This window comes from Lithobates pipiens, unplaced genomic scaffold (assembly GCF_037356315.1).
Source record: "Lithobates pipiens isolate NorthernLeopardFrog02 unplaced genomic scaffold, aLitPip1_a1.2 Scaffold_48, whole genome shotgun sequence".
In the NCBI taxonomy this organism is placed as follows: domain Eukaryota; kingdom Metazoa; phylum Chordata; class Amphibia; order Anura; family Ranidae; genus Lithobates; species Lithobates pipiens.
Window position 1 is genome coordinate 5,005,275 of NW_027507872.1, and position 983,158 is coordinate 5,988,432.

Genomic DNA, 983,158 nt, shown 5'->3' on the forward strand with positions numbered 1-983,158 from the left:
TCCCAGTGAGGAAGTGGAGAACTATGCAGAAATACCTCAAATTCTGTGTTTTATGATTGATACGATTTTGGATTCTGTCCAACAAGCATCTCGTTTGTCTCTCCTTTTGGTACACATGCGAAGGGCCCTATGGCAAAAAAATTGGGCAACTGAGCTATCATGCAAGAAGCATTGGATTGGGTTCCCATTTAAGGGGGAACGTTTATTTGGAGAAGAATTACACAAGTTCGTCCAAAGAATTTCAGGAGGTAAATCTACTCTCCTTCCAATCAAAAGGAGCAAACGTCCATCATTTAGGCGTTCTCTCTCTCCCGGAGCATCAAGCTCTAAGCAGTGGCGACGGCCTTCCCAACCTCCCTCTACAGGAAAGGCTCAAGGCCGGGCCCAGGGGCAGAAAAGACTTGGGGGCGAAAGCCTGCCAAGCAGAGCCCAAAAGCTTCCTTGTGAAGGGGCGCACCGCGCTCGGCCGAGTGGGGGGAAGGCTCCTGTAGTTTGCAGAAGCCTGGCGGGAAGAGATCCGGGACAAGTGGGTAGTCTCCTCGGTATCTCTGGGCTACAAGCTAGCGTTTCAGGAGATTCCACCTTCTCGCTTTCTAAGGTCAAGGATCCCCAGGGATCCAGTAAAGCAAAGACGGCTATTCCTGGCCTTAGATCACTTACTATCCCAGGGGGTGATAGTGGAAGTGGACCCAAAAGAACAGGGTTCAGGCTTTTAAATCAACAGGTTTTATTTAGTTTACAGTGCATACATGTTGTAGTGTACAGTTTCAGGCACGGTACATATCATACATGACTTCAAGTAACAGTTGTGTCTACAGCTCAGATCTTTATCATCACATCATAACATATCCAGGAAATGCATGGGATAAATAAGAACATGGACCTTCGGTATATTTGGACTCGCTGTCACGTACCTAGTAGGCGAGCCCGGAATGCAGGAAGCGGCCCCTCGTAGCCCCTGGCTAAAGAACCCCTGGAGATGGTAACAGAAGCTCAAAAGTTCAGGGGGCACAAGTGCCTGGCGGGTAGATGCTGGTCCGGATGGGCAGCAGGACACCAACAACGAGCAGATGAAGCTGAAGACAAGAGACTGGTGTAGGCAGGCACTTGTGGTAGACTGGCTGGCAGACGGACGTCAGCGGGTACAGCAGTCACAGGATATCCAACCAGGTAGGTAGGAGCAGCAGAGTCGGGTACAGGCCGGGTCAGCAGGTAGCGGTCAACGTGGTACAAGAGGGATGAGGCAGAGGCGTAGTCAGACAAGCAGGAGGTCGTAGGCAGGCAGCAACGGATCAGGGTCAAGGTCAAGCCGGGTAACAGGAACTAAGGTAACAGATACAGGTATAGGGTAATAGGATCTCCGAACGCGCTGTAGACTGGTCAGCACGAGTGGAAGGGAGCAAGTGCCTTAAGAAGACTGTAGGGCGCCAAACGGTCGCACGACGAGTCAGCGTGCGCGAGTGGACGTGCGCCCGTTCGTGCCCCCACGTGCACGCGTGCGTTCGTTCAAGCCGACGCGAGTGCGTCCGATCGCTCTAGCGCGCGTTAACGGAGCACGACGGGTCCTTGACAACAAACTTCTGTGGGTAAGTCTCTCGTGCGCAAACGAGACGCCAGGACGATCGTGACACTGCCCCCCCCCAAAGGGCAGCCTCCGGATGCCCAACCGAGCCATCTTACTCGGATGGGAGTTCTTAAAAGCACGGATGAGTCTTTTAGCGTGAATATTAGATTCTGGCTCCCAAGAATTCTCCTCCGGGCCGTACCCCTTCCACTTGACCAGAAATTGAGTCTGGTTTCGCCTTCTCCTGCAATCCAGTATGGATTCGATCTCAAATTCAATTTCTCCATTGATCATCACGGGTTCTGGAGGGCCGGTCATCCTGTCAACGAAGGGGTCCGGGACTGCGGGTTTGAGTAGTGACACGTGAAAGACTGGATGGATATTGGAAGGACTCGGGAAGTTTAAGTTCGAAAGCCACGTTATTCAGTTTCCTTTTGATCGGAAAGGGGCCCACAAATTTCGGACCCAACTTCTTAGAGAGGCAGGACAATCTGAGGTTCAAGGTAGACAACCAGACCTGGTCCCCAATCTTGAGATCCAGCTCCCCCCTCCTTTTCCTGTCAAAAACTTCTTTGTTGTGCTCTTGGGACTTGGTCAGGGTCTCTTGTAGAAGCTTGTTGTTTGATTCAAGGAAGTTAAGACGGTCCTGTACTGCTGGTACCGAACATTCAGGGAAGGTGCCAGGCAAGAACACTGGGTGGAAGCCGAAGTTCGCGTAGAAGGGGGACTGTTTGGTGGCAGAGTGGACCGTGTTGTTGTAGGCGAATTCGGCCATAGGCAGGAGAGAGGCCCAGTCGTCCTGGGAGAAGGAGGAGAAACAACGGAGGTACTGCTCCAGGGTCTGGTTCGTCCTCTCAGTCTGGCCGTTGGTCTGTGGATGGTAGGCTGAGGACAGACAAAGATCGATCTTTAAGGCTCCGCAGAGCGCTCTCCAAAATCTCGAGGTGAATTGCACCCCCCTGTCTGATGTGATGTTAACGGGAATGCCGTGGAGTCTTACGATTTCTTTGATGAAGGTGTTGGCTGTCTCTGTAGCTGAGGGAGTGCCCTTCATGGGCAGGAAGTGAGCCATTTTGGTAAGTCTATCGACTATAACGAAAATCGTAGAATAGTTCTCTGACGGGGGAAGTTCAACGATGAAATCCATGGAGATCATCCTCCATGGTCTATCAGGAACAGGCAGCGGTCTTAGCAGGCCCCAGGCTCTTGACTTGCTGTCTTTGCTTCGGGTGCAGATGACACAGGTTTCCACGTACCTCTTACAGTCGTCCTTCATGCGAGGCCACCAGAATGTGCGTTGGAGTAGTTCCAGAGTCTTGAATACCCCAAAGTGGCCGGCCAGTGGGTGATCGTGACAGGCGGCCAGGACTGGGGTCCGAACTTCTTGGGGAACAAAGATCTGATTCCCATGCCACAAAAGGTCATCGCTGGAGGACAACGGGATACCGGGTGGAGGTGTTAGGCCTACGGAAGCCTGCTTAATTTGGGATAGCACATCCCCCTGGAGCAGAAGGAAGTTCCCCGTAGAGAGGATAGTATCTGTGGATGGCGAGCTCTCCGATTGGTTGTACATGCGGGAGAGAGCATCTGGTTTGGTATTCTTGGATCCGGGACGGTAGGTAATGTGAAATGAAAATCTGGAGAAGAAGAGTGCCCACCTGGCTTGACGGGGCCTCAATCTCTTTGCGGTTTTCAGGTACTCCAAATTTTTGTGGTCCGTATAGACCAGGATCGGGTGGGTGGCTCCCTCCAGCAGGTAGCGCCACTCTTCGAGTGCGGATTTTATCGACAGTAACTCACGATCCCCGACGTCGTAGTTTCTCTCCGCCTCCGACAACTTACGGGAAAAAAAAAGCAACTGGGTGGAGTAAGGACTTGGCCCCCTGCCTCTGGGAGAGTATCGCTCCTACTGCAATCTCCGAAGCGTCGACCTCGAGGATGTATGGTAGAGCAGGATTGGGATGTTTCAGGACAGAAGCGGATATAAACAAATCTTTTAAGGTTTTGAAGGCCTCTTGTGCTTCGGGAGTCCAATGAAACTTCCGAGACTGCTTCGTTAGTCCGGTGATGGGAGCGATAATTGCAGAGAAGCCCTTAATGAACTTGCGGTAGAAGTTCGCAAACCCCACAAATCGCTGAACTCCTTTCTTATCGGAAGGGGCAGGCAAGTCCTGAATTGCAGAGATCTTCTGGGGATCCATCTCAATTCCCTTTACCGAGATAATCAGGCCGAGGAACTGGATGCTCGATTGTTCAAAAACACATTTCTCGGGCTTAGCGTATAGACCGTGAAGACGGAGACGGGTCAGGACCTTTTTAACGTGTACCCGGTGATCTGTTAGAGAGGGGGAGAAAATCAGAATGTCATCAAGGTAGACAATTACAAACAGGTCAAGGTAATCTCTAAAAATGTCATTGACAAAGTGCTGGAACGTGGCAGGAGCGTTACACAGCCCGAACGGCATCACTCGGTATTCAAAGTGCCCGAAACGGGTACGAAAGGCAGTCTTCCACTCGTCCCCTTTCCTAATGCGGACGAGGTTGTAAGCCCCCCGCAGATCCAGCTTAGAGAATATTTTAGCGGAACCTAGTCTCTGAAAAAGTTGGGGAACCAATGGCAAAGGGTAGCGGTTCTTGATCGTGATTTTGTTCAACGCCCGATAGTCCACGCATGGGCGTAGAGAGTGGTCTTTTTTTTCCACAAAGAAAATCCCCGCACCAGCTGGGGAAGTAGAGGGTCGGATAAATCCCTTTTCAAGATTTTCATCCAAGTAGGTTTTCAGAGTGCTAAGTTCAGATTCAGACAGAGGGAAAATTCTTCCAAAGGGAATCTCGGCCCCCGGGAGTAGTTCGATAGGGCAGTCATAGGTCCTATGAGGTGGTAGGGTTTCAGCCCCTTTTTTACTGAACACGTCTAGGAAGTCGTGGTATTCTCTAGGCACAGCTTGCCGGGTGTCATCATCTGCTTCCAAACAGAGGAGGGCCGGAGAGTCCCCGTTAATTGCTGGATAGCAATGCTGGAGGCAGTAGTCCGAAGGGAATTCAATTTTTCCGGTGGCCCAGTTGATACGTGGATTATGTGCCTTCAACCAAGGCATGCCTAGAATGATGGGGAACAGGGGAGATTTGATGACGTCTAGGCACAGGAATTCTTGGTGAGTCCCGGCGATGACAGCAGAGAGGGGACTAGTCTCCTGAGTCACCGGTCCTGATTCTAGAGCGGACCCATCGGCCAGGTATACCGAGAGTCCCTTCTCTCTCGGTCTAAGGGGAATCTTGTTCTTCAGGGCAAAGGATACGTCCATAAAACCACTGCATGCCCCCGAATCAATAACTGCGTGGGTTGAAATAGTCCTTCCTGGGAGCTGCAAAAGAACAGGAACAGCCAGGTGAGAGGAGTTTTCAGACAGCACTGACGAAGGAACAGGTGGAACAGGTAGGCACTTACGTATCTTGGCTGGGCAGGAGCGAACAAAGTGTCCTGATTCTCCACAGTACATACAGAGGTTGTTGACCCGGCGTCGTTGGCGTTCCTCTGGGGTCAGTGATGGACGGAGTAGCCCTAACTGCATCGGTTCTGGGGGATCCAGCGTGGCTGTGGCAGGAACTGAAGGAGCTGGGTGAGCGGAACTAGGTACCCGTGGCAACATCCAGACAGGGCGTGCGGCTGAAGAGGAACGTTCTTGGCGGCGTTCCCTCAAGCGCCTATCAATTTGAACGGAAATGTCTATCAGGGCCTCCAGGGTTTCGGGAATGCCAACACGTGCCAACTCATCCTTCAAAGGCTCGGACAGGCCCATGCGGAACTGATATCGCAGGGCGGCGTTATTCCAGTCCGTGTCAGCGCTCCATCGACGGAACTCCGACACGTAGTCCTCCACAGGCCTGCGACCTTGCTGCAGAACGTGTAGGGCTGCTTCTGCAGTTGCTGCAAGTTGGGGGTCCTCATAGAGTCTGGACATTGCCATAAAAAAGGTGTCTAAGGTGTCTAAGGATGGGTCCTTGCGTTCCAGTAGGCGATGTGCCCAGGCTTGGGGTTCGCTCATTAGGAGGGAGATAACGAACCCCACCTTGGTCGCCTCGAGGGAGAAGGTCCTCGGTTGCAGGGCGAAGTAGAGCTCACAAGAGTTACGGAAGGCTCTAAACTTGTTCCGGTCACCAGTGAACCGCTCTGGGGTTGGTACTCTGGGCTCAGGTGGCATCATCACCACTGAAGGCGGGGTGTGGCCCCCTGGAACAACGGGCGGAGAAGCAGATAGTGCTTGGACTTGCTCTTCCAGTCTGCCGTAGCCTTCCTGTAGGCTCTTTACTGCCTGGGTAAGGCCGGCCAAGTGGCGGCACAGTTCGTCCATGGGGGAGGCTCCCTGCGCAGGCTCGGACATGGCTGACCAGTACTGTCACGTACCTAGTAGGCGAGCCCGGAATGCAGGAAGCGGCCCCTCGTAGCCCCTGGCTAAAGAACCCCTGGAAATGGTAACAGAAGCTCAAAAGTTCAGGGGGCACAAGTGCCTGGCGGGTAGATGCTGGTCCGGATGGGCAGCAGGACACCAACAACGAGCAGATGAAGCTGAAGACAAGAGACTGGTGTAGGCAGGCACTTGTGGTAGACTGGCTGGCAGACGGACGTCAGCGTGTACAGCAGTCACAGGATATCCAACCAGGTAGGTAGGAGCAGCAGAGTCGGGTACAGGCCGGGTCAGCAGGTAGCGGTCAACGTGGTACAAGAGGGATGAGGCAGAGGCGTAGTCAGACAAGCAGGAGGTCGTAGGCAGGCAGCAACGGATCAGGGTCAAGGTCAAGCCGGGTAACAGGAACTAAGGTAACAGATACAGGTATAGGGTAGTAGGATCTCCGAACGCGCTGTAGACTGGTCAGCACGAGTGGAAGGGAGCAAGTGCCTTAAGAAGACTGTAGGGCGCCAAACGGTCGCACGACGAGTCAGCGTGCGCGAGTGGACGTGCGCCCGTTCGTGCCCCCACGTGCACGCGTGCGTTCGTTCAAGCCGACGCGAGTGCGTCCGATCGCTCTAGCGCGCGTTAACGGAGCACGACGGGTCCTTGACAACAAACTTCTGTGGGTAAGTCTCTCGTGCGCAAACGAGACGCCAGGACGATCGTGACACTCGCTTTGTCACCCATGGGCTTGGTAATCCAGTCATCTACTTTCCCGTGCGCAGTGCAAAGGTCAGGTTATAAGCAAGTGTCGGACTCCCGCAGCCACCTGTCCCAGATTTTATAGTATTTCACAGGACATCCTCTATTAGTGTATATACATTTTTTATATGGGAGGGTATTGTTTATTTCTGCCTTCCAGTCTGCTATGTTCGGGGGGCAAGTCCTCATCCATTTCCTAGCTATTACCTTACGCGCTATGAATAGCGTCTCATGCAGAAATACCTTTGTGTACCCGTCGGTCGAGTCTGGCATGAGTCCTAGGAGGCACATTTTTGGGTCAAGCGTGGCCGGAGAGCCCATATCGTCATGAAGGAATCTCACTGTCTGTGTCCAAAGTCCCTGTATTTTGGGGCATGACCATAACAGGTGGATAAACGTGCCCGTCTCCCTCTCACACATTGGGCACAAAGTGGACTGAGAGTTTCTGTATCTGGCTACTCTAAGTGGGGTGAGGTACGCCTGATGGATTATATAGGTTTGGGTCAGTCTGTCCAAGAGCCTTGGTGAAACCATTTTACAAAGTTCCAAGGCTTCCCCCCATTTCTCATCCTCTATGGGTCCCACAGCCCTTTCCCAGCGAGGCTTAAGGCCATATGCTAGTTTATTTGTGACAGGAGTGGAGAGCATGTTATAGAATGCCGATATAAGCTTTTGAGGATCCGTATTTTTGACTATCGCCGTGATTGCATTCGGAGTGGGTTGAGGAGGGGACGATAGAAATTGATTTTGGGTTGCGTGTTTGACTTGTAAGTATCTGAAGAACATGTGATCAGGAAGGTTGTATTCTTCTGTGAGTGCGTGAAAATTTTTTAGGGTCCCACGTGCAACTAAATGATGTAGGTAGAAAATTTCATAAGTGGACCAGCAATCCACATCCGGGATTCGCCAGAACTCAAGTAGGGTCCTGTTGTGCCATAATGGGGTAAAATCATTATATTGGGGAATCCCCAGCTTGGCAGAAGTGATGTCCCATACACGACTGTATTGTTGCAATAGGGCCTTCTCCCCGCTCCGCAAGCCAACATTTCCAGGGCCTGTTATCACATACAATGAATCTTCCGTGCATCTGGCCCACTTGGGGCACATCAGCTGGAGAAACCGCTCTCTGTCTGTCTTGTCTATGTGGTACAATTGGGACAATTGGGACGCAATATAATATAAGTGGAGATCTGGCAAGTGGTGATCAGTTTAGAAAATTTTGTCTCCCTGGTATCCGTGGCCATCCCCTGTGAAGTCTGTAATCTATCTAGTGCCGGCTGTAGGGTGGTGTTAAAGTCTCCCATCCAGATTGCTGGTATTTCGGGATGGCGGGTCATAAGGGCAAGTTCCTCCATAATCACAGCCAAACTAAATGGGGGGGGTATGTAGAAGGGCAGGAGGAGAAACTGTTCACCATATAGTTTGGCATGGAGAAACACATATCTTCCCTGTGGGTCGGTAATTACTTCACACAGCTCAAAGTGTACTGATTTGGCTATTAAAAGTGAAACACCTCTGGCATGAGTAGTATGAGTGGAATGATATGCCCACCCCACCCACGGGCGCCGGAGGGCCATCTGAAGCCTCCCTTCTATATGCGTCTCCACCAGAGCCACTACATCTGCCCTCTGCCTCTTTAGGAATGAAAGGACCGCCGAGCGTTTAATTTGCTCACGCAGGCCCCTCACATTCCACGTCAGGAACTTTATAGATGTCATCATATAGCAAATGAAAAATAACCCCTCACCAAGATGTACTCCTGAGGATCACCCGCTAGAAGGTCATGCAGTACCAAGAACATGAGCAGTATGAAAACCTGCCATTTAGCTAAACATGGAAAGGGTACCCAATTAAGACATGTAATAACACTTGTGCACCGAAATTTTGAGTAAATACCTGTAAAACATTCCCCTCCCCCCGTCCCACCCCGCACCCGCCCCAACATGTGCGGGCATCATCCCTCAACAGTTGTGAACTACCGCCCCAGAGTCCCAGCTCCGGACAACGTGAAAAAAGAGCAACAAAAAGGTGTAAAAACAGGAAGGATAAAAAAGGGAAGAAAAAAGAAAAAGGCCGCAAAATTGCAGCCCTTGTGTATAGCCAATGCCTCTGGTCGGGCATATTCTTGCTGAGTGGTCAATAGGCGCATAGCCATGTAGGTTGGGAAGAAGAGCCAGTGCCAGGTCCCAGTTCCTTCTGTAGTTCCGGCAAGGCTGGTTTCCAAGGATTAGTGGAGCCAGGCATCGCTGCGACTCGAGATCAAGTGGTAAATACAATGTGCAGTAGAACTGAGGTGCGTTAACCACCTTGTGAGGCACCTCTTCAGCCAATGCCCATCTTCCCATACTCGGTTCCGGGGGCACAATGTGCACAATGAAAAATTGCAAAAACAACTGTTGGACAACCCCCTCCCCGCCTTGCACCCACCCCAACTTGTGCAGGCATAGTCCCTAAACAACTCTGAACTTCCATCTGGGAAAGAAGGAGACTGCATGTAAAAGGAGTAGATGAGGAACAGTTTTAGCCACTGGGTCAGATAGTGGTTCCGTACCAGCCGCCATGTAGGGTAATAAGAATGGGGTCTAACTGAGCACCCCTGCAAGTTGGTTTGAAGAATAGGCAGCACAATACAATTCCTCCGTTCGTCTACATAGCGGTTCCCAGTGGTTGGTGGGGCGTAAATTCGCCACACTATGCATGCAGCTTGTAGGACCAGCACACTTCCACAGCTCCGTGTGATGGATAAATGTAGGAGTAGTAAAAAAGAAGAAAGGCTCTCATACAGGGAGCAATAATGTAAATGAAGTCCACTCCGAGTATCCAAACGAATGAAGAGAAGAGAATTTGCGGTGGCGGGATCGGCAGAGGTGTAGGGTTTCACCTATCTCTCCTAGCTGATGAGACATACTGAGGGTAAGTCACAAAGGTGAGATATAGGTCAAGGCGGTAATGAGGCAGAAGTAGTGAGGACAGGCCGAGTATTGGCGGAACCATGAGGCAAGAGGATCTCGCCACGTGGCACACCCAGAGTGTGGTCAGTCGCCCCTGCCGTGAGCAGGCCCACGTTCCAGCCAGGAGATGACCTCACAAGGGTCCAGGGTTCAGGCTTTTACTCGAATCTCTTCACCGTTCCAAAGCCAAATGGAGGTGTCAGACCTATCCTGGATCTGAAGGATCTGAACCGTTTTTTACGCATCCGGTTCTTCCGAATGCAGTCAATACGCGCTGTGGTCTCCTCCCTGCAAGGGGGAGAGTTTATGGCATCAATAGATATCAAGGATGCATATCTTCATGTGCCAATATTTTCCACACACCAAAAGTATCTAAGATTCGCGGTAGAGCGGCGCCATTTTCAATTTGTGAATTTGTCGTTTGGGCTCGCTACGGCTCCTCGAGTCTTCACAAAGATTCTAGACCCTCTCTTGGCAAACCTAAGAGCTTGGGGTATAGCCGTCATGGCTTATCTAGACGATTTGCTTATCATAGAGAAAACAGTAGCGCTCCTGAACCACAGTGTTACCAGAACACTAGACCACCTGGAACACCTAGGTTGGATTATAAACCTAGAAAAATCATCCCTACAGCCTGCTACCAGGTTGGAGTACCTGGGTATGGTCATCGACACTGCTCAAGGCGGGGTGTTTCTACCAAGGCCAAAGGCCTTGGCCATTGGGGGTCTGGTGCGCCTAATTCTGGGCAGAAGATCTTCCCCCATTCGGTTGTGCATGAGACTGTTAGGGAAAATGGTCGCCTCCTTCGAGGCCTTTCCATTCGCCCAGTTCCACTCAATGCCTCTGCAAAGATGCATCCTTACGGCATGGAACAGGAAGCCCCAGGCCTTGGATCTTCCTATGCGTCTATCCCCAGGGACATGCAAGAGTCTCGTCTGGTGGTTACAAACTGAGAATTTGCTGAAAGGCAAAACTTTTCTTCCTCTTCCATGGAAGATTATTACGACAGATGCCAGCCTGACAGGCTGGGGAGCAGTGTTGGAGGAGACGTGCTCGCAGGGGAAATGGTCTGCGATCAAGAAGCTATTGCCCATAAATGTCTTGGAGATCCAGGCAGTTTATATGGCTCTCATAAAGTGGTCTTACAGACTACGGGGTTTCCCTGTTCGGGTTCAGTCCAACAATGCCACAGCAGTGGCCTATATCAATCACCAGGGTGGTACCAGGAGTCTGGTTGCACAAAAAGAGGTGAATCGCATACTTTCCTGGGCAGAAAGGCATGTTCCATCCCTTTCTGCAGTCTTCATTCCAGGAGTGGAAAATTGGCAGGCGGATTTTCTGAGCCGCCAGCAGTTGTGCCCAGGAGAATGGGTTCTGCACCCCGACGTGTTTCAGAACATATGTCGCAGGTGGGGTAGACCAGACGTAGATCTGTTTGCGTCCAGATTCAACAGAAAGCTGGAGAAATTCGTGTCAAGGAGAAGAAATGTTCTTGCTCAGGGGTCGGATGCTCTGACAGTTCCCTGGGATCAGTACAATCGAATTATGCCTTCCCCCCGTGCCCGCTTCGGTCACGGTTCCTGAGAAGAATCAAGAGGGAAACAAAGTGGGTGCTTTTGGTAGCCCCGGCTTGGCCCAGGCAACCTTGGTACGCAGGGATCATGAAGTTGGCAGTAGGCAGGCCATGGATCCTTCCTCTCCGGCCAGATCTGCACTCACAGGGTCCAATTTACCATCCTGCTTTACACAGTCTGAATTTGACGGTTTGGCTGCTGAGACCCACATTCTGAGGGATCGTGGGCTTTCGGGGCCAGCCCTTTCTACTCTGGTCAATGCCAGAAAGCCGGCCTCCAGGCTTATTTACTACAAAATCTGGAAGGCATATGTTTCCTGGTGTGAACTCAGGGAATGGCATCCTAGAAAGTATGTCATTAGCAGGATCTTGGCCTTTCTCCAGTCAGGCCTAGAAATGAATTTGGCCATAAGCACTATCAAGGTGCAGATTTCGGCCTTGTCAGTGTTTTTTTCAGAAGCCACTTACATCACATTCCCTGGTGCGGGCTTTCATCCAGGGGGCCATGCGGATAAGACCGCCAGTCAAACCTCCGGTATGCCCATGGGATCTGAATTTGGTTCTCTCAGCTTTGCAGGGGCAACCATTTGAACCTTTGCATCTGGCTTCATTAGTTCTTTGACTAAAAAATTGGTTTTCTTGGTAGCCATTTTCTCGACTAGGAGAGTGTCAGAGCTAGGAGCTCTCTCCAGCAAGGAACCGTATCTAATTATTCATAAGGACCGGGTGGTAATGCGTCCCAACAGGTCCTTTCTGCCTAAGGTGGTTTCGGGATTCCATTTGAATCAAGATGTAATCCTACCATGCTTTTTTCCGGATCCACAGTCCGCAGAAGAAGAATCTTTGCACACTTTAGATGTGGTAAGGGCAATCAGTACCTATCTTCAGGCAACTGCTCAGATAAGAAACACTGATTGCTTATTTATTTTGCCGGAAGGCCCTAGGAAGGGCCAAGCGGCATCAAAATCCACTCTCTCAAGGTGGATTAGACAGGTTATTTCTCAGGCCTATGGTGTAAAGGGGAAGATTCCTCCTTTTCAAGTGAAAGAGCACTCAACCAGGGCTGTAGGTGCTTCTTGGGCAGTGCATCACCAGGCCTCCCTGGCTCAGATCTGCAACTTGGTCATCAGTCCACAGATTCACTAGATTCTATCAGGTGGATGTCAGAGGGCAAGAGGATATCGCCTTTGGGCGCAGTGTACTGCAGGCTTTAGATCCTCCAGTCCATGGCTGTCTATATTTCTGATCTGTGTCTCCCTCCCCTCAAACTGAGCATTGCTTTGGGACATCCCACTATGTAATGAAGCTCCTGTGTCCCGTGATGTATGATCAAGAAAATAGGATTTTTATATACAGCTTACCTGTAAAATCCTTTTCTTGAGAAGTACATCACGGGACACAGGGCTCCCGCCCCTCTTGGGTTTTACGTTGTTTCTTATTGCTTTGCTACAAAACTGAGGTGCCTCCCATATGGGAGGGGTTATATAGGGGAGGAATTCTCCTTAATTGAGGGTTAACCAGTGTCCAATCACCAGAGGTGTCTATATAACCCACTATGTAATGAAGCTCCAGTGTCCCGTGATGTACTTCTCAAGAAAAGGATTTTACAGGTAAGCTGTATATAAAGATCCTATTTTCTATAATATACTGTAATGTGATTATTACACTTGTTCTTCTCTTACCTTTCAATAAAATAGCATTGTAAAGAAAAATACAACATATAAATAGTGCAAAAAAAAAAATGAATAATGCATGTCACTCCCACTAACTAGATGATGTCAGTAATTGAAGGTAAATGAGAACACCGCTGCAGGTGCCTGTTTCTCAGGAAGTGATAACAAGCAAGACATATAACATGAATCAATGAGAAAGAATAGAAAAGGAAACACAGATCAGTAAAAGAAACCACATAGTTTAAAGAGATAAAAGAAAAAAAAAGAAAATAAATAAAAACAATGGTCAAATAAAATTGCAAAGAAGTTTACAGAGGAATTTTCTGAGTTGCCGCATTTCGTTTTTTATTCTCAAGTATCTTAGTTAGATGGAAGTACGACATCCCAAGCCTGAGCACCCAGTATAGGTGTGTCGGTCTTCTATTATCTCACCAGAGGCTTCACAGTCAGAGCGGTGCTTCTCTTGTATGCCATCCTTGTTGTGGGGCCCAAAGCAGCTGACTCATACTTGACAACTATCACAATTTAAATTCCCTTGTCCTTTGAAGTTTTAGACCCGTGCTGTGTCCTGATATGTCCTGATATCTTAGTGTGAAGTTCTGTTACTAATGCTGCCCTACTCTGCCCTATGGCCATGTACAAATGACTCACCTGCAGACCCTCTGTTTACATGTAAATAACCTTCAATGATATATAAATAGCGTTGGCATAATATGTAAATAGCCGAGGATCGGCGGCATTGATATGTAAATAAAGGCAGCATTCATATGTATATCATGCCCTCCCCGAGGTCATATTCACTATCACCTCTTCTGAATGCTGCCCACTGGGGAGGTAAAGGGGCATGCTTGAAAGTCCTGCCTACAACTGTGGTTATTAAGCGTAACATCAGCCTGTTCTGCAAATGTGATCAAATTGGAGGTGGAACCCTTTTTCAAAATAACATGGTGCATGTGAATATGCACATCTCAGCAGATGCATGAGGGTGTCATTAACAATTAATGGCACAACTGTGTATCTAAGACCCCATACACACTATTAGATTTTCTGCAGATTTTTTACTTCAGATTTACCAAAACCATATAATATGAGGTCAAACCTTAAGACTCCTTTCACACCAAGGCGCTTTATAGGTGCTATAGTGCTAAAAATAGTGCCTGCAAAGCGCCTCTCCTTTCACGCCAATGTGAAAGCCGGAGGGCTTTCACTCTGAAGACGTTGCTCTGGCAGGATGCTCAAAAAAGTCCTGCAAGCAGCATCTTTGAGGCGCTGTAGAAGTGGTGTATACACAGCTCCTAAAGTGCCCCTGCCCATTAAAATCAATGGGCAGCACAGGTAAAATGCCGCTTTTAACCCTTTTTCGGCCGTTAGCGGGGGTTAAAAGCGCCCTGCTAACGGCCAAAAAGCACTGCAAAAACAATGGTAAAGCACCACTAAAAATAGCGGTGCTTTACTGCCGACGACCGGGCGCTGCCAGTGTGAACGTGCCCTAAGAGTTTCAATTGGTATGCAATCAAACAGACCCTTGCACTACGTGGTTTTGGTAGATGTGAAGACAAAAATCTGCAGAAAATCTAATAGTGTGTATGGGGCCTTAGCTAGTTTCCTGCAGTCTATTAGCACCTATTTATCTCCTACATATTTATTAAGTTTTTTTCCCCTCTCTTAGCTAGTTTCCTGCAGTCTATTAGCCCCTATTTCTCTCCTACATATCTATTAAAATTTCCCCCTCTCTTAGCTTGAATCCTGCAGTCTATTAGCACCTATTTCTCTCCTACATATCTATTAAATTGTCTCCTCTCTTAGCTAGTTTCCTGCAGTCTATTAGCACCTAATTCTCTCCTACATATTTATTATTATTTTTTTTTTTTGTCATTGACGTTCATTCGAGACTATGCACATACTTTGGGAATATGCCAGCATCAGTCCTCATCATGTTCTAACACTTTGCTTTTAAAATCATTTGATCTTAACCTCAACTTCATTGTGTGTATACATATATACAGGTTTTCTATTATTATTTTGTGTATGTTGTTATAACTATACAATGATTTTGACTGATGTGTCGAGTTTGCTCCACATTCAATTGAGATTCAATTCAGATTTTCTCTGGCAGTGCATTTAAATCAAATGCCTTGTACACACATCGGAATTTCTGACGGAAAATGCGCAATCGGATCATGTTTTTGGAAAATCCGACTGTGTGTGGGCTTCATCTGACTTTTTCAGTCGGAATTTCTGAAGCACAAAGTTTGAGAGCTGGATCTCAAATTTTCCGACATGATCCGATCGCGTCAATTCCGATCATGTGTAGCCTTGTCCAACGGACAAAGTGCCACGCATGCTCAGAATAAATTGAGACGGAAGCCTTCGGTCAGGTAAAACTAGTGTTCGTAATGAATATAGCACATTCGCCATGCTGCAATGTTAAAAATTTTTAATGCAGCGCATTATCTTTTTTCTTTATAATGCTAGAAGAATGAAGTTGTTTTGCTGCTCATATTCACACAGACTTCTCTAAAAGGTATTTCTTTATTCTTTTTCCTGATTTCATGAATAGAATATTTTTATTCGTCAGATCTCCCGAATCATTTTAGATTTTTATCTTTTAATTTTTTATTTTTTTTTGTGGTTGCTTTTTTTAATCAAGATCTCCTTTTTTTACATTTTGGTCATCTTCGTAATTTTTTAGGTGTGTTTTGTGTGTCAACTTACCACAACATTATTATCTTTTTATTTTATTGTTTTATTTTTTAATCTTGAGGAGGTTGGTTGGTGTTGGTGCCCCTTGTTAATTTGACTTTGTATTTTTGAAATGTACCTGACTACTCCCAAATAAACTGTCCTTTTTAAAGTAAAACACATAGGCAAGTATTTCTTTAAACAAAAAAAAACCTTTATTAGGTGTCATAAGGAAATAAACAGGAAGGCAACGCTGGATAAACTGGTAAACTTGGCAAAGCCTTTGGCACCCAGGGCAGACATTAATTATTTAAATGCAAAATTGGTGGCCTGAGTAGTCTATATCTAAGGGAGAACAGTTTGGACCAGAAGTCCAAGAGATCAGGAAGAGCAGATGACTTCTATGTCCCCAGGCTGTGGTCATACAAGAGCCTGCATCTTCTGTCAGACCAGACTGAACCCAGGCCATCACTCTCTGGTCTTCCTTAGACACTTCCCTCCTGGCTTCTTTCCAGGCTGTGGCTCTGCTGTTGTAGTTGTGGCAGGAGGTGGAGGAGGAGGGCGATGGTCAACCTTGCGTCTGCCACTTGCCACAGCCTCCTCCTGGCTGCCACTTGCCACAGGTTCCTCCCGGCTGAAGTCTTCCTGTGCATGAAAATGGGACATAGTTTTAGTTTTTTATTCATCAATCACACAATTTTCAGCTCACGACTGTTGCAAATTGAATGTTAATAAATAGAACAGACTATCATTCTGACCCCAGCATTTTTCATTCTTGTCCCAATCATTTTTGGTCACTACTGTCTATTGATACGTAAACCACTTTGTTAAATCAGAACTTACTGATCAATAATAACATCTAGTTAACATCATTAAATGTATGACAGTAAATATGTTGAACATTGCTATACCTGACTCAAGCTGGGCCCCTCCGCATGTTGCTGCATGGAAAGCCCAGGTTGGACATTGGAAGCCTCAGCTGAGGGGGGAAGGAAGCCTTGGAGGAAGATGGTAGAGTGCTGGCCTGGGTTCCCTCTGGTCTGCCAGAAAACGCAGCCTCTCATAGTACAACATCCTGGGGACATAAATGTAATCTGCATCTCCTGACCTCAGGGAATCCTGGACCTTCTTGCACACCCTCAGATATGTACTCCTCAGGCCACCAATTTTGGCCTTCACATTTCTTAGGTCCTTAAAAAAGGGGTTGTTCATCTGCCACAGGCAGGGCAGCTCCTTGAGCATATCAAAGAATATGCTAAGAAAATGTGGTTCCTGGAAGGGATCCATATTCTCTGTAAGACATAACACAAGACAAACCCTAATATCAGGCTAAACTCTTCTAATCTTGTCCCAATATAAGCCTCAATCTAGAAGCAGTATAGGCCAGTGATGTACCAAGTTAAAATTGTACCTTCGTTCGAACGATCAGCACTTCCACTAATCGTTCCTCCGCTCACAGATCGTATGTAACAACGCACGTGTGTTATATACAGTGCGCATGTGTGAAACCCTGCCCGGCCCTGACGTTCTTTCTAGTCTATCCCCCGCCCCTTCTCTTTCTGCGCAGTGGGGAGAGCACATGGCGGAGACACAGCAGTTGCGCACTAATTATTCCACTAACGAGGAGGACAAGGAAAGCCCGGAGCCAGAAAAGTCCTGATCCCGAAGGAGAAGATGGAAAGTATGGATCTTACCCAAACCTAAATATCAGAAAGTCCAAGATCATGACTAAAGTTGTGAAGAGTCTTCAGAAGAATTTTGGGATCAAGGGATCAACTAAGAACACGCTGGTCAGACAAGAAATTGAGGGAGCACGATCAGTACAGAAAGATCAAATGAGTTCTTCAAAAAACTAAGTAGTTGTCGTGTGTTAATATTATTATTATTGCTTGCATACTGCTCCATGTGCTTTTATTTAGTGTTGTACAGTTTAAAATGGCCACTTTCATGTTCATGAGTTCAATTGTTCGTAGTAAATATCATTTATTCGCCCACTTCAAATACAATGTTTTTGAAAGTTGCACTTAACTACATTTGTTCATGCCTATTTCTATTTAAAGGAAGTTTGTTGTCTAGAGGGGTTTGTAATAAAATTAAATGCAAACTTGATTCAGTGTAAAGGAGAGGACACTCAGTAGCGGTTTACACATCTGGACTCAGGAGCACTAGTGTGGGGACACCAGAACACCCTTTTTATTAGGGTGTCCCCACACACGTGCTCCAGTGGATACTATAGGGGTGTCTCCATTTATCAAAACTTGCACAAAACAGGTAAGTATTCCAGCTAGAAAGTGTAAAAAAATAATGTTTTCAGCTCTGAACTCTGCCAAAAAAGACAATTGTACGACACTTCCAAGCAATGTTTCATATTCCTATTTCTGCCCTCAAATATCTGTATGCTAAAAGTATTCCTTTTTTACATTCTCATAGGGGAGAGAAGACTCGGGATGTCTGAGGACACCAGGGACCCCACACCTCCCAAAGAAGGGTAAATCTCAAAAGCACAAGCAGAGGAGGAGGAGGAGGAAAGAGGTTGTTGAAACTGGCGAAATTGGCACCAAAACAGGTGAGTGTCTGAGACCACAGCTTCAGGTATGGTAATCGATGTATGCTTGCATTTTTATAATACACAGTGTTTTTTTTTTCAGGTGATGTGGATGTTGTGGAAGAAGAATTGCATTTTACCAGTGAAAGTGCCCAGATCATCATAACGGAGATAATGGGGTGCAATCGCGATTTAGATAATCTAAAGAAAAACATCAATGATGTTCAACAAAAAATGAAGGACATCATTGATGTTTTATAGAGAATCTGAAACACCCACAACTAGCTAGCATCCAGTTTATTTAAAAAAAAAACTGTTTTATATTTTGACAAAAGACAAATTTGGAGGATGCACACAGTGTGTCAACATGTGCTATCTCCCATCATGGGGGATCAATGTACGTGTTTTGTGGGTGCAACCCCTTCCTTGCTACTAAAGTGGCTGACATGACGGGGTTGCACCCCCAAAAACACGTTCATTGATCCCCCATGATGGGAGATAGCACATGCTGACATAAGGCATGGCATTAGAAGGAAAATGCCCAGTTTGAATCACAATTTGTGTGCATCTTCCACATTTGGCTTTTACAGGGGTGACACCCCATGTGATGAAGGCAATATCAACACAGTTTGTACATACTCATGTCTGATACTGTCTTCACTTTTCAAAGTTGAACTTTGTATGTTCCTGAGTACTGTATGTTATGTTTTGATACATGCCTGTTTCCACAAAAATGGCAAGTTATATTAATGTTACCAAAAATAATGTTGGATACACCAAATATGTTGGTTTGTTGTAAAATCCTTTTAGAAAACGCACATGTAAATGTGCTTTGAGTAAAAAGTTTAATTATTAACAATGTGTGGCTTCCTTTTTCAATGCGCAAAAGCAGTATTTGTAGTAAAGTTGTTGTTTTCTGTGACAATGGGGGTTATTTACTAAATCAAATCCACTTTGCACTCCAAGTGCAGTTTCAGGTGCACTTTTGCAGTGCACTTTTAGTGCATAGTGGATTTGCCTTTAGTAAATAACACCCACAGTGCTTTATAAATTTCCCCAATCATGCCATTTTCATGACTCCACACATTTCTGTCATGGTGCTGAAAATGAGGAATATTTTTGTCATTAATGCACTATATACATTAGCAACAAAAGCAAGGTGTGTGTGTGTAGCAGACCCACAACATAATAATATTATCTGAAGAAGAGACTGTCACCTCATCTCAGCCAAGATATTTGGTTTGCATTGTTGAAGAAAAAGGTCCAAAAAAAACAAAACCTAGGAGACACCTAAAACAAACCCAAGCAGTAAATTAAAACAAATATTATTGCAGTTTGAAAGTGAAATTTATTTAAAAAAATGCCTCTCAGACATTGTCTGGCATATCAATGGCCCCCTACCCACAAAGTACTCCGTGTATCGGTTTCTGACTTTGTGGGTGCTTTGGGGGGGCAAGCCAGGATGGCCAGCTTCAAGTCCTGTCAGGTTGGCATGTTCTGGAAAGTCTGTGTCAGGCCCAACTGGGGCCACATAGTTCGGAGAGTACTTTTTAAAAAAATTGTGCAGAATGCAGCAGGAAAGCACTTTATGGTTCAGTTTATATTCTGCCATGTGGATGGGTGTCAAAAATAGGCGGAACTGGCTGGCCATTATCCCGAAATTGTTCTCCACTACTCTTCTGGCTCTGGCCAGCCGATAATTAAAAATCCTCTGGTCTGTCCTCATTGGGAATGGTCGCATAAGATGGTCCCCCAGCACAAGCGCTTCATCCGCGACGAAGATGAAGGGGAGTCCTTCCACACCTTCTGAAGGTGGCAAGCCCAAACTGCCACTCTGGAGATGCCAGTAGATCTCCCTTTGTGCAATCCCTTCACCATCCAACATCCGGCCATTTTTTCCCACGTCCACATACAGGAACTCGTATGTCGCTGATACCACCACCAACATCACAATACTATTATATCCCTTGTAATTATAATAGTAGGACCCCGAGTTGGGAGGTGGGACAATGCGGACGTGTTTCCCATCAATTGCACCTCCACAATTGGGAAAGTCCCAACAGGTGGCAAAGTGGGAGGCCACAGTCTACCATTCCTGTGGCGTCAAAGGAAACAAGAAGAAAAAAAAATTGTCATTTTGCACATCAACATTGCAAACAGATTAGACACAAATATTTTTGGCCAAGATCAGTATAATATTTTTGGAAATGTGTATTTAAAGCCAAAGGTCCCCTTATCAGATTCATCACCCCATCTGATGGCCCATTGCAAAAAAATTGGGGGGGGGGGGGGGATGCTTTGGACAGGTAACCCTCTCCACTTCATTGAGAGCTGAATGCATAAATAATGTATGATACTTTGGCCAGCCCCTCCTTACCTATACTATTGGCAGCCCACTGGACAGGTAAGAAGTGTCATAATCCCCCCAAAAAAACAATGAACAAATGGAAGCACATTTTTACATTCTGCTATTACCTATCAAGATAATAATAGGAGATAAATCTTTAAACAGTAGCATTTGAAAGTATTGAGGCAGGCCCTTGCACTACATGCTTTGGTGAATTCATCCATAAATCTGACCACAAAAGAGGTAGGTATAGTGTGTATGGGTTTGGCAAAGTCAGGAGATAGAGGATTGGTATCAGCTGACTTAGCAGTTGGGGGAGGTGGGTTCCTAATGAGTTTGGCCCACCAAAAAAAAAAAAGCCTCTGGCACTCTGCATGAATTTAAGAACACACATAACATTTGTACATTTTAGGGGGTGTTTAGGGGATAACACTACTATGGAGCTGACAAAATACATTGCTAAGTGACTAGGCTAGAGGTGTTTATGGTCCCAGAAGAGCATGCTGGGGAGGTTAGGGAAGACAAATATGCATGAAGGACAAAAAGGGAACTTTAAAAGCTTCCAGCATGCATGAGGACAAAGGGGCACAGCATATTACAGCATATTCCAATCATGGTAATTATGGAACGATGAAAGAAATACAGTACATTAGCAAACATTAAATACATAGAAAGTGATGTTAAAGGAGAAATCTTACCTTAATATTGTCCTTCTGCAGGACCTGAATGATGGCAGAACAGGAAATGAAGTGATATGTAAGCGACAATACGGTTTAAAGACTCTTACACATTTGTCTCACACGTATGTCATAAAGCAGTGGTCTGATTGGAGCATACTAACAGCATTTCGCAAGAGAAAAATGGTTGAGGACCATACACTCAGCACTAGCTGATTAATGCTCTATTTTAGGTCAAATATATATGCATACTAAGCCCCCAGCATTTTGTATCTTGTATCCTGCTCTTTGAAAAAAAAATGTTTTATTTTTTTATTTTTTGGAACTGTTTAAAGCAGCTCATGTCAGTCAGTCTGCACCCCACAGAGTTAAAAATGAGTTAAAAAACGATTTCCATCTACTTACTTACTCAGCAATCAAAGACATTGGCTCAGGGGGCCTGGGGGTTAGGGTGCAGATTACCCAGAGGAACATGCGAGGGCCATGCGATCCGGAAGTATTCATCACCCAGCAGGGATGATTGTTTAACCTCTCCCTAGCCCTGGTCTCTCCTTAGCCCTGTTTTTTTTTCTCTTTAGCCCCGCCCCGCCACCAGGGGTGGGGCTAAAGCCTATCCTCTCCTTTTTTTTCCTGTAAGTGGGGATACGGGTCAAGAAGTAGACGCGGAGACGGGAAAGAATGCGGGGGAAGGTGAACAAAAAGGGGGGGTAGGGACCGTTAGCCCTGGGGGGATCCAACGATATATGATGGGGGGAGACAAGTATGACGGAGACCAGTCAGGAAACCCTCAGTCAGAAAACATCAAGGAAGTCTGGCACTGGAGTTAGTAAAACAGTAGAGATGGGAGATGGGCCGGGAGCTGAAAAACTTAAGGACCTGGGCACGACACATACTAGGATGGAAGGGGCGAGCTCTAGGGAAGAAGATAAGACTAAAAGAAAGGAAGAACTGTCAAGAAAGGGAGAGACCCCCCCAAAATAGAAGGGGAGCCAGGGCTAGTGGAGCCGCAAGTGAAACTAGGCATTGTGAGAGAGATATTCACAGAGGCGTTGGCTAAAGTTGAAGCTTCACTGAAACTGGATATTGCGGGGGTAAGGGCAGATATTGGACAAGTACTAGGCAGGGTGGAAGAGGTGGAAGAAAGAATGAATGAATACAAACAGAACCTGAGGGATTTGAGAGAACAAGTAAAATCTGCTCAAAGAATAAATAGATCGATCCTTTATAAAATTGAGGACCAAGAAAATCGAGGAAGAAGGAAAAATCTAAGGATAAGAGGTTTAGAAGAAACATTTAAAAGCGAAGAGCTCACTAAGGTGATGCAGGACTTGTTCAATCCCATACTAGGAAGAGCTGAAGAAGAAACATTTAAAATAGACAGAGCGCATAGGGTCATGGGATACCAAGCTCGAGCTACAGAAAAGCCAAGAGATGTAATAGTCAGGTTCCACTATTATGAAAAAAAGGCGCTAGTACTGGAGAATATCCGCAGGATGGACAAAGTTGTGTTCCAGGGGATGGAGCTGCAGATTTTTTCAGATCTGGCAGGGGAAACTCCGACGAGAAGAAGGCTCCTTAAACCCCTGACAGAACAAATTAGGTTATTAAATATCTCCTATCAATAGGGATTTCTCAGGGGAAGGAGAGATGGCCACACGGCAGTGTTAAGGTTCCCTGAGGACTTAACAGACTTTTATAACAGGCTAGATAACCAGCCACCAGCATTGCCGGGGTGGGAGGAGGGGCTAGGGGGTCAGGGGACAAGGGAAGTCGTAGGGCCTTGCATTGGTCACGGGCCAGGGGTAAGGGGGAGAGAGATAAGGTATAATCATCATCACTCACCTCCTGGGTGGAGGGGAGTGGGGGATGTGTGCGGGTGGTGGGGGGGTGGGTGCAAGCGCTCTGGTAGACTGCGAACGTATAATGTTAGGGGCATCAACACTCCCCAAAAAAGATTTAGAGTAAATATGGAGTTAGAGTACTATGGGGTGAATGTGATTTGTCTTCAGGAAACACACATGTCACACGAAGTGGGAGGGAGATTGACATCTTGGCGGTTCCCTACTGGTTTTATGGGGACTCCACAACAAGCCATGCAAGGGGGGTAGCAATAGGTTTTGAGAGGAATGTTAGATTTGAAATAGAGAAACAAATGGCAGATCCAGAGGGGAGATTCCTGTTTATAAGGGGAAGAATATCCGACGGTGAATATATTATCGCAAATATTTATGCCCCAAACAGGGACCCGGATAGATTCTTGAGGAAGGTCTTGGACATTTTGGCAGATTTTAGAAAAGGTAAATTAATAGTAGCGGGAGACTTAAATATGTGCGTTGACCCCCGGGTGGACTCCTCATTAGGGTCCCCCCGTTGGTCTGGGCCAAGATATGAAAGGATAAAAGCCATTCTATCGGAATTTCAGTTAGTTGATGCATGGAAAATCAAACATCTGAACAGTAGGGATTATACCTTTTATTCATCGGTACACGGGACATTCACTAGAATCAACTATGTATTGATTGAACATCAAATGCTCCCTGCACTGAAAAACACGGTAATAAAATCTATTTCCCTGTCCGACCATGCCCCAGTCATGGCACAGTTAGAGGTATTAACAGACCAGGCCAAGAGAGAGACATGGAGACTAAACGAAGCACTGATACAGGACCCAGAGATAAGAAGTAAGATTGAATTAGAGTTGGAAGAGTTTTTCCTTAGAAATTACTCCCCAGAGGTCACGAGGGGTACCATATGGGAAACACATAAAGCATTTATAAGAGGAATCTTAATAAGCATCGGTACAGGGGAAAAAAAAGGAAAAAAGGATGAAAGATTTAAGTAAGGAAATATGGGAACTAGAGCAACAAACGAGACCGAGGGGGATCCCAGAGAGGGGGGAGTTGAAAAGTAAGAAAGCAGAATTAGAGGGACTCTTGGAGCAAGAAAGGAAACAAGTCGGCCATATGACTGATAGAGTAAGATACCAAGAGGGGAACAAATCTGGGAAATGGTTAGCGAGAGTAGTACGGGAGAGAAGAAATGTGTCTTTTATATCGAAAATAAAAGATGAAAAAGGGGAAATTAGGCATTCTACCCCAGAAATAGCAGCGGTTTTCCATAGTTTTTATAGCCAGCTATATAGGGTAGGACAGGGGGAGGGAAAAAGTAGAAAGAAGCAATATATTATGGAGTATTTGAAGGGAATTGACCTCCCTAGAGTCTCAGAGGAAGAGCTGGAGATGTTGGAGGCCCCTGTAACTGTAGAAGAGGTAGTGAGGGCAGTAAGGGGGGTGGCAATTGGCCCAGGCCCGGATGGGTATCCAATTTTGTTCTACAAGAAGTTTGAAAAAATATTGGCGCCCAAACTATGCGAGTATATAAATGCAGTGGCAGAAGGGGAAAAACTCAGGGAAGAAGCATTGATGGCTTATATAACTCTGATACCAAAGGAGGGTAAGGATCCAACGGCACCGGGGAATTATAGACCAATCTCCCTCCTGAATACAGACATGAAGATATTCTCAAAAGTGATAGCGGAAAGGTTGAAACCATTGCTACCCCAGTGGGTTCATAGTGATCAAACGGGGTTTGTCATGGGTAGGGAGGGGAGGCTGGGGCTTCATGTTTGAGACCCTAAGGCAGAGAAAACACTGCGATGGATAAGGGCATTCTACTATCGCCCGACTGCAAAAATTAAAATTAATGGTAATCACTCTCCGGTAGTGGAGCTATATAATGGAACAAGACAAGGGTGCCCCTGTCCCCAATGTTGTTTGTCCTGGCACTAGAACCCTTACTAGTCTCTATTAGGAAAAATGGAGATATAAGAGGGGTGAAAATAGGTGGGGAGGAGTACAAGGTGTCCGCGTACGCAGATGACATATTATTTTATGTATCAGAACCCAGGGTGACTATGCCAAATATAATTAGAGATTACAGATATGGGAAGTTGACAAATTTTAAGATTAATATGTCAAAAACAGAAATTCTGAACATAACTGTGTCTAAAAAAGAGCAAGAGGAACTCCAGACCTCCTTCCCCTTTATTTGGTGTAGGGAGGAGCTGGGGTACCTGGGCATAAGAATTACGCCCAAATTGTCATCTGCGTACGCGGCCAACTATTTGTTCATATTGAATAGGGTTAAGGAGTGTTTAACACATATGAGATATAAACCCCTTTCGTTAACAGGGAGGATAAATGCATTTAAAATGTTTATACTACCAAAATTAACATACGTGTTCCAAATGATTCCAATTAAAGTACCTCGGGAATTTTTTATGAAACTGAGAACCCTGACATTAAAATTTATATGGGGGCGTAAGAACCCCAGGATTTTTATGCAACTCTCGAAAGGGGGAAAACAGGAGGAGATATTATCAGGCAGCAGTAATTTCACGAGTGGTGGAATGGGTGTATGATAAGGGGGATAAAGGATGGGTAAATATTGAAAAAGCACAAAGTGGAGTCAATCTAGGAAAAAGGGTTTGGATACCACGGGAACACCGTGAATTAGGGAGCGGAACTAATCCACTAACTATTAATTTATTTAAAATATGGGATAAAGTGGGAAAACTAAATCACTGGCAGTATAATTCACCATTAATTTCTTTATTAGACACAAGTTTTTTTTAAACCAGGGAAGGAGGAATATATTAATTTTACGAGGTGGGCAAAAAAGGATCATATTTTGCCGAAAGAAGTGATGAATGGTGATAGATTTTGCACTTTAGAAGAAATAAGACAAAAATGGGGGTGTAGGAAATTAGATAGCTGGAGATATGGACAAATTAAGCATTTTGTTCAGACTCTCCCTCGACCACTTCGAGAAGGGGATTTAAGATCTATTGAGAGAATGCTTTCCTCCCCGAGATGCAGGAAACAAAGTATGTCCAAAATTTATAAAATTCTAGGGGAGGAAAAGGAATCAAGGGAACCGCCATTTTTGAAAAAATGGGAGGAGAAGCTGGGTACTTTGGGGGATAAGGAGCACAGAAATAGGATCCTAAGAATAGTATGTGCAACATCTAGGGACAATAGGTCAGTGGAGATGTCATACAATTTAATGGCGAGATGGTATATCGTCCCACAAATAGCGCATAAGAGAAGAGCAGATATTTCAGCATTATGCTGGAGGGGTTGTGAGGAGGTAGGAACCTTTGCACATATTTGGTGGGAATGCGGAAGTATATATGTGTATTGGGAGAAAATAATAGAAAATATATTTCGGGTAACAGGAGAACTAGTAAGGAAGGAACCGTGAACATGCCTGTTTCATGATACTGATAAAACGCCAGGGGAATACAAAAGTTCATTGACTCCTCATTTGCTGAACGCAGCTAAAAGCCTAATCCCAAAAAGATGGCGTGCTTCTCAACCGCCGTCTATGAGGGAATGGTTAGGCAAAATTGAGTGGTCAAGATCAATGGAGGAATCGTTATATAGAATTGAGGATCAATTGGAAACTTATAATAGTATCTGGGGAAAGTGGTTGGAATTTAAGAAGACAAGGGAATATTGTATAATGAGTGAGACGGAATGTAATAGAGGGAGTTTGGGACTTTAAAATGAAGCACTAGGATAATGGAGGTAGGTTTTAACCACATTGAAAAAAATATATATAATTTTTTATTGATTGTTCGGTAACAGATCATAAAAAATAATAAAGATCAAATTCATAAAGTATATAGGCGTAAGTACAGTAGAAGCATGATATATAGTATTCACATATAGCAGCACATAGTAGTAATAAATAAAATAATTGGGTAATATGGCATGGTAGTGCCTATGACAGCAAAACCGACATCAGCAAGTACATCCACATAATACATATGCATCCACTAGATGTAAAACAAAAATAAATTTAGTATATAGTTAAAAAAGTAAATTCATAACAAATTCATAAAGTATATAGGCGTAAGTACAGTAGAAGCATGATATATAGTATTCACATATAGCAGCACATAGTAGTAGTAAATAAAATAATTGGGTAATATGGCATGGTAGTGCCTATGACAGCAAAACCGACATCAGCAAGTACATCCACATAATAGATATGCATCCACTAGATGTAAAACAAAAATAAATTTAGTATATAGTTAAAAAAGTAAATTCATAATAAAATAAATATAGTTCCATATAGAGGTCGACCGATATGGGTTTTTCTCTGGCCGATGCCGATATTTAGAAATCATGGCGGCCGATAGCCGATATATGATGCCGATTTTTTTGGCCCGATATGTTAGGCCGATTTTATTTTATTTATTTATTTATTTTTAATCCCCCTTGATCTAACACACCTTTCCCACTGGGGCGTTTTAAGGCGCTTTTGGGCTAAAAATAGCGCCTGTAAAGTGCCTGTAAAATGGCTCCCCTGCAGTCTGTGTGAAAGACAGAGTGCTTTCACACTGAGGCGATGCACTGGCAGGATCTTAAAAAAAAAAGTCCTGCAAGCAGCACGTTTGGAGTGGTGTGTACCGCTCCTCCACCACTCCTGCCCATTGATATGAATGGGCACCACTGCCGAAGCGCATGCAATGCGATTTGGCAGCGGTGCTTCATGGGCGCATTTAACCTCTTCCTTGGCCGCTAGCTGGGTTATATGTGCCCCACTAGCAGCCAAATAGCACCGCTAAAATGATGGTAAAGAGCCGCTAAAACTTGTGTTTTACCATCAACGCCTGCCCGCTCCAGTGTGAAAGTGGCCTTCATACGTGATACAGAAAATTTCTTACACTTAAACATTTATTAAACAAAACAAACCTCCAATCAGTTTACTTGTATGTATGATTTAGATTAAAAAAAAAATATATTATATATATATATATATATTTATATTAAATAAAAACAGGTAGTCAAAACTTTTGGACAAAAAAAAAAAAAATGGGCTAACTTTACTGTTTTTATTTTATTTTTATTTTTTAAATGGTGTATTTTTTTCCCAAAAAAATGCATTTAAAAGACCTCTGTGCAAATGCCGTGTGACATAAAATATTGCAACAACCGCTATTTTATTCCCTAGGATCTCTGCTAAAAAAATATATATCCTTTTTGGGGGGGTCTAAGTGATTTTCTGGCAGAAAATACAGGATTTTTACTTGTAAGCAACAAGTGTCAGAAAAGATTTAGTCTTTAAATGGTTAAACTGAGAACTTCTACACACAGAGATGACTTCATTCATTGAAGTGTAAACATTGTATCTTTCTGTTCTTTTCTTGGCAGCCTGCCCAGAGAGGAGGAAAGTGTTGCTATGACGACTCAGTCAACTTAGACCATTCTATACAGAAGTCATTTCAAAGTCCCGCTGTAGTTCTAAATCGGCTTTTTATCAGCACAAATCGGCCGATGCCGATTATTTAAAAAACGGCGGTCGACCTCTAGTTCCATATAAAGTATAACTGGGACATCATTTCAAAAGCTCGACGCGTGAAAGCAGCACAGCCAATAAGTAAATGGTGGCGATATGTGGAAGGGAATCAAATCGACGAGGGCGTAAGGCAGGCCACAAATATGTAGATGAGAGAGAATGGCGTGCTGCATAGTGATGCATTGGAAAAAAAAAAAAAGAAGTGTCATAATCCAAAAAAAAAAAAAAAAAAAACAATGAACAAATGGAAGCACATTCTTACATTCTGCTATTACCTAACAAGATAATAATAGGAGATAAAACTTTAAACAGTAACATTTGAAAGTATTGAGGCAGGCCCTTGCACTACATGCTTTGGTGAATTCATCCATAAATCTAACCACAAAAGAGGTAGGTATAGTGTGTATGGGTCTGGCAAAGTCAGGAGATAGAGGATTGGTATCAGCTGACTTAGCAGTTGGGGGAGGTGGGTTCCTAATGAGTTTGGCCCACCAAAAAAAAAAAAAAAGCCTCTGGCACTCTGCATGAATTTAAGAACACACATAACATTTGTACATTTTAGGGGGTGTTTAGTGGAAAACATTACTATGGAGCTGACAAAATACATTGCTAAGTGACTAGGTTAGAGGTGTTTATGGGTCCAGAAGAGCATGCTGGGGAGGTTAGTGAAGACAAATATGCATGAAGGACAAAAAGGGAACTTTAAAAGCTTCCAGCATGCATGAGGACAAAGGGGCACAGCATATTACAGCATATTCCAATCATGGTAATTATGGAACGATAAAAGAAATACAATACATTAGCAAACATTAAATACATAGAATGTGATGTTAAAGGAGAAATCTTATCTTAATATTGTCCTTCTGCAGGACCTGAATGATGGCAGAACAGGTCTCAGGAATAATGATCCCCAGAGTCTGGGCAGAGATGCCTGTCGAGAACTTGAGGTCCTGAAGGCTTCTCCCTGTCGCCAAGTACCGGAAAGGGGCAACTAGCATCTGCTCTGGAGTGATGGTTTGCCTCATGCAGGTATCTTGCCTGCTGATATAAAGGGGTCAGCAAAGCCAACAGAAGGTGAAAAACTGGGTCAGTCATCCTGAGATGATTCCTGAAATTATCAGGATTATTCTCCCAGATCTCATGAAGCAAAGGCATGTGCGAGAATTCATCATGCTGGAGCAACCAAGTCTTGCTCCATGAACTCCTCTTCGCCCTGTTCATGGACTAGGTTTGTGTCAAAGCTAAAAGCCCAACACCAAGCCTCTGAAGAGCATGAACTCTACAACAAGTACGTACACGCAACACGGCTGGTCAGAACGGACTAACAGAAAGCACCGATAAACAGCAAGGCCTGAAAGAACAAACTGAAAAATAGAAATGAGTGGACGATAAGCACTGAAAAGCAAAGCGTACTATATAAATATAGGCCGTAATGACAAACAAATGCGAACTGACTACACACATTGATAAGCCTATACGCACCAACAAACACAAACTGTAGAGCAGTAACAATCTGAAGCACAAGTCTGAAAAGCGCAAATCGTCTCTAACCAAACTTCTACTAACACGCGATAAACACAAGATCAGCAGAAGGAGCCCAAAAGGTGCCGCACGTGGTGCTGAACTTCCCACAAGGCAAAACTCTTTACATCAGATTTGAGTGAAGGTACCATGTATTCAACCAGGTTTTCTTTGTAACACCAGCTGAGTACCAATTTTAATTGGTTAATTCAACTGTAACCTAAAGGTTACACATTAGAACAGTATATAGGTGATTGTGGTGACTAGTTCCAATAGGTAATGACTAAACGCTAACATTTGAGTGAAATGCATCTACCTTTTTGTCCCCTGCTCCATCTGTCAACCACTTGTCATATGAAGCTTGGAAGTGCAACTGTCCGGAATCATTTCGTTATGTTACACAGCATGTAACTGGGCTAGCACCTGACTAATGTGTGTGGGGATTAACCAGAGACTCACTCACCTAGAGTGGATTTTCTTGTTTCATCGATCCGAGGAGACCTAGGATCCCATATTGATGTGTCTCCACACCTCCCCACTCCATGGTGTGCAGGCAGTGAGGAGACAATGTGCTGTAACCTTTAGGAACCAATCATTGATAAGTAAGGATATACGGTAACCTCTTGCAACCAATCAGTGAGCAGTAATAATGTGCAGTATCCTCTAGCAACCAAGTAGTGAGTGCTAAGGATGTCTACCCTGTTTCCCTTAAAATAAGACCTAGCCTGATTGTCGGTGTTGGCTGCAATATAAGCCCTACCACCCAAATAAGCCCTACCCTGTTTCCTCAAAAATAATCCCTATCCTGAAAAGAAGACCTACAAGGACTTTAACTAGGGCTTATTTGGGGGGTAGGGCTTTTATTGCAGCTATCACCGACAATCACACTAGGTCTTATTTTAGGGGAAACAGGGTAGCAACCTCTAGAAACTAATCAGTGAGCAGTATTGATGTGCAGTAATCTCTAGCAACCAATCAAGAAGCAGAAATCATCTGCTGTAACCTCTAGCAAATAATCAGTGAGAAGTAATGTGTGCTGTAACCCCTAGCACCCATTCAGTAAGCAATAATGATACACTTAACCTCTGGCAACCAATCGCTGCCTGATCTGATTCAGTAAACTGCAATTTTTTTGTATATCTCAGCGCAGACAGAGAACTAAATTGCATTGGGAGGGGGGGGGGGGGGGGGGGGAGGAGGCAATATAATGTTTCCCCATGGTCCAATCAATAGTAAAGATTGCCCTGCATCACAATCACTGCAAGCATCTCCTTGCTGGTACAATGTGCATGTATAAAATTATGAGTCTTGTCCTGGGCAGGTGAATGGTCGCCCAGCTCTTACACTCCCTTCTCTTGGTACATCACATAGACCACAGATGAGCTCCCTATATGTAGAACTAAACACCACCATGCAAAGCACAGTCAATACTTTTCCTAGCAGGACTACCCCAACAAGCTGCACTCGCACTGCCACCTGCGCCAACACCCTGTTGACATCCCCCACCCATCGATACACCTTCCCTTTAAACAACCTCACCACGCTCGGAATGACATCATCCCTTAAATTTCATCCCGCCTCATCCAGTTTCTGATTGGCAGTTCGGCCTTCCTTTCACATGTCGATAGCTATAGGCTGTCGCTCACGCCGCTCAATGCTCACGGCCACGCCTCCGTAGGTGTAGGGGATGGCTCAGGTTTCTCTTTGTGCAGTGATAGGCTGAAGAAGGCGTATGTCTGACTGAAAGAGGGTGGGCAAAATGTGCCAGGGAGGTGCTGCCTCTGCTGAGCTCGGAATAGGGGTGATTTTTTTTGAGCACCCCGTTGTCTGAGCGGTGGGAGGAGCGGGGTGTCAGGCATCGGAAGGGATGATGGAAGTGAGGAGGACCGGCTTTGGTAACCCGATCACCGGCTGCCACAGCTGCTTCGGTAGTATAACTGCATCTTTGGGGCTCAAGCTACAGCTCTGACCGACACAGGACACAACAGAGGAGACAACAGTAGACATTTACAGGGATAAGGAAGCGCAGGACATCGTAGGAAGGAGGCAAACAGACAGGTGGCACAGGGACCACTGGGGAGGGGGGGTGATACTCACCATCCCAGAAGTATAGTCTGGGGACCAGGGACAGGATGGCAGTCATTATCCTCAGGTGATATAGACCACCTCTTGGGGATAGCTGGAGAAAAAAAAAAAGGATATCCATTTGAACATATTATGCATTTCTTTATATTACAATATTCAATAGGAATTAAAAAGATCATTCCAATTACAGATGCCAATAGACAGCCAATCAAGGGGTAGTAGATGAAGTGCGTGGACTATCCAATGTTATATAAATTAACCACAAGCAATCTGCCACTCTGTACATTGGAATCTTGAAGAGGGAAGCGTTAGAAAGCCCACCTAAAATCAGCCAGAGGGAGGAGAAGAGGGCCCTACCCAAGCAAGCTTACAATCTAAGAGACATCTGGATTCCGGGAGAGACCACACGCTCAGCTGGAGACGGCCTTTGAGAGGAAGAGATAGCCAGAGAGGCCCAGCTTGCTGAGATCAAGTAAGTCGGGGGAGGGGATGGATGATTGACAGCACCTCCTTGCACCTGTTCATGGATGGAGATGGGATTTGCAATCAGCTTCCCTCTTCTGCTGGGTACCACATCCTTCTCTGATCTATGGTGTCTGTCTGTAGCAGCACTGGAACAGTATATATACTGGGGGGCTGAGTATGTAATATCTGCCTCCTCTTAATCATTTCATTGTTAACCAACTCCTTGCTAGTGGCATCTTCAAGGAGTTTGGTCCTACCCAGCCATTATTCACCTCATCCTGCACCTGCTGTATCAGCCCACCCATTTGCAGTTTGCCTCTCCACATCCCCTGAGTGGTTTTCAGGCCCTTCCAACAGTGAAGGGATTAATGGAGCATTATCAACTGCCCTCTTCCATTTCTGCATATCTTGCCTTGCTACATCCTTCTTTGCTTTCCCTGACAACCAGTGTTGCAACCCTCCCCCATTTATGCCATTGTATCCCATCCTATTTATGTCTGCATCATTCTCATCTTCCTTTTTTCTTTGCAACCATCATTTGAATTTCTACAGTTTCCCTTTTAAAGTCTGGATGGTTTAACACATAATATCTATCTGCCTGCCTACATGCGGGCTTTGAGTATATGTGAGCCTGCTGTATATGGACATGTATTTTGCTATAAATATCTGTAAAAACATGTGGCCATGCAAAAAAATATGTGTGTATACCCAGTGGTGCTTTCACATATGATACTGTAGTTTACAATTTTGTGCGTGTGTGTATACATATATGCGTGTGTGTGTGTGTGTGTGTGTGTGTGTGTGTATATATATATATGTGTATATATATATATATATATATATATATATGTAATGTATTTGCTTTGTTTGTCTTGGAACACATGCCTTTTCCTCCCTATTTCCAGCAAATGTCAGTTTTGGCATTTTTGTATCATTGCTGTTCCTGATTTATTATGTGTGCCATGGGAATATTGTCTTCTTGGTCATTTTCCTTTATGTATCTTGATACGTCCCTCTAGCCGATATTCCATCTTTGCTATCACTTTCATCCTCAGACCCCTCCCTTATCAGCTGGCAGCTCACTGCATTCATGGAACCTCTTATTCATATAGGTGTGCCTGGCTAGAGGGTTGTGTTTGTCATGATAGTTGAAATGCAGTTTGCTACCCCAATAACTGCTATTATTCAGGATCACACCTGGTTTGTATCACAGTAACGCTCATTAGTAAAAAGGACAAGGTTATAAAAATAAAATTATGCAAAGATACAGCCCTATACTACTTTAGATACTTTGTAAAGGAAAATAAGCTAATATACAGTTCAGTATGTGACACCCTGGCAAATTTGTCAATGCCAACATGGATCAGTCCATCTTAATAATTGGAAACCCAGTTACATATCTCCAAATAACCTAACAAGAGTGTAGGTGATTTTTATTTGTTTTATTTTTCCCTTGTTTAGATTTGCTTAGATATGGCATTCTAAGGAGGAGTAGCCACACAGTTTTGAGGGGGATTGTATTTTTCACAGAAAGTTGTTACTTTTCTGAAATTTTGCTTTATGCAAACGGTTTGTTATTTAAAGCTGAGGTTAAACAAACTTTAAATTTAAATATGTTTCTCAGTAGCCACAAATTATATAAATCCACGCTCTGTGTACTAAATGCCTTTGCAAGCCCAATTAAAAGTAGTAGTAACATCACTGTGCATAGAGCAGAGCTGTGGCAGGGACCCAGCAGGCCCTACCTGCTACATGCTGTCTGTAGAAAATAGGAGGGGGCGGAGACAAGACCAGTCATCCTGCACAAGGAGAAAGAGCAGTAGTGACTGGTCTTTATTTCAGAAAGGTCCTGCTCATAATAAAATTTCCACACTGGATTAATACACATAGCTGAATGAAATAAATAAAATACACCAAGAATAACATGGGAATACACATGCCTCTGCATTTAGACAATATTTACTTATCCCAGAGTTTTTCTTTATCAACACTAAATCAACATACAGATTGTAGGAGCTCGCATCAATCAATCTGAAGCCATCTTTCCTTGGAATGATTGCTTTAAAATAATGAATAATGCCATTTTGTTTCTGCACTGGGATCATTATTTTCACCATACCTGCTGCCTTTTTAAATCCTGTATCGCCTGTGTGCATAACATGAGAAAATATGCTGCTAGGAGAATTTAGGTGTCCACCTTCCAACACCACAACCTTCTGCATACAGTTACTTAAAGTGGAGTTCCACCCATAATATGTTTACATCAATCAGCAGCTTTGTGCATGAACAACATCATTTGGGCCAAATTTTTTATTTATTTTTTACTTGCTCTGCCTGCATTGTTGCCATGGGGTCCCTTCTAATCTGCCAATTCCGGGCTGCAGGGATTTAAGTCATATCCTGCGGCGCCTGTGCTGCTGGGAGATGTGTGTCATCGCTTCCCTGGAGTCTGTGGGCAGCACCGAGGGATAGCATTGCATTCTTTCAAAACAGGAAATGACGCAATCAAAGGCGGGTCTACACACTGCCAGTGATATGCCTGGCTTACAATGTGCGTGCAGGAGATCAGGAGGTGCATGCTGGGTAGCCGTAGCCAGCATGCACCTTATCCCTGAAGAGAGTCCTTGTGGACTTCACATGCCCACAATCAAGATGGAATCCCTCAGGAAGATTAAAATAATTTAAGTAAATTATATATATATTTTTTACCTAAGAACAGGATTGAAATATATTTTATTTAAAAGGTATTTATTCAGTTTTCACAATATACGATACAAAGAAAAAAGATAATTTTACTCGCACATAAGGCCCTTGAGGGCATACAAAATCAGGTATCCACTGATATTCAATGAACGGACACACCATGCCAAAAACAAAGAAAACCCCAACCAACATTCACACATACACATTCATATTGGCATCACATTGCCAGGGCCCCTTATTTGGCGGAAAGTTCCACGCAAAACAATACCTGGCCAATTTGTTGTCGTCCGTCGGACCAGTACTCCTAAGCTACTGCAGTGGGAAGAAACTTATGGAGTAAGCTACGATGATAGGACATCCCCCAAGAAAACCTCAGACATCCAACCATGGCTGCCATATTTTGGTTAATTTCTTAGGACATGCCCTACTTTTATATATCAACTTAAAGCGGAGGTCCACCCTAAAGTGGACCTTCCGCTCATCGGAACCCTCCTCCCCTCCGGCGCCACAATTGGCACCTTTCAGGGGGGAGGGGGGTGCAGATACCTGTACAGTACAGGTATCTGCACCCACTTCCGGGATAGCTCTCTGCTGAAAGGGGCGTAGATTACGCCCCTTTCAGCAAGTGCCCCGCTGCCTGCTGGGAAACACACAGATCCCAGAGGCAGCGGGGACCGTCCTTATTGCGCAGCGTGACTCGCGCATGCGCAGTAGGGAACCGGGAAATGAAGCCGAAAGGCTCCATTTCCTGATTCCCATACCCAAGATGGCGGCGGCAGCACCCGAGAGACGATCTAGAGATCGGCTTCGGGTGCCGTCATCGCGGGCGCGCTGGACAGGTACTGGACAGGTAAGTGTCACTATTTTAAAAGTCAGCAGCTGCAGTATTTGTAGCTGCTGGCTTTTAAAAAAAAAAAAAAAAACGCGGAGTCCCGGCGGACTCCCGCTTTAACTTTAGGTAGAACCCCATGAACAATACGAAAGAAAGCATGGGCTGAAAGGGGCCCGCTTCCCTCCAATGCAATAAGGGATTGAAATATATACATGCGTTATTGTATATTATCACATACAAGCAGAGGGGATGCCGAAAAAAAAAAAAAATGTGGGAGCAGAACACCGCTTTAACCACTTCAATACAGGGCACTTAAACACCTTCCTGCCCAGACCAATTTTGAGCTTTCAGCGCTGATGCACTTTGAATGACAATTGCGTGGGCATACAACACTATACCCAAATGAAATTTCTATAATTTTTTTCCCACAAATAGAGCTTTCTTTTGGTGGTCTCTACGGTTTTTATTTTGAAAAAAAAATGTTTTTTTTGTTTCAGTTTCAAAACTTTGTAAATAAGTACGTTTTCTCCTTCACTGATGGGCACTGATGGGGCTACACTGATGGGCACTCATAAGGCGGCACTGATGGGCACCAATGAAGTGGCACTGATGAGGTGGCACTGATGGACACTGATATGTGGCACTGATAGGTGGCACTGATGGGCACTGATAGGCGGCACTGATGGGCGACACGGATGGGCACTGATAGGTGGCACAAATTGGCACTGATAGCTGGCATGGATTGGCATGGATGGGTGGCACAGATGGGCATGGATAGGCGGCACAGATGGGCATGGGTGGGCACTGATAGGTGGCATGGATGGGCACTGATAGGTGGCACGGATGGGCACTGATCGGCGGCACAGGTGGGCACTCATAGGTGGCATTGGTGTTATACTGTACTAATGGATGCCAATCAGTGCCAAACAATAATGCATGCCAATCAGTGATGCCCATTGTGGGCACTGGCATCCATTATGGGCACTGATTGGCATCCATTGTGGCACTGACTGGCATCCCTGGTGGTCTAGGGAGGATTACCTTTTGCTGGGCATCCCTGGTGGTCTGGTGGCGTCCCTGGTGGTCCAGTGTGGGCATCCTCGGGGGGACTGCGCTGATAATCGATCAGCACAGACCCCCCCTGTCAGAGGAGCAGCCGATCGGCTCTTCTCTACTCGCGTCTGACAGACGCGAGTGAGGAAAAGCCGATCACCGGCTCTTCCTATTTACACTGTGATCAGCCGTGATTGGACACGGCTGATCACGTGGTAAAGAGTCTCCGTCGGAGACTCTTTACCGAGATCATAGTCATATTCCTGCAATGAATTTATTTTTCCTTTTTGCTAGGGATGCACCGATACTTTTTTTTTGTAACCACCTCCATACAGTGCTTTTACACCCCCTTCCTGACCAGACCAATTTTCAGCTTTCAGCACTCTCACAGTTTGAATGACAATTACTCAGTCATGCAACACTGTACCCATATGAAACTTGCGTCCTTTTTTCCACACAAATAGAGCTTTATTTTAGTGGTATTTAATCACTAGTGGAATTTTTATTTTTTGTATAAATAAAAAAAAAAAAAAAACGTAAATTTTGTGAAAAAAAAATGCCTTTTTCTTTGTTTCTGTCATCAAATTTTGCTAATTAGTAATTTTTCTTCATAAACTTTGGCCAAAATTTATACTGCAACATATCTTTGGTAAAAATAACCCACATTAGTGTATAATATTTGGTCTTTGTGAAAGTTATAGAGTCTACAAACTATGGTGTCCATAACTGAAAATTGATCACATCTGATCAGGCCTTCAGTACATCAGGTGTATCTAATTTCTTGAGACACTAACAAGTCAGAAAAGTACAAATACCCCCCAAATGACCCCTTTTAAGAAAGTAGACATTCCAAGGTATTAAGTAGTTAGCATGGTGAGTTTTTTTAAGTTGTCATTTTTTCCCACAATTCTTTGAAAAATTAAGAGTGTTTTTTTTTTTTAAATACAAAATTGTCATAATATCGGGTTATTTCTCACACACAGCATATGCATACAACAAATTACACACCAAAATACATTCTGCGATACCACATGTGTGAGACTTTTACACAGCCTGGCCACGTACAGAGCACCAACATTGAAGTAGTACCTTCAGGCGTTCTACGAGCAAAAATGACACATCTCATTTTACAGCACTTTCGAAGGCCCTGGATTACCAGGACAATGGTGGAATTGCCCATAAAATGACCCCATTTTGGAAAGAAAACACCCCAACATATAATCTGTGAGGCATAATGAGTCTTTTGAACAGTTCATTTTTTTTTCCAGAAGTTTTGGGAAAATGTTGAAAAAAATGAAACCGCTTTTTTTTTTTTTTTTTCTTTTTTTTACACAAAGTTGTCAATTTATAAGATATTTCTAACACATAGCTTGTATAAAGCAAAAATTACACCCCAAAACACATTCTGCTACTCCTCTCAGTATGGCGATACCACATGTGTAGGACTTTTACTCAGCCTGGTCACATAGAGAGGCTGAACATTGAAGTAGTACCTTCAGGTGTTCTAGGAGCATAAATTGCACATCTCATTTCATTCCTACCAATCACACTTTTGAAGGTCCTGGAGCACCAGGACAATGGACTTGCCCACAAAATGACCCCATTTTGGAAATCAAACACCCCAACGTATATTCTATGTAGCATGGGCTGCAAATAGGAACTCGGGTACTCTGATGGGCTGCAGATTGGTACTCTGATGGCTTGGTGCCAGGTACTCTGATACTCTGATGGGCTGGTGCCAGGTACTCGGATACTCTAATGGGGTGGTGCCAGGTACTCGGATACTCTGATGGCTTGGTGCCAGGTACTCTGATACTCTGATGGGCTGGTGCCAGGTACTCGGATACTCTAATGGGGTGGTGCCAGGTACTCGGATACTCTGATAGGCTGGTGCCAGGTACTCGGGTACTCTGATGGGCTGGTGACAGGTACTCGGGTACTCTGACACGCAGTGTGCTCGTGATCACGCGCCGTGCACAGTGGGGATGTAACCATATGTGAGTCACGGCCGATCACGTGGTTAGCCACCGAAGGAACAGGGATGCGCACGCACAATTGCGAGCATTCCCTGTTTAAATGGGAGGACGTCATATGACGCCCTCCTGCCACAAGAGCTGCGCCTCCTGGCCGTCATTTGACGGCTGGCAGTCAGCAAGTAGTTAAAGTACTTACCAATACCTATTGCCTAGGAAGACTGGGTAGTGGGGTGGTAAAAACAATAAAAGTATAAATAAATTAATTTTTATTTATTGAATAATTAAATGAAAAGATGATACCTAACAACCGGTCCTTGAAGTGTTCCCTGGGTACTGAAGAGGCTTTGGGGACCAATATAGCAGCCTGGAGGAAATGGGTCAGAGGACGTTCAGGTGAGTAAAGCTATTTTTTATGACCCTCCCCAGACCACGGGTAGGCAACCTGTGGCTCTCCAGCTGTTGCAGAACTACAAGCCCCATCAGAGAGTAACTGGGAGTAACTGTAACTGCCACTTATGCAATACCTCATGGGACATGTAGAGCCATGCTTGTAACTGCCAGCCTTGCAATGCATCATGGGAAATGTAGTTCCACAACAGCTGGAGGGCCACAGGTTGGCCACCTCTGCCCTAGACCCAAACAAGCATTTTACTTTTACAGTGGTAGTGCAGTGCCACTGCAAGGGGGCATGTTTCTTTTCCCTGTAGTTCAGCTAGATTTTTTGTAAACGGTTCATGCATCCAACCAAAAAGAGGTGGAAGGATGAAAACAGGGATTGTGATCCAAATGAGAGACTGTCCCTCCCAATGACGTACAGTTTGGAGCTAAAGTATATAGCAGCACTTCTGAAGGCATTAGGAAATGTCTAATGCCTCGTACACACGATCAAACAATCCGGTGGAAAAGTCTGGCGGACTCAAGTCCGGTGGACAATCCCACCGTGTGTGGGCTCCGGCGGACTTTTTTTACCCAAAAGTCCAGCGGACTAAGAAAAAGTATTTTTGCACTCCAATCTGTCCGCCGGACTCGCATTTCGGCGGACAATCCGGCCGTGTGTGTGCGCCAGTCCGCCGTACTTTTGAAATGAACGGACTTTTCCCGCCCGGAGAAAAGTCCGCTCATTTTGAGCGCGTCTCCAGGTAGCCGGGGCCAGCGAAGGAGGCGTCACTGGCCCCGTCACCTGGTATGGACTTAAAGGGGAATCCCTACGCCGAAAAATCGGCGTGGGGGTCCCCCCAGGTCCATATCAGACCCTTATCCAAGCACGCTACCCGGCCGGCCCGGAAAGGGGGTGGGGACTAGCGAGCGCGCCCCCCCCCCTGAGCCGTACCAGGCCGCGTGCCCTCAACATGGGCCCAACCCCAAAGCACCTTGTCCCCATGTTGAGGACAAGGGCCTCTTCCCGACAACCCTGGCCATTGGTTGTCGGGGTCTGCGGGTGGGGGCTTATTGGAATCCAGAAGCCCCCTTTAATAAGGGGGCCCCCGGATACAGGCCCCCACCCTATGTGAATGAGTATGGGGTACAATGTACCCATTCACCTGTGAAAAAAATGTTAAAAAAAAAACACACAAGGGTTAAAAAAAGTTTATTGCACAGCTCCGGGGGTCTTCTTCCGTCTTCGGGGGTCTTCTCGCCGGACTCCTCCGATATCTTCTGCTAGCTCTTTTACTAGCGGAGGAGTCCGGCTTTCTTCTTCGCCGCCGCCCTCTTCTTCTGACTTCGCAGACCCCAACAACCAACGGCCAGGGTTGTCGGGAAGAGGCCCTTGTCCACATCAACATGGGGACAAGGTGCTTTGGGGTGGGGGGGGGGCGTGTGGTCCATGTGGTCCGCCAGACTAAGTCCGCCGGATAGTCTGCTACGTGTGTACGTGGCATAAGAAGCATCTCAGAATGATCTAAAATGTGACAGAATGCAAATTCTAACCTACACAATCCCTAATGGAATCCTGTACAGAAAAAATATGGTGGCTGCCATTTCTTACCTTTTGCAATTGCTAGCAGCCTGGCTGTCTCTGCTTGCTTTGACTTTGATCTAAAGCCTAGATCAGGAAAGTCCGAATAAAGTTTAAACTCCTACTTAGCTTACTCATTCTGAGTCAGTGACCTAGTAAGTACTGAAGTAATTGGCTCAGCATGAAAGCCACCAATATACTGTTTTCAGATGTCAGTAATGGCAGCCTTTTTACTGCTTCCCTATAGGTTTCCTTTAAATGTAACATCACTGCCCCTCCTCCCCACCTTGTTCAAACAGTGAATACTTTGTATTGATTGAAAAAACACATTCTGTGAATGGCAGCAATGTCAAGGGAGTGACCCCAGTGGTCAGTGTGTAGTGGGGCAGCTTCTTGGCACAGGACCAACTACTACAGTGATTATTGGCTTCCAAAGGAGCCCTTCAGGTATGAGATATGCATAGTTACATAGGTCCAAACAATTTAAGACTGCAATCAAGATCATGTATAGAGTTCAGCTTTAAAATTACCCTCTGTCGCTTCTTTACAAAATTAGACATCCCCACATGCATGCTGTGGTTTCACTTACTAGCCTCTATATTACCCCTATGCCCTGTAGTGAGATAGAGGCCAGTAGGTGGAACCACAGCATGCACTCAGAAATGTTAGATACTAGTGGGGGCCTTAGGTTTGCAAGAGAACAGAGTTGGTGCCCCCAGAACAGGTTAGTATTCTTACAGGGTGCTTTAAGTCTAGACTTTATTTTTCCCAGGGTTGTTTTTAACCATTTGATTCCCAAGGAGGAATTTTAAATATAAAGACTGACCTTCTCTTAGCTAGCACCTAAAGGCAGCATTTTTAAGAATATTTGTCCTTAATCCTTACAAATGCTTTAAATAAGCCTCTTACAGTATATATTGTAGAGGTCTACAATAAAGTATACCCAGTGAGAGTATACAGAAAAAGTATTTGATCCCCTGCTGATTTTTGTACCTTTTGCCCACTAACAAAGAAATGATTAGTCTATAATTTTAATGGTAGGTTTATTTTAACAGTGAGAGACAGAATAACAACAAAAATATCCAGAAAACCACATTTCATAAAAAGGTATAAATTGATTTCCATTTCAATGAGCCAAATAAGTATTTGATCCCCTTCAATCAGCAAAATGTATGGCTCCCAGGTGTCTTCTATATAGGTAAACCAGCTGAAATAAGGAGCACTCCCTTAAAGGTCACACATTTTGGCGTGTCAATGACTATCCCTGTTTGCCTTTGTGTACTCTGTTGTCTTTTTCTGCTAGTCGCCCCGACCTTGGCTTATTCCCTTACTATCCCTGTCCTCCTGTAGCCTATTGTGGGCGTGAGCTAGGGGACCCTGGGGGTCATGACCTGGAGCCAGTTGCAGCCCAGTCCATCTTCAACACTAGAGGCTCTGGTGAACACCTGCTGGCTCTTTTCTGCGCCCTAGGGAATCTTATGCTCTAACCCCGGTGGGATCCATGTTGGTGTTCCAGCGGCCCTGCCTTCCTCTACCACCCTGACTCACATCCGCAGCAGTCAGCCATAGGATCCACTACCTTGCGGTACACTCCTGATCCCAACGGTGTACATCTGTCATCTGGCCTCAGGTGGCCCGACACATTGGACCACTGTTTTGTCTATCATAGGAGATTCACACTGTATGTAATCTGTCTGCGCTTGTTCCCCCCCCCCCCCCCTTTCCCCTCTAGGCTGCAGATCGATCAAACTGTACTGATGGCAGTGGTGAGGCTGCTGCACTGATGGCAGTGGTGAGGTTGCTGCATTGATGGCAATGGTGAGGCTGCATTAATGACACTTGTGAGGCTGCAGATGGGCACTGACTCTTATTTTTGCTTCAAAGTTCCTTATTTGATATGTAATTTTTATTAAAAAAATTTTCCCCTGAAAATTCCCTCTTAAATGAATGTGCGTGTTATATACGTCTATGCGTGTTATACGCCGATAAATACGGGGGGCCTTCTCCCTCTGCCCATAAAAGTGATCTTGCGGCAAATCTGCCACAAAAAACAATTTTATCTGAAAGTGGACCTCCCACTGAAGAAGTGGATACTGGGGTTATGTTAGCTAGATGCTGCCATAACAAAGTACTGCCGTATAACGACGGCAGGCGGTCCATAAGTGGTTAAACTTACTTTGTGAAGATCCCCACACATTTCCTTCCTTGAATTCTGTGACACCTATTCACTATGCCCTATGATTAGGCATTGTTATGTCACAGAATTCATAGAGCCTTCCTTCTGAACTACAGAGGTGCTGAGAGGAGGAGTTTCAGGAGGCAGTGCAGGAAACACTACTTGTAGGTAGCAAGGTACTATGGGATAGTCCTTAGAAATTTAACATAACAGCAGAAAAGCTGCAAAGCATGCAAGGAATCCAGGAAGTTGTAGAAAGAGATGTGCAGCAGACAGGCAGCACTCACAAAATGCAATGATATATTTTGAGTGGGCCTTTATTGGATTGTCAAAAATAACTTTTTTGTTGTGCTTTTTAAAGCGGATGTAAACCATGAAATTTGAGCTGGGCACATATGTCTACAGTGTGTTTTTTTTTTTTTTTTTTTTATCTCTAGTCAAAGCACTTAGATTGATAGTTTCACATCAGCTGGAGAGCCACCAGTTTGAGACCCCTGGCCTAGGCCATCTTTATGTAGAACAACAATTCTTTTTTTTTTTTTAGATCCTCAGAGCTCTTTGCCATGAGGTGCCATGTTGAATTTCCAAAGAGCAGTATGAGAGAGTGAGAGAGACAACACCAAATTTAACACACCTGCTCCCCATTCACACCTGAGACCTTGTAACACATGACACTGGGGAGGGGAATGGCTAATTGGGCCCAATTTGGACATTTTGACTTGGGTGAACTCACTTTTGTTGCCAGCGGTTTAGACATTAATGTCTGTGTGTTGAGTTATTTTGAGGGGACAGCAAATTGACACTGTTCTACAAGTTGTACTATCAATACTTTACACTGTAGCAAAGTGTGATTTCTTCAGTGTTGTCACATGAAAAGATATAATACAATATTTACAAAAATGAGGAGTGTACTCACTTTTGTCAGATACGGTATATAAATACCCTTCTTCCAAAATTAAAAAGACAACAGTGTATTTATCGGTGGAAGAAGGGTATTTTTATAATGTGTAACTTTTTATTTTTATTTTTTTTAATACTATTTTCCCTTGGTAAACTCTGGAGGAACCCTAGGCTTCCATGAAACCCTGCTTTAAAATAATTATTTTGGTGATACTTGGCAGTCATTGCTATATCTTTGGACTGGTCTGTGTTTTCTTGTCAGAGAATAGCCACGGTCTTTCTCTGATGTTCTTGAAAGTGTCACTCTGATATGCTTCTGTCATACCTTCCAATTGATGACACCCCTCTCCTAACAGCTTTGTAAGAATACTTGTCTGTTCATAATCCCATTCTGTCTTCCGAATATTTGAGCCAAAGATAAAGATATTTAATAAAATAATTTTGAATAAGTAAAGTATCCCCACAACAAATGACATGATGTATGTTGTAACAAGGGATTAGACCAAAATCAAATTACCCGAGGGCCACAAGACAAGGTTGTCATATCCTATGGGGCCGCATGCAAATTTTCAAACTTCAAAAACAACAGCACTGGTGTCAGCCGACGCACTATTCTACCCCAGCACTGGTGTCAGCCGACGCACTATTCTACCCCAGCACTGGTGTCAGCCGACGCACTATTCTACCCCCAGCAATGGTGTCAGCCGACGCACTATTCTACCCCCAGCAATAGTGTCTGGTCGAGCACCAGGGAAGGGTGATGGGTGGATCCTCCCTCTACTGTGCTCTCTCTCTCTCTGCTTTCCAGTGCTGTGTCTGCGTTTCCTTAACTTTGCTGCGCGTGCTAGGCTGGAGAAGCATGCAGGGGGAGAGGACACAGGACATGGAGAGAGAAATCTCCCAGCCGCTGTGTGGTGCACCCTGCGTACCTGCCCAGGATTGGCCCTGCCTGTGGGTCATTTGTAACCGGTCCACGGGCTAGTAGTTTGAGACCCCTGGATTAGACTGTTGTGATTTGTATGTACATTGTATTATGTTTGGAGTGGTTGGGAGGTTGTTTTGCCTCAAATTATGTCTGTGCTTGTGTGTGTATATACACAAAAAGTCTCCAAAATCTGTCAATGACTGAGAGAATAGATATACAGTACATAAGAAGGGAATGTGGGACTTTAAATGAGGCAATTGACTTGTGGAAGTAGAGTATTTAGTAAACCTTTTTTATTTGTAACACTAGTAAAAAAGGTAATTTCATATATATACATACACACATGGTATAAACATAATGGATACATATGTCAGCTTGGCAGCACATGAGAGATAATAAACAATGATGAATGTAATATTTCATATTAGCAGGCATTGGTACGCCATATGCAAAAGAGCTGCCATAAGATGGGTACACATGCACATTAATAGTTACATAGTACTCAATAAATTTTGAATGTATGAAAGATATATATGGGCCGGTGAATAAGTAATGAGACTTGACTGAGCACACCATGGAAACTCAACGCATTTCATGGCTATATGCCGTTCATCATGAGTTGGGTACAGAAGTAAACTGTAAATATAAATAGATGTGTAGTATTAGTAAATATGTTCTAACCCCTTTTAAAGGGAGAAAAGACCTAATGGGGGGGGGGGGGGATCTACACTCGCAGGTCGGCTAGAGCACTGTGCTTGGCTAGCATTGAGGAAGATGGAACCCCAAATGGTTGCCTGTTCCGGAGCTGAGGCAAGGAACCCCACCCCAGCCAAGAAAACCTCCACATAGCATGCCCAATTGCCACAACACATTCCACATGTGTAATCATCCCTACACATGTGGAATGCGTTGTGGCAATCGGGCATGCTATGTGGAGGTTTTCGTGGCTGGGGTGGGGTTCCTTGCCTCAGCTCCGGAACAGACAACCATTTGGGGTTCCATCTTCCTCGATGCTAGCCAAGCACAGTTCTCTAGCCGACCTGTGAGAATAGATCTTTTTTCCCTTTTAACCACTTGACCACTGGGCACTTAAACCCCCTTAAGGCTGGATTCACATCTATGCATTTTTTGTTCTTTTTGCATTTTGCAGATTTGCACTACAGAACGTGTTCAATAGGAAACCATGTTAAATGGACTGTAGTGCAAATCTGCAAAGTGCAAAAAGCACTAAAACTGCATAAGTGTGAATCCAGCCTAATGACCAGACCAATTTTCAGCTTTTGGTGCTCTCACATTTTTGAATGACAATTACTCAGTCATGCAACACTGTACCTATATGAAACTTTTGTCCTTTTTTTTTTTTCACACAAATAGAGATTTCTTTTGGTGGTATTTAATCACCGCTGGGTTTTTTATTTTTTTGTGCTATAAAAAAAAATAAAAACTCTGTATCTGTTATAAAATTTAGCATACATTTTGGCCAAAATGTATACTACTACATATCTTTGGTAAAAATAAGTACAAATTGGTGTATATTATTTGGTCTTTGTAAAAGTTATAGAGTCCACAAGCTATGGTGCCAATATCTGAAAATTGATCACACCTGAAGTACTGACGGCCTATCTCATTTCTTGAGATCTTAACATGCCAGAAAAGTACAATTACCCCCCAAATGACCCCTTTTGGGAAAGAAGACATTCCAAGGTATTTAGTAAGAGGCCTGGTGAGTTTTTTTTTAAGTTGTCCTTTTTTTCCCACAATTCTTTGAAAAATCAAGATTTTTTTATTTATTTTTTTTCCACAAAATTGTCATATTATCAGGTTATTTCTCACACACAGCATATGCATACCACAAATTACACTCCAAAACACATTCTGCTATTACTCTCGAGTATGGCAATACCACATGTGTGAGACTATCTCGCACTGTATTTGCGCAGCAATTTCTCAAACGCATTTTTGGGGGGGGGGGAACAGTTTTGTGCTTTAAAAAAAACAAAACGTAAAGTTAGCTCAATGTTTTTTTTAATAATGTGAAGTTTCACTGAGTAAATAGATACCCAACATGCCACCCTTCAAAACTGCACACACTCGTGGAATGGCGCCAAACTTCGCTACTTAAAAAACCCCATAGGCGACACTTTAAAATTGTATGCTGGTTACCTGTTTTGAGTTGCAGAGAAGGCCTAGGGCCAAAATTATCGCTCTCACTCTAATGTTCGCAGCGATACCTCACGTGTGTGCTTTGAACACCGTTTTCATATGTGGGCGGGACTTACGTATGCATTTGCTTGGGCATGCAAGCACACGGGGGCAGGGGCGCTTTAAAAAATGGAACAGCTGCTATGATCATACTTATGGTGTAGGGAATCACTGGCTGAAAAAGCTGATATCTGAATGATGCCCGTAGCTGCAGGCATCATTCAGATTTCCCCGCACAAAGTCAAGGACATCATATGATGGGAAGTGGTTAAAATGCTGTTTGTGTTAAAAAAACAAAAACAAAAAAAACTAAAACAAAGTTGTCCATTTATACAATGTTTCTAACACATAGCATGTACATACCAAAAATGACACCCCAAAATAGATTCTTCTACTCCTCCTGAGTACTGCGATACCACATATGTGAGACTTCCACAGCCTGGCCACATACAGAGTCCGAGTATGGCTGAGTATCACCGAGTATTGCAGGGTATCACCGAGTATGGCTGGGTATTGCAGGGTATCGCCGAGTATGGCAGGGCATTGCTAGGTATTGCAGGGTTACTTGTTACAGAGCAGCGCTGTGGAGACTACAGATCCAGCCCACAACGCTGCTGTCACTGATCTCTCCCCCTCCACTGTACCAATCAGAGAGGGGAGGGAGGAACCGGTGTCATGACATGACGCTGGTTTGTTTACAAGTGATCGCTCCGTCATTTGACGGAGCGATTGCGTGGTAAACGGCCACGATGAGCGCACATACGAGACTTCCGTAGAAAATTTGATATTTTGTAGCTATAATTGCAGTGTACATTATTCATACGTTTTATATGTTTTGGGGACTTCTGTAACGCATGCTTGGAATTGCAGACTAATAATAGCAGGCTCTTGTTTAAAAGTTAAAGTATATGTTAATCCTTGCCTTGTAGAAAAACCCTTTCCATTAAAACTAAAAATAGATTGCCTGTATGTACAGTGCCTTGAAAAAGTATTCATACCCCTTGAAATCTTACACATTCTGTCATGTTACAACCAAAAACTTAAAAATATTTTTTGGAATGTGATGGACCACCACCAAGTGGCACATAATTGTGAAGTGGAAGGAAAACGATAAATGGTTTTAAATGTTTGTTTTTGTTTTTTTTTACAAATAAATATCTGAAAAATGTGGTGTGCATTTGTATTCAGCCCCCTTTACTTCAATACCCCTAACTAAGATCTAATGGAGCCAATTGCTTTCAGAAGTCACCTAATTGGTAAATAGAGTCCACCTAACAGTATAAATACAGTTGTTCTGTGAAGCTCTCAGAGGTTTGTTAGAGAACCTTAGTGAACAAACAGCATCATGAAGGCCAAAGAACACACCAAACAAATTAGGGATAACATTGTGGAGAAGTTTAAAGCAGGGTTAGTTTATAAAAAAAAAAAAAAATATATATATATATATATATATATATATATATATATATATAATACTTGACTCTGACAATCTCACGGAGCACTGTTCAATCTATCATCTGAAAGTGGAGAGAGTATGGCACAACTGCAAACCTAACAAGACATGGCCCATGGCCGTCTAATAGTCAACATCCAGACCTAAAATCAAAAGAATCTGTGGCAAGACTTGAAAATTGCTGTTCAGACGCTCTGCATCCAATCTGACAGCTTGAAATATTTTGCAATGGCAAAAATTTCACTCTAGATGTGCAAGCTGGTAGAGACATACCCAAAAAGAGTTGCAGCTGTAATTGCAGAACCACCTTTCGATGCAAAGTATTGACTCAGGGGGGCTTGATACAAATGCACGCCACACTTGTCAGATATTTATTCGTAAAAAAAATCTGAAAACAATTTATCATTTTCCTCCCACTTTTTGTGTTGGTATATCACAATAAAATCCAATAAAATAAATTTACGTGGGCGTGGTCTGGCTGCAGTAGATGATGACCGCCTAGATTCTCTGCGCTCCTTCGGACCGGGGGCACAACAATGACTTACAAAGCTGGTATCAGCTGCCTATACCCTTTCGGATCGGGGGCCACTGCTTCTAGGGACGCCCCAGGACATGTCCAAAAAAAACAACCAGAGATCACGCTGCCTGCAAGACTTCTTTATGGAGCTGGCTCACTTATCTCCACAAGATGGCGCTGAGTGGGAAAATCTACTAAAGTCCCTGGTCAGAGGTAGACAGCACCTGATGGGAAATCTCAGGGCCCTCTTATTTAGGAACTCTAATATCTTTTGTGGCTCATACCATCAGAGTTGCTCAATGCCTTCTGAAGGAGAAAAGGGTCTCTCTCTAGCGTTGATCTGATCACACCCTGATACTTCTAGTGTGCTAAGCACATATATATATCCAACTGTTAACTTCTTTTACTTGTTCAAGATTTACTGTCACATTTCCTAGAAGCAGTCCTAGTAATCTGTAACATAACTTTTTAAGCCATTCGTTAAATTGTGTTAGCTGGTTCATCTGTTTGTCATTAATACTGCATTGCTAGCATTTTCTTTTGCTCCTACCAGTCCCTCAGCCACAGACCACTCCCTGGTTTGATAAAACAAGAGGTGTTGATCCCCTTCGGTTACCAACAGGTGCACTACATCCTTCCCCCATACAGAATGTTGTCAATCACTACCATTAAAGCTAAGGGTCTTAACCCCCCCTGTTAAACACTCACGTCTCTGAAAGGAAGCCATGTCTCAAAAGACTGATATTCTTATGCCACGTACACATGATCAGATTGTCCGGCGTACTTAGTCCGCCGAAACGCATTTCAGCGGACAATTCGATCGTGTGTGGGCTTCAGCGGACTTTTCCAGCGTGAAGTCCAGCGGACTAAGAAAGTATTTTTGCACTCCAATCTTCCCGTCAGACTTGGGTTTCAGCGGACAATACGTTCGTCAGTATGCTAGTACGGCGGACTAAGAATGACGCATGCTCAGAAGCAAGTACGAAAAAGGAAGCTATTGGCTACTGGCTATTGAACTTCCTTTTTCTAGTCCCGTCGTACGTGCTGTACGTCATCGCGCAAGCGAACATCGGACTTTCTGTGTGTCCGTGTGTGGCCAAGTCCGTTCGGTAGAAAGTCCGCCGGATTGTATGGCATTTGTGTCCAAGAAACGCTCCTCCAGCCCCTCCCACTTCACATTCCTCACCAGTCAGCTGACTTCTAGTCTCTGCGACCCAGCGATGACGTGACCTGAATGGGCGGCTGCGAAGAAGCTGACTGAATGGGCGGAACGTACCAGCTGGACGGCCACAGGCTCCAGGGACAACCCTGCTGGCCGATTGCAAAAAGTCTGGGAGAGTGGTGCGGGCTTCAGGAACAGCTCAGGATTTGGTGACCCCCTGGCAAATTTTCATTCCACCCCCAAGGGGGTCCTGATTCCTAATTCTTTCTGTGTCCTTTAATAATTGCCCACTTGTCATAGTCAACCTATACTCACCTAACGTAGGACCAAAATCCTTTTACCAGAGTATACTAAACAAGTTATCTACCTACCCCAAAGAATCATTATCTGTGGGGCTTTAATGACCACTCCCTAGACTCCTCCAATTCTCGCAGGAAAAGCTCATATGCATTGTCCTCACTTCTCTTCAGGGAGGACCTTTACAACATATGGAGGTGTGCTCATGGTACGGAACAGGATTATACTTATTTCTCCCCCTACTCAAGGATCATATTCCAGACTTGATCTATTCCTCACACCTAAACTCCTACTACAACAAGTTACCTCAGCCCACGTGGGGCTCATCACTTGGTTTGACCATGCCCAGGTAACTATCTCTCTAAAGACTGCACATGCCTCAAAATCGAACACGATATGGAGAATGAATGCCTCCCTACTGACTCGTATGGTCTACAAATCAGATCGGTGCTTGAATAAAATCGCACTCTCTGTTATATTCACCGACCGACACAGTTCCTCTCTGTAACAAATGGGTTGTTAGCCTTATCACTAGGAGAATAATAGGCATAGTTGTAACACAACACTCAGAACTCTTAGTTCTGCCCAGGGGGGCGGTCCCTCAGGCTACAACCCCCCCCCCCCCCCACCCTGCAAAGCAGCCTCAGTTTTATTTTGCCTAGTAAAGGAGAAGGACCTAGGAACCCTGCTGGCCCATCGGTCCGTGCTTTTTTTTTTATGCAGAAGCTTGGCTTTTTGCACAAGATGAATGATCCTGTGATCAACTATCAACAGCTGGCTGGGTGACCGGCTGGATACCCTTAGCCTTGTAGTCTCCCCAGTCCGGCCATCGAGCATGTGCAGGTCGCAGCTATGGCTGGGCAGGCCACGACAAAACCTCAGCTCTAGAGGTGGTGGGTGAGCTTTTATGCTCCGGGGCATACATATGACCGGGCTACTGATGTCTGCGTCACAGTATGCTGGGCCAACAGCCACCCTTTACTGATCAGTGTGTGGGTCTGTGATGGAATGTCTCCCAGCTCTTCAGGACTGGTAAGTACAGCTCTCCCTGTCCTGGCGGGGCTGAGTAGCTGGGCATTCCCTGGGAGGTCAATGCGGGGGTCCCTCACCTCCCTCTCTTCTCTCCCCTGTCCCTATCTTCCCTCTTCCCCCTCCGGGGGGACGCTGCATGTGGTGCTGAGCGGTGTATGTGTACAGATCCCTGAGGGCTCTCAACTGGGATAGAGGGCTGGCTGGGGGTGTCCTGGATCCTGTATGTTAAGCTCCCAGGAGGTGCCTGTGAGGGTCTGGCTGTGTTTTCAGTGCAGCGCTGTGTCTGTCACATTTCTTTCTCTGTCCCTCATGGAAGCTGGCCGGTGGCAATTTTAGGTGTGGGCGAGGGCAGCATGTCTTCTGGGCTTCAAGTGGCCATTTTCCTTGTGCTTTCCTATTCAGGACACTGGCGGCCATTTTCTAGAAGCCTGAGCACGTTTTCAGTGTTCTCCAGCAGAAGCTACATGTGCTCTCAGTTTCCTGTCTGTTTACTGGACGCTGGGCAGCCATTTTATTGTAGCCTGAGCACGTTTTTCAGATCGTTTGACGACCATTCTGACGGACTGCCACCGACAAAGGTTTTGTTTCCTCTGCACCTGGGAGCACTCGGGGTCTACAGGCACTACTTGTGAACAGCGCAGAACTCTTCAGGGTCGTGAGTCCAGCGAGTTATAGCCCCTCAGTCAGCGGCAGCAAGGAGGGTGGGACTGTCACTGTCCTAAGTCCCCTTCGGGTGGCAGACAGGGTAGGGTCAGCTTGGCTTCAGAAACTGGTGTTTCTTCCCCCGAAATCCAGGCAATTGCAACCGGGTCACCTGCGGACTGCGCAGTTCCCATGGACATCCTGACGGCGGTCCTCAATTCGTTCGTTGCCGAGATGGGGGCGGTGCGTTGGCAGAAAGGTGCTAAAAAGCGGCCCCTGCCCCCCCGTCCTCTTGGGAGAGCTCTGACGCAGACTCGGGTCCTGCTGAGGCTGGTGACCCCTGCTCTGTCTTGTCAGATGATGCTGACCAGGACTGTTTGGATAGTGAGGATGAAGCGCTAGTTGGAGCACTTATCACAGCTGTGCGTGATACCCTGAAGATTCAGGAGCCAGCAGATCCCTCTGCTGCTGTACCTGTCCCTTTTGGGTCCCGCAAGCCAGCACGTTCACCTGAGGTGTTCCCGTATCTGACTTATTTTGACAAGTTCATTTACAAGGAATGGGGTTGCCCGCAACGGACCTTTTCGGTCCCCAAATACATGACGGTGCGTTACCCCTTTGAGGAAAGCCTTCTCAAAAAATGGTCGGCTCCTCCGGTCGTGGACCCCCCAGTATCCAGGTTAAATAAAGTAACCACGATCCCAGTTGAGGGGACTCCTGCATTCAAGGATCCCACGGACAGGAAGGCAGAGGCAGTGGCTCGTTCCTTGTTTACAGTTGTGGGGTCAGCCGTGCAACCTGTACTGGCATCCACACTTGTGTCGCAGACACTGACTGAGTGGGCATAACTTTTGCACCACGAATTGGGAGAGCAACAGGCTTCCCCTGTCTGCGTGGAAGTAGCAGACCAACTAGTGCAAGGCCTTAAGCACATCTGTGATGCGGCCCTGGATACTCTCCCTCTGTTATCCAGGGCTTCAGTGTCAGCTGTGGTGCTGAGGTGCCTATTTTGGCTAAAATGCTGGTCTGCTGACCAGGCATCCAAAAAAGCCCTGGCTGATCTTCCCTTCCTTGGCAGCCAGCTCTTTGGAGCCTCATTAGATGACATTATTAAAAATGCCACCTCTGCTAAGATTACCCTACTCCCACAGGCCAGGAAGGCCAAGGAGCCACGCCATAGGCAAGGGCCCTCTTTTTCCACTCATAAACTGCTTTTTCGTCTGCCCGGAGCTTCGACAAAACGTCCCCAGCCTGACAGGACGCCCACGGACGGTCAAAAACATCCCTGGAACCGCAAGCCTAACAAGCCTGCAAATAAAAGTGCTACCGCATGAAGGTTTGCCCCCACCCATGTCTCGGGTGGGGGGGGTGACCTTCGGGAGTTTTCAGCCCGGTGGTCCTCCCGGTTATCTGACCAATGGGTCTGCGATCTGATTTCCACAGGCTACAAGATAGCATTTCTCTCTTGGCCGCCAAACAAATTCTTCCCTTCCAGCATACCCGTATCCCCGCTTCGCAGAGAGGCCCTGTTGGGGGCGGTAAGGGAATTTCTGAATCGCGGGGTGATTGTAGCGGTTCCGGTCTCGGAACGCTTCCAGGGATTCTACTCAAATCTGTTTGTGGTTCCCAAGAAGAAAGGGGTACGTCTGATCTTGGACCTAAAAAGCCCTCAATCACTTTGTGAAAGTGCAGAGGTTCAGAGCGGAATCAGTTCGCTCAGTAGTCGCTGCGTACCTGCACATACCCATTTGCCTTCGGCATCAAAAGTTTCTGCGATTTACAGTCAGGGAAGCCCACTACCAGTTTGTTGCTCTTCCTTTTGGTCTGGCATCAGCCCCCTGAGTCTTTACCAAGGTACTGGCTCCAGTTGTGGCGTTGCTGCAATAACGTGGGATCGCCATTGTGGGATACCTAGACTATCTCCTCCTGAGGGCATCTTCCACCTCAGAATTAGGGGAGGATGTGGCGATCACCATGCAGACCCTGTAAGAATTTGGGTGGCTGTTGAACCTCAAAAAGTCGGTGATTGTGCCGACCCAGCGTCTGGAGTACCTTGGTTTGCTGTGGGACTCCAGGGAAGCGAAAGTTTTTCTCGCTTCAGACAAATTGCAGACTCTCAGATCCACGGTAAAAATGCTGATGAACCGCAAGTGGTCGTCGCTCTGCTTTTGCATGCGAGTACTGGGGCTCATGGTAGCCTCCTTCGAGGCAGTACCTTATGCCCAGTTCCACACCAGAGTCCTGTAGAAGGAGATTTTGACAAAATGGGACAAATCTCAGTTGTCCCTTGATCGACAGATCCAGGTGAGCCAGTCAGTTAGAGACTCGCTGATCTGGTGGTTGATCCAGTGATTCACTCCGGAAAATCGTTCCTTCCTCTGAAATGGACGGTGATCACAACGGACGCCAGTCTATCCGGCTGGGGTGGAGTGATGGGGGTTCAGTCGGCTCAGGGCCTCTGGTCGACGGAAGAATCCGAGTTGCGGATTAATCTGCTCGAATTGAGAGCGATCAGGCTGTGCCTCTACACATGGTCGGTGAGACCGCAAGGGCGTCCGATCAGGATACAGTCAGACAATGCCACGGCTGTGGCATACGTCAATCACCAAGGGGGAACAAGAAGCTCAGCCGCTGCACGGGAGGTCGCTCACATACTTCGGTGGGCAGAGCAGCACGTACCGGCCCTGTTGGCCATTTACTTCCCGGGAGTGGAGAACTGGCAGGCGGACTATCTGAGTCGACAGATGCTGGACCCAGAAGAATGGGCATTGCATCCGGAGATATTCAGGTTGCTGTGCCCGAAGTGGGACACACCAGACGTGGATCTTCTGGCCTCTCGTCTCAATTGGAAGGTGCCAAGATTCGTGTCCAGGACAAGAGATCCATGGGCCGACGCGTTGGTGGCTCCGTGGGATCAGTACCAGCTGATCTACTCCTTTCCTCCACTGAAACTGTTGCCACGTCTGCTTCGCAGAGTGAAAGCCGAGGGGATCCCCGTAATACTGGTTGCCCCAGATTGGCCTCAGCGTCCTTGGTACGCAGAGCTGGTGCTTCTGGTGGCAGACGCTCCCTGGCGACTGCCGTTGTGAAAGGACCTTCTGTCTCAAGGTCCAAGTCTCCATCCTGCTTTACCATCGCTGGCTTTAACGGCATGGCTATTGAGAGCCAGGTGTTGGGGAACCGAGGTCTGTCGGACTCGGTGATTCCAACTATGTTGAGAGCACGGAAATCTTCTTCTCGGAAGATATACCATCGTACCTGGAAGGCCTACATCTCCATGTGTGAGGAGAAAGGATGGCGTCCCGTCCCCGCTCCTTTTCCATATCCAGGATCCTGCTGTTTCTCCAGCAAGGAGTAGACCAGAGATTCGCATTAAGCACCATCAAAGGGCAAATGTCAGCCTTGGCTGTCTTTTTTTTCAACGACCCATGGCATCGCATTCCTTAGTGAGTACCTTTCGTTCAGGGGGTACGACATGTAGTCCCTCCGGTGCATCCACCGTTACCCCCTTGGGATTTGAACCTGGTGTTGTCGGCGCTTCAACTAACGCCTTATGAAAATATCAGGGAGATTCCCCTGTTGACCCTTTCCCAGAAAGTGGTCTTTCTAGTGGCCATCACATCGGCCAGGAGGGTTTCGGAACTGGCGGCCTTAACCTGCAAGTTGCCCTGTCTGGTTATCCAAAGGGATAAGGTGGTGTTGCGTCCGCAACCGTCTTTTCTACCGAAAGTGGTCTCGGCTTTTCATATCAATGAGGACATTGTATTACCATCTCTGTGTCCTAAGCCGAAACACCCTAAGGAGGTGGCCCTTCACGCTTTTCACGTGGTTAGGGCTCTGAAGGTGTATTTGTCTGCCATGGCTCCTTTTCAGAAGTCCGACTCACTGTTTTGTTTCTGTGGTTGGTCCAAAGAAAGGCATGGCTGTCTCATAGGCCACCATTTCCAGGTGGTTCAGACAGATTGTAGTACAAGCCTATGCCTTGAAGGGGCAGGTGCCCCCCTTTCCGGTCACAGCCCTCTCCACAAGAGCAATCAGAACGTCTTGGGCCTTCCGACACCAAGCGTCGGTCGCTCAGGTGTGTAAAGTGGCGACCTGGTCGTCTGTCCATGCGTTTACACAAGGTAGACGTCAGAGCATCGGCTGATGCCAGTTTTGCAGGCGGCCATGTAGTAGCAAATGAATATGCAATATATATTTTTTCCTGGTTTTTCGATTAAAAACGTAGTACTGTTATGTTAATGCACTGTTGCATTACTTCTGCAGTTTGGTGCAGTCTTGGGGATAACTCCTGTTGAGGATACCCTGTTTTTATTTTTTTTTCTGGTGGTTTTTCACGCACTGCTGTGTTTTTTTTTTTTTGTGTTTTTTTTTTTTTTTTTTTTGTGGGTATAGTTTCACTAGTTCCCACTTGCCATGGTGGATGAATTTTTTATGCTATTTATCCCACCCCTCGTTTTGGCACTGCTTGGGGACGTCCCATTTGTTACAGAGAGGACCTGTTTGGTCGGTGAATATAAGAGAAAATAGGATTTTTTTGTACGCGCCGTAAAATCCTTTTCTCTGTAATTCACCGACCGACACAGCACCCGCCCCTCCTTTTTATCTTTACGTTATACTGCTTGTTGATGTACTGAGGCTGCTTTGCAGGGTGGAGGGTTGTAGCCTATCCCCCAAATTACCCCTTTTTGGAAAGAAGACATTCCAAGGTATTAAGAAGGATGCATGGTGAGTTTTTTTTTTTTAAGTTGTAATTTTTCACACAATTCTTAGCAAAATCAAGATTTTGTTTTTTTCTTCACAAAATTGTTATATTAGCAGGTTATTTCTCACACACAGCATATGCATACCACAAATTACACCCCAAAACCCATTCTGCTATTACTCCTGAGTATGGCAATACCACATGTGTGAGACTTTTACATAGCGTAGCCACATACAGACCCAACCTGCAGGGAACACCTTCAGGCGTTCTGGAGCACCCAAGCCAATTCTGACATTTCTCTCTGAACCCTTGTACGCATGGTCAGAGATTCCGACGGAATGTGTCCTATCGGACCGTTTTGTCGGATAATCCAACTGTGTGTGGTCTCCATCGGACTGTTTCCGTCAGAATATCCGACGGACCAAGTTTTCCAACTTGTCTATAAAATGCTACGATCGGACATACTCCGATCATGTTTAGCCTACTCCGACAGACAAAGTGCCACCCATGCTCAGATCAAATTCCTAGGCCAAAGCTATTGGCTACTAGCCTGAACGTAGTCCCGTCGTAACGAAATAATGTCATCACGTTATGTACAATCGGATTTTCCGACAACTTTGTCCGACCGTGTGTATGCAACAGTTTCGGACAAAATCCAACGGATTTGGTTGTCAGAATGTCCGACTGTGTGCACAAGGGCTTACATGTAAAAATCATAATTTATTTGCTAGAAAATTACATAGAACCCCAAAACATTATAAATATGTTTTTAGCAAAGACCCTAGAGAATACAATGGCAGTTGTTGCAATAAAGTTAGCCCAAAGTTTTTGCATAATGTGAAAGATGAAGTTACGCCAAGTAAATAGATACCTAACATGTCACCTGTCAAAATTGCACATGCTCGTGGAATGGCGCCAAACTGTGCTACTTAACCACTTCAATACAGGGCACTTTCACCCCCTTCCTTCCCAGCCCAATTTTCAGCTTTCATCACTCTCGCGCTTTCAGTGACAATTGCGTGGTCATGCTTCACTGTACCCAAATGAAATTTTTATCATTTTGTTCTCACAAATAGAGCTTTATTTTGGTGGTATTTATTCACGACTCCGTTTTTTATTTTTTGCGATATAAGCGCAAAAAAGCGGAAATTTGGAAAAAACAATATTTTCTTTTTTCTATTTTAAAAGAAATCCAATAAAATCAAATTTTGTCATAAATTTAAGCCAAAATGTATTCTGCTACATGTTTTTGGTAAAAATTCCGTTAAGTGTATAATAATTGGTTTGTGTGATCACGGACATATGTACGCAAATGATCATGTACATATGTGTGCAGGTGATCACGTATATATTGTGAGGGGTTAGCTCGGCAGCGGGTGTGTGTGACCCCCTGGATGGGTTCACAACACAAAGTCAGGCACAGCAGACAGCGGTGTAGGTTCAAAAAACAAAAGATCCGGTTTATTTAGGCTACATGCAGTGATACATATAACAGCCAAACAAAATAAAACAAGAAAATAAATCCTGGTCAGCTTGACCTCTAACTACACACGTAGACTCCCTGTCTAACAACTGAGAACAGCCTTGTGCTGCCCCAGTCCCTGTCCCTGTTGTAGAGATTTGCCACACAGGCGTTAACTCACCGCACAGAACAGGTGTCACACTCCCCAGTCTATACAACACAAAAACTGGTTCCAGGATGGAGCATCTCCCTATGCATGCTGGGGTTTTTTGTAGAGGTCTTAATGAGCCCACCTACTTCAGCTGGGCTCATTAACTCTTCCCCTCTAATTGTAAAAGTCTGCATAAAGCCTGAATCTAGGACACACATATTTACCATCCTGGATACAACCAGGTGACTTTACCTGCCTGCTGCCACAATATGTGTGCAGATAATCATTGGAACATGTGATTTTAGTGGGACATATGTGGGGGACATGTTTTTATTATTAGGGACATGTGTTTTTATTATTTGGGGACATGTATGTTTTGGGGACATGTGTGTTTTGGGGACATATGTGGGGACTGTGTTTACACTGTGTGGTGTGTTGTGTATTACACTAGACTGGTGATCAGTGAGTAAAAAGCTGTAAAAAACCGCTCATACTCACTGATCATAAGCCGGCTGCAGCGATCTGCTCTCCTCTCCTCAGCGATGACTTCTGTGTGAGGAGAGGAGGAGCCGATTGCCTAGCAACCGGCTGTTTGTTTACATCACATGACGGCCGTGATTGGACACGGCCGTCATGTGATCAGGAGGGCCAATCAGAGAGCCCTCCTGCCGATCTGAGATGCGCCGTGATCCGGGTGACACGGGTGCATCGGGATCGCGCCGCTGCGCGCGCGATCCCGCTCCTTCTGATGGACGTTCCTGAACGTCCTATCAGAAGTAGATGGCTCCCACCCGGCCGTATATGTGCATTGGCCGGGTGGGAAGTGGTTAAAAATCCCTATAGGTGACGCTGGCCATTTCCTGGGAGGTCGACTAGGGGGTCTCTCCCTTTCTTCTCTTCCTGTCCCTCATTTCCTCCTCCCCATGCTGGGGCTGCTGTGTGACTGGGCATGAAGTGCAGTTCATGTACCTGGCCGGGGGTCCTCCGGGGGGCTCCGGGCCTTGGCAGGGGGGGCTGTGCTGGCTGTCAGGGTCCGCTCCTTCTTTCCTTTTTTTTTTCCTGGCCAAAGTGAGGTGTTCAGGCTGTTTGCTATGAGGGGAGGCCGTTGAGTGGTCCGCAGCCATTTTTCTGAGGCCGCAGCCATTTTCCTGTAGCCTTAGTCAGTTTATTACTGCCAGCCATTTCCTAGAAGGTTCGGCGGCCATTTTCTCTGAGGTGTGTGTTTTTTTTTTTTTTTGCTAGAACACTAGAACAGCCGGTGGACATTTTCATGTAGCCTCAGTGCGGTTTACCTCTAGCGCTGGTGACTGTATGCTTCTTGAACGGCGTGGTTTTTACTCAGAACACTTTGTGACTGACACAGGGCAGAGTGGACGGTGGCAGCACAGCGCAGTACTCGGTCAGGGTGGAGAGGCCTGTGGGGGGCCCCTCAGTCTGCGAGCAGCTAGGAGGGTGGGATTTTGTGTACCTTGCCTTAAGTCCCTGAGTAGTGACGTAGTGACAGGTGAGTGAGGGTCAGCATGGTGTCAGAAGCTGGTGCTTCTTCCCCAGACAGCCCTGATATTGCAACCAGCTCACCTGCACAAAATGCAGTGCCTATGGACGCTTTGCCGGCGGTCCTGGAGTCCTTTGTTGCCAGGGTGGAGGTGGTGTGCGGAAGCAACGAGGGCCGAAGCAGTGGCCTGGTCCATGTTTACGGTGGTGGGGTCAGCGTTACGACCTGTGTTGGCCACAGCCTTTTTGTCGCAAATGCTTACTGAATGGGCAAAGTTGTTGCACCGTGAATTGGAGAAGCAACAGACGTCTCCAGTCTGTGTAGAACTGGCAGATCAGTTGGTGCATGGCCTTAAGTATCTGATGCGGTCCTGGATTACGGTCCCCCTGCGCTCTAGAGCATCAGTATCAGCAGTGGTGCTACGGTCGCCTGATTTGGCTGAAATGCTGGTCTGCGGATCAGGCATCTGGAAAAAAAAAAGCACTGGCGGATTTGCCCTTCCAAGGTGAGAGGCTTTTTGGAGGTTCACTGGATGACATTATTAAAAATGTTACCGGTGGGAAGAGCACATTGTTGCCACAGTCCAGGAAGGGTAAGGAGCCACGCCGTAGGCAAGGGTCCTCTTTTTCCACTCAGAAATTGCTTTTTCGCCTGCCCGGGTTGGCAGGTAAGCGTTTCCAGTCCGACAAGGCGCCTGCTGAAGGACAAAAGCGTCCCTGGTTTCGTAAGCCAAACAAGTCTGTGAGCAAAAAATGTTACCGCATGAAGGTTTGCCCCGCCGACTATCGGGTAGGGGGCCGCCTTTGGGAGTTTGCAGCTCGGTGGACCTCCTTACTGTCTGTCATAGTTATGCAGTGATCTTCCTCTGTTTGCTTACCTCCCCTCGTGTTCTGACTAAGAGGCCAGCCACTTCCACCTGGTGGTTTTTACAACCTCTCCTCTAAGCGTGGCTCCACCCCAGGCCCTATCAGGGAACCCTATATTAACCTGTGCACTGCAAGCCAGTGGTGCTGATCAACCATTGTGTATTTAGCTTCCTGTTTCCTGGTTGCCGTGTGCTCTACGTTTGACTACGTTACCGACCTTGGTGTGTTCTCAACGATTCCTGTCTGCTTGCAACCTTGAACTTTTGCATGTCCCTGACCATCCCTGTCTGCCTGTTACCCTGAACCTTTGGCATGTACTCTATTGTTCCTGTCTGCTAGTTGCCCTGACCTCTGCCATATCCACTTACTATCCCTGTTGTTCCAGCCTGCTGCTTCCATCTCCTGTAGTCTACTGTGAGCGTGAGCTGTGAGAACCTAGGGGCCACGACCTGGAGCCAGACTGCAGCGAAGTCCATCCTCCCCACTGGAGGCTCTGGCAAACACCCGCTGGCTCTTGGACTCCGCGCCCTGGGGAATCAATGCTCCAGCTCCCATTGGGATCTGTGTTGGGATCCTGTAGACCTGTGTCCTGAATCTCCCTGGGTACAATCCGCAGCAGTCAGTCCTAAGGTCCACTACCTAGCGGTGCACTTCCGACTCCTACGGAGTGCATCTGTCACCTTGTCTCAGGTGACCTGACACTGTCTGACCAATGGGTCTGTGAACTGGTTTCATTGGGATACAAGATAGAGTTTTTTTTTTTCTTTCTTGTCCACCAAACAGATTCTTTCCCTCCAACCTTCATCTGTATCTGGCTACTGCTCAGGGAGATGGTACCTGTACCGATGCTGGAAAATTTCAGGGATTCTACTCCAATCTGTTTGTAGTCCCAAAGAAGGAAGGGGTCCGTCCAATCCTGGACCTCAAGGCCCTCAACAGCCTTGTGAAAGTGCAAAGGTTCAGGATAAAATCAGTTCGCTCCATGGTCGCTGCAGTCCATCAGGGGGACTTCCTAGCGTCCTTGGACACCAAGGACGCATACTTACATGTACCCATATGCCTCAGGCATCAGAGGTTTCTGTGATTTGCAGTCAGGGAAGAGCACTACCCATTTGTGGCTCTCCCTTTTTGGCCTGGCATCAGCCCCCCGGGTCTTCACCAAGGTGTTAGCCACAATTCTGGTGTTGTTAGGGCAACGTGGGATCGCAATCTTGAGTTACCTGGACAACCTCCTTCTGAGAGCAGTTTCTGCCTCAGAATTAAGGGAGGATGGGGTGATCACCATGCAAACTCTCCGGGAGTTTGGTTGGCTACTGAACCTAAAAAAGTCGGTGGTGCCGACTCAACGCCTGGAGTACCTGGGCTTACTGCTGGACTCCTCAGAAGCGAGAGTCTTTCTCCCTTCAGACAAGCTGCGGACTCTTCAAGCTGCGGTGAGGTTATTGGTGAACCGCAGGTGGTAGTCGCTGCATTTCTGCATGCGAGTCCTGGGTCTGATGGTAGCCACTTTCGAGGCGGTACCATATGCTCAATTTCACACTTGAATCTTGCTATCCACCCAGCAAAAGAAAATATTATACAACCTTTCACCACTGGAGCGAAGAGCTGTACATGATCTGCGCAATAATCAGGCCATAACAATCAAACCAGCAGATAAAGGGGGAGCAGTCATTGTGATGGATACAGACAAATATATACAAGAGGGCCAGAGGCAGCTGGCAAATACTACTTACTACAAAAACTGGATTATGATCCGACCCAGGATTTTACTAAGCAATTAAAAGGTCTCATTGCAACAATACCAAGCCACCTACATTCAGAGCTCATCAATGTGATTCTGGATAATCCAGAAATTGGAATCTTCTACATGCTGCCCAAGATTCACAAGCCAGGAAATCCAGGCAGACCCATTATAACAGGTATAAATACACTTACCGAACATATCTCAGGCCTTGTAGAAAACATGTTAAAACCTTTAGTCATGAACACTGCGAGTTTCCTACAAGACACCACTGATTTTCTGAACAAGCTTAATGATCTACAACAATTACCACCAAATACACTTCTAGTCACCATGGATGTAGAATCTCTGTACAGTAACATCCCTCACAAGGATGGGTTGACAGCATGTCACAGATTCTTATCATCCTCACTAAACCAAAAATACACTGCTGAGGATGTGACACAGCTCATCGAATTCATTCTTACACACAACTACTTCACTTTCAACAATGACATCTATCTCCAGTGTATGGGTACTGCTATGGGTATCAAAATGGCACCCCAATATGCAAACTTATTTATGGCTGACCTGGAGGACAAATTTCTGAACAGCATACAACAAAAGCCATACCGATATTATCGCTATATTGATGATATCTTCATGATATGGACTGAAGGTGAAGAAAATCTAAACCAATTCTTCTCATTGATCAACACTTTTCACCCATCTATCAAACTAAAAATGGATTATTCAAACGCACATGTCAACTTCCTAGACACTACAGTATACATCAGGGATCACAAGCTTCACACGTCGATATACAGAAAACCAACTGACCATTGCAGCTATCTTCACAGTTCCAGTTTTCACCCGCAACACACTAAATGGGCCATCATACACAGCCAGGCCATCAGATACCACCAAATTTGTTCAGACCCAGAAGACAGAGATAAACATCTCAGAACACTGGCAGACTCCTTCCACAAGAAAGGTTACAAAGACAAAACCATCCACAGCATAAACACAGCCTTGAAAACCCAAAGAGAAAATCTCCTCCAATACACAGAGAAAAAAACAAATAACCGAGTACCTCTAGTCACCACATACAACCCAGCACTAGAAGGGATCAAAAAGATAATCCAAGATTTACAACCCCATTATAACAGAGGATGAAACTCTGAAAGGAATATTCCAACAACCCCCATTATTGACTTTCAGATAACCACCCAACCTCAGACACAAACTAGTCAGCAGGAAACTTCACTCTGATTATGAAGTCACAAATAATGAAAGCAACCCCTGCGATAAAAAGCGCTGCAAGCTATGCAAACAGATCAATCTATCCAAAAGTGTCACACACACAAACGGGACCTTCAATATCATGGGATCTTACAACTGTACCTCCAGTAATTTTGTGTACCTCATCCAATGCAAAAGGTGCAGCAAAGGATCTTATGTTGGTGAAACAGGACAGAAGTTTCAAGCAAGGATGAATTTGCACAGACATACCATCAAGGAACATAAAGAAGTTTATGCACACCTGTGGGACATCACTTCTCACAACCGGACCACACTATAGAAGACCTCAATGTTTTAGTTCTTAAAGGGAATTTCAGAACTATCCAGGAAAGAAAAACCTTTAAAATTTAGATATAGGTTTCCTTACCCATTATACTAAAGTTTTACAACCCCCTCTGTGACTAGCACCCCCCCCCCCCCTCCATTCCATAGCTCTCCCTCTGTCTTATCTCACTAACTCTGCTGTTGTCTTTATTGCCATTGATTTGTATGTGTTGTGTTTTTTTTTTTCTTCTCTCCTTTCCCTCAGAGGTGTTGTTGTGTTTTTTTTTTTTTTTTTTTTTTTTTTTTTTACATTCTGCTTAAAAATTTGTAAATCAGTACTGCTTGGACCTTGAAGAAGGGGACATACCCCGAAAGCTTGTCCTGAAAAATTGTGTTTAGTGCAAATAAAAAAAGTATCACGGACAGTACTTTATTTTCTCTGTAAAAATTAGACAAATCTCCGTTATCCCAGGATTGTCAAATTCACGTGAGCCAGTTAGGGATTCCCTGCTCTGGTGGCTGAGGTCTCCAGCCCTTCGGTCTTGTAAATCATTCCTTCCTCTCCATTGGTCAGTGATCACAACGGACGCCAGCCTGAATGTTTGGGGGGGAAGTTTTGGGTGTACAGTCGGCCCAGGGCCTTTGGACACGGGAGGAATCCCACCTGACGATCAATGTGCTCGAGCTTCAGGCGATCAGGTGGTGCCTCTCCACATAGTCAAAGAGACTGCAGGGGCGTCTGGTCAGGATCCAGTCGCTCCTGGTCGACCTGGTGAGCGACCTGGTCCAGGTCGCTCACATCCTATAGTGGGCAGAGCGGCATGTGCCGGCCCTGTCGGCCGTATACATTCCGGGTGTAGAAAACTGGCAGGCGAACTACCCAAGTCGTCAGATGCTGGACCAAGGGGAATGGGCATTGCATCCGGATGTATTCCGTCTCATTTGCCTAAGGTAGGGCACACCAGATGTGGATCTCTTGGCTCAATAGGAAGGTGCAGAGTTTTGTGTCCAGGACAAGAGACCCCTGGGTGGACATGTCAGATGTGTTTGGTGATTCCATGGGGGCATTATCAGCTGATTTATGCCTTTCCTCCACTAAAGCTCCTGCTACGCAGAATGGAGGCCGAGGGGATTCCGGTGATTCTGATTGGCCTCGGCATCCCTGGTACGCCACCCTAGTACGACTGGTGGCGGATGTTCCTTGGTGGCTGCTGATGTGAGATACTTCATGCTGCTTTACCTTCTCTGGTTTCAACGGCATGGCTGTTGAAAGCCAGGTGCTAAGGGACCAAGGTCTGTCAGTCTCGGTAATTTCCACTATGCTGAGGGCACGGAAGTCATCTTCGCAGAAGATTTATCATTGTACATGGAAGGCCTACATCTACATGCTCAGTTTCCAGGATCCTGCTGTTTTTGCAGCAAGGAGTGGATCAGAAACTTGCCTTAAGCACCACCAAGGGGCAGATAGCCTTGGCTGTTTTCTTTCAACGTCCCTCACTCATTGAGTACATTTGTGCAAGGGGTTTGACACAAATGTCTGCCTCCGTGGGATCTGAATCTGGTGCTATCGGTTCTTCAGAAACTGATGTTTGAAAATATTAGTGAGATTCCCCTTTTGACTCTTTCTCAGAAAGTAGTTTTTCTAGTGGCAATTACAGGAGAGTTTCTGAATTGTCGTGTAAGTCTCCCTACCTGGTTCTCCACAAGGATAAGGCGGTGCTATGTCTGCATCCCTCTTTCCTTCCGAAGGTGGTTTCAGCTTTTCATCTAAATGAGGACATCGTGCTGCCATCCCTATGTCCTAACTGACACATCCAAAGGAAGTTGCCTTACATTCCCTGGACGTGGTCTGGGCTTTACGGGTGTATCTGTCTGCTATGGCTCCTTTCCGGAGGTCAGACTCTGTCTCGTGGCTGGTCCGAAAAAGGGGCTGGCGGTCTCGGCGACCGTCTCTCGGTAAATCAGACAGATCATGGTTCAGGCTTATGCCTTAAAGGGGTGGGTGCCCCCTTTTCCTGTCTGCACACTCTGCCAGGGTGATTGGAACCTCCTGGGCTTTCCGACATCAAGCGTCTGTCTCCCAGGTGTGTAAGGCGGCGACTTAGTCATCCATTCACACTTTCACAAAATTTTACAAAGTTGATGTGAGCGCATCTTTGGATGCTTGCTTTGGCCGCAAGGTTTTGCAGGCGGCTGTGTGAGATTGCAATTCACACTTTTATTTAAGTTACAAGGTTGTTGTGAACGCATCTTTGGATGCATAAGTTGGCCGCAGGTTTTTCTGGCGACCATTTAAGTTGGCAACTCCTCTGTTGAGGAGTTCCTCTTTGTTGTGGGTGAAGTTATTTATTGCTGTTTCCACCCCTCCGTTTTTTGTTAGTTTTTTTTTTTTACACTGCTTGGGGACATCCCTAAGATCAAGATTTAAAGGAGCTGTGTCCGTCAATGAACGAAAGAGAAAATAAGATTTTTGTACTCACAGTAAAATCCTTTTCTCTGAAGTTCATTGACTGACACAGCACCCACCCCTCCTATTTATGTTTGTACTGCTTTTTGATGAACTGAGCTGCAGGAAGCAGAGTGAGGGGTTATAGCCAGTGGGACCGGCCCCTGTGTGGTGCTGTGCTGTTTTTAAATGTTATGCCTAGTTCTCTCCTGGCGTTGGCAATATAACCCTAAGGTCAAGATTTAAAGGAGCTGTGTCCGTCAATGAACTTCAGAGAAAAGGTTTTTACGTGAGTACAAAAATCCTATACGTATATATATATATATTTTGTTCATTTTACGTTTATTTTAGTTTGACACTTCTCCCCCCCCCCCCCAAAAAAAAAAATGTTTGATCACTTTTATTCCTATTACAAGGAATGAAAACATCCCTTGTACTAGGAATATGGCATTACAGGTCCTCTTTTTTTACAGTTAGATATGGGGTCAATAAGACCCCACATCTCACCTCTAGGCTGGGAAGCCTGAAATAAAAAAAACAAAAAAAACAATCCTGGCTTCAATCGTAGTGGTGAGCCGGTAGAAGCAGTGGGGGGTAGGGGTTGTGCCCTCTAGCCTCCAGTAAGAGTGATCAAGCAGTGGAACGGCTGCTGTGATCAATCTTATGGTGTAGGGAATCGCTGGCTGAAAAAGCCGATATCTGAATGATGCCTGTAGCTGCAGGCATCATTCAGATATCCCTGCACAAAGTCTGGGACATCATTTGACGGCCGGCAGGCTGGAAGTGGTTTAAAACGATTTTTAAAAAAAAAAAAATTTTATTTAACACAAAGTTGTCCCTTTTTATACAAAGTTTCTAACACATAGTATGTACATACCAAAAATGACACCCCGAAATAGATTCTCCTACTCCTCCTAAGTATGGCGATAACATGTGTGAGACTTCCACTGCCTGGCCACATACAGAGGCCGAGTACAGCTGAGTATGGCAGAGCATGGCTGGGTATTGCCGAGTATGACTGGGTATTGCAGAGTATGGCAGGGTATTGCAGATTATGGCTGAGCATGTAGGGATTGATGTGGCTCTGTGTCGCAGAGCACACTGTGGGCACTACACATCCAGCCCACAGCGCTGCTGCCACCGATCTCTCCCCTCTCCGCTAACACTGGACGGAAAGGGGAAAGGGGAACCAGATATCATGCTGGTTTGTTTACATGTGATCGCTCTGTCATTTGATGGAGCAATCGCATGGTAAACGGCCAATATCAGCGGCCATTTACCGTGATGTGCTGGGTCCTCTGGACCCGGCGGTCATGGATGTTCTTGGGTGCGCGCACGAGAGCGGGATTCTGGGAGGACGTCACTGTGCACCCTCCCAGAGTTAGTCAACCTCCCTGTAGCCGTCATTCGGCTCTGGGCCGGTTGGCAAGCGGTTAAAGAAAATATATAATATATACAGCCACACATGTCATACAGTGAGTAATATACGGTACATCAATACAGACTTATCCTTAATAAAACATCAAAGCGCACAGTTAACTACTTTTAACGGGCATATTCATATATCCATTTAGATAAGTCATAGTACATAGTTTTCACCGTAAGCCATCTAGATTGTTGTGCAATACGAAGTAGCTATTTCACTGTATACAAGTATAAGTAAAACAAAAAAACAATAGAAAAAGAAAGGGGGTAAAAACCATAAAGAATGGCAGAAACGTCTGCTGGAGCATTAGATACCATGGCCTACTTACCTTCATCACTTATAGAATACATTTGGTTAGCTAGGTACCGCAAATCCTATCTTTTTGGCAAGAATCACAACTGTTGTAGTCTTTCTTTCACCAGTTGGTGGGGAGCTATTCCGGGAGTATCTATCGACGGTTGCCAGATTTCTATGTTAATAGGTGAGAATTTCACATATTGAGGTCGCATTAACTGCATCCACCCACTGTCTCCTGCTTGGCACCAGTGGAGATATCCAATATCTGGCTATCAGTTTACGGGCTATATAGAGCAGCCACAAGACTGCCGTGTGACCATTTGGCGAAAGCAAGGGTATCTCCAAGGCACCCAACAAGCAAACAATTGGATCCTGCGCCAATGGAAATTGAAAAATTTGGGAGACGGTGGAAAGAACATAATGAAAATAACAAAAGAGTTTCGGGCATTGCCACATCATGTGTAAAAGGTCCAAATGGGACATAGGGTTGAATCTCTCTGTTTCCCTATTTATGGAGCTGAGCTGGTGTTCTGTATGCTCTATGTAATAGAAATAGATGAGAAAGCTTGTGCGATGCCAAAACCGATACCCAAGCTTCCCCATCTATATGGCTCCCATGCTTCCCCATCTATATGGCTCAGATCTTTTTCCCAACCCTTTTTACAGGGGAGTGTGGAAGTATCATGTGTAGAGTGCAATAGCTTGGAATATACCCTCAAGATCATCCCTTTCTTGTTCTCTGTAAAGGCCCATACACATGATCAGACTTTTTAACAAATATGCAAATTAGCTGTTTTAAGGCAACATCCGACCGTGTGTACGCTCCATCGGACACACTTTTTCGTTTTTCATCGGACAAAAGTTCTCTCTGCAAACAGACAAACTTTTCGGCAACAAAAGTCTGATGTTGCAAAGTCCGATCATGTGTACAGAAAACCATAGGACTTTAGTCCAGAGTACAAACACGCATGCTTAGAACCAATGCAAAAGAGCAGACAACTATACAGAAGTTGACCAAAGGGTGGCGGTAAAGAGCAGAAAACCCACATGATTTGGTGAAAGTTGGCTGAAAAGTCCTGCCGTGTGTATGCTTAACAAGTTCACGGATCTAGAAGATCTAGCCTCACATTGAATAGCGTGTCTGAGTTGCAAGTATTTGTAAAACTGACTTCTAGGAAGATCAAACTGTTTGCATCTCCAGGAAGGACTTGAGTATATACAGTTCCAGTATATAATTGAGATACATATAGAATGCCTTCCCTCTCCCAGAGATCTTGGAGCTTAAACATTTTGTAATACAGGTTACGCCATATGGGAGTGTAAGAATGAAAACTTTGAATATGTAAAATATATTTCTGATAAATGCCTACAAGGTTTTTATGAGCATAATTGTGGGAAGCGTTTGGGGTAGGTAACTAGGGGAGAAGCCCCCTTCCAAATGAGATAAGGCCGTGGTTGGGGAGCCCCTTGGTATCCGTAGTGTTCTAATAAGTCTTTGTGGCTCCAGTCCCCAAATTGTTGTACCTGGGAAGCTATAAAGTAAAGCCTAGCATGGGGGATTGCAAGGCCACCCTGGTCTTTTTCTAGTTGTAACATGGGCGGCACAGTGGTGTAGTGGTTAGCACTCTCACCTAGCAGTAAAAAGGGTCGTTGGTTTGAATCCCAACCACGACACTACCTGCCTGGAGTTTGCATGTTCTCCCCGTGCCTGCGTGGGTTTCCTCCGGGTACTCCGGTTTCCTCCCACACTCCAAAGACATGCATGTAGGTTAATTGGCTTCTGTCCCAAATTGGCCCTAGTATATGAATGGAGACCTTGGATTGTGGGCTCCTTGAGGGTAGGGACCGATGTGAGTGTGCAATGTACAGGGATAGGGACAATTGTACACACTAACTCAGGTTGAACTGGATGGACTGGTGCCTTTATTCAACCTTACTAACTATGTAACCCTGTAACTATGGATAATCTGATTTGTGCTGTTTTTATTGTGCCAGATTAGAGGTCTAAACTGAGAGTCTATTTGGGAGAACCATTTATGTCAGGACCATGTTTACCATCGTGTAGCATCCCATCTTCTTTTAACAACTCTCTGTAAACGTTTGGGAAACGAGGAGACTAGTTGCCAGAGTTCTAGGGGAGGAATGTTGTCCTGTTCAACAATCATTTTCTTTGTCGTATTTTTCATTTCAAGATGTGCCAAATACTTCATATTCATTTTATATTTTTGTATTTGAAGTTTAGTCCTGTTTGTGTATGTTGATTTAATTATATACTTTATCACAGCTGCTTTTCGCATTATAGTAAAGAAATTGTTAATTTGTTGCAAAGTGCGATACTAGGAAATATTATCCTGGGGACAGCTGATAAATTCTAGTCTTCCATTATGATCTGCACATCCTTTCCACCTGTCTCTCAGGTGGATAAAGACAGCCTTCTGCTGCATTGGTGTATTGATCAGTGCGTCCCTGTGAATGAGCCCTTAGACATATGTAATTGCACTGCAACTAATTCAAGAAATATCAGGTACGGCCAAAGTTAAGGAACAAGCAGTGTGCAGAAATGGCAGAAGCCAAGTTTTTGTAAAAAAATAGTCAGATTTTTTTATTTTGCTGTATTGATAATATATAGTATAATGTACAGAAAGAAAATAGTTTAGCGTCTGGAATTTTTTTTGGTGGCCTTGATAATTGCGAACAGGTAGCTAACTAAGATACATTTACCCATTTTTATATACTGGATTTTGATGTTCATTTGGATTATGCATGATGAACTTCATCACTTCTCTAATTGAAAAGGCTGCCCTAGGAGAAGGGCTGAATGAGAAAAATCCAAGTGTGTACTGTATGACTTGTTTTAGGCCTCATGCACACTGCTGCTGGTAAACGGATATTTAGGAGCAGTTTGGCATTTTTTTTTTCAACTGCTCCTGAGCTCTCTTATGTTATCTTATCAGTACATGTAAACAGGTTTGTTTATAGTAATTTCTAGGCAGTTGCGTTTGGGGCCTTTTTTGGAACCCAAAAAAATGCGTTCAGAAGCCGTGTTTTAGAGGCATTTCAAACGCTAAATGCGGGTAGCTAAATTTTAGGCACGTTTTCGTCTAGTAGCGTTTTTAAAGGGAAACATTTTATTTATTACTTTTGAGCATGGAAAATGCTAAAAACACACCAAAAACTCAATTATCACTGTATACAAGCTTGATATACCATGTGATATTCCCTTCTTCAGCCAATTATGCTGTACAATACACAACTTGTATTACTTGACACTGAAGTTGAATAGGAATTTCACTCAACCATCAACCATTGTGAATTAAACCTGATGACCCCCACATTGAGCTTGAGACCCTAATGTCTGGCTGTTTGCATTTCTTTATAACCCAACATGTTATAAAGTTTTCCAGCTAGCTAATGAGATTCATACAATTGTGTCTTCCTTCCCCTAGCCAGTTCCTCCACACTGCTTTCTCAGCTGCTACTCACATTGTTCTCTCACAGAATGGCTGAAAAAGTTAACAAATACTTGTTGTTTAGTGCTTTCTAATAATTTGGGAGGGTCTCCTGAGGTTATCATTAGTAAACACTCCTGAACACAAACGCGGCTAAAAGGGGACTTTTAAACGCTGCTAAACACGCGTTTTTTAAACATGGATTACTAGCTGTGATGTTCCAGCGTTCAGGAGAGGTTGAGAAACGTCTCGTGTACATGCAGAATTCGTTATATTGGTTCCTGTGGAACTGTGGAGCCTCCTTGGATCCTAGGTTCTCCACACTATATAGGGCTAAGGTGTGCTTCCTGTTAATCAGCTATTAGATGCCAGATCCTCGAACACCTTCTAGTCTGGCACTTATGAATGGCGGTAGGGGGATGGGTATAATTTAGCAGCAGGAATGTAATGCAGCTTGATCTTGTCTTGAGCCAACATAAAGGCACTAACACAGATATTGTCTCCGGCCATGTTTAGGGAGATCAGATAGGAAACATTATACAATATACCGAACTCGTTTCTGAGAGAGGGAAGGAGAAAAAAAAAACCTGGTGTCACGTACCTTACAGCGGAGTCAGACTGTTGAGGGTGGCCTCTCGCACGGTTCCGGTCTCCACGCCCCTGGAGATGGGAACAGGGAGCGCGAGGACAACGAAAGGGTGCAGGTGCCTGCAGGTGGAAGTTGAAGACCTTGGAGACGCTGGTATGCAGGGAGCACTGCGTGTCTGTAACAGGCAAGGTCGGCAACTGGCGGGCAATGCGGTACAGGAACAAGAGGCAGGTGCGTAGTCAAGGACGAGCAAGGGTCTGGTAACGTGCTAGCAAATGAGGTACAGAATCAGGAAGCAAGCCAAAGTCGAAAGTCCAAGCCGAGGTCAGTGGTAGTCCAGGAGATCGTAACAAGGGGTATCCAAGGAATGGGTATCGGGAACAAGGTCACAGGAACAAGGATCACGGGAGCAAGGTCACAGGAGCAAGGATCACAGGAACAAGGTCACAGGAGCAACTATCAGGTCTTTCAGGAGTAGCTGAAGACGATCCAGCACTGGTGTCAGGCCAGGATCCTGTTTATATAGAGGGAAGTGAGCCAGGATTGGTGGAGTGGCCGTCCGTGCGTGAATACGTACATACGTTCTGTTTGTGCGGGTGTCTCCGCGTGTTTGGATTGGCGTACGTCCACGTGTTCGGATTAGCATACGTCCGTTCGTCTCGGAACTCGTACGCCTCTGACGGGGACACCGCGCATGGCGCCTGGAACGAAGGGGAACTGCTGCTATACGGGGATGGGCATACGTACGGTGAGTTCCCTGACAGTGCCCCCCCCTTAAGGGCAGCCTCCGGGTGCCCCTTTGAACCGACCTTTGAGAGTGATGAAAAGCCCGTATAAGCCTCTGGGCATGAAGATTTGCTTCGGGTTCCCAGGAATTTTCTTGAGGACCAAAGCCTTTCCACTTAATCAAGTATTGGTTTTGTCCTTGACGCTTCCTGTAGTCCAGAATGGCTTCGATCTCCAACTCCTCCTCCCCATCTATCAATATAGCTTCTGGAGAGCCTAACTCCCGATCTGGAAAGGAATTAGGTACATCAGGCTTAAGTAGAGAAGCATGGAATACAGGATGGATTTTGAATGAGCCGGGAAGTTCAAGTTCATAGGCCACTGAATTAATTTTCTTTTTAATTGGAAAAGGTCTCAAATATCTGGATCCCAATTTTTTAGAGGGACACGCCAGTTTCAGGTTTTCGGTTGAAAGCCATACATGATCATCGACCTTTAAATCCAATTCTCCCCTTCTTTTCCTGTCCAAATTTTTTTTATCGTCCTCCTGTGACTTGAAAAGGGTTTCTTTAAGTACCTGATTGTTGGTGACAAAGAAATTCAGCCTATCCTGGACGGCTGGTACAGGAGAAAATCCAGTATGGATGTTGGCAGGAAAGAGGGATGAAAACCATAGTTAGAATAGAATGGTGACTGGTTTGTGGCAGAGTGAGTAGAGTTGTTGAATGCAAATTCTGCCAAGGGTAGTAATGAGGCCCAATCCTCCTGGGGAAAAAGAAGTAAAACAACGTAAATATTGTTCCAACGTTTGATTAGTGCGTTCAGTCTGCCCGTTTGTTTGGGGATGGTAGGCTGAAGAGAAATTTAATTTGATACCCAGAGCTTCACACAATGACTTCCAAAATTTTGATGTAAACTTGACTCCACGATCAGAGACAATATCACCGGGAATTCCATGGAGTCTAACAATTTCTCTAATGAATATTCTGGCTGTCTCGGTTGCAGATGGAGTTCCCTTCATGGGGATGAAGTGTGCCATTTTGGAAAAGCGATCCACCACCACGAAGATAGAGGAGAATCCTTCAGAGGGAGGAAGCTCAACAATAAAGTCCATTGCGATCTTATCCCATGGTCTTTCAGGGATAGGTAATGGCCTCAACAATCCCCAGGCTTTGTTTTTGCTATTTTTATTCCGGAGACAAGTTAAACAAGAGCTAACATAGTTTCTGCAATCCTTTGCAAGGTTTGGCCACCAGAAATGTCTTTGAACTAAATTTATAGTCTTGTGACCCCCAAAGTGACCTGCCAGGGGATAGTCATGACAAGCCTGTAGAACAGAGGTGCAAAGGTTTTGAGGGATGAATAGTTTACTCCCTCGCCAGAGGAGACCATCTTTTTCTTGGAGGTTAATATCTGGAGGGACTGATGCACCTCGAGATGACTGCCGAACCTGTGATAGAAAACTGGTTTGTGTTAATAAAAAGTTCCCAGCTTGCAAAATAGTGTCTGGAGGGGATGAGGCTTCAGTTTCAGAGAACATACGGGATAATGCGTCAGGTTTACTGTTCTTGGATCCTGGTCTGTAGGTTATATGAAAATTAAAACGGGAGAAGAAAAGAGCCCATCTTGCTTGCCGGGGCCTGAGACGTTTGGCTGTTCTGAGGTATTCCAAATTTTTATGATCTGTAAAGATTAATATTGGATGTGTTGCCCCCTCCAGAAGATACCGCCATTCTTCTAAAGCCAATTTGATTGCCAGAAGTTCCCGATCTCCCACATCGTAGTTCCTTTCCGACGTATTTAGTTTTTTGGAAAAGAACGCTACAGGATGCATTAATAATTTAGGCCCTTGGCGTTGGGACAGAATGGCACCTACAGCATTCTTTGAAGCGTCCACTTCCAGAGTGTAAGGTAGAGCAGGGTCAGGGTGTTTGAGTATTGGGGCCGATGTGAATAGTCCTTTTAGTTTATCGAATGCAGATTGAGCCTCGATGGACCATTGAAAACGGTTTTGTTTGCTGGTGAGTTGCGTGATGGGGGCTATAACACTGGAAAAGTTTTTGATAAACTTCCTGTAAAAATTGGAGAATCCAAAAAAGCGTTGTACCCCTTTTTTGTCAATTGGAGGTGGCCAGGATAAAATGGCTGAAACCTTTTGAGGATCCATTTCTATTCCCTCTGTTGATATCACCAGACCAAGGAAATGAATGGTCTGACGTTCGAACTCGCACTTCTCGGCTTTGGCGTAGAGCCCATTTTGCCTTAATCTCAGAAGAACTTGTTTTACATGGTCACGATGGGTTTCTAGAGAGTTTGAAAATACCAAAATATCATCCAAATAAACAATTACAAACAAATCCAAAATGTCCCTGAAAATATCATTAACAAAATGTTGAAAAGTAGCTGGTGCGTTGCAGAGTCCGAATGGCATGACCAGATACTCAAAGTGGCCAAAACGTGTCCGAAAAGCCGTCTTCCATTCATCCCCTTACGGATTCTGATTAGGTTATAGGCCCCTCGTAAATCCAGCTTTTGTAAATATTTTGGCTGATCGAAGTCTCTGGAATAATTCTGGAATCAATGGAAGGGGATAGCGATTTTTAATCGTCACTTTATTCAAATCCCTGTAATCAACACATGGGCGGAGCGAATGATCCTTCTTTTCAACGAAGAATATTCCAGCACCGGCTGGAGAAGAGGAATGTCGGATAAATCCTTTCTTGAGGTTCTCATCGATGTATTCTTTGAGGACCAGAAGTTCAGGTTCCGATAGGGGAAATATCCTCCCGAACGGAATTTCGGCTCCAGGCAATAACTCGATTGGGCAATCGTAGACCCGATGAGGAGGGAGCGTGTCCGCCTTTCGTTTGTCAAACACGTCTAGGAAATTGTGATATGTGGTTGGGACCAGCCTCTGGAGCTCAGATATAGGGCCTGAACAGGCAATGACCGGGACCAGGTGGTTTGAGATTTTGATACAATTTTGGAGGCAGTAAGTGGACCGAAACACTACCTCACCGGTTATCCAGTTTATTTGGGGGTTATGAGCTTGTAACCAGGGCATTCCCAAAATGACTGGGAATAGTGGTGAAGAAATTACATCCAGGCGGAGTAGTTCTTGGTGATCGGATAGCATGTTGGCGAACAATGGTTGAGTCTCATGGGTGATGGGACCCGATCTGATGTTGGATCCATCTGCTAACCGTATGGAAAGTTGGCGTTGCTTGAGTGTCAATGGAATGTTGTGTTGCAGAACGAGAGCATGGTCAATGAAGCAGCTACAGGCGCCAGAGTCAATTATAGCTTGAACCTGGAGTGTTCCTTCTGGAAGCTGTAAGGAAAGGGGGACAGCAATATGAATTGATCTTGTCAGAGGTAATGCATTGGATACAAGAGATGAGTTTTTGAACTTACGAATCTTATTTGGACATGTATTCGCATAATGACCAGCTTCCCCACAATAAAGGCAAAGATTGTTCTGGCGTCGGCGTAGCTTTTCCTCTGAAGACAATGGTGAGCGAAGTAATCCTAATTGCATTGGCTCTGGAGCTTCGGAGATGGGAGCAGGTGTGGAAATGGGAGGATGATTCGGAACCTTGGGTAACATCCAAGTGGGACGAATCTGGCCAATTCTTTCAGATCTCCGTTCCCTGAGGCGGCGGTCGATTTGGATTGATACCTGTATGAGGTCCTCTAAAGAACTGAGAACTCCGATACGGGCCAACTCGTCTTTTAATGGTTCGGAAAGTCCAATGCGGAATTGGTAACGTAGGGCGGCGTCGTTCCATTGAGTATCAGAACTCCACCGCCTAAAGTCCGTCACATAATCCTCTACAGGTCTGCGACCCTGTTGTAGAGCATGGAGACTGGCCTCAGCAGTTGTGGCACGCTGAGGATCGTCATATAATTTGGCCATCTCGTTCAGAAAAGAGTCCATTGTGTCAAGTAGAGGGCTGACCTGGGCCCACCGCCTGTTCTAGGCGGTGGGCCCAGGTCTGAGGTTCCCCCTGAAGCAAGGAGACGATGAACCCCACCTTTGTGCTTTCCAAGGAGAAGGTGCGAGGCTGTAGCAGAAAGTATAATTGGCATGCATTCCGAAAGGCACGAAATTTGCTGCGATCTCCGAAAAACCGCTCTGAAGTAGGAACTCGAGGTTCAGGGGATGGCACCACTATTGCAGGCATAGATGCTGAAGTTGCCGGACTGGCGGACCGGGGTGCTGTAGCCCCTTGGGAAGCAGTAGTGTTTGGTGTTAATGACTCCACTCTCTGCTCAAGTTGATGGTAACCATCTTGCAGACCCTGAACTGCTTGGGTAAGGGCAGAGATCTGTTGGCACAAGGCTTCCAAAGGTGAGGCCCCCCTGTCTGACTCCATGTTTTGGCTGGATCGTACTGTCACTTACCTAACAGCGGAGTCAGACTGTTGAGGGTGGCCTCTCGCACGGTTCCGGTCTCCACGCCCCTGGAGATCGGAACAGGGAGCGTGAGGACAACGAAAGGGTGCAGGTGCCTGCAGGTGGAAGTTGAAGACCTTGGAGACGCTGGGTCCTCACAGTAGAAGAGGTGTAGGCTGGTCACGGAGGTAGTCAGCGGAAGTTCAGCAGGTATACAGGGAGCACTGCGTGTCTGTAACAGGCAAGGTCGGCAACTGGCGGGCAATGCGGTACAGGAACAAGAGTCAGGTGCGTAGTCAAGGACGAGCAAGGGTCTGGTAACATGCTAGCAAATGAGGTACAGAATCAGGAAGCAAGCCAAAGTCGAAAGTCCAAGCCGAGGTCAGTGGTAGTCCAGGAGATCGTAACAAGGGGTATCCAAGGAATGGGTATCAGGAACAAGGTCACAGGAACAAGGATCACGGGAGCAAGGTCACAGGAGCAAGGATCACAGGAACAAGGTCACAGGAGCAACGATCAGGTCTTTCAGGAGTAGCTGAAGACGATCCAGCACTGGTGTCAGGCCAGGATCCTGTTTATATAGAGGGAAGTGAGCCAGGATTGGTGGAGTGGCCGTCCGTGCGTGAATACGTACATACGTTCAGTTTGCGCGGGTGTCTCAGCGTGTTCGGATTGGCGTACGTCCACGTGTTCGGATTAGCATACGTCCGTTCGTCCCGGAACTCGTACGCCTCTGACGGGGACACTGCACATGGCACCTGGAACGAAGGGGAACTGCTGCTATACGGGGACGGGCATACATACGGTGAGTTCCCTGACACCTGGGCCAAATTGGAAACAAAGATAATATACTGTATAAAATGGAAATACTCAAAAATATCCAAAAATGGAAAGTAAAAATAAGACAATAAAAAAATGTACAGCTTAATCAAAAACTGACTATGGATGGGAGGGGAGTCTTCGAACACGTGCTGTGAGTAACGGGGCGGTGATGGGGGACAGGTTGGGATGGGGAGAGGCGTTAAGGAGAGGAAGCGGTTCCCTCCCCCCTTATCCTCTCCCCTCCATGGGTATACCAATCACTGGAGCTGATGGGTAGGTGGAATATCATTGGAGCTGATGGGTAGGTGGAATATAACTTCGTGGAACGTGAGGGGCTTGGGAGACCCTAAGAAAAGGGGGTCTGTGATGTTGGAGATGGAAGGAAGGGGACCTGGTTTGCTTTTTCTGCAGGAAACCCACCTAACCCCAACCACGGCCCCTCTGCTTCATGACCGGAAATTCCATGCATATTATCATTCCTTTTACTCATCGTATTCCCGCGGTGTGAGTGTGTTACATAGAAGGGTACAGATTTTTTATGTAAAGAGTCCCAGATAGATGGGGAGGGGAGATTTGTCTTCTTGCATTGCCTGGTGGCTGGGCAAGAATACGTTCTAGCGAATATCTATATACCCCCTCCTTTTAAACTAGAGGTTATGGATAAATTTCTCATGTTCAGTTTGGGTAAAATGGGCGTCCCGAGGATAATTGCCGGCGATTTCAATGAAATCATAGATAAGCGCTTGGACAGATTCCCTTGTCCAACTGGGAACAGAACAGGTCGATTACATGAATTTCTACTGGAAGTTGGTTTAAGAGACATCTGGCGTATGCGACACCCTCAGGATAGGCAGTATTCCTGTTTTTCCAGTACCTACCAGACGCTATCAAGAATAGACATGGGTTTGGGGAACAAAGAGGCAGTTGGAGTGGGGGCAGACATAGAATACGGGGTACGTGGGATCTCAGACCATTCCCCTTTGGCTATAACTTTGAACACGGGAGAGTGCGTCCCACTGAGAGAGTGTAGAATAAACCCCGCTTGGTTGGAACTAATTGATAGATCTAACCTCTTAGGGGATCAAATAGGGGAATTTCTCCAGACTAACAGAGGGACAGCGGCACCTGGAATGGTTTGGGATTCCCTAAAAGCCTTTCTTAGAGGAATACTCATACAGAAAATTGCAATAACAAAACGGGAATCTCGAGACCAAGAGGGGAAAATTCGAAATAATGTTATCCAGGCTGAGAGAGAGTTTGTGGAGGATCCATCGCCGGGGAAACAGACTTGGGAGGATAACCAACAGATATATAAAATGGCACTTCTAAAAAGGGTAGAGAACCAACGTATTTTCCAACGTCAATATTATTTTGGCGAAGGGGAGAAGGTGGGTCGAGTTCTTTCCTTATTGGTTCAAACCAATGGCCCCCCTACAGGAATACAGGCAATTAAAACACAGAAGGGCGACCTTGTCTCTAGGCCCCCCGAGGTTATGAAGGTACTTGGTGATTATTACAGAACCTTATATAAATCAACTATACAGGATTGTGAGGGCTTGACCACTAATTTTTTGCATCAAACAGCTATCCCTATGCTTTCAGACCAGGATAAACTGAATCTAGACTTACCACTTACTTTGGAAGAACTAAAATGCGCGATGAACAGCATGCCCAATTATAAATCTCCTGGTCCCGATGGGCTTCCAGTAGAAATTTATAAACGATACAGTGAACAGCTGATGCCGGCACTACTGGAAACGCTAAACCATGCATTAGAGGCGGAAGAGCTCCTCGCTTCAATGCTGGAGGCTAATATTACTTTAATTCTTAAAGAGGGGAAGGATCAACAAGAGGTCTCGTCATACCGGCCTATATCTCTGTTATGCTCAGATATAAAAATCCTAGCCAAGGCCCTAGCAATTCGGTTAAACAGCTATATTCACAAATTAATACATCCAGACCAGTCCGGGTTTATCCCGGGCAGAACAACTAACACTAATATTAGGAGGGTCTTTCTAAACTTACAAATACCTAGAGACAATGATAACCCAGGTGCCATACTAGCTTTAGATGCTACTAAAGCTTTTGACAGCCTGGAGTGGGGCTATCTCTGGGGCGTATTGGAACGCTTCGGCTTTGGCCCCCTATTTATCCAATGGGTAAAACTACTATATAGGGGACCCAGGGCTAAGATTAAAATGGGGACTCTATTCTCCGATATGTTTCATCTAGAAAGGGGTACGAGGCAGGGATGCCCGTTGTCTCCCCTCTTGTTCGTGCTGGCTATGGAACCCCTGGCTGTGATGGCGAGATCACGCCCGGACATCCAGGGATTCCGGCGCGGACTGGAGGAGGAGAAGCTGGCTTTATTTGCAGATGATATCTTGTTTTTTATTGGCGATGTGCGCTCTACTCTGAACAGTGTAGTACGGCTGATGGAGGAATTTGGGCAACAATCAGGTTTGGTCATTAATTGGAGTAAATCAGCCCTAATGCCACTGTCGGAGTCTGAAGATCAAACATCGCCTACAGTTGTGGGACTAGAAGTGGTACCTAAACTGAAATACTTGGGTGTCTGGATTCCTAGAGATATAGACCGGTATGTTGAGGAGAATCTGGTACCATTGCTGGCAAAACTGAAGCAGAAGGTCAATAGCTGGTGTCGCCTTCCCCTGTCTGTGGCGGGGCGCTGTAATTTAGTAAAAATGATTTGGCAGCCACAGATCTTATATATCCTCCACAACTCCCCAGTCTGGATTAACCAGAAATGGTTTAACAGACTGGAGGGATTAATTCGTGAATTAATATGGAAAAAGAGACAGCCTCGGATTCAGCTGCGGACGCTGCAGCTCCCTGTGGAAAAGGGAGGAGTAGCGATACCACATCCAAGAACATACTTTCTATCAGCCCAGCTCCAGCATTTAACTGGGGCTGGACTGGAGGGGGGTGGTTGCCCGAATCACAAATTGATGATTAATAATGCATATCATAAAACTCTAGTTGAAGTCTTGGAGGCCAACTCATTTGCTTGCAAATGCCCTACCAATGTTTTGGCGAGGAAAGTATGGCAGACAGCCAAGCAACTCTTGGGCTATGAGGGGGTAACTGAGTATACCCCCCTATGGAACAATGGAGAATTGGCCGAATTAAATAGTATAGATCGGTCCCTGGAGTGGGAGAGGAGGGGGATTACTAGACTGGTGCATCTCTACCAGGGGAATACTATGAAATCTTTCGAAGACCTTCGTCAGGAATTCGGTATCTCCAATAAAACATTTTATATATATTTGCAAGTGAGACACGGGATACATGCACAGTACGGCACACTTGTTATTGAGAGGACGAAGAACCCCCTGTTTCAGGGATTCCTCGAGCAAGGACAAACAAAGGGCCAGATTTCTAGTCTATATACAAAACTCAAGGATAAAGTTTTGAATGGAGAGGGACCGGATAAGAGCAGGAGGGGATGGGAGGAAGACCTGGGACCAATTGGGCAGGAACAATGGGATGAGATCCTAGCACAGGGGAACCTGGTGTCTATCTCCCCATCGCAGCGCATGTCCCACAAGCTCTTTCTATATAGGGCATACTACACCCCTAAAAAAATGTGGAAGATAAGTAGAAAGTCTAACGGTGAGTGCCCTAGATGTGGAGCACCAGGGGACCTGCTTCATATGGTATGGAAGTGCCCAAAATTATACCGGTACTGGATAGAAATTGTACATGGAATTAATAGGATCTTTAATACCACCTTGGAACCTGAAGCTAGGACTTGCCTATTAGGGATTATGGAAAGGGGTAGAATCTCCGTTGCAATAAAAATATCTATATTAAGATGCCTGTATCAGGCCAGACGCCTAATTGCGATGAACTGGCAGGCAAAAAACCCTCCAGCACTGCAAGCATGGATAAATGCCATAAATTCTATAATTTGGTGTGAACGAGCAATGTATATTAGACAAAATAACTTAAAAAAATTCAAGTTGCTATGGAATCCATGGTTGAGAGACATTGGCTACCCCCTCGACAAGATAATGGAGGATAAGATTTAGGGCGTACCCACTCGGCTTAGGCCTGGTGTGGTCTGGGAGTTTCCCGGATGCTCCTTATTTCTGTTCCTGAAGGGATTTGCCACTCCGTTACCGGCTAGCCAAAATAGGCTTGGCTGGATTTAGCAGCGCGTGTTCGAAGAATAGGGTTACGGGGGGGGGGGGGAGGGGACAGATTTGCAGGTGTGTTAGGGATAACTAGAGTGTTAGGTATGGTTGCGCCTTCGGCGCCAAGTAATATTTTGGAAGAAAAAATCTGAATTTTTTGTTGTGACATGTACACTTTTTCTATGTTTGGAAAACCATGCTCTATGTATGTATAAACCAAATTTCTTTAAAAAAAAGAAAAAGGAAAGAAAAACTGACTATGGAATAGACGCAATGATGCCATCAAGTGGTTGAAAACAGGTAGTACAGAAAATGTAAATGCATAAGAACAACATGGAAAAAAACAAAAAATACTAAAAAAGGAAGAAGAATCTAGGGGTTCAACTATTGTTGATAAAGGCATTAACATCCCATTCTTTGTTTAAGCCAAATGGTCTATAAGATTTTAAACAGATAATCAATCAGGTCTGCATATTTGAGATCTCATAGTTTCATAGTTTCATAGTTAGCACGGTTGAATAAAGACACCAGTCCATCCAGTTCAACCTGAGTGAGTGTCTACAATTGTCCCTATCCCTGTACATTGCACACTCACATCGGTCCCTCCCCTTAAGAAGCCCACAATCCAAGGTCCCCATTCTTATACTAGGGTCAATTTTGGACAGAAGCCAATTAACCTACCTGCATGTCTTTGGAGTGTGGGAGGAAACCGGAGTACCCGGAGGAAACCCACGCAGGCACAGGGAGAACATGCAAACTCCAGGCAGGTAGTGTCATGGTTGGGATTTGAACCAGCGACCCTTCTTACTGCTAGGTGAGAGTGCTAACCACTACACCACTGTGCTGCCCTTCAATCTCTCTCAAAGCCCTGATGTGGCTGCCTCTCCAATGAGGATCAAACCTATCTATAGCCATAAAAGATGTACCCTTTAAGCTCTTATCATGGCACAAAGTATGTTTTGATAAACTATGGTTCAAAAAGCCTTTACGAATATTCGCCAAGTGCTCCTTAACCACTTAAGGACCGCCGTATTGCCAATGTACGTCATCACAATGGCACAGGCAGGCACAAGCACGTACATGTACGTGCCTGCCTTCCAGCGGGTGGGGGGTCCGATCGGACCCCCTCCCGCTGGATACGGCGGTCCGTTTCCCTCCGGGAGCGATCCGTGATGAGGGGATGGCCGTTGGTTTCTGGTCACCCCCTCTCGATCGCTCCTGGCCAATGACGAACTTCCTCCCACTGTGTATTGTTTACACAGGAAGGAGGAAGTGATGTCATTCTCCTCGGGGCGGTCTTTTTGACCGGACTACGAGGAGAAAACTAAAAGTAAGTGTGCACCAACACTACACTGACATGTAGGTACACACAGGCACACAAACCCCCCCCCCCCCCCCGATCGCCCCCCGCCCCCCCTCCCCCCCCAGTCACAGTGTCACTGATTGCATTGATCATTTCTTTACTGATCAATGCATTCAGTGTCAGTTGTAAAAGTAAAAACTGTCAGGGCAGTTAGTGTTAGGTCCAGGGTAGCCCCCTATCACCCCCCAATAAAGATTTAACCCCCTGATTGCCCCTAGAGTTAACCCTTTCACCCCCTTTTGCCAGTGTCACTAAGCGATAATTTTTCTGATCGCTGCATCAGTGTCGCTAGTGTCGCTAGGTAGCTAGTTATTTTTTTAGGTTCACCGCCAGGTTTTTATATCGCTAGGTACCCCGATATACTACCCAATAATGGTTTTAACATCCTGATTGCCCCTAGTTAACCCTTTCACCCCCTTTTGCCACTGTCACTAAGTGATCATTTTTCTGATCGCTGCATTAGTTTCGCTACTGTCGCTAGGTAGCTAGTTATTTTTTTAGGTTCACCGCCAGGTGTTTATATCGCTAGGTACCCCGATATACTACCCAATAATGGTTTTAACATCCTGATTGCCCCTAGTTAACCCTTTCACCCCCTTTTGCCACTGTCACTAAGCGATCATTTTTCTGATCGCTGCATCAGTGTCGCTACTGTCGCTAGGTAGCTAGTTATTTTTTTAGGTTCACCGCCAGGTTTTTATAGCGCTAGGTACCCCGATATACTACCCAATAATGGTTTTAACATCCTGATTGCCCCTAGTTAACCCTTTCACCCCCTTTTGCCAGTGTCACTAAGCGATCATTTTTCTGATCGCTGCATCAATGTCGCTACTGTCGCTAGATAGCTAGTTATTTTTTTAGGTTCACCGCCAGGTTTTTATATCGCTAGGTACCCCGATATACTACCCAATAATGGTTTTAACATCCTGATTGCCCCTAGTTAACCCTTTCACCCCCTTTTGCCACTGTCACTAAGCGATAATTTTTCTGATCGCTGCATCAGTGTCGCTACTGTCGCTAGGTAGCTAGTTATTTTTTTAGGTTCACCGCCAGGTTTTTATAGCGCTAGGTACCCCGATATACTACCCAATAATGGTTTTAACCCCCTGATTGCCCCTAGTTAACCCTTTCACCAGCGATCACAGTATAAGTGTCACTGGTGACGCTGGTTAGCCAGTTAGTTATTTAGGTTCCCCGTCAGGTTTTTATATAGCGCCAGGGACCCCCATATACTACCTAATAAAAATTTGAACCCCCTGATTGCCCCTAGTTAACCCTTTCACCACTGATCACCGTATAAGTGTTACGGGTGACTCTGGTTAGTTTGCTTTTTATAGCATCAGGGCACCCACCATTTATTACCCAATAAAGGTTTAACCCCCTGATCACCCGGCGGGTGATATCAATTAGGTTTTAGGGTCAGCGTCTGCGTCGCCCCAGGCAGCGCTAGGTTAGTGCCAGTACCGCTAACACCCACACGCAAAGCATACACCTCCCGTAGTGGTATAGAATCTGAACAGATCAATATCTGATCTGATCAGATCTATACTAGCGTCCCCAGCAGTTCAGGGTTCCAAAAAAACGCATTGTTAGCAGGATCAGCCCAGATACCTGCTAGCACCTGCGTTTTGCCCCTCTGCCCAGCCCACCCAAGTGCAGTATCGATCGATCACTGTCACTTACAAAACACTAAACACATAACTGCAGCGATCGCAGAGTCAGGCCTGATCCCTGCGATCGCTAACAGTTTTTTTGGTAGCATTTTATATTTAAATCCGGAAGGCAGTGCTTGGTTTTTGGGGTCCCGTACGTGGCTAGGCTCCCAAAAAGTCCCCCACATGTGGTATCCCCATACTCGGGAGAAGCAGCAGAATTTATTTTGGGGTGTAATTTGACTTATGCCCATAGCATGTTTGAGCAATATATCATTTAGTGACAACTTTGTGCAAAAAAAAAAAGTTTGTAATATTCCCGCAACTTTTGGCAAAATATAAAATATTCAATGGTCTCAACATGGCCCTCAGCAAATAGCTTGGGGTGTCTACTTTCCAAAATGGGGTCATTTGGGGGGTTTTGTGCCATCTTGGCATTTTATGGCCTTCAAAACTGTGATAGGTAGTGATAGGTAGTGAGGAGTAAAATAAAAAATGTATGCCCTTAGAAATCCTGAAGGCGGTGCTTGGATTTCGGGGTCCCGTACGCGGCTAGGCTCCCAAAAAGTCCCACACATGTGGTATCCCCGTACTCAGGAGAAGCAGCAGAATGTATTTTGGGGTGTCATTTCACATATGCCCATAGCATGTGTGAGCAATATATCATTTAGTGACAACTTTGTGCAAAAAAAAAAAGTTTGTAATATTCCCGCAACTTTTGGCAAAATATAAAATATTCCATGGACTCAACATGCCTCTCAGTAAATAGCTTGGGGCGTCTACTTTCCAAAATGGGGTCATTTTGGGGGGTTTTGTGCTATTTTGGCATTTTATGGCCTTCGAAACTGTGATAGGTAGTGAGGAGTTAAATCAAAAATTTGCACCCTTAGAAATCCTGAAGGTGGTGATTGGTTTTCGGGGTGCCGTGCACGACTAGACTCCCAAAAAGTCCCACACATGTGGTATCCCCATACTCGGGAGAAGTAGCGGAATATATTTTGGGGTGCAATTCCACATATAACCATGGCATGTGTGAGCAATATATCATTTAGTGACAACTTTTTGAAAAAAATTTTTTTATTTTTTTGTCATTATTCAATCCCTTAGGACAAAAAAAAAAAATATTCAATGGGCTCAACATACCCATCAGCAATTTCCTTGGGGTGTCTACTTTCCAAAATGGGGCCATTTGGGGGGGGTTTGTACTGCCCTGCCATTTTAGCACCTCAAGAAATGAGATAGGCAGTCATAAATTAAAAGCTGTGTAAATTCCAGAAAATGTACTCTAGTTTGTAGACGCTATAACTTTTGCGCAAACCAAAAAAATATACGCTTATTGACATTTTTTTTACTAAAGACATGTGGCTGAATAAATTTTGCCCTCAATGTATGACTAAAATTTAGTTTATTCGATTTTTCTTATAACAAAAAGAAGAAAATATCTTTTTTTTTTCAAAATTTTCGCTCTTTTTCCATTTATATTGCAAAAAAAAAAAATCGCAGAGGCAATCAAATACCATCAAAAGAAAGCTCTATTTGTGGGAAGAAAAGAACGCAAATTTCGTTTGGGTGCAATATTGCATGACCGCGCAATTACCAGTTAAAGCAGCGCAGTGCGAAATTGGAAAAAGACCTCTGGTCCTTAAGGTGTTTATTGGTCCGGGGCTGAAGTGGTTAAAGGGGTTGTGTTTTTTTCACCTTAATCGGTTTCCGACTGGCGCACGCCGATGTACGACGGCAGAATGGCACGGACAGGTAAATGGGCGTACAGGTACATCCCTTTAAATTTGCTGCTGTGCCACCGAGTGCATGCCACCGGCTGGGACCTCCGTGAGCCGGGTGGCTGGTCTTGATCATCGCGGGGATACCCGCGATCGTCTCATGGGGAGGAAGAATAAGGAGATGCTAATGTAAACAAGCATCTCCCCGTTCTGCCTAGTGACAGTGTCACTGATCTCTGCTCCCTGTGATTGAGAGCAGAGATCAGTGACGTTACATGTAGCCACGCCCCCCCCCCCCCCCCACAGTTATAAACATGCCCCAGGACACACTTAACCCTTACCCTGCCCCCTAGTGGTTAACCCTTTCACTGCCAGTGTCATTTACACAGAAATGAGTGCATTTGTATAGCACTGATTGCTGTATAAGTGACAATGGTCTCAAAAATGTGTCAAAAAACGTGTGCCATAATGTCGCAGTCATGATAAAAATCACCGCTATTACTAGTAAAAAATAAAAAAAATAAAATGATTAATAAAATGCCATAAAAATATCCCATATTTTGTAAACGCTATAACTTTTTTGCAACCAAACGCTTATTGTGATTTTACCAAAAACATGTAGAAGAATACGTATCGGCCTAAACTGAGGAAAAAAAATGTTTTTTATATATATTTTGGGGGGCATTTATTATAGCAAAATGTAAAAAATAATATATAAAAAATAATAAAACTCGGGGAAAACACAAAGAAAGCCTCCCATAGCGTATCCCAGGCAGGATATTTTTATTTAAATAAACAAAATATACTCACAAACATAGCAGTAAAAAAGCATGAAATGCTCAGAAGGGTGTTCAACGCCACCGTATGACGAAACGTGCGTCAGGTGGTCCAGATGTGCTGATGCAATTACGTTGACCTTCTGAATGGGCGTTCGCATTCTGGCCGGCCGGCATTTCATGCTTTTTTACTGCTATGTTTGTGAGTATATTTTGTTTATTTAAATAAAAATATCCTGCCTGGTTTACACTATGGGAGGCTTTCTTTGTGTTTTCCGAGTTACCATCTAAACCATTGCCTGCTAATGTGGAAATCTCCATGGTCCATTCGAAAGTGTTTCCGCAATAGGAGTCAGGATTGGTGCAGTTCGGGTGACAAATTCAATGAGCGTTTACATACCGCTTTCTGGTAAGCGTGCATTACCACTGTTGACTCACGGGTTTCTGGCTTGGTAAAGGTGGATCGCACGGCTGACTGACACCCTCTTAAAGAGATATCTCTTCCATTATAAAGACTTTTTGTTTGGACTTTTTCTCATTGGTTGTAGTTCACTGGTTCACCTTTTTTATGGATATAATTTTTTATTAATTTGTCACTGGGTTTTTATCTTATTTAATTATTAATAATCACTGTATTTATTTATAATTTTTTTATTGATTATAATGAATTTAAATTAGTTTACTTATAGTCAATAATTAATGAATTTATTTATTAATTTATACACTTTTTGAATATAATCAACTGTTATCACTATATTAATTTAATCATATTTAATTTTTGAGCATTTATCACTGAATTTTGATTGTATATGAATTATTATTCTAGCTGATTTCACTTAATCTATTGGAATTATCTGATTCATTTTCATTTCCTTGCACAAACAGTAATAGCCTCAGTGGGGGTAGGTAGCGCAGCTAATTTTGGTCTTTATATGCATTGTATTTTGGATGTGTATCACATCCTGGTAACTGGGTTTTTGTTTTTTTTAATCTTTTAGATTAGGTGCGCAGTAATTTTGTTTTCTCTTATTTGAATCTTTTTATGGCCAAGTGGGAGCAGGACATCATCTATGGTCGACAGAGGACTGAGCTGGTCTTATGGGGACGATACATTGATGACGTCCTCCTCCTATGGGAAGGAGATTGTGCCTCTTTGGATCTCTTGATTGGTGAGCTTAACACCAATGATGGAGGCATTGTTCTTCAACATGAGGCCAGTACTTCTGTCATACTTTTATTAGACCTGGAAATTAGGGTACAAAAAACGACAGGCTTATTACTTCTACATACTTCAAGGATACAAATAGGAATGGCTACATAAGGACAGACAGTTGCCATCATGAGTCTTCCCTCGGGTCTGTCCCTATGAGTCAATTCCTCAGATTGAGGAGGAATTGCTATCTGAGGGAGGCGGAGTTCTTGAAAACTCGCTTCCTACAGAAGGGATATGCAGTTAAAGATCTTGATCAGATCATAACTGATGTGGCTTCAAGAGAAAGAGGATTTATTAAAGCCTAAAATAAGAGACGAAGGGAGAGAATTTTCGATTACACTGGAGTGTTCTACAAAATGATAGAATGCTAGGTCCTTTGCCCCTGGAACTACCCAGGATCACCTATAGAGGTGCACCCCCTCAGACTCAAGATAGCCCCAAACGTAATTAAACCCCCAGTAAGACCATGTTTTTTGGACATTTTAAAAGCTACTATCGATGTAAAAAGTGTGAGGTTTGTCAAAATAATTGTCTCGGGAAGAGAAAGTACCCCTCCTTTATTTCTAATTTTACTGGTCGAACATATGTGGGATCTTTCATCACTTGTTTGACCAAGAATGTGGCTTATATGATCACGTGCCCTTGCGCCTTACACTATGGGTCGCACTATTTGTAAGCTAGAAACTAGACTTGAGGAGCACTTGGCGAATATTTGTAAAGGCTTTTTGAACCATAGTTTATCAAAACATAATACTTTGTGCCATGATGAGAGCTTAAAGGGTACATCTTTTATGGCTATAGGTTTGATCTTCATTAGAGAGGCAGCCACATCAGGAGGGAGATCTCAAAGATGGAGACCTGGTGAATTTACTGTTTAAAATCTTATAGACCATTTGGCTTAAACATAGAATGAGATGTTAATGCCTTTATCAACAATAGCCGAATCCCTAGATTTTTCTTTTTTTTTTTTTCTCATGTTGTTCTTATGCATTTACATTTTCTGTACTACATGTTTTTAACCACTAGATGGCAGCATTGCACCTATTCCATAGTCTGTTTTTGATTAAGCTGTAAATTATATTATCTTATTTTTACTTTTATTTCCATTTTTGGATATTTTTGAGTACTTCCATTTTATATATCTATTATCTTTGTTTCCAATTTGGCCCAGTTCCTTCTCCTTCCCTCTCTCAGATACTAGATAGGAAACCTTATACAATATACCAATCTGGTCTCCCTAAACATGGCCGCTGTGGGTGTGTCTGGTCACGTATGTCTAAGCCGTGGTGTATACACCCGGTTATAACGCGGTTCTGCTTCCGGCGGATGAGAGAGAGGCTTGGAGTGCAGGGAGAATGGGCCTTTCTATGCCGCCCTCCCTCCTATATAAAGATGCTCTGACCACGCCCCTGACAATGTGCCATTGGACCAAACACAGCGTAGGGTCGAGCTCTGACGTCACAACGCTGTAAAATGCAGATTGTGGCCATCTTTGTGGTTGGAAACAAGTGCTGTCCATGACAGACTGCAGCTTTTGACATGCCTGTTTTTATTTAACAAAAGTGAGTACCCTGGTTGTTTAAGAAATACATTTATCCTGGTTTTAAATACTACACCATGAGGAGTTGCATGATATGTCCACAGCTCCACATGCATGATATGTCTACAGCGTCACAAAACCACTTCAATTGGATCATAAATGTCTGTTTCTTGTATTCTATGCATGTACCTATGAATTTCCATTTTGTGAGACTACAAGACACCGCCATTTATGATCCAATTGAATTGGTTTTGTGGCGCTGTGGACATATCATGCATGTTTGACTACCTGTATTTTAGTGGTCCTTTTTCCTTGGTAAGAAGCCTGGTGGGTTTACTTCCTCTTTGTCTTCCTGCAAAGATAAAGCATAATGGGCTACTATGCATCGCATAGTAGCCCATTATGTGTCACTTACCTAACACAGGAGCCAGCGATGTCACCGATGTCCCCTGAAGTCCAGAGTGTCCATCTTCTTCCGGGTATCGCTGCTCTGGCCACTCACAGTGCCGGAGCAGCGATGACGTCACTCCCGCGCATGTGCACTGGAGCCGCCACAAATGGCATATCGCCGTTAGCAGCGGCATGCTGCTAACGGCCATAGTGCGCCTGCGTGCCGAGGTCTATGCATGCGCCGCGCCATAGACAGCTGTCACTGTCTTTTAGTAAATATCTCCTAAACCGTGTAGGTTTAGAAGATATTTCTTGGACCTACAGATCAAAGTGGTTTGTAAGAGTTTACAACCACTTTAAGTATTAAAACAATTAAAGCCTCTCTCGGGGGGGGGGGGGGGGGGAAATCACTCCTTTCTGGGCTTCATTATATGCATTAAGTAGGATAGGACTAAGGAGATGTTGAAAGTGCATGTACCATTCAGCTGGAAAACCATCTAAGCCTAGCGTCTTATGAGTCAGCAGTTGTGAAATCACAAGGGAGAGCTCCTCCACAGACAGATTCATCTAGCTCCTCGCGGTCTTGGTATGACAGTTGGGGGGGGGGGGTGGTATTTGGGTTAAATAGTCATCAAGTTGTGTCTCCCGAGTATTGAGCCCTGGAGGTATAGCGTTCACGGTAGAAGTTTAGCGAGGCGTTCGTCATGTCTTGAGGTACATCACTGATGTGATCCTCAGAGACCAGGATCCTGGGGATTGAGACAGGGGGGCGGTCAGGTCTAGTAAAATATGCAAGTAGGCGACCCGCTTTGTTACCATGTTCAAATGTCTTCTGGGTGACATAGAGCATGCATTTTTTAGTGAGGTCTAGCAGGCAGAATTCGTACTCCCTGTGACATTGCAGCTATGGAGTTAATGTAGCTGTACCGGGGGTTTTGGGCGCAAGTCACCTCCGCCATTAGTAATGCATTTTCTAGTTCCTCAGTATGTTGTTGGGCATTTTTGCGTAGGATACCAGTAATAGACATGAAGGTTCCCCTTAACGCTGCCTTGGAGGCTTCCCATGCAGTGGTGGGTCCAGTGGAACCCCAATTCACCCGCCAGTAGTCAGTGATGCCCTTCTGGCATTCACTCTGTACAATCTCATCCTCCAGCCAGTGAGAGTTCAGTCAGACATAGGTGCGTGATCGGAGATCCCACAAGGCAAATATGAGACTGACTGGACAAGAGGAAGTACCTCTGCTGGGGCAAATGTCAAGTCTATGCCAGACATAGTATGGAAGAAGTCAGAGTGACAGGAAAACTGTCGATCATCTGGGTGCTTCCATTGCCATAGCTTTGTCAGGTCATATACCTGGGTCCAGTCAACAAATGAGGGGTAGGGTCTGCCCCCTTCCCGCAAGCAGTCTGCAATAGGATCAAATACAGCGTTAAAGTAGCCTATAAGTCACCTGATCCAGCAAATCCCCCCCAAAAAAAAACACTCAAAAGAAAGGAGGAAATGGCAGCAAGTAAAGTAGTATCTTATAAATTAGGGGTTAGGTTAGATTTTGGGTTTGGGTTAGGGTTAGAGGGTTAGGGGGTTAGGGTTTCCCCTAGAAGAACAAGGTTAGGACTCAGGGATTAGAATAGGGACCTCCCCCAAAGGTCAAAGGTCAGGAGGCGTGTCCCCCAGAGATCAAAGGTCAAGTGTCAGGCTGACCCACCCCCAGCAAAGTGTTCCGCCTACCCCAACTAAGTCGGGGGCATGAAAAAGTCGGGGCTTGAACAAGTCAGGGTAAGTGCTTAGCCCCTAAACCCTAACCCTAGATATATAAATGACATGACACCCGGGAATCTTAGGGCTTGGACAGAGGCACAACAGAACTTTCGTTTAGTATTGTTAGATAAAGCAGAGAGTAAACAAATTTTCCAAAAGCAAATTGCTTTTGGGGAATGGGAAAGTGTAGGTAGGATGTTGGCCCACTTAGTTAGAACTAATTAACCATCATCGGTTGTACCAATGAATAATATTTGCGAGGGTAGGACATCCACATACACACCGGAGATAGTGGATAGATTTAGAACTTATTATGAGAATTTATATAGGTCTAACCAGGAAGGAAACGAGGAAGAAATGGACAAGTTTTTCCGGAACCTGGCGGTCCCGTCTTTCCAAGGAGGATAGAGATGCTCTTGATAGCCCTGTCACCCTGGAGGAGATACAGCGGACCGTCTGGGAAATGGAGGGACAGAAGTCCCCGGGACCAGATGGTCTCCCCATCGACATTATGGTGAGGTACTTCTTCCTGAACTGCTGAAGGTTTTTAACCATTCGGCGGCAAAGGGAGAGCTCCCCCTGTCCATGATAAAGTCCACTATAATAGTAATCCCCAAGAAAAATAAAGATCCGCTTAGCCCTGCCTCATATAGACCTATTTATTTACTTAATTCTGACAATAAGGTTCTAGCAAAGGTCTTGGCGGCTAGATTAAATGGAGTTATACAGAAACTGGTTCACCCCGACCAATCAGGATTTATACCCGGTAGGGCTACCAGCATAAACATAAGAAGGCTATTCTTAAATCTTCAAATCCCTACGGGTGAGGACGGCAGTTCTCTCTTTGGATACCGCCAAGGCCTTTGATACCCTTGAGTGGAAATTTCTTCCTCTGACGGAATTCCAGATTGGACTGAATTTTGGCAACGGGGTGAAGCTTCTATATGGGTCTGCTGGGGCAAGGGTAAAAGTGAACAATGAACACTCTGCCAGGTTTTGATTGCTGTGGGGGAGGAGACAGGGTTCGCCCCTTGTCCCCCCTTCTCTTCGCCCTCGCTATCGAGCTTTTGGCCTTGTCTCTTAGAGCTTCCCCAGGGATAAAAGGGTTTAGACGAGGCGAGGATGAAGAATAAGTAATATTATTTGTGGACGATCTCCTCTTACTTAAAAAGAGCTTTGCAGGTGTTTTGCATGTGCTTCCCATTGATTTCAAATGGGAAGGGGCACTTTAGGAGTGGTGTATTCACCGCTCCAAAAGCTCTGCAAAGAAGCTGCTTGCAGGACTTTTTTTTGACGCCCTGCTATCGCAGCACCTCAGTGTGAAAGCACTCGGGCTTTCACATTGGGATTGCAGTTGAGGCTTATTTCAGGCATTTTCCATGCACTTTTTTTTAACGCTAAAGCTCCTGAAGAACGCCCCAGTGTGAAAGGGGTCTAATGGTGTGTTAGGCACAACAGGTACAATCTGCAATCAGATCAGGGGATATATTGCTACTTGAAGTGATCATCAGACCCGGTTAGGATGTAAGTTCAAAGAAAAGAGGCAATGCAGATATCCAATCTTGAGGAATCCTGGCTGCATGGCAAAAGAGAGTGAGCACAGGATAGAATTCTCAGATATCCGTGTCAGCAGTCAAACAGGATAATTGCATAGGCACAAAAAAAAAAAAAAACAGAGCCTGAGGGCAATGACATCAGTTGCGGCATTGTCTGGGTTGCTTTCCAAAGTGGGTATCCAGCCAGACCATAGCTTCTTTAGGGCAGGAGCAAAAGTGAGCTTTGCCTTCATGGATGATGCGTAATTTAGCAGGGAATAGCATTGCATAGGGGAGGCTTTCATAACGGAGTCAGTCTTTTACCGCTGCATATGACATGTGCTGGCGTTGCACTTCTGCTGTAAAATCAGGGTATATGGAGATCGTGTTGCCGTTGAACTTAAGTGGGCCTTTTTCTCTGGCAAGACACAGTATGGCAACTTTGTCACGGAAGTTGAGGATTTTCGCAATCAGAGATCTCGGGGGGCCCCTGGTTGTGGGGGGGTGCGATGTGCACACTTTATTTCAAATGCATGGGAGAGTTCCTCTAACCCAAAAATATCACACAGCCATTTATGAAGGAATCTTTCAGAGCAGGAACCCTCTGATTGTTCGGGAAACCCCACAAATCTGAGATTTTTCCTTCGGGAACGATTTTCCAAATCCTCCAAGTTAGCTCTGAGGGTCACTAGCTTGTCTCTGGCCGTGCGTACAGTCGCATTCAAAGGATGCTCAGTATCTTCCAGAGAGCTGACAGGTGCCTCCACCTCCCCCGTCCTATCCCTCAGGTTCTGCACATCTTGCTTCAGTAGGGAGAAATCTATATGGATGCTCTCCATTTGTACAGTGAGAGAAGACTTGCAATCTTTAATGGCCAGCATGATTTCTGCCAGTGTAGGTTCATCTATGGAGGGACAGGGGGAGGTGGGGTCTGCTGAGCTGGCTGGGGAGTCTATGGCTGCTAGGTGTGTAGCCTGGGTGCGAAAGGCTGCAGGAATAGAGTCACTCACCCCTTGTGCAGAGACCTGTGATGAGGATGGAGCTGTCTGCAGCATGTCCCTGTGCATGGCTGAAGGGTCAGCGCCATCTTGCTTTCCAAAACGGACCGTCTGCTCTGCCGCGGATTGGGGAGTGGATGGCCCATATTTATTTACCATCATGCCTGGAACTGATGCCCGCCATCTTTAGGAGTATTTCTGGGCCACTTGTGAGGAGATTGGACCCAGCATGCCTGTAGGATGGATAGTTAGAGCCGGAGCTATGGATCTAAGCTGCTCCTCTCATGAACCTCAGGCCACACCCTCAGTGATTGCATTTGTAAGGGAGAAAGGCCTTTGGTATTTGGACGACATTTTGCTTCTAGCAGACAGCCAAGATACGCAGATTCATCACCAGGAGATACTGATCAACTTCAGAGTTTTGGGTGGTTAATCAACTGCAAAAAAAAAAAAAGAAGCAATCTTCAACCTACACAGAACATGATCTTTCTAGGGGCAGAAATCAACACTCTGTCAAACAAGGTCAGTCTACCTCTAGAAAAAAAATAGATCCATTGAATCGATAGTTAATATTAATAGCAACAACATTTCTTCCAGCAAGAGTCTGTCTGAGAACATTAGGCTCAATGTCAGACACTTTCCCAATGATCCAGTGGGCACAGTGGCACATGGAGATGCAATCCTCATTCAATGGAACGGCACATCAATGCTCCAGCCGATTACCATTCACTGCAGAGTGAAACAGGTCTGTTTGGTGGTGGATGAATACAGACATTCTTAAAAGGCACAGATCTATAGTTCACCCAGAACCAGAGGTAATCACATCAGACACCAGTCAGACAGGATGGGGAGCCCACTATCGGGATCAGGTGGTTCAGCGGCAATGGCAATTTCACGTGGTGGGCATGATATCGAATGTTCTCGAAATCAGAGCAGCCTTTCAAGCCCTCCTAGCTTTCGGCCCGTCCGTGAGGGGAAGAGTGTCCTAATTACGGATGAACAACAAAGTGGCGGTGACATACATTAAGAGACAAGAGGTACAACCAGGAGCAGGATCTTACTTCAGGAAGTTCACCCCATCCTGGAATGTGCCCAGTTATTCCTAATGGATCTACGGGCAGTGTATGTTCCCGGCAGCACAGAACTTTCTAGCCGATCGGTTGAGCAGAGAGTTCCTGTCAAACAATGAATGGTCCCTGAACCATCAAGCATTCGTTCTTCTGACTCAAACTTGGGGGACACCGGAGATCGATTTGGCCATGACACCTACAAACACCAAGTGTCAAAGGTTCCAGTCGAGAGCAGCATATCTATCTGCCTTGTCCATCCATGGAACTTTCGTCTTGGGTAAATATTCCCTCTCTAATTGCGAGGTTCCTGTCAAGACTCAGGAGGTTGTAATCCTCAGTATAAACGGTGATCCCTTGGTTCACGACTCTACTGCAGCTCAGCGTGGAAGATCCACTACCTCTTCCACTGTCTCAAGATCTGCTTCACCAGGGTCAATTCCTCCATCCGGATCCGGAGAGACTCCATTTAATGGCATGGTGTTGAGAGGAATTGGTTCCTAGAACAAGGCTGTTCCTTGGAAGTCGTTTCAATGCTATTCCAAGCAAGGAATTGTTCAACCAACGTTACTCATGGTAGGATATGGGAGAGATTAACGCTCATGACCCAGCACAAAGGATGGGATCCACTACATCCACAAGCTGGAGTTTTTTCAAACAGGCTTATCCAAGGCACTCAGTTCAAGTACCCTAAAAGGTCAGATTTCAGCATTATCTGCAAAAACAGGGTTTAGATGGGCCTCACACCCTCTCATATTCCAGTTTATTAAAGCTTGTGTTAGCTTAAGGCCTACAGGAAGAACGACATTTACAGCATGGGATTTATCAGTTGTCCTGAATACTTTGTCAGGTTCACCCTTTCACCCAGCGGATTCAGTTACATTATGGAAATTAACACTGAAATTAACATTTCCTATCGCCATCACGTCAGCTAAGAGAGTCTCGTAGATACAGGCATTAATGATTTCAGAACCTTATTTGATCTTTTACCCAGACAGGGTAGTTCTGAAACCCTCAGACTGTTTTACTCCAAAGGCGTCATCATCTTTCCACTACAATCAGGAAATCAACCTTCTTTCATTTACTGATGATCAAGGGCAACCACATGCCTTGGACATTATGACCACTATTAGGAATCACCTGTCAGCTACTGTTAATTTTAGGAAGACTGAAAATCTATTGGTGATTCCTCACGGAGGAAGAAGAGGTCGAATGGCTTCATCTCGAACCATCGCACCTTGGTTGGTCAAGGTCATCAAGAAAGCCTAAGACATTCAGAATTTGCCAATACCTGGAGACAATAGGGATCATTCAACAAGGGCAGTGGCAACCTCCTGGGTAGCATATTGCAGGGTGTCACCAGAGACAATCTGCAGGGCAGCAACCTGGTCCTCCAGGCATACATTCATGTCCCACTACAGGGTAAATTTGGCTCAGTTATCAACAGTAGAGTTTGGTAGATCAGTTATTTGGGCCAATTCTACTGCCATATGATGAATAAATTCTGTTACTTTACTTGCACCCCCCCCCGATTGGCGAGTTATTTCCCAGTGTGTGTGCTGCCATGATGTGTCAGGAAAATGGAAAATTGTATACTCACCTTTCCGTAATTTTCCTTTCCTGACACATCTCCATGGCAGCACACAGCATCCTATCCTTCATTAGATGCTAGCTACAGAAAATGAGGTGAGGTGCCTCTCCTTCAAAATTTATAGTTAACCTATCCTGTCAGGTTGTGGGGGCGGAGCCACAACCCAGTGTCTGTGCTGCCATGGAGATACATCAGGAAAGGAAAATTACGGAAAGGTGAGTATACAATTTTAAGTTTTTTGTGCAACATGTCTGCCCTTAAATTTTAGGCCTCATGCACACTGGACGTTTTTACAGCTGCTGTTTTTGGCTTTGGGTGTTTTTTTTTCTGCTGCCAGTAAACTCTCCAGCATGTATTCAAATGTGTTCATGCACACATAGGCTGTGATCAGTGTTTTTTGGCAGGGGCGTTTTATGGCTGGAAAATTACCCCAGAACTAGTGGGTTTGAAAAGTGTTTTTTTAGCTGAAAAAACATTCCAACTCTGAAAATGGCGGCTTTTCAGCATTTCACACATGCGGACTGTTCATTTGATCAGTTCAGTCACGTTTTTTTCAAAGAAAAAAAAAACAGATGAAGTTAACATCAGTATTTACATCGGTTGTTTACATCTGCCGGCTAGAGTCCTTAACCACTTGACAACTGGGCACTTAAACCCCCCTCGTGACCAGACCAATTTTTGAGCTTTCAGTGCTCTCACATTTTGAATGACAATTACTCAGTCAAGTAACACTGTACCCAAATGAATTTTTGTCCTTTTTGCCTACAATTAGAGCTGTCTTTTGGTGGTATTTGATCACCTCTGGGTTTTTTATTTTTTGCGCTATAAATTTAAAAAGAACGAACGTTTTGAAAAAAAACACATTTTTCTTTGTTTCTATGATAAAATTTTGCAAATTATAAATTTATCTTCATAAATTTTGACCACAATTTATACTGCTACATATCTTTGGTAAAAAATAACCCAAATTAGTGGATATTATTTGGTCTTTGTGAAAGTTAGAGAGTCTACACGCTATAGTGCAAACCATACAAAATTGATCACATCTGATGTACTGGTGGCCCATCTCATTTCTTGGGACCCGAACAAGCTAGGAAAGTACAAATACCTCCCAAATTACCCCTTTTTTGAAAGTAGACATTCCAAAGTATTTAGAAAGGGGCATGGTGAGCTTTTGATGTTGTCATTTTTTCCCACAATTCTTTGCAAAATTAAGATTTTTTTTTTCTTCACAAAATTGTCATTGTAATAGGTTATTTCTCTCACATGGCATGTGTATACCACAAATGAATAAATATAATAAATTCTGCTACTCCTAAGTATTACAATACCACATGTGGGGGACTTTTTCTCAGCCTAGCCACATAGAGAGGCCCAACATGCAGGGAGCACCATCAGGTGTTCCAAGAGCATAAATTACACATCTAACTTGTACTATCTATTACACTTTTGAAGGCCCTGGAGCATCAGGACAATGACACGTGACACTGACATGGCACTGATGACAGATGGCACCGATGACACGTGACACTGATGACATATGGCACTAATACGTGGCACTGATGACAGATGCCACTAATACGTGGCACTGATGACAGATGGCCCTGATGACAGATGGCACTTGACACGTGGCACTGGGGACAGATGGCAGTGACATTTTGGACACTTTATTTTCCATGTTTTTTTTTTCTACTCACAGCCGCTGCAGCCATTCATCTCTTCTTCCTCACACAGAGTGATGTTTACATATGAGATCATCTCTCATTGGACACGCCGATTGCGCTGTAAACGGCCGCTGTGATTGGCCATTTACAGCGATCTGTGAACTTCCCCGTTGCATGCTTGCGGGATTGTGCATTGCGGAAGTAAACAGGAGGAAGTCCAGGGACGGCCTCCCGGCAATTGGCATCCGTGCTGCAGAAGTCTTTAGGCTATAGCACGGACGCCTATTGGTTAACCAGGAGTCCTGGAGTAATTTTTTCATGCAAAATGGATTGCTTGTACATTTACATCCGTTTTTCGTCCGATCCATTTTTCAAGAAAAATAGGGTGGGTACAAACTGATTATCCATTTTTCTATAGAGATGGATCAACGGATGGATGAAAACCGGACATACGGTCCGCATGTGTGAAAGGGGTCATAAGCTTTTGTGGGAGCATAGTTTTGATTAAAGAAAAAAAGGCTAAAAAAACGAAAAACAATGAAAAACGCTGCTGCAGAACATGTCACATGCAAAACTGTATGGCATGAGGCCATACAATATGCATGTGACATGTTCCCACTGCCTTCTCACAGGGTGTCTTCTACAAATCAGGCTAAGTCAATTAATTGAAAAACGTGCCCCTTATGCCTAAAAAAATCTGATTACATTAGTGATATCAGAAGGCAAATGTAACAGATCGGCTTTTGCAGCCGTTTATTTACAAGGGGAATGGCTCAGCCTCCTCCAATATAATTAAGTTATCACCAATGCAGCCGTTGTAATTACTCTAATTGTTAATTAGAGATGCTTAAAATTCTTTCTTACCACACATGGAGGGAATAAGGGCAGGATATCATACACCCTCAGATGATGCTGCCAGATCCTAGCTTTATGAGGTAATGTGCTACACTTCATCGGTGTTCTCATTTTCCATGGGCAAATAAAGATTCAAAGCAGTCATAATAACTAAATGTAGGGAGCACGTTTACATTCCTTACAAGGCCACTGCACAACATGATACAAGAACCTGGTGAGGTTTGGACATTTAGTGTGCATTCACACCTGCAAATGCCCCTTGCCTTGCAATTAGATGTGGGAACCTTAGCAGGGGTTCCCACAATTAGCTGTGAGTAGGCAGCCCCAGTGACAGCAATGGGAGGTTGTTGCTGATAATTGCGCCCACTCATTTGTAATCACTCATGCAGAAATCACATGCAAGTTCACATGCAAGTGATTGGCCCTGTAAGCAGACTGCCATTATTAAGTGGTTTCTAAAAGTAGAAGGTTTTTACCTTAAAGGGGAGGCCGCCCACCCCACGAAAAATTAAAAGTCAGCAGCTACAAATACTGCAGCTGCTAACTTTTAATATATGAACACTTACATTTCCAGGGAGCCTGCAATGTTGGCACCCCAACCGATCTTCAGATCGGCTATGGGGTGCAGCCTCCGCCATTGCTGGTAAGAGAACCCGGCAGTGAAGCCTTTCGGCTTCACAGCCGGATCCCTACTGTGCATGAGCGAAGCTCGCTGCGCAATCTAATTGGCCCAGTGGCGGAGGAGGTGGGCCCAAGCTTTGCAGCAGCGCCGTCACTACAAATGGGGAAGAACATCTGTCAAAAACAGGTCCCTGCCCCCCCTCCCCCTGAAAGGTGCCAAATGTGGCACAGCAGTGGGGGAGGAGTCGAATAAGCAGAAGTTCCACTTTTGGGTGTAAACGCCACTTTAATGCATTCTATGCACTGAAGGATAAGTTCACCTTCGGGAACAAGTTACAAGTTCCACCCAATTTTAGGGTGGAACATGAAACATGTTCCTAGTGCTGCAGCCATCGCCCGCTGCCCCCCTCCCTGTGGCAGCAATATGAGGAGAAGTTCTCCGTGCTAGCTGCCACTATTTAAAAACAGCATGGTCATGTGGGGCTCCGCCCACACGGCCATGTCATTCAGACACACAACTCTGAATGTGTCTGAATAAACTACAAGCCGACATCCTTATCTGCTATCGGCTTGTAGTTCTCTGTGGAGTGCCGTGGTAGTTCATTGAATGTTCCTGTCAGGGAGTATTGGCTTACCCACAGGGGATGTACAGGTGCAGGAGACCTGCATGGCATCAGCGTTCTCCTGATCACTGGTGCATTGCTTTCCAGACTCCTGCAACATAAAATAATAAAATGCAAATTTTTTTATCTGCAAAAAACAAAAAGTGCATTTATTATTTTTTTGAAAAAAGTGAACTTATCCTTTATAGTTAAAAAAATATTTTGGAAGCATCTCCCCCCATTTCCCCAGCCCACTCTAAATACTTACCTGAACCCGATCTCGATCCAGCAATGTGCAAATAAGCAGAGGTTCTCTGGGCTCTCATTGTCTCAGACACAGCAATGGGAGTCACAACCAGTGAGTAGGAAGCTGCAGCAGGGCCGAGCCTTGCTGAGTGTGTGTCTTATGGACACACACATAGCCAGCTTGGGAGCTAGCACACATGAATGCCCCTATAGCAAGCAGCTTGCTATAGGGACACTCAGGAGAGGGGGATGGGCCAGGAGAGCTAGAGGGGGAACCGAGAAGAGGAGGGTCAGGCTGCTTTTTATAAGTAAAAAGTTTGCTTTTAGAATCCCTTTAAATACCTTGACCTTCTTTAGTTACAGTGGCTGGATAGCGCCTTTACAAGAATCAGTAAATGTACACATATATCTATCTAATTGTTGTTAACCTTGGTGAGCGCACATATAGCTGCTGCTCCTGCTTTTTTTAGACTTCTGAGAGCACCAGTTAAAGACACAGAGCTGATTAGATTGGTTGTTACAATGATAACATGGCACAGAGCCAATCACAGCAATAACCAATGTAAACACTGTATTACTGTGTACATTGGAGAGCTCTCCCTCTCACAACAGAGGAAAGGGAACAGGGGATTTAATAAAAGTAATCCTTGTTTTGGGGAAGGGGAAGGTGGTTAAAATATTTTGAGCTTATCCATGGCATCTAGCCACTGCTTACAATGCAATTTCACCCATTCGACATTTCAGCCGTTTAACGTTCTTTCACTAATAATGGAAGACTTGCACTTGGCTTCAGTAGGTGATTTTTAATGGCCAAGTACACCTTAAAAAGTGCACCTTAGGATGTTAAGCTTCCAAACAAGGGTCTATCTGGGGGTATTTTTACTGTCTTGCCATTTTTATTTTTAAGTGGAAGTAAAGGGAGGATACTCACCTTCTCAACATTCGCTCGCCGATGCTGGCATCTTTTCCTGTGATCCAAGTTTCGGATGACCGTCAGGAGTAACCAGACATGCAGTTCATTTACATCTGACCGCCCATAGAGGAGAGCGGGCTGTGTCCGCTCTACAAAAGCGGAGTGGACACGGACAAGCTGTCTGCCTGCTCAGTGGGGATCAAGGAATAAATTCATCGCTAAGCAGGTGGACTCCAAAAAGGAGCCCACCATGTGTGGAAGGGGTAAAAGGAAACAGTTTTGGGCAGAAGGGAACAGTTTTTTTTTTTTTTCAAATGTTTCTGTCTTTTTTTCTTTATCTAGTAAAAGAGTAAAAACCCAGGGTTATTAAATACAGCTAGCTCCATCTGTCTCAAAAAATGATATAAAAACATAAATTATAAATTAATCGTCTACTCAATTTGATATGGTCAAAATGTAATTGCTGTTCAAAGGAGTCCCAACATGTTTCGCCATTACGATGGTTTCTTCAGGGGAACCAATTTTTTGACCCAAGGAGAGACGAACGAGAACTATAAATGATAACAAATAAACATACAAATATTATACAAAGTAGATTAAATGAATGCTGCTTGGTCCTTAGTCAAGGTAAGCACAAAAGTATAGACAATTGAATCTAAGGAATGGGCACATATGAAAAAGGATATGAATTTAATAAAGAGACATTTAGTAATTGAATACATACCCCCATTTCGTGTGCTTGGAGGTGAGATTCCTTAGATTCAATCGTCTATACTTTTGAGCTTACCTTGACTAAGGACAAAGCAGCATTCATTTAATCTACTTTGTATAAATATTTGTATGTTTATTTGTTATAATTTATAGTTCTCGTTCGTCTCTCCTTGGGTCAAAAAATTGGTTCTCCTGAAGAAGCCAACGTAATGGCGAAACATGTTGGGACGCCTTTGACCAGCAATTACATTTTGACCATATCAAATTGAGTAGACGATTAATTTATCAAATGTATCGTGTACTTGTAAACTTATTTGATGATATATATTTTTATGGTTATTCCATTAAATAAAGAATAAGTATTAATTTCTTTTTAAAATTATGTATTGTATTTAATATTTTGTAGTTTGCTTTGCCTCCATTACTGATTTAATTATTTCATTTTCTATATACCTCATTATTATTAGGCACCGCAATAATCCCTTTTTCCCCAGCACCATATTTTCTTCTTAATTTGGTACAGTGTTGCATGATGGAGTAATTATCAGCTAAACTATGGCAGCACTGAATATGGCATTCCTGAAGTGGTTAACCACTTAAAGGGGTTGTAAAGTTAAAAGTTTTTTCACCTTATGCATTCTATGCATTAAGGTGAAAAAACATCTGACAAATGCCGGCTCCCTCATCCTCCCCGTTTTACTTACCTGACCCCTCGAAAATCAAGTGCCCACCCCCGACAGCCACCGAGGGACCCCAGAAGAGCAGGTTCGGGCCACTCTGTGCAAAACAAGCTGCACAGTAGAGGCAAGTATAACATGTTTGTTATTTTAAAAAAAAAATGCCTTTAGTGATCCTTTAAGGACTAGCCTCGTTTTGAGATATTGGTGTTTACATGTTTAAAACATTTTCTTTTGCTAGAAAATTACTTAGAACCTCCAAACATTATATATTGTTTTTTGCTAATACCCTAGAGAATAAAATGGCGTTCCTTGCAATACTTTTTTTTTTGGAAAACTTCACTTTTTTTAATAAAAAAAATAAAACAGTAAAATTAGCCCAATTGTTTTTATATTGTGAAAGAATGTTACGCCGAGTAAATTGATACCCAATATGTCACGCTTCCAAATTGCGCCCGCTCGTGGAATGGCGACAAACTTTTACATAATCTTACAAAATCTCCAGAGGGCGACGTTTAAAAATTTCTACAGGTTGCTTGTTTTGCGTTACAGAGGGCTAGAATTATTGCTCTCGCTCTGCCGATCGTGGGGAGATTGCACATGTATGGTTTGAACCCCGTTTTTCATATGCAGGCGCTACTCACGTATGCGTTCGCTTCTGCGCGTGAGCTCGACGGGACAGAGCGCATTAAAAAAAAAATAAAAAATTGTATTATTTGACCTTTTATTTTTACACTGTTTAAAAAAAAATATCACTTTTATTCCTATTACAAGGAATGTAAACATCCCTTGTAATAGAAAAAAGCATGACAGGTCCTCTTAAATATGAGATCTGGGGCCAAAAAGTCCTCAGATCGCATATTTAGACTAAAATGCAATAAAACAAAAAAAAATAAAAAATTTGCAATTTAAAAAGATCATTTAAAAAAAATTGGCCCTTTAAGAGCTGTGGGCGGAAGTGACGTTTTGTCGTCGCTTCCGCCCAGCAATTGTATGAAGACAGGTGGGGGCCCATCTTCCCCTCACTCGTCTCCATACCAAGCAGGAGACAACACGCGATAGTCTCCGCCGCTGCTGACGGCTCCGGTAAGCGGCGCATCGTGGTGGGATAAAAGTGATCTTTTGGCAAATCCGCCACAGAGACCACTTTTATCTTGTAGCGGACCACCCACTGAAGAAGGGGATACCGGGGTTATGGCAGCTAGCTGCTGCCATAACGATATCCTCCTTCAAACATCCGCCATAAAACTGCGGCGGGCTGTAAGTGGATAAAGTATATTACTCTAATATCTCAAGGTTAGATACTTTTCAGAAAATGTATCCTCTTCTCTTTGTATTGCTTCCTTTGTGTGAAATGCCTGGTAATCCTGCCAGTCCCCCTGCTTTCCTATTTCAAATTGACCACACTAGGCATGAGAGCACATCCATCTCTGAGTGGTCAGTTTTCAGGCTGTGCCAGGAGTCAGCTTGTGCTGACAAGCTCCCCTGCAAGCTATTTACTGAGAACATCAGCATAATGCTCTTTCTCGGCTAAAGCTGCAGTCTTCACCCCCACCTCTCCAAGCCCCTTATGTAGCTGAGAACAGAGGTCATGTGTTCAATTATAAAAGTCTCTCGCTCTTTAATAGTTTGTGTTTATCAATTAACAAAATGGAAAAAACTGAAGAAAAAAATCAAAATCAATATTTGGTGTGAATACCCTTTGCCATCAAAACAGCATCAATTCTTCTAGGTACACTTGCACAGAGTTTTTGAAAGAACTCGGCAGGTAGGTTGTTCCAAACATCTTGAATAACTAACCACAGATCTTCTCTGGATGTCTTCATGTAAACCCAGACAGACTTGATGTTGATCAGGGCCAAACCACCACCTCCAGGAATCCTTGTTCAATGTCAATTCAATGCCAATGTCATTAAGAACTAACTTCAGATTAAATAAGAGAATAGCAAAAAATTGGGATTTAAGGGCACAAAGACAAAATTAAAAAATAAAACATTTATTATTAGTTAAAAAAAAAAAAAAAAAACAACACTGCGCATATAAAAAGGCATGATAAAGATTGGTTCATAATCATACGAACAAACCACAGGGAGATGCATGAGCATAATAATGCATATGAAAATCCTAACAAGTTTCAATTCTTGAGACAAATCTTCAATCGGGGGGGGGGGATATATCACAGTAGTTAAATAGGACCAGGAGTCATCTTATTTCCTAAAAGGGGGAAAACTTCCCAGAGAAAGAGGTTCAGGCTATTGGAGCACAAAAGTCACCATGGAGTTTCCCACTAATATTATATCCAAATTGTAAAGCTTTATACGTAATCCACTTAGATTAAGTCCACTTAAAATTATCCACTTAAAATGGATGGCAGGAATGCTGGGTAGTGTATACATTCAATAAATTCAAGATTAATCACTGCACTAACGCTAGTAAAGCATCTGGCATACATTTTATGGTAAAAATAAAAGCATGAAAGATGAGTGTATGTAGAGCTAAAAACATAAATTTAAGAGTCCACAATGTTTAAGACAAAGTCCTTGTTCATGGCAAAGAACTGGAACCACCCACGGTGTAGACAGAGACACAATTAGGTGAGCATGAGATTATCATCCACTGAACATCAACACACCAGGGTTTACTTCCTCTTTAAACCCTGAAAAGATCCTCTTAAATGTGACTCCTATTGGCCGATATATCTGATCAAAGTAGATGTCAAAATTCAGGCTAAAGTGCTGGCCAACCATCTGAACAAAGTAGTTGTGAAATTGGAAACAAAAAAGGAAGAAACTGCGGTACCGAATTAATGATATTTCTAGGGAGGTCTAAATAAGACTTATTGGAAGCTGCAACTCTGCTGTACACCAATTATACAGAAAAAGAAGTGAGAAAAATAGTGAATTGCGCTAACCTACAAAATTTGTATAAATGTACCCAACCCTACCTCAACATATAACAATTTTAAGATGGTGATTGGCTCATGTTCTTCTGGTAAGGAGCCAATTTCTATATAGGTGGTGGTGGATATAACACGGCTCACACGTTTCAAGAATCTCTGGATTTTTGTGTGTTTCACTCTCATCATGGGTGGATTTTATTTATATATATTTTCATAACTTTATTCATATATCAATTTTATGGACTGCAATTATTTCACTTGTGATAATCAGTGGTTTTGATTTTTGGTTTAATTTGTGCCTCTATATATTATTTTCAATTAAAATTATTATATGTTGAGGTAGGGTTGGGTACAACATAAGGTGAGGGTTTCAGGTCACCCGGCCTCGAGACATTTATGTGACTGGTGCAATCAAATTTTGTTTGTTGCACAAGATACAAGTTGTGATTTATTTGCACATTTATACTAGCTCTGTAGGTTAGCGCAGTTCACTATTTTTCTCAGTTGTGAAGTTGACAGGGAGTGACCAAGGGAGCTTCATACCAAGTCGTTCGATCAGAATAAACATCCGCAGATTATTTCACAACCTGATCTACCCACATGACTGCCCACCCACTCAGGTTATTGCGTCCCTTGACACCTGCAAGGCTTTTGACAGAATAGAATGGCCATAGATGTTTCAAGTACTGCAACAATATGGTTTCGACCCCCGACTGATACCCTGGCTACCGCTCCTGTATACCCTGCCACTGGCCCGTATACAAATGGATTTTCAAGTTACCGAGACCTTCCCTATCAACAGAGGCACCAGGCAGGGTTGTCCTTTATCTCTCCTCCTATTTTCCCTGGCCATGGAGCCCCTTGCGATTCAAATCCATAGCTCCCCGCTCATCAGAGGTCTCCCCATAAATGACATAGAGGAACGAATATCTCTTTATGCAGACGACACACTAGTATACCTAGCGGACCCACATGACTCCCTTACCAATCTGTTAGCTGTCATTAATACATTTGGCGACTTCTCCGGATTTCGAGTGAATTGGGACAAGTCAATCTTCCCCCTAGATCAAGCTCTTACCTCAGAAATCAAACCAGACTCCAAACTGCAAATAGCCACCTCATTTTGGTACTTAGGAGTTATATTTCAACTGCCATTATCCCTCTATATAACCAATAATTTAGGCCCCCTACTACTCCAATTGCAGACTCAGACCAAACAGTGGAAGGACTTACCCCTAGACCTTATGGGACAAGCCAATGTCCTTAAAATTATATCTACCTTAACTGCTGAATGTCATGGCTAATTTCCCTTGCAAAATCCCTAAACCCATTTTTAAGAGCATAGACCTTCCTTTGGAATGGACGACCCCCTAGAGTCACACTAGAGACACTTCCTCTCCCATCCCACCTGGCAGGTTTAGCTTTCCCTGACTTCTATTTCTACTACCAGGCATCTCAGTTGGTTAATATCCATGACTGGCTACACCCTGACTCGAATAACACGTGTACAACTACAGAAGGAGCCATAGTTTCCTCATTTGAAACACTACATAACATAATATACCACAGATGCATGCCACCAGGACCTGGAATGCCTATCATGCATACTTCTCTCGATTTTGTTTAAAACAGTGACAGTCAAATGTACCTCTGACTCTTGGTTGGCCTCCCACAATAGTCTACTCTGGTATAACCCTATGCTTAAGGAACTAAACGCTCTACCTGACCCTAAAAGATAGATTTCCGGGGTTTCAAATCTTTCTCCCAGATGAGATTAGACTTCGATTCGTAAAATTAACCTATCTATTCTATTACTGCCAACTCAGACATGCTGTATGAGCACAGTTTGGCTCCCTAGCTAGTCCCCTAGAGACCCCTGACTTGGAAAAGCTCCTAAGAGCTCAGGACCAGACAAAACTTACATCTACCTATTACTCAGCCCTAGTGACAAACTCTAATCCAACATTCAGTGCAGGACAACAGAAATGGGACTCCTTAGACATCCCTATCACAGAAGTCTGGTCTGAATTCTGTGACACCTTTTAAGACCTTGGTTATCTCTTCCATAGATAAGATAATTCAACTCAAGGTCTTTCACCAATCATACCTTGCTCCAGTTTAAAATGAAGAAAAAATAAAATGGGCATAACTCCCTTGGCCGAATGCTTTCGAAAATGTGGACACATAGCCAAATTTCTCCACTGCTTCTGGACTTGTACTATAGTACAGAACTTCTGGGTGAACATAGGCGTCTTTTCTCTCCTCAGCACTGGGTCTCCCCAATATACTTAACCCCAAGAACTGTCTCTTTGGTAACCTCGTTGTTCCCTCTCAGGCAAAGAGACTGCTTTGTATCCTCTATTTTTACACGAAAAAGGTCATCTTGCTGACCTGGAAGGGTACTGCGACCCCCTACTAGGGGTCTCTGGTTAACGAATCCCTACCACTGTATAAGTCCACTTTTTACTATTTGATATCCGAAGAAGGAAAAAAACATTTTACAAGATCTGGGACAGATGGCTGACTAGCCCACTAACCCTCTCGCCTACACTGCCATAATTGGGTATTTTTTAAGGTAGTTTGCCTCATACAGTAAATGACTTTTGCCAGGATAGTACTATCCATGACTGTGATACGTGTCTATACAGAGTCTAATGTCGAGTTAGAAGTTATCCACTCTAAATAACATAGTAAATGCATGATGCACGATTCCCCTCTGTTCTGGGGGGGGGGGGGGGGGGGATTTGGTTTGGATTTGGTTTTGTTTTTATTTGTATGTCTGTCTGTATGTAAAAAAAAAAAATATGCAATAAATATATCTTAAAAAATAAATGAATAAATAAAAGAAATGCTATCATTGGAATTCCTGGGAGCGGAGGAGATGCTGAACAGGAGGCATTGGAATTGCAAATGTCGATGATTGACTGACAGAAAATCACTGATATTTTTGAAATGCGTGGTGTATAGGCACATGTAGATAGGCGTCCAATAAATCTACTGACAGCATCCAGTCTCCTAAGTTTATGGCTAATAGGATTGACTGGAGGCTCTCAATTTTGAAGGCTTCAATCTGAATTCCTTTGTTGAGCCCTTTTAAGTTCATCACAGGGCGTAAGTCTCCTGTTATTCTTCTTAAGAATAGAGTAGTACCCTCTTCCTCTTTGAAAGGTTGGAACTTCCAGAATTGCCCCCTAGCTTTCCAGATCCACCACATACTTGAGGAGTAGCTTCCTCTTGACTGGCGAAGAAGGAAGTCTGGCTGGAAATGGTTCTCGGGCATCCCATCTAAGAATCTACATTTGTGCCCATGTTTTATTGTGAACAGTGTCCAAGCATCCTTTATGTGATCCGTCCATACCTGTTTGAATTTTCTGAGCCTTGCTCCCACTTTCCCAGGCAGGACGGGCGTACCCTCAAAAAGACTTCTGGTTATCCCCTGATGGGGTGGTCTTGGATTTTTGAAGCCTCAAAAAAGAGGATTGTGGATTCTTCTAGGTCAGTGATGGCAAACCTTGGCACCCCTGATGTTTTGGAACTACATTTCCCATGATGCTCATGCACTCTGCAGTGTAGTTGAGCATCATGGGAAATGTAGTTCTAAAACATCTGGAGTGCCAAGGTTCGCCATCACTGTTCTAGGTTCTCTTGAACTCTCTTCCTGTTCTATACAATCTTGCTTCCCTATACCTTTCCAGAAGATTGCGTTTGAAAGCAGGGCCCTTCTGAGGTTTAGGCCTTCTATCAGAGGGAATCAATCCCGACTTACACCCTGTCACTTTGGAGATTGCTGAGACCAGCTTTGAACCAAAAAGATTAACTCCTTCTTAAGGAATCTTGCACCAATTGGTCTTCGATGCTGGATCCGCCACCCATGTCTTTAGCCAAAGAGCTCTTCTGGCCGTGACTGAAGCCAGCATACCCCTCGCAGAAGAGCGAATGACATCTACTGAAGTTTCCGCTACAAAATCGCTTGCTAGTTTCAGTTCTTGAAGAGAACAAATTATTTTCTCTTGGTCAGCTCCTTCCCATATGGATTTTTCTGTACTGGCAGACCATCCAGAGATCGCTTTACCGACTGCAGACGCTGCTACTGCTGGTTTACACGCCTCTCCTGCTGCGCAGTAAGCTTTCTTCAAATCCTGATCTAACTTCTGATCCAGCGCGTCCTGGAAGGTTACTGCATCCTCTATTGGGAGGGTTACATGCCTTGTGAGTCGCATTAGGGAAGCGTCTACCACTGGGGAATGAATTTGCAAATTCACCTTCAGTGGATATAGTTTGGCTAACCTATTATTCAGGTTAGATCTCATATCTGATCTTTTCCATTCATCCTTAATGAGGTCTTCCAGCTCCTCTATAAAAGGAAAAGATTCCGGCTCTCTTTTCAAATTAAAGTACTTCCGTATTTTAGGAGGAGCCACTTCTTCTCCTGGCCTCCTTAACTGACCTTATAAAGGGTTCCACTAAGGTGAAATCAAATCCTGTTAGAATCTGAATCCAAATCAATGGGCATATTATGACTTCCAGGAGATGTGCTTGGGCCTGTCTTGTCTGGTTCAGGAGCTGATGATTCCAGAATAGACTCCCGCACAGATTCTCTGATGAGGCCAGATACCTCTCTTGCATCCGACTCCTTCTCCCTGGTTACTTCAATAAACCATGTGCGGCACGCTAGTTTGTCTGGCAAAGCTGGAGCTCCGCACACCCAAATAGCATTTGCTGCAAGGCGGGTGATAGCTCTTTTCACGGAGAGGGGAAGGAGACCTCCTGCGTGATCGGCTACGCTGCGATCGGCTGTGACAAGAATGCCTGTGCCCAGAGTGGCGGTGGCAAGATGAGGATTTTGAGCAACTTCTCCCAGATCTCCTATGGCTTGAGGTACGGCTTGAGTGACCATGATGTCTGGAGTTTCTCGATCTTGACCTGGAAGGGCTGCAGAGAATCGCAGCATTTAGAAGGTATTTTTTTCCTCTTCCATACTTGCCAACATGCTGAGCACCTCTTACCGTATATGCTGAGGGTGGTCTGCTTGGGCAGTGACCTCCATGAAGATGCACAGAAAAGGTAATACCTGATGAGAAACTGTATAGCAAATGCAATGTAAGAAAAACATAGAGTTGCAAATAACCAGGTAAAAACAATAAAGCAGCCTACCAGAGACTGAGGGCAGAAATAGACAAAAGAAACAATCCTTCTGAGCCATCTGCAGCCATCAGCAAACAAGCTGCGGGCCTTTTAAATGGAAATGACATCACCACACATGTGCAGAAGCGCTCTGCCGGCACCCCTGCCATATTGGAAAAGGGCAGAATGACCTGCAGCTCTACCTCACATCTTCCAGTGCGTGTGTAGAGCCCAGAGAAGGATGCAACAGCCATATTGGCATGAACGCCGAGCTGTGGAACTACAGATCTCAGCTAAGCCTTGTTAAACAGAGAGGATAAAGCAAAGTCAAAAGCAGTACCTTAGAATAGACGAAAGGTAGGAGGTCATTGCAGTAACTTTAAGCTTCTTTAACCACTTCAGCCCCGGACCAATTGTCAGCCTAAGGACCAGAGGTCTTTTTACAATTTCGCACTGCACTGCTTTAACTGGTAATTACGCGGTCATGCAATGTTGTACCCAAACACAATTTGCGTCCTTTTCTTCCCACAAATAGAGCTTTCTTTTTATGGTATTTGATTGCCTCTGCAATTTTATTTTTTACGATATAAATGGAAAAAGAAAAAAGAATCTACTTTTTGTTATAAGAAAAATCAAATAAAACTCAATTTTAGTCATACATTTAGGCCAAAATGTATTCAGCCACATGTCTTTAGTAAACAAAATGTCAATAAGCGTATATTTATTGGTTTGCGCAAAAGTTATAGCGTCTACAAACTAGAGTACATTTTCTGGAATTTACACAACTTTTAATTTATGACTGCCTATCTAATTTCTTGAGGTGCTAATATGGCAAGATAGTACAACCCCCCCCCCCCCCCCCAAATGACCCCATTTTGGAAAGTAGACACCCCAAGGAAATTGCTGAGAGGCATGTTGAGCCCATTGAATATTTTTTTTTTTTGTCCCAAGTGATTGAATAATGACAAAAAAAACTGTTTACAAAAAGTTGTCGCTAAATGATATATTGCTCACACATGCCATGGTTATATGTTGAATTGCACCCCCAAAATACATTTTCTCTTATATTCACCGACCAACAGAGCTCCTCTCCGTAACAAAATGGGTTGTCAGCCCTATCACTGGAGATTACTAGGCAAAGTTGTAACACAACACTTCAGAACTTTTAGTTCCGCCCAGGGGGCGGTCCCTAGGCTACAACCCCCACAGCCTGCCCTAGCAGACTCAGTTTGATTTTGCCTAGGGAAGGAGATGCACCTAGGAACCCTGCGGGCCCATAGGTCCCTGTTTTTTTTTATGCAGAAGCTTGGCTTTTTGCTCAAGATGAATGATCCTGTGATCTTCTATCAACAGCTGGCTGGGTGACATGCTGGTTCACTTATCCTTGTAGTCTCCCCAGTCTGGCCATCGAGCGTGTGCGGGTCGCAGCTACGTCTCGGCAGGCCACGACATACCTCAGCTCCAGAAGGGGTCGGTGAGCTTTATGTTCCGGGGCATACAAATGACCGGGCTACTGATGTCTGAGTCACAGTATGCCGGGTCAGTAGTCTTCCCTATACTGATCAGGAGTTGACTACCATGGGATGTCCCCCAGCTCTTCTGGACTGGTAAGTACAGCTCTCCCTGTCTCAGCAGGGTGGAACAGCTGGGCATTCCCTGGGAGGTCGATTCGGGGGCCCCCCTCACCCCCTCTCTTCTCTCCCTGGTCCCTAACTCCCCTCCTTCCCCCCACATGAGGCGTGATTCTGAGCGGTGCGTGCGTGTGCCCTGGGCTCTCGCCTGGGGGTTTAGTTGTACTGGGGTGCCTGGGTCCTGCAGCTTAGTCCCGCTGGATGCCTGTGTGGTCTGCCCCTGTGTTGGTGCAGCGCTGTGTCTGCCACTTGTTTTCTCTAGCCTCTCATAACGCTGATCGGCTGCCATTTTAAGTATGGGCAAGGGTCAGACATGCTTCTGGCTTCAAGCGGCCATTTTCCTAGTGATTCTCTATTAGAACACTGGCGGCCATTTTCTTAGAGCACAAAAAAATGCGGTCCAGCTACATCAGCAGCCCCTGTGCCCTCAGCTTCTTGTTTGGTCATCACAGAGCGCTGGGAGGTTTACCCTGTGATTCTGGACACGTGTGTCAGATCGTTCACCGATCGTTCACTGATCGTGCGAACGGCCGGCCACCAACACAGTTTTGTTATCTCTGCATCTGGGAACACTGGGGATCAACGGGCACTGCTGTAATACAGCGCGGAATGGCTCAGGGTGTTGAATCCAGCGGGTTAGAGCCCCTCAGTCAGCGGCAGCAGGAGGCAGGGACTGTCACTGTCCTAAGTCCCCTTCGGATGGCAGACAGAGTAGGGTCGGCATGGCTTCAGAAACTGGTGTTTCTTCCCCCGAAATCCAGGTAATTGCAACCGGGTCACCCTATGGACACCCTTATGGCGGTCCTCAATTAGTTCGTTGCCAAGATAGAGGCGGTACGTGGGAAGAAAGGTGCTAAAAAGCGGCCCCTGCCCCCCCCCCCCCGTCCTCTGGGGAGAGCTCTGATGCAGACTCGGGTCCTGCTGAGGCCGGTGACCCCTGCTCTGTCTTGTCAGATGACGCTGACCAGGACCGTGAGTCCCCATCCGGGTCCGTGCGCGACAAAGCGCTAGTTGGAGCACTTATCACAGCTGTGTGATACCCTGAAGATTCAGGAGCCAGCGGATCCCTCTGCTGATGTACCTGTCCCTTTTGGGTCCCGCAAGCCAGCATGTTCACCTGAGGTGTTCCCGTATCTGACTTATTTTGACAAATTAATTTACAAGGAATGGGGTTGCCCGCAACGGACCTTTTCGGTCCCCAAATACATGACGGTGCGTTACCCCTTTGAGGAAAGCCTTCTTAAAAAAATGGTCAGCTCCTCCGGTCGTGGACCCCCCAGTATCCAGGTTAAATAAAGTAACCACAATCCCGGTTGAGGGGACTCCTGCATTCAAGGATCCCACGGACAGGAAGATGGTGGCTCGTTCCTTGTTTACGGTTGTGGGGTCAGCCGTGCGACCTGTACTGGCATCCGCACTGGTGTCGCAGACACTGACTGAGTGGGCAAAACTTTTGCACCGTGAATTAGGAGAGCAACAGGCCTCCCCTGTCTGCGTGGAACTGGCAGACCAACTAGTGCAAGGCCTTAAGTACATTTGTGACGCGGCCCTGGATACTCTTCCTCTGTTATCCAGGGCTTCAGTGTCAGCTGTTGTGCTGAAGCGCCTGATTTGGCTAAAATGCTGGTCTGCTGACCAGGCATCCAAGAAAGCCCTGACGAATCTTCCTTTCCTTGGCGACTGGCTCTTTGGAGCCTTGTTATATGACACTATTAAAAATGTCAATGGTGGTGTCAGGGAAATGGCCGTAGGAGAACGGGCTATAGTGTCAGTTGTCAGGGAGCCATCAGCAGGAGAAGGGCTCTAGGACCCAGAATCTCTGGCAGGAGAAGGACTTTAGGACCCAGTATCTCTACCAGCAGGTCACATGGGCCTATATAAGGAAGTCTGCTGGTGTCTGCAGTTGCTGGTTTGTCAGTCTTCCTGTGTTCCTGAACCTCTGTGAAAGTTCTATTTGGATTCCTGTTGTGACCCGGCTTGTTCCTGACCTGTCTGATCTGCTCTTCTGGTTTTGACCCCCTGGCTTGCTTTACCGACTTGCTGTCTTCTCCTATACCTGATCCCGGCTAGTATCACGGACTTCGCTACAGTTATCTGTTCCTGCCTGCTTCCTGATACCAGACCTTTGATTCGTCCCCGTTTCTGCAACCTGCCTCATCCTCCTGCTGGATCTACTGTGTTTGACCCCTGGCCTGGCTTCCACTACTGCTCCTTACGCACACCTTGCCAAGTATTACCGAGGATTCTCATAGACTTTAACTCTGCTGTGCTTCCTGCATTACCTGGTGTCCTTCTGGTGCCCACCAGCTCTTATTTCGGGAATCCATCTGGCAACCTGTGCTTCTCTGGGCACTACACCCTCTGTACCCAACTTCAGGGGTGTACTGCACTCAGCCGCAAGGGGAGCCCTCTCGGCATTTCGGCCTCCAACCAGGTACGTGACAGGTGGTAAGAGTACTTTACTCCCACAGGCCAGGAAGGCTAACGAGCCATGCCGCAGGCAAGGGCCCTCTTTTTCCGCTCACAAGCAGCTTTTTCATCTGCCCGGTGCTTCGACAAAACCTCCCCAGCCCGACAGGACGCCCACGGACGGTCAAAAACGTCCCTGGAACCGCAAGCCTAACAAGCCTGTGAATGCAAGTGCTACCGCATGAAGGTTTGCCCCCACCCATGTCTCGGTGGGGGGTCGCCTTTGCGAGTTTGCAGCCCGGTGGTCCTCCCGGTTATCCAACCAATGGGTCTGCGATCTGATTTCCACAGGCTACAAGATAGAGTTCCTCTCTTGGCCGCCAAACAGATTCTTCCCCTCCAGCATACCCGTGTCCCCGGTTTGCCGGGAGGCCCTGTTGTGCACTGTAAGGGACTTTCTGAATCGAGGGGTGATTGTACCTGTTCCGGAGCCTGAAACACTTCCTGGGATTCTATTCAAATCTGCTTGTGGTTCCCAAGAAGGAAGGGGTATGTCCAATCTTGGACTTGAAAGCCCTCAATCACTTTGTAAAACTGCAGAGGTTCAGGATGGAATCAGTTCGCTCAGGAGTCGCTGCACTCCATCAAGGGGATGGCCCAGCGTCCTTGGACATCCAGGATGCGTACCTGCACATACCCATATGCCTTCGGCATCAAAAGTTTCTGCGTTTTGCAGTTGGGGAAGCCCATTACCAATTTGTGGCTCTTCCTTTTTGGTCTGGCATCAGCCCCCCAAGTCTTTACCAAGGTATTGGCTCCAGTATTGGCAATGCTGAGACAACGTGGGATCGCGATCGTGGGCTACCTGGACGATCTCCTCCTGAGAGCATCTTCCCCCTCAGAATTAGAGGAGGATGTCGCGATCACCATGCAGACCCTGCAAGAATTTGGGTGGCTGTTGAACCTAAAGAAGTCGGTGATTGTGCCGACCCAGCGTCTGGAGTACCTAGGTTTGCTATTGGACTCCAGGGAAGCAAGAGTTTTTTTTTCTCTCTTCAGACAAATTGCAGACTCTCAGGTCCGCGGTGAAACTGCTGATGAACCGCAAGTGGTCGTCGCTCTGGTTTTGCATGTGAGTACTGGGGCTCATGGTAGCCTCCTTCGAGGCAGTACCTTACGGGACAAGTCTCAGTTGTCCCTGGATCGACAGATCCAGGTGAGCCAACCAGTCAGGGACTGGTGGTTGAGGTCCCCGGTGATTGTCCGGATAATCATGCCTTCCTCCGAAGTGGACGGTGGTCGCTACGGACGCCAGTCTATCCGGCTGGGGTGGAGTGATGGGCGTTCAGTCGACTCGGGGCCTCTGGTCAACGGTAGAATCCGAGTTGCTGGTCAACCTACTCGAATTGAGAGCGATCAGGCTGTGTCTCCGCACGTGGTCGGTGAGTCTTCAAGGGCATCCGATCAGGATTCAGTCGGACAACGCCACAGCGGTGACATACATCACCAAGGGGGAACAAGAAGCACAGCCGCTGCTCGGGAGGTTTCTCACATCCTTCGGTGGGCAGAGCGACACGTTCTGGCCCTGTCGGCCATTTACATCGCGGGTGTAGAAAATTGGCAGGCGGACTATCGGAGTCGGCAGATGTTCGACCTAGGAGAATGGGCATTACATGCAGAGACATTCAGGCTGCTGTGCCTGAAGTGGGGAACACCAGATATGGATCTATTAGCCTCCTGTCTCAATCGGAAGGTGCCAAGATTCGTGTCCAGGGCCAAGAGATCCGTGGGCAAACGCGGCAGACGCGCTGGTGGCCTCGTGGGATCAGTATCAGCTGATACTGGTTGCCCCAGATTGGCCTCAGCGTCCCTGGTATGCAGATCTGGTGTGTCTGGTGGCAGACGCTCCCTGGCGGCTGCCGTTGCAAGAGGACCTTCTGTCTTAAGGTCCGATTTTTCATCTTGCTTTACCATCGCTGGCTTTAACGGCATGGCTGTTGAGAACCAGGTGTTGAGGAACCGGGGTCTGTCGGACTCGGTGATTCCAACTATGTTGAGGACACGGAAATCTTCTTCTAGGAAGATATACCATTGTACCTGTGTGAGGAGAATGGTTGGTTGGCATCCGCGTTCCTTTTCCATAGCAAGGATCCTGCTGTTTCTCCAGCGAGGAGTAGACCAGAGATTGGCATTGAGCACCATCAAGGGGCAGATCTCAGCCTTGGCTGTCTTTTTTTTTTCAATGAGCCCTGGCATCGCACTCCTTAGTGGGTACCTTCGTTCAGGGTGTACGACATGTAGTCCCTCCGGTGCGCCCACTGTTACCCCCATGGGATTTGAACCTGGTGTTTTCGGCGCTTCAAAAACCGCCGTTTGAAAATATCAGGGAGATTCCCCTGTTGACTCTTTCCCAGAAAGTGGTCTTTCTAGTGGCCATTACCTCAGCCAGGAGGGTTTTGGAATTGGTGGCCTTGTTTTGCAAGTCGCCCTATTTGGTCATCCATAGGGAGGAGGTGGTGTTTTGCATCCGCAACTGTCTTCTTTACTGAAGGTGGTCTCGGCTTTTCATATCAATGAGGACATTGTACTACCATCGTTGTGTCCCTAAGCCGAAGCACCCCAAAGAGGTGGCCCTTCACGCTCTCGACGTGGTTAGGGCACTGAAGGTGTATTTGTCTGCAACGGCTCCCTTTCGGAAGTCAGACTCACTGTTTGTTTCTGTGGCTGGTCCAAAGAAGGGTATGGCGGTCTCGTTGGCCACCATTTCCAGGTGGATCGGACAGATTGTAGTACAAGCCTACGCCTTGAAGGGGCAAGGGCCCCCCTTTCCAGTCACGGCCCACTCTATAAGGGCAATCGGAACATCTTGGGCCTTTCCGACACCAAGCGTTGGTCACTCAGGTGTGTAAGGCGGCGACCTGTTCATCTGTCCATACGTTTACCAAGTTCTACAAGGTAGACGTCAGTGCATGGGCTGATGCCTGTTTTGGCCGAAATGTTTTGCAGGTGGCCGTGTAGTTGCAATTGGATATGCAAGCTTCGTTTTTTCCTGGTTTTTCGATAAAAACGCTTTTCGTTAAAAACGCAGTACTGTTGTGTTTATGCACTGTTGCATTACTTCCCCAATGTTGGGGTCTCCTATTGACTGCTGTTTTTTTGTGGGTTTAGTTTCACTAGTTCCCACTTGCCATGGTGGATGAAGTTTTTATGCTGTTTTCCCATCCCTCGTTTGGCACTGCTTGGGGACATCCCATTTTGTTACAGAGAGGAGCTGTGTCGATCGGTGAATATAAGAGAAAATAGGATTTTTTGTACTCACCGTAAAATCCTTTTTTTTGTAATTCACCGACCGACACAGCACCCGCCCCTCCTTTTTCTCTTTACGTTAAACTGCTTGTTGACGTACTGAGTCTGCTAGGGCAGGCTGTGGAGGTTGTAGCCTAGGGACCGCCCCCTGGGCGGAACTAAAAGTTCTGAAGTGTTGTGTTACAACTTTGCCTAGTAATCTCCAGTGATAGGGCTGACAACCCATTTTGTTACAAAAAGGAGCTGTGTCGGTCGGTGAATTACAGAGAAAAGGATTTTACGGTGAGTACAAATAATCCTATTTTTGCTGCTTCTCTTGAGTACGGGGATACCACATGTGTCGGACTTTTTGGGAGCCTAGCCGTGTACGGCACCCTGAAAACCAATCACTGCCTTCAGGATTTCTAAGGGTGCAAATTTTTGATTTTAGTCCTCCCTACCTATCAGTTTCGTAGGCCATAAAATGCCAAAATAGCACAACCCCCCCCTAAATTACCCCATTTTGGAAAGTAGACACCCCAAGCTATTTGCTGAGAGGCATGTTAAGTCCATGGAATATTTTATATTTTGCCACAAGTTGCAGGAATATTATAAACTTTTTTTTTTTTGCACAAAGTTGTCACTAAATGATATATTGCTCACACATGCTATGGGCATATGTGAAATTACACCCCAAAATGCATTCTGCTGCTTCTCCTGAGTATGGGGATACCACATGTGTGGGACTTTTTGGGAGTCTAGCCACGTACGGGACCCTGAAAATCAAGCACCGCCTTCAAGATTTCTAATACCGGGTACTTAATGTGATTGTAGCCGTATTAGTGCAATTGTGACAGAGAAAATTGAGTACTGTCCGTGATACTTTTTTTATTTGCACTAACATACAATTTTTCAGGATAAGCTTTCGGGGTATGTCCCCATCTTCAAGGTCCAAGCAGTACTGATTTACTAATTTGTAAGCAGAATGTAAAAACAAAACAAAAAAAAAACACCTCTGAGGGAAAGAAGAGAAAAAAAACAACAAAAAAACACATACAAATCAATGGCAATAAAGATAACAGGAGAGTTAGTAAGATAAGACAGAGGGAGAGCTATGGAATGGAGGGGGGGGGGGGTGCTAGTCACAGAGGGGGTTTTAAAACTTTAGTATAATGAGTAAGGAAACCTATATCTAAATTCAGGACATTATTTTTTGTGTCAAAAAGTATTATCATTCTTAATTCAAAGGTTTTCCTTTCCTGGATAGTTCTGAAATTCCCTTTAAGAACTAAAACATTGAGATCTTCTATAGTGTGGTCCGGTTGTGAGAAGTGATGTCCCACAGGTGTGCGTAAACTGTCTTCTTTATGTTCCTTGATGGTACCGTATATACTCGAGTATAAGCCGAGATTTTCAGCCTCTTTTTTGAGGCTGAAAGTGCCCCCCTCGGCTTATACTCGAGTCATCGCTGTCTGCCTGCTCGATCAGCGTGTCGAGCAGACAGACAGCGGCCATTCTATAATTCAAAAGCCGCGCCTCCGGCTCCGCCTTCGCCTGTGATAGGCGGAACACTGAATTTCCCAGCAGCCTGTGTTCCGCCTATCACGGACATCGTCTCATCCTCGTACTACGGACGAGGATGAAAGGATGGCCGTGATAGGCGGAACACAGACTGCTGGGAAATTGTGTTCCGCCTATCACAGACAGGGAGGCGCGGCATTTGAACAGGGGAATGGGCGCCGACGAAGAGCGGTGATCCTGGGACGGGACCGGACGGAGGCTCGGCTCGGCTCGGGACGGGACGGGACTGGACGGAGTCTCGGGACGGGACACACACACACACACACACACACACACACACACACACACACACACACACACAGGGATGGATGGATGGATGGACACACACACAGGGATGGATGGACACACACACAGGGATGGATGGATGGATGGACACACACACAGGGATGGATGGATGGATGGACACACACACACACAGGGATGGATGGACACACACACACACACAGGGATGGATGGATGGATTGACACACACACAGGGATGGACAGGCATATCTCACCCTCGGCTTATACACGAGTCAATAGGTTTCCCAGTTTTTTGGGGGTAAATTGGGGGCCTCGGCTTATACTCGGGTCGGCCTATACTCGAGTATATACGGTATGTCTGTGTAAATTCATCCTCGTTTGCAACTTCTGTCCTGTTTCACCAACATAAGATCCTTTACTGCACCTTTTGCATTGGATGAGGTACACAACATTACTGGAGGTACAGGTGTAAGATCCCATGATATTGAAGGTCCCGTTTGTGTGTGTGTGTGTGTGTGTGACACTTTTGGATAGATTGATCTGTTTGCATAGTTTGCAGCGCTTTTTATTGCAGGGTTTGCTTCCATTATTTGTGACTTCATAATCAGAGTGAAGTTTCCTGCTCATTAGTTTGTGTCTGAGGTTGGGTGGTTGTCTGAAAGCCAGTAATGGGGTTTGTTGGAATATTCCTTTCAGAGTGTCATCCTCTGTTATAATGGGTTGTAAATCTTTGATTATCTTTTTGATCTCTTCTAGTGCTGTGGTATGTGGTGACTAGAGGTACTCGGTTATTTGTTTTTTTCTCTGTGTATTGGAGGAGATTTTCTCTTTGGGTTTTCAAAGCTGTGTTTATGCTGTTGTTGATGGTTTTCTCTTTGTAACCTTTCTTGTGGAAGGAGTCTGCCAGTGTTCTGAGATGTTCATCTCTGTCTTCTGGGTCTGAACCAATTCGGTGGTATCTGATGGCCTGGCTGTGTATGATGGCCCGTTTAGTGTGTTGCGGGTGAAAACTGGGACTGTGAAGATAGCTGCATCGGTCAGTCGGTTTTCTGTACATCGACGTGTGAAGCTTGTGATCCCTGATGTATACTGTAGTGTCTAGGAAGTGACATGTGACATGTGTGTTTGAATAATCCATTTTTAGTTTAATAGATGGGTGAAAAGTGTTGATCAATGAGAAGAATTGGTTTAGATTTTCTTCACCTTCAGTCCATATCATGAAGATATCATCAATATAGCGATAATATCTGTATGGCTTTTGTTGTATGCTGTTCAGAAATTTGTCCTCCAGGTCAGCCATAAATAAGTTTGCATATTGGGGTGCCATTTTGCTACCCATAGCAGTACTCATACACTGGAGATAGATGTCATTATTGAAAGTGAAGTAGTTGTGTACCGGGTACACACGATCAGTCCGGCGGACCAGAGTCCGCTGGACAATAACCTACAACCCCCCAAACGACCCCCCCCCCCCCCCCGTGTGTGGACTCCAGGACTTTTTTTTCTCAAAAGTCCGTCGGACTTAGAAAGTAGTTTTGACTCAAAAATTGTCCGCCGGACTGCGAGTCCGGTGGACAATCCGGCCGTCTGTGTGCTAGTCCGCCGGACTTTTGAAATGAATGGACTTTTTCGCACACGGAGGAAAGTCTGTTCATTTTGAACGTGGCTCCAGGTAGACAAGACTAGCAAAAGAGGTCAATGTCGCCGCCTTTGGCGGTGAGATTGAAGCGTCTCTGGCCCCGTCACCTGGTATGGACAGCGTGGGGGTCCCACCCAAGGTCCATATAAGACCCTTATCTGAGCATGCAACCCGGCCAGTCAGGAAAGGGGGTGGGGACGAGCAGGCAGCCCCCCTCCTGAGCCGTAGCAGGCCGCGTGCCCCCAACATGGGGGGTGCTTTGGGAAGGGGGGCCCCCACCCCAAAGCACCTTGTCCCCATGTTGATGAGAACAAGGGCCTCTACCCGACAACCCTGGCCATTGGTTGTCGGGGTCTGCGGGCAGGGGGCTTTACGAAATCCGGGCGCCCCCTTTAATAAGGGGGCCCCCAGATACTGGCCCCCTATCCTATGTGAATGCACCCCTACCCATTCACCTGGTGAAAAAAAAAAAAAAAAAAACACAACAAAGGGTTTAAAATAATTTATTGCACAGCACCAGGGGTCTTCTTCGGTCTTCTCGCTGGACTCCTCCGCTATCTTCTGCTAGCTCTTTTACTAGCGGAGGAGCTGGGCTTTCTTCTTCCGACTTCGGGGGTCTTGTCCCCCTCTTCGGGGGTCTTGCCCCCCTCTTCGGTTCTTCTTGCCTTTAGCTCTTTTACTAGCGGTGGCCCGGTCTTCTGTCGCCGCCTCTTCTTCCGATTTCAGGGGTCTTGTCCCCTATTTCGGTTCTTCTTGCCGGGCCTCCGCTCCTTCTTCCAGATCTTTTACTAGCGGTGGCCCGGTCTTCTTCTTCTTCTTCTTCTTTTTCTTTTTCTTCTAGCTGCGTACGGGGCCCAAAATACAATCACTACCTTTCTGTTCTAAGGGCGCAAATTTTTGATTTCACTCCTCGCTACCTATCAGTTTCGAAGGCCATAAAATGCCAAAATAGCACAAAACTCCCCCAAATTACCCCAATGGGTAATGGGCTCATTTGGGGGGGTTGTGCCATGTGGGCATTCCACCGCCTCTGAAACTGTGATTGGCAGTGAGGAGTAAAATAAAAAAATTTACACCCTTAGAAAGCCTGCAGGCGGTGCTTGGTTTTTGGGGTCCCATACGCGGCTAGGCTCCCAAAAAGTCCCACATGTGGTATCCCCATACTCAGGAGAAGCAACAGAATGTATTTAGGGGTGTAATTCCACATATGCCCATGGCATGTTTGAGCAATATATCATTTAGTGACAACTTTGTGCAAAAAAAATAAATATATATATTTTCCCGTAACTTGTGTCAAAATATAAAATATTCTATGGACTCAACATGCCTCTCAGCAAATAGCTTGAGATTGATCAGTGGGTTTTCCCACCATTAGAATACCTCCCTTCATCCACCCACTTCTAATGATGGGCATACATGCACCATTTATATATGCCGAAGCATGGGGGCATCCTCCAGCAAAAAAGTTATGCCACGTGCAAGTGGTCAAACTTTTCCACGGGCAAGCCCTCCGTTGGAATTTCGACCGTATGTACGTGGCATTAGGAGCAAAATCGTTTCTTCGCCCCTGCTGCCCCCATGCTTCGGCAAAAAAATGGTTAACGATAAAACACAGTAAACAGTAAAGTATAAAAAAAATTACATACCTGAAAAGCAAGCATGATAAAACATAATAAAATATTGCACAATAGAATACATAAAAAAGAGCAACAATAGAGGGAGAAGAGAGGGAGAGAGAACAATAAAACGACAACAATTTTTGGTATATATATATATATATATATATATATATATATATATATATATATATATATATATATATATAAAAATTTTACACTTTTTTTTTTGTAACTGTAACGGTTCGGGCCTCTCAAAATGCGATGGCGTCTTGGGAGACCCTGTGTAAGTGTGTCCTAGCCTGTAAAATGCTGTACCCTACGCTAAAACGTCACTAGTGTGTGATAGCGTTCAAAATCTTCACCAATGCAAAGACCAGGATTGTCAGGACAGCGTGGACAATAATAACGGGTGTCGCGCCTACATTCGCGCTTGGAACAGACACGACATCTTCTTTGAGGGGTTCGTTGGGTAGGGGTACTCTCGAGGACATATGGAAAATGCCTCTCATGCAGCCGGCTTACTGCACTTGGTTGGGAATGGTGAGGTGCAGAACCGTCTGGATACAGAAGGTCTGTGACAATCTCTTTCTGGAATGTAAGAAAGGATAAAGTCCCAACTGAAGCTCTGTATAGCACATGAGCGTTCAGCAAAGCCAATTGAAATAAGTAAACTGACACTTTTTTGTACCAGCATCTGGCCTTACGGGCAACTAGATACAGCGCCAACAACTGGTCATTGAGGTCCACCCCTCCCATATTTTGGTTATATTCATGGACACAGAGGGGTTTCTCCACAACACCAGTCGCCGTATGAATTTGGACTGTCGTGTTTGCATGCAGGGAGGTAAGAACGAAAACATTTCTTATTATCCCTCCACTTCATAGCTAGCAAGTTATAGTTACACCGCAAGCAGGCTCTCTCCCCCAGCCTAAGACAGGAATCTTCCCCTGGGGGAAGTCCCGGCGATTAGGTCGCACGGTGCCACATGCTCCAATCTGCTGATCAAACAAATGACTAAACAGTGGCACGCTCGTGTAATAATTGTCCACGTACAAGTGGTACCCCTTTACGAATAAGGGTGACACCAAGTTCCACATCTGGGCAGTTCTCCGGCTCTACATAACTATCTTTTCCCTCATAAACCGTAAAGCTCCATGTATGGCCTGTTGCCCTGTCACAGAACTTGTAGAGCTTGACCCCGTATCTGGAACACTGGTTGGGAATGTACTGTTTGAATGGCAAGCAGACAGAAAATGTAATCAGGGACTCATCAACGCAGACAACTTGATGGGGAATAAACAAGGTTGCAAAACATTGGTTGAAGTGGTTTATGAGGGGCCGAATTTTGTAGAGCCGATCGTATTCGGGTCTCCACGAGGACGACAAAGTTCATTGTCGTTGAAGTGCATGAACCACAAGATCTCCTCGTATAGTTTCCTGGACGTGAAGTTAGAGAACACGGGCATATGGTCAGTCGGATGCGTGGACCAATATGTCCGCAACGTCATGAATTTATGTGTGCCCATGTTGAGGGAAAGGCCCAGCAAGGTCTTAAATTCAGAAACCGTAATTGGTTTCCAATCTCTGGCAAGGGAAGGCAACTGGGGATTAGCGGTGATGTGTTGACCAGCATATAAATTAGTTTGCTCCACAACAGATTTATAGAGATCTTCCGTGAAAAACAGTGAATAAATATCAAATGGCTTAAAATCAGCTGTTTCCACCTGAATACCGGGTTAGTCAGTGAATGGGAGAAGTACTGGTGCTGCAGAAGTGGTGGGCACCCAATCAGGATTGGCGAATTCTGCAGGAAGGGCACAATGGGAATGACAGGGCCTGCCTTTGTCTTCTTCTTGGTGGCAGTGGGACACTACTTGTGCTTGCCACCTTGCCAGCTTGAATTGCACTTATGGGACTCTCCACGTCACCACGTGTTACTGCAGTGCTGGATGTACGTCCAGGGTGTACTAGGCCGCTGGTACTTGCCAGTTCACCAGAAGGATGAGTGGCACTAGTACTGGCTCTCTGCACCATACAAGGGACCTGCGGTTCTTGCACCTCAACAACATCAGAAGATCGGGGTCCGGTATGCCTGACCTTAGCAGGGACCTCGCCTTTGTCGTCAGAGCTATATGTCATGGAGTTGCTGTCCTCTACAGGATCGTATTCTGAACCTGAATCTGACAGATGAGTGACTTCCTCTTCACTATCTGTCATGCTCAGAAACGTGTAGGCCTCTTCACCAGTGTACTTTCGATTTGCCATTTTGTGCTCTAAATTTAGTGGTACACTAGTAAGACTCACAGGTAAAAAAGCACCTAGGCTGTCAGCGACTGTATAAAACGCTACCAAAAAAAAATCTGTTTGCGATCGCAGGGATCAGGCCTGACTCTGCGAACGCTGCAGTTATGTGTGTTGTGTTTTGTAAGTGACGGTGATCGATCGATACTGCACTTGGGTGGGCTGGGCAGAGGGGCAAAACGCAGGTGCTAGCAGGTATCTGGACTGCTCCCGCTAACAATGCGTTTTTTGGAACCCTAAACTGCTGAGGACGCTAGTATAGATCTTTCCTGAATGTACATAATATAACTGGGTACTAACATTTTATAGGTAAAGTTGATCCAGGGAAAATCCGATTGCCTCTTGGGGGATCAGGAAAGAATTTTTTTTCCCCCTGCTGTTGAAAATTAGAGAATGCTCTGCTGGGGGTTTTTTTTGCCTTCTTCTGGATCAATTGTGGGCATAAAATTGGGTATATTGGATTGTACAATTATTTTTTATTTTATTTATTTGTTTTTAAGGTTGAACTGGATGGACTTGTGTCTTTTTTTTCAACCTGACTATGTAACTATGTAACTATGTAAGATCTGATCAGATATTCTACAATTGTCCCTATCCCTGTACATTGCACACTCTCATTGGTCCCTACCCTCAAGGAGCCCACAATCCAAGGTCCTAAATCATATACTAGGGCCAATTTTGGACAGAAGCCAATTAACCTACCTGCATGTCTTTGGAGTGTGGGAGGAAACCGGAGTACCCGGAGGAAACCCATGCAGGCACAGGGAGAAAATGCAAACTCCAAAGTTTGATTATTGATCTGTTCAGATACTATACCACTAAGGGAGGTGTATGCTTTGCGGGTGGGTGTTAGCGGTACTGCCACTAACCTAGCCATGCCTGGGGCGACGCAGACCCTAAAACCTACTTGATATCACCTGCCAGATTAAACCTTTATTGGGTAATAAATTGCGGGTGCCCTGATGCTATAAAAAGCAAACTAACTAACCTGCGTCACCCGTAACACTTATATGGTGATCACTGGTGAAAGGGTTAACTAGGGGCAATCAGGGGGTTAAAACCTTTATTAATTAGTATGGGGGTACCTAACACTATAGAAACCTGGCGGTGAACCTAAAAAATAACTAGCTACCTAGCGGCACCAGTGACACTAATGCAGCGATCAGAAAAACGATCGCTTGGTGACACTGGCAAAAGGGGGTGAAAGGGTTACTTTCAATCAAGGGGTTAAACCTTTATTAGGGGGGATACGGGGCTACCCTGGACCTAAAGGGGCCTAAAACTAACTGCCCTGACACTTTTTACAGTCACAAATGACACTGAATGCAGTGATCAGTAAATAAATGATCACTGCAATCAGTGACACTGTGACTGGGGTGGGGGGTGCAGGGGGTGACTGGGGTGAAAAGTGTGCCTATGTGTACCTACGTGTCAGTGTAGTGTTGGTGCACTTACTTGGATGTATTCTCTCCTCGCCATCCGGTCAAAAAGACCGCCACGAGGAGAGTGGCATCGCTTCCTCCTGCCTGTATTTGCACTACACAGGCAAGGGAAGCTTCTCATACGCCAGGAGCGTTCGCGAGGGGATGGCCAGAAACCAACGGCCGTCCCCTCATCCCAGATCGCTCCTGAAGCGAAACCGACCGCCGCAGCCAGCGGGAGGGGGTCCGATCTGACCCCCCACCCGCTGGAAGGCAGGCGCGTATGGGTACATGATTGTGCCTGTCCGTGCCATTGTGCCGACGTATATTTACATGCGGCGTACTACGGAGACCACCAGATTGGGGTTCTCTCCATAAGGGCTCCTTTATAGGTTGTACAGGAGAGACTTCAAGCCAGGAGGGGCTTAACCATCTTGTTAGGTGAGGTTAAAAAAAGAGAATGCGGTGGGGTACCTCTCCTTCAAAATTTATAGTTAACCTATCCTGTCAGGTTGTGGGGGCGGTGTCACAACCCAGTGTGTTTGCTGCCATGATGCGTCAGCAAAGCCCTTTTACACCTGCCCTGTTATTTTATAAGGCACAATTCACTGATGCCCAACCACATTTGTGTGTGTGTGTGTATGGTATGTATGTGTGTGTGTGTATATATATATATATATATATATATATATATATATATATATATATATATATATAATTTTATTTATTTCAGTTACTTATATAGCGCCATCAATTTACGCAGCGCTTTACATATACATTGTACATTCACATCAGTCCCTACCCTCAAGGAGATTACAATCTAAGGTCCCTAACTCACATTCATACATACTAGGGACAATTTAGACAGGATCCAATTAACCAACCAGCATGTCTTTGGAGTGTGGAAGGAAACCCACGCAGGCACAGGGAGAACATGCAAACTCCAGGCAGGTAGTGTCGGGAGTGGTTGGGATTTGAACCAGCGACCCTTCTTACTGCTAGGCGAAAGTGCTACCCACTACCCAATATTTGCGCAGTTATTTATCAAAATGCATACTTTTAGGAAAAAAAATACTAAAATTCTAGTCACAAAATATTATACCCAAATGTTTGGGTGGGGTTTAGCCAGGAGCACTGGCTGGGGACCCTAGAAGAGGAGGATCGGGCTACTCTGTGCAATTCCATTGCACAGAGCAGGTAAGTATAACCTGTTTGTAAAACTTTTTTTTTTTTTTTTTTTTTTTTTTTTTTTAATACCAATCTTAATAATAAACTTTTATTATTCACTAGAATTATTCATTTTTTTTTCTGTGTCATACTGCTAAATCTAGCACTTTACCCTTTTTCTGTGAAACCTCTCGCTGATAACCGGAAGAGGCGCCCTCTCCACCCCTGTCCAAAAGGATATTTTCTGGAAAGAGGAAACAACTTATTGACCTGACCCCACCTGCCGTGACTACGGAGACTTTTAACTCTGTTGGTTAAGAATGAAAAGTTGTTTGAATATTTGTACTGATGGCAGGAAGTCTAGCTCCAAGAGCGTGACACAATTGTTATGACTTTGTGGGAGAGGATGGAAATCCAACCTTTTGCTCATTGATTGTCCTGAATGCTTTATCCACCCTATTTAACTGTTTTCTTACTTATAAAAAAAAAAATAAAGTTATAAAAATCCATACCATGTTCCAAGGTAAATACAACTCCATACATCTATGTGCACAAAAATATAAACAGTGTCCCAAAATTAGATCCTCTAAAATATGTGTAATAATCAATTCAAATGCATCCCAAAATCCAGTTATCTGCTGTGACTTTTAAGCTGGCCATACACCAGTAGAATTTTATTTGAAAAAGCTTTTTTGGAAAAAGTTTTTAGATTTTCTAATGGTTCCATACAGCAGTTACATAAACGCACACATGAGCAATCGGATATTCCCTAGATCAACTTTACCTATAAATATTAGTATCCAGTTATATTGGGCTCCATTCACACAGGGGTATTTTACTCTTTTAAAATTTGTGGTAAAATAGCTCATAGCATCCCCCCAACAAACTACAATTCACAAACAAAAAAAACGCTACTAAAATGCAGTATTTCATCGAAATTTTCGGTATTTATCTCATGAAATCATGCAGTATTTTATCTCATGCGATATCCAGTGGGACGGATACAGTGGGGAAGAATTAGAACCCCTGTCATTTTTTATTGCTAATAAAGACATAAAATGATTTAAACTGTAGAAATATGCCAACTCACCAAGCCAGTGCAGTCCCAGCAGCATATGTATTAATACAAAAGAAAAAATGACTAGAATACCAATCAAAGGGAAGCTGCTTTCACAGGACACACATTATATAGCAAAAACAACTAAGTTCAATTGGGTAAATACAAAAAAATCTTTAAAAATGGCAAATATTGAATGAAAACAGTACTATTTTCCCCTGGTAACATCTGGAGGAACCCTAGGTCACTGGAACCCTGGTTGAGAAATCCTGCTTTCGGCTACTTGTACACTGGGGCGGGGGGGGGGGGGGGCAGCAAAGCACCACAAATTTTAGATATTCCCCTAGCACTTCTACCCCTCCACACCCCAGATATCCCCCAGCACTGTGGCCCTTCTACACCCCTGCAATTTCACTCCCCATAAACCCCAGATACCCCCATCACTGTAACCCCAATACACCCCAGATGTCCCCCCAGCATTCCGCTCTGTCTCTGCACCCTAGATATCCCCAGCACTGTTACCATATGTACTCATTGTACTGTGCCCCTACTATATCCCCGATACCCTTTACACTGTGACCTTTGTACATCCCGATACCCCCTACACTGTGGCCTTTCTACATCCCTGATACCCCCTGCACTGTGACCTCTCTACATCCCTGATACCCCCTGTACTATGACCACTCTATATCTTTGATAACCCACTGCACTGTGACCCCTCTATGCCCCTGAAACCCCCTACACTGTGACCTCTCTAAATCCCTGAAACCCCCTACACTGTGACCTCTCTACATCCCCGATACCCCCCTACACTGTTACCTCTCTACATCCCCGATACACCCTGCACTGTGACCTCTCTACATCCCTGATACCCCTTTGCACTGTGACCTCTCTACATCCCTGATACCCCTTTGCACTGTGACCCCTCTACTCCCCGATACCCCCTACACTGTGACCTCTCTACATCACTGATACCCCCTACATTCTGACCCCTCTATGCCACTGATACCTTTTACAGTGTGACCTCTCTACATCCATAATACCCCCTACATTGAGACCTCGCTACATCCCTTATACTCCCTACATTGTGACATATCTACATCACTGATACCCCCTACACTGTGACCCCTCTACATCCCTCATACCCCCTCCACTGTGACCTCTTTACATCCCTGTTATGCCCTACACTATGACCTTTCTACATCGCTGATAACCCCTTCATTGTGACCTCTCTACATCCCTGTTACCCCCTAAATGGGAGGGTCGGCAACCCGTCGACCGCCATCTACCTTTCGACTGCCGGCAGGTGACAGGTACATTATGAATATGTCCCTGGTTTGCCGACCCCAGCTTGCATGCTGCTCCTTCCCCTGCACTCTCTGCCGCTCTCATCCCAATGGCAAAGAGGAGGGCAGGATGCAGCGCAGCTCAAAACGTTGGGCAGTAGGTGGCCAAGTTAACTTTTTAGGATAATGGGCAGGTCATTGGTTATTGGTTGCTAGGAAACAGGGCGATCCTAGCAACCAATCACCCGCTTGTTAATATGGTGGGGCGTGTCCAAGATAGTTGTGGAGCCGGCCCTGCAGTTGACAAGCTTCACTTCTGCCCAATCTTCCCAGTATATTCTTCCCTCTGGTTACCCTTCCACAGGCTCCTGCAACCCTCTCTAATACTCTGGGTGCCTTAGGATGCTCCTCTGGTGGTATCTCGCAGTAAGCAGAGGATGAGGGGCATGCACGTTCCTCTGGAGCACAACACAGAGCCAACATGGCTGGTCTTCCCCTTGTATGCCTGTTGCTCTACAGGTGCCCTGAGCTCTTCCTACTTCTGTTCCACACTGCCCACAGATGTCAAAGAGCAGGCTGTCTGCACCACAAAAATGGTCGGGGGACACTACTGGGGGTAAGGGTTGAGAACATTGCGATGGGGGATGGGGGGGAAAATAATATTGTTAAATAAATTGTTTTAAGGTAAAACAAAATAAAACTACTGACACTGTCCTTTGCCCTGCTGACACCATCCACTGCCCTACTGATACCATCCACTGCTCTGCTGACACCATCCACATACTATCCACTGCCCTTTTGACTGGCACTGATTTTTACAGTGACGTTTTTATTTTATTTTAGGTTTTATTATATTTTTCTAAGTTCTTTTTTTTTTTTTTGACATTAACTAGCTAGGCATGACTAAATAGTAAGGAAAAAAGTGTGCCAAAGCCCAGTGATGCTGTTCAGGTAGATCTCCACATATCAAAAGTTGCCTACCCCTGCCCTACACTGTGATTTCTCTACATCCCTGCTACTTGCTACCCCCCCCCCCCGCACTGTGACCCCTCTACACCCCAGATACCTATCTACATCCCTGATACCCCCTACACTGTGACCTCTCTACATCCCTGATACCGCCTACACTGTGACCTCTCTACATCCCTTATACTGCCTACACTGTGACCTCTCTACATCCCCGATACCGCCTACACTGTGACCCCTCTATGTCCCTTGTACCCCCTACACTGTGACCCCTTGATGCCCCTGATACCTCCTACGCTATGACCTCTCTACATCTTCGTTCAGGGCCATCATGGGGCCCCCAATTTGTGGGCAGTGTGGGCTCAAGGGGCCGCTGCTTTGAACCCCACGACAGTGCCCAAAGCAGCTTGCCCTTTTGCCCTATGTCAAAGACAACCCTGCCCCAATGATTTCCATACTTGGGTTTCTATGCATTACTGTCAAGAGACCTGATCCAAAAAGGCGGAGACTACTCCAAATTGCCTATTTTATTTTTACATTCCTTAACCACTTCAATACAGGGCACTTTCGCCCCCTTCCTTCCCAGCCCAATTTTCAGCTTTCAGCGCTCTAGCGCTTTCAGTGACAATTGCGCGGTCATGCTACACTGTACCCAAATGAAATTTTTATCATTTTGTTCGCACAAATAGAGCTTTATTTTGGTGGTATTTATTCACGACTCCGTTTTTTATTTTTTGCGATATAAGCGCAAAAAAGCGGAAATTTGGAAAAAAAAAACTATTTTCTTTTTTCTACTTCAATAAAAATCCAATAAAATCAAATTTTGTCATAAATTTAAGCCAAAATGTATTCTGCTACATGTTTTTGGTAAAAAAAAATCCGTTAAGTGTATAATAATTGGTTTGTGTGATCACGGACATATGTACGCAAATGATCATGTACATATGTGTGCAGGTGATCACGTACATATGTGTGCAGATAATCATTGGGACATGTGATTTTAGTGGGACATATGTGGGGGACATGTTTTTATTATTAGGGACATGTGTTTTTATTATTTGGGGACATGTATGTTTTGGGGACATGTGTGGGGACATTGTGTTTATACTGTGTGATGTGTTTACTGTGTGGTGTGTTTACTGTGTACACTAGACTGGTGATCAGTGAGTAAAAAGCTGTAAAAAGCAGCCCATACTCACTGATCAGCAGCCGGCTGCAGCGATCTGCTCTCCTCTCCACAGCGATGACTTCTGTGTGAGGAGAGGAGGAGCCGATTGCCTAGCAACCGGCTGTTTGTTTACATCACATAGTTACATAGTTACATAGTTACATAGTTAGCCAGGTTGAAAAAAGACACAAGTCCATCCAGTTCAACCTTAAAAACAAATAAATAAAATAAAAAATAATCGTACAATCCAGATACCCAATTTTATGCCCACAATTGATCCAGAGGAAGGCGAAAAAAAAACCCCAGCAGAGCATGCTCCAATTTACTACAGCAGGGGGAAAAAATTCCTTCCTGATCCGCCAATAGGCGATCGGATTTTCCCTGGATCAACTTTACCTATGTTAGTACCTAGTTATATTATGTACCATCAGGAAAGTATCCAAGCCTTTCTTAAAGCAATCTACTGAACTGGCCAGAACCACCTCTGGTGGGAGTCTATTCCACATTTTCACTGCTCTAACTGTGAAGAAACCTTTCCGTACTTGAAGCTGAAATCTCTTTTCCTCTAGACGTAAAGAGTGCCCCCGTGTCCTCTGGGTTGACCGTACAGAGAACAACTCAACACCAAGTTCACTATATGGACCCCTAATATATTTGAACATGTTAATCATATCCCCCCTTAATCTCCTCTTCTCAAGAGTGAATAAATTTAGTTCCTCTAATCTCTCCTCATAGCTGAGTTCCTCCATGCCTCTTATCAGTTTGGTTGCCCTTCTCTGCACTTTCTCCAGTTCCCCGATATCCTTTTTGAGAACTGGTGCCCAAAACTGAACGGCATATTCCAGGTGAGGTCTTACTAATGATTTGAACAGGGGCAAAATTATATCTCTTTCTCTGGAGTCCATACCTCTCTTAATACAAGAAAGGACTTTGCTCGCTTTGCAAACAGCAGCTTGGCATTGCATGTTGTTATTGAGCTTATGGTCTACCAAAACCCCCAGATCCTTCTCCACTATGGATTCCCCCAGTTGTACTCCCCCTAGCATGTATGATGCATGCATATTCTTAGGCCCCAAGTGCATAACTTTACATTTATCAACATTAAACCTCATCTGCCACATAGTCGCCCAATTAGACAGTGTATTGAGGTCGGCTTGTAAATTGGAGACATCCTGTAAAGACGTTATTCCACTGCATATCTTGGTGTCATCTGCAAAGACAGAAATATTACTTTTGATGCCAGACCCAATATCATTTATAAAGATGTTAAAAAGTAAGGGTCCCAACACTGAACCTTGGGGTACACCACTGATAACCTTAGACCATTCAGAGTAAGAGTCATTAACCACGACTCTTTGAATTCTGTCTTCTAGCCAATTTTCTATCCATTTACAAACTGATATTTCCAAACCTGTAGACTTTACCTTACACATGAGCCGTGTGTGCGGAACTGTATCGAATGCTTTTGCAAAATCCAAGTATACCACGTCCACCGCCACCCCTCTGTCCAAGGTTTTACTTACCTCCTCATAAAAAGAAATCAGATTTGTCTGACAACTTCTGTCTTTCATGAATCCATGCTGTCTGTTGCTTAAAGTGTTATTGTTCAGCAAGAACTCGTCGATGTGGTCTTTTATTAAACGCTCCAGTATCTTCCCAGCTATAGAAGTTAAGCTAACAGGTCTATAGTTACTTGGTAAAGACTTTGATCCCTTTTTAAATATAGGCACCACGTTCGCCCTGCGCCAATCCAGTGGGACTATTCCCGTCATTAATGAGTCCCTAAAAATTAGATACAATGGCTCTGAAATTACAGAGCTCAATTCTTTTAGGATCCGTGGGTGGATGCCATCAGGTCCAGGTGCTTTATCCACCTTTATTCTGTCTAAGTATTTCTGGACCATATCCCTTTTGAGCCATTGTGGATCATTTGGGGCTGTGTCACTACCACCCCCATTATGGACATGAGCTCCCCCATGCTCTTTTGTGTACACAGAGCTGAAGAAAGTGTTTAATAAATTAGCCTTCTCTTTGTCCCCAGTCACCAACTCTAGATTGTTTTGTAAAGGGCCTACATGCTCAGACTTGACCTTTTTACTATTAATATATTTGAAGAATTTTTTGGGGTTTGTCCTACTATCTTTTGCAATCTGTCGTTCGTTTTGAATTTTTGCATCCTTGATTTCCTTTTTACATATACTGTTAATTTCTTTGTAACATTTAAATGACACTAGTGATCCTTCATTTTTATATTTTTTAAAAGCTCTTCTCTTACAGTTTATAGCTTTTTTAACTTTGGCCGTGAGCCACATAGGTTTTGTTTTTAGCCTTTTAAACTTATTGCCCATGGGAATATACTTTGCAGTGAGGTCCCCAACAGTCTTTTTGAAGAATTCCCATTTCTGTTCTGTGCCCATTGAAGCGAATATTCTCTCCCAGTCTAAGTCCTGGAGAGTAGCCCTCATCCTTGGAAAATTAGCTCTCTTGAAGTTAAGTGTTTTTATCTTACCCGTATGTATTTCTTGTTTAGCGCTAACATCAAAGGAAATCATGTTAAGATCACTGCTACCCAGGTGTTCCTTTATCTGGACATTAGTAATAAGCTCTGCATGGTTTGAGATTACCAGGTCCAACAGAGCTTCATTCCTAGTTGGGGCCTCAATAAACTGGACCATAAAATTGTCCTGTAATAGGTTTATCATTTTTTGCCCTTTAACTGTCCCAGCAGTGCCATTACTCCAGTCAATTTCTGGGTAGTTAAAATCCCCCATTATTATCACTGTCCCAGCCCTTGCAGCCCTTTCCATCTGTGCAAGGAGCTGAGTCTCCACCTCCTCATTCACATTGGGTGGTCTATAACAAACTCCAACGATTAACTTTGAACTACCCCCATCTAAATGCAGTTCCACCCATAATGCTTCGGACTCATCACACTCTCCATCCACCAGGTCCTCTTTCACACTTGCTTTGAGATCACTTCTCACATAGAGACAGACCCCGCCACCTTTCCTTTTTACCCTGTCTCTCCGAAAGAGTGCATAGCCAGGAATATTAATAGCCCAGTCATGTGAGGATTGAAGCCAAGTTTCAGCAATACCGATTACATCATAGCTCTCCTGATGCACCACAGCTTCCAACTCACCTATTTTGCTTGGCAGACTTCTGGCATTGGTGAATAAACACTTTAATGCATTATTACATTTTGCTCTGGTGTTTTTCATATTATTTTTAGTAGTACAAATTGCACTATAGTTTTCAATGGCTGTTTGCAACATGGGAAATTTCTTGACACCTGCCATATCCCACCCCCCATCTATCCCCATTCCACCCTCCATTAATGTCTGACCCCTAACTGACCTGTCTGCCCAATGTACTTCTGGTTCACCCTCCCCCCTCAAACCCAGTTTAAATACTCCTCCAGCCTTCCCATAAACCTCTTCCCCAGCACAGCAGACCCCCTTCCATTCAAGTGCAAACCATCATTAGCATATAGGTTGCACCCCAATGAAAAGTCAGCCCAGTGCTCTAGAAACCCAAATCCCTCCTCCCTACACCAGGTCTTTAGCCATGCATTCAGCTCTCTAATCACCCCCTGCCTTTCCTGTGTTGCGCATGGCACAGGCAATATTTCAGAGAATATCACCTTGGAGGTCCTTCCCTTCAACTTGCAGCCTAGTTCTCTAAATTGATTCTTGAGGAGCCTCCACCTTCCATGTATACGGTCATTGGTTCCAACGTGGACCAAGACTGCTGGGTCATACCCAGCCCCTCCCAGTAATTTATCCACCAGGTCCACCACATGCCGAACCCTAGCACCAGGGAGACAGCAAACTATTCGGTTGAGGCGATCCTGGCGACAAATTATTCTATCAGTCCTTCTGATTATAGAATCCCCTATAACCACCAACTGTCTAGGCCTTTCTGCACTCCCCTCACCTCCTCTACTAGATGGGCTGCTCTCCCGGCTGTTAGGGGGAGCAGTGACATCTAGGGCTGCCACCTCTGTGTTTGTCACCTCCACATTTTCACCCAACTCGGCAAATTTGTTTTGATGCACAAACACAGGACTGGCCTTCCTTTTCTGCGAGCCCCTTCCACTCCCTCTAACTACATTAACCCATCTTCCTACGTGATAATCCTGACTTGCCCCTCCACCCTCCACATCAACCCTACTGACCACCTGCTCAGCGAGCAGAGGACCCCTTTCAAGGTTGTCCTTTCCACCCAGTGTTGCAACTTGCTCCTCCAGATCTCTAATGCGAGCTTCTAGAAGGGCAACCTGCTCACATCTGTCACAGCGGTATGCATCCTGGAGCTCTTGCACCAGTTTTGCATACATGTGGCACACTGTGCACTGAGCAAAACCTTCAACCCTGCTATCACTCATTTCCCAGTTACAATACAATTACTTAAATGAAGTTTAAGATGTTACTTACAGGTTAGAGACTCCTGTCTTAACTCCTGTTTCCAACTCCTGGTTATTAACTCCCCACTTTAGTTAAAAATTCCACTTGAGATCACAAAATCCACATGCAAACCACCAACAGGGAGCAAGCTCTTTGGGGGAGTTTGTATACCTACCTTTATACACCTGTGAACAATTAACCCCTCCCCTCAATTAGCAGGAAGAAAGAGAAAAAAAAAATGCTGTTTAAAAAGTGACAGAAAAAAGGTCTTTTAAAAACTGCTAGCAAATAAAGGAGGGGAAAAATAGATAAAAACACCCCTAAAAACAACACTTGCAAGCAGAAGCAGTCAAAAGCACAACTCCTGGTTATTAACTCCCCACTTTAGTTCAAAATTCCACTTGAGATCACAAAATCCACATGCAAACCACCAACAGGGAGCAAGCTCTTTGGGGAGTTTGTATACCTACCTTTATACACCTGTGAACAATTAACCCCTCCCCTCAATTAGCAGGAAGAAAGAGAAAAAAAAAAATGCTGTTTAAAAAGTGACAGAAAAAAGGTCTTTTAAAAACTGCTAGCAAATAAAGGAGGGGAAAAATAGATAAAAACACCCCTAAAAACAACACTTGCAAGCAGAAGCAGTCAAAAGCACAACTCCTGGTTATTAACTCCCCACTTTAGTTCAAAATTCCACTTGAGATCACAAAATCCACATGCAAACCACCAACAGGGAGCAAGCTCTTTGGGGAGTTTGTATACCTACCTTTATACACCTGTGAACAATTAACCCCTCCCCTCAATTAGCAGGAAGAAAGAGAAAAAAAAAAATGCTGTTTAAAAAGTGACAGAAAAAAGGTCTTTTAAAAACTGCTAGCAAATAAAGGAGGGGAAAAATAGATAAAAACACCCCTAAAAACAACACTTGCAAGCAGAAGCAGTCAAAAGCACAACTCCTGGTTATTAACTCCCCACTTTAGTTAAAAATTCCACTTGAGATCACAAAATCCACATGCAAACCACCAACAGGGAGCAAGCTCTTTGGGGAGTTTGTATACCTACCTTTATACACCTGTGAACAATTAACCCCTCCCCTCAATTAGCAGGAAGAAAGAGAAAAAAAAAAATGCTGTTTAACCAGTTGCCGACCGCCGCACGCCGATGTACGTCGGTACAATGGCACGGGCAGGCATAAGGACATACATGTACGTCCCTTGCCTCCCGCGGGTCGGGGGCCCGATCGGGCCCCCGCCCGGTGCCTGCGGTGGTCGGAATTCGTACGGGAGCGATCCCGGACGAGGGGACGGCCATTCATTCATGGCCACCCCCTCGCGATCGCTCCCGACGAATAGAAATCCCCGGTGACATCACTTCCTCTCCTGTAATGTAAACACAGGAGAGGAAGTGATGTATTCTCTCCTCCGTGTCGGTATTTTTCGTTCCGACACGGAGGAGAACGGATCAGTAAGTTGCACCAACACTCACACACACAGTAGAACATGCCAGGCACACTCACACCCCCCCTTTACCCCCCGATCACCCCCCCAATTACCCCTGCCCCCCAGTCACAGTGACACCAATGTCATTTTTTTTTTTTTTTTTTTTTTTTGCATTGGTGTCATTTGTGACTGTAATAACTGTTAGGGCAGTTAGAGTTAGCCCCCTTTAGTTCTAATGTACCCCCCTAACCCCCCCAATAAAGGTTTAACCCCGTGATCACCCCCCGTCGCCAGTGTCACTAAGGCTGGGTTCACATTGCAGCGGTTTATGAGAACGAATGTGATTCGCACCGCACTGCAGTGCAAATCACATCCGATCTCTGTGCGATTCGAGTTCAGCCATTCGCCGCACCCGCCACACCCGCCGCACCCGCCGCAAATTCGCACGGGACCCTTTTTTTGGCCCGCAGCAGAATCGGATCGCATGGGTGTTCACACCATGCGATCCGAGTTTGCAGATCGCACTGCGATATGCGAACTGATCTGGGGGTGTCAGTAACATTTCACTGACACTCCCAGCAGTTCGCATAGGGCAGTGTGAACTGCCGCCGGGAGGCATGCGATGCGGGAACCCGCCGCGGATTCGCGGCGTTTCCGCATCGCTCCAGTGTGAACCCAGCCTAATAAGCGATCATTTTTCTGATCGCCGTATTAGTGTCACAGGTGACGCTAGTTAGGCAGGTAGGTATTTAGGTTCGCCGCAGCTTTTTATAGCGCCAGGGACCCCCATATACTACCGCATAAAGCCCCCTGATTGCCCCCTAGTTAACCCTTTCACCAGTGATCACCATATAACTGTTACAGGTGACGCTGGTTGGTTAGTTATTTTTTTATAGTTTCAGGGCACCCGCCATTTATTACCTAATAAAGGTTTAACCCCCTGATCACCCGGCGGGTGTCATTTGTGACTAATAACTGTTAGGGCAGTTAGGGTTAGCCCCCTTTAGTTATAAGGTACCCCCCTAACCCCCCCAATAAAGGTTTAACCCCGTGATCACCCCCCGTCGCCAGTGTCACTAAGGCTGGGTTCACATTGCAGCGGTTTATGAGAACGGATGTGATTCGCACCGCACTGCAGTGCAAATCACATCCGATCTCTGTGCGATTCGAGTTCAGCCATTCGCCGCACCCGCCGCACCCGCCGCAAATTCGCACGGGACCCTTTTTTTGGCCCGCAGCAGAATCGGATCGCATGGGTGTTCACACCATGCGATCCGAGTTTGCAGATCGCACTGCGATATGCGAACTGATCTGGGGGTGTCAGTAACATTTCACTGACACTCCCAGCAGTTCGCATAGGGCAGTGTGAACTGCCGCCGGGAGGCATGCGATGCGGGAACCCGCCGCGCATTCGTGGCGTTCCCGCATCGCTCCAGTGTGAACCCAGCCTAATAAGCGATCGTTTTTCTGATCGCTGTATTAGTGTCACAGGTGACGCTAGTTAGGCAGGTAGGTATTTAGGTTCGCTGCAGCTTTTTATAGCGCCAGGGACCCCCATATACTACCGCATAAAGCCCCCTGATTGCCCCCTAGTTAACCCTTTCACCAGTGATCACCATATAACTGTTACAGGTGACGCTGGTTGGTTAGTTATTTTTTTATAGTTTCAGGGCACCCGCCATTTATTACCTAGTCTCACTAGTGTACCCCTAAATTTAGGGGTGTCTACTTTCCAAAATGGGGTCATTTGGGGGGGGTTTGTGCCATCTTGGCATTTTATGGCCTTCAAAACTGTAACGCCCTTAGAAAGCCTGAAGGCGGTGCTTGGTTTTCGGGGCCCCGTACGCGGCTAGGCTCCCAAAAAGTCCCACATATGTGGTATCCCCATACTCAGGAGAAGCAGCAGAATTTATTTTGGGGTGTCATTTCACATATGCCCATGGCATGCGTGAGCAATATATCATTTAGTGACAACTTTGTGAAAAAAAAAAAAAAAAAAAAAAAAGTTTGTAATTTTCCCGCAACTTGTGGCAAAATATAAAATATTCCATGGACTCAACATGCCTCTCAGCAAATAGCTTGGGGTGTCTACTTTCTAAAATGGGGTCATTTGTGGGGGTTTTGTGCCATCTTGGCATTTTATGGCCTTCAAAACTGTAATAGGTAGTGAGGAGTGAAATCAAAAAATTACGCCCTTAGAAAGCCTGAAGGCGGTGCTTGGTTTTCGGGGCCCCGTACGCGGCTAGGCTCCCAAAAAGTCCCACATATGTGGTATCCCCGTACTCAGGAGAAGCAGCAGAATTTATTTTGGGGTGTCATTTCACATATGCCCATGGCATGCATGAGCAATATATCATTTAGTGACAACTTTGTTAAAAAAAAAAAAAAAAAAAAAAAAAGTTTGTAATTTTCCCGCAACTTGTGGCAAAATATAAAATATTCCATGAACTCAACATGCCTCTCAGCAAATAGCTTGGGGTGTCTACTTTCTAAAATGGGGTCATTTGTGGGGGTTTTGTGCCATCTTGGCATTTTATGGCCTTCAAAACTGTAATAGGTAGTGAGAAGTGAACTCAAAAATTTACGCCCTTAGAAAGCCTGAAGGCGGTGCTTGGTTTTCGGGGCCCCGTACGCGGCTAGGCTCCCAAAAAGTCCCACATATGTGGTATCCCCATACTCAGGAGAAGCAGCAGAATTTATTTTGGGGTGTCATTTCACATACGCCCATAGCATGTGTGAGCAATATATCATTTAGTGACAACTTTGTGTAAAAAAAAAAAAAAATTTTTTTTTTTGTCATTATTCAATCGCTTGAGGCAAAAAAATAAAATATTCAATGGGCTCAACATGCCTCTTATCAATTTCCTTAGGGGGTCTACTTTCCAAAATGGGGTCATTTGGGGGGGTTTTGTACTGCCCTGCCATTTTAGCACCTCAAGAAATGAGATAGGCAGTCGTAAACTAAAAGCTGCGTAAATTCCAGAAAACGTACCTTAGTTTGTAGATGTGACAACTTTTGCGCAAACCAATAAATATACAATTATTGACTTTTTTTTTACCAAAGACATGTGGCTGAATACATTTTGGCCTAAATGTATGACTAAAATTGAGTTTATTGGATTTTTCTAATAACAAAAAGTAGAAAATATCATTTTTTTTCAAAATTTGCGGTCTTTTTACGTTTATATCGCAAAAAATAAAAATCGCAGAGGCAATCAAATACCATCAAAAGAAAGCTCTATTTGTGGGAAGAAAAGGACGCAAATTTTGTTTGGGTACAACATTGCATGACCGCGCAATTACCAGTTAAAGCAGCGCAGTGCCAAAGTGTAAAAAGACCTCTGGTCATTTACCAGCAAAATGGTCCGGTCTGAAAGTGGTTAAAAAGTGACAGAAAAAAGGTCTTTTAAAAACTGCTAGCAAATAAAGGAGGGGAAAAATAGATAAAAACACCCCTAAAAACAACACTTGCAAGCAGAAGCAGTCAAAAGCACAACTCCTGGTTATTAACTCCCCACTTTAGTTCAAAATTCCACTTGAGATCACAAAATCCACATGCAAACCACCAACAGGGAGCAAGCTCTTTGGGGAGTTTGTATACCTACCTTTATACACCTGTGAACAATTAACCCCTCCCCTCAATTAGCAGGAAGAAAGAGAAAAAAAAAAATGCTGTTTAAAAAGTGACAGAAAAAAGGTCTTTTAAAAACTGCTAGCAAATAAAGGAGGGGAAAAATAGATAAAAACACCCCTAAAAACAACACTTGCAAGCAGAAGCAGTCAAAAGCACAACTCCTGGTTATTAACTCCCCACTTTAGTTCAAAATTCCACTTGAGATCACAAAATCCACATGCAAACCACCAACAGGGAGCAAGCTCTTTGGGGAGTTTGTATACCTACCTTTATACACCTGTGAACAATTAACCCCTCCCCTCAATTAGCAGGAAGAAAGAGAAAAAAAAAATGCTGTTTAAAAAGTGACAGAAAAAAGGTCTTTTAAAAACTGCTAGCAAATAAAGGAGGGGAAAAATAGATAAAAACACCCCTAAAAACAACACTTGCAAGCAGAAGCAGTCAAAAGCACAACTCCTGGTTATTAACTCCCCACTTTAGTTCAAAATTCCACTTGAGATCACAAAATCCACATGCAAACCACCAACAGGGAGCAAGCTCTTTGGGGAGTTTGTATACCTACCTTTATACACCTGTGAACAATTAACCCCTCCCCTCAATTAGCAGGAAGAAAGAGAAAAAAAAAATGCTGTTTAAAAAGTGACAGAAAAAAGGTCTTTTAAAAACTGCTAGCAAATAAAGGAGGGGAAAAATAGATAAAAACACCCCTAAAAACAACACTTGCAAGCAGAAGCAGTCAAAAGCACAACTCCTGGTTATTAACTCCCCACTTTAGTTAAAAATTCCACTTGAGATCACAAAATCCACATGCAAACCACCAACAGGGAGCAAGCTCTTTGGGGAGTTTGTATACCTACCTTTATACACCTGTGAACAATTAACCCCTCCCCTCAATTAGCAGGAAGAAAGAGAAAAAAAAAAATGCTGTTTAAAAAGTGACAGAAAAAAGGTCTTTTAAAAACTGCTAGCAAATAAAGGAGGGGAAAAATAGATAAAAACACCCCTAAAAACAACACTTGCAAGCAGAAGCAGTCAAAAGCACAACTCCTGGTTATTAACTCCCCACTTTAGTTCAAAATTCCACTTGAGATCACAAAATCCACATGCAAACCACCAACAGGGAGCAAGTCATTGGACACGGCCGTCATGTGATCAGGAGGGCCAATCACAGAGCCCTCCTGCTGATGTGAGATGCGCCGTGTCCGGGTGACACGGGCGCATCGGGATCGCGCCGCTGCGCGGGCGCGCGCGCGATCCCGCTACTCCTGAATGACGTTCCTGAACGTCATATCAGGAGTAGGCGGCTCCCACCCGGCCGTATATGTGCATTGGCCGGGTGGGAAGTGGTTAAATACAGCCTACCTGGACCTCTACTCAATTACTGCATGCATTTCACTATTTATTTCCTTCTGTGACTTGACTTTAACCCCTTTTCATGCGGTATTTACTGAGAGTTTTGAGCGAGTTGCGGTAAATACCGCAAAACATTATAGTGAATTTACAATTTCAGGATTGTGTGCAATATTTAGGGAAAATGTGTCCGGACACTTAAATACAGCATGCAGGATGCTTTTGTGAATGGAGCCCATTATGTGCATTTAGAAAAAAAAACAGCCCTTTTTAAAATCATCTACTAAGCTAGCCAGAACCAGCTCTTGAGTCTATTCCGCATTTTCACTGTTCTTACTGTGAAGAAGCTTTTCCGTATTTGGAGATAAAATCTATTTTCCTCCAGATGTAAAGAGTACCCCCTTGTCCTCTGTGATGACCTTAAGGTGAACGACTCTACGCCGAGCTCACTATATGGACCACTTAGGTATTCAAACATGTTGATCATGTCTCCCCTTTAATCTCCTCTTCTCAAGAGAGAATAAATTCAGTTTAGCTAATCTTTTCCTTCTTATTCGTTGCGCAGTCATGCAATGCTGTACCCAAACAAAATTTGCATCTTTTTTTTCCCCACAAATATATATATTCTTCTACATGTTTTTGGTAAAAAAAAAATAATCGGCACAGTGGTATAGTGGTTAGCACTCTCACCTAGCAGTAAAAAGGGTCGCTGGTTTGAATCCCAGCCACGACACTACCTGCCTGGAGTTTGCATGTTCTCCCTGTGCCTAGTTTGCTTTTTATAGCATCAGGGCACCCGCAATTTATTACCCAATAAAGGTTTAATCTGGCAGGTGATATCAAGTAGGTTTTAGGGTCTGCGTCGCCCCAGGCAGCGCTAGGTTAGTGGGAGTACCGCTAACACCCACGAGCAAAGCATACACCTCCCTTAGTGGTATAGTATCTTAACAGATCAATAATCAAACTTTGGAGTTTGCATTTTCTCCATGTGCCTGTATGGATTTCCTCCGGGTACTCCGGTTTCCTCCCACACTCCAAAGACATGCAGGTAGGTTAATTGGCTTCTGTCCAAAATTGGCCCTAGTATATGAATGGGGACCTTGGATTGTGGGCTCCTTGAGGGTAGGGATGGCTGTGAGTGTGCAATGTACAGGGATAGGGACAATTGTAGGCACTCACTCAGGTTGAACTGGATGGACTGGTGTCTTTATTCAACCTTGCGAACTATGTAATAAGCGTATATTTATTGGTTTGCGCAAAACTTATAGCGTCTACAAACTATGGGAAAGAGTTATGGCATTTTTATTATCTTTTTTTTTTACTAGTAATGGCGGTGATCTGCATTGCGACGGAAAGATCAGACACTTTTGAAAATGTTTTGGGACCATTGACATACAGCAATACTATAAATATGCACGATAACTGTGTAGGGAGGGGTTAACACTAGGGGGCGATCAAGGGGTTAAATGGGTGTTCCCTAGATGTGTTCTAACTGTATGGGGATAGGACTGACAGGGGGAGGAGATATATTATTCTACTTAGTAGGAGCAAACGATATGTCTCCTCTCCCCTGACAGAACAGGGATTTGTGCGTTTATAGCCGTACCCGTATGGGGTTTCGCCCTGTGGTGCCATTGTGCCACAGTATATCCACACGAGCCAGCCAGGAACCAGTTGATGAATCCATGCTGATTTTTGATTAACATTTTTTTTCTAGCAAAAACGCATCTATGTGATTTTATTAAACTCTCAAATATCTTTTATCAACCATAGAAGGTAAACGAACAGGTCTATAGTTACTTGGTAAAAACTTTGTACACGGATGGTGTATAGAACGACCCCAACAAATGTAGTTTCCTGCCTGTGATTGGCTTACTGATTTTCCCAGACATCTGCACTAAGATTTTTGGTATCCCCTGCAACAGAAGTGTAATTTTTCAAAGGTAAATCACATCTACAGGGATGCAGACCCTGCAAATGTCCCCATTAGAGACCTGCAGGTGCAGCAGCTGATTGCTAATTATAAAACCTCCCCCATTCACTTTACACGTGGACACAGACAAACAGCTATTCCTTCAAGGACCCGTTCACGCCACATGCAGTGCATGCTTTTTTTTCCACACTAGTTCGTTCACACCAGTGCAGCATTCTGGTGTGTTTCAGTTCCAGAAAAAAAGTACTGCTGCTTTTTCCCTGCACAGAACTGTACTGGAACGTGGTGAAAAGCATCAAAAATGCATCAGAATGTACCCAACCTTAGTCCAGTAAAAAAAACAGGAAAGAAAGTAGAAAAAAAAACACCCGGAAACACATCAGACATGCACCAGAATGCTTAAAGTGTTAAATATGCACATGCAAAAACGCATCCAGAACAGATTTGGAGGATGTTTTTGTGGTGTGAATAAGCACTCGGAATAACAAAAGGATGCAACAAAGTTTGATAAAATCCCTGCAATGTACATAAATTACCCAAAGGGGAATGTCTTTTTCTCAACAAAAGTGGAGTTACTCTTTAAAATTATATGTGCCCGTGAAACAGAAAAAAAAATAAGGTACTCTATATTTTTCTTATGCAATGTTCATACTGAATGGACAGCCACTGGAGAGTAAAACTCAGCGATTTGTCCGGCATCTGTTCATTCCCACTGCCAGTAGTGAGAGGTGTGTTGTGCAATTCAGCACATCACACAGCTCCCCTTTTTAAAAAATTTTTTAACTGAACTTCATTTGACATGTACAAAAGTACACTTCATTCTTACACTGATGTACATGTATCATTTTATCGCAGGTCATTCCAGCATAGCTCCAGGCTGCATTGCAGTGTGGTGATCGACATTTTACAGTGTGGTAAAATGGCTGGTCACCACACATCTAAATTGGCCCTAAAAGCCCCCACAGGTCACCCATTTAGAGTTAACCATGAAAAACCGCTTAGCATTGTTGCTCTCACGCTAACATGTGTGGCTGTATGTTACATGTGTAGTGCAGTCGGCACATGCATTTATATTCCTATGTGTGTGTAACTAAACTTTTTTTTTTCTTCATGTGATGCCTTTTTTGATGACCGGTTCTCTTTAACCACTTCCCAACCGACGCACGACGATGTACGTCGGCAAAATGGCGCGCGCGTGGCGGTCGGGACCCCTGGGAGTCCAGTCGCAGGTCCTGCGGACTCGATTGCCGCGGGGATACCCGCGATCGTCTCACTGGGAGGCTGAACGGGGAGATGCGGAAGTAAACATCATCTCTCCATTCTGCCTAGCAACAAGTGACACTGATCTCTGCTCCCTGTGATTGGAGCAGAGATCAGTATTCACTAACACCCAGCCCCCCACAGTTAGTATCACGCCCCTAGGACACACTTAACCCCTACACTGCCACTCCCTGGTTAACCCCTTCACTGCCAGTGTCATTTACACAGGAATCCGTGCATTTGTATAGCACTGATTGCTGTATAAATGACAATGGTCCCAAAAATGTGTCAAAAATGTCCGATGTGTCCTCCATAATGTCGCAGTCAGAAAAAAAAAATTGCTGATCGCTGCCATTACTAGTAGAAAAAAATTATTATTAAAAATGCCATAAAACGATCCCCTATTTTGTTTTTTTTGTAGAATAATACGTATCAGCCTAAACTGAGGATTTTTTTTTATATATACATGTAGTAAAAAATAATGCATTTTTTTTCAAAATTGTCACTCTTTTTTTGTTTATAATGCAAAAAATAAAAACCACAGGGGTGATCAAAAACCACCAAAAAAAAGCTCTATTTGTGGGAAAAAAAGGACGTCAATTTTGTTTAGGAGCCACGAAGCACGACCGCACAATTGTCAGTTGAAGCGACACATTGCCGAATCGCAAAAAGTGGTCTGGTCTTAAGCCAGGAAAATGGTCCAGTCTGAAAGTGGTTCAGACTTCAAGAGTCTACTGTCTCACCTGTCCTGAGTTCAGATTGCACTTCATTAGCTTCATCTCCAGTCATACTGATGGGAAAGTGACACTAGGACCTGGAAGTGATGTTTTACAAGTAGTGAGGTTTTTCATCTCTGGCTGATAAGGGAGGCGTGGCTCTGCCTCTGAAACTCGTTATGATTGGCCAGTTCAATGCCAGACTAGACAGTATCTTATGTCACCGAGAGGTTCCTCCGGCGTCTTCCTGAATCCCTGCACTTCTCCCCACGGGGGAGGCGGTTTACAGGAGCCCCTGCTCAGACCTGGTTCCCTCATGCTGACACTCAGCACTTTTTATATATTTGTCTTTCTGGAAAATGTGAGTGTATTACTTATGTTTTTACTATTTTTCTCATCCAAGAAACACATTACTGCACCATAGCATGCTAGCACAATATGAAAGACTTACCTTAAAATGAAACCCTCCAGCAGCATTCTGTCACCACTGACAGGGCTTTCATCTTCACCTGGTCTTCCTTCTGGGTCCTTAGGCTCCAGCCATATAAATGACCAAGCCATGATGATGTCACTCCCATGCAGGCGCACGGTAGTCACACCTGTGGCACAGGGCTCTAAAGGGATGGCATGAGTATGTTGTCCCTTTAGAGTGCATGTGCTGGTGACGTCCCTGGCTACAGAAAAACTGAATATCTACTAAATGGTGCACGTTTAGCAGATGTTCCTTGTACCTATAGGTAACGTTAGTATACACTTGCCTATAGGTACAAGTGTCCATGCAGTGTTTGCTATCATTTTAAGACCTGAGGGACAAGGGTCTTTCAGACCTTGTGATTCCCATCTAGCTGAAGGACCGAAGTCCTCATCTCGTAGGGTTTACCATCACATATGGACAGCTTACTTTGCTTGGTGTGAAAAAGGGAAGCTTGATCCCTAGAAAGACTTCAGAATTGAACAAGACCTTGGCCCTATGAAATATTAAGGGTCAATTTTCTGTCTTGGTGCTTTTTCAAAGACTGTTAACTTTCTATTCCTTGGTCAGAACCTTTGTACAAGGGGTGGCTCACATTTTCATATTGGTTGGTCTGTTATTTGTCATTTGCTGTTGCCCACCCCTTATGTTATTGCTTTTGAATGTTCCAGTGGTCTAAGGCTGGGTTCACACGGGGCGGATCCATGGGATAGACTCTGCTAACTCAGCGGGGAGTCACTCCTTTGATCCCCACTGAGCAGGCAGATGACAGGTCCGTCTCTGCTTACTGTGCAGGGATGGACCTGTCTGAGCCCCGCTGTTCTCTATGGGAAGATTGGATGAAAAGAGACTGACTGACTGTCCATTTTCATCTGATCCCATCCGATCCGCTAGATGGATGGTGAATGTATCGCCATCTGTCTGTTTTGAGCAGATCTGGCAGGATGGCAGGCTGGTGTCAGCGGACATATCTCCACTGACATCCGCCTGCCCATAGAAGTCAATGGGTGGCCCACTGAAAAACGGACAGGTGGATCCGAGTGGGCCGATTGTGTTAAAGGGGCCTAGAATCAACTCTCTTTTGTGGTGGGATGTACAATTAAGAAAAACATTTATTTACTTTTTAAAATCCCTTTCTTAGAGTATGTCACAGGACACAGGTACATTGACATTTCAGGACATTGTGGCTGCCTTTCCCAAAGAAAAATGGAGACTTGTATTAATGATCTGTCCGATATGTTTATACTTGCAAAAGTTTGTGCCCATTTCAGAACAGGTAAAAAAAAACTTGGTATGTACTATGAACTTGCAACAAAGTATAATCCCTTGTTTTTTTTCTTATTACATGATCAATAATCAGGGCTTTTTTTCAAGGGGAACTTGGTGAAACTCAGTTCCGCCACCTCTGGCTCAGACCCTTTGGTGTCTGCTCACCACAATCACTTGTAAACACAGAAGTCTGGTTTCTGTGTTTACAAGTGACAGCTCTGCACTCTGTGTGTAACCCCCATGAACTCTGCACTCTGTAATGCAGTTCTGATATTTAATTCCCCTTTAAGACCCTTCTACTGTTTGTGATATATGACCACACCCATTATTTGATGTGATTTGGAGGGTGTGTGTGGGGGAGGGGTTTTGGGGGGGTCGTGGATGAGTTCCAGCACCTATGGTATTGGTTGAGAAAAAAAGTCCTGTCAATGATCACCATTTTTCAGGATAATTGATATATGACAAAGATATAAACGTAAAAAATCTGTATTTTGTTACTCATTAGAAAAAAATCTCTATCTCTTCTAACATTATAGTATACCAAAATAATTGAAAAGAATATAATGTTTAAGAGTAGGTTTGTGTTCGCAAAAAATATATTTACTATTACCAAGTCTGAAATAAAGCACATAGTTGATTCACCATTGTTCCCATTTCATCTGCTCTCATTCATATGTATGGAGTCGATTACCTTCAAGTTGATTTAAAATGTATGAATAGATTTGAAGATAAACTAAAGCTGTTCCTATTAATCAGAGCAAATCAAATAAGGACACTAGTGATCCACCAGTGTAGTACATACTTGACGGCGGTGTTATGAATGGATTTGTATACAAACACAAATCCATTCTTAGGCCGCGTACACACGCGCGGACTGTTCGCCCAACTTTGTCCGCTGAACAGTGTTTGGGCGGACAGTCCGCTCGTGTGTGGGCTTTCAGCGGACAGTTTCAGCGGACAGTTTGACGAACAAGGTTTTACGGAATTTCCGAAAAACTGTCCGCTGAAACCTTGTTTCAGCGGACAGTCCCCGCGTGTGTAGGCTTGTTCGTCAAACAAAGTTCCGCGCATGCTCAGAAAGGATTTACACGCCGAAAGTTATAATGCAGTGTATAGGACGTCGTATTTTTCGTCCCGTCGTACGTGCCGTTCACGTCATCGCGCACGGTTTCAGCAAACTGTTCGTTCGTCGTGTGTGGCCATGTCCGTCCATGCTAATTTTGAGCGGACTGTTTGCCGAAACTGTTGGACGGACAAAGTTGGGCGAACAGTCCGCGCGTGTGTACGCGGCCTTAAGCTTTGGAAGGGAAACTGTAAGCACTTGCACACACGGTCAGACATTCTGACAACCAAATCCGTTGGATTTTGTCCGACGGATTTTGTCTGAAACTGTTGCATACACACGGTCGGACAAAGTTGTCGGAAAATCCGATTGTACATAACGTAATGACGTTATTTCATTATGACGGGACTACGTTCAGGCTAGTAGCCAATAGCTTTGGTCTAGGAATTTGATCTGAGCATGCGTGGCACTTTGTCCGTCGGAGAAGCTACACATGATCGGAGTATGTCCAATCGGAGCATGTTGTCGGAAAACTTTATAGACAAGTTGGTCCGTCGGATATTCAGACGGAAACAGTCCGATGTAGACCACACACAGTCGGAATATCCGTCAAAACGGTCCGATAGGACACATTCCGTCGGAATCTCCGACCATGTGTACAAGGGCTTACAGCAATGGAGAGCGAAATGGCTCCATCTGTTTTTAAAGCTATCCACTTGTCACTTTGGGACTCTCAAGCAGCAATGGGAGGGAAAGACTCTGGCACAGCCATAGGACGGGCGATGGCTTTGCAGTGGAAATGGGAGAGGGCTTTGGGGTGGATATGAGGCAGCATGGTAAGGGCGACCTTGACCAGGGAACTTGGGGTGGGGGGAATGAGTGACAGACATGGTAGTAGGAATGTAGGTGAATAGGCATGGTGAGTGCAGTGGTAAGGGGAGGTAAATAGAAGGGAAGTGGGGTGGCAGATGTAGTACTGAGGGAGTGGGGGAAAATAGTGGCTGTGGTGATGATACACTGAAGTGTCAGAACTGGCGATGAAAGGAAAGGGGTGGTGGCTGAAAGCAGTGATGGAGGTGAGAGCAATGTGTGGCAGGGAGGGGCTGCAAGGCAGATGAGGTTGTGAGAAAGTTGGTCTTCAGGCATAGTGAGGAGACTGTGGGAGGATTTCTGACATGGTTGTGAAATTGGCAGGACAGTTGGGCCTAGTGATTTAAGATGCCCCTGCCAGACCGGCACCTTTAGGCACATGTCTACTGTGAATAATAATAAATTGGGCCCTGTGCGCTCTGAAGTTCTCTCACTTGCCAGATTCAGGCCTGCCTGGAAATTTTGAATCTGACTGCAGGAAGCAAACCAGTCCACCCTGCATGTGAGGAGCTTGGTAGAGACACTGACTGCAGTTGATTACAGAAAACTTTGCTTGGACTTGGGAGATGGAAATCATCATTTCAACTTTTGATATTAATTTGCATACAATAAAATATAAACTTTTACCCCGCATCAACTGTTCACTCCTTTTTAAAATATCAAAATACAGCATTCATGTATAATTTAACATTTACTGAATGATAAATGCACTCAAATGAAACAGAAAATTAAGAAAAAAATATATTGTCTAGACATATAGTTAATTTGAAAATAATTTGTGTTCTGTACATCTTATCCCGTTTCTCCACTTTTCCTGCCAAGTAAAAAATACATAAATACATTGTTATAATATTACCTGCTTGGTAGTATAGGAGTATTGTGAAAGTTTGGCATTTCACATGTTATTTGGGAGGAACTCTTTGTGAGGCAAGGAGTCGCCCCCTCAATTGCCTCTGTGTGAAATCAGGGTGAGGTAGTATTTGTTTTAATTCCCAGGACTGTCATTCTAGTGTGGAAATACAAGAAGCAAAATACGTGCCTTTAAAAAAAAGTTTCTCAAGCTAAAGGTACTTGGCTGTCACGCTGTAATCTCTAAATACAAGAACCAACAGGGCTTGGATTAAAATTTTAAAATTTTCACTTAAATTGGGTACTGGGCCAGTGTGGCTCTGGTTCAGCAGCAAGCATCCCACAAAATGGGACCGTACTCAGGAAAAAACGTTTGGACCTAGAGTTAAGAATCCACACACATACAATCCAGTAAAAGCACCAAACATACATACAATAGTCCAAGATAATTTAACACCTTCCTATAGTCTATAGTAAAATGACAGCCGGGTGGGATATTCGCCGTTCTGCATAGATGTCAAATGACAGGATTCAAAAAAAAGGTTGCTTACAACAGGGAAATCATGGTGTGTGTAAAAAAAAAAAAAAAAAAAAAAAAAAAAAAAAAAAATTCCTGATCACCCCCCCCCCCCCCATAGTAGTACAGTGATGTTACACTGTAGAAGAAGCACATTAAGGTCATGGAGTGGCCTAATCAGTCTCCAGACCTTAATCCGATTTTTTATATATATATATATATATATATATATATATATATATATATATATATATGTGTAACTCAAAGTTATATATATATATATATATATATATATATATATATATATATATATATATATATATATATATATATATATATATATATATAAACTTTGAGTTGCCAAGAGGCAGCCAAGAAACCTAGATCGGTAAAGAACAGTTGACCAAAATTCTTCCTGAGATGTGGGCAAACCTGGTCAGCAACTACAAGAAAGGTCTTATCTCTGTGCTTGCCAACAAGGGTTTCTCCACAAAGTCATGTTTTGCTTGGAGATCAAATATTTATTTTACTTACTGAACGGCAACTTCATTTATAGCATTTATTTTATGCGTTTTTTCAGTTTTTTTGGGTTGGTTAATAGTCAGTCTCTTTCATTTAAAATACACTTGCGATAAAAATTATAGACTCTTCATTTCTTTGTAAGTGGGCAAACTTGCAAAATCTGTGGGGGATGAAATAATTATTTTCCCCACTGCATGTATAATTGAAAATGGATCAGTACTGATGGCCTATCTCATTTCTTGAGGCCCTAAAATGCCAGGACATAAAATACAAATAGCCCCCCCCCCCCCTCCCCAAATTACCTATTTTTTGGAACGTAGAGGCATAGTGAGTTTTTTTGAAGTTGTAATTTTTTGTCACAATTTTTTGCAAAAATCTCACATCTACACATGCAGTACATCATCATGTAACTGGTGTGACAGTGATCAGGGACACTGACTGGTGACAGTATTTTTTTTTCAATTTTGTCATTACATTTATTTATTTTTTACATACTGTGACCAGAGCAGTACAGTGTTACCACAGTGACAATGTACTACTCTGGGGATGGGATCAGGATTTTTTTTTACACACTCTGATTGCTTATAACAGTGATAATAACTGTTGTAAGCAATCCTTTTTTTATGAATGGGTTGAAAAGACATCAAGTCCAACCTATGTGTTTGATGTTATGTCCGTATTACATTGTATATATCCTTGTTGTGTATGTTGTGGTCTTTCCGGTGCTTCTTATCTATTCATTTTTTTAAATAAAAAAAACACTGCCTGTGGAAGGGAATTCCACATCCTAATCGCACTCACAGTAAAGAATACTCTACGCAGTTTAAGGTTGAACTGCTTTTCCGATAATTTTAGTGAATGGCCGCGTGTCATAAAATTCTCTTACACAGAAAAGTTCTATCCCTATTGTTGGGTCACCAGTACGGTATTTATACATTGAAATCATATCCCCTCTCAAGCATCTCTTCTCCAGAGAACAAGTTCAGTGCTCATAACCTTTTCTTATAACTAATATCCTCCAGACCTTTTATAAGTTTTGTTGCCCTTCTCTGGACTTTCTCCAGTTCCAGCACTTCCTTCCTGAGGACTGGTGCCCAGAACTGGACAGCATACTCCAGGTGCATCTTGACCAGAGTCTTGTAGAGTGGGAGGATTATCATTTTATCTCTGGAGTTAAAGGGGTTGCAAACCCTCATGTTTTTTCAACTTAATGCATCCTATGCATTAAGGTGAAAAAACTTCTGTCACTGACTGGCCCCCATCCCCCCCGTTTTACTTACCTGAGTCCTGTATTCCCCCGCCAGAGACGTGCTCTTCCCCTCTGCTCATTGTCTTGACTCTTGATTGGATAGATCGATAGTAGCACAGCCATTGGCTCCCGCTGTTGTCAATGAAATCCAATGACATGGGCACTGGGGGGCAGGGCCACGCCCGCAAAGTAATCCCCCGTAGAGCGCTTCTCCTGGGGGTTACACAATGTGGGTTGGAGCTACTAGCGCCACCGGGGGGACCCCAGAAGTCAAGGATCGGGCCACTCTGTGTAAAACTAACTGCACAGTGGAGGTAAGTATGACATGTATGCTGTTAAAAAAAAAAAAAAAAAAAAAAAACCTTTGCTTTGCAATCACTTTAATCCCTTTTTAATGCATGCCAATATTCTGTTTGCTTTGCTTGCAGCAGCTTGGAATTGTATGCTGTTGCTGAGCCTGTCATCTACTAGGACCCCAGGTCTTTTTCCATCCTAGATTCCCCCAGAGGTTCTACCCCAGTGAGTAGATTGCATTCATATTTTTGCCACCCAAATACATTATTTTAAATTTTTCCACATTAAACCTCATTTGCCATGTAGTTGCCCACCCCATCTTGCAAGGTTTTCACATCCTCTGGAGAAGTTGTTGCCCTGCTTAGCTTAGCTTAGTATAGTCTGCAAATACAGAGAGTGAACTGTTTTTATCCCACTCTCCAGGTCGTTTATGAATAAATTAAATAGGATTGGTCCCAGGACAGAACCCTGGGGGACCCCAGATTCCACCCCTGCCCATTCCGAGTACTCCCCATTTATCACTACCCTCTAAACTCACCCCTGTACCCAGTTTTCAATCCATGTACTCACCCTATGGTCCATGCCAACTGACCTTACTTTGTACATTAAACGTTTATGGGGAACTGTATCAAATGCTTTTGAAAAATCCAGATACACCACATGTACGGGCCTTCCTCTATCTAGATGGCAGCTCAAGAACGATTCTTCATGAATCCATGCTGATTACTGCTAAGGATACAGTTGTTATTTCTAAAATCTTGTATATAGTCCATTCATCCAGTGTGTACTATTGTGAAGCTGTAATTTTTCAGACGGAAAAAGTTTCTATTGTAAGTTCGATTGTGTGTATGCAGTTCCGATGCTCAAAAACTTACGCATGCTCAGATTCAACTACAAGATGGAAGCTATTGGCTACTGGCTATTGAACTTCCTTTTTCTAGTCCCATCGTACGTACATCACTGCGTTCTTGATGGTCGGAATTTGGTGTGACAATGTGTATGCAAGACAGCTTGAGTGAAATCCCAACAGAATTCCGTTGGGAAAAACATGAGAGCTCTTTCTGACCAAAATTCCGATCGTGTGTACGCGGCATGACTCTTTTGTACTCCAGCAGCTGGAGCTCATATTTTATACCAAATATCCTGAATATTGCATATGCCCTTTGATGGGGAAACACCTTATTGGTGAATCCCTGAACAACTTTATTAACTTTAAAAGTATACGTTAACTCAACATTTCACATTTCTTATATGTGTGTACTCTGTACTTGTATAAAAAAGTAATCTACTTCTCTTTGCATTGCTCCTTTTGTGTAAAATTCCTGGAGATCCTGCCTGTCCCCCTGCTTTCCTATTTCAAACTGACCACAATAGGCATAGAGGCACATCCTTCCCAGCATGGTTTGTGTTCTTCTTTGCATTCTACTTGGGTGGAAGCAATCCAATAGTCAGACTTGTGCTTACATGCGCGCCCCACATACAGCTCTTCACTGGAAAGATTATACTGCTGTTTTTCTGCCTCCTGCTGACGCTTCCCCCTGCAGTCTCTACCCTCCGCTCTCCAAGTCCCTTATGCAACTAAGAACATATGATAAAACGGTACAATATATACACACACACACACAAAATGTTGCCTTGCATTTCTCTTTTAAATTGAATTGGTTGTCTTGCAAGGAAAGGGTTTACGTATACTTTAAAGAGGATCTGCAGTCCGCTCACATAATTTGTAATAAAAACATCTTTGCCATTCTGAAGCTTCCTTCCAACCACTTTGCATATTTTATATATAGTGTGATTTCTGTACTTGCCAAATATGCTGCAGAAATTTCCCTCCACTAAGTCTGGCTGCAGTCATTTTAACTGTAGGCAGCAGAAGTTGCTGCCTGTTAACTTCCTGGATTTACATACACACACACAAAGGCACACCTCCAGCTCTGCAGCTTTCATTGGTCCTCTTAGGACTCATCCCCCTTATCTTTCTGGCAAACTCCCACAAGAGTGAGTGAGAGAGAGATGTGCATGATGTCATACGCCTAGGTTTTTTTTTTTACCAGACAAGAAACAGGAAGTGGGCTGTATAAGGCATTTACTGGCAGAAATACATGTTTTACTATCCAAAGTTAAAACAACAAGGGCAGAGGATTTTAATAGATGGAAAAATGAAAAAAATTACTGAATGTCTGCTTTAAGGAGGTCACTATGAAGAAGAGTCACTGTGAGGAAGAGTACTCTCTTGCCCAGAAAAAGAAGGCACAATCTCCTTCTGGGGAAACCCTATTCCTGAGGCTAAGAGTCCTTTTCATTTCTCCCAGGCCTACAAGTCAAGAAAAGCCTGGAACTCGGTTCATAAGGTCCCTTAACTCCTTCAAATCCAAGAGCAAGTTCTCCTCACTAGGGGGCGTCCCTACTTGTGAGAATGGGATTATGTCTGGCCCTTGCAGCCACCCAGTCCTGAATGAATGAAATACTTGTATAGCGCACAATGCGAACTGAATCGCCTCTAGGCGCTGTGGCGAGCTTTGATCATCTGCTAAAAGAGGAAGGTCTTGAAGTCCTAGGACATTTGGGTCCAAAACATTGTATCCAGAACTTACAAGCTATAATTTCAGATAAAGAATGAACACTTCATACTGTGTCCTTTTATTGTAGATAAAAAAAAAGATTTTAAAATAAGTCAAAATTCCAGCTTTTTTTTCCCCTAAAGTTCTGAATTAAGCATAGTGAAATGTGTCAAGAAGGTTGTTTTATAAGGAGTTTTAGTTTAATAAAGTTTTACTATAGGATTGTATTACTAAATATTTTTGGGTCATGTGTTTTAACATGTATCTGAACTATTTTTTTTTTTTTTTATTTTTTTAGGTGCTGTTAAGCGACACATGTTCTAGTTTAAATGAACTGTGACAGTTACAAGTGGAATCCTGAATTCTTGTCCTACATCAGCATCTATCCCAGTGTGGCCTGCTTTAAAGGAACTTCCTGCCAGTAAAAAGATGCCCAGACCTGGGCACTTCACTTAGCCTTCATGTGAATGGTAACCTCTACAACATCATCATTGAGATAAAATACGTGGATCTGCTCCTGCACTGTCTACGTCCCACCTGTCTGAATTGATTGGATTTGTGCGTGTTATTACTGGCATTTCCTCCTTCCCTGGTGCTTTTTTATATATATATATATATATATATTTTTTTTTTTTTTTTCTGGTGTGTGTTTTGTAACCTTAAACTTTCAAGATGATGTGTGAAGTTATGCCCACCATTAATGAGGACAACCGTCGGGGCTCCACTTACGGCTCCGATGATGCTAACTTTGAACAACTTATGGTCAACATGTTAAATGAGAGGGAACGACTGCTGGAGACTCTCCGGGAGACACAGGAGAGCTTGGCCACAGCACAGCTGCGCTTACGGGAATTGGGTCATGAAAAAGAGTCACTTCAGAGACAACTTAACATTGCCCTTCCACAGGTAAGATACTTTTTAAAGAGACTCAGACACTTGCCAGTTCAATTGGGTCAGGGTCCTAAGTGAACAAAATGAAGGTTTCTCCTTAACGCTAAACTCTAGACAAGGAACTAAATGCACAGTTAAAATGCACATAGGATGACTGTTCTCTTCCAAAGGAATTTTGTTCAGTCATGTTTTCTATATACCCTGCCAGACAGATTAAACACTTGCTGACCAGGCTTTTTCAGGCACTTTTTGTTTACAAGTTTGAATCAGTATTTTGTGCTAGAAAATTACCTATAACTCCCAGAGACCCTAGGGAATAAAATGGTGATCATTGCACTTTTTATGTCATGTGGTATTTGTGCAGCGGTTTTGCAATACTTTGGAATAAAAAAACAAAACACAATAGTTACCTCAATTTTTTGTGTATAATGTGAAAGACGATGTTACAGCGAGTAAATAGATACCTAACCTATCACTCTTTAAAATTGTGCACGCTCCTGGAATAGCGAAAAAAAACAGTTTTTAAAAATCTCCATAGGCAACGCTTTAAACAGGTCTAGCAATAGAATTATTGCTCTTGCTTTAACATTTACGCCGATACCTCACACGTGTGGTTCGAGTATCGTTTATATATGTGTGCACGACTTAGATATGCATTTGCTTCTGCACGCGAGCATGGAGGAAAGGGGGTGCTTTAAAAAAAATGTTTTATCATTTTTTATTTTTTATTTTTACACTGGCCTTTTAATTGTTTTTTGGATCACATTCACTGTAATGTAAATATTGCGTTGTAATAGAAATAAGAATGACAGATACTCTTTATGGAGAGATCTTGGGTCAAAAAGACAACAAATCTCCTCTTTACCTTTTTAAAATCAAGAGATCAAAAAAAAATTGTATGTTTCGCTGTATATTTTTTTCCAGCCTGTACCTGAAGTGACCTGAAGTGACATCATGACGGTCCTCCAAGGCCATAGAGTCGATCAAAGAGTATTGCCTATGGCAGCAGCCGGCCGCACCGTTGGATTGTTTCTCAGACGAACCGACAGAAACAGCTGCTTCAGAAACAGCTCCAGTTGCCCAATGATACCGGGGTTATGGCTAATATCCTCAGCCATAATCCTGACCACAATATCAACATCAATACACAGTCAGGTTCATAAATATTGGGACATCGACACAATTCTAATCTTTTTGGCTCTATACACCACCACAATGGATTTGAAATGAAACAAACAAGATGTGCTTTAACTGACTTTCAGCTTTAATTTGAGGGTAGCTACATCCAAATCAGCTGAACAGTGTAGGAATTACAACAGTTTGTATATGTGCCTCACACTTTTTAAGGGACCAAAGGTAATGGGACAGATTAACAATCGTCCATCATACTTTCACTTTTTAATACTTGGTTGCAAATCCTTTGCAGTCAATTACAGCCTGAAGTCTGGATCGCATAGACATCACCAGATACTGGGTTTCATCCCTGGTGATGCTCTGCCAGGCCTCTACTGCAACTATCTTCAGTTCCTGCTTGTTCTTGGGCATTTTCCCTTCAGTTTTTTGTCTTCAGCAAGTGAAATGCATGCTCAATCGGATTCAGGTCAGGTGATTGACTTGGCCATTGCATAACATTGCACTTCTTTCCCTTAAAAAACTCTTTGGTTGCTTTCGCAGTATGCTTCGGGTCATTGTCCATCTGCACTGTGAAGCCCGTCCAATGAGTTCTGAAGCATTTTGCTGAATATGAGCAGATAATATTGCCCGAAACACTTCAGAATTCATCCTGCTGCTTTTGTCAGCAGTCACATCAATAAATACAATAGAACCAGTTCCATTGGCAGCCATACATGCCCATGCCATGACACTACCACCACCATGCTTCACTGATGAGGTGGTATGCTTTGGATCATGAGCAGTTCCTTTCTTTTTCATACTTTTCTCTTCTCATCGCTCTGGTACAAGTTGATCTTGGTCTCATCTGTCCATAGGATGTTCCAGAACTGTAAGAGCCGGTTCACACAGCGGGCGATGCGAGGCGACACGACTCGCCTCGCCTCGCTCTCGCAAGTCGCCCCCGTTCTGTACAATGGAACCGTTCTGAGAGGAGCGACTCGAGTCGCTCCGACTCAGAAAAAAGGTTCCTGTACTACTTTTGGGCGACCTCGGGGAGACTTGCATTGACTTCTATACAGAAGTCATCTGCAAGTTGCCGCTGAGGTCGCGGCAGGTCGCGGCGAGGCAAGTCGGAGTCGCCTCGCCTCGCCTGCAGTGTGAACCGGCCCTAAAGGATTTTTTAGATGTTGTTTGGTAAACTCTAATCTGCCCTTCCTGTTTTTGAGGCTCACCAATGGTTTACATCTTGTGGTGTATTCATTCTGGTGAAGTTGACTTTGACACACATACACCTACCTCCTGGAGAGTGTTCTTGATCTGGCCAACTGTTGTCAAGGGTGTTCTCTTCACCAGGGAAAGAATTCTTTGGCCATCCACCAGTTGTTTTCCGTGGTCTTTTCTGGGTTTTTTGGTGTTGCTGAGCTCACCGGTGCATTCTTTATTTTTAAGGATGTTCCAAACAGTTGATTTGGTCACACCGAATGTTTGTTTGTTTTTGCTATCTGTCTGATGGGTTTGTTTTGTTTTTTCAGCCTAATGATGGCTTGCTTTACTAATAGTGACAGCTCTTTGGATCTCATATTGAGAGTTGACAGCAACATATTCTGAATGCAAATAGCACCCTTTGAACTCTGGACCTTTTATCTGCTCCTGTAAATGGGATAATAAGGAAATAACACACACCTGACCATGGAACAGCTGAGCAGCCAATTCCCTGTTGTAATTCCTACACCGTTCAGCTGATTTGGATGTAAATACCCTCAAATTAAAGCTGAAAGTCTGCAGTTAAAGCACATATTATTTTCATTTCAAATCCATTGTGGTGGTGTATAGAGCCAAAAAGATTAGAATTGTGTCGATGTCCCAATATTTATGGACCTAACTGTGTATGTGTATATATGTGTGTGTGTATCTGTGTATATATGTATGTGTGTGTGTATGTATATGTGTATGTATTTATTGCGGTCAGCAAGTGGTTAAGATCACAGTAGTAACTGTGTTCTAATAGTATGTTCTCTACCTAGGTATACATAACCATTCCTTGGTTTGAGGCATATTTTCCCCAAATCTGTTTACTAGCATTTTCTTTTAGGTTAAGACAAGTGTTTTTTTTTTTTTTTTTTTCTTTTTTATAAGTGTTTATTGCGTGTGCATTATCTATTTTTAACACAAAATTTGGTTTTACAATATTTATCTTGTGGTTGGGTAAGTTTAATATAATGCTTGTAAATACAGTATTGAATTTTTTTTTTTCCAGCCAGCAGGTGGAGCCCAAAGCTTTTTTTTTCAGTTTTTTTTTTTGGTTGTTTTCAAAATGATTTAAACATATTTCCATTTAAAAATATTGGTTAAGGTGTACAACATTGGCACAACCTGATATCTGCAATGTGATACAGTCCTATAGTCAAACTAGGTACATATTTATGCAGCAAAAAGGAATAAATAGGGTGCAGAACTCAAATGTTACATGATATCCTAGTGTTATAAAATCTATGTGCTAATCAAACTAATACAACATATGGTGATGGTAAATTGCGCAACATTATAATACCCATCCCTCCTATACATACAACAAAGGGATTGTGTGATATGATATGATGGTAAATGGTCTTTAAAGTGTTATGCAATGTAGGGGGCAGTGGCAGTGTTCCTGTGCTATAGTACGTGTGAATGAGACCTTATAGGCACTAGCAGAATTAGATGGACTTGGCTAACGAATAAAGCTGAACACTAGCTAACACTTTTGAAAGCAGAAGTGAACCCTCCTATACTTTACAGCCAAAGAGGAAGCTGCCATCTTAAAGTCTGTTTGATCTGCAGTTGTCATGGTGTTGCACATGTGACCAGTTATGAAACCAGCCATTTGGTGGCTTAAAGAGGAAGTAAACCCTGATGGGTTTACTTCCTCTTTCATTCCCTGCAAAGGCAAAGCATAATGGACTATTATGCATCGCATAGTAGTCCATTATGTGTCACTTACCTGACACAGGAACCAGCGAAGTCACCGCTGTCCCCTGTAGTCCGGCATATCCATCTTCTCGGTGGGGTCTCGCAGCTCCGCCGCTGTCATTCGGCGAAGCCGCAATGACGTCACTCCCGTGCATGCGCACGGGAGCCGACACACATGGCAGCTTCATCATTGACGATGCCCCGCTCAGTGCGCCTGCGCGCCACTGTCTACGGCGCATGCACCGTAGACAGCGGTGCCCATCTTCGGGCAAATATCTCCTAAACCGTATAGGTTTAGGAGATATTTCTTGGACCTACAGGTAAGCCTTAATCTAGGCTTACCTGTAGGTCAAAGTGGTTTGTAAGGGTTTACAACCACTTTAATAGTTTGGTTGAGAACACAAGCAACTGTGACAGTTATTCACGACATGCCTTGAATGTAATTGTTATGGTAAACAGATAAATTGATGGGTTTAGTTCTGCTATAAGGCCTCATTCACACGGCGATACTAAGGCATATCCCCACGCTAGAACTGTGTTTGCCCCAGGATGAATAAATGGTCTCATGACATTGGCTGTTTACGGTATATTTTGGTAGCAGAAGGGCAGGTTGTTTAGCACATGCTTCAACACTTTTAGCTGCTGTGAAGATAAATGTTAGCAGATGAAGTTGGTCTCTATGGCTCCCCTCTGGTTTTTTATGTAAGAGGGCCTAATAGGAGTCTTTGGGAAATACCTAATACTGTATAAATAAATACTCATGGCCAACAATGCAGAACTGGTCCATCAACTATGGGCAAATCCTCCCTAGGAATAACAGTTGCAAAAGCAGCTTGGGAGCAATTTGGTATCTCTTTAGAGATTCTGGCTGGATCCAGACATCACCGTAGCATACATTTATAATTTGTTTCTATTTCTGCTGCCTGTAATGGTACCCCAGTTTGACTTCCCATTTTGAGACTTATTTTAGAGTATCGGCACTGAAGCTAAACAGCGACAGGGAATAGATAGTGGATAATAATAATAATCCACCTGACAGGAAACACAATCAAAGAGGTTAAAAGCCCCTGCCTCTCCCTGTGCTCCTCAGTTTTGATTGTGTTTCCCCACAGCAAAAACTTTATTGATATAAAAACTGTTATTTTTTCCTAGACCCGAAGCCTGGGGCTGGTGTTCTCCCCCTGGGAAGTCTCTGGGTCCGGCAGGATGTTCCCATCCTTCCTGGGGGGTTCCCCTACATTTTCCTCAGGGGGGCAGCAGAAACTGTAAGAGCCCCCCTGAGCGCTGAAGGACTTTGGGTACAGTGGTGTACCCAGAACTTCAGAGGCCAATTTTACTCTCCTATCCTTACCTGTGCGGTGGCCACGCAGAAAAGGAGCCTGGTGTCCCTTTTGGCTCAGGATCTCGCGTTTGGCAAGACTGGGCTGGTATCTCTCTGAAGACTCCAGGTCTAGCAATCCAGGGGGTCCTTGGTGCAGCTGGGGAGATCAGCAGGAGCTGAGCTGGCGGTCCGCCGCTCCCCCCGCCCACGCGATTATCTCCCCCTTGCAGCAGAGGTGCTGAACAGACACCGCTCAGCATTCTGGGGAGGCACCATTTTCTTGGAGCTTGGTGGAGGAATGAGTTCACTTCCTCTACAGAACAGGAAGTGAGCTCAGAGTTCAAGGTCATTTCCTATCTACAGCAAAATGGTGGCAGTATCAGCATGGTGGGGGGCTGGAGAAAACCACAGCCTCACAGAATTACAGCTGATTCGCCAAAACGATGATATAAATCCAGGAGGAGCAGGCACCCACTTCTCCCACAGACCAGCTGCCGTTCACCTGTGTTAGCTGTCCGAAGAAGCTCACTGGCGCCAGCAGCATGGAACGTGAGGAGAGACCCGCAGGGACCATGGCCATGGATGAGACCACAGGGGGTGAGTCTGAGCAGCTGCCGGAGGTTTAGATGGGAGAGGGTACCCCAACTCTTCTCCTCCTGGGTGGTACAGTGCTGTATTGCAATGCCTGTGTTTTTGTTTCAGTGGACGATGCCACTACTCTTGGGGTTGCCAGCCATCCTGTGAAATCTTCTACCCGCTGTAAGCGTTGTGGGAACTGTAATGATAGATTACCCCCAGATCATCCTTCTGTTTTAAATGTATACAGAAGCTGACAGGGAAGGAAACATCTCAGATCATTAAAAAGTTTCTCACAGTACAAACTGAGATGCTTTCCACTCTGAAAGCCTTTCAGTCCTCCCTTAAGGCTAGAGATTCAGAGGCTCACACCAGCAAGGTTGTCTCCTCCCAGGAATGCTCTGCTTCCTCTAGGGGGTCTAGACGGCGGGCAGACAACCCAAAGTATCTCCTGTCTCAGGATTCAGAGGAGGAGGATGAGTCCGAATCCCTTGGGCAGGGATTCTCAGACGAGGGTGTGTTGGACAGCCAGGAGGAGGATGAGGGGGAGGACTCCAGGTCTAGCAGGCATATCTTCTCTGCTGACGACATAGAGGGACTCCTGAGGGCTATTTATGCTTCTGAAGAGATTCAGGAGCCCACAGTCTCTGCCGTGGTCTCTGCCCAAGACAAAATGTATAGGGGCTTAATTAAACTGCAGGCCAGGGTTCTTCCGGTACATCCTGCACTCAAAGATATTATCTTAACCCCCCTAGCGGTAATCCAGAGTCTGGCTCGGGTTAGGAATTTACTGATAGAAGCGGTAACCCCGAGCCAGACTCGGGATCGCTTCGCTGGATGCAGGGGAGGACACAGGGAGACTTACTTACCTTGTCCCCTGGATCCAGCGATGTCCTCCGCGCTGTGTGATCGAGCTGTCCTCCGCTCGATTCACAGTGCCGAATGCCGCCGAGCTCCGTTCCCTGCGACGTTACGGCGCACGGGAGCAGAGAACGGCGGCAAATTCAAAAAAGTAAAAATACACAAAACACACACAGCACTGTAATCTTACAGATTACAGTGCTGTATTAAAAAATACACACCCCCTTTGTCCCTAGTGGTCTGTGCAATGCCCTGCATGCACTTTTATATTATAAATACAGTTTTTTCTGCCTGGAATTTGGAGATTGCCCATAGCAACCAAAAAGTGTCCCTTTTTCAGTGTTTTTGGATTTGATTACATTATTGAATAATTTTTAGTATTCTTTATTATATTATAAACTTTATCATACCCGGGATGTCTGCTAGACTGGTTTTAACAGATTTAAGAGAGTTATTCCTAAGAATTACAGGACTACAAAATAAAACGCCAAATTCCCATGCAAAATAATTGTACCGCTTTCAGCACCTAAAACCGGACTGAATCATACCGCCAGGGAGGCTACGGAAGTGGAAGGAACCGGAGAAGAGGCTCCTAAAGTACAAAACGTGAAAGGGTAGATGCCCTTTTACTGAGGAGGATGAGGAGAAATTTTTCAAGACTCGTAGGCTAGACGCCTCCCTGGCAGAAGTTTCTAAACAATCCGATCTTTCCTTTGAAGACACTGGGAACAAGGAATAAATGGATCGGAGGGCAGAAACTATTTTATGCAGGGCCTGGGGGGCTAATGACGTGGCTATGAGCCCCGTGTTGGCCTCAGCCTGCATCGCTAGAAACGCTGACATGTGGATCTCTAAGTTAATAGACCACATCTCCCAGACCTCCAAGTCTAAAGAAGTCTTAGATTCATTGAAGGTCATAGGCAGCGCTGTCGCATACCTAGTGGATGCAGCGGTGGAGACGGTACGCACATCGGCCAAGTCAGGTGCCTTACTAAGGGTAGGATGAGGTTTTTTCGTGCCCCCCTCCCAGGCAAAGAACCGCTTCTCAGAGAAAAGGGTCTCCCCTAATAGACATTGGGGGGCTGGGAAGGACAAGCAGAAATAAGGCATTTTCTTTTCCAACCAGAACTCGGGCAACGACCCCCAAATGACATTCCAGTGGGGGGAAGACTTTCCTACTTTGTCCCTCCAGTGAGAAAGGGTCACTCAGAGCCCCCATATTCTACAGACCATAAAAGAGGGTTACAGATTAGAATTTTTCCCCTCCTCCCACCAAATTTCTCTTGACCCACCTTCCCAGGGATCCCTGGAAGGCAGCAGGAATCCTACAGAAATTAGAAGAACTGGCCAGTCAGGAGGTCATAGTGCCTGTTCCAGAGGGTCAGCAGGGTCAGGGGTTCTTCTCCCACATATTTGTGGTACCAAAGCCCTCAGGAAGGTATCGCCTCATCATAAATCTACGGCACCTCAATGTCTTCCTGCGGTGCAAGAAGTTCCACATGGAGAGTGTTTATTCTCTCAGGAGACACTTCCTCAAGGACGTGTTCATGGTAACCTTGGATTCAAAGGACGCCTACCTTCACATCCCTATATTTCAGGACCATCATGTCTTCCTGAGATTCGCAATTGCTTCTCCAGAGGGAGTTCAGCATTGGCAGTTTGCGGCCCTCCCCTTCGGGCTGGCATCCAGTCCAAGGGCCTTTACAAAGATCCGGGCAGAAGTGGTAGCCTTCCTGACTCTCCAGGAAGTAGCGCTGATTCCCTATTTAGACGACATTCTGATTTACAATCAGAATCAGGATCAGCTGCTTTTGGATCTAATTAGGGTAGTGGAGACCTTAGAATCCCTGGGATGGATCATCAGCAAAGAAACATCCTCGCTGATTCTGGCCCGGACGAAAATGTATCTGGGATTCCTGGTGGATTTCACAGAACAGAAGTTAGTTCTACCCCAGAGCAAGGTAGAGGGTCTAATTTCAGCAGTCTCTTCCCTGTTAGAGGCAAAGACGACTCCATACAGGGGAATTATGAGGGTGCTGGGCCTGATGTCGGCAGCTATCCCAGCAGTTCCTTGGGCACAGCCTGACTCCAGGACCATCCAGCACTTCCTCCTGGGACAGGAAAATAAGTTCTCTAGACGTAGAAGTAGCCATTCCGGTTGAGGTAAAAGACTCTCTTCACTGGTGGCTTCTCCCTCAGAGGCTTCAGGGGGGTCTCCTTTGGAGTCAGCTTCAGCCTCTCAGGATAACAACAGAGGCAAGTTCCTGGGGGTGGGGGGCCCACCTGGAGGATCTAACAGCCCAGGGATCCTGGGATCTGAGCCAGAGAAAAGCCTCCTCCAACTTTCAAGAACTTTTGGCCATAGGGGAGGCATTAAAAGCTTTTGAAGGGAGGATCAAGGACTAGGAAGTTCAGATACTATCAGACAATGCCATGGCAGTGGCATTTGTGAATCATCAGGGGGGCACCAGATCTTCAACTCTACTGGCCCTATCTTTAGAGATCTTGGGTTGGGCGGAGCATCGGATTATCTCCATTTCGGCAGTCCACATAAAGGGAACCCTGAACGTAAAGGCAGACTATCTCAGTCGTAAGCCGACTGTTAAGGGAGAATGGGAGTTGAATCAAGTGGTATTCTCCCTGATATGTCGGCTGTTCGGCGATCCAGGGATAGATCTGTTCGCCTGCAGAAAGAACAGAAGGGTAAAGAGATTCTTTTCCCTTGCCCGAGAGGGGGGCTCGGAGGGGATAGACGCCTTGGCCCAGGTTTGGAACTTCCGTTGGCCTATACCTTTCCCCCCCGGGGGTAATTCCGAGGGTTCTTCAAAAGCTGTTTTTCTCGGAAGGTGCCCTGATTCTGATAGCCCCTTGGTGGCCCAAGAGAGCTTGGTTTCCAACCCTGCAGGGTTGGTCCATAGCCCCACCTCTACACCTTCCTGTTCAGCGCAACCTTCTCCTTCAGGGTCCAGTTTGCCATCCAGACCCCAACTTCTTCAGGCTGACAGCCTGGCTCTTGAAAGGTAGAACCTGTGGGAGAAGGGCCTGTCGGACAGAGTAGTGGATACTCTTCTCCTCAGTAGAAAGCCGGTCACAAGGTGTATTTATGCTAAGACCTGGGAGATTTTTTCTCACTGGTGTCAGGCAAGAGGGATTCACAAAAAGAGATCCCGGCCATTCTGGCATTTCTCCAGGATGGAGCAGAGCAGGGATTGGCAACCAAGACACATAAGGCACAGGTCGCAGCCTTGTTCTGTTTTTTGGAGAGACGCTTGGCACTAGACCCCCTGATCAAGAGGTTCCTATTGGTCAGAGAAAGGTTGTCCCCTATCCAGGTGTCTAAGTTTCCATCACGGGATCTTACCTTGGTGTTAGAAGGGTTAACAAGGCCCCCCTTTGAACCAATAGACCAGATCCCCCTCAGGATCCTCACCTTTAAGTTGGCCTTTGTGCTTGCTATTACATCAGCCAGGAGAGTAGGTGATATTTAGGCTTTTTCAGTCAAGGAACCATATTTCCGTTTTACTTGAGGACAGGGTTATACTTAGGCAGGACCCCCTGTAACTCCCTAAGGTAGCATTGAAGTTCCATAGGACTCAAGAGGTAGTGCTACCTTCCTTTTGTAATAATACCCAAAATGAGAAAGAAATTTCTTTTCACTGTCTAGACGTCAGACGTTTATTATCCCACTTAGAAAAAGTTAAGGAGTTTCGAAGGTCCAGCTATCTTTTAGTTAATTTTTCTGGCCAAAAGTAGGGCCAACAAGCCTCCAAAGCATCCAAAGCTAGATGGATTAAGCACACTTTGCTTTGGCCTATGAGCAGTCTGGTAAGGCAGTTCCTAGGGACCAGAAAGCTCATTCCACACGATCTCTGGCAACCTCTTGGACAGAAAGGGCCGAAGCTTCGGTGGAGCAGATATGTAGAGCCGCTACATGGACAAGCCAGAACACCTTCCAGAGGCATTACAGGGTGGCGTTACTGTCCCTTCAGGATCTGGCATTCGGCAGGAATGTGCTGCAAGCGGTTGTCCCACCCTAAGGTAGGCCTGAGCTACTTGTTCCTCTCTCAGGGGGCCATCTTGGAAGGCGACTTGAGAAAATGACCAGTTACAATTACTGGTAATGGTGTTTCTGGGAAGTCTTCCAGGACGACAGGCCTACTTCCCATACGTTCTCTTTAGGTATAATTTAAAGTATAGAGTGTGGTGGTGTTGGTTTTTTCACTCTTGTGCACTGGTGTGGGTCAATACTTTGTCACAACTGATTAGCACAGGGAGGGGTGGGGGCTTTTAACCTCTTTGATTGTGTTTCCTGTCAGGTGGACCAGTCATCTCTCAGGGTGCCGGTAATTGTCATTTTTTTCCCATTTTGTATAGAGCACGGGAGATTTCCCTTTACTTCCTGTTTCATAGCCAAACGGGAAATGAGAGCAAATCTCTGCATAATAAGGGAATTCCTTGAGTACCCCCAGGTCACCAGAACTAGTGTCCTCATCGGAATTTCTCCTCTGTTACTTTTCTGGGGACAAATCAAAATTTGGGGTTTGCTTTTACTTTCGCTTTCAATGATAATAGTAAACAGAACAAGTAGAGAGTGTGAATCTCCCTAACGGGGGCACAGGCAGCAATTAAAAACAGACAAGCTTTCTAATCCCTCTGCACTCTATCCAAAAAAAAAAAAAAAGTTTTGCCTTTAGTTATACTTTAACTCTGGTATTAGGCATTGCATTTTTATATGAAAAATAAATATTTCTATGAGAGTGCATCAAAGCTTTCTTAATATCCAACAAATGGAGAATTGCAGGGATGTCTTTCTGTTGTGTGAATTTGAAGAGAAGAGATGCTCCTCTGATTTTGTCACCAGCTTAAAGAGTAACTCCCCTCTGAGTGATCAATGTACATTGCATGGATTTTAACAAACTGTGCTGCAGATTGCTGCCTGTTTCTACTATCTGCATCTCTGACACTCTGCATCAGTGTCTGTATCTCTTTAGAAGTAATTAACCCTTTGGGATCTTCTCATCAACAATTATATTTTTATGGCAGAGGATGCCTAAGACCCCTTTCACACTGGCGAGCCCGTAGCGTCGGCGGTAAAACGCTGCTATTTTTAGCAGCGTTTTACCGTCAGATTTGCAGCGCATTTTGGGCGCTAGCTGGGCGCTTTTACCCCCGCTAGCGGCCAAGAACGGGTTAAAACCGCCCACAATAGCGGCGTTTTGCTGGCAGTATTGCAGCCTTGCCCCATTGATTTCAATGGGGAGCAGCGGTGGAGGAGCGGTAAGCACACCACTCCTTCACCGCTCCAAAGAAGCTGCTGGCAGGACTTTGAGCTTTCACACTGGAGACAATGGTGCAGCAGTTTGAAGGCGGATTGCAGGCGCTATTTCTAATGCTATAATGCCTGCAAAAGGCCCTCGGTGTGAAAGACCTCTTAAATCTGATTTGCATCTGAATGCAGAATTCAGTGAGATTCTTTCATCAGTGAGCCAATCACACAAGCAGGAAATTACATTTCTGGGGAAACAATTACTAGAGACAGTCCTTTTCCACATCTGTGAACATACTTTGAAACAAAGAAAAAGAAAAAAAAACACGCATTTTAGAGGCAAGTTGGACTAGAGAGTTTTTATATAAAAATGTTTTATTTTGCTTAGAATAAAGAGTACAGTTCTCATACGATTAACATCATCTTTCACGTTATACAAAAAACTTTGGCTAACTTTACTGTTTACATAGTTACATAGTTAGTCAGGTTGAAAAAAAGACACAAGTCCACCCAGTTCAACCACAAAAAAAAAAAAATAATAATAATATCATACAATCCCATATACCCAATTCTATACCCACAGTTGATCCAGAGGAAGGCAAAAAACCCCAGCAGAGCACGATCCAATTTGCTAAAGCAGGGGCAAAAAATTCCTTCCTGATCCCCCGAGAGGCAATCGGATTTTCCCCGGATCAACTTTACCTATAAATGTTAGTACCCAGTTATATTATGTACACTTAGGAAATAATCCAGGCCCTTCTTAAAGCAATCCACTGAGCTGGCCAGAACCACCTCTGCAGGGAGTCTATTCCACATTTTCACAGCTCTTACTGTGAAGAAACCTTTCCTTATTTGGAGATGAAATCTCTTTTCCTCGAGACGTAAAGAGTGCCCCCTTGTCCTCTTTGTTGACTGTAAAGTGAATAACTCAACGCCAAGTTCACTATATGGACCCCTTATATATTTGTACATGTTGATCATATCCCCCCTTAATCTCCTCTTATCAAGAGTGAATAAATTTAGTTCCTCTAATCTTTCCTCATAGCTGAGTTCCTCCATGCCTCTTATCAGTTTGGTTGCCCTTCTCTGCACTTTCTCCTGTTCCCCGATATCCTTTTTGAGAACTGGTGCCCAAAACTGAACTGCATATTCCAGATGAGGTCTTACTAACGATTTGAACAAGGGCAAAATGATATCTCTCTCTCTGGAGTCCATACCTCTCTTACATACAGGAAAGGACTTTGCTCGCTTTGGAAGCCGCAGCTTGGCATTGCATGCTATTATTGAGCTTCTGATCTACCAAAACCCCCAGATCCTTCTCCACTATGGATTCCCCCAGTTGTACTCCCCCTAGCATGTATGATGCATGCATATTCTTGGCCCCCATGTGCATAACTTTACATTTCTCAACATTAAACCTCATCTGCCACATAGTCGCCCAATTAGACAGAGCATTGAGATTGGCTTGTAAATTGGAGACATCCTGTAAGGACGTTATTCCACTGCATAGCTTGGTGTCATCTGCAAAGACGGAAATATTACTTTTGATCCCAGACCCAATATCATTTATAAAGATATTAAAAAGTAAGGGTCCCAGCACTGAAACTTGGGTTACACCACTGATAACCTTAGACCATTCAGAGTAAGAATCATTAACCACTACTCTCTGAATTCTGTCTTTTAGCCAGTTTTCTATCCATTTACGAACTGATATTTCCAAACCTATAGACTTTACCTTACACATGAGCTGTGTGTGCGGAACTGTATCGAACGCTTTTGCAAAATCCAAGTATACCACGTCAACCGCCACCCCTCTGTCCAAGGTTTTACTTACCACCTCATAAAAAGAAATCCGGTTTGTCTGACAACTTCTGTCTTCTGTCTTGAATCCATGCTGTCTGTTGCTTAAAATATTTTTTTCCTGCAAGAACTCGTCTGTGTGTTTTTTTTTTTATTAATCCCTCCAGTATCTTCCCAACTATAGAAGTTAAACTAATGGCGCGTACACACGATCAAACAATAGGGTGGGAAAGTCCGGCAAACTCAAGTCCGCTGCACAATCCCCCCGTGTGTAGGCTCCGATGGACTTTTTTGACCCGAAAGTACGGCAGACTTAGAAAGTAGTTTTGCACTCCAATCTTCCCGCCGGACGTTTCGGCGGACAATCCGGCCATGTGTGTACCAGTCCGCCGTACTTTTGAAATGAACGGACTTTTCCCGCCGGAGAAAAGTCCGCTCATTTTGAGCACGTCTCCGGGTAGGCGGGGCCCACGAAGGATGCGTCGCTGGCCCCGCCAGCTGGTATGGACTTAAAGGGGAACCCCAATGCTGAAAAAATCAGTGTGGGGGTCCCGCCCAGGTCCACATCAGACCCTTGTCCGAGCACGCTACCCGGCCGGCCAGGAAAGGGGGGACGAGCGAGCAACCTGGCCGTTGCTCCGGGGGCCACCTTATTAAAGGGGGCTCCCGGATTCCGATAAGCCCCCCGCCCGCAGACCCCGACAACCAATGGCCAGGGTTGTCGGGAAGAGGCCCTTGTCCTCATCAACATGGGGACAAGGTGCTTTGGGGTGGGGGGGCCACGCGGCCCCCCCTTCCCCAAGGCACCCCCCATGTTGAGGGCACACGGCTTGGTATGGCTCACTCGTCCCCCCCTTTCCTGGACGGCCGGGTAGCGTGCTCGGACAAGGGTCTGATGTGGACCTGGGGGGGACCCCCACGCTGATTTTTTTTCGGTGTTGGGGTTCCCCTTTAAGTCCATACCAGGTGGTGGGGCAAGCAACGTCTCCTTCGCGGGACCCACCTACCTGGAGACGTGTTCGAAAATGAGCGGGCTTTCCTCCGCGTGTGTGGGCGAGTCCGTTCATTTCAAAAGTACTGGTGACAGTACGGCGGACATAGTACGCCGTATTAGTCCGCTGAAAAGGTGCCGTGTGTGGGCAAGGAGCCCGTTCGGAAAGTCCGGCGGACAGTCCGGCGGGAAGTCCGCCAGACTAAGTCCGCCGGATAGTCCACTACGTGTGTACGCGGCATTACAGGCCTATAGTTACTTGGTTTAGACTTTGTTCCCTTTTTAAATATAGGCACCACATTGGCCCTGCGCCAATCCAGTGGTACTATTCCTGTCATTAATGAGTCCCTAAAAATTAGATACAATGGCTTTGAAATTACAGAGCTCAATTCTTTTAGGATCCGTGGGTGGATGCCATCAGGTCCAGGTGCTTTATCCACCTTTATTCTGTCCAAATATTTCTGGACCATATCACTTTTGAGCCATTGTGGATTTGGGGCTGCGTCACTACCACCCCCATTATGGACATGAGCTCCCCCATGCTCCTTTGTATACACAGAGCTGAAGAAAGTACTTAATAAGTTAGCCTTCTTTGTCCCCTGTCACCCACTCCAGATTATTTTGTAAAGGGCCTACATGCTCAGACTTGACCTTTTTACTATTAATATATTTGAAGAATTTTTTGGGGTTTGTCCTACTATCTTTTGCAATCTGTCTTTCATTTAGAATTTTTGTATCCTTGATTTCCTTTTTACATATTCTGTTATATTCTTTGTAACATTTAAATGACACTAGCGTTCATTTTTATATTTTTTAAAAGCTCTTTTTTTTAATAGTTTTATAGCTTTTTTAACTTTTTTTACTTTGCCGTGAGATCACAAACAGTCTTTTTGAAGAATTCCCATTTCTGTTCTGTGCCCATTGATGCCAATATTCTCTCCCAGTCTAGGTCCTAGCTGAGAATGTTACAGCCAACATCAAATGAAATCATGTTATGGTCACTGCTACCCAGGTGTTCCTTTATCGGAACATTAGTAATACGTTCTACATAGTTTGAGATTACCAGGTCCAACAGAGCATCATTCCTAGTTGGGGCCTCAATAAACTGGACCATAGAATTGTAATGTAATCGTTTTTTTATAAATTGTTGCCCTTTAACTGTCCCAGCAGTACCATTACCCCAGTCAATTTCTGGGTAGTTAAAATCCCCCATTATTATCACTGTCCCAGCCCTTGCAGCCCTTTCTATCTGTGCAAGGAGCTGAGTCTCCACCTCCTCGTTAACATTGGGTGGTCTATAACAAACTCAAATGATTAACTTTGAACTACGCACATCTGTATGCAGTTCCACCCATAATGCTTCAGACTCATCACATTCTCCGTCCACCAGGTCCTCTTTCTCACTCGCTTTGAGATCACTTCTCACATACAGACAGACCCCTCCACCTTTCCTTTTTACTCTGTCTTTCTGAAAGACTGCATAGCCAGGAATATTAATAGCCCAGTCATGTGAGGAATGAAGCCAAGTTTCAGCAATACCGATTACATCATAGCTCTCCTGATGCACCAGAGCTTCCAACTCACCTATTTTGCTTAGCAGATTTCTGGCATTGGTGAACAAACATTTTAATGCATTAATATATTTTGACCGGTCACATACTATCCTCTTGGGTGTTCCAAGATTACAACTAGGACTTGCTACTATATTTACCTTGGGTTTATGTGCTTTGGTTACCCCACCACTAATGCCCCTAATATTACCCCCTGGAATATGCTCCACACTGACTATCTCTGGACCCTTCCCCCCATTGCCTAGTTTAAAAAACCCTCTAACTTTTTCACCATCCTTAATCCCAGCTGATCTGCACCCTCCTCATTTAGGTGCAGTCTGTCCCTTCTATAGTACCGGTAATCGACTGAGAAGTCGTCCCAGTCCTCCAGGAACCCAAACCCCTCCTTACTACACCAGCTCTTGAGCCACTTGTTTACTTCCCTAATCTCCCTCTTCCTTTCTGGTGTGGCTTGATGTACCGGTAGTATTCCTAAGAATACTACCTTGGAGGTCCTTTCCCTCAATTTAGCTCTCAAGTCCTTAAAATCATTCTTTAGGACACTCCATCTGCCTCTGACTTTGTCATTGGTGCCAACGTGCACCATGACAGCTGGGTCTTCCCCAGCCCCTCCCAGTAATCTGTCCACCAGATCCGTGATGTGCCGAACCCGAGCGCCTGGCAGACAACATACAGTTCAGCACTTCAGGTTGTTGTTACAGATTGCCCTCTCTGTCCTCCTAAGAATTGAGTCCCCTACTACCAGAATCTGTCTTTCCTTTCCCTTCGCTCCCCCCCACTCTCACTGGAGGAGTTCTTCCCCTGGCAGCTAGGAGAATCCCTCAGCTCCAGCAGTGCTGGTCCCTCACTAGGATCACCAATGTCACTCAATGGAGTGTACTTATTGGGATGCTTCAGCCCTGGATCGGCCTCCCTGGCACTTGCCCCTCTACCCTTCCTGACTGTCACCCATCTGCTCTCTGCTAGTGCCTGCACCTCTTTGTCTCCACCCACCTCTGTGCTGGCCCCCACCGGCACCTGTCGTGTACATTCCTGGCTCTCATTTAGAGTTGAGGGTCCTGTCAGTGCTGACAGTTGCTTCCCCAGATTCAGAACCTGGGCTTCCAGGGAAACAATGTGCTTACATTTTGCACAGCAGTATTTGCTTTCGATCAGATGATCAAGGAGTGCATACATGCCGCAAGATGTACACAGAGTCGCCTCTCCACACCCGCCAGACATCGTACCTATTAATATAATGAGGATTAGAGATTATACCCAGTCCAAATTACCTAACAACTAGCTTCCTGACACTAATACTCAACAAGACAGTACACAGGTACTCGCGGACCAGCGTGTACCCACAATACACAAGTACTAACGATACACACACACTACTCAGACAACACTCAGGTACTGACACTACACAGGTACTATGACCCCTGTTATAACCTCCTGTTTTAAACTCTGGTTTTTAACTCACCACTTTGACCAGTTCCACTTATGCCGCGTACACATGAGCGGACTGTATGGCGTACTTAGTCCGTCATACAATCCGACAAACAGTCCGTCATACTTTCGACTGAATGGACTTGACCACACACGGATGCACAAACAGTCCGTCGAAAGCTTGCGTGATGACGTGTACAGCACGTACGACGGGACTAGAAATAGGAAGTCCAATACACAGCAAAGCACCCTTCCGCCGTGTAAATCCTTTCTGGGCATGCGCCATTCTTAGTCCGTCGAACTAGCATACTGACGAGCGGATTGTCCGCTGAAACCAAAGTATGACGGACAGAATTTCGAAAAATCCGAAATACTTAGTACGCCAGACTGCACGCTGAAAAAGTCCGCTGAAGCCCACAAACGAGCGGACTGTCCGCTGAAATGTGTTTCGACGGACTAAGTACGCCATACAGTCCGCCCGTGTGTACGCGGCATTAGACAGAGTTCCCACAGACTCAAGATGAGCAGGATCACAATGAGTTCTACACAAAGTTATGTAGACCTCAAGCACCTGTGCCCAATTAACCACTCCCCTTAATTAGTAGGCTGAAGGAAGTAAAGAAAAAAAAACTATTTAAAAAGTGTCAGAAAAGGGTATTAAAAAGCTACAAGGAAAAGCCCCAAAAGAACCTAAAAATGCAACCTAGCAGTCACCAGCAGTCAAAAAGCAATACTTATTCACACTCCACTCAAGGTTCCACTGTTCAGCTTACAACCAGCAGTTTGGTCTAGTTTAGTTTAGTTTTAGTTTAGTTTTTAGGTTTAGTTTTTTTTAATTCATTAAAGTATATTTTTTCCAAAAAAATTGCGTTAAAAGACCGCTTTGCAAATACAGTGTGACATAAAATAACGCAACAACCGCCATTTTATTCTCTAGGGTCTCTGCTGAAAAAAAATATATATATATAAATAAATATATAATGTTTGGGGGTTTTAAGTAATTTTCTAGCAAAAAAATACTGATTTTAACTTGTAAGCAACAAATGTCAGAAAAAGGGCCTGGTCTTTGAGTGGTTAAACTGCCTTCATTTAGAACCATTTCACACTGAGGCAGTTTTCAGGGGTTTTAGCTCTAGAAATAGCGCATGTAAAGTGCCTGAAAACTGCCTGAGTGCTTTCACACTGGGGCGGTGCGCTCATGGGACGCTAGAAAAAGTCCTGCAAGCAGCATCTTTGGGGTGGTTTGAGAGTGATATATATATTAGAGCTGCCACGAAAAGTCAACGTAATTGATTACGTCGACGTGCGTGCAGGGCGTCGATGAGTGACACTGCTCCATGTCTCCCGCTCTTCTCTGTGCTGCCATCACCCTCTCTTCTCCCCCTCCGTGCATCTGTCCCCCTCTCTCTTCTCCCCCTCCATGCAGCCCCCCCCCGGTATCTCAGGATGGAGAGCAGAGGTAGAAGCCGGTAAACCCGTCTCCTTCGTTTTCAGAATGGACAGAGTCAGTGACCACTGACTCTGTCCATTCACATAACTGAAACATTGTAACCTCCTGTGATTACGATGTCTCATTACAAAGCCGATGTCTTCTCTCGATTCATTATCAGTGCAGCAGAGGCTGTAGAGAAAGGGACTGGGAAATCTCTGTCTCAAATGGGAGATGTCAGAGGTCTGTTAAGACCCCTGATATCTCACCATAGCCCCCCCAACAGGGCTGATAAACAAAACATTGCAATAAATAATAAAAAAAAAAAATTGTAAAAAATAATAAAAAAACAAAACCCACACTGACGCTGTCCCCACACACCCTCCCCCTTAAAAAAGAAAGCATTGTAAAAAAATTAATTATAAACATTCATGAACTTCTGAACAGAAAATAAAAAGCCAAGATAAAAGAAAAAAAAAATTATATATATATATATATATATATATATATATATATATATATATATATATATATATATAGTAATGTTCGGGGGACCAGGTAGATCGCAGGACACAGGCTTTTCATACAACAAAGGGTTTATTAACTTAAATAGCTTTACAGCAGCCAAAAACAAAAGGAAAAAGGTTTGTAGTCTCACCGACTTGCAAAGTCCAGAACAGCTGTCCTTATCAAAACAGAGCTTGATCTTGATGGCAGGTAGCTTCCCCTACCAGGAGCCTTCCAAACAGGACACTGCTGTCCACTTCAGTTGCTGCAGTCCAAAATAAACACCATCCACCATGTCTTCTTCACTCCTCCACTCCTATCTACCACTTCCTGTCTTGTTTTTTAAAAACACTTCCTTAACAGGTGGGTTAATCAATTTTTCTTCCCTTAAAGAGACCACAACCCAAACAGAGGGGAAATATAGCGTCCTTCCAGGACCCAGCCACGGCGTCCTGTACATATCCCCCCCCTGTGCCCCAACGCCAAGGAGGTGGAGGCAACAGTGGAGCTCAAACAATGGACTCGGGAGAGGGCATCTGCATTTTGATGCAGTCTCCCGGGCCTATGCTCCACTACAAATTTAAATTCCTGGAGTGCCAGGAACCACCGGGTAACCCTGGCATTAGTCCCTTTTCCCTGTCTCAGCCATGTTAAAGGGGCATGGTCAGAAATCAACCTAAACTTCCTCCCCAACAGGTAATATCTGAGGGATTCCAGAGCCCACTTAATGGCTAGACACTCTCGTTCAATTATGGCATAGTTTTTCTCCGCTGGTGTTAACTACCTGCTGAGGAAGACTACCGGGTGTTCCTCGCCATGAATAACCTGTGACAACACCGCTCCCAATACTACATCGGAAGCATCAGTCTGGACAACAAACTCTTTTGAAAACTTAGGTGCTACCAGGACAGGGTGTTGGCACAGCGCCGACTTGAGCTCCAAAAAAGCCTTCTCAGCGTCTGCATTCCACTCCACCATGACCGATTTCCGACCCTTAGTCAGATCGGTCAACGGAGCCGCCAACGTGGCAAAGTTGGGTACAAACCTCCTGTAGTATCCCACCATGCCCAGGAATGCACGTACCTGCTTTTTTGTGAGGGGGCGGGGCCAATTCTGTATAGCCTCTATCTTGTTGACCTGCGGTTTCACTACCCCTCTACCCACGATATAACCCAGGTATTTCACCTCCTCCATTCCCAAAGCACATTTTTCAGGGTTTATTGTAAACCCCTCCTTCCAAAGAGAGTCCAGCACTGCCTGCACTTTGGGCAAATGTGATTCCCAGTCTTTGCTAAAAATGACTATATCGTCCAAGTATACTGAGGCATACTTCCGGTAAGGTCGTAAAATCCGATCCATTGCTCTCTGGAACGTGGCTGGAGCAGTTTGCAATCCAAAAGGCATCCTTTTGTACTGAAAACTCCCCTCTGGGGTAGAAAAAGCAGTTTTCTCTCTAGCAGCCTTAGTCAACGGTATTTGCCAATACCCCTTGGTAAGGTCTAACGTAGTGATATACCTGGCTGGACCTAGTCTCTCGATAAGCTCATCTACCCGGGGCATGGGGTAGGCATCAAACCGGGAAACTTCATTAAGTTTCCAGAAATCATTGCAGAATCGCAGAGTCCCGTTGGGCTTCGGTACCAACACAATCGGGCTCGACCACTCACTCTGCGATTCTTCAATAATCCCCAGGTCTAACATCTTTTTTACTTCCTCTGAATCGGCCTTCCTTTGAGCCTCTGGGATGCGGTAGGGCCGGACAAAAACTTTGACTCCTGGTTCTGTGACAATATCATGCTCTATGACACTAGTGAGCCCTGGCAAGTCTGAAAATTTTTCTTTATTTCTCTGCAAGAACTCCTTTGCCTGCTGACTTTGGGTTTTAGACAGGGTATTTGCTACTTGGACACTCTCCACCCCAAGCCGAGGCTCAAGTTTTGTACTAGCCAGGGAGGTCACTGGTTCCCTGTCTGTCCAGGGCTTTAACAAGTTTACATGATATATCTGGAAAGGTTTCCTCTTGCCTGGCTGGTGGACTCTATAATTTACCTCTCCCACTTTTTCTACAACCTCGAAAGGGCCTTGCCATCTGGTCAAGAACTTACTTTCCACAGTGGGAATCAACACTGCTACTCGATCCCCCACTTGGAAGTTCCTAATTTTGGCTGCCCTATTATAGACCCGTCGTTGAGCCTCCTGGGCTTTTTGTAAATGTTCCTTAACTAGCGGCATCACAGTTCGGATCCTCTCCTGCATTTGAGAGACATATTCAAGAACACTTTTATGCTGAATTGGTTCACTTTCCCATTCTTCTTTAACAAAGTCCAGTAATCCACGAGGTCTCCGCCCATATACCAATTCAAAGGGCGAAAACCCAGTGGAGGCCTGGGGCACTTCTCGGATAGCAAACAGGAGGGCTGGTAACAGGCAGTCCCAGTCTTTCCCATCCCTTTGTACCACTCTCTTGAGCATAGACTTAAGGGTCTTATTAAAACGTTCTACAAATCCATCTGTTTGGGGATGGTAGACCGATGTGCGCAGCTGTTTAATCCGGAACAGTTTGCATACATCAGCCATAACCTTCGACATAAACGGGGTGCCCTGGTCTGTGAGAATTTCCTTGGGAAAACCTGTCCGTGTAAACTGGAATAACTCCCGTGCAATAGCCTTAGAGGAGGTATTCCGCAGGGGTAGCGCCTCAGGATATCGAGGGGCATAGTCGAGGATCACCAGTATGTAAGAATGACCTCGAGCCGACTTTACCAAGGACCCACTATATCCATGGCTATCCTCTCGAATGGGACCTCAATTATGGGCAGAGGGACCAACGGGCTCCGGAAATGGGTCGCCGGAGCGGTCAACTGACAGGTGGGACAAGAGGTACAGTATCTCCTTACCTCTGCTTTCAAGCCTGGCCAGTAAAACCGGTCGGCGATCCGTGCCTCCGTCTTTTCAACTCCCAGGTGTCCCCCTAAAACATCATCATGGGCCAGGTCCAGGACCTTGCGTCTATACTGTTGGGGTACCAATAATTGTTCTACCACATTTTCTCTCACTTTAGTAACCCGATAAAGCAATTCATTACATATTGAAAAATGTGGCCACCGCTCATTAGCACCTGGCTCTTGGGGCTCCCCATTTATTACTACAACCTGTTCCCGTGCCCTGGCCAAAGTGGGGTCCTGCATCTGGGCAGTACCAAATGCCCCCTGGGGAACACCCAAATCTGGCAAGTCAGGGGTAGAGGCCATTTCCTCATCCTCTTCCCCCAGCATTACCTGAAGCGGGGAAGGTTCCCCCCCCTCAGTGTTCAGGTAGGTCTGAGAACCCCACATATTGACATCCTTAACAGTATCAGCACTATTTTCATCATTATTAACCAAAGTCTTGGCGTTTTTATCAACTGGGTCCATATTACGAATATGTGGCATCTCAGGGTTATTACCCTCAACAACAGGAACAGAGGGACTAGTTTCTTTCCAGTCTCTGGACCTTTCAGACAGTTCTCCTTGTCTCCAAAGTTTAGCAAATAACGGACAGTCACGTCCTATGATAACGTCATGTACCAAGTTCTTTACCACCCCCACCTGTTGAGTACCAGTGTCACATGCTGTGGAGATGGACACCGAGATGAGAGGGTACTCTCTAGTGTCCCCATGAATGCACACAACCCGCAAAATTTTGCTTACCGGACCGATCTTCCCAATTACTCTAGGGTGAACCAGGGTTACCATGCTTCCAGAGTCCAGCAAAGCCTGTGCAGGGTGGTGGTTCACTTGGACTTCACACTCAAACTTCCCCTCTCCAAGGTCAAGATGTGTTGTACACGCTTTATGGGCATAAAAAGACCCCCTCCGAAGAACCCCGCATTCCATGGGTTCTTCCTGCAATGGGCAGTGGGCCCGGGTATGGCCCCAGGCATGACATCGCCAACATTGTACATCCCCTCCTCTCCGATCAGGAACAGGTCGCTGAGGGGGTAACGGGTGTGACTCTTGGCCTTCCGGGGTGTTGGTTCCAGGGCTCCTGGGGACATCCTTTCGAAGGGTGGCAGTTGGTTGGAAAGGCCTTGGCAGACTGGGCCCTTGACGCTTGGCGGGGCCAAGCAGATCCTCCACCACTGTATATCGTTCCACCATCTCGACAAGGTGGTTCACGGTTTTGGGGTCTCCATGGCTGACCCACCGTTGAAGGTCGTCTGGCAGTGACCTCAAGTATCGGTCCAGCACGACCCGCTCCACAATTTGGGGGCCAGACAACACTTCGGGCTGCAGCCATTTTTTTACAAGTTGCACCAGGTCATGCATTTGAGATTGCGGTGGCCGGTTTGAACGATACTTCCATTGGTGCACTCGTTGGGCCCGAACAGCCGTAGTCACTCCCAACCGAGCCAGTATTTCTGCCTTTAGTTTTTGATAGTCTTTAGCATGTTCTGGCGGTAGGTCAAAATAGGCTTTTTGAGGATCTCCGGTGATTAAAGGAGCAATTAAGCCGGCCCACTGGTCCTGGGGCCACCCTTCTCTCTCTGCCGTCCTCTCAAATTTTGCCAGAAACGCCTCTACGTCATCACTCAGGGACAACTTCTGCAAGAAATGGCTTGCCCTTATGGTCACCTGGTTGCCAGGGGCAACGGCCACTTGTTCACGGCCCTGAGAAAGCTGCTGCACTGCTTCTTTTAAGGCAGTTATCTGAGCCTGCATCACCCCTTGTTGGGTCGCTTGCTGGGCTGCTAACTGGGCCACCAACAGGCGAGTATTTTCTTGCTGCAGAGCCAGCGCCTCATTGTGGTGCGTTTTTTGTACCTCCAGCTGGGTTGCTAAGCGCTGATTAGCTTCCTCATCGCGAGTCTGCGCTTGCATATTAGCCAAGGACAGCTGTTTAATTAGCTCCTCCATTGTTTCAGCTTTCAACAGTTGTGCAGCTTTAACCCAGGACATAAATTCACTGTACTGTCCCTTTAAATGTCAGTTTAAATCCAATGCAAAAAAAAATAAAAAATAGCAAGAAAAACGCCTGTTGCTTTGTCCTGCCCGCATTCGAGCACCACTTGTAATGTTCGGGGGACCAGGTAGATCGCAGGACACAGGCTTTTCATACAACAAAGGGTTTATTAACTTAAATAGCTTTACAGCAGCCAAAAACAAAAGGAAAAAGGTTTGTAGTCTCACCGACTTGCAAAGTCCAGAACAGCTGTCCTTATCAAAACAGAGCTTGATCTTGATGGCAGGTAGCTTCCCCTACCAGGAGCCTTCCAAACAGGACACTGCTGTCCACTTCAGTTGCTGCAATCCAAAATAAACACCATCCACCATGTCTTCTTCACTCCTCCACTCCCATCTACCATTTCCTGTCTTGTTTTTTAAAAACACTTCCTTAACAGGTGGGTTAATCAATTTTTCTTCCCTTAAAGAGACCACAACCCAAACAGAGGGGAAATATAGCGTCCTTCCAGGACCCAGCCACGGCGTCCTGTACAATATATATATATATACTTAAATATATGTATGTACTAGTTATATTCTTTTATCTTACCTTTTTTTTTTTTTTATGTACTTTTGTAAGGTTATCCAAGGGATTAATTAGCTAATCAAAAAAAAAACCACTAGATTAATTAAGAAAAAAATAATCGTAAAGTCGATGACTAATCGAAAAAATAATCGATAGATTAGTCGACAGACAAACTAGTCGTTAGTTGCAGCTCTAACATAAATATCATTATATATATATATATACAATGCCTTGCGAAAGTATTCGGCCCCCTTGAACTTTTCAACCTTTTGCCACATTTCAGGCTTCAAACATAAAGATATAAAATTTTTATTTTTTGTGAAGAATCACCAACAAGTGGGACACAATTGTGAAGTGGAATGAAATCTATTGGATATTTTAAACTTTTTTAGCAAATAAAAAACTGAAAACTGGTGCGTGCAAAATTATTCGGCCCCTTTACTTTCAGTGCAGCAAACTCACTCCAGAAGTTCAGCGAGGATCTCTGAATGATCCAATGTTGTCCTAAATGACTGATGGTGATAAATAGAATCCACCTGTGTGTAATCAAGTCTCTGTATAAATGCACCTGCTCTGTGATAGTCTCAGGGTTCTGTTGAAAGTGCAGAGAGCATCATGAAGACCAAGGAACACACCAGGCAGGTCAGTAATACTGTTGTGGAGAAGTTTAAAGCCGGATTTGGATACAAAAAGATTTCCCAAGCTTTAAACATCCCAAGGAGCACTGTGCAAGCGATCATTTTGAAATGGAAGGAGTATCAGACCACTGCAAATCTACCAAGACCTGGCTGTCCCTCTAAACTTTCAGCTCAGACAAGGAGAAGACTGATCAGAGATGCAGCCAAGAGGCCCATGATCACTCTGGATGAACTGCAGAGAACTACAGCTGAGGTGGGAGAGTCTGTCCATAGCACAACAATCAGTCGTACACTGCACAAATCTGGCCTTTATGGAAGAGTGGCAAGAAGAAAGCCATTTCTCAAAGATATCCATAAAAAGTCTCGTCTAAAGTTTGCCACAAGCCACCTGGGAGACACACCAAACATGTGGAAGAAGGTGCTCTGGTCAGATGAAACCAAAATCGAACTTTTTGCCCACAATGCAAAACGATATGTTTGGCGTAAAAGCAACACAGCTCATCACCCTCAGCACACCATCCCCACTGTCAAACATGGTGGTGGCAGCATCATGGTTTGGGCCTGCTTTTCTTCAGCAGGGACATGGAAGATGGTTAAAATTGAGGGGAAGATGGATGCAGCCAAATACAGGACCATTCTGGATGAAAACCTGTTGGAGTCTGCAAAAGACCTGAAACTGGGACAGAGATTTATCTTCCAACAAGACAATGATCCCAAACATACAGCAAAATCTACAAAGGAATGGATCACAAATAAACGTATCCAGGTGTTAGAATGGCCAAGTCAAAGTCCAGACCTGAATCCAATCGAGAATCTGTGGAAAGAGCTGAAAACTGCTGTTCACAAACGCTCTCCATCCAACCTCACTGAGCTCGAGCTGTTTTGCAAGGAAGAATGGGCAAGAATTTCAGTCTCTCGATGTGCAAAACTAATAGAGACATACCCCAAGCGACTTGCAGCTGTAATCATAATCAAATAATTTTGCACGCCCCACTTTTCATTTTTTTTATTAAAAAAGTTTCAAAAATCCAATAGATTTCATTCCACTTCACAATTGTGTCCCACTTGTTGGTGATTCTTCACAAAAAATAAAAATGTTATATCTTTATGTTTGAAGCCTGAAATGTGGCAAAAGGTTGAAAAGTTCAAGGGGGACGAATACTTTCGCAAGGCACTGTATGTATGTATATATATATATATATATATATATATATATATATGTATATGTAATGATAGTGGGTGAGATGCACAAATGGTCAGTGAAACAGGTGTGCTAGCAATCAAGTCTGTCCCAGAGACTCAATATAAAAAAGCAAAAAGGGATTGCTGCACAAACAAGAGTAAATGTATTGATAAAATTTACATTACATCAGGTATAATTCAGGTGACGTTTCCGGCTAAACATGATATCGCCCTTCCTCATGACCACATACCTGCAATGAAAATTGTGACCAACTTCGCATATAAAGGCTAATGGCTCACATCTGCCACTAATCAATTGATTACATTAAGCTGGAATCAATCTCCTCAATACGCCCCTTGTATCTCTCATACATCATTTTTTTAAATCTATGGGTATTTCAGAACAATAGCTAAAAAACGGGACAAAAGGACGCCTTCCCTTGATGATAGTATACTTAACCACTTTCAGACCGGACCAATTTGCTGGTCAAAGACCAGACCACTTTTTGCGATTCAGCACTGCGTCGCTTTAACTGACAATTGCGCGGTCGCGTGACGTGGCTCCCAAACAAAATTAACGTCCTTTTTTTCCCACAAATAGAGCTTTCTTTTGGTGGTATTTGATCACCCCTGCGGTTTTTATTTTTTGCGCTATAAACAAAAATAGAGCGATAATTTTGAAAAAAACGCATTATTTTTTACTTTTTGTAATAATAAATATCCCCCAAAAATATATAAAAAAACATTTTTTTCCCTCAGTTTAGGCCGATACGTATTCTTCTACATATTTTTGGTTAAAAAAATCGCAATAAGCGATTATTGATTGGTTTGCGCAAAAGTTATAGTGTTTACAAAATAGGGATAGTTTTATAGCATTTTTATTAATAATTTTTTATTATTTTTTTTTTTACTAGTAATGGCGGCGATCTGCGATTTTTATTGTGACTGCGACATTGTGGGGGACCCATCGGACATTTTTGACACATTTTTGGGACCATTGTCATTTATACAGTAATCACTGCTATATAAATGCAGTGATTCCTGTGTAAATGACACTGGCAGTGAAAGGGTTAACCAGTGGGTGGCAGTGTAGGGGTTAAGTGTTCCTAGGGGTGTGTTACTAACTGTGGGGGGGTTGGGCTTTCATTTAGTGTACACTGATCTCTGCTCCAATCACATGGAGCAGAGATCAGCGTCACTAGTTGCTAGGCAGAATGGAAAAATGTTGTTTATACAGCATTTCCTCCATTCGGCCACTCCGTGAGACAATCGCGGGGATGCCCGCGGCGATCGAGTCCGCGGGTCCCGCGACCGGACTCACGGGGGTCCCGACCAGCGCGGGAGCGCGCCGCCGGCAGCGCGCTCCCGATGGCACGATGGCAACGAATATTGGACGTACATGTACGCCAATATGCCTGCCCGTGCCATTCTGTCGACGTACATCGTCGTGCGCTGGTCGGGAAGTGGTTAATCATGTAGTTCATCTATAAAAAATATAAAAAGATAACATAATCAATTCATGATCAAAATTAATTTGTATATTCACACACTATGCAAAAAAACGCTAAAAATATGTACAAAAAGCAAACAAGAAATCTCATAATGTGGGACCATATCGGCCAATATCTGGCCGAACGGTCCGCACGTATAGAGACTCATACCATCCAATAATCATAAAAATAAATAAAGATCAAAATCTGTGTTTAACCCTTTAGGATATAAAGAGTCTAAGCGATGCATCCAGTAAACTCTTTTTCTAAATTCCAATTCTCTATTACCCCCACATCTATTAGTTGGAATACCATCGATTACCATGTATCTTAATTGAGAAACCGAATGGTTAATTTCTAAAAAATGTCTAGAGACAGGTAGTTTGTCATTTTCATCCCCGATGGAATATTTATGTCTATTATGTCTGACTTTTTGTGTAGTTTCACCTACGTAAATTAAACCACACGGACATTTTTTTATATATATATATATATATATATATATATATATATATATATATATATATAATATAGACACACACACACACACACACACCAAATATGAATGAATAAAAACAATAAGTAAAAACAGAAAAGGTTAGTGAAAATCCTGTGACTTAAAACCACTTGCCGACCGCCACACGCTGATGTACATCCTTACTTTGGGAGCGGATATCGTTATGGCAGCAGCTAGCTGCCATAACCCCAGTATCCCCGTGTTCGGCCGGCCACAAGATGAAAGTGGTCTCTGCAGCAGATTTGCTGTGAGATCACTTTTATCGGTGGTGGGAGAGGCCCCCCCCCACCGTGATCCAGTGCCCTCTGCCGCTTACTGGAGCAGTCGGCACATTTTTTTTTTTTTGTCATTTTTTTCAAAATGACAAATTTATTTTTTTGCATTTTTTTTGCATTTAAGTCCAAATATGAGATCTGAGGTCTTTTTGACCCCAGATCTCATATTTAATGCTTTTTTTTCTATTACAAGGGATGTTTACATTCCTTGTAATAGGAATAAAAGTGACACAATTTTTTTTTTTAAAGCGGAGGTCCACCCTAAAGTGGACCTTCCGCTCATTGGAACCCTCCCCCCCTCCGGCTCCACAATTGGCACCTTTCAGGGGGAGGGGGGTGCAGGTACCTGTACAGTACAGGTATCTGCACCCACTTCCGGCGTAGATTCTGCAGAAGGTACGCCCCTTTCCGCAGAATCTACGCCCCTTTCCGAAGGTCCCCCGCTGCCTGCTGGGAAACTCACGGGTCCCAGCGACAGCGGGGACCATCCTTATTGCGCAGCGCGACTCACGCATGCGCAGTAGGGAACCGGGAAATTAAGCCGAAAGGCTCCACTTCCTGATTCCCATACCCAAGATGGCGGCGGCAGCACCTGAGAGACAATCGAGAGATCGGCTTCGGGTGCCGACATCGCAGGCGCGCTGGGCGGGTAAGTGTCATTATTTTAAAAGTCAGCAGCTGCAGTATTTGTAGCTGCTGGCTTTTAAAAAAAAAAAAAAAAAAAACGGCGGACTCCCGCTTTAACTGCATTTTACCATCACCCCACAGCTAAAATAAAAATAAATGGAAGCTCATCTCCCTCCTTGGAATTACACAATGGTACAAGACAGGGATGTCCCCTGTCACCAGTGCTATTTGTATTGGCATTGGAAACCCTATTAGCTGCAATTAGAAAAAATACTGACGTAAGAGGTGTGAGAGTAGGTGATAGGGAATAGAAGATGGCTGCATATGCAGACGACATATTATTTTATATTTCAAACCCCAGGACAACAATACCCAACCTAATGAAGGAATTGAATAGATATGGGTTTATGGGTTTTCAACCTGACTAACTATGTAATGGGAAGATGACAAATTTCAAAATTAATAAATCAATGTCAGAGATCTTAAATATAACTATGACAAAAAAAGAACAGGCAATTCAACCTTCATTCCATTTCGTTTGGTGTGGGAGGAAGCTTGGCTATCTGGGTGTAAAACTTACAGCATCACTGTCGACTCTGTATGCGGCTAACTATAGCCCTATCTTGAATAAAGTCAAAGACCATTTAAACCACATGAGATATAAATCTTTCGTGGTTAGGAAGGATCAACACCCTAAAAATGTTTATCTTGCCAAAATTAACATATATATTCCAAATGATTCCAATAAAAGTCCCACAAGAATTTTTTGTGAAATTAAGAACTATAGCGATAAAATTTATTTGGAGGCATAAACATCCTAGAATTGTATATGCAACATTGGTAAAAGGGAAACAATCAGGGGGATTAGCAGCACCGGATTTTAAGAGATATTATCAGGCAATTATCATATCACAAATAACAGGTTGGATACATGACAAAGATAGTAAGGGGTGGGTGGGTATTGAGAAAGCTCAAAGCAAAGTGGATTTGGGGAAAAGGGGTGTGGGTCCCACAGCAATATCATGAATTATCAAGTAGAACAAATCCATTAACAAAAAACACTTTTAAGGTTTGGGATGGACTGAGTAATTTATATCACTGGCAATTCAACTCGCCTTTCATTTCTTTATTAGACACAAATGACTTTAAGTCTGGGAAGGATGAGCACATGTACTTTATTATATGGGCAAAGAAAAATGGTATAACCTTACAGGATGTGATTATAGGAAACAGAATGTGCACTTTTAATGAATTAACACAAAAATGGGGAAACAGACCATTAGATAGAGGGAGATATGCACAAATACAACACTTTATGCAGACACTCCGCCAGCCACTGCGAGGAAAAGGTAATATGATGCCTATGGAGAGGTTACTCTCCTTCTCGTGGTGCCTGGGACAGAGTGTCTAAAATATATAAAATATTAGGAGAGGAAATAGAACCCAAATACCCACCCTACTTGAGGAAATGGGAGGAAGAACTACGAGATTTACGGGACGAGGAACATAGAGGTAGGATTTTAAGAGCAGTGTGTACTACCTCCAGAGACGTTCGGACAACAGAAATATGTTATAAATTGATGGCGAGATGGTATGTAGTACCACAAAGAGCACAGAAGTTTAGTGTAGGGACCCCATTAATGTGCTGGAGGGGATGTGATGCCTTGAGAACCTATGAACATCTATGGTGGGGATGTGCGAAGATTCAACCATATTGGGAAAAAAATTATAGATAATATTTATCAAATAACAGGGGAGCAAGTCAGGAAGGAGCCATGGACATGTTTGTTCCACGACACGGGTAAAACATTAGCCCAATATAAGAATACCTTGATACCTTATTTATTGAACGCAGCCAAAAGCCTGATTCTAAAAGTATGGAGTACTCCTTATCCCCCCTCAATGAAAGATTGAATAGTAAAGATAGACTGGTTGAGATCAATGGAAGAAACAATACATAGAAGTGAAGACTCCATGGAAGTATACGATAATATTTGGGGGAGGTGGATGGAGTTTTAAAAAACAGCAGAACATCTGATAATGATGGAGAGGTAGGACGAGTTGCTGAGGTTGAAGAGTGGGAGGTGGGGGGTGGGCGGGGGAGAGAGGGAGGGAGGGGGGATAATTATTTTTGTGCCTTTTTTTCCCCTTTTTTTGTCTTTCTATTATTTTTTCTATTCAGGATTTGAAGAGGAGAGATGGTTCTCCAGTGTAGAATAAATTAATGGAAAATGGAATCACAAACTCTCATAAAAATGTAATATTTTATATTTGATAATGCTGTAAACCCTGAATAATCTATATGAATAAAAAGAGAATATACAAGGAAGAAAAGTGACACCATTTTTTTTAAAACAGTGTAAAAATATAAGGTAAAATAAATAAAAAAATGTATTTTTTTTTAAACACACCCCATCCCGCTGAGCTTGCGTGCAGAAGCAAAAGAATACCTGAGTAGTGCTCACATATGAAAACGATGTTCAAGGGGAGTGGTCTGAGCATGGCTGAGTGAGGGCGCACAGAGTCCGTGCTCCGAGCAGAACCGCCAGTCACAGGAGATTTGTGCCTGAGGATCCCGGGATGAGCGCACCTAGACAGAGGGAAACGCAAACCTCCCGTATAGCTGCAGGGTGCGGTGGCCCCCAGTCTGCTATACAGCAGTATTTATCCCCTAAGCGGATGTCGGCTGCCGGGCATATCGCTGAGATCACGGACACAGCCAAGCCCCATGAGGCGGTGAGTGTGCAGCTGGATAGGGGAGAGATGAAGCGCTTAATTGATGCAGGGAACAGCGGAGTGGAAGACGAGGAGGCTGCCCCCCGCCATATACGATCAGAAGCAGAGGATCTGAAGAGTCTAATTCAGGCTTTACCAACGAAAGCCGATATAGAGGCTCTCATCAAGAGAGTGGAGGAGACTCACTGTGCGGAGATCCAGCAGGTGCATACTGAGATCCAGCTCATTTCCGACCGCCTGACAGCGGGGGAGGTAAGAGTGTCCTCATTTGGAGGAAAAATAGAGAGAGTGGAGAGGGAGAGTAAGGAGCACGGCGAGACGATGGCGGAGATGCAGCTTCAGATCGAGGAGCTCGAGGATCGTAGCCGTCACTGTAACCTGAGGCGTCCCAGAAGTCGCTGAACAGGAGGACTTGCAGGGGAAGGTAATGAGCGTCTTTCACAAAGTTCTAGAGGGCAATGTCCCGGCTAACATGGACTTGGACAGAGTACACAGGGCGTTAGGACCTAAATCGTTAGACCCCCCAAAGACCCAGGGATATAATTTGCCGCCTCCATAGGTATGCACATAAGGAGACTCTGCTGAGAAAGGCATGGGAGGCTGGCACTACTGAGATAGAGGGGTCAGTAGTGAAGCTCTTACCTGACCTTTCGCGGGCCACATTACAGCGCAGAGCACAGTTGTGAACAGTCTTGGACTGTGTACGACGGGAGGGATACACATACAGATGGAAATACCCGCTTGCTGTGGTAATAAGAAAAGGAACATCTACATGCACATTGCGACTTTACAGCGATCTTTCAAAGCTATTTGCCTTCATAGGTGTTGAGCCGTTTATGGTGCCAAATTGGAGACTCCCACTCTCTCTGCTACAGAGAAAAAAGACAGAAATATAGAAGGAGAGGGGGGAGAGGGAGCGAGAAGGAAGAGAGAAATATGTTACAGTATATTGGGACACACGCTGGAAATTAAGCCATACCTCAGAATTTGCTTTTCTGCGTTTTCTGTTTTTTTTTTTTTCTTTTTTCCCCATCGCCCAGGTTCCCAACTTGCTTAATTACTTCCTCCCATGATGATTTGAGAAGTATGAGTGGAGTGAGATCTGTTGTTTTTTTTTTTTTTTTTTTTTGGATTGGTATGAATGGAGATAATGAGAGATGAGATGTGGATAGCAAGTGGGAGGAGGAGGTTTGGAGGAGGGAGGGGGGTGGGACGGAGGGGGAATAGGATAGGAGATATAGATGGAGAGTTTAAGATAAATACATAAATATGATCATATGATTATAGATATAAATATGGAGGGAGAGAAGGAAGGGAAGGGGGAGAGGGGGGGGATCAGGTCCCTTGGGGGACTTGCATAACCTTGGCTCCTAGAAGGGGTGGTCACTTAGGAGAATATTATATTTCATGAGGGGGTAAAGAGATGGTTGGGGGAAAATGTTAGAATAGGGGTTTGCCGTGTCCTTTTTTTGGGATTGATTTTTTTTTTTTAGAAGTGTCGGGGTGGGGGGGGGGGGGGGAGGTATATAAATCTTTTGTTTTTCTTTTTTTTGAGAGAGGGAGGGGGTAAAGGAGAGGTGGGTTAGTGAATACATATGATGGTGGCACAAGGGTGGGCTTGGACTTTGGGTGGGATAATGGGAGAGATAATGAGTAGGTGAGGGAGGGTTAGAGAAGGAGAGTATATATTTTTTTTTTTTTAAACTCCGATTTTTATTAGCAATAAATTGGCACAGACATAGAAAAAGGAGAGTAGATTTAATATTAACACTAGGAATTGTTTGTTCTTTTTTTTTTTTTTTTTCTTAAAGGAGTTAAATAACAAACATTGTTAATCACTAATATCACTAATCACTAATATCATTATTAATAAAATAAAAGCACATAGTCAGGGACCTGGGGGAAACGGAGGGCCCACGGATTGGACCCCCCTATCTGAACCTAAAGATGAATAAAATACTTCTGTGAGATGTACCCTTCGGTTTTACCCCCCCCCCCCTTCCCTCCTTTTCCTCCCCCCCTTTTTTTTCTTTCTTCCTCTTAGTTGAAAAAGGATGAGGAATGTATGGTGCTATTGTATTGTTGTATTAGTGTATTATTGTATTGTATTGTTGGAGTAAGGTTGATACACAACATGGCTCTTGTGTGAGGAGGGGGGAGAGAAACAGAGAGGAGATATGGAAAATGGGAATGAGGGGGGTGTGATCAATATAAACATAGGGGAGGCTTAAGTGGTGGACAAATCTGGGTACACGTATGTACTTGCTTACACAGGTCCATTTATGTGTGTATGTCTATACATTTGTACGTGTATGCATGTGTATATATATATATATATATATATATATATATATATATATATAGACAGATATGGACGGACATATTTAATTTGGTCTTTCTTTCTTTTTTTTTTTTTCTTTCTTCTGCAATCTCCCCTCTCTTTTGCAAGAGCCATGTTGGAGCAGATACAATGTACTATGAAGTAACAGGTGACATTAGAAAACGCACTATTAGAAAAGACTGGTGGAGTGCACGGGGAAAGCTCGGCCTGGAGCAGCCATGCACAACCACAAAACCCCATTAGATCAACACTCATAATCCGGAGGGTCCGGAAATTGAGTGGTTAAAAGCAGTAGAGCTTTGAGATTTGTGGGGAGGCTGTCGGTAAACGACCAACCCAGGGATTGGTAGTGAGGGAGGAAGGGAGTAGTAAATCAGACGGGAGGGGGGTTGGAGGGGGTAGATTTAAAGGGATTTTTTTTTCTTTTTTTTTTTTTTTTTTTATTATATATTTTTTTTTTTTGTTTTTGTTTGCTTTTTTTTTATTTTTTATTTTTTTGTCTCTCTTTCCGAAGAAAAATGGAAACTTTAAAAATAATGTCCTTGAACGTAAAGGGATTGAATGTCCCTGAAAAAAGACGAATGTTATTCCATGATTTAAGAGACTGAAGATAGATGTAGCGTTTATTCAAGAAACGCATTTCAGAGAAAACAATCTCCCTTTGTTAAGGAATACGGGTTATCCAATGGTCTACCATGCATTCAATCCAGACTCCAAAACCAAGGGAGTAACCATTATGATATCAAATACAGTAGCATGGAATCACAGAGATTGCTTGATAGATGCAAAGGGAAGGTATTTGTTCGTAAAGGGGACTATAGGAGGGGTAGGAGTAACATTAGCAACATATTATGCCCCCAATATGCAACAAGACTCTTTTGTTAAAGAGACATTTGATAAACTTATGGAATTTGTAGAAGGACAGTTGATTATGGGGGGAGACCTTAATATCCCATTAATCCCTAGTGAAGACACCTCATCGGGGACATCGTCAGTGACACCTAAAAAAAGGAAGAGGATATCTCAGGCAATAACAGAAACAAAACCTGTAGATATATGGCGATTATTACACCCCAAGGAAAGAGACTACTCTTTCTTTTCTAGTCCGCATAGAGTGTACTCACGGATAGATATATTTTTTATTCCGCATAAACAACTATCCTCAGTTAAGGAAGCCACTATTGGTCTAATTACCTGGTCAGATCATGCCCCAATCTTTTTAAAATATAATCGAACGGGAAAAAAACATTTAACCCCCAGGATGTGGAAACTCAATGAGAGCCTCCTTTAAGACCCCTTAGTGCTGGAGGACGTTCGAAAGGAGATAAAATTATTTTTTCAGGAGAATGAAGGTCCAGAAAGTTCCTCGGGAACAATCTGGGAAACGCACAAGGCAGTAATAAGAGGAGTACTGATTAAGCATGGAGCAAGGATTAAGAAGGAAAGGGAAATTAAGTTAACAGAATTTTTAGCAAAAATGCAACATTTAGAAGCCCGACATAAACATGCTAAGAATTTAGAAGTTGAACAAGAATTAATAAGTACACGTAGGCAAGTGACAGATTTGTTACAGTATAGAGCTAAAATGGCAATTCAGATAGGACGTAAGTGTAGTTATGAATCCGGCAATAAATGCGGAAAACAATTGGCGAGAGCATTTACAGGAAATACAAAAAAAGACATACATACCTACAATTAGGAAAAAAGATGGGGAGGAAGAGTGGATGCCAGAACAGATTGCTGGTGTGTTTGGCGATTTTTACTTCTCACTGTATAATTTGAATTTGAGGGCATCAGATCAGGCTAAGATAAACGAATATATAAGCTCAAGTGGAATGCCGTGCCTGACAAGCACTGCACGGGAGGAGATGGAATCGCCAATTACACTAGATGAGGTACAAAATACGATAAAACAGATAAAAAGTGGGAAAGCACCTGGCCCAGATAGATTATCAGCCCAGTATTTTAAGATGCTTATGCCGGAATTATGCCCATACATGGTTAAATTGTTCAATGAAATAGGAGACATATCGACTTTCCACCCAGAAACAGCTAAAGCTACAATTACAGTGATACAGAAAGAAGGCAAAGACCCGAAACAATGTGGAAGTTATAGGCCAATATCTTTTCTGAATGCGGATCTGAAAATATTCAGTAAAATAATAGCCTTGAGGATACAACAGTATTTGCCCTCTTTGATTCATCAAGACCAAGTGGGATGTGTCCCAACAAGAGAATCAAGAGACAATACTATCAAGGCCTTAAACTTAATGCATACAGCCAACTCCGCTGAGACCCCCTGCATATTTTTAGGAACAGATGCAGAAAAGGCTTTTGACCGGGTAGGGTGGGGGTTTATGTTCTCGGTACTCCGACATATAAAGTTAGGGGGGAAAATGATAGGCTGGATAGCAAGTTTGTATGAAAAACCTACAGCTCAAGTAAGAGTAAACAGAGTGGTATCTTCATCTTTTCCGATAACAACGGGACCAGACAGGGATGTCCACTGTCCCCTTTGTTATTCGTGTTGACCCTCGAATCACTGCTATGCAGAGTAAGGCTCAACAGGGATATTCAAGGAATAACCATAGGAGGAACTCATAATAAGGTGGCAGCATATGCAGATGATATGCTTTTTACAGTGACGAATCCGACAATTTCGCTCCCAAATCTATTTAAGGAAATTGAGGCATACAGTATACTATCCTACTTTAAAATAAACTGTTCCAAGTCAGAAGCCTTGATGATAGCAGTCCCAGAGAAAATGATGAGATTAATAAAACTAAATTACAAATTTAATTGGACGGATCAAGGCCTGAAATATTTAGGAATAATGATTGCAACAGACGCCAATAAAATATATGAATTAAATTTTGCGCCGGTATTGAAGATGGTACGTGGATGCCTGGAGAGATGGCATAGGGGAATACATTCTTGGTTTGGAAGAAATAATATAATCAAGATGAATATTCTGCCAAAACTCCTGTACCTCCTCCAGGCAATCCCAATTCTAATGCCAAGGACATTTTTTAGAACTATACAAACATTATTCATGAAATTTATATGGGCAGATAAACAACCAAGGATACGGAGGACACTATTAACACTACCGAAGCAATACGGGGGACTGGCAACACCAGATATATATAAATATTATCAGGCAATACATCTAGGCCGACTGTTGGATTGGTGTCGACATGGAGGCCAGAAAATATGGGTAAACTTAGAGCAAGCACAATGTAGGGAGCTATTACATAGAGCACCTTGGTGCTATAGAAATCTGACTTCGGATACGAAGTTACATCCTATAATAGGACCCACACTACAGATATGTTACAATCTTTTAGTTAAGAATAAGATATCGACACAGAATTCCCCTCTAGTACCTATATTAGGTAATCCCCGATTCATACCAGGTATACAGAAAGGACCTTTCGACAAGTTGATTAAAAAAGGAATATATCAAGCCTCGCATTTCATAAAAAGGGGTAAATGGCCAACAATGCAGGAGATGATGGATAGAAAAGGTCCCTTCCAATTAGATTTCTGGCAGGTGGCACAACTAGGACATTTTTTAAGTACAGAGATAGCGCCAGAGTTATTAGACCGTGGTTATACGCCATTTGAGAAATTCTGTATGGAAAAGGAGCCAATTACGCATGTAATTTCTAAAATGTACGCGCTATTGATTAAACCATTAGAAAATTTTCAGCTACCCTTCTTTCGGAAGTGGGAAATAGATCTGGGAAGGACTTTTTCTGAAGAGCAGAAGAAAAGCATGATACAATCTATCTTTAAAACAGAGACATGTACAAAACTACAAGAAACTAATAAAATCATTTCACAACGGTACAGAACACCAGAAAAGCTTCAAAAATATTTCCCCCATACATCAAGTAAGTGCTGGAGGTGTCAGAAAGAAGTGGGAAATTTCCTACATATATTTTGGTCATGCCCAAAAATTGAGAAATATTGGAAGGACATACAAGAGATTATTAAAAAATTTAGTGAAGTAGAAATACGGGAGGACCCAGCAGTATTCCTCTTGCATTTGCCAGAGACCCCGGGGAAAGTATATGGGAATTCCATTCTGTGTCACTTGGTAAACACAGCCAAGGCATGTATAACACTTAGGTGGAAACAGACACAACCACCTAGTGTGAGCATGTGGCTGAAGAAAGTTGAGGAGGTGAACAGGACGGAAGACCTAATATGGACAGCTAGGAAAAGAAGAAAAACCTACTTAAAAATATGGACACCATGGAATCTTTATATCTCTTCGGAGGAGGGAAAGAGACAGATTGATGTGATTTAAGGGGGAGGAGGGGGAGATATAGGGGAAGGAGATGAGAACTTCCCCTCTCCCCTTCCCCTTCTTGGTCTGTGGGGGTGTTGAGGGGGGTGGTTTGGGGTTTTTTTTTTGTTTTGTTTTTCGGGAATAACAATGATGGAAATAAAGGGGAGATGAGAAATAAGAAGATAACAACAAAACTTAGGCCTGGCTGGGAATAGCACCAACCCAGGGTCAGTCCTAGGAAATGTGGGACCGAACTCAGAGGGAGGAGCTTCCTCGACGTCGTCCCCATACATCACCTCCAACTTAGCTTTTTTCCTTGGATTTACATATTATATGTTTTATGTCCTTATGCTGGATGCTGGGCGGCCATTTGTCTGAGAACACTTCAGAGCGATTTCAATGCCATTAGCAGCTGCTTCCACCGACACAGAGCTGTTTCCTCTGCACCTGGGAGTCAACAGAGACACGGGTTCTGCTGAGGCTGGTGACCCCTGCTCTGTCATGTCAGATGACGCTGACCAGTGCGCGACAAAGCACTTGTTGGAGCACTTATCACAGCTGTACAGGATACCCTGAAGATTCAGGAGCCAGCAGATCCATCTGCTGTGGTAGCAGTCTCTTTTGGGTCCCGTAAGCCATCCCCTAACCTAAGGTGTTCCCGTATCTGACTTATTTTGATAAGTTCATTTACAAGGAATGGGGTTGACTGTAGCGGACCTTTTCGGTCCCCAAATACATGGTGGTGCGTTACCCCTTTGTGGAAAGCCTTCTCAAAAAATGGTTGGCTCCTCCTGTCGTGGACTCCCCATTATCTAGGTTAAACAAAGTAACCGCGATCCCGGTAGAGGGGACTCCTGAATGTAAGGATCCCACGGACAGGAAGGCAGAAGCAGTGGCTCGTTCCTTGTATACGGTTGTGGGGTCAGCCATGCGACCAATACTGGCATCCGCATTTGTGTCGCAGACACTGAGTGGGCAAAACTGTTGCACTGCGAATTGGGAGAACAGGCTTCTCCTGTCTGTGTGGAACTAGCAGACCAACTAGTGCAAGGCCTTAAGTACGTTTGTGACGCGGCCCTTGATACTCTCCCCCTGTTATCCAGGGCTTCAGTGTCAGCAGTGGTGCTGAGGCGCCTGATTTGGCTAAAATGCTGGTCTGCTGACCAGGCATCTAAAAAAGCCCTGACGGATCTTCCCTTCCTTGGCGACCGGCTCTTTGGAGCCTCTTTGGATGACATTATTAACCACTTCCCGACCAGCGCACGACGATGTACGTCGACAGAATGGCACGGGCAGGCATATTGGCGTACAGGTACGTCCAATATTCAATGCCGCCCTGCCATCGGAAACGCACCTCCGGCGGCGCGGTCCCCCACAATGTCGCAGTCACAATAAAAATTGCTGATCGCCGCCATTACTAGTAAAAAAAAATAATAAAAAATTATTAATAAAAATGCTATAAAACTATCCCTATTTTGTAAACGCTATAACTTTTGCGCAAACAATCAATAATCGCTTATTGCGATTTTTTTTTACCAAAAATATGTAGAAGAATACGTATCGGCCTAAACTGAGGGAAAAAAAATGTTTTTTTATATATTTTTGGGGGATATTTATTATAACAAAAAGTAAAAAATAATGCGTTTTTTTCAAAATTGTCGCTCTATTTTTGTTTATAGCGCAAAAAACAAAAACCGCAGGGGTGATCAAATACCACCAAAAGAAAGCTCTATTTGTGGAAAAAAAGGACGTCAATTTTGTTTGGGAGCCACGTCGCACGACCGCGCAATTGTTAGTTAAGGCGACGCAGTGCCGAATCGCAAAAAGTGGTCTGGTCTTTGACCAGCAAAATGGTCCGGTCTGCAAGTGGTTAAAAATGCCACAGCTGGTAAGAGAATGCTACTCCCACAGGCCAGGAAGGCTAAGGAGCCACGCCATAGGCAAGGGCCCTCTTATTCCACTCACAAACGTTTTTTCGTACACCCGGAGCTTCGGACAAATGCCTCCAGCCCGACAGGACGACCACGGAAGGACAGAAACGTCCCTGGAACCGCAAGCCTAACAAGCCTGCGAACAAAAGTGCTACAGGATGAAGGTTTGCCCCACACCAATGTCTCGGGTGGGGGGGCGCCTTCAGGAGTTTGCAGCCCGGTGGTCCTCTCGACTATCCGACCAGTGGGTCTGCGATCTGATTTCCTCACGCTACAAGATCGAGTTACTCTCTTGGCCACCAAACAAATTCTTCCCCTCCAGCATACCCGTATCCTCGGCTCGCCGGGAGGCCCTCTTGGGGGCGTTAAGGGACCTGCTGAATCGCGGGGTGGTTGTACTGGTTCTGGAATTGGAACGTTTCCAGGAATTCTACTCAAATCTGTTTGTGGTTCCAAAGAAGGAAGGGGTATGTCCAATCTTGGACCTAAAAGCCCCCAATCACTTTGTGAAAGTGCAGAGGTTCAGAATGGAATTCGTTCGCTCAGTAGTCGTTGCACTCCATCAAGGGGACTCCCTGGCATCCTTGGACATCCAGGATGCGTACCTGCACATATCCATATGCCTGCGGCATCAAAAGTTTCTGCGGTTTGCAGTCGGGGAAGCCCACTACCAATTTGTGGCTCTCCCTTTTGGTCTGGCATCAGCCCCCGGGTCTTTACCAAGGTATTGGCTCCAGTTTTGGCGTTGCTGCGGCAACGTGGGATCGCGATCGTGGGATACCTGGACGATCTCCTCCTGAGGGCATCTTCCGCCTCAGAATTAGAGGAGGATGTGGCAATCACCATGCATACCCTGCAACTCGACAACATAACTCTGCCATGGACGGATCACCACGCCATCAAATTCAAAATCGCTACCAACATCACCAACGCAAAACGGAAACCAGTAACAACGCACTGGACCAGATCGCATAAAAAACTGTACTCCGAAGCCTTCAAAACCACTCTGTCCAAAAAAATATCTACAATAACCTTAAACCACTCTACGGAGGAAACACTCAACTCCCTGAACAAGGCATTACTGCAATCAGCAGACTCGGTAGCACCAAAACGCAGGGCACTCATCAGGAAGAAAAATGCTGGATGGTTTAATAGCTCCCTCTCCGTACTAAAGCAAGAACGCAGAAGAGCAGAAAGAACATGGAGAAGAAATCCCACTGAGGAAAACCTATTTCACTACAAAGGTCTCACAGAGAATTATCGGAAAGCAATCTTCAAAGCCAAAAAGGACCACTTCTCATATACAATCTCAACGGCCGCAAACCAACCACGGGAACTGGTTAATCAATCAATGAATCCGGTGTGCCTAGAACCCCCAGAAAGCGAATCCCAGGATTACTGTGACAAACTGTCGGATTTTTTCATCGATAAAGTCAAAACCATCAGGGAAACAATTTGTCAGAAGAAAACATCCAACCTCAGCCAGCAAATACATAAAGAGGATGTCTGCACCAACATACCGCAACCGCCAAAATTTTCACTATCCCCAATTACCGTAGACACCGCAAAAAACATCATTAATAAACTGCGTGACAGTACCTCACCTATTGACATCATCCCCACAAAACTACTGAAAGAATGCTCCGACATCGTGGCTCCAGCCATAACCCACCTCATAAACCGATCATTCCACGAAGGGATTGTTCCCAGCATCCTCAAACAAGGCATCGTCAAACCTCTACTCAAGAAACCAAACCTGGACCCTCAGGATCCAAACAACCGTAGGCCAATTACGAGCCTCAACACCATTTCTAAGATCATGGAGAAAGCTGTAGTACATCAGCTACAACTTCACCTGGATACTCAGAAACTCCTGGACCCGCTGCAATCAGGCTTCCGCCCGGGTCATGGAACAGAAACAGCTCTCCTCAAGATTTGGGATGACGCCCTCGAAGCAGCAGATGACAGAGAGCCGTGTCTCCTCGTACTGCTAGACCTAAGTGCAGCGTTTGATACAGTAGATCACAATACTCTACTCGTTCACCTCACAGAAGTAGCTGGAGTCCAAGACATAGATCTCCAATGGTTCGTGTCCTTCCTAGGAAATCGGTCACAGACAGTGAAACTAGGAAAATTCCTCTCCGAAACTCGGGCAGTCACCTGCGGAGTCCCTCAAGGCTCTCCGTTGTCACCCGTTCTCTTCAACATTTACATTCGCCCACTCCTTCAAATCATCAGATGCTCAGATCTCTGCTTCCACTCTTACGCTGACGACACGCAACTTTATTTCCGGATCAATGGAAAAAAAGATCACCAACAACAACTTGAAAACTGCCTCAAATCAATAGAGGATTGGATGACCACCAACTCCCTCCAGCTGAACGAATCAAAGACAGAGCTTCTTATCTTACACCCAAATCATAAGCCCGCAACCAAAACCTCCTGGTCTCCACCAACCATCTTTGGGCAGACTATCTCCCCAAAGACCAAAGCGAAGAGTCTCGGGGTTATTTTAGATGCACAAATGTCAATGGATGCGCAAATAGGATCTGTAGTCAGTCGATCTCACCATCTGCTGCGCATGCTTCGCAGACTCATCCCTTTTATCCCAAAGAATGAAAAAGCAGTGGTAGTTGGAACAATCATTAATTCACGACTGGACTACGCAAACTCGCTTTACATAGGATTACCACAATATCCACTTGCGCGATTACAACTGATCCAAAACACGGCGGCAAGGCTGATAACAGGAAAAAAACCCTGGGAATCCCTCTCTCCTTCACTGAGGAGCTTACATTGGCTAACCGTAAAAAATTGGATCACGTTCAAGACCTTGTGCCTCACCCACAAATGCGTGCATAGAGAAGCTCCGCAATACCTAATGGAGAAAATAAATCATTACACACCAAACCGCAGTCTTCGATCAGCCAACAAAAACCTCCTCCTCGTGCCCAAAGCCCGGTATAAATCCAAGGGGGATCGGAGATTCGCTGTCCAAGGGCCTCGGCTATGGAATGCTCTACCAATCAACATCCGCCTGGAAGAAAATCACCTGGCTTTTAGGAAAAAACTCAAGACCTTCCTCTTTTAGCAGATGATCAAAGCTCGCCACAGCGCATAGAGGCGATTCAGTTCGCATTGTGCGCTATACAAGTATTCATTCATTCATTCATTCAAGAATTTGGGTGGTTGTTGAACCTAAAAAAGTCAGTGGTGGTAGCGACTCAGCGGTTGGAGTACTTAGGCTTGCTGCTGGACTCCAGGGTAGCGAGATTTTTTCTCCCTTCAGACAAGCTGCATACTCTCAGATCCACTGCTGATGAACCGCAAGTGGTCGTCACTTCGCTTCTGCATGCGAGTCCTGGGACTCATGGTGGCCTCCTTCTAGGCAGTACCGTATGCCCAGTTCCACACCAGAGTTCTGCAGAAGGAGATTTTAACAAAGTGGGACAAATCTCAGTTGTCCCTGGATCGGGAGATCCAAGTGAGCCAGTTAGTCAGAGATTGCTTGATCTGGTGGCTGAGGTCCCCAGTGCTTCAGTTCGGGAAGTCGTTCCTAACTCTGAAATGGACAGTGATCACAATGGATGCCAGCCTATCTGGCTGGGGTGGAGTGATGGTGGTTCAGTCAGCTCAGGGCCTCTGGTCGATGAAAGAATCCAAGTTGCCGATCAATCTGCTCGAGCTAAGAGCAATCAGGTTATGCCTCTCCACATGGTCGATGAGAATACAAGGGCGTCCGATCAGGATCCAGTCAGACAATGCCACTGCAGTGGCATATGTAAATCACCAAGGAGGAACAAGAAGCTCCGCTGCCGCACGGGAGGTCGCTCACATACTTTGGTGGGCAGAGCGACATGTACCGGCCCTGTTTGCTATTTACATCCTGGGGGGGTGGAGAACTGGCAGGCGGACTATCTGAGTTGCCAGATGCTGGACCCAGGAGAATGGGCGTTGCATCCGGAGATATTCAGGCTGCTGTGCCTGCGGTGGGGCACACCAGACGTGGATCTGCTGGCCTCCCATCTCAATTGGAAGGTGACAAGATTCGTGTCCAGGACAGAGATCCCTGGGCAGAAGCGTCAGACGCGCTGGTAGCACCATGGGGTCAGTATCAGCTGATTTATGCCTTTCCTCCACTAAAACTGTTACCACGTCTGCTTCATAGAGTGAAGGTCGAGGGGATCCCGCTAAGTCTGGTTGCCCCAGATTGGCCCCAGCGTCCATGGTACGCAGACCTAGTGCGCCGGGTGGCAGACCCCACCTGGCAACTGCCGTTACGGGAGGACCTTCTGTCTCAGGGTCCAATTCTCCATCCTGCTTTACCATCGCTAGGCTTTAACGGCATGGCTATTGAGAGCCAGGTGTTGAGGAACAGGTGTCTGTTGGACTCGGTGAATCTTTTTCCAGGAAGATCTATCATCGTATCTGGAAGACCTATGTCTCCATGTGTGAGGAGAAAGGATGGCATCCGCGTTCCTTTGCTATTTCCAGGATCCTGTTGTTTCTTCAGCAAGGAGTAGACCAGAAATTGGCGTTAAGCACCATTAAGGGACAAATATCAGCCTTGGCTGTCTTTTTTCAACGACCCCTGTCATCTCACTCACTGGTCAGTACCTTTGTTCAAGGGGTGCGACAAGCAGTCCCTCCAGAGCGTCCACCGTTACCTCCGTGGGATCTGAACCTGGTGTTATTGGCTCTTCAAAAACCGCCATTTGAAAATATCAGGGTGATCCCCCTGTTGACTCTTTCACAGAAAGTGGTCTTTCTACATCGGCCAGGGGGGTTTCGGAAATGGCGGCATTGTCCTGTAAGTCTCCCTACCTGGTTATCTACAAGGATAAGGTGGTGTTACGTCCGCAACCGTCCTTCCTGCCGAAGGTGGTTTCGGCCTTTCACATCAATGAGGACATTGTGTTACCATCTCTGTGTCCTAAGCCGACACATCCTAAGGAGGTAGCCCTTCACGCTCTGGACATGATTCGGGCTCTGAAGGTGTATTTGTCTGCCACGGCACCATTTCGGAAGTCAGACTCGCTGTTTGTTTTGGTGGCTGGTCCAAAGAAAGGCATGGCAGTCTCGTCGGCCACCATTTCCAGGTGGATCAGACAGATTGTAGTACAAGCCTACATCTTAAAGGGGCAGGTGACCCCCTTTCCAGTCACGGCCCATTCCACAAGGGCAAACGGAACGTCTTAGGCCTTCTGACACCAGGCGTCTGTCACTCAAGTATGTAAAGCGGCAACCTGTTCATCTGTCCACATGTTTAGCAAGTTCGACAAGGTAGACATCAGTGCAGCGGCTGATGCCTGTTTTGGCCGCAAAGTTTTGCAAGCGGCCGTATAGTTGTAAATGAGTATGCAATATTTTTTTTTCTTTTTTTTCCTGGTTTTTCAATAAAAAAACACAGTACCGTTAAGTAAGCACTGTTGCATTACAGTCTGCAGTTTTTGGTGTAGTTGTGGGTAGTCACTCCTGTTAAGGGTACCCTGGTTTAGTGGTGGATTGTCCACACACTGTTGTTTTTTGTGGGTAAAGTTTCACTAGTTCCCACTTGGCATGGTGGATGAAGTTTTGTATGCTGTTTTTCCCACCCCTCATTTGGCACTGCTTGGGGACGTCTCAATGGCTAAGAAAGGAGCTGTGTCGGTCGGTGAATATAAGAGAAAATAGGATTTTTTGTACTCACCGTAAAATCCCTTTCTCTGTAATTCACCGACCGACACAGCAACCGCCCCTCCCTTTTCTCTTTACGTTTTATACTGCTTGTTGACGTACTGATGACTGCATGGTAGGCTGGAGGGTTTTTACCTAAGGGACCGCCCCATGGGCGGAACTGGAAAGTGTGTGTTACATAAAAAGTAATGCCTAGTATTCTCCTAGAGGTGGGCGTAACAACCCAATGGCTAATAGAGGAGCTGTGTCGGTCGGTGAATTACAGAGAAAAGGATTTTACGGTGAGTACAAAAATTCCTATTTTTCTTCTAATTTTGAGTGGCAACGTGTCGTATAAACTCCCTTCCACAAAAAAGTTTTATCCCTATTGTGGGGCCACCAGTATGGTATTTGTAAATGGAAATCATATCCCCTCTCAAGCATCTTTTCTCCAGAGAGCATAAGTTCAGTGCTCGCAACCTTTCTTTATAACTATTATCCTCCAGACCCTTTATTAGCTTTGTTCCCTTTCTTTGTACTCGCTCCATTTCCAGTACATCCTTCCTGAGGACTGGTGCCCAGAACTGGACAGCATACTCTAGGTGCGGCCAGACCAAAGTACACACACACACAGAAACCATGACACCCAAACAATAGAAATTACTTTCTAGAGGCAGGGGCACTTAGGATTTTTTTTTTTTAGACCTGCAGGCACACCTCCAGCTCTGCAGTTCTCATTGGCCCTCTTATGACTCAAACTGGCAAACTCTCAAGAGTGAGAGAGAGCTGTGCATGATGTCATAAGCCTAGGTTAATGACCAGACAAGAAACAGGAAGTGGACTGTATAAGGTAGTTACTGGCAGGAAAAAAAATATTTAACTATCCAAAGTTAAAACAAGGGCAGAAGATTTAATAGATGGAAAGTTGAAAAAATGGCTAAAGTTCCACTTTAAAGTGGTTGTAAAACTCTGAGATAAAATATTGACAAAGCATATCCTTCTATAGTGTGTACTTGCTTCAGTCCAAAGCACCAAGTGTCATTTCTGTCTGCTTTCTCCCACTCATTTCTGACATGTTGTGCAGACTGGAATTGAAAGGAGGATCAGGGGCAGGTAGGGGAGGCAGGTAGGGGGCCTCCAGCATACAGCATGTGATTGACATCCATATGAAAACCTGCACAGGGTGGGTGCATCCCTTCCCTCCATTCAGGTCTCTGGGAACAATTAGCTCTTCTCACGAAGTGATGTAGTTTGTGCTATCATATCCCTGCCTCCTCTCTCTGGAACCTCAGAAAAGCTGTGTAAATTCTGAACTTTAAAGTGGTTATAAACCCTCCTGAAAAAAAAAAAAAAAAAACACACCTGCAAGATAAAGGCATAATAAGCATAGCATACTAGCTCCTTATGAATTACTTACCCGAGAACGAAGCCCCCGCAGCCGACCTCGTCTCCCCCTCCGGCCGGCGACATCTATCCCAGAGGTTACTTCCGGGTATCGCGGCTCCGGCGCTGTGATAGGCCAGTGCCACAATGACGTCACTCCTGCACATGCACGGGAGCCGCCGGGAATGGCACAGTACAACTGAAGCAACGGCACGTACGTGCCATTGCTTAAGTTGGCTTAAGTGCGAAAAGGCAAAAGGAAGGAGGCATCCGTGCCAGAACGAAAAAATCCACCCATACAGGCTCAGGTACCTCCCCAATGTCAGCCTAGCTGGAAAGAAAAACCTGCTCTTGCGGTGCGACATCAAAAGGTGTCACACACACAGAGTGGTGATGTGGCGCCGATGCGATAGGGAGCACATTTAACCTGGTGAATCTACAGTGCTCCCTGCTTGTCCACGTGTCTCTACCTCAGCTACCATGTCAGACCTGTTTACCGGCTCTGATCCTCTGTTCACATCTATTCAACTGACGTGAGTACCTATAGGGATGTCCATCCTGTCTGACACATTATTCCTATTACTCAGTTACAATATTATACCATATGGTTATGTTTCCTGATAGATCACCATTGCATCCGCCCCTGAAGAGTTGGTATACCCCAACGAAACACGTCGGGCTTACATAGATGCATGATGTCCATACAGATGATTTTATGTCTCTTATTTTGTTTTACTCTAGACTTTGTAACATCATTCAGCCCTTCCAGTGGCCCCAGTTGTGCAGGACTTGTTTTTAAGTTGTTATGCTTATTACCATGGTGTCAATATTTATATGCAATTTTCAGCATACCCTGCGTTTATACGATTCTGTAAATGCATTTTTGTGGTATTCAATATGTTATACATGATTTCACATGGTATAATAAAATGTTCTTTGTTAAGACTGCTTCTTGGTTTACATCTCTCACTCAAATTCCCCCTTTTTTGTTGGAACCCATAAAAGCAACACTGTTCTATATCCTACATGTTTACTTTATATAGTGATTGACCTAATTTAACCGCTTCGCGCCCGCCCTATAGCCTAAAGACGGCTACAGAGCGGACACTAACTGCCGGGAGGCCGTCCCTGGAGCGCGCATCGGGGAAGTTCTGTACTGGCTGCGTCCCCCAGACACAGCCAGTCACAGATCGCTGTAAACGGCCAATCACAGCGGCCGTTTACAGCGCGATCGTGTGTCCGATTAGAGATGATCTCATATGTAAACATCATCTCTCAGCGCCGCTCTCCCTCCTCACACAGACAGCGTGTGAGAAGGGAGAGATGAACGGCTGCAGCAGCCATAAGTTAAAAAAAAGTTTTTCAACCAGCGTTTTCTGCCAGCAAACTGGCGTCCAGAAAAAGCTTTTTTGAGCTTCAGTGTGCATGGAGCCTAAAGGGGAAACCTCATTTTGGATTTTTTTTATTGCAAGGCAGATAGGAAACGTTTTAGATCATTGCTGCCAGGGCCAAAAAGAGCTGATGCTGATGTCCCTGAAACTTCAAATAGAATTTGTCACAGGCAGCTTGAAGGGCCGACAACATTGTTTTTCAAAAGTAGAGTAAAACAATAATGTTTCGCAGGGAAGCATCTGAGGGTGTCATTAGAGTTGAATGGATTCTGTCAAATTACACCTTTCAATTTGTATTTTGGGGTTAAATCCTGAATTAGAGTGGTAGCCTTTGACCCCAAGTATCTAATGAACCTATTAACCCTTTCATGACTAAGCCTATTTTTGACATTTGGTGTTTACAAGTTAAAATCTGTATTTTTTGCTAGAAAATTACTTAGAACCCCCAAACATTATACATTATTTTTTTAGCAGAGAATCTAGAGAATAAAATGGCGATTGTTGAAATATTTTATGTCACATGGTATTTGTGCAGCGGTGTTTTAAACGCAATTTTTGGGGAAAAGGGACACTTTCATGAATTAAAAAAAAAACGAAACAGTAAAGTTAGCCCAATTTTTTTGTATAGTGTGAAAGATGATGTTACGTGGAGGTAATTGGATACCAAACATGTCACGCTTTATAATTGAACGCACTCGTGGAATGACGATAAACTACGGTACCTAAAAATCTCCATAGGCGATGCTTTAAATTCTTTTATGGTTACCAGGTTAGAGTTACAGAGGAGGTCTAGTGCTAGAATTATTGCTCTCACTCTGACGATCGCGGCAATACCTCATGTGTGATTTGAACGTCGTTTACGTATGCGTTTTCTTTGCTGCGCAAGCTCGCCGCGGCGGGGTGCTTTAAAAAATAGATTTTTTCTTATTTTATTTCCTTTAAAATTAATACATTGTTTAAAAAAAAAAAAAAAAAACTTTTTTTGATCACTTTTATTGCTGTCACAAGGAATGTAAACATGTAATAGGTGGTGACAGGTACTCTTTATGGAGGGATCGGGGGTCTAAAAGACCCCTGATCCCTCCTTTGCACTTCAAAGTATTTAGATCACCGTTTTCAGCAATTCTGAATATTGTATATTTTTCTAAAACCGGCGCCATTGGCAGCCGGGTAAACGGGAAGTGACCTCATGACGTCGCTTCCATGCTTACGATCAGGACACTGGAATCAAGCCGCTTACGGCTTCATTCCAATCTATCCCTAGCCGCCAGAAGCAGCGGTTTGTTGATCGGGACTCTCGATGGAACGGGAGCCCCGGTAAGAGTGGCAGGAGGCGGCGGGAAGGGGGGCGTCCCCTCCTGCTCCACCGGCATAAGATCCGAGCGGCTTTTAGCCACATCAGTTGTTATAGCTGGAAAGCCAATCGCCCACTCTAAAAAACGCCCGCTCATCATCCCGATATGACCTCCGAAAGCAGAGTACGCACATCTGCGTACGCTTGGTGGCAAGGGGTTAAGGCCCTGTAGTTGCCTGCAATCCCAGTTTTCTAATCTCCAAATTGAGACAGAGCATTGCATTCTTTTCCATTCCTGTTGCTTAATTTTGTCTTTATTCCCTTATTGTATAATTATCTTTGGACTCCAGGGAGGATGTTCCCCTGCCCAGATCTTTCATCTCTTTCTATCGGATCGACTGGCCGCGGACTGGGGAGTGCGGTGCTCTGACAGGTCCGTCTCTGCACTCTGTCATCTTCCTGCTCAGCAGGAATTGACGGAGCGTTCCCCCACTGAGCAGAGCGGACGTCTGCATGAAGGAGCCAGCTGTTATTTTCCTTGACATCTTGTTCAAAGATTTGTGGAGTATACTTTCAAAATGTAAAAGAGGGATAGGGTTTGCGCTATGGAGACAGGAGATTTTAAGGAAAAAGTGGCAAAGGATTAGTTAAGTCGCTAAAAATCGCTTAAAATTAGTTAAATCGCTTATAAGGGAGGGAGGCTGCCACTACCAAAAAATCCCAGCCTAATAGGTTGGGGAGAACTGTATATATCAAGGAGGTAGTTATGGTGCTCTCCTATGACAGTGCAAAAAATCGCATACTATTTATAAGTTGAAAAATATTCCTGCCATTTCAAGGTACTGGTATTACATATCTTCTAATGTATCAGTTCAAAAAGTTAATTGATTAATTGCCAATAACTAAATAAGAATAACATTTGAAACTTAATAAAACTGACAGCTGTGCAAACAAATTAATAGAAGGGGTACCCAACAAACGACAGCAAAAGAACAACAAAATAATGGAAGTTGCGTTCTTGACAGGGTACAATCGACAATATAAGGCCCTAGAACACATTTTTAGAAAACACTGGCCCATCTTACAATCAGATGAAACCTTGAAACCGGTGCTACCAAAAAAAACAGTCTTTATATACAGGAGAGCACCAACTCTCAGAAATAGATTAGCAAAAAATGTGATTGATCCACCTAAACAAATAAAGATCTTTGAAAACCTGAAAAGGTTTTTTAAGTGTGGAAAATGTCTTCCCTGCAGAACCAGTACTAAAACCAGTAAGAAGAAATCTCAGTTCACATCCTTCACTAACGGAAAAGAATTTAAGATCAATGAACTCATCACATGCAACAGTACCTTCGTCACTTACGTAATTGAATGCCCCTGCCGGAAGCAATATGTGGGGAGGACCACACGGCAGCTACATATAAGGATTAGGGAGCATATCAAAAACATCAAAAAAGGATACAACAACCATAGTGTCTCCAGGCATTTTAGGGATTACCATGGACGAGACCCCAGACACATGACCTTTTACGGAATAGATAAAATAAAGGGGCATTGGAGAGGAGAGGACAAAAGAGTGAAAGTTTTGCAAAATGAAACTAAGTGGATTTTTTGTTTAGATACACTTCAACCGGCAGGTTTGAACATAGATTTAGATTTAAATTGTTTTCTGACTAATTATTAAACATATAACTTCCTCTCTTTCCCCTGTTCCCATTCCCAATTGAGTTATGCCTTCAGAAAGCACTTGTGCGATCACTATCCTGCTACAGGCCCAAACGTCCAAAACTTTGCCTTTTGGGCAGCCATATCCAAAATACTGCATAAAAAAATGTAATGCATCCAATTATAATGAATGTAACACATTCGTATCCACACGGTTTATTACAATAGGATGTCAGTACCTATGAAAAATGGGAGGTCTCCCATTAGACAATGAAGTACCAGTAATTATACAAATACCCCCTCCAGCATTGTAGAGAATCAGATTAGAGATAGTTCTCATCCAGCACAGCTGTCCAACCTTTTTTCTCATATCCCCTAACCTCTATGTTTATATCTAAAACAATGCCCATGTATGCCTAAATACACATTAGATCAAAAGTAGTGCATTCAATTGGGTCGAATGTAACACATTCGTACCCACATTGCCTGCTATATCAAAAGGACAGGTTTTATGGGTTTTGAAAAACCACTATATTAATAGGAATTGTGAAAATTCTCCCTTCAGAATGCAAATAAACCCAAATAAACCTGCTATATGCAGTTTTTATTTATTTTTTATTTTTTGTATTTTATACATCGTTGTTTTTTATAAAAACGCTTATGTTCTTTTGCATTTCATTCTTAAAAGGTTTTAACTCCCCCCAATATATGGTTTTATATTTTTTCCTTTTTTGACCCCATATTCACCCATTTCTTTACCTTACATGTATCTCTGCTGAAGCTCTTAGCTATGTCTAGTAGGGAAATCAATGTGTTATTTCTCATGGCTAATTAATCTATAATCTACGCCACGCGCGTCTATATGTATAAAATAAGTCGCTGTGTATACTGTCTAAGAGTTGAACAAGAGGGCGGGTGTAATGCAGTACTTGCTGGCATGCTGTAATATGAAAGACTCCGTTGTGAGGTCAAATTCCAGATACTAATATGGCGTTTTTACGCTCGCGCATGCGCAGTACAGGCATTAACCCTATATCAAGAGAGAGGTGCACCACGCGTAGGGCGTGGCCTAACGTACACACTCTCTCCTGCAAGGCGGCGGCGGTGTATTGTGTTGTTTATGAACTTTTTTAATCTGTGAAACTGTGAGTAGCCACTTTTGAAGATAATAAAGGCGCTAATTTTAAAACAGTACTGTACTATGGATGTTCTATATTTTTTACATATATAAACACGAGGAAATGAGGAACTGAATACCAACCGGACCAGCTTTATACAGCGGCACAGGGGCTTACACTGTGGATGCGATTTAACCCCTGCAGGGGCAGGGGAGCTGGTGAGTGCGGCAATTTGCTTTACCCACGGATTACGCACCGGTTGAGTTTCAGAATACACCAGGCACTGAGCACAAGTCACCTTTATTGAATTTTTGGAAAAAAAGGACTTTATATAAAAAAACTCTTTTTGATAAGAATTTTTCAGGAATTTTTGGGTTTTTGCTTTTTTGGTTTTTGCATTTTGGTTTTTCACTTTAAATAATTTGTGAATGCATTTTATTTTTTATTTATTTTTTATTGTTGAAATGTCTGTTGCTATGAATATGATATAAGCTGGATAGGCTTTAGATGCACATATTTTGCACTATAGCACGTAAGCACTTTTTGCACTTTTTTGCACAGCTGTCAGTTTTATTAAGTTTCAAATGTTATTCTTATTTAGTTATTGGAAATTAATCAATTAACTTTTTACACTGATACATTAGAACATATGTAATACCAGTACCTTGAAATGGCAGGAATATTTTTCAACTTATAAATAGTATGCGATTTTTTGCACTGTCATAGGAGAGCGCCATAATTACCTCCTTGATATATATACTTTCAAAATGCTTGAGGAAGTCAGCAGATTTAGTGATGGCCTGAGCAGGGAATGTATGCAGGGAATGTATGTGCAAGTCATAGTAGGTGATGTTGAAAAAAGACAAAGTCTATCAAGTGTGTGATTATATGTCAGTATTACATTGTATATCCCTGTATGTTGCGATCGTTCAGGTGCTTATCTAATAGTTTTTTGATACTATCGATGCTCCCCGCTGAGGCCACCGCCTGTGGAAGGGATTCCACATCCTTGCTGCTTTTACAGTAAAGAACCCTCTACGTAGTTTAGGGTTAAACCAATTTTCTTATAAAAGAGGTGTCTTGTTAATCTCCCTTCCGCGAAAAAGTTTTATCCCTATTGTGGGGTCACCAGTATGGTATTTTTAAATTGAAATGATATTCCCTCTCTCTCTTCTCCAGAGAAATTAGGTTCAGTGCTCGCAACCTTTCCTCATAACTAAAATCCTCCAGACCCTTTATTAGATTTGTTGCCCTTCTTTGTACTCGCTCCATTTCCAGTACATTCTTCCTGAGGACTGGTGCCCAGAACTGGACAGCATGCTTTTTTTGTTGCTTTTTTTTTCTTTAATTCAGCCCTCTGGCTAATCAAAAACAAAAAAGTCCAGCTGCTCCACGGGATGCGGACAAATGTGGCTAGTGTGTCTGCCTTCTAAAAACTTTGCTCGCTTTTTTGTTTTGATGCAACTGGAATGTATTTAGCTGAGCTAAGTCAAAGCTCCATTCACATTTGCCATTTTAGGATGTTTGCAGTACGATTTGAGATCGTGGACAGAATCGCAGTGATTCTGCTTGAGATCTCAAAACACCAAGGATTTTGTTCCTGCTGGTGCTAACTGTACCTTGCTTCATATGAGTTTTTTGCCTTCCTCTGATCAAAAGTGGGTAAAGGATTGTATATATGTAGTATGTGGTTTTTAATTCGTTTTTTGTTTTTATTGGTTAAACTAGATAGACTTGTGTCTTTTCAACTTGGTTAACTATTTACCTGTAGGGGGGCGTGGCCTAGCAGCGAATGTAGGTGGACGTGTGTTCCCGGAGCTCCGCCGGCCATCCGCACATACATCCTCCCCAGCCCGCGCTAGTGCGGCGAAACGCTCCAGAATTGCTCCACCGGGCACCGGGAGACGGTCGGGCTCTGCCTCCGGACACCGCAGGACACCGGACATGTCTAAGGGACACAAATTGAGCAAGGCCCCGCCGGATCCCCCTGACCAAGATGGCGCCGGCGCGCGGAGGACGGCGAAAGACTGCTACAAGGAGGCAGCACAGAAACTCCTGTATGGAGGGAAATCCTACAAGGAAGCCCTAGCTGGTCCACCCTCGTCGGGGGCTACCCCTCGGGGGTCCCCTGAAGCCGATGACACTCTTCCCTTGGAGGATGCTGATGGATTCCCTGCGATGTGGAACACAGTGAGTACCCCGGATGGCGGTGTCCCTGAGCTGCAAGCTCACTCCCCTGCTGCTGATGCATCAGAACCCACATTGAGAGACATATTCACTGCGGTCACCTCATGTAACCATTCTATAACCGCTCTCTCTGCTGATATTAAAGGTGTGAAGGCCGAAATTACTTTTGTCCGTCATGATATGCAGAAGCTTAGGGAAAGGGCCTCAGCCCTGGAGGGCCGGCTGAGTACAGTGGAGGATGACATGGCACCCATGCAGAGAGACCTGCGATTTAATTGCCATCTCACTGAGCAACATGCTATGCGACTCGACGAAATGGAGAATCGCATGAGACGCAATAATGTGCGCGCTCTGGGGATTCCGGAAAGGGCTGAGGGCAAAAATACCGTAGACTTTATTGAGAACTGGTTGATTGCAACTTTTGGTAGAGAGTCCTTCTCTCCCCTCTTTGCTGTGGAGCGGGCCCATAGGGTGCCATCCCGCCCGCTACCTCCAGGTAACCACCCGCGACCCTTCCTGTTCAAACTCCTCAACTACAAAGACAGGGATGCGGTACTTTCCAAGGCCAGGGGCTTCTCTGACAAGATGGTGATTGATAATGCCAAAATATCGCTGTTTCCTGACTTCTCGGCAGAACTGCAGAAGAAACGGGCAACGTTTATTGAAGTCACTTAATGTTCAATACGGCATGTTATACCCAGCCCGTCTTTGGGTTACCGCCCTGGGCTCTACCCATTTCTTTGATAGCCCTGCTGCGGCCAGGCAGTGGCTGGACCGTGAAGATAAGGCGCTTAAAGAAGCCAGGCAACAACGTCCTCCTGTTTGATCCCGGATCCGGATGACTTCTCCTGACGGGGACTATCTTTTTACAGATTCGGCGGAGTGAAAAGAACTCAGTGTTTACTTCTACCTACTGACAGACTATGCTGCTTGTTTGGGTGAAACCCCTTTTGCTACCTGGGAATGTTTTCCCTGGGTGTTTCCGTGGCCTTCCCCCCCTCCCCCCATAATAATAGTGGGGGCGCGTTCCACCTTTGTTATGCAGGTCCAGGGCCTGGTTGGCTCTGCAACTGACTTTTTTCTCCCTTGCATTTTGGATCTTCTTTTTCTTTTTTGTTTTGTTTCCCTTCCCCTCCCTTTTTTCTACAGAGTCCCTCTGCTTCCACAACCTTCTCCTTGCTACACAGACATTACCTACATAACTGGTTCCAGCACTATGGCGAGAGGCTTTTTTTGTCCTGCCCAGATGCTTTGGTTTTTGGTGCGACTATGCAGGGGTGATTTGGTTTGATACTGCCTTTCTGTTTATCTTAATACTGTTATCACTTATACTGAGTATGCACATTCTTATGTTTCTGAGCAATGTCAGGGGACTGAGCAGCCCTGTGAAGCGTCTGACTGTCCTCCGACATTTGAAGGCCATGGGTTCAGGTATTGTCTGCCTTCAGGAGACTCATTTCCCCCCGGATCACATACCTAGTCTTAGCCCGAGGACATACCCTACCCAATTTCACTCCACGTTCTCTGCATTTGCTAGGGGAGTGAGTGTCTTGATCCGTCAGGATACCCGCTTTACCTGTTCTCGGGCAGTTATTGATCCTGGGGGAAGGTATATATTTCTGTATGGTAGGCTTGGACACTGGGCATGTATTATTGCTAATATTTATGTACCACCTCCTTACTCAGCTGAAGTTCTCCGCTGTTTGGCCAGGTTTATGACCCTACACCCCATGGTCCCCCTGTTGGCACTAGGTGACTTTAACAACTATCTCAATCATAGATGGGATAAGATTCCCGTCCCCCCGTCCATGCCTTCTCGCCCTACGGGTGATACCCCGTTTGCAGACCTGTTGGCCAAACTTGGATTGAAGGATGTGTGGCGGACTTCCCACCCCCGGGTCAGGTGCTATTGACCTGGGGCTGGGTAATGCGGCCTTACTCCCTTTTGTCGTTGACTCTGGTTATGGGGACAGACACATTTCTGATCATTCATCCTTTTGGGTTGAACTTAACCTATTTACTGCCGCTACCCCTAGGATGTGGAAGTTGAACCCCTTCTGGCTGGCGCTTTTTCCCTCACCTGACCCCATTAGTGACGACCTCCAGATTTTTTTACGGGACAATATTGGTTCCGCCTCCTTGGGTACTGTTTGGGATACGGCGAAAGCCTTTTTGAGAGGTCAATTCATTGCTGCTATTCTATTAAAACAAATACTAAGGCCTGGGAGTGGGAGGTTTGTAAAACCCTTAGGGATACAGAGGACCAGTATGTTAACCACCCCTCGGACACTACTAAAAAGCTTTGGCTGGGTGCGCAGGCTATGGCTACTCAGCTAACTCTACAGTTGGTGGAAAATAAGAGATTTTTTTTGCAACAATCACATTTTGAGGAGGGCGAATCTACTGGTCACATGCTGGCTGTGCTGGCGAGAGCACAGGGATCCGCTCCGATGGTTTCCTCCCTGTGTGATACGCAGGGGGCACTCCACACGGACACTCCCTCTATATTGCAAATCTTTCGCTCATTTTATGCTGATTTGTATGCCTCCAAGGTTCATCCCGGCGCAGAAGAGATTGATGCTTTTCTGGCTCGGAGTGACCTACCTTGCTTATCTGCTTCAGATGCTTGTGAGCTGGATGCCCCATTAACTATAGCCGAACTTGCTCTAGCACTGGAACAAACCCACAACAATAAATCTCCAGGGGCGGATTGGCTTCCTTCTGAGGTGTATAAGCGATATGCGGCCACCTTATTGCCAACACTTTTGAAAGTTTTTAATAGTGCATTGGAGTCTGGCACGCTTCCAGCTTCCATGAATGAGGCAATTATAATTGTGTTATTAAAACCAGGTAAAGAGCCCACGTCCCCTGACTCCTACCGGCCTATCTCCCTACTTACGACGGATGTTAAGTTGCTGGCTAGAGTCATGGCGACCAGATTATCTCACGTTATTCAGAAGTTAGTGCACTGTGACCAGGCAGGCTTCATACCCACGAGATCCACGGCACACAACATACGACGTCTCTATTTAAATATTCAAATCCCTGTACTGAATCCTGGTAACCGAGCCATCCTCTCGCTGGACGCAGCTAAGGCCTTCGACAGTGTCGAGTGGCCTTACCTGTGGAAGGTTTTGGAAAGGATGGGCCTAGGCAAACGGTTTATTAGTTGGGTCAGACTACTTTATGCTAACCCTGTAGCTAGGATTCGGGTTAACTCTGCAACGTCAGAGCCTTTTCCCTTGTTTCGCGGTACCAGGCAGGGATGCCCTTTATCTCCCTTGCTCTTTGCCCTGGCTCTAGAGCCTCTTGCCGCTAGGATAAGGGGAGATGCTGGTATTAAAGGATTTATTCGTAACACAGGTGTGGATGTGGTATCGCTCTATGCAGACGACACTTTATTATACCTAGGTGACACACAGGGTTCCCTGACGGCCGTTATGACCCTAATTACGGACTTTGGCGCTCTTTCTGGCTTTTCTATTAACTGGAATAAGTCAGTACTCTTAGCCCTTGACCCCATACCGACTCCCCTCCCTGACTGTGCAGATATGATTCAAGTAGTGTCCACTTTTAGATATCTGGGGGTACAGGTCTCCCGAGAGGTCGCACATTATGTTCAATTAAATCTGGTCCCCCTACTGGCTAAATTTAGGGAAAAATGCAAGGCTTGGTGCAAACTACCGTTATCAGTGGTGGGGCGGGCTAATCTTATAAAAATGGTCTGGGCTCCCCAATTATTATACGTTTGCCACAATTCCCCGGTGTGGATACCCAAATACTGGTTTGACAAAATAGATTCCCAATTCAGAGAGTTAATTTGGCGTAAAAAAGCTGCCAGGATTAGTTTACGAATACTACAGTATGGTAAAGAGGCAGGGGGCTTGGCCGTCCCACATGCCAGGGCCTATTTTTTGGCTTCCCAACTACAGCAGCTTGGTGGCTGGGGACTGGAGGATTCGCTGGACCCTATTCGCAGGTTGCTGAGCCATACAGCTCACCACCGTGTAGCATTTTCAAACCTAGAAGCGGGCTTCCCCTATCTTCCTAGGGGGGCTCCGACTGTGGTCTTATTGAACACACTCTGGAAATATGTTAAGCGGCTGTTGAAAATCCAGGGCTTTTTTTCTCTTACCCCTATTTGGGACAATGGTTCTTATCATCAGCTGCTGAGACTCAAGGGTTTCCGCAGCTGGCAGGTGAAAGGTCTGGAATATTTGACCCAATTATATAGTGGCCCTACACTTAAGTCCTTTTTGGAGCTACAGGGGGAGTTCGCACTACCACGCACTGATTTTTTTAAATACCTTCAATTGAGACACGCTTTACAGTCTCAGTCCAGAGCTATCCCACTTGCCTTGGTTGACCATGCGATCGTGCACTCTATCATGCTAACAGCCAGTAGAAGGGGTATGATATCTAAGGGGTATGCCATTATTACTTGGGCGCTCCAAGACTCGGCTATGCTGCCAAGCAGGCGTAAATGGGAAGGGGACCTAGGACCTCTAGATGGTGAGACCTGGGATCTCTGTCTTATATCTACCCACCGGGTATCAGTGTTGGCCTCCCAGAGACTTTCACATCTTTATTTTCTACATAGAGCCTATAAGACACCGGCTAAACTGTATGATTGGGGCCTCCGGGACTCCCCCTTGTGCCCTAAATGTAAAAGAGACCACGGAGACCTTCTCCATATGCTCTGGAAGTGCCCTAAACTGACTCGTTATTGGACTGCGATTTTGGAGACTATTCATCAGGTGTTCAGAATCATGATTCCCACAAGCCCGGTGATCTGCCTGTCCCTTACCCCAGCCGTCCACACAGCAATTCTCAGGTTGCTTTATGTGGCTCGTAAATTGATAGCCCAGATGTGGATCACGCCCAGGGTACCCAGCAGGCAACAGTGGATTGATCAGGTTAATAGGATGCTGATACATGAGAGGCTGGCATACCAACATAGGAACACCCCTCAAAAGTTTTATAATATGTGGCAGGACTGGCTGGACATACCAGGCCTGGCACCGCACCAGTTGATTCAAAATAGGTTGCTGCAGGGCTAATCTGACCTCGACATCTGCCATGGGTTCTAACTTACCTGTGTAGAATGTTTGTATACAACTGTTGAAGCATGCTATCGAATGCTGCTAGCTGTGGGTATTATGTACGGTACTACTTCCATGTATTCTGTCTCTCAGGGATCTCTGACTATCTCTCCCTCCCCCTAGTCTATTCTGCTTTCTTTTTTCTTTTACTCTTTTATTTTGTTTCTTTTGAATAGAAAATGGAAAAATCGAGTACGGTGACTGCACGACAGATTTCTCCTTCTTCCCTCTTGCTTATTAGGTTGATGTCATGTTTGCTGACACCCTGTCTATTTTGTCTGTACAACAAAGCTCCGGTCTCCGGGCGGACTGTCTGGCCTACTTAGTCCGCCGAAACACATTTCAGCGGACAGTCCGCTCGTGTGTGGGCTTCAGCGGACTTTTTCAGCGTGCAGTCTGGCGGACTAAGTATTTCGGAATGTTGGAAATACTGTCCGCTGGACTCGCATTTCGGCGGACAATCCGCCCGTGTGTGTGCCAGTCCGCCGTACTTTTGAAATGAGCGGACTTTTCCTGCCCGGAGAAAGGTCTGCTCATTTCGAGCGGGTATCCAGGTAGGCGGGGCCCGCGACGGAGACGTCGCTGGCCCCGCTGCCTGGTATGGACTTAAAGGGGAACCCCAACGCCGAAAAAAATCGGCGTGGGGGTCCCCCCAAGTTCACAACAGACCCTTGTCCGAGCACGCTACCCGGCCGGCCAGGAAAGGGGGGCGAGCGAGCGCCCCCCCTCCTGAGCCGTACCAGGCCGCGTGCCCTCAACATGGGGGGTGCCTTGGGGAAGGGGGGGCCGCACGGCCCCCCCACCCCAAAGCACCTTGTCCCCATGTTGATGAGGACAAGGGCCTCTTCCCGACAACCCTGGCCGTTGGTTGTCGGGGTCTGCGGGCGGGGGGCTTATCGGAATCCGGGAGCTCCCTTTAATAAGGGGGCCCCCGGATACCGGCCCCCCACCCTATGTGAATGAGTATGGGGTACAATGTACCCCTACCCATTCACCTGTGAAAAAAAGTACAAAAAAAACACAACACAGGGTTAAAATATTTTATTGCACAGCTCCGGGGGTCTTCCGTCTTCGGGGGTCTTCTCGCCGGACTCCTCCGCTATCTTCTTGTAGCTCTTTTGCTAGCGGAGGAGTCCGGCTTTCTTCCTCGCCGCCGGCCTCTTCTCCCGACTTCGGGGGTCTTGTCCCCCTCTTCGGTTCTTCTGCCGGGCCACCGCGCCTTCTTATAGCTCTTTTACAGGCGGTGGCCCGGTCTTCTTCTTCTCCAGGAGATGTTGACTCGACGCTCTCTCCGGCCGGAATGCCAGGGACGCGCTCTGCTGCCACTTATATAGGGACAATGGGGCGGTGTCACATGGCTTTATGTCACATGGGTTGATGTCACATGGGGACTATGACATCGTAAGGGGGCGGGGTCACCATGTGACCAACCCATGTGACATAAAGCCATGTGACACCGCCCCATTGTCCCTATATAAGTGGCAGCGGAGCGCGTCCCTGGCATTCCGGCCAGAGAGAGCGTCGAGGCAACATCTCCTGGAGAAGAAGAAGAAGAAGAAGAACGGAAGGTGGCGGCGACGGCGGTGACAGAAGACCGGGCCACCGCCTGTAAAAGAGCTATAAGAAGGCGCGGTGGCCCGGCAGAAGAACCGAAGAGGGGGACAAGACCCCCGAAGTCAGGAGAAGAGGCCGGCGGCGAGGAAGAAAGCCGGACTCCTCCGCTAGCAAAAGAGCTACAAGAAGATAGCGGAGGAGTCCGGCGAGAAGACCCCCGAAGACGGAAGACCCCCGGAGCTGTGCAATAAAATATTTTAACCCTGTGTTGTGTTTTTTTTGTACTTTTTTTCACAGGTGAATGGGTAGGGGTACATTGTACCCCATACTCATTCACATAGGGTGGGGGGCCGGTATCCGGGGGCCCCCTTATTAAAGGGGGCTCCCGGATTCCGATAAGCCCCCCGCCCGCAGACCCCGACAACCAACGACCAGGGTTGTCGGGAAGAGGCCCTTGTCCTCATCAACATGGGGACAAGGTGCTTTGGGGTGGGGGGGCCGCGCGGCCCCCCCTTCCCCAAGGCAACCCCCCGTGTTGAGGGCACGCGGCCTGGTACGGCTCAGGAGGGGGGGCGCTCGCTCGCCCCCCTTTCCTGGCCGGCCGGGTAGCGTGCTCGGACAAGGGTCTGTTGTGGACTTGGGGGGACCCCCACGCTGATTTTTTTTCGGCGTTGGGGTTCCCCTTTAAGTCCATACCAGGCAGCGGGGTCAGCGACGTCTCCCTCGCGGGCCCCGCCTACCTGGAGACGCGCTCGAAATGAGCGGACTTTCCTCCGCGTGTGTGGGCGAGTCCGTTCATTTCAAAAGTAGGGCGGATAGTATGGCGGACTTAGTCCGCCGTATTAGTCCGCTCAAAAAGTGCCGTGTGTGGGCAAGTCCGTTCATTCGAAAGTATGACGGACTGTCCGTCGGATTGTCTGATGGACTAAGTTGGCCAGACAGTCCGCCATGTGTGTACGCGGCTTTACTCTCATGTACTGTACCTCCTTGATTTGCTACTTATGGGAAGATTATGATTGTCAATCTGATTTCATAATATGTGCGTTGTTATTGTGTGAGGCCATCGTCATGGATGTCTTGTACCATTATGTTTTCTAATAAAAACTTTTTCTGATAAAAAAAACTATGTACCTGTACTTGTTGCTTAATGGTTTCTTAACCACTTGAGCGCCAGGGGGTTTTACCCCCTTTATGACCAGACCATTTTTTGCTATTTAGCACTGTGCTAATTTAACTACTTAAAGCGGGGTTCCACCCTAAAGTGGAACTTCCGCTGATCGGAACCCTCCCCCCCTCCGGTGTCACAATCGCTTCATTTCCTGATTCCCTCACCTAGAATGGTGGCGGCAGCAGCTGAGAGCTGAGCGATCGATCGGCCTCAGCTGCCGGCATCGCTGGAACCCGGGACAGGTGAGTGTCCATTTATTAAAAGTCAGCAGCTGTAGTATTTATAGCTGCTGGCTTTTAATATTTTTTTTTATAGGTGGAATCCCTCTTTAAGGTTAAATTAGGGACAATATTAAGGCCAAAGAAAATTGTGAAGGACTGCACAAATAAAAGAGGGGATGTCTGGCAAGGCAATCCCTGTGGTAAAAAAGAGGGGAAAATAGTGTTCAAAAAAAGCTTATACTGCCGCAGGGCGACCCTTTAGGGCAAAATCATGTACCTATGCATCATTGTTTGTTCCTGTTTTAGGGAGCCCACCACAGGATCCCCACTCCCACTGTGATTGAACATAGCGTGAGCCAATCAGTGGGTAAGGTGGCCGCGATGCCATTCTGCCAGAGAGCATCTCGAAGCAGAAACATGGATCTATGTTTTTCCTCCAGCGTTAGCATTCCCCCCCAGTTAGAAATCACTCCCTAGGAGCACACTTAAACCTTTAATCGCCTTCCCTGCCAGTGTAATTTACACAGTGACAGTGCATTTTTGATCACTGTATTGATGTCACTGGTCCCCGAAAAGTGTCACTTAGTGTCAGATTTGTCTGCCGCAATGTTGCAGTCCTGCTACAAATCGCTGATCGCTGCCATTAGTAGTAAAAACAATAAAAAAATAGAAAGTTCATAAATCTATCCCATAGTTTGTAGACGCAATAACTTTTGTGCAAACCACGCAATATACGCTTATTGGGATTTTTTTCCCAAAAACATGTAGCAGGAAACATATTGGCCTAAAATTATGAGGAAATTTGATTATTTTTTTAAAAAAATTTTTAATGGATATGTTATATAGCAGAAAGTAAACAATATTAGTTTTATTTCAAAATTGTCAGTCTGTTTTTTTTTTTTTACAGTGTATAAAATAAAAAACGCAGAGGTGGTCAAATACCACCAAAAAAGCTCTATTTGTGGGAAAAAAAAGGACATCAATTTTATTTTGGTACAGCTGCGCCTGTCTGCACAATTGTCAGTTAAAGCAACGCAGTGCCGTATCGCAAAAAAATGGCCTGGTCAGGAAGGGGGTGAAAGCTGAAATGGTTAACTGGTAATTGTGCGGTAATGCAACGTTGTACCCAAATAAAATGTCTATTATTTTTTTCCACACAAATTAAGCTTTCTTTATTTTGGTGCCATTTGATCACCATTGAGTTTTACATTTTTTATTCTATAAATGGAAAAAAAAAATTTTTTTTTTAACTTTCTGCTATAAAACATATCCACAAAAATAAATAAATAAATAAATGTAATTCTTCATACATTTAGGCCAAAATGTATTCTGCTACATGTTTTTGGTAAAAAAAAAAAATCCCACTAATTGTAAATTATTTGATTCGTGTAAATGTTATAGTGTCTACAAACTTTTATATATATAGCAATTAACAAAGAAATATTCCTTGGTACGTCGTGTGAATTGTGCACAGTTGGCCAATGATAATGATAAAAATAAATGCAATAACATTTATTATGAAATGGTAATGCATAATAAAAGGGATAGGGTTGCGCTATGGAGAAAATTGAGTATTGCCTAATAATTGACAAAGGGGCTGCTGCTACCAAATATTACCAGCCTGATGGGTTGGAATAAAATGATAAATCAATGGTGGTAGCTAGGGATGAGCCGAACACCCCCGGTTCGGTTCGCATCAGAACTTTTGAACGGACCACAAATTCGTGCGAACGTTAGAACCCCATTGAAGTCTATGGGACTCGAACGTTTGAAATAAAAAGTGCTAATTTTAATGGCTAATATGCAAGATACTATCCTAAAAAGGGTTTGGGGACCTGGCTCCTGCCCCAGGGAACATGGGTCAATGCCTAAAATGTTTTTAAAAATGGCAGTTTTGGCGGGAGCACTGATTTTAATGACGATTAAAGTGGAAAAAAAAGTGAAATATTCCTTTAAATATCGTGCCTGGGGGGTATCTATAGTGTGCCTGTGAAGTGCCACTTGTTTCCCTTGTTTAGAACAGTCCCTGCACAAAATGACATTTAACAGAAAAAAAGTCATTTAAAACTGCTTGCGTTTTTAATGTAATATCTGGTTCCGACAATATGGATGTAAATCATTGAGAAAAATGGCATGGGTAGCCCCCCCCTGCCCATTACCAGCCCCTTTGGGTCTTGTACGGATATTAAGGGGAACCCCGTACCCATATTAAAAAAAGGAAAGACGTGGGGCCCCCAGGCCCTATATACTCAGAACAGCAGTATACAGGCGGTGCAAACAAGACAGGGACTGTGTAGGTTTGTTGTGTTAAGTAGAATCTGTTTGTAATTTTGAACTAGTACATTTTTAAAGTGTAGCTCCAGTCAAAAAATCTATTTTTAAGCTTTTTGGAAAACATAGGGAAGGGTTATCACCCCTGTATAATTTGTTTTGCCGTCCGTTTTCATCTCACTTCCTGTTGTCTCCTTCCGTTTGCAAGTAGGAGACGTTTGTAAGTTGGATGTTTGAAAGTAGGGGCCTGCCCTATATGCTCTGCAGAAATGGCGGAACAAGGTGTTGGTGTTGCCACAACATTGTAAGCCCTCAAAGTGACTCTTGTTGGGCGCTGAACGATTATATCAAGAGTTGTAATTACATGCCATTGTTGAACAGTGGTAGAAAAATTGGGCCTTTGGTGGTGGTGGTGCTGGTGCCACAACACTATAAGTCTTCGCAGTTACTCTCGGTGGGCACAGGAACGGGCCCTGCTGTGAAATATTATATCAAGAATTGTAATTACATGCCCCTGTTAAACAGGGGCTGAAAAATTGGGCCTTAGGCACTGGTGCTGGTGCCACGACACTGCAACCTCTCCCATATACTCCAGTTGTAGTGCAAGAATGAGCCCTGCTGCAAAGCATTGCATTAAAAATTGTAATTAAACGCCCCTGTTAAACAGGGGCTGAAAAATTGGACCTTAGGCATTGGTGCTGGTGCCACCACGCTGCAACCTCTCCCATATACTCTAGTTGTAGTGCAAAAATGAGCCCTGCTGCAAAGCATTGCATTAAAAATTGTAATTAAACGCCCCTGTTAAACAGGGGCTGAAAAATTGGACCTTAGGCATTGGTGCTGGTGCCACCACGCTGCAACCTCTCCCATATACTCTAGTTGTAGTGCAGGAATGAGCCCTGCTGTAAAGAATTGCATCAAAAATTGTAATTAAACGCCCCTGTTAAACAGGGGCTGAAAAATTGGACCTTAGGCATTGGTGCTGGTGCCACCACGCTGCAACCTCTCCCATATACTCTAGTTGTAGTGCAGGAATGAGCCCTGCTGTAAAGAATTGCATCAAAAATTGTAATTAAATGCCCCTGTTAAACAGGGGCTGAAAAATTGGGCTGGTGGCACTGGTGCTGGTGCCATGACACTGCAACCTCTCCCATATACTCTAGTTGTGGTGCAGGAATGAGCCCTGCTGCAAAGCATTGCATCAAAAATTGTAATTAAACGCCCCTGTTAAACAGGGGCTGAAAAATTGGGCTGGTGGCATCACCCAGAACCAAAAATGTTCTTCCAACATATCAGCGGAGGAGGAAGAGGATAGACAATCAACATAACAGGACAGTCACTCTGCATCAACATAGGCAGTCTTAAAGGGATGTGATATTTAAAAAAAAAAATATTCGGTTACATCAGCTTCAGGTGCTTGGTAGCTGTGGGTGATCCAAGACTGATTCATCTTTATGAAGGTCAGACGATCAACCGAGTCGGTGGACAGGCGCACCCTGTGATCGGTAACAAAGCCACCAGCAGGACTGATGGTGCGTTCCGAAAGAACGCTGGATGCAGGACAGGCTAGTAGCTCAATTGCATACTGTGCAAGCTCTGGTCAGTGATCCATCCTCAAGACCCAGTAAGCCAGTGGATTTTCGGTGGGAAAGGTGTCCAAGTCTGACCTTGCCCCTAGGTATTCCTGCACCATGTAAATCAGACACTGGTGATGGTTGCTGGAACCGATCATACCTTGGGGCTGCGGACTAAAAAAATGTCTGAACGCATTGGTCAGACGGCCACCTTCTCCACCGCTCCTTCTGACGATGCCTCAGCAACACGTTGTCCAGGACCAGGAGTTTGTAACCTCCCAGTCTCTGGGAAGGCGTTGCACAGACCTTTCTGCATGAGCGGATGAGGAGCAAGGAGAGGTCCGCTTTGTTCTTTGGTATGGTTCTTTGAGGTACGCTTGCCAACGAGCTGCATGGCAGGTCAACATATGTCTGATCAAGCATGTGGTGCCCAAGCGGCTGATGTTTTGGCCACGTGAGATACGCTTGAGAAATATGTTGCGAATAGCAGTGGTGCGATCTGATGCACTCGTCTCAAAAAAGGCCCACACCAAAGAACTTTTAGAATAACGCGAAGAGTCAGCGCCCTGCACAGGTGGAGCTCTACGGTGTGATTCAATCGGTGTGCTGCCCCTAAGCTGGCCGCCGGAGGGCATCCTGCCTCTTGGACATGTGCCTCCTCCTCTTCCTCCTCCTCCTCTCTCCTACCAGGCACCCACGTGGAGTCAGTGCCCTCATCATCCCCTCCCTCTTCATCGCTGGAGCAAACCTGGCAGTATGCTGCAGCTTGTGGAACATGACTGCCAAATTGCTGTCCTTCTTGAGCATCCCCTCTCTCTGCACTCACGCTACTGCCTTCCTCTAGCTGAGTATCATCATCAGAGCCTACAAAACGCTGGGCATCCTCCTGGAGCATGTACCCAACACTGTGCTCAAAGAGTTCAGGGGACTCCTCAGGTGGACGTGGTGGGTCTAGGGAAGGAGTCACTGATGATGACATTGAGACGAGGGAAGACGATGCATTGGCAGCTGCTTTGCTAGTACCCTGAGCCTGGGTGAGAGAGGATGAGGAGGATGAAGAGGGCTTGGTCATCCACTCTACCAAGTCTTCGACATGATGCGGCTCAACACGTCCAGCTGCCGAAAAGAAGGACAAACTTGTCCCATGGCCACGTGCTGATGATGACAATGCACCGCGTCCATGACCAGCACTGTTGTCTCTAGACACAGAGCCTGCTTGCCTTCTTTTATCGGCTCGCACCTGTCTGCCTCTCCTTGTTGGCCTTCCAGACATGGTAATGGCCTGAAGGGAGATGGGAAAACCAGCAATTGGGTAGTGTATATTGTGCTGGAGGCACACAACACCCACTAACTCCTGCAGATGCCTTTATTATAGAACAGGAATTAAAGGGTAGATACTGGTGTATACTGTGCTGTGCTGGAGGCACACAACACCAACTAACTCCTGCAGATGGCTCAATTGGAGAAGAGCTATATAGGTGGATAATGGTGTATACTGCGGTCAGGGCACACAAACAACACCCAACACCCATCTCCTACAGCTGACTGAAAGCTCTATTACAGAAGAGCAATATAGCTAGCTATATAGGTGGATATAATGGTGTATAGTGCGGTCAGGGCACGCAAACACCATGCACAATCTCCTACAACTGACTGCAAGCTCCCTTACAGAAGAGCAATATAGCTAGCTATATAGGTGGATATAACGGTGTATACTGGGCTCAGGGCACGCAGACAACACCCACAAACTCCTGCAGATTGCTAAAAGCTCAATTACAGAAGAGCAAGAAAGCTAAATCAGCCGATAACGAATGGTGTATACTGTGTTGAAGGTACACAGAGAACACCCACTAACTCCTACAGACGCCAACACACTACACAAGGCCGCCGCCCTGGCGGCCTTATATAGTGTGGGGCGTGTACTACACAGCTTGAGCTATGATTGGCCACAGGCATCCTGACGAAATGCGCCGCAAATCCGGTGCTAAAAATAGCGGCGTTTTACCGCCCACGCTATGGGCGGTGTGGTGTGAAAGGGGTCTAACTCTGATACCCCTAACCAAAATAGTGGAACCAACTACCTTCAGAAGTCACCTAATTAGTAAACAGCATCCACCTGTGTGTAATTTAATCTCAAATCAAGCTTTCTTTTGGTGGTATTTGAACACCACTGGGGTTTTTATTTTTTGTGCTACAAATAAAAAAAAAATTTGAAAAGGAAAATGTTTTTCTTTATTTCTGTTACAAAACTTTGTAAATAAGCATATTTTCTCCTTCACTGATGGGCACTGATCAGGCAGTACTGATTGGCACTGATGATGAGGCACTTATATGCAGCACTCATACTTGGCACTGATAGATGGCACTAATATGCAGCACTGATGGGTACTTATAGGCGGCATTGATAGGTGGCATTGATGGGCACTGATAGGTGGCACTGGTGGGCACTGAGTGCCATCCCTATTGGGCATTAATTGCCATACCTGGTGGTCCTGGGTGGGCATCCCTGGTGGTCTTGGGTGGGCATCCTTGGGGGGGCTGCACTGATAATCAGTGCATACCCCCCGTCAGGAGAGCAGCTGGTCGGCTCTACTCTACTTGCTAATGTCATTGCGAGTGGAAGAAAAGCCGATAAACGGCTCTTCCTATTTACACTGTGGTCAGCTGTGATTGGACATATGGTAAAGAGCCTACATCAGAGACTCTTTACCAAGATTGGAGATGCGGTGTGATAGACTGACCACCACACCACCGATCACACGGGGGCAAGAGCTAGCTTTTTATCTTGCTGGATGTCCTATGACGCCCAGTCAGGATAACTGAATTACTTCCTAGCCATCATTCTGCTATAGGCCGGGCAGCTAATGGTTAAGGAACAAACAGCATCATGAAGGCCAAGGAACACACCAGGCAGGAACACACCAGGTTTAGGTTATAAAAAAGTATCCCAAACACTGAATATCTCACAGAGACTGTTCAATCCATCACCTGAAAATGGAAAGAGTATGACACAACTGCAAACCCAGCATGAAAAAGCTGCACTGCAAAAGTTTTGATCGATCAATCAAATCAAAACATGCAAAATATAAAAAAGTCCATATTAAATCACTTCAGCTTCTTGATGTCACCACAGTGTAATCCAACACAGACAAGAGAGGTCCCAACCACCGTAATGTAGACCTGCTTACCAAATGGCAAGCATAAAGGGCAGGTGGCTATAACCCAGCCATAGCCTTTAGCTTGCAGATGTCAACACTGGCATCAGCAGACTGGATCGTGCAGATCTCTCCCACTATGGAGTCCATCTTTGCTCAGGTGGATACCCCAAAAGAAAGAAGACTGACCATAGTGTAATATTGCCTGAGTGTTCGGGGCTGTAATAGTCCGCTTCCTAGGGAAGGGGAGGGGGAGAGGAGACAAATGAGCGGAAGTTCCACTTTTGGGTGGAACTCCAATTTAACTTGATTCAAAGCTAAAGTGCAGTCTACATTTATTCCCATACATACTTGCTTTGTAAAATGCTTCAAAAATGAAATATCTCATCTAATTCTATATTGGAGCTACATCCTTCTGGCTAGCCTCATATTATTTGAGTGCCCTTGCATGGAAAGGTGACATTTTACAACCCTCACACATGAAAGTCTTTGGTCATTTTGCATGCTTTTTTAAAAAAAAGAATAAGTTTCCCTTTTGTAAAAAAAAGAAATGCAATTTTTTTTGCAGGTGAAACAACGTGCATTTATTATTTTTTTACATTGCAGCCTTTATAGCATTGTACCCATGATCATGGGTGCAATGCGTGGATCTGCAGACACTCAATAAGCTGTCTATACATACCTCTGATAACAGGCAGGCAGTTTCTGAATGGTAGGAAGAATCAGTAGACTACGAGAGCGCTCACCAGCTCCCTCGCAGTTTGAGAACTACAAGCTATCAGCTGCAATGACTGATGGTACTTGTAGCCTAATTTATTAACAGGAAACTGCAAATGAATGATGCGACTGTGTGGACAGAGCCACGGGTCAGATGATCCTCAGCCCGCTGTCAGAAAGCAGGGAGCACTGGCGGCAGGAGGTGGGTCACTATGAGCATGTTACATGTTATACTTTAAATATGGGTGTAACATGCAACATGCCCCTATAGATGAATGTAGCCTTTAATGTTTGTACAGGTGTTTTTTGGCCACTTTTGTGAGTGTCTGCGGCTTGAGCATTTTCTTTTAAACTTATTTTTAGCCAATGGAAATCTAATTACTAGGGAATTAAAGGGGCTGTAAACCCTCGTCGTTTATTTTTTTTATTTTTTAAATGTAGCAGTGCCCCGAGGCCCCCTTATACTTACCTGAGCCCCGCAAATTTGCGCGATGGGAATGAGCACACTAGCTGCGGCCGGCATCTCATGTCCTGATTGGATAGATTGATAGCAGTGCAGCCATTTGCTCGTGCTGCTCTCAACCAAATACAATGTTGCGAGCGCCATCGCGCAGGGCTGAGTCCGGCATTCGTGTATATTGTATATGGACGCAAATGCTGGACTCGGGAGCATGCCCTTAAGGTAACCTCTTGGGAGAGCGCTTCTCCTAGGGGGTTATCTGATGTGGGGAGGAGCCGTGAGGAGCCGTCAGGTGTGAACAGGCACATTTGTATAACATGGGATTTTTAACGTTGAGTTTGGGAAAGACTTTCTCTGTCTAGCACTACCCCCCCCATAGGAGTCGCTGATGCCATGGTCCCCACTGCTGCACAGCTAGTCACACAGCATTTCCTTCATTCACTCAAACGCAGTAAAAAGTCCTTGGCTTGTTTTTGTTGTTTTATTAGGGGATGTTAACTTGGATGGGGTAAGGAATTATGGGATGCCCACCTTGAAAATGTCCAGAACACAGAACAAAAAGAGGACAACTTCCTCCCTATTTACACAGAAATCATCTTCTTCCTTCCTCCTGCACAAACTTGGTTCACGATGTACAGCACCTGCTGAACACCCTGGTGGAATTAACAGTCTTTTTTTCAATTCAGCAGCAGGTCATTACAGACTAGGAACATCCCGTCCCTTTGTGGATAACTTAGCGCATTGTGGAGTGAACAGCCAATCCTTCTGCCTCGCTGTAGACACTTAGCCCAGTTCTATCACTGCAGAAGATTACCAGCCCACCTGACTACTTGCTGCCCCAGCCCTTCTGACTGGCATACTTCCCCCAGTCCTCCTGACTGGCAGACACACAGAGATTCCCCACAGCATGGTTAGATGAAGACTTGGCACACCACGATCTTTAAGAGTACACTGTTACAGCTGACGGTCTCTCAGTCTTGTCCCTGCACCATGCTGATCTACTCACCATCTCTGCTGACTCTCTCCCTCTGCATCTCCGGCATGAATCGCTCCAACTGCCTCCTGTGGTGGGATCCTTCCAGGCTAGCTTTCCAGAGCTCCAGCCCAAGGTAAAACCCCTCCCTGCATGGGGTCTCTCAAGGGCCACCAGCAGCCTCTCCTCAACACTGCTTCTCCATCTTCTACCCAACTCACCTACTGGCATGGCCCATGTATATTTGAGTTTCTTAGTCCCCAGCCAGGTCCACTCCTGGGGATTAGCTAAGGGTCCATAAATGTTCAAGTCAGCCCCTCTTAGCCTCCACCCACAAGTTCCAGAACATTCTCCAATATTCTGGAAATGGAGGCACCAGAGAGCTTCCAGGATGAGACATCCATCCAGTCATGAACTTTTCTAAGCCTGACCCAATTACAGACTTGCCATGAGTCAGAGAATAGTTTGCCTATTCTTAGTACTAGTAGCACACACTAGAGGGTGCTACATCTGTGTGGCAAATGGCTCATTCTCACAAAAGACTTAAAAAGGCACTGTCTATCCATAAAAAGACAGCTTAAAAGAGAAGTTTGGGAATCTAAAAAAACAAGCACTTATACTCGCCTTAATGGCTGCAACTGTTCCCCGCCACCTTTCGCCAGGCAGAGAAACAATCAAACACCGCTGGCCGCTCGGTTCTTGGCCTTCAGTGAGCAGAGCCCTGATGACTGTCAATCACCGGCTTTCAGTTCTACTTCTCCAGCACTCACTTGATCGTTGGGCTGTGCAGGGGGCGGAAGTGGCTGGCTTAGTCCCCCAGCAGCTTGCTGAGAGGTGGATCCAGCTGCTGGATGGGTCAATCTAGAGCCTGGATCGGCTGAGTGATGTCAGCTAATAAAGGACTTTAGCCTGCTGCAAATGGGTCATAGGACTCTAATCAGAAAGTTAGGGAGTTTGAGATCCCCCTGCCTCGCCTTACTGTTTGTCAGTTAAGCTAAAAACGAATACAGAGGGGTTGGAGAAAGTAAGAAGGGAAATATGGGGGACGAAATGCCAATTATGATTGCTGATGCTGCCCTGCCCACTTTGGCATCCTGCACCTCCCTCTTGGTCTAATACTATGACCATGAGGCCTCACTAATATCAAAGTACAACAATCTTGAGCAAATTAAATGGGTAAAGCGCTGTGCAAACTGTTGGCACTATATAAATCCTGTGTAGTAATAATAATAATAATGAAATACCCATTGCATTGGAGCACCCAGGTCTTCATGAGTACTAGAGAGCTCATAAAGATGCATCAAATTTCATAAGGTAAACCACTAGTCTTGTATCATGTAACTCATTCCACTTCCTTCCAGGTTGACGGTGCCTGGCCACATCAGATAGGTAGTGCTGTCACATGTGGTGGTAATGAGTAAGCTCACAATCACAAAGTCAAATGGAGCAGTGGGGGAATATAGCACGGTTACTTGTTGATGTGACCGCCATTAAGTGAACTTGGTGCTTTGGCCTTTGTGGAAAAAGCACGTGTTCAGTACAGTCCATATTACATGCAGTATAATGTGCCGTTGCTTTACATTTTATCCTTCACCTTGATGCTTCCTTCTGCTGCGCTCACTGTTAATAAAAATAAAAAAAAGTATAAAAAAATAATTGTGATCTGATGAGTATGCGCTATATATGTAAATTTAGTTTTTGCCCAAAACTGTAGTTGAGTTTTGGGGTTAATTGTGTGAAATTATGCTTTGGCATCAGTCTGGCTGGGCTGTATCAAGGTTCTGCTTGGTCATAGGTGGGGTTTGCACCTGAGAGGCATTAGAACGCAGTCTGGTTGGACGCATTGGGTACCAATCTCTCTCTTGGAGCCAATCAGTGGGCGCATTTGTCTCACTTTGTATTCCGGGAGAGAGTACTTAAGGTGCTGAAGTCATGTGGTTCTGGGTTCCGGTCCAGAAGTTGTTGCTGACTCCATGGTCCTGGTCCTCCTGACCAGCCCCCAGAGGCCCTCATGGCCTGGGATGTGAATCTATCCGTTTCCGAGCCTTGGAACTGGCTAGTCCAAGGAATAGTAACTGGAAGGAGGATTCTAAGGCGTTTCCGGTGCTGTCTCTGGTTTGGAGAGGCAAGCAACTCTACATGCAACCAGGGGAGGACTCTTCAGTAAGAGGGCCACGCACGAGGCTTGCTGCTCGGTAAGATCCTAGAAGCTGAGCTGTTAAGGACACTAACTGAATCTGCATTTCTTATGGTATCGCCGGACCGGCTGCAAGATTCTGGTACAGTAAGAAAAGTTCCTACCTCTATCCTTCCATTTGCAACTAAGGTCCTGTGAGCATCTAAGTCTTCAACCAAGTCTGTGGGAAAGACTTTGCTAAACTAAAATTACTTGTTGGCTGCTAGTATCCACAAACAAGGATTTATCCAACAGTTATAAAATCCAGTTGCGAGTGGCTATTCCCTGGATTATGGACAGAGAGCCTTTTATTGAAGTCAGCAGTTCCAAAGTACCTGAGCTATACTTCATCCTTATCCATCCTCTATTCCCAACTGAGAAACTGAGTTTGTTCAACTGTTTTATGCAAATAAAAACCATAAAAAGGAATGCAAGTGTTGGTCTCTGCAGTTACTGGGCCATCAACCCTGGGAACCCCTAGACAAGAACGACGAGTTACAAGCTGGAGAAGGTAATCGGTAAGCCCAGAACATTTCAGCCGCTCCCTCGGGAGTCAGTGCTATATAGCTATCAACTACTTATTCAATTGTGACCTCCCCAGACCTGAATGTGGAGTAGGTGGCAAGATTGGGTTAGTGGTTTATGTGCTCTCAATGGAAAGGATGTTGCTTCCAAGTTGCCATTTTAATTAGGAGCAATGCGATTTTATTTTTATTTTTTTTATCCTGTAACCACTTTAATCTTGAATGAAAGAAGTCAGAAATATGAGACAAGCTGACGTTTTCACAGCTTGTATAGCAGCTACTTAGAATGATATTAAAATATCTTTCACAGTCTCCTTCATGCGTCATTCCTAGCATGCTGGTGGAAGCAGGGGTTTATTAGAATGATTTGAAACTTCCTGGTCTACAGTTTTTTTTTGTTTTTGTTTTTTACACTTAATTTTAGTTGCCTTATATATATATATTTATATGTATATTTTATATATATAAAAAAGGACACGTTTTATAGGAAAACATTAGTGTACTGTGAGGAAAAAAGTATTTGACCCCTGCTGATTTTTTTATGTTTGCCCTCTGACAAAGAAATGATCAGTCTATAAATTGATTGTATGTTTATTTTACCAGTGAGAGACAGAATAACAACAAAAATATGCAGAAAAAATGCATTTCAAAAAAGTTATAAATTGATTTACATTTATTAGACTCAATCGCCGCGGGGATACCCACGATCGCCTTACGGAGAGGAAGAACGGGGAAATGCTAAAGTAAACAAGCATCTCCCTGTTCTGCCTAGCAACAGTGACACTGATCTCTGTTCCCTATGATTGGAGCAGAGATCAGTGATGTGTAAAACACAGCCACGCCCCCACAGTTAGCAACACACCCCTAGGATACATTTAACCCCTACACTGCCACCTAGTGGTTAACCCCTTCACTGCCAGTGTCATTTACACAGGAATCGGTGCATTTGTACAGCATTTATACAGCACTGATTGCTGTATAAATGACAATGGTCCCAAAAATGTGTCAAAAATGTCCGATGTGTCTGCCATAATGTCACAGTCATGATAAAAATCACAGATCGCCAAAAAAATATATATATATTAATAAAAATGCCATAAAACTATCCCCTATTTTGTAAACGCTATAACTTTTGCGCAAACCAATCAATAAACGCTTATTGCAATTTTTTTTTAATATGTATAAGAATACCTATCGACCTAAACTGAGGAATAAAGTTTTTAATATATATTTTTGGGGGATATTTATTATAGCAAAATGTAAAAAAATAATGCATTTTTTTTTTTAAATTGTCGCTCTTTTTTTGTTTATAGCGCAAAAAATAAAACCCGCAGGGATGATCAAAAAGAAAGCTCTATTTGTGGGAAAAAAAGGATGTTGATTTTGTTTGGGAGCCACATCACATGACCACACAATTGTCAGTTAAAGTGACGCAGCGCTGAATCGCAAAAAGTGCTCTGGTCAGGAAGGGGGTAAATTCTTCCAGGGCTGAAGTGGTTAATGAGTGAAATAAGTATTTGACATAAATATGACAGTGCTTGGTGGTAAAACCCTTGTTGGCAATCACAGAGGTCAGATGTTTCTTGTAGTTGGCCACAAGGTTTGCACACATCTCAGGTGGGATTTTGTCCCACTCCTCTATGCAGATCCTCTCCAAGTCATTAACCACTTCCCACCCGGCCAATGTACATATACGGCCGGATGGGAGCCGTCTACTTCTGATAGGACGTTCAGGAACATCCTTCAGAAGGAGCGGGATCGCGCACGTGCCTGCCCGCGCAGCGGCGCGATCCCAATTTGCTCGTGCCACCTGGACACGGTGCATCTCAGATCGGCAGGAGGGCTCTGTGATTGGCCCTCCTGGTCACATGACGGCCGTGTCCAATCACGGCCGTCATGTGATGTAAACAAACAGCCGGTTGCTAGGCAATCGGCTCCTCCTCTCCTCACACAGAAGTCATCGCTGAGGAGAGGAGAGCAGATCGCTGCAGCCGGCTGATGATCAGTGAGTATGAGCTGTTTTTTACCGCTTTTTACTCACTGATCATCAGTCTAGTGTAAACACACAACACACCACACAGTATAAACACAATGTCCCCACATATGTCCCCAAAACACACATGTCCCCAAAACATACATGTCCCCAAATAATAAAAACACATGTCCCTAATAATAAAAACATGTCCCCCACATATGTCCCACTAAAATCACATGTCCCAATGATTATCTGCACACATATGTACGTGATCACCTGCACACATATGTCCGTGATCACACAAACCAATTATTATACACTTAACTGATTTTTTTTTACCAAAAACATGTAGCAGAATACATTTTGGCTTAAATTTATGACAAAATTAGATTTTATTGGATTTCTTTTAAAATAGAAAAAAGAAAATATAGTTTTTTTTTCCAAATTTTCGCTTTTTTGCGCTATATCGCAAAAAATAAAAAACAGAGTCGTGAATAAATAACACCAAAATAAAGCTCTATTTGTGCGAACAAAATGATAAAAATTTCATTTGGGTACAGTGTAGCATGATCGCGCAATTGTCACTGAAAGCGCTAGAGTGATGAAAGCTGAAAATTGGGCTGGTAAGGAAGGGGGCGAAAGTGCCCTGTATTGAAGTGGTTAATGAGGAAGTAAAGGCAATAAAAAATAAAATAAAAAATACAACCTGCAAGGCTGTCCGCTAACACCCTGATATTGTCTGTCTCCGCTATGATCCGATTCTGCAGACGGAGGAAAATCCGTGTTCATCCGATTCCCCATACAGGAGAGCGGAGAGCTGACAGGGCGGTCCCTGCACACAGTGTGCAGGGACCGCCCTGTCATCCGCTGGCTCAGCAGGGATAAACTGAGCGATCCCCACTGAGCAAGCGGATCATCACGGAGTGGATCATTACGGATCCGTCCCCTGTGAAAGGGGCTAACAGGCTGAGCAAGCCTATTACTTGTCAGTCTCCACATACAGTTTTACAGCCTTCAGCTCTCACAGACATGGTGTTCCTCAGGCTCAACAGCACTGACTCTGATTTCCAGGTGATCCTAAATTGCCAAAAGGGAGATGAAAACCTAAACTGGACAGAGGAGATCAGATAAAAGTGTATGAGAGGAGCCTGGAAGATATGTAAACCTCAAACAGGTTCCCTTAGAGCCCATTCACACAGGGGCAACTCCTGATCCGACTTCAGGTCGCCCCTAGTCGCCTCAGGTCGCCTCAGGTCGGACAACATTTAAAAATCAATGTAAGTGAATGAGAGCCGTGTTAATGCACACTACTGAAGTCGCTCCGACTTCAAAAAAGGTTCCTGTACTACTTCTATCCGACTTGTAGGCGACCGGTACCCATTGATTTCAATGGAGATCGCCTCCAAGTCGGATCTCTGTCTATACGGAGGCGACTTTGACAGAATTATCAGCTCTCAAGAGGGAACTCCACGGCAAATTTCTGAAAAAAATTTGGCGTGGGTTCCCCCTCCGAGAGCATACCAGGCCCTTAGGTCTGGTATGGATTCCAAGGGGAACCCCCTACGCCGAAAAAACGGCGTGGGGGTCCCCCCCAGATCCACACCAGACCCTTATCCGAGCACGCTACCCGGCCGGCTAGGAAAGGGGGTGGGGACGAGCGGGCGGCCCCCCCCTCCTGAGCCGTACCAGGCCGCGTGCCCTCAACATGGGGGGGTGCCTTGGGGGAGGGGGGCGTGCGGCCCCCCCACCCCAAAGCACCTTGTCCCCATGTTGATGAGGACAAGGGCCTCTTCCCGACAACCCTGGCCGTTGGTTGTCGGGGTCTGCGGGCGGGGGGCTTATCGGAATCCGGGAGCCCCCTTTAATAAGGGGGCCCCCGGATACCGGCCCCCCACCCTATGTGAATGAGTATGGGGTACAATGTACCCCTACCCATTCACCTGTGAAATAAAGTACAATAAAACACACAACACAGAGAAAAAGTATTTTATTGCACAGCCGGGGGTCTTCCGTCTTCGGGGGTCTTCTCGCCGGACTCCTCCGCTATGTGTGTGTAGCTCTTTTGCCAGCGGAGGAGTCCGGCTTTCTTCCTCCCCGCCGCCGGCCTCTTCTCCCGACTTCGGGGGTCTTGTCCCCCTCTTCGGTTCTTCTGCCGGGCCACCGCGCCTGGTCCGGTGGCCCGGTCTTCTGTCGCCGTCTTCCGTTCTTCTGTCGCCGCCTTCGGTTCTTCTGCCGGGCCACCGCGCCTTCTTATAGCTCTTTTACAGGCGGTGGCCCGGTCTTCCGTCGCCGCCGCCGCCGCCTTCCGTTCTTCTCCTTCTTCTTCTCCTGGAGATGTTGACTCGACGAGCTCTCCGGCCGGAATGCCAGGGACGCGCTCCGCTGCCTCTTATATAGGGACAATGGGGCGGTGTCACATGGGTTGATGTCACATGGGTTGGTCACATGGGTTGATGTCACATGGTAAGGGGGCGGGGTCACCATGTGACATCAACCCATGTGACCAACCCATGTGACATCAACCCATGTGACACCGCCCCATTGTCCCTATATAAGAGGCAGCGGAGCGCGTCCCTGGCATTCCGGCCGGAGAGCTCGTCGAGTCAACATCTCCAGGAGAAGAAGAAGGAGAAGAACGGAAGGCGGCGGCGGCGGCGACGGAAGACCGGGCCACCGCCTGTAAAAGAGCTATAAGAAGGCGCGGTGGCCCGGCAGAAGAACCGAAGGCGGCGACAGAAGAACGGAAGACGGCGACAGAAGACCGGGCCACCGGACCAGGCGCGGTGGCCCGGCAGAAGAACCGAAGAGGGGGACAAGACCCCCGAAGTCGGGAGAAGAGGCCGGCGGCGGGGAGGAAAAAAGCCGGACTCCTCCGCTGGCAAAAGAGCTACACACACATAGCGGAGGAGTCCGGCGAGAAGACCCCCGAAGACGGAAGACCCCCGGCTGTGCAATAAAATACTTTTTCTCTGTGTTGTGTGTTTTATTGTACTTTATTTCACAGGTGAATGGGTAGGGGTACATTGTACCCCATACTCATTCACATAGGGTGGGGGGCCGGTATCCGGGGGCCCCCTTATTAAAGGGGGCTCCCGGATTCCGATAAGCCCCCCGCCCGCAGACCCCGACAACCAACGGCCAGGGTTGTCGGGAAGAGGCCCTTGTCCTCATCAACATGGGGACAAGGTGCTTTGGGGTGGGGGGGGCCGCACGCCCCCCTCCCCCAAGGCACCCCCCCATGTTGAGGGCACGCGGCCTGGTACGGCTCAGGAGGGGGGGGCCGCCCGCTCGTCCCCACCCCCTTTCCTAGCCGGCCGGGTAGCGTGCTCGGATAAGGGTCTGGTGTGGATCTGGGGGGGACCCCCACGCCGTTTTTTCGGCGTAGGGGGTTCCCCTTGGAATCCATACCAGACCTAAGGACCTGGTATGCTCTCGGAGGGGGAACCCACGCCAAATTTTTTTCAGAAATTTGCCGTGGAGTTTCCCCTTGAGCTCATTCTCTGCTTGGCCGCGGCAAAAGTCGCCTGGCCTGGGGCGACTTGTAAGTCGTCCCAAGTCGCGCTTGAAGTCATCACAAGTCGTTTTGAAGTCGTCCCAAGTCGCCGCTGTCAAGTCGTGTCCAAGTAGCCTGATCAAGTCGCCTACAAGTCGTGTTGCCCCTGTGTGAATGGGCTCTTAGAGACACTCTGCACTTTCACACTGAGCGGGGGGGGGGGGGGGGGGGCATTGGCGGTAAAGCCCTGCTATTTTTAGCTGCTCTGCTTTTCAGACTCTAGCGGGGCACTTTTAACCCCCGCTAGCTGCTGCAAAATGGGTTAAAAGCGCTGCGGCCAAATTGCTTTGCAGGCAATTCAGAAGCGCTGGCCATTGATTTTAATGGCAGGGGCATTTTAGAAGCGATGTGTACACCTATCCCACAAAGCCTCAAAGATGCTGCTTGCAGGACTTTTTTTCCCGTCCTGCAAGCGCACCGCTCCAGTGTGAAAGCACTCACACTGGGGTGGTAGGGGTGACATTTTACAGGCACTGTTTTAAGCCCTTTAGTGCCTGAAAAACGCCTCAGTGTGAAAGTAGCCTTACTATAAAACTAAAGACACTAGACATGTATAACATTAATGCACATTGATAAATGCCTAACAAGTTTTATAGAGTATACTTTCTCATTAAAGCAGGGCTGGAGGCAGAAATGTAAACCTACTTATTATGTCGGTTACATATTTTTAATATGTAAATTGTGTTTATCGCAATGGGGATTTTCGATTGAAATAACATGCCGCAACCATGTGCCAAGAGTTTGTTTTGCAGTTGCCATATGGGTGAGTTTGGCAAGCAGCGCAGCTTGGCAAACGCCACATCCTGCGTTAAATTGCCGCTGTGCAAAGTATCAAGCGGCGGCCATGTTGCATTCTACGTGGGAAGTCAGGGGCAGTAAAATCCCCCTGCCTGAAATCTTACCAAAAACCCTTTACAGCAGATATCAGACTGGATTATGGGACGTCCTGAACTGTGCAACAGTCAAGCTCCTTGGTACTATACCTCATCAAAGCTTAAAGTGATACTAAACACACACTGTTTATTTTACATTATTCCTTCTCTTTCTGTGTGTGGATGATGGCACTGTACTTATTTTAATGGAAAAAAATCTCAGTACCATATTAAAGTGGTCACATGACCCAGATGTTTCTCAGACTGTCTGCAGGGAAACCATAGCTTTGGAATACAGAGAAAAAATTATCAATATTAATAAACTGTTTTAAATTTTTATGCACATATATATTAAACTTCAAATCTTTATTATTTTTTGGCAATAACTTAATGTGGGTGGATTTCTACCAGTCAGGTAGAGGTGAAGCCTCCATCAATCAAGATGAGATATCCCACTTGCATTGTGTTTAGCTGGTTAGCGAGCATGGAGGAGGAGGGATGGAGGAGGGAAGGACTGCAGTGGGGACATTTGGGGGGGGAGGGGATCTACCAGTTGTTTTTGTTTTCTGTATTTTGCACCAAAAAAAAAGATTGACTGAGTATAAACAGCATGTAATATAGCGTTTATTGATAGTTATTTAACCACTTCAGCCCCGGGAAGAATTTACCCCCTTCCCGACCAGAGCACTTTTTGTGATTCGGCACTGCGTCGCTTTAACTGACAATTGCGCGGTCGTGCGACGTGGCTCCCAAACAAAATTGACGTCCTTTTTTTTCCCACAAATAGAGCTTTCTTTTGGTGGTATTTGATCACCCTTGCGGTTTTTATTTTTTGCGCTAAAAGAGCGACAATTTTGAAAAAAAATAACATTTTTTTTTACATATTGCTATAATAAATATCCCCCAAAAATATATATATATATAAAAAAAAAATTTCCTTCAGTTTAGGCCGATACGTATTCTTCTACATAAAAAGCAGAAAAAAGTAAAAGTGCAGCGCTTAGCCTCTTAAATATAAATGTGACTTAATAGGAAAAATGTGTGTGTATAAATAATGTGAAAAACCTAAATAATGTGAAAAATCATTAGTGAAAAATACTTTGAAAACCCAAATGTCCAATGAAGTCAAAAGATATTAATCTGTAAATCAAATGTCCATTAACGTGAAAAAACAAATACCGTATATACTCGAGTATAGGCCGACCCGAGTATAAGCCGAGGCCCCCAATTTACCCCCAAAAAACTGGGAAACCTATTGACTCGTGTATAAGCCGAGGGTGAGATATGCCTGTCCATCCCTGTGTGTGTGTCCATCCATCCATCCATCCCTGTGTGTGTGTCCATCCATCCATCCATCCCTGTGTGTGTGTGTGTCCATCCATCCATCCATCCCTGTGTGTGTGTGTGTGTCCATCCATCCATCCATCCCTGTGTGTGTGTCCGTCCATCCATCCATCCATCCATCCCTGTGTGTGTGTCCATCCCTGTGTGTGTGTGTGTGTCCATCCATCCATCCATCCCTGTGTGTGTGTCCGTCCATCCATCCATCCATCCATCCCTGTGTGTGTGTCCATCCGTGTGTGTGTGTGTGTGTGTGTGTGTGTGTGTGTGTGTGTGTGTGTGTGTGTGTGTGTGTGTGTGTGTGAGGCCTTGTGTGTCCAGCCTACCTGTGTCCCCAGCCTCCGTCCGGTCCCGTCCCGTCCCGAGCCGAGCCTCCGTCCGGTCCGGTCCCGTCCCGTCCCGAGACTCCGTCTGGTCCCGTCCCGTCCCGAGCCGAGCCGAGCCGAGCCTCCGTCCGGTCCCGTCCCAGGATCACCGCTCTTCGTCGGCGCCCATTTTCCTGTTCAAATGCCGCGCCTCCCTGTCTGTGATAGGCGGAACACAATTTCCCAGCAGTCTGTGTTCCGCCTATCACGGCCATCCTTTCATCCTCGTCCGTAGTACGAGGATGAGCGGATGTCCGTGATAGGCGGAACACAGGCTGCTGGGAAATTCAGTGTTCCGCCTATCACAGGCGAAGGCGGAGCCGGAGGCGCGGCTTTTGAATTAGAATAGAATGGCCGCTGTCTGTCTGCTCGACACGCTGATCGAGCAGGCAGACAGCGATGACTCGAGTATAAGCCGAGGGGGGCACTTTCAGCCTCAAAAAAGAGGCTGAAAATCTCGGCTTATACTCGAGTATATACGGTAATCATAAAAAATAATGTGACACAATATAGTCCCATGTGAAATATAAGACAAAAAATGATGATTGATCTTGTTTGTTCAAAACAATAATAATAATGCTTGACCACGTGGACCCTTCACCTCTGTAAACCAATAATGAATGGAGGCTTACCAGATCACCAGTGACCCCCACCAGTGATCAATACAGATTACAGATTAATATCTTTTGACTTCATTGGACATTTGGGTTTTCAAAGTATTTTTCACTAATGATTTTTCACATTATTTAGGTTTTTCACATTATTTATACACACACATTATTCCTATTAAGTCACATTTATATTTAAGAGGCTAAGCGCTGCACTTTTACTTTTTTCTGCTTTTGTGTGCCCAGTATCCGGGTTATAGTGTTCAGCTGCTGAGTTTATATTATTTTATTTTATTTTATTTTATTTTACTAAGCGCAGATTGTTAATAAAATTTTTTTTGTATTCTTCTACATATTTTTGGTAAAAAAAAATCGCAATAAGCGTTTTTTTTTATTGGTTTGCGCAAAAGTTATAGCATTTCCAAAATAGGGGATAGTTTTATGTCATTTTTATTAATTTTATTATTTTTTTTCTAGTAATGGTGGCGATCAGCGATTTTTTTTTATTGTGACTGCGTCATTATGGCGGACACATCGGACATTTTTGACCCATTTTTGGGACCATTGTCATTTATACAGCAATCAGTGCTATACAAATGCACTGATTCCTGTGTAAATGACAGTGACAGTGAAGGTGTTAACCACTAGGGAGCAGTGTAGGGATTAAGTGTGCCCTGGGGAGTGTTTCTAACTGTGGGGGGGGGGCATTGCTACGTGTGACACGTCACTGATCTCTGCTCCCGATCACAGGGAGCAGAGATCAGTGACACTGTCACTAGGCAGAACTGGGACATGCTTGTTTACATTAGCATCTCCCCGTTCTTCCTTCCCATGAGGCGTGACCTGACTCATGGAGCTTGCTACGGGCGCGTGTGCTGGCCGCCTTTTAAAGGGCCACGTGCAGGTATGTTATTCTGCCTGTACGAGCCCTTCTGCTAAGGTATATCGGCGTGAGGCAGTCGGCAAGTGGGTAAAGATGTGGGTTTAATGACACTTCCTAGATTTACACCTATGCGGTTTTTGTGAGTCTTTCAGTTTGCAGAAATGCACTACAGTCCATTTAATATGGTTTCCTATGGTACACGTTCAGATCTATGCATTTTTGGAAGGGGTTAGGGATTTGCAGAAGATTGAGTTTTGCGCGTAATAACTTCAATGTACCCGCAGCAAAAACGCAAGTGTTGCATTTTTGATAAGTTTTTATATGCGGTTTGCATTTCCTTCTTTTCTCCATAACAAACTGTGTATAGCTGGTTGTTAAGGAGCAGGCCGGGAAGCCAGCCGCTGCATCCTTAACAACTGACGAGTCATCAGCTGCCAGCGGAGTTTCCCGCTAACAGCACATTGTAAAAACAATAGCAATAAAAAAAATGGTAAAAACAGCTTGGGCCCCTCCCAATCCATACTAGGCCCTTCGGGCCAATTTTTTTTTTTAAAACTGGTGTGGGGTTCTTCACAAAATCTATACCAGACCCTTAACCGAGCATGCAGCCCGGCAGGTCAGGAAAAGGAGGGGTTGCTTTGGGGCAGGGGGGGCCCCAAATCCCCCTATGTATCCCCATACTTATTCACATAGGGGGGGCAATAGCCCCCTTGTTAAAAGATTCTGACCCCACAACCCCCAGCCAGTGGGGAAGAGGCTTTGTCCCTATCAATATGGGGACAAGGTGTTTTGAGGTGGGGGGCAGAGCCACCCCAAAGCACCCCCCTATATTGAGGGCATGTGGCCTGGTATGGTTCAGGAGGGGGGTGCTCGCTTGGCCCCTCCCTTTCCTGACCTGTCGGGCTGCACGCTCTATAAGGGCCTGGTATAGATTGGGGGGGAGGCCACATGCCTTTTTTCCCGGATTTTTGTTTATTTTATTGCCGGTCACTCTTTTTTTTTTTTTTTTTTTTTACATTCAGTTATCAGCCGATGACTTATCGGTTTTTAACCGCTTAAGGAACGCCTCCTGCACATATACGTCGGCAGAATGGCACCGCTGGGCACAGGCACATACCTGTATGTTGCTCTTTAAGTGCCCAGTTGTGGGTTGGGACCCGGTCCTGAGCTCCGTGGCCACGGGAACAACGGACCCGATCGTCGCTGGTGTCCCGCAATCGGGTCACAGAGCTGAAGAATGAGGAGAGGTCTGTGTAAACAAACCTTTCCCCGTGCTTCCTACTGAGCCTGTCACTGATCGTCTGTTCCCTGTTATAGGGAAAGGCGATCAGTGACATCAGACGCCAAGCCACGCCACACACATACACTTAACCCCTCTCCGCCCCCTAGTGGTTAACTCCTTCACTGCCAGTGTCATTTACACAGGAATCAGTGCATTTAACCACTTTCAGACCGGACCATTTTGCTGGCTTAAGACCAGACCACTTTTTGCGATTCGGCACTGCATCGCTTTAACTGACAATTGCGCGGTCATGCGACGTGGCTCTCAAACAAAATTGACGTCCTTTTTCCCCCCACAAATAGAGCTTTCTTTTGGTGGTATTTGATCACCCCTGCGGTTTTTATTTTTTGCGCTATTAAACCAAAATTTAGCAACAATTTTGAAAAAAACTCATTATTTTTTACTTTTTGTTATAATAAATTTCCCCCAAAAATATATAAAAAAACTGTTTTTCCCTCAGTTTAGGCCGATACGTATTCTTCTACATATTTTTGGTAAAAAAAATCGCAATAAGCGATTGATTGGTTTGCGCAAAAGTTATAGCGTTTAAAAAATAGGGGATAGTTTTATGGCATTTTTTTGTAATATTTGTATTGTATAAATGACAATGGTCCCAAAAATGTGTCAAAAATGACCGATGTGTCTGTCATAATGTCGCAGTCACAATAAAAATCGCTGATCAGCGTCATTACTAGTAAAAAAAAAAATAATAAAAATACTATAAAACTATCCCCTATTTTTTAAACGCTATAACTTTTTGCGCAAACCAATCAATAATTGCTAATTGCGATTTTTTTTATTTTTTTTTTACCAAAAATATGTAGGAGAATACGTATCGGCCTAAACTGAGGAAAAAAAATGTTTTTTTATATATTTTTTGGGGATATTTATTATAGCAAAAAGTAAAAAATATAGCTTTTTTTTTTTAATTGTCGCTCTATTTTTTTTATAGCGCAAAAAATAAAAACCCCAGAGGCGATCAAATACCACCAAAAGAAAGTTCTATTTGTGGGGAAAAAAATGACATAAATTTTGTTTGGGAGCCACGTCGCACGACCGTGCAATTGTCAGTTAAAGCGACGCAGTGCCGAATCGCAAAAAGGGGCCTGGTTCTTTGGCTGCAAATTGGTCCGGGGCTTAAGTGGTTAAGGATGCCATGGTTTTTAAGGATTCCACCAACTTCCCGGCCTACTCCTTAACAATCGGCTATTCACAGTTTTTGCAAATCGCATGGAAACTGCACGCAAAAACAATTTAATAACGCACCAGAAAACAAAGGTATCAACTGCAGCTGCATAGATGTGAACTTAGGCTTAAATGTTTGAAAAGTACTCGGAGCAGTAAACTATACACAAAAAGACTTATACAATTATTTGTATTAAGGGCAATAACATACTAGCAATCCTGGCACAGCTCTCCAGTGACAGGACCTCATAGCCATCTGTTACCATGTATCACTTTCTCACTGACTAAATGAGTGTCACTCTGTAGAGTTTCTTTCACTGAGGGAGTGACGCTAAGAGCCGGTTCACACAGCGGGCGATGCGAGGCGACACGACTCGCCTCGCTCTCGCAAGTCGCCCCCGTTCTGTACAATGGAACCGTTCTGAGAGGAGCGACTCGAGTCGCTCCGACTCAGAAAAAAGGTTCCTGTACTACTTTTGGGCGACCTCGGGGCGACTTGCATTGACTTCTATAAAGAAGTCATCTGCAAGTTGCCGCTGAGGTCGCGGCAGGTCGCGGCGAGGCAAGTCGGAGTCGCCTCGCCTGCAGTGTGAACCGGCCCTTACTCGTCTTGCCCACAAAAGAGTGATACATTGAGATATAATTAACCAATTCATGCTCCATCAGAGCCCTTATTTCATATCTCTAGAAGAGTGAGGCTTTCAGGTATAGGGAAACATGTGACCTCCAACATGTGATAGCACCGAGCCTACTTAGCCAGTGGACTGGTCCAAATTCTGTCACATGGGGGGGGGGGAGCAGTGACATCATACTCTCAGGTAATCTCCAACACTGGAACTTACTCAGGGTGGACTCCTACCACAGGGAGGTAGCGAGAGAGGGTATGCTATGATGAGCCACTGTCACTCTGCCCTGAAAGTGTGTCTCTTTAACCACTTCATGTCCGGACACTTTTACCCCCTTCCAGTCCAGGCCAATTTTCCTTTCTTCTGGGCTATTCCATTTTGAGTGACAATTACTCAGGCATGCAACCCTGTACCCAAATTAACTTTTTGTCATTTTTTGAGACAGATAGAGCTTCCTTTTGGTAGTATTTAACCACTTAATTACCGCCGCATGCCATTGTACGTCATCACAATGGCATGTACAGGCACAAGCACGTACATGTACGTGCTTGCCTTCCAGCGGGTGGGGGGTCCGATCGGACCCCCTCCTGCTGGATGCGGCGGTCCGTTTCGCTTCAGGAGCGATCCAGGATTCAGGAGGGGATGGCCGTTGGTTTCTGTTCATCCCCTCTCGATTGCTCCTGGCGAATGAGAAGCTTCCTCCCACTGTGTATTGTATACACAGGCAAGGAGGAAGTGATGTCATTCTCCTCGGGGTGGTCTTTTTGACCGGACTACGAGGAGAAGACTAAAAGTAAGTGCACCAAACACTACACTAACACTAACTAACACATAGGCACACAAACCCCCCCCCGATCACCCCCCCGATGGCCCCCTGATCCCCCCCCCCCCAGTCACAGTGTTACTGATTGTAGTGATCATTTATTTACTGATCACTGCATTCAAGTGGTTGTAAACCCTTACAAACCACTTTGACCTACAGGTAAGCCTAGATTAAGGCTTACCTGTAGGTCCAAGAAATATCTCCTAAACCTATACGGTTTAGGAGATATTTGCCGAAGACAGGCACCGCTGTCTACGGCGCATGCGCCATAGACAGCGGCGCGCAGGCGCACTGAGCGCGCATTTACAACAACGGAGCTGCCGCGCGTGTCGGCTCCCGTGCGCATGCGCGGGAGTGACGTGACAGCGGCGGAGCTGCGAGACCTCACCGAAAAGATGGATGCGCTGGACTACAGGGGACAGCGGTGACATCGCTGGCTCCTGTGTCAGGTAAGTGACACATAATGGGCTACTATGCGATGCATAGTAGTCCATTATGCTTTGCCTTTGCAGGGAATGAAAGAGGAAGTAAACCCATCAGGGTTTACTTCCTCTTTCAGTGTCAGTTGTAAAAGTAAAAAGTGTCAGGGCAGTTAGTGTTAGGTCCAGGGTAGCCCCCTACCACCCCCCAATTAAGGTTTAACCCCCTGATTGCCCTTAGAGTTAACCCTTTCACCCCCTTTTGCCAGTGTCACTAAGCGATCATTTTTCTGAACGCTGCATTAGTGTCACTGGTGCCGCTAAGTAGCTAGTTATTTTTTTAGGTTCACCGCCAGGTTTTTATAGCGCTAGGTACCCCGATATACTACCCAATAATGGTTTTAACCCCATGATTGCCACTAGTTAACCCTTTCACTAGCGATCACCGTATAAGTGTCACTGGTGACACTGGTTAGCCAGTTAGTTATTTAGGTTCCCCGTCAGGTTTTTATATAGCGCCAGGGACCCCCATATACTACCTAATAAAAATTTGAACCCCCTGATTGCCCCTAGTTAACCCTTTCACCAGTGATCACCGTATAAGTGTTACGGGTGACTCTGGTTAGTTAGTTTGCTTTTTATAGCATCAGGGCACCCACCATTTATTACCCAATAAAGGTTTAACCCCCTGATCACCCGGCGGGTGATATCAATTAGGTTTTAGGGTCAGGGTCTGAGTCGCCCCAGGCAGCGCTAGGTTAGTGCCAGTACCGCTAACACCCACGCACAAAGCATACACCTCCCGTAGTGGTATAGAATCTGAATAGATCAATATCTTATCTGATCAGATCTATACTAGCGTCCCCAGCAGTTTAGGGTTCCAAAAAAACACATTGTTAGCGGGATCAGCCCAGATACCTGCTAGCACCTGCGTTTTGCCCCACCGCCCAGCCCACCCAAGTGCAGTATCGATCGATCACTGTCACTTACAAAACACTAAATACATAACTACAGCGTTCGCAGAGTCAGGCCTGATCCCTGCGATCGCTAACAGTTTTTTTTGGTAGCGTTTTATATTTAAATCCGGAAGGCAGTGCTTGGTTTTCGGGGTCCCGTACGTGGCTAGGCTCCAAAAAAGTCCCCCACATGTGGTATCCCCGTACTCAGGAGAAGCAGCAGAATTTATTTTGGGGTGTAATTTGACTTATGCCCATAGCATGTGTGAGCAATATATCATTTAGTGACAACTTTGTGCAAAAAAAAAAAATGCCTCTCAGTAAATAGCTTGGGGTGTCTACTTTCCAAAATGGGGTAATTTGGGGGGGGGGGTTTGTGTTATTTTGGCATTTTATGGCCTTCGAAACTGTGATAGGTAGTGAGGAGTGAAATCAAAAATTTGCACCCTTAGAAACCCTGAAGGCAGTGATTGGTTTTCGGGTACCGTACGCAGCTAGACTCCCAAAAAGTCCCACATATGTGGTATCCCCGTACTCAGGAGAAGCAGCAGAATATATTTTGGGGTGCAATTCCACATATAACTATGGCATGTGTGAGCAATATATCATTTAGTGACAACTTTTTGTAAACTTTTTTTTTTTTGTGCCATTATTCAATCACTTGGGACAAAAAATATTCAATGGGCTCAACATGCCCCTCAGCAATTTCCTTGGGGTGTCTACTTTCCAAAATGGGGTCATTTGGGGGGTTTTGTGTTATTTTGGCATTTTATGGCCTTCGAAACTGTGATAGGTAGTGTGGAGTGAAATCAAAAATTTGCACCCTTAGAAACCCTGAAGGCAGTGATTGGATTTCGGGGTGCCGTACACGGCTAGACTCCCAAAAAGTCCCACATATGTGGTATCCCGTACTCAGGAGAAGCAGCAGAATATATTTTGGGGTGCAATTCCACATATAACTATGGCATGTGTGAGCAATATATCATTTAGTGACAACTTTTTGTAAACTTTTTTTTTATGTGTCATTATTCAATCACTTGGGACAAAAAAAAAATATTCAATGGGCTCAACATGCCCCTCAGCAATTTCCTTGGGGTGTCTACTTTCCAAAATGGGGTCATTTGGGGGGGGGGGTTGTACTGCCCTGCCATTTTAGCACCTCAAGAAATGAGATAGGCAGTCATAAATTAAAAGCTGTGTAAATTCCAGAAAATGTACTCTAGTTTGTAGACGCTATAACTTTTGCGCAAACCAATAAATATACGCTTATTGACATTTTTTTTACTAAAGACATGTGGCTGAATACATTTTGCCCTAAATCTATGACTAAAATTGAGTTTTTTCGATTTTTCTTATAACAAAAAGTAGAAAATATATTTTTTTCTCAAAATTGTCGGTCTTTTTCCATTTATATCGCAAAAAAATTAAAATCGCAGAGGCAATCAAATACCATCAAAAGAAAGCTCTATTTGTGGGAAGAAAAGGACGCAAATTTCGTTTGGGTACAACATTGCATGACCGCGCAATTACCAGTTAAAGCAGTGCAGTGCGAAATTGTAAAAAGACCTCTGGTCCTTAGGCTGAAAATTGGTCCGGGGCTGAAGTGGTTAAATAAATACCACTGGGTTTTTTATTTTTTCTATATAAACAAAAAAATACCGGAAATGTTAAAAAAAAACTATTTTTTCTTAGTTTTTGTTATAAAAAATTGCGAATAAAAAATCTTTCTTCATAACATTAGGCCAAAATTTATTCTGTTACATTATTTTTGTAAAAATGTCTCAAAACAGTGTGTATTATTTAGTCTGTGTGAAAATCTACAAACTATGGTATATGTATTTTAAAATTGATTGATTTAGTCCTGAGGAACTGACTGCCTATCATTTCTTGAGACCCTTAAATGCAGGGACAGTACAAATACCCACAAATGACACCGTTTTGGAAAGTAGACAGTCCAAGGTATTTTTAAGAGGCATTATGAGTTTTTTTGAAGTTGTAAGTCTTTTGTCTAGAGCAGGCATGTCCAAAGTCCAGCCCGATTTTGAACGCCCCGCCTGGTCTTTCTCAATTTATTGTGCTGCGGGATCAGGGCTGTCAGATCAGCCGATCCCCGACACTGTGAGAAGCTCCATGAGCTTCAAAAGTGAAAGTAAAGTGCAGAGGAGTGTGCTGTGCTCTCTGCTTCCCCCTACAGTGCAGTACCCGGCTGAATTATGAAGCTGCAAAGGTACTGTACTACAAACTAGATTAGTGTTAAAAAGGCCTTTATTCATGTGTGTGTATGTATGTATGTGTATGCATGTGTCTGTATTTGTGTGCATGTATGTGTGTGTGTATGTGCACATGTGTCTGTATGTGTGTGTGCACATGTGTCTGTATGTGTGTGTGCACATGTGTCTGTATGTGTGTGTGTGTGCACATGTGTCTGTGTGTGTGTGCACATGTGTCTGTGTGTGTGCACATGTGTCTGTATGTGTGTGTGTGTGTGTGCACATGTGTCTGTATGTGTGTGTGTGTGTGCACATGTGTCTGTATGTGTGTGTGTGCACATGTGTCTGTACGTGTGTGTGTGCACGTGTCTGTACGTGTGTGTGTGCACATGTGTCTGTGTGTGTGTGTGCGTGCACGCACATTGTCTGTATGTGTGTGTGTGTGTGTGTGTGTGTGCACATGTGTCTGTGTGTGTGTGTGCACATGTGTCTGTATGTATGTGTGTGCACATGTGTCTGTGTGTGTGTGCACATGTGTCTGTATGTATGTGTGTGTGCACATGTGTCTGTATGTATGTGTGTGTGTGTGTGCACATGTGTCTGTGTGTGTGTGCACATGTGTCTGTGTGTGTGTGTGTGTGTGTGTGTGTGCACATGTGTCTGTATGTATGTGTGTGTGCACATGTGTCTGTCTGTATGTATGTGTGTGTGCACATGTGTCTGTATGTGTGTGTGCACATGTGTCTGTATGTATGTCTGTATGTGTGTGCACATGTGTCTGTATGTATGTCTGTATGTTTGTGCATTTATGTCTGTATGTATGTGTGTGTGCACATGTGTCAGTATGTATGTCTGTGTGTGTGTGTATGTGTGTGCACATGTGTCTGTATGTCTGTATGTGTGTGCATGTGTGTCTGTATGTATTTCTGTATGTGTCTGTAAGTATGTGTATGTGTATGCATGTGTCTGTATGTATGTCTGTATGTGTGTGCATATATGTCTGTATGTATGTGTATGCATGTGTCTGTATGTGTGTGTGCGCACATGTGTCTGTATGTATGTCTGTATGTGTGTGCATATATGTCTGTATGTATGTGTATGCATGTGTCTGTATGTATGTCTGTATGTGTGTCTGTATGTGTGTATGTATGTGTGTGTGCGCACATGTGTCTGTATGTGTGTGCATATATGTCTGTATGTATGTGTATGCATGTGTCTGTATGTGTGTGCTGCGTGCATTTGTCTGTATGTGTGCCTGCATTTGTGTGCTTGTGTCTGTGTGTATGTTACTTTTAATCCGGGCCCCCCTCCCCCTATTCTTATACCATCAAAACTGCTTTTGTAGGGCTTGTGTGTGATATTAGCCAGGACTCCTGCTCCTCTGAAAAGCAATCCATGCACAGATCTCTTTGCAGAGGCATTTGAATGGCGGTAAAGAGGCATTATGTTGCCTCCTCACCACCTGTTTTAAGCCCGTAAATGCAACATCTGTGTGGCTGCGTACTGTGTGTAGGGCAGCCCATTAATTTCAATGGACTTCCCTACTCACAAAAATGCAGGGAAAGAAGTTCCCACTCTTTTTTTTTTCTTTTTTTTTTATTGCACTGCACCAAAAGCACCCTACATTTTCCAATGTGTGGGGTACCATTAAGAATTAACGGTGCCCCCTAAAGTGCAGAGCATTCGTCTGTGTGTTGGGAACGAGTAAGACAAAGGCAAGAGAATTTTTGTTGGGCTGTGTATTAGTGCTCGGATGGACACACTTAGACCGAATTTTCAATGGTTCAAAGAATGTCAGGCAAAATGGTCAGCCCTCAGGCATGTTCACTTCATCAAATCCGGCCCACTTTGAAAAAAGTTTGGACACCCCTGGTCTAGAGGAACTAGAGCAGGCATGTCCAAAGTCCGGCCCGCGGGCCAATTGCGGCCCGCGGTCCGGTTTTGAACGGCCCGCCTGGTCTTTCTCAATTTATTGTGCTGCGGGATCAGGGCTGTCAGATCAGCCGATCCCCACACTGTGAGAAGCTCCGTGAGCTTCAAAAGTGAAAGTAAAGTGCAGAGGAGTGTGCTGTGCTCTCTGCTTCCCCCTACAGTGCAGTACCCGGCTGAATTAGGAAGCTGCAAAGGTACTGTACTACAAGCTAGATTAGTGTTAAAAAGGCCTTTATTCATGTGTGTGTATGTATGTATGTATGTATGTGTATGCATGTGTCTGTATTTGTGTGCATGTGTGTGTGTGTATGTGCACATGTGTCTGTATGTGTGTGTGCACATGTGTCTGTATGTGTGTGTGCACATGTGTCTGTATGTGTGTGTGTGTGCACATGTGTCTGTGTGTGTGCACATGTGTCTGTATGTGTGTGTGCACATGTGTCTGTATGTGTGTGTGTGTGCACATGTGTCTGTATGTGTGTGTGTGCACATGTGTCTGTACGTGTGTGTGTGCACATGTGTCTGTACGTGTGTGTGTGCACGTGTCTGTGTGTGTGTGTGTGCGCGCACACATTGTCTGTGTGTGTGCGCGCACATGTGTCTGTGTGTGTGTGTGCACATGTGTCTGTGTGTGTGCACATGTGTCTGTGTGTGTGTGTGCACATGTGTCTGTATGTATGTGTGTGTGCACATGTGTCTGTATGTATGTGTGTGCGCACATGTGTCTGTATGTGTGTGCACATGTGTCTGTGTGTGTGTGCACATGTGTCTGTGTGCACATGTGTCTGTGTGTGTGTGTGTGCACATGTGTCTGTATGTATGTGTGTGTGTGTGCACATGTGTCTGTGTGTGTGTGTGCACATGTGTCTGTATGTATGTGTGTGTGCACATGTGTCTGTATGTGTGTGTGCACATGTGTCTGTATGTATGTCTGTATGTGTGTGTGCACATGTGTCTGTATGTATGTCTGTATGTGTGTGCACATGTGTCTGTATGTATGTCTGTATGTTTGTGCATTTATGTCTGTATGTATGTCTGTATGTTTGTGCATTTATGTCTGTATGTATGTGTGTGTGTGTACATGTGTCAGTATGTATGTCTGTGTGTGTGTATGTGTGTGCACATGTGTCTGTATGTCTGTATGTGTGTGCATGTGTGTCTGTATGTATTTCTGTATGTGTCTGTAAGTATGTGTATGTGTATGCATGTGTCTGTATGTATGTCTGTATGTGTGTGCATATATGTCTGTATGTATGTGTATGCATGTGTCTGTATGTATGTCTGTATGTGTGTATGTATGTGTGTGTGCGCACATGTGTCTGTATGTATGTCTGTATGTGTGTGCATATATGTCTGTATGTATGTGTATGCATGTGTCTGTATGTGTGTGCAGCGTGCATTTGTCTGTATGTGTGCCTGCATTTGTGTGCTTGTGTCTGTGTGTATGTTACTTTTAATCCGGACCCCCCTCCCCCTATTCTTATACCATCAAAACTGCTTTTGTAGGGCTTGTGTGTGATATTAGCCAGGACTCCTGCTCCTCTGAAAAGCAATCCATGCACAGATCTCTTTGCAGAGGCATTTGAATGGCGGTAAAGAGGCATTATGTTGCCTCCTCACCACCTGTTTTAAGCCCATAAATGCAACATCTGTGTGGCTGCGTACTGTGTGTAGGGCAGCCCATTAATTTCAATGGACTTCCCTACTCACAAAAATGCAGGGAAAGAAGTTCCCACTCTTTTTTTTTTTTTTTTTTTTTATTGCACTGCACCAAAAGCACCCTACATTTTCCAATGTGTGGGGTACCATTAAGAATTAACGGTGCCCCCTAAAGTGCAGAGCATTTGTCTGTGTGTTGGGAATGAGTAAGACAAAGGCAAGAGAATTCTTGTTGGGCTGTGTATTAGTGCTCGGATGGACACAGTTAGACCGAATTCAAACAATGTCAGGCAAAATGGTCGGCCCTCAGGCATGTTCACTTTATCAAATCTGGCCCACTTTGAAAAAAGTTTGGACACCCCTGAACTAGGGGAAAGGAGATTTAATCTCTAAATACGGAAAGTTGACAATGGGAGATATATTTTCTTAGATGTAACCTGGAAGGACTAGAATGTATTTTAGCTAATGTATACATACCTCCTCCCTTCTCCGCAGAAGTCCTTAATATTTTGGCAGGTTTTTTGGCCCACCATCCCAATGTCCCAATGTTTTTCAAATACAAATTTTTTGAAAAAAATACACTTTCATTAATTTTAATGCATAAAAACACAATATACCGTATATACTCGAGTATAGGTCGATCCGAATATAAGCCGAGGCCCCTAATTTACCACAAAAAACTGGGAAAACGTATTGACTCGAGTATAAGCCGGGGGTGGGAAATGCAGCAGCTACTGTAAGTGGCAAAGAGGGTCAACAATGCCCATCTGCAGCTGCATGTCTCACTGTGTCTATTGCATGCCTCCCTGTGTCCTGTGCAGATCTGCCTTCCTCACTGTGTCCTGTGTATACCTCCCTGTGTCCATTGCAGCCTACCTGTGCTAATCTTCATCCTTTGTGTCCTGTGCATGCCTCCGTGTGCCCATCTGCAGCCACCGATCAGCGTGTCATAAAAACATACGGCGGCCATTCCAGTATTCAAAAGCCTCCTCTTCGTCTGTGATAGGCAGAACACTCAATTTCCCAGCAGTCAGTTTTCAGCCTATCATGGACATCCGCTCATCCTCGTCTGAGGTATGAGGATGAGGGGATGTCCGTGATAGGCTGAAAACTGACTGCTGGGAAATTGAGTGTTCTGCCTATCAGACGAGGAGGAGGTGCGGCTTTTAAATACTGGAATGGCCGCTGTATGTTTTTAAGACACGCTGGCCACCGTCTGCCTACATGACATGCCTGATCAGGTAGGCACTTTCAGCCTAAAAAAAAGGGCTGAAAATCTCGGCTTATACTCGAGTATATACGGTAATTCCCAATTATTTGTTAAAATATAAAAGTTGATGTTACACCAAGTAAACAGATACCAAACATGTCACGCTGTCCACTTCTGCCCGTGGAATGGCATCAAACTAGGCTACCTAAATATCCCCATAAGCGACACTTTAAAAGCCTTTACAGGTGACTAGTTTAGGGTTACACAGGTGGTCTGGAACTAGAATTATTTCTCTCACTCTGACATTCGCGGCAATACCTCACATGTGTGGTTTGATTACCGTTAACATATACGTGTGGGACTGGCACACTTGTTTGCATTTGAGCGTGAGCATAGGCTTTAAAAATGTTTTTTATTTTATTTTATCATTTCTGATGTATCAACATGGTGTTTAGGCAGGGAGTCAGGTGATCGCTGCTCTGTGCCACCTGGATGGCTGTCTAGGTGGATGTGTGTTAAAATGCTCCGGGTTGCTAGGCCAGAAGCCTGAGGCCTTTCCCAGGAATACCTGGCTTCTAGGCTGCCCAAGGCCTATCTAGGAGTAGGAGAAGCAGTGCGGGGTTGGGGCTTCAGGCTAGGGTTGCCACCTTTTCTTCAAGTCAAACCCGAACACTTTAGCGGCGCACAGCAATTATTTTTTTATATTATAAACTATATATATATATATATATATATATATATATATATATATATATATATTAAATAACATTTCTAATCATATGAAATTAATAACAAGAGTCCCCCTTTACATCAGAGTCCGCAGAGTTCCCCTTTTACATCTGAACTTGTAGAGTTCCTTTTCACTGTAAGGGGGGACTCTGCAGACTCTGATGATAAGGAGAACTCTGGCAATCAGCACCTCTCATCCAGATGTATCTGAGGCTGCTGGACTTCAAATTTCCAGCCCCCACTTTCCTTTTCTGAAGTACAGCGCCAGGGATTGAAGTGTGGGCAGACACAGAGGGGTAGGGGGTGGGGGGGAGAGGTGCAGATCGAGCCCTCTCTCCTCTCCCGTCTGTGTGTGTGTTTGGAGGGGGGGGTGTTAGTGCAGGCTTTGGGCAGCGTGAAAGAATGTAACAGTCACTCTCAGCTTAGACAACTGCAGCCAGTAACCCTGCTGGGAAGCCATAGTCCAGTCTGAATAATGTGTCCGGGTTTCAGGCTGTCTGAAACCCGGACGCATGGTTCCAAACCCGAACTGTCCGGGTGAATCCTGGACAGGTGGCAACCCTACTTCAGGCCTGGAGTCCAACCAAGTTGCAGAGGTTCAGCTGGACGGAAAACCAAGTTGTTGCTATCAGGAACGATCATTCCAGTTGCCAGTGGCAATCACAGGTCAAAGCCAGAGGTAAAAGGGAAGCAGTAGCCACTAAGGGACCATCCCTCTTGTTATCAGAGACCAGTTTATGGAAGCCTGAAGTACCAGAGCAGTCTTATTCACTAGCCGGGGACGGTGAAGAAGTGGGAAAGCTTCAGCAAGTGCCAAGCCAGGGACCCAGCAGGTTAGTCGGGGTGACACTTGAGGAGTATACAGCGGGTTTGCTGTGGAAGCGCTCAGAGGATCCAGTGTTGACTGGGATCTTGAAGTCTAGTGAGAGACTGGGAGCTCAGTGAATATCTACAGTGGGACACTAAGATGTAAGAGTTACCCAGTTACTGTGAGTTACGTGTAAGGATCTCTATTGACTGTTGCAAGTTCAGTTGACCTAGGAGACAGCAGTTCTACAAATACAGTGGCTGTATCTGGCTGGAAAGCCCTCAACCTGTATAGCTGTCTGCCTATTAATGAGTCAATTACCATTGAATCTGCCTAAGGGTGTCCTGGCCCTAACCCCCTCTCCCCAAATTCTTTTTAAGAGACAATAAATCTCTTCTGTTCGCATCCAAAAAGTGACTAGCACCCAATTATTTCATCTTGCATTACACCCACTATGCCTAGTAACCCTAGCAGAGGTCACCATTAGGCTTCAAGGGTTCAGAGCCAGCGCTGCACTTTTATTTAAAGAAAAACATTTATACATGGTCGATTTCATTTTTTTTTCAACTTTATTGCTATCACAAGAAATGAACAACATCAATTGTGACAGCATGGGCCCTGACATGTCCTCTTTATGGTGAGGTCTGGGGTCTTTATGGCCAGGTAAACAAAGAAACAGAAGTGATTAAATCATTGTCGCTTCCAGTCACTGTGTCGCTGTGTGCCTGGAGCCAGATGCTGCCGGTCGTTTGCTTCCTGGGTTCCCCATTCGCTCAGGAGAGCCCAGTAAAGGAGATGGTGGAAGGGAGACCCCTTCTGCTGCCTGTAAATGTAAGAGTCACTCAGATTACTTTTACTAGCTTTGGAACTGGCAGAAGGTGGCTGGATAGGATGTGCTTAAAGTGTTCTAGGGGCATAAATTATGCATCTAATATCCTAACTGTCACATTTTTGGAGCCCCTGGAGAGCCAGGACAGTGCAAACAATTGGGGGCACTGGCTTTGTTGACACTGGTACTGATATGGCAGTGACCAGGACACTGGTATGGGATATGGCAGTGATCAGGACGCTGGTATGGAATATGGTGATGATCAGGACACTGGTATGGGATATTGCAGTGATCAGGACGCTGGTATGGTGTATGGCAGTGATCAGGATGCTTGCATAGTGTATGGCAGTGATTAGGATGCTGGTCTGGATTATGGTAGTGATCAGGACTCTGGTATGTCGAATTGTGGTGGTCAGGACACAGGTATAGTGGTTATCAGGACATTGGTATGAGGTATGGTTGTAATCAGGATGTTGGTATGGGTTATGGCAGTGATTAGGAATCTAGTATGGCATATTGTGGTGTTCAGAATGCTGTTATGGCATATGGCAATGATCAGGATGCTAGTATGGGGTATGGCGGTGATCAGAATGCTGGTATGGGGCTATGGCAGTGATCAGGTTGTTGGTATGGGGTATGGCGGTGTTCAGGACGTTGGTACAGGGTATGGCAGTGATCAGGGCGCTGGTATGGCAGTGATTAGGGCACTGGTATGGCCAATGGTGCTGATCGTAGTGCTGGTATGGTGTATGGTGTCTATTAGGACATTGGTATACAGCTGATACAGCTGGACAGCTGATACAGGGTGGCATACAGATACATTTGTCCACAATGTCACTGCTTCCCATCCACCGTCTATAGGCTATGGGCAAATGGGAAATGGTTAAAGGAGATCTGTTGGTTTATATAAAATTCCCTGCTGAAATTTCTGCTGGCCCCTTCTGTCAGTTTAACCGCCTCAATACTGGGCACTCACACCCACTTCCTGTCCAGGCCATTTTTCTGTCACACTTTGAATGACAATTGCGAGGTCATACTACACTGTAACCATTCATTTTCTTCACACAAATAGAGCTTTCTTTTGGTGGTATTTAATCACTTCTGAGGTTAAATTTTTTCATAAATATAAATAAAAAGACCTACATTTTTGAATAAAAATAAAATGTTTTTCTTAGTTTCTGTCAGTAAATTTTGTAAATAAGTAATTTTTCTCCTTCACTGATGGGCGCTGAAGAGGCACCACTGATAGGCTGCACTTACGGGCACTGCTGAGGAGGCACGATTATGCCGCATTTATGGGCAATGATGGGTGTCACAGATGGGTGGCACTGGTGGGCACAGATAGGTGGCATTGATAGGCAGTAGTGATGGCTATTGATGGGCAGCAGTGATAGCCAGCACTGACTGGCATCACTAATGGCCACAGATTTCTGGCACTTATGGGCACTGATTGCTGGCACTTGTGGGCACTGATTGCTGCAACTTGCTGGCACTGGTGGGCACTTAATTGTAATAAGGGCACTTACAGGGCCCTGTGAGTAGATGCCGCTGATTGGCTCCCCTCTCCTCACACTCTGTCAGTGTGAGTCAAGGAGCGCCGATTACCGGCATCTCCGTGTATACATGTGACCGGCTGTGATTGGATACAGCTGATCACATGGTTAAAGAGCGGGGGCTCTTTACAGAGATTGGGGTTGCGCTGCATTGCTAGGACAATGATCACTGGGCGCGCGAGAGTGGACGTTCTGGGAAGCCGTCATATGACATCTACCCAGAACGAGAGCCGCATCGCCCAGCCGTCATGTGGTTAAAGAATTTGTAAGGAGAGACTCATCTAGGACAAAGGAAGACGTAGGCCTCTAGGACAAAGGAAGACGTAGGCCACACTGGACATAAAAAACGCTGCTTATATAGGCGTTTTGCATTTTGTCTTTCAACCTATGGAAGCAATTTTATGTTTAGCCTATGGGGTTGATTTACTAAAAGCAAATAGACTGTGCACTTTGCTCCAGAGCTTAGTAAATGAGGTAAAGATTCACTTTGCAAAGAATACCCAATCACGTGCAAGGAAAATAGAAAAAAATGCATTTTTTCTTCCACATGATTGGATGATGGAAGTCCGCAGAACTAAGCATTGGAAGAATTGCTCTTGCAGAGTACAACTGCACTTTGCAAAGTGCATAGTCTATTTGCCTTTAGTAAATCAACCCCTATGTGTCCATACACATTTGGGCATTTACAGGCATATTTGTAGAGGAGCGTTTACAGGCTAAAAAAAAACATCACAAGTGTGTTTTTGAGAGGAACCTCAAGGTTGAGCATTTTTAAGTGTACATTTTTTTTTTCCTAGTGCTTTGGGGGAAAATGTTTACAATCGTAAATGCTACATAGGCATGTTTTTTTATGCTGCTTTTTACTGCCAGCAATTCTGCCATTTATTCTGCTGCCTAATGTGCATGGCCAAAGGTGCTGAAGATTTTTTGCAGGACATGACCATCTGATTCAGATATGTATGCATCTTGGGTGGTGGTGGATTACTTTACCACTTGTCTACTGGGCACTTAAAGCGGGATTCCACCCTAAAGTGGAACCTCCGCTGATCGGATCCCTCCCCCCCTCCGGTGTCACAATTGACACCTTTCAGGGGGGAGGGGGGTGGAGATACCTGTCAAAGACAGGTATTTACACCCACTTCCGGACATAGACTCCCGTGGGAGTCTACGCCATTTCCTGCCCTGCCGCGCTGTCTGCTGGGACACACACGGGTCCCAGTGACAGCGCGGAGATTTCCTATTGCGCGGCGCGACTCGCGCATGCGCAGTAGGGAACCGGGAAGTGAAGCCGATTCGCTTCACTTCCTGATTCCCTCACCTAGAATGGTGGCGGCAGCAGCCGAGAGCCGAGCGATCGAACGGCCTCGGCTGCCGGCATCGCTGGAACCCGGGACAGGTGAGTGTCCATTTATTAAAAGTCAGCAGCTGTAGTATTTATAGCTGCTGGCTTTTAATATTATTTTTTTTTTGGTGGAATCCCTCTTTAAACCCCCCTCCTGCCCAGACCAATTTTCAGCTTTCAGTGCTCTCACATTTTGAATGACAATTACTCAGTCATGTAATTCTGTACCCAAATAATGTTTTGTCCTTTTTTTTCATACAACTAGAGCTTTCTTTTGGTAGTATTTGATCACCACTGTTTTCTTTTTTTTTTGCGCTATAAATGAAAAGAGACAGAGAATTTGGGGAAAAGACGCATTTTTCTTTGTTTCTGTGATAACATTTTGCAAATTAATTTTTTTTCATACATTTTGGCCACAATTTATACTGCTACGTATCTTTTGTAAAAAATAACCCAAATTAGTGGATATTATTTGGTCTTTGTGAAAGTTAGAGACAGTTCACACAGGGGCAACACGACTTCCAGCATGACTTTTGGTGGCAACTTGGACACGACTTGAGTATAAATAACAGCGCGACTTGGAATGACTTCAGCACGACTTGGGGCGACTTACAACACGACTTTAAGTTGCCCCAGGCCAGGCGACTTTGGCCGTGGCCAATCGGAGAATAATCAGCTCTTGAGGGGGGAACTCCATGCCAAATTTTAAATAATAAACCGTCATGGGTTCCTCCTCCAGGAGCATACCAGGCCCTTAGGTCTGGTATGGATTTTAAGGGGAACCCCCGTGTGCCAAAAAACGGCTTGGGGGTCCCCCCAAAATCCATACCAGACCCTTATCCTAATACGTAGCCTGGGGGGTCAGGAAAGGGGGTGGAGACGAACGAGCGCCCCCTCCCCCTCCTGAACCTTTCCAGGCCGCATGCCCTCAACATGGGGGGGTGGGTGCTTTGGGGAAGGGGGGTGCCCTGCGGCCCCCCCACCCCAAAGCACCTTGTCCCCATGTTGATGAGAAGGACGTCTTCCCAACAACCCTGGCCGTTGGTTGTCGGGGTCTGCGGGCGGGGGGTTTATCGGAATCCAGAAGCCCCCTTTAATAAGGGGGCCCCCAGATCCTGGCCCCCCACCCTATGTGAATGAGTATGGGGTACATCGTACCCCTACCCATTCACCTGGGGAAAAAAGTGTCAATAAAAAAACACACTACAGGTTTTTAAAGTAATTTACTAATCAGCTCCGGGGGTCTTCTTCTGACTTCTCCGCTCTGTTCGGCCTCCTCTCCCGGTATCCGGCCTCTTCTCCCGTTCTCCGGCATCGTCTCACACTCTCCGGTTCTTCTGCCGGCTCCTCTGCTATCTTCTTCCAGCTCTTTTACTAGCGGAGGAACCCGGTCTCCTCCGTCCTTCTTCCCTCTTCTCTCTTCTTCCGATGTTGACCCTGTAATGTTTATGCAGAATCACTGTGACCCTTAACCCCTTTCTCCTGATGCATGCTGGGGGAGGGGCTGTACCAGGAAATCATACACAGTGTGTGTGGGACTGGAAGCAGCAGCATGATACTTAGAGGGAGACCTGTTTGTATATGACTCCTCCATGTAAGAATGTACATCGCTTTCTGAGTGAGTAATAAACCCTTCCCTGGTTAAGAAGTGCATCCAGCCTGTGTGTAACTTGCTGAGCAGACACTGGCAGCATTTCTAGCAACACCCTGAGAGACTCTGTGTCAAAGAGACATAACAGACACAACACTCTCTTCCGCTGTAATGGCTTGTACGACGTGCGCGGCGACTTATATAGGCATGGTCACCGGGTGATGTCACACGGTGACCCCGCCCATTGTGACGTCACAGTCACAGCATGCCCTGGGACTTGACGTCATAAGGGGTGGGGTCACCGTGTGACATCACTCGGTGGCCACGCCCCATGCCTATATAAGTCGCCGCACACGTCGCATAAGCCATTACAGCGGAAGAGAGTGTCTTGTCAACATCGGAAGAAGAAATAAGAGAGAAGAGGGAAGAAGGACGGAGGACACCGGGCTCCTCCGCTACTAAAAGAGCTGGAAGAAGATAGCGGAGGAGCCAACAGAAGAACCGGAGAGCGGGAGAAGAAGCCGAACAGAGCGGAGAAGTCGGAAGAAGACCCCCGGAGGTGATTAATAAATTCCTTTAAAAACCCGTACCCCATACTCATTCACATAGGGTGGGGGGCCGGAATCTGGGGGCCCCCTTACTAAACATTAAGTTTGTTCAGTCTGTTACTCTGCCTCTCAACCCTAATAACAACCTCAGTCCTCTCTGGCACAACTGGCAATAGTGTAAGTGCAATGACTAATGAGAAACACACACATTATAATAAAACACAGAAATTGTCTTTACTGCAATATTTCTGTGGAAAAAATGACTAACAGTATATAGCCAAGTAATCAACTAGAAATCAAAAACTGAGATTTAAGAGTAATATAGCTCTCAATCCTATATTCAAGCTTTCAGGGGATTCCAAACCTGAGAATGTCCCCAAGAGCAACGGCACACTTGAAAAATAAAGCATAATATGGTACTTCAAATTAGATTGGTTACCTCTACTCAGATTGGCTCTGAGTCCAGGCAGGAGGAGAGCAGAGGAATGACTCCTTTTGTGTAAGGCCTCTCTACTGTCCACTGACACCACAGGCCAAATTTTACACAACTATTCAAGTCAGCAAGTAATGGCTTAACTTTATAGATAAACTGTCGCACACACCAATACATATGCAGAACCATGAATATGTGTGTGTGTGGGTCTGTATGGCCCTGACAGCTTCAGTCCTTTTTGAAGAAAAGATAAGCTTTGGTGTCTTCAGCTAGCCCCTTTCGTTGGTGCACTTTAAAGAGGAAGTGAAGGCAATAAAAAAAATGCAACCTGCAAGGCAAAGGCATAATGAGCAAGTATGCATAGCATACTAGCTCATGATGAATAACTTACCTGAGAACGAAGCCCCCGAAGCAGTCCTCCGTCTTCATCTTCGCCATGTATCCCGGAGTGACTTCCGTGTCTCGCTGCTCCTGGCGCTGTGATTCGCCGGAGCCACGATGACGTCACTCCCGTGCATGCGCACAGGAGCCGATATGAGCGGCATTTTGCAGTGATCTACGGCCTGCTCAGTGCGCCTGCGCGCCGCTGTCTACAGCGCATGCTCCGTAGACAGCGGTGCCTGTCTTTTTGTAAACATTTCTTGGACCTACAGGTAAACCTTAATCTAGGCTTACCTGTAGGACAAAGTGGTTTGTAAGGGTTTACAACCACTTTAACTCCTGGGTAGCAGGGCAAACAATATAACTGGCCCAGATTATCAAGTGAAGCAGACAGGATTTTGTTACATACTTACATAGTTACATAGTAGGTGAGGTTGAAAAAAGATACAAGTCCATCAAGTCCAACCTAATGTGTGTGTGATTATATGTCAGTATTACGTTGTATATCCCTGTATGTTGTGGTTATTCAGGTGCTTATCTAATAGTTTCTTGAAACTATCAATGCCCCTTGCTGAGACCACCGCCTGTAGAAGGGAATTCCACATCCTTGCCGCTCTTACAGTAAAGAACCCTCTACTTAATTTAAGGTTAAACCTCTTTTCTTCTAATTTTAATGAGTGGCCACAAGTCTTGTTAAGCTCCCTTTTGCGAAAAAGTTTTATCCCTATTGTGGGGTCACCAGTATGGTATTCATATATTGAAATCATATCCCCTCTCAAGCGTCTCTTCTCCAGAGAGAATAAGTTCAGTGCTCGCAACCTTTCCTCTAAACTAATATCCTCCATACCCTTTATCAGCTTTGTTGCCCTTCTTTGTACTCGCTCCATTTCCAGTACATCCTTCCTGAGGACTGGTGCCCAGAACTGGACAGCATATTCCATGTGCGGCCAGACCAGAGTCTAGTAAAGCGGGAGAATTATCGTTTTATCTCTGGAGTTGATCCCCTTTTTAATGCATACCAATATTTTGTTTGCTTTGTTAGCAGCAGCTTGGCATTGCATGCCATTACTGAGCCTATCATCTATTAGGACCCCAGGTCCTTTTCCATCCTAGATTCCCCCAGAGGTTCTCCCCTAGTGTATAGACTGCATTCCTATTTTTGCCAACCAAATACATTATTTTACATTTTTCTACATTGAACCTCATTTGCCATGTAGTGTGTACAACTGACAGGCAGAATTCTTCCTGTCCTTTGTACACACAATCCTGGTGGGTGCAGCCACCGGATTGTGCGTGAAGCCCCCCAATGTCAGGTCTGTACGACATATGCGACATATAGAACTGGCAGCAAAAGGGTTAAAGCGGAGCTCCACCCAAAAGGGTCTGCTTGTCTGGTTTCGTCCCCTCTGCTGCCACATTTGGCATCTTTTGGGGGGAGGGAGTATTTAGTTTTGACCCCCCCCGCCCCCTCCCCGCAGATCCCAGAAGACTACAGCCCATTTATAAAGCACAGTGCGCTTTGCTCATACGCAGTAGGAAGCCAGCAGTGAAACTCTGCTGACTTACATCATCCAATCGTGTGCAAGCAAAAATGCTGTTCTTTTTATCTTCCTTGCATGTGATTGGGTACTCTTTGCAAAGTGAAGCTTTACGTCAATTAGTAAGCTCTGGAGCAACTGCACCTGCGGAGTGCACATTCTAGCTGCCTTTAGTAAATCAACCCCAAAGAAACAGATTTCACAAAATTCCAATTTTTTTTTGTTTACTTTGAGGCTTGTGCATCACACGGTATCTGGAGTTGGTATTTGTTTAGATTGCAATACAGGAGACTTTAGTTAAAAAAAAAGTTGTTGCTGAGTTTAGCGGAGCCTGAGATAAAGAACAAATTAAAGGAGGTCCCTCTTATTTTTATGCTAGGTTCACACTGCTGTAAACCGATTTTAATCAGATTTTTAGTGCAATTATGTACTGCAACTTGGATGTGGTTTGCATATTCTGTGGGGCCAAAATCTCGAATGAATTGCACCAAAGTAGTACTGGAACCTTTTCCAAAATTGCGCTGTGCTGAATTGCATTGATCTGAACAGGCACCATTGAAAACAGTGTGATTTCCATTGTCATGCAATTCTGTGAAACCCAAGTCACATCTGAAATCGCAGTAGTGTGAACAGAGTCTTAATCAACAAGGCAGTTTTGTGTGACGGATATCTTTAGGCCAGTGTTTCTCAACCTTTTTTCAGTCAAGACACCCTTTAAAAATCTGCAGGCACCCATTCTAGAGTGTAAAAAATAAGACTAATAGTTTGACATAAAAGACCCTGCATGTCTCCTTTGGGCTCTACTGAATGTTTTGCAATGCAGATCGCTTTGCAAAACATTGCTTCCTGGCTATGCTAGCTGGGAACACTGAGAGGCTGACCCAGAAGTGATATCATAGACTTCACTTTCCAGGTCACAAGAAGAAAAGGAGGAGAGCAGATGTGTGTCTGTTCTTCTCCCATCCCTCCTCCTGTCCGCACCTGCCATGTTGGTCCTGGGCCCCTGTAGATGGGCATTGGGGCGCTGGTACAGGGGGTGTGTGTATGCAATCAGGCAGCTAATGCTTTCACCTGACAGGCAGGAGTTGGCCTGTCAGTTGTACACACAATCCCGGTGGCTGTAGCCACTGTATTGTGTGTAACCCCCCCCCCCCCCCCCCTGTCAGGTCTGTACAATGTACGGACCTGGCAGCAAAAGGGTTAAAGCTGAGCTGCACCCAAAAGGGGAAGCTTGTCTTCCTCCGCCCCCCTCCACTGCCACATTTGACACCTTTTGGAGAGGAGGGATAACTAGTTTGATCCCCCTCTCTCCCCCGCAGATGCCAGAAGACTGCGGCCCATCCACAAAGCGCAGTGCGCTACACAGTAGCAAGCCAGCTGTGAAGGCACAAGGCTTCACTGCCGGTTTCCCTTAGTCAAGATGCCGGTGCCAGCACCCAATAGCCGATTGAAAAATCAGCTCGGGTGAGGACACCGCTGAATGCCTGAACAGGTAAGCCCCCTAAAATTAAGTCAGCAGTTACTGACTTTAATTTTTTTCCGAAGGAGCCTGGAGCTCCTCTTTAAGAACCTTAGCCAGTAATGTAATCTCTGTTTTGATTTACAACATAGAGTGATAATTATATCAGCAGGTTTCATCACTACTTGGCTTAGGGATCACATAGTAAACCCTTGCTGGTCATAGTGAATACCCCTTGATGTCTATGTCATCCCTCATTGTCTCTGCAAGCACATTTCTGATTTCACCATTTCACAGTGGTTCAAATAATAGTTTAAGCTTATGATTTCAAAGATTGGGTTCACAGTTCCCTGTAAAAGCTCACTCTGCTACATCTGTGAGTGCCTCTTGGGCTTTCTGGCATCATGCAAATGTTTCCCAGATTTGCAAGGCAGCTAACTCCCCACTATATGCGTAATGCATAGATTCATGCATAGCTGGGCGGATGAATTATAGCGGTGGGGGTATTTTTTTTAAGCACCTGGTTAGAGCCATAGGCTCTAATAGGCTTCAAAATAGGGTGGACTTGGAGCGCAGAGCATTGCATCTAACACTGAACCACCTCTCCGCCAGTCTGAAAGTCTGATGACTGTTGGCTGAAAGGACAGGCAATCCTATTGGATGCCTAGTAGGACGAAAGAGACGCACAGCAGAAGCATGGAGGACACAGGACCCGCCGCCCATCCCACAGCTTGCCAACACCACCCACTGCCTGACCTGCCATCAAGATGGGGTAAGTGCCGGTCAGGCAATGAGTGAGCGAACGGGGGTGCTGGTTAAATGCCGCTGGGGGGGGGGTCACAGTTGCTGCAATTGATGGCCACAGTTTCTTCCTTTGATAGGCACAGTGTCTGTAATTGATGGCACAGTGGCTGAATTTGATGGGCACAGTGGCTTTAATTGAAGGGCACGGTGGCTGCATTTGATGGGCACGGTGGCTGCATTTGATGGGCACAGTGGCTACATTTTATTGGCACAGTGGCTGCAATTTGATGGGCATGGTGGCTGCAATTGATGGCACAGTGGCTGCATTTGATGGGCACAGTGAGGCTGCAATTGCTGTTTTTTTTCCAGTATTTTGCAAAAATTTTCAGTTTGTTTGCGCAGGCAACTCTTTGGGCTGCAGACAGGGCCCAATTTTATAGATTTATTCTGTTAGCCTGTTAGGGGTTAATTTACTAAAGGCAAATAGACTGTGCACTTTGCAAGTGCAGTTGCTCCGGAGCTTAGTAAATGAGCAAAAGCTCTGCTGACTTCCATCATCCAATCCTGTGCAAGCAAAAATGCTGTTTTTTTTTATTATCGTTGCATGTAATTGGGTATTCTTTGCAAAGTGAACCTTTACTTCGTTTACTATGCTCTGGAGCAACTGCACTTGCAAAGTGCAGCTACACTTCGAAAAAATGCACTGTCTATTTGCTAGATTAATGGTTATCTCCCCTTCTCCCATAAAAATCTCCCCTCTCTTGCCTATACAAATTTGCAAACCTTCTCGTATAGGCAGTGGGAGAGGGGCACATCACATCCAGAAAGGAACAACCTAATTAACCACTTCAGCCCCGGCGTATAGTCATATGACGCCCACAGATGGGATCTCCCATCCTGGGTGGGCGTCATATGATGTCCTTTCATTCCCGGCTGTCTAGGGACCCGGTGCGCGTGCCCGGTGGCCGGGATGTCCGCTGGGCACCCGCAATTGCCCGTGAACACAGCAGGACCGTGGATCTGTGTAGGTAAACACACAGATCCACATCCTGTCAGTGGAGAGGAGACTGATGGTGTGTTCCCAGTACAGAGGAACACCGATCTGTCCCCTCCCCTTGTGAGTCCCCTTCCCCCACAGTTAAAATCACTCCCATAATGAACATATTAACCCCTGCAGTGCCCCCTGGTGTTAACCCCTTCCCTGTCACATTTACACAGTAATCAGTGCAATTTTATAGCACCGATCGCTGTTTAAATGTGAATGGTCCCAAAAATGTGTCAAAAGTGTCCGATGTGTCCACCATAATGTCGCATAATGCCATAATGTTGCCATAATGTAACGAAAAAAAAACGCAGATCGCCGCCATTACTAGTATAAAAAAAATACCATAAATCTATCCCCTATTTTGTAGATGCTATAACTTTTGCACAAACCAATCAATATATGCTTATTGAGATTTCTTTTTTCACAAAAAATATGTAGAAGAATACGTATCGGCCTAAACTGAGGAATATATTAGTTTTTTTTTGTTTGTTTTTTAAATGGTATTTATTATAACAAAAAGTATAGCAAAAAGGATTGAAAAAACGGTATGGGGGTCCCCCCAAAATCCATACCAGACCCTTATGCGAGCACGCAGCCTGGCCAGTCAGGAAAGGGGGTGGGGACGAGCGAGCGCCCCCCTCCTGAACTGTACCAGGCCGCATGCCCTCAACATGGGGGGGTGGGTGCTTTGGGAAAGGGGATGCCCTGTGGCCCCCCCACCCCAAAGCACCTTGTCCCCATGTTGATGAGGACAAGGGCCTCTTCCTGACAACCCTAGATCCCAGCCCCCCACCCTATGTGAATGAGTATGGGGTACATCGTACCTCTACCCATTCACCTGGGGGAAAAAGTGTCAGTAAAAAAACACACTACACAGTAGGGGTGTAATGGATCCAAAAACTCACGGATCGGATCGTTCCTCGGATCAGAGTCATGGATCGGATCAGTTTTCGGATCAGCAAATAATAATTGAATATGCAAAAACCTGTGAAAATTCCACAGCGCAGTCTTATCAGTGCCGCCTATCTGTGCCCATAAGTACTGCCTGCCTGTGCCCATCACTGCGATCTCATCTATGCCCACCAGTGCAGCTTATCTGTGCCCACCAGTGCCCATAGGTGGGGTGCCATCTGTGCTCAATACTGTGGTCTCATCTGTGCCCACTAGTGCATCTCATCTGTGCCCACTAGTGCAGCCTATCTGTACCCACTAGTGCCCATAATTGCGGTCTCATCTGTGCCCATCAGTGCTGTCTCATTTGTGCCCACCAAAAGAATATATTTCACCATAAGCGGACTAATTTGTTGCCACTATCCCATACAATAATATGTGAAGGAGGAGGATTGGGATTTTAAGGGCAACTAATGGTACAAAACCAAGTATTGATTTATAACAAATTGTAATTTATTAAATATTATAAAAAGCCAATATTTGCATAGAAATTCCAATTTGACTCTTCAAGAACAACTTCAGAATGTACTACAAATAAGCATTGTCTCCTAGATGGAAATTACACCTGATGCGTTTCAGGAACTTGTCCTTTCCTCAGGGGTTCCTTGTGGAAGACCATGTACATTTATAATAAAACATAAATCAACATTGAGAATCATATAAACAGAATGCATAAAGTGAGCATCGTTAAGCGCAGGGGAGTCATTATCCCAACACATGCAAGAGTAACCCCACCTCCTCAAAAAAAATAAAAAATGATTTTATATATATATAATATATATATAACCTGATGAAAGAAAATAACTTCACTGCTGGGTACAACCTGACTTGAAATGAAGATGGAATCTAAAACCGAGATGAAAAACTCCTGATTAGCAAGGCATAGTGATCACAACGCCAATAGGTTGAGGAAGTGGCTGTTAATTGGTAGTCAAGCCAGAAAATATGGCTAGAAAATGGCCATGTGTGTACAATTAAAGTTGTCAGCGTGCATACAGAGTACATACACATACTGTGCTGAATTACTATATATAGTCACACAGAAAAACCCCAACGTATGATGTGTGTCAATTGGTAGTCCACCAACCACACATATAATACAACAAACGTATAAGACACAAACTTAAGTTGCTGTGTGCAAAGTCAGTACCAAGGTTGCAAACAAACATCAAACAAACATCAAACAAAGAGGACAAAAAGTAATAATGGGAAATTAAAATAAATCTATATTATCAATAATCCAAACAGTGAGATTATTCAAAATTAATTAATGGTGATGATATCCCCAATTTCATTTTGATTGCAAAAGACTAGATTTAAAACTTCCAAACAGCATAATATAACCTAACACAAACAGAGTCTAGAGTCAATAGCAATACCTTAAAATCTCTTAAGCAGTGTACAAGGAAGTCCAGACATCAGGAAGCGGTAGGGTTGCCACCTGTCCGGTTTTGACCCCGGACAGTACGGATTTAGGAGGCTGTGCCCGGGTTTCCCTCTGCCTCACACCCGGACACCATTTCCAGCTGACAGGGGGTACCATGGGGCCTCCTTTTACGAGCCCCAGCACACAGGGGGACCTGGACAGCAGGGGTATCGGAGCGGCGGGCGGGGGGAGCAATTACAGAGCAATCAAAACATATGAGAGAGAGGCGACAGACAGCTGCTGGTGCGGAAGGTTTTAATAAAATAAATGCTTAAAAGCAATCCAGAGCTGTATATGTGAGTCTGTGAAGTTTGATGTCCCATCCTCCCCTCCGATCCACGCTGCTCTTATCACTGAATCTCTGGAGGAAGCCAAGGATACAGAGCTGCGGGGAGACTGCAGTGAGCTGGCAGCCTGGGATGCTGTGACCAATCAGAGCATTCCAGAGGCTTAACCACGCCTCCATCATCAGAGGCTGACAGTTCACATGGGTTTCCCGATTCAGTGATAAGAACAGCGTGGATCGGAGGGGAGGATGGGACATCTAACTTCACAGACTGACATATACAGCTCTGACATGGAGAGTGAGTGGATTGCTTTTAAGCATTTATTTTATTAAAAACTTCTGCACCAGCAGCTGCCTGTCGCCTCTCTCTCCCTTATGTTTTGACCCTTCTGTGTTTTGACCCTTCTGTGTTTCCCACCTCCTCCTGTGTATTTGCACCCCCCTCCTCTGTAATTGCCCCCTCTCTGTAATTTCCCCTCTCCTCTGTATTTGCACCCCCTTCCTCTGTAATTGTCCCTCCCTTCTCTGTAATTGAACCCCTCCTCTGTATTTGCACGGGCCCCTCCTGTCACGCCGCACCCCCTCCTGTCTCGCCGCACCCCCTGCTGTCACGCCGCACCCCCTGCTGTCACGCCGCACCCCCTCCTGTCACACTCTGCACCCTCCTGTCACACTCTGCACCCCTTCCTCCCTCCTGTCACTCTGCCCCCTCCTGAAACTCTGCACCCCCTCCTGTCACACTGCATCCCCCTCCTGTCACACTTTGCATCCCCCTCCTGTCACACTCTGCAGCACCCTCCTGCCACACTCTGCAGCACCCTCCCGTCACACTCTGCAGCACCCTCCCGTCACACTCTGCACCCTCCCGTTACACTCTGCATCCCCCTCCCGTCACACTCTGCATCCCCCTCCTGTCACACTCTGCACCCTCCCCGTCACACTCTGCACCCTCCCAGTCACACTCTGCACCCTCCTGTCACACTCTGCACCCCTTCCTCCCTCCTGTCACACTCTGCCCCCTCCTGAAACTCTGCACCCCCTCCTGTCACACTGCACCCCCTCCTGTCATACTCTGCATCCCCCTCCTGTCACACTCTGCATCCCCCTCCTGTTACACTATGCATCCCTCTCCTGTCACACTCTGCATCCCTCTCCTGTCACACTCTGCATCCCCCTCCTGTCACACTCTGCATCCCCTCCTGTCACACTGTGCCCCCCCCCCCCCTCCTGTCACTATGTGCCCTCCCTCCTGTCACACTCTGCATCCCCCTCCTGTCACTATGTGCCCCCCTGTCACACTCTGCTACCCTCCTATCACTCTGCCCCTACTTCCACACCGGGGTAATGATGTAAAGAAGACTACTAATGTAAATTGAGATTTGAAAGAGGGTCTCTTGATTTAAGGAGGGCTCCTAATGTAAAGGGGCCCTTGATATGTGGAGTTACTGATATAACGGGCCCCTGCTGTTGTGAGGGAGGACTCTGATGTGAAGGGGGGACTCTAATCTCATAAGAGGACCATTGATGCTCAGTATAGTGCTCCTAATGTAAAGGGTGACTCCTGGTGTAAAGGGGGACTCCAGACTCCCGAAACCTGATGAAGGGGGACTCCTGATCTAAAGGGGACTTTAATGTGAAAGGGGGATTCCTGAACTGATGGAAGTCTTTAGGGGGCACTGATATAAAGGGACTCTCATATAATGGGGGTCTTTAATCTAATAGGGCACTGATATAAGGGCACTCTGTTCTAATGGGGGGTCTCTAAGGAGAGGTAAAAATTTGCTGTGCGCTGTTAAAGTGTTCGGGTTTAGCTTGAAGAAAAGGTGGCAACCCTAGGAAGCAGTGATGACAATGAATGTTAGAGGTAGCAAAGTTTACATAGACTGCAATGTATAGACTGCAATATAGATGCTCACTTCATACATTCTGTTTATATGATTCTTAATTAGATTTATGTTTTTATTATAGATGTATATTGTCTTCCACAAGGAACTGCCCCTGAGGAAAGTTCCCGAAAGGCATCGGGCGTAATTTCCATCTAGGAGACAATACTTATTTTATTTGTTGTACATTCGGATGTTGTTCTTAAATAGTCAAAATGTAATTTCTATGCAGATATTGGCTTTTTATAATATTTAATCATTTACAATTTGTTATAAACAAATACTTGGTTTTGTACCATTACTCAGTTGCCCTTAAAATCCCAATCCTCCTTGGGGGACTCTTTCTCACATCTGTGCCGTCTCATCTGTCCCCACCAGTGCCATCTCATTTGTGCTCACTAGTGCCATCTCATCTGTGCTGTCTTACCTGTGCCCACTAGTGCCATCTCACCTGTGCACACCAGTGTCTTCTCATCTGTATATATAGCTGTATATACTACTACATATATAATATACACAACTCTCCTGTGTAGTGTATACAGCTATATACACCCACCTTCTTCCTTTCTGTATATACAGATGTATTCACAATTTAGGTATATGTAGTGTATACAGCTATAAATACACATGACATCCAGGTAGAGCAGAAATAATTCCCAAATGATGGCTCCAGTCAAGCCGCCCGATCATCTGTCCTGGCCTGGGCCCAGTCTGAGTGGAGATTAGAATGACTGCAGAGGAACAGATGAGTGGCTAGATCTCAGTATGAGACAAGTGAAGTGAGTCCGAGTTCAGTGCAGAAGCTGAGGAGTTCAGTGCAGAAGAAGTCTGAGGTTGAGGCCATCAGCTCTGGCACTTACCGTTACTCACAGGCGCAGGTCTTCCTTAATCAACAAATAATAAACAGTCAACTCCACAGTCCACATACAGCACAGTGAGTGACTCAGTGAGTGGTGGGCGGGAAACCAGAAATAATGCAGGGTCCTCTGGTCCCGGCCAATCAAACACAGACAAAGGACAAATGAGTATAGAGCTTGAGTGTTCGGGCGCATCACTTGCAAATCACCTTCCCAGCTTGCATTCAGCTGATTGCAAGCTGGGAAGCTTCCCATAGACCACTGTGTGTCTGGAACCTGGACACTTTTAAAGTAAACTTTTTTCTCTTATATTCACTGACCGACACAGCTCCTCTCTGTAACAAATGGGTTGTTAGCCTTATCACTAGGAGAATACTAGGCAAAGTTGTAACACAACACTCAGAACTCTAAAGCCCCGTACACACGAGAGGACTTATGTCGGACAGACTTCCGAAGGAGTTCCGTCGGAGTTCTGCTGGAATTCCGACTGAGTTCTGACAGACTTTTCGGCTGAGCGGACTTGGCCACACACGATCACACTAAACTCCGACGGATTTGAACGTGATGACGTACGACTGGATTCGAATAAGGAAGTTCATAGCCAGTAGCCAATAGCTGCCCTAGCGTCGGTTTTAGTCCGTCGGAGTAGCATACACACGAGCGAATTTTTCGAAGGGACCGGGTCCGGCGGAGTTCCTTCGGAAAAATTTGAAGCATGTTCCATATTCTAAAGTCCTTCGGACTTTGGCGAGTCAAAAGTCCGTTGCAGCCCACACACAATCGAATAGTCTGACGGACTCAGTCCGTCGGATTTTGGATGTTGAAAAGTCCGCTCGTGTGTACGCGGCATTAGTTCCGCCCAGGGGGCGGTCCCTCAGGCTACAACCCTCCACCCTGCAAAGCAGCATCAGTTTTATTTTGCCTAGTAAGGGAGAAGGACCTAGAAACCCTGCGGGCCCATCGGTCTGTGCTTTTTTACACAGAAGCTTGGGTTTTTGCGCAAGATGAATGATCCTGTGATCTACTATCAACAGCCGGCTGGGTGACAGGCTGGATACCCTTATCCTTGTAGTCTCCCCAGTCCAGCCATCGAGCGTGTGCAGGTCGCAGTTACGGCTCGGCAGGCCATGACATACCTCCGCTCCAGAGGTGGTCAGTGAGCTTTTATGCTCCGGGGTGTACATATGACCAGGCTACTGATGTCTGCGTCACAGTATGCTGAGGCCAGTAGCTACCCTGTACCGATCAGGAGTAGATCTACAATGGAATCTCTCCCAGCTCTTCAGGACTGGTAAGTACAGCTCTCCCTGCCCCGGCGGGGCTGAGCAGCTGGGCATTCCCTGGGAGGTTGATTCGGGGGTCCCTCACCTCCCTCTATTCCCTCCCCTCCCCTCCCCCTCACAGGGGGGGTGGTGCATGTGGTGCTGAGCAGTGTGTGTAGATCCATGAGGGCTCTCACCTGGCTGGCTGGTGGTGTCCTGGATCCTGTGTGTTAAGCTCCCGGGGGGTGCCTGTGAGGGTCTGGCTGTGTTTTCGGTGCAGCGCTATGTCTGTCACATTCTGTCTCTGTCCCTCATGGAAGCTGGTCGGCGGCCATTTTCGATGTGGGCGAGGGCAGCATGTCCTTCTGGGCTTCAAGCGGCCATTTTCCCAGTGTTCTCCTATTCAGGACACTGACAGCCATTTTCTAGAAGCCTGAGCACGTTTTCAGTGTTCTCCAGCAGCAGCTGCATGTGCTCTATTTACTGGACACTGGGCGGCCATTTTTTTTAGCCTGAGCACGTTTTTCAGATCATTTAGTGATCGTTCAGGCGAACTGCCATGACACAGGTGTGGTTTCCTCTGCACCTGGGAGCACTAGGGGTCTACAGGCACTACTTGTGAACAGCGCAGAACTCCTCAGGGTGGTAAGTCCAGCGGGTTAGAGCCCCTCAGGTAGCGGCAGCAAGGGGGGTGGGACTGTCACTGTCCTAAGTCTCCTTTGGGTGGCAGACAGGGTAGTGTCAGCATGGCTTCAGAAACTGGTGTTTCTTCCCCAGAAATCCAGGCAATTGCAACCGGGTCACCTGCGGACTGTGCCATTCCCATGGACACCCTGACGGCGGTCCTCAATTCGTTTGTTGCCAAGATGGAGGTGGTACGTGGGAAGAAAGGTGCTAAAAAGTGGCCCCTGCCCCCCCCATCCTCTGAGGAGAGCTCTGACGCAGACTTGGGTCCTGCTGAGGCTGGTGACCCCTGCTCTGTCTTGTCAGACGACACTGACCAGGACCATTCGGATAGTGTGGATGAGTCCTTGTCCGAGTCCAGGCACGACAAAGCACTTGTTGGAGCACCTATCACAGCTGTGCGTGATACCCTGAAGATTCAGGAGCCAGCAGATTCCTCCGCTGATGTACCGGTCCCTTTTGGGTCCCACAAGCCAGCACATTCACCTGAGGTGTTCCCGTATCTGACTTATTTTGACAAGTTCATTTACAAGGAATGGGGTCGCCCGCAACTGACCTTTTTAGTCCCCAAATACATGGCGGTGCGTTACCCCTTTGAGGAAAGCCTTCTCAAAAAATGTTCAGCTCCTCCGGTTGTGGACCCCCCAGTATCCAGGTTAAATAAAGTAACCACGATCCCGGCCTCAGGATACAGGTCAGACAACGCCACAGCTGTGGCATACGTCAATCACCAAGGAGGAACAAGAAGCTCAGCCGCTGCACGGGAGGTTTCCCACATACTTCGGTGGGCAGAGCGACACGTACCAGCCCTGTCGGCCATTTACATCCCAGGAGTTGAGAACTGGCAGGCGGACTATCTGAGTCGACAGATGCTGGACCCAGGAGAATGGGCATTGCATCCGGAGATATTCAGGTTGCTGTGTCTGAAGTGGGGTACACCAGATGTGGATCTGCTGGCCTCCCATCTCAATTGGAAGGTGCCAAGATTTGTGTCCAGGACAAGAGATCCGTGGGCCTATGCGTCAGACGTGCTGGTGGCTCCGTGGGATCAGTACCAGCTGATCTACGCCTTTCCTCCACTGAAACTGTTGCCGCGTCTGCTTCGCAGAGTGGAAGCCGAGGGGATCCCAGTAATACTGGTTGCCCCAGATTGGCCTCAGTGTCCTTGGTAGGCAGACCTGGTGCATCTGGTGGCAGTCACTCCCTGGCTACTGCCGTTGCGAGAGGACCTTCTGTCTCAAGGTCCGATTCTCCATCCTGCTTTACCATCGCTGGCTTTAATGGCATGGCTATTGAGAGACAGGTGTTGAGGAACCAGGGTCTGTCGGACTCAGTGATTCCAACTATGTTGAGAGCAAGGAAATCTTCTTCTCAGAAGATATTATATCGTACCTGGAAGGCCTACATCTCCATGTGTGAGGAGAAAGGATGGCATCCACGCTCCTTTTTCATATCCAGGATCCTGCTGTTTCTCCAGCAAAGAGTAGACCAGAGATTGGCATTAAGCACCATCAAAGGGCAAATTTCAGCCTTAACTGTCTTTTTTCAATGACCCCTGGCATCGCACTCCTTAGTGAGTACCTTCGTCCAGGGGGTACAACATGTAGTCCCTCCGGTGCGTCCACCGTTACCCCCTTGGGATTTGAATCTGGTGTTGTCGGCGCTTCAAAAACCGCCGTTTGAAAATATCAGGGAGATTTCCCTGTTGACTCTTTCCCAGAAAGTGGTCTTTCTAGTGGCCATCACATCAGCCAGGAGGGTTTTGGAACTGGCGACCTTGTCCTGCAAGTCACCATATCTGATTATCCACAGGGATAAGGTTGTGTTGCGTCCGCAACCGTCTTTTCTACCTATAGTGGTCTCGGCTTTTCATATCAATGAGGACATTGTATTACCATCTCTGTGTCCTAAGCCGAAGCACCCTAAGGAGGTGGCCCTTCACACTCTGGATGTGGTTAGGGCTCTGAAGGTGTATTTGTCTACCACGGCTCCATTTCGGAATGAGACTCACCTATGTTTCGGTGGCTGGTCCAAAGAAAGGCATGGCGGTCCCGTCGGCCACCATTTCCAGGTGGATCAAAAGGGAGGGTATGACAGGGCCACGTGAATTTGTTGTGCCACATCCTAGAACATAATGGAAGAGAAGTCCCCTGGGGGTGGATTTTTAGGGCACGTACAGACTAAAATAATGCATTTATATACATAAAACAAACAAAAAGCTGTTTAGTATACAGTATACATCTAAAAAGTACACCAATGGGTATATATACAACCAGTATTGATACTACACTTGGTTATGTCCTATCATTCATTTGTAAAGAATCACCCTACGTGTTTCGGAGCTTGACAAAGCATATCCTTCTTCAGGGGTGTAAATACAACGTTTTTGTAGAATCTAATGAATAGCAGGGAACATGGTGTCACAATTAGGTAATAACTAGGCAGGGAATAGGACATGAATACAACAAATGGTTATAAGAAATGGTTCACAGATACTTACAATACTGCTAATAGGTATGATAATAACCCACAGGTACCGTTTGATAAAAACAGATAGTTATACAGGACCATGCAGATATGAATGGCTCCACCGCAAAGCACCTTGTCCCCACGTTGATGAGCGGATGGTGTCCCCGCCCATTATGATGTCACAGTCCCAGCATCCTCTGATGGGCGGGGACATCATCCGGCGATGTCCCTATATAAGTCGCCGCGCGCCGCGTCCCTGCCATTGTGACTGGAGACCGCGACAAGGCAACAAGACAGCAGCGACGGAAGACCGGGCCACCGCTTGTAAAGGAGCTAGAAGAAGGCGCGGTGGCCCGGCAAGAAGAACCGAAGAGGGGGACAAGACCCCCGAAGAGGGGGACAAGACCCCCAAAGTCGGAAGAAGAGGGCGGCGGCGAAGAAGAAAGCTGGGCTCCTCCGCTAGTGAAAGAGCTAGCAAAAGAGCAGAAGATAGCAGAGGAGTCTGGCGAGAAGACCCCGAAGACGGAAGAAGACCCCCGGAGCTGTGCAATAAACTATTTTAACCCTTGTGTGTTGTGTTTTTTTTAACTTTTTTTCACAGGTAAATGGATAGGGGCACATTGTACCCCATACTCATTCACATAGAGTGGGGGGCCGTCATCCGGGGGCCCCCTTATTAAAGGGGGCTCCCCGGATTCCGATAAGCCCCCCACCCGCAGACCCCGACAACCAATGGCCAGGGTTGTCGGGAAGAGGCCCTTGTCCTCATCAACATGGGGACAAGGTGCTTTGGGGTGGGGGGGCCGCGCGGCCCCCTTCCCCAAGGCACCCCCCATGTTGAGGGCACGCGACCTGGTACGGCTCAGGAGGGGGGGGCTCGCTCGTCCCCACCCCCTTTCCTGGCCGGCCGGGTAGCATGCTCGGATAAGGGTCTGATTTTTCGGCGTAGGGGTTCCCCTTTAAGTCCATACCAGGTGAAGGGGCCAGCGACTCCTCCTTCGTTGGCCCCGGCTACCTGGAGACGCACTCAAAATGAGCGTACTTTCCTCCGCGTGTGTGGGCGAGTCCGTTCATTTCAAATTTATGGTGGATAGTCCGGCGGACTTAGTACGCTGTATTAGCCTGCTGAAAAAGTACTGTGTGTGGGCAAGTAGCTCGTTCGGAAAGTCCGGCAGACAGTCCGGCGTAAAGTCCGCCAGACTAAGTCCGCCGGATAGTCTGCTACGTGTGTACGCAGCATAAGAGTAGTTATGGCCCCTACTGTCTGACCTTGTTTGGTAGGTAGCAATATACTTCACAGTTCACGAGTACTGTCTAACAAATTGTGACCTTCAATGAACTGTAAAATGGGGATTTAATTATGAAAATCCTGTTTTGTTTATTTAGTGCAAAAAATAATATAAAAAAAAAATGTGATTTGAAAAAGCAAGATGTGGCCTTTAAATTTATGGGAAGGAGAAGTTTTAATGATGGGTCTACTAGATATGTTGATATGACAGACATATACTAAAAAATAATTTTCATGATTGCAATTAACCGCTTCCTGCCCGCCCTATAGCCGAATGACGGCTTTAGGGCGGGCGGCTTCCCTCGCCTGGCCGTCCCTGGACGGCCTGGTGTTTACTTCCGCAATGCGCGCCGCCGCGGGCGCGCATCGCGGAAGTTCTGTGTTTGCCGTGTCCCCCGGGGACAGGCAAACACAGATCGCTGTAAACGGCCAATCACAGCGGCCGTTTACAGCGTGATCGGCGTGTCCAATGGGAGATGATCTCATATGTAAACATATGAGATCATCTCTCAGCGCCGCTCTCCCTCCTCACACAGACAGCGTGTGAGAGGGGAGAGAAGAACGGCTGCAGCAGCCGTCAGTGTAAAAAAGAAAAAAAAAAAAAAAAAGTAAAAAAAAAAAGTTTAAAAAAAAGTGCCATCCTCCCCCAGAGCCATCCTCCCCCAGAGCCATCCTCCCCCAGTGCCACCCCCCCCAGTGCCATGCCCCCCCAGTGCCATCCTGCCCCAGTGCCATCCTGCCCCAGTGCCATCCACCCCAGTGCCATCCTGCCCCAGTGCCATCCGCCCCAGTGCCATCCGCCCCAGTGCCATCCACCCCAGTGCAATCCACCCCACCCCAGTGCCACCTGCCCGCAGTGCTATCTGTCCCCAGTGCCACCTGTTGTCAGTGCCATTTGTCCCCAGTGCCATCTGTCATCAGTGCCACGTATAAGTGGCATCTGTCATCAGTGCCACGTGTTATTAGTGCCACATAGTGCCATCTGTCATCAGTGCCACGTATTAGTGCCATCTGTCATCAGTGCCACGGATCAGTGGCATTTGTCATCAGTGCCACCTGTCAGTGTCACGTGCCATCTGTTGTCAGTGTCACGTGTCATCAATGCCACTTATCAGTGCCATCTGTCATCAGTGTCACGCGTCATTGGTGCCACATATTAGTGCCATCTGTCACCGGTGGCACGTATTAGTGCCACGTGTCATCAGTGCCACGTATTAGTGCCACGTGTCATCAGTGCCACATATTAGTGCCACGTGTCATCAGTGCCGCGTATTAGTGCCACGTGTCATCAGTGCCACGTATTAGTGCCACGTGTCATCAGTGCCACATATTAGTGTCATCTGTCATCAGTGCCACGTGTCATCAGTGCCACGTATAAGTGTCATCATTGCCATGTATCAGTGCCATCTGTCATCAGTGTCACGTGTCATTGTCCTGGTATTTCAAAAGTGTAATAAGTAGTCAACAAGTTAGATGTGTAATTTATGCTTCTAGAACACGTGATGGCGCTCCCTGCATGTTGGGCCTCTCTATGTGGCCAGGCTGTGAAAAAGTCCCACACATGTGGTATTGTAATACTCAGGAGGAGTAGCAGAATTTTTTGGGGGGTGTCATTTGTGGTATACACATGCCACGTGAGAGAAATAACCTATTACAATGACAATTTTGTGGAGAAAAATAAAGAAAATGAAAAATCTTCATTTTGCAAAGAATTGTGGGAAAAAAATGACAACATCAAAAAGCTCACCATGCCTCTTACTAAATACCTTGGAATGTCTACTTTCCAAAAAGGGGTCATTTGGGGGGTATTTGTACTTTCCTGACTTGTTCGGGTCACAAGAAGCGAGATAGGTCACCAGTACATCAGATGTGATCAATTTTGTGCGATTCGCACCACAGCTTGTAGACTCTCTAACTTTCACAAAGACCAAATAATATCCACTAATTTCGGTTATTTTTACCAAAGATATGTAGCAGTATAAATTGTGGCCAAAATTTATGAAGAAAAATTAATAATTTGCATAATTCTGTCACAGAAACAAAGAAATATGCGTTTTCATTTCATTTATAGCGCAAAAAATAAAAACCCCAGAGGTGATCAAATACCACCAAAAGAAAGCTCTATTTGTGGGAAAAAAAGGACACAAAATTCATTTGGGTACAGTGTTGCATGACTGAGTAATTGTCATTCAAAGTGTGAGAGCACCGAAAGCTTAAAATTGGTCTGGGCAGGAAGGGTGTTTAACCACTTGCTTACTGGGCACTTAAACACCCTTCCTGCCCAGACCAATTTTCAGCTTTCGGTGCTCTCACACTTTGAATGACAATTACTCAGTCATGCAACACTGTACCCAAATGAATTTTGTGTCCTTTTTTTCCCACAAATAGAGCTTTCTTTTGGTGGTATTTGATCACCTCTGGGGTTTTTATTTTTTGCGCTATAAATGAAAAAAGACCGAAAATTTTGAAAAAAAACGCATATTTCTTTGTTTCTGTGACAGAATTATGCAAATTATTAATTTTTTTTCATAAATTTTGGCCACAATTTATACTGCTACATATCTTTGGTAAAAATAACCCAAATTAGTGGATATTATTTGGTCTTTGTGAAAGTTAGAGAGTCTACAAGCTGTGGTGCGAATCGCACAAAATTGATCACATCTGATGTACTGGTGGCCTATCTCGCTTCTTGTGACCCAAACAAGTCAGGAAAGTACAAATACCCCCCAAATGACCCCTTTTTGGAAAGTAGACATTCCAAGGTATTTAGTAAGAGGCATGGTGAGCTTTTTGATGTTGTCATTTTTTTCCCACAATTCTTTGCAAAATGAAGATTTTTCATTTTCTTTATTTTTCTCCACAAAATTGTCATTGTAATAGGTTATTTCTCTCACGTGGCATGTGTATACCACAAATGACACCCCCCAAAAAATTCTGCTACTCCTCCTGAGTATTACAATACCACATGTGTGGGACTTTTTCGCAGCCTGGCCACATAGAGAGGCCCAACATGCAGGGAGCGCCATCACGTGTTCTAGGAGCATAAATTACACATCTAACTTGTTGACTACTTATTACACTTTTGAAATACCAGGACAATGACACGTGACACTGATGACAGATGGCACTGATACGTGGCAATGATGACACTTATACGTGGCACTGATGACACGTGGCACTGATGACAGATGACACTAATATGTGGCACTGATGACACGTGGCACTAATACGTGGCACTGATGACACGTGGCACTAATACGTGGCACTGATGACACGTGGCACTAATATGTGGCACTGATGACACGTGGCACTAATACGTGGCACTGATGACATGTGGCACTAATACGTGGCACTAATACGTGCCACCGGTGACAGATGGCACTAATACGTGGCACCAATGACACGTGACACTGATGACAGATGGCACTGATAAGTGGCATTGATGACACGTGACACTGACAACAGATGGCACGTGACACTGACAGGTGGCACTGATGACAAATGGCACTGATACGTGGCACTGATGACAGATGGCACTAATACGTGGCACTGATGACAGATGGCACTATGTGGCACTAATAACACGTGGCACTGATGACAGATGCCACTTATACGTGGCACTGATGACAGATGGCACTGGGGACAAATGGCACTGACAACAGGTGGCACTGGGGACAGATAGCACTGCGGGCAGGTGGCACTGGGGTGGGGTGGATTGCACTGGGCGGATGGCACTGGGGCGGATGGCACTGGGGCAGGATGGCACTGGGGCGGATGGCACTGGGGCGGATGGCACTGGGGCAGGATGGCACTGGGGCAGGATGGCACTGGGGGGGGGCATGGCACTGGGGGGGGGGGGTGGCTCTGGGGGAGGATGGCACTTTTTATTAAACTTTTTTTTTACTTTTTTTTTTTTTTTTTTTCTTTTTTACACTGACGGCTGCTGCAGCCGTTCTTCTCTCCCCTCTCACACGCTGTCTGTGTGAGGAGGGAGAGCGGCGCTGAGAGATGATCTCATATGTTTACATATGAGATCATCTCCCATTGGACACGCCGATCACGCTGTAAACGGCCGCTGTGATTGGCCGTTTACAGCGATCTGTGTTTGCCTGTCCCCGGGGGACACGGCAAACACAGAACTTCCGCGATGCGCGCCCGCGGCGGCGCGCATTGCGGAAGTAAACACCAGGCCGTCCAGGGACGGCCAGGCGTAGGAAGCCGCCCGCCCTAAGGCCGGCATTCGGCTATAGGGCGGGCAGGAAGCGGTTAAGTGCCCAGTAAGCAAGTGGTTAATAAATGTCAGTGAAGTAAACAAAAAATGAAAAAAAGACATAGAAAGCTTAATATTAAATAGAGTGCACTGCAAAGTCCCTGGCTACACAAAGCAAGCATGTATACATGGGGGTCTGAGCAAAGCTGAAACTCATTCCTCTGTGGGGCTTGCAGAGACCTGGTTTACACAAAGTAATCAGTGTACTCTGTACTCTTGCTGCCAATCTCACATCCCTTTCTCACCTTTCTGCCATTTGCAGAAAATAAACGTTTTTTTTCCCCCCTTCATCGGTATCTCCTTATACCTTTTTATTTTTTTTACTGACTGTGGGCATTTCAACTTCAGCTAGAGGACTAACAGCATAGCAATTATTGTGTGCAGAGTGGAGAGAGGAACATTGTCTTTCATTTTAAGGAATGCGATGGGTGTCCCTGAGAGTGACACCTATGTAAGCCCTGTTAAAAGAGCTAATCACTTTGCTTTGTTGTTTTATGCTTTGTTGGGCTGTTATATTTAGGCCATGTGTTTTATTTTGCAGGAGTTTGCGGCTCTCACTAAAGAGTTGAATCTGTGTCGCGAGCAGCTTCTTGAGCGAGAGGAAGAGATTGCTGAGCTTAAGGCAGAAAGGAACAACACTCGGGTAAGTGAGGAAATGCAGAGTGGAGGTAGGGGTGGTGGTGGTGTCAGTCTTTCATGAGGTCACATTTTGTCCTCTCTCCCATGCAATTACCTAATACCATCTGTAGTATTTAACTCCAAGCTCTAAAGCTTTAGCTACAAGCTTTAAATCTCATTATCAAAAGTAAATTCACTCTAATTTATTTACAGAAACAGTAACATTTTAAACTTTTTTCTAAAATCATCGTGCTGTAAGATTCTGTAAGGTTCTGCTGTAGAAGCAAAGGTCAGTGTAGAGGTGCTATTCACTGTATTTCTAATGAGTGGAAATCTTATTATGCCTCCTTGTAACATCCTCTGAATTCCTGAAGCTCTCCTTTTCTCTTTCACTTACATTTGTTTGGAACAAGCAGTGCACGTTAGTTGAGGTCATGTGCACTGCTCTATCCACACTTCAAGTCCCATACTGTATAGTCCCTAGTCCATCTCGGGAATGAGCAAGACGGGGTGACTTTGTGTCCACATACAATGGGACCAGGCATAAATAATATAAACAGAAAGTCAGATCACATCAACAAAAAAATAAAACACAAAAAGGCCCCTTTCACACTGGGGTGGTTTTCAGACGCTACAGCGCTAAAAATAACGCCTGTGTAGCGCCTGAAAAAACCGGCCCCTTTCACTGCAGTGTGAAAGCCCGAGGGGCTTTCACACTGGAGCGGTGGGCTAGCAAGACGGTGAAAAAAGTCCTGCTAGCCGCATCTTTGGAGCAGTGTATTCACCGCTCCTAAACTGCTCCTACCCATTGAAATTAATGGGGCAGTGCGGCTATACCGCCGGCAAAGCGCCGCTGCAGCGGCGCTTTTCGGGCGGTTTTAACCCTTTTTCGGACGCTAGCGGAGGTTAAAACCACCCCGCTAATGGCCGAAGACCCCCGCTAAAACGACGGTAAAGCACCACTAAAAATAGCGGCGCTTTACCACCAATGCCCGCACTTGTGCATTTAGGAAGGACACACAGAGCTCTTTCCCTATCTACCTGTACAGTTTATTACCGCTGTTTCTCTCCCAGTAACTGTATGGGGTCCCGCTGTGCGCCTAGCACAGACTCCATGCGTGCACTTCTCTTTTCTTCTTCCATACCTGTGTACAGGATGAGGGCCCAGCAGTGCAGATCTGCTTTCATTGTTATGGGAGACGGAACGCTGCTGAAGAAGTGCCAATATCTCCCTTGAAGCAAGAGGCTCTCTCACCTGTCACATGTACACAATAATGACAGGCTGCTAGAGAGACCTTTGTTACCCTTGGTAACTACTGTATCTTTACACTGTATGAACTCCTGTACCACGATCTTCATACCCTGATGTGTTTAGTGCTCGGAGCTGTATACTTGCATTACACCCCTTGAGTAACTTCAGACCAGGCAAAGTTTCAATTGCTTTAGTTAAATAAAGTAACATGATGAAATATACAGACAATAGTCCGAAATAAAGTGTAGTCATTTCCCTAACATCCCTAGTCCCTAACCCAGGTTTGTCGCTGCCCCAGCATACCAAAAGTCCATTCTTGGCAGAGTCCATGAATGGTATCTTTAGGAAGGACTGCAAGTTCTAGCAATATTCCCAAGCAGAGGGCTTTCTGACCTAGGCATCGCAGTGGGAATACAGGCTCCAGCAACAGCAGTGAATGGTTCTGACCAGAAAGGATGGGTCAGAACTGAACAGGCAGAACTGCAACAGGAGAGAACTCCCTGGGTCTGGGTCTCCATCTCTTTTATAGCACACAGGACCAGGAGGGGGGGGGGGGGTCTGACCTAGGAAAACCTACCAAGAAAAATCTGGGAGACAGAATTAACTCCAACCTTTCTGGCTGGAGCACCGTTAACCACTACCTGCCTAAACACCATCCCTCCAAAGAATACTGTCCCGGCTGCATAACACACCCCAACCTTTTACATTTACTGGGCATCACAACATTTGGCAGAACAGGGCGACAATACATTTGGCAGTTGAACAGGACAATAGTGCAACAGTAAACTTGGCAGTAGCAACAACATAACCTTGCAGCTCTTAAACATAAAAGCCAGGATACAGCAAAGACACAGGTTAACCTGTGTAGGGTGGGTAATCCAAATCCTATGTATAACCAGGAAGTATCCATCAGGCTTGACAATCTAATGGGTCCATGTAAATGTGCCTTGCCATTTTTTAAAACCTGTACAGGTGGTGGAAATCCACCTCAATATATTCATTTTGTTGCCTGAAAGTTCTCTGGTGCTCGGGAAAATTAATCTTCTTCCAAAGAGCTTTGCTGTATAACTTGGGCCTCTCATCCTGTAGGAACAACTGCTCAGGAATGAACGGAAACACCATATATTCGCTAGACATCTGCAATTTGTTTTAGTCTGAATCTAAATTCAGACAAATTTTGGGTTATTCTGAGATTCGGATACATCTGTTCCATGCATTGAAATTGGTTTAGTTTATTTGTTTTCTAACACATCCCAATTAGAATTCGGATTGGTTGAAAAAATTTAATTCTGTGTGAAAAATAGCTGGTTGTTAAAGAGCAGGCTGGGAAGCTGGCTGCTGCATTCTTAACCGATGACTCAGCTGTCAGCGGGTTTTGTCAAGCATTACATGCCCGACGAAGGGGTCCTGTGCGACTCAGAAACATTGCACTTATCTCTGTGATGTGCTCTCTCTCAATAAAATAAACATTTTGATGGAAGTTGTTGATCCATGGTGTGCTGGGGAATATGAACACTTGCTTGTTGTTTCCAGGACCCAAATGTAATAGCTACAGCACCCACCATTTTAAGAGCCATACTTTCCAGGAACGTGTGCGATGGGAATATTGACAAGACTGTACAATATTCCCCTGGTTCAGGGACCACTGAGTTTGCAACAGCGGCTGCGAGAGCGTGTTGCGGTAGGAGTGCCTGTGGTGTTCTCAGTAGCAGGGGGACACCAGTAGCAGCCACTAGCAGTGCTAGTGGAGATGCAGTTGGTTGCTGTGGATGCAGGCACTCAAATACAGGGGTGCTGCAGATGTAGGTAGGTTGCTGGTGCCAGGTACCATGGATGCAGGTACATGGAAGCTGTAGCAAAGGAAGCAGACTGGTGCAGAGTCAGACAAGCCAGGTCAGATATAGAAGAATCAGGTACATCAGAGGTATTAATAAGAATGGTCAAGTTCATGCAGAGGACAGAGAATCTGGAGAGTAAGACTGAAGAAAGGTCAAGCAAGCCGAGGTCAAGAATGGAGAGAATCAGGGGAGTCAGGAAAGCCAGGTACAATCAGACATTGCTCTGGATGCCCACTTGGCACTCACTCTGTGGTTGCCTATGAAGAAAATCCCGTATAAGCTCCTTTGCATGGATATTTCCCTCGGGTTCCCAGGAGTTTTCTTCTTTACCATAACCCCACCATTTTATGAGGTTTTGCAACTGGTTTCTCCTTCTCCTGCAATTGAGAATGGCCTCCACCTCATAGACCCGACCCTCTGCCAGGGAAGGGGTCCTGTATCTCAGGTTTCAGCAGGGACACTTGAAAAACTGGGTGGATTCTAAATGATTCCGGCAAAGACAGTTCATACGATATCTTGTTTAATTTCAGTTTTTTACAGGAAAAGGACCCACAAACTTGGGCACCAGCTTCTTTAATGGGCATGCCAGTCTGAGGTTTGCAGTGGTTAGCCATACTCGATTTCCTGTTTGAGGATTCAGATCCCCTCTCCTCTTGTCAAACTCCTGCTTGTTGTCCATCTGCACCTTTGTCACTGCTTCCTGTAGGATCTTGTTGTGTCTGAGGAACTCCATTATATTCTGTACTGCTGGAACTGAAGACTCAAACAAAATCAGGTAAAAAAAGATACATGGAAACCATAATTTGCAAAAAATAGGGACTGCCCTGTGGCAGAATGGCTGACATTATTATATGAAAATTCAGCCAGGGGAAACCATGATGCCCAATCATTTTGTACAAGGGACGTGAAACATGACCAAATGTACTTTCTCTTATATTCACCGACCGACACAGCTCCTCTCTGTAACAAAATGGGTTGTCAGCCCTATCACTGGAGACTACTAGGCAAAGTTGTAACACAACACTTCAGAACACTTCCACCCAGGGGGCAGTCCCTAGGCTACAACTCCCACAGCCTGCCCTAGCAGACTCAGTTTTATTTTGCCTAGGGAAGGAGATGCACCTAGGAACCCTGCGGGCCCATAGGTCCGTGTTTTTTTTATACAGAAGCTTGGCTTTTTGCGCAAGATGAATGATCTTGTGATCTTCTATCAACAGCCGGCTGGGTGACAGGCTGGTTCACTTATCCTTGTAGTCTCCCCAGTCCGGCCATCGAGCGTGTGCAGGTCGCAGCTACGGCTCGGCAGGCCACAACATACCTCAGATCCAGAGGTGGTCGTGAGCTTTATGCTCCGGGGCATACATATGACCGAGCTACTGATGTCTGCGTCACAGTATGCCAAACTCTCCCTGTCTCGGCAGGGTAGAGCAGCTGGGCATTCTCTAGGAGGTCTATTCGGGGCCCCCTCACCTCCATCTCTTCTCCCCCCTGTCCCTAACTCCCCTCCTTCCTCCCCTCACATGGGGGCGTGATACTGAGTGGTGCGTGTGCCCTGGACTCTCACCTGGGGGTTTAGCTGTAATGAGGTGCCTGGGTCCTGCAGTTTAGTCCCGTTGGATGCCTGTGTGGTCTGCCCCTGTGTTGGTGCAGCGTTGTGTCTGCCACATGCTTTCTCTATGCCTCTTATATCACTGATCGGTGGCCATTTTAAGTGTGGGCAAGGGTCAGACATGCTTCTGGCTTCAAGCGGCCATTTTCCTAGCGATTCTCTATTAGAACACTGGCGGCCTTTCTCTTGTAGCTGCACCGCGTTTCTTGTAGCTGCACCGCGTTTTTTGTGCTCTAGCAGCAGCCCCTGTGCCCTCAGCTTCCTGTTTGGTCATCACAGAGCGCTGGGAGGTTTTTCCTGTGATTCAGGACACATGTGTCAGATCGCTCACCGATCGTTCACCAATCATGCTACTGGCTGGCCACCGACACAGTTTTGCTACCTCTGCATCTGGGAGCGCTGGGGATCGACTGGCACTGCTGTAATATAGCGCAGAACTGCTCAGGGTGGTGAGTCCAGTGGGTTAGAGCCCCTCAGTCAGCGGCAGCAGGAGGGTGGGACTGTCACTGTCCTGAGTCCCCTTCGGGTGGCAGACAGGGTAGGGTCAGCATGGCTTCAGAAACTGGTGTTTCTTCCCCGAAATCCAGGCAGTGGCAACTGGGTCACCTGCGGACTGCACGGTCCCTATGGACACCCTTACGGCGGTCCTCAATTCGTTTGTTGCCAAGAAAGAGGCGGTATGCGGGAAGAAAGGTGCTAAAAAGCGCCCCCCCCCCCCGTCCTCTGGGGAGAGCTCTGACGCAGACTCGGGTCCTGCTGAGGCTGGTGACCCCTGCTCTGTCTTGTCAGATGACGCTGACCAGGAGCGTTTGGACAGTGAAGATGAGTCCCCGTCTGGGTCCGTGCGTGACAAAGCGCTAGTTGGAGAACTTATCACAGCTGTGCATGATACCCTGAAGATTTAGGAGCCAGTGGATCCCTCTTCTGATGTACCGGTCCCTTTTGGGTCCCGCAAGCCAGCACATTCACCTAAGGTGTTCCCGTATCTGACTTATTTTGATAAGTTAATTCACGGAATTTAATTTAAGGAATGGGGTCGCCCGAAACGGACCTTTTCGGTCCTCAAATACATGGCGGTGCGTTACCCTTTTCAGGAAAGCCTTCTCAAGAAATGGTTGGCTCCTCCGGTCATGGACCCCCAGTATCTAGGTTGAATAAAGTAACCACGATCCCGGTTGAGGGGACTCCTGCATTCAAGGATCCCACGGACAGCAAGGCAGAGGCAATGGCTTGTTCCTTGTTTACGGTTGTGGGGTCAGCCGTGCGACCGGTTCTGGCACCCGCACTTGTGTCACAGACTGAGTGGGCAAAACTTTTGCACCGCGAATTGGGAGAGAAGCAGGCCTCCCCTGTCTGCGTGAAACTAGCAGACCAACTAGTGCAAGGCCTTAAGTACATCTGTGACGTGGCCCTGGATACTCTCCCTCTCTTATCCAGGGCTTCAGTGTCAGCTGTGGTGCTGAGGCGCCTGATTTGGCTAAAATGCTGGTCTGCTGACCAGGCATCCAAGAGAGCCCTGACGGATCTTCCTTTCCTTGGCGACCGGCTCTTTGGAGCCTCGTTTAGATGACATTATTAAAAATACCACTGGTGGTAAGAGTACTCTACTCCCACAGGCCAGGAAGGCTAAGGAGCCACGCCATAGGCAAGGGCCCTCTTTTTCCGCTCACAAGCGGCTTTTTCGTTCGCCCGGTGCTTCGACAAAAGGTCCCCAGGCTGACAGGATGCCCATGGACGGTCAAAAACGTCCCTGGAACCGCAAGCCTAACAAGCCTGCGAATGCAAGTGCTACCGCATGAAGGTTTGCCCCCACCCATGTCTCGGGTGGGGGGTTGCCTTCGGGAGTTTGCAGCCCGGTGGTCCTCCCGGTTATCCGACCAATGGGTCTGCGATCTGATTTCCACAAGCTACAAGATAGAGTTCCTCTCTTGGCCGCCAAACAGATTCTTCCCCTCCAGCATACCTGTATCCCCGGTTCACCGGGAGGCCCTGTTGGGGGCGGTAAGGGACTTGCTGAAACGAGGGGTGATTGTACCAGTTCCTGAGCCGGAGCGCTTCCAGGGATTCTACTCAAATCTGTGGTTCCCAAGAAGGAAGGCTTACGTCCGATTTTGGACTTGAAAGCCTTCAATCACTTTGTAAAAGTGCAGAGGTTCAGAATGGAATCAGTTCACTCAGTAGTCGCTGCACTCCATCAAGGGGACTCCTTGGTGTCCTAGGACATCCAGGATGCGTACCTGCACATACCCATATGCCTTCAGCATCAAAAGTTTCAGAGTTTTGCAGTCGGGGAAGCCCATTACCAATTTGTGGCTCTTCCTTTTGATCTGGCATCAGCCCCCCTAGTCTTTACCAAGGTATTGGCTCCAGTATTGGCGTTGCTGAGACAACGTGGGATCGCGATCGTGAGCTACCTGGACGATCTCCTGAGAGCATCTTCCGCCTCAAAATTAGAGGAGGATATGGCGATCACCATGCAGACCCTGCAAGAATTTGGGTGGCTGTTGAACCTAAAGAAGTCGGTGATTATGCCGACCCAGCATCTGGAGTACCTAGGTTTACTGTTGGAAGCGAGAGTTTTTCTCCCTTCAGACAAATTGCAGACTCTCCGATCAAACTACTGATGAACCGCAAGTGGTCGTCGCTCTGGTTTTGCATGCGAGTACTGGGACTTATGGTACCCTCCTTTGAGGCAGTACCTTACGCCCAGTTCCACATCAGAGTACTGCAGAAGGAGATCTTGTTAAAATGGGACAAGTCTCAGTTGTCCCTGGATTGACAGATCCAGGTGAGCCAACCAGTCTCTCTGATCTGGTGGTTGAGGTCCCCGGTGATTCAGTCTGGAAAATCGTTCCTTCCTCTGAAATGGACGGTGGTCACTACGGACGCCAGTCTATCTGGCTGGGGTGGAGTGATGGGGGTTCAGTCGACTCAGGGCCTCTGGTCGAAGGTAGAATCTGAGTTGGCGATCAATCTGCTCGAATTGAGAGCGAACAGGCTGTGTCTCCACACATGGTTGGTGAGTACTTCGGTGGGCAGAGCAACATGTTCCGGCCCTGTTGGCCATTTACATGGAAAACTGGCAAGCGGACTATCTGAGTCGACAGATGCTGGACCCAGGAGACTGGGCATTGCATCCGGAGACATTCCGGCTGCTGTGCCTGAAGTGGAGAACACCAGATGTGGATCTATTGGCCTCCCGTCTCAATCGGAAGGTGGCAAGATTCATGTCCAGGACGAGAGATTCGCAGAGTGGAAGCCGAGGGGATCCTAGTAATACTGGTTGCCCCAGATTGGCCTCAGCATCCCTGGTACGCAGCTCCCTGGCTACTGCCGTTGTGGGAGGACCTCCTATCTCAAGGTCCGATTTTTCATCCTGCTTTACCATTGCTGGTTTTAACGGCATGGCTGTTGAGAGCCAGGTGTTGAGGAACCGGGGTCTGTCGAACTCTGTGATTCCAACTATGTTGAGGGCACGAAAATCGTCTTCTAGGAAGATATACCATCGTACCTGGAAGGCTTATATCTCCATGTGTGAGGAGAATGGTTGGCATCCGCGTTCCTTTTCCATAGCAAGGATCCTGCTGTTTCTTTAGCGAGGAGTAGAGATTGGCATTGAGCACCATCAAGGGGCAGATCTCAGCCCTGGCTGTCTTTTTTTTTTTTTTTCAATGAGCCCTGGCATCGCACTCCTTAGTGGGTACCTTCGTTCAGGGTGTACGACATGTAGTCCCTCCGGTGCGCCCCCTGTTACCCCCATGGGATTTGAACCTGGTATTGACGGCGCTTCAAAAACCGCCGTTTGAAAATATCAGGGAGATTCCCTTGTTGACTCTTTCCCAGAAAGTGGTCTTTCTAGTGGCCATCACATTGGCCAGGAGGGTTTCGGAATTAGCAGCCTTGTCCTGCAAGTCGCCTTATCTGTTCATCCACAGGGATAAGATGGTGTTGCGTCCGCAACTGCCCTTTCTACCGAAGGTGGTCTCGGCTTTTCATATCAATGAGGACATTGTATTACCATCTTTGTGTTCTAAGCCGAAGCACCCCAAAGAGGTTGCCCTTCACGCTCTCGCCGTGGTTAGGGCTCTGAAGATGTATTTGTCTGCCACGGCTCCCTTTCGGAAGTCAGACTCACTGTTAGTTTCGGTGGCTGGTCCAAAGAAGGGTATGGCGGGTCTCATCGGCCACCATTTCCAGGTGGATCAGACAGATTGTAGTACAAGCCTACGCCTTGAAGGGGCAGGTGCCCCCCTTTCTGGTCACGGCCCGCTCTACAAGGGCAATCGGAACGTCTTGGGCCTTCTGACACCAAGCGTCGGTCTCTCAGGTGTGTAAGGCGGCGACCTGGTCGTCTGTCCATACGTTTACCAAGTTCTACAAGGTAGACGTCAGTGCATCTGTTTTGACCGCAACGTTTTGCAGGCGGCCGTGTAGTTGCAATTGGATATGCAAGCTTTGTTTTTCCTGGTTTTTCGATAAAAACTCAGTACTGTTGTGTTTATGCACTGTTGCATTACTTCCGCAATGTTGCGGTCTTGCGGATCACTCCTGTTGAGGATACCCGGTTATATGGTAGTGTTTTTCCACACACTGCTGTTTTTTTGTGGGTTTAGTTCACTAACTCCCACTTTCCATGGTGGGTGAAGTTTTTATGCTGTTTTCCCACCCCTCGTTTGGCACTGCTTGGGGACGTCCCATTTTGTTACAGAGAGGAGCTGTGTTGGTGGGTGAATATAAGAGAAAATAGGATTTTTTGTACTCACCGTAAAATCCTTTTCTCTGTACCAACACAGCACCCACCCCTCCTTTTATCTTTACGTTATACTGCTTGTTGATGTACTGAGTCTGCTAGGGCAGGCTGTGGGGGTTGTAGCCTAGGAACTGCCCTCTGGGCGGAACTAAAAGTTCTGAAGTGTTGTGTTACAACTTTGCCTAGTAATCTCCAGTGATAAGGCTGACAACCCATTTTGTTACAGAGAGGAGCTGTGTCGGTCGATGAATTACAGAGAAAAGGATTTTACGGTGAGTACAAAAAAATCCTATTTTTCCAGTGTCTGGTTTGTTCTCTCTGTCCGTTAGTTTGAGGGTGGTATTGTCAGAAACCATGAGACTGAGACAGAACTACCGTTAAATCTCACTTGTTTAATAATAATAAAATAAGGTAAACCTAGTCAAAACATAGCCAGAGTTTAGGAACTTGAATGCATCGTCAGACAATACAAAACATCAGGAAGCCAGAGGGGAGAGTAGTAGAACTACAAGCAGGATCTGGAGCCAGAAGGAATGCCAGCCAAGCAAGTCTTTAACAGGAACACAGGAGAGCGTGATGTGACCAAGGCGAAGGCAGAGATCATCTGGGCTGGACGGCTTAAGTAGACAGGACTGACGAGCAGGATATCATCAACAGGTGAGTCACTGTGGAGAGATAGGAGCTGGCAATTAGCCGACAGCTGAGTGACCAGCTCAGAGAAGGAAGGGCTGAGAGCAGGCCTGACAGTACCCCCCCGCCCCCAATGACCTCTCCCCCTCAGAGGACCACCAGGCCTTTAGGCGAAAATGTCTATGGAAATCATGAAGGAGTTCCTCTGGATCGTACCCTTTCCATTGCACCAGGTACTGTATGTTCCCACAGAACCTATGGGAGTCAACAGTGGACTGTACTTCATACTCCTCATGCTTCTCAGCTTGTACAGGGTGAGCACGAGGCATGAGGTGGTAAAGCGGCTACAGACCAAAGGTTTTAATAAGGAGACATGACATACATTTGACAAACGCATATTAGAAGGAAGGTCTAATGCGTAAGCCACTGGGTTAGTCCTGCGAAGAATACGGAGAGCCCCAATAAACCACGGTGTGAACTTCAGAGAGGTAACACAAAGTCGGAGGTTGCGAGATGACAGCCAGACCCTGTCCCCAACCTGGTAGGAAGGCACAGGCAGGCGTCTGCAGTCAGCATGGAATCTGTACCGATCATTAGTATGTTGCAAAGCCTCCTGGACTAGTGCCCAAGTGGAGTAAAGACCACGGAGATACTCCCCTAACGCAGTAATAGTCTGCAAAACAAGTGAGTAAGGTAACATGGAAGGTTGGAAACCATAGTTCGCCATAAACAGGGACAATCAGGAAGCAGAATTCAAGGCACTATTGTGAGCAAACTCCACCCACGGTAAGAGGTCTGACCAGTTGTTTTGATGTTGCGACATATAACAACGAAAGAATCGCTCCAAGGACTGATTGGCTCATTCTGCAACCCCATTAGACTGTGGGTGATGCACAGAGGAGAAAGCAAGCTGAATTCCCAACTGTGCACAAAAGGCTCACCAACTCCACAATGAAATCTATAGACAGGTTGGTCTAGGGCCTCTCTCCATTGGGTATGGGTTGTAGGAGGCCCACTGGAAGGTGTCATGGAGTCTTACTCTGAGTATACACAGAACAGGCAGCTACGAAGGCAGTTACATCAGCACATAGACTAGGCCACCAGAATTGTTGGGAAATTTCCCAAAAGAGTTGATTCTTCCAAGGGTGGCCAGCAGCCTTGGGAGCATGGCAGTACAGAGACTCTCTGGGACAAAGCAGCGGTCACAAGGTTTCTCAGGTGGAGCATGAGCAGCAAGAATTTTGTCACCCAAAGGAGAAGTGAGACTGGTGCAAACCATTGCCAGAATACGATTAGGAGGAATCAGAGGAACCGGAACCAACTCCATCTTGGAAGTGGAGGAAAATTGTTGTGACAAAGTGTTAGCCCTTACATTCTTAGTAAGAATGAGACAATGTAATTGAAACTAGACAAGAAAAGAGCCCATCGTGCCCTTCTGGGGTGTTTAGCCTCAGACAAAAATGTGAGATTCTTATGGTCAGTAAGAATGAGAACTGGCACAGTGGTGCCTTCGAAGAGATGTCTCCATCCCTTCAGGGCTAACCGCTCTCTGTCACCAATCTCGCAATTGCACTCCGCAGGTGACAGATTCTTGGAAAAGTAGCTACATAATGCATAGCGCTCTCAGAGGTAGGACATTGTGACATTGTGACAGAAGGACGCCAACTCCAGTCTCAGAAGATATATAATTCAATAAATTTTATTTTTTTATTTTTACGGTGCACATTTACAAAAAAAGTTATTAATAGAAAAATATAAATTTATTAGAAAAATAAAATAAAAAAACATCCAAAGATGAGTATTTGAAATTACAGTTCATTTAACAGTGCAAACTGATTTTATCTTTACATGTTTTGTCTTGGTTATTGGCTTCTTCAGGAGAATTTTTGATATCAGGCACAGTATACACTGTAAATATATATTTTTTTGTTCTAAAAATTCTCTCTAACAAAATAAACCATCAAAATACATGACAAATATACAACAGACAAATACAGATTTGGACAGTCAAGAAATGGCAAAATGCATTGCACAAACAACTCCTATAAGGTCACGTAAATTACCTTGTATATTCAAAAAGCTATTTGTATGTTTATTGAGTCTCCAGAGTCATAGGGGTATAAAGAATCAGATCATCGGGTATAACCATAGAGGGGGATGTAACTCTAAATACAACCGTTTTTATGGTCCAGCTGAAAGGGAGAGTGATAAGACCAATTAAACCTGGGAATATGAGAAATCTCCAAATGAATGTCATTATAACCCATAAGGGGGAAATGATCTATGGTTGTTTCCCCACAGATAGGATTCTTTGATATATTCCAGGCTTCAACTTGATTGATAACTTCAAATCCCAGAATATATAGATAAAGTTGTAAAAGATGAAATGGATTGGTTTCTGAAATTTCATAAGGTCAGGGTATGACCCTTGAATCAGAAAAATAAATAATCCAATCACTATTTAATTATTCCAACACTTTAAGATGATTTAAGAAAATACTATAGGGATAGATGAAGTTACCTTAAACCAGAAGTTCCACAATGTGTTTCTGCCCTTCCTATGCTGGTCCATAAATGAAAACCCTAACCAACTTGTTTATATAACCCCCCCCCCCACCTTCCTGTCTATGAGCCACTTTGGCACCAAAAGAAGGGGGTGAGGACGCTTAATGAGCACCAAATGGTGAGCCGTGATCGCGCCGGAAATGACGTCCGCAGAGGGAGGGACACACTTGAAGTGATGCTGTGATAGTGGGGGCGACCCGGAAGTGACGTGTAAAAAGCCAGAACCGGAAGCACCAACCACATCAAAGACAACCACTGCCGGAAATGACGCTACAAGGTGAAAATCCAGCATCAGAGTGGAATTAAAGGTGCATCAACCTGCCAAAATAAACTTCAAACCACATATAGATCTCAGAAGCTTCAACTTCAAGGATAAAAGGTAACGTAGGATCAGGATGTGCAAACACAGGAGCAGAAACAAAGGCAGCCCTTGAGACTCTCAAAGGCCTTAATGGACTCCAGAGACCAACACTGTGGCTTACCGTCCTTTCTGGTCATATCAGTCAGGAGCTTGACCAGAGACGAGAAGTTACGACTAAACTTCCGATAATAGTTGGCAAAGCCAAGAAAACGCTGCAGAGAACATAAACCCAAGGGTCAGGGCCACTGTAGGACTGCTGAATGTTTCTCTTGGTCCATCGAAAAACCAGCAGTGGAAATTACATTTAACCTGTTCACGATGGAATGGAATTCACACTTCTCCAATTTATTATAGAGATTGTTCTCTCTTAGTTTCTGAAGCCCAAGACAGACATCTTTGTGGTGGCTTTCCAAGGACTTGGAAAATGAGGATATCCTCGATATAAACCACCACACATAACTGCAACAAATCTCGGAGGACATCATTAATAAATTCCTGGAAAACTGCCGGGGCATTACAAAGGCCAAAAGTCATTATGAGGTACTCATAATGGCATGTTCTGGTATTAAACAAAGTTTTCCACTCGTTGCTCTCCTTAATCCTCACAAAATTGTATGCCCCTCTCAAATCAAGCTTTGTGAAAACCGTTGCTCCCTTGAGGCGGTCAAATAACTCCGTAATTGAATAGGCATTCTTAATCGCGAAACGATTGAGACCCCCTATAATCAATACAAGGTCTCATTTCACCACTCTTGTTCACAAAGTATAAAACAGCACCAGCAGGAGGCAAGGATTTGTGGATGAAACCTCAGTGTGTCTACAACAAACTCTTCTATGGCCTTATCCTCCAAGACCGACAAAGGGTAAACCCAGCCACGAGGGGGTATGGCACCAGGTTGAAGGTCAATTGCGCAATCATACGACCGGTGTGGAGGCAAACTACCGGCTTGACCTTGTAAGGCAGCGAGGAGAGAGAAGTGCACAGGACCTTGGCTACCTTCAGGAATCATGTTATACTGCATTGTGGTGACCAGGAGAAAACCTCAGCACAGAGCTAATCAAAAGAGGGGTTGTGCCTCTGTAACCAAGGATAACCAATAACCAGCGAAAACTTAGGTGAGGAAATAACTTGGAATTGGATTATCTTATAGTGAAGAGCCCCTATGGCCATGGACAACTGAACAGTCTCATGAGTCACATGGGCAGGCTGTAGAGATCTCCCATCTTAAGCCTCAATGGCAAGTGGAGTGTGATGCAGCTGCAGTGAAATCGAGTGCTTCGATACAAAGGCAGCATCAATGAACAGGCCTACAGCCCCAGAGTTGATTAGAGCCTGTGTCTTGATGGAAGACTCAGCCTAAGAAAGGATAACCAAAACCAGGGGCTTATCCTTCTGGAACTGGGGACGAAACAAAGCCACCTAAGGTCTGTATGTGACTTGGCGTTCCCTGGACGGGTAGAACAAGACTTCAAAAAGTGACCTGCCTGGCCACAATAAAGGCACAATCTCTCCCTCCTCCTAAGGTTTCTCTCATCCACAGAGAGATGCGTTAAGCCCAAGTGCACAAATTCATCTGCACTGACCGACTCGGTACCTGGAGGCATGGGAGGTGAGGGAGGCATGGGAGGTGAGGGAGGCAAGGGTGGGACTGCAAAGCTTGGAGACAAATATACAGGAGGTTTCCACAAGCGGTCCTTAAAAGAGAGTCTTTCTCTGAGTTGAGTCAATGAGGATGGCAAACATGATCAACTTCTCCAGCTCAATGGGTATATCTCGGCCTGCTCACTCCTCTTTGGAATCCGAGAGACCATGAGAAAAAGCAGCCACAAGGGCCTCATTGTTCCAAGCAACCTCTGCTGCCAGAGTACGGAATTCAGTGGCATAATCGGCAACAGTTCTCGTACTCTGATGGACATGAGGCATTTGGCAGCAGAAGCAGAGCATGCAGAAATGTCAAATACCCTTTTAAATGAAGCCACAAACCCAGGGTAACCCATAGAGGGTTTGCCCAGGCCAAGGCTCTCTCAGAAAGCAATGCTATCACAAAACCTACTTTGCGTCTGTCTGTGGGAAACGTCTGGGGTAGAATCTCAAAGTATATCTGGTTGAGATACCTTCTGCATTGGACTGGATTGCCCCCAAATCGCTGGGGAAGCGGAAAGGAACCAGACATGTCTCTTATAGAGGTAATACTCGAGGTGGGTGCCTGCATAGAGACTGGAGCAGCAGCAGGAATGGCCTGCAACACAGGTTGTATCGGACCAGCCACAGTGGGAGATTCTAGGTGAGCCTTGTGACTCAGGAGTGTTTGTAATGCTATGGTAAACTGATCCATGCGGTGATCCTTCTCATCCAATCTGGAAAAAATATTACCAACAAGTGGATTGACTGCATCTTCTGAATTCATGGCCTTCATCTACTGTCAGAAACCATAAATCAGACTGAGACAGAAGGAAAGTTAAATCTCACTTGTTTAATAATCATAAAAAAAGGTAAACAGAGTGAACGTAGTCAAAACATAGTGTCAGGTCACCTAGAGGCGAGGTGACAGGTGCACCCCGTAGGGATCCGGAGTGCACCGCAAGGTAGTGGACCCTACGGCTGACTGCTGCAGATGGGGGACAGATCCCACTGGGGTAAGAGCGTAAGATTCCCCGGGGCGCGGAGTCTAAGAGCCAGCTGGTGTTCACCAGAGCTTCGAGTGGTGAAGATGGTCTTGGCTGCAACTGGCTCCAGGTCGCGACCCCCAGGGTCCCCCAGCTCACACCCACAGTAGGGAACAAGAGGATAGGGATGGTGAGGGACAAAGCCAAAGTTGGGGCCACAAGCAGAACAGAATAGTCGGGTACACGCCAATAGGTCAGGGTCACAGGCAAGCAGGGATGGTCAGAACACGCCAAGGTCGGTAACGGAAATCAGTAGCAGAGCACACAACAGGAAACAGGAAGCTAATACACAAAGGAATACACAATGGTTGATCAGCACTGAGCCCTGCAGTGCACAGGTTTATATAGGCTCCCTGATAGAGCCTGGGGTGGAGCCATGCTTAGAGGAGAGGTTATAAAAACCACCAGGTGGAAGTAGCTGGCTTCTTAGTCTGAAGACATGAGGGAAGGTAAGCAAACACAGGAAGATCACTGCATAACCATGACAGTACCCTCCCTCTTACGAGGCCTCCCCCTTCCCTGCCTGGGTCCAGGCTTAAAGGGAAACTCCAGATGGAACCTCCTTAACAGACAGGGAGCAAAGACCTCAGATGCAGTGATCCAAGACCTCTCCTCAGAACCCAACCCTTTCCAAAGTACGAGGTATTGAAGAATGCCTTTACGGAGCCGGGAATCCAAAACTTGACTAACCTCGTATTTTAGATTATCCTCAGAAACCAAAGCAGAGGTAGGGAGAGGACGAGAGGACTTGAGGACTAAAGGCTTTTTAGGAATGGGTAAGGGCATGAGAAGATCAGGAGTCTGAGCAGGGACCCCCAAACCCTTAAAGTTGAGTTGGGCATCCATCACAGGACCACCAAACTGGGCAGAGGACAGTGGATCCCTGAGGTCAGGTTGGTTAGAGGGTGACATGTCACAAGATTTAAGCTGGATAGCAGAAACACAAACAGAACCCAGAGAAAAAGATTGAAAACCCCTCTTGGCCGAATGAGGTATTCTATCCAAAGGATGGATTGAGCCTCTTAAATGGGTTTGAACGGACATAGTAGTAGTAGGGTGAGACTGGGTCACAGAAGGTCCTGAACAAGAAGCAGGAAGCTCATAGGGCATGGGCTGGACTGGCATAAGTGGTGTGGAGGCCGACTGATTAGTATAGTCAGATGTAGCAACCATCGCATCACAAGGCATAGCGACTCTGGAGCTTGCAGACAAGTTAACCTGGCTGTGTGTCCAAGGGAGATTAGGGACAGGCAAAGGTAAATGGTTATGCGAACTGGAGTGAATGATCGACTCAGGTTCATAGGTGGGCTCCTCATCCAGAGTACCACATGACCTAGAGACTGCTCCAGTCCGACTATTGCAGGACGTATCGCAGGGATCGCTATATACAGCAGGAAAAGCAGAAGATACTGGGATGGTGGAAACAGGAAGTCTCTCCTTTGGGGTACCCTTGAGTAGGCAGGAAGAGGAACAGGAGGAACCCCAAGCCAGGATCTGTCCAGAAGACCAGTCAACGTGTGGAGAATGGAGCCGAAACCAAGGAAGACCTAATATGATAGGAGATGAAGCCTTAGGTAAGACAAGGAAGGAAATCCACTCCTGGTGGAGCGTCCCTACTGACATCTTAACAGGAATAGTCTGGAAGCGGATAGGGCCCTCTGGGAGGACCGTGCCATCAATCGCCAAGACCACCAATGGTGTTGTAAGGGGCAAAAGGGTAAGTCTCATGGAGGATGCAGTTTCCCAATCCATGAAATTGGCAGCGGCTCCGGAATCCAGATGTGCTGAGACCGAACGAGAGGAAGCACCGACATGAAGCAACACAGAAAGGAGAAAACGAGAAGGTGAAGGTGATATTTCAGGGTCTAATACTCCACCTTCCAGATGTATTAGCCCTGAGCGTTTTTCCGGACGAAGAGAACAAGTGTCACGGAAATGACCTTTGGCCCCACAATAGAGGCATAGGCCCAGAGTTCTGCGCCTAGCGCGTTCTTCGGGAGATAACTTAGTCCAGCCCAACTGCATAGGTTCCTCGGTAGGCAGGGGGTGCTCCTCGGATCGAGGAGAAGGGACTGGGGACTCAGGCTGCCTAAAGAACGGGGAGTGCTGGCGTCTTTTTTCCAGGGCCCTCTCCTGAAAGCGAATATCGATCTGGTTACACAAGGTGATGACACTATCCAGATCAGCAGGAAGGGATCTTCCTGCTAATTCATCCTTCACTCTATCAGAGAGGCCATGTAAAAAGGTTGCAACTAGGGCCTCATTATTCCAGCTCAATTCAGCTGTGAGGATACGGAACTGAAGAGCATACTGTCCCACAGAAGCGGACTCTTGACGGAGACGTAAAAGAGCGCTAGCCGCTGAGGAGACACGACCCGGTTCCTCGAAGATATTCCGAAAAAGTTTCAAGAAATCAGACAGGTTAGAAACCACTGGATCATTCAGTTCCCACAGAGGAGCGGCCCAGGCTAACGCCTCGCCGGACAGGAGGGATATGATATATGCGACTTTTGCCCGATCGGACAGGAAGTTTTGGGGCAGAAGTTCAAAATGAATTGTGCATTGGCTGAGGAAGCCCCTGCAGGCCTTGGAGTCCCCAGAGAAACGGGACGGAGCTGGCAGTACTAATGAATGCGTGGATGCGACTGGTGCGATAGGTGCAGTCGCAGATAGCGGTTGAGGTTGTTGAACTGGGGGTCCTAATGAGGCCTGAACCTGTTCAAAACGGGATGCCAAATCCTGAAGGAATTGCATCACCTGCGTCTGATGCGATTCTTGGGTCTCAAGTCGCCGAACTAAGCTCTGCAATGGATCATCTGCAGGAAGCGGCACGTCAGCTGGGTCCATGGCTGATCAAACTGTCAGGTCACCTAGAGGCGAGGTGACAGGTGCACCCCGTAGGGATCCGGAGTGCACCGCAAGGTAGTGGACCCTACGGCTGACTGCTGCAGACGGGGGACAGATCCCACTGGGGTAAGAGCGTAAGATTCCCCGGGGCGCGGAGTCTAAGAGCCAGCTGGTGTTCACCAGAGCTTCGAGTGGTGAAGATGGTCTTGGCTGCAACTGGCTCCAGGTCGCGACCCCCAGGGTCCCCCAGCTCACACCCACAGTAGGGAACAGGAGGATAGGGATGGTGAGGGACAAAGCCAAAGTCGGGGCCACAAGCAGAACAGAATAGTCGGGTACACGCCAATAGGTCAGGGTCACAGGCAAGCAGGGATGGTCAGAACACGCCAAGGTCGGTAACGGAAATCAGTAGCAGAGCACACAACAGGAAACAGGAAGCTAATACACAAAGGAATACACAATGGTTGATCAGCACTGAGCCCTGCAGTGCACAGGTTTATATAGGCTCCCTGATAGAGCCTGGGGTGGAGCCATGCTTAGAGGAGAGGTTATAAAAACCACCAGGTGGAAGTAGCTGGCTTCTTAGTCTGAAGACATGAGGGAAGGTAAGCAAACACAGGAAGATCACTGCATAACCATGACACATAGCCAGAGTACCGGAATGGATAGTCAGACAAGCCAAAACGTCAGGGAGCCAGAGATAAATGTAGTAGAACAGCAAGCATGATCTGGAGCCAGAGGGAATGTTAGCCAAGCAAGTCTTTAACAGGAACACAGGAGAGCATCTCTAGAGATGTGACCAAGGTGAAGGCAGAGATCATCTGGGCTGGACAACTTAAGTAGGCAGGACTGACTAGCAGGATATCATCAACAGGGGAGTCACTGTGGAGAGATAGGAGCTGGCAATTAGCTGACAGCTGAGCTGCCAGCTTAGAGAAGGAAGGGCTGAGCCCAGCCCTGACAGGTATGCAGAGGACAAGGATAGCTCAATCTTCAGGATCTCACATGATGCTCTCCAAAACCATGAGGTGAACTGCACCCATGGTCAGATACGGTGTTCACCGAAACTCCATGCAATCTCACAATCTCCATAATAAAGTCTCTGGCCATCTCCATGACAGACGGAATATTCTTCAATGGTAAGAAGTGGGCCATCTTTGATAGCCTATCTACAACCACAAAGATTGCTGTGCATTCCCCTTATGGTGGGAGCTCTACGATAAAATCCATTGCAATAACTTTCCATGGTCTATCAGGGACAGGTATTGGTTTCACTAACCACCAAGCTCGGCTTCTTGCGGTCTTGCTTCGGGTTTCAGGGGGGACAAGAGTTCACATAACTCCTGCAGAATCCCACTAGATCTGGCCACCAGAAGGTATGACGTACCAAATCTATTGTCTTTGTGATGCCAAAGTGGCCTTCTAGTGGGTGATCGTGGAGAAGTTCTAGCACCTGTGCCCAGACTGGGTCTGGTACAAAAATCTAACTCTCCCACCATTGTAACCCGCCTCTGGCTACCAAAGTCACTCCAGGGGGGCTACTGATATCAGTGGAGGCCTGTTTAATCTGTGACAGCAGATAAGTTTGTAAAAGCAGAAAATTACCTGTGGGTAAGATGGTATCTGATACAACCGGTTCCCTTGGGTCACCATACATCCTTGATAGCTCTTCTGGCCTAATGTTCTTGGATCTGGGTCTGTATGTGATATGGAAGGTAAATCTTGTGAAGAACGGCACCCACAAGCTTGGCGTGGCCTCAGTCGTTGGGTGTAAATATTTGTGATTTCGTAAGTATTTGTGATCTGTGTAGATCAGTATGGGGTGTGCTGCTCCTTTGAGTAGGTATCTCCATTCTTCTAATGCCACTTTAATGGCGAGTAATTCTCGGTCACCCACATCGTAATTTCTCTCCGCTGGGGAGAGTCGGTGGGAGAACAAAGAACAAATATACAGTATGTGTGTGTGTGTGTAATATATAATATATACACACACACAATCTCACAAAAGTGAATACACCCCTCACATTTTTTGTAAATATTTTATTATATCTTTTCATGTGACAACACTGAAGAAATTACACTTTGCTACAATGTAAAGTAGTGTGTGTACAGCTTGTATAACAGTGTATATTTGCTGTCCCCTCAAAATAACTCAACACACAGCCATTAATGTCAAAACCGCTGGCAACAAAAGTGAGTACACCCCTAAGTGAAAATTTCTAAATTGGGCCCAAAAGTATCAATATTTTGTGTGGCCACCATTATTTTCCAGCACTGCCTTAACTCTCTTGAGCATGGAGTTCACCAGAGCTTCACAAGTTGCCACTGGAGTCCTCTTCCACTCCTCCATGAGGACATCACAGAGCTGGTGGATGTTAGAGACCTTGCGCTCCTCTACCTTCCTTTTGAGGATGTCCCACAGAGGGTAGGTCTGGAGACTGGAGTTCTGGAGACATGCTTTCTGGAGACAAGTAGGTCTGCAGACATGCTTGGCCAGTCCATCGCCTTTACCCCCAGCTTCTTTAGCAAGGCAGTGGTCGTCTTGCAGGTGTGTTTGGGGCCGTTATTTTGGAATACTGCCCTGCGACCCAGTCTCTGAAGGGAGAGGGATCATGGTCTGCTTCAGTATGTCACAGTACATGTTGGCATTCATGGTTCCCTCAATGAACTGTAGCTCCCCAGCACTCATGAAGCCCCAGACCCAGATACTCCTACCTCCATGCTTGACTGTAGGCAAGACAAAAAGGGTGTTGGAAAAGGGACCCAAAGAGTTCTAAGGGATGAAAGGATTGGGCAGTCAGCACAGTTGGCAAGACCATACATTGGTTTAACAGGACAGGTTTTACTCAGAACAGGCCCCGTCATAATCAACCAAAGAAGTTGGGTGCATGTGCTCAGCATCATATCCAGAGGTTGTATTTGGGAAATAGATATATGAGTGTTGCCAGCATTGCTGCAGAGGTTGGAGGGGTGGGGGGTCAGCCTTTCAGTGCTCAGACCATACACCGCACACTGCATCAAATTGGCCTGTATGACTGTCGTCCCAGAAGGAAGGCTCTTCTAAAGGAGAGGAGTAAAAAGACAAGTGTGTCTTGCCTACAGTCAAGCATGATGGTGGGGGTGTCATGGTTTGGGGCTGCATAAGTGCTGCTGGCAATGGGGAGCTACAGTTTATGAGGGAACCATAAATGCCACATGTACTGTGACTTACTGAAGCAGAGCATGATCCCCTCCCTTCGTAGACTGGGCCGCAGGGCAGTATTCCAACATAATGACCCCAAACACACCTCCAAGATGACCACTGCCTTGCTAAAGAAGCTGAGGGTAAAGGGGATGGATTGGCCAAGCATGTCCCCAGACCTAAACCCTATTGAGCATCTCTGGGGCATCCTCAAGTGGAAGATAGAGGAGCGCAAGGTCTCCAACATCCACCAGCTCTGTGATGTCATCATGGAGGAGTGGAAGAGGACCAGAGACAAGAGGGTTAAGACAGTGCTGGAAAATAATGGTGGCCACACAAAATATTGAGACTTTGAACCCAATTTGGACAATTTCACTTAGGGGTGTTCTCACTTTTGTTGCCAGCGGTTTAGACATTAATGGCTGTGTGTTGAGTTATTTTGAGGAGACAGCAAATATACACTGTTATACAAGCTGTACACTCACTAATTTACATTGTGACATTGTCATCCCCAGATGATATTTTCGTGGATTAAATGCGTGGAGTCGAGCCTGCTGTTCCCATGGCATCATTTTATTGATTAACAAGCACTTGTTTTACCTCTTCTAAATGGTTGACAATTATTAACACATACGAGAGTCACGGAGGTCTGTTCTTGCTGCGTGCGCATTTGGACCAATCATCATCTGATTCCCCTTGTGCATTCAGCTTAGGATCTATCTATTTGGGAGATTGTTTGCATCTTTGGGCTTGTTATCCAGTAAAGAGGCCCTCTATGTGGTGTTGGGACACTTGAATTCGTCAGAATAGTCGCTTGACTCACTGGGTGTTTACACTTATTGTTTGCATGCATTTTTGATTCACATCGTAAGTGCAATTATGTCGCTTAGTATATTTTTTTATTTTTTTCTGACAATATTACGCTATGTAATACAATTTCTTTTCCTGGGTCAAACACTTGTGTGGAGTCAAAAGGTGCTTAAGATCCCAAGTTTCCAAAGATTTGCCGCTGTCGTATCCATTTGGGAATTAAAGGCCTGGGCTGGATTTAAGCCAATTGTGTATTTGGCTTACTTTCTGGTAAGCAGAAAATGTAAAAGGTGGTGGATATCACTGGTGTTTTTTTTTTTTTTTTTTTTTTTGTTTGGAAGTTTTAGAAGTTTAAAAAAAAAAAAGATCACCATGGACTTGGACCAGGGACTACATATACAGTAAATAAAGAAGAAGAAGACTGGGCATACAGCTCAGAGCAACTAAAAAGAAACTCAGAAGGAGAGTTTCCTAATAGTTCAGTGGGAACAGGGACTATTGCGGTATCACATGTTAATCAAAAAGATCATTAAAATTCAATTATATTTTATTATAAATTAATCCACATAAAAAAATGACAAACAAACATTTACATAACAGAACCACAATATATTCAATCCAATAACAGGACGGAATAGGTTCGAATACATAATTTTAACATTTCCAAACAGAGGGATTTTTTACGGAAGTACAGAGTTGACGCATAAATCCGACCGGTTTCGCGGCACTAGAAACGCCGCTTCCTCAGGGAACGTCACTTTATAAATCTAGTATGTACAAAGAAATATGATTTTAATAATACAATACATAGATTGTGTAGCCATAAACACAGAGAGAGAAACAATAAACAATACAATAAATAATCAAAATTGATAATCATAATCCAAACATAATAGTTCATTAGAAAAACAGTAATAGATCATGACTCACCCCTGGAACTCCCAACCCTTCAACAACCAAGCGACCTACTTCGAGACACCCTCAATTCAGGGTGCCCCCCCTGGGGGCGGACACGGGGGGCATATAATGGGTAAAGAGACTCTAAAAAGGACTGGGAACAAATGGATAAAAATAGTCCATTTAAAAGATGTACAATATGTGGAAACTATGTTAAAGACCATGGGCTGAAAAGAAAAGAAGGGGTTAATTGATTGATAGATAGAAAGATAGAGTCTATCACACCACAGAAGACACCCAGTGATCCATGGTCTATAAAACTATGTGCACCTCAAAAGGTTATGGTTATTGGCAAAACCTACCCCCACTCTGTCTGGTTGCTAGACAATAAGTTGTATAATGTAGGTCCCAGCAAATCTTCTATAAGAAGTACCAACAGGTTCAGTAGTGGGTTTACTCTAATTAGAAGTTTAGAGAAAATATGTGGAATCAGTCAGCCAGGGGCCTAACTCTATAGTTAAAAGAAAGCAAGAAGCAACATTCAGGGTATAGTGGGAGCTTTACCTTTAGTTCAGTGGTCCTGCGCGTGAGTCATATCGATACCGGCGTCGCTCTAAGGATCAAGATCCCAAGCGCGCCTTTTATACCCCCAACCCGGAAGTAGTCAGAGCGCAAATGTGCGCTCCTTATCCATGTCCCTCCGTCACAGCGCATGCGCGGAATCGCTCGTGCGCAGAGAAAAAGGGTCCCCCATAGGAGATAGAACAGGGGGAGTGCCTGGAGGCGTGACTAGGCGGGGATTTACACAGCGGACCATCCCCGTCCGCCGTCAGTCTAATCCAAGCATGGATGATCCCAGGTCAGGCAACCGGCGCATTACAATTAGTATATGCGCTCTTCTCACTGCTGCTTGTAATGTCTGCAGCAAAATGAGAGGGGCATAGATGGTGAAAGGCCGCAAAAGGTTGCCACATGTCCGCCCATGGGGGGGAGAACGAACTCCTCAGGTCTTTCTGGCTGCAGGGGGAAGGCTAAAGAGGGGAGAGATCATGATCCATAACTGTGTACAATATAAACTTATAAATTGGCAAGTGTCACACTGCTGTAGGCTGCAGGTATAAAGCAGGGCGATTCAAGCTAATAGCCCTCCCTCAATAGCCAAAGCCACCAGCCAATGACAGTCGCCAAGAATAGAACAAATTAAATCAAAAATAATAAAGATCAGCCATCAGGGTAATGCCAGGGACAGTTAAATGCCCCATTAAAGAAAAAAAGTTTTAAAAGGTGATGTAATATACTTAAATAGTAATAAATATGATATTTACATTTTTGTAAATATTTTAGTACCTGTATATCTTTTCATGTGACAACACTGGAGAAATGACACTTTACTACAATGTAAAGTAGTGAGTGTACAGCTTGTATAACAGTGTAAATTTGCTGTCCCCTCAAAATAACTCAACACACAGCCATTAATGTTTAAATCGCTGGCAACAAAAGTCAGTACACCCCCAAGTGAAAATGTCCAAGTCGGGCCCAGAGTGTCAGTATTTTGTGTGATCACCATTATTTCCCAGCACTGCCTTTAACCATCTTGGGCATGGATTTCACCAGAGCTTCACAGGTTGTCACTGTGACCTCTTCCACTCCTCCATGACGACATCAATGTGTCAATGACGACAACCAATATATATTGGCCCCAATTTCTTCAAGGGCCAAGCCAGCTTTAAATTCATAGTAGATAGCCATACCTTATCCTCAGGTTTCAGGTCTAGATTACCCCTCCTCTTCTTATCATAGAATCTTATTGTTTGACTGAGATTTGTTAATAGCTTCTTGCAGGAACTGATTATAGGATCTGCAGGATTCCAGCTAATCCTGTATTGATGGTGCCAAAGATTCTCGGGGGGAACATCTGGCAAGAAAGAAGGGTGAAATCCATAATTTGCAAAGAAAGGTGTCTGATAGCAGAATGAATTGAGTTGTTGTAAGCAAACTCTGCTAATTGAAGAGGAGATGCCCAATCACCTTGTGCGAAAGAAGAAAAACAACGTAAATATTGTTCCAGGGTCTGGTTTGTCCTCTCAGTCTGGGTATAGGCTGATGACAAACAGTGTTTAATACCTAAAATTTCACACAAAGCCTTACAGAACCTGGAAGTGAATTGTACCCCACGGTATGAAGTGATGTTAACAGGAATGCCGTGAAGATGTACTATTTCCCTGATGAAAGCAGAAGCAGTCTCTGTGGCAGAAGTGGTGCCTTTCAAGGGCACAAAGTGGGCCATCTTGGACAAATGATCCACTATCACAAAAACGGTGGTGAATCCCGATGGGGGAAATTCGACCTTAAAGTCCATTGAGATCATGCTACATTGGGCACAGGAAAGGGTTCCAACAGACCCCAATTTTTAGTTCTATCAGATTTGCTCTGCAAACATGCAGTGCATGATTTAATATAGTCCCTGCAATTCCATACAAGGTCTGGCCTCCGGAAGGAGTGAAGAACTAAGTCTGAATATGCACTCTAAAATGACCTGCCCAGGGGATGGTCATGGCACAAGTAAAGGACTGCTGTCCGCATTTGCTCTGGAACAAAGTTGAAGGCGAAGTTCCTGGGGTGGAAGATAGTACAGAATTGCTGCTTTGATTTGAGAAATGAGATCAGCCTGTGATAAAGTTTTTAGCAGGTAAAATGGTGTCGTGCTCAGAGGACACCTTAGTATCGTGAAACATATGAAAAAGGGCACCAGGCATCTCATTCTTAGATCCTGGCTGATAAGTGATATGGAAGCAAAATCTTGAAAAGAAAAGAGCCCATCAGGCCTGGCGGGGTCCTAGTCATTTTGCTGCTCTTAGATACTCCAAGTTCTTATGATCCGTGAACAGAAGAATAGGATGTGCTGCTCCTTCTAGCAGATAACACCATTCCTCCAAGGCTGATTTAATAACAAGTAATTCCTGATCGCCAACATCATAGTTCTTTTCTGGGGCACTTAGTTTCCTAAAGAAAAAGGCGAAAGAGTCAAGTAGGGATTTTTGTCCCTTGTCATTGTATGGCAGACAGTAGAGCAGTCTCAGAAGCGTCAACCTCAAAAACATATGGAAATGTGGGATCAGGATGTCTTAAAATGGGTGCAGATGTAAAAAGACCTTTCAGTCTCCGGAATGCTGTTTGAGCTTCCAGCTTGAAAGTTGTGCATAGCCTTGCAGCTGTGTGGTGGGGAAATGATACCAGAAATGTACTTGATGAATTTTCTGTAGAAATTGGCGTACCCCACAAACTACTGCATGTCTTTTTTATCAGTGGGGCAGGCCAATCAGGTATTGCGGACACCTTCTGTGGATCCATGGCAATTCTATCTGCAGAGGTAATAAGACCCAATAATTGGATGGTGAGTTTCTCGAATTTGCATTTCTCAGATTTAGCCTAGAGATGATGTTCTCTAAGTTTGCTTAACACTTTCCCTACATGAACCTGATGAATCTCTAGCAAAGCAGAAAAAATAAGAATATCTTCTAAAAGGGCAGCACAGTGGTGTAGTGGTTAGCACTCTCACCTAGCAGTAAGAAGGGTCGCTGGTTCAAATCCCAACCATGACACTACCTGCCTGGAGTTTGCATGTTCTCCCTGTGCCTGCGTGGGTTTCCTCCGGGTACTCCGGTTTCCTCCCACAATCCAAAGACATGCAGGTAGGTTAATTGGCTTCTGTCAAATATTGGCCCTTGGATGGGGACCTTGGATTGTGGGCTCCTTGAGGGTAGGGACAGACATGAGTGTGCAATGTACAGGGATAGGGACAATTGTAGACAGGTCCAGATTTGATGCCTGAACCATCCGCCTAATGGACCGAGAAACTGTTCTCTTTGGCACACAGGGTCAGCTCTTGCAGGGCTGCAAATGAAGAGTCCACAAAACAACTACAAGCCCCAGGATCCACAATGTCAGGAACAGAGAGAGTCTTTTCTGCTAAGCGGAAAGAAACTGGCAGAATAGTGTGGGTTAGACCAGAGTCTAGTGCAGCAACTGTGTGGGGTGGAGGAGAGGGTCTCCTAATGCGCCTTCAGGGACAAGTCCGTAAAAAGTGTCCTGCATTGCCACAGTGGAGGCAGAGATTACCACAGCGACGTTGGGCCCTTTCTTGTTCAGACAGAGGAGGTCTCGGGAAACTAGAACGTGGAGATTCCTTGAAGTCAGAAGCGTCCCTTGGCATGGCCGCAATGCATACAGACAATGGAGCTCTGGAACTAGCAGGCATGGGGCGGAGGTATCCAGACCTTTCAGACTCTTTCACGCAGACAGCGTTTGATCTGTATGCAGAGATAAATTAAGTAATTTAGGGAGGTGGGTATTCCTACCCTTGCAAGTTCATCTTTGATGGCCTCATATAATCCAAGACGAAATTGGAAGATGAGGAACCCCACCTTCACTTCCTCGGTAGAGAATGTATGAGGCAACAGAGAAATACAGCTCGCAGGCATTCTGAAAAGTTCTTAATTTCTTACGGTCACCAGAAAAATGTTCAGGTAAAGGCAGGGCTTGACAAATTTGCTTGGAATCTAGGAGCCAGCTAAAAAAGTTAGGAGCCAGGACACCCCCCAGCTGTGCTGCCCCAGGCGCCAGGTTGCTAATTCTAGTCACAAATGCGACCTGGCGCCCGGCGTTTGTTGAGCCCTGGGTAAAGGCACCCTGGGCTCAGGAGGAAGAGACAGTTCATCATGAATACAGGTCATAGTCTGAGCAGCTGAATCTTTAACCCCTGAATTATCAGAGGTGGGAGCAATGCTGGATGCCGACTGCAGCTGCTCATGTAATTGAGCAAAGTCCATATGCAACCCTTGCACATGTGAGAAAGTGTGGTAACTGTCTAGCAGAGGGTTCTCAGTAGAGAGACCTCCATTTCAGACTCCATCACTGGCTGATTGGTACTGTCATGTAGCTGTAGGGAGACTCAAATGATGAGGTTGGCCTCTCTTGTATCTCCAACCCAGGTCTTGCTGAGAGTGAAATAGAGGGAGCCGAGGGACAAGAGGAACACGGGTGCCTGTAGGCCCAGGAACTTGCACCAGGAGATGCGATTCAAAGAAGACAGAAGAACCATCAGATCAGGAGCAGTAGCCATGCACTGTAGTTCAGCTGAGGTTTAGGATCATCATGGGGACAGCGAGGTACAGAATCAGGAACAGAGCCAAAGTCAGGAACGAGCCGGGTCAGGAGGAGCGAGATAACAGAATCCGAGGATCAGATCAGGAGTAGGCTGAATCAGCAACCGGAGAAACACATCAGAAGTACACAGAACTCAGGGAACAGCTGAAGACCAGTCAGCATTAAAGCACAGACAGAGTTTTTCTTAAATAGTCTGTCTGGCGCCAAGACACTTCGTTCGCGTGCCCATTCACGTGCGTGTATTCCCACGCGCATGCGTTTTCCCGTGTTCCCTTCTGAGTAGATTAGTGCTTGCGTGTGCATATCTATTAGCCAAATGTCTTACAGGAATTCCCTGACAGAGCTACATGTTGAAATTGCTCTGTAAGGCCGCGTACACATGCGCGGACTGTTCGCCCAACTTTGTCCGTCAAACAGTTTCGGCAAACAGTCCGCTCAAAATTAGCATGGACGGACATGGCCACACACGACGGACGAACAGTTTGCTGAAACCGTGCGCGATGACGTGAACGGCACGTACGACGGGACGAAAAATACGACGTCCTATACACTGCATTATAACTTTCGGCGTGTAAATCCTTTCTGAGCATGCGCGGAACTTAGTTTGACGAACAAGCCTACACACGAGCGGACTGTTCGCTGAAACAAGGTTTCAGCGGACAGTTTTTCGGAAATTCCGTAAAACCTTGTTCGTCAAACTGTCCGCTGAAACTGTCTGCTGAAAGCCCACACACGAGCGGACTGTCCGCCCAAACACTGTTCAGCGGACAAAGTTGGGCGAACAGTCCGCCCGTGTGTACGCGGCCTAAGAGAAAGAAAAGGTTTACAAAACCCACTTTTTTAGTTGGTGACTGGGAGAAGCTCTTCACCTTTCAGAACTCCTGTACTGTTGAGTCAGTGCTTGGATGGCAAGAATTTATTTTCAGTTTTGTTTGCAACCTTTTTAACTAAAACTGACTACGAGTTAGAATTTTAAGAAAAGATCTGCCATTTGATCCTCACTTAACCAGCGTTTGTATAGTCAAAATTTTAACTTTTACCTACAGGTAAGCCTATAAGGCTTACCTGTAGGTAAAAAAAAATCTCCTAAACCTGTATGGTTTAGGAGATATTCCCCTCGCAATGAGCCACTGACTTCAGCGGTGCATGCGCATGGGGGATTCTCAGCTGAAAGCCCGGCAGAAGTCGGACCCTGCCGGAAATAAATCTCCTGCATGCATGCGCGGGAGTGATGACACCGTGGCTCCGGCCAATCACAGCGCTCCGGAAGACATGCTGAGGGAACATGTCAGCTCCCTCGGCATAGATCGGGTGAGATGTCGGGGCCTTGTTCTAAGGCAAATATTTCATAATGAGCTAGAATGCGGTGCATACTAGCTCATTATGCCTTTTGCCTTACAGCTCTGTAAAAAATAAAAAAATAAAGTCAGCAGGTATACAACCGCTTTAAGATTACCCCTCACAATATACAGTATATACTAGGGGTGCACTGAATGGGTTTTTTGGTGACGAAACCGATACCGAAAATGAAAAATACACTAGGCTAAAAACTGAAACCGATACCGAAACAGCACAGAAAATGGCTTTTTTTATATATTAAACAAAAAAATGATTTATATAATATTGTGTTATTATTCGTTATAGTATTCATATTCAACTGAATCATTCATTTTATAAATAAAAGAATAGTCCAGTAATGTAAATAAGTACTTTAATAAAGCAACCCAACTCAATTGGACAGTGGACACAGAAGATAAAATCAAATAAAATACATAATTATAAATTAAAGTTACTACAGCATATCCTGCAGTGCAGACTGCAGTCAGTGCATATTGAACCATAACAACAAAATAAAATAAAAAAATTTATAAAAATAAATAAATAAATAATATAAAAATAAAATGACTAAGAATAAGTCTAAGAAGACTTTATTAAATTTCAACTTAAATCAGAACTAGTAATTCAGTTCTCTCTCTCTAAGGTGTCAGCGGCTGCATATGCGATAAAAGTGTATGTAGCTGCGAGTTACATACATAGTCATACAGTAGACCGCACTGTGTTCCAGCCCCCGGGTATGAGTGGAGACATCCTGGAATACAGTCTACAGTCTGGTCTACAGCAGTGGTGCTCAGGCAATCACAGCAAGCAATGTAGACTAGTCTGTGTTTCTGGAAGTCTCTGCCCATATCTGGAACACAGTGTGGTATAGTGTATAGTACTGGAATATGTAGACAGCCACAAATACAGAACATACAGTTTTGCATTTGCACATGCAACGGGCTGACAGCTTATAGAGAGACATAGTTTGGCCCAACAGCAACAAACTATGTATGTACAGTACTAGATTAAAAGCTGGAGTTCTCTCTTAAATTGAAGAAGTGCAAAAAAACTGTAGAAGAACTACAATGAACAACCAGCTAATGGCAGTATGGCACAACTAGACAATTGGAACATACTGGTAGTCAGTCATACTATGTTGTATGTTCCAATTGTCCAATAGCACAGTCCAATGCCAATTTATTTACTATGTTCAACAACATGGTAAATGAATTGGTCTATGCTATGGATTTATAAATCTGCTTCAGTAAAAGTGGCAGATTTCGCTTTAAGAACAAAAGTTGTTCAGCTTTCTCACAGGAGAGATGGTTTCTCTTCTCATCAAGAATATGAGATGCTAGACTGAATAGTCTCTCACTCTCTGTACTGGTGCTTGGGGCAGATAAATATCTGCGTGCAATCTGTGCAAGCAAAGGAAAACATTGTTTGTTGATGTGCCAGTACGCAAGGGGATTGTCACTTCTGGCGATGGGCTGTTCAGCTAAATAAATGTCCAACTGTTGGGTAGCTGCACTTGTTGTTGCACTGCTATGGACCGGGTGCATTCATGTAAAATTTCTTCAAACATATCAGATATGGAGGGAGCGTGTTCCTCTTCACTTGTATGCAACCGTTTCTTCTCACTTTCCTCTGTGCTACACCTCAAAACTCCTTCACCAGATGCTTCCACCACCTCCATTTGTGCCTGTATCATTTCCCGTGCACGCTGCTTTTTCTCAACATTAAAATAATGCTTTTTAAATTGAGGATCTAAAACTGTTGCAATGCAGTACAGAGGGTTGGACTTGGTGTCTTGAAACCAGTTGGTAACGGCCTCCAGTAGAGTGGTTTTAGCCGTTTTTACGCCATGGTCTGTTTCTATCTCTTTTCCTAGCAGACTTCATTGCGGCAATCAAGGGAATAACTTCACAAATGAAAGCATTAGTTATTTATTTCTTTTGTTAACTGTTCAAATGGAGATAGTTGAAAATAGTTTGTTTCTTCTAACATCCACTGATGTGCGCTCAGTGTTGCCAGCAACTCGTAATCTACAATGTATGCAGCTAAAACACGCTTTTGTTCAAAAAGACTTTGCAGCATATAGTAGGTGCTGTTCCAACGAGTGGCTACATCTTGCTGCAGTCGTTTAAGTGGCATTCCAAACTGTATCTGCAAAGCTTGTAATCTGGAATAAGCAAGTGGAGAATGCTTAAAGTGACCCACAATTTTTCTTCCTTTTGATACAATATCAGATATGGTGCTCTGACTCAGCAATCCTTCATTCACAGTCAATTGCAGAGTGTGTGCCATACACGGTATGCTTTTAAGTTCACTGTCCTCCATTGCCTTTGCCATGTTCTGCACATTATCCAACAAACTCACGTCCGTTAAGTAGGATGTTTTGCAATTGAAATTTGTCATCTATCCACTGCGCTGTCAGGCTAAGCATGCTCTTTGGACTGACGTCTGAACTTCAAATGTTGGTAGTAAAACTGATTGCTATGATGTCGGTAGTTATGAGCTCATAAACGTGTTTTCTAACACTGCAAAACAATTCAGATAGATAGGTATCTGCAAAATAGCGTCTGCTTGGTAGTAACGCGGATCAATATGTTGCATGAGCCTACGGAATCCAATGTCCTCCACAACAGAGAATGGCTGGTCATCTAATGCAATAAATTCCATAATTTTATCTGTTATGGCACGAGCTTTGGGACTGTCACTTGCAAAATTTTTAACCTTTTCAAAGACTGTGGCCACAGATGGTGTTGAACCTGAGTCACTTTTTGGAAGTGCCACTGTTTTCTTGTAATCTGAACGCTGAACTGGATGACGTGTTTTCAGGTGGTGTATCAAACCTGTTGTTGAAAAATGCCTGGGCACTGTACCCCCTGTTGAAATTTCTGCTGAGCAAAGACTACAGATTGCTAATTTTTTATCAGAAACGTTAAAATATTTCCAAACTGCAGACATGGTCCACCTTTGCTGGTAGCGCAGAATAATAGCATAGATGGATCTATAGTGGGAGTGAAATCTGAGGGGAAAAAAAAAAAAGGACAAAATCAATTTAAAAGCTAAAGCCCAGGAGGCAGCTTTAAGTGCCGGGTTAACACTTGTGCGAGTTGATAACGAATGCGATGCGTTAAACAAAAACTAGATTCGCATGTCATCCAAAAAGTAATTGTTTTTCATGACGGTCGTTCACATATCAAAAATAAAAAAACTATCTCTTTTTTTTAAACGGTGCAGCTCTTGCCATGCAAAGTAGTTATGTCTGCACTGCAGTATATCTGACTTGTACCAAAAAGATAATAATTACACTGATTAAATTTCATTTGAAATGGAATGGATTATATATTTCTGAAGATACACAAATCACAGTCCCTTTACCTAGTGTATCATCACAGCGCTCAAATTACCCAAATTCTAAACCTTAGCTGCCACTTATCAAAAAAATATATTGTATATTTATAGGTACATACAAACTAATTCTTAAACTTCAATCAACTAATTGGTTGCACGTAGCGCTATTACCAGTGTTGCCTTTCAGGAAACACTACCTCACCTCCTAAGTGATCCTATATAGATCAAATGTGCTATAGATTACAAACAGAAATCACATAAATTACACAGATCACTATCACTAAGTGAATACATTAATTTCCATCTAAATTATACACACAGTGACTGATATAAACAAAAAATGTGAATATAGTCCATCCACCAAAAAATAATAATAATAGTAATAAGAGATTTCCAGACTACAAGAGTCCTTCTATAGGTGCGTGAACAAATCTCCAGTGTCCAAATCACTTTTTACAAGTAACTCCTTCACCACACCATCCGTGCTTGTGATCCCCCCTTCGTGAAAACACTCACCGACTGATAAGCCTTACCCTCTCGTGTCAGGCCAAAAGAGCTTTCAAAAACCTCCCAAGAGGTGGTTCAGACACCAGCACATCCGATTGGATATTCTCCACTTGAGCACTTCAATGCATATATATATACCTCAAAGAGAAATCAAAGAGGGAGCCCCCAATAGTGTAATACTGCAATCACTTTTTAATGTTAAAAATCTCACTCTTTATGCACTCACATGAACACAAAACGGTTAAATCACTTCAAAAGGGTAAAAAACTCGCTTCACACTTCCACTTCACAAAGCTGCTCTGAATACGTCGGGGCATTGGTGGTCACAGCGGACTTGTTAAGTAAGGTGCGGGATCGCTTTCTCTCACCCCTCCTCGTGCGTCCCGCCTGGTCCCACACAGCAGGTCCGTTCGAAAAGGGCGCCTTTAAGCTTAATGATTCAGTCCTCTCAGTCCAAGACCTCCTTCTCCTTGCAATTGCATGCTATATTTTATTTTTTTGAGCTATTCTGTAGTATACTATAACTTCATGCGCTTGTTGTCATTGAATTTGTCAGCGTAGCATTATAACTAAGTTATACATGATTTGTTGAAACATGACAGTACGCAATAAAATATATAATATATAAATGAATAAATATTTATTTATATTTATTGCGTACTGTCATGTTTAAAAAAATCATATGCTTGCTGTCATGCCAGTGTGTACTAACTAACTATACTAACTATACTGTGACAAAATGACAAATTCAATGACAACAAGGGCATACATTTAATTTTATAGTATACTACAGAATAAATAGCATGCCATTCCATTTCAAATCAGTTCCATTATATAAAATAATATTTTTGCTACAAGTCAGATGTACTGCAGTGCAGACAGACAGACAGACAGACATATTTAATACCATACTGCATGGCAAGAGTGGCTTGTTGTTTAACAAAGGCCAAGTAGTAAGTAATACATGTTGTTTGACTGCTATAGACAGTTTCAGTAGTATAGTAAAATAAATAATACTAGTTGGATTGTTTCTGTCAGTTTAAGTAAGGCAAAAAGGCAATGCATTGCTCACCGGCGAATGGTAGCCATCCAGGAGGGACAGTGCCCACACTTGTACTTGAGTATGCTATGTGCAGCCCTCTATGAAGCCATCTCTCGGGTCCCAGCAGCGTCTCTCGGGTCTCAGCAGCGTCTCTCGGGTCCCAGCAGTGTCTCACAAGCACGAGGAGCGTCCGCGGGGAAGGTGCCAGCGTCTCAGCAGGGAACGTGTTTACGAATGCGGCGCCTTAACCGCGAGGAACGTGTAAGCCGCCCACAGAACGAGTGACGTCATCCGAAGGTTCTCCCGTCACTACTGCGCATGCGCGATTTTCGGCGCCATTATCGGCAAGAATTCTCTTTCGGCAAAATGCCAAAAAGGCAATTTTCGGCCGATGTGTTTCGGTGGCCGAAATTTTGGTGCATCCGTAGTATATACTGTATACGCACACTATATTACCAAAAGCTTTACACGCACATGAACTTTACTGGCATCCCAGTCTTAGTCCGTAGGGTTCAATATCGAGTTTACCCACCCTTTGCAGCTATAACAGCTTTAACTCTTCTGGGAAGGCTGTCCACATAGTTTAGGAGTATGTCTATGGGAATGTTTGACCATTCTTGGAGAAGCGCATTTGTGAGGTCAGGCACAGATGTGGACAAGAAGGCCTAGCTCGCAGTCTACACTAATTCATCCCAAAGGTATTCTATCAGGTTGAAGTCAGGACTCTGTGCAGACCAGTCAATTTCCTCCACCGTAAACTTGCTCATCCATGTCTTTATGGACCTTGTTTTGTGCACTGGTCCAAATGATTTGGCGTCGGGTTTAATTATGGTGTTTTTTTTTTCAGGGGTTGGGCTTGGCCCCTTTATTCCAGTGAAGGCAACTATTAAGGCGTCAGCATACCAAGATATTTTGGACAATTTCCTGCTTCCAACTTTGTGGGAACAGTTTGGGGATGGCCCCTTCCTGATCTGCACCAGTGCACACACAAAACAAGGTCCATAAAGACATGGATAAGTGAGTTTGGGGTGGAGGAACTTGCCTGGCCTGCACAGTCCTGACTTCAACTCGATAGAACACTTTTGGAATAAATTAGAGCGGAGAATGCAAGCCAGGCCTTCTCGTCGACACATCAGTGCATGACCTAACAAATGCACTTCTGGAAGAATGGTCAAGCATTCCCATAGACACGCTCTTAAACTATGTGGACAGCCTTACATAGTTACATAGTAGGTAAGGTTGAATAAAGACAATAGTCTATCCAGTTAAACCTGTGTAGGTGGACATATGTCAGTGTCTATAATTATTTGCCATATCCATATATACTGTGTTCTTTAAGATGCACATCCAAGAGTCTCTTAAAAATATCCATACTCTCCTCCGTCACCAATCGTGGAAGAAAGTTCCACATCCTTATTGCCCTGACAGTGAAAAACTCCCTGCGCAGTTTAATGTTAAACCGAGATCAGACTAGGATCATTCATAATTAATAAATCTAGCAGTGCATTGTTTCTAGTTGGGGAATCCACCAATTGGGACATGAAGTTGTCCTGTAAGACAGGGGTTGTCAAACACCGGGCCGCGACATTTATGCAGCTGGGCCATGGGTGCAGGTGACCGGCATGAGACAGCCGGGTGGCCAGCATGGGACACCTGGCCGGGCGGCATAAGAGAGCCAGGCGGCCAACATAAGAGCCAGGCAGGTGGCATGAGACAGCCGGTCGGCTAGCATATTAGAGCTGGGTGGATAAGAGAAGCGAGCAGGCAGGCAAGCAGAGATGACATCATCTCTCTCCTACTTCCCCACATCACCGCTCTTCTGCCCTCAGGCAAGTATTCTGTCAGCCTTAATGTCGGAGGTGCAGCGGGCGCAGAGGGATGACATCATCTCTCCCTGCCTGCCCCACATCAGCGCTCTTCTGCCTTCACTCGGAACCAGCAACTGCACAGAGGCCTTAATAGACCAGTGCTGCCACCAATGCAGTGACAATTTTTATCTGATGGCAGACAGCATGGCGATTTCACATAGTTCTGCAAGTGCACGTAGTTCTGTGAGTGGTCTGCGAGTGTACGTAGTTCTGCGAGTGGTCTGCGAGGGAATGTAGGTCTGCAAGTACCTGTCTATTGTCTTGAGTACCTGTGTATTGTCTTGAGTATTAGTGTCAGGAAGCTAGTTGTTAGGTAATTTTGGAAGGGTATAATCCCCAATCCTCATTAAATTTAATAGGTACGATGCCCAGTGGGTGTGGAGAGACGACTTGTTGTACATCTTGCGGCATGTATGCGTTCCTTGATCATCCTATCAGGGGTGAATACTGCTGTGCAAAATGTAAGCGAATTGTTTCCCTGGAAGCCCAGGTTCTGAATATGAGGAAGCAACTGTCAGCACTGAGAAGTCCCTCCATCCTAAAGGAGAGCGAGGAACATACACAGCAGGTACCGGCAGGGGCCAGTACAGAGGCGGGTGGAGACAAAGAGGTGCAGGCACTAGCAAAGTGTAGATAGGTGACAGTCAGGAAGGGAGGGTAGAGGAGAAGGTGCCAGGGAGGCCGATCCAGGGCTGGAGCATCCCAATAAGTACGCTACATTGAGCGACATTGGTGAAACAAAAAAAATAACAAAAATTGCCTGGATCAACCATAAGTATAATTTAAATGTTGCAGATACTACCATTCATATCATAAAGAAAAGAATGTAGTTTGGGTGACACAAAAAAGCATAAAGAATAAACTAGGAGAAATAGCGTATTAACGTCACTCTGACGCGTTTCACCGACCAATTGCCATCAGTTTCCTCAGAGCCTCTGAGGAAACCAATGGCAATTGGTCGGTGAAACGTATCAGCAGTGACGTTAGTACGCAATGACGGCACCGAGCGATTTTGGACCTGGTGTGTCTTTACACCGCTTGACTGACGAACGGCATATATTCGTTACAAAGGACGGTAAAAGCGATATATTAAACGGCAAGAGAATCGACTGTTTTCCATTTAAAGAGATCGTTTCATGGGCTGGAAATACATGAAGGACTGGAGAACCTGCAAGACCGCTATTGCTATACCGAGGTATTAGGGTAGAGGAATGAACAGGAGGGATGGATGTGTGACCCAGCAATAATAATGAGCTCATTGATCCTGAACAAATAATTGCTCCTCCCAAAAACAATATATTCTTAGTGCTGAGTACTCCCCCATATATGAACTGCATATAAATCAATGATAACATTAATGCATGCATAGCTAATGAGTAAAGAAACAAGCAGCCCGGGGGTGTGGCCTGTCCAGCAATGGAGAAGGACGCGTGTGAGCTGAGCTCTGCTCTTACCGCAATCTCCTGCAGCTATCATGTGTGCCCACCGGCTATTTTTCTACCTGCTATCGTACCTGCTACTATCCTGAGCAGTTGGGGCCATGTCTCCGCCTAAGAGGAACGCTGCGGCGGCTGCTGCGCTCGACAAGTACCAGCGGGACCATGGGGGCCAACATGGCAGACAGTCATCTCCGCCTGCGGAGCCCGCCACGCCTGACACCGTGAAAGTGCTAGAGGCAATCTCCACCTGTCAGTCTACTTTGACATCTAAGCTCGAGGGGGTTAAGGTGGATGTGTCGCTGATCCGGCAGGACCTGGCCAAGCTAAAGGAACGGGTGAAGGAAACTGAGACCCGGATTAGCCAAGCTGAGGATGTTTTATTCCCCATGCAGCATGCCCAGGAGGATGTTCAGAGACAACTCCAGCAGTTAGCACAGAAGCAAGACGACCTCAAGAATAGGGCTCACAGGTCTAACCTGCGGTTTATTGGTCTCCCAGAGGGCTCATAGGGCGCTGATCCGGCAACGTTTCTGGAAACTCTCCTGATTAAAACTTATGGCAGAGAGGCCTTTTCTACCTCCTTTGTGATTGAACGAGCTCATAGGATGCCAGCGCGCCCACCACCCGAGGGAGCACCACCGCGCACATGTATTGCCAAACTGCTCAACTATCGTGACAGAGATGCCATCCTGTGCCTCACCCATGATAGAGGGAATATCCCGTTTCAGAATGGACATATATTGGTGTTTCCAGACTTCTCTGCTGAAGTACAAAAACGTCATTCCCGCTTTGTGGAGATTAAGAGGCGCCTCAGGGCACACTACATTAAGTATGCCATGCTGTTTCCAGCCAGGCTCCGCATTGTGGGTGAGGATAGGGCCTACTTCTTTGAGGATCCTGAGATGGCGGTAGCCTGGCTGGATCAGAGGGATGCGGCACGGAATCGGCAGCCTCGGGACTGATCTTGTCTAAGGTTATGTGACTACAACTACTTGGACTTGTTGTTACAGTGTGCTGGTGGATTGTCTGTGTGTTTCTAGCTGGACAGACTCCTCGGGACAGCAGGCATACTCCTCACCCCACTGGTACTCCCCCGGTACGAACGAGACAATTACCGTCCTCCACATCCTTTGGTGACAGTTAACTTCTATGCCCATGTCCCGCTTTTTTTTTTTGTGCATGGGGATTGCGAGGGAGTACTGTGCCCATTGGCTTCCCCTTTTCCATTCCCCCCTTGCCCCCCCTTCCTCCCTCTCCCCTCCCTACCCTCTTCCCTCTCGTTCCTACCCTTTTTGGATTTGTGAGTTCAGCCACTGTACTGGGCACCACGCAACCGCGGTGACGAGCGCTGAGTATGGACACACGGTTTGGTTTCAGCCTAATCGTCGGTATAGGACGAGGAAGACTTTAGATCTGTCGCTGGATACATACCCAGTGAAAGTCCACCCCCGTGGCTAATTGTTGTTGACATTGCCATGTTTTTGTTCGTTTGTTTTTGGATACATGCTCCAGCAAGGTTTGGGTGGCTGAGAGCGGGGAGGGATTGGATGGGATGTATGTGTTGCATTAATGGTTTATGTTTTTATGAAGTAAGTTTAGTTTATAGCACAAGATATGATTTGATATGGTACAGGCAAACATCTCTCCTTTGTGTACACAGTGACAACTGCGGGAGTGTGTTTAGTCCTGCCCTGGGGTATGCCTTCTATTCTCTCATAAATGTACTTGGTACGATCATCCCACGGGCACATTTAAGTTGCTGACCTGGAATGTCCGGGGGCTCCGGGATAAACTAAAGCACACGGCAGTATTTGGATGCCTTAAATCCTATAGAGCAGATATAACAGTTCTTGTAGAGACACATGTTACTGGGCAATTGCAATTAGCGCTTAGACGTCCTTGGATTGGCTGGGCCTACCACACCACCCATACGCCATTTTGGTGTCTATTTTGGTAGCTAAAACGGCTCAATTCAGTTTGATTTCGTTGAGGACAGACCCCCAGGGCAGGTATATATTTATGCATTGCCTGTTACATGGCGAACAATACCTTATTCTTGCCTATTATGTACCCCCACCTTATGACCATAGGGTTATTACAGAGGGGCTCTCCTTTATCGCTCAACACCCTACTATCCCAGCAATTTGGCTTGGGGATTTTAACATGGTACTTAACCCAGCAGCGGATAAACTGTGCCCAGGTCGAGGGGGGCAACATCTTGGGGAAACTAGACTAAGCCGCACGTTCTCTCTCACTGATTCATGCCGGTTTAGATATCCGGATAGACAGATTCTGAGTGCACACCATGAGGGGCGTGACCGGACGTGTATGGTGGTGAGAATGTCTGAGGAGTGAGAGCATGGTGCAGCTCTCCCCCCCTTTCGCCCTGTTTAGCCTGAACCTATTGTTTTGAGCCTTCCTCACCGGAGCCTTCCTCACCGGAGGTGTTTGCTCTGTCCTGTGCGTGGCCGATTCGGCTGCGTGGTCGCCGCTTGCCCGTGCGGGATTTGCTGCCTTCGGTGTTTTCGGTCCTGTCTGACGGGAGAGCGGCCCCGCTGGTGTTTGGAGGAGAAGGGGCTGTGTATCTCGCAGAAGATATTGCGAGATCTCGGACGGCGGCGGCGTCCTGCAATACTGTTTAGTGCTGATGTCAAGATAAGAAGTCTGCTTAAGCTGATGCTCCACGCTACAGAGGTAAAAACTTTCCTTTTCTATGATACCCGCTGATCGGTACTACAGGCTCACTGAGGACAAAGCAGAGGAATCAGAGAGAACACTCTCTCCATGTGCGGTGTGGTATCGTTCTGATTGTTATTTTACATTCTGAAGAAGTTTGATGTGCTGTTTTAAATGACTAAAAAAAATCCATATATACCCATACAGGAGAGTGAAGTTAAATAGTCTGAGGACATAGATTGCAGCACTACTTCACTGGTATTCGTTTTTTTTTTTGTGTGGTATCGGTTTGCGTATCTAAATATGCACTGATGAAGTTATTTTCTTATTTTTTTTGCTCCTACTGACTAATTAATATATACACATGCAAGGGTGGGAAATTAAATTGCCTGAAGGCATAGCGCTTAGTGCTCTCCTATTAGTACAGGATTTTTTTTTTTTTCCTCTCTCTATTTTTCTCTGGACTGCAATGTTCGATTTGATTATACTGTACCAGTTCCTCGCTGATTGAGCTATCTAGCTGGAGGTTTGAGTGACCGGGGATTATTTAATTTTTTTTTTTTTTAAGTGGCTGCCTTACTGTGCATTTGTCAATTGGATAAGGCATTTCTCTACTGCTGCTTAATTAAAGTCAATTATGTCCAGAAAAAGACCCCCAGAGGAGCAACTCCCCGTAGAGGGGAGCCAAATCACCCGTTCAGCTAAGGATAAAGCCAATCATACGGCCCTGATTGCGGCCGCAAAATTAGAACGACATGCACACTCTGGCCCGGCTTCACCTACAAAGACGAGTAGCCAACAAAATACTCTACAGAATAAAGATTCTAAGAACCTCCCTGGTGATAGAAAGAGCCAAGGACATATAGTGATTAATCCTCCGACTCCCACAATTTCTAAATCTGGTGGCACTAAGGGATCAGGGGGAGGAAAAATGGTAACGGCCATAACAAATATGGAAGTGACAGATATGTCAGCTAATACTTATACACCTTTACCTGTTCCGCTGGAGGGAGAGCCTACACTTAGAGACATACTGAATGCGATTAAGGAATGTAAAGCTTCAATATCCAGCTTTGATAGCCAGTTGAGATCGATTAAAGAGGAGTTACTATCTATGCGACAAGAATTAAATAGGGCTATACTAAGGACCTCTGATCTTGAGGAACGCGTAAGCGTGATCGAGGACGAGTTGAGCCCTATGAAGCACGAAGTGGAATCCCTTAAAAAAATGTTTAATAATCAAGCTGCAAAGCTGGATGAGATGGAGAATAGAAGCCGAAGAAACAACATTAGGGTGGTAGGCCTTCCCGAGCGTTGCGAGGGCACTAATTTGATAGGTTTTCTGGAGGGGTGGCTTCGGGATCTCTTTGGGGCTGCTGCTCTTAGTCCCTTATTTGCAATTGAACGCGCACACCGAGCTTCTTTCAATGTTCCTAATAGGGGGGATCATCCTAGACCTATTTTGATCAAAATCCTTAACTACAATGACAAAGTGTCCATATTGCGAGAAGCCAGGGAGAAGGGCAAAATTAGATTTGAAGGAGCTAGGGTCTCTTTATACCCTGATTTCTCCCCGGATCTCCAGAAACGACGAGCCGAATTTATTCCAATTAAGCGTAGTATGATTAAGTATAAGATAGATTATGCACTCCTCTATCCAGCTCGCCTGAGGGTAATAGCTCTCGGTAGGACGTTCTTTTTTAATACACTGAGGGAGGCAGCTCAATGGCTGGAAGAAAACAAAAAAGAGTTATAGTCCTATATAAATGGGTTGTTTTTTCATGATTTGATTACCTTATTTTTCTAATTTGCTGTGTGGGGGATGAAGACAGGATACGAGATATGAATTATTATTTACACATTCACTTTATGTATAAAAAGATGTGGGGGGGGGCTGTACCTTGAGGGTTTGAGGTTAAAAGAAACTATATGGGTGAGTGTGGAGGGGTGCATGGGTGCCCCTCGCTTTGGGTTGAGTCTTTGTTTGAATCACTGAGTAGAAAGAATGTAAGTAAGTGGTGGATGAGGTGTAGGAAGGTCACGGGTCAACCCCTCGGGGGGAGCCCTGTAGGGCAAGATAGGAGGGTGGGAAAGGGGGTGGTCTTAATTTTCAGATTTGGGTGGGAAAGGGTGGGAAGATTGGAAAATATTGCACTAATATATCTATACACAAGATTGAGGATCTACCTCCTGGGAGGAGGTGGGAGAAGGCATCACAATTGGGGAGATAATAATCTAATATACGTTTTGGGAATGGCACGATTGAAAGTGTGTGGCAAAGAAAAGGTTTTTTCTTTTTTTTCTCTTTGTCTTTTTTTTTTTTTTCTTTTTTTTTTTTCAAATCTTTTATTTATATCAAGGACAAGGACACACGAAATACAACATCCATAAGAAATAGGCACACAGAGCATCATGGTATGCAATGAACTGAGAAAACCCCCGTAACCCATATGAGGTGTGCAAATATCATTAAAGAACATTTAGTCTCTAAGGCGTCCCCCAAGCTCACCTGGGGCCCTGAGTTTCACCAAAGTGAGAAAATGTAACAATTTCTATGGGTCTCAACCATGCTGTAGTAGGAGGTATCCTTCTGCCTAGGGGCTTCCTGTACCACTGGATGGTTCCGCGAGTCTCGTTCCTTATTTTTGTGTAAAAGCAGAGCAGCCTAGGCTATGAGGTTCTCAATAGGATCCCCCACATCCAAGCTGTGTGCTCTTTTTTGTTGTTTTGCTTAAATTTGCCCATTATATAGGCTGATAGGATGAGATGCAGGCAAAAAAAATTATTAGAGTAATGTCATGGAATGTCCGAGGTTTGGGAGATCCGACCAAGAGGGCTGTGGTATTGTCAGCATTGGAGGGCCTAGGTCCCGGACTGCTTTGTCTCCAGGAGACACATTTGATTGCTGAATCGATCCCGCTCTTACGTGGCTGGAAATTTCAAACTCAATTTCATTCGGTGTTCTCCTCATATGCAAGAGGGGTGAGCATCCTGATCGACAGGGAGGTTTTGTTTTCTTGTTATAATAGTCGCATAGACACAATGGGTCGTTACATTTTTTTACACTGTTCCATTGAAAATAATCCATATGTGATAGCAAATATATATATTCCACCTCCTTTCAAACTGGAGATTCTACATGAGCTAATACTATTTACAATAGACAAACCAGATATCCCTGTAATAGCAGTGGGGGATTTCAATGAAGTCCTGGACAAGTCCTTAGATAGATTCCCGACAGTAATTTCAGCAATGGGGGGAAACGAGACGAGATTATCTAGTTTCCTACATGAAGTGGGACTATGTGACTCGTGGCGTACTCGATACCCCTTGGACCGACAATATTCATGCTTCTCAACCTCTTTTTTTACTTTATCTAGACTTGACATGGCGTTGGTGAATAGCCAAGCTTTGGCTTTGGTGGAAGCAGTACAATATGGCCCAAGGGGGGTATCGGAAGGTATGGTTAGAAAAGCAGCAGGAGTATAATAGGATTGTGAGGAGGAAGATAGATAATAGGCGTATACTCCAGAGACAGGTGACTTTTGGGGAGGGAGAAAAAGTGGGCCATTTATTGTCACTATTGGTTAAAACAAATACTGCCCCTTCAAAGGTGTTAGCGGTTAGGACCCCGCAGGGGGAGATTACCTCTGAACCTACTGTCATTAAAGATATATTCCATCATTACTATTGTTCTTTATATAAATCTCAGAGGGGGGAAGAGGGGGGAACGATGCTTGCTTTTACTGGGAATTTAAATATACCAACTTTATCGGTAGAAGACTCTATGATAATGGAGGCTCCAATAACAATTGAGGAGCTTCGTAAAGCTGTGACGGAGATGCCTAATTTAAAATCACCAGGACCCGATGGGATACCTATTGAGGTTTATAAGAAATATGGCGAGGTTCTGTTGCCAGAATTGCTGGAGACACTGACTCAGGCTCTAGCGGAAGGAACACTACCATCCTCAATGTTGGAAGCTACCATAGTGGTCGTCCCCAAGGAGGGGAAAGACCCGATGGATCCTGCTTCATATCGCCCGATCTCGTTGCTATGCACTGATGTAAAGATCTTAGCGAAAATACTGGCAACACGCTTAAAAAAGTTTATCCACAAGCTCATCCATCCTGATCAGTCGGGATTTATCCCAAATAGGTCCACTAGTATTAACATACGTAGAGCCCATTTGAATATCCAGATCCCGGTAGATGAGGGTGGCCCTAGGGCTATATTGGCCCTGGATGCAGCCAAGGCTTTCGATTGTCTTGAATGGAAATACTTGTTCGAGGCACTCGATAGATTTGGCTTTGGACAAACCTTTATTAAATGGATAAAGATGCTTTATATTAATCCAAGTGCAAAAATAAAAATCAATAATGAGTACTCCGATCGGTTTCAACTGGAACGAGGCACGAGGCAGGGTTGTCCCCTTTCCCCGTTGCTTTTCATCCTGGCAATGGAGCCACTGGCTATAGCCATCAGGGCTAACCCAGGAATTCAGGGATTTAGAAGAGGTCAGACAGAGGAAAGGATTGCATTATTTGCTGACGATATTTTGCTCTTTTTAGGTGAAGTTCAAACTTTCCTAAAAGAGGTTATGAAAACGATTAGGGAATTTGGCCAAGTGTCTGGATTGACTATCAATTGGGATAAATCGGCATTACTTCCGATAGATATGGGGGCCATTGGGGTAACACGCGATACTTTTAATTTGAAGGTAGTGGAGAAAGTTAAGTACCTAGGGGTTTGGTTGGCAAAGGATGTAAATGGGTATCTGGAAGATAACTTAGCCCCTCTGTTGGTGAAGCTCAAGGACAAGACTGATATTTGGAGCCGCCTCCCCCTATCGCTGGCGGGACGCTGCAATTTGATCAAGATGATCTGGCTTCCCCAAATATTATATTTTCTCCACAATTCTCCGATCTGGATCGGTTCGAGGTGGTTTAAGAAAATAGAATCTCTGATTAGAGATTTTATATGGAAGAGGAGGTCGCCTAGGATCAACTTGCGGACGTTGCAGCTACCGCTGGAGGAGGGGGGGATGGCAGTCCCACACCCTAGGCTTTACTATTTGGCGGCACAGTTGCAGCACTTAGCAGGATCAGGAATACCAAGCGAGGGTAAGCCGCGCCATAGCCTGTTAATGCTAGGATCCCCTCATAATACACTTATTGAGGCCCTTGAGGCAAACTCGTTTGGTATGAGATGCCCTACAATTAACCAGATTGTCAAACTTTGGAAAACTGTAAAGGCTATATTAGGATACCAGGGGGTGTCTGTATGGGCCCCATTATGGAATAATAGCAACCTGGCCGAATTAGCTAAAGTTGAAAGATGTAGAGACTGGGTGAATCAAGGTATAAATCAACGAATTCAAATATTTCAGGGTTCGGAAATTAAATCGTTTAATAGTTTAAAATTGGAATTTTCGCTAACGAACCGTGGGTTTTATAAATATCTTCAGGTCAGACATGCGGCCCAGGCACAATTTGGATCTCAAAAGTGGATCCAGATGCCTGTGTTAGCACAAATCATTTCCCAGGATAAACTTAAGGGTTTGATTTCCTACATGTACGCTAGATTAGGAGATAAAATGCTCGACCATGAAGCCCTGCTCAAAAGCAGGAAAAGATGGGAGAACGTCGTGGGACCTTTGTCCAATTCCGACTGGGATCCGATAATCGACAACGGAACTAGAGTATCGATCTCCCCTTCCCAGAAAGCTTCCCACCTCTTTTTTTTTCTATCAGGTATATCATACCCCTAAGAAAATGTTCAAATTAGGTTAGAGAAATAACAACCATTGCCCTAGATGTGGCTCTACGGGCGACTTCATCCATATGTTTTGGAGATGCCCGAAGCTGTTTAGGTATTGGACCCAGGTTATAGATCAGATTAATAGTATTCTTTTTTTTAAATCAAATAAGTTTTTATTGCAAAACATATATGGTACAAACCAAACATAGACAGAAAATACAGTCATACAGCAGTATTGGTTTTTATGTCTAAAGGAATACTGGAAATACAAAGTACAAATTGACCCGGTTTGTAGACCGCTGAGACATAGGAAATGTCATTGAAACTGAAAAATAAGAAAAATAAACCAAGAATATAAACAAAAGTGGCATTCTCTCTGAGACCATATTGCATTTTGGGACAGCTATATAAGTACAATGTTATGCACAACGTCCAGCATCCCTCCACCCAATCCTGCTGGTCCCTCCTCTTACCCCTCATAAATGCCGAGTGAGGGAGAGACATAGAATTAGCCCCATGACGAGATCAAGATTGTCTATGTACCTCCATGCACATGCCCCTGGACCCACATTTAGCCCTGTAAAAGTCTGTCCTGTATAAGTTGGTGGGGGGCTAGCCCCGGAACCTCAAGCCATCCCTTCCACATAGCATTAAATTTGTGCGGTGCGTTTCTGTGTTGGTATGTTATTTTTTCCCTGATCAGCATCTGGTTCACTTGGTCCGTCCATTGCTGCCTGGTGGGAACCCTGTGTGTTATCCACAATCGTGCTATTAATTTCCTGGCTACATATAATAACCGAATAATGGCAGTATGAGCCGAAGGCGTTAACGATTCTTCGTCTAGGGCCCCCAACAGGCAGACCAATGGACACCGCGGAATACCAACAGAGAATACCGAAGAGATAGTGTCAAGGATCTCATCCCAATACCTTTTTAGTTTTGGGCACCTCCAGAACATATGCAGGAGATCCCCATGGTCCCGCATACATTTTGGGCAAAGGGGGATCCCCTAACACCCCAGCTGTGCAGTTTAACTGGCGTCCTATAAACCCTATGCAGTAGATATAGATGGGAGAGTTTATGGGAGGCCGATACCGACACCAACGGAGCGGAGGACAAGCAAAGGTTCCAGGTCTCCGCGTCCATAGGCCCCAGGTCCGCCTCCCACTTCTGCCGACATGGGAGATGTGCCGGGTCTTGCATTGCGTCAAGAAGCATGTCATACCCCCTAGATATCATACCCTTTCGTTCAGTCTGCATGAATATCCCATGTACTACAGCATGATCCGTTAGGCAAAGCTGCATACTGCGGGCTTGCGCCTGTAGCGCATGTCGTAACTGTAAGTATTTAAAAAAGTCCCTACGCGGTATGCCAAACTCAGCCTGTATTTCCATGAAGGACTTCAGCACCCGGCCACTATACAACTGCGAGAGGTACCGGAGGCCGCCCCTTCTCCAGTTACCAAATCCCTTGAGCTTAAAAAGCTCGCCATAGTTAGCGTTCCACCAAATAGGGGTGAGACCAAGGAAGCCACGTATTCGTAGCAGTCGTTTAACATGGGACCATAGGGTATTCAGTAATATAATAGTTGGGGAACTCCTGTTCATATGAAGGAAGCCTGCTTCCAACCTGGATAATGCTGTGTCCGGGGCGACAGTGTCATCAAGTATCCTACGTATCGGGTCCAGGGGATCATCCGACCCCCAACCACCCAACTGTTGAAGCTGCGAAGCCAAGAAATACAATCTAGCATGTGGTAGTGCCAACCCCCCCTCGTCCTTTTTATATTGCAGGGTAAGTAAACTAAGCCTGGCCGTCTTCCTACACCATATTAATTCCCTAAACTGAGAGTCAATTTTATCGAACCAACGTTTCGGAATCCAGGTCGGCGAGTTATGACAAACGTAGAGCAACTGCGGAGCCCATACCATTTTGATGAGATTCACCCTTCCCACTACCGATAGCGGTAGTTTGCACCAAGTTTTACATTTCTCCCTGAACTTAAGTAATAGCGGTAGAAGATTCAGATTGGCATAGTTCGTCACCTCAGGGGATATCTGTACCCCCAGGTATTTAAAGGACGCAACCGTCTGTATCATGTTTGCGCATGGGGGTAGAGGTGCCGTTAAAGGGGATAAGGGCATTAATACAGACTTGTCCCAGTTTATCGTGAAACTGGATAATGTACCAAATAGGTTAATCAAGTGCATAGTTGCTGTTAGGGAACCCTGTGTGTCCCCCAGGTAAATAAGTGTGTCATCCGCGTATAGTGATACCACATCCGTCCCAGTGGGCCTGCAGAATCCAACAATGTCTGGAGCCGACCTCATTCTTGCTGCCAGTGGTTCGAGCGCCATGGCAAAGAGCAGGGGTGACAAAGGGCACCCCTGTCTCGTGCCTCTATACAGCATGAATGGTTCGGAGAGTTCCGCATTAGCTCTAATTCTAGCCGTAGGCTTAGCATATAATAGTTGGACCCAGCTAATAAATATACTGCCCAACCCCATCCTTTCCATCACTTTCCACAGATAAGGCCATTCAACACTATCGAAGGCCTTAGCTGCGTCCAGCGAGAGGACGGCCTGATTACCGGGGTTATCCACAGGGACCTGTAGGTTTAGAAATAAACGGCGAATATTTAGGGCAGTCGAACGTGTGGGAATAAACCCTGATTGATCCCTATGGATCAGTTTATGTATTACCAGGGACAATCTCGTTGCCAAGACCCGAGCCAATAGTTTAACGTCCGTCGTGAGCAAGGAGATGGGCCTGTATGCGTCCGGTGATGTCGCTACCTTACCCGGTTTTTGGAGTACAATTATGATTGCTTCGTTCATAGAAGCAGGCAGAACCCCTGTCTCTAGGGCGTTGTTAAACACTTTCAAGAGAGTGGGCAGTAGAACACCAGCGTAACGCTTGTATACCTCGGATGGGAGGCCATCTGCCCCCGGAGCTTTATTATTATGGGAGTGTTCCAGTGCAGAGGCCAATTCATCCTCTGTTATGGGGGCATTTAACAGCTCCCCATCCGACGCAGACAAGCATGGGATATCACATCCGTCCAGGAAGCTCACAATCTCCCCATCACCGGGCTGCACTTTGGATGAGTACAAGTCTGCATAAAAGGACCGAAATATCTGTAAGATCCCAGGGGCGTCCGAGTGGGTCACCCCCTGCGAATCGCACAGCGAGTGAACCATAGGTGTAGAACCCTGAGCCTTTGCCAGCAGAGCCAGCATATGACCTGTCGATTCCCCTTCCTCAAAGTGTGTTTGTTGTAGGAAAAATTGTTTATTTTCTGCCAGTTGCAGAGCTACCTGTCTGGACATAGACTGCGCCCCCAACCAAGTTCTCTTTGTGTCCTCTGAGGGGTTGGCAATATAGACCTGCTCTGACTCTCTGAGTGCCCTACCGACCTCCATTTCCCAAGCTTTAGTATTCTGTTTTATACCATTTATAGTAGTGATAAATTGCCCTCTAAGGAAGGCCTTAGCTGCATCCCAGACTACCTCTATAGAGGCCGAGTCTAAATTGTCCTGCAGGAAGAGTTTAAGGGCACTCGCTATGGGGTCAGGCTGCGGAAAGAGTGTAAGCCAAAAGGGGTTAAGCTTCCAACTCCTAGGTGCGAGGTCAGTAGATAGGGACATCTCAATCCACAAAGAGGAGTGGTCGGATATGTGTCTATCCCCATACCCAGAGTCACTAATTAGGGGGAGAAGGGCGGAGTTCCCCAGTCCCAAGTCTATTCTTGACAAGCTCCCAAACGCTGGAGAGCAACAGGAGTACAATCGGGTGTGGGGGTGGGCTCTCCGCCAGACATCCACCAACCCAAGTTCAGCTAATAGGGCAGCAAAGGGAGTATCACCATTAGGGCGGGAGGGAACCAAAGGAGGCGTTGGAATCTTATCCCACATGCCATTGACATAGTTATTAAAATCGCCCATCACCAGTAGGGGTATGCTAGGGAACTGTGCCATAAACCCAGCGAGGCGCCTGAGGATCTCAGCTGAATACGGAGGTGGGATATATATGTTGGCGATAATGCAATGTACAGTAGCAATCTTACACAGCAAAAAGATGTACCTCCCCCCTGGGTCAATAACCTGTTGGGAGCAAGAGAATTGGGTATGTTGTCTAATTAGGATACTTACTCCCCTTGCATAAGCAGAGTATGTAGAGTGGAATTGCTGGGTATACAGTCTAGGCCCAAGGCTAGGCGTACCATCAGGAGCAAAATGTGTCTCCTGCAGACACACAATTCCAGCCTTCATATCTTTGAGGTGTTTTAACACCGCCAGCCTTTTTACCGGGCTGCCCAGCCCTCTGACATTCCAAGAGAGAAATCTAACCTTTGCCATCAGGAATACAAAACATAAGTGTAGATAGGAGTGACCTTATTAACATTCGTAAGCAACTAAGGTGGAAAGATGCATTTAACACATATATAACAACAACAAGCGACTGATAAGTCGCATCACCTGAGATGCCCCAAAAAGGGGGAGAAAAAAGTCCTTCATGAGCAGCAGTACCGAGGAAAAGTCGCCCAGACGGGTGCAGACATGCCGGGATATAGTCCGTGTCCATTGTGGTCCTGAGAGAGAAAAAATTAAGTAAAAGGAAAAAGAAAAGAGAAACAGTTAAACAGCAAAAAACCGTGGTATCTTCTGTATCGAAGCCCGCTGGGCTCCCAAACGGGAGAAGCAGCAGTCTAATAGCCCCCATCCGGAACTCTTGGGCGGGGGGAAGGCCATGGAAACACCCATAGAAGACTCTTCTAGATGGCAAACAGGGTTTCACATGTGCAGGCATCATGTAGCTCTGGTGGGTCTGTAATGGAGCCATAAACCTTTGCCTTCCGCCGGGCCTGAAGAAATGTAAGTCCAGTCATCTTGTCTGAAGGTGTCATTATCGTGGAGGAGATCTTTGAAGCTTGGCGGCTTTGAGTGCGTTGTGCTCCTGGTCAAGCCACCGTGCCGCCGCCGCAGGGCGATCAAAAAAGTGCGTAGAGCCCAGAGCCGTAAACCCTGAGCCGGGCCGGATATAGCATACCATATTGAACGTTAAGGTCCCGAAGGCGTCGCTTAACCTCAAGAAATGTTGCACGCTTTTTCTGAAGCTCTGCTGAAAAGTCCGGGAATAGCGAAATCCTGGAGTTCTCAATCTCCATTTTGTCTGACAACTCCCGCGCTTTAGAGAGAATGGTGTCCCTGTCTCTATAGTTGAGGAGTTTAAACAAGAAGGGCCTGGGGCGGTTGCCCGGAGGTAGGGGGCGAGATGGTACCCGGTGGGCGCGTTCCACAGCAAAAAGCGGTGATAAGGAGTCTTTACCAAAAGTGGCAATTAACCAGTTTTCAATAAAGTCAACCGGGTTTTTACCCTCAACACGTTCCGAAATCCCCAGAGCGCGAATATTATTGCGTCTCATTCGATTTTCCATCTCATCAAGTCGCATAGCGTGCTGTTCGGTAAGATGGCAATTATATTTCAGATTCCTTTGCATGGGGGCCAGATCATCTTCTACTGTGCTCAGTCTGCCTTCAAGGGCAGCTGTCCTCTCCCTTAGCTTTTGCATGTCATGGCGGACAAAAGTTATTTCAGCCTTAACCCCTTTGATGTCCTCTGAGAGGGCTGCAATAGAATGATCACAGGAGGTAACAGCAGCAAATATGTCCCTTAGCGTAGGCTCTCCCTCTGGTACTGGAGAGGGGATGGTCTGTGTCTCAGGCCTATCACTGTCTCTAGGTGTACTCACTGTGCGCCATGCTGCGGACAATCCATCATCATCCTCCAAGGGGACTGTGTCATCTGCCTCAGGAGAACTTCCAGGGGTAGCTTGAGGTGAGGGCTGGCCAGCCAGGGCATCTTTGTACGATTTACCACCATAGAGGAGCTTTTGTGCCGCTTCCTTGTACTGGTCTCTGGCTGCACGCCGAGCGCCGGCGCCATCTTGGCCTGGGGGGTCCGTCAGCCCCTTCCCTCCGGTATGGCGTCTGGACATCACAGCGGGGGTCCCGAGATATGCCGCGGTGGTCCGGGATGCTTCTCCCAGCGTGGCAGGAGGTAAGGGCTCCAAAAATAGCTTTTCAGATCAGACTGTAAGGATGTAAGCACGGATGGCCGGCGGAGCTCAAGGCATGCACGTCCTCCTACATCAGCCGCTAAGCCACGCCCCCCAGATTAATAGTATTCTTAATTTAACACTGAAAGCAACGGTCAGGACTTGTCTCCTGACTATACCCGAGGGTCTTATAATCTCCAATGCTACTAGAATCCCAGTGATTATATGTCTCTTCCAAGCAAGGAAGTTAATCGCTCAACAATGGCATTCACACTCGGGCCCGTCAGTCGAAAACTGGATAGCAAACATTAAAATAACTATTGGTAATGAAAGGGTTTTCTTCACCCAACAGGGCAATAATAAGAAGTTTATGAGCCTATGGGGGCCTACCTTGGGGAGGTTGGGTATTCTGCCATAGGTAGATGGGATGTAGCTACTACATGAAAAACTTGACTTCCCCTATGAGTATCTGATGGTTTATTGGATGGGACTATTTTTTGCATCTTTATCTCTATATGAGGGTCTCTCTCTCTACAAGCAGGGTGAGCCCTCTATCTTGTTTGTCTTTAGGCCCTCCCTGTTGGCCTCCTCCTGAATCTGCTTGCCAATCAAAGAGCAACATCGCTACAGTACTGGAGGGAGTAGGGAGGAGGCTTTATCAAGAATGAGTGTATGAAGCGATCCTGTGGGGACCGAGGGGGGGGGGGGGCTGGGGGGGGGCAAACGGAATTTAAGTATAGGATATTGGGGCAATAGGTTTAGCTATGGTACAAACTTTGAGAACGCTAGGGATGGAGATTTTATTCACCACACTGGCTACTTATTTCTATTTGTTTGTATATCTTAAAATAAATATTTATTGACTATGTAATCACAAGGAATCTTAGAAAAAATTTTTTTTCAAATTAAAAATGCCACGATGATGTGGAATTATGAATGAGACACATATGAGTGATAAGCTGAATCTGGTCTCCGATGTAATAATACTGATGTGGCAAAAAAAAAAAAAAAGGTATCCGGATAGACGCACTTACTCATGTTTTTTTGCGACCCACTCTTCTATGTCCCGTATAGATTATTATATTGTTGTCTCCAACTATTTACTACCCAGGCTTGTAGATGCAGGCTACTGTGCCAGATCACTGTCGGACCACGCCCCTTGCTTGGCTACGTTCTCACTGATCCGGCCTGTTGGACCTAAACCATGGCGGCTTCATCCTTTCTGGTTGTCCGCTCTGGGTGACTGTGAGGACATTGGGGGTGAGTGGCAGTTCTTTTTTAGTACAAACAGGGATACGGCACCTGTAGATTGCATTTGGGAGGCCTTTAAGCTAAGTTCCACTCTTTTACAGCGGATCAGCAGGATGAAACAGTCCTCAAAAAATTTGTTGCAAAACGCCCTGCAGGGGTTGGAGTCGGCGACCACCGAATTTACCACTGACCCTACACCCGCTAAGGCCCAGGTACTTAGACACCACACAAGGGTAGTTGACCATCTCCAGTTTGAGCAGGCTAAACAGAAGCTGTTTTTTATTAGGCAATGAGTGTTCGAACAGGGGGAACGGGCAGGAAAGCTCCTAGCCTATTTGGCACATCAGGACTCCAGGCCCCCTGTGGTGGTCTCGTTGACCGACCAGCGGGGAGAGGAGGTGACTGATCCGCCGATGGTAGCTAAGATGTTTAGGGAGTACTATGCGGCCCTATATGCCTCGCAAGTGAACACCCCGAGGGCTGAGACTGGGGTGTATTTACAGGGAGTTTCCCTTCCCCGGCTGTCCGACGCACAGGTTAGGGACCTCGAGGCTCTTTTAACAATGGACGAGATCCACCTTGCAATAGCTTCCCTGGCCTCGGCCAAGGCCCCTGGTCAGGATGGTATTCCTTTAGATTTCTATGCCCAATACTCCGAGACACTAGTACTGGAGCTACTGAAATTATTTAATTATATTTTAGAATCCGAATCCCTCCCTGATACTTTAAGACAAGCCATTATTATAGTAATACCCAAGCCAGGAAAAGACCCCCATTCTCCGGATTCATACCGCCCCATTTCACTGCTCCAGGCGGATATCAAAATATTGGCCAAAATACTTGCTACCCGCCTGAGTGGAATCATTTTATCTCTTATTCACCCAGACCAAACGGGATTCATGCCCGGGAAAAATACGGCCATGAATATCCGCCGCCTATATATGAACATTCAGGCCGGGCACGAGTTGGTGGGGTCGAGGTCAGTGGTGTCGTTAGACGCTGCTAAGGCGTTCGATTCCATTGAATGGAATTACCTTAGGGAGTGCTTAGGTAAATTTGGCTTTGGCCCCAATTTTGTTAAATGGGTCACCCTACTGTATTACCGCCCGATGGCTAGGGTTGCAGTTAATGGCTGGGTGTCAAATCCCTTCTCGTTAGGGCGTGGGGCACGTCAGGGGTGTCCACTCTCCCCCATGCTTTATGCTCTGGCAGCGGAGCCGCTGGCCGATATACTTCAGGCTCATCCGGGAATAGTAGGTCTCCAGAGCGGCTCTCTGGTGGAATCGGTGAGTATGTACTCTATTGTATCTGGAAGATTCTGGCCCATCATTGTGGGTCGCCCTGGGGGTTATAGAGGAGTTTGACAGTCATTCTGGCCTGCGTATAAATTGGTCCAAATCACAGCTCTTGCCTGTTGACCTGTCCCCACCGGACCAATGTGCCGCCTCATACGCAGGCTTGGTCTCGTCTCCCTGTTGGGGTTATGGGACGGGTTAACCTCTCTAAAATTATTCTGCTGCCGAAGCTCCTCTATATACTCTGGCACTCCCCTGTTATGATCCCCTTAAGGATTTTCAAAACACTAGACAGTATTCTAAACACCTTTATCTGGGGCTCATCTAGGCATAAGTTGGCTTGGAACACTCTTAAAAACCCGGCCTCTATGGGGGGGTTGGCCCTCCCTGATTTTCGCACATATTATATTGCGGCACAACTTTCTCATTTCTATCACCTGCACAAGTTAGATGGGCACAGATATCAGGCCTTGGTGGGTAGGGGTGCTGAACATTATACACACACCCCCCTTTAAATGATTTTTCGAGGTGGTGGGATGGGGGATACCCGGGCCCAGATCCTACCGCATCACCGGGGTATTTGGAGACTGGCCCTTAGATTAGTGGGAGCTGACTGTTATCACTCACATACTTCGCTATGGCATAACCCCTTATTTGCGAGAATTGAGCCGAATCCCTGATGTAGAATTATGGGCCTCCAAGGGCGTTATTTACTTACACCAAGTTGTATCTCCTCTGGGAATTCGAGACTTCCGTTCCTTGCAGGCGGAATTTGATTTACCCCCTTACATGCACTTCCGATACTTACAGTAGCGACATGCGCTCTGATCACAGTTTGCTCAAGGCCGCCCAAGTGTACAGCCGCTAGCCCTCTTAGATCCGATATTGGGTGACGGCCCGGTTAAATTAATCTCGACCCTGTATAATCTGCTGCGAGCCCGAACGGTGGCGCAAATCACCGAAAGAGCTAAGATAAGGTGGGAGGAGGATTTGGGCCCCTTGGAAGGGGAGGAATGGGACGAAACAGAGAATGTCAAGCAGGTATCACTTAGCCTACCCGACTATCTAACGCAGGTGTACATTATACATAAGTCATATCTAACCCTAGCCAGAATCGCTAGATACCACTCTGATTACAACCCAGGATGCACTAGATGCTCTAGCCCCGTGGGTACGTTCTACCACTTAATGTGGCAATGTCCAAGGATCCAGGAGTACTGGGTTCAAATTATTACGTTTTTACATGATCACATGGGTTCACCCCTACAACTGGACCATAAAGTCTGTATACATAGCATACTTCCTGATACTAATATAGATAAATTATTAGCCACATTCCTACACTCCACATTATTCAGTGCAAGAAAGTTGGTGGCCAAACACTGGATGCGACCTGCCCCACCCACCGCTCGTGAGTGGATAATAGATATTAATAATAAGCTACCTTACATAAAAATGGTCTATAGGCATCGCGGTTGCCCTGCTAAATATCATAAAGTCTGGGACAGATGGGCGGAGAGCTTGGAAACGTGTGTTCAGTAAGTTGAGCCTGAGTTGTATTCAAGATTGTCAGATCTCATATGCATGACCTGCTAATACCCTGCATTCATTGTGGGTTCTATGTCTGTACCTAATGTATTGTTTTTTATTTTTTTGTATTACTAAGTTCTTAAATAAACTTGTGCTTTTCAAAAAAAAAAAGAAACAAGCAGCCCATACTCGCTTTACTGTCATGTATATCTTGATACCTATGGAAAATACCATCAGTAATGAGAAATTCTGAATGATACACACACAGTCAATTAACCATTCACCCACTCAAAATACACCAGGTGTACTTTATCTGAATGATTATCTGAACCCAATAGAGTGCTTATATGGATATCATGACCACACAGGGATAACATGAGAAGATAATCTATGGCAAGTGTGGTGTGTATGGGATGGATGTAGTCACCGCACCGTTTGTTTGTTTTTAATAGGTGTGACAACATTGTCATATTTTTTTAATGAGTCTGTGTTTGAATATTCCCTTTTTGTTTGGAATTTGTACTAATTTGTATAATCGATGGTTTTATGACTATTAAAATTAAATTAAATTTTTATTTGCATTTACGCACGTGTTCTATGGTGACTCCTTTTGGAGAACCTTATTTCTCCTAGTATTTTCTTTAAGATTACTGGGAGGGCCTGGGGAAGACCCAGCTGTCATGGTGCACGTTGGCAACAATGACATAGTCAGAGACAGATGGAGTGTCCTAAAAAAAGATTTTAGGGACTTAGGAGCTTTTTTTGAGGAAAAGGACCTCAAATGTAGTATTCTCAGGAATACTACCAGTACATTGAGCCACACCAGAAAGACAGAGTGAGATTAGGTAAGTAAACAAGTGGCTGAAGACCTGGTATAGTAAGGAGGGGTTTGGGTTCCTGGAGGACTCAGTCGATATTCAGTACTAGGGATGAGCCGAACACCCCCCGGTTTGGTTCGCACCAGAACTGTCGAACGGACCCCAAATTCGTACGAACGTTAGAACCCCATTGAAGTCTATGGGACTCAAACGTTCGAAATTAAAAGTGCTAATTTTAATGGCTAATATGCAAGATACTGTCCTAAAAAGGGTTTGGGGACCTGGCTCCTGCCCCAGGGGACATGGGTCAATGCAAAAAAAAGTTTTAAAAACGTCCGTTTTGGCGGGAGCACTGATTTTAATGACGATTAAAGTGGAAAAAAAAGTGAAATATTCCTTTAAATATGGTGCCTGGGGGGTTACTGTAGTATGCCTGTGAAGTGCCACGTGTTTCCCGTGTTTATAAAAGTCCCTGCACAAAATGACATTTAACGGAAATAACATCATTTAAAGCTGCTTGCGGTTTTAATGTTATATCTGGTTCCTGCAATATGGTTGAAAAGCATTGAGAAAAATGGCATGGGTAGCCCTCCCTGCCCATTACCAGCCCCTTTGGGTCTTGTACGCATATTAAGGGGAACCCCGTACCCATATTAAAAAAAGGAAATACGTGTGGCCCCCAGGCCCTATATACTCAGAATAGCAGTATACAGGCGGTGCAAACAAGACAGGGACTGTGTAGGTTTGTTGTGTTAAGTTGAATCTGTTTGTAATTTTCAACTGGTACATTTTTAAAGTGTAGCTGCAGTCAAAAAAATATTTTTTAAGCTTTTTGGAAAACATAGGGAAGGGTTATCACCCCTGTATAATTTGTTTTGTCGTCCATCTTTTTTCATCTCACTTGCTGTTGTCTCCTTCCGTTTGCAAGTAGGAGATGTTTGTAAGTTGGATGTTTGAAAGTAGGGGCCTGCCCTATATGCTCTGCAGAAATGGCGGAACAAGGTGTTGGTTTTGCCACAACATTGTAAGCCCTCAAAGTGACTCTTGCTGGGCGCTGGAGCACTCTGCTGTGAACGATTATATCAAGAATTGTAATTACATGCCATTGTTGAACAGTGGTAGAAAAATTGACCTTTGGTGGTTGTGGTGCTGGTGCCACAACACTATAAGTCCTCACAGTTCCTCTGGGTGGGCACAGGAACGGGCCCTCCTGTGAAATATTATATCAAGAATTGTAATTACATGTCCTTGTTAAACAGGGGCAGAAAAATTGGGCCTTTGGTGCTGGTGCCATGACACTGCAACCTCTCCCATATACTCTAGTTTTATTGCAGGAATTAGCCCTGCTGCAAAGCATTGCATCAAAAATTTTAATTAAACGCCCCTGTTAAACAGGGGCAGAAAAATTGGGCCTTAGGCACTGGTGCTGGTGCCACGACACTGCAACCTCTCCCATATACTCTTGTTTTATTGCAGGAATTAGCCCTGCTGCAAAGCATTGCATCAAAAATTGTACTTAAACGCCCCTGTTAAACAGGGGCAGAAAAATTGGGCTGATGGCATCACCCAGAAACAGAAATGTTCTTCCAACATATCATCGGAGGAGAAAGAGGATAGACAATTAACATAACAGGACAGTCACTCAGCATCAGCATAGGCAGTCTTGAAGGGATGTGATATTTCAAAAAAAAATATTCGGTTACATCAGCTTCAGGTGCTTGGTAGCTGTCGGTGATCCAAGACTGATTCATCTTGATGAAGGTCAGTCGATCAACTGATTCGGTGGACAGGCGCACCCTGTGATTGGTAACAAAGCCACCAGCAGCACTGAAGGTGCGTTCCGAAAGAACGCTGGATGCAGGACAGGCCAGTAGCTCAATTGCATACTGTGCAAGCTCTGGCCAGTGATCCATCCTCAAGACCCAGTAAGCCAGAGTATTTTCGGTGGGAAAGGTGTCCAAGTCTAACCTTGCCCCTAGGTTTTCCTGCACCATGTAAATCAGACGCTGGCGATGGTTGGTGGAACCGATCATACCTTGGGGCTGCGGACTAAAAAATTGTCTGAAAGCATCAGTCAGACGGCCACCTTCTCCACCGCTCCTTCTGACCAATGCCTCAGCAACACGTTGTCCAGGACAAGGAGTTTGTAACCTCCCAGTCTCTGGGAACGCGTTGCACAGACCTTTCTGCAAGGCCTCCCGGAGATGTCTCATCCTCTGCTCCCTCTGCGATGGCAAGATAAGGTCGGCAACCTTACCCTTGTACTGTGGATCAAGGAGAGTGGCCAGCCAGTAATGGTCCCTCTCCTTGATCTGAAGAATACGAGGATCCTTCCGCAGGCTTTGCAGGATCAGGAAGGCCATGCAGCGTAGGTTAGCTGAGGCATTCAGTCCGGAGTCCTCTGGGTCACTAAGGACAACATGATCTGCAGCTACCTCCTCCCAGCCACGTACAAGTCCACGTGTTTCTTGGGACTGTAAATCATCCCTACAAGACTGCTGCTGCTGCTGCTGCTGCTGCTGATGCTGAGTGCCAGCCTCCACCTCCATGCTGACACAATCATCCTCCTCCTCCTCTTCCTCCTCCTCATCCTCTTCCTGTGTGATGGGTGGCACAGCAGGAACACTGTCTGGATAAAGGGGGCCTTGAGAGGCAAGGAAGTCCTCCTCTTCCTGCCTCTGTTCTGCCTCAAGTGCCCTGTCCATTATTCCACGCAGCGTATGCTCCAAGAGGTGGACAAGAGGTACAGTGTCACTGATGCATGCACTGTCACTGCTCACCATCCTTGTGGCCTCCTCAAACGGTGACAGGACAGTGCATGCATCCCTGATCATGCCCCACTGGTGTGGTGAGAAAAATCCGAGCTCCCCTGACCCTGTCCTGGTGCCGTAGTCGCACAGGTACTCATTGATGGCCCTCTGCTGCGTGTGCAGCCGCTGCAGCATGGCCAACGTTGAGTTCCACCTGGTGGGCATGTCACATATAAGGCAGTTCTTGGGCAGGTTCAACTCCTTTTGGAGCTCAGCCAGCCGAGCACAGGCATTAAATGATCGGCGGAAATGCACACAGACTTTCCTGACCTGCTTCAGGACATCCTGTAAGCCGGGGTACCTGCCCAAGAACCGCTGCACCACCAGGTTAAGGACGTGAGCTACACAGGGCACATTGGTCAGTTGTCCCTGTCGGGGGGCGGAGAGGAGGTTGGTGCCATTGTCGCAAACCACCATTCCTGGCTTAAGCTGGCGTGGCGTCAACCACCTCTCTGCCTGCCCTTGCAGAGCTGACAAAACATCCACCCCAGTGTGGCTCCTGTCCCCCAAACAAACCAGAGCAAGCACGGCATGGCATTGTTTTGCCTGCGTACTTGCGTAGCCCCTGGAACGCCTACGGAGCACCGCTGGTTCTGAGGACAGAGCACTGGAAGAGGCCATGGAGGAAGAAGAAGAGGAGGGGGTGGAGGAGAGAGGTGTGTCACAACCAATAGTAGCATTTTGGAGGCGTGGTGGCGGAACAACCTCCAACACTACTGCACCTTGTCCTGCATCCTTCCCAGCTGCCAGAAGAGTGACCCAATGGGCCGTGAAAGACAGGTAACGTCCCTGTCCATGCCTGCTGGACCATGAGTCAGCGGTAATATGCACCTTACCGCTGACCGCCCTGTCCAGCGAGACAAGGACATTGCCTTCCACATGCCGGTAGAGAGCCGGAATCGCCTTCCGTGAGAAAAAGTGGCGTTTGGGGACCTGCCACTGAGGAACCTCACATTGTACAAACTCACGGAAGGGGGCCGAGTCTACCAACTGAAAAGGCAGCAGTTGAAGTGCTAGCAATTTAGCCAAGCTAGCATTCAACCGCTGGGCATGTGGATGGCTGGGAGTGAACTTCTTTCGCCGGTCCAGCAGCTGGGGCAGGGACATTTGCCTGCTATAATCGGACGTGGGTGTACTGCTAGCAGAGTGCCCGGAAGCACTTGGCTGTGACACACCTAATTCTACACCTTCATTCCTCTCAGAGCAGGTTTCAGAGAGGACTGAAGGTCTAGTGGGGTTGGAGATGCCAGCTGATGAGGAGCAAGGAGAGGGCCGCTTTGTTCTTTGGTGTGGGTCTTTGAGGTACGCTTGCCAACGAGCTGCATGGCAGGTCAACATATGTCTGGTCAAGCATGTGGTGCCCAAGCGGCTGATGTTTTGGGCACGCGAGATACGCTTGAGACATATGTTGCAAATAGCAGCGGTGCGATCTGATGCACTCGTCTCAAAGAAGGCCCACACCAAAGAACTTTTAGCATAACGTGCAGAGGCAGTGCCCTGCACAGGCAGAGCTCTGCGGTGTGATTCAGTCAGCGTGCTGCCCCTAAGCTGGCCCCCGGAGGGCATCCTGCCTCGTTGGACATGTGCCTCCTCCTCCTCCTCCTCCTCCTCCTCTCTCCTACCAGGCACCCACGTGGAGTCAGTGCCCTCATCATCTTCTCCCTTTTCAAACCTGGCAGTATGCTGCAGCTTGTGGAACATGACTGCCAGATTGCTGTCCTTCTTGAGCATCCCCTCTCTCTGCATTCACGCTACTGCCTTCTTCTAGCTGAGTGTCATCATCAGAGGCTACAAAACACTGGGCATCCTCCTGGAGCATGTACCCAACACTATGCTCAAAGAGTTCAGGAGACTCCTCAGGAGGACATGGTGGGTCTAGGGAAGGAGTCACTGATGATGACATTGAGAGGAGGGAAGACGATGCGTTGGCAGCTGCTTTGCTACTACCCTGAGACTGGGTGAGAGAGGATGAGGACGATGAAGAGGGCTTGGTCATCCACTCTACCAAGTCGTTGGCATGTTGCGGCTCAACATGTCCAGCTGCCGAAAAGGACAAGCGTGTCCCATGGCCACGTGCTGATGACAATGCACCGCGTCCACGACCAGCACTGTTGTCTCTAGACACAGAGCCTGCTTGCCCTTTTTTATCGGCTCGCGCCTGTCTGCCTCTCCTTGCTGGCCTTCCAGACATGGTAATGGCCTGAAGGGAGTTGGGTAAAAAAGCAGTTGGGTAGTGTATATTGTGCTAGAGGCACACAACACCCACTAACTCCTGCAGATGCCTTTATTATAGAACACCAGAGATAAAGGGGTATATACAGATGTATACTGTGCTGTGCTGGAGGCACACACAACTTCCAATAACTCCTGCAGATGGCAAGTGGGCTCAAATAGAGAAGAGCTATGTAGGTGGATATAGCGGTATGTACTGGGTACAGAGCACGCAGACAGCACGCACTAGCTCCTAACACTACTGACTGCAAGCTCTATTATAAAAGATAGATCACTAGCTATATAGGTGAGGTGAATATAGCGGTGTATACTGCGGTCAGGGCACGCAGACAACAACCACTACACAACAGCAAGATCGAAAATCGTCCGAAAACGATCGGTGTGTACTGTGTTGAAGGTACACAGAACACGCACTAACTCCTGCAGATGCCTTTATTATAAAACACCAGAGATAAAGGGGTATATACAGATGTATACTGTGCTGTGCTGGAGGCACACACAACTTCCAATAACTCCTGCAGATGGCAAGTGGGCTCAAATAGAGAAGAGCTATGTAGGTGGATATAGCGGTATGTACTGGGTACAGAGCACGCAGACAGCACGCACTAGCTCCTAACACTACTGACTGCAAGCTCTATTATAAAAGATAGATAACTAGCTATATAGGTGAGGTGAATATAGCGGTGTATACTGCAGTCAGGGCACGCAGACAACAACCACTACACAACAGCAAGATCGAAAATCGGGCGAAAACTATCGGTGTGTACTGTGTTGAAGGTACACAGAACACCCACTGCTTCAGACGCCAACACACTACACAAGGCCGCCGCGCTGGTGGCCTTATATAGTGTGGGGTGTGCACTACACAGCCTGAGCTATGATTGGCCACAGGCATCCTGCCTGTGGCCAATCATGGCTCTCCTCGCTGCTGGCGCTGCGATTGGCCAAGCATGCGGGGTCACAGTGCATGCTTGGCCAATCATGAGCCAGCAATGTACTGCGCCATCGCAGTGCATTGTGGGCCGTGAGCGGCACACGAATTTGGCGCGAACGGACCAAAATGTTCGGACTTCGCCGAACGGACGAACAGCCGATGTTCGAGTCGAACGTATGTTCGACTCGAACACGAAGCTCATCCCTATTCAGTACTATAGAAGGGATGGACTGCACCTAAATAAGCAGGGTGCAGATCAGCTGGGAATGAAGATGGCCAAAATGGCAGAGGGATTTTTAAACTAGGCGATGGGGGAGGGTCCAGAGGTAGAGATAGTCAGTGCAGAACATATTCCAGAGGTTAATATTGGGCGCATTATTGATAGTTTGACCAAAGTACATAAACCCAAGGTAAGTATAGTAGCAAGTCCTAGTTGCAATCTCAGAACACCCAATAAGAGGATAATATGCGACCGATCTCAACTACGTGGCATGTTCACCAATGCCAGGAGTAGGGATGAGCTTCGTGTTCGAGTCGAACGTACGTTTGACTCGAACATTGGCTGTTCGTCCGTTCGGCGAAATCCGAACTCTTTGTCCGTTTGCGTCAAAATTCGTGTGGCGCGCACGGTCCACAATGCACTGCGATGGCGCAGTGCATTGCTGGCTCGTGATTGGCCAAGCATGCACTGTGACCCCGCATGCTTGGCCAATCGCAGCGCCAGCAGCGAGGAGAGCCATGATTGGCCACAGGCACCCTCCCTGTGGCCAATCATAGCTCAGGCTGTGTAGTGCACGCCCCACACTATATAAGGCCGCCTTTGAGGCGGCCTCGTGTAGTGTGTTGGCATCTGAAGCAGTGGGTGTTCTGTGTACCTTCTTTTACAAAAGGTTTATTGAAAGAAATTCACATCAGTGAGACAATACAAGAATAGCATAGATCTGCCAAGAACATTACAAAAATCTGTGATGAGGTACATATGGACATAACAGTGTTGGACTCTTGTCCGGCCCAAGATAGTCATATAGGAACATCCAAGGCTGGCCTCAGCACGCAGCCGCACCCCACAGAGCATAGCCAACGGGGCGCGGGGGCGGACAGAGGCCATTTCTTCGATGGGGTGCCAATGTCGGAAAACCACACAACGGGTAAAAAAAAAGGCAAACAAGACTCATACACAGCGAGCAGATGGATTTGGGCTGCTTTCAAAAGGGGGAATAAAAAAAAACCCCCGCTACTGGTCAGAAATGCCAGTGGGCAGCCTGGGTGCGCTGCGAGACAGATGTGAGAAAAAAAAAGGAGAGCAAATGAGAAGAGAGATAGTGATAGAGGTATAGAAAAGAGAGAGAAGGGGGAGGAAAAGAAAAGAAATGGGGTAAAACGGGGGAGGAGGAGGAGGGAGGGAAGAGGGGGGAGCGGGGGGGTCCCTGGAGCGGGGGAGACATCCAACGATCAAAGGGAGAGGAGTACCGGATCAAATCTGGATGGGCGAGCATAAGCCACCCAGGGCTGCCAGACCCGAAGAAATTTAGCATGGGTATCCGATGTTATCGCCGTCAGTTTTTCGTTCACCATAATATCGTTCATGCAGTTCTTAACTGCTTCATAGCTAAGAACCGGAGTCTTCCAGGCCCTTGCTATGGTGAGTTTGGTTGCAGTAAAGAGATGTGCAGCTAGCTGACGTTCCGGACGCAGGAGCTCTGCAATTGGTTTCCATAGGAGGGCCTCAAAAGGGTCTCTCCTAATATCCGCATAAAAGAGCGTACGCAGTAGAGCATATATTCTGACCCATAATCTAGTCACCCTGGGGCAGGTCCACCAGATGTGAGCCATTGTGCCCTCCTGCGAGCATCCGCGAAAACATAGGGGGGAGCAAGACGGGATAAATGTCGCCAGCCTCGCCGGGGTGTAATACCACCTATAGAATACCTTGTACGCATTCTCCAGAAAGAGAACATTTCTGGAGCATGTAGGTAATGCCTTGGTCATGGCCTGCCAGTCCTCCGGGTCAAGCTGTCTGCCCAGATCCGCCTCCCATTGAAGGTGATAGGGTCGGAGCGGCGGTTTCGTAGTTGATAAAATGGCTGCATAAATGAGGGAGATCATCCCTGAGGCGTGGGGGCGAGATCTACAAAGGCTTTCAAAAGGGGACAGTGTGTATGGAGCAGATTGGGGTCCAATCAATTGGTGAAGGAAGTGCTTAAGTTGGAGGTAAGTATAAAATTCCCTAAGGGGAATATCATGGGATGACCGAAGGGTTGCAAAAGGGATAATTTTAGTCGGGGTGAGCAAGGAATGGACATCTACAAAACCATGATCCGTCCACCACGCTAACTGACCGGGGTTATCACAGCCGGGCGGGAATAGGGGGCAGTGTAGAAAACGAAGGAGCGGGAGATGGGGAGATTGGAGACCTGTGGAGTATTTCACCGAATCCCAGAGGCGAAGAGAATGGGCCAAGCCTGGGCCTATGTTCGGTGGGCGTTGCACTTTCGGGAGCCAGGGAAGGGACGCTAGGGGAATCGGATGGGAGTCCACCATATCAAGGATTGCCCAGAGGGGCATTTGATGACGGTCATGTAGGCGAGACAGGGGGGCGATACCAGCTGCCGTATAATATGCATGCAAATTAGGGACAGACAAACCGCTAATTAGCCTTACGGGCATAAAGAACCTGCCTTTTGATCTGAGGCTTCGAAGAGCCCCAGATAAAGCGCATAATTTTGCGTTGGTGGATTCTAAGTACATGAAGGGGTACAGGAACCGGCAACACCCGAAAATAATATAACAATTTGGGCAGATAAGTCATACGCACCGCCGCTATCCTGCCAAACCATGAAATTGGGAGAGTTGACCATGAGTCAAGTAGACCCGTCAACTTCCGAAATAAAGGGGGGTAATTCGCCTGATAAAGCTCTGAGTATTTGGGTGAAAGTCTAATACCCAAGTACGGCAAAGTGGATGTCCACTGAAAAGGAAATGCAGCCTGTAAGGATTCCATGTCCGCAAGTTGCAGATTGATGGACATCGCCCTAGATTTTGCTGGGTTAACTGCCAGACCAGACAGCGTAGCGAAGGCATCCAACAGAGAGAACAAGTTGAGAAGGGAAAGCCTGGGGCTCGTAAGTGTCAGCAGAATGTCATCTGCGAACATTGACAGTTTATGCATAGTACCCGCGACTTCCACTCCCGAAATGTCCACATGCGACCGAATCGCTTCCGCCAGGGGTTCCAATGCTAATATGAATAGTAGTGGAGAGAGTGGGCACCCCTGGCGAGTTCCCCTACGTATGGGGAAGACCGGCGAGTCGTAACCATAGTAGCGCACCTTGGCCTGTGGAGAGTCATAGAGAGCCGAAATCCAGCCCATAAAGGAAGTGCCAAAGCCATAGTTGGTAAGTACCCGCAGCAGGTAAGACCAGGACAGGGTATTAAAGGCTTTGGTCACGTCTAATGAAAGAAACATTGTCTCCAGAGACCTAGTGTGCGCCAGATGTTGGACTTGCACGAGCCGTCTAATGGCGTCACCAGCCTGCCTCCGGGGGACAAAACCTACTTGATCTTTTTTGATCAGTCGGGGGAGGAAGGAATTCAGACGGGTAGCTAGGATTTTTGTCAAGATTTTCACGTCAATATTGATCAGGGAAATTGGTCGGAAGTTGGCCCAAGAAGAGAGGTCCCTATCGGGCTTGGGGATCATTACCACATTTGCCGTTAACATCAGCGGTGAGAAGGAGTGACCTCCCTTCACCGCATTGTACACCGCCGCCAAGTGGGGGGCCAGTACCGCAGCTAACTTGCGGTAATACAAAGCAGTGAAACCGTCAGGGCCTGGGCGCTTTCCAACCTTCAATTCTTTAATGCACTGCAGGACCTCTGAGACCTGTATGTCCCGGTCCATAAGCGACATCTGAGCATCAGTTAAAGAAGGCAAGGATAACTCCTTTAGGAAAGCACCCAGGTCCAGAGAGGAGGTGTGAGTTGGGGCGGAATAAAGTGTTCTGTGTACCTTCAACACAGTTACACACCAATCGTTTTTGGCTGATTTCCTATCTTGCTCTTGTGTAGTGGCAGTGGCGTAACTAGAACCTTCAGGGCCCCGATGCAAGAAACCATGAAGGGCCCCCCTGAACCCCAGCCAGGGCCCTTCCCTCCGAGTCTGGCGGTGGAACTCCAGGGCGTGGTCACAGGTATGACCTTTGTGAGCCCTGTAGTTCCACCACTGGTATCAGTAGTTTTTTTTAATTTTTAGGTGCCCCATTGGGGGACTGTCCCTAGGCAGGATGGGGCAACCGTCCCCAGAAGAGATGAGGTCCTTTTCTACAGGGCAGATGAAGTTAGGGGAGGGAGGATGACTCTGGTTGGGGAGAACAGACATCGGACTGAGCGGCAATGCATGGAGCAGGAGAGGGGTACTCTGAGGAGCCGGCTGAGGACACAGGTCATGCGGGGAATGCACAACTAAATGAGCAGCCAGTGCGATATTTGAGCATGGAGCTCTGCTAGTCACCCGTGTGCACGGTGCACTGGTACCCCTAGCTGCCTATGCTGCTGCCGGCCATATGTAGAGGGGGCTGCATGGGCCCCCTGTATCACAGGGCCCGGTTGCGGTCGCGACTGCTGCACCCCCTATAGTTACGCCCCTGTGTAGTGGTTATTGTCTGTGCCCTGACCGCAGTATACACCACTATATTCACCTCACCTATATAGCTAGTGATCTAGCTTTAATAATAGAGCTTGCAGTCAGTAGTGTTAGGAGATAGTGCGTGCTGTCTGCGTGCTCTGTACCCAGTACATACCGCTATAATCCACCTACATAGCTGTTCTCTATTTGAGCCCAATTGCCATCTGCAGGAGTTATTGGAAGTTGTGTGTGCTTCCAGCACAGCACAGTATACATCTGTATATACCCCTTTAACTCTGCTGTTTTCTGGTTATTGTCTGCGTGCCCTGACCGCAGTATACACCGTTATATTCACCTCACCTATATAGCTAGTGGTCCATCTTTAATAATAGAGCTTGCAGTCAGTAGTGTCAGGAGATAGTGCGTGCTGTCTGCGTGCTCTGTACCCAGTACATACCACTATAATCCACCTACATAGCTGTTCTCTATTTGGGCCCAATTGTCATCTGCAGGAGTTATTGGAAGTTGTGTGTGCTTCCAGCACAGCACAGTATACATCTGTATATACCCCTTTAACTCTGCTGTTTTCTGGTTATTGTCTGCGTGCCCTGACCGCAGTATACACCGTGATATTCACCTCACCTATATAGCTAGTGGTCCATCTTTAATAATAGAGCTTGCAGTCAGTAGTGTCAGGAGATAGTGCGTGCTGTCTGCGTGCTCTGTACCCAGTACATACCGCTATAATCCACCTACATAGCTGTTCTCTATTTGGGCCCAATTGTCATCTGCAGGAGTTATTGGAAGTTGTGTGTGCTTCCAGCACAGCACAGTATACATCTGTATATACCCCTTTAACTCTGCTGTTTTCTGGTTATTGTCTGCGTGCCCTGACCGCAGTATACACCGTGATATTCACCTCACCTATATAGCTAGTGGTCCATCTTTAATAATAGAGCTTGCAGTCAGTAGTGTCAGGAGATAGTGCGTGCTGTCTGCGTGCTCTGTACCCAGTACATACCGCTATAATCCACCTACATAGCTGTTCTCTATTTGAGCCCAATTGCCATCTGCAGGAGTTATTGGAAGTTGTGTGTGCTTCCAGCACAGCACAGTATACATCTGTATATACCCGTTTATCTCTGCTGTTCTATAAAAAAGGCATCTGCAGGAGTTAGTGGGTGTTGTGTGCCTCCAGCACAATATAAACTACCCAACTACTGTTTTACCCAACTCCCTTCAGGCCATTACCATGTCTGGAAGGCCAGCAAGGAGAGGCAGACAGGCGCGAGCCGATAAAAGAGGGCAAGCAGGCTCTGTGTCTAGAGACAACAGTGCTGGTCGTGGACGCGGTGCATTGTCATCAGCACGTGGCCATGGGACATGCTTGTCCTTCTTTTCTGCAGCTGGACATGTTGAACCGCAACATGCCAACGACTTGGTAGAGTGGATGACCAAGCCCTCTTCATCCTCCTCATCCTCTCTCACCCAGTCTCAGGGTAGTAGCAAAGCAGCTGCCAACGCATCGTCTTCCCTCCTCTCAATGTCATCATCAGTGACTCCTTCCCTAGACCCACCACGTCCTCCTGAGGAGTCTCCTGAACTCTTTGAGCACAGTGTTGGGTACATGCTCCAGGAGGATGCCCAGTGTTTGGTGGGCTCTGATGATGACACTCAGCTAGAGGAAGGCAGTAGCGTGAGCGCAGAGAGAGGGGATGCTCAAGAAGGACAGCAATCTGCAGTCATGTTCCACAAGCTGCAGCATACTGCCAGGTTTGCTACAGCGATGAAGAGGGAGGGGATGATGAGGGCACTGACTCCACGTGGGTGCCTGGAAGGAGGGAGGAGGAGGAGGAGGAGGAGGAGGCACATGTCCAACGAGGCAGGATGCCCTCCGGGGGCCAGCTTAGGGGCAGCACACCGACTGAATCACACCGCAGAGCTCCGCCTGCGCAGAGCGCTTCCTCTGCGCGTTATTCTAAAAGTTCTTTGGTGTGGGCCTTTTTTGAGACTAGTGCATCAGATCGCACCGCTGCTATTTGCAACATATGTCTCAAGCATATCTCACGTGGCCAAAACATCAGCCGCTTGGGCACCACATGCTTGACCAGACATATGTTGACCTGCCATGCAGCTCGTTGGCAAGCGTACCTCAAAGACCCACACCAAAGAACAAAGCGGACCTCTCCTTGCTCCTCATCAGCTGGCATCTCCAACCCCACTAGACCTTCAGTCCTCTCTGAAACCTGCTCTGAGAGGAATGAAGGTGTAGAATTAGGTGTGTCACAGCCAAGTGCTTCCGGGAACTCTGCTAGTGGTACATCCACATCCGATTATAGCAGGCAAATGTCCCTGCCCCAGCTGCTGGACCGGTGGAAGAAGTTTACTCCCAGCCATCCACATGCCCAGCGGTTGAATGCTAGCTTGGCTAAATTGCTAGCACTTCAACTGCTGCCTTTTCAGTTGGTAGACTCGGCCCCCTTCCGTGAGTTTGTACAATGTGCGGTTCCTCAGTGGCAGGTCCCCAAACGCTACTTTTTCTCACGGAAGGCGATTCCGGCTCTCTACCGGCATGTGGAAGGCAATGTCCTTGCCTCGCTGGACAGGGCGGTCAGCGGTAAGGTGCATATTACCGCTGACTCATGGTCCAGCAGGCATGGACAGGGACGTTACCTGTCTTTCACGGCCCATTGGGTCACTCTTCTGGCTGCTGGGAAGGATGCAGGACAAGGTGCAGTAGTGTTGGAGGTTGTTCCGCCACCACGCCTCCAAAATGCTACTATTGGTTGTGACACACCTCTCTCCTCCACCCCCTCCTCTTCTTCTTCCTCCATGGCCTCTTCCAGTGCTCTGTCCTCAGAACCAGCGGTGCTCCGTAGGCGTTCCAGGGGCTACGCAGGCAAAATGATGCCATGCCGTGCTTGCGCTGGTTTGTTTGGGGGACAGGAGCCACACTGGGGCGGATGTTTTGTCAGCTTTGCAGGGGCAGGCCGAGAGGTGGTTGACGCCACGCCAGCTTAAGCCAGGAATGGTGGTTTGCGACAATGGCACCAACCTCCTCTCCGCCCTCCGACAGGGACAACTGACCCATGTTCCCTGTGTAGCTCACGTCCTTAACCTGGTGGTGCAGCGGTTCTTGGGCAGGTACCCCGGCTTACATGATGTCCTGAAGCAGGCCAGGAAAGTCTGTGTGCATTTCCGCCGATCATTTAATGCCTGTGCTCGGCTGGCTGAGCTCCAAAAGGAGTTGAACCTGCCCAAGAACCGCCTTATATGTGACATGCCCACCAGATGGAACTCAACATTGGCCATGCTGCAGCGGCTGCACACGCAGCAGAGGGCCATCAATGAGTACCTGTGCGACTACGGCACCAGGACAGGGTCAGGGGAGCTTGGTTTTTTCTCACCACGCCAGTGGGGCATGATCAGGGATGCATGCACTGTCCTGTCACCGTTTGAGGAGGCCACAAGGATGGTGAGCAGTGACAGTGCATGCATCAGTGACACTGTACCTCTTGTCCACCTCTTGGAGCATACGCTGCGTGGAATAATGGACAGGGCACTTGAGGCAGAACAGAGGCAGGAAGAGGAGGACTTCCTTGCCTCTCAAGGCCCCCTTTATCCAGACAGTGTTCCTGCTGTGCCACCCATCACACAGGAAGAGGGTGAGGAGGAGGAAGAGGAGGAGGAGGATGATTGTGTCAGCATGGAGGTGGAGGCTGGCACTCAGCATCAGCATCAGCAGCAGCAGTCTTATAGGGATGATTTACAGTCCCAAGAAACACGTGGACTTGTACGTGTCTGGGAGGAGGTAGCTGCGGATCATGTTGTCCTTAGTGACCCAGAGGACTCCGGACCGAATGCCTCAGCTAACCTACGCTGCATGGCCTCCCTGATCCTGTAAAGCCTGCGGAAGGATCCTCGTATTCTTCGGATCAAGGAGAGGGACCATTACTGGCTGGCCACTCTCCTTGATCCACGGTACAAGGGTAAGGTTGCCGACCTTATCTTGCCATCACAGAGGGAGCAGAGGATGAGACATCTCCGGGAGGCCTTGCAGAAAGCTCTGTGCAACGCGTTCCCAGAGACTGGGAGGTCACAAACTCCTGGTCCTGGACAACGTGTTGCTGAGGCATCAGTCAGAAGGAGCAGTGGAGAAGGTGGCTGTCTGACTGATGCTTTCAGACAATTTTTTAGTCCGCAGCCCCAAGGTATGATTGGTTCCAGCACCCATCGCCAGCGTCTAATTTACATGGTGCAGGAATACCTAGGGGCAAGGTCAGACTTGGACACCTTTCCCACTGAAAATCCTCTGGCTTACTGGGTCGTGAGGATGGATCACTGGCCAGAGCTTGCACAGTATGCAATTGAGCTACTGGCCTGTCCTGCATCCAGCGTTCTTTCGGAACGCACCTTCAGTGCTGCTGGTGGCTTTGTTACCGATCACAGGGTGCGCCTGTCCACCGAATCAGTTGATCGACTGACCTTTATCAAGATGAAGCAGTCTTGGATCACCCACAGCTACCAAGCACCTGAAGCTGATGTAACCGAATAATTTTTTTTGAAATACCACATCCCTTCAAGACTGCCTATGCTGATGCTGAGTGACTGTCCTGTTATGTTGATTGTCTATCCTCTTCCTCCTCCGCTGATATGTTGGAAGAACATTTTTGGTTCTGGGTGATGCCAGCAGCCCAATTTTTCTGCCCCTGTTTAACAGGGGTGTTTAATTACAATTTTTGATGCAATGCTTTGCAGCAGGGCTAATTCCTGCAATAAAACTAGAGTATATGGCAGAGGTTGGAGTGTGGTGGCACCAGCACCAGTGCCTAAGGCCCAATTTTTCTGCCCCTGTTTAACAGGGGCGTTTAAGTACAATTTTTGATGCAATGCTTTGCAGCAGGGCTAATTCCTGCAATAAAACTAGAGTATATGGCAGAGGTTGCAGTGTGATGGCACCAGCACCAGTGCCTAAGGCCCAATTTTTCTGCCCCTGTTTAACAGGGGCGTTTAAGTACAATTTTTGATGCAATGCTTTGCAGCAGGGCTAATTCCTGCAATAAAACTAGAGTATATGGCAGAGGTTGCAGTGTGATGGCACCAGTGCCTAAGGCCCAATTTTTCTGCCCCTGTTTAACAGGGACATGTAATTACAATTCTTGATATAATATTTCACAGGAGGGCCCCTTCCTGTGCCCACCCAGAGTAACAGTAAGGACTTATAGTGTTGTGGCACCAGCACCACAACCACCAAAGGTCAATTTTTCTACCACTGTTCAACAATGGCATGTAATTACAATTCTTGATATAATCGTTCACAGCAGGGCGCTCCAGCGCCCACCAAGAGTCACTTTGAGGGCTTACAATGTTGTGGGAAAACCAACACCTTGTTCCGCCATTTCTGCAGAGCATATAGGGCAGGCCCCTACTTTCAAACATCCAATTTACAAACATCTCCTACTTGCAAACGGAAGGAGACAACAGCAAGTGAGATGAAAAAAGATGGACGACAAAACAAATTATACAGGGGTGATAACCCTTCCCTATGTTTTCCAAAAAGCTTAAAAATAGTTTTTTTGACTGGAGCTACACTTTAAAAATGTACCAGTTGAAAATTACAAACAGATTTAACTTAACACAACAAACCTACACAGTCCCTGTCTTGTTTGCACCGCCTGTATACTGCTGTTCTGAGTATATAGGGCCTGGGGGCCACACGCATTTCCTTTTTTTAATATGGGTACGGGGTTCCCCTTAATATGCGTACAAGACCCAAATAGGCTGGTAATGGGCAGGGAGGGCTACCCATGCAATTTTTCTCAATGATTTTCAACCATATTGCAGGAACCAGATATAACATTAAAACCGCAAGCAGTTTTAAATGGTGTTATTTCCGTTTAATGTCATTTTGTGCAGGGACTGTTCTAAACACGGGAAACACGTGGCACTTCACAGGCATACTACAGACACCCCCCAGGCACCATATTTAAAGGAATATTTCACTTTTTTTTTCACTTTAATCATCATTAAAATCAGTGCTCCCGCCAAAACGGCCATTTTTAAAAACATTTTAGGCATTGACCCATGTCCCCTGGGGCAGGAGCCAGGTCCCCAAACCCTTTTTAGGACAGTATCTTGCATATTAGCCGTTAAAATTAGCACTTTCCATTTCGAACGTTCGAGTCCCATAGACTTCAATGGGGTTCTAACGTTCGTAACGAACGTGGGGTCCGTTCGAAAGTTCTGGTGCGAACCGAACCGGGGGGTGTTCGGCTCATCCCTAGCCAGGAGCCTAGCAGATAAGATGGGTGAACTAGAGATACTCTTGTATGAGAAGGATTTGCATTTTGTGGGAATTTCAGAGATCTGGTTCAACAGCTCTCATGATTGGCTGGCAAACATTCGCAAGGATAGAGAGGGTAAAAAAGGGAGAGGCCTATATATCAAGAATAATGTACAATTGAATGTGAAAGATGACATCACTAACGGAGCTAGGGAGGAGGTGGAATCCTTATGGGTAGAGCTCCAAAGGGATGAAGCTCAGGGGAAAATAATACTGGGAGTTTGCTATAGGCCCCCTAACTTGAGGGATGAAGGAGAGACAGATCTCCTATCACAATCTGGATTAGGAGCAAAGATGGTCAATGCTATAATTGGGGATTTAAATTTTCCAGACATAGACTGGCCGGAGGGAACCACGCATTCATCGTATTCATCGCTCCCATCTACATCACCAACCTCATCTGCAGATAGCACCCAAATCGTCCACCCAGGACCTCCTGCTCTCTAGCTCCCTTGTTACCTCCTCCCATGCTCGCCTTCAAGACTTCTCCAGAGCCTTTCCCATCCTCTGGAACTCCCTGCCCCAGTATATCTGATCAGCCCCTACCGTGTCCATCTTTAGGAGATCCCTGAAAACTCATTTATTCAGGGAAGCCTATCCCACACCCACGTAACTGTCCCTGAGCCACCCCCATCAAATCATTCTCTGCAGCTATTACCTTATGTACCATCCCCTCCCTTTAGAATGTAAGCTGTACGAGCAGGGCCCTCCTGTACCTTTTTGTATTGAACTGTACTGTAATTGTGTTGTCCCCCCTATACATTGTAAAGCCTTGCGTAAACTGTTGGCGCTATATAAATCATGTATTATAATACTACTAATAATAATAATAATCTGAGGCTTGCCAGTTCCTTAATGTCTTGCAGGACAATTTTATGGGTCAGATGGTAGAGGCACCAACTAGAAATAAAGCGTTTCTGGATCTACTGATTACCAACAATACAGACCTGATCACAGATGTGGAAATATGGGGCAATTTAGGGAATAGTGATCACAAACTATTCATGTTCCCCGCTGAGACCACCACCTATGGAAGGGAATACCACATCCTTGCCGCTCTTACAGTAAAGAACCCTCTACGTAGTTTAAGGTTAAACTTCTTTTCTTCTAATTTTAATGAGTCCCGAGTCTTGTTAAACTCCCTTTTGCGAAAAAGTTTTATCCCTATTGTGGGGTCACCAGTATGGTATTTGTATATTGAAATCGTATCCCCTCTCAAGCATCTCTTCTCCAGAGAGAATAAGTTCAGTGCTTGCAACCTTTCCTCATAACCAATATCCTCCAGACCATTTATTAGCTTTGTTACCCTTCTTTGTACTTACTGCATTTCCAGTACATCCTTCCTGAGGACTGGTGCCCAGAACTGGACAGCATACTCCAGGTGCGGCCAGATCAGAGTCTTGTAGAGCGGGAGAATTATTGTTTTATCTCTGGAGTTGATCCCCTTTTTAATGCATGCCAATATTCTGTTTGCTTTGTTAGCAGCAGCTTAGAATTGCATGCCATTGCTGAGCCTATCATCTACTAGGACCCCCAGGTCCTCTTCCATCCTAGATTCCCCCAGAGCCCCTACCCCCCCCCCCCCCGTGTATAGATTGCATTCATATTTTTGACACCCAAATGCATTATTTTACATTTTTCTACATTGAACCTCATTTGCCATGTAGTTGCCCACCCCATTAATTTGTTCAGATCTTTTTGCAAGTTCTCCACATCCTGTGGAGAAGTTATTGCCCTGCTTAGCTTAGTATCGTCCGCAAATACAGAGATTGAACTGTTCCTGTTCGAACCTTATTTTGTAAAGTAAACATTTATGGGGAGCTGTGTCAAATGCTTTTGCAAAATCCAGATACACCACGTCTAAGGGCCTTCCTTTATCTAGATGGCAACTCACCTCCTCATAGAAGGTTAATAGATTGGTTTGGCAAGAACGATTCTTCATGAATCCATGCTGATTACTGCTAATGATACCTTTCTCATTACTAAAATCTTTTTATATAGTCCCTTATCATCCCCTCCAAGAGTTTACATACTATTGAGGTTAGGCTAAGTGGCCTGTAATTCCCAATGATGTATTTTGGGCCCTTTTATTGGTGCTACATTGGCTTTTCTCCAATCAGCTGGTACCATTCAACTCAGTAGACTGTCAGTAAAAATTAGGAACAATGGTCTAGCAATTACTTGACTGAGTTCCCTAAGTACTCTCGGGTGCAAACCATCTGGTCCCAGTGATTTAAAGAGGGATTTCACTGTGAAAAAAAAATATTAAAAGCCAGCAGCTACAAATACTGCAGCTGCTGACTTTTAATAAATGGACACTTACCTGTCCCAGGATCCAGCAATGTCGGCAGCCGAGGCCAATCGATCATTCGGCTCTCGGCTGCTGCCGCCGCCATTCTCGATGAGGGAATCAGGAAGTGAAGCGTTGCGGCTTCACTTCCCGGTTCCCTACTGCGCATGCGCGAGTCGCGCAGCGCAATAGGAATTGTCCGCGCTGTCTCTGGGACCCGTGTGTGTCCCAGCAGACTGCGCGCAGGGACAGGAAGAGGCATAGACACCCGTGGGAGTCTATGCCCGGAAGTGGGTATAAATACCTGTCTTTGACAGGTATCTGCACCCCCCTCCCCCCTGAAAGGTGCCAATTGTGACACCGGAGGGGGGGAGGGTTCCGATTAGCGGAAGTTCCACTTTAGGGTGGAACCCCGCTTTAATGTTAAGTTTCCCAAGTCTAATTTTATTTCTGTCCACTGTTAACCATGGAGGTGCTTCCTGATGTGTGTCATGAGGATAAACTCTGCAGTTTTGGTTACTGAAGCCCCCCGTGAAGACTGATAAGAATAAATTCAATAAGTTCGCCATCTCCCCATCCTTTGCAACCAGATGCCCTTCCTTATTCTTTATGTTGCCAATATAGTCTGTCCTCCCTTTTTTACTGTTTACATACTTAAAGAATTTCTTGGAATTTTTTTGCTCTACTCCGCTATGTGTATTTCATGTTCTATCTTAGCCGTCCTTATTACACCTTTACATTTCTTTTTGCATTCGTTAAAAAGTCTGAATGCTGATGATGATCCCTCAACCTTGTATTTTTTTGAAGGCCTTCTCCTTTGCTTTTATATGCATTTTTACTTTGGAGTTAAGCCACCCAAGACTTTTGTTTGCTCTTTTAAATGTATTACCCAATGGGATGCATTGGCTAATGCCCTTATTTAATATGCTCTTAAAGCAAACTCATCTCTCCTCAGTGTTCTTTGTTCCTAAGATTTTATCCCAATTTATGCCCTCTAGTAAGGTTCGTAGTTTTGGGAAGTTGGCTCTTTTGAAATTCAGTATCTTTGTATCCCCTTATGTTTCCTATTTGTGTGATTTATACAGAAGCCAATTGACCTGTGATCGCTATTCCCTAAATTGCCCCATATTTCCACATCCATGATCAGGTCTGTATTGTTGGTAATCAGTAGAGCCAGTAACGCTTTATTTCTAGTTTGGTGTATCTACCATCTGACCCATAAAATTGTCTTGCAAGACATTTAGGCTGCATTCACACCTGAGCGTAGCATTTGAGCATTTTTTCCGGCGTTTTGTCGCGCATATTTGCACGTTTGCATGCAGCGTTTTCCGGCGTTTTTTAGCTTTGGCATTTTTTCTTTTTTAGCCAATAGTAAAAATGATCATCTCTTTCATCGTTTGTTGCTATGTTTTTAGATTTTTTCATCAGCTTCCTGGGTGAATATTGTTCTTCCGGTTCATCATTATGCTTCCTGCTCCATGTGTTTGTATTGTCATCTGCAAAGATGAGTGATGGTGAGATGGCGTGTTTTGTGGCAGCAGCCACTGTTACCTCATATTTTCTGCATGAAAGAGGGGAGAAAGAAGAGGGCACACAGATACTGGATCCAACCCATAATTGCTGATCGAGAAGAGAGAGGCCAATTTTGGGTCATGTACAGTGACCTATGGGATCATGAGGATCCATTTTTGGACTAAACTAGGATGTCCATAAAAAGGTTAGTCAAACTTATTTGGATTCATGATGTTTGACATTGTTCCTTTCTTATCATATCCACTAATAAACCCCATATTTGTTATTTTTGCTCACAGTTTTGATGAGTTATTGGGTTTACTCAGTAGTCGGTTGCAACAAATGGACACATATTTCCGTAACAGTATACCCCCTGTGGAACGACTAATCATCACACTGAGGTAATTTTTTCTTATTTTTTTTAATTTTTGAAAGACTGATTCATGAAGAACCCAATATGAATATTTTTGTATATGCATAAAATAAACACCAAACACACATTTTTAAAGCCAAACAAAAACTTAAATTTCAATAATATTTTATATTAAAAAAATAAAGTTTTTCTGTTCGTTTGTTTTTCACATATACAGCTCAACAATATAAAAAAAGAAATAGAGCTAATGTAGCTCAAAAAAAAAAAAAAAGATTTAGAGGTGATGGAATGTTTGGGAGGAGTTGACTCCCTCATTATGTGTATTCACCACATTCATGGCATGAAACGAAATTAATTATTATAACTTTCTCTTTACATTTTGTTTAAAGAGGAAGTAAACCCTGATGAGTTTACTTCCTCTTTCATTCCCTGTAAAGGCAAAGCATAATGGACTACTATGCATCGCATAGTAGTCCATTATGTGTCACTTACCTGACACAGGAGCCAGCGAAGTCACCGCTGTCCCCTGTAGTTCCGAGCGTCCATCTTCTTGGTGGGTCTCCGTGGGTCTCGCTGCTCCGGCGCTGTGATTCGCCGGAGCAGCGATGACGTCACTCCCGCGCATGTGCACGGGAGCCGAGACTCGTGGCATTGCCGTCATCGACGATGCCCCGCTCAGTGTGCCTGCGCGCCGCTGTCTACGGCGCATGCGCCGTAGATAGCGGTGCCCATCTTCGGGCAAATATCTCCTAAACCGTATAGGTTTGGGAGATATTTCTTGGACCTACAGGTAAGCCTTAATCTAGGCTTACCTGTAGGTCAAAGTGGTTTGTAAGGGTTTACAACCACTTTAATGACATTCATACAGATAGCTTACCGCCCCAAAGCTGGCAATGGCCAAAGGAACTCCAATTCTTTTGCATGCACGTAATCTCTCTGAGCACACGCCGCCGATCCACTCCTAAATTCCCTGAGCAGTCTTAGATGTCGAGTATAGGCATCACGTATACTCTGTGGAAAGTGGAAGAAATACTGCACTGTGACTAATGCCGCGTACACAGGGGCGGACTGTATGGCGTACTTAGTCCGTCGAAACACATTTCAGCGGACAGTCCGCTCGTGTGTGGGCTTCAGCGGACTTTTTCAGCGTGCAGTCTGGCGTACTAAGTATTTCGGATTTTTCGAAATTCTGTCCGTCGTACTTTGGTTTCAGCGGACAATCCGCTCGTCAGTAGGCTAGTTCGACGGACTAAGAATGGCGCATGCTCAGAAAGGATTTACACAGCGGAAGGGTGCTTTGCTGTGTATTGGACTTCCTATTTCTAGTCCCGTCGTACGTGCTGTACACGTCATCGCGCAAGCTTTCGACGGACTGTTTGTGCATGCATGTGTGGTCAGGTCCGTTCAGTCGAAAGTATGACGGACTGTCCGTCGGATTGTATGACGGACTAAGTACGCCATACAGTCCACTCGTGTGTACATGGCATAAAACTTAAAAGCAGCAAACATTACCGAAGGTTATTGGAAAATAGAAAAGAAAAAAATATGTTGCGCTAAAGTGCTAATGTGCATAAATTATGAAAATCTTTTATAATTTGTACAAGTATAATTCACTTATGATATATAGGTTTTTATTTATATTTATATGCATATATTTATGTATCTGATTTTGATATTTATTGTGGACATTGCAAGATTTTCATAATTTATGCACATAAGCACTTTAGCACAACATATTTTTTTCTTTTCTATCACGTATACTCTTCCACTTCATTTTGAGCAGTTTAACTGTTAAAAAACAAATTAAAATATATATTTCTCTTATATTCACCGACCGACACAGCTCCTCTCTGTAACAAAATGGGTTGTCAGCCATATCACTGGAGATTACTAGGCAAGTTGTAATACAAGACTTCAGAACTTTTAGTTCCGCCCATGGGGCGGTCCCTAGGCTACAACCCCCCAGCCTGCTCAGGCAGAACTTTTTTCTTGCCTAGTGAGGAGATAAGACCTAGGAACCCTGTGGGCCCATAGGTTCGTGTTTTTTTTTATGCAGAAGCTTGGCTTTTTGCGCAAGATGAATGATCCTGTGATCTTCTATCAACAGCCGGCTGGGTGACAGGCTGGTTCACTTATCCTTGTAGTCTCCCCAGTCCGGCCATCGAGCATGTGCAGGTCGCAGCTAAGGCTCGGCAGGCCACGACATACTTCAGCTCCAGAGGTGGTCGGTGAGCTTTATGCTCCGGGGCGTACATATGACTGGGCTTCTGATGCCTGCGTCACAGTATGCCGAGGCCAGTAGTCTTCCCTGTACTGATCAGGAGCTGACTACCGTGGAATGTCTCCCAGCTTCAGGACTGGTAAATACAGCTCTCCCTGCCTGGCAGGGTGGAGCAGCTGGATATTCCCTGGGAGGTCGTTTCAGGGCCCCCCCTCACCCCCCTCTCTTCTCTCCCCTGTCCCTGACTCCCTCCTTTCCCCCCTCACGGGGGGCTGTACATGTGCTGAGCGGGTGTGTGTGTGTCTGGGCTCCCACCTGGGGGTTTTAGCTGTGCTGGGTGCCTGGGTCCTGAAGCTTAGTCCCGCTGGATGCCTGTGTAGTCATGCCCCTGTGTTGGTGCAGCGCTGTGCCTGCCACATGTTTTCTCTATCCCTCATAGCGCTGTTTGGTGGCCATTTTAAGTATGGGCAAGGGTCAGACTGGCTTCTGGCTTCAGTCGGCCATTTTCCTGGTGATACCCTATTGAGAACACCAGCAGCCATTTTCTTGTAGCCGGACCACGTTTTTGTCATCACAGGGTGCTGGGAAGGTTATCCTGTGTTCTGAACCGATCGTTCACCGATCATGCGACCGGTTGAGGGGACTCTTGCATTCAAGGATCCCACGGACAGGAAGGTCAAAGCAGTGGCTCTTTCCTTGTTTACGGTTGTGGGGTCAGCTGTGCGACCTGTACTGGCATCCACACTGGTGTCGAAGACACTGACTGAGTGGGCAAAACTTTTGCACCACGAATTGGGAAAGCAGAATGCCTCCCCTGTCTGCGTGGAACTAGCAGACCAACTAGTGCATGGCCTTAAGTATGTATGTGACGCGGCCCTGGATGCTCTCCCTCTGCTATCCAGGGCCTCAGTGTCAGCCGTGGTGCTGAGGTGCCTCATTTGGCTGAAATGCTGGTCTGCTGACCAGGCATCCAAGAAAGCCCTGACGGATCTTCCCTTCCTTGGCGAACGACTCTTTGGAACCTCGCTGGATGACATTATTAAAAATGCCACGGGTGGTAAGAGCACACTACTCCCACAGGCCAGGAAGGCTAAGGAGCCACTCCGCAGGCAAGGGCCTTCTTTTTCCGCTCCCAAGCGGCTTTTTCGTCTGCCCGGTGCTTCGACAAAACGTCCCCAGCCCGACAGGACACCCACGGATGGTCAAAAACATCCCTGGAACCGCAAGCCTGCGAACAAAAGTGCTACCACATGAAGGTTTGCCCCCACCCATGTCTCGGGTGGGGGGTCGCCTTTGGGAGTTTGCAGCCCGGTGGTCCTCCCGGTTATCCGACCAATGGGTCTGTGATCTGATTTCCACAGGTTACAAGATAGAGTTTCTCTCTTGGCCGCCAAACAGATTCTTCCCCTCCAACAGACAGGTATCCCCGGTTCACCGGGAGGCCCTGTTGGGGGCAGTGAGGGACTTGCTGAATCAGGGGGTGATTGTACCAGTTCCGGAATCTGAACTCTTCCAGGGATTCTACTCAAATCTGTTTGTGGTTCCCAAGAAGGAAGGGGTACGTCCAATCTTGGACTTGAAAGCCCTCAATCACTTTGTAAAAGTGCAAAGGTTCAGAGGAGGATGTGGCGAGAATTTGGATGGCTGTTGAACCTAAAGAAATCGGTGATTGTGCCGACCCAGCGTCTGGAGTACCTAGGTTTGCTATTGGACTCCAGGGAAGCGAGAATTTTTCTCCCTTCAGACAAATTGCAGACTCTCCGATCAAACTACTGATGAACCGCAAGTGGTCGTCGCTCCGCTTTTGCATGCGAGTACTGGGACACATGGTAGCCTCCTTTGAGGCAGTATCTTATGCCCTGTTCCACACCAGAGTACTGCAGAAGGAGATCTTGTTTAAATGGGACAAATCTCAGTTGTCCCTGGATCGACAGATCTAGGTGAGCAAGCCAGTCAGGGACTGTCTGATCTGGTGGTTGAGGTCCCCGGTGATTCAGTCCGGAAAATCGTTCCTTCCTTTGAAATGGACGGTGATCACTATGGAAGCCAGTCTATCCGGCTGGGGTGGAGTTATGGGGATTCAGTCGGCTCAGGGCCTCTGGTCGATGGAAGAATCCGAGTTGCCGATCAATCTGCACGAATTGAAAGCTATCAGGCTGTGCCTCCACACATGGTCGATGAGTCTTCAAGGGCGTCCGATCAGGATACAGTTGGACAACGCCACGGCTTTGGCATACATAAATCACCAAGGGGGAACAAGGAGCTCAGCCGCTGCTCGGGAGGTCGCTCACATACTTCGGTGGGCAGAGCGACACATACCGGCCCTGTCGACCATTTACATCCCGGGGGTGGAAAATTGGAAGGGGGACTATCAGAGTCGACAGATGCTGGACCCAGGAGAATGGGCATTACATCCGGAGATATTCAGGCTGCTGTGTCGGAAGTGGGGCACATCAGATGTGGATCTATTGGCCTCCCGTCTCAATCAGAAGGTGCCAAGATTCGTGTCCAGGACAAGAGATCCGTGGGCAGATGCGTCAGATTCGCTGGTGGCTCCGTGGGACCAGTACCAGCTGATCTACACATTTCCCCCACTGAAACTATTTCCACGTCTGCTTCGCAGAGTGGAAGCCGAGGGGATTCCAGTAATCCTGGTTGCCCCAGATTGGCCTCAGCAGCCCTGGTACGCAGACCTGGTGCGTCTGGTGGCAGACGCTCACTGGCGACTGCCATTGCGAGAGGACCTCCTATCTCAAGGTCCAATCTTTCATCCTGCTTTACCACCGCTGGCTTTAACGGCATGGCTATTGAGAGTCAGGTGTTGAGGAACCAGGGTCTGTCGGACTCGGTGATTCCAACTATGTTGCGGGCACAGAAATCTTCTTCTCTGAAGATATACCATCGTACCTGGAAGGCCTACATCTCCATGTGTGAGGAGAAAGGGTGGCATCCACGTTCCTTTTCCATAGCAAGGATCCTGCTATTTCTCCAGCAAGGAGTAGACCAAAGATTGGGATTGAGCACCATCAATGGGCAAATCCCAGCCTTGGCTGTCTTTTTTCAACAACCCCTGGCATCGCACTCCTTAGTGAGTACCTTCGTTCAGGGGGTACGACATGTCCCTCCAGTGCGCCCACCGTTACCCCCATGGGATTTGAACCTGGTGTTGTCGGTGCTTCAAAAACCACTGTTTGAAAATATCAGGGAGATTCCCCTGTTGACTCTTTCCCAGAAAGTGGTCTTTGTCGTGGCCATCACATTGGCCAGGAGGGTTTCGGAATTAGCAGCCTTGTCCTGCAAGTCGCCTTATCTGGTCATCCACAGGGATAAGGTGGTGTTGCGTCCGCAACTGCCCTTTCTACCGAAGGTGGTCTCGGCTTTTCATATCAATGAGGACATTGTATTACCATCATTGTGTCCTAAGCCGGAGCAGCCCAAAGAGGTGGCCCTTCACGCTCTCAACATGGTTAGGGCTCTGAAGGTGTATTTGTCTGCCACGGCTCCCTTTCGGAAGTCAGACTCACTGTTTGTTTCGGTGGCTGGTCCAAAGAAGGGTATGGCGGTCTCGTCGGCCACCATTTCCAGGTGGATCAGACAGATTGTAGTACAAGCCTACGCCTTGAAGGGGCAGGTGCCCCCCTTTCCGGTCACGGCCCACTCTACAAGGGCAATCAGAACGGCTTGTGCCTTCCGACATCAAGCATCGGTCATACGTTTACCAAGTTCTACAAGGTAGACTTCAGTGCATCGGCTGATGCCTGTTTTGGCCGCAAAGCGACACAGCACCTGCCCCTCCTTTTGTTCTCTTTATGTTATACTGCTTGTTGACGTACTGAGTTCTGCCTGAGCAGGCTGTGGGGTTGTAACCTAGGGACCGCCCCATGGGCGGAACTAAAAGTTCTGAATTGTATTACAACTTGCCTAGAAATCTCCAGTGATAGGGCTGACAACCCATTTTGTTACAGAGAGGAGCTGTGTTGGTCGGTGAATTACAGAGAAAAGGAGTTTACGGTGAGTACAAAAATCCTTTTTATTTCTTTGTAGGTACCTAGCAACCGGACAATCATTAGCAAGTTTATCCTATGCCTTTCGGGTTGGAAAATCGAAAGCAAGTTACATAGTCCGTGACACCTGCTCTGCTATTTGGGATGTGTTGAAGGATATTGTGTTTAACAAACATACAGCAGAAAATTGGTCACAGATATCTGAAGTTTTCTGGCAATGCTGCAACTTCCCCAATTGCGTTGGAGCAATCGATGGGAAAAATATTCGGATCATAAAGCCAATGGGTAGCGGAAGCCAGTATTTTAACTACAAGAAATATTTTTCTTTTGTTTTAATGGCAGTGGCTGATGCTAATTATTGCTTCCGTTATATACATATTGGGTCGTATGGCAGCAGCGCTGATTCTACTATTTTTGGCAATTCTTCTTTTCGACACATGCTGTGTACCAATTGTCTGTACCTTCCGGCAAACAGTCCACTCCCGAGCACAAATGGCCCTCCCCTACCCAGTATTTTTATGTGGGATGAGGCCTTTGCTTTGAGTGAGCATCTTCTACGGCCTTATTCGGGGCACAATCTAACTGAACCAAAGAGTGTCTCCAATTATCGGTTAACACGAGCACGTCGAGTTGTTGAATGTGCATTTGCCATTTTAGCAAACAAATGGTGGGTACTGCACACTCCCATTGTTCTAAACATGCAAAATGCGGTCTGTGCTGTTAAAGATGCCTGTGCCTTGCATAACTTTGTAAGGCAGCGGGATGGATTTGAGTTTGAGGACCCATTACATGAGAACATGGAAAGAGCTCATTGGACCGGTGTTCGTGGAAGCAGACAAGGTACACATGTCAGGGATCAATTTGTGTCCTACTTTGTCTCCAGCAGGACAGGTCCCATAGCACCTTGAGGCAATTGAATAATTTTAAATCTTTAGTTGTTTGTTAATACAGCCATATACTATGCTGTACTGAATAATTAATAAATATGCTTGATGCATTGATAAGAAGTCCCTTGTTTTTTTTTTAAATATATATTTATCTTTGTGTGCAGTATCCATACAATATCCACTAGGGGTCAGAGTGTGCCATTGTGTATTTTTGACATGCTGACAATATTATACTCATACTCCTATGCATAGGCCCCTTTCACAAGGAGGTGATTTTCAGGTGCTACAGCGCTAAAAATAGCGCCTGAAAAAAGCATCTCCTTTCATTCCAGTGTGAAAGCCGGAGGGCTTTCACACTGGAGCGGTGCGCTAGTAGGACAGTAAAAAAAGTCCTGCTTTGGAGCGGTGTATTCACCGCTCCTACCCATTGAAATCAATGGGGCAGCGTGTCGATTTGCCGGCGATTTTAACCCTTTTTCGGACGCTAGCGGGGGTTAAAACCGCGATGCTGGTGGCCAAATAGCTCTGCTAAAACGACGGTAAAGCAGCACTAAAAATAGTGCCACTTTACCGCCGAGGCCCGCACTGCCCCAGTATGAATGGGGCCTTAGGTGCTTTTATACTTGTATAAGAAGGAGGCAATAGATGTGCCATTCCAGTTTATCCTGGCCATATTCCTACACACATGCAATTTGTGTGTACACATTTGTGAACATAGTGAACTGCAATTGCACGTCTATTGTCTGTTTTCTCATATGTTTGATCTTGGAAGCAATGCATGAATGAATGAATGAATGAAATACTTATATAGCGCACAATGCGAACTGAATCGCCTCTAGGCATAGAAATATAAGCATAAGCTAGTACTGTTTTTCTGATTCTGTTATAATGTACTAAATGACAATTATCCTATTATCTCCATATGGTCGGTTTGGTGGTTAGTTGTGTTTGCAGGGGTTTATCTTACCTTTATCATCCTTAACACGGGCAGTTAGGTCTGCCCAGTTTGTGAAAACTTGGCTGGCAATCTGGTTCCATGCCCTCCTCTTGCTCGTTCGAAATATGTAGCATGGATCTCTTGAATCAGAGACAGGGGTGCTCTTTACCATTCTGATAAAGCTCTCCTGATCTAGAAGACATACTGTCTCATCCACTTCCCCCTCCATATTGCTGGCCTCCATGTCTGCTAACCAAAAATGGTGATCTGTGCACTTCCTGTAGATGTTTTATGTAATTTCCTTAAATCAATTTCACTTGAGCAGATAAAAGTAGAAACACTCGTTGTCGTGCTAGACGCTTGAATCGAGTATTTCCATTCGTTTCTATGGGAGTACAAATGCTCCAAAAAACGCCAAAATCAGCCCAATTTTTGTAGCTTCAGACTTCAAGCTACAAACGCTCAGGTGTGAATGGGCCTTAGGAACTGGTGAGCCTTAGATGAATGCGTGGTTCCGTCTGCCCAGTCTATGTCTGAATAATTACAAGCCCCAATTATGATAATACTTCCCATCCTTGCTGCTAATCCATATTGTGATAGGAGATCTGTCTCCCCTTCCTCCTAATCCAAATTGTGATAGGAGATCTGTCTCCCCTTCCTCCCTCAGGTTAGAGGGCCTATAGCATATACTCCCAGTATTATTTTCCCCTTATGCCACGTACACACGATCAGAATTCTCGTCTGAAAAAGCTCTGATGGTTTTCCCGACAGAATTCCGACGGAATTCGGCTCAAGCTGTCTTGCCTCCACACAGTCACATCAAATTCCAATCCTTTATAACATGGTGACGTACAACACGTATGACGTGACTAGAAAAATGAAGTTCAATAGCCAGTAGCCAATAGCTTCTGTCTCGTAGTTGAATCTGAGCATGCGTGATTTTTGGCGTGTCAGAATTGGATACACACGATCGGAATTACCGATAGAAAGTTTTTCCGTCTGGAAAATTGAGAACATGCTATCAATTTTTGGCTGGCCAAAATTGGGACAGCTAAATTCCGATGGAGCATACACACGGTTGGATTTTCCGATGAAAAACTCTCATTGGTCTTTTTCTGGCTGGAATTCCGTGTGTACGCGGCATAAACTTCATCCCTTTGGAGCTCCTCCTTCTTTACCCTCTCTATCCTTGAATGTTTGCCAGCCAATCATGAGAGCTGTTCAACCAGGTCTCTGAAATTCCCACAAAATCCAAATCCTCCTTGTACAACAGTTTTTTTGAAGGCCTTCTCCTTTGCTTTTATATGCATTTTTACATTGGAGTTAAGCCATCCAGGACTTTTGTTCACTCTTTTAAATGTATTACCCAATGGGATGCATTGGCTAATGCCCTTATTTAATATGCTCTTAAAGCAAACTCATCTCTCCTCCACGTTCTTTGTTCCTAAGATTTTATCCAATTTATGCTTCTAGTAAGGTTCGCAGTTTAGGGAAGTTGGCTCTTTTGAAATTCGGTATTTTTGTATTTGTCAGGGCTGGCTTAGCCCTTACTTCTCTGGGCTGGCTGCTCAGCTGTCGGCTAATTGCCAGCTCTCATCTCTCTCCACAGTTACCAGCTGTTCCTGATCATGCTCGTCTGACCTGCCTACTTAAAGCTGTCCAGCTCACTTCACTTCTGCCTTCTCCTTGGTCACATCACAAGAAACCATCTCCTGTGGTTCTGTTTAAAGACTGGCTTGCTGACATCCCTTCTTGCTCCTTATCCTGCTTGCTGTTGCTCTACTTGGATCCCTGACTTCTGGCCTGGCTGATTACCCGATCTGGTTATTGAACTCTGGCCTGGCTGACTACTCGATCCGGTTACTGGACTCTGGCTATGCTTTGACTATGCTTTTTCTATTTACCTTTTTATTTGTATTTAATAAACAAGTGTGATTTAATTGTACTTCTGTCTCGGTCTGATTCATGGTTTCTGACAGTATTCCCCTTATGTTTCCCATTTGTGTGATTTATACGGAAGCCAATTCACCTGTGCTCGCTATTCCCTAAATTGCCCCGTATTTCCACATCTGTGATCAGGTATGTATTGTTGGTAATCAGTAGATCCAGTAACGCTTTATTTCTAGTTGGTGCCTCTACCATCTGACCCATAAAATTGTCCTGCAAGACATTAAGGAACTGGCAAGCCTCAGATTATTATTATTATTATTAGTATTATAATACATGATTTATATAGCGCCAACAGTTTACGCAAGGCTTTACAATGTATAGGGGGGACAACACAATTACAGTACAGTTCTATACAAAAAGTCCAGGAGGGCCCTGCTTATAGAGCTTACATTCTAAAGGGAGGGGTGGTACAAAAGGTAATAGCTGCAGAGAATGATTTTATGGGGGTGGCTCGGGGACAGTTAGGTGGGTGTGGGATAGGCTTCCCTGAATAAATGAGTTTTCAGGGATCTCCTAAAGGTGGACAGGGTAGGGGCTGATCGGATATACTGGGGCAGGGAGTTCCAGATGATGGGAGAGGCTCTGGAGAAGTCTTGAAGGTGAGCATGGGATGAGGTTACAAGGGAGCTAGAGAGCAGGAGGTCCTGGGAGGAGCAGAAGGGACGATTTGGGCGATATCTGCAGATGAGGTTGGTGATGTAGATGGGGGCGATGAATGCGCGGTTCCCTCCGCCCAGACTATGTCTTGATAATTAAAATCCCACATTGTGATAACACTTCCCATCCTTGCTGCTAATCCAGATTGTGATAGATCTGTCTCCCCTTCCTCCCTCAGGTTAGGGGGGCCTATAGCATACTCCCAGTATTATTTTCCCCTTAGCTTAATCGCTTTGGAGCTCTACCATAAGGATTCCACCTCCTGCCTAGCTCCCTTAGTGATGTCATCTCTCACATTCACTTGTACATTATTCTTGATATATAGGCATATCCCTCCTCCTTTTTTACCCTCTCTATCCTTGCGATAAAGGGTATACTCTTGAATGTTTGCCAGCCAATCATGAGAGCTGTTGAACCAGGTCTCTTAAATTCCCACAAAATCCAAATCCTCCTCGTACAAGAGTATCTCTAGTTCACCCATCTTGTCTGCCAGGCTCCTGGAATTGGTGAACATGCCACGTAGTTTTGACCAGTCACATATTATCCTCCTATTGGTGTTCCAAGATTGCAACTAGGATTTGCTACTATACTTACCTTGGGTTTATGTGCTTTGGTCAACCTATCAAACTACCCTCTGGAATACAATCCACACTGACTATCTCTACCTCTGGACCCTCCCCCGTCACCTAGTTTAACCACTTCAGATCCGCGCTATTGCCAAATGACGGCATTAGCGCGGACCTAGATTTCCGGGACTACGTCTATTGACGTCGTCCCGGTTACGAGCGGCCTGCGCGCCCCCTGAGGGGCGCGCGCGGCGCGCTCTGTGATCGGCGAGTCTATGAGACTCGCCTGATCACCGATCCGTGCAAGGGGTCGATCCCGACCCCTTATCACGTGATCAGCTGTCAGCCAATGACAGCTGATCATGTGATAGAACGGAGCCGGTAATCGGCTATTATTCCTCCTCGCGCTGACAGCGCGAGGAGAAAAAAAAAAGCCGATCACCGGCGGCCGTGATCGGGACATCAGTCCCGATCACGGCCAGCAATGCAAGGCACCACATGCCACCTGCCAGTGCCCACCTGCCTCCCGCAGTGCCATCCTGAAGTATAAATAAAGTAAAAGTAAGTGCCCCCCGTCTGTGCCCATAGTGCCCACAGTGCCACCCACAGTGCCACCCACAGTGCCACCCCACAGTGCCACCCACAGTGCCACCCACAGTGCCACCCAATCTGCCTCAAAGGTGCTGCACCCCAGTGCCGCCCATCAGTGCCCAGCAGTGCCGCCCATCAGTGCCCAGCAGTGCCACCTATCAGAGCCACCTATCAGTGCCACCTATCAGTGCCCATCAGTCCCATCTATCTGTGGTACCTATCAGTGCCCATCCGTGCCACCCATCCGTGCCACTTATCCGTGCCACCCATCCGTGCCCATCTTTGCCCATCAGTGCCGCCTTATCTGTGCCCATCGGTGCCGCCTTATCTGTGCCTATTAGTGCCGCCTTAACTATGCCTATCAGTGCCCACCAGTGCAGCCTATCAGTGCCCACCAATGCAGCCTATCAGTGCCCACCAATGCAGCCCATCAGTGCCCACCAATGCAGCCTATCAGTGCCGCCTTATCAGCGCACTTCAATGAAGGAGAAAAATGACCCGTTTGCAAAATTTTATAACAAACTATTAAAACATGATTTTTTTTTTTTTTTTGTTTGTTTAGCAAAAAAGAAAACTCCGAGCTGTAACTAAATACCACCAAAAGAAAGCTCTATTTGTGGGAAAAAAATGATAAAAATTTCATTTGGGTGCAGTGTTGTATGCCCGCGCAATTGTCATTCAAAGTGCATCAGCGCTGAAAGCTGAAAATTGGTCTGGGACTGAGGGGGGTTTAAGTGCCCAGTAAGCAAGTGGTTAAAAACCCCTCAGACTTTTTGGCCATCTTCATTCCCAGCTGATCTGCACCCTCCTCATTTAGGTGCAGTCCATCCCTTCTATAGCACTGATTAGCGACTGAGAAGTCGGCCCAGTCCTCCAGGAACCCAAACCCCTCCTTACTATACCAGCTTCTCAGCCACTTGTTTACTTCCCTAATCTCCCTCTGCCTTTCTGGTGTGGCTTCATGTACCGGTAGTATTCTTGAGAATACTACTTTGGAGGTCCTTTTCCTCAATTTAGCTCCCAAGTCCCTAAAATCATTTTTTAGGACACTCCATCTGCCTCTGACTTTGTAATTTATTTATTTTTTTTGTTTCAAATATTTTATTGATAAAATCAAACAAAGTAATATGGTGCATTTCACATTGTACAGATTGCCTCAACATAAATGATACATTAACATTGGTTAAAAGAAATATCAATATCCAATGCAAAGAGCCCAGCATAAGCCCTAATGTTTGAAGTCGGATCTCACATTTTAAAGTCAGGTGTGTAGTATGTGGGGTTACATGCAGTATGCAAATTAGAGAGTCCTCGTTTCGCTGGGAGCAACATGGCGTGACAGTGCAGGGAGAGTTATTGGAAAATGGCACTCAGCTAGGAGCCCCTGCGTGTGAGCTCCGAATTGGTTTGTGACTGTCTCTGTAGGATCAGATTTTGTAACCTTTTGTGGGTCCAGGTGATACGTCGTGAGAAGTTCGTAGGTGTGACATATCAGGTGTGTTCATCATAATTTGTTTGGTGATATGGGGAATGTTAGTCTAGGGATTATATAAAATAGCTGGGGGGGGGGGGTGGGGGAGTTCTGGATGAAGGATATGAGTGGATGGAGGGGGTACATAGGTAGTGAAGAAGAAAAGAGAGGGGGGAAGTAGGAGGAAAGGATGGGGGGTGGGGTAAAGGCTGATGTGAATTGTATGGTACCTGGCTCTTACTTCCTGGCTCTTGATTTCCTCCCCAGGAAGTTGAGTTTAGTTTTACTGATCAGTCTGGCCTTTCAGATTTGTGAGAGGGGGGGTGGATTTCTTTGTGGTGGGATTCCAGTTTCTCTGTGATAATTTATGAGGGGGATGTGTATCTCAACTGAGCCTCTCTTTCAAGCCCACTGTCATTCTAGTGTTGAAGTTGTTAAAGCGTTTAGCCAGGAAAATTTTGTTGTTTGGAAGTGTGTTCAGCAGGCCCATTTAATGCAAAGATTAAAATGCAAAGATGCAAAGATGAGCAAACTGACAAAAAAGGAGATGTTGATGAAAAAAACCAACCACAAAATTCCCCCAAAAAAAAAAAATTGTGTATATGTGACGATTTAAAATATTGTAGTGCTTAAATGAGTAAAAAAGACTCAGGAAATACGTTTGGGAGAAGTGTGTGTGACTATGAGCATCAAAAGAAGTTCATTCTGGCAGCATTGTAAAGAACAAGAGAATGCGCTTCATCAAAGAATTTTTAACATTGCAGCGTGACGAATGTGTTATATCAATTACGAGCAGTAGTTTTACCTGAGCGAGCGCTTCCGTGTCCGAATTTGATTGTGAGCATGCATGGCTCCTTGTCCTTCGGAGTAGGCTACACATGATCGAAGTATGTCTGATCGGATCATTTTGTCGGAAAATTTTACCGGCAAGTTGGAAAAGTTGGTCCGTCGGATATTCCGACGGAAACAGTCCGATGCAGACCACACACAGTCAGAATATCCGACAAAACGGTCCAATAGGAAACATTCAGTCGGAATCTCCGACCGTGTGTACAAGGGCTAAGTGTTTAGGCAGAGAACGGTGTGCATACCCAATTCTAGGTCTGCTATCCCCCCAGAGAAATTTGGAGCAGAGGCTCCGATATGTTCTAAAGCAGGCAGGCGGGACATGAATGGGCACTGTTTGTTGCATGTACAAGATTCTCAGCAGAGCATTCATTTTCAATATTGCTGCTCTGCTAAACCACAATAAAAGTGTTTTTTTTTCCAGTTTTTCATGTCTATCTTCAGTTTGTTCAAGATCGGTATATAGTTCTTCAGATATAGGTTTTGCAATTGGGCTGGTAGTTGTATACCCAGGTATGTGATTGCATCTGATTTCCATTGGAAAGGGAAGTTTTCTTTACATTGTGACACCAGCGCTGAAGGTAGGAAAATGTTGAGGGCAAAGAACTTTGAAAAGTTAATTTTAAGGTTAAAAATCAATTTGAATTAGTGGAATTCTGGCAATAGTACCGGTAGCGTGGTGTTTGGGTTCATGAGTATTAGTAATATGTCCTCTACAAATGCAACAAGTTTAAATTCTTTACTTTTGGCTTTGACGCCTTGAATGTCGGGGTTGTGTCTAATGGTATTTAGGAGAGGTTCCAAAGTCAGAATAAAGAGGATTGGGGACAGGGGGCATCCTTGCCTCATCCCATTGTGGATGGAGAAGGCACTCAACAGGGTATTGTTCACTCTAATCCTTGCCGAAGGGATGGTATACAGGGATAGGATAAGGTTAAGCATACCCAATACCCATGGACTGTAGTACTGCTGTCATGTAATCCCATGCTACCCTGTCAAATGCCTTCTCAGCATCCAGGGAAAGAAGGAAGCCTTTTTGGTTGGATAATGTTATTTGACAGTGTAGGTTTATGGCTTTAATGGTGTTTTCCATGGCTGACTTCGTCATTGGTGCCAACGTGCACCATGACAGCTGGGTCTTGCCCAGCCCCTCCCAGTAATCTCTCTACCAGATCCGAGATGTGGCATACCCAAGCACCCGGTAGACAACATACAGTTTTGTGCTTGATATCTTTGTTACAGATTGCCCTTTCTGTTCTTGTAAGAATTAAGTCCCCTTCCACCAGAATCTGTCTCTTTCGTTTGACGGACACAGCATCTTCATCTTGACCTTAGGGTTAAATCGCCCCTTTAGGAGAGGACTAGGCAGAACATGTTAAAAACAGCAAAACTGCACAGTACCGCCCAGGGGGCAGTCCTACTGGCTATAACCCCTCACACTGCATCCGGCAGCTCAGTTTTTTTCTGCCTAGTGTAGGAGAAGGCCCTGGCTCCCGGTGGGAAAATTGGTTGTGGGGATTTTTTTTCCTGCATTTTTGATTCCTGCGATCTACAATCAACAGCCGGGCTGGGTGACAGGCTCGATAATATAGATCTTGGTAGTCTCCCCAGCCTGGCCATTGAGCGTGAGCAGACTTAAGCTACGCGATGGGTCGGCCATGACATGTCCCGTCTGATTTAGGGGCGGCTGATGAGCTATATGCTTCGGGGCACACATATGACCGGGCTACTGCTGTCCATGTCACAGTGTGCCATGGCTGACAGCCACCCTGTCCTGCTCGGGTGATGGGTCTGTGCGTGGAATGCATCCAGCAGTCCCTCCAGGAGGGGTAAGTATGGTTCCACCTGTCTCGGCAGGATGGAGCAGCTGGGCATTCCCTATTGGGTCGACTAGGGCAGTGGTCATCCACCCTGTCCTCAGGGCCCACTAACATGCCAGGTTTGCAAGATAACCGAAATCCATCACAGGTGATATAGTTTGCTGCTCAGTGATTGCAGTATTCTAGTCTGCATCTCAAGTTAATACATAAAACCTGGCCTGGTAGTGGGCCCTGAGGATGATGTTGATGACCACTGGACTAGAGAGTCTCTCTCTCTCCCTTTCTTCTCTCCTTGTCCCTTCCCTCCTCCCCATGCTATGGGCCGCTGTGTGACTGGGCACATGAGGGTGCGGTGCACATACCTGGCCAGAGGTCCTCCGGGGGGGCTACGGGTCCTGGCAGGGGGCTGCGCTTGGTGTTGAGGGTCCGCTCATCCTCTTCCCTGTTTCTAGGCTATGGTGGGGTTTTGGTGTGTAGACCATGTGGGGAGGCAATTTTTCTGTAGCCACAACCAGTTTTTTTCTTTCGCCCATTTTCTGGAGGTCCGGCGGCCATTTTCCCGGCACCCTCAGAATTTTTTTTGCTGAGGCGGCCATTTTCTAGTAGCCTCAGCTTGTTTTGCCTCTACCGATGGGTGCTTGTTACCTTCTAGAACAGCAGGCTTTTTACACAGAACACTCTGTGGCCGACACAGGGGAGAGCGGACAGCAGCAGCACAGCGCAGTACCTGGGTCAGGGTGGCCCCTCAGTCTGTGGCAGCTAGGAGGTTGGACATTTTGTGTGACATGCCTTAGGTCCCTAAGTGGTGATAGGCGAGTGTGGGTCAGCATGGCGTCCGAAGCTGGTGCTTCTTCCCCAGACATCCCTGTTATGGCAACCTGTTCCCCTGCACCTGCGGTGCCTATGGACACTCTGTCGGCGGTCCTGGAGGCATTTGTTGCCAGGGTGGAAGCGGCGTGCGGGTGCAAGGGTGCAAAAAACACCCCCTCCTCCCACCGTCTTCTGGGGAAAGTTTGGATTCAGCATCGGGTCCTGGTGTGGCAGGCGGCCCCTGTTCTGACATGTCAGAGGATGCAGACCAGGACTGTTCGGACAGTGAGAATGTCTGGGTCAGCACAGGAAAAAGCGCTTGTAGGAGCACTTATCATAGTGGTATGGGATACCCTAAAGATGGAGGATATGGCGGTGGCATCTACAGAGGTGTCGGTCCCTTTTGGGTCCCACAAGCTGGCCCGCACAGCTAAGGTGTTTCCTTACCCAACTTATTTTGATAAGTTTAAATACACGGAGTGGGGAAGACCACAGCGGGCCTTTTCAGTCCAAAACACGTCACCCCTTTGAGGAGTGTTTCCTGAAGAAACAGACATCTCCAATTGTTGACCCCCCGGTATCCAGGTTAAATAAGGTAACCATGATTCCGGTGAAAGGGACCCCTGCTTTCAAGGACCCTGCCGACAGGAGGACCGAGGCAGTCACCCGGTCCATGTTTATGGTGGTGGGTCAGCATTGCGGCCAGTGTTAGCCATGGCCCTGGTGTCACAGGCGCTTACTGAATAGGCTAAATTGTTGCACTGTAAGTTGAAGAAGCAACAGGCTTCCCCAGTCTGCATGGAGCTGGTGGACCAGTTGGTGCAGGGCCTTAAGTATGTCTGTGATGCGGCCTTAGATACGGCCCCCTTGCTTTCTAGAGCCTCAGTATCAGCAGTAGTGCTACCTCACCTGATTTGGCTGAAATGCTGGTCTGCGGACCAGGCATCTAAGAAGGCACTGGCGGATTTGTCCTTCCAGGAAGAGAGGCTATTTGGAGCCCCGCTGGATGACATTATTAAGAATGTTACAGGGGTAAGAGTACGTTGCTCCCACAGTCCAGTCCAGTCCACAACGTAGGCAAGGGTCTTCCTTTTCTGCTCAGAAGCAGATTTTTCATCCGCCCGGGTCGGCAGGTAAGTGTTCCCAGTCCAACAAGGTTCCCGCTGAGGGACAAAAGCGCCCCTGGTTTCGCAAGACGAATAAGCCTGCAAGAAAATCTGTTACCGCAGGAAGGTTTGCCCCAGTCCGACTCTCTGGTGGGGGGGGGGGGGGGGGGTCGCCTTCTGGAGTTTGCAGCTCGGTGGACCTCCATACTCATCTTCCGGGTCGTCGGGAAGCCCTGTTCGGGGCAGTACAGGACCTGCTGCTGCTGCGTGGGGTGATAGTGCCTGTACCAATGCCAGAAAGGTTTCAGGGATTCTACTCCAATCTGTTTGTAGACCCAAAGAAGGAAGGCGTCCGTCCGGTCCTGGATCTCAAGGCCCTCAACAGCTTTGTGAAAGTACAAAAGGCTCAGGATGGAATTGGTTCACTCAGTGGTCGCTGCACTCAATCAGGGGGATTTTCTGGTATCCCTGAACATCAAGGACACATACTTGCATGTCCCCATATGCATCAAGCATCAGAGGTTTCTGCAATTTGCGGTCGGGGATGAGCACTACCAAGTTGTAGCTCTCCCTTTTGGCCTGGCGTCAGCACTGAGGGTCTTGACCAAGGTGCTAGTCCCAATTCTGGCTTTGATAAGGCAGTGAGGGATCGCAGTTGTGGGTTACCTGGATGACCTCCTGAGAGCAGCTTCTGCCTCAGAATTAAGGGAGGAGGTGGCAATCACCATACAAACTCTTCAGGAGTTTGGTTGGGTACTGAACCTCCAGAAGTCAGTGTTGGTGCCGACTCAATGCCTGGAGTACCTGGGCTTGCTTCTGGACTCCTCAGAGGCATATAGTTATATAGTTACTAAGGTTGAATAAAGACACCAGTCCATCCAGTTCAACCTGAGTGAGTGTCTACAATTGTCCCTATCCCTGTCCCTACCCTCAAGGAGCCCACGATCCAAGGTCCCCATTCATATTCCAGGGCCAATTTTGGACAGAAGCCAATTAACCTACCTGCATGTCTTTGGAGTGTGGGAGGAAACCAGAGTAATCCCATGCAGGCACAGGGCGAACATGCAAACTCCATGCAGGTAGTGTCGTGGTTGGGATTTGAACCAGCGACCCTATTTACTGTTAGGTGAGAGTGCTAACCACTACACCACTGTGCTGGCGAGAGTCTCTCACTTCAGACAATTTTCAGACTCTTTAAGCTGTGGTGAAGTTGTTGATATCCGCATGTGAGTCCTGGGTCTCATGGTAGCCACTTTTGAGGTGGTACTGTATGCTCAATTCCACTCTCGAGTCTTGAAAAGGGAGATCCTGTCCAAATGGGACAAATCTCCGTTGTCCCTGGATTGTCAAATTCAGGTGAGCCAGCTAGTCAGGGATTCCCTGCTCTGGTGGCTGGGGTCTCCAGACCTTCAGTCCAGGAAATCATTGCTTCCTTCCTCTTCATTGGATGGTGATCACAATGAATGCCAACCAGACCTGTTGGGGGGAGTTTGGGACATACAGTCGACCCAGGGTCACTGTACGCAGGAAGAATCCCGCCTGCCGATCAATGTGCTGGAACTTCATGCGATCAGGCGGAGCCTCTCCACATGGTCACAGAGGCTGCAGGGACGTCCGGTCAGGATCCAGTCGGATCCTGTCGTGTGTTAGTTTTTGAAGCTAAGCGATTTGCTTTCAACACAAAGATCTCCTTGCTATGGACTTTTATTAATTTCAGAAACTTTATGATGAATGTAGTGCTGTTGTATTATAAGCTACTTTTATATATTGGTGCAGCTCTTTTCTTATACTTCCCCCTCACATTGATGGTCAGCGTAAATTCCCCCTCACATTGGTGGTCATTGTAAATTCCCCATTACCTTGGTAGAATTCCCCACTATATACTTGCCAAAGATTTTCAGCTTTGCTCTACATGATTCAGAATTTGCCACAGTCTACTGCCTCCTAACTAATCCTATCCCTCCACCTCTGCCACTGATCACCTCCCCTCCCCCCAGCATTGCCACTGATCCTAGGATTCCTAAACGTTTTCTGTCTATTGATGTGTCCCCTCATCTCCCCAGTCCATGGTGTGCAGGAAGTGAGGTGATGATGTGCTGTAACCTTTAGCAACCAAAGGTGAGAAGTAATGTGAAGTAACCTCTAGGAAACAGTGAGCAGTAATAATGTGCAGTAACCTCTAACAACCATTAAGTGAAGGGTATAGATGTCAAGTAACCTCTATCACTCAATCAGTGAGCTGTATTGATGTACAGTAATTTCTAGCAACCTGTCAACAAGCAGAAGTCATGTGCTGTAACCTGTAGAAAATAAACAGTGAGCCATAATATGTGCTGTAACCTCTAGCAGCCAGTCGGTTAGCAGTAATGATACATTGTAACCTCTGGCAATCAATCGCAATCGCTGCCTGATCTGATTCAGTAAACTGATTTTGAGTCTAGCTGCTATTTATTGTATGTCTCAAAGCATGTGGAGAGCGAAATTGCATGGAAGCGGGGACCTGATAAAATCTTTGCCCAGGGTCCAGTCAAAATTAAAGATGGTGCTGGATCTGTCTGTTTACATTGACAGATCCCCAACCTGGCTCTCTGAGGAGTGATTGTGGGTCACCGGCAGACATCACAGGCTCCAGCATCGTGCCGCTGGCGTGCGCGCTCCCCCTATTGCTCTTAAAGCGGCCGGCGTACGCCTACGGCGATTCGTGCAGCATTGCCAACCTGCCACAGTATAATGATGGCGGCTGGTGGACAAACAGTTAAACTGCTCCTCCATTATCTTTTTGTTGTTTTTTAGAAATGTTCATGCATAATGTGGTGCTGTCACTTTAAATATTCTAACTGTGGTTGGTCTGTGTGGCTATCATTGTCACTGTCAGTTAATGCTTCAGTATTTTTTCTCTGCCTAACTCCGAGATGAATTGCTTAGTTGTCTGTGTGAATTATGTAGCAGTCTCTCTCTACCAGTTTATCCAGAATATCAGTGGCGTAACTAGAACCTTCAGGGCCCCAATGCAAGAAACCATGAAGGGCCCCCCTGAACCCCAGCCAGGGCCCTTCCCTCCAAGTCCGGCGGTGGAACTCCAGGGCGTGGTCACAGGTATGACCTTTGTGAGCCCTGTAGTTCCACCACTGGTATCAGTATTTTTATTTTTATTTATTTTTAGGTGCCCCATTGGGGGACTGTCCCCAGGCAGGATGGGGTCCCCGTCCCTAGAAGAGATGAGGTCCTTTTCTCCAGGGCAGATGAAGTTACTGCCCCCAGGTGAGAAGGGGTCCCTGTCCCCAGGGGAAGTGGGGGTCTCTGTCCCCACGTGAGAAGGGATCCCTGTCCCCAGGGGGAGATGGAGGGGGTATGTAATGGTGTGTGGGGGATGGGGTCCTCTCACTCACCATGACCAAGCTGTAGGCCATGCACTCATCCATGTTGGCCTGGGCTCCATCCAGTGTGCTGCACGGGCGATCAGCTTATCTCCCAGAAAGACCTTTCATCATCTGTGTATGATGGGGAGGAGGGGGGGCTGGCAGACAAGCCTGCAGTGTCCTCCGGGTAGCCGGCTCTCATAGGGCTGCACTGCATCTGTGTGCTTAAAGTTTGTTTACCCGGGAAAAGTTTGCAGTGCAGAGTGGGCCGGACTCGGGGTGGGCGCGACTCTGGCTGGGGAGAACAGACATCAGACTGAGCGGCAATGCATGGAGCAGGAGAGGGGTACTCTGAGGAGCCGGCTGAGGTCACAGGTCATGCGGGGAATGCACAACTAAAGAGCAGCCATATGTAGAGGGGGCTGCATGGGCCCCCTGCATCACAGGGCCCGGTTGCGGTCGCAACTGCTGCACCCCCTATAGTTACGCCCCTGTAGAATATCATTAACTATCTTCATGTAATGGTGGCAGGTTTTGCATTTTGACATACTCTATTCTGATGGTTTAATAAACTGGCAGATCTCAGTCAGGCCCCGAGTGTCATTTGATTTAAAGATTGGTTAATTTCATCTTAAAATTTCTCATATTTTTAATGTAAATGTAAAGCTTCTGGCACCAGAATAGTTAATTGCACATTTTTCTGCCAAGAAAACCCTGCTTTATTCCTTGTTTCTATTCCCATCTACAGACAGACTGTCTCCCCTCTGGCACTATAATAGGAATTTCACCAGCTTTCTTCCATTCTAGATGCTCTTTAGAATCCCTGTCTTCTCCACCGGACAAATATTGGTGTGGGCAACAGATTTACGTACCTGTCTATATACCTGTAAGTGCCTTGCGAAAGTATTCGGCCCCCTTGAACTTTTCAACCTTTTGCCACATTTCAGGCTTCAAACATAAAGATATAAAATTTTTATTTTTTGTGAAGAATCACCAACAAGTGGGACACAATTGTGAAGTGAAACGAAATCTATTGGATTTTTGAAACTTTTTTAACTAATAAAGAAATGAAAAGTGGGGCGTGCAAAATTATTCGGCCCCCTTGCGTTAATACTTTGTAGAGCCACCTTTTGCTGCGATTACAGCTGCAAGTCGCTTGGGGTATGTCTCTATCAGTTTTGCACATCGAGAGACTGAAATTCTTGCCCATTCTTCCTTGCAAAACAGCTCGAGCTCAGTGAGGTTGGATGGAGAGCATTTGTGAACAGCAGTTTTCAGATCTTTCCACAGATTCTCGATTGGATTCAGGTCTGGACATTGACTTGGCCATTCTAACACCTGGATACGTTTATTTGTGAACCATTCCTTTGTAGATTTTGCTGTATGTTTGGGATCATTGTCTTGTTGGAAGATAAATCTCCGTCCCAGTTTCAGGTCTTTTGCAGACTCCAACAGGTTTTCATCCAGAATGGTCCTGTATTTGGCTGCATCCATCTTCCCCTCAATTTTAACCATCTTCCCTGTCCCTGCTGAAGAAAAGCAGGCCCAAACCATGATGCTGCCACCACCATATTTGACAGTAGGGATGGTGTGTTGAGGGTGATGAGCTGTGTTGCTTTTACGCCAAACATATCGTTTTACATTGTGGGCAAAAAGTAAGATTTTGGTTTCATCTGACCAGAGCACCTTCTTCCACATGTTTGGTGTGTCTCCCAGGTGGCTTGTGGCAAACTTTAGACGAGACTTTTTATGGATATCTTTGAGAAATGGCTTTCTTCTTGCCACTCTTCCATAAAGGCCAGATTTGTGCAGTGTACGACTGATTGTTGTCCTATGGACAGACTCTCCCAACTCAGCTGTAGTTCTCTGCAGTTCATCCAGAGTGATCATGGGCCTCTTGGCTGCATCTCTGATCAGTCTTCTCCTTGTCTGAGCTGAAAGTTTAGAGGGACGGCCAGGTCTTGGTAGATTTGCAGTGGTCTGATACTCCTTCCATTTCAAAATGATCGCTTGCACAGTGCTCCTTGGGATGTTTAAAGCTTGGGAAATCTTTTTATATTCAAATCCGGCTTTAAACTTCTCCACAACCGTATTACGGATCTGTCTGGTGTGTTCCTTGGTCTTCATGATGCTCTCTGCGCTTTCAACAGAACCCTGAGACTATCACAGAGCAGGTGCATTTAGGCTGGGTTCACACCGCTGCGGGGGGAGAACCGGATGTGATTCGCACAGCAAATCACATCCGATCTCCGTAGCGCTGCGAGTTCAGCCATACAGATAGTATGGCTGAACTCGCAGCGGTCCCGCAGCAAACTCGCACGGGACCCTTTTTTGGGTCCGCAACGGAATCGGATCGCATGGGGGTTCACACCATGCGATCCGATTCCTGTGCGAGTCGACAGATCGCACTGCGATATGCCGACGGATCTGGGGGTGTCATTAACATAACATTGACACCCCCAGCCGTCCGCATAGGGCAGTGTGAACTGCCGGCGGGAGGTATGCGATGCGGGAAAACGCTGCAGATTCGCGGCGTTCCCGCATCGCAGCAATGTGAACCTAGCCTTATACAGAGACTTGGTTACACACAGGTGGATTCTATTTATCACCATCAGTCATTTAGGACAACATTGGATCATTCAGAGATCCTCGCTGAACTTCTGGAGTGAGTTTGCTGCACTGAAAGTAAAGGGGCCAAATAATTTTGCACACACCACTTTTCAGTTTTTTATTTGCTAAAAAAGTTTAAATTATCCAATAGATTTCATTCCACTTCACAATTGTGTCCCACTTGTTGGTGATTGTTCACAAAAAATTTTAATTTTATATCTTTATGTTTGAAACCTGAAATGTGGCAAAAGGTTGAAAAGTTCAAGGGGGCCGAATATTTTCGCAAGGCACTGTATGTGCTGGGAAGCTGTCATTAATGTGACAGCCTCCTTCACAGGGTTTGTGGGTTACTAGGACACTGGCATCTGGGCCCTAAGCACCCAGCTGGCAGCCTGAGGTCAGTAAATTTCTGGTTGTTAGGCTGTCATCAGACAACACACCAACCTGAAATTCATGTATCTTTCTGGAAAATGTTAGCTGGCATCCTACCAAACAGTGATTCATCCCTGCCCCATTCAGTTGTCACATGGAAGAGTCCTTGTCCGAAAGCTGGACGTAAACAAGGGGTCATGGCTGTATTTGGACAAGGATGTCAGCTAGCATCCCATCCTCTTGTGTGGTCACCTACATTTGGTGAAGGGCCTGTTTTTGGCATATTTATAGCTTTGCCATGCTCTTTCGGTTCTAGATGTTCAGTTGAGTGCAGGGGTATAACGGAATGACTTCATGGTTCTACCTACTATCTTAAAGGGGAAATAATCCTGTTATTTTGGGGATTTGTGATGGAATTATATATGCAAATACCCACTGTTCTTAAACAGTCTCTTTTTAAGTAGGCACTACTATACTGGGAACTGGCAGTAAGTGATGCACAGGGCAGAGGTCAGTAAAAATGATGCAGAGCTCAGAGGTCAGTAATAATTTAGGAGGTCAGTGATAAAAGTTCAGAGGTCAGTAATAAGTGACCCAAGGTTCAGAGGTCACTGGTAAGTAATGCAGAGTCCAGAGGTCTATAGTAAGTGACACAAACTCCACAGATCAGTAGCAAAGTGACCCAGAGTTCACAGGTCATAAATAAAGTAATGAAGAATAAGTAAGTGACGCAGAGGATATCGTTTAGAAGGTTAGTGGTAAAGCAATGCAGAGTTCAGAGGTCAGTAGTAAGTGATGCAGAGATCAAAGGTCAGTAGTAAGTGATGCAGAGCTCAGAGGCTAGTACTATGTGACGCAGAATTCAGAGGTCAGTAGTAAAGAAACGCAGAGTTCAGAGGTCAGTAGTAAATGACACTGGGTTTAGAGGTCAGTCATAAATGATGCAACGCTCACCCAGAGTTCAGAGGTCAATAGCAGAGTGACACAGATTTCAGGGGTCATTAGTGCCACAGAGTTCAGAGGTCATTTTTAAAGTGATGTGGATTTCAAAGATCAGTAGTAAGTGACACGGTGGCCAGAGATATTAGTAGAAAGTGATGCAGAGATCAGTAGTAATGCAGAACACAGACGTTCAGCAATATGTAACTCAGAGTGCAGGAGTCAGTAGTAATTGATGCACAGTTTAGGTATCAGCAGTGAGTAAAGCAAAGGGAATGGTGAGATACTGAGGACTCCTTTCCCTTCACCTGTCTCGCTAACACTCTTTGTCCCTCCATCCAACCTGTTGTCCCGGCCACTAAAATCTCTCCTCCTCCTTCTTCTGCCACGGATATCCCCCTGCGGCACATCCCAACACAAGCCAAGCCCCCCCCCCCACTCTGCCAGCACCGATCTCTGAGGCTGGATGCAATTTTTGGCTTCTCCCACTGACAATTGCATCCATGCCAGCCACAGTTCCCAACTTGTTTTCAAGAACACCCCCCCACCCCCACTGTGACCGACCTCCCTGCGGTGCAATCCTACCCCCCCTTCTCATTGATCCCCGGTTCCCAGTAAATGCAGCGCTGCTGACCAACTCTCGCTCCACCTCCTCCTGCCAGCTGCAGCTGCTGTCTGGGAGGTCAGTGAGTGTCAGGATGGGAGGGGGGAGGGATAAACACGTGTTTACCAGCCCCCTTTCTTTCTTAAATGAACAGAGTGATTACTGAAGTACAGTAAATACTGTTTACTATATTTCAGTTTGTGAATGAACAGGACTCTCTATGCAGACTTCTAGCTATCACTACAGTGCAGCTGAGGCTGCAGAAAAAAGGAACTGTCTTCAGTCCCTTCCTCTGTTTTTAAAAAAATGAAGAGACATTTGGGATCTGTTCAGACCCCTGATGTCTCTTAACCCCCCCCCCCCCCCCCTTTCACAAAAATAAATAAATCTGTAAAAAATATAAACATATAGGAAAAAAAAATGAAAAAAAAAATGTAATAAAAAAATCCCCAAAACATAGTAGCGCCCCTTTCACATGGGTGGAAGGACCCAATTGGGTCCGCCTGCCAGTTTTTCAAGTGGAAAAATCGCACCAATCACACCCTCTATTATCCTCTATGGAGCAGCAGATGTAAACGGACTTATGTCCGTTTACACCCACTAATCCGATCCACTAAAAACAGATGGAATGGGATCCATTCCCCATGCGTATAGCAGGTCGTATGGCAGTCGGATGTAAATGGACCGGTGGTCTTTTTACATCCCGCAACCTATAGAGGAGTAGGCTGTGTCTGTTCTGCATAAGTGACGTGGACACGGACCAGCCATCCCCCCGTTCAGCGAAGATCGGCAGACAGATTCCCCTCTGAGAAGGCGTGTGAAAGGGACCCAATGTTAGATTTAGACATGCATCTAAGTCTCCCTTGCCTCTGAAGACCGATCCGCATTAAGTTCACGTTCCAGTGGCTACTAAGAGGCAGTGAGGAAGCCATCCGCTGCTTCCTCACCCGCTGTATAGTCCCATTTTTGCTGGCAAATGCCCCGCAACCGTAGAACTTCCCTATTGACTTTGTAGAAATATCCTTTTTTACAGTTTTTCGCTTTTCACCATTTCTCAAAAAGGTGCAATTTAAAATGTACAAATATTTGTTCTTTATTAACTCAATACAGGTTAAACCTTTATATTTAGTAGGAATTGAACAGAGATTTTGTAACATGTGCTGTGCTTGTATCTGCTAGTAATGGTTTTAATGTATTTTTAGAGAAAATATTGTTTTGAGAAACATTTGCGCAAAAATCATAGGGCCCTAAAAATCAATAACACCTTTATTTTTATTCTACTGGCCATGGTCTTTTAGAAAATATATGGTTGGGGGAGTGGGGGGTCTTTTACAATTTCTGAAAGCTGCAAGTGAAAAATGAAAACCTCCAGATTTTTAGAATATTTACATTTTTGCGCATGTTCAATTTTCACCATTTCGCAAAAAAGTACAATTTAAAATTTTACAAATATTTGTTATTTATTAGCTTAATACAGGTTAAGCTTTTATATTAAGCAGGAATTTTGTAAAATCTGCTGTGTTTTTATCTGATAATAATGACTTTAGTGTATTTTTAGCAAAAATATTCTTTTGATAAACTTTTGTGCAAATATCATGAGGCCCTACAAATCAGTAGCACCTTCTTTTTATTATACTGGTCATGTGCTTTCAGAAAATATATGGTTTGGGTGGTCTTGCACAAACTCTGAAAGCTGTTAGGGAAACATACAGTAATAAAGCAATGGGAAATTTTCAAAAATGGTTCAGCCAGCTGGGTTTGAAATTGGAGCACAGGGCCTGGCAGCAAAAAGGTTGTTGGACCTGGTAATTGTACTTTTATAAGCACTTGCGAAAGAAGTATTTAAATGAGCCTGAGCCTGTGTACTTGCAAATTCTAGCATATATTAAGAATTTTTACACCAAAATCTGTGGCTAAAAGAAAAATGTCAAGTCATCATTTCAACTAATTAAGAAACGGAAATAGCCGTAGGATAGGGTTGCTGTTCATGCAAGGCCAAAAAAGGGATATTACAATCCAGTCCAACCAGAGCGCTTGACTCTCAATTCTGATTATATCAATAGGAGTCAAGGACCCGTGTGATACATGCTGTGCTCTCTTCTCTTAGGTTGGAAGGTTTATATAAATAAACATACATCATGCTTTTGCATGCCATGAAGTAATGCTGCATCAAAATCGAGGACACGTAGGAAGAGACTGTCACAGTAAATACAGATGACATTGTGCCACAGGCAATATGAGATGTCTGGAAGGCACTGGGTGTGTTGTCATTGTAAAATTGTCTCTGCGAAAGCTTATCAAACAACCAGACAGGGAGATTACACCAAGTGATCAAGCAGTGCAGTATAACAACAGATAGATATTTGATGCCACTGGCTTTTGATTAACACTCCATCTTTTGGTGTCTGTGTGCCATACATCGCTTTACAATGTAGAGGGGGAACAGCACACTTATAGTACAGTTTTATACAGAAGGGACAGGAGGGCCGTGCTCAGAGCTTTCATTCTAAAGAAGGGAGGGGGAATGATGGTACAAAAGGTAATAGATGCGAGGAATGATTTTATGGGGGTGGCTTGAGGACAGTTGTTAGGTGGGCGTGGGATCGGCTAGAGTTGCAGTAGTCAAGGCGGGAAATAATCAAGGAATGAATAAGATGCTTTGTGGTGTCATTAGTTAGGAAAGGTTGAAATCTGGAGATGTTGCAGAGGTTAAGGCGGCAAGATTTAGCCAGTGATTGGATGTGGGGGCTGAATGAGAGAGTCAAGGATTACATCCAGCACCCTGGCATGTGTGGAAGGACATGGGGCTTCAAGTGCAGGCCCCTGAGATCACCAAAGGGCTGCATATACAATTCAGTGTACATTCAGTAACAGTTAATATACAGCAGATAAACCACATATAGTCAAATACTAGGGACATGACACAAGAGATGGTCTGAGACTGTAGATAAAATACAAGAGATGGAGACTGCAGAGAATATACAAACGATGTTCAGAGACTGTGGATATAATACAGGAGATTGTCAGAGAATGTGAATATTGTAAAGGAGATGTCAGAAGCACAGCCGGTGTCTTGTCATATAACGTAATCCATCCGATAGTGTCCGCTGTGTACTGCGCATGCGCAGTACACAGCAACACAGATTCCGAAAATCGCGGAGGATGAACGGCGCCTGCGCCGTGAGTCCAGGTTCTATCCCCACTATCCAAGTGGACATAGAGTAGGAATAAAAAAGAGCCGAGCGCAGCAACCCTATGTTCGCTTGGATGGTGGGGCTACCACCTCCACTCACGGCGCAGGCGCCGTTCAGCTTCAGAGATTTTCCAAAGCTTCGTCTGCTCCGTACATGTGCAGTACGGGGTGGACACTATTTGATGGCCGGACACTATACGCCAGAACACCGGAACAAGGGGGGAAGGGGGGTGGGCGGATGCCCTGGGTGGTACAATTTATTGGGGGTGGGGGGGCGCAGTGAAGTGTGAAGTGACCACAGGACCAGCATTACAGCTAGGTGAACTAGGCACTGACGCCTAGGGCGCAGCCATGGTGGCTGGTTCTCTATTCTCTGCCACATGACATCTCCCGAGCAGGGGTAGACTGACCATAAGAAACATCTATGCAGAGTGTGCGGTGGCACCTCCCCAACCAGTATGCAGCTCAGAGTCAGTGCAGCTAATCAGATCGCTCAAGGAAGGGAGGTGGGATCAGGAGACCAATGGGCGGTTATGATCCTTCTCCATTCCCCTCCCGGCTGCTCAATATCATTTTGCTCCTCCCCAGGGGTTACTCCGGCACCTCCGCCCCTTCCTTCCCATCTGGTTCCGATTCTGTAGCTCGCCCCCAAATATTCCTGGCTCCTCCCTCGGCTCACCCGAGACAATTGGCTCCGCCCCTCCCTGGTCCGGCTCCAAGTATGGAGCTTGCTCCCGGGTATTCCTGACTCCTACTTAGGCTTACCCCAGTGCCTCAGCTTTGTCCCTCCCTCCCAGCATGGCTTATGAGTATTGAGCTCACCCCCAGATATTCATAGCTCCTCCCCTGGTACCTCAGCTCCGCCTCTCCCTCCCTGGGTTGGCTCCAGAGTGTTCCTGAGTGTGCTGTCCCGCCCCAGCAGCACATCTGACCTGGGGTCCCATCAATCTCCAAGTCCTCCTTCTCCTCTCCAAGCAAGGATGCTGGGGATGTCAGGACCAATCAAGCTCAGCCAGGATCTGCCTTCTTCTCTAGTACCCAGGATGAAGAAGAACTAGGAGCTGCTCCAGGCTGTCAAGACTGAGGACATGGGCACCATGGTGCAGAAGCAGCTGCAGTGACCCAAGGCAGGTAAACCCTACAGACATACCTACCTACTCTGATGATGAGCTTAATGGGATCAGTCATTAAATGAGATTAGAGCTGGGGGGGGGGGGGGTGATCAGGACAGGCTGGGGGCAGGGGTGGTTTAACCATTTGGGCACTTGAACATTGCCTGGGTTTCCCCATTACCACTGGAGTCCCAGAGCCCAGTGCCAGAACAAGGCACTTGGCTGCATTAATTCACTTTCTACTGCAGGGGAGAATACACTGCAAGGGATTACATTGGGGGATTTATACAGGGGGGGGGGGGGAATTACACTGCAGGGAGTACACTAGGGAGATTTACATGGTGAGGGTGGTATTATACTGGGGGGAGGGATTTACTCTTAGGTATGTGTTAACCACTTAAGCTCCAGAAGGTTTTACCCCTTTAATGATCAGGCCATTTTTTGCAATGTCACGCTGCTTTAACTGAAAATTGTGCGGTTGTGCAACGCTGTACACAAATACAATTTATGTCCTTTTTTCCCCACAAATAGAGCTTTCTTTTGGTGGTATTTGATCACCTCTGCGGTTTTTATTTTTTACACTATAAACATAAAAATAGCGACAATTTTTGCATTATTATTTCATAGTGCCTCCAATAAAAATACATATAATTAAAATGTGTGAGTGAACTCTGCTTCTATCTCATTAAACCTAATTGATATTTTATTGTTTTAAGTGTATTCTGTTTTTGAAACAATTGATTCTTTCTTAAAAAAGGGGGTGGGGGGGCGGATGGGGGCAGTTTGCCATCTTCGCCCTGGGCACCAAATGGCCTTGTCCCAGCACTGCTCAGAAGAGATGGTCAGAGATTGCAGATGTCATACAAGAAATGGTCAGGGACTGCAGACGTGATACAGGCGATGGACAGAGACTGCATTCATTATTCAGGAGATGGACAGAAACTACGGGCGTGACACAGGATATGGTCAGAGACTGAACATGCTATAGGGGTTTCTTGAATCTGGGGACATGTTTTAGGAGACAGTCATAGACTGGAGAAATATTACCTGACACTGCTATAACAGGTCAATAGGGGAAAAAAATATATTAGTATCTGCAGGGACCCAAGGGCTGCAAAAAAAAAATGCCAAAGGGATGCAGGTTGGGCACTAGAGCCCTAAAGTATGTTTCCAGTTTTTCAAATATCAGAAATTCCCATTATATCTTGCATTAAGTTAAAAAAACTTTCTGTGTGCAGCAGCCCCCCAACAGCCCCTCTAATGCTTACCTGAGCCACATCTGGATCCAGCAATGTACGAGAGTCTTGGCTGTCTGGGCCTCTCCCTCCTCATTGGCTGAGACAGCAGTGGGCACCATTGGCTTCTGCTGCTGTCAATTAAAGTCAGTGAGCCAATGAGAGAGAGGGGGTGGGGCCAAGCCGTGGCTCCATGGTTGAATGTACACACAGAGCAGCGGCTCGGTTCGGGTGCCCCCATAGCAAGCTGCTTTCAGTGGGGGCACGTGGCAGGAGAGAGGGGCCAAGAGTGCTGAGGAGGGATCCAAGAAGAGGAGGATCTGGACTGCTCTGTGCAAAACCACTGTACAAAAGCAGGTAAGTATAACACGTTTGCCATTTTTAAACAAAAAAAAACCAAGACTTTAATATCACTTTAACCCTCAAAAGTTGTATGAAAGTTATACCTGAATGTTTTACATACACCAGTAGGTTCAACTTTGCAGAGGGACAACTAGTAACATCGAAGTTGCACCCATCCAAAGTTGCATCAGAGTTGCATGAAAGTTGCACTCTGGAGTCAAGTGTGAATGGAGCGCTAGTTATACTTCGCTCCCCAGCAGAGGATAATTCACCTGTCAAAACCAATGCAGCCTCATCAATGCCCATCAGTGCAGCCTCACTTCATCAGAACAGTCTCAGAGAAGGATCTACCTGGCCCTGGCCACACCAGCCGGCTCAGTGCTGCCAGATCCCACGCTGACACCGGCTGCCTCACCATATGTTCCTGCTCGGCAGAATGAGCCACTATGCCCCCTCTGCTTATTTTGACCAATCAGAGGATGTATCAGAGGATCGTCTGTGTCGAAAGTCTCTCTGTCCATGACAGAGCCTGATTTTTGGGATTTTGCCCGAGACAGGTTTAGACCTGGACATCAGTCTGATTTCCGGGAATGTCCCAGGCAAACCTGGACTGTTGGCAATTATGCTAGTAGTACTCCTGTTTAGGGTCCTATGCGTTCAGGGTTTGGATTACGGTAACTGCATTGCAATTTTAAACAGGAGTCACACCACATTCCTGTTCAAATCGCATGCAATTCTTCAGCAGTTTGATTTGGGCAATTTTTCTGTATGGCTCAAATCGCACTAAACCCGCACCAAAATCACACAAGACACTTTTTTTGGTCACGCAGAATAAACCACTGCATTTTGTGAACCGATTTAAGGGTGTGGTTAACTTAACATACACACCCCACAAATTCACAGCACACAAGTGTGCACTGGAACTAAAGCTGCCAAAGGGAAGCAGCAACATGCACATTTGAATCAATACGATCCCTCACACATGGTCAAACAGCTCCTCATCTCAATGGCGACACACAGAGCACCACCTCTCACCACTGGGGACAGTCAAAAGGTTGGCTTGACACTGTCAAACAGTATCAAGCCAACCTTCTGACTGTCCCCAGTGGTGAGAGGTGGTACTGCCATGTATGAAGGATTGTAACATACCAGGTTAGAGGCCAAAGTGCTGAGAGGGCACCCCTTGCAGCTAAGTGCAGAGCACCCCTGAAGTTTGTACAGGGAATGTAGTTCCCAAAGCACCATGTTTGGCCAGTTACTGTAGACTGAAGAGCTTATCACCGGGAGGTAGTTGGAACAAGCAGGATGCACTGTAGGGCAGGTATTCTTGGGTGGTACTAGACAGACATGGCAGCAGGGCAGACTGGAAGCAGAACCAGGAGCCAGGCTAGGGGTCATACATGGCGGATCAGTCAGTAGCAGAACTGGAACAAGCTGGGGTCATACACAGTTAGACAGGCAGTAGCAGAGTCGATAAGTCAGGCTGTGGTCAAACACAAAGTATAAGCCAGGGGTCAAACAAGTAGATCAGGATAAATAGGTCACGGCAAGCCATGTTGGTAACAGGAGGTCCAAGGTTCAGGATACACAGAAGCGCAGGGAACATGGGGGAGCTGACGATAATCCAGCAATGGGCGCCTGCATCTGTCACGAATTGTGCAAGGACATTCACCGGTTTGCGCCATTGTGCATCTGCATGCACCAGTTTGATTTGTGTGTGCCATTGCACACAGAAGTTTGCCAGATGCGGCCATGATGAATATTGGCAGTGTTGCCAGTTCCCCTTTGGCCATTTCCTTGACAAATTCTATTCAGACACACATGTGCTGTTTCTCTTTGGCACCTTGGGTGGACAGTGTGCCTGTGCCTTTCTCCCATGCCTAAACACAGAGATCTCATGCTCCAGAGCTAAGCACCCAGTGTGCACGAGGGCTTAGTATTTTGTAGATGCACCTTTGGCAGTTATTTTACTCTTGTGCCTTTGCTGTACACAGGGCCGGTACAAGAATTTTTGTCTACTTAAGCGAAGGTGCATTTTGGTGCTCCCTCCCCACCAACTGTTCTCCTGCCACCCCCCTAACCTCTAAAATGCAAACCCCCACCCCACCCCATATGGCATACACTTTATTTGCCTGCTAATGTTACATAATCAATGTTACCATGCATTTGTTTATGAATGTAATGCAGTGTAAATAGCATTACATTACATTATTTCCCAGCCTTGATGGCCAGGGAAGCTGTCAATTTTGCTTCCGGGTCAGAAAAAGAAGGGGAGGAGAGCAGATGTGTGTCCGCTGTCCCTCCCCTTTACCTGGTGGCACCCACTATGTCGGTCCTGGACGCCGGAGATGGGCAAGTGGCTCTTGAGATACATAGCGGGGGGGGGGACACTTTACTGGGTTGCAGTGTTGCCAACCCCCTGAAGTGAGACTTACTGAAAGGGCGCCCCCAAAATTTACAAACAGTGTCAATTTTTTACTGCAAAAAAATCTAAAAATCATGAAATTTACTGGCAGAGCCACATTTTTACTGGCACTTCAAAAAAGTACATGAAATAAAAACAAAAGCATGCAAATATTAATATTTAAGCTATATATTATGCTGATTGCACATGTAACTAGTGTGATTTAATAATGTGTTTAAGGTATAACAAAACGCAAAAAACATATTTCTCCATTTATATGAAAGGTCAGGTTACTATAACCCAACACAGGGTTTTCCTTTACAGTGTATGTGGGAACTGTGTGGACCCTGACATAAAGGAGAACTCTGAGGACTCTGATGTAAGGGGTGATGCTGCGGACTCTGGTGTAAAGGGAAACTCTGATGTAGGGAATCTCTGGTCACCTTAGCCTTACACAAGAGTCCATAGCGATCCCCCTATCACCGTCCACAAAGATTGCATACATATCACAGGTGGTCAGAGACTGCAGACATGGCAGAAGGAATGATCAGAGACTACAAACATGGCACACAGGATGATCAGAAACTGCATATATGGCACAGGAGTTGGTCAGAGACTGCATACATGGTACAGACGATGGTCAGAAACTGCAGACATGGCATAGGAGACGGTCAGAGATAGCGGGTATGGCACAAGAGACAGTCAGAGACTGCATACATGGCACAAGAGATTGTCAGAGACTGCATATATGGCACAAGAGATGGTCAGACTGCATACATGGCAAAAAGGATGGTCAGAGACTGCATACATGGCACAAGAGACGGTCAGACTGCGAGCATGGCACAAGAGACGGTCAGGGACTGCGGGCATGGCACAAGAGACAGTCATAGACTGCTGGCATGGTACAAGAGATGGTCAGAGACTGAGGGCATGGCTAACGGAATGATGAGAGACTGCTGGCATGGCACACAGAATGGTCAGAGGCTGCGGGCATGGCACACACAATGGTCAGAGACTGCAGGCATGGCACACACAATGGTCAGAGACTACGGGCATAGCACAAGGGCAGGGCTGATACAATAATATACACAGCCAGCTAGACTCTGAACTAGAGGTCGACCGATATGGGTTTTTCTCTGGCCGATGCCGATGCCGATATTTAGAAATCATGGCGGCCGATAGCCGATATATGATGCCGATTTTTTTGGGCCGATATGTTAGGCCGATTTTATTTTATTTATTTATTTTTAATCCCCCTTGATCTAACACACCTTTCCCACTGGGGCATTTTTTAAGGCGCTTTTGGGCTAAAAATAGCGCCTGTAAAGTGCCTGCAAAATGGCTCCCCTGCAGTCTGTGTGAAAGACAGAGTGCTTTCACACTGAGGCGATGCGCTGGCAGGATCTTAAAAAAAAGTCCTGCAAGCAGCACGTTTGGAGTGGTGTATACCGCTCCTCCACCACTCCTGCCCATTGATATGAATGGGCACCACTGCCGAAGCGCATGCAATGCGATTTGGCAGCCGTGCTTCATGGGCGCATTTAACCTCTTCCTTGGCCGCTAGCTGGGTTATATTTGCCCCACTAGCAGCCAAATAGCACCGCTAAAATGATGGTAAAGAGCCGCTAAAACTTGCGTTTTACCATCAACGCCTGCCCGCTCCAGTGTGAAAGCAGTTTTCATAAGTGATACAGAAAATTTCTTACACTTAAACATTTATTAAACAAAACAAACCTCCAATCAGTTTACTTGTATGTATGATCTAGATAAAAAAAAAAAAAAAAAAAAAACCTATATATATTAAATAAAAATGGGTAGTCAAAACTTTTGGACAAAAAAAAAAAAATGGGCTAACTTTACTGTTTTTATTTTATTTTTATTTTTTAAATGGTGTATTTTTTTCCCAAAAAAATGCATTTGAAAGACCTCTGTGCAAATGCTGTGTGACATAAAATATTGCAACAATCGCTATTTTATTCCCTAGGACAGTGATGGCGAACCTTGGCACCCCAGATGTTTTGGAACTACATTTCCCATGATGCTTGTGCCTTCTGCAGTGTAGTAGAGCATCATGGGAAATGTAGTTTCAAAACATCTGGGGTGCCAAGGTTCGCCATCACTGCCCTAGGATCTCTGCTAAAAAATATATATATAATTTTTGGGGGGTCTAAGTGATTTTCTGGCAGAAAATACAGGATTTTTACTTGTAAGCAACAAGTGTCAGAAAAGATTTAGTCTTTAAATGGTTAAACTGAGAACTTCTACACACAGAGATGACTTCATTCATTCAAGTGTAAACATTGTATCATTTAGTTCTTTTCTTGGCAGCCTGCCCAGAGAGGAGGAAAGTGTTGCTATGACGACTCAGGCAACTCACACTGACTTCTTACAGAAGTCATTTCAAAGTCCCGCTGTAGAATCGGCTTTTTAGCAGCACAATCGGCCGATGCCGATTATTTAAAAAACGGCAAATATCGGCCGATATATCGGTCGACCTCTACTCTGAACCCATCAAGCCAAAAGCAGCTTGCTTGCCCTACCTTCTAAAGAGATAGGAGATAGAAACTTTCATCTGTACTGGTACCAATGCCCCTTGCAATCCTCCTGGGCCCTCTGCTGGCATTGGCCCCTCCCTCTGGTCCTCCTTGGCTCCAGGCTCCTCCCAGTGCTCTCTTCGCCTCACATGCCCTCCAGTTCACTGGCAATAGTCTCTGTGTGTTGCTGAACTGGAAGCGTTCGTGACCCTCTCTCTGCCACCTCCCGGGGGGGGGGGTTTCAGGTTCCAGCCTCGACGGTGGAAGGAAGTGGGGGCGGTGTCTACTAGCCGAGGGCTCTCTGCCCTGCATCTGGCAAAGGAGGAGGAGTGCAGGAGGCAGAGACAGGACTGGGTTAACAGCACCCGGCCGGGGCTGTGGTGCGCCGCTTGTCAGTGTGCTGGGTACAGGTGAAAGCAGAGACAACCGCCGGTGCTAAAACAAGCATCTCTTGGGGACTGAGCCCCTGGCTTTGGTGCCCACCCCTCTCCTGGTGCCCTCAGGCGGTGGCCTTGGCTGCCTTACTCTGTCGCCTGCCCTGGCTGTAGATACTGTAGGTCTTCATCACATTTTCAGTTTTTTTTTTTTTAACAGAAAATATCACTTTTTCAGCTTTAAATTTTGCAATTTATTAACTTTGCACATCCCAACACTGCAATTTTTCTCCATTCCAAAAATTGCTATCGGATTGAATGCTTTTTTAGCAAACAGCCTCTTTCAAGTCCAGCCACAATTCAATATCGAGTTGTGGTCCGGACTTTGAAGTGGCCTTTCCAGTTCATTAAGATTGTTGTTTATAGACCTTTCTTGTATAGTTTTAGCTTTTTGCTTGGAGTCATTGTCTTGCTTGAAGACAGATCTTCTTCCAGTGCTCAGGTTTCTTGACTATATCGAGTGTTTTTCCTGGATTTATTCTGGTTTTGTTGCATTAATTTTACACTCACAAGCCTTCCCAGGCCTGCTGCATATAGACATAGCCCAGCTCCTGCTCTTCTCATGTCCCTCTTCTGTGCTCCTGGCCCCTCCCTCCTGTTCAGTGCCCCCACAGCAAGCAGCTCCCTGTGTCCATTTAGACAGACGGCCCAACCTGGCCCTGCCACCTCTCTCCCCCGATTGGCTAGCTGACTTTGACCGACAGCAGCAGCAGCCAATTGCTGTGTCTCAGCCAGTGAGGAGGGAGAATCTCGGATGGCTGAGACACTCGTGGACATCGCTGGACAGAGAGGGACCTCAGGTAAGTGTTAGGGGGACTGATGGAGGCTGCTGGACAGAAGGTTTTTTTATCTTAATCCATAATGCCTTTACAACCACTTTAAGGTTAACACCTTTTCCAGAAATATAGTGCATGCCTACTCCAAACAAGGCTTTTGATTTGATAACCTAAAAGTTTAATTTTATCCCATCAAAAGCTTTATTCTCAAGGTCACTTCAAGGTCTCCCATGTGGGGAGAAACCTATGAAACCTTACAGAGTTAGTTACTCTGACTGTCAAATTGACTTGCTCTGTTTAGGCAGCTCTGGGCAGACGAGGTATACAGCCCAGTGCTGCCTGTATTGTAGAAGTCCAACTTCACAAAGAAAAGACCCAGGAGCAAGTAGTAAGCACCATAGGACCTATGCAGCATTTCTCAGGTGAGTAAACATCACTTCCTTGGAATACCAACAGGACGGGGGGCACAAATAATTGAGAAACCAAGATGGATACTGAGCAGCCAACACATAGTTCCTTGTCGCACAGTAATTAGGAAGTATCTTATGGCTATGAAGACTCTTTAAAGCGGCAGTAAACGGCCACTAAAATAAAAATAAACTGGGTCCCCCTGCAGGGTTAAGTCATATTGTACCAGTATTAGCATATTAGCACATTATGACAGACTTACCTGAAAAGCGGATCCCTCCGATGCAGCACTGTCATGGATCACCGTCGCTGCCATCTTCACCCGTTTGTCCTTCCGAGGTTTGCGGGCTCCAGCTGTATGAATGGCCAGAACTGTGGTGACGTCATTTCCGTGCATGCGCTGATGACAACACTGCAGAATTGCTTGTGAATATCTCCTAAACAGTGCAAGTTTAGGAGAGATTCACTGTACAGGTAAGCCTTGTTATAGACTTACCTTTGGGTACAAATTAAGAAGTGGAGTTTACCCCCAATTTAAGCCACTTGCACCAATAAGTGGTCCTTAGGTATTTTGTCCTGTGTCTAATATCTTCCATCTCACTGCCACTGAGGTTTGTAGTTACAAACCTCAGTTTGCCATTCAGGGTTGGCATATATACAGTGGGTATAGAAAAGAATAACCCCCTTTAAAATAATCACATATCCCTGTATGTTGTGGTCATTCCGGTGCTCATCTAATCTTTTGAAATTATCGATGCTCCCCACTAAAACCACTGCTTGTGGAAGAGAATTCCACATCCTAATTGCTCTTACAGTAAAGAATCCTCTACGCAGTTTAAGGTTAAACCACTTTTCTTCTAATTTTAGTGAATGTCTTATAAAATTCCCTTTTGCAGAAAAGCTTTAGCCCTATTGTGGGGTCAACATTACGGTATTTGTACATTGAAATCATATCCCCTCACAAGCGTCTCCTCTCCAGAGAGAACAAGTTCAGTGCTCTTAATCTTTCCTCATAACTAAGGTCCTCCAGCCCGCTTATTCATTTTGCTGCCCTTCTCTTGGCTCTCTCCAGTTCCAGCGCATCCTTCCTGAGGCCTGGTGCTCAGAACTGGACAGCATACTCCAGGTGCTGCCGGACAAGAGTCCTGTAGAGTGGGAGAATTATCATTTTATCTCTGGATTTAATCCCCTTTTTTATGCATGGTAATATTTTGTTGGCTTTGCCTGCAGCAGCTTGGCATTGCATGCCATTACTGAAGGTGTCATCTACTAGGACCCCCAGGTTCTTTCTCATCCTAGATTCCCCCAGAGGTTCTCCCCCTAGTGAGTAGATTGCATTCATATTTTTGCCACCCAAATGCATTATTTAAAAAAAAAATTCTACATTAAACCTCATTTGCCATGCAGTTGTTCACCCTATGTAATGCTGCAGGTAGTGTGCTAGTAGTGATTGCATCACAGCTTCGGACGTACGTGCATATTATGTTGCTTATTGATTACGCCATATTGGCAAGTATAACGTAAAGGTACAGAGTAATGTAGTTGTAGTAGTGATTGGTTTTTATTTAGTGTGATTATATGCAGTGGTAATGTAAGTATTTAGGAGAAACTAATAGGCAGAAGCAGTTCAAAGGTATAAAGTTTATACGGAACAGGTATACTTGCAGTGGGTAGAAATACAACGATGGGGACACTCAGTGCCTTCCGAAGAGATGTTCTAGTAGCCTACGTGGAGAGCGGTTGGTGAGGCTTTCACCGGCCCAAACGAAGAGTAGGAAGTGGGGGCTCTGTCCGGCCCAAACGAAGAGTAGTGAGTGGGGGCTCTGTCCGGCCCAAACGAACAGTAGTGGGTGGGGGCTCTGTCCGGCCCAAACGAACAGTAGTGGGTGGGGGCTCTGTCCGGCCCAAACGAAGAGTAGTGAGTGGGGGCTCTGTCCGGCCCAAACGAAGAGTAGTGAGTGGGGGCTCTGTCTGGCCCAAATGAAGAGTAGAGAGAGGGGGCTCTGTCTGGCCCAAACGTAGTGTAGTAAGCGGTAACATGCGGATCGTGATCTTCGCCTGGTAACAGGTTCCTAGCATGAACGATCAGTAATTGGGGGCAGCTGTTTAAATAGGAACAAGAGGAGGAGTCAGATGATGTGGCTGTGAGGTCATCAATGTGTTACGGAGATAGTGGAGATGACTAAGCTCCAGTGGATAGATCAGACATTACACCCTATTAATTTGTCCAGATCTTCTTCAGGTTTCCACAGCCTGCGGAGAAGTTATTGCCCTGCTTAGCTTAGCTCGTCCGCAAATACTGAGATTGAGCTGTTTATACCATCCTCCAGATCGTTTATGAATAAATTAAATAGGATTGGTCCCTTGTCAGAGCCGTGGGGGACCCCACTTTCCACCCGGACCATTCCGAGTACCCCCCATTTATCACTACCCTCTGAACTCACCCCTGTAGCCAGTTTTCAATCCATGTACTCACCCTATGGTCCATGCCCACAGACCTTACTTTGTACAGTAAATGTTTATAGGGAACTGTATCAAATGCTTTTGCAAAATCCAGATACGCCACATCTATGGGCCTTCCTTTATCTGGATGGGAGCTCACCTCCTCATAGAAGGTTAATAGATTGGTTTGGCAAGAAAGATTCTTCATGAATCAATGCTGATTACTGGTAAGGATACCGTTGTCATTACTAAAATCTTGCAATATAGTCCCTTATTATCTCCTCCAAGAGCTTACATACAATTGATGTTAGGTTAACTGGTCTGTATTTCCCAGGGATGTATTGTGGCCCTTTTTTAAATATTTGTGCTACGTTGGCTTTTCTCCAATCAACAGGTACCATTCCAGTCAGTAGACTGTTCATAAAAATTAGGAACCATGGTCTGGCAATTATTTGACTGAGTTCCTTTAGGACCCTTGGATGCAAGCTGTCTGGTCTCAGGGACTTATTAACCACTTGCCGCCCGCCCTATAGGCAAATGAGGGCTGCAAAGTCGTTTCAAAATCCTGACCGCACGTCATAGGACATCCTCAGGATTTTGAGCCGCTGCGCGCCCCCGGGGGCACGCATCATGGCGACCATTGTTGCGGGGTGTCAGTCTGACACCCCGCAACTACGATCTTGGTAAAGAGTCTCTGACGGAGACTCTTTACCACGTGATCAGCCGTGTCCAATCACGGCTGTTCACAGTGTAAATAGGAAGAGTCGGTGATCGGCTTTTCCTCACTCGCATCTGTCAGACGCGAGTAGAGGGGAGCAAATCGGCTGCTCCTCTGACAGGGGGGTCTGTGCTGATCGATTATCAGCACAGCCCCCCCCCCCCCCCAGGATGCCCACACTGGACCACCAGGGACGCCACCAGACCACAAGGGATGCCCAGCACCAGGTATGCCACCCTAGACCACCAGAGATTCCAGTCAGTGCCCACAATGGATGCCAATCAGTGCCCACAATGGATGCCAATCAGTGCCCACAATGGGCATCACTGATTGGCATGCATTATTGTTTGCCACTGATTGGTATCCATCAATACAAAACAATACAATACAATGTCGCCTATCAGTGCCCATCTGTGCCACCTATCAGTGCCCATCCGTGCCACCTATCAGTGCCCATCTGTGCCACCTATCAGTGCCCATCCCTGCCACCTCTCAGTGCCCATCCATGCCCATCTGTGCCACCTATCCATGCCCATCTGTGCCGCCTATCCATGCCAATCCATGGCAGCTATCAGTGCAAATTTGTGCCACCTATCAGTGTCCATCCGTGTTGCCCATCAGTGCTACCTATCAGTGCCCATCAGTGCCGCCTATCAGTGCCACATATCAGTGCCCATCAATGCCACCTCATCAGCGCCACTTCATTGGTGCCACCTCATCAGTGCCGCCTTATCAGTGTCCATCAGTGCAGCCCCATCAGTGAAGGAGAAAACATACTTATTTATAAAGTTTTGAAACTGAAACAAAAAACATTTTTTCTAAATTTTCGGTCTTTTTTTATTTGTTTAGCAAAAAATAAAAACCGTAGAGGTGATCAAATACCACCAAAAGAAAGCTCTATTTGTGAGAAAAAAAATGATAAAATTTCATTTGGGTACAGTGTAGCATGACCGCGCAATTGTCATTCAAAGTGCGACAGCGCTGAAAGCTCAAAATTGGTCTGGGCAGGAAGGTGTTTAAGTGCCTGGTATTGAGGTGGTTAATGTTACGTTTTTATGTTAGCCACGAGGGTGCTTCCTGTGACACATCATGAGGCTAAACATTGCAGTTTTGGTTACTGAAGCCCCCCCGATTCCCTTGTGAAGACTGAGGAGAAGAATAAATTCAAAACCTTTGCCATCTCTCCATCCTTAGTAACCAGACTCCCTTCATCATTCTTTATGGGACCAATATGAGCTGACCTCCCTTTCTTACTATTTATGAAATCCCAAGAATTTATTGGGATTTTTTTTTACTCTCCCCTGCTCTATGTGCCTTTTGTGTTCTATCTTAGCCATCCTGCTTGCACCCTTACATTTCTTGTTACATTCTTTGTAAAGTTGGAATGCTGATGATGATCCCTCAGCCTTGTATTTTTTGAAGGCCTTCTCCTTTGCTTTTATATGCATTTTTAAATCAGAGTTAAGCCACCCAGGACTTTTATTATCTCTTTTAAATTTATTTCCCATTGGGATGTACTAATGCCCTTATTCAATTATTCAATTATTCAATTTTAGTCTCATCTAACCATAACACATTTTTCCATGTGGCCTTAGAATTTCCTATGTGCAGTTAAGATGGTCAGATAACACTAAAATTGAATTATTTGGCCTCAGCACCAAACAATATGTCTGGGTAAAATCCAATACAGCTCTCCATCCAAATTAACTCCCAACTGATCCGATGACGTCAGGCGCTCACTGACGAAATGCGTAGGGTGGGACTTTACGGCATACGTCACTTCCGGTCTATGAAACGCAGGTGGAGTGCAAACCAGTGTTCCTCATTTCCTTTTTGTTAGTGGTTTTTACTGTTGTCATGTACGTGTAAATTTTATTACTTTTTAATAAAAGCTTAACCACTTTCAGACCGGACCATTTTGCTGGTCAATGACCAGAGGTCTTTTTACAATTTGGCACTGCGCTGCTTTAACTGGTAATTGCGTGGTCATGCAATGTTGTACCGAAACAAAATTTGCGTCCTTTTTTTTCCCACAAAGAGCTTTCTTTTAAAGGTATTTGACTGACTCTGCAATTTTTATTTTTTGCGATATAAACGTAAAAAGACCGAAAATTTTGAAAACAAAATATTTTCTACTTTTTGTTATTAGAAAAATCCAATAAACTCAATTTTAGTCATACATTTAGGCCAAATTGTATTCAGCCACATGTCTTTGGTAAAAAAAAAGCCAATAAGTGTATATTTATTGGTTTGCGCAAAAGTTGGCACGTCTTCAAACTAAGGTACATTTTCTGGAATTTACGCAGCTTTTAGTTTATGACTGCCTATCTCATTTCTTAAGGTGCTAAAATGGCAGGGCAGTACAAAACCCCACCAAATGACCCAATTTTGGAAAGTAGAAACCCTAAGGAAATTGATAAGAGGCATGTTGAGCCCATTGAATATTTAATTTTTTTGCCTCAAGCGATTGAATAATGACAAAAATATATATATATATATATATATATATATATATATATATATATATTTTTTTTTTTTTTTTTACACAAAGTTGACACTAAATGATATATTGCTCACACATGCCATGGTTATATGTGGAATTGTACCCCAAAATACATTCTGCTGCTTCTCCTGAGTACGGAGATACCACATGTGGTCGACTTTTTGGAAGCCTAGCCGCATACAGGGCCCCGAAAGCCAAGCACCGCCTTCAGGATTTCTAAGGGCATACATTTGTAATTTCACTCCTCACTACCTATCACAGTTTTGAAGGCCATAAAATGCCAAGATGGCACAAAACCCCCACAAATGACCCCATTTTAGAAAGTAGACACCCCAAGCTATTTGCTGAGAGGCATGTTGAGTCCATGGAATATTTTATCTTTTGTCACAAGTTGCGGGAAACTTACAAACTTTATTTTTATTTATTTTTCACAAAGTTGTCACTAAATAATATATTGCTCACACATGCCATGGTTATATGTGGACTTGTACCCCAAAATACATTCTGCTGCTTCTCCTGAGTACGAGGATACCACATGTGGTCGACTTTTTGGAAGCCTAGCCGCATACGGGGCCCCGAAAGCCAAGCACCGCCTTCAGGATTTCTAAGGGCATACATTTGTAATTTCACTCCGCACTACCTATCACACTTTTGAAGGCCATAAAATGCCAAGATTGCACAAAACCCCCACAAATTACCCCATTTTAGAAAGTAGACACCCCAAGCTATTTGCTGAGAGGCATGTTGAGTCCATGGAATATTTTATCTTTTGCCACAAGTTGCGGGAAAATTACAAACTTTATTTATTTTTATTTATTTTTCACAAAGTTTTCACTAAATGATATATTGCTCACACATTCTATGGGCATATGTGAAATTACACCCCAAAATAAATTCTGCTGCTTCTCCTGAGTACGGGGATACCACATGTGTGGGACTTTTTGGGAGCCTAGCTGCGTACGGGGCCCCAAAAACCAAGCACCGCCTTCAGGCTTTCTAAGGGCATACATTTTTGATTTCACTCCTCACCACCTATTACAGTTTTGAAGGCCATAAAATGCCAAGATGGCACAAAACCTCCACAAATGACCCCATTTTAGAAAGTAGACACCCCAAGCTATTTGCTGAGAGGCATGTTGAGTCCATGGAATATTTTATATTTTGCCACAAGTTGTGGGAAAATTACAAACTTCAGGCTTTCTAAGGTCGTATGCAGGGTCTCCACGAGGACGACAGAGTTCATTGTCGCTTAAGTGCATGAACCGCAAAATCTGCTCGTATCGTGCCCTGGACATGGAAGCAGAGAACACGTGCATATGGTGAATTGGGTCAGTGGACCAATATGACTGCAACTCACTCTTTTTGGTTATGCCCATGTTGAGGGAGAGGCCCAGAAAGATCTTAAATTCGGAAACCGTAATTGGTTTCCAATGTCTGGCAAGGGCGGACCGGGGAATAGCGGCGATGTGTTGACCAGCGTACAAATTGCTTTGGTCCACAATAGATCTATAGAGATCTTCGGTGAAAAACAGTGAGTAAAAATCAAGTGGCGTAAAATCAACTGTTTCCACGTTAATGCCAGGTTGGCCAGTGAATGGGGGAAGTACAGGTTCTGCAGAAGTGGTGGGCACCCAATCAGGATAGGCGAATTCTGCAGGAAGGGCACTATGGGTATGACGGGCCTGTCTTTGTCTTCGTCTTGGTGGCAGCGGGACACTACTTGTGCTTGCCACCTCGCCAGCTTGAACTGCACTTATGTGACTCGCCACGTCACCACGTGCTACTGCAGTGCTGGATGTATGTCCAAGGTGTACTAGGCCGCTGGTGCTTGCCAGTACACCAGAAGGATGAGCGGCTCTAGTACGTCTCTCCTCTATACGAGGGACCTGCGATTCTTGCACCTCAACAACAGAAGAAGTTCGGGATCGGGTACGCCTGCCCTTAACAGGGACCTCATCTCCGTCGTCAGAGCTATCTGTCATGGAGCCGCTGTCCTCTACAGGATCGTATTCTGAGCCTGAATCTGACAGATGAGTGACTTTCTCTTCACTATCTGTCATGCTCAGAAACGTGTAGGCCTCTTCACTAGTGTACCTTCGCTTTGCCATTTTGGGCTCTAAATTTAGGGGTACACTAGTGAGGCTCACAGGTAAAAAAGCACCTAGGCCAGTGATGGCGAACCTTGGCACCCCAGATGTTTTGGAACTACATTTCCCATGATGCTAATGCACTCTGCAGTGTAGTGGAGCATCCTGGGAGATGTAGTTCCAAAACATCTGGGGTGCCAAGCTTCGCCATCACTGACCTAGGCTGTCAGCGACTGTATCAAAACGCTACAAAAAAAACTGTTAGCAATCGCAGGGATCAAGCCTGACTCTGTGAACGCTGCAGTTATGTGTGTTGTGTTTTGTAAGTGACAGTGATCGATCGATACTGCACTTGGGTGGGCTGGGCTGGGCTTGGCGGAGGGGCTAAACGCAGGTGCTAGCAGGTATCTGGGCTGATCCCGCTAACAATGCGTTTTTGGGAAACCTAAACTGCTGGCGATGCTAATATAGATCTGATCAGATCAGATATTGATCTGTTCAGATACTATATTACTAAGGGAGGTGTATGCTTTGCGCGTGGGTGTTAGCGGTACTGGCACTAACCTGACGCTGCCTGGGGCGACGCAGACCCTATCTGACCCTCAAACTTATATCACCCGCTGGGTGATCAGGGGGTTAAACCTTTATTAGGTAATCAATGGCGGGTGCCCTGAAACTATAAAAAAATAACCAACCAACCAGTGTCACCTGTAACAGTTATATGGTGATCACTGGTGAAAGGGTTAACTAGGGGGCAATCAGGGGGCTTTATGCAATTGGGGGTCCCTGACGCTATAAAAAGCTGCGGCGAACCTAAATACCTACCTGCCTAACTAGCGTCACCTGTGACACTAATACAGCGATCAGAAAAACGATCGCTTAATAGTGACACTGGCGATGGGAGGTGATCACGGGGTTAAACCTTTATTGGGGGGGTTAGGGGGGTACCCTAGACCTAAAGGGGGCTAACCCTAACTGCCCTAACAGTTATTGCAGTCACAAATGACACCAATGCAATAATAAAAAAAAAATGCAATTGGTGTCACTGTGACTGGGGGTGCAGGGGTGATTGGGGGGGTGATCGGGGGGTGAAGGTGTGCCTGGCGTGTTCTACTGTTAGTGTAGTGTGTTGGTGCAACTCACTGATCATCTCTCCTCGGTGCTGGAACGAAAAAGACCGACACAAGGAGAGATTACATCACTTCCTCTGCCTGTGTTTACAATACAGGAGAGGAAGTGATGTAGGGGAAGCATTTCATTCGTCAGGAGCGATTGCGAGGGGCTGGCCATGAATGAATGGCCGCCCCCTCATCCCGGATCGCTCCTGCACGGAATCCGACCACCGCTGGCACCGGGGGGGGCCCGATCGGACCCCCCACCCGCGGGAAGGCATGGACGTACCTGTACGCCAATATGCCTGCCCGTGCCATTCTGCCGACGTACATCGGCGTGCGGCAGTCGGCAAGTGGTTAAAATACTACACCATGAGGCTATCTTTTATGTTTCCCCATTGCCAATGACGCCACGTAAGGACCATTTAAAGACAGAGCAATATCTTGTTGTGAGTTGCTTTATTGCCTAAAAAGGAGACATTTTAACTCCAATTGGGGACACACTTACTGGAGACGTTTTTTGACCTTCTTTGAGAAAAAAGGTCAAATTTTTCTGGTAAGTGTGGGGTGTTGTCACTGTTTTGTGAAGTAACCATTTTGGTATTGCATCACAACAAGCACTTTATTGAGGACATTATGGATCTTCCTATATGAAGTTTTACTTAGCAATTTTTTTGGGACATCACACAACACTATTGTTTGTCACAAAATTGATTCTGAATTATTTTTAATGTATTTTAATATTTATTTAAATTCAGCACTTAATAGATTAGTTATTTTTAGTGGTTTTGAAGAGCACAGTTTTTGTCCTTGAATTTCCAAATAACACCATTCCTACAGTAAAGTATGGAAGTGGTAATATCCTATTATGGGGTTTTTTTCTGCAGCAGGGAAAAATTACCACAGAGTGGCTGAAGGATAAAAAGGTGAATGTCCTTGCATTGCTTAGTTAAAGCCCAGACTTAAACCCTATTGAAAATCTGTGCAATGACTTGAAGATGGCAGTCCGCAAACAGTCACCATCAAATTTAACTTAACTTAAGCGGTTCTGCAAAGAAAAGTGGGCAACTATTACTATTATTATTATACAGTTTGCGCAGCACTTAACAAAATTAAGGATATTGCAAAGGTCCATCTGGGACTCAAGAAGAATATACCTCATAAAAAGGAAGCAAGATACCTGATACCAGAGGCATGTCGGACCCCAATTATTTATGCACTGCCAAAGATCCACAAAGACAAAGCTGACCCCCCACTCAGACCCATTGTAAATGGTATTGATTCAATAACAGCAAGAATCGGCCAATATATTGATAATCACCTGTAACCAGCGGTTCAGAAAACAAGAGCATATCTGAAGGACACCAAACAAATGTTACAGCTACTAGAAGAGAGAGAACAGACACAGGACTGTTGCTGATGGCAACAACAGATGTCTCATCATTATATACAGTCATGGGATTTGCCCCCAGTGTGGCAGGACTTTTCATGGCCCAATGGGAGGAAGAAATCATTTTAATAATGCACATGAAGAACATGTCCTTTACAGACGATATGTTGATGATGTGTTTCTCATATAGAAAGGTGATCGATACCATCTACAAAATTTCTTTAATTCATTCAACAACAATGATAGAAACATTAGACTATCATGGCAGATTGAAGAGGACACAATATCTTTCCTTGATCTGGAAATATCTCGAGCAAATGATAAATACATCACCAAAATCCATTAAAAAAATGTGGATCGAAACAGTTATTTATCAATCAAAAGTTTATGGGCAGCACAGTGGTGTAGTGGTTAGCACTCTCACCTAGCAGTAATAAGGGTCACTGGTTCAAATCCCAACCATGATACCACCTGCCTGGAGTTTGCATGTTCTCCCTGTGCCTGCATGGGTTTCCTCCAGGTACTCTGGTTTCCTTCCACAATCCAAAGACATGCAGGTAGGGTAATCGGCTTCTGTCCAAAATTGGCCCTAGTATATGAATAAGGACCTTGGACCGTGGACTCCTTGAGGGTAGGGACCAATGTGAGTGTGCAGTGTACAGGGATAGGGACAGTTGTAGACACTCAGGTTGAACTGGATGAAAGTTGTCATAAAAATTGGCTGTTCAATATTCCAAAAAGCCAAATTATGCGATTAGGATGTAACTGTACCAACGTAGGAGAGTTTCTCACACAAGCCAATATGATAGGAGACCGATTCATACAGAAATGATATAACAAGGGATTTATAGAAGAGAAACTTGTGGATATAACAAATATGAACAGGGGAGATCTAATTAAACATAAGACAACATCAAATTGCCAACAAGGTCTTGTACCTATAGTATTGGATTACAACATTAAAACACAAAAAAAGCAAAAAATACAACGCCATTGGCAAATTCTGAAGTCTGACAGACATCTTCAAGATATATTACCCAAGAGACCTAAGTGTGACGGAACCAATCCCACACTCCGATTGAGTGCTTCCATCTATATACCGCTTCCTAAGTCCTGGAACACAAGTCCAATGGATCTGGCTATAGGAACCCCCAAGCACTAGATGACACCAGTCTTAGGAGTACATCAGGAATGACCTTTATTTGAGATCTCACACAAAATATATATACAGCGGGGTGACTAAAACCTAACCTAATTAGCATGAGCTAATTATCTAATCAACACTCAGACTAGTTTGACTGAAGGGATAAGACATTTTGGCTCCTAACTCACAATTCAATAAACATTACTATAAACATAAACAAAGGATTAATTAACACAAACAACAACGTTTGGAATGTCCTTACAAGCCAGGCTAGACTCATTTACACAAGAGACAGGTGTCTGGAGTTAATGACATTAGCATCTGACAGTGTGTGTCCCAACAGCATGAGACAACACACATTATATATACATATATACAGCATTGAATCTGACTAGCACAGATTATAGTGGGGTTCTCATTCACCCAGGGCCCATAATCGATCGGCAAGAGGCTTGCACTCAGTCCTCTCAAAAAGCCTGTGTCCCGAATAGGTCTGTCACACTAAGTTTAGCTATAGGAGAGCTCCCACCATTCGAAATCAGCTAGGAAAAAGTGTTGTAGATCCCCCCAAAAAAAGCTCCAATTTTTTCACTGGTAAAGGTTTTTTCCATGCAAAAGATGTTTTGCATGTACTCTAACGAAACAAGAAGAAGTTACAGTTCAAATCCACCTGTAATGGCACCATCTATGATATACAGGAATTTATAGGGTGCAATACTGAAGAGGCAGTGTATGCCCTAGAACATGGGTCTTCAAACTATGGCCCTCCAGTTGTTCAGGAACTACAATTCCCATCATGCCTAGTCATGTCTGTGAATGTCAGAGTTTTACAATGCCTCATGGGATGTGTAGTTTTGCAACAGCTGGAGGGCCATAGTTTGAGGATCCCTGCGCTAGAATGTAGCTGTGGGCTACGACATATTGGCCGTACTAAAAGACTTCTCAGAATTTGCCTGAAGGAACATGTGCAGAAAATATTAAAAGGTTATGATAAACATAGTGTATCTGAACACTTTGCAAAATTTCACAACACAAACCCCACACATTTGAAATGTTGTGGCATTGTACCTTATAAACGATATTGGCGGGGGGGGGGGACAAGGTGAGAAATTTTAGCCAACTTGAATCCAAATGGATATTTTTAATGGACACCTTCACACCTAACAGACCCAATATCGAATTTGATTTAAATTGTTAGCCCTTTGAGGACCAAGGGACATATTTGTCTCATGTGTTTAATTGCCTGTATCATATGATTAAGAACTTAACATACTTTTTTTTTTGGTTTGAGTCAAAATATTCGTTCTCAACAAATGAACAAATTAAATATTTGTTCTTATCAACAAATGGATCTAGCTTTTTGCCAGTTATTTCATGAAATGGCTTAGTTACAGCAACTGAAGTGTACGAACTTTAAAAAAAATATATATATTTATTGATAGACTTGTGTTTGGCAACAAATGTTTTTTTTGAGATTGTATCACTGGAACCAATTTGGCTGACATTTTTTGCTCCGGGAACACATGTATCCCTATGGTCCTCAAAGGACCATACCTTAAAGAAACCCTGCCACTATGCTAGTTGTTTATCAAATAACTTTGGACAGGTATAGAAGTCATTCAACCTGTGCTTTATCTGAACTTTGTGGAACTTTAGGGACCATCAATAAAAAGCAATTTTCCAGTTACTGTACAGTTTTACCTCTTGGAACTCAGCAGCAACTGATAAAACTGCCATTCAGCATGACACTAGATGTACACAGGCATACAGCTAATGCTATGCTAATCAATAGCAGTGTTAGAAAGTAAAAGATAATTTTACAGAATAAGTGGGACAAGATAATGTGCTACACCCCCTTTTGTAACCATTTGAGAGGAAGGGAGGGGGGAGGGGGGGGGGGGGGAGGAGATGCAGCACAAAGAAATTCTGTATAACTGAAGTCAGTCAGGCATCAGTGAAAAAGGTACCGTATGTTTTTTTGGACAGTGCTGTCCCATTGCTGTATGATTGAAGTGTGCTGTACAGGAAACATTTTCATTACACAAGTATTATCTAATTACAGTACATCAGGAGGCAGCTGAAGGAAAGCATTCACTTCAGCTACATGAAGTGGCAGAGTCACCGTCGTAACCCATTTTATTAGACATTGTTCATCTGTTCTTAGCAAGGCCTCAAACGATGGCATGGCATGAACGCTTGTTTACAATACATGAAGAGGATATACAACGGCTTTTGTTTGCTGACCATAGTGATGAAAAGGACCTCACTTTCGATGAGGAAGATTGGAATTTCTTGCTTGAAGCTGTTGACAGTGTTACCCAGGAAGTGATCATAGAGCATCCTGATCCTTCATCAGCTGAACCCAGCTCTAGCACAAACCTAGCTTGTACAGCTCTACCTGCCAAACCTCTGATGTTCTATGGCTTACCGAAACGTAAATGTACACTCCAGACTTCAGCTCTGAACTCTGAAAGAGAACAACTGCCTCTGCCGAAAAAGTTTCAATCTAGTTCAAAAACTCAGTCAGTGATCACTGGTTTTGACTTTAGGTGGAAAAGGGGAGCAACTAAAGTCATAACAAACACTACTGAATATGACTATGGACTTGAATTTCAAAGGGAAGTGAAGTGAAACGAGCATCTGATTTCAGCACTTTAGTCTCACTCGTTGTGGAGCAAAGTGAGCTTTATATGAAACAGAAGGGCATTCCATTCCAGACAAATGCAGATGGGCTTCAAGCTTTCTTTGGAATATGTCTTGTTATGGGGTATCATGTTCTGCCATCGATCAGAGACTATCGGTCTACTCAGCCAGATCTTCAGGTACCATTTATAGCAAATACAATGAGTCATGCTCGATTTGAAGCAATTTGCTCTGCTTTGCGCTTTGCACATAATGAGGACATGTTACCTAGAACTCACCCCCAGTGTGATGGTGCTTTCAAAGTTCGCCCATTGATTGAGCACGTCAATCAATGCTTCCAGGCTGCGAGAAATCCAAGCAAGCAACAGTTGATTGATGAGCACATGATAAAATATAAAAGGTCAAAATATCATGAAGCAGTACATCAGAAACAAGCCTGTAAAATGGGGATTCAAGATATGGTGCAGATGTGATGCTATCTCAGGTTACCTTTATCAGTTTGACATCTATACTGGATGAAAAACAGACACAGAACATGGTCTTTGAGAGAGTGTCATTGTTATGCTAACAAAACAACTAGAACAGCTATGCTGTCAGGTTTTCATTGACAATTTTTTCTCCACTGCTGCAATAAGAGATGTTGCAGAAGAAGATCTACCTTTGTGGCACAGTTCGTGTGGACAAAAAAAATATGCCCAAAAACTTGAAAGCTGACAAGGAAATGAAACAAGGAGATGTGAATACGAGGAAAGTGCAAATGGCGTTACATGTGTACAATGGATAGACAATTGATCAGTGACACTGTTGTCAAATTTCCTTACATGCAAAAAGGATGACATGATGCATGCGCTGAGAAGGCAGGCAGGATGTGCAGAAAAGCTGCATATTCCATGTTTACTATTTACAACAAGGACATGGGGTGTGTCGACTTAATGGATCAGAAGAAAGTGTCCTATGAGACAGACCGGAAGTCAAAAATAAAGTTTTATTTCAGGATTTTCTTTGACCTCCTAGATATTGCTGTAAACAACAGTCACTTCATTTATATACAAGCAAATGAAGATAAGCACCCAGAGTACAAAGCGATTACACCACTGCAATATCAGCAGATGATAGCAAGGAGTCTGTTGGGTGGCTACTCCAACTAGACAAAGAAAACCTCTGTCAGTGCCAGTCAGAAGTTCACAAAGTGTCCTTCCAACACCAAAGCCGAAACATTCCATGATTAGAAGCAATAGACGCAAACAATGTGTTCAATGTGCCAAACATGGGAATGAAAATCGCACGGACAGCCTTTGCGACAAGTTATGCCGCGTACACACGACTGGACTTTCCGGCAGATTAGGTTCGACAGTCTTCTCGACGTACTTTCGGAGGAGTTCCAACTGACTTTTCGAATGAACAGACTTGGCCACACACAATCACACCAAAGTCCAATAGATTCGAACGTGATGACGTACGACCGGACTAGAATAAGGAAGTTCATAGCCAGTAGCGAATAGCTGCTCTAGTGTCCTTTCCTGGATCCTCCCCATGTCAGCCTACTATGGGTCAGCTACGTCCCCTCTGACCCCTCCAGGACCACCTTCTTTCTAGCCCATAAAGGGCGGCTGTCTGCCCACACCAGTGTTCAAAAAATACCCGCCTCGCGGTGGATAAACTGGGTGGGAATCCTCCGACTGACATGGGGAGGATCCAGGAAAGGAATATTACGGTAAGTATGGGCAACAATTTTCCTTATTCCTGGACCTCCCCATGTCAACCTACTATGGGATGTAGCAAGCTTTCTAAAAAGGGAGGGAAGACAAATAATAAGCCAAACCCTCAATGCTACTCAAATTTTTAATGGTCGACAGCCCCCATAATAAGCATAGAGCCAAATGTCTCCTCAGGCGGGCAAGCCAATTAAGCCTGTAATGCCTAACAAAAAGTGTTGGGCACGCTCCAGTTTGCTGCTCTGCAAACTACCTCAGGGGCGACCTTTGCGTATGCTGCCCAGGATGCTGCCATACCCTTCATTGAATGTGCTTTGATCTCTGAAGGAGGAGGAAGGCACACAGTTTTGTATGCAATATGCATGGTCTTTGACAAATCTGGAAGAAGAAAAAACTCTGGATGTTGCCTGCATACCCTTTTAGGCCCCATTGGGAAAAAAAACTACAGCTGATCTGCTTTTAGACCATTTCAGGTAGGCTGAAACCGCAGAGCCCAGGTCTAACCTACTCCACTCATCAGCTGTATCTGCCGAAAAAGGCTGGGAGAATGACCTTCCAGTTCATATGAAATCAAATGGCAACCTTAGGTAGTAAGCTTGGAATCAGCCTAAGGACTATCATGTTTGGGAGTACCAAACAATATGGTTCTTTAGATGAGAAGGCGCACAACTCGGAGACCCTTCTGCCCGAGGCAACAGCTAGTACAAAACAAAAAACTGTTAAAAGAAATAATGAACAAGAGAAAGCTTGATCAAATGGAGGAACCAGCAATGTTCCCAAGACTAGTGTTAAGTTCTCTTTTTGAAAAAACAATTTCAATGGAGGTCTGATTTCTATGGCTGCCCCTAAAAATCAGATCACCAACGGATGTAGAGAATATCTTGTACAAGACATAGCCTACAAAGTGGGGATTTGACCCTTCAGGGAATTATAAGCTAACCCTTAGAGACCACTCTGCAGAAACTCCAAAATGTTAGACACTGAAGGAGATCCAAGGTCCCAACCCCTTCCTGTGGTATTCCAGATCTGGTGATAGGTTACATTTGTGGACTTACGAGCCTGTAATAACATCTCCACTACACCACCTGAGAGACCCAAGCCAGTTAAAGCCTCCCTCTTACTTTCAAGTTATTAACTTCATCCTCCTGCAGTTCGGGTGTCAGGCCCCACTCCGCAGAAGGAGATTTTGACAAGGAGGCAGTGGGATTGGCGAGCCCAACTTTATCCTCCAAGCCAGAGGAAACCACGGCTCCCTGAGCCAGTAAGGTAAGACTACTATTGCTGTGATCCTTCTCGCTGAATCTTCAGCAGGATTTTGAGAGTCAATGGAAGCAGCAGGAACACATAAACCAAGGGGAAGTTCCAAGACCTGGACAGAGCACCCTGACCCAACGCCTGTGGATGCCAGGTCCGGGAGAAGAAGCAAGGCAGTTGACAATTCTCCTCCAATGCCAAAAGACTTATCGATTCAGGCCCCATTCGTTGTGATCCTCAAAGCCTCGACTCGACTAAAACCATTCCCAAGCCCTGGGAGATAAGATGCTGTAAGAGCCAAGATTCTTCTCTGCACATAGGAAGATTGACATGTCACCTGAAGGAGAGGGTGACTTCTTGTGCCCCCTTAAGACACATAAGCCACCATAATTGTTGCTCAAGAATCTAGACAGCTCGACCTTGCAACATAGGTTGGAACGCTAAGAGAGTGCATCTGATAGCATCCAATCCTAGGACTACTGGAACTGTGGCCGATGGAACCCCCAGATACTGCATGCATTCCTTCACCATCGTTGAAGACCTTGCTATCACTGCTTTTGTCTAAGACTGGATCTCCTGGACCTTCCTCTGAGGAAGAGAAACACCACCCTGATCCGTGTTGAATTGTACTCCTAAATACTCCAACATTTGGGTCGGATGCATCTGGCTCTTCTGATAGTTGAACAACCAAGCGAAACAAGCTAGTGTTTGCAGGTGAAGTTCACATGAAGTAGAAGGAGCTCATTTGATGGACCCAGAAGTAACATGTCAACTAGTTAATGGAATATTTGCACTCCCTTGACCTTGAAAGTTGCGATGACAGCAGACAGTAGCTTTGAGAACATTCTCAGAGCTGTGCAGAGACTGAATAGGAAACATTAAAAGTAAAAATGAGAGCCTTCCATGGAAAACCTGAGAAAGCAATGCCGAGATGCGTCTATGGAAACAAGAAGATATGTATCTGCCAAATCGATGAAAACCATCCAGTCTCCTAAGTCCACAACGGAAATGATCATTTCCCCTGACTCCATTTTGAATGGTGGAACTTTCATGAAAGAATTCAGGACTTTGAGGCCAAAAAAACCTGGTTTGAAGCCCCCTGAAGCCTTTGGGACCAAAAACAGAGGGGAACATACTCTTTGACCGAATTCGTGCCTTGGAACCGGAAGGATGGCCCTTGGTGCCAACAGCTCCCCTATATATTCTCTCAGACATCTGTAGGAAGCCCAGTTTCTATGAACAAGGTCTGATGGGGCCTTGTTCTGAACTCGAGACAATAATTCGATCCAGGCGACCTGTAATTTGACTACCCAAACCCCCCCCCCCCCCCCCGAATTAGGCTAGTCTTGCTCCTACTTGAGAGGGTTAAGTGGAGACACCTTCAGAAGGACTTATTTGAAGCCTTAGAAGCTTTGTTGACCCTGGGCTTGGAAGGTTTCTGGAAGGTTGAACTAGCTCCCTCCCAAGAAAAAATGAATCGCCTCATCAATTGCTGTCATCTTTTGAACCAGCTCCCTGACCTGGTCAACAGCCACTTCAGCCACAAACTCTACAGCAGTCCTGAAAACTGCAAAAAAGAAGAACTGCCACTTCCCAGACTTTCATCTGAACATCCATCCACCAGCTCTGCTGGACTCAGACTCATGCACTCTCCCTGCATTCCACAGATCCGCAACACCGAACCTGCCCCATAGGAGACCATGGTAAATGAACGGTAGCGCAAAACCGCAAAAAGCACCAAAAACGCACAGGTGCAAATCCAACCCAAGTTCTGCTGCCACAGAAGTGAGCACTACCGCCAGCCTGAAGGCTGCTTCAACCAACCTATTTAGGTCTGCGTTTATCCATAGGATCCCTAAAGGAGACAGAATCCTCCAGCGGAAGCGGAATGTGGCAGGCAAATCTAGGTAATGAAGCATCCATCTTAGGCATAGTGTACCAAGGGTTACAGCTTTGATACTCTATTATGCACATTGAGCTTCTCAGGCCCCGCCCAGTCACTTTAATTTCAGAAATGAATGGGAAGGAAGGTAAAGATTTCTTTAAATACGGGTACTATCTCTGCTGTTTCTTTGAGGCCTCCACCAAAGGGGGAATCCGTGCAAAAATCAACCGTATGCTATTCCGAGACCATCTCAGCCTCAGATGGATCTGAATCGCTATCGACGTCAAAGTTAAAACGCACTGAAAACACATGATCTGAATCTGCAAATGGTGAAGATACAGCAGGATGAACAGGATTCCTTGAAACACTGCTCAACCCTTCCTTGACTGCGTGCTTAATGTAGGATTTAACCTGGCATGCATTCGCAGCACTGTCCTGAGTCGCCTCCTTGAAGCAAGATGCACACCCGCTTTCCTCTGATGACCTCAACTGAGCAAGCCTAACAGGATCCTTCTTCTGCCTGGGCCGGCGATGAAGACCTATCTCAAGAAGAGGATCTTCTCTGTCTGCGCCCAGATTTCCTCTTTCTAGAGGCTTTCTGATGTCTTGACCTCTCCTGGCTCAGGACCGAGCGACTAAAGTGAGGTAAGGGAGAGGGAGACCTGGAATGCTGTGACAATAGGTGTCTATCCAGCTGCATGCGACTCTGCGACTTGTCATGTCTAGCCTTTTTACTCCTTTGAGGCTGGAATGCTGATTAGGAACCTCTTTGTGGGCATTTAGCTCACATTGAGCCCTTCTCTCTGTAAAACAGAGGATGTGCTCTCTTTTAAATAAACAAATAAAATAAATAAAATAAACTTCTCCATCTGAATCTTCAGTGCTAAGGCAGCTAGGCAGGCAGGCAAAACTCCCCAGATCTATAAAGGCACAGGATAATAAAAACACTCTGACAGACAAGTAACACAGCAGTAAGAAATGAGAGTCCTGGAAATCAGGCTTACCAGAGCAGAGTAGCAGATTGATCAGCTGGAGACTGAGATTAGCCCTAGAGTACAGAGCCTGCTGCAAATTAGCAGTGAGCATTCTGGTGTTTGCTAGGCAATCCAAGAGGAAGCTACCTCTGACCTCACCTGCTCAACTGAGCTTCCTGAAAGGAATATATGTGGATGTGGTGAACTACAAGACCCAGCGAGCCAAATCACTGCCTGAACACACAAAACATGGAAGGAGAGAGTGCCAACACCTGCCTAACGAAGGTATATACAGTGATTTATACTGCCAGTGACCTTTGCCAGTAATACACAGTCATTTATACTGCACCTTTTTATCCCAGCACCAAGGGAACCCACACTCCTCAGGAGATTTACTGCCTCTATGGGGGGTCTTCTGATACGGGAGAGACTGAACCCGAACAGGATGGATGGTGGATGGAGAAAATAAAAAAAATAAATAAAAACAAAGTAAAAATAAATAAACTTTAAAAGGCGTCCTGAGCGAGGACGGAAAAAGAACACTGGTGTGGGCAGACAGCCGCTCTTTATGGGCTAGAAAAAAAGGTGGTCCTGGAGGGGTCAGAGGGGGCGGAGCTGACCCATAGTAGGCTGACATGGGGAGGTCCAGGAAATATATATATATATATATATATATATATATATATAGTGATGGACGAACTTCCGACGGGACGTAATGCGAACCGTGAACGTGATGTCAGGAACCATGAAACAGACTGAGACAGAAGTACAATCAAATCACACTTGTTTATTAATAATAAAAATAAAAAAGTAAATAGAAAAAAAGCATAGTCAAGCATAGCCAGAGTCCAGTAGCCAGATCGGGTAGTCAGCCAGTCCAAAGTTCATAAACCAGATCGGGTAATCAGCCAGTCCAGAAGTCAGGGATCCAAGGAGAGCAACTGCAAGCAGGATAAGAAGCCAGGAGGGTTGTCAGCAAGCCAGTCTTGAAACAAACAGCAGGAGATGGTTCCTTGTGATGTGACCAACGTGAAGGCAATGGAGAAATGAGCTGGAAGGCTTTAAATAGGCAGGTCAGACGAGCATCATCGGGAACAGCTGGTAACTGTGGAGAGAGAAGAGAGCTGGCAATTAGCCAACAGCTGAGAGGCCAGCCCTGAGGAGGAAGGGCTAAGCCAGCCCTGACAGTACCCCCCCAATGACCCCTCTCCCTCGGAGGGCCACCGGGCTTGAGGGGAAACCATCTATGGAACTCGCGGAGGAGGACAGGGGCATGTACATCAGAGGATGAAACCCAGGAGCGTTCCTCTGGACCGTACCCCTTCCAATGCACCAGGTACTGTATGCGCCCATGGAACCTACGGGAGTCAACAATGGATTGTACCTCATACTCCTCATGGTTCTCAACCTGAATAGGGTGAGTACGTGGCACCGAGGTGGTAAATCGGTTACAGACCAACAGTTTCAATAAGGAGAAACACATTTGAGATGCGCATACTAGGGGGAAGTTCCAACGCGTAAGCTACTGGGTTAATCCTGCAAAGGATACGGAAAGGCCCAATAAACCGAGGTGCAAACTTCAGTGAGGGAACACGAAGTCGGGAGGTTTCGAGATGACAGCCAGACCCTGTCCCCAACCTGGTAGGAAGCAGCAGGCAGGCGTCTGCGGTCAGCATGGAGTCTGTAACTATCATTAGCATGACGCAAAGCCTCCTGGACTTGTACCCAAGTGGAACAAAGACCAGGGGATGCTCCTCTAACGCAGGAATACTCTGCGGAACAAACAAGTCAGGCAACATGGAAGGTTGGAAACCATAATTCGCCATAAAGGGAAACAGTTGGGAGGCAGAATTCAAGGCACTGTTGTGAGCAAACTCTGTCCAAGGTAATGGGTCAGACCAGTTGTTATGATGGTCAGAAATATAGCAACGTAAGAATTGCTCCAAGGACTGATTGTCTCGTTCTGCGGCCCCATTAGACTGTGGGTGATACACAGAAGAGAACGCAAGCTGGATTCCCAACTGTGCACAAAAGACTTGCCAGAACCGGGAGACAAACTGACTGCCCCTGTCCGAGACAATCACCTTGGGTAGCCCATGTAAGCAAAAGATCTCCCAAGCAAAAATGGAAGCCAGTTCCTTAGAGGTGGACAACTTCTTAAGTGGAATACAATGACACATCTTTGAGAACCGGTCAACCACCATAAGGATAACAGTGTTTCCTTGGGAGTTGGGCAATTCCACATCGAAATCCATAGGCAGGGGAGTCCAGGGCCTCTCTCCATTGGGTATGGGTTGTAGGAGGCCCACTGGAAGGTGTCAGGTAGTCTTACTCTGAGCACACACGGGACAGGCAGCTACGAAAGCAGTAACATCAGCCCGTAGACTAGGCCACCAAAATTGTTGGGAGATGGCCCAAATGAGTTGATTCTTCCCAGGATGGCCAGTTGCCTTGGGAGAATATGTCTGGAGCACTGCAGTACGGAGACTCTCTGTGACAAAGCAGCGGTCACAAGGTTTATCAGGAGGAGCATGGACCTGAGCAGCAAGAATTTTATCACCCAAAGGAGAAGTAAGACTGGTGCAAACCGTAGCTAAGATATGATCAGGAGGAATCATAGGAACCGGAACCGACTCCGACTTGGAAGTGGAGGAAAATTGTCGTGACAAGGCATCAGCCCTTACATTCTTAGTACCGAGTAAGAATGAGACAATGTAATTAAAGCTCAACCAGAAAAGAGCCCATCGCGCCCTTCTGGGAGAGATTCGCTTAGCCTCAGACAAGAATGTAAGATTGTCTTGTCTTAAGAATAAGAACAGGAACAGTGGTACCTTCAAGAAGATGTTTCCATTCTTTCAGGGCTAAAATGATCGCCAACAGCTGTCTGTCACCAATCTCATAATTGCACTCAGCAGGTGACAAAAAGTAGCCACACGGATGCATAGCGCTTTCAGAGTTAGGACGTTGAGACAGAAGGGCGCCAACTCCAGTCTCAGAAGCATCAACTTTTAGGATAAAAGGCAACGTAGGATCAGGATGTGCCAACACAGGAGCAGAAAGAAAGGCAGAATTGAGAGTCTCAAAGGCCTTAATGGACTCAGGAGACCAACTCTGTGGGTTACCGTCCTTTCTGGTCATATCAGTCAGAGGCTTGACCAGAGGCAAGAAGTTACGAATAAACTTCTGATAGTAGTTGGCAAAGCCCAGGAAACGCTGCAGAGGATGTAAACCCACGGGTCGAGGCCACTGTAGGACTGCCGAAAGTTTCTCTGAGTCCATTGAAAAACCAGCAGTGGAAATGACATAACCCAGGAATGTAACCTGTTCACGATGGAACTCGCACTTCTCCAGTTTACAATAGAGATTGTTCTCTCTTAGTTTCTGAAGTACATGACAGATATCTGTGTGTTGGCTCTCCAGGGACTTGGAAAATATGAGGATATCGTTGAAATAAACCACCACAGACAACTGCAACAAATCTCGGAGGACATCGTTAATAAATTCCTGGAAAACTGCTGGAGCGTTACAAAGGCCAAAAGGCATTACCAGGTATTCATAATGACTTGTTCTGGGATTAAACGCAGTCTTCTACTTGTCGCCCTCCTTAATGCGCACAAGATTGTATGCCCCTCTCAGGTCAAGCTTTGTGAAAAACGTTGCTCCCTTGAGGCGGTCAAATAACTCAGTAATCAATGGAATGGGGTAGGCATTCTTAATCGTGACATGATTGAGACCCCTATAATCTATACAAGGTCTCAGTTCACCGCTCTTCTTTTTTACAAAGAAGAAACCCGCACCAGCAGGAGACGAGGATTTGCGGGTGAAACCTCGAGAAACATACTCCTCCATGGCTTTATCCTCCAAGACCGACAAATGGTAAACCCGGCCACGAGGAGGTATGGCACCAGGTTGAAGGTCAATTGCGCAATCATAAGCCCGGTGTGGAGGCAAACTACCGGCTTGACCTTTATCAAAGACATCGCCAAAATCACGGTACTCCTCCAGCAGGGAGGGGAGTGAAGCGGTGCACAGGACCTTGGATACCTTCAGGAAGCATGTCTCACTGCATTGTGGTGACCAAGAGAGAACTTCAGCAGGAAGCCAATCAAAAGAGGGGTTGTGCCTCTGTAACCAAGGATAACCAATAACCAGCTGAAATCTGGGTGAGGAAATAACTTGGAATTGGATTATCTCATGGTGAAGAGCCCCTACGGCCATGGACAACGGAACCGTCTCATGAGTCACATGGGCAGGCTGTAAAGGTCTCCCGTCAAGAGCCTCAATGGCAAGTGGAGTGTCATGCAGCTGCAGCGGAATCGAGTGCTGCAAAACAAATGCAGCATCAATGAACAGGTCTGCAGCCCCAGAGTCGATTAGAGCCTTTATCTCAATGGATGACTCAGCCCAAGAAAGGGTGACCAAAGCCAGGGGCTTATCCTTCTGGATAACTGGGGACGAAACAACGCCAAGGTCTGTCCATAACAGGACCTCAAGGTTCGGGCGTTCCCTGGAGGAGTAGGACAAGACTTCAAAAAGTGACCTGCCTGGCCACAATAAAGGCACAATCTCTCCCTCCTCCTAAAGGCTCTCTCATCCGAAGAGAGACGCATGAAGCCCAGGTGTGTGGGTTCATCTTCACTGAACAACTCGGTACCAGGAGGCATGGGAGGTATAGGAGGCATGGGTGAGACTACAAAGCTCGGAGACAAACGTACAGGAGGCTTCCGCAAGTGCTCCTTAAGAGAGAGTCTTTCTCTGAGTCTGTAGTCAATGAGGATGGCAAACGAGATCAAGCTCTCCAGCTCAGTGCGTATATCTCGGGCTGCTATCTCATCCTTGATGGAATACGAGAGACTATGAGAAAAAGCAGCCACGAGGGCCTTATTGTTCCAAGTAACCTCTGCTGCCAGAGTACGGAATTCAATGGCGTAGTCGGCAACAGTTCTTGTGCTCTGTTTGATGGACATGAGGCACTTGGCAGCAGAGCGTGCAGGAACATCAAATACCCTTTTAAATGAGGCCACAAACTGAGGGTAACTCAAGACAACAGGTTAGCCCAGGCCAAGGCTCTCTCAGAAAGCAAAGATATCACCAAACCTACTTTGCTTCTGTCCGTGGGAAACGCCTGGGGCAGCATCTCGAAGTATATCTCAACCTGATTGAGAAATCCTCTGCATTGAACTGGATCGCCCCCAAATTACTGGGGAAGTGGAGCAGAACCAGACATATAGAGGTAATACTTGAGGCGGGTGCCTGCACAGAGACTGGCGCAACAGCAGGGATGGCCTGGAACTCAGGTTGTACCGGAGCAGCCACCGTGGGGGATTCCAGGTGAGCCGTGCGATTCAGGAGCGTTTGTAACGCCAAGGCAAACTGATCCATGCGGTGATCTTGCTCATCCAATCTGGAAAAAATATTACCAACAAGTGGATTGTCTGTATCTTCTGAATTCATGGCCCTCACGTACTATCAGGAACCATGAAACAGACTGAGACAGAAGTACAATCAAATCACACTTGTTTATTAATAATAAAAATAAGAAGGTAAATAGAAAAAAGCGTATTCAAGCATAGTCAGAGTCCAGTAGCCAGATGGGGTAGTCAGCCAGTCCTAAGTTCATAAACCAGATCTGGTAATTAGCCAATCCAGAAGTCAGGAATCCAAGGAGAGCAACTGCAAGCAGGATAAGAAGCCAGGTGGGATGTCAGCAAGCCAGTCTTGAAATGAACAGCAGGAGATGGTTCCTTGTGATGTGACCAACGTGAAGGCAATAGAGAAATGAGCTGGAAGACTTTAAATAGGCAGGTCAGACAAGCATCATCGGGAACAGCTGCTAACTGTGGAGAGAGAAGAGAGCTGGCAATTAGCCAACAGCTGAGCGGCCAGCCCAGAGGAGGAAGGGCTAAGCCAGCCCTGACACGTGACCAAAAGTTTGTAAACCACAAGGTTCGCAGCAGACCCCATTGACTTTAATAGCAGGCGAACCTTAAAAACCTCCAAGTCGTATTTTCAGCCACAAAATACTTACTAGCTGTGCACACATAGTCCCACAACATGGACACTGACATAACAAAAGTATGAAGTGAATCTGGGATTGACAACGACAAGCATTCTTTTTTTATCTGTGAAGTTTTGACAATTCAGGAGCGCATGAAGGCCATGGAGGAGAGGCAAGGTCAGGGTAGGCTATGAAGGGGGTGCAGGAGATGATCAGTGCCACAGTTAGGGCAGCGCAGTCCTGTGCCAGTGTCCCAGTGTGCCACCCTGTGCTTGAGCCCCTCCCTCTGCCCTGCCCTTACCCCCACCTATGCAGAGCTCCACTGCGGTGGTCCGGAGGTGCCAGTCCAGTGCTGATCCTCAGCCATGGTGCTGGCACTGCCTGCTGATTGGCTTCCCCGCTGCCATCTCCCTCACTGTCTGAAACCAGCACTGTGATAGAGACTGAGCACTGACACCAGCACCGAGATAGAGAGCACTGACACCAGCACCGAGATAGAGAGCACTGACTCCACACCAGCACCGTGATAGAGAGCACTGACACCAGCATTGAGATAGAGAGCACTGACACCAGCACCGAAATCAAGAGAACTGACACCACACCAGCACCATGATAGAGAGCACTGACACCAGCACTGTGATAGAGAGCACTGACACCAGCACCGTGATAGAGAGCACTGACACCAGCACCGTGATAGAGAGCACTGACACCAGCACCGTGATAGAGAGCACTGACACCAGCACCGAGATAGAGAGCACTGACACCAGCACCGAGATAGAGAGCACTGACATCAGCACTGATATAGAGAGCACTGACATCAGCACCGAGATAGAGAGAGAGAGCACTGACACCACACCTGCACCGAGATAGAGAGCACTGACATAAGCACTGATACCAGCAACTCGCTGTGGGACCCAAAAATATGACACCGCTCAACCTCTTCAAACAGGAGGGTACGGGCATATAGTACAGTGTGCTTTTTTTGCTTACAAAAGTTTTTATTAAAGTCTTGACAAACAAAATTGGTACACAACGGTCGTTTTGACATAATGAAAAGAAGTTGTACAAAGCATTACAAGCTTTAAATAGAAAAATCAAAAGGGTGCACTCAAAACTGCAATTTTAATCAAGAACGAGGTGAGGAAAACAATGTAGGAGGGTCAGGAGAAGTTAGGAAGGGTTCCAATATGACCATTTTTTATTAAAGATATGCATATTGTCATGGAGAGTGTGATAAATTCTTTCAGTGAGCTTGATGGTTTCCATTCTGGAAAGAACCTGAGACCAAATTAGGTCTTTAGGTTTCCAATTTAATGCAATCATCCAGTGAATGGCACTGAATAAAGAGTGTATTAGTCTAATACAGGGCTTTGGAGTATTTGGAATGGATGCAAAGAGGAGGCATATAGTAGGTGTAATATCAATTGTTTGTCCTGAAATTTTATTAATAATATTAGCAGCTTGCCAAATTGGTTTAAGGAATTTGCATTTCCAGAAAGTGTTTAACAATGTCCAAGGTTCGGAACAGCCTCTAAAGCAATTGGGGGAGGCTGTATGGTAGAAATTATGTATTTTTTGGGGGGTGAGATACCACCTGGTTAGAAGTTTTATAGGAGTTTCTCTTATTGACATAGCACGATTACTCTGGCTGAGGTTATCAGACATAATATCCCAACATTGGGTTGTGAAGGTGCAATGAAGGTCAGATTCCCATTGAAGCATAGGTCCTGATTTCTCTCCATCCCGGAGGTACAGTTTAAGTGACTATACAACAATGGGATGACACCTTTATTACGTGGGGAATTAATACACATTTGTTCAAAAATCGTGTATGGGGGTTGTAGTGAGAGGGAATAATGATCTTCAATGAAACTCTTAATTTGATTGTATCCAAGGAGTTCGGAAGGCGGGAATCCATATTGATTTTGAAAGTAATCGAACGAAGGGAATTTCAAATTTTTGGTAAGGGATCTAAGGGAGGGGAAGTTGTTATTGATCCATAATAGGAAACCGTTGTAACCATTATAAGCCTGTGGGAGTCTGGGGTCGCCTAAGAATGAGGCCAGCAGTGGGGGTTTTGAGGCTAAATTAAAATTAACGTTATGTTTAGACCGAAGTTGAAGAGAGTATGCAACTATCACATTACGCTTAATTAGTTTACGGTGTAAATTTATGTCAGTCCAGAGGAGCCCTGGGAGGAAAAATGGGAAGATCAAAGAGTGTTCGAAGGATAACCACGGTATAGCATCAATTTGTGCAGACCACTGAGCGAGCTGTGAGAATCTGGCCGCTAAAAAGTACTGCCAAATGTTAGGTAATCCTAAGCCGCCTTTAGATTGTGGTTTATGCATCAGTGCATAACTAAATCTGGGTTTTTTTTCCAGACCAGATGAATGTATTGATTTCTCTTTGAAGAGAATCCAATCTCGACTTAGAGACATTGAGCGGGAGAGCTCTAAAGAGTAAGCCCCTGTACACACGGTCGGAGATTTCGACAACCAAATCCGTCGGAGTTTGTCCGTCAGATTTTGTCCGTTGGATCTTGTCCGAAACTGTTGCATAAACACGGTCGGACAAAGTTGTCGAAAAATCCGATCTTTCATAACGTGATGACGTAATTTCGTTACGATGGGACTACATTCAGGCTAGTAGCCAATAGCTTTGATGTAGGAATTTGATCTGAGCATGTGTGGCACTTGGTCCGATCAAAATTCTCTACACATGATCGGAGTATGTCCGATCGGCCCAGTTGGTCGGGAAATATTTCCAACAAGTTGGAAAATTGGGTCCGACGGATATTCCGATGGAATCAGTCCGATGCATACCACACACAGTCGGATTATCTGACAACACGGTCCGATAGGACACATTCTGACGGATTCTCCGACCGTGTGTACAAGGGCTAAGAGAAGTTTTGGTAGTATCGTCATTTTAAAGGCACATAATTTTCCCATGAATGAGATGTGAAAGGAAGACCATAATTTTTATAAGGAGCTAATGTGCGAGAATAGAGGAGGGTAATTTTGTTTGTAGAATGTGTTATATGAGGCAGTGATATGTACCCCAAGATATAAAGGATAGGGGGCACCAAATAAAGGAACATTTTTCTTGTTGAATAGACTTTATGTTAGAGGGAATATTGATAGAAAGGGCTGAACATTTATTTAGATTAATTTTAAGACCAGAAAGTGAGTGGAATTTTTGGAGAACGTCCAACACATTTGGTATTGATAGGAGTGGGTCTGTTAAAAATAAGAGAGTATCATCAGCATATAAACATAGTTTAAATTCTTTATGATTTTTTTTTGTAACCTTTGATATTCATATTATTCCTAATAAAATGGGCTAGGGGTTCAATTGCTAAGGCAAGGAGGAGTGGGGAAAGTGGTTACCTGGGATTTTTATTCTTGTTTGGGGGGAATGGTATAAGGCGTTAAAGCCATGTATAAATTTATCTGAGAGGCCAAATTTAGGAAGAAGGTAATTTAGATATGTCCAGTTTACGCTATCAAATGCCTCGTGTATGTCAAGGCTCAATAGGCATACTTGTCTAGAGTAAAGATTGGCATCCTGAACAATGTTAGATACCAGTCTTATATTGTCAATGATTTGCCTACCTGGTATAAATCCCGTTTGGTTGATATGGATTAAGGGAGATACCACTGCCGCCAATCTGTCGGCCAGGATTCTTCCAAATATTTTAAGATCATTATCGAGGACAGAAATAGGCTGATAATTTTGTGGTAGGGTATGATCCTTGTGGGGTTTGGGGATAAGAGAGAGATTAGCTAATAACATGTCATCCGGGAAATGGTTGCCCTGAAGTATATGATTGAATAATTTTGTTAAATATGGGGTTAGAATTGACGCAAATTTCTTATAGTAGGAGGTGGTGAAACTGTCCGGGCCTGGGGCAGTGGAAGGTTTTAGAGTTTTGATAATATTTATGATCTCAAGGTCCGTAATTGTTTCATTAAGTGTGGCTATTTGTTGGTTAGATAGAGAAGGGAGTTGTAGGGTATCTAGCCAATTTAGTGAGGAATTAGATGGGTGTGTTTGAGGGCCAGATAGGAGGTTTTTATAGAAATTTGAGAAAATATGAAGAATCTCTTGTGGATGGGTAACTATATTACCTCTGTGATTTCTAAGCTTATAGACATGAGTTGGATTTTGGTTTTGATTAAGTTTCCTAGTAAACATGGTTGTTGGGGAGTTGCTATGGAGTATACATTTTGCTTTTGAGAACCTAAGGGATTTTTCTACGTCAGATGAAAGGATTGAATTTAGTTCTTGGCATTTGCTGTGGATTAAGTTATTGAGATCTTGTGTTGGGGTTTGGTTAAGTTTGTTATAGAGGTGGTCTAGATCTTTAGTAAGGCATTGGATATCTGCTATTCTGGTTTTGTTTGTTTTGAGCCGATGTTAATTAAATGACCCCTCATAACTGCCTTATGTGCAGACCGAAGTGTGGAGGGAGAGGTTTCAGGTAGAGAGTTATGTGTAAAGTATTATTTTATGTGGGAGGAGATTTGAAGTGTAACACTGGGGTCCGTAAGTAGAGAGTCGTTTAATCGCCAACTAAAAGGGGTGGGGGAAAGACCTATGTGGAACGTTTCAAACATAGTAATTTGATGATCTGACCATGGGCATGTGAGGATTGAGGCTGTAGATGAGTTAGCTAGTAATATAGGGGTACTGAAAATGGAGTCTAAGTGTGCATGGCAGTTGTGCGGAAAAGAGTAGTGTGTATAAGCTTTAATTCCCACATTACGAGCTCTCCACGAGTCCATTAGTTGAAATTTATTAAGGGAATAAAGAATGTTTTTTGTGAAAGCTTTTGAGGAAGGAGTAATTTTGCTCCTGTCTAAGGCTGGATGAGCAGCCAAGTTGAAGTCTCCACCTAGAATAATGTGGTTGGAGTTATAACAGTCTAATATTTTAAAAAAATTTGAAAAAAAAAGTGGATTGTGATTCGTTTGGTGCATATATTGAGGTGATAGTTAAGGGTTTATTATTGACCAGACCTTTAATAATTATAAAGCAGCTGTCCAAATCTTTATATATTTCTTGTATATCAAAAATAATTGAGTTGCGTATAAATATAGCCACACCCCTAGCTTTACTGGGGAATGTGGTATAATAAAATTGATTATATGTTTTATCAAAGAATTGGGGATGGTTAGAATTTGAGAAGTGGGTCTCTTGAAGTAATGGAATATCAGCTCCTAATCTTTTATAGTGTCTGAAGGCTTTCTTTCTTTTTTTAGGGGAGTTGAATCCTTGAACATTATGTGAGAAAATTTTTATACCCATTACTCAAATTGGATTAGGATATCAACTAAATTGTAACAGGTGTTAAAGGAAAGAGTGAGAATATATAAGAGCTGGATCCCATAAGAAGCAGTATGTATCCGACAGTAGTTATAAGAAAGACAAGACCATCACTGAAATTATAAGTAATAGTGTAAAGGAAAATCATGGTGTACCAATAAATTGTAGAAAATTGAGAACAAAATCGTCAAATCATTTTTAGCAATATTTGACAGTAACTTATACCTTATTAAAGAGATTGTGTAAAATCTTTGTGCCAGATAGGCAGAAAAATACACAAAAATAAAAAAGGAACTAACAGAAAGAACCTGGTGGGTCATGAAACAACGAGTAACATGACCACAAAAAGCAAAAATGAGGACACATCGATCCTCAGCCTACCTAGTGGAACAAACGCTTCAACCCCAAACCAAAAAGGGGGAGGAATCTGGTTCCAAGGGTGGGTAGGGGGACAATCTAGCAGCGGCGGGTGACTCAAGCTATATTTTGGACAGGATACAGGATAAAACAGAAAAATTATAGGTGCAAGATAATGCGGCAGAAAAATATAAAACTGCAAAAAAAAAAAAAGGGAGGGGGGGGGGGGGGACAAAAGTAGAGCAGATGCCAATGATAATGTTAAGGTGCCTGGTCTTAAAATGATTGACGCCATCTCCTCTGTTCGCGTTGATTTTGTCTGGAGGCAGGTGCGGTCCAAATTGGGGATGATCTGGGGGTGGAGGGAGGTCTGGGTGGTGGATCAGGATTCAGCAGGCCCAATTTGACTAGCAGGTCTTTACCTTCAATAATATTAAATATTGTATAGGTAGAGCCATTATGCAACATGGAAAGTTTAAATGGAAAACCCCATCTGTACTTTATTCTTGCCGTTTGTAGGGCGGAGGTCACTTCTTTAATCCTGCGTCTTCTTTCCAACGTGGCAGGGGAGATGTCTGGGTATATCTGGATCCTGTGACCGTCAAACTCAATATTTGGAGTGTTTCTTGAGGCACACATGATATCCTCCTTAGTAAGGAGATCTTCCATGCATAATATTACATCCCGGGGGGGTTTAAATGGGGTGGGTTTAGGTCGCAGGGCTCTGTGTATTCTGTTGCAGGTAAAGGCTGTGGGAGCTTTCTCTGGAACAAGCTTATGAAAGAATTTGGTTACTGCAGGGATAAGATCTGTGACAGATTCAGGGATCCCACGCAATCTGATATTATGTCTGCGATTGCGGTTGTCCAAATCTTCAATCTGGGCTTGCATATATGAAAAGTTATCAGCCAGAGCTTCATAGTCTTTCCTTAAGTCATTATGAGCCAGAGAGAGCTCATCATGTTTGGTCTCCAGAATATCAGTTCTGCTTCCTATAGTGGCTATTTCTTGTGATAGCAAGTTGGTGGATTTATTCAGTTCTAGCTGTATTTTATCTGCCAGTTTGTTGTATATGGAGGAGAGGCTAGCGTCAAGGTCAGCTTTAGAGAGAAGAGAGTTGTACTCACATGTGCCTTGTGTAGAGGAATTCTCCGGCGAAGTGCTGACTGAGGCCTCTGGGCAGTCTGCGCCATTTTGGGGCATGCCTGCTATGCCTTTCTTTGCTTGGAGAAGAAAGCTGGTTAGGGTGTGCTGGGAGCGGCGTCCACGCGCCTTTTGTCTGACGGCATGCACCAACTATCCTGCAGGGGTGCTTCTGGTTGTCGGGTGTTAATGTGTTCGATTAGCCCTGGGAAGGGAGCTTGGGATTCCGAGGCCGACGGAGCTTCGGTCAAGCATGTCTGCTTGTACAAGGAAGTGAGTCAAAGGTAGAAAAAAGGTCTGTGTGCTAGATTAAATAAATCATTTATAGAGTTATGCATATACATAGTCTACTGGTCACATGTGTTGAATTCCTCCGAGATCCATGCCTTATTCATTTTTATAAATGTGAGGTAGTCAACACTGTTGTGAGCTAGGCGAGTGCACTTATCGGTCACGATACCCCCTGCTGCGCTGAACATCCTTTCGGACAGGACACTGGACGAGGGGCAAGCCAACTGTTTCATTGCAGATTGGGCAAGCTCTGGGCAGAGGTCAAGCCTGCCCACCCAATAGTCCAAGGGTTCATCACTTCTCAGAGCGTCCTCATCGGCCGTTAACCCGATGTAGTCGGACACCTGACGGTCTAGGCGTTCCCTGATGCTGGATCGGGATGACACCTGTCGATGGGTCGGCTGAAAGAATGATCTCATATCAGAAGTGACCAACAAATCTTCAAACCACCCTCTTCTTGCACGCGCTGTTGGATTGGTACCTGCAACGCTTTCTCTGGGAGTGGGAATTCCTCCTTAGTGCACGCAAAAGCAGAATGCAGCATTTCTCGAAGCAAGGCCTGTAAGTGCTCCATTCTGAAAGCCCTCTGTGATGGTGGTAAAATTTCTGCCATTTTGTGTTTGTACCGGGGGTCTAAGTACGTTGCCACCCAGTACTGGTCCTTGACCTTTATGCTTTTTATACGGTCCCTGTTAAAACACTGGAGCATGAAGGCCTCCATTTGCACTAAATTGGAAGCGGTGTGGTGGCCTGACTCCTGCTCATCATCATCCAGGATAATGTCATCCTCCTCGTTCTCCTCTCCCCATCCACGAACAACAACCGGGATCCCAGAAAGGTTTAAAGCATGCTCTTCTTGCTCCTCATCTGTCCCGGCACCATCCTCCTCTGCCTCCTCTTCAGACTCCTGTTGTTGACTTGTCTCAGAGTAGCCCCCCTGGGAATTCATCCAGCATTGCAACTTCCTCATCTTCCTGCTCCTCCACGGCTTGATCAATGACACAACGCATTGCATGCTCCATAAAGAAGGCATAAGGTACGATGTCACTGATGGCGCCATGGCTGCGACTCACCAGTTTGGGGAGCTCATCAGATGGCTGCAGAAGTCTGCATGTGTCTCGCATGAGCAGCCACTGGGGCGGTGAAAACAAACCAAGCTCCTCAAAACCTGATCTGCCGCAGAGTTCGTACAGGTAGTCATTAACTGCACATTTCTGCTGGAGCAGCCTATCAAGCATATAGAAGGTTGAGTTCCATCGCGTCAGGCAATCGCAAATTGTCAGGGCTGGCTTAGCCCTTCCTCCTCTGGGCTGGCCACTCAGCTGTCAGCTAATTGCCAGCTCTCTTCTCTTCCACAGTTACCAGCTGTTCCCGATGATTCTCATCTGACCTGCCTATTTAAAGCCTTCCTGCTCACTTTTCCATTTGCCTTCGTGTTGGTCACATCACAGGGAACCATCTCCTGCTGTTTGTTTCAAGACTGGCTTGCTGACATCCCACCTGGCTTCTCATCCTGCTTGCAGTTGCTCTCCTTGGATCCCTGACTTCCGGCCAGGCTGATTACCCGATCTGGTTAATGAACTTTGGACTGGCTGACTACCCGATCTGGCTACAGGACTCTGGCTATGCTTGACTACGCTTTTTTCTATTTACCTTTTTATTTTTATTAATAAACAAGTGTGATTTGATTGTACTTCTGTCTCAGTCTATTTCATGGTTTCTGACAGTACGCGAAGGCCATGAATTCAGAAGATACAGTCAATCCACTTGTTGGTAATATTTTTTCCAGATTGGATGAGCAAGATCACCGCATGGATCAGTTTGCCTTGGCGTTACAGACGCTCCTGAATTGCATGGCTCACCTGGAATCCCCCATGGTGGCTGCTTCGGTACAACCTGAGTCACAGGCCATCCCTGCTGCTGCGACAGTCTCTGTGCAGGCACCCGCCTCCAGTATTACCTCTATAAGTATGTCTGGTTCTGCTCCGCTTCCCCAGCGATTTGGGGGCAATCCAGTTCAATGCAGAGAGTTTCTCAATCAGATTGAGATATACTTCGAAATGCTGCCCCAGACGTTTACCAACCAAATTCAGCGGTGTTAGCCACGAATCTGCCTGTGAACTCAAAGCTGAAAGGAACGCAGGGCCACTGTGGCTTTTGGCTTCCAGGCACAACAGACGCAGCACAGCATGGCAACGTCTCACCTGGCATGTCGCATAGGTTCTGGGGATCTTGGGTGGCGCAGCGGAAGAGACGCTAGCAGTGGAAAAGGAGGAGTCAGCCGAGGAGGCGAGGGAGGATGGAGGAGGATGTAGGAGGAGGAGAATAGGCAGTCCTGCATGCAATCCATGGCAGTAAAACCAAATCTACTTGGGTGCCACGCGTTACATCCTTGACGCCCGTCAGAAGTTTCACCCAGTGGGCAGTAAAAGTTATGTACCTTCCCTGCCTGTGTTTGCTAGACCGTGTGTCTGTGGTCAGATGTATCTTGGCAGAGATACATTCACTTGCCGCTGAACATGGCCATATAGCTCTGTGGGATGCCCTTCTGTGAGAAATACTTCCTTCCCAGGACCTTCCATTTGGTGTTCCAATGGCCACAAATTTTCGAAAGGCCTCCGAGTCGACCAGTTTATATGGCATTAGTTAGCGGGCTATCAGTTCTGACAAGCCAGCTCGAACATTTGTCCCACGGAAGCCTGCCTTTTTCCAGAAAAATGTGAGGACGGCATGATGGAAGGTGGAGTGGAGGACAATTGTGAGGAGAGAGGAGAAGGAGAAGTAGAAGACTAGGCTGAACAGTGAGAGCCTGGAGTGTGGCTTTGTGGGTTCTGTTGCTCCCATTGGGCTCGGTGATGGCAGCTCATGTGCCTTCTTAAGGCGGTCGTCTCTAGGTAAGTGTTGGGCTTACCGCGACTTATGCGTTGACTGCAAAGGCTGCAGATGGCAACACTATTGTCAGCAGCGGACACGTTAAAAAAAAGCCCACACTGCGGAGCCATGTGCTGGTGTCCTGGGATTGCCACATCTGACCGTACATGGTTGATGCCTCGCTCCTGATACATTAGCAGTCTGGTTTGTCCCTCCTGTGCAATGTAAGTTCCACCTGTTTCTCCTCCCTATCTGCTGGTCCATATCTCCCTCTGATCTCCCCTCCTCTTCCTCTCTTGTGGGCACCCACGTGAAATTACTAGACACGTCATCATCGACGTCATCTTCCCCACCGCTATAATTAGAGATCTCGGAGTAGGCAGCAACACCGGGGACCAACTTCCTCCTTGGGCTGATCTGGGTACTGTCGTCAGACTGCTGAGTGGCGGTTGTTGCTACCTCCTCTTCCTGATCCAATGCCAAGAGTGGCTGTGCATCGGCAATGTCTTGTGATGGATCGGAAAATAATACCTGTGACTCAAGCGGAGGGTATATGCTGGTGTTGGTGGTAGTGTCTTTAGGGGTGCACACAGCAGAGCGGGAAGAAGAGGGTGCAGATGGAGAGGATGAGGAGGGTGCAGAAGAGTAAGGCTGAGTGAGCCACTCAACCAAGTCTGGTGCGTCCTTTGATGTAATCGAACGCACCTTCTGCAGTTTGCCACTTTGGCTCAAGCCTGTTGCTCCTGCCCTACCCCTACCACCCCTGCGGAAGGGCCTGCCTCTTCCTCTGCCTGTAATTTTTTACTTTCAAAATATTTTATTTTCGAATACAGCATAGGAAACAAGATACAGGCCCACATGGCCAACAGATGACTTAACACAGCACTAGAACAATGCATAAAAATACAATTAAACAAAACAACCATATGCCTAGTTGAGTCGGATCCACCCATCAAAGGGTAAGTGAGGTCCAGTAACCCTACCCAAACCAGTACTCCTTAAAGGGAGAGCACTGATCAAGGAAGGGCAAAATTCAGTGATGTCCACTGAAGATCCCTGACCACGTTGTCGGGGAAGAGCCCCAGCGGTCCCTGGGTCACTCGACACCCCTGCTGTGCCGAGTGAGGGACCTAACCAGAGAGCCTCCGCTCATGGGAGACCATCCCTTCTGCCCCTACAATCGCCTAACGGATCACATCTGTCACTACTATGTATACATGTGAAAAATTTGAGGTCAACTGTCGGCCATCCGAGCCAAGCATGAAAGTAAAGAGGGGAAAAGAAGGAAGAAGAAGGGGTAGAGAGGGATAAAGAGAAACGAAAGGGGGATCCAGTAGAGTGAGCCAGATTTAAAACAAAGTTCCGTGCCAACTACCTAAGTGCCAATGATCTAGAGACAATTGCGAGTAATCATCGCCCCATTGGGGCATGAGTCAAGGAGATGCCCATATGAAGAGCCCATGGTTCCCAAACAATGTCAAATTTAGAGCGGGAGTCAGAGATTATGCTAGCCATTTTCTCTTGTGCCATTATCCAGGAGATTTTTCTCTGAGCAGCCTTGACAGAAACAGAGGGCTGTTTCCAAGCTTTTGCAATGGTGAGTTTGGCTCCTATCAGAATAAATCGTATCAGTTTCATAGTATGTCTTGAGGTCTTGACAATTGGTGCATTAAGGAGAGCGATGGTAAGGGACCTGGGGGCTCAGAACCCAGCGATCCCATCAATAATTTTAAAGATTTTTCGCCAAAAGGGGCGTAACCTGGGGCACTCCCACCATATGTGGGCCAGAGTGCCCGTGAGGCGACAACCCCTGAAGCACAGTGGGTCAGTAGAGGGGTACATGCTGGCCAGCCTAGCTGGGGTGTAGTACCAACGTAGCATAACTTTTAGACTGGCCTCTGCTAGAGACGTGTTTAGGATTCCTTTGTAGGACAATGAGATCGCCGTGTGCCAGGGCCCCAGGTCCCAATTAAACTGCAAGTCCTCCTCCCATTTGAGCATAATTTAAGTCTTAGATTTGGGCTGTGTCAGTGAAGAGTAAATGCAAGAGATACCTCCCCTCTGCTCCGGACCCTGACCACACCATGTCTCATACTCTGTGAAGCTAGGAGGAAGAGGTTTTTTTCGGTCCAAATGGAGTGTAGAAAGTGAGAAATTTGATGGAATCTGAATCTCTCCGTCAGTGGTAGATCTAGATTCTTAATAAAGTGTTTAAGAGGGAAGGGTCCTGACCTAGAGAAGAAATGCCCAATCCGGTACAGCCCTTTGTCCAACCACCATTTGAAAGCTGAAATATTTTGACCTGGGGGGAAAGCTGGGTTATTAAACAGGTGTGCTAACGGTGTGACCGGAGACGAGATGGAGTTCAAATTGCGAGTCTTATCCCAGAGGGCTAGAGAGTGTGATAGAGTAGGTGCTAGTATCGGGGGTCTCTCTTTTGGAGAAGACCACATTAGAAAGTCTAGAGTGTGGCGTGGGGCGGCATGTCTCTCAATCCCAACCCAGTCCGGTTTTTCAAACTTAGAGTAAATGATCGAGATCTGTGATAGCCTGGCTGCTACGAAGTAGTGTTGGAGGTTGGGAAGACCGTGTCCTCCCTTCTTCCTGTGATGATATAAGATGCTTTGGGGGATCCTGTACCCCTTCTTGCCCCAAACGAACTGAAGCAGCTTACTCTGCAATGACTTCATATGCTTTCTGATGATAGGAATGGGTAGGGAACTAAATAAGTACAGGAGTCTGGGCAGGAGGGTCATTTTAATAGAATTAATCTTCCCTAACAATGAGAGATTGTGACCGGCCCAAGTGTTAAGATCTGAGGCTAACTTGGAGAGCATAGGGGGGTAATTGGTGTTGTACAAGGATTCGATTTTAGGTGTTAAGTACACCCCTAGATATTTGATGGCTGTGTCATTCCATTCAAAGGGAAAGGACTGACGCAGTTGGTCAACCATTTACGGCGGTAGAGAGATGTTCATAGCCAGGGATTTGTTATAATTCACTTGTAGTCCAGAGATCTTAGAGAAATCTCCAAGGGTTTGGAGAAGATTTGGAAGGGAGGTGATAGGGGAGGTGATGAATAAAAGGATATCATTCGCGTATAGCCCACATTTATGTATTTGCGGCCCACAGTTTACCCCTTTTATATTATGATTTTCCCTCAGAGCGATAGCAAGAGTTTTCAATTGCCAGGGCGAAAATCAGCGGGGAGAGAGGACACCCCTGTCTGGTCCCTCTCGCAATCTGTATAGGCTCAGAGTAATGACCCTGAAGCCTTATTCTGGCTTGGGGGGTGGAATATAGGGATTTGATCAGCCCCATGAACCTATCTCCAAAACCCCATCTTTCCATGAGCAAAAGGAGGTAGTTCCAAGAAACTGAATCAAATGCTTTTTTTAAATCTAACGAAAGGAGCATACCTTCTTGTTTAGGACCACCGTCCCAATTTGATTGTAAGATCGAAATAATATCAATGGCCCTTCGGATTTGGTCTGGCCCTTGCCTTCCAGGGATGAATCCCACCTGATTTTTATTGACATATAGGGAAATGAAGGAAGCCAGTCTGTTTGCTAGCATTTTAGTTAGGATCTTAAGATCACAATTAATAAGGGAGATCGGGTGATAATTGTCTACAATTTCTGGGTTCTTGTCTGGTTTGGGGATCACAGAGATAAAAGCTGAGTTAAGGAGTGGGTCAAGCGGGTCCCCTTTGGTATTGTGATTACAAAATTTGGCCAAGTGCGGGGCTAAAGTGTTTGCAAACTTTTTGTAGTAGGTGTTAGATAACCCATCTGGCCCAGGAGCTGAGTTCCCTTTTAACCCCTTAATAGTATCAAGTACTTCCTCTTCCGTAAAGGGGGCCTCAAGGACGTCCCTGTGTGCATTAGAAATACGAGGGATAGGTAGCGTGTCTAAGAAGGAGTTGACTTGGGAGCAGAATAGAGATTAGCATAAAAGTTTTGGAAGGCTTCCAGGATTTTCTCTGGATTTGACGATAGGCCTGTCCCTGGAAGTCTTATATAGGGCATAAAGTGAGATCTCGGTTTGGGGGACAGTTTGGAGGCGAGCATAGTACCTATTGTATCCTTTTGAGTGTAGAATTTATTACCACTCCATCTAATACTTTTTTCTGGACCAGGTTGAGTTCCAGCTTTATTTTATCCAATTGAGGGATGTTTTCTCTTAGAGGGTTTTTTTTATGTTTCGCTCGGAGAGCTGCGTATTCCTTTTCTAGTCTAGCTATGTCGGAGGTTCTTTCCTTTTTCAATTGTGTGGCCAACTTTATGAATTCACCCCTAATAACGGTCTTATGCGCCGCCCAGACTGTCTCCATAGACGTGTCTTTAGTAGTGTTGAGTTTGAAGTATTCCTGTAGGGCTGATTCTATACTGGGGATTCTGCTAGGATCCGTAAGGAGGGATTCGTTAAGTCTCCAGGTTTTGAAGCCCGGGGACTGGTTTGTGAGGTGTAAGTACAGTATCACTATCGCGTGATCTGAGAGGACAGTATCTTTAATCAGTGAGCGCTCAGCGGAGGGAAGTGAGTGACTTTGAATGAGAAGGTGGTCTATCCTGGCATATGTGTTATGAGGAGCCGAGTAATGCGTGTAGTCCCTGGCGGTCAGGTTCAGTTCCCTCCATGCATCCGTCAAGCCCTGAGAGTGCAACAGTTTTGCTATTCTATGGCTGACTTTGCGCGGGCGAATGGGCTGTTGTCCTGGAGGTTTAGTTCTGTCTAGTTCCTGTTCAAAAGCAACGTTAGAATCCCCTCCAAAAATCACTTTACCTTCAAGCATGGGGTTAAGGGTGTGGAAGAGTTTCGCAAAAAACTTATCTTGCCCCTTGTTCGGGGCATAGTATGACACCAAAAAGTACAATTGCCCTTCCACTAGGCCTTTCACCAAGATAAACCTGCCATCAATGTCCCTGAAAACAGAAGTCACAGAGAAGTCGCAGTCCCTAGCAAGGAGAACCGCTACCCCTCTTGTCTTGTTCTCGGCATTCGCGAGGAAACAATTAGGATAGTGAGCGTGCAGGAAAGATGGGCTGTACCGGATCGGGAAGTGCGTCTCCTGAAGGAATACAATATCTAATCTAAGGGATTTATACAGGCTGAACAGTTTCTTGCGTTTAAGGGGAGAATTTAGCCCTTGCGCATTATGAGAAGCCAACTTCAATAACTTAGGAATGGTATTAGCCATGGGAGCAGAGGATCAGATCGCAGACACATACACCTTCACTTACCATTGGTAGAAAATTTCTGGGACCGGTGAAACACCTCCCTGACTCGGAGGGAATCGGGCTGTAAGCATCTCTAGTGGGGGAGCATCTGTAAAGAACATAACAATTAATGATGGCAGTATAGCAAGCGTATAGTACTCTACCTGAGGGGGGGGGAGGGGGAGGAGTAGAGAAAAGTCTCCCATGAAAAGCACCAACCACCGGAGGGGAGAGAGAAGCTCCGGGGTCGGATATCTCCAAAAAAGGATAGAGAAATCACCGAGAGAGGAGAGAAGTCCTAGCCCCTGAAAGCCCGAAGGATTACAGGGGATAGGCAAAGGCACATGTGTACCGCCCCGGACCAAGGGGCTCCTGAAAACTTAATTAGCATGGTACTAAAACGGCATGAAGAAACTAAACTTATAAAGTCCACCAGGAACAAACATAGAACAATTGGAAAAACATTGAATTGCGGCTTAAGCAAATAGCCCCACTATGAGAGTTGCTATATATAAAAAAAATAAAAATAAATAAAAAGTAAGAGAAAGTACACTCTCTGCTTGTGCGAGGACCATATTGAATTTCTAGCGTGCACAGACTTCTTTAGCTAACAGTCATGAGCAGCATAGACATATACCTTGAACCTTGTAGAAGAAAAAACAAAAAATAAAAAACAAAAAGAAAAAAAAGGAGTCCCGGTGGTAGAGTCGGGGACACAGGCCCCCTTCAAAAAAGGGAAGCCTGTAAGGTGAGGCAACAGGAAGTCAACATGAGGTGGGTCGGGTTGTGCGACCATCTCCGATCAAGAATGTTGTAGAAAAAGGTCTTGTCCAGGGAACTTCAGGTATGACCATTGTCTCCAGAGCGTCTCGATTTGGGTTTGGACCAAAGTGGGATTGATGGGCTGACTGGGGGAGGTCTTTTTGCAGAGCTCGGTGGAGCCGCTGATGTATCCATTCCGGCGTCTTGGGAGATAATCTTCAAGCGAAGAAGGATTTGTTCTCCAGAGGAAAAATTTGCAAATGAGTAGTTTTGCCCCTTATGTGTGAACTTAACCGCGAAAGGAAATGCCCATTTATATTTGATGTCCTTCTGTATTAGAGCATTCAAAAGTGGTTTCAAGGCACGTCTGCGTTGAATGGTTGAAGGGGCCAGATCTGCAAATACTTGAATCGTATGGCCTTGGCATGACACCTGAGGAGCCAAACGGGCCTGCTTCATCACTTCCTCCTTAACTGCATAGTGATGTGGTTTGACTATTATGTCTCTGGGGAGGCCATCCTTCCTGGGGGGCCCCAGGGCCCTATGAGCTCTATCAAGTTCCAGACGTTGAGGGTCAATATTGGGCAATAGCGATTTGATCAGGTCCTGAGTTGCAGCAGTCACGTCCGTGATTGATTCAGGCAGCCCTCTGATTCTGAAGTTATATCGTCTCGACCTGTTCTCAAGGTCATCAATACGCGAAAGAGCAGTGTCCAACTGGTCCTGCATCGAATGGATCAAATCAGAGTTCTGATTGGCGACTGCGGCTGTAACGTCTAGCTTAGATTCTATAGCTTCAATTCTATGGCCAATGTTTTGTAGGTCCGATTTGATCTCGCCGGTGATTTTCGCTGCTGTAGAGGCCAGACCCCTTTCCAGTAACATAGAAAGTTTAACAAAAAGGTCCGCTGGGGATAGGTCTTGCTCCTGGGGGAACTGTTCTGTTGTAAGGGGACCCTGGAATGAAGGCCTGAAGGCCTCCGTGGGAGACAAGGCCTGGTCTGCCATGGACAGTCCTATCAGGGACTCCGTAGAGGCCGGTGATGGGGTTCCTAGCTGGGGGAAGTTCCCATGGAGGATAGGATTATACTTCAGGATGGCCGGGGATAGCACTTGCCTGAGGTCAGCGGTGTGTTCAGTGCTGTGGGCTGGAGGCTGTCTGTGTGCTTCGGCCGCGGCGGCCATCTTGGTACACCCCGCTCGAGAAGCCGCTTCAAATTGCGGCACTAAATCGCGCCTAGTCGCGGCGGCGGACATTCAGGGGGATTCCCTGGGTGTTCGGGAGACAGGGGCCTCGGTGTGTCACCTTCCCGGTGCGCTGTTAGCCGCTCTGAGAGCTCCGTTGGTCCGGTGTGGTGCGGAGGATCAGGCGCTGGCGGCCATCTTGGATCCCTCGCGCATGCGCACTCTGTGCCTGTAATTTTTTAAATGACCCTGTGACAAAAGTCTCTATAGAAGTTCAGTATGTATGTGGAAGAAGGTATATAACACCCCACTTCAATCTGTCGTTTTGGGGGGCCACTGGTCTATCACAACAGTTATAATACTTTTTTCTAATTGTGTTTGTCACTCTTTGTAGTATCGCTGCAGAACCGCTCAGCAGTCACAATGCTGCACAGTGGAAATGCACTATACTATGCTTTCTATATTTGCAAGTATTTTATACGTGTATTACACCCCTAAATACTGCACACCAAATAATACACCTATACCAGTCCTTAAAAGGACCTTTGTGGACCTAATAGTAGCTAGTTAGTAGCTAGTGAATTGCAGACTGTCCCTGCTCCAAACACCAAACTGTCCCTCCCTACACTGAGAAACGACAGCTGCAGAATCGGTCAGCAGCACTGCATGCAGTGCACTATAATATACTTTCTATATTTGAAAGAAAGTATATTATAAGTGTATTACAACCCTATATACTGTACACCTATACCAGTCCTTAAAAGGACTTTTGTGGAACTAATAGTAATAGCTAGTGATTAAACTGACTGTCCCTGCTCCACACAGCGTCCTTTCCCTACCCTGACAAAAGACAGAATGTAAAATGGCCGCCAGATCAGGTCTATTTATAAGGTAGGGGGTATGTCCAACTGTCCATGTGCTGAAATGTCTCAATTGGCTGTCCTGTACCCCATGCTGGATGTGTCAAAGTTCTAAAGTTCTTCACAATGTAAACGCATATGTCCGCCGCGCGAACAGCGTCAGAAGTCCGCCGGTTTGGCAAATCGCGAACGAGCAAAATTTGCCGCAAACCGACCACCGGGCAGACCGCAAGGCCACACATTATATATATATATATATATATATATATATATATATATATATATATATATATATATATATATATATATATATAATATTTTTTTTTATAGTAGTTTTTTGTTATCTGTTCATATACCCTGCACCATTCTACTTTCATACTAGTTTTTATTATATGATTTTGGCACATGCCTCTGTTATTGCTCTCATATATGTCCTTCTATATGCTTATACTGTTCCTTACGCTATTTCCGGTACCCCTGAGGCTCCTTATATGTTTTACCTTTTTATTATTTATTTTTTGATGCTTTTTATATATATTTTTTATATTTAAATTTAGGGGGCTAAATGCTCTCTGCTACAAGCACATTATAGTGCGTTCCTTTCCCTTGCTTAAATATATATTTTACGCTATGCAAGTAGTTTTTATATATTAATATTTTTTAATTCCGTCCCTGGAGTCTCTAGTGTATTAATATGTCCTTCGACCTATATTTCTTCCATGACTTCTTTATAATGGCCACTATAGTGTTCTATGTGGAGACCAATGTAAAATGGCCGCCATAATGTTAATCTATGGGAGGCCAAGGCAAAATGGCCATTGCAATGTATTTCAATGGCGGTAGTTCGTTTTAACACACTATTTAAAGACGTCAATGACAGCCTATTGTTATCCCCTGATGAAGTCACGTGATGTGACGATAGGCGTCGGGATTGGAGCAATAGGCAAAAACAGGAACTGACGAAAAAGTATACGAGCTCAGTGGAATGTTACCTGAGCTTTTTTAAAACAAAAGTTACATAGTTACATAGTTACATAGTTAGTCAGGTTGAAAAAAGACACAAGTCCATCCAGTTCAACCTTAAAAACAAATAAATAAAATAAAAAATAATCGTACAATCCAGATACCCAATTTTATGCCCACAATTGATCCAGAGGAAGGCGAAAAAAACCCAGCAGAGCATGCTCCAATTTGCTACAGCAGGGGAAAAAAATTCCTTCCTGATCCCCCAATAGGCGATCGGATTTTCCCTGGATCAACTTTACCTATGTTAGTACCTAGTTATATTATGTACCATCAGGAAAGTATCCAAGCCTTTCTTAAAGCAATCTACTGAACTGGCCAGAACCACCTCTGGCGGGAGTCTATTCCACATTTTCACAGCTCTAACTGTGAAGAAACCTTTCCGTACTTGAAGATGAAATCTCTTTTCCTCTAGACGTAAAGAGTGCCCCCGTGTCCTCTGGGTTGACCGTACAGAGAACAACTCAACACCAAGTTCACTATATGGACCCCTAATGTATTTGAACATGTTGATCATATCCCCCCTTAATCTCCTCTTCTCAAGAGTGAATACATTTAGTTCCTCTAATCTCTCCTCATAGCTGAGATCCTCCATGCCTCTTATCAGTTTGGTTGCCCTTCTCTGCACTTTCTCCAGTTCCCCGATATCCTTTTTGAGAACTGGTGCCCAAAACTGAACTGCATATTCCAGGTGAGGTCTTACTAATGATTTGAACAGGGGCAAAATTATATCTCTTTCTCTGGAGTCCATACCTCTCTTAATACAAGAAAGGACTTTGCTCGCTTTGCAAACAGCAGCTTGGCATTGCATGTTGTTATTGAGCTTATGGTCTACCAAAACCCCCAGATCCTTCTCCACTATGGATTCCCCCAGTTGTACTCCCCCTAGCATGTATGATGCATGCATATTCTTAGGCCCCAAGTGCATAACTTTACATTTATCAACATTAAACCTCATCTGCCACATAGTCACCCAATTAGACAGTGTATTGAGGTCGGCTTGTAAATTGGAGACATCCTGTAAAGACGTTATTCCACTGCATATCTTGGTGTCATCTGCAAAGACAGAAATATTACTTTTGATCCCAGACCCAATATAATTTATAAAGATGTTAAAAAGTAAGGGTCCCAACACTGAACCTTGGGGTACACCACTGATAACCTTAGACCATTCAGAGTAAGAGTCATTAACCACTACTCTCTGAATTCTGTCTTCTAGCCAATTTTCTATCCATTTACAAACTGATATTTCCAAACCAGTAGACTTTACCTTACACATGAGCCGTGTGTGGGGAACTGTATCGAATGCTTTTGCAAAATCCAAGTATACCACGTCCACCGCCACCCCTCTGTCCAAGGTTTTACTTACCTCCTCATAAAAAGAAATCAGATTTGTCTGACAACTTCTGTCTTTCATGAATCCATGTTGTCTGTTGCTTAAAGTGTTTTTGTTCAGCAAGAACTCGTCGATGTGGTCTTTTATTAAACGCTCCAGTATCTTCCCAGCTATAGAAGTTAAGCTAACACGTCTATAGTTACTTGGTAAAGACTTTGATCCCTTTTTAAATATAGGCACCACGTTCGCCCTGCGCCAATCCAGTGGGACTATTCCCGTTATTAATGAGTCCCTAAAAATTAGATACAATGGCTCTGAAATTACAGAGCTCAATTCTTTTAGGATCCGTGGGTGGATGCCATCAGGGCCAGGTGCTTTATCCACCTTTATTCTGTTTAAGTATTTCTGGACCATATCACTTTTGAGCCATTGTGGATCATTTGGGGCTGTGTCACTATCACCCCCATTATGGACATGCGCTCCCCCATGCTCTTTTGTGTACACAGAGCTGAAGAAAGTGTTTAATAAATTAGCCTTCTCTTTGTCCCCAGTCACCAACTCTAGATTGTTTTGTAAAGGGCCTACATGCTCAGACTTGACCTTTTTACTATTAATATATTTGAAGAATTTTTTGGGGTTTGTCCTACTATCTTTTGCAATCTGTCGTTCGTTTTGAATTTTTGCATCCTTGATTTCCTTTTTACATATTCTGTTAATTTCTTTGTAACATTTAAATGACACTAGTGATCCTTCATTTTTATATTTTTTAAAAGCTCTTCTCTTACAGTTTATAGCTTTTTTAACTTTGGCCGTGAGCCACATAGGTTTTGTTTTTAGCCTTTTAAACTTATTGCCCATGGGAATATACTTTGCAGTGAGGTCCCCAACAGTCTTTTTGAAGAATTCCCATTTCTGTTCTGTGCCCATTGAAGCGAATATTCTCTCCCAGTCTAAGTCCTGGAGAGTAGCCCTCATCCTCGGAAAATTAGCTCTCTTGAAGTTAAGTGTTTTTAACTTACCCGTATGTATTTCTTGTTTAGCGCTAACATCAAAGGAAATCATGTTATGATCACTGCTACCCAGGTGTTCCTTTATCTGGACATTAGTAATAAGCTCCGCATGGTTTGAGATTACCAGGTCCAACAGAGCTTCATTCCTAGTTGGGGCCTCAATAAACTGGACCATAAAATTGTCCTGTAATAGGTTTATCATTTTTTGCCCTTTAACTGTCCCAGCAGTGCCATTACTCCAGTCAATTTCTGGGTAATTAAAATCCCCCATTATTATCACTGTCCCAGCCCTTGCAGCCCTTTCCATCTGTGCAAGGAGATTCACATTGGGTGGTCTATAACAAACTCCAACGATTAACTTTGAACTACACCCATCTAAATGCAGTTCTACCCATAATGCTTCGGACTCATCACACTCTCCATCCACCAAGTGAGTGTATCCGTTTTGCATTTTAATAAATTTACATATTTTAAAGGGGATTACGCTATTGGGATCTTTCTTCCATTGTCAACCTCCCTAACTGAGCTTACTGGAGGAGAAGGTTGCACCACTCATACGATCCATCTCCGTAAACACCAAAGAGGGACACTCTCAAGACTGTGACATTTGATCCATCCATACTGTAACCTTACAGCAGTAAAGTAAGGCTCTTGTACACATTCAGGTGTCACTACAGTGGTTTGGCCTGGAATCTTCCCTTTTTTTCGTTCACAGTGGAGGGATATACCACTCATTCAACATTGATTGTCACAGTGTTTTCTGGGACTGTTATTACACATTCATAATACACTAAACTCGAGTATGCATTGGACTTTCCCTTTATATATATGTTCATTATTGTTACATGCTATTAAGCTTTTTTATCTCAAGACTGCATGTTGGCAACAATTTCACTGATTTACCATTTTGTGATTGGTTTCATTATTAAGTTACCACTATCAGGTGTTGATGAGTATTTTTTGTTGCAATTTTCTTCTTTGTGTGTTTATTTATTTTGCACTAGCACTTTAATATAGTAATTTATAGAAGGTTCACAGCGCAGCATCACTATTTATTCATTCACCTTAGAAGAAGTTGTCGCAATGATGTGTTAGGGGAGGAGCCAGATCTTTGTGACGGAGGCCAGACAGTGTGAGTTGCAGACAATGTGACTGCCTGTTTGAGGGACTGTTATCTTAGGGTGCTTTCACACCGAGGCATTGGCAGTAAAGCACCATTATTTTTAGTCTGATTGAATGTAAGCACTTGTATAGATCTGTTACTTTCTATATTGTTTTGTTTGTAAGTGCTTGATTAGGATTAGCTTGAAGTGGTTGTAAACTCCAAAAAAATAAAAAATGTAAGACAAAGGCATCATGAGCTAGTATGCATAGCATACTAGCTCATTATGTTTTACTTACCTTAGATCAAGGCCCCCGCAGTGGTTCTCATTCACCTCTTCTCTGACTGGCGACATCGCTCCCAGAGTTACTTCCGAGTATCGCGCGGTTACTTCCGGGTATGCGTGCAGGAGCCGCCGGTAATGGCACAGTCTAACTGAAGCAAGGCACTTACGTGCCATTGATTCAGTTTGCTTCAGTGTTCATGTGCGTATGATTTTGGCACATGCAAATACAGGGGATATCTCCTAAACCGTTTAGGTTTAGGAGATATCCAGGGTAGCTACAGGTAAGACTTTTTATAGGCTTACCTGTAGCAAAAAGTGTGTTGTAAGGGTTTACAACCACTTTAAAGTGTTACTAAGCCCACAACAGTAAAATCAGTCTGTATATGCAGCTTTTTTTTTCTTGGGAGAGTGCATGTGATCCACCCTGTCCAAGCAGAGGATCAGGGGAGAATAAACTCCCCCTAAAAGCTTTATAGAGTTTGTAAATCTCAGAAAAAAACAAAAAAAAACTGCAAGACAAAGGCATAATGCGCGGTATGCAGTGTCTCACAAAAGTGAGTACACCCCTCACATTTTTAAAATATTTTATTATATCTTTTCATGTGACAACACTGAAGAAATGACATTTAGCTACAATGTAAAGGGTGCACAGCTTGTATAACCATGTAAATTTCCTGTCCCCTCAAAATAACTCACACAGCCACTAATGTCTAAACCACTGGCAACAAAAGTGAGTACACCCCTAAGTGAAATTGTCCATATTGGGTCCAATTAGACATTTTCCTTCGCTGGTGTGACTCATTAGTGTTACAAGGTCTTGGGTGTGAATGGGGAGCAGGTGTGTTCAATTTGGTGTTATCGCTCTCACTCATACTGGCCACTGGAAGTTCAAAATGGCACCTCATGGCATAGAACTCTGAGGGTCTGAAAAAAAAAAACATTGCTCTACATAAAGAGGGGCTAGGCTATAAGAAGATTGACAAGACTCTGAAACGGAGCTGCAGCATGGTGGCCAAGACCATACAGCAATTTAACAGAACAGGTTCCACTCAGAACAGGCCTCGCCATGGTCGACCAAAGTAGTTGAGTGCACATGCTCAACGTCATATGCAGAGGTTTGGGAAATAGACATATGAGTGCTGCCAGCATTGCTGCAGAGTTTGGAGAGGGTAAGCCTGTCAATGCTCAGACCATACGCCACACACTGCATCAAATTAGTCTGCATGGCTGTCGTCCCAGAAGGAAGCCTCTTCTAAAGATGATGCACAACAAAGCCAGAAAACAGTTTGCTGAAGACAAGCAGACTAAGGACATGGATTACTGGAACCATGTTCTGTGGTCTGATGAGACCAAGATAAACTTATTTGGTTCAGATGGAGTGTGTGGTGGCAACCAGGTGAGGAGTACAAAAGACAAGTGCGTCTGGCCTATAGTCATGCACGGTGGTGGGAGTGTCATGGTCTGGGGCTGCATGACAGCTGGAAATGGGGAGCTACAGTTCATTGAGGGAACCATGAATGCCAACATGTACTGTGACAAACTGAAGCAGAGCATGATCCCCTCCCTTCAGAGACTGGGCCACAGGGCGGTATTCCAACATGATAACAACCCCAAACACACCTCCAAGGTGACCACTGACTTGCTAAAGAAGCTGAGGGTAAAAGGTGATGGACTGGCCAAGCATATCTCCAGACCTAAAACCTATTGAGCACCTGTGGGGCATCCTCAAATGGAAGGTGGGGGATCGCAAGGGCTTTGACATCCACCAGCTCCGTGATGTCTTTATGGAGGAGTGGAAGAGACCTCCAGTGGCAACCTGTGAAGCTCTGGTGAGCTCCATGCTCAAGAGGGTTAAAGCAGTGCTGGAAAATGAATAGATAATACAATCAGCGCAAACCTTAAACAATACTATTTTAACTAAATGAATATGCCAGCTGAATACCCAGGAAATTCATAGGCCCAATAGTAATCTGATATAAAAAGAGTGCAACATATATATAAACATCAAATTGTCCATACATTTGTGAGAAAGGGTGTGATAAAAAAATCCTATAAAGATTCCTTGTGCTTAAAATCCTGGAAAGACAAAACACAACAGATCCTTTGTGAGAGTGAGCCCACCACTGACATTAATACTGCTTCGCTCACCTCAATGTGTTGACCTCTGTCACCAAAGAAAGGTCAAACTCGTGATTTCCAATTAACAAGGGGATAATGCAGAGACACGCTGTAACTATCACCCGATAGCTGGTCGGGACTCTCTCAGATGTTAGAACGACATCCAGGTATCATATGAGCATTAAAGAAAAGAACAATCTAAGTGCTCTCTGCATAAATTGCATGGACACGCTTTTATTACATAAATAACTTACAGGATCCTTTATCTTATGTACAGCATAAAACCAAAAATACCGCGGAGAGGCTTCTGACACTGCACAATATAATCAGATGGCGATGGGTGACATCAACAGAATGCGGCTCCTCCTCCCGGATGCGATATGTCCTACAGGACCCTACTGACAAAGTCCCATAGGACGTAACCTATACGGGAAGAGGAGCCATGTGCGATACCTGGATGTCATTTTATCATCTGAGAGAGTCCCAACCCATTAGCAGCTGATAGTTCCAGTGTGTCCCTGCATTATCCTCTTGTTAGTGGGAAATTGCAAGCTTTTCTGTGGTGATAAAGGTCAACATATGCAGGTGAGCGAAGCAATATTAATGTCAGTGGTGGGCTCACTCTCATAAAGGATCTACTTGCTGTGTTTTGTCCTCCTGGGATTTTCAACATAAGGAATCTTTATAGGATATATCTATTTCCTTTCTCCCGGATTTATGGACACCTTGATGTTTATATATGTGCTGTACTGTTTTTATATCAGAGTGCTGGAAAATAATGGTGGCCACACAAAATATTGACACTTTGAGCCCAATTTGTACATTTTCACTTAGGGGTGTACTCCTTTTTGTTGGCAGCGGTTTAGACATATGTGTTGAGTTATTTTGAGGGGACAGCAAATTTACACTGTTAAACAAGCTGTACGCTCACTACTTTGCATTGTAGCAAAGTGTAATTTCTTCAGTGTTGTCACATGAAAAGATATAATGAAATATTTAGAAAAATATGAAGGTTGTACTCACTTGTGAGATGCCCTCCAGTGCCGCCTGCACTCTACTCACACAGTCAACATCTTTCCTGTGGTCACTTCTGGGTTTGCGGGCTTCAGCGCTGTGATTGTGTGGAGTCACAATGATGTCACCCTCATGCATGCGCTAAAGTGCCACCAGTCACGGCACAGGTCCTGAAGAAACACCACGAGCAGGCCGTTCTTTCAGTGTGCATGCGCCAATGACATAGATGGCAGCATATATAGTAAATATATCCTAATCGGTGCAAGTTTAGGAGGTATTTACAGCAACTACAGATAAGCCTTACTATAGGCTTATTGTAGGTACAATTAAAGAGGAAGACTTTACTTCCTCTTTAAGTAGACACTGATACAAGTCACAAGACTGCTGATGGAAAAAGGTATTTATAAGTTTATATTTACTATTAGTAACACTATAAGTACTATTATTTCATATAGGTGGAATTTTAAATATGGCTGCTTTTGGATTACTGAATACAAATTTACATGGTTGCCAATTTATTGGGGGAAAGAACACCATAAGCGCAGAGTGGAGAAATAGTATGTTATGCAATTTTGAAGTACCTTTGAACAGTGGCGTCACTGGGGGGGGGGGGGCAGAGGGGACCATGGCCCCCCAACGTTATACTGTGCCTCTCCTACTAAAAAAATGGACACTGGGAATGCAGGAGTCAGGTATGGACTGAGCCTCTGTGTTGCTGGCTCTGGCTCCACCTCCTGAGTCTACTCCCGGTCACTGGTTGCTATAACCGCCTGGCGTCTAGCAACCAGTGACGTCAGAGCCGACATTGACATTGATGTCTCTCTCTCCCCTCCTTCCTCTTGCACTGAATGATACACAGACGATCTGCTCCTTCTCCCCCTCCCCCCTCCTGTGTGTACCACGGGAAGTGTGAGCTCCTTAGCTTCACACTTGACTTCCCTGGAGCACACACAGGAGAAGGGAGCGGGAGAAGGAGCAGATCGTCTGTGTATCATTCAGTGCGAGAGAGGAAGGAGGGGTGAGAGAGACATCGATGCTGGCTCTCGGGCTCTTAGCTGTTCCATGCAGTGACAACCCCCCCCCCAGAGCATCAGTCAATTTCACAGCAGCCAGGCTAGTGTAGCCTATCAGCTGCAGGAGCATTTGTCTCTGATCTGCCGGTATTGTGACATATAGAGTCCAGGCCATCTAAAAGTGTCCACCCCGTCCTGCGCAGTACGGAGCAGGAGGAGATTCGGCAAAGATGAACGGCGCTGTGAGTCGAGGTTCAAGCCCCACCATCCAAGTGGACACAGGGCTGCACATATTAGAGGGCCGCTCACCACACTTTGGGCACGGCCTTGCTTCGCTCGGCTCTTTTTATTCTAACTCTATGTCCTCTTGGATGGTGGGGCTAGAACCTAGACTCACGGCGCAGGCGCCGTTCATCTTCGGCTATTTTCGGAATCTGCTTGCCCTGTGTATGTGCAGTACACATCGCTCACTATCTGACGGGGGACACTATCCGACTATTGTAAAGCAGGTGGGTTCTTGAGAGGTCCCGTATGATGTCGGTAGGGAAGGAGGAAGGCACTTATCGTGAGCTTCAGCTACCTATTGGCTGGGAAGGCAGCAGGGGGCGGTGCTTCTGCCTCCTCAGCCAATGGGTACACACAGTGAATTGTCCTTCCCTGTAAATTCATCCCGCAGGCTTCCAGAAGCTGCATGCTTTCCTGCAATGATTGAGGTGAGAGAGGAGAAAAGTTACTTTCACTTTCTCCTGATACATCGGCATCTTTCACCCCCAGCTTTACTTTCCTTCCCTCTGTGTACTACATGGCTCCACATTCTCCTGATAAGACTATGCAGTCAGACACTCACACACTGATCCTCATCCCCCTCCCCTTTCCAGTTCATTATCTGCTGTTACTTTCTGCTCTCCACCCCAATAAATCTGCACTGAGCACATCCTGCAGCCTCCAGTCTCAGATTTGGGCATTCCAAACTAGGAGTCCATACACTGTGTGCCTGGCACCCATTCATTCCCAGCTTACTTCCAACTATTCTGCAGACTCATACATTCTTTACAGTCCTTAAATATATATTTTTTCTTTCAGCTATCAGGCTAGTATGATGATCACACTGTACAGCCTATACACAGTACAGTCACATGAAGTACAGTGTAATCATAAGCATGATAATGATGATCACAGGTGCTGTGGCTGTAACTTTCATGCCTGCAGACAGTGCTTGCACTATATACTTTTACTACTCTTGTCAAAATTAGTAACAGCAGTATATTGTAGCAACATCTGCAGTCTGAGTCTCACTCTAGTATACTCTTAACCCAGGCTTTTTTTCAGCTGAAATGTCACTCCTGAAATCTGGACTCTGCACATAGCACACCCAGGACTCTGCACCTAGCACACCCTGTACTCTGCACCTGGCATGCCATGGGCCCTGTACTCTGCACCTGGCACGCCATGGGCTCTGTACTCTGCACCTGGCATGCCATGGGCCCTGTACTCTGCACCTGGCACGCCATGGGCCCTGTACTCTGCACCTGGCACGCCATGGGCCCTGTACTCTGCACTTAGCACACCCTGGGTATGGGTATAAAATTGAGTTTTATAGTTGCCCCCCCCCAACTGTTGTCCCTGTCCCCCATGTGCCCCCCTAAATATGAGAGCTGGAGACACCACTGCCTTTGAACGACATGAAAGTCTTGGAACATACTGAGAATTTTCATACGAATGTTTGTGCAAATTTGTGTTCAAACATTTTTCAACATTTTATTAGCGCTTGACCGGTCTAAAGTGATCTCAAGGGATGTTATGTCTATTCAAATGTTTGTAAATGTGATAATTTTAATCAAATCTTAAAATCTAAATTTGTATGGCTGCCACAAACCCTACTAAATGCTTGGACTCTCATTGATATCTGTGTTCAGCACTCTAAAGCTGAAGGGTAGCAAGAAAGATGCTAAAAGTTTTTTTTTTTTTATTGCATTTAAGTGCATCTGAATATGGTACTTTTCAAATCCGTGTTTACAAATGAAGATCATAACAAGCCCATGTGTAATAGACTTGAAATTCTGTACCTTTTGCTACAAGGGTGTTCCAAGATGTTCCTACTTCTCTTATTGAATTTAGCACAATACCAAACAAATGTAAAATCAAAGAGAAAGATTGGTAATACCTGGCTTTTTATGCTGAAATTAATAATAATAATAATAATAATAATAATGGCTGCTGTAGGCAGTGACATTATAATTGTCTATTTCTATTTTTTGTAATAATGAACCACAACCATGTAGACAAATCTAAAAAGAGCATCAACTGCCGCGATCAAAGAACAAAGTATTAAAATCTTCCCTAACTGGTTCTTGTTCTAGGCCATCCAAGGGATTCCATTATTTGTAATCCCCCTGTGCTATGTGGAGGTGTTAGTCTTGCTATTATGTGTTCTATCGGATGTGCAGGAGGTTAATAAAAAAAAAAAAAGTGTTTGGTCTACTGAGATTGAGTACAAAAAAGTGAGGAACAAACTGTTCACTGTGTTTCGGCATGTTCCAGGCATCCTGGCATGAATTCATTTTTAGATAGAACATATATCAGTTTTAGAAAATAATTACCCCGTAGTTCATACGATTTCTCTATAGATGAAGCATGGATGACTTCCCCCTGGCAAATGGCATTACAAGTCTTATCATGTCCTCTTAAGCTGTAACATGCTGTGATTTGTGGTTCCATAATACATTCCTCTAGTGTACACTTTTTCATTGCGTGTCCATCCTATCTACATCCTATGTAAGTGTGTAAATAATCAATCTGCACAATCCAATACTATATCAATTAAATTAATTTAAAATGTTGCTAGCCAACACCCATAAGTGATTCAAACCTTAGTGAGCTAATATCTACACAGCAGAATGATGTAGCGCAACTTACAAAAAATAAGCAAAATATAATAAAAGTGCAAACAATTGCGCAAAAATATATGTACAAAAAATAGTCCAATGTATATCCAAAAATAGGAAAAGAAAACAATATCCAAGTTGAATCCACTCCAATAACCAGTGTGACATGTAATGCAAAGTGTGAATCCTCCACCCTTGTAGATTAGCTTCTCACCTCACTGCCATGACCAGTAGGTTTCACCAATTTTTTTTTCCCCTCTCTGGGGATGAAGACAAACTGCTGCTGCTTCAAATGCCTCTTACTCATATGATTTATTAGATTTCCAATCCAAACAGCACACAGTTTACATGCAGGAATTAAAAGCACACAGATCTAGTGCTCTTTGTTTAAAACTTCACATTTATTTAGAAAAGGTATAGTATTGCACTTACAAAAATGGCACTATAAGCAGTGCTAACCATGAATCACATGTCTGTCATATACAATCACAGGATCCTTAGATGCAGAGATGATTGCGGGATGATTCCATATATGTGAAAACCTGGTCCTAAACGTACATTACGTCCAAACCTCGGGTCTTCCTCTGTAGGGGAGGAGTCATGTCTACTACCCGCCTTAACCAGTTTAAAACCGGGCCTATTTTTCAGACTTGTTGTTTACAAGTTAAAATATATTTTTTTATTTTGCTAGAAAATTACCCCTAAACATTATATATTTATTTATATTATTTATTATACAGGATTTATATAGCGCTAATGGTTTACAACATTGGATATATTAAATTATATATATATATATTTATATATATATATATATATATATATATATATATATATATATATATATATATATAATTATTATTTTTTTAACACCATAGAGAATCAAATGCCGGTGGTTGCAATACTTGGTCACACTGTATTTGCACATCGGTCTTACAAGTGCACTTTTTTTTGGGAAAAATACACTTTTTTGAACTAAAAAATAAGACCAATTTTTTTTTTTATATTGTGAAAGATGTTACACTGAGTAAATTGACACCCAATATGTCATGCTTCAAAATTGCACCCGTTCGTGGAATGGTGACAAACTGTAAAATCTACATATGCAACGTTAAAAAAATTCTAAAAGGTTGCATGTTTTGAGTTACAGAGGAGTTCTAGGGCTAGGGTTATTGCTCTCATTCTAACTATCACTGCGATACTTCACATGTGTGTTTTGAACACCGGTTTCATATACGGGTGCTCGGCGGGACGGGGTGCGTTTAAAAATTTTTTTTTCTTATTTATTTCACTTTTTATTTTTACACTGTTCTTTTAACAATCAAAAAAATGTCACTTTTATTCCTATTACAAGGAATGCAAACATCCCTTGTAATAGAAAAAAGGCAGGACAGGACCTCTTAAATATGAGATCTGGGGTCAAAAAGACCTCAGATCTCATATTTACACAAAAATGCAATAAAAAATAAATAAAATAAAAAAAGTCCCTTTAAGAGCCATGGGCAGAAGTGACGTTTTGAAAAAAAAAATAAACTAAATATTTAAACTTGCGCTAAATTGTGTATGAAAAAACAAAATAGAATAAGGTAAATCAAATAAAAATGCAGCTGCTACACACAAAGTGCTAATCACTTGAAAAACATGTAAAAATAGATATAGCACTCGCAAACACAATAAATATACCCCAATGTATATTAAACCAAACAATGTCCTAACAAAAGGCGCTCCAATCTGAAGGAAAACAGTGGCAAAGGCTTCAGAAATATTCAGGTGTGCAACACCCCCTCATGTGTCAACACTTACCGGATTGAGACGACCCCCAGCTTTTCAGTCTGGTGGGTCACTTAAAGTGGTTGTAAACCCTTACAAACCACTTTGACCTACAGGTAAGCCTAGATTAAGGCTTACCTGTAGGTCCAAGAAATATCTCCTAAACCTATACGGTTTAGGAGATATTTGCCCGAAGACAGGCCCCGCTGTGTACGGCGCATGCGCCGTAGACAGCGGCGCGCAGGCGCACTGAGCGCGGCATTTCCAACAATGGAGCTGCTGCGCGTGTCGGCTCCCGTGCGCATGCGCGGGAGTGACGTCATCGCAGCTCCGCCGAATGACAGTGGCGGAGCTGCGAGACCCCACCGAAAAGATGGATGCGCCGGACTACAGGGGACAGCGGTGACATCGCTGGCTCCTGTGTCAGGTAAGTGACACATAATGGGCTACTATGCGATGCATAGTAGTGCATTATGCTTTGCCTTTGCAGGGAATGAAAGAGGAAGTAAACCCATCAGGGTTTACTTCCTCTTTAAAGCTTTGTAATGGTGTCCAGGGATGATGGATGTGGTGTCAGATCCTCAAATTGGAAATTTCATTAAGAAGTTTCTCAGCAGAAAAAACACAGGTACCTAAAAGTGAAGAAAAAAATGGAACCGATAGTGAAGTACCATTAAAACAAATTTGTACAGGGGAGTGGGTACTTACAAAAAATATGATCAAATAGGCTTCAAATATAGATCCGAACTTATGAAAACATAGTTTGTGGCGTGCGTTCCCGGGACCAGAAGTGACGTGAGTAATACTGGAAATTGCGTCGACAGTCCACGCAATTTCCGGTATTACTAATATCACTTCCGAGACCACTTTTGTCTGAAAGTGGTCCGCCCGCTGAAGAAGTGGATACCTGCTGTCATGACAATGATATTCCACTTCAAAGTAGTGCCATATAATGATGGTGGGCGGTCCGTAAGTGGTTAATATAGTCACCCATTAACAAACTCTTCCACCTAATTTGTCGGAATATAAAATACCATAAGGGAAGGTCAGCCATCAAAAATTAAACAATTTAAAGCGGAGGTCCACCCTAAAGTGGACCTCCGCTCATCGGAACCCTCCCCCCCTCCGGCACCACAATTGGCACCTTTCAGGGGGGAGGGGGGTGCAGATACCTGTACAGTACAGGTATTCTGCACCCACTTCCGGGATAGCTCTCTGCGGAAAGGGGCGTAGATTACGCCCCTTTCCGCAAGTGCCCGCCCCTTTCCGCAAGTGCCCCGCTGCCTGCTGGGAAACACACAGATCCCAGAGGCAGCGGGGACCATCCTTATTGCGCAGCGCGATTCACGCATGCGCAGTAGGGAACCGGGAAATGAAGCCGAAAGGCTCCATTTCCTGATTCCCATACCCAAGATGGCGGCGGCGGCACCCGACAAGATGCTCTAGAGATCGGCTTCGGGTGCCGACATCGCGGACGCACTGGACAGGTAAGTGTCACTATTTTAAAAGTCAGCAGCTGCAGTATTTGTAGCTGCTGGCTTTTAAAAAAAAAAAAAAAACGCGGAGTCCGGGCGGACTCCCGCTTTAAATAAAATTCTATATTAAAGCCCCATACACACTAACAGATTCCCTGCTGATTTCCTTCAGATTTACCAAAACCATATAATATGAGGTCAAACCTTAGGCGTTTCAATTTGTATGCAGGCAGGCCCTTGCACTACATGGTTTTGGTAAATCTGAAGACAATAATCAGCAGAAAATCTGATAGTGTGTATGGGGCTTTAGTTCTCTGGGAAATAAAACATGTGTTTCAAATATCCAATATGATTCTCTCTACCAGGGCTGGGCTCAGCCCTTCCTTCTCTGAGCCGCCCACTTAGCTGTTGGCTAATTGCCAGCTCCCATCTCTCTCCACAGTTACCCAGCTGTTGTTGATCTGCACATCAGTTCTGCCTACTTAAGCCGTCCAGTCCAGAGGAGCCCTGCCTTTGCCCTGGTCATATCACAATGAACTCCTGCGTTCCTGTTTAAGGCTGGGTTCACACTACAGCGATGCGGGAACGCTGCGAATCCGCTGCGGGTTCCCGCATCTCATGCCTCCCGGCGGCAGTTCACACTGCCCTATGCGAACTGCTGGGGGTGTCAGTGAAACGTTAATGACACCCCCAGATCAGTTTGCATATCGCAGTGTGATCTGCAAACTCGGACAGGAATCGGATCGCATGGTGTGAACACCCATGCGATCCGATTCTGCTGCGGACCAAAAAAAGGGTCCTGTGCGAGTTTGGCCTGGATGCGATGCGAATTCAGCCATACTATCTGAACTCGCATCGCACAGAGATCGGATGTGATTTGCACTGCAGTGTGGTGCGAATCACATCCGATCTCAAACACTGCAGCAGTGTGAACCCAGCCTAAAGACTGGCTTTTCTGATGTCCCTTCAGGCTACAGATCCTGCTTGCTGTTACACTATTTTGATCCCTGATTCCTGGCTTGGCTGACGATGTATTCCGGTTACTGAACTTTGGCTATGTTTTGACTACATTTGTTCTTTTTACTTTTATTATTAAATGAGTGTGATTTAAGTGTACTTCTGTCTAGGTCAGATTTCATGGTTTTTGACAGTAGGTGAAGGCCATGAATTCAGAAGATACAGTCAATCCACTTGTTGGTAATATTTTTTCCAGACTGGATGAGCAAGATCACCGCATGGATCAGTTTGCCATAGCGTTACAAATGCTCCTGAGTCTCACGGCTCACCTGGAATCTCCCACTGGGGCTGCTCCGGTACAACCTGAGTTGCAGGCAATCCCTGCTGCTGCGCCAATCTCTGTGCAGGCACCCACCTCGAGTATTGCCTCTACAAGAGGTATGTCTGGTTCCGCTACACTTCCACAGCGATTTGGGGGTGATCCAGTTCAATGCAGAGGGTTTCTCAACCAGGATGAGATATACTTTGAGATGCTGCCCCAGGCGCTTCCCATGGACAGAAGCAAAGTAGGTTTTGTGATATCTTTGCTTTCTGAGAGAGCCTTGGCCTGGGCAAACCCTCTATGGGAGACACAAAAAATGGTTGTCTTGAGTTACCCTGAGTTTGTGGCTTCCTTTAAAAGGGTATTTGACCTTGATGCACGCTCCGTTTCTGCTGCCAAGTGATTCATGTTGCCGACTACGCTATTGAATTCCGTACTCTGGCAGCAGAGGTTGCTTGGATCAGTGAGGCCCTTGTGGCTGCTTTTTCTCATAATCTCTCGGATTCCGTCAAGGATGAGATAGCAGCCCGAGATATACTCACTGAGCTGGAGAAGTTAATCACGTTTGCCATCCTCAATGACTCCTGACCCAGAGAAAGACTCTTTTAAGGAGCGCTTGCGGAAGTCTCCTGTACGTTTGCCTCCGAGCTTTGCAGTCCCACCTGTGCTTCCCTCACCTCCCATGTCTCCTGGTACAGAGTTGGTCAGTGAAGTTGAACCCATGCACTTGGTCTTCACACGTCTCTATGTGGATGAGAGAACCTTTAGGAGGAAGGAGAGATTGTGCCTTTATTGTAGCCAGGCAGGTCACTTATTTAAGCCTTGTCTACCCATCCAGGGAACGCCCGAACCTTGAGGTCCTGTCACAGACAGACCTTAGGTGGCATTTCATCCCCAGTTATCCAGAAGGATATGCCCCTGGTTTCGGGCACTCTTTCTGGGCTGAGTCGTCTATCGAGATACAGGCTCTAATCGACTCTGGGACTTCAGACCTGTTCATTGGTGCTGCCTTTGTATCGAAGCACTCGATTCCGCTGCAGCTGTGTGACACTCCACTTGCCATTGAGGCTCTTTTTTTTTTTCTTTTTTTTTTCTTTTATTCTTTTATTCGCCAAACGTTCATACATATTAAGATTACAATGCAATGTTCATGTTAAGACATAGCTTGGGCTGCAGCCAAAACATCCATGTTCACATATACAATAAAGGACATTTTACCTCCCTATGTCTCATTCTTATACATTCGGCTATTTTTTTTAAACATGTTTAAACCAAACCAGTTGAACCAGAAGTACATTCAAGAGAAAAAAAAACATATATTTTTATAGATAAGGTATGCATTATTTAGTACTTGACTTGTTCCAAGTGGGCTGTCCGTCGTGAGCGATTGTGCTGTGTGCCGCTGCCCAGTCCCCCACAAGACCTCTCCACCGCCACCCCGGTCAAATATATAACTTATATAAGTAGATAACATTTTAAACCATATTTTCAGAGGCGATCCACCTTCCCCATACTCTATAACATTTTTTGGTTGATCCCCTAGTCTCATATGTCATTCTGTACATGTTAATATTAGCATTAACTAAGCTTTTCCAGTCATTAAGTGTAAGATGCTCTCTTCTGATCCAATGGAGCGCAATCAACTTCCTTACATAATAAAACAACAGCCTTAGAAGCATTCTCATATTATTGCTCATAACTTCATCCTCTATAATCCCCAATAGTCCAAGAATCGGACTACATATATTCGGTATATCTAGCGTATCAGCAATAAACTGGGTCACCTGTGACCATAGCGGTCTCGCGCTGTCACAATCCCAGACCATGTGTATAAAGGAACCCACTTCTGTCAGACATTTATGGCAAGTAGGATTATCTCTACGTCCCATTTTATATAATCTTAGAGGGGTATAATACATTTGGTGTAGGTATCTGAGTTGTATCAGCTTGTCCCTGGCAGAGATAACCGTAGGTAAGTATGAGGTAAGAACTCCTTCCCATTGTTCCTCTGTCATTTCAGGTATAATCTCCATCCATTTATCTCTGAATTTCTGTTCCCTAGGGTTTACCCTGTCTGTGAGCATGTTATAATACGTGGATATTCTTTTGGTGTGGTCTGAGTCAGCAAGCAATCTTTCTAGTTTGGAGTTTTCCAGCGGTACCAGTCCAGTTCCAAACTGAGCATAAGCTGCGTGTTTCAATCGAGTGAACTGATACTCCCACGTCTCCGGAATGTTTAGTTCCCTTCTCAACTGTACAAAGGATTTTAATTCTCCATTATCATACAGTTGATGTAGGTATGTGAGTTCATATTTGGCCCATCTGAAACTGTCCACCAAACAGAAAAACTCCTTTAGATAGGGGTTGAACCATAACGGGGCTTTAGGGGAGTGGTGAAGAGGGCTGTCGAGTATATGTTTTATGCAAACTCCTAGTATCCGTTTGGAAGTTTTAAGTATTTTATTACTCTCCTCAGTGGGAGATTTCCCTCTGAAAAAGAAGTTTAACAAAGTTTCATATGAGGTTACCGTTGCGGCTTTCACTGAAACTACAGCATTATTTAGTTGTGGAAACATTCTCCAGTGGATAAATACTAATTGCAATGCTAGGTAGTACAGACGCAGGTCGGGAATTGCCAATCCCCCCTGTGAACTGGAAGTTGTAGTATCTCCAGAGAAACCCTTGCTACCTTATTACCCCATTGAAAGGATGTCAGCAAAGAGTTTATATGTTTAAACAGTTTCTTTGGAACGTAGCTTGGGACATTGGAGAGCACAGGTAGAAAAATCATTTTAAATAAGTCGGCTCTACCATAGAGTGTAAGTGGGAGGTCTTTCCATTTCTGTATTCTGTCACTGAACGTTCTTATTATGGGCCACAGATTAGCTTCAGTAAAGTATCTACCGGTAACTGGACTATAATTCCCAGGTATTTGAATTTTTCCACAATGGCCAGAGGGCACTGGGCTGGAAGGGTTAAGTCCGGCTGGGGGTCCAGAGGAAAGAGGACCGACTTGGTCCAATTGATTTGGAAGCCGGAGAAATCTCTGAACTCCCGAATCAGGGAGACTGCCAAAGATAATTCAGGGTCCTGTAAATATAAAAGCATGTCATCCGTGTATAAGGATACATGTTCCTCCAGGTCCCCAACCATAAACCCCTGTAAAGCGTCACTGCTTCTAAGCTTAATTGTCAGTGGCTCAATGGCTAAGGCGAACAGAGGAGACAGGGGGCACCCCTGTCTTGTTCCTCTGTGGATTTGAAACAAATTAGAAATGAGACCATTCTCTCTAATACAGGCTTGGGGATCTTTAAATAATAGCCTAATCCAAGAGATACATTTTGGTCCAAAACCCATTTTGTCAAAGAGGGAGAATAAGTAATTCCATTCCACAGAGTTGAACGCCTTCTTATGCCGCATACACACGAGCGGACTTTTCAACATCCAAAGTCCGACGGAATGATTCCGTCAGACTATTCGATCGTGTGTGGGCTGCAACAGACTTTTGATTCGCAAAAGTCTGACGGACTTTAGAAAATGGAACATGCTTCAAATTTTTCCGACGGAACTCCGCCGGACCCGGTCCCTTCGAAAAATTCGCTCGTGTGTATGCTATTCCGACGGACTAAAACCGACGCTAGGGCAGCTATTGGCTACTGGCTATGAACTTCCTTATTCGAGTCCAGTCGTACGTCATCACGTTCGAATCTGTCGGAGTTTGGTGTGATTGTGTGTGGCCAAGTCCGCTCAGTCGAAAAGTCCGTCAGAACTCTGTCGGAAATCCGGCAGAACTCCGGCAGGACTCCTTCGGAAGTCTGTCGGACATAAATCCTCTCGTGTGTACGGGGCTTTAGTGTCTAATAATGCTATTACTCACTTGCCCTTATTTGCATGTTGAATCTGGAGGTTGAAATATAGTCTACGCAGGTTCATTTGGGTAGATCTGCCGGGTATAAACCCTGTTTGAATCAGAATTAATTAGCTGAAGTACAACCGACTTTAACCTACCGGACAGAATTTTGGCCAGTATTTTGATGTCCGAGTTAATTAGGGAAATCGGCCTGCATGACTCGCAGACCTGCGGGTCCTTCCCAGGTTTGGGGATCACTACAATTAAGGCCTCCCTCATGGAATCCGGTAGTAATCCCTCTTTTTCTGCTGCTATAAACACTTTTTGGAGGGTTGGAGCCAGCTGCTCCCTATGCAAGTGATACCACTCCGCCGGGAGTCCATCCAGGCCGGGCGACCTACCATGTCTGAAGGAGGAGATGGCTCCATTTATTTCCTCCAGTGATATTGGAAGTTCCAGGGCAGCTCTATCCTCCGGGGTTAAGGAAGGGAGAGTTAAGGCCTGCATATAACGTGTTAGTTCCTGATCAGTGTTTTGGGTTTGGGTCTGGTACAGGGTTTCATAGAAGTTCAAAAAGGTGGTTATAATCTCCTGAGATTCCCCTACCACTTCACTGTTTGTGTTTTTAATGTTCATTATCGATATTGAGTGGTTTTGCTAGAATGGAGAGAAGGCAACCGCTCTTGTCTCCGAATTCAAAAAAGGACCTATCTTGGCGTGGTTGCTTTTTTGCCGTGTGTTCGGTCAGAAGTAATCTATACTGTCGTGTTTGGGTCGGCCAAGATGTGTATCTACTAGGTGTTGATTCGTGTATATATGCTCTCTCAGTGTCAGTGGCATTAGTCTCTGCATCTTTCATATCAGAGTTGAGAGCTTTAGAGAAATTTCTGGTCTCAGTGGTGAAGATACCCCTCATGGTTGCTTTAAAGGCCATCGGCTATTGGCCATCTGCGTTTCCATCCCATTCTCCTTCCAATACTGATCAATGCCCAGTTTACATTTAATAGTAATATATTCCTCTTGGAGCCAGTTAGTATTCATCTGCCACTGTCTCCGTCCCCATGGAGCTTTTAGATCCAATGTAACCTCCATGGGTGAGTGATCCGAGATAGCTCTAGGGAGATGCCTGACAGTAGACACATATGGTAGTCCGTCTATAGACGATAACACCAAGTCTATCCTAGAAAGTGTCTTATGGGTCTCAGAGTGACATGTATACTCTCTGACTCCAGGTTTTTTCTTTTTTTGTCTCTACACATCCGTGAGAGCATAGCTCTCCAGCCAAAAAGACAGGTTATGGCGGGAATCAGAAATATTGCCGTGTCTGTCTAGAGCTCCATCCGACATCACATTAAAATCAGTAGTAGTAGCATAGGGCCTCGAGCAATCAACTCCGCTTCTTTTAGAACATTGTCTAGTATTGAGAAGGAGAAGGGGGCGGAACATATACACATACCAATGTTAACCTCTTGCCTCCCGCCCTATAGGCAAATGACAGCTGCAAAGTGGTTCTAAATCCTGACTGGGCGTCATATGACGTCCTCAGGATTTTGAGCGAAGGGGAATCCCCTTGGTGACCCCGCCCCCTTATGAAATCACAGTCCCAGCATCCTCAGGGACTGTGACATCGTAAGGGGGCGGGGTCACCATGTGACATCAACCGGTGACCCCGCCCCTTGTCCCTATATAAGTCACCGTGCACCGCGTCCCTGGCATTGTGGCCGGAGAGAGCGTCAAATCAACATCTCCAGAAGAAGCAGAAGAAAAAGAACTGAAGGCGGCTGCGGCGACGGCGACAGAAGACCGGGCCACCGCTAGTAAAAGAGCTGGAAGAAGAAGCGGTGGCCCGGCAAGAAGAACCGAAGAGGGGGACAAGCCCCCCGAAGTCGGAAGAAGAGGGCGGCGACGAAGAAGGAAGCCGGGCTCCTCCGCTAGCAAAAGGAGTTCGACGAGAAGACCCCGAAGACGGAAGACCCCCGGAGCTGTGCAATAAACTATTTTAACCCTTGTGTGTTGTGTTTTTTTGTACATTTTTTTCACAGGTGAATGGGTAGGGGTACATTGTACCCCATACTCATTCACATAGGGTGGGGGGCCGGGATCCGGGGGCCCCCTTATTAAAGAGGGCTCCCGGATTCCGATAAGCCCCCCGCCAGCAGACCCCGACAACCAACCGGGGTGGGGGGGACAAGGCACCCCCCATGTTGAGGGCACGCAGCCTGGTACGGCTCAGGAGGGGGGGGGCGCTCACTCGTCCTGACCAGCCGGGCTGCGTGCTCGGATAGGGGTCCGGTATGGATTTTGGGGGGTCCCCACGCCATTTTTTTCAGCGAAGGGGATTCCCCTTAAAATTCCTACCGGACCTAAGGGCCTTGTATGCCCCCGAGAAGGCATGCAGGCTTCATGAGTGAGGCGACATTATCGCCTCACTCTGGCTGCTGTAGGAAAATGACATTTTCCTATTGCAGCCAGTGCAGCGGGATCGCGCTGGTCAGAGGAGCCTGTCGCCGGGAACCAGCGCGATACTGTCGCGCTGGAAACACAATATCGGCGGCACCTACTGTACTGGAGGCCACAACTGCACTCCATCACATATGTGACATGCCTACTACTACATGTGATCAATTTGTTTACCTTAAATCTCTGCTGGGTGGAATGTAATTGAAACTTGAAAATTTTAAGTTTTCCATGTTTTCTTATTCGTAAGCCTACGTGGCTTGCATTTCCTACAACGGAAAAACCCCTTTTGTTCAAAAAAGGTAGTCATCATGGGTGTGGCGGGTCGGAGGGTGGGGGGACAGGGCGATTGGCTCTCCCCCCTTCATCCGATGGGCTACTCTATTATTTATATATATATACTAGATGGAGCTTAAATTGATGTTATGGAATGTGCGTGGCCTGAATAGCCGTTTCAAGAGAGCACTTATGTTCAAGTATTTACAAACGCACAAACCACACATTCTTTTTCTACAAGAAACCCATCTGACAGGCAGTAGACATTTGGCCCTCCGCAGGAGGTGGGTGAGACAGTCCTTTCATGCCACATATTCTAGTTATGCCAGAGGAGTGTCCATTCTCCTCAACAGATCCCTCAATTGCGAGGTTGAACATGTTATCTCGGACCCGGGGGGGCGGTTTGTCATATTGCTGCTGCCTATTTAAGCCCAGCTGTTTGCGGTTGTGAACATATATGTCCCACCCCCTTTCTTGACATCTGTGCTTCTCGCGGTGTATGACAGGCTGGCTCCTCATATGGTCACGAGACTTATTATAGCGGGAGATTTTAATGGCATTCTGGATAGGACTTTGGATACTTCCAATCCAACCAGACTTCCGGATACATATTTGGAGCAATGGGCCACAGAGGTCTGGAGATGAAAAAAACCACAGGAGAGGCGCTTCTCCCACCTGTCTGCGGTTCACCGCTCGGGCTCCAGAATAGACCTGGCCTTTTGCACCCCGGCTATGCTTCCATTTGTAGCCTCGGCAACATACTTGCCAGCGGGAGTTTCAGATCATTCCCCCCTGGAGGTCACTCTGCAGCTTTGGAGGAGGGAGTGCAGGGGTAGCTGGAGACTAGCGACTCGCTGGCTGCGGGATGAGCGGGTGGAGGATAATATGCGAGGGAAGATTGCTCAGTATTGGGACTGTAATGATAATGTGTCCACCCCACAGATCACCTGGGATGCCTTCAAGGCAACTATAAGAGGGGATTACATATCGGCAATAAAGGCTGCCAGGGTGGACTGTGCCTCAGAGACCAAGGACCTGGAGTCCAATGTGTGTATGGCAGAGGGGGAGTTTGCATCGGATCCTTCTCCTGGGGCATATTCCTCCCTGGCACAGGCTCGGAGGGAGCCATCTTTACACTTATCTAATGAGACGACCTCCTCGGAGTGGTCACTCAGAGCCAGGGTACTTGAATCAGGGGACAAGAATGGGAGGCTTTTGGCCGGTCTGGTGGCTGACCCCAAATTTCAAACCGTTGTGCCCATGATACATACTGCGACGGGGGCGTGACTTCTAACCCAGCTGACATCCTTAATGAATTTCAAACGTATTATTCCTCATTGTATAGATCCACCACTACGCAGTTGTCCCCTGAGCACCTCTCCTTTCTTCAGGGTCTATCTCTGACGGGTTTGACGAGGGAGGACGTGGCCCTACTGGAAGCGGACATTTCAATAACTGAAATAGAAGCAGCAATCCGCTCCCTACCACCTAATAAAAACGCCGGGTCCTGATGGGCTTCCAGGTGACTGGTACAAAATGATCTAGTCCCACGACTCCATAAGTTATATGCCCTTAGTTTGGAGACAGGATCTCTACCTGAACTCAATGACACAGGCCCACATAGTTCTGGTACATAAGCCGGTGAAGGCTGCCTCCTATTCTTCTGCTTACCGTCCTATATCCCTTCTCAACTATGATTTAAAGATACTGACGAAAGTGTTAGCCACCAGGCTGATGGGAATCCTTCCATTTTTGGTAAACATAGATCGGACTGGTTTTATGCCAGGGAAGTCAACGGATGTCAATATCCGTAGAGTCTTCACTCATCTGCAAATCCCTTCTATGGACCAGGACACCAGGGTTCTAGTGGCCTTGGACCTTGAAAAGGCATTTGACTCAGTGTCCTGGGCCTACATGGAGGTGGTACTTAGGTTGTATGGCTTTGGCCCCATTTATAGGAAGTGGATTCAACTGTTATACCAGAAACCAAATGCACAAATTAAACTGGGAGGTGTGCTGTCCTCCTCATTTCCGGTGGAGAGGGGCACCCGACAGGGGTGTCCTCTGTCCCCGGCCCTTTTTTCCTTAATGGTGGAACCCTTGGCGGTTGCGCTGCGATCCTCGGACGCTGTTCGGGGGGTGCGGGTGGGATCCTTGGAGGAAAGGTTGCACTGTACGCTGACGATATTTTTCTCTTCCTCCGGGATCCCGGCCCGTCCCTCCGGGCGGCGTTGGAGATTTTGTCGTGCTTCACGGCCGTGTCGGGTCTGAAGGTAAACTGGGACAAGTCCCAGATTCTGCCAGTGGACCCGGATGCTGGGAGGCTGGCTGACCCATCACTTCCGCTACAGTGGGCGGAACAAATTAAGTATCTTGGTATCATCATTTCTCCCAGAGTACAGGACTTTTGTAAACTTAATCTTCTTCCCATCCTACAAACTACACAGAATAGGCTTAAAGTGTGGGCCAACCTTCCCCTTACACTGATAGGTCGAATTAATTTTATTAAAATTAAATTGCTTCCCCCTCTCCTATACATAATGCGCCATTCTCCAACGTGGATACCCAAAATCCTTTTTCAGCGACTAAACTCTCACATCTCCAGTTTCTTGTGGGGCACCACGCCTCCCCGATTCCGCTTATCCATACTACAGAGACCTTGGACGCAGGGGGGGTCTGGCATGCCCTAATTTTTTTCTCTATTTCATAGCGCGATGCTCACACACGCCCACGGCTGGCTTACCTCGGATGCCACCAACGCAGCAGTTGCCTTGGAGCCCTCAATTGTGGGATCATTTGAAGCACTGCGGAACGTTTTATTTAGGGGCCCTAGAGCTCCGCATCCTCTCACCGCCTCGATGGGGACGGTGCTGAGGGCGTGGTCTGGGGTGGTCGGCTACCGGCCAGCTGGGCCCCGGGTGCTCTCTCCTAATACTCCATTGTGGCTCAATCCCTCCCTACCTGAATTCTACTCTATTCCGGATCCAATTGTGTGGGCGTCAAGAGGCGTTCGGTGTCTACACCACATTTGCGAGAATGGTGCATTACTGACATTTGACCAGCTTAAATCTAGGTTTAACTTACCCAATGTGTACTTCTTCCGGTTCCTGCAGCTTCGCCATGCATATGGGGCTCAGTTTAGTAGTTTGCCCCTAACCTTATATCAGTCTAATATGGAGTCGCTTCTGCATCAGGAGACGCTGCTTAAACTATTATCCACAATATACAAGGCTTTGCAGCCCTCGGTTCAAAGTGGATTGGAAAAACTTCCAGAATTTTGGGTGGCGGAGCTGCCGGGACTGGATGGAGAGGGACTCCCCCTTTAGACATTTGATCTCCTCAAGAGATCGGCTAAATCAATTTAAAATACTGCATACATTTTATTACACCCCATATAGACTTCATAGGATTTACCCTGACTCTTCGTCACAGTGCTGGCGCTGTGGAGCGGATTCGGCGGGGTACATTCATAGGATTTGGGCTTGCCCCATGGTGCAACATTACTGGTCACGAGTACTCTTTTATTACTGAGCTGACAACGATCCCTATACCTCAGATGGTGGAGATGTGTCTGCTTGGGTTAGTGGACCCTTTGGTTCCCTCGCGGGCAGTCCGCACATTACTGGAGCTGCTGCTCTTCTATGCAAGGAAACTTGTTGTGCTCCGGTGGAGGGCCCCCACGGCGTCCCTCACCCTGAGTGCATGGAAGTCATTAGTTAACCTTGCAGTACCATTGTACAAGGAAGCATATTTCATCCGGGATGCCCTCAGAAGTTCCAGAAGGTTTGGAATATCTGGTTGGAGTCTGAGACAATGGTTGTGGAGCAAGACAGCCCTGTTGGATTGTCAACCCAATCTATTCAGTAGACAACTCCTCTGGTAAGCCTTGTCTGGGGTAGCGTTTGTGCTGCCCAAGTGTCTGGTTGATGCCCACTTGTGGACCTTTGTTTGTAGACTGCCTGTAGTGCATCACTAAGCTTAAGTTGATTACTGGGAATTACATTACTCCTGTCAATTTTAGCAGCAAGCTATGGGGTTTGGTTATTGTATGTTCTTTGGGTTAGGCTGATAGTTTTTTTAGGTGTTATGCCTTACCTGTTGTGTTGTATTGTTCGAGCCGGGGAATGCCCCAAGGCTCTGTTCTGTAATCTTCTCTTTAAAACAAATAAAAAGAATTTATAAAAAAAAAAAAAGGTAGTCATCCTCATGGGGGGGGGGGGGGGGGGGTCAGGAACATTTTTAATAATACGATCTCTCAATCTTTTTGTTCTCCTATAAACGAATAAAGGCCTCCTGGGTAGTATTTTGCCTAGTAGGGGGGTCACTGCATATAATTGGCCAATGTTTCTTGATTACTTGTTCCATACTCCTATATTGTTTGTTGAAACCCATAATAAATGGTAATCCATTCCCTTCCAATGTAGTTTTGTTCCTTTTCTTCAATAGTGTTTCTCTACTTTTACAACCTATTTGTTCCCTTGTTCTCTCCAGCTCCTTCCTATTTTATCCCTTGTTTACAAATCTATTCACCAGCGTTTGTTTGCATATAATAATCTGACTGTAGGTTGCAATTACGTCTAATTCTAATAAACTGCCCTTTTGGGATTGCTCTCTTCCAATGGGGGTGATGGCACTACTATGGGGTATGTACCCATTCCTATCGGTTTCTTTGAAGTGTCTTCTAGTGTAGAAATGGGTTTCATGTTTGAATATTTCTAAGTCCAGGAAGCTTATACAACTGTGATGTGTATTTACCGTAAATTTGATGCCATACTGATTAGCCCTAATATGTTGTACAAAGTCATCTAACTCCTCCTGGTTGCCCTCCCATATTGTCAAGATGTCATCATCAGTAAATCGTTTGTATGTCCTTGGCTGTGGCCATTCCCTCCCAAAAATCTCCTCGTCCTCCCATTTGTTCAGGAAAATATTGGCCACACTAGGCATATACTTATTTCCCATGCCTACTCCTTTGTTTTGTTCATAGTATTTATGGTTAAACCAGAAGTAATTGTTCCCCATGGCCATCCTCAATCCCTCCAATATGAATCTTCTTTGCTTTAGTTTTAAATTAGAATGATGTTTCATGGTCCAAGCCACTGCTGATAGGGCGTCTGTTTGTTTGATATTAGTGTATAGTGATTCCACATCTTTTGTCACCAATAGTGTGGAGTCCCCAACCTCAATCTCCTCTAATAATTTTATAGTTTCCTTACTGTCTTTTTGAAACGCCTTCCCTTTGCTAGCTAATGGTTGTAGGAAAGTGTCCAGATACTCCCCTAACCTGGAGTATACTGAACCTATCCCACTTATTATGGGTCTCCCTGGTGGTTTAGTTTTGTTTTTAGGTACTTTTGGTACCTGGTATATGATTGGTACTCTAGGAGCATCTGTTATTAAGTACCTTGCCTCCTTTTTAGTTAATATTCTATCTGCTATACCCCCATTTAAGAACATTCCTTAATTTTAATTATTTAACCGGGTTCTCCCTCAATGGCCTATATGTGGTTATGTCCCCTACCAATCTCTCTAGCTCTAGATCATAATCTTTTTTAGTCAGGATTACCAATCCCCCCTTATCTGTTGCTCTAATTACTATGTTTTTGCATTTTTCCAATTTCCTTATGCCCTGCCATATTCTATCCCTTGTGTTGGTTTTTTACTGGCTCAATCTTTTGTATCTCCTTTTCCACCATTTTTTTAAACACTTCAATGTACTGGTTTGAATTTGATTTCGGATTCAATGTGGACTTGTTGCTTAGTTGACTGTGGGTGTAAATCGTGTTGTTAGGCTGGATGTCCTTATCACCCTTTTCCAAAAAAAGTTTTTTTCAAATTGAATTTTCTAATAAATTTCTGTAAATCAATAAAAGCCTCAAACTGATTAAAAGCCCTATCTGGTGCATACTTAATCCCTTTGTCCAAAACTAATAATTCTTCATGCGTAAATTCAATATCCGTCAGGTTAAAGATACCTTGGCTTAATTCTCTCTCTTTATTTTTCCCCCCTCTACACCCTTTCCTCCTTGTTCATTTTTTGTCATTCCATTCCCTTGGGTGGGCCTTATCATACCAGTGTCCCCCGGGAACCTGTTCCCCCCCCCCCCATTTTTCTGTGGGTACCAATTCCACCCCCCTCTGCTTTTTTGAAAAACCGGCATGGGAGGTCTGTATGGTTCCCTCCAATCCCTCCATTCCCCCTGCCATTGGTGTGGACCATAGGGCGGCTTAAAATATCCTCTTCCCCTACCTCTATAACCCCCCCCCCCCCTCCATGGCCTGGTGTATTGTCCCATGGGTCGTTGTTGGGGAGGGTTATATTTATTCCTTGTTTGTTCTAGATGATAACCGTTCTCTTTGTGCACCATCTTGTTATTGGAGTTGTCTTCTGTTTTTTTATTAGTACCAGGGGTTCCTACCTTCTCTTCATGTTCTCGCACTATGTTTCCCGTGCATCTCCCTCCTCATTGAGGGATGTATTAGTAGAGCTTGGTATCTGTTCATCCTCCTGCTTTTTATACAATTTTCCTGCATGATAATCCTTTTTATCCCTCTGGTATTTTCTTCAGTTTTGACCAAAAATTTCTGCAATTTGCCTGCCCTGGTTTTATATTCATTGGAATCTATGTATGTATACCATACCTTCCCTTATCTTGTTGATATTTTCCTCTATTTTTGCTAACTTATACTTCCGTCTGTCTATAAGTATGTCTAATATGTCTATAATTATGTCTAATAACTTCCCTTTGCATCCATTGAAGAAACCAAACCAAGCTTTAGATAAATTCTCATCCGTTAGTCCATCGTTGGGGCCAAGTATCTAAATTTATTTTGTTACTCAGTAGATGTAGCTGGTCGTGAGGTATCATGAAGAGATCTATCCTGGTATACAACTTATGTGGTGGGGAGTAGAATGTATAATCCCATTCTCCCAAGTGTTGCAGTCGCCACACGTCAATCAACTGAGCTCTGTGATGGGCTTGCGCTATTTGTTTTCTGTGAGCAGGGGGAACGGAGGAGTTGCCCGAGGAGGTGTCTGCAGAGGGGATCATTGGGACATTGAAGTCCCTATGTCCCTAAAGTTAGTTGGCCTTCTCTGAACTCTAGTAACTTGTCTAGTATGTGTTTGGAGGAGCCCACTTACCGGACGCCCTGTGGCACAGTGTGGGAGCAGCAGACCCCCTGCAAGAAAAAAATAAGGTATGATGGGGTAGGCAGCCCTAGTCTCTCAGGATAGCCCATAAGAGACCTAGGCTCCTACAAGATGTTCCCCTGCCAGAGGAAACACGAAAACTGAGGAGATGTGGGGAGGCCTCCTTTTTAAACATGGTGGAGTTGGCGTTTCCTGTTCCCTGGTGGGAGGAGCCAGTCTCTCATGTGCTGTCTTGAAAGACGATAAGGGAAATGTATCTTTTTGTTGGATTCATTATGACCAAAGGATGATATGCTTCCTATGAAAAATTGGAATTTTTCCCTGTTTCAGCCCCAACTTACTCCTCCCGACCCCCCAGGTTTGTACAAAGTAGTTCTACAAATCCCTTGATATGACCACTGGGCACACAACATTTCTCTTTTCCCAGTTCCTGGTACAGTATCTGTTTTAATGGTTATATCTCTATTTTGGATAGGGCAGACACTTGTCCATATTATATGAATGTATAAATATGTAGTAATTGAGTAATAGTAATTAAGGCTACTAATACAAGTGGCCATGGCTATTGTTTTTATTTTGTGTTTGTTGCACCTCCTCCTGTTCTTCTTATCTTTCTTCTGTCCTTCCAGTTTTTCCCTATGCCTCCCCTGTCCTCTAGCTGTAGGGACAGGGAGGTAGCTTTTATTATATATATTATGTGCAATCGATGCCGTGAACCTGATGTTCACAAGTGTACTTTAGGTGAGATGTCAAATGATTTGAGTCACTGGTCACTTTAATATATTAAAAGGGGCAGGACGTAGCGTGACAGTAGTCTTGTACATCCTGACGACATTCTGGTGGGCAAAACGAAACATATTGATGTGGGGACGGGCCCCCGATTCGAGGAGTAGGTTACCCACCCATACATGGGGCCACCCCTGTCTTGCAGGCCGGACCATAGGCACCAAAGGGAGTTTATATGAAGCACTACACTGCCAGGACTCAAGGATATCTTATGTTGTCTGATACTATCACTTCTACATTGCTCCTCATTAATATTCTAGCTGGTATAGTAAATTCCATTTTGTTGGACTCCTACCCCCACAGTGCAGTACATTGCCCTAGACCTTCACTTGATTACACAAGAGTACAAGGCTAGATTTTTTATCCCATTTTTTCTGTGTCTACCATTTCCAGTGATATCCCATATACATATGACAATTCATGCCCAGAACTATTATCTATCTGGACTTGAGTCACACACTTGACCATTACGTTATATTGGTTTATGTAGCATTATATAGGATTTGAGATAGTGAGACCATCATGGGACACTAGCCTTAGCTCTGGTTGAGTCCTAGCACCTCATTCACCCACTGATTCTAAGGTGTAGTGCTAACCTTATCAGGGCCCAGGCAGGCCAGTTACAGTTTAGCTGTGCAGGTGAATGGGAAGGGATTGGGGGGGCTTTATTGAGGAGGGTTTGAACCAGCTCCCATCAGAAGTCTGCACCTCTCCTAGTAGAGTTTTAGTTTGGATGGGTATAGGGAGGGTATTAGCAGGTTAGGGTTGATATGCAGGGTGGAGAGGTTTGGGGAAGGGGGGTATTCTGGGTGCATGATGCTGATATTTTACCTTGCATTATACATGCACAATACATTTTTGTATCGGTAACTCGCTTGGGTGTGTACAATTTTCTTTTTTTTTTTTGCTTTAAAGTGGTTGTAAACCCTTACAACCAACTTTGACCTACAGGTCAGCCTAGATTAAGGCTTACCTGTAGGTCCAATAAATATCTCCTAAACCTACACAGTTTAGGAGATATTTGCCGAAAGACAGGCACCGCTGTCTACGGCACATGCGACGTAGACAGCAGCGCAGGCACACTGAGCGCGCCGCTGTCAACGGCGATATGCCGCAAGTGGCGGCTCCCATGCGCATGCGTGGGAGTGACATCATCGCGACTTCGCCGAATGACAGTGGCGGAGCAGCGAGACCCACCGAGAAGATGGATGCTCTGGACTACAGGGGACAGCGGTGACTTCGCTGGCTCCTGTGTCAGGTAAGTGACACATAATGGACTACTATGCATAGTAGTCCATTATGCTTTACCTTTGCAGGGAATCAAAGAGGAAGTAAACTCATCAGGGTTTACTTCCTCTTTAAGATTTGAATCCCCCCCCCCTCTACAACAGTAGAAGAGTACTTCCTCTTAATAGGCTAATCCTGCAGGGTTCTCCAGGTCCATCCAATTTCTTGTGCAGCCTCATAGGTGCCCATCAATGCAGCCTATTACTGCATGGGGATTACAGGGAGGAATCAAGAGGAGAGCCAGCCGGATCACGCAAAGAGGGGGATCTCCCGCTGTGACACAGCTTGGATCTGAAACACCGGCCACTGTCAGCAAAGTCCCACCTCCTGCATCAGCTCCTATGGTAGACAGCACACTGATTCAATTTCCCGGCATTGAACCAGTGTGCTGTCTATCATATGAGCTGCTCCAGAAGACAGGACTTTGACAGCGGCCGGCATTTCAGGATCAAGGGTGTTTCACAGCAAGAGATCCCCTCTCTGTTTCCTGGCTGATTGCTTCTGCCAGAAGCGGTGCAGCCTTTTTTATATGGCATCAGAGCAGCCTCCCGGCCCAGTCAACCCCTGCTCCACGCTCACTCTCAGCTTATTTCCACTCGCCTAATGTGTGCACGCGAGTGGAAATTTTGAGGGCTGGTAAGAACTACTTGAACTTGCTTTTATTTTATTTTTCTTTTTTTTTTTCTTTAGTTCAGGGCTTGCTGGATAGCATTATGAGCTAACTGACTTCCTTCGCTTGCTGCCTCAAAATTTCTTTTGTCAAATGCAGCAACTCTGCCGCAGTAATGTATCTTGCTTTTTTCCATGTGGATTAAGCTTTGCACTTAAAAAATTCAGCAGGTAATGCCCCTTTGTTTCTAAAAAAAAAAAAAAGAAAAAAAAAAAAAAAGGTCCTTAAGGTTTTCAACTTAGGCGATCAAGGGATGAGGCAAACATCTTTGGGTGGGGATGTCATCCAAGGAACGAAACTTTTGGTTGATTGAATTTTGGCTTTTTTCCCATAATCTTTTACTTATCCTTTTTCTGTCTCCATATCTACAGTTGCTTTTGGAGCATTTGGAATGCTTGGTTTCACGTCATGAACGTTCTCTGAGGATGACCGTTGTAAAGAGACAGGCACAATCGCCAGCTGGGGTCTCCAGTGAGGTTGAGGTGTTAAAGGCTTTGAAGTCCCTGTTTGAGCATCACAAAGCCCTTGATGAAAAGGTAAGGAATCTCTGTCTTTAAACAGCAGAAAGTGATATCTAAATGCACATTCAATGCCTAGCAGCATTCCACCACTTGATCTCTCCTAAGCAGGGTTTCTGGCTGAACGATTGAAGCCAATGTGGCCGGCAGCTTCTAAGTGCACAGTCTGTTTTCACTGAAACACAGGTGCTTTGCTGAGCTTCAGAGTTCACTGAGCTTTTTGACAAAAGTACAGTTCTCGTGCTCCCCAGAACACATTGCTTTTGTGGAATCTTTGCTTATAAGGCTTTGAGTGACTACGTATGGATCAGTTATGGTTGTAGTTGTAGCATTTTAGAACTAGTCTGCTGAGACCCAGGCCCCCTTCCCCTGTGAGGAAAATCCTACCTTCAGAAAGGATGGGACCCACCAGGCCTTTTGTCATAAGTGTTTCTCCTAACCATACGTGATATATCTGGCCTACCACCATAAATACAAGAAGTTCATAAAAATCCACTAGGAAGAGTGTTGTACTTCAGTAGGCAGCTCCACCTGAGACAGGGACATATCTCTGAAATTACAAAAAAGGAACACAAGGGGGCGTCAGTTAAGTGCAGCATCAATGGATTTATTACACTGTCACAAGTGGCTCTTCTGGTGTATGGCTTCCATCCAATGTGGCATGGCTGCAGATAAGCTCTTTGATTTTTATATCTGTAAGTTTGCATCTGGCTTTTTAATCTTAATAAACCCATTGATGCTGGACTTAGCTGGCGCCCCTTTGTGTTCCTTTTTCTTAACTATTTACATTGGTTTTCCACTGGTATGCTAACATTAGGAAGGATTTTAACTTTATGCCAAATAAACATATACACTGCCGTAAAAATTTGTTAGTTTTCGTTTCATTCTTTTTTTTTGGGGGGGGGGGTCGTTTTTCGGGTCATTCTTTATGATCGAATATTTGAAAATGAGAAAATCCGAAATTAGAAAATCTGAGAATTCGAAAATCCGAAAATCTGAAATAATAACTAATAATAACTGACTATTAAATTATAGGTATTGGAATCTCCTTTCAAATTTGCCTGTTAGTTAACCCAACAAATGCTTTTTTGCATTTTGCAGGTTTGTTCCACAGGAAACCATGTTAAATGGACTGTAGTAGAAATCTGCCAAATGCAAAAAGCACTAAAAATGCATAGGTGTGAATCCAGCCTAAAGCCCAACTCTGTGGAACATACAGCTTATTGTTGTCCTATGTACAGATACTCCAGTCTCTGCTGTGGAACTCTGCAGCTCCTCTGGGGTTACCTTAAGTCTCTGTGCTGTCTCTCAGATTAATGCCTTAATCTCTTGGCAGGTTTGCTGTTGTGCCATGTTCTTTCCATTTGGTTATGATAGATTTGATGGTGCTCCTAGGGATTATCAAAGATTTGGATATTTTTTTTTTTTATAACTCAACCCTGACTTGTACTTCTCAACAACATTGTCCCTTACTTGTTTGGAGAGTTCCTTGGTCTTCATGGCAGTGTTTGGCTACTGGTGCCTCTTGCTTAGGTGTTGCAACCTCTGAAGCCTTTCAAAAAGGTGTGTATATGTAATGACAGATCATGTGACACTTAGATTAGCACACAGGTGGACATCATTTCACTAATTATGGGACTTCTGAAGGTAATTGGTTGCACCAGAGCTTTTTATGGGCTTCATAACAAAGGGGGTGAATACATACACAAGGCAATTATCATTTTTTTATTTCTGAAAAATAGTTTTATGTACGGTATATATTTTTCACATTTTAGCTCACCAACAGATTTGGAACAAAACAAATTGCACATGTCTAATGTCTAATCAATTACAAAATGGATCTAACAGCAAATCAGCTCCCTTACAGAGCACTTAAGGCAGAGATCCAGCCCCTCCCTCCAAAAATTAAAAGTCAGCAGCTAAAAATACTGTAGCTGCTGACTTTTAATAATAGGACACTTACTTGTCCAGGGGTCCCACAATGTCGACATCCCATCTGATTTTTTTTAATCGGCTCTCAGGTGCTGCCATTCCTTCTAAGGGAAAATGGCAAAGAAGCCTTGTGGCTTCACAGCCGGCTCCCTACTGTGCATACACCAAGCATGCTGTGCTTTATGAATGGCCTGGAGGCAGGAGAAGGAGGAAGGGGGCTGAACTTCCTGTAGCGAGGTCTGCGGTGAGGTCTCCCAGAGGTGGGGACGGGTGTCAGGAGACCAGACTATACCCTCCCTCTTACTAGGCCTCCTCGTTACTCGCTTGGGCCCAGGCTTGGAGGGGAACCATACATGAAACCTCCTCAAAAGACAAGGTGCAAATACATCAGATGCAGGACCAAAATCTTTTCAATGCACGAGGTACTGAAGAATGCCTTTAGAGAGTCGGGAATCCAGAATTTGACTAACCTTGTACTCCTAATTATCCCTCTCTGTCTGTCCATTGGATTGAGGATGGTACGAAGAGGAAAAATCCAAGACAATATTGAGGGATTTGCAAAAGGCTCTCTAAAAACGAGATGTGAACTGAACACCCCTGTCAGAAACAATATGGGAAGGAACACCATGGAGGCAGAAATTTCTCAAACAAAAATGGGAATCAAAGCAGGAGCAGAAGTTCTCCCAGAAAGAGGAACAAAATGAGCCATATTGGAGAACTGATCGATTACCACCCAAATGAAGGTATTATTATCAGACGGTGGAATATCAGTGATATGGCTATGTGAGACCAGGGCTCCTCAGGAATGTGCAAGGGCATGAGAAGACCAGCAGGAGATTGCATGGAGCATTTAGACTGGGCACAGACATGTAGTCTTTGACATCCGAATGTAGAGTAGGCCACCAGTAGTGGTGAATGATGAGGAGGAAGGAACCCAGCATGACCTGCCACCTTGGAATCATGTCCCCAACAAAGGATCTTAGCTCTTAGCTCAGTGGGAATGAAGGTCTTGCCAGGAGGAATTTTTGACTCCAGGATGATAGAATGGGCAAGGATGTATGAGGTAGGGAGGATCAGCTTCGTTTCAGGGGTAGGCTCCTTATCCTGAATGTCAAAAGATCTAGAGAGTGCATCAGCCCGACTGTTGCAGGAACCAGGTTTGAATGTAATGGTGAAGTTAAAACAGGAAAATAGACTTCACCTGGCTTGTCTGGGATTCAATCGTTTGGCATTCTGTAACTACTACTAAGGTCAGTGAAAATTGTTATGGAATGTGGGGAACCCTCCAAGAGATAGTGCCACTCTCCAATGCCAATTTAATCGCAGGAAGTTCTCGATCACCATTAGCGTAATTCTTCTCTGGACGAGAAAGTTTTTGGAAGAAAAACTCACATGGTTGACATTTTTCCTCAAAGGATTGAAGAAGCACCGCTCCTACCCCAATTGAGGAAGCGTCTACTTCAATAAAAAATGGATCCCCAGAGTCAGGCCACCTCAACAAAGGTCCAGAAACAAAAGCCTATTTCAAATCATGAAACAAAGAGACAGCTTCAGGGGACCATTCGCACCCATTTTGGTCAAGGCGATAATAGGCGCAGCAATGTTAAGAGTAATTCCTAATGAACTACCTGTTATAATTAGTGAACCCAAGAAAGTGCTGTGTGGCCTTGATTCTGCCAGTTGGTAATTGCGGAGACCTTTCCAGGATCCATATGAAGACCGACGCTAGAGACAAAGCATTCCAGAAACAGAGCTTCAGAACATTCAAAATAACATTTCTCCAGCTTGGCATACAGAATATTTTCTCGAAAACACTGAAGTACAATCCAGGCATGGTTTTGGTGAACAAACAGATTTATTTTCTTACATCAGTGGACACAGAGCCATAGTACTTACTATGTGGGTTATAGTGCCACTGGTAGGTGATGGACACTGGCACACACTAAGGCAAGAAGTGTACTCCCTATATAACCCCTCCCACTACTGGGAGTCCAGTTTTTCGCCAGTTTGTTGGTCACGAGTAAAGTTGTGCTGTACTGAGCTGGTAGCTTCCCTGCTGGGGCTAGCCATGCTGACCTGATCCGTTCTGATGTCCTTCATGGGCTAAAGGAATGGTACCTGGGCCTCGTGTCTGAAGAAACAAGGTCTTGCTTGCGAATGCTTCTCTTTTTAGAGAGCTGGACCCTGGGATCCAGTAATTTTGTAAGTTTTTACTGGCATGGTGCTGTTGCAGGTCCAGGATTGTGGATAACCTGAGGTCCCCTGTTCCTGAAGGTTTCAGAGGCCAACGCCAAGGGTGAAGATTGGGTTTATGTCAGATAACCCTGCTGCAAGAAAAGGTAAGGAAGATTTTCTTAAAAATGTCTCCTTTTATGTATAATGTTGTTATGCCTATGTGTCACCACTGGGGGCTGTATTGAGCACTCACCACCTGATGCTGGAAACAGCGCTGTATCAGAAGCCTTCATTTCTTCTCTCGGGCGGCCATAAGCAGATCCACCATAAGAAGGGGGGTCTGGTTCTCCTCCTGCGCCCCCACTTTTTATTTTTTCCCCTTCGGGGGACTTAAGAAAGACCGAGCGGCTGCTCGGCGATGGATTTACCCCCCCATCGCTGCCGCTATATCAGCTGTTCGCAAGGTGCCGCTCGTGCGAGAAAACACTTTCTTTGGAAAGAAAGGGGGGGGGGGCGTAATTAACACAGGGGCATGGCTAACGGCATCAGATGCCTGCCACACGTGGAGGAAGTTGTTAAAGCACTGTGTGTGTGCAGCTGCTGCTGGCTGTGGAGGGACAGAGCAGGAGGATGGCTTGTTTCAGGTTGGTGACACAGGCATTCCCTTTGACACATTGTACTTTTACCAGGCTAGGTATTAATAGCAGCTATTAGCGCTGGACTATAGCCTAGACGTGTACATTCTTTTGCTAGTGCCTCTGCTTTGTGCTTCAGGCTATGAGTGGTAATGAGACCAGGAACTCCTCTAAGGATTCTAAAGGGTCAGTGGTTTCACAGTAACCTAATCCATTTCCAATAGAATGTCATCCTCCTCTGGGATGCGGCTGGTCAGATTGAGCCATCAGGGGAAACTGTTTCAGTCACTGTATATATCACACAAGAGGTTTTGTCTTCTACAATTTGTAATTTGGAAAGGAAGATTGATGCTATGATGTCTCTCCATAGTGAGGCCAAACATAGCAGATCCACATCTAGTGCTCAGGACCCTCTTATTGAGGTGCAGGAGGCTGGGGATCAGGTAGATCTCCCCAAGGATTTGGAAGATACTACCTGATATTAGGATCCTCTTCCGAGGATCCTAATATAGATGAGTAGCATCACAAGACAGGTTGCTTGTGCACTCTTACTAAAATTGGTTTGTTCAACCTTTTTTGCTCTTTGGCTCTCGAGGAACCCACCTCTACTTTGGGATCATTAAAACCTTCCCCATCTGGGAATGCTTTTTCCTATTCATGCATGGCTAAAAAGGCTTATGTATTCTGTATGGGAACATCTGGATAAACAATATTATCCTCCTAAGAAATTCTCCACACTTTATCCTATGGAAGACGATTTCTATAAAAATGGGGGGTTCCAGCAATTGATGCTGCAATCGCCTCAGTGAACAAGAATCGCACATGTCCGGTGGATAATGCGCTGATGTTAAAGGACCCAACAGATAAAAAGTTGGAACTTCTTTCTAAAAGCAATATATCTTTAGCAAGTTCAGTAGCACAGCCTGTTCTCACTGCAGTTGGTGTATCCCAGCCCATTAAGGAACAGTTTGTGGAGATACTTAAAATTCTGCCTGATCAGCAGGCCCAGCAATGGGCTGGTATATCAGATGCACTAAGTTTCACAGTAGATGCTATGAAAGATTCTATCATTCAAGCCTCACGGCTTATGCTTGGACTAGTGCATTCTCGCAGATTTCTGTGGCTGAAAAGTTGGTCACCCGAAGCACCGTGTAAAAAGCTCTTAGCCAGTTTCCCCTTTCATCGTAAACGGCTATTGGAGACGATCTGGACAAATACATCCAAAGGATCTCTAATGGGAAAAGCTCTCTTTTACCAGTAAAGAAGTTCAAATATTTCTCCTTTAAGCGTGCTGCCTCTCCTGTGCCAGGGGCATCAGCCTCTAGGCAGTCTCGACGGCTTCAACCGTCAGGTTCAAGGGGAAGACCCCAAGGGCAGCACCAGGGTCAGAAGAGATCTTGGGGCAGAAAGCCCAGAAAGCTAAAGCCTCCTCGTTAAGGGGTGCCCCCGCTCGCTCAGGTGGGTAGAAGGCTCCTGCAATTCTCAAACATCTGGCAGGAACAATGTCAAGATCGATCGGTGGCTTCTGCAGTTTTCTCTAGGTTACAACTAGAGTTCTGAGAGTTTCTGTCTCCTCGTTTTTTCTAAGGTCAAATGTTCCCAAGGATCCAGAAAAAAAGAAATCTCTCTTTTTAAGCTCTGGATTATCTATTATCCCAGTCGGTGATATCAGAGGTTCCCTTACTGGAACAGGGCAAACCTTTTCACAGTTCCAAAACCAAACGGAGAGGTAAGACCCATTCTAGTTTAGCCACAGCACCACGGGTGTTCTTAAAGATTCTGCCAGCTCCTTTAGCCAGATTAAGGGCTCAAGGCATAATGGTCCTAGCCTATTTAGACAATCCGATCTACTTTTAATAGATCATTCAGTCTCAGGTCTAAACCAGAGTCTGATCACAGCTATAAATTACCTAGAATCTCTGGGTTGGATACTCAACCTAGAGAAATCTTCCTTAAAAACATCAAGGAGATTATAGTACTTGGGGCTGGTACAGAAGAAGGTATTCTTACCCCAGACAAGAATCAGTTCCATTGTAGGACTAATTCAACGTATCAAAACAAAGAAAAATCCTCCACTCGGCTGTGCATGAGATTATTAGGGGAAATGGTGGCCTCCTTCAAGGCCATCCCTTAAGTGCAGTTTTCACTCAAGACAGAGCTTTAAAACACCATCCTGTTGGTCTGGAATAAAAAGATTCAGGCCTTGGTTTTTTCCAATACACTTGGCTCCCGATGTAAGTGGGAGCCTAAATTGGTGGTTGTTATCCAGCAAAAGGGAAAATCTTTTTTCTGCCTGTATCCTGGAAAGTGTTAACAACAGAGGCCAGCCTTCTAGGCTGGGGAAAAAAGGGGGGAGCGCAGTTCGATTAACACGGACTGCAAAAGTGGTTACTTTAGGCACCAAAAAATATTTCAAAATGAGGTTAATTCATACAAAGATTATATTTTTTTTTTAAGTTTTAAATATCATCTTTAACCATACTTAAATTACTAAGACACCAAGGGCAATTCATAAAGAATACCCATATACAAAATAGACAGTACATATATCGTGAAAGACAGACTACAGACAAAACATAAATAACACACACAACAAACACAGAAAATGACACTGGTCTGGACCAATTGCTGCTAGTTGCCGTGAAAGATTATGGTAAACAAATTAGACCTGGAGAAATGCTCACATTGTCTCTAGATGTTTACCAGGCAATCAACAGCACGCTAAGGGGAGAAACTAATATTGAATTACAGCTATTACTGCCTGGTTACTAGCTGGATTTGTAACAGAGTGTTCATTTGCTAAATATAAATATAAAGTTCATTCTCCAATGTTAATGTAAACAATTTCCATGGGTTTTCGGCTTAGGTCAAGCTACTTTGTTTCAAAAAAGTTTTTTTCTCCAAAACAAATATCTGTTCCAGAAAGCCACAAATGGCTAGTATAACACAAACCGACTGAGTTTTTCAGGCCCGGAGGCTATTCTTTTTGATTACATCAATAAACGCTGCGGTATCCCAATAGTCCAACAAAAGGTTTTAAATATCCATAAATATATCACATACGTTACTGCAGCCCTCCTGGGACCTGTTGTTCGATTCGCTGTAAGAATAAAAATGACCAGTCTTTCAGAACTTGCTAAGCAGGTATGTCATTGGCTCTACCAAGCCGTATTTTGTAAAATCCACAGAATGTGCACCACTCACTGGCCGACCACACGCCGGTCGTTATCGTTTCAAATGTGGATTAATTTCGGCAGTACAGAAAAAGACCTCTGCTGTTGGTAGTGCAGCACACATAACCCGCACGAGCATACAAAAGCTTGCCAGAACACCGGTCATCCATGTAGAGGAGAAGTATTTGGTTTTTTGAAAAAGGAAAAGCACTCCGTATACCAAGCTGCATCCACTGTCTCCAACCTATGCAAGGTTCGTCCAGCGTCCGGATGTGACGTCAACGCGTTTCGCTGGCTATTAGCGTAGCTTCATCTCGGACGGAATGAACTTTATATTTATATTTAGCAAATGAACACTCTGTTACAAATCTAGCTAGTAACCAGGCAGATAGTAATAGCTGTAATTCAATATTAGTTTCTCCCCTTAGCGTGCTGTTGATTGCCTGGTAAACGTCTAGAGACAATGTGAGCATTTCTCCGGGTCTAATTTGTTTACCATAATCTTTCACAGCAACTAGCAGCAATTGGTCCGGACCAGCGTCATTTTCTGTGTTTGTTGTGTGTGTTATTTATGTTTTGTCTGTAGTCTGTCTTTCACGATATATGTACTGTCTATTTTGTATATGGGTATTTTTCATGAATTGCCCTTGGTGTCTTAGTAATTTACATATGGTTAAAGATGATATTTAAAACTTAAAAATAAAATATAATCTTTGTATGAATTAACCTCATTTTGAAATATTTTTTGGTGGCTAAAGTAACCCCTTTTGCAGTCCGTGTTAATCGAACTGCGCTCCCCCCTTTTTTCTATATGCTATTTGGTTACGGCATCAATACCTTAATTAAGGATTCAATAGGGGTTGAATGAAATTAACCCTTTATTAGTGGACAAACTTGCACCTTTTTTCCCTTTTTCCCTTTTCCCTAAAATCAATTTATTGTTCTAGGCTGGGGAGCAGGTCTGGAAGAAGATTCTGTCCAGGGGATATGGTCCAGGTTAGAGAGGGCCTTGCCTATCAACATTTTGGAGATTTGGGCAGTACGTCTGGCCCCAAAATCTTGAACGGTCAGAATATGGGACGTTCCTGTCAGGATACAGTCCGCCAAGCCCACGGCTGTGGCTTACATCATTCACCAGGGGGAGCACAAGAAGTCGTGCAGCCCAAAAGAGGTGAATCATGTTCTAACTTGGGCAGAACACAACATTCCTTGCCTATCAGAAATATTTATTCCAGGAATAGAGAACTGGCAGGTGGACTACTTGAGTCGCCAACTCCGGGAGGATGGTCTCTTCACCCCATATTTCTAGTGATATGTCAGAGAGGGGGTATTCCGGACATGGACCTATTCGTGTCCAGATTCAACAACAAAGTCAACAACTTTGTGTCGAGAACAAGGAACCCATAAGTCTTCCCATGGGATCAGTTTTTTTTTTTTTACTGATCTATGCATTTCCTCCAGTTCTGCTACTTCCACGCCTTCTCCGCAGGATCAAGCAGGAACATGGTGGCTCTAGTGGGGCCCAGAAGATCTTGATTTACTGAGATCATAAAGATGGCAGTAGGACGGACGGAAAATTTAACAGGTTTGAATGTTGAATCCCACTTTATAAAGGATTGTAGGTGATCTCCTTCGGTAGTGTGTACTTTGATTAATGCCAGGAAGCCAGCTTCCAGAATCATTTACTATAGAGTCTGGAAGGCATATGTTTCTTGGTGTGGATCCAGGGGTTGGCACCCCAGGATTTATGTCATAGGCAGGATCCCTGATTTCCTGCAAATGGGATCTGAAATGAAGCTGGCCTTGACTTCTATCAAGGGCCAGATCCCGGCCATATCAGTGTTTTTTCAATGGCCTCTCGCTTCCAAATCTTGGTACGTAGCTTTTCAGGGGGTAGCTCGGATTATTCCCCCTATCAAGGCACTTCTAATCCTTGGGATTTAAATTTGGTCTTATCGGCTTTGCTGAATCAGCCATTTGAGCCTTTACGAGAAATTTCCTTTTGACAAGAAAGGTAATCTTTCTGGTTGCCATTTCTTCTGCTAGAAGAGTATTGGAACTAGCAGCTCTGTCTTTGAAAGAGCCATATTTGATCATGCATAAAGATGAGGTGGTTTTATGTCCTCATCCTGAATTCCTACCAAAAGATAACAGGTATTCATTTAAACAGAGATATTATTCTTCCTTCTTTCTCCCCAGAGCCTCAATCTAGGGAAGAGAAGGCACTACATTCCCTTGATGTAGTAAGAGTGATCAGAGTCTATTTAAAGGCGACCGCTCAGGTTCGCAAAACACATGTTTTGTTTGTACTGCCAGAGGGTCCAACATGTGGACAGGCAGCGTCAAATTCCACTTTTTTCCAAAGGGATTCATCAAGTGATTGTTCAAGCTTCGGCTTAAAGAAGAAAATTCTTCCTTCTCATGTTAGAGCACACTCATCCAAGGCGATTAGTGCCTCTGGGGTGGTGCATCATTAGGCCTCCATGGCTCAGATCAAATTTTATCAAATCAATATTAAAGGTCATGAGGATATTTCCTTTGGGCATAGTATACTGCAGGCTGCAGTATGAGTCCTCTGGCGTCCTTTTTGCCCTACTTTTGTGTTGTGTCTCCCTCCCTTCAGTTGCCATTGCTATGGGACATCCCACATAGTAAGTACTATGGCTCTGTGTCCCATGATGTAAGAAAATAAAACAGGATTTTTAAAACCGCTTACCTGTAAAATTCTTTTCTTTGATGTACATCAGGAGACACAGAGGTCCCTCCCTTCTTGGTATACACTTGTATTGCTTGGCTACAAAACTGAGGACTCCCAGTAGTGTGAGGGGTTATATAGGGAGTACACTTCTTGCCTTAGGGCATGCCAGTGTCCATTGATAAAGCAGATCCCTGAATATTTTGTTAACATTTTGGAACACAGCTGGGGCAAACAATGGGCTAGGGTTTCACCAATACCACTTTTCTCTTTCGTTCATTGATGGACAGAAATCCATTAATCTTGACCTCAGGGTTATTACACCACCTTCAGGAGAGGACTAGGCAGAAAATGTGGGAAGGCTGGCCGCAGGCCAGCCTGTATTTGTGGGAGGAGTCTGAGGGACTATTTAACCCTCCTCCTCTGTCAGGGCCAGGGTTGGGTATTTCTAGGTTGCCATTTCTGGGTGGTGGGGGTACGTTAGGGCCTGCTTTGTCCTCCTCCCTTTCTTCCCTCTGCTACATCAGGCCAGCGTGCAGCCCACCCGGTTCCAGTGGCACTCATGCTAGGGAGGGGAGGGGGCGCCCGCTTGCTTTTTCTCAGTCCCCCCTCAGCGCCGTGTGGCCAGCGTGCGCCCCGCCCGCTTTTCCCGGCTCTCATGCCGGGGAGAGTGGGGGGGGGGGCGTTCATCTGGCCATCCGTCCTCCTTTCCAAATTTCCCCACAGCTCCGTGGGGCTGGCGCGCAGCCCGCCCGTTGTTCCCGCCGCTCATGCCGGGGGAAGGGGGGGATTCATCTGGCCATCCATCCGCCTTCTATCTGTGGCAGCACGCAGGTAAAGTCACCTGGTTGTATCCAGGATGGGAAATATGTGTGCCCTAGATTCAGGCTTTATGCAGACTTTTACAATTAGAGGGGAAGAGTTAATGAGCCCAGCTGAAGTAAGTGGGCTCATTAAGACCTCTACAAAAAACCCCAGCATGCTTAGGGAGATGCTCCATCCTGGAACCAGTTTTGTGTTGTATAGACTGGGGAGTGTGATATCTGTTCTGTTCTGTGCGGTGAGTTAACGCCTGTGTGGCAAACCTCTACAACAGAGACAGGGACTGGTGCAGCACAAGGCTGCACTCAGTTCTTAGACAGGGAATCTAAGTGTGTAGTTAGAGGTCAAGCTGACCAGGATTTATTTTCATGTTTTATTTTTGTTTGGCTGTTATATGTATCACTGCATGTAGCATAAATAAACTGCATCTTTTGTTTTTTTGCACCTACAACGCTGTCTGCTGTGCCTGATTTTGTGTTGTAAACCCATCCAGGGGGGTCACACACACCCGCTGCCGAGCTAACCCCTCACAGTTGGTGGAGAATTTTGGCAGTTTTTTTTCAATTTTTTTAAAGGCCAGCATGGAGGAGATACTGAGACAGCTGGCTCTAGCAAATGCAAATCAGCAGCAAGCAAATGCAAATCAGCAGCAAACAAATGCGGCTTTACAAAAGAGCCTTGCAGCCCAGCAGAAAGCTCACCTGCAGAGTCTGGAAGCTCAGCAACAAGCCCAGCAGCGATCTGAAGCCCGCTTCATAGACCTGTTGCAGAAGCAAGAGCAGAGTTTTCAACAGAAAATAGAGACATTAATACAGCAACGTCCGCAGACCAATGAAGCAAGTGGTTACAATAATATCGCATCCTTTGGTGTGAGCCGTTTACTGGCAAAAATGACTGGAGAGGATGATCCAGAGGTGTTTTTGACCACATTTGAAAGGACTGCTGAAAGGGAAAAGTGGCCTAAGGAGCAATGGGCTGGACTGGTGGCCCCTCTGTTAACTGGGGAATCGCAGAAAGCTTATTATGACCTAGAGCCTGACCAAGCAAAAGACTATGTGGTGCTAAAAACAGAAATATTGGCACGGCTGGGTGTCACCTTGGCCGTCCGGGCTCAGCGTGTGCATAATTGGACTTTTCAGGTTGGAAAACCCCCCAGGTCTCAAATGTATGATCTCATTCACCTGAGCAGGAAGTGGCTGCAGCCAGAGATTTTGACCGCACCAAACATTGTGGAACGTGTGGTTATGGATCGTTTCCTGAGAGCTCTTCCTACTGCCATCCAAAAATGGGTAAGCCATGGAGACCCAGAAATGCAAATAAACTTGTGGATCTGGTTGAGAGGTACTTGGCTACAGAGAACCTGACCACCTCTTCCAGGGACTCACGGACTTTCCACCCTAAGACCAGATCATCCCCAGTGGCGGGTAAGATGACTCCAAGGGGTGAGGGTGGAGAGAGTGAGAGGGTGGGAGTTCTACCTAAGGTCTGGCGGGAGCAGCCCAGGAAGCCCATGCTGCAAGAGACAGCGAAAAAGATTATTTGCTACCGCTGCCGCCAAGAGGGACATATTGCAGCCAATTGCCCCGTTGTGGATGAGCCTATGCAATGTGACTTTATAAGGGAGAGACGTCAGTCGCTGTTTGCGACAGTTGCATGCACTGCCATTCGGGGACCTGAGAAACATTTATGTAAAATGTGTATTAATGGTAGAAATGTTGATGTGTTGCTGGATTCAGGTAGCCTGGTAACATTGATAAAAGCTGAATTAGTTACTACAGAGGTCTCTGGGAAGAACAGGGTGGCTGTTATTTGTGTGCATGGGGACACCCGAGAGTATCCTGTAACTTCAGTGTTTTTTGAGACCCCCAAAGGTAACCTCTCTCATCAGGTGGGGTTAGTGTCTCACTTACCACATGATGCTATTGTGGGAAGGGATTTTCCAAAATTCTGGGAACTCTGGGATTGTCCTGAGCCCCCCACTGGTACCCCTATAAACCAGGAAGATGATCAGAATTCCTCTGGGAGTGGTGAGGACTCTCCTGAATTTCCCTTGTCGGTATTGGCGGGGGAAACTCGAGAAACTGGGGAGTAGCCAACATCCTCAGATGAAAACATGCCGTCTGTGGAGTTTTCGGATCTTGAGGTTCACAGGGAAAATTTTGCCACAGAACAGTTAAAAGACCCCACCCTAATAAAGGCACGGGGAAATGTGGTGAAAATAGATGGCGAGTTAGTGAACCCAGATAAGACTTGCCCTTATCCTTACTTCACTATGGAAAGGGACCTGCTGTATCGAGTGGCTCAAAGGGCAGAAGAAACCATTGAGCAACTTGTAGTGCCCAAACCTTACAGGAAGTTGGTGTTAGAATTGGCTCATGGGCACATTCTGGGAGGTCATCTGGGGACAGAGAAAACCAGAGAGAGGGTATTGCAGAGATTCTATTGGCCTGGGGTCATGAAGGAAATAGAAAATTATTGTTCCTCCTGCCCTGTGTGTCAGAAGTCGGCACCTATGCCACATTTCCCTAACCCGCTGGTACCTCTTCCTATCATTGAGGTCCCCTTTGAAAGGATCGCAATGGATTTGGTAGGTCCGATAATGAAGTCCGCCAGGGGGCATCAGTACATTTTGGTTATATTGGACTATGCCACCCGTTATCCGGAAGCAATTCCTCTCCGAAATACCTCGTCCAAAACCATAGCCAAAGAGCTATCTCTTGTTTTTAGCCGCGTGGGTATTTGTAAGGAACTGCTTACGGACCAAGGTACACCCTTTATGTCCCGGGTTATGAAAGAATTATGCAAGTTGTACAAAGCTACGCAATTGCGTACATCTGTGTATCACCCCCAAACAGATGGGTTGGTTGAAAGATTCAACAAAACCCTTAAACAAATGTTAAAGAAGGTGGTGGATAGAGATGGAAAGAATTGGGACTGTCTAATACCCTATCTAATGTTTGCCATTAGGGAGGTACCCCAATCCTCTACGGGTTTCTCACCCTTCGAGTTGCTCTATGGGAGACACCCAAGAGGGCTGCTGGATATCGCCAAGGAAACTTGGGAAAATGAGAGTTCTCCTCACAGGAGTGTGATTGAGCATGTCGCCCTGATGCAAGATAGAATTGCACAGGTAATGCCAATCGTAAAGGAACATTTGACCCAAGCGCAGTTAGCACAGCAGAGAGTGTACAACCGTGGGGCCAAGACCCGTGCTTTTTCCCCGGGGGATAGGGTCTTGGTGCTAGTCCCTACGGTTGAAAGCAAATTTCTGGCCAAATGGCAAGGTCCATACGAAGTAATTGAAAAAATTAGTGAGGTGAACTACAGGGTTAGACAGCCAGGAAGGCGAAAGCCAGAGCAGATCTATCACGTCAATCTGCTGAAAGCCTGGAGGGATAGGGAATCCCTAGTCGCAGAGACTTTGTCACAAGTACAGCCTGATTGCTTAGTTCCTGAGGTTGGAATAGCAGACACCTTATCGAAAGCCCAGGAGGCTAAAGAGTTTGTACTTCGTAACAAAGAGATTTTCTCTGAGCTGCCGGGACAAACATCTGGTGTAGAGCATGACATTATCACCCCGCCAGGAGAAAGGGTAAAACTAAAACCTTATAGAATACCAGAGGCCCGACGGGAGGCAATACGTGGGGAGGTTCAAAGGATGCTGGAATTGGGTGTGATAGAGGAGTCCCAGAGTGACTGGTCCAGTCCTATCGTACTAGTGCCCAAACCTGATGGGAGCTGGCGGTTTTGTAACGATTTTCGACAATTAAATAAAGTTACAAAATTTGACACCTACCCCATGCCGCGTATAGATGAGTTGATTGACCGGCTGGGAACAGCCCGATATATGACAACTCTTGATCTCACCAAAGGGTATTGGCAAATTCCCCTGGCCGAGTCGGCCAAGGAGAAAACTGCGTTTGTAACCCCAGATGGTGCATTCCAATATAAGAGAATGCTGTTTGGGTTACAGAATGCACCGGCAACATTCCAGCGGAAAATGGATAAGATTCTGAGGCCCCATCAGAAATATGCTGCAGCTTACCTGGATGATGTGATTATCCATAGCACAGACTGGGTCTCACATTTGCCAAAAGTACAAGCAGTCCTAGACTCTATCCGGGAAGCTGGGTTTACGGGCAATCCAAAGAAGTGTACCATTGGACAGGAGGAGGCCAAATATCTTGGGTACACTATTGGGAGGGGGGTGATAAAACCCCAAGTCAATAAAGTCGAGGCCATACAGAGTTGGCCACGTCCCAACAGCAAGAAACAGGTACGAGCCTTTCTGGGAATCGCTGGCTATTATCGACAATTCATTCCCCATTTTGCTTCTCAGGCTGTGCCCCTCACCAACCTGACAAAAGGGAAAGAGTCTGTTATGGTTAAATGGTCCCCAGAGGCTGAAGAAGCATTTCAGTCCTTAAAAACAGCCTTATGTAGCCAGCCAGTGTTGTACTCACCAGACTTCTCTAAGGACTTTGTTGTACAAACTGATGCATCAGACGTTGGGTTAGGAGCAGTGTTATCCCAGGTCTGGAACGGGGAAGAGCACCCAGTCATTTACCTCAGCAGGAAGTTGAAGTCCCATGAGGTAAATTACGCCACGATTGAGAAGGAATGTTTAGCAGTGAAGTGGGCTCTAGATTCCCTTCGGTACTATCTGCTAGGTAGGCACTTTGACCTGGTGACTGATCACGCTCCTTTAAAGTGGATGGCTCAGAACAAGGAGACCAATAGAAGGGTAAATAGGTGGTTCCTGGCCCTACAGGAATTTAACTTTACAGTTAAGCATCGCCCTGGTGTTAAAATGGGGAATGTGGATGCTTTGTCTCGGATACATGCGTGTCTGACTGCTTGTGTTACAACCCCAAGGTTGAAACAAGAGGGGGGGGTATGTGGCAGCACGCAGGTAAAGTCACCTGGTTGTATCCAGGATGGGAAATGTGTGCCCTAGATTCAGGCTTTATGCAGACTTTTACAATTAGAGGGGAAGAGTTAATGAGCCCAGCTGAAGTAAGTGGGCTCATTAAGACCTCTACAAAAAACCCCAGCATGCTTAGGGAGATGCTCCATCCTGGAACCAGTTTTGTGTTGTATAGACTGGGGAGTGTGATATCTGTTCTGTTCTGTGCGGTGAGTTAACGCCTGTGTGGCAAACCTCTACAACAGAGACAGGGACTGGTGCAGCACAAGGCTGCACTCAGTTGTTAGACAGGGAATCTAAGTGTGTAGTTAGAGGTCAAGCTGACCAGGATTTATTTTCATGTTTTATTTTTGTTTGGCTGTTATATGTATCACTGCATGTAGCATAAATAAACCGCATCTTTTGTTTTTTTGCACCTACAACGCTGTCTGCTGTGCCTGATTTTGTGTTGTGAACCCATCCAGGGGGTCACACACACCCGCTGCCGAGCTAACCCCTCACATATCATATCCCCATAGCTCCGTGGGGCTGGCGTGCGGCCCGTCCGCTCTTCCCGGCGCTCATGCCGGGGGAGCGGGGGGGGGGGGGGGTTGTTCGGCCATCCATCCACCTCGATATCTCCCCAGTCAGTTCCCAGCTCCACCTGGGCGCGCTCATGCCGGAGGCAGCAGGATGTGTCCTTCCTTCCAGGAGCATGGCTGCACTCTCCCTGCCCGCCCACTCCCCAATGCGTCTAGCTCCACGAGGAAGCCGGCCACCCGCCTCCTCTGTCCCCAGGCTCCTGGCACTCCACGCAGGTGACCCCGGCAAGTCTCTGGTGCATGTGTGTGTGTGTGTGGGGGGGAGGGGGGTGACCGGCCGCCGGCTCTGCTCCCCACACATCTGTAGGGGGGGGGGGGGGCGCCTGCCTAGTTGTTCGGCTGCACGCCAGATCCCCTCTCCCCTTGTTTTATATGGGGGGGATTGGTCGATGTTCCATATGTGCATCGATCTTCACCATCCGCACGCCTGGTGGGTCCGGTGCTCACTGAGGGGGGATGGGTGGTCGCCCGCCTGTCGTTCCTTTTTTCCTTCTCAGTTTTACTTGTTCTCATATTCTTTGGTTGCGTTCTGTCAGCGTTTTGGTCACAGCGTTTGGTCCAGCATTTCAGTCGCACCGTTCTGCTCGGCATTCCTGTCGCACCGCTCTGCTCTGCATTCCTGTCGCACCGTTCTGCTCGGCATTTCTGTCGCACCGTTCAGTCCGGCATTTCTGTCGCACCGTTCAGTCCGGCATTTCTGTCGCACCGTTCAGTCCGGCATTTCTGTCGCTCCGTTCAGTCCAGCATTTCTGTCGCTCCGTTCAGCCAGCATTTCTGTCGCTCCGTTCAGTCCAGCATTTCTGTCGCGCCGTTCAGTCCAGCATTTCTGTCGCGCCGTTCAGTCCAGCATTTCTGTCGCGCCGTTCAGTCCAGCATTTCTGTCGCGCCGTTCAGTCCAGCATTTCGATCTTCACCATCCGCACGCCTGGTGGGTCCGGTGCTCACTGAGGGGGGATGGGTGGTCGCCCGCCTGTCGTTCCTTTTTTCCTTCTCAGTTTTACTTGTTCTCATATTCTTTGGTTGCGTTCTGTCAGCGTTTTGGTCACAGCATTTGGTCCAGCATTTCAGTCGCACCGTTCTGCTCGGCATTCCTGTCGCACCGTTCTGCTCGGCATTCCTGTCGCACCGTTCTGCTCGGCATTCCTGTCGCACCGTTCTGCTCGGCATTCCTGTCGCACCGCTCTGCTCTGCATTCCTGTCGCACCGCTCTGCTCGGCATTTCTGTCGCACCGTTCAGTCCGGCATTTCTGTCGCACCGTTCAGTCCGGCATTTCTGTTGCTCCGTTCAGTCCAGCATTTCTGTCGCTCCGTTCAGTCCAGCATTTCTGTCGCTCCGTTCAGTCCAGCATTTCTGTCGCGCCGTTCAGTCCAGCATTTCTGTCGCGCCGTTCAGTCCAGCATTTCTGTCGCGCCGTTCAGCCCAGCATTTGTCGCACCTTTAAGCCCAGCATTTCTGTCGCAGCGTTCAGTCCAGCATTTCTGTCGCAGCGTTCAGTCCAGCATTTCTGTCGCAGCGTTCAGTCCAGCATTTCTGTCACAGCGTTCAGTCCAGCATTTCTGTCACAGCGTTCAGTCCAGCATTTCTGTCACATCGTTCAGTCCAGCATTTCTGTCACATCGTTCAGTCCAGCATTTCTGTCACATCGTTCAGTTCAGCATTTCTGGCACGGCGTTCAGTCCAGCATTTCTGGCACGGCGTTCAGTCCAGCATTTCTGGCACGGCGTTCAGTCCAGCATTTCTGTCACGGCGTTCAGTCCAGCATTTCTGGCTCATCGTTCTGCCCAGCATTTCTGGCACGGTGTTCGGCCAGCATTTTTTCAATAATAGCGTTCGGTCCAGCATTTTTTCAATAATAGCGTTCGGTCCAGCATTTCGGTCACAGCGTTCTGTCCAGCAGTTCTTTCTTAGCGTTTCTGCTCTGACATGTCTGTCATAACGTTTCTGCCCCTGGATTTCTGTCTTAGCGTTTCCGCTCCTGGATGTCTGTCTTAGCGTTTCCGCTCCTGGATGTCTGTCTTGGCGTTTCGGCCCCTGGATGTCTGTCTTGGTGTTTCCTCCCCTGGATGTCTGTCTTGGCGTTTCCGCCCCTGGATGTCTGTCTTGGCGTTTCCGCCTCTGGATGTCTGTCTTGGCGTTTCCGCCCCTGGATGTCTGTCTTGGCGTTTTCCGCCCCTGGATGTCTGTCTTGGCGTTTTCCGCCCCTGGATGTCTTGGCGTTTTCCGCCCCTGGATGTCTGTCTTGGCGTTTTCCGCCCTGGATTTCTGTCTTGGCGTTTCCGCCCCTGGCTTTCTGTCGTGGTGTTCTGCCCCTGGATTTCTGTCGTAGTGTTCTGCCTCTGGATTTCTGTCTCGGCGTACAGTTTCTGCATTTCTGTCATAGCATTTCCTGCCCCAGTATTTCTGTCAGTGTTCTGTCTAGCATTTTTGGCTCAGCGTTTCTGCCTGGGATTTTCTGTCAGTGTTCTGTCTAGCATTTCTGGCTCAGCGTTTCTGCCCCGGGATTTTCTGTCAGTGTTCTGTCTAGCATTTCTGGCTCAGCGTTTCTGCCCCGGGATTTTCTGTCAGTGTTCTGTCTAGCATTTCTGGCTCAGCGTTTCTGCCCCGGGATTTTCTGTCATGACATTGCTGCCTCAGCGTTTCTGCCCCAGGATTTTCTGTCAGGTCATTGCTGCCTCAGCGTTCTGTCATTGCGTTCTGCTCCTGTGTTTCTGTGCGTTTCTGCCTCATTCAGTTTCAGCGTTTCTGTCATGGCGTTGCCTTCTGTCATAGCGATTCTGCACCAGGATTTATGTCTTTTTTGTTTCAGTTCAGCATTTCTGTCGCAACATTCTGTCATAGGGTTGCTGTCCTTGCATTTTTTTGGCCCAGCGTTTCTGTCACTCATGGCATACTACAGTACCTGTTTTCATATTTGTTGGTTGTCATGTCTCATCGTGCCTGTGTTCATGTTTGTACCTAGGGCAGTTAACTAGGGCTCACACGTCAGGATCTGTCACGTCTACAGATCCATACGGGCTGAGGTTTCGTTATTAATGATTGTTGACCACAACGTACAGGTGTGGTAAATGAACATGCATACATATGATGCATGTTCATTTACCACACCTGTACGTCTACCCACCACGGTCTGTGGGTACTCTAGGCCTGAGTTTCTGTTAAAATACCAGGTTACTCGGGCTAACTCACTACTCACAACTCACACACAGGGGGGGGGGGGGGGGGGTGTTCATCATCAGGTTCATTTATGCGCTGTGGTCTTGACTTTTCTGCTAATGTTCTCATTCTTAGGTAGGCAGAGGGGCGTTGTTGTTCTCATGTCTGGTTGTCTGTCTTTCCTTCTAGTTGCGTTTCAGGTTGGGCCGTCTTGGCTCCATACCAATATCAACCATGCCTGCACTCACTTACTGATGTCGTTTAGCCACTGGGCTCACCCTCTGGTCGGAAGCAGTCGTCAATTTTCTTCAGTTGACATCCTGTTGCATAGAGGCCCTGGTTACCGCCCTGGGATTTATACTCTCAGGGTGTGTCCTAAGCCACGATCCTTAGGTGGTAGATTGGATTCCACTCTCAGCTCCGATCTCTTGTCGAGGAGGTTGCCTGGAGTACTGCTCAGGGACGTCGGTCCAGTCATCTTTGCTCATCCCCGGGTTGTTCCAGGTGGGGGGGGGGCTTTAGTCACTTTGGGCATAGCTGGATCATGCCATGGGACTTATTTTCCTGGGTTGGAGTCTGTTTCTCCTTCTTCGGTTCAGGATTCGGTCTCGGGCAGTAGCATGACCTGTTCGCATCCGGTGGGACCAGTCTGTCTTGATGTCTCCATGTTGATGATGCTCATTGCCATGGCACCTACTCCATCACATCAATCGGGCAGCCAGCTTTTCCTCTCCTATCACTTGTATTTTTGGCACTTACCCTCTCACTTCCTCTTGCCAGGTATGGGTAGGCCGGGGGGGGGGGGGGGGGGTGTTTCACGGTGCTTCTTCTGGTGTCCGTTGTGGGTTTTTTCAGTCTGCTCAGCCATCTTCTTGCAGGGGTTCTTCGGGTCAGCCCTTGCTCCCTTTTCCCCACGTATCTTCTCATTCACAAGCAGTTCATTCTCATGTCTGAGTTATCTTGGGCTTCAGGCTCATCATATCCTTCACGGGACATTCATTTGGGTTTGCGTAGCTTGCAGGCTCTTAGGGGGGTTCCTTCTCATCTCCAGGTCAGGAGTCGGTGGGTTCTACTCCCACAGCGGTTACTTACAGTTGGCGTTTGGGCATATGTCATTTTATGGATGGGATCTTTACCTTCCCTTTTCCACCTAAACTTGTGTCTTTTTGCACTCTTTTCAGGCATACTGACCATCCAGGCCATGGCACACCTCAGGCCTTGTTTCTTAAGTAATATTGCGTTTCCCACTTGAAGACTCCGATTACAAGTGGGAAGGCTGGCCGCAGGGACTATTTAACCCTCCTCCTCTGTCAGGGCCAGGGTCGGTGATTTCTAGGTGCCCACCCACCCGTTTCCCCCAGCTTTGTCACTCATACTCATAGTATTTTTTCTCATTCTTACATTCAGGGTATGCCCTCTTTTCAGGCATACTGACCATCCAGGCCATGGCACACCTCAGGCCTTGTTTCTTAAGTAATATTGCGTTTCCCACTTGAAGACTCCGATTACAAGTAATACTTGTGAAAAACAGAACTGTACAGTTCTGCCCAGGGGGCGGTCTCTCTGGCAATAACCCCTCAGCCTGCTTCCTGCAGCTCTGTTTTTTTTCTAGTGAAGGAGAAAGACCTAGGCTCCCCGCGGGACCATCGGTCCTGGATTTTTTTTCTGGATTTTTGCCTTTTGCGCAAGATTTTGATCCTGTGATCTTCTATCAACAGCCGGCTCGGTGACAGGCTGGATAAATATAGATCCTTGTAGTCTCCTCAGCCTGGCCATCGAGTGCTTGCAGGCCCTAGCTATGCGCTGGGTCAGCCACGACATGCCCCACAGGCTCTAGGGGCGGCCGGTGGGCGCAATGCTCCGGGGCACACATATGACCGGACTACAGATGTCTTTGTCACAGTGTGTTGTGGACTGCAGCCACCCCGTACTGCTCGGGTGTGGGTCTGTGGTAGGATGCCTCCAGCTCGTCCAGACGGTAAGTACAGCTCTCCCTGCCTCGGCAGGACAGAGCAGCTGGGCATTACCTGGGAAGTTGATTAGGGAGTCCCTCTTCTCCCTTTCCTCTCTCCCTGTCCCTGTATTGCCTCCCCACGTGGGTGATGCTGCATGACTGGGCTGTAGTGCGGTGTGTGTACCTGGGCTGGGGGGTCCTCCGGGGTGCTCTCATCCTAGATTGGGGGCTGCGCTGGCTGTCTGTGTCCCTGGGTTGTCATCTGTCTCTTGCTGGTGTCTGTGGGCTCTGCATGTGCTGCCGCCATAGTGCTGACCACCGCCATTTTCAGTGTACTCTCTGTGTACAGCATGATCGTCGGCCATTTTATCGTAGTCCGGCGGCCACTTTCCCTGTGCTTTTTTCTATACAAGGACGGCTGACGTCCATTTTCCTGTAGCCTCGGCGCGTTTTTTTCTCCCCGGCGCTGGTTTCTGTGCCTCAGAACAGCACAGTTTTTGTTCCTGGACATTTGTGAGCTGATACAGGACACAGCGATCAGCAACAGCATGGCTCAGCACTCGGTCAGGGTGGTGAGTCCTGCGGTGGGGCACCTCAGTCTGTTAGCAGCTAGGAGGGTGGGATTGAGCACCTTGTATTCAGTCCCCAAGGGCGGCAGACAGGGTGGGTCAGCATTTCGTCAGAAGCTGGCGTTTCTTCCCCAGATCTCCCTGCAATTGCAACCGGCTCACCTGCAAACAGTGCAGTGCCTTTGGACGCTTTGTCGGCGGTCCTTGAAATGCTTTTTGCCAGGGTGGAGGCGGCGTGCAGGTGCAAGGGGGGTAAAAATCGCCTTCAGGAGTGCAGCAGCTCGGTGCACCAAATAGATGTTTTCTCTATCTCGATAATCTCCTTCTGAGAGCAGCTTCCACCTCAGAATTAAGGATGGATGTGGCAATCACCATGCAAACTCTACAGGAGTTTGGGTGGGTGTTGAACCTCAAAAAGTTGGTACTAGTGTCTTACTGCTGGACTCTGTGGACACAAGAATTTTTCTCCCTTCAGACAAACTGTAGACTCTCAGAGCCGTGGTGAAGCTGTGGATGAACCGCAGGTGGTCGTCGCTGTGTTTCTGCATGCGAGTTCTGGGCCTCATGGTAGCCTCCTTCAAGGCGGTACCGGGCGCCCAATTTCACACCAGAGTCTTGCAGAGGGAGATATTGTCCAAATGGCACAATATCTCAGTTATCCCTGGATTGTCAGATTCGGGTGAGCCAGTTAGTCAGGGATTCTCTGGTGGCTGAGATCTCTGGCCCATCGGTCCAGGAAATCGTTCCTGCTTCTTCATTGGACGGTGATCACAACGGACGCCAGCCTGACTGGCTGGGGTGGAGTACAGGGAGTACAATCGACCCAGGGCCTCTGGTAGAGGGAGGAATCCCAGTTACCAATGAATGTGCTTGAGCTTCGAGCGATCAGGCTATGCCTCTCCACATGGTCGATGAGACTATGGGGGTGTCCGATCAGAATCCAGTCAGACAACACCACGGAGGTGGCATATGTCAACCATCAAGGAGGAACAAAAAGCTCGGCTGCAGCAGGAGAGGTCGCTCACATCCTTCGGTGGGCAGAGCAATACGTACTAGCCTGGTCGGCCATATACATCCCAGGAGTAAAATAACTGGCAGGCAGACTATCTAAGTCACCAGATGCTGGACCCAGGAATGGTCATTGCATCCGGAGGTGTTCAGTCTTCTTTGCCTGCGGTAGGGCACACCAGAAGTGGATCTTCTGGCCTCCTGGCTCAATCAAAAGGTGCGAAGGTTTGTGTCCAGGACAAGAGACCCTTGGGCGCATGCATCAGATGCGTTGGTGGCTCCATGGGAGCAGTACCGGCTGATTTACGCCTTCCCTCCGCTCAAACTGTTACCACATCTGCTCCGCAGAGTGGAGGCCGAGGGGATCCCAGTAATACTGATTGCCCCAGATTGGCCTTGGCGTCCTTGGTATGCCGACCTAGTACGCCTGGTGGTGGATGCTCCTTGGTGGTTGCCGATGTGAGAAGACTTCCTATCGCAAGGTCCGATACTCCATCCTGCTTTACCATCGCTGGTTTTAACGCCATGGCTGTTGAAAGCCAGGTGCTAAGGAACCGAGGTCTGTCGGACTCGGTAATTTCCACTATGTTGAGGACACAAAAATCTTCTTCTCGGAAGATATACTTTCATACGTGGAATGCTTATATCTCCATGTGTGAGGAGGATAGGGTGGGGTCCACGCACCTATTCCGTTTACAGGATCCTGCTGTTCTCCTGTGAGGAGTTGACCAGAAGCTGGCCTTGAGCACCATCAAGGGACTGATATCAGCCTTGGCTGTTTTTTTTTTCCCCAACGACCCCTAGCGTCTCACTCATCAGTGAGCACCTTTGTGCAAGGGGTTCAGCATGTAGTCCCTCTGGTACAACCACCCCTACCTCCGTGAACCTGGTGCTATCTGCGCTTCAGAAGCCGCTGTTTGAGAACATCAGGAAATCCCCTTGTTGACTTTTTCAGAAAGTGGTCTTCCTAGTGGCTATTACATCTGCCGGGAGGGTTTCTGAGCTGGCAGCCTTGTCTTGCAAGTAGAACTATCTGGTTATCCACAAGTATAAGGTGGTGTTGCGTCCGCAACCTTCTTTTCTGCCGAAGGTGGTTTTGGCCTTCCATCTCAATGAGGACATCGTGTTACCATCTTTGTCCTAAACTGACACACCCTAAGGAGGTGGTCCTCCATTCCCTACATGTGGTCCGGGTCCTAAGGGTATACCTGTCAGCCACAGCTCCCTTCCGGAAGTCAGACTCTGTTCGTTACGGTAGCTGGTCCGAAAAAAAGGCTGGCGGTCTCGTCATCCACCATCTTGTGGTGGATCAGACAGATTGTGGTCCAGGCTTACGCCCTGAAGGGGCAGGTGCCCCCCTTTCCTGTCACGGCCCATTCCACCAGGGCAATTGGGACCTCTTGGGCTTTCCGACATCAAGCGGCAGTCTCCCAGGTGTATAAGGCCTTGATCCACACCTTCACAAAGTTCTACAAAGTTGATATAAGCGCATCTTCTGATGCCTGCTTTGGCCACAAAGTTTTGCAGGCGGCCGCGTAATGTTGCAATTTACACTCTTCTTGTTAGAGAAAGTTCTAGAAAAGTACAATATATACAAGTACCCCACACAACCAAAATTGTGAAAAGGATTAGCAGCTAACACAACAAACAGATATATTTGTTCCCCAATGTAAAGAAAGTGCATATGGTGTAGTGCTAAAATTCACCAAATTCGCATAACCAAATTGTGCATATATATAAATATTGTAACAAAAACCAACAAAAACCTCTATAAGGTAATGTTGCTACCACATTTGAACTGCACACATTGTGAAATGTTACGGAAGGATATATATTATAACCACAATAACATACATCAAATAAAATGTGTAAAAGTTATAAACTAAGAAAGTCCATAAATATTAGTGCAGAAAAAAAGTCCACCACAGTGATCAAGAACTTGATAATATTCAAATCCACCAAATATTAAGATATGTTCTTATAGTCACCCGTGTGACGACGCCACCACCGGTGAGAGTATGAGCTTACCGGATATATATATATATATATATATATATATATATCTATATCCTTCCGTCACATTTCACAATGTGTGCAGTTCAAATGTGGTAGCAACATTATCTTTTATAGGTTTTTGTTACAATACTTGTTAGAGAAAGTTAAATTTTGATTGTCAATGTATCTGATGCATATGTTGCAACTCCATTTCTATCAAACTATCTTAATCACGTAAATAACAATGGCAATGGATCTAAAACAACACTTATTTAGCAATCAATCCAATGTTGTATGTGTCAGAACCACTTTATGTAATTATTTCACCACAAATACGACCCCACGCGTCTCCCGAAATACGAAAAGTACCTTGCACATATACTGTATTTTAATTAAACTAGCCTCTCAGAACCCAGACATTTTGAGGATAGAGAGTTGGGGAGGAGCCATAATTGTGCTTTATTCGCCTCTCATCTCCTCTCCCCACATGACTCTGCTAAACTTACTGTCTCTTCTGAACCGCTTTGGAAAGATTTTGGGGCTCATAGTTAAGCATGATAAATCAGAGACGTTGAATGTTAATTTTCCAACCTCAACTCTACAGAGTATCCAGTCTCAATATTCATTTCAGTGGCAGCAGACATCCTCTCCTATTTAGGAATCCATCTGACCCCCTGCGTTTCCTTCCTTTACAAGGCCAACTACCCAACTCTATTTGCTAGGCTATTAGAAGATATACAGGCAATGTAAGAAGTCCGTTTGTCATGAATGGGTAGGATTGCCTCTGTGAAAATGACAGGCCTCCCCAGGCTACTATCTTTGCCAATCAAGGTCCCTGTCAATGCCACTCGATTGTTCCAATTCAAAATTCTCTGTTTTATCTAGGGTACCAAAGGCACCAGAATAACAAGGGCCATGATGTATGCTGCTATGGATATTGGCGGACTAGGTGTGCCTGACTTTAGGAATGTGTGGCAGCAAGGCTCGCTCAACTAGGCCCACATAGCAAACACTACCAATCAGATTGGGTTTCCATAGAGGCCCAGGCAAGTTTACCACTTGCAATGGATCTCATCCTTTGGGACACAAGCTGTAGAAGAAGATAGCCTCTGCGTTCGATACATACCCCAGTAGCTCCCCTTTTCAGCAACCCCGTTTCCACCGGGTATGCAACTTAACAGGTATTGCTGGTGGTTGTATAAGGGACTGTACCGTATTGCCGACTATTTTGACCACATAGGCATACGTCCCTCCTCATATTTCGCTGGAAGTCTGGAGATGTCCCCCACTGAAAGCTTCCACTGGCAACAAATTCACCACTTTCTCAAATCCCTACAGAAGCATAGCTCTGACATGCCAGTCTGTACTGTGTTTGAAAACAGGTGCATGCAGGACGCTACTCTGTGGGGGGGGGGGCATCTCATTATATAAATTGTTTATCAACAATAATGATAGATTATCCTACCAGGCGATGTGAGAAAGGAATCTGTCCATAACCCCTGAGGTGAAGGACTGGCATAAATGGAGCATGTGGATTTATAAAGGCATCCTAAATGTAGTCTTGATTGAAGCAGGCTATAAAGGCCACACCAGATGGTACTTGGTTCTGGAACGTTTGCCAAAAATGTATCCAGGCACCTCAACCGCATGCTTCAGGGGCTGTGGCCAAATAGGTACACCATTGCATGTGTGATGGGTGTGCCCTAAGGTTCGCCGCTTTTGGCTAAGGATCCACTCATTAATTTTTTCTGTAACAATAGTCAATATCACCAACGATACGAGTATAGCCCTATTAAATAAGCCTGTTGAAAATGTCCCGACATACCCAGACCCTAATTTACTTTATGTTCTTAGCGGCTAAAAAATTACTTGGTTCATGTTGAATGATAAAGTAGTGAGTGTCATACGAGATAAGCAATCCATCTTTGATGAAATATGTTCCCATTGGCTGGCTTATTTGCAAGTTCCAGGAGAACAAAGCCAATAATGACTGGAGGATCCCCAGACGGGCTCACTTCTTCTTTCCTCTCTCTCTACTTCTACTGTTCCTCTGATTCTAACCGACCTAGGCTTAATGTTCTAACCGCTCTTTGCCTTCCCTCCCCCTTTTTTCTTCTCTCTCTCTCTTCCTACTTCCTACCCTGTCCTATACACACGGACTTTCTGACGGTAAATGTGCGATCAGACTGTGTTGTCGGATATTCCGATCGTGTGTGGGCTCCATCTGACTTTTTCTGTCGGAATTTCCGGCATACAAAGTTTGAGATCTGGATCTAAAATTTTCCGACAACAAAATCCGTTTAAATTTCGATCGTGTGTATACAATTCCGACGCACATAGTGCCACGCATGCTCAGAATAAATTACGAGATGGAAGCTGTTGGCTACTGGCCTCTTTATAGTCCCGTAGTACGTGGTTTACGTCACCTTGTTCTGAACGATCGGATTTTCCGACAACTTTGTGCAACCGTGTGTATGCAAGACAAGTTTGGGCCAAAATCCTTCGGGAAAAAATCACACGGATTTTGTCGTTGGAATGTCCGACCGTGTGTACAGGGCATAACAATTTTTGTTTATAGTTGGGGGATTGGAGCCCCCTATAGGGGAAATGGGAAAATATTAAGGGAGTGATAATCACTGGCCTTTTTTTTATGAGGGCCTACTCACAATGATTACATTTCAGTGAGATCTCGACCTCAGGATCTTTTTGACTTATTGGTCCTTACTCTGACTTACAGGGCAATAGTCCTGACAGTTACCTCCCAGCGTTCACCATGTTCTTGTTGTAATATACTCCGTTCATAGCCCAAAGCTTCTTTTTTCTTTGTTTAGTTCTGTTGCTGTCCATCTGTTCATCTGTTGCCTTATGGAAGACTTAACCTGTTTACCAAGATCTTCTTCTGGGGATTTTCTCCCCCCCCCCCCCCCATTTATGTTCTTGTATTATTCTGAGCATGCAATGATTGTTTTCTGCTCTGTACAGTACACATTTACTTTTTGCCTTTTTCAAAATACTAATATAAACGATTGAAACAAAACATAAGCAGTCCTTGTTGCAGCGTATAGATACAAGCAGGAAATTATGTTTCTAGGGAGTGATCAGTACAACTCCATGTAGACAAATTTCCAAGTATTCCTAGAAAATTACATTGGCTGCAGATTGAAAAGGAAAGGTAATTTTTATTAACATTCAATCACAAAATGATTAGTGTCGCAATCATATGCACTATATTATTTTTTCTTAATTTGCTATTTTTTTCCCCACGAGAGTGGAGTTACCCTTTAACTAATTGCCACCCACATAGTCATATGACGTCATGGAGTTTGAGCGATGATATCTAAATGATACCTACAGCTATAGGCATCATTCAGATATCGTCTTTAGAGGCAGAGATTCCCTTCACCATAAGAAGGATCATAGTGGCTGTTTAACGTACAAAAACAGTGCACATTAAACAAAAATTGTTCACATGTGAGAAATTTTTTGGAGTTTGTCCTTTGGAAATTTTCATTTTGAAAGTCTGAATCTGATGTCGAAAGTTGCGTACTCACTTATACAAAAGTTGAGTGACTGTGCCTCGTATGGACTTTTACTTCTAAATTTCTCTTAGTGTGTACCCAGCTGTAGAGCTGTAGAAGGAGACTTACAGATTCTGCGGATGGCAGCTAGCTAAGGGATCAATGTTACACATTTGGCGGGATTGCACCTGAGTCACTCTTTTGGCCCACAGTTAAGGATCTTATTGCTCACATCCGAAGGACAATCCCAGCCACTGACCCCACTCTGTTCTTATCACATATATATCGAATACATCCCTTAAAGTGGAAGTAAACCCATCAATTTAAACTGTTAAAAAAAAGGCATGCCGGGAATGCTAACTGCACATTGGCTCTGCTCTCAGCCAAACTATCAAACCATCCAATGGCTGGTGTCATAACGAATCACATGTGCAGCACCATAGCAGTTGAAGATTAAACAGAGGCAAAGATGGCAGCTTCCTTGGCTGAAAACGATAGGGGAGTTTACTTCCACTTTAAGAAATACTAAAGTTCACTAACCATACATCTGCTTAATACAACAAGGACCCCGTATAATGGAAAGCAACTGCCACTCCCCCCAAGTGAATGGATCTACGGGATCAATGCCTACTATTCTATTGAAGAAGACAGAGCTATTGATATGGGTGCCATTACATGATTAAAACAAACCTTGACCCGCTGTTGATCAGTTTATAGATTTGGATGACCCCTGAAACCATGGAAAAGGAAATTCCAATAGTCAATAATTTGAGTTGTGGGAGAGATGCATGTCATGTGTGTGTTTACAGGTAGGTGGCTGGGGGAACCTAAAAAAACTGGCTGTATTTAACTCCCCACTTGTCATGTACCAAATAAGACCAAAACTGTGTGGACTGCAACAGAGGAAACCCAAACGTGTATAAGTGAAATATGAAGATTTATTAGGGGAAGTGAATAATATAAATACAACCACACAGTGCAATAAACCAACCACAGAAACCCCCAAATAACAGACAGATATGTACAATAAGTGGGAAATACCAGGATCATAAACGATAGCCAGGCCGGGAACATGCACAGAGGATTAGTAGATAAACAAAGGGCAGTCCAGAATCAGAGACACAAGCCAGGCCAAGGTCATACACAAGGAGATCAACAGATGGGGCAAGGAACACAGGACAGGGAGAGGATGAACGGATCAGACTGCAGGGCAGGGATGACGGTAACAGGTGGGACAGGGTAGGGACCAGGACAGGGAAACAGGATCAGGGACATGGGTCACAGGTTTAGGGCAAAGGAACAGGTTCAGAACAAGGATCAGAAGCAGCAGGTCAGGGTGCAAGGACAATACCAAGGCAAACATGTGAGTGCTTGCCAGCTATTTATAGGCCTGTAATTGGCCTCAAGTGACACCTGATTGCTGAAGGTGCTGTCTGCTCCACACTGCCAGGATCCATCCGCTGGTGGACGCCAGTACTGCCCAAAGACAGATATTATCAGTGGATGGAACATTTCCTGACAGTACCCCCTCCTCAAAGGAGCTGCCTCCGGACACTCCAACTGGATGTAATTGTCCATAGTCTATGGCATCAAACAGAACAATGGATAGGGGTACATCAGGCTGGGCAGCAGGCACTTCAGGCTGGGCATCAGGCACTTCAGGCTGGGCATCAGGCACTTCAGGCAGATAGTGGGCTCCGGGCCATCGAGCTGGGAGGCAGGCTCCAGGCCACCAAGCTGGGCGGCAGGCTCCGGGCCATCAAGCTGGGCGGCAGGCTCCGGGCCATCGAGCTGGGCAACAGGCACATCAGGCTGGGCAGCTGGCAGGGGTACATCAAGCGGGGCATCCGGCATGGGTACATCAAGCTGGGCAGCAGGCGTGGGTACATCAAGCTGGGCAGCGGGCACATCAAGCTGGGCAGCAGGCACAGGCACATCAAGCTGGGCAACAGGCACATCAAGCTAGGCAGCAGGCATGGGCAGTTCAAGCTGGGCAGCAGGCACATCAAGCGGGGCAGCGGGGTCATCAAGCTGGGCAGCAGGCACGGCAACTTCAAGCTGGGCTGCAGGCACTTCGAGATGGGTAGCAGGCATGGGCACATCAAGCTGAGCAGCAGGCACTGAAAGCTGAGCAGCGGTGTCATCAAGCTGGGCAGCAGGCACAGGCACATCAAACTGGGCAGCAGGCACATCAAGGTGGGCAGCAGGCATGGGCACTTCAAGCTGGGCAGCAGGTACATCATGCCGGGCAGTGGGCGCTTCAAGCTGGGCAGCAGACAGTGGCACAGCAGGCTGGGCAGCAGACAGTGGCACAGCAGGCTCCGGGTCATCGGGCTGTGCAGCAGGCACGAGCACTTCAAGCTGGGCAGCAGGCACAGGCACTTCAAGCTGGGCAGCAGGCACTTAGAGTTGGGCAGCAGGCATGGGCACATTAAGCTGGGCAGCAGGCATGGGCACATCGGGCTGGGCAGCAGACAGTGGCACAGCAGGCTCCGGGTTATCGGGCTGGGCAGCAGGCTTCGGGTCATCGGGCTGGGCAGCAGGCACTTCAAGCTGGGCAGCAGGCACAGGCACCTCAAGCTGGGTAGCAGGCACAGGCACCTCAAGCTGGGAAGCCGGCACGGGCACCTCAAGCTGGGCAGCAGGCAGGAACACCTCAGGCTGGGCAGCAGGCAGGAACACCTCAGGCTGGGCAGCAGACAGGAACACCTCAGGCTGGGAAGCTGGCACATCAGACTGGGAAGCTGGCACATCAGACTGGGAAGCTGTCACAGCAGACTGGGAAGCAGACACATCTTACTGGGAGGCAGGCACATCAGACTGGAAGGCAGGCAGCGGGACATCAGACTGGAAGGCAGGCAGTGGGATATCAGACTGGGGCACAGGAACCTCGGGTGGAGACACTGGCTGGATAGCAGGCAGAGGTTTGGCAGAATCTGGTGGTTTATCAGGTTCAGCTGGCATGCAAGCAGATTGGAGCAGGTTGGTTGGTGTGGAGGCAGGTTGCGTTTATGGCAGGATCAAATGGGTAGAAAAGAACTTCCGTTTCTTTTTAGGTTTAGCTACTGAAGTCCTGTAGGTAGCTGCAGAACTATAGGTAGGGGATGAAGCAGACTGGAGAGAAGGGTTGGAATATGGCAGGGAAGAGGTAACAGTGGCTGGGGGAAGTTCTTGAGGGCTAGTAGGCAACGGAAAAGAGGCAGGTGGATTAAAGGCAGGGTATGTGCAGCAGGAAGAAACAGGGTATTGATATTTGGTGGGGAGTAGAGTATATTGGACTGAAACTGAGGTTGCCATAGGTGATGGAGGAAAGGACTCTTGGGCAGGCAGGTGTGTGGTAGCAGAGATGGTTTGTTGTGGGCTGGCTGTGGCTGATTGCAAAATACCAGACCATGCTAAAAGTAGTGGTTGAACAAACTGCAGGTTACATACTGCCTGTCTGACAAGGGATTGTACAGAATCAACACATTCTATTATCATCTGTTGGGAACAGGCTGTGTAATGCTCAAAAAAGTAAGGGGAATCATCTTCCAGAAGCCATACCAGTGATGTGACCTGATTAATACTGAAGGGGGAGACAAATCATCATGCCCCCCTGGGATGCAGAGCAGGGCCAGCTCTGTGCAAATTTGAATTACAGGCTGAACATCCCCAAACAGCATACAGCCCTGATCAACCCAGGAGTGAGCTAAACGAATTGTTTCCAACAGCTGATCACTTGTCCACTCTTTCAGTGTCTGACGGAGATATTCACTACTCTCTAGATAAACAAAGGGCAGTTCAGAATCAGAGACACAAGCAAGGCCAAGGTCATACGTGTGGAGATCAGCAGGTGGGGTAAGGAACACAGGACAGGGAGAGGGTGGATGGATCAGACTGCATGTCAGGTATGACGGTAACAGGTGGGGCAGGGTAGGGAACATGGGTCACAGGTTCAGGGCACAGGAACAGGTTCAGAATCAGGAGCAGAAGCAGCAGGTCAGGGTGCAAGGACAATACCAAGGAAAACATGCGAGTGCTTTCCGGCTATTTATAGACCTGTAATTGGCCTCAAGTGACATCTGATTGCAGGAGGTGCTCTCTGCTCCACACTGCCAGGATCAATCCGCTGGTGGACACCAGTACTGCAGCCCAAAGACAGATATTATCAGTGGATGGAGAATTTCCTGACACCACTTCCCCACTGCTGCCCATGTAAACCTTGCCTATGTCTTTTGCTTTTGAAATTTTTTGGCAAAAGGTTGCAAAATATAGCTTGTGGTTAGGTTTTTAAAAGCATCAACTAGTCAGAAGTCAGTTTCAAAACTTTTTGCCTGTGATTTAGACCTCTCTTCTGATGGTTCTCCAAAGTGATCATAAATGGCCCCAAGGGTTGATAGAAGCATCCAAAAGTTCAATAAAATGGGTGGGGTCAATAGATTGTTGATAAATGATTGAAGGTTGATTGGGATCACTTTATCTTTTGGGGTCTCTGGCTCCCAAACTCTGGTGTGGCCTGGGGTTGGATGGTCAACAGTCAGCAAAAGCAGCCTTGAATTGTTGTTACTGGCCTTGCTTACCCAGTGTACTGTGACCTTGCTTCCCTAGGCTCCCAGAAAGAATATACGTTCATCTTCTGTACTAAATGTACTCCCCCCACTTCACACTCTGTTGCTGATCCAGTGTGTACGCCCACCTCAAATTCTGTCGGAGAGCCATTGAGTACACCCATAACAATAGAAGTGGTGCCAAAGAATTGATTGATGTTCATTTACTAAAAAGACTGATTTGTATAGGAAGGTAGTATTATTTAAAATAGTATTTAATACAATACGTTCATATAATGATTGGAGTTTGTGAACAATCTGAATCTACAAGGGGTCAGTAAGCTTAAGAGCTTTACATGTTCATCTCTGAATAGTGTTAAAAACACTCAAAGTATGGCACTTTGGGTTTGATTTACTAAAACGGGAGCGTGCAAAATCTGGGGCAGCTCTGCATAGAAACCAGTCAGCTTTCCAGGTCAAAGCATAACTGAACAAGCAAGTTAGAAGCTGATTGGCTACCAAGCACAACTGCTCCAGATTTTGCACTCTCCAGTTTTAGTAAATCATCCCCTTCATAAATAGTATATACAGTAGGCTTAGACGGTAGATCTTGTACTTTGCACTTGTCAAGTCAGCAATTAATGGTTTATGTGAAGTCTACATTTGAGTTAAAATAATAAAAATTTCTACAATGGCTTGAGCATGTGAAAAGACCCTTCTTTTACCTAAAGCCAGGGGACAGGGTACACACCACCGCTTTTTTTTTCTGGGTTGCATGAAAAATTACTGACAGTTCCAGTCGCAGCCACTGTACTAGCCATGCAGGTTAGTCCAGCAATCTCCCCCCACTGAACATTTGTGCTTTGACAGGGGGATGCAACGCAGACACAGACAGACCCCTGCCTGCTCTATGGGCCACCGGCTACCTCCGATCCGGTCTGCCAAAAGGGAAATGGACACAGTCCTCCATTTTTTTGTTGATGTGATCAGACATGGAAGATGGCGGGTGAAAAGAGACACAAGTTTGTTTACACCTGTCAGTTCGTAGGAATGCATGGACCCTCTGATCGGGTCTGTCTGAAAAACTGACAGACTGACCTAATCGGATCACCCGTGTGAAAGGGTCCTTATACTGACTACACTCAATTTTAAATACTTTATCTTTTCCAGGTACGAGAGCGCCTCCGTGTGGCACTCGAAAGAGTTGCAGTGTTAGAGGAGGAGTTGGAGATGTCCAGTCAAGAGGTGGGCTTGCTCACATTTCTATGGAACTGACTTTTGACATAGTCAAGAAGTATTAATCTCTGTCCTATGTTTTAGTCACTATCCCTTCGAGAGCAACTTGCCAGGAGGAGATCGGGAATTGATGATGGCAATAAAGATGGAGACTCACAGAGCTCTGTAAGTACCACATTAACATAAATTGTATCAGAGGAAGAGTTGCACACATATACAAACATTATACAAAGTAAAAAAGTTGGGCACTCACGCCATGGAGATAGATTGCAATATGATTGGGCCTCTGCTATCAATACTGGTGGATGCACAGACACCTTTGGAATATGGAGCATGACAGTAATTTTTCACAAGGAATAGATTTTGATTTGCACTGCCATCACATTATGCACTATATATATGTCAGTCTAATTTTCCAATCATTTTTTATTGACTTTTTATTGATTTCATGACCGTATTAAGATTGGACTTTGGTACACAGTCACTAATCTATGCACTTTATATGCTATTCTTTATCCTTTATTGGTTGCATTATTTATTTTTGATTTAATTGATTTGTTTAGTATAAGTTGGATTATGGTTCAGTTATAGACACAAAATATTATAGCACAGGTATTTAGCACCATAGTAGGTGGAGCAGGCGCTGTCTATTAATCATCTATTATACAAAGTAAACATTTTAAATCATCTTGACATTCAGTGAACACAGATTCGAATTGGACATTTAGCTACAAATACAATGTGAAGCACAGTGAGTTTGTCAAATCATTAAAGTAGAAGTCCAGTCAAATCCTATATAAAACTTAAACTTGCCCCCACTCCAAGTTTAAGTTCTGTACTAACTGCCTTGTAGAGGAAAGATGTATAAATGTACCTATTATTCTGAGGGTGCTCCAGTCCATTCACTTGATCTCCCCAGCAGCCGACTTCAGTGAGGAGGTAAGATTGCCAACAATGGCTGCAATGCCTATGTAGCGACGCCACCTATAGACTTACTATGGGACTTCCATTGTCAGCTGTCCCTCCTCTCCCCTGAAGTTGGCACTGGGAGTCGACCATGGGACTGGACTGAAGCACCCAGGGAATAGGTAAGTGTGAAGAACTAGGAGGGCACAGAGGCAGATCACTCAAAACCGACGTGCAGATGTTTTTTGGGAGAGGCCGCTTTGGGACACGCCACAAATATTCAGTTTATGGAGTATCAGAACACAAAAGATAGTTTAACGATTCATGGGATAGCAATGGGCACAGCACAGATAAATAGTCCTCGGAGTAGCAATGGGCACAGAACAGATAAACAGTTCATGGTGTAGCAATGAGTACAGCACGGATAAACAGTTCACAAAATAGCATTGGGCGCAGCACAGATAAACAGTTTATGGGTTAGCAATAGGTGTAGCCCGAATAAACAGTTCTCGGTGTAGGAATGGGCACAGCACAGATCAACAGTTCATGGGGTAGCAATGGGAGCAGCACAGATAAACAGTTCTCTGAGTAGGAATGGGCACAGCATGGACAAACAATTCACGGGGTAGTAATGGGTGCAATACAGTTAAACAGTTCTCCGAGTAGCAACAGGCACATCATGGATAAACCGTTCACGGATAGCTATATGGCACAGAAACGGAGATGATCCTCAGGGCAGTAGCAAGGTTTAACAATCCATGGAGTGGGAATATGACACAGAAAAAGGGAAACAGTTCACAAGAAAACAATAGGCACAGCCAAGCAAAATAATCCTCATAATCATAACAGCGGGGGAGATAACGGTTGTAAGAGGGTTCAAAGACTCATGCTGCAGAACTGTGTGCACACAGCAGAGAGGGCAGGCAGAGCAATCTGAGGAGGGCTCATCACACAGTCAATACTGACCCATCAGACTTAGCCGTTTTAAGTACCTTCTAGTAAGGCATGCAGCCATCAGCTCCTCTGTGTCCATCACAGGAGTCAACACAGAATAGTCACACACTTTCTGGCCGCATAGGGATATTATATTGCACCTTGATTCAGCCAAGATTTAAAGTGATTGTAAAGTCTTGTTTTTTTTTTTTTTTTTCAAATAACAAACGTTATACTGTACTTACCTGTAGTGATAGACGAACTTGCAACAGGAAGTTTCGCGAACGCGGCCAAAAGTTTGCGAACCGCAAGGTTCGTGGTGGACCCCATTGACTTTAATGGCAGAAGAACCTTGAAAACCTCCAGGTCATATTTTCAGCCACAAAATACTTACTAGCTGTGCACACATAGTCCCACAACATGGACACTGACATAACAAAAGTATTAAGTGAATCTGGGATCGACAACGACAAGCATTCTTTTTTTACCTGTGAAATATTGACAATTCAGGAGCGCATGAAGGCCATGGAGGAGAGGCAAGGTCAGGGCAGGCTATGAAGGGGGTGCAAGAGATGATCAGTGCCACAGTCAGGGCAGCACAGTCCTGTGCCCGTGTCCCAGTGTACCAACCTGTGCTTGAGCCCCTCCCTCTGCCCGGCCCTTACCCCCACCTATGCAGGGCTCCACTGCAGTGGTCTGGAGGTGCCAGTCCAGTGCTGATCCTCAGCCATGGTGCTGGCACTGCCTGCCGATTGGCTTCTCCGCTGCTATCTCCCTCACTGTCTGAAACCAGCACCACGATAGAGACTGAGCACTGACACCAGCACTGATACCAGCAACTCACTGCGGGACCCAAAAATATGGCACCGCTCAACTTCTTCAAAAAGGAGGGTACGGGCATAAAGTATGGTGTGCTTTTTTTTCAGCTTTTGTCCAGCAGAAACGTGCAGTTATCAAGCATATAGAAGGTTGAGTTCCATTGCGTCGGGCAATCACAAATAAGACGTCTGACCGGCAGATTGTGTCGCCGCTGAATGTCAGCAAGGCAAGCTATGGCCGTATAAGATCTTCTGAAATGGGCCAAGATTTTCCTTGCCTGCCGCAAGATGTCCTGGACCCCAGGGTATTTGACAACGAATCGCTGCATGACCAAGTTTAGGATGTGTGCCATGCATGGCACATGTGTAATTTTTCCCTGTTTGAATGCGCTAAGCAGATTGGCACCGTTGTCACACACCACTTTACCAACTGTCAAATTGAGCGGTGTTAGCCACTGATCTGCCTGTGAACGCAAAGCTGAAAGGAGTGCAGGGCCAGTGTGGCTCTTGGCTTCCAGGCACAACAGACGCAGCACAGCATGGCAACGTCTCACCTGGCATGTCGAATAGGTTCTGGGATCTTGGGCGGCGCAGCGGAAGAAGTGCTAGCAGCGGAAAAGGAGGTGTCAGCCAAGGAGGAGAGGGAGGAGGATGGAGTAGGAAGAGGAGAAGAAGAGCCAGGCCTGCATGCAATCCGTGGCAGTAAAACCAAATCTACATGGGTGCCACAGGTTACATGCCCGTGTTTGCTAGACCACGTGTCTGTGGTCAGATGTATCTTGGCACCGACACTGTGTGCCAGAGATACATTCACTTGCCGCTGAACATGGCCATATAACTCTGGGATTCCCTTCTGTGGGGGCCCTTCCTTCCTGGGACCTTCCATTGCGGTGTTCCAATGGCCACAAATTTTCGAAAGGCCTCAGAGTCCACCAGTTTATATGGCAGTAGTTGGCGGGCTATCAGTTCTGCCAAGCCAGCGGTCAATTGTTAGGCAAGAGGGATATCTGGCGTCATAATTTTTTTATGCTCGAACATTTGGCCTACGGAAGCCTGCCTTTTTTCAGAAAAACTGAGGACAGCATGATGGAAGGTGGAGTGGAGGACAATTGTGAGGAGAAGGAGAAGTAGAAGACGAGGCTGGACGGTGAGAGCCTGGAGTGTGGCTTTGTGGGTTCCGTTGCTCCCACTGGGCTCGGTGATGGCAGCTCCTATGCTTCTTAAGGTGGTCGTCCCTAGGTGAGTGTTGGGCAAAGATTGCAGATGACAACACTATTGTCAGCAGCGGACACGTTAACAAAAGCCCACACTGCGGAGCCATGTGTCAGCATCCTGGGAGCGCCAGATGTGATCGTACATGGTTGATGCCTCGCTCCTGATACATTAGCAGTCTGGTTTGTCCCTCCTGTGCAATGTAAGTTCCGCCTGCTTCTCCTCCCTATCTGCTGGTCCAGATCTCCCTCTGAACTCCCCTCCTCTTCCTCTCTTGTGGGCACCCACGTGACATCACTAGACACATCATCATCGACGGCACCTTCCCCACCACTATAATTAGAGATCTCAGAGTAGCCAGCAACACCGGGGACCAACCTCCTCCTTGGGCTGATCTGGGAACTGTCATCAGACTGCTGAGTGGCGGTTGTTGCTACCTCCTTTTCCTGATCCAATGGCAAGAGTGGCTGTGCATCGGCAATGTCTTGTGATGGATCGGAAAATAATTCCTGTGACTCAAGCGGAGGGTATACGGTGTTGTTGGTGGTAGTGTGTTTGGGGGTGCACACAGCAGAGAGGGAAGAAGAGGGTGCAGATTGAGAGGATGAGGAGGGTGCAGAAGAGTAAGGCTGAGTGAGCCACTCAACCAAGTCTGGTGCGTCCTTTGACGTAATCGAACACACCTTCTGCAATTTGCCGCTTTGGCTCAAGCCTGTTGCTCCTGCCCTACTCCTACCACCTCTGCAGAAGGGCCTGTCTCTTCCTCTGCCTGTCATTTTTTTAAATGACGCTGTGACAAAAGTCTCTTTGTAGTATCGCTGCAGAACCGATCAGCAGTCACAATGCTGCACAGTGGAAATGCACTATACTATACTTTCTATATAAGTGTTTTATACATGTATTACACCCCTATATACTGCACACCAAATTGTACACCTATACCAGTCCTTAAAAGGACCTTTGTGGACCTAATAGTAGCTAGCTAGTAGCTAGTGACTTGCAGACTGTCCCTGCTCCAAACACCAAACTGTCCCTCTCTACACTGAGAAACGACAGCTGCAGAATCGGTCAGCAGCACATCAGTGCAGTGCACTATAATATGCTTTCTATATTTGAAAGAAAGTATATTATACGTGTACAACCCTATATAATGTACACCTATACCAGTCCTTAAAAGGACCTTTGTGGACCTGGTAGCTAGTGATTTGCAGACTGTCCCTGCTCCAAACACCAAACTGTCCCTCAGTCCCTACACTGATAAAAGACAGCTGCAGAATCGGTCAGCACTCAGCAGCACAGCAGTCAGCAGTGCACCATAATATACTTTCTATATTTGAAAGAAAGTATATTATACGTGTACAACCCTATATACTGTACACCTATACCAGTCCTTAAAAGCACTTTTGTGGACCTAATAGTAATAGCTAGTGATTAAACTGACTGTCCCTGCTCCACACAGTGTCCTTTCCCTACACTGACAAAAGACAGCTGCAGAATCGATCAGCAGTGCACTCAGCAGCACAGCAGTGCACCAGAATATACTTTGTATATTTGAAAGAAAGTATATTCTAAGTGTATTATAACCCTATATACTGTACACCTATACCAGTCCTTAAAATGACTTTTGTGGACCTAATAGTAATAGCTAGTGATTAAACTGACTGTCCCTGCTCCACACAGCGTCCTTTCCCTACACTGACAAAAGACGGAATGTAAAATGGCCGCCAGATCAGGTCTGTTTATAAGGTAGGGGGTATGTCCAATTGTCCATGTGCTGAAATGTCTCAATTGGCTGTCCTGTATCCCGTGATGGATGTTTCATCATGGGTCAAAGTTCTTCACAATGTAAACGCATATGTCCGCCACGCGAACAGCGCCAGAAGTCCGCCGGTTTGGCAAATCGCGAACAAGCAAAATTTGCCACGAACCGACCGCCGGGCGAACCGCAAGGCCATCTCTACTTACCTGCTATGTGCAGGGGTTTGCACAGAGCAATCTGGATTCTCCTCTTCTTGGGTCATTCTTCGCTGCTCCTGGCCCCTCCCTCCTGTTGAGTGCCCCCACAGCAAGCAGCTTGTTGTGGGGGCACCCAAGCTGCATCCATTCAGACACGGAACTGCAGTTCGGTTCGCCTCTCTCTTTCCTGATTAGCTGATTGACTTTCATAGTTTCATAGTTTCATGGTTTGTTAGGTTGAATAAAGACACCAGTCCATCAAGTTCAACCTGAGTGTCTACAATTGTCCCTATCCCTGTACATTGCACACTCACATCGGTCCATGCCCTTAGGGAGCCCACAATCCAAGGTCCCCATTCATATACTATGGCCAATTTTTCTGGCAGAAGCCAATTAACCTACCTGCATGTCTTTGGATTGTGGGAGGAAACCGGAGTACCCGGAGGAAACCCACGCAGGCACAGGGAGAACATGCAAACTCCAGGCAGGTAGTGTCGTGGTTGGGATTTGAACCAGCGACCCTTCTTACTGCTAGGTGAGAGTGCTAACCACTACACCACTGTGCTGCCTTTGACAGCAGTTAGAACCAATGGCACCACTGTTGTGTCTTAGCTAATCAGGATGGAGAGTCCCGGATGGCCGAGGGACTCGTGGGCATCATTAGATAGAGACAGGTAAGTATTAAGGGAGCTGCCCGGGAAGTATTAAGGGAGCTGTCCCGGATGGCCGAGGGACTCGTGGGCATCGTTAGATAGAGACAGGTAAGTATTAAGGGAGCTGCTGCACACATAAGGCTTTTTATCTTAATGCATAGAATGCATTAAAATAAAAAAAGACCTTCTGCTTTACAACTGCTTTAAGCCAGCAACAGGACACAATGCTGTCTGTGCTTCCTAGTGAGATCAACCTCATGTCTTACCCCCTGCGGGGCACAGGGACTCAATTAAGCAGACAAGGTGACTGCTTTACACGCTGTTGATTTCAACAAAACAAAACACAAAAAATCTATATTTCTGCCCTCCGCTACAGTAAGTATAAGCATGTTTCCTCTACAGGGTAGTTAGTATACAGTGGATATAAAAATTCTTCACACCCCTGTTAAAATGTCAGGTTTCTGTGATTTAAAAAAAATTAGACAGAGATAATAAATTTCAGAACTTTTTCCACCTTTAATCTGACATATGAACTGTGCAACTCAGTTGAACAACAGAAGGGAGGGTATGGCAGGGCTACGTAAATTTGTTGTGCCACATCCAAAACACTAAATACTAGAAGAGAAATCCCTTGGGGGTGGATTTTTAAGGCACGTACAAACTAAAATGGTACAAAAATTATTTTATTACATAAAACAAACAAAAAAAGTTTAGTATACAGTATACATATAAAAAATACATCAAAGGGTATCTATACAACCAGTATTTGTACTACACTTGATTATGCTGTATAATCCATTTGGAGAGATACCCTTTGATGTATTTTTTTATATGTACACTGTATACTAAACTTTTTTGTTTGTTTTATGTAATAAAATCATTTTTGTACCATTTTAGTTTGTACGTGCCTTAAAAATCCACCCCCAGGGGATTTCTCTTCTAGTACTCAGTTGAACAACAAATCTTTTAGGTGGAAGGATGTAAAAATAAAAAAATTGTCGGGATTCATACCGAACGAATAGGTCCACTAGTATTAACATTCAAAGAGTTTTCAAAGAGTTTTCATGAATATCCAGACTCCAACGGATAATGATGGCTCCAGAGCCCTTTTGGACCTGGATGCAGCCAAGGCTTTTGATAGCCTTGAGTGGGATTACCTACTCGAGGTGCTCAAGAGATTTGGCTTCGGGACAAACTTTATTAGCTGGGTGAAGATACGATATACTGACCCCAAGGCTAAAATAAAAATTAACAACGAGTATTCTGACCTGTTCCAACTGGAAAGAGGCACGAGACAGGGGTGCCCCCTGTCTCCTTTATTGTTTGCTTTTGCAATGGAGCCGCTGGCCATTATGGCTAGATCCAATTTGGAAATGCAGGATTTCCAGAGAAGCCTAGAAGAAGATAGGATAGCATTGTTTGCGGACGATGCCCTCTTTTTTCTTGGGGATGTTCAAATATCCATAGAAATAGTGATACGTATAATCGGAGAGTTCGGTCGACTCTCTGGCTTAGTCATTAACTGGGACAAATCTGCTCTGCTTCCAATAGATTGCCAGATCCCGTTGGGAGCTCCTAATTTAAAAGTTGTGGATAAATAAAAATACCTGGGGATTTGGATCACTAGCGATACAAATGCGTGCCTTTACCAAAATTTAGCCCCCTTATTACTTAAGCTGAAACGTAAGGGTGATATATGGAGCCGACACCCTCTGTCTATTGCAGGATGCTGGAGCCTAGGTAAGATGATATGGTTGCCCCAGTTATTATATCTTTTCCACAACTCTCCAATCTGGATAGGCCAGAAATATTTCAAGAGAATAGATTCCCTGTTTAGAGAGCTAATTTGGAAAAAGGGGTAGCCCAGAATCGGTCTGCAAATGCTGCAGCTACCGCTTAATGAAGGGGGTATGGTGATTCCGCATCCAAGATTGTATTTTTTGGCATCCCAGCTACAGCACCTGGCAGGAAATGTGACACCTAGTGGCAGTAACCCTAGTGGCAAGATGATGTTAAGGGGGTCACCACATAAAACTTTGAAACTTTGACTAGAGGCCGATTTGTTTACTTCGAGATCCCCAGCGATAAAATGAATCATGAAAACCTGGCAGACATCAAAGGCCATATTGGGCTACCAAGGAATATCAGAGTTTGCGCCCCTGTGGCACAATAAAAAATTTCCAGATCTAAACAATATAACAAGATCCCAGCAATGGGTAAATCAGGGTATTATTTGAATAAGCCAATTATATGTGGGTACCACCATGGAAACTTTTTCAGACTTGAAACAGGAATTTGATTTATCTAATAATTCATTCTATAAATATCTTCAAATCAGAGATGCGATCCAGACCCAGTTCAGATCGCCAACTGTCAAATGGTCCCAGATCTCCTCATTGGTACATATAATGAATCTGAATTCAACTAAAGGGTTGATATCCCGCTTATACAATAGACTACAAACTAGAATAATAGATTTCGTGGGCACTATCAAGAGGAAGGAGAGATGGGAGAAAGATGTAGGGCTATTGACTACAGGAGAGCGGAATCGGATCCTCACACAAGGGGTACTGGTTTAAATTTCCCCCTCACAGAAAGTATCCCATCTATTCTTCATTCATAGAGTATATTACATCCCCAAAAAATGTTCAAATTGGGATGGCAGATGAATGACCAACGCCCCAGGTGTGGGGCAACTGGGGAGCTTATCCACATGTTATGGAAATGCCCAAAATTGTTCAGGTATTGGGTAGAGATTATTAATAACTTAAAATCTTTAATATTGGAATAGAGGTGACGGTTAAGACTTGTATACTGGGCCTAATAGAGGGGTGTAATGTAAACAGAGATACTATTGAAGCAGTGCTAAGATGTCTATTTCAGGCAAGAAAACTGATCGCCCAACACTGGCAAGCACATAATCCCCCTTCGGTAGAGAACTGGTTAACTTAACAGTAGGAAATTAACGTGTGTTTTTCATTAGATAAGGTAACCAAAGTAAGTTCAAGAGAATGTGGAGACATTGGTTGGATAACCTGGGGCTACCCTTATAGGGAGGGAGGGATATTTACCCCCCCCCCCCCCCGACTCCTAGTATATTCCTTTATCTCTATTTCTTTCCTTTTCTCTTCTCTCTTTTTCTTGTTAAGTGCTGATACTAAAAGATTGCAGCCTAGGTGGTGTGCTGAGGGTGGGGGTGGTGTCTAGTGATAGTACAATAGTAGCTAAAATAATGTTTTATTTTTTTTATTCATTGTGATACATGTTTTTTTGCTATGGTTTGGATATCTGGAAAATGTAAATTCTATATATTAATAAATGAAAAAGTATTTAAAAAATAAATAAAAAATAAATAAAAAAGTGTGCACACCCTTAAACTAAGGCCTCATGCACACGAGACGCAGTTAAACGCGCGTTCAGATGCAGTTGGACAGTTTTTTCAACTGCCCCTGAACTCATTCAATGTTATCCTATGTGTCCATGCACACAGTCTCGTTTTTTTCCTTTTTTTGCAGTTGCGTTTAATCTCGTTTTTCCAGAAGCAAAAAAATGCGTCCAGAAGCAAAAATTTCCACGTTTCAGACGCAAAACGCGGCAAAACGCCGCTACCGCGTTTAGCCGCGTTTGCGTTTATATGCGTTTTTAAAGGTGACCTTTTTTTTACATTAAAAATCCCAAAAATGATTGCAAATGATGAAAAACCATTAGAAAAATATTTTAAACAATTGCATTTGCAAGTGGACAATCCACAACTTGTGGTAAGTGACATGGCAGGTGGCAAGTGACGTGGCAAGTGGACAATCCACAACTTGTGGCAAGTGACATGGCAGGTGGCAAGTGATGTGGCGAGCGGACAATCCACAACTTGTGGCAAGTGAAGTGGCAGGTGAAGTGGCAAGTGACGTGGAAAGTGGACAATCCACAACTTGTGGCAGGTGACGCGGCAAGTGACCTGGCAGGTGACGCGGCAAGTGACCTGGCAGGTGACGCGGCAAGTGACCTGGCAGGTGACGTGGCAAGTGGAAAATCAACAACTTGTGGCAGGTGACTGGCATGTGACGTGGCAAGTGGACAATCCATAACTTGTGGCAGGTGACGTGGCAAGTGGACAATCCACTTGTGGCAGGGGACGTGGCAAGTGACGTGGCAAGTGGACAATCCACTTGTGGCAGGGGATGTGGCAAGTGACGTGGCGAGTGGACAATCCACAACTTGTGTCAGGTGACGTGGCAAGTGGACAATCCACAACTTGTGGCAGGTGATGTGGCAAGTGATGTGGCAAGTGGACAATCCACTTGTGGCAGGTGACGTGGCAGGGGACGTGGCAAGGGACGTGGCAAGTGGACAATCCACAACTTGTGGCAGGTGACGTGGCAGGTGACGTGGAAAGTGATGTGGCAAGTGGACAATCCACAACTTGTGGCAGGTGATGTGGCTGGTGACGTGGCAAGTGGACAATCCACATCTTGTGGCAGGTGACGTGGCAGGTGACGTGGAAAGTGGTGTGGCAAGTGGACAATCCACAACTTGTGGCAGGTGATGTGGCTGGTGACGTGGCAAGTGGACAATCCACAACTTGTGGCAGGTGGCATGGCAGGTGACGTGGAAAGTGGACAATCCACATCTTGTGGCAAGTGACGTGGCAGGTGATGTGGCAAGTGACGTGGCAAGTAGACAATCCACAACTTGTGGCAGGTGATGTGGCTGGTGACGTGGCAAGTGGACAATCCACAGCTTGTGGCAGGTGATGTGGCAAGTGATGTGGCAAGTGGACAATCCACTTGTGGCAGGTGACGTGGCAGGGGACGTGGCAAAGGACGTGGCAAGTGGACAATCCACAACTTGTGGCAGGTGATGTGGAAAGTGATGTGGCAAGTGGACAATCCACAACTTGTGGCAGGTGATGTGGCTGGTGACGTGGCAAGTGGACAATCCACATCTTGTGGCAGGTGACGTGGCAGGTGACGTGGAAAGTGGTGTGGCAAGTGGACAATCCACAACTTGTGGCAGGTGATGTGGCTGGTGACGTGGCAAGTGGACAATCCACAACTTGTGGCAGGTGGCATGGCAGGTGACGTGGAAAGTGGACAATCCACATCTTGTGGCAAGTGAAGTGGCAGGTGATGTGGCAAGTGACGTGGCAAGTAGACATTCCACAACTTGTGGCAGGTGATGTGGCAAGTGACGTGGCAGGTGATGTGGCAAGTGACGTGGCAAGTGGACAAACCACAACTTGTGGCAGGTGATGTGGCTGGTGACGTGGCAAGTGGACAATCCACAGCTTGTGGCAGGTGGCATGGCAGATGACGTGGAAAGTGGACAATCCACATCTCTTGGCAAGTGACGTGGCAGGTGATGTGGCAAGTGACGTGGCAAGTGGACAATCCACAACTTGTGGCAGGTGACGTGGCAGGTGATGTGGCAAGTGGACAATCCCCAACTTGTGGCAAGTGACATGGCAAGTGACGTGGCAAGTGGACAATCCAAAACTTGTGGCAGGTGACGTGGCAAGTGACGTGGCAGGTGATGTGGCAAGTCACGTGGCAAGTGGACAATCCACAACTTGTGGCAGGTGACGTGGCAGTTGGACAATCCACAACTTGTGGCAGATGACGTGGCAAGTGACGTGGCAAGTGACGTGGCAAGTGGACAATCCACAACTTGTGGCAGGTGCCGTGGCAAGTGACACGCTAAATACAAGTACACTGCAGCTCTCACAGCTGCTGCTACTCACTCTGGTCTCACAAAATTGCTGAAATAGTTAATAATACTGTTATTTTGAGCTGGGGAGGGTCTATGATGTTAGCTTAACTAAACGCTTCTAGACGCAAACGCGGTAAAACGCGGTATAACGCCGCTGAATCTAGTATCTGAACTAATGTTTGTGAGAAATAAGCATTAAGAATTAAATTCAATTAGAAAATATGAAAAAAATAAGAAAAAATATAAGGACTAAAAATGAATGGTAATAATAAAAAATTAATAATATTAAAAATAAAAATAAAAAAATGGAAATAATAGTAAGGATAAACATCTAGCGGAGGGGAGTGATATCTTAGGTTTATGGAGACGTGTACGTATAGAAAATAAGGGCTGGTAGTTAAAGATTCAAATGTTAATTGTGGAAGAGATAGGAAACAGGCTAAAAGAGCTAAAAAGGAACCCAGGTCCAGAACTATTGGCACTGCAAACTGGAAAAATGAATGAATAAAAAAAATAAATGAATGAAATAATGAATGAAAAAAAAAATGAAATAAAAGAAGAAAAAAATGCAGCAGCTGCAGCTTATAAGGGGGTTATATGGAATATGTAGATTATACAGGGGGACACGTTTGGTATAGATTTGAGAAAAAGATTAATATATATATATATATATATATATATATATATATATATATATATATATATATATATATATATATATATATATATATATATATATATATATATATATATATATATATATATGGGGGGGGGAATCGGGAATGGAGCAAAACATGAATAAGTTGGGGCCAGGGTATTTATGTCCATATTGTACCTATTATGCATAGGCATAAAAATAAATACAAAGTAGGTAAATAATTATAAATTAAGTATAGAAATAAAAATATATAAAGATAAACGTGGACCATATATATATAAGGAAAGTTACATGTGTATGTAGGGCGGCGGCAGTGAAGAAGAAAGCTGGGCTCCTCTGCTAGTGAAAGAGCTAGCAAAAGAGCAGAAGATAGTGGAGAAGTCCAGCGAGAAGACCCCTGAAGACGCAAGAAGACCCCGGGAGCTGTGCAATAAACTATTTTAACCCTTGTGTGTTGTGTTTTTTTTTTTTTTTTTTTACTTTTTTTCACAGGTGAATGGGTAGGGGTAAATTGTACCCCATACTCATTCACATAGGGTGGGGGGCCGGGATACGGGGGCCCCCTTATTAAAGGGGGCTCACGGATTCCGATAAGCCCCCCGCCCGCAGACCCCGACAACCAACGGCCAGGGTTGTCGGGAAGAGGCCCTTGTCCTCATCAACATGGGGACAAGGTGCTTTGGGGTGGGGGGGCTGCGCGGCCCCCCCTTCCCCAAGGCACCCCCATGTTGAGGGCACGCAGCCTGGTACGGCTCGGGGGGGGGGCTCGCTCGTCCCCACCTCCTTTCCTGGCCGGCCGGGTAGCGTAGGGATTCCCCTTTAAGTTCATACCAGGTGACGAGGCCAGCAACGCCTCCTTAGCTGGCCCCGGCTACCTGGAGACCCGCTCAAAATGAGCGGACTTTTCTCAGAGCGGGAGAAAAGTCTGTTCATTTCAAAAGTACGGCGGACTGGCACACACATGGCCGTACTGTCGCCAAAATGCGAATCCATCAGATTGGAGTGCAAAAATACTTTCTTAGTCCGCCGGACTTTTGGGTAAAAAAAAGTCCACCGGAGCCTACACACGAGCCGGACTTTTCCACCAGATTGTTTGATCGTGTGTATGAGGCATAAGTACTCCTCTCCCATCTATTTCAGCAAACATCGACAGGATAATTCAGATGCACCACGCTTTTGGTTGGATGATCAATTTAGAAAAATATGCTCTTGAGCCTTCTATTTGCCTGGAGTACTTGGGTCTGGTCCTGAACACATCCTAAGCAAAGGTGTTCCTTCCAGCAAAGAACATTTTTTTTTTTATGCACCATTCCACCAGATCAGTTGTAGTTTCCTGGGCATTTTGGTACCCGCCCAGCTTTGTAAAGACGCAATGAGAGCCATTTACTCCTACTTTATTTCTACATGCATTGTTTTTAAGCGTTAACAATGGTGAAGTCATCATTCAGATTTCTGTTCCTATTGGGGAGCTTGTAATAATAATCCGAAAGCCCTGCACGATGCAGTAGTGCTAACAAAGCTTGAAGTGTTGCCTATTGTCAGTCTGTGTCAGGTACTACAGGAAGCTAATATACAGACAGGTACTGGCTGTATTATAAATGCATTTACTGTATATATACTGTATATTTTTAACAAATGCATAACTTTGTTAGTGTTGTTTTACATCTGCATTCAGCTTTAATGGTTAAGTATTAGGTCACAGGGCTTGGAGTTAGAGATGAGCATTAAACTGAGGTTTAGGGTCATTCTTTGTTTTTTTTTAGCTATGATTATCCAAAAGCATCAGGAAAGTTGGTAGAGATGCATCTGAATCAAAATAATTGCGGCAAGATCTGAAAATCAATATATCCCATACTATTCAAAACAACAAGTTTTAGTTTGAGACCAAAGCATTCTGTGGACTATTAATATTTGGTTTAGACAAGGGATGTCAATGTTCACCTATTTATTAACTGGTCCAATTAAAATTTTGTATATATGTATATATGTGTATATATATATATATATATATATATATATATATATATATATATATATATATATATATATATATATATATATATATATATATATATATATATATATAGATGTATATATATATTTTTAATATATATATATATTTATTAATTATAGTTTGGTTCTAAACACCCAGGACCTATGGTTATTTCTGTGTGTCTTTTTAGGCTGTCATCAATGGCTCTACTCACCTGGAACTAAGAGGTGGACGAGAGTCAGAACTGGAGGAGTTGGTAGAGAAGCAGAGGTTAGAGCTGTGTCAGCTCAAGGAACGTTTAACTATGATGTGCCGCCAAATGTCCGAACTTGAGGAGGAGCTAAACACAGCACAAAAAGATCTTATTAAGTCAGAAGAGGTCTGTGCCAAACTGCAACGTGATCTGAAAGAGGTAAGTCCACTCTTTCTGTGTTCTCCACCTTATACATATTAGTGAGATACTGGCATAGGAAGAACTGCTGTAGCTGGCTACTTTATAGGTTTTCTGCATCGCTCCCACTGGGCTTTACTCAGCAATGGGTAAAATAGCCCTCACCTGCTGCCTAAAGTGTTCATTAAATCTTACAAGCAGTAGTCCTACCATGTGCATGTGGGCCTATCTTACCGAGCACAGTGTAAAGCTTGTTGAGCAGACCATTTCCCTATTGAGATTTTTTGCCAGATACAGTCTGATGCAGGTGAAGTTAAGTAATATTTTAAGCTGTGGTCCACAGAGAACCTAATTTGCAAACAATGGGAAAGATTTATGGTATTGTTATGGCCTTTAATTTTATTTTTGTACTAGTAATGGTGGTGAGCTGTGATTTTTAGCGGTATTGCGACATACAGATCAGAGACTTTTGACACATTTTTGGGACCATTGGCATTCATAGAGTGATCAGTGCTATAAATATGCACTGATTACTGTATAAATGTCACTGGCAGGGAAGGGGTTAACACTAGGGGGCGATCACGGGGTTTTGTGTTCCCTCACTGTGTTCTAACTTTGTGGGGATGGGACTAACTAGGAGAGATGACAGATCTCCTCTGACAGCACAGGGATTAGTGTTTTAACACACACAAATCTCCATGCTGGCTCTCATGCATGAGATCGCACCCACCGGCCACGTGCATCGGGCTCCCCGCTGTGCAGCGGGGGTGCGTGCCTCCAGCTGCACTCGCGCGCCCTTTGGTGGCTGTCAGGTCACCTTGAGGCGAGGTGACAGATGCACACCGTAGGGATCAGGAGTGCACCGCAAGGTTGTGGACCCTATGGCTGACTGCTGCAGACGGAAGACAGATCCCACTGAGGTTAGAGCGTAAGATTCCCTGGAGTCTAAGAGCCAGCAGGTGTTCACCAGCGCCTCTAGTGGTGAGGATGGACTTGGCTGCAACTGGCTCCAGGTCGCGACTCCCAGGGTCCCCCAGCTCATACCCACAGTAGGCAACAGGAGGATAGGGATAGTGAGGGAAAAAGCAAAGGTCGGGGCCACAAACAGACAGGAATAGTCAGGGACATGCCAAAAGGTCAGGATCACAGGCAAACAGGGATAGTCAAGGACACGCCAAAGTCGGTAACGGAACAACAGAAGAGCACACGGCAGGTAACAGGAAGCTAACACACAAAGGTTGATCAGCAGGGTTGGCCTCCAGTGCACAGGTTAATATAGAGCTCCCTGATAGGAGCTAGGGTGGAGCCATGCCAGAGGATGGATTACAAAAGCAGACAGGTGAGGGTCGGCTGGTCTCTAGATGAACACATGGAAACAGGTAAGCAGACAAACTATTGCATAACCTTGAAAGTGGCTCTCCTGGGCAAAGCCATATTATATATATATATATATATATATATATATATATATATATATATATATATATATATATATATATATATATTTATATATGTGTGTGTGTGTGATTTCGCCCCAGGGAGCCATTCTGCTGCAGTATATCTGCATAAGCTGGTTGGGAACCGGTTAAGCGAAAACATTTTTCAGCATTTACAAATTTGGTTTTAATTGTAATATTTGCCTGTACGTAATGATGTGATATTACTTTCATAGTTTTATTTTTTTTGCTTTCCATATTTTAATCTTGTGTTTCATGTACAGATATTTAGGTGCTGCCAATAGTAGTCATCTGTGTTTATCGGGGGGAATGTGATGTTTTTTTTTTATTATATAGAAATGCTAACAAAATTGTGTCCGTTTTGTTAAAGTGGTTGTAAACCCTTACAAACCACTTTGACCTACAGGTAAGTCTAGATTAAGGCTTACCTGTAGGTCCAAGAAATATCTCCTAAACCTATATGATTTAGGAGATATTTACAAAAAGACAGCCACCGCTGTCTACGGCCCATGCGCCGTAGACAGTGGTGCGCAGGCGCAGTGGGCAGGCCGCAGATCGTCACGCTTATGTCGGCTCCCGTGCACGGGAGTGACGTCATCGCGACTCCGGCGAATCACAGCGCCGGAGCAGCGAGACCCGCAAGTAGTTCCGGGATACATGCCAGCGGCAAAAAGGAAGACGGAGGACCGCTTCAAGGGCTTCGTTCTCAGGTAAGTTATTCATAATGAGCTAGTATGCTATGCATACTAGCTCATTATGCCTTTGCCTTGCAGGGTGTGTTTTTATTTTTTTTATTTTGCGTTTACTTCCTCTTTAAACAAGATTAATAGAGAAGTGTGCATCTGTGAAGTGACAGAGGTGGCGTAAGGTAGCAGTGCCAAGAGCAAAAGTGTGATTCAGTGTAGCACTGGAGCGTGGACTAATACATTCATTACGTGGCGGCTAGTGCAGAAGTGTGTAGGTAGATTAGTGTCAAGTAGAGTGGTGCAGTGGCGACAATTAGAGTCATGTGCGTTGTGTTAGTGTTGGCTAGTGGAATTATTTGTCAGTGCAGCTGGTGGGTTCATGCACAACAGAGCAATGGCGGCAAGTGCAGAAGTGCACATTGGTGAAAAGCGTGTTGGCATGTGGCACAGTGGCAAAGGGTAGTGCATGTGACTGCAGTGATGACAAGCAGAGTAGTGTGCAGTGTAGAAGGGCATTCTGTGATTGTAGAAGTTTGCATCAATGAAGTGGCAGCGAGTAAGGTAGTGTAATGGTGAAACAACATTAATAGTGAGTCTTGGTGCAGGGATGGTGGGTACAGTAGTCAGCGTTGGTTTAGTGATGGTGGTGGCAAGTGGGGTCATGCACTTTGTTGCAGTGTTGGGGAGTTTGAAAGTACATATTGATGCAGTGGTGAAGAGCATGGTCATGCATGTTGGTACAGTGGCAGCAGGCTGAGTCATGCCCTTTTGTGTAGTGGGTTGAGTGGGATTGTGCATGTCAGTGTAGTGTTGGAAAGTGGGGTTGTGCTGTACAATGCTTCCATCCTATTTCCCAGAACCTATTTCATAAGGCTCGGTTCACACAGGGGCGACTCCGATCCGACTTCAGGTCGCCCCTAGTCGCCTCAGGTCGGACAACATTTAAAAATCAATGTAAGTGAATGAGAGCCGTCTTAATGCACGCTACTGACAGTCGCTCTGACTTCAAAAGAAGTTCCTGTACTACTTGAATCCGACTTGTAGGCGACTTGTACCCATTGATTTCAATGGAGGTTGCCTCCAAGTCGGATCTCTGTCTATACGGAGGCAACTTTAACAGAATTATTAGCTCTGAAGGGGGAACTCCACGCCAAATTTCTGGAAAAAATTTGGCGTGGGTTCCCCCTCCGAGAGCATACCAGGCCCTTAGGTCTGGTATGGATTCCAAGGGGAACCCCCTACGCCGAAAAAAATGGCGTTGGGGTCCCCCCAGATCCACACCAGATCCTTATCCGAGCACGCTAGCCGGCTGGCCAGGAAAGGGGGTGGGGACAAGCGCCCCCCCCCTCCTGAGCCATACCAGGCCGCGTGCCCTCAACATGGGGGGTGCCTTGGGGGAGGGGGGCGTGCGGCCCCCCCACCCCAAAGCACCTTGTTCCCATGTTGATGAGGACAAGGGCCTCTTCCCGACAACCCTGGCCGTTGGTTGTCGGGGTCTGCGGGCGGGGGGCTTATCGGAATCCGGGAGCCCCCTTTAATAAGGGGGCCCCCGGATACCGGCCCCCCACCCTATGTGAATGAGTATGGGGTACAATGTACCCCTACCCATTCACCTGTAAAATAGTTTATTGCACAGCTCCGGGGGTCTTCCGTCTTCGGGGGTCTTCTCGCCGGACTCCTCCGCTATCTTCTTGTAGCTCTTTTACTAGCGGAGGAGCCCGGCTTTCTTCCTCGCCGCCGCCCTTTTCTTCCGACTTCGGGGGTCTTGTCTCCCTCTTCGGTTCTTCTGCCGGGCCACCGCGCCTTCTTATAGCTCTTTTACAGGCGGTGGCCCGGTCTTCTGTCGCCGCCACCGCCGCCTTCCATTCTTCTTCTTCTTTTTCTCCTGGAGATGGTGACTCGACGCTCTCTCCGGCCGCAATGTCAGAGGCGCGCTGCGCGGCGACTTATATAGGGACAAGGGGCGGGGTTATCGGTTGATGTCACATGGGGTTGATGTCACATGGTGACCCCCGCCCCCTTACGATGTCACAGTCCCGGAGGATGCTGGGACTGTCGCCATGTGACATCAACCCATGTGACATCAACCGATGACCCCGCCCCTTGTCCTTATATAAGTCGCCGCGCAGCACGTCCCTGGCATTGCGGCTGGAGAGAGCGTCGAGTCAACATCTCCAGGAGAAGAAGAAGAAGAAGAACGGAAGGCGGCGGCGGCGACAGAAGACCGGGCCACCGCCTGTAAAAGAGCTATAAGAAGGCGCGGTGGCCTGGCAGAAGAACCGAAGAGGGAGACAAGACCCCCGAAGTCGGAAGAAAAGGGCAGCGGCGAGGAAGAAAGCCGGGCTCCTCCGTTAGTAAAAGAGCTACAAGAAGATAGCGGAGGAGTCCGGCGAGAAGACCCCTGAAGATGGAAGACCCCCGGAGCTGTGCAATAAACTATTTTATCTTGTGTGTTGTGTTTTTTTTGTACTTTATTTTACAGGTGAATGGGTAGGGGTACATTGTACCCCATACTCATTCACATAGGATGGGGGGCCGGTATCCGGGGCCCCCTTATTAAAGGGGGCTCCCGGATTCCGATAAGCCCCCCCCCGCAGACCCCGACAACCAACGGCCAGGGTTGTCGGGAAGAGGCCCTTGTCCTCATCAACATGAGGACAAGGTGCTTTGGGGTGGGGGGCCGCACGCCCCCCCTCCCCCAAGGCACCCCCCCATGTTGAGGGCACGCAGCCTGGTACGGCTCAGGAGGGGGGGGGGGCGCCCGCTCGTCCCCACCCCCTTTCCTGGCCGGCCGGGTAGCGTGCTCGGATAAGGGTCTGTGTGGATCTGGGGGGACCCCCACGCCGTTTTTTCCGGCGTAGGTGGTTCCCCTTGGAATCCATACCAGACCTAAGGGCTTGGTATGCTCTCGGAGGGGGAACCCACGCCAATTTTTTTTCAGAAATTTGGCGTGGAGTTCCCCCTTCAGAGCTCATTGGCCACAGCAAAAGTCGCTTGGCCTGGGGCGACTTGTAAGTCGCCCCAGGTCGTGTCTAAAAGTCGTGTTCAAGTCGTCTCCAAGTTGCCTCACAAAGTCGTCCTGAAGTCGTGTCGCCCCTGTGTGAACCGAGCCTTAGGGAAAGGCCTGCCATGGTAGGGATGATTGGAGATTATTGTTGTGAAGATGATAAGGCCTCATGCACACGAGACGCTGTTAAACACGTGTTCAGAGGCAGTTGGACACTTTTTTCAACTGCCCCTGAACTCATTCAATGTTATCCTATGTGTCCATGTACACAGTCTCGCTTTTTGCTGTTTTTATGCAGTTGCGTTTAACCTCGTTTTTTCAGAAGCAAAAAAATGGGTTCAGACGCAAAAGTTTTCCACATTTCAGACGCAAAACGCCGGTATTGCGTTTTGCCGCGTTTTCGTTTTATAAGCGTTTTTAAAGGAGACCTATTTTTTTAACATGAAAAATCTAAAAAATGGTGGCAAATGATGAAAAACCATTAAAAAAATATTTTAAACAATTGCAATTGCAAGTGGACAATCCAAAACTTGTGGCAAGTGATGTGGAAAGTGGACAATCCACAACTTGTGGCAAGTGGCATGGCAGGTGGCAAGTGGACAATCCACAACTTGTGGCAGGCGATGTGGCAAGTGGACAATCCACAACTTGTGGCAGGTGACGTGGCAAGTGATGTGGCAAGTGGAAATCCACAACTTGTGGCAGGTGATGTGGCAAGTGACCTGGCAAATGATGTGGCAAGTGACATGGCAAGTGGACAATCCACAACTTGTGGCAGGTGATGTGGCAAGTGGACAATCCACAACTTGTGCCAGGTGACGTGGCAGGTGATGTGGCAGGTGGACAATCCACAACTTGTGGCAGGTGACGTGGCAAGTGGACAATCCACAACTTGTGGCAGGTGACGTGGCAAGTGGACAATCCACAACTTGTGGCAGGTGATGTGGCGAGTGGACAATCCACAACATGTGGCAGGTGACGTGGCAAGTGGACAATCCACAAGTTGTGGCAGGTGACGTGGCAAGTGGACAATCCACAACTTGTGGAAAGTGACGTGGCAAGTGGACAATTCACAACTTGTGGCAGGTGACGTGGCAGGTGATGTGGCAAGTGACGTGGCAAGTGGACAATCCACAACTTGTGGCAGGTGACGTGGCAAGTGACGTGGCAAGTGGAAATCCACAATTTGTGGCAGGTGATGTGGCAAGTGGACAATCCACAACTTGTGGCAGGTGGACAATCCACAACTTGTGGCAGGTGACGTGGCAGGTGACGTAGCAAGTGGAAATCCACAATTTGTGGCAGGTGACGTGGCAAGTGGAAATCCACAACTTGTGGCAGGTGATGTGGCAAGTGACCTGGCAGATGATGTGGAAAGTGACGTGACAAGTGGACAATCCACAACTTGTGGCAGGTGATGTGGCAAGTGGACATTCCACAACTTGTGGCAGGTGGCATGGCAGGTGACGTGGCAAGTGGACAATCCACAACTTGTGGCAGGTGGCATGGCAGTTGACATGGCAAGTGGACAATCCACAACTTGTGGCAGGTGACATGGCATGTGGACAATCCACAACTTGTGGCAGGTGACGTGGCAGGTGATGTGGCAAGTGGACAATCCACAACTTGTGGCAGGTGGCATGGCAGGTGACATGGCAAGTGGACAATCCACAACTTGTGGCAGGTGACATGGCATGTGGACAATCCACAACTTGTGGCAGGTGACGTGGCAGGTGATGTGGCAAGTGACCTGGCAGATGATGTGGCAAGTGACGTGGCAAGTGGACAATCCACAACTTGTGGCAGGTGGCGTGGCAGGTGATGTGGCAAGTGGACAATCCACAACTTGTGGCAGGTGACGTGGCAAGTGGACAATACACAACTTGTGGCAGGTGACATGGCAAGTGACGTGGCAAGTGACGTGGCAGGTGATGTGGCAAGTGATGTGGCAAGTGGACAATCCACAACTTGTGGCAAGTGATGTGGCAGGTGATGTGGCAAGTGACGTGGCAAGTTAGACAATCCACAACTTGTGGCAGGTGACGTGGCAAGTGACGTGGCAAGTGACCTGGCAGGTGATGTGGCAAGTGGACAATCCACAACTTGTGGCAGGTAATGTGGCAGGTGAATTGGCAAGTGGGCAATCCACAACTTGTGGCAGGTGACGTGGCAAGTGACATGGCAAGTGACCTGGCAGGTGACGTGGCAAGTGGACAATCCACAACTTGTGGCAAGTGACATGGCAGGTGACGTGGCAAGTGGATAATCCACAACTTGTGGCAGATGACGTGGCAAGTAATGTGGCAGGTGACGTGGCAAGTGGACAATCCACAACTTGTGGCAGGTGATGTAGCAAGTCACGTGGCAAGTGGACAATCCACAACTTGTGGCAGGTGCCGTGGCAAGTGACACGCTAAATACAAGTACACTGCTGCTCTCACAGCTGCTGCTACTCACTCTGGTCTCACAAAATTGCTGAAATAGTTAATACCATTTTTGAGCTTGGGGAGGGTCTATGATGTTAGCTTAACTAAATGCTTCTAGACGCAAATGCAGTAAGACGCGGTAAACCGCCGCTAAATCGTGGTAAAAATCGCGGCAAACCGGGCGTTTCTAAACGCCGGTTTCAGCTTTTAAAATCGTGTCCAGCAGAGTTTGCATCTGCTTCTCGTGTGCATGAAGCCTAAGGGGGAAGTGATGTAGCCACGATGCTAGAAGTGCTTGGGAAGTGTTAGCAAATCGCTCCACTGCACAATTGCTGTGGGACATGAGCTGTTGGCTGCTATGTCTGCCATTCAGCTTGGTGTCTACAGTAAAATTAAAGATGTAGGCTGTATTTTAATGAACTCCAAAATGGGTCCATTAATGCTAAATTGAGACTACACATTTTGTGCAGCCAATAACCATAAAACCTCTGAAGTTTTTCACACAAAAGTACCTGTCCACCCACCATCCTCTTGTCTGATGACCATTAGCTCTGGGGATGGGCCTTTTCTCAAAACTCAGGGAAATGAAACCTATAATAAATAAGTGAAAGCATGCAGAGGGGAACACAGAAGAGGCTTTTTTTATTTTTTTGCCAAAAGAGGTAATAGCAGGCAATGGCATAGTGCAGTATCTGCTCTTAGGCTAGACTTTTACTGACAGTTCTGCTATAAACATATGCATTGCTCTACTGGGAAAGTGAAATTACATTTAAATATTTTTTTTGCTGTTGGTTTTAAGATTCTGTTCACTTTGCAAAGTTTTTCTTTTTTTCCTCAACTTCAGGCTCTAGCACAACGGGAGGATATGGAGGAGCGGATCACCACATTAGAGAAACGCTATCTGAGCGCACAAAGGGAAGCCACATCACTTCACGATGTCAATGACAAGCTGGAAAATGAACTTGCCAGTAAAGAGTCTCTCTACAGACAGGTAGGGTAACCAGTGACTCAGCACCCTGTCCTATAGTGACAGAATGTACTGCCCATGTGACACAGTATACGTAGTACAGTCCTTTGTTGTGGTTGTAGCACTAACCCCCAAAGGAGCTGCTGTTTGATTGGGCTTACCGTTACCTTCTTCACCTTGATTTGCATCTAGGGGTTTCCTGTGGTAGATGGCACAGAAATTTTAGAGACAGACGACAGATCCACTTAAAGAGATTTTTATTTGCAAAAATGTAGTTAGTTTTGTAGAACAGTCTCTTAGTATAGGATCAGAGGGTTAGGAGAAAAGTCCAGGTACTCTTAGTGTCAAAGTCAATAATAACAACAATTACTTTGACTAAATCCAGAGAATAACCATTCACAGCTGGATGTTCACTCTAGTTGGATAGTCCCTCTCTCACAAGGCCTAGCAGCCAACAGGGTGCTTAAATCAGGAACAAGTCTCTGCCACAGCCTTTATTGTAGAACATGTAGGAATAAGTCTCTGCCACAGACATTTTATAGAACGTGTAGAAAACTAGGACTTGTAGAACATTCGTGTGGTACCAGTATCTTTCAGCCGGTTGGGCGATACCCACGAGATTGGATTCACTTAGGTCCCTCCACCAGGCTCTTGCTAAGAAGTCAAATCGTATGTGGCCTTCTTCTGAAGAGTCCTCCCCTGGATAGCTACGAAGTTGCTGGGCCTCTCCACAACCAGAGATGGCACTGGACCACCTCCGAATCCTTTCCTTCGTTTCCTTGCCTCGGGCTAGCCAGCCCCGAGACATAAAGTCAGGTGGATCCGCACCCCAGGCCATAGCCTAGCCAGGAGGACCAGGCCCATGGAGTCAGAACATACTTCTGGACCAGAACCCCCGAACCACGTGACATCTGCATCTTAAGTGACACTCCCACTGGACTGGCTCCGAGAGAAAGTAACCTTAAAACACACAACCAGACTGTGTTACCATGCCTGCCAGAAGAGACAGTGCCCCCTATGGCCAGGCTGGACACCCTATAGTCCAGTCAGACTGATGCTGAGGTCCAAATTTGGAATAATTATACCCAAACCAAACTGCAGTTCATGTGTAACATTAAATTTCAAAAACATAGCGCCTGCTCTTCAGGAGCCGGCACTACATGGTTATAAAGCTTAATATAAATATTAGGCTTTTAAAATAATCATATGTGAACCTGTCTGCAAAACATTCGATTTGTATAACCAGAAAAAACTTGCTGTCACACAGTTACTGAAGCTATCTGAGGTACTGAAAACCTGGGGTGATCTTTAAAGAAAAAAAGTTGTTAAACTGCCAGTAGTAGGCATCTACATGCAGGTCTATAAATAATAGCGTGCTTCTGGTTACTATGCAAGAAATGAAATACTGAAGATGTATCAAGGTACAATCAAACAGTGACTTGAATAGTCCATAATGTTCAATATGGAAAAAACACCATGTGCCAATAGCAATGAAAGCATATAGTGGCCCCATTCCCCCCCCCTTCTCCCCCTACCACACCCCCTCCCACCTTCCTATACCCACCTGCACACAACCATTGGACTTAATCAAGGTGGCCAGCTGGACTGTAAACCTTGGAACTACCACTATTTACAATTAACATCCATCCTGTGGCATTTGCCACCCCGTAAACTCCACCACCTCACTACTTTATTGAACCTTACTTAGCCAACCCTCCTGTCTCAAGAAGTCAGCTCAATTCCCAACAAAGTTGATACCATTCTGATTCTGACTTTGCTATAGATTCAGGCCACATCGGCCTCTGCGATAAAACACTCATGTATACTTTATAATCTATGCAACTTTGGAGTATACACAAATCATCATCGTTCTGTTCTACATTTTTCTTATTTTTGGTTAAAACGTTTAATCATTGTTATGGTTATGGAACTCAAGTATATATTTAGGCTGTTGGGCCCATGTCATTTTTGCGTTCCTATTCTTGTATTTCTGAACACTCCTAATAAAATATTATTGAAAGTAAAGCATATAGTGGAATGAAGGTGTATCTGATTCTTCTCAAGATAATGATATATCCCGCTGGGTGGCAAACCACATGAATTGTTAAGGATTTCCACCATACATAGATGCCCTCCACCGTAATCAAGCCTCTTGCCAGATGGTTGTGATTCCCAATTGCAAAGCTCAAACACACCTGAGAAATGATGGACCCCTCCGGGTGTCTGTAACTGGGATAAGTATGGTCCACTGGGTTTCACAATATGATATTCCCCAATACCAATGCCACAAGTTTGGATCCAACTCAGACAGCCGCCATAGAGGAAAAGTAATATATACAATAACCTATACATATACAATACTACTAGAACACGTGTTTCTTTATTGTACATCATGTGACACAGAGCCTTAAGTAATTAATTAATGGGTTTATATGCCACCTTCAGGTGTTGACACTGGTATACCCAATCAAGGAAGTTCACTCCCTATATACATCAGTTTTTTTGCCAGTGTCTAAGGTGTTGGTCACGAGTGAAGATGTGCTCTGAGGAGTTCTAGGAGGGATCCATGCTGGATTTAAAAAACCTCCACAACTGGATCCATCCACACCATGGTGGCCACAGGATGATACCTGGGCCTCACATAGAAGAACAAGGTTCTGCCTGTAAAGCTTCTCTTTGAGGGTTGGACCCTAGGAACCTGGAAACCTGGACTCTTTTTGGTCTTGCACTACCTAAAGTTGTCTTGAGTGTTGCTTTACAGGTCCAAAGGAGTGGAACCCCTATTAAAAGGTACTCTGCCTTTGAAGGTTCAACTACGATGTGATGGGTGAAGTTTGGATCTGTCTGTTTTCAACAGTATCGTGCAGCGAGAATAAGGTAAGGGGAGAAGCCTAGGAATTGTAAAAAGTCCACCTATGCTTTTTCTCCTATCTATCTATATACACGTGTAAAGGCTGGCCACCCGCCCGCTTCTCCTGGAGCTCATGCCGGGGGGTGCGGGGGTGCATCCCTCCTTTTATGTTCTGCCTCACATTCCCCTCTGCCCGCCCACCTACTCCCCTTACATCTAGCTCCACGAGGGAGCCACCCGCCTGGGGATCGCCCGCCATCTCCTCTCTCCCCATGTTTGTGTGTGTTCCACGTGGCTGCCTGATGATCGGCTGCTCACCAGCTCCTCTCCCCTTGTTTCTCATTGCTCCATGTGACGGCCGGTGTGGGGGGGGGGGGGGTGGCTGAGAGGCCGGCTCTGCTTTCCTTGCATCATTCCCACAAGGGAGCCACACGCCTGCTGGATCCCGGTGCTCACTGGGGGATGGGCGGTCACCCACCCATCGCTCCATTCCTCCCTACAAACTGGCATCTCTGCAGCAGTGTCAGAGGATGCCAGACCACCCACAACAGTCATGGTAACGTGAGGTGACAGGACTGCCAGGTTTGCTGCTTTTACTTGTTTTATTTTTTTTGGTCAGTGTTTTCTATTGCGGTCAGCACCCAGCATTTCTGTCATAGCGTTCAGTCCTGCATTTTTGTCATAGCGTTCAGTCCTGCATTTCTGTCATAGCGTTCAGTCCTGCATTTCTGTCATAGCGTTCAGTCCTGCATTTCTGTCATAGCGTTCTGTCCAGCATTTCCGTCATAGTGTTCTGTCCAGCTTTTCCGTCATAGTGTTCTGTCCAGCTTTTCCGTCATAGTGTTCTGTCCAGCATTTCCGTCATAGCGTTCTGTCCAGCATTTCCGTCATAGCATTCTGTCCAGCGTTTCCTTCATAGTGTTCTGTCCGGTGTTTTTGTCTTAGCGCTCTGTCCAGCATGGCGGTCATAGCGTTCTGTCCAGCATGGCAGTCATAGTGTTTCTGCCCCTTGTAGACATGTCACTGGAGAAGTGATCGAGGGGGTGTACATCTCACCTAGGTTGCTACACAGTGTGAGATGGTAAATCCAGGATGGTTCAGTTTCTCAGCAGTGATATGCTGCTGAATTGTTATTTAATTTTGCCGGGCCTGGGTTTATATGGAATGGCAGGTAGGTTTGGTAGAGGGACCTGTCATTCCACATCCCCCGATCCAGTTCTGGGTTTGGGATCAGGTGAGCTTGGATCCTAATTAGCCTGGGAAGCTAAAGGCTCTGTAGGGTCTGCAGGTGATTGCTCCCAGCCAGGGAATGAACAGCCTGTATGTTGAAGGAAGCTGCAAGCACAGACACTGCTGGAGCTAAAACCCACCCTGCGATATCCAGGCGAAAAGACGCTGTCTTTATAAATGTCAGATAGGTGAGAAGAACCTGTTAGTAAGCGCCCAGCCGGGCTAGGTCTTTTGTTTATTTTGTTGTACTTAGAAAGCACGGTGTTGCTGTATGTTTTGTTTGCTGGACTGTTTGTACCACGAATAAACGCCAAGATCTGCTTCATATATTCCAAGTCTGCTGTGAACTGTGTCCAAACACACCCTACCCCGGGAAGATCCCTTACAATTGGTGGAGGTAGCGGGCAACGCGGTTGCTAGGGGCAACGGTGTGGACAGACTTGGCTACAGCTGCTGATGTCCTGGGTGAAAGCTGCAACTACACTCCAAAAACAGTCCAGCAACATGGAGGAGATGCTGAAGCAGTTTATGCAAGTGAGTTTGCAACAACAGCAGGCTCAGACAGAGGCCAATAGACGACATGAACAGTCCATGGCTGAACAACAGCAGATGATGGCTGCACAACAGCAGGCTCAGACAGAGGCCAATAGACGACATGAACAGTCCATGGCTGCACAACAACAGTCCATGGCTGCACAACAGCAGATGATGGCTGCACAACAGCGGATGCATAAGGAAGAGTTGCAAGCTTTGCGCCAAAGCCAACAACAACTTATCGAGCACCTGATAGTAAATCGAGAGGCGCCTGTGGTTACTAATCCACCCACAATGGAGGGAGCCGCTCCAGAGATTTTTTTTGGGAGAAGGACTGTGCAGAAAGCGCTGCAAAAGATGACTGCTGAGGACGATGTTGAGGCCTTTCTAACAGTATTTGAGCGCGTGGCTGAGCGAGAGAAGTTACCAGCTGCTGAGTGGGCAGAGGTAATTGCACCCTATTTAACAGGTGAACCCCAAAAGGCCTACTATGACCTCAGTGAGCAAGAGGTTAAGGACTATACTCGGCTAAAAGAGGAGATACTTGCCCGACTAGGAGTTACTACTGCAGTCCGTGCCCGGAGGGTACGCAACTGGAGCTACAGTCTGGACAAATCAGCGAGGTCCCAGATGTATGACCTAATCCATTTGGCAAGAAAGTGGTTGGAGCCAGACACTTCTACTCCTGCACAAATCCTAGAGAAGGTCGTGATGGATCGCTACCTCCGAGCGCTTCCTACTGACCTGCAACGCTGGGTGGGACAAGGTGATCCTAGGGACGCAAACGAACTTGTCAACCTTGTGGAGAGGTTCCAGGCGACTGAGGACTACCTCCGCGATGTTCCTGCAGCATCTTCACCTCCCCGGAGCGCCAGATCTGTGCCGTCAGCTGGTAAGAGACTTCCATCTGTTGGGGGAGTGTGGAGGGGTGCTGATGGGGGGAAAAGGGCTCAAGTGGTGTCTCAGGGACAAAAGACTGGTGATGGTCCCGGGTGGCTAAGGGGCTCTGAAAAGGACTCCTTGCCAAAGAGACCAGGCCCTATCCAGTGTTGGAGATGCCATGAGGCGGGACACGTGTCTGCCCATTGCCCTCTTACCTCTGAACCCATGGAATGTGACGCTAGCCGGCGTCAGTCGCTATTTGCGGAACCATCTTGTGCTGCAGTTCCTGGACTAGAGACTGAACCGCAAATCTGCAACATCACAATCAATGACTTTCCTGTTAAAGCGTTAATGGACTCAGGAAGCCTCGTAACCTTGGTGCATGCTAGTCTGGTGGCTGGGGACTTAGAGCCTAACAAGCATATGAGTGTTGTGTGCATACATGGTGATACAAAAGTGTACCCTATAGTGCGGGCTAAAGTCGGGACTAAACAAGGCACCATACAATATGAAGTGGGTGTGGTTAAAAACCTCATGCATGATGTAATATTGGGCCGCGATTTTCCGTTATTCTGGGCTCTCTGGGAAAAAAGAGAAATCCCCAAAAGGAGTGAGGATACCTCTAAGGAGGTTGCCTTGTCCGCTGTGAATGATAAAAGTATGCAGGATGAAAATGATTGTTTTCCTTTGCAGGTCCTGGTTGGGGAGGAGGATCCTCCTACTGAGCAAAATATACTAGACTTAGAGGTGTCTAGCGATAATTTTGGGACTGCACAATTACAGGACCCCACTCTCAAAAATGCGAGAGAGCAGGTTGCTGTTATGAACGGGGTACCTCAGGAACCAGATGCTGAAAAAAGATTTCCACATTTTTCGGTGACTAATGATCTTTTCTATAGAGTCAATAAGGTTAAAGATGAGATTGTGGAACAGCTTCTGGTACCTAAGCCGTACCGGCGTCAGGTGCTTGACATGGCACATAACCATGTTCTTGGGGGACACTTGGGGACTGACAAAACGCGAGAGAGGGTTCTCCAGAGGTTTTTTTGGCCGGCCATATATGATGACATTAAAAAATACTGTGAGTCGTGCCCCACATGTCAGGTTAGTGCCCCAGTGTCACATTTTCGCAGTCCTTTGGTTTCGCTCCCTATTATAGAGGTGCCTTTTGAGCGTATTGCCATGGATTTAGTGGGTCCCATTGTAAAGTCAGCTAGAGGACACCAGTATATTTTGGTAGTCCTGGATTATGCGACCCGCTATCCTGAGGCTGTACCCTTAAGAAACACTGCATCTAAAACAATTGCACGTGAGTTGTTTTATATGTTCTCTAGGACTGGGATCCCCAAAGAAATCCTAACTGACCAAGGTACGCCATTTATGTTGAAAGTAATGAAGGAATTATGCAAACTATTTAAAATCTCACACATCCGTACCTCTGTGTACCACCCCCAGACGGACGGATTGGTGGAGAGATTTAATAAGACTTTGAAACATATGTTGAAGAAAGTGGTGGCAAAAGATGGTCGTGACTGGGATCATTTATTACCCTACCTCATGTTTGCTATTAGGGAGGTGCCCCAAGCGTCCACAGGGTTCTCACCATTCGAGTTGGTCTATGGTCATCACCCTAGGGGTCTACTGGACATTGCAAAAGAGACGTGGGAGAATGAGTCCACCCCATACAAGAGTGTTATTGAGCATGTAGCACAAATGCAGGACCGTATAGCCACTGTAATGCCCCTGGTAAGGGAACACCTCCAGAGGGCTCAAGAGGCCCAAAGTAGAATTTACAACCGGTCCGCAAGAATCAGGACATTCAACCCAGGCGATAGGGTCCTTATACTAGTCCCCACTGTTGAGAGTAAATTCTTGGCGAAGTGGCAAGGTCCTTATGAAATTGTTGAAAAGATCAGTGAGGTGAACTACAAGGTGCACCAACCAGGTAGAAGGAAGCCTTTCCAAGTTTATCACATAAACTTGATCAAGCCCTGGAAAGACAGGGAATCCTTGGTGGCGACAAATACTGTTAATGATTTGTCACAACCAATCCCTCCAGTCAAGGTAGGTGATACTCTATCAGTGTCACAGAAACAGGAGGCTCAGGAATTTTTACAGAAAAACAAAAAAAAGTTCTCTGACCTCCCAGGGCGTACACACCTCATCCATCATCACATTGAAACTGAGCCTAGAAGCAGAGTAAACCTTAAGCCCTATAGGATACCGGAGGCACGTAGGGAAGCCGTATCTGCCGAGGTAAAACGTATGCTTGCTCTGGGGGTAATTGAGGTGTCACAGAGTGAATGGTCCAGCCCAATTGTGCTAATCCCAAAGCCCAATGGAACTTAGAGGTTCTGTAACGATTTCAGAAAGTTGAATGAGATCTCCAAGTTCGATGCGTATCCTATGCCCAGGGTAGATGAGTTGATTGAGAAGTTGGGTAACGCCAGGTACATAACCACTCTCGATCTCACAAAGGGCTACTGGCAGATTCCACTTTCTGGTGAGGCTAAAGAGAAAACTGCATTCTCCACCCCTGATGGGCTATTCCAGTATGTAGTGATGCCATTCGGGTTACATGGAGCGCCTGCAACTTTCCAGAGGTTGATGGACTTGATTCTGCGACCACATCGTGATTACTCAGCTGCCTACCTCGATGATGTGGTCATTTTTAGCCCTGATTGGGAAAGTCACCTCTGTAAGGTACAGGCCGTGTTGGATGCCATAAGTGATGCGGGGTTGACCATAAATGCCGAGAAGTGTGCTCTAGCCCTAGAAGAGGCCAAATATCTAGGCTACATTATTGGGAGAGGGTTGATTAAGCCACAGCTAAATAAAATTGAGGCAATACAGAATTGGCCTAGACCCCTGACAAGGAAACAGGTTAGAGCTTTCCTGGGTATTACGGGGTATTACCGTAGGTTTGTGCCGAACTTTGCCTCAGTTGCTGCTCCACTAACTGACTTGACAAAGGGCGGAAAGACAGCAATGGTCACGTGGACCCCAGAGGCCGAGAAGGCTTTCCAAAGCCTTAAGTCTGCCTTGTGCCAACCACCTGTGTTAGTTACCCCCGATTTCAAACGAGAGTTTCTGGTCCAGACAGATGCCTCTAACACAGGCTTAGGTGCAGTACTCTCACAAGTAGTGAATGGTGAGGAGCATCCGGTGACGTACTTGAGTAGAAAATTAACCCCGGCCGAGAAAAATTATGCCATTGTGGAGCGAGAGTGTTTGGCAGTAAAGTGGGCCCTAGAATCGTTAAAGTATTACTTGCTAGGCAGGAAATTCAAGTTGGTGACAGACCATGCCCCCCTAACATGGATGAAGTTAAACAAGGAGAGAAATGCAAGAGTGACTAGATGGTTTCTCTCCCTACAAAACTTTAATTTCACTGTGGAACACAGGCCAGGGAAATTACAGGCAAATGCTGACGCATTGTCGAGGGTAAGTTGTCTGTGGGGACAAAAGGCTCAGCCCTCCGGTCTGAAAAAGAGGGGGGGGATATGTAGACATGTCACTGGAGAAGTGATCGAGGGGGTGTACATCTCACCTAGGTTGCTACACAGTGTGAGATGGTAAATCCAGGATGGTTCAGTTTCTCAGCAGTGATATGCTGCTGAATTGTTATTTAATTTTGCCGGGCCTGGGTTTATATGGAATGGCAGGTAGGTTTGGTAGAGGGACCTGTCATTCCACATCCCCCGATCCAGTTCTGGGTTTGGGATCAGGTGAGCTTGGATCCTAATTAGCCTGGGAAGCTAAAGGCTCTGTAGGGTCTGCAGGTGATTGCTCCCAGCCAGGGAATGAACAGCCTGTATGTTGAAGGAAGCTGCAAGCACAGACACTGCTGGAGCTAAAACCCACCCTGCGATATCCAGGCGAAAAGACGCTGTCTTTATAAATGTCAGATAGGTGAGAAGAACCTGTTAGTAAGCGCCCAGCCGGGCTAGGTCTTTTGTTTATTTTGTTGTACTTAGAAAGCACGGTGTTGCTGTATGTTTTGTTTGCTGGACTGTTTGTACCACGAATAAACGCCAAGATCTGCTTCATATATTCCAAGTCTGCTGTGAACTGTGTCCAAACACACCCTACCCCGGGAAGATCCCTTACACCCTGGATTCCTGTCATAGCTTTCTGCCCCGGCATGTCTGTCATAGCATTCTGCCCCGGCATGTCTGTCATAGAGTTTCTACCCCTGGATTTCTGTCATAGCGTTTCTGCCCTGGATTTCTGTCATAGCGTTTCTGCCCCTGGATTTCTGTCATAGCGTTTCTACCCCTGGATTTCTATCATAGCGTTTCTGCCCCTGGTTTTCTGTCATAGTGTTTCTGCCCCTGGTTTCTGTAATAGTGTTTCTGCCCAGGATGTCAGTCATAGCATTCTGCCCTGACATGTCTGTCATAGCGTTCTGCTCAGCATGTCTGTCATAGTGTTTCTGCCCAGCATGTCTGTCATAGCATTCCACCCGGCATGTCTGTTTTAGCATTCTGACCCAGGATTTCTATCATAGCGTTTCTGCCCCAGGATTTCTATCATAGCGTTTCTGCCCCAGGATTTCTATCAGTGTTCCGCCCCAGGTTTTCTGTCAGTGTTCCGCCCCAGGTTTTCTGTCAGTGTTCCGCCCCAGGTTTTCTGTCAGTGTTCCGCCCCAGGTTTTCTGTCACAGTGTTCCAGCCCAGCATTTCTGTCACAGTGTTCCAGCCCAGCATTTCTGTCAGTGTTCCAGCCCAGCATTTCTGTCACAGTGTTCCAGCCCAGCATTTCTGTCAGTGTTCCAGCCCAGCATTTCTGTCACAGTGTTCCAGCCCAGCATTTCTGTCACAGTGTTCCAGCCCAGCATTTCTGTCACCGTGTTCCAGCCCAGCATTTCTGTCACAGTGTTCCGCCCCAGCATGCTGTCCAGCATTTCTGTTACAGCATCTGCCCCAGGATTTCTGTTATAGCGTTTTCTGGCCCAGGATTTCTTCCATAGCGTTCTGTCCCAGCATTTCCATCATAAGCGTTCAGCCTGGCATTTCCGTAATAGCGTTCTGTCCGGCATTTCTGTCATAGCGTTCTGTCCGGCATTTCTGTCATAGCGTTCTGTCTGGCATTTCTGTCATAGCGTTCTGTCTGGCCTTTCTGTCATAGCGTTCTGTCTGGCCTTTCTGTCATAGTGCTCTGTCCAGCATGGCGGTCATAGTGCTCTGTCCAGCATGGCGGTCATAGTGCTCTGTCCAGCATGGCGGTCATAGTGCTCTGTCCAACATGGCGGTTATAGTGTTTCTGCCCCTGGATTCCTTTCATAGTATTCTGGCCCCCGGCATGTCTGTGATAGCGTTTCTGCCCTGGATTTCTGTCTTAGCGTTTCTGCCCCTGGATTTCTGTCATAGCGTTCTGTCTGGCCTTTCTGTCATAGCGTTCTGTCCGGCATTTCTGTCATAGTGCTCTGTCCAGCATGGCGGTCATAGTGCTCTGTCCAGCATGGCGGTCATAGTGCTCTGTCCAACATGGCGGTTATAGTGTTTCTGCCCCTGGATTCCTGTCATAGCTTTCTGCCCCGGCATGTCTGTCATAGCTTTCTGCCCCGGCATGTCTGTCATAGCTTTCTGCCCGGCATGTCTGTCAAAGCTTTCTGCCCCGGCATGTCTGTCATAGCGTTTCTGCCCCTGGATTTCTGTCATAGCATTTCTGCCCCTGGATTTCTGTCATAGCGTTTCTGCCCCTGGATTTCTGTCATAGCGTTTCTGCCCCTGGATTTCTGTCATAGCGTTTCTGCCCCTGGATTTCTGTCATAGCGTTTCTGCCCCTGGATTTCTGTCATAGCGTTCTGCCCCTGGATTCCTTTCATAGTATTCTGGCCCCCGGCATGTCTGTCATAGCGTTTCTGCCCCTGGATTTCTGTCTTAGCGTTTCTGCCCCTGGATTTTGGTCATAGCGTTCTGCCCCTGGATTCCTTTCATAGTATTCTGGCCCCCGGCATGTCTGTCATAGCGTTTCTGCCCTGGATTTCTGTCTTAGCGTTTCTGCCCCTGGATTTCTATCATAGCGTTTCTGCCCCTGGTTTTCTGTCATAGTGTTTCTGCCCCTGGATTCCCGTCCCCCCTTTTTTCAGCCCCATGTTCCAGCATCGTGGGGGGTGGCAGCCGTCGGCAGTCGCTTCTCCCTGCGTTCAGGCATGGGGGGCAGTCCATCCATCCTACCTCCTCCCTCCACCACCCACTTGCCAGCTGGCAGCCATGCCGCCCGCCCGCTTCTCCTGGCGCTCATGCCGGGGGGAGCAGGGGTGCGTCCCTCCTTTTATGTTGCACCTCACATTCCCTTCTGCCTGCCCGCCTACTCCCCTTGCATCTAGCTCCACGAGGGAGCCACCCGCCTGGGGATCGCCCACCATCTCCTCTCTCCCCATGTTTGTGTGTGTTCCACGTAGCTGCCTGATGATCGGCTGCCCACCAGCTCCTCTCCACTTGTTTCTCATTGCTCCATGGGACGGCCGGTGTGGGGGGGTGGTGGCTGAGAGGCCGGCTCCGCTTCCTATGCATCATTCCCACAAGGGAGCCACATGCCTGGTGGGTCCCGGTGCTCACTGGGGGATGGACGGTCACCCGCCCATCGCTCCTTTCCTCCCCTCAAACTGGCATCTCTGCAGCAGTGTCAGAGGATGCCAGACCACCCACAGCAGTCATGGTAACGTGAGGTGACAGGACTACCAGGTTTGCTGCTTTTACTTGTTTTATTTTTCTTTGGTCAGTGTTTTCTATCGCAGTCAGCACCCAGCATTTCTGTCATAGCGTTCAGTCCTGCATTTCTGTCATAGCGTTCAGTCCTGCATTTCTGTCATAGCGTTCAGTCCTGCATTTCCGTCATAGCGTTCAGTCCTGCATTTCCGTCGTAGCGTTCTGTCCAGCATTTCCGTCGTAGCGTTCTGTCCAGCATTTCCGTCCTAGCGGCCTTGTCTACAAGGATAAGGTGTTGTTGTGTCCGCAACCTTCTTTTCTACCGAAGGTGGTTTTGGCTTTTCACCTCAAAAAGGACATTGTGTTACCATCTCTGTGTCCTAAACCGACACATCCTAAGGAGATGGCCCGGGCTCTAAGGGTATATCTGTCTGCCACGGCTCCTTTACGGAAGTCAGACTCTGTTCGTTTTGGTAGCTTGTGCGAAAAAAGGGATGGCGGTCTCGTCGGCCACCATTTTCAGGTGGATCAGACAGATTGTGGTCCATGCTTTGAAGGGGCAGGTGCCCCCCTTTCCTGTCATGGCCCATTCCACCAGGGCAATTGGGACCTCTTGGGCTTTCTGACATCAAGCGTCAGTCTCTCAAGTGTGTAAGGCGACGACTTGGTCATCCGTTCACACTTTCACAAAGTTCTACAAAGTAGATGTAAGCGCATCTTCTGATGCCTGCTTTGGCTGCAAAGTTTTGCAGGTGGCTGTGTAATGTTGCAATTTTACATTCTTTCTTCTGTTAAGAGAAAGTCACCTTTTTGAATGTTCATGCACTCTGCTGCATACGTTGACTGCAAGTTCTGATGCGGTTGGTTCAGATGGTGACTCACCTGTTAGGGACCACCTTTGGTTGTGGGTGAAGTTATGTTGCTGTTCCCAACCCTCGTTATGACACTGCTTGGGGATGTCCCTACGGTCAAGATTACTGGAGCCGTGTCCGTCAATGAACGAAAGAGAATAGGATTTTTGTACTCACCGTAAAATAGTTTTCTCTGAAGTTCACTGATGGACACAGCACCCTCCCCTCCTATGGGGTTACGTTATACTGCTTGTTGACGTACTGAGCTGCAGGAAGCAGGCTGAGGGGTTATCAGAGGGACCACCCCCTGGGTGGAGCTGTAAAGTTCTGTTGTTTTTCACATGTATTACATGTTCTGCCTAGTCCTCTCCTGAAGGTGGCGTAATAACCCGATGGTCAAGATTACTGGAGCTGTGTCCGTCAATGAACTTCAGAGAAAAGTATTTTACAGTGAGTACAAAAATCCTATTTTTCCAAGGGAACAGTGGGCACAGGATAAGGTATTACCCTCAGGTGATCACGGGGAAAAACAAGCCAAATTTTTCTCTGATGAACGTTATGCACCTCACAATCTGACAGATTGATGGTACAGATTCTTACAGAGATGGTTCATTCCACTTTTTATGCTACTCCTAACAGTCAGCTGAAAGATCAGTCCCTTCCTTGTTTTAAAAAAAAAAGAAAAAATGTTTTGCCCTCCAAAGAGTTTCTCAGTACTCTATCATGGAGGAAAAATTCACAAAGGATGGAAAGTACCAGCAGTAGACGCTGTGATTTCCAGTATCAATAAAGATGCATAAATGCTTAAGGATCCAACAGATAAGAAGTTGGAATTTTGTGTTAAAATCCTCCTATCAAAAGGCGCTATGTTTTGCCATAGATACCGTAAAAGACTCTATCCACCAAGGATCCTCTATCCGCCTTTCACTTGTGTTAGAACACATGCATAGGACCCTGTGGTTAAAAAGTTGATCAGCCGAAGCATCTTGCAAAAAGGTGTCTGCCTAGTTTCCCCTTTTCATTGGGGAAGATCTGGTCAAAATACATCCAAATGATTTCTGGCAGTTAAGGTACTCTTGTCCAAGAAGAAATAAATGTCCTTTTATTTAAACTGACTCCTTCCCCTGCGCCAGGGGCAGCTGCCTCTAGGCAGTAGGGATGGCCTCCCCCGTCAGACTGAGGAGAAAACATTCAGCCCCTGTATACATGACTGAAAATGCGTTTTTCCTCCGCCTTGCAGGGCCTAGAAGGAAAACTAGCGACTTTACCCGGCATCTGCTATCCAAGGATAGAAAGAAAGTTAGAGTCCACTCCCCCCCCTTAGATCCCTTAACAAGGGAACAGTGAGTAGCTGATGAAGGGTTACCCTCAGGTGATCAGGAAGAAAAGGCAAACCCATTACTCCTCTGCGGAGGAGACAAGTGGAGTTAAACCTTTCAGCCTCACAATCTGAGAAATTACTGGTACAAATCTCTTATGCTGCGTACACACAACCGGACTTTCCGGCAGACTAAGTCCGACTGAATCAGTCCGTCGAACAATGCGATCATGTGTGGGCTAATCTGATTGTTTTTCATTGAAAAAATCCAGCGGACCTAGAAATAGAACATGTTTCAAATCTGTCTGATGGACTCAATTCCTATCGCGGAAACCGTTCGTTTGTATGCTGGTCCAACGGACCAAATATGACGCAAGAAAAGCTATTGGCTACTGGCTATTGAACTTCCTTTTTTAGTCCCATCTTACGTCATCACATTCAAAACGAACAGACTTTCGAACGGACTTAGTCCGTTCTTGTGTGGGCAAGTCCGTTCGGAAGGTCTGTCGGAACTCCGCCAAAAGTCCACCGGGAAGACCATCGGACATAGTCTGCTGGAAAGTCTGGTCATGTGTATGCGACATAACAGAGATTATTTGTGCCCCTTTCAAGCTACCTCTAGTAGAGTCAGCTGTTTTTTTCTTAGGTTCCTTAAAACCTTCACTGCCTTTTTCAATGCGTTTCCTGTACATGTACAGATCCACGTAGAAATTCAGTGGATCCACTCTAGATCTAAAATAATCGAAATCAGTTCCTGAAGATATGTTCCTTTCTAAGGGTTCGTTTAGGTCAGTAGTTTCTATCCTACAAGGAGGACAACTCCTGGCGCCTATCAACATCAGGGATGCATATCTGCATGTCCATATATTTCCTGCTCACCAAAGGTTTTTGCAGTTCAAAATAGAACAGCAGCATTTCAGTTTATAGCCTTGCCCTTTGGGCCAGCTACAGCACCCCAAGTGTTCACAAAAGTGCTAGCTCCACCTCTAGCCAGGTCAAGGGCACAGGGCTTAAACAGTCTTGGCATACCTAGACGATCTATTGCTAATAGACCAATTGGTGTTCGGAGTAAGCCAGTTACCTGGAAAAGTCTGGGTTGCATTCTCAACCTAGTGAAGTCTGCCTTAAAATCGCTAAAAAAGCTGGAGTATTTGGGTCTGATCATAGATACAGCCCAGAATAAGGGTGTTCTTGCCCAAGCATAAAAAAAAACTTTATAAGAGATTTGGTGCGGATGGTCCATTCAAAAGGAGATCCCTCGTTTCGTCTTTGCATGAGGTTGTTAGAAAGGATGGTGGCTTCATTTGAAGCAGTTCCCTATGCCCAGTTCCATTTGAGACTGTTGCAAAACAGTATTCTATCTGCTAACAAGACAATCTAGGCTTTGGACTTGCCAATGCGGCTGTCCCCGAGGGTGTCCCAAAGCCTTAATTGGTGGTTACTAACCAGAATCTGCTGAAAGGAAAATCCTTCAGACCTGTAATCTGGAAAGTGGTAACAGATGCCAGCCTTTTAGGCTGATGAGCAGTACTAACGAAGACAACTGTCCAAGGACAGTGGTCAAGAACCCGGAAGAGCCTTGCCCATCAACGTCCTAGAGATTCGGGCAGTGCGTCTGGCTCTAAAGACCTGGACTTCCAGGTTAAGGGATTGTCCTGTCAGGATCCAAATCCGTCAATGCCACGGCTGTGGCCTATATCAATTGCCAAGGGGGCACCAAGAGAGTCTCTCAGCACAGAGAGAGGTGAACCATATTCTAACTTGGTCAGAAAGAAATATTCTGTGCCTATCAGTAGTCTTCATTCCGGGAATGAAAAATTGGCAGGCAAACGACTTAAGTCACCAGCAGTTATTCCCAGGGGAATGGTTTCTTCACGCTAACATATTCTCGGGCTGTTTGTCAAAGATGGGGGAGTCTGGACATAGATCTTCTAGCATCCAGTTCAACATAAATTTTGTCAACTTTGTGTCCACAACAAAGGAGCCATTTGCATGCAGAACAGATGCATTGGTGATACCATGGGATCAGCTTTCACTTATCTATGCATTCCCCCCTATTCAATTGCTGCCTCGACTTCTTTGCAGGATCAAGCTGGAAAGAAAACTGGTAATTCTGGCAGAACCAGCATGGCCCAGAAGGTCATGATATGCAGAAATCCTAAAGATGGCAGTGGAGGATCCATGGTCCCTTCCACTAAGGCCAGACCTGTTCTCACAGGGGCTGATATTCCATCCTACTTTACATACGCTAAATTTAACAGCCTGGCTATTGAAACCCACATTCTGAGGAAACGTGGGCTTTCCGGGTCAGTTATCTCTACTTTGATTAATACAAGGAAACAAACTTCCAGAACTATATATTATAGAGTCTGGAAGGCTTATGTTTCCTGGTGTGAAGCCAAGGGTTGACACCCTTGGAGATATATCATAGGCAGAATTCTTGTCTTCTACAATTAGGCGTAGAGATGAAGTTGACCTTGAGTACTATTAAGGGCCAAGTCTCAGCCTTATCGATTTTATTTCAAACACTGCATTTTTAGTACGGGGTTTGATACAAGAGGTGATGCAGATTACTCCGCCAGTTATATCACCTTTAAGCCCTTGGGACTTGAATTTAGTTTTGTCAGTGTTACAAAAACAGCCATTTGAACCGATACAACATATTCCCTTAGTCCCGGTTCACACAGGGGTGACTTGTGAGGTGACTTAGCCGTCTGACAAGTCGCGCTCCGTTCTGTACTGTGGAACCGTTCTAATAGGAGCGACTGAAGACTTTGTCGACTTAGAAAAAAGGTTCCTGTACTATTTTTGGGACGACTTCAGGCGACTTGCATTGACTTCTATCCAGAAGTCGTTTTGCGAGTCGGCGCTGAAGTCGTGTGCAGATCGCCTCTGTGAGTCACACTGCAAGTCGCGTCGCCCCTGTGTGAACCGGCACGTCGTCCTTCTGACAAGGAAGCTGGTATTTTTGGTTGCTATATCCTCAGCAAGGAGGGTTTCAGAATTGGCTCTTTCTTATAAAGAGCCATGTTTGATTATTCTTCAGGACAGAGTGGTGTTACGTCCTCATCCAGGCTTTTTTGCCAAAAGTGGTTTCAGGTTTAAACCTGAACCAAGATATTGTCTTGCCATATTTTTTTTCAAAAACTATTTTCCAGGGAAGAGTCGCTGCATTGTCTTGATGCAGTGAGAGCAGTGAAAATCTATTTAAAGGCAACTGCTCAGATTTGTAAGAGTGATGTCTTATTTATTCTGCCAGAAGGTCCTAAGAGGACAGGCAGCATTGAAATCCACTGTTGCTAAGTGGATTTGGCAAGTTATAATTCAAACGTAAGATTTAAGGGGTAAGATTTCCCCTTTTAAAATTAGGGCGCACTCTACCAGGGCGGTTAGTGCTTCTTGGGCAGTGCGTCATGGAGGCCTGATGACTCAGATCTGTAAGGCTGCAACTTGGTCTTCAGTGCATACATTCACACAATTTGATCAGGTGGATGTAAGGAGGTATGAGAATATTGCCTTTGGGTGCAGTGTGCTGCAGGCAGCAGTATAAGTCCTCAAGTCTGTGGGTACCCTGCAGGTTGTCTCTCTCTCCCCTCTGCTATTGCTATGGGATGTCCCATTAAGTAATTACTTAAGGCTTTGTGTCCCATGATGTATGATAAAGAAAATATAATTTTTATTACAGCTTACCTGTAAAATCCTTTTCTTGGAGTACATCATGGACCACAGAGGTCCCGTCCCTCTTTTGGTGCTCTCATGATTCAGGACAGAAAAAAAAACATTCAAGCTCTTGGAGAGGATGATAAGGGACAATACACAAGATTCTAGGAATAAAACCGGTATTAGCAGTAATCAGCATGGATTCATGAAGACGAAGGTCTGTAGATGCAGTGTATCTGGATTTTGAAAAAGCATTCAATACAGTTCCGCATAAACGTTTCATGGACTGAAAACTGGCTTGGGGGGGGGGGGGTGTGAGTCCAGAGGGCACTAATAAATGGGGAGTACTCGGAATGATCTGGTGTGGAAAGTGGGGTCCCCCAGGGTTCTGTCCTGGGACCAATCCTATTTAATTTATTCATAAACAATCTGGAGGATAGGATAAACAGGTCAATCTCAGTATTTGCGGACGATATTGAGCTAAGTAGGGCAATAACTTCTACACAGGATGTGGAAACCTTGCAAGAAGATCTAAACAAATTAATGGGGTGGGCAACTACATAGCAAATGTGGTTTAACCCTTTTGCTGCCAGGCCCTGTGCTCCATTTTTACATTCAGGTGGCCAGACCATTTTTGCAATTTTTCCATTGTTTTGTATTTTTCCCTTACAGCTTTCAGAGTTTGTTAAAGACCCCCCAAACCATATATTTTCTGAAATCACATGACCAGTAGAATACAAATATTGTCCTGCTGATTTTTAGGGCACAATGATATTTGCGCAAATGTTTATCAAAACAATATTTTTGTTAAAAATACAGTAAAATCATTATTGGCAGATAAAAAACACAGTACATTTTACAAAATTCCTGCTAAATATAAAAAGCTTGACCTGTATTGAGTTAATAAATAACAAATATTTGTCATTTTTAAATTGCACCTTTATGTCTCATTACCGCTTACGGTGTACACCAATCACACTCACTGATTGCCACCCCCCCCCCCCCCATAAAGAGGACCTTCCACCACCCATCAAAGTATCAGTCACAGTTCATCTGAGTACCTGTCACAGTTCATCTGAGTACCTGTCACAGTTCATCTGAGTACCTGTCACAGTCCATATGAGTACCTGTCACAGTCCATCAGAGTAACCGAGTACCTGTCACAGTCCATAATAGTACCCGAGTACCTGTCACAGTCCATCAGTTTACTCGAGTACCTGTCACAGTCCATCAGAGTATCCGAGTACCTGTCACAGTCCATCAGACTACCCGAGTACCTGTCACAGTCCATCAGACTACCCGAGTACCTGTCACAGTCCATCAGAGTACCCGAGTACCTGTCACAGTCCATATGAGTACCTGGGTACCTGTCACAGTCCATATGAGTACCTGTCACAGTCCATCTGAGTACCCGAGTACCTCTCACAGTTCATCTGTGTTCCTGAGTACCATCACAGTCCATATGAGTACCTGAGTACCTAGTTATATAGTTACAGAGTTACATAGTAAGGTTGAATAAAGACACCAGTCTATCCAGTTCATCCTGAGTGAGTGTCTACAATTGTCCCTATCACTGTACATTGCACACTCACATTGGTCCCTACCCTCAAGTAGCCCACAATCCAAAGTCCCCATTTGTGTACTAGGGCCAATTTTGGACAGAAGCCAATTAACCTACCTGCATGTCTTTGGAGTGTGGGAGGAAACTGGAGTACCCGGATGAAACCCACGCAGGCACAGGGAGAACATGCAAACTGCAGGCTACCTGGAGGAAACCCACACAGGCACAGGGAGAACATGCAAACACTAGGCAGGTAGTGTCGTGGTTGGGATTTGAACACAGTCCATATGAGTACCCAAGTACCTGTCACAATCCAACAGAGTACCTTGGTACCTGTCACAGTCCATCTAAGCACCTGTCAGTCCATATGAGTACCGAGTACCTGTCACCGCCCTTCATAATACCTGAGTCCCTATCACCAGGCCATCAGAGTCCCCAAATACCTATCACCAGGCCATCAGAGTCCCAGAGTACCTATCACCAGGCCATCAGAGTTCCAGAGTACCTATCACCAGGCCATCAGAGTCCCCGAGTACCTATCACTAGGCCATCAGAGTCCCCGAGTACCTCTCACCAGGCCATCAGAGTACCCGAGTACCCGTCACCAGGCCATCAGAGTACCCGAGTACCTATCACCAGCCCATCAGAGTACCCGAGTACCTGTCACCAGGACATCAGAGTACCCGAGTACCCGTCACCAGGCCATCAGAGTACCCGAGTACCTATCACCAGCCAATCAGAGTACCCGAGTACCTGTCACCAGGACATCAGAGTACCCGAGTACCTGTCACCAGGCCAGAGTACCCGAGTAGCTGTCACCGGGCCATCAGAGTACCCGAGTAGCTGTCACCGGGCCATCAGAGTACCCGAGTAGCTGTCACCGGGCCATCAGAGTACCCGAGTAGTTGTCACCAGGCCATCAGAGTACCCGAGTAGTTGTCACCAGCCCATCAGAGTACCCGAGTACCTGTCACCAGCCCATCAGAGTACCCGAGTACCTGTCACCAGCCCATCAGAGTACCCGAGTACCTGTCACCAGCCCATCAGAGTACCCGAGTACCTGTCACCAGCCCCAGCAGAGTACCCGAGTACCTGTCTCAAGCCCATCAGAGTATACAAGTACCTATTTTCAGCCTATGCCTCATAGAATATATGCTGGGGTGTTTTCTTTCCAAAATTTGGTCATTTTGTGGGTAATTCCACTGGGCTGGTGCTCCAGGACTTTCAAAAGTATGATAGGTAGGAATGAAATGAGATGTGTAATTTATGCTCCTAGAACACCTGAAGGTACTACTTCAATGATGGGCCTCTGTATGTATGTGGCCAGGCTGTGTACAAATCTCAGATGTGGTATCGCCATACTCGGGAAGAGTAGCAGAATGTATTTTGGGGTGTAATTTTTGCTATATACATACTATGTTAGAAATATCTTATAAATTGACAACTTTGTGTAAAAAAAAAAAAAAAAAAGGTTCAAAAGCCTCATTATGCCTTATAGATTATACTATGGGGTGTTTGCTTTCCAAAATGGGGTCATTTTGTGGGCAATTCCATTGTCCTGGTGCTCCAGGGCCTCCAAAAATGTAATAGATTGCTGAGAAATGAGATGTGTCATTTATGCTCGCAGAACGCCTGAAGGTGGTACTTCATTGTTGGTACTTTGTATGTGGCCAGGCTGTGTAAAAGTCTCACACGCTTGGTATTGCCATACTCGGGAACAGTAGCAGAATGTATATTGGGGTCTAATTTGTATGAATATGCTGTGTGTAAAAAATAACCTGATAATTTTGTTAAAAAAAAAAAAAAATCGTAATTTTGCAAAGAATTGTGGGAAAAAAAATTACAACTTAACCACTAGAGATCCGCGCTATAGCCAAATGACGGCTACAGCGCGGACCTCCTTTGCCGGGACTACGTCTATTGACGTCGTCCCGTGCACGAGCGACCTGCGTGCCCCCTGAGGGTGGCGTGCGGCGCGCTCTGTGATCGCGGAGTCTGAGACTCGCCTGATCACGGATCCGAGCAAGGAGTCGATCCCGACCCCTTACCACGTGATCAGCTGTCAGCCAATGACAGCTGATCATGTGATACAACGGAGCCGGTAATCGGCTATTATTTCTCCTCGCGCTGACAGCGCAAGGAGAAAAAAAAAAAGAGCCGATCACCGGCGGCCGTGATCGGGACATCAGTCCCATCTATCAGTGGTACCTATCAGTGCCCCTTAGTGCCACCCATACGTGCCACCCATCCGTGCCATCTTATCTGTGCCCATCTTTGCCCATCAGTGCTGCCTTATCTGTGCCCATCAATACTGCCTTATCTGTGCCTTTCGGTGCCACCTTATCTGTGCCTATTAGTGCCGCCTTAACTATGCCTATCAGTGCCCACCAGTGCAGCCTATCAGTGCGCCTCATCAGCGCACTTCAATGAAGGAGAAAAATTACCTGTTTGCAAAATTTTATAACAAACTATTAAACATGATTTTTTTTTTGCATCTTTTTTTGTTTGTTTAGCAAAAAATAAAACTCCCAGCTGTAATTAAATACCACCAAAAGAAAGCTCTATTTGTGGGGAAAAAAATTATAAAAATTTCATTTGGGTACAGTGTTGTATGACCGCGCAATTGTCATTCAAAGTGCATCAGCGCTGAAAGCTGAAAATTGGTCTGGGCAGGAGGGGGGTTTAAGTGCCCAGTAAGCAAGTGGTTAAAAAAACTCACCATGCTACTTACTTAATACCTTGGAATGTCTACTTTCTAAAAAGGAGTCATTTGGGGGGTATTTGTACTTTCCTGACTTGTTAGAAATGAGAATCACCCGATGTACTGAAGGCCTGATCAGATGTAATCAATTTTCAGTGATTGGCACCATAGTTTGTAGACTCTATAACGTTCACAAAGACCAAATAATATATACTAATTTGGGTTATTTTTACCAAAGATATGTAGCAGTATAAATTTTGACCAAAATGTATGAAGTAAAATTACTAATTAGCAAAATGTTATTACAGAAATAAAGAAAAAGGCATTTTTCACAAAATGTACAGTCTTTCTTTATTTGTAGCACAAAAAATAAACAAACAAAAGCTCTATTTGTGTGAAAAAGACATAAAGTTCATATGGGTACAGTGTTGCATGACTGAGGAATTGTCATTCAAATTGTGAGAGTGCAGAAAGCTGAAAATTGGTCTTGGCAGGGAGGGGGTGTAAGTGCACTGTATTGAGGTAGTTAAGACCCCCCAAACCATATATTTTTTAAAAGCATAGGATCAGTAAAAATGATTAATGATTTTTAAGGTCCCAAGATATTTGCACAAATGTTTAATATATTTGTGAAAAAATGTGTGAAAAATGTTCTAAAATAATTTTTAGCAGATATAAACACAGCATATTTTACAAAAATCCTCCTAAATTCTCAGTAAATATAAAAGCTTAACCTGTATTGAGCTAATAAATAACACATTTTTACAATTTTTAAATTACACCTTTTTGAAAAACGGTGAAAACTGAACGTATGCAAAAATATAAATAACTACATTTCTAAAAAAATCTGAAGCTTTTTATTGTTCCCTTACAGCTCTCAGAGTTTGTTAAACACTTAAGCCCCGGACCAATTGTCAGCCTAAGGGCCAGAGGTCTTTTTACAATTTCGCACTGCACTGCTTTAACTGGTAATTGCGCAATCATGCAATGTTGTACACAAATGAAATTTGCGTCCTTTTCTTCCCAAATAGAGCTTTCTTTTGATGTTATTTAATTGCCTCTGCGATATTTATTTTTTACGATATAAAAGGAAAAAGACTGAAAATTAACTTTTTGTTATAAGAAAAATCGAATAAACTAAATTTTAGTCATACATTTAGGCCAAAATGTATTCAGCCACATGTCTTTACTAAAAAAAATGTCAATAAGCGTATATTTATTGGTTTGCGCAAAAGTTATAGCGTCTACAAACTAGAGTACATTTTCTGGAATTTACACAGCTTTTAATTTATGACTGCCTATCTCATTTCTTGAGGTGCTAAAATGGCAGGGCAGTACAACCCCCCCCCCCCCCAAATGACCCCATTTTGGAACTCCGAAAACCAATCACTGCCTTCGGGATTTCTAAGGGTGCAAATTTTTGATTTCACTCCACACTACCTATCACAGTTTCGAAGGCCATAAAATGCCAAAATAACACAACCCCTCCCCCCCCCCAATGACCCCATTTTGGAAAGTAGACACCCCAAGGAAATTGCTGAGGGGCATGTTGAGCCCATTGAATATTTTTTTTTTGTCCCAAGTGATTAAATGACACAAAAAAAAAAAGTTTACAAAAAGTTGTCACTAAATGATATATTGCTCACACATGCCATAGTTCTATGTGGAATCACACCCCAAAATATATTCTGCTGCTTCTCCTGAGTACGGGGATACCACATATGTGGGACTTTTTGGGAGCCTAGCCACATACGGCACCCGAAAACCAATCACTGCCTTCAGGATTTCTAAGGGTGCAAATTTTTGATTTCACTCCTCACTACCTATCACAGTTTCGAAAGCCATAAAATGCCAAAATAGCACAAACCCCCCCCCAAATGACTCCATTTTGGAAAGTAGATACCCCAAGCTATTTACTGGGAGGCATGTTGAGTCCATGAAATATTTTATATTTTGCCACAAGTTGCAGGAATATTACATTTTTTCTTTTTTTGCACAAAGTTGTCACTAAATGATATATTGCTCACACATGCTATGGGCATAAGTGAAATTACACCTCAAAATAAATTCTGCTGCTTCTCCTGAGTACGGGGATACCACATGTGGGGGACTTTTTGGGAGCCTAGCTGCGTACAGGACCCCGAAAACCAAGCACTGCCTTCAGGATTTAAATATAAAACGCTACCAAAAAAAAACTGTTAGCGATTGCAGGGATCAGGCCTGACTCTGCGAACGCTGCAGTTATTTGTTTAGTGTTTTGTAAGTGACAGTGATCGATCGATACTGCACTTGGGTGGGCTGGGCGGAGGGACAAAACGTAGGTGTTAGCAGGTATCTGGGCTGATCCCCGCTAAAAATGCCTTTTCTTGGAACCCTAAACTGCTGGGGACGCTAGTATAGATCTGATCAGATCAGATATTGATCTGTTCAGATTCTATACCACTACGGGAGGTGTATGCTTTGCGCGTGGGTGTTAGCGGTACTGGCACTAACCTAGCGCTGCCTGGGGCGACGCAGACCCTCACCCTAAAATCAAATTGATATCACCCGCCGGGTGATCAGGGGGTTAAACCTTTATTGGGTAATAAATGGTGGGTGCCCTGATGCTATAAAGGGCAAACTAACTAACCATAGTCACCTGTAACACTTATACGGTGATCACTGGTGAAAGGGTTAACTAGGGGCAATCAGGGGGTTAAAATCTTTATTAGGTAGTATATGGGGATCCCTGACAATATATAAAAACCCGACGGGGAACCTAAATAACTAACTGGCTAACCAGCGTCACCAGTGACACTTATACGGTGATTGCTGGTGAAAGGGTTAACTCTAGGGGCAATTAGGGGGTTAAAATCTTTATTAGATAGTATATGGGGGTACCTAACGCTATAAAAACCTGGCGGTGAACATAAAAAAATAACTAGCTACCTAGCGGCACCAGTGACACTAATGCAGCGATCAGAAAAATGTTCGCTTAGTGACACTGGCAAAAGGGGGTGAAAGGGTTACCTGGGGGCAATCAGGGGGTTAAAACCTTTATTAGGTAGTATATGGGGGTCCTGGACGCTATATAAAAACCTGACGGGGAACCTAAATAACTAACTGGCTATCGGGGGGTGATTTGTGTGCCTATGTGTACCTACGTGTCAGTGTAGTGTTGGTGCACTTACTTTCTCTGTTCTCCTCGCAAAAAGACTGCCCCGGGAGAATTTTTTGATTGTTTACACTACACAGGTGGGGGAAGCTTCTCATTCGCCAGGAGCGATCGAGAGGGGATGGCCAGAAACCAACGGCCATCCCCTCATCCCGGATCGCTCCTGAAGTGAAACGGACCGCTGCAGCCAGCGGGAGGGGGTCCAATCGACCCCCCACCCACTGGAAGGCAAGCACGTACATGTGCCATTGTGCCGACGTGCATTTACATGCGGCAGTCCTTAAGTGGTTAGACCCCTGAGTGTGAGCTCAGGGACATGCATGCGGACCTACATGGATGCTACATTGGGAGCAACGGCTCTGTTCATGCAGTTGCTACATCCCAAATTACATCAATGGGACTGCCTGCACAAAGATGCACGGAACACTTGTGCATCCCTGTAAACGTACCCTATGTATGCCCTGTGTGAACCAGACCTTAGGCCCCTTTCACACAAGCAGACCGATTGGGTCTGCCTGTCCGTTTTTCAGGGGGGCCAATCGGACCACCCATTGTTCTCTAAGGAGAGGCTGATGTAAATGGACATGTGTCCATTTACACCCACCTGCATCTGATCTTATCTGGTTTGCTAAAAACAGACAGATGGGTATCCCATTCCCTATCCATCTAGCAGATCGGATGGTATCAGATGGAAATGGACAGACAGTCCGATTCCATCCGACTGCCCCATAGTGAACAACAGGCTGCGTCTGTGTCCACTCTGCATCAGTGGAGAGGACACAGACTTGTCATCTGCCTGCTCAGCAGACAGACCCCCTGCTGAGCAGGTGGATCTGCTTGACAGAGTCCGCTCCATGTGCAAGGGGTCATGTCAGGAATGGCAGGTCCATTAGGGGCACCGCTCCTTGCAGGGCCCTTTTTTTTTCAAGCCACATGGCTTGGCTTAAAAAAGATTGGGCTCCGGGTGCAGAGCATTACACCTTGTACCCTCCCACTTGTGACAATAGCGAATAAATATATTTGCTAGTATCTTTTGGCTTCTCCTCCTGGCCAATCGGGAGGGATCAAGTTGGCCGGGGGGAGAAGCTGAACAAGCCATGGTGATGTGAGTGCAGGGCTGTCACCATGGCGAGGCTGAGTGCGGGCAGGCCTGGGGGGGGGGGGGGGTTTGTTTGCCACCCCCCAAAAAAAGTTTAGCACCAGCCACCACTGGGTCTCACTATGTTTTTTTCTTTTCATTTTTTTGTTACATTTGGGAGGACTACCACCGGAGCAGCAATGGATCGGTGTTGTGGGTGGAGGGGGGGGGTGATCTGACTGGTGAGGGTGACACATCTGGATCCCTCTAAGTCCCAAGCCCAATGCAGCACCTGAAGCTGGTGGGAGTGGAAAAGGAGGGTTTATGATGGTAACTGCAGGGGATCGGGTTTGTGAGGGGGGGTTGGATCAGGTTTTGGGGGGGTAAACAGTGCAAGGGGGAAGGGGATAGTAAAGGAGAGTGATGGGAGCAGTTTAAGGTAAAAGGGAGCGGCAGGAGGTGGAGTGGCAGGGGACAGGGAAGCGGCAGCTTGGGTGGGGGGTTGGCTATGCGGTCACATTTGAGGTTAATAGATTTATAGCAGACTATGCTGAACAATTCTGCTATATGTTTATGGTCATTGACGTGACCATGAGCTTATAGCAGTGGGAGAAATTAGGTATGTATGGCCACCTGTAGGCACTTTTGTAGGTCCGTATGGCATACAGGCCTGGCAGTGAAAGGGTTAATGTTGAAAATTTTAAATAATACATTTTGGTGCCAACAATTTTAATAGTTACATAGTAGGTGATATTGAAACAGTCCATCAAATTCAACCTACGTGTGGGTTTTAATGTTAGTATTACATTGTATATCCCTGTATGTTGTGGTCGTTCAGGTGCTTATCTAATAGTTTTTTGAAATTATCGATGCCCCCCACTGATACACCTGCCTGTGGAAGAGAATTCTACATCCTTACAGCTCTTACAGTAAATAACCCTCCATGCAGTTTAAGTTTAAACCACTTTTCTTCTAATTTTGAATGGCCACGTGTCTTATTAAATTCCCTTTCGTTGAAAAGTTTTATCCCTATTGTGGGGTCACTAGAACGGAATTTGTACATTGAAATCATATCCCCTCTCAAGCATCTCTTCTCCAGAGAGAAGAAATTCAGTGCTCGTAACCTTTTCTCAAAACTAATGTCCTCCAGTCCCTTTATTCATTTTGTTGCCCTTCTTTGGACTTTGTCCAGTTCCAGCACATCCTTCCTGAGGATGGTGCCCAGAACTGGACGGCATACTGCAGGGGCGGCTGGAGCAGAGTCTTGTAGAGTGGGAGAGTTACCATTTTATCTCTGGAGTTAATCCCATTTTTAACCACTTTCAGACCGGACCATTTTGCTGGTAAATGACCAGAGGTCTTTTTACAATTTGGCACTGCGCTGCTTTAACTGGTAATTGCGCGGTCATGCAATGTTGTACCCAAACGAAATTTGCGTCCTTTTCTTCCCACAAATAGAGCTTTCTTTTAAAGGTATTTGACTGACTCTGCGATTTTTATTTTTTGCGATATAAACGTAAAAAGACAGCAAATTTTGAAAAAAAATGATATTTTCTACTTTTTGTTATTAGAAAAATCCAATAAACTCAATTTTAGTCATACATTTAGGCCAAAATGTATTCAGCCACATGTCTTTGGTAAAAAAAAAGTCAATAACTGTATATTTATTGGTTTGCGCAAAAGTTGTCACATCTACAAACTAAGGTACATTTTCTGGAATTTACGCAGTTTTTAGTTTATGACTGCCTATCTCATTTCTTGAGGTGCTAAAATGGCAGGGCAGTACAAAACCCCCGCAAATGACCCCATTTTGGAAAGTAGACACCCTAAGGAAATTGATAAGAGGCATGTTGAGCCCATTGAATATTTTATTTTTTTGCCGCAAGCGATTGAATAATGACAAAAATTTTTTTTTTTTTTTTTTTACACAAAGTTGTCACTAAATGATATATTGCTCACACATGCCATGGTTATATGTGGAATTGTACCCCAAAATACATTCTTCTGCTTCTCCTGAGTACGGGGATACCACATGTGGTCGACTTTTTGGAAGCCTAGCCGCGTACGGGGCCCCGAAAGCCAAGCACCGCCTTCAGGATTTCTAAGGGCATACATATGTCATTTTACTCCTCACTACCTATCACAGTTTTGAAGGCCATAAAATGCCAAGATGGCACAAAACCCCCACAAATGACCCCATTTTATAAAGTAGACACCCCAAGCTATTTGCTGAGAGGCATGTTGAGTCCATGGAATATTTTATATTTTGCCACAAGTTGCGGGAAAATTACAAACTTTATTAATTTTTCACAAAGTTGTCACTAAATGATATATTGCTCACACATGCTATGGGCATATGTGAAATTATACCCCAAAATAAATTCTGCTGCTTCTCCTGAGTACGGGGATACCACATGTGTGGGATTTTTTGGGAGCCTAGCCGCGTACGGGGCCCCGAAATCCAAGCACCGCCTTCAGGCTTTCTAAGGGCGTAAATTTTTCATTTCACTCCTCACTACCTATTACAGTTTTGAAGGCCATAAAATGCCAAGATGGCACAAAACCCCTACAAATGACCCCATTTTAGAAAGTAGACACCCCAAGCTATTTGCTGAGAGGCATGTTGAGTCCATGGAATATTTTATATTTTGCCACAAGTTGCGGGAAAATTACAAACTTTTATTTTTTTTTATTTTTTTTTCACAAAGTTGTCACTAAATGATATATTGCTCACACATGCCAGGGGCATATGTGAAATGACACCCCAAAATAAATTCTGCTGCTTCTCCTGAGTACGGGGATACCACATGTGTGGGACTTTTTGGGAGCCTAGTCGCGTACGGGGCCCCGAAACCAAGAACCGCCTTCAGGATTTCTAAGGGTGTAAATTTTTGATTTCACACCTCACTACCTATCACAGTTTTGAAGGCCATAAAATGCCAAAATAGCACAAAACCCCCCAAAATGACCCCATTTTGGAAAGTAGACACCCCAAGCTATTTGCCGAGAGGCATGGTGAGTATTTTGCAGCTCTCATTTGTTTTTGAAAATGAAGAAAAACAAAAAATAATGTATATTTTTTTTCTTTTTTTAAATTTTCAAAACTTTGTGACAAAAATGAAGGTCTGCAAAATACTCACCATACCTCTCGGCAAATAGCTTGGGGTGTCTCCTTTCCAAAATGGGGTCACTTGGGGGGATTTTGTGCTATCTGGGCATTCCATGGCCTCCGAAACTGTGATAGGCAGTGAGGAATGAAATCAAAAATTTACACCCTTAGAAATCCTGAAGGTGGTGCTTGGTTTTTCGGGTACCGTACGCGGTTAGGCTCCCAAAAGGTCTCACACTTGTGGTATCCCCGTACTCAGGAGAAGCAACAGAATGTATTTTGGGGTGTAATTTTACATATAACCATGGCATGTTTGAGCAATATATCATTTAATGACAACTTTGTGCAAAAAAAAAAAAAAAAAAAATAATAATAATGTCTTTTTTCCACAACTTTTGTCAAAATATAAAATATTCCATGGACTCGACATGCCTCTCAGCAAATAGCTTGGGGTGTCTACTTTCTAAAATGGGGTCATTTGGGGAGGTTTTGAACTGTCCTGGCATTTTATACACAACATTTAGAAGCTTATGTCACACATCACCCACTCTTTTAACCACTTGAAGAAAAAGCCCTTTCTGACACTTTTTGTTTACATGAAAAAATATTTTTTTTTGCAAGAAAATTACTTTGAACCCCCAAACATGAAGTGTTTTTTTAAAGCAAAAGCCCTACCGATTAAAATGGTGGGTGTTTCATTTTTTTTTTTCACACGGTATTTGCGCAGGGATTTTTCAAACGCATTTTTGGGGGAAAAACACACTTTTTTTTATTTTAATGCACTAAAAATCACTATATTGCCCAAATGTTTGATGAAATAAAAAATATGATCTTAGGCCGAGTACATGGATACCAAACACGACATGCTTTAAAATTGCGCAGAAACGTGCAGCGGCGACAAACTACGTACATTTTTAAAAGCCTTTAAATGCCTTTACAGATGACCACTTTAGATTTACGGAGGAGGTCTACTGCTAAAATTAGTACCCTCGATCTGACCTTCGTGGTGATACGTCACATGCATGGTGCAATTTCTGTTTACATATGACACCAGACCAATGCTTGCGTTCGATGTTGTGCCTTAGCAGGGGGGGACAGGGGTGTTTTTTTTGTTTTTTTTTATTATTTATTTTGCTTTTTTATTTTATTTTTAAACTGTTCCTTTGATTTATATATATTTTTTTATGATTTTTATTGTTATCTCAGGGAATGTAAATATCCCCTATGATTGCAATAGGTAGTGACAGGTACTCTTTTTTGAAAAAATTAGGGTCTATCAGACCCTAGATCTCTCCTCTGTCCTCAAAGCATCTGACCACACCAAGATCGGTGTGATAAAATGCTTTCCCAATTTCCCAATGGCGCTGTTTACATCCCGCAAAATCTAAGTCATGAAATGCTCGTAGCTTCCGGTGTCTTAGGCCATAGAGATGATTGGAGCCATTCTGGTCTATGATCAGCTCTATGGTCAGCTGGCGGAAAGACCGGCTGCATTCTCAGGTTCCCTGTTGGGACAGCAGAGCCTGAGAAAACCATGGAAGATGGTGCGGGGGGGGGGGGGGACATTCCCTCCCACTGCTTGTAAAAGTAGTCTAGAGGCTAATTAGCCGCTAGGATTGCTTTTACATAAAAGCCGACCGCTGGCTGAAAAGAATGATACCAAGATGATACCTAAACCTGCAGGCATCATTCTGGTATAAGCACTCAAAGTCCAGCAACATACCAGTATGTTGCTGGAACTGGTTGGGCATATATTGTAATTTTTTTTTCATGCAGCCTGTGGGCTGAACGAAAAAAAAAAATTGATCGGCGGGTATGCCCACCATTAGATACCTCCCTTCATCCACCCACTTCTAATGGTGGGCATACATGCACCATTTATATATGCCGAAGCATGGGGGCATCCTCCCGCAAAAGGTAGGAGCAGATCGCTCCTCCACCCCTTATGCCCCCATGCTTCGGTATATATGCTCTTTTTTAACTGTGGTGGTGAAATCACCCACGACAGTGCTGGAGTCGCGGCTTTATGTATCGTGGGAGCAAACGCTGTTGCTGTCAAGATAAATAAATCCACGCTGCAACTGAATGGCGTACCTGCTAAGCAAATGAGGGTTAACAATAAAACAAAGTAAAATTACAGTATAACAGTAAGACGTACCATACCTGCAAAGCAAATACAAAAAAAAATAGCAAAAAATAAACACATTTAACACAATCTGTGCCTAAAATATATATATGCCGAAGCATGGGGGCATCCTCCCGCAAAAGGTAGGAGCAGATCGCTCCTCCACCCCGTATGCCCCCATGCTTCGGCATATATGCTCTTTTTTAACTGTGGTGGTGAAATCACCTCCGACAGTGCTGGAGTCGCAGCTTTACGTATCGTGGGAGCAAACGCTGTTGCTGTCAAGATAAATAAATCTGCGCTGCAGCAGAATGGCGTACCTGCTAAGCAAATGATGGTTAACAATAAAACAAAGTAACATTACAGTATAACAATAGGACTTACCATACCTGCAAAGCAAATACAAAAAAAAATAGCAAAAAATAACACATTTAACACAATCTGTGCCTAAAATATATATATGCCGAAGCATGGGGGCATCCTCCCGCAAAAGGTAGGAGCAGATCGCTCCTCCACCCCGTATGCCCCCATGCTTCGGCATATATGCTCTTTTTTAACTGTGGTGGTGAAATCACCTCCGACAGTGCTGGAGTCGCGACTTTACGTATCGTGGGAGCAAACGCTGTTGCTGTCAAGATAAATAAATCCACGCTACAGCTGAATGGCGTACCTGAAAACTAAAAATGGTTAACAATAAAACATTGCAGAATAGAATACAGTACAAAGGAGCAGAACAATAGAGAGAGAATAGAGAGAGAGAGAACAATAAAACGACAACTATTTTTGGTTTTTTTATTTTATATTTTTTTGGGTTTTTTGTTTTTTTTACTTTTTTTTTTTTTAAACACTTTTTTATGTAACTTTAGCGAAGAGTCTCGGGGTTATTTTAGACGCACAAATGTCAATGGATGCGCAAATAGGATCTGTAGTCAGTCGATCTCACCATCTACTGCGCATGCTTCGCAGACTCATCCCTTTTATCCCAAAGAATGACAAAGCAGTGGTAGTTGGAACAATCATTAATTCAGGACTGGACTACGCAAACTCGCTTTACATAGGATTACCACAATATCAACTTGCGCGATTACAACTGATCCAAAACACGGCGGCAAGGCTGATAACAGGAAAAAAACCCTGGGAATCCATTTCTCCTTCACTGAGGAGCTTACATTGGCTAACCGTAAAAAATCGGATCACGTTCAAGACCCTTTGCCTCACCCACAAATGCGTGCATAGAGAAGCTCCGCAATACCTAATGGAGAAAATAAATCATTACACACCAAACCGCAGTCTTCGATCAGCCAACAAAAACCTCCTCCTCATGCCCAAAGCCCTGTATAAATCCAAGGGTGATCGGAGATTTGCTGTCCAAGGGCCTCGGCTATGGAATGCTCTACCAATCAACATCCGCCTGGAAGAAAATCACCTGGCTTTTAGGAAAAAACTCAAGACCTTCCTCTTTTAGCAGATGATCAAAGCTCGCCACAGCGCCTAGAGGCGATTCAGTTCGCATTGTGCGCTATATAAGTATTTCATTCATTCATTCATTCATTAACACTTCTGTTGTAACGGTTCCAGCGGTTTGGGTCTCTCAAAATGCGATGGCATCTTGGGAGACCCTGTGAACGTGTGCCTAGCCTGTGCAATGCTGTACCCTACTCTAAAACTCAACTAGTTCATGGTAGCGTTCAAAACATTCACCAATGCAAAGACCAGGATTGTCAGGACAGCGGGGACAACAATAACGGGTGTCACGCCTAAATCCGCGCTTTCTGCAGACACGACATTTTCTTTGGGGGGCTTGTTGGGTAGGGGTACTCGGGAGGACATAAGGATAATGCCTCTCATACAGCCGGCTTACTGCATCTGGTTGGGGAACGTGAGGTGGAGCACCGCCTGGATACAGAAGGGCTCTGACGATATCCTCCTGGAATTTAAGGAAGGATCCAGTCCGTCCTGAAGCTTTGTGTAGTACATAAGCATTCAGTATAGCCAATTGGAATAAATAAACAGAAACTTTTTTGTACCAGCGTCTGGCCTTACGGGCAACTAGATACGGCGCCAACAACTGGTCATTGAGGTCCACCCCTCCCATGTTAAGGTTATATTTGTGGACACAGAGGGGTTTCTCCACAATACCAGTCGCCGTAGGAATTTGGACCGTCGTGTCTGCATGAAGGAAGGTAAGAACGAAAACATTCTTATTATCCCTCCCCTTCATAGCGAGCAAATTATTACTGCGCAAGCAGGCTCTCTCCCCCAGCCTAAGACGGGACTCTACAAGCCGCTGGGGAAAGCCCCGGCGATTAGGTCGCACGGTGCCACATGCTCCAATCTGCTGATCAAACAAGTGACTAAACAGTGGCACGCTTGTGTAATAATTGTCCACGTACAAGTGGTACCCCTTTCCGAATAAGGGCGACACCATGTCCCACACTATCTTGCCAGCGCTTCCTATGTAGTCAGGGCAGTTCTCCGGCTCTACGTGACTATCTTTACCCTCATAAACCTTAAAACTACGTGTATAGCCTGTGGCCCTGTCACAGAGCTTATACATCTTGACCCCGTATCTGGAACGCTTGTTGGGGACGTTTTGTTTGAATGACAAGCGACCAGAAAACTTAATCAGGGACTCATCAACGCAGACAACTTGATGGGGAGTAAACAAGTCTGCAAAACGTTGGTTGAAGTGGTTTATGAGGGGCCGAATTTTGTAGAGCCGATCGTATTCAGGGTCTCCACGAGGACGACAGAGTTCGTTGTCGCTGAAGTGCATGAACCGCAAAATCTGCTCGTATCGTGCCCTGGACATGGAAGCAGAGAACACGCGCATATGGTGAATTGGGTCAGTGGACCAATATGACCGCAACTCACTCTTTTTGGTTATGCCCATGTTGAGGGAGAGGCCCAGAAAGATTTTAAATTCGGAAACCGTAACTGGTTTCCATTGTCTGGCAAGGGCGGACTGGGGAATAGTGGCGATGTGTTGACCAGCGTACAAATTGGTTTGGTCCACAATAGATCTATAGAGATCTTCGGTGAAAAACAGTGAGTAAAAGTCAAGTGTCGTAAAATCCACTGTTTCCACGTTAATGCCAGGTTGGCCAGTGAATGGGGGAAGTACGGGTTCTGCAGAAGTGGTGGGCACCCAATTAGGATTGGCGAATTCTGCAGGAAGGGCACTATGGGTACGACGGGCCTGTCTTTGTCTTTGTTTTGGTGGCAGCGGGACACTACTTGTGCTTGCCACCTCGCCAGCTTGAACTGCACTTATGGGACTCGCCACGTCACCACGTGTTACTGCAGTGCTGGATGTACGTCCAGGGTGTACTAGGCCGCTGGTGCTTGCCAGTTCACCAGAAGGATGAGCGGCTCTAGTACGTCTCTGCTCCATACGAGTGACCTGCGGTTCCTGCACCTGAACAACAGAATACATTCGGGATCGGGCACACCTGTCCTTAACAGGGACCTCATCTCCGTCGTCAGAGCTATCTGTCATGGAGCCGCTGTCCTCTACAGGATCGTATTCTGAGCCTGAATCTGACAGATGAGTGACGTCCTCTTCACTATCTGTCATGCTCAGAAACGTGTAGGCCTCTTCACTAGTGTACCTTCGCTTTGCCATTTTGGGCTCTAAATTTAGGGGTACACTAGTGAGACTCACAGGTAAAAAAGCACCTAGCCTGTCAGCGACTGTTTCAAAACGCTACAAAAAAAACTGTTAGCGATCGCAGGGATCAAGCCTGACTCTGCGAACGCTGCAGTTATGTGTGTTGTGTTTTGTAAGTGACAGTGATCGATCAATACTGCACTTGGGTGGGCTGGGCTGGGCTTGGCGGAGGGGCTAAACGCAGGTGCAAGGGAGGTGTATGCTTTGCGCATGGGTGTTAGCGGTACTGGCACTAACTTGACGCTGGGGCGACGCAGACCTTATCTGACCCTCAAACTTATATCACCCGCCGGGTGATCAGGGGGTTAAACCTTTATTAGGTAATAAATGGCGGGTGCCCTGAAACAAAAAAAAAATAACTAACCAACCAGCGTCATCTGTAACAGTTATATGGTGATCACTGGTGAAAGGGTTAACTAGGGGGCAATCAGGGGGCTTTATGCGGTAGTATATGGGGGTCCCTGACGCTATAAAAAGCTGCGGCGAACCTAAATACTTACCTGCCTAACTAGCGTCACCTGTGACACTAATACAGCGATCAGAAAAACGATCGCTTATTAGTGACACTGGCGACGGGGGGTGATCACGGGGTTAAACCTTTATTGGGGGGGTTAGGGGGGTACCCTAGAGCTAAAGGGGGCTAACCCTAACTGCCCTAACAGTTATTACAGTCGCAAATGACACCAATGCAAAAAAAAAAAAAAAAATGCAATTTGTGTCACTGTGACTGGGGGTGCAGGGGTGATTGGGGGGTGAAGGGGGGGGTGAAAAGTGTGCCTGGCGTGTTCTACTGTTAGTGTAGTGTTAGGTGCAACTCACAGTTCCTCTCTCCTCGGTGCCGGAACGAAAAAGACCGACACGAGGAGAGATTACATCACTTCCTCTGCCTGTGTTTACATTACAGGAGAGGAAGTGATGTCACGGAGCATTTCCATTCGTCGGGAGCGATCGCGAGGGGGTGGCCATGAATGAATGGCCGCCCCCTCATCCCGGATCGCTCCCGAACGAATACCGACCGCCGCAGGCACCGGAGGGGGGCCCGATCGGGCCCCCCACCCGCGGGAAGGCAGAGACGTATATATACGCCCATATGCCTGCCCGTGCCATTCTGTCGACGTATATCGTCGTGCGGCGGTCGGCAAGTGGTTAATGCATGCCAATATTCTGTCTTGCAGCAGCTTGGTATTGCATGCCATTGCTGAGCCTGTCATCTACTAGGTCCCCCAGGTCCTTTTCCATCCTAGATTCCCCCAGAGGTTCTCCCTCCTAGTGAGTATATTGCATTCATATTTTTGCCACCCAAATGCAATATTTTAAATTTTTCTACATTAAACCCATGTGCCATGTAGTTGCCCACCCCATTAAAATTTGTTCAAATCTTCTTCCAAGGTTTCCACATCCTACGGAGAAGTTATTGCCCTGCTTAGCTTAGTAACGTCCGTTATGTGTCTTTCGTGTTCTATCTTAGAGGCCCTGACTGCACCCTTACATTTCTTGTTGCATTCTTTGTAAAATTGGAATGCTGATGATGATCCCTCAGCCTTGTATTTTTTGAAGGCTTTCTCCTTTGCTTTTATATGCATTTTTACATTGGCGTTAAGTCACCCAGGACTTTTATTAGCTCTTTTAAATGTATTTCCTGTTGGGATGCACTGGCTAATACCCTTATTTAATATGTTCTTAAAACATACCCATTTTTCCTCCGCGTTCTTTGTTTCTATGATTTTATCCCATTTAGTATCTTCTAGCTAGGATCGTAGTTTAGGGAAGTTGGCTCTTTTGAAATTCAGTGTCTCTGTATTCCCCTTATGTTTTCTTATTTGTGTGATTTATACCGATACTAATTGACCTGTGATCGCTGTTTCCTAAATTGCCCCATATTTCCACATCCGTGATCTGGTCTGTATCGTTGGTAATCAGTAAGTTTGTTTCTAGTTGGTGCATTTACCATGTAACCCATGAAATTGTCCTGCAAGACATTTAGGAAATGGCGAGCTTTAGATGAGTGTGCGGTTCCTTCTGTCCAGGCTATGTCTGGACATTTAAAAATGCAATCTACTCACTAGGTGGAGAACCTTTGGAGACATCTAGGATGGAAAAGGATATTGGGGTCTTAGTAGATGACATGCTCAGCAATAGCATGTAATACAAAGCTGCTGCAAGCAAAGCCTACAGAATATTGGCATGCATTAAAAAAAGGGATTAACTCCAGAGATAAAATAATAATTCTCCCACTCTACAAGACTCTGGTCCAGCCAAACCTGCAGTATGCTGTTCAGTTCTAGACACCAGTCCTCAGGAGGGATGTGCTGGACAGGCATAAAACTTTTCCATGCAAGGTAATTTAAAAAGACACGCGGTCATTCACTAAAATTACAAGAGAAGCAGTTTAACCTTAAAATTGCGTAGAGGGTTCTTTACTGTTACAGTGGTAAGGATTTGGAATTCTCTTCCAAAAGCAGTGGTTTCAGTGGGAGGCATGGATAATTTCAAAAAAACTTTTAGATAGGCACCTACACTATCACAACATACAGGCATATAGATTGTAATATTAACATAAAAGCACACACACAGGTTGGACTTGATGGACTTGTGTTTTTTTTCAACCTCACCAACTATGTAACTATATATGTAACCGCATGGAGCCTAGCCGTCATCAGCAGACCTGAAAGACATCACATGTTTGTGGCTACGCCCAACTAGTTTTGTGTGACAGTGCGTCGTCACAGAAACAGGAGCATAAATGTTTATGCTACTGTTCCCCTGATAATGCACTGTGACGCAAAACAAATTGAACTTTGTAGAATATATACATTAACCAAAAATAAAAAGGAAATAATCCAAAAATATTTAGATACACAGTCTATATTCTTCTCCATGATAATTTTTTTTCTTATGTCCATTGACAGACATAGCTCTTCTATTCAACCATAGGGTTTTATAGTGCCCCCTACACGAGTAGGACACTAGGCAGAAAAGAAAGCAGCACCTATGGGTAGTTCCAGCTGGTAAAAAAAAAAAAAATCCCTGCCAAAGACAAGCCAGTTATTTCTGCCGAGTGTAAGTGATAAGGACTTAGTTCCCTGCTCAGGCCTGTGGTTCTCTAGCTTTTTTCATGTGGAAACCTTTAATCAACAGGCTGACTGGGTGACAGGCTAGATAAATGGAAAAATAGGGAATAGACTTGTGCGCTACTCAGTATACAAATAAATCAAAGGCAATCAAGTGGTAAGGTGTGGTGCCATTTCTATTTATTTTTATCTTTATTTATTTTTTTCATTATCATTGTTATTTTCGGTATATTTGGTTTTCAACCATTTGAGTATTTACTCTTTTATGGTGTCCTTAACTGGATTGCCATGCTTTCCTTGAGTCAGTGGATTTATATTATCTATCTGTGGCTTACATACTTCACACGGTTAACGGTTAATCTTATTTCTTCAATATGTTCAGCTATTGCCATGTTTTGTTGTTGACTTTTTTTATTTTTTTATTTCAAAGTATTTATTCGATTTTCAAAAGTATACATACATACAATAAGTGCATACATGAACTCAAGAAAAACATCAAAGACTGGTCGGCCTTCAGTATGTTATAAAAGCTTTGAAAATAAAACAAACCCTGGTCCTCTGGGGGCCAATGACCATCCAAGAAGAGAAAAAACTGAAAAATAAAATTTTGGATGGCTACAGGATTCCTGAGCGTTAAAGAAATGAGGAGGCCCGGAGGCCCCAGGGAACCAGCTCAGCACCCCTTACGGGAACTTGCTGTGCAAGGCTAGCTCTTTCCAGGTCCCCCAAATCCCCCCGCCCCCAAAACAAACCCAGACAAACCCCAGGGTGCTGAGGGCTTGTGTAACTGAGGTGAGCGTTTCCGAGGAAAGGCCATGAAATCAATTGAACCGTCTAGCGGAAAAATGACCATTTCCCTCTGGTTAAATTAGGAGGCCAAGACACTAATATGCTAACAAAGTCACAAGAAAAGCGATAAGAAGGGTGAAAGGACATAGTAGAAAGGAAAAGAGCAGATAAGGGAAACATGAGAGGACTGAGGAACACCAGATGGGCTAGAGACAATAAAGTCTGCGAAGTAGACCTAGCTGTGAGAGGTGTTCGGCTTACTGGGGGGAGGAAGTGAAGGGAAGGGAAAGAATAAGAAATAACCAGTTGACAGGACCGAGCCCGGGCACTGAGTGCCCAACAAGCTCATTTGGGCGAAATACCAGTGATGAGGGAAATGCCTTTGTGCTGGGCCCAAGGCTCCCAGATTGATTCAAATTTGTCTCTGTAGTCTAATAAAACGCTAGTCATTTTCTCCTGGGTCATTATCCAAGATATCTTATGTTTGGCTGAACGTAGGGAGACTCTGGGCTGTTTCCATGCTTTAGCTATGGTTATTTTGGCTCCCAGCAACATGAAGTGAATCAATATGTTAGTAAATTTGCCAGCTTGGGGGATGGGGCCATTCAGGAGAGCCACGGCAGGGGTTCTAGGGATCTGAATACTCGTTACCTGATAGATTAAATTAAACATCTTCCGCCAGAAGGGTCTGAGTTTAATGCATTCCCACCAAGTGTGGACCATAGTACCTGCCATGTCACATCCTCTAAAACAGAGGGGATTGGCCGAAGGAAACATGCGGGCTAATTTAGCCGGGGTCAAGTACCACCTAGTCACTACTTTAATGTTAGCCTCAATCAGAGAGACATTCCTAATCCCTTTATAGGCTCTGGAGTAGGAGGAAAACCAGGATTCCGGTTCCCATTGAATGAGGAGATCCTTTTCCCAGGCCAACATGAAGGGCGTTTTACTGTCATTCTGGGCAAGTGCCTGGTATATAACCGAGATTCCCCCTCTTTGGTCTGTGGCCTGTCCACACTACACCTCATAATCAGTGAAGTGCAGAGGGCTTGGTTTCTCCTTCCAGATCCCATGAAGGTAATGTTGAATCTGAGAGAATCTAAACAGTTCCGTATTTGGAATCTCCAGTTTCTTTTTGAAAAATTTCAGGGTAATAGGGCCAGAGGGCGTGAAGAAATGACCTATTCGGTACAGCCCTTTATCCAACCACCACTTGAATGATTTAATGTCCCTCCCTGGCGGGAAGTCACGATTGTTAAAAATATGGGCAAGCGGATGAGAGTCAGACACTAAGGATGTGTTGGTTTTAAGCCTATCCCAGAGGGATAGGGATTGTGATAGGGTGGGTGAGAGAATGGGGGGGGGGCTCTCCTTGGCTGGGATCCAGAGCAGGAAGTCTAAGGTGTATGTAGGGGCAGCCTGTCTCTCTATTTGTAACCACTCCGGTTTTTCCAGCCTGGAGTATATAGTGGACAATTGAGCCTGGCCGCTTGGAAATACCAAAGCAGTTTTGGAACTCCTAACCCACCTTTCTTTCGTAATCTAAAGAGTGTGTTACAGGGTAACCTGTGACCCTTTTTCCCCTATATGAATTGAGTCACCTTCTTCTGAAAGGATTTGAGGTGATCAGTCCTTATGTTTATTGGTATTGCTCTAAATAAATAAAGTAGCCTGGGGAGGAGAGTCATTTTGAGGGAGTGAATCCTACCCAACCAAGAGAGATCGTGCTTTGCCCAATTTTGTAAGTCCGTTGCTAACCTCTTGTAGATGGGAGGAAAGTTGGCCGAATATAACTGTTCGATTTGAGTTCGAGTGAGTTTGATCCCTAGGTATTCTAAGGATGAGTCCCTCCATGCAAATTCAAAATTCTCTGAAGGCTTGCAACCGTAGGCATGGGAAGTGAAATATTAGGGGGGGGGGGGGGTGGGATTTGGCGAAATTAACCTTAAGACCTGAGGCCTTGGAGAAATCATTCAGGGTTTTACAAAGATTAGGCAGTGAAGTGATGGGAGAGGTGAGGAAAAGGAGTAGGTCATCTGCGAATAGACCACACTTATGAGTTTGGGTACCGCATGAGACCCCCTGGATGTCAGGATTGGTGCGGATGGCTATGGCCAGAGTCTCGATATCTAAGGCAAAGATTAAAGGGGACAAAGGGCACCCCTGTCTGGTGCCTCGAGCTATGGTGAGTGGTTGGGAGTAGTGGCCCAATAAGCGAATAGACGCAGTCGGATTCGAATATAGGGAATGAAGTGTACCCAGAAATCTGTTTCCAAATCCCCAATGCTCCATGAGCGAAAAAATATATGGCCATTCGATGGAGTCGAAGGCCTTATGTAGGTCCAGGGACAAAAGCATACCTTCTTGTTTGGGTCCCCCTTCCCAGTTGGATTTGCTGTTGACTTTTTATCTAATAAACACTGTGTTACCAATTAACAACTTTATCAGGAATGTCCAATGGTTTGTGGTTCCTATGGATATCGCTTGTGTATATATTCCGGCATTCGTCACCCAGCCTCCAACCCTTGATAAAGTGTGATCATGATGTAGCGCATCGGTAGGAGCTGGGTGACTTCACTTCTAGCCAAAACCGGAAGTTCTCCTTTTCCAGTATCTTGCTAATGTGTGTGAACCTATGATTGTGTGACTGCTTGCATATCTACAATTTTAAGTGTAAGTCTACCTTTGTTTTAATAAAACTATTGCTTTCTACGACACCATGAGGAGTCCTTTTCCTTGTTGCATGTGCGATGACCAATGACGGATGATACCATATGGAGATTGCTTTAGCAGTTTGATGCACATTACCTTTGGAAATGAGGTGAGCTGCAATTGCACATGGTGGCAGAGTTTGCTCTTTTTTTAGTATCCAACACAAATGTATGTTTGCTTACACTGGGATCTGTTTGTCAAGCACTCACCATCTTATTTAAAGAAGGACTGCACATTATTGCTATTGATATTGACAACTTTTTGCACTGGACTCTATTTGATTTATTTTCACAATTTTTATCTATTTTTTTCTCACTTTTTATGCCTTGTATATATTCCTTGTATTATAATTATTGTGTTTTTATTTTTAGTTTTTATTTAGCGCTGCTCCATTAATATCCACATTTAGCCTGGATAAATTGGATCTAGTAGTCACCCCAGTGTGGCTAATAAGTGCACACAGACCTTTAGCTAGCTACATGCTGGGTTGGCTGCGATAGACCCATCCTGGACCAGAGGGGCTGATGAGTTAGTTTCCCTCTCTGAAGGTAGTTAGCCTGGGGGTGTTTTCCCAACTCTAAAGAAGTGGACCTCTCCCGCTGTGGTTCATCCTCCCATCTCCAGGTCGAATAAAGCAACTATGATACCAGTGGAGAGGTTTCTCTCCTTTAAGGATGATGCAGACCATAAAGTGGAATTGGTCACCTGCACTATGTTTACCATTGCCGGCTCAGGACTGCGTCCATTGTTAGCCATGGTTCTGGTGTCTCATACACTTACCGAATGGACCAAGATTGTGCAACAAAGTCAGAATACAGGACAGGTGTCCTTGGTGTGTGTTGAACTGGTGGACCAGTTGGTTCAGGGCCTGAAGTACATATGTGATGCCTCTCTAGATGCAACCTCCCTACTTTCCAGGCTCTCCGTCTTGACATTGGTGCTTTGTTGGGTACTTTAGCTTAAATTATGGTGTGCCGACCAGACAGTTAAAAAGACCCTAACTGACCTACCCTAGATGACATCAAGAACCTTAAGGAACTGCATCATAAGTCCAGGTCCTCCATTACTGCTCATAAGAGTTTTTTTTTTTCCTAGCATGACAGAAAAGGGCTTCAAGCCCTTCAAGGCCCCTGTTCCCGACCATGAGACTGGAGTATCTGGGTCTGATACTAAACTCAGTGCAGGCCAAGGTGTTCTCCAAGCAGTCAAGCTCCAGGAACTTCAGATTGCAATCCAGCTGCTCTTCTCCTGGGGACCGTCTTGCCTCTTGTCTTGCATGCAGGCTTTGGGTCTTATGATGTCCATCGTCGAGATTGTCCCACATGCACAGTTCCATACAAGGGTTCCACAGAGGGAAATCCTGGCAAAATGGGACAAATCACCCACTTCCCTGGATAACCAGACTCCTCTGGGTCAATTGATGAAGACCTCCCTCCTCTGTTGAATTCTAACTCCCTTCCTATAGGCTGAGAAGTCCTTTCTCGCTGTCCGCTGGACAGTAGTCATGATGGATGCCAGCCAGGGAGGAGTCCTGGGTTCAAGATTAGCTCAGGGTCATTGGATGCCAGAGTAGGTTTGGCTGCCCATCAATGTCCTGGGGCTGCAAGAAATCAGGCTGTGTCTGGGGCAATGGACGGACCCACCCTAGGGACACCTGGTCAGAATCCAAATGGACAACCGCTATGATGGAATGAAAAGCATACTCTTCGGTGAGTGGAACTGCATATACTGGCTCTCTTCACTATGTACATTCCAGGTGTCTACAATTGGCAGGCAGATTACATCAGTCACCAGACGTTGGATCAGTGGGAGTGGTCCCTACACCTGGATGTGCTCTGTCTGATCTGCCTACCCTGGGGGTCCCCAGATTTGGATATTCTGATATCTTGCCTCAACAGGAAGGTATGTGGCGAGATAATGAGGGATCCCCTGGCGGATGCAATGGATTTGCAGGTTTCTCCCTGGAGGCTTCTCCTTCAAGAGGACCTCCTGACTCAAACTTATATGCCACCCTGCTTTACTGCCTCTGACTTTGATGGCATGGCTATTGATATCCAAATTTTAGAGCTAAGAGGTTGTCAGGTTCAGTGATCCCTACTATGTTAATAGGCACGCAAGTCTACCTCTGAAGATTTATCATCATACCTGAAAGGATTATATCGCCTGATGTGAGGCCCATCCTTGCTCCTCCTTAATGGCTCAGGTTTTGTCCTTTCTCAGCTGGGAAGCTAAACAAAAGCTTGCCTTGAGTACCATTAAGGGCCAGATTTCTGCTTTTGGAATTTTTTTTCAGTGGCCATGCACTCTTTGATTTACACTTTCATCAAAGAGGTTTGCCATGTGGCATCCCCTGTACTTTCCCTGTTGCCACCATAGGACCTGACCTTGGTCTCCCTTTGAGAATATTCAAGATATGCCGCTACTTAAGTTGTCTTTGTGGTCGTCATCACCTCTGCATAGCAGATGTTGGAGCTGATGGCCTTATCTTGTAATCCATCTATTTGGCCTTACACAGTGATAAGGTGATTTGCAGTCCATTCCCCACCTTCCTTCTAAAGGTGGTGTCAGATTTTCAAATGAATGAGGACACTGTCCCGCCTTCCTTGTGTCCACATCCTTCACACTCTAGGGAGGTTGCATTGCACTCCTTGAATGTGGTTGGGGTGGTTTGTGTCTGCTATGGCTTCCTTCCAGACATCGGATTCTCTTTTTTGTGCTCATGGATGACCCAAGGAAAGACCAGATGACATTCACTGCCTCTATTTCCTGATGGATTCATCAGAGAGTTGTTCAGCCATATGCCATCAAGGGTTGGGCTGTCCCCTTCCCTGGTACGGCACACTCCAGAGCGATTAGTGCTTCTCTTCTGTGTTTTGACATCAGGTGTCTGTGTTTCATGTTTGCAATGTGGCTACCTGGTTGTCTGTGCACATGTTTACCAAATTGTACAGAGTTGATGTGTTTTGGTCACAAGGATTTGCAGGCCGCTGTTTAGGGATCCATGGTGCTCCTTGCGGTGTTTATTTGGGTGTTTGGCATGTTTGCCTGGTGGCTCCAGTTTTTTTGTATTCCCACCTCTCACTGATGCTCTGCTTTGGGAGGTCCCTAGGATTGAAGAATAGAGGAACTTTGCCTGTCAATGAATGTAAGAGCAAATGGAATTTTTGTTACTACTTGAGTTCATACTTTTCTTACACTGCTTTGTATCTAACAGGCTTGCCTATAGCAGAGAGGGGTTTTATACTAGGTAGGACTGCCCATAGGAAGTGTAGCATTCTTTTGTGCTTAGTGTTCTACTCCTGTATGTGGCACTATTAAATCTATATATATATATAATATATATATATATATATATATATATTTTTTTTATTTTTTTTCAGTAAAAACTTGCCCCCTCAAAAACCTTGGGCTCAAATCTTTTACCTGTAAAAATGCATATATGTGCATAAACAAATGTGTGTTCATATTGTAACAATATATAGCATATAAAATATACATGTGGAGGAAATTTTAATCATTCAAAGATAGTTGTACCCCATAAAGAAAAATATTGTAACTGTTTTAAGCATTTCTTGTTCAAAGATTTTTATTGGCAACAATCAAGAGGCAAAACAATCACTGTCACGCATACAATTTTTGACTAGAAGATACTAGCAGAGTATTTGCATATGACTGGGTGAGAAAAAAAAAACTTCAGAAAAGTAGGGTGTAAAACACAACGAAACAAATAGGTACAGACACGTATACAATAACAGTCTTATTAACAGGGGGGGGGGGGGGGGGCGCGTAAGCCCACTATTGATAATGGAATAAACTCAAGGGTGTCTACTCTGCCCGGATAAAACTGGGCAACAGTAATGGTTACATAAAGTACATTTCAGGTTTCATTACCAATGGGGTATAAGGGAAAAAAGGGGGAGGTAGAAGGAAGAGGAAGAAAAGAGGGAGAGGAGAAGAAAGGGGGGAGCAGAATAAGAGAAAGGCTACAGGGGTGAGTAAGGTGGAAAGAGAATGGAATAAGGAAGAAGAGAGTGCTGGCCAGGTGGCTCTCAGAGGCCGTGAAGAAATGAGGGCCTGCTACATATATCAGGGGGTAAGACTCAGGGCTCCAAGAGGTGGCTGTCAAAGCCCGGAGGGAGGAACCGGTCCGACCAGAGGTGCCAAATTTTAAGGTGCTCGGGAATCTTGTCTAAGATTGTGGCTTCGATTTTACTGTGTATCATTGCCTGGGTGACTCTGTTTTTAACTTCTGTAGTATTCAAGGTTGGGGACTTCCAGGCTCTTGCTATTGTCTGCTTGGTAGCCATGAAGACTTGAAGGAGAAGCACAAGTGCGCCTTGGTGTAGTCCTGCGGGGGAGGTTGAGCAAGGCAAAGGAAGGATCAGGGTCAAGGGTAACACCAAATAAGTCTGAGGCCATTTGAAATATTGTCGCCCAGAAGCACTGTGCAATGGGGCAGGTCCACCATATATGGTGATGGGTGCCTCTATCCCCACAGCCACGAAAGCAGTCAGGGGAATAAGACGGTAGGAATCTGGCTATCCTGGATGGGACCAGGTACCACCTCATGAGGACTTTATAGCTAGCTTCTGATGCGACAGCATTCTGTGAGGAGATCTTGATAGCTTCCCATATCCTTGTCCAATTGCCAATGTCCAAATCTATGGCTAGGTCCTTAGACCAAGCTGTGGTGTATGACGGGAGTGTGGAAGGGGGTGTTATGAGGTATGTATAGAAGCTAGAGATTATACCTGGGGCGTGGGGATCCGAATCGCACACATTTTCAAAAATAGACAGGGTATTCGTTATGGTGTGCTTGCCTATTATAGTTCGAACAAAGTGGGCGATTTGGAGATATCTAAAGCACTCCTGAGAAGGAATGTGTGTTTGTGCTTGTAGAGCTGGAAACGATTTAACGACATCGTCGAAGGTCATATCCCGTATGCGTTCCAGACCGGCACGAGTCCAGGCTTGGAATAAGGCAGGCTGGGTAGAAGTGTGGATGGCCGATAAAGGAGATCAGGGTTAAGTGTGGAGAGGTTAATTTAAAAGGTCTACTGAGCTTGTCCCAAATTCGTAAGGAATGTTGAGTTACAGGGTTAGAAATAGGGCCCTGAGCGGAGGCAGGGAGACATAGTACATTGGTGATGGAGATAGGATGTAGATCTATTGCTTCCAGAGCGACCCAGAGAGAGGTAGAGACAGGTAGAGTAGTTTAGGTAACAAGGACATTTTTACGGCTACTATTCAACCTAGCCAGGAGACATGGAGGGGTAGCCAGGTGTCCAATAGTGAGGATAAGTGTCTTAACATCGGGAGGTAGTTGGATTGAAACAAGTGGGAGGGGTCGCTAGTCAGTTTGATCCCTAAGTAGGGGATTGAGGAGAAGGACCATTGAAAGGGAAAGTTAGTCTGTATCAGTTTGAGCTCTTCTTGGGGAAGGGACACGTTGAGAGCTTTGGATTTCGCCTGATTTACCTCCAACCCCAAAACGCTCGCAAACTTGGCTAGTAATTGTAGGAGGTTGGGCAGGGTAATGTGCGGTGAAGTTACAAATAACAACGCGTCATCCGTGAAGAGGCAGAGTTTATGGGAGGTGAAGCCATCTTGAGGCCATGTATACTTGGATTAGAGCGGATTAGAGCGGCAAGGGGTTCAAGTACTAGGGCGAATATTAATGGGGATAGGGGACATCCCTGTCTCGTTCCTCGTTGTATTGGGAAGCACTCAGAGAAAAATCCGGAGTATTTCACGTACGCCTGTGGTTGTGCATATAGTGCACTCGCCCATTGTAAGAAGTTGGGGCCGAAGCCCCAGCATCCTAAAATGTAGTGGAGATAAGGCCATGAGACTGTATCAAATGCTTTTCTAATGTCAAGTGATAAGAGATGCATGGGGATCCTGCGGGATTTGGCAATGTGTTGTAGGAGAACGGACTGGCGTATGTTATCACCGGCCTGTCTTCAGAGTATAAAGCCCACTTGGTCTTTATGAATCAAACCACCGATTACTGGATTGATCCTCACGGCAAGGATTTTGGCTAGAAGTTTTACATCTAAGTTTAGAAGAGATATGGGTCTATAGTTGGACCAGAGGGAATGATCAGCATTAGGTTTAGGTATCATGGCAATAAAGGCAGTCAGGGTGTCACGTCCGAGGGAGTGTTGGTGCAGTAAAGCGTTGAAAGAGTTAGCGAGAAGGGGGGCTAGGGTGGTTGCAAACTTTTTATAGTACGTGTCGGGGAGACCATCCGGGCCAGGACTTTTATGGGGTTTAAGGGTTTTTATAGCGTTGAGGACCTCATCGACCAAAATTGGTTTGTCTATAGACTCTCGGCTGGCTTCTGACAACTCAGGAATGGGAAGACTGTGGAACAACGATTCCGCTTCATTAAAAGGGAAGGGTCCCTTTGGTTCATATGGATTAGTGAGGCATTTACGAAATTCAGAGAGAGCTCTGACTGGGTTACTAGTATGGGCGCCATTGGCCAGCCGGAGTCTAATAGGTTTAAAAGCGTGATCTGGACGTCTGAGGCGAAGGGCTAAAAAGGTATCTGGTTTATTGGCTTTAGTGTAGATCCTGTGGCCGGATCTGCAGATGGATTTTTCCGCAGACTTGGCCAAAAGGAGGTCCAGTTCCAGCCTGGTCTTCTCGAGAAGTGATTTATTAGTGTCAGAAGGGATCTTCTAAAATTTAAGAAACTGGTGGTGGTGGTCAGCTTCCAATTGTTGCAATGTGTGGTGTTATGTAGGAGATAGTCACTAAGGGAAGTTTGTATATCGAGACAGTAGGATTGATTGGAAAGGAGTGCTTCGTTCATGCACCAGGTTTTGTCACTGGAGCGGGGAATTAGGGGAGAGACCGTGGTGATCACAGCGCAGTGATCCGACCATGTGATGGGGTGTATTGGAATGGAGTAGTATTGGGGAGGATGTGATTGGTAGAAGGATATGGTCAATCCTGGAAAAGGATTTGTGCGGGTGGGAATAGTAAGTGTAGTTTTTCTTCAGTGGGTTGCATTCTCTCCATGTATCCAGAAGAGAGGCGCGTTGGAGTAAGCTGCGGAAGTGGGTAGAGGGAGAATAGTGATCTGGGGAATAGGGAGATTTGTCTAAAAGTGGGTAGAGTACTAAATTTGAGTATCCACACATGAATAGTGTACCTTTTGCAGAGTGTGTTAAGGACATGTAGAAGATGGGAAAAGAAGGGGATTGGGTTTACTTTTGGGGCGTAATAAGAAACAAAAGTTGTTTCTACATCTTGCAAGAGGCCTACCAATATGATATACCGACCCGCTGGGTCTTTAATCTCTGTTATCGGTGTGAAGGGCAGAGTGTGATGGAAGGCAAGGAGAACCCCTCTATGTTTTGAATCAGCAGAGGCGGTGTACACTAGAGGGTAAAGGGAGCTGAAAAATTTGGGGGTGTGGCGTGTGGAGAAATGGGTCTCCTGGAGGGTGACAATGTCGGCCTTCAGTGAAGTAAAGGTTTGGAAGGCCTTGACCCTCTTATTAGGGGAATTGAGTCCCTTGACATTAAGGGAGAGTATGTTTAGGGGGGCCATCGGGAGAGAGGGCAGCAATTAATATGAAAGGGGATACAGAACAGGGGAGCCACCTGAACAGAGAGAAGAGATAAAGAAGAGACAGGGAAAAAGGAGAGAAATTAGACGGGGAGGTGAGGGAGAGGGTATGGTGTACATTGTGTAGGGCACCGCATTAAAAATAGAAAGAGGAATACTGTATTGTACGACTAGGTAGTGCACTAACTCCAACGCCAGAAGAACCGGCCGAGGAGAGCGAGCACTAAAGGGTAGGGGCGCAGTGACTGCTCCCCGCTGCAAACGGATCAAACAATTAAAGCAATTCAACAGCTCAAGAAAATAGCATTCAAATCGAACACAATATGAACCTGCATGGACAAACAATAAAAAAAAGGGGGGGGGTAGGGGGAAAGGGAAGGAGGTAGAAGGGGGCCAGGGGGAAGGAGGGGGGATGGCAAGAAAAGGTTAGCCTAGCTAGCCAGGTTAAAGGAGCAAGCCCAAACAATCAACGATCACCATCAATTACAGAATATATCTTAAAGAGAGGGTATATAGTTCATAACCCCCAGTGTTCAGGCGTCAGCAGTAATATGGTGTGGATATCCGACTTAGTAGGTATGGGAAGTAGCAGAGGAGAGCCAAACCTGTTCTAGGGCCTCACAGGAGGCACAAGGGTCCCAGGGATCATCTTAATAGGAGTGTTCCACCTATGTCCAGGTGGGGACCCATAGGACTCAGCGGGGTGATAAAAATGGAAGAAGAGGCTCACTGAAAAAAAAAAAAGAAGAAATAACCGGAGGCAAACAAAAGGTAAAATGAGAACTGTCATAACAAAGGATAACTCGAACTAGCACTGGGTCGGCAGGTCCATGTTGGCTGAGGACCAAGGATCCAGAGACAAACAGGGGCACTCCAAGAGTGCAAGAAAGTGAGAAATGAAAAAAAGGGCACTGTCAGCAGGTCAGCGTGGTGTGTGAGACTTCGGGCTGAGGAAATTATCCACTTGCGAGATGGAGTACCTCTACGAACAGATGCCGGTCTTGGCGGATTGCGCTTTGGAGTGGTTGAGTATGAATGTGTAGCGGCCCGGGCTGGGGTACGAGGCAGCATAGTCTCCAGTGGCTGGACGGGCAGAGTTAGGTGGAGTGATTCCAGAAGATGCTGCAGGGAATCCGGGGAAGAGCATGAGTGTTGCTGGCCCTGGTAAGAAAATTGCAGGGCGAAGGGGAGTCTCCAAGTGTATTTAAGCTGGTGGTGCAGTAGGATTTGGAGCTGGGGTTTCATAGCATGATGTTTGGCTATTGTCAGAGGAGCCAAGTCGAAAAGCTGATATTTGTAGGTGTGAAAGAGCAGTTCTTTTTTGCAGGCAGCAGCTGATCCTTTGTGCGGAAAAAATGCAGCTTCACAATTATATCCCGGGGGGGGGGGGGATCTGTTTGGCGGCGTGTAAGGGCCCGGTGAATCCTATCAAATTCAAGCCGCTCTATGGGGATGGAGGGTGAGAGTTCCTGGAATAGTGCGGTTGTGAATGATTGGATGTCATCTATATTTTCAGGAATGCCGCGTAGGTGTAAGTTGGACCTGCGGGAACGGTTTTCGGCATCCTCTAAATGGGAGAGCAAAGTGGGATTTTCTTCCCTGAGTGCAGAAAACTCTTGTGCATGTTCCTGCAGGGTAAGCTCCATGTCATCTACCCTCGTCTCAAGATCAGCAGTGCGCTGTCCTATCTCGTGTATCTCCCGCGAGAGCCTGTCAGTAATCTGTTCAGAGGTGCTTTTAAGGGCTTTCTGAAGCATGGTCTCCATATATTTTAGAAATGCAGCTTGAGACATACCTGTAGCCGGTAAAGGGGGGGAGCCGCCGGGGTTGGAGTCCGATTCATCCTCATCTCCGCTATCAGCAAGATCCGACACAGCCGGGGATGTAGTTACTGCGTGGTGTTTCGCCAGGACCCTCGCCGCCATTTTAGAAGAGGCCCGAGCCAAGGCTTCTTTGATAGGTTTCGGCTTGTTCTTGCCCTTGGGACCTGTAAGCACCATACCGGGATGTGCCTGAGGGTATCGTAGAGTGATCCCTAGAAAATTGGAGCGGTAAGCTGGTTCAGGACGCGATATTAAATCCGGTAATGCAGCGGGGAGTGCGGAGCTCTAAGGGAGAACGTCTTCAATGCTGAGCTTCGCGCATGCGCCCCCCTGTTTTAAGCATTTCAACCATCAGATATCTTAAGCAGAGATGATGTAATTAAATGTAATATAACTGCATGCAATGTCAAGCTGCAGCAGAAAATCTAGCAGACTATTAGCATGCATTAAAAAGGGTATCTAATCAAGAGATAAAATTATAATTCTACCACTGTACAAAACTGGTTCAGCCACCTCTTGAGAATGCCATCCAGTTTGGTCACCAAGCATATGGCGGAAAACTAACACTACACATCACCCTGTACACACCATCCCACCTTTACACATGGTGGTGGCAGCATCATATTGTGAGGATGCTTTACTTCAGCGGGGACAGAGAAGCTGGTTAGAGTTGTTGGGAAGATGGATGGAGACAAATACAGGGCAATCTTAGACCAAAACCTGTTAGAATCTGCAAAATACTTGAGACTGGGGCAGAGGTTCACCTTCCAGCAGGACAATGACTCAGAACATATAGCCAGAGCTACAATGGAATGGTTTAGATCAAAGCATATGCATGTGTTAGAATGGCCCAATCAAAATCCAGACCTACAGTATCTAACAAAAGTAAATACACCACTCACATTTTTGTAAACATTTTATTATATCTTTTCATGTGACAACACTGAAGAAATTACACTTTGCTACAATGTAAAGTAGTGCGTTAACAGCTTGTATAACAGTGTATATTTGCTGTCCCCTCAAAATAACTCAACACACAGCCATTAATATCTAAACCACTGGCAACAAAAGTGAGTACACCCCTAAGTGAAAATGTCCAAATTGGGCCCATTTCCCTCCCCAGTGTCATGTGACTCAGTGTTACAAGGTCTCGGGTGTGAATGGGGAGAAGGTGTGTTACATTTGGTGTTATAACTCTCTCATACTGGTCACTGGAAGTTCAACATGGCACCTCATGTCATAGAACTCTGAGGAGCTGAAAAGATAATAAAGATGTCCTAGTAAGTAGCTTGCCAAGACCCTAAAACTGAGCTGCAGCACGATGGCCAAGTCCATGCAGCAGTTTAACAGAACAGGTTCCACTCAGAACAGGCATCACCATGGTCGACCAAAGAAGTTGAGTGCACATGCTCAGCATCATATCCAGAGGTTGTCTTTGGGAAATAGACGTATGAGTGCTGCCAGCATTGGTGCAGAGGTTGAAGGGGTGGGGGGTCAGCCTGTCAGTGTTCAGATCATACGCCACACACTACATCAAATTGGTCTGCATGGCTGTCATCCCAAAATAAAGCCTCTCCTAAAGATAATGCACAAGTAATGCCGTGTACACACAACTGGATTTTGACAGCAAAGGTCCGACGGGACGAATCCGCCGGAAAATTTGATCATGTGTGGGCTTCATCGGACCTTTGCTGTCTAAAAATCAGACTGACTTTAGAAATAGAACAGTTTTCAAATCTTTCGGCCAGGACAGTTCGATTCGAGAAATCCATTCATCTGTATGCTAGTCCAATGGAGGAAAACCGACGCTAGGGCAACTATTGGCTACTGGCTATGAACTTCCTTATTCTAGTCCAGTCGTATGTCATCACATTAGAATCCGTCCAACTTTGGAGTGATTGTGTGTGGCCAAGTCCGTTCGGAAAGTCCATCAGAACTCCGCCGAAAGTCTGTTGGGAAGACCGTCGGACCTAGTCTGCTGGAAAGTCCAGTCGTGTGTTCGTGGCATTAGCCTGCAAACAGCTTGCTAAAGACAAGTATGCTAAGGACATGGATTACTGGAACCATGTCCTGTGGGTCTGATGAGACCAAGATAAACTTAACTGGTTCAAATGGTGTCCAGAGTGTGTGGCAGCAACCAAGTGAGGAGTACAAAGACAAGTGTCATGGTCTGGGGCTGCATTAGTGCTGCCGGCATTGTGGAGCTACTGTTCATTGAGGGAACCATGAATGCCAACTTGTACTGTGACATATTGAAGCAGAGCATGATCCCCTCCCTTCAGAGACTGGGCTGCAGGGCAGTATTCCAACATGGTAACGACCCCAAACACACCTCCAAGACTACCACTGCCTTGCTAAAGAAGCTGAGGGTAAAGGTCATGTACTGGCCAAGCATATCTCCAGACCTAAACCCTATTGAGCATCTGTGGGGCATCCTTAAATGGAAGGTGGAAGAACGCAAGGTCTCTAACATCCACCAGCTCCATGTTGTAGTCCAGTGGCAACCTGTGAAGCTCTGGTGAACTCCATGCCCAAGAGAGTTAAGACAGTGCTGGAAAATAATGGTGGCCACACAAAACCTTGACACTGAGCCCAATTTTAAAATGTTCACTTAGGGGTGTACTCACTTTTGTTGCCAGCGGTTTAGACATTATTGGCTGTGTATAAATATATAGTATAAACAATTCCTTAATCCTTCGCAATAAAAGATATACTATATTGACAGCGCTCAATGGAACACGACTTAACAGAAAATAGGAAAACAGTTCATAAATTCCAAAGATTCCAACAGGGTATAAATTCCTAAAATGTGGATAGGAAATTTCAGCTTAAATGTTCATAAGGAAAAGAAGAGGTCCAACTCCAAGCCATTCACCAAACCGCCAGTGTGAACAAACTCCACGCACGGTGACACTCCTTATGGTAATACACTTACCAAAATTCTAAAAGAGTATAGGCACATCTATTAGTTACTGGATCCTGGGATTCCTCAACATTACACCTCCAGTTCAACAATTCTCCTCCCAGCACAAGTTCACATATAAAAGAGATCAGAAACACAATCCATAGTGCAAACTGATTTTAATAGGCAAAACTTCTTGCACATTCTTTAAAAAACATACGTACACAATCAAGCTATATCATGTCACATATGTCACCAGCAGAGGTCAATGCTTGTCTCACCGCAGTCCGGATTCCTAAGCTCGTAAACGATCTTGGTATCAGCAGCGGGTCCCGGGAAACAAAACACCCTCTCTCTGTGGTGACATACAGCTGCTCGGTCACGCCCATACGCGTTTCGTCACTACGTCTTCATCTGTGGGCGTGGCCGGGCAGCGCAGCTCATACTTTATATATACGGAGCGAGAGGCGAGCGGGCAGCGGAACACTCCTCCGACCCGCCCCCTCACCACTCGCAATACTCAGAGCCTGGAAGCGTCTTGTTCTGTTTAACCCATTCCCACTCTGCCGGCATATCATATTGTGCAGAGATTGAGGGACACAAACACGCCAGGCTTCTCAGTCATCCGCCCTCAGCTGAAATGCTCAGCATCAACAGCACACATGCTGCACCTTCATCCCGGTGCAGAGTATGCAAATAACCATCTGAGCATATTAATACACAGAACTGCAGGCGGCTTCCACTTCCCTACCCTCTGTCAATACTTGACATACTGACAGATGGCGGCAAGTCTAAATACATAAAACTATTGTTTTACTCTGGTAATTACCAGAACCATGCCGCCGTTCTACGTGCATCTTATATCACAACGCCTGCTACATATAAGCACTGTGCTTGCGAGAGATGCCTCGTCACCAAACTACTGCATCCACCAACATGCAGCAATCACTCTCAAATTAATAAAATAAATAGATGCCCCATATCCTCAAGGGGCCAAAAAATGTCCCCTATATCTGCAAATTCATGGAGGATAAAGCCACCATTAATAAGACATCCTAAATTATGAAATAAAAATCACACAAATTTTATAAATAAATTTCCATAATGGAAATTAAATCCTAAAAAAAGAGGGGGGGGGGAGGAATCTGAACCGCATCATTAGTAATCACTGATGAAACAGTTCAAGTCCACCTCTATATTCAAACCATGGGGGCTCAAAGTGTTGGTCCGGAAAATCCATTTGGTTTCTCGTTTTGATATTTCACGGACAAGGTTACTCCCCCTCCAAGAGGGAAATATCCATAGAGGATGATGGCCACTCTGGATTGGAATGTAACTATTCCTGTCTGTTGGCTTAAAGAAAACTTTAATAGATAGATTAGTATGCTCCCTCATTACTGTTACATCCAGAAAATGGATTATATATCCTTACTCCAGTGGAATTCTAGTTTGATGTTATTATTATTTATATTCGGACTATCTGAAAACGATTTAAATTTTTCTTCTGTCCCTTGCCAAATAAAGAATAAATCATCTATGTACCACTGATAAAAGAGTAATTCTCGTCTCCGGGAAGAGAAGATACGTATGTCCTCCCATTGGCTCATAAACAAGTTTGCACTTCGCGCCCATCGTCACCCCTCTCTCCTGGTTATAAAATTTACCATCGTACCAGAAGTAGTTGTGCGAGAGACAGAACTCTAGAGCCATTTGCAAGAACTTTTTCTGGGCATAAGGAAGATCGTCTCTCTGAGAGAATGCCCAATTTAGTGCTAACAGGGCATCCTCATGCCGAATAATTGTATAGAGAGACGAAACGTCTGCTGTTACCAAAAAGATTTCAGATTCTTCTAAAAATTCCACCTTACGCAACAGTTGCAAAAAACTAGTGGTGTCTCTCAAATATGCTCGTGTATTCACAACGCTCATTTGCAGGAAATGGTCTAAATATTGGCCTACTCTAGATGTTACGGAATTTATTCCGTTTACAATTGGCCTGGCAGGAGGTTCTATTGCACTCTTATGAATTTTAGGTAACCTATAGATATTGGGAATCCTACTATAACTCGGGGTCAAAAATAATTTTCCTTTTTTTGTTAAGATTCGCATATAATACCCAAAATCAACTAAATTCGCCAGTTCTTTTCGATATTCCTTGATGGGGTCCTTCTCCAACTGTGTGTAAGTCAATTGGACAGAAAGCATATTACTGACTTGAGTGTGATAGAGCTGTTTATCCCCACCTTTGTCCGCAGGGCGGACAATTTATATCCTTCCTTTCCTCTAAGGTTTTAATCCCTTCTCTAATGTGTTTAGGACAAAGGTTTTTCTTAAGTGGAAGATTATTCAAATCCCTTAGGACTAACTGTTTGAGAACCTCCTGCCAGGCCAATTGTAAACGGAATAAATTCCGTAACATCTAGAGTAGGCCAATATTTAGACCATTTCCTGCAAATAAGCGTTGTGAATACACGAGCATATTTGAGAGACACCACTAGTTTTTTGCAACTGTTGCGTAAGGTGGAATTTTTAGAAGAATCGAAAATCTTTTTGGTAACAGCAGACGTTTCATCTCTCTATACAATTATTCAGCATGAGGATGCCCTGTTAGCACTAAATTGGGCATTCTCTCAGAGAGACGATCTTCCTTATGCCCAGAAAAAGTTCTTGCAAATGGCTCTAGAGTTCTGTCTCTCGCACAACTACTTCTGGTACGATGGTAAATTTTATAACCAGGAGAGAGGGGTGACGATGGGCGCGAAGTGCAAACTTGTTTATGAGCCAATGGGAGGACATACGTATCTTCTCTTCCCGGAGACAAGAATTACTCTTTTATCAGTGGTACATAGATGATTTATTCTTTATTTGGCAAGGGACAGAAGAAAAATTTAAATCGTTTTCAGATAGTCCGAATATAAATAATAATAGCATCAAACTAGAATTCCACTGGAGTAAGGATATATAATCCATTTTCTGGATGTAACAGTAATGAGGGAGCATACTAATCTATCTACTAAAGTTTTCTTTAAGCCAACAGACAGGAATAGTTACATTCCAATCCAGAGTGGCCATCATCCTCTATGGCTACGTAGTATCCCTAAGAGACAGTTTCTTCGTATTCGCAGGAACTGTACCTCTGATGAGGATTACCTGTCGCAAGCATTATCTGTAAAGGATACATTTCTGGAGAAAGGATACTCCTCTGAATCCCTTGACCGGGATCTTTATAAGATTATGGAGACAACTCAAGAGATGTGTCTACAACCTAAGGAGAGAGATGCTGGAATGAACCATGAATGGGGCTTTATTAGCACCTTACATGGACAATTTAGGGAGATGGAAGCTATCGTCCAAAAACATTGGGATATTCTAAAATTGGACCGCACTCTTAAGGAGGTTATCCCACAGAAACCAAGGTTTATATACAAACGAAACTCTTCGTTTGGGGACAAAATCGTTAAGAAAGTTTTGGACCCCTCCCGTCCATACCACGTATGTTTTGGGATCAGGCTGGCTTTTTTGCCTTCCGGAGGTATAAGGCCTGTAAATCAATACATACCCATCTGAGGGGTATTGATCAATTCACCTCTACAGGAAATGGACAAACTTTCAAGATAGAGCAGTTTATTACATGTATAACGACACATGTTGTATATGTTCTTCAGTGCCCATGCGGGCTTATGTATATTGGTCGAACCAAAAGAAAGTTGTGTAAAAGAGTATCAGAACACATCTACAATATTTCCATAGGTTATAGAGACCATAGTGTCTCTTTACATTTTAGACTTAAACACAATAGGGATCCTACTGGTTTAAAGTTTTGTTGTATAGACAGGATATTTCCCTCTTGGAGGAGGAGTAACCTTGTCCGTGAAATATCCAAACGAGAAACCGAATGGATTTTCCGGACCAACACTTTGAGCCCCCATGGTTTGAATATAGAGGTGGACTTGAACTGTTTCATCAGTGATTACTGATGATGCGGTTCAGATTCCCCCCCCCCCCTTTTTTTAGGATTTAATTTTCATTATGGAAATTTATTTATACATTTTGTGTGATTTTTATTTCATCATTTAGGATGTCTTATTAATGGTGGCTTTATCCTCCATGAATTTGCAGATATAGGGGACATTTTTGGGCTCCTTGAGGATATGGGGCATCTATTTATTTGTCTTTTCTATTTATTAATTTGAGAGTGATTGCTGCATGTTGGTGGATGCAGTAGTTTGGCGACGAGGCATCTCTCGCGAGCACAGTGCTTATATGTTGCAGGCGTTGGCGCGCGTCAGCGCTATAAAATAATTGTATATTTCATTTTGAGCCGACTTTATTCAAGTTATCCTTCTATTGTAGAATGATATATTGGCTATTCTGAACTAATAGATTTGGGGACAGAGTAATAACAACATGAATGGCAACAATATGGTAATAATGGGAATAGAAGGGTTGGTTCCACTGTTAATTTGTAGTCAGCGCTTTTTGTGTTAATTGAGGTCGGAAATGACATCTAGCTTTGTCTTTACCACAAAAAGGAACTGCATGCCTGTGCTCAGGTAGAATGCTGTTGTCACCAATGTCCCTGGTTGATTATATATAATGTTACTACACAAATACTGTGGAATATAATTGCCACTTTATTTTTATTTTATTTTTATTTCATTTTTAATTGTATGATCTTTTTTATTAGTGAACAGTGCATATATATTGTTTTTCATTGATGCTTAGAAATATTAAGTGGAATATTTTTTCTAATGTCTGTTATGTGATATAAGATGCACATAGAACAGCGGCATGGTTCTGGTAATTACCAGAGTAAAACAATAGTGTTATGTATTTAGACTTGCCGCCGTCTGTCAGTATGTCAAGTATTGACAGAGGGTAGGGAAGTGGAAGCCGCCTGCCGCTCTGTGTATTGATATGCTCAGATGGTTATTTGCATACTCTGCACCGGGATGAAGGTGCAGCATGTGTGCTGATGACGCTGAGCATTTCAGCTGAGGGCGGATGACTGAGAAGCCTGGCGTGTTTGTGTCCCTCAATCTCTGCACAATATGATATGCCGGCAGAGTGGGAATGGGTTAAACAGAACTAGACGCTTCCAGGCTCTGAGCATTGCGAATGGTGAGGGGGCGGGTCGGGGGAGTGTTCCGCTGCCCGCTCGCCTCTCGCTCCGTATATATAAGGTATGAGCTGCGCTGCCCGGGCCATGCCCACAGGCGAAGACATAGTGACAAAATGCGTATGGGCGTGACCGAGCAGCTGTACGCCACCACAGAGAGGGTTTGAGGTTTCCCGGGACCCGCCGCTGATACCGAGATCGTTTACGAGCTTAGGAATCCGGACTGCGGTGAGACAAGCATTGACCTCTGCTGGTGACATGATATGTGACATGATATAGCTTGATTGTGTACGTATGTTTTTTAAAGAATGTGCAAGAAGTTTTGCCTATTAAAATCAGTTTGCACTATGGATTGTGTTTCTGATCTCTTTTATATCTGAACTTGTGCTGGGAGGAGAATTGTTGAACTGGAGGTGTAATGTTGAGGAATCCTAGGAGCCAGTAACTAATAGATGTGCCTATACTCTTTTAGAATTTTGGTAAGTGTATTACCATTTTGAGAGTCACCGTGCGTGGAGTTTGTTCACACTGGCGGTTTGGTGAATGGCTTGGAGATGGACCTCTTCTTTTCCTTATGAACATTTAAGCTGAAATTTCCTATCCACATCTTAGGACTTTACACCCTGTTGGAATCTTTGGAATTTATGAACTGTTATTTTCCTATTTTCTGTTAAGTCGTGTTCCATTGAGCGCTGTCAATATAGTATATCTTATATTGCGAAGGATTAAGGAATTGTTTATACTATATATTTATATATATGATAGCAGCTTATAATTTGACAACCTGTTTTGAGCGCTGGGATCAGTGAGGAATATTTTTCTTAAATACTTTTCAGTGATATCTGTACTAGATTATTGGCTGTGTTGAGTTATTTTGAGGGGACAGCAAATTTACACTGTTATACAAGCTGTACACTCACTACTTTACATTGTAGCAAAGTGTCATTTGTTCAGTGTTGTCAAATGAAAAGGTATAATAAAATATTTAGAAAAATGTGAAGGGTGTACTCACTTTTGTGAGATACTGTAAATCCAATTGAGAATCTGTGACTAAACTTGAAAATTGCTCTTCACAGACACTCTCAATCCAATCTGACAGAACTTATTATTTTGCAGAGAAGAATGGGCAAAATATTCACTCTAGATGTGCAAAGTTGGTAGAGACATACCCATAAAGACTTGCAGCTGTAAATGCAGCTAAAGGTGGTTCTACAAAGTATTGACTTAGGGGGGTTGAATACAAATGCATGTCACACTTTTCAGATATTTAATTTGTGCAGTGGGTGGTCTTTAACCACTTCAGCCCCAGAAGAATTTACCCCCTTCTTGACCAGAGTACTTTTTTGCGATTCGGAACTGCGTCGCTTTAACTGACAATTGCTTGGTCGTGTGACGTGACTCCCAAACAAAATTGACTTTTTTCCCCCACAAATAGAGCTTTCTTTTGATAGTATTTGATCACCTCTGTTGTTTTTGTTTTTTTCGCTATAAACAAATAAATAGCGTCAATTTTGAAACAAACGCATTTTTTACTTTTTGCTATAATAAATATACCTAAAAAATATTTAAAACATTTTTTTTCCCTCAGTTTAGGCCGATACGTATTCTTCTACATATTTTTGGTAAAAAAAAAAAAAATCGCAATAATCACTTATTGATTGGTTTGCGCAAAAGTTATAGCGTCTACAAAATAGGGCATAGTTTTATGGCATTTTTATTGATATTTTTTTTACTAGTAATGATAGCGATCAGCGATTTTTATCGTGACTGCGACATTATGGTGGACACATCGGACAATTTTGACACATTTTTGGGACCATTGGCATTAATACAGTGTTAAATATGCAAAAAAATTGCATTTATTAATGTAAAAATGTCACTGACAGTGAAGGGCTTAACCACTAGGTGGCATTGTAGGGGTTAAGGGTGGAGGGGCTATGTGTAACACGTCACTGATCAGCACTTCCAATTGCACGGAGTGCTGATCAGTGACAGTGTCACTAGGCAGAACGGGGGATGCTCGTTTACATTAGCACCTCCCCGTTCTTCCTCACCGTGAGACGATTGTGGGTATCCCTACGGACAACAAGTCTGTGGGACCCGTGGTCAATGTTACTGAGCTCCCAGCGGGCGCACGCGCGAGCCGCCTCTTAAAGGGCAGCTTACAGGTACGTTAATCTGCTGCAGTATGTCTGCGTGAGGCGGTCGGGAAGCTGTTAAGAGGTTAAAGACATTCAGGCAAAAGTACCTGTAACAAAGCTGTGGGCAGGCATGCAACTGCTGTTTTGCTTAAAATATGTAAATAACCAAAACCATAAATACAGTGCCTTCATACCACTTGAAATGCTCTAAATTTTGTCATGTTACAACCAAAAACTTAAATGTATTTTATTGGGAAGTTGTGTGATAGACCAACACAAAGTGGCACATAATTGTGAAGTGGAAGAAAAATGATAAATGGGTTTCAACGTTTTTTGTTTTTTTTTTATATCTGAAAAGTGTGGTGTGCATTTGTATTCAGCCCCCTTTACTCTGATAACCCTAACTAAAATCTAGTGGAACCAATTGCCTTCAGAAGTCACCTAATTAGTAAATAGAGTCCACCTAAGTGTAATTTAATCTCGGTATAAATGCAGCTGTTCTGTGAAGCCTTCACAGGTTTGTTAGAGAACTTTAGTGAACAAACAGCATCATGAAGGCCACGGAATACACCAGACAGGTCAGGGGTAATGTTGTGGAGAATTTTAACCACTTAAGGGCTGAGCCTCTTTCTGAGATTTGTTGTTTAAAATTTAAAAACTGTTTTTTTTGCAAGAAAATTACTTAGAACCCTTAAACATTATACACCCCCAAACAGTAAACATCCCTTGTAATAGAAAAAAGCATGACAGGACCGCTCAAATGTGAGATCTGGGGTCAAAAAGACCCCAGATCTCATATTTACACTAAAATGCAATAAGAAAAAAAAAATGTAATTTAGGAAGAAAAAAAAAGGCCCTTTAAAAGCTATGGACAGAAGTGACATTTTGATGTCCTGCAATGATATGGAGACGGTTGGGGCCATCTTTCTCGCACTCGTGTCCATGTCAGGCCACACAAAGTATCTGATTGCCTCCGCCGCTGTCGACGGCTCCAGTAGAGGCACCGGATTGCGGCAGGAGCAGCCGCAGAGACCACGTTCATCTTAAACCGGACCGCTCACTGAAGAAGAGGATACCGGGGTTATGGCAGCTAGCTGCTGCCATAACAATGATATTCTGCTTCAAACAGTCAATGTATAACAACTGTGGCCAGTCCAGAAGCTGTTAAAGCAGGGTTAGGTTATACAAAATATCCCAAACTTTGAACATCTCATGGAGTACTGTTCAATCTGTCATTTGAAAATGGAAAGAGTATGGCACAACTGCAAGCCTACCAAGACATGGCCATCCACCTATACTGACAGGCAGGGCAAGGAGAGCATTATTTAGAGAAGCAGCCAAGAGGCTTGTGGTAACTCTGGAAAAGTTTCAGAGATCCACAGCTTAGATTGGAGAATCTGTCCACAGGACACTCCACAAATCTGGCTTTTATGGAAGAGTGGCAAGAAGAAAGCTATTGTTGAAAGAAAGCCATAAAAAGTCTTGTTTGCAGTTTGCGAGAAGCCATGTGGGGGACAGAACAAACATGTGGAAGAAGGTGCTCTGGTCAGATGAAGTCAAAATGTAACTTGTTGGCCTAAAAGCAAAACGATAATGTGTGGCAGAAAACTAACACTGCACGTCACCCTGAACACTAGGGGTGCAATGGATCGGCACCGATCCGTGATCCGAATAGGTCACCCCGCTCAGATCAACACACGCTGCAGAGCGCTCCACGGTCTCGGCCTTAGGAAAGGCTGCGGCTTCAGCCTAGTTCCAGAGCGGTGGCCATCTTGGTGTACCCGTCGGCGTTTACAATGTGATCGCTCCGTCAAATGACGGATCGATCACTTGTAAACAAACATGACGACGCTGGTTCCTCTCTCCCATCTCTGTACAAATCTGTACAGTGGAGGGGAGAAATCAGATGGCAGCAGTGCTGTGTGCTGCATCTGTAGTGCCCACAGCGCTGCTCTGTGACAATTGCAGTCACAGCCATCCCTGCAATACCCTGCCAATAACCTGCCAATAACCTGCCAATGCCAATACTCGGCAATAACCTGCCAATGCCAATACTCGGCAATAACCTGCCAATACTCGGCAATACCCTCCCAATACTCGGCAATACTCATCCATGCTCAGCCAATATTACATTGGGCGAGATGATGTGGATATTACAGTGGGGGAGATGTATATTACAGTGGGGAGAGTGTGGACATTACAGTGGGGACTATATGGTGGTGGAATTTTCAGGTTTTCAAATTCAATTATTATTATTTGCTGATCCAAAAAATGATCTGATCCGTGACTCTGATCCGAGATATGATCCGATCTATGAGTTTTTTGATCCATTGCACCCCTGCTGAACACACCATCCTCACCGTTAAACATGATTGTGGCACCATCATGTCGTGAGGATGCTTTGCTTCAGCAAGGACAGGGAAGCTGGTCAGATTTGATGGGAGGATTGATAGAGCCAAATACATGGCAATCTTAGAAGAAAAACTGTTAGAATCTGCAAAAGACTTGAGACTGGGGCAGAGGTTCACCTTCCAGCAGGATAACGCCTCTAAATATACAGCCAGAGCTAAAATGGAATGTTTTAGATCAAAGCATATTCATGTGTTAGAATCTAAACTTAAATCCAATTAAGAGTCTGTGTCAAGTCTTGAAGATTACTGTTCACAGATGCCCTCCATGCAATCTGACAAAGCTATTTTGCAATGAAGACTGGTCAAAAATTTCTCTCTGGATGTGCAAAGCTGGTAGAGAATATCCAAAAAGACTTGCAGCTGTAATTGCAGCAAAAGGTGATGCTACAAATTTTTGAGGGGGCTGAATACAAATGCAGGCCACATTTTTCAGATATTTATAAAAAAAAAAAAAAAAAAAAACAAATTGAAACCCATTTATTATTTTCCTTCCACTTCACAATTATGTGGCACTTTGTGTTGGTCTATTACATAAAATCCCAATAAAATATAGTCACATTTTTGCAACAAACAAACAACACTCGCGTTGCTTAAATTTGTTAGTGTATCTAAATATATATAACATTTTTCATTTTGGGTTTAATATCACTTGAACACTTTGGAAAAAAATGGACTTTATAATTGTGGTAAAAATTTCACTATGTGAAAACACATGAAACATTATAAATATGGGTTACTGCATATTCATGGGAGTAAAAGGGCCCCGTATCCTAATGATAAAGAAGTTCGGGTTGTTATGGCTGTGCAGGAACTTAGTATACCAGTAACATCTGGGAGATAAGTGGAGACCCAGAACAGAAAATACAACCTGGTGTGGACACAACTTTTATCTTAGGGGTTTTTAGGGGTATATTTAAAAAGTGGTGAATGTGACTTTCACCAAATATTTACTGGCGGTAATTCAATCGTCAGTCATTTAAAAAAAAAAAAAAAACATGTATGTGGAAGATTAACCGGCAGTGAATGTTTAGTGAAAGTAATATTAAAGAGGAAGTAAACCCTGATGAGTTTACTTCCTCTTTTATTCCCTGCAAAAGGTAAAGTATAATGGACTACTATGCATCGCATAGTAGTCCATTATGTGTCACTTACCTGACACAGGAGCCAGCGATGTCACCGCTGTCCCCTGTAGTCCGGCGCATCCTTCTTCTCGGTGGGTCTCGCCGCTCCGCCGCTGTCATTCGGCGAAGCCGTCACTCCCGCACATGCGCACGGGAGCCGCCAGGCATGCGCCATAGACAGCGGTGCCTGTCTTTCAGTAAATATCTCCTAAACCGTGTCTTATTCTAGGCTTACCTGTAGGTCAAAGTGTGTTGTAAGGGTTTACAACCACTTTAACTGCTCTATAAATATACCCCTTATTGTATAAGCCTCAGATATGTTGTTCCTCGCCATTTTCTTGCTTTCTTTATTTTCTGTTTTTGCTGATTCTCCCATGATGCTTCACTCTTTGGTTAAGAAGCACTATCGGACTGCTTAAAGTGAAATTCTGTAATCGATCTAACTAATCCTGAAACTGCTCCCCCCCCCCCTTCTAACACCTATTGTATATTCATAACCCTATGGAAGAAAGATGTACAGCATGGTTTCTCAACCAGGGTTCCTCCAGAGGTTGCTAGGGGTTCTTTGATCATTGAGTAATTTCTGCCTCTCGGATAAGTGACCACTAACACCACTGATATTTTTACCTATCTGTAAGGGGGAAATTCTTTCCAATTACCACAAGTGCAATCTTCCCACTAACCATCACACTAGTGTATCATGATTTGTAGATCAAGTAATTTTTAGCAGGGGTTCCCTGAGACTGGAAAGTTATTTCAAGGGTTGAGAAAGGCTGATGTACAATATATGTGTACCTATTTTCAATCTGCTCCTGTTTGGTCATGTGATTAGCTCCCCTCTTTCTGCTAGCAGAGACCTCAGACAGTGGAAGGCCCATAGTAAGCCTATGGATGACAACCTCTCAGGCATTCCAGATTGTGTTAGTGCATGCTCTTCTCCCCTGGAGCCAGTTATGGCTGACATAGGGGAGATCACGTGACCAGACCAGAGCGGCCTGAGAATAGGTATGTATATGCATCTATATTCAACAGGGTAGTTAGTATAAGTGTTAAAGGGTAGGGAATCAGTTTTAAAATGAGTTTGATCAATCCCCAATTTCTACTTTAAAGGCAGAAGATTGCTCACAGCAGATGTAGCCACTCATTTTATAACTAGGAGATTGGGCTGCAGCTATACATTTAGATTTTGAGTTCCTGGTCATTGGTTGTTGTTTTTGGTCATTCCATTATGGGCCCTGAGTTGCTGGGCTATTAATCTAAATGTGCTTACTGAAAACGTAAATAACAGAGATTGTACATTGCAACAGATAACAAAGAGCACCTGGTAACTAGTGTGGCTTTTAAGGCTGGGTTGTGATTGACTGATCATTTTTAACATTGTTGACTTGTGCCTCCTGCCACAGAGTGAAGAGAAGAACCGGCAGCTGCAAGAGTGGCTAGAGGATGCCAAACAGAAATTACAACAGACCCTGCAGAAAGCAGAGACTCTCCCGGAGATTGAAGCTCAGCTAGCACAGCGAGTGGCGGCTCTCAGCAAGGTATCTATACTTACACACTGTCTAATCAGAGCACACAGTAGGAAGAAGCCAGAAAATCTTTCATAATAAGTACTTTTCTTTACAAGAGAAGCAAGAATTAGAACAAATGCATAGGGTATCTTTTCTTACATCTTTTTTGTGTTGATGTTATTAATTAATAGACATAGAAACATTTTGTTTGTTGATAATGAATATTGCACAATCACCACTTGCAGTCAGGAGATGACAAGCTCCAAATATTTAAACTAGCATTCTGGCGCTTCAAAACTGCCCATTTTGTAAAAAAAAGATTTGACAAAGAAAGATTAGATTATACTGTGTCATAGTTCAATTATCCAAAATCTGGGCTTTCTTAGTGGAAAGCTTAGCATGCTTTTCAAACTGAGGTTCACTGATATATCTTGTATAAAGCCTAATTCTGTTATTTTTTAGTCTTGGAAGCCATTTTAAGTACGGCAGCTATATGTCCAGTTATAAAATGGCACCAGGAATCACCAACCTGCAAATGGACACACCAGCTATGGTGTGTCCAGGTGCATTTGCAGGTTGGTGTTTCCGGCTATCGATATTTCTTCCACACATTAATCCCCAGGTTGCAACAATAACATCAGATGATTTAGATATGCGGCCCACAAACTTTTGGGCTGCAGGGACCGTTTCATGGCAGCCAATTTTCCTAGCGCATAGGGGGAGGGGGGATTCGTCATGCTGGGGGAGGATAGTGGTTGTGGTGGAAAGGTCGGGGATGGGATACTCATGAAGTCTGTCCTCAGTCCCCTTCATACCACAACACCCCTTTGCAGCACAGCCCACCTTTATATCACAGTCCCGCTTTAAAGAAGTCCCACAGTGTCCTCAGTTTCCCTTCACATCACAGCCCCTCTTTACATTACAGTGCCCCTTTCCATTAATGTAATGGGGACTGCTCTGTAAAGGGGACACTGTAATGTAAAGGGGGGCTGTGCTATAAAGGGGACTCTACTGTAAAGTGGGCACCGTGATATAAAGGGGACTGCACTGTAAAGGGGCAGAAGATAGATTACAGAAAATATAGCTGTCTCCACGTAAAAGAGGACATGCTCTAAGCCTGTCAGCATGCTCCAGACAATCCTTTACTAAGTAGCAGCAAACAAATACTCTTGCGCATAAGTGTGATGTCTGGGTGGTCTAATGTTCAAAGGCTAATTCCTCAGGTCTTGCTGCCCTCCAGGATAGGAGTATCCTAGCAATTAAGAGATGGAATAAAGAAAAGAGAGCGAATCAGCCTTCTGCATTTTCTTTAGTAAATGTATTTATAAAAACAGGTTAAACACTACTCACAAACATGTGAATTTAATTTGTTTTGTAAAAAGCCTCCACAGTCTCCAGGTGGTGAAGGAGGGGACTTAAAGATCACTGCTGGCTGATATGTTTCAAATGTATACCTTCTTCCTCAGTAGGGATGAGCCGAACACCCCCCGGTTCGGTTCGCACCAGAACTTGCGAACGACCCCCGCGTTCGAAACGAACGTTAGAACCCCATTGAAGTCTATGGGACTCGAACGTTCGAAATGGAAAGTGCTAATTTTAACGGCTAATATGCAAGACAGTGTCCTAAAAAGGGTTTGGGGACCTGCCTCCTGCCTCAGGGGACATGGGTCACTGCAAAAAAAAGTTTTAAAAACTGCCGTTTTGGCGGGAGCACTGATTTTAATGACGATTAAAGTGAAAAAAAAAGGTGAAATATTCCTTTAAATATGGTGCCTGGGGGGTGTCTGTAGTATGCCTGTGAAGTGCCACGTGTTTCCCGTGTTTGGAACAGTCCCTGCACAAAATGACATTAAACGGAAATAACACCATTTAAAACTGCTTGCGGTTTTAATGTTATATCTGGTTCCTGCAATATGGTTGAAAATCATTCAGAAAAATGGCATGGGTAGCCCTCCCTGCCCATTACCAGCCTATTTGGGTCTTGTACGCATATTAAGGGGAACCCCGTACCCATATTAAAAAAAGGAAATGCGTGTGGCCCCCAGGCCCTATATACTCAGAACAGCAGTATACAGGCGGTGCAAACAAGACAGGGACTGTGTAGGTTTGTTGTGTTAAGTTGAATCTGTTTGTAATTTTCAACCGGTACATTTTTAAAGTGTAGCTCCAGTCAAACAAACTATTTTTAAGCTTTTTGGAAAACATAGGGAAGGGTTATCACCCCTGTATAATTTGTTTTGTCGTCCATCTTTTTTCATCTCACTTGCTGCTGTCTCCTTGCGTTTGCAAGTAGGAGATGTTTGTAAGTTGGATGTTTGAAAGTAGGGGCCTGCCCTATATTATAGCGGTATGTACTGGGTACAGAGCACGCAGACAGCACGCACTATCTCCTAACGCTACTGACTGCAAGCTCTATTATTAACCACTTGACCACTGGGCACTTAAACACCCTTAATAACCAGACCAATTTTCAGCTTTCGGTGCCCTCACATTTTGAATGACAATTACTCAGTCATGCAACACTGGACCTATAGGAAATGTTTGTCCTTTTTTTCACACAAATAGAGCTTTCTTTTGGTGGTATTTAATCACCTCTCAGTTTTTTATTTTTTGTGCTATAAAAGAAAAAAGACCGAAAATTCTGCGAAAAAATGAATTTTTCTTCGTTTCTGTTATAAAATTTAGCAGATTAGTAATTTTTTCTTCATAAATTTTGGCCAAAATTCATACTACTACATATCTTTGGTAAAAATAAGTACAAATTGGTGGATATTATTTGGTCTTTGTGAAAATTATAGAGTCCACAAGCTATGGTGCCAATATCTGAAAATTGATCACACCTGAAGTACTGACGGCCTATTTCCTTTTTTTTTTTTTTTCCCACAAAATTGTCATATTATCAGGTTATTTCACACACACAGCATATGCATACCAAAAGACCCTGGAGAATACAATGGTGGTCGTTGCAAATTTTTATCTCACACGGTATTTGCACAGCAATTTTTCAAGCGCGTTTTTTGGGGGGAAAAAACAGTTTTGTGCTTAAAAAACAAACAAAAAAAAACAGTAAAGTTAGCCCAATGTTTGCATAAAGTGAAAGATGAAGTTATGCTGAGTAAATAGATATCAAACATGTCACTCTTCAAAATTGCACATGCCCGTGGAATGGCGCCAAACGTCGCTACTTAAAAAATCCCCATAGGCGACGCTTAATTTTTTTTTTACTGGTTACATGTTTTGAGTTGCAGAGGAGGTCTAGGACTAGAATTATTGCTCTCGCTCTAACGTTCTCGGCGATACCTCACATGTGTGGTTTGAACACCGTTTTCATATGTGGGCGGGGCTTACGCATGCGTTCGCTACTGCATGCGAGCACATGGGGACATGGGCGCTTTAAAATTATTTTTTTTTTTTTCATTGTTCATTTTACTTTATTTATTTTAGTTTGACATTTTTTTCCCCAAAAATATATTTTTGATCACTTTTATTCCTATTACAAGGAATGTAAACATCCCTTGTAATAGGAATATGGGGTGACAGGTCCTCTTTACAGTGAAATCTGGGGGTCAATATGACCCCACATCTCACCTCTAGGCTGGGAAGCCTGAAATAAAAAATAAAAAAAAGATTCTGGCTTTGATCGTACTGGCGAGTTTGTAGAAGCACCGGAGGGCGGTGAGGGGTGGGGGGCGTCTATGGCTGGGTATTTCAGGGTATCACCGAGTATGGCTGGGTATCTCCGAGTATGGCTGGGTATGGCAATTTATGGCAGGGTATTGCAGAGTATTGGCGGGGTATTGGCGGGGTACTACAGAGTAATAGCAGGGTACTGCAGAGTATTGGGGGGTACTCCAGAGTAATGGCAGGGTACTGCAGAGTAATGGGGGTTACTGCAGAGTAATGGGGGTACTGCAGAGTAATGGCAGGGTACTCCAGAGTAATGGCAGGGTACTGCACTGCAGAGTAATGGCGGGGTACTGCAGAGTAATGGCGGGGTACTGCAGAGTAATGGCGGGTACTGCAGAGTATTGGGGGGTACTGCAGAGTATTGGGGGGTACTGCAGAGTAATGGGGGGTACTGCAGAGTAATGGCAGGGTACTGCAGAGTAATGGCAGGGTACTGCACTGCAGAGTAATGGCGGGGTACTGCAGAGTAATGGCGGGGTACTGCAGAGTAATGGCGGGGTACTGCAGAGTAATGGCGGGGTACTGCAGAGTAATGGCAGGGTCCTGCAGAGTATGCACTGGTATTGCAGAGTATTGGCAGGGAATTGAGGGGTTAAATTCGGTGAGCAGCGATGTGGGCACTGCAGATGCAGCCCACATTGCTGCTGACACCGATCTCTTTCCCCTCCGCTGTACCGATCGGTACAGAGAGGGGAGGGAGGAACCGGCGCCATAACATGACGCCGGTTTGTTTACAAGTGATCACTCCGTCATTTGACGGAGCGATCACGTGGTAAACGGCCGCGACGAGCGGCCGTTTACCGTGATCCGTGATGCAGGACCCGGCGGTCACGGATGCTCTCGAGTGCGCGCCCCAGGGGGCGCGCGAGAGCAGAATTCTGGGAGGCCGTTAATTAACGGCCTCTCAGAGTTAAACAACCGCCCTAAAGCCGTTAATTGGCAATGGGCAGTTGTTAAGTGGTTAAAGCTAGATCACTAGCTATATAGGTGAGGTGAATATAGTGGTGTATACTGCGGTCAGGGCACAGACAACAACCACTACACAGCAGCAAGATAGGAAATCAGCCAAAAACGTGTTGAAGGTACACAGAACACCCACTGCTTCAGATGCTAACACACTACACGAGGCCGCCTCAAAGGCGGCCTTATATAGTGTGGGGCGTGCACTACACAGCCTGAGCTATGATTGGCCACAGGCAGGATGCCTGTGGCCAATCATGGCTCTCCTCGCTGCTGGCGCTACGATTGGCCAAGCATGCGGGGTCACAGTGCATGCTTGGCCAATCATGAGCCAGCAATGCACTGCGCCACCGCAGTGCATTGTGGTCCGCGCGCGCGCCACTCGAATTTTGACGCGAACGGCCCAAACGTTCGGAATTCGCCGAACAGCCAATGTTCGAGTCGAACACGAAGCTCATCACTATTCCTCAGAGTGTACCTAGATTGACTGCCACCATTTGGAGGCTTTTTAGAAAACAAATTATCGTCACATGTTTGCGAGTAGTGTTTAATCTGTTTTTACAAATAACTGTACTAAAGGATAATGCACATGGCTGGTGCACCCTCTTTTCTTTATTCCATTCTTTGCCAAGTGTTCTGTGGATTTCAGTGTGATTCCCAAGAGTTGGGAAGTGTAAGCATGGGACCAGAATTGAAGATTGTTTCTTTGTAAAGTAGATATTAATTGTTCATATAAGTAAACGCAGTGGCATTCAGATTTTTAGCAATCACAAACATCAAAAAAAGGGTATTTTTTTTATTTTTTACTTCTTCTAAAAAAAATAAAAAGTAAAAAATAACTGTATTAAAATCTGTTATGAAATGTAAATCCTTGTCTGCCCCATGTAAAATTATGTATAATACAGTAGAATAGATTACAAACAAAAGAAATAATTTTTGCACTGTCATTTGGGGATTAGGGAGAAAATGCCTATAGACTGGAGTGGTTAGGCAGACCAGTTGTTTAAGAAAAAAATGTAGCTTTATCTGTAATGCTGCAATGAGCATTTAAAGCTTTGCCTAAATACAATCCTATCTCTGCAAATTAAGTAATGCAACAGGCCTCCCCCATCTCGATAAATGGACAACTATAGTAACTAAACTTTGTTTTCAAAATGATATAGTTAAGGTCTGAGACCAAATGATTGCCCTATCTAAATTGCTGTTGTAGTGCGATTCTTTTTTCACCCAACTCTTGGCTAGAAAGCTACCATGGGAAAATGTTCTGCAATGTTTAGCCCTTTTATTTTCAATAATTGTTTGCTTGTGTATAACTAACTTTGTAACTTAATTTTTGTAAATTTGTGTATATGCACAGCACTGCAGAGATATTGAATAAGCTGTTTTTTGATTGTTGACACTAAAGAGGGCAGTGCATACCAATCTGCTGAAGAGCAAAATTTGCTGACTAGAAGTATCAAGAGCAAGGTTAAGCGGTGACATTGGGCATGAGCTTGTTCATGCTGTTTTTTGTTGTGCCCTCTGTCTGGATCTGTGGGGCATCCTCAAATGGAAGGTAGAGTAGCACAAGGTCTCCAACATCCACCAGCTCCATGATGTCATCATGGAGGAGTGGAAGAGGAGTGGCAACCTGTGAAGCTCTGGTGAACTCCATACCCAAGAGGGTTAAGGCAGTGCTGGAAAATAATGATGGCCACACAAAATATTGACACTTTGGGCCCAATTTGGACTTTTTCACTTAGGAGTGTATTTACTTTTGTTGCCAGTGGTTTAGAAATTAATGGTTGTGTGTTGAGTTAATCTGAGAGGACAGCAAATTTACACTGTTATACAAGCTGTACACTCACTGCTTTACATTGTAGCAAAGTATCATTTCTTCAGTGTTCTCACATGAAAAGATATAATAAAATATTTATGAAAATGTGAGGGGTATACTCACTTTTGTGAGATAGTGTGTGTGTGATTAAGTGAGTGAGTGAGTGAATATATATATATATATATATATATATATATATATATATATATCTCAGGGGCACCCCTCCTTGACCCCAGGACCGGTCGCAACACATATGTATCAGTTTGTGGAGTGATCCCACAACCGATCAGCCTCTGAAGCCATGCAGCCCTCTGCGGAAACAGCAGTGGCCGCGACTAAGATGGCGCCCGCCCTCAGCCTCAGAGACACGTTGCAGAACATAACAGGGACTACACAGGGTGATCCCACATCCCCCGAAGGCATAGCCCAGGCGGTAGTGGCTCTTCTCACACCAACGCTGTCGGCTACGATCGATGCTGCAGTACAAAGGGCATTAGATCAATTTCACATTGAACTGCAAAGCCAGGCACAGCGCTTAACACAAACAGAGGAAAGAATCTCTTTGCTAGAAGAAGACACTACGACACAGTCTTTGACTCTCGCAAGCCTCACCCAAGCAAATTGAGAAATCTGGGAAAAATTTGACGATTTAGAAAATTGTTCAAGAAAAAACAACCTTAGGGTTATTGGACTACCAGAATCTATATCAGCTACCCAACTTGTGGAAATTTGTGCTAAAAATATCCCTGAACAACTGGGACTTCGCACGCCATGCATCATGAGAACGCGCTCACAGAATAGGCCAACACACGGAGCAAAGAACCAAACCCAGACCAGTTATAGTCAGGTAACTCAATTATGCTGATAAGAATGCCATCCTACAGAAATTCCGTAGTCAAGGGGCTCTATCTATCGATGACACAGAACTATTATTATTTGCTGATTATTCTGTGGAGGTGATGAAACAACGAAAAGCATTTTCTTCTGTTTGCTCCACTCTATTCAACAATCACGTCAAATTTACTTTGGCATATCCAGCAACTCTGCACGTTATATACACCTCAGGGGCGCGCCACTCCTTCTCATCCCCAGCTGAAACGGAGCACTACATTAACCACCCTACGGATATGGATACAGCACAGAATAACCTTGCTAACAACTCAAGAGGCTCTCAAAATCCCCGGATTCCACGCCGCACTCAGTCCACCCCAGAAAAACCCCCATACTAGCGTAGTTGATCTACTAAACATCCTAATCACTCAGAAATTCGCTGAACTAAGAAGGACGATCGCTGAGTGCTTGTCAACGACCAGGAGATGGTAACTTAAACCCTGTATTTTTGGGGTTTTTCCTTTTTTTCCTCGCTTTTAGTTAAGGACATAATGTTTTTTATAATATGTTTGTTGCATGTTATGATTGTAGATTGTAATAGAGGTATCTGCTGTACCCGTAATATATTATAGCTTCTCAAACTGGGCTGCCCGCTTATTCTCTTATGGGTATAAAACTGACTTAAAATTTAGTCCTCCGCAGTAGGACTGTACATTTTCATTATGGCCAGGTCCACTGTACCCATCTTTCCTTTCCCATGCCCTTGTAATCCACATCTGTGAAAGCAGCTTCCTAAACCTTCCCCTTCCATCCCCCCTTTCCCCTACCCTCTCTTCCCTCTTCCCCCCCCCCCCCCCCGATGATATACTACCATTTTCAGAAGAGGGAAGAGTATCAAGCGGGAACTCTGTATAGGTGTAGGCTATCATGCGGAAAAAAAGTCGGTATGCTCTACTAGGTGTGATTCCTACCTGGCTTCGATCTCCCCAACCCAATCCTGCTTGTTTCTTCGAATTTTGAATTTATTTGAATATGTTGTCTGGTTTACATATTTATCGCTGGAGGCTTCCCGGCCTATGTGCACCCCCCACGCCACCCTTACTCTAATCACCAGGGGTTTAACCGTTATAGCAGTATTAGTTCAAATCCCAACTAAATGGCAATGGCTCTTCAAGATAAAAGGGATCACTTAAAAAATTATTTACTAGAATGTCAAGGGGCTCCATTCTCCAAATAAACGCATGCAAATTCAACGACATTTAAAACGACTCAGTGCTGATGTGGCCCTCCTCCAGGAGACCCATCTATCTTCCGATGATTTACCACGGCTACGGAAGCTATGGGTAGGTGAGGTTTATGGATCTCTTGCGGTGGGTCGCAAAGCCGGAGTACCTACATAAAAACCTGAAATATACTGTCCAAGAGGTCCGGGAAGATTCGGAGGGTCGCAAACTCACACTACGTCTTACACTGGCAGAAAAAGAAAGAAAAGAAATGCCAGGGACGCGGTGCGTGGCGACTTATATAGGGACAAGGGGCAGGGTCACAGGTTGAAGTCACATGGTGACCCCACCCCCTTATGATGTCACAGTCCCAGCATCCTCCGGGACTGTGACATCGTAAGGGGCGGGGTCACCATTTGACATCACCCGGTGACCCCGCCCCTTGTCCCTATATAAGTCGCCGCGTCCCTGGCATTGCGGCCGGAGAGAGCGTCGAGTCAACATCTCCAGAAGAAGAAGAAGAACGGAAGGCGGCGGCAGCGATAGAAGACCGGGCCACCGCAAAAGAGCTAGCAGAAGATAGCGGAGGAGTCCGGCGAGAAGACTCCCGAAGACGGAAGACCCCTGGAGCTGTGCAATAAACTATTTTAACCCTTGTGTGTTGTGTTTTTTTGTACATTTTTTTTCACAGGTGAATGGGTAGGGGTACATTGTACCCCATGCTCATTCACATAGGGTGGGGGGCCAGGATCCAGCGGGCCCCCTTATTAAAGGGGGTTTCCGGATTCCGATAAGCCCCCCCCCCGCAGACCCTGACAACCAACAGCCAGGGTTGTCGGGAAGAGACCCTTGTCCTCATCAACATGGGGACAAGGTGCTTTGGGGTGGGGGGGGCGCGCGGCCCCCCCTTCCCCAAGGCACCCCCCATGTTGAGGGCACGCAGCCTAGTACGGCTCAGCAGGGGGGGGGGCTCGCTCGTCCCCATCCCCTTTCCTGACCAGCCAGGCTGCGTGCTCGGATAGGGGTCTGGTATGGATTTTGGGGGGGACCCCACGCCATTTTTTTCGGCGAAAGGGTATTGGTGGGAATGCAATTCGGATCCCCGCACCAGTGTCAACCCGGCCAGCGATGCTTGTCGCTTATTTGGAAAGGAAAAGAAACATTTTTCTTTTCCCAATGCAAGCCAGCTCGGCGCTGGCTCCCGTGACAGAGCTCGTAGGGTGTCAATCTCGCCGCTAGAAGATTGACACAATATCGCGGTCACCTACTGTATGACAAAAGTGATGTCCTAGCCCTAAATTCCTGATTAGCCACTAAATGGAATACATCCTCACTATTTACCTTAGCCACTCGCCATATTACATACTTGGGGATTCATATAGGTTGGGATCCTTCCTCCTTGTATGCTTTTAATTTTCCACCACTAATTACAAAAATTGTAAAGAAGTTGGAAGCATGGGCGACCCTCCCTCTCTCGCTTTTTAGGAGATGCCACCTATTCAAAATGGTGTAATTTGCAAAAATTGTTGTATCCAATGCATACTATACCGCTTCTACTGAAGCATTTAGATATACAAAAGCTGCATAAATCGATAAACTCCTTCTTGTGGGCCGGCAAAAAGCCACTCATAGCTCTTCAGAATCTCTGCCTTCCGAAGTCCGAAGGAGGGGCAGGGTTACCCAATATTCGTTTCTATAATATATCATGTCTACTTAGATAGGGTTTGGATTGACTGTCAGGAAAATCCCGCTATTCAAATCATAGACTTGAGGAAGCCTTGGTACACCCATATACTCTCTTAGCGGTTTTCCACTCCACATTAAAGAAACTTCCTGCACATTTCAAATCAAATATTCTTATTAGGGACATAAGGAGACTGCTGGGGCTACCCTTGAGTATTTCGAGTCATTTATCTATGCAAGGAAACCCCATGTTAATCCCCTTTACTATGTACTCAGCTTTTAAAATCTAGGGGTCACGTGGACTCACAACTGTTGGCTCATTATTTGGAAACAAACCGGGACAATTTAAGTCCTATCAGGATCTCTCACGAGAATTTTCCCTGCCACCAACCCATACGTTTCATCACCATCAGCTACTTATCTCTGAGCCTGCCACGGACCCCAAACTAACCCCCTTCAAAAATCCTATCTGGATGTGGTGCTCCAAAATGATGACTATTCCATTTCCAAGCTCTATCCCCACCTTATTGACCATCAAATGAGCAAATACCATCTTGCTCCTTTCATAAGTGGTCCTCCATATTTAAGAACAGTGATCTGACAGAAAAGATTGTACAAAGCCATAAACATATATTAAGTCTCATCACAACGGAAACATGGAGGGAAACTCACTTCAAAATTATCCATAGAGCCTACTATACTTATCGCACTAACATTTCTGATCCTACTCAAGCTCTATGCCCTTGGTGCTCCACCCCTCGCCCTACATTGCTGCATCGTTTATGGGAGTGCTCCTCAATAGCCAAGTTTTGGGACTCAGTACTCAACTACATTGCCAAGGTAAACAACAATGCTAGATTAATCAAAGACGCACTTCTGTGCCAATTCGGATGTGATCCACAACCCACCACCTCAATATCAAGGAAAACGACTCTTACGCATTGGCCCCATCTATGACTTCTAGCAGCTCAGAGAATGGTCATGTCCCACTGGATCAACAAAAATCCACCCTCCTTACGCTCCATAAAACAAACACTACAATCGCTGTTCCACATCAAAAGACTGGATACATTATTAGAGAACATCTGCTCCAATGTCCGTTTCTTTGCTAGATGGAAAAGATATATTGAATACACGTTCACCACTGACGAGATTTCATCCATAATCCATCCATTTCGATATACAGATTGGTATTTGAAACGTAATATCACTAACTCCCTGGGAAAACTCAAAATAAGGAACTCAACTGACCCCCCCCCCCAATCCACACCCACCGGGATCCCCGTTATATAACCCCAATTATCTGGAGAAACTCCGCAACCATAACCCCTTGACATAGGAAATTGGCCATTCTCTACCAATACGGTACAACCAGTTTAACGCACTTAAAATCATATAGGTCAGCTTTTGCTAATGGTTTAACCACTTAAGCCCCGGACCAATTGTCAGCCTAAGGACCAGAGGTCTTTTTACAATTTCACACTGCACGGCTTTAACTGGTAATTGCGCGGTCATGCAGTGTTGTACCCAAACGAAATTTGCGTCCTTTTCTTCCCACAAATAGAGCTTTCTTTTGATGGTATTTGATTGCCTCTGCGATTTTTATTTTTTACAATATAAAAGGAAAAAGACTGAAAATTTTGAAAAAAAAAGATATTTTCTACTTTTTGTTATAAGAAAAACCAAATAAACTCAATTTTAGTCATACATTTAGGCCAAAATTTATTCAGCCACATGTCTTTAGTAAAAAAAAGTCAATAAGCGTATATTTATTTGCACAAAAGTTATAGCGTCTACAAACTAGAGTACATTTTCTGGAATTTACACAGCTTTTAATTTATGACTGCCTATCTCATTTCTTGAGGTGCCAGAATGGCAGGGCAGTACAAAAGCCCCCAAAATGACCCCATTTTGGAAAGTAGACACCCCAAGGAAATTGCTGAGGGGCATCTTGAACCCACTGAATATTTTTTTTTTGTCCCAAGTGATTGAATAATGACAAAAAAAAAAAAGTTTACAAAAAGTTGTCACTAAATGATATATTGCTCACACATGCCATAGTTATATGTGGAATTGCACCCCAAAATTAATTCTGCTGCTTCTCCTGAGTACGGGGATACCACATGTGGGGGACTTTTTGGGAGTCTAGCCATGTACGGCACCCCAAAAACCAATCACTGCCTTCAGGATTTCTAAGGGTGCAAATTTTTGATTTCACTCCTCACTACCTATCACAGTTTCGAAGGCCATAAAATGGCAAAATAACACAACCCCCCCCCCCCAAATGACCCCATTTGGAAAGTAGACACCCCAAGCTATTTACTGAGAGGCATGTTGAGTCCATGGAATACATTATATTTTGCCACATGTTGCGGGAATATTACAAACTTTTTTTTTTTTGCACAAAATTGTCACTAAATTATATATTGCTCACACATGCTATGGGCATAAGTGAAACTACACCCCAAAATAAATTCTGTTGCTTCTCCTGAGTACGGGGATACCACATGTGGGGGACTTTTTGGGAGCCTAGCCGAGTACGGGACCCCGAAAACCAAGCACTGCCTTCAGGATTTCAATATAAAACGCTACCAAAAAAAACTGTTAGCGATCACAGGGATCAGGCCTGACACTGCGAACGCTGCAGTTATGTGTTTAGTGTTTTGTGAGTGACAGTGATCGATCGATACTGCACTTGGGTGGGCTGGGCGGAGGGGCAAAACGCAGGTGCTAGCAGGTATCTGGGCTGATCCCGCTAACAATGCGTTTTTTTGGAACCCTAAACTGCTGGGGACATTAGTATAGATCTGATCAGATCAGATATTGATCTGTTCAGATACTATACCACTACGGGAGGTGTATGCTTTGCACATGGGTGTTAGCGTTACTGGCACTAACCTAGCGCTGCTTGGGGTGATGCAGACCCTATCTGACCCTAAAACCTAATTGATATCACCCGCCGGTTGATCAGGGGGTTAAACCTTTATTGGGTAATAAATGGTGTGTGCCCTGATGCTATAAAAAGCAAACTAACCAGAGTCACCCGTAACACTTGTACGGTGATCACTGGTGAAAGGATTAACTAGGGGCAATCAGGTGGTTAAAAACTTTATTAGGTAGTATATGGGGGTCGAAATGGGAACAGAGGGGCGCCAGACTGAGTGCAGTATAAATCATATATTTAATAAAAACAAGTAGTAACTCACAGGTTAAATTAGATGAGTTCAGTATGTGGTGAAAATCACCAGTCCTGGAGTCTCATAAAAGTGTGGTGTGATCTTACAGGGATCCAGAGGATGCTGGGAACCAGGAAACAAGAAGCAGCTGGTCGTGACTTCACAGGAACAGGAAATGTGATTATTCATAGTGGCAAGGCATGGTAATGCATTTCAAAGCTACAGCTTCTTCATCAGACCATGATTGGCTGGCAAACCTGGCAGTCTTATATTACAGAGGAAATAGAAACAGAGAGATCTGATGGACTGGCCAGCCCGTCAATCAAATACACAGATTCAAAGAGGTAGATGGCTGGAGACCGAAGTGAATGTAAATATGAGTAAGAAGCTTGCTGATTATTAGTAGAAGATAAGTTTATAACGTTTGCAGAAATCGATCAATTCACTAATTGATTAAATACATAAATATAAAATGTATAAATATACCTCAAATTTAAAATGAATACATTTTTATAAGTAAATTAACTAAAAAATGAATTAAGAAAATTATTAGAAATTTGGAAATCAATTGATTATTATAAATTATAATGAATTAATAAAATGGTGAGAATGGAGGAAAGAGAGGACTCTATGCTAGGTATAATATTAAGGTTCTAAGCTATATCATGACCAAAAATACTTCTCAAAAGGATAAAGTCGAATCTTCAGATAATAAATGGTTAATGGATAATGCTGGTGATACCCACTGTGTATATATGTGTGCACACCTATAGTCATACATATACGCACACACACAAATATAATAACAGCTCATGCATACCCACATACCTGCACGTACGTGCAGTTGTAAACATGTACATGTGCAACAAATGCCTGTATATACGTGAGTATATACAAAAAAATTTATGTCCCAATACTCTCTAGAGGGAACATAATATTGTATAAAAAAGGGGAAGGGGAAGAGAAAAAAAAAGGAAAAAGGGGGTGGTAAAAACAAAAACAAAAAGGGGGGTGGTAAAAAAAAGGCGGTGCCAAATTTGTGTTTGTTGCCCAAATGAGCTATTTAGTGGATAAGACTGGGTATCCATTCACCAGTAACCGGGCAACCCACTGAGGCATGACCAGGGGAAAATCACACCAGCACCTGATTAAATAACAGTGCTGACTTCCATCTGACTATAATGCACAAAGTGTTCACCTCAAACAGAAATTTATAGAGAAAGGCTACCCCCCAGACCTCATTGACCAGGCTCATATGGTTTACAATATCGATGACATTCCAAAATCAAAACAGCGATCACAAGAAAATGTAGGAACAAGATTCATAACTCAATATCACAACAAACACTGGAAAATGGAGACACTGGTCTATACTACAGCAAGACCCACACTTAAAAACCACTATTGCTACAGTGCCACAATTTGCCTATAGGAAGGCTCCAAATATAAAAGGGAAAATCACTCCTAGCAAAATTAAATCTGCCCAATCTATTTCCAATAACATTCAACTAACACTCATTCCTCTGGTGGGCATGTTTCAGTGTAAAAAATACCTGTGCCTGACTTGTGCTCATATTGAACATGGTCAAAAATCCAAGGATCTAAAAGTTTGGGTCCTCGAATCAATTCCAGATAAATTTCCCCCAGCAGAACGTTTCAAAAGACTGTGTCGTCAGGAAACATACTGGATTTTCACTTTGGATACTATGTCGCCTAGAGGAATGAACGAGGAGATGGAAGTCAGCACTGTTATTTAATCAGGTGCTGGTGTGATTTTCCCCTGGTCATGCCTCAGTGGGTTGCCCGGTTACTGGTGAATGGATACCCAGTCTTATCCACTAAATAGCTCATTTGGGCAACAAACACAAATTTGGCACCGCCTTTTTTTTACCACCCCCCTTTTTGTTTTTGTTTTTACCACCCCCTTTTTCCTTTTTTTTTTTTTCTCTTCCCCTTCCCCTTTTTTATACAATATTATGTTCCCTCTAGAGAGTATTGGGACATTATTTTTTTTGTATATACTCACGTATATACATGCGTTTGTTGCACATGTACATGTTTACAACTGCATGTACGTGCAGGTATGTGGGTATGCATGAGCTGTTATTATATTTGTGTGTGTGTGTGTATATGTATGACTATATGTGTGCACACATATATACACAGTGGGTATCACCAGCATTATCCATTAACCATTTATTATCTGAAGATTCAATTTTATCCTTTTGAGAAGTATTTTTGGTCATGATATAGCTTAGAACCTTAATATTATACCTAGCATAGAGTCCTCTCTTTCCTCCATTCTCACCATTTTATTAATTTATTGTAATTTATAATAATCAATTGATTTCCAAATTGCTAATAATTTTCTTAATTCATTTTTTAGTTAACCACTTGCTTACTGGGCACTTAAACCCCCCTCAGTCCCAGACCAATTTTCAGCTTTCAGCGCTGATGCACTTTGAGTGACAATTACGCGGTCATACAACACTGTACCCAAATGAATTTTTTATCATTTTTTTCCCACAAATAGAGCTTTCTTTTGGTGGTATTTAGTTACAGCTCGGAGTTTTATTTTTTGCTAAACAAACAAAAAAAGATGCAAAAAAAAAAAAAAAAAAAATCATGTTTTAATAGTTTGTTATAAAATTTTGCAAACGGGTCATTTTTCTCCTTCATTGAAGTGCGCTGATTAGGCGGCACTGATAGGCTGCATTGGTGGGCACTGATGGGCTGCATTGGTGGGCACTGATGGGCTGCATTGGTGGGCACTGATAGGCTGCACTGGTGGGCACTGATAGGCATAGTTAAGGCGGCACTAATAGGCACAGATAAGGCGGCACCGATGGGCACAGATAAGGCGGCACTGATGGGCAAAGATGGGCACAGATAAGATGGCACGGATGGGTGGCACGGATAAGTGGCACGGATGGGTGGCACGGATGGGCACTGATAGGTACCACAGATAGATGGGACTGATGGGCACTGATAGGTGGCACTGATAGGTGGCTCTGATAGGTGGCACTGCTGGGCACTGATGGGCGGCACTGCTGGGCACTGATGGGCGGCACTGGGGTGCAGTACCTGAGGCAGATTTTGGGTGGCACTGTGGGTGGCACTGCTGGGTGGCACTGTGGGTGGCACTGTGGGCACTGCTGGGTGGCACTGTGGGCACTGCTGGGTGGCACTGTGGGCACTATGGGCACTGCTGGGTGGCACTGACAGGGGGGCACTTACTTTATTTCAGGATGGCACTGCGGGTGGCAGGTGGGCACTGGCAGGGGGCAGGTGTCCTTTTAAATTGCTGGCCGTGATCGGGACTGATGTCCCGAACACGGCCGCCGGCGATCGGCTTTTTTTTTTTCTCCTCGCGCTGTCAGCGCGAGGAGGAATACTAGCCGATTACCGGCTCCGTTTTATCACATGATCAGCTGTCATTGGCTGACAGCTGATCACGTGATAAGGGGTCGGGATCGACCCCTTACACGGATCGGTGATCAGACGAGTCTCACGGACTCGCCGATCACAGAGCGCGCCGCGCGCGCCCCTCAGGGGGCGCGCAGGCCGCTCGTAACCGGGACTACGTCAATAGACGTAGTCCCGAAAATGTGGGTCCGCGCTATTGCCGTCATTTTGCAATAGCGCGGATCCCAAGTGGTTAATTTACTTATAAAAATGTATTCATTTTAAGTTTGAGGTATATTTATACATTTTATATTTATGTATTTAATCAATTAGTGAATTGATCGATTTCTGCAAACGTTATAAACTTATCTTCTACTATTAATCAGCAAGCTTCTTACTCATATTTACATTCACTTCGGTCCCCAGCCATCTACCTCTTTGAATCTGTGTATTTGATTGATGGGCTGGCCAGCCCATCAGATCTCTCTGTTTCTATTTCCTCTGTAATATAAGACTGCCAGGTTTGCCAGCCAATCATGGTCTGATGAAGAAGCTGTAGCTTCGAAATGCATTACCATTCCTTGCCACTGTGAATAATCACATTTTCTGTTCCTGTGAAGTCACGACCAGCTGCTTCTTGTTTCCTGCCTCCTTGTTCCCAGCATCCTCTGGATCCCTGTAAGATCACACCAGTGCCCCAGGCTGCAAAGGGAAGACTTTTATGAGACTCCAGGACTGGCGATTTTCACCACATACTGAACTCATCTAATTTAACCTGTGAGTTACTACTTGTTTTTATTAAATATATGATTTATACTGCACTCAGTCTGGCGCCCCTCTGTTCCCATTTCTACACAGAGCTCATCGCTTCACTCTAAGGGAGCTGCCTCCAGGTGCTAATCATACAAGATCTTGGATCATTTATGGACATTATGCTTTAACAAATGTTTTAATATTATGTGTGCTTATTCACACACATTTTATGTATACCTATATTCCAGTTGCTATATAATTTTATGTTATCACCATATCTAGCGCCGCTGTTTACCCCTGTTTTTACAGTATATGGGGGTCCCTGATGCTATATAAAAACCTGACGGGGAACCTAAATAACTAAATAACTAACTGGCTATCCAGCTTCACCAGTGACACTTATACGGTGATCGCTGGTGAAAGGGTTAACTCTAGGGGCAATCAGGGGGTTAAAATCTTTATTAGGTAGTATATGGGGGTACCTAACACTATACAAACCTGGCGGTGAACCTAAAAAATAACTAGCTACCTAGCGGCACCAGTGACACTAATGCAGCGATCAGAAAAACGATCACTTAGTGACACTGGCAAAAGGGGGTGAAAGGGTTAACGCTAGGGGCAATCAGGGGGTTAAAACCTTTATTAGGTAGTATATGGGGGTCCCTGATGATATATAAAAACCTGACGGGGAACCTAAATAATGAAATAATTAACCAGCGTCACCAGTGACACTTATACGGTGATCGCTGGTGAAAGGGTTAACTTTAGGGGCAATCAGGGGGTTAAAACCATTATTGGGTAGTATATGGGTGTACCTAATGCTATAAAAAATAACTAGCTACCTAGCGGCACCAGTGATCAGAAAAACAATTGCTTAGTGACACTGGCAAAAGGGGGTTAAAGGGTTAACTCTAGGGGCAATCAGGGGGTTAAACCTTTATTAGGGGGGTAAGGGGCCACCCTGGACCTAACCCTAACTGCCCTTACAGTTTTTACAGTTACAACTGACACTAAATGCAGTGATCAGTAAATAAATGATCACTGCATTCAGTGACACTGTGACTGGGAGGGGGGGGGGGGGTCAGGGGGTAACAGTGTGCCTATGTGTACCTACATGTCAGTGTAGTGTTGGTGCACACTTGCTATGTCTTCTCTCCTTGCAGTCCGGTCAAAAAGACCGCCCCGAGGAGAGTGACATCACTTCCTCCTGCCTGTGTTTACACTACACAGGCAACGGCCATCCCCTCATCCCGGATCGCTCCTGAAGCGAAACGGACCGCCGCAGCCAGCGGGAGGGGGTCAGATCGGACCCCCCACCCGCTGGAAGGCAGGCACATACAGGTACGTGCTTGTGCCCACCCGTGCCATTCTGCCGACGTATAATTACATGCGGTGGTCCTTAAGTGGTTAAGCTAGTAAACTGCCACTCCTATAGAATGCAAGATTTACAACATGTGAAATGCTAATGTTTTTTCCTTTTTTCAAAGAATTGAAATACAACAGTATGATTTTGAGAACAGACAACTACATCTAATTTTCCTTCTTCCCAATCCCTCCCCCTACCCCCTTACCTAACTACCCCTACGCGTATATTTAATCTCTTTGTCGAACTGAGACTGTAATTGGTAATTATACGAGTATACCTTTCCCCTTCCCCTTTTTCTATGTATGTTCTTCTTTCAATGATACCCGTTTTGTATTTTGTTTTGTAATAATCCAATAAAAGTTGTTATAAAAAAAAAAAAAAAAAAAAAAAATCACTGTCCAGGTGTCATCAATAGTGCACAGAAAAGAAAGAGTCCATTGTTAAAAACAAGTTCCAAATATTACTGTGTGCACCCAAATGTTGCCATAAAGGTCAGACAAGCTTTGCATACAGAGTTCCCAGTTCTAATGGATATCTCCTCCACTTCTCAAACGGGTAAATGAATGTAAACATTTAAGAGATTTATAGTGTAGACCACTAAACAACATTGGGTGTTAATGGCACAGCATCTGACAATACATCCACCGAGTCTCTCTATCTCTCTCTCTATCTCTCTATCTCGGGGTACTTTAGCTTGTGTGTGTGTGTGTGTGTGTGTGTGTATATATATATATATATATATATATATATATATATATATATATATTTCACACCATATATTGTTTTATACTTTTTTGAGGGATTGTGGATATATATTATATATATATATATTTTACCTTGGAGCACTTCAGTTTTATTTTGAGTTTTATTCGTTAATGGTGTGGTGTTTGCACTGAATGTAGTGGTAGTGTCAAGTCACCTTGAGGCGAGGTGACAGATGCACACCGTAGGGATCAGGAGTGCACCGCAAGGTTGTGGACCCTATGGCTGACTGCTGCGGACGGGAGACAGATCCCACTGGGATTAGAGCGTAAGATTCCCTGGGGCGTGGAGTCTAAGAGCCAGCAGGTGTTCACCAGCACCTCTAGTAATGAGGATGGACTTGGCTGCAACTGGCTCCAGGTCGCGACCCCCAGGGTCCCCCAGCTCACACCCACAGTAGGCAACAGGAGGATAGGGATAGTGAGGGACAAAGCCAAGGTCGGGCCACAAGCAAACAGGAATAGTCAGGGACACGCCAATAGGTCAGGATCACAGGCAAACAGGGATAGTCAAGGACACGCCAAAGTCGGTAACGGAACAACAGACGAGCACACGGTAGGTAACAGGAAGCTAAACACACAAAGGAATACAAAATGGTTGATCAGCAGGGTTGGCCGGCAGTGCACAGGTTAATATAGAGTTCTCTGATAGGAGCTAGGGTGGAGTCTTGCCAGAGGATGGATTACAAAAGCAGTCAGGTGAGGGTCGGCTGGTCTCTAGAGATGAACACATGGAAACAGGTAAGCAGATTAACTATATTGCATAACCATGACAGTACCCTCCCTCTTATGAGGCCTCCCCCTCCCCCGCCTGGGTCCAGGCTTAAAGGGAAACTCCAGATGGAACCTCCTCAACAGACTAGGAGCAAAGACCTCAGATGCACTGATCCAAGACCTCTCCTCAGGGCCAAACCCTTTCCAATGTACGAGGTACTGAAGAATGCCTTTACGGAGCCGGGAATCCAAAACTTGACTAACCTCGTATTTTAGGTTATCCTCAGAGACTGGAACCGAGGTAGGGAGAGGACTTGAGGACTCTATTGCATAACCATGACAGGTAGCAGCTATTTGTTTTTTTATTTTTATTTTTTTATCACACAAGATACAAGATATTTTACATAATTAGCACACGGATTGTTTTATAAATATTTGGAGCTTTTCTTTTAGCCACCATTTTAAGTTGTTTGGGATATTCCGATTTGGACTAAAAATAGAATTCCTTAAAATGGAGGTCTGGAGAAAGTGATTGAAAAGGAAGAAGTCTGCCGGAATATTTGACATTATCCTAGAGTTTCATAGAGTGACCTATGATCGGGTAGAATCCATTTTTCGAAAAACCTGGTTAAAGTCTCATTAGATTGCCAAAGAGATTTGAGCTATGGTGTAGGCTACAAGACTTCACCAAAGGGCATAATACCAGCAATAAAATTTGGGTTTCTAAAGCCTTAAAGTCAATCCCAATTTTAAAAAAGTTGAGATGCTGTGTAACATCTACATAAAAACAGAATGCAATCATTTACAAATCTCTTAAACCCCTATTTTTTTCAGTCTAATAAATAGAAAACACATCAAAAGTTTAAACTGAAAAAAAGTAACATTTAAATGAAATTGATGGCAGCAACACGTCTCAAAAAAGTTGGGACAGAACAAAGTTTACCATGGTGTAGCATCCTCTCTTCTTTTAAAAACACTATGTAAACGTCTGGGAACTGAGGAGACCAGGTGTCAGGGGGGAAGCTAGACATTTCTTCACCTGGGGCAAAGACTCAGTTTGGCACGCCCCCCGGCTCATGGCTTGAGTAGCGCAGTGGACGGTGTCAGTCACTAGAGCAGTGGGCAATATCAATAGTACAGTGGCCGGTGACAGTAGGGCAGTGGCCGGTGACAGTAGGGTAGTGGCCGATGACAGTAGGGCAGTGGCTTGTGTCAGTAGGACAGTGGCAGGTGTCAGCAGGCCAGTGGTGGGAGTCAGTAGGGAAGTGGACTGTGTCCGTAGGGCAATGGACTGTGTCAGTGGGACAGGGGCTGGCGACAGTAGGGCAGTAGACTGTGTCAGTAGGGCAGTGGACTGTGTCAGTAGAGCAGTGGACTGTGTCATTAGGGCAGTAGGTGGTGTCAGTAGGGCAGTGGTGTGTGTCAGTAAAGCAGTAATCTTTGTCAGTAGGGGAGTGGCTGACATCAGTAGGGCAATGGATTGTGTCAATAGGGCGGTGGTCTGTGTCAGTAGGGCAGTGGTCTGTGTCAGTAGTGCAGGGGACTGGTGACAGTAAGGCTGTGGACTTTATCAGTAGGGCAGTGGACTGTGTCAGGGCAGTGGACTGTGTCAGTAGAGCAGTGGCTGGTGGCAGAAGGCAGTGGCTGGTGGCAGTGTGTCAGTAGGGCAGTAGTTGGTGTCAATAGAGCAATGGACTGTGTCAGAGCAGTGGCTGATGTCAACAGGACAGTGGCCAGTGTCAGTAGGGCAGTGGAATGTGGCATTAGGGCAATGGCTGGTGTCAGGAGGGCAGGGGTGTCAGGGCTGGCTTAGCCCTTCCTTCTCTGGGCTGGCGGCTCAGCTGCCGGGTAATTGCCAGCTCTCGTCTCTCTCCACAGTTATCCAGCTGTTCCTGATCCTGCTCATCTGACCTGCCCACTTAAAGCTGTCCAGCTCACTTCATCTCTGTCATCACCTTGGTCACATCACAAGAATCCATCTCCTGCGTTCCTGTTTAAAGACTGGCTTGCTGACATCCCTTCTGGCTCTTTATCCTGCTTGCTGTTCCTCTAATTAGATCCCCAACTTCTGGCCTGGCTGATTACCCTATTTGGTTACTGAACTTTGGCTTGGCTGACTACTTGATCCGGTTACTGGACTCTGGCTATGCTTTGACTATGCTTACTCTACTTACCTTTTTATTTTTTATTAATAAACAAGTGTGATTTAATTGTACTTCTGTCTCGGTCTGGTTCATGGTTTCTGACAGTAGACGAAGGCCATGAATTCAGAAGATACAGTCAATACACTTGTTGGTAATAATTTTTTTCCAGATTGGATGAGCAAGATCACCACATGGATCAGTTTGCCATAGCGTTACAAATGCTCCTGAGTCGCACGGCTCACCTAGAATCCCCCACTGTGGCTGCTCCGGTACAACCTGAGTTGCAGGCCATCCCTGCTGCTGCGCCAGTCTCTGTGCAGGCACCCGCCTTGACTATTACCTCTATAAGAGGTATGTCTGGTTCCGCTCCATTTCTCCAGCCATTTGGGGGTGATCCAGTTCAACGCAGAGGGTTTTTCAACCAGGTTGAGATTTACTTTGCGATGCTGCCCCAGGCATTTCCCACAGACAGAAGCAAAGTAGGTTTTGTGATATCTTTGCCTTCTGAGAGAGCCTTGGGCTTGGAAACCCCTCTATGGGAGACGCAAAAACCTGTTGCCTTTTGTTAACCTGACTTTGTGGCCTCCTTTAAAAGGATATTTGACGTTCCCGCACGCTCCGCTTCTGCTGCCAAGTGGCTCATGTCCATCAGAGTACGAGAACTGTTGCCGACTACGCCACTGAATTCCGTACTCTGGCAGCAGAGGTTGCTTGGAGAAATGAGGCCCTTGTTGCTGCTTTTTCTCATGGTCTCTCGGATTCCATCAAGGATGAGATGGAAGTCCGAGATATACCCACTGAGCTGGAGAGCTTGATCTCGTTTGCCATCCTCATTGACTCCAGGCTCAGAGAAAGACTTTCTTCTAAAGAGTGCTTGTGGAAGCCTCCTCTACTTTTGCCTCTGAGCTTTGCAGTCCCTCCCATGCCTCCCTCACCTTCCATGCCTCTTGGTACCGAGTCGGGCAGTGAAGATGAACCCATGCACTTAGGCTTCACGTGTCTCTCTGCGTATGAGAGAGCCTTTAGGAGGAGGGAGAGATGGTGCCTTTATTGTGACACGGCAGGTCACTTTTTAAAGTTTTGTCCTACCCATCCAGGGAACCTTGAGGCCCTGTCATGGACAGACCTTAGGTGGTGGTGTTTCGTCCCCAGTTATCCAGAAGGATAAGCCCCTGGTTTCGGTCACCCTTTCTTGGGTTGAGTCGTCCATCGAGATACAGGCTCTAATCGGCTCTGGGGCTGCAGGCCTATTCATTGATGCTGCCATTGTATCGCAGCACTCGATTCCGCTACAGCTGCGTGACACTCCACTTGCCATTGAGGCTCTTGCCAGGAGACCTCTACAGCCTGCCCATGTGACTCATGAGACCATTCCGTTGTCCATGGCCGTAGGGGCTCTTCACCATGAGATAATCCAATTCCAAGTTATTTCCTCACCCAGGTTTCTGCCGGTTATTGATTATCCTTGGTTACAGTGGCACAACCCCTCTTTTGATTGGCTCTGTGCTGAGGTTCTCTCCTGGTCACCACAATGCAGTGAGACATGCTTACTAAAGGTATCCAAGGTCTTGTGCACCTCTTCACTCTCCTCCCTGCCAGAGGAGTACCGCGATTTTAGCGATGTCTTTGACAAAAGTCAAGCCGGTAGTTTGCCTCCACATAGGTCTTATGATTGCGCAATTGACCTTCAACCTGGTGCCATACCCCCTTTGGCCGGGTTTACCCTTTGTTAGTCTTGGAGGATAAGGCCATGGAGGAGTATGTTGCAGGCACACTTTCTTGAGGTTTCATCTGCAAATCCTCGTCACCTGCTGGTGCTGGTTTCTTCTTTGTGAAGAAGAGCCGTGAACTGAGACCTTGTATTGATTATAGGGGCCTCAATCGTGTCAAGATTAAGAATGCCTACCCGATTCCATTGATTACAGAGTTATTTGACTGTCTCAAGGGAGCAGAGTTTTCAGGAAGCCAGATTTGAGAGGGGGATACAATCTTGTGCGGATTAGGGAGGGTGACGAGTAGAAAACTGCGTTTAATACCAGAACAGGCCATTATGAGTACTTGGTAATGCCCTTTGGCCTTTATAACGTCCCCGCAGTTTTCGAGGAATTTATTAACAATGTCCTCTGAGATTTGTTGCAGTTATGTGTGGTGGTTTATCTCGATGATATTCTCATATTTTTCAAGTCCCTGGAGAGCCACCACACAGATGTCTGTTTTGTGCTTCAGAAACTAAGAGAGAACAATCTCTATTGTAAACTGGAGAAGTGCGCGTTCCATCGAGAACAGGTTATATTCCTGAGCTATGTCATTTCCACTGCCGGGTTTTTGATGGACACAGAAATTTTGTCAGTCCTACAGTGTCCTCGACCCCTGGGTTTACGTCCTCTGCAGCGTTTCCTGGGCTTTGACAACTATTGTAAGTTTATCTGTAACTTCTCGTCTCTGGTCAAGCCCCTGACTGATATGACCAGAAAGGACGGTGACCCACAGAGTTGGTCTCCGGAGTCCATTAAGGCCTTTGAGACTCAAGGCTGCCTTCATTTCTGCTCCTGCGTTGGCACATCCTGATCCTACATCCCCTTTTATCCTAGAAGTTGAGGCTTCTGAGACTGGAGTTGGCGCCCTTCTGTCTCAACGTCCTAACTCTGAGAGCGCTATGCATCCGTGTGGCTACTTTTGCAAGAAATTGTCACCTGCTGAATGCAATTACGAGATTGGTGACAGAGAGCTGTTGGTGATCATTTTAGCCGTGAAACAATGGAGACATCTCCTTGAAGGTACCACTGTGCCTGTTCTTATTCTTACTGACCATAAGAATCTCACCTTCTTGTGTGAGGCTAAGCGCCTCTCTCCCAGAAGGGCGTGATGGGCTCTTTTCTTGTCGAGTTTTAATTGCATTGTCTCATTCATACCCAGTACTAAGAATGTAAGGGCTGATGCCTTGTCACAACAATTTTCTTCCACTTCCAAGTCGGAGTCGGTTCTGGTTCCTGTGAATCCTCCTGATCATATCCTGGCTACGGTTTGCACCATCTCTTTTCACAGTTACCCAGCTGTTCCTGATCTTGCTCGTCTGATCTTCCTACTTAAAGCTGTCCAGCTCACATCATCTCTGCCTTCGCCTTGGTCATATCACAAGAAACCATCTCCTGCAATCCTGTTTAAAGACTGGCTTGCTGACATCCCTTCTGGCTCCTTATCCTGCTTGCTGTTCTGTACTTGGATCCCTGACTTCTGGGCTGGCTGATTACCCTATCTGGTTACTGAACTCTGGCCTGGCTGACTACTCGATCCGGTTACTGGACTCTGGCTATGTTTTGAGTATGCTTACTCTATTTACCTTTTTTATTTTTTATTAATAAACAAGTGTGATTCAATTGTTCTCAGTCTGGTTCATGGTTTCTGACAAGTGGCTGGTGTCAGGAGGGCAGTGGCTGGTGTCAGTAGGGTAGTAGACTGTGTCAGTAGAGCAGTGGACTGTAGAGCAGGGGACTGGTGGCAGTAAAGCTGTAGAATGTATCAGTAGGGCAGTAGACTGTGTCAGTAGGGCAGTAGACTGTGTCAGTAGGGCAGTAGACTGTGTCAGTAGAGCAGTAGACTGTATCAGTAGAGCAGTGGAATGTGTCATTAGGGCAATAGCTGGTGTCAGTAGGGCAATAGCTGGTGTCAGGAGGGCAGTGGTCTGTGTCAGTAGGGCAGTGGACTGTGTCAGTAGGGCAGGGGACTGGTGACAGTAAAGCTGTGGACTGTATCAGTAGAGCAGTGGAATGTGTGGTGGCAGAAGGCAGTGGCTGGTGTCAGTAGGGCAGTAGTTGGTGTTAGTATAGAAATGGACTGTGTCAGAGCAGTGGCCTGAGTCAGTAGCGCAGTAACTGGTTTAAATAGAGCAGTGTCTGGTGGCAGGAGGGCAGTGGACTGTGGCAGGAGGGCAGTGGACTGTGGCAGGAGGGCAGTGGACTGTGGCAGGAGGGCACTGGCTGGTGTCAGTAGAGCAGTGGATTGTGTCAGTAGGGCAGTGGACTGTGTCACTGGGGCAGTGGCTGGTGTCAGGAGGGTAGTGGAGTGTGTCAGTAGAGCAGGGGACTGGTGACAGTAAGGCTGTGGACTGTATCAATAGGGCAGTGGACTGTGTCAGTAGGGCAGTGGAATGTGTTGTGTCAGTAGGGCAGTGGACTGGTGTAAGTAGGGCAGAAGCTGCTGCCAGTAGGCTAGTGGACTGTGTTAGGGCAGTGGACTGTGTCAGCAGAGCAGTGGCTGGTGTAAGTAGAGCACTGGCTGGTGGCAGAAGGCAGTTGCTTGGGTCAGTAGGGCAGTAGTTGGTGTCAGTATAGCAATGGACTGGGTCAGAGCAGTGGCCTGAGTCAGTAGGGCAGTGGCTGGTTTAAATAGAGCAGTGTCCGGTGTCAGGAGGGCAGTGGAATGTGGCGGGAGGGCAGTGGCTGGTGTCAGTAGAGCAGTGGATTGTGTCAGTAAGGCAGTAGACTGTGTCAGTAGGGCAATGGCTGGCATTAGTAGGGCAATGGCTGGTGTCAGGAGGGCAGTGGACTGTGTCAGTAGGGCAGTGGACTGTGTCAGTAGAGTAGGGGACTGTATCAGTAGGGCAGTGGACTGTATCAGTAGGGCAGTGGACTGTATCAGTAGGGCAGTGGGCTGTGTCAGTAGGGCAGTGGACTGTGTCAGTAGAGCAGTGGCTGGTGTCAGTAGGGCAGTAATTGGTGTCAGTGGAGCTATGGACTGTGTCAGAGCAGTGGCCTGACTCAGTAGGGCTGTGGCTGGTGTAAATAGAGCAGTGTCTGGTGTCAGGAGGGCAGTGGCTGGTGTCAGTAGGGCAGTGCACTGTGTCAGTAGGGCAATGGATTGTGGCAGGGGACGACACCAGTAGGGCAGTGGACTGTGTCATTAGGGCAGTGGGTGGTGTTAGTAGGGTTGTGGCCTATATCAGTAGGGCAGTGGTCTGTGTCAGTAGGGCAGTGGACTGTGTCAGAAGGGCAGTGGACTGTGTCAGAAGGGCAGTGGAGTGTGTCAGAAGGGCAGTGGCTGGCATCAGTATTAGATCATAGTTTGCTATGGTGCTTTATAGGCAGGCAGGTGTAACAAAGTCTTTAACATTGGAGCCATGTCCTTTTACAGACATCAAGTGCAGGTTGATGAACACTGGGCTGAAACATAAGTGAAAAGTTGTTGAGATTTGAGAAAGTGGCACTTACTTTTGCTATCTGCCACCTCTCATGATTCAGCCTACAGCACCTAACACAGACTCTTCTCTTGGGCACCAGCCTTGTCCTCTAGTGCTCCTGCTAAGTGGTGCTCCCATCCTCCTGACACCACCAGGACACTGAGGAAGCAAGGTAACCAGGTGAACATCCCTCCTAATTGTCCACATGACTCCCCGGCAGCTAATGGCAATGCCACCCTGGGGTTTGCAGAGAGATGTTCTTGAAGGGGTGGAGCTGGTGTTTGCAAGGCAAAGTGGGGCAGGCTGGGGTCATGGCTCAAAGCCCAGTGCGTGTTCAATGATCTGCACTTGATGTCAGTGAAAGAAGAACATACTGCGACTACAATGTCCCCCGCGCCCAAACTCGTCACACCAGCTACATGGATCATTGCTGTCTCTAGCTCTTTCACCGGGTGAACAGTAGAAGGGGAGGATTGGATAAGACCAGTGGTGCTCCTCCCCCTGGTTTCGGCCCCGGCTGGAGTTTTGGGAGAAGAATGTTGTCCAATTTTTACCCGCTCTAAAACCTGGATATATCTTTCCCCTTTACATACTTTGTGCAAACCGACCAATCCATACGCATACAGAATAGACCACAGAGCAGTTTTTCACTTGGCAACAGACCATTTTAAATGATCATTGGGCCAGAGAAGACCTCAGAGCTTCTGGGTTAAGGGTTTAACTGCATCAATAGTGTAAAGCCTTTATGGAATGAGATGATGGGGCTTACAGATCTATCTCTGGGATCCAGGAGATATGAAAGCTTCAGTCTGTTAAGCCAGCTGCTGCATGTGTGGATGCATGTTAGCTTTTTTACTACTGCTCTTAACAGTATTCCTTTATGCTGCCTAATGCTGCGTACACACGATCAAACTAGAGTCCGCCAGACAATCCGCCCGTGTGTGGGCTCCGGCGGACTTTTTTCCCCCAAAAGTCTGGCGGATTTAGAAAGTAGTTTTGACTCAAAAATTGTCCGAGTCTGGTGGACAATCCAGCCGTGTGTGTGCTAGTCCGCTGGACTTTTGAAATGAACGGACTTTCCCGCACACGGAGGAAAGTCTGTTCATTTTGAACGCGGCTCCAGGTAGCCGGGACTAGCAAAGGAAGTCAATGTCGCCGCCTTCGGCAGGAAGATTGACACGTCGCTGGCCCATCACCTGGTATGGACTTAAAGGGGAAGCCCTGGCCGGTCAGGAAAGGGGGTGGGGACGAGCGAGCGCCCCCCCCCCTCCTGAGTCGTACCAGGCCGCGTGCCCTCAACATGGCCCCCCCCACCCCAAAGAACCTTATCCCCATGTTGATGAGGACAAGGGCCTCTTCCTGACAACCCTGGCCGTTGGTTGTCGGAGTCTGCGGGCAGGGGGCTTATCAGAATCCGGAAGCCCCCTTTAATAAGGGGGCCCCCCACCCTATGTGAATGAGTATGGGGTACAATGCACCCCTACCCATTCAACTGTGAAAAAAAAATGTAAATAAAACACAACACACAAGGGTTTAAAATTTATTGCACAGCTCCGGGGGTCTTCTTCCGTCTTGGGGGTCTTCTCGCCGGACTCCTCCACTATCGTCTGCTAGCTCTTTTACTAGCGGAGGAGCCCGACTTTCTTCTTCGTTTCTACCCGGGGGTCTTCTTCCGACTTTGGGGGTCTTGTGCCCCTCTTCGGTTCTTCTTGCCGGGCCTCCGCGCCTTCTCCCAGCTCTTTTACAAGCGGTGGCCTGGTCTTCTATCGCCACCTTCTCTTCTTCTTGTTCTTCTTGTTCTTCTTCTTCCTTAAGATGTTGATGCAACGCGCTCTCTGGCTGCAATGACAGGGACGCAGTTTGCGGCGACTTATATAGGGACATCGCCGGGTGATGTCCCCGCCCCTTATGATGTCACAGTCCCATGTTGGGACTGTGGCATCATAATGGGTGGGGACATCACCCGGCGATGTCCCTATATAAGTCGCCGCACACCGCGTCCCTGTCATTGCGGCCAGAGAAAGCATCAAGTCAACATCTCAAGAAAGAAGAACAAGAAGAAGAGAAGGCGGCGGCGATAGAAGACCGGGCCACCGCTTGTAAAAGAGCTGGAAGAAGGCACGGAGGCCTGGCAAGAAGAACCGAAGAGGAGGAGAAGACCCCTGGGCGGCAACGAAGAAGAAAGCCGGGCTCCTCCGCTAGTAAAAGCTAGCAGAATATAGCGGAGGAGTCCAGCGAGAAGACCCCCCAAGACGGAAGTAGACCCCCGGAGCTGCGCAATAAATAATTTTAAACCTTTGTGTGTTGTGTTTTATTTAAATTTTTTCACAGGTGAATGGGTAGGGGTACATTGTACCCCATACTCATTCACATAGGGTGGGGGGCTTGTATCTAAGGGCCCCCTTATTAAAGGGGGCTCCAGGATTCCGATAAGCCCCCCGCCCGCAGACCCCGACAACCAACGGCCAGGGTTGTCGGGAAGAGGCCCTTGTCCTCATCAATATGGGGACAAGGTACTTTGGGGTGGGGGGCTGCACAGCCCCCCTTTCCCCAAAGCACCTCCCCATGTTGAGGGCACGTGGCCTAGTACGGCTCAGGAGGGGGGGGGGGCGCTCGCTCGTCCCCACCCCCTTTCCTGACCGGCCAGGTAGTGTGCTTGGATAAGGGTCTGATATGGACCTGGGGGGGCCCCCACACCATTTTTTCAGCATAGGGCTTCCCCTTTAAGTCCATACCAGGTGATGGGGCCAGCGACGTGTCAATCTTGCCTCCGAAGGCGGCGACATTGACTTCCTTCGCTAGTTCCGGCTACCTGGAGACTCGTTCAAAATGAACGGACTTTCCTCTGTGTGTGGGCAAGTCCGTTCATTTCAAAAGTACGGCGGACTCCCACCATAGTCCAGTGAACCTAGTCCGCCAGAAAAGACGGTGGACCTAGTCCACCGGAAAAGTCCGGTCATGTGTGGGCAGGTCCGCTCGTTCGGCGGTTTGTCGGCCAGACGGATAGTCCACCGGATAGTCTGATCGTGTGTACGCGGCATTAGCTATACTTATGTGGATGAAGCATTAACCATTCCCATGTGGTAGTGTTATCACAACACAGCTTTATTATAGCTATTAGCATAAAATATACCGTATTTATCGAGGTATAACACGCACCGGCGTATAACACGCACCCCAAGTTTAGGAGGGCATTTTAAGGAAAAAAGTTTTAGAAGGGAAGTTTTAGGGAAAAAAAACTTACATTTAAATGCCTGTCAATGCAGCCTTATCAGTGTGCATCTGCAGCCTTGTCCATCATTGCGGAATGATCAGTGTCATTTGCAGCTTGCCCACCACTGTTTGCAGCCTTGCAGAGTGTCATTTGCAGCTTGCCAGTGTCATTTCCAGCTTGCCCAGCGCCGTTTGCAGCCTTGCCCATGTTTCGAAAGAACGAGCGGCGCCGAAAAAGACCGAGCCGTCTGCTCGGCTCCGCTCGTAGTCCCGCCTCCCTGCTGTTTCTGGAGCGAGCACTGCCGGAAAAGACCGAGCCGACTCTACTGTGTATTCGGCTTGGCTCGGCTCGCAGTCCCGCCCAGTATGGGCAGGACCGCAAGCCGAGCCGAGTACACAGTACAGTCGGCTCGGTCTTTTTTGGCGCCGCTCTGTCTTTTTTGGCGCCGCTCGGTCTTTTTTGGCGCCGCTCGGTCTTTTTCGGCGCCGCTCGGTGTTTTAGCCTCACAGACAGTGGGGATCGGCGTATAACACGCACCCACGACTTTCCCCCGATTTTAAGGGGGGAAAAGTGCATGTTATACGCCGATAAATACGGTAACCCTTTTCTTGCCGCTAGCAACAGCTTTTCAAAGCATTTCAAATTTTAGGCTGATCTTTTGAACTTTTCACAGCTGTGTCATTGCCAATGTTTTCAGTGCCCTTTTGCTGTGCTGGGAATATCGTTTGTTTTGTTTTTTGTCATAATAATTTGTGGTGTCCTTTTTATATAAGGTTTCATATTAGGCTTTTTGCACATGAGCATCTGAGCCTGTGCAAAATAATTCAAGCATAATTCCCCTGACCAGAAAGTCCAGATGCTGCATACAGTCTCCCATAGACCTGAATGGCTGTGTAAGGCTATACTCACGTTTACACCGGTGCCTGTGTAAACATAAGTATAGCGTACAGGCGTATGCAAAAAATAGAACATTTTCTTTACTTTATATGTTTTGTTATGATTGGTATAACGTTTTTATTTTAAGAATGTAAGTTGTTCCATGATACAGGATTTACAGGGGTACATTTATATACTTTATAAAGAGAGAGCACAGAAGAAGGCATTTTCTTTCAGACCCTCTCTCCCTCTAATTAAAAACTTTCCTTTACACTGTCTGTACACAGAAAATGAGGGGAATTGAGGCACTTCTCAGACTCATTCACTTGAGTATGTAAATTACAACATACGAAGTGCAAAAGGAGTGTGTGAAAAGCAGTCTGGCATTAAATATGCTGACACAAAAGGAGAATGCAGAATATTTGTTTGCAATGTTTTACAACCCCACTTCCAGAAAAGATTGAAAACAGAATTCAATTATTTGCAAATCTCATGACGCCATATTTTATTTACAATAGAAAATGTAATATATATCAAATGTTTCAATTGAGAAATTGTATAATTTTAAGAAAAAAACAGGTAATTTTGAAGTTGATGGCAGCCACACGTCTCAAAAAATTTAGGACAGTGCAACAAAAAGTTGGCAAAGTAAGTGGTACAAACAAGGACGAGCTGGAAGAACATTTTGTAACAGGTCAGTAACACGATTGGGCATAAAAAGGGCATCTTAGAAAATCAGATTGTCTCAGAAGTAAAGATGGTCAGAGGTTCACCCAGGGGCGTACCAAGCGGGGGGGGGGGCATTCCGCCCCAGGTGCCACACATTGAGGGGGGTGTAAGTGGCTGGGTGGCATTGCTATGGGGTTCACTCTGCACTCAGACACTGTCTGACAGAATCCTGAAGGGAATCCCTGGCTCTGGCTGCTCTGTTTTTTGTGAGCTGTAACACCCCCAGCACTGTGGCCGAAATAGTATGGTCTAGTTTCTGTTTTCACCTGCTAGCTCCACCCACCACTGCTGAGCAGCCGAGCTGAGTGTGTCATCATTCAGCGCGGGGGTGGCTGCTGTTACACTCTGTGTCCACATCATCTTCTGGAGTCTAAACCTCCCCAGCTGAAGCTGAGAGCCGAGGTGAGCTGGTGATAGGGGGTGTGTGGGTTGTGAGAAGACGCTGGAGGAGTGTGTCTGTCCTGCCATCCTTACTGTGCTGCTCTGTCATAGAAAGGGGGGGGTTGCTGTGTCCACCACAACCCAGGTATAGTGTAGCTGACCTGATGGGGGGGGGGGTTGCAGAATACAGGCATGTGCTATGTACAGGTTGCAAAATACAGGCATGTGCTATGTACAGGTTGCAGAATACAGGCATGTGCTATGTACAGGTTGCAGAATACAGGCATGTGCTATGTACAGGTTGCAGAATACAGGTGTGTGTGCTGTGTACAGGTTGCAGGATACAGGCATGTGCTATGTACAGGTTGCAGGATGCGGGCGTGTGCTATGTACAGGTTGCAGGATGCGGGCGTGTGCTATGTACAGGTTGCAGGATGCAGGCGTGTGCTTTGTACAGGTTGCAGGATGCAGGTGTGTGCTATGTACAGGTTGCAGGATGCAGGCGAGTGCTATGTACAGGTTGCAGAATACAGGCGTGTGCTATGTACAGGTTGCAGAATACAGGCGTGTGCTATGTACAGGTTGCAGAATGCAGGCGTGTGCTATGTACAGGTTGCAGAATGCAGGCGTTTGCTATATACAGGTTTCAGGCGTTTGCTATATACAGGTTGCAGAATCCAGGCATGTGCTATGTACAGGTTGCAGAATCCAGGCGTGTGCTGTGTACGGGTTGCAGAATCCAGGCGTGTGCTGTGTACGGGTTGCAGAATCCAGGCGTGTGCTATGTACGGGTTGCAGAATCCAGGCGTGTGCTGTGTACGGGTTGCAGAATCCAGGCGTGTGCTGTGTACGGGTTTGTGGCAGCACGCAGGTAAATTCACCTGGTTGTATCCAGGATGGAAAATATGTATGCCCTAGATTCAGGCTTTATGCGGACTTGTACAACTAGAGGGGAGTGCTGGGAGTCCTATAGGGGAAGAGTTAATGAGCCCAGCTGAAGTAAGTGGGCTCATTAAGACCTCTACAAAAAACCCCAGCATGCTTAGGGAGATGCTCCATCCTGGAACCAGTTTTGTGTTTGTATAGACTGGGGAGTGTGACACCTGTTCTGTGCGGTGAGTTAAACGCCTGTGTGGCAAACCTCTACAACAGAGACAGGGACTGATGCAGCACAATGCTGCACTCAGTTGTTAGACAGGGAATCTATGTGTGTAATTAGAGGTCAAGCTGACCAGGATTTATTTTCATGTTTTTCTTTTGTTTGGCTGTTAAATTTTTCACTGCATGTAGCATAAATAAACCGCACCTTTTGTTTTTTTCCACCTACAACGCTGTCTGCTGTGCCTGATTTTGTGTTGTGAACCCATCCAGGGGGTCACACACACCCGCTGCCGAGCTAACCCCTCACAGTTGGTGGAGAATGCGGGCATTTTTTTTAATTTTTTTTAAGGCCAGCATGGAGGAGATACTAAGACAGCTGGCTCTAGCAAATGCAAATCAGCAGCAGGCAAATGCAAATCAGCAGCAAACAAATGCGGGTTTACAAAAGAGCCTTGCAGCCCAGCAGCAGACAAATGCAACTTTGCAGCAGAGTCTGGAAGCTCAGCAGAAAGCTCACCAGCAGAGTCTGGAAGCTCAGCAACAAGCCCAGCAGCAATCTGAAGCCCGCTTCATAGACCTGTTGCAGAAGCCAGAGCAGAGTTTTCAACAGCAAATAGAGACATTAATACAGCAACGTCTGCAGACCAATGAGGCAAGTGGTTACACTACTACCGCATCCTTTGGTGTGAGCCGTCTACTGACAAAAATGACTGGAGAGGATGATCCGGAGGTGTGTTTGACCACATTTGAAAGGACTGCTGAAAGGGAAAAGTGGCCTAAGGAGCAGTAGGCTGGACTGGTGGCCCCTCTGATAACTGGGGAATCGCAGAAATCTTATTATGATCTAGAGCCTGACCAAGCAAAAGACTATGTGGTGCTAAAAACAGAAATACTGGCACGGCTGGGTGTCACCCTGGCCGTCCGGGCTCAGCGTGTGCATAATTGGACTTTTCAGGTTGGAAAACCCCCCAGGTCTCAAATGTATGATCTCATTCACCTGAGCAGGAAGTGGCTGCAGCCAGAGACTTTGACCGCGCCAAACATTGTGGAACGTGTTGTTATGGATCGTTTCCTGAGAGCTCTTCCTACTGCCATCCAAAAATGGTTAAGCCATGGAGACCCAGAAAATGTAGATAAACTTGTGGATCTGGTTAAGAGGTACTTGGCTACAGAGAACCTGACCACCTCTTCCAGGGACTCACGGACTTTCCACCCTAAGACCAGATCATCCCCAGTGGCGGGTAAGATGACTCCCAAGGGGTGAGGGTGGGAGTTCTACCTAAGGTCTGGCGGGAGCAGCCCGGGAAGCCCAGGCTGCAAGAGGCAGCGAAAAAGATTATTTGCTACCGCTGCCGGCAAGAGGGACATATTGCAGCCAATTGCCCAGTTGTGGATGAGCCTATGCAATGTGACTTTATAAGGGAGAGACGTCAGTCGCTGTTCGCGACAGTTGCATGCACTGCCATTCGGGGACATTTATGTAAAATGTGTATTAATGGTAGAAATGTTGATGTGTTGCTGGATTCAGGTAGCCTGGTAACATTGATAAAAGCTGAATTAGTTACTACAGAGGTCTCTGGGAAGAACAAGGTGGCTGTTATTTGTGTGCATGGGGACACCCGAGAGTATCCTGTAACTTCAGTGTTTTTTGAGACCCCCAAAGGTAACCTCTCTCATCAGGTGGGGTTAGTGTCTCACTTACCACATGATGCTATTGTGGGAAGGGATTTTCCAAAGTTCTGGGAACTCTGGGATTGTCCTGAGCCCCCCACTGGTGCCCCTATAGACCAGAAAGATGACCAGAATTCCTCTGGGAGTGGTGAGGACTCTCCTGAATTTCCCTTGTCGGTATTGGCCTGGGAAACTCGAGAAACTGGGGAAGAGCCAACATCCTCAGATGAAAACATGCCGTCTGTGGAGTTTTCGGATCTTGAGGTTCACAGGGAAAATTTTGCCACAGAACAGTTAAAAGACCCCACCCTAATAAAGGCACGGGAAAATGTGGTGAAAATAGATGGCGAGTTAGTGAACCCAGATAAGACTTGCACTTACCCGTACTTCACTATGGAAAGGGACCTGCTGTATCGAGTGGCTCAAAGGGCAGAAGAAACCATTGAGCAACTTGTGGTGCCCAAACCTTACAGGAAGTTGGTGTTAGAATTGGCCCATGGGCACATTCTGGGAAGTCATCTGGGGACCGAGAAAACCAGAGAGAGGGTATTGCAGAGATTCTATTGGCCTGGGGTCATGAAGGAAACAGAAAATTATTGTTCCTCCTGCCCTGTGTGTCAGAAGTTGGCACCTATGCCACATTTCCGTAACCGGCTGGTACCTCTTCCGATCATTGAGGTCCCCTTTGAGAGGATCGCAATGGATTTGGTAGGTCCGATAATGAAGTCCGCTAGGGGGCATCAGTACATTTTGGTTATATTGGACTATGCCACCCGTTATCCAGAAGCAATTCCTCTTCGAAATACCTCGGCCAAAACCATAGCCAAAGAACTATCTCTTGTTTTTAGCAGCGTGGGTATTTGTAAGGAACTGCTTACGGACCAAGGTACACCCTTTATGTCCCGGGTTATGAAAGAACTATGCAAGTTGTTCAAAGTGACACAATTGCGTACATCTGTGTATCACCCCCAAACAGATGGGTTGGTTGAAAGATTCAACAAAACCCTAAAACAAATGTTAAAGAAGGTGGTGGATAGAGATGGAAAGAATTGGGACTGTCTAATACCCTATCTGATGTTTGCCATTAGGGAGGTACCCCAATCCTCCACGGGTTTCTCACCCTTCAAGTTGCTCTATGGGAGACACCCAAGAGGGCTGCTGGATATCGCCAAGGAAACTTGGGAAAATGAGAGTTCTCCTCACAGGAGTGTGATTGAGCATGTCGCCCTGATGCAAGATAGAATTGCACAGGTAATGCCAATCGTAAAGGAACATTTGACCCAAGCGCAGTTAGCACAGCAGAGAGTGTACAACCGTGGGGCCAAGACCCGTACTTTTTCCCCGGGGGATAGGGTCTTGGTGCTAGTCCCTACGGTTGAAAGCAAATTTCTGGCCAAATGGCAAGGTCCATATGAAGTAATTGAAAAAATTTGTGAGGTGAACTACAGGGTTAGACAGCCAGGAAGGCGAAAGCCGGAACAGATCCATCACGCCAATCTGCTGAAAGCCTGGAGGGATAGGGAATCCCTAGTCGCAGAGACTTTGTCACAAGCCCAGTCTGGTTGCTTAGTTCCTGAGGTTGGAATAGCAGTCACCTTATCGAAACCCCAACAGGAGGTTAAAGAGTTTGTACTTTGTAACAAAGAGATTTTCTCTGAATACCAGAGGCCCGACGGGAGGCAATACGTGGGGAGGTTCAAAGGATGCTGGAATTGGGTGTGATAGAGGAGTCCCAGAGTGACTGGTCCAGTCCTATCGTACTAGTGCCCAAACCTGATGGGAGCTGGCGGTTTTGTAACGATTTTCGACAATTGAATAAAGTTACAAAATTTGACACCTACCCCATGCCGCATATAGATGAGTTGATTGACCGGCTGGGAACAGCCCGATATATGACAACTCTTGATCTCACCAAAGGGTATTGGCAAATTCCCCTGGCCGAGTCGGCCAAGGAAAAAACTGCGTTTGTAACCCCAGATGGGGCATTCCAATATAAGAGAATGCCGTTTGGGTTACAGAATGCACCGGCAACATTCCAGCGGAAAATGGATAAGATTCTGAGGCCCCATCAGAAATATGCTGCAGCTTACCTGGATGATGTGATTATCCATAGCACAGACTGGGTCTCACATTTGCCAAAAGTACAAGCAGTCCTAGACTCTATCCGGGAAGCTGGGTTTACGGCCAATCCAAAGAAGTGTACCATTGGACAGGAGGAGGCCAAATATCTTGGGTACACTATTGGGAGGGGGGTGATAAAACCCCAAGTCAATAAAGTCGAGGCCATACAGAGTTGGCCACGTCCCAACAGCAAGAAACAGGTACGAGCCTTTCTGGGAATCGCTGGCTATTATCGACGATTCATTCCCCATTTTGCTTCTCAGGCTGTGCCCCTCACCAACCTGACAAAAGGGAAAGAGTCTGTCATGGTTAAATGGTCCCCAGAGGCTGAAGAAGCATTTCAGTCCTTAAAAACCGCCTTATGTAGCCAGCCAGTGTTGTACTCACCAGACTTCTCTAAGGACTTCGTTGTACAAACTGATGCATCAGACGTTGGGTTAGGAGCAGTGTTATCCCAGGTCTGGAACGGGGAAGAGCACCCAGTCATTTACCTCAGCAGGAAGTTGAAGTCCCACGAGGTAAATTACGCCACGATTGAGAAAGAATGTTTAGCAGTGAAGTGGACTCTAGATTCCCTTCGGTACTATCTGCTAGGTAGGCACTTTGACCTGGTGACTGATCACGCTCCTTTAAAGTGGATGGCTCAAAACAAGGAGACCAATAGAAGGGTAAATATGTGGTTCCTGGCCCTACAGGAATTTAACTTTACAGTTAAGCATCGCCCTGGTGTTAAAATGGGGAATGTGGATGCTTTGTCTCGGATATATGCATGTCTGACTGCTTGTGTTACAACCCCAAGGTTGAAACAAGAGGGGGGGTATGTGGCAGCACGCAGGTAAATTCACCTGGTTGTATCCAGGATGGAAAATATGTATGCCCTAGATTCAGGCTTTAGGCAGACTTGTACAACTAGAGGGGAGTGCTGGGAGTCCTGTAGGGGAAGAGTTAATGAGCCCAGCTGAAGTAAGTGGGCTCATTAAGACCTCTACAAAAAAAAACAGCATGCTTAGGGAGATGCTCCATCCTGGAACTAGTTTTGTGTTTGTATAGACTGGGGAGTGTGACACCTGTTCTGTGTGGTGAGGTAACGCCTGTGTGGCAAACCTCTACAACAGAGACAGGGACTGATGCAGCACAAGGCTGCACTCAGTTGTTAGACAGGGAATCTATGTGTGTAATTAGAGGTCAAGCTGACCAGGATTTATTTTCATGTTTTTCTTTTGTTTGGATGTTATATTTTTCACTGCATGTAGCATAAATAAACCGCACCTTTTGTTTTTTTCCACCTACAACGCTGTCTGCTGTGCCTGATTTTGTGTTGTGAACCCATCCAGGGGGTCACACACCCGCTGCCGAGCTAACCCCTCACAGGGTTGCAGAATCCAGGCGTGTGCTGTGTACAGGTTGCAGAATCCAAGCGGGTGCTGTATACAGGTTGCAGAATGCAGGTGTGTGCTGTATATTGCTGTGTGACCACCACCCACCTATAGTAGCTGAGCTGTGAGCTTACTTGGTAGGGGGGGGGGGGGAGTGTTCACAAACCGGGTATAGAGTAGATGAGCTGGTCTGATAAAGGGGGGACTTACACCCACATCTTGCAGCCATCAGATCCATCCAGCAAGCAGCAGGTCACAGCAGCATCTTGCCATCTTCCCTGCGGCCATCAGATCCCATCCACGGTCCAGCAAGCAACACGCCTCGTCAGCAGGTCAGTTCCCAAATCTGAATCAAATCATCAATGCCAATGCTGTCCACAAGGACAGATCTGATCCAGAGATCGCCATACAGTGGGATATCTGGGTCAGATCTGTCCCTGAGGACAGTAGATAATGCAAAGTATGGGCCATACTTTGTATTGTCAGCTGTCTCCCCTTCTCACTCTGATGTCTCCCTCATAGCAGCTCCAGACCAGCTCTCCACTTTCCTGACCGCGGCACGATCTGTCCAAAAATGTGGCATCTGCTCACACCTGAGTGACTGACACCTCTGTCCTGTCCCGTCTATTGTCACTGGCTACCATGGATGAACAGCATCGGCTGTTATTACAAGGAGCGGGAGAGGACATCCCCATCCCCCCACAGCTCCGCCCAGGTCTCCCATCCTACCCGCAGACTTGAGCCACCAGCCAGCTGGCCAGAGACCCGAACAAAGCCAAATTTGCCTTTGATCAGGTCTCCGATGTAGAAAACTGGAAGCGATAGCACAGTGTGACTTCCGGTTTACTCGGTAGCCAACAGTGCCATTTAAAAAAGAAAGCAGAATTAAAAAACACTGATCTTGGCAGAGGAGGGTGTTTTTTTGTGGGTGTTTTTACAGTTGGGGGTGTGCCAGATATAGGATGGGCCCTGGGTGCCAAATGCTCTAGGTACGCCCCTGGGTTCACCAATCTGTGAAAAACTGCATCTAAAATGTGTCGAATAATTTCATAATAATGTGCCTCAAGGTAAAATTGCAAAGACTTCTCTGTGCGCTTGAGACAAGATACTGTATTGTGATCTTCAGGCCCTCAGACTGCACCTCATTAAAAACAGTAATGACTCTGTGATGAACATCACTGCATTACTGTCAAGAAGGACATTCTGATCGTCCGGCTGTCCCTGGAAGTCTTACCTGTGAAGTTTCTTGCAAAGGAGCCAACCGGCGCATGCGGGTGCGCGTTAACTCTGTCGGGCACACACGGGTGCGTGCTAACACTAGTGGGCGCACGCGGGTGCGCACTGATGCTGGTGGACGCACGCGGGTGCGCGGTAAAGTTGGTGTGTGCGCGAACGTGCACGGGCACGCAGCATGACAGTTCTTGCGCCAAAGGGGTTATTTAAAGGGACCTGTCACATTGCCTCCTTGCTGTCCGGTCTACAGCGTTCCTGAGAGACCCCCTGTTATTACCTTTATTATTACCTGATTCCTGTTACCCGGCTTGCCTCTGACTACTTCCTGCTTGCTGCCTGCCTCCGACCCCAACTTTTCTGACTATTCTGCCTGCTGTTTTGGTACCATACCTGCCCGCCCCGTGTATGACCCGGCTTGTCTACGACTACGCTTTGCCTGCCACCTTGTTGTTGTTCCTGCCGACCAGCATCCTACCCGATCTGCTTGAAGGTCCGCTGAGTGTCCTGAACTACAAGACACTTTCCTCTCTGTTCCGGTGTGAGTGTTCCTGCTGCTCCTGCTCCCCGCTGACCTCAGTTCCAGCCTGGATCCGTTACCTCTCTGCTCCTTAGAGTCCAGACCAGCCCTTGCATCAGTGATATGCTAGGTGCTTGTGCCCCTTCTGTGCTCCTGAACATCTGTCTGCTCTACCAGGAGTTCTTGAGCCAGAGGAATACGAGTATCCGCTCCCAGCATCCGTGGGCTCAGCCACCAGGTACGTGACAGTACCGGACAGCCATGTCCGAGCCCACACAGGGAGCCTCTCTCCGATGGATGAACTTTGCCGCCATCTTGCCGGACTTACCCAAGCTGTGAAAAGCCTGCAAGAAGGTTACAATCGACTGGAGGGGCAAGTTCAGGCCCTGTCGGCACCTTCATCTTCTTTGTCAGGAACAGCCTTCGCTCCCTCAGTGGTGATGCTGCCGCCCGAGCCAAGGGTCCCCACACCTGAGAGTTTTCAGAAGAAAATTCTTGACTTTTCGAAATGCCTGTGAACTGTTCTTTGCCCTGCAATCCTGGACTTTCTCTCTTGAATCTACTAAAGTGGGATTTGTCATCTCGTTGCTGCTGGGAGAACCACAGTCCTGGGCCCATCTTCTTCTGGAGCAAAAGCACGCCTCCCTTAACAATCTGGACTCCTTTTTTCAAGCCATGTCCCAGCTTTACAAAGACCCACAAATGACAGCCACTGCGGAGGCGGCTCTGCACTCCTTACAGCAGGGCCGCAGACCAGTGGAGGACTATGCATCAGAATTTAGATTTTTGAGTTCCGATACCAACTGGAACAACGCTGCCCTGTGCTACCAATTTCGCATGGGTCTTTCTGAATCCCTGAAGGATGAACTGGCCCGAGTGGGTATTCCAGAGACTTTAGATGCCCTCATTAACCTATCCATCCAGATAGATAGGCGGCTAAGGGAGCGAAGATCAGAATGCTCTGCCGGTCCTTCCCATCCAGTCTGGATGCTTCCCCGAGTTGCCAGCTATCCTCAGTCAGCTTCCTCTGCTCCAGTGACTTCAACCCCAGACTCTTCTGAGCCCATGCAACTAGGCCTCCTGCGCCCTTCTCTCACATCAGAGGAGCGACAATGCAGGTGAACTCACAACCTGTGCCTTTACTGTGGGGAACCTGGGCACTACGTGAGGACCTGCCCCGCCAAGCTCCGTAAGTGCTTTGCCACTACCTCTGTTCCTGTCTCCACCTTGTCTGACAATGCCTCTCACTTGGCTGTTTCCGCTCTCTTACAGCTCCCAGGAGGGAATATCCAGGTCACCACAATTATTGACTCTGGAGCCTGCAGTGGTTTTATGGACTTGACTTTTGCCACCAGACACCATATTCCTTTGCGGCCCAGATTGAAAGGACTTTCAGTTCACTTGGCTGAGGGTTCCGTTCTTAAATCCGGGCCAGTCACGCAGGAGACAAGGCATCTGCTAACCACCATCTCCAAGACCCATCAGGAGCTGTTATGCCTGGACATTATTGAATCTCCTTTATTTCCCATCATCCTTGGCATGCCCTGGCTGAAGGCCCATAACCCACAGATTGACTGGTGTACTGGGAAGATCAGCTTCTCTTCCCCCTATTGTAACCAACACTGCCTGTTACAGTCTGCCGATGATTCCCTGTCTTTATTGTGCTTGGAAGCTGACAAGGAGATCTGCCAATCTGTTCCCGAAGTTTACCACGGTTTCCTGGATGTCTTCAACAAGAAGGGTGCGGATACTCTCCCTCCTCACAGACCATACCATTGCCCGATCGAGCTCCTCCCTGGAGCCGAAATCCCCTTTGGGAGAATCTTCCCCCTAACAGAGCTAGGGTTGGGGACCCTAAGGACTTATATAGATGAAAACCTAGAGAGGGGATTCATCAGGCCTTCTAACCCCCTGCAGGAGCCGGAATCCTCTTCGTAGAGAAGGACCACTCGCTGCGTCCCTGTGTAGATTGGGAGCTCAACAAAATTACTATCAAGAATTGGTACCCGAGCTATTCCAAAGGCTGGGGACAGCAGCAGTGTTCACTAAACTGGATCTTCGTGGGGCCTACAACCTAGTCCGCATCCGGAGTGGTGACGAGTGGAAGACTGCCTTTAGCACCCGGTTCGGGCACTTCGAGTACCTGGTCATGCCCTTTGGTTTGTGCAATGCACCTGCTACGTTCCAGCACTTTGTGAACGACATTTTCAGAGACTATCTCGATCTGTTCGTTATCATTTACCTCGATGATATCCTGATTTGGGAGAAAAATATTCTCTGCCCGAGCACCGTGAACATCTTAAAAAGGTGTTAACAAGACTGCGATGCCATGGCCTATACGCTAAGCCCGAAAAATGTGTGTTCGAGCAGCAGAACATTCAGTTCCTGGGATTGATCATCTCTGTGGAGGGCATCCAGATGGACTCACAGAATGTTTCTGCCATTTTGGACTGGCCTGCCCCTACGGATAAGAAGGACGTTCAGCGTTTCTTGGGTTTCGCAAACTTTTGTCGGAAGTTTATTAAGGGATTCTCCACTATCATCTCTCCCATTACGGAACTCACGAAGCAGGGCAGTCATTTCCGTTGGTCATCTGAAGCCCAGGAAGCCTTTATGACCCTCAATAACCTGTTTACCTCTGCATCGGTCCTGAAGCATCCTGACCTGGCGCTACCTTACATTCTAGAGGTGGACGCTTCCGAAATTGCAGTAGGGGCAGTACTTTCTCAGAGACAGGGATCCAAGGCTCTCCTACATCCGGTTGCATTCTTTTCCCGTAAACTATCTGAAGCTGAAAAGAACTATGATGTGGGAGACCGGGAACTGTTGGCCATCAAGTCGGCACTTGAGGAATGGAGGTACCTTCTGGAGGGAGCAGCACACCCCATCCTCATCTACACTGACCACAAGAATCTCGAGTATTTGAAAGTCGCTATGAGGTTGAAACCACGTCAGGTCAGGTGGGCACTCTTCTTTACTCGATTTTCTTTTCATATCACGTAAGGACCGGGGTCAAAGAACACCAAGCCAGATGCCCTCTCAAGGATGTTTAGCGAGTCTGAGGCCTCTTCATCCCCAGACACCATCCTGTCTCCAGGAAACTTCCTTTTACTCCAGGAAAACTTGCTGGACCAGATCAAATGGGCTTCTGTTTGTGCCTCTCCTCCATCTGGTGTCACACTGCAAGCGAGGGATGATCTGTTGTGGCATCTGGATAAAATCTTTGTACCCCAGGAGGTACGAGTTGCTGTTCTCGGTGCCTGGCATGATCACAAGTTAGCCGGTCATTTTGGGGTGCACAAGACATTTGAACTTCTCCAGCGCACGTTTTGGTGGCCACGGTTAGCAAAGGACTGCAAGAATTACGTGGAGTCTTGCACTGTTTGCACTAAGAACAAGGGCAGCAGATCCAAGGCTTGGGGTCTGCTGAAACCTCTGCCCATTCCTGAAAGACCATGGAGGATGATCTCCTTGGATTTTATCGTTGAGCTGCCTCCTTCTGAAAACCATTTTACCATCTTTGTGGTTGTGGACAGACTCTCGCGCATTTTCTTCCTATGAAGGGTACCCCTTCTGCTGCCGAGACTGCCAAGGTCTTCATCAGAGAGATTGTGAGACTTCATGGGATTCCTGTAGATATTGTTTCCGATCGGGGGGTACAGTTTACCTCAAAATTCTGGAGGGCATTATGTGGTTCCTTGGAGATTAACCTTTCCTTTTCTTCGGCCTACCACCCGCAGACTAATGGCCAGACGGAGAGGACGAACCAAACTCTGGAACAATATTTACAATGTTTTTCCTCCTCTCCCAAGATGATTGGGTTCCTCTCTTACCTCTCGCTGAGTTTGCATACAATAATTCTGTCCACTCAGCCACCAAGCAAACTCCATTCTTTTTCAAACTATGGATTTCATCCCCTGTTCCTGACGAATAACCTTCCGGAATGCTCGGTACCTGCTCAAAAGACTTTAGCCTTTTTCAGTGCCAACAATAAACTTCTTCAGGAAACAATGTCCAGGACCCAGGAATATTATAAGGAAATATTTGACAGGAAGAGGAGAGGGGAACTTAAATTGGAGCCTGGAGAGCATGTGTGGTTATCAACTCTGAACCTAAAGCTGGCATGTCCTTCCAGGTAGTTGGGTCCTAAGTTCGTTGGTCCTTTTCCTGTGAAGAGAAAGCTCAACAGCGTGACTTATGAGTTACAGTTGCCAGAGTCATTCCGAATTCACCTGGTTTTCCATGTGGCTCTACTCAAGCCCACTGTCCCAGATCCCTTCATTGTCAGAAATACTGGTCGGCCTGAGCCTGTTCTGATCGATGGAGAAGTAGAGTTTGAGGTGGAATCAATTCTGGACTGCAGGAAGAGACGTGGACAGGTTCAGTACCTGGTTAAGTGGAAGGGGTACGGCCTGGAAAATAATTCATGGGAGCCGGAATCCAACATTCATGCTGAAAGACTGATCTTGGCTTTCAAGAAAGCGCACCCAACTAAGATGGCTCAATTGGGCATCTGGAGGCTGCCCCTTGGGGGGGGCAATGTCAAGAAGGCTGGTCTGATCATCCGGCTGTCCCCGGAAATCTTACCTATGAAGTTTCTTGCAAAGGAGCCAACGGCGGGTGCGCGCTAACGCTGATGGGCACACGCGGGTGTGCGCTAACGCTGGTGGGCGCACGCAGGTGCACGCTAATGCTGGTGGACGCACGCGGGTGCACGGTAAAGTTGGTGGGTGCGTGCATGTGCGGATGCGCGTGAACGCAGCATGACAGTTCTTGGCGCCAAAGGGGTTATTTAAAGGGACCTGTCACATTGCCTCCTTGCTGTCCGGTCCACAGCGTTCCTGAGAGACCCCCTGTTACTACCTTGATTATTACCTGATTCCTGTTACCCGGCTTGTCTCTAACTACTCCCTGCTTGCTGACGGCCTCCGACCCCGGCTTGTCTGACTATTCTTCTGCCTGCTGTTTTGGTACCATACCTGCCCGCCTGTGTATGACCCGGCTTGTCTACGACTACGCTTTGCCTGCCACTTTGTTGTTGTTCCTGCAGACCAGCATCCTACCCAATTTGCTTGAAGGTCCGCTGAGTGTCCTGAACTACAAGACACCTTCCTCTATGTTCCGGTGTGAGTGTTCCTGCTGCTCCTGCTCCCCGCTGACCTCAGTTCCAGCCTGCATCCGGTACCTCTCTGCTCCTTAGAGTCCGGACCAGCCCTTGCATCAGTGACCTGCTAGGCGCTTGTGCCCCTTCTGTGCTTCTGAACATCTGTCTGCTCTACCAGGAGTTCTTGAGCCAGAGAAATATGAGTAGCTGCTCCCAGCATCCGTGGGCTCAGCCACCAGGTACGTGACAATTACTAAGGAATAGTTCCAAAAATCACAAGACTTCCGATTCCAGCGCCACATGAGAAGGAGGTAGGCAGAGCAAGCTCCTGCTGCATACCTTTACAAACATGCATTTAAAGCCCACTTACATGCCTCTGGGACACCCCCTCCATCTCCATTACTTGGCAAGACCCTCATGGATCAGTTTATGAAGCGCTCACACAACCGATCGCTCTCCTCCACCATATGGCCCTCAGCTGATACAGCGGCAGCCACGGCTAAGATGGCGCCCGCACCCGGCCCTATAGAGGCAGTACAGTCTCACATGGGCATAATAGCCTGCGGTCTTACCTCTTCTGCAGGCATAGCCCAGGCAGTCGTAGCCCTACTAACACCAACCTTCTACAGTGGATGCTGCACTTCAAAGGGGAATGGAACAGTTGCATATAGAACTCCAGAACCAGGCGCAATGAATTTCCAACACAGAGGAGCAAATATCCTCACTGAAGGAAGACATTACAGCCAATGCTGCTGCTCTCGCATGCCTCACAATCTCTAATAGAGAACTGTGGGACAAATTAGACGATTTAGAGAATCGTTCAAGAAGAAACAATCTGTGGAATATTGGACTGCCAGAATCTCTAGCACACAGCTCACAGATCTGTGCCAAAATTATTCCTGAACAACTTGGCCTCCGCACATCATGGATCATCGAGTGAGCTCACCGCATAGGCCAGTACACTGAGCACCGTGGCCCCAACTAAGAGCCAACCCAGCCCTGAAAAGCCCCCATACAAGTGCAGCCACTTCAACAACCAAGCCAACCGCTCAGAAATTCACTGAACTGTCCACGATGCCACCGGGATTTCAAAGTCCTGATGGAAGCTGGTAACTTATTTTTTGTTGCCTTTACGCTTCTTGCTATATTGTGAACAATGTGACCGCTACCTTAGTTTCTGTTTGAATCGCACTGGTTTAATAGCACTTCCTCACCCCCCCTTTCCCTTCCATCCTCCCTATAGGAACCTTCTCTTAGATTCCACCCTTCACCCCCCCCCCCCAGCTTTATTTTTACCCCTGAGAGAGGAACAAGCACTAAGCGGGAGCTCTGCGTGGGAGATGATCCCCATGTGGAAAAAAGTGGAGTCAGTAACTTGCACCAGGTGGTTTTTCCACCTGGCATTGTTTTTGCTTTATTTATTTTTTGTGTTTTCTTGTGTTATTTATCTGTTATGCCGTTCTGCCCTCCCCTCACTTCACTAGAGAACTGACTGCCATAAGATTCAATAACATATTAACACCTATTCAAACCCTTGTTCAACAGACATGGGTCATCATAATTACAGGGGTCACCTAAAGATTATTTAATGGGGGGGTGTGGCCAAGATGTCGGCGTGAGCAGACGTGCTTCCCGGAGCTCTGCTAGAGACTGATCCTACAGCATCCTTTCACCTGCGCTATCGACTGCTGGCGGCTTGCCTGGTCCACCATATGCCGTCCCGTTCATCTGCGGGACACAAGGGAGGTAGGAGGAACCGATTTCCCCCAGGGGCTTTGCCGCTAGACGCTCCGGACTCCAGTGGAGCGGGAGGACCACGTGCCCATTCCAATATGGCGACGCAGACCGCGTCGGCGGAGGTTGATGCATCCTCCCTCCCGGGCATTCCTGAAGTGATGGCCGCTATAGCGGCCTGCCAGACGGCGCTGACGGGGAAGATGGAGGTGGTCCAGACGGAAGTCGGCCTGATCAGGCAGGACCTGGATAAGATCCGCTCGAGGCTGTGAGTGGCGGAGCAGCGAGTGGGCCAGGCGGAGGATGTGCTGGTGGAACACTCGGGGGCGATCCGGACCTTGCAAGCTAAGGTGAGGACCCTGGAATTTCGTGCGGAGGACGCCGAGAACCGCAGTAGGCGGAACAATCTGAGAATCGTCGGCCTGGCGGAGGGGGTGGAGGGTCAGAACCCCACGGTGTTTGTGGAAGATCTTATCCGTTCCCTGTTCCCGGAGGCGCAGCTATCCCCCTACTTTACGGTGGAAAGAGCTCACCGGGTTCCTCCGCAGAGGGGCCCGGCGGGGAGCCCCCCGCGCACCCTGATTCTGCGATTGATGAACTTCAGGGACCGGGATGAGGTGCTCAGTGCGGCGAGGCTGATGAAGGAGGTCAAGTACCAGAATTCTAGGTTGCTGTTTTTTCCTGATTACACCATGGAGACCCAGAAACAGCGCAGATCCTTCGATGCGGTCAAGGCTTCCATGAGGGCTAAAGGGATCAAATATAGCATCCTCTTTCCGGCGAAACTGCGGGTAGTAGATGGTGAGACTGTCAGATTCTTCACTAATCCCAGGGATGCCGCATCTTGGCTGGAGACACTACCTGGCTGACTATCCTAATGATTTAATCCTGGCTGATGTGTCTGCTGAGGTGGCTCTGTACTTTCTTCCTCATTTGCGGATCTTTTTGTTTTTGTGTTTTTTTCTTTTTTCTCCATTTTCCCTGAGCTGAGGGGGGGATACGGTTGTGGTGTCCCCCACCTTCACCTCAGTCCGGCTGGGATCCGAGGGACTGTTGGAGTGGGCCTACCGTGCTTGGTACATACTACAGGATTGTGGGGACTCCTCTGCTCAGGACTATGCTGTAGGTGATGGCTGGGTGAACTTTATTGCTATGTCTTCTATGCTCTAGCAACTCTTAAGGGGGGTTATAGCGCTGGTGGCAGGTAGGAATAGTGGTCTCCCCCTCTGTGTGTATGAGGTGAGGGGGGGCTGCGTCCTCCTGACGGTCTGGTGCACGCCTACCTGAGTAAGTTGCTCACAAAGCCTTAAGGGTATTTTACAGTTAAGTTTGGGGATCTATGCGGGACTCCACTGTTGGGGTTTTGCGGGGTGGGGGGTGGGGGCGATCGGCCGTTGCTGATCAGTTTTGGTTTAGTCTGAGTTTGGGTTTTGTGGTTGTTTTTTTTCACGGTATGTTGACACATGTGCAATTCTACTATGGGGGGTGGCTTATGGTCTCAGGGTTCACCGTTCTTGCTCAGGAGGGCTTAGCTGCCTACATGTACTCCGGTACTGGGGCACCCTCGGGGGCGGGATGGTTTTTTCTTTGGGGAGGGGGCCATATGGCTAAATCCGGGCATTTATTTAAGATGGTTTTCAGTTATGGCTGAATTCTCTGTTCTATCCTGGAACGTGAGGGGTCTGAACTCTGCGGTCAAGCGCTCGTTGGTGTTTACCTTTTTACAAAGATACTCACCACATGTTTGTATCCTTCAGGAGACGCATTTGATGGGCTCCCGAGTGCTTGGTCTCAGGAGAGCGTGGGTTGGCCAACATTACCATGCCACCTACTCGAGTTACTCCAGGGGGGTGAGTGTACTTGTTCACAGATCCCTTGCGTTCCAGCTCCATGAGTTGAAAACGGATCCGGGGGGCAGGTTTCTCGTTATGCATGTTACTATTGTGAATGTGGAGTATGTTCTGGTGGGTATTTACCTGCCTCCCCCCGCAGATACTGACCTTCTGTTTGCCATCATGAACATAGTTATAAAGTATGGAGTAGAAAACGTCATGTTGTTAGGGGATTATAATATGGCCCCGTCCCCGGAGCTAGATAGACTCCAACGGTCCTCTCGTGAGACTCCGGGTCTGACACGGTGGGCTGATACTTTTGGGCTGGTGGATGTCTGGCGCCATTTCCACCCTTCGGGCAGGGAGTATACTTGTCATTCTGCCACGTTTCGTACCTTCTCTCGCATAGATCTGGGGTATGTCTCGCAGGCTATGTTGAGTCGGGTGGTGGGTGTGCGGATTCTGCCCAGGGGGGTGTCTGACCATGCTCCCCTCCTCCTTGGGGTCTCTCTTGGGCTCCCTTTGCGGAGGGGAATGTGGAGGCTGTCGGGGTATTGGATAGCAGATGTGGGGGTTCAGGAGGATATGCCAGAGGCCCTCTGTCATTACTGGTTGGAGAATGCGGACTCTACGGAGCCCCGGGTGGTCTGGGATGCGTTCAAATGCTGGTTGAGGGGGGAATATGCTTCTAGAATTGTCAGGTGTCGCAAGCAGTCTGTGCAGCTGCTGGAGGAGTTGGAGGGGGTATTGAGGGAAAAGGAGAGTTCCCATGTGGCGGACCCTACCCCCCTCAGGTATCGGGAATGGCAAATGGCACTTCGGGCGGTCGAGCTCCATAGGATAGAATTGACTAAGAAGTCTATGCTGGGCACTGCTCAAAGAATTTTTGAATATGGGGATAAAAATGGGAAGATGCTCTCGTGGTTGGCCCGGGGACACTCTACCAGCACGCATGTTGGTGGGGTCAGGGGCGAGGGTGGGACCCTCATCACGGACCCGGAGGGGATCCTGAACCGGTTTGTGCAATATTATAGTGCCCTGTACTCCACTAGAGTGGATTATAAGGACCCGGCTCTCCGGGCCTTTCTGGATGAGGTGGAACTTCCCACTCTGTCCCGTGAGGCGGTGGACCATTTAGAAAGGACCATAACGTTGGAGGAGGTTCAGATGGCTATGGCTCAAATGCAGGTGGGGAAGTCCCCTGGGGCGGATGGTATCCCTGTTGAATTTTACGCTACTTACCAGGAGTTGATGGCCCCTAAAATGGTTTCTTTATTCGCCCAGTCCCTGGAGAGGGGGTCGCTCCCCGAATCCATGTCAGAGGCGATCGTGGTGTTGGTGCCCAAGCCGGGTAAGGACCCCGAGGATTGTGCGTCTTACCGCCCGATCTCTTTGATAAATGTCGATGCCAAATTGTTGGCAAAGGTCTTGGCGAATCGGCTGGCACAGGTTCTGGAGAGCCTTGTTCATGAGGACCAGACGGGGTTTATGCCCGGTAAGGGTACTGACATCAATCTGAGACGCCTTTTCCTTAATTTAACTATCCCTCACGACAACGCTGGGACCAGGGTTGTTGCCTCCCTGGATGCCGAAAAGGCATTTGACTCAGTGGAATGGGGATATTTGTGGGAGGTACTCCGTAGATATGGGTTTGGTCCCCATTTCCTGGGTTGGCTGCAGTTGCTCTATAACGGCCCGAGGGTGCGGTTAATGGTAGGCTGTCGGAGGCGTTTCGGTTGGAGAGGGGCACCCGGCAGGGCTGTCCCCTCTCCCCGTCGTTATTTGCGCTGGCGTTGGAACCTCTGGCGGTAGCCCTGAGGGCCTCCTCGCGGGTGGTAGGGCTTAAAGTCGGCCCTCTTGAGGAGAAGGTGTCACTCTACGCCGATGATGCTCTGCTCTATTTGAGAGATGCGGACTCCTCCTTACGAGCGGCATTGGAAATTTTCAATGTCTTCGGACGTTTCTCTGGGGTCAGGATAAACTGGACCAAATCCGTCCTGTTTCCTCTGGACCCGGGGTCGAGGGCGGCTGCGGCGGACACTCCCCTCCAGTGGGTCACCGAATTCAAGTACCTAGGGATAGTGGTGGGCAGGGATCCGACACAGTATTTTGACCTTAACTTGAAACCGGCTCTCCTTCAGCTGAAGACTAGATGTGCCTCCTGGGGGAAGCTTCCCCTGAATCTACTGGGTCGCATTAACCTGTTAAAGATGGTCTTCCTCCCTAGGTTCCTCTACTTTTTTAGGAACACCCCTGTTTTGCTCCCGGGTGCCTTTTTTGCGGATCTGGATGGCTGTGTGGGCTCCTTTATTTGGGGGGGATCTAACCCCAGGATCGCACGGTCCACTTTGTGTCTACCTGTGCGTTGTGGGGGGCTGGCCTTGCCCGACTTCAGGGTCTATTACTGGGCGGTTTTCCTTGTGTCGGTCCGTTGGTGGTTTGCCCGTTCTAGGACGAACGCTGCGAGCTGCGTTGAAGCGGCTGGGGTGGGTTCTTTGGAGGATCTCGCCGATTTAGTATACAAAGGCCCTGGGGCATGTCGGGGGCTTCCGCTTCCAACTAGAACGACGCTCAGGGTGTGGGGGTTGGCCAGGAAACGGTTCATTAAGCCGGGAGTCTGGTCCCCCCGACAGCCAATATGGGAGAACCCTGGCCTCCCGCACTTTCGGACGGTCCCTGACCCGAGGGTATGGGTGAGACATGGTGTGCGGACGCTGGGCGATATTATCACGGGGAGTACCCTGAAGACGTTTGGGGAACTTGCCACTAAATATGATTTGCCCGGGTGGATGTATTTCCGTTACCACCAACTGAGACATGCAGCCAGGGCGCAGCTGCCAGCGGCTACGACCCTTTCTATGGATCCTGTGGAGGAGCTACTGTCTCTGGATCAGCTCTCCAAGCCTCTCTCGTCCCTGTACACCTTGCTACTCAGTGTGGAATCTCCTAAGATGGAGAAATTGTGGAAGGCCTGGCAGAGGGACATTACTTCCTTGGAGAGGGAGGATTGGGGTGACTGTTTCCAGGATAGTCTTGGCCTGGTGATTTCTTCCAGAGATAAGGTAATACAGACCAAGTTTTTACATAGGGTTTATTACACTCCACAGCGGTTGCACAAACTGTATCGACAACGGGACCCTGCCTGTCCCAGATGTGGAGCAGCAGAGGGAACGTTCTTCCACATGTTCTGGAGCTGCCCGGTAGTGGCCGCTTTTTGGACTGATGTGTTTGACACCATTGATGACCGCTTGGGCTTCCCTCTGCCCCGGTCTCCGGAGCTGGCTCTTCTTGGCATTCAGGACGAGGATCAGAGGCCCTGCTATTCCAAACTCCTGATTGCCTTTTTGCTTTATTATGCCAAGAAGGCCATTCTCCTTCGCTGGACCTCTGCTTCCCCCCCGACGCTGACCCTGTGGGAGGACATCATTAATAAGGCCCTCCCGTTATACAAAATGACATATATTAGTAGGAAGTGCCCTAGGAAGTTCGATGGCATATGGCTGCCCTGGACGGGTGGAGACAGGGCGGAGATATAGATACAGGAACTCTCACCGTCGGATCTGTGGGTCGGGCCTTCTCCCCCCCCCCCCCCTCCTCCTTTTTCCCCCCTCTTTTTCCTTTTCTTTTTCCTTCTTTTGTCCTTCCCCCCCCGTGCTATGGCTCCTCTCTCCTTATCCTCCTCCCTTTTCTTTTTCCCTCGGTCTTCCCTATTTCTACATACACACCCCCCCCCCCCCTTCTGTGGGATTTGATGGGGGCATGGTGGCTATCGTTCTGCATTATATCTTGTATGATCTCTAGCTGGCCACTGCCCTCGCAGGGTCTGTCGGGGATGGTTGTTGTATAATATATATTGCATTCCATGTGGGTAGTACTGTATTCTGATTTCCTTTTTTCTTTGTTCTGTGTTTGTACACCACCTGTTTTAATTTGTATTTTTCTGTTTTCTGAACTGTAACTTGAGTCTCTAATATCAATAAAGCGAACTTTATTCACCGTGAAAGATTATTTAATGGTATGTTAAGGGGCTACGTTCCCCCAATGAGCGTATGCAAATTCTTAGACATCTAAATCATCTTCGGCTGATGAGGTACTCCTTCAAGAGACTCATCTATCCACTGACGATTTACGTCTTCATAAATTTTGGGTTGAAGAGGTATATGGCTCTCCTGCGGTAGGCCGCAAAGCAGGGTTGGCAATTCTGCTACATAAAAATCTGAGACACTACTACTCGCAAACTGACGTTACATCTATCCTTAGCTTCTAAAGACATCTCTATCACCAACTTTTATGCCCTCAACTCCCCTGATACTTTATTCTTCTAGGACATGGTGTCCTGGATCTTTGCTCCTGAGGCTCTTCACCTGGTTGGAGGAGACTTTAATTCTGTCATGTGGACATCAGAGGACAGTGAAGGCCCTCAATCCCAGACACCACGAAATCCTGACTCTCCGATCGCAGACCTTACCCTACTAGCCATGGCCATCTCATCAATAAATTTTGTGGACCTTTGGTGCCTATGTCGCCCGACTTACCACGACTAACTTTTTTTAATGGGCAAACTTTGGTCCCGACTATCTTCAGGTCCTAAACGACCTACCTATATTTCTGCTCTTAAGAACACTGCTGGCTCTCTTGTTTCCTCCCCTACAGAAACGAATAAATTACTCACTGATTATTATATATCTCACCACTTTGAGGACCCAACCGATCAAAAACGAGCAGAAAATTTGTTATATAGGGTGCGATTGCCCCAACTCACTGCCGCACACTTAGAGACCCTTAATGCTCCCATTTCAGTGGAAGACATCCAAAAGATGGTTAAATCCTTAGCTTCATCAAAGGCCCTGGGCCCTGATGGGTACACTGCCAAAATCTACAAACTGACTACAGAGTTACATAGTAGGTGAGGTTGAAAAAAGACCATCAAGTCCAACCTATGTGTGATTATATGTCAGTATTACCTTGTATATCCCTGTATGTTGTGATCGTTCAGGTGCTTATCTAATAGATTTTTAAAACTGTTGATGCTCCCCACTGAGACCACCCCCTGTGGAAGGGAATTCCACATCGTTGCCACTCTTACAGTAAAGAACCCTCTACTTCGTTTAAGGTTAAACCTCTTTTCTTCTAATTTTAATAAGAGGCCACGAGTCTTGTTAAACTCCCTTTTGCGAAAAAGTTTTATACCTATTGTGGTGTCACCAGTATGATATTTGTAAATTGAAATAATATTCCCTCTCAAGCTCCTCTTCTCCAGAGAGAATAAGTTCAGTGCTTGCAACCTTTCCTCATAACTAATATCCTCCAGACCCTTTATTAACTTTGTTGCCCTTCTTTGTACTCCAGTTCCAGTACATTCTTCCTGAGGACTGGTGCCCAGAACTGGACAGCATACTGTAGTTGCGACCAGACCAGAGTCTTGTAGGGCAGGAGAATTATTGTTTTATCTCTAAAGTTGATCCCCTTTTTAATGCAGGCCAGTATTCTGTTTGCTTTGTTAACAACAGATTGGTATTGCATGCCATTGCCGAGCCTATCATCTACTAGGATCCCCCAGGTCCTTTTCCATCCTAGATTCCCCCAGAGGTTCTCCCCCAGTGTATAGATTGCATTCATATTTTTGCCACCCAAATGCATTATTTTACATTTTTCTACATTGAACCTCATTTGCCATGTAGTTGCCCACCCCATTAATTTGTCCAGGTTCCACATCCTGCGGAGAAGTTATTGGCCTGCTTAGCTTAGTATTGTCTGAAAATACAGAGATTGAGCTGTTTACCACATCTTCCAGGTCATTTATGAACTAATTAAACAGGATTGGTCCCAGCACAGAACCCTGGGAGACCCCACTACCCACCCCTGACCATTCTGAGTACTCCCCATTTGTCACCACCCTCAGAACTCGCCCTTAAAGCCAGTGTTCAATCCTCACCCTATAGTCCATGCCAAGCCGGACCTTATTTTTTACAGTAAACGTTTATGGGGAACTGTGTCAAATGCTTTTGCAAAATCCAGAAACTCCACATCTACGGGCCTTCCTTTATCTAGATGGCAACTCCCCCCCTCATAGAAGGTTAATAGATTGGTTTGGCAAGAACGATTCTTCATGAATCCATGCTGATTATTGCTAATGATACCGTTCTTATTACTAAAATATTGTATATAGTCCCTTATCATCTCCTCTAAGAGTTCACATACTATTAGGCTAACTGGTCTGTAATTCCCAGGGATGTATTTTGGGCCCTTTTTAAATATTGGCTCTATACTGGCTTTTCCCCAATCAACTAGTGCCATTCCAGTCAGACTGTCAGTAAAAATTAGGAACAATTGTCTGGCAATTACTTGACTGAGTTCCCCAAGTACTCTTGGGTTCAAGCCATCTGTTATCAGTGATTTATTAATGTTGCTTCCTGCGATGTGTCATGAGGATAAACGCTGCAGTTTTGGTTACTGAAGCCCCCCCAATTCCCTCGTGAAGACTAAATTCAATACATTCGCCATCTCCTCCCCATCCTTTGTAACCAGATGTCCTTCCTCATTCTTTATGGAGCCAATGAGGTCTGTCCTCCCTTTTTTACTGTTTACATACTTAAAGAATTTCTTGGGATTTTGTTTGCTCTCCACTGCTATGTGTCCTTCGTATTTTATCTTAACCGTCCTCATTGCACCCTTACATTTCTTGTTGCATTCTTTTTAAAGTCTGAATGCTCAGAATGATCCCTCAACCTTGTATTTTTTGAAGGCCTTCTCTTTTGCTTTTATATGCATTTGTACATTTGAGTTAAGCCACCCAGGACTTTTGTTCGCTCTTTTAAACGTATTACCCAAATGGGATGCATTGGCTAATGCCCGTATTTAATATGCTCCTAAAGCAAATCCATTTCACCTCTGTGTTCTTTGTTCCTAAGATTTTATCCCAATTAATGCCTTCTAGCAAGGTTTGTAGTTTAGGAAAGTTGTCTCTTTTGAAATTCAGTGTGTCTTTGTATCCCCCTTATGTTTCCCATTTTTGTGATTTATACTGAAGCCAATTGACCTGAGATCGCTGTTACCTAAATTACCCCGTATATCCACATCCGTGATCAGGTCTGTATTGTTGGTAATCAGTAGATCCAGTAATGCTTTATTTCTAGTTGGTATGTCTACCATCTGACCCATAAAATTGTCCTGCAAGACATTTAGGAACTGGCGAAGCTTAAATGAATGCGTGGTTCTCCCCACCCTGTCTATGTCTGGATAATTAACCACTTCAATACAGGGCACTTAAAGTGGTTGTAAACCCTTACAACAAACTTTGACCTACAGGTAAGCCTACATTAAGGCTTACCTGTAGGTCCAAGAAATATCTCCTAAACCTACAGGGTTTAGGAGATATTTGCCGAAAGACAGGCACCGCTGTCTACGGCGCATGCGCCGTAGACAGCGGCACGCAGGCGCACTGAGCGCGCCGCGGTCAACGGCGATATGCCGCGAGTGGCGGCTCCCGTGCGCATGCGCGGGAGTGACGTCATTGCGGCTTCGCCGAATGACAGCGGCGGAGCAGCGAGACCCACCGAGAAGATGGATGCTCCAGACTACAGGGGACAGTGGTGACTTCCCTGGCTCCTGTGTCAGGTAAGTGACACATAATGGGCTATTATGCGATGCATAGTAGTCCATTATGCTTTACCTTTGCAGGGAATCAAAGAGGAAGTAAACTCATCGGGGTTTACTTCCTCTTTAAACACCTTCCCACCCAGACAAATTTTCAGCTTTGAGTGCTCTCGCACTTTGAATGACAGTTACTCTGTCATGCTACACTCTATCCAAACAAATTTTATATCATGTTTTTTCCTCACAATTAGAGCTTTCTTTGGTGGTATTTAATCACTGCTGGGTTTTTTATTTTTGCGATATAAGCAATTTTTAAGAAAACTTAGAAAAAAAAACACTTTTTTTTCGTTTCTATTGTGAAATTTTGCAAATAAGTAATTTTTCTTCAGACATTTGGGCCAGCATTTATACTTCTACATATCTTTGGTAAAAATAACCCAAATTAGTGGATATTATTGAGCCTGTGTGAAAGTTATAGAGTCTACAAGTTAGGGTGCAAATCACTGAAACTGTATCACACTGTATTGTACTGTATGTACTGAATGCATATCTCATTTCTTGAGACACTAACAATCAAGGAAAGTACAAATACCACCCAAATAACCCCTTTTTGGAAAGTAGAAAGTACAAGGTATTTAATAAGAGGCATGGTGAGTTTTTTGAAGTTGTAATTTTTTCCCCACAATCCTTGGTAAAATTAAGAATTTTTTTCTCCTTTCTTTTTTTTTTTTTTTTTACACAAACTCTTATTGACAGGTTATTTCTTAAACACAGAATGTGCACACTTGAAACTACACCCAAAAATACATTCTGCTACTCCTCCTGAGTATGGCAATACATGTGTGAGACTTTTACACAGCCTGGCAACATACAGAGGCTCAACATCCAAGTAGCACCTCCAGGCATTCTAGGAGCAAAATGACACATATAATTTCATGACAACCCATCTCAATTTTTAAGGTCCTGGAGCACCAGGACAATGGAAATGCTCACAAAATGACCCCTTTTTGTAAAGCAAACACCCCAACATATAATCTGTGAGGCAAAATTAGTCTTTTGAATGGTTAATTTTTTTCCAGAAGTTTTTGGGAAATGTGGGAAAAAATTTAAAACCTTTTTTTTTTTTTCTTTTTTTTTTTACACAAAGTTGTTCCTTTATAAGATATTTTCAACATATAGCATGTACATCGCAAAAATGACACCCAAAATACATTCTGTTACTCCTTCTGAGTTTAACAATACCACATGTGTGACACTTTTACACAGCCTGGCCATATACAGAGGCCCAACATCCAAAATAGCACCTCCAATCGTTCTAGGAGCATAAATTACACACATAATTTCCTGACTAATGATCACATTTTTGAAGGCCCTTCATATTTGTAACGCATAGCAGGTACATACCAAATAACAGAAGATTACCTGTCGGTCCAGGCAGCAGGCAGAGATGTGGTCAGCGGCAGCAAAAGCAATCATCCAGGCAGCAGGCAGGAATACTGTCCATAGTTAGCGCAGGCAGAGATACTGTCAGCACAGCCAAAGCATTGGTCCAGGTAGCAGGCAGAGATGTCCAGGCAGAAATACTGTCCATAGTCAGTAGACGGAGCAGGACAAGATATGGTCAACACAGCCAAAGAATTGGTCCAGGCAGCAGAAAGAAACACAGTCCATAAATTCAGGCAGGGATATGGTCAGCACAGTCAAAGTATTGTTCCAGGCAACAGGAAGGACCATCAAGCTTAGGGACAGGGGTAGAGGCTTCTCCCAACCAAATCTCTCTGAAGCCTCCAGGCATCCAGACCCTGTTCTGGGAACACCAAAAACCAAAAACTGATTTTCTCTACTCAGAACCCTATTCTGAAGCCCCTCACATATGTGAGACCCCTGTTTACTGAAGCAGAAGGGCAAAAGATCAGTCTAAGTGGCAGGCAAAAACATGGTTGATTTAACAGGCCAAGGTCGGTGCACGTGGAAGTCAGAAATGTGGTTAAAAACGTCAGGCAAAGGCATAGTCGGTAAAAAGGCTGAGGTTGGTGCATGTGGAAGTCAGAAACGTGGTTAAAATGTCAGGCAAAGGCATCATCCATAAATAGGCTTAGGTTGGTGCACATGGAAGTCAGAAACCTGGTTAAAAACGGCAGGCAAAGACATTGTCGGTAAACAGGCCAGGGTCAGGTAACATGGAAGGGAGAAACAGGCAAATTATCCACACAGGTATTTGAAATGAGGAAATGTCAGTCTGTTACTAATAAGGGGAACTAATATCTGATGGATGTGTGATAATTTTTGAAGCAATCACAGATACACAGACCAGGTTAGCAGGTACATTGGGGACAATAATAACTTGTATCTCTTCTAGCTCCTCCACTTGTGCATACACTACATCTCTTTTGGTGTCTTGTTGTAGGGAAAATGTTGCTCATGAAGTCGACTCACACTATCAGAGCAAATGCTTCCTGGGGCGGGTCCTTGCTGGTAAATAAGGGCAGTGACAGTGTTTTCAATAAATTTGAGGTAGGTGATGGGTTGGTTTTTGAGTGATTTTTTTTTTTTTTTTTTTTAAACATGTGTTTATTGAGAAAAAAGTAACAAAAGACATTAATACAGGTTACCATCAGACTTTTTCCGGGTAGTACAGCAGTGAAATAAATGAAACAGAGAAAAGCACAAAGGGATATCATTAGAGCAGAGCACGTAAGGACAATTAACGGGACTGATGTACAAGCCAAGGAAGTTAAGTACAGAGAGGGATAAATAGCATGAGTAACACAAGAAGGCTCCTTTAGTGAGACCAAAGTAGTCTTCTTACGAAAACATAATCAAAACTAAAATACCGTATCTAGGCAAATAGATTGAGCATAGAAAACTGGATGGATCTGTGTACTAACCACTGAGGAGCAGGAAATGATTGACATGATGGAAAAGGTTTCAACTGGGGAAAACAGGGAAAGCGGGGGGGGGGGGGGGGGTGGGGGGTGGGGGCTGCCAAAGGAAGAAAGGTCCTGATGGAGTAGTTATGGTAAAGATATGGCATGAGTGTTGAACCGACCGCCAGAGACAGCAATGGGCAGAGAGAAAAATGGGTAGGTGCTATTTTTCAGAGATCGGCTCATCAAAGGAGAAGGCTAGAGTAGAAAAAGCTTGTTGGTCATCTGAAGAAAGGGCGGAAGAAATAAAAGTTTGCCATCTGAGGAGAAAACGGGATCTGGATTTGGCATCTTTAAAGTCCGTGAGGAGACGTTCTCTGTACAGGAGGGCAAGAGATTCATGCTTGAGTTGAGAGATAGTTGGGCATTGAGGAGAGAGCCAGTTCCTGAAGATAAGGCGTCTAGCGATGAGTAGGCAAATCAGGATCCAATCTCTGGAGGAAGGATGGACGGCCGGCCTTGTAGGGGTAGAGGCTTTGGAGGAGAGAGACCAGGGCAGCAAGACTGGGTCCCAGTAGCCAAAGATCAGTAGGAGGGGGTCCTTGGGCAGTTTCAGTAGGGTGATCTCCAAAATAAAGGCTAAAACTTGATCCCAAAAAGAGGAGATGAAGGAACATGACCAAAATCGGTGGGATAGAGAGGGTCTAGAAGCCGACCATAGTGGGCAGAGGGTTCCATCAACCGTGGATTTCGAGGAGAGGAAAGGAACAAACGCCCGGTGAACTATTTTTAGCTGGGTTTCTCTCCAGGTTTCATTAGGTGTGAGTTGGAGGACCTCCCGGAGGCCTTGCAGGAGTTTGTCAACTAATTCCGGATCCGAGAAGTCTTTGCGCCAATTGGCAATAGATGTAGACAAGAGCGGTGGAGAGAAGCCCAATAGGAGAGGGTTGTATATATCCGAGATGGAGTACTGTCCAGATTGTAGCAGGCGGTCCAGGAAGCTAGGTTTGAACCTCAGAGATTCAGCTTTACATGTGCTGGATATGAAACTGGTGCATTGTTTGTAATAGAAAGCATGTGAGACAGGTAAGGAGAATAGACATGCCACGGTTGAGAAGGGCAGCGGCTTCCCAGATGAGGGGTTGCATAGTGTGGAAAATTTGGAGAGTCCATGTTGCCCCCATATTTCGTAGGAGTTGTAGTGGAGACCAGGTAGAAAGGCAGGATTTCCTTGAATCGGCAAGTGGCACGAGATGAGAGCCGGGAGCTTGAGAAGTTTTCTGACCTCTCTCCAGGCCAGTGCCGTGTCCCGCAGCAAAAGGTTGTGTTGAAGCGGGAGAGGGACAGTTTTCCATCTGCAATGGAGGAGGGCTACTAAGGAGTAGGGGTGAGCCATAGCGGATTCCAGAGTAAAGTTCGAATGACGTGATTGTTGGGCAATCCAATCAAGGCTAGTCCTAAGTAAACAAGCAAGGTTATACAGTCTAATATGAGGTAAACCAATACCCCCCTCGCTCCTAGGAAGGTGCAGTTTTTTTAACGCTATACGGGGCTTTTTGCCACGCCATAAGAAATTGGAGATTTTCAAATTAAGGGCCGAAACATCTTTATGTTTAAGCAATAAAGGAATAGTTTGCAGAGGGTATAACAGTCTGGCGAAGCTAATCATTTTGACCAAGTGGCACCTTCCCAGGAGTGATAGGGGGAGATCTATCCAGTTAGACAACTCGTGAGTAAGTTTGGTGAAAAGAGGGGGGAAGTTGAGGTGGTATAGGGAGGAGGGCAATTTCCCTATCTTTATTCCCAAGTAAGTGATGTAAGTCGGGGCCACCTGGAAAAGTGATTGATGTGTCCAAAGGGGTGAGGGATGGGTGCCAATAGGAAGGATTTCGCTCTTGGCATAGTTGATGCGGAGCCCTGAGCATAACCTGAAGGTGTCAAAGATATTTCTAATATGTAAGATGTCAACAGCAGGATTGGAAGTGAAAATGAGGATGTCGTCTGCGAAGAGAGATGTCCGGAGCTCAAAAGATCCAACAGAGATGCCGCTCAAGGGAGCGACCTGGGAGAGATATCTGGAGAGGGGTTCTAGGGCGATATTAAACAGTAAGGGGGACAGAGGGCAGCCTTGCCTAGTGCCCTTGTGGAGACGAAACTCCTCGGAGAGGAGTCCCACTGCCACCACCCTGGCTGAGGGGGTCGAATACATGGAATTAATGAGATGACAAAAGGGACCCGAAAAACCCATTTTGGTGAGGGACAGTGAGAGCCAATCAAAGCTGACATTATCAAAAGCTTTTTCAGCATCCAGAGTAATGATGGCATAGTCTCCCTTTGGATCCCGTTTAGCTTGTTCAAGGGCCAAGAGCACCTTCCGTATATTCAGAGTGGGCGTTCGCCCTTTAACAAAACCGGATTGGGCAGGGTGTATGATGTCTGGAAGGATGTCCGCCAACCTAGTGGCCACGTTTTTTGATAGGATTTTAACATCCAGATTGAGCAGTGAAATGGGCCTGTAGGAATCTGGTTCCAAGGGGTCTTTCCCTTTCTTGGGCAGAAGTTTGATAATGGCTTGATTACCCGTGGGCAGGTACGGGCCCCCCGACCAGATGCCTGAGAAGACGGAATGCAGCACAGGAGCAGTAATATTAAGGAGGGTTTTGTAGAACTCACCGTTAAACCCATCAGGGCCAGGGGCTTTGGAAGGGCAAAGGTTTTTGATGGTGCGTTCTATTTCGGCTAAGGTGATAGGGGAGTTCAAGGTTTCAAGCTGGGCGGGGGAAATGTGGGGCAAATGAACTTTGTCAAGGAAAGACCGGGCGGTAGGCACATCAATCGGATCAGGGCCATAGAGAGCAGAGTAAAATTCCAACATGGTCTTGTTAATGGCAGGGGGGTAGAGTGGATGGTCCCCGATTTATCCCGAAGGGAGGTAATGTGAGTCGGGCGGGTGGGGCCCTTGCATAGTCTGGAGAGGAGCTTTCCAGACTTGTTGCCAAACTTGTGCAGGGTGGCGTCAAAATATGCTTTTTTAGTGAGCTCAAGGGTAGAGGCCCAAGCGTCAAAGGAGGATTTGGCGGCGGCCCATTCATCTCTGTCCGCAGAGGAGGTAGAGGTGTTAAGGGAGATTTGGGCTTTGTGCAATCGAGTACTAGCTGATTTAAACTTGACCATGGAATGGCGTTTAAAAGTAGAGGCATAGGAAATGATACGTCCCCTCAGGAATGCTTTCCCAGTATCCCAAAGGAGGTTGGGGTCGCCCAGATGGGGGGAGTTGGCCAGGGAGAATTCCTCCCAGGAACGCTCCATATAGCCCTGAAAGTCAGTGTTTCCGTGCAGTAATGCGCCAAATGTTGGGATGAGGCGGGAGATCTAGACGATCCAAAGTGAGAGCTATGGGGGCGTGATCGGAGATAGCTATGTCCCCCACCTCCGAGTCAGAGATCAGGGGAAGAAGATTATCGGAGCCAAAAAAATAATCTATCCTGGTCAGGACTTTGTGGGGGTTGGAGTAGAAAGTATATTCCCTATCTATTGGATGGGATAGACGCCAGATGTCTGTGAGGTGTAGTGACTCTATAGTAGAGGCTAAAGGGGAGAGGTTGGCTTGAGAGGGAGTACAGGAAGGGGTCTTCGGGGAGGATCTGTCAACTGCCGGATCCATAAGGTCGTTAAAATCCCCACCGATTAAATGGGGAACATGTGAGACATCAAGGAGCCAAGTGGATAACTGACAATAAAAGGCTTTAGAGGGACTGTTGGGGGCATTGGAGATCTGGAGTTCCTTTGACCCTATTTTTACTCGCGTCGAAAGGAACCGCCCTTGGTCATCTGTGTAAGTGGAGAAGACGGAACAGGGGAGGTTCCTGTGAATTAAGTGGAGAACACCCGCTTTGCGTCCAACCGACTCGGAGCCCAATACCGAACCCACCCACAGTTTCTGCATACGATGAAAATCAGAAGCTGGGAGGTGGGTTTCTTGTAGCAAGGCTATGTCAGTCTTCAGTCGTTTAAGGTGACGAAGGATCTTCATCCTCTTATGAGGAGAACGGAGACCCTTCACATTCCAGGAAACTACCCTAAGAGATTACAGTGAAGAGGGGAATAAACAGAAAGGCCGTGTAAGCATTGTATCAGCAAGAGGAAGGCATATGATGTATTTAGAGTTGGGACTAATGTAGTACAAAGGCAACCAGCCCACAGGCAAAGAGCACCTGGGGGCGGCAGGGTAGGGAGGATGACAGGGGGAGGAAGGACAGAGAGGTCAGGGTAGGAAGGGACATTATACAAAGTACAACATCTAATAGTGCAAACTTCACTTTTTTCCGCATGAGAACACTGTGCGAGACGGCTCCCCACACGGGACCCCGTGCAGAAAAATGGTGTCGACATAGCCCGAGTTCCCGAGAGCCACTGGGAGGACATGGGAGCTATTGGGACCGGGTCCTCATGATAGGAGATGTCCGGAATAAGGTGCACAGTGGACTCCTGAGGAAAAAGACAAGGCTCAAGTCTAGCGTAGATCATAACAACATCTGTATGGCATAACTTAACAAGACGGATACCTTTGAACCAAAAAGGATCCAACAACAAGTACAAATGAAATAGAGTATAGAGTACAATGTGGTATAATGGCCAAGGGGCCATGTAATGTGGATTAGAGATAACGACTGGGTGGGCTACCAAGTATGGTTAGCTACTGACCCCAGGGGGGGGGGCATGCCCGGGGCTAGATAGACCCCTGTAGACCAGCAGGGAGCCGGAAGCTAAAAGTCAGATCTCGGCTGCAGCAGGAGGGCAGCAGAGACAGGTTAGGATGAATCAGGCGCTCTGGAAGAAGCAAAAAGGGGAAAACACCTGGGAAAACAATAACCAAGTCATACGACCTGAGGTAGAGAGGTAGAAGTCCAATGAGCGAGCCAGTGGAGATCAGCGCAGGGTGTTGCGGTTACGATGATCAGGAGCTGAAGGCCTGAAGCGTTTAGGAGAGTCCTTGCGCGGGCTACGTTGATCCAGGGAGCGGAGGTTGGAGCCAGATTTGGAAGGCCTGTGGGGGTGCAAGTCCGGTCTCAACGAGTTAAGGTAGGATTCCGCTTCCGATGGGTCCTGGAAAGAGAGTTGGTCTACTTTAGGCGACTTTATCCGTAAGGTAGCCGGGAAGGCCAGAGTAAACTTTATTTGCTGCTTGAATAATTCAGAACAAATCGGCTGGAAGGCCTTCCTCCTCTTGGAGACATCAATAGAGTAGTCAGCAAAAACGAGTATTCTAACCCCATCAATGTAGAGGTCAGGGGACTGTCTGAATTTCTGCAGAATAAGCGACTTGTCAGCATAGTTGAGGTATTTCGCAATGATGGGACGAGGGGACTTTCGTTCAGCATTGAAGGAACCCATGCGGTGGGCGCGTTCAACCGTGAAAGGGCCTGGTAGGCCCATGGCTTCTGGAATGCGTTTGGAGCAAAACTCTGATAGGGCAGTTGCAGGGAGCAACTCAGGGACGCCAACAAAACGCAGGTTGCTCCTTCTGGACCTATTTTCCGGGTCTTCTCATTTCTGGAGGATGAACTGGTTGGTTTTATCTTGGGATTGTTCTGTGGCCTGAGCTTGGTAGAGTTCATCTTCTACCTCTGATACACGGTGTTCCAGTTCGTTATGTCTGGTGGTGTGTTCAGTAAGTTGTGTTTTCAGCTGTTGCATCCCAGCGTTGACCGCCTTCTCCACAGAGGCTGCTATCATGGGGGTGAGGAGAGCCGTCACGGCCTGTGCAATGCGATGCGTGTGGCCTTCATCCCCGGTGGGACTGTGGGGAAGAGTGACCACTGGTGGGGCCTGGTGTTGAGCCAGAGAAGGGTTCTGTCCCTGGGGAGGAGCGGGATGTGAGGAAGGGAGAGCCTGTGCAGCAGCGCCACTAACCTCCATGTCAGACACCTGCGCGTTCATTCCAGCATTGGTGTAGGCCGAGGCCGGGGGCTCGATTTGCGGCCTGTCCGCGGATGCTGCCGCGGCCGCGTACGAACGGGTGCCGGTTTTCTCCACAAATCGGTCCATCTGTGCCCGGAGATGAAGAGGGATCACCGGTGGTGATGTCTGGGCTGAGGGGCCACTCAGGCCGAATTTTTAGGCCGACTTAGGGAGCCCGGAGCGGGAGCTGAGAGAAGGCGCAGCTAGCACATGCGGCGCCGGAACCGGAAGTGTTTGAGTGATTTTTGATAGACTAATGAATTGAACATGACCATATGAAATAGATGAAATGCAACTTTTTTATACCAATAATTGGACTCGCGGCTTGACAAATATGGTTGTAGCATCTGATCATATAAATCCCCCTCCCCATATACAGATTGTAGTCATGGACACATTCAGGCTTTACCACGTCTTCTCAGAACCTCCGCCAAGGTGTCATTGTGAATGGTAGTCATGTGAACATCCTTCTTGTCTCTCCACTTCATGACCAACACCCCCTCATTCCCCATGAATGTGGCTACCCCCTTTTGTAGCTGTTTTGCTAGTAAATTCTGTGGGAAGTCCTTCCTATTTTTCCGGAAGGTACCGCAGGCCAGGGTTTTTTCACGATACAGGTGATGGAAAAGGGACAAGCTGCTGTAGTAATTATCTACATATAATTTTTGAACAGGTAGTATGCAAGGTCCCACACAATTTTTACCACTGGTTCCTATATATGTGGGGCACTCATGGGATGGAGCTGGGAGTCTTTGAGTACACGTATCCAATGGCTCAATCCCATAATTTATTTAATTTCACCCTGTCCTGGCTTTTTACTTTTACTTGGGATATACTACTTGATATGCAGCCGGCCAGTAAAGTGGATAAGGGATTAGTCTACACAAATATTTTGGTCGGGGATAAACACTTCAGAAAATCGTTGGGTAAAAGATATTAGGGGCAAAGCTTATATAATTTGTCGTGGTTGGGGTGATCTTGGGGAGGGCACTGTGAATTGTCATTGAAATGTAGGAAATGCATAATCATATCGTACTGTGTCCTGGAAATGACAGAAGAATATATGGGCATGAGGTGGGTGGACCAGTAGGCATGCAGTTCATTTTTCTTTGTAAGCCCCATATTAAAAGTAAGGCCCAAAAACAATTTGAATTTGTCTAGTGTGAGATGTTGCCAATGGAACATATGGGTGTAGGACGAATTGGGTTTGACAGCAATAAATTGCTCTGCATATAGAGATTAGTTTGGTACACCATGTACTATAACAAATCTTTGGGGAAAAACAAATAGAAATAGTCAAATTGTGAAAAATTTTAAGTGTTGGGCTGCACACCTGGTTGTGCAGTGAAAGGGGGGATTGTAACGGATCCTGAGTTGGCAGGCAACCATAAGGGGTTTGCCAGGGCATCGGGAAGGTAGGACTGGGCCCGGATTCTTTGTGCTGGATGTGCAATTTCTCTTCCTGGGGTCTGGCGCTGCTGGTGGTATGCAGGTGTTCTGATCTTGGTCCTTATCTCCTTACTCTTTTAGGAGGGAGTGATTTCCTCCACTGACTCGGACTCCGATACACTACCCTCCACTAGCTCGTATTCCGAACCAGGATTGGATAATGAGAGCTCCCCACTGCTCTCATCATCCGACATGGTAAGGATGTTATATGCCTCCTGAGCTGTATAAACTCTTCTAGACATGATGGCAGTACTTTTGGCGGGCCTGTGTGATGGAACTGGTGGTGCTACTGACAGCTAACTAATGGCGGGCTTGTGTGATGGTACTGACAGGATAGTGATGGCCTGTGTGATGGTTCTTATGGCAGGACTGTGCAGTGGTAGTGATGGCCAGCCTGTGTGACATATGGGCTATGACAGATGGGCTGCCAGATCCAGATGGTATGGTGGTACTGATAGCAGTACCGTTAGTGGTATTGATGGTGGCCTATGTGACAGATGGACTGTCAAATCCAGATGGTACCAATGGCAGTACTGATGGCAGTACCAATGGCGGCCTTTGTGACAGATGGGCTGTCAGATCCAGATGGTACCGATGGTACTGATGGTGGTACCGATAGTGGTACTGATGGAAGCCTGTGTGACAGATGGGCTGTCAGATCCAGATGGTACAGATGGCAGTGCTGATGGTGGGCTGTGACAGATCCAAATGGACTGACAGGTTCTGATAGGCAGTGACAGATCCAGATGGGCTGTGTCATAAACTAGATGTGACCAGAACTGTGTGACTGCAACAGAGTGAACCAGACACAAACAGGTGAATGTAAGTTTATTAAAGTAAATGCATATAAATGTGAACACACCACCAATACAAACTGAGTGAACAAACTAAACAACCATAACAGTGATAATAAACTACCCAGCATATGTAGAAAAAGGGAGTACCAGAATCGTAGTCAAGCCAGGCCAGGGTTATAAATAGGAGATCAGTAGATGGGGGGCCAGGGGCAAACAGACAGGGAACAGGATGGAGGGATTAGGCTACAAGGCAAGAACCCCAGGATACAGGAGCAGATACAAACGGGTCCAGGATACAGGAATCAGGGTTCAGGATCAGGCTAACAGATAAACAGGCTGCAGGTCAGGGCACAAGGACAATACCAGGGCAAGGTGTTTGTGCACTTGCTGGGTATTTATACTATAGCTGCTATCAAAGTCATATGACGCCCGATTGCAGAAGGTAATACCTGCTCCACACTGCCAGGATCCCTCCGCTGGTGGACGCCAGTACTGTGGCCCAAACATGACATAATTCCAGCAGGGAAAAGCTCTTCTGACAGCTCCAAACTGCCTGGAGACACCTGCTGGTGAATCTCAGTACTGCACGCCAAATGATCAATATTACCAGAGGAGGGAACCTTTCCTGACAGGCTGTGACAGGTTCTTTTTTTTGGGTGGGGGGGGGGGGGGGGGGGTGTTGTGCAGACAATGAATGTAATACATACAATTTTCTCTTATGTTCACTGACTGACACAGCTCCTTTCTTAGACCATCAGTTGTTACTCCACCTTCAGGAGAGGACTAGGCAGAACATGTTTTAACAAAACGAGAACTTTCTAGTTCCACCCAAGGGGCGGTCCCTTAGGTAACAACCCCCCAGCCTGCCTCCTTCAGCTTCAGTTTTTTTCTGCCTAGTGAAGGAAAAGGACCTAGGAACCCTGTGGGCCCATCGCTCTGTGGATTTTTTCTGCAGATGCCTGACTTTTGCGCAAGATTAAAGATTCTGTGTCCTGCTATCAACAGCCGGCTGGGTGACAGGCTGGATACCCTTATCCTTGTAGTCTCCCCAGCCTGGCCAGCGAGTGTGCACAGACCAGAGCCACGACATGCCCCCAGCTCCAGGGGCGGCCGGTGGGCATAATGCCCCAGGGCACACATATGACCGGGCTACTGATGTCTGCGTCACAGTGTGCTGGGCCAGCAGCAACCCCGTACTGATCGGAGAGTGGGTCTTTGATATAATGTTCCCCAGCTTGTCAGGACTGGTAAGTACAGCTCTCCCTGGGCATTCTCTGGGAGGTCGATTCGGGGGTCCCTCACCTACCTCTCTCTGTCTTCCCTGTGGGGGATGCTGCATGGGCTGCTGAGAGGTGTGTGTGCCATAGACAGGGGCTCCCCGGGGGGGGCTCTCGTTTGGGGTGGGGACTGCGCTGGGTAGCTGTGCCCTGGGTGTCTTTAGATCTCTCCCCTGGGTGTCTGCTGATCACTGTAGAGCTGTTTACCATCATTTTCTCTGCCTTATTTTCACTGTCCCTCATTGCATATGGTATTCAGTGGCCATTTTTGGTGTGACCAGGGAGCAGCATGCTCTGATTCCATTTTACTGTAGTCCGGTGGCCATTTTCCCTGTGATTATGTCCTTTATACTGGACGCTCTGCAGCCATTTTGTTGAAGCCTGAACACATTTTACATCTTCAGAGCTGTACAATGGGCGCAGCACTGCGCGGTTTTCTCTCATAAGGATCTGGGAGCTGACACAGGACACAGGCACACCTAGCTGGACAGCGCAGAACTTGGTCAGGGTGGTGAGTCCTGTGGTGGGGGCCCCTCAGCCGGCAGCAGTTAGGAGGGTGGGACCATCACTGTCCTAAGTCCCCAACAAGTGGCAGACAGAGTAGGGTCAACATGGCTTCAGAAACTGGTGTTTCTTCCCCTGAAATCCAGGCAATTGCAACCGGTTCGCCTGCAGACAATGCAGTGCCTCTGGACACTTTATCAGCAGTCCTTCCTTAATATGTTCGTTGCCAAGATGGTTGTGGTGCGTGGGCGCAAAGGTGGTAAAAAACAGCCCCTGCCCCCCCCCCCGTCCTCTGGGGAGAGCTCTGAGGCAGACTCGGGCCCTGGTGAGGCTGGTGACCCCTGCTCTGTTGTTTCAGAAGACGCTGACCAGGACCGTTCAGCCAGTGAAGATGATTCCTTGTCCAGGTCCGTGCGCGATAAAGCACTTGTTGGAACACTTATCACAGCTGTGTGTGATACCCTGAAGATTCAGGATACAGCAGATCCCTCTGCTGATGTAGTGATCCCTTTTGGATCCCGTAAGCCAGCCCGTACACCTGGGGTCGACCGCAACAGACCTTCCCGATCCCCAAATACATGGCGGCGCGATACCCCTTTTGAGGAGAGCCTTCTCAAAAAATGGTCGGCTCCTCCAGTTCTGGACCCCCCAGTTTTCAGTTCCCCAGCTAAACAAAGTAACCACAATCCCGGTAGAGGGGACTCCTGCCTTTAAGGATCCCATGGACAGGAAGGCCGAGGCAGTGGCCGTTCCTTGTTTACGGTTGTGGGGTCAGCATTGCGACCAGTACTGGCATCCGCACTTGTGTCACAGACACTAACCGAGTGAGCAAAGCTTTTGCACCACGAATTGGGGGAGCAACAGGCTTCTCCTGTCTGCGTGGAACTAGCAGACCAGTTAGTCCAAGGCCTTAAGTACGTTGTGACACGCCCCTGGATACTCTCCCTCTGTTATTAAGGGCTTCAGTGTCAGCTGAGGTGCCTAATTTGGCTAAAATGCTGGTCGGCTGACCAGGCATGTAAAAAAGTCCTGACGGATTTACCCTTCCTTGGCGAGCGGCTCTTTGGAGCCTCGTTGGATGACATTATTAAAAATGCCACAGGTGGTAAGAGTACTCTACTCCCACAGGCCAGGAAGGGCCCTCATTTTCTGCTCACAAGCGGCTTTTTTGTCTGCCTGGGGCTTCGGCTAAACGTCCCCAGCCTGACAGGATGACCTCTGAAGGACAAAAACGTCCCTGGAGCCGCAAGCCTAACAATCCTGCGAGCAAAACTGCTACCGCATGAAGGTTTGCCCCCACAACACGGGTGGGGGGATCGCTTTCGGGAGTTTGCAGCCCGGTGGGCCTCTCGGCTGTCCGACCAATGGGTCTGCGATCTGATTTTCTCCGGCTACAAAATAGAGTTCCTCTCTTGGCCATCAAACAGATTCTTCCCCTCCAGCATACCCGTACTCCCGGCTCGCTGGGAGGCCCAGATGTGTGTGTTAAGGGACCTGCTGAGTCATGGGGTGATGGTACCTATTCCAGAGCCGGAAAGATTCCAGGGGTTCTACACCAATCTGTTTGTAGTCCCCAAAAAGGAAGGGGTACGTCCAATATTGGACCAAAAAGCCCTCAATTACTTTGTAAAAGTACAGAGGTTCAGAATGGAATCAGTTCACGCAGTAGTCGCAGCACATCAAGGGGACTCTCTGGTGTCTTTGGACATCCAGGATGCGTACCTGCACATACCCATATGCCTTCAGCATCAGAAATTTCTGCGTTTTGCAATTGGGAAAGCCCACTACTCGTTTGTGGCTTTCCCCTTTGTCTCGGCATCAGCCCCCCCCCCTCGAGCAGTGGCGTAACTAGAACCTTCAGGGCCCCGATGCAAGAAACCATGAAGGGCCCCCCTGAACCCCAGCCAGGGCCCTTCCCTCCGAGTCCGGCGGTGGAACTCCAGGGCGTGGTCATAGGTATGACCTTTGTGAGCCCTGTAGTTCCACCACTGGTATCAGTAGTTTTTTTTTTTTTTTGTTTTTTTTTTAAGTGCCCTATCTGGCTGGGGAGAACAGACATCGGACTGAGTGGCAATGCATGGAGCAGGAGAGGGGTACTCTGAGGAGCCGGCAGAGGACACAGGTCATGCAGGGATTGCACAACTAAAGAGCAGCGAGTGCGATAGTCGAGCGTGGAGCTCTGCTAGTCACCCTCCACCTCCAGCCACCCGTGTGCATGGTGCACTGGTACCCCTAGCTGCTTATGCTGCTGCCGGCCATATGTATAGGGGGCTGCATGGGCCCCCTGCAGCACAGGGCCCAGTTGCGGTCGCGACTGCTGCACCCCCTATAGTTACGCCCCTGCCCCCGAGTTTACCAAGGTATTGGCTCCTGTCTTCCGCCTCAGAATTAGAGGAGGATGTGGCGATCACCATGCAGAGCCTGCAGGAATTTGGGTGGCTGTTGAACCTAAAAAAAGTTGGTGATGGGGGGCGTGGCCTGGAGCGGCATGAGATAGGACGCATGTGAGCTGAGCTCCGCCGGCCATACATCCTGAATACCTATCCTGAGACACAGATCACCTTTTTTTCCTCCGTTTTAACCACACCGCTGACCGGACAACCGTGGGGCACATGTCGCCGACGAAGCGGAACAGTGCAGCGGCCGCCAAACTGTCACAATACCGGCATGAAGGACCAGGCCCCGCAGACCAAGATGGCGCCGCCATGCAGGGGGAGGAGGACACGCGGAGCGCAGATACGAACAGGCTCCTCGATGCCATTACGGCCTGCCAGGAAGCGGTAACGAACTGCCAGACTAACCTCACAGCCAGGATTGAGGAAGTAAAGGTAGATATATCGCTGGTTCGGCAAGACTTTCAGAAGCTTAGGGAGAGGGTCACTGAAGCTGAAACCCGCCTGAGTAATGTAGAGGACTCCCTCCCCCCCCCTTCAGATCTCCTCAGAGGCCATGCAGCACCAAGTACATCAAATCCTTCAGAAGCAGGATGACATTGAGAACAGAATTCGCAGATGTAACCTGCGTTTCATAGGCCTGCCAGAGGGGGTAGAGGGCAGAGACCCCCCAACTTATTTGGAAAAGTTACTTGTGGACACCTATGGCAGGGACTCATTCTCCCCCATGTTTGCAGTGGAACGTGCACATAGGTTGTCAGGCAAGCCTCCCCCCCCCGGGGGCGCCCCCCGTACTTTTATTGCCAAATTCCTGAATTTTAGGGACAGAGACACCCTTCTACAGCTTAGCAGGGAAAAGGGGAATATTCCTTTTGAAAACAAAACCGTGGCAGTTTTCCCTGATTTCTCCTCTGAAGTTCAGAAAAAACGCAAAAGTTTTATGGAAGTGAAGAGACGCCTGCGCATCAAGAATATAAAGTATGCCATGTTATTTCCTGCTCGTCTGCGTGTGGAAGGCACGGACCGGGCCCACTTCTTTGAGGATCCTGAAACAGTGCTGTCGTGGCTTGAGCGCCGGGATGCGGACAGATGAGTATATGTGCAAAGATGACAATGCCCTTTTTTTTTCCACTTACACACTTCCTACTGTACCAGTTTCCCTGGATTGGGGCCGTGTTTATACACCTTTTCACTGACCATGCCATGGCCTGTCAGTTCTTCCTACTAGGCACACTACTCTCAGACCTAAACTGTTGTGCTGTTGACTGTCTCCGTTTTGCTTCATGTGACTTAACATTCTCATTGGAATACACATATGGCTGGAGCGGGCCTGTTGTGACGGGGCACCTGTCCGCCTGGACCCACTTTGCACCGGATCATACTCCTACCTGAGAGACTGTGGACAGGTTCCCCTACCCCGTCTGCGCTGGAACTCCTTACTCTGGCCTGGTGTCTTCTGCAAACAGGCATTGGCCAAGTGTTATCTCACTGTGCGCTACAGCTACCCTCACCGGTGCCTATGTTGAAACTTTATCTTTGGTTGTTTGACTACTTATTATGGAAATGTATGCCCCCTTTTTTCCCCCCTTTTTTTTCTTTCTCTTTTCCTTTTTTCTTTTTTTGTGTGTACTCCTGGCCGGCGGAGGGGACCAAATAACCAACAAGCTCACTCTGCTCTGTGAGCGCAGTCCTATAGTGTCACATAATACAGCGAAGTTTCGCCCGAAGTTTCACTGTGTGCCTCTCGGATTGGAACAACCGCCATAACATGTTGCTTTTTTCTTCTTCTGTCTATATGGGTGATTCCCAGTCGCGGGGTTGTTCCTGTCCGAGTTGGACATTGTTTATGCCCTGTTGGCGGTTTGGGGTCAATGCCCGCACTAATTGGGGTCAGTGCAGGGCGGGGAGGGGGGGTGTATGGTTTTTCTGGGGTACACAGGTTTTTGTTGTTTTTCTTTTTGAGTTTTCTTATTACTGTTTTCTATGGTACAATGTATGTCTGGTTGGAGGGGTGGGGCCTCCCTTTATTCGGGGTGGGCAGGCAGTGGCTGCTCTGTTTTTGTGGGTTGATCTGTCTCCTGGAGTCTCACCATTGATTGATAAACACCCATGACCACACTGAAATTCCTTACCTGGAACGTGAGGGGATTGGGGGACCCTATTAAGCGGTCAGCAGTTTTTGGGCAGCTCAAAAAAATGAAGGCAGATGTGGTGGCCTTAGTGGAAACACATGCTGAGGGTCCTATGCTCAGGGAGCTTCGGCGTCCTTGGATAGGCTGGGGGTATCACTCAGTTCATACTACCCATTCCAGGGGTGTCTCCCTCCTGATAGCTAAACACACACATTTTGAACTCCAGGATTCGGTCATCGACCCCTTGGGTAGATTTGTATTTCTTAAGGCCAAACTGGATGGTGATATGTTTCTTATAATGGCTTTTTATGTGCCCCCACCATTCCAGTTTGGAGTGCTGTCTGAGGGATTTAACTATATGGCCCTTCATCCCGCTGCCTCCGTGGTGTGGCTGGGGGACTTTAATAATGTGTTAGACAGGTCCCTAGATAGGATGGCGTGCCCCACTCGGGCTACCCCGGGCCCCTCCCTGACCAGGTTTGCCAGACTTCTCCGCGATTTCCACTTGATGGACTCATGGCGCACTAGGCATCCAACTCAACGCGTTTTCACATGTTTCTCTGCTACTCATCACTCTATGTCCCGTATAGACCTCATACTCTTCTCCGCTTCTCTCCTCCCTAGACTTGATGATGTGGGCCTATACCCCAGATCGCTCTCTGACCACTGTCCCTACTGGATGACGCTCTCCCTACGGCACACTCATCCCCTAACGTCTTGGCGCCTTAATCCTTTTTGGTTAACTCTCCTCCCTGACGATGGGGACCTTGAATCGGGGTGGCGGGCTTTTTTTGAGACTAACGAGGGTTCGGCCAGACCGTATGTAGTTTGGGAAGCTTTTAAACTTCATGCTAGAATGACCTTACAGACCCAAATTAACCGGGTAAAGCGAGCTTCTTCTGCTAAGGTAGCTGAGGCGACACATACTCTACAGACGCTGGAACAGGATTTTGTACGCGACCCCTCGGCAGAAAAGGCAGATAGTATTAGACTTTGTTCCAGAACACTTGACCTATTGCTTTATGAAAAGTCCAAACAGAAATTGTTCTTTCTCAGACAGAGGTCGTTTGAGCATGGTGAGCGAGCGGGGAAACTATTGGCTTATCTAGTTCATGGTGAAGAGAGACCTCCTGTGGTGATCTCCCTCCGCTCGCCGCAGGGTGTACTTGAGACGGATCCAATACGGGTCACGCAGATGTTTCGTGACTTCTTCACCTCTCTGTACACCTCTACTGCCTCGGCTGACCCCTCCCTGATGGAATCTTTTCTAAATGGATTGCAGTTTCCCCAATTGACCGAGGCGCAGGTCTCTGAGCTGGAGGCACCCCTGACTCGGGATGAAATAGTCTCAGCAATTGCTACATTCCCACCATCCAAGGCCCCGGGCTCAGATGGCTTGCCGATAGAATTTTACTCTACTTTCATAGACTTACTGGCCCCTAGGCTTCTAGCAATTTACGAGTCCATATTTCAGAACGCCGAACTCCCACCATCCATGACAGAAGCGACTATTGTGTTAATCCCTAAACCTGGAAAGGACCCGCACCTCCCGGAATCTTATCGCCCTATCTCCCTCTTGCAGGTTGATGTTAAGATACTTGCTAAGATTCTTGCCATCCGGCTCAATAACGTAATCCTCTCGCTGATCCATATGGATCAAGCGGGATTCATGCCCGGTAGAAACACGTCGTTTAACCTCCGTAGATTGTTTATTAATCTCCAGACTCCCCATGATGACCCTGGTTCCAGGATAATAGTCGCCTTGGACACCGCCAAGGCTTTTGATTCTGTTGAGTGGAGATACCTATGGAATTGCCTGGCTCGGTTTGGTATAGGGCCTAAGTTTATTAGGTGGATCCAACTACTTTATCAAAACCCGGTGGCCAAGGTTTTGGCGAATGGCTGGCCCTCGGAGCGGTTTTCTCTGTCTAGAGGGACTAGGCAGGGGTGTCCTCTGTCGCCCTTGCTGTATGCTTTGGCGGCGGAGCCACTCGCTATCGCAATTCGTGAACACGTAGGCATTGTGGGTTTGGGTAGGGGTGGAATAGTGGAGAAGATTAGCACTTTTGCGGATGATACCCTATTGTACCTGAATGATTCGACTCAATCACTCCCCCTTGCTTTGACACTGATAGAAGACTTCGGTAAGTTTTCCGGTCTTAAAATTAACTGGGACAAGTCACAGATTTTGCCCCTGGACAGTTTCCCGCCCCCTAGGGACAGTGCTCTGCTCCCTTTGCAGAGGGTAGACACGGTTAAATATCTTGGCGTCCTGACTTCCAAATCCCCGTCTGACTACATTAAACTTAATATAACTCCTTTGATTGACCTGATTAAACAAAAAACGCAGCTTTGGGCGCGCCTTCCCCTGGGGGTTATGGGGCGTACAAATCTGATCAAGATGATTCTCCTTCCTAAAATTTTATATGTGCTTTGGCACTCCCCCGTCTACCTGGTTCTTAAACATTTTAAGGTGATAGAGGCCCTCTTAAAACCCTTTGTGTGGGGTAACAGTAGACACAAACTAGCATGGCAAAAATTATATCTACCCACTGACCTAGCAGGATTGGCAATGCCGGACTTTAATGTCTATTATATAGCTTCTCAGTTGTCGCAAATGTTCCATGTTGATAAAACGGATAAAGACAGGTTTTTGCGCTTTTTGTGCCCGTCCTGGATCGGGCCTACCTTAGACCCGATGGTGGCGATAGTTGGGGGGCCGGAGGGGGGAGGAGGGAGGGAGTCTGCCACATCTCTTCTTTACCATTACAGGAGGGTGTGGCGCATTGCCTCTCTTAAGCTGAGCCTCCCACCCCTGCATGAGTACACCCCCATTTGGTATAATTGGTGCCTCCCAGAATTCAGACGGATTGTGGATAGCGGATCATGGTGCGGGAAGGGCATATTTTACATGTCTCACATACTTACTAATGGCAAGCTGAAATCCTTCTCCGCTTTACAGGCGGAATATGGGCTCCCGAACCACTTTTATTATAGATATCTGCAGATTCAGCACGCCTACCGTGCCCAATTCCCTACAGGTGACCCATCTGTACCCCCCAATCCACTGATGGCGGCAGTTAAAAACCCAGATCCCAAAAAATTAATTTCACAGTTTTATGCTATGTTATCACTCCCTTCCATGACTGTAGCTGCCTTCTCTCTTAAAAATAGGTGGGTGGGGGAACTGGGGCCTATTACTGATGATGAATGGAGTGATGCGCTGGATACTTGTAAATTAGCATCGCCCAGACTCTCTGACCGGTTAACTCAAATTTTTATTACGCACAAAGCGTATCTCACGCCGCTCACGGTCTCCAGGTACAGGCGCGAGTGCCCTGGCACCTGCCCTATGTGTGCACGTGCGTCTGGTACCTTTTTTCATCTTCTCTGGGAGTGTCCTAAGATTCAGGCGTACTGGTCCCAGGTGGTGAGGTTTCTACATGATACGATGGGTTCCCCAGCCGTACTTCAGCCAAAGCTGTGCCTGTTGGGTATTTTCCCGGACACGGCTTTGAACAAATACACTAAAATATTTTTACATGAAACCCTATTTTCTGCTCGAAAAATGATTGCTAGAGTCTGGATGAGACCTGACCCTCCAACGATTTCCCAATGGCTTGGTGACATCAACGGTGTCTTGCCTTTTAAGAAGCTTATATACCTGCACAGGGGATACCCTTTCAAATATGAGAAGATCTGGGACAGGTGGTTTAAAAACCCTGCTACATGTATAACTTAATCTGCCCCCTGCGGAGCACTGTTAGCTACTGCAGATAGGATTTAGTAGGAGAGCTGGGTATGGGCGAATGGGGACGGGAAGGGGAGGGGTGGGTGGATTTCTAGGGGAGATGATCTGAATCCGGTAACCATTTTATACCATGTACTGACTTGTAGACCTATGTGAAACGTGTACATTCATTGTATGTGACGATTGCATCTGTGAATATCATGTGATTTGATGGAGACCGTATTGGTCCTTTTTTTTTTGTATGTACCATACCTTGTTTATTTTTTCAATAAAAAAGAACTCATGTTTAAAAAAAAAAAAAGTTGGTGATTGTACCGACTCAACGCTTGGATTACCTAGGCTTGCTGCTGGACTCCATGGAAGCGAGAGTTTTTCTCCCTTCAGACAAGCTGCAGACTCTCAGAGCCATGATAAAACTGCTGGTGAACCTCAAGTGGTCGTCGCTACGCTTCTGCATGCGAGTCCTGGGGCTCATGGTGGCCTCCTTCGAGGCATTACTGTATGCCCAATTTCACACCAGAGTCTTGCAGAAGGAGATCTTGATGAAATGAGACAAATCTCCTTTATCCCTGGATCGGCAGATTCAGGTAAGCCAGTTAGTCAGGGACTCCCTGCTCTGGTGGCTGAGGTCCCCATCACTTCAGTCCGGGAAGTCGTTCCTACCGATACATTGGTCAGTGATCACAATGGGTGCCAGCCTAACCGGCTTGGGTGGAGTAATGGGAGTTCAGTTGACCCAGGGCATCTGGTCAGAGGAGGAATCCAAATTGCTGATCAATGTGCTTGAGCTGCGAGTGGTCAGGCTATGCCTCTCCACATGGTCGATAAGACTTCAAGGGCATCCGATCAGGATCCAGTCAGACAAAGCCACGGCGGGGGCATATGTCAATCACCAAGGGGAAACTGAAATCCCTGGAGAGGATAACTGAGAAACTTACCCTAGGGTGGGACTACTGCATGCAGTACCTTCCTGCCAAAGGCCTGATCTGCAGCGGACAGTAAATCCAGACAGTAGTGCCAAAGAAATGTCGAATAACTGGACCAAGTGGCAGCCTTACAAATCTGTTCAGGCGTAGCACTGGCCCTTTCAGCCTAGGAAACTGCCATGGATCTCGTAGAATAAGCAGCAATACCTGAGGGAGGTATTTCTTCTTTTGCTTTATAGGCTTCTGCAATAGCCAGCTTAAGCCACCTACCCATCGTACTTTTTGAAGCTCTCTTTCCCTTGCGTGGGCCTGAGAAGAGCACAAAGAGGGCATTTAACTTTCTTAACTCTTTGGTCATCTTGAGAAACTGTAGCAAACATCGTCTCATGTCCAATATATGGAAAGCCTCTATCCCTGGATTAGCTGGAGTCGCAGAAAAGGTGGGCAGGATTATTTCTTGCGACTTATGAAAGGTTTAAGACACTTTAGGAAGGAATGCTGGGTCTGTCTGAAGGACCACCCTTTCTGCAAACACTCTTAGGAAAGGTTCTGTAACTGCCAAAGCTTGTAGTTCACTAATTCTTCTTGCAGAGGTGATGGCCACCAGAAAAGAATAGTTTTGAGAACCAAATTCTGTAATGAAGTTTCTAGTAAGGGTTCAAGCAGAGCTCCCGAGAGACCCTGCAAAACAGTAGACAAATCCCAACTGGGAAAGTCTTTAAGGCTACTGGCCTACTTCGTGCGAGAGCCCTGAAAAATCTAGAAATTAAAACTTCTTTTGATAACGTCTTTTCAAAAAAACTGATAAAGCCACCTGAGTCTTCAGGGTCCTGGCTGCCAGACCCTTCTCCATTCCCTCATGGAGAAATTCAAGAACGGACAACACACTTCTGACTTGGAGGCCCTTGGACACACACCAGGAATTACATTTTTTCCAGACTTTCTTATATATTGCCTGCATGACTTATTTTCTGCTAGATAGCAGGGTCTTTACTACTTTGTCTGGAAGTCCTTTTGATTTAAAGAGGTCTTCTTCAGAAACCAAGCGGTTAACTGCAGAAAATCCACTTCTGGATGGTTCACTGCCCCCTGGGATAGCAGATCTTTCCTGGATGGTAATTTCCATGGGGGTTCCGTGGCTAGATTTAATAGAACCGTGAACCAAGGTCTTTTTGGCCAGAAAGGAGTGATTAGGATCAGATCTGTCGTTTCCTCTCTGAACTTTCTTATGACCAGCGGAATTAGAGAAAAAGGGGGGAAAGCGTAAAACAGTTGGTAATGCCAAGGGTGGGCAAACGCATCTATGCCTACTGCTTTGTCCTCTAGGTGAAGAGAAAAGAATCAACTTACTTTTGAATTTTGTTGGCTGGCAAATAGGTCTATTTGCGGATGTCACCAAGTTTTTGGAAATCATCAGGAAGACTTCCTGATTCAGACTCCACTCCGCTTCTGCCAGCTTCTGTGTGCTTAGAAGATCTTCCAACAGATTCTGTGAACCTTTCAGATGAACTGCCGATAATGAAGCCACATTTTGTTCCACCCAGGACAATAAGAGGCTGGCCAGCTCCAGGAGCCCTTTGCTTCTGGTTCCCCCTTGTTTAATTATGTAGGCTACTGCAGTCGTGTTGTCTGACAGCACCTGAACATGATGACCCATCAAAACCTGTTGAAAGGCCCACAGACCCAGAAATATTGCCTTCAACTCCCACCAGTTTGAAGACCTTTGGGCCTCTGCTTTGGACCAGATCCCCTGAAAGGTCTGACCATCCAGGTGGGCCCCCCAACCCCAGGCACTTGTGTCCGTTGTTAGGTGCTTGTCCAAGGGAAAGACCCAAGAAAGGCCTTTTGTTAGATTGACTGGATTTCTCCACCACCAGAGAGCCCTTTTTACCTTTGTGGAAATCTTTATCTGCTACTCTAGAGGTTCTTGATAGGCCCAACTGTGCAGAATGTTCAACTGAAGGGGTCTCAAGTGTAACCTGGCCCATTGAATGGCAGGGATTGCTGCTGTAAGCAGACCCAGCACTGCCATAGCTGACCTGACCGACACTGACAGGTTGCTCTGAACTTGTTTTACTGCTGATTGTATCTTTTCTCTCTTTTCCTGTGGCAGAAAAACACTGGATAACTGAGTTTATGGTATAGCCCAAAAACTTAATCTCCTGTGAGGGTACCAGATTTGACTTCTCCAAGTTCAGAAGCCACCCCAGACTTTTGAGGTGAGACTGGGACACTTGGAGATTTACTAGGACCTGTTCCTTGGAATCCGCGAAAAACAAAAGGTTGTCCAGGTAAGGGACGACTGAAATCCCCTTCAACTTCAGGGGTTCCAGAGCTTCCGCCATAATCTTTGTAAATATTCTGGGGGCGGATGAGAGTCCAAATGGCAGAGCCCTGAATTGGAGGTGCCATATTGAACTCCCCAGATCCACCGCCAGGCGTAAAAACTGCTGGGAAGCCTGGTTTAATGGCACATGAAGATAGGCATCTCTCAAATCCAAGGATGCCATGAAACAATCTGGGGTCAACAACTTTGTGATTGAAAATTTTTTTATCCATCCTGAAATGTTTGTACCGTATTTATCTGTTCAGGATTTTCAAGTTCAAGATCAGACGGTACTTCCCCGAGGGCTTCTTCACCAGAAAAATATGGGAGTAGAAACCCCTGCCCTCCTGACTTTCTGGGACCTGAATAATTACTTCTTGCTGAATCAGGTCCTGTAATAGGCTCATCATTACAGAAGCCTTTTCCCGATCTCTTGGTAGGGCTGTCAAGTAAAACCTGCTCGGGGGTGGCTCTGAAAATTCCAGCCTGTAACCCTGAGCAATAACGCTTTTCACGAACAGACTTGGGGATGTCATGTCCCACTGCAAGTGAAAATCTGACAATCTCCCCCCCACTGGGGTGAGATTGTCACTTACTTTTAGAAGACTGGTCTGGGGGTGATCTGAAGAGAACTCCGCCCCTACCTCTACCCCTCTGGGAGCCCCACTGTCCCTTACGGTCCTGGTTCTTACTCTTGTGGGACTGTTGAAGAGTACAAATATTTTTCTTGACAGTTTGTTTCTTCTTAGCCGGAAACACCTTTTTCTTGTCGAGTGTCCTGTCTAAAACTGTCTACAGGTTAGGCCCAAAAAGAAAATCTCCTGAAAAAGGCAAGCTGCACAGCTTAACCTTAGAAGCTGTGTCCCCTGACCAGGTTTTCAGCCAGATCACCCACCTGGCTGAATTCACCAGCGCCGATGACCTTGCTGCTAATTTAACAGACTCAGCTGAAGCATATACTTGACCGCATTTAAAATCAGGGGAAACTATTCTAAGAGATCTTTGCAAGATGTGCCTGCTTCTACATGGCTTTTCAGTTTTTCCACCCAGCACTCCAGGTTCCTGGCCACTACTGTGGAAGCCATAGCAGGTTTAAGACTAATCGACGCTGAATCCCAAGCTTTTTTGAGGATGGAATTGGCCTTTTTGTCCATCGGAACCTTCAAAACCCCCATATCCTCAAAGGCCAAATCCGTGCATCTAGAGACCTTCGAGAACGCCACATCTACACGAGGTTTCTTGTTCCACACCTCAGAGTCCTTGTCCTCAAAGGTGAATCTCCTCCTTCCCTTTCTGGATCCTTCCATTCCTTCTTGACCGATTCTGGATAACACTCTGCGTTTTGCTTCGTCCATGCCCTGGTACATTTTGTTGTGAATTGACAATTGTATTTTTTCCTCCTGGATTTCCAGAGTAGTGTAGATTGCTCTCAATATATCATCTACTCTGAATCTCTGAGGGAGACAAGAGTACTCCCCCCTTCATCACCTGAGTCCTCAGTCTCCACTGGTCTAGATGAGGATGCCTTTGGACTAGATGGTGGGTTCTGAGGCTCAACCTGTACTGACGGGTTTTGTATCAGGAGGGACCTGATGGAACTCAACGAGTTTGTAAGCTCTTTAACCGAGGAAAACAGGTCCTTGTAATGCTGGGACATCTCCTCCTCCACCAGCTCCTTGATACAAACTCTGCACATCGCCTTCTGCCATGAGTCTCTAAGAGGGTTCTTGCAAGGACATTTCCTGTGGCTTGGTTTAGGTTTTCCTAAAGTTTTTTTTCCTGAAACGACATACAGTTTACACTACACCTAGTACCCAGGCTGCTAAAAAAACACCACCAAGCCTGTGCAGAGACCGAACACCTCAGATACATGTGAGACACCCAGACCATGCTGCAGGGTCCGAGTGACATCACCTCTGACCGTGCAGTGACAGGCCACCAACAGGGAGGAACAAACAACGTTCCATACAAAGCCCATAAGGTAGCATAGAAAGGCACCACTGCACCCCACCTACCTGGGCTTGACCGGTGCTAGGGGCACCTGCCTCCGACATTGCTGTTTTGCTCTCGCCCATTCCGCTGAGGAGAAACAGCCATCTGAATTAATTCCACAGATCTTTTACATTTCCTTGCTGCTGCGTCATCAGCGCTGGCCGGGAACAGAAGTGCCGGTCACCTGACCTGCCTCCTGGTCCCTGCGTTCCAGGCGCTTGGAGCCACAGCACCACTCCCCCTCAGGATGCCTTGTGTCGGAGGAAACAATGCTCTCGCTGGCCGGGACCTGAATCCGTATATGGGGATATGCCACTGACCTGCAGCGACCCCCGTCTGCTACAACCAGAGCCCTCTCTGATCACCACCGCGGACTCCAGGCACAAAGACGCTGACCCCTTGAAGGTCCTCGCTCCCCTGAGATGACGGGACCGGAGATACCAGGTCAACCCCCACCCCTGGGAGGGCTGCTGGCTGGCCAAATGCAACAAAATGAAGGTAAGCCTGCTCCACATCCCAGGAGAGCATGTAGCTTCCCTGGTTCCAGGCACATACTTCCACCATGGAGGAAACACAATAACTGAACCCATGGTGGAAGAGGAGGAGCTTTTGAAAGCTGGCATGAGTTTCCTGAGAAGAAGGTGGAGCTACACTCTCTCCGGAGTTGTCCTGAAAGGCGATTTGAGAAAACGTTGTCTCCACAATTCCGAGGGGGGTGCAGGCTTACCCAACTTGTGTTTGTTATAATCTCTCATGTTTACTTTGACAAGGTCTGAACTGGCTGTCGTGTAAATCTCGGTATTCAAACCATATGCTTGAGGGGGCTCTGGTCTCCCCCCACACCATTCCAGCCATCCTCCATTCCACTCTTAGACCCCTTTCACACCAGGGCGTTTTTGCAGGCGCTATAGCGTTAGAAATAGCGCCTGCACTCCGCCCTAAAGAAGCTTCACCATTGTGTGCAGTGTGAAAGCCCTGAGGGCTTTCACACTACAGCGGTGCGCTGGCAGGACGTCAGAAAAAAGTCCTGCCAGCAGCTTCTTTGGAGCAGTGAAGGAGCGGTGTGTTTACCGCTCCTCCACCGCTGCTCCCCATTGAAATCAATGGGGCAGCGCTGTAATGCCGCCAGCAAAACGCCACTATTGCGGCGTATTGCCGGCGGTTTTAACCCTTTCGCGGCCGCTAGCGGGGGGTAAAAGCGCCCCGCTGGCGGCCGAAATCCACCGCAAATCCCGCGGTAAAACGCTGCTAAAAATAGCGGCGTTTTACCGCCGACGCTATCAGCATTGTGGTGTGAAAGGGGTCTAAAAGCTCTGCCTCTACATCTTAGCTAAAACATTCCTCATTAGAGACACAGTAATTGCCTGGAGGGAGGAGCGGAGACTGCTGGGGCTACCCTCAAATATAACCACCATCTTACCATCCAGGGAAACCCCGTGTTCATCCCTTCCATTATCTACACGGCCTTCAACGCGTGAAGCACACATGGCCTCACTACTGTTACCCCTTTGTATTGTGGTAGACTGGGTGAATTTAAAGCATATCAAGATGCTCACGGGAATACTCTTTGCCACTACCCCATGCTTTCCACCCCCATCAGCTCCTCAGCTATTTACAAAATTGTCATAGACCTCAAACAGATCCCCTACAAAAATCTTAGCTTTATGTAGTGCTCCAGAAAGATGATTACTCTATTTCCAGTCTGTACTCTCACCTTATTACACACCAAACAGATAAATATCACCTTACCCCTTTCCAGAAATGGTCCTCAATATTCAATGACCCTGAACTGCCGGAAAGGATCCTACAAAGTTATCGCCACATTCACAAACTCACTATATCAGAAGCATGGCGGGAAACCCACTTTAAAATTATTCACAGAGGGGGGCGTGGCCAGCAGCCGAGGAGTATGGCCGCGTAGTTAGAGAGCTCTGTCCACCGCAACATTCCGGAGCTTATTACCGCATACCTGGGCCTCGTTTCTCAGCACAACTTACCTCTCCAGGACCGGGCAAACGAGGTGATCATGTCCCGCCGCAGAAAGGAAGCCAAGAGACTGAGCAGGATGACGGACTTCTACCACCAGCCCCGCAATGCACAGGCCCAAGATGGCGCCGGTAAGCAGCATGTCAGGGAACGTGGCACACAGGCAGAGGATCACTCCCCTAACACTGAGCACAGGCAGCCCCATTCGGGAACTTCCCCGGGGGATAGGCTCACCTCACCAGCGGCGTCCTCTACCTCCAGCCCAGTGAAGGCAAAGCAACCCCACTTACAGGAGAGGAGGGAAGAGGACTTTGGTGATGTTTCCCTAAACGACACTAGGGAATTACAGGACTCCATCTTGGAATTCCCCACTAGCAACCAACCTGTGATTGACACCACATTGAAGGATATGCTAGTATCTCTTCGCAGTACCATACATGCTGACATTTTGTCTCTTGCAAGCAGTTTTAAAGCAGAGGTCAAAGCGGTGGGAGACAGGGTCTCACATATAGAGCATAAAATGGGCGAATTTGCAGGGACTATTAATGAAGTCATCGATGCCCATAATGAGAGAGATGATGAGCTTACTTTGATGAAAGAAAAACTGGCTGACCTTGAAGACCGATCAAGGAGAAACAATATAAAGATCCGCGGGATCCCAGAGGCAGTTAAGCCAGCGGAGTTGCAAGCTCACTTCCAAAAAATTTTGCAGGACGCTTTACCTGATGCCTCTATGTATGATCTAGCTATTGATCGGATCCACAGGCTACCCAAGCCCAAGCATATTCCGGATCACTTGCCCAGAGATACAATTGCCAGAATTCACTTCTTTCAAACCAAAGACAAATTCCTTTTGCAAGTCAGAAACCCTGAAAACTTACCAGAATCAGCCCAAGGTCTATCCTTCTTCCCTGACCTATCTTCCTTTACAATGCAAAGGCGAAGAAATATGGCGACTATTACAAAACCCTTAAGGAATCATCGTATCCCCTACAAGTGGGCATACCCGGCTAAACTGGTGGTTTCCTATGAAGGGAAGACTTTCACAATCAAGTCAGTGACAGAGGGCATCCGTCTTCTGAGTGACTGGCGTATTTTTCCAAGGGAAGAAGATACCCATTCTGCGGGTTCATCCCCACGCCCAGGTTCCCCCACCTGGTCCAGACCCGGCACAAAGTGATGACCCAGGTACTCATTACAGTATTTCAGTTTAGAGCTCCGGAACTCGGTGGAATCTCTAGCTCTTTATATGCCCTCTGTTGATTAAGGGTATTATCCCTACAGATTCTTTGAATCGCCTGATTTTATTTCAGTTTTTCCTTGTTATTGTTATTTTTTTTTCATTTTTGACTGTTTTCGATTGCGTACTTTCTGGTGCACAAAGCGTGGAACACTCCAAAGCAACGCCTCTACAGTAGGCCAAAGGACCATTCATATACCTATATGCAGTACTAATCCTGGGGACCACTTACCTTGACGGATTGTCTTTCCCTTTTTTTTTTGGTCTGTTTTCTGTTTGTTTGACTGTTTTTTTCCTTGACAGGTGTTAACTCACCGGCTCAGGCCAACACTAATATTGTGCAGTTTGTTAATTTTGCTATTGGTTATTGCCTATCTGACCTGTTGTGCTGACTCTGTCACCGGAGGTCAGCAGAATGGGTTTCAAGATTACCTCATTCAATGTCAGGGGGCTGAATAGCCCGCAGAAGCGGGGGCTGCTCTGGAGAGAGACGAGGAATCTGCGGAGCGATGTCCTGTGTTTACAGGAAACGCATTTCCGCAGCTCCAAGCATCCGCAACTACAAAGCTCCCACTATCCTACAGCTTACTATTCTAATGCTCAAAAGAAACATAGAGGAGTAGCTATTTTGATAAGTAATTCAATCTCATTTAAATGCATCCATGTTGAATCTGACCAATCTGGTAGATTTATCATTTTGGTAGGGGAAGTTAACAACGGTACATACACCTTTATTAATGTATACCTGCCTAATACCGGGCAGCTTTCTTTTTTACGTAAAGTGTGGAAAAAGGTGAATGCAGTGCGCAAGGGATATCTGATTCTGTGCGGGGACTTTAATGCTGTCCCCAACCACTCTCTTGATGTTTCTACCAACCCTTCCAGGACGGGAGGCAGGGTCTCCCTTGCGCGCTTCATGGCCTCAGAGAGTCTGTTTGATGTATGGAGGTGCCAGCACTCCACAGAACGTGATTACTCCTATTACTCCTCTGTACATAAATCTTATTCTAGAATTGATGTTTTTCTGCTTGACAAATTTTTACTCCAAAAAGTCAGTTCTTCATAATATCACGTGGTCAGACCACGCTCCGATATCTATTGAGGTGGAGGGGTGGTGTACAGAAACAAGGGCAAATAGGTGGAAAAATTACACATTTTTATTTTCTCACCCGAAATTTAAGGCAGAGATCGCAACTGAACTGCGTGTTTTTTTCGAGCTCAATGCCCCATCGGTGACAGATCCTTTTATTCTTTGGAACTCTCACAAGGCATTTGTGAGGGGGCATCCTCATTAAAATTAGCAGCTCGGCCAGAAAACAGTCCAACCTGAAGGTGCAATCCCTCATCTCCCAAATAGAGCATTTGGACTCAGCCAACAAACGTTCCCCTGACCCCTCTATAGGCAATCAGTTAGACAATTTGAGACACGAGCTACGCCTCTTGTTAATTTCACGTCAAACTAGGTTACTAGCAAATTGGAAAGCGAGATCTTATCAACAGGGTAACCGGGCGGGGAAACTTCTAGCCAAGCAAATAAAAGAGAGGTCGATTCAGCAGAAAATCCCTTTTATTTATCACCCCGCAACTGGTTCTAAACTATCCAATCCTAAAGATATTGCAAACGCATTTCGTGATTACTATAACGCTCTCTACAATCTGAAGGACGACGAGTCCATCCCTCAACCCTCCCCTGCCGCGATACAGGGATTTTTGGAGAAAATTTCTCTCCCTAAGATAAGCCAGTCACAACTAGATATCTTAAACGTACCAATTTCTTTGAGCGAGCTATCCAAAACGAATTTGGCCATGCCTTCAAATAAATCCCCAGGCCCTGACGGCTTCTCGGCGGAATATTATAAGGCATTCTACCCAATTTTGGGTGGGTACCTTCTTGACACCTTTAGGAAAGCCACGGTAGACTCCTCGTTTCCGTCACAATAGTGACACTTCCAAAACCGGGTAAATCCCCAGATAAACCTCAGAACTTCAGGCCTATATCCTTACTAAATGTGGACCTGAAGGTCTTTGCAAAAATTTTGGCAAATCGGGTATCAAATATTCTTTCCACTCTGGTTAAAAACGATCAGGTGGGCTTTGTCCCTGGGCGGCAGGCGCCGGATGCAACCAGGAGGATCCTAAATTTAATTCATGCAGCCGAAATATCAGGTGTCCCTTCTCTGCTTCTGACTCTAGATGCAGAGAAGGCCTTTGATAGGGTCCACTGGGGGTATCTGGGTCAGGTTCTCAATAAATTTGGTATTTTCAGTACTATTAATTCAGCCATCTCTGCTTTATATTCCAAGCCCTCAGCCATGGTTTATACTGAAGGTATGTTCTCCGACTCCTTCCACATTACAAATGGCACTCGTCAGGGGTGCCCACTGTCGCCCCTGATCTTTGCCCTTTTGATGGAACCTCTGGCCGAAACGATACGCACGCATCCTCAAATAGCCGTTATCCAGACATCCAAACTTACACATTCTATCACGCTATTCGCTGACGACGTTATTTTGACCCTAAAACACCCCTCTTCCTCCCTACAAGCAGTACATGACACCCTTGCACAATTTAATAAAATATCATACTATAAGGTGAACTCCTCAAAATCCAGTATTTTAGCTGTCAATGTCCCTGAGCGAACTAAATCGCTTCTGGCGAAGCGATTTCCTTACCCTTGGTCTGCTGACCCCATTCAATACTTGGGAATATATTTAACTTCGCCTAGTGCCAACACTTTCAAGGTGAATTTTCCGCCCCTCATATCATCTATACAACAGGAACTTATAAGGCTGAAGGGGTTCTATTTATCGTGGATGGGTAGATTGGCGGCATATAAAATGCTGATTCTTCCAAAGTTGCTGTACTACTTTAGGGCCTTGCCAATCGCCATCCCCAGGTCATTCTTCACTTCAGCCCAATCACAGCTACACAAATTCGTTTGGGGGGACAAAAAACCCAGATGCCCATATTCTTATCTTCTCAGGAAGAAAGATGTGGGCGGCATGGGTCTACCTGTTTTAAAAGACTACTACGTAGCGAGTCTACTAGACCAAACAAAATTTTGGATATGCCCCCCGGTGGAGAAGCAGTGGGCCTCGATTGAGAGCTCTTGGCTTCTACCTGGTACACCATACTCCACACTGTTGGCATCTATCATAACCACCAAGACCTTTAATTCAGCTTTCCCTATAGTACAACTGGTTGTGGACATGTGGAGAGGCTTTGTCAGAGACGGGGCGTTACTCCACCCCTCGATTGACATCCCTATCCCCCTCTCGTCCGTATGCACACACGTCCCGGATCTGGATCTAGGGGCTTGAGGGAAGTTGGGTATTACATTGATCTCAGATTTGTTGGTCGGTGGTAGACCCCTCTCTTTCGAGTCACTTATGCATAAATTTGAATTACCTAGGTCGGAATATTTTACTTATAGACGATTAGTCTCGTTCCTGTCTCAACACAAGGGTTCGGTTATTCCAATCCCGCGACAAGCGTGGGCGTTCTGGTCTGATGTATCCAAAGTTAAAGGGGGTATCTCTTTATTTTACAACTTACTACAAAACAAGAGCTGCTTTGTGAAATCCCCCCCATTTCATAAATGGGAAAGTGAGCTCTCTGCGAAGTTCTCGGACGATCAGTGGAAGAATGCAATTAAAAGTAACAGTGGATGCATCAGATCAGTTACGCATTGGGAAGTCTCACAAAAAATCCTACTTCGGTGGTACTATACCCCTTACATCACGGCAAAATTTACCCAGGGAGGTCCAAATACTTGCTGGAGAGGGTGTGGGAGAGTCGGTACTTTGTGCCACATGCTTTGGGAATGCCCCCTCCTCAGAGGCTTCTGGAGAGGGGTGTTTTCCTTGGTCTCTAAAGTGACTGGAATACTAAGTGTGGGATCTCCAGAGTTGGCGTTGCTAAACTTAAATATTGATCAGTTCCCCCCTTCCTTGAGAATGATAGTGACCCAGATTCTATCTACAGCCAGACTATTGATAGCAAAATATTGGAAAAACCCCTGCCCCCCTGGCAAGGGGGAATTAATCAGAAAGATTGATGAAACGTATACGCATGAGCAGCTATTGGCCAGTATGGAAGGAAAATTTTCAAGTTTTTGTTTCCAATGGTCCCCATGGACTAACATTAGGAATATTGCGTAATTGGATATTTCTTTTTCTGCTGTTTTCAAATACGGTGTTAAAATTCACCGTTATTTACCTGTTTTTTTTTTCTGTATATTTTGAAAAATGCTACTGTTGTTATATCACAAAAAGGGGCTTGTCACCTTCTGGTGCCCAGGGGGTCACAGTGTACATCTCTATTTGTATGATGTGAACTGTAAATGGACACATGTATGTTTGCCATTGTTACCATCCGTCTACCTTCTCTGTACACCATGCAAGCCTTTCAATAAAAAATATTTTATAAAAAAAAAAAAATTATTCACAGAGCATATTATCCATTCCGCACTAACATCTCGGAACCTACCCAATCTCAATGCCCTTGGTTCTCTCTATCCCACCCTACACTGCTGCACCATTTGTGGGAATGCTCTGCAATCTCTGTTTTGGGACTCAGTGCTCGCATATATCTTCAAGGTCTGCAAGGTAAAGTTACCCAAAGATCTACTCTTATGTCTAAGGACAGGACCACCTACTCTCACACAATGGTCTCATATATGTCAATGGCGACTCGCAGAATGATCATGTGCCACTGAATCAAACCATCGCCACCTTCCCTACAGGCCATGAAGCAAGCAATATGATCGCTGTTCCATCTTGAGAGGCTGGACACCATAGTCTTGAATTTCCACTCTACTACTCGCTTCTTTCCAGATGGAGAAAATATATGGAACATACGTTCACTACCGAAGAAATATCATCTATCATACATCCCTTTCGATATACCGGTACTTGAAACGAGATATCCCCAATGCCTTGGGCAAACTCAAAATAAGGGATCTGCCTAATCCTTCTAACCCCCTGTCGCTTTGAGCCCCCTCGTTGGGCCACTGTTCTAGTGCTATACGCTGACCACAGCCCCCTAGTCCAAGACGGACAACTCCATTTATCAATATTACTTTTATTTTTATTTTCTCTACCACTTATGACAATCATTACTCTAATATACTCAAGTATGCTTCCACTCCTGAGGGTTTCACCATTTGATATGCTGCTGTTATACCTTTCATGTTCTGTAATAGTTCACCTTTACAATATCTGCAGGAAAATTCACCCTTTTTTCCCCCCTCCCCTCTTCCTCCCATTCCCTTCCCACCCTTTACTCCTCCTTTACTTATCATGTACATTGTAATGCTACCTTGTTTTAGAGTTACTCAGATCTATACTTCTCATTGTAGACTGGCTTATACTCTGTATTATGATAATCTAATACAAATTGTACACAAAAAAAAAGAAACCACTGTCTGTGAACACAGTTCACTGTGCCATACAAAAATGCTAGTTATAGCTCTATAATGCAAAGAAGAAGCCATATCTGAACATGATCCAGAGACACTGACGTCTTTTCTGGGCCAAAGCATATTTGAAATGGTCTGTTGAAAAGTGAAAATCTGTTCTGTGGTCAGACAAATCGATATGTAACATTCTTTCTGGCAACCATGGGCTCTGCATCCTCCAGACTAAAGAGAACATTTCAAAAACCTGTATCTCTGATGGTATGGTGGTGCATTAGTGCGGTGGTCTCCAAACTGCGGCCCTTTGCTTGCCTTTATCTGACCTTTGGGGCACTATTCCTTCCAGTGATACGAGACACTATTTTACCAACTGACATCACCAACAATGGGGCACCATTTCTTCGACTGACACCAACAATGGGGCACTATTCCTCCCAATAATACCAGTGATAGGGCACTATTCCTTCCTCTAATACCAATTGTGGTGTTGCTTACTCCTGCTAATGCCAGGAAAATTTCTACTCTCGCTAGCCACAGTCTGCCCCCCCCCTAAAGACTGAAGGATAATAAACTGGCCCTTTGTTTAGAAAGTTTGGAGACCCTTGCATTAGTGCATATGGAATGAGCAGCTTGCACACCTGGAAAGGCACCATTAATGCTAAAAGAAATATTCAGGATTTAGAGCAGCGTAATCACAAGCAAGAATTAATCTTTCAAGACTCCAGCAACTGAACTCCTCAGTTCACAGACGTTTATGGAGTGTTAGGGCGGCACAGTGGTGTAGTGGTTAGCACTCTCACCTTGCAGTAAAAATGGTTGTTGGTTCGAATCCCAACCATAACACTACCTGCCTGGAGTTTGCATGTTCTCCCTGTGCCTGTATGGGTTTCCTCCGGGTAGTCGGGTTTCCTCCTACACTCCAAAGACATGTAGGTAGGCTACTTGGTTTCTGTCCCAAAAAATTGGCCCTAGCATATGAATGGGGACCTTGGATTGTGGGCTCCTTGAGGGTAGGGACTGATGTGAGTGTGCAATGTACAGGGATAGGGACAATTGTAGACACCTCACTCAGGTTGGACTGGTGTCTTTATTCAACCTTACTATGTAACTATGTTGTTAAAGAGGGTATACTACACTGCGGTAAACATGGCCCTGTCCCAACTTTTTTGAAATTGGGGTTGTACTTTACAAGCTTTTTGTTGCCCTGTTCCAACTTTGGTGAGACGTGTTGCTGCCACCAATTTTAAAATGACCCTATTATTTCCTAAAATTATATATTTTTTTTCAATTTAACCACTTAAGGACCAAGCCTCTTTTTACACTTGTTTACAAGTTAAAATCTTATTTTTTTTTTGCTAGAAAATGACTTATAACCCTCAAACATTATATATATTTTTTTCTAACACCCTAGAGAATAAAATGGCAGTTGTTGCAATCCTTTGTCACACCGTATTTGAGCAGCGGTCTTACAAGCACACTTTTTTTAAATTCAAAGTAAGGACAACAGTAAAGTTAGCCCACCTTGTCACGCTTCAAAATTGCGTCCGTTCGTAGAATGGCGGCAAACATTTACCATTAAAAATCTCAATAGGTGATGTTTAAAAATTTCTACAGGTTACCAGTTTTGAGTTACAGAGAAGGGCTAGAATTAATGCCCTTGGTCTGATCACAGCAATACCTCACATGTGTGGTTTGAACACCTTTTTTCATATGCAGGCGCTACTCACGTATGCGCTCGCTTCTGCGTGCAAGCTCGTCGGAACGGGAAAAATACCTTAGATTACACTAAAATGCAATAAAAAAAATTCTGCCCTCCATGCCATGGAGCCGAGCAGGGGCCATCTTCCCCTCAGTCAGCAGCCAGGCATCCACGGGAGAGGATGCGATCGTCTCCTCCGCCACTGGGAAGGGGCGTGGGCACCTGTACTGCCACCAATAAAAGTGATTTTACAGCGAATCTGCCATGGAGACCACTTTTATCTTAAAGAGAAAGGCACGGCGTTCCAGAAAATACCGGGGTTATGGCAGCTAGCTGCTGCTATAATCCCAGTATTTAGTGTCAAAGTACAGATGTACCGGTATGTCGTTTAGCGTGATGTGGTTAAACATTTTATATGTTTTCTATTGTGAATAAAACATGGGTTTATGAGATTTACAAATCATTGCATTCTGTTTTTATATAGATTTTACACAACTTTTATGGAATTTGGGTTGTATACTTACCTGTATTAAAACAAAAAAATGTACAATAGTGTTTTTACTTTTGAATGTAATAGCGAAAAAATATTTACAAAAGCACTATACATTAGCTTTAGGAGTATGTAAATGTTTACTGACTGGTGTATATGATGCAGAATCTGCTCTTGATGTCTTTAACAATTGTGTTTGTTGGAAGTTTTTCTTTGCAGTTTTAAGATTTAATTAATTCCTAGCTAATATGTCTATTGTTCTTTCTTTTTCTTAAAGGCTGAAGAGCGGCATGGAAATTTTGAAGAGAGGCTCCGCCAGCTGGAAGCACAGCTAGAAGAAAAGAACCAAGAACTGCAAAGAGTGAGTAGCAAAGCAAGAGTTACAAGTTGAAATTTTTATTTCTCTATTTCAATTCCAATTCTCTATTTTCAATTTCAATGAAGGAAAGTTTCAGTCATTGAATGTGCAGGTTTTTATGGTCACTGGCAAAATCCTAGCCGTGTCAAAAAGAAAGATTTACAAAACTAAAACCTCTGTTTTTATTTTATTTTTTTATTTTTTTACTTTTAATGTAGATTGTTGGAAAAGTCAATTTTTTTTTCTTCTGTCGACAAGCTGGTAAGTGTGTTTGAAACTTTTGTTTGTTCACTACTTGAACTGCTGGCCATTAAGAAGGAGGTAAATGCATCACACTTACCTGACACAGGAGCCACTGTCCCCTCCTCCACGAAGCGTCCATCTTCCTTCCGGGTATCGTGGCTCCAGCGCTGAGATTGACCGGAGCCTCAATGACATCACTCCCACGCATGCATGATCGCCGTTAGCAGCGGCATACTCAGTGCTGTCTACAACACATGGGCCGTAGACAGCGGTGTCTGTCTTTTGCAAATATTTCTTAAACCGTGTAGGTTTAGGAGATATTTCTTGCACCTATAGGTAAGCCTTAATCTAGGCTTACCTGTAGGTAAAAGTGGTCTGTAAGGGTTTACAACCACTTTAACTAAAGCTCTCTTGCAAAAGTGGTGTTTAGTACCACCTAGTGGTTAAACTCCACCTTTGCTAGATAGTTTTAACTAGTTGCCAGTTGTTCAATAAGTAAAAATCCCCAGCATAGACATGTCTAACAAAAAAGAAGGGAGGAGCTGCATCAAATTCAGCTTCACTGTGTCCCTTGACCTCAGAAAAAATGTTATGTTGTAAGGTTTTATTGTTGTGTCCTTATTGGCAGTGGCAGCTGGTGCTCAAATTGTTTTTTTCTTTTGGGGGGGGGGGGGGGGGCGCAAACAAACTGATTTTTTTTGAAAAAAAAAACATCAATTTCAGCCTCACTGTGCCATCAAACGCAGCCACTGTGCCCATCAAACGCAGCCATTGTGTCATATCAAATGCTCCAACTGTGACCCATCAAATACAGCTACTGGGCCCATCTTATGCAGCCACTTTGCCCATCTTATGCAGCCACTTGCGCCCCATCATATGCAGCCTCACTATGCCCCATCATATGCAGCCTCACTATGCCCCATCATATGCAGCCTCACTGTGCCCCATCAAATGCAGCCTCACTGTGCCCCATCAAATGCAGCCTCATTGTGTCCCAACATATGCAGCCTCATTGTGCCCCATCATATGCAGCCTCACTGTGCTCCATCAAATTCGGCCTCACATATACCTTACAAACAGCTCCACTCGGCCCGTGAGGAGCTGCTGACGTCACTTCCAGGTTCTCTTTGGAACAGGGAAACCGAAAGTATTCTCCACCAAATCTAAAACAAAACTATTTGGCCAGAGTTGGGCTTTGATTTGTTGAGACATCAGAAGGAATGTTGTGTTGTTCATCAGAACTCTAAACGATTAGCTTAAGCCTCATCATAACATAATGCATTGCTTTATGCCTATGTGGCCAGCTGAGCCCCAGAACTGCTTGTTTAGACACAGTCTAATGTTATAGATATCATTATTAAAATATTCATAAAGTCTTTTTGGGTTTGTTGTATACATGCTTAATGTCCACAGAGGCCAGGACATCTTCCCAAAGAAAGGAAAGCTATTACAGACCTGATTGATTCCATGCAGAAATTCCAAAATTAAAAACATTCAAGGCCTTTAAATACAAGAAGCGGCAGATGCCCCCTTTGTATTTGGAAAAAGTTGAAGTAGAACCCCTAAACATTTTCACTGTAGGAACTAGAGTGACAAAATCTTGATCCAAAAGATCTGCAAGTGCTGCATGGTGATCTGGTAATCTGTGCAGTAACAAAGTCAGTTTGGAATGCATGAACCACGGAGGGGACTTAGGGACCTTGCCAAAAATGATTTGTCACTAGGTTTGTGGGATCTGAAAGCTCAAGGTTTGGCAGCTAGCTTGGGCTTTGTTTTAGAGTTTGAGGCCTGGGAGTAATAAAAGGAAATGTTTTTGGCATCAGAGAGAGTGATTATTTTTTTCCTGTTTGAGGTCTAGGCTTCTTCTGCTGCTGCAGATAAATGCTTCTATCCTTGATGTGGGTGTCCCAGGCAGCTTCAAAAAGATGATGTCCCTTTAAAGAATATGCAAAGAAAATGCTGTTTAATACTTGTTCCACAGTCCAGCATTTTACCCCAGGAGTCTTCCACATGTTCACAGATAGGAGATTCATTCTAGAAATAATAGAGGTGGGATCTACTAACCTATTACTGGGTATCAAGACCAAATATTCCACAAACAGATGATTCATTTGGAGGGAAACAGATTTTGCATCAGAGCAAAGGTGCATGTTGCTTGGCAGGGAGAGCAGGTAAAAACAAGGTTTTTAAAAAGAAAATCGTCCAATAGTTTATATTTGGAATCCTTGAAATGAGGCACATCCTGTACAGGGATATTCAGTGCCTTATTGCAAAACATGTCCTCATTCTTGGGATTTTTAAGGCAATTCAAAAAATATTTTTATATAAAAAACTATATTTTATTAAAGTGGGTTTAAAATTGTAATATAAAAACAGTCCATAATTTTTCAAAAAGATTACAAAATGATCATGACATATGACAACGTGCTTGCAACAAAACAGTATATTTGAGATGCATGGAAGTGGTATTCCCCAGCTATTTGCTTATGATTTCCACCATGATGGTGAGCTGATGGAAATGTCCAGTAGCTGGGGGTATCCAACGGGTTATGAAAAGTAATATCACTTTAAGAATTGATATGCTGTTGACATATAAATAATATCCATTATTATGCATTCAAAAATATTCACATCATACGCTCTCTTTGGCTAGAGAACTTCCATAGCTCAAAAGGGTACTTCTCATATGTCCCATGTCCCATATATCAGCTATGTCGCAGTTTATGTTGTACAAAGACCACTGGCGAATGTCCAAGAATTAGACCCCGATGCTAAAGGGAAAAAATAACACTGAGTATCAAAAAATATATCTATTCATGTCCCTCCCCATGTGTTTGGCCCTCAAAGGGGCATTGTCCAGAGAGACCGAGCAAAAGTACTTACAGGTAAGTGGTGCTGGTATGTACAGTCCAAGCCTCCCCCACAGAAAAATCCTGTTCTTAATCACAGATGCCAAAAGGAGGAATGGTGTCTGGTGCGATCTCCGGCGTTCCAATATAATGTGCATGTGCATCGTGATGACTTAATCCGTCGCTGCATTATATCTGCAATGACAACATCCGGAGACCAGTATGCAGCCATATTGGAGACAACAGGCCACCATCATAGAATATCTACAGTGCTTGGGAGCCTAGGGATATCTCCCAGCTCTCCAAGCATACTGGAGAATTAGGAAAGGCCCCAAGCAACATTGCCGGGGCCTTTCTGTGCCAGGTGCAAACACAAACACCACATAGAGCTGAGGGATCCCAAATCTAAACTGTGGGAGTGCTCACGCCAATACAATGGAGTTTCTTCAACATAATGTTTATATGTAACAAAAAAAAACATGAAAAATCGAAAACGAACAAAAACAACAAGAAATTATAAATATACAGTCCCTTGCAAAAGTATTCACCCCCTTGGCTTTTTACCTATTTTGTTACATTACAGCCTTTAGTTCAATGTTTTTTTTTTTTTTTTTTTTATCTGAATTGTATGTGATGGATCAGAACACAATAGTCTAAGTTGGTGAAGTAAAATTATAAAAAATATATACATAAAGCTATTTTTCTGCCATGAAGACTAAGGAACTCTCCAAACACGTATAAGGGACAATGTTGTTGAGAAGTAAAAGTCAAAAATATCCAAATCTTTGATGATCCTTAGGAGCATCAAATCTATCATAACCAAATGGAAAGAACATGGCACAACAGCAAATCTGCCAAGAGACGGCCCCACACAAAAACTCACGCACCGGCAAGGAGGACATTAATCAGAGAGGAAGCACAGAGATCTAAGGTAACCCTGGAGGAGCTGCAGGTTTCCACAGCAGATACTGGAGTATCTGTACATAGCATGACAATAAAGTCTATAGAGTTGGGCTTTATGGCAGAGTGGCCAGAAGAAAGCCATTACTTTCAGCAAAAAACAAAATGGCACGTTTTGAGTTTGCGAAAAGGCATGTGGGAGACTCACAAAATGTATGGAGGAAGGTGCTCTGGTCTGATGAGACCAAAATTGAACTTTTTGGCCATCAAAGGAAATGCTATGTCTGACGCAAATCCAACACATCACATCACCCAAAGAACACCCACAGTGAAACATGGTGGTGGCAGCATCATGCTGTGGGGATGTTTTCCAGCAGTCGGGACTGGGAAACTGGTCAGAGTTGAGGGAAAGATAGATGGTGCTAAATACAGGGATATTCTTGAGCAAAACCTGTACCACTCTGTGTGTGATTTGAGGCTAGGACGGAGGTTCACCTTCCATCAGGACAATGACCCCAAACACACTGCTGAAGCAACACTTGAGTGGTTTAAGGGGAAACATGTAAATGTGTTGGGATGGCCTAGTCAAAGCCCAGACCTCAATCCAATAGAAAATCTGTGGTCAGACTTAAAGATTGCTGTTCACAAGTGCAAACCATCCAACGTGAAGGAGCTGGAGCAGTTTTGCCAGGAGGAATGGGCAAAAATCCCAGTGGTAAGATGTGGCAAGTTCATAGAGACTTATCCATGAACAATAATAATGAAGAAACTATCTAGAAGTTGTTCCTGAAGGTCCTCTCCTCATCCCAGAAAAATATTGGAAATAGGAGAATGCCCCAAGGGATAGTACGGACAAGAGACCATACACAGGATAATCAGAAAAATACAAAAAGTATAAAAACATATACATTTATTGGATACATAACAATATGGACATCTAAAAGCATAAAGTAGAACTGAGATATCAATATAGAAATGCTGAATCCTGTAGTTTGCTCAATACTGCAGTGTACAATGCATACTTGGACTTTAAATGGAAAGAATTTTTTCTTATATCCACCGACCGACACAGCTCCTCTCTGTAACGAAATGGTTGTATAGCCTGCCATAAGGAGAAACTAGGCAAAATTGTTACACAATACACAGAACTTTAATCCCACCCCAGGGGGCGGGCCCCATGCTATCAACCCTTCCCACTGCTCCTAGCAGCTTCAGTTTTTATTTTGCCTAGCAAGGAGAATGATCTAGGAAACCCTGCGGGCCTCTTGGTCCATATTTTTGCTGCAGGTTTGCTGCTTTTTGCGCAAGCTGAAAGATCCTGTGATCTTCTATCAACTGCCGGCTGGGTGACAGGCTGGTTAATGATATCCTTGTAGTCTCCCCAGTCCGGCCATCGAGCGTGAGCAGGCCGCAGCTAAGGCTCGGCAGGCCACGACATGCCTCCGCTCCAGAGGTGGTCGGTGAGCTTCAATGCTCTGGTGTATGCATATGACTGGTCTACTGATGTCTGGATCACAGTATACCGAGGCCAGCAGCCACCCTGTAACTGTGCAGGATGGAATGTCTCCCAGCTCTTCAGGACTGGTAAATACGGCTCTCCCTGCTTCGGTGGGGTGAGCAGCTGGGCATTCCCTGGGGCATCAATTCGGGGGCCACCTCACCTCCCTATCTTCTCTCCCAAGTCCCCATCACCCCTCCTTCCCCCCTCTGAGGGGAGTGGCTGCATGCGCTGCGGGCAGTGTGTGGGTCGCTGTTTCTCACCTATTGGGGTCTGTGCGGCTGGCGTTGGTCCTGGTCCAGGTCTGGGGGTCCCAAAATATGTTTATGGAGGTTGTTCTGACTGTTAGCAGGCAGCACGTTTTTATTTTTTGCTCTGTCACCGCATGGCGCTGTTCCGGCGGCCATCTTGGATTTGGGAAAGTTATAAATTTCACTGGTGAGCTTCTGCACCCATTTCTTTAGGATTCCTATTGATTACATTGGCGGCCATTTTCTTAAAGCCTGAGCGCTTTTTTCACCGCTGGCCTCTTGTGGCAGCATTACATGTGCTTTCTCTTGCTGCTTCCTGTATTCTGTGCATGTGCAGGACGCTGGATGGCTCTTTGCTGAACGCTGAAGCTGCTCTGCAGATCGTTTCACCACTGCTGCTGACACAGTTTTCTCCTCTCTGCAACTGGGAACCTCCTAGGGACTACAGGCACTGCTGTGACTGTCACAGAATGCCCCAGGGTGGTGAGTCTAGCTCTAAGTAACCCCCCACGCGGCGGCAGCAGGAGGATGGGACCTTACTGTCCTAATTCTCCTTGCAGGTGGCAGACAGGCTAGGGTCAGCATGGCTTCAGAAACTGGTGTTTCTTCCCCCGGAAATCCAGGCTATAGCAACCGGGTCACCTGCGGATATCACGGTGCGCATGGACACCCTGACGGCGGTCCTTGACTCCTATGTTGCTAAGATAGAGGCGGCACGTGGCAGGAAAGGTGCACGTAAGAGGCCCCTGCCACCCCTGTCCTCTGGGGAGAGCTTTGATGCAGACTCGGGCCCTGCTCTGACCTATCAGACGTGGCTGACCAGAACCGTTCGGACAGTGAGGATGATTCGCCGTCCGGGTCCGGGCAAGGCACTTGTTGAAGCACTTATCACAGCTGTGCGTGATACCCTGAAGATTCAGGAGCCAGCGGATTCCTCTGCTGATGTACCGGTCCCTTTTGGGTCCCGCAAGCCAGCACGTTCACCTAAGGTGTCGTATTTGACTTATTTTGACAAATTCATCTACAGGGAATGGGGTCACCCGCAATGGACCTTTTTGGTCCCCATAAAATTTGGCGGTGCGTTACCCCTTTGAGGAAAGCCTTCTCAAAAAGTGGCCTGCCCCTCCTGTCATGGACCCCTCAGTATCTAGGTTAAATAAGGTAACCACGATCCCGGTTGAGGGGACTCTTGCATTCAAGGATCCCACGGACAGGAAGGTCGAAGCAGTGGCTCTTTCCTTGTTTACGGTTGTGGGGTCAGCTGTGCGACCTGTACTGGCATCCACACTGGTGTTGAAGACACTGACTGAGTGGGCAAAACTTTTGCACCACGAATTGGGAAAGCAGAATGCCTCCCCTGTCTGCGTGGAACTAGCAGACCAACTAGTGCATGGCCTTAAGTATGTATGTGACGCGGCCCTGGATGCTCTCCCTCTGCTATCCAGGGCCTCAGTGTCAGCCGTGGTGCTGAGGTGCCTCATTTGGCTGAAATGCTGGTCTGCTGACCAGGCATCCAAGAAAGCCCTGACGGATCTTCCCTTCCTTGGCGAACGACTCTTTGGAACCTCGCTGGATGACATTATTAAAAATGCCACGGGTGGTAAGAGCACACTACTCCCACAGGCCAGGAAGGCTGAGGAGCCACGCTGCAGGCAAGGGCCCTCCTTTTCCACTCACAATCGGCTTTTTCATCTGGCCGGTGCTTCGGCAAAACGCCCCCAGCCCGACAGGACGCCCACGGACGGTCAGAAGCGTCCCTGGAACCGCAAGCCTAACAAGCCTGCGAACAAAATTTCTATCGCCTGAAGGTTTGCCCCCACCGATGTCTCGGGTGGGGGGTCGTCTTCGGGAGTTTGCAGCCCATTGGACCTTCCGGTTATCAGACCAATGGGTCTGCGATCTGATTTCCACAGGTTAAAAGATAGAGTTTCTCTCTTGGCCACCAAACAGATTCTTCCCCTCCAGCAGACACGTATCCCCGGTTCACCGGGAGGCCCTGTTGGGGGCAGTGAGGGACTTGCTGAATCAGGGGGTGATTGTACCGGTCCCAGAATCGGAACGCTTCCAGGGGTTCTACTCAAAGTTTGTGGTTCCCAAGAAGGAAGGGGTACGTCCAATATTGGACCTAAAAGCCCTAAATCACTTTGTAAAGGTGCAGAGGTTCAGAATGGAATCAGTTCGCTCAGTAGTCGCTGTACTCCATCAAGGGGACTTCCTGGCATCCTTGGACATTCATGATGCCTACCTGCACATACCAATATGCCTTCGGCCTCAAAAGTTTCTGCGTTTGGCAGTCGGGGAAGCCCACTACCAGTTTGTGGCTCTTCCTTTTGGCCTGGCATCAACCCCCCGAGTCTTTACCAAAGTACTGGCACCAGTGTTGGCGTTGTTGAGACAACGCGGGATCGTGATCGTGGATTACCTAGATGATCTCCTCCTGAGAGCATCTTCCACCTCAGAATTAGAGGAGGATGTGGCGATCACCTTGCAGTCCCTGCAAGCATTTGGGTGGCTGTTGAACCTAAAGAAGTCGGTGGTGGTACCGACTCAGCGTCTGGAGTACCTGGGGTTACTATTAGACTCCAGGGAAGCAAGGGTTTTTCTCCCCTCAGACAAATTTCTGACTCTCAGATCTGCGGTCAAACTACTGATGAACCTCAAGTGGTCATCACTCCGCTTTTGCATGCGGGTGCTGGGGCTCATGGTAGCCTCCTTCGAGGCAGTACCTTATGCCCAGTTCCACACCAGAGTCCTGCAGAAGGAGATCTTGACATAATGGAACAAATCTCTGTTGTCCCTGGATCGGCAGATCTAGGTGAGCCAGCCAGTCAGGGACTCCCTGATCTGGTGGTTGAGGTCCCCGGTGATTCAGTCCAGAAAATCGTTCCTTCCTCTGAAATGGCCGGTGGTCACTACGGACACCAGTCTGTCCAGCTGGGGTGGAGTGATGGGGATTCAGTTGGCTCAGGACCTCTGGTCGACAGAAAAATCCAAGTTGATGATCAATCTGCTCGAATTGAGAGCGATCAGACTGTGCCTCCACACGTGGTGGACGTGTCAGACAACGCCACGGCTGTGGCGTACATAAATCACCAAGGGGGAACAAGAAGCTCAGCCGCTGCTCAGGAGGTCGCTCACATACTTTGGTGGGCAGAGCGACACGTTTCGGCCCTGTCGGCCATTTACATCCCGGGGGTGGAAAATTGGCAGGCGGACTATCTGAGTCGACAGATACTGGACCCAGGAGAATGTGCATTGCATCCGGAGATATTCAGGCTGCTGTGCCTGAAGTGGGACACACCAGATGTGGATCTGTTGGCCTCCCGGCTCAATCGGAAGGTGCTGAGATTCATGTCCAGGACAAGAGATCCGTGGGCAGATGCGGCAGACGTGCTGGTGGCTCCGTGGGATCAGTACCAGCTGATCTACGCCTTTCCTCCGCGAAACTGTTGCCACGTCTGCTTCGCAGAGTGGAAGCTGAGGGGATTCCAGTACTCCTGATTGCCCCAGATTGGCCTCAGCGGGCCGGGTACGCAGACCTGGTGCGCCTGGTGGCAAACGCTCCCTGACGACTGCGGACCTCCTATCCCAAGTTCCAATCCTTCACCCTGCTTTACCATCGCTGGCTTTAACAGCCTAGCTATTGAAAGCCAGGTATTGAGGAACCGGGGTCTGTCAGACTTGGTGATTCCAACTATGCTGAGGGCGTGGAAATCTTCTTCCTGGAAGATATACCATCATACTTGGAAGGCCTACATCTCTATGTGTGAGGAGAAGGGGTGGTATCCGCGCTCCTTCTCTATATCCAGGATCCTGCTGTTTCTTCAGCAAGGTGTAGACCAGAGGTTGGCGTTGAGCACCATCAAGGGGCAGATTTCAGCTCTGGCTGTCTTTTTTCAAAGACCCCTGGCATCTCACTCATTAGTGAGTACCTTTGTGCAGGGGTTGCGACATGTAGTCCCTCCGGTGCGTCCTCTGTTACCTCCGTGGGATTTGAACCTGGTGTTGTCAGCGCTTCAGAAGCCGCCATTTGAGAATATCAGGGAGATTCCTCTGCTGACCCTTTCACAGAAGGTGGTCTTTCTAGTGGCCATCACATCGGCCAGGAGGGTTTCGGAACTGGCGGCCTTGTCCTGCAAGTCGCCTTATCTGGTCATCCACAGGGATAAGGTGGTGTTGCGTCAGCAACCGTCCTTTCTACCAAAGGTGGTTTCGGCCTTTCATATCAATGAGGATATTGTATTACCATCATTGTGTCCTAAGCCGAAGCACCCCAAGGAGGTGGCCCTTCACGCTCTAGATGTGGTTAGGGCTCTGAAGGTGTACTTGTCTGCCAGGGCTTCCTTTCGGAAGTCAGACTCACTGTTTGTTTCGGTGGCTGGTCCTAAGAAGGGCATGGCGGTCTCATTGGCCACCATTTCTAGGTGGATCAGACAGATTGTAGTCCAAGCCTACGCCTTGAAGGGGCAGGTGCCTCTATTTCCAGTCACAGCCCACTCTACAAGAGCAATCGGAAACATCTTGGACCTTCCGACACCAAGCGCCTGTCGCTCTGGTGTGTAAGGCGGCGACCTGGTCGTCTGTCCATACGTTTACCAAGTTCTACAAGATAGACGTCAGTGCATCGGCTGATGCCTGTTTTGGCTGCAAAGTTTTGCAGAAGGCCGTGTAGTTGCAATTGAATTTTTTCCTGGTTTTTCGAAAAAAACGCAGTACTGTTTTGGTTAATGCACTGTTGCATTACTTCCGCAATGTTGCGGTCTTGGGGATCACTCCTGTTGAGGATACTCGGTTATATAGTGGTGTTTTTCCACACACTGCTGTTTTTTTGTGGGTTTAGTTTCACTAGTTCCCACTTGCCATGATGGATGAAGTTTTTATGCTGTTTTTCCCACCTCTCGTTTGGCACTGCTTGGGGACGTTCCATTTAGTTACAGAGAGGAGCTGTGACGGTCGGTGAATATAAGAGAAAATGGGATTTTTTGTAGAATATCTACTTCCTTCTTCTGGGGTTGGATAAGTGCTTGCTGATATATTTCTATCAAGAGAAGTATAAATGTATAATTAAACAAGCAATACTTTTTTTTTTCTTTATATATTCTTTATTTTCATTTTTTTTGTACAGTTATACAGACATTCTATTTTAATCAAAAAACATTTTCCAGGTATAAATAGCATTTCATTTATTACAGCTTTTGCCTTGACCCTCCCAAGTCACACCCCCCCCCCCTTCCAAAAGAGAAAAAAAAAGGGAGGGGAAAGAGAAAAAGAACCCCCCCCCCCCCCATCGCTCACCTCCTTCTCCTCTATCATCCTTATCTCTCCATTAAGCATAGATATCTCTCTGTTTTCCTGAATGCCAGCCATTGACCCCATATCCTTTGATACTTCGCCCCTGTATCTTGTGTCATATGTATAGACTCCTCTATAGTTCTTATCCACTCTACCCTGCCTATCCACTCTTTCATGGTTGGTACTTCCTTTGTTTTCCAGAGGAGTGGAATAAGGGCCTTGGCTGCATTCAACAAGTATGGAGTTACATTTAATTTATACTGGGCCACTCTCTTGTCTGTGTCATGGAACAGGCATACCCATGGTTGTTTTTTAATCCTTTCCCCCGTTATATGAAGGATTGCTTCTATTATTTTGTCCCAGTAAGTTTGTATTTTGGGACACTCCCACCATAGATACGAAAAAGTCCCCACTGCCAGGCAGCCCCTCTGACAAGTTGGGGGGTTATCTCCTCCAAAGCCGTTTGCTCTCCGTGGGGTTAGATACCACCTTACCAGCAGCTTATATGACATTTTTGCTGTTTGTGTGTCCTTTGCTACTGAATGGGCAAGCCTGATTATCTTATTCCTGTGTTCATCGCTACCTAAAGGGCCTATCTCCCTTTCCCATTTTTCTAGAAAGGTTGGGTATTCATGATCTGCCTCCCGCAACAATATTTTAGACATTTTTGATATTCTTCTCTCTGAGCTTTGGGGGGACTCCAGTAGTTTCTCTAAGGGTCTCAGTGGTCTTCTCCCTCGTAATGGTTGTGGTAAAGTTTGTACAAAATGTTGTATTTGAGTGTGCCTCCATTTATCTAGTCGTTTATGTCATCATTCCCATGTAATTTGGGCGGCAGTGGTGTAGTGGTTAGCACTCTCACCTAGCAGTAAGAAGGGTCGCTGGTTCAAATCCCAACCACGACACTACCTGCCTGGAGTTTGCATGTTCTCCCTGTGCCTGCGTGGGTTTCCTCCGGGTACTCCGGTTTCCTCCCACAATCCAAAGACATGCAGGTAGGTAAATTGGCTTCTGTTCAAAATTGGCCCTAGGATATGAATGGGGACCTTGGATTGTGGGCTCCTTGAGGGTAGGGACCAATGTGAGTGTGCAATGTACAGGGATAGGGACAATTATAGACACTCACTCTGGTTGAACTGGATGGACTGGTGTCTTTATTCAACCTAACTAACTATGAAACTATGAATTTCCTTATAAGTGAATATTCTATTCCCTTCCATCACATCCTGTAATCTTATATCCTCTTTTTTGGACCATCTACTGAAGTACACAGTGACATTAAGGGTGAATTACAATCCCATTTGTGCCTCTATTTTATTCCATACCACGTCTTCAATGTGTGCTTAGTCAAAATATTTGTGTTTGGCCCTAATTATCGGTGATGTGCAGGTATCCATATAATTTTCCCTATGTCTATTCTACTTAACACCCTTTCTAATTCCACCCAACTCTTCTCCTTCTTATTGTGAATCCAGTCTGCTATTCTGGAAATCACAATAGCTTCATAATATTTTTTAAAGTCTGGGGCTGCTAATCCCCCTCTGTCTTTTTCTCTAGCTATTGTGTTATATGCAATGTAGGGCCGTTTACGTGCCCAGATGAAATTTAAAACCATGGATTTTAATTTACTAAAATAAGTCTGTGGGAATGTGTATCATTTGGAAAGTGTAGATTAGCATAGGTAGTATAAATATTTTAGTTGCATTTATCTTGCCCGTCCAAGAGAGTGCTTTGTGGTACATCCTGCTTAGTTGGTCTTTAATTGTGTTCAGCAGGGGGATATAATTGGCTTCAAACAAGTCACTTGATTGTGCTGTTAATTTTATACCTAAATACCCCAAATCTTTCTTACACCACTTAAGCAATACTTTAGCTTGAAGTGCTCTCTGCTCTTCTACTGATAGGGTTAAATTTAGAATCTCGGATTTGGCCATATTTATTTTGAAGTTTGATAACTCCCCGTACTGTTTTAGTTCCTTAAGAACTGTGGGGTTGTTATTCTCGGGTTGGAGATATAGAGGACCACATCATTTGCGAATGGGGATGCCTCGTATCCCCTATCTCCCACCCTGATCCCCTGAATATCCTGATTTTTACGTATCGCTGTCAGGAGGGGTTCTAGCATGATTATGAATAGAAATGGCGAGAGTGGGCAGCCCTGTCTTGTCCCGTAAAAAAGTTCAAGGAGGCAAGACAGGGTGCCATTAGCTGTTATTCTAGCAGTCGGGTGACAGTAGAGGGACTCAATCCATCCCATCATCTTCTTGCCTAACCCCAAATATCTTAACGTCTCGAACATAAACCCCCAATCGACTCTGTCAAAAGCCTTTTCAGCATCTATTGCCATGAGTACCGTGGGGGTACCCTTCCTAATAGCTTCCTGTACCAGCAATATGGATTTTAATGAGTTATCTCTCCCGTCCCTCCCGTGGACAAACCCTACCTGGTCGTTATGAATCCATTTTGGCAAATATAACTTTAGTCTTTCTGCTAATATTTTTGCAAAAATTTTTATTTACGAGTTTAATAATGAAATTGGCCTATAGCTATCTAAAGCTGATGGATCTTTGCTCTCTTTCAAAATCAAAATGATATGTGCCAAAAGTGCCTCCTCTCAAAACTTCTCCTCTATCCCTATTGCATTAAAATAATTGCATAATTTAGGGGCCAACTGCTTACTAAATTTCTTATAGTAAAAAATTGAGTACCCATCGGGGCCCGGACTTCCTCTGAGGGCCTCGATTGATATGGGGGCTTCTAATGCCTCCATCGCATCTCTCTCACCCCTTGGGAAGTCCCTTTGTTTTCCCCTATCTTCCCCTTTCTGCCTTATATGGTAAAGGGTACTGCAGAAAGAATGGAATTTGCTTGCAATGTCTGGGGAGGAGATTTGTATCTCACCCCTTTCATCTCTAACCATTGGGATAAAGGTCCTGTTCTTTTTTTCCTTCACCCTTCGCGCCAACCACTTACCTGATCTGTTTCCCCACTGGTATCTTCCCTTATTTATGCTGTGAAATGCTGATTTCCTCTCGTGCTCTAGACACTCTTCTAGCTCCCTCTTTTTAGATGTCAACTCAAGTCTTTCAGCAATCCCTTTAGGTACTTTGCTCCTAGCTCGTGGATTTCCTTATATAACTGAATTTTCTTTTTTTCTCTTTCCTTCTTCTTCCCTGCTCCGATCGCAATCAAAGTCCCCCTTATTACAGCTTTATGTGCTAGAAATTTCTGGCGTGTCTTTCAGTTCAAAGAAGGTTGTCAACCCTTGTTCAATCCTGGTAATTGGTAAATTCTTGATCTTGGATAAATTAGTCATTTAATTTCCAAGTTTTCCCTTGTCCAGCTACACCCTGTATTTCAAGTTGAATCTTTACTGAGGCATGATCTGATAAGGTGATTTTTTTTAATTTCTGCCTTTCTAAGGGATGAGACTAGTTGGTGTTCTATAAAAATATAATCTATCCTAGAAAAGGATCTATGGACAGAGGAAAAATAGGTATAATCACGCTCCTTTAAGTGGGTGATCCGCCATGAGTCTTGTAACTGCCAACTTGCCAGTGCTTTTTTAACTGTTTTATGTCTATGCTCTGTAGATCGATTCCCCACCCCCCTGAAGAGTCTGCCCTTGGGTCCATACTCCAATTCAGGCCCCCTGCCACAATCAATTTAACCTCCTTGAAACCTAACTTTTTTAAGACTTTCTTGAGGAATATGTCCGAGTTCTTATTCAGGGCATACATATTCACAATCTTACACTTCATGTTGAATAGTTTACCTTTTATAAACAGATACCTACCCTCCGGGTCTACCAGACGCTCCTCCACCTCAAACCTCATTGTCCTGTTAAAACCGATGGCTATACCCCTTGAGTGTGGAGATGGAGTATCTCCATAGTACCATTTGATATGATAATTGATATGAGGCCAATTGAATCCCAGAGATTTGTGTGATGTGCGTCTCCTGGAGACACGCTATATCTTCCCCCAAGAATTGTAGTTAATTATTTACTTTGCACCTTTTTATTGTAGTGTTTAGACCCCTTACATTGTAAGTGATCACATTAGCCACTATCATCTATTGCTACTTACATGGTTTTTCGGAGTGTCTGGCCTGACCCAGGGGGTTCATGTCTAGCTGATAGGGAAGGAGCAAGCGAGGGAAAAAAAAAAACCCACACACAAACTGCAATCCTATGTATTTTATCTATTTTTAAAGTCTCTGTTACTTCTCTATCTAGAAGAGGATTGAATAGTTGTACTATTTTTCTTAAATCCGCATTACTATATGGCTCTGGGAGGCCTTTAATCCACACATTCTTCCTCCGACTGCTGTTCTCCTGATCTTCTAATAAGGGCTCTATTCACTCTCTGCAGGGAACTGACTTGCTTTGCTATCTCATCCAGCATTTGTTCCTGTGCTTCTAGTCTGTCCTCCATCTCCTCTACTCTCCCCAATACCAACCCAATATCTGCCATTACTGCTGCAATTTCCAATTTCAGGGATACTTCCATTTTTGCGAACATTTCTACCAGCATTTCCTTTATCTGTGATGTTTCCTCCTGAAGTGGAGGTTGCGTACCACTTTCCCCTGCTGACTCCTCTCCCTCCACTCTTTTTCCCTCTCTCCTCTCCTGAACTACTCCATTTGTTTTCTCACTACCTTGTGGGCTATTCCCTTATCCCTTTGGGCCTGTTGTTTTTCCTCCATTTGCTTTACCCCCTTTACCTTCTTCCGCGGTCTTCTGCCTGTTTAAACCTGAGTGCAGGGGCACCCCTGACCTGGAGCTTCCACTTCCTCTATTGTGCTGGTGTTGTTAGCCATGTAGTGTTGAATACCTCCTGAGTTAGCAGCAGCTGGTACGCTTTTACTCGATTTGTTTGGTTTCCCCCTCATTTTGCCCACTTCAAATAGCTACCCAGGGCCCCTTTTCTCCGTCTCTTCTCGTTCTCTCTCTTTACTCTGTTACTCTACTCAACACTGATATTCAAGATCCCCTTCCCTTTCACAAATGTATTATGAACTGAATTCCACAGTACAGACAGGTCACAAAAAACAAGATAAAAGGCAATACCCAAGAAAAGACATCATACACTCCTGCAGATTAAAGATGTCAATACATCGTATATACAACTTACTCCCTTAACCAACCCAAAGTTTATGGTTATTGATTACCCACTTTTGAGTGCTGAGCATAAAAAAAAATTAATAATTAATAATGTCCATGTCCATATCTGCGCTGGTGTCCCTGATAGGTATAGTATAGGATTACTAAGTTACTGGGCCGTAACAGTATTAAATTGGCTGGTTTCAGCTGTCTTGATATTACTTCCAATTCATCTCATTTAGACCAGTTGCATCTCAATTATATCAAGCTATATAGTAGAATGTATACTACTGTCAGTCAGTCAATAGTTAATACTAGCAAGAGAATGAAGATGGCCTTCTCAAAATTGTCTGCTCATGCCGCCCGGATGGCAATACTAGTGCTTCCTCCTCATTGGTCAACCCAATAACAGTACACGCTGTTCTCCTATGTTCCTCTCCTGCGGGAAACAGCCATCTGAGGATCTCCCAAGCGGCGGTTTTTAATTCTCTCCATGGTCACAGCCGCAGCGGGGTAAAATATAAGCACCTTGGCGACTTCATTTTTACAGTACCGGCAGCAGTAAAGACAACAACAATAGGGGCAGCAATCTCAGCCAGGTCAACTGTCAATTTTGTTGCTGTCAGGTGCCCGGGGAGTGCAGAGATCTCTTTAATATCAGTAGTGATTACCAATGACAGTGTCTGTTACCCTAACAATGGGGGTTATCTTGCTCGTAATAGTCACTATATACATGGTTACTTCAATTTAGGTATAATAGAGACATACCCACTGTGAGCAGAAGTAATAGGGGCGAGAGAGTATTCTAGTTTTCAATTTTCCACTCTAATGGCGATAGTTAATGTTAACCTTAGTTCTATCAGCGATGTGAGAGCAAATAGGCAATATTAATCACATCAGAAGCAGTAGAAGCAGTTACAGGAGCAGTTGCAGCGGACATATCAGCAAGTAGTCAATATTAGTCACATCAGAAGCAGCAGTAACAGAGGCAGTCGCAACAGACTTGTAAGCAAGTGGCCGATATTGGCAGTAGCAGAAGCAGTTACAGGAGCAGTTGCAGCGGACATATCAGCAAGTAGTCAATATTAGTCACATCAGAAGCAGCAGTAACGTGTCAGAAGCAGCGGTGGCAGAAGCAGTTGCAGAGGCCATGTAAGCAGGTAAAAATGTTCACCATATCTGTAGCAGCAGTAGCAAAACCAGATGCAGCAGACGTACTGGACTTAGCAGTCAAAACAGATTAGGCATACAGCTGGTACCTTTATCCGCATTACCTTCTCCTGCGATCCACATAGTGACCTTGCATGCTGTGATAACCAAACATGCTGTCTCCGGGTCCCCGGAGGTGTCCGTTCCTCACCAAACGTGGTCCTGGGTCATGAAAAGCATTATTTGGTCTTCGTGAAAGTTCTAGAGTCCACAAGCTATGGTGCCAATATCTGAAAATTGATCACACCTGATTCACAGATGGCCTAGCTCATTTCTTGAGACCCTAACATGCTATAAAAGTACAAATAGCCCCCAAATGACCCCTTTTGTAAAGAAGACATTCCAAGGTATTTAGTAAGAGGCATGGTGAGTTTTTTGAAGTTGCCATTTTTTCCCCACAATTCTTTGCAAAATCAGGATTTTTTCTTCTTTTTTATTTTTTCCCAAAAATTGTGATATTATCAGGTTATTTCTCACACACAGCATATGCATACTACAAATTACACCCCAACATGCAGGGAGCACCATCTGGCGTTCTGGAGCACCCAGGCCAATTCTGACATTTCTCTCCTGCATGTAAAAATCATCATTTATTTGTTCTAAAATTACATAGAACCCCAAAACATTATAATTTTTTTTAAACAAAGACCCTAGAGAATACAATGGCGGTCATTGCAACTTTTTATCTCGCCTGGTATTTGCGCAGCAATTTTTCGTACGCATTTAAAAAAAAAAAAAAGTTTTTTGCTTTAAAAAGAAAACAAAACAAGTAAATGGATACCTAACATGTCACCCTTCTAAATTGCACACATTCGTGGAATGGCAACAAACTTCGCTACTTAAAAATCCCCATAGGCGACGCTTTAAAATTTTTTACTGGTTACATGTTAACGTTCAGAGTGATAGCTCACATGTGTGCTTTGAACACAGTTTTCATATGTGGGCGGGACTTACATATGCGCTCCCTTCTGCATGCGAGCATGCCGGGACAGGGGCGCTTTAAAAAAAATGTATTGTTCATTTTACTTTATTTAAGTTTGACACTTTTTTTCCCAAAAAATAAATTTTTTGATCACTTTACATCCCTTGTAATAGGAATATGGCATGACAGGTCCTCTTTACAGTGAGATATAGGAACAATAAGGCCTCACATCTCACATCTAGACTGGGAAGCCTGAAATAAAAAAAAAAAAAAATTATTCTGGCTTTGATCGTAGTGGTCAGTCAGTAGAAGCACTGGAGGGTGGCGGGGGGATGTCCCCTCTCACCTCCCGTAAGAATGATCAGGCAGTGGAACAGCCGCTCTGATGATTCTTATGGTGTAGTGGTTAAAACATATATATTTTTTTTTTTAACACAAAGTTGTCCATTTATACAATATTTCTAACACATAGCATGTACATACCAAAAATGACACCCCAAAATAGATTCTCCTACTCCTCCTGAGTACGGCGATACCACATGTGTGAGACTTCCACAGCCTGGCCACATACAGAGGCCGAATACAGCCAAGCATGGCTGGGTATCACCAAATATTGCAGGGTATCACCGAGTATATCTGGGTATTGCAGGTTATCACCGAGTATGGCTGGGTATTGCAGAGTATTGGCAGGGTATTGCAGAGTTAATTGTCAGTGAGCAGCAACATGAGCACTACAGATCTAGCCCACAGCACTGCTGCCACCGATCTCTCCCCTCTAACACTGTACCGAATGGTACAGAGAGGGGAAGGAGGAACTGGCGTCATGACATGATGTTTGTTTACAAGTGATCGCTCCGTCATTTGACGGAACAATCACGTGGTAAACGGCCGCGATGAGCCATGGTGTCATATTGCCATCCTGGTGTTGCTGCCCTCCTCAGAATAATGGGTATCCTTTATAACCGAAACATACAAAAATAACCGGGGGGTACATCGACCTTGTGCATTACCAAGAATAACATTTATTTATAAAATAATAAGAAATATACTCGCAAACATATTTAAAAATAAGGCTCATCAATGCTCCAGTAATAGCAAACAGCATCGCTGAACGCCTACAGCCTGGACCAGATGTTTAGAGGACCCAGATGGCATTGCATCTTATGTGTTACAATGGCGATCCCTCTTCCTCAGGGCCATAGCGATGGTGGTTTGACCACCTCTACTGTCCCCTTTTAAGTACCTACAGTCACATGTATGAGTAAACATCCACCAGGGCCTGTCACACCTACACAAGTAGGCTCCACCTACCATATCCATCACATGAAGCAAGCAATGTGCTGCCATCGACATCCCTACACCATACTATCCTCAAGCACTCCCACCACACGGAGCCGTCCATCATGACACCACCTCTCCTGCACAGGGCATGACATCTTGCGTATCTTGTGCACGACCAGCCATCTACCATGTCCCCATACTCTACCAGAATTATATTGCCTTATATATATTTAATTGATTAAATACAGAGGGAGTAGATTTATCACGCTCAAAAAGTTCCAGTCAGTGTTGGCTCCTTTCTGATGTTGTTACTGGCTGTATTGTAAGGAAGGCTGGGGGACAATAGAGGGAGACAAAAAATGCTGGGAGGGGGAGGGGGGGTTTCAGAGAGAAATATATTCCAACCCAGCCATCGCATGAATGGAATCATGCGTGACACGCACGCCCAGCCGAAATCAGGAAGTGCGGGTGGATTTGCGTTCCACCCATCACTTCCAGCCATGGCCGACATCACTTCCACCTCCCGGGAGGCAAAGAGCTCCAGAGTGGCATCATATACTGCATGATGGTTCTAGGAGGGCGGGCTCAGGCAATCCAATGCTCAAAGCCCTTCCCCCTCTAGTACTGAACCGCCAATTCTAAGAGCACACTGACAACAGCCCTCATGTTGTTGCCCAAAGGCTGTGGGTGGACACAGAAAGATAGGTGAAGGAGTTCCTCCAGTTTAAGGGAATTTATTAAATTAGATTAGATAGGATATATAGCTTGGATTGTGTAGTAGGTAAAATAGTCAATTGCCTAACCAATTAGTTATATGAATCGATAGTTGGCAGTGGATGGACTTATGCATGTATGGCAGCTCATAGTGAGAGAATACCCACACGGACCTATACAAGATGTAGGTATATGTACACATATGTGCACACTTCTGGGGGCCTCGGCACACCCCAAAATAACAACTAGAGGGCATTATTGTTATGCACATCAAACAAAGCTGTGTAAAGTCACATACCTCACCTTAACAGATATACAGCAAAGAAAACCCAAAAGGTGTTTTTTTCTTAATATCTATTTCTTCATCATACAGGTACCAAATATTAGGTTATCTACAAGTCAGAGAGCAGGTTATGTCATTATCAAAATTGAGAATTATCTGTTAGATGGTTAGTAATTAATGGTTAGTAATTGAATGTCAGTTAATCCGTTTTACCTGAATTAAAGCTCCCCAGAGAAAGGGTTTGTAACTTTTTGCTTCATTTAAGCCGGGAGATACCTAATCCACCGCATTTTGCGCTGGAGTAGGATCTTATTCCAATCCCCTCCTCAGGATGTAGCATGAACCCTATCCAGTACCGTCAAATTAACCTTTGGCTGTCAGGGAACTCACCGTACTTATGCCCGCTCCCGTATAGCAGTAGTTCCCGTTCGTTCCAGGCGCCATGCGAGGTGTCTCCGTCAGAGGCGTACGAATTCCAGGACGAACGGACGTATGCTAATCCGAACACGTGGCTGTACGCCAATCCGAACACGCGAAAACACCCGCGCAAACTGAACGGATGTACGTCTTCACGCACGGACGGCCACTTCCACCAATCCTGGCTCACTTCCCTCTATATAAACAGGGTCCTGGCCTGACACCAATGCTGGATCGTCTTCAGCTGTTCCTGTAAGACTTGATCATTGCTCCTGTGACCTTGTTCCTGAAACCTTGCTCCTGTGACCTTGCTCCTGTGATCCTTGCTCCTTTGACCCGTTCCTGATACCCACTCTTGGATTCCTGGACCACCTCTGACCTTGGCTTGGACTTTTGACTTCGGCTTGTCTCCCGATTCGGTACCTCGTTTTGCCTGCATGTTACCAGACCCCTTGCTTGTTCCTGATTTCGCACCTGTCTCCTGTCATTGTGCCGCATTGCCTGCCAGTTGCTGATCCTACCTGTTTCAGACACGTAGTGTTCCCTGCACACCTGCTGGTCTTCTGGTGCCTACCTACGTGACCAATCTACATCTCTTCTACCGTGAGGACCCAGCATCTTCAAGGCCTTCTACTTCCATCTGCAGGCACCTGCACCCTTTCGTGTCCTCACGTTCCCTGTTCCCATCTCCAGGGGCGTGGTGACCGGAACCGTGCGAGAGGCCACCCTCAGCAGTCTGACTCCGCTGTAAGGTACGTGACAGTACGATCCAGCCAGAAACATGGAGTCAGACAGGGGGGCCTCACCTCTGGACGCTTTGTGCCAACAGATCTCTGCCCTTACCCAAGCAGTTCAAGGCTTGCAAGATGGTTACCATCAACTCGAGCAGAGGGTGGAGTCATTATCTCCAAACACTACTGCCTCCCAAGGGGCTACAGCGTCTCGGTCCGCCAGTCCGGCAACTCCAGCATCCATGCCTGCAATAGTGGTGCCATCCCCGGAGCCTCGAGTTCCTATACCAGAGCGGTTTTCCGGAGATCGCAGCAAATTCCGTGCTTTTCGTAATGCATGCCAATTATACTTCCTGCTACAGCCTCGCACCTTCTCCTTGGAAAGCACAAAAGTTGGGTTCATCGTCTCCTTGCTTCTCGGGGAACCTCAGACCTGGGCCCATCGCCTCTTGGAACAGGCCAGCTCCCTGCTTGATACCACGGACTCTTTTCTGAATGAGATGGCTAAATTATACGATGATCCTCAGCGTGCCACCACTGCTGAGGCCAGTCTCCATGCTCTACGACAGGGTCGCAGACCTGTAGAGGATTACGTGACGGACTTTAGGCGGTGGAGTTCTGACACTCAATGGAACGACGCCGCCCTACGTTACCAATTCCGCATTGGACTGTCCGAACCATTAAAAGACGAATTAGCCCGCATCGAAGTTCCCAGTTCTTTGGAAGACCTCATACAGGTATCAATCCAAATTGACCGCCGTCTTAGGGAACGGAGAGCTGAAAGAGTTGGTCAGTTTCGCCCCACCTGGATGTTACCCAAGGTTCCTAATTATCCTCCTACCTCTACACCTGCTCCCATCTCCGAAGCTCCAGAACCAATGCAACTAGGATTACTTCGCTCGCCATTGTCTTCAGAGGAGAAGCTACGCCGGCGTCAGAATAACCTTTGCCTCTACTGTGGGGAAACTGGTCACTATGCGAATGCATGTCCCAATAAAAATCGTAAGTTCAAAGACTCACCTCTTGTATCCAATGCATTACCTCTGACGAAATCAATTCATATAGCTGTTCCTTTTTCCTTACAGCTGCCAGGAGGAACACTACAGGTCCAAGCTATAATTGATTCGGGCGCCTGTAGTTGCTTCATTGACCATACTCTCGTTCTGCAACACAACATTCCATTGGCACTCAAGCAACGCCAACTTTCTATACGGTTAGCAGATGGATCCAACATCAGATCAGGTCCCATTACCCATGAGACTCAACCACTGCTCGCCAACATTCTATCCGGTCACCAAGAATTAATCTGCTTGGATGTCATTTCTTCACCACTCTTTCCAATCATCTTGGGAATGCCATGGTTACAAGCCCATAATCCCCAAATAAACTGGATAACCGGTGAGGTAGTGTTTCGGTCCACTTACTGCCTCCAAAATTGTGTCAGGACCTCAAACAACCTGGTTCCGGTCATTGCCTGTTCGGGTCCTACATCTGAGCTCCAGGGGTTGGTCCCAACCACATACCACAAATTCCTGGACGTGTTTGACAAAAGAAAGGCGGACACACTACCTCCTCACCGGGTCTACGATTGCCCAATCGAGTTATTGCCTGGAGCCGAAATTCCATTCGGGAGGATATTCCCTCTATCAGAACCCGAGCTCCTGGTCCTCAAAGAATACATTGATGAGAACCTCAAGAAAGGATTTATTCGACATTCATCTTCTCCAGCCGGTGCTGGAATATTTTTCGTTGAAAAAAAAGACCATTCGCTCCGCCCATGTGTGGATTATAGGGATTTAAATAAAGTAACGATTAAAAACCGCTACCCCCTTCCATTAATTCCAGAATTATTCCAGAGACTTCGATCAGCCAAAATATTCACAAAGCTGGATTTACGAGGGGCCTATAATCTAATCAGAATCCGTAAGGGGGACGAATGGAAAACGGCTTTTCGGACACGTTTTGGCCACTTTGAGTATCTGGTCATGCCATTTGGACTTTGCAACGCCCCAGCCACTTTTCAACATTTTGTTAATGACATTTTCAGGGACTTTTTGGATTTATTTGTAATTGTTTATTTGGATGATATTTTGGTATTTTCAGACTCTCTAGAAACCCATCGTGACCATGTGAAACAAGTTCTCCTGAGATTAAGGCAACATGGGCTTTACGCCAAGGCCGAGAAGTGCGAGTTCGAACGGCAGACCATTCACTTCCTGGGTCTGGTAATATCAACTGAGGGAATAGAGATGGATCCTCAAAAGGTTTCAGCCATTTTATCCTGGCCACCTCCAACTGATAAAAAAGGGGTACAACGCTTCATTGGATTCTCTAATTTTTACAGGAAGTTTATCAAAAACTTTTCCAGTGTTATTGCCCCCATCACGCAACTGACCAGCAAACAAAACCGTTTTCGATGGTCCATCGAGGCCCAAGCTGCGTTCAATAAACTAAAAGGATTATTCACATCAGCCCCAATACTCAAACACCCTGATCCTGCTCTACCTTACACTCTGGAAGTAGACGCTTCAGAAAACGCCGTAGGTGCCATTCTGTCTCAACGCCAAGGGCCTAAATCATTAATGCATCCTGTAGCGTTCTTTTCCAAAAAACTCAATACATCAGAAAGAAACTACGATGTGGGAGACCGAGAACTCCTAGCAATCAAACTGGCTTTGGAGGAATGGCGGTACCTTCTTGAGGGGGCAACACATCCAGTATTGATTTTTACAGATCATAAAAATTTGGAATATCTCAGAACAGCTAAGCGTCTCAGGCCCCGGCAGGCAAGATGGGCTCTTTTCTTTTCCCGTTTTAATTTTCACATAACCTACAGACCAGGATCCAAGAACAGTAAACCCGACGCATTGTCCCGCATGTTCTCTGAAACTGAAGCCTCATCCCCTCCAGACACTATTTTGCAAGCTGGAAACTTCCTATTAACACAAACCAGTTTTCTATCACAGGTTCGACAGTCATCCCGAGGTGCATCAATCCCTCCAGATATGAACCTTCAAGAAAAAGATGGTCTGTTTTGGCGAGGAAGCAAATTATTCATCCCTCAAAACCTTCGCGCCTCCATTTTACAGGTTTGTCATGACTATCCTCTGGCGGGTCACTTCGGGAGTCACAAAACAACAAATTTAGTTCAAAGGCATTTCTGGTGGCCAAACCTCGCGAAAGACTGCAGGAACTATGTTAGTTCTTGTTCAACCTGCCTCCGGAATAAAAACAGCAAAAATAAAGCCTGGGGATTATTGAGGCCATTACCTATCCCTGAAAGACCATGGGATAAGATCGCAATGGACTTTATTGTTGAGCTTCCCCCCTCTGAAGGATTTTCCTCTATCTTCGTGGTGGTGGATCGCTTTTCTAAAATGGCACACTTTATTCCCATGAAGGGAACCCCATCTGCAACCGAGACAGCCAGAATATTCATTAGAGAAATTGTCAGACTCCATGGAATTCCCGGTGATATTGTCTCTGATCGTGGAGTCCAATTCACGTCAAAATTCTGGAAATCATTGTGTGAAACTCTGGGTATCAAGTTAAATTTCTCTTCAGCTTACCATCCCCAAACAAACGGGCAGACCGAACGCACTAATCAAACCTTGGAACAATATTTACGTTGTTTCACTTCTTTTTCTCAGGAGGATTGGGCTTCGTTACTACCTTTAGCAGAATTCGCATTTAATAATTCTATTCATTCCGCTACTAACCAGTCACCATTTTATTCTAACTTTGGTTTTCATCCCTCTTTCCTACCAACATCCTTACCGGATTCTCCTGTACCAGCTGTCCAGGATAGGCTGAATTTCTTTGTTACCAACAATCAGGTACTTAAAGAAACCCTCTCTAAGGCTCAGGAGGACGATAAAAAATTTTTTGACAGGAAGAGAAGGGGAGAACTGGATTTAAAGATCGGTGATCGTGTATGGCTGTCAACCGCAAATCTGAAACTGGCGTGTCCCTCTAAAAAATTGGGACCCAGATATTTGGGGCCTTTTCCAATTAAGAAGAAAATTAATTCAGTAGCCTATGAACTTGAACTTCCCGGCTCATTTAAAATTCATCCTGTATTTCACACTTCTCTACTTAAGCCTGATGTACCCAATTCCTTTCCAGATCGGGAATTATGCTCTCCAGAAGCTATTTTGATAGATGGTGAGGAGGAGTTTGAGATCGAAGCCATTCTAGGTTACAGGAAGCGCCAAGGACAAAACCAATATTTGATTAAGTGGAAAGGCTTCGGCCCCGAAGAAAATTCCTGGGAACCCGAAGCGAATCTTCATGCCCAGAGGCTTATACGGGCTTTTCATCGCTCTCAAAGGTTGGTTCAAAGGGGCACCCGGAGGCTGCCCTTAAGGGGGGGGCACTGTCAGGGAACTCACCGTACTTATGCCCGCTCCCGTATAGCAGTAGTTCCCGTTCGTTCCAGGCGCCATGCGAGGTGTCTCCGTCAGAGGCGTACGAATTCCAGGACGAACGGACGTATGCTAATCCGAACACGTGGCTGTACGCCAATCCGAACACGCGAAAACACCCGCGCAAACTGAACGGATGTACGTCTTCACGCACGGACGGCCACTTCCACCAATCCTGGCTCACTTCCCTCTATATAAACAGGGTCCTGGCCTGACACCAATGCTGGATCGTCTTCAGCTGTTCCTGTAAGACTTGATCATTGCTCCTGTGACCTTGTTCCTGAAACCTTGCTCCTGTGACCTTGCTCCTGTGATCCTTGCTCCTTTGACCCGTTCCTGATACCCACTCTTGGATTCCTGGACCACCTCTGACCTTGGCTTGGACTTTTGACTTCGGCTTGTCTCCCGATTCGGTACCTCGTTTTGCCTGCATGTTACCAGACCCCTTGCTTGTTCCTGATTTCGCACCTGTCTCCTGTCATTGTGCCGCATTGCCTGCCAGTTGCTGATCCTACCTGTTTCAGACACGTAGTGTTCCCTGCACACCTGCTGGTCTTCTGGTGCCTACCTACGTGACCAATCTACATCTCTTCTACCGTGAGGACCCAGCATCTTCAAGGCCTTCTACTTCCATCTGCAGGCACCTGCACCCTTTCGTGTCCTCACGTTCCCTGTTCCCATCTCCAGGGGCGTGGTGACCGGAACCGTGCGAGAGGCCACCCTCAGCAGTCTGACTCCGCTGTAAGGTACGTGACATTGGCATTCTATATTTATGCCTTCTGGCTACGTCGGCATAGAGGCAGATACAGATTGCCGATTTTCATGCAATGGCTATGTTTGCTAATACATTACCCTAATTCTTGTTGTGTCTTTCCTATATAGAATGAACCACATTGACATTGCATCAACTATACTACCCCCTTAGTTTTGCAATTCGCAAAATGTTTGGCTGAAACTCTTTCACCATTTGTTAGAATTAGGTGACTCATTCTCTTTACAACTGGGAAGTATGAACATGTCCCACAGAGAAAAATACCTCATGTTTTACAAGGATACTTTCTAGACTCCCCTTGTATTCACTTTGTACTAGTGATTCCCCAATCGATCCTGCTTTTTTTTATGTAATTTGGGTTTTTTTGTCACAAAATTTCCAAAAACTGGGTCCTCAATGAGAATAGACCAGTATTTTGTAAGGATTCTCCTGATTTTTTCATGTTCATTTGAATCATCTTTTTGTTTGGGATGGTCCAGAGAACAAAACTGAAGTCTTGTCTTGACCAGATGAATCACAATAATCTTAATCTCATTTTTACAATGACCTATAATAATCATAGAGTTGATTTTCTTGATATCGGTACCCTAAAAGAACAAAATGGCAGATTAAACAGTAAGCTCTTTAGGAAGGAGACTGCCGGCAACAGTTTGTTGCATGTCGACAGATTCCATCCTGAACCACTCAAAAAAATCCATACCATTCAGTATGGGGGGGGGGGGGGGGGGGGGCAAATGGGCTGCCTGAAAGATTATTTGTGAGAAAAATGAGCTGCCGGAAAGATTATTTGAGAGGCTATGCCAAATCATCATTAAGGAAGGCTTTTAATCGAGTCAAAAATAGCAACAGACAGGATTTAATTTTTAAGCCCAAGAAAACGAAGGAGAAAGACAATACCACAAGGGTAATATGGCAATATTCAAATGAGCATGAAAAAATCAGGAGAATCCTTCCAAAATACTGGTCTATTCTCATTGAGGACCCAGTTCTTGGAAATGTAGTGACAAAAAATTCCCAAATTACATACAAAAAAGCAGGATCAATTGGGGAATCACTAGAACAAAGTGAATACAGGGGGAGTCTGGTAAAAGGATCCTTGTAAAACACAAGGTACTTTTCCCTGTGAGACATGAACATACTGCCCAGTTGTAAAGAGAATGAGTCACTTAATTCTACCAAATGGTGAACGATTTTCGGCCATTTGGTAAATTTCAAAACTAAGGGGGTAGTCAATTTGATGCAATGTCAATGTGGCTCATTCTATATAGGAAAGGCCCAACGAGAATTAGGGCAATGTATTAGCAAACATATGCATAGCATAAAAATTGACAATCTATATCTGCCTCTGGGACGACATGTAGCCAGAAGGCATAACTATAGAATGGCAAAGGTCCATTTCACGGTGCTGGATCGGGTTCATACTACATCAAGAGGAGGGGATTGGAATAAGATCTCAGCTTTTTAGATTACCTAATATAGATATTAAGAAAACACCTTTTGGGTTTCCTTTGCTATACAGTATATCTGTTATATATTTATATTTTTTTGTTGGTTTTCGATTTATCATGTTTTTTGTATGTTCCATATAAACATTATGTTGAAGAAACTTTATTGTATTGGCGTGAGCACTCCCGCAGTTTAAATTTGGGATCTGTCAGGGCTGGGCTCAGCCCTTCCTTCTCTTAGCTGGCCGCTCAGCTGTCGGCTGTTGATTCTGCTCATCAGTCCTGCCTACTTAAAGCCGTCCTGCTCGCTTGATTTCTGCCTTCGCCTTTGTCAACAACACAGAGACTTTTTCCTGCGTTCCTGTTGAAGACTTGCTTGGCTGACGTTCCTTCTGGCTCCTGATCCTGCTTGCTGTACTACTATGTTTATCTCTGCCTCTCTGACATTTGCTTGGCTGACTACACAATCTGGTTACTGAGCTCTGGCTTGTTTTGAACATGCTTACTCTGTTTACATTATTATTATTATTATTATCCACTTAAGGACAAGGCCTCTTTTTCAGATTTGGCGTTTACATGTTTAAAACAGTTTTTTTTGCTGAAAATTACTTAGAACCCCCAAACATTATATTTAAGTTTTTTTTCTAACACCCTAGAGAATAAAATGGTGGTCATTGCAATACTTTTTTCACACCATATTTGTGCAGCGGTCTTACAAGCGCACTTTTTTTGGAAAAAATTAACTTTTTTGAATAAAAAAATAAGACAACAGTAAAATTAGCCCAATTTTTTTATATTGTGAAAGATAATGTTACGCCAAGTAAATTGAAACCAAACATGTCATGCTTCAAAATTGTGCCCGCTCGTGGAATGGCGTCAAACTTTTACCCTCAAAAATCTCCATAAGCGACATTTAAAAAATTCTACAGGTTGCATGTTTTTCAGAGGAGGTCTAGGGCTAGAATTATCGCTCTCGCTCTACCGATCGCGGTTATACCTCACATGTGTGGTTTGACTGCTGTTTTCATATGCAGACGCTACTCACGTATATGCGTTCGCTTCTGTGTGCGAGCTCGTCGGGACGGGGGGGTTTAATTTTTTTTTTCTTATTTATTTTACTTGATTTTATTTATTTTTACACTTTTTAAAAATTAATGGATCACTTTTATTCCTATTACAAGGAATGTAAACATCCCTTGTAATAGAAAAAAGCATGACAGGTCCTCTTAAATATGACATCTGGGGTCAAAAAGTTTAAAAAAATTACATTGAAAAAAAATATGAGGTATGGGCAGAAGTGATGTTTTGACGGTATAGAGACGAGTGGGGGCCATCTTAGCCTCACTCGTCTCCACACCCAGCCATCAGTAGGACTCGATCGCCTCCGCCACCGTCACGCGGCTCACCTGGAAACTCCCACTATGGCTGCTCCGATACAACCTGAGTTGCTGGCCATCCCTACTGCTACACCAGTCTCTGTGCAGGCACCTTCCTTGAGTATTACCTCTATAAGAGGTATGTCTGGTTCCGCTCCGCTTCCCCAATTGGGGGTAATGCAGTTCAATGCAGAGGGTTTCTCAACCAGGTTGAGATTTACTTTGAGATGCTACCCCAGGCGTTTCCCACAGACAGAAGAAAAGTAGGTTTTGTGATATCTTTGCTTTCTGAGAGAGCCTTGGCCTGGGCATACGCTTTATGGGTGACGCAAAAACCTGTTGTCTTGAGTTACCCTGACTTTGTGGCCTCCTTTAAAAGAGTATTTGAAGTTCTCACACTCTCAGCTTCTGCTGCCAAGTGCCTCATGTCCATCAAACAGAGTACGAGAACTGTTGCAGACTACGCCATTGAATTCCGTACTCTGGCAGCAGAGGTTGCTTGGAACAATGAGGCCCTCGTGGCTTTTTCTCTTGGTCTCTCAGATTCCATCAAGGAGGAAGATAGCAGCCCGAGATATACCCACTGAGCTGGAGAGGTTGATCACGTTTGCCATCCTCATTGACTCCAGACTCAGAGACTCTCTTATAAGGAGCGCTCATGGAAGCCTCCTGTACATTTGCCTCCTAGCTTTGCAGTCCCTCCCGTACCTCCCATGCCTCCTGGTACCGAGTCAGTCTGTGAAGATGAACCCATGGACTTGGACTTCACATGTCTCTCTGCAGATGAGAGAGCCTTTAGGAGGAGGGAGAGATTGTGCCTTTATTGTGGCCAGGCAGGTCACTTTTTGAAGTCTTGTCCTACCCGTCCAGGGAATTCCCGAACCTTGAGTTCCTGTCATAGACAGACCTTAGGTGGCGTTGTTTATCCAGTTATCCAGAAGGATAAGCCACTGGTTTCAGTCACACTTTCTTGGGCTGACTCGTCTATCGAGATACAGGCTCTAATCAACTCTGGGGCTGCAGGCCTGTTCATTGATGCTGCCTTTGTATCGCAGCACTCGATTCCATGGCAGCTGCGTGACACTCCACTTGCCATTAAGGCTCTTGACAGGAGAGCTTTACAGCCTGCCCATGTGACTCATGATACGGTTCCGTTGTCCATGGCCGTAAGGGCTCTTCACCATGAGATAATCAAATTCCACGTTATTTCCTCACCTAGGTTTCCGCTGGTTATTGGTTATTCTTGGTTACAGAGGCACAGACCCTCTTTTGATTGGCTCCGTGCTGAGGTTCTCTCCTGGTTACCACAATGCAGTGAGACATGCTTCCAGAATTTAGCCAAGGTCCTATGCACCTCTTCACTCTCCTCCCTGCCAGATGAGTACCGCAATTTTAGCAATGTCTTTGACAAAGGTCAAGCCTTTAGTTTATATATACAGAAATATGTTAAAAAGTTATTTGAGAACAGGCCTAATCTCTCCTGGAGCAATAAAACTTGGATTGTATCAATCAACCAAAATTAATGGTAACAGCTGCTACCTATAACAAACTATTTTTTTAGAAATAAAAAACAGTTCACAAAATGTCACGAAACCCCCTCTAAAAAAGCCTCTTAGCAGATGTAAGTTTTAACTGTGCATATCAATCTCAAATAGATTGTCTTCACATAGGTCTTCTCCCCTGTTCCAATCTTTACCAACGTCTCTGATCACTCAGTTAATTAAGTAAAGGGAGGAAAGACATAGTGTAATCTCATTTTAAACAACTTTAATGCCTGTAAAAAAAAAACAACCACCCATTTAAGTTGTGCACTTACAAACATGACATGTTAAAAGCAGTGTTCACACAAAATGGCCAGCTTCTAGCTCACAGATCTTATGGCGTCTCCTCCGCTTTCGGCTTGTATCACCAGCAGGGATTCTAGCCATATACCTGGTGCTTGCTGACATCAGAACGTTTGTCGTATGGCTCCACCTTGAAGCGTTTCGTCATTCACAACATCATCTGAGGGTGGAGCCACATGACGTTCTCTCTAATTTATACATCCAAGTGTTGCTCTTACTGATTAACTCATTGGCTATATAAGATGCATTATACAGCTCAACAAAAAGATGGTCATGGCGCAGTGGACAGGCAAGACCAACAGAGCCGCGGGGAACATAGTCAACACCATGTAATACTACACAACTTCCCCACATGCTCCAATATCCAGCTGATCCAATACACACACAAACCACCCCGTATAATTTACAGAGAGCCTTACATTTACACATGGATGCAACTAGATTACAAATACAAATCATGCCTACTCATCAATCTAAAAAATATAATCATAATAAAACATATAAGCTTATGATCAATGACAACAACTAAAATTGCTGATATTTGAAACAATACCAAATATATATGAATAAAAGGAGAAAAAAAAAAAAATATATATATATAATGTATATTGTGTGGATATATATATATATATATATATATATATATATATATATATATATAATATAGTGCCTTGCGAAAGTATTAGGCCCCCTTGAACTTTTCAACCTTTTACCACATTTCAGGCTTCAAACATAAAGATATAAAATTTTAATTTTTTGTGAAGAATCACCAACAAGTGGGACACAATTGTGAAGTGGAACGAAATCTATTGGATATTTTAAACTTTTTTAGCAAATAAAAAACTGAAAAGTGGTGCGTGCAAAATTATTCGGCCCCTTTACTTTCAGTGCAGCAAACTCACTCCAGAAGTTCAGCGAGGATCTCTGAATGATCCAATGTTGTCCTAAATGACTGATGGTGATAAATAGAATCCACCTGTGTGTAATCAAGTCTCTGTATAAATGCTCCTGCTCTGTGATAGTCTCAGGGTTCTGTTGAAAGCGCAGAGAGCATCATGAAGACCAAGGAACACACCAGGCAGGTCCGTAATACTGTTGTGGAGAAGTTTAAAGCCAGATTTGGATACAAAAAGATTTCCCAAGCTTTAAACATCCCAAGGAGCACTGTGCAAGCGATCATTTTGAAATGGAAGGAGTATCAGACTATCATATAAATGTACTCACTGAGGCCAAGATGCAGAGAGCGGTCGCTGTTACGACTCGGCGTAGACCACCCCTGAAGGTGGCACGGGGGGTGGTTGCACCAAGAGGCACAAGCTACCAGTAGGACAGTCACTTGCTAGTAGATCAGCAGGTAGCTTGAGCAGAGCTGAAAGGTGATGTCCCTTGGGAAGGTCCCGAAGCAATGGTAGCAAGTCCGTAAGGCAAAGGCAGAATCCAGGAGAGAGGCCAGGGGTCAAACACAGTCCAGATCAGAAGACAACAAGTACCAGGAACGCTGAGACAGAAGGATAATCCAAGACAAGCCGGGGGTCGAACACAGGGGATAGCAGGTAAGTCCAGATGCAGGCTGAGGGTGAAACACGTTCAGAAATCGGGAGTCCAAGGTCAAGCCAGAGGTCGGGTCAGGAGAAGATCAGCGAGGTCGATGAGGCAATCCGGGTCACAACGGGTAATATAGATCACAGGAACAGATGTGGGAAACACAGGAAGCTGAAGACAAACCAGCAGTGTGTTTGGATGACCTCACTTCCTTTATAGGTCAGCGAGGGGTCACACCCTGTGTGTGTGTGCTTGTGTGCTTTAGTTTATTCCTATTGCACACAGCTGTGCGCCAGAGCGCTTTACCCGTGCGCATCCTATGACACAGACCACTGCAAATCTACCAAGACCTGGCCGTCCCTCTAAACTTTCAGCTCAGACAAGGAGAAGACTGATCAGAGATGCAACCAAGAGGCCCATGATCACTCTGGATAAACTGCAGAGAACTACAGCTCAGGGGCGGATCCAGAGTCTAGTCTCGGGAGGGGCACTGCTATAAAATATGTTTTTTTGGGGGCAATTTATATGGGAAATGGCTGGTATTGGCGCTTCAATCATTACGGCACCATGGTTGTTATGGTGTCAGGATGATTGAAGCGCATTATTTCTATTTATACATTGTAATATAAAATTAAATGGTTCAACTCACCATAATGCAGAATCAGTGGGAGCACTGAGGGTGTCATTTGCCATGTCGCCTGCCACCAAATGCGGATTGTCACTTGCCACGTCACTTGTCACCAAATGTGGATTGTTACTTGCCACGTCACCTGCCACACATTGCGGATTGTCACTTGCCAGGTAGCCTGCCACACATTGCGGATTGTCACTTGCCACGTTGCCTGCCACACATTGCGGATTGCCACTTGCAACGTAGCCTGCCACACATTGCGGATTGTCACTTGCCACGTCACCTGCCACACATTGCGGATTGTGACTTGCCACGTAGCCTGCCACCAGATGCGGATTGCCACGTAGCCTGCCACACATTGTGGATTGCCACTTGCCACATCACCTGCCACACATTGCGGATTGCCACTTGCCACGTTGCCTGCCACACATTGCGGATTGCCACTTGCCACGTCACCTGCCACACATTGGGGATTGTCACTTGCCATGTCACCTGCCACACATTGCGGATTGTCACTTGCCACGTTGCCTGACACACATTGCGGATTGCCACTTGCCACGTAGCCTGCCACACATTGCGGATTGTCACTTGCCACGTCACCTGCCACCGGCCGTGCTGTCATCAGCTGGCGGTATTCTCAGAGGGGGCAATTGACCCGTTGCCCCCCCCTGATCCGCCCCTGCTACAGCTGAGGTGGGAGAGTCTGTCCATAGGACAACAATCAGTCATACACTGCACAAATCTAGCCTTTATGAAAGAGTGGCAAGAAGAAAGCCATTTCTCAAAGATATCCATAAAAAGTCTCATCTAAAGTTTGCCACAAGCCACCTCGGAGACACACCAAACACGTGGAAGAAGGTGCTCTGGTCAGATGAAACCAAAATCAAACTTATTTGCCCACAATGCAAAACGATATGTTAGGCGTAAAAGCAACACAGCTCATCACCCTCAACACACCATCCCCACTGTCAAACATGGTGGTGGCAGCATCATGGTTTGGGCCTGCTTTTCTTCAGCAGGGACAGGGAAGATGGTTAAAATTGAGGGGAAGATGGATGCAGCCAAATACAGGACCATTCTGGATGAAAACCTGTTGGAGTCTGCAAAAGACCTGAAACTGGGACGGAGATCTATCTTCCAACAAGACAATGATCCCAAACATACAGCAAAATCTACAAAGGAATGGTTCACAAATAAACGTATCCAGGTGTTAGAATGGCCAAGTCAAAGTCCAGACCTGAATCCAATCGAGAATCTGTGGAAAGAGCTGAAAACTGCTGTTCACAAACGCTCTCCATCCCACCTCACTGAGCTTGAGCTGTTTTGCAAGTAAGAATGGGCAAGAATTTCAGTCTCTCGATGTGCAAAACAAGCGACTTGCAGCTGTAATCGCAGCAAAAGGTGGCTCTACAAAGTATTAACGCCTCACTTTTCATTTTTTTATTAGTTAAAAAAGTTTCAAATATCCAATAGATTTCGTTCCACTTCACAATTGTGTCCCACTTGTTGGTGATTCTTCACAAAAAATTTAAATTTTATATCTTTATGTTTTAAGCCTGAAATGTGGCAAAAGGTTGAAAAGTTGAAGGGGGCCGAATACTTTCACAAGGCACTGTGTATGTGTATATATATATATATATATATATATATATATATATATATATATAATATATATTATGAAGGAATCAAAACCAATATTCAAGCTCCCCAAAATTTAAAAGAAAAAAAATATATGTGTGTGTATATATATATATATATATATATACTGCAAACCTTCACTACTATATCAAAAGGTGAGTATGATCAACAAATAATACAACGAGGAAACATCCGGGTTTACCAGAAAGAAACTCGTTACTAACTGTATTGATATGTCTAATTATAGACATGAATACAATTAAGCAAAAATTGGAAATGAAAATGGGAATCTAAATAAAAAATGCATATACTATTTGTGAGATAAATCAATAGATAAATCTCATCCATTCCCACTTCTTCACACTCAACTATACTAAACTGCATTAGAAATAGACCAATGTGAAATTAAACTTAAAATATACTAGAAGTAGAGTAGAATACCATAATAATAGTGATCAAGAAATAGGGCCATAAATTAATCTATACATATATCTAATCTGCTATTATTTCTTCCCAGCAGGCTTCATTAGAATAAACTAGTATATTATATTTTAAAAGAAGAATGAAATACCACTGCAACACTAATAACCTAGTGATTCAAGAACCCACTTCTGATATTAATCAAATACATCAATAATCGCTTATTAAACAATTGACGTCCAGTTCTACATTCAAGCCTTTGGGCGTCAACGTGTTCATTAAATATATCCAGCGGGTCTCGCCTTTAGATATTTCTCATGCCACATTTGAACCTCTCCAATTAGGATGAATCCTATCGATCCCCCAGAATTTTAAAGAGGGATCTTGATTATGATGTGTTTTGAAATGTAGAGAAATTCCATGGTCCTTAAACCCAATCTCTATATTATGAATATGCTCAGATATGCCTTTTTTAAGGGTCCTCTTCGTGCGACCTACATACATCAAGCTGCACGGACACTGCAACACATAAACCACATGTGTAGTGTTGCAGGTTATAAACTCTTTAATCTTAAAACTCATATTATTGTCTGTTGAAGTGAACTCCGATAAGCCACAAATTGGTTGATTGACCTTGGCACAAGTTTGGCATCTTCTGTATGCAAAAAACCTGCATGGTGCCAAAACATAACCAGTCTTACTGGAGGATCAAGCACTTTTTTAACCACCTTATCTCCAAAATTCTGAGCTTTTCTATATATAAAAGATGGATTCTTTGGAAGAACCTGATTAAGTGCTTTATCCATGCATGATATATGCCAGTGTTGTTTAAAAATATTTTCTATTTCCTTATATTGCACATGGAAATTGGAAATAAAGCTCCAATCATGCTTAGAGCTCTTTTCCTGTGGCTTATCTGCAAAACATAGATCATGTGGAACATTGCCAATATCCTCAATAATTTTATTCAAATGAGACTTGTTATATCCCTTTTGTATAAACATTTTTTTTATTATCTCTGACTGTGTTTGGAAATCAACATCTTACGTGCAGTTTCTCCTAAGGCTCCATGCACACTGAAGCTCAAAAAAGCTTTTTCTGGACGCCAGAAAACGCTGGTTTAAAAACTTGCTTTTAACAGCGTTTTTTACTAGCGTTTATGAGCATTTATTAGCGTTAGTGTTTATGGGCGTTTTTAATAAAAATACACAGAGGACAATCCAAAAATCCCACAGTGCATTCCAAAGTCCCACAATGCATTGAAAAAATAGAACGCCGAACACCAATTAATGCGCGTTTTATGAGCGTTTATGCGTGTTTATCGGCATTTGTCATTTTTTGGCGGTGAAAAACGGCACTTTGAATGCGAATTTCTGGCGTTCAGAAAAAATCCCATAAACTCCACTGCTCATTAAAGCTAAAAAATGTCCATATGTGCATGGACACATAGGCTAACATAGAGTGGAGTTTATGGGCTTTTAAAAAAAAAGCCCAAACTCCAATAAACTGCCGTTTATGAGCTCCAGTGTGCATGGAGCCTTATTCTCATTATTTGGCCTCTCTGAATATTTTTTGGCCAGTGTGGAAGATCCCTGCTGGTAAGGGGAAGGTAACTATTTCTATCCGTTGGTTTGACGTACACGGTACTACTGTAGTTAAACTGACTCCTTGTCTAATGATATTCACATCCAAGAAGTGTATTTGATCTTTATTGAACGCATAGTCCAACACAATATTATTGTTGTTGGAATTGAGTTCAGACATGAACTCATCTAATGAACACTCAATGCCCGCCCATATAAACAGGAGGTCATCAATATATCTCCTATAAAAAAGAAGCTGATCTCTTTTTTGAAAAAACTGACGTATCCTCCCACTCTCCCATAAAGAGGTTTGCTAAACTGGGGGCAAACTTAGCCCCCATAGCAACACCCTTCTTTTATATATAGAACTGATGGTTGTACCAAAAGTAGTTGTGAGAGAGGCAAAAATCCAATGCCTGGCTCAAATTTTTTTTTGCTCATGTAGGATATCATCTCTTTGACATAATGCCCAGTTCAATGCCAATAAGGCGTCATCATGTTAAATTATAGTATATAATTTATATATAGTATATAATGCAGAGACGTCTGCTGTCACGAGATGAACATCAGGTTTATCTGATAAATCAATTTGACTGTTGATTTGTAAGAGATTCTTAGTATCCTTTAAATAAGCTTTTGTCTGCAAGACACTTGCCTATGAAAAAATGTCAAGATACTGTCCCAATCTTGCCGTCACTGATCCAATACTATTTACAGTGGGGCGTGCTGATGGAATCATCGGATTTTTATGCACCTTTGGCAGGGTATAAATAGTTGGAATACTTGATCTCTTTTGTGTTCAAAACTCTTTTTCTTGATCCTAAATCGATAAGATTTTGAAGATCTTTTTGATAAGATAAAGTAGGATCAGAGTTTAACTTAACATATGTACTGTCAGGTCACCTTGAGGCCAGGTGACAGATGCACACCTTTGGGATCAGGAGTGCACCGCAAGGCAGTGGACCCTATGGCTGGCTGCTGCGGACAGGAGTCAAGGGGTTAAGGAAGGCAGGGCCGCCGGAACACCAAGATGGATCCCACCGGGGTTAGAGCATAAGATTCCCTAGGGTGCAGAGTCTAAGCCCACGTACACACGGTCGGAGATTTTGCCAACCAAATCCGTCGGATTTTGCCCGACGGATTTAGTCCGACGGATTGTGTCCGAAAATGTTGCATACACACGGCCGGGCCAAGTTGGCGAAAAAAACGATCTTTCAGAACGTGATGGGACTACATTCAGGCTAGTAGCCAATAGCTTTGATGTAGGAATTTGATCTGAGCATGCGTGGCACTTGGTCCGATGAAAATGCTCTACACATGATCGGATTAGGTCCGTCCGGCCCAGTTGGTCGGGAAATCTTTCCAACATGTTGGAAAATTGGGTCGGACGGAGATTCGGACAGAATCAGTCCGATGCATACCACACACAGTCGGATTATCTGACGACACGGTCCGATAAGACTCATTCCGACAGATTCTCCGACTGTGTGTACAAGGGCTAAGAGCCAGCAGGTGTTCACCAAAGCCTCTAGTGGGGAGGATGGACTGGGCTGCAACTGGCTCCAGGTCGTGCCCTACAGGGTCCCCCAGCTCACACTCACAGTAAGCAACAGGAGGATAGGGATAGAAGAGAATAAGCCAAGGTCGGGCCACAAGCAGACAAGGACAGCAGAGTTCACACCAAAGGTTCAGGGTCACAGGCAAACAGGGGTAACAGAAACAAATGAAGAGCACACGGTAGGTAACAGGAAGCTCTTACGAGGCCTCCTCCTTCCCCGCCTGGGACCAGGTTTAGAGGGGAACTTCAAATTAAACTTCCTCAACAAACGAGGTGCAAAGACCTCGCAGCCGTGATCCATGACCTCTCCTCAGGGCCAAACCCTTTCCACTGCATGAGGTACTGGAGAATGCCTCTACAGAGTCGGGAATCCAAAATTTAGCTAACCTTGTACTCCTGATTATCCCCAGAGACCGGTGCTACGGAAGAGAGAGGACGAGAGAACTTATTGAGGACTAAAGGCTTCAGAAGGGCAACATGGAAGGAGTTAGAGATTTTGAGGCTTTCAGGAATCTGGAGCTTGAAACAAACTGGATTCAGTTTAGAAGTTATGGTGTACAGACCAATGAATCTTGGGGCAAATTTGAGAGAAGGAACCCGGAGTTTGATGTTCCTGGTGGAGAGCCAGACTTTGTCTCCTGGCTGAAGAGAAGGTGGCTTACGCCTGTGACGGTCAGCAAAACTCTTGAATTTGTTGGCAGCTTTCTGGAGGGAATCATGAACGTCAGCCAACATGGAATTGAATGATTACTGAACAGTAGCCAAAGCTGGAATGTCAGAAGAGCAAGTCAAAGGGAGAGGAAGTTGAGGATGTCCTCCATAAACAGTGACAAAGGGTGTTTTATGAGAACTGAAGTTGACATGATTATTGTGGGAGAACTCAGCCCACGGTAATAGTGATGCCCAATCATTGTGATGGTCCGAGACCAAGGTACGGAGAAAGACCTCCAACTCCTGATTAACCCTCTCAGTCTGGCCATTGGATTGGGAATGGTAAGAAGAGGTAAAATCTAAGGTAATGTCGAGGGATTTGCAAAAGGCTCTCCAAAAACGAGAAGTAAACTGCACGCCCCTGTCCAAAACGACATGAGAAGGAACACCATGAAGGCGAAAAATCTCTTGTACAAAAATGGGAACCAAGGCAGGGGCAGAAGGGAGATCAGGAAGAGGAACAAAATGATCCATCTTGAAGAACCGATCGATTACCACCCAAATGGCCGTATTATTCTCTGACAGTGGAAGATTAGTGATAAAATCCATGGCGATATGAGACCAGGGCTCCTTAGGAATGGGCAAGGGCATGAGAAGACCAGCAGGGGCTTGAGTGGAAGATTTAGACTGAGCACAGACGTGACAAGCCTTAACGTAGTCTTTAACATCTGAGCGGAGATTAGGCCACCAGTAGTGACGACTGATGAGCAGGAAGGATTGGAGGAACCCAGCATGACCTGCCACCTTGGAATCATGCCCCCAATGAAGGATCTTAGCTCTTAGCTCAGTGGGAACAAAGGTCTTGCCAGGAGGAATTTTTGATTGCAGGGTGGTAGAATGGGTAGCAATGCATGAGGTCGGAATGATCGGCTCAGGGGTGGACTCCTCGTCCAAAGTGTCAAATGACCTAGAGAGCGCATCAGCCCGACTGTTGCAGGAACCAGGTTTGTGCGTAATCGTTAATTTAAAATGGAAAAAAAAGAGACTCCACCTGGCCTGTCTGGGGTTCGGACGTTTAGCATTCTGTAGGTATTGTAGATTCTTGTGATCAGTAAAGATAGTTATGGAGTGAGGGGAACCTTCCAAGAGATGACGCCACTCCTTCAACGGCAATTTAATTGTGAGATGTTCCCGATCACCAATGGCATAATTTCTCTCTGCCTGAGAATTTTTTTTTGAAGAAGAACGCACATGGTTGATGTTTCTTCTCAAAGAACTGAAGAAGCACAGCTCCCACCCCCATCGAAGGAGCATCTACTTCAATAAAAAACGGGTCCCCAGGATTTGATCTCCTCAAGAGAGGTCCAGAGACATAGGCCTGTATCAGATCGTGAAACGCAGAGACAGCCTTGGGAGGCCAGTCTTTGGCATCCGCACCCTTCTTGGTCAAAGCGATAATAGGCGCGGCAATGGAACAGTAATTCCTTATGAACTGCCTATAATTATTTGTGAAGCCAAGAAAGCACTGTGTGGCCTTGAGGCTAGCGGGAATGGGCCAGTTGGTAATGGCCGAGACCTTTCTGGGATCCATGCAAAGACCCAAACTAGAAACAAAACATCCCAGAAACAGGACCTCAGAACATTCAAAAGGGACATTTCTCCATCTTGGCATAGAGATTATTCTCTCTAAGGCGCTGAAGTACAGTGCGGACATGGTTTCTGTGAGCAAGCAGATTTTTGGAAAAGATGAGAATGTCATCCAGATAGATGAAAACAAACTGGTACAGTAGATCCCTGAAGATTTCATTGACAAAGTTCTGGAGCACAGGTGGAGCATTACACAAACCAAAAGGCATAACCAGGTATTCATAATGCCCGTCCCTAGTGTTAAACGCAGTCTTCCATTCGTCACCTTCCCGTATTCTAATGAGATTGTATGCACCTCTGAGATCCAGCTTCGTGAAAATGGAAGCCCACTTCAACCTGTCGAATAGCTCAGATATAAGAGGTAAGGGGTATCGGTTTTTGAGTCACTGTGTTTAAACCTCTATAGTCGATGCAGGGTCTGAGGGTACCATCCTTTTTGGCAACGAAAAAAAAACCCTGCTCCTGTAGGCGATGAGGATTTCTGGATGAAACCTCTCTCCAGATTCTCGGCGACATACTCGGACATGGCCTGGGTCTCTGGAATGGACAGAGGGTAGGTACGACCCCTGGGCAGGGTTTCTCCAGGGACAAGGTCAATAGCACAGTCAAAAGATCTGTGGGGAGGAAGCACCTCAGCAGACTTCTTACAGAACACATCCCAGTATTCGCTGTATGCCGCGGGAAGATCAGATGATACGGATGTGGTAGCAATGGGAAGTTTCCCCTTGGGGGCCACCTTGAGAAGACAGGACGAGAAACACGAAGAACCCCAAGCCAAGATTTGCCCAGAGACCCATTCCACATGTGGAGAGTGGAGCTATAGCCAAGGAAGGCCCAATACAATGGGGGTAGAGGCCTTGGGTAGAATGAGGAAGGAAATCCACTCCTGGTGGAGTATCCCTACGACATCCTAATAGGTAGCCCCTGGAAACGGACAGGAGCCCTGGGAGCACAGTGCCATCAATTGCCAAGACTACCAGTGGTGTAGCGAGCGGAGAAAGGGTAAGCTTCATAGAAGAAGCAGTTCTCCAGTCCATAAAATTGCCAGCAGCCACGGAGTCCAGATATGCTAGGACTGATTTGGAAGTAGTGCCTACATGGAGGAACACTGGAAGCAAAAGGTGACAAGGTGATGTTTTTGGGTCCAATACTCCACCTCCTAAATGTATTAGACCCGAACGTTTCCCGGACAAAGCGAGCAGGAGTCACAAAAATAACCATTGCTCCCACAATAAAGACACAAGCCCAGAGTTCTGCATCTAGCATGTTCTTCAAGGGTTAGCCTGGTCCGGCCCAGCTGCATGGGTTCCTCAGCAGGCAGAGGATGCTCCACAGGGCAACAGGGAAAGAGTTCAGGCTGACTAGGACCTAGGGGGTGCTGGCAATTTTTTTCTAAGGACCTCTGGAAACTAATGTCAATTTGATTGCATAAGGAAATGACGTTGTCCAGACCGGCGGGGATAGCTCTTCCTGCTAATTCGTCCTTCACTCGGTGAGAGAGACCATGTAAAAAGGTTGTGACCAGGGCCTCATTGTTCCAGCTCAATTCAGCTGTGAGGATATGGAACTGAAGTGCATATTGTCTCACTGAACAAGATTCTTGGCCTAGGCATAAAAGGGCACTAGCCGCAGAAGAAACCCGAGCTGGCTCCTTGACGATATTATGAAAGAGCTTCAAGAAGTCAGACAGACTGGAAACCACTGGATCATTCTTCCCCCACAGGGGGGCAGCCCAGGCTAAAGCTTCACCGGGGAGGAGGGAAATGATATAGGCTACCTTTGCCCGATCAGACAGAAAGTTTTGAGGCTGGAGCTCAAAATGAATGGTGCACTGGCTGAGGAAGCCCTTGCAGACCTTGGAGTCCCCAGAGCAATGGGCGGAGCTGGCAGTAATAATGAATGCATGGATGCGACTGGTGTGATAGGTGCAGTTGCTGACTGTATATGAGGCTGCAGGTTCGGGGTTCCCAAGGAAGCCTGCAGCTGCTCGAAGTGGGAAGCCAGATCTTGAAGGAATCGCATCACCTGAGTCTGATTAGATTCCTGGGTCTCGAATCTGCAAACTATGCCCTGCAAAGGATCGACTGCAGGAAGCAGCACGTCAGCCGGGTCCATAGCTGATCAAACTGTCAGGTCACCTTGAGGCCAGGTGACAGATGCACACTGTTGGGATCAGGAGTGCACCGCAAGGTAGTGGACCCTACAGCTGACTGCTGTGGACAGGAGTCAAGGTGATAAGGAAGGCAGGGCCGCCGGAACACCGAGACAGATCCCACCAGGGTTTAATCGTAAGATTCCCTAGGGCGCGGAGTCTAAGAGCCAGCAGGTGTTCACCAAAGCCTCTAGTAGTGAGGATGGACTGGGTTGCAACTGGCTCCAGGTCGCTACCCACAGGGTCCCCCAGCTCACACCCACAGTAGGCAACAGGAGGATAGGGATAGAAGGGAATAAGCCAAGGTCAGGGTCACAAGCAGACAAGGACATCGGAGTTCACGCCAAAGGTTCAGGGTCACAGGCAAATGGGGATAGTCAGGGACATGCCAAAGTTCAGGGTCACAGGCAAACAGGGATTGGCAGAGACGCCAAAGTCGGTAACAAAAACAAATGAAGAGCACATGGCAGTTAACAGGAAGCCAAACACACAAAGGTTGATCAGTAGGGTTGGCCTGCAGTGCACAGGTTAATATAGAGTTCTCTGATAGGAGCTTGAGTGGAACCATGCCAGAGGAGGGATTATAAAAGCAGTCAGGTGAGAGTTGGCTGGTCTCTAGAGATGAACACATGCGGACAGGTAAGCAGACAAACTCTATTGCATAATCATAATAACTATAATAATAACTCTCGTCTAACAACATTTGCTCTAATTGAGTTTCATAAAACTTTTTATCAAGGATAACTACCCCACCCCCCTTATTAGCTGGCCCGATAATAATGTTTTTTTTCTCCTCCAATTGTTTAATCCCATCTTGAATGTACCGTGGATTTACATTTTTTTTAGGGACTAGTTGTTCCAAATCTCTAAGAACTAAATTCTTAAAAACGTCCACATGTTGATTTGCAGTGTTTAAAGGATTAAACAATGACCGTTTTTTTTAAGCCGCTATTGAGCCCTATTATATTGATATTCACTTTCCGTACTGTTGGGTCCTTATTCAAAAAATATTTTTTCAAATAGTTTTTTGGGATATATTTATGAATATCCATATACACATCAAATTTATTTAATGTTTTTTTAGGGGCACATTTAAGTCCGGATTGAAGAATGTTAGTTTCTTTATGTGTTAATTCCACATGACTCAGATTGTAAATTCCTATTGCTCCTGATCCCTCCTTCTTTTTTTAGATTTGCCTACCTGCCCTACATCCCCTCCTTCCCTTATTGAATGGTCCAGTGGGTATTGATGTGTTCCCTGCTGATGAGGTTTCCACCATCCCTGCTGGGGAGGGGGGCTGAAAAATTCCTGCTGGTCCCGAGGGACGGTGTCCGAATGGCCTGTTCCCCCGATACCCACAGTTTCCCCTCCTTCCTCTCCCTAAAAAAGGATGGGAGTTCAGATTTTACCATTCCATCATTTGTTATTAAAGGGTCAAACCTATTTGACGTTGGTACCTCCGCATATTGTTCGTTTTATATATATATATATATATTTATGGCTGAAGCCCTATGGCCGATACGTATCCGAACAATACAAACTTATCATGAGACACCCTATATGAAATGGACCTGAAAGTGTGCCCTGGTCTAATGGACGGTATACCAAAATAAGGGGGCATACCCAGTAATTAGAAATGAATGTGATTGAAGAGAAATGTTTTTGATAAATGCCCTAAAAAAGGGGATGGGAGGGAGGGTATTGCGCACCGGAAACCGACAACGACCATCGGCGGACGGGCTGGTTAAATACCCCCCGATGAGATGGACTGGAGAGTAGCCTGAGGCGGGGTACTAGGCCCGGCGGTAGCTGGCAGGGTAGAGAGGAGCCTGAAAAGCTCTGCCTTCCTAGCTGTGGCTGGGAAGGGAATGCCCCTGCGTCTTAGCTCCGCTGTCAGCCTGGGGATAGTCCAGCCCCTGAAGGACTGTACGCTGTCGCTCACTGAAGGCGGGCGAGGCGACAAGGGGGCAGTAAGGTCTTCGCTGCCGAGTTGGGACATGGCTCCCGGTGAATTGTGCCCTAGGAGTGATGTCCTATCTCTTAGGGGAAGACAGATGGACGACCGGAACCTATAGAGGACGACATAAGTCAAGACTGTTTCTCTATTTTCCAAACGAACCCACCTGTTGCTGGGTACTAAGGCGGGAGCGAACGTGTATACATATATATATATTGACGCGTGCCTTAGCGTACATATATATGTGTACCAGTCCGGTTTGCTGTCGCCTTTTCCACTCCTACCCCTCTTTTTTTTTTTTACCTGGGAGATCACGTCCAAGCTGGTGCAGGGTGGACCTACTAAACTTGACTGACCTGGAGAGAGAAACAACAGATGACAATTGTTGAGGAGCCTAACAAGTAAACTGAAGAGCGATGTAAGCCGAACCGAATCGATGCATCATGGATGCTACTGGACTCGAGTCGGAGCGCTATAAGTGACGGTGAAATGAAGCATGATTGCCGTGACAGAGGCACAAACTGGTCGTGTCGCAAGTGCGACTGACAACAGAACGGACTCTGGAGCACGTACTGAAATGTGGGAAATAACCTGGGGCGAACCGGAACGAATCGGTGCATGTGACCGTGCGAATGGATTCGAACCGGAGCGCGGAACGTGACAGTGAAATGAACTGAAGAACTACTGTCATGACAGAGGCCTGGGACGGCCGGCCACAAACTGAGACTGGAACCGACCCGGTCTCTGGAGCATGTACTGAAATGAGGCCGAGAAAAACCCAACAAAAACCTGGGACCGTCCGGACGAATCGATGCATGGGGATGCGACCGGATTCGAACTAGGCGTACTAGGTGAGGATGAAATGTTTCCCATGATAGAGCTGCGACTCGGAGAGGACGCGACCTGCGACCGTCAACGAACGGGCTCTAGCGCATGTACTGAAATGAGGCCAACGTAACTGGGACACGTTGATCGAACCTGTGCGTTTTGACAAAGCGACTGGCATCGATTCGAACGTAATAGGTGACGTGAAATGACTCCCATGACAGAGACCCGGGTTGAATGGTAACGAACGGGTTCTGGAGCATGTACTGAAATGAGGCCAAGACAACTGGGATACGTCGATCGAACCTGCGCGATTTTTGAAAACGCGACTGGTATCGATTCGAACGTAGTAGTGTCGTGAAATGATTCCCATGACAGAGACCCGGACGGTTAAGAACGAGCGGGCTCTGGAGCATGTACCGAAATGAGGCCGAGCAACTAGGGGCACACCGGAACGAATCGGCGCATTTAGCGGATGCGACTGGATTTGAATCGGAGCGCAGCAAGTGACAGAACAGAGTGAAATGAAGAAATGACCTACGTGAGCCAGCTTGTGGCAGAGGTACGAGTCGTTGTGCCGTGAGATACGACTGGCAACGATTTGACTGCGGAACACGATTAACAAGACTATAACAAGCTACTAAACAGTGCATTTTTCAAGCAATATCTACCGAACGACGCCCGTGAAATGAAGGGCGTTTGCGAACATGGTGCGTTTGAGTGATAACAACCCGGTATCATAACGCACGATTCGATATTTTTCAGGTTTTAACGACACTCAAACAAAAGAAAGGAAGGTCAATCGAGACCCATACCTGCGGCAGTCGAGCCAGCGACGTTGTACAAAACCGGACGGAACACGAGAACCACGAGACTTTCTAGAAGAGAGACGTCTATCCGAATGGTAATCAACACGAGCTGTCGGCCTAGTGACGTGGTATTGCGCACCGGAAACCGACAACGACCATCGGCGGACGGGCTGGTTAAATACCCCCCGGGCTCCTCCCATAAATTCAGGCCACCATACTGGCCTTCTTTTTTTTTTAACCAAGATAAGGTTTATTGAGCATGAGCAAAACAAAAGGTTACAGAGGAGTATTCAACCCAAGAATGGTGCAACAGGCACCGAACATCAGAAAAATAAGGATACACTCCATATCTGACACAGCATAATAAAAGTGCAATATACACATTTCTATGTCCAACAGCAGTACACACATAGATACAACAGTAACTCGTCCAGGTGAACCCAGTAAAAAGGAAACGGCCACATCTCATAGAATGATCCCAGAGGCCTAGTCCTCGCAGCTGTTAGTGCTTTCCAGCCACCTATCCCAAACTTTATGGAATTTCAACGGGCACCCTCTATTGGAGTATATAATTTTTTTAAAAGGTAAGGTGCGGTTGATAGCTGCCTTCCACTGCTGGATCGTAGGGGGGTCAGGCCTAAGCCACACCAGTGCTATCTGCATCCTAGCGGTGAAAAGAGTCTCCTGTAGGAAGGTACGTAAGTATTTACTTTCCTCCTGGAGGGGGAGGAGACCAAGGACACATTGGCGTGGGCAGAGCGTAAGGGGAGAGCCCATATGGTCATGCAGGAATTGTATAATCTGTGCCCAGTATCTGTGAATGGGAGGACAGGTCCAGATAAGGTGGAAGAAAGTGCTGTCTCCGTCGCCACACCTGGGGCAAGTAGGAGCAAAGTCGGGTCTGTATTTGGCAAGTCGGGCGGGGGTCAGATAGGAGCGATGTAATATATAAAGATGGGTCAGCCTGTCAGATAATTTGGGGGATACCTCAGTCGACACTGCCAACATCTCCTCCCAGTGATCGCCCTCCACCCGCCCAATGTCAGCCTCCCACCTAGTTTTAAGACTATACGCATGAGTTGTAGCCCGGGGAGTGAGTAGATATGCGTACAAGGTGGAGATAAGTTTACGGGGATCCTCACCAAAAAGCAATTTCGCCAGCGGGGTGTCCGCAAGTCCGGGGGGCGCACTCCCAAACTGTGCCTGCAGGGCATGACGGACCTGCAGGTATCGAAAAAATATATGATTAGGGAGGCCAAATTCCTCCTTAAGTGCCTGAAACGTCTTGACGCCCTGGTTGGTAAAAAGTTGAGATAAATATATAACACCTCTGCAAATCCACACCTTATAATCTGGTACGCTCAGTAGCTCAGGCAACTCAAGGTTATCCCAAATGGGTGTGTGTGCATGTAGGGAAGGAGCCTCAGATCTGGACAGCGCCAGCCGCCAAACCCGGACGTGATGTGCGAGCATGCTGCGGCCGGAACCTGAGTGATGGATGCCTCTGTGTTTGCAGAGAACAATTTGAAAGGGGTGCGCGATCACGTCGGTTGCCGAGGTACATACCAGATACGAGTACCGCATTTTATCGTACGTGTTAAAATAATAAAAGTGTGAGAGCTGGGATGCCAGGTAATATGTCTCCAAGTCAGGGAGCGCAACCCCCCCGAGGCGAACCGGACATTTGAGGGTCTGCCAGGCTAACTTGTGCCTGGAAGAACCCCAAACAAAAGAATTGAGGATTGATTCCATGTCACGGAACAGGCGGGACGGCACCTGAAGCGGGGCATGCCAAAACAGGTACAATAATTTAGGGAGAAGAATCATTTTAACAAGACCCAGATGGCCCATGACCCCAAGGGGGAGCCTGGACCACACCTGGGTCTTTTGTTTTAACAAAGAAAAGACAGGCGTAAGATTAAGGCTAACGTAGTCCGCGGGGGATCGAGAGCAGTGCACTCCTAGGTATTTAATCTTATCCGTGTACATTAAAGGTAATAGGGCCTGCGCCTCCGAGGGGACGGAGACATCGATGGGGAGAATTTGGGATTTGGACCAATTTATGCGTAATCTGGAGAATACCCCAAAGCGTCGAATCACCTCCAACACCGCCGACAGGGAGGGGCCAGCATCCTCCAGGTACAGCAGCATATCGTCCGCGTAGAGACTCACAACCTCGGACACCCGACCCAGACGAAGTCCGCGAATGTCCGGGTGAGCTCTAAGGGCAATAGCCAGGGGCTCCACCGCCAACGCGTACAGCATGGGCGATATAGGGCACCCCTGACGCGTGCCCCGCGATAGGGAGAAGGGGCTGGATATCCGGCCGTTAACCAGGATACGGGCAGTGGGGGCCCGATAGAGAAGTTGGATCCACCGTATAAATCTAGGGCCGAAGCCAAATTTGTGGAGGCATTCCCACAGGTACCCCCACTCCACCGAGTCAAATGCTTTAGCAGCATCCAAGCTAACCACCACCCTGGACCCGGGATTGTCGTGGGGGGCCTGTAGGTTCATGAACAGTCTCCTAAGGTTGAAGGCCATATTCTTTCTAGGCATAAAACCTGTCTGGTCAGTGTGAATGAGGTGGAGAATAACCTTGTTGAGCCTAAGAGCAAGGATCTTAGCCAGGATTTTGATATCCAATTGCAGAAGTGATATGGGGCGATAGGACTCGGGGCAGAGGGGGTCCTTACCCGGTTTAGGGATCAACACAAGCAAAGCTTCATTCATGGACCTGGGAAGCACACCGGTGTCAAATATATGCGTGTATAGTAGGTGGAGTTTAGGGAGAAGGACCTCCTGGAACTGAGTATAGAACTCCCGTGGGAGACCGTCTGAACCAGGGGCCTTGGACGGTGGTAGGCATGCAATGGCTTCTGCTATACAGTCTTCAGTTATGGGAGCCTCCAGGAGCTCCACTTGGGAGTCCGTGAGGACTGGGAAAGTCACAGTCTGGAGTAGAGCACGTAGTCCAACCAAGGAGTCAGCAGCCCCCGAGGTGTAAAGATCTGCGTAAAAACGCCTAAACTCATGGGCCACCTCCGTTGGGTCCGACAGCGTAACTCCAGACGCAGACCTGAGTCGGACCACAACCGGAGGGCTATGGTCCAGGTGGGCCATATAGTCAAGCAGCTTGCCAGCCCTCTCCCCATATTCATAACCCTTTTGTTTACAATAAAAAACCTGCCTCTGCTCTATCAAGATGCAAATGGTCAGTAAGTCTGGACTGCATTTTCACCCTAGCAGAATTGGAGGGAGTGGGATGCACTAGAAATTCCCTTTCCATCTCAGCCAGCACCCTCTCAGCCCGCTGTAAAGCGAGCCGTGAGGAGCGCTTGTAACGAGTAATATGAGTTGACAACAGCACGCGTGCGTGCAATTTAAAAGTTTCCCACACCAGGCCAAACGGGGCAGTGCCCGTATTAGCCTGGAAAAAATAGTCCCATTCACGCCGGAGCGCCTCCAAGTCAGGGAGGATCGTCAACCAGAAAGGATTCAGCCTCCACATCCGGGATATCGGGGTGGAGGGTAAGCTGAACTTGGCCCAACAGGGCGAGTGATCAGACAGGACCCTGATCCCAATCCCCGCGTCCCGCAAGCATGGGAGCAGAGCAGAGGAGACCAGGATCATGTCAATCCGGGACATGGCATCTCGAGCCGGCGTGAAGCAGGAGTATGCACGCAAGGTGGGGTGCACATACCTCCAGGTGTCTGTAAGGGCGAACTCAGCAAGGAACCGGCCAAACCTAGTCTGGGAGGGGGGGGGCATAGAGGGGCTGTGCAGTCTATCCACGGCAGGAGATACCACTGAGTTGAAATCGCCCAACCACATAGACGGAAGGGTGGGGTGTTGCGGTGTTGCAACATAAACTCAATCCCTGCCTGGAGGGCCTCAAAGTGAAAGGGCGGTGGTATGTAAAAGGCCAATAAAAGGAGTTCCATGCCACCCACGGTAACATGTAAGAACACATAGCGTCCCCGCCTGTCCGTCTGTAAGTTATGTAGTTTAAATTGGGCAGTTTTAGCTACCAGGACAGCGACTCCACTAGAATTATTAGTATAAGGGGCATGGTACATCCACCCGACCCACGGCTTCTTAAGAGACATCTGCAGCTGACCCGTAATATGCGTCTCAACCAGCACCATGATATCCGCGTGCATTTGCCTGAGATGAGACAACACCGCCACCCTCTTAGATCTATCATACTGGCCTTCTTACATATATATATATATATATATATATATATATATATATATATATATATATATATATATATATATATATATATATATATATACGGATGTCTGGTTTGAATACCCCCTCTATTTCTTCCCCCTGTGCCTCTTCCCCTACCCCTTTTGCCTTTAAACTGTGGCCGTACTGGTACCCATTTCTGGGACTGTTGGTAGAGGGTAGATTCCTCAATTGGGATCAGAATCACCAGGTCTCCTAAGAGGTGTTGAGGGTGGATTATCCCTGATTCCCATGGCTGGGGGCGGGATAGTCTTATTTTGTCATTTATAAATATTATCATTCTTAAAATCATTCATATTCCTGTAGAATTGTTTTTACTTTTTTCTTTTGTGTATCCTTATCAATTTTATCAAGTTTTTTATTTATAGCACTATTAAAATCCAACCATTGCTGAGTTTCTTTTATGGTATCTAGTTTTCCACAAAGTTCCTCAATCTTTATTTCAAGTTTGATCATTTTTCTTTGTTTCCTTTTTAAAACTAATTGTTGCAATTTGAACCCCACTCCATTAAAAATGTCTAACCATTCTGTCATTGATTCATGATCATCAAGCCCATCCTGAGGAGTTACTTCCCATCTTAAGCTTCTAACGATGATCTTTTCCTGTAGATTTTGCTCCATCGTACATACGTCCAACTATGTCCTTACTTGCTTCTCTAATGTATTTCCCAGAGCTAATAGGTTGGCCTTGTGGTCATCCTTAATCTCGGTTTCAACATTTGTAGTGAACAAAGAATTTACATCAATCTGTCTATTTGCTAAAAATCTTACTGCTTCCATAGCTGCTTGACTAAAAAATATATATGTAAAAAATAGTTTATATATACAGAAATATGTAAAAAAGTTATTTGAGAACAGGCCTAATCTCAAATAGACAAGCGCTCCTGGAGCAATAAAACTTGGATTGTATCAATCAACCAAAATTAATGGTAACAGCTGCCACCTATAACAAACTTTTTTTTAGAAATAAAAAACAGTTCACAAAATGTCACAAAAACAAAAGAATCAATATATAGACTAAGGCAGCGCTCATATAGAATATATTGCATATCGTGAGTAATCTTATTTACCACATGTCCATTTCATACAGTTCATACACACTAGACTTGTGCACAATGGAAAATTTTGCTTAGTTTCGGTTCGTTGTCATTCGTAAAATACATCATTTTGTTCTGTTATATTCGTTCTGTTACTTTAATAAGTTTTTCGGATAATTCGTTATTATTCGTAGAGTGTCAAATTCATTCGTTTGTATTCGTTGAAATTCACTATTTATGTATGTATCGACATTCCTGATAATGATTCGTAGTTTGGAAAGTTGTTTGTTTATTGAATCTTTTAACACATACAATGACAACTTCTCTTCTCCTTGGCTCAAATACAATACAACACCCTTCTAACTCAGTTCTCAGGAATGCACTTTGCCAGTAATCCATCCTCCGTCACAAAATTAATTAGCTGATTGGATTATAAGATTTACTTTGAGCTGACCTTTTGTTTCATTATATCTTTAAAGAATTACCAAATCATGTCGAATTCATTCGAATTTATTCGTTATATTTCTTTCGTATTCGTTGTTATTCGTTATTTTTTTATTTGGACATTCGGATGCATTCGAATGTCCAAAAGATGCAATATTTGGCCAAATTTCGATTAGTTACGAAACAAATTGCACAAGCCTAATACACACTATTAGCGAGGGTTATAATAAACAATATAAAGAGAAACTTTACTTTATCTTATCAAAAAAATCTTCAAAAGCTTATCGATTTAGGATCAAGAAAAAGAGTTTTAAACACAAAAGAGATCAAGTATTTGCTAACTATTTATACTCTGCCAAAGTTGCATAAAAATACGATAGTAAATAGTAATGTCAAATAGATGATATCCCACATGAGCAAAAAAAAATTGTTGAGCCAGGCATTGGATTTTTGCCTCTCACAACTACTTTTGGTACAATCATCAGTTCTATATGCAAAAGAAGGGTGTTGCTTTGGGGGCTAAGTTTGCCCCCAGTTTAGCAAACCTCTTTATGGAAGAGTGGGAGGATAAGTTTTTTTCAAAAAAGAGATCAGCTCCTTTTTTATAGGAGATATATTGATGACCTCCTGTTTTTATGGGCGGGCACTGAGTGTTCATTACATGAGTTCATGTCTGAACTCAATTCCAACAACAATAATATTGTGTTGGACTATGAGTTCAATAAAGATCAAATACACTTCTTGGATGTCAATATCATTAGACAAGGAGGCAGTTTAACTACTACTGTGTACCTCAAACCAACGGATAGAAATAGTTATCTTCCCCTTACCAGCGGGCATCATCCACACTGGCTAAAAAAATATTCTGAGAAGCCAAATAATGAGAATTAGGAGAAATTTCACGCAAGATGTTGATTTCCAAGCACAGTCAGAGAAAATGATTTATACAAAAGGGATATAACGAGTCTCATTTGAATAAAATTATTGAGGCTGTTGGCAATGTTCCACGTGATCTATGTTTGGCAGATAAGCCACAGGAAAAGAACTCTAAGCATGATTGGAGCTTTATTACCAATTTCCATGTGCGATATAAGGAAATAGAAAATATTTTTAAACAACACTGACATATATCATGCATGAATAAAGCACTTAATCAGGTTCTTCCAAAGAATCTATCTTTTATATACAGAAAAGCTCAGAATTTTGGAGATAAGGTGGTTAAAAAAAGTGCTTAATTCTCCAGTAAGACCGGTTATGTTTTGGGACCGTGCAGGTTTTTTTTGCGTGCAGAAGATCCCAAACTTGTGCCAAGGTCAATCAACCAATTCATGGCTTATCGGAGTTCACTTCAACAGCCAATAATATGAGTTTTAAGATTAAAGAGTTTATAACCTGTAACACTACACATGTGGTTTATGTGTTACAGTGTCCATGCAACTTGAAGTATGTAGGTTACATGAAGAGGACCCTTAAAAAAGCATATCTGAGCATATTCATAATATAGAGATTGGGTTTAAGGACCATGGACTTTCTCTACATTTCAAAACACATCATAATCAAGATCCCTCATGTTTAAAATTCTGGGGGATAGGATTCATCCTGATTGGAGAGGTTCAAATATGGCACAAGAAATATCTAAAAGCAAGACCCGCTGGATATATTTAATGAACACGTTGACGCCCAAAGGCTTGAATGTAAAAGTGGATGTCAATTGTTTTATAAGCGATTATTGATGTATTTGATTAATATCAGAAGTGGGTTCTTGAATCACTAGGTTATTAGTGTTGCAGTGGTATTCCATTCTTCTTTTAAAATATAATATACTAGTTTATTCTAATGAAACCTGCTGGGAAGAAATAATAGCAGATGAGTTATATTTATAGATTTATTTATGGCCCTATTTATTGATCACTATTATTATGGTATTCTATTCTACATCTAGTATATTTTGAGTTTATATTTATATTGGTCTATTTTTAATGCAGTTTAATATAGTTGGGTGTGAAGAAGTGGGAATGGATGAGATTTATCTATTGATTTATCTCACAAATAGTATATGTATTTTTTATTTAGATTCCCATTTTCATTTCCAATTTTTGCTTAATTGTATTCATGTCTAGTGATGGCCGAACGGTTCGCCCGGTGGTCGTTTCGCGGCGAATTTCGGCTGTTCGCGGTCCGCCCGATCGGTGGACTATTGCCGCCGTTCGCCCGGCGGACTTCCGTGTTTTCTGTGTAAAAGAACTTTGACCTATGATGACACATCCATCATGGGGTACAGGACAGCCAATTGAGACATTACAGCACATGGACACTTGGACATTCCCCCTAACTTATAAATAGACCCAATCCGGCGGCCATTTTACATTCTTTCTTCTGTCACTATAGGGAGAGGTTGCTGTGTGGAGCAGGGAGAGATTGCAGTGACCCAAATCGCTAGCTATTTGGTACACAAAAGTTCTTTTCAGGATTGGTATAGGTGTTAGGTGTAGTTCCTGATATAGGTTTTAGGCAGTGCTGTACTAGTGATTGTTGCAGCAGCCTGAGTGTCTTTTGTCAGTTTAGAGAAAGGGACAGGACGGTGTGTGCTGCAGGGACAGTCAGTTTAGTCATTAGCTGTTACTATCAGGTCCACAAAAGTGCTATTCCAGTTATTGTTCCAGCAACCTCTGTTTTGTCAGTTTATATAGGGACAGGCAGGAAGCTGTGTGTGAGGCAGGGAGGGTCAGTTTAATCAGTAGCTGTTACTATATTAGGTCCACAAAGGTTCTTTTCAGGACTGGTATCAGTGGTATGGTAATAGGCTTGTAGACGTATAATATTCTTTCTTCCAAATATAGAAAGAATATTATACTTGACTGCTGCCCTTCTGCTGCAGTCTGCTAATCAGTCACAACCTACTTGTTCCACAAAGGTCCTTATAAGGACTGGTAACCTGGTGTAGGGTGCTACAGTACATAGGGTTGAGTGAGGTACAGTCTGCTATTCTATAAGGACTGGTATAGGTCCACAATACATAGGGTTGAGGTGCACTACTGCTGACCGCTGCCCTATACTGCAGCAGTCCATCAGTATAGGGACTGACGTACAGTCTGCTAATCAGTCACACACAACCTACTAGTTCCACAAAGGTCCTTATAAGGACTGGTAACCTGGTGTAGGGTGCTACAGTACATAGGGTTGAGTGAGGTACAGTCTGCTATTCTGTAAGGACTGGTATAGGTCCACAATACATAGGGTTGAGGTGCACTACTGCTGACCGCTGCCCTATACTGCAGCAGTCCTTCATTAGTATAGGGACTGACGTACAGTCTGCTAATCAGTCACACACAACCTACTTGTTCCACAAAGGTCCTTATAAGGACTGGTAACCTGGTGTAGGGTGCTACAGTACATAGGGTTGAGTGAGGTACAGTCTACTATTCTGTAAGGACTGGTATAGGTCCACAATACATAGGGTTGAGGTGCACTACTGCTGACCGCTGCCCTATACTGCAACAGTCCTTCATCAGTATAGGGACTGAGAATTTTGTCACAGGGTAATTTAAAAAATGACAGGCAGAGGAAGAGGCAGGCCCTTCCGCAGGGGTGGTAAGGGTAGGGCAGGAGCAACAGGCTTGAGCCAAAGTGGGAAGTTGCAGAAGGTGCGTTCAATTACTTTAAAGGATGCACCAGACTTGGTTGAGTGGCTCACTCAGCCTTACTCTTCTGCACCCTCCTCATCCTCTCGATCTGCACCCTCTTCTTCACTCTCTATGTGCACCCCTAAAGACACTACCACCAACACCACCACCACCACATACCTTCTGCTTGAGTCACAGGAATTATTTTCCGATCCATATCAAGACATTTCTGATGCGCAGCCACTCTTGGTATTGGATCAGGAAGAGGAGGTAGCAACAACCGCTACTCAGCAGCCTGACGACAGTACCCAGATCAGCCCAAGGAGGAGGTTGGTCCCCGGTGTTGCTGCCTACTCTGAGATCTCTACTTATAGTGGTGGGGAAGGTGACGTCGATGATGACATGTCTAGTGATGTCACGTGGGTGCCCACAAGAGAGGAAGAGGAAGGGAGTTCAGAGGGAGATATGGACCAGCAGATAGGGAGGAGAAGCAGGAATAACTTACATTGCACAGGAGGGACAAAGCAGACTGCAAATGTATCAGGAGCGAGTCATCGACCATGTATGGTCACATCTGGCACTCCCAGGACACCGGCACATGGCTCCGCAGTGTGGGCTTTTTTTAACGTGTCCGCTGCTGACAATAGCGTTGCCATCTGCAATCTTTGCAGTCAACGCATTAGTCGCGGTAAGCCCAACACTCACCTAGGGATGACCACCTTAAGAAGGCACATGAGCAGCCATCACCGAGCCCAGTGGGAGCAACGGAACACACAAAGCCACACTCCAGGCTCTCACCGTCCAGCCTCATCTTCTACTTCTCCTTCTCCTCTCTCCTCACAATTGTCTTCCACTCCACCTTCCATCACGCCAAGCTCACGTTTTTCTGCAAAAAGGCAGGCTTCCGTGGGCCTAGTGTTCGAGCGTAAAAAAATGATGACACCGGATAACCCTCTTGCCCAACGGTTGACGGCTGGCTTGTCAGAACTGATAGTCTGCCAACTACTGCCATATAAACTGGTGGACTCGGAGGCCTTTCGAAAATTTGTGGCCATTGGAACACCACAATGGAAGGTCCCAGGAAGGAAGTATTTCTCACAGAAGGGCATCCCAGAGCTATATGGCCATGTTCAGCGGCAAGTGAATGTATCTCTGGCACACAGTGTCGGTGCCAAGATACATCTGACCACAGACACGTGGTCTAGCAAACACGGGCAGGGAAGGTATATCACTTTTACTGCCCACTGGGTGAACCTTCTGACGGCCGTCAAGCATGTAACCCGTTGGCACCCGTGTAGATTTGGTTTTACCGCCACGGATTGCATGCAGGCCTGGCTCTTCTTCTCCTCCTCCTCCTACTCCATCCTCCTCCCTCTCCTCCTCGGCTGACTCCTCCTTTTCCGCTGCTAGCGTCTCTTCCACTGCGCCGCCCAAGCTCCCCAGAACCTATTCGACATGCCAGGTGAGGCGTTGCCATGCCGTGCTGCGTCTGTTGTGCCTGGAAGCCAAGAGCCACACTGGCCCTGCACTCCTTTCAGCTTTGCGTTCACAGGTAGATCAGTGGCTAACACCGCTCAATTTGACAGTTGGTAAAGTGGTGTGTGACAATGGTGCCAATCTGCTTAGCGCATTGAAACAGGGCAAAATCACGCACGTGCCATGCATGGCACACGTCTTAAACTTGGTCGTGCAGCAATTCGTTGTCAAATACCCTGGAGTCCAGGACATCTTGCGGCAGGCAAGGAAAATCTGGGCCCATTTCAGAAGATCTTACACGGCCATGGCTCGCCTTGCTGACATTCAGCGGCGACACAATCTGCCGGTCAGACGTCTTATTTGCGATTGCCCGACACGATGGAACTCAACCTTCTATATGCTTGATAGGCTGCTCCAGCAGAAACGTGCAGTTAACATCTACCTGTATGAACTCTGTGGCAGAACAGGTTCTGGGGAGCTGGGTTTTTTTTCATCGCGCCAGTGGCTGCTCATGCGCGACGCATGCAGACTTCTGCGGCCATTTGAGGAGATCACCAAACTGGTCAGTCGCAGCCATGGCGCCATCAGTGACATGGTACCTTATGCCTTCTTTATGGAGCGTGCATTGCGGCGTGTCATTGATCAAGCTGTGGAGGAGCAGGAGCGGGAAGATGAGGAAGTCGCAATGCTGGATGAATTCCCAGGGGGGGCTACTCTATCTGAGACAAGTGAACAACAGGAGTCTGAAGAGGAGTCAGAGGAGGATGGTGCCGGGGCGGATGAGGAGGAGCAAGAAGAGCATGCTTTAAACCTTTCTGGGACCCCTGTTGTTGTGCGTGGATGGGGAGAGGAGAATGAAGAGGACGACATTATCCTGGATGATGAGCAGGAGCCAGGCCACCACACCGCTTCCAGTTTAGTGCAAATGGGGGGCCTTCATGCTCCAGTGTTTTAATAGGGACCCCCGTATAAAAAGCATAAGGGTCAAGGACCAGTACTGGGTGGAAACGTACTTAGACCCCCGGTACAAACACAAAATGGCGGAAATGTTACCGCCGTCACAGAGGGCTGTCAGAATGCAGCACTTCCAGGCCTTGCTTCGAGAAATGCTGTATTCTGCTTTTGCGTGCGCTGGCAGAGGAGCAATTCCCACTCCCAGAGAAGAAGTTGCGGGTACCAATCCAACAGCGCCTGCAAGAAGAGGCCGGTTTGAAGATGTGTTGGTGACTTCGGATATGAGGTCATTCTTTCAGCTGACCCATTGACAGGTGTCATCCGGATCCAGCATCAGGGAACACCTAGACCGTCAGGTGTCCGACTACATCGGGTTAACGGCCGATGGGGACGCTCTGAGGAGTGATGAACCCCTGGACTACTGGCGGGCAGGCGTGACCTCTGGCCAGAGCTTGCCCAATTTGCAATCGAACTGTTGGCTTGCCCCTCATCCAGTGTCCTGTCCGAAGGGACGTTCAGCGCAACAGGGGGGATCGTGACCGATAAGCGTACTCGCCTAGCTCATGACAGTGTTAAATACCTCACATTTCTAAAAATGAATGAGGCATGGATCTCAGAGGAATTCAACACATGTGACCAGTAAACCATGTATATGTCTATAAACAATTTTTTAAATCGAGCACACAGACCTTCTTTCTTCATTTGGCTCACTTCCTTGTCCAAAAAAAGCACACCGTACTATATGCCCGTACCCTCCTCTTTGAAGAGGTTGAGCGGTGTCATATTTCTACTGGGGCTGCTTATTATGAGGGGCTCCCACCATCCCTGTGCTGTGCTGACTTCCTCCTGGGGCTGCTTATTATGAGGGGCTCCCACCATCCCTGTGCTGTGCTGACTTCCTCCTGGGGCTGTACCTCTGCTGTGCATATAATGAGGGGCTCCCACCATCCCTGTGCTATGCTCATTATGAGGGGCTCCCACCATCCCTGTGCTATGCTCATTATGAGGGGCTCCCACCATCCCTGTGCTATGCTCATTATGAGGGGCTCCCACCATCCCTGTGCTATGCTCATTATGAGGGACTCCCACCATCCCTGTGCTATGCTCATTATGAGGGGCTCCCACCATCCCTGTGCTATGCTGACTTCCTCCTGGGGCTGCTTACGGTGCAGGTGTCAGTGCTGTATATCACGTTGCTGATGTCAGTACTCTCTATCACGGTGCTGCTGTCAGTGCTGTATATCACGGTGCTGGTGTTAGTGCTTTATGTCACGCTGCTGATGTCAGTGCTCTCTATCACGGTGCTGGTGTCAGATCATTCTATCACGGTGCAGGTGTCATTGCTGTATGTCACGCTGCTGATGTCAGTGCTCTCTATCACGGTGCTGTTATCAGATCACTCTATCATGGTGCAGGTGTCATTGCTGTATGTCACGCTGCTGATGTCAGCGCTCTCTATCACGGTGCTGGTATCAGATGACTCTATCACGGTGCAGGTGTCATTGCTGTATGTCACGCTGCTGGTGATCATCTCCTGCACCCTCTTCTTTGCCTACCCTGACCTTCCCTCTCCTCCATTGCCTTCATGCGCTCCACAGTCCTGAATTGTCACAACAATTTCCCATATAAAAAAAGAATGCTTGTAGTTGTCGATCCCAGATTCACCTCATACTTGTGTTATGTTATTGGCCATGTGGTGGGACTATGTTTGCACAGCTATTAAAGTGGTTGTAAACCCTTACAAACCACTTTGACCTACAGGTAAGCCTAGATTAAGGCTTACCTGTAGGTCCAAGAAATATCTCCTAAACCTATACGGTTTAGGAGATATTTGCCCGAAGATAGGCACCGCTGTCTACGGCGCATGTGCAGCATTTCCAACAATGGAGCTGCCACCCGTGTCGGCTCCCGTGCGCATGCGCGGGAGTGACGTCATCGCGGCTCCGCCGAATGACAGCGGCGGAGCTGCGAGAGCCCACCGAAAAGATGGATGCGCCGGACTACAGGGGACAGCGGTGACATCGCTGGCTCCTGTGTCAGGTAAGTGACACATAATGGGCTACTATGCGATGCATAGTAGTCCATTATGCTTTTCCTTTGCAGGGAATGAAAGAGGAAGTAAACCCATCAGGGTTTACTTCCTCATTAATTATTTTGTGGCTGCAAATTTGACCTGTAGGTGTGCAAAGTTCGTCTCCCATTGAAGTCAATGGGGCCTGACGCGAACGTTCCAGTTCGCGAACTATGGGCCGCGTTCGCGAAACGTCCCGTCGGAAGTTCGTCCATCACTATTCATGTCTATAATTACACATATCAATACATTTAGTAACGAGTTTCTTTCTGGTAAGCCCGGATGTTACCTCGTTGTATTATTTGTTGATCATAATCACCTTTTGATATAGTAGTGAAGGTTTGCAGAAATGACTGTTTTTATATATATATATATATATATATATATATATATATATATATATATATACACACACATATATTTTTATATGTGTGTATTGTTTAATATGTATTCATTTTTCATATATATTTTCTTATTATTTTAAATATTTTGGGGGGCTTGAATATTGGTTTATATTCCTTCATTCAATTAATTCTCAATTTTTTTATATATATATATATATATATATATTATAATTTTTTTTTATTATTCATATATATTTTAATATTGGTATTGTTTCAAATATCAGGAATTTTACCTGTTGTCATTGATCATAAGCCGCTTATATGTTTTATTAGTACGATGGTATTTTTTACATTCATGAGTAGGCATGATTTGTATTTGTAATCTAGTTGCATCCATATGTAAATGTAAGGCTCTCTGTAAATTATACAGGGTGGTTTGTGTGTGTATTGGATCAGCTGGATATCGGAGCATGTGGGGAAGTTGTGTAGTATTACATGGTGTTGACCGTGTTCCCCGTGGCTCTGTTGTTCTTGGCTGTCCACTGCGCCATGACCATCTCGTTGTTGAGCTGTATAATGCATTCCATATAACCAATGAGTTAATCAGTAAGAGCGATGCTCAGATGTATAAATGAGAGAGAACGCCATACGACGAACGTACTGACGTCAGCAAGCACCAGGTACACGGCTGGAATCCCCTCTGGTGATGCAAGCCGAGAGCAGAGGAGGCGCCATATGATCTGTGAGCTAGAAGCTGGCCATTTTGTGTGAACACTGCTTTTAACACGTCATGTTTGTAGGTGAACAACTTAAAGGGGTGGTTGTTTTTTACGGGCATTAAAGTTGTTTAAAACGAGATTACACTATGTCCGATCTTTCCTTCCTTTACTTAACTGAGCGATCAGAGACATTGGTAAAGATTGGAACAGGGGAGAAGACCTATGTGGAGACAGTCTATTTGAGATTGGACATGTGGTAAATAAGATTACTCACGATATGTGATATATTCTATATGAGCACTGCCTGAGTCTATATATTGATTCTTTTGTTTTTGTGACATTTTACAAGCCGGTAGTTTGCCTCCGCACCGGTCTTATGATTGCGCAATTGACCTTCAACCTGGTGCCTCTTGTGCCTGGGTTTATACTTTGTCAGACTTGGAGGATAAGGCCATGGAGGAGTATGTTGCGGACGCACTTTCAAGGTTTCATCCGCAAATCCTTGTCTCCTGCTGGTGCTGGTTTCTTTTTTGTGAAGAAGTGAACTGAGACCTTGTATTGATTATAGGGGTCTCAATCGTTTCACGATTAAGAATGCCTACCACATCCGCATATAGACCAATATCCCTATTGTGCTCTGATGTTAAAATTGTGGCAAAGGTGCTAGCATCTAGGTTGAACAAATGTATATTGAAACTTGTTCATTTAGATTAGGGGTGCCCAACCTTTTGAAGAGCGAGGGCCACTTAAGCAACTTAGCAACCAGTCGTGGGCCACAATGAGCAGATGACAGTTCTGCGTCCACTCTGCATATGCAAAGCGGACACAGACACAGCCCACTCTGCTCTATGGGCCCTTGCCCCTCTCATCTGATCAAATGAAAGGGGACGGATCCACTTTCCGTTTTTTTAGCAGATCGGATTGGAAGGAAGCAGGTGTAAACGGACACAAGTCTGTTTACATCTGCTGCTCCATAGAGGTGAATGGAGGGTCCGATTAGCTCAGACAGATCATGTTAAAGGGGCCTAAGGCTACTTTTATACTGATGGTCTGTGGTCTACCTGCACCTGTGGCTTTCCTGCAGGTTAGCTGTACTTTGCCATAGAATTTTCTTTCTGAAAGTGCACCAAACCCACAGGTAAGATGAGAAAACTATGGGTCAGTGCAGGTAAGCCGCAGTTACACTGCGCTATACCTGCAAATCAGTTTAAAAGCAGCCCAGTAACCACTGAAGAACGGAAATGTCCATATATATATACACTGTGATTTTACACTGTGAACTTGCTGTCCTAGGCAGAGTGCATTTGGTATCACCCCACCTATGACAGGAGCTGGTGCTATACAGGAAGTATTGGCTTAAGCAGCTCTGCTCCACAGCTGCTTGCTTCCTCTGGCTTTATTCACAACACTGATGCTCTGGCATGGTGGGTAGACAACCTGCAATCTGGGCTTGCCAACCCACCATCCCAGAGCAGGAGGATGCAGGCCACATCAGAGGGCTCCACGAGTCACATGTGGCCCCCAGGCCTCTGGTTGGGCATCTCTGATTTAGATCGATCAGGGTTTATCCATGGTAGATCTTCAAGTTTGAATATAAGAAGGTTATATGTGAACCTCCAGGTCCTGATGGAGATTACTGGCTTGAGGGCCGTTTTGTCCTTGGATACAGCTAAGGCGTTTGACAGCCTCGAGTGGGGTTATCTCTGGCGGGTCCTGGAAAAGTTTGGATTTGACCCGGTGTTTATAGGATTGTTGAAAACTTTATACAATCAACCAAATGCAAAATTAAAAATCAATAACGAGTACTCTGAAAAGATTGCACTTGAACAAGGGACGAGACAGGGGTTTCCCTTTTCACCCCTTTTATTCGCCTTAGCGATGGAGCCTTTGGTACGCGTGGTTAGATCATCAACCGCTTTGCAGGGATTCCAAAAGGAAATGTGGGGAAGAAAGGATAGCTCTGTATGCGGATGATGTTTTGTTCTTTTTGGGGGACATGGAGGGTGCACTAATTGAATTAATGCATATTGTGGAGGAGTTTGGTAGATATTTGGGTTTAGTTATCAACTGGGAGAAGTCATCTCTTTTGCCAGTTGACCCACTTATTAATTCCATTCCAATAGGAATATCCCAGTTAAAAGTCGACAGTGACAAACTGTCGTTGCTGGGTTCTCCACATAAATCTATACTAGAAGCACTGGTTCTCTAGATAGTGGGTGACCAACATTAAAATTGATAATTAAAGTATGGCTAACAGTTAAGAGAATGATGGGGTACAGGGGAGTTACTGAATACTCACCCATTTGGAATAATAAAAACCTGAAAGAACTTCTTACTATAGGGAAGAGCAAGGCTTGGGAGAGGCATGGAATAAATTGGCTAGCTCAACTGTATGAGGATAACATCTTAAAATAATTTATAGAGCTGAGACAAGAATGTGGGATATCAAATAAGTAATTTTACAGTTACTTACAGATCAGACATGCCTTGGGCAAGCAGTTTAATAACTGTATACCAGCATGGTGTGAGAGTCCCCTTCTCCAAAGAATAATCGCAGCTGATACTAATAAGGGTTTAATATCAATAGTGTATGCGCAAATAATGGGTAAATGTAATAATAAGGAAAGGCTTCTTAAGAATAAAATAAGGTGAGAAGAGGATGTGGGACAAATTACAGCAGAGCAATCAGCAAGGATTCTAGAATTTGGACCATTGGTCTTGGTCTCCCCCTCGCAAAAAGCATCCCACTTGTTGATGGGGGACCTCATACACATGTTCTAGAGATGCCCAAGGCTGCATCGATATTGGACAGAGATATTGAAAATAATTAATACTATGTTTAGAGTCACTCTTGAACCGGAACCCAGATCATGTGTATTGGGATATATTAGAAAAGAAGTCGGACCGACAGGTACATTGATAGCAATAGCGAGAGGCCTGTACCAGGCAAGAAAATTAATTGCACAGAATTGGTAATCATGGAACCCCCGGACACCGGAAGAATGAGTCAGGACTCTGAATAAGTTAGTATGGATAGAAAAAGCAATGCTAACTAGACAAGGTAACTACAGCAAGTTTGTTAAGCTGTGGAAACTCTGGCTGCAAAGAATGAACGTCCCCTGGTGAGTGATAGATTTGGAGGGGGATATAAAGATTATTTAAATTGAGTAGCCTCTGAGAAAAAATAAGAATACATTAAGTGCTGGAAAAAAAAAATTGTGGATATATGGTATATTGGCATTCTATATGGGGAGGATGGGTGGGGGGAAGGGAGGGATTGGATAGAGAATATATGAAGTTGTATACAATATTGTTTGTTGTTAACGTTAAATATGAATCTCCTTGTATGATATTTTTGCTATAACGTTATTTTGAAAACAATAAAAATTATTAAAATGAAAAATAAATAAATACATTGAAAAAATTAAAAATAGGCATTGAACTGTTGAAAGCCTTATTTTCTCTGTTCTGAATACATATACAACTTATCACCTGCAATAAACTAGTGGTAATATAGTCAGTGATAACCCATTTAAAAATATTTGTCAAAATCACCAGGCTCTCCCCCTTGATATTGCTCTCTCTTTTTTCCTTATTTTTTTGCTGTTACAAACCTCTCCTGGGTTGGTTTCTTGACCTAATAGAGAGCGGTCTTCATGTTTCCTTCCACTACCCGTCGCACATACATGCTATATATTGTGAGGAACAATGGTTGGTTAGCTGTGATAGCTTGAGATATCTATTTTTAGCTCAATATGGACGCAGCTGATGGAAAATAGTTTCAGGCACATAGGTGCATACTCAACACGTCTCTTTCTTTTGTTGTCTGGCAGAACTCAAATAAGATAGTATAGGCACATGGTTCATTGTCAATTTTTTGCTTCTGCAACTTCATTGTGTGTTTCTATCGCATGTTAAGCTGTTTTTATAGACCAATAATTACTTGCTGTTACCATGTTTTTATTTTTTGGCTCTAAAACCAAATAAAAATTTTATGGAACTAAAAAAAAAAAAAAAAAAATACCTCGTAATGCCTTTTGGCCTCTGTAATGCCCCAGCAGTTTTCCAGGAAATTATTAACGATGTCCTCCGAGATTTGTTGCAGGTATATGTGATGGTTTATCTCGATGATGTGCCTCATATTTTCCAAGTCCCTGGAGAGCCACCACACAGATGTCTGCCATTTGCTTCAGAAACTAAGAGAGAACAATCTCTATTGTAAACTGGAGATGTGCGAGTTCCATCATGAACAGGTTAAATTCCCAGGCTATGGAATTTCCACTGCTGGGTTTTCAATGGAGCCAGAGAAACTTACAGCAGTCCTACAGTGGCCCTGACCCGTCATCTGCAGCGTTTCCTGGGCTTTGCCAACTATTATTGGAAGTTTATTCGTAAACATCTCGTCTCTGATCAAGCCCCTAACTGATATGACCAGAAAGGACAGTAGCCCACAGAGTTGGTCTCTGGAGTCCATTAAGGCCTTTGAGAGTCTCAAGGCTGTCTTTTTTTCTGTTCCTGTGTTGGCACATCCTGATCTTATTTTGCCTTGTATCCTAGAAGTTGATGCTTCTGAGACTGTAGTTGGCACCCTTCTGTCTCAATGCCCTAACTCTGAGAGCATATGCGTCAGTGTGGCTACTTTTCCAAGAAATTATCACCTGCAGAGTGCAATTACAAGATTGATGACAGAGCTGTTGGCGATCATTTTAGCCCTGAAAGAATGGAGACATCTCCTTGAAGGTACCACTGTGCCGGTTCTCATTCTTAATGACCATAAGAATCTCATATTCTTGTCTGAGGCTAAGCGCCTCTCTCCCAGAAGGGCATGATGGGCTCTTTTCTTGTCGAGTTTTAATTACATTGTCTCATTCTTACCCGGTACTACGAATGTAAGGGATGATGCCTTGTCACAACAATTTTCCTCCACTTCCAAGTTGTAGTTGGTTCCGGTTCCTGTGATTCCTCCTGATCGTATTCTGGCTACCGGCCCACCTATCTATGGATTTTATTGTGGAGTTACCCAACTCCCAAGGCAACACTTATCCTTATCCTCCTCAAAGATGTGTCATTGTATTCCACTTAAGAAGTTGCCCACTTCTAAGGAACTGGCTTCCATTTTTGCTCAGGAGATCTTTCGCTTACATGGGCTACTCAAGGTGATTGTCTCGGACATGGGTAGTCAGTTTGTCTCTCGGTTCTGGTGAGCCTTTTGTGCACAGTTGGGAATTCAGCTTGCTTTGTCCTCTGCGTATCACCCGCAGTCTAATGGGCCAAGAGAGAGCCAATCAGTCCTTGGAGCAATTCTTACGTTGCTATATTTCTGACCATCATAACAACTGGTCAGACCTATTACCATGGGCAGAGTTTTCTCACAACAGTGTTGCCTGAATCGTTTGTTCCGCAGAGTATTCCTGCATTAGAGGAGCATGTGTGTGGTCTTAATTCCAGCTGGGCACAAGTTCAGGAGGCTTTGCAACATGCTAAGGATAGGTACAGACTCCATGCTGGCCGCAGACACCTGCCTGCACCTTCTTACCAGGTTGGGGACAGAGTCTCGCTGTCATCTCGCGACCTCCAACTTTGTGTTCCTTCTTTGAAGTTCACACCTCGGTTTATTGGGCCTTTCCGTATCCTTTGCAGGATTAACCCAGTGGCTTATGCCTTGGACCTTCCTCCTAGTATGCGCATCTCAAATGTGTTTCATGTCTCCTTATTGAAACCTTTGGCCTGAAATCGCTTTACCACCTTGGTGCCATGTCCTCACCCTATACATTTTGAGAACCATGAGGAGTATGAAGTACAATCCATTGTTGACTCCCGTAGGTTCCGTGGGTGCATACAGTATCTGTGGCATTGGAAGATGTATGGTGCGGAGGAATGCTCATCCTTGGGCATACATACCCCTGTCCTCCTCTGTGATTTCCATAGACGTTTTCCCCTCAAGCCCATTGGTCCTCCATGGAGGAGGGGTCTTTGAGGAGGGGGTACTGTCAGGGCTGGGCTCAGCCCTTCCTTCTCTGAGCTGGCCGCTCAGCTGTTGGCTAATTTCCAGCTCTTATCCCTCTCCAACAGCTGTTGTTGATTATGCTTGTCAGTCCTGCCTACTTAAAGCCATCCAGCTCACTTGATCTCTGCCTTCGCCTTTGTCAACATCACAGAGACTTTTTCCTGCATTCCTGTTGAAGACTTGCTTGGCTGACGTTCCTACTGGCTCCTGATCCTGCTTGCTGTACTACTATGTTTATCTCTGGCTCTCTGACATTTGCTTGGGTGACTACCCAATCCGATTACTGAACTCTGGCTTGTTTTGACTACACTTACTCTGTTTACCTCAAGTGTGATTTAACTTTACTTCTGTCTCGGTCTGATTCATGGTTACTGATAGGATCTCCCAGCTCTATGTGGCATTTGTGTTGGTACCCAGCACAGAAAGACCCCTACAATATTGCTTGGGGTCTTTCCTAAGTCTCCAGTATGCTTAGAGAGCTGGGAGATATTCCTAGGCTCCAAAGCACTGGAGATATCCTATGTTAGTGGCATGTTGTCTCCAATATGGGTGCATACTGGTCTCCGGACTTTGTCATTGTGGGGCCTGGATATGATGTGGCGACACATTACGTCATCACGACGTGCATTCACATTATATTGGAACACTGGAAATTGCATCAGGCGTCATTCCTCCTTTCCACATCTGTGGTTAAGGACAGGACTTTGGCTCCTGTTCATATGAATAGGAGAGTTGCAATCTAGGGAGGATTGAGAAGTGTGATTTTTCTATGGACAACCTTGGACTGTACATACTACAGCATCACTTACCTGTAAGTACTTTTGCTGTGTCTCTCTAGACTATGCCTTTGAGGGCTAAACACATGGGAAGGGACATGAATGGATATATTTTTTTGATACTCAGTGTAGTTATTTTTTTCCCTTTTTTTTTGAAGCATTGGGGTCTAATTTTTGGACATTCGCCAGCGGTCTTTGTACAACACAAACGGCGACATAGCCGACATATGAGAGTCCCCCTTTTGGGCTATGGGAGTGCTCTAGCAAAAATGAGAATATGATGTATTTTGGGATTTCAGGTCTTTCAAACTTAAAGGTATCACTTACACTTTTATGTTGGGGGAAGTACGGTAAAAATGTGACAGCAGAGTGGGGCCATGAGGCTTTGCAATGCATCGCAGTGCAACAAAGATTATCCCCATTCAACTGAAAAGAAAGCAATGCACGCAGTTGTGGTGCGGTAGTATACGCATTAGTACGGCAAGCTCCTCCTCAGATCCCTAGTTTTTTTTGGTTTTTTTTTTTTAGCCCGCTGGGTTAAACTTACTATGTGAGCCAGGCTTTAGAGCTCATTCATATTCTAAATGCCCATGAAATGGCAAATATACCATGAATACTTACAGCAAAGATCTCAGATGTTCCAATTTTTGTCAGATGCTCAGCCTGTTCACCTGAGTAGGGATGAGCTTCGTGTTCGAGTCGAACGTACGTTCGACTCGAACATTGGCTGTTCGGCCGTTCGGCGAATTCCGAACGTTTGGGCCGTTCGCGTCAAAATTCGAGTGACGCGCACGCGGACCACAATGCACTGCGGTGGCGCAGTGCATTGCTGCCCCATGATTGGCCAAGCATGCACTGTGACCCCGCATGCTTGGCCAATCGCAGCGCCGGCAGCGAGGAGAGCCATGATTGGCCACAGGCATCCTGCCTGTGGCCAATCATAGCTCAGGCTGTGTAGTGCACGCCCCACACTATATAAGGCCGCCTTTGAGGCGGCCTCGTGTAGTGTGTTACTTAGCATCTGAAGCAGTGGGTGTTCTGTGTACCTTCAACACAGTACACACCAATCGTTTTTGGCTGATTTCCTATCTTGCTGCTGTGTAGTGGTTGTTGTCTGTGCCCTGACTGCAGTATACACCACTATATTCACCTCACCTATATAGCTAGTGATCTAGCTTTAACCACTTAACAACTGCCCATTGCCGATTAACGGCTTCAGGGCGGTTGTTTAACTCTGAGAGGCCGTTAATTAACGGCCTCCCAGAATTCTGCTCTCGCGTGCCCCGAGGTGCGCGCACTCGAGAGCATCCGTGACCGCCGGGTCCACATTACGGATCACGGTAAACGGCCGCTCATAGCGGCCGTTTACCACGTGATTGCTCCGTCAAATGACGGAGTGATCACTTGGAAACAAACCGGCGTCATGTTATGACGCCGGTTCCTCCCTCCCCTCTCTGTACCGCTCGGTACAGCAGAGGGGAAAGAGATCGGTGTCAGCAGCGATGTGGGCTGCATCTGCAGTGCCCACATCGCTGCTCACCGAATTTAACCCCTCAATTCCCTGCCAATACTCTGCAATACCAGTGCATACTCTGCAGTACCCTGCCATTACTCTGCAGTACCCCGCCATTACTCTGCAGTACCCCGCCATTACTCTGCAGTGCAGTACCCCGCCATTACTCTGCAGTACCCTGCCATTACTCTGCAGTGCAGTACCCCCCATTACTCTGCAGTACCCTGCCATTACTCTGCAGTACCCCCCATTACTCTGCAGTAACCCCCATTACTCTGCAGTAACCCCCATTACTCTGCAGTACCCGCCATTACTCTGCAGTACCCGCCATTACTCTGCAGTACCCCCAATACTCTGCAGTACTCTGCCATTACTCTGTAGTACCCCCCAATACTCTGCAGTACCCTGCTATTACTCTGTAGTACCCCGCCAATACCCCGCCAATACTCTGTAATACCCTGCCATAAATTGCCATACCCAGCCATACTCAGAGATACCCAGCCATACTCGGTGATACCCTGAAATACCCAGCCATAGACGCCCCCCACCCCTCACCGCCCTCCGGTGCTTCTACCAACTCGCCAGTACGATCAAAGCCAGAATCTTTTTTTTATTTTTTATTTCAGGCTTCCCAGCCTAGAGGTGAGATGTGGGGTCATATTGACCCCCCAGATTTCACTGTAAAGAGGACCTGTCACCCCATATTCCTATTACAAGGGATGTTTACATTTCTTGTAATAGGAATAAAAGTGATCAAAAATATATTTTTGGGGAAAAAAAATTCAAACTAAAATAAATAAAGTAAAATGAACAATAAAAAAATAAAATAAAAATTAAAGCGCCCATGTCCCCATGTGCTCGCATGTGTCACACATGTGAGGTATCGCCGAGAATGTTAGAGCGAGAGCAATAATTCTAGTCCTAGACCTCCTCTGCAACTCAAAACATGTAACCAGTAAAAAAAAATTTAAAGCGTCGCCTATGGGGATTTTTTAAGTAGCGACGTTTGGCGCCATTCCACGGGCATGTGCAATTTTGAAGAGTGACATGTTTGATATCTATTTACTCAGCATAACTTCATCTTTCACTTTATGCAAACATTGGGCTAACTTTACTGTTTTTTTATAACAGAAACGAAGAAAAATTCATTTTTTCGCAGAATTTTCGGTCTTTTTTTCTTTTATAGCACAAAAAATAAAAAACCCAGCAGTGATTAAATACCACCAAAAGAAAGCTCTATTTGTGTGAAAAAAGGACAAACATTTCCTATAGGTCCAGTGTTGCATGACTGAGTAATTGTCATTCAAAATGTGAGGGCACCGAAAGCTGAAAATTGGTCTGGTTATTAAGGGTGTTTAAGTGCCCAGTGGTCAAGTGGTTAATAATAGAGCTTGCAGTCAGTAGTGTTAGGAGATAGTGCGTGCTATCTGCGTGCTCTGTACCCAGTACATACCGCTATAATATAGGGCAGGCCCCTACTTTCAAACATCCAACTTACAAACATCTCCTACTTGCAAACGCAAGGAGACAGCAGCAAGTGAGATGAAAAAAGATGGACGACAAAACAAATTATACAGGGGTGATAACCCTTCCCTATGTTTTCCAAAAAGCTTAAAAATCGTTTTTTTGACTGGAGCTACACTTTAAAAATGTACCGGTTGAAAATGACAAACAGATTCAACTTAACACAACAAACCTACACAGTCCCTGTCTTGTTTGCACCGCCTTTATACTGCTGTTCTGAGTATATAGGGCCTGGGGGCCACACGCATTTCCTTTTTTTAATATGGGTACGGGGTTCCCCTTAATATGCGTACAAGACCCAAATAGGCTGGTAATGGGCAGGGAGGGCTACCCATGCCATGTTTCTCAATGATTTTCAACCATATTGCAGGAACCAGATATAACATTAAAACTGCAAGCAGTTTTAAATGGTGTTATTTCCGTTTAATGTCATTTTGTGCAGGGACTGTTCTAAACACGGGAAACACGTGGCACTTCACAGGCATACTACAGACACCCCCCAGGCACCATATTTAAAGGAATATTTCACTTTTTTTTTCACTTTAATCGTCATTTAAATCAGTGCTCCCGCCAAAACGACAGTTTTTAAAACTTTTTTTTGCAGTGACCCATGTCCCCTGAGGCAGGAGGCAGGTCTCCAAACCCTTTTTAGGACACTATCTTGCATATTAGCCGTTAAAATTAGCACTTTCCATTTCGAACGTTCGAGTCCCATAGACTTCAATGGGGTTCTAACGTTCGTACCGAACGCGGGGGTCGTTCGCAAGTTCTGGTGCGAACCAAACCGGGGGGTGTTCGGCTCATCCCTACACCTGAGTAATGGACTGAAAAGAGGCACTGCTGTTAATATGTATCTGCACATCTAGTGGTCCCCATGTTTAACCACTTCAGCCCTGGAAGGATTTACCCCCTTCCTGACCAGAGCACTCTTTGCAATTCGGCACTGCGTCGTTTTAACTGACAATTGTGCGGTCATGCGATGTGGCTCCCAAACAAAATTGATGTCCTTTTTTTCCCACAAATAGAGCTTTCTTTTGGTGGTATTTGATCACCTCTTCAGTTTTTATTTTTTGCGCTATAAACAAAAAAATGAGTGACAATTTTGGAAAAAATGCATTATTTTTTACATTTTGCTATAATAAATATTCCCCAAAAATATATAAAAAATATTTTTTTCCTCAGTTTTGGCCGATGCGTAAAACAAAATTGCAATAAGCATTTGATTGGTTTATGCAAGAGTTATAGCGTTTACAAAATAGGGGATCGTTTTATGGCATTTTTATTGATAATTTTTTTTTTTTTGCTAGTAAAGGTGGCGATCATCGATTTTTTTTTTATCGTGACTATGACATTATGGCAGACATTTTTGACACATTTTTGGGACCACTGTCATTTATACAGCAATTAGTGCTATACAAATAAACTGATTCCTGTCTAAATGACACTGGCAGTGAAGGGGTTAACCACTAGGGGGCAGTGTAGGGGTTAAGTGTGCCCTGGGGAGTGTTTCTAACGGTGGGGGTCATGACACGTCACTGATCTCTGCTCCCGATGACAGGGAGCAGAGATCAGTGACACTGTCACTAGGCAGAAAGGGGAGATGCTTGTTTACATTTGCATCTCCCCGTTCTTCCTCTTCGTGAGACGATCGCGAGTATCCCTGTGGCGATCGAGTCCACGGGACCCGTGACCTGACTCACGGAGCTTGCCACAGGCTGCCTCTTAAAGGGCAATGTACGTGTACGTGATTCTGCTTGACGAGCCCTTCTGCCGACGTATATCGGCGTGAAGAGGCCAGCAAGCGGTTAAGCTCCAGAGGACAAAGCAAAACACATTGGGGTGTGGCCTGACGAGAAACCGGGCTGAGGAAGTCTCTCCCATTACTACTACATTACTTTAGGACTTTGTGGATGTGCGGCACCAGGGATTTTATTTTCTCCCTTCAGTGACTACAGGAGCTGGGATGAGCTCCATCCCTTGCCGCCACTCTTTCAGCGCATTCGGTATCATCTACATTACTCCCCACATTGATTGAGCCTGAGCTAACAAACTGTGGTTCACAGTGGTTACATGCTGTTAGGGACAAATTTATGACCCTGGATGCAGAGAGATTTTATCCAAGGGAAAAAAAATAGTGGTGACCTACCTGCAGGTCACCACTGGATGTGCAGATACATGTGGATACATAGTTGAAGTATACTTGCTGCACCTTGGTCATGTAGGATGTATGAATGAGACCCAAGACTGGATTTTAGCTAGTCTTATTGTGCAAGTTGAGCAGGTGCAAGGGGCAACATATTGTAGTAGGCAGTAAATTCAGTGATTTATTTAAAGAAATTATGCAAAATATTTTAAGAGATGAAAAAAAAAGTGCTCTGCCTAACACAGGATGGTGCCCTTTGCTCCTGGTCAATATGGTTGGCTTTTATTCACTCTTAATATAGTAAACACAGCTTTTGGACTTGTACCTACAAATAAGCCTATAATAACACTTACCTGTAGGTACAGTGAATATCTCCTGTGAATATCTCCTGTTTATCTCCTGATATGTTTATGTGGTGTTTAGGAGATATTCACATGGAAAGCATCTGGTGATGTCACCGTTGCATCTGCTCTGAAGGGATGACATACCGCTTGGTTGTACTTCTCCCGGGGAGGAGTCCAGTTCGTTCTGCACTTTTGTGACCCATTTTTAGCCAACAGCCAGCTATAGCACGCTGTCAGCTGACAACGCTGGGCAGGTCCAGGTTGGATTCACCCAGATGCCCGGACCAGCAGCTCGCACAGCCTTTCAGTGAGCCGCAGAGACCCCGAGCCAGCTGCTCCTGCCCCCTCCACAGCCTGGCATTCCAGTGAGCTTGGGGGGGGGGGGGGGGGGGCGGGCAGAACCAGGGACTGACAGTCACCACTCTTTGCTCACTGAAAGCAGAGAACTGACTGGTCAGCAGTCTTTAATCGCTCTGTTGTTGGTCTTAGAAGCAGCTGGGGACAGATGCAGCATTGGATTGATGCTCCATCCACATAGGTAAGTATAATTAAAGCAAAAAAACGATTTTAAAGGTAAAAAAATCCCCCTCTCCCTCATAAGAACCCTCCACCCCCAAGCAAAGATTCCCACTGTAAAATACCTTGCTCCCTCAAATATCCCCCCAAAAATGAAACCCCCCCTGTCTCCAAATACCTCCCTCAGTCAACACCCTCTCCCCCAGCAAAGATTCCTAATTATGAAGAAAATCTCCTTTTATCCAATCAAACTCCCTCTCAGAAGCAAATCCCTGCCATTAACCACCTTCTGTAAACTTCTCTACAAAAAACTCCCCCCCTTCTCCAAAAGCAACCCCCCCCCCCCCCCTCCACACCAAAAGAAACCCCATCAGGCTGTAATTCTTACTTCCTCCTTCCCAAAACAGAAAATTGATGCACTAGGGATGAGCCAAACACCCCCTAGTTCGGTTCGCACCAGATCCTGCGAACAGACCGAAAATTTGCGCAAACTTTAGAACCACATTAAAGTCTATGGGACTCAAACATTCAAAATCAAAAGTGCTCATTTTAAAGGCTAATATGCAAGTTATTGTCCTAAAAAGGGTTTGGGGACCCGGCTCCTGCCCCAGGGGACATGTATCAATGCAAAAAAAAAAGTTTTAAAAACGGCAGTTTTTTCGGAAGCACTGATTTTAATGCTGCTTAAAGTGAAAAAAAGTGAAATATTCCTTTAAATATCGTGCCTGGGGGTGTCTATAGTATGCCTGTGAAGTGGCACGTGTTTCCAGTGTTTAGAACAGTCCCTGCACAAAATGACATTTCTAACGGAAAAAAAGTAATTTAAAACTACTTGCGGTTTTAATGTAATGTCTGGTTCCGGCAATATGAATGAAAATCATTGAGAAAAATGGCATGGGTAGCCCCCCCCTGCCCATTACCAGCTCCTTTGGGTCTTGTACGGATATTAAGGGGAACCCTGTACCCAAATTAAAAAAAGGAAAGGCATGGGGCCCTCAGGCCCTATATACTCAGAACAGCAGTATACAGGCAGTGCAAACAAGACAGAGACTTTGTAGGTTTGTTGTTGAGTAGAAACTGTTTATAATTTTGAACTAGTACATTTTTAAAGTGTAGCTCCAGTTAAAAAAATCTAAGACTCTTGGTGGGCGCTGGAATGCCCTGCTGTGAAGTATTATATCAAGAATTGTAATTACATGCCATTGTTCAACAGTGGTAGAAAAATCGGGCCTTTGGTGGTGGTGCTGGTGCCATAACACTGTAAGTCCTCACAGTTACTCTCGGTGGGCGCCGGAAAGGGCCCTGCTGTGAAATATTATATCAAAAATTGTAATTACATGCACCTATTGAACAGGGGCAGAAAAATTGAGCCTTAGACACTGGTGCCACAACACTGCAACACCTCACAGAAACTCTAGTTGGAGAGCAGGAATGAGCACTGCTGCAAAGTATTGCATCAAAAATTGTCTTTACACGCCCCTGTTAAACAGGGGCTGAAAAATTGGGCCTTAGGCACTGGTACTGGTGCCAAGACACTGCAACCCCTCACAGATACTCTAGTTGGAGCGTAGGAATGAGCCCCGCTGCAAAGTATTGCATCAAAAATTGTAATTACATGCCCCTGTTAAACAGGGGCTGAAAAATTGGGTCTTAGCCACTGGTGGCGGTGCCCAGAACCAAAAATGTTCTTCCAAGCTATCAACAGGATCATTAACCACTTGGGTACCGCGCTATTGCCGAATGACGGCATTAGCGCGGACCTAGATTTCCGGGACTACGTCTATTGACGTCGTCCCGGTTACGAGCGGCCTGCGCGCCCCCTGAGGGGCGCGCGGCGCGCTCTGTGATCGGCGAGTCCGTGAGACTCGCCTGATCACCGATCCGTGTAAGGGGTCGATCCCGACCCCTTATCACGTGATCAGCTGTCAGCCAATGACAGCTGATCATGTGATAGAACGGAGCCGGTAATCGGCTATTATTCCTATTATCGGCTGTCAGCGCGAGGAGAAAAAAAAAAAGCCGATCACCGGCGGCCGTGATCGGGACATCAGTCCCGATCACGGCCAGCAATGCAAGGCACCACATGCCACCTGCCAGTGCCCACCTGCCTCCCGCAGTGCCATCCTGAAGAATAACTAAAAGTAAAAGTAAGTGCCCCCCGTCTGTGCCCATAGTGCCCACAGTGCCACCCACAGTGCCACCCCACAGTGCCACCCCACAGTGCCACCCACAGTGCCACCCACAGTGCCACCCAATCTGCCTCAAAGGTGCTGCACCCCAGTGCCGCCCATCAGTGCCCAGCAGTGCCGCCCATCAGTGCCCAGCAGTGCCGCCCATCAGTGCCCAGCAGTGCCACCTATCAGAGCCACCTATCAGTGCCACCTATCAGTGCCCATCAGTCCCATCTATCTGTGGTACCTATCAGTGCCCATCCGTGCCACCCATCCGTGCCACTTATCCGTGCCACCCATCCGTGCCATCTTATCTGTGCCCATCTTTGCCCATCAGTGCCGCCTTATCTGTGCCCATCGGTGCCGCCTTATCTGTGCCTTTTAGTGCCGCCTTAACTATGCCTATCAGTGCCCACCAGTGCAGCCTATCAGTGCCCACCAATGCAGCCTATCAGTGCCCACCAATGCAGCCCATCAGTGCCCACCAATGCAGCCTATCAGTGCCGCCTTATCAGCGCACTTCAATGAAGGAGAAAAATGACCCGTTTGCAAAATTTTATAACAAACTATTAAAACATGATTTATTTATTTATTTTTTTTTGCATCTTTTTTTGTTTGTTTAGCAAAAAATAAAACTCCGAGCTGTAACTAAATACCACCAAAAGAAAGCTCTATTTGTGGGAAAAAAATGATAAAAATTTCATTTGGGTACAGTGTTGTATGCCCGCGCAATTGTCATTCAAAGTGCATCAGCGCTGAAAGCTGAAAATTGGTCTGGGACTGAGGGGGGTTTAAGTGCCCAGTAAGCAAGTGGTTAAGGAGGAAGAGGATAGTCAGCATCAGCATAGGCAGTCTTGAAGGGATCTGACATTTAAAAAAAACTATTTGGTTACATCAGCTTCAGGTGCTTGGTAGCTGGTGGTGATCCAAGACTGATTCATCTTTATGAAGGTCAGTCGATCAACCGAGTCGGTGGACAGGCGCACCCTGTGATCGTTTGCAAAGCCTCCAGCAGCACTAAATGTGCATTCCGAAAGAACGCTGGATGCAGGACAGGCCAGTAGCTCAATTGCATACTGTGCAAGCTTGGTGGGAAAGGTATCCAAGTCTGATCTTGCCCCTAGGTATTCCTGCACCATGTAAATCAGACACTGGCGATAGTTGCTGGAATCGATTATACCTTGGGGCTGCGGACTAAAAAATTGTCTGAATGCAACGGTCAGATGGCCACCTTCTCCACCGCTCCTTCTGTAACTGACCGAAGCCTCAGCAACACGTTGTCCAGGACCAGGAATTTGTAACTTCCCAGTCTCTGTGATCGCGTTGCACAGACCTTTCTGCAAGGCCTCCCAAAGATGTCTTATCTTCTGTGACAGCAAGATAAGGTCTGCGACCTTACCCTGGTACCATGGATCAAGGAGAGTTGCCAGCCAGTAATGATCCCTCTCCTTGATCCGCTGAATACAAGGATCCTTCTGCAGACTTTTCAGGATCAGGGAGGCCATGCAGCATAGGTTAGCTGAGGCATTGGGTCCGGAGTCCTCTGGGTCACTAAGGACGACATGATCCGCAGCCACCTCCTCCCAGCCACGTACAAGTCCACAGGTTTCTTGGGGCTGTAAATGATCCCTAAAAGACTGCTACTGATGCTGAGTGCCAGGCTCCACCTCCATGCTGACACAATCCTCCTCCTCCTCCTCCTCTTCCTGTGTGATGGGTGGGACAGCAGGAACACTGTCTGGATAAAGGGGGCCTTGAGAGCCAAGGAAGTCCTCCTCTTCCTGCCTCTGTTCTACCTCAAGTGCCCTGTCCATTATTCCACACAGCCTGTGCTCCAACAGGTGGACAAGAGGTACAGTGACACTGATGCATGCACTGTCACTGCTCACCATCCCCGTGGCCTCCTCAAATGGTGACAGGACAGTGCATGCATCCCTGATCATGGCCCACTGCCGTGGGGGAAAAAATCCCAAACTTCCCTGACCTTTTCCTGGTGCCGTAGTCGCATAGGTACTCATTGATGGCCCTCTGCTGTGTGTGCAGCCGCTGCAGCATGGCCAACGTTGAGTTCCACCTGGTGGGCATGTGACAGATTAGGCGGTTCTTGGGCAGGTTCAATTCCTTTTGGAGGTCAGCCAGCCGAGCACTGGCATTATATGACCTGTGGAAATGCACACAGACTTTCCTGGCCTGCCTCTGGACATCCTGTAAGCCCGGGTACCTGCCCAAGAACCACTGCACCACAAAGTTAAGAACGTGAGCCACACAGGGCATATGGGTCAGTTGTCCCTGTCGGAGGGCGGAGAGGAGGTTGGTGCCATTGTCGCAAACCACCATTCCTGGCTTAAGCTGTCCCTGCAGAGCTGACAGAATATCTGCCCCAGTGTGTCTCCTAACCCCAAGCACACCAGCGCAAGCACGGCTTTGGTATTTTTTTGCCTGCGTACTCGCTTAGCCTCTTGAACGCCTACAGAGCACCGCTGGTTCTGAGGAAAAAGCACAGGAAGAGGCCATGGAGGAAGAAGAGGAGGGTGGAGGAAAGAGGTGTGTCACAATCACCAGTAGTAACATTTTGGAGGCGTGGTGGCGGAACAACCTCCAACACTACTGCACATTGTCCTGCATCCTTCCTAGCTGCCAGAAGAGTCACCAAATGCGTTGTGAAAGATAGGCAATGTCCCTGTCCATGCCTGCTGGACCATGAGTCAGCGGTAATCTGCAACTTACCACTGACCGCCCTGTACAGCGAGGCATGGACATTGCCTTCCACATGCTAGTAGAGAGCCGGAATCACCTTCCGTGAGAAAAAGTGGTGGGGGGCCGAGTCTACCAACTGAAAAGGCAGCAGTTGAAGTGCTAGCAAGTTAGCCAAGCTAGCATTCAACTGCTGGGCATGTGGATGGCTGGGAGTGAACTTCTTTCGACGGTCCAGCAGCTGGGGCAGGGAAATTTGCCTAGTACAATTGGACGTCAGTGTACCGCTAGCAGATTGCCCGCAAGTACTTGGCTGTGACACACATAATTCTACACCTTTATTCCTCTCATTGCAGGTTTCAGAGACTACTGAAGGTATAGTGGGGTTGGAGATCCCAGCTGATGAGGAGCAAAGAAAGGTCCACTTTGTTCTTTGGTGTGGGTCTTATAGGTACACTTGCCAATGAACTGCATGGCAGGTCCACATATATCTGGTCAAGCATGTGGTGCCCAAGTGGCTGATGTTTTGGCCATGCGAGATACACTTGAGACATATATTGCAAATAGCAGCGGTGTGATCTGATGCACTCGTCTCAAAAAGAACTTTTGGAATAACACGCAGAGGCAGCGCCCTGCACAGGCGGAGCTCTGCGGTGTGATTCAGTGGGTGTGCTGCCCTTAAGCTAGCCCCTGGAGGGTATCCTGTCTTGTTGAAGATGTGCCTCCTCCTTTTCTCTCCTATCAGGCACCCACGTGGAGTCAATGCCCGCCTCATCCCCTCCCCCCTCATCACTGGAGCAAACCTGGCAGTATGCTGCAGCTGGTGGAACATGACTGCCAGATTGCTGTCCTCCTTGGGCATCCCCTCTCTCTGGGCTCATGTTACTGCCTTCCTCTAGCTGGGTATCATCATCAGAGCCTTCAAAACGCTGGGCATCCTCCTGGAGCATGTACCCAAAACCGTGCTCAAACAGTTCGGGGGACTCCTCAAGGGGACATGGTGGGGCTAGGGAAGGAATGACTGATGCCATTGAGACGAGGGAAGAGGCCGTGTTGGCAGCTGCTTTGCCAGTACCCTGAGCCTGGATGTGAGATAATAAGGAGGATGAGGAGTACTTGGTCATCCACTCTACGAAGTCTTCAGCATGTTGCGGCTCAACACGTCCAGCGTGTTGAGCCGCAACATAAGGACAAGTGTGTCCCATGGCCACGTGCTGTTGAGGATGCACCGTGTCCACAACCAGCAATGTTGCCTCTAGACATAGAGCCTGCTTGACCTCTTTTATTGGTCCGTGACTGTCTGCCTCTCCTTGTGGGCCTTCCAGACATAGTAATGGCCTGCAGGGAGATGTAGCTGCACAAAGCTGGGACATATATACTGATTATGCTGCAGCTAGCAGAATCAACTGTCTACCTGTAGTATTATTACTATGAGAACACCAGCAATTAGGGTAGCTTTAGGTGCACACTGAGCAGATGACACAGTACACCTACTGTAATTACTGCAGCTGCCTGCGGTATAGGATCAGCAGAATACCAGCAATTGGGGTAGCTTTAGGTGCACACTGTGCAGATGACACAGTACACCGACTGTAATTACTGCAGGTGCCTGCCTGTGGTATAGGATCAGCAGAACACCAGCAATTGGGGTAGCTTTAGGTGCACACTGAGCAGATGACACAATACACCAACTGTAATTACTGGAGCTGCCTGCGGTATAGGATCAGCAGAACACCAGCAATTGGGGTAGCTTTAGGTGCAAACTGTGAAGATGGCACAGTACACCGACTGTAATTGCTACAGCTGCCTGCAGATAGAATCAGCAGAACACCAGAAATTGGGGTAGCTTTAGACGTACACTGTGCAGGTGGCACAATACACCGACTGTAATTACTACAGCTGCCTGTGGTATAGGACCAGAAGAACACCAGCAATTGCGGTAGCTTTAGGTGCAAACTGTTCAGATGACACAGTACACTGACTGTAATTGCTACAGCTGCCGGGGATAGAATCAGCAGAACACCAGCAATTGGGGTAGCTTTAGGCGTACACTGTGCAGGTGGCACAATACATCGACTGTAACTGCTACAGCTGCCTGTGGTATTTGACCAGAAGAACACCAGCAATTAGGGTAGCTTTATGTGCACATTGAGCAGATGACACAGTACACCTACTGTAATTACTGCAGCTGCCTGCGGTATAGGATCAGCAGAATACCAGCAATTGGGGTAGCTTTAGGTGCACACTGTGCAGATGACACAGTACACCGACTGTAATTACTGCAGGTGCCTGCCTGTGGTATAGGATCAGCAGAACACCAGCAATTGGGGTAGCTTTAGGTGCACACTGAGCAGATGACACAATACACCAACTGTAATTACTGGAGCTGCCTGCGGTATAGGATCAGCAGAACACCAGCAATTGGGGTAGCTTTAGGTGCAAACTGTGAAGATGGCACAGTACACCGACTGTAATTGCTACAGCTGCCTGCAGATAGAATCAGTAGAACACTAGCAATTGGGGTAGCTTTAGACGTACACTGTGCAGGTGGCACAAAAACACAGACTGTAATTACTACAGCTGCCTGTGGTATTTGACCAGAAGAACACCAGCAATTGGGGTAGCTTCAGGTGTACACTGTGTAGGTGGCACAATACACAGACTGTAACTGCTACAGCTAACTGGGGTATAGGACCAGAAGAACACCAGCAATTGGGTTAGCTTCAGGTGTACACTGTGCAGGTGGCACAATACACGACTGTAACTGCTACAGCTGCCTGTGGTATAGGACCAGAAGAACACCAGCAATTGGGGTAGCTTCAGGTGTACACTGTGCAGGTGGCACAATACACCGACTGTAATTGCAATAGCTTAAAAGGAAATTCGGACACTGTCTCTTCGTCTATCTCTCTCTTAGCAACGCAACACACTACGCCAAAAAGGATATTGGGGAACTGGAGAAGGTGCAGAGAAGGGCAACCAAACTGATAAGAGGCATGGAGCAACTCAGCTATGAGGAAAGATTAGAGGAACTGAATTTATTCACTCTTGATAAGAGGAGATTAAGGGGGGATTTGATCAACATGTACAAATATATAAGGGGTCCATATAGGGAACTTGGTGTCGAGTTATTCACTTTAAAGTCAACAAAGAGGACAAGGGGGCACTCTTTACGTCTAGAGGAGAAGAGATTTCATCTCCAAATACGGAAAGGTTTCTTCACAGTAAGAGCTGTGAAAATGTGGAATAGACTCCCTGCAGAGGTGGTTATGGCCAGCTCAGTGGATTGCTTTAAGAAAGGCCTGGATTATTTCCTAAGTGTACGTAATATAACTGGGTACTAAAATTTATAGGTAAAGTTGATCCGGGGAAAATCCGATTGCCTCTCGGGGGATCAGGAAGGAATTTTTTCCCCTGCTTTAGCAAATTGGATCATGCTCTGCTGGGGTTTTTTGCCTTCCTCTGGATCAACTGTGGGTATAGAATTGGGTATATGGGCTGGTATATGTATGTGTGTATGTATGTGTATGTATATGTATATATATATGTATGTGTATATATATATACAGTGGTGTGAAAAAGTGTTTGCCCCCTTCCTCATTTCCTGTTCCTTTTCATGTTTGTCACACTTAAGTGTTTCGCAACATCAAACCAATTTAAACAATAGTCAAGGACAACACAAGTAAACACAAAATGCAATTTGTAAATGAAGCTGTTTATTATTAAAGGTGAAAAAAAATCCAAACCATCATGGCCCTGTGTGAAAAAGTGATTGCCCCCCTTGTTAAAACATACTATAACTGTGGTTGTCCACACCTGAGTTCAATTTCTCTAGCCACACCCAGGCCTGATTATTGCCACACCTGTTCACAATCAAGGCATCACTTAAATAGGAGCTGCTTGACACAGTAAGGTCCCCCAGAAGATCCTTAAAAGCTACACCATCATGCCGAGACCCAAAGAAATTCAGGAACAATTGAGAAAGAAAGTAATTGAGATCTATCAGTCTGGAAAGGGTTATAAAGCCATTTCCAAAGCTTTGGGAATCCAGCGAACCACAGTGAGAGCCATTATCCACAAATGGCGAAGACATGGAACAGTGATAAACCTTCCCAGGAGTGGCCGGCCGCCCAAAATTACCCCAAGAGCGCAGCGACAACTCATCCAAGAGGTCACAAAAGACCCCACAACAATGTCCAAGGAACTGCAGGCCTCACTTGCCTCAGTTAAGGTCAGCGTTCATGCCTCCACCATCAGGAAAAGACTGGGCAAAAATGGCCTGCATGGCAGAGTTCCAAGGAGAAAACCACTGCTGAGCAAAAAGAACATCAAAGCTCGTCTCAATTTCTCCACAACACATCTTGATGATCCCCAAGACTTTTGGGACAACATTCTGTGGACCGATGAGACAAAAGTGGAACTCTTTGGAAGGTGTGTGTCCAAGTATATCTGGCATAGAAGGAACACTGCATTTCAGAAAAAGAACATTATACCAACAGTAAAATATGGTGGTGGTAGTGTGATGGTCTGGGGCTGTTTTGCTGCTTCAGGACCTGGAAGACTTGCCGTGATAAAAGGAACTATGAATTCTGCAGTCTACCAAGAGATCCTGAAGGAGAATGTCCGACCATCTGTTCGTGTACTCAAGCTGAAACGAACTTGGGTTCTGCAGCAGGACAATGATCCTAAACACACCAGCAAGTCCACCACCGAATGGCTGAAGAAAAACAAAATGAAGACTTTGGAGTGGCCTAGCCAAAGTCCTGACCTGAATCCTATTGAGATGTTGTGGTATGACCTTAAAAAGGCCATTCATGCTCGAAAACCCTCTAATGTAACTGAATTAGGACAATTCTGCAAAGATGAGTGGGCCAAAATTCCTCCAGGACGCTGTAAAAGCCTCATTGCACGTTATCGCAAATGCTTGGTTGCAGTTGTTGCTGCTAAGGGTGGCCCAACCAGTTATTAGGTTTAGGGGGCAATCACTTTTTCACACAGGGCCATGATGGTTTGGATTTTTTTTTCACCTTTAATAATAAACACCTTCATTTACAAATTGCATTTTGTGTTTTACTTGTGTTGTCCTTGACTATTGTTTAAATTGGTTTGATGTTCCGAAACACTTAAGTGTGACAAACATGCAAAGGAACAGGAAATGAGGAAGGGGGCAAACACTTTTTCACACCACTTTATATGTATGTATATGTGTATATATATATATATATATATATATGTGTATGTATAGTATATATTTTTTTTTTGGTTGAACTGGATGGACTTTTTCAACCTGACTAACTATGTAACTATGTAACTATGTATGCAAGGCCGCCGCGCAGGCAGCCTTATATAGTGTGGGGCGTGTACTAAACCCCCTTCGTTGATGGAGCTGCGATTGGCCAAGCATGCGTGTCTTAGTGCATGCTTGGCCAATCATCAGCCAGCAATGCACTGCAATGCAGCTGTGAATTATGAGTCGTGAGCGGCACTCGAATTTGACACGAACAGCCCATAATGTTCGGATTTCGCCAAACATGGGTTCGACTGGAATGCTCAGCTCATCCCTACTCCCCACTTACCAGACCCCAGATTTAGCACAACACAGAAGTAGGAAAACTTCTGCATCCCCAGTCTCCGTTGGCCGTGTCATATGATACCCCGAGGAGGAGTCTAGGAGTTCCTTCAACTGTGCACTGTCAATTGCCGGTATCTGAGACCTCACAGTAATTTCAAGCTTTTCAGGGGGACCCCTTATTAAACTGATGGGATGGGGCACAATAGAAGGTGGGCTGGCTGCTGCACTCCAAAACTTTGCTTTCTTTTACTGTGCTGATGCTAAACAGCTTATCTAAAGCTCAAGTAGCATGTGAAGAAATATTAAAAAATTTGATCTTAAAGAAAAAAAAAAGTGGCTAACTTATTTTCTCAGTAAAGAGAAAATATTCATCCTCTAAGAAGTGGGGGGGTCTATTTACGGGCCTGGTCACTGTTTTATTTTTTATTTTTTGGTTGATAGTCTAAGTTGGTGAAGTAAATGTAGAAAAATATATACCCAAAATAATTTTTCAGAAATAAAAAACGAATAATTGACATGTGCATATGTATTCACCCCCTTTGTTATGAAGCCCATGAAAAGCTCTGGTGCAACCAATTACCTTCAGAAGTCATATAATTAATCACATAATTAGTGAAATTATGTCCACCTGTGTGCAATTTAAGTGATACATGATCTGTCATTACATATAAACTATGATGATCTTGCGAGCTACCTGTTTTAAAAGTGACAAAATATATAGAAAACAAAATATAATAGACAAGTAATAATGAATTAACGACAGCTGCTAGCACTGATCACGTCCCATAAAGTCGTGTAAAAACAATTTCCTGACAGACTCCATGGCAGCCTACGTATGGGTTAATCCCGCCCCCTCATACCTCATAGGACCCTTCTCCCATAAATCTTTGCTCTGGGCCAGAGGCTGTGTTCCTTTTTTTGTCCTCCTCCTAGGACCAAGATGAAGTCTTACCTTTTCATGAAGTTTTCTGTAATCCAGGCCTGGCGGTGTGCACGGCCATATGTTGGTGGTTAGCGGTGATCCTCTCTGGAGTCCAGTAATCCTAGCTATTAGCAGGTGGACATGGGCGATATGATGCAATACCATGTATAGCTTACTAACCTGGCCACTGGCAGGCAAGCGGTAATATGGCCAAGCGTCCCAGCTATTAGCGGGAGGCCTTGTAAACGCCCGATCGCGCGGTGGGTCGAGCGAACAGCTCCCCAGTCCCAGGTTCTGGTTCGGATCATGCCGTGGTGGTGGTAACGTACAAAGATATTCATTTCATATGGCAGCCGTATCTCTGTGTTTTGTGTGTCTCCTTATTTTCTATCAAGCTCCAGTGAGTGGCCATGGCGACTGGAGCACAGCTGCGTTCCAGCTCGCCGTTTCAGGAAGTCGCAGGACCTGTCTGCGCATGCACAAGCCGCAAATTAAGATTCTGTGCTTGGTTTGTGCAGGCATGGTTTCACCAAAATGGCAGCGGCGGTCGCGTAAGCGATTGGTCAGCACCAGGTGGCGACGTTTTTCCAGTGCAGGCGTGCTGTGGGGAGGTCACATCATTCATGGCGGCAGATTTAAATAGTTGTCAAAGCAGCTATTCCTTGGGATGACTGGCAGGCTTATATGGAGGTTTGCCCAGGCACTAGGGTTGCCACCTCATCCCTTTAAAACCGAACACATATTAATTACACAGTTTCTGTGACTGATTAAGGTTGATAATTAAAATCACTTGGTGCCTTATCTGCATGAAATTAGCCTCAGAACCTGTGTAATTCATATGTGTTTGGGTTTGAAGGGATGAGGCGGCAACTATACCAGGCACTGGTCTCTGGTTTACAAGGTAAATCGTTTGCTGCATGCTCCCTAGGTACTGGCTGCTGCCTACATTTGTTATGTGCTCTTATGTCTGTTGTCACTTCAGTTTCTCATAAGGCTTTAATGGTTCATTTTTGTTTCAAACTGCCTTGCCATGGCTCTGTCACTGCCCTCCTGTGGCCAACCCTTGCACTGCAGGTAGAATTATTTCTGCCTGTGATGCTTGGGCTCACTCATTCAGGAGCTCTTATCCCTTTTTCTTTCACTCAGCCCTTCTAGGTCTGAACACCAAAGCATGGCAAAGACTGTCCTAGGTCTCAAAGTCGTCACTCCTCTTCAAGCTCCAGACGTCATAGATCTCCCTTTAGATCTAGGCACCACAGAGAGGAATCTAAAACCACCTCTGGGTGACACTCTCACCGTCACTCCAGCCGCTCTGTGAGGAAAGCCTGCTGGGTATGCGGGGCCCAGGTTGCTAAAGGCAAATCGCTCTGCGAGCAATGCTTTTCTAAAGCCGCAAGAGAGAGAGGGTGGAGACCATCAAGTGGAAGCACTGGTCAGAAAGGTGGTCAGTAAGACCCTGAGTAATGCGGATTCTGGTCATACCCATAACCCTGCTGGCGACACTATGTCAGTCCCTATTAGGGATGATTTAGAGGCTCCAGGCCCTTCACAGCCAAACCATCCCTCAATTGAAGCCTCAGACCGTGAGGTGGAGGTAGATGACCCTGGTGTATGTTTTGAATTTGCCCTAGTACCACAGCTGGTCATGGCTGCCAAAGAAGCTTTGAGATGGGACGAGCCAGTGGAGGCACCCTCCAAACAGAGGAAATATTTTAAACACCTCGAAAAAGACGCCCCAATTTCCCCCTTTTGGGTGTACTTGGCACTATAATTACTGATGAATTTGGTGGTGTTGAAAGGAAGAATTGCCTGTTAACTAAGGTATCAAAAATGTATCCATTTAAAAGCAAGGTTTTAAAACACCTGGAGTCGGCTCCTCTCATTGATGCAGCCCTATTGAGCTTGGTGAGGCACGTCACACTTCCATTGGAAGATACTATTTCCTTTAAGGATGGCCTGGAGAGGAAAATTGATACCAACCTCAAGCGGATGTACATTACAGCAGGTATGACCTGCAAACCAGCTCTAGCTCTCGCAGCTCTTTCTAAAGAGTTGAAAGTCTGGATGGACGACGTAGATGCTTCCCTGAAGAGCAGGAGAAGTGGCCAGGAGCTCACCTATTCATGAGCTAAGGTTGGCGGTGGCTTTTCTGGGTGAGGCTTCCCTAGACATAATTCGCCTGGTGGCTTGGATCATGCTGTCATCTGTCACAGCTAGGCGTGCCTTGTGGCCAGAAAAGAACACAGCTCAGGCAAGGTTCAGATAGAGCAAGGGACGCTCACCGCTATAGGCCTGGCCAGGAGTTCAGGAAGACCTGGGGAAAATAAACAAATAAATAAATAAAAAACAGCCTTCAGGCCAGACGTTTTTAAAGGGGCATCTTCCGGTGGACAAGTAGCCCCTAAGTCTTTATGATATTGTACCTGCCCAGACAGAGCAAGTCGGCATGCTTGCCTCTCTCGGAAGAGATAAAGCTCATTCTCCTGTCCTATGCAGAATCCCTTGTGGCTCAAGGCGCTGCAGTTCCAGTTCCAGCCGAGTAAAAGTTTTAGGGGGTCTACTCGCCCCTCTTCATGGTGTAGAAAAATATATATAATATAATAAATAGACAGCTCCTGGAGGCCAGTTATAGACGTAACCCACTTGAATGCTTTCATCAAGAAGAAGTTTAAGATGGAGACACTACCCACGATCAGTCACGCAATCCAACCAAGCAATTGGCTTGTGTCTATAGACCTGAAGGATGCCTACTTCCATGTTCCGATTAGCGTCAGAATTCCAGAAATACCTTCACTTTGCTATCGAGAAAATCCATCTGTCCCCTTCGGGCTTATGACATCGCCTTGTGTGTTTTGAAAACTATTGTTGGCTGTCTTGGCTCTGATCAGGTCCAGAGGTATCCCTCAGTATAACTATCTAGATGACCTGTTATCTCGGGACAGGGAGCAGTTGCTGATCCCTGGTCATCTCCACTCTACTAGAGTTCAGTTGGCCTCTGAATTTGGAAAAGAGCCATCTAGATCCTACGCAGTCCCTGGTTTTCCTTGGGGCACACTTCAACACTATCAAGAGCACCATCTCGTTACCCCTGGAAAAATTCCAGTAACCTGGGACAGAGTTTGGCTTGCAATGTCATCCTCTCATCTCCGAGCCTCTCAATGTCTAAAGATCGTCGGCACCATGGTGGCAACAACACCCATGGTAAAGTGGGCTCAGTAGAAAAAGTGGCCCTTTCAGAAGGGCTTCCTCCAGCAGTGGAACCCAGGGCTTCGGGATCACGCTATCCGAATAACCTCATCCATGCGGGAGAGCCTTCCTTGGTGGCTACAACCGAGGAACCTTCCTCAATTGTCATTCAATCGCACCTTTGTCTTGGGTCACCATCACTATAGATGCCAGCAACAGGGACTGGGGCACTCTCTGCCTGACAGAAGTAGCCCAAGGCATATGGAATTTTCCCTCACAGCATAGTCTCCAATGTTCTGGACCTCTGGGCAGCTTTCTGTGCTCTGCAGTCCTTTTACCACTTAACAGCAGGAGCCTCAGTCCTCCTAAGACTAGACAACATGACGGCAGTTGCATACATCAAGACTCAGTCTTTCCCTGTCAAAGGGAGTAGAGCCCATCATGATTTGGGCCCAGAAAAACCTGGCCGACCTGACAGCTATCTCCCTGGTGTCCAGAATGTTTAGGCAGATTTTCTGTCAAGAGTTTCCCTGGACAACTAGTGGACTTTCCCCTCCGAAGTCTTCAGGTGGGCCCGGGACTCCTGTTCCTGGGAGTCATTCCGGAAGTAGACATGTTTGTCTCCCCATGCAATTTCAGACTAGAGGGATACTACACAATGTCTCGGTGTCCCCAGGCTTTCAGATAGATGCTCTGACAGACCATTGGCGGTTCCACAGGGCCTATGCCTTTTCCCCGGTTCCTGTCGTCATTCTCTGGTTTCTGTTGAGGCTCAGGATGGAAGAAGTGGAGATAGTCCTGTACTTTGCAGACAGGCCATGGTTTTCAAAACTGATGCAACTCCGACCTAGTTCCTCTACCCTCCAGACCAGATGTCCTATCGCAAGGGGCAATTCTACATCTATGCCCAGACCATCTACATCTGATCTGGTTCTTGAGAGGGGAAGGTTGGAGGCCCTAGGCTATCCAAGTAGGGCCATCTCCACATTATTAATTGCCAGAAGAGCAGACACCAACCGGATCTACCAGAGGATTTGGAAAAGTATGCAGACTACATCTCTTCTACTGCAGTTTCTTACAATAACCCAAAGATACATGATATCCTGGGATTCCTACAATCGGGCTTGGATCTCTCATTGTCAGTCAGCTCGCTGCAAGTCCAAGTGTCTGCAATTTCTGCCTTTTTATAGGTGTTTCCTGGGTTAGACAACCTCTCACTCAGTAGTTTTTAAGAGGAGCAATAAGGCTCAGACCTCAGAAAAAGCCAAGATTCTCTAATTGGCTTGTCCTGTTTTTTTTTTTCTCAGGTAGAGAGTTGGGGCATGAAGATCAATCCTCTATCAAATGAATCTCTCTAAAAGTTGCTTTGTTGGTGGCTGTAACATTGGCCAAGAGGATCTCTGAGATCAGCTCTCTGGGATTTCTTTTCTTTTCTTTCTTTCTTTTTTCCTGATCGGGTAGTTTTAATTCCTATGTTCGGTTAAACCCCAAAGTGGCATCTGTGTTTCATGACAATTAGGAGATTGCTCTTCCAACATTCAGATCTACCAAGGATTCCAGTGTTTATCCCTTAGATGTTGGAAGAGCTCTGAGTCAGTATCTTGAGGCTACAGCTTCTTTCCGTCAGACTGACCACCTGTTCGTTCTTTTCATGGGAAGAATAAGGGAATGCGTGCCACTTCCAGATCTATCGCAGCATGGATTGTTCAGGCCATTTAGTGGGTTTACAAAGCCAAAGGCTTGGCGCCTCCAGAAGCGGTGACTGCTCACTCAACTAGAAGTGTGTCTTCTTCATGGGCGGCGTCGCGTCACGTGGCTCCAGAAGTTATTTGCAAGGCGGCCTTGTGGATTTCAATTAACACTTTCATGGCACACTACTGCATAAAGCCAGCCTTGTTATCTTCTCTTAAGTTTGGTTTACGTATCTTGTCTGTTAGTGCCAATTAAACCTTTTCTTTTGTCCAGCACTCTGCCCACCCGGGTGTGTATGGCTAGTTATTTCCCATACGTAGGCTGCCATGGAGTCTGTCAGGAAAGCGGAAAATTTATATCAAATACTTACCGTAATTTTCCTTTCCTGATGGACTCCATGGCAGCAGGAGTTCCCTCCCAGTGGCTGGAGTAGGCTAAATTATGGAACAGAGCCTCTGGCCCAGAGCAAAGATTTATGGGAGAAGGGTCCTATGAGGTATGAGGAGGCGGGATTAACCCATACGTAGGCTGCCATGGAGTCCATCAGGAAAGGAAAATTACGGTAAGTATTTGATATACATTTTCCGTTATAAATAGAAAATCACTATGCTTTCTGCTAACATTAGTTCCAACAAATACTTTTAAAGTGCCAACTTATCAATATTGATAAAACTAATAATAATAAAACTGTGATAAACCGACAAAAATTATAATATATTCCAAAACTGTATATAGAATTTTTTGATTGCTGTGATGATAATTTCTGTGTTAAGTGTCACATTCCACAGACAAAATAAAAGTAATAATCAAACACATAAGAGTTAAATATATGATGCCACAAACGTGAATCATTAAGTGCTATAGTGCATATAACAGTGACGTTCTAATCAAACACAGATCAGTCCAACATAATCGGTATATAGTTCTTATTATAACGGTGGCTTCATGAAATCATGAAAATAAAATGTTGCGTTGTGTACACACTCAGGTGCTCCCCACCCTCAGGCAATGGCTGCACACCTTGGAGTATGTGACTTCGCAATTAAGTTCAACCAAAGCAAAATAGTGTCACAAGTGTCTGATGTGTTCGCCATATTGTTGCAGTCACAATCAAAATCGCAGATCGCCGCCATTACTACTAAAAAACAAACTAATAATAAAAATGGCATAAATCTATACCCTATTTTGTAGACGCTATAACTTTTGCACAAACCAATTAATATACGATAATTGCAATTTTTTTTATATATTTTTTTTTTTACCAAAAATATGTAGAAGAGTACATATTGGCCTAAACTGAGGAAAAAACTGTTTTTTTTTAACCACTTGCCGCCCGCCCTATTACAAAAAGACGGTGGCAAAGTGGTTTGATAATCCTGACCGGACGTCATATGACGTCCTCAGGATTATGAGCCGCTGCGCGCCCCCGGGGGCGCGCATCGCGGCGATCGTTGTTGCGGGGTGTCAGTCTGACACCCGGCAACTACGATCTCGGTAAATAGTCTCCGACGGAGACTCTTTACCACGTGATCAGCCGTGTCCAATCACGGCTGATCACAGTGTAAATGGGAAGAGCCGGTGATCGGCTTTTCCTCACTCACGTCAGACGCGAGTAGAGGAGAGCCGATCGGCTGCTCCTCTGACAGGGGGGGTCTGTGCTGATCGATTATCAGCACAGCCCCCCCGAGGATGCCCACACTGGACCACCAGGGACACCACCAGGGAAAAGGTAATCCTCCCTAGACCACCAGGGATGCCAATGGTCAGCACAATGGATGCCAATCAGTGCCCATAATGGATGCCAATCAGTGCCCACAATGGGCATCACTGATTGGCATGCATTATTGTTTGGCACTGATTGGCATCCATTAGTACAGGATAACACCAATGCCGCCTATGAGTGCCCACCTGTGCCGCCTATGAGTGCCCACCTGTGCCGCCTATGAGTGCCCACCTGTGCCGCCTATGAGTGCCCACCTGTGCCGCCTATGAGTGCCCACCTGTGCCGCCTATGAGTGCCCACCCATGCCCATCTGTGCCGCCTATCCATGCCCATCCATGCCCATCTGTGCCGCCCATCCATGCCCATCTGTGCCGCCCATCCATGCCAATCCGTGCCACCTATCAGTGTCCATCCGTGCCGCCTATCAGTGTCCATCAATGCCACCTCATCAGTGCCACTTCATTGGTGCCCATCAGTGCCGCCTTATCAGTGCCCATCAGTGTAGCCCCATCAGTGCCCATCAGTGAAGGAGAAAACTTACTTATTTACAAAGTTTTGAAACTGAAACAAAAAAAAAACATTTTTTTTAAAAAAAAAATCGGTATTTTTTTATTTGTAGCGCAAAAAATAAAAACCATAGAGGTGATCAAATACCACCAAAAGAAAGCTCTATTTGTGGGGAAAAAAATGATAAAAATTTCATTTGGGTACAGTGTAGCATGACCGCGCAATTGTCATTCAAAGTGCGACAGCGCTGAAAGCTCAAAATTGGTCTGGGCAGGAAGGTGTTTAAGTGCCCTGTATTGAAGTGGTTAATATATTTTTGGGGGATATTTATTATAGCAAAAAATATTGCTTTTTTTTTCAAAATCTACGCCCTTTTGTTTATAGCACAAAAAATAAAAACCACAGAGGTGATCAAATACCACCAAAAGAAATCTCTATTTGTGGGAAAAAAAGGACATCAATTTTGTGTTGGTGTAACATCGCACAATAGTGCAATTGTCAGTTAAAGCGGCGCAGTGCCGAATCGCAAAAAGTGCTCTGGTCAGGAAGGGAGTAAATTCTTCTTCCGGGGCTGAAGTGGTTAAATGATGCAAATCCTCAAACAATTCATGTTAATTCCACTGTATTTCTATAGTCCCTTTTGTTTCATTAGACACAATGGCTTATTTCTGTGTACAGACAACAGGTTTGCTTTCAACCAATTCTTTCCAGCCCCCAAAAGATTCTAGTCTTTGATAGTTAGAACCCCTTTCAGATATGTATTGTTTTTCATGTTCCTGTTGTGAGATTGCTCTTGTGTCCTGGGGCACATTGGTAAGTGAGAAGAAATCTCTCCAGTTTTAGCTATGAACAGTTGCCATTGAAACTGGTGTCTTTGTCAGGAGATTTTACCTTACTTTCTATAAAATAGAAAAACCACTAATTGTGGAATTTTTAAGGCAACCAGAGTCAATATATGAAAAATATACTTATTGTATAAAAAATTAATATATATATATATATATATATATATATATACAATTCATAATTCATAGTAAATTCATAGAAACATCCAATACACAATTCTAAATGTTAAAAACATTTGAGAAAGTGATACTATCCGCTATAAGATCCAGGGACCCCCAGAACAGCTGATGGTGACGGACAAATCCAACGCGCTTCGATAGTAATTATCATTACAAACTTCATCAGGGATATTGTACCACTATCTAAGATAGTTCAAAAAGAATTCATTTAGTGCATATGGTATTTGAAATTTTCCCAAATAGATCATATTTCATATACAATAATACAGCTCTTAATAGTATACAAAAAGACTTCCTCAAATAATTATCAAATGGCAGATATATTCCCCATGATGCCCAAACGGGAGAACTGGTCTTGACAAGTACAATGGAACCTGTGCCCCTAATATATCCCATATAGGAAGGCCGGATAAAATATATCCAAAAAAGGAGCTTAAATCCCAAGTTTTCCGGGTACTATATAAAAAAATGTATTAGATTTTGTTATTGTTATTATAAGGAGGCTAAGGGACATAAGGATAAGTAAATATATATGTACACAACAAAAGCTTATCCTGTATCAAAAAACTCCGGTCTCCAAAATAATCACCATACAAAAATCCCCCGTTAGGTACTCCTACAACTCTCCAGTTGAGGAGGAGGAATAGCCCGATTTGCCGTCCTTGGCATTCTTTTAAAAAGATGTTCCGAGCTTCATAGCGACACCCTGCCCAATGTGTGATAACGGGGCACGTAACAACTTGCCGCATCATCATCGGCAGCTGGCGGAAATGCTTAGCAGCTTGCCTGACCGCCATAGGCAACCCAGACGAGATGCGTGATGATGCGGCACGTATCAGCACACCGCGCCATGAAAACACCGCCTAACCACCAATAGGCACCACTCAGCGCACCGCGTCATCATGAAGACACCGCGGGACTATCCTAGAGCGCGTCCGGACGCAAAAAATGTTCCCAATGTGACGCAAGAAACCTGTCCCCAGGATATACATATCCATGAAAACAGGAAAAGTAGTCACATAGGATGAAAAAATTGCTGGTACCACCAAGAAGAAATGGAAATGCCAGTGGGAATATATCGCTACCGAGGATGACCCCGGATAACCAAGGACAACCTCAGTGCGAAGCCACCACAGATCATGTAACATCCCCAAAAAAATAAAAAAGGGGGGGAGAAGGGGGGCTGGTAAGCCATATGGCAGTCCGTCCCTAGATAGTATAGGGGACTACTGCCATGTGGCCATATTGGATGAAAAATATTGTTGTTGGAGAAAATACACATATATGTGGGGCGTCAAAAGAACCAACAAAAAAATTGCGCTAATTGCGATATGCCAATCGAATCAAAGTCTCAAATGGATAATGGTTGGGTCCAAGGACAAAAACCACCGACACAGACTGTCTCTGGGGGCGAAACAGATCACATCCTGGAGAAAAAAACAGGCCCCAGCACGTACTAGAGGCGCTGGGGCCTTTCTGTGTCGGGTATGGATACATGGGGCTGGTACATGTTTCTTGTCAATCATCACGTCCCCCTTTAAATAAAGGGGGGGATGCGAGGAAGAAATTCTTTCCAATTGAACACCAAATGGGAAATGTCAATCTGCCATACATACCAGATCTCAATTTAAGCACTGAAGTATATTTGTCCCTTCTTACAGATTAATCTGATTTGAAGTCGCTAAAAACTAAAAAGGAGAAACATAGAATATAAAGTAATCTGGTAAACCCTATATATGTTTTGCTTGTTGTAATCAAAAAACATTCTCTCACCTAACTCAATCCCATGGTGGTCCCACAGTTATTGGAGGTATAAAGATAGAAAATGGGAGGGAACCCAAATGATATGATATCAGATTTAATGAGAAACCAAAAACGAAGAAATCTCAAGTTCAGACCACTTATCAAAGAGTAAATCAGCCCTGGACATTTATCTGTTTTGCCTGTTTTGCCAGAGCTAAAACCTTCAAGGAACGGTCTGAAACTTTCTATCTCATTAAGACCATGGGGGTCGAGGCCTTAAGATTTCTTATCTATTGCATTTCGCACTGGAGCTAAATTTTTTCCAATCTCCCCTCTAATAGGTAAATGTATCCTATCAAGCACCGTAAAATTGACCTGGGGAAGTTTATAGTTGTGCCTTCTGGCAACACGTCTGCCCAGTGGCAGATATAAATTGCCTATGCGCATACCATGCATGTGTTTTAAAACTTGTTTCCCCAGTTCTTGTTTAGTTACCTTACTTTCTATACTGATGACAGCAACAAGCAGGACAAAACATGAGGTCATTTCTGTAGCAGCATTACAGACAGGCATACAAATCTCTCTATCCCTTACGGACTACCCAAAACTAGAACGCAAGTTTTGGCTGAAGTACTACTTTAAGAGGACAGTTCCCATTCACATTGTCTATTAGGAGTCATCATCTTTTTTATGTTTTTCACTTGTGCCTGTTAAACACTTGCTGTCTTCTACAGGCTCGTCAAAGAGAAAGAATGAATGATGAGCACAACAAGCGCCTGTCAGAGACAGTCGATAAACTCCTGTCTGAATCAAATGAGAGGTTGCAGCTGCATCTTAAGGAGAGAATGGGTGCCCTGGAAGAGAAGGTACGTGTTTGGTCAACTAAGTGACTGTTCATTGTCGAAACTGTTTGTTTTCTAGGCCAGAACAGTTTGCGCATAACTTAGACAATTAAATTTTTGAGTGACAGAAGCTGCCAAGTGTGTTAGCTTCTTAGAGATCAATTCTCGAAAATAGTTCTGATAAATACAACTTCAATGGCAGCATCTCTTCATAAATCATTAAATTATTTTAAACTATACTAAAGTATTTTAAACTATACTGGTTTGCTGAAGGCTTTTTTGTTATACTGAGCTGCTGTGAATATGAACATTGTGCTTGCAGTGGTATTGCTCTGAGCTGATGCGTGGGAGGAGGAGGTACTTAAGTGTGTTTATAGGAAGGAGAAAACTCAGGGTGGTAATATTCTGTAGTACTTCAATTAAAATGTTCTGGAAATTTTATAGATAGGCACAGGAGTGGACTGACAACTCATGGGGCCCCCAGGCAATAGAAGATCATTTGGCCCCCCTTGGTCCCCACACTCAAGCCAGGGGCCCGGGGCATATACATCTGTACACCCCCCTCCAATCACTTGTGGTGGCCCTGGTGTCTCAGCATCACTCACTGAGTCACCCGAAGCCGATAATAATACTTCTAATCGCGCGCTGCTCCCCGGCCGGCCCCTCCACTCTTCTCGTCCATCCCAGGTGTTGTCACGACACATACAGTACAAGCACCTGGGAGGGAAGGAGGAGTCGGTGGGGAGCAGAACGCCATTAGCAGTATTATAATCGGCATCTATTACAGCCGCTTCAAGTGGCCTCTCATGTGGCCGAGTCCGGGCCCCTAATGGCCTCAGGCCCTCGGGCGGCGCAGAGTGCCCGACTGGTCAGTCCGCCCCTGGATAGGCAACTCCTATCCTCATATTGATTAGTGGTTCCAAATGAAATAATAACAACTGCAGTAGGGGGCAGACACAACGATACACTCTGCATCTTTGCAATTAACTGTTCTGTTTATTCAGTGCAATTGAAGTTTTTTATACACATGATTACACAGGTATCACATTAAGATTATATTTACAGTTATTATTGTACTGGTAACAAGGGGTGCAACACACGCAGGCTAAGTTCTAATCCGGACTCAAAAGAATGCAATATGTAATCAAAACATTATTAGCGCCATGTGTACAGCGAGTGCGGCATCCAATACATAGCCACAGATACAAAATTTAATACAATTATATACAGAATTTACCATTTCCTTTAACACAAAAGGTGGGGTAGTGTGACAGACTGCTGAATTATATATTTTGAAATATGTTGTAAACCTGCCTATGTTGTCACCTACATGGGTAAGATGTCAAGGGCCACTGCACAACATTAGATCTCTTTGGTAGATAAAAGAGATCTAAGACAGAAATTGTATTTGTGTGTAGCGCATTCCTGTAGGACCTGCTGGTGAATAGTAATCCCCCACCCTGCACAGGCAGACACACCAAGTTTCCACAGGCTCGCTTGAGACAGGAGAACAGTCCAACAACTTTTTTCTTTTTTTATTATTTAGGGGTTAATAAACTTGGATGGGGATAGGGGCATTATGAGATGCCCACTTTACTGGAACAAAAGTCTCTTCAGGGACACTAACTATATACACTCTCTGTATGTACTTCAGCCCCAGAAGATTTTCCTCTTTAATGACCAGGCCATTTTTTGCAATTCTGCACTGTGTCACTTTATTTTTACTTTTTGCTATAATAAATATCACCCCCAAAAAATTTAAAAACAAATTTCTTCATCAGTTTAGGCCAATATGTATTCTTCTACATATTTTTGGTAAAAAATCGCAATAAGCGTATATTGGTTTGCACAAAAGTTATAGTGTCTAAAAAATAGGGATAGATTTATGGAATTTTTATTATTCATTTATTTTTTTACTAGTAATGACGGTGATCGGTGATTTTTAGCGGGATTGCGGCAGACAAATCGGACACTTTTGACACTTTTTTGGGACAGTGACATTTATACAGTGATCAATGCTATAAAAATGCACTGATTACTGTATAAATTACACTGGCAGGGAAGGGGTTAACACTAGGGGGCGATCAAGGGGTTAATGTGTTCCCTGGGAGGTGTTTCTAATTGTTGGGGAGGGGACTGTCTAGGAGTACAAAGAGATCACCATTCCTAATCACTAGGAACAGACGATCACTCTGTACTTCCCTGTCAGAACGGGGATCTGTTTATTTACATTGACAGATCCCCATTCTAGCTCACTGTGGACCAATCACAGATGGCCAGCGGACATCGCGGCCGCTGGCCACTTGCATCAGCTCTCCCACTGTGCAGTGGGCACACGCGCCTGCTATTGCTATTAAAAGGGACTAACGTACAGCTATGGCGATTCGCAAGAACGAGCTGACCTGCCGCAATATGATGTCGGCTGGTTGGCAAGCGATTAAGTGATCTGGCAAGGCACTCAGCCAGATCAAGTAACAGCCCTTTATAGGTAGTCCCAGTGTCCAGCTACATTCCTGTGGCTACTGATCCCAGCACCATCGCTTCAAGCACTGCCAGCCCAATGAGCTGTAGCTGCCCCTTTCCCTAGCCCTACTGGCTACTTCACACAGTCCTCCCAGACTGTCTTATTTACCAGCCACCTGGCTGTTTTCTCCCTGGAGATCTCCTGGAAGTACTTGCTGGCTCCTGCTGTCCTCACTTTTGCCCCTGTGCCTCTGGACAAGGACTCCTCTGTGTTTTTTCGAGAGGATCCCTCCAGCACCCAAGCCCCAGGCCCGAGGTAACCCCCCCGACTAGGAGGCTACCCCCTCAAGGGCCTCCAACCGCCTCCTCAGCATTCCATCTCTAGCTTCCAAACTCCACACTGCCCCTGCTGTCCTGACTGAGTATTTAAGAGAGCCTACCCCCTGCCACTCAACTTTGCTGGGGATACACCAGGCAACTCCACCTAACCTCTCTCCCTTTCTTCAGGAAACTTCTGTAAGGTTCCAGCAAGTAGGGGGAGGGACCAGAGGTGATGCTGATGAGTCATCCAGCCTCCCTGGATCATGCACCCTGACCCAGATTCAAAAACGCTTGGCTGCCAGCCAAGCCAAACAATTTACCTACACTAGAGCAAAACCTAGGTATAACCTAGCACTCTAGGAAAAATAAACAAGCAGGACAAAACTCTGGATAGCCGCACACTGAAAAAAGACTTGAAATCCCATCTTTAATTGAAACAATGTGGGTCACATCAAAACAAAATCAAAAATCCACAGCAAAAGGAATAACAGGGTACAGGAAAACTGATGCGTTTTGCACCGTAATCAGTGCTTACTCATAGCACTCTAGGAAGAATGCAGCAAGTGAAGGATCAGTGTAGTCAGAACACCTGACCTCTATACTTGTTACACGTGTGTGACGGTCATAAAAAATGTTTTGTTATGACATTCTTTCTTTCTGATTGAGTCAACTAATGTAGTTTGAAAGCATTTACAATTTCATCTAGACCTGCTATTTGAATGGAATCCCAGCTGTATTAAACCGGTTTAATTACAATATGTATGATTTTTCCCAAATGTAAACCAGATTCACAGTTAGAATTTGTCCATTGAAGAAACATTTCTATCCAGCTCCTTCTAATGTTCTTGTCACAACAATTGAAACTAATTATGAGTTTACCCTACTAATCAGAAAATCTAACAAATACTTTTTCAACAAAATTCTACTAGTGTATGGCCTACTTTAAAGCCAAAGGGTCTCTAGACAGCCAGGCAACTACCAGTTTATGGTACAGCTATAAGTTGATAACCTGATTTGTTTTTCAGAAGGCTTACTATTGAAACTGCAGTAAATTTCAGTCTTTCACTGGTTTTTATTACTGGTTGCTGCTGACTTGTAGCCATCTGACATTTCACTTAGATTTCCTGAGACATTATTGTCTCTCCATCTGATCTTTCTCTCTCAAGCTTGCATCTAAACCTTTCTCTTTTCTTGCATTTGCTTGCTTCTTTTATGCCAGAACACTCTCTCGGAAGAGATAGCTAACATGAAAAAACTTCAGGAGGAACTTCTTCTGAGCAAGGTGTGTATGAAAGAATACTTAGGCACAGCATATATCTGTAGCTAAACAAGTTGCCTTGAATATGTTCCAGCAATGCCATTACTTCCAAAATGTATAGAATTGCTATCTACAGGCAGGTGTTCGACTATTCGTTAAACACCCTTTTTACTGGCTTGAAGCATCTGTGTCTGAAATTTTTTGTAAGAGAAAAATTGCTCAGCATGCAACACAGATTGACTTGTAGGGTCACATTCAGTTTAGTGTATTGATTATTGTAATGAGAATTATGCAGTTGCTCTTCCCAGTAAAGGTCTCTAACATAATAATGCCTTTTAATTAATGTACTTAGATAAAGACAGCAGAACCTGAACTACCTTAAAAATAAAATACCTAATGTGAGAGACCTTCTCCTGTCTAGGATTCTAAGAAAACAAAACTTTGAATTGCCATGTGTTCTGGTGTGCTGAATTGGCGACCCTACAATTCATGGAGCCCCATAGCAGAACTTTAATGGAGTTCCCCAGCAACATCTCTTTGTGACACCTGGCAATGTCAGTTGCACAAATATCAAAATTAAGAACAAGCAGGAGAGTGGTTAATATAGTCTGTACACTGCTAGGGATCAGTGTTGTGTATAGAAGTTAAATAACTTCATTAAATTAACTTGAACCAGTGGAACGATGCTTATACAATACATGGCTGATCCCTCTGACAGCTAGATATTACTGTAGTAAACACCACTACTAGAGTGATCTCTCTCTAGCTTCCAGTTTCCATGCTGAGCTGGACAAGGTTCGTGTTAGAGTTGCCACCTCATCCCTTTAAAACAAAACGCATATTAATTACACAGGTTCTATAGTTGATTAAGATGGTAATTAAACTCACTTGGTGCCTTATCTGCATTAAATTAGCCTCAGAACCTGTGTAATTCATATGTGTTTGGATTTAAAGGGATGAGGTGGCAACACTATTCTTTGCTGAGGGGAACAGCTTCAACGCAGTTGTAGTGCATAGACAGCAGCTTTCTACCTCAATTTCTCTCTTTTATGCAGCTACAGTTGTCCAGGCACTGGGGGATAGGCAGGGGAAACCAAAAATTCTGTGTGGGGGTCATCAGCAGGTAGGACGCAAGTGATTGGCCCAGAACAGGGTCAGTATTGTATGATGTAGTAGTAATGGTAGTAACAACCTGTGACTCTGTGTAAAATAAGGCAGGATTGGTTCAACTGTTTTTCTTTGCAATTTTCTAGGCATTTTGCTAAAGTACCCCTGAAGAACCCAGGCAGCACCCTGGTTGAGATAGGCTGATCTAATGTCTACCTGGCAGTGCATGACAGGACAAGCAAAGGAAGATATCAGAGATTTGAATGTGAAAGAAGAAGCTCTTAAACTTAAGAGTAAAGCTTAGACATACTGTACATGTCTAGATTTCTCAAATTAATTCTTCCATACACACTAAGCAGTGTGGGTGAAGGAATCGCCCTTGCCGGCTATTGTATTTAGCAGCTGAATACCCAAACAGTGATTGCATCTGATTTATTGCAGTCACTGTTCTGATCGGCTGAACAGTGTTCAACAAAAATACAGATTGGGCCACCAAGAGCTGCAAATTTGAGTCATGTATTTCCAGCTTATAAAAACTATGCATTTACCTGACAGATTACTGTTGGTTTTGTGAGAAAGAATGATGTACCCTCTGTGAGGTGTTTATTCTTTATTCAAAGAACAAACATTAAAAAGTAGTAACCAACTCATTTTCTTTAGAATTCCCTTTGTGGTAACACGTGATGAATGTTTTGCTTGAAATTTTATGTTGTGATCCCTGACCTTTTGTTTGCATCTTTACTGTACATATTTTAAAAACTTATAAACTTTTCACATAATCTGTTTAGCCTTCATTTAAGGGGAGAAACCGTCACATAAAATATATGGGCTCATTGTATGTCTGGCAGTTAATAAATATCTGTAGCCAATATTAGACATTGTTCTAGAGTTGTGAGTGCTGTTATGTAAATGAACAGGGCAGTAGTTATATAAACCCTCAAGGTTTTTTTACCTTAATGCATTCTCTGTAGTGCAGCTGTGCCCCCCTTTTACTTACCTGAACCTGATCGCAGGGGCCGACTGACCATTGGGCCACTCGGGCACTGCCCAAGGGCCCCATGCCACTAGGGGGCCCCATCAGGGTTGCCAGCCTCTGTAAAACCAGGGACAGTATGTTAAAATTTGTGGGTTTTTTTTACATCTGTCTCTGAAATGTCCCTTACTGACATCCTTTTGGTCTAAAAATCCTGAGATTATAGCTGCCCCAACTCTCCACTACCTTCTCAGCCAATAGAAACATGTCTGTGTATACTGTGTGATTGTATACTGTGTGGCCCCATAATCTCTGATTACCTAGGGGCCCCATAATCTCCTATTGCCCGGGGGCCCCATGAGTTGTCAGTCTGCCCCTGCCCAATCGTTCCATTGATGGGGGACAAGCACAGCAGCTTCAGCCACTGTCTAGGGTCCTCATTGGATAGATTGATAGCAGCGCAGCCTTTGGCTCCCACTGCTGTCAATCAAATCCAGTGATATGTGAGATGGGGGCTGAGTCCCGCTGTCTGTGTCAATGAACGCAGCAGCAGGACTCGGAAGCACGCATGCACGTGTGTCTCCTTGGAATGCCCGTCTCCGAGGGGGCACTCAATGCAGGGATGAGCCAGGATCTCCACTGGGGGATCCCAGAGGAGGGGGATCTGGGCCACTCTGTGCAAAACCCTTGCACAGAGGAGGTAGGTATAACATGTTTGTTATTAAAAAAAAACCTTTACAGGGTTTATTTTATTAAAGGATTTTTGCCACCTTATGTAGAAGATAGTTTTAAATATTTTGTTCAGATGTATTTTAATTACCTTGATTACCTTTTATAAAGGTCTTATTTAAACATGTCTAATGTGAACTGGTTTCCTTAGTCATGAGTCTGACCTGTCTTTATCAAATTTTAAATAGCTGCAGTAATCACTTTGTATTTCTCCTGTAGGAGCAACTAATGGCTGAGATTGAACGCATGCAGTTAGAGATAGACCAGCTGCGGGGTCGACCCTCATCTACCTACTCAAGGTGAACTCCTAAGTCATTTGGAAATAGTGCTACTCTACACAGGAATCTGTTAGTTAATTACAACTGTAGGAAGCATTTGAAAGGACCAGTAACCTAGTGTTTTATTTTGTAAAAAGAGTTTGTAACTCATTTTTAAGGGGTCTGTTCATCATTGTTTTCACCAAGATTTATAAAACTTTGACCCAAGATTCACACATTTTTCTAATTGACTCTTATGTGAAAATGTGTAGATATTGGTAAATAGACTCCTAAGTGTTTTAATGAAGTAATTAAATAAGTGCATAATTAAATGCATAATTAATTGCATTATAGCTTGTGTCTTATTGCATGTGTGCCCTTGTTCACCTACAGTTCAACTAAATGTAGTTAACCATATCCAGAACATAAACATATAGTCTGCAACACATGAAAAACACTTTATAATGCACTTGCATGTATGTTAATATGCCTGTATTTTTAAACCCAAATGGATCCTTGGAAAAAAAATTAAAGTTGGACAGCGTGTCCTGGGTATTGGGTGCCAGGAACAGACAGGCTCCAACTTGCCACTGCTATACTATTCCAATCAATCACCACACTCCCAAAAGTTTATTTCTCAATAGTTACTTTCTTTATTTACATACATTTACAGTATTTGTAGACAGGAAAAAGTATTTCTGCTGATATGATTATTATTATACAATTTTTTGTATGATTATTGGGTACTTAGCTAGCTAGTACTTAAGCTAGCCATACACACATAGATTAAATGGATTCCTCCTGTGTGGATGAAAGAATCTCTCCTACCAGCTGTTGTATTCAGACAGCCTCAGCAACAGGGGGTTCCTCTCTCCCACACCCGAAGTCTTATGCTTCATTCAAAGTGATCTATGAATAAATAAACTGCATGTACCCTCTTCCAACATGGCAGATGGCTTGTAGTTTTCAATTGACTGTGAGGGTGCTAATGAGTGCCCTCATCGTCCATTCACACTTTCTCTAGCTTTCTAACAGACAGCCCATACGGAGGTTTGGCTAAAAAAAAAAAACTGGAGGGACAGTGTGTGGGAGCCTACCATTGCACCTGCTATCCACTGATCACAGGTGCAATGCCCTGCAGGCCCCTGGGAAAAAAATAATAAATGCACATTTTTTTTTTACCCTGCAAAAAATATGTGTTTTTAATTATTTTTTGTCAGAAAGGTGAACTTGGGATTTTAAAGGTGTCTTTGTTTTTCCAATGTACATTAGTTTACATCTTGGCCCTGTTCATTCCTCTTCTTATTCTTCTATAGCTATAAATTGTCTAAGAATCTCACCTTAAATTTGCTTGCCTACTTTTCAAATTCTTTTTCGTCTGCACAGTGACAATGTATACGCAAAATATGGCCAATAGGAATCCCTCATATTGTGGTAAAAGGATAATGGCTGGTTGCATGAAGGAGCATATTTCCTGCTCTCCGTTTTTGAAAAGTGGTCACCATTGACTCTTCTTTTCTATCATTAAACCCAAGAGCTCAATTTCTATTGTGTTCAATTTTATTTATCAGAAAGACATTGCATAGATTTTTATTAACTTAAAAAAAGTTATTAGATTTCATTTTCGTCATCTAGGTTGTCATTGGTTTTAATACCTTTATATGACAATTAGTATACACATTACTGTGATTAAAATAAAGTGTTTTTTTTTTTTTGCAAATTGCAATACTTCTTTCTCTTTCTTTCTGATCTTACAACTAGATGCTTTGGCTTTTTGTCACATGGCTGGCAGAGAAATTAACATAATTTTCTTTCCCTAGGAAGATAGTTCAGCCTTTTTATTACTTATTTATCCAGCCTAGCAATATCGTTACCATTGTTAACATTTAATCAGGTTTATTCTAAAATACAATGCAAATTTATTGGAATTTTTTTTTTACAACTAAAGACTGTATCTGTTTTGAAGATAAGGAATATTTACAGAGAATCTAGCTTTCAATTCCTGGGTATAGTATATATCCTGGTATATAATATACTAGACAATCCCAAAAGCACAGCCCCATCTCATGGCTATACCTCTGCATATACTGAACAAGCTCATTTAGCTTAGTGTCCTGCAGAAACAGGATTTTACTCTCTAGGTCTGCTGGATCCAGACTTTGAAACTGAAAAACCCAGCTGCCAAATCTTTGGTTCAGCATCATGCTGGACCCCCAGATTTGGATACACACAAATCTTTTACTATGGTTTATATTGCTGCACACAGAGAAAAAAAATGCTAGACAAAATAAAATGTAGGCTGACAGAAAGCCCTGAAACAAACGTTTGACCATATAACTGACAAACTGACAAAAGAGATAAGAGAATTGGGGCAAAGAACAGCTGAACTGGAGGTTCACGTAGATGAAATAGAAAATCATACACCGCATCATATTTTTGACATTGAAAATCTCAAAGAAGAGAATATTCCAATCCCATTTAGAAGATCAAGAAAATAGGGATCATCGTTCTAACTTGCGAGTCAGAGGAATACCTGAATCTATACTTGATTTACAAGCCTCCATGACTGCACTCTTTCAGGAATTGCAGCCTGGCATCCCTGTAGAGAGACTGGAAATGGATAGAGTGCACAGAGCCTTAGCCCCGCATAAACCTAATGGTCCTCCTAGGGACATAATGGCTAAGTTTCATTATTACCGTACTAAAGAGCAATTGCTTGCAGCAGCTAGAGAAAAAGACTCTCAATTTTCAGGGTCACACAAACCAGCTATTCACGGATCTCTTCCCCACTCACGGTGGCTAGGAGACATGCACTCAAACCCCAATTGCAATTGCTTCAACAAAACCAAGTGGCATAACACTGGGGGTTTCCGTTTTCACTCCGTTTTACACATCTTGAAACTAAATACATATGCCTCACATTACAGTCTTCCTGCTGACTCTACTGAATGATATTCCATGCTTCTGGCAATGTATTAACCACTTAAGCCCTGGACCAATTTTTAGCCAAAGGACCAGGACCCTTTTTGCGATTCGCCACTGCGTCGCTTTAACTGACAATTGCACGGTCGTGCGACGTGGCTCCCAAGCAAAATTGGCGTCCTTTTTTTCTCACAACTAGAGCTTTCTTTTGGTGGTATTTGATCACCTCTGTGGTTTTTATTTTTTTCGCTATAAACAAAAATAGAGCGACAATTTTGAAAAAAAAACAATATTTTTTTACTTTTTGCTATAATAAATATCCCCAAAAAATACATAAAAAAAAACATTTTTTTTCCTCAGTTTAGGTCGATACGTATTTTTCTACATATTTTTGGTAAAAAAAATCGCAATTAGCAATTGATTGGTTTGCGCAAAAGTTATAGCGTTTACAAAATAGGGGATAGTTTTATAGCATTTTTATTTATTTTTTTGCTAGTAATGCTGGCGATCAGCGATTTTTATTGTGACTGCGACTGCGATTATGGCAGACATATCGGACATTTTTGGGACCATTGTCATTTATACAGCAATCAGTGCTATTTTAAATGCACTGATTCCTGTGTAAATGACACTGGCAGTAAAGGAGTTAACCACTAGGGGGCGAGGATGGGTTATGTATGACGTTATGTGTTTTTATTATTGTAGGGGGGCGTGGCCTGGCATGTGACGTCACTGATCGTCTTTCCCTATAACAGCGAATAGACAATCGGTGACAGCCACAGTAGGAAGCACGGGGAGAGGTTTGTTTACACGGATCTCTCCTTGTTCTTCAGCTCTGTGACCCGATCACAGGATACCAGCAGCAATCAGGTCCGCTGGTCCCACGGCCACGGAGCTCAGGACCGGGTCGGGAGCGCGCCGCCGGTGGTGCGCTTTCGACCCACGGCTAGGCACTTATAGAGCAACGAACCGTGCCATTCTGCCGACGTATATGTGCAGGAGGCGGTCCTTAAGTGGTTAATCTTAGGCTTATTTACTTGAGACTGCATTAATTATATTAACTTTTTCCAGCCTATCCAGGAACTTCAGTCTTGTGTCCTTTTGCAATTACTTATTCAGGTTCCGAATCGATTTGAAGCTTCATTGTTTTAAAATATTGCTTTTATCAGATTCGTGGGCCTCATTGATCCCTACAGTCATTTTTTTTTTCTTTTTTTTTTCTCCTTTTTCCTCCTTGGTTGACCAGTTTCATGGTTGGAATTGGCTAGGGTATTATAATCATATTACTTATACATTTAAAGTTATAGTTAAATGTTTTTTTTAATCATTGAAAATGTTTTTGTGGTTCTCCGGTGATGTTCCTCTCTTAGGAACTTCTTGCCGCCCTCCTTGTCAACCTCAGACCTCTGAGTGTGGCTCCGGAGCCTCTGGGGGACTTCTTGATACTCCCATAAGATGCTCCCACACCCTATGGTTATGTTATTACATATTAACATTGTATTCCCTTAATGGGGTTGCTCAATTTTATTTTAATTACTACTTCTCAATTTTTTCTCTTTTCTCCTCTTTCTCCTGATGGTAGTCCTGACTCACATCATGGGTTTTACTTCTTTTATAATAGTTATTTTCCTGGATAAGTTATGACACCTATAAATATTTTATCCTTAAACGTACAGGGCTTCAATATCCCGCATAAGTTTACCAAAGAAATGCGTTCATTCGCAGCAAAGAAAGCACATATTATCTGTCACAATTTTACACTGCCTCAGCCACAACTAAGCAACGTAGAACCCTTATTGGTTTCCATCGTACTATGCCGTTTACACTTGCCTCACAGCTCAATGATCCTGAGGGTAGATACATTTTGCTATCAGGATATATTTCTGATTTCTGTGCAGTCACAATAGTTTCTTATTATGCCCCAAATAAACGTCCAGCTGCCTTTTTATCACATCTTTTCCAAGTTGTTGAAAAACATAAATTTGGAACTGTTGTATAATGTGGGGATTCCAGTGAGATTGTTTTCCCTTTCCCTGACAAATCCCCACCAACCGCAAATAACAGTTCTAATAAACTAACCTTCCAACATCTACTTAATACACATAGTCTAGTTGACACATGGCGTGAACTTAACCCAACGAGTAGGTGTTACACACATTACTCTTATCCACATAAATCATTTTCATGTATAGACCATATCCTTGTCCTATCTAGCATGCTCCCTTAGATAATTTCCTCTAAAATTATCCCTTATCCATGGACAGATCACTGTGCGATCTACACCACTATGGCTTCTCCAATCCCTAGATCTCATGACTCTACCTGGCGTATCAATGATTGTACGCTGGTCCATCCATCCCACAAATTGAAGATTGAAGTAACACTCACTGATTACTTCTCATTTAATGACACAAACCATATTTCTGCCTTGACTTCATGGGAAGCTCACAAAGCTGTCAGTCGGGGTAGACTGATACAACAGGCTTCTTTTCTCAAAAAAGAACGTAAAATTCAGTTTTCAAAACCAGAAGCCAATTTTAAGCCACTTAGCTTTTCAGTATTCCCCAAATGTCATCACTAATATGAATTTGGAAAAAGCCCGTCTTGACCTAGACTTGTTTTTAACTGACTCAGCAGATAAACTATTATGTAAACGTCAACATATTCACTATCTTACGGCTAACAAATCAGGCACCTCTTTGGCACGTAGCCTTAAGGGGTTTTATAACCCAAAGACATCTATTAGATTAAAGACATCACATGATGCTTATACTAGTAACCCAATTCAAATTTTAGAGGTGTTTTGTTCTAAACTGGCTAAATTGTATTATCCTGCTCAATATTTTGACGAGACAAAGGCAGATACATTGTTCTCCGACATCATGCTCCCTACCCTTGAATGGGAACAGCATGAGTCCCATCACTACATTGGAAGTACAAAACGCTATAAAAGCATTAAAACTATACAAAATGCAGATGGGTTCTCTGCATCATATTTTAAACAATTTGCAGCTATCTTAATTCTTATATTAACTAGAGCTTTCAATTCTTTACTAGATGGACATAGATTTAGCACAGAAACGTTGACCTCTATAATATCCATGATTCCCAAACCACCTCTTGCACCAATTGCGTCCTATTTCCCATCTAAACCCGGACATTAAATTACTAGCCAAGATTATAGCGACTAGATTGAATACTATTATAGGCAAACTGATCCATCCTGACCAGACGGGTTTCATGCCCACACGGCAAGCAGGTGACAATATCAGAAGAACACTCTTTCTATCCTATGCAGCTAAAACCAGATGAATCCTGACATGCCTCCTATCACTGGATATTAGGAAGGCATTTGATTCTGTCATGTGGCCATATATGCAATATATTCTTAATAAATAGGGATTTGGAAAACATTTTATGACCTGGGTCTCTTCCTTGTATGATAACCTGCAGGCATATTTTAAATATGCTGGCTAAAAAACAACTATGATGGATATTAGGAGAGGCATGAGACAGGGTTGTCCCTTATCCCCACTACTTTTTGCCCTACTTATAGAAGCTTTAGCACAATTAATCAGATCCCATCCAGACATCAAGGGAGAGGAAATCGGTGGATATCAACATAAATTATGTCTCTTTGCAGACGATATTCTTCTCTTTCTAACTCACCCTCATGTGTCTGCCCCAAATCTGCTTAGTTTATTAGAAAAATTTTCCCATATTTCTTGACTTTATGTCAATCCTACCAAATCGAATGCACTGAATGTCTCTTTATCACAATCTGAACTTCAACAAACCTCTTTACCTTTTAATTGGGTAACTCATCAACTCCCATACCTAGGTGTCCAATTCACGACCTCTGTACCAGACTTGTTTGCAGAAAATTATCTACCGATTTTGAAACAAACCACATGTTTGATGAAACAGTGGTCTTCTCTTTCGTTGTCTTGGTTAGGAAGAATTAATGCTATAAAGATGTCGATATTACCAAATTCTTTTATTTATTTAGAGTACTTCCTATTCCAATACTATCATATTTCTTCAGACTTACACAACACTGAGTTATGACATTTATATGGGGCACCACGAAACCTTGCATACCTAAATCAACATCTCAACAAATGACAAGTCATTTGCAGCATGGTCTAAATTGGATCAGCTACATAAAATAGTCTCTATCAATGCTATTTATACATTCCCTACATTATGTGAAACATTTGGGCTCCTTAGTTCTGAACTCTTTCGATACTTACAAATTAAGAACGTTTACACACCCTTTCTTACAACAGGCTCACCTCTCAACCAATTGTCACAATTCGAACGTATCTGTACAAGTGATCCACACATCAAAGGGCTAATTTCACTTTTATACCAGCAACTTACTACTATTCCTGGTGAAACACTATGCTACTATGCTGCCAAATGGTCGCAGGATATGAATCAAGTATTTGATATTGACGACTGGTCCAGTATCTGGATGGCTACCAAAACTTCCTCTCAGAATTGATATGCATTGGAAACTAGTTTTAAAGTTCTAGCACGTTGGTATTTAGTACCAGCTAGAATAGCTAAATTTCTCCCGACATATCCCAATACTTCCGAGGCTGCTCAGTACCAGGTACTCAATTTCATATCTAGTGGTTATGCCAAATTTTGAACAAAGATTTTTGATATGGCCTCTAAAGTCTTGAAAACATCCATTCCTCCAGATCCTGCCATAGCTCTCCTTAATCTTAAACCAGCTAATCTCACCCACACTCAATTTCAATTACTCATTCACCTCACTACGGCAGCCAAGCAAACTATAGCTAAGGCATGGAAATCTCAATCCTTAATTGTGGCTGAAGCCAAACATAGAATACATAGAGCCCTAATCTTTGCTAAAATGACGTCTATTGAAGACCAAAATATGAAAAAATTTAGCAAAATCTGGCAACCTTGGACCAAGCATTTCCTATCTTCTGATTTTAAACAATCATTATTGTTGCCTTATTAATTCTCTTACCTTACTTACCTTTATATACATTTTTTTGTTGTAGGTTTCCTCCAGAATCTGCCATAGCTCTCCTTAATCTTAAACCAGCTAATCTCACCCACACTCAATTTCAATTACTCATTCACCTCACTACGGCAGCCAAGCAAACTATAGCTAAGGCATGGAAATCTCAATCCTTAATTGTCGCTGAAGCCAAACATAGAATACATAGAGCCCTAATCTTTGCTAAAATGATGTCTATTGAAGACCAAAATATGAAAAAATTTAGCAAAATCTGGCAACCTTGGACCAAGCATTTCCTATCTTCTGATTTTAAACAATCATTATTGTTGCCTTAATAATTCTCTTACCTTACTTACCTTTATATACATTTTTTTGTTGTAGGTTGGGCTACCACCATGGGAGACTTTTCCTCCTTTGTCTTTTTTCTCTTTCTTTTTTTTCTCTCTTCTCTTTGTTTTCCTTTCAAGATGCTCTCTTATAGGTCGGCATGTTACGATGATATATTCCTTTCTACTCACTTTAGGGATACTAGTGCTCGCATTGTTTTTACTTAGCTCTTCCTTTCTTCCAATTTTTTTTCTCTTCATCATGTTTTTCTTTATATATCATACATATATGGGATTCACAAATATGATTTAACCCAACTCATACAATTATGAGATTATATAACATAATTCCTTTTGAACTAAATTTCATAGTAATTTAGTATATTACTATACAATCTATTTTCCTTTTGTGGTTTATATGTAATTTATCCTTTATATGATGAGAACTCCTCATCATAAGACCTACATGCCCCCACACGTCCACAGTTTGAGCCCTTTAGGGGTGGATGGGTGGTCTGGAGGGGTGCTCATTCCTGTTTTTCTCTGTTTTTCCTTTTATTTTATCACTTTATTATACAGTGTGTTACTTAATTATACTCTGATCTCGTAGTTTTTGCACAATTATCTGATTGTTTATGCATTATTTGTATCCCATATTTACATTTATGCATTTATTTACTTTTTGCTTTTGTGTATGTAAACTTCAATAAAAATTATTGAATGAGAAAATAAAATATAGGCTGTTCCAAGGGACTATAACTCTTCCCTCCGCAACCATGTTTCAGTTTTACCTAGTGTCTTTAGAAGAATGAACATCTCTCTCAGCATATTTGCATTCATCTTTCCTGAGATCTTTTCTCTTTAATAATCAGCTGCAGGTAGATTGGGACCCGCGCCTTCTAATCTTGAGAGTCTCTCCAGTTCAGCCATTAAGCATAGGTTATCCTAGTCAGCCTGCCAGTGAATCTCCCTGTGACAATCCTACAAGGCCATGTCTCTTTAGGGCACACCTGGAGATGTCTTCTGAGTACTGGATTCTATATTCTGTACCTCTCATCTCTAGATAGGTCACATTACATGATCCTTTTCATGTCTGCACCTATTACAGTGCTTTGTCCTGAACCTCACTCTTAGCACCTAGGACAAGTTATTACCATCATCACCCCCTGCCCCCTTCTTTTCTTGTTTAGCCATGACTGAGCTCTGTTTCTTCTGTAAAGGATAGCTTTTGCATCTTGAGGTTTAGGAACAAGTGGGCAGACATTAGTTTGTGAGAATATTTTACAGCACTGCAAACTATTATGGAATAGGATAGAATTGGGTTGAGGAGGCATGTCCTGTGAGTTGGATAGAGATATAAATTATTAATGTGTGTCTGTGGCAATGAGTAGGCTTCCAGATTGACCCAGAATGGATACAGTTATGGTGAGATGTATTAGGGTTAAAGAAGAACTTTGCTCTCTCAATCAACATTGGCCATTTTTAATCCTTATGCTGCTAGCATTAGTAAATAGATGGGAAGGTATATTATATTTATATATATATTTTTTTGTATTCAGTTTCTTCAGTTGCTTCCTGGTTTACAGGCCTAGGCAATTGATGTCATATATCCTAGCAGTCTTCAGGAGGGGTTTTCTCAGCTATGCATACGCTCCCACCTGCATGCCTGAGCTAAGGGCAGATGGATTCCAGGAAGTAAATGCTATATCAATCATCTGTCCTTACTCTAGGGCCAGACATGCTAGCTGTGTGTGTTTTTTAAAGTGATTTCTCAGCAAAATAAAGCTTGGAGACATGAATGGATAGGGAGATTGCTTTGAATATTAAAAATAATTAAATTGCGTTTTTTGCTTTGTGGTGCTCAGATGTAGTGTAGTTCCGCTTTGATTGGTAGATTTGGGCCATGTGGTAGTAACCTGAAAGACGGAGGCCTCCTTGGAGTTTTGGCTTGTGGAAGGATGCATTGGGCGATCTTGTTGTCTTGGATGCCCCTATGAAGTAGGGATTTTTCTTTTGCAGGAGTCAGTGTATGGGAGAATATTTTCACAGAGAAAATAGAAAAGTACAGTGCAGCTATTTTTTTTTTAAAATTTAATTGGGTATATTTCCTATTTGGTCACCTGGTTGGTGAATTTTTGAGTTAGTGATGGGTAAATTATTTAGGATAGGGAGTCCTAGGAGGTTGATAAGCATTTTTCCATAGTTAAGGAAGATGGTTAGGGGTCCAAGAGAACTCAAACGATGCCTGAAGGGTCTTGGAGAGTTTATATGAGGTAGTGATATTTTTGCCTATTGATGTATAGCCTGAAAATTCTTTCATTATAAAAAGTAGTTTAGGTATTAGGATAGCAGCATTCACAATTACTGTTATTAGGCCTTTGGCAATGAGACACTGCTTGTGGTGGTAGCCAGCAATGTTGATTGTGATATCTGTGATATCAGGGTGTTTAATAAATATGCTGAGCAGTTCTGTTGTCAGCATGAATAGAAGTGTGGAGAGTGGGCAACTCTGACACGCACCATAGAGGATGGGAAAGCAGGTAGATCGCTGGTAGGCTTAGTAGTTTATGAATACCAGTAAGTTATGATATAGAGCACAAAAGAAGAATATAACATTTTTACAGATTTCTGTAAAATATGGAATAAGTCTCATAAGGGAGAGTAGAAGGCTTTTTTTTTTTTGTGTGTGACATCCATTTTGAAACTTGTTTACAGAATTCATATAGTTGTAATCTATAATTATAATCATCTGCAGATACTATCACTTGGCTTAGTGACCAGTTACAGTACAAAGTCAACTTGGTCTTTTGAGTTTAAAGGTTTGCAGCCCTTAGTTCCAGCTATTGAAAGAAGTGACCAGATGTTGGCTGAAGGTATGTGAGAACCCTTTATAATAGGTTGCAGGAAACCAGTTGGGTCCTGGTCGATTACGTTTGAATGATTTGATTGTATCTAGTACCTCATTAGCCTCTACTTTTAATAGATCTTGAATTGTCTCTGGGATATTTAGTAATGTAATGTTAGAAAGGATTGCATTTGCCTTGTGTAGATTCAGTGAGTGAATGCTGTATGATATAGATGGCAGATATGTACTTCAGAAATATTTGGATAATTTGGATTTGGTTTCTGATTAAAACCTCATTCGGTTATTTTAAGTGGAGGAGTTTATGGTGGGCATACATATTGTCCAGAATATTACTTTTCAGGTAGTACTTTTTGTTTGGTCCACTTGATGTTTGTCTTGGGGGGAGGGGCGCACACAATTTTTTTTCCATCTTGGCGTGGGGTTCCCTTTCAAGATCCATACCAGACTCAAAGGGCCTAGTATGGATCTGGGGGAAAGCACATAATTTCACCATAAACCGGCCACAACCAAGTGCTCCTCACAAGATTTCCGACAGAGGAGTGAAAAGAATTATCAGAAGAGTTGTCCAACAGCCAAGGAACACTTGTGGAGAGCTTCAGAAAGACCTGGAATTAGCAGGTACAATTGGATGCCGTAATGCACTAGACATGTGCGGTCCGTTTCATTCCAAATTAATATTCGGACAAATTTTTAGTTATTCGGATATATCCAAATACCTGAATTACAATATAAACTAATTTTACTGAATGCTCTGAATAACGTAGTGAAATTCGTCCAAATTCTGGAAATTCGTCCTGAAATTCGGATCGAATTTTATACTGAACTCCAGTCTAATTCTAACTGTACACATATTGCTGAAATCAAAGACTGTGTGTGTTAGAGTACCAGTTCGAAATAATGCTGTTTTTGTTAAGCCAAAGGTAATTTAAAGAGTCATTGGCGGTTATTTATTAAAGGTAAATCCACTTTGCACTACAGCTGCGCTTGGAAGTGCAGTCGCTGTAGATCTGAGGGGTACATGCAAGGAAAATTAAAAAACAGCATTTTAGCTTGCACATGATTGGATGATAAAAATCAGCAGAGCTTCCCCTAATTTCAGATCTTCCCTTCAGATCTACAACGACTGGATTTGCCTTTAGTAAATCAACCCCATTGTAATCATTTGATGAAGATTTTTCTTTTTGTGAGTTCACTTCGCTGCATTCAAATCTGAAATCAATATAATATTTATGTTTCGACCGATTCGAAAATTTATCGATTTGAATGTTTGAAATCAAAAAATAAGTAAATTCGAGGAAAATTTGAAAATTCCGAATACGAATTCCGAATACGATTTCCAAATACAAATTTAATGAATCGACTTGAACTAAACAAAATAACTAGATTAACTGATCAAAATGAAACAAAATATTTTTTTTTCTTATGCACGTGTCTATAATACACACCGTGTTTGGAGGTCAAATGGCACTTCACATCACCCCAAAAACACCATACCAATAGTGAAATTTGGAGGTGGTAACATCATGGTGTGGGGCTGTTTTTCAGCATACAGTACTGGCAAACTTCATATTGAAGGGAGGCTGAATAATACAAATCTGCTGCCATCTACCAGGATGATGAAGATGAAATGAGATTGGAAATTTCAGCATGACAATAATCCCAAAAACAAAGCCAAGAAAACTCTCAAATGGTTCCAAAGAAAGTGAAATAATGCTGCTAGAATTGCCCAGCCAATCACCCGACTTGAATCCAATAGAAAATCTAAGGAAAGAACAGAAGATCAAAGTTCACAGAAAAGGCCCACAGAACCTTCAAGATTTGAAGACTGTGTGGAAGAATGGGTCAAAATCACAACTAAGCAATGCATGCAACTAGTTTCTCCATACAGGAGGCGTCTTGAAGCTGTCATTACAACAAAGGATTTTGTACAAAGTATTGAATACATTTCAGTTAATGTGTTCTATTACTTTTTTACCTTTTGTCATTCCATTTTTTTTACACATAATTTAATTTCTGAACTTATTTGTTTTGGTTTATTTGTATGTATGGATTGCATAGGTTGTTAACGACATGTGGTGAAAATTTCATGTCAATAGCGCCTATAAAAATATATTTACCTAGAAAAATTGTTACACGTTTAATACTTATTTTACACACTGTATATTACCAAGTTCAGGAGATAGCAGAAAAGCCTTTCCAGACAAGGTGGTAACATGGGGCCCCATATCTATTTGTAATGGTCTCCTCAGGGATTCAAAGATTCAAAGGAGTTAACATTCTGATGGTTAGGCACTTGCCTAGGCAGTTTGCATCATGTCAGAAGATGCAGTAAAAGTAACACAGATTATATCTAGTGCTATTGAAGAGAGTATACTACAGACAGCTCATTAGAGGATTGACTCCAAAAGCAATATTATAAATCAGTATACAGTAGCAGAGAGTAGGTTACTAAAAGCAGCAGTAGCAGTCTGGCGCCTTCAGACCAAACACTTTCTGCTTACTTCTGCAAGTGAGGGATAAAGACATGAGTTGTCAATTTCGTATGCCTAAACAGGAAGTTGCACATAGAAAATATCTGGCCCCTTCAAATTGTCTTTTTTGCCATGCTAGTCTTGGTATTTTCTCTTTGATTCTGTGTAAGAAGATGCAACAAATGACATCTCCAGAATTGGCTTCTCTAGAGTCACAGGAACCTGTGTCTAATTCAGGCTCAGATGCAAGAGATTTGTCTATAGGAGGGGGTTGAGGATTGCTGTGACTGTTATTGAGGGCCAAGCCAGCAGTAGCTTAAGGAATGCTTTAAGGCCATATTTTACTGTGGCGGTTGCAGTGTTCCTTGTCCACTTGAGTCTCCTTTGCTGGTCTTTTTGTGCTGCTTCCAGGCCTGTGACAAGTGCATCTATAGAGGTGGCATTATTCTCCAGAGAGAGTGCTTTGGCATCAAGATTTGTCAGGTTCAGAATCTCATCTTTGTCTTTTTTGAGAATCCCCTCTTTGCAAAGAGCCAGTGTCTTGAGGTCTGCTTCAGTAGATTCACAAAGAGTATTGCTGGTATGCATGATTCATATGGTGAAACAGAGACTGAACAAATAGACAAATAGAGCGCTGGGATCAGTGTGGATGTCAGACTATGCTTCCAGGTAGAAAGTGAGGTGGCAGTATATAGGGAGTCGAAGCTGTACATATTACACTCCTCTCCTGCATGTGTCAGATGTGGCAGCCAGGATATTAGAAGACCTGCTCCCTGAAGTGCAGATATAAGTTAGTGGTGCAGTAGAAAAGGGAGCAGCTCTGGCTAAAATGCTGGATTGGAGGCAGACATTCAAGAAGTCCTTGTTGACTTTGTTTTTTGTGGGAGCCCATCTCTTTAGTTTTGAACCTCGGTTTCCCTGATGATGCTTGTTATGGAGAAATGTTTTGGGCGGGGCCTCACGTGATTTCAGTCCGCACGCACGGTAGAAACTCGGAAAGATGCCTGTGTATAGAACTACATGCTGTTTGAATTCATATTTCTTGTAAGTGTGATTTTACTATTTTATTAAATGGCTTCCTGGAAACCATACTATGTTGGCCTCCTTTGCACCTTAATATCCTCTGTTGAGTGAACTGATTTGGGAACAAAGAGTATTATCTTCTGGATCAGAGTTTATTTGGCTGCTGAGCACCAAGGTGTTCTTTGAGCTCTGTGTGAGATCTAGCAATCTGCTAAGGAGCTCATTAACTCTTTGTGGTGAAGAGGCTTCGGTGGCATTTTTTCTTTGGTGGTGTGGTCTGCTCAAGATATCAACATAGAAATAGAAGAGTGTGGAGGATTGGACATTAGGAAATATTTTTGCACTTTGGACTTTCTCTTTTTTCATAATTTATGCACTGTATATGAAGTTTATATGTTTATTACATTATTGATTTAGCACAGTATTTTAGAATAATTTATATGAATTTAAATTATATGTATTACATTTAATATTATTTATTTAAAGGGACAGCGCACTCTAATTTTTTTTATAGCTTTATTATATCTTACGCCCAGATAGGTGTTGGGTTGCGGCAGTCCTCTAATCTCATTAATTTCATTTATTTGATTCATTTTATATTTGCCGTATGAAGGGGTTGATTGATATTATCTATTTTTTTATTTTTTTATTTGTTAGCATACAATTATTTTTTGGGTTTATCTTTAGTACTTGGCTGGATGGGCCCATCAAGATCATCACTTATGATAAAAGTATCCACCTTCCTTAGGTGCAAAAAAGGTGAGGATCATTCACACATAACTGCTTCCTCCTTCTTGTATCCTTTGTGTTCCTTATGTCCCTCCAGATCCTGGTACACCAAGAATGCAAAGTCCACTGAGAAATAAAATGCTGCAGCATAAGATTTGCCCACAACTTTCTTGTTTAGTGAGGGAAGTTAGGACTTTGTGAACATTTAGAAAAATCCAATCTCCAATGCCTGAGTTTAAAAGGTAATTCTAAAGGTTTCAAAATAGAATTAGCCCCTGCCTCCTCTTCAATTTCTGGCTTTAAAATGGACAGATTTCTTACAACATTGAAGATTTTCACTAAGCTCTTTAGGTTAAAAGACTGGGTTGTTATCATTATGGTTCCCTGCTCAGAGAGGTTTTAGGTTTTTTCATTAATTATCTTTACTCTTTCTAATCATGAAAGGGGCTTAAACAGGACTTAGGCTTGAAATCCCTGAACAGTTTTGTCCACTCATAAATGATCAAAATGGAATCTGCTTTTTTGATGTTTTCTTTTCTGAAGGGACTCTTTGGTCTTGTGGATATCAAGGATGCAAATCTACACATCCCAATTTCTTCTCCTCCAATAGAGGACACAAAGAAGCTTAAACCTTAGCATTATATTGCTGCCTTCAGGAGGACTGGACACTCGCAAGCAAAAAAAGCCAGCCCAGGGTATAGCCCCACCTACTTCCAGCATATCTTTCTTTGCTAGTGTCTTAGGAAGATGGACTCATTTTTTTTTAGCTCTGCTGTTTTGAAGGTTTTCTAAAGCTAGTTTTCAGTGATGACTCCTTTGTGCACAGCTGCTGGTGTATTTCCCATCAACTTGCAGCTATGTCGTGTGGTCCTCTTATAGCCCAGCATTTGGCGAAACCTGACCTTATCAGATTACTAAGCTTGCAAATAACTTCCCTTTGCACTTGCTTTTTCATTTTTTTCTATATAAAGACTGGAAAAAAAACCCTAATCGATTTGCTTCCCCTTAGTGCTTTCTAACTCTGTACCCTTTTAGTGAAAATTTTGTTCAAGAGTCGTCTATTCTCACTGTGGATCTGGCAATTTCTTGCCTTAACAAGGGGGCTACCATACCCATAGGAGGACCATTCTGCATTTAAGGATCCAACCATTAAGCAGCTTGTGGTTCTTTTAGCATTATATTCTGTAATATGGGCACTGCCACATCATAGTCCCCCCAAGGGTGGCTTCTCATCCATCTTCAATGTCTAGAACTGCCAAATTTATCAGCAAGCCCACTTTGGCATAAAGGTGCACTTTCCAGAGTGGGGGGGGGGGCATCTGCACCCCGCAATGCCTGTGTGCAAGAGGCTGTGTCTCATGGCTACATTTTCCAGTTTTGTTCCCTGTCACCTCCTTAGTTTATAACCTCAAACCTCCTCTTAGTGACTTATTAATCACCATCGGGCACTCTTTGCTCTTCTGGATCAAGGGGTCATTACTCCAGTCCCTACTGCAAAAGCGTTACAGGGGTTTTACTTCAAACTGTTCATTGCCTCAAAACCCAAAGGGGCATTAATCTTCATTTCACCAGGGGGGCATCCTAGCTTTGGTGGGCATAAAAGATAACTAAACAAATCTTTACAGTTTACCAGTGCTTCTTGCGCTACAAGTTTGTGGCTCTTACATTCAGCCTTTTTAATGCACTTTTGGTGTTTACAAAGATCCTGGCTCCAGTGTTGTCCTTGTTGCACTTTCAGGGGATTCCCATTGTGGGATGTCTAGATCAGTGTTTCTTAACCTTTTTTCAGTTGGGGAACCCTTTAAAAGTATTTTCAGTCTTGAGGCACCCCAGTCCAAGGCTTGGTTCATGGTACTGTGTGTCACAGAACACATGCAAAATCACGCTGCTGGCTGACATGCAGAAAAATGCTCTGCTTTTTTGGGGGGTGCCATTAATTCTTAATGATACCCCTATGCATTGGCAAACATAGGGTACATGTGGCACAATAAAAAAAAAGGGTCGGGGACTTTTTTCCCTGTATTTCTGCAGGTAGGGCAGCCCATTAAAATGAATAGGCTGTCTTACATGCAGTACACAGCCACACATATGTGAACCAAGGGCTTGTTCATGTGCGAGGTCCAAGGGCGGTAAAACCACGTGGTTAAGCTTTTCAGATTTTACCACCCCCAGCTGCTCCCCTTTAGCTACGGAGGCAGCAGCTGGGGGTGTACACATGCTGTGGCTGCAGCTGGAAGTATACCCCAGGGGAATGGGGCTGCACTGCAACCACCCTGCAATTGTGTGCATTGCACGCGGTTTTGGTGTGGTGATGCTGCATTTACAGGGTTAAAACAGGTGGTGATTAGGCAACATATTGCCTCTTTACTGCCTATCAAATGTTTCTGAAAACCGATCTGGGCATGGATTGCTTTTCAGAGGAGCGGCAGTCCTTGTTGCTATTACGAAGAAGCCCTAAAAAAGCAGTTCTTATAGTACAGGAATAGGGGGTCAACATTAAAAGTAACATACATATAAACACAAAAATATAAAAGCAAACACACACACATACAAACGTGTACACATACTCACAAACACATGTACACACATACAGACACATGTGCACACATGTAGACATGTGCACACACGCACAAATACAGACGTGTACACACACACACACACACACACACACACACACACACACACACACACATATACACACACACATATACACACACACATATACACACACACATATACACACACACATATACACACACACATATACACACACACATATACACACACACATATACACACACACATATACACACACACATATACACACACACATATACACACACACATAAAGACACACACATAAAGACACATGTAGACACAAACACACATATGCAAACATGTATACAGCCCTTTAAAAAGTTGCAGTACAGTACCTTCCTCCACACAGCTGGGTACTGTACTGTAGGAGAGACAGAGAGCATAGCATGAACTCCCTATATTCTGACCGAGCTTCCAGTGCAAATATATAGTTCGGCTGGGAGTCGGGAGTTCAGTCTTATCTGACAGCTTTTCTCTACCAGGATGCCGTGGCACCCCTGGCGACCTCTGGCAGAACCCCAGGGTGCAGCGGAACCCCGGTTAGGAAAGGGCGAATCTAATTTACCTATTTTTTGTGGAAACAGTTGGCAAGGTGCAAAGGTTTAATTGGATATTGAACATTCAGTATTTGCTGGCTCCAAATTATCACTTAGAATATTTGGGACTGATCCTGGCCAGAACGTTTCTTCCCCAGGATAAACTAAACTCTCGGGTATCAAGTCTGTGTTCTTTAATGCAAAAGCTGTTAAACCCTCTGCTTCTGTATGAGGGTCTTTAGCTGAACATATCCTTCTTTAGGGCAATGCCCTATGCTTAGTTCAACTCCTGACATTTGCAAGATAACATCCTGTCATTGAGAGACAAGTTTGTTCTGTCTCTGGTCAAATTGATGAGGTTGACACCAATGACCAGGCTGTTTCTGTCTTTGAAGCTCCAGATCTGGTGCTGGAGTCAGGAAACTCCTTTCTTCCCATGTTATAAAAGATCCCGACAGCCTATTGAGCTGGAGGGTATCCTTGTCACCTTGTTGGTTCAGGGGACTGGGTTGTTGAGGAATCTTGTCTCACGATCAGCATCTTGGAACTTTGGAAAATCAGATGGTGCCTTCAATATGGGACAAACCTATTGGAAGCACAGATGTGGTGGTGGCATATGGTAACCATCAGGGAGGAATAAGAAGTCTTGTTGCTACAAGAAGGGTAGAGTGAATCCTGTCCTGAGTGGAACTTCATGTTTCAACCTTTGTCAGCAATTTACATTCTCCATGCAGAATATTGCTAGGCAAGTTTCCACAAGCAGCAGATTCTGAACCTGGGAGAGTGGTCTCTGAACCCAGAGGTGTTCCAGAACCTGTGTCACAGGTGAGGGACACCGGATCTGGACCTGTATTCCAGGTTTAACAACAAGCTGACCAGGTTTGTACCCAGTTCCAGGGATCCCACTGACAGAGGCAGTGGATTCTCTAATGACCCCAAGAGTTTATTTGGGATAGATTCTCTTTTTTTCTGCAGTTGGGACTGTGTGGGATCAGTACACCCCAATATATGCCTTTCCTCCCATAAAACTTCTTACTAATCTCTTTTGCAGGATTGAGGGAGAAGGAGGTCTTTCTGGTGATCCTCATTGCTTTTGGTGTATTTGGCATGGGAACCCTTGTAATACTTCTTGCAAACTGCCTGCCAGACAGGTCAGATCTACTGTGCTAAGAACCAATTAACCATCCTCCTTCTTGCGACAGAAGACCGGGCCACCGCCTGTAAAAGAGCTAGAAGAAGGCGCGGTGTCCCGGCAGAAGAACCGAAGAGGGGGACAAGACCCGCAAAGTCGGAAGAAGAGGCCGGCAGCGAGGAAGAAAGCCGGGCTCCTCCGCTAGCAAAAGAGCTACAAGAAGATAGCGGAGGAGTCCGGCGAGAAGACCCGAAGACGGAAGACCCCCGGAGCTGTGCAATAAAATATTTTATCTCGTGTTGTGTTTTTTTTTTGTACTTTTATTTTACAGGTGAATGGGTAGGGGTACATTGTACCCCATACTCATTCACATAGGGTGGGGGGCAGGTATCCGGGGGCCCCCTTATTATCCGATAAGCCCCCCGCCCGCAGACCCCGACAACCAACGGCCAGGGTTGTCGGGAAGAGGCCCTTGTCCTCATTAACATGGGGACAAGGTGCTTTGGGGTGGGGGGCCACACGGCCCCCCCCTTCCCCAAGGCACCCCCCATGTTGAGGGCACGCGGCCTGGTACGGCTCAGGAGGGGGGGGGGCGCTCGCTCGCCCCCCCCTTTCCTGGCCGGCCGGGTAGCGTGCTCGGACAAGGGTCTGTTGTGGACTTGGGGGGACCCCCACGCCGATTTTTTTCGCCGTTGGGGTTCCCCTTTAAGTCCATACCAGGCGGCGGGGCCAGCGACATCTCCTTCGCGGGCCCCGCCTACCTGGAGACGCGCTCGAAATGAGCGGACTTTCCTCAGCGTGTGTGGGCGAGTCCGTTCATTTCAAAAGTAGGGCGGATAGTACGGCGGACTTAGTACGCCGTATTAGTCCGCTCAAAAAGTGCCGTGTGTAGGCAAGTAGCCCGTTCAGAAAGTCCGACGGACAGTCTGGCGGGAAGTCCGCCAGACTAAGTACGTCAGACAGACGGCTACGTGTGTATGCGGCTTTAGGCAGAATCTGATTGCCGGTTGCCCAGGATTTCAACAGGATCTAGTGCCTGCAGACGGAGCTCCAGTCTTGTGCTCCTCACATGTCTGCTGCTGGCTCCGCTTCATTTCCTGCAAATTTGCTCCCCCAAATATCTTTACTGAATTTTATCCATTTCAAAAAGAGTTTACAAATAAATGGGCTATTTCTGTGGTTGGCCAATGCAGTCTCTATCCTAAAAAAACATTTTACTGTAGCCAATGAAGCTGTTTCATCTTTTATGTATCTGTTGACTGAAAATATGAGATGCTTTTAAACGCTGTCTTGGCAGCATGCCTGGCAGGCCCAGTCCTACAACCAGCTCTTGCTGCTATTTCAGAATGTCATACTGCAGCTAACTGGATCAGGACAATGAACAACCAACATGACCCTGTTTTTTTGTGCAGTTGCAGAACAATTGCAATTTCTTACATATGATCTGCTTTTTCGTATAGATGCCCTGGAACAGATCAAAAGACAAATATCCAGAATGGCTCTATTGCTGTTCATATGTGCAGGATTCTCTGTCTTGGCTAAACGCTTTGGCAGCTGAACTCACATGCAAAAGATGCCTCAGGCATATACAGTGCCTTGAAAAAGTATTCATACACCTTGACATTTCCCACATTTTGTCATGTTACAACCAAAAACGTGAATGTATTTTATTTGGATTTTATTTGATAGATCAACACAAAGTGACACATAATTGTGAAGTGAAAGTGAAATGATAAATGATTTTTAAAATGTTTTAAAAATATGTGAAAAGTGTGGCGTGCATTTGTATTCAGCCGCCTGAGTTAATACTTTGTAGAAGCACCTTTCACTGCAATTACAGCTACGAGTCTTTTTGGGTTTGTCTCTACAAGCTTTGCTCATCTAGAGAATTCTTCTTTGCAAAATGTCTTATGCTCTGTCAGATTGGTTGGAGAGCATCTGTAAACAGCAATTTTCAAAGTCTTGCCACAGATTCTCAATTGGATTTAGGTCTGGACTTTGACTGGGCCTTTCTAACACATGAATATGCTTTGATCTAAACCATTCCATTGTAGCTCTGGCTGTATGTTTAGGGTCATTGTCCTGTTGGAAGGTGAACCTCTGCCCCAGTCTCAAGTCTTTTGCAGACCCTAACAGGTTTTCTTCAAAGATTGCCCTGTATTTGGCTCCATCCATCTTCCCATCAACTCTGACAAGCTTCCCTGTCCCTACTGAATAAAACACAACATGATCCCGCCACTACAATGTTTTACGGTGGGGATGGTGTGTTGGTGTGTTCAGGGTGATGTGCAGGGTTAGTTTTCCGCCACACATAGCATTTTACTTTTATGCCAAAGTTCAATCTTGGTCTCATCTGACCAGAGCACCACATGTTTACTGTATCCCCCACGTGGCTTCTCACAAACTGCAAACAGAACTTCTTATGGCTTTCTTTCAACAATGGCTTTCTTCTTGCCAATAGACAAAAGGTCAGTCATCCTAGGGAGTAGTCTTCCAATCCTTGACGTTCCAGGGAACAGGGTCAAGGGAAGAGGCCAAATTCCCCAACAGCACCTTAGAGCTTAGATCTGTCAGGATACCTCTACAGAGCTGGACTCTCCCTTTCTAAAGAGACACCCAATTAGGGTTCAGTCTTACAGTGCCACCACAGTGGCATATACCAATCACGAAGAGGAGCTTAGATGCCTTGAGAGGAGCAAACCTGTTTTCTCTCATGGACAGAAACTCACTGTACAGTGATTTTTTTTCAATCCACATTCCAGGTGTAGACAATTGGCAGGCACACTATCTTAGCCACCACCATCTGGATCAAGGGAAACATTTTCTTCAGCCAGCTGTATAGAATCTCATATACCAAACATAGAAGACTCTGGCATTGGGCATCCTAGTCTCCAGAAAAAAGAACTACTACCTACCTGTCCTTGTTTCTGGATTCACAATCCAATTTCAGGTTGCACTTGTCTTTTACTAAGCATTCTACAGTATATCCGGAAATATTCACAGTGCTTCAGTTTTTTGACATTTGTTATGTTACAGGCTTATTCCAAAATTAATGAAATTCATTATTTCTCTTATATTCACCGACCGACACAGCTCCTTTCTGTAACTAAATGGGTTGTATAGCCTGCCATTAGGAGAACTAGGCAAAATTGTTACACAATACACAGAGCTTTTAATCCCGCCCCAGGAGGGCGGACCCTGTGCTATTAACCCTTCTCACTGCTCCCAGCAGCTTCAGTTTTTATTTTGCCTAGTAAGGAGAATGACCTAGGAACCCTGCGGGCCCTCTCGGTCCATGATTTTGCTGCAGGTTTGATGTTTTTTGCACAAGATGAAAGTTCCTGGGATCTTCTATCAACTGCCGGCTGGGTGACAGGCTGGTTAATGATATCCTTGTATTCTCCCCAGTCCAGCCATCAAGCGTGAGCAGGCCGCAGCTAAGGCTCGGCAGGCCACGACATGCCTAAGCTCCAGAGGTGGTCGGTGAGCTTCAATGCTCTGGGGTATACATATGACCGGGCTACTGCTGTCTGGATCACAGTATATCGGGCCAACAGCTACCCTGTAACTGCGCAGGAGTAGGTCTGTGATGGAATGTCTCCCAGCTCTTCAGGACTGGTAAGTACGGCTATCGGTGGGGTGAGCAGCTGGGCATTCCCTGGGGGGTCAATTCTCTCAAGTCCCTATCTCCCCTCCTTCCCCCCTCTGAGGGGGGTGTCTGCATGCGCTGCGGGCGGTGTGTGTGCGTGTGGGTTCGCTGGTTTCTCACCTGTGGGGGCTCTGTGTGGCTGGCACATAAGTGGCCCCTGCCCCCCCCCGTCCTCTGGGAAGAGCTCTGATGCAGATTTGGGCCCTGCTGCGGCTGGTGACCCCTGCTCTGACCTATCAGATGTGGCTGACGAGGACCATTCGGCTAGTGAGGATGATTCCCCGTCTGGGTCCGGGCACGGCAAAGTGCTTGTTGGAGCGCTCATCACAGCTGTGCGTGATACCCTGAAGAATCAGGGGCCAGCGGATCCCTCTGCTGATGTACCGGTCCCTTTTGGGTCCCATAAGCCAGCACGTTCACCTAAGGTGTTCCCGTATTTGACAAATTCATCTACAAGGAATGGGGTCGCCCGCAACGGACCTTTTTGGTCCCCAAAAATTTGCCCTTTGAGGACCGCCTTCTCAAAAAGTGGTCAGCTCCTCCGGTCGTGGACCCCCAAGTATCTAGGTTAAATAAAGTAACCACGATCCCGGTTGAGGGGACTCCTGCATTCAAGGATCCCACAGATAAGAAGGCCGAGGCAGTGGTTCGTTCCTTATTTACGGTTGTGGGGTCAGCCGTGCGACCTGTACTGGTATCCGCACTGGTGTCGCAGATACTGACTGACATAACTTTTGCACCGTGAATTGGGAGAGCAGATCGCCTCCCCTTTCTGCGTGGAGCTAGCAGACCAACTAGTGCAAGGCCTTAAGTACATTTGTAACGTGGCCCTGGATATTCTCCCTCTGTTATCCAAGGCTTCAGTGTCAGCTGTGGTGCTGAGGTGCCTAATTTGGCTGAAATGCTGGTCTGCTGACCAGGCATCCAAGAAAGCCCTGACGGATCTTCCCTTCCTTGGCGAGCGGCTCTTTGGAGCCTCGTTGGATGACATTATTAAGAATGCCACTGGTGGTAAGAGTACACTACTCCAACAGGCCTGGAAGGCCAAGGAGCCTCGCCGCAGGCAAGGGCCCTCTTTTTCCACTCACAAGCAGCTTTTCTGTCCGCCCGGTGCTTCGGCAAAATGCCCCCAGCCCGACAGGACGCCCGCGGACGGTTAGAAGCATCCCTGGAACCGCAAGCCTGCAACCAAAAGTGCTACCTCATGAAGATTTGCTGATAAGTGGGTGGGGGGTCGTCTTCGGGAGTTTGCAGCCCGGTGGATCTCCTGGTTATCCGACCAATGTGTCTGCGATCTGATTTCCACAGGCTACAAGATAGAGTTGCTCTCTTGGCCGCCAAACAGATTCTTCCCCTCCAGCATACCCGTGTCCCAGGTTCACCGGGAGGCCCTGTTAGGGGCGGTAAGGGACTTGCTGAATCAGGCGATGATTGTACCGGTTCTGGAATCGGAACGCTTCCAGGGGTTCTACTCAAATCTGTGGTTCCCAAGAAGGAAGGGGTATGTCCAATCTTGGACTTAAAAGCCCTCAATCACTTTGTAAAGGTGCAGAGGTTCAGAATGGAATCAGTTCGCTCAGTAGTCGCTGCACTACATCAAGGGGACTTCCTGGCGTCCTTGGACATTCAGGATGCTTACCTGCACATACCAATTTGCCTTCGGCATCAGAAATTTCTGCGTTTGGCAGTAGGGGAAGCCCACTACCAGTTTGTGGCTCTTCTTTTTGGCCTGGCATCAGCCCCCCCCAAAGTACTGGCTCCAGTATTGGCATTGCTGAGGCAGCGCGGGATCGCCATCGTGGGTTACCTGGACGATCTCCTCCTGCGAGCATCTTCCGCCTCAGAATTAGAGGAGGATGTGGCGATCACCATGCAGACCCTGCAAGAATTTGAGTGGCTGTTGAACCTAAAGAAGTCGGTGGTTGTACCAACTCAGCATCTGGAGTACCTGGGGTTGCTGTTGGACTCCAGGGAAGCAAGGGTTTTTCTCCCCTCAGACAAATTGCTGACTCTCAGGTCTGCGGTCAATCTGCTGATGAACCGCAAGTGGCCATCGCTCAGCTTTTGCATGCGAGTGCTGGGGCTCATGGTAGCCTCCTTCGAGGCAGTACCTTATGCCCAGTTCCACATGAGAGTCCTGCAGAAGGAGATATTGACAAAATAGGACAAATCTACGTTGTCCCTGGATTGGTAGATCTAGGTGAGCCAACCAGTCAGGGATTCCCTGATCTGGTGGTTGAGGTCCCCGATGATTCAGTCCGGAAAATCGTTTCTTCCTCTGAACTGGATGGTGATCACTACAGACGCCAGTCTGTCCAGCTGGGGTGGAGTGATGGGGATTCAATCGGTTCAGGGCCTCTGGTCGACGGAGGAATCCAAGTTGCCAATCAATCTGCTCGAATTGAGAGCGATCAGGGTGTGCCTCCACATGTGGTTGACGTGTCTTCAAGGGCGTCCGACCAGGATACAGTCAGACAATGCCACGGCTGTGGCGTACATAAATCACCAAGGGGGAACAAGAAGCTCAGCCGCTGCTCAGGAGGTCGCTCACGTACTTCGGTGGGCAGAGCGACACGTTCCGGCCCTGTCAGCCATTTACATCCCGGGGGTGGAAAATTGGCAGGCGGACTACCTGAGTCATCAGATGCTGGACCAAGATATTCTATCTGCTGTGCATGAAATGGGGGCACGCCAGAGGTGGATCTCTTGGCTACCCATCTCATTCGGAAGGTGCCGAGATTCGTGTCCAGGGCGAGGGATCCATGGACAGACGTGTCAGACGCGCTGGTGGCTCCGTGGGATCAGTACCAACTGATATACGCCTTTCCTCCACTAAAGCTAATGCCATGTCTACTTCGCAGAGTGGAAGCCGAGGGGATTCCAGTAATCCTGGTTGCCCCAGATTGGCATCAGCGGCCCTCGTACGCAGACCTGGTGCGTCTGGTGGCAGACGCTCCCTGGCGACTGCCACTGCGGGAGGACCTCCTATCTCAAGGTCCAATCTTTCACCCTGCTTTACCATCGCTGGCTTTAACGGCATGGCTATTAAGAGCCAGGTGCTGAGGAACCAGGGTCTGTCGGACTCGGTGATTCCAACTATGCTGAGGGCGCGGAAATCTTCTTCACGGAAGATATACCATCGTACCTGGAAGGCCTACATCTCCATGTGTGAGGAGAAATGGGTGGCATCCACGCTCCTTTTCTATATCGAGGATCCTGCTGTTTCTTCAGCATGGAATGGACCAGAAATTGGCGTTGAGCACCATTAGGGGGCAAATTTCAGCCCTGGCTGTCTTTTTTAGCGACCCCTTTGTTCGAACACCTTTGTTCAGGGGGTACGACATGTAGTCCCTCCGGTGAGTCCTTCGTTACCCCCATGGGATTTGAACCTGGTGTTGTCGGCGCTTCAGAAGCCACTGTTTGAGATCAGGGAGATTCCCCTGTTGACCCTTTCACAGAAGGTGGTCTTTCTAGTGGTCATCACATCGACCAGGAGTTTTTCAGACTTGTCCTGCAAGTCGCCTTATCTGGTCATCCACAAGGATAAGGTGGTGTTGCGTCCGCAACCGTCCTTTCTACCAAAGGTGGTTTTGGCTTTTCATATCAATGAGGACGTTGTATTACCATCGTTGTGTCCTAAGCCGAAGCACCCTGTGAGCATCTCCGCCAGACCTGTGTCTCCTGTCCTCCAAGCGCACCCGCAGCCAGCAGACTCGCCATAACCAGCTCTTAACCCCTCAATCATGAGACAAGCCACACAGGTGTTGAAGGTTAAACATCCAGAGCATAAACTGTTTAAGTTTCAAACTTACACTTTAAACACAGTTAGGGGCACTCCCCTTAGCCTTGTCATAGGGGGGTAGGGGAGAAGGAAGAACCAATGGAAACTCAACACTTGTATATTCAAACAACTACAGTTGAAACGCATAAAGGGATTATGATAAGCAGGCAGCCCCTCCTTACACATCCCTTGCTGATGTGTCTCCAGTCCAGACCTTTTGTCTATATGCTATGACCCAACACAATTAAACACAGCAACAAGGGGGGGGGGCGAGAAGGGATGTAGCATTACATTACATTATCACAGTACCATTTTGTATGTCTTTATCAGCTAAAAGTACATTGTGGAATAAAAGTATATATTTAACCCAGCCGGGCCAATAGGTTTAGGTAGCCAGGAACGACTCCACAAGCCCAGCCACAGATCCTGCGTTCACTCGGTTCCGATGAACAAACCGACACAAATGTCTGGAGGTAGCATCTTCTGCAGGTGGTTGGAGACGGCAAATAGCCATCCAAGTATCATGTTCTCTGCTGGGCCATTGTCTGTGGGTAGGAGGCGAGCCCACAGCCCCCTCCAAAACACACAGTGACAGTGGGTTCTGTCACATTTCTCCCCTTTTAAAAACAGACTAACCAGGTCTCTGACCCTCAACTGGTCTGGACCTGCGTTAGTCACAAATTCCCACCCCGGGCAAACAGGAAAAGGAAAAGTATGACTCTGGCGCTGGGGAGCAAAACCGCACATACGGTCTCCTGTGAATAAAAACAGCCGCTGCAGAGTGGGAACAGCTGTGCGCACTCCCCTGATCCGGGGCCTGGTTGCAGGTATTAGGGGGAGCTGAATAATCCTCTTCCCTGATGCCAGCGCTTCAGCTGGTAGGGAGCTTAGGCTGGTAGTGCTAAGCCATTGGGGAGGAAAAGGTACTTGATTTTCTCCTGGTGTAGTTACCAGCTGCTGGGGAGGTATCTTGCCGGGACTATTTCCCGGACTCTCCATGTCTTTTTCTGATGCTGGGCAGAGACCAACAGCGCTCTGCCCTGTAGTCAGCGCTTCTGCTGGGGGGACATATACAAAGGTAGAGTTCAGTCGCTGGAGATGGGGAAGGGTATTCTCCCCTCCCCGTTCTGTGACCAGCCGCTGGGGCGACTTCTGACAGGGGCTGTCTCCCAAACCCTTCAAAAGCATACTGAGGGCTGGGCAGGGGCCAGCGGCACTCTGCCCCATAGCCAGCGCTTCTGCTGGGCGGATAAACACTGGGGTAGTGTCCAAGTGCTGGGGAGGTAGAATGGCTTTCTCCACTCCCGTTGGGGATATCTGCTGCTGGGGAAACAGCTCCCGAAGATCACCTCTCAGACTCTCCGGATCCAATTCTGAGGGTGGGCAGAGGCCAGCGGCACTTTGCTCTTTCGCCAGCACTTCTGCTGGGGATATAAACACTGGGGTAGGGTCCAAGTGCTTGGGAGGGAGAATTGCTTTCTCCACTCCCGGTGTGAATATCTGCTGCTGGGGAAACAGCTCACTGAGGTCATCCCTCGGTCTCCCTTGATCTATCTCTGAGGGTGGGCAGGGGCCAGTGGAGCTCTGCCTCGTAGCCAGCGCTTCTGCTGGGGCTCCGGATGTGATACTCTGGACTTGCTGCTGATCACCATCTACCAGCCTTCCAGCACCCGTCTCAACTCCCCCTTCTGAGACTCTTATGCTATTAGCTTGTCTCGCTGCCTGGGGAACCTCCAATGCGTTCCAGCATTCTAGCACTTGTAGTGCCCTCTGTATCATTACCGCTTCTTCCATTGTGGTTAGGACGGGAAAACATAGGGACACCCCTGGCCCCATTTTCTCTGCATCTTCGCGACTGTCCGCTATTTCTCCCGGACAGTCCCAGGCATTGGGAACCATGCTGGGCTGTTGATCATCGTCAAACAGCCACTTGTAGGCAGTCTCAAGCTCCCATTTTTGCTCAACAAGGAACTCCAATTCCTCCAGGTCACATGCCTCTTCTGGGAGGTCCAGTCCAGGATATCTTCCAGCCGCCACTCCTCGATGCTCCCAAAGTCTGGGTCTCCGAACGTTTTTTAATGGAGCAGCCCCACGCCGCCATAGCCAACGCCTTCTATCGGGCTGCTATCTGCTGTACTGAAAGTAAGTATTGAACAAAGGCTGTGAATACCAATTTACATGTGATTTTTTTTTTTTTTTTTATAAATTTGCATAGATTTCAACAAACCTCTTTCACGTTGTCATTAATGGGGTTGTGACGGATCTCGGATACCCCTGCTGAACATCTCCGCCAGACCTGTGTCTCCTGTCCTCCAAACGCACCCGCAGCTTGCAGATTCGCCATAACCAGGCCTTAACCCATCAATCACGAGGCAAGCCACACAGGTGTTGAGGGTTAAACATCCAGAGCATAAACCGTTTATTAAGTATCAAATATGCACCTTTAAACACAGTTAGGGACACTCCTCTTAGCCTTGTCATAGAGGGGGTAGGGGACAAGGAAGAACCAATGGAAACTCCAAACTTGTATATTCAAACAACTACAGTTGAAACACATGAAGAGATTATAAGGAGGCAGCCCCTCTGTACATATCCCCTGCTGAGAGGTGTCTCCAGACCTTTGTCTACATGCCATGACCCAACACAATTAACACAGTAACATGAGAGGGGCCAGTTTGTCCCAAAGTCTCATAGCCCCACGCTTTGGGAATACCGCCATCTTGTATATGCCTTTATCAGCTAAAAGTACATTGTTTGTGGAATAAAAGTATATATTTAGCCCAGCTGGGCCAATAGGTTTAGGTAGCCAGAAACGACTCCAGGAGCCCAGCCACAGATACCGTGTTCACCCGGTTCCGATGAACCGGCGACCACAGACACAAATGTCTGGAGGGGGCATCTTCTCCAGGTGGTGGGAGACGGCAAATAGCCCTCCAAATCTCCCGTTCTCTGCTGCGCCATAGTCTGTGGGTAGGAGGCGAGCCCACAGCCCCTTCCAAAACACACAGTGACAGTGGGTTCTGTCACAGGGGTATTGTCTGTAGAATTTTAATGAAAATAATCCATTTAATCCATTTTGGAATAAGGCTGTACCATAACAAAATGTGGAAAAAGTGATGCGCTGTGAATTCTTTCCAAATGCACTGTGTATCTTGCTTACTCCACTATATAAAATGGGAAAGGGAGACAAGGATTCTGTGGATACCAATTGAGCCAGAAGACCCTAGTTCATAGACATCCTCACCCTTTATACAGAAGACCCCCAGCCTCTTCTAACATGCCAGAGCTGTTTTTTGAGGTCCATTTTTTTCCATCCTGTTTCATTGGGGTTGATTTACTAAAGAGAAAAAGACTGCACAGGTGCAGTTGCTCCAGAGCTTAGTAAATTAGCAAAAACTCTGCTGACTTCTATCATCCATTAATGTTCAAGCAAAAAATGCTGTTTTTTCCTTGCACGTGATTGGGTACTCATTGCAGAGTGAAGTCTTACATCATTTACTGCGCTCTGGAGCAACTGCACTTGCAGAGGGCAACTGCACTTTGCAAAGTGCACAGTATTTTTGCCGTTAGGAAATCAACCCCATTGTCTATAGCATTAACAGCAAAAATGTCAAAACCCAGGTCTTAAAAGGATAGGGATCCCTTAGTTTGTCATTGCTACCTTGCAGAGTGCAAGAAAGGCCACATCCAGGAAGATTTTTATCGTTACTGGAAATCTTATTTTGCCTGTGGTGAAATCACTCTGTTCAGTCCAAATGTTTGCTCTCTGCCCCATGTCTATCCCTCCTACAAACAAGTCTGACCAGAATCTATCTCTTATTAACCCATCCCCTGAATAGGACACATTTTGGCCTCATCTATCCCTTCAAAAAGCCTCCAGCTTCACCTTCTCCTCCTTCTTCACAGAAAACATTTATCCAAGCCTCTTCTTGTATCCACTCCCCCTCCCTTGTAGCATCCTGCACTCCCCTGGGATTGTAACCTAGTTCTTTTGGCCTGACAGAAACCACCCTTTAGCCATCAGGTATATTCCTTTAGAATCTCATACCACTATGGTAACCTTTTCTGGTATATGTCAGCAGAATTTTCCTGCACGAGAGCCCTTCCTCATACTTTACAATACCTATTTTGTGATATGCCTTAGAGCAGTGATGGCAAACCTTGGCACCCAAGATATTTTGGAACTACATTTCCCATGATGGATGCTCAACTACACTGCAGAGTGCATGAGCATCATGGGAAATGTAGTTCCAAAACATCTGGGGTGCCAAGGTTTGCTACTATCTAAGGCGATTTGAGCATTCCATCTCCAGCATTGCCTGTTATTCTTGTGCCCTGCTTCTAATATGTTAAAGCGGGAGTAAACCTGCTGACTTTTTTTTTTTTTTTTACCCCTGCAAGGGAAAAGGCATAATGAGCTAGTATGCACTGCATACTAGCTTATTATGAAATACTTAACTTAGAAAGAGGCACCGGCATCTCACTCAGTCCACGCTTAGGGAGCTGACATGTTCCCTCGGCGTGTCTTCCGGGTATCGTGGCTCCATCACTGTGAGTGACCGGAGCCGCGATGTCGTCCCTCCCATGCATGTGTGAAGGAGTTTTCTTCCCGGCAAGGTCTGGCGTCTGCCGGACTTTCAGCCGAGAATCCCCTGTGCGCATGCGCTGCTTAAGTCAGCGGCTCATTGCAAGGGGAATATCTCCTTATAGGCTTACTTGTAGGTTAAAGTAAAAAATGTGACTATACAACCGCTTTAAGGATGTTACTCTACATGGTCTCCCATTAGAGCATACCTAACACATCTACTTCCTCCTTTAGACAAACAGGGTCCTTGTTCTTCCCTCAAACCCTCACAGAGGGCACTACACTGCAAACCCACCATTTCTAGGTGGATAAGGTGCTTAATTGCTAGAAATTACACTCCAAAACAAACATCTCTTCCCATGCTGTTATGCGCACACTCCAACACATTTTTGGGGGAATCTTTTTAGGCATCAAGCCTCTGATGCCCAATACTCTTAGACCACCACCTAGTCTTCTATTCATACTTTTTTCAAGCTTCAATTGGTAAAGGTTCTTGCAGTGGGACTCTGAACCTGAGATGTTTTTACTTCTTTTTTTGGGCCTCTTGGCACAGTTCTTTTCCTCTGGTTGTTGTCACCCTTGTATTCATTGCTTTTAGACATCCCATAGTGTATGAATAAGATGCATGTGTCCGGTACTGTACTATTGCGATAAAAGGAATTTTAACTCACCTGTAAATTCAATATCTTGGACTACAGTACAGGTCACAGGCCATAAAACTGGGGACTCAAGGAGTGTGGTAGGGTTATAGGGGAGATGTGCCAGGGGAGCTTGTACTCAAAAGCTTGCCAGTGTCCAATCATCTGAATGTGCAAGCCTATAAGCCCAGGTGTATGAACAAGATGCCTGCATCCTATATTGTACAACAAAATATGAAATTTACAGGTATGTGAAAATTGATCTTGTCTTGGAGAGGTTTGTCCTTCTCTTATCGTTTGGTTTCACTGCTTGCTACTCCTGAATTTGTTCAATGTCTGCAGGGGTATAGCCAATAGATGGGGCTGTGTCTTTTTTTTAACCTAGGATCCAAATTCCTAGGTGGTAAAGACTGTTTCCCCTAATTATCTACTAGAGAGGATGTCATGGTAAGTAAAAATATTATTTTAATTGCACAGTACCAAGTTTTAACTGAACTTGGCAATGAAACCTAGCTGTGAGAGAGGTGTGCTAAATACATAGGAGATTGCAACTGAGTCTACAATTGTTTATTATTTCAGCAGAGTTTATCATACTCAAATAAAATTTTTATCATGTGTTGAATTCCCATCTATTCATTGCTGCACACTTTCTTTTCCCTTGTACTCCCGCTATCCACAAGTTTCTACTTCAACTATTCACTTTGTAAGTGTGTACAGAGTATTTTCCAATGTTTGACTTAGCAGATGATTTTTACTACAGTCATGTAGACAACACAAACAAGTATCTTGTATATTGAGACTAGAGCACAATTTTTTCAGTCTGTGGCTTGTTTGTCCTGATGTCTGTCATTTCTATGTAATGCACCTCACCACACACAGTAGGGCTGATTAATAGAAACTGGAGCAGAAAAAGAGCTGTTGCCCATAGTAATCAGTCAGATTTTATCTCTCAAGCTAGGAAATTGTGGTCACTGATTGGTCAGTTTTTGTTTTAACCTCCATTGGCCCAGTTTTTAGAAATCAGTCCTAAGGTCTTGTCTCTGACAGAGTGTGAACCTCAAATTAGTTGTATGTGTCCTGAATGAAAACTGCATTTTTGTCTCATTAAATAGCAAAGGTTGTTGATTATGATATAGCTTGATAACCTCAGTAAAATATGCATCCTGTTGTCTTTCACTGTCTGCCATTTTGTTCCTGCAGCTTTATGCTTATTTAGGTCAAGTGTGTTGTATTTTGATAAAGCTAAATTCACCACCCCCATTCCAGTAGGTCCCATATACACAAATTGACATTACAACAACATTAGCCTGCAGGAATAATGGTCACAAGCAGAAACCCAAAATGGTGTAGCTCTCGTTTTTCATTTTAGCTGTTGTATTAGAATAGAGGGTTACAGATTAATGGAAGCATGTGCATCGTGATCTGCATGTATTGTAGATGTCTGTTAATAAAGAATGAGGAGGAATGTATATATACAAAGCTTCATATTGCATTTGCTTATATTGCTAACTACGTTTTTGGGATTTTCATTTTCAGGTCTCTTCCTGGCAGTGCACTAGAACTACGTTATTCCCAGGCCCCAACTCTGCCCATAGGCAGCCACATGGACCACTACAGCAGCACAGCTGTAATAAGGCGGCCCAAAAAAGGGCGCTGGACAGCAATGAAGGATGATCCAACCAAGGTACTGTATTTGATCGGAACTATTTTAAAGTCATTATTTCCAGTGCTTTAACATAAGTATGTATTATAGAGACTATCTTTAAATCAAAATATTACTACATGTATAAAGTGTAGGCACCTGTGGGTGCCTGTAGCAGATTTGTAAAGCCTGAGATTAGGGCCAAATGTTGGACTGTTTTCATACTTACTCATAGTGCAGAGTATGGGCCTTGATAATGTGTTGGTTGAGTGGCACTTCAATACAAGGGTTTATCTGAAAAATGTAATTTACATTTGTGTAACATCCTTTTAACATATAAACTTAAACTGAACATTTGTATTTGTATTTGAAAAATAAAAAAATGAGGGCTTGGTGATAAGTACACCAACATTTTTAATAACATAATACAGAAAAATATGCACCTCCACGCTATCAGCCATCACCCCCCCAATGACAATTTGGATATCCTAATAAGGCAGTTGTTTATGTATAAATTAAAATTGTACTGATAAAGAAGAACTCAAAAAGAAAGCACACAACTTGGAGGTTCTTCATCCTGTAAACAAAAATTTTAAAGTCAGCAGCTACAAACACTGTAGCTGCTGACTTTGAAAGAACACACATTTAAGTCATGTCCTCACCCGGCTATTTGCTGGTTTTCAGTTGCAGGCGCCAGCATCCTAACTATGGGCAGCCAACTATGACTCCCTGTTATTGGTCCCGTAGTCTCCTAGGACCTGCGACATGTCCCAAGAGGTTGTGGGGGGGGGGGGGGGACTTCTGCTCAGATTGCCACAGTGATTTGACCAAAATAGGAGCAGGTACCTGTCAAAATTGAGTACCCGCTCCCCCCTCCCCCCAAAAAAATCCCAAATAAATAAATAATAAATACCTTCCTCTTTTTGGATGAAGTTCTGCTTTAAGTTAGATTTAAAATTAGAAGTTATATTCGTAAGGTAATAAGAGCAGGAATGAATAGGACAAGAGGAATAAGAGAAAACCTATTGAGAATGAAAAAGGGAAAAGAAAGGGGGCACCTACAGTGCCTTGCAAAAGTATTCACCCCTCCCCTTGGCTTTTTATCTATTTTGTTACATTACAGCCTTTAGTTCAATGTTTTTTAAGCTGAATTATATGTAATGGATTATAACACAATAGTCTAAGTTGGTGAAGTAAAATTATAAAAATATATACATAAAACTAGAAAAAGAAAGGGAAATTGGGACTTTGAATGAAGCAATTGAATAGTGGAGGTAAGTTACAATATAACGTATTGTATTTATTGAATAATCTCAAGACATTAAATCATTGTTAATATCGTATATATACACATAAAGTGTGCACAAAAACTGAACATAATAAGTAAAAAAAGTACATACATACAACACATGATCGGAGTAATGAATATGCAGATTGATACAAGGGGGTGTGTACGTGCCAATAGCACCATGCCCAATACTGGCATATACGCCCACATGGTAAATGTACATCTGTCAAAAAATATAAAAACATCATAGAGTCTAATAGTAGTGAATAGATAAGTATCAATTCATGTGAGGTATAACTGCAGCATCAAGTAAAGCTCTACGCGTTTCATGGGTATTCCCAATCGTCAGGAGCAGATGCGGCAGACATTCCTATGGAATATATGTAAAAAGGGATGTAAAGAGCTGAATTCTAAGTAGAAATACTCAAAATAATTATATAAGTATGAATAGTTGGCCAACAACACTCACCAAACCTGACAACAACCGCAGCTAGGAGTGGCCGGCCAAGGGTCAGGCGAGAATACAAACCCCACCACGGGAGCTGAGGCGGCATAAAAACAAGAATGCAGCACTGGATGGTATCAGGGCATGAGCAGTATGAATAAAATCTCCATGTGGCAAAGAATTGGGTGTACAGCGTGGAGCAAAGATATCTGGGAACAAAATATTATATTTAAAGTATGTGTATAACAGTGACATGTACTAAATAATTATTTTATATGGGTGAACCCAGTGTGGCTCTACGAGGGGTTTTAACAATGTAAAAAGAGTGCAGAGGAGTGTAGGAGTATCAGTGATAGACAAGTATGTGAATCAAAATAGAGTGTGAAAAAGCCACAAGGGGCTTTGACAATATAAGAGAAGTGCTGGGGAGTGTAGAAGTATCAGTGTGAAAGAGTGGTGGACAAGTATGTAAATCAAAAAAAAAAAAAAGGGTGAAAAAGCCAAAAAATCTAAAACAAGTGAGAAGATGATCATTACCGGGATGGAGGCACCTTTGGGTGCTTCATTCAAAGTCCCAACTCCCCTTTATTGTACTGTACATAACTATTTCTTCAGACATAAAAAATTGATAATTGGCATGTGCGTATGTATTCACCCCCTTTGTTATTAAGCCCATAAAAAGCTCCGGTCAAACCAATTACCTTCATAAGTCACATAATTAGTGAAATGATGTCCACCTGTGTGCAATCTAAGTGTCACATGATCTGTCATTACATATACACACCTTTTTGAAAGGCCCCAGAGGCTGAAACACCTAAGCAAGAGGCACCACTAACCAAATACTGCCATGAAGACCAAGGAACTCTCCCAACAAGTAAGGGACAATGTTGTTGAGAAGTAAAAGTCAGGGTTGGGTTATAAAAAAATGTCCAAATCTTTGATGATCCCTAGGAGCACCATCAAATCTACCATAACCAAATGGAACGAACATGGCACAACAGCAAACCTGGCAAGAGATGGCCGTACACCAAAACTCACAGACCGGCAAGGAGGGCATTAATCAGAGAGGCAGCACAGAGACCTATGGTAACCCTGGAGGAGCTGCAGAGTTCCACAGCAGAGACTGGAGTATCTGTACATAGCATGACAATAAAGTCCATAGAGTTGGGCTTTATGGCAGAGTGGCCAGAAGAAAGCCATTACTTTCAGCAAAAAACAAAATGGCACGTTTCGAGTTTGCAAAAAGGCATGTATGGAGGATGCTCTGGTCTGATGAGACTAAAATTTAACTCTTTGGCCATCATAAATAACGCTATATCTGGCGCAAACCCAACACATTACATCACCCAAAGAACACCATATCCACAGTGAAACATGGTGGTGGCAGAATCATACTGGGAAACTGGTCAGAATTGAGGGAAAGATGGATTGTGCTAAATACAGGGATATTCTTGAGAAAAACCTGTACCACTCTGTGTGTGATTTGAGGCTAGGACGGAGGTTCATCTTCCAGAACGACAATGATCCCAAACACACTGCTAAAGCAACACTTGAAGGGTTTAAAGGGAAACATGTAAATGTGTTGGAATGACCTAGGCAAAGCCCAGACCTCAATCCAATAGAAAATCTATGGTCAGACTTAAAGATTGCTGTTAACAAGCGCAAACCATACAACTTGAAGGAGCTGGAGCAGTTTTGCAAGGAGGAATGGGCAAAAATCCCAGTAGTAAGATGTGGCAAGCTCATAAAAACTTATCCAAAGCGACTTGGAGCTGTGATAGCTGCAAAAGGTGGCTCTACAAGGTATTGACTTTAGGGGGTTGAATAGTTATGTACATTGACTTTTTCTGTTAATTTGTCCTACTTGTTTGTTTCACAATAGAAAAAAACAACAACAACATCTTCAAAGTTGTGGGCATGTTCTCTGAATTAAATGATGCAAATCCTCAAACAATCCATGTTAATTCCAGATTTTGAAGCAACAAAACACAAAAAATGCCAAGGGAGTGAATACTTTTGCAAGGCACTGTATTCCAAATGAATCAAATAGTATGGCGGGGGTGTCCAAACTTTTTTCAAAGAGGGCCAGATTTGATGAAGTGAACATGGGTGAGCGCTGACCATTTTTCAAGCACTAATATTCTGCCCAACAAGAATTCTCTTGCCTTTGTGGGTGTGTGTGAGTAAAGAGATGAGCTTGGGCGTATTATTTGGATATACCGTATTTATTGTGTATAATACTTCACTTTAATGCCGTGTACACACAATCGGAATTCCGGCCAGAAAAAGACAGATGAGAGCTTTGCATCGGAAAATGCGACTGCTTGTATGCTCCATCAGAATTTAGCTGTCTGAATTTCCGCCAGCCAAAAATTGATAGCATGTTTTCAATTTTCCAGACGGAAAAACTTTCTATCGGAAATTCTGATCGTGTGTATGCAATTCCGACATGCCAAAAATCACACATGCTCAGATTCAACTACGAGACAGAAGCTATTGGCTACTGGCTATTGAACTTCCTTTTTCTAGTCCCGCAGTACGTGTTGTACGTCACCACGTTATAAACGATCGGAATTTGGTGTGACTATGTGTAGGCAAAACCGCTTGAGCCGAATTCCGTCAGGAAAACCATCAGAGTTTTTTCCGACGAGAATTCTGATCGTGTGTACGCGGCATAAGAGGGAAGTTTCAGGGAAAAGATTTTTAAATAGGAACTGTGAAGCAAAAAAAGGGTCAATGCCTATCTACAGCCTCATATCTGCAGACCCATCTACAAACCCACCACTGCCATGAATGTAGCCTCACCATTGTTAGGAATGCTGCACCCACCATTGCCAGGAATGCACCCACCATTACCAGAAATGCACTCGCAAGAGCCAAAAATTACCTACAGGAGAATCTTTTGTTTACACAGCAGCCTCTTTAATAGAAAGTCCGCCCCTTGAATGGACAGAACAGTCGTCCAATGGCAGCGCTGGAGACGGGACTTCCTATTACAGAGGCCACCCATAAACAGAAATTCTCCTGTGTATGTACGGCGCTTGTCCCGCCTCCTCCCTGTCCCCTCCAAGGCATATACATCTTTTGTGAGATAGTCGGGGGCCACAAAAGATATATATGTCCAAATAACCAGGGGGGCTGTTCAAAACCGCAACGGGGGCCGGACTTTGGACATGCCTGCAGTATGGGAAAAGTTGCAAGCATTTTTGAAGAGACATTTTCTCTACAATATATGATTTGTAAAATAGATAGTGTTTCTTCTAATATTGCTAGGCTTGCCCCATTGTAAAGATTGCTGGTTGGAAGCTGAAGAGTGGGAACTTTGAGTGGAGAGTGAAAACCAATTTTCCTTTTGACTGCTGGTGATTGACGTGTTTGCATTTTTAGGTTCTTTTTGGGGTCTTTCCTTGTAGATTTTTAACGGATTTTTCCGTCAATTTTTAAACCGACTTTTTTCTTTCCTTCATTCAGACTACTTTTTAAGGGGAGCGGTTAAGCACTTGCAGACCATCGCATGCCGATTTACATCGGCAGAATGGCACTGATGGGCAAAAGGGTGTACAGGTACATTCCCTTTAAGAAGCAGTGCTGCGGGCGTGACCGCGGGTCCCGCAAACTCAATGTCTTCCAGGTGCCCGCGATCATATCTCGGAGAGGTAGAACAGGGAGATGCTTTTGTAAACAAAGCATTTCCCCATTCTGCCTAGTGACAGGACAGAGATCACTGCTCTCTGTCATCGAGAGCAGTGATTGCTGTCATTTGAGGTGTAGCCCCCCCACAGTTAGAATCACTCCCTAGGACACACTTAACCCCTTCACCACCCGTGCCATTTACACAGTAATCAAAGCATTTATATAGCACTGATTGCTGTATAAATGACAGTGGTCCAAAAAATAGTTTCAAAAGTGTCCGATCTGTCCGCCATAATGTCGCAGTCCCAATTAAAAAACGCAGATCGCCGGCATTACTAATAAAAAAATGAATAATAAAAATGCTATAAATCTATCCCCTATTTTGTAGACTCTATAAATGTTGCGCAAACCAATTAATATACCCTTATTGTGATTTTTTTTTTTTTTTTTTTACCAAAAATATGTAGAATACATATTGGCCTAGACTGAGGGAAAACATTTTTTTATATATTTTTGGGGGATATTTATTATATCAAAAAGTAAAAAATATAGCAATTTTTCAAAATGTTTCTCTTTTTTTATTTATAGCGCAAAAAATAAAAAACGCAGAGGCAATCAATTACCACCAAAAGAAAGCTCTATTTGTGGAAAAAAAAGGATGTCAGTTTTGTTTGGGTACAATGTCACACGACTGCGCAATTGTCCAATTGTCAGTTAAAGCGACGCAGTGCTGAATCACAAAAAGTGCTCTGGTCGGGAAGGGGGTAAATCCTTCCAGGGCTGAAGTGGTTAATTGGTCAAAAATGCATGAGATTCTATATATCTTTCTGTAGAACTAATTTTTGAGCCTGCTCATGCTTGAGCTTGCCACCCTTTTGCTTGCATCCACCCACGGATCCTAAAAGAATTGAGCTCTGTCATTTCAAGGTCATTGTTTCTAATATTTAGGGACTTGTTAATGGCTGTAATAGTACCACTGGATTGGTGCAGGGCCAATGTGGTGCCCATATTTAAAAAGGGATCAAAGTCTTTATCAAGTAACTATAGACCTGATAGTTTAACTTCTATAGTCGGGAAGATACTGGAAAGTTTAATAAAAGACCACATTGATGAGTTCTTGCTGGAAAAAAAATATTTTAAGCAACAGTCAGCATGGATTCATGAAAGACAGAAGTTGTCAGACAAACCTAAATTTCTTTGTATGTAGAGGTAAGTAAAACCTTGGACAGAGGACTGTGGATGTGGTATACTTGGTTTTTGCAAAAGCGTTTGACACAGTTCCCTACACATGGCTCATGTGTAAGGTTACAGGCTTGGAAAGATCAATTTGTCAATAGATAGAAAACTAGCTAAAAGACAGAATTCAGAGAGTAGTGGTTAATGACTCTTATGCCACGTACACACAACCGGCTTTTCCATCAGAATAAACTCTGATGGTTTTTCTGACGGAGTTCCTCTGAAACTGACTTGTGTACACACAATCACACCTAAGTCTGATTGTTTAGATCGTGGTGACGTACAAAACGTACGACGGGACTACAAAAAGGAAGTTAAATAGCCAGTAGCCAATATGTGTCGTTTTTGGTCTGTTGGAATATTATACAGACGAACGGTTTTCCCGATAGGAATTGATTCCGTCGGAAAGATTTAAAACGTGTTCTATTTTTAGGTCCGTCAGAATTTTTTCGAAAGAAAAAGTCTGCTGAAGCCCACACACGATCGAAATATCCGATGGAATGACTTTTCTGCCGGAAAGTCCGACCGTGTGTACGCGGCATTACTGTGAATGGTCTAAGATTATCAGTGGTGTATTGCAAGGTTCAGCGCTGGAACCCTTACTTTTTAATATCTGTTTAAATGATATAGGGTCTGGGATTAAAAGTACCATGCTGTCTTTGCAGATGACACTAAGCTATGCAGTGGAATAACGTCCTTACAGGATGTCTCCAATTTACAAGTCAACCTCGGACTATCCAGTGGACTTAGTTCGGCGGACAAATCGCCGGACTTTGCAGCGAAGGTCCGCCGGACTTTCCGAACGAGCGGACCTGCCCACACACGACCGGACTTTTCCGGCGGACAAACCGCCTGACTATGGTGGGAGTCCGACGGACTTTTGAAATGAACTGACTTTCCCACACACAGAGAAAAGTCTGTTCATTTTGAACGTGGCTCCAGGTAGACGGGACAAGCAAAGGAGGTCAATGTCCCTGCCTCCATCAGCGAGTTTGACACCTCGCTGGCCCTGTCACCTGGTATGAACTTAAAGGGGAAGCCCTACGCCAACAAAATGGCGTGGGGGTTCCCCCCCAAAGTCCATATCAGACCCTTATCCGAGCACACAGCCCGGCCGGTCAGGAAAGGGGGTGGGGATGAGCGAGCACCCCCCCTCCTGAGCCGTACCAGGCCGCGTGCACTCAACATGGGGGGTGCTTTGGGGAAGGGGGGCCCTGCGGCCCCCCACCCCAAAGCACCCTGTCCCCATGTTGATGAGGACAAGGGCCTCTTCCTGACAACCCTGGCCATTGGTTGTCAAGGTCTGCGGGCGGGGGGCTTATCTTTAATAAGGGGGCCCCCAGATACCATCCCCCCACCCTATGTGAATGAGAATTGGGGTACCATGTACCCCTACTCATTCATCTGGTGAAAAAAAGTGTAAAAGAGTGCACTGAGGCCTGTTCTGAGTGAAACCTGTCCTGTATGGTCTTGGCCACTGTGCTGCAGCTCAGTTTCAGGGTCTTGGCAATCTTCTTATAGCCTATGCCATGGGTCCTCAAACTACGGCCCTCCAGTTGTTTAGGAACTACAATTCCCATCATGCCTGGTCATGTCTGTGAATGTCAGAGTTTTACAATGCCTCATGGGATGTGTAGTTTCACAACAGCTGGAGGGCCATAGTTTGAGGATCTCTGGCCTATGCCATCTTTATGTAGAGCAACAATTCTTTTTTTCATATCCTCAGAGTTCTTTTTCCATGAGGTGCCATGTTGAACTTCTACTGACCAGTATGAGAGAGTGGAAGTGATAACACCAAATCTAACACACCTGAGACCTTGTAACACTAATGAGTGACATGACACCGGGGAGGGAAAATGGCTAATTTGGCCCAATTTGGACATTTTCACTTAGGGGTGTACTCACTTTTGTTGCCAGCAGTTTAGACATTAATGGATGTGCGTTGAGTTATTTTTAGGGGACAGCAAATTTACACTGTTCTACAAGCTGTACTCTCACTACTTTACATTGTAGCAAAGTATGATTTCTTCAGTGTTGTCACCGGGACAGTTTTTAACGCAGGGCAAAAGGGGCAGCTGCCCTGGGCCCTATCATTGTTGTGGGGCCCAAAGCAGCTGCCTCATACTTGCAAACTATCCCAGTTTAAATTCCCTTACACCTTGAAGTTTTAGTCTCAAGCGGTGTCCCGATATCTCAGTGTAAACTTCTGCTGCCCAGCTCTATTGTTGTGTACAGATGACTCACCTGCAGACCCAGTGTTTACATGTAAATAACCGGCATTGATATGTAAATAGAGGTGGCATTAATATGTAAATAGCCGTGGACCACGACATTGATATGTAAATAGAGGCGGTATTCATATGTATATCTTGTCCCCCTGAGGTCACATCCACCATCACTTCTGCTGAATGCTGCCCGCTGGAGGCATGCTTGAAAGACCTGCCTAAAAATGTGGTCATTAAGCTTAACATCAGCCTGTTCTACAAAAGTAAGCAAATTGAAGGTGGAACCCTTCTTCAAAATAACATGGTGCCACAGCACCCTGAATTTTGGTGTATGTGAATACGCAGGCAGACAGTGAGGAGATGATGTGCTTTAACCATTAGCAACCAATCAATGAGCAGTAATAATGTGCGGTAACCTCTAACAACCAATTAGTGGGTGGTATATATGTTCAGTAACCTCTAGCAATCAATCAGTGAGCATTAATAATGTGCAGTAACCTCTAACAAACAATCAACAAGCAGAAGTCCTGTCCTGTAACCTCTAGAAAATAACAGTGAGGCATAATGTGTGCTGTAACCTCTAGCAGCCAGTCAGTGAGCGGTAATGATACACTGTAACGTCTGGCAACCAATTGCAATCGCTGCCTGATCTGATTCAGTAAACTGATTTTGAGTCTTGCTGCTATTTATTGTATGTCTCAAAGCAGGTGGAGAGCGAAATTGCGTGGAAGAGGGGGGCCCAAGAAAATGTTTGCCCAGGGTCCAATCAATATTAAAGATGGCCCTGGTTGTCACATGAAAGATAGAATAAAATATTTACAAAAATGTAAGAGGTGTACTCACTTTTGTGAGATACTGTATCTATGTAAAGGGACCAAGTCAAATAGTGAGTAAATTCCCTCTTTTAGAGAGACTTTTCTTAATAAAGAACAAGTAATGGAAATGTATATATGTGGCCTTTGTTCATTCTGTCACTTTGTGGAAAAGGGATATAAGTTTGAAAACAGTGAGAGAAGCAAAAATGTCTGTATTGAATTTTTAACTCATACCACACAGGTCTAAAGGATCAAATGTCCCTGCAATTTAATATTTACTGGAAAACAGAGATCATTATCATATTATCATAATAAGTAGTTATTCTGGAACATATAAGAGATAGAAAAAGCAGAAACTTCAAAATCCAGTAGCATAAGATATGTGTAAGTATCCTGAAGGAAAAGCAGAGAAGATAATTTATGCATTTTGTAGGTTACATGTGTCATAAAGAGGCAATAAAGATAAGTTGCTTCTTCAAAAAGAAGCAGCATGATCTATAAACTATTGTCACTGCGAGACACAAATAGAAAAATTGAAAAAGGAAATTATCAAAATGTTTTCATCATCGAGTTCCTTATGAGACAAAGTTCCATCTTCCTAGGGGTCATATGAAGTTATCTCTGATGTTGGATAGTGTCCCCCTTCCCCCTTGGTATGTGGCTGCCAGACACCACTGCTAGCAAGGAGACAACTGTTTGATAATAAGCACCTGTATCTATCTCCCAGTACTTACCCGTACTTACCAGTACTAAGCACAGACAAGAGGAATACAGAGGGAGGCGAGAGGTGTCAGCCCCCTGTCCCTCTGCATTCTTTTTGATGGTGCTTGATGCTGGGATCCTTAGACAGGTGCTTGCTATCAAAGCAGTTGACTCCTTGCTAGCAGTGGTGTTAAAGTGGTTGTAAACCCACTTTGAAAAAAAAAAAGCTAACACCTGCAAGACAAAGGCATAATGAGCTAGTATGCATAGCACACTAGATCATTATGCAATACTCACCTGAGATCGAAGCCCTCCCTGCGGTGCCCGTACACAGCACCGGCCGGCGACATCACTCTCGGGGGTTACTTCCAGGTATTGCGGCTCCAGAGCTGTGATTGGCCAGAGCTGGGATGACGTCACCCCTGTGTATGCGTGCATGACGTGCCATTGCTTCAGTTGGTGTCATTGCGCATGTGCCAATGACATTGGCACGTGCAAATACAGGGGATACCTGGGTAGCTACAGGTAAGCGTTATTATAGGCTTACCTGTAGCACAAAGTGGTCTGTAACATCCCTTTTACACTGGGGCGCTTTTCAGGCGCCACAGAGCTAAAAATAGCACCAGCAAAGCACTCTGAAAGAGCCGCTCCACTCACTCCAGTGTGAAAGCCCGAGGGCTTTCACACTGGAGTGGTGTGCTGGCAGGACAGTAAAAAAAGTCCTGCTAGCAGCATCTTTGGAGCGGTGTGTATACCACTCCTCCACTGCTAGCGGGGGTTAAAAGTGCCCCGCTAGTGGCTGAATACCCCTGCAAATACAACGCTTTACCGCCAATGGACCCACCGCCCCAGTGTGAATGGGACCTAAGGATTTACAATCACTTTAAATGAGTGTATACTGGGGGGGGGGGGGGTGCTCTGTCTGACATCTCAGCTTGCCAGGACACTTAGGAAGTTTGAACAAAGTACTGCGGTGTTGGAGGGCTGCATGCCAAAGGTAGATGTCCTGTCTCACGTTGCAGGGCATCTAGGAAGATGGGACAAAATCCTACATATAGGTAATAGAATTAGTGCTGCGCTCCCACAAATAAAGTGAAAACATTTGGGGAAACAAGGAATATCCCACAAAAATGTAACCTTATTTCAATAGTGTAACCAAAAAAAAGAGGGACTAATCCCAGAATAAGGTGCTCAAGTGCATGTATCTAAAATCAATAAATATAAATAAATCACTAGATAAAAAAACAATTGATATACAAACAACAAAATATCACTTGTGATGTGGTCTAGAGCCACTGATCAAACAAATTAAAGTGCTGAAGTGCATGTAGCAAACAAAATTAATCAAAAAAATCAAGATAGTCCAATAGTGGGTATTGCAGTGAAAATATCATAAACAATACAAAAATAAAGTAAAGTAGTGCATTCACAGTGCAAAACTCTCTCTCCACTTTGGAGATGTCCACGTGTTCACTAGGCACACCAGGCAATTACCTCACTGCTGTAAGGTATACAGCGTATATGTAGCCCTTTAGGGAAAGCACTGGAAATCAGGAAGAGGACTTCAAACTCCTATAGTGTCACCACCATCCATGTAACTACTCCATAGATGAGGTCAGCACAGGTGCTCAAAGAATAGATATAAAACCAGCCATAGTGTAGTAAACTTAAAAATTGGCGATTTTATTAAGAATTAAAACTACTCACAAAGCGGCAAGGATAAGTCGCACAGTTAAACAGATTACGAGCGTACCGCTCGGGTGTAGGCTTCACTTCCGGTATCCTACACGTTACGTCACTTCCCGTGACTTCAACCTACATATACCAAAATCCTACATATGCTTTGTCCTATAGGGAAGTGAGTAATTAAAGAAATAAAATAGTGATAATTATTTAAAGTGGAAGTCCTGTCTATTTCTAACTACCTTAAACCTGCTCCCACCCCCTCCCCTCCCCCTTCTAAACAATTTATAGCTCACTATATGCATGAATGTCAGGGGCTGTGTTCCATTATCTATGTTATGAATCATTTGTAGATTTGCACATTCAGATACATAGTAATTTAAAGTGGACTTTAGATGCCAAATGTTACATACGGTACTCCGTTTGCAAAGCAATGAGACTATATACTGTAAATATCTTTTAATAAAAACAATTTCTCTGCAATTCTTTAAATTAAAGAGTAATCCTGACTCCATCTGAGAAAATACTTTTTCCATTTGTAAAAATAATGGCATAAAAACTTTAACCCCTACAATTATGGGTAGAGTAATAAAATATATGTGGAAGTTTGAAATCAACCAGAGAGAGTGATGTATTAGGTGGAGATTAAGAAAATATATATCTTCATTTGTAATGCTGACACAGAAATTTTACTGTCTCTATTCTCCTTTGTAATTGTGTTACTATATATTACTACCTACATCAGATACATACTGTAGGTTCTGAGTTCAGTAATTGCTAGTAGAGAGAACTAATCGGTGAATAATAAGTAATATCATTAACCCATAGTTGCATCCTTTGTTTTGAAAATGTTCTTGCACAATTAATTTTTAAATTATTATTCTTTTTGTGCTGTCAATCTGGACCCTACCTCATGTAAGTATCCAACAAATGTCTTTGTTCTAATTTAATTATTGTTGTGCACTTCTACCAAAGTATCCCCCATACATTGTTTATAGCATCTACTGTATATAGGCCCTTTTGTTCCAAACTAGCCATATTTATGCTGCAAGGTTACAATAGCTATAAATTACAGCGATAATTGTATATGAATCTCCCAGGTTTCTTTGTACACTAGTAAAATTGATACAAGTTTAAAGTTCTCACAAGTGACACGATACAGAAAGTAAGAATAAAAGAGAATCTGTCTTAAAGCTAAACTTGAAGTAAACTGATACATATTCAGAATAGATAAATATATGTGTACTGTTTTATTTGCTAAGAGAATTCCGTTCAACAAATTTCATGGTTCAGGCAAAACCTTAAAGCCCCATACACACGATTGGAAATCCCGCTAGCAAAAGTCCGATGAGAGCTTTTGGTCTAAAATTCTGACCGTGTGTATGCTCCATCGGAAGATTGAGAGCAGGTTCTCTATTTTTCCAACGGAAAAAGTTCTGATCGAAAATTCCGATTGTCTGTAGCAATTCCAACGCGCAAAATTCCTACGCATGCTCGGAAACAATTCGATGCATGCTCGGAAGCATTGAACTTAATTTTCTCGGCTTGTTGTAGTGTTGTACGTCACCAAGTTCTTGATGGTTGAAAGTTCAGAGAACTTTTGTGTGACCGTGTGTATGCAAGCCAAGTTTGAGCGTAATTCCGTCGGAAAAAACATCCAAGATTTTTCAGACGAAAACTCAGATCGTGTGTACGCGGCATAAGATTCTTGCCAGGTTTTAGGTCTCTCTTCAGATTGTGCTGCACTTACCGAACACATTCTGGTCCCAAATCTACTCTAGATCATCTTTCTCCCTAACTTAATTAAGCTGTGTGAGGTATTACAGGAGACTATGGGGGTTATTTACTAAAGGAAAATCCACTTTGCACTGCAAGTACACTTGAAAGTTCACTGAAAGTGCACTTGGAAGTAAAGTCGCTGCAGATCTGAGGGGGACATGCAAGGAGAATAAAACACATAATTTTAGCTTGCACATGATTGGATGATAAAATCAGAAGAGCTTCCACTGATTTCAGATCTACCCCTTAGATTTAGAGTGACTGCACTTCCAAGTGCTCTTTCAAGTGCACTTGCAGTGCAAAGTGGATTTGCTTTTTTCGTAAATAACCCCCTATGTCAGATACAGGTAATTATGGTAGCTCCCTTTTTTTTGTTTCATAAAGTTTTTATTGATCAGGCAGATTATCAAGGTACAGAAACATTGCAAGAAAAAAATATGATTGGGGCACAATATACAACATTATACAGATCAGCTACGTAACGTTGCATGAACTTAACTCAGTTGTCATGTAATAAGAGAGTTTGAACCTTGAACCTAGTATTTCATATTTAATATACTGAATATAAGAAAACATATCAAGATAAGTAATCACTGGAAATCCTCTATTTCAAAACATTTGCATAGTATTTCCCCATGTTGTAGTGGAAGTTGATGTAGAAGGGTCTCAGGTGGATATGTATCTATTGTGGTTATTACAGAAGATCATGTCATTATTCTGTCCCTATCTTCTTATGAGCTCTGATAAGGGGGGAGAAGGGGGCAAAAGAGGAGGAAAAAAGGGGGGCTATATTTACTGTATATATTTGTTATATACATCATCATAGTGTATTTATTACATGATTGTGTCGTTGGACACTTATCCATCATCAGTGCTTCGACATTTCGACTGTTTATTAATTAGACTGTTCATTTTTGTTATTTTCTGTAATTTGTATTACTGTATTTTAAGAGTATTTTAGCTTTTATTAGTAGCTGCTATCTGATCTGTGTTAGACCTAATTAAATACTGGGATATTATTACTGGTATTTTTTACTATTAACTTTTTATATATATATATATATATATATATATATATATATATATATATATTTCTACCTGCATATATTTAAGCAGATAACTCATAATTTCTGGGACAATTTGGAGCTGAGCAGTGTACTATAGGCCTTTTGTTTACACTTCTTTTATATATACTGTATATATACACAGTATCTCACAAAAGTGAGTATACCCCTTAATTTTTTTTTTTTTTACATAGTTTTTTTTTATTTTTCATTGAAACAGAACAAAAAACAAAGAAACAATTAAAGACATTAGGCAGTGGTCACATTATACTGCATGTATAGACAGTGATGTAGACAATACATATCCATCGACATTTCCTTCAAATTAAGGGAAGGGGGAGGATAGGGTGGGAGGTTATATATCAGGTTGTTCACATACTGATTACATTGTCATCATAACATGAAGAGTGGCTTCATCTTTAGCCTTATATACCTGAACCCACGGTGTGTATACCTGTACAGCACTGTCGGCCGTACTGTCCTTAGTAAGTGCTATTAATATGGATTTACAGGTGGGGGATTCAGTCTTCAATGGTTGCCCTTATGGGATGAAGGGGATGTTATTTCCAAGGGATTTTTGTTGGGGGGGGGGGGGGTTGAGCCGATCCACCGAACCAGTGAGAGTTTAGAGAGAGGAGGTAGTATTCGTTGTATCAGGTTTTCGGTATGTATGGCCGAGTGTCGTCACCGGTATTGCTATAAGGTATAAGGTGGTGATCTCTTAACTCTATTTCTTATTCTAGGGCCAGCTGCTCCTCGTGAACCCAGGGTTCCCATATCTTTGCAAATTTTTTAGGACAGTTGCGGCCTAGGTAGGTCAGCTTGTATAGCACTGTGGGGAGAAATAGGCTCTATGCAGGAATTTTAGTTGAGTGAATCTGTCTCTGGCAGATATCATCAAAGGGGGGTACTGCTGGATACCCTACTCCCAGTCATCATCAGCCAGAGAGGGTATATCCCCCTGCCAAACTGAAAATAGCTGTGAGACTTTGGAGGTGTCTAGGCCCGTCAGGACTAAGTAAAGGGTAGATAGAGTTTTGTTCTCTCCCTCCTCTCTCAGCAGCCGCTCCTGGTGGCGTGGAAAACTGGGAAAGATAGGTGTGGCGGAGCTGCAGGTATCTGAAGAACAGGCGTTTGGATAGCCCTTTTTGTTGCGTCAGAACATCAAACGAGAGTAGACTAGCTGGGGACGTTATGTCCGCCAGCGTGGTAATTCCATGACTTGCCCCAGATCACTGGATCCGGAATAGTTTGGAAGCGTGGCAATCGCCGGTTCCCCCATAACGGAGTGCGGGGAGACCAGCTGCCAGACTTCAGGGCCTTGTTCCTGACAGTTTCCCAAGCTCTTAGGGTGGTCTTCATGGAGAGGATGATATTAGGGTTGGATTTAGGTCCTCGATGAATTAGGTTCCTCAGTTCTGAATATGAACCGAGCAAAGCCGCCTCTAATGTTGAGGCAGGGTTTGACGGTTCCTCTGCCAGCCACCAACGTATCGTAATCAGGACCGCAGCCCAGTAATATTTGAGGAAGCAGGGAAGGGCAAGGCCCCACAGCGAGAGAGGCAGCTTAAGGGTAGATTTGGCTATTCTAGGGATGCTACCATTCCAAATAAATGCCATGATCAAGGTGTCTAGTTTGTTAAAAAATGTGTTTGGTATATGTACAGGTGATTGTCTGAAGATATACAAGAATTTATGATTTCCAGGCAGCGCATCTCTGAGTCAGGAGGGACATTATCGGGGTCAGATTTTTTGAAACGTTCTGCTGCTGGGAGAGTCAAACAAGCCCATATACAACAAAATCCGATGAACAATTACAAAACTCTTTCAACAGATAAGCTTTACCTTTGGTGTTGAAAGATTTTTGGCTGTGTTTGATGTACAAGTTTTACAGAGGGCCTGTACATCCCTACCAGTGGTATGAGAACAGGCTTTGCGAGGGGGAATATAACTAGGTTTGATTTTAGTGGGCAATATTTTACTTTTCAATTTTGTGCTCTGCGGTATGTGACCCTGGGCCATTCCAGAATAATGGATTTAAGAAGTGGGTCCTTTAATAGAATATTTCAGTGGTTGGTTAATATTTTTTCCATCTTCCTACATTGGAATTGAAATGTGGTAGTGAACCGAACAGAATGGTTTTCTGGTTCACTAACCACTTTTGGAGGTTTCCCATTAAAGTAATGTTGGAAAGCTTGATTAATCAGGGTCTCAGGATATTCTTTGTCACTGAACTACTTCTTCAATAGTAGGCTTTGATCGGCATAATCATCTTTCATACAGTTCTGTCCTAATCGACAGAACTGGCCTTTATGGAATATTGGTGATCCATTTGGGAAAATGACAGCAATTATGATGCAAGTAAGAATTACACGCAGTGGGTTTAATGTAATTTTTGGAGAAAATGGTGAAGGTTACTTCATTGTGACCTAGCTCCAGGTCTAGAAAAGCTAGCATATTGGGATCAGTAACAAATGTGAAGGACAAACCATCTTGATTGTTATTACAATGATCCACAAATTGGTTGATGGTAACAACGGAACCATCCCAAATTATGATAATGTCATTGATATAGCGACCAAAATGCAATTTTACACAAAAAGGGGTTATTTAAAAAAATATATTGGTTCTCCCAAAAACCCATGGCTAGATTTGTGTATGAAGGTGCAAAATCAGCCCCCATGGCTGTGCCCTGTATTTGTACATAAAAATCACCATAAAAATTAAAATAGTTGTGTGTCAAACAAAATTATGTGGCATCTAAGATAAAAGAGGCCCGATGGGAGTTTATTAATGGATCTTGTGCCAGGGAGTATTCCAGAGCCTGTAGGCCAAAAGTATGGGGGATGGAAGTTTATAATGAGTTGACATCAAGTGAGAGCCAAACATATGTCGGCTCCCACTTATAAGGGGAAAGGAGTTCTAGCAGATGGGTTCTGTCTCTGATATATGACTGCAATTGATGTACAATGGGCTGTAGAAATTGGTCAATATACAGTCACCCTGTGGTGACGCTATCCATCGCAGCCACTATCGGTCTGCCAGGAGGATTTTCAAGATTCTTGTGGACCTTTGGGAGATGGTAAAAAAGGGGACCTGATAAAAGTCTTTAAGAAGAAAAGATTTTTCCATTTTATTAAGGATGTTATTATGAAAGGCCGTTGATACCAAATTATCAATTTCCCTAGCAAAATCAGGGGTGGGATCTTTAGTGATGTTTTTGTATGTAGTACCATTGGAAAACAGTCTCTTAGCCTCACCAACATAGTCACTTTTATTCTATATTACAATCCCTCCACCCTTGTCGGCCAATTTGATGACTGTCATCGGCTTCGATCAGAGCTCCGATCTCTAGGGGGAGAGATTGTTGGTTTTGGTGGTGCTAGAGGACTGGCACAGTTTTTGAAAGTCTGCAAACACCACCCTATAAAAACTCTCTATATACGGACCCTTGGCGTGTGAAGGGTTAAAAATGGACTTGGGCCTAAAGGGTGTGTGGATAACAGGAGGGGAAGTGGCAGAATGTTGTGTAAGAAGATGAATCAGCTCTTCGTCAAACAAGGAATTGTCAATATCCTCAATAGAACTAGTGTCAAATAAAAATAGATCTGACGCAATGGGAGGGGATTGATTATGTTGGGAGAAAAGCACTAGACAGTAAATTTTTTTCTTTGATATGGTACTGTAATATCTTTTCAGGGTCAGATTACGTATATATCTGTTAAGATCCTTGAAAAGAAGAAAAGCATTGGGTTTATTAAGGGGAGCGAAATTTAATCCTCTACTTGAGAGAGAAATGTCAGCAATGGAGATAGTGTAAGAAGATAAATTGAATATTTTTATAGTTTACTCATTTTTAAAGCATTGGGATTGTTTCTTGTTTTGTCCTCCTCTGCAGCCTCTCTGGTGAGCTTTCTTTTTTTTTGTTGTTTTTGGAGGCTGTCTGAGGAGGACTGAGTTCTAATAAAGAAGAAGTAATAGTAGAAGCAAAAGAAGAAGAATCAGTATGGGTGGTAATTGTTGATGGATCAATGTCAGGTATAAATAGGACAGCATTAGTATCTGCAAAGGGATCTTCTGTTATATCCATGGTATTACCAGCAGGATACTGGTGTCAACATTACCAAACGTTATATGGTTAGCAATTGGAGAGATCTGAGCTGGTACAGGAACAGAAGCTGGGGCTAGGGACTGACTGGGCCCAATAAGGCTGTTGGAAGGGTGTTTTCCCGGGGGTCTGTTGTAAAATTGGTTCTGGGCATTTAAAAGATTGGTGTTACTGTATTTACTTTTATGGTTATTGGTCCTAGAGTTCCTATGTTTATTTTGGCCTGTGTTTTTGAGTGGGCCTGAGTGTTGTCTTTTGAACCTCTGATACTTGTTAGAGATTGGTAAACCTGGTAATGATAAGTTCATGAGGGGGAGTGGGAGATTAATACCAGTTGATTGGTAAGGAGGCTGTGGTAGTGAGCAAGGGGAAATTTGATATGAGGGACCCCAAGATCTTGGGCAGATAGGAACGTCATTGTAAAAATGATTTTTGCCTTTTTATTCCATGTGAAAACCTTGTCATTTTTAAAATCATCGAAGTCCCATCTAAATTTTCCAAGTTTCAAACGTAACAGATCATCTTCATCAGTCTTGGTATTTTACTTAAGCAAATCTAGCCATGAATGGGGAATCATAGTAATAATATCTTGTATCAGTAGGTGAACCTCTTGTAGTAATTTATTAAACCTGGATGTTCTGTGGGAGATTTGAATTGTCATCCATTTAGAAGTACAGAACTCAGGAATATCTGCCCATTCTTTTTTATTGTCAACTTCAAGAAATGGACATTCTTTCATGGCCCTCAAACCTCTATGAGAGATTTTAGTGTCAAGGTATTTACTTAAAAATAATGTATCCCACCACTGCTGATTGGTAGTCTGGATAACGCTTTCTAATTGTTTAAATTTCCCATATAACGATTGGCATGTTTTACTAGGCAGAACCAAATCTTGTTGAAAAATGGATAATGGAAGTATGGTATATAAATTATCAAGAACCGCGTATTTATGCTTTTCTATATCATTAATACGATCCATGGCGAAGTATTTAATATATATAAGGATAAAAACTCATTAATATAATATATATATATGTTACAGATATCAATACATATATCCCAATGATTAGGATTGGGGGAATAGATAAAATTGTATGAGAACAGAGGAAGATGGTGAAGGAGAGGTTAAAAGGGGTGAGATGAAGGGGAACTGAGAAAGGGGGAAGATGATGACTGGAGAAATGGAGATCAAGCAGATAAAAAAGCAGATAAAAACCAGAAGATATAAGCCATGTGTGCAGCGCAAAGTAAACAAACAAATAAAACAAGTGGAGTTGCAACAACTAAAACCATAAAAAAGAACGAATAAAAATCTGCAATAAAACTGTAAAATGATCAATCATAGATCTGTGGTCAATCCGTTTTGTTTTATGTACACAGTCTATATAAGTCTATATACGGATGGTGAGAAAGGGTTAAAAGTCCAAAGCAAGAAGCGCTGACATCATATTAGAACAGAAACCATGTTCCAAGGTGAGAGGCGCCTCTGGGTGCAGACGTTTTTAACAAGCTTTAATACAAAGAAATTAGTCAAACTCACATTTCAGCAGAAAGTGATAGGCATAAAAGTATAGACATGGTTATGTCACGGTGACGATCCTGAGTCCTGGGCCTTGTAGTTCCTCTGTCAAAACAGTCTGGTCAGAGAGGTGTCTGGCTTGCCAGTACACCGCAGCGTGCCTACTCAAGAAACGGTGACGTCATCCCCTGCAGCCTGCTGTTCCCTGCGCCTCACGCCTCGTCTCGAGTTTGTCTTCCGGAGCCGGCATAACCATCTTAACGGTGAACACCTCTGACCAGACTGTTTTGACAGAGGAACTACATGGCCCAGTACTCAGGATCGCCATCGTGACATAACCATGTCTATACTTTTATGCCTATCACTTTATGCTGAAATGTGAGTTTGACTAATTTATGTGTATTAAAGCTTGTTAAAAATGTCTACACCAAGAGGCGCCTCTCTCCTTGTTTTTTTGACAAGGGGGCACTCTTTACGTCTAGAGGAAAAGAGATTTAATCTCCAAATACGGAAAGGTTTCTTCACAGTAAGAGCTGTGAAAATGTGGAATAGACTCCCTCCACAGGTGGCTCTGGCCAGCTCAGTAGATTGCTTTAAAAAAAGGCCTGGATTCTTAGTTTTTTTGGAATTTTTGAATTGGATGGACTTATGTATTTTTTTCAACCTGACTAACTATATAATTTAACAATATATTGACCAACCCCTTTCAGGGCATTTTGGAAACTGCATTAAAACAAGCAGGATTATTTATATTATTCCAGTAGCATTAGCTATTTCCTATTCCAGCACGCCTATTGTTCAGATGTTTGATTTTCAGATTTTGTCATGCATATTTCTAAACAATTAATTTTTCCCAGTATTAATATCAACCCAGTTGTCAACATCCAAGACCCTTGGAAATCATGTAGTTTCTTACCACAAAATGACATTTAATTCTTTATCTCAACCCTTTCCACTCAGATTCAAACCCTGGATGAGCAGGACTGGGAGCGTGCTCAGCAGGCCAATGTGCTTGCCAATGTTGCACAAGCATTTGAAGGTGACTTGGATGGCTCTGATGAAGATGACAGAGAGACCATATTTAGCTCAGCGGACCTTCTGTCTCCAAGCGGCCAGACAGATGTGCAGACCCTCGCTATCATGCTACAGGAACAGTTGGAGGCAATCAACAAAGAAATCAAGTATGTAATGATCACTAGTTTAGAATGCTCAATTTCATGCAAAATAAAAATAAAAATTCTAATTCTAATTACACATGGGGGAGCAATGGTCATATTAGTGCACTTTCAACAAAAACAATACGTACTGTCAGTGATACTTTTTTTTTATTTACTCTAATATTCAAATTTTCAGGGTGTATCCCTTTTTTCTAGCGTCCAAGCAATACTAATACACAAAGTTTTAGCAGACTGTTAAGACAATATCAGATAAAATACACACACAAACATACCCAACAATGGTAATTATGGTAAATGGTAAAAATGATAGTTGATAAGAAGGGGATTTCTTTTGTGAGTATTTTTTAGAGCTAAAACATTCATGTCTTACATACAGTGGTCTGGGTGTGAGAAATAATATCCCACAGGTGTGCAGTAATCATTACCGATATGTTATTTAACCACTACTAGTCCGCCTATTTGCTGCGGTAGGGTGGGCCACTGTGCTGGAACATGTACATGTACCTGATCCAGCATTTCTGGGTAGGGGGTGCGCATGACAATGATTTATGGCCAAGACCTGCTGATTGGTGTTGGGAACTTTCAGAACCGGATGGCTGGGGATCTCCCGACGAAGCTCCGGGAACACACTATGACACCATGCACAAGATGAGGTCAAAACATGTTCGCTTTATTCAAATATCAAGCTTATATACAATTAAAACAATAGGAGGTAGACTGTTTGAAACTGGTCTGAACAAGAGTTAAAGTCGTAGGATACATTCCAGCAATGTTTACAAATCAAGATGTTCTCGAAGGGAACTATTTCTGCTGATTAGGCTTGTACGTGCAAACACAATCTCATGGCCATGAGTCATGCATAGTTAGATGAAAAACAGATAAATATATACAGTATAAAATTCTCATTAACCCTTCAATCCCCTCTTATCATAAAAATGATAATTTCTTTCATATTATTTTGGTAATATTTTTGCTCAGGCTTTATAATCAGGTTTATTGATCATTTTGTTAATTTTATTCTTTATAGTTCATACCAAATAGCAATTATACAGGACAAGCATCACCAAAATAACTAAGACAGCAAGTGGGTAGAAAAGATTTTCACTACCTCACTTCCTGTGGGTGAGCATTCTGTGAATACATCATACCAAGAATGATGGGTGTCTTGTGATAACTGAGTAATGACTGCTTTATGTTTACCCCTCATGATTGTAGTTTTTACAATTGCCTGATGTACGGTCAGATTATGTTTTAAGATGTTGCAAATATTTCTTTGCTTTTTGAGCATCTCTACGATTAGGCCTATAGGTAGGGAAAATAGGATTTTTATAACAGCTTACCTGTAAAATCCTTTTCTTTTGAGGTACATCACAGAACACAGAGACTCAGTAATTAGTGATGGGTTATAGGGTATCACTGGGTGATTGGACACTGGCACACCCTAGACAGGAAGTTCAATCCCTCATATAACCCCTCCCCCTACTGGAGGTACCTCAGTTTTGTAGCAAAGCAATATAAGTGTATTAGAAGATTGGAGGGACCTCTGTGTCCTGTGATGTACCTCAAAAGAAAAGGATTTTACAGGTAAGCTGTTATAAAAATCCTAATTTCTTTCTCGTACATCACTGGACACAGAGACTCAGTAATTACTAATGGGATGTCCCAGAGCAAAGCTATCTGAGTGGAAGGGAACCACACAACATAGGGTGTAATCAGACCTCAGAACCCTGTACTGCTGCCTGCAGCAAACTACGCCCAAAGGCGATATCCTCATGCCTTCTCACATCCACCTGATAAAATTTGGTGAATGTATGAACTGATGACCAGGTTGCGACCTTGCAGATTTGAGCCATGAAGGCCTGGTGATGCACTGCCCACGAAGCACTAATAGTCCTAGTGGAGTGTGCCTTGATTTGAAAAGGTGGAATCTTTCGCTTCAAACCATAAGCTTGAACAATTATTTGTCTAATCCATTTAGCAATGGTAGATTTTGACACTGCCTGTCCTCTCTTAGGACCCTCTGGTAATACGAACAAAATATGAGTTTTGCGAACCTGAGCAGTCGCTTCCCGATAGGCTTTGCCTGCTCTCACTACATCCAAAGAATGTAGTGACTTCCCTTCCATAGAGCAGGGATGTCACTACATCCAAAGAATGTAGTGACTTCCCTTCCATAGAGCAGGGATTTGGAAAAAAGGAAGGCAGAACAATATCTTGGTTTAGATGAAAACCTGAGACCACCTTCGGTAGAAAACTAAGATGAGGGTGTAACACCACTCTATCCTTGTGCATTATCAGATACGGTTCTTTACAAGAGAGGGCAGCTAATTCTAATACTCTTCTGGCAGAAGAAATAGCCACCAGAAAAATGAATTTCCTTGTCAACAGAACTAAGGGAATTTGATGTATCGGTTCAAAAGACTGCTTCTGTAAAGCTGAAAGAACCACATTCAAATCCCAGGGGCTCAGAGGTGCCCTAACTGGAGGATTAAGTCGCGTTAGCCCTTGTATAAAGCTTCGGACCAAAGAATGCGAAGCAAGTTGACGTTGAAACAGAACCGATAAGGCCGAGACTTGGCCCTTGATGGTACTCAAGGCCAGTTTCATCTCTAACCCATTTTGCAGAAATTCGAGGATTCTGCTTATGACGTACTTTCTGGGGTGCCAACCCCTGGATTCACACCAGGAGACATATGCTTTCCAGACTCTGTGATAAATCATTCTGGAAGCTGGCTTTCTTGCATTAATCAAGGTAGATATCACAGGGCCTGAAAGCCCACGATTCTTCAGAATGTGGGTTTCAATAGCCAAACCGTAAAATTTTGCGTTTGTAAGGTAGGATGGAATACTGTTCCCTTGGATAGCAGGTCTGGATGGGACGGTAGGGTCCAAGGAGAGCCTACTGCCATCTTCACTATTTCTGCATACCAAGCTCTTCTGGGCCACGCTGGGGCCACCAGAAGCACCGACTTCTTTTCCTGCCTGATCCTGCAAAGGAGTCTTGGCAGTAGCAGAATAGGAGGAAATGCATAAATCAGAGAGAACTGGTGCCACAGAGTTACCAACGCATCTGTCCCGCATGAGAGAGGATCCCTCATTCTTGACACAAAGTTGTTGATCTTGTTGTTGAACCTGGATGCAAAGAGATCTACATCCGGAACTCCTCCATCTCTGGCATATGGCCAAGAAGACGTCAGGGTGAAGAGACCATTCCCCTGGGACTAATTGCTGGCGGCTCAAGTAGTCCGCCTTCCAGTTCTCTACCCCCGGAATGAAGACTGCCGATATGCATGGCACATGTCTTTCTGCCCAGATTAAGATCTGGTTTACTTCTCTCTGAGCTGCACGACTCTTGGTGCCCCCTTGATGATTGATATAAGCCACTGCTGTGGCATTGTTGGACTGGATCCTGACAGGGCAACCCTGCAACCTGAGTGTCCAGGCTTTTAGGGCTAGATATGCCGCACGGATCTCCAGAATGTTGATGGGTAAGGCCCTGCCGGTCTTGGACCATCTCCCTTGGACAGTCGACTGCTCTAGGACTGTCCCCCAACCCGAAAGACTGGCATCTGTTGTTACCACTGTCCAGGTAACTGGAAAAAAGGATTTTCCTTTCCGCAGATTTTCGGGTATCAACCACCAGCTGAGGCTCCGACGCATTGTAGGGGACAGATGCATCGGAAAATCTAACGCGTGAACCTTCTTGTTCCAGGCTGATGGGATACTGTTTTGCAGCAACCTTGAATGAAACTGAGCGTAGGGAACTGCTTCGAATGAAGCCACCATCTTTCCTAACAACCTCATACAAAGACGAATTGAAGGACCCTTCTTTGCCCTGACTACCTGAATCAGTTCTCTTATAGCACTGATCTTTGCTTAGGGTAGGGATACTCTCTGCTGGGCTGTATCCATGACCAGACCCTAATACTCTAGTCTTCTTACTGGTTTTAAAGAAGACTTCTCTAATTTGAGGACCCAACCTAAGCATTTTAGGTAGTTGATGGTGGTGACCAAATTTTGGTCCAGGCGGGCTACCGACCGGTCTATCAAGAGCAAGTAGTCTAGGTATGCTATTGTTATACCTTGGGCCCTTAGTCTGGCCAGAGGAGGGGTCAAGATCTTTGTAAACACCCGAGGTGCAGTAGCTAGCCCGAAAGGCAGAGCTACAAATTGAAGTGGCGTTTTTCTATTTCGAAACGCAGGAATTTTTGATGAGCAGGGAAAATAGGTACATGCAGGTACACATCCTTGATGTCTATTGACGCCAGAAGTTCTCCTCCTTGCAAGATGGATACCACCGATCGGATCGATTCCATTCTTCTTTGAGATCTAGAATGGGTCTGACATCTCCATTTGGCTTTGGTACTGTGAAAAGGTTTGAATAAAACCCCATTCCCTGCTCTTGCATGGGAACTACCATGATAACTTTTTGCGACAATAGTCGCTCCAACGATAGGAGGAGAGACTTCTTTTTCTCTGGGTCTCTGGGTACATTTGATCTGAGGAAACAAGGAGAAGGGAATTCTCGGAATTCTAGTTTGTAACCTAGAGTTATTGTGGAGACCACCCATTTGTCCTGAAATTCCTCCTGCCAGTAGTCTTCCCCCCCCACTCGAGTGAGCGGGGGCCCCCTTCATAAGGAGGTCTTAGCGTTTTGTCTTGAAGACCTTCTCCCCCAGGACTTCTTTTGTCCCTCGGGTTGACTCTGAGTTTTAACCTTTGAGCCTGACAGAAGAGACTGTCATGACTGCCTGGAGGCTGATGACCCTGGCACTGGAGAAAGCACCTGTTTAAAGGAGGGACGTTTACTCCTTTCCTTGACTGGTAAAAGAGTGCTTTTCCCACTAGAGATCCTTTGGATATAATTGTCTAAACCCTCTCCAAACAGTTTTGCACCACGAAAGGGAAATCCCGACAGGAGTTTCTTACATGGTGATTCGGCTGACCAATTTTTCAGCCATAAGATTCTACGCATGTGTACCAACCCAAGCGTAAGGCGAGAGGTCTGAAGGATAGAATCTCTGATAGCATCAACAGCAAAACACAAAGCCGCTGGTAGGTTAGCTAACACCCGGGTTTGCTGTTCAGGTAAAGCTTTAAGCACCTGTTTAACATGGTCTCTCAAATATTAACAGACTCCAATTGCTGCCACTGCAGGCTGAGCTACTGAACCTGCCAAGGAGAAAAAGTTTTTTAATAGGAATTCCATTTTCTTATCAGTTGGACCCCTAAGCATCTGAGTGTTGTCAACAGGACAAGTCAGGCTTTTGTTTACGGAGGAAATGGCGGCGTCAACTGCCGGTATACCCCACATCTTAATAAAGTGTAGAACTTTTTTTAGGAGGAAAAAAATGTTTATCTGGGTGATCCCACTCAGAATAGATAAGCTTTTCCAGTAAACCATGAACAGGAAAGGCATGTGCAGTTTGAGGAGGCTTCAGTGAACCCAGAGAAGAAGTGGGTTCTTTAACTGACTCAGGTACGGGTAACTTAAATGGGGAATGGACCAATCCAGCAAGAATTTGCACCAACATCTTCTCATACTGAGAAGCTGAAGAGGGCCCTTCTCCACTAGATTCCTCAGAAGTGGATCAGTCTCCTCCCAATCCTCTGAGGGGGATTCCTCTCCTTTATCCCAGAGTTCCTCACTCTGAGGGTCCTGGGTGATAGGGAGGGGCCTAGTGCGTTTTCTTCCACTGAGTGAAGATGCGATTAAGGCCACTAATCTTTCCTCTAAACCATTTATGGTTGAGGAAAAAACCTCCTGTGTAATCTATACAGGGGCTGAAGTGCCACAAGCAGCTGCAGCCCCTGACCCCGATGGCTCTCCCTGGCCAGCCTCCCTGGGTCCTGCAGGGGGGGGAAGGTGCTGCAGAGGGGGGTCCTCAGAGCCTGAAGGAGACCCCTTTGAGCCCCTATTCTTCGGGGTACTTGTACCTCTTCTACCCATAGTGCAAAGCAATAAAAGGTAGAGGTACCACAAAAAAATGCACTGACTGCTGAGCACTGTAGTTCAGCAATTGCCGCTGTTACCAAGACTCAGTCTGGTGCCTAAGTAAATGCTGCCTGGGAATGCCTGTGTCCTCCACACTCACATGCACCTGTCAGCTCTGTGTCCCTCCATAGACTGTGTGCATCTGAAAAAGAGTGCACTTTAAAGCCTGTGTAGCCTAGTGCTACGCCCCCTCCTCCGACCACTTCCACCCGTCCACGCTCGTTTTTTTAAAAACGAGCGTTTCCCGCACGAGCAGAGGCTCTAACCTTGCTGACAAGCATGGAGGGGAGGCTGGGGCAGAGGAAAGTGAAGGGCTGGTGGACGTGAAGCCGCTGTAATGGAAAACGGGGGTGGACGGCGGCAGGTGGTGCGGTATGTCACTTTGAATGGATCCGGTTGCATAGCTTGCCCCAGTAAGGATATTCCAGTGGTGCTCAGCACAGCACATCTTTACTTGTGACCAACACCTAAGACACTGGCTAAAAAACTGTGGTTTCTCCAGTAGGGGGAGGGGTTATATGGGTGTATGAACTTCTTGTCTAGGGTGTGCCACTGTCCAATCACCTAGTGATACCCTATAACCCATCAGTAATTACTGAGTCTCTGTGTCCCGTGATGTACAAGAAAGAAAAATCACCTATTGGGGGTGCGTCTGGTCTCCAGTAGATACTTTGAAAGTGTTCTGTGACTCCTAGCACATAGATTTGTTTATGCCAATACAACAATGAACTATGATTATATATATATATATATATATATATATATATATATATATATATATATATATATATATATATATATATATATATATATATATATATATATATAATTTACTCCTACTTCAGTTGCCAAGCATGCCTGTTGTTGGTCTACTTCCAAAAACGCATTATAGCCTTGTGGGTACAAAGTCCAGGTGCACATGTTGGCATCTGGCCTAGATAATAGACACGGTTCAGACACTGGAGACCTATGTTTACAAATAAGGCCCTATCAGTCTTTCTGGCAGTCAGCTAAGCTATAAGTGTTGTTTGAACCTACAGCTATATAAGATCCATCATACTTTGGTTCCCACCATGCAACAGTATTAGTGATTACATCTGGCAAAGGGATAGGGAGAGTAAAAGGATTTTCACATAGTGACTAAATAATATAATAATAATCTCTAGGCACAAACACCTTATAATGTCCTACACAATAAAAACTAGATATCTTGGTAAATATCTTGGTATGACACACCCTGTCCTGAGGGAAAGACATCACCCACTAATCTACAGGAATCTTGAAAAGGGACCTCAGCTGTCTGGTACCTGGGGACACGAGTCTGGTCTCTAGCATATCTCTCTGTTGACTCATCCAAAGGAACCTTACGGCATACATGGTCCAATTTGCAAGAGTCACCATAGATTTGTCCAGATTCAACTGTGCCAACTGGAGCATCAAGAGCATAGGGCTACAGTCACTCAATATGTGGAGAGCATCCACACTATCCTTTCCAGCAGCTGCAAGTTTATTTCTGACAATTTCTAAATGATTACCATTCATGACTCCAAGGGTGGTTCCTGTTCCTCCCAGGAGTGTGTTATACCAGGCTCTTTTCTTTCTGTTATGTGAACTAGGATTGCAGGTAAATACATTGTGTGTGGAAATGTTGAAAGTTACTTGGATTTCTTCATTAGACAAAGGGGTGTTAGCACAGGTACTAGCTATAGGTTCATGGGGGTTATTATTTACTTTAGTTTTAGTTAAATATTTAGCACATACATATGCAACAGCAAAATATGTGCTATTAGTAATTTCTAAATCATTGGTTTTAAGTATACTGGAGTCTATGGGCCATATCACGGAGGACCCGGTCCATTTAGCTTTCCTTCTTATATGGATTCTTGCCCCCTTTTTTATATAAAGGGGAAGAAAGAGGGTGAGTGTGATTCCACTTTTTCCAGTGATAAGATGTTAGATTGCTGGTAACATTCATCACACATGTTGAAACATGAGTGAATAACACAATTATTTCTGGCTTTATACCTGTTTGCAACACTATCCGGTCAAGGGCTACCGTAGCATTAATAACTACACATGAGAGATTAGGCAAAGAAGTAAAATGTCCCTGTGTTCGGGCTACATAACTCTTCACCCATCCCACTTCTGACACCAACGTTGTTTGGGACGTTCCGAACCGGACGGCTGGGGAACTTCTGACAGAGGTCCAGGAACACACAATGACACAATCACACAAACAAGATGAGGTCAAAACATGTTTGGTTTATTCAAGGGAAATCCTGGGCTTATATACGGTTAAAACAATAGGAGGTAGACCATTTGAAACTGGTCTGAACAAGAGTTAAAGTCATATGATACATTTCAGCAGTGTTTACAAGTCAAGATGTTCTTGAAGGGAACTATTTCTGCTGATTAGGCTTGTTCGTTCAAACACGATCTCATGGCTATGAGTCATTCATAGGTGAAAAACAGAGAAATATATACAGCATAAAAACATCATCGACCCTTCAATTGGCTTAGTGAATCACTGTACAAAGCCCTGTGTTTACTAACAACACAGGGCTCTGTACACAGAGCAGTTATTTGGCTATGTTTTCTTGATGCAAAGCAGGGAGAGAAAAAGCCACATCTATTGGTAAAAGCGGCACACATTACTCATTAGGCACACAGTTAAACCTTTGATTGCCCCCAGATGTTTACCCCTTCCCTGCTAGTGTCATTAGTGAATAACACTATTACTCCCGGCTTTATACCTGTTTGCAACACTATCTGGTCAAGGGGTACGGTAGCATTTATAACTACACATGAGTTATTAGGCAAACAAGTAAAATTTCCCTGTGTGTGGGCAAAATCATTCTTCACCCATCCTATAAACCCTTCTTCTGTTACACTGGAGCCTGTACCCAGTACTCCTAAAGTGTCATGTATTGAAAATATTTTCACATCTCTTTTTTGCATTTGGTGTGATTTATTCATAGTGTTATAAGCAACAGTATGTGTCTGTCAGAAACCATGAACCAGACTGAGACAGAAGTACAGTAAAATCACACTTGTTAATAAAAAGAAAAAGGTAAATAGAGTAAATGTGGTCAAAGCATAGCCAGAGTCTAGTAACTGGATCAGGTAGTCAGCCAAGCCAGAGTTCAGTAGCCAGATCGGGTAATCAGCCAAGCCAGAGTTCAGTAGCCAGATTGGGTAATCAGCCAAGCCAGAGTTCAGTAGCCAGATCGAGTAATCAGCCAAGCCAGAGTTCAGTAACCAGATCGAGTAATCAGCCAAGCCAGAGTTCAGTAACCAGATCGGGTAATCAGCCAAGCCAGAAGTCAGGGATCCAAGTAGAGGAACAGCAAGCAGGATAAGGAGCCAGAAGGGATGTCGGAAAAGACTGTCTTTAAACAGGAATGCAGGAGATGATTTCTTGTAATGTGACCAAGATGAAGGCAGAAATGAAGTGAGCTGGAGATCTATAAGTAGGCAGGACCGACGAGCTCCACAACAGCTGGTAAACTGTGGAGAGAGATGAGAGCTGGCAATTAGCTGACATCTGAGCGGCCAGCTCAGAGAAGGAAGGCCTGAGCCAGTCCTGACAGTACCCCCCTCCTCAAACGACCCCTCCCCCTTGGAGGACCACCAGGCTTGAGGGGAAAATGTCTATGGAAATCACGGAGGAGGGCAGGAGCATGTATGTCCAAGGATGAGACCCAGGAGCGTTCCTCTGGACCGTACCCCTTCCAATGCACCAGGTACTGTATGCGCCCATGGAACCTACAGGAGTCAACAATGGATTGTTCCTCATACTCCTCATGGTTCACAGCCTGTATAGGGTGAGGACATGGCACCAAGGTGGTAAAGCGGTTGCAGACCAATGGTATCAATAAGGAGACATGAAACACATTTCAGATGCCATTACTAGGAGGAAGGTCCAACGCGTAAGCCACTGGGATAATCCTGCAAAGGATACGGAAAGGCCCAATAAACCAAGGTGCGAACTTCAGTGAGGGAACACGAAGTCAGAGGTTGCAAGATGACAGCCAGATCCTGTCCCCAACCTGGTAGGAAGGCGCAGGCAGGTGTCTGCGGTCAGCATGGAGTCTCTACCGATCATTAGCATGACGCAAAGCTTCCTGGACTTATGCCCAAGTGGAACGAAGACCACGGAGATGCTCCTCTAGCGCAGGAATGCTCTGAGGAACAAACAAGTCAGGCAACATGGAAGGTTGGAAACCATAATTTGCCATAAACTGAGAAAATCAGAAAGCAGAATTCAAGGCACTGTTGTGAGCAAACTCTGCCCATGGTAATAGGCGTGTCCAGTTGTGATGGTCAGAAATATAGCAAAGTAGGAATAGCTCCGAGGACCGATTGGCTCGTTCTGCGACCCCATTAGACTGCGGGTGATACGCAGAGGAGAAAGCAAGCTGAATTCCCAACTTGGGAGTTGGGTAACTCCACAATGATATCCATAGAGAGGTGGGTCCAGTGCCTCTCTCCATTGTGTATGGGTTGTAGGAGGCCCACTGGAAGGTGGCGTGGAGTCTTACTCTGAGCACACACGGAACAGGCAGCTACGAATTCAGTTACATCAGCCTGTAGACTAGGCCACCAGAATTGTTGGGAAATGGCCCAAACAAGTTGATTCTTGGGTGGCCAGCTGCCTTGGGAGAATGTTAAGTCTGGAGCACGGCAGTACGGAGACTCTCTGGGACAAAGCAGCGGTCACACAGTTTCTCGGGAGGACCATGGACCAGAGCAGCAAGAATTTTGTCACCCAAAGGAGAAGACTGGTGTGAACCACGGCCAGAATACGATCAGGAGGAATGACAGGAATGGGAACCAACTCCAAATCGGAAGTGGAGGAAAATTGTCGTGACAAGGTGTCAACCCTTACATTCTTAGTACCGGGTAAGAATGAGACAATGTCATTAAAACTCGACAAGAAAGGAGCCCATCACGCCCTTCTGGGAGAGAGGCGCTTAGCCTCAGACAAGAATGTGAGATTCTTATGCCCTGTACACGCGGTCGGACATTCCGACGACAAAATCCGTCTGATTTTTTCAGAAATTACAAATAAACTTCCGATAATAGTTGGCAAAGCCCAGGAAACGCTGCAGAGGACGTAAAGCCACAGGTCGGGGGCACTGTAGGACTGCCGAAAGTTTCTCTGGGTCCATTGAAAAACCAGCAGTGGAAATTACATAGCCCAGGAATTGAACCTGTTCACAATGGAACACGCACTTCTCCAGTTTACAATAGAGACTGTTTTCTCTTAGTTTCTGAAGCACACGACAGACATCTGTGTGTGTGGTGGCTCTCCAGGGACTTGGAAAATATGAGGATATCATCGAGATAAACCACCACACATAACTGCAACAAATCTCAGGACATCGTTAATAAATTCCGTAAAACTGCCGGAACGTTACAAAGGCCAAAATGCATTACAAGGTACTCATAATGCCCTATTCTGGTATTAAACACAGTTTTCCACTCGTCACCCTCCTTAATCCTCAGGAGATTGTATGCCCCTCTCAAATCAAGCTTCGTGAAAACCGTTGCACCCTTGAGGCAGTCAAATTACTCTGTAATCAATGGGATTGGGTAGGCATTCTTAATCGTGAAATGATCAATACAAGGTCTCAGTACACCGCTCTTCTTCACAAAGAAGAAACCAGCACCAGCAGGAGATGAGGGTTTGCAGATGAAACCTAGAGAAAGTGTGTCTGCAACATACTCCTCCATGGCCTTATCTTCCAAGACCGACAAAGGGTAAACCTGGCCACACGGGGTATGGCACCAGGTTGAAGGTCAATTGCACAATCATAAGGCTGGTGTGGAGGCAAACTAACGGCTTGGCCTTTGTCAAAGTCATCGTTAAAATTGCGGTACTCCTTCGGCAGGGAGGAGAGTGAAGAGGTGCACAGGACCTTGGCTACCTTCTGGAAGCATGTCTCACTGCATTGTGGTGACCAGGAGAGAACCTCAGCATGGAGCCAATCAAAAGAGGGGTTGTGCCTCCGTAACCAAGGATAACCAATAACCAGCAAAAACCTAGGTGAGGAAATAACTTGGAATTGGATTATCTAATGGTGAAGATCCCTTATGGCCATGGAGAACGGAACTGTCTCATGAGACATATGGGCAGGCTGTAGAGGTCTCCTGTCAAGAGCCTCAATAATAAGTGGATTGTCACGCAGCTGCAGGGGAATCGAGTGCTGCGATACAAAGGCAGCATCAGTGAACAGGCCTGCAGCCCCAGAGTCAATAAGAGCCTTTATCTTGATGGACGACTCCTAAACCGAAACCAGGGGCCTATCCTTCCGGATAACTGGGGATGAAACAACGCTAGCCTAAGGTCTGTCCATGACAGGACCTCAAGGTTTGGGCGTTCCCTGGACGGGTAGGACAAGACTTCCAAAAGTGACCTGCCTGGCCACAAAGGCACAATCTCTCCCTCCTCCTAAAGGCTCTCTCATCTGCAGAGAGACACGTGAAGCCCAAATGCATGGGTTCATCTTCACTGGTCAACTCGGTACCAGGAGGCATGGGAGGTGAGGGAGGCACAGGTGGGACTGCAAAGCTTGAAGGCAAACGTACAGGAGGCTTCCGCAAGGGCTTGTTAAAAGAAAGTCTTTCTCTGAGTCTGGAGTCAATGAGGATGGCAAAGGAGATCAAGCTCTCCAGCTCAGTGGGTATATCTTGGGCTGCTATCTCATCCTTGATGGAATCCGAGAGACCATGAGAAAAATCAGCCACAAGGGCCTCATTGTTCGAAGCAACCCCTGCTGCCAGAGTGCGGAACTCAATTGTGTAGTCAGCAGCAGTTCTTGTACTCTGGTGGGCACGAGGCTCTTGGCAGCAGAAGTGAAGCATGCAGGAACATCAAATACCCTTTTAAAGGAGGCCACAAAGTCAGGGTAACTCAAGACAACATGTTTTTGCATCTCCCATAGATGGTTTGCCCAGGCCAAGACTCTCTCGGAAAGCAAAGATATCATGAAACCTACTTTGCTTCTGTCCATGGGAAATGCCTGGGGCAGCATCTCAAAGTAAATATCAACCTGGTTGAGAAGCCCTCTGCATTGAACTGGATCGCCCCAAATCGCTGGGGAACCGGGGCGGAACCAGACATACCTCTTATAGTGGTAATACTCAAGGCTGGTGCCTGCACAGAGACTGGCGCAGCAGCAGGGATGGCCTGCAACTCAGGTTGTATCGGAACAGCCACAGTGGGGGATTCCAGGTGAGCCGTGGGACTCATCCAATCTGGAAAAAATATTACCAAGTGGATTGACTGTATCTTCTCAATTCATGGCCTTCGTCTACTGTCAGAGACCATGAACCAGACCGAGACAGAAGTACATTAAAATCACACTTGTTTGTTAATAAAAGTAAAAAGGTAAATAGAGTAAACTTGGTCAAAGCATAGCCAGAGTCCAGTAACTGGATCGGGTAGTCAGCAAAGCCAGCGTTCAGTAGCCAGATCGGGTAATCAGCCAAGCCTGATTTCAGTAACCAGATCGGGTAATCAGCCAAGCCAGAGTTCGGTAACCAGATTGGGTTATCAGCCAGGCCAGAAGTCAGGGATCCAAGTAGAGATAAAGCAAGCAGGATAAGGAGCCAGAAGGGATGTCAGCAAAGCCAGTCTTTAAATAGGAACGCAGGAGATGGTTTATTGTGATGTGACCAAGTCGAGGGTAGAAATTAAGTGAGCTGGAGATCTTTAAGTAGGCGGGACTGACGAGCAGATCCACAACAGCTGGTAAACTGTGGAGAGAGATGAGAGCTGGCAATTAGCTGTCAGCTGAGCGGCCAGCTCAGAGGAGGAAGGGCTGAGCCAGCCCTGACAGTGTCATGGGCAATTTTGACTCATTTGTATTGTAGTTGTCCTCAAATCACACATACCTAAATGGGCCCAAGTCCTCTGGGTGATATACACAGTTTGGTATGATCCAGGTTGGCAAAAATACCGCCAGAACCAGGAGGCTAAGTCCACAAAGTGTTTTCCCAGATGTCTGGGGCGACGGTAGCCAGGTTTTCTGTTTTCTTTCGGCTTGTCTGTTGTCTCACTTATCACTGTATCACCCATTTTGCCCCTCTTTGTTACTCTCTTTACTCTGGTCGCATTGATCCTGTGGGGACACTGTTCTTTCAGGACTGCTGTTCTGGTCACTGTGATCACCGTTGTCTGTGGTCCAAAGGGGAACCTGGATCCTTTGACCTTGTTAAGTTGTTTTTCCGCAACCACATCTCCTGGTTGGAAGGGAGTGTGTTGATTCCTGTGAAGGTAGAGGAAAAGAGAGATACATCACCATAGATGCCATTCAAAGTCTGAATCAACTTCCTACAATATTCTTCTTGAATCAATTCTAAATCACCTGTTTCCATAATAGGGGTGCCTTTTGCCCAGGGTGTTGGAAATGGTCTCCCCCATAATCACTTCAAATGGTGATAACTTGTTGTTTTAGCAGTATTGTTGGCAGCATAGTTTCCCCATTTGGCAAATGTGCCTCCAATAGCTTTTCTAATCTTGTCCTCAATTGTTCTATTCATTCTTTCCACTATACCACAACTCTGTGGGTGATAAGGGACAGATTTCCTGATATACTTTAGAAATGAAAGCTGGACCATTGTCTGAGTTAATCTGCATTGGACAGCCCTATCTCGGTATGATTTCTCATTTTATGATTTTTCAATATTTTTACCACTGTTTTAGCTTCTTCCCTTCTGGCCACTTCGAAAAGGCATCTACAACTACTAGCAAATATTTATGTGCCTTCCCTATCTTAGGCAAATGAGTGAAGTCAATCTGCAAATGTGTAAAAGGAGCACTAGGTGGCGGCAAATGCTCATGTTGTACATGATTTAAAGTATTAGGGTTGTTCCTGATACATGTAATACATCTCTGTACATATTCTTTGCACAAATTTAATACATTTTATATACAAAAATCCACAGCTATGACCTTCACTGTTTCCTTTTATTCCCTGTATCCTATTCCATGATACTGCAAAATAAAAAGTGGGGCACTACTTTGAGGTATGCCTACCCTCCCCTCTTTGGCAATGATACCTTCATAAGTCATTCCATTTTAACCATTGCAGTTTTTAACCTTGTATAAGCATAATCTTTCTAGGTCCGGGGCTTCTGTCAAAGTGCTTTGTCTGAGTATGTTGTCATAATGGGAACATTCAGGTATCCATTGGCGGCAGTAACCAATCATAGCTAAACAGGACAGCGTGGCTTTCTTTGTTAGCGGGTGTGCCATACCCACGAGAGCTTTAACCGTTGCAGAGCTTATTTCTCTATCGTTCATTGACGGACACAGCAGCGCTTCTTGACCTTAGGGATATATCTTCCCTTTAGGACAGGACTAGGTGCAGAAAGTGTTAAAAACAGCAACACTTGCACAGCAGCGCCCAGGGGGCGGTACTACTGGCTATAACCCCTCACCCTGCATCCAGCAGCTCAGTGTTTTTCTGCCTAGTGTAGGAGAAGGACCTGGCTCCTGGTTGGACCATTGGTCCTGGGAATTCAACAATCAACAGGCTGGGTGACAGGCTGGATAATATAGATCCTTGTAGTCTACCCAGCCTGGCCATCGAGCGTGAGCAGGCCCTAGCTATGTGCTGAGTCGGCCACAACATGCCCCATCTATCCAGGGGCGGCCGGTGAGCTATATGCTCTGGGGGAAAAAATATGACCGGGCTACTGCTGTCTGTGTCAGTGTGCCTTGGCCAGCAGCCACCCCGTACTGCTCGGGTGATGGGTCTGTATGTGGAATGCGTCCAGCAGTCCCTGCAGAAAGGGTAAGTATGGTCCCACCTGTCTTGGCAGGATGGAGCAGCTGGGCATTCCCTGGGAGGTCGACTGGGGGGTCTCTCACTTTCTTCTGTCCCTCTCTTTTCCCTCCTCCCCATGCTATGGGCCACTGTTTGACTAGGCACATGGGGGTGCGGTGTGTTTGTACCTGGCCGGGGGTCCTCCGGGAGGGCTCTGGATCCTGGCAGGGGGCTTCACTGGGTGTTGGGGGTGCGCGCATCCTCTTCCCTTTTTCTGGGCCACGTTTGTGATGTTGGGATGTTTGTGCTGTGTGGGGAGGCCACCGCACGCTCCGCTGCCATTTTCCTGGGGCCGCGGCCATTTTTTGTAGCCACAGACAGTTTTTGCCTTTCAGCCATTTTCTAGTAGTTTGGCGGCCATCTTCTTGGCGCTCTCAGATATTGTTGCTGAGGCGGCCAGTGGCCATTTTCTAGTAGCCTCATGTAGTTTTGCCTCTAGCTCTGGATGCTTGTTACTTTTTAGAACAGCGTGCTTTTCACACAGACACCTCGTGGGTGACACAGGGGAGAGCAGACAGCAGCAGCACGGTACCTGGGTCAGGGAGGTGAGTCCTGCGGTGGGCCCCTCAGTCTGTGACAGCTAGGAGGGTGGAATTTTTCTGTGACTTGTCTTAGGTAACATAATTGGTGACAGGTGAGTGTGGGTCAGCATGGCGTCAGAAGCTGACGCTTCTTCCCCAGACATCCTTGCTATTGCAACTGGTTCCCTTGCACCTGCGGTGCCTATGGACGCTCTGTCGGTGGTCCTGGAGGCCTTTGTTGCCAGGGTGGAAGTGGCTTGCGGGCGCAAGGGGGGCAAAAAATGCCCTCTTCCCCCACCGCCTTCTGGGAAAAACTCTAATTCAGACTTGGGCCCCATGACAGACGGCCCCTGTTCTGATGTATCAGAGGATGCATACCAGGACCATTCGGACAGTGAGGATGATTCCATGTCTGGGTCAGCACAGGAAAGGGCGCTTGTAGGAGCACTTATTACAGCAGTGTGGGATACCCTAAAAATGGAGGATATGGCGGGGGCATCTACACAGGTGTCAGTCCCTTTCGGGTCTCACAAGCTGGTCCGCACAGCTAAGGTGTTTCCTTTCCTAACTTATTTTGATACGTTTATTTACAAGGAGTGGGGAAAACCGAAGTGGACCTTTTCAGTTCCGAAACGCATGCCGGTCCGTTACCCCTTTGAGGAGAGTCTCCAGAAGAAATGGACATCTCCTCCGATTGCTGACCCCCCGGTATCCAGGTTAAATAAGGTAACCACGATTCGGGTGGAAGGGACTCCTGCTTTCAAGAACCCTGCTGACAGAAGGGCCGAGGCATTTGCTGGACCATGTTTACCGTGGTGGGGTCAGCATTGCAGCCAGTGTTAGCCATGGCCCTGGTATTGCAGACGCTTACTGAATGCGCTAAATTGTTGCATCATGAATTGGAGAAACAGGCTTCCCTGGTCTGCGTGGAGCTGGCGGTCCAGTTTGGTCTAGTGCCTTAAGTATGTCTGTGATGCGGCCTTAGATACGGCCCCCTTGCTCTCTAGAGCCTCAGTGTCGGCAGTAGCGCTACACCTTGAAAATACATGGTGAGAAGTAACTCAATCATAACAGCTGAAACCAATTAATTTGTGCTCTGACACTACAATGATATACAAAAATATATTAGTGCGCTAAAATCAATAACCCACCTCACACAAGATGTGTGTGAAATAAAGTGCTCAAGCGATGTGTCCCTAATATGAGGAATAACTGACACAAGTGCATAAATTAATAAATTAACCTCAATTAGTGTAAAATAAACTCACCAGTCCTAAGGACCCCCGTTTAATTAAATTGCAGAATAAAGTGCTATCAGTGCATTCAAAGTCAGAGGATCAAATTCCCCCTAACAATATAAATAAATTTGTATATAAATATAATCTTATACCAAAATATAAATGGTCTCTAGCAAATATATAGAAAAAGAAGAAAGAAAAAGGAAATCCCCACTGGCAGGTGTAGAAGATAAATCCTGCAAGAAAACCGGAAAATTGTATACTTACCTTTCCGTAATTTTCCTTTCTTGTCGCATCTTCATGGCAGCATACACTCTAGGTTGTGACTCCGCCCCCACAACCTGATAGGACCACATAGCTATAAGATGAAGATACGCCCCCCGCCCCGGTATTCTCTGTATATATGAATCACCTTTGTGGGTGGGATATTGTATGCTGCCATGAAGATGTGACAGGAAAGGAAAATTACGGAAAGGTAAGTATACAATTTTCCGGTTTCCTGACGCATCATGGCAGCATTCACTCTGGGGATTAACTCGCAGACTGGGTGGGAGATGCAAAGGTAAACGTTTATTAGCAAGGAATAGAAGAGTTGGCTTGAATAATGGACTTTCCCAATTCTACTGTTGATAGCTGAGCTGAGTCCACCTTGTAGTGAGAGATAAAGATGTTCCTGGAGGACCAAGTGGCCGCTCTGCAGATGGTTTCCGCTGAGACCCTACAATACGCTGCCCAGGAGGTGGCCACTGCTCTGGTGGAATGAGCCCTCAGGTCTTCAGGAATTTGCAACTCACTCAGCAAGTAGGCCTTCACCAACCAGGAGGCAATGGTTTGGGCCGACGCTGCTTGACCTCTCCTAAGGCCATAGGGAATGATGAAGAGGTTCTCCAATCTTTTAAAGGATTTGGACAGGGAAAGAAATTTTATGATGTTGCCCCTTACATCCAGAGGATGAGGGTCACCCTGGTCTGCGTTAAGAGCTGGCAAGTTGATTTGCTGGTTGAAGTGAAAAGAGGATGCCACCTTTGAGATAAAGTGATCCAAGGGTCTTAGAACTACCCTGTCCGGATGAATGATCAGATACGGCTCCTTAATCAATAATGCTTGCATCTCTGAAACTCTCTTCGCTGATGTGATTGCGACCAGGAAGGTGACTTTTAGTGTCAGGTGCCAGAGGGAGATGTTTTCCAGTGGAAAACAGGGTTCTTTGTATAGTACCTCTAAGATGACTGATAGGTCCCATGTTGGAAAGGAAGGCTTCCTAGGTGGTCTTAGTTTAAGACAGGCCTTCTGAAATTGCATAACAAGGGGATCGTGAGCCCATTTAACCCCTGTCAGGGCGGATAGAGCTGACACCTGAACTTTCAGAGTACTAGAGCGAAGACCTTTGTCTAAGCCTGATTGCAGGAACTCTAGGATCAGAAGAGCCGAAAGGGAGGACAGATCCCGGCCAAGGTCCTGAGAGAAGGCAACAAACTTCTCCCAGACCCTGCGGTAGGTGCAGTTGGTGGTAGGTTTTCTGGCCTGGAGCAGGGTATCAGCTACCTTCTGGGAGCAGCCCTGACATAGATACCTAGCCCTCTCAGCCCCCAAGCCATCAAGTGCAGCTTCCCCGAATCTGGATGTAGTAGCTGGCCCTGGAAGAGCAAGTCGGCTGACAGGGGAAGAGCAAGAGGGTCTGCCGTGCTCAGTTGTAGGAGGGTGGTGAACCATGGCCTCCTGGGCCAAAAAGGAATCACCGCTATTACCAATGCCGTTGATCTCTTGAGCCTTAAGAGAAATCTCGCTATCAGGGGAGTCGGAGGGAAGATATACCCGAGATGTAAGATCCAGGGATGCTGGAGGCAATCTGTCCCCTCCGCTAAGTGAAAGGGAAACCTCGTCAGGAACCTTCGGCATTTGGAGTTTGCCGGAGTCGCAGCAAGGTCTATGTCTGGTTTACCCCAGGTCTGGCAGATGAGGGAGAAGGCCTGAGGGCTCAGGGATCACTCGTTGTTGGAGGCGAAATCCCTGCTGAGCGTGTCGGCTAAGATGTTCTCGACCCCCCCGGGATGTAGGTCGCCCTCAGGTCTGACAGGTTCAACTGTGCCCATTCAATCACAGGGAGAACTTCCTGCATCATGGAGGGACTCCTGGTCCCCCCGTCTGTTTATGTAAGCGACAGCAACCTTGTTGTCCATCCTTAAGAGGACCTGCTTCCCCCTTAAAAGGGAGCTGAAGGCCAGGAGAGCCTGGAGGGCCGCCCTCCTCTCCAGCACGTTCGATACCGAGTCCCGTACTTTCGAAAGGCCAGCGGCCCTGTGCTGCATGGGACTGGTAGTGGGCTCCCCAACCTTCTAGACTGGCGTCCGTGGTCACTACCTCCCTGAGGAGGAATGACTATGTGTTTGCAATTGTTTAAGTTGTGGGGACGAGTCCACCAACACAATGAGCGCCTGATTGTCTCCGAGATCCAGATCGTCTGGGTCATGGATGAACCATCCCACTGATGTAGGAAGGAGTTCTGCAGAGGTCTGGTGTGCCACTGAGCCCAACGGACCATAAGAATGGTCACTGATAGGGAGCCTAGAAGGCTGAGGCATACTCTGGCCGACAGGGATCTTGCTAGAATGGCCTTCTTCACCTTCTGGACCAACAGGGAAGACTTCTCCGGAGGCAGCTGCACTGTATTCAACTGGGTATCTAGTTGGGCTCCTAAGAAGATCATTCTCTGGGTGGGCCGAGTCTGGCTCTTCCCCCAGTTTATGAGCCATCCCAGATTCTGCAGAGTGGAGACGAGGATCTTTCGATGCTGTAACAGCGACTCCCGGCTGTCTGAGAGGAGGAGAATATCGTCCAGATAATGGTGGACTCGCAGCCCCCTCTCCCTCAGATGTGTGATAACGGGAAGAAGGACCTTTGTAAAGGTCCTGGGAGCCGTAGAAATTCCAAACGGAAGACTTCAGAACTGAAAGTGTCTGTGGTTTAGCGAAAAACTGAGGAACTTTTAGAGTTCTGAATGGATAGGGATATGGAGGTAGGCATCCTGTAGATCTATGGAGAGCATCCAGTCCCCCAGATTTATGGCCTGGAGGATCTCCATCTTGAATGCTTCTACCTTGATAGAGCGGTTTAAGTTTAGATCCAGGACCGGACGTAGGTCCCCTGATTTGTTTTTTACTAGAAATAAAGGGGAATAGAACCCCCAACCTCTTTGGGATAGGGGCACCTCGGTAATTGCTTTCTTTTGGAGCAGATCCTGAATGTATCGGGTCAAGGCTAACCTCTTATGACGGGAGGTTTGTTGGGCAAAAATGGTCCCCCGGGGGAAGTCACCTGAATGACCGTCTGTGCCCGACGCGAACGGTGGTTAACGTCCAGGGGTCGCTTATTGTTTCCGCCCAGACCAGCGTGAACTTTGAGAGTCTGGCCCCCACCACTGCTGGCTGGGTGGATGCACCTTCAAAAGGACTTCTGGTCAGTAGATGCCGGGGTCCTGGGCTTCTGGAATTTCAGGAAGGACGTTTGAGGGGCCTTCCAGTTCCTTCTGTACTCCCTACCAGGCCTGTAGGACTTGGCATCCCTGTACCTGTCCGGGAGGTTATGCTTAACCACTTACAGACCGGACCATTTTGCTGGTCAAAGACCAGACCACTTTTTGCGATTCAGCACTGCGTCGCTTTAACTGACAATTGCGTGGTTGTGCGACGTGGCTCCCAAACAAAATTGACGTCCTTTTTTTCCCACAAATAGAGCTTTCTTTTGGTGGTATTTGATCACCCCTGCGGTTTTTATTTTTTGCGCTATAAACAAAAATAGAGCGACAATTTTGAAAAAAACGCATTATTTTTTACTTTTTGTTATAATAAATATCCCCCAAAAATATATAAAAAACATTTTTTTTCCCTCAGTTTAGGCCGATACGTATTCTTCTACATATTTTTGGTAAAAAAAAAAATCGCAATAAGCGATTATTGATTGGTTTGCGCAAAAGTTATAGCATTTAAAAAATAGGGATAGTTTTATAGCATTTTTATTAATAATTTTTTTATTATTTTTTTTTTACTAGTAATGGCGGCGATCAGCGATTTTTATTGTGACTGCGACGTGGGGGACCCATCGGACATTTTTGACACATTTTTGGGACCATTGTCATTTATACAGTAATCACTGCTATATAAATGCAGTGATTCCTGTGTAAATGACACTGGCATAGAAGGGGTTAACCAGTGGGTGGCAGTGTAGGGGTTAAGTGTTCCTAGGGGTGTGTTACTAACCGTGGGGGGGTTGGGCTTTCATTTAGTGAACACTGATCTCTGCTCCAATCACATGGAGCAGAGATCAGCGTCACTAGTTGCTAGGCAGAATGGAGAAATGCTTTTTACACAGCATTTCCTCCATACAGCCATCCCGTGAGACGATCGCGGGTATGCCCGCGGCGATCGAGTCCGCGGGTCCCGCGACCGGACTCACGGGGGTCCCAACCAGCGTGGGAGCGTGCCGCCGCCGGCGCGCTCCCCGATGGCAGGACGGCATTGAAGATTGGACGTACCTGTACGCCAATATGCCTGCCCATGCCATTCTGTCGACGTACATCGTCGTGCGCTGGTCGGGAACCGGTTAAAGGCAGGAGGCCTCTGAAGCTTTGGCTTTCTGTCCGAGGGGATAAGCCCTGATTTTCCTCCAGTGACCTTAGAAATAGCAGAGTCCAATTTTGCGCCGAAAAGGTTCTCGCCATCATACAGGATGCAGCACCAATTGGACTTGGAAGCAGGATCTGCCGCCCAGGGTTTGAGCTAGAGAGCCCGTCTGGCCATTACCGAGGACAACATAGCCCTAGATGCAGACTTAATAGCATCCACAGATGCCTCTGCCACAAAGTCCCCTGCAAGGCTTAGTTCTTGCAGGGCCCTAACTATCTGGTCCTGATCAGCGCCTTGGATACAAGCTTTTCTGTGCTTGCTGACCAACTGGCAATAGCCTTACCCACAGCTGCAAGAACCACTGCTGGCCTGCATACGCCTCCTGCTGCTAGGTAAGCTCTTTTGAGATCAGTATCGATCTTCCTATCCAGGACGTCCTTGAATGACACGGCGTCCTCGATAGGGAGCGTAACGTGCCTGGCCAGGCGCATAAGGGATGCATCCACCACTGGCAGAGACAAGAGAGATTTAATTTTAGCCTCCTTTAGAGGATATAGTTTGGCAAGCCGATTGTTGAGACTTGCTTTCTTCTCGGGTCTCTACCACTCGTCTCTGATAAGTTCCTCCAACTCATTAATGAAGGGGAAGGCTTTGTCTCATCAGGTTTGGGAAATATTTTCTCCTTTTGGGTTGGGCCTCCTGGGGTTCCTCCCAGCTAATGGCCCCCTTCACTGACCTCATAAAATGCTCTATTAGGGAGAAGTCAAAGCCCACTGAAGCCTCTAGTTCTTCCTCATCTGAAGGAGAATCATGCTCTCTGGAAGTACTTGGGGGAGCCGGCGAAGCACCCCGTGGAGGTAACGCTGTGTCCGGATCGACACGTGGGGCAGAAGACTCTGTGAGCTCTCTATGTTCTTGCCCTTTCTCTCTGGTGGCTTCTTCCAAGCGCCTGCGGCATGTCAACATATCTGGAAGGGCTATGGCCCCGCATACCCAGCAGGTATTTTCAGAAGGATGGGAGTGGCGTGCTGGTGAATTGCGCCTCCGGTCAGGGGATCTTCTTCAGCGGGAATGGCTGCGCCTTGAACGAGACCTGGAGCGACTCCTTCTGCGACTCCCTTTCCCTGAGCGACTTCCTCCACCCGAATGGCTCCGCCTATGGCCAGAGCGGCTTCTTCTATGCGAGGAATCTCTGTGAGATGATCTTGCGGACCTGATGGGGCTAACCATTTAGGTAGCGCTAGTGCGTCCTGCTCTTTTTCGATCTTCTCTACTTGCCAAACTCCTCCCCTCTTACCTATTATGCTGGTGGTGATCTGCTGGAGCAGTGGTCTCCATGGATAGGGAACAGAGGAAGCCTGAAGACACAGGTAACACAAAAAGGGTAAGGAAGATAAAGCCATAACAGAAAACAAGAAAAAGAGAGAAGAAAAATACAGGGGAGATACTTACCAAACAGAGAGGCAACACTGGGGCAGAAAAAACTGAAATGTAGCAGTCATGAAATTCAGCTGAGCACAAAAAACAGGCAAAAAAGGCATCTGCGTTAAAAAAAGGCATCTTCCCTTTTAAAACTGGAGCCGGGGTCATGTCCCACCCACACATGCTCAATAGCGCCTTGCGGCTGCCGGCGCCATCTTGGAAAAGGGAAAAGACATAGATAGACATAGATAGACATACACAGGCTGCCCAAAGTGCACAGTGAGCATGTGCAAAGCGACAGAGTGACCAGGAAGAATGCTGATGCTGCTGTGAGACTACAGAGTTCAGCAAAAGGAAGTAAAATATGGCAGAGGCAACACTGGGGGAAAGGCACCAGACAACCTAAGGTGACAAGAGATACTGAAGGTAGAGAGTATGCTGTCAAGCTGCAGACAGAGTGACACCAGGGAGGAACAGGAAACCGGAGACCACCGCAGGTACTAAGCCTGTTTAAGGCTTAAAGACCAATCTTTTTATTATATGCCTTCAGCCTGTTTAAGGCTTACTTCCAACGGCTATAGAGGCAATGCTCTGTTTGCAGAGAAAAAGTATTCATACCCCTGAGATCACCAGAGTGGGGTTCCTTCCATTTAGCTTCCTTTAGAGGCTGTACCGGTAAGGACCACCCAGGAGAGGCTAGAACCTGGCTGCGGCGAAGCGGTAAGAGGGTGATGATCCGTGCGGTCCCAACAGGTGAGGAAAAATAAGAGAATACCGGGGAGGGGGGCGTATCTTCATCTTGTAGCTATGTGGTCCTATCAGGTTGTGGGGGCGGAGTCACAACCCAGAGTGTATGCTGCCATGATGCGACAGGAAATAAAATGTCCAAATTCACAGTTAGCGCTGATAAGCTTGCTTGCTGCTCCACACTGACCCCTGCTTAGATAAATTGCGGAATAAAGTGCTATCAGTGCGTACTTATTCAGAGGATCAAACTCCCCCTCACAATAAAAATAGATGTGTATATACATATAATCTTATACAAAAATATAAATAGTATCAGACAAATATATAAAAAGACCCCCACTGGCAGGTGTAAGATCAGTCTTGCAAGAAAATAAATGTCCAAATACACAATTAACACTAGTAAACTTGCTTGCTGCTCCACTTGTATTCACCATAAAGATGATGGATCACATCTTTATGAATCAAATAAAAAAAAATCCTGCTAAAAAATGCGAACTGGTCGTCCATTCACACTTCACACTTTTACAAAATTTTTCAAGGTTGATGTAAGCACATTTTCAGATGCTTGCTTCGGTTTTGCAGGCACTGTTTCAAGCTGCAACTCACCGTAAAAAATAATTTTCTCTGAAGTTCGTTGACGGACACAGCACCCACGCTTCCTATTTATGTTTGTACTGCTTTTAACGAACTGAGCTGCTGGATGCAGTGTGAGGGGTTATAGCCAGTAGGACCACCCCCTGGGCGGTACTGTGCAAGTGTTGCGGTTTTTAACACTTTCTGCCTAGTCCTCTCCTAAAGGGGCGATATAACCCTAAGGTCAAGAAGAGCTGCTGTGTCCGTCAATGAACTTCAGAGAAAATAATTTTACGGTGAGTACAAAAATCCTATTTTTGCATTCCCCTGGGGTGAGTGTGAACTCCAGATACTCAACTTGTCGAAGACAGAGCTGGACCTTGGACTGGGGGACTTTGTGACCCTCTTTACACAGATAATTCAACAGACTTACAGTATCTACCTGAGAAGCCACCAGGGAGAGACTGCACAAAAGTAGGTCATCGACGTACTGAAGGACCGAACCATTTTCAACCGCCCATGAGCGTAGATTCTCATGGAGTAGACAGCAGGTGAGTCAACATAGCCTTATAGCAAACGGGCCCAGGTATTTTTGTTTTTTTCAAAACAGAAAGCCATAAGTAGCTGTGTCTCCTCATCCACAGGGACAGAAAAACGGCGTTGCTTAAATCGATGAAAGAAAAAAACTCTGGCACTGTGGGGTATAGAAGTAATCAGCAACGGCACATCTGCGACAACGGGTGCAATCAGGATGACTAAATTGTTTATGGCTCTTAAATCTTGTACAAATCTGTAGGTACCATCTGCCTTAGGCGCAGGATTAATTGGAGTGTTATATGGAGATATCACTCTTTTTACTATCCCTCGCTGCAGGAAAGATTACACCAAAAGTCTGATGCCTTTAATCTTTTCCTGTGACAATAGATACTGCTTAAGGAATACTGGTATTATTCCTTTTTTAACCAGTTGCTGACTGCCGCACGCCGATATACGTCGGCAGAATGGCAGGGGCAGGCATAGGGGCGTACCTGTACCCCTGCCCCCCCCCCGCTGCCTGCCTAAGAGGAATCATGCTGAGGGGAAGGCCACTGATTCATGGCCACCCCATAGCGAACGATTGCTCCTGACGAATAGCATGCTTCCTCTGCTCCTGTAATGTAAACAGAGGCAGAGGAAGTGGTGTCACCTCCCCTCGTGCCGGCCTTTTTGTTCCGGCGCCGAGGAGAGAAGACATCAAGTAAGACTGCACCAAACACTACACTAACAGTAGAACACGCAAGCACACTTTTCACCCCACAATCACCCCCCCATCACCACCCCCCCCCCCCCCAGCACCCCCTGTCACAGTGACACAATCGCATTTTTTTTTCTTTTTTTACTGATTACTGCAAAGGTGTCATTTGTGACTGTTATAAGTGGTAAGGTAGTTACTGTTAGGCCCCTTTAGGTCTAGGGTACCCCCTTAACCCCCCCCCAATAAAGTTTTAACTCCTTGATCACCTCCGTCACTAAGCAATAATTTTTCTGATCGCTTTATTAGTGTCACAGGTGACACTAGTTAGGCAGTTAAGTATTTAGGTTTTCCGTCAGCTTTTTATAGCGTCAGGTACCCCCATATACTACCCAGTAAAGGTTTTAACCCCCTGATTGCCCCCAGTTAATCCTTTCACCAGTGATCACCGTATAACTTTTACTGGTGACACTGGTTAGTTAGTTTGTTTTTTATAGTGTCAGGGCACCCCCCCCCCCGTTTATTACCTAATAAAGGTTTAACCCCCTGAATGCCTGGTGGGTGATATAAGTTAGGTTTTAGGGTTTAGATTGGGTCTGCGTCGCCCCCAAGCAGCATCAAATTAGTGCCAGTACCGCTAACACTCACTCACGCAGCATACACCTCCCTTAGTGGTATAGTATTTGAACGGATCGATATCTGATCTGATTATATCTATACTAGTGTCCCCAGCAGTTTAGGGTTCCTAAAAATGCAGTGTTAGCGGGATCAGCCCAGATACCTGCTAGCACCTGCGTTTTGCCCCTCCGCCCAGCCCAGCCCAACCAAGTACAGTATCGATCGATCACTGTCACTTACAAAACACATAACTGCAACGTTCAGAGTCAGGCCTGATCCCTGCGATCGCTAACAGTTTTTTTGGTAGCTTTTTGATACAGCCTAGGAGCTTTTTTTACCTGTGAGTCTCACTAGTGGACCACTAAATTTAGAGCCCAAAATGGCAAATCGAAGGTACACTAGTGAAGAGGCCTACACATTTCTGAGCATGACAGATAGTGAAGAGGAAGTCACTCATCTGTCATGTCCATGACAGATAGCTCTGACGACGGAGCTGTGGTCCCTGCCAAGGTCAGGCGTACCAGACCCTGATCTTCTTCATCTGCTGTTGAGGTGCGAGAACCGCAGGACTCTCGTATGGGGCAAAGAAGTACTAGCGCCGCTATTCCTTCTGGTGAACTGGCAAGCACCAGCGGCCTAGTACACCCTGGTCGTACATCCAGCACTGCAGTAACACTTGGTGACATGGCAAGTCCCATAAGTGCAGTTCAAGTTGGTGAGGAGGCAAGTACAAATAGTGTCCCTCTGCCACCAAGAAGACAAAGACAGGCCCGTCGAGCCCATAGTGACCTTCCCGCAGAATTTGCCAAGCCTTTTTTGAATTTAAGACCTTTCTGGGCCTTTCCCTCCTCATGGGCATAACCAAAAAGAGTGAGTTGCGGTCATATTGGTCCACTTACCCAATTCACCATATGCCCATGTTCTCTGCTTCCATGGCCAGAGCGGCTCATGCACTTCAACAACAATGAACTCTGTCGTCCTCATGGAGACCCTGGATACGATTGGCTCTACAAAATTTGGCCCATCATAAACCACTTCAACCAACGTTTTGCAGACTTGTTTACTCCCCATCAAGTTGTCTGCGTTGATGAGTCCCTGATTAATTTTTGTGGCCGCTTGTCATTCAAACAGTACCTTCCCAGCTAGCGTGCCAGATACAGGGTCAAGATGTAGAAGCTCTGTGACAGGGCCACAGGCTATACATGTAGTTTTATGATTTACGAGGGAAGATTGTGTGGGACTTGGTTTCACCCTTATTTGGAAAGGGGAAACACTTGTATGTGGACAATTATTAGACAAGCGAGCCACTTTTTAGTAACTTGTTTGATCAACAGATTGGAGCATGTGGCACTGTGCGATCTAATCACTGAGGCTTTCCCCAGCGGCTTGTAGATTCCCGTCTTAGGCTGGGGGAGAGAGCCTGCTTGAAGTGTAATAACTTGCTCGCTATGAAGTGGTGCGATAATAAGAATGTTTTCCTTCTTACCTCCCTTCATGCAGACACAACGGTCCAACTCCAATGACTGGTGTTGTGGAGAAAACCCTGTCCATGAATATAACCTTAATATAGGAGGAGTGGACCACAACGACCAGTTCTTGGCACCATACCTAGTTGCCTGTAAGGCCAGACACTGGTACAAAAAAGGGTCTGTTTATTTATTTCAATTGGCTTTGCTGAACTCTCATGTGTTATGCAGAGATTCAGGACGGACTGGATCCTTCCTTAAATTTCAGGAAGAGATTGTCAGAGCCCTTCTGTTTCCAGACAGTGCTCCACCTCACCTTCCTGATCCAAATGCAGTAAGCTGGCTGCATAAGACCAATTTTCCTCATGTCCTCCCGCGTACCCCTACCCAACGAGCCCCCCAAAGAAAATGTGTCTGTATAAAGCGCGGATATAGGCGTGACACCCGTTATTATTGTCCCCGCTGTCCTGACAATCCTAGTCTTTGCACTGGTGAATGTTTTGAGCACTACCATACACTAGGTTAGTTTTAGCGTAGGGTACAGCATTGCACAGACTAGGCACACTTTCACAGGGTCTCCCAAGAATTTGTTTTTTGTTCTTTTTCTCTCTATTCTCTCTTTATTGTTTGCTCTTTTTTACTGTATTCTATTCTGCAATGTTTTGTTATTATGTTTTATCATGTTTGCTTTTGAGGTATGTCATTTTTTTATACTTTACTGTTTACTGTGTTTTATTGTTAACCATATCTTTGTTTTCAGGTACACCATTCAGCTGCAGCGCGGATTTATTTATCTTGACAGCAAAAGCATTTGCTCCCACGATAGATAAAGGCGTGACTCCAGTGCCGTCGGAGGTGATTTCACCACCACAGTTTAAAAAAAAGCATATATGCCAAAGCATGGGCACAACAGGGGTGGAGGAGCAATTTGCTCCTAACTTTTGCTGGAGGATGCCCCCATGCTTCGGTATGTATATATTTTAGGCACAGATTGCATTAAGAAATGTTTTATTTTTTACTATGTTTTTTTGTATTTGCTTTGCAGGTATGGTAAGTCTAAAGCCGCATTCACAATAAAACAAAGTAACATTACAGTATAACAGTAAAGCCCCATACACACTATCAGTTTTTCTGCTGAGTTTTTCCTTCAGATTTACCAAAACCATATAATATGAGGTCAAACCTTAGGAGTTTCAATTTGTATGCAATCAGGCAGACCCTTGCACTACAGGGTTTTGGTAAACCTGAAGGAAAAACTCAGCAGAAAAACTGATAGTGTGTATGGGGCTTTACTGTTATACTGTAATGTTACTTTGTTTTATTGTTAACCATCATTTGCTTAGCAGGTATGCCATTCAGTTGCAGCATAGATTTATTTATCTTGACAGCAACAGTGTTTGCTCCGACAATAGATAAAGCCGTGATTCCAGCGCTGTAGGAGGTGATTTCACCACCACAGTTAAAAAAAAAAAGAGCATATATGCCGAAGCAAGGGGGCAGCAGGGGTGGAGGAGCGATTTGCTCCTACCTTTTGGGTTGGATGCCTCCATGCTTTGGCATATATAAATGGTGCATGTATGCCCATCATTAGAAGTGGGTGGATGAAGGGAGGTATTCTAATGGTGGGCATACCCACTGATCAATCTCTTTTTTTTTTTTTTTTTTGTTCAGCCCACAGGCTGCATGAAAAAAAAGATTATAATATATGCCCAATAAAGACCAGCAATGTACTGGTATGTTGCTGGATTTTGTGTAGTTATACCAGAATGATGCCTGTGGGTTTAGGTTTCATCTTGCTATCATTCTTTTCAGCCAGTTGGCTTTCATGTAAAAGCAATCCTAGCGGCTAATTAGCCTCTAGACTGCTTTTACAAGCAGTGGGAGGGAATGTCCCCCCCCCCCCACTGCTTGTAAGTGTTGGAGAGCCATGGTTTTCTCTGGCTCTCCTGTCCCAACAGGGAACCTGCGAATGCAGCCAGTGGTTCTGCCAGCTGATGATAGAGCTGATCAGAGACCAGAATGGCTCCAATCATCTCTATGGCCTAAGAAACCAGAAGCTACAAGCATTTCATGACTTAGATTTTGCCGGATGTAAACAGCGCCATTGGGAAAGCATTTTATCACACCGATCTTGGTGTGGTCAGATGCTTTGAGGGCAGAGGAGAGATCTAGGGTCTAATAGACCCCAATTTTTTCAAATAAGAGTACCTGTCACTACCTATTGCTATCATAGGGGATATTTAAATTCCCTGAGATAACAATAAAAATGATAAAAAAAAAATTAAAAAAACGAAAGGAACTGTGTAAAAATAAGATAAAAAAAGCAAAAAAAAAAAAGCACCGCTGACCCCCCCCTGCTCTCACGCAAAGGCGAACGCAAGTGTCGGTCTGTAAACAGCAATTGCACCATGTATGTGAGGTATCACCGCGAAGGTCAGATCGAGGGCAGCAGACTTCTTCTGGAAATCTAAAGTTGTAACCTGTAAAGGCTTTTAAAACTGTATGTAGTTTGTCACCGATGCACATTTGTGCGCAATTTTAAAGTATGCCGTGTTTGATATCCATGTACACGGCCTAAGATCATCTTTTTTGTTTCATCAAACATTTGGGAAATGTGTGTTTTAGTGCATTAAAGTTAAAAAAAGTGTGTTTTTTTCAAAAAAAAGCATTTGAAAAATCTGTGTGGAAAAAAAATTAAACACCCACAATTTTAGTCTGTAGGGCCTTTGCTTTTAAAAAATATATACTGTTTGGGGGTTCAAAGTAATTTTCTTGCAAAAAAATATATTTTTTCATGTAAACAAAAAGTGTCAGAAAGGGCTTTGTCTTCAAGTGTTTAGAAGAGTGAGTGATATGTGGCATCTAAATGTTTAAATTCTAAATGTTCTAAATGTAAATAAGCTTCTAAATGTTGTGCATAAAATGCCAGGACAGTTCAAACCCCCGCCCCCAAATGACCCCATTTTAGAAAGTAGACACCCCAAGCTATTTTTTGAGAGGCATGTTGAGTCCATGGAATATTTTATATTTTGCCACAAGTTGCGGGAATATGACAAACTTTTATTTTCTTTTTTTGGCACAAAGTTGTCACTAAATGCTATATAGCTCAAACATGCCATGGACTTATGTGGAATTACATCCCACAATACATTCTGCTGCTTCTTCCGAGTACAGGGATGCCACATGTGTGGGACTTTTTGGGAGCCTAGACGTGTACAGGGCCCCGAAAACCAAGCACCGCCTTCAGGATTTCCAAGGGCGTAAATTCTTAATTTAATTGAATTTAATATGGGGTCATTTGGGAGGGTTTTGTGCCATCTTGGCATTTTATGGCCTTCAAAACTGTGATAGGTAGTGAGGAGTGAAATCAAAAATGTACGCCCTTAGAAATCCTGAAGGTGGTGCTTGGATTTCGGGGCCCCGTACCTGGCTAGGCTCCCAAAAAGTCCCACACATGTGGTATCCCTGTACTCAGGAGAAGCAGCAAAATGTATTTTGGGGTGTAATTCCACATATAACCATGGCATGTTTGAGCAATATATCATTTAGTGACAACTTTTTTATAAAAAAAAATTTTGTCATTATTCAATCATTTGAGACAAAAAATAAAATATTCAATGGGCTCAACATGCCTCTTAGCAATTTGCGTAGGGTGTCTACTTTCCAAAATGGGGTAATTTTTGGGGGGGGTTTGTACTGCCCTGCCATTTTAGCACCTCGAGAAATGAGAAATGTCATAAACTAAAAGCTGTGTACATTCCAGAAAATATACCCTAGTTTGTAGATGCTATAACTTTTGCGCAAACCAATTAATATACACTTATTGACATATTTTTTTTTTACCAAAGACATGTGGCTGAATACATTTTGGTCTAAATGTATGACTAAAATTGAGCTTATTCAATTTGTCTTATAACAAAAAGTAGAAAATATCATTTTCTTTCAAAATTTTCAGTCTTTTTCTGTTTATATTGCAAAAAAATAATGGGCAGCTAAACATAATGGGCAGGGATGGGCAGCTCTACTATCTGAGAAGATAAAGAGCCTCATCCACAAATACCACAAAAGACTTCAAGCTGTCATTAATGTCAAAGGGGACAATACACAGTATTAAGAACTGGGGTATGTAAACTTTTGATCAGGGTCATTTGGATAGTTTCAGTTGTGATTATGATTTAAATAAAGTAAACCCAGTTGATTGATAATAAATGTCTTCAACCAAACACTAACCATGAGTGAAAGAAATGTTTGTGTTATCATTCATATACTCTGAAAAATGGCCAAGAAATCATAAATTCTGCCAGAGTTTGTAAACTTTTGAGCACAATTGCATATATAAGAAAAATAAAATCCAGTATAAATGCCATAGTTTGTAGACTCTAGCATTTAGGCAAACAAATCAATACACACTTATTGGGACTTTTTTTTGTTTTTAAAAGTGATTTTTTTTTCAAAACTTTCAGTATTTTTATATTTATATAATAAAAAATGCCACCAAAAGAAAGCTCTATTCGTTTGAAAAAAATGGATATAAATGTAAATTGGGTACAGTGTTGCATGACAAAAAGACTGCATTGCAGTTCAAAAAGACTGTTTGTGAACTTACTGCAAAGTATATTCCCATGGGCAATACGTTTAAAAGGCTAAAAATAAAACCTATGTGGCTCACGGCCAAAGTTTAAAAAGCTATAAACTATAAAAAGCACTTTTAAAAAATATAAAAATGAAGGAACACTAGTGTCATTTAAATGTTACAAAGAATATAACAGAATATGTAAAAAGGAAATCAAGGATGCAAAAATTCTAAACGAAAGACAGATTGCAAAAGATAGTAGGACAAACCCCCAAAAAATCTTCAAATATATTAATAGTAAAAAGATCAAGTCTGAGCATGTAGGCCCTTTATAAAATAATCTAGAGTGGGTGACTGGGGACAAAGAGAAGGCTAATTTATTAAATACTTTCTTCAGCTCTGTGTATACAAAGGAGCATGGGGAAGCTCATGTCCATAATGGGGGTGGTAGTGACACAGACCCAAATCCACAATGGCTCAAAAGTTATATGGTCCAGAAATATTTGGACAGAATAAAGGTGGATAAAGCACCTGGACCTGATGGCATCCACCCACGGATCCTAAAAGAATTGAGCTCTGTAATTTCAAAGCCATTGTATCTAATTTTTAGGGACTCATTAATGACAGGAGTAGTACCACTGGATTGGCGCAGGACCAATGTGGTGCCTATATTTAAAGAGGGAACAAAGTCTTTACCAAGAAAGTATAGACCTGTTAGTTTAACTTCTATTGTTGGGAAGATACTGGAGAGATTAATAAAAGACCACATAGACAAGTTCTTGCAGGAAAAAAATATTTTAAGCAACAGACAGCATGGATTCATGAAAGACAGAAATTGTCAGACAAACCTGATTTCTTTTTATGAGGAGGTAAGTAAAACCTGGGACAGAAGGGTGGCATCTTATTTTGCAAAAGTGTTTGATACAATTCCGCACACATGCTCAAGTGTAAGGTAAAGTCTACAGGTTTGGAAATATCAGTTTGTAAATGGATAGAAAACTGTCTAAAAGACAGAATTCAGAGAGTAGTGGTTAATGATTCTTACTCTGAATGGTCTAAGGTTATCAGTACCCCAAGGTTCAGTGCTGGGACCCTTACTTTTTAATACCTTTAAAAATGATATTGGGTCTGGGATCAAAAGTAACATTTCCATCTTTGCAGATGACACCAAGCTATGCAGTGGAATAACGTCCTTACAGGATGTCTCCAATTTACAAGCCAACCTCAATGATCTGTCTAATTGGGCGACTGTGGCAGATGAGGTTTAATGTTGAGAAATGTAAAGTTATGCACCTGGGGGTTAAGAATATGCATGCATCGTACATTCTAGGGGGGAGTACAACTGGGGGATCTATAGTGGAGAAGGATCTGGGGGTTTTGGTAGATGATAAGCTCAATAATAGCATGCAATGCCAAGCTGTGGTTTCCAAAGCAAAGTCCTTTCTTGTATTAAGAGAGGTATGGACTCCAGAGAGAGATATAATTTTGCCCCTGTGCAAATAATTAGTAAGACCTGATCTGGAATATGCAGTTCAGTTTTGGGCACCAGTTCTCAAAAAGGATATTGGGGAACTGGAGAAAGTGCAGATAAGGGCAACCAAACTGATAAGAGGCATGGATGAGCTCAGCTATGAGGAAAGATTAGAGGAACTGAATTTATTCACTCTTAATAAGAGATTAAGGGGGGATATGATCAACATGTACAAATATATAAGGGATCCATATAGTGAACTTGGTGTTGAGTTATTCACTTTACAGTCAACAAAGAGGACAAGGGAGCACACTTTACGTCTAGAGGAAAAGAGATTTCCTCTCCAAATACGGAAAGGTTTCTCCACAGTAAGAGATGTGAAAATGTGAAATAGACTCCCTGCAAAGGTGGTTCTGGTCAGCTCAGTAGATTGCTTTAAGAAAAGCCTGGATTATTTCCTAAGTGTACATAATATAAACGGGTACTAACATTTATAGGTAAAGTTGATCCGGGGAAAATCCGATTGCCTCTCGGGGGATCAGAAAGGAATTTTTTTCCCCTGCTTTAGCAAATTGGATAATGCTCTGCTGGGGTTTTTTGCCTTCCTCTGGATCAACTGTGGGTATATGAGATTGTATGATGATATTATTTATTTTTTGTGGTTGAACTGGATGGACTTTTGTCTTTTTTCAACCTGACTAACTATGTAACTATGACTGCACGATTGCCAGGTAAATTACCGCAGTGCCAAATAGCAAAAAAAGCCCTTTACCCCAAACCAAAGTTTAAAGGTATTGTAAAGTGAATTTTTTTTTTTTAAATAACAAACATGTTATACTTACCTCCACTGTGCAGCTCGTTTTGCACAGAGTGGCCCCAAACCTGTTCTTCTGGGGTCCCTCGGCGGCTGTCTCGGCTTCCTCCCGCAGGTGCTTCTGACGTTCATGCGAGCTCCCTCGCATGGTGAGAAGCACCTGCGGGCGCGCTCACGTGATACAGCCGGCGGCTATAGCCGCTCGCTGAATCACACAGCCCCGCCCCCCGGCACTCTGCGTCAGTGGATGCGATTGACAGCAGCGCGAGCCAATGGCTGCGCTGCTTTCCATCCATCCACTCCAGCCAATCAGCGGCCAGGCTGAACAGGGGAAAGGACGGAGGGGGCGAGCGCGGGATTTTCGAGGGGTGAGGTAAGTAAAACGGGGGCTGGGGGCGTAGGCACTGTCAGATGTTTTTTCACCTTAATGCATAGAATGCATTAAGGTGAAAAAACATTTACCTTTACAACCCCTTTAAGTGTGTAAATCCAGTCTTTTTTGTTCTATTCTTATCAGAATGAAAGGGTAAAAGGTGTTTTACCTTAATACATTTTCTACATTCAAGTGGATGTAAACCCTCCATATAACCAGTGAAGTGAACAGCCTCAGAAGATATACAGGGATGAAACAAATCTCCCTACATAGGTTTTAAATGTATATCGGCTGTCTTCTTCTTTATATACGGTTTAGAAAGTGCACACCGTATTAGGAGATTTTCTTTTCCTGTTTAACACTGCAGTGAAGCCTGGGCATACAGCCAAGACAACTGATTGGAGGAAAGGCACACACCCCCTCTCCTCATAGGTAGAGACTTTCAGCTCTGTCCCTTAAATTGTTCAGGGCTCTTCTAATCTATTTATAGCATCCTCCCCAACACAAAACTCAGGCTGCTTTTATTATATGTGATGGAGAACTTGTCAGGAGTTATCAGGCTGATAACAGAAGAATGGAACAGGAGACAGCCAGGGGACATAGTGCTTTGAAGAGAGATAAGAAAACACAGTAGATATGTGTCCAGCTCAAATTTCATGAATTGGGTTTACATCCACTTTAAGAAGGGGCTTTGGTTGCAGCTTTTGAAAAATGTTCAACCTTAAATACATTTACCTGAACCTTATCTTGATCTAGCGCTGTGCCCATCTGCAGCAGCTCTTCTGCCCTCTCTCTTCCCACAGGAGACTCAGCGGCAGTGAGAGCCATTGGCTTCTGCTGCTTTCAGTCAAAGCCTGTGAGAAAGGAGTGGAGGGCAGGGCCACACTGCCTGTGTCTATGAATGCACACAGCCCAACTTGGGATTTAGCCCAAGTGGCTTACAATAGGGGCACTTGAAAGAGGAGGAGCCAAGATTGCTGGCAGGGGAACCCAGAAAAGGAGGTTTGGACCACTCTGTGCGAACCATTGCACAGAGCAGGTAAGTATAACATGTTTATTATTTAAAGTGGTTGTAAACCACAAATGTTTAAAAAAAAATAATCACCTTGGAACTAAGGCCGCGTACACACGGGCGGACTGTTCGCCCAACCTTGTCCGCTGAACAGTGTTTGGGCGGACAGTCCGCTCGTGTGTGGGCTTTCAGCGGACAGTTTCAGCGGACAGTTGGACGGACAAAGTCTTTCGGAAATTCCGAAAAACTGTCCGCTGAAACTGTGTTTGAGCGAACAGTCCGCCCGTGTGTGGGCTTGTCCGCTGTACTTTCGAAATGAGCGGACTGTTCCCGCTCGGAAAGTCCGCCCATTTCGAGCGCGTGTACAGGTAGGCGGGGCCCGCGAAGGAGACGTCGCGGGCTCCGCCGCCTGGAATGGGCTTAAAGGGGAACCCCAACGCCGAAAAAAAATCGGCGTGGGGGTTCCCCCCAAGTCCACACCAGACCCTTGTCCGAGCACGCTACCCGGCCGGCCAGGAAAGGGGGGCGAGCGAGCGCGCCCCCCCTCCTGAGCCGTACCAGGCCGCGTGCCCTCAACATGGGGGGTGCCTTGGGGAAGGGGGGGCCGCGCGGCCCCCCCACCCCAAAGCACCTTGTCCCCATGTTGATGAGGACAAGGGCCTCTTCCCGACAACCCTGGCCGTTGGTTGTCGGGGTCTGCGGGCGGGGGGCTTATCGGAATCCGGGAGCCCCCTTTAAGAAGGGGGCCCCCGGATACCGGCCCCCCACCCTATGTGAATGAGTATGGGGTACAATGTACCCCTACCCATTCACCTGTGAAATAAAGTACAAATAAAAACACAACACAGGGGGAAAAAATATTTTATTGCACAGCCGGGGGTCTTCCGTCTTCGGGGGTCTTCTCGCCGGACTCCTCCGCTATGTGTGTGTAGCTCTTTTGCCAGCGGAGGAGTCCGGCTTTCTTCCTCCCCGCCGCCGGCCTCTTCTCCCGACTTCGGGGGTCTTGTCCCCCTCTTCGGTTCTTCTGCCGGGCCACCGCGCCTGGTCCGGTGGCCCGGTCTTCTGTCGCCGTCTTCCGTTCTTCTGTCGCCGCCTTCGGTTCTTCTGCCGGGCCACCGCGCCTTCTTGTAGCTCTTTTACAGGCGGTGGCCCGGTCTTCTGTCGCCGTCGCCGCCTTCCGTTCGTGTTCTTCTTCTTGTTCTTCTTGTTCTTCTCCTGGAGATGTTGACTCGACGAGCTCTCCGGCCGGAATGCCGGGGACGCGCTGTGCGGTCACTTATATAGTGACAATGGGGCGGGGTCACATGGTATATGTCACATGGGTTGGTCACATGGGTTGATGTCACATGGGGACTATGACATCGTAAGGGGGCGGGGTCACCATGTGACATCAACCCATGTGACATATACCATGTGACCCCGCCCCATTGTCACTATATAAGTCACAGCGCAGGGCGGCTCTGGCATTCCGGCCGGAGGGAGCGACGTGTCAACATCGCCTGGAGAAGAACAAGAAGAACAAGAAGAAGAACACGAACGGAAGGCGGCGACGGCGACAGAAGAGCGGGCCACCGCCTGTAAAAGAGCTACAAGAAGGCGCGGTGGCCCGGCAGAAGAACCGAAGGCGGCGACAGAAGAACGGAAGACGGCGACAGAAGACCGGGCCACCGGACCAGGCGCGGTGGCCCGGCAGAAGAACCGAAGAGGGGGACAAGAACCCCGAAGTCGGGAGAAGAGGCCGGTGGCGGGGAGGAAGAAAGCCGGACTCCTCCGCTGGCAAAAGAGCTACACACACATAGCGGAGGAGTCCGGCGAGAAGACCCCCGAAGACGGAAGACCCCCGGCTGTGCAATAAAATATTTTTTCCCCCTGTGTTGTGTTTTTATTTGTACTTTATTTCACAGGTGAATGGGTAGGGGTACATTGTACCCCATACTCATTCACATAGGGTGGGGGGCCGGTATCCGGGGGCCCCCTTCTTAAAGGGGGCTCCCGGATTCCGATAAGCCCCCCGCCCGCAGACCCCGACAACCAACGGCCAGGGTTGTCGGGAAGAGGCCCTTGTCCTCATCAACATGGGGACAAGGTGCTTTGGGGTGGGGGGGCCGCGCGGCCCCCCCTTCCCCAAGGCACCCCCCATGTTGAGGGCACGCGGCCTGGTACGGCTCAGGAGGGGGGGCGCGCTCGCTCGCCCCCCTTTCCTGGCCGGCCGGGTAGCGTGCTCGGACAAGGGTCTGGTGTGGACTTGGGGGGAACCCCCACGCCGATTTTTTTTCGGCGTTGGGGTTCCCCTTTAAGCCCATTCCAGGCGGCGGAGCCCGCGACGTCTCCTTCGCGGGCCCCGCCTACCTGTACACGCGCTCGAAATGGGCGGACTTGCCTCCGCCTTACGTGGGCGAGTCCGTTCATTTCAAAAGTTGAGCGAACTGTTTGCCCAACCTTGTTCGTCAAACAGTCCGCTCGTGTGTGGGCAAGTCCGCTCATGCAAATTTTGAGCGGACTGTTTGATGAAACTGTTTGCCGAACAAGGTTGGGCGAACAGTCCGCCCGTGTGTACGCGGCCTAAGCCCTCCAGTGCTGTGCTTTCACCGCTGAGAAGGCCGACATGTTTCCCCAGTCTTTCTTCTGGGGTAGCACGCTGCGGCTATGTGATTGGCCAGGACGCGATGTTATCATTTCCCTCTGATAACTCTCGGTTCCAGCACGAAGCTCTGAAGGTCTGGCAAAGTATGCCAGAGCTTCAGAGTGCATGTGCGGTGACATAACTGGCTGCATTCAGGGTTGAATATCTCCTAAACCGTGCACGTTAAGGGTATATTCATTTTACCTACCGGTAAGCCTTATTATAATGTTACCTATAGGTAAAAATGACCAGGCGCGGTGTATTACCGCTTTGATAAAAAAACTTTTTACAATCACTTAAAAGTTTTGTTTCGTCTTTATTCACATTGCAGCGATTTGACATGCGATTTGATATCGCATGGCAGCTATTGCCGTAAATGGCACCGTCCGAATCGGTGTGATGCTGACTTTTTGGTGCCGCACCGATTCCCAAAAGTATGGGGTGCTATTTGTATAGACTTCTGTGCAACAACCCGCACAGATGTCTCTGAAATCGCCCCCGAAATTGGGACTGACATGCGGAAATTAAATTGTTCAGCTGAACTCGCACAATTTCAATCCCGCTGTCAGTGTGAACCTGGGCTAAATCAGAATTTCAGCAGGCAATGTCACTCAGCACGTTTATGCTCAAAGACCTGCCTAATTTGAATTATTGCACACATTTCTGTTTGTATGAATCCAATTTATTTTATCTTGGGTTAGTCGTTTATATTACATTCCAAAAAAATGTATGTAATGTAATGCTTTAATGTCATTCTGTTTCACTCCATATATTATTTTAAAATCACAATTATGAGAAATGCTTGTAATGAGAAGATTTTAGTCATTATATCTTAGGGTAAAAATCTGGGGTTGTACTAATGGCCTGATTTTAGCATTTGTAAAAAAATGATCTGTGTTTTTTTCTATTATTCACTTACTTACTAAAGATCATCTATAAAATCAGAATATATGAATGGAAGAATGCAAGCATATTCAGATAAGAGTTTTTTCTGTCCCCCCAAAATAGATGTATGATACATTAGGAATGAATACAAAGGCAAACACAATCTAGCTCAATATTGAAACGCTTTTGAAATAAAACAGAAAAAAGTGTTCACTACTTGTAAGGCTGAAAAGGTTGTGCCTCATTCAAATTATTTTTAGATACAAGTAAAGGAGATTAGCTTGATGCATATATTCTTATCATTGCATTGTATGCTTATGTTGACTCAGTAAAGCCCCCATACACACTATCAGATTATCTGCTGAGTTTTTCCTTCAGATTTACCAAAACCATATAATATGAGGACAAACCTTAGGAGTTTCAATGTGTATGCAATCAGGCAGGCCCTTCTACTACATGGTTTTGGTAAATCTGAAGGAAAAACTCAGCAGATAGTCTGATAGTGTAAATGGGGCTTTAAACCAATGCACTCCCTGTGTGCCTGAAAATTTTTCTGAAATGATCACCAGGGCTAGATTTATACTTTTTTTGTCCAGTGCAACGCCTACCTTGTGTGTGCACTCCCACCCAACACACAGAAACCTAAACAGATTTGCCTTGATATAACATTAGCAAATTTATGCTCATACATACAGAAGTTAAAGCAAAACCAAATTAAAGCAATCTTAACCAGAAACATATCCATGAAGACAACACAACTAGTTTACAGACACAGCTAAAAACCACTGTAAAAATATAATCAGTACACTCTTAACACAAGCAGTATTATACTGACAAAAGCAGAAAAATGTCCAAAGAGACACAATCCATACCATGCTCACATTTGCAGGAACATAATCACATAGGCTATGTTCATACTTTGTACATGTCGGAAACACATGCAAATCGTGCACCTTTCCAACACGCACAAAAACGCTGCCCTTTAGCAGATACGTAGTGGTGCCATTAATTCATAACAAAAACATGCATGTTCAATTTTTTTTTTTATTGAGTTCAGCTGTTACTGCTCTTTTGTTGGAGAAAAGACTCTTTGCCAGATAACTGAGTTAAACCTGTGTTCACACCAGAGTGACTTGTCGTGCGATTTGACAGGTTAAATCACACGACAAGTCGCACCTTATTGTCAGCAATGGCAGTCTTCAAATTGGTGTGATGCTGACTTTTTGCGGTGCCTCATAGATTTGAAAAAGTAGTTTCTGCACTACTTTTGCCAATTTCGGGTGTGACTTGCATAAACGTCTGTGCATGAAGCCACACAGATGTCTTCCAATGCCGCGTACACACGGTCGAACTGTTTGACGTACTTAGTCCGTCATACAATCCGACGGACAATCCGTCGTACTTTCCACTGAACGGACTTGACCACACATGGATGCACAAACAGTCCGTCGAAAGCTTGTGCGATGACGTGTACAGCACGTACGACGGGACTAGAAATAGGAAGTCCAAGACACAGCAAAGCACCCTTCCGCCGTGTAAATCCTTTCTGGGCATGCGCCATTCTTAGTCCGTCGAACTAGCATACTGACGACCGTATTGTCCGCTGAAACCAAAGTACGACGGACAGATTTTTGGAAAATCCGAAATGCTTAGTACTCCGGACTGCATGCTGAAAAAGTCAGCTGAAGCCCACACACGAGCGGATTGTCCGCTGAAATGTGTTTCAACGGACTAAGTACGCCAAACAGTTCGACCGTGTGTACGCGGCACAAGTCACACCTGAAGTTGCACTGACATGCAGCTTTGAAATTGTGCGATTTCAGATGTGAACAAGGGCTAAAGATACCGAAAGATAGAAAATTGTGCTAATAATGCAGCCCTGTTGGAGAATATAACTCATGATACTGCTGTGGTGGTAAAAGGAAAATGTGGTGTCTCAAAAGGAAAATTTGGAGTTCAGTTTGCTAGACATTCTAGATTTAGGCCGCGTACACACGTGCGGATTGTCTGTCCAACTTAGTCCGCTGAACCGTGTTTCAGCGGACAATCCGCTCGTGTGTGGGCTTCAGCGGACTTTTTCAGCGGACAGTCTGGCGGACTAAGTCTTTCGGAATTTCCGTAATACAGTCCGTCCAAACTTGGTTTTGTCCGTCCAAACTTGGTTTCAGCGGACAGTCCGCTCGTGTGTAGGCAAGTTGGACGGACTAAGTATGGCGCATGCTCAGAAAGGATTTACACGGCCGAAGGTTGCATTGCAGTGTATTGGACGTCGTTTTTCTAGTCCCGTCGTACGTGCTGTACACGTCATCGCGCAAGCTTTCAGCGGACTGTCTGTTCATCGTGTGTGGTCAAGTCCGTTCATTCAAAATTTGGACGGACTGTCTGTCGGATTGTCTGACGAACTTAGTTGGCCAGACAATCCGCCCGTGTGTACGCGGCCTTAGATGCACCAACATCCCCCTCCTCCCTAGACTGAAAATGCTGCTGTGCAAAAGGTGCCCCCTGTTCTCCTTCATCCAGAGAATTGCAGACAAAATGCATTTTTTAGGGTACTGCTTAGGCATAATTTAAGTGGTTGTTAAGCCACTCTAACCTTTATTCACCATCAGCAATGCCTCCCATTATAGTATCCCCCTCTGTGTGTGATTTATAAAAATGCTGAAAACTCCTAATTTCACTGCCGAGATTGCGATTCCATGACTGGCTAGCTTTCTCCTTTTCTCCTCTGAGAGATGCAGCGGGCGGGGCTGAGATTTCCCTGCTGATGTCAGTCTGGAGGAAAGGAGGAGAGAGCTGGCTGGTCATGTGATTGCAATCTTGGATCTTCATTTAAGTATTTACAGCATTTATATTTATAAATCATTCACAGAGGGGGATACTACAATAGGCAGCAGGACTGATTGTGTATAGAGGTTAGTGTTATGAGAGCAGCAGGAGGGGGGAGGGGCGGCACACACACATAAAGGGGAGGGGAGGAGGACATAGGAGCAGATAGCAGGCTGTTCATGACATAGGCTGAAACTGACCACAGTGTCTGTTCTCAGGAGTCATGATACAATGTGGTCAGTTTATAGAGGGGTGTGGAAAAACTGGCAGGATCAGCCAGTTTTTTTTTAGGTGTTACAGGGGACCAAATGACACAGGACAAGCACTGTTGCGCGAAACATGTCAGGTCACGGTCGTCACGGCAACTTACTGAGCTTTACTGACCGTCCTTTCCTTCGGAACGGGAGCTCCATTTTCTGAATGGTAGCGGTTGTCCTTTTCCGGTCGTTCCCAGCGACTCAGGCTCCTCCCCTCTTCACCACACGGTGGGCGTCATGGAACACCAACCCGATGTCTCCCGGACATACGCTATAGGACGCTGCTCATCGTGAATAGAGGTACTCTGGTGACTGTCTTGGCGCAGTGCAGACTGATCCCTGGTCATCTCAACTCGAGATTAAAATAGCGCACATGTTTTTTAAGTGGACAGCAGACTGCAATAAGTGAATTGCCAAGTTACTGCAACATGAAGCTATGAGTCCTCTATGCTTTGGCTGCCTGTTAATAGACCTATAACCGAGAGTTAATCCCTTGTTTCCTGAAGGAAGGCGGCACAGTGTACTATTACTTTTGCTTTATTTCTACTTTTGGATTTTTACTTGACTGTGCAATAAGTACATCCCTCACTGTTGTGCTAGATATTAATGATTTTACCTGTGCTTCTCTTTTGATTAAATGTGATATTTTTAATTAATTGATTGTATTTATGTTGAGTTCCACTGACCGCTGATTTTAAATTGTATTCATGTGAACCTCTCTCTGGAAATTTTTTCAGCTGCACTGGATACCACTCGGAATCACTCGTTTTTTGATAGGTTGTCTCCAATAAATCTGGCCATACACCGTGCAATTTTCTTATTCAATTTCCTTTGGGTTTGCCCTCAGCTGTGTGGTACAAGGGCCTGTCTGATTGCACACACATTGAAGGTGTTTGGATTTGGCCTGATATTGTGTGGTTTTGGTAGATCTGGGGGAGATCCATAGAGGAGACTTGTATGGTGTATGGCCAGTAGACATGTGCATTCGTTTTCGTCCGAATTTCAGCTATTTTCGTTTTCGTTTTGACAAACGATAACGAAAGCACAAAATCCGAAAAACAAAAGATCCGACATAAATAAATGCTTTATTTTCGTTTTCATTGTTACAACAGTTCGATATAGAATAGGAGATTCGACATGACTCTGACAATAACAATCTGTCTATAGAACCTGTGGTCGAATGTGCCTAACCTTACCTCTATTAGTCCAAGATTATATAGAGAAAATATTCGACAGAGAAAAAAGATTTGACAGAGAGAAAAGATTCTGCAAGTTACTGTCCTAAAAAGTGTTTGGGGACCCGGGTCCTGCCCCAGGGGACATGGATCAATGCAAAAAAAAGTTTTAAAAAAACGGGCGTTTTTTCGGGAGCAGTGATTTTAATAATGATTAAAGTGAAACAATAAAAGTGTAATATTCCTTTAAATTTCGTAGGGGGGGGGGGGTTGCCTATAGTATGCCTGTGAAGGGGCTCATGTTTCTGGTGCTTAGAACTGTCCCTGCACAAAGTGTCATTTATGCAGGAAAAAAAGTCCTTTAAAATCACTCGCAGCTATTATGAATTGTCGGCTCCCGTAATACAGAGAACACTCATTGAAAGTCATTGATAAAAAAATGTATAAATAAATTAAAAAAAAAGCGTGGGGGTCCCCCAAATTCAATTAACCGGCCCTTCAGGTCTGGTATGGATATTAAGGGGAACCCTGCCTCAAATTTAAGAAAAAATTGACGTGGGGGTCCCCCTAAAAATCCATACCAGACCCTTTATCCGAGCACGCAACCTGGCAGGCCGCAGGAAAAGAGGGGGGGACGAGAGAGCGGCCCCCCTCCCTCCTGAACCGTACCAGGCCACATGCCCTCAACATTGGGAGGATGCTTTGGGGGTCTGTGACCCCTCAAAGCACCTTGTCCCCATGTTGATGAGGACAAGGGCCTCATCCCCACAACCGTGGCCGGTGGTTGTGGAGGTCTGCGGGCGGGGGGCTTATCAGAATCTGGAAGCCCCCTTTAACAAGGGGACCCCCAGATCCCGCCCCCCCCTGTTTGAAATGGTAAGGGGGTACAAAAGTATTTCACAAAGAAAGTGTAAAAAATAGTTAAATAAGACAAACACACTTTTGAAAAATATCTTTATTAAAAATAAAAAAAATACAAAAAAAAGATTCCAGCGGTGGTAATCCACTCTTGCTATCCAGCGACGGACGGTCATCTCTCCAGCGATGTCTCATCTCATCCAGCGCAGCGATCCATCCTTCTTCTGTCTCCGCTGTGGAGACACTGCAAGGATTCCGGCGGCCTGACGTTTCTTATATACGGAGGGCGGGGCCACCCGTCACCTGACCCCGCCCCCCTCTGACGCAAGGGGAAACCCGGGGTTCCCTGTGACGTATGGGTGACCCCGCACCCCTCTGATGTAACACAGGCAGGTTTCCGTTACATCAGAGGGGGGCGAGGTCACCCATACGTCACGTGGGGGACCCCCACGCTTTTTTTTAAATGTATTTATTTATTTTTTTATCAATGACTTTCAATGAGTGTTCTCTGTATTACGGGAGCCGACAATTCATAATAGCTGCGAGTGATTTTAAAGGACTTTTTTTCCTGCATAAATGACACTTTGTGCAGGGACAGTTCTAAGCACCAGAAACATGAGCCCCTTCACAGGCATACTATAGACACCCCCCCAGGTACGACATTTAAAGGAATATTACACTTTTATTGTTTCACTTTAATCATTATTAAAATCACTGCTCCCGAAAAAACTGCAGTTTTTAAAACTTTTTTTTGCATTGATACATGTTCCCTGGGGCAGGACCCGGGTCCCCAAACACTTTTTAGGACAGTAACTTGCAAATTAGTCTTTAAAATTAGCACTTTAGATTTTGAATGTTGGAGTCCCATAGACTTTAATAGGGTTCTAAAGTATGCTATATACTAGCTCCGTCGAATCTTCTTTATACATTCGACAGACACCATAAGCCTTCAAAGACAGATTCGACCGTAATTCATGTGGATTTTCGGACGAATGCAATTTTTGAACGAAAAACAAAATAAATAAAAACGAATTTCGGGAGTAACTAAATAAATTAAGTTTTCGGACGAAAACGAAATTCCGAAACGAAATATTTTACTCTGCACATGTCTAATGGCCAGCATAAGACCAAAAAATCTTAGGGCTGGAGTTTTGTCTTGTTTAATCTCCATTTAATAGCACCTGCTGTCAATTGTGTTATTCCAGAAAACCTTGTTAGGAGATTATGTTAGACTTGGATGATATAGAGTTTAGATGAGATCTCTTTTCCATTATGTTAGCCCTTTTTTTTTTTTTTTTGCATTTTTTCTTATGATTGTGAAGTACAACAAAATGTGTCAGTGCTAAACACATAAATAGTAATGGTATTTTTTTTTTTATATTGTCTCTTTTGCCAGGCTTATACAGGAAGAGAAGGAGACTACTGAGTTGCGCGCAGAGGAGATAGAGAGCAGGGTTACTAGTGGCACTCTTGATGGATCTCTGGGACGTTACCGCTCAGCTAGTTCTATTCCAACTTCTGTCACCACTTCTACTCTGGCCAGCCCCTCCCCACCCAGTAGTGGACACTCAACCCCACGGATTACTCCCCATAGTCCAGCTCGAGAAGGCGATAAATTTGTGAGTATTGTTTCTTAAATTTGCGATTCTAGTAAATGTTGTAAATCTGTTGATGTCTTCTCCCATTTCATCACTAACTTGGTGTTGGCTAAAATAAAAGGAGACTTGACCTTTTTCCACAAGGCTCAGGACCTTTCCCACCCTTACATTGCCAGGGCACATAAGGATGCTATGTGTCTCATTGTGGCCCATCTAGTGTTGACAGCCACGATTCCACACCTCCTAATTATTTTTCCCCCAAACCATTGAGGGCTTTAACTCTTCTAATAGGAGAGCTAAAGCTTTCCATTGCTTTAAAACACACTAAATAAATATTGTAAATCTTCAGGATCCAGGTTTCCTTCCGATTTCTGCCCATTTCTTAGAAAGCTCTACCCTAGCTTTCATATGGCTAGCTCTCAAAACAAAGTTCAAGGTGCCCCCTGGAGATAGATAACCCTATTGGCAGATACCCCCTCCTTCGGGGTAAACTATATGATGCACCAGACAGATTCCAAACCAGGTTCCCACATTATGACAGTAATTTCTCAACATAAACAGGGAGCTTCGATAGTGATGGGAGAGTCGAACCTGACCTTGGACTATATGCTAGATTGTCAAGACACCCTGTTATCCACACCCACCCACAATACCTCCCAGGAATCCCACCTGCAGACAGTTCTCTAACCTCTTTACCTTATGGACACATTTTTCGAGAATTCAATCCCTGGACCAAGGACTTTACATACATCTCCAACCCCCATCAAAGTTTCTGTAGGATCAACCATATCTTCTTACCATTCCAAAAATTACCCCTCATCTCCAGAATTGATATCTATAGCGCACAATAGTTGGACTACAACCCCTCCAACTAAAGTATAGACTATAGCCACATGGTACGACTGTCTTCAAATGGTGACTGAACAAATCTTTAAAGCATATTAAAAGTCACAATGTACAATTGTATATTCATTTTCACATTGCATTTCAGTTAATTCTACCCCTTTAAAATCGGAATTATCTTGTCAAACTTTGTAAACGTACTTAGTGAAGATCTCTGCACATTTACTTCCTTGAATTCTGTGATGTGTATTCACTATACCATTTGAGTGGGAACTGTTGTGTCACATTTCATAGAGCCTGTTTTCTGAACTACAGAGGACTTTTAGGAGGCAAAGCCAGTACAGGAATTACTGCTTGCAGACAGCAAGGCACTAAGCTGAAAAGCAGGCAGAGAATCCAGAAAGTCATGGAAAGGGATGGCCAGCAGACAAGCAGTACTTACAACATGAAAGTCTTTTTTTTTTTTTTTTAACTTGCTGTATATTGGATTGTCCATAATCACTATTGTTTGTATTGCTATTACAAAGCTGATAAAACGTGTTATCATAGAATTCCTTAATTACCACTCATGATACTTCCCTTCAAATTCAAACCCATATACAGAATGTTTTCTCTGTAAAACTTACACTCCTCTTTCCCAGTCATTTAATGTGATGCTCAAAAGGCAACCTTATGAAATCATCTGATTTAAATAGCTACTTGCCAAATCAATTGCAAAAAGAATAAAAGAGTTACATAACCCCTTCAGAGAGTGTATGGAAATTCCAGCTGATTATTGCTAACAGACATGTGACAAATATGCTAAATTACTAGATCACTTATCCACAGTGAAGGCTGAAACATTTCACGCTGGTCTAAGCCTAGATATTTCTCTTGTGCCAACAAACCAGCCTCTAAGTTGGCAAACAGATTTAAGTCTACTGCAAAGCCCCTTTTCCCCAACAACACTTACATTGGCAACCTCGCCTCTGATCCATCAAAAATAGTTTGTCTTTGCAGTCTTCCCCACTACCCACTATAACCATGAACTTATTCCAGGAAATAGTAAAACCATTTTCAAAACTTCACTTTTCCCACTATCTCAGTATACATAAGAAGTACTCCAGACATTTACAGACTCTCATACATAGGGATAGGGTAGAGTTTTTCCTTGGGCACCAGGCTAGAAATTAAGTTAGGTAGTCCACCCTATTCATCTTTTGCAACAACACAAGGTTCCTGTCACCCTTTTTTCCCTAAACATCTAGAAAGAATTTGACTATCATAGGTTTACTTGAAATATATTCACTATAAATGGGGTTTTGAGGATCTGTTTTTTGTGGGTTCACTGCCTTGTATTTGAACCCTTCCGCCATGGTGCAATATGTATGGCATTACTATTGTCTCTTTTGAATACACTGGGCACGAGGAAGGCTGCCCACTTTATTTTTATTTTTTTTATCATCTTGGCCTTGAACCTGTGGCGATTTGGGATGTCTTGGGGTCACTAATGCAGGATATAAATACAAAATCAACCTTTTCACAGATGATGCCCTCCCGACTCTTGCTAATCCCCATATATCTCTCCCCAACCTTTGCTGTTCTCTCTACCAATTTGCTCTGTTCTCTGGCCTCAAAATATTTCAACCAAATCCACAGCTCTGAATGATACCCTTTCTCTCACTTCAGAAGCTTACATTTTCTCACATTTTCTTTCACTTGAACGTACTCCACTTGTGAGATTTATTGGAACTCCCCAACTGTGCCTCGATTGAGCTCACTGCCTTTCTCTGGCTTCCATGTGCTGCTTAGCTCAGCAACCCTCTCTTAACCCCAGATGCTTTCTAGGTAAAAAAAAAAAGGTATGGGACTCAGTCTGTTATTCTAGTAAATTAATGTTCCTTGTTGCTACCCGTATTACCAATAGCTAATAATCTCTGTTTCCCCGGAAAATTGTAGTAAAATCTGATCTAGGATAGCCAAATATATATATTTTTCAACACAGCTCTAATGGTGCTACTGGTTATCTTTTTTTATCCAAACCTGCATCATTATCCCAAAACACCCCTTAATAGCCCTGTTATATCATAGTTACATAGTCTGGTTGAAAAAAGACACAAGTCCATCTAGTTCACCAATAAAAGGGAAAAAAATTCAATCCTATATACACACACATTACTATGCCCACAGCTGATCCAGAGGAAGGCAAAATAAACCCAGCAAAGCCTGATTCAATTTTCTCCAGCAGGGGAAAAAATTCCTTCCTGATCCCCCAAGAGGCAAGCGGATATTCCTTGGATCAACTTATACTTACCTATAAATGTTAGTATCCGGTTAGATTATATACAGTACATTCAGGAAAGAATTCTGGCCTTTTTAAAGCAATTTACTGAGCTGGACATAACCAGCTCTTGAGGGAGTCTATTTCACATTTCCACCACTCTAACTGTGAAGAAACTTTTATATATTTGGAGATTAAATCTTTTTTCTTTCAGACATAAAGAGTGCCCCCTTGTCCTCTGTGAGGACTTTAAAGTGAATAACTCAACACCAAGTTCACTATATGGACCACTTACCACTTTCCTATTTATACATGTTGAGATAAATTTAACTTTGTACAAAAATAATAAATGCACATCTCTTTACAGGTAAAAAAATTAAATGTGCATTTATTATTTTTTGTATTAGGAGCATGTAAAGCATTGCACAAGTGATCAGCAACTCTCTGATGCCTTGAAGATCTCCTGCACACTGTCAGTGTATCTGCTTACCCATACATCCCGTACGGATAAGCTGATACTCGCTGACAAGAAGACTCAATTAACTACCTCGGCACTCTACAGTGCCGTGGTAGTTCATTAAGAACTACAAGACGACAGCCGCTAAGGCTGTTGGGACTTGTATTTCATTCATACACAGAGTTCTGTGAATGAATGACACAGCCACATGGGTGGAGCCCCGCACGGCCATGCTGCTTTCAAAATCTGACAGCTAGTATGGGGAACTTCTCCCCGTACTGCTGCCACAGTTGGGGGGGGGGGTGCAGCGGGTGGTGGCTGCACCACTGGGAACTATGTAACATGTTCCCAAAAGTGAACTTATCCTTTAATCTCCTTTCCTCAAGAGAGAATAAATTCAGTTCCTCAAATCTTTCCTCATTGCTCCTTTGGAAATTGTTTGTCGGCTGCATGTGTTTTCTTGTTTTTAGCCTTTGAAATCTATGATTAAATAAAAAAAGTAGTAATTCTGCTGGGAGTGAAGATGGTCGAAAAGTTAGAGGGGCTTTTAAACTCCAGAGGTAAAGATAGTCAGCGCGGAACATATTCCAGAGGCTAGTATTAGGGGCATTAGCGGTAGGTTGACTAAAGCACCTAAACCTGAGGTAAGTATAGTAACAAGTCCTATTTGCAACCCCAGAGCACCCAATAAGTAGATAGTATGAGACTGGTCTAAACTATGTGGCGTGTTTACCGATGCCAGGAGTCTGGCAGGCAAGATGGGAGAACTAGATCTACTGTTGTACGAGGAGGATTTCGATTTTGTAGGAATTACAGAGACTTGGTTCGACGGCTCTCATGATTGGCTGCAACTATTCAAGGGTATTCCCTATATCGCAGGGATAGAGTAAAAAGAGAGAGGGTAAAAAAGGGGGAGGGGTATGCCTGTATATCAAAAATTATGTACAAGTGAATGTGAGAGATGACATAACTAACGGAGGAGGTGGAAATCCTTATGGGTAGAGCTACAAAGGGAGGAAGGGGGAAAGTAATACTCAGAGTATGCTATAGGCCCCCTAACCATAGGGAGGAGGAGGACCTCCTATCACAATTTGGATTAGCGGGAAGAATGGAAAGTGTCATTATAATAGGGGGATTTTAATTATACAGACAGACTGGGTGGAAGGAACAGCGCATTAATCTAAGGCTCACCAGTTCCTAAATGTCTTGCAGGACAATTGCATGGGTCAGATGGTAAATTCACCAACTAGAAACAAAGCATTACTAGACCTAATAATTACTATCAATTACAGACCTGATCACGGATGTGGAAATATAGGGCAATTTAGGAAATAGCGATCACAGATCAATTCGTTTTAGTATAAATCACACACATAGGAAACATAAGGGGAATACAAAGACACTGAATTTCAAAAGAGCCAACTTCCTTAACTATGATCCTTGCTAGAAGATAGACTGGGACTTTAAATGAGTCAGTTAATAACACAATTGTAAAAATGAATTGACATGTTTATTAACATGGGCAATGAATATCAATAGCAACAAGTAGGTGCATAGAGGATAAAATCCTGAACATGCAGAATACAACAAATTGGCAAGGTGAAATATAACTACATATAAAATAGGACCATATAGGACAGTATATACCATGTCAGAAACCACATATGCAATATAGGTAAGTATGGTAGGGTAACCATAGTAGATGGAAATAAAATATGGTAGTGCCATGTATAGGGTGGAGGCTGCATCCTATAAGGCTCGATGCATTTCATCGATACATCCGACTCATCAGGAGCGGATGCTGTATAGTCTATGAAAGTAAAAAAAGTATCTGTAATGGTCTAGATGGAAAAACATGTAAAAAATACAGGAAAAATAATAGTCTAATTCAAAAGACTTACATCCCATTAGAGGTTCAAACTGAGCAGTTGTGGGAGGGTCGCCATATGTACATCTCCTGGGAGCTTAGGTGTTGGGATTTGCGGGAACACCGGGCCTCACACACGAGCATCCCCAACAATAAAGGTTATTGTGATATAATTAAAATTGTGCCAATAATCGGCTACAGTGGGGTCTGAAGTAAATAGAAAAATTATTATATGTGGCCAATCAGGTAACACTGCTGTAAGAGGTGTGAGCACACCAATATCCAATGGGGGTACATGGAAACCCAAAAAGTAGAGTGATTAGACATAATAGAATATGGTGAAGTAAAGAGTGGAACATGTGCATTGAAGACATGCAAGGTGATGAAAGTGAGAATCTAAAGAATTTGTAATAGAAAGGTGAAAGAGGAAAACAAGGTGGTTGTACAACCATATCTCAAGTTTACCTTGTGATAGCAGATCCAAGGGTAGACTGCAGTGCGACCAAGCAGTGCGACCTGATCGCCTAGGTGTTTTAAATGGGGATGCCCAGATGGGCCCACTAATATACCGACAGTTCCCCACCAATGTCATGCCAATTTTGGCACCAAATCGCCCCTCTCCACAAATCTATTTTTTATCCAGATTGGATAATGGGTGTGCACCTCATTTAAGGTCCCAGTGTATTGGTTATACATCCCCCTTTCTTGTATTGGTAGAAGATAATAATTGGGATAAAATCTTAGGAACAAAGAATAGGGAGGAAAAATAGGTATGCTTTAAGAGCATATTAAATAAGGGCATTAGCCATTGCATCCCAATGGGAAATACATTTAAAACGAGCTAATAAAAGTCCTGGGTGGCATAAATGTATTTAAAAGCCAAGGAGAAGGCCTTCAAAAAATACAAGGCTGAGGGATTATCATCAGCGTTCCAACTTTACAAAGAATGCAACAAGAAATGTAAGGGTACAATCAGGTCGGCTAAGATAGAACATGAAAGGCCCATAGCGGAAGAGAGTAAAAAATATTCCAAGAAATTCTTTAAGTACATAAATAGTAAGAAAGGGAGGTCAGATCATATTGGTCCCATAAAGAATGATGAAGGGAATCTGGATACTTAGGATGGGGAGATGGAAAAGGGTATTGCATTTATTCTTCTCCCCGGAACCGGCTGGCTTGCACCCGAGGGTCCTTAATACACTCAGTCAAGTAATTGCCAGACCATTGTTCCTAATTTTTACGAACAGTCTACTGACTGGAATGGTACCAACTGATTGGAGAAAAGCCAATGTAGTGCCAATATTTAAAAAAGGGCCAAGATACATCCCTGGAAATTACAGACCAGTTAGCCTAACATCAATTGTATGCAAGCTCTTGGAGGGGATGATGAGGGACTATATACACAAGATTTTAGTAATGACAACGTTATCATTAGCAGTAATCAGCATGGATTCATGAAGAATCATTCTTGCCAAACCAATCTATTAACCTTCTATGAGGAGATGAGCTGCAATCTAGATAAAGATACAGTTTGTAAGGGCGCTCTGAACTTCAGGACCAAGCAAAAAACAGATGTCTTTATGAACCAGAAAGTCTATAACAGGGTATCTTCCACACTTAGGGCTGCACTTATGGAGAGAAGCAATCTCTGAATAGTAAACAGAAAAACAAAGAAAAGGCGCCTCTAAGTGTAGAATTAAAAGCTGTTTAATTTCCCCAAAAAGGGTTAAAAACACTTACAAGATATGTAGACTGGCAGAGCATATCATTAATATCCATGTAGGTGGTCCGGCATGAATGCAGTGGTCACTGGCATATACCAGTTCTTTAGGCTGTGTGTGTCCAGTAGCAGGGAGGTCCAGGGGATGCCAACAGGAAAAACAGCAGGGAGCTCCAAGAGAACTGACAGGCCAGTCCGCAATCACAGTCTCAAAACACGAGGATCCTGGAAGTGACGTCAGCGTCAGGAGACAATAACCAGCAACCAGCGTGGACCACAAACAGGAAGCAAAACAGGAAGCAGTCATCAAAGAGGGACGCGTTTCGGAACATCTCATTGATTCCTTTATCAACCTGATGACTGTGTGTGTATGGGACTAATTTATACTACCTGGGCGGACCTTAGGGGCGGGGATATGTAAATGGAGCGTTATCACAATATAAAGGTATAGGACAGGGGGAGAAACAAACAAAATCCCTATCCAAACAAAAAAATATGATTTCTTACAGAGCAACAACCAATAAGCGACATTTAAAAATAAAAATAAACATAAAATGAAAATGAGAATCAATATTTTTACACAGTCTTCAATAATGTGTCAATTAGGTCTAGGCATAATATATAAGACTGAAGGGGAGGGAGTAGGGAAAACTTTTTTTTTTTTTCCTACTCCCTCCCCTTCAGTCTTATATATTATGCCTAGACCTAATTGACCCATTATTGAAGACTGTGTAAAAATATTGATTCTCATTTTCATTTTATGTTTATTTTTATTTTTAAATGTCGCTTATTGGTTGTTGCTCTGTAAGAAATCATATTTTTTTGTTTGGATAGGGATTTTGTTTCCGTTTCTCCCCCTGTCCTATACCTTTATATTGTGATAACGCTCCATTTACATATCCCCGCCCCTAAGGTCCGCCCAGGTAGTATAAATTAGTCCCATACACACACAGTCATCAGGTTGATAAAGGAACCAATGAGATGTTCCGAAACGCGTCCCTCTTTGATGACTGCTTCCTGTTTTGCTTCCTGTTTGTGGTCCACGCTGGTTGCTGGTTATTGTCTCCTGACGCTGACGTCACTTCCAGGATCCTCGTGTTTTGAGACTGTGATTGCGGACTGGCCTGTCAGTTCTCTTGGAGCTCCCTGCTGTTTTTCCTGTTGGCATCCCCTGGACCTCCCTGCTACTGGACACACACAGCCTAAAGAACTGGTATATGCCAGTGACCACTGCATTCATGCCGGACCACCTACATGGATATTAATGATATGCTCTGCCAGTCTACATATCTTGTAAGTGTTTTTAACCCTTTTTGGGGAAATTAAACAGCTTTTAATTCTACACTTAGAGGCGCCTTTTCTTTGTTTTTCAATCTAGATAAAGGAAGGCCTTTGGATGTAGTGTATCTGGATTTTGCAAAAGCATTTGATACAGTTCCCCATAAATGTTTACTGTACAAAGTAAGGCATGGACCATAGGGTGAGTACATGGGTTGAAAACTGGCTACAGGGGTGAGTTCAGAGGGTAGTGCTAAATGGGGAGTACTCAAGATGGTCCAGAGTGGAAAGTGGGGTCCCCCAGGGTTCTGTCATGGGACCAATCCTATTTAATTTATTCATAAACGACCTGGAGGATGGGATAAACAGCTCAATCTCTGTATTTGCGGACCATACTAAGCTAAGCAGGGCAATAACTTCTTCACAGGATGTGAAAACTTTGCAAGAAGATCTGAAAAAATTCATGGGGTGGGCAACTACATAGCAAATTTGTTTTAATGTAGAGAAATGTAAAATAATGCTTTTGGATGGCAAAAATATAAATGCAATCTACTCACTAGGGGGAGAACCTCTGGGGGAATCTAAGATGGAAAACAACCTGGGGGTCCTAGTAGATGACAGGCTTAGCAATGGCATGCAATGCCAAGCTGCTGCAAACAAAGCAAACTGAATATCAGCATGCATTAAAAAAGGGGATTAACTCTAGAGATAAAACAATAATTCTCCCACTCTACAAGACTCTGGTCCAGTCGCACCTGGAGTATGCTGTCTAGTTCTGGGCACCAGTCCTCAGGAATGATGTGCTGGAACTGGAGAGAGTCCAGAGAAGGACAACAAAACAAGTAAAGGGACTGGAGGACCTTGGTTATGAGGAAAGGTTACGAGCACTGAACTTGTTCTCTCTGGAGAGGAGACGCTTGAGAGGGGATATGATTTCAATGTACAAATACCTTACTGGTGACCCCACAATAGGGATAAAGCTTTTCTGCGAAAGGGAATTTAATAAGACACGCGGCCATTCACTAAAATTAGAAGAAAAGCGGTTTAACCTAAAGCTGTGTAGAGGGTTCTTTACTGTAAGAGCGGTTAGGATGTGGAATTGTCTTCCACAGGCAGTGGTTTCAGCAGGGAGCATCAATAATTTAAAAAAACTATTAGATAGGCACCTGAACAAACATGATCAGTGCTGTTGATAGTGCTAAGCAATATAGGGGTATATCAATATGTCACTGGGCAAATGCAGACATAATCACTATGTAAGTGTTGTGACCAATAACTGTGGATACTAAACTCATTGTGCAATATAATCAATGTGCAAACGATGACAACAATAATCTTTGCAAATGCTGTAAACAATAAACCTATGCAAATGACATAAACGTAAATAACCAAATATACATATATATCGCTGTGTAATGTTCCAGTGCAAATCCAATGCAAAATAGTGCAAAAAAAACACTGTCACTTTATTTTTGCCACTCAATGTAGTGTTTTTTTTTGCACTATTTTGCATTGGATTTGCACTGGAACCCACTTTGATAGCGTGAGGGACCACCCATTGTTTACCTGAGCAAACATAACATAACATACAGGGATATACAATATAATACTGACATAAAATCACACACATTTGATGGACTTGTCTTTTTTCAAACTTGCCTACTATGTGACTATGTAGTGTGTAATATACTGTCTTTTTTGCACAGAATCATATTCCTAAAGAAGAAAGCAGGGATGAGAAAGCTTTGATGCAGAGCGAGACCACACCTCCTTTAACACCACGGGCTGTACGACTAGAAAGGATGACACAGGCTCTTGCTCTTCAGGCTAGCTCTTTAGAAGATGGAAGAGAGTCTCGGGCAAGGTAGGAATTCTCTTTAAAATGCTGGAATGCTTGCCCTAATGCCAAGGCCAGAAATTAAAACTGACACATGTTGCTTTACCTATAGCAGCTCCCATTACCTTAAGAAATTAACTTAATCCAGAGACAGTCTGAAGTCAGGCCAGGCAGCATCTTGGAGATTAATCTTTTTTCCAAGAAAGGGCATTGGTAACAGGAGAATCTGAGAGATAAAGCTTGGCAGGCAGGAACAGCAAGGCAAGGCAAAAGATAGGGATCAAAATGCTGCCATGAATCCAAAACACTGGGCTTGTGATGCTGAAATCAGGCCTGAGGGGATGGAACAGAGAGCATGGAGGTGCTACCTAGGAAAAGAGAATGAGGGGTATGCCACTGCCAGCCAATGGGGAGCAAAGGAGCACCATTTCCCAAGCAGGGTTTGTTGCCCAATAACAGAGCAACTGGCTGGATAGGAGATAACTGCCACTGTTGGCCAACAGGACCAGAGGGAGCATTATCTATGTAGGCTTGGCAGCAGAGATGAGCAGGGTGGTTGGCTGCAGAGCAGTAGCCTGAGTATTTCTTACTGTCTTAGCACCCCCCCCCCCCCTTTGGGTGCAAAATTTTGAAGACTATGAAAATTGCTTACAAGTCTGCATGCATGGACAGAGAAGGCAGGAACCCAGAAGTTTCCAGGAAGCCTTTCAAATTGACAAGACACTGGTTCATATTCCTGATTCTTCTGGAGTCCAAGATGTTCTCCAGTTCATACTCCCCTTGACTGTTGACAACCATTGGTCATTAAGCAGAAACAATAGCATTCTGGTAAACCAGCTTCAGAGGAAAGACATAAAAAAAAACTGTTAATGCCGCATACACACGACCGGACTTTTTGACAGCAACGGAACGAATCCGTCGGACAATTCAATCGTGTGTGGGCTCCATCGGACTTTTGCTTGCCAAAAATCTGACGGACTTTAGAAATAGAACGTGTTTTAAATTTTCCCACCGGAACTCCGCCGGACCCAGTTCCTAGCGTGAACCCCGTCCGTCTGTATGCTGGTCCGATGGACCAAATACGATGCGCGGGCAGCTACAACACCTGCCTGCAAGAATGTTTCCAGTGTGATCCTATCACACTGGTTCTCGGCGACAGGGTGCTGTACATCTCGCGCTCACTGCAATAGGAAAAACACATTTTCCTATCGCAGCGAGAGCAAGGGGGAATGCCCCTCCAGAGAAGGGGGAACCCCCACGCCAAAAACGAGCATGCAGCCTGGCTAGTCAGGAAAGGGGGTGGGAACGAGCTAGCGCCCCCCCCCCGAACCATACCAGGCCCCATGCCCTCAACATGGGGGGGTGGGTAAGTGCTTTGGGGTGGGGGACAACTTTTTCCCAATGTTGATGAGGACAAGGGCCTCTTCCTGACAACCCTGGCCATTGGTTGTCGGGTTTCTTGCGGGCGGGGGTCTTATCGGAATTCGGGAGCCCCCTTTATTAAGGGGGCCCCCAGATCCCGGCCCCCCATCCTATGTAAATAAGTATGGGGTACATCATACCACTACTCATTCACCTGGGGGAAAAGTGTCAATAAAAAAATACGCTACACATGTTTTTAAAGTAGTTCATTAGGCCGCTCTGGAGGTTTTCTTTTCCGACTTCAGGGGTAATCTTCCGACTTCTCTGTGCTTTCCAGTTCTTCTCCCGCTCTACGTTTCTTCTGCCTGGCTCCTCTGTTATCTTCTGCTCTTTTGCTAGTGGTGGCCCGTTTTTCTCCTTCGTCGTCGTTGCCGTCGCTGTCTGTCTTCTTCTTCCTTCTGTTCTTCTGATGTTCTCACGACGCTCTCTCCCACTGTAATGCTGTGGACACGGTGTGCAACAACTTATATAAGCATAAGGGGCGGGGTCACAGAGTGACATCACTACCCCAAAGCACCCACCCCCCATGTTGAGGGCATGTGACCTGGTACGGCTCGGGTGGGGGCACTCGTCATCCCCACCCCCTTTCCTGACCAGCCGGGCTGCGTGCTTGGATAAGGGTCTGGTATGGATTTTGGGGGGCCCCCCATGCCGTTTTTTCGGCGTAGGGTGTTCCCCTTAAATCCGTACCAGGCGACAGGCTCTCAAATGTCAATCTTGCCAATAAAAGTGGCAAGATTGACTTCCTTTTCTAGTCCCGTCGTAACTCATCATGTTCAAAATGAACGGAATTTAGTCTGCGTGTGGGCAAGTCCCTTCATTTGGAAGTCCGCCGGAACTCTGTCGGAAAGTCCGTCGGACCCTAGTCTGCTGGAAAGTCCTGTTGTGTATACAAGGCATTGGAGATTTTCATGGAAGTTGTCATTCCGAAGGAAACAACTCTATAACAACTGATAAATCTGGTGGACAGTTTTTGAGTAGGAATTTTGAAGGTTTAATTATTTGTGGAGAGCAAGGCCTGATAATTGTTCCTAATCTGAGAGGCATGGGAGCGTTGGCGATATGTAGAATTTCTGGAAAGCAAAACTACGCAAAAAGCTAACCTGAATTTTGCTCCAAAATTTGAGGAAATGTTTGAACGGCACTTTTAGTATCAAGAACATCTGAGAAAATTTCAGAAATTAACAGGATGCAGGATAACCAGAGACACAGTAGAGAGGACAAACTCCAGTAGAAGAATTAAACAAGTTTTAAAGGTAAACTCGGCCAGAAGTAGGGCTGAAAACCATGCCAGTTTGTCAGAAATGAAACAGAGGAGATCAGTCTCTGATCATTATCATTAGTTTGGAGGTGATAAACAAAAGACAAATATGAGTTGATGCCAATGAGTACAAAAAGTTTTCCAAAACAAACTGTGTGCCCCTATCTGAGTCTATGTTCTGGCCCACACCATTGAGTCTAAGTATCTCATGAATGAATAAGAAAGCCAGCAACTTAGGAGGAAGGACGTTTGGGCATTGAAACAAAGTGGACCATTTTACTGAAGCTATCCACCATAATCTAAATATATGCCCATCTGAGGAAGGTAAATCCACAATAAAGTTCATAGCCATACGAGTACAGGGACACTTAGTGACTTGCAGGGGAAGAAGCAGATTGGAAGGTATTTTACTGAAGCAATCCAAATCGGGAGGTATGGACCCAAAGGACTGGGAATGAGCACAGGTCTCAGGGACTTTGACATAGACATGATTACCCTTGCTGAAGGCAGGCCCACCGGAGGTTATGAGACACTAGGGAAAGTGTCTTAGCAATACCAGAATGTCAAGCCATCATGTGCTTCGAATGGGAATTCCATCCTGAGGTGAAGAGCAACAAATAACTTTCCCAAAGTCTGTAGGGACATCAGACTGTTCATCCGTTTGGAGACAGATCGATCAGGGAAGAGAATAGTGATATGCTGTAGATCTTTAATGAATCTAAATAAAAAAGAGGGGGGGAACCAATGAGCCTGTCAAGAGTTAAGATGTACTCTAGATTCTTGTTCTCAGATACAAATAGATGGCAAGCCCCCTCCACCCAATGACACCATTCCTTCAAAGACCACTGGATGGCTAAATGTTTGCTGTTTTCAATGTCATATTTGTTTTCCTGCAACTCAGTTTTGCTTCTAGGGTGCAGTGAAAATAAGGAAAAAAAAAATCGAGAGGCCTATCTAAAGTGTAATTCCTTGGTTGAGAAAAAAACAAAAAACAAATCCCCTGTGAATGATATATGCACAATCCAAGGATTTTAACAGAATTTGTAGCAGAATACTACCCTTGTCTGCCATGAAGAACACACTGTTTGTTTCATCTATGTCCTTGCAAGACTGTTTTAGAAATAGAAGGGTCAGCCTTCAATACAATCACCTGGTGCACTGGTGTTTCAATGAAAAGTGACAATGCCTGCATCCTTTTAGATGTATTTAAAGCGGTAGTCCGCCGGGACTCCACGTTTTTTTTTTTTTTAAAGCCAGCAGCTACAAATACTGCAGCTGCTGACTTTTAAAATAGTGACACTTACCTGTCCAGCGCGCCCGCGATGTCGGCAACCGAAGCCGATCTCTAGATCGTCTATCGGGTGCTGCCTCCGCCATATTGGGTATGGGAATCAGGAAATGGAGCCTTTCGGCTTCATTTCCCGGTTCCCTACTGCGCATGCGCGAGTCGCGCTGCGCAATAAGGACGGTCCCCGCTGCCTCTGGGATCTGTGTGTTTCCCAGCAGGCAGCGGGGCACTTGCGGGAAGGGGCGGGCACTTGCGGAAAGGGGCGTAAGTTACGCCCCTTTCCGCAGAGAGCTATCCCGGAAGTGGGTGCAGATACCTGTACTGTACAGGTATCTGCACCCCCTCCCCCCTGAAAGGTGACAATTGTGGCGCCGGAGGGGGGGAGGGTTCCGATGAGCGGAAGGTCCACTTTAGGGTGGACCTCCGCTTTAACCCTTAGGTAGTATTTCTATAAATAAACAATTACTATGTGTCAGAAACCATGAATCAGACCGAGACAGAAGTACAATTAAATCACACTTGTTTATTAAATAAAAAGGTAAATAGAGAAAGCGTAGTCAAATCATACCAGAGTCTAGTAACTGGATTGAGTAGTCAGCCAGGCCAGAGTTCAATAACCAGATCAGGTAATCAGCCAGGTCAGCCAGGCCAGAAGTCAGGGATCCAAGTGAAGCAACAGCAAGCAGGATAAGGAGCCTGAAGGGATGTCAGCAAGCCAGTCTTTAAACAGAACTGCAGGAGATGGTTTCTTGTGATGTGACCAAGGCAGAGATGAAGTGAGCTGGACAGCTTTAAGTAGGCAGGTCAGGCGAGCATGATCAGGAACAGCTGGTAACTGTGGAGAGAGAGGAGAGCTGGCAATTAGCCAACAGCTGAGCAGCCAGCCAAGAGAAAGAAGGGCTAAGCCAGCCCTTACACTATAGCAGAGGATACCTAAAATTTTACTTTCATTTTAGTACAGACACCTGAGGAAATCAGTCAGCAATTCGCACAAGCATTTCTGGGGGCGTTCTGTATACCAATAAAGTATAGAACACCCTGGTTGCCATATTGCATTGATTTATTTATTTTTTAAAGCTTAGCAGCTTCAGATTGAAATGGAAGTTTTTTTAAAAAAAATATTGAATTATGAAAAATGGTTTGTGTAGCAATTTTCAATTTTATTTTTTATTTTTTTTAATGGAAGTGGAATTCTCCTTAAATTGGATTTGGTTAGAGTTCCCTTGAAGACACAAAACAAAATCATAAAGTAAGGAAAGGGTATATTACAGCCAAACAAAAAAATAAAAAATAACCCACAAAATTCTATTGAATCCACAGGTTACCTGCTTTGGGTCTCCATATTTCATCCATTCTAGGCCTTTTTGCTATCAATATCGAACTTTCTTCCAGTAATCAAGTGTTCTGGAATCACCACTTTAAGGATTCTAATGTGGCAGGGTCGGAGGATACCATGTTGATGATGTAATCTTCCAGGATCTCTATTGTCTTCTTCTAATTCCCTCCATTTACCTGGATCACCTAGCTTAAAAATTTGCCCTCTTTTCTTGTTCATTGCATCCTGACTGTCCTCTCACACACCTACGTTTCTTCTTGTACAACCCTACAATTGTTTTGGTGTTACCACTTGTTTATTTTTTAATGCAGCTTGGGAGCTGAAGGTCTGGGTGGCACCAACAGTACAAGCCAGGACTCCCTTCACAAAGCTGCTAAAAAAAAGAGCATAAAGTCCTCCATTGGGCGCTTGTTTGGAAAGAAAGAAAAGGGTCGCATGGGACAGATGGGACGAGAATCCTCTTCTTTAGGTGAGTGACAGTACAAATTCGAATTAACATGCAAAACATTTTCATGTGTTCGATCAACAACAAAAAATATTTTAGTTCTAGGAAAATGCTGGTGTGCTAAAACTGCTCTTATATTTTAAGATTTTACTTACACTACGTAATGTTGCCATCCTTCAGTTAATACCAACACAAGTATGGTACCAGGTAGCTTACAGGGAAAGATAAAAACTGAAACAATATGTAATTTTTAAATCTAAGTATACCTGAAAAAAATGCTAAATAAGCACAAAGGGACATTACTTACATTCAGCATAATGTGTCCCTTCTGTTTTGTAGTTCATTAGAAATCTTCTGTGCTCTGATGCCCAGCACCATCCCCATAATCTTCTGGTGTGGTGAGGGTTAATAGAATTGAGGTTTTGTCACAGAGTGTCAAACGTGACTATGCCTGCCATTTCCACCCCATCCTCCATTTTTTTTTTTTTTTTTTTTAATTCTTTATTTACGGATTGCAGGTAATACAGGGAAAAACTGTAAAAGACATAGATCACTCAGTTTTCCAGGGTAACAAAAATACGTACATAATCAACCAACACTTTGTGGGGGATCAGGGGAAACCAATCAGTTTGCGATAGCAGTGGCCCCAGCCGTGTCTAAACCATCACGTTATCTTAGTCAAATTATCTGGCATCCCAGTGTCCACTTAGAAATGGGGGCAAACCCCGGGGCAATGCCCTTCCAGGCCCAGGCCGAGGGGCATCCGACATCTATCACCGTCATTTTATCGGACAAAGAGCTCAGCCGGGACCCTCCCAAGGGTCACCAACCCCTAGCTGGGAAACCGAGGAAACAAAAAGGAGAGGTTTGTGCAATCACCGTGCATTTTAATTATATGAGGGGGTTGGGGGGTAGGGAAAGAGGGGGGAGCAAGCAGTGAGGAGAAGGGGATGGGGGTAGACAGAGTGAAAGTTATGGGGGGTTTAGAGTGCTACGGAGCAGATGGGGGAGAGTGAATCAGAGTGGAATATGAGAAGGGATGGAAAGGAGGGGGACCCCGATGGATTCCCACGGCCGGGGCCTTCCCCCTGCATACGTGCCAGAGCCTACAGATAGGATCTGTAAGCGTCGGAAAACCGGAACAAACTCCAGGGCAACCATCGAGCAGTGTGTTCCTCCTCCTTGTCGCCCAATGCCGAAGTGAGCTGTTCCATACGGTAGATGTCGCAAACTCTCGCAAACCAGTGAGACACCATTGGAGCGGCCCACTGCTTCCACACGCTAGGTATGCATGCCCTGGCTGCACTCAAAAGATGTTTTAAGAGAGACTTGTGATACCTCCTGCTCGAGAGTGGGGTCAGATTGAGGAAAATCGCCGCCGGGTCGTTCTGCAGATCGACAGCTGTGAGGTCAAAAATGATACTGAGAACCTGTCTCCAGAAATGGGTCAATTGTGAGCATTCCCAAAAGATATGTAGTAACGTGCCAGGCTGTTCACCGCATCTCCAGCACAAAGGGCTGTGACCAGGGAACATAGCTGCCAGAACAGTGGGGGTCCTGTACCATCGGGTCAAAATCTTATAAGCTATTTCCTGGTATTTACTACATAGGGATGACTTGTGCGCAAATAGAAGCGCGCGACTCCTCTGGTCGGGCGAGAGCCGGATACGAAGGTCCCGCTCCCATTTTTCCAAGAACACCAGATGCCCCTGGGAGAGTTGATCCAGGAGGATGTGATAGGACAGGGAGAGAGGCCCTCGGGTCAGGCCCTCCCCCGAGCACATTTCCTCAAACGATGTTAGGGGTCTGCGGAACTCGCTACTGTTCGGCAAGGATTTCAAGAAGTGGGAGAGTTGGGCAAGCTTCCACTGTCCCAGGGCCGTGGTTGCTAACACCTCGTACATAGTGGGGACCGCTGTCCACGTTCCAAGGCCAAGAAAAGAAGAGGCCCGCACCAAGTCCTGGCCAAGATCGAGGCGGAACGATTTTTCCGTCATGCCTGGTTCAAAACATGGGTGTCCAATAATAGGAGTCATGGGCGACGGGAAACTGGGCACGCCCGTCAGCTTAAAATATCTGTCCAACTCCCGTAGCGTTGGCTCAATGAGAGGGTGCGCCCGTACTGTTCCCGACCAGCTCGGACCACTCCAGGGCAGACCCTCAAGTGGAAATGGTACGGATTCACGTTCCAGTCGAACCCACAGCTTATCCCCCAGATGTCTGCACCAGTCGACTACTCTGTTCATGTGTATCGCCGTACAATACCATGCCGGGTCTGGGAGGCCAATCCCCCCCTTGTCTTTCGGTCTGAGCAGTAGTGTTCTGCTGAGTCTTGGAGGCCTGCCTTGCCATACGTAGCGAATAAAGACGGTGCGCATGGCTTTAAAAAATGATTGGGGGATTTTTATCAGTAAGGCTTGTAATAGGTACAAGAGTCTGGGCATTACATTCATTTTGAGCACGTTACATCTCCCAAACCAGGAGGTCGCCAACTTTGACCACCTCTCTAGGTCTACGGCAAAATTTTTTAGGAGCGGCTGAAAATTCAATTGAAAAATCAGATGCGGATCCGGGGGGATCTTGGTACCTAGATATTGTATAGCTTCAGCAGCCCAACGAAAGGGAAAATTAGAGCTTAAACTCGTCTGGGCGTTGGTAGACAGGGAGACATTGAGTGCCTTCGATTTCTGTAAATTAATTTTAAAATTTGACAGGGAGCCATATCGTCTTCCGCTAAAAGATTCGGCAATGTAATGTGAGGCTCCGAGACATAAAACAAGAGGTCATCAGCAAAAGCTGCGACCTTGTGGTGGTACGAGGGCGTGTCCAATCCCTTGATGTCTACATTCTGCCTGATATGATGCAGCAATGGTTCAAGCGACAGGACAAATAAAAGGGGGGACAACGGACATCCCTGCCTCGTTCCATTGCCAATAGTGAAACGCGACGAGGCAAATCCATTGACCCTAACCACCGCCGTCGGTGACGAGTAAAGGGCCGAAACCCATGTAAGCATGGGGGGAGGTATACCCAGACTTCGCAGGGTGGCTAGCAAAAAAGGTCAGCTCACCCTGTCGAACGCCTTTTCTGCGTCCACAGAGAGCAGCATAATCGGCAGTTTAAGGCGTCTAGCACGTTCAATAACATTGATTGTCCTGGTCGTGTTGTCACGGGCCTCCCTATTGCGAACAAACCCTACCTGGTCCAGAGGTATCAGGTGCTGGAGAATGGGCACCAACCGCTCCGCTAATATCTTAGTGAAGAGCTTGAGGTCGCAGTTTAATAAGGAGATGGGCCTATAGTTTGCGCAGAGAAGAGGATCCTTCCCCGGTTTGGGTATGACCGATATGCTGGCCTGTAACAGCTCTGGCGGGAAGGTCTGACCCTCCAATAGAGCGTTAAAGGCTGACACAAATGGCGCGGATAACAGAGAGAGGAAGGCCCTATAGTAGGGGACCGTGAACCCATCCGGGCCTGGTGCCTTGCCCTTGGGTGAGTCTTTTAACGCAGCCGACAATTCCTCCGGGGAGATTGGCTGCGAGAGAAGCTCCATCTCTTCCTGTGTCAGTGACGGGAGGTTTGCCGAAGCAAGGTAGTCGTCAATGGCCGCCGTGTTGGCCTGGCGGGCATCTCCCGAGTCCCGGGGGTGCAAGTTATAAAGGCCTTCATAAAAAGCTCGGAAGCTCTCTGCTATCCTCCTGGAATCATGAAGCTTAGCCCCCGAAGGGGAAGCTATGGTCGGGACGAAAGACGCGTTGCGCTGGGTGCGCAGGGAGTTCGCTAGGGGCCTACTGCATTTGTCTCCATATTCATAGTACGTCCTGCGGACCCACATAAGTCTGGTTCTAGCCTGAAAGAGAGAGAAGTCTCTGATTTGCTCTCTAAGATCTCTCACCTTCACCTCCAACGCAGCAGTCAGCTGGGATTTATGCCGTCGTTCACATGCATGGAGCTTGGCAATAAGTGTGGAGAGAGCCTCTGTGTTGGCCACTTTAAGTCTATGACCATGTTTAATAAGAATGCCCCTAATGTAGCATTTATGAGCTGCCCAAAGCATGAGGGGGTTGGAAACGGAATCCTGGTTATGCTCAAAGTAACTTTCTAATTCCCTAAGTAGGTCTGCATGGGTCTCAGGGTCTTTCAGGAGAGACTCGTTCAGTCTCCACCAGGACTGACCCCGGGACTCCTGTTGCAGCTTCAGCGTCAAAGAGATCGGAGCATGATCGTACAGGTCTATGTGGCCTATCTGAGCGTCTGTGACCGCCGGGATAACATTGTGGGCGACTAGGAACATATCTATACGCGAGTAAGAACCATGAGCTGAGGAAAAGAACATATAGTCTCTATCCTGTGGGTGAAGCGTACGCCACACATCAATCAGTCGGTGAGAATGCAGCAGATCTCTTATGTGCGAACGCGTTCTCGCAGATATTGCAGAAGTGCCCGAAGAGGAGTCTCTGTGGGGGTCTAGGGTGAGGTTAAGGTCCCCTCCCACGATCAGAGTGCCCTCTGAGAATGCAGCCAGAGCATCCAAGCAGGTTTCCAAGGCCAGCAGCTGGTCCACATTCGGCATGTACAGATTTGCCAGAGTAAAGGTTTGCGAATGGAGGGTTCCCTTAACGAAGAAATATCTCCCCTCACTATCGGCTTGGACAGCTAACACGTGCCACGGCAGGTTTTTAGCAAGAAGAACACATACTCCTCTCGATTTGGAGGTAGGCAACGTACTGTGATAAGCCAGGGGGAAGTGTTTACTATAAAGCCGGGGTATTTGGCCTGTCCTGAAATGGGTCTCCTGGAGGAAAGCTATTTGGGGCCTCAGCCGCCACAATTCTGTGAGACAGCTGGACCTTTTTTCAGGTACATTCAGCCCTTTCACATTCCAGGAAACCAGCTTCAGTGCCATGACGGCAGCGGTACCCGGCCGAAGGGCCCCACCAGAGTCGGAAGTAGAGATAGAGGTCAAACACCAAGGAAGAAAAGAAGAAAGAGGAAAAGCAGTAGTTAGGGGGGAGGGAGAGGGTAGAAGGGGGGAGGATAGGTCGGGGAGTTGCTAAGGCTCCTAACGGAGAGAACCTGCCGGTTAGGGCAGAAGGGCCTAGTGGGGGAAGAGGTAAGGCACTGCAGGGGGAGGAACTCGTCGGTGCAGTACCCCTCCAGCAGCCCATGGTCCATGCAGCCCCAGTTGGGCATGCACGGAGCTTCTTTGGCATCTTAACTTCGACATCCAACACATCATAGAACATCACCGTAGCTAGTAACAGGCAGTCAACAGTAGAACAGTGCATAATTAGACCAACCTATTTAACCTTGCACCACAGAGTATAGATAACATTATCCATTAGCTATTAGCAGGCAGTCAACAACAGTAGACAGGGGCGTAACTATAGGGGGTGCAGCAGTCGCGACCGCAACTGGGCCCTGTGATGCAGGGGGCCCATGCAGCCCCCTCTACATATGCATAGGCAGCTAGCACACACTATTACATACCCCCTCCATATCCCCCTGGGGACAGGGGCCCCTTCTCACGTGGGGACAGGGACCCCCACCTCCCCTGGGGACAGGGACCCCTTCTCACCTGGGGGCAGTAACTTCATCTGCCATGGAGAAAAGGACCTCATCTCTTCTGGGGACGGGGACCCATTCCTGCCTAGGGACAGTCCCCCGATGGGGCACCTAAAAATGTAAAAAAATAAATAAAAACTACAGATACCAGTGGTGGAACTACAGGGCTCACAAAGGTCATACCTGTGACCACGCCCTGGAGTTCCACCACCGGACTCGGAGGGAAGGGCCCTGGCTGGGGTTCAGGGGGGCCCTTCATGGTTTCTTGCATCGGGGCCCTGAAGGTTCTAGTTACGCCACTGACAGTAGAACAGTGCATAATACGATCAACATATTTAACTTTGCAACACAGAGCATGGATAACAGTATACCACCCAGGTACCCGCCCCCCCCCCCCCCAAAAAAAAAAAAAAGGGGGGGGGAGAACAAGGGGAGGGAGTAAGAACACCGTCCAGGAGCATCCGGGGGGCACCCCCAGGAATTCCAAAAACAAAAAGAGCTCCGAGATTCGGGCACCTAAAGATAAACAGTGGCTAGAATGTTAAACAGTACCGCCAGCATCCCAGGTCACCGTCTAGTAAGCGACATGTCCATCACTGGTCTTGCAATGTCCCTCCTCTCCAAGTGTGGGGTCACCGGGGGCAACGATCCGTTGCAAGGTGTATAACACTAAGCTGGACGCTCCAGCCACCTATATTGATAGAGAAAAAGTAAACAATAAAGAAAAAAAGAAAAAGGGGTGTAACACAGGTACAGTGGGTAAACTACTGTGCTCTTTCAGAGTTCACGATCTTGAGGGGCCTGCGATCGTTGACGTTGGGATCGACGGTGACGTCTCCCTCTCTGCGGCCTATTTGAGGGGTTGCTCGTCGGGGCCACGGCTCCCAAACGAACAACTGGAGCCAACCAGTCTGGGATCGGAACCGGGGGCAGGTCCAAAGCCTCCAGGAAGGACGGGACCTCAGAGGGGTGTCGTAGTGCCAGAGGTCTCCCATTTCTGCGCACTATGAGGTGGAACGGATGACCCCACTTGTATGGTATCCGCCGTTCAGTGAGGTGTTCCAAGAGGGGTCGCAGACAGCGTCTCATCTGGAGGGTCTTGCGGGAAATATCTGGCAGAAGGGTGACTTGGGCCCCGTCAAAATCAATGCTGCCTTTGCGCCACGCCGCTTGCAGGATATCCTCCCTAACCGAGTAATTGTGGAGACAGCATAATACGTCACGTGGCCGGTTCTCTGTGGGGTTCCTGGGACCCAGGGTCCTGTGGACTCTATCAATGGCTATTACTGTGTCAGCAGCGCGGTCCAGACAGGCGTTAAATATAGCAGTAACTGTGGCTTTGAGGTCTGCTTGGCCCGTGGCTTCAGGCAAGTCTCTGATCCTGATGTTACGTCTGCGATTGCGATTCTCAAGGTCATCTACTAGGAGTTGCAACTGTGTGACTCTGTCAGCAAGGGTATCATGAGCGACTTTCAGGTCAGAGACATTAGTGGTCAGTGAGGTAACATCTGATGTCAAGGTGGTCACCCGCTCGTTCGTAGCCGACACATCACGTTTGACCCCTGCGATTTCCTGACGCAGGGTCGTTTCAATCCTGGCTGCCATACAACTAAAATCATCCTTAGTGGGAAGGTTTTGCAGCAAAGTCAGTATGGTTGTGTCTCCCAACAATGCCTGAGAAGTGGGTAGCAGATTGGCCCTCTGTGTGGCTGAGGCATGAGTAGCCTGGTCATGCAGTCCGGGGGTGAGGCATCCACTGCTAGAGGGTCTCTGGGACAGTTGGGAGTTATGGGGGAACCAGGGTGGCAGGCTGCTGCGGTCCGGGCTGTCCAGCGAGGCCATAGATAGTGAGCGGGGGAGGCATGGGGACAAGTCACTCGGTGGGGAGAACGGCGGCAGGTCGTGCCCCTGCATAGACATCCGCTCACCTGTTCTCTGTGCCTCATGTCCCGAAGCGCCGGAGGCCGCGGGCGCCATCTTGGATGGATCCGGCGTGGAGACTGGAGGCTGTAGCGGGACTAAGTACTTGTCCATCGCTACAGCGGAGAGCTCCGCTCGGCTGGCAGGGTTCCGCTGTCGTGCGGGGATGTCGGTGATGCCGAAATGTGCGATCGTCTTGTGGTACAGGCGTGCGGAGGGGGTCACGGACCGGGAGCTCCTGAAGAAAGCGTCCTCACTCCTGCATGCCTAGGCCACGCCCCCCATGCTCCATTTATAGAAGCTGGTACTACAGCTTCTATGAATGAAAATGGGTGGACCTATGTCATGTGGGATCTATGAACGGAGTGGGTGGACTTTTCAATCATCCGGCCGTCCTCCATTAATAGATTCTGTTTCATACATAGAAGCTGTAGTAGAACTGGGCAGCAAGAGTAGGCATATTTGGGCAGACTTGATGAAAGCCTGTGACAGTTCCTCAGTTCTATTAACCCCTGTCTCACTAGAAGATCATAGCAGTGTGAGGGGCTCGGAGGATGAAATGGACACAACCCCAAAAAGGTAAGTAATCTCCCTTGTGCTTATTTTGTATTTTTTTTTTCTGTAGGTAAATGTTGGTTTTAGGAAATACAATGAATTATGTAATTAAATAAAATGGATTTAAATAAATGTTCTTGTCTGTATTCAGTGCCATTTAAACCACTTCCGGACCAGCCGCCGCTGTTGTCCTGTGGCAGGTTGGCTCGGCAAATCGGCATTACCTTACGACGCTTTGCCTTTTGGCCAATAATGGTGCGCGTGCACCTGCAGCGTGTGCCTGGAGCTGATGCAAGTGCCCGGCGGCAATGATGCCAGGTACACAGATCCTGGTTCTCTCAGGGGAGAGGAGACAAGATCGTGTGTTCATACCAAGTATGTACACCGATCTCTCTCTTCTCCTAGCCAGTCCCATCCCCCCTACAGTTAGAACACACCTAGGGAACACAGTTAACCCCTTGAGTGCCCCCTACTGTTAATCCCTTCCCTGCTTATAGCACTGATTGCTTTATATTTGTCAATGATCCCAAAAATGTGTCAAAAGTGTCCAATTTGTTCACTGCAATATCACAGTCCCGATAAAAATTGCAGATCGCCGCCATTACTAGTAAAAAAAAAAAATGCCACAAATCCCCTATTTTGTAGACGCTATAACTCTTGAGCAAACCAATCAATATACACTTATTGCAATTTTTTTTACCAAAAATATGTAGAATACATATCGGCTTAAAATAATTTTGAAAAAAAAAAAGTGGGATATTTATTATAGCAATAAGTAAAAAAGAGTGTTTTTTTCAAAATTGTCGCTCTTTTGTTTGTAGCGCAAAAAATAAAAACCGCAGAGGTGATCAAATACCAGTAAAAGAAAGCTCTACTTGTGGGGGAAAAAATAATTTGGTTTGGGTACAGCATCGCACGACCGTGCAATTGTGAGTTAAAACAACGCAATGCCGTATCGCAAAAAATGGCCAGGTCATTGAGCAGCCAAATCTTCCGGGGCTGAAGTGGTTAATCACCTTACAGTCTGTTCTTAATATTTTTGCACTGTTCCCTGTTTCCACACTTTAGACACAACTTAGAAACTGAAGGCTTTATGTTAAAACAAGTAACACACATCACTTTACCCCCTATTTGCATAACACTTTCACATCAGGTGGTCATGGTCAGATACACACAGTTATATTCATAGCTATTTATAGTTTGTGTTATTTTAATAGATACTAGCAACTTATGTATTGTTTGCACCTGACCTTCAGGCTATTTGAGATTAGCAAGACACATCACAATGTGTTTGAGAACAATTCCATTTGAGTTACTTCATTGGGACAATTTAGGGCAGTACACTAAAAATACAGGATTATTAACATTTTCACAATGTAACATGTTAGGTAGACTAATGTCCTATTGCACACAATGTAAATGCTGAAGTATATGCATTTTGCCCGTGCTTTAAAACGAATACCAAAAAGCCACTGTACGCAAACCATACACTGTTTTCTAGCTTTCACACTTAGGCAGTGTGTTGAGGTCAGGCAGCTATTACTCTTCAGATGAGATTTGAATGGAAGAGTCAGACTCAGAGTATTAAAAAGGTAAATATAATGCTAATCATTTAAGACTAAATATTCAGATCCTTGCATGAGCCCAGTCATATATTTTTTTCATAGGGTCAAGTTTTTATTTTGTGTACATGAGAACCAAGAAAAAAGGTTTACTGACACAGGAAGCTAAACAATTTTTTATTATTAATAATAATAATAATAGTTTTTTAAAATGAATCCATGGAGAATAATTACGAATAAATCCTTATTATGCTAAAATATACAGTATACGATATGTCTGAAACTATCTTTACCCTCCAAAAGAAAAGTATTTAAATACAGACCCAATTACACACAGGGTCACCCAAGGATTGAAGTGAAAAATTGATATAAATGGCCAAAATGGCTGCTTTGGAATTACCTCTTATTCATTATAAATTAACTATATAATTTTGTGAAGGCATCGATTACAGGATCTCTATAGATATCATATATGGAGACCTAAAATGTGTTTTCTCTTATATTCACTGACCGACACGGCTCCTCTCTGTAACTAAATGGGTTTGTTAGCCTGCAATTAGGAAAACTAGGCAAAAATTGTAACACAATACACAGAACTTTAGTCCCACCCCAGGGGGCGGACCCTGTGCTAACAACCCTCCCTGCTCCCAGGCAGAACACTCAGTTTTATTTTGCCTAGTGAAGGAGAATGACCTAGGAACCCTGCAGACCCTTTGGTCCATTTTTTTGATGCAGGTTTGATGTTTTTTTGAAAAAGATGAAAGATCCTGGGATCTTCTATCAACTGCCGGCTGGGTGACAGGCTGGTTAAGTTATCCTTGTAGTCTCCCCAGTCCGGCCATCAAGCGTGTGCAGGCCGCAGCTAAGGCTCGACAGGCCACGACATACCTCAGCTCCAGAGGTGGTCGTGAGCTTCAATGCTCCAGGGTATACATATGACCGGGCTACTGATGTCTGGATCACAATATACCGGGCCAGCAGCTACCCTGTAACTGCGCAGGAGTAGGTCTGTGATGGTATGTCTCCCAGCTCTTCAGTACGGGTAAGTTCGGCTCTCCCTGCTTCTGTGGGGTGAGCAGCTGGTCATTCCCTGCGATTCGGGGGCCACCTCATCTCCTTCTCTTCTCTCCCACGTCCCTATCTCCCCTCCTTCCCCCCTCCGGGGTGTGGCTGCATGTGCTGCGGGTGGTGTGTGTGTGGGGTTCGCTGGGTCTCTCACGTGTAGGGGGCTCTGTGCGGCTAGCATTGGTCCTGGTCCCGGTCTGGGGGGGTCCCAAAAGGTGTCTGTGGAGGTGTTCTGGCTGAATGCAGGCAGCACTGTTCTGTGATTTTTCCTGTCACCTTATGGTGCTGTCTGACGGACATTTTGACTGTGGGCAAAGCACATTCCCCTTGTGAGCCTCAGCAGCCATTTTCTATAGGATTTTCCTATTAGTTGCATTGGCGGCCATTTTTTTTAAGCCTGATCGCTCTTTTCACTGCAGTTCTCTTGTGACAGCGTTACATGTGCTCTCACATGCTGTTTCCTGTGTCCGCTGTGTATACAGGACGCTGGATGGCTCTTCCCTGAATGCTGGTGCAAGCACTGCAGATCGTTTCACCGCTATTCTATACAGCTGCTGCCAACACAGTTTCTATACTCTGCAACTGGGTAACCTCCTAAGGACTACAGGCACGGCTAGTAACATTCACAGAATGCCCCAGGGTGGTGAGTCTGGCGCTAGGTACCCCTCCCCCCCACGTGGCAGCAGCAGGAGGGGGGGACCTTCACTGTCCTAAGTCCCCTTGCAGGTGGCAGACGGGGTAGGGTCAGCATGGCTTCAGAAACTGGTGTTTCTTCCCCCCGAAATCCAGGCTATTGCATCAGGGTCATCTGCAGATCGCGCTGTGCCCATGGACACCCTGACGGTGGTCCTTAACTCTTTTGTTGCTAAAATAGAGGCGGTGCGTGGAAGTTAAGGTGCACGTAAAAGGCCCTTACCCCCCCCCCGTCCTCTGGGGAGAGCTCTGATGCAGACTCGCGCCCTGCTGCGGCTGGAGACCCCTGCTCTGACCTATCAGACGAGGCTGACCAGGACCATTCGGACAGTGAGGATGATTCCCCGTCCGGGTCCGGGGCGTGACAAAGCGCTTGTTGGAGCACTTATCTCAGCTGTGCGTGATACCCTGAAGATACAGGAGCCAGCGGATCCCTCTGCTGATGTATCGGTCCCTTTTGGGTCCCGCAAGCCAGCACATTCACCTAAGGTGTTCCCGTATTTGGCTTATTTTGACAAGTTCATCTACAGGGAATGGGGTCAGCTGCAAAGGACCTTTTCGGTCCCCAAAAACATGGCGGTGCATTACCCCTTTAAGGAAAGCCTTCTCAAGAAATGGTCGGCTCCTCCGGTCGTGGACCCCCCCTTATCCAGGTTAAATAAAGTAACCATGATCCTGGTAGACTCCTGCATTCAAGGATCCCACAGACAGGAAGGCCGAGGCAGTGGCTCATTCCTTGTTTACAGTTGTGGGGTCAGCCGTGCGACCAGTACTGGCATCCACACTGGTGTCACAGACATGACTAAGTGGGCAAAACTTTTGCAATGCGAATTGGGAGAGCAAAACGCCTCCCCTGTCTGCGTGGAACTAGCAGACTAACTAGTGCAAGGCCTTAAGTGCGTTTGTGGCGTGCCCCTGGATACTTTCCCTCTGTTATTCAGGGCTTCAGTGTCAGCTGTGGTGCTGAGGCGCCTGATTTGGCTTAAATGCTGGTCTGCTGACAGATCTTCCCTTCCTTGGCGACCAGCTCTTTGGAGCCTCATTGGATGACATTATTAAAAATGCCATGGGTGGTAAGAGTACACTACTCCCACAGGCCAGGAAGGCTAAGGAGACTCGCCGCAGGCAAGGGCCCTCTTTTCCCACTCACAAGCGGCTTTTTCGTCCGCCCGGTGCTTCGACAAAACTTTCCCAGCACGACAGGACGTCCATAGACGGTCAAAAGTGTCCATGGAACCGCAAGCCTAACAAGCCTGCGAACAAAAGTGCTACTGCATGAAGGGTGGGGTGTCCCGTACAAGAGATCCGTGGGCAGATGCATCAGACGCGCTGGTGGCTCTGTGGGATCAGTACCAGCTTATCTACGCCTTTCCTCCACTAAAACTGTTGCCACGTCTTCTTCGCAGAGTGGAAGCCGAGGGGATCCCAGTAATCCTGGTTGCCCCAAATTGGTCTCAGCGGCCCTGGTACGCAAACCTGGTGCGTCTGGTGGCAGACGCTCCCTGGCGAATGCCGCTGCGAGAGGACCTCCTATCTCAAGGTCCAATCTTTCACCCTGCTTTACGATCGCTGGCTTTAAAGGCATGGCTATTGAGAGCCAGGTGATGAGGAACCGGGGTCTGTCGGACTCGGTGATTCCAACTATGCTGAGGGCGCGGAATTCATCTTCACGGAAGATATACCATCGTACCTGGAAGGCCTACATCTCCATATGTGAGGAGAAAGGGTGGCATCCGCGCTCCTATTCTATATCCAGGATCCTGCTGTTTCTTCAGCAAAGAGTAGACCAGAAATTGGCGTTGAGCACCATTAAGGGGCAAATTTTAGCCCTGGCTGTCTTTTTTTCAGCGACCCCTGGCGTCTCACTCATTAGTGAGTACCTTTGTTCAGGGGGTTCGACATGTAGTCCACCGTTACCCCCATGGGATTTGAACCTGGTGTCGGTGCTTCAGAAGCCGCCGTTTGAGAATATCAGGGAGATTCCCCTGTTGACCCTTTCACAGAAGGTGGTCTTTCTAGTGGCAATCACATTGGCCAGGAGGGTTTCGGAATTGGCGGCCTTCTCATGCAAGTCGCCTTATCTGGTCATCCACGGGGATAAGGTGGTGGTGCTCTGCAACCGTCCTTTCTACCGAACGTGGTTTCGGCTTTTCATATCAATGAGAACATTGTATTACCATCGTTGTGTCCTAAGCCGAAGCACCCCAAAGAGGTGGCCCTTTACGCTCTCGATGTGGTTAGGGCTCTAAAGGTATACTTGTCTGCCATGGCTCCCTTTCGGAAGTCAGACTCACTGTTTGTTTCGGTGGCTGGCCAAAGAAGGGTATGGTGGTCTCATTGGCCACCATTTCCAGGTGGATCAGACAGATTGTAGTCCAAGCCTACGCCTTGAAGGGGCAGGTGCCCCCCTTTCCAGAGATGGCCCACTCTACAAGACCTATCAGAACGTCTTGGGCCTTCCGACACCAAGCGTCTGTTGCTCAGGTGGGTAAGGCGGCACCCTGGTCGTCTGTCCATACGTTTACCAAGTTCTACAAGGTAGACGTCAGTGCATCAGCTGATGCCTGTTTTTGCCGCAAAGTTTTGCAGGCGGCCGTGTAGTTGCAATTGAGATTTTTTCCTGTTTTATCTATAAAAACGCAGTACTGTTTGTTAATGCACTGTTGCATTACTGCCGCAAAAAGTTTGCGTTGTTGGGGGATCTCTCCTGTTGAGAATGCCCGGTTATGGCAGTGTGTTTTTCCGTACACTGCTGTTTTTTTGTGGGTTTCGTTTCACTAGTTCCCACTTGCCATGGTGGATGAAGTTTTTATGCTGTTTTTCCCACCCCTCGTTTGGCACTGCTTAGGGACGTCCCATTTAATTACAGAGAGGAGCTGTGTTGGTCGGTGAATATAAGAGAAAATAGGATTTTTGTACTCACCGTAAAATCCTTTTCTCTGTAATTCACCGACCGACACAGCACCCACCCCTCCTTTTCTCTACGCTATACTGCTTGTTGACCTACTGAGTTCTGCCTGGGAGCAGGGAGGGTTGATAGCACAGGGTCCTAATGGCAGGCTAACAAACCCATTTAGTTACAGAGAGGAGCTGTGTCGGTCGGTGAATTACAGAGAAAAGGATTTTACGGTGAGTACAAAAATCCTATTATATCCATCCAATGATTTTATATCATGGCTTAATTGGTGTCAGAGATGGTTCTATGTGCAAATCAAGGACTTAGTCCGATCATGTGTATGTGGCATAATAGAACAATCATGATCAGACTTAATCCGGTGGACAAACCACCAGACTTTGCAACTGAGGTCCGGCGGACCTGCCCACACACAACTGGACTTTTCTGGTGGGCTAGGTCCAGCGGACAACCTGAGAGTCAGTTTGTCTGCCTGGACTGTGACATCATAAGGGGCGGGGTCACCATGTGACATCACCCGGTGACCCTTCCCCTTGTTCCTATATAAGTCGCCGCACAACGCGTCCCTGCCATTGCGGCCAGAGAGTGCATCGTGTCAACATCACAAGGAAGCTGAAGAGAAGAAGGTGGCGGCGGCGACAGAAGACCAGACCAACGCTAGTAAAAGAGCTAGAGAAGAACCGAAGAGCGGAACAAGACCCCGAAGCCGGAAGAAGACCCCGGACAGCGGTGGCGGCAACGAAGAGGAAAGCCGGTCTCCTCTACTAGTAAAAGAGCTAGCAGAAGATGGCGGAAGAGTCCGGCGAGGAGACCCCCCCAAGACGGAAGAAGACCACCAGAGCTGTCTAATAAATTATTTTAAAAACTTGTGTTGTGTTTTTTTATTTACACTTTTTTCACCAGGTGAATGGGTAGGGGTACAATGTAGCCCATACTCATTCACATAGGGTAGGGGGCCGGTATCTGGGGGCTCCTTATTAAAGGGGGCTCCCGGATTCCAATAAGCCCCCCGCCCGCAGACCCCGACAACCCTGGCCATTGGTTGTCGGGGTCAGCGGGCGGGGGGCTTATCGGAAACCCTTTAATAAGGTGGCCCCCAGATACTGGCCCCCCACCCTATGTGAATGAGTATGGGGTACATTGTCCTCATCAACATGGGGACAAGGTGGTTTGGGGTGGGGGGGCCGCAGGGACCCTCCCATGTTGAGGGCATGCGGTCTGGTACGGCTCAGGAGGGGGGGGCGCCTGCTCGTCCCCATCCCCTTTCCTGACCGGCCGGGCTGCATGCTCGGATTAGGGTCTACTATGGACTTTGGGGGGACCCTATGCCGTTTTTTCAGCTTAGGGGTTTCCTTTTAAATCCATACCAGGCGACAGGGCTAGCGAGGTGTCAGTCTCGCAGATGGAGGCTGTAATATTTGGGGGTTATTTTAGCTTAAAGGTAGAGCTTACCAGTGAGCGGAGTCTACGCCATATATGCCATTTTAAGGGCTTGTAGGCCCACTTTTATTAAAGAAAGAAAAGTCCGATAACAAAATAGTTGCCCACACAGGGGTTTCAGCTTTCCACAGCAATAATGTAAGTAGAACCAAAAATACCAAGCCACCTGGCTCTCTTTAGCAGCACTGCTGTTCAGACTAATGCTGCAGCCCTCTTGGCTCTTTAACAGAGTTCCTGTACACCCAGTACCTCAGCACTCTTTACAAGCTTCTTTTTTTTCAGCCCACAAGCTTGGACCCTCTGTCTGCTCTGACAGACCGACCTGTGCAGACATGCACACTTCTCCCTTACACGCCTGGACTCCTCGGGAGGGTGGAGCCCAGAACCATGGTGTTGGCTTTGTTTTAAGCCCAAGACCCACCTGTGCAATCATCCAGCCAGACTGCTGGCTGGTCCCAAAACCCGGTCCCAGGATTGGAGATTCCGTACTACCACAAGGCGGTGACATAAACTTCCTTCGCTAGTCCCGGCTACCTGGAGCCATGTTCAAAATGAACTGACTTTTCTCCATGTGGGCAAGTCCGTTCATTTCAAAATTCCAGCGGACTAGCACACAGACGGGCGGATTGTCCGCTGGACAATTTTGAGTCAAAACTTCTTTCTAAGTCCGCCGGACTTTTGGAAAGAAAAAGCCAGCCGGAGCTCACACACGGGTGGATTGTCAGGCGGACCAGAGTCCATCGGATAGTCCGATCATGTGTACGCAGCATTATACTTACTTTTCAGCAGACATATAACCAGTCTAGATATTTCTAAATATGTCCCTTGTTATCACAGCCATTAATACCGCTACAGAAAAGAGGATTAAATCCAGAATACAGTTCTGACCCTCAAATGAAACACAGAGGTTCTTAAATATGTATGTTAAGGGGCCTGAATGTCCAATAAATCTAAGACCAATGGATTCACTCCAGTTCTTGAGTGGCAACCTTTATGCATATTGCAGGATGTCAGTCAATCTAATAAAAATAATTGTTCATTATGAATAGTCCAATAAACTAAATGTCTAGATAAACAATGACAATTTAAATAATAATGACACATATACAGTATGTATATTATTTAACAAGCAAAACAGAGCTACCAATCCACTCCACATTAGTGATTCCATAAAAATGATCAACCAATCAGTAAAACACAGTTCATAAACCTTGGAAGTAGGAGGTTGAAGCCATCATGGTGATAATCCACACAGAACATTCAAAAAGACATAGTTTAAAAATCTTCCACATGTAATTGAACCAGAAATATATCTAATTATTGCCTTGAACACTGACACACTAACAGCGGGAATGAAATTGTGCACATTTAGCTGAACTCGCACAATGCAATTTCCGAATGTCAGTCCTGACTTCGGGGGCGATTCAGAGACATCTGTGTGGGTTTCTGCCAAAAGTCGCCAAAAGTAGTACAGAACCTACTTTTGCGAATCGGTGAGGCGTAGCAACGATTTGGACGGTGCCATTGCCAGCAATAGCTGCCGATTTTGGCATGCAGTTTGACATGTCAAATCGCAGTTTGACATGTCAAATCACTGTTATGTGAACCAGGGTTAAAAACCAGGGTTAAAAAAAAAGTCTATTATTCATTATTTTATAATTATTATTATCTATTATTATTATTATTATTATTATTTATTATTATTATGTCTCTATTCGTAAATGTTGACCCATTCTTATACATTGTGAAGAGATGGTAAGAATGTCAATATAAACTATGCATAAAACTGTCACTTAATAACATGACTCAATGCTAAATTGCTACATAAAATCTAGTTATACAGTGGATATAAAAAGTCTACACAAGTGTCAGGTTTCTGTGATGTAAAAATATGAGACAGGGGGGCGTGGTCTCGACATGAAGGAGTGAAGCTGCTTTTCTCTGAGGCTCCCGGGCCGCAGCTCTCCAGGGCTCCAATCCAGCAGACTTACCCCACATTCCTGCTTCACGATCCGCTCCAGGACTGCAGCGAAGCGGTGCCCAAGCTCCGGGACTCCCGTGGTACGCATGGAATGCTATCTGGTACAGATACAGCCGCCGGCTTCTACCCCGAACCCGGCCAAGATGGCGCCCGCATCGGCCACGAGGACGGAGGACGGATCGCCGGCGGGGAGAGGTGAGAGAACAGAAACATGTAATGACATGCCTCCATTCTCCCCGCCTAGCGATCTCTCCCCCTGCTTCCCGGGCTCATTGTCCTTAACACCGCTGGGCAGCCCAGAAGGGGAACACAGCAGAGCTTTGCACTGGGACAGACATACTGCCACAGCCTCCCAGCAACCTGTAAAAGGGACACAGCTGCTCCCTGCTCAGCAGCTGCTAAAAGCAGGGACTTCCTCACAGGCTCTGCCCTTGCAGGATCCCCCATCTCTACCATGCAATGAGCAGACAATATGGACACTCCTGCAAAAACTGCCCACCAGGGAAGACTTGGACTCAGTGGCATCCAGAATTGAGGGTGCACTGAGGGGAGAGATTGCAGGGATCAGACAGGAGATGACGGACGTGACCACATGAGTCGCTACAGTGGAAGCAGGCACCTCAGTCCTCCGACAGGAGGTATCTGAACTTCAAAATGTCAAAGAAGAAGTTACCGAACAAATCGCACAGCTCTATCTCGCCATAGACGATCTTGAAAATCGGAACCGCAGGCATAACATACGAATACGCGGCTTACCAGAAGCGACCCGACAGGCGGACCTCAAGGCGACTGTGACGGCCATTTTTAATAACTGCCTAGAGCAACCCCCAGAGACGCCAATAGCAATTGACAGGGTCCATATAACGCTAGGACCCAGGAGCCCCACGGACGACAGACCTAGGGACGTTCTTTGCTGTCTGCACAATTTCACCGTTAAAGAGGACATCATCTACAAAGCCTGGCGCAGGGGTAACATAGACTTTGATGGCGCCCAAATTGCCCTCTTGCCGGATGTCTCGAGGAGGACCCTCCAGATGCGTAGATGTATGAAACCATTGCTTGAGAGACTCAATGAACGGGGGATCACTTACAAGTGGGGTCACCCGTTCCACTTGATTGTACGCAAAGATGGCAGAACATATGCCCTCCGGCATCCCGCAGATGTTCCGGACTTCCTCAGGTCGCTTGGACTACCTGCTCTATGACTTCCCAACTGGCTGGCGTTTGTTCTACCGACTGGCAACGAAAACCCACCAGCAAGCAATACAGCTAGACCCCAGAGGTCACATCGCAACTGTCGTACTCGGCGCATACGACCGCAAGATCCTCAAGACACTGAACCCTGATTGGTGTCTCCAGTGCTTGTTGCTTACCCCTTTTTTTCCTTTTTTTTTTTTTTTCTTCCCACAGGTCCAGCATGCTCGCAACAAAACCACAGAGATGAACTCTAACCACTGACAACCGTAAGCTTCACAGGACATTGAACTGTGAGCTCCCGCTCTAAGCCTGGAATACTTATGTTCGCTCCCCTTTTACTTTTTTTTTCTTTGGCTCGCTTCTTTTATTTTTGATGTTGGGTTAGACTTGGAACGCAGATCTCCCCTATAGGAGCGGGTCTTCCTCACGGGGCTGTGGGTGTACCTCCCGGCCACCCAGTGACTAGTAGAACTATGAGCTCCCTCAGGATATGCAGTTTACAACAGATCAAAAAAATAGAATCCTCTTTTTTGCGCAAAAGTCCTCCCTTTGTAGCAAATACCAAGACATCTCCTACAAGGTACTTACGCGCTGGTATAGGGCCCCCTCGGTGTTAGCCTCCATATTCCCGGGACACAGTCCTCTATGTTGGAGATGTGGCACTCAGACTGGCACAATACTCCACATCTTCTGGGAATGTGAAGTGCTGACGCCCTTCTGGCGGCAGGTACTGGGAATCATCCACAAACTCACTGATGTGGATCTCAAGGACAACCCAGCGGCAATACTACTGAACCTGACCCCAATGTCCAGTAAGCGCTACCGCAAATGCCTGCTAAAGCACCTCTTGAATGCAGCCAGGGCGTGTATTCCCAGTATGTGGAAGCAACAGTCCCCTTCGGCAGTAGCACAGTGGTTTGCTAGGATCAATGACATACAGCGGATGGAATGCCTTACGGCTGCTTTGGGGGGGAAGAGAGAGGAGGAACACGGTGCGCGGTGGATGCACTGGGTACTGTTTAGATACTCAGACAATTGCAAGTCCTATACTTAGAAAGGCAGTCCTTTGGCAGATTGGGCCTTGGTTCAGCGGCCCCCCATTGGTGCTTCATCCTCACCCCCTCCCCGCTTACTCCCCCATCCTTACTCCCCTTTCTTTCTGCTATTTCTTTTCCCTCACGAGACACCATGGGTGTCGCCCATCTTTCTTTCCCCTAAAAGTGAAAATACTCTAGAATGCGTTACCCCAGATTAGCGCCACTCCCATATCTTGAGGAGTGAGCGCCAAAGCCTAAGTAAGAAGAAGACGACTAGTCTCAGTTGCTTAATACAAGCCGTCTCATAATCTGATTGACTGCGCAAGACTAGCCTTCCCCCCGGGGGGTCTCCATCCACGATAATAGCGCATATGCAGCGCAGGTTGCTAGGTGGAGTGTTCCGGATACCTTGATATTCCCTCCCAGACAAAGAATGGCCTTGCTTGCTCTGGTTTTAATCCTAGATAACTATAGTTAAAATCTTTTAGTCACAGCTACTAGGGTGACAAGCATGTTTAGATGGATGGTCATAAATGTATACTTATGTCGCGTACACACGACCGGACTTTTCAACATCAAAACAATTCCGGCAGACCATTCGATCGTGTGGGGGCTGCAGTGGACTTTTGATTTGCAAAAGTGTGACAGACTTTAGAAATGGAACATGTTTCAAATTTTTCCGCCAGAACTCCGCCAGACCCAGTTCCTACCGAGAAATCCGCTCGTGTGTATGCTAGTCCGACGGACAAAAACGGACGTGAGGGCAGCTATTGGCTACTGGCTATGAACTTCCTTATTCTAGTCCGGTCGTACGTCATCACGTTCGAATCCGTCGGACTTTGGTGTGATTGTGTGTGGCCAAGTCCGTTCATTCAGAAAGTCCGTCAGAACACTGTCAGAACTCCATCAGAACTCCGTCGAAAGTCTGTCGGACCTAGTCCCTCAAAGTCCGGTCGTGTGTACGTGGCATAAGAGTTGTATAGGTTTGTGGGAATATCTATCGAAAGTTAGATGATTGTCTTGTCTACTGTTTATATATGTATATTCAGCATTCTTTAAATAAAAAATAAAAAATATGAGACAGATAAATCATTTCAGAACTTTTTCAATGTGACCTACACACCATACAGCTCAGTTGAGAAACAAACTGAAATCTTTTAGGGAGCGGAAGTAAAAATAAAAAAATTTGATTGCATGTGTGCACATCCTCTTATAACTGGGGATGTAGCTGTGTTCAGAATTAAACAATCACATTCAAACTTATGTTAAATAGGAGTCAGTACTCACCTATCATTGAAAGTGCCTCTGATTAACCCCAAATAAAGTTCAGCTGTTCTAGTAGGTCTTACCTGACATTTTCTTTGTCGCATCCTACAGCAAAAGCCATGGTCCGCAGAGAGCTTCCAAAGCATCAGAGGGATCTCATTGTTAACCACTTCAGCCCAAGATTTGGCAGCTCAATGACCAGGCCATTTTTTGCGATACAGCACTGCGTTACTTTAACTGACAATTTCACGGTGGTGCGATGCTGTACATTTTTCCCCAGAAACAAAGCTATCTTTTGGTGGTATTTGATTACCTCTGCGGTTTTTATTTTTTTGCGCTATGAACAAAAGAGCGTCAATTTTGAAAAAAAAAACACAATATAGTTATCCAAGCCCATTTAAATTTTGCAAACACACATCTCCCAAAAGCATGTGGGAAAATGTGTTATGGTCTGATGAAACCAAGGTTGAACATTTTGGGCATAATTTCTAAAGATACGTTGGGCACAAAAAACACTGCACATCACCAAAAGAACACCATACCCAGAGAGAAAAGCATGATGGAAAGCTGGAACATGGGGCCTTAGTCAAGGCAGAGGGAATTATGAACAGTTCCAAATACCAGTCAATATTGGCACAAAACCTTCAGGCTTCTGCTATAAAGCTGAGCATTAAGAGGAACTTCATTTTTCAGCATGACAACGGCCCAAAGCATACATCCAAATCAACAAAGGAATGGAAGAAGATTAAGGTTTTGGAATGGCCCAGCCAGAGCCTGAATCCCATTGAAAATCTGTGGGGTGATCTGAAGAGAGCTGTGCACAGGAGATTCCCTTACAATCTGACAGATTTGGAGTGTTTTTTCAAAGAAGAGTGGGTAAACATTGCCAAGTCAAAATGTGCCATGCTGATAGACTCATACCCAAAAAGACTGAGTGCTGTAATAAAATCAAAAGGTGCTTCAACAAAGTATTAGTTTAAGGATGTGCACATTTATGCAACCATATTATTTATTTATTTTATTTTTACTTCCCTGAACCTAAAATATTTTAGTTTGTTGTTCAACTGAGTTGTGCAGTTTATAGGTCACATCAAAGGTGGAAAAAGTTCTGAAGCTATTGATCTTTGTCTCATTTTTTTACATCACAGAAACCTGACATTTTAACAGGAGTGTGTAGACTTTATATCCACTGTACATCATCCTGCTAGGAACATTAGAGACTGACCAAAAATTCATATTAACTATGTAAGAATCATCCACTTGTTAATATGCAGGTAGTTTATAATTGGAAGACAGAATGTAGTGGACAATGGTCAGTGCATGTTTGCAAGGAGCAATGGATTTGCGGAGCCTTTAATCTCTGAAGAGCCACACTGCTTGAGAAAGTCCCACCACTCTGACGAAACACGCAGCAAGAGCAGTGTTACTGTTATTGACTGCACGTTTTCATTAGAAACAAGCTCCATGTTTTGTGCAAACACTAATTCAGATCAAACTGTCCTTGTTCGAGCATTCGCCAGAACGGCATATATAATAAAAGGAGCCAAATGTCTTATATAGTAGTGGAAATGTTGCCACTACTATATATGACAGCTTCCTTTCCATCAGCAGTTATTAAGGAAGTAGCATATTCTGGCACCCATCATTTCCTTGGCAATCATTGATGTCTTCTGGCCCATTGATTTGCTGGCCAGGAATCCAGAATCCCCAGCAATGTAAACAATGCCTGGTGTTGCGGCCATAACCCGTTGCAGGGCGTTCTTGACTTTATGGGCTTACCGGTTACCTTCTCTTGGCCTGCTGTTCCACGTCTAGGGGTTCCCAGGGTTGATACCCAACGACTTGAATACTGACACAGATGACGTCCTCTTTAAAAGGTTTTATTTTGCAGTATGAACTCTCAATTAACATAGTCTCTTAGGAAACAGAGGGCACGGGTGAAGAACTCGGGCACCTTGAACTGCAGGTCTAGCAAAGTCTCTATTTCCACCTAGAGAGTAGCCACTCACAGCTGGGTACTTCAAGGCTGAACAGATCTCTAGCCAGAGGTCATGGCAGTCAGCACGTTGACTCAAACTTGAACAATCAACTAAGGGTGAACGGGAACCCTTTTCCTCCGTACCTGAAACGTTTCCTGTCTCCTCAATGGTACTGGAAAAGTGTGAATTGCTCAATGTCCTTCCCAGGATGTCAGTTGCCGGCCCTCCTCTGAAGAGTCCTCCCTCAGTCACTTCCATGAGCTGCGGTGTCCCTCCAAGTCGAGAGCACACCCGGACACTTGAATCCTCACTCAGTTACTGAGCCTCAGACCAGCAGGTTCCGAGACTCGGGAATGGATGGATCCCTACCCCAGACCAAGCAGGTCTATCAGGGGCCACTGACAGGAACATGTGCGAACACCCCGTGACCAGGACCCCTCACAGGGCTACCCCGGTCCTGGAACCAGACCAGACCACACAGGTCTCACGAACCACTCCGGAACCCCGAACACATGACCCACACCCCCTTAAGTACCCCTTCCCAGACTCCTCAGCGGGCCCCAGCACTCCCACTGATTGGCTCAGAGAAGGCCGATACCTAAATATCCAACCAGATCTGGTTCTAACCTGTCATGTGCACCTCACTGTTCACATGCACAGGCAGAACTTCCAAACCACAGCCTTGGTGTTAAGGCCTACCTACACAATTAACCCTCAGAACCTTTACTGTTCTCAAGCCAAAAACAAAATTTACTTGCGTATGACATTTGATCCCAAATGTCATCCGCTACACTGGTATGGATTTTTTTTTCCTTTACAGAAAAAGTGACTGGAAGAAAACCTTTACTTACTATTCACAGTACTGACAGGGTTAATGATGGCAAATAAACTGTCCAGACCCTTGATAACAAAGAGAAAAAAATAGTAGGATTTTATAGTGCTGGAATTTCCAGAACAGAGCATCTAAAAAAGTTAAAGCCAACAATGTAATATATTGCAGCTTACCAGGCATATATTATATGTGGTGGCTGTATTGGTTTTCTTTTCTGAGGGTTTTTCACTCTGTTTTCAACTGGTGAACTGGCCAGTAACACCTCCTGTATTAGAGTCAGTGGCGGAACTACCGCCATAGCAACACATGCGGGCGCTATGGGGCCCGCAGTCAAGTGGGGCCCGGTGAGGATAGGCTCCGTGGCTCCGCGGGAGATAGCGGGTGAGAGCGGGCTGTCCGCGGGTGGTCCGCGGGCGGCCCGCGGCTCCGCGGGTGGTCCGCGGGCGGCCGCGGGTGGTCCGCGGCTCCGCGGGTGGTCCGCGGGCGGCCCGCAGGTAGTCAGCGGCTCCGCGGGTGGTCCGCGAGCGGCTCCGCGGGTGATAGTGGGACTGGGAGGCAGATGAGAGTGGGCATGAGTGGGCTGGCCAATCAGGGAGCTGACAGGCGGGGGAGCATAGAGATGACATCATCTCTCGCTGCCCTCTCATCCCTGTAGTGCAGTTCCCCCTCACTGTGCAGGCAGCCAGGAAGCAGAGAGATGACATTATCTCTCTGCTGCCTGACTGATAATCTGCTGCCTAACTCTGTGACAAAGTGGCAGAGCAAGTGACAATCCATAATGTGTGGCAGGCGACGTGGCAAGTGACAACCCGGGACGTGGCAAGTGACAATCCGTAACGTGTGGCAGGTGACATGGCAAGTGACAATCCATAATGTGTGGCAGGCGACGTGGCAAGTGACAACCCGGGACGTGGCAAGTGACAATCCGTAACGTGTGGCAGGTGACATGGCAAGTGACAACCTGGATGTGGCAAGTGACAATCCGTAACATGTGGCAGGTGATGTGGCAAGTGAAAATCCATGACATGGCAAATGACAATCCATAATGTGTGGCAGGCAACGTGGCAAGTGACAACCAGGGACGTGGCAAGTGACAATCCGTAACGTGTGGCAGGTGACATGGCAAGGGACAACCTGGATGTGGCAAGTGACAATCCGTAACATGTGGCAGGTGACGTGGCAAGTTAAAATCCGTGACATGACAAGTGACAATCCGTAATGTGTGGCAGGTGGCGTGGCAAGTGACAACCCGGGACGTGCAAGTGACAATCCATAATGTGTGGCAAGTGACAATCTAGGATGTGGTAAGTGACAATCTGTAATGTGTGGCAATCTAGGACGTGGCAAGTGACAATCCGTAATGTGTGGCAGGTGACGTGGCAAGTGACAACCTGGATGTGGCAAGTGACAATCCGTAACATGTGGCAGGTGACGTGGCAAGTGAAAATCCGTGACAAGACAAGTGACAATCCGTAATGTGTGGCAGGTGACATGGCAAGTGACAATCCGTAATGTGTGGCAGGTGACGTGGCAAGTGACAACCCGAGACGTGGCAAGTGACAATCTAGGACATGGCAAGTGACAATCCGTAATGTGTGGCAGGTAACGTGGCAAGTGACAATCCGGGACGTGGCAAGTGGACAATCCGCAACATGTGGCAGGTGACATTCTGCAAAGTGTGACAAGTGACAATCTGCATCTGGTGGCAGGCGACGTGGCAAGTGGACAATCCGCAATGTGTAGCAGGTGATGTGACAAGTGACAATCCTTAATGTTTGGCAAGTGACAATCCAGGACGTGGCAAGTGACAATCCATAATGTGTGGCAAGTGACGTGGCAAGTGACAATCCAGGACGTGGCAAGTGACAATCCATAATGTGTGGCAAGTGACAATCCAGGATGTGGCAAGTGACAATCCATAATGTGTGGCAGGTGACTTGGCAAGTGACAATCTGGGATGTGGCAAGTGGACAATCCGCAACATGTGGTAGGTGACATTCCGCAACGTTTGACAAGTTACAATCTGCATCTGGTGGCAGGCGATGATGGCAAGTGACACGCTCAGGGATCCCACTGATTTTGCATTATGGTGAGTTGAACTATTTCATTTTATATAACAGAACAGAAATTGTTTAAAAGGCCTGGAGGTCAGCAATGTGTTCCCTTCAGGGGCTGCATACAGTATACTGCATACTTTGTTGTTCAAAATTTATATAAGCTGTTGCCTGGGTACTGTGCCACATGGGTGTGGTAGTCTGTTGTTTAATAGCATTAGTTCATTTTTTTTTGGTGGGGGGGGCCCATACAACATTTTGCTATGGGGCCCTGTGATCTCTAGTTACGCCCCTGATTAGAGTGCCCCCACTCTGCATGATTGAGTACAGGGTTGTGTGTGTGGGGGGGGGGGGGGGGGTCTGCAAAAAAAACAGACTTTCTGGTTGGATTCGTAGGTAAAAATAAAGCCTAAAAAAAAGAAAGGAAATACAGCCATCACATCTAATAATTAGTATCTGCAATATAATAAATGGTTGCTCTTTGGCTTAAAGTGAGTGTTACGAAACCCACAACAGTAAAATCAGTCTGTATATGCAGCATAGCATGCTTGTTATACTCACTGTGAAACTTAAGGGGGTAAGCCTCTGCATTGTATCTAAAGGCTTTTTTATCCTGTATGCATAGATCCTTCCCTCCCTGCATTGTCTATCTGGCCAGCTAAACACAGGTAGAGTAACAAACCTGCATATGCTCAGTTGTGTCTTTTATGCTGGAGGGCACATTTACTTGTTGATCAGACCAAGCCAGGTCACATGATATTGACATCACACATGTAGGTGTGTATACAGGCTGCAGTGGAAATCTCCTCCTTCCTGAACTCTCAGCACTAGAGAAACTCTGCAGTTTATCATATAACCGTGGTGTACAGATCATTCAAAAAGGTATATAGTAGCAATATGTTAATGTAAAAAGATGATTTATAAGCTGTGGGCACTGTGGGGATGCACTATTTTCATAGTAATGGGTTTAGTAACACTTTAATATTGCTTTAAATATTAATTTGTTAGCTTGTTGTCAATAAACCTTTTTACTCATGTGCACATAATTATTTTTGAAAGGTAAAACTGCAGAGTAACAGATTATTATTTTTAATTCTATGCTCTGATTTTGGTAGACATAGAAAATGTATACATCCAATAATCGTCATTTTTTTATTACCTCACTTATTACTGTTTCACAAAAGGTAATGATTGTTTGGGCTCACGTATGACTTGACACAGCCATGTACAGCCTAATTCCACTCAAATTGCTGATTGATACGGCTGTATACTTTTTCCCTAAGGGGCTTAAAGCGGGAGTCCACCGTTTTTTTTTTTTTTTAAAAGCCAGCAGCTACAAATACTGCAGCTGCTGACTTTTAAAATAGTGACACTTACCTGTCCAGCGCGCCCACGATGTCGGCACCCGAAGCCGATCTCTAGATCGCTCTGTCGGGTCCTGCCGCCGCCATCTTGGGTATGGGAATCAGGAAATGGAGCCTTTCGGCTTCATTTCCCGGTTCCCTACTGCGCATGCGCGAATCGCGCTGCGCAATAAGGACGGTCCCCGCTGCCTCTGGGATCTGTGTGTTTCCCAGCAGGCAGCGGGGCACTTGCAGGAAGGGGCGGGCACTTGCGAAAAGGGGCGTAAGTTACGCCCCTTTCCGCAGAGAGCTATCCCGGAAGTGGGTGCAGTTACCTGGATTATCCAGGTAACTGCACCCCCCTCCCACCTGAAAGGTGCCGATTGTGGCACCGGAGGGGGGGAGGGTTCCGATGAGCGGAAGGTCCACTTTAGGGTGGACCTCCGCTTTAAACAAGTGCCTCTGACTACTGTTATCTAAAACACAAAGATCCTTTCAAAACATCTGTACAGTGAGACTGATTTTTCTGTTTTAAACATGCAAAGACAAATGGAAGTACTTTTAGTGTATTTAGCCACCTCACCTTTTATTCTCCAAGTTATGGGTTAAACGGGTTTGAGGACAGATAGATGTCTTATATATCTTAGTGAGGCTTTTGCCCACCCAGGACTAACTTTAAAGCTGCCCAAGTTATTCTGTTATTCAATCTGTGGATATATATCGAAGAAATATATGGATATATAGGTATGTAGAAGGTTTCATCACAAACACCTCTACTGGATGGAGTTGTTACACATTATCTTTCATGTTCATTGCCTTGTACTATATTTCAGCCGGAACCCCCTCTGAAGAGACATCCCCAGCTGATCCTATGGGCCTGTCTAAATTAGCTGGACCTGTGGACAAAGACCGCAGGAACAAGAAAAAGTAAGTTCCATAATTGTTCCTTACTACCTGGAGCTTGCATGTTCTCCCTGTGCCTGTGTGGGTTTCCTCCAACACCCCAAAGACATGCTGGTAGGTTAATTGTCTCCCATCTAAATTGTCCCTAGTATGCATATGCTTATATTAATATAAATTAGGGATTTAAGATTGTTAGCTCCTTTAGGACAGTGAATGTACAATATATACATATGTAAAGCACTGCGTAAATTGTTGGCACTATATCCACTTAGAGACCGGACCATTTTGCTGGTCAAAGACCAGACCACTTTTTGCGATTCAGCACTGCGTCGCTTTAACTAACAATTGCGTGGTCGTGCGACGTGGCTCCCAAACAAAATTGACGTCCTTTTTTTCCCACAAATAGAGCTTTCTTTTGGTGGTATTTGATCACCCCTGCGGTTTTTATTTTTTGCGCTATAAACAAAAATAGAGCGACAATTTTGAAAAAAAGCCATTATTTTTTACTTTTTGTTATAATAAATATCCCCCAAAAATATATAAAAAAAAATTGATTCCTGTGTAAATGACACTGGCAGTGAAGGGGTTAACCAGTGGGTGGCAGTGTGGGGGTTAAGTGTTCCTAGGGGTGTGTTACTAACTGTGGGGGGGGGGCTGGGCTTTCATTTAGTGAACACTGATCTCTGCTCCAATCACAAGGAGCAGAGATCAGCTTCACTAGTTGCTAGGCAGAATGGGAAAATGCTGTTTACAATGGCATTTGCTCCATTCAGCCGCCCCGTGAGACGATCGTGGGTATACTCGGGGCGATCGAGTCCGCGGGACCCGTGACCGAACTCACGGGGGTCCTGACCGGCACGCTCGCGATGGCAGGGCGGCATTGAAAATTGGACGTACCTGTACGCCAATATGCCTGCCCGTTCCATTCTGCCGACGTACATCGGCGTGCGCTGGTCGGGAACCTGTTAAAAATACCTGTAATAAATAAAATAAAAATATTTTGAAGAAAAAAAATAGGTACCTAATTTAATTAGAAAAAATGGGTAAACTGCGCTATTTGAAAACCCTCCCTATAAGCAGCAACTCAGATCGTAATACTCCGATACTATAAACAATATAAAAAGAGCTGCGCTAAAAAACAAAAAAGTGTTCTAAATAAAAACTTCATGCAATTAACACCATAAGTGGTCAATGAAAGTTAAATTAAGTGAGTGTGAATATCAAATGATGTATAATATGAATTAAATGGAAATAAATAAATCATATAATAAATAAATCATACAAGAATAATCACCTATGTCAAAAATGGTGTAAAGATCTCATCTAATCAAACCTAACAAAAATCTGCAGACGGTTGTGATTAATCAGCAAATGGTGTTAATTAATTTAGAGTGGAAAATGGGAAACTGACACCCACATCACTTCGTGAGGAAAGCAATCCAAGAGAAGCACCTCCACCGATTAGGAGAAAAGGGGGGGCCGCTTACCAGAACTTGAGATCTCAGTATTACCTGAGATCAAAAGGGTACATAAGTCAAAGATCTGGCTAAACCATCACAGGAACCACACCGGACTGTCCTCAATGTAGATACCAGGCGATGAAGCGAAAGTGCCACAATTCATATAAACAAAGCAGATTATTCTTGTATGATTTATTTATTATATGATTTATTTATTTCCATTTAATTCATATTATACATCATTTGATATTTACGCTCACTTAATTTAACTTTCATTGACCACTTATGGTGTTAATTGCATGAAGTTTTTATTTAGAACACTTTTTTAATTTTTTAGCGCAGCTCTTCTTTTTACATAATTTAATTGGCATAGAAAATTGTTACACCCAGGGTGGTTTCAACAGAATCTGGAACCTAAAGCAATACAGGCATACCCCACTTTTAAGTACACATTGGGGTTTATTTACTAAAGCTGGAAATGCAAAATTGGGCTCACTTCTGCTTAGAAAACAATGAGCTTCTAACCCCAGCTTCTTCAATTAAGCTTTGGTAATAAAACCTGGAAGCTCATTGGTTTCTTTCAGAAGTGAGCCTGATTTTGCACTTTCCAGCTTTAGTAAATAAACTCCATTGCGTACTTAAAAATGGGGTATGCCTGTATAACTGGGGCATATAAGCCATCTATACTACTGTATGTTACTGACCTTTTAGGCCAGTAATACTGAAATACATCGTAAAAAGAGAAAAAAAAGTCTGTTAGTTGTTTCACACATGAAACAGCTGTAGATACCACTCAACAGAAAAAGGGCAGATGTCTTCACCAGCCATGATTATGGAGTAGACTCTCATCTCGTCTGCTTTAGGTGCTGATGACCCCCTGACATGCCACATTTGGCACGTCATTTTTTTTGGGGGGGGGGGGCAGGTACCCAGTTTTTACAGGCTCCCACTTCCTCCCCTGGTGCACTGGAAGGAAGATCACCTCTCCCCCTCCCTCCCTGCAGTCTTCTGGGACATATCACAGATCCCAGAAGATTGCCCGTCAATTTACAGGTCACAGCACGGCTCACGTATGCGCAGTGCATGCCTGGATGTGAAGCCACACCCGGGCGCCCACAGTTAGAATGCCGGTACCGCGGAGAGAACGGGGGAGGGGAACGAGGCTTTGTGCGCCCACATTGCTGTACCGTGGGACAGGTGAGTGTCTGATTATTAAAAGTCAGCAGCTAGACTTTTTGTAGCTGCTGACTTTTAAATGGGTCGAACGCCTCTTTTCACCCATTTGTAGACTTCCTGGATTTACACAAACACACAGAGGCACACCTCCAGCTCTGCAGCTCTCATTGGCCCTCTTATGACTTAACCCCCCCCCCTCCCCTTCCTGGCAAACTCTCACGAGAGAGAGAGAGAGCTGTGCATCATGTCATAAGCCTAGGCTTTTTACCAGACAAGAAACAGGAAGTGGGATTCCTTTCCTGGCATTAAAAAAATGTTTCACACTCCAAAGTTAAAACAAGAAGATTTAATAGATGGAAAGATGTAAAAATTACTGAAGCTCTGCTTTAGGATAATAAAGTAGTACACATATATATTTTTGTAATTACTTAAGAAAATAAAGTAGTACACAGAATATATATTTTTTTTCAGTACAAGAAACGTTTCAATATCTTGAATACGTATTTTATTTTTTATGCAATCTATAGACCATATAACAAAATGATAAAAAGCTTTTTTTTCCTCGTTTGACCAGTGTTATTTTAGTGTTATTTCAGTGTTGATAACCAAGCAGATTTTATTCTATATTTATTCCAGTCTATAAATACACTAGACTTTTGTTTCTATTAGGAAGCATAGTAAAGTAATTTACAAATTACAGAAATCTCTAATTTCTAAAATTCAATTTTTTTCAATTTTTGTGCTTTGAAATACAAAAGTTAAAAACGAATGCCGCATACACGAGTGGAATGTCTGACAGAAAATGTCAGACAGGAGCTTTTCATCGTATATTCTGATCGTGTGTATTCCCCATCTGACTTTTTACGTTGAAATTTCTGACGGACCTAGAAGTAGAACATTTTCTAAATATTTCCGACGGAACCAATTCCTATCGGGAAAACAGCTCATCTGTATGCTGTTCTGATGTACCAAAAACGACGCATGCTCTGAAGCAAGTACAAGACGGAAGCTATTGGCTACTGGCTATTGAACTTCCTTTTTCTAGTCCCGTCATACATGTTGTATGTCACTGCGTTCTTGGCGGTTGGACTTTGGTGTGATCGTGTGTATTCAAGACAGTTTCAGCAGAATTCTGTCGGAACTCCTTTGGAAAATCCTTCAGAGTTTATCCCAATGGGAAAACTGGTCGTGTGTACAGTGCATTACTCCACTTTTGTTGGCAATAAAACCATTCTCCTCTGGGTGATCAATATACATTGCACGGGGGTTTTAACAAACTTTTTTACAGATTTCTACCTTTTGTTACTCAAAAGAAAAAGCTGTTTTTCCCACTATGATTAACATTTAACCACCAGTTATAGTACATATGCTGCAGCAGGGCAGTGCATGCAGGCAAAACCACCTACATATGTACGTAATTTTGCCTGCTCCGATTTAAGGGACTGGGCAGGTACTCTGGGCCTGGTCTGCGATCACATGATCACAATGTCAACAGAGCTGTTATGAATACATTCATTCATAACAGCTGTGTTTCCTATACTGTGATTGGCCTACAGCTATCACATGGTACCTGGGCCAATCACAACACTTTGTACCATATCATTCGCTATGGCCAATCACAGATCGGTGATCAGATGTAACCCATTCATGACCATTGCAAACATTGCTGTTACAGTGATCTTCATTGTAACAGCAAACAAAGTGTAGAAAAAAAATCCCTGATCACCCCCCAGAGTAGTACGCGGGCGCGTGTGGTCATGTTATCCTGCTGGACATCATTTAATGCCCAGTCATAACAGAACCACTTCCCGGACTTTAATATGCTATTGACTGGGCGGGAAGTGGTTAAATAAATCTTTTTATTTAATTTCTTAAACAAACAAAAAACATGACAAAACATCATACACATTCAACCTGAAATATATTAGTAGAATATCAAGATCCCATCACATTGCATAGCAACTATCAATCAAAAAAAAGGGGGGGGGATATGATAATTACCAAAGAGTATATTTTATCTAGGCCATCCCATGTATTCTATTGAAATGTCAAGCCGCACACCATATACAAAGGAAAAAGGAGGAAGCACACATTAGTCCCTTCTATCACCAATAGCCCCAGGCATCCCCTACAAGGAAACACCCAGACTATGATTCATTACCCTCCATCTACATTAGATGCCGTGTATGATTTGTCCAACCACTTTGCCCAAACTTTATTGTACTTACTAGGGCAACCCCTATTCCTATAGGTGTCTCTGTACAATGGAAGATTATTATTTATTAGTTGTTTCCAATATAAAAGCGTACGAGGACAGGGTTTCTTCCAATGCAAAGCAATGGCTTTTCTTAGCATAGAATAATGTTGCATTAACTACTTGCTTGCTGGGCATTTAAACCCCCCTCCTGCCCAGACCAATTTTCACCTTTAACACTATCACTCTTTGAATGACAATTGCGCGATCATGCATCACTGTACCTAAATTTATTTTTTCACACAAATCGGAGCTTTCTTTTGGTGGTATTTAATCACCACTGGGGTTTTTATTTTTTGCTAAACAAAGAAAATTGAGTACTGTCCGTGATACTTTTTTTATTTGCACTAACATACAATTTTTCAGGACAAGCTTTTGGGGTATGTCCCCTTCAAGGTCCAAGCAGTACGGCTACAATCACTTCAAGTTTTCTAAACAAAAAAAGGCAGAAAATGTTGAAAAAACTAAACAAAAATCATGTTTCATAGTTTGTTATAACATTTTGCAAACAGGTAATTTTTCTCCTTCATTCATATGCGCTGATGAGGCGGCACTGATGGGCATATCCGCATAGTGGGCTGTTTTTTCATCTACTATAAACTTCAAAGCGACATTCTTTACTCGTTGAGACTTATTGACCGTTTTAATAGCAGATATATATTGTCCTCTTGCATAGGCCTTAAAAGCATCCCATAGTATTGCTGAAGTAGCTGACCCTGTATTAAACTCCCAATACTCTGTCATTAAAGAAGGGGGTGTAAGCCGGCAATGCTGTGTAAAGTTGTTGTGCCACATCCAATATAGAAACTATAACAATAGAAAAAAACCCTGGTGGTGGACTTTAAAGGCATGTACAACCATAAAATATAGTAAGAACAATTTTGTTTCTTTATTGAATTAATATAAAATCATGTGAAAAATAAAAAAAGATTTATACAAGTCATGATAAATTGTACAGTAAACAAAAGCAGATCACTTATACAAGATCGGCTATAAAGATGATCACCCTACGCGTTTCGGAGCTAATATAGTCTCCTTCTTCAGGGGTGGAGATACAGCATAAGATATAATTCTAGTGAAGGATAAATGACAGGGTAGACAGACAGATACAGTGTCATGTGAGTATAACACACTATTCAATTAAAAACAGCAGACCCGTTTAGATGGAGTGCATGGCTTCCCAGTGTACGAGGCTTCCATGGAGGGGGGATGGTGATAATGTAGTAATGGGATGTATACAGATTTACAATCTTTTTTTATTCATTTATCTCTTGTTACTGCCTGTAGGCAGGAAGGATCCTGCAAAGACCTCCCCTGGGGCACCCCCTGTAGAGAAAAAGGGGGGGTTGTTATTTACTGAGCGCAACCAAAGGAAATACCGGGGCGGGCAAAAAAATGCATTGAAGTAAATAAGACGTAAGGAACCGCCTAATAAATAGTATATTAGCTGGATATTAAGTAAAAAATTAAATAGTGACTATAATATTAAGTACTTTATTGATCTGTGTATATTGTTTAATATGACGCTCCTGTTTATTTGCTTCTTAGGTTGTATTGTGGCTCCCAGTCTCCCAGGCAGGCCCTTCCCCCTTTATACTCTTTTCTCTTGATGGAGCAGCAATAATAGGTTGTAATGCCGCGTACACACGGTCGAACTGTATGACGTACTTTCCGCCAGACTGTCCGTCGGACTTTCCGAACGGGCTACTTGCCCACACACGGCACTTTTTCAGCGGACTAATACGGCGTACTAAGTCCGCCGTACTATCCGCCCTACTTTTGAAATGAACGGACTCGCCCACACACGCGGAGGAAAGTCCGCTCATTTTGAGCGGGTCTCCAGGTAGGCGGGGCCCGCGAAGGAGACGTCGCTGGCCCCGCCGCCTGGTATGGACTTAAAGGGGAACCCCAACGCCGAAAAAAAATCGGCGTGGGGGTACCCCCCAAGTCCACAACAGACCCTTGTCCAAGCACGCTACCCGGCTGGCCAGGAAAGGGGGGGCGAGCGAGTGCCCCCCCCTGAGCCGTACCAGGCCGCGTGCCCTCAACATGCTATCTTCTTGTAGCTCTTTTGCTAGCGGAGGAGTCCGGCTTTCTTTCGCACCGCCGGCCTCTTCTCCCGACTTCGGGGGTCTTGTCCCCCTCTTCGGTTCTTCTGCCGGGCCACCGCGCCTTCTTATAGCTCTTTTACAGGCGGTGGCCCGGTCTTCTGTCGCCGCCGCCGCTTCCGTTCTTCTTCTTCTCCTTCTTCTCCTGGAGATGTTGACTCGACGCTCTCTCTGGCCACAATGCCAGGGACGCGCTGCGCGGCCACTTATATAGGGACAAGGGGCGGTGTCACATGGCTTTATGTCACATGGGTTGGTGTCACATGGTGACTCCGCCCCCTTACGATGTCATAGTCCCCATGTGACATCAACCCATGTGACCAACCCATGTGACATAAAGCCATGTGACACCGCCCATTGTCCCTATATAAGTGGCCACGCAGCACGGCCCTGGCATTGTGGCCGGAGAGAGCGTCGAGTCAACATCTCCTGGATAAGAAGGAGAAGAAGAAGAAGAAGAACGGAAGGCGGCGACAGAAGACCGGGCCACCGCCTGTAAAAGAGCTATAAGAAGGCGCGGTGGCCCGGCAGAAGAACCGAAGAGGGGGACAAGACCCCCGAAGTCGGGAGAAGAGGCCGGCGGCGAGGAAGAAAGCCGGACTCCTCCGCTAGCAAAAGAGCTACAAGAAGATAGCGGAGGAGTCCGGCGAGAAGACCCCCGAAGACGGAAGACCCCCGGAGCTGTGCAATAAAGTATTTTATCTCGTGTGTTGTGTTTTTTTTTTACTTTTATTTTACAGGTGAATGGGTAGGGGTACATTGTACCCCATACTCATTCACATAGGGTGGGGGGCCGGTATCCGGGGGCCCCCGTATTAAAGGGGGCTCCCGGATTCCGATAAGCCCCCCCGCCCGCAGACCCCGACAACCAACGGCCAGGGTTGTCGGGAAGAGGCCCTTGTCCTCATCAACATGGGGACAAGGTGCTTTGGGGTGGGGGGGCCGGGCGGCCCCCCCTTCCCCAAGGCACCCCCCATGTTGAGGGCACGCGGCCTGGTACGGCTCAGGAGGGGGGGGGCTGGCCGGCCGGGTAGCATGCTCGGACAAGGGTCTGTTGTGGACTTGGGGGGGACCCCCCACACCGATTTTTTTTTTGGCGTTGGGGTTCCCCTTTAAGTCCATACCAGGCGGCGGGGCCAGCGACGTCTCCCTCGCGGGCCCCGCCTACCTGGATACCCGCTCGAAATGAGCGGACTTTTCTCCGGGCAGAAAAAGTCCGCTCATTTCAAAAGTACGGCAGACTGGCATACACACGGCCGGATTGTCTGCCGAAATGCGAGTACGACGGACAGAATTTTGAAAAAAAAGAAATTCTTAGTACGCCGGACTGCAGGCTGAAAAAGTCCGCTGAAGCCCACACACGAGCGGACTGTCCGCTGAAATGTGTTTCGGCGGACTAAGTACGCCATACAGTCCGCCCGTGTGTACGCGGCATAAGTCATACTAAAATATATTACTGTCCTTCTCCTCGTTGTGCTCCTCTATCTTATCCTGCTAATCCCCCTTCCTCCCCTGGACTGAGTGTTTTCCAGGGGTTCGCTCAGCACACTAAGCCGCCCGGGCTATATACTCGTCGCGGCCTATTAGAAGGTTTTAGCTGGCATCTACATTGCTGGCTACCCTCCAGCTTGCCACTCCAGCAGACATGCTCTGTCCGCTGGAGAGACTTGTCTGTGTCGGCGGGTCGAGTGGGTGGGGCCCCATTCCGGCGCCTTTGTCTCTGACATGTGTATTCTGGACAGGGCCGTGCGCACACAACTCGGGGGGTGGGTTCCAGCTGGGTCCCTTTCTCCACCTTCTCCATCAGCTGGTGCAATCATCTTTGCACCAGCTGATTGGAATAACTTCACTAATAAAGCACCGGCCTGCTCTCCGCCAGTATCCCACAGGTTTTACATGTGGGACGCCGAGCGGACGGTCCAGTGGTGATATTCTCCACTCTTCTTCTATGCTTTGGAGGTATTTATCTCTGTTTACCCATTACTCTCCATACCCGTCCCCACACAGACACAATGTTGTGCTGTATGTGAATGGGGTTTTATGACTGTGTACCCCGCTCTATGCACCCACATATCTAAGGTCGGTGGTGCATGAGCTGGGTCGCAATACACCACCTTATGCCTTTTTAATACTTTTTTATTGGATGGTTTGTATAAACCTCCTTAATATTTTTTTTTTCAGCTCCTACTATCTCCTCCAGGTTTGTAATATGTTACCTACCCATACCTTTGTTACCAGTACAGGTATATATTTTTATTTATTACTTGATCTTGAGCACCACCATTATGATTACTACAAATATTATAGTCACCATTTAATTTTTTACTTAATATCCAGCTAATATACTATTTATTAGGTGGTTCCTTCCGTCTTATTTACTTCAATGCACTTCTTCTTTTTTCTATCTTTTCTTTGGACCTGGCATTTTTTTGCCCGCTCCAGTTTTTCCTTTGGTTGCGCTCAGTAAATAACAACCCCCCCTTTTTCTCTACAGGGGGTGCCCCAGGGGAGGTCTTTGCAGGATCCTTCCTGCCTACAGGCAGTAACAAGTAACATAAATGAATAAAAAAAGATTGAAGAAGGAGACTATATTAGCTCCGAAACGCGTAGGGTGATCATCTTTATAGCCGATCTTGTATAGGTGATCTGCTTTTGTGTACTGTATAATTTGTCATGACTTTTTTATAAACCTTTTTAAAGAGGGAAGCGTCGCTGGCCCCGTCGCCTGGTATGGACTTAAAGGGGAAGCCCTACGCTGAAAGAACGGCGTGGGGGTCCCCCCCAGGTCCATATCAGACCCTTATCCGAGCACGCTACCCAGCCGGTCAGGAAAGGGGGTGGGGATGAGCGAGCACCCCCCCTCCTGAGCCGTACCAGGCTGCGTGCCTGGTGAATGAGTATAGGGTACAATGTACCCCTACCAATTCACCTGTGAAAAAATGTAAATAAAACACAACACACAAGGGTTAAAAATAGTTTATTGCACAGCTCCGTCTTGGGGGGGTCTTCTCGCCGGACTCCTCCGCTATCTTCTGCTCTTTTGCTAGCTCTTTTACTAGCGGAGGAGTCCATACCAGGTGACGGGGCCAGCGACGCTTCCCTTGCTAGTCCCGGCTACCTGGCGCCGTGCTCAAAATGAACGGACTTTTCTCAGTGCGCGGGAAAGTCCGTTCATTTCAAAAGAACAGCGGACTAGCACAAACACGGCCGTAAATTTTGGTGCAAAACTACTTTCTAAGTCCGCCGGACTTTTGGGTAAAAAAAGTCCGCTGGAGCCCACACACATCGGACTTTTCCACCGGATTGTTTGATCATGTGTACGCGGCATAAGCTAACTCTGGATGAGTTGCAGAGTTCCACAGCAGAGACTGGAGTATCTGTACATAGGGCTACAATAAGCCGTAACAACAACCATAACAAAATGGCACGTTTTGAGTTTGTGAAAAGGCATGTGAGAGACTCCCAAAATGTATGGAGGAAGGTGCTTTGGTCTGATGAGACTAAAATTGATGGCCAAAAAGTTCAAAGAAAACTATATGTCTGGCGCAAACCCAATACATCACATCACCCAAAGAACACCATCCCCACGATGAAACATGGTGGTGGCAGCATCATGCTGTTGGGATGTTTTTCATCAGTCAGGACTGGGAAACTGATCAGAGTTGAGGGAAAGATGGATGGTGCTAAATACAGGTATATTCTTGAGCAAAACTTGTACCACTCTGTATGTGATTTGAGACTAGGACGGAGCTTCACCTTCCAGCAGGACAATGACCCCAAACACACTGCTAAAGCAACACTTGAGTGGTTTAAGGGGAAACATGTAAATGTGTTGGAATGGCCTAGTCAAAGCCCAGACCTCAATCCAATAGAAAATCTGTGGTCAAACTTAAAGATTGCTGTTCACAAGCGTAAACCATTCAACTTGAAGGAGCTGGAGCAGTTTTGCAAAGAGGAATGGGCAAACATCCCAGTGGTAAGATGTGGCAAGCTCATAGAGACTTATCCAAAGGGACTTGGAGCTGTGAGAGCCGCAAAAGGTGGCTCTACAAAGTATTGACTTTAGGGGGGTGAATAGTTATGCACATTGACTTTATCTGTTATTTTGTCCTATTTGTTTGCTTGTATAACAGTGTAAATTTGCTGTCCCCTCAAAATAACTCAACACACAGCCATTAATGTCTAAACCACTGGCAACACAAGTGAGTACACCCCTAAGTGAAAATGTCCAAATTTGGCCCAATTAGCCATTTTCCCTCCCCAGTTGTCATGTGACTCATTAGTGTTACAAGGTTTCAGGTGGGAATGGGGAGCAGGTATGTTAAATATGGTGTTATCGCTCTCACTCTCCCATGCTGGTCAATGGAAGTTCAACATGGTACCTCATGGCAAAGAACTGTGAGGATCTTAAAAAAAAAAAATTGTTGCTCTACATAAAGATGGCAAACCTTGGCACCCCAGATGTTTTGGAACTACATTTCCCCTAAAGCTCAACTACACGACAGAGTGCATGAGTATCATAGGAAATGTAGTTCCAAAACATCTGGGGTGCCAAGGTTCGCTATCACTGGCCTAGGCTATAAGAAGATTGCCAAGATCCTGAAACTGAGCTGCAGCATGGTGGCCCTGACCATAAAGCGGTTTAACAGGACAGGTTCCACTCAGAACAGGTCTTGCCATGGTTGACCAAAGAAGTTGAGTGCACATGCTCAGCGTCATATCCAAAGGTTGTCGTTGTCCACATGCCACACACTGTATCAAATTGGTCTGCATGGCTGTTGTCCCAGAAGGAAGCCTCTTCTAAAGATGACGCACAAGAAATCCCACAGTTTGCTGAAGACAAACAGACTAATTACATGGATTACTGGAACCATGTCCTGTGATCTGATGAGATCAAGATAAACTTATTCAGATGGTGTCAAGCATGTGTGGTGCCAACCAGGTGAGGAGTACAAAGACAAGTGTGTCCTGGCTACAGTCAAGCATGGTAGTGGGAGTGTCATGGTCCAGGGCTGAATGAGGGCATAAGGTACCGGCAAACTTCATATCATTGAAGGAAGAATGAATCGAAAACTGTACCAAGACATTCTTGATAAAAATCTGTTGCCATCTACCAGGATGATGAAGATGAAATGAGGATGGAAATTTCATCAAGACAATGATTCCAAACACAAAGACAAGGAAACCCTCAATTGATTTCAAAGAAAAAAAATAACGCTGCTAGAATGGCCAAGCCAATCACCTGACTTGAATCCAATAGGAATCTACGGAAAGAACTAAAGATCAGAGTTTACAGAAGAGGCCCACGGAACCTTTGAGATTTGAAGACTGTGGAAGAATGGGCCAAAATCACACCTGAGCAATACAGAGCCAAAATCACACCTGAGCAATACATGTGACTACTTTCTCCATACAGGAGGCACCTCGAAGCTGTCATTACCAACAAAGGATTTTGTACAAAGTATTAAATACATTTTAGTTAGTGTGTTCAATACTTTTTCTCTGTGTCATTACATTTTTGACACAGATCTTAAATTCTGAAGTTATTTGTTTGGTTTATTTATATGTATGTATTGCATGGGTTGTTACCAACATTTGGTGAAATTTCATGTCAATAGCACCTTTAGAAATATATTTACCTAGAAAAATGTTGAAGTGTTCAATACTTATTTTACCCACTGTATATACACCATGGTTTGTAGACGCTATACCTTTCACACAAACCAATTAATATACACTTATTGTGATTTTTTTATTTTTTTTTACTAGAGACATGTAGCAGAGTAAAATGTATTGTCTATGTTTTACAACAAAGTTTAAATAACGCAGTGCTGAATATCAAAAAATGCCCTGGTCATGAGGGGGGTAAAACTTTCCTGGACTGAGGTGGTTAAGGAGGATCTCACAGAAAAACACATTTTTGTTTCAGAGGATGGCTAAAACCTGAGTTTTATCTTAGGGCAGTGTTCTTCAAACATGGAGAAAAGACATTTCTGGAAACGTTTTGTACATTAACTGTGTAACGGAATACCTCTAGGAGCCATATTGCATTGACTTTTTAGAAAATGACAGTGGCTGCAATTTGAAAAGGAATGGTAAATTTTTAAATAACATTCAAATATAAAAATGTTTAAATATTAATGGTAAAAATAGAAAAGGATAGAAAAGTACCAAGAAGTTAGGGCGGATTAGGGTTAACCAAGGTGTTAAATAGGAACAACGTTTTTTTTTTTACTTGCAAAACTGTTTTAACTGACATCAGATCATCAAAGGTCAGCCCTTTCATTTGCTATGAAGGTAGATGCTGTTCTGTGAATGTCAGTTGAACAGGATCTCCAAGATCCTGTATGAATCAAACAAGTCCCATCTGTCAAAATGACAGCCAGGAATTGCTTGTAGATATGTCCAGCTAACAGTAGAGGAGAATGTTGCACATACTACACACACCCAAACTATTTAAATCTAACATTTGCCCAGCAGATTAGGTTATATAGGTTTTAATGTAATAAAATAAGTAGCAAAGTAACTAGATTTATTTATAAGACATATAAACGTTAAGGCTCCATTCACACCTAGGCAATTTGAATCTTGAGAGGTATTGCCACGATTCTGCCCACGATTTCAGATTGCGGCAAAATGCAGGATGCATTTGCGATGCCATTACTACTGACAACCCAGTCCCTGTGTTATTATTCAATGATAAATCATGCTGAATCACAGCAAAACCGTAACACGCAATGCTTGTCGCTCAAAAAGGAGCAGAAGCTTCTTTTGGGCAACAGCGTTGTGCATTGCAATTTGCCGTGATTTCAGCATGATTTATCATGTGAAAATCATGGCAACATTGCACTGCAATTGGGGTGCCATTAAGAAGTAGTGGCATTGCAAATCTGCCCCACGTTTTGCCGTGATTTGGAATTGCAGGCTGGACCATGGCAATTCAAATCAACTAAAGCGTAAAATTATCAGATGTTCAAAAAACCACAGTGATATAAAAGAGATCAAAGAATGTCTGCAATCACATCATACGCAATTAGAAGGGACTGAGTCTGCCATACCGCCCATCTCTAAAGCAGTGCCAAAACTCCAAACTGTTTTTTACACAGCACAATGTTATACAAGCACCCCTTACCTACTTAGATGATTTAGAGAACAGGGGGAGAACAAATAATACCTGGATAAGGGGTCTCCCTGAAACTGTCCAAAAAAAGGACCTTAAAGCTACAGTACAAAACATCTTGAAATCTTTATTAGAGAACTCCTTTACCGGACCCATAGAGCTAGATAGATCTAGTACATTGTACTCCAGGCTTTCGTAGACCAAATAGTTCTCAACCCCGCAAATTGCTATGCCGTATACACTATAATGTTAAAAAGGAGATCCTCATTAAAGCACGTGCCAAAGGATTTATCCACTTTGGTCAATGGGGGGATGGCTTTACGCTTTTCCATTCCAGAAAGTCAACTGAACTCCGTCAAAGTCCTGATGGAAGCAAATGTCACATATAGATGGACATATCCATGTTCTCTATTTTTCTTTCTCCAGGGACTTGGACTCTTTTCTCTCGTAGCTGAATTTGCCCCTTATTGAATTAGGTCCCTGGTCTGATCCTTCCTTGCCCCCTTTTATTGATTTAGTAACACTACCAAATTGGCAGTCGGTGTAATCTTAGGAGAGATACAATCTTACCATTGATAATTCCTGGAAGGATAAACAACTAAATCTGTGTTTGCAGACGATACTAAGCTAGGCAGGGCAATAACTTCTTCACAGGATGTGGAAACTTTGCAAAAAGATCTGAACAAATGAATGGGGTGGGCAACTAGATGGCAAATGAGGTTTAATGTAGAAACATTTAAAATAATGCATTTGGGTGGCAAAAATATGAATGCAATCTACTCACTAGGATGGAAAAGGACCTGAGGGTCCTAGTAGATGACAGGCTCAGCAATGGCATGCAATGCCAAGCTGTATAACCCACAAAAGGGTGGTGAATATAATGCCTAATTACACAAATCAATAGTGCAAAAATATATATATATATATATATATATATATATATATATATATATATATATATATATATATATATATATATATATATATATATATATATATATATATATATAAATGTCTAATAAAATGATATAAAAAAAAGTGCAACGTGCTAAGATAAGTAAAAACACCACAGAGGTGATAAAAATCAGAATAAATGAAAATCAAGCGAACAGGAGTAAATATTTAAAAGCAATCTCTTAAACAAAAATTACTTATTTGATAAAGTGCAGAAAAATGTTAATAATAATAAAAAAGTAAACACACTACAGAGGCAGTTGAATCAGACATCCACAAAATCACAACTACCTGAATTGGGTGCAAGACCAAAAACAGTGAATTAATCATAAAGTGCCAAGTGCTTCTTATAAAATGTGCAGATAAGTAAACACTCTCCAGAGGTGATATAAGTGAGCCACCCTAATAAAATAATGCTAAAAAGCAAGAAAACAAAAGAGAAATAACTAGACAAGAAGAGTGACCCTCTACGGATCACGATGGGAAGAAAATATAAAAATAAACAATAGCTATATAATAGTAAACGCACTACAGAGCTGGCTGTAACATACGTTATACCCGAGTGAATCCAGCCTCTATAGATCAAATGTTCATATTATAAAAAATCAATAACTCAAAAGAAAAAATGAAAAAATATATAAAGATTCCAGTCCATAAATAAACAGCGGTCTCCTTTAAGTGCAAGTGCTTTGTGCAAATTCAACTGAGGTGAAAATCTCCCAGTGCTTTATCCCGCTGTGATCACACTCCTGTGATGGGAAGGACACTTACTGTGGATGTACACTTCGTTGTTTATTAGGAAAAGGCTTTTTTCAATCAATTAATGTGTGAGTACCCTGTGTATTAAATATTTTAATAAATGTTATTTGCGAAATACTACACTATGGTACTCCCTCTCTATTAATCTATTGGGTCCTATGGAGCAATAAGAAAATTTAAAGGAGAAGGCGACTGGATTTACCAGGGGAGAAGATAGATAAGGAAATCTATATACCTTTATGTGAGTCTCTCCTTGCCATAGGTAAGGGTCCGATGGATATTCCGATGGAATCAGTCTGATGCATACCACACACAGTCGGATTATCAGACGACGCGGTCCGATAGGACACATTCCAACGGATTCTCCGACCGTGTGTACAAGGGCTTAGTGTTTCAGCCTCGTGCTTTTCAGAGCGTTACTGCTCTTCAGTTTGTGCTTGTGGGTTTGTGTCTTTTCTTCAGTGCGTGAAGTCAGTTCATATCTGGTTTTCAGTGCGTATTTTTATATTACGTATTTGATTTTCAGTGTGTTCTTGTCCGGTCATTTCTGAATTTCAGCTTGCTCTTCTCAGGCCTTTCTGATTTTCAGTGCATTCTGTTAGTTTGTTCTGACAGGCCGACTGTTGTGAAGCCATGTTGTGTGTACATACTCATTGTAGAGTTCGTGCTATGCAGGGCTTGGTGTTGGGGTTCTTACTTTGACCCAAAAACCAGTCCAGGAACAGGGGAAGGAGCAGTTCAGGGATGAAGAATTGGTTGCTCCAGCATGACCAATTCTTGCACATGCATTTGATGCGAGAGATCCGGGAGAATAATCCTGATGATTTCAGGAATTATCTCCGGGTGATGGACCCCGTTTTTCACCGTCTGTTGGGTTTGCTGTCCCCTTATATTACCAAGCGGGACACCTGCATGCGGCAAGCCATCACTCCGGAACAGAGGCTAGTCGCCACCTTGCGGTACTTGGCAATGGGGAGAAGTCTGCAGGACATCAAGTTTTTGGCAGGCATCTCCCCCCAGGCTCTGGGAATCATTATTCCAGAGACTTGTTCTGCCAATATACAGGTCCTGCAGAAGGACTATATTAAGCTAAGATATCTCCTTTAACATCACATTATATGTATTTAAATACATGTATTTTTAAATAAAGTTGGATTTTAAACATAAAAATATTTCCTTTGATTTACTGCTTGTGTTTCTTTTAGCTGCCTCCTAGGTTCTCCAATGGGCTTTTTTTTTGGAAAATTTTCTTCAATAGTGCCAACATAATTTCTTTGATACATGAGGTGACAATCTCTTCTTCAGCTAAATATTATGTTGTGGGTCTGCTAAACACACACACCTTGTTTTTGTTGTTAATGTATGTAATGCATTAATGATAAACATATTCATCATTTTCAGCACCATGAATTAATTTTTTGGAGTGACAAAAATGGCCTGATTGATGAAAATTATAAAGCACTGTGGGTGTTATTTACTAAAGGAAAATCTGAAAGTGCACTTGTAGTGCAAAGTGGATTTGCCTTTAGTAAATAACCCCCATTGCCATTGTATACACCAACTTAAGCAAAAAAACTGCTATTGAGCATTGAAAGAAGAAGCCACACATGGTTGAGTAAAACAATTTTTACTCTGTGCACATTCACATGTGCGTTTAGAAAGGGGTTTTTGTACAAACTAAAATATAGAAATATCCTTTATTTTGTGGTAAACATGCATGATTATAAAACAGTACACAACTCAGGAACTTACAAAGTTCAACTTTGATAAAGTGAAGGCAATATCAGACATTCATATAGCCAAATTGTGTTGATATTTCCTTCATGATATAGGGTGATTTTACCCCTGTAAAAAAAACATTTTGAAGATGCACACAAATTGGGAGTCAAAATGGGGATTTCCCTCCTGATCCCATGCCTAAGGTCAACATGTGCTAGCTCCCATCACGGGGGATCAATGGACATGTTTCAGGGGTGCAACCCCTTTCCTCTCAGCTACTTTAGTTGCGAGGAATGGGTTGCACCCACAAAACACGTACCTTGATATCCCATGATGGCAGATTGCACATGTTGACACACTGTGTGCATCTTCAAAATTTGACTTTCAAATTTTTTAAATAAAGTTAGAAAAATTCAAATAATTACAAAAATGTTGGTGTGTTTTAGATTCTGCCTAAAACATCAATGATGTTTTTGAGTCTTTTTTCCACATCAATCTTCTGTAAATCACGATTGCACACCATGATCTCCCCAATGAGGACGTGTACACTTACACTTGTGTTTCTTCTTCCACTACATCCACATCCCCTAAAAAACAAAACAAAAAAAACACAACGTATATTAAAAATATGCAGGCATCCATCTATTACCTGAAGCTGTGGTCTCAGACACTCACCTGTTGTGGTCACTATTTCAGCCACTTCATTAACCTCTCCTTCCTCCACATCCTGAGGTTGTTGTTTTGGGATTTCCCCTTCTTTAGGAGGTTGTGGGTCCCTGGTGTCCTCTGATGTCCAGATTCTTTTCTCCCCTATGTGAATAAAAAAGGTATACTTGGCACACAGATATTTGAGGGCAGAAATAGGAATATGAAACTTTGCTTGGAAGTGACATATAATTGTCTGTTTTGGCAGAGCTCCAAGCTGAAGACATGATTTTTTTCCCTTACAAAAGCTGGAATAATGACCTTTTTTGTGCGAGTTTCACAGATGGAGACACCCCTAGTATTTACTGGAGCACCTGTGTGAGACACCCTAAAAAGTTTGTTCTGGTGTCAGAATTGATCAAATACCACCAAAAGAAAGCTCTATTTGTATGAAAGAAAGGACAACAAAATTATTGGGGTACAGTGTTGCATGGCTGAGTAATTGTCATTCAAAGTGTGAGAGCACTAAAAGCTGAAAATTGGTCTGGGCAGGAGGGGGGATTATGTGCCCTGTAGGCAAGTGGTTAAAATTAACCACCTCGCTCCCGCCCTATAGCCGAATGACGGCCGTAGAGCAGGCGCGTTCGTCCGGGAGGCCGTCCCTGGACAACTTAATGTTTACTTCCGCAATGCGTGCGGGCGCGCATCGCGGAAGTTCTGTGTTCGCCGTGTCCCCCGGGGACAGGCAAACACAGATCGCTGTAAACGGCCAATCACAGCGGCCGTTTACAGCGCGATTGGCGTGTCCAATGGGAGATGATCTCATATGTAAACATATGAGATCATCTCTCAGCGCCGCTCTCCCTCCTCACACAGAGTTTGAGAGGGGAGAGATGAACGGCTGCTTTGCTTTGTTTTGAAAAAAAAAAAAAAAGTTCCATCCTCCCCCAGCAGTGCCATCCATCCTCCCCCAGTAGTGCCATCCTGCCCCAGTGCCATCCACCCCAGTGCTACCTGCCCCCAGTGCCACCTGTTGTCAGTGCCATTTGTCCCCAGTGCCATCTGTCAACAGTGCCACGTGTCATCAGTGCCACATAGTGCCATCTGTCATCAGTGCCACGTATTAGTGCCATCTGTCATCAGTGCCGCGTATCGGTGCCATTTGTCATCAGTGCCACCTGTCAGTGTCACGTGCCATCAATGCCACTTATCAGTGCCATCTGTCATCAGTGTCACGCGTCATCAGTGCCATGTATTAGTGCCATCTGTCATCGGTGGCACGTATTAGTGCCACGTATTAGTGCCATCTGTCATCAGTGCCACGTATTAGTGCCACGTGTCATCAGTGCCACGTATAAGTGCCACATATTAGTGCCATCATTGCCACGTATCAGTGCCATCTGTCATCAGTGTCACGTGTCATTGTCCTGGTGCTTCAAAAGTGTAATAGTCAACAAGTTAGATGTGTAATTTATGTTCCTAGAACACATGATGGCGCTACCTGCATGTTGGGCCTCTCTATGTGGCCAGGCTGTGAAAAAGTCCCACACATGTGGTATTGTAATACTCAGGAGGAGTAGCAGAATTTTTTGGGGGGCGTCATTTGTGGTATATACATGCCATGTGAGAGAAATAACCTATTACAATGACAATTTTGTGGAGAAAAAAAATGAAAAATCGTAATTTTGCAAAGAATTGTGGGAAAAAAATGACAACATCAAAAAGCTCACTATGCCTCTTACTAAATACCTTGAAATGTCTACTTTCCAAAAAGGGGTCATTTGGGGGGTATTTGTACTTTCCTGACTTGTTCGGGTCACAAGAAGCGAGATAGTCCACCAGTACATCAGATGTGATCAATTTTGTGCGATTCGCACCACAGCTTGTAGACTCTCTAACTTTCATAAAGACCAAATAATATCCACTAATTTGGGTTATTTTTACAAAAGATATGTAGCAGTATAAATTGTGGCCAAAATTTATGAAGAAAAATTAATAATTTGCATAATTCTGTCACAGAAACAAAGAAATATGCGTTTTTTTTTCAAAATTTTCGGTCTTTTTTCATTTATAGCACAAAAAATAAAAACCCCAGAGGTGATCAAATACCACCAAAAAAAAAGCTCTATTTGTGGGAAAAAAAGGACAAAAAATTCATTTGGGTACAGTGTTGCATGACTGAGTAATTGATATTTAAATGAAAAAAGTGTGTATCTATCACAGGGTGGTGTCTGTGGATACACTGATAAACAGAATGCCACGTCCTGGTTGTCACTTTGTGAATGTAAACATTGACAAGGAAAAGGGGGAATTGGGGAGAAAAATAAAAAATTAAAATAAAAGAACCTTCACATAAAAGACCTCAAAAGAAAAAATGTGGGTTCAGTTGGACTTTTTAGGCATAAAAGGAGTTGTAAACACAACCAATATATTCAAAAGGGATTATTTCTATTTATTATTAAAACAGAAAATAAATAAAGAGTTCAATTTCCTTTTTACAAAAAAAAAGAGAAATGTTTCCTCCTTATAACTACACATTTAAGACCTAATTGACATCCTATCAAAAGTAGTAAAATCCATTTCAAATTTCCAAAAGGGAAAAAACAAAATACATATCTATATAAATATAGAATCAAGGATATCAAGCATACAGTCAACAAATACATATATTTTTGGTGCTCTACATGTTTCGCGTCTGTAATGACGCTTCTTCAGGAGCTGATAACAGTGTTCTAAATTGTAAGGAGAAAATATAAATAAAGAAAAAAGAAAAACCATATATATATATATATATATATATATGAAATACAAAAAAACACATATATAAGCATACATATAAAATACATATATCCAAATATACATAACATATATTTTATTATACCACCTATCAGAATGCTGAGGTGTTCTTCCCCTTTGGAACACCTCAGTAAGGCAGAAGTAATGGATATGTTTGGGAAACATCCATGAATGCAGTCAAGTAAGTGTATGTAGAATTAATGGAAAGCTTTAAAATGTTTGCAACAGAAGAACACTAATGCTATATTAGTACATAGGGGAGCTGTAATTTTGAAATTGTCCTGAAGCTGGCCAATTTCTACTAAACACATACCTGAAATATACTGTATACTTAAATATTTTGGGAGTAGTTGGTAATACTGAGATAGGAAGGGGTTCAGGGAATGTTATGCCGCGTACACACGATCAAACAATCCGGCGGAAAAGTCCGGCAAACTCAAGTCCGCCAAACAATCCCCCCGTGTGTAGCCTCCGGCATACTTTTTTGACCCGAAAGTCTGGCGGACTTAGAATGCCGTGTTGCACTCCAATCTTTCCGCCGGACTCGCATTTCGGCGGACAATCCGGCCGTGTGTATGCCAGTCCGCCATACTTTTGAAATGAGCGGACTTTTCCCGCCCGGAGAAAAGTCCGCTCATTTTGAGCGGGTCTCCAGGTAGGCGGGGCCCGCGAAGGAGACGTCGCTGGCCCCGCCGCCTGGTATGGACTTAAAGGGGAACCCCAACGCCGAAAAAAATCGGCGTGGGGGTCCCCCCCAAGTCCACAACAGACCCTTGTCCGAGCACGCTACCCGGCTGGCCAGGAAAGGGGGGGCGAGAGAGTGCCCCCCCCTGAGCCATACCAGGCCGCGTGCCCTCAACATGGGGGGTGCCTTGGGGAAGGGGGGGCGCGCGCCCCACCCCAAAGCACCTTGTCCCCATGTTGATGAGGACAAGGGCCTCTTCCCGACAACCCTGGCCGTTGGTTGTCGGGGTCTGCGGGCGGGGGGCTTATCGGAATCCGGGAGCCCCCTTTAATAAGGGGGCCCCCGGATACTGGCCCCCCACCCTATGTGAATGAGTATGGGGTACAATGTACCCCTACCCATTCACCTGTAAAATAAAAGTACAAAAAAAACACAACACACGAGATAAAATACTTTATTGCACAGCTCCGGGGGGTCTTCCGTCTTCGGGGGTCTTCTCACCGGACTCCTCCGCTATCTTCTTGTAGCTCTTTTGCTAGGGGAGGAGTCCGGCTTTCTTCCTCGCCGCCGGCCTCTTCTTCCGACTTCGGGGGTCTTGTCCCCCTCTTCGGTTCTTCTGCCGGGCCACCGTGCCTTCTTATAGCTCTTTTACAGGCGGTGGCCCGGCCTTCACAGGACCGTTCATGATCCAATAGTAAGAAAACTAGCCATTTACTTTCAGGGTTACATGTCATAGGATGCTTTAAATTAGGTTTAGGATAAAGAAATGCAAAGCTAAAAGAAAATACTGCAATGTGCTCATGAACAAAAGCCCTGCCTATCCAAAACAGGAGATTATTATTATGTATTGATTTGAATGAAACAGATGTATCCTGAAAATACAAAAAATGCTCTGTTCTTTGAGGCGGACAGCCCCTTCTGTCATAAATAGTTTGGGAAGCATGTAGTAAATTACTGATGTTTAGTTGAAGTATGAAAACCTAGCTCCTGCTGTTTCTGTTGTAGACATGAACTCTTGGAAGAAGCCTGTCGACAAGGCCTTCCGTTTGCTGCTTGGGATGGACCTACTGTTGTTTCTTGGCTAGAGGTAATGTTTAAATTGAATTTAATAGTATCTTCTTGGCTTCAAAGACCACAATATGAGCACTGCTTTAGCCATCAGTAAATACAGAGGTAGAGAACTGACTCAGACAGTATTATACTCGGTGTTTCTGTATTTTTTCTCTATTTCATCTGTCATAATACCTAAAGAAGGAGTTTTAGAAGCCTGTGCTTTTTATTGTTTTTAGTTAGCCACTAAAAGTTTTGACAATTTTTGGGGTTTATAGACTTTAGTAACTGTGTGCTTTACTTGTCTTTGCTATGTTTTATATGAAGTTGTACAAAACTGTACTCCAGTATATACTCAGACTTGTTTATTTTAATAAAATCACTGATCTGATGCTTTCTCTCAGCTCTGGGTAGGTATGCCAGCCTGGTATGTTGCTGCTTGCCGTGCTAATGTGAAAAGTGGCGCTATCATGGCCAACTTGTCTGATACAGAAATTCAGCGTGAGATTGGTATAAGCAACCCTCTCCACCGACTGAAACTGCGTCTTGCCATCCAGGAAATGGTTTCTCTTACAAGTCCATCTGCTCCAGCTACGTCACGCACGGTAAGACCTCATGATATGGTTAGTATATGCAGTTACCTCGGAATAAAAAGTACTGTACAACTCCAGCTAAAACATTTTCTTTTTAGTTTTTAGCCTGGAAGTGTCTGTCTGGATGTATTTATGTTGATGTTTGTTTTCTAGTTAGCGATTTTGCCCTCATTCCCTGTTCCAGTTCCCCTATCACACAGGGTGACACTGGGACAGGATATGAATGGAAATGTCTTCAATGGGGACTTAAAGTGTTACTAAACCCAGGGCTCTGCATTCATTATATCTGGTCTCCCACAGTACACAGAACAAGGAAATGCTATTTTAGTAGATATAAACCACTAAATTTACAGCGGCCTTGTGATTTCTATCAGTTTCCGGCCGAGCACTGGTTAAAGCTTCTAGGAGGAGTTTTTATTCTGCTCTGTCCTATGAGGCTGCATGACCCTGACTTTCTGTCTGGACAGTGCTGATTGGCCCTGTGCTGATCACATGCACCCCCCCCCCAAAAAAAAAACTCTCTAGTAATACACACCAGACTGAGCATGTGCAGAGTGCCTCCAATCCTCCACAGCTCTGTACTAACAGTAGATGGATTGGGTACAGTAAAAGAAGGGGAGGATCAGAGAAGGCAGGATCAAACAGCCTTTTTACACAGGGATTACCCCTATAACAAGCATGCTTTACTGCATATACAGACTGATTTTACTGTTGTGGGTTTAGTAAAACTTTAAGCAGCAATAATAGCTGAAAAAAGTTTTAAACTCTTCCCTGCCCAAATGCTAAACATGCACCATACATTCCTGTCTGAAAAGTGGCTTATCAGTGTGATGCCGCGTATATACGATCGTATTTTCCAACGGCAAATGTTGGATGTCAGGCTGAAAATCTGACCGCGTGTATGCTCCATCAGACATTTGTTGTCTGACTTTCCTCCATCAAAAGTTGGCTAGCATGTTCTCAACTTTTTCACGAACAAATGTGTGTTGTGAGATTTTTCAAATGTGCGTACACAAGTCCGTCGTACAAAAGTCCAAAGTACAAACGCGCATGCTCTGAAACATAAGCAGTCGGGTTTGTAAACTAGAATTCGTAATGGAGAATTAACATTCGTGACCTGGCAAATTATGAAATCTCCAAATGCAGTGCAAAATTCTCTTCTTCTTTAACCACTTGAGATCCGCGCTATTGCCAAATGACGGCATTAGCGCGGATCTACTTTTCCGGGACTACGTCTATTGACGTCGTCCCGGTTACGAGCGGCCTGCGCGCCCCCTGAGGGGCGCGCGCGGCGCGCTCTGTGATCGGCGAGTCCACGAGACTCGCCTGATCACCGATCCGTGCAAGGGGTCGATCCCGACCCCTTATCACGTGATCAGCTGTCAGCCAATGACAGCTGATCATGTGACAGAACGGAGCCGGTAATCGGCTATTATTCCTCCTCGCGCTGACAGCGCGAGGAGAGAAAAAAAAAGCCGATCACCGGCGGCCGTGATCGGGACATCAGTCCCGATCACGGCCAGCAATACAGCTGACCACCTGCCTCCTGCCAGTGCCCACCTGCCCACCGCAGTGCCATCCTGAATGAAAGTAAGTGCCCCCCATTAGTGCCACCCAGCAGTGCCCACAGCGCCACCCACAGTGCCACCCACAATGCCACCCACAGTGCCATCCAGCAGTGCCACCAACAGTGCCACCCACAGTGCCCACAATCTTCCTTAAAGGTGCTGCACCCCAGTGCCGCCCATCAGTGCCCAGCAGTGCCGCCCATCAGTGCCCAGCAGTGCCACCTATCAGAGCCACCTATCAGTGCCACCTATCAGTGCCCATCAGTCCCATCTATCAGTGGTACATATCAGTGCCCATCCGTGCCACCCATCCGTGCCACTTATCCGTGCCACCCATCCATGCCATCTTATCTGTGCCCATCTTTGCCCATCAGTGCCGCCTTATCTGTGCCTATTAGTGCCGCCTTAACTATGCCTATCAGTGCCCACCAGTGCAGCCTATCAGTGCCCAACAATGCAGCCTATCAGTGCCCAACAATGCAGCCCATCAGTGCCCACCAATGCAGCCCATCAGTGCCCACCAATGCAGCCCATCAGTGCCCACCAATGCAGCCCATCAGTGCCCACCAATGCAGCCCATCAGTGCCCACCAATGCAGCCCATCAGTGCCCACCAATGCAGCCATCAGTGCCGCCTAATCACCGCACTTCAATGAAGGAGAAAAATGACCCGTTTGCAAAATTGTATAACAAACTATTAAAACATGATTTTTTTTTTTTTTTGCATCTTTTTTTGTTTGTTTAGCAAAAAATAAAACTCCGAGCTGTAACTAAATACCACCAAAAGAAAGCTCTATTTGTGGGAAAAAAATTATAAAAATTTCATTTGGGTACAGTGTTGTATGCCCGTGCAATTGTCATTCAAAGTGCATCAGCGCTGAAAGCTGAAAATTGGTCTGGGACTGAGGGGGGTTTAAGTGCCCAGTAAGCAAGTGGTTAATGGCATAATAATGAAGCTGCTTTGCTGGTGATACTGATGGAGTTAATGCAAACAAATTTTCAAAGTCTTTTTTTTCCAGTGATATCAAGAATAATATTATGTTTTTTTTTTATTTGTGCAAGTTACCACAACACCATTATCCCATAGTTTATAAGATCAAAGATACAACTATGTTTAATCAACCCAAAAAAAACAATGTCAATGCAATAACTTTAAGGCCAATAATAAATAACATGTTATCTCCTCCGATTCCGCAACATGTCTGGTTGATGAGTGGCCGTTCAGAAAAGAACTGAAAAGCGCAAAATAAAAAGCGCAAAAAAGTGCGAATCAACACTCGCCAAACTTCTACTAACACAAAATTAGCAGAGAGAGCCCAAACCATGTAGTATGTCTAGTATATCACTACGTTTGTAGATGGACTTTTTGACGAAGTTCTGCCGAAACAGACTTGTCTAACACAATCACACCAAAGTCAGACAGATTCGACCATGATGACATATGACCGAATTAGAATAATGAAGTTCATATCCAGTAGCCAATAGCTGCCCTAGCGTCAATTTTGGTGCGTAGGACTAGCATACAGACAAATAGATTTTTCGACCAGACTCAAGTCCGTCGGAAAGATTTGAAACATGAACTAAATCTAAAGTCCGTCTGATTTTTCAACAGCAAAGGTCTGATGAAGCCCACACACGATCGAATTGTCCGGCGGATTCGTTCCATCGGACCTTTGCTGACAAAAAGTCCGGCCGTGTGTACACGGCATTAGGCGTTTTTGGACGTTTTTCTGCTGCAAGCTTCAGCTCTAAAAACACCCAACAAGACAAATCCCATTCAATTCAATGGCCCCTGTTCACAGCTGCACGTTTTGTCATCTAAAGCAAAATGCCTCAAGCTCAAAAAAGTAAAGGAGCATCTTTTTTGGCAGATTAAAAAGCATTTTCTGTTTTTTACATTGGTGACCTTTTGACCTGAAAAAAATTATGGCAAAATTGATGTAAATCATGGCAAAAATCGCACGACTTTCTGCCTGAAAACAAAACACCCAGGTGTGAACAGAGCTTAAAGAGGATTTAAAGTCACAGCACACTTTTTAATTTTTTTAACATTAGCATTGTGATAAATACAAACAATAGTTATTTTCGATAATTCAATGTAAGCTTTTTCGCTAAATATCCTTTCATGTTGTGAGTGCTGCCCATCTGCTTTGCAACTTCTTTTGAAATGTAATGTGGAAATGAATGGAAATGTGGAATGAATATATGATTTGAACCTTTAACCATAGATACAATTTAAAGTGGATGTCCAGTTAAAACTTTTTTTTGGTTTTGGATAGAGTGGTAAGTGACTAAAATACCTGTTGGGCTTTTTTTTTTTATATCCAGGGCTCTGTTAGAAAGATTTGCTATCACTGACTGTCCTAGCAACACTTTTACCAGGAAGTGAGGGAAAATCTCCAATAGCCTCATAGACAAGAGTAAAAGGGATTGTTTTTATTGTAAAATCTATCTCTTGAAGTCTATTGAGGGATACAGAATTATTTTCAGACCATATATTTTTTTGCCACCTAATGCAGGAGTGGACAGTAGACACAAAAACACATAGACCAGCCCTATAGAGTGATGATGCCCCCTACAAAATAAAATTAAAAAATTAAAACAGAAAACAAAATAAGACTGTCCCTGAGTGTTTGCTGGTGACCATACACCACATTATGCAAAATCAGCAGCACAAATTTGAATTACTTGTGATGTGCGTCAGTAAAACTGTTGATGATATCATAATAAAAAGGCAAAACTTTACATTTGTTATGCATTTGAGTCAGGAGTTGCCTGAACGATTAATTATTAGGGTTGCACCAATACTAGTATCAGTATAGGTGCCGATACCGAGCATTGCAAATGCTCCGATGCCAAATCTGATACCTGGGCAGTCAGTGGATGATCGGTGCGGCAGTAGGGACCATTAGAAGCACCGATCTGCCTGTATAGATTTCACTAAAGCAGCTGACAGCCGCTTCTCCTCCTCTCCCTCCCGTGGCTTTCAGCTACTTTATTGAAATCTATACAGGGAGACCGTTGTTGGAATGCCCCCCACCGCTGCATCGATCATCCTTGACTGTCCCCTGTGTCTTCCTCCGTTTCCTTCTCCATGCTCCTAAGGTCTCTGCCATGTCCTCCTCCGCTCCCCCCCCCCCCCCCGTGTCCTTCTCTTCTCCTTCTCCGGTCCCCCTCCATGTCCTCCTCTGGTCCCCCTCCATGTCCTCCTCCGGTCCTCTCTGCCCCAGATCTGTTAGGATGTAGAGTGGAGGAAGGAATCTGTCATTTACTGTCCTCCCTTTTCTCAATGCACAGAGTCAGTGATCACTGCCTCTGTCCATTCATAACTGAGCAGAGTAAACTGTGTTTACAGTGCTTCAGTTTATGAATGGAGAGGAGCATCTGTCTCCTGTCCATTCATCTTTAGTGCAGCTGAGGCTACAGAAAAAGGGACTGGGGAATCTGTGTCCTCAGTCCCTTTCCCTGTCTCAAAGGGGAGATTTCAAGGGTCTATTTGGGCCCCTGATATCTCACCAAAACCCAACATTTCAAAATAACATTAATAACATTTTATAACGAGTATAGGTACTTTGTACTCTGTCTTTAAAAAGTGGTATCGGTGCAACCCTATTAATTGTATTGAATAATTGTCACCAATCAAATTTCTTTAACCTGTTCCCGACCACCTGCCGTACATATACACGGCCAAGGTGGCTCTTTTGCGCAAAATCATATACCTATGCGCAATCGCTGCCTACAGAGATAGAGCAGAGGTCTGCCAATGTAAACAAACAGACAGCATGGACACTGTAATCTACTGATTCTGCTAATCAGGAACACGAATCACAGTGTCCATGCAGGGAACCCCCCCCCCCCCCCCGTAAGAAAGCACAATTAGGGGATTGGCCCCTGATGTTAACTCCTTCCCTGCCAGTGTCATTTATACAGTGTAAGTACATATTTTTAGCACTGATCACTGTAATAATGTCACTGGTTCCCAAAAAAAGTCAATTAGGTGTCAGATCTGTCCGCAGCAATGTCCCAGTCACACTACAAATGGCTGATCACTGCCATTACAAGTTAAAAAATAAATAAATAAAAATGCCTTAAATATATCCCCTTTTTTGTAGATGCTATAATCAATATGCACTTATTGGGATTTGTTTACCAAAAATATGTAGCAGAATACAAATTGGGCTAAATTGATGATTTTTTAATTGGATATGTTTTATAGCAGAAAGTAAGAAATATTGTTTTTTTTTAAATTGTCATTCTTTTTTGTTTATAACGCAAAAAATAAATAAATAAAAATAAATAAATCAATCAAATGGCACCAAAAGCAAGCTCGATTTGTGGGAAAAAAATCACATCAATTTTATTTGGTTACAATGTCGCACGACCACGCAATTTTCAGTTAAAGTAGTACAGTGCTGCATCGCAAAAAATGGCCTGGTCATTAAGGGGGTAAGACCTTCCGGGCTGAAGTGATTAAAAACACATATCGTACGATATGAATACAGACTAAATATTGAATTAAATGTATATTTATTCACTAGACACATATTCACAATAAACAGTTACATTTGTGGATGGACATAGACAACAATCTGACATAAAATAACAAAATTATACAACACTTACTAATGGGTTTTGCTATGCAATATGAATGAAACGAAAGGATTAATTTCTCCCCGTGGACAAAATAACCATGTATATATAATTAACTATTGACAATAGTCTGCATTTTACGCAGCCCAACAGTTACTCTCCTGCAGGAAGAGTAATGCCCCATACACACGGTTGGACATTCCGACCAAAAATCTATCTTGCATACACACGGTCGCACAAAGTTGTCGGAAAATTCGATTGTTCAGAACGAGGTGACGTACTAAACATATAATGGGACCACGTAAAGGCCAGTAGCCAATAGCTTTCGTCTCCAAATTTTTTCTGAGCATGCGTGGCATTTTGCCACAGATTCTCAAATGGATTTAGGTCTGGACTTTGACTAGACCATTCTAACACATGAATATGTTTTGATCTAAACCATTCCATTGTAGCTCTGGCTGTATGTTAACAGTTTTTCTTCTAAGATTGCCCTGCATTTGGCTCGATCCATCTTCCCATCAACTCTGACCAGCTTCCCTGTCCCTTCTGAAGAAATGCACCTCCACAACATGATGATGCCACCACCATGTTTCACGGTGGGGATGGTGTGTTCAGGGTGATGTGCAGTGTTAGTTTTCTACCACACATAGTGTTTTGCTTTTAGGGCAAAAAGTACAATTTTGGTCTCATCTGACCAAAGCACCTTCTTCCACATGTTTGCTGTGTCCCCCATATAGCTTTTTGCAAACTGCAAATGGGTCTTCTTATGGCTTTCTTTCAACAATGGCTTTCTTCTTGCCACACTTCCATAAAGACCAGATTTGTCTAAAAGACCCCAAATCCCTCCTTTCCACTTTAAAGTATTCAGATTGGCAAAAATCGGCATTGCTGAATACTGTTATTCTTTCAAATCAGCACCATTGGCGGTCGAGTAAACTGAAAGTGATGTTGTGACGTTGCATCTGGGATTTTACATCAGAAACCCAATTGGAGCCGAATACGGCTTTGTTTGGGTCTCAGCCTAGGCGGCTGATGCGCCAAATGGTGGCTTGGGTCTCCTGGTGGGACAGAAGGGCCCGGGGAGAGTGGTGGAAGGTGGCGGTAGGGGGGGTGGGGGGTTGGGCATCCCCTCCCGCTCCTTTAGAATAACAGCCGAGTGGCTTTTAGCCACATAGGTTGTTATCACTAAAAAGCCAACCGATGGCTTTAAAAAATGGTACCAGGGTGATGCCTGCAGCTGCAGGCATCACCTCAGTATAACCCCTGCAATCTGAGAACACATATTTGTGTACGGTCGGCGTGAAGGGGTTATACATTGTTTAAATATGATGTATTCTTGCTTTGGAAAACCAGTTGATGTTTGCTGTTTTACTGGTCCAAGGATCCTCAAATAAATTCTATTTGGCGACCATAAAAATGTATTTCTCCTTGGCTTTAAGTGAGAAAGAAAGTACATACTCAATGTTCTATTCCCAGTTCTGCAGACAGCTTGTATACAGACCTCCATCAGAGTGAGAAAAACACAGGATGTCTCAGGTTGAAAATTTAGGTGACTCATGACCTTTGTCTCTGGGACCTGTACAGTCTTAAACATCCATATTGAAATTATGAAAATATATATATTTCTTCACAATAGTTCTGACACATTGATGTCCAGTGGTATAAACTAATCTGGGTGCCACAAAATGATGCTCCAGGGCATTACCACCAAATATATAATTTTGTCAAAAGGCCGCTTGCAGATGACAAAATCACCAAAGAATAAGCATTTACAGCAAGGAAGATAATACTCAGTGAAAATAAGGAGAGTATTCCATTGGATTGAGGTAAGGTACTGAAACCCTGGACAAAAAGGCTGTTCTGCCATAGTCAGGTATGTTATAATTTTCCTCACACCAAGAATTTTATATCTGATGGTAAAAGTAGTAACTCACATACAGAGATTAGATTTAGTAGTGACAGAGGGGTATGGCTCAGTGACACTTCTAATCCTCCTTAATCTATAGCCAGATAATCATCTTCATTGTGCAGCCATGTCAAATCGCCAAGAGAAATAAGTATGTTTTCAGACAGTTTTGCAACACGTGCCTCCATGTGATGAGCACAAAAAAGCCAGTTATTGGATTGAAGAATTACGTTTATGGCTTACAAAGAAGAATGGCTTGTGGTCTGGGCATAAGTAGTTCTGAAAATATATATTGCCACTGGTGATAATGAGTTCTCCACAACTCTTAAAAAAAGTCCCCACTGACAGACCTGGTTGTAGGACGGAGGCTGTTCATACCTGAATACCTTAGCGTTAGTATGCTACCACTCTATACCAGTAGGCAATCAAACAGGTTTAAAGATGCTGTACTAAATATATGATCACCTACCTATAAGCTAGCAATAAATTTAACTGTGGCAATGCTAAACCAAATTATAACTGGTGCAAACAGGGTTAAAGTATTGACATATTAACGCATCCAAGAAACTAAAGGTCCCTGTGTGCACACTGTTCATACAGCCCCAAAAGGGGTGGGCATATGCATTCCTGACTAAGTGATACCTGCACTCAACTGGCAGCAGTACCCTGCTACAGATGAAATATCATCGGTATGTGATATGTTGAAATAGGTTGAAACCACATGCAGAGTTAGCCAATGTACACCTTTGGTCTAAATC

General features: G+C 45.4%; 1 protein-coding gene and 1 long non-coding RNA gene across 3 annotated transcripts; one reads left to right on the forward strand and one right to left on the reverse strand.

Annotated features, from left to right (window-relative positions):
• Positions 1-31,770: 31,770 nt before the first annotated feature.
• On the forward strand, positions 31,771-974,349 carry PPFIA3 (PPFI scaffold protein A3; the record flags this gene model as incomplete). 2 transcript variants are annotated; one of them, XM_077467170.1, is given in 22 exon segments in its annotated part: positions 31,771-31,979; positions 32,327-32,608; positions 159,094-159,701; positions 286,448-286,549; positions 480,374-480,538; positions 515,355-515,429; positions 515,505-515,585; positions 530,443-530,664; positions 539,064-539,210; positions 605,640-605,774; positions 700,408-700,491; positions 797,177-797,308; positions 801,288-801,350; positions 804,355-804,434; positions 838,184-838,331; positions 859,747-859,967; positions 906,497-906,719; positions 916,830-916,987; positions 922,579-922,736; positions 950,949-951,042; positions 973,700-973,781; positions 974,149-974,349. In XM_077467170.1, coding segments are annotated over 20 exon segments (2,805 nt in total), but the record flags the coding sequence as incomplete, so codon positions are not given.
• LOC143957019 (uncharacterized) lies at positions 921,435-940,689 on the reverse strand. Its single transcript, XR_013270045.1, has 2 exons — positions 940,418-940,689; positions 921,435-921,766 (listed from the first exon to the last, which is right to left on the reverse strand). It is a non-coding gene; the product is annotated as an uncharacterized LOC143957019 (long non-coding RNA).
• Positions 974,350-983,158: the final 8,809 nt, after the last annotated feature.